General features: G+C 40.3%; 3 protein-coding genes across 5 annotated transcripts in view; 2 read left to right on the forward strand and 1 right to left on the reverse strand.

Annotated features, from left to right (window-relative positions):
• The first annotated feature begins 39596 nt into the window (after positions 1-39596).
• Positions 39597-739288, forward strand: spir (spire type actin nucleation factor). The gene is made up of 14 exons (XM_067151497.2): positions 39597-39885; positions 155838-155872; positions 325675-325792; positions 393111-393235; positions 399589-399783; positions 437889-438131; positions 454652-454775; positions 662692-662789; positions 705185-705335; positions 716528-716757; positions 723983-724120; positions 725677-725778; positions 726196-726497; positions 738504-739288. The coding sequence occupies exons 1-14, from the start codon at positions 39615-39617 to the stop codon at positions 738685-738687; spliced, it is 2316 nt and encodes a 771-aa protein (XP_067007598.2). The 5' UTR covers positions 39597-39614; the 3' UTR covers positions 738688-739288.
• A 110766-nt stretch (positions 739289-850054) lies between these two features.
• Positions 850055-865833, reverse strand: LOC136877450 (cytochrome b-c1 complex subunit Rieske, mitochondrial). The gene is made up of 5 exons (XM_067151501.2): positions 865521-865833; positions 865253-865396; positions 862671-862848; positions 862408-862556; positions 850055-850363 (listed from the first exon to the last, which is right to left on the reverse strand). The coding sequence occupies exons 1-5, from the start codon at positions 865729-865731 to the stop codon at positions 850224-850226; spliced, it is 822 nt and encodes a 273-aa protein (XP_067007602.1). The 5' UTR covers positions 865732-865833; the 3' UTR covers positions 850055-850223.
• A 583-nt stretch (positions 865834-866416) lies between these two features.
• Positions 866417-1141635, forward strand: part of LOC136877449 (zinc finger protein chinmo) — a 314891-nt gene continuing 39672 nt past the window's right edge. The window contains exons 1-7 of one of the 3 annotated variants that reach the window (XM_067151498.2): positions 866417-866478; positions 866607-866764; positions 867013-867156; positions 867404-867621; positions 909018-909753; positions 956921-957100; positions 1020148-1020544. In XM_067151498.2, coding sequence (XP_067007599.1) covers positions 867039-867156; positions 867404-867621; positions 909018-909753; positions 956921-957100; positions 1020148-1020383 — 1488 coding nt within the window. In that variant the 5' untranslated portion in view covers positions 866417-866478; positions 866607-866764; positions 867013-867038 and the 3' untranslated portion in view covers positions 1020384-1020544. Of the gene's footprint in view, positions 866765-867012; positions 867157-867403; positions 867622-909017; positions 909754-915974; positions 916671-956920; positions 957101-1020147; positions 1020545-1141635 lie in introns of those variants that run through there. The other 2 variants (XM_067151500.2, XM_067151499.2) reach the window with 2 other exon arrangements.

Here is a 1141635-nt window from a genome sequence, read left to right on the forward strand (position 1 = left end):
TTTCTCCTCTGCTGAAAAATATGAGAATTGTGAGTTACAACTCTTGACTTCTGAGGTATAGATGTAATTTCATAAGGGACATGCAATTGCAGGAGTTCGGTACGTCTTACAACCTCGGAAGATGATTCATTCTTCAGATCAAAATTCCAGGATCTTGGTAAAAATAAAATTGTTCCTCTAAGTGTCATGCTACTTTGAATAAGTACATACATAAACTAATAAATATATATAAATCATGCAGTAACTGCTGAATTTAATTCTTGCAAGTTTAAAATATTGAAACAATCTAATGATTTCCACTATGATGTGGCAGCACAACACTCTTTTTTTGCTTATTCCTTGAAGGTTCTGTGTGTTTTAGTAATTCTAGGCTTTGAATTACTCCTTCAGGAGTAGGTAATTTGGTGGAATATTTACAATTAATGAATAGTGAACATAGGCTTCATTTTGCGGATGTTGTAATGAACTTGTTAAAATATATTTTATAGGTGTTACAACAAATGAAAGCAGCCATGGTGCTACCAAATTATTCCCAATAGTAATTCAATATTTTAAGAATGTTGGTGTTCAGAGCTTGATAATTGATCTACAGCGTACTGACTATGAAACATCTGAGACTGTTGGAGATTTACTGATCGGTTTGTTAGGCAAAAAACATAATATATGACAGCATTTCAGAGTCCAGTCACTGCATGACCTATCTGTGTCGGTGCAGTGTAAAGTAGATTGTTTAAAAAAAAAATTCAGTCTGAGATGTTCTCAATCCTGGGAGTTTGAACTAGTAACCCTGTCTTAGAGGAAAATAATGAAAATAATGTGAATTATGAGTTTTGCTAATTGACAAGGTTTTAATGATCTCTGCAGCAGCAGGATCATTTATTTACCAGTATCTGCTATGGCTATAAATATGGGGTCCCATTTTATGGTGAACTAAAATTGCCTATAGCAGTATTATTAAGGCCTCAGAGCTATGATTATTTCACATTTGTTAATGTACGTACAAAGCATATTTAAAGCTAAGTGCACTACAGAGACATTAAGTTCACACTTTATGTTAAAGTACTTGAGTTTCTTGACACTTTTAGAATGAAGATTTGTTCAGTGCACTCTCACAGTATTTGAATATGCTGAGAAACCCCTCTCACATAAACATTAGTTGTGGGAAACCACATTGCCTGCCCACACTAACAAACACTTCAATACTTTATCTACTATGTCACCTTGTTCTGCTTTTCCTGCAGTTTCCTTCACTTGCATTTGAAATGTTCAATATCGTGAAAAGAAATCTTGCTTTGAGATTCCTTTCAACTAAGGAATTTGCTCCATGTTACATGTAACGTCTCTATTTATTGAGCAAGTCAGTATAATTGCAAGCTAAGAATTTGGAAATTGCTTTGAACAGTTCTTATGCTTGGTCTTCAAACATTTTTCATTAAGCCTTTTGATTTTCTTCCTTCTCTCTCCTCTCACCTTGGAGTTGCTAAAGTTCACAAGTATTCTAGTTGCCTAGAATTAGCTTTTCAACTCGATGTAATTATCCGACTAGAGCATTGATAATTGGGTCAAGTTTTTGAGCATTTGGATAATAAAGTCCCTCAAAGTAATGAATTAACCAATTTGGATGAGATATTTTATTTACAAATGCAGCTTCAAATATAATTGCCTTCATCTCATTCTTTGATATACTATAAAAATATCTTGCAGCAGTGCTGAAGTCATCCAACTCTGACAAGTAAACCTTCTCTCCTCTGATACTAATTTGCCAGAAACCCATATATTTTGTGAAAGCTTATGACTCAAGTAGGGAAACTATAAAATCTTAGGGGCAGAGGGACAAGCGTTTAAGAGTTATAGGACCCATAAATTATCAGTAAAGTGTTGGAAACATGACACCAAAAGTTGCTAAAATGCTTGTTTCATGTATTTATTTGAACTAATAATATGGTAAGAAGGTGGAAATCTCTATATAAAGGAAGAAACAACTTGTTGAAAAGAAACAATATACATTGGGATGTTGAAATATGACTTTTTAGTGACTTCAAATGAAATCTATTACACGAGACAGTCGATGTGAAATTCATCAAATAAACAGTGTGATGGGCAGAAAGACAGTTCACAATGGGCACATTTTACAAAAAACGATAGTTTCACATTTTGCACACACATCATTTGTCAATGAATCGAAGCAGTAATCCATTGACGCAATCCACATTTTAGGTTCGTCGTCCAAGTATCCGCCCTTATAAAAAACATACTTAAGCAAGTTTTTTAAAGGAGGATCGCTCAACTGATATAGGAAAAAGGACTGCAGAGCCAGAAAACTATCGTGATGCCAAATGTGCTCCTGTGTCTCGATAATGATTGTGTCCATTATGTAACGAACAAAAGACTTGTTTTGTCTAAAAAATTAATATCCAGAGGCTAGATCTGTCCTGTACATCCATTAGGTACCAGTTCATTTTGTAGGAGTTGACCATCAGGTACATCGGAAACAGACAATGCATGATCTTTGTTAGAACACCATGAATCCACTAAAAGCAGAATTTTCTTCCTGTCATCAGGTATACTTGGCAAAAATAAATCACAATAGAACCGTTTAAGGTCTGCTTTTGACACGTTTGCTTTTTTTCCAGCATACGATATTATATTTGGAGGATCTGCTGGCTTTGACTGGGAATTTTCAGATGGCTCGGATACAAGTACATACGTTGGCCACAGTATTTCGCGTTCCAGTGAAATCACAGGCATAATCATTAAACTGTGCTGTGTTGCAGAGACTGATCCAGCAACAGTGTGAACAACTGTTGTTCCTCTGGTTCACAAGGTTCAATGGCCATGTAACTCTTTGTCAAATCTATTCTGCTCAGCATTGAAGACATGTGTCGGTGGAAAGTTTTCTGTAATGATGATGATGCGAATCTTCGGAACAGAATCATCACTCACCTGTAACGAGTTTGCCTCCTTATCCTGCCAATTCCTGCCAACTTTGTGGGTTATTGCTCTCTCAACGATGTTATTCCGCTTCTTGAAGTGATATACCCAGGAATCAGAAACTTTAAAATCTACTGTATTTTACGGATCCATCGCTATCTTAAGTTGCATGGCCCACAGTCGCAACGTCCGGTCGTGAATAATTGCTCCTTCTGTTTCCTTTTCTTTGAATTTCTGCAGGACAGCCTGATTGATTTTTTTGGATCGGCGGAGTATTAATTTTTTTCTTCCTTTTTTGCAGAATGTTCATGTTCTTAATTTTCTTGAACTGGTTCATTACTGACACATGCGACAGACATTTTGTCCGAGGTTCCCCTGTCATAGGATCTGTGGTCCAGTACACTAAAGCGTGTTGCTTGTAAGCAGTCCAGTCCCCTTTTGTCATATTTGCTGGACCATCATGCTTTCGCCTTTTGGATGAAGGCACATACTCGGATGCTGATGAACTCAAAGTAGAGGGGAAAAGACTGCTGCGATGAGCATTTCTTTTCTGTATAGACTCCATCATCTTCAAAGTCCATTTCTTCATCCCATTCCTATCCATCGCCTCCAGCAAATCCTAATGTCCGGATCTCTTCCACAATTTCCATGTCATTTTCCTGGAGACGTGGTTTCCCATTTTCACACCAGGCAAATGCTGGGGCTGTACCTTAATTAAGGCCACAGCCGCTTCCTTCCAACTCCTAGGCCTTTCCTATCCCATCGTCGCCATAAGACCTATCTGTGTCGGTGCGACGTAAAGCCCCTAGCAAAAAAAAAAAAATTTCCAGGAGAGTAGTTGTGTGTTTTATCACCTCCAATTCCTGGATATTCGGAGACCAATTGCTTGTCCGAATCAGGAGACCAAGGCAGCCACAATGACTTTAGGATCCATCTGCACTGTAAGAAGACGACATACAATACGTTAGTATTTGACAGCAACATCACATCACATCACAACATCACCCACAGCTTATTAAAGTGTGTATAGATGGACATATTCCTGTAATGATTGACAAATGATGGGTGTGCAAAGTGAAGTCGATAACAAGTCACATTTTCAAAATCCCAATGTATATTGTTTCTTTTCAACGAGTTGTTTCTTCCTTTATATGTTGGTAAATTTATGACATAAAACAAGACCTGCCCATCATAAAAAAATTAAAGGGCAGCTTAATGTATACATACATATGAAGATCTATACATTTATCAACTTGTAAAGAAAAATGATAACCTTAATGAGGCTATATAATATACAAACCCATTATATGATAAAATTCTGATATATTTTAAAATGCTTGAAAAAGACTACAAGAAAAGAATTGGAATCTCTCCACCTCCAGATAGCCCTATGACGTATTCCTCCTCCTTTGAAGCTGAAGATAACAACAAGGAAGTTCATGACGCACCAATATCCTCTGCTCCTCCACCTCCTCAAGTATGTGAACAAGAGAGAACACATCATCACAACTACACCAGACACAAGCCTGCAAAAAAATGACAGATACTGTTCCAGAGGAAAGCAGGTTTAAAAAGAATTGACTATTAGGAATTAGTAATATTTCAACTGCAATAGTAATCTGCATTTCTTCATTTTGACAATTGCTTATAAATGTATAATTTTTAATTTATAAATTGGCCTTTATTTTCAATGAACTCTTTAAGAAAAGAATAATCATTAGGACATATTCTCTATGGATTATTATACAAGTGTTTCATTGACAACTACTTTCAATTGTAGAAAGAATTTATATAATTTCTCTTCAGTATTTTGTTTTTAATATTGTCAATCCTCTTATGTTAATTTTGAGGACACTTCCTCTAAAGCATTGATACTTTTTCATTATATGAATTTTTCATCTAAACAGTGTTATGTGGCTGAAGATGCTTATATTATACAAAACATGTACCACTTTTAATCAATAAGTTGCCTTAAGCAATTTAGTGTATCGACAAGGTGGAAAATAAAAAATACTTAGTTGTGAATCTGTGTAAGTGCGATATGGACCATGAAGCTGATTTTATGTGTAGAACTTAACGATACATCACCATCTAAGCGTGTTAAGTTTTTAACTACAGATGTTATTGCTGAAACACATACATCAACACACGATGTACCTTCTTTGTCTTAGGTTATGATCACGCCAGAGTGTCGTAATCAGTTTTCGACTTTCATTCGAAATACCTATGGTTCTCTCTTTGCTCCTTATATAGGAAAACTCTTTATAGTTCAAACTCGCATGGTATTCGCTATGAAGACAACTGTTTCTGGTAGGTAATTTAAATGTTAAGATTAATAACAACAGACTGTCGTAAAAGGTGTTGCCTATAAACCTACTAAAGGATTCTTAGAACTTCGTTTCTCACAAATACCTGACAAGGATATAATTTTAAAAGATGATATTAAAAAATATAAAGCAATACTTTTTGCTACTGACGCAACACAACGTAATTACAAGAGGGCAGAAACTGTAAATGCAAATAAGAGTTACAAGTATCTAGTGTTTATTTCTAAGCTGTTTCCGTCACATCAACCAACTGCACGTGGTCTTAATGTTATCTACAAGCCTTTGTTGCCGTACGTAGACGTAAGATACTGGAATGACCCTAACTTACTCACAGGTCACGAATCAGAAATTCTAGCAATAGAAAGAGAATTACGACATGCGGGTATTATTCAGTAATGGCTCGTCAAGATAAGACCTCGCCTGTAAAGACGAGCATCGCACATGAGTTATATAAACCAGCACATCACACCTACTGTCGCAGACGCATTATTACACATGGAAAAGATGATATCTGGCAAGCAGACTTTGTAGAAATGATTCATATGCCTCTAGCAATAAGGGGTATAAGTATCTACTTACTGTCATTGATGTGTACTCTAAATTTGCTTTTGCATAACCTGTGCATTCTAAGACAGCAGCTCAAGCCAAAAATGCATTTAAACATATTGTTGAACAATCAAACCGCTGCCCAAGGCTTCTTCAAACCGATCAAGGTAAAGAGTTTTACATCAAGGATTTTTCTCCTTACCTCAAGCTACTTGGCATTCATTACTACTCTACGTACAGCAATCTCAGGGCAAGTGTTGTAGAACGTTTTAATCATACACTCAAAACAATGATTTGGCAAGAATTTACAGCTCAAGGTTCATATCGTTGGATTGAACTGCTACCTAGACTCGTGTCTACCAACGATACACCTCGCCACACTATCAGGACAAAGCCAGGTCTTTTTACAAAGAATACACCACGCTTAGATGCTATTCATCTTGTAATCGAAACATGTGATCCGTACCGCCATTGCTTTAAAAAATGTGATTTTGTTCGCACCAGCAAACACAAGTCTATCTTTGCAAAAGATACACCCCTAACTGGAGCACAGAAATTTTTCAAAACAGGAATGTTAAGCTTACTTATCTAGTTACATATATACATCGCAATCTCGGAAGACAGCCTATTGAAGGAGGATTCTACATTGAAGAGCTGCAGAAAACAAAATATCCTAATCACTATTTAATTGAATGTTTTTTTCGTCTTTATGGAAATAAACTATATGGTAAATGGCTTAGTTTTAATAACTTCAATTCATGGATTAATAAAGAGGATGTACTTTAAAACTTGAATTTTTTTATTCTCGAACCTCTGCCTCTCCTTTCTTCTATGTCATAAGACAGGATTAAACATGCAAGTCAACATTATTACTACTAGTTAATTTAGGACATGCTGTAGGGTAGGATTAATATTAAAAAATCAAAACAGCACCTGCAAATATGTTTCACAATTCGTATTTATTTTTAGAATATATACATTTTTTCCAAGTATTTATTTTTAGAATATATACATTTTTTTCCAAGTAAATCTGTATTTTCTTACATAGATTATTTTACTGTCTTCGCTATGTAATGCCACTACCTAGTAACAGTTTTCCTTTAATTGCACCAGCAACAACAAGTGCTGCTATCTTCTCAGCAACTGAAGCATTAGGTGACGACACACGCTGCATAGCTTTACGATACAAATTTTTATCAGATACATGTCTTAGTTCAGGTTTGTTTTGACAATAAGCAACGTCCTGCTCTTTGCAGGCAGCATCTATTATTTCAATACCAGGATCACCACGTGTCAAGCGGACGTCAAGTTGAGTTCCAGGGCCGCAGTACTGGTAACTATACCTCTAATATCTAAAGTTGAATTCTGACATTTCTTAGAGGGAGGTCCATTTACTGCCTGTCGGGGTGCGATAAAGGAAGTGGGGGGGGTATGTTTGCCATGGGAACAAAGGTGGGGCAAATGCGGTTGCTATGGAAATAAATCTTCTGGCCAGCTCATCTTGCTGAGAGTTGCCAAACCTCTCACTTCTCAGTTAGATCTTATCGCAAGCAGTTCAGTGCGAGTGGCATTCTGTTTCTGTGGAAAACAAGAATGTGAAGAGAGACCCCTTCGTGTCCCATTTGCGGTCACTGTAAAATTATCAGCAGCCTGTTGGGGTTTTCCAATGTCAATGCAGCAAGGGGACTTCTAATTAGGGCATACTCCACACAACTATGTGATAAGAATTCTCCCTACCTGTTGATGTAGCTTTTGTTGTTATGCTATCTGCGTGCTTACTTATGACATGCAGGTCATTGAGACAAAGAAAGGCAAGCCTTATGCATTATGTAATGGATACTCCTACAGAAATTTATGGAAAAGTCAGGGATGTTTGGTGACAGGTGTTTTTTTACCGTTGGATTTCAAGTTGCAGCGACACAGATAGGTCTTATGGCGACAGTGGAATACGAAAGGGGTTGGAGTGGGAAGGAAACGGCCGTGGCCTTAATTTAGGTACAGCCCTAGCATTTGCTTGTTGTGAAAACAGGAAACCACAGCAAACCATCTTCAGAGCTACCGACAGCGGGATTCTAACCCAATATTTTCCGAATGCGATATCATCTTTTTGCGCTATCATTATAGAATGCCCACCCTCATCGGAGGGTCTACCTTACAAGGGCTGCACTCGGCTGGGAATAGCCACACGAAATTACCATTATAGAATTATTTTTTAACTTATTTTGATCTAAACATTTTCTTAATATTAAGTTCTGGAATCTTATATATCTAATCCGAGCGTACAGACAAAAATTATGGTTTTATTTATATAGGTGAAAGTAGGCTGAGTGGCCGCGCGTTTTAACGCACTACAGCTATGGAGCCAAGCTCTGCATTCGGGAAACGCGTCGGCTGTTCTCAGAACAGTTTTCTGTGGTTTAATACACTGACTAAGCAAATGTCATGGGATAGCGGAGCACTGATGCGCAGGTGTGTTGTCTGCGCATCACACGCCCCCTGTGCCAGCGGCAGTTGTTTAGGAGACCTTGTGAGCAGTGCCTGTGCATGTGACGGGTGTAACATGGAACGTCGTCGTGAGCTGACACCGTTCGAACGGGGTATGGTGGTCGGTGCCTGACGAATGGGAAGTGCGATTTCGGAAGGGGTGCGGGAATTCGGCTTCACGCGATCAACTGTGTCCAGGATGTATCGTGAATGGTTGAATGCGGGTGTCACCGTCCACAACAGACGAACGACCGACCGGCCGTCCAGCCACCCTCGATTACCGTGACCGGTAACATCTGAGACGGATTGTCAATAGTGGCAGACGGGCAACCGTGGAACAAATCACGGCTCAATTCAACACAGGCCGTGCTAGACACGTCTCCCAGTGCACAATCCGTAGGAACATGGGTTCTATGGGGTATGGGAGCCGGCACCGCACACGGGTGCCACTGTTAACCCAACGTCATCGGGCACAACGACGCGCATTTGTCGCCAGTCACCAGGGATGGACACTGGAACAATGGCGTAACGTGATATAGTCGGACGAATCACGATTTCAACTGTACTATGCCGATGGGAGGCACCGTGTATGGCGCAGACCACATGAAGCGATGGATCCCGCCTGCCTCGAAGGTGTGGTCCAGTGCGCTGGTGTGTCTGTTATGGTCTGGGGTGCATTTTCCTGGCATGGAATGGGCCCCCTAGTTGTTCTGGAAGAGACTTTGAATCGTACGCGGTATGTTGAGCTGCTGGGAGACCATCTCTACCCAGTTTTGGCCTTCCAGCGCCCATACGGTTCTGCGGTGTTTCAAGATGATAACGCGGCGCCACATCGCTCCCACGTCGCCCGGGAACGGTTCCAGGAACATGCAGCGGAGGTCCAACGACTACCATGGCCACCCAGGAGCCCCGATATGAACCCTGTCGAGCACATCTGGGATATCCTGGGGTGCAGGCTCCGGTCCATGGATCCTGCACCCACGAACAGACCAGCATTGGCGGCCGCTCTGCAAACGATTTGGTGTCAGCTGGGTCCAGAGGACTACCAAGGACTTGTCGACTCACTTCCACGGTGTCTCACTGCAGTTCGCAGAGCCAGAGGAGGCCCCACACGCTATTAGGTGACTATCCCATGACATTTGCTAAATCAGTGTATTTTCACTTACAGGCAAATGCCGGTACAGTTCCTATTCGTAGGCCAGAGCTGAGTCCTCGTACCCCTTACCCAGTTTCATTCACCATAACACACTTCATGTTCATTAGCTCCTCAACGGAGGTTGGTGCCAGGAAGGGCATCCGAGCGAAGAAATATGCTGTATAAATTAATCTCATCTCGTCCCGACCCGGTATCAAGAAACGAGACTGAGGAGTAAGACATATATACAGACAGAGGAAAGTAGGCTAATTATATTTTGAGCAGCTGTTTACTTCACGTGTCGGTATGAATATTTGAACAGTTTGAGCATTATGTAAGCATTAATTTAATATTGTCCCCTGTTGTATAAGAAAGTGTAAGTTAACTGGTAACTTTGAGATGAACTACAATTGCTTCCAAAAAGCTAGCTCTGTCGAAGAAGCAAAGTGTTACAGCAAAATCCTTTGTTTTGAAATCGGAAAGTGTAAAATTCAACGGTTTTAATAGCCCGTCTTTTGTCCCACTTCTTAAAACCCATTTAACCTCCTTTACGCCCACAACCATCTGGTAATTCTAAATAAAAAGTTTGAGTCCTGTTTATTCTCTTGGTCAGTCCCGATATTAATGCATCTGTCTCAAACGGTAAATATAAGTAATTTAATGAGTTTCAACATACGATTCGTAAGAATCCCAATACGTAGTTTCGCCTGTTACTTGAGGGATGTCTTCCTGTACCAGTCCTTTAGTAAGGAATTCCCTAACAGCAACCTGACTGTCTGTATGTCACTGATAAAAGTGATCGCAAATGGGACGACACCGTCTGGCCAGGTACTCTGCAACAGATCACAGCGGTCAGAATGAACGAGGGAACAAGTGAGCCGGAAGCGAGGGGTATGAGAAAGGAATGCTGGAATGTGGCAACATCGTGAAATGGCACGTGCAGTGCTCCTACCTGTCAGAATTTATCTTTAGTTATTAGAGGTATAGGAAGATGAAGCTCAAAGGGAAGATCAATCGCCTTATTGATGGGTCCATGCCCAGCATGCTTTCTTACCTTTCTTTCAGCACGTTTCTTTTCCTGCGACAACTTGTTTACCCTTTTCGAAGCCACGATAAGTGTTTATAAGCGAAAACAACTCGTTAGTGTTAGGTGCGTTATACAATTTAATGAGTCGACATGCACAACACTGTCTCGCTGAAGGTCTCCTAGCTAAACTCACTTGTTCATGATGTAAACTACACGTTTGAAGCTCTGACAAAACAGGTTCCGAATCCACTCACGACGCACCTTATCCCAGACCTTCTTTACAACGTTTGCAGCTACATTAACCAAAAATGCCTTTGGTAATGCATTTAAATCTTCTTCAGTAAAAGTGTTTAGTTTCTTTTTGCATGCATAAAACTTTACGATTGCCTTTTCAACTGCGTTACAGTACACTTAGGATCAGATAGAAATGAAACGATGCCTTTACAAATGTTTTTCATACTGACGTCATTTCGATACTGCAATTTATATATGTTGTTCACCTCCCGACATGCACTGCAACACAACCAATCAAAAAGCATGCACACATGTAAAGACTTTAATTGTTTCTCCGCTATGCTCCTTGTTAAGAGTTTTAAATGATGGCACCCTAATTCATGCATGTCGATAATTTCACACGTTGATTGTACATACTCACGCAACCATTCCTTCTTTCCACAACCCTTAAAAAAAAACAAGATCTGCTCTTGAAAAATGAGCGTTCATGATCAAACATAGAAAGCGATAAGGTATTCCTTTTTCTTCCCACTGCAGAGCTATTTTTTTTTTTTCAATCCATTGAGTCTGCTTTTTCTTTTCATATGTTTGCAGACAGTAAGGGCAAGGTGGTCTAAATACTAAACTGACAAGTTTTGGCGCCCACAACACAGTGCCATCCAACACAGCCACCTCTTTGAACACAAATTTGTTGCCGTTTACTTTGAAACCTTGTATATCAAGCATTAATGTTCTTCCCATGATGAAATAAAGCCACTACTCTCTATCGCAGTATCTCAGAGACTAAAGAAAAATTCACACTATACCATCTATAAAGGCTTGAGTTTACTAGAGAGTTGCACTGATAACGAACAAGTCTAAACATGCATAACTATGTTGACGTCATCACTGCAGTTTAAAACAGTATGAACTTGGTATGGCACGAGCTCCGTCCCGTCGGAGACAGTCTGTCGGATGGGGAGCGGAAAGCCTTAAATATAAGATCACGTTCGTTACTGACGGATGGAGACATAAAATCATGAGCTGAACTCTTTTAAAATCACTCACGCTGTAACGTCATGTTATTTGTCCGTCGGATGGAGACGTAAGGCCTTAAGTAGAGTAAAACTGGGGCCAGACCCCACCAAAATAGTGTCTGTAATGATAAGCCTCTTCAGAAAGGCGTCTGTGTGGTTAGGCTTGCTCTCGTCCGCAAGGATATGACTGTGACGTCACGTTACTTGTCAGTCGGATGGGACGTAATGCCATAGGCAGACCACTCGATAACACAGGTGCATAACTAAGTAGTCTGTCGGATGGAGAAATAAAGCCTTAAGCTGACCTCTTTTAAAATCACAGATGGCGACTGTGTAGTTAGACCCCTCCAAAATAGCAACAGGAGGGGCATCTGAACGTAAAACAGGGTCTCTAAGCCCTATGTAGTTAGGCCGCTCCAAGATGGCTTCGGGAGGGGCATCTGACCGTAAAACTTAGCCCTGTGTAGTTAGGCCCCTCCAAGATGACGTCGGGAAAGATATCTGGCCGTAGAAGTAAGTAAGAGCATATGTGCCCCATCTGGTGGGAGAATCAAAATGGCGACGGGAAGTTCCACTGATCATAAAACTGAGCCCTGTATAGTTCGGTCCCTCCAAAATGGCTTCGGGAAGGGCATCTGTCCGTAAAGGTAGGCCCTATGTAGTTAGGCCCCTACAAGATGACGTCGCGAAGGGCATCTGGCCATAAAACTAGGTTAGGCCATATGTCCCTCCTCTAGTGGGAGGATCAAAATGGCGATGGGAAGGTAATCTGACTGTGTAGTTACGCGCTCCAAAATGACGTCGGGAAGAGCATCTGACCGTTAAACTGAGCCCTGTGTAGTTGGGCCCTCCGAAATGGCGTCGGGAACGGCACTTGACCGTAAACGTAGCCCTGTGTAGTTAGGCCCCTCCAAAGTGGCGTCGCGAAGGGCATTTGATCGTAAAACTGAAACCTGTGTAATTACGCCCCTCTAAAATGGCATCGGGAAGGGCATATGACCGTAAAACTGAGCCCTGTGTAGTTAGTCCTCTCCAAATGGTGTCGGGAAGGGCATCTGTCCGTAAAACTAGGCCCGGTGTAGTTAGGCCACATCCATGAGGTTAGGCATCCTCTCTTATGCGAATCCCCCATTGCTCTACTATTCAAGATGACATCGGCAAAATCCGCGAATCCTCATAGCCCTACTACACAAGGTGGCGTCGGGAAGGGCATCTGGCCGTAAAAGTGGGCTTAGGCCCCTCCATGAGGTTAGGCTTGCTCTCTTACGTGAATCCACATTGCCCAAATACTTAAGATGGCGTCGCGAGAATCCCCATCGCCCTACTACTCAGGATGGCGTGGGGAAGGGCATCTAGCCATTAAAGTGAGGTTAGGCCCCTTCAAGATGGCGAGTGTGAGGTTAGACATGCTGTCTTATGCAAAATCCGCGTCGGGAAGGGTAACTGGCTGTAAAAGTGAGGTTAGGTCCCTCCAAAATGGCGTCTGTGAGGTGAGGCTTGCTCTCTTATGCAAAATCTGCAAATCAGTATAGCCCTACTACTATACTAGGTGAGTTTATAAACTGAGAAGGAAACATGTTGTATGTTTTTGAAAAAGCTGCTGGTTGGCGACATGAAAACCCTTCATAAACGAGCCGCCACTGTGGTGTTCAGCTAATTATTTGTCAGTAACTTTCAGGGGAAACTGTTCACTATCGTCTTCTCGTTAAAATACACCGCCTGACAAAAAAAAAAAAAAAAAAAAAAAAAAAAAAAGAAATGCAAGCACCCAGCAGAAATGGTCGGATGTCAATGTACACGTACACACTATCGGAGAGTATATAAATGATAAGGGTTGCAATTTTCTGTGATAGGTAGAACGGCAACCAGAGTGCAATAGTGTCATTCGTGTTTAGTGTTGTCACTAGGACGGATAGGATAGGATAGGATAGGATAGGATAGGATAGGATATATATATATATATATAAGGGGCGTGAACAACGTCAGACGTTGGGTGATCACTGTGAAGGACACTGAGATGCCACGTACTCGTGTGAGACTATGTTGTCAACACCTGACAGAGTTTGAAATGGGCTTCATTGCGGGTCTCCATTTGTCCGGCTGGTCGAATCGTGCATTTTCCAGATTTGGGAGGGATTCGGATATGACAGTGGAACGATGTTCGACTACATGGGAACGTGAAGGCAGGCATACTCCTCGTCAAGGTTCCGGTCGACCACGTCTGACCACCATATGGGAGGAGCAACGTATCGTACACCAGACACACCATAACTCCTTCACATCTGCGCTTGTCATCCGGAAACAAGTAATGGACTTCATGCAGCATTTTGTGTCATCCGGCACCATTGGTCGGACACTAGCAGCAGCCGGACTAGGGAATTACCGACCCATGCGTAGTCTGCCGTTAATACTTCGACACAAACGGCTACTTTTGGAGTGTCGCCGCGATCGGGAAGCATGGACTGCTGGTGAATCGCGGTTCTGCACTACCCCGGATGGCCATCATCTTCGAGTATGGCGGCGATCAGGGAAGAGGTCCCATTCTTTCAATGTTTTGGAGAGGCACAATGGACGGGAACACTGGAAACACAACAGTTCTATTCTGTGTTCCACGAACACATGACAATTTTTGAAACCAAAACCAAGAACTTTTAAATGTCAAGTTGTACATTCAATGTATATATGTTTCATCTAGTTTAGTCACATGAAGGCAGGACTCTCAAGCCCAGGAACATTCTTGTAACGCCAATTGTTTCATTTCGTTGTAAGTGTTTCATATCGTATGTGTGTGTTTTCAACCAGTGCATGTGTTTCCAGTGTTCCGTGTCCATGAACGCGCGACAGTTTAGGGCAGATCTATGTCTTTGTACATTTTGTTTCAATATGTGTGTATTTCATCCAGTTTCTTCAGATAGAAACAGGACTGTCAAGTGCAAGAACGCTCTTATCATTATAAGTGACCGTGTCGTGTTTGTATATATTTTCAACCAGTGTATGTGTTTCCAGTGTTCCGTGTTCCATGAACACAAGACAGTTTAAGACAGAACTAAGTACTTTTTAAGTTCCAACTGCTGCTTTCCATGTGTACGTTACATTTCAAGGTAATGTCGTGCAACCCATTGATGTGTTTCCATGCAATCGCCTATAGGTACATAGTTTTTTATTATGATGATTGTTATCAGATTCCCCTTGATTTGATTTTCAACAAGAACTGATGATGACTCCAAGGGAGTCGAAACCTCTTCTTCTTATAATTTAATATATTTTACAATGTGCTGAATGGTAGAACATCCCTCAAACTCTATCTTAAAATTGAGTTGTGCAGTTATCATTATAATGACAGGCCCTTTTTCCTGCTGCCAGCCAGTTTACTGCCAGTCACACACAGTTGGTGAGTTTCCATTAAAATAGCAGGCAACTATGCCTAATGCTAGTCATATTTTAGATGGGTACATTTGTTTATAATGGCGGGCACCCTGGCCTACAGCTAAGCACAATCGGGTAGGGGAGTTTTGAACAAAATTGCATGCGCCCTTGTCTTCTGAAAGTCAAATCGAGAAGTGAATTATTCATTACAATGGTAGGCTCTCCTTACTAATGCCAGTTACACAGGAGTTGGAGAAGGACCCCATTCCTACTGCCAGTCAAAGTCGGTGTGGAGAGTACTGTTTACAATAGCAGACACGCCCTTTCTCGATCGGTGCAAATCGACACGAATGAATATTTATAGATCGACATTCCAAAGTACATGCATGTTTACAATATTGCAGACCTTCATTTACAGATGAACTTCTGCTAAACGGTACGTCATATCAACAAAGGATTGTATCATAAGACGCAGTATTTAGCGGCCTAAATGGCTGGTCCTATGATATTTTCTCGCATCTCATCTATTCATGGGTCAGTTTGAGTTAGAAACGTTGAATAGGGTGAAATATGTGTGAAATTATCTTACATTGCATTACTTTTCGGATAATATGTGACATAGCATTTGGCTCACATATGGGTACTGGGTGGGCCAATGTTCGTGTAGAGTTTGATGATTCTATCTTTCCTGTAAGTGACTGAAAGTATGAATTATGCATGAAAAAGTCCAAATTTACTTAAAATCGAGAAATAGAGACAAACATAACGTATAAGGGATACAGATACGACAAAAAGTCATAAGACCAAGGTTGAAGATCACTCCAAATTGAACGGAGATTGTGTCATCCGTTATGTGATAGGACTTCCTGTTTATCTCACGAAATACTTCGAAACAAAGGTCTGCACCATCATTAAAATTGCCTCCATATTTCGATATTCTTCGGGGATAAAAATTGAAAGATCTTGGAAGTTTTCCGTCCGTTATAGGCTAAAACGTATAATTTTGACATATTTCAATTTTCTTGCTCGTCTGGCAGATTATGCCGCAATCTTGATTTTGGGTGAGGAGGGGTAAAATGAGGACTTTCAGGAAACTACATAAAAAATTATGCAGATGGTTATTATTACTCCTCAAACGGGTAGGTGTACGAAAATTTCACCAAAATAGTCAATGTGCAGATACACACTGTCGTTACGATTTTATTTATATATGTAGATAGATAGGGAATCTGCTCCACGGATGTGCATATTTTGAGGCAGTGGAAAATCATGATTATGGTTTCGGTTTCGGATAAATTCCCAGTAAAGTTTAGGTATTTAGAAATAATATTGGCCTTAAAACCTACTCAAGGACAGGTGGATTCTAAATATCAAGTTTGGTAGAAATAAATATATTGAGTAGTTTTCAAGCTATAAGAATTCATACAATCAAACAGACAAATAGACACCAAAGCTAAGAAATATGCAGATGGTCATTATTACACCTGAAACGGATAACTGTACGGAAATTCCTCCAAAATAGTCAATGTACAGACACACGGTCGTTACGATTATATTTATAAAAATGACAGATAAGCATGGGCACGTTTGTAAGTGCAAACCTTCATTTCGAGATTTACTGCTCCTAAACGGTAGATCATATCGACAAACGGTTTGCACCCTTAGACGTTCCTTTTATCGCTCTACATGTTCGGTCTTAAAACATTTTTTGTATCTTCCATATTTATGGGTTCGATTGAGTTACGATATTTGAATGGGATGAAATTTGGGTACATTTTTCACATTTTACATTTTTTTTTCACATACCTATGTGGAAGGTAGAATCATGAAATTTGGTTCGCATATAGCCATTGGTCGTGTCAATGTGCGTGCCAAATTCGATCACTTTATCTTTCCTATAAGTGTGTCAAACTATGTAACATACCTGTAAAAAGCACAAAATTTACGAACAATCGAAATATAGGTACAGCCAAATCTACCATATAAGGGAGGGAGGGAGACGACAAAATGTCACAGGACCAATGTTGTAGATCACTTCAAATTGAACGGAGACTGTGCCATCCGTTTTGTGATAGGACTTGACGTTTAGCCGCGAAATACCTCGAAACGAAGGTCTGCACCGTCATTAAATTGCCTCCATATTTCGATATTCTTCTGCATAAAAAGAGAAAAATTTAAAGCTCTTGGAAGCTTTCCGTAGGTTACCGGCTAAAACGTATAATTTTGCTTCATTTCAATTTTCCACCTAGTGTGGCAGATTGTGAGGCAATCTTGATTTTGGGCGAGGGGGGTAAATTTAGGACTTTCAGGAAACTATAGCTAAAAATATGCACATGGTCATTATTACCCCTTAAACGGACAGCTGTACGAAAATTTCGCCAAAATAGTCAGTGCACAGATACACGGTCGTTACGATTTGATTTATATAGATAGGTAAGGAACATGCTCCACGTACAATACCTTTTGGACCATGTCCACTGGACTTAGCCTGAGAAACCGACCCTTCATGATATCTCCCTTATTAATCCTCCTGTCGAAAAATGCACATGAAAAAAAAAAAAAAATAGAAATGGATTTCCATCAAGTTTGGACGATTTCCAGTCAGGTTGGCCTTGTACTGTATATATTGTGGGAGAGTAAAATCACCATTTCGGTTCCCTATAAAACCCCAGTCCATTTCGGGAATTTGAAATGGTATTGACCTTAAAACCTACCATTGGACAAGTAGGTGCTGAATATAAAGTTGGGTTCAAATATCTTCAGTAGTTTTCAAGTTGTAAGAAATACGCTTTACACGCACCCGCTGTTGCGTTAAATCCGGTGGGACTTGTCCCGAAAAACGGCCCGTTAATGACATATCCCTTATTAATCCTGGTATCGAAATGATGCATATGAGAAAAAATAATTTCCATTAAGGCAGGTAGATTTCCATTAAGTTTGGTACCGTAGTGTATATTTTGAGGGAGTGCAAAATCACGGTTTCGGTTTCGCATAAACCCCCAGTCAGTTCAGCGATTTAGAAAATATTTGCCCTAAAACCTACCCAAGGACAGGTGGATTCTAAATAAGAAGTTTGGTGCAAATATAACCAGTAGTTTTCAAGTTATAGAAAGACAAACAAACAGACACCAAAGCTAAAAAATATGCAGATAGTCACTGAAACGGATAACTGTACGGAAATTTTGCCAAAATACCCAATGTACAGATACACGGTTGTTACGATTTTATTTACATAGATTTGCTATCGACTATGGAAAATGTTTTAAGCCCGCCTCCTTGGCTACATTGTCAGTGTAGTGGACTTACAGGGCCATGATGGGAACGTATCTTCATACGCCATATTTATTAACATTCAACTGTTTGATTATATGAACCAACACAAATATTCACAAGACTAAGGAAAAATTGTCCAAAGGAAAGAAGAAAAATATTTCATATCAGGGATTAGCACATAACATAGTCATAGTGTTCATAAAGATATAAATCACATCACTATGAAACTCAACACTTTTCAGTACTCTTGCTCATTCTCCGACACAACACACAACTTCTTGATGGGTCGTTTTATAATACCGGAGTTTGCTCTCACAGTGGCGACTCGTACGAGGTTGTCTTTACCAGGAAGAACCGACTCTATTATGCCCATTCGCCATTGCAGAGGCGGTAGGTTGTCATCTTTAATGAACACAAGAACTCCAATGCGGAGATTAGAATGTATCTCAGTCCACTTTTGGCGCTGCTGCGTAGTGTTATTATATTCCCTGTGCCATTTTTTCCAGACGTCCTGGATCATCTTTTGTAGATGTTGCAGGGGCGTATTCTCCTTGAATGCAAGGCATTCATTGCATGTGTTATGATAACACAAAGAACTGTCTGATGTACGATTTTAGGTTGTTTCAAGTCAAATATTAACGATTTCATCTCTCAGAAGTTCAAAAAGTCCGCGCAACTGGACTGGTTCCGTTGCTTGACTACGTGTGGTGCTGGTGTAGTCTCGCCGTCTACACCACTCTAGGAAGAAAGAGACAGCGAATGGAGGGGTTAAGGATGTAAGGCATTCAATCTTAAAATTGCATTCGGTGGCAGACGTAGTTCTGAAACCCTCCGAACGATGTCACTGCAATTGAAACTTGGTCAGAATTTGTCACCCCATACCCGTGCTACCCTCTGCCATCTGTTAGCAACTTGGAGAAAGTCGGCATCTTTACAGCGAACGGGACCTACAGATTACCCCCCAGCGAGAACCCAACGTGACGAAACTGACCAATGCCACTGGGGTGACTTACCTCCAGTGCTTGAGTTGTGGCTAACTAGTGAGTTAATTCAGTGTGTTTTCGGTGTTTTATTATATTTTGCGCACATGTGGTATTAACGATGGATGAGTCTAAAACGGATTTAATTGTAAATCAGTTTGAAAAGCCATTTACTGGCCGTTCGTTTCATGAAAAGATTCAAATATTTAAAGCCGGGTGACCTCTACCTTCCCTCGTAAATGTCTTCTTCTTCTTCTTCTTCTTAATCTGCTTACCCTCCAGGGTTGGGTTTTCCCTCGGACTCAGCGAGGGATCCCTACTCTACCGCCTCAAGGGCAGTGTACTGGAGCTTCAGACTCTGGGTCGGGGGATACAACTGGGGAGAATGACCAGTACCTCGCCCAGGCTGCCTCACCTGCTAAGCTGAACAGAGGCCTTGCGGGGGATGGCAATATTGGAAGGGATAGACAAGGAAGCGGCCGTGGCCTTAAGTTAGGTACCATCCCGGCATTTGCCTGGAGGAGAAGTGGGAAACCACGGAAAACCACTTCGAGGATGGCTGAGGTGGGAATCGAACCCACCTCTACTCAGTTGACCTCCCGAGGCTGAGTGGACCCCGTTCCAGCCCTCGTACCACTTTTCAAATTTCGTGGCAGAGCCGGAAATCGAACCCAGGTCTCCGGGGGTGGCAGCTAATCACACTAACCACTACACCACAGAGGCGGCCCTCGTAAATTTAAAAACAGAAAACAAGAATTGTGTACGCACGTTCAATCCAGAAACTTACATTAAAACTGTTTGGCTCGAGTTCACCTACATGTAATTAGTAGGGCCCGGATTTTTAGGTTTTAAACTATTTTATTCCTTGCTAGCTAACTGCAGTATTTTAACTTACTTATCCATTTCATTACCATTGGAGTAAATTACTCGAATCTTATAAAACCTGAAAATAACTAAATAAGACGTTAAAACCTAAAAAAACTAAATGGGCTATTCAAGACAGTATTACGTTATTTTGAAATAGAAGTACCAAATATTAATGAAATTGAATGATTTTTTTAAATAAACATAATGACGACTTTTTGAAATGACTTCATGGTTTGGAACTGGAAGTGGTTTGTAAGTATAACTAGTGAGAGCGAAACAACGTGATAGGATACTATTCCACTAGGGTACATCACAAAACAAGAGACAACCCCCTGGCGTTCACTGACCTGTATCTAGCAGGTACAAGCCCGCCTAACTTGCCAGCTTCAGTGCATCTCTCATTGTGTATGGTCGACTACCGCCAGCTACGACTGTTTAGCTCTATACACACTATTATGCGACAGACTAAAATTAATTTTCCCTATAAATCAAGTTATTATTGAAGGCAGTTTAAGAAGCTTACGCATCTCATAAGTAGCGATGCCTAAAGGCAAATCATCATTTGCTTTACGTCGCACCGACACAGATATGTCTTATGGCGACGATGGGATAGGAAAGGCCTAGGAATGGGAAGGAAGCGGCCGTGGCCTTAATTAAGGTTAATTTGCCTGGTGTGAAAATGGGAAACCACGGAAAACTATCTTCAGGGCTGCCGACAGTGGGGTTCGTACTCACTATCTCCCGATTACTGGATACTGGCCCCACTTAAGCGACTGCAAAAAAGTTTGAATGGATAGTATAACTTTAGTAATGATTGAAATGATCATTAAAACTATTTCAGGAGGATAAAAACTATTTTGAGATATTAAAAAAACTAAAACGTGGTTTTTAAGAACCTAAAAATCCGGGCCCTAGTAATTAGGGTGAGTAGAATTGAAATTTACTTAATACATTGTGTTAACTGCATGGTTACTAGTTTCATGCCTCAGTGGAGATTCCAGGATACGCCACTGAGATGTTGCCATCTGGAAAGTCTATTTATGGTATAGTGAATAAGGTCATGAGCAGGAAATGCTATAATTTGCTCACCAAATAGGAAGTGGGATGGGTTAAACCAGATAAGTCTGTAGGATCATTGCTGAGTCTTGTTAGAGGATAATAATTCAGACAGGTCTCTGTTTGGAAAGAAGGGTAGTTAATTCTTCAAAGGTAAGCACCGTGCTATCCATAGTTCTTCTCAGATGGTACTTGAGAGATTTTACCATGGACTGGTGGTGGTGTTGATTGTTGTTTTAAGAGGAAAATACAACTAGGCAACCATCCTATATATAACACAAATCAGAGAGGAAAAATGGAAGGGATCCGACACTTCAAAAAATAAAGGTATCGGCCGGAGGAAGACGAGGGCCACGAAGGGCGCGAAAATGAAAGACTTTCTAGGCCTCGAGTGCTGTAATACCGTCAGGGTCGGAAAAGAACAAGAGTTAACCAAGGGAGGTCGAATAGGATAGATAAAAGTTAGGAACCTGGCACAAGTAAGCGGAAGCAGTGCCAGGACTCAGGTAAGGGACCCGTGGTCGCAACCCAAGCTCCCAAGTTGAGAGCCCCTCGGGCCTCTTTAAGTCGCCTCTTGCGACAAGCATGGGATACCGTGGGTGTTATTCTACCGCCCCCACCACAGGCGGTTCACCATGGACTCCCAAACTTCGCAGAAATGTGGTGCTGATGGAGAGATGAAATGCCAGGTGATCCCCTTTGTGGCTGCAGCTTCGATAATATTTCTTTCTTGATCAGAATCTTGCATAAATTCTTGCAGTTCTTTCAGCTCCTTCGCAGCACCGACGAAGTTAGTGCTATTGTCGCTGTAGATGTTTGATGGGCATCCTCTGCGTGACGTGAAACGTCACAGTGCTGCCATGAATGCATCCGTTGTAAGGTCGGAGACAACTTCCAAATGTACAGCTCTTGTTGCAAGGCAAGTGAAGATGGCGACGTAGGCCTTGCCCGTTCGTTTGCTTCGCACGTTCAGGAATGGCCTTGCAGGAGTGATTCTTTCCTTGGGAAGATTTTCCATCTTCTGTTGATTCGTTGTTGATTTTGGGTAACATGACAAGCATGAATGATTGCATCCTTTAACGACTTTCCGAATTCCTGGAATCCAGTGATGATATCAGGAGTTGGGGTCCAGCGTGGAGTAATCTTTGATGTTCACTTACAATAATAAGTTTCGTGAGGTGATGCTGGGGATGTAATATAAATTAATGTTTAGCTTGAAAAGAGATAGATGATGCATTGTACAGTCTTTCTCCAACCCGAAGATGGCCATGTTGGTCCAGAGTCGGGCTTAAATTCCTAATTTTGCTAGCTGAGTGAATGTTCTTGCCTTGTTGCTCGAGGCATCGAATTTCTTCGTGATAGGATATTGCTTGAACAATCTTGATACACACATTGAGGGCATCACTTATTTCCTGAGGGCTTAATGGGGACGTGTTGCGTTCATCGGGTTTTGTCTTACAGTTTAAAGCAAATCTGCGGCAATAGCTAATCGTCCTGAGTAGTCGGTTCAACGAAGAGAATGTGTTCAGAAATGAGTCGTTATGTTGCAAAATAACAAGCGAAGTTAATAATCTGGGATCTTGTTAGGGTTGGAGTTAGTTTCTCGTTTAGGCCAAGCTGAAGGATCTAAGCATAGCCAGACTGGACCGTGCCACCACAACATGTTGTTCTTGATGTCTGTTGGTTCAGTGCCTCGCGAGGCGAGAACTGCTGGTTAATCCTGTGAGTTAACATGAGGCCAGTGATTCGAGGGAGAAATCTCTTGAATTTCTGCAACTCTATTTTGTACAAACTTCTTATATTTAGTGGGGCACGCATTTAACCACGCTAGTGCAATCGTCGAGTCACTCAAAAGCTACATCATAATGAATGGCAGATGTAGAGGTAAGTGCTTACTTCAGGAGATAAGAGAGCAGTAAAGCGCCACACAATTTTAGTCGGGGAATTGAAACTTGCTCTAAAGGTGTGACTATCGATTTCGCACATAACAATATGATAAGAACGTCACCTTCGTTGTTTACAGATTCCACGTAAATTCTGGCGCCATAAGCGTAATGTGAAGCATTTCAGAAGCCATGCATATCTATGGACTTTATTTTCCCTTCAGCGAGAATATGCGTTGGAATCTTGATGCTATTGAGCATGGGGATCTGATTATATAACTTCAACCACATATAAAGTAAGTTTACTGGCAAAGGGTCATCCCATCCTGACCTTTCCTGCCAGAGACGTTGCATGAAAACCTTACAGGACTTACTACAGGACTTATAATTCCAAGTGGATTGAAAAACTTTATCCCACAACTGGTCTGCATTCCTCGGTGGGCCATCTGTATAGACGTAGTGCCTCCTTCGTTTTAATATCACCCATGCGTTCTCCATGACATTCAGGTCTGGTGACTTCGGTGGTCAATCTAAAACCGTGATCTCGGGCCTCCTGCGAAACCTCGCCGGACCAACTTAGAATTGGTGCGCCGGATGGTTATCGTGCTGGAAAACGAATCCTTGGGGATACTGTTCTGGGACCAAAGGATGCAGTGTAGTAATGGGATATGAAAACAGTCGACTTACAGGGAATACCCCTTCCTCGGTCTAAGTGAGCGTGTAAACAATGCTTTACGCCCTTGTGCATGCACAGTGGTCCTATTTGGGACTTCGACAATTCATGCATGCCATTACTTATTTCTCGTGTCCGACTCGTTGGCTGAATGGTCGGCGTACTGGCCTTCGGTTCAGAGGGTCCCGGGTTCGATTTCCGGCCGGGTCGGGAATTTGAATAGCTTCTGATTAATTCTTCTGGCTCGGGGACTGGGTGTTTGTGTCCGTACCAACACTCTCCTCTTCATATTTACACAACACAACACAACACAACACACTACACTACCAACCACCACAGAAACACTCAATATTGATTACATCCCTCCATATATTGTTGGCGTCAGGAAGGGCATCCTGCCGTAAAACAGGTCCAAATCCACATGTGCGACACAGTTCGCACCCGCAACCCCACCGGTGTGGGAGAAAGCGGTAGGAAAAGAAGAAGAAGATTACTTATTTCTAGTGGGCCTACTGTACGGCCTATATTACCGCCACTAGGTCCGACCAATAGTCATGCCAATACACTAGAACGAATCTAAGCTCCTGGTCATATTATACCTCTCCACTTGTTCTACTCTGCTGCTTTAGTGGGAGAAGGAGCCTGGTGATAGAACGAACAGAGACTCATAAAAAGAGATTCTGGACAGACTCGAACCAGATTCACTGGGTGAAATTTGAACAATGAGCAGTGTGTGTTAACGTGAAATCGAAACTACACTCAAACTCAAATGTACAGAGTGGGTGCTCAAACTGCGAGCTGTTGCCTTCTTTCTGCTCCGCGTGTGTGCATTACGAGTGTTACACGCAGTAATGGCGCAAAGAAGAAGGCTGTGTAATAAGAAGTGTCGAGAACTAATGCACGTTGGCGATTGCAGAGTGGACTTCAGCCTACAGGTGGCTCGATGGCTCTGCACTCCGACTGACCAACCGAGCAGCAGAGGGGGTCCCCGCGGCTCTGCGTTCGGGAGACGGAGAGGGACTGGTCCCCACCGTCGGCTGTCCTGAGAATGGCTTTCCATTCTTCTTCACTAAGGCGAATGCTGGGACAGTTCCTAGTTTAAGCCACGACCACCAACCCTCTCACCTTCTCCGCACATCTTCTTCACCGTAACAAATCTCCTGGCCTGAGAGACGGCGTCACCGTTTAAGAGGTCTTCATTTTAGTATTAGTAACTAATGCAGGGCCTCTCAGGGTGCATGCACTGTGCACGGTGCAAAAGACGACTTAGCTTGGTTGACTAGAGTGCAGAACCCCACTCCTCGATTTGGAGTAATAGCGCTGTCTCTCTCTTTCCCCACGCTTGTCTCGCTCGCTTCGCCTGTCTCCCTCTTCCTCACTTGCTCCGTAGCGCTCCAAATCCGAGTTGAGTTGAGCCGAGCTTAGCCGAGTAGCCCAGATACGAAGCGTTGATCCGAGCCGAGCCGAATGGGACCGATGCACTGTGCACAGGAACACTGCGCCTCAGTTTGCACGCGTGAGATTTTGGCCGTTTGAGAGGCCCTGAACTAATGCCTATGGCAACAGTGAACTAACGAAGTTCCGAGTCTCCGCCCAGACTCGTTTATACTTACTGTGATCAGAATGCATGGACAGTTCGGTATACTAATTTGTTCAATGAAGTTGAGCGTCTTTCGAATAACTATTGACCTGAGTGCTCGAACCGGAAGCTTTGAACGAGTTTAGACTTCGAGTTACTGAGAGAAACATACCTGTCATAAATGGGCTTGAACGGATCTTCACGTCATTTTGCACAACTATACGATGCACCATGAGCCTTGGAGCCGTACGTCAAGAATTCAATATACCACCAAATCTGCTGAGAAGAGAGAAATACGAATTAATACCACCAGTGGACAAACTGTGTGTACCAGCGGTGATGGCGTATGCCGTTGCGAACGTGTTAAATCACATAAAAAATGTTTAAAAATCAGATTGGGAAATTTTGCGTTGTAGGAAAGCTTTTTAGCATTCTCAACAAATCAACACGGGAAAGCATGACTTTTTACCAATCAGGCTGTGATACATTTCATGATATCTGTTTAAAGTGGTGATTACACCAATGAGATCTCTTAGACGGGGAGCGAAATCAGAAAAAAGAACGGAAGGGGGGGGGGAGAAGGATCATAGGGCTTAACTACTAGTGTTTATTTCAGGCAGTGCCCGGCGGGGAGGGGGTATTTAATTCCTTGTAAGTAAATTACCCCCTCTCCCAGGAAAATCTACATTTTAATTTTTTTTAACTTGAATTCTGTTGTCATAACAAGAATGATAATTACTGGAAAGTTTTTCCTTGTAGGCAATTACATTTTTTCCGTTAGTCATTACACAGTTCAATAAAAATACTAGTAACAAGTAGGCACTTCGAACTAGGTGTAATTTCACTGAATCCCTACGCGTATTCGATGGAAAAAGTCAATGTGAATTTCGGAAGTCTAAGCACTCATCTCTCTCTCTCTCTCTCTCTCTCTCTCTCTCTCCCCCCTTCAGCGCGCCTGGTGGCAGACCGTATGACTTGCAATATTCTTCTTCTTCTTCTTCTTCTTCTTCTTCTTCTTCTTCTTTTCCTACCGCTTTTCCCACACCTGTGGGGTCGCGGGTGCGAACTGCGTCGCACATGTGGAAATGGCCCTGTTTTACGGCCGGATACTCTTCCTGACGCCAAAGGGCATCCGGCCGTTAAACAGGGCCAAATCCACATGTGCGACACAGATCGCACCCGCGACCCCACAGGTGTGGGAAAAAGCGGTAGGAAAAGAAGAAGAAGAAGAAGACTCTTCCTGACGCCAACCCTGTATGGAGGGATGTAATCACTATTGCGTGTTTCTGTGGTGGTTGGTAGTGTAGTGTGTTGTGTTGTCTGAATATGAAGAGGAGAGTGTTGGTACGGACACAAACATCCAGCCCCCGAGCCAGAAGAATTAATCAGAAGCGATTAAAATCCCCGACCCGACCGGGAATTGAATCTGGGACCCTATGAACCAAAGGCCAGTACGTTGATCACTCGGCCAACAAGTCAGACACCTTATGAGTTGCAATAATGGGCAATAATTTATCTGCAATAGATGCTGGATCGTTGCACACACTGTGACCATGGAATCCTACAACAATCAATCAATCAATCAATACTGATCTGCATTTAGGGCAGCCGCCCAGGTGGCAGATTCCCTATCTGTTGCTTTCCTAGCCTTTTCCGAAATGATTTCAAAGAAATTGGAAATTTATTGAACATCTCCCTTGGTAAGTTATTCCAATCCCTAACTCCCCTTCCTATAAATGAATATTTGCCCAAGTTTGTCCTCTTGAATTCCAACTTTATCTTCATATTGTGATCTTTCCTACTTTTATAAACGCCATTCAAACTTATTCGTCTACTAATGTCATTCCACGCCATCTCTCCGCTGACAGCTCGGAACATACCACTTAGTCGAACAGCTCTTCTTCTTTCTCTCAGTTCTTCCCAACCCAAACATTGCAACATTTTTGTAACGCTACTCTTTTGTCAGAAATCACCCAGAACAAATCGAGCTGCTTTTCTTTGGATTTTTTCCAGTTCTTGAATCAGGTAATCCTGGTGAGGGTCCCATACACTGGAACCATACTCTAGTTGGGGTCTTACCAGAGACTTATATGCACTCTCCTTTACATCCTTACTACAACCCCTAAACACCCTCATAACCATGTGCAGAGATCTGTACCCTTTATTTACAATCTCATTTTTGTGATTACCCCAATGAAGATCTTTCCTTATATTAACACCTAGATACTAACAATGATCCCCAAAAGGAACTTTCACCCCATCAACGCAGTAATTAAAACTGAGAGGACTTTTCCTATTTGTGAAACTCACAACCTGACTTTTAACCCCGTTTATCAACATACCATTGCCTGCTGTCCATCTCGACAAAGGGAGTAGAACTGTAAACAAAATTTAACTTAATAAACTTTGTACCACATCCCCAAGGTACGAAATATGTTCCCAGAATAATTTTTCTGAAAGAAATCCTGCTAACTACCAGTGCACTAATTTGGAAAATCATAAGTGAAAAAAATAAAAAAGTGAATGAATGAATGAACGAAGCGCATAACTGGCACTGAGGAAATAAAATGTGCTTGTGAGGCATATTGCACTCCTCTGGACAATGACTAATGAATGAAAAAATGAAGAGATTTTGGAAAGTGTTGCCGTGATGGAGAGATGGCAGGAGAAACCCGAATTAAGCTGTTCCTGCTCCGCTTTGTCCAGCACTAATCTCGCATGGAGTGATCAGTGTTTCAACCACTGGAACAATAGTGGGAGGCCGACGTTCTACCAACTGTGTCACGGATGTATCTTGGAGAATCCGAAGTAATTTAAAATCTTTAAAATGAAAATGCAGATCTATTATAAAGAAAAGGAAATTGTTCAGGATAAGAAAGCAAGAAAATAAACCAAAGAAGATAAAACAAAACTCACCTCAAGTGAAAATTCTGAAGTTGTATTTCTCCTCACTGTTGTTCTTCAGTGAGTAGCGTTGGTCTGCCGAGTAATGCCCAGAGGTGACCCAATTATTAGCGACGGTAACTGCATCCCACAATCTCAAAGGGGGTCCATTGAGTTTAATAGTCATCAGAGCCTGCAAAGTGTTTACCAATAAGCGATTTCTTTTGGTTGTTTTGATGCTATGAGCAACGCTGAAACCTCGTTCACAAGCGGCGGTTGACATAGATACTGAACGAATTTTTCGTATTAATCCTTTCAAATGAACCAAATCATTTAGGGTTTTAGAGCCTATCTTATACTCCCTCAATTGCGATACCGCAGTATCACCATACAAACCAAACCACTTTAGCTGCGTTATATACATCAGAAGAATTGCCGTTCAGATCACTCATATCACTACTTGTTTCTTTTTCAAACACTGCAAAGCACTTCAGTACTTCACTTGAAGGAAATTTTCTTTCTAATTCATCTACTAAACCCTGAATTATTTGTCCTCTTACTCTGCCTCTCTCTTTTCATCCTCCTCAGAATCGCATTTGCAATATGTTAAATACTTTTCGTTGGAAAGAGTCAAATAAACGTCGTCTTTCACCCGCATTTCTTTAAGGGTCTGCATTGTAGAATTAAGCTTGTTTTCGATTTCACTATAAGAAACCGAAAACACAACAGTATAATATTTTTTCACTGGGACAACTTTCTGTACAGCCCTTTTCTCAATACCTCAAGGTTTTCAGATTCACGGATTAGTTACTCCATGATGCAAGGGAAGTCTAAAAACTGCCAATAAACAGTTCTTCTCACTTTAAATCCAACGAACTTGGAAGAGTTGTTTGACTTTCAAGAACCCTGAAATACCTGTGATTGCCGCAGTTCTTCTCACTTTAAATCCAACGAACTTGGAAGATTACATAAAATCAGCTTCATGGTCCGTATCGCACTTCAATAGATTCACAATTAAATATTTATTTATTTTCCACCTAGTCGATACAATGATTGCTTAAGGCAATTTTTAATGGTCAAAAGTGGTACATGTTTCGTATATTATCAACATCTTCAGCCACATAACACTGTTTAGATGAAAAATATATAAAATTGACAAAGTAATGCTTTAGAGGAAGTGTCCTTAAAATTAACATAAGATTGACAAGATTAAAACAAACAAAAACTCAAGAGAAAATAAATATTTAATTGTGAACTTGGAAGAGTTGTTTGACTTTCAAGAACCCTGAAATACCTGTGATTGCCGCAATATGTCTCAGTTCAGCAGCTGCAGAAGGTCTACTGAAAAGTTTATAAAGTTCGTCTAGTACGCATTCAAAATTATGAACAGCATTCACAACACTAAAGCTGTTTCTGAAAAAAGGTCCATTCTATGAGCCATACAATGCACGCTGATCAAGTGCAGAGATATGTTCCTCCTGATTCTAGCAGCAACACCTTCATTTCGGCCAGTTGTAACGGTTCAAATCCCGTTACACGATATCTGTATTATTATTATTATTATTATTATTATTATTATTATTATTATTATTATTATTATTATTATTATTATTATTATTATTATTATTATTATTATTATTATTATTATTATTATTATTATTATTATTACCGTGGTTTGGTGGATCAGCAGAGGTGAAAGAAGATGCCGCGGTGAATGGATCTAACTACCAAATCAAAGTTAAATTAAAACTTTAACAAAGGTTATATTTTCTGAGTTTTAACAAGCAAGAATAACATTTTTTTTTTTGCTAGGGGCTTTACGTCGCACCGACACAGATAGGTCTTATGGCGACGATAGGATGGGAAAGGCCTAGGAGTTGGAAGGAAGCGACCGTGGCCTTAATTAAGGTACAGCCCCAGCATTTGCCTGGTGTGAAAATGGAAAACCACGGAAAACCATCTTCAGGGCTGCCGATAGTGGAATTCGAACCTACTATCTCCCGGATGCAAGCTCACAGCCGCGCGCCTCTACGCGCACGGCCAACTCGCCCGGTAATAACAAAATTTAACAAGTTGTCACTAGGTGGTATAACCACGATATAGCAATTAAAAAAACAAGGCTTAGAAAAATCCAAGATTTCAAATCCTAGACACCCTTGGGCTACCAGCCCCTAGCTTTACAACTTTTGAGCTCCTAGTTCAACTTTAACCAAGGAACAATTTGTTCAAAAGGGCAGAAAACCCCTGATACATGGAGCGCACTTTTACAACTCAAGAAAATAGCTGACACGCTCTCAGTTTTTCAAGCCTCTTCAAGGCAATAGCAGACTTTATAATTACTTGCCATTAAGGCACCACTTACAAAATGAAACGGGGGTATCTTGTACCCTACCTACTGGGCCTTAGCAGAAAAAGAACAGGTTAAGTAAATGGCCCAAAATACCAAAAGGAATGGAGGCGTGTATTTGCGCTCCTACACATGCATTCTTAAAACCTAAAAAGACACTAGGCCGATGACACAGGGGCTATTCCTAAACTATGGAGGTAACCCGTATAAGAAAGAGATTTAAAACATAAAGGAAGAGAACCAGTTACCAAAACGTAGTCACCTCAAACCAAAATGAAGGGGAGCTCGAGAGGGAAAATCACTCTCTATCCCCGAATTACACTTACATATTTTATGAAGTTTTTACATAAAACGGCAGAAAATTACATGTTGGAAAGATATGTTACATTGTAAAGGTTTCGGACCTTTCCCGCGGGTTAAACTGCTGAGCTAGCAAGAAATAAAGATGTTAAACGGCCATTACCTTACTGAATACCTGCTGCCTAATGAAAGAGGCACCTCCCGCCTCCTGCTACATGTCCACACACTAGGTTAAATGTTGATCAAGTGGTCAGGAGACATGAAAATCAGCAGTTTACATACCCTCGGGGAAAGTTCGAGACCTTTCATGAATAAAACACCACACCCACTTAATTTTATTGGGTCGCTTAAAGTTACACATCAAATCGAAGAAGAAACCTGTGTTTGGTAGGAAATTAATTACAGAAATTCTTGATTGGTTACAATCAAAACAGGTGGAAAGACAGGATAAATATTGCCAACCCCAAAAATGAATGAACGAAAGTTAGTAAAGGAGAAACTTATGAAAACAAAATTTCTTCTAAAAGGTTCTTTCACTTCGCACCAGGGTGCATGATCATAGTTTTTGTAGTGACCTCTATGAGAGAATATCCAAACTTCTTGCTGAATGGAAAACAAAACAAGTAGAATTTCACACAGTTCAGGAAACTTCATAAAAAGAATTACGGTAGTGACATCTTCTGAGAAAATTTATAAGTTGGTCCAGTTTTAAGTTCCGAGTTTCTCCTGTAGAGGAGGTTTTATTGACGCAAGATTTAAAAGTGCGGCGTAGAGGTACCTCCCGGTACAATTATTATTTCATCTGTGATATTATTATTATTATTATTATTATTATTATTATTATTATTATTATTATTATTATGTCCGTACTATTATTATTTTATCTGTGAGATTACTATTATTGTATTATAATTCAGTTCACTTCTGCCATGCTTGTCGCTTGCGTGATTGTAGTTAAATGTATGCATATACAGTATACGTGTGTGTAGATTAACTCTAAAAACATGTACAGTAAGAGTTGGTGTATATCAGATGTGGATATGACATTGCTACATTGTGCAATACTGCTGGCGATACTGCCAAGTCATTGCTACGTCATCGCTACGTCATCGTGCTTATTTAGCGGTGAGCTCACGTTCTTGGAGTCACCTACTGGGTGCTGCGGGCGATTTCGCCATAGGGTGTAAGATTTGTCGCGAGGTGGGAATAGATCATAGTTATTTCTGGAGATTACGTAGGTGTGTCAACCAATGTCTATAAAAGGTGGCGGCATATTGTAGCGTCAGTCATTATTCAATTGGAAGCAGAGGCCACAGTTGGAGTGTGAACGAGATGGAGAGGTCTCAGTCAGTCATTAGTTAAATGGAAGCTGAACAGTGAAGAATTCATAGAGATGCAGAGGCCTCAGTCGGTCAGTCAACGAGAGTCAACGAGAGTGAACGAGATGGAGAAGACTCAGTGAGCCATTAGTCATTGGTCATTGAGAGAGTGAGGCCACAGTTGGTCTGTCACTTAGTTGAAGATACGGACGGAAAGACTTACCATGGACTCATAGAAGGGTACACTTGCAATGAAGTCATACAGTACAGACTTACTAAGAAGTCATATGATATGGAGAAGAAGCAGTCACATGGATACATCACCAAATTAGGCGTGACACATCTACAGTAAACACCAGATCAAAGGATAACGTCGTAGTTACACTCAAAGTGTTGAAGGTACAGTCAAGTTAACAAGTGAGGGATATATTTCGTGTATGTTAAATGTCCGGTCAAGAATGCAAGTTCATGCCCAGTTTCTTTCAATTGTAATGTCATAATTTCATATTCTCATCTATCTTATCGCAGCAAGACACTATTTTTTCAATACAATTTAAAGAATATATTTTGTTCTATCAAACGAATTTATCGTATTATTTCAATGACAGAATTAGATTACCTCAAATTTAATGGGGAAACCGAACGCCAATCTCCTTTTCCCAGAACTTATATGGTATGGTGTCAAAAGTAAGTTTATTTCTCACACCCTAGAGATATTCAAGATTCTCATTCTATTATTGCTGCACTGAGTTGTAGCTGGCGCCCTTCAAATAACGTATGTGTAAGTAAGCAGGTAAGAACCAAGTGTGAGTACGAGGTCCAACGATTGTGTATTTTATTTAATGAATATTAATTTTCATATTTTTCAATATACATGCGGTTTGATATATTTTTTAAGTTAGTAAAGGAGTTAGGAACATCTCACAGTAAACACTGCAGCTCCGTCCGAACCAAACCCCACAAGTTTATATTTGAGCATTTCTACATCTATATCATCTTCTGAAAAGGCTTGGACAATTTTCTCTTCCAGCGACTTAGCATCAGCATTTTGAACAGGTAGGCCCCTACTAGTTGATAAAAACAGCAGCAAGCATCATTCTGTTTGTGAACGTACGTAATGTAGAAAATCAAATGTTTTTCAGAAAACCTATCCGTAGACTCATCCACATAAATTGAAAAAAAGTCATTCACTTTGATAAAATTCACTAATTTTAAACGTAATTGTTCCGCGATAAAATTGATCATTGCCGCCGCAGTCTTGTCTGTATTAAGATGCGTCCCCATGTTTAAGCCATTTGCGATCTGTAGATTTATAAGCTCCGGATGATCACGGAAACTCCACTCTCTTTTCGCTGCTATATAAACTGACCTTTAACAGTTATATCTAACTTTTCCTATCGATTTTTCATGAACAAATCACGAGCAGTCGCTTCTAGAACCTGTTTCTTACACATTTCATCCGGCTGCACACAGTGAGAATGAATTACGCTATTTTCGTGTTTATAAACAGCTTCCAGATTCTTCCTTTTATTTTTCATCATTACACCGTCTTTTGCCCAAGGTAAATCATTAGATGAAGTTCCTACCATTTTACACATGTGTTGCGAATGTTTAACACACAAACTACACAGCATTACTAGACAGTCTTTCTCATTGGTAGTAAACAGCAACCAGGCTCGATTTTTCTGCCAAGACGTCGAAAACTTCTTGGTTGCCACCAGCATTGATGATTCTGGATTATTTTCATTGCTGCATCCGATATTGTGCTTGCTGTGTAAAGGACATTCCCTAGTCACCTTATGTAACACTTCATCACATGGATTTTTCCTGTCACTGATTGAACTTGCGTCGTGACTGGTAGTGACTGTATATTATCATTACCAGTTTTAAAGAAGTTAGTAATTAAACTAAACTTTTTACCGCACGTTTCATTTCTAGATTCTCGACCTCTACTGTTCGTTACCATGTACAAGCTTGCAGATTGCAGACTAATGCCAATGGCGGATTTGGCAGCGGTAACGTCAGACAAGTTCATCTAAAATCCAGACGGGAGGGCTGTTCTACGGAGTAAGAGAGAAGTCGATGCAGCGAAGGAGAAAGAAAGAAAATCGGCTCAGAGGTTTATGAGAGACTGTCCTTTTCCTAAGAAAGGCCAGGCGAGGCGCAGTTTGTCCTAATCTATTGCTTCATTAGTGGAACCTTCCTCCACCAGGGCTAAATACTGATTGGATAAATTTGTCAGTTTGTACACTTCTTAAGTGAATATTGTCCTATTGGCTACCTATCTGAAACACACCCTCTCCAAGAAGTTTAGGAGTGTTGTAAGCTCGAGCTACTTATTTTTGCCCGGGTTTCAGATGGTCCTGCCAGATTGAAACAGGAACAATAGGCTGCAAGGTAGTTAGAGTACCTTGAATAGGCTGCATGTGCGAAGTTACCACCGCTACGTTGCTTTATTGCTCAAGGTCTGGCAGTCATTCTATTATTTCTGTATTCTGTGTATTATTGCCAATGTTTTTATGAAAATATGTACAGCAAGAATATTCATTTCAGTAATATATGTGTTATACATTTCCCTCATTATTTTATAATGAAATATTCCCCCCCCCCAGACAATTTTAGTGGTGGGGGGAGCCCCTCATCCCCCGTGATTTTGCACCCTGCTCTTAGATATCGTAGGTGATACACCGAAAATAGTAAAGAATAGCATATCATCGCATACAGTATGTGGGTACATAACCGCGATTCTTGTAAAGATTTTGGGGTATTTTACTTTATAAATAAACACAAAATACAAATAAAACTGCACTGCGGGTTCAAAGAAAAATAAATTAGTTCGACTTTATTCTTCGCAAAGTTGCTCACCACGATTTCTTCGAAATCCGAGTAATGGTACCTTACATTCTTTACATTTTGTGGAAGAAACTTGTTAAGAGAATTGTGTTCATGGAGTAGCTGTCTCAGCCATAAGTAAAATAAGTATACAAACGTGATCCAAGATAACTGCTGACCATCCTGATGGCCTGAGCTGTATTGCTTGGTTTTCGCGATCAGTCTCATATTAGACAGACTCTGGGTAAGAGGCAGGCCCGTTAGCTCTACAACATGGGCCTAGCCCAGTAAAGTAAGTATAACCCATGGTGGTACAGCCGTGGTCTATTTTAGCCTACCAAGCGACCGCTCTTAACCTTAGGACCTACAGATTACGTCCGTTATTCTTGGCGTTCTAGACCTGCGCTGTTATCTCGCCGTCAGATAGCTTTTCAGTTATTCTCACGTAGGCTGTTTAGTCCTCAAACCAGCCTTCAGACACCGGGAATCGAACTCTGAGCCTTCTGGTAGACACAGGCTCTCTACCCGTAGATTGCGGGGCCGGCAAAGTAAGTATACCGGGCGAGTTGGCCGTGCAGTTAGAGGCACGCGGCTGTGAGCTTGCATCCGGGAGAGAGTGGGTTCGAATCCCACTGTCGGCAGCCCTGAAGATGGTTTTCCGTGGTTTCCCATTTTCATACCAGACAAATGCTGGGGCTGTACCTTAATTAAGGCCACGACGGCTTCTTTCCAACTCCTAGGCCTTTCCTGTCCCATCGTCGCCATAAGACCTATCTGTGTCGGTGCGACGTAAATCCACTAGTAGCTAGCAAAGTAAGTATAACAGATATAATATGTTAACATTCACCATGTAGCCGTGTGATGGTCACAGTCCTGTATACACTTTTCGAAATGCAATTTCTAATTCTAAATCGCAAAATATCACACACGAAAACCAGTACCAGTATGATAAATTTTTAGTGGTGATTGCTTGTTTTTTGTTTTTTTTTTGCTAGTGGCTTAACGTCGCACCGACACAGATAGGTCTTATGGCGACGATGGGATAGGAAAGGCCTAGGAGTTGGAAGGAAGCGGCCGTGGCCTGAATTAAGGTACAGCTCTAGCATTTGCCTGGTGTAAAAGTGGGAAACCACGGAAAACCATCTTCAGGGCTGCCGACAGTGGGATTCGAACCCACTATCTCCCGGAAGCAAAGTTCACAGCTGTGCGCCCCTGATTGCTTGTTTTAAGGGGATATACAGCGTGATTACAGCTTTTACACATTAATTAAGTACACAGCACTGAGGAATAGCCCTTGAATAAAACAAGAAATATTTGAACTCAAACCTTGATTTTCGTGCTTGCTAAGCTTTCGTCCGGACAAATACACCAGCTAGGAAAATAATCGAACGAACCGTCATGTCACTGAAGATGCAGAGAATGAAACGTCAGCTACTGATTAATAAGGAAACATGCTCTGGAACATTACGATATAAACATAAAACTGAATTATTATTCTTCCTGTTCTTATATCAATTACTTTCGATCGGCCCTATAAATGGATTAAGCTCAGTTTTCCGGCCGGATGCCTTTCCTGACGCCAAATCTACGTGGAGAAATGTATTTATCAGGGCCTATTGCGTGTTGTTATTTCACTTGGCTTTTTTGGCAGTGGTTTAACGTCGCACTAACACATCGAAATTTTTCGGCGACGTAAGGATGGGAAAGGGATAGGATTGGGAAGGTAGCGGCCGTTGCCTTAATTAAGGTACAGCCCTTGCATGGTGTGAAAATCGGAAACCACGGAAAACCATCTTCAGAGCTGCCGACAGTGGGGGTCGAACCCACTATCTCCCGAATGCAAGCTGATAGCTACGTGACCCTTAAATAAGACCACGGTCGCTTCCTTCCCACTGCTAGCTCTTTGTTCTCCAATCGTCGCCATAAGACCCATGTGTGTCGGTGCGACGTAAAGCGAATTGTTTGAGTTTAGAAGAATATCGAACGGGGCTGTGTCGAGGTCATGGCCGCTAGCTTTGACGTTCAATACCTGCCACGTGAAAGGTATTGTCCAAATAATGTAAATCACTATGGGTTTGAAATGTTATTATAACACCAAGCGAGTTGGCCATCCAGTTAGAGTCGCGCAACTGTGAGCTTGCATTCGGGAGACTGTGGGTTCGAATCCCACTCTCAGTAACCCTGAAAATGGTTATTCGTGGTTTCCCATTCTCACACCAGGTAAATGCTGGAGCTGTACCTTTATTAAGACCACGGCCGGTACCTTCCCAATCCTAGCTCTTTCCCATCCCTCCGTCGCCGAAAACTTTCGAAGTGTTTGTGCGACGTTAAACAAGTAGCAATAAAGTAAATAAAATAAATAAATATTTCTTAATTCTTAAGCAAGACTGAAAATGAAAACCTACAACCTGTTTTCCAGTCATTGACCGGGTCAGGAATGTAATGAATGAAACATATATAGGCTGTTATTACAATGGGGTCGCCACTCCCAAGGTGATTTATTAATGAGGGATAAATGCTATGAAATGATAATGGAGAGTGTTGCTGGAATGAAATATGACAGGGAACACCGGAGTACCCGGAGAAAACCTGTCCCGCCTCCGCTTTGTCCAGCCCAAATCTCACATGGAGTGACCGGGATTTGAACCACGGTATCCAGCGATGAGAGGCCGACGCACTGCCGTCTGAGCCACGGAGGCTCTTCAAGACTGAGTTTCAAATAATAGTCGACCACTGAGGCAGCAGATATGCTCTGCTGAACTCTAGCAGGGCCGGACTCACCTCACAACGCTCGGTCCTTTGTTACTTTTTGACTCACTCTCTAAGCCTTTTCAGGTCAAATGTTTGGATCCTGAAAGCCCGCTCTACTCTCTCGAATGCATTTTTCGATCATTTTTAAGCAATTTATTTCCCTTATATCGCGACATTTTACGGGAGAAAAATTCGCACCACTATTTTCTCAAATGTCTATTTGATTTTTATTGTATGTATTTATTTATCTCTGTATTCGTGTACGACTCATTGAGAGGGATCACATGACATGCTGCCACGTCCGAGTCCAGAGTTACACCAATTGTTAGCGGCACAGTGAATTTAGTACCTTAAGATGGCAGGGAAGATCTGGTCTGGAGAAATTGCTCAATGGTATGGACGGAGTCTTGGGTAATGAGTACAAGGCAAGAAATAAGTAAGTCCAAAACAGAAGTAATAGAGTGCAGTCGAACGAAGTCAGGTGATGCAGGAAATATTTGACTGGGAAATGAAGTCTTAACGGAAGTAGATGAATATTGTTACGTGAGTACTAAAATAACTAACGATGGCAGAAGTAAGGACATAAAATGCAGGCTAGCACAAGCAATGAAGGCCTTGCTTAAGAAAATAACTTCGAACACTGATAAAGGAATTAGAAAGATTGTTTTGAAGACTTTCGTCTGGAGCGTGGCATTATATGGATATGAAATATGGGTGATAACTACCTCGGAAAGAAAGAGAATAGACGCTTTTGAAATGTGGTGTGAGAGAAGAATTCTGAATAGATAGATCAAATCACGAATGAAGAGACACTGAATCGAATTGGTGAGAGGAGATCGATTTGGTTAAATTTGACGAGAAGAAGAGATAGAATGACAGGACATGTCTTAAGACACCCAGGTCTTGTTCAGTTAGTTTATAATGGAAGTGTAGGTGGTAAGAACAGTAGGGGTAGACCAAGGTATGAATATGACAAGCAGATTTGAGCCGATGTAGGACACAGTAGTTACATAGAAATGAAAATGTTAGCATGGGATAGGGCGGCATGGAGAGCTGCATAAAACCAGTCTGTGGACTGATGATTCAAACAAAATGATGGAAGGACTCTTACGCATCACCCGATGATGTTAAACAGAGATTAGAGTCTTGCTGTTGGATACACTGCTGGCCCTTCTTTATTTCGATTTTAAAGCTTTTTGTAACGCTAATCGGACCAAGTACGGTTTTGAAACTGCAGTTCTCAATTCTCAGTTACTCAGCATCATCAGTGACAATGGTATCAAAGTAACACAGGCGCAAGAACAAAATAATGACAACAGTAACGATGACATGACTGATTACGAATGTTACAAAATAAAATTGATATAATAAAATATGATTCAGTTGGAGGAAACCAGTGCTTTTATTGCTTAATCTGTTCGTTAAGAGATTTTCAGTCCTTGAAAATATTAAAAGGTGTAGAATATAGTAACTGATTCAGTTGTAGACTATGTTTCTTGAATACATGTTTAATGACATTTAAAAGTCCTTGTTTATTTAGTTTGCCCTTAGTTATGGTATGCCGTATTAACGTTAACATAGATGACAGTCCATTTCTGTATTTTACCTAGGGTCCAAACTACATTCTCTCAGCAGCGAGTACATTCATCACTGGCGGCCTACTGCCGAAGCACAGACGAACCGTGCCAAGCGAGGCACAACAAGGTGCGCTATCTGACAGGCGCTCGCTGTAGCTTCTGCGATCTTGTGGCGAGGAGCGAGCTCTATTCAGTTGACGTTCATGTTGCGAGTGGGCCGGTCAAGTCATGGCGGCCGATGTAAAAGTGACACCGAAGTGTAGTTTGGATATAAATGGTTGTGTTACATTACAGGACATCCTGATTTCATTTAACGCGCCTATTAACGAGCAGCATGCATGGGCTTTGTGTTATCAGTGTGCAAAGTGTTTTAAAAATGCTATGCAGAGTGACAGAGAAAGGTGTTGCATTGTATCCGAGTTGGAGCATGTTTTGATTCACAAAGATGGACATGTGCACACCAATACTATCCTCGCCGGCGGGGGGACATCAAGTGCAGGTAACGTGACAACCCCTTTTCTGAAATGCCAACAATTTATGCCAGTGTTATATGTACTGTAATTGCACTTAAAGGGCGAAACACGACTGATATTTTACTGGCACTGAATAGGGCTAGCTCTGTGGGTTTGTAGTGTTCCTCTTGAATAAAATCGATAATCCAGCGTTCCCTAGCAACCTGTTCATGACCTGTTATATCGTACCGTAATCCATTCAGTCTCGAGTCAATACGGACGTTGTCTGTTTCAGAACGGTGCTGCTTCGTTATTACACCCTTTTCAATGTAGGGACGGTAGTGAATCAGGTCCATGTTCTTATTTCGTGTGAGTGTTGCAATTGAACACTAGCCCAATATTATACCATTGCACGAATAGAGAAAGAAGACGAATGTATTTTAGTGGCATTTGACCATAGCCTATTACTGTCTGCGAACTGAAATTATACTTTTAGACTCGCGCGTTTGAGTAGGGCCTGCGTCCCAGTACAGTCTATGTATTCGATTGTTCCCAGCATTTCCTTGTATCTGTCCTATTCAGCATGTCAACCCCCATATCTTTCGACATAAACAGTGTGTGTTAGATAATAGTTTTGAAGGGAGGGGGAAGTTTGCCAGATTTTTTCTAAATTTCAGTGTTATGGAATCATCTAATTGGCACTAAAAATATGCAAATAGCCTACTAGACGTTATTTACGTTTCAACTCTATACGAATGTAAGTACAGCTTACATCCGTTCCCACTACATTCTTAGCCCCAATCAATTTTAAATATAAATAGACCTACATCATTTCAGATAGTATAGGTATCGTTATCCAAGTCATTTTACGTACCGTCACATGGAGTATGACAACATCGAAATCCCTTAGCACGTCACGCAAAGCAACAGCGACGAAAATATTGTAATTACACCCTATAATAAACAGACGTAATGTGAATGTACACGGTATTTATTTCGGGTAGGACTCGAAAACATTCCTTTACGAAAGTCTGAAAACATTCGTATGCAGTGTAGTATGTATAGTTCTCATAGTCCCGTTTCGTGATACGGGATGGGGGCATGCAGTGTATTACAGCATGTCTATATGGTCCTATTTTACTGGAAGATGCCCCTCCTGACGCCAGTCCGATGTAGAGGGAGGTATTCACTTATGCGTGCTTTTAAGGTGGTTCGTAGTTTGGTGTGCTGTATGTATATGAAGAGAAGTGTATTAATCGGAAACAGGGCCCTCTGAACCGAAGATCAGAATGTTCACCGTTCAGCTGACAACGACCATGCTCATTAAGAGTTAACTGATTAAAATTTCGTATGATCTGTTTTCTATCAGATTTTGTTAAAACTTGGAAACACTTGTAACTTAAGTATTTGTAGTAATCACCTCTAACATTACTTTGAGCCAAGAGTTCTTTTTTACTTCTGTTAATCTGCCTAGCCTATGTCCTCCTTACACTTTGTACAGCTCGTCAAGCTTTCCTCAATTGCTGGACGACATACACTCATTAAATAAATGCGCACTATGAACGAATCGCGCGAGTACGACAAGGGTTGTCGCACGGTATCGGCATAGGCTAATAGCTTCATAACGGTAATAATACAAAAAAATTAAATATCCGGAGATTAAATTTGAATAACGAGTTGCCATCCCGTCTGACGAAATTCTGCGTATGGTACTGGACGCCGGTCTCTGATATTTGAACAACATTTTTCTCTGATTAGCTTTATTAGAGGATGGTTGCCTAGCTGTACTTCCTCTTAAAACCTCTGCAGTGTTTCGATCTCGTAATCTACTTGTTCGAACAATTTTAACTTTATTCGCTTGTGTTACATTTATTTTTAACAATGAGTTGTTGGTTAAGAGAAATATATTTGTCTGCCCCTTTCCACAGGCAGTGCTTTGAACTTGACACATTGAATGCAATAGGTTGGTGCACTCATCTGCTATATTGCGAACGAGGATATTATATCTAATTTGGTTAAGATGGGCATCATGCTGTTTAATGTCAGCTTGGTTAAAATAACCTGTACTGTAAGCTTTTTAGTTCATCAAATATAAGATGCAAATTTATAGAACGTTAGTACACGCATGTGTCCCGATATAAACAAAACAAAACATGGCGTCCCCCACTTCCTCACTTAACGCATTGCTACAGGTAGACAGTCCGCTACAAGACTGTTGTGACTGAATTGGGCACAGTGGTGGATGTGTAGCAATACACACACACTGTGCCTTCAGTACTACCCGTTCTCTCCCTTTCTCTCCTTTTCGGTAATGGAGTAGTCTTCAATACTACTCCTTCACTCCCCCCCCCCCTCTTTTTTCGATGCTGGAGTGGGGCAGTGCTGATTACATGCGTATACATACCGGGTACCTAGATTTAAGTAAAGAAATAATAATAATGAAATGACCGGGCGAGTTGGCCGTGCGTGTAGAGGCGCGCGGCTGTGAGCTTGCATCCGGGAGATAGTAGGTTCGAATCCCACTATCGGCAGCCCTGAAAATGGTTTTCCGTGGTTTCCCATTTTCACACCAGGCAAATGCTGGGGCTGTACCTTAATTAAGGCCACGGCCGCTTCCTTCCAACTCCTAGGCCTTCCCTATCCCATCGTCGCCATAAGACCTATCTGTGTCGGTGCGACGTAAAGCCCCTAGCCAATAATAATGAAATGACATGTTTCGCTCTGTAAGAACATCCTCAGATTCTTTCAAATCACTTACGTGCTTATATATATGTGCACAAGATTGGTGACGTTATGCAAACATGTCGATGATTACAAACGGGAGACTTTATGAACAGGGAAAGAGTCATCTGAATGCTGGACGGTTGTTCATAAACAGCTGCGCGACAAAATTCTGGTACCTTGGGCGTCTCCGAAAACCATGCGAGTACTTAGTGGGACGTAAACGCATTATTATTATTATTATTATTATTATTATTATTATTCGTCTGAATTTATGGAAAACAAAATTAGTTCGACAGGGAAGTATGTCAGAAGAAGTAGTGTGATATCACGTGCTGAAAGTGAAATAGGAAATGATTCTGCGAATATATTTTTCGCTATGGTTACACTGTTATCGAGTATCCACGTAATGGTTAGCTTTTAAATGCACTGAACTATCAAAGACTTGTGGAATTTTAGACGTTCGCTTACTACATGCGTTTCATATTCTTTACTTTTTTAAATTTAAGAAACCGTATGCAAGTACAGTGCTTGGTATAATGCGGTCTCGTAATGCCAAAATGTGGTGACAGATTTACAGCGTTGAACATTCGCAGATTTTATTTCGGTATTGATTGATTCTTGAAAATTAAGGCTAGATGTCCTTCACTTACATCGAACCAAGCAGACTAATATACAGGGTTATTCACCTAAGATGTTATACGGAAATAGCGTCTAAAGCATTAAAGATATCGGCATTCTGTTTTCATATTCGTAAATGGTACCCAGGGTCTTGGAAAATAACGCACTACTCATTCTCATAGGCCGATTAATAACCCAGATATTGATACTAACTCCATATTCTTAAATGGAACAGCAGGAATGCATACAGCTGACCTAAAACGTCAACTGCGTACGATTTCAAATATCTAAGTATTTTCAAAATCGGACAGTTCGTTTTTGAGATATCAATAAGAACAGAATGTGCTGTTTTGCATGCCGCATCAGACAGCGTGAAGTCGGACAAAGGCTATAACGAAAAAATTTCCTAATTCAGAATATGATTTACCGAGCGAGTTGCCGTGTGGTTAGGGGCGCGCAGCTGTGAGCTTGCATTCGGGAGATAGTGGGTTCGAATTCCACTGTCGGCAGCCCTGAAGATGGTTTTCCGTAGTTTCCTATTTTCACGCCAGGCAAATGCTGGAGCTGTACGTTAAGGCCACGGTCGCCTCTTTCCTATCCCATCGTCGCCAGAAGATCTATCTGTGTTGGTGCTACATAAAGCTACTTGTAAAAAATATGATGGCTTAATTAATAGCACATAACTTATACATAGGATAAAACGAAACTAACACAGATATTCAACTTAGTGCTCTTAACTATAAGCCTAAACCTTAGCGAAAAACAAGCATTGATCTCGCCCAGGTATTAGGCTCCCAATAATCAGACCAGTGCTCGGCCGAGTTGCTGTTAGTCGAAGAAGAGTGGCTAACTCTCGTGAGAAAAGAAGCCTATGGGCTAAATTCGTGACGCTCGTAATTTAAGAAAAATAATGACATAACAGTGCAATGATTGAGATATATGCACATAAACGTAACTTACAGTATGAATTTTCTAGTGCGAATTTAAATCGTGACTTTTTTCGTAAATTACAAGCTTTAACGTCTGAACGCTGTTCGCAGGTTCATTCAAGTTTAGCCACACAAGATCGGGGAGTTGGCCGTGCGCGTAGAGGCGCGCGGCTGTGAGCTTGCATCTGGGAGATAGTAGGTTCGAATCCCACTATCGGCAGCACTGAAGATGGTTTTCCGTAGTTTCCCATTTTCACACCAGGCGAATGCTGGGGCTGTACCTTAATTAAGGCCACGGTCGCTTCCTTCCAACTCCTAGGCCTTTCCTATCGCATCGTCGCCATAAGACCTATCTGTGTCGGTGCGACGTAAAGCCCATAGCAAGAAAAAAAAAGCCACACAAGAACTTACGCATTGCTGTTTTAAATGTATCTGTGTTCTGTATTGCACTGATATTATCGGGAATGCTATTCTATAGTGAAGGAATTGTTATTCATCTGTGGGTATTTACGACGAGGAGGTTGATATTAAAGGATCGAGTAATTCTGGGATGATATGAATGTTAGGTAATCCGAGAGGTCGTGAAGTACAGGCCGTATATTATTTTTGTGAAGCGTAGGTACGTCGCATATCAAGATGTGGCCATAGCAGTCGAGTAAACCATGGCGACACGTTGTGTAATTCACGCTTTAGAAATTGTGTTATAACGAGTCCAATAGTCTATGGAAAATCAAAGGTAATAACACTTTAAGCATGGGTTGTGGTTAGCGCTGTTGATTCGTGTGCATTTTATTTGCACGTATAATTTTCCATTTTTGTATTTTTAAAATTTGTCGTTGAAAGAGTGTGTATTCAGTGCCTTTTGTTCATGTTAATACGTTTTTTGCACCTGGGATTTCATGAAATAACTAAATCTTTCAAATCGACATATTAAAGTGTAATGAAAATTTTAAATAATATGTTAATTATACAATGAACTGAACTTATTTTATTTATTTTATCTGATGCCAAACTCATGCTTAGAGAGTTTCTATTTGCATGTTATTTGTGCCATAGTATGTGTTTACATCAGCCTGTAGTCGAGACGAGAATATGTTGGCGTACTCTTAGGTACTGGTTTGAACTTAAGTAACGACCGTTTTCATTGATTATTATAAGATGAATTTTATACATTTTGCGACATAAACTACCTTCATCAAAATGTACTCCATATTTTTCATGATTTTTGTTCGTCTTTTCAGAATTTTTAAAATTCCGTTTGCGCAGTATTGATGGCAGCAATAAAATGATCTAATTATTCCCAGTACAAAGAACTATTGTAACCGAAGGAAGTAGGAGTACAGCAGAATGAGTAATGCTCTGCCAATACGGTCGGTTTAGCGAGGCACATCAGGAAATTTTCACGTGACTTTTTTTATATGTCTCAAAGGATATGCAAAGTCTTCTTGGGACTACAATATTGCTGCTTAGGTTAATAAAACAAGAAATCACAGCCGTACGAAGTCCTATTGTTTGACTCTTCCGTTAAGTGTTTCTCCGGTGAGTAGCCTACAGTATGCATTGACGCATCTAATACTCTAGCTGCGTGTGAAGTACCACCAGACACAGAACATTCTTCTGATTCTTCCTGACCTTTTACCCAGTTTTGGCACGTTGTGTGTGTCTGGCCCACTTTTACGGTCGGGTGCCCTTTTCTGACTTCAACCTTCCGTGGAGGGATGTATTGACTGCTGTGGCTAGTAGTATAGATGAAGAGATGTGTATTGATACAATCATTAACACTCATTTCCCGAGCCAGAGGAATGAACCATAGATACGCATTTACAGACCCCGGTCCGACCGGGAATCGAAGCTGAGGCCCCCTGAACCAAAAGTAAGGTCAATACGCTGACCTTTAGGGTCGGACACGCAGAACATTGAGGTATGCGGAAATTTAGTTCCTTTATAGACTATCAATCTTTTGCGAACTACTTTGAGACTGATGATTCACAATACTACATTCACAATTTATTTTGCACAACAGTGTTTCCTCACTACTCACTACCCTCCTCTCTCTCTCTCTCTCTCTCTCTCTCTCTCTCTCTCTCTCTCTCCAAAAGGTATTCGAAACTCGAGGAGAAAGAGCACTTTCTGCTACTTGCGATTAATCTTTACTGTGATATTATAGTCGGCTGTCACCGTTCAGCATTTTGTTCCTCTCTACGGTTCTTAGTCTTTTTCGTAGTATAGATTTTTGTCAACTAAAGAAAACGTAAATAAATCCTTAATATTCAGTTTTCTTTGGCATCAGTATACATTCTATTATTTGCATCCTCTTTCTTTTTGGTCGCTGTTTGTGGCTTCTGGAACCCCTCAAATGTTTGTATCTGGTTTCTGAATGTGGTTTTGTCGTGGATGTCTTTTTCTATTGTATTCATATCTTGCAGGGTCTTTTTTGGTATTAATAAACCATTAACCAATTTTTCATACGAGTTGTTGGATCTGTCAAACTAGGCTACTCTTTTTTTAGTGATCGTATAGTCACTCATTCTCAGAATGTGTCCAGAGAATTTACATTAATGACATATGATATCCTGTCGCATGTTTAGTACAATTCTTTGTTGATTCGTTATCGGCGAGTGTGGGCGCATTTTCTGGGTCCGTGGGTTTTTCGTAGGATCTCTCTGTCGTTCTTGTCGATTTGCTCGATGTCTTTTCTAGTTGTTAATCCTAAGGCATTCTGAAGCGCATAGGCACTCTGGTGGGAATCAGTCTAAAAGTGTCTTAGCTTAATATTAATTGTGACCGCTCTCTTGTTGTATGTGTTCTTCATAAGGTGGAATGCCAGCGAATGAATGAATGAATGAATGAATGAAACACGGATGACCAGCAACAGGGGAAAGCATTACTAACACATGCAGTTAGTTGTTAGTATTTTCCCCATGGCACTACAGCCATTGAAGGGCCTTGGCCTATCAAGCGACCGCTGCTCAGCCCGAAGGCCTGTAGATTACGAGGTGCCGTGTGATCAGCACAACGAATCCTCTCGGCCGTTATTCTTGGCTTTCTAATAATAATAATAATAATAATAATAATAATAATAATAATAATAATAATAATGTTATTTGCTTTATGTCTCACTAACTACTTTTACGGTCTTCGGAGACGCCGAGGTGCCGGAATTTAGTCCCGCAGGAGTTCTTTTACGTGCCAGTAAATCTACTGACACGAGGCTGTCGTATTTGAGCACCTCCAAATACCACCGGACTGAGCCAGGATGGAACATGCCAAGTTGGGGTTAGAAGGTCAGCGCCTTAACCGTCTGAGCCACTCAGCCCGGCCCTTGGCTTTCTAGACCGAATAGTTGTTAGTATAAAACACTCAATATAGTCATTCAACAGATATAATAGAAAAATATAGTAGACGACGCCTAGACTTGTTTTCCAGTGCAGGGTGAAATACCGAACATTTTCCCCAAAGTCAGTGGCACTATACGGACGTACAGTAGTTCGGCTGTGTTTGCATGGTTGCGGAGCTTGAGACGGAGCAAACGCGAGATGAAGTACAAGAGCGCATGAGTCCTGATTAGTTATCCTGTTTATATGAAAATCCACAGCCTGTTTCCGGTCATTTGACCGGGTCAGGAATGGAATGAATGAAGCCGCCTACTAGCGGCGAGGATGGGAATTGTGCCGGCTGCCGAGGCCTGTCGCACTTCTCTGGGACAATGATTAATGAATGATTAATGAAATGAAGTGATATTGGAGAGTGTCGCTGGAATGAAAGATGACAGGGAAAACCGGAGTACCCGGAGAAAAACCTGTCCCACCTCCGCTTTGTCCAGCACAAATCTCACATGGAGTGACCGGGATTTGAACCACGGAACCCAGTGGTGAGAGGCCGGTGCGCTGCCATCTTAGCCACGGAGGCTCCTCCTATTTATATATACTTCCTAATTAAAATCTTAGTAGCACTTCGAAGATCTTTTGAGCCCGGTATTTTTCTAGATAACATCCATGGTATTCGGTATTTTTCTTCAGAATGTAGTGATCGAGAACGCAATAATTAAACATAAGCATCCACCCGTACAGTATCAGATACCGGGCAAGTCAAGAGGAATCGTATGAAGACTGCAACCGCGACACTGGCAGTGCAGCAAACCTCGCAGTTCTTGAACCACACAACATAGTCTCTTGGTGGAGTTTAGATTCATTACACCGAGCTCGATAGCTGCAGTCGCTTAAGTGCGGCCAGTATCCAGTATTCGGGAGATAGTAGGTTCGAACCCCACTGTCGGCAGCCCTGAAAATGGTTTTCCGTGGTTTCCCATTTTCACACCAGGCAAATGCTGGGGCTGTACCTTAAGGCCACGGCCGCTTCCTTCCCAGCCCTTTCCTGTCCCATCGTCGCTGCAAGACCTATCTGTGTCGGTGCGACGTAAAACAACTAGCAAAAGAAAAAGATTCATTGCAATAAATTTAGATCATTTTGACATAAATATGTTACATGGCTGGGTGTTATCTGGAAATTTGGCTTACGGAAGTTAGTGTGACGGAAGTGTAACCCTAGAATACTGTGATGTAAGGTATGGATGGAAGGTCAGACAATGTCGGGTCAAAATACCTACTGTAGAAAAATAAAAAAAGAAATACGTGCCGTCAGACAGCTGAGGGCCAAATCTTTTTAAGCTCCCTAAAATGAACCAAAACAATAAACTCTACACCAAACTGCGTGGTGTGGATCGTGTGGTGGTTTGCTTGCATTCGGGAGGTGGTGGGTTCAAATTCTTCAATTGGCAGCCCTGAAGATAGCTTTCCGTAGTTTTCTGTTTTCACACCAAGTAAAATCTGGGTCTGCGCCTTAAGGCCACGGTCACTTCCTTCCCAGTCCTAGCTCTTTCATATCCTGTTGTCGTCATAAGACCTATCTTTGTCGGTGCGACGTAAAGCAACTTGTAAAAAAATTCTCTTTATTTTTCTTCCTTTCTTTCTAAGAGCTTTCGAACGAATAATGGAAATGCGTAGCACGGCATGCAATATTGTTCGATGTAGCCTATTTCCAGAAAGGCAGTGGCTCTATTAGAAGGGTCACAGTGTGTCTTTTTTGCTCAAGAAAGTCTTTTGCGCCACTTTCGTTCAGTGATGCGTGGAAAACATGTTGGTGCACAGTTCTGAAGACACTGGCACATGTAAACTCGCACAGCAGGTGATGTGAAGGACGTTCCGGCCAGTTTCATTGCACTTAACCAGAGCATGCGGTGCATTATGCTAACAGTATATGACACAGAGGCATCGCTCCAGTTACGTGCCATTCAAGAGGCAATCGACTTGGAGAGTGCAGTAGTGTGACTCTGTTGAATGCACCACCGCGCTCACAGCTGTTGAAGCTGTACGCTAGTGTATAGGGGGCCTGTTACGCACTCACGCCACTACGAGGGGGTTGTAGCAAACATGGCAGTCATGGCAAACGTAGAATCAGTTTGCTGTAAGCATAGACTTCTCTGCTGTATAAACTTACAAATGAACGTTCTTACATTTGTTCATGTTGTAACATCTAAACAAAATGTTCGTTCTCTTTTAAATAGATTTCACATGATTGATTTACGTAGAAAATGTGATAATAAACATCCTTATTGAATAAATGATATCCTTAAAATAATTACGAATGCCAATAGATCATTTTCATAACCTTATGGATATAGAAATAGGGAGAGGGGGAACTTGTGTATAGAGATAGATGTTTAATAACTGAAGTCAGTCCGACTCGTTGGCTGAATGGTCAGTGTACTAGCCTTCAGTTTAGAGGGTCCCGGGTTCGATTTCCGGCCGGGTCGGGGATTTTAACCTTCATTGCTTAATTCTAATGGCCCGAGGGCTGGGTGTTTGTGCTGTCCCCAACATCCCTGCAACTCACACACCACACACAGCACTATCCTCCATCACAATAACACGCAGTTACCTACACATGGCAGATGCCGCCCACCCTCATCGGAGGGTCTGCCTTACAAGGGCTGCACTCGGCTAGAAATAGCCACACGAAATTAATTTAAACTGAAGTCATATTAATATTCAAAGCTACATTCGCAAGAAAATGCTTAATATTTAGTAATTTTTATTTGAATAAGAAGTTAATAATAAATAAATGTTCTCCAGTAATCACAAAGATTTTCTACTTTCGTTTAGAGTCTGGTGATGGAAAATGTAGCAAAGTATAGATTAATAAATAAACATAGTAAAAATGAATAAAACGAGAAAACAATAAACTAACTTTTTCCTCGCATTTTGTTTTCTGTCACTTTGTTTCAAATTTTGTTCCACTCCACATTTCTTTGAAAAACGCAGCCATCTCAACATGCGACTGACTTGTCCCACATTTCAAGGCGTTGTGCGGGTTGCGGGAGAGCTGCTATGAAACCAGCCACTGTAGAGCAATCTTGGCAATGCCAAGTTTGATATGCCTGGTATAGTGGAATGTTTCCTTGAGAAGGAAACTGCAAATGATGTACCTTCACTGTCGATCAAGTACGTGACCGTACAGCTTATCATCCAGCAAATATCATGACCTGGTGAATGTGATAAGTTATCTCATATCTAGGAGTGTTATCTGGTCCTGTCTTATTTTCATAACCATTGTGGACAAGATAGTTTTTATTTTTTAGCTCACGTCTCGCGATAGGACTCGGAAACTGCGCCGTTCGAAGGGCAGAATTCTCAGTCTCGGCTTCGGTAGTGATCATACCCTTACTGTCTGTTTGAGAGCTTGAGATTCAACCTAAACGCAGCATAACAACGTGTGTATAGTTCTACTGACTTTTGTGCAAACACTCGTTACCCCATCCTGCACTGCACAGCACACCTTATAAGACATCTTCGAAAGAATTGACCTAAAATAATGTTTATCTTATTAATTTCACGGAGACATACATTTGCCACCTACTGGTAAGTCAAAAGAGGGAGACACCAAATATTGTTTTTCCCTCTCCTAAAGGCATTTCCTCTGTGGGTGGAGGCAGTAGAATAACACCCACGGTATCCCCTGCCTGTTGTAAGAGGTGATTAAAAGGGACCCCAGGGGCTCTTAACTTGGAAGCGTGGGTTGACGACCACGGGCCCCTTACCTGAGTATTGTCATTGCTTCCACTTACATGTGCCAGGCTCCTCACTTTAATTTATCCTATCCGACCTCCCTTGGTCAAGTTTTGTACGATATTAGACGATATTAGAACATTCGAGGCCTAGGGTGTCTTTTTCACGCCCTTCGTGGCCCTTACCTTTCTTTGGCCGATACCTTCATTTTTCTAAGTGTCGGACTCAACTATTTATGGGTGGTTTAATAATTTAATTACCGAGCGAATTGGCCGTGCGGTTAGGGGCGCGCAGTTGTGAGCTTGCATTCAGGATATGGTAAATTCGAACCCTACTGTCGGCAGTAGTGAATATGGTTTTCTATTTTCACACCAGGGGCTGTACCTCAAGACCACGGCCACTTCCTTCCCACTCCCCTAGCCCTTCCCTATCCCATTGTTGCCACAAGTCCTGTAAAGCCAATTGTAAAAGAAATGATCATATTACCTTTAAAAAAAATAAAAAATCTCTGTAATATAACTTGAAACTCATTTTTACACGACACACTTCATTGGATACTAAGTTAGAAATATCGCTGACGCTCACTAAAAATTTCTTTCGCTCATTTTGTAAATCTCTGGGATAATTTATGTAAATTGACCCATTTTGATGTAATTCGGGACGCTGATTTTTTTTTCTGAAAATTCAGGATGTCCCATCTAAATCAGGATAGGTGGCAACTGTTCAGATACATCATAGATGGACACTGAGTGAGCCCACTCCCTGAGCGTGGGAAGAGCCGAGAGTAGCTGATTTCTAATATACCAGTGTCCAAAACTTAAGCATAAGTTACGAGTAAGCAGGGCAACAGGAAGTAGACCGCAAGTCACACGACATATGCTCCTACCAACCTTACGTGTTCGCTCTGTATAGGAAAGGAGAGTTCCCTGCTTTACTAGCGGCGTAACCGCAAGGTAAACACAGCCAGTGCCTGCGCCCCATATTCCTTCGGTCGTGTTTGTCCTGTTATAGTGTGCGGAGTGTAGCCTCGTCGTGAACGTGACAACATAATGACACAACGACGCCATTTGGGGACCCCGTTTTGCAGGGTAGATTACTCGGCCGCCTGGAAGCAGGCCAGACACAGACCGAAGTCGCCGTATCCTTGAATGTGCCACAAAGTGTCATTTCCAGGCTTTGGGGACGATTTCGAGACACAGGAGATGTTAGTCGTAGGCCAGTACCAGGTCGACAAAGGGTAACCACTCCACAGCAGGACCGATATCTGGCCTTAACCGCCCGACGAAATCGGACTGCACCTGCAAGACAATATTTTCGGCGGAGCTTGCAGCCGTCTCAGGGGTTGCAGTTTCCCGGCAAACTGTGTACCGGAGGCTCAGAACAACAGGGATGTTTGCCCAACGTCCAATGGTGGGCGTCCCGCTCACTCCAGCACAGAGACGGGCCCGTTTACTGTGGAGCCGTCAACATCGAAAGTGGACCACGAATGAATGGAGGCATGTGCTCTTCACAGACGAATCCCGCTTTAGTTTGCGGAACGATTTCTGTCGCACATTCATGTGGCGAGGACCGGGTAGCCGATACAACCACAGAAACATCGTAGAACGGGACCAGTATGGTGGCGGTGGCGTCATGGTGTGGGGCGGCATCATGTTTAATGGCCGTACGGACCTGCACATCTTCATGGGTGGTCCGAGGAACACTGTTAACGGTCGGTGATACAGGGATGAGGTACTGAGACCCACATGTTCGACTCTTCAGAGGTGCAGTTGGCCCAGACTTCGTCTTCATGGACGATAATGCCCGATCGCACCGCGCTGCTCTGGTGAATGAATTTCTGGCTGGGAAAGACATTCATTGCATGGACTGGCCAGCGAGGTCTGCGGATCTGAATCCTATAGAACATGCCTGGAATGCATTTGTGAGGCGAATTTCATCCCGTAAACCTCCACCAAGGACCATCAAAGACCTTCGCATTGCCCTTTCGTAGGAATGGGATCGACTGCCACAAGAACTCTTGGACCATCTGATAGAGAGCATGCCCCGTCGCTGCTAAGCATGTATGGCCGTTAGGGATAAACATACACTCTATTAACAGCATATTTTGTTGTGGAAGACATTGCCAAGTTTTGTTAGTAAGTTGTTGTCAAAAGTGTACCTTAGCTATCAGAATCTTTCTGACACTGCTTTCTTGGACAAGTTGTGTGACATGGTTTGTGAGTCAGCTTCCGTGGGTTCAGCAATCCGTCTGACATTCCTATCAGGCGGTATGGCCCCGTTTAGCGATTATGCTTAACTTTTGGACACTAGAGTAGTTAGTGCTGTAAAGACTAGATGGCGACATGCAGAGTCAAGGTGAGAGCCACAACATTGCACCTGGCCGAGTATATTATGTTTACGCAATATAATCGTACAGTGCGTTTGTCGTTCATTGTTTACGCTGTACTCCTGAACAAACTTTTATGTTGGCCTGCAGTATTCGTATGAGTACAGGTAATAGTCAAAGCACATGCCGGAATCACATATTTTGTTTCTTCACGATAATCTAAAAGCACTGAATAAAACGAGACTTTAGGCACAATAAAACTGTTAAAAATTTAAATTGTACCGTAGTTAAACTGTGAGCCGTGCAAGCAGCTGCTGGGCTGTACCTTCCCTCAGAGCGAATACACTGCTCCTTTACCTGCCTGAGATGGAACGCTGCTCTTTGAGGCGAATTGTGCCCGCCTTTGAGATACACCAATAATGCACATACACACAAATTGATTCGTCACGACTGAGTCAGTCACGAGGATATGTTGTGGGTCTGGGACAATACTTGCACGGAGGCTGTTACAGCTCGTTAGCAGTGCCCTCCCGTCTTCTGCAGTCTACAAGTTACCGGTACTGTAACGAATTTATTGATCAGATAAACTTGTTTTAATACCTAGGTATACCGAGCTCGATAGCTGCAGTCGCCTAAGTGCGGCCAGTATTCGGGAGATAGTAGGTTCGAACCCCACTGCCGGCAGCCCTGAAAAGGGTTTTCCGTGGTTTCTTATTTTCACACCAGGCAAATGCTGGGGCTGTACCTTAAGACCATGGCCGCTTCCTTCCCACTCCTAGCCCTTCCCTGTCCCATCGTCGCCGTTAGACCTGTCTGTGTCGGTGCGATGTAAAGCAACTAGCAAAAAAACATACCTAGGTACATAATTTTATTAATTATTATGAAAATCCGACTCGTTGGCTGCATGATCAGCGTACTGGCCTTCGGTTTCGAGGGTGCCGGGTTCGATTCGTGGCCGGGTCGGGGATTTTAACCTTCATTGGTTAATTCCAATGGCCCGGGGGCTGTCCCAAACTGCAACTCTCACGCCACACACAACACCCAGTTACCTTACCCATGGCAGATGCCGCCCACCCTCATCGGAGGGTCTGCCTTACAAGGCCTGCACTCGGCTAGAAATAGCCACACGAAGTTATTATTACATTATGAAAAGCGAAAAAGTATTCTTGGTGCACATTATTTGCACTTAGTAGAAACTACATTAAGATAAAACTAATTTGCACGTTTTATGACTTGGAGTGCCTAAAAAAAAAAAAAAAAATAATAATTCAATAAGCGTCTTGCTGGACTATCAGGATGCAAACGGACGGATGATACAGTCCTTGACATACTTCTCATCATTGGCATCCATGTGCAAACTCCCATACCTGAGATAAAGAAAGCAGCTGTGAGAACCGCGTGGCTATTTACTGCGTTCCTCCCTCTCAAAGCCAGCTCTGTTCCAACCTAATTGAAGCAGCATGACTGAAAATCCGGAGGCCGGATCCACGTTGGGCTCCTACGCCTTTGAGGTTTACTGTCAGAATGTTAACCGAGTCAGGGTGTACCGTAAAGTATTTTGGCGTGACAGCGTCTTGTAATTCAGCCACTCGTGTTCGAAAGGTGTATCAGCCCTTAACATCGGCCGGTCGTTGGACCACATGCTTCACAGATATTATTGCGCACCGGGCGAGTTGGCTGTACGGTTAGGATCGCGCAGCTGTGATCTTGCATTCGGGAGATAGTGGGTTCGAACCCCATTGTTGGCAGACCTGAATATGGTTTTCCGTGGTTGCAAATTTTCATACCTTAAATAGGGCCTCGGCCACTTACTTCCCACTCCTAGCCCTTCCGTATCCCATCGTCGCTATAAGACCTATCTGTGTCGCTGCAACGTAAAGCAAATAGCAAATATATATATATATATATATATTATTGCTCTGACGTCATCAGGCTGTAGGAGGAGCTGCGGCGCCAACGCCTGATTTCGAATGTTTCAATAGACTTCGAACCATTGCAGTGAGCGAATGGTTCATCTGAACGGAGCAATTCAGAGTCAGTATTTGTGTAGACAAGCGTACTAACTAATATAAACAACCAGCAGACTTACATAAAAAGACAAACATGGTTACTTCGTAGCCAAAATGAACAGTTTGTAGGTTACTAGCTCGATATGAAGGCACCACAGCGGTTGCTCTTAGAGACAAAGTGATATGGGGTAGAAAATGTCTTAATTTGCTTCGTATCGCCTTCTGAATGTTCACACAACCGCACAAAATTGGCCATCAAAGAAATATTTTATACATTCTCGAAATGCGAGGATATTCGTGGATAGTCGGTAGTCGAAGTAACTTGCTTTTTCGTCGCACCGACACAGATAGGTCTTATGGCGACGATGGAATAGGAAATGCCTAGGAGCGGAAATGAATGGGCCGTGGCCTTAATTAAGAAAGTGCCCCAGCATTTGCCTGGTGTGAAAATGGGAAACCACGGAAAAGCATCTTCAGGACTGCCGACAGTGGGGCTCGAACCCAATAGCTCCCGGATGCAAGCTCACAGCTGCGCGCCCCTAACCGCACGGCCAACTCGCCCGGTGGTGGTCCAAGTGATAATACAATACAATGGATTTATTTTGTCTGGCAAGATTAAGGCCTTTAGGCCCTCTCTTCCATCTAACCAGAAAATACAGTATCTACATGTGCAAAATTGAAATAAATACACTTACAATTGAAACATCTTGCAACTACTAAACAACACAATATTATGATAGAAATAAGAAATAAAAATAGGACGATATAAGAGAATGATGATGATGATGATGATGATGATGATGATGATGATGATTTACACAATTATGACATGATTAGCTAATTTCTATTAACCTTGGTAATAACAGTGGGATTATATAAAGTCTATAGTTTGAGGAAGGCTAAATCTACAATATTTCCATAGCATTACTTAGTAGGTAGCGGTGACAAAGTTGCCTAAAACTACCAGGTGAGGCTCCTCTGACAGAGGCGGGTAGTGTATTCCATTGTCGTGCCGAAGAAATAACAAATGAGTTTGCGTATCGTGTGATGCGGTGAGGTGGAATAGATAAGAGTGTAACAGATTTTCACTGTATTCCGAAACTGTGATTGGATGAGAGGTGGTGAAATTGACTGTACAAGTAGGGAGGTGAGCATGAGGAGAGTATTCGACGAAGAAGGCATAAAGCATGAAGATTACGACGCTGTTTGGGTTTTAGCCAGCCGAGTTCATCGTAGGCAGGTGTAACATGGTCGAAGTAACGTAGGTTACATGTATAGCGAACACAGGCGTTTTGCGCGCGTTGTAGTTTGTCGTTAAGAGTAGCAGTCAGATCACTGTACACGGCGTACAGGTAATACCAGACTGCAAATGATGCGTTCTTTTAATACTCGAGAAAATATGTTGCGGAAACTTCTAAGTGAGTTAAGTGTCGCAAATACTTTCCTGGAGAAGCTGGTAATCTGCTGCTTCCAAGAAAGATGTACGTCTATCATAACACTGAAATCTTTGACAGATTCACTGAAATCAATGGGTGAATTTTGTAGGTAGAGTTTTGGTAAAGTGAATTTGCTTATGGTTTTTGGAATCCTTGGAATCCTACTACCTGCACAACATGTTCATCCTTTTTGAAGCAAGATGATTTTCTATCTTCTGCTAAGGCCTTTTTTGTGCGGCTCAGTGTATTCCAACCCATAATATGTATGCCATTGAATAGAGATTCTTTCGACTGACATAACGGCACCAATTCAGTAGACTTAGGACAATCAGGGCAGAAGTTACATCTTCTTCTTCTCCTTGTGCCTTCTCCATTACAGAAGTTTGGCCACAATCACAGCGAAGTCTGCACGATGTTAATCTGGCCTCATCAGCCTACTAGAATCGAGTCCTGTCAAATCCCGTATGTTCCTCAGCCAAGAGTGTATCCTTCGACCACAACCTCTACGTCTATCAGTTTTACCCTGCGTGATCAATTTAAGTAGGTTGTACATTTTGTTCCTCATAATATTCCCAAGGTAGGCTGTATTTCTTTTCTTAACTATACACACCAGTCCGCCTCTGTGGTGTAGTGGTTAGTGTGATTAGCTGCCACCCCCGGAGGCCCGGGTTCGATTCCCGGCTCTGCCATCCTGGAAGTGGTTTTCCGTGGTTTCCCACTTCTCCTCCAGGCAAATGCTGCTTCCTTCCCTCTTCCTTGTCTATCCCTTCCAAACATCCCATCCCCCACCAAGGCCTCTGTTCAGTATAGCAGGTGAGGCCGCTTGGTCGAGGTACTGGTCATCCTCCCCAGTTGTATCCTCCGATCCAGAGTCTGAAGCTCCAGGACACTGCCGTTGAGGCGGTCGAGGTGGAATCCCTCGCTGAGTCCGAGGGAAAAACCGACCCTGGAGGGAAAACAGATTACGGACGAACTATACACACCAGCATTCTTTCCCTCCTCATGCGCCTGAGTACCAGGATTGGAGACGTGGTCAGTCCACGAGATCCGAAACATCCTTTGGAGCTGCCACATCTCGAAGGCATGTATTCCTTTAATGACGTTACATTTCAGTTACATGGTGTACAAAATTTCGTAAATTACTCATATTTTAAAGCTGTATATGCTTAGTTCATGTAACTGGCCTTCCGTGTCAGATAGGGCCAGGTAGTTCGCATCAAGTAATAGCAATAATATAACTGCCGTGATGATAAAATCAGTTCATCGATTTTCATTTACTGACTTAGACAATTGCCCACTGTTATGCCATTCGTCTCTCTCTGCAGGACTACCATCGGCTACTGCTGTAATACACAATAAATTGCCATGAAAACCCTCCCATGACCTCAAACGCATTTTCTTATATTTTTAATCTTAAGTGATAAGGTTTTTTTGGTTTGTTATAACGTGCTTTCCTTTCGAGTATAATGTGATTAACGTCTGGATTACAACCTCTAATTTGGCTATGCTGTTCTTGTCCCTTCGATGCAAGTGTAGCAGTTGACTCTCAGTGTAGGAGCAAGGAACGTCGTGGTCAATAGTCTCCGTGTGTGTGCTGATTGGAAACCCATCTATAATCACAACTGTCGATCTTCGTTCGAACACGCCTAGCTCATGTCAGTACATTTACCAGGACGTAAAAAAAAAAAAAAAAAAAAAAATCTTCTAGGTGCAATGTGTATTAGGATAAATACAAGTCCGGCTCCGCGGTGTAGGGGGCAACGCGTCCGCCCCGGCGGCCCCGGGTTCGATTCCCGGCCGTGCCAGGGGTTTTTAATTGTAAATGATTAATATCCCTGGCCTGGAGATTGGGTGTTTGTGTCGTCCTGAATGTTCTTTTCCTCACATTCATCACTTGACACTTCCGCCATTTCCAAATACACGCAGGTTCAACGTAGGGGCAAAAGATCTTCTTAGGTCGACGCCCCGAATAAATAGCATTAAAAAGGATAAACACACTAATTCCCAGAGCCAGAGTGGAATTAACCAGGTTCGGCTAAAATCCTCGATTCGGTCGGGAGTCGATCCCGGATTTATCTGAAACGAAGGTCAGAACGCTGACCATGTTTCCGAAACTAATAAAACTAGTTTGCGGAACATAAATACTTCTTCCTGGTCTTTTCGCATTGACCTGCGGTCAACAATATATGTGGATTAAGCCCTATTTTACGGCTGGGTATCTTTCCTGACTCCAAACTTATGTGGACAGATGTTCTCACTAGTGCCTGTTGCTGTTGTGATTTCTAGTGTGATGTGTTGTAAGTAAATGAAGATGTATATTAGGATAAACACACAAAAACACTCGGAGCCAGAGTGGAATTAACCAGGTTCGGCTAAAATCTTCGATCCGGCCGGGAGTCGAACCCAAATTTCTCTGAAACGAAGGTCAGTACGCTGACCATTCAGTCTAGGAGCCAGATTTAGTGGGAAATAAAAAGTCCAGTTATTCAGAGAATGAAGATATCGTCAAAGGAAAGAGGAAGGCTATGAAAGGCGTAAAACTGAAAAACTCGCTAGGCCTCACGAACCTAATATCGTGTGATCGTGGGTTACTTCTCTCGACGATGAGACATAGAACTACCAATTAGGGTACCATATCGACCATGAGGGCACAGGCTACAGGTACGGTATATTTTGTACCAAAAATTACGTGCTTTATCATCTTACAACTATTATTTATAATTTCCGTTCGCATAAACGGGGCTGCTTTTGAAGTAGTTTCCTTAAGCGATGTAACCGGTTTCTTGTCCGTCCCCGCGGAGTACGGGGTAACGCGTCCGGCTGTCACCCGGTGGCCCCGGGTTCAATTCCCGGCCGGGTCAGGGTTTTTAAATTGTAAATGATTAATATCCCTGGTATGGGGACTGGGTGTTTGTGTCCTCCTTAACGTTCCTTTCCTCACACTCAACACTTTACACTTCCTCAATTAAAATGACACGCAGGTTCATAACATATGGTGCAAGTAGTGGCAAAAGATCTTTAGAGGTCGATGCCACGAACAAACAGCATTAACAAAAACCGTTTCTTTTGCGAAGATGTAGTGTTCTAAAACCTCTTGGCCAGTGTTGCCAACTTATATTTTCAAGCTCCGCTAAATACTACTAAAATCCGCTAAAATTCCGCCAAGAAATCCGATCTCAAATAATAATAATAATAAAATAATAATAATAATAAAAGAAAATGTCTGCACTCACCTGATCTGAGAGTTTCACTGGGATTAATCCCCTGCCTGCGAGCCGGCGAGCTAAAACTTGTAGACGTTTTACTGCCGGGTACAAACTAGGTGAATCCCCTACCTCAAGGGCCACGCACAGAACAGGCCAGTTCATTAAACGATCTTCCTTCTTAGCATAAATATAAAAGCTACTCTCTCACAGTTTCATTATCTGTCGTCATTCGTCATCTAAGTGATCAGTACCCTTTCCCCACGCATTACAATTTTGATACCATGATCTCATAACATCAAATCAAATAACATGTTTTCCTCATGTGACTGCTAGCTCCTGACAAGAAATACGGAATAGCTCAGAAGCAGACTGGAGTACAAATTTTAAAGCGCTAAATTCCGCTATAATAAATCTAGAATTCCGCCAAAAAATCCGCTGTCCGCTAAATGGTATATTTCTCCGCCGACAGTCTTCTAATTCGGCCAAATTTAGCGGAAAATCCGCCAAGTTGGCAACACTGCTCTTGGCGTAAGCTCTTCTATCCTTTCAAGGAATATGCTATCTTCCTCGCCGAGTTTTGCGATTGATATGACTGCCTGCTACGTTGACTGGGTGAGTGGGAGGTTTATCTCGGGCAGAGAATTACGCCCGAAGGTCTCCCTGATGACCACGGATCGATGATCTCCCGCTGCGGTCCCTCGTTACTCGATGGCCAAGTTCCACGGGAAATATTGCCGGTCGTGTTTATTATCCATGCTCCTGGATGTTAACTGATTATCATTTCTGTTAAATACATTATTATTATTATTATTATTATTATTATTATTATTATTATTATTATTATTATTATTATTATTATTACAGCTTGACCCTGTTATTCTGGAGTATCTTGGGATACCTCTGGTTCATTTTAGGTCTAGGTGGTAGAGGGAGCGAGACCAGATTCTTTTCCCGACGCCACATAATTTTTTAGATGAAAAATCAAACCTCGGATCCAGCGGAATTCGAACCTCTGTCATCTAGACGGAAATACAGACTCTAAACCGCTCTAAGAATCGCATAATACCGGTCGAGTTGGGCGTGCGGTTAGGAGCGCGCGGCTGTGAGCTTGCATCCGGGAGATAGTGGGTTCAAACCCCACTGTCGGCAGCACTGGGGATTGTTTTCCGCGGTTTCCCATTTTCACACCAGGCATAAGGGGGGCTGTACCTGAAGGCCACGGCCGCTTCCTTCTCAATCCTAGGCCTTTCCTAAGACTTATCTTTTTCGGTGCGACGTAAAACCGATTGCAAAAAAAAACAAACAAAAAACCGCATAATAATAATAATAGGCACACAACATTTAAGGTAGGGTTAATAAGACGCTTAAATGCATAACGTTCTTTCACAGTGGGACGGGTATAGAGCAAACTTAAAATGAGATGTATGTAAGAAACTTTTGTTTAAGTCTAAATGCTGTTAATTGCTTTCAATTCCACGAGATGAATAATTTTATATTGAACCTACGTGAAATATGGTTGGCTCACTAATGAATATAATTCAAAGTCTGACTGTTCGCGAATTCATTCCATGTTTGGATTATTTTTACACGTTTTGTCTTTTAAGATCAGTGCACGAATTTTTTTTTTACCTATGTAAATGTATCTGTATCTGTACGCTTATAACGCGAATTTTTACACGTTTTCTCTTTTAATATCAGTGCACGAATTTTTTTTACCTACGTAAATGTACCTGTGTACCTGTGTATCTTTCACGTACGGTAAACAGAGTTTACAGAAAATCAATAGTATAAGAGAATATGTAGGAAAACCATTCTAGTTTTCCTACAAACCCCCCGTCTATTCAAAGATTTTAAAATGATATGCATATTGAAACCTTCCCCGGGATGAGTATACTCTAAATATGAAGTTTGGTTGAGATCTATCCAGCCGTTTCGACGTGATGGTGGAACAGACAAACAGAATTTTAAAAGTTCTTATTTTATCTGTGAATTTTCCCTTGACTTGATACTCGCGAAAACTACTGGAGATATTTCGTATTTAGAATGTACAAACCCAAGGATGTTACAAATCCCTGGATTTACTGGGTGTTGTAGGAAGTATGAAACAAAAAATCACAAATCTCCATTGACATTGTGTTTTCCGAAAGATGGTTTCATTTGTAATTCCAAGAAACTCTTTCAGTGCGAGATTTTGGTAGGATGTTTTCGGAATTTTGGAATTACCCTAGGACAGTCAAGGCGCGTAATTGTTGAGACGTTAGTCAGTAACATAGTAAACAACAGGTCCGTCAACAAAGAGTACATTATGCTAGTTACTCAACAAATTGGCACAAATATAGCGCCTTAGCAAACTTTAGAAGGAAATACGCCTTTATTTATCGCTAAAAGAATTCATTTTATGTTCTGGGGCCTCAGAAAGTTATTTCGTTGATTCCAAAGTGGTTGGACAAATCCCGATGTTTCCGAATGATAAAAGAATCGTTACATATGAATTAATAAAGTCAGCGCGGGGAAAGTACATTTGTTTCTTGCTAATGGACATGTTTTTCTAGTCGCCATATTTCATGGCGTCGGATGTTGCTGTTCCAACTGTGTGTGCTAATCTCGTTAAATTGCCATTGAGCTATGCCGTCATGCCTTTGTTATCGTGAGCCTCATTATCACGTGGAGCTTAAACACCTACAAACAGATGTAGTAATTACTGAGTAAACAGTTGCAAACTTGACTCAGTTCGGTAACACCGCTTTTTATAGCTCTAATTGGAGGCCTTTCAGGGAGGGAGGATTGGTCTATTACACGTCGCGGAAGATAACGATCTCAAGTTCTAACCTTCTAGTTACTTTCTCCTGGAATATATTTCATCATAAAACAATACTAACTACTTGGGGTTATCTTAATTCGTATATTTTTATTTCTGGTTTATTTTACAATTAAAATGTACAATCTTATGTTATCGTTACCTTTCTCAATAGTCTGGAGGGGCACTTGTGACTCTGCGACTCTTTGGTGGGCTCACAATGTTAATAATAAATTAATGAATTCGTGTCCTCGTCCTGAGATGCAGCGCTTTCCAGGCGCACACACACACCCTAATTAAGTTGAGCTGCATGTACCTTCTTGATCACATAGCAGCCCTGGTAGTACCGGGAATCGAACCCGGGGTCCCAAGTACGGCAGCTAGTGCTAACCGTTACGCTACCGAATCGGCCATAATTACATAATGCTAATCATCAAAATCAATAAGTTTAGAGTCCAAGGACTGGTCTGTTGCCACGAAATGGTCCCATGCCATACCATTCGATTGATAGCTGCTCCCTTCTTCGTTACATTGCTTTCCTCTCAGATGTATTCTAAGATACATTTTATGAAGGAATTTCCAGGTCTTCCCCGAAGTCTTCGCCTAGCAATATAGACTTCTAGAGTGGTTGTCATGAATGAGGAATGGTGTTAAGTGTGACTCCACCAGGAAATACCTCGTTTACGTATTCATTTCAGCAGAGATGTCTTTTGTCGAAGTCGATGATCAGCATTTTTCATCTTGAAACATTTTTCGGAAATAGGACATTTCAAAAGCCCCCAGGCTTTGTTTATTTTTTAAGATTCTAAATTTTTAATGTCTTGAACGGTTTCTTGTAGATCTTCATTTATTTCCACTAACCAATTGTTGCTGTTTTTTAGAGATGGTGTTAAGTTTAGAAGTTTCTTTGCTAGTCTGTTGTTATGCATTCTGTGTAGGTATCTGTAGAATTTTAAAAGTTCTTATTTTATCTGTGAATTTTCCCTTGACTTGATACTCGTAAATTTCTTGTGGTTTCTTTTTTGTGCAAATTCCACTTTCGTATTTCGGTCCTACGATTTTTCTGAGAATTTTTCTGGCTTGTTTTTCGATATTTTTTATTTGTGACCTGCCACTATTTTTCAGGATTTCTGGGGCATAAAGTGCCTCTGGTTTGATGCCTGTGTTGTAGTGTCATCATTTTGTATATTTTTATACTAAATTTGTTGTTGTATCTGTTCCAAGTCGTGATGGAAGCTCTTTGCAGTGTAGAGGTTCTTTTGTTAGTTTGCTTCCTGATATTAACTTGCTAATTTGACGTCGTTGTTTTTGTTGTTGTTTGGTTCATTAGTCTATTGACTGGTTTGATGCAGCTGTCGATGCCACCCTATACTGTGTTAACAGATTCATATCTACGTAAGTACTACATCGTACATCTGCTCTAATCTGTTTGTCATATTCATACCTTGGTTTCTTCCTACAGTTCTTACCACTTACACTTCCGTCAAAAACCAATTAAAAAAATACAGTGTGTCTTAAGTGTTCTTTATCATTCTATCCCTTCTTTTGATCAAATTTAGCGAAATCTATTTCCTCTCACCAATTCGATTCAGTATCTCTTCATTCGTGATTCGATCTATCCATCTCACCTTCATCATTCTTCTGTAACACCGTGTTTAAACAGCTTCTATTCTCTTTCTGTGATAGTTATCGCTCATGATTCCTGTATCAATGTTCGAAGTGAGCAAATTTCTTATCTTTAGTTATGCCCTCCGTGGTTGTGCTAGTCTGCATTTCATGTTGTCCGTACTTCTGTCATCGTTAGTTACTTTACTACCCAAGTAACAATATTCATCTACTTCCTTTAAGTCGTCATTTCCTAATCTATTATTTCCTGCCTCCCAAGACATACTTCGACTGCAGTCCATTGCATTTGTTTTGGATTTATTTATTTCCATCTTGAACTCTTCCAAAACTAAGTCTATACCATTCGGCAGACTTTCCAGATCTTCTGTAGACTCAGATAGAATAACAATATCATCGGCAAATCTCAGAGTTTTAATTTTCTCTTCTTGGATTGTGATTTCCTTTCCAAATTCATATTTGGTTTCATTCAAGGCCTCTCGTATAATAATAAGTGTACCGGGTGGTACACCTCTACGCCGCACGTTTAAATTTTGCGCCAATTAGAACTCCTCTACTGGAGAAACACTGAACTTGGAACTAGACCAACTTAAATTTTTCCTCTGAAGATGTCACGTGTGAATTTCGACTTGTTTTTGTTTACTATTTATCAAGAAGTGTGGACATTCTCTCATAGATGTCACTGCCTAAAAACTGTGATCATGCACCCTGGTGCGAAGTGAAGGAACTTTCTTGAAGAAATTTTGTACTCATAAGTTTTTGTCCTTACTAAATTTCGTTCTTTCATTTGTGGGTTGGCAATATTAATCTTTCTTTCCGCCAGTTTTGAACTTAGCCAATCCAGAATTTCTGTAATTAATTTTTGACCAATCGTGTCTTTCTTCTTCGATTTTGATGTGTAACTTTAAGCTACCCAATAAAAGCCTGTGGGTGTGTCTTTAATTATTCATGAAAGGTCTCGAACCTTCCCCGAGGGTATAAAAACTGCTGATTTTCTTGCCTCTCGGCCACTTCATCTACATCTAACCTAGTGTATGGACGTGTAGCAGAAGGCGGGAAGCGCCTCTTCCATCAGGCAGCAGTTCTTCAGTAAGGTAATGGCCGCTTAACATTTATTTCTTGCTAGCTCAGCAGTTTAACCCGTGAGAAAGGTCCGAAACCTTTACCATGCAACCCATCTTTACAAATATGCAAATTTCTACCAGTTTATGTAAAAACTTAAGTAAATTGGTAACTGTAATTCGGGGATAGAGAGTGATTTACCCTCTCGAGCTCCCCTTCATTTTGGTTTGAGGTGACTACGTTTTAGTAACTGATTTTCTTCTTTTCCTTAATGTTTTAATTTTTTTCCCTTATACGAGTCACCTCCATAGTTTGGGAATAGCCCCTGTTTCATCGGCCTAGTGCCTTTTAGGTTTTAAAATGTGCATTTAGGAGTGCAAGTATAGGCTACGCCTCCATTCTTTTTGGTATTCCGGACCATTTACTTAACCTGTTCTTTTCCTGCTAAGGCCCAGTAGATAGGGTACAAGGTACCCCCGTGTCATTTTTGTAAGTCGTGCCTTGATGGCAATCAATGGTAAAGTCTGATATTGCCTTGAATAGGCGTGAAAAACTGAGAGCGTGTTAGCTGTTTTCCAGTGTGTAATAGTGCCTCTGGGAGGCTTGAGGTTCAAAGTTGGGAACAAGTGCTCCAGGTATTAGGGATTTTCTGCCCTTTGGTAAATATGTGTTTGTGAGCTGAGAGCTCAGAAAATGTAAAGGGAGGGCTTGAAGGCCAAGTTCTGTTTATGCCACCAATCTTATCTTTCCTAGAGTTAATTTTTGCTACTTGTACCTATTGCATTGTTTCTTGTTGTTCAAAAAAAAAAAAAAAAAAACCTTGCTACAGTTTTAAATTAACTTTGATTTTGGTAGTTACACATTCACCCCGGCACCTTCTTTCACCGTTGCTGATCCACTAAACCACGGTAACAATAAGCATTGAAAAGAGGGGACAAACTGCAGCCTTGCGTCACTCCTTTTCTAGATTGCTACTTCTTTTTCAAAGCTCTCGATTCTTATCGCTGCAGACAGATTTTTGTACAAATTGTAGATAATATATACTGCTCGTATATTATTATTATTATTATTATTATTATTATTATTATTATTATTTAACCAGTTATCATCGATCTTGAAGTTTCCATATAGCACAGATAAGATGCAACAGTCGCGTATCTCTCCAAGCGAAGTGAGTCCCGATGATGTGCTTGTCTGTGTTGACATCCCTGTACTACGACGAAGACTTGAGTGCATTGAACGCTTGCTCTTTACGACACATTTACTGCGCTCACTTCAAGTGTACGGCAGTTACGTTGCTGGGCGTTTTATGGCACTCTTTTTGTGGTTTATGAAACTAACATTACAAGTGAAGTGTTCAGAATTTCTCGTTGAAAATGCATTTTTCTCTCCAACGATAACTTGAATCTATTATTATTATTATTATTATTATTATTATTATTATTATTATTCCGCAAAGATGGAAAATGCAGTTTTTATTTGTTTTATATTCATTGAAAAGAATTGCACCGATTGGTGTTAAAAGAGTACTTTATTACGTGTAGAACGGGACATCGAAATTTGCGTTTATTGCTAATAGGAACAACTTCAGGAGTTGCCACATTATAGAAATAAACGTGCGATTTGAAAAAGATTATTGCTTTATCAACTTTAAGCCAGCTGAGGGTGATGATAAGAATTTCGGCCATAAAAGATTTGTTCATGTCACTCTTCACTGAATCTAGTCGACTTGGTCGCTTTAAGGTTTATGCTACAAAAACACGTGAAATTTGTGGATTTCAAGAACTGGTGGGTCCCTTTGTACGAAGAGAAGGTTGTTATCCATTCTGAAACAATGGGAAAAGGTACTAGTAGAAGTGCAAACGGGTTGTTTGCTCCCCAGCAGTTTCTGCAGTATGAGTACGATACTGAAAGGGAAGGGCATTTTAGTTGCTGGGCTTTATATCTGGGGACTGTTGACCCGCACTTTGCATTTAACGAAAGCTGGAAGCTGTCCCATCAACTACATTAATCTTCCTACACGAAGTCCGTATGCTAGAAAAGTACCCCTAAACAATAAAAATTAAGAAAATATTGAGAAACTGTTGAAATACAGTAAATCATCATTGCGCCTAGAAAAACCGCTATATAACAATATTTCAGCTTCGAACTCGTGACCAGAAAGGTTCTGCATGAACTAAATCAACGAATCTGCGTTCTGTGATACATGTGCTGCGGGCCAGTATTTCTCCCCTCAACATTGTCTACAATTTATTATTATTGCTACAAGGGCACATGCCTACATTATAAAAAACACGGTAGCAACCAAATATGTATTTGTCAAATTGTCAGACAAGGAACTGAAAAAGTCCTGTGTGTGCGATAAGGGAGACCTTAGACATTTTGTTATTGTTTTAGTGCAAACAGTTTAAGATTGTTCTTTTTTCTCTCCTGAAAAATTTGCGAGCTAGGAGATATCCTCTTTTAGAAATAAGCGATTCAATTATTTTCTCTCGTGAATTGTAATATTTCCTGCAAATAAAGCTACACTTACTCAAGATTTATTTCTTAGCTGATACCCCAAAAAACTGAGCTCGATAGCTGCAGTCGCTTAAGTGCGGCAAGTATCCAGTAATCGGGAGATAGTGGGTTCGAGCCCCACTGTCGGCAGCCCTGAAGAAGGTTTTCCGTGGTTTCCTATTTTCACACCAGGCAAATGCCGGGGCTGTACCTTAAGGCCACGGCCGCTTCCTTCCAATTCCCTGCCGAGAGTCGAACCCGGGACCCGTGTGACCAAACGCCAGAACGCTTTCCTTTTAGCCATGGATCCGGACAGTGGAGTGGTTCAAAAGGTAGAACTTAGCTTTATGAACCTAGGTAAGCGGGTTCGATACTAGCCCAGGCTGGTGCTGTTTGAAGGTGCTCAAATATGTCAGTCTGCTGTGGATAGATTTAATGGCACGTAAAAGAACTCCCTCGGGACAAAATTCCGGAACCTTGGCCTCTCCGAAAACCGTAGTAGTAGTAGTAGTAGTTAAGAAATGAAATTCTTCTTCTTATTTACACTGGCCTTACACCAACATGGTCGTGGTTCGCATGTGGATTTAAGGAAATGTTATGTCCTTGTGGTTACGATTCCACGTAAAACTAGAGGTTATTGGTTATGTAAAACTTCTGGGATGATTATTTAAATCTAGAATTAGAAATATTCCACTGGTGAAAGTCAAAATATTTTAATCTAATTTGATTGTATTATAATTTATCAGGATTTATTTAATGATAAAGAAACAGTGGATTTTTATGTCCGACTCGTTGGCTGAATGGTCAGCGTACTGGCCTTCGGTTCAGAGGGTCGCGGGTTCGATTCCCGGCCGGGTCGGGGATTTTAACCTTCATTGGTTAATTCCAGTGGCCCGGGGGCTGGGTGTCTGTGCTGTCCCCAACATCCCTGCACCTCACACACCACACATAACACTACCCTCCACCACAATGACACGCAGTTACCTACACATGGCAGATGCCGCCCACCCTCATCGGAGGGTCTGCCTTACAAGGGCTGCACTCGGCTAGAAATAGCCACACGAAATTATTATTATAGTGGATTTTTATAACTTGTTGTATGGTGCCTGTAGTTAAATTGGTCATGTAATATTACAATGTTACTTAAAAAGTTAATGTTTCGTAATTTATGCCACTACAATATAACATAGTTTAAGCTATTCGTTGAATTGTGGATTTCAAGGACTACTGACTGGAACAGGAAACTTCAGTAAACAAAATTCACCAAAACAAATGTGTGACTTGCTACTATAGTTTTTGCACGCAGTTTTACGTCACAATATCACATAAAGGTCTTGAGCGGTGGCGGTAATCGTGGGACAGCACTCCGTGCATTTGGCTGTTGTGAAAATGAGAAAAATACGGAAACCACGGTCCAACCTTTCATCGCTGGGATTCAAACTCACGATCGCCCGAATTACTAGCTCACGCCTAGCGGGACCCGTAGCATTCGCCTAACTCGCTTTGTCTCGTTACTATTTTCTACAAAATATTTATCTCATGTTAAAACAGTCTTCCAAGTTAGAAATGCCGCTACCTCATTGAATTGTGCGTATTAGGGAAAATATTGAGCGTTATTCATTTTTGCAATACGGGAATGCCTCGACCTAACTGCTTAAATATTCTTGTCGTCAAACCTGTTTCTATCCATCACATTAAAATTACCTTTATAATAATTGTGCATTCAAGTGCCGAGAGCCATCTTCTTGGATTGACTGCAAACTCAATTACGTGGGTATTATATGAAGGTCTGAACACTCTCCATAACTCGAAACTGGTGCACTTGAGAGTTAATGCTCGGAATTCAGTTTTGAGATTCATTGAGTCAGGTTTCGTCCAGCTTTTTGTTTAAAGGTTAATTATTGTTGAAATAACTCCAATGTCCGAGTGAGCACGCAAACCTCAACAAGAGTTTCCGAAAGATGGGACGCAGGCTGGCAGCCTAGTCTCATAGACAAATACATATCACCCAGCGCGGAAGAATTGTTGCTATGGTAACGGTAATCATGTTGGCAGAAGTTTCTCACGTGGTGAATGGATCGAATCACTTGCTTGTCAGCCGTTGTAAACAGATTGCTCCATTTTACTACTGTTTGTCTTTTTGACGTAGAACAGTACTTTTTTTTTTGCTAGTTGCTTTACGTCGCACCGACACAGATAGGTCTTATGGCGATAGAACAGTACTAAGTCGCACGGTAACAATTCGCTTGTCCTGAAAAGTGTATTCCAGACGTCCTTCTATAATTTCAAAACTATAATAGTTAGCAAAAATGTAATGACTGACTTAGAGGAAGATCTATAGTCTACTCAAATAGGTTTCAAGATCAAATGGCGCAGTAGTGAGGGGCGCGCGCATGTGCCATTATTGTGAAATAGGAGCTCAGCGCGTGTGGTGAAGTGAGTAAAACTCGGGACCGCAACGTGATAGCGCGCACCATGAGGTGTCGTTTATTTTGTCTACGCAAAATCTTTCGATATCGGTAATAATGTTTTAGAGAGGACTTCGCTAGGTGTATGAAAAATCGAGATATATTTTAGTATTTTGTGAAAATCTCAAAAATTTCTCAATATATTAATTTAAAGAAGGCCCAGTCCTATCGTAAATGAAAACACGTGGAAATAATTATTCAGAGAGTAAACCCAAGATGTTCGAGGCTAGAAAGCTGGGACGGCCGAGCACCATGAGCTACGCCTGGGTACGTCAACTGCTCCCGTCTAGCCTGTGGAGATAGATAGGAGAACCCACCGCGTGATGTAATCGAGTCACTGGAGACTGGAAATGGTGTGATTTCACACAATATTCGTGAGAGGAGAGTGAAGCGAAAGAACAAAATCTCTGAACCAAAACTCTGCGCATTCACTAATTTCTTAAATCCACTCAACACTCCTGGTATATATACTACGCACGAAAGACTTAAAGACATAACCCCTCGTTATTATTTATCATACATAGATACATACATACATACATACACATCTTTCAGTATCATGTAAATGGTGAATAACGCAGCATGTCGGCCTGTGTAACATGCAACTTGAGATTGAAATTCACTTTCATTCATTCACTCACTCACTCACTCACTCATCCTTACATTTATTGCATCACAGAATAGTGTGCCTTTCCGCAGTTAGTCTACACGCGTCATTGAAAGAACTCAGCGCCTCCATGAATCCTCTACTTACATAGTTGTCACTGCGACTACATCCGTCATCCGTGCTTTCCTGTCATCATTAAAATACAGAGTCTGCCACCTGCTTCCTTTTATCCTCTAAGACAGAGCCGTCTAATCTTCCAAGCAACCTGTCCTCCTGCATTCAACGTTTATGGTCCCGCAACACCTGGGCCGATTGTTGCACCCAGCTTCATTTGACGGGTTAATTCCGACCGTACAGTTGAAGTCTTCATTGCGAACACTTTCTTGTAACTGAACTTCCTTCATTACTTCAGTCTTCTTTACTCAACTACTTTGAGCAATTCTAAGTCGTGAGATATAAATCAGTTTCAGAGCGTTACCAAAATACGGCTTCAAGAAGTTTTGCACTTGCGTGCCTATCAAGTTCTTTTCATTGCTCTGCACATGTGCTTGTTGCTTGAAATATTGTATTCAAAGAAGTTGTAATTACCTGTCCCTGTACATCCTCAGATATGTAAAATAATAATAATAATAATAATAATAATAATAATAATAATAATAATAATAATAATAATAATGTTGAATTTAACGAAAATATCATCAGGTGAAAAAGCTGAAAATACAGCGTAAGTTCCCTGTAGTTACTGTGCCTAATGCAAACTTTTTCTAGACTGTGAGGCGATCGTCCCAAGCATTCGGGAGGTAGGTGGTGGATTCAAATGGTAGGGGGCGAGTGATTAGCGCAGTGAATTAGCGACTAGCATTTCACCTTGACGACCGAGGCACAGTCCCGATGGAGCGTCTTAACCCCCAGCCACATACGGTATAACTCAGGGTGGTTCCTCTTGGATAATCTGTTAAATAAGTTGTTTATTTTTCAGGTATAATTCTGTTAACATGCGTTTCCTTTTTTCAAGTTCTGTATCCAAATTTAGTTGCAGTAGACTGAAAAGCCGAACGGTTACAAATAATTAAGTCGAAAGTGAAAAAAATGGCTTCAGATATCGCAAAAGGAGGGGGGGGGGGGGGGGAGATACGCTCATGCCAAAAATAAAAGATAAAATTATATCCCCATGTCTACTTTTTAGGGTATGAGTATATGAGTAAATTTTGAGGAGATGTGTAAGGTCTCGACCAGAAAAGACATTGCATACAAGTTACAGACGTCTTTCCGCTTACGAACAGAATATTGGAGATGCATTAACTCAAATAGCTCTAATAGATGAAAAATGCTACGAGATAGCTGTAAATGGATCACATTGCTATAAGTGAAATTAATAAATTTTTAAATAAATATAGAACCTACCACTACTAAACTCTGTTAATCTACTGTAGATTGTGAAGTGCTATAAATGCAGAAGTCTGCCAGAAGATATCAAAGCTGCTGTAAGTAAATATCATTAAAGCCGACATCTCTATCACAAGAATCATTTATGATACACTTTCGAAATGTGTTATCAACTTCTAAAATTTATGGGCCTAGGCTGTTGTAGTTCAACAACTAAACTTCAAAAAACCTGAAGAAATAACCTGTTGAGTTGAAAGGGTACCGTTGCTCATGATAGAAGAATAGACTGGATCAGTTTGTGGTCTAAGATTTTTAAAGACAAACCGAATGATGATATGTTTATTTGTTACTTTTGTTCACAAACTTATTAGGTCACGCAGGAACAAATATATTCACATACTGTATTACGAGACATTGCCTCGTATGACCCTAATAAAACCTTATTTTACTTACATATGTTTACATTTGGATCATGCATTTTTTAATCCATCAAATGTATTTAAGTTGACTATATCTAGACTATTCTGTTCATAAGCGGAGGGTCCTCTTTAACTTGCATGCAAGGTACTTTCTGTTTGAGAATTTATTCATGTCCTCATTCCCTAAAAAGTAGGGATATAATTTCATCTTGTCCAGCTCCTCGGCTGAATGATCGGAGCAGTGGTTTTAGATTCAGAGGGCCCCGGGTTCGATTCTCGGCCGGGTTGGAGATTTTAACCTAAAATGGTTAATTCCCTTGGCTCAGGGACTGGGTATTTGTGCTGTCCCCAACATCCCTGGAACTCGCACACCACACACAAAACTATCCTCCACCACAGTAACACGCAGTTGTCTATATACGGCAGATTCCGCCTACCCTCCTCGAAAGGTCTGCCTTATATATAGTGTACAGTATATATATGCCTTACCTTCTGTTCGAACCTCACTGTCGGCAGTCCTAAAGATGGTTTTCCGTGGTTTCCCACTTTCCCACCAGGCAAATGCTGGGGCTGTACCTTAATTAAGACCACGGCCGCTTACTTCCCATTCCTAAGCCTTTCCTATCCCATCGTCGCCATAACACCTATCTGTGTCGGTGCCACGTAAAGCAAATAGCAAAAAAAAACTTATTCTTTTTTGTTTTGCTATGCGTTCAACGTCGCACTAACGCATGGAAGGTTTTGGACGATGGTAGGATGGAAAAGGGCTAGGATTGGAAAGGTAGCGACCGTAGCATTAATGAAGGTACAGTCCCAGCATTTGCCTGGTGTAAAAATGGGAAAACCATCTTCAGGTTTTCCGACGGTGTGATTCCAACCCACCATCTCCCAAATGCAAGCGCACAGATACGCACCCCTAACCACGCGATCAACTCGCTCGGTCATGATTACATAAATGCGCGGTTAGGCTCACATACCTCCAAAGAGGTGAATAGCGGCTCTTGAACTTAAACTAAAAAAAAAAAAAAAAAAAAATTGCCGCTGATATTTCCCTTATTTTTCACTGTGCAGGGAAAAGTTGGGACAGAAAAGTTTGCAAACTATGTTCTAAATCAATTCGTCATGAGCAGTTTTCCTGTAAATCTAACCGTAAGAGAGAGACATCGGGTTTCATGTTTTTCGGCCCCGTCTTACAGAATGCTTTTAAACGACTTATTGTTAAGATCGCACTCACTTTTATCCTAAACTCAGATACGAAGTTTAATGAAAATCCTCTAACAGTTTTCCCGTGGTGCTGTAATAAAGAAAGAAAGAAACAATGCAAGAAACAAACATCTGAACCCGACATGGGCTGTTATTTGCCTTGTTTGGTATAAAAACCAAGAAGGCCCTGTAAGGTTAATATTCAAATAGAAGAGACAGAAGTACTATTATATTTATAGAAGATATAAAGTACAGTAGTCTGAGACGATTGTACTTGGCCCAGTTTTGTGTGTTTGGTTCATCACATGCTCGCTGCTCGGTTTAAGATGCCAAGTCACGCTTGCCCTGTAGTATGGTGTGGTGTACCAGGACGCCTGCGTCTCCTCGCAAATCAATACAGCTGCAGTGCGTATTTACTGCTCGAACGCCCTGTACCCAGCCATTCATAGCGAACATCCAAGCCCCCTCATTAGTGCATATCAGGAACTAGGACAGTTAACAGTCTGATTACGAGTTTGCTTCTCGGAATTGAAAACCATTCGTTTCATTTGCTAGGTTTATGGGTTTTAGGCTAATATATAATTTATTATATTAATCGTAAGCAATATATATATACTTATGAAATAGAATTGAATTTGCTGGGCTGCGTGGCTCAGACTGGAGAGCGCTGTTTTTTTTAACCCAAATTGGCGGGTTCTATCCCGGTTCAGTTGGGAGGTATTTCAAGATGCCATTTACGCCAGCCTCGTGGTGAAAGATTTACAGTACTTGCATTTAAGAAACTGCAGGACAAAATTTAGGCACCTTGCAATCTGAGAAAGTCGTGAACGTAGTTGGTGGGATGGTAAACCTGTACCATACGACACAGTACTCATCTGGAAGACATAACCAAACTACAGTTGTTACTTGAACATTTATTTTATTTGTATGTGCGCATTATATCTTCTTGTAAACAGTCCTGAAAACATGCCCTCAGCAAAATGCCTGCATTAACGATGTAGACAGGACTAGAAAGCGGTACCTTTGAGAGGACAGCACGATTGACTCGTATTCTATGTCCAGCTCTGCCACGAATTTAAAACTGGCTTGAGCGTTTCGTGCGGTCTGCAGTCAGTGGTCAGAGTACAACTGGGAAGAGAAGAGGGTTAAAATCCTTGTCCTGGACACCTTAGAAAAGTGTTTCGTGCTATACCACTGGATGAATTCCGGAATGATCTCTAATCTGACGCGCTGCGAAAATAAAGGGCGAACTTTTTTTTTTTTTTTTTGCTAGTTGCTTTACGTCGCACCGACACAGATAGGTCTTATGGCGACGATGGGACAGGGAAGGGCTAGGAGTGGGAAGGAAGCGGCCGTGGCCGTAATTAAGGTACATAGGGCGAACTTAACTCGGGGAGAAAGTGTTCTCATTTCATTTTTGGGTTGTTTGGATTTTGAACCACTGAGAACAATAATGTGAGTAAAATTTATTGAATTCATACTTCTTTCCTTTTGATAACAAGCACCGAAGAAATCCGAACATAGATTTAAACATTGTGGCTGCGAGTACGAAAGGCGTACTCAACAGGTATTCATGTTTTAAGTAAGCGTCTGTGCGTTTCCAAGTGCACCCACTCCTTACCTTCGGTTGCTCAAGCTAACTTGTGCCAACGAATAAAATTTGAATTAAAAATACAAGATAAACTTAAAACAAGGACAAAAATTACGGCCCTGAAAAATTTCATTTTGCAAATGAAAATAATATGCAAAATTGTCCACTTGTCTAAAATCAGTAGGCTAATCACTATCCTCGCTGCAAAACTGAAGTACATTCGTGAGTTCTTGCTGTCCGTAAATTTACCGCGGAGCAAGTTTTTGTCGACATGACTTGACACCCAAACTCAAGTAAGGCAGGAACAAGAGAATGTCAACCGTGACAAGTATCATCTTCATCCACGGGGCTAATCACATGGCTGCAAAATTGTGCCCTATCCCAGTCCTGTCGTAGAACGATTGGTTACGAATGTGACTCGATCTCCATTTGCTGTATATACTATGTAATTACAGTAATAAATTATTTTTCCAGTGCTGGACTCAATAACAGCAATTTCATGGGTTCGGCTGTATTTGAAGGTACTCAAATACGTCAGCCTCGTGTTAGTAATTTACTGACGCATACATTAACTCCTGTGGGACAGAATTCCTGCATTTGAGTGTCTCCGAAAACCGTGATGATAGTTAATGGGACCTAAAACATAGACGTTATTATTCGTGAACGAAGACACGGAAGTCGCTTACGTTTTATGATGAGTAAGTTCAGATTACGGTACAATATCTTGATAGTATGGCTTCACTCCCAATTACGCGAGATCTTGCACAGCAGCTGTGTGTAAGTCTCGGCGGATTCATTTCTGATGACCCTGCCAGTTGATGGCAGTGGGAACCTGGCGACTGAGGTCGGGGTTGAGGTCAGAGAGGCGCGTGATGCTCTACATCCTACTTTCTGCGTTCTCACACTTTGCATACTATTGTGGACTCCACCCACTGTCCGAGCGAAATAAGAAACTGTTGCAATATTTTAATTGACCGCTATAAAGTACCCTTTCCCTTCTGTTACTTCCTGGTTTGTCTAATCCGTAATGCCTGTGAGAAACTGATCATCTGGTCATTGGTAGCCGGGCCGGTACGGATCAGGGTCACATGCTCTCCCAGTACACATGAATGTTTTAATATATTTCTTGTCCGGCTCCATGATTTTGTGGTTAGCGTGCTGGCCTTCGGTCCAGGAGGATCCCGGTTTCGATTCCCGCCGGCTCGGGGATTTTAACAGCCATTCGTTAATTCCGATGGCTCGGGGACTGGGTGTATGTGCCGTCTTCATAATTAAAATTCATCATATGTAGGGCCCCATTCTCATAGAAGCGCAGGTCACCTGTACGGTGTCACCTCGAAAGACCTGCACCAGGCCTCTTTGGAGGCCACACACCATTATTATTATTATTATTATTATTATTATTATTATTATTATTATTATTATTATTATTATTATTATTATTATTATTATTATTATTATTACTCAATACATTATACACAGGTTTTAACCTTATAAAGAGGGTGACTAGTACTTCTAAACTGTGAGATCAGACTTCACAGTAGGACTTAACATCGTAGACAGTATAATCAGATCCTGGTCACAACTTTCTTGTGACTGTAGAGCAGATACATTTTAATGTAGGCCTACATAGTTTCCAAATGTTGCCATCGGCTATGTTAGTTGGAGAACAACCTTCCGTAATGAGAGAGCCTAAGTCACAAGTGCCGGACTGAGTGGCTCAGACGGTTGAGGCGCTGGTCTTCTGACCCAACTTGGCAGGTTCGATCCTGGCTCAGTCCGGTGGTATTTGAAGGTGCTCAAATACGTCAACCTCGTGTCGGTAGATTTACTGGCACGTAAAAGAACTGTGGGACTAAATTCTGGTACCTCGGCGTCTCAGAAAACCGTAAATAGTAGTTAGTGGGACGTAAAGCAAATAACATTATGAAGTCACAAGTAAACTGTGGCCGTGGAGGATAGCAGATAACACTCTGGGGAGGGGAGAAGAAAGGCTACACACTTCATCGATGTATATTTGCAACATTGCACAATCTGCGACCTGTGTAATGGTACAGAGCCAATTTGGAACCTGAATTGATCGAAAAGGAGCAGACCATGACAAATGTTAAATCTAGGAGCCAGGTAATTTGTCTAGTATACTCGCATCGTTAACATACTGGCGTCTAGCCTTCTGAAAAGTAAAGCATGGCAGTAATAGCAATGCGTATTATGATTTTATAATTTTATACACTATAACATATTACCACAAAATGTAAAGACAGCAGGACAATGAACTAAGTAATTCATGCCACTATGTATACACATTTATGAAACTAGCTAGTTGTTGCATACTTATATTTTGATACTGTTCTGAGAAACTTTTAAATTGTAAAATGTTAATAGTAAAATGAATATTGTCGTAAACAACATCAAATTATATAATTCCTTTATCAATATTAGTCTGACATATTAAAAGGATTAAAAAGCTTAATCATTATTTATCTTCCTATCTAAAAAAAATATGATACGACGAAGAACCCATTCTTCACAAGACATCCTTATTGTGCCTTTTGTATCCATGCACATGCCTAGGAGCTTCGTATGCTGTCAACATACGGAAATACATTCCGCGAGAGTACGTTCTCTTTTACTTTACAATAACAGCTCTGTTAAAATAATCAATTTAAGGGCAAAGAGATTGTATTTTGATAGTAAAGGAGCATCGCAGGATTTTTTCAAAATCTTCCTCCACTCGGAGGCTGCCTAACACAAAGAATACACGAACTGTTATATTTAACAATTATTTTTAATTATATTTAATTATATTTAAAAAACAAGTAAATTATGTTTCAGTCTGGCGAATATAAGTGGTGTCTAAGTATCAAAAGAGAACCCCCTGAGCGCTTTCAGACCCCCAGTCGAAATCCTTGGTACTGATGTTGAAGGTCTTCATCAGTTCTGTCGTCTTCTTAGGGACTGTCCCTCTCGCACCGATCATGAGACCCCTCACTTCTACGTCGTCGAGTTCGTATTTATTTTTATAATAATAACATTAGTATCAAAGCAGGAATCGCCCATACTTACCGAGATTCCTGCCGTTACCTAACCTCATTCTCTTGTTCAACGGAGTTCGACAAATCATATGGAGTGTCAAAGGGTTGTGTACTATTACGAGTACATGCGCTGTTCCTTAGGTCAGCGACACCAAACCGGAAATTAAATATATAAAGGGGAGATTATACTCAGTTTGAAAAGGAAGGCGCCAAAGAAATAATTTCAGGCGCCCTGGCGCCCGGGATTTGTCGTGGTCTGGAAAAGTAATATTATTTATTACTTCTACCCGTTGATTCGCATGTGTGTTCATTTAATTTTATGACCATTCATAGAACTGACGATCACTGCAAACCGTACTAAAATGTGTTCAGTATCTTTTTTGGTGATATTGGAATATGTTGGTTTATCTTGATTTTTTGATAAGAATGGAATATTTTCAGAAACAAGACAGTAGGAACTATTGACGTATAGAACATGGCTTAAAGTGGGCATATAACACCATGAAGTTAATGTTTCTCCTCGTGAGTTCATGTTGATTCACTGTAAGGGTAAGGAATTTTGTGGCAGCGTGTAACTCTTGGTTTATTGCACTCCTCCATTTACGACGTCAAGTTTTTATTTTTTAAACAGATGTCATAATACAGAGAACTGTTTGAAGTTCCTTGAACTCCACTGATTGGGAATGAGAACTAAACCTGGAAATGGATGTTGGTTTCGTTAGCGGATTTTTTATATAAAGGGTTTAACACAGTAAATAATTGGGTTGATTATCAAGATGATAACCTTCTTAACCTCAATTAGCCTGTTTATCAATTGTTAATTAAGCAAGTAGAATACACAAATTAAACAATCAGAGCTCATGGGTACACGAGATTTCCTTCTAGGGGCCGATGACCTTCGATGTTAGGCCCCTTAAAACACCAAGCATCATCATCATCATCATCATCGAGATTTCCTTCTGTTTTAGGAACGTCTAAAATCACATCTTGTCATGAAATTACCAAGTATCCGGACCGGTAATCTGTCTGCCGCGATAAAAATGTATGAGGCTTGGAAGATAAGAATTTACTGTTCCTTTTCTTGTTTCAAAAACACCGGATCCCGTGAGATCTCCGAAGTTAAGCAACATTAGGCGTGGTCAGGAGTTGGATGGGTTGCCACGCGCTGTTGGTTGGGGGGTAAGGGAATGGAGGAGCGGAAAGGAACTGGCCACCCTACCGCACGTAAACTCCGGCTCAGGAACACCTCTGCGGAGGTTCGGACCTGCCTTCGGGCAAAATAACCCTTACCTTACCTTCTTGTTTCAAAGGATTCTTCGGTAAGCGAGTTGGCTACGCGGTTTGCGTCACGTAGCAGTGAGCTTGTATTCGGCAGATAGTGGGTTCGAATGCCATTGGCAGCAGTCCTGAAGATGGTCTTCCATGCTTTCCCATTTTGCTTGTTAATTGTTGTTTAGTCTAGTTATCGACTTGTTGCCCATTTTCACACCAGGCAAATGTTGGGGATGTACCTCAATTAAGACATCCACTGCTTTCTAGCCCTTCCCTGTCACATAGTCTCCAAAAGGCATAAGTCTGTACGGCCTTAAAATACTTTTAAAAATGTTTAATGAGATTATCATTAATAACAGTTGTAAGTAATTCCCTTAATATTCCTTGTAGGATAATTTCTACGGCGCATATGATCGGAAGTATTTTTTTCTACGACATATGTTATGTTAATAGGACCAGTACTAAAGGAGATATTTGAGAATTAATTCTTAGGTCTACCCTTTTAACTACTATTTCACTCAGCATGAATTAAGTTACAGCCCGGATTGTAGTGTTTTCTTCCTGATCTTAAATACCGATTTTCATTAAATTCGACATCCCTGTTTTCTCGAGATGCACGGACGGAAGGTCGGACGTGACCTAAAAATGTAAAAATTCCATTTCTTTATTCTGGACATGGCCGACACAACAAACCAATTATAAAAAATTCTTACATAAGTTCGGACAAATCTCTTATTTATGTAGATAGTATGTTCTTTTGTCCAGACAAAAATAGAAACATGAGTCTTCTCAACTCTGGGTACAAAATCTATGCCATCATCATAAAAAAAAACTGTTGAACTACTATTCGAACCTAATAGAGGAAGAGCAAAATGAATTACGGAAAAGATGGTTACTTCGCTGTCAGAAGTATGTTAGAGTTAGAGAAGCCCACAGAATTCGATATGGGCAGACGTACAGGACATACAGCATTTTCTGACTACAAAAAAGGCGTTCAGTAGAGTTTCTAGAAATACTACAAAATGATGAAATCTCCTAGAAGATGATCCGGGCAGTATCCAAATCATACACAAACAGTTTAATTCGGTAGTCTGAGATTACAGCATAGCACCACAATGTCAAGCAATCTGTAGAGGTGTACGATGGAGTTGCGGCCTATTCCCCTAGATTTTCATAATATACAATATACTTAAACGCTCTTATTTAAAAAAGGAAAGGTTTAGAGACTTCCTCCACACGGCATTGTCACTACTACTACTACTACTACTACTACTACTACTACTACTACTACTACTACTACTACTACCTCGTGTTTATTATTCCTTCTTGTCCTAGTTTTGAGGGGCACTGGATATAAGCTTCTAACCTACCGGGCGAGTTGGCGGTGCGGCTAGGGTCGCGCAGCTGTGAGCTTGCATTCGGGAGATAGCGGGTTCGAATCTGACTGTCTACATCACTGAAGATGGTTTTCCGTGGTTTCCTGTTTTCACACCAAGCAAATGCTGGGGCTGTACATTAATCATGGTCACGGTCGCTGCCTTCCAAATCCTAGCTCTTTCCCATTCCTCCGTCGTCGAAAACCTTCGATGCGTTAGTTCAACATTAAAACAATAGTTTAAAAAAATGAGAGTCTAACCAATTTTGCTTATTCGCCGACCTCCGCACTGCCGATTCTGTTTGTTAAATGAGAAATACAGTCCTGTAATGAAAGTGACAGTGCACCTATGGTTTCCTAGTTGAGAGAGAGTAATCACTTCTGAGAATAATTAGCTGTGTCGTCACTTTCTATTTCTCCTGATCTTGTTTTGCACTTTCAGGGGGCTCTGGGTATCTTGAGAGAGTAAGTAAACGGGCAGGCGGGCGGAGAGTATGCGCTGCAGCCGTAGGGTGAGAAACGTCCTTTCTCTTACCGAGCATACTTCATGATGTGGAAGTTATGTGCAAAATAACATTTCATCCCATGTAATTAATAAGTGAAGGCTTAAAACTATTGACATTAAACTCTTACCAAGTGTAGAAAGTAGTTAATGCCTCATAGCGCCATGCTCGTCACTGTAATACCATTGTGACACACATTCAACCACTATTATAGAGTCAAGAACCAGAACTGTCGTGTTGCTGGGACCGAATCATAAGATAGTAGACAGGCTAAATGAGAGTGATTTACCCTTGCAAATGACTTCAGTGTATACACGGACTCCTTGCTTGCTCTTAAATGCAAACGGAAATTCAGAGCCATCCACAGTGACTAAACGCTACATAGACATTGAACTCCCCGTGTAATGATGATGATGATGATGATGATGATAATAAATGTACGCTTCTGTGGTGTAGTGGTTAATGTGATTAGCTGCCACCTCTGGAGGCCCGGGTTCGATTCCTGGATCTGCCACGAAATTTGAAAAGTAGTACGAGGCCTGGAACGGGGTCCACTCGACCTCGAGAGGTCAACAGAGTTGGGGGTGGGAGGGGTGTTAGATTCCCTCAGCCATCCTCGAAGTGGTTTTCCGTGGTTTCCCAATTGTCCTCCAGGCAAATGCCGGGATGTTAACTGACTTAAGGCCACGGCTGCTTCCTTCCCTCTTCCTGTCTATCCCTTCCAATCTTCCCATCCCCCTGCAAGGCCCCTGCTCAACATAGTACGTGAGGCTGCCTGGGTGAGGTACTGGCCCTCCTTCCCAGTTGTATCCCCCGATCCAAAGTCTCGCGCTCCGCTCCAGGACACTGCCGTTGAGTCCTTTGCGGAGTCAGAGGGGAAAAACCAACCCTGTGGGGTAAACGGATTAAGAAAGGAAGATATAATAATAATAATAATAATAATAATAATAATAATAATAATAATAATAATACGCGAAGAAGAATAGGAGAAAATATGACATCAAATCCTAGAAACCAGGGATGAAGTCATAAATGCCTGAAAGCAGGTAATATGTAATAACTTCATCCCTATTTTCTAAGATATGTCATATTTTTTCCTATTTTCCTTCGCGTATTATTATAAAAATTAATAATAATATTTTTCTTTCTTTCTTTCTTTCTTTCTTTCTTTCTTTCTTTCTTTCTTACTTTATTTCTTTCTTTCTGTTATTAAGTCTGCTATGTACTATAACATTAGATATACTTGGGGACAAAATATGACGACCTCGCCTCACACCACTACTCTCCAGCGGCAACCCGGTGTCTATTAGCGGCTAATGGGATTTACTACGTCTACTGTAGCCGGAGTTGCCAAATCGTCTACTGAAGAGAGTGTGAAGAACGTAGTTTAGCAATCTCTCCACACCAAACAACGATCACTTACAATGTTAGAACTCGTTAACTCAGCAGGGTGTGATTGACTGCTGGCTTCCAGCTCGCTTCCAGGAATTGAGGCCGTCATGTTTTTTCCCCCCAAGTATACGTATAAATGAATGTTCTTATGTTCAATTCCTTTTGTATGTAAAACAGTATGTTCGTTCATACGTAAATAGATTTCATACGATGGGATTACGGAGAAAGTGTGATAACAAACACATTTATTGCGTAAATGATTTCCTCCTCAAAATAATTACGAATGCATAAAAATAATTTTCGTATTCTTGTGGGGAGAGGAGAAATTGTGTATTAAGTTACATGTTTAAGAACTGAAATTAGAAAATAAAAAAAATCACAGAAAACCATTCTCAGGACAGCAGATGATGGTGTTTGAACCCACGCGTCTCCTGAATGCTTGGCTCCACAGCCATAACGCATACACACACGAGGTCACTCCATTCGGTATTGATGATACATTAATAACATAAATATATTATTTAACGTATATTTACAAAACTTAAACAAATACATACAAATAACCTTCAGTAATCCAAAATAAACAATATTTTACTTCTATTTAGTCAGATAATACGAAACGTCGGTAAATATTATATTGTAAATGCCTAGACTTTGTATATTGACTTTACGACCCACTAACTACTTTTACGGGTTTCCAAGAGACCTTGTAAAAATGACTGAATAAATAAATAAAAACTCAAATAACCTATCCTGTATTATATGATTTAGTTATTTTGTTTCGATTTATTTATTTCTGCTGTTTGTTTTACGTCGCACCGAGACGAACATGTCTTATAGCGACAATGGCATAGGAAAGGGATGTGTGTTGAGAAGGAAGCGACCGTGGCCCCAGAATTTGCATAGTGTGAAAATGGGAAGCCACTGAATGCCATGTTTAGGCCTGTCGACAATAAGGTTCGAACCGACCATCTTCCGAATGCAAGCTCACAGGTACGTGACTCAAACCGCGTGGCCAACTTGTTCGCTCACTCCATAATTATCCTAATATTTGGTTTTACATTGATTTCACTTTCACTGCATAGCGCGAGCTGCCTACCATCCATCCTCGGTAGAACAGTCTGGCCGTGCTCTGGGCTCAATGTGTAATGTCTGCAATAGCCTTCATCGTGCAGCTTCTCAATTGAATGGATGCACGCTAAAATGGGCTTACTATCAGTTTTCTTAAATTGGAGAAAAAGAGACGTTCTCACTGATGGAAAAAATACATTTTGGAGGGATGAAATTTACATATTTTTTTGTTCTCATCTGAAAGAATCAGTATTATATTTTACTTAAGCCGTTTTATTGATAATCTAACCAGCGGTGGGACAAATTATGTTCAGATGCAGCCATTTAATCATAATCCAGACTAGTGAAGGAAGGTTCCTCAAATGATAGCTGGTTGTCGTCATGGGGTAGGTGGCCGGTGGGGGGGAGGGGGGGGTGTCTTGAAGTAAGGTACTAGCCCGGCATTTGTCTGGAGGGAATGCGGAAAAACCCAGAGTAAAACGACACTGTGTCAGGGGCGTTTTCAAGGGGGCGTTGCTGTGGCTTAGACCTCGACCCCATGGAAATTTTACAAAAATAAAATAAGCAGAAACTGGCAATAAAAATAAATTAAATAAATATTCATAGACATAATTATAGAACCAATAGATGTGTTGAATCCATTTTATGAGGAGTCTCACCGAGCTCGATAGCTGCAGTCGCTTAAGTGCGGCCAGTATCCAGTATTCGGGAGATAGTAGGTTCGAACCCCACTGTCGGCAGCCCTGAAAATGGTTTTCCGTGGTTTCCCATTTTCACACCAGGCAAATGCTGGGGCTGTACCTTAATTAAGGCCACGGCCGCTTCCTTCCCACTCCTAGCCCTTTCCTGTCCCATCGTCGCCATAAGACCTATCTGTGTCAGTGCGACGTAAAGCAAAAAAAAAAAAAAAAAAAAAAGTGGAGTCTCGAAAGTTGAAAGTTTTTGTTCTTGTTTTATATTTTAATGTAAGATTTTGTAGTGTACTGCAGTCTAAATACCAACATAATTCACTTGTATCAAGCGTCCTTATAATGACAAGTCAACCATACGCGCTTAACACACGCACAAGCACCTTCATTGTGTTCTATCATCCAACTATAACCCCCCCCCCCCCTCATTGGCAAATCCTGGCTACGATACTGCTCAGGTAGTCGCTGCCAGCACCGGGATTCGAACCTCGGATCTCCGAACTTCGCAGCTCCTCAGTCCTCGCGTGGAGCATGAGTAAACACGCTCAGCCACGGAGGTGAATGGAACACAAAATACTGGGCCAGAACGTGAAAATACAAAATGCTTTTACCATTTTTCAGCGATAGTACTAACTTCCGCGCACATTTACGGTCTCCACCCAAGCTGTTCTTTTCTCTCGATTCACCTCTGTACGTAATGTAAGAATCACCACTATTCCTTTCCCTCTTCTGATTTTCTCTTTTCCAGTTTCCGACATTCTTTTTACGTTTTCTGTAACTTTCACTGGTGGAACTCTGATTATGTTCACATAAATTATCATCACCTTCAAAAGCAGAAGCCATCTTTACTTTGTTTGTAAACAGAAAATATGGCAGTAATAATAACTTCGTTTGGCTATTTCTAGCCGAGTGCAGCCCTTGCAAGGCAGACCTTCCGATGAGGGTGGACGGTATCTGCCATGTGTAGGTAACTGCGTGTTATTGTGGTGGAGGATAGTGTTATGTGTGGTGTGTGAGTTGCAGGGGTGTTGGGGACAGCACAAACACCCAGCCCCCGGGCCATTGAAATTAACCAATGAAGGTTAAAATCCCCGACCCGGCCGGGAATCGAACCCGGGACCCTCTGAACCGAAAGCCAGTACGCTGACCATTCAGCCAACGAGTCGGACAATATGGAAGTAAGAAACAATACATGAAAATGAAAATCCACAGCCTGTTTCCAGTCATTCGACCGGGTCAGGAATGGAATGAGTGAACCTTCATCTAGCGGCGAGGTTGGGAATTGTGCCGGCTGCCGAAGCCTGTCGCACTCCTCTGGGGCAATGATTATTGGATGACAGATGAAATGAAATGATATGGGAGAGTGTTGCTGGAATGAATTATGACAGGGAAAACCGGAGTACCCGGAGAAAAGCCTGTCCCGCCTCCGCTTTGTCCAGCACAAAACTTACATGGAGTGACCGGGATATGAACCACGGAACCCAGCGGTGAGAGGCCGGTGCGCTGCCATCTGAGCCACGAAGGCTCTAAGAAACAATAAATATCCGTATACATTTTTTAAAAAATATGTTAAGTCGCACCGACACAGATAGGTCTATGGTGACGATGGGATAGTAAAGTCCTAGGAGTGAGAATGAAGCGGCCATGGCATTAATTAAGGTACAGCCCAAGCATTTGCCTGGTGTGAAAATGGGAAACCACGGCAAACCATTTTCAGAGCTGCCGGCAGTGGGGTTCGGACCCACTATCTCCTGGATGCAAGCTCTCAGCTGCGCGACCCTAACCACACAGCCAACTCGTCCGGCGTTAACAATAATTTTAATTATTACATTGAATACTATTCTAACGCAAATGCATTATTAAAATTAAAATAATATATGCATTTTTTATTTCATTTTGCTATTAATTAACATCGTACCAAAACGGACATGTATCATGGAGTACCAAATTCTGTAATGTTTGCTACCCTGCCGATATTGTGGCGTCATAATTCGCGAACCTTTAGTAACAGTCGGTTGCCCCTATTTTGCTATTCTGTCGAGATGATTTAGATATCCCAAGAAGTTCGAAGCCTTGTATTTCTTTAAAGGTACTGTAATTCCCTGATGGTAGCCTACTTCAGAAAATGTAGTTCATTTCTTTAACAGAGTAGGTGGCAGCAAATAACTCAATTTTCACAGATTTGTTGGTTAGTCCGTTATCGCGTGCATCCATTCAATATTGTTCTCAGCTGCTTCTGCAAACTTAATTCGGGAATCTTCATCTTGGGCAGAGCCAATATGAGGGCTACTACGCTGACAATTCGACCAAGATCCCGGATGGTCCCCTCAGTATTTCTGTTTGCAAACTTAAGTGAAGTATGTAGGTTTTGTTTGCGGCCACATCGTTAGAGGAACTAACAAGTGTACTGTAGGTGGAGTTCGCGAGGTGGGCGGTGATCGGTGGTGAAGCAAGTGGTACACTTTCTTCCAGTATCTCCCACGCAGCACTGCTGGACCATGAAAGCTGGAACCTGATCATTGTAACTAGATGGTGTAGTTCACTCATATCGAGGCCATGACCAAGGTCGGTGGCTCGAGCCTCGTGCACGCTCATCTTATCCTCATATCAGATCAACAACCTGTTTATGATGAATCTCCTTGGGTTTTCACCAGCTACTAGCGCAGGAGGTTATTGCTGTCCACATTTTCACTCAATTGGAGGAATTATTTATATCTGTAGATGCTGCTGCCTACGCTCCGTTCTCACTATTCTATACATGAAAATTTAGGCTTTTAAATCCCCTTTTTTAAATCGTCAACCGTTCTTACTTTTGCGATCGAAGGTTTAATGGAAATCGATTCTTCTTATTCTTATTCTTCCCCTTCTGGTAAGGTTTCGATACAGAAAGTTGGCGAACATCATGAAGTTTCTTTCCTATTTTGTATTTTTCGTATCGAAGTTGGATGTCGAACCATTGTCGTAAGTTCCACGTCTTCTTCTCCGCTCACATTTAAGTTTTCCTTGAAGAAGCAGAAGAAGAAGAAGGAGAAGAGAAAAAGACAAGGAGGAAGCAGAATGTTAAGACCCTCCGGTAATCAGTTGTACCAGGCTGTATTTGTAATATCGGGACGAAGTTGCTGAAATAGGCTGATTCCCTATATTTCACGAGAGTTAAGACTTCACATAATCTCCAGGCATGTCGGTGTACCTACTCTTTAGTGACGTGATCTACCCGTGGAATCTTTAACATTCTACAATATATCCTCTAGAGCTCTGCAAAGCGATGTGTAGAGTTGCTCTAACTCATTTACAAGCAACGAGTCCCGCTCATTTTAGACTCATTGAGCCCTGCTCGAGCACTCTGTTCAATGCGTGTTTGGAAGGACCAAACTCGAAAAGACCTCGACTTCACTGAACAAAAGTCTACAGAACTGTCCATGAAGTCTGATGACAATAAGGAGAACGAACCTGGACAGATCTGGCAGCTCGGAGGTTCAAGAGACTCGCTCATTGGTACAATGTTTTCGCACGCATTTGTTCTCCGCACATCTTGCTTGTACACACATGCACAGAAATGATGTCCCGATATAACCTCGCTTAACGCATTTCTGCCGGTACATAGCCCGCCAGGAGACTTTGTTGTGATTGAAATGGGCACAGTGGCGGATGTATAAAATACACACACTGTGCCTTCAGCACTACCCGTTCAATCCCTTTCTCTCCTATTCGGTACTGTAGTAGGCTTCAACACTACTCCTTCACTCCCCCTCCCCCTATTCATTACTTGAGTGGGATAGTGTTGAATTTTTATGCCAGGACATAATTTCCATGCATGCATGTACAGACACATTGGCGGCGATAAGCACCCCACAGATCCCGCGGGGGGGGGGGAGGGATGGATGGCTTGTGAGGGGCCCGTCACTATTTTTCTTAATTCAGTAACTGAAGAGTGATTTTACATACTGATAAAACTACAGCACACAATGCAGTATTATTTGTATTACAGAGGGTTATTCCAAACTTAGGCCGTCAAAGTGCAGAGCTTCTTTCATCAATAGGAGTACAGTAGTTATTTCTGAAAGAATGTGGGTTTCCCAATCTGTTCCAGTAATTACCATCCCTTGCTGCTACTCACAACAATCAACAAGGCTTTTGAAAACAGTTCTGAGAACCCAGTAGTCAGCGAAGATATGATAACAAAGACATCCCCGTTATCTAAACTCTAAATAACCGGGCGAGTTGGCCGTGCGCGTAGAGGCGCGCGGCTGTGAGCTTGCATCCGGGAGATAGTAGGTTCGAATCCCACTATCGGCAGCCCTGAAAATGGTTTTCCGTGGTTTCCCATTTTCACACCAGGCAAATGCTGGGGCTGTACCTTAATTAAGGCCACGGCCGCTTCCTTCCAACTCCTAGGCCTTTCCTATCCCATCGTCGCCATAAGACCTATCTGTGTCGGTGCGACGTAAAGCCCCTAGCAAAAAAAAAAACTCTAAATACTGACGTTTCGAGCCTGTTCATAAATCTTGGCAGTCAATGTAGCTAAGGGCCGGTATTATAATAGAGGTTTAAACTGTGGGTTCAGTTTAAACTTCTGTTTATCTGTTAGTCGTGTATTGAAAAACGTAATCTTAAGTTTAACTAGAGATTAATTTTACTATCACTCGTCTACCGTTTAAACTTAAGTTCTTACAACATGGAAGAACGAATGGATCTCGAAGATACTTTTGAGATGTTTGAAGAAATACTAAGCGATGACGAAGAAGTGGTTCAAATTATTGAACGACCACGGGTACTACGAGTTTTCCGAGCAAGGGGTCGTCACTTTCATATATGGAATGAAAAAAAAAATGTAAATAGATTTAGGCTTACAAAACAAATTTTCATAACCCTATTTCAGCAAATTGGTACTAGAATAAAACGTTTTACCTGCAAGAAGTAAACAAAACATTATCGACAGTCATTTTTTCTCGCAAGTAACTGCTACAAAGATCGTATATTTCCTCCTTCACCTCAGTTTAACTTAGTCCGGTCATTATAAGACTCAACATCGGTTTAAACTCGTTACAGTTTAACTTAATCTTCGGTTTAAACCTTCATTATAATACCGGCCCTAAGTAGGCTTACGATGGACGGTTGACTTGTAAATTATTTAGTCCTAGGAACGAGATAATTTCTTTATATTGTGACGGTCAGCGTGTTTTGCTTACTATAGGCTGATTGGAATATACATTTCTTGTGTGTGCGTTCGTACCACGTAAGTGCATTGTTTTAATTCCTTCGGATTTGAAAACTAAATTATGTAATAACAATTTTTATTATTAATAATAATTATTAATGTAATTTTATTATTATCGTTGCTTCGTTGTTGTTCATTGTAATAATGTACAACCCTGTACTACGAAATAAACTTTTAACTTTCCTTATCAGGAAACAAGGGACCTATTTTGAAATATTGAGGGTGGGGGAGTTGCACGCTTCTTAGCGCCGCTACTGTACAGACACTGCTTATAGCAGTTGTAACGCGCACGCGTGAAGCAGAAAGGTCGTAGCAACTCGCAGTTACATCACCCCGAGTGACTGAACAGCTCGGTGATCTGGTATATCGGCCTGTTAACGATTTTCGAGTTCAGGTTGACTCTTACTGCTCACTGTTCAAATATCGTACCTCGTGTGGTTGGGGGACGCCACTGTATCCCCTGCCTGTCGTAAGAGGCGACCAAGGGATGATGGATTTTGAACTATGAGGTTGCCTGTGATTAGTACCATTGTGCGAGGAACACCACGGGTGGACTTTACTTGAGATTAGTACCACTATGTGAGGAACAACATGGGCATCATGGGGTATACCTTACCAATGGCCACGCCCCCCATGGTTAGCAAAACATGGCAATTCTTACGTTGTGGATATATACAAACTAAGACATTTTCTCGGGAGTAGGAAAACTTAGAATTATTAGTAAATACAACCATCAAGTAAACCACCCACTGAAATAAGTGGAAACAATGCAGCACTCAGCTAAGGACCCTTGGATGCCAACCCACACTTCAGAGTCAGAGCTCCTTCGGCCACAATCGTTTTCAAAACAACGCGGCGATTAACTGTAACAAAATTTTCTGGCAAACAGACCTATTTATGCTTTTTTACTGAGCTCTAAAGAAGTGTTTCTCATGACCCGCAGTCTTAAATCTACTCTCTCGCTGGTTGACTATCGGTACCATAAACCGAGTATCTTAAAAACAGGAGACGCAAATCTTCACCAGATATCAGTAAAGATAAGGAGTGGGCTGTTAATAAGGGCATACCGCAATCTGAATGCTTTAAGGGAATGCTCAATAAATCACCAAACTGGGCTTAGCAACATTGCTTACTACATATTTTTGAGTCGTAGTGGCGATTGTTTTATTAGTAAATACAACCATAGAGTATACCATCCTCTGAAATAAGTGGAAACAATGCAGGACTCGGCTAAGGACCCCTTGGATGCCAACCCACACTTCAAAGTCAGAGCTCCTTAGGCCACTTAGAAGCTAAACCACACACCGAAGGTAAGAGCTCCTTAGGCCCCCTTACTCGCCTTTTACGACACGTAGTGGTGATTATTGGTTTAAGAGGGAGTACAACTAGGCAACCATCCTCTGTTTACACTAATCCGAGAGAAATGAATATATTGGCCAAAGAAAGACAAGGGCCATGAAGGGCGAGAAAATGAAAGACTCCCTAGTTCTCGAATACTCCTATAGCCTCGGGGTCGGAAAAGAGCAAGAGTTGACCATCAGAGGCCGGACATGATAGATTAAAATTAGCCTGGCATAAATTAGTGGAAGCAATGCCAGGACTCAGCTAAGGGCTCCGAGGTTACCAACCTATACTCCAAAATTGAGAGCTCCTGGGGCCCCTTTTAGTCGCCTCTTACGAAAATCAGTGAATACTTCGGGCGTTGTTCTACTACCCCCACCTCCACAGGGACTTTTACGACAGGAAGGGGATACCGTGGACCTTATTCTACCGACCTCGCACTTAGGGGGATACATATTTTAGAGGTGGCCGTAGTGATTATTGTTTTAAGAGGAAGTACAACTGGGCAACCATCCTGTATTAACACTAATTAGGAGGAAAAGTTGAAGGGATCCGACACTTCGAAAAATGAATGTATCGGCCAAAGGAAGACAAAGGCCACGAAGGGCGTGGAAATGAAAAACTTCGTAGACCTCGAGTGCTCTGTTCTGTAGGTAAGAAGGGAATGCTTCAAACATTGTGGGTACTGCATTCTCCTTAAAAACTACTTTCTTCATAGACCGATCAAACAATTCCGGTTTGAAATATGCTGAACATATTCTGGTGTAAAGAGAAGATATCCAATTTTCCTTTCTAATGGCCTTAATCCACTCTGCTCTCCTTTCTTCATGAGCAGGAAACCTCAGGAAAAATTGACGATGAACAACAAATCTAACCTAAAATGTCTTACGAAACGTGGACGGAGCTTCTGAGACTCCGAAATATTAGCACAGTGACAATGGATGTAATATAATATACTGTACTACATATTACAATCCATACTTAGAATCTTACCTGTGAAATATTATTCCAGGAATATTTTTGGATTTTAGATTCGTGGGTCTCCGTTACCTGTGAGTAGCAACGTTATGTGCGAAACATCATGGGTCTACATTACCTGTAATTAGTACGACTATGGGAGGAGGAGGTGGTGGTGGTGGTGGTGGTGGTGATTGTTTTAAGAGGAAGTACAAATTGGCAACCATCCTTGAACCACTATGTGAAGAACACCATGAGTCTACGTTACTTGTGATCAGTACCATTGTATGAGGAACACCATGGATCTACTTTAACAGTGATTAGTACCATTATGAGGGGCCGATGACCTGGATTTTGGACCCCCTTAGACAACAAGCATTATCGATATAGGATTTTTCCTTGGAAGCTGTCCGTTGTTCCGTTTATACCATTGTTATACGGGAAGGTGGGGCATTGCGGGTCGGATCCACTAATGTTTTCAAGTTAATGATCGTTTTTCAACATCGTCTTTTTGAATTCTAGTCCGTGGATGGATTTTGGAATTTTGATAATCATACCATTGCGCTTCATCACGTAACATTAAGGGCCGATGACCTGGATGTGTTTTAAGTTGTTTTACGTCGCACCGACACAGATAGGTCTTGTGGCGACGATGGGATAGGAAAGAGCTAGGAGTGGGAAGGAAGTGGCCTTGGCCTTAACTAAGGTACAGCCCCTGCGTTTGCCTGGTGTGAAAATGGGAAACCACGGAAAACCGTCTTCAGGGCTGCCGACAGTGGGGTTCGAACCCACAATCTCCCAAATACTTGATACTGGCCGCACTTAAGCGACTGCAGCTATCGAGCTCGGTGACCTAGATGTTAGGCCCCTTTAAACAACAAGCACCATCATTATTCAAATATCGCCCATTTCAACTGAGCAGCAGTGAGTCTGGTTCCAGTCTGTCCAGACTCGTTCATTTATGAGTTTGTCTCCGTTCGTTCTAGCAGCAGGCTCGTTCTCTGACCAAACGAGCTGGGTAGTAGAAGTGGAGACGGAATGAGTTCATACTCGCTCATTACACGGCTCTAACTTCCACGTTTCATAGTATAAATATACCTAATAATAGAAATAGGTAGTGTGCAGAGGATAACAGCAAGATTTTTAACAGGGGATTTCAGTAGAAAAACTAGTGTATCAGAAATGTTAGAGGAACTTGGGTGGGAAACTTAAAGTAAGAGAAGGGTGAAAACTAGACTTATAGGATTATATAGAGCCTATACAGGAGAAGCAGCATGGGGAGAAATCCGTGAGAGGCTTCAGTTGGAAAATAATTATATCAGCAGAACTTACCACAAGTATAAAATTAGAAGGTATTTTAGCAGAAAGGATTGGGGTAAATTTTCATTCATTGGGAAGGGCGTGAGGTAGTAGAACAGTTTACCAGGGGTAGTGTTTGATCCTTTTCCAAAATCTGTACAGATATTCAAGAAGAGAATAAACAGCAACAGAGAAAATAAATGAAGTATTAGAGGGCATTCGACCAGTGCAGGTTATTGTAAATAAAAATGTGTGTGGATAAATTAATTCTATCCCCTGGTCTATGGAGTTTGGACAGCCGAAGTAGGGGACTGCCTGTAGGGGTGAAGTACAGTGGGGACTTCGAGGGCCCTGGGACCGCTACGGTAGCTGTGAAGGCCCTTCAGGAACTCTGGAAAGTGGTGGCAAAAAGGGCTCTGGTTAAGACGCAGCAGGTCGTTATGCTACTTAGCTTCCAAAATGGGTAAAAAATAAATAAGTAAATAAATGCAAGGCAAATTTTAATCTTGTACCAGTTGTATAGTATTATTTGAAGTAATTCCACATACTGTATATGAGTTGACTATGTTTGTATAATTTTGTAAACGATATAAATTTATTAAGGATGAACTGTGGTTTAATAGAAAAATTGTTAGCGTAAATTGCATAATATTGTATTCTAGGAGAATTTTATTCTTCTCTTGTTAATTTAAAATTTAGTGCTTGACAATAATGTATTTTAGTGTACCATTTGCCACCGAGGTAGACACCTCATTTGCAAATAGAGATTTTGGTTTGATTTGATATTCTTCCAAATATTTCTTTCTATAGTTAGAATAAACCTTAATATTTTACCATCGATGCAAATAGCAATTTCAAGGAATATAACACTGTAGTCGAATTACCTTTTTGATTTTTAATTAACTAATTTAGAATAAGTCACTACACCATACCGTGCTTGAAACTGTATTGAAGATACATACATACATACATACATACATACATACATACATACATATTGTGTATTTGGGTCAGCGTGGGCGCTGCATACTTTATGCTCAGCGGGTTGTATAACTTAGTAAACCTCGTTCCTCGCTGTGACGTCAGCCTCTGTCATTGTCAAGTTGGACAGGTGGTGCAGCTGATCTGTGGCATGCCTTGTGCCGGTTCATCAGATATCCCATCCCACTTCGGAGCCGGTTTTCCTTCTATACTCTTGTGCTGTTTGAAATATGGCACTCATTGTGGCAGTGATTCTCGGAAAGTTTTCAGGTCAGTCTCTCAAGGAATAGTTTTGTATCTTCTATTGAAAACTCATCCTGAACGTATAGCGGCTTTATTTTGAAAAGTATTCGGGTCACATGGGTCGCTTTGAAACGTGCGGTAAATATTATCATTGTATTATGAATTTTTTTTTTTTGTAAAGTGCGCATCAGTTTGTATAGTGGCCGCCTCCGGATCCTGAGATCCGGGTTCAAAACCGGAAGAGGTAGTCGGATTTTTCAAGGGTTACTAACTTTCCATTTAGCATTCCATGCCGTATTTTGTCGGCATACAAAAGTTCTCTGGTGACACATTTGGTGTTTATTTGACAAAATTAGTTATAATCAAGTCAACATCGATCAGGTTCTCTGCTCTCGGATAACAAAATGGAACATCAACGTTGATACACAGCCAACTTAAATCGCATCAGATGAAAAAAATGCCCCACATGGTAACTGAAGACATACATTATTATTATTATTATTATTATTATTATTATTATTATTATTATTATTATTATTATTATTATTATTATTATTCTCTATTCTATCCATCTTTGTAGTTTTCCATCGTCGCTGTATTTGTTGTCGCACATTTTCTGCTCATTTTGGAGGAGAGTCGAAATTATTCCTGTATTTCTTCTACAGTATAGTCTTATGTTGTTTGAAATACGGTACTCAATGTGACAGTGATGCTCGGAAAGTTTTCAGTCTCTCAAGGAAAATGAGTTTTCCACCTCTGTGAAGGGGGCTGCCTAGCTAAGGCGATAAAGACATGCCCGGGTCATTCGAAAGGATGTGAATTCGATTCTGTGCCAGGAAGTCGAATAATTTAGGAAGGGGTTTTCCACTTACGGAGAGACACACAGCCTTCAGGTTCTCACAAGCAAGCTTGTAGTTAACTGGTTTTAGATGACTATTGACATAGTAAACATAGCACGGGGGCCTCAATTTTATGCGGAATCCGAAACACTGGGATGTGACCTTTGCTTCCCTAAAACCCACGTGCATTGGCCGGGATCCGAACCACAGCCGCCTTGGTGGGAACCCTTTGACGATGCCACTATGCTACCACGCCCTTGTCAGACAAGCTGGCAACTTCATGCCCATTGCAAACTGAACGTCGACCTCCCGCACACACCACCGAACGGCAATCACTCTTTCATCGTCGGAACTCCATACAATAACTTGATACAATGTTCATAATTCAAAAAACGGCATACGGTACATTTAACTTAGGGAAGTACAGTGATGATTATGATTATTAACTTTGGTCTAGTGTAAGAGAGCGCTTCATAGCATTAACTACGCTAAGCAAGAGGAGCTAAAAACCGAATAAATAAATAAATAAATAAATAAATAAATAAATAAATAAATAAATAAATAAATAAATAAATAAATAAATTTCCTAAGACCGCGAGATTTAGCCCGGCCGTTACTTACTGATAAGCTGTGAGGGGGAGTAGTAAGGGTTTTCAATTACTTCTGCATTTCTGCGAAATTATTTTACGCGGGAACTGTGAAATACATTCATATAAAGAAACGAATCGGAATGGGACTTACCTCTATCACCATAAGCTAATTTATGTTTGTATAGTTATTGCATTAATGACATATTTCAAGCACTGAAGGACGTTACTAAGACACAGATTTATTATAAATGTAGGATCAATTATTAAATGTCTACGCAATTGCCAATATGATGAACGTGGGTAGTCACCGCGTTGCCGACTAAGTACTGTATTTGCCTAAGTCAGAGTTGACCTGATGAGATGATTACTTACTCACAAACCTGTGGGAGACGGGATGCGTTCCTGGGTCTTGTAGAGAGATCGCCCTACTCTCGGACCAACTGTACGTCTCTTGTATCATACTCGACATCATTTTGCTCCATGTGGTAGTAGATCATGTACTAGGCTAGTACAGGTTGTTGACTTTCCATTACCTTGTAAATATTGACTTCCACTGCCAGTGTCACGATTTCTTTTTGTCCGCTGTAATTGCTTTGGAGCTTCTTGTATACTAAATGTGTTAGACCGCTGGATTCATGAACCTCAGGACAAACAACTGTTGTGGTTTGAAACTTTTCTTGCCCTGTCACGGTTTGCGTTGTTCGGCCTATGTACAGTGGTTTTTGGTGCGTATATTAACATTATGGATGGGTGTTATCGTACAGTTATAAGTGAAAGATTAAAGGGAAAATTCGTGTAGAGAGGTTTTATTAAAATGCTATTTGTTCGGGGCTTTGACCTATAGAGATCTTCTGCCCCTACTTGCACGATATGATATGAACCTGCATGTAATTGGAATTGCGGAAGTGTAGTGTGTTGAATGTGAGGAAAGGAACGGTATGGACGACACAAACACCCAGTCCCCAGGCCAGGGATATTAATCATTTACAATTAAAAATCCCTGACCCGGTCGGGAATCGAACCCGGGGCCGCCGTCTATATTTAGACATGAAACGTCTGGATTTGAAAACTCTTGAGACCGTTAAAAATCACTGAGCGAAAGGTCCTTAAAAACCTAAACTGTTCTCTTCAGTGTACTTTCTCAACCTTCTCGTAAGGTTGTTGTTATTGGTCTTATCGGGGGCTATCCAGTTCGGGCCTTGTTAATGTTAGCTTGCATTTGTGAGATGGTGGGCTCGAGCCCCACCACTGGCAGCCCTCAAGATGATTTTTCGTAGTTTCTCATTTTTCGGCTATTAATTTTCGGAGAATCTTCTTTAGACGCCAAGAGTGGGTTTCGAACCCACCATCTCCATAAAGCAATCTTACAGCTAAGTAACCGAATCGCGCAGCCAACTATTTCGGTATTTCACATTTCACAGCAGGAAAAAATGCTGGGTAGGACCTTAATGAAGGCCATGGCCACTTCCTTTCTAGCCCTTGCCTATTCGATTGTCGCCAAACACCTTAGTTAATACGACAATGAAACACTGGCAAAATAAAATATCTTAGTCGTAGGCTGATAAACATGTCGCAACCAAGCTTAAGTGGTATGAACGATTCCCTGTCTCTCCCTCACATTTCCCCGGTATATCTGTCACCGTGGGTCAGTGAATACAATCACATTTGCTAAACTTGGTGTAATTTAACATACAATTCACGAAGACTATCATTCCTCCTGGTTCCTCGAGTGTACTTTCTTACTTAACTACTCATCTTATACTACATAAACGAAGTATGCTCCTTATTAGTATAATCAAGAAAATCCTAGAACTCGGGAATCAACGTCAATTTCAGCTGGATTCACTCCCATACTGGAATCACTCAGAACCAACATGTCGATGAACTGGCTAATGAGCACAACGAACTAATAATAATAATAATAATAATAATAATAATAATGTTATTTGATTTACGTTCCACTAACTACTTTTACGGTTTTCGGAGACGCCAAGATGCCGGAATTTAGTCTTGAAGGAGTTATTTTACGTGCGAGTAAATCTACCGACACGAGGCTGACGTATTTGAGCACTTCAAAATACCACCGGACTGAGCCAGGATCGTACCTGCCAAGTTGGGGTCAGAAGGCCAGCACCTCAACTGTCTGAGCCACTCAGCGCGACCCACAACGAACTGAGAGAGATAAAATTCACTTAGAAAATCTACCCTGGTACTAGGGAAACCACAAAGTTTAAGCCTACTGTTTAATACATGAGGACAATAAGAAAATACATTTAATTTTCATTGAAATTTTTAAGATGTTGCAATATTTATTAATTTGAAATAACTTTTAGGTTATACAGATGATTTTGTACTATATGGAGTGAATCTCTCAAAATCCCTTTCTGTCCTCGAGATTTTTTATCATTCGCCTATCAGAGAACTCTCAGGAAATGGAACAGAGCATGGGAAGAAACTCGATCTCGCGACCAACAAAGAGATATCAATGCTCTCTTATACAATAATATGCTCCACGACACCAATGGTTGTCCAAGTGGAACTCCCAGCGAAAATATACATCGTCAGTTATTTGTCTCAAGTTCAATCACGCCACCTTCCGAAGCAATCTTTTTCGAATTAATGCTATGGGCACCCCTTACTGTGATTATCAGTGGACATCAATTCACGATGTATTTCTGTTTCAGTTGCTTATATTGTAAGCAGTAGCAGAGTTATTTTCTTTCGGAAATGGCAAAAATAGAACTATTTCCGAGCTCTGTCAGTACTCTCCTAGCATCTCGTAATAAGGAATTGAAAGGAGGCGAGCTACTCCACTAAGCGATATGTTTCGAGCTGTCATTGGAGAGATCGCGTAGAATGATATTAATAGATGGATAAGCTTAAAGTGAGTTTTTAAAAGTAGAAAATATTGGAATTGGAATTCAAGTGGACACATTGGAGCAAATATTCGTCTTCAGGAAGAGGAATTAGGAATTATAATTAGGGATTGGAAGAAGTTATAATCTTCGGTGCGATGTGCATGGAGGATGTCAAGTTATTGCATGAATTTTCATGGAATTAGACTGTTAGTGCACGTAAATTTTCATCTTATTTGAAGTAATTTAAAAGAAAACTAGACTAAACAATTTATAGGGATCTGCCACTCGAGTGACCGCCCTAAAGAGGCCCATAGACGCGCAATATTGTTGCGCAAAATGGATTGTACAATATATTGTTAGCTGCCTATAGACGTACAATATTATTGCACAAAAATCGAGTGTTTGCAATAAATAGAATCGTGTGGAGATAATATTGATAGTTGTGCAATATATTGTGCAAAGCGGTCATAGACGTACAATATGCGTTGCAATATATAGTCCGTCCATGCCGGTATTTTATTTGGTGATTATATTGAGTGACACTGATCTTTGCTACGTTTTGATCGCCGCGGGCGTAACTGCCAAAAAGAAGCAGAAACGGAAAAGAAGCACAAGGGCCAAACAGTGGTTTCTAGACAGAGAAAAGTACACTCATGAAAATGTACTCAATGAACTGAGAAAATGAGAACCAAATGATTTTCGAAACTATCCGCGCATGAATGGTGAATTGTATGAGGAACTCCTCGCTTTGCTCTTAACGTTCCACAGAGCCGGAAGGCCATGGTACACTTCGATAAACTCCAAAATAAACTTTTTCTCCTCCTTTTTGCCTGCCATCACGATACCTTCTCCAACGCTTGTTGATACCAACTGGCGGGAGGACGGGATATTGCACAATATTGCCAACACACAGCACAGTATTTTGCGATTTGCGCAATATATTTCAAACTTTCTGGATTTCGTACAATATATTGCACAACCCTTCAATATTAAATACACACTATCAATTTTATTGCACAAACCCCGATATTGCGCAATAATATTGCACGTCTATGGGCCCCTTAAATGCAAATCGGTAGTGACTGTTTAAAAAAAAAGTCAAGAACATCAATGTTCAAAATTTAACATTTTTTACAGTGTTAGATTATTTGCATTGTTATTTGTATGTTGTTGCTTTGTTTATGGGCACGTGGTCCATTTGTACCAAATTCCAAGAATTTTTTTTTTTAAGACACCGAACATAAAAGTTCAATAAATCCGTGACGAGGATATTTTCATCGGTGCTAGGCTGAGTGATTCAGATAGTGAAGTGAGTTCGATCCCAGCTCCGTACAGACAAAATGAAAACCGTAAAAGTAGTTCGTGGGTCGTCAAACAAGTCATTATTACCTACAACCGTTAACAAATAAAATGTGTGCGGGCACACTCTCTAGAGTTAAACATTGTCTCCTGTAATTTTGCCGCCATCTTCGCAGCTGAACCATTATCTCTGAGGAACTGCATCATCCCTGCATCAACCGGAGATCAGAGGTTCGCCGGGCTGGGCAGTTCGGATGGCAGAGCGCTGGCCTTCAGAGCCTAAGTTGGTAGGTTCCCTCCTGGCTCAGTCCCGTGGTATTTGAAGGTGCTGAAATACGTCAGCTTCGTGTCGGTAGATTTACTGGCACGTAAAATAATTCTTGCGGGACAAAATTCCGGTACCTCGGCGTCTCCGTAACCTCGTAAAAGTACTGTAGTTAGTGAAAAAAACACTGACATTATTATTATTATTATTATTATTATTATTATTACAATTTTGCTTTGTCGCACCGACACGGATAGGTCTTATGGTGACGATGGGATAGGAAAGGCCTAGGAGTGGGAAGGAAGCGGTCATGGCCCAGTATTTACCAGGTGTGAACATAGGAAACCACGGAAAATCTTCAGAGCTGCCGACATTGGGGTTCAAACCCACTATCTTTCGGATGCAAGCTCACAGCTGCGCTTCCCTGACTGCACGGCTAACTAGCCCGGTTCATTATTATTATTATTATTATTTATAGATTCGAGGTTCGAAGTCCGGCGTTGACAGCTGAGGTTCCTCGTTTGGTTTTCTCGATTTTTTTCAACGTTTACTCCAAGGAAATTCACAATGCAATCTAATTTCAATTCCTGGGACAATCAAGTATCGTATCCATTGTTATCTGTGGATATTGGAAATTCCTGATGTTAATCAGTATAATCAGTTTGTTTTATCTCTTTGTGGTAGATAAATGTAAAAAGCTGTTTTAACAACAAGAAAAGTTGGAAGCCATAGACAAAATAGTCCATTGTTAAGTTGACGAAAGATTTTTGAATTTTAAGAAAAAACCTGGAGGATTTTGTGCGGAACAGTGTTAGTGGTGGAGCTTCAAAATGAAAAGGTTTGTAAGAGTCTACTGTACATCTGGAAAATTGGATATCGCAGTCCTACGGTTGTTCTATTAAAAGAAAAAAAAGTTATCACCGGTGGAATATGCACAGAGAAAGTAAATGTAGGCTATTGCATGAATCTTAATTGAATTACATTACGTTTTTTTTCGTGCGTTTCCTCCCCACCCCACCCCCTCTCCCTCATTAGTCTGAATAACGGGAAGTTTATTGTATTTGTGTGCAGCTCCTGCTACAAAACGTATGATAACTCTCCTAACGGTGTATCTGTTAGAAATATGCGTCGCTGTTATCAAGGAAACGTTCGTCAATATACAGTGTTATAGTTTATATAAGGAACTGATTAACTTCCTCGAGCACCTTTTGTTGGGGCGTCAGACAGCCTACAGATGTAACATGAAACCTATTAAATGTCACTGACGGACCATTTGATCAGGTAGACCTTGGGAGATGGGAAGTGGACTAGAAGGGAAACCAGGAAATATTTTCTTCCTATCCGTCCAGGAGCATTTTTCTCTGATGTGACTGGTCAGTCAGTGCCTCCAGATGTTGCCAGGAGCTCCTTGAAAGAAAGTAATACTTAGCTAATGAGATAATTGTCAGCATCAAACGTTTTCTAAGTCAGGACTTTTACAGGAGACATATTCAGTGTCCACGCTGTTAAATTTGATGGGAGGAGGCTGGTGTTTACTGCATGTGCTGTTTAAGATTCATCTCGTTTATTCAGAGTTGTTAAATCATGGACGGTATTCATAGGAACCCAACCTGAGTACGATAGTACTTACAAAATACGAAGACTGACATTCAGTGTTTACCGTGAGCACCGTAGTCTTCAGGTGGCCCAAACTAAATAATAATAATAATAATAATAATAATAATAATAATAATAATAATAATAATAATAATAATAATAATAATCCCTATTCAGAATTGGCGTTCCGATCCATCGGAGTCACTCTAGTTTAATGCTCATATTATAATGTCTTAGCTTCGTGTACCGAGCGGAAATGTTATGGGTGCAATATTAACGCGATGCGGCTATGGAGGCAAGCTCTGCATTCGGGAGGTGAGTGGGTTCCAGCATCACCGTTGGTGTCTTTAGAATGGTTTTATGTGTTTTCCCATTTTCACTTCCAGACAAATGCTGGGAGAACCCCTATTCATGGGCCAGAGCCGATTTCTTCCAACTCATTGCCCAGTTTCCTTCACCATCATTAATTTAATCTTCATTAGGCCTTCCACCGATATTGGCGTCAGGAAAGGCATCCGACCATAAACCATGCCATATAATTTCATCTCGTCTCATCCACGACCTCGTATCAGGAAACTGGACTGAAGAGTAAACATACACACAATGTCTTAGTTTCGTGTGTTTCGAAATACAATTCTGTGGTAGACATTTTGGTTGAGGCAGTATGCTGTTTCCAGTTCTTTGGTATCTAATTCTGTTTTCGGTTAGATTATGTTTTCCTGAGTTTTTTCACCGAGGTATTTAAGTTGTGGGACTCGTTCGATTATATCATGTTTGGTTTCCGTGTAGTTTGGTCCTTAGTGTTGCAGTTAATGCATTTTGTTTTTCTGTCTCCACAGTTTATTATTATTATTATTATTATTATTATTATTATTATTATTATTATTATTATTATTATTATTATTATTATTTAGAGCTATGAACAGTCTTGTGTCGTTTTCCTCCTTAGCTGCTGTAGTTGTTGCTGCCACCCATACGACTACCACTACTTTCTTTCAGCATAATCGTTTTTCTTCTCTTCCACGCCCTGGTGGGATCACAGGAGCAAATGGAGTCACGCATGTTGACTTCGCCCTGTTGTACGGCTGGATGCCCTTTCTAACGCCAACTCTATGCGAGTTCACTACTGAGTTTCTCTGCCGTGGTTGATAATGTAGTGTAATTTGTGTGTGCTTAGCATGGAGTGTGTTGGGACACCGAGCGAGTGGTTGCGTGGTTTGAGTCTCGTACCTGTCAGCTTGCATTTGGGAGGTAGTGGGTTCGAACACTACAGTCGGCAGGCCTTAAGATGGTTTTCCGTGGTTTCACCATTTTCACACCAGGACAATGGAGCAACCACGGACTGTATCGTTATTAAGACCACGGTCGCTTCCTTTCCGCTCCTAGCCCTTTCCTACTCCATCGTAGCTCTAAGACCCATTTGTCTCCGTGCGACGTAAAACAAATTGTAATAAAGAAGAAAAATTGTGTTGGGACGAACACAAAAAGTCATTCCCCGACTCAGAAGCAATTAACCAGACGCGATTAAAATCCCCACCTGGCCGGGAATCGAAACGGAACCCACTGAACCGAAGAGTTCTATGCTGAAACTCCGCCGTGTAGTCGGACAATCAATCCAATCAATCAATCATCTGCATTTAGGGCTGTCACCCAGGTGGCAGATTCCCTATCAGTTTTTGACCTAGCTTTTTCTTAAATATTTTCAACGAACTTGGAAACTTATCGAACACTTGCCTTGAAAATTTATTCCAGTTCCTTACTCCTCGTCCTATAAATTAATATTAGCCCCAATCTGCCCTCTTAATTGCTTTTGCTAGTGGCTTTACGTCGCACCGACACAGATAGGTCTTATGGCGACGATGGGATAGGAAAGGCCTAGGATTTGGAAGGAAGTGACCGTGGCCTTAATTAAGGTACAACCCCATCATTTGCCTGGTGTGAAAATGGGAAACCACGGAAAACCATCTTCAGGGCTGCTGACAGTGGAATTCGAACCCACTATCTCCCAGATGCAAGCTCACAGCTGCGCGCCTCTAACCACACGGCCAACTCGTCCGGTATCCTCTTAAATTCGAACTTTATCTTCACATTATGATCTTTCTTACTTCTGAAAGCTCCACCCAAGCTTATTCTTCTACTCATGTCATTCCACGCCAACTCACCACTGAGAGCTCGAAACATACCACATAGTCGAGCATTTATTATTAAACTTTCTTCAGCTTATGCCACTTATTTCTGAGGTCGCTGGACACACTCAGGCTCATTTAGTCGTGGCCGATGGTTTAAGGCTAGATAGCCTTCCTGAAGCCCCAAGTTTTGAGACGACAATCTTAACTCAAGATCTACCGGGGTTCGAAGTTCAGCAGTCAGCAACTAAGCTACCGAGTTAATCACGCCCCGTTCTTTAAGCATAATATAGATGATATTTTATATCCTGTGTAAACTATACTAATTTTGGGCCCAAGTATCAATAGCACAGGTCTACTTGCAGTGTACATAATGATGACGGATGTGTCCCTAGCTCCCGAACTGAATTAACTTGTTCAGTCCCCCAATACCAACCAAGACTTCAACTGGTAGCTTCCTAAAGTAATGTTCAGCCTTCGATTTGATCAGTCCGGTCTCCGATAATAAATAATTTAGGAGTCTGTCTCTGGCACAGTCATTACGTACGTTTCAGTGTTGGTATCGTGAGTAGTATTTAGGGGGTACATACTGGGATTTCTCTCCGTGAAGGTGAGCAAGTGTATCAGATGACACTGGTGTATGGACACAACGCACAGGGTCTTGCGTTTCGTGTAACCAGGTAATATGACCGGACTCGGGTAAATGCTCTATTCTTTGGGTTGAAGGGTTATTGATATCAAATACTTGAAATCGAATCGCTAAGATTTGCAGTGATTGTCTCCTTGGCTTTTGCCGAACACTCTTCATACTGGAGTTACGACTGCAATCATTTTTATACTTGCCATCCACATCCACCGAGATGGTAAAAGGCCAGGCTTTTGCAGTAAACCATTTATTACCTCTTGACTAATTTTCAAATGAAGATATCTCTACATATTTTTCTTGGGTAGAGAATATTACTTTTTAAATTAATTTCCTATCTAGGTCTGTAATAAACTACAGTTCTCTTTCGTGAGATAACGGACTCGAACCCAACTATCAGCAGCCTTGAAGACCATGATCGCTTCCTTCTTAGCCTAGCCCTTTCCAATCCTGCCGTTTCCTAAAAAAACCTGTCTTGAATTGATTGAACCACGTGCAAAGAAGACTACAGCTGTAATAGGGCACTCCTCCGCGTTTGATTTCGAACTATCAAGATTTTTTCTTGCTTCCTCTTTTTACAGAGAGAGAGAGACGTTGTCCAAATTAAGTCTTCATAACAACCTCTGTTTTTCATTCATAATGTGTAATTTGTTTTCGTCGTTATTGGCGCTAGTGTGTTATTATCCATTACATACGAGGAAATGTTTCCTTGCAGTATCTTTTATGACTCTTCTGGATAGGTCATTACTTTTCATGTCTAGCATTTAGATTAGAGATAAAAAATGAAATAAAAACAGATAGTGGAAGAGTAAATTGCTGTCGACCTGGAAGATAAAATAATTATCTTCCCAAGAAAATACAGGAGTTTAAACCAAGAGAAGGGTAAGATCGAGAAACAGCTCTGTATACAGACCAGTGGTTGACATGTTCCGTGCTCTGAGAAGTCATACTTCTGAACAGCCACAATCTCTGCTCGGCAACTCCTGGTTACTGAGGGCGACATAGAAAGTAAGGGCTGATAAAAGTGAACAGTAGCGCCACGGCGCCTTTGCGCTTATTGAGTGCACTCGATTCTGAAATAGCATGGTAGCAGTGTATGTTGGGTATTCAGCCCGAAGGCTGGTTTGATCCTCCACAGCTTTGCCAAGAGCTGTCATAGATGGCCTAGGCATCACTGAAGAGGCGTACTAGGGAAATGAGGAGTGAGGTAGTTTCCTGTTGCTTTCCTCACCGAGCCAGAAGTTGCTCACATATCAGTCTGCCAAGCCCACTGAAATGCACGCACTAACCGACCCTATGTGTGATATTTTCACACCATTCATAACAGGGACTGGCTGCATAAGGAATGGTATTACTAGCATCGCTCATACCTAAGTCACTTTCATACTGTCAAAGCCAAGGATGAGACTGAAACAGGTCAATGAAAGTAACAAATTTATTCTAGCCCATACCAGAAGACATAGTACACTGTAAACACTACATCTCGCCAGCAAAGGCATATGGTAGCAGTATAAACTGTTATTAACTGACTGACTAGAAATTTCAATCCATTACGGGTACAATGACAATACTTTGTGTGAAATCAGAACTGGGTAACCGTAGTAAATGAAAGTAACAAAATATTTCTTTCTAACTTAATTTAGTGTACTTACTATGGTACGTGCATAATATAGCTAACTGTACAATCGTTCTCAATTGTAAACAAGGCTGCCAAACAGCTGCTAACATACTTACTGTAAGTAGTATTGCCACACGTGGAGACATGAAAACGGGCAATCCTTTTTGCTTTAGCTTGGATTCGTCTACACTGTATTCTCCAAATCTGTATAAAGCATCTTTATATCACCCCCTGACCAAGCTCAAATTTGATCGATATTTTTTCCTCTCTTCTCCCTCATTGTGCATTATTTGGAATCATGACAAGCGAAGAATGTTTTAAACGTTCACATCATTGAATTTATTTCTATGTTGTGGTTTGTTCCCTTATACTGCCGCACCGAACACCACCACGCCCGTGCATGTTTGCAATAATAAGACTCCATTGCTCGCTCTGCCACGTATCTTCCACTTAACTAGCTCTTGCGTTGTAACTGCTGACTCGGCCGGCCGCTGGTTCTGTGCGTCTGCTATCGTTTGCACCTCAAACATGGTGGCCACACAAGTGTGATCCTTTGTGGTCTCGTAGCTTGAAACCTGTGTGACGACAGTGGAATCCTACCTGAACTGACATAACTTCAACCACTAGTTGTCATATTTTTCTCCTTCATCTTTTCTTTCTGGTCTCCTCTGGTCCGTTCTTGTTTTCTTCAGTGTCCACCGTTATAAGGTTTGCGAGGTCGAAGGCTTGTCCTTTATTTCACCTTTAATTACTCTTTTCATTCTTTGGCCGATAGCTTCTTATATACTGTGGTTGGTATTGCACTTATCTCATTTCGAGGTCGGGAAAACAAAATATCATTACAAGCGCTGCACGAGGTGGCGGTCACATGCACAGTGTTGACTGGTTATACAGAGTGTTTCTAAATTCGTAGTCCACACTTTGATAACTTTTATGGCGGGTGGGGGTGCGGTGGGGGAGGGGGGTTGACCAAGTAGATATTTTGAGTAGGAACCCATGTCTGGGAACGTTGAGTTTCCTCGCTACAAGCAAAACATCGCTGCGCGTTTAAATGTTCCACGTCTGCTACGTCGTTATTTGAGCTGAATTTTGTCCTGTGGGGCCACACGCACAGTCTTATTTACGAGATTCCAGTGAAGTCTGAGGAAGATCTGCTTGCATGGGTTATGGCAGCAGTGGATGTTCGAATGCCAGGTGTTTGTCAGCGAGCGTGTCTGTTATTCACGCAGAGATACTGGACATTTAAACGCGTGGTAGTGTTTTGCTTGTATCTGGGAAGCTGTACGTGTCCGGATGTGGGTTCGTAATCAAAATGTCATCTACTCTGCTCCCACTACAAGTCCTCAGCGTGTGCTAATAGGAATTTAGAAACGCCCCGTAGAAAACTTTTGAACGATGAAAATTTTAACTTGAGATGGTACGACAAATGCATATACCTGAAAAGGAAGATGATATTGCCTATGGGAGTGGAGTTACATTTGTCATAGCGGTCGTCCTCAGAGTAGAAAACAACGGCAAACCAGACTTTTAACTTGCATCATGAACAGCGAATGAAGAACGAGTCACGGCACTGATCACTAACTCCTTCGGTGTGGCGAACTATTCTGGACCGCTCTTGAAGGACGCACATTGAATCAGCACGCTATACCTGTCAGCTTGAGCAAATTACTTCACAGCTTCAATATACAGGTTGAGCAAGAAAGATGAGAGACTGCAGCCTTGCCCCACTCCTTTTGAAATATCTGCCTGGGCTTTTGCGTTTTCCAATGATTGTTCTTATACAGTTCAAATATTATTTTTCGGTCTCTGTTTTATAACTTTTATCGTAATATTCCAGTCAGCATTACCAAAAGCTTTCTAAATGTCGATGAAAGGGATCAGAACCGTTTTTATTTCCTTTGAGTGTTTTCTCGGTAATTAAACGGAGGCCCAAGGAATCTTCTCTTAAATATAAAAAATTCACGTTTCGTTTTCCTTTAACGTTTAAGTGTTCAAAACTGCAAAGACGCTAGCTAATCAAATTTCCCACGAGTCTATTTTGCATTTGGTGAAATTTGTCATTCTCAACTTCTTTTTATTCTTGTCTGTGTTATATAGTGGTCTAGTGTGCTGTACATTATACGTGCTATTTCTGTAATTCTCATTACCATTCTCTCGTTTTTGGTGTGTGGTAATTTAGTCGCAGTTGTAACTTTTTCTGTGGGATCAGTAGAAACCTACGCTGTGAATGTTGAATAGCCGTGTAGGACGCCTTGATGAGCGAGTTGATTGTGTTCACTGCAAGGTGGGCTTCTAGTTCCGTCAACAAACGTGATTTAGCGTACTTTATTGTTGATTTAATGCAGATGTTGATGGTTAGAGGCGGGAATGGGGTGTGCCCTTACTCTTTAGTGCTGTGTGCGACTACTGTTTGAACTGTGTAGCCACATGGCAGCGAACACAACTATTAATGGCACTCAAACACAATGTTAGAAAAGCTAAGGATAATTTTCGATAGATCAACTTAGTTTTTTATTAATCATGTGTTTCTCTGTCTCAACCTTCTGAATTTTCAGACTATTTTTATGTATCTTTTACATAGTTTTACTAAAAGAAACATACTTTAGCAACCAAATAACATTTAGAAAAGTATGCTACGGTAGGCCTATATGTAAAATTTGGAGCTTATTCGAAAAGTAGCTACTACTACTACTACTACTACTACTACTACTACTACTACTACTACTACTAATAATAATAATAATAATAATATTTAATTTCGTGTGCTGTTGTAGCCTTCCCCCTCTTGCTATTTCTTGATAGAAGCCTACTTTTGCATCTGTCCCTTGGAAGAGGCCGGAGCAAATAGGTTTTTTTCCTAGTTGCTTTACGTTGCACCGACAAAGATAGGTCTTATGGCGACGATGGGACAGGGAAGGACTAGGAGTGGGAAGGAAGCGGCCGTGGCCTTAATTAAGGTACAGCCCCAGCATTTACGTGGTGTGAAAATCGGAAACCACGGAAAACCATTTTCAGGGCTGCCGACAGTGGGGTTCGAAAATACTATCTCCCGAATACTGGATACTGGCCGCACTTAATCGACTGCAGCTATCGAGCTCGGTGAGCAAATAGTAGCTACCACTATCTCATTCATAGCTGTCGACAGTGCTGTGAGGTGGACAGCAGACACTGGGATGATAGAAACGGGATGAAGTCAGTTGTAAAAAATGAAATGGCGTATGGATTTTAGTGCCGGGAGTGTCCGAGGACAGGTTCGGCTCGCCAGGTGCAGATCTTTCAATTTTACTCCCGTAGGCGACCTGCGCGTCTGATGAGGATGAAATGATGATGAAGACGACACATACACCCAGCCCCGTACCAGAGAAATTAACCAATAATGGTTAAGATTCCCGACCCTGCCGGGAGTCGAACCCGGGACCCCTGTGACCAAAGGCCAGCACGCTAACCATTTAGCCATGGAGCCGGACAGTCAGTTGTAAGTTTAACCAAGAGGAAAAGTTCTCTGTTTTAATCACTGTGCTCATGGGGGTGAATTTACCTCATGGAAAACACTGTAATTTGTTGTTGTTGTTTGAGTCATCAGTCCATAGACTGGTTTGATGCAGCCTTCCATGCCATCCTGTATTGTGCTAACCTTTCCATTTCTACGTAACTGCTGCATCCTACATCTGCTCTAATCTGCTTGTCATATTCATACCTTGGTCAACCCCTACCGTTCTTACCGCCTACACTTCCTTCCAAAACCAACTGCACAAGTCCTGGGAGTCTTAAGATGTGTCCTATCTCTTCTTCTCGTCAAATTTAGCCAAATCGATCTCCTCTCACCAATTCGTTTTAGTATCTTTTCATTCGTGTTTCGATCTGTCCATCTCACCCTCAGCATTCTTCTGTAACACCTCATTTCGAAAGCTTCTATTCTCTTTCTTCCTGAGCTAGTTATCGTCCATGTTTCACTTCCATACAATGCCACGCTCCAGACGAAAATCTTCAAAAAGTCTTTCTAATTGCTATATTAATGTTCCAAGTGAGCAAATTTTTCTTAAGAAAGGCCTTCTTTGCTTGTGCTAGTCTGCTTTTTATGTCATTACTTCTGTCATCATTATTTTCTACCCAAGTAACAATACTCATCTACTTCCTTTAAGACTTCATTTCCTAATTGAATATTTCCTACATCACCTGATTTCGTTCGACTGCACTCCGTTACTTTTGTTTTGGACTTATTTATTTTCATTTTTCACTCCTTATCCAAGACTCCGTCCATAGCATTCAGCAATGTCTCTAGATCTTCTGCAGTCTCAGATAAAATAATAAATAATATATTCAGCACATCTCAGGGTTTTCATTTCCTCTTCTTGGATTGTGATTCTCTTATCAAATTCCTCTTTGATTTCCTTTACTCCCTGTTTTATATAAACAAACTGCAACCTTGCCTCACTTTTTTCTGGATTGCTTCTTTTTCAAAGCCCTCGATTCTTATCACTGCAAAAAATTTTATACAGATTGTAGATAATTCTTCGTTCTAGGTGTCTGATCCCGATCCCCTTCAGAATCTCAAATAGCTTGGTCTAATCAACATTATCGAATGTCTTCAAGATCTACGAACTCCGTGCATGTGGACTTGTCCTTATTAATTCGATCCTCCAAGATCAGATGTAAAGTCAGGATTGCTTCACGTGTTCCTACATTTCTTCTGAAGCCCAATTGATCTTCTCCCAGCTCAGTTTCAACTTGTCTTTTCATTCTTCTGTAATAATAAGTGTTAACATTTTGCAGGCGTAAAATACTTAACTAATGGTGCGGCAGTTTTCACACTTATCAGCACCGGCTTTCTTGGGAATAGGTGTAATAACATTCTGCGAAAATGCGATGGCACTTCTGTCGCATAAATCTTTCACACTAACTGGAATAACCTCGCCATGCTGGTTTCCCCTCAGTAATTCAGAGAGAATGTCATCAATTCCTTGTCGCTATGTAGGTCTCTCAAAACTCTGTCAAATTCCGACCTCAAAATTTGGTCACCCATTTCATCGGAATCAACAGCCTCTTCTTGTTCCAGAACCATATCATCTACGTCTTTACCCCGATACATCTGCTGGATATGTTCCTGCCTTCTTCCTGTATTGTCTTCTTTCCCTAGAAGTTGTTTTCTATCTGAGATATTCATATTCATACACCTAGATTTTCTTTCTCCAAAGGTTTCCTTGATTTTCCTGTATGCAGTATCTACCTTTCCTACAGCCATACAACCTTCAACATCCTTGCACTTCTCCTTGAGCCATTCTCCCTTAGCTGTTCTGCACTTCATATCTACTTCATTCTTTAATCGCCTGTATTCCTTTTTGCCCTCTTCATTTTTTGCATTCTTGTACTTTCGTCGTTCCTCAGTCAGGTCTAGTATCACTTGAGAAATCCAGGTGATCCTGCATTTCTTCAGCAGCCCTAGAGACCTCATTCTTCACGACTTCCATTCTTCCCTCTATTGTGTTTCCTTTAGCCTTTTCATTTGGTCCCCGTGCAACATGTTCCTTGAAACAGTCCCTTACACTCTTTTCCTTCAACTTGTCTAGATCCCACCACCTTGCATTCCTTCCTTTCTTCAAGTTCTTCAACTTCAGGTGGCATTTCATGACCAAGTTGTGGTCAGAGTCCACGTCTGCTCCTGGGAAAGTTTTGCAATTCAGCACCTGGTTTCTGAATCTCTGCCTGATCATAATGAAGTCTATTTGATACCTTCCAATGTCTCCAAGTCTCGTCCACGTATACAGCCGTCTTTTGTAGTGTTTGAACCAAGTATTAGCAAGGACTAAATTATGATCAGTGCAGAATTCAACCAACCGACTTCCTCTTTCATTCCTTTGTCCCACTCCAAAGGCTCCTACTGTATTACCTTCTCTTCCTTGGCCTACCACTGCATTCCAGTCTCCCATCACTATTAGATTATCGTCACCTTTCACATATTGTGCTAAATCTTCTATCTCTTCATATATTCTTTCGATTTCTTCATCTGCTGAACCTGGTAGGCATATAGACCTGCATTGGTTGGCATTGGTTTGGTGTGTCTCTCGACAACAGTAATCCTTTCACTATGCTAGTCGTAGTAGCTTACCCGCTAGCCGGTTTTCTTATTCATTATTGGACCAGCTCCTGCATTTTCCCTGTTTGATTTTATGTTGATAATTCTGTACTAGCTTGACCAAAAATCCTGCTCTTCCTGCTAACATACTTCACTTATACCAACTACATCGAACTTTAGTCTACCCATCTCCCTTTTCAGATTCTCTAACCTACCACAACGATTCAAACTTCTAACATTCCGACTCGCAGAATGTCGGTATTCATCTTCCTGATGATTGCCCCCTCTCGTGTAGTCTCCACCCGGAGATCCGAATGGGGTATTATTTTACCTCCGGTATATTTTACCCGGGAGGAAGCCATCATCAGTACATCATTCACACACACACACACACACACACACACACACACACACACACACACACACACACACACACACACACACACACACACACACACACACACACACACACACACACACACAGAGAGAGAGAGAGAGAGAGAGAGAGAGAGAGAGAGAGAGAGAGAGAGAGAGAGAGAGAGAGAGAGAGAGAGAGAGAGAGAGAGAGAGAGAGAGAGAGAGAGAGAGAGAGAGAGAGAGAGAGAGAGAGAGAGAGAGAGAGAGAGAGAGAGAGAGAGATATATGCATGTCCTCGGGAGTTTGTTACGGCTGTGGTTTCCCGTTAGTTTCAGCCGTGTAGCATTATCAAAACAGCCAAGCCATGTTGAGTATTATTACACGGCCATATAGTCAAGCATCTAGACTGCCGCCCTTGCTACTTCGGAAAGGTTGCTACCCCGCTGTAAGTACCTAGCTGTTAATATAAGGAATAATCTTCACTGGGGTAGTCATATTAACGAGGTTGTAAAGAAAGGTTACAGATCTCTTCACATGGGGTTGTAGTAAGGACGTAAACGAGAGGGCGTATACGTCTCTAGTTGTTGTTTGGCTCATCTGTCCATAGACTGGTTTGATGCAGCCCTCTGTGCCGCCCTATCCTGTGTTAACCTTTACATTTCTACGTAATTACTACGTTCTGCACCTGCTCTAATCTATATATCATATTCATATCTTGGTGTACACCTGCCATTTTTTACCACGTGCACTTCCCTCAAAAACTATCTGAACAAGACCCGGGTGTCTTAAGATGTGCCCTATCATTCTGTCTCTCCTTTTGGTCAAAATTTTGCCAAATCATTCTCCTGTCACCAATTCGATTCAGTATCTCTTGTGTTTCGATCTACCCATCTCGCTTTCAGTGTTCTTCTGTAACACCGCATTTCAAAAGCTTCTATTCTCTTTCTTCCTGAGCTAGTTATTGTCCATATTTCACTTTCATACAATGCCACGCTCATAACACGGCCATCAGTTTTTGTGGTTGCCCTATAACCATTTAACCACTTATTATTCATAAACGTCCTTCTAATTTCTATATCAATGTTCAACGTGAGCAAATGGATTTCCTTAAGAAAGGCCATCCTTGCTTGTGCTAGTCTGCATTTTATGCCCTACTTACTTCTGCTATCATTGGTTATTCTACTTCTTGAGTAACAATTTTCATCTAGAGTACTTCCTTTTTTCATTTCCTCATCTATTATTTCCTGCATCACCAAACGTCATTCGACTGCACTCCATTAGATACCTTCGTTTCGGATTTACTTATTTTCATCATGTACTCCTTCTCCAAAGACTGTCCATAGTCCCGATTATGACACGCACCCGGATTACTTGATACGAGAACTGGACAAAATCCGAAGGGAAGCAGTACGATTTGTTCTTGGTGATTTCCGACTAAACCGAGCTCAATAGCTGCAGTCGCTTAAGTGCGGCCAGTATCCAGTATTCGGGAGATAGTGGGTTCGAACCCCACTGTCGGCAGCCCTGAAGATGGTTTTCCGTGGTTTCCCACTTTCACACCAGCCAAATGCTGGGACTGTACCTTAATTTATTTTGCTATTTTTTTACGTTGCACCGAGACATATAGGTCTTATGAAGACGAAGGGATAGGAAAGGCCCAGTAGTGGGAAGAAGCGGCCGTGGCCTTAATTAAGGTACAACCCCAGCATTTTGCCTGGTGTGAAAATTGCAAACCACGGAAAACCATTTTCAGGGCTGCCGACAGTGAGATTAGAACCGATTATTTACCGGATGCAAGCTCACAGCCGCGCGCTCCTAACCGCACGGCCAACTCGCCCGGTGTGTACCTTAATTAAGACCACGCCCGCTTCCTTCCCACTCCTAGCCCTTTCCTGTCCCATCGTCGCCATAAGACCTATATGTGTCGGTGCGACGTAAAGCACCTTGGAAAAAAAAAACAACAACAACAAACATTGGGCCGGGAAGACTTGAGAGTAGGAAGATGAGATGCTCGACTATGTGGGTTTTTTGTTTGCTAGTGGCTTTAAGTCGCACCGACGATGGGGTAGGAGAGGCCTAGGAGTTGGAAGGAAGCGGCCGTGGCCTTAATTAAGGTACAGTCCCACGGAAAACCATCTTCAGGGCTGCCGACAGTGGGATTCGAACCCACTATTTCCCGGATGCAAGGTCACAGCCGCGCGCCCCTAACCGCACGGCCAACTCGCCCGGTACTCGACTATGTGGTATGTTCCGGGCTGTCAGTGGAGAGTTGGCGTGAAATGACGTTAGTAAACGAATAAGCTTGAGTGGACCTTTTAAAAGTAGGAAATATCATAATATGAAGATAACGTTGGAATTCATGGGGCAAAATTGTCGAAGATATTAATTTATAGGACAAGAAGTAAGAGATTGGAATAATTCATCAGGGAAATGTTCGATACATTCCCAAGTTCTTTTAAAATATTTAAGGCTAGGTAAACAATTTATAGGCGATCTGCCACCTAGGCGAATCGCCCTCAATAATGATTGATTGATTGATTGATTGATTGATTGATTGATTGATTGATTGATTGATTGATTGATTGAAGGTGATGCGGCATGGGCGGTTCTGGGTGATGAAATTTGAAACACGACCTATGCCTTTCAATGTTAAGAAAAGTACTACTTGTAAGATCAGTCGTGCTATAACAGCACTTTCTGGCCCTGTGAGGAAAGCAATGGCAGACTACCTCACTTTTCATCTTGTATTGTACACCTCATTATAGCACAGCCGTCGGTTTTTGTGGTTTCCCTATAACCACTGAACCTTTGGCGGTGCTATTTGAGTATCGAACCAGCCTCCAGGGTGAAGATTTAACGAACACCGCTAGCCTATTGCAGCCATTGTAATGCATAGCCTCGGACTAGGACGGTGGTGGTGATTGTTTTAAGAGGAAGTGCAGCTGGGCAACTATCCTCTATTAACACTAATCAGAAGGGAAATTGGAAGAGGTTCCACACTTCAAAAATTGAAGGTATCGGAAAAATAACGGCAAGGGCCACGAAAAATGAAAACTGGAAATGAAAGACTCCGTAGGCCTCGCAAACCTAATATTGTCGGTGTCTGAAAAGAACAAGGAAGATGAAAGTGAGGAGCCTGACGACGAGGGTGGATGGCGTCTCCTGTGTTAGTGTGGAGGAGGATGGTACTGTGTGTGGTGTACGAATTTTAGGAATGCGGGGAGAACACAGATGCACGGTCCCCGAGCCAAGGGAATTAACTGGTTAAGATTAAAATCCCTCGACAGGAGCGAGAATCGACGTCGGGACACCGAGCACCGAAGGACGCTGGCCACTCAGACATGGGACCGGATTGCAGCTCGTAAACAGATTTAAACATGTTGTTATTATGTTCCCTTGACAAATTAACTACATACATCAGCTACTTGTCCGACTCCTTGGCTCAATGATCAGCATTGAGGCCTTCGGTTCAGAGGGTTCCGGGTTCATTTCCCGGCCGGGTTGGGGATTTTAATCCCTTGTGATTAATTCTTCTGGCTCGGGGACTGCGTGTTTGTGTTTGTCTCAATACTTTCCTCTTCGTATCCAGACAACTCACCACACTACCAATCACGACAGAAACACGCAATAGTGGTTACATCCCTCCATATAGAGTTTGCGTCAGGAAGGGCATCCGGCTATAAAATAGGGCCAAATCCACATGTGCGACATAGTTCGCACCCGCGACCCCACAGTGTGGGGAAAAGCGGAAGAAGATGAAGAAGTAGAAGAATAAATTGAGTCAAAAAGGTGACTGTTGTAATTGTATTGTATTTTTAGCTTTTAGATTGACAAGATATTGATTATAATAAATATAAAAATAAATATTAGTACGTTCGTACTTATTTTCTTGCGCTCCTTGGCTGAGGTGCTTGGGTGGAGTTTCTAGTGCGTCTGGGACAGGGAGTAGGTGTTTTTGTCTCAATATACACCTCTTCTTAAAAAACACACCACTCCATACTACTATCACAGAAACATACAGGCCTAATGGTCAATACGTCTCTCCACATACCGTAGGCGTAAGGAAGGTATCCTGTCATAAAACAAGGCCAAATTCACGTGTGTGACAAAGTTCGTAACCACGATTCCACCAGGGTTTGCGAAAAGTGGAAGCAATAGATAATGATTCGTACGTATTTATGTTGTAAGAAGTGTTGATGACAATTGAAATCCATAAGTGTCGACATAAAGCCATAAATAGAAAACACTAAAAGTCGTCTTAAATCTCTTAAATAAAACTATCGTAATACCTAATGACTTTCATACATTGGAGTAGTTTCTTTATCAGCGTTACTTCTAGCTGTTAAGTATATAAATAAAGTGGTTTTCAAGCAAAATAATCTTCTATTTTTAATTTTTTTTTTTGCATGTGCAAAAAAATGTGTGGAACTTGACTGATTATTGGAATGAAACTCTGAATAAAAACTCCCATATTGAAAGTTAGTTTTCTAGAAAGTCACATGTAGAATGTGTGTGAGTAAATATGTTGGACTGCCTGCTAGTGAGTCCCATTCCCGTACTCGGTCACAACACGTTGTTAGGTTTAGCGTTTCAAACTCGTGTAGACGAGTATTATACTTGAAAACATTTTTATTGGTATTTAACAATTGCTGGTAGTAACACAAATAAATGAATAAATATTTTTTAAGAATCTGTTTCACGTCGCATCGACAGTAAAATAAATAAATAAATAAATAAATAAATAAATAAATAAATAAATCAATAAACGTGAACCGTTCAAAAATACCACCTAAAATTAGTACAGTATTAATAGAATTCTCCAAGAACAATACAAAGATTCAAATACACGAAAGTAATTAGGCATTATATATTTTTGTTCGAAAACTGCTTGTAAATTACAGAAAATTACTAGTAGACAGTTGTATCATAGTTTCACATATTTTAAACAATATTTTCAACAAATTTTCAAACGTAACTTGTTTGCAAAATTTTGTAACAATGTTTCCTTGCTTAAACTTACCTTCGAGCACTTCTTCCTGTTTTTCAGTTTCCACACTATTAATGAAAGTCAGTTTTAAGAGATCCAATATTGGAAATCGTTGTAATGTGGTAGAATGACCTAGCTAGTATAACAGATCGTCTTAGTGCACCCGCCCAGTTGATTGTTCCAGTTGATATTTGATAGTCCAGTAGCTTGGAACATCTGTTAGCATTAATTGCAGACTTCATTATGTCCAGACATGGTCCGTGTTCTCAAGCCGTCATCCTGAGTGGGATGTTTACTCCACATACTATATCCCATTTACGTCTGGATTTATGGTGACAGAACTTAAGTTATTTTTGAGGAAAGAAGTTACCGTTACATACAAGGGTCATGGACCACGTGCTTCATTAGCGCCACTATGTGTTTTCTAATATACACACAATGATGGGCAATAATGTAATAGAGATAGCTGCCGTTTTTCCGAAATGGGGTTGTGGTCTCCCGGGCGAGTGTTGTAATACGGCGTGGTGCATGATTACGACATCATCAGAGCTCGTACTGCCCGTGTGAGTAACAAATGAACACAGGATGGGTAAGACATACGTCCTCAGAACATATCATAGCGACCAAATTGTCTATTCCAACGTACGGACCACTCCCATCGTAGTAGTAGTAGTAGTAGTAGTAGTAGTAGTAGTAGTAATAGTAGTAGTAGTAGTAGCTTTTCACGGGCCACCGTATCAAGGGTGTACCTTGAGTACGTGCATTTGGACAATACGACGCCGTGGCGTATAACGGTTTAATGATAAGGGTCACCGTCTGGTAGCTTGGGTGGTAAGAACAGATAGACGGGCCACAGTGCAACGTATCGCTCACAACAATGAAGTGTGGGCAGCCATGTCATCCAGAACCATCTTTACACAATGGGGTGGAGAAGCAGCTCCTTCCACGTGGATGTGTCTGCTCACCGTAAGTCACACGGTACTGACATAGGCAAAGGAACACTGCTATTGGGACTTTCAAAGCATGGGAAAAGGTCGCTTGGACAGGCGAGTCGAGGTACAAGTTGAAATGAAATGGCGTATGGCTTTTAGTGCCGGGAATGTCCGAGGACATGGTCGGCTCGCCAGGTGCAGGTCTTTCGATTTGATTGTCGGGCTGAGTGGCTTAGACGGTTGAAGCGCTGGCCTTCTGACCCCAACTTGGCAGGTTCGATCCTGGCTCAGTCCGGTGATATTTGAAGGTGCTCAAATATGTCTGCCTCGCGTCGGTAGATTTACTGGCACGTAAAAGAACTCGTGCGGGATTAAATTCCGGCACCTCGGCCTCTCCGAAAACCGTAAAAGTAGTTGTATATGTTTAGTCCTCAGCCCGAAGGCTGGTTGGATCCTCAACAGCTCCGCCATCAGCTGTCATAGATGGCCTAGGCATCACTGAAGAGGCGTGCTAGGGAAATGAGGAGTGAGGTAGTTTTCCGTTGCTTTCCTCGTAAAAGTAGTTACTGGGACGTAAAGCAAGTAGCATTATTATTACTTTCCATTTGACGCTCTTAGGCGACCTGCGCGTCATGATGAGGATGAAATGATGATGAAGACGACACATACACCCAGCCCCTAGTGCCAGAGAAATTAACCAATGGTGGTTAAAATTCCAGACCCTGCCGGGAATCGAATCCGGGACCCCTGTGACCAAAGGCCAGCACGCTAACCATTTAGCCATGGAGCCGAACGAGGTACAAGTCGGTTCATGCCGATAAACTGTGAAATGCGTGACCATTTTATAGCAAAGAGAGAGAACTATATAATATATGACCGTACATTGAGACTCTGGATAGTGAAATTAAAGACGAAAAAAATTGACCTGCACAACTCCCTGATATTCAAAGTTTCCAACACGTGGATACAATGTTTAAACGAAATAATATCGTATGTATGAAAATAACTTACATATTTAGCAAGCGATTGGTTGTGAAGAGGTTGCTGATAATGAACGGAGCTCATAAATTTGTGTGAGAAATCAGGTCTCTCTTAGAGTTGTGATCTGGATGGACCCCCCAGCGAAGGGAAGCAATCCCGTCTTTGGTGCAGTTTGAACCATAGCGACAATTATGCACTCTTATAATATGGTAATGCCAGGGATTGTGATGGATGGTACGCTACACTCTCGTTTGTATGTCATAGTATCGGAGCTCACTGACCATTTTCTCGTAAATAAGACCATCATTTACCTAACATCAAGGCGTTTGCTAATCCCACCGTCGGCAGCCCTGAAGATGGTTTTCCATGGTTTCCCATTTTCACACCAGGCAAATGCTGGGGCTGTACCTTAATTAAGGCCACAGTCGCTTACTTCCAACTCCTAGCACTTTCCTATTCCATCGTCACAATAAGACCTATTTGTGTCGGTGCGACTAGGCCACTAAAAAAAAAAAAAAAAAAATGACGTTTGCATGTAGATTTGCTAAAATGGCCTGGAGTAATTTAAAGCTCTTTATAAACGATGTGGCTAAGTACTAAAGTTCCTTTTTTTTTTTTTTTTTTTTTTTTTTTTTTTTTTTTTTTTTTTTTTTTTTTTTTTGCTGACCCCTGGACAGCCAGTAGAGATGACGAACTACACAGCTCTACAGTTCCTGAAGACATTGAATTAATCAAGAAGCTGATTCCAGCTGATTCTACAGGCATTGTACAGCCTGCCGACGTTTTCTTCTTCCATGCTTACCAAAATGTGAAATTTATCACAGCTACAATTATGGTACCTTCTGTCAGTGACATTAACTTACGGCACAGATAGGCTATGCCTTTGCTGGCAGAACGTAGTGTTTACAGTGCACTATGTCTTCTGGTATGGGCTAGCAATATTGTTACTTTCATTGGCAGACTGATATGTAATAGCAACTTCTGGCTCGGTGAGGAAAGCAACGGGAAACTACCTCACTCCTCATTTCCCTAGTACACCTCTTCAGTGATGCCTAGGCCATTTATGACAGCTGATGGCGAAGCTGTTGAGGATCCAACCAGCCTTTGGGCTGAGGACTAAACATACATATACAGATAGGCTACCACTTTTTACGCCTTCAGTAGTTTGTGTATTTCCAGTTCTCGGCAACAAGACTCTCTAAATCAAATTTGCATCCTTGAAGAAATGCTTCAAAGGAAGATTAACGGAAGAGTGTTTCCGTGCAAAATGTGACCAACCTACTTTCATCAGATGTGTATGCATGGACCACGCTTTTATTGTTGGCTTGCATATTTTTTCCTCTGATCGTCTAGCCAGGTCAGAACACTCTGTTGTCGAGTGTTTGATGTCATGTACATCGCAAATAATCCGTTTGTTCCATAATGTTTGACATGATGTCCCCATAAGCATAGTACGGTATTTTCATCTTCACTGTGATTATGTATGTCTAGTTGTGACAATCCATAGCACCTAAAATGTATGTTGTACTGTGTATGTACAGTATATTCTGTTTCACTAACAGCTGCACTATATTTTAATATAATTATAATTGGTACCAGGCGAGTTGGCCGTGAGGTTAGGGGCGCGCAGCTGTGAGATCGCATCAGTTAGATAGTGGATTCGAATCCCACTGTCAGCAGCCCTGAAGATGGTTTTCCGTGGTTTCCCATTTTCACACCAGGCAAATGCTGGGGCTGTATCTTAAGGCCACGGCCGCTTCCTTCCCATTCCTAAGCCTTTCTTGTCCCATCGTTGCCATAAGACCTGTGTCGATGCGACGTGAAGCAATTAGAAAAAATAATAATACCGCCCAGCGTGATGTTTCTACAAACGGACGAACCGACAGACAGACGGAATTTCATTTTTATGTATAGGCCTATATCGCAGCATATGTATGTTGCCTATACATTCTAAACTAATCCAACGATCAGAAACATTTTGCAGTTTCCTTTTTCTCAAAACATCTGTAGATACATTCTCAGTTATCCATCTATGTCTGGGCCTATAAAGACTTGCAACGGTGACATGTGTTAAGGGTGAAATAATGTCTAACGTGAGTGTAAAATCTCAGAACCGATACGTCTCAGGCTTGTCATACCGAGTAGAGTTGGCTTAAACAGCTTGTGTAACAATTACAGAATTTATCGAAGGAGTTCCAGGGATGGAGATGTAAGAAATAATTAATCTTTTCGCGGAATCGATAATACAGTAGGATGAGGAAGTATTTGTTGAGATAGACAAGGAAACTTGGAGGGAGGTAAGTTAGTGCAACAAACCGTTCTGTTGTTTTAAATATTTAGAACTATGTGCTGTCTTTGTCTTTAGCACGGTGTGGATGTTATAACTGTAATTTGAAATAAATGACGGGAGAGCACCACACAGCAGCTAATCTCGCATAATACCAAGTGAGGGTGAGAGGGTAAATCTGCTGCTTACTAGAGGGATTTCCCTATGTGTGGAGGGAGAGCTTGGTTAAGGGGAGGAAGGAGTCGTGACGTCTTCGTTGTGCTGAATGAGTTCGGGGACAGTTATTCGCGAGTTTTAACACATTCAGAAAATAACCATTACAAAATTCTGGAAATTATGACAAATCAGACGCTTATTGATGTTGTTAAACTTAGGTTTTTAAAAAAAAGAATTGGCTTTACGTCGCACCAACACAGGTCTTATGACGACGATGGGACAGGAACGGCCTAGGAGTGTGAAGGAAGCGGCCGTGGCCTTAATTAAGTTACAGTCCCAGCATTTGTTGTGTGTAAAAATGGGAAACCACGAAAAACCATCTCCAGGGCTGTCGATAGTGTGGCTTGAACCCACCATCTACCGGATGCAAGCTCACAGCTGCGCGCCCCTAATCGCACGGCCAACTCGGCCGGTGAAACTTCAAGTTGTAGGAAAGCGAAAGACCTTCGAAACTGTTACATTACAACCTTACGAAAATGATGCTGAGATCAATAAAAATGTGACTTGATCATGGTAATGAATTCAGTTGCTTCCACGAATGGCCCTGGGAGGAAATCGAGAACTTACTCAAAATACCCCGTACCGAATTCGATTAGTACTGCGATCTCCATAAGAAATTGGAATCCTCAGTTTCCTGCACTAATGTATTAGATGGTAGTTCTAAAATAGCAAGAATATAGATGTGATGATGTAATCAGCGGTATAGTACAATAGAATACATCTCGTTAGTTGAGAAGCATCAGTTAAGATTTGTGTTACATCTGTTAACGTCTGACCTTTTTCATCGTGTTGTTTCCTGCGCTGCGGTTGAGTGTGCTGCAACTACAGTACTTCGTTATTCGCTGCCTTACTCGAGCAGTCTTAATTTTGCTAATTGCAAGGTAGCCGTGAGCACGAGGACGAGAAATCGTCATTAGATGTTGCCGACTAACAAGCCGTCTGCCGTAACACTAGTTAGCAACCACGAGGGAGTTGCGCGTGTTTTGTTTGCCTACTCAATAAGTATGGTTAGAGGTGTGGATTGCTCAACACTCCTGTCGTCTAATTGCAAGTAATTAACATGCTTAAAACTGAAGGTGAAGTGGCTTCCCAGTTGACGTGCTAGTATACGTTACTACCTCAAGCAAACTGGTCGATAATTGTTTTAGGAATATACAGTATGACTAACTCTTACCAAGAATCTATTGGTACAATCTGTTGGTTCCGGGTTGAAGATAAGTGGTGTCAAATACTGAGTTCTTGGGATGTGGTCGGAATGGATGTGAATGAACCGCGTGCTCCTGTATTCCTTAACAAAGCTTAGCGGCTCTTTTTTATTTGGGGGGGGGGAGGGGATATCTCATTCCACGTGCCCTCCCATGCACTCTCAAAGGATCTGTTTGGGTAGGATCAGACAGATTTCAATTAAACTTGGGTGAATGATTAATATTACAGTAGATCTTCGAGACCTGAAACCAGCTTGATAACCCCTTCTTATGAATAGGGCAGATGGTAGCTATTGTCCCATCATATGGATTTTTTTCGGTTCGCCAAACAACTCTCATGTACCCTTCTTACTGTATTTCACCTCCATGCTTGACGAGCAGACAGCCAGATGGCGTCAAATCGAAATGTCTGCACGCGGTAGCTGAGGCCATGCGATTATTATTACCTCCATGCTTTACCATTTCTGCCGTTATATGATCCTTCCCGGGAGCTTTATTATCAATTAAGTTGTTTGATTATTTCTGTTATTTCATCAATTGAAGGCACCATAGTATCAATTTGCCGTAAAATTAACGGTAGGGTTATAATTGCTGCAACTGGATGGCTCAGAGCAGTTAACTGCTGACAATGTAAAATGACTTTACACTGCAGAATATTAGAATGAACCGGGTGTCTCACCTAAGAGCCGCCAGGTGCCTTTTCTCTGGCGTTTTGGAAGATATTCAATTTCGTTTTTGTAATGTGTAGGTAGTGTCAGCCCAAACAAAGACTGCTCATCAGGCACTGAAAAGAGCTGCACCTCCTAGGGATGAGGACACGAATTTACCTACTATCAGGCACGTCATTGCGATATCCAGTGTCAATGGGAAACTTCGTTTTAGTTCTCATTGCAAACAAAATGTTTAAAGTGTAATTTTATATGCCCAATTGATAGACAGCACAACAAGAGGAATAGTTTGTATTTCCAGCAACAGCTGGAGACAGCACGGCACACTACAAGGCAATGCGACCAGCAAAGCTGTACTGGCACTGCCAATAAATATCCTTAGAAGCATGATTTTTTTCGCATTAAATTATGTTCGATTTCGTGAAAAGGAAACCATCTTCGCGTTATTTCACAAAATAGGGCTGAACCCATCGCTTTAATTTCGCTTTAATCATTTCCTAAAAATATTCATAAAAATGTAATTCGTAAAATTTGTGAATTATTTATGTGAAAGATAAATTAGGAGAAACACTATTGATAATAAGTCTTCATTCCTTATGTAATCTTGGTTTGAACTATAATAAAGCCCTAATTAACATTAATAACAAATTGCCCTATCATTCTACGTGGTTGTAGCTTTCACCCTGTATGGCCATACGAGGGGTTCTATAGAATATTAACACGGAGAGATTTTTCTGTCGATTTGAGAAATCCTTATTGTGTCTTCTGTTTCCCTTCACACACGAGATATTAGAACACAATTTCAAGATAGTTATTTTCCATGAATTTCGCTGCATTTTGTCACTTATCGCAAAATAAGTAAATTTTGCTTTGAACTGGCCTCCTCGCTTTAATTCGCTCTAATTCACGAAAACAAAATAACTCATTTGTTAACCAGAATCACATGATTCTTTACATAAAATATTGTAACGTGTGAGGAGAGTAGAGACTCTCCCTGCCTGAAGTTTTAAGGTGGTGCTGTTGGTAATTAATGTTTTAGGTAGGAAGTAGAAATGGACAACCATCCTCTGTTAACACTAACCAGAGGGAAAAATTGGAAGGGGTCCGACAATTCGGGATCAGAAAGAAACAAGAGTTGACCAACAGAGATCGGATAGCATAGACGAAAGTGAGGAACCTGGCACAAGGAACTGGAAGCATTAATACACTGACTGACAGAGCAAATGCAACACCAAGAAGGAGTGGTTCGAAAGGGATGAAAGTTGGGGAAAAAACAGAGACGGCACGGACGAATAACTGATGTTTATTTCAAACCGATATGCAGGTTACACAATGCGCACGGCATCGACTCAGTAGGATGTAGGACCACCGCGAGCGCCGATGCACGCAGAAACACGTCGAGGTACAGAGTCAATAAGAGTGCGGATGGTGTCCTGAGGGATGGTTCTCCATTCTCTGTCAACCATTTGCCACAGTTGGTCGTCCGTACGAGGCTGGGGCAGAGTTTGCAAACGGCGTCCAATGAGATCCCACACGTGTTCGATTGGTGAGAGATCCGGAGAGTACGCTGGCCACGGAAGCATCTGTACACCTCGTAGAGCCTGTTGGGAGATGCGAGCAGTGTGTGGGCGGGCATTATCCTGCTGAAACAGAGCATTGGGCAGCCCCTGAAGGTACGGGAGTGCCACCGGCCGCAGCACATGCTGCACGTAGCGGTGGGCATTTAACGTGCCTTGAATACGCACTAGAGGTGACGTGGAATCATACGCAATAGCGCCCCAAACCATGATGCCGCGTTGTCTAGCGGTAGGGCGCTCCACAGTTACTGCCGGATTTGACCTTTCTCCACGCCGACGCCACACTCGTCTGCGGTGACTATCACTGACAGAACAGAAGCGTGACTCATCGGAGAACACGACGTTCCGCCATTCCCTCATCCAAGTCGCTCTAGCCCGGCACCATGCCAGGCGTGCACGTCTATGCTGTGGAGTCAATGGTAGTCTTCTGAGCGGACGCCGGGAATGCAGGCCTCCTTCAACCAATCGACGGGAAATTGTTCTGGTCGATATTGGAACAGCCAGGGTGTCTTGCACATGCTGAAGAATGGCGGTTGACGTGGCGTGCGGGGCTGCCACCGCTTGGCGGCGTATGCGCCGATCCTCGCGTGCTGACGTCACCCGGGCTGCGCCTGGACCCCTCGCACGTGCCACATGTCCCTGCGCTAACCATCTTCGCCACAGGCGCTGCACCGTGGACACATCCCTATGGGTATCGGCTGCGATTTGACGAAGCGACCAACCTGCCCTTCTCAGCCCGATCACCATACCCCTCGTAAATTCGTCTGTCTGCTGGAAATGCCTCCGTTGACGGCGGCCTGGCATTCTTAGCTATACACGTGTCCTGTGGCACACGACAACACGTTCTACAATGACTGTCGGCTGAGAAATCACGGTACGAAGTGGGCCATTCGCCAACGCCGTGTCCCATTTATCGTTCGCTACGTGCGCAGCACAGCGGCGCATTTCACATCATGAGCATACCTCAGTGACGTCAGTCTACCCTGCAATTGGCATAAAGTTCTGACCACTCCTTCTTGGTGTTGCATTTGCTCTGTCAGTCAGTGTACTACTCGGCGAAGGGCTCCGTGGTCGCCAACCCAACTTCAGAGCCCATGGGGCCCCTTTTAGTCGTCTCTTACGACAGGTAGGGGATACTGTGGGTGAATTTTAATGGTAGAAGTTGAGGATGAATAATCTATAGGACACTATTACAGCTACAGGAATTGTAACAAATGTCTACAAATGTCTATCGTACCTGCCTTGGATTCTGGGCTTTTCTCGCCCCTTTTCTTAAAACAGTGCTGACCATGGCAGGTAACACCAATCGAGCCATGTTAAGGTTTGCCAAATTTTGGAATTATGGGTTTCTGTTCGGTTTTCCTCGCCCGTTACGTGACAACCGTTTGGAAATGAGTGGAAAGACACTTTCCATGTCAAACACATAACAAGATACAATATAAATGAAAGATCCAAAAGCATGGAGGTTGTTTTACCTACATCTCCACCAACAGCTGCCATAGGTAAAGTAGGGGTCACTGAAGAGGTATATTAGAGAAATGAGACAGTTCCCTGTTACTTTCCTCACTTAGTCTGGAGTTTATCTTACATGTCAGTCTACAAAGGATACAGAAACGCATTCACTCGCAGAATGAGCAACACCTTCACATTATTCATCTCTGGTTAGTGGTTGTGACTAGATAACGAATTGTGTAGCTAGGACTGCTCGTACGTCTGGTACGCTCATTCCGTCAAACCAAGTATGGTTCGAACCCTACTGTCCGCGGCCCTGAAGATGGTTTTCAGTCTTCCCAGTTTCACACCAGGCGTCCCGGATATACAGTGTCTGTGTGAACTATGCGGCCGGCCATGTGACAGATATCACGTACTGTGGTGTAATCGGCGCGGCTTCTCTCTAAGAAAGTTCTGTGAAAATTAACTACTCCATGCACATTGTGCGAAATTCTATACTAATTAAATGCTGGGACTGTAGCTTAATTAAGGCCATTCCTAGCCCTTTCCTTTTCCGTCATCGCCATAAGACCTATCTGTGTAGGTGCGACGTAAAACAAATTGTGAAGAAAAAAGTATGAGGCTTAAACAGGTCGAATGACGGTAATCTTGACTAAAAATACGTATAATAGGAAAAAAATCGCTCTGTACTTAAAGTATGAGCTATGTCCTTACATCCTTGTTTAAAATTACAAAATATTATTTACAACAGTGAACATTTGTTTACGATTGAAGGCAACGTTGCGTATAATTTGTGTACTCCTAAGTGACTATTCATGATCGTTGAATTTTGATACTAGATCAGGATGATTGCTCGTGACTTGAGCTAAGTAGTTATCTCAGCATTTAGCGCAAGGAAGGGGTAAGAGGCAATGTTATTCAGGCTACAAACATTTATTGCAAGTGTAACGGCGTGTTGTCCTTCAGTTCACTGCCTGCGTGATGTAACGAGTTTGACCGTTGATCTCGGAATGACTAAGGAAATCGATTCTAGCGCTTCCGTTCTCCTCGACTGCAAGTGTTCTTGTACCTTCACACTTGTCATAGCGGTCCAACACCTGTTGGCAGTCATGTTTAGCTGCGTTTCTGCGTTGAGCCATGAAGGAATCAATCAATCAATCAATCAATCAATCAATCAATCAATCAATCAATCAATCAATCAATACTGATCTGCATTTAGGGCAGTCGCCCAGGTGGCAGATTCCCTATCTGTTGTTTTCCTAGCCTTTTCTTAAATGATTACAAAGAAACTGGAAATTTATTGAACATCTCCCTTGGTAAGTTATTCCAATCCCTAACTCCCCTTCCTGTAAACGAATATTTGCCCCAATTTGTCCTCTTGAATTCCAACTTTATCTTCATATTGTGATCTTTCCTACTTTTAAAGACAGCATCCAAACTTGTTCGTCTACTGATGTCCTCCCACGCCATCTCTCCACTGACAGCTCGGAACATACCACTTAGTCGAGCAGCTCGTCTCCTTTCTACCAAGTCTTCCCAGCCCAAACAGCGTTGTATCTACTACATGCTAGATGGGAACAGTACTAACTTGACAGAAAAGTAACTGTATATACATGCGTTCTGAATTGAATAATTCTTTTAACATTTAATTGCTCACGTGTGTTCTTCGAGGCGCGAGTATGAAAATTGTAGGTAACCACGTGTGACCTTGATGCGTTCAGTTGCTTGATGGTGGGGATGGGAGCTCGGTTCAGTAGCTGGCTTATTGATGTCGAGTTAGGTTGCCTGTGTACAGCTGTGGCGAGGCCTAAATAGACCACATGCGAGTTATTACGTATAAAAATACAAGAACTAATGTTTTACATATTTTTGCTTTTGTTCCTTACAGATATGTAAATACTATTCGTCTTAATTATGACTGTTTTCTTCCTGGCCATTCCCCAGTTGAGGTCTGCGCTTCGTTATGGATTTAGCCCAGCTTTCCTCATGCCATTCCTATGTGGTGAGATGTACTTACTATAACATGACGAATAGAATACCTATAATGATCAGCCTCCGTGGCTCAGGCGGGAGAGCGCCGGCATCTCACCGTTGGGTTGGGTGGTTCAAATCCCGGCCACTCCATGTGAGATTTGTGCTGGACAAAGCGGAATCTGGACAGGTTTTTCTCCGGATACTGCGGTTTTCCCTGTCATATTTAATTCCAGCAACACTCTCCAATATCATTTCATTTCATCTGTCATTCAATTATCATTGCCCCAGAGGAGTGCGACAAGCTTCGGCAGCCGGCACAATTCCTATCCTCACCGCTAGATGGGGGCTTCATTCATTCCATTCCTGACCCGGTCGAATGACTGGAAACAGGCTGTGGATTTTCATTTTTATTTTCAGTGTGATCACTCCGCTCTCTTAACATTGTCGCTGATGGCTCCGCCGGAGTGTGGTTCTGTAGTGCAACGAACCAGCTGCAACAACACGTGCGCCAAATTGTCGACGAAGGTAATAGCGTGCTTGCGTGAAATGGTAACAATAACACCTATAGAAGGAAATTTGTTTGTTTTGATATTTTCCGAAAGTCTATATTAACACATTAATGACGGGCTACGTTAATTAACGTAGTTTCGTATTGGTGCGCGGGCGACCGGCTACGTAAATTAACGTTTTCTCACATTGCTTCATTCTTGTGTGATTTTCTCCTCTCTGCCGTATATTAATCGAAATATTTCGTGTTGTTTACAAACTAGAGTCTTTGTTGATCGGAATTTAGATAGATATATTCTTTCCTTGACAATGCTTTCGGCACAGGAAGTGTGGTTTCATAACACTCAGTACCGCGTGATCGAGTGTATTGTCAGGTGTCAGCATGGCGCGCCGTGGCAAAGACAGGTTGAAAGATGATGAAATATTTGGAGAATTGCATGCTGACAGTTTATATGTCCCTAGTTATTGTGAAAGTGTAAGTATTAGTGATTGTGAAGATGTGTGTTCGTCAACATCAAAATATACGCGCGGAAGTGAAAGTGCGACATTCAGATCAGACGAGTCAGTTGACGGCGACAATAATACGAGTGAAGATGCTAGTGATAGTAGTGACAGTGAGGTTGATGGATGTACAAATAAGGATGAAAACAAAGTCCTAGAACCATTTACAGGTGTTACAGGTATTTACATTATATCCTACTTCTCATGCAAGGTGTGCTTCTGTTGCCGGTCCACAGGAAAGAATGGAGTAGCGCGCGCCCGGACAGCAATGTGTTAATATATGTGCAGTGCTTTGTGAGTGCAGTCAACTAGTTTTCTATTATTTCGAGAAAATGTACTGTTTCGTTACAGGTTCTGAATCGGGTTATGGGAGGAAGCCTAATGGTAGAAGATTTTATTCCGCGAAAAGAAAATATTCTGTTTGTGAAGTGGGAGAGAATTGCTCCGCGGAAAGATAAGCAATTATCAGCCAAAAGCAGAATGTGTGACCCGCATTTTTTGGCAGATTTAATTAATTTATAAAGGCGGACTGTTTCGTTGTGAACGGTGAAAACGTTGAATTTCCTCGTGTGAGGTGGAAATTAAAACCAAGAGCGGTGCCTCATATTTTTATAAATTTAGCGAAATACCTATCCACTGAAGTAAAATCGGGAAAGGCACCCAATAGGAAAAGGAATGAAGACAGTATCAAGAGTAAAGAAGAGGAATCGCTGTGTGAGGGAATCAGTGATGGCAACAGTGAGCGGTAAGGTTCAAGACCGGCCTAGTTGTAGTCACATTCACGGCCAGTCTAGTTCTCTTACCGATGTCCAAAAGCCAATAGCGTCTCTCAAAAGGCGACTAAAGAACGCAACTCTTAATTTAATGAGAGCTAAATGTCTCTTTTCTCAATCAAAGCTAGGATTAATTTCCTGCAAGGGAAGATTAAGGACACGGAATGTTCAATGTGTTATGTGCTCTGTTTAAAAAGTCTTCCTTTTTTAAAGAAGTATATTAAGCACAATATTGCTTTAGCTTTTTGCAGTGTTCCGTTTTTATCTCAAAATCTAAATATATTTCTTCGTGAGGACTGATAATATTATTTACACAACTCTCTGACTATTATTCACAAGTCTAAACAATTGGGTGTTGTATTTGGTTATTTGCGTATCAGTGTACCCTCCGCTAAAACAGTTGACCGTGTAGCGTTGGTGATTGGCTCCGCTAGCGCCGCTCTGCGGGAGCGCGCTTGAACTCTGTGAGTGATTTCACTAGGTTTTCTATTTGTCATGCTATAACTATAACAATTTTTTCTGCAAGTTGTTTTACGTCGCACCGACACAGATAGGTCTTATGGCGACGATGGGCCAGGAAAGGGCTAGGAGTGGGAAGGAAACGGCCGTGGCCTTAAGGTACAGTCCCCGCATTTGCCTGGCATGAAAATGGGAAAGCACGGAAAACCATCTTCAGGCCTACCGACAGTGGAGTTCGAACCCAATATCTACCGAATGCAAGCTTACAGCTGGTTTGTAGTGTGATGTGTTGTATGTAAATGAAGATATGTGTTGAGACGAACACAAAAAGTCAGTCCCAGAACTAGAGGAATTAACCAATTTAAGTTAAAATCTCCGACCCAGCCGGGAATGGAACCTCGGTCCCTCTGAGCCGGAGCTCATTATGCGTGACCATTAAGCCAAGGAGCTGGACTTTCGTATTAAGTAAATTTAATAAATATACTGTATTTTGAAATGTTTCTGAAACATTCTTTGCAGCCTGAACATTTTGCAATTCTACTAGAAATATTGAGCACTATACTTCGAAATTATCACATACATTGTGATAACTAGAAAATTCTGTCACTGATTTTCACTACTATGTCTTCGTTTTTCTTACATTACCCTTTCAGATACTTACCTTAAGTTATTGTGACCCAGTATGCTAATTTCTTGTAAATGTCGTTTAGTATCTACAATAAAATAAGGTTTAATTTGTTAGTAATTGCTGTATTTATTTAATGCATTCTCTCATGAGAGCTTTAGCGGCCCCGTGAGAGCTGTAATGGGGTGATGATGAGCACTACTATCTAATCAAAGGAATCTGTAATCTCACAAAATTTGAAATTAACCTTTGAGTTTATAACATTATTTTTAAGGCAGAATTGTTAAATTGTATAAAGTTGAATAAATGAAATGAAGCTTGATGTTTTTGATAATAATGGTAATTGCTTTACGTCCCTCTAACTACTTTTACGGATTTCGGACACGCCGAGGTGCCGAAATTTAGTCCCGTAGGAGTTCTTTTACGTGCCAGTAAATCTACCGACAGGAGGTTGACTTATTTGAGCACCTTCAAATACCACCGGACTGAGTCAGGATCGAACCTGCCAAGTTGGGGTCAGAAGGCCAGCGCCTCAACCGTCTGAACCACTCAGCCAGGCACTAGAGATTTGTACTGATCATTTAATGTGTTTAAATAAGTAAAGTTAATAGGCCTTACCTCCCTCACACTTAAATGTGAATGGGATAGACTGATCGGACAAACAAACAGACCAACCAACAATAGGACAGTGAGTGGTTTTTTGTAAATTTACTCGTGGCCTGATATATGTGAATCTCCCAATTTTATCCATCTCTATATTTTTTTCATTGAAACTATGTGATGTATTTAAATTTTTGGAGATACGTAGGTGGCGAAATTTTTGTCGTGCATTAATTATCTTACAGGCTGGTAATCTACTGACACCAGACTGGCGTTTTAGAGAACGTTCAAATACCGCCGGCCTGATGTGAGATTAAACCCACTAAGTTGGGTACCGATGGGCATTGCTTAAGGACCTGCCGCCTGAACTACACCAAACTCGGCGAGAGAGAGGTGTATTTTGTACGAGTTTTGTAAGCCTTAAACGGGATCTGGTTAGTAAATAATTGTTATCGTGGTCATTTTATTGGGGGGAGAGAAGTCTGTCGAAATAATTCGACAGTTGGAGGTGTGGTAGTCTTTTTTTTTTAGATACCTGAATGTCATGAGCGGTTTAAGAAATCTCTCCCTTTTCACGCTTCACCTACTGGATAAGAAAAGAGGATGTGAAGTGCTATTCTTCACATCGTCTGGTGCGTATTCGCTTACTTTTATGCCCCGAGGGTAGGATAGACCTCGTTCGCAGTAACGGGTCTTTAAACCGCTGACCCTCCCAGTTCCTGAGCTCACATTTACTCAGCGGGACATGCTTACAAGCCCGTGCCATAGGGAACGTGACATAGAGTCGTGCGGCGCATTGGTCCCTTTGTTTATCTCAAATTGCTCGAGTGTTCCGTATCACAAGTCCATGCTGTCTTTAATTGGCAGAACACTAAGTGTTGTCTGGTTTCCTGTAATTGAACCTGTCCTCATGACTTGTAATCTTTATTTCACTTTCCATTTAGAGACAAAGCAATGTTGCGTAAACGTTTTTAGGTAACGTAGTTTCGTGGGAAGAAAATCGCTCAGCTCTTCCCTTTAGCAAAAATAACAAACTGATATCTGTCAGTTTCAGCGCATCGTCATGTAACTACTCATAATGTGTGCCGTGAACAAGACCGTGCGTGAAGGGGAGGGACTGTGATGTCCTCAAGGTTTGTAGTACTTAACCTGATTCCTGCAGAGCGCAGGTTAGAAGATGAAGCCCAGACTGGCGAACGTAGTGCGTCCCACACTAATTCAGGCTTAAGAAAAGAGGAAGATTTCAAAATCTGACATAATGGTACGAGTAGGAATTGTAAAAGGTTACTTAATACTAGACAGCAGTGGTCGCAAACTGTGGTCTCGCTAGACATGCCTTTGAACATCCACGTCACAACAAATCCTCCCTCGTTAAACCACTTCTCTTAACTGAGAAGAGTTATCATCAGCGGACTCATTCAGTGCTGTTAGATGATTGTGATTTTTGTGTATCTACTCAAATGGCCTGTTTCAAAACCACAACATCGTCCACTATATTAATACATAGTGAAAGTAAAACTAGACTTACAATTTGCAAGTTGATCACCTGAAGAAAGACACCTTTTAAAAATTAATATTGTATTGGTTTAAATATTTTTTTATAAGTATTGACTCCTCTAAATATCCACTTCTCAGATCATATGCTGTCAGATCACAGCTATGTTTTGAACCGTTTTTCTTTAAGAAATGAATTTATTGAAATTACGAAAGACGTCAGTCCTCATGCACAGTATGTGGCTAATTAGGAGCTAACTTTTAATTTTGGAAGTGTAGTGAGGTAAGATGCATGTTCCAGTGTTACAGTGACTAAAATAGACAATACTGAGTGAAGGTTTAATATTAAACAGGCAGAGCGAGTTGGCTACGCTGTTTGGGTCACGTAGCCGTGAATTTGCAGTCGGAAGATGGTGGATTCGAACCACTCACTCTGCAACAATGAAGATGTTTTCCGTGGTTTCCTATTTTCACCTGCACCTTAATTAAAGCCATGGTCCCTTCCTTCCCATTCCTAGCCCTGCGCTGTGCTATCGTCACCATAATCTATGTCGGCGGGACTTAAAACGAAACAATACTAAACAGATTGTCATTGCTGCTTTCTCTTGATATTTCTTTGTTGTGAACGAACGAACCCCACCTCTACTTTTCACTCTGTATTGAGTGGGTAGTATTCACATTACGTCATTAATTTGTGATGTTTCGCAACCATTGCTATACAGTATACGTAAAAATATGATCACTCTGTGTATTTTAAGCAAAACTCACAAAACTGTGATATTTTGCAATTTTACCTCATAGTAGCAACAGCCCCGTATGCTGCGGATAACATGAATATGTTAGATCATGTCGCAAATTAACTTATGCTACACAGAATGAATAAAAGAACTGAGATCATAGAAACAGCGAGAAAAGAAGTTTGGGTTATTTTGGACGCATATTGTGGAACGAGAAGTACCATCTTCATTTATCATTGAAGTAAAAGTCGACAGTAGAAGAGGACTTGGGGAGAAGGCAGACTTCATGGTTCAAAAATGTGCGACGGAGGTCCAAAATGACACCTTGGCAGCTGTTTCGAGCTAGTACCGACAAAATGTTGTGGGACAAGCGTCTATTGATAAGAAGAATAAGAATATTTTATCGAATTCCCAAGAGAACGCAAAAATAAAGAAACCAGAGTTTGGACTCTTTAGAGACTTTTCAGTTGCTTTGGAGCTTTTTAGCGCTTCTAAATTACCCTGGTTGAAATCTGAGGTAAATTAGGAAAGAATTACCAAAAACCAGACCTAACCCCATGGTGCAACAGCCCTGAAGGGCCATGGCCTACCAAGCGACCGCTGCTCAACCGGAAGGCCTGCAGATTACGAGATGCCATGTGGTTGGCACCACGAATCCACTCGGCCGTTATTCTTGGATTTCTAGACCGGGGCCGCTATCTCATCGTCAGATAGCTCCTCGATTGTAACCATGTAGGCTGAATGGACCTCGAACCCGGAACCCCTTCACCGCAGGACCGGCTAGGGAGGAATTACCGTTCTCGAGGGTACCAATATGTCTATTATCGGCTTCATGTCAATATTATATCATCGTTACGCTCACGTAACCACGGTATTCTAGTCTGAGAGAAGTAAAAATGTACGACTTCGGTTATATTTTTAGTTTATAATTTCACAATGCAACAGACATTTGAAATTCGGTAAATTTGGAAAATAATGGTACTACCAAACACACGTGTAGGTAATACAGTAACTCCGATCTAAAGCGTTACAAAAGAGGGTAGATGGATAGGATAAATATGCAGTGATTTAGTTGGAAACAATATTAAAGAGGAACTTGCCCTGTCAATTCAACAGTCGATAAATGTACCGAGTGTAAACAACCGCGTTCTGATGTTTTCAATATGCTGTTTCATGAGCTGAATGTCTCAGCTTTCAAAGCTATGACTTCACATATGACTGAGGGTTAAACATGTGCCTTGAAGGTCCAACGTTGCTTTATCTTGCAAGTAACAGCCTATTTCTCTTTACGGTTTCGATCCCATTCATTCTGTGGTGGTTGGTAGTGCAGTGAGTTGTTTGGATATGGAAAGGAGTGCGTTGGAACAAACACGGTCCTTGAGCCAGAAGAATTAATCAGACACGATTAAAATCCCCGACCCGGCTGGGAATCGAACCCGGGACTCCTCTCAACCGAAAGCCTCAACGCTGATCATTCATCCAAGGAATAATAATAATAATAATAATAATAATAATAATAATAATCTAGGGAAAAGTGTAAACATTTTCCTTTGCAAAAAGCGAATGATTACGAATATGTCTTTCAATAAATGAAACTCAGATGTTGATAATGAATGATTTATTTACATCATTTCACCGAGATGGGAATAGAGTTTTAAAAAATATAAATCTACAGCCCGTGCACCTCTCAAGGCATTTGATAGGGTAGATCATGGAAGACTACTGGCAAAAATGAGTGCTATTGGACTAGAAAAAAGAGTGACTGAATGGGTGGCTATATTTCTAGAAAATAGAACTCAGAGAATTAGAGTAGGCGAAGCTTTTTCTGACCCTGTAATAATGAAGAGGGGAATTCCTCAAGGCAGTATTATTGGACCTTTGTTTTCTTATATATATCAATATGTGTAAAGAGGAGGAATCAAAGATAAGGCTGTTTGCAGATGATGTTATTCTGTACGGAGTAATAAATAAGTTACAAGATTGTGAGCGGCTGCAGGGTGACCTCGATAGTGTTGTGAGATGGACGGTGGGCAATGGTAAGATGATAAACGGGGTTAAGTCAGGTTGTGAGTTTCACAAATGGGAAAAGTCCTCTCAGTTTTAATTACTGTGTTGATGGGGTGAAAGTTCCTTTTGGGGATCATTGTAAGTATCTAGGTGTTAATATAAGAAAAGACCTTCATTGGAGTAATCACATAAATATGATTGCTAATAAAGGGTACAGATCTCTGCACATGGTTATGAGGGTATTTAGGGGTTGTCGTAAGGATGTAAAGGAGAGGGCATATAAGTCTCTGGTAAGACCTCAACTAGAGTATGGTTCCAGTGTATGGGACCCTCACCAGGTTTACTTGATTCAAGAACTGGAAAAAATCCAAAGAAAAGCAGCTCGATTTGTTATGGGTGATTTCCGACAAAAGAGTAGCGTTACAAAAATATTGCAAAGTTTGGGCTGGGAAGACTTGGGAGAAAGGAGACGAGCTGCTCGACTAAATGGTATGTTCCGAGCTGTCAGCGGAGAGATGGCGTGGGAGGACATCAGTAGACGAATAAATTTGAGTGGTGTCTTTAAAAGTACGAATGATCACAATATGAAGATAAAGTTGGAATTCAAGAGGACAAATTGGGGCAAATATTCGTTTATAGGAAGGGGAGTTAGGGATTGGAATAACTTACCAAGGGAAATGTTCAATAATTTTCCAATTTCTTTGCGATCATTCAAGAAAAGGCTAGGAAAACAACAGATAGGGAATCTGCCACCTGGGCGACTGCCCTAAATGCAGATCAGTAGTGATTGATTGAAGGTCACTGTTACTAAGTAAAACATCAACGGCTGCTAATTTCAGATGACCGCCAGCCATAAGACAAACAGGAGGCCGTGGATTTACATATTAGTTCTGCAGTATGTACAGTAAGAGGGAGACCATTGATCTGAATCTTAGTACTACCACGGCCAACTTGAAGCAGCGTAGATCTAGCTGGCTGCGGTACTACACTACGTATCTTAAACTGGTGCCTTCTATTTCAACACGCACTATTTATACAATTATGCAGCCTGTGCACCTCAAGGTCACTGTTGCTGGGTAAAACATTTTGTGACGTCACTTCCGTTACACATTTTGTCACGTCACGCTAATTTTTAATGACCCTCAGTCTTACGACATATTCGTGTCAAAATATTTTCCTAACTGCGTTCCGGTGTGTCCCTGTCCTGCGGAATACACGTGTAATTAGGGTTGCCAGGCGTCCCGTATTATACGCGATTTCCCCTATTTGAAGTTCTGAAGTACTGTCCCGTTTTCAAAGCATACGCGACGCCCTCCCCCCCCCCCCCTTTCCATATTTAAACAATTCACTTTTACCATGGATAAAATTATCTATTTACAGTAGCATTTATTCTTCATCTAGCGAGTCTGCTCTATGATCGAAACGTGTAGTCTTCTTCTTAGCATCCCTGTCCGCCTCGGACGTTGGCGATCAACATGGCTATTCTGGCTTTATCGATTGAAATTCGGAACAGTTCTTCAGATGTTTTGTTGAACCAGGTTTTAAGATTGTCAAGCCAGGAAATTCTTCTTCGCCCAGGATATCTTTTTCCTTCTATTTTCCCTTGCAGGATAAAAGAAGAAAAATTCGGGTTACAAAAGTTTTATGTAGAAAATGAAACAGCAAAATACTGTAGTAACGTTTGTGGCTACAATGCAATTATAGTACAGTAAATTATATATCAGTGTTTATTTCTTGATCAATAGTCATTACGTCGTGTCAACATGATCTGTTCCTTACTGGCATTTCAAAAACCTGGCAACCCTAAGTGTAACGAAGGGCCCAGGTACTATTAGTTATTTCATAACATTTAAGGTATTGTTCAGTTCTGAACGCAGTATCCATTATTCGGGAGATAGTAGATTCGAACCTCACTGTCGGCAGCCCTGAAAATGGTTTTCCGTGGTTTCCCATTTTCACACCAGGCAAATGCTGGGTCTGTACCTTAATTAAGGCCACGGTCGCTTCCTTCCCACTCCTAGCCCTTCCCTGTCCCATCGTCGCCATAAGACCTATCTGTGTCGGTGCGACGTAAAACAACTAGCAAAAAAAAAAAAAGTTCTGAACGATGGAGAATCCGTGTTACTAATCTCATGTCAGTTTCTGGCTTAACCGAGAAATTCACGTTGCTGAGGGAGAGTACAGTACTTAGTGTTGTGATTGTTAGTTGGGAGGAGCCAGTTCCCACGACAAGGTGGCGAGCGAGGAGAAAGCATCGCGTGATTATTTGTATAGTGTTCAAAAATGACAAGTATATAATTTGTCAATTTAGAACATAGAAACTGGTCCTCGTTTCCTAGTGACACTTAACCTCGTTACGAAGTCTTGACATGTCGTTTTATCGAGTGGATACTCGATGTAGCATCATTACATTAGCATACCTTGCGGTGTCACTCCGCCAGGCTACTGACCTCCTTCATAATATTACAATCAGTCACAGCATTCCGTATCCATGTTGTTGTTTCTTTCGTCATGCGTTGATATGTCACTCGCATGGTTCAGTAGATAGGACTGTGTGTATAATCCATGTTATTTTCTTCGTTTGAGAACTGTGTGGTTTACTAGTTCCGTATACTGTAGTTTTATGTGCGGTGGAGTCGTTAGCTCAGTGGCTTAGCTGCTGGCTTCCTACCCGGAAGGCTTGAGGTTCGAATCCTAGTCGAGCCTGGGTTGAGATTTTCATCTGAAAATTCACTTTTGGCATCAGGAATTCACGGCTAAAACCAAAATGAGTCTGGGTTGTTCCAGCGACCCCATAAATAACCGGGATAATCTGAAGAAACTACTGTATTTACTGTGATTGCGAGGAACTAGTCTAATGACCAGCGTTGTTGTATAGCCTATGGTTGATTTCTGTGTGTCTTAATGTTGTTAGATCCTTCGAAACTTCGAAAGTTCTAACAGAGTTTTACTGCGTACTCACTTCATAGACACAAGCGATTAGCTCACTCCTAATTTCTCTAGTAGACTACTGCTTTTCAATGACGCTGAAGGTGGACCCATTGAGGATCAAACCAGCCTTCGGGCTAAATACTCAGTACACATATATCCAGAGTGGTCAAAAACAGCATGAACCGAGTATATGAACGTTAGAGGCTTGGTCATACTGATACATAATTTGTAACAAATAATTCGATATCTCCGTCCCGAAGGTATCACCACCTTGACGAAGGCAGAATACATTTTGCCGGGTGTTAGGAGGCTTGCGTGTTCAAATGATCCTTAGAGCTATGCCGGCGGGAGCATATGCTCCTGGTCCTCCAGGTTAGGGATTGGGAGTGGGGTTAACTCCCCTACCTCGTAAAAAGACAAATGTTGCGGATACCTTTAGACATACCACAAGAAAAGCGGATAACTTTGTGACGACCCGGCGAGGAAAACAGCGTAAGAGAAGGAAAAATATCATAGTAGCAACGTGGAATATAAGGAAATTAGAGTTATGGCGAGTTGAAGGAATTAAGGAATGAACTGGATAAGTATGGAGTGAAGATAGCAGCATTGCAGGAACTAAGATGGAAGGGGCAAGGGATGATAATGTCTGGTCAACATATCCTGATGTACAGTGGAGGATAAAAAGGCAGTAATGGCACAGGATTCCTCATACAAAAGTCTGTAAAGCAAAGCGTGATCAATTTCGGGCAAAATTCTACAATGTTACAATGCGCCTTCAGAGGAGGCAGAAGAGGAAAAAAAAGCATTTTACACCAAATTGGAGGAACAAAGTTCAAAGATATAGCGTGAAAATGATGCTTGGAGATGTAAATACAAAGATTGGAAGAGAAGAGGTGTATAAACACATAGTAGGGAAAGGAAGCTTCCACAAAGTCGGTAATGATTTGAGACTTGGCGAGTGGGAAGCAATGATAATCAAAAGTACTTGGCACCCGCGGAAAGCATGGAGACATGGATATCACCAGATGGAATAACAAGAAATCAAATTGACCATGTTATCATAGACAGGTGGCATGCATCAGACATCCTGGGTGTTAGAAGTTGTAGAGTTGCTGATGCTGATTCAGACAGTTATCTGGTAAGAATATAATACTTAAAAATGAGGAATTTCAAGAGAAATACAAGAAGAGAATATCAGAAGCTTTGGAAATAAGAAAGGAGTTATGATAGAAAGGAGAAGTGGAAAGTAAGTGGGAGATACTGAGAACAACTGTCAGTGAAGCTGTAAAGGGAGAAGAATGGTTTGATGAAGAATGCTTGACGCTAATTCAAGAGAGGAATGAATCTAGGAAAATAATGCCTCAAAGGATGACAGGGTAGACAGTGGAAGAGTACAGAGAAAAGCGGAGAAGAACCGATAAAATATGTAGATCCAAGAAAAAGCTTTCGACAGAAAAGAGAATCGAAGAACTGGATGAAATGAAGGATAGAAATGAGGTACAAAAGTTTTACGAGTGGAGAAAAGATCTTAAGAGAAGATTTCAAACCAAGAGAAGTTTTCTTTAAGGACGAGGATTGAAACCTCATCGGCGACAAAAGGAAAGTGCTTGAAAGATGGCAGGAGTATTTTTACAAGGTACTCAATAGAAATAGTGAGGATGTTAGAGAAGAGGAAAACATCAGTGATGATGGGGAAGAAAGAGAATCGAATGAAGAGTTAATAGAGCAGTCAGATTTAGAAGAGGTCAGGATAGCAATTAAAGCATTAAAGAAGAACAAAGCCCCTGGTGAAGATGGGATGGAGACAGAACTGTTATGATACGTGGGAAGAGAAGTAGAGAAGGCTGTTCATGAGTTGATAAAAGGAGGTTTGGAGGAAGGAGGAAATGCCCAAGGATTGGACAGTGGACATATGCCCAATACATAAGAAAGGAGATAAGACAGTATGTGGAAATTACAGAGGGATTGCTTTCTGGATGGAACATACAAGGTTTTCAGTAAGGTATTAGTCTCAAGACTTGAAACTATGGTTGGAGAGGATACTAGATGATTACCAAGCAGGTTTTAGAAATCGTCGTTCTACAGTGGATCATGTTTTTATATAGCGACAATTACTGGATACGTTTTATGAGTATGACAAGCAGCTGCACCAGCTGTATGTTGATATTAAACAGGCATATGCCAGTCTAGATAGAAGCAAAATTTATAAAATTATGAGAGAGTTAGAAATCGCGAGGAAATTGGTTAGGTTGACAGAAATGACCTTGAAAACAACCGTATGTAAGGTGAGAGTAAAACATGATCTGTCAGAGGCGTATTTAGTTGAAAAGGGGCTGAGACAGGGCGATGTCCTCTCCACACTCCTATTCAATTTAGCACTGGAAACAGTAATACGCCAACTACCCATCAACCCAGGGGGAACCATCCTGAATACATTAATACAAGTGATAGCATATGCTGCTGATGTGGCAATTATTGCACGAAACTAAAGAGCTCTTGAAGAGAACTATGCTTTGTTCGAAGAGAAAGCACGGGACTTAGGGCTAGACGTGAATATAAATAAGACAAAGTATATGAAGAGATGCTTTTACGCCTTGCAAAATATGTTTAAATCCAGGAATATCAGTAGGAATACGAAAATAAGAATATACACAACAGTACTAAGACCTGTAGTGAGGTATGGTTTAGAATGCTGGGTGATGCCTACTAGAGAACAGTGGTGGTTACGGTGGGAAAGGAAGATACTGAGAAAGATATTTGGAGCAGTTAAAGATCAAGATGGATGGAGAATGAGGATAAATGAAAAGCTGCAAGGATTGTTTAGCCAGCCAGATATAGCTGTTAAAATTAAGCAGGGAAGAATTAGGTGGGCTGGTCATGTTCGAGAATGGCAGAAACCAGTACTGTCAAAAATGTCTTTATAGGAAAACCTGAAGGAACAAGGAGGTGAGGAAGGCCCAGGAAGAGATGGATTGATGATGTTGAGGAAGACCTTAGAAAGATGAGAGTTAAATGCTGGAGAAGGAAAGCAGAGGACCGGGACGAATGGAGGCAGGTTATTAAGGAGGCCAAGGACCTAGGACTGTACCGCCGACCAGTAAGTAAGTAATTCTATATATCACACCGTTGTCATTTTATCACCTGCTGAAGTTATCCAATCAGATTATTATTATTATTATTATTATTATTATTATTGCTATTTGTTTTACGTCGCACCGACACAGATAAGTCTTATGGCGACGATGGGATAGGAGAGGCCTAGGAATAGGAAGGAAGCGGCCGTGGCTTTAATTAAGGTACATCCCCGCATTTGCCTGGTGTGAAAATGGGAAACCACGGAAAACCATCTTCAGGGCTGCCGACAGTGGGGTTCGAACCCACTATCTCCCGAATACTGGATACTGGTCGCACTTAAGCGACTGCAGCTATCGAGCTCGGTCCCAGTCAGATTACTTCGAGGGCGAATTGAATGGTCTTTGCGAGATAGTGTTGCTAAATCTGCGCGTGGTTTAATACCGGCATGAGAACACCAGCCGGAGAATGAGACTTCGCCAGGGGAGGGCTTTGGATACAGACCTCCGAACTGACAGGATCGCACCATAGCTGGCCGAAACGAAAGGTGTGTTTCTGTTTGATGCTGATTTCTAGTCATGGCTCTCAGGCCGGTCTTGAGCCACGTGCAGATTTAACTGCCGCGCAAAGCTCATTTGAATTCACCCACGAAGCGATCTGATTGGCTAACTTCAACAGCTGATAAAATTATAACGGCGTGAGAGATCGAATTCATTATTTCAGATTATTTATCAGAGTGACCAACCGTCTAACGCTCATATAGCCGGTTCACCTTGTTTCCAACCAAACCCCATGGCACAACAGACCTGGCAGGGACGTGGCCTACCAAGCGGCCGCTGCTCAACCCAAAGGCCTGCAGACTACGACGTGTCGTGTGGTCAGCTCGACGAATCCTCTCGGCCGTTATTCTTGGCTCTCGAGACCGGGCCCGCTATCTCACACTCAGATAACTCCTCAATTGTAATCACGTAGGCTGAGCGGACCTCGAACCAGCCCTCAAATCCAGGTCGGAAATCGAACCCCGGGCCTCCGGGTAAGAGGCAGGCACGTTACCCCTACACCACGGGGCCGGTCACGTTGTTTCCAACCAAACCCCATGGCACAACAGCCCTGGCAGGGACTTGGCCTACCAAGCGGCCGCTGCTCAACCCGAAGGCCTGCAGGTTACGACGTGTCGTGTGGTCAGCTCGACGAATCCTCTCGGCCGTTATTCTTGGCTCTCGAGACCGGGACCGCTATCTCACACTCAGATAGCTCCTCAACTGAAATCACGAAGGCTGAGTGGACCTCCAACCAGTCCTCAGATCCAGGTCGGAAATCGAACCCGGGGCCTGGGGGTAAGAAGCAGACACCACGGGGCCGGTCACGTTGTTTTCAACCATCTTGCATATGTAGGAAGCGGTTTAACAACGCACTAACTCAGAGAGAGATTTCCGGCGGCGATGGAATAGGCAAGGGCTAGGACTGGGAAGGAATCAGCTATGATCTTAATGGTTGTAGTCTATATAGCCTGGTGTGAAAAGAGAAACCACGGAAATCAATCTTCAGGGCTGCCAACGGTTGGGCTCGAACACATCGTCTTGCTAATGCAAGCTTACAATATTTCTTGCTCGAAGCTAAAGCCGTGCGTACTATGAATCGTAAGATTTCATTTATTTCCTTCTATATTTTGCTTAGACCTATATACAGGCAGATTGGCCTGAAGATTTCATGTGCTTCTGCAAATATACTTGTCTATGATATACGACTTGGTACTTAGCAACGTGAATATATCAGTTTAATACTGTAACAGCTTTGTACTTGCAGCTGTAAACGTGCCTGAGATGTACAATCTTTCAGATAGCGTGAAGGAAATGTCTCTGCTTGACGTGGCTCGGTTGCGTGCAAACAAAATGACGCGGCAATGGTAATTTATGTGACTACCATACATCGTTCACAACACCACACCCGGTGAATGAAATACGGATAGCTTGAGGAGGTAATGTGGTAAATGGAGTCGGGGTCTATCATTTTATGACTGGATGAGTTGTTCAGTTTGTGGGATGTTCGTATTCATTTACATTGCTTGCGGGGTCGAATCTCACTGAATCTCTAAATGTTGAGGTGTACGTCAGGACAAAATTCCGCTACTCTGACATGTATAAATTTCGGTGAATGGTAAAGCTACTTGTTTAACGTCTAATACATGAAAATCGGTGACGGAAGGATAGGAAAGGGCTACGATTGGGAAGGAAGCGGCCGTGATCTTAAGGTACAGCCATCTTCAGGGCTGCCGACGGTTGGATTCGAACGCACTAGGTCTCAAATGCAAGCTCACCGCTGCGTGTCCCTAACCGCACGGCCAACTCGCTCGGTAAAGCTATAAAAGTATAATATCTGTTAAGCGAAGCAAAGGGGGGGAAAGGGGGTTTCGGATAATCAAAATTTCGGATAGTAGTTGAATGTCATTTTTAGAGGTTAAAAATTGTTTCTTGAAGGTTTAGATGAAAGTAAATTGAAGACAATAGGCGTGTTGACAAAGTATTTTACCGTAACCCCGAACTACTTAACTGCATTAAAAAAAAAAAAAAAAAACGATGTTCGATAGCGCATGTACTGTAAACATACTGTACATTAGGCCATACTATTTTTTTCTGAAAATGTTTTCTATTTTCTTTTGATTTTCTGTTTTCTTCTTTGCTAGCCGCTATAGGCCTACCATGCCTCCGTTTCATTAACAGAACGTCAGAATAACATAAAAAATTATGTTTCTTTAATCCGTTTTTGTAATTTAACTAATTTTTTCTTCCCGATCGTTACGGTTAAACTTAATTTCTGTTGAAAGTGTTTCGGATAACGGAGATTCTACTGTATTATTATTATTATTATTATTATTATTATTATTATTATTATTATTATTATTATTATTGATTACGCTGTTCTCAATAACCAAAATTAAGCCGACTGTCGTAGCGCACGTGAAAAGGTGTTGTTGACCTTCCATTGTGTGGTGGTGTTGACCCGTGACACGTTTGGCTGCTGGTTCGAGAGTTTACTTCGGACATGCGTGTATGTGGTGTCATTAGGTGTGTGTGTTTAATATACTCTGCTGAGCAGTTGAGTGAGAGATACTCAGCCAGTAGCCTGTGCCGTCTGTTCTTGCCGTGATGACAGCGACAATGCGGCGTGACATCGTCTCCACAAGACACCAAAGTGTTCGGGAGTCTTGCTGATCCATAACCACTGTACAGCTTCCCATAATGCGTGGGGATTTGGTAGAGCATGGTCCAGAGTAAGCACAGCCTTCTCGACAGCATCTCAGATACGGTATGCTCAATAGGATTTAAGATTGGGCCAGGCAAGCATCCAGAAGTCCATACCAGTAGGTCACAATTCGCAAGCGGGTATATTGTCTTGCTGCAGATGCAGGTTTCTTGCAATGCTGCAGGAAGTGAACACATGTGTGGATATGGTTTGACAGCAGGTTCCTGTTTGACTCCCCGGTGAATTTGCAGTGTCATGTTTTCCTTCACAATTTAGCAGTAACGTTGAGATCGATGATAATGATGATTGTTGTTTAAAGGGGCCTATCCGGGAGATAGAGTTCGAACCCCACTGTCGGCAGCCCTGAAGATGGTTTCCCATTTTCACACCATGCAAATGCTGGGCTATACCTTAATTACGGCCACGGCCGCTTCCTTCCCATTCCTAGGCCTTTCCTGTCCCATCGTCGCCATAAGATAAGACCTATCAGTGTCTGTGCGACGTAAAGCAAATAGCAAAAGAGGCATAACATCTAGGTCATCGACCCCTAGTGGTACGAGGTGAAACGAAATGACATAATTCTTAAAATGTATCCACTGAACCACCTATTGGATTAACATATCAGCAGTTTCTACCAGTTCTTAATATCGCATACTTCGCTGTTGTCCAGAATTAAATTCACGACTGATCTGCTACTGGTCTGTCCACTTTTACCTCTGAGCTAGCTGACGGAGACGCTACACACAACGATAGCTTACTCCGATGGCAGTGCTTTTGCCGAATTCACGTACTCGTGGTCAACACGGTGGCCCGTGGAAAGCCCGTTGCCCGCATGACTTCGGAGATGGAATGGCTCGTGCGTCTAGCACCGCTAATCTGATCACGATGAATGTGCTAAGATTCCTTGTCTTACCCATTATGTGCTTCACTGTTACCCATACGGCCAGTACTAGGTCTGACAATATCGCAGCTGCGTGCCACGCCATACTACAGTATTACATTCTCAGGACTGATCACTGCACCATTTCGCAGAAACAGCAACTGTTTCCAATTCACTAGCTCATCAGTGTATAATATATTGCTATGAGACTTATAAGTAGTCATTTTTAATCCTTGAAAACATTTTACCATATTGTAATATTTTGGTGTCAGCTTTGGTGGCCTAGGCAGTACCCCACCTAGGCCAGTGATCAAGCATCGTACGCTGGAGTGTACTTGCGGTATGGTGACAGTTCCTTTCCACTCCTCCTCTCTCAGGAATTTGTTTCAACAAGGCTATACCGTTGGCCTTTTGGATAAAATAAAGAGTTAAAATTGTACAGAATCTTTGTTCTCTTGTAATCTATATTAAGGGAAAGTGGCTGATAAGTTACCTGCCTTGATCTATGATTTGGGAACCACGGTAGCAACTTGCATAAGCAAAAATGTTATTCCTCACAGGGTAAATAACTGGCTGACTGGGCATCGACCCGACTGTGAAAGTATTTTAAATTTTATTAGATAGAATGGAAAACCATGTGCGGGATAAATGACGCGCTTTCTGAAGATAACCATTTCAGTTTTCAGTGTGACTGAGTGTATCAGACGAATGTTTCCCTATTATAGTAGGGTTGTCTCCTTTTGTCTCTGTTACCCCCGCAACTACCAATTATTCTTTCTTTCAGGATGTTACTACGCAGGAAAGTGCCACCTTTATGTAGCCGAACTGTAAAAGCTCTAATTATAAGATACTTCAGATCCATAATAACAATAAATTGCCCACTGTGGTAGATGCAGCGGATTCAGCTTATCGTGTCAAAAAAAGACGGCACTATGAAACTTCAGTATTAGTGGAATCAAGGTTTCCTTGCTGGGATTGCGAGAACTAATTAGAAGTGTGGACTTTGTGTAATACCGGTAATCTTTAAAAATACCATGAACTGAACTTCCACTCAAACATTTACTAGATTATAAGTGAGCAAGTGTCCGATATGAAGTGGGAAGTTTCAGAGGTACTATGCAGTGCAGTTCGACGAGATATGGTTATGGCCAAATCAATTGAAAGCTTAGCAATATTCGTGACATTGTCGACAGTTGAACAATATTAGCCGTTCCACAAAAGAGAAATATGTTTATATGTCGGAGACTTGGCTTTGTTTTACATGGAATTATGTGATTTGAGGAATCTGGAAAAATAAACTGAATTAAACAAAACTTCTTATTGTGTTAAAGCTTTCTTGTTTCAGTTCACATGACGCAACTGTTCCTTTATAATGTAAATTGTGCTCGATCGACTGGGAATTTTCTTCACATTCTCATCTTTAACCTGTCGACTCTGAAAAGCGTAGCTTCTAACCAATCAGAGAGATTTGGCGCGCCTAAATTACATTTCCTTAAGTTCAGTTCTTCTGTAGCTAGTTTATACTCGATTCGGTTATTCAGTTTTTCGTTCTCAAAGAAACGTCATATTATGCATTGCAAGAGATTGCAGGGGTGCTGGGGCATTTAAACAATTGCTTACAATGGTGTATTGTGATATTAGGGTGTGAAATACAGATATCGGTGAAGTATTCACAACGAACCCTTAATAATATTTATACAAATATAATGTAGACAGTTGAAAGGTATTCCAAGGCCTCTTACTGGGTAGGTATTTCCAGGTCTTCATAGGAACAGCATCCCTACTTCCAGACAGTTATCGTATTACAAACCAGTTACCTAAGAATATGTAGAAAAGGTCAGAGGGCTAAAACAAAGTTCGTACATGAACCGTTTCTCGAAATTCATCTCTGGGGCCTATCCTTGGTCTTTTTCAAATCATATTGTTGGGTCCAGTACGATTGCTTGTTCATGTACCGGTTAACTGCAACAGTATCAGCCCTTCTTAACATACCACTAGAGGATTCAGTGAACTGATTCAGGGTCGCCCACCCTAATGATCTTAAAGCTGAAGCCCATTGGTAGGGTGGGATGTACGAATATTTCGGCGCAAGGCGAAGGATGAAGGGATGGGGCATGGGATAATGTTTCTATACCCCGCCACTTACTGTACCCAAGTCAACTTGGCATAGATTACTACCTACTCATTCAGCATGTGGGAAATGTTATTTACGACAAAGATATACATATTTTGGCAGACCCTGGTTCGTTCAGTTATAATTTCTGCGAAAGAATTTTAATCAGGTATATAGTTTCCGTGAAATGAAATGGCGTATGGCTTTTAGTGCCGGGAGTGTCTGAGGACAAGTTCGGCTCGCTAGGTGCAGGTCTTTTGATTTGACGCCCGTACGTGACCTGCTCTTTGTGATGGTGATGAAATGATGATGAAGACGACACATACACCCAGCCCCCGTGCCAGCGAAATTAACCAATGATGGTTAAAATTCCCGAACCTGCCGGGAATCGAACCCGTGACTTCTGTGACCAAAGGCCAGCACGCTAACCATTTAGCCATGGAGCCGGACTACAGTTTCAATGAAACCATGGAACACATGTTTGTTGACACATTCCAGACTTGCTTAATACCCTCTGGATGTGACAGTTAGCCTTAGGAAATCTTAAAGATCCTAAACCATGAAGATAAGTTGTTCTTTGTGACTTACAGGGTCGCATGTATATTATACGTGTCCAGTGTAAAGTATTAATTTACTTAGTAGTACATACAACAGTAAATAATTGGATTAAATGTTACCGTAGATGTTTTGTCGTTCTGACAATTCCGACCAAATTTTAAAGTGTAAGGAATAAGATTAAAATATTTACTGAAAGGGGACTAGTTATTCACAAATACTGAACATTCATTCCTCTATCTGACCCTGAATGATTACACAAAGCATCTCGTTGAGTTCGCCAGCAGCTCAATGACGAGTGAAATCTTCCGACACATTATTTCCTTTCACTGCCTTTGTGTGGGATAATGTATTAACTGGGGGATTGTGTTAGTAACTAAGGAATGATTTACTCCTCTGAGTGGACTGCGAGTACATCCCACACTGGAATTAATACGGAATTAATTTTACCATATTTTACGTTTACTTTGATTTTATAATATTGGAGACATATCATCAACATTTATAATTTCTGGATTTAGGGCAGGCATTGAAGAAACATATCGCAATTTTCCTTCATTTAAAAAAAATGTAATTGGTACATTTCTTGCTTTAAACGGATAATGACTTCTCCCATTAGAGGTATATTTCTGACCTCTAACAGCTCATGTGAAGGATTGAATGTTTCCTCCCACTACTTTAATCACACCTTCGAAAAATAAAAGTTAGAGTGTGTCCAGAAGGACGCGTTTGTTTGAGCCGTTCACAGCGGCGAATTTACGATGATGTAGGTGGGTCACATCTTCTGAAATGTTGATGAAGTGTGATGGTGCGTCGTGAGAACTGCGTGTGCTGGTGCGTGGCAGAAAACAATAGCGTGGCAGGTGCGGAGTGTAGCATGTCGCGTGAGCGGATGTCACTCCACCCTATGTGGGGCAGAGGCTCTTTCTCACGTTACAACCACGTTCACTCTCTGTATAGTGAAGTCCCTGTGATTTAAATAATTAATGGATAGTCGGTACATATCCCTACGAGGTAATTCAATCGACAAATTTCATTTGGGCACAAACGTAACAATTTACTACCGGTACTCGGATTTTCTTGTCCTTCTTCCTTTGTGTGGAGTGTACTATTTTTATGGTTGTGAGAGCTGGACTGTTGGAAAAAAGGAAAGAGATTAATTGGAAGTTGTAGGAAAATGTCGAGGACACACTGGACTAAAAAGAAGACTAATCGAGATGTTCTAAAGGAAGTCGGTGAGCAACAGAGACTGATAAAGGATATGTAAAGAAAAAAGGTAAAACTTGTACGTCATATCCCGAGACATAATGACTTTCTAGTAAACATATTTAAAGGAAAAATACTAGGAGAGAAAGGAAGAGAGACCAAGGAAGACATATTTCGAGGATGTGAGAAACTTGATCTGGTGTGAAGACAGGGATGTGAAGAGAACAGCACGATTAGGAGGAGAATGGTTGTAGCGACAAGGCTTAGCCATTAGTGTATGATGATGATGATGATACCTGCAGTCGCTTAAGTGCGGCCAGTATCCAGTATTCGGGAGACAGTGGGTTCGAACCCCATTGTCGGCAGCCCTGAAGATGGTTTTCCGTAGTTTCCCATTTTTGAACCAACCAAATGCTGGGGCTGTACCTTATTTAAGGCCACGGGCGCTTCCTTCACGCTCCTAACCCTTCCCTGTCCCATCGTCTGCATAAGACCTATCTGTGTCGGTGTGACGTAAAGCAGTTTTCAAAAAAAAAAAAAAAAAATATCTTCCCCGTGCTAGTTTGTCGTGCATAATGAGGTGGTGGAACTCTCGGATTAATTGAACTAGACAAGGAATGGTCGAGGAAAAAAACGTATATTGTTGTCAGCGTACGTGTAATCCAAAATTCTAAGTATATAAATTAAATAGATCATGCATGGAATCATAATACAAATTCCAGCCTTTTTGTACGTTGGCATTCGACGGAATTGATAATAAATTCGTGATAGCAAATTATCTAGGTCAAAATTCTGTAACATCTATTCATATAACAAGACCCCAAAGTTAGGTTTTACTTATGTTTTGAAACGAAAACAAGAAACACTTTCTTCTTCGTAGTGTACAGTGTTTTATTTTATACTATGTCGGACTTTCGTATTTATAATTAAATTATAATAAGATGAACAAGATAGATAGATAGATAGATAGATAGATAGATAGATAGATAGATAGATAGCACTGGGAAGATCTCATCATCATGATGCACTAAAGGCTAAAACACTTGTCGTTGCTACCATTCTTCTCTCAGTTCAGCTGTTTTCTTCGGGACACTTGACTCTGTCTTACACTTAAAACTGAAAATACACAACTAACATGAAATCTAAATGCAATTCCTACCCTACTTTACCAAACCTGACATGTTATTTGTCCACACCCTTAATCCCATCTCTTGATATGGGGTCGAATTAATTTGACATGTTTTTACGGCCGGATGGCCTTCCAGACACCAAACTCCGTTGAGGAGCTAATGCACATGCATTATGGTGAATTAAATTGGATAAGGAGGTAGAAGGAATCTGTTGGGGTTTATGACTTGGAAATGTCCCGAAATTTTCCTGGAAGTGAAAATGGGAAACCACAGGAAACCATTCTCAGGACAGCCGACGATGGAGTTCGAACCCACGCGTTTCCCGAATGCGGAGCTTGCCTTCATAGCCGCAGCGCGTTAACACTCGTGGCCACTCCACTTACTTAATAGGCTTATACATAAAATATCTGATATACTACATGATATAAGAAATGAGCATATTACTTCCTGAATACAATAATGAAATAACGCCTATGTAGAAATCTACTCTTCAGTATATATGGGGAGTTTGAGGAGGAAAGCTCTAGGCGGATAGGAAGGAAGTGTCACAGTTAATAGCAAAAAAGTCAACAATTTGCGTTTTGCTGTTGATACAGATTTGTTAGCAAACAGTCAAGAATAATTAGTTGAACTCTTTCAGTTAATTGAAACCGGGTGAGTTGGCCGTGCGGTTAGGGGCGCGCAGCTTTGAACTCGTATCCGGGAGATTGTGGGTTCGAACCCCACTGTCGGCAGCCCTGAAGATGGTTTTTCGTGGTTTCCCATTTTCATACCAGGCAAATGCTGGGGCTGTACCTTAATTGAGGCCACGGCCGCTTCCTTCCCATTCTTAGGCCTTTCCTGTCCCATCGTCGTTATAAGACCTATCTGTGTCGGTGCGACGCAAAGCAAATAAAAAGAAAAGTTAATTGAAAAGGGAGAGCCAAGAACTCTGTTTAGAACTCAACACATCGAAAAAGAAAATAATGATAATGGACTGGCACAATAACTACCGTCCAGAAATAAAACGGATTGTGATCGAATTGAAGTTGTCAATGAATACTCTGATTTTTTTTAAAAAAAGTACTGGGTCATGAAGAGAATAGATAGAACGAAAAATGCAAAGAAAAGATTAACAAGGCTGTGGAAGGACGAATAGACTTCCAAAAACCTGAAAATAATACTGGTAAACTGTCTGGTATTCCCCGTACTCATGTATGCATGCGAGTCGTGGAAATTTTAAAAAAAGAGATTATTATTATTATTATTATTTAAGAAGAATAAGAATAAGAAGAGGAAAAATACGACCTATTGTCTTTTTAGGAGTTCATTCCACCGAGATATTTTGAGCACGCTCGTTTAAAGTTTCCGTGATTTGATATCCCTTTGACCTCTTGCGGAAGGAGGTTCCATTCACGGCTAGCCACAACAGTGGAGGAATTGTTTTACCTTGATGATTTATGTTTAGGAATAGCGAGTTCAGCGCTCTGGTATTTTTCTCGCGATGTTATGCTCGGTTTAGGTGCTGTGGTGATTATTGTTTTAAGAGGAGTACAACTGGGCAACGATCCTCTATTAACATTAATCAAGGGGAAGAATTGGAAGGGGCCTGCCACTTAGAGAAAGGAAGATACCGGCCAAACAAAGACAAGGGTCACGAAGGGCGTGGAAGTAAAGACGCCCTAGGCCTCGAATTCTGTAATGCCGTCGGGCTCGGAAAGGGAGCCGGTGACCAAGGAAAGTCTGATTGGATAGAGAAAAGTGAGGAGCCTTGCGCAAGTGGAAGCAGTGTTACGATTCAACTAATTGCCCCGTGGTTGCCAACCACGCTACCAACTTAATAGCCCCTGGGGCCCATTTTAGTCACCTTTTACAAGAGGCAAGGGATACCGCGGGTGTTATTCTATCTCTCCCACCCACACGGGGAGCTCACTTTAGGGCCCACTATTCAAATAGTTGACACCATCCTTGAAAGAATTTAGACCTATCTAATTCAAGAATCAGTCGATAGACGTATTGACTCGTCCACATGACGCAAGTGTGTCCATGTGGTAATTAACTATTTTACATGAACTGAGAAACGTTTCTGAGGTGTATTTATGTGTGGTAAACGTTGAGTGCCATAAGTACTGTTTCACGAAGTTCCACTTCTCACATTATTTTGAAGAATGTAAATATGTTAAATTCTTCGGAGTATGAAAGAAAATAATTTTCTTAGCTAATTATTCTTCTACAGCGTTCTTCAGAATTTCCTTCTTATAATATACTGAAACTAATCCAGTGAAGTCAAACAATGCCAAGTTCATCAAGGTGTGTCGTCCGTTAATACGTTGATCTCAATCGGCTCAACCATGTGGTGTGGTTAAAAATGAACGTTCAGCGTGCGTTGAAGCCAACGAAGCATACTTACGTTGCTATTATTTGTAGTGGAATGTCGTATACACCCTTTCGTGCCTATTTTTAGTAGTGAACTGTTGTTAGATTCTTAAAAAATAGGTTAGATGGTAAACAAGTACCAAGAAACTGTTATTTCTAGATTTTTTTAATCGTTTTGAAGGAAGTTGTCAGAGGAGCTTGTATTATTGATGCATTGATGTTAAATATCCTGCAACAAGTTCTAATGACAAATAAGACTTGTGTAGTGTATAACTAGTACTATTATAAAATAGCAGGAAGCGAGTTAATATAATTTTTATTATGCGTACCTCTCTTCGAGAACAATATATAATCTATATAGACGTGTGTGTCCGTATATTTGACATTTCAGCCACAACTATCCATCGCAGACCGCTAGTGTTTGTGTGTGGTGGTAGCCTCGCGTCTCCCATCGTGCACTGTAGTAGTTGTGTGTAAGTAGCTATGGTTGTGTATAGTCTGGCTATTAATAAGTCTCAGGGTCAAACGTTCCACAATTGCGGAGTTATTTTGAAGGATTCCTGTTTCACACATGGTCAGCTCTACGTTGCTATCCCCCGTGTCCGACAAGCAGAAAAATCTGTTTGTGTATGCACCAGACAACAAGACATCAAATGTTGTGTGTAAGAATATAATTTTATGACATGACTTAGAATGTAATATATTTATGTACCCCGAAAAAAAGAGAATAAAAATAAAAGAAACAGAAAAAGGATGGGCCCTTAATTCACGTCTTCTGTATTATATAGAGAAAACCGCACGAATATACAAAAATCCAGCAAAGCGGGTTGTCTTCAGCTAGTTTTATCTAAATTTCTTAATAAGAACTACTCAACTGCTATGACTACTTTAGCAGGTATTTCAAAATTATTATTTTTTGTTTCAGGTTCAACGCGTGTGCCAATTTCTTCTGAATGGCAGGTAAGTTCCTACTGGTTTTCTTTGATTTTATCATGATCTAATTGCACTGTTAGGAATCACAAACCACAAATATTGTTGAATTGAAAGTTATGTTTTTTGAAGTCTCTTATTGAGGTGAAATAACGTTAATGATTGTTTTTTAGCATAACGCATTATGTTCCAGTCTGACCTGAAGCTATACGACTCTCGTACAACGAATTAGCCTATAGAAGGATCATTAAAAGACTTAGTTGACTTTATTAGTAACTCAAAATCAACCCCGTTACAAATTCTAGAGACCCGTGAAGGGATAGAGTGTAAAAGATTGCCCGTTCGTAACCTCGCTGTTAACCAGGACTTATGCTTTATTGTACAGTATACAGTGCAGTATCATACTGTAGCACGCCCCCTCGCCTTCTGCAAACGTACAAGACCATCAAAATTGAGCTTTCTCTACCGGATGAATTATGTCTCCATACCTACTTAAAATATCGAAAATTTCCCTCAATATTTTCTTGGGGCTTGATGGTAAAAATCAATTTAAACTTCCAGAAAACGGTTAGGTCCACGATAACTATACAGGGCGAATCCCTGCTCTATGGCAGAACGCAGGGAGTTGACTGGGATGATTGTAAGGAGGGTAGCAAACCAAGAAGTATGGTCGAATGCACTACTACTGTTCATTAATTAGTTTTTCAAAGCTCGAGGAGAAGGCGCAGCATGTTGCATTGCCTCTAACAAGCACTGTGAAGCTTGCATGCGTGCAGATGGAAGTCATTTCGAGCTACTGCTGTGACGTTTCTCGCCCAGCCCAGCGTAAACCGTGTTACACGAGGCGCACTTATCAACCGTAGGGATAGGTCCCGTACACTCCCACTATTCACATTTACACTTAAATTGTATGAGTATTACCAAGGGCTGACTACCAGTTGCTCTAGTGTCACCAGATGCAGTCCTGGGTGTGCAATTGCTATCTTAGCAGCATACAGTGGTTGTCCAAACACGATAGTGAATTGAACTGTTTATCTTAGCTTGATCTTCCGTATCTCCTGAATCATCTGCCTTACAGGAGAGACTCGCATTCTAGGTAACCGCTTTGGAAATAAATTCAGACTGAGTGGATATGCTAGCTTGCATAGGCTACTATACCGTTTAACTTCAACGTCCTCATTTGAACCTTGGTCCCTTATAAAGTTTAGACAGTATCCGATTTTACTAAAAATCTTCAGGGTAACAAATTCTCGGTTACAAAGTTTTAAATTTACAGGATGCCTGGAAATGGCATGTCCCATTTTATATTTACTTTCCTTTACACATCGCAACACCTTAATTACCATGTATTAGTATAGAATAAATTGTCATTCATGCAGCTTTAAATATATGGATTTCCCCTCGACGTTGTTTTCCACTTTAATACAGAGGTCTGAGAGGAATAATGTTCTGTATGTTTGCCTAAACTAAATTTAACTTGGTGCGTGTGATATCAGGAGTTCGGAGTTCACAGGCGTAAGCCCAGAGAGAACTGTTATCTTATCTCCCTTGTAAACTGGCACTAATGACAGTTAAGTCAGCTGTTGCAGGATGGAAGTACACGCCATTACAATACTAAATATTATACAGTTTGTTCATTGAGGAGAGGAATGAACAAATGATAGATGACAATTTTATCAGCTATGTTTTTCACATTACGTTATATTTCTACGTGCACTTATATTATCAACCAATGTCTTGTTTTAATGTTGTCTTAATTGTGCAGTTATTTATGTTTAGAATAGGTGTACCACGTTTCTTTAAATTAAAAAATGTCACTATACAGTTTAAGCGTATATTGTAATATTTTAAAGTCTATTTACACATTTTAAAGCATGTTTTAAATGCCTGTTTTCTCTTTTAAAAGCCTTTTTTAGAGCCTAAAACCCCAGGTCTAGTGATAAGTAGGGAGTGGATTTGTATGTAATTCCGTACTTTTTGCTTATGTTTTGACACAATTTACAGAATTTATTATTCCTATTGTGTATACCCAAGCGTAAAAACTTAATCTTATTTCAAAAAATAACATATTTTCAAAAAATTGTTACGTAAATACATATTTTAAGAAAACCCATAATAAGCACATAATTCAGCAATATTTGTTAATAAAGTTTAAAATAATTGTGTGTTATGAAATGCTCATATTCCCATTTTACGGTTACGGTATTGTTTTTAACAGTATATCTAACTTCATAGTTCTGAATATTGTGGTTATTTATAAACTTCCCTCCGAAAGTTCGAAGACTTGCTGGTCACTGGCCACGTCGTTACCTTTAGGCAGCGATTTGATTTGCTGTACAGGTTGCTTCCCTCCATGACAGAGTTGGAGAAATTGATGGAGTTAGTATTGCTGACACTTTAACTATGCACGTCTGACGTCCTGTGATGTGGAGCTGTCTTTTTCGCAGTATAAAGGCGTTCTATAGAGATAATCGGCATGCATTTGAATGAACAATTTGGAGATGGCCTTTATTGTTCACTGCAGTTCTGAGACTACTTCTAACATCTAACATACTCGCGTGTGATTGGTGAGTACGAAATGGTACAATTTTTTAAAAGATAGGTTGTTTATATATTTAAATAAAATATTACCGTTCTTGTAAATACCATAAGTTCTAGCCGGGCACATCAAAAATGAATGTACCTTTCCATAAGGACGTCCATTTGCCGTATTAGAGCACGTTTGGTAGCACCGTATTTTCATACAGTACTTAATACTTATTTACCTCTTGAACGTGAGTGATATTTAGAGCAGAATATTTTTTTTTACCTTTTTATCAATTATTTCTAGTTTTTAACACATAAAAATGTTTCACTTTATTAGCACGTAAAAATCCGTTCCCTAGTGATAAGGGTGAAGCTATTCCATGCACGTATTTCAAGGAATTTATTCACAAAAACGTCCTAATTTTGTTGTACAAACGAATACACACACTCGAAACGTTCTTTTTCTACCGCTTTTTTCCACACCTGTGGGGTCGCGGGTGCGAACTGCGCCGCGAGTATGTGGATTTGGCCTTGTTTTACGGCCGGATGCCCTTCCTGACACCAACGCTATATTGAGGGATGTAAGCACTATTGCGTATTTCTGTGGTGGTTGGTAGACACACACTCCAAATGTTATTTTATGTAATTTGAGGTAATTATAAGAACTTCTGGGATAGAGAGTATTAAAATATTGTGACAAAGAAGGCCGAGAATGCAGGATGCTCGACGAGAAGCAACAATGTTTGCGGAGTGGTGACAGTGTGGGCGGGCCGGCAGCGAGCAAAACAATAACGCCGGCGAATTGTTGAGGCTTGCTATGAGGAAGCTCCTAGAAGAAGCTGGAAGATGATTAGCAAAGAAGAAAACTCCCAGAATGATCTGGAAGTGGAAACAACTAGAACCGTCTGCGGGCCTAGACAAAGTACGAACCCAGGGAGATTGTCTCGTGTGCTTCAATCGCAAGTGAGCGTAAGTAGTTACGAGATGTTCGTGAGTCCGTCATCCATCAAAAATGAGTCCGTCTGACGGTTAAGCGGTGTTCAGCGAGCCTCATTTGTTCTGAAATGAACTGTTCTGCAACGATATTGCACTTCGAAGGCCGGGTAGGAAAACGGGAGTTCGACGCGGCTGAGTGCTGTGTGAGCGCTTGAGTGATTGCCTGCGGGAAGGAAGGAAGAGTATTGGAAAACTCAAATGCGAGTGAACTTGTAAATGAGCGTAAATAGTATTTGAATAAATTCAGTGGGTAGTAAAATCAGCTACCTCTGTGAGTAGTGATTGTTAGTTTTAAGCATTCTGATAACACGCCACAATATATCAAATACGTCTTAGTTTGTGAGTGCGAAGAGAAATGAAAAATATGTTGTAATATCTTTTAGTTTCAAGATCGCGGTCTTCGGTTTAAATGATCGCGGGTTCGATTTCAGGCCGAGTCAGGGATTTTAACTGCGTATGGTTAATTCCTGTAAATATACTACGCTACCAAACAGCACAGAAATTCACAATAGTGAATACATCCCACCACAGAATGTTGGTGTCGTCAAGGTCATTCGGTTGTAAAACTGGACCACCCAACGTCATCTGCCGAGTCCAGTAAATTCGGAAAATATTAAGGAGAAGAAGAAGAATCAAGTTTCTAGGGGACTATGAGGGCATACACGGTGAAGATACCCCAAAGAAGAATTCTAGAAGCGTATACGATTAGAATGATTCTTAGCAGGACTTTCGTCATGTATACTTCAGTTGAAACCGAGCTCGATAGCTGCAGTCGCTTAAGTGCGGCCAGTATCCAGTATTCAGGAGATAGTAGGTTTGAACCCCGCTGTCGGCAGCCCTGAAGATGGTTTTCCGTGGTTTCCCATTTTTATACCAGGCAAATGCTGGGGCTGTACCTTAAGGCCACGGCCGCTTCCTTCCCACTCCTAGCCGTTTCCTGTCCCGTCGTGACCATAAGACCTATCTGTGTCGGTGCGACGTAAAGCAAAAAAAACAAAAAAAAAACAAGCACGCTAGCTTCTCACCACTGAGTTCCGCAGTTCAAATCACGGTCACTCCATGTGAGATTTGTGCTGGACAAAGCGGAGGTGGGACAGGTACTCCGGGTTTCCCTCTCATTTTTCATTCCAGAAACACTCCAATATAATTTCATTTCATCTGTCAATCATTAATCTTTGTATCAGAGAAGTGCAATAGGCTTTAACAGCTGGCACAATTCCTATCCTCGCCGCTAGATTGGGCTTCATTCATTCCAGTCCTGACCTGGTCGAATGACTGGAAACGGGATATAGATTGTCAAAGAAATACTTCAGCTGGAATGTAGAAAGGGAATCAAATACCTCCTGCATTTGTTAAAACTGGCTTCCTCAAAAATTGCAAGAATGGATGTCCATAAGTAGTACTGCACCTGTACAAAGCTTGACGTAAGTTGAATAGACTGCAATGTCATTGTGTAGAGAAAAGATATTCCGCCTATTATTTGTAAGTAGTATCACTAACATGAAAGAGGCAAAGATTCGGATATACAGGAGCTACATATCGCAAAAAGCATTCAAAAGTATTCATACTCTCTTTTTTCATATCTTTCTAGAATAAGATAATACGAAATTGGCTAAACTTAACTCTATAGATTATAAAATAAGGGACATGATACGACAGCATAAGAAAGCGAGTAATTAGAGAGACAAGCGTGTGTGTGTGTGTGTGTGTGTGTGTGTGTGTCATTTCTTTGTTTGAATGGCACAGGAGGTCATAATGCTGCATGATATGAACTGGAGCTCATTTTTTCTTTTCACATAAAAAAGTCGAACTTTTACTTCAACATTGGATCACCCCTAGTCAAGTACTTCTTTACTTAATGATGCCATTCCACTCTTATACTTTAGTTTGAAGGTTATACTAATAAAAAAGTAAATTTTCTATTTCGTTTTAATAATATTCTTTAGAATAGATGGATTTCTTTGTTTTCCAAAGAGCTTGAGACATAGTGAAGTGAAAAAAAGAGTCTGAGGAAGAGGGATAGAGGGTTGATTCTATTGAAATGAATATCCCCTCAAGTCGGAAAATGTACAAATTAGTTTAATTTCAATGCAATTGATTCTTAATGCAAATAAGTGTACGAAGAATATGGTTCACTTTATTAGATTAAGTTATCATAAGTATGATACAAAATCACATTTGATGTTATTCTGAAGAAAAACAGAAGGTAAGATGAGCTACTTACTAATTAGATTATATTTAATCGTAGTGATACATTTAGCATTGATAAAATAAAAGATGTATCATATTTTGGACTGAAAATTCTAAAAAGGGTACATTCGGGATTTACATGTACTGTAAATAGAATAGGTAATAATTTGAGGTCGTAAAAATGAGATCTAATATATAAAAAATGAAAAGGGAACAAAACGTAATAGCCTACAATATCCTAAATCCCTAAACCTTATTAACATTACACTGAGTAGCTATTGTGAAATTTGGTGTGCTCTGTCTGTTCTGCTGTCACTCATATCTACGAAATGACATAAGTGCTGCTATGTTACAAATAGTAACCTGTCAAGGACGGGTACATTACACTACTAGTTAGTGTGGCACCGGGCGAGTTGGCCGTGCGCGTAGAGGCGCGCGGCTGTGAGCTTGCATCCGGGAGATAGTAGGTTCGAATCCCACTATCGGCAGCCCTGAAAATGGTTTTCCGTGGTTTCCCATTTTCACACCAGGCAAATACTGGGGCTGTACCTTAAGGCCACGGCCGCTTCCTTCCAACTCCTAGGCCTTTCCTATCCCATCGTCGCCATAAGACCTATCTGTGTCGGTGCGACGTAAAGCCCATAGCAAAAAAGTTAGTGTGGCTACATCATCCACCAGTTACGAACTGGTAACAAATACTGACCCGCAACACGCCTTGGCGACCTGCAATAGGTGTTTTTCTTTTTCTAGCGAACACGCGTTGTGGGGTAGTATTTGCACCAGCATTGCTGATCCAGGTAAGACTTTCTACGTTAGTGTCAGTACGTTCAGCAACACATTTTTATCCTGTTGTTCCTGACGGTTACAAGAGTTACAGGAATAAAAGCGAGTGTAAGAAAGTCTAGGCTTCTAATTTGTAATTTGTGTGGTTGGTTATTTCTCACGAAGTTGCAAATAATCACTCAATCCATTTGTCTCGTAAAGGAAGAGTGAGTTGAGAACCTAATCGTGAGATCTTGTTGCAAGGTTACTAACCTTGGTGAAAACATTAGATCATGAGTTTATGCACTAGTTCAATGGCTTTTAAAGATCTTTACTTCCATTTCATTCATAGCTGTGTCGCTTAGAACTAACAGAACTAGGTTTTCGGCGACGATGAAATGGGCAACGGCTAAAATTGGAAATATAGCGGCCATGGTCTTAATTAAATTAAATTAATTGGGGTTCATATCTGGCACTTGCCAAGTGTGAAAACGTCCCCGAACTGTTCTTGTTCTTTACTGGTAGTCCAAAAGACGCATTATTATTATTATTATTATTATTATTATTATTATTATTATTATTATTATTATTATTATTATTATAGTTTAACACTTTTATTTCTAAGGTCATGTTTAAACTATAGGGGGGAAGTTGTGTATACTTTTTCTTAGAATCAGTACTTGTTTGTAAGATTCATTATTTAATGGTGTTTTTGTCTTATGTAAACTTTGTATACCTTAATTTTTAAGCTTTCCAGAACATATTCAAGTCATTTTCGATCCATGTTATACAGTATATTTAATGTAACGATGCAAATATCAGTTTCAACTAAATTGTTATATATTTTGACAGTTTATATTCACTTTGGAAAAAGTATTTGATATATTGTGGCGTGTTATCAGAATGCTTAAAACTGACAATCACTACTCACAAAGGTAGCTGGTTTTACTACCCACGGAATTTATTCAAATACTAATTAGGTCATCTACAAATCCACACGCATTTGAGTTTTCCAATACCCTTCCTTCCTTCCTTCCTTCCTTCCTTCCTTCCTTCCTTCCTTCCTTCCTTCCTTCCTTCGTCACGGTCGACTTACTCGTCTAGTTATGCATGATCTTAAGCCTATTGAAGGTTAGAGGTCACATTAGATAATGAGTGAACAGCAGGTCGAATTACGTATTCTTCTTGATTTTATCAGTGCATTTGACACGGTAAATACAGACATATTGCTGGCCAAATGAAAATGTCATCGTCTGAATCAGACTGCTGTACAAATCCTACCTCACTAACAGCACATTAAAGTTAATGTTTTTTGCTTTATGTTCCACTAACTACTTTTACGGTTTTCGGAGACGCCACTAACAGCAGAGAACGAATAGTTATAAAGAATGAGACTTCTCAAGGGGAACTGAAACAAACTGGAGTACTACAAATCTCTGTACCTGGACCATTACTTTTTATTTTATACATAAATGGCATATCATCTCAGTTGAAATATTGAAATTACCATTTATATGCTGATGACATTCAACCCCGACTCGTTGGCTGAATGGTCAGCGTACTGGTCTTCAGTTCAGAGGGTCCTGGGTTCGATTCCCGGCCAGGTCGGGGATTTTAATCGCTTCTGATTAATTCCTCTGGCTCGGGGACTGGGTGTATGTGTCCACCCCAACACTCTCCTCATCATATTCAGACATCATACCACACTACCAACCACCATAGAAACACGAAATAGTGATTCCATCCATCCATCCATCCATCCATCCATATAGGCTTGGCGTCATGAAGGGCAACCGGCCGTAAAACAGGGCCAAATCCCCATGTGCGACGCAATTCGCACCCGCAACCCCACAGGTTTGGGGGGAAAAGCGGTAGCAAAAGAAGAAGAATGCTGATGAATTCAAATATACTGCAACACAAAACTGGAAGATATTAATTAATTACTTAGCAATAGATAAAATTAATGCAGACTTGCAAAATACCGGTATATCATCATGTGCTTGTGAAAACTATACAGTAATAAATCCCTCCAAGTCAAAAGTCAGTATACGAGGACAATCGAAATTAATAAGCATGACAAATACTATGGATATCCCTTTATTCACTTCACCTGTTATCAATGTTTCATATAAAATAAGCTAAATAATCTAGGTGTAGTTATGAATGAGAACATAAATTGGAATGAACATATTATTCGTATCTTTAACAGAGTATATGCGTCATTCCATCCTCTGATATACCATTAGATATGAAAGTAAGCCTTATATAAACATCAGTTCTACCAATATTCTATTACTGTTGCAAATTAGGAAGATACGACGGACCATGAATTCCTGCATCAGGTTTATATATTCCTTACGCTTTGACACCCATGTCACACCGTACTACAAACAATTTCCCTCTTGAAATTTGAAGAACTCGGAAATCTTCATGTAGCCATCTTGGTGTTCAGATCCCTAACTGAGAGATCTCCCCAGTACCTGTCCTCAATTTATTCTCCTTTCCTGTTTTCAACAGCACATGTGTTACCACCCTTGTCTTTCCCTTTAGCAAGTTACCTGCCTATAATTACTCATTTATTGCTACGGAAACTACTTTATGGAACTCTGTTCCAAATAACACCCGGAACATTAATTCTGTAGAATCATTGAAGTCTTCATACAGAAAGTTCCTCTTAGATACATAAGCCAACGGTGTGAGTCGTGGTAGCGAGTGATAGTGTAAATTAGATAATTAATTTTCATTATTCTCAGTGTATTAGTAGTTTTACAAGTAATATGCACGTGATAATTTAACAGATAATATGCACTTGCTAGTTTAAAGCAGTTCCTATGTTGCATACATTTTGTAATACTATTAAAATGAGTTTTTTATATTTCATTATTTCTACCGTAGTGTGGTTAAGTGTAAGAGGGGACCATGAGTCCTAAATTCGCCACTACTAAATATAAGTGAATGATTGAAGTAGGCCTATGAATGAATAGTTAATATTTATTTTACGACCCCATTGTATATGAAATACTTTCAGGTTTTAGGATATGTTTAGTAATCTTAGTATACTTGAAATGGCCCACAGCGAACGACAAGCACTCTCTTTCCAGTTGTATTAACAGCAGTAGGAGTCCTGTAGCTCAGATCCCTTCCAAAAAACTAATATGGCGTAGGCCACCATAACTAAATCTATAGGATATTTGACGGGAAATTGGAAGGCTGTGTGTTCCGATCTCACTGGTGTCCGGTTGACCATTTTCGTTCTAGTTTTTAGCATCTCTTCTGCATGTATACGGCCCCATATGTACTCAACAGACTCCAGTATCGGCAGTCCAGTTTCGCATTTTCTCAGCAGGCAAATGCTGGGCCTGTTCGTTAATTAAGACTACGGCCGCTTCCTTCCCACTCCTAGCCCTTTCCTCTCCCATCGTCGCCATAAGACCTATCTGTGTCGGTACAACGTAAAGCAACTTGTAAAAAAAGTACTCACTACGACCTAATAAGCTGAAATCTATTTCAAATGAATTAATTTGAGTGATATCCGGCATCGTAAATTATAGTAATTTAATAATTCCCTTGTAGTAGTTAACTAATGATTGTTTTCATTAATACACGCTGAGCTGAATAGCTCAAACAGTGAAGCACTGGTCTTCTGAGCTCCGGTTGGTGGTGGTGGTGGTGGTGGTGGTGGTGGTGGAAGGTGCTTCAGTATGTCAGCCTTTTATTGGTAGATTTACTGGCACGTAAAGGAACTCCTGCGGGGAAAAGTTCTGTAGTCTCCGAAAACCATAAAAGTTATTAGTGGGACGAAAAAACAAATAGTATTATTTAATGTATTTATTCACAAACAAATCCATTGTATTTTCCCTTCCAACGAAAGAATTACGTACAGTATAACGTTTATGATGACACGAGTTTTCCTTAGTGAATTCGTCTAAAACATTGTTCGAACATCGGACAATGCATTTGGGATTTTGTAAATAAAAAGTAACGGCTCTGTAGTTCGTTTTCCACGTAAAACTACAAGTCACATAACTATGATCACCATATCAAGAGCCACGAAGAAATAAAAGCATGTTTTAGTAATCCAAAATGAGTTAAGGCGGCTGCAACTGTTCCAGAAGCAACTGAGATATAGGAGCTTTCAATCCATGTGTTTCTGGTTCTAATCTTCTTGACCAGAACTAGATCTTGGTCGACAAGAAGGTATTTCCTAGGCTAATACTGAAACTGAACCTAGGTACCCTGCCGATCGCACATACAATATGAGAACGTGACGTTGAAAAATCTGTGTATGTGTTTAAATTAATTCACTGTTATTATCATTAGGGGCTGCCTGGCCGAGGCGGTAAAGGCGTGCTCGGTTCGCCCGGAAGGACGTGGGTTCGAATCCCCGTCAGGAAGTCGTAAAATTTAAGAAACGAGATTTCCACTTCCGGAGGTGCATATGGCCCTGAGGTTCACTCAGCCTACACCAAAATGAGTACCAGGTTAATTCCTGGGGGCAAAGGCGGCCGGGCGTAGAGCTAACCACTCTACCCCATCATGTGCCGAGGTTAACAATGGTGGAAGCCTTTACCTTCCACTCCTCCAAGGACCTTCATGGCCTGTACGGAGGTGACTTTGCTTTGCTTTGTTATTATCACTGTCCAATTCAGTCATCGTCAATCGAGAGCGAAATGCCTTCGGAGCCAGTTTGCTCCCCGTTCTTGATGAACGAGAGCAGCTTACCGAGCACGTAGGGGAAGTACATGACGTAGTACGCAATGAAGGTTCAAAGGTATAGCACATCTTTCTGGACAGGTTAGATTGTGATACGAACTCACGTGAGGTAACAGTAGTGTGTTCCCGCCTTTATCCTCACACCACACGAAGTTCAAGCCTAGTCGGTAAATGTTGCATTTACTATGAAAGAGAGTTCAGCACAGCGTAGGCCATCGACGCCAACAAGTTTCAAACCTTCCTCGGATGAAGAGTATTTGATACTTCAAGAAAATAACACACAAAATGTTTAATATTATGTAATAAAACATTGATCACATTAAAAAATGTAATCTGAAGCGCCGTTGTTCCTTACGTCATTCCAACAAGAATGATAAATATGAAGGCCGGGAAAAAATAGCGTTACTAGAAAAACTTAAAAATAACACATTTGAGGATGTACGTACATTTCATATTACCCTGTTCAACTCTATTTATATCATAATGTTTGATAATTCCTCGGACATGATTTATTTATGTACCGGTATGTATTTCATTGCTGTTGTTCATATGGTAACATTTCCGAGCGGCAAGTACAGTACCGCTACGGTATGCAACCCGCATGTCCGCTGCTCTCATGTCACGTGACGGACAGCCGTCCCAAGCGGAGCAAATAACACCGGCTCCCTAGAGCAAGTACGTGATGACGTCTGGTCCAATTAATAGTAAAACAAATACAAGTCAAGCTCCAGATTGTCTCAAGACAAATTGTGGAGCTCTCGTTATATGGGTACAGATAAAATCATCATTCGTCTGTCAGGAGCACTTAACCCCCAATCTTTAAAAAAAATATCAGGCCGTAGAATCTCCATGACAGTGCTCCGTATTAATTTAACTCTCTCAGTTCGATTATAGCACGTGACCATAATGCACTTTATGACAATTTTCCACTCAACTTCGGAGCTGTCAGTAGTAAGAACTTTATGGTAAGTGTCTTCCTAAAATGCAGGCTGCGACAGACATCACTTTGCTCTCGTTCATGACAAGTGTTAGTCTGGACAAATTTATCGCCACTACTTGCAGCGTCCAATGAATTTTCATTAGGGCGGTGATGGCAAGTACGACTGGGTACTGTAGGTGATTAGGCGCTAGTCTACTCGAATCGTCGTAGTCGGATCGAATCCGGGCACCATCAATTGACACTAAAGACATTCAAAAGATCTTTGTGAATCTTCTGACTCTGTAAATAATTCACTTCAGTGCAAAATATTAGCCGGACCACTGCAATTGAAAGGACATAAACAATAATTATTTTAATAATAATAATAATAATAATAATAATAATAATAATAATAATAATAATAATAATAATAATTCAGTCTTTTTATTGCCAGTTACACAAAGATACATGTTGCTATATTCATATAGTATATTTGAATTTTGACTGTATTGTTTCAGCCACCAACATTGGCAGTAAATTATATTTACATCCAGCAAGAAGAAAAAAGTGATTTCGTGAAATGATAATATTTAAACGAGGACGTATTCTAAAACTAACACACACAAGCCCTCGCGGCTAGAATCCCCGGACCGACTGGGAATTGAATCCGGGACCCTCTGAACAGAAGGCCACTACACTGGCCATTCAGCCAAAGAGCCGGATACTCTTACGAAACGCACACGATAAATTTCTAAATGTTGTCTTCTCTGTTTTTGTAAGTAGCTTTTACTCATGTGTGTGTCATAAGGGGGTTAAAAAGAGGTTTCTATCCGTTCCAAACACGCACGTGAATTACAACACTTGAAATAACTGGAGATAAAAACTAGTAGCTCGCGTCTTCTATTTTGAACGCTACACACTTTCTCTGATGGTACGCGTTTCCGCCTCCGACTTGACCTCAGAAGAAACCTGTCGTCAAGGTGTGCACTGCAGCCAGTTTCTGTATTTGTTACATGATTCCGTCTGCTTGTATTACAGAAGATGTCTACGATCATTATTGGAGAACTCTTAAGCCAGTTGTAAAAGTAATTCACTGAATTATGGATTTGTATAGTATGTTGTTTACTTTATACATTTGTTTTGCTAATGTTCAACGTTGCACTAACACGTCAAATGTTAATGGGGACGGAAGGATGACAAAGGGCTAGGACTGGAAAAGTAGCGGGCGTGGCCTAAAATAAGGTATAGTTCTGAGTTCGATAGTTGCAGTCACTTACGTTCGCCCAGTATCCAGTATTCGGGAGATAGTGGGTTTGAACCCCACTGTTGGCAGCCCAGAAAATGGTTTTCCATAGTTTCCTCATTTTCATACCAAGCAAATGCTGGCGTTGTACCTTAAGGCCACGGCTGTTCTCTTCTCACTCCTAGCACTTTCCTGTCCCATCGTCGCCATATGAGCTATCTGTGTCGGTGCGACGTAAAGCAACTTGTATGAAAAAGAAATGGTACAGCCCCAGTATTTGCCTGGTGTAAAATGGGAAACCATGGAAAACCATTTTCAGGGCTGCTGACAGTGGGATTCGAACCCACTATCTCCCGAATGCATGCTCACAGCTGTGCGAGCCTAATCGCATGACCAATTTGCTCGATTTCGAAGCTTTTGATTCGGGGTAACTCACTTTGGTCCTTCAACTGTCCAGATGAGCAATGAATCCAAAGTATCGTACGCAGTTATGTTTCCTACATAATGCATAAGGTAGATTATACATCTAGTACACAGTATAGAAGTTAACGTGGAATCTACCGATAAACTTTCAGAGGTTGTTCAGAGATGTTGGCTGAGTATTTTGATATAAGGAATACATAGTCGCTGGTGACACTAATTCCAACACCACCCTTCTTCCAGAGAGCCTCACAATGTCAGGAACAAACGAATATGAGAACTATTTCAGGGTGCTGGAGGGACCAACTCCACAAAAATTTTGTTGAATGGTGGTAAACTTATAAACCGGACAGAAGTATTCAGGATAAATTTGCCACTACAGTTACAGAATTCTCGGTGACAACAATGCGGAACGATTTGTATGGGAAGCATAGTACTTAATTTCCTTAAGCCAACATACCTTTAAGCATCAACACTATTCATACTTAAGTTCATTGGCAATAATTTACGTAATCTATAATTCAATTATTTTAAAACAGTTTATGAGCTATTCTGTGTGTGGCAAACGCATATTGATGACAGAATAAATATATAAATATAAACCGATGGCTGAGAAAGAGAGGGTTACAACTCAAAATGCATTTTTGAGATTTTACCATCAGTGTATATCTTATTTCGACCTCTACTACCTCCGAAAGTATTACAACATTTTTTAAAAATTTTGCGTGCCCTTATTCGGCGTAATATTTGAATAATGGCTACAACACCCACTGTTGTCATGGGAAATTCCTAGCCGCTTGGCGAGATTGTGAACTGGAATGCAAACAATATGCTCAACAGCGAGTACCTTGTCAATTAGTCAAATAATACTGCGCCGAGTAAACGTGCGCAAAAGTAGCACAAACAAAACAAATTATATGTGAACAAATACAAGGAAGTAGAGTTTGAGAAAATAAAGAAATGCAATTACTTGGTAACGAAGTTACTAGCAACTATGGGTTCTTCATAACAAAATACTCGCCCATCATTCCAAAACTACTTCTGAAAATGTATTGGTAGAATTCTTTATATGCGTAGTGTGATGGCCAAGAAAGACGGTAAAGGTATGCGGGGTTCACTCAGATGCGGGATCGATTCTCTGTCAGGAGCTCGAGTAATTTAGACATTTATTTTACATGTTCCAAGAGGCTTATGTCTCTTTGCCTGGCCGGCAACGGAAATGAAAACTAGTTGATTACTAAAGCTGGAACAAGAGTTGGGACTTCGTTATTCAGAATACTAAACTTCTTTGACATTATAATTCAATGAAATAATTTATAGAAATTATAGTTCACTATCGAAATACAACAATACTAAACCTCCTCACATAGACAACTACATACTAATAGGGGAGGGAACAGAATCTAAATGTTCGTAGACATTTATTGGTGGAAGTGAAAGAGTCACAGTGAGGTAGGGTTGAACTTTTCTATTTCATTATATAAATTGGTAGCGCAGTTAATATTCTCTTTTGGGCATTCCCCAGAGTCTAATTAAGTGGAGCGTGAGGGTCTATCCTGCCCCTTTCATTAAACCACAGTTACTTTGGACACGGGTTTTGTAGCATGAAAACGATTACGTAACACAAGGCCATATTAGGGAAGAGGATTCCACTTTCTTGCACCATATCTACTTTCAACACACCTTCCTTTCACATTTGGAAATAAATCGTATCCAAGGCTTCGGACTTCAGCCCACTTCTTCGTCTACAGTTACTCATTCTCAGCGATCAGAAGGCAATTATTTAAATTTTTGAATATTAACGAGGAGGACAGTGAGAGACTTCAAGGTGATATGCTTCAGAATATTTCTTTCTTTATGAAAAAGAGAGAATCTGAAATAAACAGAAGAAATAAACCAAAACTACCTCTGTACAGGCCATGATGGTTCTTCATTGAGTGGAGGGTGAAGGCTACGACTACCCTGTACGTAGGTACTTACAAGGAAACTGTTTAAATTGGGTCACATCAATTCCAGTGAAACATCGTAAACTGAAGGGTCATAGTTATTCCGACGTAAAATACAGTAATATCCACCGATACGGTTTATCAGTTGAGACATCAGAACATCGCTGTAGGAATACCGTTGTTATAAAGGCTGTGCACATTATGAAGAAAGGAATGATTCTGAACATGAATTCGGCAGTTTACTCACTTCTGCTAATAAAATGTTAATAGCTATTTTTTTTTTATTTTTTTTTTGTTTACAAGTTGCTTTACGTCGCACCGACACAGATAGGTCTTATGGCGACGGTTGGGCAGGAGAGGGCTAGGAGTGGGAAGGAAACGGCCGTAGCCTTAAGGTACAGTCCCGGCCTTTGCCAGGTGTGAAAATGGGAAACCATCTTCAGGGCTACAGACAGTGGGGTTCGAACCCACTATCTCCCGAATACTGGATAATGGCCGCTACCGAGCGGTAGCGCAGTAGATGCGATGTTTATGATGTAGGTAGGAGCTTCGTTTGCCCCTCGGCTTATACCACCCGCCATACCATGCTTTAGGTAGTATGCATTCGTAATGAGTAAGAAGCAATTCTAAGTAAGTCACTGCACTTTAGCTGTGCACGACACTTCACTGCTGCTTCAGGACGTGCTCTGTATGCGTAGTGTGTAAGAAACTATTCCGAGTACATCACTTCACTGCAGCTTCAGGTAGTATGCATGCGTAAGTTTCGCGAAAACGTTCCATGTACAAAACACGAACATTTTCACACTAGAAAATGTTTTATGTCAGCAAAGCCGTATGTCGTTCATCATTAAATACTATCTGACCTACAAACATCAAATTTTCAACTTTGTTAAAAATGTTTGAAATAGGACGCTATTTTGACATCGTATGAATTCAGGCCCCTGCCAGTTACCAGCAAAACAAATGTATTTATCTCCCCAACACCCTGAATATACAGATCACGCCCCCACCCCCACCCCCACCCCAATGACATAATATTTTACTGCCATTATAAACGTTACAGGAATGTTAAAAACATTATCGTCAGCCCTGAAGATGGTTTTCCGTGGTTTCCCATTTTCCGACCAGCCAAATGCTGGGGCTGTAACTTAATTAAAGGCACGGTCGCTTCCTTCCCACTCCTAGGCCTTTCCTATCCCATTGCAGCCATAAGACCTACCTGTGTCGGTGCGACGTAAAGTAAATTATATATATATTAAAATAAGTTTGAAAAGCGTGCGGTTTTGTTCATATTACCAGAATCTCATTTTTGGTATAAATTGTTTTATGTAACTTTAAAATAAAACTAACAGTATATTTCTACACTACGTACGCAAGGCCATTCTACATCATCATCATCATCATCATCATTATCAGCTAACAGCTCCGAACCGTCCAGCAATTTTTCAGCAATTAATTATAACACTACTGTAGATTCTACGATAAAATTATATTACAGTTGTTCCTTAGCGTAACTTGTGGCTTTTAGTGCCGGGAGTGTCAGGGGACATATCCGACTCGCCAGTTCCGCAGCTGCTTTTCCCGGTACACCCCATAAGGGTGAGCTGCATGTACCGTTGTTTGAGGGTTTTGTCCGTAAGTGTAATTGTATGGGCTAGCAATGGGAGGGAAGCGGCCGTGACCTTCTTGAGGAAGGTACAATCCCCGTTTTTTCCACGGAAAGCTTATTTCGAGGATGGATGACGGAGGATTCAAACGCGCCTGTACTCGGTACACAGCCACCACTGACGGTGCCGCAGAGCACTGAGCTAACCTGTTCGGTCTTATTATCATTACATTTAGGGTATATTAATTGATCATTCACCCAAGTTTCACTGAAAAATGTTGCTCATTTATTAGTGGGATAGAGAGGTTAGCTCTTTGCCCTGTCGGGTTTGTCCCAGGGGATTAACCTGCTGTAGGTTGAGCGTACCTTTGGACCATGTTCCTCTCCATAACTTGAAGTGTCTATTTAAAATGTTTCGACTTCCTGACGGGGAATTGAACCCCTGTCATTTCGAGTGAACCGAGCGAGCTTTCACCTTCTCGGCAGGGCTGTGGACTCAAGAGCTCTTGCTCGATGGCTACGAGCCTTGCTGTATCCAAAAATTAGAACGGAAAGTGGTCTAACCACTCAACTTCCAACTGGAGTATCTCGGGTTTAAATCTCACCAACTACGAATTTTTAATACAACCTGTGAGGAAAATCATTTGACCTCAACTATCCAATATAAGCCTAGGAGCTCCACACGTGATAAGGTGGCTTTGAATAAATTAAGTTGGCATTATTGCGTTTAGATACGAGACTAAAAGGACAGAGTGACGTGGACATGTGTCTCAAAATGACCTCGATTGAATGAGCAGTGTATCGACAGAATGACGTCAAGTGAGCGGTCGTTCTCTCCACAGTGGTCGACACCGAAACCTCTCAAGAAGTCTTTAATATCCTGATAACAAGCTGCAGCAATGGGGTCAGGGATGATGCTTGCGGCCCCGTTACGGAGGGAGTGGGAACGAATCTTGGCAATTACTATTTTATATTATTTACTGCTTAACTGATGTAGGCGGAACTGTCGTGAGCAAATAAAACGCCGGTATCGCGCAACCTGATGAGCTCGCTATGAGGAATACTCGATGATATCGGAATAGTGTATAGCTACAGCATATGCTTAGAAAGGGAAAAGGAATGATGAAAAGATGCTTCGTAACATCATGAGGAAGCCCCATATTCTTAAGCTTGATCCTTTTCCCTTGCTATCTCGTTACCCTAAAAAAAAAAGCCTATCACCTTTTATTTTATTTTATTTTTATTATTTTTTTTATTATTATTTTTTTTATTTTTATTTTATTTACAAACGAATACCATATATTTTGTACGGCCTAAAAAGACCCAATTCGTAGGTTAGGATCTAAAATACTATTTTAAACCGCAAACAAACCCCATGGCACAAGAGCCTCGAAGGACCATGGCCTACGAAGCGACCGCTGCTCAGCCCGAAGGCCTGCAGATTACGAAGTGTCGTGTGCTCAGCACGACGGATCCTCTCGGCCGTTATTCTTGGCTTTCTAGGCCGGGGAAATATTAATTTGCTAGTTGAAATTTAAGAAAACCCAACTCGTTGTACTTAACGTACTGTATACTTCTGTATTTATTTTGAAGTACCGATAATTGCAGATCTAGTGATACAGTATCACTGTTCATTGAAGCAAAATCAACTTTATGTAGCTGACGTTCTTTGGAGGAAAATCTCTGCAATGTGTCGTAATATACAGTGTGTTTCAAAAATACACGGCGTAAATTCAGGGATGGGTACCTTACATATAGAGAAGGAGAAAAGGGTATATAACTTGGGTCCGGAAATGCGTACTCTCTTGGCCTCCGCGATCACCTGATCTGAATCCGTTGGACATCTTTCTGTGAGGATACGCAAAGACTTCTTTGTACGCAACTGCTGTGGAGGATGAAGCAACGTTTAATGGTAGAATTGTACGTTCCTTTCAGATAATACCTGCAACTCCAGTCATATTCGAGCGTGTTCGTAACTCAGTGTGACGACGAGTAAAAGTCTGTAGTATGGCAGGAGGCGACCATTTTGAATACTCCTAGTAATGAACGGAGTAAATAACCCCTTGTGGGTGGGGAACGCAGACGAAGAATACACCCAAGGTGTCGTCTGCCCGTCGTAATAGGAGACTAAAATGAGGGACCAAAGGAAGATTGAATCAGAACCATGAAACTACTTGTGATTAGTACCACCAAGCGGGGAACACCATGAGTCGCCTTTACTATGTTAGGTACACAATAGATTTATGATTAGTAGTAGCAAAGAGTGGTTCACTGTGGGTTTACAGTACCTGTGATTAGTACCACTCTGAGTGACACAGTGGGTCTGCGTTACCTATGTGGGAAACACCACGGGAATACCGGCGCTCGTGATTAGTACACCTATGTGAGGAACACTATGTGTTTGCGCTGCCTATAAGTGGTGCCATTATGTGAGAAACGCCATAGGTCTGCGCTACCTGTGCTACGTACAATACTTGCGGAACACCGTGAGTCTGCGCTACTTTTGAGGAGTACTACAACATGAGAAATACTATGGTTCTACTTTACTAGCAATAGGTACCATTATGAGGGGCCGCTGACCTGGATTTTGTACCCCTTTAGACAACAAGCATGATCAATTCAGGATTGTGCGTTTGAAGCGGTCCCTTGGTTAGTAATACTATTGTTTTAAGACAGTTTCTGGGAAGGTGGGGCATTGTGGGTCGGATCCACTGATTGTTTTTAAGTTCATAATCATTGTTTATCGTCATCTTTTTGAATTATAGTCAGTGGGTCAACTTTGGAATGATTTTTAAATTTTAGTCTTGTAAGTTGGATCCGCTGATTATTTTAAACTCATTTTCATTCATTCATTCTTCATCATCACATTTTGAATTCTAGTCAGTGGATGAATTTTGGACTTTTAAATTGTCATTACATTTCGTACCATGAGGAGCCGATGACCTAGCTGTTAGGCCCCTTTATACAACAATCATCATCAACATTAGTACATGCAAGCTCGCTCTCACCACCTGAGGTAGCCCATGACAGAGTCTGGTACCTCAGAACCATGTTTATATACACTTGTTTTCGTTTTCTGTATGTAAGAAATCCAATTCTGAAATATTGCTTTGTATTTTTGAAACAGCCTGTATACAGAGATGAGGGGAGGCTGTTTAGGCACACAGTCCACATTTTAAGAAGATAAAACATTTGGATCATGTTCTCTATGGAGAGAAGCTGCAAGAAACTCCGACTTGAAATCTTAAGAAAATCGCCGCTATGAAGTTCGTAACTCTCACCTCTTGAAACGTGAGCGCATTTTTTCTCATTCGATCTGATTTTAAGAGAAGGCAAAAAATAGTTTTCGGCTGCAAATCTGTCAGAATATTCCATTGTTCAGTGTCATATTAGGAGCACTAAGTACGTGAGGGTTTTGCGGGTGTAGTAATTTAATAACCGTACAGTGTTGTAAAGAATACTGTTAATATGTATTAATATAGGTAAATAGTTTCATAAGACATTCCATCGTCACCTCGTGCATCGTTAAGTCACTTTTTAGGCATAATATCATAAGAATATGTATTTTAATTTCAGACTGATAGTTCTTCCAATTACTTATAGTAGGGTGCTTATTTTTTATTTATTCCGTAAGAAACCTGTTCGTTCCAAAATACAGCAGGTTTAAAATACTGAATAATAGTAAACGAAGGGTTAAAAGAACGTACTTTTAAGGATAATACGGACTGTTTGAAATGTACAAGAGAACTGTTAACACGTGCCCCGATGGTAGACAAGATACGCGAGACCAGACGTCGGTGGTATGGCCACGTAATGCATAGAGAAGGTACATCTATTGTACAGACGGCACTTCGCATCACGCCATCTGGATATAAGCGACGTGGTTGACCTAATAAACGTCTTCAAGAATAAATTCGCTATGTTCGATTTTACGTCGCACCGACGCAGAGGTCTTGCGGCGACAATGGTATAGAAAATGGCTAGGAGTGGGAAAGAAACGACCGTGGCCTTAATTAAGGTACACCTCCAGCACTTGCCTGGTGTAAAAATGGGAAACAGCAGAAAACCATCTTCAGGACCGCCGACAGCGGGGTTCGAACCCACTATCTCCCTAATGCAAGTTCAGAGCTGCGCTACCCTAACAGCACAGCCAACTCGCTTGCTATATTAATAATTTGACTGTGAAGTTTCAGGTACGTAAATGCTCAGTTTTCGTCCTATTGTTTCATTTTCTATATGGTATAAGCTCCACAAGTGTTTTTTAACATCAAACGCGAAATGAATAAATTACATATATTTTCATTATAAAGTAGGATGCCCTTCATTGTTCAGTTTGCGAGCGTCTTTGAAAAAGGTGCATGATCTTCTATTTGTCACCAGTACTGGTGCCTTATTTTATTTTTACGCATTTTTCTGAAAAATTAATTAATGAAATTAATTCGATCATCTTAAGATACCCCTTTTTGCCTTACTCTCCTCGGCAGGGCTAATCTTGTAGCAAACCTGGCCTACTCCTTTCTCTTTATATGATTGTAGCACCATAATCGAACCGTACGTACAGCTAAATTCAACGTATTTTTTTTTCCATTATAAATATTATTCTGTTCTTTGTACTGAGGAGTGTCCAGTGTTGTCTTTTCTCTTGCAGGGTATACGTTTCAATATTGCGGTCATGGCTATATATAGCGTCCATTGAATAGAAGGTACTGAGTCATATCGACATATTCATGCAGTGTGGTTATCACAACAGCAGGCGCTGTGAAATCTCTACCAGTTGTCTGGGCGGATGACAGTCGCTTCCTTGTTACCGGGATGTTCCAAGGATAAGCACACAACCAATTATCTTAACAATAATTGTGAATAACTATTTCCTCTAGTCTACTATCACACACGCCTAATCTTGTCGATGCCGAAGTTAGTTGGAACTGTGAGACGGATCTCGCATAGCTGAGTACCGATTTGGAGTCGTTACTGTGTGGACGAAGCCCAGTTTTACGGCCGGATACCTTTTCTGATGCCAACCCTATGTGGAGGTAGATATTCACTATTGCGTTCACTACTGAGTGCTTCTGTGATGGTTGGTGGCGTGATAATAATGGCGAGTGGCCTCCGAAGAGGCCGCGTGCAAAGTCTTTCTATTTGACACCGCATAGGCGACCTGCGCGTCTATGAGAATGGGGCCCTACCTGTGATGAATTCTAATGCTGAAGACGGCCCACACACACCCAGCCACAGAGTCATTGGAATTAACCAATGAAGGTTAAAATACACGACCCGGCAGGGAATCGAACCCGGGACCCTCTGGACCAAAGGCCAGTACGCTAACCATTTAGCCATGGAGCCGGACGGTGGCGTGTCATGTGTAAATGAAGATGTGTGTTGAGACTATCGGTCTCCGAGTTAGGAGAATTAACCAGACGTGGTTGAAGCCCCCGTTCCGGCTGGGAATCGGAATTGAAGGCTAATATTCTGACCATTCAGCCAAGGAATTGGACAGTTGTTGACTTCAATTATGCTGATTCGGCTTCGCGGTGCAAGCCTGTGTCTTCATATTATCTTGTACTTTATGCTTACCGGCCGGGGCGGATTGCTTTCAATCTCTTTCTGTTTGCAATATTAATTGTTGTATGAATTGTTGAAGTTACTTAAGGCGATAATACCAAGCAATTATTGGCGGGGTCATAAGCCTTTCTGACTCCTAACAAGCTATGGCATAGATCTCCCCGTTTATACATTTTTTCATCGGAAAAACGTGGAAAATATCTCGCTTTGCTCATTTTTCGTGTGAAGGGGTTTAATGATCGAATGTGCATCAAAACTGAGATCAACGTACCTCAACATTGTTCCGTGTTAGGCAGAAGCACACTAACAAGGTGAGCAAGTGAGCTCCCTCATTACAGTTCAGCCACTTGGAAAACGACTCTGGCGAGCAGCAACAAATGAGATTCATAACAGGCTCTTAGCAGACTTCTGCAGTGTTATTGTTACTATGGCAACCCCACATTGTCACACGGACTGCTTACATGTTTCGACATTGTGTTTCTCCAATGCAGTGGAGATTGTGGTGATCATTTTAAAGGGAAGTACAGCTAGGCAACAGTCTCCTTTTAACTCTAATCAGAAGAGGAAATGGGAATGGGCTAGATATATTCCACAAAAATGATTCATGTAATGCTAAAATGTAGGAATGGGAAGCTGGTATCGAATAGTCAGATCGCACTCCTACTAGTAAATGTACGTTATGAAGTAATCTGATTATTTGATTAAAGTTAGAAAGGGAGCGATTTCATTCGAGACAAACCTAAGTGGTTTTTACAGCCGTAATTCATTAGCTTGCTTAAATAAAACACCGTACTGCACTTATATAAGTACACGTTAAATACAATGTGGGCAGATGTACTGGATAATGTAATATCGTCCCTCATGTTGCCTAGATGCACCCAAGCATACAGTCCCTTATCTCCTTCGATCCCTTAACTTCCGGGTGGGTGACCTGCAGATAACAACACTGAAGGTTGCTACAGTCCGAGCCCTTCTTGCAGTAGCGAGCAACTACGGTAGGACTAGCGAAGGCTCGGCCGGAGCACAGGTCTTTCATTCAAAACGAATTAAAAACAATTTCTCTCCGTCCGTGATTGAGGTTAACAACAGCAAACCTGATATGTTTTAATTTGTAGTCATTCTTAAGAATGGAGAGGCAGAAGTAATATACTCCTATATAAACACTTAATAACTCGACTTACTGAGCATTAAGTAGAGATAATAATAATAATAATAATAATAATAATAATAATAATAATTAGTAGGAAAAGACAGTTTGAGTTATTTATACTGTATTTAAAAGTCGCATGCAAAATCACAGCATGTGTATGTTTTGAGTTTAGAAAAAAGTATCTTCCAATAACCTTGACACTTTGAAAAAGCAGAAACGTATGTTTTAATATGTTTATTTCTTCTTCTTGGCCTTTTTTCGCAACTTGTTGGGTTCGGTACTTGGTGTGAATTTGGTCCCAGTTTCACGGCTGGATTCCCTTCCCTATGTGGAGGGATGTATTTACTATTTCCTGCTTCTGTAGTAATGCGATGTTCTGTATGTAAAGAGAACTGTATTAATACGAGCATAAACACCTAGTCCCAAACCAGAGGAATCAACTATACGCAGTTAAAATCCTGGGGCCGGCCGTCTAATTCGAAAGCCAGTGCGCAGACCATTCAGCCAAGGAGCAGTACAAGTATTGATATCCATAATTTATTTAAATAAAATTACAATTTTGTAAGTAGGCCTACACTTCAAATTTTTGGCTCAAACTAAGTCTTTATCTCGGAATACTTACATAAAAGGCTAGAGAACAACTCTAGGTTCTGTCTGTCTGTCTGTCTGTCTGTCTGTCTGTCTGTCTGTCTGTTACTACAGAAATACAAAACATTAATTTGGTATTAAAAATATGGTCCTTTAAAGCGAAGTATGATTAGAAAGTTCTTTCATCCTGTGTGTAAAGTATGAAATAAATATTTTACCTATATATTTCAAGTGTGTATACAATCTGTTCTTTTTTAAAAAAAAATGTTTGTATGTTTGGTTTATCACTTGTATATTCTATATTCAAATACTCCCTTCGACAGATTCACTATATCCACAAAAGTAAAAGGCACTGGCAGCTAATAATTTAACGACGCAGAAGAGTACTTTGGCTCTTGCGTGATTGGCTAAGTAGGGATGTAGACTAATATGTGGTACGTTTCGCTTGGTCGAGTACGTCTTGCCTCACATTCGAATTCCACAATCTTATCTTATAATGGTTGGGCATCGTTTCCTTTCAATATTATGGAGCGATCTACATTCGTATCTCTGAAAATGAGCTTGGGATGGCCTTATTCGCGCTGGCGCGTGTGTGAGAAATAGAATGAAGGGGAGAGAGAGAGAGAGAGAGAGAGAGAGAGAGAGAGAGAGAGAGAGAGAGGGTATTGGGGGGGGGGGCTTTAAGAGAGGTTCTCAGCCAGAAGAAATGGTAAACTACTTATGTCACCTCTGTGGATGTTAATAATCCAATTTCTGTAGTTAGCCACTCCTATCATGGACCGTAGACATGTAGGAGGTTAAAGAAGTAGGCAACAGACTCTATTTAGATTATGATGATGAAAATAGTTAAACTTTCCAAAAAACTTAATGTTTAGAGACATGCATATTAACATTAGTTCCCTTTTCATACTAGTACTCTTATATGTATCTGTGAAAATTAAGCATTCCTAACCCTCTGCAGTCCAATATCTATTGGCACTGGAAATATATTTTCTGATTTCAGACCATTGTGTTTTCAGTTGTCATTGTTTTGCCTCCAGAGGTCACACTCATTTTTAGGTGTGTCAGATCCATCTATAAAAGTGAAAAAGTGGTACTGGACACAACGGGCATTTAATCTGGACATTGTGCATGCTTTGTTTTGTATTATCATATTTATTAACTTAATATAGTGGCTGCATGATTTGAATGATTATGTCCATGTCATTATCATTAAAATAGCCCATCTGGTGGCCGTGATCGTAAAGACGTCAAGTCTATATGCTGTGACACCGTGGTTAGCCGGTTCGAGTCCCGTTGGTCGAAAATATTTTCACCATCAGAATGTTGGCCGGCAGGGTAGGAGAGGTGGTGGTAGTACATTTCTAATCACTAGATTGCGTATCAAAAGCCCGCATTAAATTCCAAAACTCTCCGCAGTGTTCATATGGGGTGAGGGCATATGACGCTGCTGGCGGTGATTCGTCCGTCGGATGGGGACGTAAAGCATTGAGCAGATCATTTGGTGTTATTCGACAGGAGTAGGCTACATGCCGACACCGGGTTTCACTCCCTCCCTATCTCATTATCTCACATCCATACTCCAGGTCGCCCATGGGAGTTAAATACAAAAACCTGCACCAGGTGACCAGAACATGTCATTGGACACTCCTGGCACCAAAAGCCGTGCGAAAGACTAAGTATTATTACAATAAAATCTGATGCTGGACTTCAGAACGGTAAGGTATGGCATTTAAAGACAATATATAGGCCTACTGTGTGACTACATCACAAATGATGGTCAGTGAAATGTTCGGCAGTCATTCTAGGCACTATCAGTAGCATTCCTCAGATATTTCTGACAGAGAACTGACAATATTTACAAAGTATTTTCCTGAAATACAGATTTTTTCCTCGCTACTGGGCGTGAACTTGGTGCAATTATATTCGTGGGTTTTATACTAATTCAATGAATGTAGCCTAGTTCTTAAAATTTCATTTGATCTTCCGTAAACTAAAATTTGACTTTTACTCTTCAATTTTTCTATTTTAGATCGCCAGAAACATAAAGGAAAAAATGGGACTAAGGGTTAAGCACTATCGACTTGAGGAATAATTTAAAATAATAATAATAATAATAATAATAATAATAATAATAATAATAATAATAATAATTCTATGACTTCAGGTGCCATGTGCGAACGTATTTATTCCACCCCATTTACGCTACCTGAGTGTCATTTTCGATGTTACTTTTTTCTTCTACCAGATGACAGAAGAACAGATCTCTGTTGGGCGATCTATGGTTGAGTTTTTAATTAATTTTGTCGGGTGATCACTAAATGTGTCACCAGAGATCTTTTTCATGCCGACATCGTACGGCATGGAGTGCCAAGTAGACCTTTTGCCTCCCTTCAAAAATCCGATCACTTCTACCAGGTTTGAACCCACTATCTTAAGGATCCGGAGACCAACAATCTACCACTGATCTATAGAGGGAACAAACCTGAGTGATGATTGAATCCTTGTTCTTCAAAGGGCATCTTATTTTTTTTTTGCTAGTTGCTTTACGTCGCACCGACACAGATAGGTCTTATGGCGACGATGGGACAGGGAATGGCTAGGAGTGGGAAGGAAGCGGCCGTGGCCTTAATTAAGGTACAGCCCCAGCATTTACCTGGTGTGAAAATGGGAAACCACGGAAAACCACTTTCAGGGCTGCCGATAGTGGGGTTCGAACCTACTATCTCCCGAATACTGGATACTGGCCGCACGTAATCGACTGCAGCTATCGAGCTCGGTCATCTTAAAACTAACTGTGCCACACACGTCCTATGTCAGTTACGATGTCATAGTTAAGTGACTTCGCCGCTAGCTCTTCTTCGTCCTTGCCTATTTCCTACTTTATTTCGGTCGGCACTTGATGTGGGTTTAGTCTATTTTTACGACCGGATGTACTTCCTGACGCCAATCCTATGTGGAGGGAGGCATTCATTATTGCGTGTCTCTTTGGTGATTGGTAGTGTGCTGTAGATGAAGATGAAGTATTACGACTGACTGAAGCACCCAGTCCCCGAACCAGAGGAATGAAATATACGAAGTTTGTCCTCAGCCCGGCTAGGAATCGAACCGAAAGCCAGTACGCTGACCATTCAGTCAAGGAGTCAAAGAGCTATTCACTTGTAATTAATAATACTTCGTGTGGATATCACAGCCGGATGTAGCCCTTCTTATTCAGGCCCTCTGTGCAGGGCGACGTCTACCGTGTATTAGCGTAGAAGAGGGAGGTGTTGGGTGTTGCCTAGGAGTTCGTACAGAACTGTCAACACAGTTCAATCGCCCAGTGCCCGGACCATAGGACTTCACTAACCCCATGGCGCAACAGCCCCGAAGGGCTATGGCCTGCCAAGTGACCACTGCTCAGTCCGAAGGCCTGCAGCTTACGAGGTGTCCTGTGGTCAGCACGACGAATCTTCTCGGCCGTTATTCTTGGCTTTCTAGACCAGGGCCGCCATCTCGCTGTCAGAAAGCTCCTCAATTGTAATCACGTAGGCTGAGTTGACCTCGAAACAGCCCTGAGATCCAGGTAAAATCCCTGAACTAGCCGCGAATCAAACCCGGGGCCTTCGGGTAAGAGACAGGCACGCTACCCCTACATCGTGAGGCCGGAATAGGACTTCACTAGCCACAGTTAAAATCCCACAGCCCGGTTAAAAATTCGAGTCCAAGAACTCGAAGACCAAAGAATCATTCCGTCTCTTGATTTAAACTTCGTCAGAAGAACTACTCTCAAGACACATTAGCCGGGCTGAGAAGCTCAGACGGTAGAACGCTGTTTGTCTTAGCTCGAGTTGACGAATTCGATCCCCGCCTTAATCCACTGGCATTTGAATATCTCAAATACTCCTGCCTCATATCGGTAGTTATAAGGATATAAAAGAACTTTTATAGGACAAAATTCCGACACATCAGTGTCTCTGAAAACCATGAAAGTTGTTACTGGAAGGTAAAAATCAATAACATTTAATTCCCAAGGTACATTGGGATTGAAATTACTGTTCTTACAACTTACTCTCATTTCATCAACAGATCGAGACAGAATAAATCCCCGTAGAGTGTATTGGAAATGAACCACGGTATTACTTCACAGTAACTACTTGAATTTTGGAACATTCTTATTTAGTAACAACCAAGATTATGTGCCCTACTCGCCCACGAAATGTCGTAAATATTGTTAACGGGCTCCGGTAGGTCACTGACCATTCAGACAGCCATGTACCGCGGTGTGCGGCACTGACCTTACTCAAGTAAGCATTATGTTATGTAACGTAACATCGAGAAGAGAACAGCCGTGAAAATATCGCGTGGGCACAAGGTTATAGCAAGTATCCGAGTAATTTACCGGCGCGGAAGACAAGCATTTACTTCTGTACACGTACTAGACGAGGAGGAAGAGCTAATCCGTGACTCATTATATTCCCCCCAACTTGAGAAAGACGGAACAGAACGACAGAAATACACTTGGTAACAGATTGTTCTAGAAATGACTGCTTCATAAAAAAGGGGTATCAATCACATTTTTACCAGATTGAGATAACTGTCAATTTCTTATGTATAATAGAATGTTCATCACGTCATGTTATAAAAAGAGGGAATCCAGCCCAACGCTTCCTTCGTTGCGATGTGTGATAGGATTTCGAGCGCTTTGTGTAAAGGACAGGCAACACTGTATACCTAATGAGAGTAATGAGTATCGCGAGTACGCCAAGGAGCTTTCCTCGTGGCCTAGCGTGGCAGGAGGACAAAATGAAGACTATGTAGGGGAAAATTAACTTTTTCCTTTGTCGTTTCAGTTCCTATTCTCTTTCTTCAGACTAGAAAATATCTGGCGTGAAAAATAACATAATATAAGGCGTGTAGAATGAGAGGATTGAGATAATAAATGCCGGGCTGATTGGCTCAGACGGTCGAGGTGCTCAAATACGTCAGCCTCGTGTCGGTAGATTTACTGGCACGTAAAAGAACTCCCGCGGGACAAAATTTCGGCACCTCGGAGTCTCCGAAACCGTAAAAGTAGGTAGTGGAATGGAAAACAAATAACATTAATTAATTTCATTTAGATAATAAAGTTCCTCGCATTTAACCTCATGTTATAAAGACATAACGTCATTAAAGAGGTTTAATAATTCAGTACCAAGCGATTGGCTGCGTGGCTTGGGTCACGTATCTGACAGCTTGCATTCGGGAGATAGTGGGTTCGAACCCGCTGTCGGCAGACCTTGAAAATGGCTTTTCATAGTTTCCCAATTTCACACCAGGCATATGCTGCATCTTCAGGCCACGGTCGCATCCTTCCACCTCCTAGCCCTTTCCTGTTCCATCGTCACGACAAGCCCTATCTATACAGCATACCACACTACTGACACCACAGAAGTACGCTGTAGTGAGTACATTCTCCCACATAAGTTTGGCATCAGGAAGTGCTTCAGCCATACAACTGAACCAAATACAAATCTGGCAGATTAATGAAGCCTCTTAAGAAAAATCCTACACTTTTAAAATATAATGTTAATTGAATAATCTATAAGATTATGTAGTATTGAATAGGTGGAAATTTTATACTTTAATTTAGATATAGTGACCATACCAGATATACGCAAAACTAGCCGTGTTAACGTTTACCACATTCTGGAACTACGGCTTGTTGTTCATTTCCCTCAGCGGTCAAGTGACAGCCTTTTGAAAATAAGAGCAGAAAATGTTTCCCCTCTCGCCAAACACTCTGTAGTACATTTTTAGCCGAATATGCCCCCAGGTAAATGCCGCCTAATTAATATTTCAAACTTCCTTTCATTTATTTGAAAACATTTTACTTCCTAACACTCGACTCTTGTGCATTTCAAATATCTTTGCGTTTCGGAGAAATTGACTGTTTGTGTTTACCGTGTACTCTTATGCAAACTGCAGCTCGGTAAGTTTCCTAAGGGAGTTCAGACAAACATTGCTGGTTATCAGGAACACAGTATGTGCTACGTCAACAATTAGGATGTAAGCGAGTTGAAGATTTTAACTGGAAAGTTTTTGTCCGACTCTATGTAATTAAGTTCAGCTCCTACAAACCAGCTCAATGACGCACTCGTCTTGGCGGGATGAATTTCTCCCACTTGCTCCTTAGCTTCAGTGTTTTCGAAAGTTACGACATGACAACCTAATTACCAAGCTCGGAACTACAGCAGAATGTCACCAACGAATACCCCAAGTGGGTCAGTTAACCCTCGCAGACCAAAATTCTTGTGTGCTGTACAAACAAGTACTTAATTATAGTTGTATTATCATCATGTTCCAAGACCGCTATAAAATAGTTTTGTGGAAAACTGACTTGGAAAATCCAATATATTGACGTTCGTAATGATCATTATCGTTGAAAGACAATGAAGTGTATGATTGTGGTTTATAAATCCACGATAGAATGACAGATGTACGTGTTTCCGTGAAATAAGAGTGAAATTACATTTTCGTAAGACATTCTCCTGTATGAGAAGAAAATAACGGTGATCTGATGGCAGTGTGCGCTGTGTTATACTTTGAATTGACTTTAAATAAGAAGACTGACCCAGGTTCTGACTTCCCTCAAACCAAATCAGACCACATCGTTCAACAGTCCCGAACGGCCATGGAGTACCAAGCGACCGCTGCTCACTCCGAAGGCCTGCAGATTGAGAGGTGCCATGTGGTCAGCACGACGAATCCTCTCGACCGTTATTGTCTTTATTGACCGGAACCGCTATTCAGTCATATAGCTTCTCAGTTGTAATCCCGTAGGCTGAGTGGATCTCGAACTAGTCCTCGGATCCAGCAAAAATCCCTGTCTTGGCCGGGAATCGAACTCGGGGCCTCTGGTTAAAAGGCAGGCACGCTACGCTAACACCACGGGACCGGCTGATTTGGTCAAATGTCGTAACATCACATGCAAACTTGAATGAGGTTTCCACTTGATGCAGGGTGCGTCACCGTAGCTTAACGGTTAGTGTTAGTAGCTGTAGTTGCCGGAGGCTCGGGTTGAATTCCCGGTACTGCCAGAAATTTAAGAATGGCAGGAGGGTTGGTATGTGGTTGAAATGGTACATGCAACTCACCTCCATTGGAGGTGTACCCCGCCTTGAACACAAATTTACTTTACTTATGCATGCTGAAAGGTAAATACAAGTAAAATTGATATAATATGTATTAAACTTTTAATGGGTGTCTAAACGACAAAATGAGTGAAGGTGTGTATTTGGGGGCATGGAGTACATCCACGGTATCCCTTGTCTGCTAAAATAGAAAGAAGAAGAAGAAGAATACCTTCTTAGGGCTCTCAACTTGGGAGCGTGGTTTGGCAACCACGAGCTCCCCAGCTGAGTCTGACATTGCTTTCATTTACTCGTGCCAAGTTCCTCACATCTTTCCTTTAGATCTCCATTGGTCTACTCATACTCTCTTCCACCCCCATCAGTACAAGGTTTTCGAGGCCTAGGGAGTCTTTCGTTTATACGACCTTTCCTTTCTTCAGATTGTGTATTCGCAAAGGCTTAAAAATATTTGTGGCATTCCGCTCGCAGGTCATATATAACAGACAACTCTGACAAACGCCGGAAGCCTGTAAACATGCTATTGAGGGGGCGATGATGAGAAATATTCGACCTGCGCCATATATGTATGCCACCAGTGTGCTATGTTACTCTCCGTGAGAATGTAACGGGTCGGTAGGGTCATAATGTGATGTTTATTGGAGGATCGGTTTGTACCTCTCCAGGTCATGGGAGATGGTGCTATTGTGTTACCCACTCTTCGTTCTTCATTCTAACTGTACATTTTAGTGTCGGCACAAATTGCTTCTCTAGATTTCAGGATACACCTTATCCCTGGACTGGTGATTACAGTTTTAATTAATTCAGCTGTGTTGCACTACACGTTAATGATGCCATCTGATTGAACTAGTCTCCGTCGGCAAGTCTGACTACGTCTCTTTTTATGTAAACAGATACAAATAGTTCAATGAAGATTACTGACAATTTGTTTGTAGACTCGTTCATATGAGGCCCTGCGAATACTAAAGGTGAACTCAATGAATGGATGTTTTGAGCAAAAAAGAAGTTTAAAATTATTGCATTCTGGAGCACCCCCACCCCCGCCGCAAAACATGGACTTGAAAATGGTATGAACTTGTTTCATATACATATGATAAACGTACTACTTGATAATTTTTCTGTTTTTATGTTCTGCATGTTTTAATATTTTGAAGAACTGAATATATCCAATAAACAAATTAGGAAGATACAACACAGGTTTTCTCCAAACAAGTCATGTTACACTACAAAAAATTAGATTACGTCACTTAATTGTAGTCCTCCAGGTGGCCTTAATTGGGTGCACTCGGAAATACACTTGGTCTTTACTTAAATCGCTCAAAATCTTTGCTCTGTATTCTTCACTTTTTATTATTTAAAAAAAGGGTGTGTGAATTTAGTGTTCACTCGCATTATGACTGTTTTATATGGCTTATAATTCGAATTACAAAACAAGAAAAATGTTTTGCCGGGCTGAGTGGCTCAGACGGTTAAGGCGCTGGCCTTCTAACCCCAACTTGGCAGGTTCGATCCTCTCTCAGTCCGGTGGTATTTGAAGGTGCTCAAATACGACAGCCTCGTGTCGGTAGATTTACTGGCACGTAAAAGAACTCCTGTGGGACTAAATTCCGGCTCCTCGGCGTCTCCGAAGACCGAAAAAGTAGTTAGTGGGACGTAAAGCAAATAACATTATTATTAGAAAAATGTTTGTCTAATGTAGAGTTCGCCGTTTATCTTCGCAGTGCCCCGTATGTTTTCACAGTAAATTTTAAGTTAATTTACTATAGTAAGGATATTCCTTGGATGTGCATCCATTCATTGCACCGATACCACATGTACTTGTCAACAGCCAGGTAGTTTTATTTAATTAATTTAGTTGCCGAAATTGGCCAACTTCAGTCGGTTGAAAGTACTCCAGTAATAATAATTTCGTGTGGCTATTTCTAGCCGAGTGCAGCCCTTGTAAGGCAGACCCTCCGATGAGGGTGGGCGGCATCTGCCATTTGTAGGTAACTGCGTGTTATTGTAGTGGAGGATAGTGTTATGTGTGGTGTGTGAGTTGCAGGGATGTTGGGGACAGCACAAACACCCACCCCCGGACCATTGGAATTAACCAATTAAGGTTAAAATCCCCGACCCGGCCGGGAATCGAACCCGGGACCCTCTGAACCGAAGGCCAGTACGCTGACCATTCGGCCAACGAGTCGGACAGTACTCCAGTAAGGTAAATTGTTTACCAGGAGGACTATAGTGAAATTATTACCTTAATTATCATCCTCATTACGTAATAGATGCCATATTTGAAGAGTGTATTTTTTTGCACCCGCATAACAATCATGAGGAATGTTACTTATCAAGAACAGTATAGGTTACTAATAAGTCAAAGTCTCTTAGCTGTCATCTTGCATTTGGGAGATGATGGGTTCGAATCCCACCGTCAGCAGCCCTGAATATAGTTTTCTGTGGTTTCCCAATTTCACACCAGAAAAATACTGGTTAGGGCTGAACGTTAATTAAGGCCACGATCACTACCTTCCCGCTCTTAGCCCTTTCCTATCCCATCATCGCCATAAGACTATATGTATCGGTGTGGCGAAAAGCAAATTGTAGAAGAAAAATAGTGAATACATCACCTAAATAGGGTTGGTGTCAGGAACGGCACCAGGCTGTAAAACATGGCCAAATCCACAATTGCGACAGTTTCCACAGCAGCAGCAGCAGCAGCAGAAGAAGAAGAAAAACCAAAGCTGCTCCTTCGCAGATATTCTCTGATTTACTGGTACGCACGTGCCTATTGTTTCTTCCCTGTTCTGCCAGCTGTGTGTTGGATGGAGACAAAATTTCAGTGCAGTCGATTGGGATTTGAGGACTTGGGTCTGTACATTTTCAGAATAAAATCCTGACACTTCAGTCTCGTTTAAAAACAGCAGCAGTTGAGGGGGGTGTTAACCTTCTCAATATAAAGTTTTATTCAACTTGATACATGGCTCATCGTAGGTTTTTCTTCACATTCTGACAATGGATAGAACTGGCTTACATAATTGTTTATATTTACAAATATTTATCAAGTTACTGGACAGTCATAAGAAAAGAACATTAACATAAATTATGCCTAACCACAGTGTTACAAATTTCCACCAATTCATTCGCTGCAAACTTACCTTCACTGCTCTATAATAAAATATCAGCGTCCGTCATGCTTACTTTACACATACATTTAATCATGTTTGAAGACCGAACATTTAATCATGTTTGAAGACCGAACCAAATAGGCTACCTGTCGATTATTTTCACATCGATATTTACATTTTTATTAATATAGTAGGGTAGAAATTGCGTAGGTTTACTTGTAAGTGGAGGATGATAATCTTGTTCAAAGCGGCACTCATCGTCGTCACCATTTCGACGCGTGCCGTTCTGCTGGGTAGTATCCCGTTTTTCAGCACCTCTAGGACGCGACCATCTCACGACTCTTACTCTAATTGGCTCAACATCGTTAGCATTGTCACCCACTACAGTACATGCTGTATAGCCGGAGAACCCAGTAACCTCATCATATCCGTCGGAGGGGCAAGTGTCTTTGAGTTCCCAGGAACAAGGTACAGACGTCAAGTTTGTCCCCTTGGCTAATTTAACCAAACCAGATATAACTACTTGTAAACGATTAATATTTTCCTTACAGGAGTCCAATAGTTACGAAGTTATATTAGTGAGTGTGGCATTTTCTGTTTCTCTCAAGGGGACGCCAACTTTCTTAAACTTAGAATGAATAAATCCATCAAATATATGTTGGTATGTCTACCCCGTAGTCCCATTTCTTGATACGGGGTCGGGTATGAGGTGGGATGAAATTGTATTGCATGTTTTCACGGACGGATGCCCTTCCTGACGCCAACCTCAGTTGAGGAGCTAATGAAGATGAAATGAATGTTGATGAATTAAATTGGGTAATGAGATGGAATAAATCGGATTTTGCTCATGAATAGGAACTGACCTGGCATTTGCTTGTAAGTAAAAAAAAAAAAATAGAAAACCACAGAAAAGCATTCTCAGGACAGCCGACGGTGGGGTTCGAAAGCACGCGTGTCCCGAATGCAGATCTTGGCTCCATTACCGCAGCGCGTTCACACGCGCGGCCACTCCGCTTGGTAACACATCCGTCTATTATCAACATTAATTTAATTTAATAACGCAATTTGTGTTTATACCTTCAGGGAAGTACACATACGATGTTAACCTGCATTTCTAAGTCCGTTAGGATTATTAGTATTCCGTTTTCTCCTATAGAAACGATCTTAATATTATCATAGAGACGTGGGCAGAGATGATTATCCCGGATGCGGAACTTATGACAGTGGTTTGATATCCACGATACGAAAACTTAGCTGCGGGAAAGAACAAAATAGGAAAAGTTACTCCATGACGGTCGCTGTGAGGAATGACACCAGAGTAGTCTGAAATGTTTTGCTTATTGAGTTTTCAGTTTTCATGAAATGTCAATTTGTTCTTTTAAATGGAATTAAAACCAAACCTAACCAACCCCATGGCACTACAGTCCTGAAATGCCTTGACTACCAAGCGACCGCTGCTCATACCGAAGGCCTGCAGATTACGAGCGGTCGTGTGGTCAGCACGACGAATCCTCTCGGCCGTTATTCTTGGCTTTCTAGACATGAGACGCTATCTCACCGTCAGATAGCTCCTCAATTCTAATCACGTAGGCTGAATGAACCTCGAACCAGCCATCAGATCCAAGTAAAAATCCATGACCTGGTCGGGAATCTAACCCGGGGTCTCCGGGTAAGAGGCAGGCACTACTCCTACACCACGGGGCCGGCTTTTAAATATAACTAGCCAATACTAATTTCTTCCTCCTAGAACGATTAATGAAATTTAATGATGAAACTATGTTCTAAGTATCAGACAAGTACGTTCAGAGAATTTCGTTTTGTTTACTTTGTGTTCAATTCAGTCTGTTGTTTTTCTCACACATTTTTACACTTTATTTCCCCATACCTCACCGTAGAAATGCATTGTTCTGTATTTGTGGGAAACACGAAATTTTACCTTATTTTGAATGCCTGACAACAATTAAAACAATCTTCACAGTTAGGGAGAAAGCTATAGATGTCTTGAATTATCATTATAGGCGCCAACTTATTTAAACACTGCTGACAGTTACACGTTCTCAGTTTTACAGAGATAATTCGGAATTAATAAATCCATTCATTGTCAATGTAAAATATTAAAAATAATGTTCGCTATAAATCTTCAAGAGTACCTGATATATTTAACCCGTTACGCTCTTCCAACATAGGGTTTATTCTGAGACAATCCCGCGTTAACGACAAAGTTCAAGTTTTCAGCAACTCCTGTGTTATATCTGTAAAGTAGTAGTGCATGGGCTCTGGAATAGTCCATTCGGCACTGATGGTCTATATGCGGAAGATATATTACACATCCGGTGTTAATCTCGATTAAATTAACATTTAGTCACAGGTCGCCTAATAGGACTCCGGTTGCTTTACCATCAAGTACAGTAAAACGGAATTTGAATTTCGAATTTGAATGTCAAATTTGAGGCAGCATAAGTGGTGAGATTAAGAAATCTTCACACGATAGTAATCATATTATTATTATTATTATTATTATTATTATTATTATTATTATTATTATTATTATTATTATTATTATTATTTACGTCCTACTAACGGTTTTCAAGCACACCCTGGTGCCTAAATTTTGTCCCGTAGGAGTTCTTTACCTGTCGATAAATATATCAACACGAGGCTAATGTATTTGAGCACCTATTTAATTAAATTATCAACAGACTAAGCTGGGATCGAACCCACCCATTTGGGCTCAGAAAACGAAATCTCTACTCTCTGAGCTACTCAGTTCACGTAGAAAGCTTCAGCTAATGTTACAAAGCTATCTGCCATTTAAAATCTTCTGCAGTGCATAGGCTATCTGTCGTTAAATGTGCTATTTGTTCGACGTTTCTGCAATTGCTGTAGACTTCAAGACACGCCGGATTGCCGGATATCGACCTGAAGAAGGTTTCGTCAACGTGCCAGTGAATACAGTATATACTAGAACTCTCTCATTCAAATACCCTCACATGCCAACCAAATGCGTTGGATTCGATACCGCAGCTTTGAACATTGAAGGAGACTGCCTCAACCAGTTACGCTATACAGCCGGGATGGTGACGTGAAAGAAATGAAAACATACCATTCTTAAAATTCTAGAAATGAAGTGTAGCATTTTGGTAAAATACTAGACTCCGATCTGAACTATTGGTACTGAGCTTTCTTGTGACTTGCATGCTGCATTTTCTCATTTAAAAACTGTATTCCTAAGATTGATATTATGGCCTTTTTATGTATAACAGTGTTCATTATGTTGAGCACCAAGTTTGTCATGAAATCTCAACAAATGTATACATTAAACAAACTAGACAGAAGTGAAAAAAGAAACGACAAATTGTTACTTGTCACGCTGCTCGAGTTGTACAAAGGAACATTCTGTTGGGAAGTCTTAGAAGATACATTAATTAAGTGAGGAGTATTCGAAAAGTTTTCCGTTCAAGCAATGAAAAGTTTTAAAAGTTCGACCTCTCATTAATTTTTCCTAGCTCGCGTTCTACTTAATTTTTCTCGCGTCTACGTCTTCATTTGTTAAGTAAAAGTTCAAATTTATGAGCAGGCCGTACTACTACTAATTTTGACAAGTTGCTTTACGTCGCACAGACACAGACAGGTCTTATGACGACGAAGGGAAAGGAAAGGGCTAAGAGTGGGAAGAAGCGGACGTTGCCTTAATTAAGGTACAGCCCCCGCATTTGCCGAGTGTGAAAATGGGGAAACCGCAGTGGGGTTCGAACCCACTATCTCCCGAATGCAAGCTCACAGCTGCGCGCCCCTAATCGTACGGTCAACTTGCTCACTACTACTACTACTACTACTACTACTACTACTACTGCTCTAGTTCAGTCATGGCAGGGAGCTGTTTGGTACATGTCATTCTGGCGCTGCTTTGAAGCCGGAAACCCTTCCTAATGCCAACCCTATATAATTCTTACGTATTTCTGCTATGATGAACAGAGTGATGAGTTGTGTGTATTTGAGACAAGCACGAACATCAGTCGCCGAGCCCAAATGAATTAATCAGACGTTGTTAAAATCCCTTACACGGTCGAGAATCGAACCCGGGAACCTATGCACCGGAAACTGCGGCCATAGAGATTACGTAATACTACGATAGGGTAGGGAAAATGGTGAAACCCGGTGTCAGCACACAACCTCCTGTCGAATAGCACAAAGGGGTCTGATTAACGCTTAACGTTCCCATCCGACGGACGAATCCCCATCATCAGCGTCGTATGCTCTCGCTCCATATGAACGAACACTGCGGAGAGGTTTGGAATTGAAGCCGGGCTTTTGACAAGCAGTTTAGTGTTTTGCTTGTGTCAAACTCCCGCATTATATTTATTATTACGTCTATTCTGCGTTAAATTATTCTGTTCATATGTTAAATATAGAAACTGGAAAGTTGTCCGTAGAAAATATTGTTTATATATATTCATAGACTACATGGAGAAAGAGTCTAACTACAACCGGGAAAATTCGATGAATCATCAGTGACAGTTCTTGGAAATTGAGATGGGATGTGTATTCATGGGGAGATGAGCGAGTCTGTTGACTGGAGGTCTTAAACAAATCAAGAAATTGTCTACGATTTATCATTTTTGATGTCTCTTGCACAGTGTTCATGGGCTATCTAATGTCCTATATAATTGGCTACTGACTGTTGCCTGTTAGATTGTGAACTGCCATGTTGTGTGGCCTGGTTTCATTGATTTTTACCACAAGTATGAAATATAACAAAGGTGATCTGAATCACGGCACGATGTCAGTGGAACAATCCCTAAACGTTGTGTATATTGAACGAAAAATTGAAGTGTGTTGCCCGTATCGATGTTCGCCGTTGTTTATACGATTGTTACAAATGATAGTAGATCGTAGTGCCTTATTTCTCATGTATTGATATTAGCTTTAGATTTGTGTATATATATATATATATTAATGTGTTAGGGGAAAACTTTCCAGTCTTTCGTTTATTTTGAAGGGTTATATATATTGTACCGGGAAATGATTATGGGGCCAGAGCATGGGAAGGATCTCAGGTAGTGTGCCGTTACTTATTGGAGCAGGTACAGAGAAGGATATTTTCGCAGGGCGAATAATAGATGGTAAAATCTTGTTGACAATATTTATTGAAATTTTCATGTAAATCACCCTGCAGTTGAATTATCAAAATTAAATTTTCAGTCAATCTTTTCAAAATACAAAAATGAAATATCGGCGCTGTTATATTCTGAGACATCCACTTGATGTTAAAAATGTCCGAAAGGAATACCGATTTTCTGAGATTATAAACACCCTACAATTCATCTAGGATCTCTTATATAGCTTTAAATTCCAAAATAACAATTTGAACATAATACTTCATTTAACCAAATTGCGTAAAACCCAAGTCCATCACTTGTGATGCGAATCTACAGTTTTTCTAAGATTTTTAAACACACTTCCATTAATAATCTGATAGTTCAAGTAAAAGTTTTCAATCACTTGCTGTATACTCCTACAGTTCATCTAAATCGATTTTATAAGAAAAGAAAATAGTGCACTTGCTTTGTGGCAAACCCTATAGTTCGTCTAAGTGAAATGACTTCAATTTATAAAAGATTTTAAAGATAAATTTACAGTTGAAAACAAGACATGGAGTCTTCTTGAATTATTAGGAATAGTAAAATTCACACGAAGCACTTTTCTGTTGATGAGTGTAGCGCTATAAATGATTTAGTGCTTTGTTAAAAGTCAGTTAGTGTCTAAGTGGAATTACTCACTCAAAAAAATATGAAAAACACTAATATCACCTGTAATATGCTTGTAAGGATTGATGAGTACTGTCCTGAAGCTTGATGACTGGAACTTTCTGCAGCGTGCAGCCAAGACTCGAACTCATCACCAGCAGCGTGACACGTCCGTTCAATAAAGACACCACGTTATTATCCCTCGCCAAAATCACGATCATTCCCTCGCTGGATACCACGATTGAAGAAACCACGTTTAATCCCACGCTGGAAATGACGTTCTACGCAGTGTAATATCACGACACTTCTTTTTAAAGGGAAATGTTGAAACACGCAAAGTTCAATTGGCACAATATAATGGGTTGTAGAACTCTTAATTATCATTAAGATTGGTGTTTTACACTGACACAAGTTCGTATTCTCACTTTTTGTTTTACGATGTTACATACGTGACTCAGAATATCGCAGTCTGTTATAGTATGATCCATAAGTCAAGTTAATGCAGTAATGACCTACAGTCGTTTTTAAAATGGAAAACTTTGTCTTTCACTCACAGTTTATATAATAAAAACTGAACACTGTCACAGTTCATAAGTCACTGATTATGTCTTAGGTTCAATCGTAGAATGATCATTACAGTCCATAAAACACTCAAGCAAATGGCATTAATATCACTCCTATAACAGACTCTGGAATACTAATGTTCATAGATTAAGAAGTTTTATGACGGAATTTGCATGAAACGAGTTCGTATGACCTAATATTGCTATAAAAAGTCCTTAACATTCAGTTCGTTTTTTCAGGTAATAATCGAAAGTTCGAGAAAATACGTGAAAAAATAGTCACATTTAGTCCCCTTATTTGTTGAATATTTAGTGGAATGGTAATTCACACAGTTCACAATCGTACTATTATACGAGAAATGCGTCTCAGAATCAATTCAATTGTCATACATTGGAAGTTCAGTTTATCACACACAATGTTCTAGTATGCTGTTACTGTCAATGACAAAGTTCAAAATTACGAGAGATTGACAAAGTCCGCAATACCGTCCACTGGTGAACTAAACACTTGAATTCCCAATTATCTTCAATGCACAGTCTCTATCGTAAATTTACTTAGTTATACAATGACGATTTAGTCGGAGAAAATTTTATAACATTTCACACGCCTCGACGCGACTGAAACTTCACTTGCGACGTCCTCTATAGTGTAACTTTCATGTCTCTCGCGAAGCGCGACGGAGCATACTGACGTCTTGTCATGATCGTAGAGTTAAGATACACTGACTATACCCTCGGTTCGTCGACCTATTTGTATCCGGCTAGGAGCCACACTCTGAGTCAGGTGACAGAGGGGTGATAATACTTCCCAAACTTCAAGTCGTCATATCTTTGAAAGCACTGGACAGATTAGTCTCAAATTTGCAGGGTTGTACTTTTAAAATATGAGCTACAATTTGGTGTTAGTCTTATATTTATTGGTCCAATCGTTGAGAAGCTTAAACAATAATTTCGAGGCGTTCCTGCGGGGAGGTAAGCTGCAAGCAGTGCTGACGTCACTCGACCTTGCCCCTCTCATGCTGTCTTCCTCACGCAGTGCAGTAGGGACGAGAACATTCTCTCGCACAGCTGTTCGTACGTCGTAACTTAGCCGTTCGCTCATGAATAAAGATTTTATAACTCATATGTGGCAGGGCCTATGCCTTCCTGGTACAATATATATGAATTTTACTCTAACACATCTCTGTGGATTATGTCATGTCAGAATATATCTAGTTTATTCCAAGTCATCGAGGAGGTTTTATTTGACATAGATAACCTTGCTACAATTCCCGCCCGTGTAATCGTTTTCAATTGGTTAGGTACGGCCCGCAGCGGATGTACCGGTACACAGTCTCATGTACACGTCCTGGGTGAGATGACAAAGTGATCATGCTCTTTCTAAATTCGTGTGGTGCATTCTGGCACCCTAATTAATGACTAGTTTACTTAGTTCAGGGAAAGCACTCCAGGTATATTACAGTACTTTTCCAACATCCTCTCTCCTTCCATCATTCTGTCCGGCTCCATGGCTTAATGGTTAGCGTGCTGGCCTTTGGTCACAGAGGTCCCGGGTTCGATTCCCGGCAGGGTTGGGAATTTTAATGATAATTGGTTAATTCCCCTGGCACGGGGACTGGGTCTGTGTGCCGTCTTCATCATGTATCCTCATCACGACGCGCAGGTCGCCTACGGGAGTCAGATCAAAAGACCTGCATCAGGCCTCCCCGGAGGCCACACGCCGTTTCATTTCGTTCTTCTGTAAATCTGTTCCATTTCAGGTTCCGTCTTCTTATGCTGGTGTTGATCAAGTCTAACAGTCTTGCTCCGGGTCTTCCTCTTGTTCTCTTTCTCTCACTTTAGCCTCTATCATCTATTTCGGTATCCTTCCATCTCCTACATTGTTTTTTTTCATGTCCAGACCATGTCCTTCTATTCTTTTCTAATATGTCGCTCAACTTTTCTACTCCAGTTTCTTTCCTGACGTTACTTTTCACTACATCCTTTCTCAACGTCCTTACTAGGAATTTCTCTGACTTCAATTTTACTCTCCTCTTCCCTTTTCAGTGCACAGGGAGTCTGTTGCGTAATCAGTTTGGGGGTATAATACGTCTTGTACAGTCGCTCAAAGAAGGAATACCGAGCTCGATAGCTGTAGTCGTTTAAGTGCGGCCAGTATCCAGTATTCGGGAGATACTAGGTTCGAACCCCACTATCGGCAGCCCTGAAGATGGTTTTCCGTGGTTTCCCATTTTCACAACAGGCGAATGCTGGGGCTGTACCTTAATCAAGGCCACGACCGCTTCCTTCCCACTCCTGGCCCTTTCCTGTCCGATCGTCGCCATAAGACCTATCTGTGTCGGTGCGACGTAAAGCAGCTAGCAAAGAAGGAATGAGTCTACGATATTGTAAAAGTTCCTCGCAGGTAGAAATTGCTCAGAAACATTTGAACCTGTAGATTAAATGTATTGTTTTGGGTATCTGGAGAGTATGTATCTAGATGAGAGTTCAATTATATTGTTATAATAATTAAAATTGCGATAAGATATCAAATGCCACTGTACATGACTTCCTTACATAATCCTCCTTTCAAACTAGGTTCCTTACATTCTGGCAGAATGCATTCGCTCTTTGCACTCCTTTTATAATCTCTTTATTCAACTGTATTCAACCGTTTATTCATTAATTCGCTCCGTAGTTATTTGAAGCTGTCCACAGTTTCATGGTTTCGACTCTAAATATTTATGATTACTTTATCAACTATGTCACATCTTATCACCCCCGTACTGCTCTTCATCAAGCGGAATTTCCCCTATTTCAGATGTTTCTCATTCAGTATGTCCAGCTTTTCTTGTACATTTTTCCCCACGCTACATATCATCAGTTAATAATATAACCTTAATCTCTCTTTAACGAAATGCTCCCTTTGACTCCTCACAAATTCATCCATTACTATTCGTCCATCTGCGGTAATGTTGCGCCCTAGAATGTTCGTTTCATATTCCAATTCTGCTGCGCGTGGTGATCACGTTTGCATTGAAGAAATGACTTGCAACTGTTTATTTGCTCGACTCAGATTTACGCAGCCATCTGAAGAACGTTATTTCTTATTACTGCACTCTATGCGTTGTTAGGATGCTCGATGGTGCTTGTTAATACTGCATTTTACGAGGTACTTAAGTTTACAGCGGGTGGTAAATGCGACAGTCGTGCGTTCACCGGCAGGTCGTCACTGTATATTTTACCGGCGTAATTAATGGGCTAGAGATACACCTCACTTAACGGAACAGACTTCTTCCGCGTTAAACAGTAAGTGGATCGTACAAACATTGAGTCCTAATTGTTTTGATCAGAAAGTATTTTCCCCTCTCTAAGTCCCACTTCCTGGCAATCTCAAACAGATTCTGGATTGGAGTAATGCACCCGTCCCCTGGTGGGTGAGCATACTTAGCCCAGTGACCCGGTTAACAGATTTCTCCCGCTGCCTGTGTCAACAAGACCAACATCCACTTATCTAGCACCGCACAACCTGCTGCTATAAATACTCTTACAATCAAGGTTGGAGGAAGAAAAGAGAACGTAAAAAGTACATCACTTGTAAAGAATTATACCTACAATTACTGAGCAAACAGCTCGGTCCATCCCTCCTGCACTTAAAACATGCTATAACTGTATCATGAAGGAGGTTTCTCTTAAGACAGTCCATAAATCGTCGTTGTTCCTATGTAAAGTGAAATATTTCGTTTTAGAAATCGGCACGTAAGTTTCCGTCATCCTAGGCTTAATATTGTGCAAGTTATATCACAGAATTCTGTGCTGCGGGTGAGTATTTCTCGGACAACATCGTCACATAGCGGTGTTTTCAGGCGCAGCGACGAAATAATAATTACTTACGTGCTGCGGGTCAGTATCTCTCCCACAACATCGTCACAAACTACCCTTACGGTTTTCAGAGATGGTGCGGTGCGGAAATGTCATGTGGGAGTCTTTAATACATACGTAATAAATTGCCGGAAGTTTCTAGAAAAGTTGGTAGTCCAAAGCTGAGGTGAGCGGAATGTGTGCGTCAGGATACCAGGATCTTCCGAATTCAGAACTGGAGGTGCCTGGCACTGAAGAAGGACTGACGCAAGCTTCTGAGCATAGCCAAGACCCATAAAGGACTGTCGTACCGATGGCATACTAATAGTAATGTTTGGCGTGTGTTCTCCGAAGAGGCCTGGAATTAATCAATGAAGGTTAAAATCCCGAACCCGGCCGGGAATCGAACCCGAGTCCCTCTGAACCAAAGACCAGCACGATAACCATTTAGCCATAGATGATGATTTTGATGATGATGATGATGATGATAATGATGATGATGATGATAAAGAAGGAAGTTATTTTATGTGCCTGTAAATCTGAGTTAGCTTATAGTTTTACGTGAATATTGCTGTCGGGATCATAGCCACTGTACTTCCAGTTTTATGTGTAATGCGAATCACACGAATGTGCTTTTTATATAAAAATCCCATACGCACTGACATCGAATCGAACTACGGTCACCTTGGTTACAATCTAGTGAGCTACTCTTCTATCACGCCCCTCTTGTGTATTTTAGCAGCTTCAAATAATACCGAACTGACCTGGGATCGAAACCATATACTTGGTGTCAGAAAGTCAGCCAGTGCTCTCTCGTCTGAATCTCTTTGTCCGGGAAATTTACAGGGACATTAAGCACTCATAATCATCATCCGTTCATTTTACCGTCACATGTTAAGCCCAGATTTGTCTGTGTAGAAACACTCTGCTCTTACTATCTAAATGATGCTGTTAATATTACTAAGGTAAAGAAGTGGATGTCAAGATCAATATTTCCAGGTACTTGCTGAGGAAATTCTGTCACGTGAGTACCATGAATGCGTGTATAATTTATCGGGTGTAGAAATTGTACAAACATCCCCCTACAGTTTAAATGAGAAACCGCACTTCTAGCATGGCTGATTGCGACTCTATCCCACTTTTTTTTTTATCGATTTTGTTAACAGAAGTCGTTAAGACCCTTTAATGGGTTTTTATACCACAAGGGAAGGGAATTGAACTCATGTTCACCTTTTATGTTAACTCTAAAAGAACTACGGCTACTTATTCGCCAGTTACTCTTGTGTGTCAAGAATTACACTCATGTCGTACAGTATATGAACTCCTTGACTAATTGGAAAACATTAAATTTCCGTGATCAGAGCAAGCTTCGAAATTTTGAATTAAACTAATCAAGCGTAAGTTATAAAACCATCTGTATTTGTCTTCATTTAATTAAAATAGGAAGGTACATTAAGGGAATACCATCGGCATTATCAATTAATGAGAATGTCGTAATAGAATGATCAAATAATTTGTAATACTGAGCATTAATATAATATGATTTTATAATATTAAAAACCACCGTGAACGTGATTTTGTATGTTCGATGACATAATTTGAAAACCATCTCCATATTCCCCACTATTTATTCTACTGCTTCCATTTCATTCACATAGGGAGTGAGAATTGTTTCCAGGTTTTTAAATTTCTAAACACTGTGAATTTGTCCGAAGTAAATTTCATTTTGGTTCCTGGGATTTGTGCCGTCCTGGTGATCGTATCTAAGCACTGCGAAAGGAGGCAGATGGGTTGTTTCCCAGCAATTAAACGAGAGAATTAAGTTCTGCTTGAATATTTACCTTTTATAAGTTGCATTTTGAGTAACCATCGCCCCCTTCTCAAGAAAATCAACAAATGTGAGCAAATTATATCTAGAGCGCTTAGCTCCTTTAGAAACGTGCAGTAAGTCTTCCAAGTTCTGTCAACTAAGAACCTGGACATTAAGTAGTTAGATATGTATTACATTGGGAATCTTTTCTAGCGAAGTGTTTAATTGAGCCACCTGTGTTTCATATCTACTTACGAGTTAATTGATCGAACTTAACGGCTGGCTTGTTAGTTGTAAATAAAACCGTCCGTAATAAAATAGAATTACATTTCATCTCTGCTGCTAGTAACAATAATCATGTTTTATCTCTTGACACCATTCATTTCCGGGAATACTGTCCTTAACGTATCCGGAAATAGTTGGCTCTGAATTTCCCGGAACACTCTTAGTAAAGGTCATTCTAAAATAATTTCCTCTATTCCTGGAAAGAATCCTTCAACACAACTAGAACTGACCGAGAAGTATTCAGTTGCTCTGCTCTAGGTAGTTCGGCAGAATGTGTTCTACTTTGGTCAAGGATTTATAAACTGTCTGAACTATACTTCAGCAATTCAAGTTCAGAAACTTTCAAAACTACTTCAACACTAGATAGAACACTTACACGTTCATGGATTTATAGAACCCATTTGAACCACGATCATCTTCTACTAAATGAAAAACGAATTAATCAATCATTGTAATGGGAGTTATTCTCAAATAGTGATACTACATACATTCTTCTCCTGTGCAGGGATAAGTGAAGCACGGAGCAGAAATTACAAAAATTCCGGCTGAGCAGCTCAGACGCTGGCCTTTTAAGCTCAAGTTGGAGGGTTCCATCCCGGCTCAGTCGGATAGTATTTGGAGGTGCTTAAATACACCAGCCTCTTGTCAGTAGATTTACTAGCACGTAAACTCCTGCGGGACAAAATTCCGTCACCTCGGCGAACCTGAAAACTGTAAAAGTAGTTGACAGGACGTACAACCATTGTTGTTGTTGTTGTTGTTGTTGTTATTATTATTAGTATTATTAATTATTAATTAATTAAATAATACAAAAATATTTGCTGTCTGAAAGAAGAAAATAGCTGTTTTCGCCATATTAACTGTATGCCAACCGACACTGTCTTCATTAAGGTAGACATTCCCACCACAGGTTAGGTTTTCTTTATCAAATTTGAAAATATCATAATGCCAACAAGATGTAAGGTAGGCCGGACTAGAACACCCTTAATCTATTTTAGAGTCCTCATAGTGTGTATGTGAATCAACAAGACCTCTAATTTATTCGTCGATCTGAAATACTCAAGTGAGATCTGTAAATATCAAATCGTATTTATAGAACTCGGCGTATTGTGAGATTCAGCTACTCTACTCCCATTTCAAATATCCGGAGTTCAAACCAGGTGATTTTATGGTGAATTTTAAATTGGATGAGCACGTGACATCGGATAAGGCATTTGATCAAACACTTCCAAGTGCTCCGCCGACTCGATGTGAGAAGGTAGAATTGAAAAAAAGAAATGTATTATTCTGTGAATTGCTTCCCTTGCCAACAATATCCTCTCACCATAAACATTTTATTGTATTGTATTGTATTTACTTATTTTGTTATCTGAGAATTGCATGTAGTGCGTAGAACTTAACCACAGGTAGTCTGGTCTGAACAGCTCAGATTACTCCTGTACTTCTATGTAGCGGGAGCTTAATCGTTTGCGGTTCTGTAATTCACACTCCTCTTCTTGTTCTGTCAGATTCGTGACTTGAATGAACAACCCGGCGGTAAATAATAATAATAATAATAATAATCGTATGGCCTCAGCTACCGTTTGCAGACATTTCTATTTGACGCCATCTGGCTGTCTGCTCGTCAATTTCGACGTTCCGGTTTACTCTGTCTGCCATCTAGCGGACCTAGAGTAAACCGGATCTCTCTTGGGCGTCTATGGCTGAGATTTAATTAATTTTGTCGGGTAAATACCAAATGTATCACCAGAGATCTTTTACATGCCGACATCGTACGACATGGAGTGTCGAATGGACTTTTTTCCGCCCTTCAAAAATCCGACTACCTCTGCCGGGTTTGAACCCGCTATCTTGGGATCCGGAGGCCGACACTCTACCACGGACCCACAGAGGCAGCTAACCCGGCGGTGTAACTTGCTGTAGAGGTCTGAATATATTAACCTTACTTCTGCTGATCGACGGAGTTCGATATATCTAGCGAGACTGACTGATAAATTCAGTAGTTCAGAAGAAGCTATATTTTCCAAGAGTTGAAAAAAAGACCCTGTGGGTGGGGGACGCAGGCGAAGAATACACCCACGGTATCCCCTGCCTGTCGTAAGAGGCGACTAAAAGGGGCAACCAAGGGATGATGGAATTAGAACCATGGGACTACTTGTAATTAGTACCACCACGCGGGGAACACCATGGGTCGTTTTTACTTGCGCGTAGTACCACTATGTTAGGTACACAATATGTTTGCGATTAGTAGTGACAGTGTGTGAATCAGGGTGAGTTTTTCAGTACCTGTGATTAGTACCACACTATGAGCGACACCATGGGTCTGCCTTGCGTATGATTAGTACCCGCTATGTGAGGAACACCACGGGTTAGTGATTATTACACCTATGTGAGGAACACCATAGGCTTGCGTTTGCCTGTGCGCATTGCATTAACTGTGAGTAGCATCATAATGTGTGGAATACCGCGAGTCTACGTTACTTTTGATTAGTACCGCAACATGACAAATACCATGGTTCTATTGTCCTAGTGATAAGTACCATTATGAAGGGCCGATGACCTGGATTTTGGACCCCTTTAGACTACAAGCATCATCGATTCAGCATTGTGCTTCAGAAGCAGTCCCTTGGTCAGTAATACTATTGTTTAACGCTAGTTTCTAGGAATGTGGGGCATTGAGGGTCGGATCCACTGATTGTTTTAAATTCATATCCACCCATTCATTCTTCGTCATCACGTTTTGAATTCTGGTCAATGGATGATTTTCGACTTTTAAATTGCCATTACATTTCATCTCATTTCGTATCATTAGGGGCCGATAACTTAGATGTTAGGCCCCTTTAAACAACAATCATCATCATCATCATCATCATCGGAGTTGAAAAACGTGCTGTTATTAACGCGCACTATTCTTAAAATATGTTGTGACCCATGACTGAGTTAATTTTTTTTTCGGGTAAACACAAAGTGTGTCTCCAGAGATCATTTACATGACGACATCGTACGACACGGAGTGTCGAATTTATTTCCTTCCGCCCTTCAAACATGTGACTACCTGTGGTGGGTTTGAACCCACAGTCTTGGGATCCGAAGGCCGACACTATACCATAGATCCGCACTGATCCTTAAGATGTTATTAGTGAAGATGTAACGAAGAAATGTCTGAAAATTTTCTGGAATAATCAATGCGCCGGTTGGTCTCTGTTCTGCGGTGTGTTGTGTCTAGTCACTCCAACAAGAATTATCGTACGATTTAATTAATCGTAATCGGAGGCTAGTTAACATAATGAAGCCGTTATGGGTTACCTACATCTCTCTCTCTCTCTCTCTCTCTCTCTCTCTCTCTCTCTCTCTCTCTCTCGTTATTGCTGCAGAGCGCTGGATGAGCCCTCAAACGAGGTCATTATAAACCCCTGTGGAGCATGTAATGAGCCAGTCCGCGTGATTTTTGTTCTCTGGTGTGGTGTTCCAGGTTTAGTAATCTGGTAAAATCTCTTATTCTAGTGGTTAAAGGTTAAAATACTATGACAACACGATCACCTCATCTCGGGTTGCCCTGAATTTTACCTTCGAAAAAGATGCTACGCCTGAATTTATTTCCGGCAATTGTCATGAAGTTTTACTATTACCGCGAAAAAAATAGAGCTCTTTTCTGGGTACATAATTTCGTAGTTCTTTTTTAAGTATGTTGAATTTAATCGTAATTTTTTATACTAACTCTGTTAGGCACCAGCCGCGCGTTCTGGGGTCAGTGAAGCTTGCTATTTTTCGGACGCCGGATTCGATTCCAGCCTAGGTCGGGGAATTTTTCTTGGATGTGAGGGATAGTTCGAGGTTCACTCAGCCTATGTGAGAACAGAACATATAATAGATATCTGACATTGAGAAAGCCAAGAACAATGGCCGACAAGATTCGTTGCGCTGACTATGTGTCGCCTCGTAATCTGCAGGTCTTCGGGCTAAGTAGTGGTCGTTTGGTAGGCCAAAACCCATCAGAGGATTGTTTCCGGTAAATAGCAAGAATGATCTCGTGACGAAGAGCACGGAGTTTGTGATTTGCTTTCAAATACGCAGGAAGCCCTATTGCTCCTTTCTGTATGCTGGATTCTGAATCTGTACGCTAGATAGTAATAGACGCTGTCAGTTTGCTTACGCTTTGTCAGTAGTTTTTTAAAAAATAATTTGCTTAACGTCGCACCGATATAGATAGGTCTTATGGCGACGATTTTGTCAGTAGTTGCTTTGTGCCTTTGAAGGCTGTATTTTCTCTTCTTTATGTTTATCTGTTCAATAAATAAATGTGGATTTTTGATGTTTCAGATGGGCATAGGCCTAAATTTTAAACGTTTATACAGGGTGTATGAAAATCAAATTCAACTCATGGGGGGGGGGTAAATAAGCCTGTGTTCAAGCGAATTATTGACTGATAACATCCGAAATTGTATTGTGAGGGTAATTAACTGTGACTCTAATTCTTCAAAATGACATTTTGCTAAACATACAGTGACGTCTGTGCTTTGACAACACCCAGTGCGTTTTCGCTCGTTTAGAGCAGAGCGAGGGAGTGTACGAGACGCCAATTGAATCTAGGAAGGAAGCCCTCGTCGCTCGGGTGCTTGACACTGCGTAGGCCTACTCTTAGACGTATTTGAACGTGTACGACGGGCAATGGTATGTCCTTACCGAGCGTCTATTGAAGCAAGAGGATGCAATTTTAACAATTTTTGTAAAATATTACTGTTAAACTGATATGTAATATACTCTTTATTGTCAACCACCTCAATCTGTACATAAAATATTGATTTCCGACCTAAAGGTTACGTAATAAAATATATCTATATTTGACGCTTGTATCATCCCTAGAAGTTCTAATATGTGTATAATTTACTTTGTCGCACTGACGCAGATGTTTTATGGGGACGATGGGACAGCAAAGGCCTAGGAGTGGGGAGGAAGCGGATATGGCCTTAATTGAGGTACAGCCCCAGCATTTGTCTGGTGTGAAAATGGGAAACCACGGAAAACCATATTCAGGGCAGCTGACAGGGGGCTCGAATCCGCTATCTCCCGAACACAAGCTCACAGCTGCGCGCCACTAACCGCACGGCCAACTCGCCCGGTGATATAAAATGTTCACACACTCTGTATTAAGTAATAAGACGGCGCAAAAACAAAAGGCGTTCGAAGCTTAATGCTAATTAAACGAATGAATTTCCATCTGGTACTAACAAACGAGTCATGTAAATCTAAACATTGTTTAAATGAACAAAATCCACCGGGCGAGTTGGCCCTGCGGTTAGGGGCGCACAGCTGTGAGTTTGTATCCGGGAGATAGTGGGTTCGAGCCCCACTGTTGGCAGCCCTGAAGAGGGTTTTCCGTGGTTTCCCATATTCACACCAGGCAAATGCTGAGCTGTACCTTAATTCAGGCAACGGCCACTTCCTTCCCACTCCTAGGCCTCTCCAATCTCATCGTCGCCATAAGACCCATCTGTGTCGGTGCGACGTAAAACAAATTGAAAAAAAATACAGTCTAATGTCATTTTGTTGTAATATTAATGCGATATCCTCAAATATTGTCGTAAAATGTTTTTGTAATGGCAGGTATGAAAAGACTTGCGCAGACTTGTATCAGCATTTCCTGAATTCTTATGTTGTTTTTTACAATTTGTTTTAAGTCGTGCCGAAACAGGTAGGTGTTATGGCGACGATGAGATAGAAAAGGGATAGGAGTGGGAATGAAACGGCTGTGGCCTTAATTAAGGTACAGCCCCAGCATTTGTTTGGTATGGAAATGAGAAACCAGGGAAATCATCTTCATTATGGAAAGTAAGGCGACACACACACACACACAGCCCCCGGACCAGAAGAATTAACCAATGAAAATTAAAATCCCCGATCCGAACGGGAGTCTATCCGGGAACTCCTTGGATCAGAGGCATGCTAGTCATTTAGCCATGGAAACGGACGACGTGCGATGATTTCCACGCTACTGAAGTCCCAGTCGAGCACATCTACAACATCAGCGATGAAAAATGATTTGGAACTCACGGATGTGGAGACTGGTAACCTGGGAGTTAACAAAGAGGTTTCGGTGCACACATCGAAGCGCCCACGATATTGCGCAATACAGAGATAGATTTTAACTTTCTCGCTTAACACTGACATCGATATCTATCCATATGTATGTTACTTTCCATATCACAGATCCATTCTACATCGGGTTTGTACTGATAAATTTGTTTAGAATTAGAAAATGTAAAATTTTCAACCCATGTTGACTAGATATTTTATTCCGACAACGTCTATCACGCAGTACATTGTAATAAACTTAACAGGTTTACAGTCCGTTTCACTAAGAAAATCTCTTCATTCATTTCAAAGGAATGTGCAGATAAAATGATGTTACGAAGAGTTCATGAATCGAGTTCCACATGACAGTAAGTTAATACCGTTAGAACGGCATAATGTTGTTTAGGGCGGTATAAAATGCAGTGTAAAGTGCATAAATACAAAGCTGTAGTTTGAATAGTTCGCTTCTGCCGCTTTGGATCGGTGGGCAGCGTAATGGTCTTCGGTTCAGAGGGCCCTGGGTTTGATTTTTGGCTGGACCGACACGTTTAATAATAATAATAATAATAATAATAATAATAATAATAATAATAATAATAATAATAATAATAATAATAAAAATAATAATAATCTCGTTGTTGGTTTTACGTCCTACTAACTACTTTTGTGGGTTTAGGACTCGCCGAGGTGGCGCAACTTAGTCTCTCGGCAGTTCTTTTACATGCCAGTAAATCTACCAACACGAGGCATATTCAAATACCACCAAACTGAGCCAGAATCGGACCTGCCAAGTTGGGGTCAGAAGGCCCAGCTCCTCAACCGTCTGAGCCACTCAGCCCGACCGGCACATTTAAATAAGTGTGGTGTTATGTCCATTGGCTCAGGGAATTCCTACGAATTCTGCTATAATATGACTTAATTCCTCTTAATGTCTGCGCATTGTCCCTTACTGCAGAGTGGCTAGGCATCAGTCCCATGTGTCTCCGGGTGTACTGTACGAGCCCTTTACACCTGCGCATTGTGCGCCGGGGTCACATTCTTTAAGATCACACCTATTAAGAAAACTTGTCTGCCCATCTCTCACCGAAAGTGGAACGGCTATTTATAGAGAAGACTGTTTAGTATGTAGACACGCTATTATCTGTTGTTATAGCCCTCGGCATTTTAGCGTTACCCACAGAGACGACGTACTTCCTAACGGTCAAATTAATTATCGAACAGCTTCTTTCGAATAAAGACTTGTGTAGATTGATAGCCTCCTTGCCAGGGATGATAAGAGGTCGTCTCTTCTCATTTAGAACAATACAGCATGTTCTTTGGCATTTTAAGAAGCGAAGAAAACCCAATCTATACTTCCAAATCTCGGCACTGAGAGTAGTTTTTATAGTACTCTCTTGAAGTTCTCGTACTAGGGCTAAGATGAGCTGTAAGCAAGTAGATTACAAAGATAATAGCGGAAACTCCCTCGAAAATGCACAGATTTCCTATGAGACAGTGCCACTAACAGTATCCAGCGGCTCGCGGTTATAACTACAGGGACATTATTTTATCTATTCGGGGGATTCTCACTCGCCCTGTCGCCTGCGCTGCGAGCCTGTCTCCCGCCAAGCACTTTGCCGCAATGCGGCCACCGCGTGTTTTCGCACAAGATTTCCTGTACTTTATGAATGTTACTGTGTACAGACACACACACGCTAACTTAATGAAAATACATTGGAACAACGCACTGAGCACTAAACGCGTGTACACTTGATTAAATTGAACCTTACGCTGATAAAGCTCCCAGCAGACTGCATAGAAGGGGACCTCGTAGCGCCGGCAGAGTTCTTGGCGGGAGACAGGCTCGCAGTGCAGGTAACCGGGCGAATGAGAACCCCCTGAATAGATAAAATAATGTCCTTGTACTTACAGCTTACATCTGCCCCTGATGACTGCTATGACACAATACCTGAACCAGAGATCTCGAAATTTCACGTATGTACAAAAATGTATTGCTTTTTAAAGGAATCATGGAACAGCTGTCCTAGTACAAAATGTTTCATCTGAGGGTATAATATTGCATTAGTCACGTGATAAGCGAGGGAAAATTGACATCCATTTTAGGTCTGCAGCTAGACCAAAACTACATACACTTAAACATGTGATACTGTCTGTAATTTTCAGACAAGGCATGGCATGGAAAGTCACAACTGTATACATTCAAAAACAGCTTACTGTACATACGTTATTTTCTTCAAATTAAAGTTTAGACACGAACAATTATTGTAACAATTTACATACAACTCTAGACCATGAAACCATATTTCCATTAAATTCACTTGGGTATACATACATACATACATACATACATACATACATACATACATACTATTACGTTTCTTTTCTATGTACAGTGACAACTATCCACATACTGCAATTATTTACATACTATACTATGTAGATCCACATGCACATTAACATGACATCACATATGTGTTACTTTCTGCAATTTGACATTTATATTTTTCTGTTGAGGTGTTTAGGAATCAAATGTTTTATTTGCAAAGGCTTTATTGATGACTGCAAGATATTTGAGCCAACAAGAAATAACAATAATCGCACATCCTGTCTACACTAACATTTCAACTCATACTCGCATAGCTCTATTTTTTCGGAAATTTGTGGAAAGGCTTTGACGCACTTTGTTTTTTAAATTATTACAACCATATATAGCGCAAAGACTGCCTCTTCCAGCCCCTTTTCTTAAAATAATAACACTTGGCATTGTGTTCATTCACAGCTGTTGATGCCCGTTGTTAGAGTGCACTTCGAGCCACCAGAGCGAGTCACAGTCACAGTCGCTGTCGCAAGTTTTCACGCCTGCTTTCCTCTTTTATCTTTGTAACCTACTTGCTTTAAGCAACGAGCTAGATCGCTTCAAGTAACCGTTCACCTTTCATAGACGTCCCCCAACGCTTGCGTGTCCTTAAGGCTCACCTAAAGACTTCCTTAACCAGGGAAGAATGGAACCACATTTAGCGCGCCTTAAGGCTGAAGTTTACAAATGGCAGTGTGTTTCTGACAAGTACTATGCTCATCCGGCTTTTAAAATCATACTCGTATAATTGAAGTAACTTAACAAAATAATGCCGAAATGGTTGAGGAATGCTGTGGAGAGTGTTAACTCCTCATTATCAGGATTAAACATTAACTCGAATTTTAAGCTTTACGTGGGATCAACTGACTGAGAAATTTTATAGCAGTAGTAATAGTGTAAAAGAGTGGCAAACTCTATGCCCTGCCGTCTTCGCCCCTAGGAATTAATCTGGTAGTCATTTCTGGTGTAGGGTGAGTGAACTCTTCTCCAGAAGTATAATTCTGGCTTTTTTCTGATACGAAATCGAACCCACGTTCTTCTGGATAAACAGTGCACGCCTTCATATACTCCGGTAGCTAGCCATTCTTCTTGGGCATTATTGTTCTATATCACACAGAAGGTTTCTCGATATTGTAAGCCTACAGGTACTGCGGGTGAGTTTCTTTTCCGGTAAGTTAATCACATAGCCGTTTTTTCGCGACGCAAAGATGATGCGTATTTTAACATAGCATAAAAGTATGTAGATTCTTTTCTCCAAAGTCCCTAAAAATTACCGTAGTCCAGTTACGGATCAGTAGCGGTGTGTCGGCCTCGGATTCCAGACAGCGACTTTAAATATGGCAGAGTCCATGGTAGAAGTCCATTCGACACTCAAAGTTGTGCGTTGTCGACATGTAGGCCTAAAAGACCTTTGACCGGGCGAGTTGGCCGTGCGCGTAGAGGCGCGCGGCTGTGAGCTTGCATCCGGGAGATAGTAGGTTCGAATCCCACTATCGGCAGCCTTGAAAATGGTTTTCCGTGGTTTCCCATTTTCACACCAGGCAAATGCTGGGGCTGTACCTTAATTAAGGCCACGGCCGCTTCCTTCCAACTCCTAGGCTTTTCCTATCCCACCGTCGCCATAAGACCTATCTGTGTCGGCGCGACGTAAAGCCCCTAGCAAAAAAAAAAAAAAAAAGACCTTTGCTGACATATTCGCTGTTTACCCCTCCCCATCCAAATTAACTCAGCCAAAGATTCCCCGATATAGGTGCATTCCTCTTCCATTTGGCAGAGTAAAATGGAATCTCCAAATGGATGTGCGGGCAGCCTAAATTGCGTCCAGTGCAAATGTCTGCACACGGTAATCGAGGTCGCAATAATAATAATAATAATAATAATAATAATAATAATAATAATAATAATAATAATGATATTGATAATAATGATAATGATGTTATTCGAAAACGTTCAACTGTGAAGGCAGGTAGATACGAATGTTCTGTACAAAATTGATTTGGCTACTCTGTGTATATGGTTGTAAGTTAGCGTTCGTGAGAATATAAGTACGAATTCCGATGCCGGCATCCCAGAAGGACGTTTTCCATAGTTCTCCACGTTCACACCAGGCAAATCCCGGGGTTGTACCATAGGGTCATTGTGCTACCTTCCAAGTCTCAGCTCTTTCGTATCCTCCGATCGTCGAAAACCTGTATAGCTTATGTCAACGACGAAACCTCTAATAAAAAGAAGAAAATGGAAAAATGAATGTTACTCCTGATAATTTTGATGTTCCTGAAGAAAAAAGATACATGGCACCATTTGTATTACTTTAGGATCTGTGATTTATTACCTTTCATTTTATGCTATTAAAGGAAAAATCAAGCTTGTAGGTCTACATAACTGTTCACATACAGCAAGTAGATTTCTATAATTAAGGGTAATTCGAACCTTTTATTTGCGGTTCGAACTTATCATCTCTCGTATGTGAACTTACAGCTACACGACCCGTACCGACATGTGACATTTACTTAAAAACTCCTACGTGCATTGATGGAGATTCAAACTATCTGCACCGAGCTCGATAGCTGCAGTCGGTTAAGTGCGGCAGCATCCAGTAATCGGGAGATAGTGGGTTCCAACCCCACTGTCGGCAGCCCTGAAGATGGTTTTCCGTGGTTTCCCATTTTCACACCAGACAAATGTTGTGGCTGTACCTTAAGGCCACGCCCACTTCCTTCCCACTCTTAGCCCTTTCTATCCCATCGTCGCCGTAAGGCCTATCTGTGTAGGTGCGACATAAAGCAACTTGTAAAAAAAATATTTTAAAAAAACCTTTCTGCGCGTTCCGTTATTTTCTAATAACATAGAAGTGATCACAAGAATGATCTGGTTTTAAACGAAACTATTTTCTGGCGTGTGCTTTAGCGAGTATTCTCTCTTCTGTGTATGTGAGATGATGCCGTGCCAGAACAGTGCGCGCATGCGGAAGAAGTACGCTACAGGATGCTGTTGGAGTGGGAACCATTGAGAACCCCGTTACAGGAGATTTGCATCTTCCGCCTGAGGCGTCGGCATCACTGACAAGTAATTATCTGCGATATGGGGCACAATACGAGAGGCGGGCCGAACTCGACCAGTAATGTAGTTCGTACTTTAATGAATATGTATCCACGCTTCCTTGTCCGTGATATATTGCCATGCGCTGGTCTCTGAGGCTATACACCAACTACATGTTTGTTGCTCATCTGTCTGTTGATTCAGTGGTATGCACTGCCTCAGGACAGAGGAGGTTTCAGCACTCTTAAGGTGATTATTTAATGTAAAGAATTCGATACGATCGTAGTCCACTTCCCTGTGCACTTAACCTTTCAGAGTGGATAGATTTAAATAGTTGCAGGAGGATCTTGTAACATATTTGAATGTTGTATTTGAACGATTATTGTGTCTTTGGAAATTGTAGATATTTAGATTATTTATCTAGATATGTACTAAATTTGTTTGCATACCTCGCGAATACATCTGATACCTCTCAATAATCGCATTCTAGTACTCTTAGATATAATTCAACTATTTCTGGATTCGATTCTGCAACCTTCAGTTCAGATGCAAGCGCTGAGTCTACCTCTGGTGTGTATGTAATTACGTACGGCAGGAAGTGACAATTAGTGTGTTGTCTGTACTGATACTAATACCGAGCGACTGGGACGTGCGGATAGGGGCGCGCAGCTGTGGGTATGTACTCGGGAGATAGTGGATTCGAACTTCAACGTCAGCAGCTCTGAAGATGGTTTTCCGACGTTTCCTATTTTCACAACAGGCAAATGCTGGGGATGTACCTTAATTAAGGCCACGGCCGCTTCCTTCCCACTCCTAGCCCTTTCCTATCCCACCATCACCATAACTCATAAGATCTGTATCGGTGCGACGTAGAATAAAATTGTAAAAATAAATAAAATATTCCATTGCTACGTAACATGAGCTAGGTGTTTACGCGCTATTGGTGATAAATTTACATTAACTCTTAACCTCACAAATTATCAATATCGCACCATTTGTAGACGAAGCGCTGGTCTTTTGAGCCCAGGTTGGAGGGTTCCATCCCGGCTCATTCTGGTGGTATTTGAAGGTGCTCAAATACGCTAGCCTCATGTCGGTAGATTTCATGACACGTAAAAGAACTCGTACGGGACAAAATTCCTCCATCTCGATATCTCCGAAAACCTTAAAAGTAGTCCCTGGTTTGTGGGGCGTGAAACCAATAAAATGTTGTCTTTCATAAATACAGCGTAGTGAACCATCTGCTCGTTAGTCCATTTTAAATAAAGGTTAACAGAGGTATATTTCATGACCTGAGCACAATGATTTAACTTTCTAACCATTCGCCCACTAATGGTCTCGCTCTCCGAATAAGTGCATTAGCCATTAACTTCAGAATACTCGATACACGAAACGGTCACATAGAACTTTAATTGGCGAAGTTTCAGAGGATGTGCTCCAGCTCTTTGTTATATTCCAGTATTAGAGGAAGAAGTAGGTGATTGAAGCCAAATAGTTACGAGTGTCTTGGGCTGAAGTAATATTTTTTCTCTCGAGCCTCGTTGTGTGATTGTTCTCTAGGCGCCATCCATGGCACTCGGTGCGCTATCATCCGAATGTAATAACTCATCTTAATACCTGGTTGCTAAGCAACAGGTGTTCGTCCGGTGGGTCCCGTTGCTCGCAGGCTGGAGAGGAATGCGGCCTGCTTCCCGCGGCGGCGCGGCGTGGAGATATCAGACCTAATACGTCTTTCATATATGGGTCATCTGTGAGAATAAGCTTGTCGAGAAATATATCGATCAGGATGGTATCCACACTTCTTTACAAATCTCCGGGCAGTATTTAAGGGCTAGCCTTTAGATGACGATTTGATTGATTGATTGATTGATTGATTGATTGATTGATTGTGGCCTCCGAAGAGACGTGATGTGATTCTTTCCGCCTGACATCCATGAGCGACCTGCGCGTTTGGGTGATGGTTGTGATGAGGTATGGAGGCGATGAAACCCAGTATCGGCACATTGTTCTTGCTTATCCCAACATTTCTGCGTCTCACATACTAGACACAACTAGGGTTGCCACTTTTATATTTTAAAAAATGGCATTGGTATATCTTTTAATAACTCATGCCTTCATCATTTTTATTATATGCCATTTTCGATCAAAACGCACACATATTTATGTCTTCAACCCTATTGCTTCGTAACACGTTGGTATTTTGAAACTGATTTAACTTCACATAGCAATCTTCCGTTATTCTTTAATATTTATAGGTTAAAAATCACTTTGCAGGGCATGCCGAAATTTATTACAATTTGAAGCTCCGATTTTATGAGTTAAGATGAACACCTGTTCCTAACATCAATCCTCTTGATTCTTTCAGGGGATTTCAGGATATTAACTAAATCACTTGTACTTTTCGGCGCTAATATGTTTTTCACTAAAAATTCTACTTTAATCTTGCCACAGGTAAGTTTTACAGCTGTTTATGAATCTGGGAATGTACAAGACATCAATTTATTACCACAATCCATACTTCCATAACTGAGGCAATAATAATAACAAAGATAATTAAACCAATGTGTGTTTTTGTTATATTAAGAAGAATTGTTATGGGTTCTACTATAAGACAGCGCCACATATTATAAAAGGAGAAAAGTGCTGTACGGGGAACTAAAAAAAACGTAAGACTAAATTAACAGTAAAAAACGTAAGAATACGGGAGAAACTTACAACCTGGCAACCCTACACGCAACACTATCCTTCACTACAATTGCACGCAGTTTTTTTATACACAGCAGACGCCGACCATCGTTACTGGAAGGTCAGCCTTACAAGAGCTGTACAAGGCTAGCAGAAGTCACGAAATAATAATAATAATAATAATAATAATAATAATAATAATCGATTTGAATTGACGCCGGAGTACCACATTTATCTTAGGAGTGGTATAATATGCTAGTTCCCTCATATACATATTCAACCTACTGCTACGAGCCGGCTGAGTGGTTGAAATAGTTGATGCGCTGGTCTTCTAACCCCAATTTGGCAGGTTCGATCCTGGCTCAGTCCGGTGGTATTTAAAGGTGCTCAAATACGTCAGCTTCGTGTCGGTAGATTTACTGGCAGCTAAAGGAACTCCAGAGGGATGAAATTCCAGCCTCTCAGCGTCTCCGAAAACTGTAAACGTAGTTAGTAGCATTATCCTACTGCTACGGGATTTGATCTTGCAATATCGTTGCCAGGAGTACACATCATCTTAGCTATACAGTCAGTCTCTTTAAAGTTTTTCCGTGGTTTCCCATTGTCACACCAGGCAAATGCTGGGACTGTACCTTAATGAAGACCACGACCGCTACCTTCCCAATCTCCCACCCTTCCGTCGCCGAAAACCTTCGGTGTGTTAGTGCAACTAAAGTTAAGCCCTTTAGTTGCTCTTTCCGTCCCATCGTCGCCATAAGACCTATCTGTGTCTATGCGACGTAAAGCCAATAGCAAAAAAAAAAAAAAAAAAAACTTTAGTATCTATCAACATTTCAGGATGCGTGTGCTGGTATAAAAGATATTGAGAATGTGTGAAGAGACGAGTATGCGGGCAGATATTGTTCATGATGTCATTTGTTTTACCTCCCACCAACTACCTTTACAGTTTTCATAAACCCTTTGATGTAAGAATTTTTTCCTGCTTGTGTTCTTTTACACGACGATAAATCTAACGATAAGAAGTGGATTTGAGCATCTTCAAATTCAACCAGACTGAGTTGGGATCGAACCCACCTGCTTAGGATCAGAAAACTAGCGCTGTATTACCCGAGTTAGTCCCTCCCATTCTGTGTGTTCTATTGACATTATTATTATTATTATTATTATTATTATTATTATTATTATTATTATTATTATTATTATTATTATTTACCTTTTTATTTAAATGATTATTCCCCTTAAGGAGAGCGATTGAACTTGAATACATTGTCATCTTCAGGCGTTTTCCCTCTTTTCTTCCCAAGATCTCGTCATCCTCTCTGAATGCTTCCTCTTTCGCTCTTCTGTCCACTTTTTCCCAGGTCGTCGTGATATTCTTAAATCAAAGTTTACATTTGTGATTTTATTTCGGCACGCGGTGCGTTCCTCGAGATTCGCTATGTTGATCTGTTGTAGGTTTCTCTGAACCTCTTTTAGCCATTCCGTACCGCATTTACTCTTTGTTACGATGTTGAGTAGTTTCTTCTTACCGTTCTGGAGTTGTCCAATCTGTAAATGTGTGTGTAAAACTTTGCTCCGCGTTTTCTGATTTCATCCGTAATGGTGTGTATCTTTTCATAGAGGTCGTTCTGCGGTCTCTTCATTCAGATGCCATTTGTCTTTACTGACCCATTATTATTATTATTATTATTATTATTATTATTATTATTATTATTATTATTATTATTATTATTATTATTATTATTATTATTATTATTATTATTTAGGCTACCACTTACACTAAAGTCGGACGGGTTGTATAATGCGAAAGAAGTAGGCCCAGTAGCATAACGCAATATTACATACCGTTGTAATATATTAGAATAAACCGCAAAAGCCATGAAGGAATTATTACTTTCGATTGTTAATATACGGAGCAGAGCTGAAGAGACTTGATCAATAGCACCGTGTGTTAGAAATCAGTGTGGAATTCTGTGGCTGGGGTATCTATTCTTGTGTACATTGAAAGGGAAAGAAGCCGGGCATTTTTAAGAATTGACAGTTTGTTTGGACATATTTCGAGCAATAACTTGTCGGGACGAATGGTATGCTGCGGGACAAGAAGAGATCGCTGCTGGTGGATGTGAGATAATGCGGACAAACCGGTAGTGCTTTGAGCGCGAGGTGCTAGCAAGCTCCACTCCCACACCTGTTGTACTGTAGGGCACTGGGCTATGTCGACAACCTGCTTCCTGGTGATGCTGCTGCTAAAGCAGAGATCACACTTGTCGTGCTGTAGTGACAAGATGTTGGCAAACTGCATTTCTACTGTAGTATTAGTTGTTTATGTTTTTACAGGAATTTTCTTCATACGAGGTTCGAAACCAGCAGAAGTGTGAATTCCAGCGTGTTTTTCTTTCCTTCACTACACACTTGCTCCAATTAAAGCTGAAATTATACATAGTTTCAAGTAGGCCTACAGTAGATTCCCGACTATCCGGCCTAATGTGGTGGAAACCACGAACGTTAAACGTCCACCGAGCTCGATAGCTGCAGCCGCTTAAGTGCGGCCAGTATCCAGTATTCGGGAGATAGTGTGTTCGAACCGCACTGTCGACAGCTCTGAAGATGGGTTTCCGTGATTTGCCATTTTCACCGGGCAAATGCTGGGGCTGTACCTTAATTAAGACCACGGCCACTTCCTTTCCATTCCTAGCCCTTTCCTGTCCCATCGTCGCCAAAAGACCTATCTCTGTCGGTGCGACGTAAAGTAACTTGCAAACAAACAAAAAAAGTAAAACGTAGGTCCAATTCTTTAAAAAGGATTTAAACTTATTTTACTGTTCATTATAAATGATTACGCAAATGTGGAAAGATAAGCATAAGATAAGAGTCAACACTTAGTTTATAATTTCTGAAAAAAAATCTTGATAGGTGACTGTTTCTCCCTTTTAGCCATTTTCTGCGACGCAGTGTCGGTTCACTTGCTCTAGCAGATGACATCAGCTGGCGTCGCTTCCTCTAGCTGACTAATGTACTTGCTGCGCTACCTCATTTGTCTTGAACTTATCCGAATGTGGGATGTGATTTTTCTTGTCTTTTCTCGTCCTTCTCCTCCTTCTCCTCCTCGATTACTTCTCCCTGTGTCACATTTACAGAATATCGTTGTCAGTTAATTCATCAACTTCTTCGTTCCCCATCCATTCTGCAAAACCCTCTTCGCTTACGGTACTTTTCCCAGCAACGAACTAAATTTATAGTTTTCATCTTCCACTTCGATTCCACACACGGATGAAATGTCCACCTTTATGATCCGAAATAATTTTCTAAACCTGACAGGTGATAGTCTATGTTTGGAATCCCTTTCCATACTTTGGCCACCCACTTTGTGGCATCAATCATGTCAATCTTTTTCAGTAGGTGCCGATGACCTTCGATGTTAGGCCCCTTAAAACAACAAGCATCATCATCAATCTTTTTCAGAGTGGTAAAGTAGTCTTCATTATTACTAATCGCTGATATCAACGAGTTGAAAAGACGCCGACAATACTTACTTAATATTTCAAGGACCCCCTGGTTCATCGGCTCAGTAACAGCCTCACATTGGCTGGTAAAAAGCTTTTCGATGTCGCCATCTGTTAGTTCGTGAGTGGCCGGATGGGAAGCTGCGTTGTCAAGAATTAGAACAGCTTTTCTGGGCAAATAGTGTTGTTTTACAAATGTTTTTCTGCGGTTGGTACGAACTCATTTTGGAATCAATTTTTAAAGATTTCTGAATTCATCCGGGCTTTCCTTTGATATATGTAATTAGGCCGATGACCTTAGATGTTAGGGCCCTTTAAACAACAAGCATCATCATCAGCATAGAGGGTAGAACTTCGTGGGAACGATAAAGCATACCAAGAAAAAAAAGGGCGCCTTTTACGAACGTCACCAGAAACAGTGACAAACGTTCATTGTTATCATCCGAAATACAACTGACGAAACAAAGGGCAAAGCAGGTAAAAATCCGCTCTTTTCATGTTCAACTTGTCCGGCTATGGCTGAATAGTTGGCGTGCTGGCCTTTTCTCCAGAAGGTTCTGAATTCGATTCCCGCCGAATCGGGATTGTAGCTATAATTGGTTAATTCCTAAGGCTCGTGGCTATGTGTCCGTCTTCATCTAGTGTGTTTCTTCACAGACATGGAGGTAGCCTAAATGTGTCAGTTCGAAAGAGCTGCACCAGGCCTCCCTGGAGACCATACTGCAATATTATTATTATTATTATTATTATTATTATTATTATTATTATTATTTCGCAACTTATGTTTTTTTACACAATATGTAGGGGTATTGTAGCAGACGCCCGCTTGCAACCTCTTGGCAAAGTAAATTATTCCTCGTTTTGTTACGGAGATGTTTTTAAAATTAGGTTGAGCAGTTGGAAGTCTTTAGTATTAGATTTATTTCACAATGCAAGTCCCAAATTGACAGTTACCATTGAACTGGGGCCTCCTCCTTTACACATAATAAACAACACTACCAACGAACAGAGGGGTACGTAATAGTAGAATACATCCCAACAGGAAAGGGATCAGGCAGTTATGTTCATATGTACAGTACGACACTTCTCGTACGCCTCGACCCCACTAGGATGTGGGAAAAGTGGCGGAGGAAGAAACATCCATGCAAATAGGGATTGCCTAGCTGAGACAGCAGATGTCACTAGTTTCACCTGAAATCAAGTGCGTTCCATTCCTCGTCAAAGAAGTTCAGAAGTTTTCATTCTCCAGCTGCTAGTACGACTGTTATCCAGCCAAATGGCCTGCAGATGTTGGAGTGATAGGTGCTCTTCTCGAGGGCTCCTCAGCCGTAATATTATTTACCTTCCATTAAATACTTTAATACCTCACATATCAACAACTCCTCAGCTTGTCTTTGGAGGCTGTTAAATCTGGTGCGCCATGCTGAATATTGACATTTCTTAAAATGTTAACATATTGGAAAGATGACATTTTTTCTGAATTCTTTCATATGTTGTAGGGGATCAAAGTGAGTAAAATCGTTACAATACACATACATTTAGCGGAACCTTAGTTTGCAGCGCTTCAAAAAGTACGCTATTCAGAGTATGATGATGATGATGATGTTATTGGCTTTACGTCCCATTAACTACTTTTACGGTTTTCGGAGACGCCGAGGTGCCGGAATGTAGCCCCGTGGGAGTTCTTTTACGTGACAGTAAATCTACCGACACGAGACTGAAGTATTTGAGCACCTTCAAATACCACCGGGCTGAGCCAGAATCGAACCCGCCAACTTGGGGTCAGAAGGCCAGCGCTTCAACCATCTAAGCCACTCATCCCGGCAAGACTATGGTGTTAGAAGAGGAAAGTAATACTGAACGAATTCTTGTAATTAATATTATTTTTGTTTCAATTTCAGCCCGATAGAGCGCTCACAATTTCCAGACAACCCAATAAATTCGTTCTGAGGTAATGTCCTCTTGAATTCTCTATTCACTCACCAAACCCCACAAGCAGTTTCACAGACTTCTAGTCATCATCAGTCTAATGTGAAAGTGTATTGTATCGAACGTCATTAAACAGCGTTGCGTGAGAAGTACGCTCCGTAAACTGCCGGTGATGAGTGCACTTAACGAGATGCAAATGTTGTGTTGATGGGAAATTACAACATGCATTCGGATATGCACGAGGAGCCAATTAGATACATGTGTAAATCGTGGTGAGGGGGTTATGTCTACAGTATTCGCCTCTTTTTAATAAATTACAGTCTCTAGTGTTTGGATTTAAGTCACATTAATTACCTTCGGCCCACCAGTGTATTTCATATGGCATTTGTTCCTTGCATTGGCAGCCCTACAGAAGAATAAATGGTGAACGGTACCCCTCAACTTACCAGGACCAGAATGACTTTTTCCCCCCTCTATTTCTTTCGAGTTTCACTTTCATTATACAGATTATGTAGTTGTTACCAGCACCGTATAAAAACAAGCTTGTATAGGATACTTATGAATAGTTTTTACAGTGTGTAAAATTCTGCTTTTGAATGTAAAGCTAGGTAGACTCAGGATAACTTCTTAAGTTAGAAACAACAGGCATGGAAATAGCAGAATTATCACGGGCACAAACAGGAGGGAACAATGGCAGTAGGGTCCTCGGAATGAGGAGACAAAGGCTGAGTTAGTAATGAAGTTGTTGGATGAATTTGTATGCATAAATCAGCTTTGGTGTTGGGGTCTTATTACGCGAATGGAGGAGGACAGGTTACCTAAGAGAATAATGGACATGGTTATAGGGGATAAGAGAAGTGGAGGGAGACCAAGGCAACAGTGGTTAGACTCGGTTTCTGATTATATGAAGATCAGAGATATGGAGTTAAACGAGGCAACAGAGCTAGTTACAAATAGAGGATTGTGATGATGTTTGGTAAATTCAGAGGCGTCCAGACTGAACGCTGAAAAGCGTAATCGTTTATAATGAAGGCTTATGTATGTTTTGCCTAGGTATTATACAGAATTTCAAAAGCTGTTACGGTAAAGTATTAAAATGAAACAAATTAACGTATTTTAAAGAGAATGAAATATTATTCTGAGCAGTTAATAAAAATTGGCGCACTTACTAAACAAATTTAAAACAGTTTAATTATTTCTCAATTTTATATAAAATCGACTTAATCCTAAAAAATCATTTTCTTTAGCGGTTTTAAAAATTGTAAGAACTAAAGATGCAGAAATCCTCAAGAGCTCTTTTAAACGTCATAGTGAATTTAAAGCAACAATGGAAAAAGTTAGTGGTAATTCACTTTGTTGTTATTCTCAACAAACACGACATACTTCTTACGCGACCAGTAGCACTGAGATTTCTTCTTCGTAGACGTTTAAGTCTGTAATACATCCTCCAGTGGATTTTGATAATTTTCATCCGTAATAAAACACACGCTTTTTAGCAGCATCACTTCTAATTTTTTGAGAATCCTTCATAAGACCGATATTTCATTGAATCAATCCGGTTTTTGAGATTCTTACTCAGGTTTAAACTATCTTTTCCGACATCTTGAACAACACTGAGGAAAATATTGGACTGGTAAGCTTTGTACCGAACCGAGCCGATATGGTATAGAAGACATCAATTTAGACAGGAAAGGTCATGAATGTTATAACTAAAGCCCAGATTTCAATGCACTAACAAATTTCAAAATATGCATGCGCTCATGCACTATCATATGGCAAAACATACACAGGAAACTGGACAATATGCACTGTCAACATTCAGTTCAACATGGCTACATTTTCATTTCCTTTAGAAACATTGTACAACAATTAATTTCTCTAAATTGTCTTGATTTAAGTTCATCCGTTTATCTGTCAGCAGATTCTTAAACACAGAAAATGATCTTTCTACCTCACAAGAAGTGACTGGTACATACATAAATGAAGATAATTGTGACAAAGTGAGGTCAAATTGTACGTCTTTTGCGCTTTCACCACACACTAAGTCTTTTATAAGCTTAACGAATTCAAAATCATGATTTGAATAGATCACTTTGTTCAGCTTATCTCTAGCTACCGCGGCTACTTCTCCGTGCAATGATTGCAGACACATTTGAATGTCTTCAATAACTGTCAAAGATTCGACAAGGGGTACCTGTACCTTCCAACTTTGTTATCGTAACAAATCTTCTGCGTAGATTTGGTCAGTCTATAAAATGCCTAGGAAATGTTCGAATGAATCTATTTTATATATTTCCTTTTGAGTTCTGGCATTCTACCGTATACATTTCCTAGCCACTCCATAAAATACAGGATTTTAAACTTAACGGTAACATAGTTATTTTTTAAGAAGTTAATTTGACATCTTTTGTTCCTCTAAGGTGCAAAACTATCAGTTTACATTCAACATTAACGCAGTATTCTTCCCAGCTCGTTCTTGAGTTGTACAGAGCTTTGCTGTATTCTATGGGAACATCGTGGAAGCGACTGTCCTACGATGCGAGTGTAGCTAAATGCATCAGCTGTTTCCGGTGATGTTTTTGTTGGTGGTTTGCTTAATTACTACGACAAGCATTAGCGTGAACTGCTCTTCACCTTTTAGTGGTGCTACGAAAAGCTACTAAAACGTCATCGTTCGTGGCGTGTTTAATAGCGGAGTGACGATCCTTGGTGTCAAGGTGGGGCCCGGTGAATAGCCTTGCATGTGAGGCAGTGTGATGAACTCGTGAACATTAGTAGGGAAAGGAATGAGTCCGAATACCTAGCTGTCCTTCTATTCCCGCGGATAGAACGCTTATAAGGATGTTGGCAGTTTTGTATTTGCATGTATAACATCGTCAGGAATACACACGAGGGTTAAATTTTATTAACTGAATTAACGGAACAGACCTATCTCAACTTTGTTAGCTGTATTTGTAACAGTTTATGCAGCAACACTGCACAGTTCGCTAATCCAGCACAACCAGCACTCCGCGTTCCTGTCGTGTAAAATGTTTCAGCGGTCCAGGTGTAAAAAAAAGCTCATCCTTGTGACTTGTAAAACCTGTTTTTTAAATTCAGTTCCGTTGGTAAGGGATATCCAATATATTGCTGTTAATTTTATTACAAACCTGTCGTTAGAAATCTGAGGAAAGTTACGCTAATTCATATATTATCAGGTTTGTTTGCCACGTACGTTAGAGATTTTAGTCAGAATTGGTCATGGAAGGCAAGATAGAATGGAAACATGGAAGCGAGCGGAGAAGATTATCGTAGGCAAGAAACCTCCGCAAGAGGTTCAGATTCCACGATACGGCAAACCTGATAGACCAAAATAGGAATAATTACTCCATAATGCTCGCCAAACTTCTCTGATGACAAGGCACATGATGATGATCATGATGAAGATGAATAAGAAAAATAATAATAAGAAGAAGAAAATCTCATCATAGATTTACCAACCTGTGAATATCGTTGAGATATGGAATACTGGCGCTATCACTTGGCATTTAAGAGTACTTAAATGTGAGAGACCCGTGTTAGTAGATGCACTGGCAAACTAAGGCAAAATTCCGGTTACCAACCTGTGAATATCGTTGAGATATGGAATACTGGCGCTATCACTTGGCATTTAAGAGTACTTAAATGTGAGAGACCCGTGTTAGTAGATGCACTGGCAAACTAAGGCAAAATTCCGGCACTCTTTTGCCTCTGAAAGCCCTAAGTTATAAAGTTATAAAGCCCTAAGTTATTTAACGTCACGCACGTCAAAATCACAGATTTGTCGCATATCAACACCCTCAGGTGCCACTGATGTCAGCTGTGAAAAGGACGCAGACGTACCGGCTGCACCACTGAGATTATTATTATTATTATTATTATTATTATTATTATTATTATTATTATTATTATTATTATTATTATTATTATTTAAGTTACTTTCAATCGCAAAATATTTTAAATGATGCTAGAATGGACGATGTTATCACGCACGATTTATAGGTCGTTCTGCAAGCAAACTACACGGAATAGTCGCATTTAAACAGTCTCCAAGTGCCACCGCCCTAAGCCGAAATCGAACCCATTGTCTTGAGAACAGGACAACTACCAGCATACGAAACTGTTTTTCTTCTGCTACCGAGCGAGTTGAATGTGCGGTTACGAACGTGAAGCTGTGAGCTTGCATTCGGGAGACAGTAGGTTCGAATCCCTCTGCCGGCACCCTTAAGATAGTTTTCCACGGCCGCTTTCTTCCTACTCCTAGACTTTTCCTATCCCACCGTCGCCATAAGACCTATCTGTTGTCGGTGCGACATAAAGCAACTTTGAAAAGAAACTTATTCTTCTTCTCCATCTTAGTTTCTACACATGTACGTTCCGTTTTCCATCGAATCGAAAAATATGCTTAAAATGAGCACTTTTAATAAGTATCCAACTGGTCCCATTTTGCTCCTCAACTGGCATAACATTGAGAAGTACTGTAGTTGCATCTAAAACCAGTAAATGTGTGTATAATGAATGAATGCAACTTAAAAGCAGTAGACTAAATGCTGGAGTAGAGACAAAGGACATCATTAAGATAAGTTCCAGATTTCAAATTCCTGAGTATTAAACATAAATAAATATAAAGATTCTAGATATTTGAGTTTGACTTGATAGAATCTGATGTTTCTTCAAGAACGAAACAAGTCATTCTTTGTTTAATATCGTGTATTTGTATTCCGTGTGTAATAATGTGCTTTTTACAGGTATATTATAGTGTAATATTTGTATTTAATTTGTGTTCGACAGACCGAAAGTCTTTTAGTTACATTTAACTAAGTCGACGCTGAAAAGTATGGCTTCCTTCTTAACAAATAAATGAATGAACTAGTTAAATTAATTATTTAATTGCAAGCTCCCATAGCTATACTGTAGGCCTGCGCGGATATACAAAATAATATCCGCATCCACAATTCACCCACACCCGCATCCGCGAATATTGTAAATATTTAACTACAGTAGGCCTATATTGCACCCATGATATTGAGACTGATAGATCTGTTAACAAAATACAATTGGCCTGACACCTGACACCAGAACCCCTACAGTCATAGGATTATTAGGAAGTGCATTGCCAGTTACCCGGTTTTTCACAATCGTTACAGAATTTCGGGCAGAAGCCAGTTAGGCTTAGATCAGATTCACGGCTGTATGGTCTTAAGGCTCTTTGTATATCACCATTCTCCCGTACCAATGTCAAGGGTCGCCTAACCACAAACAAAAACAAGAGTATACCCGGGGAAAATCAATAAACGTCATGATTTAGAAATTACCAGCAAAATTACCCGGACTGCCATATAATTTGTATCCGCCAAAACACTAACTTCGCGGATATCCGCATCCGTGCAGGGCTCTGTCCATAGCTCTGGTATTCAATTTGCCAGTCATTCTTACTCGTAGTTGATCCAGCTGGCTTGTGGCGCTATTTCAGCCGAGAGCGCGGTAAACAGGTGAGCCCTGGAGGCTGGGAAGCATTTAACGGTCCATGTGATCGCGTAACGTGATTCTAGAACCCCGCTCCTTGCAATTATCTCATATTTTGGTTCGACAACGGTAGTTCGGCCTCACAAGAAGTTAGTAGATAAGCCGTCATGATAAATACGGGGTGCGGACGGTTTACTGTCTGTGTAATGAAATGGATGCCTTTCGTGTTAGGTTCTTGCACATGTGAATAAGAAACCAGTTCTTATCTCGTATATGCTTGGTCCTCTGGTGTTTTCTCATCACCGATGAGAAGTGGATGACAGTTCCACGAAACCGATCTGAGTTTGATACTACGTCGTGCTGGGCTGAGTGGCTCGGACAGTGGAGCACTAGCCTTCCCAGCCAAACTTGGCAGGTTTGATCCTGGCCCAGTCCGGTGGTATTTGAAGGTGCTCAGATATGTCAGCCGCGTGTTGGTGGATTTGTTGGCATGTGAAAGTATTCCTGCGGGAAAACTTTTCGGCACTTCGAAGTCTCGGAAAACTGTAATAGTAGTTAGTGGAACGTAAAAACCATTATTATTATTATTATTATTATTATTATTATTATTATTATTATTATTATTATTATGTGAGGGCACTTCGGGTGTCTACTAGCCAGTTTAATTTGGATTGTCGGATCCGCTGATATGTAAGATTTTCTTGGTCAAGCGAGAGTGGTCCATTCGTGCTACGAGGGTCGAGTCATAAGTCATAAGTCTCGTGAACAGGAGACAACACGGAAAATCTAAGATATGCATTTGAAAATATAGGGCATGTACTTATGCATAGTGCCTGAAGACAAATTCTGACTTAAGGAGATTCTCGTAGGAACGTGACAGAACACAGGCCATTGGTAAACATTGTTTTATTATGGTATAGACAGCAAATACATAAGACTACGTACAAAGGACAGGTTTCCACTGGTTACAGACCTTCAGAATAATCACCCAAGGTTTCCACTGTGCGTTGCCGCGGTTGGGCAGGCGCTGCATGTGTATCGCTAACGTGTGACACCTCTCTCCGAAATGCTGTTACGATGTACTCGTTGTTAGCAAACCGTTGTCCACGTAATGGCTTCTTGACTTTGGGGATTAGACCACAGTCACATGGGCTCAGATCAGGCGAATAAGGTGGGTGTGGAAGAACCTACGATCGTTGCTCCTGCTTGTTGACTTCCATTTTGTGACGCTCTCACTCACACACGAACTTGAGGGCATGCTTAGACCCACACTGTTGTTTACATACACCATCTAGTAGCATCATACGCAAGTACATACCGTACGTTTCCAAGTGCATATCTTAGATTTTCCGTGTTGTCCCCTGACTTTTTGATTTTTATTTTTTGCTAGGGGCTTTACGTCGCACCGACACAGATAGGTCTTATGGCGACGATGGGATAGGAAAGGCCTAGGAGTTGGAAGGAAGCGGCCGTGGCCTTAATTAAGGTACAGCCCCAGCATTTGCCTGGTGTGAAAATGGGAAACCACGGAAAACCATCTTCAGGGCTGCCGATAGTGGGATTCAAACCTACTATCTCCCGGATGCAAGCTCACAGCCGCGCGCCTCTACGCGCACGGCCAACTCGCCCGGTTTTAATATTATCAAGATATAATTCAACTCCCTTTGGATACCCACAACATATAGATTCAGTGTGATTGTTTCTGAGAAAAGTGTACCTGCAAGGAGCTCGCATAATACAATGTTCTTCTTTGAGCGACTGAACATTACACGATACCGTTAAATCCGAACGAAGAGCGTAGTAAAAGTAATTCAGTAGACCGTGGAAGCTTCAGCTCTGAGTTTGATTTTGCTTGTGCAGGCTTTTATCTTCTACTTACCGCATCCAGTGCTCTTTAATATAACTGCCGTTCTCCGTGGCTTGGAATTATTAGCTTGCCTCGCAGTTATCAGGTGCGATTACGAATTGTAATATGAAGTTTGCGGTGGGTTTCAGCCTGTCTTGTGAGAAAAATGAAAACCATGAATCAATTTGTGCATCACTCTGGGCCATCCTTGAAGAGAGTTCATTAGCTCTTTTACCATATTCTCACAACACAGCTACTTTACTACAACAGCAGAATGGTCAGGAGCACAGCCACTTTCTTTGCAGATTTAGTCTACAGAAGATAAATAGTTATTACAAGTTTCACTCGCTGCAGCAGCACGTACCTGTCGCTTCTTCTTTCAGTCGTACTTCTCTACTCTCCTTCCACGGTCTATAATTCGGTTATATAGATCGCAAATCCTATGGTACAACAGCCCAGAAGGGCCACGGTCTACCAAGCGACCACTGCTCAGCGCGAAGGCCTGCAGTTACGAGGTGTCGTGGTTATACACTGACTGACAGAGCAAATGCAACACCAAGAAGGAGTGGTCAGAACTTTATGCTAATTGCAGGGTAGACTGACGTCACTGAGGTATGCTCATGATGTGCAATGCGCCGCTGTGCTGCGCACGTAGCGAACGATAAATGGGACACGGCGTTGGCGAATGGCCCACTTCGTACCGTGATTTCTCAGCCGACAGTCATTGTAGAACGTGTTGTCGTGTGCCACAGGACACGTGTATAGCTAAGAATGCCAGGCCGCCGTCAACGGAGGCATTTCCAGCAGACAGACGACTTTACGAGGGGTATGGTGATCGGGCTGAGAAGGGCAGGTTGGTCGCTTCGTCAAATCGCAGCCGATACCCATAGGGATGTGTCCACGGTGCAGCGCCTGTGGCGAAGATGGTTGGCGCAGGGACATGTGGCACGTGCGAGGGGTGCAGGCGCAGCCCGAGTGACGTCAGCACGCGAGGATCGGCGCATCCGCCGCCAAGCGGTGGCAGCCCCGCACGCCACGTCAACCGCCATTCTTCAGCATGTGCAAGACACCCTGGCTGTTCCAATATCGACCAGAACAATTTCCCGTCGATTGGTTGAAGGAGGCCTGCACTCCCGGCGCCCGCTCAGAAGACTACCATTGACTCCACAGCATAGACGTGCACGCCTGGCATGGTGCCGGGCTAGAGCGACTTGGATGAGGGAATGGCGGAACGTCGTGTTCTCCGATGAGTCACGCTTCTGTTCTGTCAGTGATAGTCACCGCAGACGAGTGTGGCGTCGGCGTGGAGAAAGGTCAAATCCGGCAGTAACTGTGGAGCGCCCTACCGCTAGACAACGCGGCATCATGGTTTGGGGCGCTATTGCGTATGATTCCACGTCACCTCTAGTGCGTATTCAAGGCACGTTAAATGCCCACCGCTACGTGCAGCATGTGCTGCGGCCGGTGGCACTTCCGTACCTTCAGGGGCTGCCCAATGCTCTGTTTCAGCAGGATAATGCCCGCCCACACACTGCTCGCATCTCCCAACAGGCTCTACTAGGTGTACAGATGCTTCCGTGGCCAGCGTACTCTCCGGATCTCTCACCAATCGAACACGTGTGGGATCTCATTGGACGCCGTTTGCAAACTCTGCCCCAGCCTCGTACGGACGACCAACTGTGGCAAATGGTTGACAGAGAATGGAGAACCATCCCTCAGGACACCATCCGCACTCTTATTGACTCTGTACCTCGACGTGTTTCTGCGTGCATCGCCGCTCGCGGTGGTCCTACATCCTACTGAGTCGATGCCGTGCGCATTGTGTAACCTGCATATCGGTTTGAAATAAACATCAATTATTCGTCCGTGCCGTCTCTGTTTTTTCCCCAACTTTCATCCCTTTCGAACCACTCCTTCTTGGTGTTGCATTTGCTCTGTCAGTCAGTGTATAAATGCGTACAAGACAGCTTCAAAAAATAAGATAACAAAGATCGCACGGGGAAATTTTATTTTGCAGGCTGATACAAGGATACACAGTATTAGGATACTGATACGCATTGCTTTTCAATATTGTCACGACTTTTGTTCAAACACTTGTTCCAGCGGTATACCAAGGCATTAATCCCAACATAGAAGAGACCTGCGTCCAGTCCCTGAAACCACGTCATGACGGCATACCGAATCGTTTACCAGGTGCTTCTTCAACGGTCTGAAGAGGTGGAAATCACTGGGCTCCAGGTTGTATCTGTAGGGGGATGGTTAATAGGACGAAACTGTTACATAGACGAAGCCGACAATCAACATGTTGGTAGCCTGCGGCCTAAAGGGGTTAAATGTATAAATAAAACAGTATATTTTTCTCTGTATAAATACCTGCGCATTTGACTTGTTTTTTGCGTATTCACTGTTACTATATTCACTAATGTAATTTTTTGGTTATTCACTAAATAATCAAAATGAATACAACTAAAGCTCGAGATTTTCTCTAGATAAATTCTGGAGATCTCGTTTTATTACTATGGAAAATAAGCTCATCTATTTCGGTTGTGTGTGTACTCTTAGTGTAAAGATGGCAGGTGTCGGAAGTTAGTGACACGAGTGTAGTTTTCCTGCGAGGGACTGATAGCTCCTCCGAGAATTCAATTTTCACGAACAATACTGACGCGAGGGATGTGCGCCACGTGCCACAATATTGATCATATTCTAATACTCATATTTACTGGATACACGTGCGTATTCAAGGTAAACTGACAATATTGACTTAAGCATGAGCATTGTACCAAAAGCTATGAAGGCTCTTTAGTTAAAAAAATGCGCTACTGTGGCCGCTATCCATAAAAAACTTACTTTTTATTATCGACGAACATATTAAACAACAAAATTATTCAGACATTAAATAAATCCGAAACACTTCTTGGAAAGTTCAGAAACACCACAACAGCACATTAAACACAGAACTCGATAGCTGCAGTCGCTTACGTGTGGCCAGTATTCTGGAGATAGTGGGTTCGAACCACACTATCGGCAGTCTTGAAGATGGTTTTCCGTAGTTTCCCTTTTTCAAACCAGAAAAATGCTGGGGCTGTATCTTAATTAAGTCATGCCCGCTCCTAGCTCCTTTGTCCCATCGTCGCGTTAAGACCTATCTGTGTTGGTGCGACGTAATGTAACTTGTAAAAGTACAATATTATAGGGTGGATTGATTTTGTTTTCTCAATTTTTCAAGGCAGTTATATCATAACACTGCTAAATAATATGATCATCGGTAATATACTGTTATATTTGTAAACGTTATCTTCGCCCAAAGCAAGTGACTAAGGGTCTAATGCTTTTAAGCGTTTTGTCCTTTACGTTTATTAAGTTTGTTTTGTAGATATATCCCTTTCCATTCCTACAGTTGACGAGACAACGCGAGAAACAAAACAAAAACTCTAGCTTTCTTAATATTTGAAAAAGTGTACTCTCCTTAAAAAAAAACCTGTTATCTCAGTTCAAGAAAGCAAAGATGTCACATGATTTTATTTTCAGAAAGTACTCGGGAAATTACTGTACTAGAAGAAAAATTAGGTTACAATTTGGAAACAGAAATTCGCTTCGTTGTCTATATTTATGAATTTTTCATCGCTCTTTCTTCCCCATAGTCTGTTTCCTTATGCGTAGTAGAATTATTCATTAATTCACAACACTGTTCCTGGCCATATAACCAGGAAGTCATTCCTCGTCATAGGGTCTGCCTTACGAGGCCTGCACTAGACTAGCAATAAGCACACGATATTATTATTACCGAGAAATAAAACATTTTTAGTCTCGGGTAATATTAATTCATATTGGAACATTAGTTATAGTTAAGTTGGTGGCAGATTAAGGAACAGGAGTACAAACTGTATAAAATTTAAAAAAGAAAACTGGAGGATTTTATGATAGTGGTGGTGGACTTACGAAATGTAACTCTTTAAATGTATATTGAAGAATTAGAAGTCTCACTTCTTCAATGGCTCGACCAAAGAAAGAAAGAAAGAAAGAAAGAAAGAAAGAAAGAAAGGAGGGGTGGAAAAGTTATCCTCACGAATACAGTACGTACAGAGGAATCCCATGAATTTTCATTGCATTGGTTCATCAGCATTATTTGTGTTTTCGTTCATGTTTTCAACCTTCATTAGCCCAAATAACCGGGAGTTTGCTGTGCAATCGTGCAGGTATAGTTCCAAGAAGGGTAATAATACAGAATCTGGTGCGCTCTTTCTTTGTTCGCCCGCTGTGATTGCTCTGCACTGTCTCAAAGTGAAATGCGAGCATTGCTTTCAACAATATCGCTGGCTCGTTAGTTTATGCCCTTTTTTGATCAATTCGATATTGTGATTGTATTTCCCCTTCTCTGCAGTGTGTCGACTGAATGTCTGTCCTTTCACCGCAGACCCCTTGTACTTGTTGGTCGGTATTTCATTCTTGCCGTTCTCCTTTCTGGAGCACCGTCAGAGACAAACTAAAGACGGTCATTACCAATAATAAAATTCGTGCCTCGGCATTAATTGACTTTCTGTTCCTTTTACTCTTTACAATCTCATTCTGAGAAGTAAAGTCTTTCGTTGTTGTAATAATAATAATAATAATAATAATAATAATAATAATAATAATAATAATATTAATATTAATATCTGACGGTGAGATGGCGGACCCAGTCTCGAAAGCCAAGAATGACGCCCAAGAGGATTAGCCGTGCTGACCACATGACACCTCGTAATCTGCAGGACCTTCAGGCTGAGCAGTGGTCGTTAGGTAGGCCATGGCCCTTCGGGATTGTTGCGCCATGGAGTTTGGTTCTATATCACTCCTATACAGGCGACTAATAAAAGAACTAAAATTCTCCACAACACTAGTCCAAGGAAAATCATAATAATAAAAAATACAGTATAGAATTAATAACACCCTGGAATGAAATTAACACGTAGATTCAGTTTATCAGATATTACAGACGTCAACGCAAATACACCTAAAACATACATCACAGTTCATTGGTAGATAGGAATGGAAGACTTAACATCGTTGCACGGGTGAAAGAATTCCTCGAAGAACACGAATATCAGTTACTTAACACTTTTTGAAAGCACCTCGAACATATAAACATCATATCCATAGAAAATCAACCTATTCCTAACAATCAACCTCATTTTATTTATCCAAATTTGAGGACACTGTCATATTCCATACAGCCTTTATCTATTAATCCATTAACACACTTGCTACTAACTACCATACCGAACACTTTCTCCTAAGACATTCCAAAGCTGATTAAGATGCGTATTAGATATCAAGTCCGTCATTAGAATTCACTATAATGTATTAGATATCCCGACATAGCCCAGTAACTACTACTACTACTACTACTACTACTACTACTACTACTACTCTACCGAGCTCGATAGCTGCAGTCGCTTAAGTGCGGCCAGTATCCAGTAATCGGGAGATAGTAGGTTCGAGTCCCACTGTCGGCAGCCTTGAAGATGGTTTTCCGTGGTTTCCCATTTTCACACCAGGCAAATGCCGGGGCTGTACCTTAATTAAGGCCACGGCCGCTTCCTTCCAACTCCTAGTCCTTTCCTATCCCATCGTCGCCATAAGACCTATCTGTGTCAGTGCGACGTAAAGCAAGTATAAAAAAAAAATAAAAAAATAAAACTACTACTACTACTACTACTTCATGCCACGTCACCCATCATCAATCATACTGCGTCCACAAACCGAGGGACCACCGTATAAGTGGTCCTCCATGTGCCAACGGCCTCTTTGGAGGACGGATGAGCGGGTAGAGGTTTAGGGCACTCTCTTGCCTTTGGGGTGGGAAACTGCCCCTAAAGGCGGAAGAGCCACCAGATGGCCATTGGCATAGGATAATAATAAATCCAGTAGCGTCTGTTCATCTATTTGGTGCGGCAACTGGTCAGCCTCTGTACTCGGAGTTGGAGCGGCTGCCTCAGAAAACTTTCAAGAACTCACCCGCCTGATTGTACTCCGATCCCTCGGGATCAACCCAGTTGCTTGAGAACAAGCACACCATGAATCGTGCAAGTAAGGACAACATTACCCCATGTGGTAACCAATCTATCCGCCAAGTGAAAATGAAAGCCGCAATCGGCCACTCGAATTCTGGAGGAGCCGGGCTTACACAGAGAGTCGGAGCTCTCTGGCAAACGTTCCACCAAAACGCCCTTCTACATCGGCACGCTAAACATCAACACACTCCTGCAAGTAGGCAAACTTCTCAGATTAACATCGGAATTAAATCAGCAAAAACTCCAGCTACTCGCCGTTCAAGAGACCAGACTCGCTGAGTCGAAGACGTCAGAATATGGTAACCACCGCATTTTCAAAAGCAAACTACACGAACAGTAGGAAAAACCACACCAGTGTTAGGCATGGCCTTTTTCGTGCACAAAAAGATCGTGAACTCCGTATAAGAGATCACACCCATAAACAACAGATTAACGACCTTGCGACTTCGCTGTGCAAATCGCCACTACACCTTCGTAAATGCCCACGCACCCACCAACGACTGCAAAGATCAGAAACAAACAGAAAACTTCTGGAACAAACTTGGAACCACACTAATTAATATCCCTGAAAAAGACCGGTAAAATTGGTAAAGAAAAGTGCTATAGAAAAACCGCAGGAAGATTCTCAGCACACGAAAAGACTAACAAAAGCGGCAAACGCTTCATCGAGCCCTGTCAGCAACACGGCCTTAAAATCTTGTCAACATCCCTACGGAAAAACCCAAATAAGTTCTTCACGTGGGAATGACCCAACACTTGCTGCGGCAAACACCAGATCGATCATGTCGCCATTTCCTTCCCAGCACAAAAAGTACACAACTTCCAAGTCCGCAGAGGAGCCAATATTGACCCGAACCATCTAACAAGAATCAAAGTGAAATTTACCCCAAAACGCTTCTACCAGAAATCCAAGGCAAACACAAAATTAGATATAACACAAGTAAGAACATCAAATCTCAGGGAAACGTGGGAAAAATTCCAGAAAAAGCTTGGAACTAATTCCAGGACAAAATCATGAAGAGTTCATCAGAACAAATCCCACTACAGAGAAAGAGTAGGTAATATTTTTGGAGCTCCGAATGTGACCAAGCCATATTGAACAGAAGAAACGCATACCAGAAGTTCATCAGCAACCGTACACCTGAAAACGAGGAAAAATTCCGCGAAATCCGCAGACAGACCTCTAAACTCATTAGACAAACCAAAAGGAAATGGATGGAAAACCAAATGAAGTCGGCCGAATAGGGCTTACGCAAAAACACCAGAGATTTTTACAGCGTCTTCCGCAACATTAAATGGGTACACGCCCAAGAATCTCTGCTTCAGGAAACAAAACGAAAAATTGGCACTCGCAGATGACGAAAACACCAAGGAACTCGCGAGATAAGTCTAGTCACTACTCAACTGTCCAGAACTAACAGAAAGGTTTCCACATAAACCCCACCCGAACCCAAACGCAGACTCATCCCCACCTAAACAAGAGGAAATACACCGACACATACAATGACTGAGAAACAACAAGGCATCCGGAGATGACGGTATCGTAGCAGAGCTTCTTAAACATCTAGGAAAGAATTCAGTCCAAAAACTCACACAGATCATATAAGAAGTTTGGACAACGGAAAAACTACCAGAAAATTGGACAAACGCCCTCCTCGTTCCACTTCACAATAAAGGTAACCGCACAGATGTGAACAATTACAGGGGAATGTCCCTGGTGCAAGTCGCATACAAAATCCTCTCCACATCCCTCCTCCAAGGAACGCAGGAACAACTAGAACCACTCATAGGCGAAAACCAAACAGGCTTCAGACTCCACAGAACCTGTGCAGAACAGATACTCAATCCGAAAACCATCTTGAAGCTACTACACACCAGAAAACAACCCACAATCTGCACCTTCATGGACTTCCGAAAAGCATACGACTCCATTCACCGGCAATTCCTCTTCCAAACACTGAACACGTACTGGACAACAAGACTCAAAAAATCGTCAGACGAACTCTCACCAACACAACCTCCGAAGTAAAATTCATGGGAAATACATCTGAAGAATTTCAGATAAAAACCGGTGTCCGACAAGGAGATGAACTTTCCCCACTACTCTTTAACATAGCCCTGGACAAAATCGTGAGAGAATAGTAACAAGATCTGAAAGCGCAAGGAAATTGGCAACCATTAAGTATGACGAGAAAACATGAAAATATCTGTCTCTCTTTCGCAAATGATCTCGCGATTCTTGCAACAAACGAACAGCAGGCAATCAGCCAAATCGAAACCCTCAAGAAATTCTCAGAAAAATTCGGCCTACAAATCTCCTAAGAAACCAAGGTCATGTGCAACCACTGCAGCCTCCAGAATTTGAACACGAAATTTGGCACAATCGAAAAAGTAACTGAGTTCCGATATCTCTGCGAAATTGTAGTACCAACAGGAAAAGAACGGAAGGTCCTCGAGGTCCGCATCCAGAAAGTGAAGAGAGCCGTCGGCCGAAAGCAAAACATTTACAACAAAAAATGCATCTATCTTCACCAAAATCAGACATTACAACACAGTAATCAAACCTGAAATACTATATGTGAGTGAAACACTGGATCTCCTCAGAAAAACAGTAATCGAAGACATCCTGAAAGAGGAGCGTAAAATCATCAGAAAAATTCTCCGCCAAAAACTGACTGACGAAAGATACCGACTGCAATCTCGTACAAAAACCTAGGAGCTCTCAAACCTTGCGACCGACATCAGAAAAAGACGCCTGAAATTTTACGGACACATCAAACTTCTTCCAGAAAACAGACTGATAAGAATCTTACTAGAGGCAACAGAAAACATCAAAACAAATAGGTGGACATCGCAAAAGCGCCAAGACCTGGAAAAATCAGAAATCAAAGCGACCGACATCGCAGACCGAACCTACGACAGAACGAAAATCCGAGTGTCGGTAGTAGTCAGAGAGAAACCACAAGAAGAATTCAGGAGCCAAGTGGAAAGGAGAACGAAGAACCACGATGAGAGAAAAATTGAAGGCTGCCTGGCAAAGAAGGAAATGGACAACTTCAAAGTGGGCTTTGCTGATCAGTTTTCTGGTCTTTTTCGTATCTAATAATAATATAAATAATATAATATTGGTTTTATGTCTAACCACTTTTACAGTTTTTGGAGTAGGGCCTACCCTATAAGCCGTCATTTTGTCCCACATAAATTCTTTTTCGTTCCGATAAATCTAACCAACACGAGACTGGTGTATTTGAGCACCTTCGAATAACACCAGACTTAGCCGGAATCGAACCCGCTAGCTTAAGCTCAAAGGCCAGAGATTCTATCATGTAAGCCTTTCTACCTGGCAATAATAATTTCGTGTGGCTGTTACAGCCACCTTGTAAGACAGACCCTCCGATAACAGTGGGTGGAAGATAGTGTGTTATGTGGTGAGTGACTTACAAACATACTGGAGGAAACGCAGATACATAGTTCCCCAGCCAAGAGAATCAATCATTTATTATCCAATCTCATGACCCAGCTGAGAATCGAAGTAGGGTTCCCAGGCCTCCGAGGCTCGATGGGCAAGACGCTGGTGATCACGGTGTGTAGAATGAAACGTCCTTGGTTAATACCCCCTCCACTCAATTATTTACGACTTGGCTGCACACATTGATCTGACTAAAGTGTAACGAGAAAATAGTTCTTATCACTGTTAAATGCTAAGTTATAATTTTAATCGACCAGCATCACAGCTTACTCTCGTAAATTGATTTTCAGCGTGGTTATTAAGAAAATTATTTTGAGTTTGATATATGACGTTATGTTGGAAATATTTTAACGATTAGCAATGAGAAGCAAATTAAACGCATGTCAGTATTGATTTAGCGCGGGATATATTGAATTTGACATTCGACACGACGTGTGAAATATTTTTCCATACGTTTTCATTGAATCTAAATCGTATTATCTACAGAGCGAGATATGTAAAATAACATTTGTTACTGACACAGCGACTCGCTTGTTGGATACTGAATGTTATCTCATTTGCATTCTGAACAAATCCATTGCCCTTCAATTTCCACCGTTTTCATGAGAAACGATGCATGTCTTCCGAGATATGGACCTAGTCGCAATCAGTAGCATATCCTAGGTTTAAGGTGCTAACGTAGCACAGAAGATGGAGTGGATGGAAAGTGAAGAGAGAGAAAATCCATTTAGAATAGCTGCCCTAATTCTAGAAAACCGCAAAGGTTCAGCCTACTGATTACTGATTAGTACAGGATATAAGGACAGTAAGAAAATACATTTCATTAATTTTAATTTTTTGAATGTTGCATTTGTTGAATTTTCGGCCAGCTAACCCCACCCCGGTCGATTCTTAAGGCTCGCTCCCACCTAGTGGAATCGAATCGAATCGAATCGAACAGCCGAAATTTCCACTCGACCGCTCACATCTAGCGGAACAGAATCGAATGAGATTCTACGGAAAACTTCAGGCTTGCAATGGACAGTCTGATAGAAGGTGTCAGGAGGCAGAAAATTACGAGAGATCAGAGAAGTTTCTGGGTACATGAAATTAACAAGAGAGCCGAAAGAAGAGTATTCAAACTTATTTGAATGTTTATTGCGCGATGAAGCTAAGTCTCGACGGTAGGCCTACTTCAGAGTTACTGTACTGCAATTTCAACAACTATTTCAGATAGTAGAATTTAACAGAAAAGTTCAATTTTACAGGAGGAAATGCTACCTCAGATGCAATGGGAGTCCGTGATCATTTTTAAAACAACTTTAATGTAGCAGATTGTGTCCTGTGGCAGGATGAAATTATTAACCGAGGTAGCATCAACATTATTTTTTTACAATTTTCTTTTACGTCGCACCGACACAGATAGCTCTTATGGCGACGATGGGATAGGAAAGGGTTAGGACCATGGCGTTAATGAAGGTACAGGTCAAGCATTTGCCTGGTGTGGAAAATGGGGAAACCACGGAAAACCATCTTCAAGGCTGCCGACAGTGGGTTTCGAACCCACTATCTCCCGAATGAAAACTCTCACCTATGCGACCCTAACCGCACGGCCAACTCTTTGTAACATTAAAGACCGTGAAGTGTATTCGTTGTCCACAACAGAGCAATTTAGTATACAGTAGCCTACTATTTGTTAGGAACACATATACGACAGTTTGAAACCTAGGGAGTGCCACTTAGAAATCGTTCACTGTAAATATAATGAACACTTAAATATACATCCCTTATTAGATGTGGTGTCAATTATCGTACTGATATTCCGTATGTGGACTCCAAAATAACATGATTTTGTGATTAAGTCAACAAAAATTATGAAATAGGCCTAAATTGTATATAGACTACGGTAACCTACCACAAAGTTGAATATTGTAGGAAGTTTGGTTTTTCATAGCCTTGCTTATTTCCTCCCAGGCATTATGTTTTACGTTGTTGTAGTAATGCTCGTGGGTCTTGTAGTAGAGAAAATTATATTTTTGAATTAAACGGGTAAGTTTTTCCGTGTCTTATTTTAATAAATTAAATAAACTAACACAAAACAGAACGTTCCCGACCGTATCCAAGAAACAGCTGACTTTCCAGCTGAAGCTGATACACATTTGCCGCCAAATGGTCGTCAGAAAATCTCGACCCGGCCGTCTACGAAGTTGCACGAATCTTGATAATTCTGTTCGGTTCCACTCCGCTAATCGAAAAATATTCTTGGCCGAGAATCTTGTTCCGTTCGGTTCGACTCGTGGCGATCGCCATCTCTATCTCCCATTTAAACACATGTTAAAAACAAATTCTGTTCGGTTCGGTTCGATTCGATTCCATTCCACTAGGTGGGAGCGGGCCTTTATAAAGCCAGACCGTCCAGCGGCGTTTCTACTCTCCGAGACCTAAGCATTTGTACGGGAGGCGCTCACATAGTTCTTGAACTTGCAAGGAGCTTGCACGTGTCCGACCTAGCATCAGTAGCCATTCTGAATCTCAGCTGAGACAGTTATCTATGCAACACCGTTTTCTAGGAAACGTCAAGGTGTCAGAATTTTCTTCCGAAGGATTTTTTCATCGTGCTGGAAACTAAGGACACGGAATTTCGCATTTAAACACCCTCAAATGCCACAGACTACAGCCAGGACCGAACCCGCTCTCACCGATGAAGTGGCTGTGAGCTTGCATTCGGGAGATAGTGGGTTCAAATCCTACTGGCGGCGGCCCTGAAGATTGTTTTCCGTGGTCTCCCATCTTCACACCAGGCAAATGGATCGGAATATACCTTAAGGGGGGAGACCTAGCTCAACACGGGAAAAAACAGGCCAATATTCATTTGATTGTTAAATATGCTACAAACGTTGTTGAAAAATTCTGCACATATCCCAGTATTGGCATGCTTCCTAGCAGTCAGAAGCAACTGCAATAATGTCAAAATTCTAATTATAACATTTTAAATTAAATTTCCCGCCTTTTTAACAATATATCACTGTTTCCCTTGTAAGTTCCAAGTTTATAAGATTTTCATACTTTTTTAAAGTGTATATCAAACCCCCACCTACAAAATGAACTTCAATCACTAACATGGATTGTCATTTAGATATTTTTGTCGAGTTTTTATTCCGAGCACCTGCAAATACTAAAAATAAATATTTTATATAAAATCTAATATAAATCCCATTGACCTGAATGAGGTATAGATTGTAGTACAACACTATGGGAGGAAACCCTGAAAAAATCGTTATTATCCGTGAACCAGTAAGACAGTTATGAAGGAAACATTATTGCAGTTGCTTCTGATTGCTAGGAAGCATGCCAATACTGGGATATGTGCAGAATTTTTCAACGTTTGTAGCATATTTAACAATCGAATGAATATTGGCCTGTTTTTTCCCGTGTTGAGCTAGGTCTCCCCCCTTAGGACACGATCGTTTCCTTTTCACTCCTAGTCCTTTCCTAGCTCATCGTCACCATAAGACCTATCTGTGTCGGTGCGACGTAAAGCAGATTTAAAAAAAACGCTGTTCAGGAAACAGTATGATAACTAACTTATTGTAACTGTTCAGTAAATGGGTTTCTCATCCTCGGAACAGGTTAAATATCGAAGAATTCATATTCAAATTGAAATGTTCTCTAAATAATATCGAATGTCATTCCTTATTTCGGGGCCGGGCTCAGTGGCTCAGGCGGTTAAGGCGCTAGCCTTCTAACCCCAACTTGGCAGGTTCGATCATGGCTCAGTCCGGTGGTATTTGAAGGTTCTCAAATACGACAGCCCCGTGTCGGTAGATTTACTGGCACGTAAAAAGAACTCCTGCGGGACTAAATTCCGGCACCTCGGCTTCTCCGAAGACCTTAAAAAGTAGTTAGTGGGACGTAAAGCAAATATCATTATTATTATTTATTTCCTTATTTCGGACATGCAGGACCTCTTACTATGTAGTTGTTTACTAAGCTTATCAAAGTTTGTCCAAGGACAGGTATGAGTTATGAGTTATGACCGAAGTGATCAACACGAGTTCTAAGTAACACGTTGTACAGCAATTAACTTTCCCTACACACCGTAGGGAACGTCCAGTAACTCGCGTAACTAGGACGGCGCCGAGACAAGTCGGAAGCTTTATGGCTCATTTAAGTCTTCCGTGAGCATGATGTACGCATTCCAGTGCTACAGCACCTGTAATTAATGGCCTAGTCATACAACATATTTGAGCAACACTTAATATTATAAATAACACTTCAGAACACGCCAACGTAACTAGCCTAATGAAGTGACATAGCTCCCGAAGAGTTAGGAACGTACGAGGCAATAAAACATTAGGGTATAATTAGTAATTGCTCTACTCTTAAACATTAGAGTTCATTAAAATTAGCGAAGACAGATATGATAGTGTTTTTCTATGCTTTGTAGCATCCATATGTCAGAAAGCAAGAGTTTTTCCTTTAATATATATTATAGAAACTCACCAGCTGTTTCACACAAAGATATCATCATCATCATCCTTATGGCAGGTCTTGTCATGGGATGAACCTCTTCCACTTTCGTCTCTCCTGCACCAAGATTTTGATGTCCGAATATTTATTTCCTTTGATATTGTCCAACATTTTATGTCTTTTCTTTCCTCTTTCTAGTTTGCCTTTCACCATTCCTTTCATTCGTTCTTTCAGTAAACAGTCCCTCCTTAAACAATGTCCGATCCAGTTCATTTTTCTCCTTCTAATAATTTGCAACATACTTCATTCTTCTCCGACTCTTTGTAATACCTCCTAATTCCTTACCCGGTTTTCCCATTTCACTTGTTCTATTCTCCTCCATACCCACATCTCCAGTGCCTCCCATCTTTGCTCGCCTTCCTTTCGCAATGTCCAAGTCTCTGCGCCATACAGCGCTGTGCTTCAAGTATAACACTTAGCAAGTCTTTACCTCAAATTTTTGTTTAGTGGCCCACAAAGAAATTTCGATTTTATCTTAAAGCCTTCTTTTGCCACGGCAATTCTTTTCTTAATTTGTGTCGTGGACTGCATACCATCTCTGATCATACTCCCCAAATAGTTACTGACTTGCTCTATTTCTTCTCCCTCTCTACTAATATGATAACTTCTACCGTTGGTCTTCTTATTAATTCTCATTCCATGTTCTTCTAGTTTCATGTTGAGTTTATCTAACATTTGTATCATTTTACGTTCGCTTTCTCCCATCACAACCAGATCTGCAAATATCATACACTCGAATCTCGTACCTCCAACACAAACTCCACTTTTCCATTAAAACTTTCATTGATTGAGATAGATGTTGAACAGTGTCGGCGATAAACAGCAGCCCTGTCTTACACCTCTTCCTAACTCATTTTCTTCACTCATCTCATCATCTCATCTCCTATTCTCACTCTTGCTCTCTGGCTTAAATGCAAATTCTTTATTAGCCTTCTATCCCTTCAATCAACTCCATGTTTCTTTAGGATTGTCATCACTTTGTTCCATTTGACACAGTCAAAAGCCTTCTTATGATCAATAAATGCAGCATAAACCTTCCTGTTTTTCTCCATGTACCTCTTTCCTATCACCCTCAGTAGCCCAATGGTATATCTTGTTCCAACTCCTCGCCTGAAACCAAATTGCTCTTTACCCATAAAGTTATCCAGTTTTCCATATATCCTTCTGTTGAGCGTCCGCAGTAGGACTTCGGCTGCATGTGAAATTAGACTCAATGTCCTATGTTCTTCACTTTGTTTGCTGTTCTTTTTCTTTTCCATAGGGATTAAGATGATTTCGCTGAAGTCCTTTGGCCATTTTCCTATCATGTATATCTGATTACATATTCCAGTGAACTCCTTTCTTCCTTCGTTATTTAACGCTTTTAACAGTTCAACTGGAATCTCATCTATTCCCATTGCCTTTCGATTTTTCATTTCGTTCAGTGATGCTTCGATCTCTCCTCTCAGTATGGTTTCCCCTTTATCATCCCCCTTTAACCATATCTTCCTCCTGTAATTCAAGTAGTTCTTCATTTGGTCGGTTGTCCCGGTCATATAGCCATTCTATGTATTCTTGCCATCTTTTCATTATTTCTTATCGAGCTCGATAGCTGCAGTCGCTTAAGTGTGGCCAGTATCCAGTAATCAGTAATCGGGAGATAGTGGGTTCGAGCCCCACTGACGGCAGCCCTGAAGACGGTTTTCCGTGGTTTCCCATTTTCACACCAGGCAAATGCCGGGGCTGTACCTTAAGACCACGGCCGCTTCCTTCCATTTCCTAGGCATTTCCTACCCCATCGTCACCATAAGACATACCTGTGTCGGTGCGACGTAAAGCAAAAAGAAGAAAAGAATTATTTCTTGGGGTTCACATATCATTGTGCCATCTGTAGCCTCTATATCCTTATTTTTGTCGTTACTTCTGTTTTCTTTGAATACTATATGTGTTGCTTCTTTGTACATCGTCATATTTCCCTTCTTTCTCCAGTTGCTTGGTCTCATCACACTTTTCTGACAACCACTTCTTTGCTTTTTCTGTTTCTCTTCTTAATTCATTATTTAACTTCCCGTAGTTACGCTTTCCTTCTTTATTTACTGTTTTCCATTTCCTGCGTTCCTTCATTTTGCTTATCTGTTCTGATGTTATCCATTCCTTTTTTTGTCCTTTTTCTCTCCTTGTCTCCAAGTGTTTTCTTAGCTGCTTCTTGTATCCCATTTTAAAAAGTTCCCCATCTCGTTTCTGCATATTCTGTTTCATTTCCTAGCGTATTATTGTCACAATACTCATCCTCTGGCTCTCTGCACTTGTCTTCTTCTTTCAGTTTCTCAACATTAATTCTTCTCTTCTTTCCTTTCCATGTTATTTTCAATTTAATTAGTACCTCTGCTACAACTAATATATGGTCAGAATAAATGTCTGCTCCTGCGTAACATTTAGCATTCTTTAGGCAGTTCCTGTACCGTTGTTGTATCATTATATAATCAGTTTGATATTTCTTGTTATCTAATCGATATATCCAAGTGTACCTTCTTTTGTGGTTGCCAAACAAAGTGTTTCCAACCACCATGCAATTTTCATTACAGAATTCAATCAAACTTTCTTCCCTTTCATTTCTGTCTCCCAATCCAAATTTAACAATGGTCTTTCTATATGATCCTTCATCAACAACCGCATTCCAATCACCCATTACAACAATACATGCATTCTTTTCCGCTTTCTCGATGAGTTGATCTATCTTCTCATAACACTCTTCTAGCTTTTCATCAGAATGATTGCAGATCGGCATATAAATCTGTACGATTTCTAAGCCTTTTCTTTTCCCTTTCAGTCTTATCATAATCCTTACATTCATATATTCAACCTTCATAATTTTGTTCTTCAGTCGTTTTCCAATCAATATTCCAACTCCATACTGTTCATTTTTGTCTTCACCCGAATAGTAATTCGAAAGTCACAGCTTTCTAGTTATTCACATCTATCCCATCTCACTTCACACATTCCAAGTACAACCAAATTATTTCTCTTCGTCTCATATTTAGCGTTTTCTAATTTTCCTTCCTGCAAAAGGGTTAGAAAATTCCACGCCCCTATCCGCAATAATTCTTCTTTCTTCTTCTCCTTCCTTCCATGCTTTAAAAACCTCGTTGTATATCCCTCTCGGAAATCCGAATGAGGGGAATATTTACCTCCGGAATCTTTTACGAAAATGTTCCTACCATGAACTTCTTGGAAGATAATGCCAGTGGTGGTTTCCCGTTGCCTTCCACTGTCCTCCACATCCTGTCGGCTCGCTGGACCAGATTCCCGCTGGGGTTAATACCCAACCTTCCACTGGGTTGCTCAGCTTAACAGGGGCACCACGTGTAGGTAGAATTGTGGAGAATTAGGGTGAGGGAGGCTAAGAGAACTCTCTTGTTGAGTTCTTATATTCGCATCTCACCCCCATTTGTTGGCCAGTCACAAGGTTGAATTAGTGACTCCCCCAGGTCATCTCCTGGGCCCACACAAAGATAAGAGATATGAAAATCGACCATTCTCTTTAAAGTTTGAATATGAATGTATCGATATTTTACCTCTTCCACGGCCGAGAAACAGTTACAATAGATCATTAATTTGTCATATTCTGTTTCAAGGGCAGCGGGTTCAATTCTGGCTGTAGTCTGTAGCATTTGAGGGTGTTGAAATGCGAACTTCCGTTATAGTTGTCTTCCAGCATATTAAAGAACTCCTTCGGCAGACGTTTCTTACGAAACTATGCAAACTGAAGAGACGCAAAAGAAAATAGGATTGGTAAGTAATCCAGAGAAGTGAAGTGCAATTGTGATTAGGAGAGGAAAATTAGAACAAGGCGAAATAAGTAGACGCTTGCTACCATAACCACAGATGAAGAAACATAGAATCTATCAAGGTGACGTACCTGCTACAGCCCAATCAAAAACTGAGTCATCAGCCAGTTCGTTGGACCAGCGCTCATTACGTCCATTTCAAACTGCTCGCTTTCACAAAATTCCCAAACCATTTTTAGTTAAGGCAGATAACATGATTAGGAGTTCAATTAAATCATTTCTTCAACTGCCAGGTGACACTTCTAACAGCATGCGCTACACAAATGCTTATCAATCCTCGTATCCTCCTGGGAAGTGTTTGTACAACAACTTATAGTGAATAACACGCTTAAAAACATTGACCAGCCCCACGCAAACTGTGAGGGACTATAAATTGAGGGTCGTTGTCTCACAGAACTGCATATCGATCCATGAGAAGCAGACAGAAGAGCTAAGGAAGCACCTTAGAGAACAGTGTCGCTTGGCGTTTTTACCGACACAAGGGCAATAGAGTGGAACTGTTCAGCAAGGTTAAAGCTGCAAACTTATGAATGATACGGAGTGAGGACCTCTCACGTTCCGAATGTGGGGACATGGCGGTGATGGTAGCACCAGTTCGTTCACTTGCACATGTCTGCGGTGAGTATGAAACCCCGGCCCTTGTGGGGAAAGTATCATGTGAGTGAACTATCGAGGATTAAAGGACATAACACCATTCGGTTGCCAACGGTCTTCGAACGAAGGGACTTGGAGATACATGAAGAGCTATACTGCTGTGCAGAAAATGCCATTAATCGTTGACATCATCTCAATTAACGGGAAGAAATCCGAAGCAGAAATTATTGATCCTACTGACGGTTTTAAATTTCAAATAAGTAACCTGGGGAAGTGGATATGAAAAAAATTAAAACCAGCTACTTGGCCATCTACGTACCCACGATACCATGTTTTTAGACACACATAATCTAAAGAAAATCACTCCATGGTCTCTTCTTTACGTCTAGAGGTACAACCCCACTTTCTTTTGTTCATTGTAGAAAAAGACACACATTGGAAAACAGCCCACAGGATAAAATCATGATACGGTCATAAAGCACTCGCTTGCTATTCTTAGACATCACCTTCATGAAACAACTTTGTTATGTTTGAAACACTATTTTATGATCTGAATCCAAAATGTGTTATTCTGTGTCTTAATGGTTAGCTCAGTTTCAACCGTCAGTATATTAAATAAATAAATAAATGTTTAGTAGTAGGGTAAATATATTCCCTTAGCTTCAGGACAATTGTTCTGAAACTTCTAGTATGCCTATGTATCCTACTTCCTCGACTTGGGCAAAAATATGAGGAAAGAACACATGCTGGTACGAACTTCCAATCACTGTTGAATCTATCATTCTAGAGCTACCGAAGAGGACGAGCTAATGTGTCATTTTATCAGTTTGCTTCATATTTAACTCTATCCAGACAAGTAGACATATTTGATTTCCTTTTTAAGAAAACGAAACCTCTGAAAATCGTTAAAAGAACGCAATTCGGAACCGATGGCAAAACTCTTGATACCAACGTTGGAAAATAATTGCATTATAATCTTCAAGAGGCAAATTGTGAAACCAACACAGCCTAGTTTTATTTTTGGGACTGAAGTCACAGGGCACTTACCATGAGACTTACTTATTGAGACTGAATTCCGTACACATCTCGTTTATATCTAAAAATACTGCAGCAAATTCATGGAATTGAGTTCGTCAAAATTCTCTCGTTCTTTAGAACTATTTCCCGTTAGTGGGTTAGTAAAATGAAATGGGCAGGTCGGTGACCTGAGCATGAAGTCAATTTTGTTTCATTACAAGAGGCGAGGTCACGCAGAATGCCGAGGCATGCGGTGTGCAGTGCGCAAACCGCGATACGGCTAGTACAGAAGTCAGTAGAGCACGCTATGATCGTCTGCTACATTCATAACGAGACTATAGGAAAGGTAATTCACCTAAGTTGTCTTTGACTTACTTACGTCAACCTCCACTGAAACACACGACGTCTCACTCTATTGTCTCTATTGGTTGTGATCCTCTTCACCTCTTTCATATCTTCCCTTGCTGTACACTCGCATCCGCTATTCTGTAGTCTCCACGAGTGTTCAGTGTTATCAGAGGCGGCGTCTGCTTTCGTGAGTGTGACTTAGGCTCTTACAGTTTTCTTTCAATTCCATTTTTATCTGGTACTTATGACTACAATTATTTATTGCTAGTGGACCTTAGGCATCAACGTTTAATAGACGATAACACAAAATTGGCTGTACTGTCACTGAAAGTAATGCTGTCAGTACTTTGTCCAACAACCTAAAATTTTCGGATATTTTAAGCATGTATCCAAATACCACCAAGCCCAGTCTTTTCTTGGCTGGGGAACTTGAGAACATAGTTCAGTTAAAATTCAAATAAATAAATAAATAAATAAATAAATAAATAAATAAATAAATAAATAAATAAATAAATAAATAAATAAATAAATAAATAAATAAATAAATAAATAAATAAATAAAGAGGTTCAACCTATTCAATACAAAAGAATAAGAAATGCAGTGATTACATTCTTATTTAATAATAAGTGGAAGTGGTACCGGTTTCGACCCTAGTCCAGGTCATCATCAGCCGATTAAAACATAAAAACAATGCTTAGGAAAAAGAAAATGAAAGATCAAGTTCACTCCGGATCAGTAGAAGAGGCGATATAAAAATGACGGGGGTAGACACTGTAAAATTCAGAAGTAAAATGTAAGTCACTTCAAAGAAACAGTGCGTAATTTTCTGAACGGCAGTATGGCACACGCAGTGTTAGGCAAAGACTTATAATGTTTATGAAAAGCGGAGAACGGTTAAATGAGCTAGCTTGTATACACTGTAAGGCACAAAGTCATAATACAATCGAACACATATGAAGATCCATAATCGTGTTGAAGCTGAAGGTGAATAGATCAATTGAAGTAACTTGCCAGCTCCCGGTGATCAGCGCGATATATTCAACATCAGGCACTGTGGTTTCAAACGCCAACGTAAAATGAAGAATAGCATAATGATCCAGTATTTGCTTCGGTTGCGGGAATGTAAGTATATATAGATACATATAATATAATTCAATGTAATTGAATAAGTAATTGTGATCCAGTAGAATTTTTGGAACAGTTGACGTGATACTTTCCAATACGGAACAATAAAATTTTATCTTTAAACATAGTTCAGTACAAATTCGGAAACACTTTTTCATGTCGCCAATAGATCAAGTACCGTATGTGTTGCCATGCTGATCGCCAACATCCGAAACGGATAGACACTCCAATAACATAGCAGTAATTACCTCTGGCCAGTATATACTGTATTTAATATTCTTCTGAGATACCAGTGTGTAGAAAACTGTAATTGCATCTCGGAATATGCTTTTTTTTTTGTCTATTTGCTTTACGGCGCACCGATACAGATATGTCTTACGGCGACGATGGGGTAGGGAAGGCCTAGGAATTGGAAGGAAGCGGCCGTGGCCTTAATTAAGGTACAGCCCCGACATTTGCCTGGTGTGAAAATGGGAACCCACGGAAAACCATCTTCAGGGCTGCCGAGAGTGGGGCTCGAACCCACTATCTCCCGATTGCTGGATACTGGCCGCACTTAAGCGACTGCAGCTATCGAGCTCGGTCTCGGAATATGGTGAGTTCTAACCTCGTAGTTGGCAGCCCTGAGGTAGTTTCCTGTTGTTTCGCATTTAAACACCACGCAAATGCTAGGCCTGTAACTTAACTATGGCGGCGGTCATTTCCTTCTCATTGCTAGCATTGTCCTAAACCATCGTCACCATAAAACCTGTCTGACCAGGCGAGTTGGCCGTGCAGTTAGTGACGCGCGGCTGTGAGCTCGCATCTGGGAGATAGTGGGTTCGAATCCCACTGTCGGCAGCCCTGAAGATGGTTTTCCGTGGTTTCCCATTTTCACACCAGGCAAATGCTGGGGCTGTACCTTAATTAAGGCCACGGCCGCTTCCCTCCCATTCCTAGGCCTTTCCTGCCCCACCGTGGCCATAAGACCCATCTGTGTCGGTGCAACGTAAAGCAAATAGCAAAAAAACCCTGTCTTTGTGCGAGTAAAACAGATACCTAGCAAAAAAAAGTTATTTGTTTTGTTAAAACCCCATGGCACTACAGCCCTTGAAGGGTCTTGGCCTACCAAGCGAACGATGCTCAGTCCGAAGTCCTGCAGATTACGAGGTGTCGTGTGGTCAGCACGACGAATCCTCTCGGCCGTTATTCTTGGCTTTCGAGACCGGGCCCGCTATCTCACCGTCAGATAGCTTCTCAATTCTAATCACGTAGGCTGAGTGGACCTCGAACCAGCCCTCAGGTCCAGGTAAAAATCCCTGACCTGGCCGGGAATCGAACCCTGGGCCTCCGGGTAAGAGGCAAGCACGCTACCCCTACACCACGGGGCCGGGTCGATTTGTTTTCTTACTGTCCATGATTTTGATGATCTGATCCATATAATAAAACAGACTTCACATAGCTTCTGGAAATCTTCAGTTTTCTTTTTCAGGTCATAATTTTGCTCATAATTTCGGATGCAGCTGAACAAAGGGCCCGTTTTGTTTCTGGATAAGTTGTTTTACATCCTCTTCTGCCCCTCCATTTTTTTTACAATCGTTCCTAAATAGGTAACATTCTCTGCATCCTACAGGGTTTCATTTTCCAATATAAGGGGGTGTTATATCCTCGCTTTCAATCTCGTTGTGTTAGTAAACTGAGCATAACACAAAATTTACGTTGTAAACAACATAACTGCTTGAAGATATTCATCGATCATTTCCTGGCAGACAGTGCTGAGTTTTGGTCGAAACACCTTCTCTTGCAGCATGGTATTCAGTTACGGGCTCTAATGAAACCGCAGCGATCCAATCCGAGTATGTACGGCGGAGATGATTCATGTTAATACAGTGTGCAGTTATGGTTTATGTACAGTTTTTACAGGCTGGCCCGATCGTAAGCCTACAACACTGAACTGATCAGATCAAGGTATTTATTTATTTATTTATTTATTTATTTATTTATTTATTTATTTATTTATTTATTTATTTATTTATTTATTTATTTATTTATCCTACTGTGGACCACGAGAAACAATTGAATCGGTCATTTGGAATATAATGTATGTCCACATAGCCGGGTTTATTTTCAGCTGGCACGAAAAATTGTGTAGCACATAATAGCACGGATAACAGGGCATAACTGTTTCAACACATTAACTTAGTGTTGAGCTGCTATGAGATAAATCAGTCTACTGTACGTCGTCCGGACTTTTTAAATTTTTAATAATAATGCTATTGGCCTTTATGTACCTTTAACTACATTAGACGCCGAGGTGCCGGAATTTTATCCCACACGAGTTCTTTCACGTACCAGTAAATCTACCGACGTGAGTTTGACGTACTTGAGCACCTTCAAATACCACCGGACTGAGCGAAGATCGAACCTGCCAAGTTGACCTCAGAAGGCCAGCGCTCTACTGTCCGAGCTACGCAACACGGCTTTTGAAATTCTTATCTCAGTTGTGTGAACATGCAGGGTTTTCAAAATAAATGAATAATGGATCATTTGTAGACATACTGTACATTTAAAATAGACGGTGAGAGGCAAATCCTTCCGCTATCCGTAATCTCGGCACTTGGTGGGGTAATGCGGTTACCTCTACGTCCAGTCACCTTTGCCTCCACGAATTAACCTGGTTATCATGTTTTTGGAATAGGCTGAGTGAACCTCATGGCCATGTGCATCTCCGGAAGTTTCTTAAATGTTTCGACTTCTTGACGGGGAATCGAACCCACGTTCTTCCGGGTAACCGAACACGCCTTTACCACACGAACCATAGTTAAAGTAACATCTCTCACAATATTAACAACTCCGTAATCTATGTTGAAAACCTATTGGATACATATTCGGTACATTCTGGGTCGTCCTTTACTTGGTTCATTATCAAGCCCATTCGATTGAATCCATTCCCCCAGGATTTTTAAATTAATTTTAATGTATTTGTCCAGTTCCTTGGCTGATTAGTCAGCATAACGGTCTTCTGTTCAGAGTATCCCGAGTTCTATTCCCGGTCAGGCTGGTGATTTTAACCGCCTCTGGTTGATTCTTCTAGCTCGGGGACTGAGTGTTTGTGATTGTCTTAATACAAATCTTCATTTACACGCAATAGATATCAGTACAAAACACCACAAAAACACTCAATGGTGAGTGCACATAGAGTTGGCGTCACGTAAAGTATCCGGCGCTAAAAATGGGCTTAATCCACATGCAGAGGTAGCCCCAAGTAGTTTTAAAAAGTCCAAGAAGAAGAAGAAGAAGAAGAAGAAGAAGAAGTCGAGTGAGTGGCTGCGCAGTTTGGGTTTCTAGCTGTCCAGAAACACCACTGTCGGCAGTCCTGAAGATATTTTTCCACGGTTTCCCATTTTCAAACCAGACTAATCCTGGGACTATACGTGAAGGCCACGATCGATTCTTTCCCAGTCGTAGTCCTTTCCTACCAATCACCATAATACCTGTCTGTGACAGCGTGACGTAAAGGGACTGAAAACAAAGAAGAATGTTCATTTATTTATTCAGCTCTGTCGGTTGGTCTGAGTTTGAGTGATGTGGTACTTAACGTACCGACGTAAACCACTACCTGTGTCATTGGACTTGAACTTAATTGCAAGCACTAAGTTGAGCCCTGACCTTATGAATGAGGAGACAGACGTGTTGGTGACCTACTTTGCCGTACCCTCTTGGTGTTCCCCTCACTACCACCTGCTATGCTCAGCCAACAGCCGGAATGTTGCCTCGTCACGTGCCTGGTCCAGGCAAGTCCGAACGGGCCCGGTCACTGGGTTACCGCCGCGCTCAGCTCGGCTGAATTTACATACTTAACGCTCCAGCGTGCGGAATGGACATCCAGCCGCGTACCATCATCACGGAAAGCGAACTGTTACGTTAGGCGACGATGGAAAAAAAACCCCACACAACTTGAACAGATATACTGTATGTGTGTGTAGCCCCCTTTTTAAAAAAAAATATTTTTGTTCGTAGCGTCGACCTCTGTAGATCTTTTGCCACTACTGCGTGTAAGTGTAATTATGGAAGTGTCAAGTGTTGAGTGTGAGGAAAGGAAGGTTGGGGACGACACAAACACCCAGTCCCCAGGCGAGGGATATTAATAATTTACAATTGAAAACCCCTGACCCAGCCGGGAATCGAACCCGAGGCCGCCGGGTGACAGGCGAACGCGTTGCCCCCTACACCGCGCGGCCGGACGTGTGTACCCCTTAGTCCCGTTTCCTAATTCGGGGTCAGGGATGAGGTGGGATGAAATGATATGGCATATTTTTACGGCCGGATGCCCTTGCTGATGCCAGCCTTAGTTGAGGAGCTGATGAAGATGAAATGATGGTTAATTAAATTAGGTAAGGATTTGGAAGGCATCAGCTGTGGCCTCTCCCGGCAAATGCCTGGTAGTAAAAGTGGGCAACCACAGAAAACCATCTCAGGACAGCCGATGGTGGGGTTCGAGCCCACACGTCTCCCGAAGGCAAAGCTTGGCTCCATAGAGCGTGTCCACTTCGCCTGGTTTGAAGAGATGTGTTTTATTTTGTGCCAACAATGAATCCTCTGTGAAGGTTCAGACTTAAAAGTTAATTCACGAGCTCAGTTCGTCTAATCCTTAGGCAATATTTATGTTTTTGTACCAAATCTTTTGGCATTATTTTGTTGCTTCTATAAAATGAATTCGAATTCCCTTCGCCTTTTTGCTTTCAGGCAACCGCACCCTGGTACTTGAAGAGCTAACGCGCACCAAATGGATTTCATATCATCCTATGATGTGTTCATACCAAAAGGAATTGTTTTTCCTGTACTTTAATTTCCTATGTACAGATCTGACTAGAAACGCTTCTTATGTATAATGTATTTGTGGTCTATCAGAGTAACCACAGCCGACCATCACAGCACAGTTACGTATCTCCGCCACTAATTGATCTTAGTGTTTCCTTTTAATCAGCATTCAAAGGCTGGTCTAATGACGGTATTGTACACATTGTCCTGCGGCTTTCCACTTACCGAACATGACACCTGTCAGATATATTATCCAGCTGGTATTTATGCGATAAGTGACGTCAGTATCATATGTTGCATCACTGACGACGATAGAACTGAGATATTTCAACTTGCCATCCATCACTAATGGTTCTCCATCAGGAAGACACAACTGTGGGCTACCATATACGCAAAACTGAAGATAATTTATGTTCAGAGTTGGGAAGATATTGAGTAAAAGTAATTACTTGTAGCCTCCGTGACTCAGGCAGCAGTTTCTGTGGTTTCCCATTTTCACACTAGGCAAATGCTGGGGCTGTACCTTAATTAAGGCCACGGTCGCTTCCTTCCCATTCCTAGGCCTTTCCTATCCCATCGTCGCCATAAGACCTATCTGTGTCTGTGCGACGTAAAGCCCCTAGCAAAAAAAAAAAGTTCAAATCCCGGTCACTTCATGTGAGATTTGTGCTGGACAAAGCGGACGCGGGACAGGTTTTTCTCCGGGTACTCCGGTTTGCCCTGTCACAATTCATTCCAGCAACACTCTCCAATATCAATTCATTCCATCTGTCATTCATTAATCATTGCCCCAGGGGAATGTGACAGGCTTCGGCAGCCGGCACGTTTCCTATCCTCGACGCTAGATAGGGGCTTCATTCATTCCATTCCTGACCTGGTCGAATGACTGGAAACAGGCTGTGGATTTTCAATTAATTACTAGTAAAAAAACAGTATTTATTAACTTTTACTTTTAATCCTTACTTTTTACAGAATGCAGTTTTTACTCGTAACTTATTTACTTCATGAAATAAAAATGTAATCGTTGCATTCTAGAAATTGATAGACATCGCATGGAAGCGATAACTTATTCAGTTATACTACAGCAGAACCAGTAGCTTAATCAGTACTGAATGAGACTCACTCTTTCCTATCTCTCCAGTACTTCCAGCGACATCAATATCCATCACTGCTGCAAATGTTCTTAAAATTAAACACAGGTATTCCTTCAAACTCTCTCCCGAGTTGGGGGTTATCCGTGACTGGGGAAGAGGACTATATTTTAATACTTACACCGGTATACAGTTCATTCATTCAGCTCATTCAAAATATATGTTGTAATTGTAGGGTAACCGTCTTACTAATAAACGGTGTATAACTTTTATACAAGGTTTATATACCGTACATGTGAAGTTCGTTACCAATAAACCGTATATAAGCCTACTGGGTATACATCTGTTATAGTTGTTCATCGAATTGCTTATACAGACCAGGACCCTTGTATAAGCGTTGTATAACAGTGAGTAGCGGAAAGAGAAACGAGTGAGCAGTTTATTTTCGTGGTATTTATTGTCTACAGTAATATAATCGTGAAATATTCGACTTATCCATTTAACATTGAACACACATAGAAAGAATGGACGATAACGTTGATGATCTTCACGATTTTAAACATAGAAGACATACACCATTCCGAGGTTATGGAGGTTAGACATCTTCGTAAAGTAAAACACTTTAAAGAGTGGAATGACAATGAATAACTATAAAAGAAATGCTGGTTGGGCGTATTTTTTGTGTAATAATGTGTTACTGCTTAATAGACTTTTGATATTGCGAGTTTATTATACATTATCTGCCCCTACAAAGATCTTTCTCAAATTTGAGTACCGGTACCTATAAAATGGGACATATTCCTCGAGATAAAAAATGGTATAACTTGAAAACCGTACGTAAAATGATTCCCATACTTTGTAGTTGAATACGCAGAAATATGATGTATAAATGCCTAATAGAAACTTTTTTCATCAAACTTTTCTTTTAAGCTACAAAACAGTTTTTCCTTTCTCTTGAAAAGTAAGGATTTTGGAATGTGTGCCCTTTTCAACTCGCCGATTCAATTACAATTTCTTATGTTTTCCGTACTACCCCAGTTAGGAGCTTTTGATCTTTTCTTAGCTCTTCCATTTCCCACTTAGTGTTGCCACTGCCTTTTCGATATGCTGTGCTACTATGCGACTTTCCGGAAAGTTTTGCTTGTAGATAACCAGCAGAAGCGATCATAAAGGCGGTGAACGTGCGAAATACGTCAGTGAACTGCAGGAAGAGATTCCTACGCCTTGGAACGAGTGTATACGTGCTGTATAGTAATACAATGCGTATACCTCGTTTATTAGTAAGAAAAAATGTAAAACGCTTATACAGGGTTTATTCACTGTATAACTAAACAAGAGTTAAACAACTGTATAAGGACTTTTTATTAGTAAGACGGTAACTCTATAAAGACTGGTGACACAAAAGTGAGCACTAATACGACTTAGGGAGGGTAAGATACAAGCTTGTTCTAGAATATATACATCTGTTAAAGTCTAGGACAAAATAAACTTTAAAGAAAAAGCTACGATTTATAAATTGGATAGAAATAGTTAATAATCGTAATGTTCAATGTAGTAATAGATAAATTGTAATAAGAGCTGCCTCGTTGGCCGAGTGGTAGAGTGTCGGTCTCCAGATCCCAAGATAGTGGGTTCAAACCTGGCAGAGGTAGTCGGATTTTTGAAGGGCGGAAAAAAGTCCATTCGATACTCCATGTCGTACAATGTCGGCATGTAAAAGATCTCTGGTGACACATTTGGTGTTTACCCGACAAAATTCATTAAATCTCAGCCATAGACGCCCAAGAGAGTTTCGGTTTACTCGGCCTGCCATCTAGTGGGCCTAGAGTAAAACGGGACGTCGAAATTGACGAGCAGACAGCCAGATGGCGACAAATAGAACTATCTGCACCCGGTAGCTGAGAAAATACGATTATTATTATTATTATTATTATTATTATTATTATTATTATTATTATTATTAATAGCAATAAAGAGAAGAATGCCTGTATCAAAACGCATTTTGGGTCACGTAGCTATCAGGTTGCATTCAGGAGATAGTGGGTTCGAAGCCAACTGTCGGCAGCCCTGCAAGTAGTTTTCCGTGGTTTCCCATTCTCACACCAGGCAAATGCTTGGTCTGTACCTCAAGGCTACGGTAGCTTCCCTCCTACTCCTAAACATTTCCTATCCCATCGTCGCCAAAGACCTATCTGTGTCGGTGCGACGTAAAGCCAATTGTAAAATAATAATAAATTTAAATGAATGTCGTCAGGTAAATACAGAGAATAGGTTATATTTCCATTCTTCGAAAATTCGACTCCCTCTGCCGGGTTAAACCCACGATCTTCGGGAGGGGGGAGGGGTTATCTGGAAACCGACACTGATCCACAGAGGGAGATTTTTAAAACTGTTTAGCTGGAAAAACAACAATAATATTCCCTTCAGCGCTCCATTCACTTACGCTGTCCCCCAAACCGTTGGCCTTTGCTGATTCTTTCTCATCGCACGGACTGATTTGAGGTTCCACGGCTATTGTTCACTACCATGCTCTTCCTGTTACCTGGTGGTACTTCGTGATTTATACCCTTGTTTGTGCGGTTGTGCATATAGGCTGATGTTTGTTTAATATTCAAGATCCGTTGTGAGTTCCCGTCTGGTTCTTGAGCGGCACGGCCTGTATGCATGAATGAGCTGGACCAATTCACCGCCTCATTACTCTGCCGTCTAGCGGGAGCTTGACATGTCTCGTGGAGCGTAGTCAATAACAGTCTTAACAAGGTACACAATTGCTCATCAGTAAGAAAATGAACACTTCGTGATGTAACATTTCTATCAAGTAGTAGATTGACAATTTTCTTTTTCCGGCAATTACACTTCTGTTATTCGTAACTGGTGCTGGCTTACCAGCGTTTGTCGCACTGAACTGTTGTAGCTCTCTAGGCTATGAGCATGCCGGACAGTGCAACATAATAATAATAATAATAATAATAATAATAATAATAATAATAGAAATGAAAGTAGCAAGAATGATTGCAGGTAGAAACAGATAGGAACAAAGGCACTAGGGTTCTAAAAGTGAGTTAAAGCCTAAGTTTGGAATCAGCTCTGTGTATGAAGCTGTATGTATAAACTGGCTTTGGTGGTGGTGTCATGTGATTCGAATGGAAGGGAATAGGCTACCTGGGAGAATAATGGACTTGATCAAGGGAGACAAGAGAAGTAAAGGGGGACCAAGGCGACGATAGGAGGACTCGGTTCTTAATGATTCAGTGATAAGAGGTGTCGAAATAAAGAAGGGTACAGAGCAAGCAAGGGTATTTTGGAGGTGCTTAGTTAATTCACAGAGGTTTGCAGACTGAACACTGCAGCGTAATAGTCCATAAATAACGGGCTGTGTAATTCAGATGGTGGAGCGCTGGCCTTCAGGACCCAAGATGGCAAGTTCGATCCCGGCTCTGTCCGACGGTATTTGAAGCTGCTCATATACTCCAACCTTGTGTCGCTAGATTTACTGGTACGTAAAGAATTTCTCAGCGTCTTTGAAAACCGTAAAGATACAAGGTACAGTAGTTGGTGGATGTAAAGTAACTTATTATTATTTTCTGGACGTTTACGACCATTAGAGACCACAATAAGCAATACTTACACATTTTTAGAAGTTTTCTTTGCAGCCCATTATCGTTGCATCCCCTCTCCGGCATGTTGTCTCCTTTCTGCTGTCCACCCGCTGTTCTGCTTCCCTCCTTCATGAAATCCCTTGAAGTTATTGATCTGCTGTCAATACTTGGTTCTGTTATCAATGTCTTCACGATTTAGTCCAATTTTTTAGAACCTTCCTGACCTTCCTGAACCTCTTATCACATGTGTTCGGTCTATTGTCGAGTATGGTCAACATTTTCTTAGTCAACCGCTTGTCTTCCACTCTAAATAGGTGGCCATAGAACTTGAGTAATCGCTTTTTGATGGATTCCATCAGTAGTTCGGTTTTCTGATAAAGTTCCCCTCGTCCTCGCATCCTGTATTGTCCAGCCACGATCTTTTGAAGGATCTTCCTCTCAAACTCCTCAGCTTCTCTCAGACCAACCTTTCCAGTAATTCGGAGGCATTCACTTCCATAGAGACATTCGGGTTTAATCACCGTGTTGTAATGTCTGAGTTTAGCTTGCATTGAAATTGACTTTATCTTGTACAGGTCGTGTGTTCTGCAGAACGCTGAGGCCATCCTATCTCGCCTACTGGTAGCTTCTATTTCGTTAGATCGCATCTGCACGATCTCACAGAGATATTTGAAGCTATTAACTCTTTCAATCTTACCATACATTGTCTTTAGTTGCTGGGGGATGTGGGGATATTAGTGAAGTATTTTGTTTTTTTCAAAAGAGATCCTAAGTCTAGCCTTTTAAGTTCGTTTGTTTCAAAATATTTATCTGTTTACAGCTGCATCGTGTTTCTAGAAAGGGTTGCTAAATAATCAGCAAAAGCTAGACAGTTAATCTTGACACCGTTCTTTGAACCTTCCATGTATACTTGGTTCAGTAAACCTTTCTTGTTATTTTTCCCATTCGCGGATAACCTTCTCCAACACACAGTTAAAGAGAGTCGGCAACAGTCCATCCCCTGCCTTACTCCTGTTTTGATTTCAAACTTCTTGGAAAATTCACCCATGAATTTTACTTTAGAGCGGGCGAGAGTTCGGGTCTGTTTGCTGATTTCTGTCGTTTTATCATCCACTCCAAATTCTCTCAAGATGTCAATTAACACTTCGCGGTCGACTGAATCATGCACTTTCTGGAAATCTACAAACACGACTACCATATCTTTTCAGGTGTAATTTTCCATGACTCTTTCCAGACTCCATATCTGCTCAATGCATGATCTTTCTTTTCTGAAACCACCTTGTTATTCACCAAGCTGGTGATCTGTTTGCTCCACTAGTCTGGCCTGAAAGGCTTTTGAGAGTACCTTACATGCTGAATGTAAAATAGAGATCCCGCGATAATTGTTGACATCTGCTTTTTCACCTTTTTTGTGTAATGGGTGAATCGGTGCTATTTTCCACTCATCGGGGATGTTTTCAGTCTCTCAAATCTTTACCAATTCATGGACTAATGGCTGGATGGTTATTTCTCCACCACTTTTCAATATCTCCGCTGTGATTGAATCATCCCCTGCAGTTTTGTTGTTCTTCATTTCCATGACTATCTTCCGAATTTCATCTTTGTTTGGTGGGACTGAATCTTCGTTTCTTCGTTCTGGAAGAAAGTTTGGCCATTTATCCCCGGGTTCATCACAGTTCAACAGTTCATCAAAATTATTATTCTTTTTATTAACATTATTAAAGTATACTATCTTCCGTGTTCGTCTCGAGTGTGCGTTGAGTCATCTGAAAACAGAGTACTCCTAAGAGGCCCATTTATAGATGATGATGATGATGATGATGATGATGATGATGATGATAATTGCATTGCCTCAGCTACCGTGTGCAAGCATTTTAATTTGACGCTATCTGGTTGCTTGTTCGTCATCTTAGACTCCAATTTACTCCAGGCCATCTCTCTCTTGGAAGGCGTCTATGGCTGATTGTTTAAACGAATTTTGTCGGGTAAACACCAAATGTATTAGCGGAGATCTATTACATGTCCACATCGAATGGCATGGAGTGTCGAATGTACTTTTTTCCACCCTTCAGAAATTAACAAAGAATATTGCAATATATTTGAAACTTCGGCAACTTATAGATGCAGTTCTGTACATATTAAGAAAACAAACACCATCACCACCTTGAAAAATAACTTTGAATGTCCTTTCTGTATCTTGAATGGGAATATTTTGTATCCATGTTATCAGTCTCGACATGATGGTGTAGATTAGTGATACGAGGGCAACAAGGAAATAAGAACACCTGCGCAACACCCTTTTGCCAACCAAAAGACGTGGAAACGAGCTCCGATAAAGATAAGGAGGGACGAGTTGCGTGCGCGTGCCTTATGCTGGGCCAACAGCCACGCCTTGTAATTGAGAGAGGTATTCCCTCCTCGTTATTGCCGGTTTTCACGGTACAGAGGCCCGTTACCCACGAAGATCAAACTTGCAGATCTCTCCTCTGCCAGATAAGACTCCTTGTTTACAACTGGGCGTTTGTGGGTTACCTTCAGTCGTGATGGTCGCTGCCCCCTCGCAGGTCTCTTTCTAACAACATCCACGACAAATAATGCTCCAACTTAGCCTAGCTTCAAAATCTTCTCTTTAATTCTTTCCTAGTTACTGAGTTCACCGACGTGATGGTCAGAGTCTTTACAATTTGTTTGAATTGCACTGATCACCCTATTGTGCGTGTGGGCTACGGAGGGGCCCGGTGCTAGTTTTGAGTTGACACCGTGTAGGTGACCTGCGCGTTTGTGATAATTGTAATCCACAAACCACGAACCTACTACGCTGGCGTAGCAGGGAGAGAGGTGATACTCCCACGTGGCGCGTCCCAGGTGGCGGATAGGGGGGTCCTAACCGGCTTGCCGGCGGACTTAGTTCAGGCCTCTAAAAGGCACAACACGCGTTTCACCAAAACTAAACAGTAATCAGTACCTTATCTGCTCAGCAGTCTGATTTACCTTGAAAGAAAATTAATAATAGAATTTGTCTTTACCAGGGGTAACAAGTACCCATTCTACGTGGCCTTATTTAAAAACAAAAGGTTAAAGTTACTGGCCGAATATCAAAATGTTAGGGGACGAACAGAGGCACTCCTTGAAATACACTTGAAAATTTACCTAAAACCCTATTTGGGCTGATGGGCCACAGTTACAGAGGCTAACCCTACACTACGGAGGTGACTAAATAGAGAGAACGTTACAAGGAAAAGATAAATTTAAAGCTTATGAAATCATAGTCTCCTCAAGACCAAGTTGACGGGGAACACAAGAGGGTTCTTACTCTTTATTCCCCAAGTTCCGTTAAGTTCTTTAGACTAGTTTGAGAATTTACATTGAGAAATATAAGTTACATTATGAAAAAATTTGAAATCTTCCCCTCAAACTATCATTCAGAGACTATTACATGATTACACGGAGTCTGCCATTACCTTGAGCTGGTGGACCTGCCGGCGATGGACGAGGCCCTTCCCCTGCCTCCGCTACGAACTCACTCTAAACCTCTTGACTGGAGCGATCGAAAAGACAACATGGCCCGAACGGTCCCAGCTTTTATAGCTGAGATATAGGTTCCAGATTTCTCTGGGCCGAAGCCCTGACACACCCCAATTTTATTGTCATTGTACAATCAAATGTCAAAATTTTCTCATTGGTAAATTAAATAACTGTACAAAATTCCCTATTGGTTACAATATTGAGTTGGCGGGAAGAGATGGAAGTGTAGGTAACTTTAGAACCCATGAAACAAACTATAAACAATTCAGTTTAGGAAACCTTAACACACAAAATTACTTTGCGAATTAATTGTTCATCCTCGCCCCAGAGGACGCGCATAAGTTGATAATAGCGACATCTGTCGATAAATGTTCAAACTTCTTCTACCACATAGTTTGAAGTACAAGTCACAAGTGGCCTTCTAAAAGACGCTTAATTTAAATACACGGAGCGGGTGTACCTCCGGTACAATTATTATTATTATTATTATTATTATTATTATTATTATTATTGTTGGGCGTCTCCGTGGCTCAGACGGCAGCGCGCCGGCCTCTCACCGCTGTATACCGTGGTTCAAATCCCGGTGGCTCATGTGAGATTTGTGCTGGACAAAGCGGAGGCGGGACAGGTTTTTTCTCCGGGTACTCCGGTTTTCCCCTGTCATCTTTCATTCCAGCAACACTCTCCATTATCATTTCATAGCATTTATCACTCATTAATAAATCACCTTGGGAGTGGCGACCCCATTGTAATAACAGCCTATATATGTTTCATTCATTCCATCCCTGACCCGGTCACTGACTGGAAAACAGGTTGTAGGTTTTCATTTTTATTATTATTATTATTATTATTATTATTATTATTATTATTTATTACGATGTTTTGTGGACCGGCAGAGGTGAAAGAAGGTGCTGGGATGAATAGGTCTCAACTTACGAAATTAAAGTTAATTTAAAATTTAACAAAGGTTATATTTTCTTTTCAAGATCAAGAAATAACAAGTATAACAGGTACTCAGTAGCATATCAACAAATTAAGAATGTACAATTGCAATTTGTTAATGGATTTGGGCTTCGAGCCCCCAGACACGCAATCCTTGAGCAATGAGCCCAGCTTTACCTATGTACAAAGTTCAATAAAGGGGCAGAAAACCCCAATCATGCCAAGGAGCACTAGCTCCCAATTACCCAGTTAAGCCTGCTCGAAGCACACAGAAACCAAATTTAAGAAAGAGCAACCCGCTCTCAAAGTTCAAGCCTATTCAAAGGCCACACCAAACTCCACCTTCAAGCTGCCCTCCAGGCACACAAGAACAGGGGTAAAAATACCCAACCTACTGAGGCCTATTCAGTAAAGAAACAGGACAATTACATGGCCCCAAATTACCAACTTGAGTGGAGGCGTAACTTGCACTCCTAATACACTTTCTTAAAACTTATTTGGCACTAGGCCGCTTATGCAAGGGCTAATCCCATACTACGGAGGTGACACGATAGGAAAACTTTATTACATTACGAAGAGAAGGGAAACTGTTATGAAAACGTAGTCACCTCAAAACAATATGAGTGGGAGCTCGAGAGGGTTAGGCACTCTCTGTCCCAATTTGTAGTTAAAGAGACAGAATTTATACCAAGTATCTTTTACATTTTAAAGGAAAGTTACATGATAAAAGTTTCGAACCTGCCCCGAGGGTTAAACTGCTGAGCTAGCGAGAAAAGAAGTTATTAAAAGGCCATTACCTTATGGATGAACTGCTGCCCGAAGAAAGGGGCGCTTCCCGCCCCCTGCTACATAATCACACTAGGATAGATGTTACTGAAGTGGCCCGGAGACCAGAAAATCAGCAGTTTAAATACCTTCGTGGAACATTCGAGACCTTTCAAGAATGAGAACCCACATCCTCCACAATTTTATTGGGTAGCATAAAGCAACATCTCCATATCGGAGAAGACATACGTTATTGGTCAAAAATTAATTAGGGAAATTCGGGATTGGCTAAATTCAAAACAAGCGGAAAGGGAAGGGTTATACTGCCAACCCAAAAAATAACTGAAATAAATTTAACAAAGAACAAACTTATGACTACAAAATTTCTTCAAAAAAACTTCCTTCACTTTGCACTAGGGTGCACAATTGTAGTTTTTAAGTAGTGCCATCTAGAAGAGAATGTTCACACTTCCTACTACAGAGAAAACAAAAACGAATCGAAACTGACATAGTTCAGAACACTTCAAAATTTACAGTAGGGACATCTTCTGAGAAATCTTAGAATTAATGTTGTTGTTAAAGTTCAGGCTTCCCTCCAGTAGAGGAGTTTCAACTGGCGCAATGTTTGAATTAGCGGCGTGGAGGTGTACCGCCCGGTACAATTATTATTATTATTATTATTATTATTATTATTATTATTATTATTATTATTATTATTATTATTATTATTATTATTATTATTATCTTCCCAGTCTAACGGTTTCCCATCCTTGCGTCGCCGAAAACCTATGTTAGTGCGACGCTAAACCACTAGCAAACCATGATTGTGAAAGAAGTGAGTGTTGTTGCAACTCTTGTGGATAGTGATGTATCGCGACCTCACACTTTTGAATGTGTGATCATTCTTGGTTCGGAACAGTAGCCAGTAGCCCTGCTTCCTATTAACTGCGGTAAATTTCTTACTTATCTACATACAGTCCACGTCACATTCGTTATGTGCGAGCGAGAGAGAGAGAGAGAGAGAGAGAGAGAGAGAGAGATTAAGTAGGTCCGCTATGCTAGCACTCAGATGTTTCATATCTCTTCAGCAATTTTATTTGCGAGACGTGCTAAGTAGAATCTCTCCGAAGCACATGTCGATATCAGGCCCCTGCAGTGGAAAGTAGTTGTAACAGATCGTTATCTGGCGAGTATTGTTTAAAGTTTGATGTGGAGGAGGCCATGACCTATGACCGTCGTGATAACTGCGGCTTGTGTTTCAATGCTCCTAAAATAGAATTAAGTATGGGTACATCTATCAAAATAACACCAATTGAGAGCAATTTGTGTGCTTCAGGACGTGCTGAAGCATGCCCATTTCCCTCTACGCAGTGGTGCTAATCTGTCAGCTTCTCATTATGGTACAAACACTTTAACGGTATTTCATAGCATGATAAAAATGAAACTGAATAGTAGCATCGTTAAAAAGAGCTTCACTGCTGCTTTCTAATTCTCTAGAGTCCTCTCCAAAACTTCAAGCCTTGAAGGCCTACTAGTCTCGGCATTCGGTGTATTTTACGTTTTAAAAAAATGAAATTGCCTGACTGAGTAGCTCAGACGGTCGAGTGTTGGTCGTCTGAGCCCAACTTGGCGGGCTCAACCCTGGCTCAGTTCGTTGGTATTTGAAGGTTCGCAAATACGTCACCCTCGCGTCGGTAGGTTTACGGGCATGTAAAAGAACTCCTGCGAGACAAAATTCCAGCACTTGGGCGTCTCAGAAAACCATAAGTAGCAGTAGGACGTAAAACTATTATCTTTAAAAGTATGAATAAAAGGTGCATAAAATGACCAATCGAAGAGTAATTTTTATTCCTGAACTTTCTGAAATCATGTTGCATACCAATGAATTATGTTGTTTTATCATATTTGCACCATCAAAACCAAAGCCCATAATATTTTTCTTGGGCGTATTTTAGGCTGCGAAGTTATAAGAATCCCATACAAGCGAGAAACAGAAGCAATTTTTTCACCAGCTGCAGTATCCCTGGTCTAAAAAATACTGGCCAAATCCCAGAAGCGGCTAGCAGTGCGGCCCTGCACGTCGTAATGACGTTCCACAACACAAACTGTCTTACACGCAGCGATGTCAATAGATTCACCTGTAAAGATTGATAGCCCTGCAGTTAATGTTAGTTCTCTTCAAAATAAGCTCGTATGCGATCTTAGAAACGGAAATTTCATTATTTTTGTCACCGAAAACGGAATACTGTGAGAAGCCACGAATCACGATATTATAATTTCTATAGTATCAGTATCAGTTTCCGTTTAGGTATTGCGGACCTTATATCTTTTTCTTCACTTTATTCCATAGCAGCGATTCAATTAACTATTCAGTGAGCAACTGCATGTGTATGCACAATACATGTAATTTGCTGCGGTTGATATATTCTAATGCTTTACGAGGGTCAAAGTTGTATTGGAAGCAGGTGTTCGTTACAGTAAACTGAAAACTCATTGTTGAGCTGTGAGATCTCGGCTTCGTTTCAGGCAACTTTACAATAAGATAAATTGAACAGCGATAACATTAACGAAAGTGTTGTGAATCCTATTGCAATGACTTCATACTAATTACATTAAACTGAACAGAGAAATATAATAAACATGTTTTCACTGAATTAGTTATGAGTTGACGGAACAAGTATGATGATATTTTTGCATTAGTAGGCACATTCTATTTTTACGTGCCATTATGGGAGTATTATGGCGCATGGTACAATCAGATAATTTATGGTGTTCGTACCATGATTATGGTTCTTAGGTGTTAATATAAGGAAAGATTTTCATTGGGGAAAGTGAGGCAAATATTAGTTTGTAGGAAGAGGAGTTAGAGATTGGAAAAATTTACCAAGGTAGATGTTCGATAAATTTCCAGTTTCTTTGGAATTATGTTAGAAAAGAGTAGATAAACTACTGATAGCGAATCTGCCACCTGGGTGACTGCCCTGAATTCAGATCAGTGTTGATTTATTTATACAAATCCTGTGCATATCCTCTACAAACACTTTATCTATAGGTTCAGTTGTTTCTGAGAAAAGTGTAGCTGCGAGGAAGCTACCTACACAGTACCATGCATTTACAGGGTCTCTCATTCAAATCCAGATCGAACGCACGGTGTTTGTACTCTGCGCTACAGCAGCCGCAGTATGGGACCTTGCAAGCAGCCTGCACGTGTTCGACCTGGCAAGCATCAGTCGCAATCTGAATATCAGCTGTTCAAAGTAAACTCGTGTCTTCATCTTGAGGTGGTGCAGCTCTCTTCAGGGACACCCCCAATGGAGGTGAGCTGCATGTACTATTTCAATCACAAACCAGCCCTCCTGCCATTCTTAAATTTCTGACAGTACCGAGAATCGAGCCCGTACCCCCGAGGACGGCAGCTAATAACACTAACCGTTACGCTACGGGGGTGGACATCTCAGCCGTTAACATGGTGAGACAGTTATCATTACAACACCGTATTTTCGTATGTGAAAGTTCTGGTTTCATCTTGATGGTGGTGTGAACAGTCGTAACTCTCACTGTTGGTGTGCAGAAAATCCTAATGGTGTTCATGAAATTCCTCATTGTGATAGGAAGATCGGTGTTCGGTGTTCTGTCGGTGCAAGACGAATAATTGAGCCTATTTTTTTTCGAGACGACAGTAAATGCAGAGAGACACCAAGATGACACTTTGACGTCTTCCATCAGTTAAGGGAAGAAGAAAATCGCGTGCGTGGTTTCATCAAGATTCAGCCCCTGCTCATACAGCAGAAGATTCCCCTCGTACAATCTCGGAAGTGTTAGCAGATAGAGTGATCAATGCTGGTCTATTTTCCCCCTCGTTTTCCAGAACTAACAGTGTGTGATCTTTACTTGTGGGGTCAGGAAAAAGTGTATCGAACAAATCCACACACGCATTGGAGGAACTAAAAGAGAACATTACGAATGAAATCAGAAACATCACAGTGGCAGAACTCACTCGCGTCAGTCAGAATGTGGTCACCAGATAGAATACAGGAAGGACGACACTTCCGGTATCTTTTATAAGGTAAGATTTCATATAAGATTGCATACACGCTTAAAGCAGGGCGACCGCGCGCGACGTAAGTTCGGCTGAGGCAGCTGCCGTAGCGCAGAGTGCAAACACCCTGCGTTCGGTCTAAGTTTATATGAGAGACCCTGTATTCTCTTTTTGAGCGTATGCACATCATCGTGGTTATGAATTTGGTCAGTTGTCATTTACATGTATCTGCTCTTGTTGCTCGTTTGTTAGTTTTTTTGCTAGGGGCTTTACGTCGCACCGACACAGATAGGTCTTATGGCGACGTTGGGATAGGAAAGGCCTAGGAGTACGAAGGAAGCGGCCGTGGCCTTAATTAAGGTACAGCCCCAGCATTTGCCTGGTGTGAAAATGGGAAACCACGGAAAACCATCTTCAGGGCTGCCGATAGTGGGATTCGAACCTACTATCTCCCGGATGCAAGCTCACAGCCGCGCGCCTCTACGCGCACGGCCAACTCGCCCGGTTTTGTTAGTTTTATTACCAACGTTGTTAACACGTCTTTTGTAGCTGTAGGCCTATACAGTATTACGCTTTTTGAATAAATAAAGGCCATTTTATACTTCAGGTCTTTCTATGTAGCGTGGATTTTGCATTGAAGTAATTCGCGAACATGAATTAGTAGCGATATTATTATTATTATTATTATTATTATTATTATAAGGGAAAATATGAGATAATCATCCTATTACAATTCCAGTAATAGGAGAAATATATAAGGCCGAACCTTCGAGAAATTAAGGTATCTCAAAAAGAAAGTGAAGAGCCAATAAAGGTGTTAAAACTAGTGACTCTCTAGGCCAGACATGTCAAGGGCACGAGAAACAACTGCTACGAGCGCTAGTCCAGGACGTTATCAGATAGCGCAATCCTGGAGCGGTTCACGTTCATAACTACAGATACATGTAGGCCTATATATTTTTCACATAAGGACTTAAATGTGCTCACCACGGGGTTTGCATAAAATGCACGAAACACCATACTTTGTAACACTATGTACCAGGAAAATAAATAACTTCAAAGGTTGCCATAAAGTATGATGTACTAAATAAAAGGCATTCTTTAGGGGCTTAACATGCTCAACTCTCCTATGAACAATTATGAAGCAGAATATTACCGAATACTATAAGCTGCCTCTGTGGATTAGCGGTAGAGTGTCGGCCTCCGAATCCCAAGATAGCGGGTTCAAACCCGGCAGAGGTAGTCGGATTTTTGAAGGGCGGAAAAAAGTCCATTCGACACTCCATGTCGTACGATGTCGGCATGTAAAAGATCTCTGGTGATACATTTGGTATTTACCCGACAAAATTAATTAAATCTCAGCCATAGACGCCCAAGAGAGATCCGGTTTACTCTGTCTGCCATCTAGCGGACCTAGAGTAAAAAGGAACGTCGAAATTGACGAGCAGACAGCCAGATGGCGTCAAATCGAAATGTCTGCACACGGTAGCTGAGGCCATACGATTATTATTTACCGAATACTATGCCGCTTCTATATCGCTTCTGTAGCAAAACGTCATGTTCTTATATTTTATATACTTAAATAAAGAAAAATAGGCTTCGATAAAAGAAACATCTCCTCAAGTAACCGTGTTGATACAAAAGTAAACAAATACAAATACACCCTAACAAAATTACTGTGTCAATCCTTATGCCACAGCTGTATGTTTCAACAATTGCGTGTATGTAGCTGGAGCCTGTCATCGATAGCCGACGGGCAAGGTTTGACACCCGTGTTCTAGGCCGTCGAGATAGGAAGAGAACGAGAGTTGGTGGGAAGCATGAAGCTGAGGAGATTGACACAACACTCTTCGTTAGCCCATGCTCTCGAGTTCAGTCTCACTTTGGTGTTGCACAAAAATTAAGATTAAACTGGCCTATTGCATTGCAGAAGAACAGATACTGAATGGATTTGACAAAGTGCGAAACTGCTGAAGACACATTTTGAAACATTGAGACTTCCACAATCTCTTCATTTCTTACATTTACAAGGGGGGGGGGGGGGGGAGAGAGAGAGAGAGAGAGAGAGAGAGAGAGAGAGAGAGCGCGCGCGATGAATAACTTTACTGGCACGTTAGGGACCGCCTTTTTCAGAAAAAAATTCTGCCCTTATACGAATATCAATACAAATGTTAATTGAAGGGAAGTTAAACATTCAACTAACGAGTCTGTCCCAGTGAGGTAGAGTAAATTGTTGTGGAAATATCCTGAGTAAAACAAGGGTTAACACTTAAAAACCCACTTTCCGCATTTTGTTAATGTATGTCCGAAGTGCTGAAAACGAAATATATAATATAATAATAATAATAATAATAATAATAATAATAATAATAATAATAATAATAATGGTCTCACGTCGTACTAACTAGCCTACTAGTACGGTTTTCTGAGACGCCGATGTACTGGAATTTTGTCTCACAGGATTTCTTTTACTTGCCAGTAGATCTACCGACACGAAAGTGGTGTATTTGAGCACCTTTTAAATACCATCGAATTGATCTGGGATCGAATCCACTAAATTGAGCTCAGAAAACTAGCGCTCTAGAGTCTAAGCCACTCATTCCGTCACGAAAAGTGACTGAGGTCATACTATAGGAAGGAGTTCTGTGTGTTGTCAGATATGTTCCATTCCTCATTAGTGTGCTGGATAGTCTACAGAATAGCTGGCCTCTTTAGACAGTAGACATTCTGAAGGACCTCTGAGGCCCGAAGTATTCAAACAAAATTGACAATAGGTTTGAATGTTTGTTAAGCTCACCAGTACCGACAAATTAGTCGTGCTAGTTACACCACGGATTCACGTTTGTCAAGTACGTGATGGGGTTGTCGGTACGACCTCACTAAACCCCTTCTAAAATATAGGAGACTAGGGAAAACATTTTAATGAAACACACCATTCATTTCTCCACCTCCCTGCTTCGACTAAGTGTAGAAGTTGGCAACTTATTCTGCATCAGTTTGGTGCCGGAACTAACAAGAATATTGCAGTGCTCTTAATCAGACTATCTCTGCGACTTAAAACAGAGTATATGCCATCACTACGAATGAATCTCACGGTTCGTTTGATAATCTATACTCGACGAGTTTATAATTATTTGTTGTTTGTACTTATTAACTTCCTTTTTTATTAACTTCGCTTTGACTCATCTAAGGTTTTCTCCGCACAAGGATAAGATAGGCCGGCCCCGTGATGTAGGGGTAGCGTGCCTGCCTCTTACCCGGAGGCCCCGGGTTCAATTCCCGGCCAGGTCAGGGATTTTTACCTTGACCTAAGGGCTGGTTCGAGGTCCACTCAGCCTACGTGATTAGAATTGAGGAGCTATCTGACGGTGAGACAGCGGCTCCGATCTAGAAAGCCAAGAATAACGGCCGAGAGGATTCGTCGTGCTGACCACACGACACCTCGCAATCTTCAGGCCTTCGGGCTGAGCAGCGGTCGCTTGGTAAGCCAAGGCCCTTCAAGGGCTGTAGTGTCATGGGATTTTAAGGATAAGACAGGACTAGGTTTATGAAAGTAGCAGTCATGGCCTTACTTAAGATACAGCCACCAGCATTTGCCTGCTGTGAAAATGAGGAAACCATCTCCAGGGCTGCTGACAGTGGGGTTCGAACCCATTATCTCCCGGATGTTAGCTCACAGCTGCGCGCCCCTAACCACACGGCCAGCTCGCCCGGTCACTCACACCTGCTAGTACCTGTAAGAAATGTGAAGTAGACTTTTTTGCTATTTGCTTTACGTCGCACCGACACAATGTCTTACGGCGACGATAGGAAAGGAAAGGAAAGGAAAGGAAAGGAAAGGAAAGGAAGCGGCCGTGGCCTTAATTAAGGTACAGCCCCGGCATTTGCCTGGTGTGAAAATGGGAAACCACAGAAAACCATTATCTCCCGATTGCTGGATACTGGCCGCACTTAAGCGACTGCAGCTATCGAGCTCAGTAGTAGACCTTTTAATTCAAACCCCTTCGGTTTGGTAAATCGTTCAGATTGGCCGGTAATTTAAGCGGCCTTCAAATCTTTTATTCTTAAGTTCATCTGGTAGATTTCGTCTTTCTTCACTTCTGTATGAATGTAAAACGTACTTGTATCTAAAAAAAAAAAAAAAAAAAAGGATATTTCCAGTCGTAAAAGTTGATGTGACAACATTTCTCTGTACTTCACTTAACTTTTATTGTCCGATTTGCACGATTTACTCTTGATCACCGAATAAATAATCAAGCTATTCTTTGACCTCATATTTCGAAACTATTGGATGATTCACTTCAGTTTTTCAGTATCCTTCAAGTGGAGATATTCTTGAGAGTGAATCAAAATGGTCATACTTAATGTAAAGCTGAAGGAGTAAAGGGCGGAAAAGAAGTTCCACAAACGTTCTTTATTTAAAGTTCTCATTTATCTTTTTCTTGAATCTTCATCATTGGAGACTAGCTGTTGCAGTTTGCTTTTGTGGGAAGTGAAAATATTTTCTATTTGCGTTACTTTTGGAGATGTGATTTTTGAAAGAAACAGACATATGGGTACACAATTTTGAAATTCCATTAATAAACAATTGAATCACGCAAAATTCATTTCTACACCATACGGAACGCCCTTTAATGATGTACAAGTGGGAATACTTTAAATAAAATCCCTAGAATAGGTGTAGACACAACAATATTTTCTGAAATGAACATTCGTTGACGTATGAAGCCCCTTAATGTTGGATGATCTTCCTGATACCAAGTGATTTTTCGGGATTTTTAGGTGGAAATTCCAACCTACGATCGACCGAGATTCCAACCTCGATCGTATGGGAGGAAAGCCAGCAGCTAAGTCACAATGCTAGTTATGTCCACCTCCCACCCCTTCTTGGCAGTCTGATTTATACTTGGATGAAATTAGTCTGAAATTCTATAATGGTATTTCTGCGCTCCTGTAAAACGAATTACGTTTGTAAGAACTTGGCATAAGGAAACACAAACCCTGTATGTATCCTTATGCGAAAGGGGGGAGGTCGTGAAACGCTAGAATGAAGTAGGGAAGTTCGCTCAGCCTCATGCATAAGAAATACCGCTCATGCTGTGCTGGCACTGTGTGTTTAACATTTTATTGCGTTAAATCTTGTCCCCGGAGTGCAGTGGTCTGTGGAGAAGTAATACGAATGAGAACCGCGCATTGAACTATGAGCTAGACGACAACCTCAAACTGAGTCTCTTCTTGGTACACTCGATATTGATTAGTTTGATATTTCCTCTGAACTTCAAAGTCTCTATAAGAAAGATGCTTGACGCGAAGATTGAGTATTGGATTTCACCTCAGGCAGGATGAATGTCGCTCCGTTCCCTTAGGGGACACCTTCGTCTGGAACAAATGTAATTAAATTCGATGTCTTGTATGTCATTGTGATGAAATTCTGTTGATTCCTATTTTGGTGGTGTCTAGTTCCCACTTTAAATTACCACTTTTTGCAAAGAGCGTCTTTAGTTAGGAGATTATATTGATTTAAATTGTTTGGTAAATTATGTCCTAAGTTTCCTTTTCCTTAATACAGTAGCTTACAAGAAAACCACACGAAGTATCGGACCAACTTCAACATACACTACAGGGTGATTCAGAAGTTTGCACAGAAACTGGAGTAGCACATAGAGGGGTCTAAATACAAAACGTGTACTGTGAAAGTCCATATATGCCCAGTAACTTTATCTTTCTACCAAGATTTTTATTTATTTATTTATTTATTTATTTATTTATTTATTTATTTATTTATTTATTTATTTATTTATTTATACTGGGAACAAAACTGCAAAAATTACAAACACGACCATCCATTGGAGTACAAATTTTGTTTTAAATTATCACTATCAAGATAACCGTGCTTCGCTATGGTTTTAAACTGCAGTTTATTTGATCTATAACATCTGTATCATCACATGGAAGTTATTATTTAAAGTTTTACATTTTAGAGAGTCCACTGTCAGCTGAGCCTGTACAGTACGCCTCATTTCGTACGTCAAACGGTTTTGGGGAATGATGATTTATTTTCTGATTTAACACACATTTGAAAGCCGTACGGAAGAATTTTAATGTTTTAAACCCTATCTTATTTAACATATAGGCCGTAAAAGCGACCAACCTGTGAAATTTTGAATTTGTACGTCGAGCAGTATCGATGAAACGAATGCTTTTTTAAGAGGTAAATGTTTTTAAATATTTATTAACATCTAGGATATAGAATACCACCTTCATAAAAACAAATTCGTACCTGAAAAAGTTTCGGAAGAATGGTTATTGTGTTTTTGAGAGTCAACCACCATCTAAACCCCTTAGGGGAGAAATATTTTGAAGTACCGGTACTGTATACGATATGTTACATCTAGGACATAAAAGAAGACTCTTCTCATAAAATTACAACTTTGTACGTAAAACTGTTTTGGAGGGACGAATACTTTCGTTTACGGAACTAACCTCGTTTATCACCTTAGGGGCGGAACGTTTAAAAATATTCCCTATTTCACACCAAGGATTTCAAATATGTACCTCTATTTGGAACTTTTTCTTCGTACGTTAAACCATTTCGGAGAAAGCAATGAATGTTAGTTTTTGGATCTTAACACTCTGAGGGGTTAAATTTGTTTCAAGCCTTCTGCTACTTAACACCTAGGATATCATATGAAATTTTAAATTCGTAATTCAAACGGTTTTATATAGAAATGCATATATTTGTCACTATTCCTCACCTCCTATCATAATCCCTTAGGGATTAGTGATGGAACATTCGATTCATTTTACTGAATCGATTCATTTGATTCCGTTCACGTTACTGAATCGATGCAGTGATCCAATTCTCGGCACATTACAGTCACCGCTCCTACTGCATCTGTGTAGTATGTAAAGGTAAGACGGCAGCAACAGCATTCATTGTTCGCTGCTGCCATCTGGTCTTCATACTATGAACTCCTTTCTTAGAAAAAAACTGCTAGTCACTCTAATACATCGAAGGTTTCCGACGACGCAGGATGGGAAAGGTCTTGGATTAGGAAGGTAGCAGCCATGGCCTTAATTAAGGTACAGTCCCAGGATTTCCTGGTAGGCCTAAAAATGGGGAAACTACGGAAAACCATATTAATGGCTGCCGACGGTGGGATTAGAACCCACCATCTCCCGAATGCAAGCGCATAGCTACGCGATACTAACCGCACATCCAACTCGCTCAGTCATTTTTGAAAATATGTACTGTATTTTTTCTATCAGCAGAGGATATTTTTAAATCGTCATATTTTGTATAGTCTACCCAAGATGTACATTAGCCCGCTGGTTTTCTGATTCAACATACTGTTATTGCGTCTGTCCACATATGATTGAAGTCTTGTGCAACGATGTGACATATGAACTGAGACAATACTTAGCTGTTCTTCCCAATATAAAACAGGTATTTTTGAGTGGTCATGAGCATGACTCATAGTCATAGGGCAGGCTAGAGTCGAGTTTAATTGTCAAATGTCAACTAAGTTATAATACTAAGATTCATTAAACTAATAAATAGTATAACCTAATAGCCTACCTACTTACTAGCTACTTTAGAATTATGTTTTGACTACCTTTTTAACACTGAAAATAAATCCATCTATTATTTAAACCTCCCAGTAAGAAGAGGACAGTGAACGCAAGTGGGTATTATTTTCAAATGAGCTGAGCTCGGGAGTCCATTTAGCGTACGATTCATTCAGTGTACCGTGGCTCTGTATGTATTGCTTCAGAGGAAGCCCGGCTCTCCGCCAGTGTCCACTGTCCAGTGTGCCGATAAGGAGCCGTGTGTATCTTGTGTCTCACTGAGCCGCGCTCGTTCACGATTCTTTCGATGTGCCATGATTCACTGTCTCTCTGCAGCGGAAGCTCGGCTCCCCATCAACGTCCAGTGAGTGCGTCACTCAGCACTGTCCGCTGGTAGTAAGCTGAATCGTGTGCCGTGAGCTCGCCGTTCCTGTGAATCTATTCACTCGGGCACTTGAATGAATCGATACACTGCTTCGAATCATGCATTCAGTAGCCAACACTATTAGGGATGTATTGTTTTAAGTTAACTTATAAAAAATTCAATTCCTTTTACACCCTCTTAAGTTGATCCACCCCTCTCCCCCGAAAATACGCGTTTCTTTATTTTTAAAAGAGATTCAAAGTACCAGTTTTCACGTCTGTAAAATCTTTATTGTTTGATATATAAGTATCCTCATAAAAATAATTCAACACTTTCTTCACTTCTTTTCAGCCAACCCACCACTTAAAGTGGATTTTCCGAAAACAAAGCATAGGCCTACATATTTCTTTAAGAAGATTACAAATACAAATTTTTATCTCTGTAAACCCTTTATTTTTAAGATATAAGTATCCTCACAAAATTAACCCCTTTTTCATTCCTTTTTACAACCCCGCCCCAAAGTTGATTTTCCGAAAACAAAAAATGTGTATTTTTGAGGGAGATTCCAAATACCAATGTTGATGTCTGTAATATCTTCAGTTTTTGAGATACAAGTATCCTAATAAAAATAATCAAATCCCTTTTACAGTCCTTTTTACCCCCGCCCCCACCCAAGGATTTTTCCGAAAGCAAAAATTGTTACTTTATTTTTAAAAGAGATTAAAAATACCTATTTTCACGTCTGTAACATGTTAAGTTTTTGAGATATACTGTAAATAAACACATTTTAAAAATTCACCCCCTTTGTCACTCCTGTTCACCTCCCCTTAAGTAGATTTTCCAAAAACGAAAAATGTTCCTTTTTTAAGGAGATTCCAAATACCCATTTTCATGACGGTAACACCTTCAGTCTTTTTATATATAAGTATCCTTAAGAGGATTTTCCAAAAACAAAAAAATACGTGTGTCTTTATTTTTAAAGGAGATTCCAAATATCAAATTTCACTTCTTTAAACGGTTAAGTTTTTGAGGTATAGATACATTCATTTTAAAAATCAGCCCCTACTTTTTTTTTATCCCTTTAGCGATGGAGTATCCAAAAATACTCTCTTAGTGAGCACCTGCAATGTAATATAAATCTATCCCCAAAATTTAATTCCTTTATGTCTAGTAGTTTTGGCTCGGCGATGATGAATGTCAGTCAGTCAGGACATGTTATTTTATGTATAATAGATTACTGTTATTATTTTTACTACCCACTAATTAGAATGAATGAGTGAATACACTTCTCTCCAAGTCACGGTTGACCACCAACCCACTAACTACATTTGACGATTTTCGGAGACGACACCGAGGTGTCGGAATGTTGTCCCGCAGGGGTTCTTTTATGTGCCTGTAAATCTACCGACACGACGGTGAAATGTTTGAGCACCTTCAGAGTGGGGGTCGGTAGGCCAGCGCCTCAATGTCTGAGCCACTCAGCCAGTCGATTATAAATTTCACCAAGAGAAAAATTTATATCAGTTTTTATTACTGTGTTGGTAGAGTGAACGTCTCCGATGAGGATCACTGTAAGTTAATATAAGGAAAGATCTTCATTGAGGTAATCACATAACAAGATTGTAAATACAATAAAGCAGGTCTCTTCGTATGGTATGAGGGTGTTTAGGGATTGTAAGAAGGATGGAAATGGGTGGGCGTACAAGTTTCCGGTAAGATCGCAAATCACGATTAGAATACGGTTCCAGTGTATAGGACCCACACCTGGACTACTTCATAGAGAAGTGGATAAGATCCAAAGGAAAGCAGCAAGACTTGTTCTGGGTGATTTCCGACAAAGGAGTAGTGTTACGAAAATCTTGAAAACTTTGGGCTATAAAGACTTCGGAGTAAGGAGACAAGCTGCTCGACTAAGCGGTATGTTCCGAGTTGTCAGTGGAGGAATGGCGTAGAATGACATTAGTAGACGAATAAGCTTGAGTGGGGCTTTGATAGATAGTAAAGATCATGAAAATAAAGTTGGAATTCAAGACGAGAAAGTGGGGCAGATATTCATTTATAAGAGGAAAAGTTAGAGATTGGAATAATTTGTCAAAGGAAATGTTGGACAAAAGTGCAGATCGATAGTTTGATTGATTGATTGATTGATTGATTGATTGATTGTGTACAAAGTAACGTTAGACACTGGACAGTGAATTTTGTTTACAAAAATTGTTAGAATTGTCGCTCACCGCATTCAGTACAGACATCACATTAGCGTAGTGTAATACATAGTATATTCCCATTTGTAAGTTATTATACTTCGACCCCTGTGTGGGTAACTTAATTTCCTGTGCAACATTTTGAATCACTTGGTATACTGCCGGTGACAAGTATCCGACGTTAGGTTGACGTGGAAGATATGAGATGCAATATGCGTGCAGTGTTCGAGAAATGTGATCATAATGTTTAAGAGGTACATTTCAGTAGAGGTGGACAAGATACGTCGTGAGGTGTGAACGCAAAATATTTACTGACCCTTATCAATGACAGTTTTCTCCATAACAGTTGTCATTTCTGAGTATTAAGGTCTATTCACAATGAGAATTAGACGTAAACGTTCAATATAAAAATTGCGCACAAAATTTGCTTGTATTTGAACATTCACATTGGAAAAGGGAAACTTAGATAATGACTAACCATAAATGAGGACAGATGAACAGATGATTTAAAATGACTGCCAGTGACGGGATAGCTGTTGAAGCATTGCTTTCTCATTGGTCGATTTCTACGTCTGACATAGAAGTAAAGACGAAAATGTGGAGTTAGATCTTCGGTGTTGTGAGGACGTGACCCCATGGAATGACCTGACCGCAAGCTTCTGACTGTGTTTGCACATAATTTCCATTGTGAACGAGCCTTTAGGTAGGTTAATTATGGTAAATGTACGGATGTACCACGTGTCTTTCGAGGTAGCCTCTTAATTGCAACGAAATAAGATATTTCACGTGTATTCGAAGATTAGATCCCTCCTTTCGCCCAAGCGTCTTGGTATACCATACCCGCTTATTCATGGATGTTCCGTTAAAATTGGAAGCCGTGCAGGTGTCTGACTAGAAGCATACGATTACCATGCGACAAACACTACTATCATGTATTTTCTAGACAAATTTTTTCCTGTTGGATATAATTCTGATACAATAAATGAAATAGCTGGTAGTTGAATTTTGATGAGACGGGTAGATTGTAAATAACTGATATTGATTTTTACTGGTCATAAATCAAGAGTAGCAGATTTCTCCTGTGAAAAACGAGCACTTAACATCAATTTACAGCACAGCTAATGCATATTTCAGTCTGTATTTTCATGACACCGTTTATAGGTGATGTTTGTGCTCGTGTAACAGTGTTTATTCATATTTCTGAATGTCACATTAACAAGTTTATCGAATAAATAGAAGCGGACTGGAAATAGCTATATGATACAACTGTAGGGATGGTACTGCGATCGGATCACCGTGTACAGCTACATCGATGTGTAGTTATCTTGAGTATATGCAAGCAAAGCAAAATCATCTCCGTACAGGCCGTGGAGACCCTTGAAGGGGTGTAACTTAAGTTAAAGGCTTCCACTATCCGGAACCTCGGCACTTGTGGGGTAAAGTGGTTAGCTGTACTCCCGACCGCCTTTGCCCCCAGGAATTATCCTGGTACTCTTTTTTGGTGTAGAGTAAGTGAACCTCAGGGCCAAGTCCCTCCGCGTGATCCGAGCACGCCTTTACCGCCTCGGCCAGGCAGTCCTTATGAGTATATAAAGGCTTGTATAGAAGTCATAAATGTCAGTCTCCCCGCCCCGCCACCCCCCCCCCAGCCCTAGTTAGAGTTGATGTAACATGGACTGGTGTCTACAAACTTAAATTATACTGTATAAATACGGGGCAGACAAATGAAAACAGGTGACATGTAAAATGTACAATAGAACATTTCATACCTAAAACATAATTACCAGAACTGTTAAAGATATTTATTCTAGTGGGTGACGAGACGTTAGTCCCATTCTTAAAAATAAATAAATAAATAAATAAATAAATAAATAAATAAATAAATAAATAAATAAATAAATAAATAAATAAATAAATAAATAAATAAATAAATAAACTGGCCGTCTGTTGATGGAACCATATCTGTACCCAGTCGCCATGTCGTCCGATGCAAGCAGATGTCCATGAATGTCTTTGTTTCTTCCTCAACCCCCCCAAAAATGTGAAAAACTCACGGGGCGAGATCAGGTGTATAGGGAGGGCTGTAAATAACGTAGTCGAAATCGGGCATGTGCAAATGGGATGAGTGAGCAGTCAGTGGCGCTCTTGTCGATGTGTAGTGTGCATTTGACGGACATCCAGTTAAGAGTGTTCTTGCTGTGTGGCGTTGAAATGGAATGTCGAGGATTAAGTGAAGCCTGTGGGGAGAATGCATTACCGTATAGGACGGTTGCTCGATGGGTCAAGGCGATTCGTGCGGGTCGGAATGTGACTGCAGATGTGCACCAGACAGGTCTTGGAATAGCCTTCGTACTCACCAGACATGAGTCCTTGTGAACCCCTAGTGGGTGGGTGATGCAGACGAAGAATACACCCGCGGTATACCTTGCTTGTCATATGAGGCGACTAAAAGAGGGGACCAAGGGATGATTGCATTAGAACCATGAAACTACTTGCGAATAGTACCACTGCCAAGTACTAAATAGTTTTGTGATTAGTAGCAACAGAATGGGAATCTGTATGCGTTTTCCAGTACGCGTGATTAGTACCATTGTGAGAAACACCACGGGTCTGCGCGTTACTTGTGATTAGTACCACTATATCAGCGACACCGCGGGTCTGCGTTGTCTGTGATTAGTACCCACTCTATAAGGAACGCCACGGGAATATCGGCGCCGGTGATTAGTACACCTAGGTGAGGAACACCATGGGTTTGCGTTGCCTATGAGTGGTGGCACTATGTGAGAAACAAGATAGGTCTGCGTTACCTGTGTGAAGTGCAATACTAGTGAGTAGTAACATAATGTATGGAACACCGTGAGTCTATGCTACTTTTGATTAGTACCGCAACATGGCAAATACCATGGTTCTGCTTTGCTAGCGATAAGTACCATTATGAGGTGCCGTTGACAGGCAAGCATCCTCGATTCGGGATTGAGGTTTAGAAGCTGTCCCTTGGTCAGGAATACTATTGTTTATGATAGTTTCTTGGTCGGATCCACTGATTGTTTTAAATTCATTTCCATCCATTCATTCTAAATCATCGTGTTTTTTATTCTGGTCAGTGTGGATGATTTTGAAATTTTGAATTGCCATTACATTTAGTCTCATTTCGTTCCATTAGGGGCCGATGACATAGATGTTAGGCCCCTCTTGAACAACAAGCATCATCACCGTCAGTCCTTGTGTCTTCGACCTGTTTCCGAAGTTGAAGGAACCCCTCCGAGGCCGCCGATTTCCTGACATGGCTCCGTCGCTGTCATCAACGGCTTCCCCACATTTAGCAAAAGGTGATAAACTTTGCGGATGACTGTACTGAAGGAATTTAATGCAACTGTACTTGTTAGTTCATTGAATATTGCGTTCTATCAATATTGCAATTACTTTACTTACAGCCCTCGTATTTGAAGCGTGTTCCTCAGAGTTGGCAGTGTGGGGGTGAGCCTTGTCATGATGAAGGATAATGCAGTTCGGTAACACAACACGCCTCTGTTTCTGCAATGGTCGAGCTGACATCCTGAAACGTGATCCTCCTAGAAAGACGCCATGGTGTTAAGAAAAAGCCCAAAATCGAAACGGGCAGGCAGTCGACTCAAGAGAGAATGGAAGCTCACCGAAATCGAAAGCGGGAATACTGAGCAAAGATTAATGATCATGGAAGAAAATAGTTGAGATGACTTGTTCCATAGCTGGTTGAGTAGAAAGACTAATAATATATTATCATATCAATAATAGAATAAAAGAACGCAACATTGTAAGGGAAATCTAGGCCCAGAACTCACAGGCTCGGAAAATAGGAAATCAAATAACACAGAGATATGTATAAGGCATTCAGAAAACGCAGATTAAAATTTTACGGACACTTCAAAGGAATGAACTCCTAAAGACACTCAGAACAAGTAGTCGAATTCTATGAAAACAATAGTAAAGCCAGAAAAATAGACTACGAAATTGATTGTCAAAATAAAATGCGACCTAAAATTGTCATAATTCGCACAAGACGTCAACACAAGATCTTTAGATCCAATATTCAGAAATGGTAGGCTTAAGTTGATCGAAAGGTTAAGTCGAAATTTCTGACCGGAACAACTTGGACCAAAGGAAGGAAAGATGCCCACAGAAAATAATGAAAGAAATATGGGCACAAAGGAAGACAAACAAATGCCTCTAAGTACAGTACTTAACGTAGTCTCGAAAGAGCAACCAATAAATAATAATTGTTACGGAGTTATCCGTGGAAGCCAGAGGTGAAAGAAGGTGCGGGCTGGAATGGGTCTAACTAAAAGTCCGAAAGATAAATTTAAATTTTAAATAAAGGTTATATTTTCAATAGACAACAAGTGTTAACAAAAGTTTACATAGAATTTGAAATCTTAACAAGTCAATCAGGTACAAGAGCAGAAAAGCAAGGATTTAGAAACAAATTAGTGATCTGGGCTTCAAGCCCCACCTTTTACAATCTCTGAGCTCTCAGCTCACAACCACAAAATACCCAAGGGCAGAAAACCCCAAAAATTGCATGGAGCTCTTGCTCCCGCTTAGTAATACCAGAAAGAGCTGACCTGCTCTCAATTTTACAAGCCTATCAAAGGCCACAACAAACTTTACTTCTAACTGCCCTCAAGGCACACTTACAGTGAAACAGGGGTATCTTGTACCCAACCTACAGGGCCTTCGCATGAAGGAAAAAAACAGGTTAAGTTACTGGCCCAAAGTACGGAGGGGACTGGAGGCGTGAACTTGCACTCCTAAATACACATTTTAAAACCCAAGTGGCGCTAGTCCGATCACACAGGGGCTAATCCCAATCTATAGAGGTGACTAGTATACAAGATAAATTTAACACATTAAGAAGGAAGAGAAAAACGGTTATGAAAATATAGTCACCTCAAAATCAAAATGAAGAGGAGCTCGAGAGGGTAAAGCACTCTCTATCCCCGCTTTACAGTTAAAGAGATTGTAGTTTTTACCTAGAGTGAAAAAGGATTTACATTTTAGAGAGACTGGTTACACATTAAAGGTTTCGAACCCTCCCCGAGAGTTAAACTGCTGAGCTAACAAGAAATACAGATGTTAAAAGGCCATTACCTTGTTGAAGAACTGCTGCCTGAAGACGAGGCGCTTCCCGCCCCCTGCTACATATCCACACACTAAGCTAGATGTTACTGAAGTGGCCCGGTGACAAGAAAATCAGCAGTTTTTATACCCTCGTGGAAAATTCGATACCTTTCAGGAATAAGTAGACACACCCCCTCAATTTTTATTGGTTGACAAAAGTTACACATGGAAATTCGAAGAAAAAAGCAATGATTGGAGGAAAATTAATTACAGAAATTACTGATTGGCTTAATTCAAAACAGGCGGAAAGAAAGGATTAATGTTGCCAACCCACCAACCGCAGAACAAATTTTTTTTTTTTTTTTTTAGTAAAGACAAAACTTATGAATACAACATTTCTTCAAGAGAGTTCATTCCATTGCACCAGAGTGTATTACCATAGTTTTTGGTGGAGACATCTGTTAGAGAATGTCCACACTTCTTGATCAATGAAAAACAAAAGCAAATCAAAAACACACAGTGACATCTTCTGATAAACGGTAGAGTTAGTTCAGTTTTTAAAGTTCCGGGTTTCTCCAGTAGAGAAGTTTCAATTGGCGCAAGATTTGAACTTGCGTCGTAGAGGTGTACCGCCCGGTACAATAATAATAATAATAATAATAATAATAATAATAATAATAATAATAATAATAATAATAGATTCAAATCACTAGTATTGGCATAACGGCATGTGAAGTAACGCTAGCATATTATGTCCATTTGTCCTTCAAGTCCCACGCCCTCTTTCTCGATTCGATCACGTCCTACACACGCCGGCGCTGACGATTCGCATTGGCGAGTTCGTGTACGGGCATGACCCCGCGCCCGCTGTGTAAAAATATATATAAAAAACTAAGTTGTGTTGGCGGACGAGGATGTGGTCATTTCAGTGGAACACACAGATACGGACTGTGCGTGGGTGCGGAAACGATTGCGCACGCATATAGCTCCCACTCTAAATCAATAGCCTTGTGAAATTGAGTGTCGCTAACCTAGCAACAAGAAAAATGTATGTTTCAACCGTGTTTTCAACATCGCAGGTTGGGGTTATGGGATTTTGAAGAGCTAGAAAATCCACCGCTCTCCATCCCTTATACATGTCTTCATGTAAAAGAACATGACGGGATATTTTGTTGATCACCGTTAAGGAAAAATAATGAATAAAGTATAGATAGTCATTTATTTTATTTATTTAGCAAAAACATACATTACAAAAAATGTGTCGCTGACACGGTCCCACAGTGTCCGACTTCTTGGCTGAATGGTCAGCGTACTGGCCTTCGGTTTAGAGGGTCCCGGGTTCGATTCCCGGCCGGGTCGGGGATTTTAACCTTCATTGGTTAATTCCAATGGCCCGGGGGCTGGGTGTTTGTGCTGTCCCCAACATCCGTGCAACTCACACACCACACATAACACTATCCTCCACCACAGTAACACGCAGTTACCTACACATGGCAGATGCTGCCCACCCTCATCGGAGGGTCTGCCTTACAAGGGCTGCACTCGGCTATAAATAGCCACACGAAATTATTATTATTACGGTCCCGCAGTTTTTGGCGTGATTGTCAGACATAAGCTAGCTTTTCAAAATACTTTTATTTTATTTATCGTGTGGCTTTTAGTGCTGAGTGTGTCCGAAGACATGTTCGGCTTGCCCCATGCAGGGCTTTCTATATGACGCCAATGGACGACCTGCGCGTCTGAATGTGGGGGAAGATATTAATGAGGTAGGTGAAGGGTAAAAGCCGGTGTCGGCACATAACCTACTCCTGTCGAATGACACCAAGGGGTCTGCTGAAGGTTTAATGTCCCCATCCGAAGGACGAATCGCCATCATCCTATGACTTTCCTATCTCATCGTTGCCATAAGACCTATCTGTGTCGGTGCGACGTAAAACAAATTGTAAACAAATATTTTTTTAAATATTAAAAAATTAACTCGCTGCAGTTTTGTTTTTACTTTCTCGGCCATGCTTCGATTGTACTCCAAATGAATACTGCGGAGGGGTTTTCAATTGAATCCAGGCTTTTGGCACACAGTCTAGTGATTAGAAACTGTATACCACCACCTCTTCCACCCTGCCGACCAACATTCTGATAGTGATTTTTCTATCCACCAACGGGACTCGTAGCGAACCACGGTGTCAGATCATATAGACTTAACGACTTGACGATTATGACCACCGGGCAGGCACAAAAATGTGCGTTGATTACAGTAAAACCTCTGATATCCGGATTAATGTGGCGCCGGATGGTCTGGATAACACAAAATCCAGATATTAAGGGAGTATCATTAAAATACAGGCGAATTCATACAAAGACCCTATAAAGCTTTATTTTATAACTAGGCCTATAATAACTTAACACAATATGTATTAAAATCATAGTACTCTATTTGTGTAAATCACACCAAAATAGAAACTGAAGTTCATGTTTCTTTTACTCAGTTTTCTTTTTTAAGAAGGTTGTTATCGAAGACTGTTTAACTCGCTGCTCCGGGCGAGTTGGCCGTGCGGATAGGGGCATGTAGCTGTGAGCTTGCATCCGGGAGATAGTGGGTTAGAGTCCCTCTGTCGGCAACCCTGAAGATGGCCACTTCCTTTCCACTCCTATGACTTTCCTATCTCATCGTTGCCATAAGACCTATCTGTGTCGGTGCGACGTAAAACAAATTGTAAACAAATATTTTTTAAATATTAAAAAATTAACTCGCTGCAGTCTTGTTTTTACTTTCTCGGCCATGCTTCGATTGTAACACAAACGGTGTACTTTAACTTTAGCCAGAAAATCACTACCACAATAAATGTAAAAATTTACTGTAACGCTCGCGACTGTAACACAAACTAAAACAATACAGTAGGTGCATGATATTGTTTTGTGCGTCAGTCAGCAACCTCACCATCTCTTGCAGTCCCATCCTTGCATTCCTTCTTATACTACATTGCAAATCACTAACGTAGTTCACTACATTTCGGCCCCAAATTATTTTTAACTTGTCATATGCTTTAAAAAATAATAATCTCCTGAAATGAGGCCGATTATCGGAGAGGTAGGATACCAGAGGGCCGAGTATAATATATTGTACTGTATATGGTTCACGACAAACTCTAGGATAAATGAGATTTATTTTAAACTAATTAAAAAATATGCTATGTCCACATAGTCCATTCGGGTGATGAGGGGCTGATGACCTGGATTTTGGACCCGTTTCGACTATAAGCATAATCGATTCAGCATCGTGCTATAGAAGCAGTCCCTTGGTCAGTGCCAGCTTCTGTGCATGTGAGGCACTGTGGGTGGGATCCACTGATCGTTTTAAATTCATATCCGTCCATCCACTCATTCTTCGTCCTCATGCTTTGAATTCTGGTCTTTGGAGGATTTTGGACTTTTAAGTTGTGATTACATTTCGTCTCATTTCGTACCATTAGGAGCCGATAACATCGATGTTAGGCCCCTTTAAACAACAAGCATCAATCAATCGACAATCAATCATCGATTCGGGTGGATCGACCGTAACAGAGGTAGTCGGTTGCACGACGGCTGCGCGCGCTTCTCCGCGTATTGCTTGTTGAAGTTCTTTGCATCTCCTTCGCCTCTCAGCAGTAGTGCATGGTACCTTTTTGGATTCGGCGTACGAGACTACCTCTGATCACCGCGCCATTTGGATATGAGAACGGTAGAAGGGCCGGCAGTGGCTGAATAGCCTCTGCATGCTAGGATTTCTGGCGTTCTTCTCCGTTCAGCCCCACTCACAGGTTTCTTCATCCGCTCAATTGGTTTGAGAATGTTTCTTCAGTTTCAAACGAGTAGCACCAGTCAGCTCATGCCAAGCAAGCCGCCCTGTTATATCATTACCAGGTGTATGAAACATACTCCTGTCAACAAAATATACTGCTTGGCTGGAATAATTTCCGATATGGATTATGGCACCACACTACGGAACGCATTAACAAGTATTTGTGTTCGAACGCTCCATATTGCATGAAAATTGGCAGGAACGCTCAAACATGGTCCCTGAAAACAGTTGTAGGTTTTTTTCCGTGAAAATTTACGCATTTGGGTGAACGAACAACTTCAAGTAGTTGTTGTTAGTAACATTATGCACGGTTGATCGCAACGTTGAAAACTGAATGTGCAGTGCGTCTGTTAGAATATCCGAAGATGATCTGCATAGATGGAAATCTTGGACAAACCTTAGTATTTTAGGTGTGGAGAAACTCCAAGTACGATCCATTTGCACGTCTGTAAACTCTGGCGATCCTTTCGCACAACAGAAGACAGCATGCTTTCTCTCAGCAGCGGAAATGAAGTTGCGCGTTTCTTTGGCGGGATCCATATGGTATCGCATGCACTGTGGCTCTGGTACAGGATGGTTATTTATGCCGTAAGGGAGGTAAGGATCACTTCTACGGGAAGAGTTTGCGCCCCAGCGACACCGAGGGCTGGCAGTCGAGTTCAGGATTGCTCAGTTCTCTAAACGTCACGAATTGCATATGGTATAATACTGTATTTTTCCACGTCCAGATTCGAGGTAATAAAAATTGGATTTAAAAAATTGCCTTGAGTTTATATTATTATTATTATTATTATTATTATTATTATTATTATTATTATTATTATTATTTATTTGCTTGTGGATTAACATTGCACTAACACAATGAAGGTTTTCGGTGACACAAGGATGGGAAAGGACTAGAATTGGGAAAGTAGCGGCCGCTGTTTAAGGTACAGCCCCAATATTTACCTGGTGTGAAGATGGGAAACCACGGAAAAACCATCTTCAGGGCTGCCGACGGTGGAATTTGAAGCTTCCATCTGCTAAATGCAAGATTACAGCTACGTGACTCTAACCGCACGGCCAACTTGCTCGGTGCATTTATACATATTTGTAAATACTTCCTTAAGTTTAGTTTATTTACTGTAAACAGTGTAAGTTAAGATTTGCAGTTCCTTGTTTAATTTATGCGTTATTTTGTGCAGAAGTGTAAACTTACTATACTGTAAATTCCTGTAGCTAAAGCTGATTTTTTAATTTTTGCATAGTAATGTACAGTAGCTCAAAAAACGGAATGCGCAGTAGGTATTGCATATGTTCTTTGCAGGTACACTCTTCTTAGAAACAAATGAACCTATGGATATGTTGTTGTGGGTATCTACATGAATGGAGAATTATCTTTTGATAATTATTAAAATTAAATGTGATGACGTATTAAACGCGAGGAACAAACAATATAATGCGCAGATTCTCTTCTTTAGGAGCGGCTATACATACATATCCTTCGTAGCTGTAGTGGCTTCCGATCGAATAAAGAAAGGAGGGACTCGGTTCAGTGAAGTTCAGAACAGGATAACCGATTTTGCTTTACGCTGTCGTACAGTAAATCTTTTATGTATTGTATGTAAGTTTCGCGTTATTTACAGGGCATCCTACACTTTACTGCAGGATGTGACTGCGCGCGCACACCTCTGGAGGTACGATAACATCGCCTTTGTCACTTCCGACCCACGGGCGCTCACTTTCCTTTATGTATTGCCCTTTCGTTACAGGATAAGTTGCGTAATTGTTTATGAACCACGAAGTGAAGGTCATAACTGTTTATCCTGTGTTAACGGGACGTATGATTATTTAATAGACCTACTCTGTAGGTGCTGGCAGGAATATTTCATGCACATCTGAACTTCACGAAAGAGTTATTTATTATTATTATTATTATTATTATTATTATTATTATTATTATTATTATTATTATTTAGGTTTTCGACGGCGCAAGGAAGGGAATGGGCGACGTTCAGGAAGGCAGCGTTCGTGGCCTTAAGGTGCAGCCTTTACCTTGTGTGAAAATGGGAAACCACGGAAGCCATCTTCATGGCTGCCCCAATGGAATTCGAGCCCATTATATCCCGAATGCAAGCTCAGAGATTATTGTTAGTACGGGAATTTTCGTAGGTTGCAGAGGTGTAAGAAGGCGAGGGCTTGAATGGGTGGTCAGAGTAAAGATGAGAGCATAATTTAAAACACTAACATTTGAAATTTTATTTCTTTCCTTTTTTTTATGACTAAACTTGATAAATCACAAATAACAGTTAAATGAGATTACGATGAGCTCGTCATCTTGTATAACAATAATGATTTAAAGTCCTTAAACAATAAGGTACCATAGAGAAAACTGTTGGTGGCGGTGGTGGTGATTGTTGTTTTAAGATGAACTATAATTAGGCAACCATCCTCTATATAACACTAATCAGGAAGGGGTCCGACACTTCGAAAAATGAAGGTATCGGCCAAAGGAAGACAAGCCACAAAGGACGTGAAAATGAAAGACTCCCTAGCCCTCACAACCTTAATAGCGTCGGGGTCGGAAAAGAACAAGAGTTGACAAAGGGAGGTCGGATAGAATAGATGAAAGTGAAGAGCCTGGCACAAGTAAGTGGAAGCAATCCCAGGACTCAGCTGAGGGCCCCATGGTCGACAACCCACGCTCCAAAGTTCAGAGCCCCTGGGCCCCCTTTTAGTCGCCTCTTATGGCAGGCAGGGGGATACCCTGGGTGTTATTCTACAGCCCCCACCCACAGGGGGTGAGAAAACTGTTGACACAATGAATTCAAAGAGATGAGTTTTGTAGCTCAAAAGTTACACTATTTCAAAGAGCGCTTTTACTTCACTCAATTACACTGTAAGAGACTGAGCTCCAAAACTTACAATTTTTCAGCCTCTCAAAAGATAAGTTTCTAATCCAAATTTTACATTAGATTACTTTGAAAACAGTTCTTACTGTCTTTTCTGCTCGACCGAAACGAAGCTGAATGTGATTGGTAGCAGGGTGCTCAAAGTAAAATATATTCCTAAGCGGGAAGTAACAGATAAGAATGATGGTTGGCAACATTGGCAGTGGGATAGTCGCGATAAATAGTGAGTGGCTGTTAGACATGAGACTGATGGATAAAGCTGAATGGGTGTGTACACGGCGTTTTTAATTTCAGAATCCGTGGAGTGAACCATCTTCAGTGGTGTGGGGCATGGAAAACAAATGGAGGGGGATAGGTTATTTAAAATAACAGATTCGATCATGGAGAGTGAGAGAAGCAGAGGAAACCTAAGAGAGATGTTTAGACCTTGATTGCAAGGTAAAGGTTGAAGAGTTGCTGATAGTTGTGGAGGCTCTTGTTTCAAACACAGGTTTTCGGACAGATTATTGAAAGATAATTTAAAGAAACTGTATTTACGCCTATACACGTTCGTTTCCGCCTGGAGCACGTCACATAGTCCTACTCCTTGATATTAAGCAAAAAGCAAGCTTGTAATTTTATGTAACTGTGCATATATAGATCATAGCCACGGAGCCTCAAATCTACGTGAAATCTGAACCATAGGTACGTGAAATTTCTTTTCAAAAATATAAGTTTCATTTGCCGCCATTCGATCCGCGACCACCTTTTGTGAGAATTGACCAACTGTCACTGGACTATTACACCCTTTTAAACTCTTTGGTGTGAAAAGTTTGATAAAGGCCTGGACTTATCCCCCAAAAATGGGAGTGAATTAAGAGTAGTTTTGCGGCTGGATGTCTTTCCTGTCGCCAGGCGTATGTGGAGGAGTAATTTGCTATGTGTGTGTCTACGGTGATTATTGAATGCAGGTAAAGATAAGTTACTACGACAAGCGCAAACACCCAGTTCCCGAACCAAAGGAATTAACCATATGCAATAATAATAATAATAATAATAATAATAATAATAATAATAATAATAATAATAATAATAATAATCGCTTCCAGAGGAGTCTGATGCAGGTCTTTCGAGTTGACGCCCATGGGCGAACTGCGCGTCTGTGAGGATGGAACCGTACATAGGATGGATTTTAATGCTGAACATGGCACACCACTCCCAGCCCACTAGCAAAGGAATTAACCAATGAAGGTTAAAATCACCGACCCGGCCGGGAATCGAACCCGGGTCCTCTGAACCGATGGCCATCACTCTGATCAATCAGCCAAGGAGCCGGATGGAAGTTCGATAAAAGCTATGTGTAAACAAGGTCAAGATACAGATTGAGAGGGCGTCCCATGTTAAAACTAACAGTGCTAAATCTGTTAACGTTGGCTGAGGTTCCGTACTGTAATCGCCTGATAATGAATATCAATGTACAGGATGATTCAAAACCATGGGAATGATCTTCCGAGTGGTGAGTCCAAAAGAGGTCCTATACATTGACAGAGGACCTTGATGTTTGGTTCCTTTACAGCAACAAACCTTCTCTACGTAAATGTAGAGTGAACCTCTGATAACTATTATTAAAAATCAAGGATCACTGAAGAAATGTTTTCTTCAGACTCCTTGCGTGAATGTTCAATGTATTGGACTTGAAATGGCCTGGAATTTTAATTGTATGTGGTTAATTCCTCTGGCTCGGGGGGTGTTTGTGCTCTTCGCAGTAACTTTTCTTCGCCAACATACAATAACTACACCGCCAACCACCGCAGAAACACACAAAGTTGGCGTGAAGAAGGGTGTTGTAGTTGTTGTTTGAGTCATCAGTTCATAGACTGGTTTGATGCAGCCCTCCATGCCACCTATCCTGTGCTAACATTTTCATTTCTACATAACTGCTGCATCCTACATCTGCTCTAATCTGGTTGTCTGGTTGGTATACCCCTACCGTTCTTACCGCCTATATTTCCTTCAACTGCACAAGTCCTGGGTGTCATAAGATGTGTCCTATCATTCTATCTCTTCTCCTTGACAAATTTAGCCAAATCGATCTCCTCTCACCGATTCAATTCAGTATCTCTTTACTCGTGATTCGATCTGTCCATCTCACCTTAAGCATTCTTCTGTAACACCACATTTCGAAAGCTTCTATTCTCTTCCTTTCTGAGCTAGTTATCGTCCATGTTTGACTTCCACACAAAGCCACGCTTCAGACCAAAGTCTTCAAAAAGTCTTTCTAATTCCTATATCAATGTTCGAAGTGAGAAAATTTATTTTCTTAAGGAAGACCTTCTTTGCTTGTGCTAGGCTGCATTTTATGATGCAAGGGTATCCGGCAGTAAAACTGGGACAAATTCACAAAGTGGTGACTCAAATAAGTGTGCAAGAACCACTGAAAAGAAAATTAAAGATAGTTTTCCATTGTAACTTACGACAAAACAACGTTGTTTTTACCCATAACAATGATATAAATTACCTTGATGTTTTGATATACTGCTGCTTAATGGCGATGGCAAAGGCATGATCGGTTTCCCCGTCAGGCTGTGGAGTTCCCCCAGCCTACAACAGTAATGTGTATCAGGGAGAGATGTACCGAAGTACAGAGCTAACCCTTTTATACCACTTCACTTACTGGCACTGTCACAAATAGAGGAAGCCTTTACATTCCAGTCTTTCGTGGGTCTTCACGCCTCATTCGTAGATGACTTCACTTCTTGACTTTTGTTACAGTTAGTAGCCTATCTCATTTCTGACGTAATGATCTGACTTTATATGTTGTGTTATTTATATTTTAAAATACAGTAAATAGTTCTTTCTTAATTTCCTTCCTAAGGAATTCTGAACTCATCTAATTAGTGGGACATCAGGTAGTAGTCAACTAGCACAGAGAATGAAATGCGTGATACCAGGCAGATCTGGACACGACCTTGGTTCCGCTCTGAAACTGTCGCTAGCATGAAGAATGACTCTGCTCTCTGTTCCTTCAGCCAGTGACTTCAAGGAAAAGCTTACTGGACGTAGTGCCATGAGAGGATGAAAGGCTTTCTCGAAAGGCAACTCGTCCATATAAAATTGGAAACAAATTTGACGTGGTAAAAGTATTCAGACTTTTCCAATTGCGAAATTACGTGTGTTTCACCTTAGTGGCATTCCAACTTATGAGCCTGGTGCCTCATTGGGGGCGAAATGTTCATAATTTCACGACTGAAGAAACTTAAAGAGCTTTGCAAAATTCTTAATAGTGATATTAATTTAGGGATCCATTCTGGGAGCTTAATTTTTCATATAAATTTGTCATGGTTTACTTTCGTCAAACGGAAAGTGCATTGCGTCTGATTGCTCAGATCATGAACTAACCTTAGAAGAGCCGTCGATAAGATAATGATATGACTCTTTAGCAGTGATGACATTTCTTCAGATGTTCATTCACCCAAGACGTTATATTGTTATTAGTTAAGACTAAAAGAAAGCGCTAATTTTATGTACAGAATTGATTGCGCATTGTCGTAATGTAGGCAACTCTGAGCATCAGTGTTCGAACATTCGTCCCTGTGGGTGAGCGGTGTAGAATATATCGTCGTTGCGCCTAGAAAAACCGCTATGTAATGATAATGGTTCAACTTCGAACTCTGACCAAAAAGGTTCTGTCGTCTAAGGTACAGTATTGCATGAACTATATCAACGAATTTTAGTTGCCTCCGTAGCGTAACGGTTAGTGTTATTAGCTGCCGTCCTCGGGGGCCCGGGTTCGATTCCTGGTACTGCCAGAAATTTAAGAATGGCAGGAGGGCTGGTATGTGGTTGAAATGGTACATGCAGCTCACCTCCAATGGGGGTGTGCCTGAAAAGAGCTGCACCACCTCGGGATGAGGACACGAGTTTACTAGTTGTAAGTGATACATGTGCTGCGGGTCAGTATTTCTCTCCTAATCATTGTCACATAGCGGTATTTCGAGACACATCGGCGATATCTACCATATCAAATGCTAACTTGAGAGCGTGGGTTGGTGGTCACGGGTTTACTAGCCGAGTCCGGTATTGCCCCCACTTGCTTGTGCCAGGCGCCTGGCGTTTAACCCTCCTGTCGAACTCCACTTGGTTCGACCCCCACTGTCGGCAGCCCTGAAGATGGTTTTCCGTGGTTTCCCATTTTCACACCAGGCAAATGCTGGGGCTGTACCTTAAGGCCACGGCCGCTTCCTTCCCGTTCCTAGGCCTTCCCTATCCAATTGTCGCCATAAGACCTATCTGTGTCGGTGCGACGTAAAGCAAGTCCTTGAACTCCACTTGGTCAATTTTTGTTTTCTTCCGAAAATGACAGTAAGTTACTAAATTTGCGAGGCCTCCTCTGATTAGTGTTACGAGAGGATGGGTGTTGAGCTGTATCTCTTAAAATCACCACCAATAAATTCAGAGGTATCCAGTTTTATTTTGACATTTAAGTATACAACTCATGCCATTCCCTGTTGCGAATCACTTCACTTTATTTATTTATTTATTTATTTATTTATTTACAAGTGACGAATTAGGACTCTCGGTGCTATCATAGACGTATCATAGACAGGTTGGATTAAATAAATAAGGTGATGATTATGATTGTGATGACGATATTGGAGAAGAGCATTTAACATTCAATCTACAGTTAGAAAACGGGAAATATGATAAATTATAGACAAAAAATAGTTCTGTTTGTGACTAGATTAATAATGATAATACTAGAGATAATAAAAAAGTAACTTACAACAAGTACCAATCGTAACAAACTGGTGGTCTACGTGGCTTCGTGTGTCGTATTACAATTACATAATTAATGAAAATACTTACGTACTACAACATTCATTCTCACATTCACTCATGCATGCATACAAGCTGGCTACGCACATTAGAAGAAATCCTGGCAAGATCGTTTAAAAGTGGCTAATATAGTGCAGTTCCTGATTTTCGATGGAAGAGAATTTCGATAACCTAGCACCAGACATAAAAAATGAACGATTGAACGCTGATGTACGATTTGTCGGTATAGTAAGCGAGGAGTTGGATCAGGTGTAATGTTGATGAGTAGAGGCGATGTAGCTAAGATGTGAGGAAAGATACTGCGGTATTACTTCATTCGAAAGTTTGAAAATGTGTGTAGCAGTGTGCAAATACTGTATCTCATTTGCTTAAACGTCAACCAGCAGTGTGTTTCACAGTAGGGAATGGCATGAGTTGTATACTTAAATGAAAAAATGAAACTGATGTAAAAATTAATTGCTTCTCCAGTTTCCTTATTTGATCCTGAATAGCATCAGTTAACATTACCTCACAGTAAGTGAGTATGGATAACACACGTCATTGATTCAAAAAACAAGTGAGTAAAGTATTAAAAGGAGTAAATGACAGCATCATTTCAGGCTTATCTATGAATATTCGTTTCAAATGTAATATACCTCAGCGATGAGTTCGGGCTTCCTTGTATGCGAAAAAAGAGAAAAAGTGGCTGCAAGCAGAGGGTTGTAGTTAATCTGGCCATGTTACTGCACATATTGTGGTGCAAGTGCTTGTGTTCAGCGTATTATTAGTACGTACGATACAGTCCGGCTCCTTACTGAATGGTCAGCGTCACGGTCTTCGGTTCAGAGGGTCCTAGGTTCGATTCCCGAGCACATCTGGTATTTTAACTGCATCTGTTTATTCCTCTGGCTCGGGAACTGGGTGTTTGTCTTCGTCTCAATACAAACTCTTTATATTCATACGAGACACAATTATACCAAGCCCCACACAAACCGGTAATATTGAATACCTGCCTCCACATACCTATATGTCCTCAAACAGGGCCAAATCCATATAGGCCGGGCTGAGTGGCTCAGACGGTTGAGGCGCTGACCTTTCTGACCCCAACTTGGCAGGTCCGATCCTGGCTCAGTCCGGTAGTATTTGAAGGTACTCAAATATGTCGGCCTTGTGTCGATAGAGTTACTGGCACTTAAAAGAACTCATGCGGGACTAAATTCCGGCACGCCAGCGTCTCCGAAAACAGTAGTTAGTGGGACGTAAATTATTATTATTATTATTGTTACGGAGATATCCGTGGTAGGTAGAGGTGAAAGAAGGTGCGGGTGTGAATGGGTTTCAATCTACGAAATTAACGTGCAATGTAAAATTAATTTAAAATTTAACTAGGTTATATTTTCTTTTCAAAAACAAGAGATAACAATCATAACAGGTACAGAGTAGCAAAAAAGTAGGTACAATATTACTGGATTCGGGCTCAGTGCCCTTACTTCATAACTCTTGGGCAATCAGCCCCGCCTTACTCCAAAAAAAAATTAGCCAAGGGGCAGAAAACCCCATTCATGCCCAGGAGCACTGGCTCCAAACATTACACATAAAGCCTGCACGAGGCATACAGAAACAAATTTCAAAGAGCGATCCGCTCTCAAAATTGTAAGCCTATCACAAGGCCACACCAAACTCTACCTTCAAGCTGTCCTCTAAGGACGTATTCACAGGGGTAAAATACCCAACCTACGGAGGTCTATTACATGAAAAGAAGGTTGATTATATGACCTCTAAAATAACAATTTGAGAGGAGGCGATCTTGCACTCCTAATACACTTTGTTTTTAAAACCTAATCTGGCTCTGGGCCGCTAACGCAAGGGCTAATCCCATACTACAGAGGTGACTTAGAGAAGAACACTTTACATTACATAAACGAAGAATAGTTTGAGAAAATAAGTTCACCTCAAAACAAATGTGAGTGGGAGCTCGAGAGGGTTAGCACTCTCTATCCCAATATGTAGCTTTACAAGAAAAAGATGAAAAGAGTAATTACATTTTAGGAAAAGGTTATATGATGGAAATGCTTCGAACCCGCCGCGAGTGTTAAACTGCCGACCTAGCAAGAAAAGAAGTTATTAATAGGCCATTACCTGGTGTTGAACGGCTGAAGAAGAAAGAGGCGCTTCCCGCCTCCTGCTATGTACTTAATACACTGAAAGATGGAACAGAAGTGGCCCGGAGACCCCAAAATCAGCAGTTTATATACTCTCGCGGAAGTTTCTAGGCGTTAGGGGAATGAAAACACCCGCCCACAATGTTTTTATTGGATAGGACCCCGCAACAGATACAAGTTGGGGGAAGATACACCAGATTGGTCAGAAATTACTAAAAGAAATTCGGGATTGGATAAATCTAAAACAAGGGGAAAAAGAGGGGTATACAGCCAACTTAAACAATAACAGAAAGAAATTTAACAAGAAACAAACTTTTGAAATAAAAATTTCTCCAACAAAATAGTTCTTTGACTCCGCACTAGGGTGCGCTATTGTTGATCTTCAGTAGTGTCCTCTAGAAGAGAAAGTTCACACTTCTTACTTCAAGCGAAACAAAAACACATCAAAAGTGACACAGTTCAAAAACTCAAAATTTTCCACGTGGTGACATCTTCTGAGAAAGTAGAGAATTAATAGAATAGATAAAGTTCAACCTTCCTCCAGAAGAGGAGTTTCAACTGGCGCAACTTTTAAATAAACGGTGTAGAGGTGTACCGCCCGGTACAGACCTCCCCCCCCAAAAGTTCCTCCAGGGGTGACACATGAAATCAGTTTGAAACAAAGTCCAAGTAATGATGTTGATACGAAGATAGATAGCAGAAGCATTTACAAGATTTCTTAATTCAGTTTCAAAATGTTGTTGTTGCAGGTGAATGAAAGTCTTTATGTTTGTAGAATTTGAATTTCTGAAGATAAACTTTTAATACTTAAAGGTGAAGAAAAATTTTGCAATGTCCACCAAATATTGTTGTTGAATTCCCAAGTGTAGTTATTGCTTATGGTGACTGTCCATGTAGTTGATGTAGATTGAGTCGGATGGCCAGACCGGCCGTTGCAGCTTGCGTCCAACGGAGGCCGCTCGGACCCCTCAAGTACCCTGAGATACCGCTCGCCCGCACTATGAGGGGAGCAGAGGTGTTGAAGTACGCCGCGCCCGCGGTGAACAGATACAGGCTGCGGGCATGTAGCAGGTCGTGCGCCGCACATCAGCCTTGGCCGGGAGGAGAGCTCCGGCTCGCCGTGCACATGTCGTCCTCGCTGGAGAGGAGGGGGCCCATCCCCCTCCCCAGTCGCTGCACGGCGCTGCGCGGCTGCGGGGGCGCTGAAACATTAAAGCTAGGCGGCAGAATTGTGTTGGACTATCATCTTCTTTGAGGGTACAGGCTTGTGGAGAGGTTGAGGGGCCAGCGGCGTGTAGATATCCATGGCATTTACTATTATGAAGCCACAGTGTAAGGTGGAGCAGGAGACGGGAGCGTGGTAATGGCCGTGGCAAGAACAGGATGGCAGTTTAACGGGTCGGGGCAGGTTTTACACAAGGCTTACATCTAAAACCAAAATATTACAGAAGGGGCAGAATGCCTTAAAAGTGAAACTCAAAAAAAAATATAACCTTCATATCCTTTCAAAATAATATGAAGCAAGTTAACACAGAAATTACACCGGTTTCACCTGGGACAGGTGAACTCTAAATATCCTCTCGGTGGCTGGATTACTTAGCAATAAGGTAACCGGCGTAAGAAAATCGAGAATGATACAAGGCCCATGAAATCTGGGGGCAAGCTTGCCCGCGGGAACAAAATTTTTGACCATAACCTGGTCACCTACCTTCAAAGTGGTGGGTCTCCGTCCACGATCATACCTTTCCCTAACCTTTTCATGAGATACTTTAAGATTAGCTTTAGCCTTCTTCCAAAGATCTTTAATGTTGTCCGGATCTATTGTCTCGGGCAGAATGTCATTCAGAGACCAGAGGTTAGAGAGCGGCGTGTTGGGAACGAACTTAAACATCAAAGAAGCTGGAGTAAATTTGTGTGATTCATGAACCGCCGAATTCAAAGCAAAAGCTAACCAATGCAGGGACGTGTCCCACCTAGAATGATCTTCATGATGATAGGCAATAAGTGCGGACCTGAGATTACGGTTAACCCGTTCAGCCAGAGATGGTTGAGGGTAATAAGCAGATGTAGTTACATGAGAGATGGACAAGTCAAAACAGAATTTACGAAACAGATTTGATGTAAAAGCTTTAGCATTATCAGATACAATGTATTGGCACGGACCAAAAGAAGCAAAAATAGAATTTAGGCAAGTAATGGTGGACTGAGCGGTAGCCAGCTTAGTCGGAAATAACCAAGAAAATCTAGTAAAGCCATCTACGCACACAAAGATGAACTTGTTAGCATTACCCTTTGACTGGGGGAAGGGTCCTACATAATCGATATACAGGCGTTCCATGGGGCGCGACGCTTGATGCGAAGACAAAAGGCCTACCTTGGTGGACATGGTGGGTTTACTAAGCAAACAAGATTTACAAGCTTTTACAAGTTCACGGATTTCACCGTCCATACCTTTCCAAATGAACATTTCACGAATTTTTTCACGGGTTTTAAAGATTCCAAGATGCCCTCCTAATGGGGTCTCATGATAATACTTGAAGATCATAGGCACAAGAACCGCTGGCACGACAACCTTCATCATCTTATCATGCCTCGATGGGCAACATAAAACACCATTCCTCAGAACATAAGGGACGACATGTTCCCCAGAAGAAAGGGTTTCCATTATCGGACCCAGCGTCGGATCTTCACGTTGGTATTTCTCGATATCCCTAAAGAGCATGGGAGCATCTGTTAGGATGGCATTAACCTCAGATAGTATGGACTCGGAAGGTGATGAACTGTCGACAGGTTCATGGGTCTCGACGTCGTTAGAAAACATACGGCTGAGTCCATCAGCAACAACATTTTCAGTACCTCTGATATGTCGTACATCGAATTGGAAGGCAGAAATACGGATGGCCCAACGGGCTATACGACCAGTACGACGCGGCCTACCTAAGACCCAGCTTATGGCTTTATTATCTGTCTCCAAGTCGAATTTGACATGTTCCAGATAGAGACGGAACTTTTCTAAGGCAAATAAAACTGCCAAACCTTCAAGCTCATATATGGAGTACTTTGCTTCTTGAGCCGAGAGAGTCCTAGATGCATAGGCGATGGGGCGCCTCCCTAGTTCAGTCTCTTGAAGAAGGACTGCAGCTACCGCCGACGACGACGCGTCGGTTTGGACGATGAATTTCTTCGAGAAATCAGGCATAGCAAGTACAGGGGCATTACAGAGAGCTAATTTAAGGTCTTCAAAAGCGGCTTGTTGAGACTGTCCCCACTCGAATTTGATGCCTTTCCTACGGAGAAGGTTTAAGGGCGCCGCTCTATTAGCAAAATTAGGAATGAACTTCCTGAAGAAATTCACCATGCCAATGAACCTGGCGATACCTTTAATGTCCTTGGGAGGTTTAAAATCACGGATGGTCTGTGTTCTAGAATGATCGACTGCTACACCATCAGGTGACACAATATGCCCTAGGAATGACATAGAGGGCTTAGCAAAGGCAACCTTGGACAACTTAACAGTTAACCCAGCCTTACGAAGGCGATTGAGAACTTCTCGCAGATGATCTAGATGTTCTTCAAAGGTTTCGGAAAATACGACGACATCATCCAAGTAGTGATATAAGTACTCAAATTTGATGTCGGAAAAGACCCTATCTAGTAGCCTAGTGAGCACAGCTGCCCCCGTGGGGAGCCCGAAAGGCACGCGGTTGTATTCATATAAATTCCAGTCCGTGGCAAACGCTGTAAGATGTTTAGACTCTTCGGCAAGGGGAATTTGGTTGTAGGCCTGATTCAAATCCAAGATCGTGAAGAACTTGGCCTTACGAAACCATGAAAAACAAGAATGAAGGTCGGGAAGGGGCACAGATTGCAACACCACCTTCCGATTGAGAGCCCTGTAATCAATGACAGGCCTGAAGCCTCCTTGGGGTTTCGGGACTAGAAAAATAGGCGAAGAATACGCTGACTTAGAGGGCCTAATAATACCATCCTTCAACATCTGATCGATGATTTCTTTCAGAGCCTTCATTTTAGGTGGAGATAGCCTATACGGTGGAAAACGGACAGGAATCGAATCCGTGACCTCAATTTTGTATTCAATAAGGTCAGTAACACCAAGAGTATCAGAGAACACCTCGGGAAACGACTGACACAGTTTCCGAATACTATCAGCCTGCTCCTCAGGTAGATGTCTAAGGTCTAACAACATCTCATCCTGGGTAGGCGAAATAGATGAACATGATACAGAATTACACTTTAACAAGGGAATTCTACAATTGGACGCAAATTTGAATGTGCACGACCTACTCTGGAGATCGAGCACAAGACCAGTGTGAGAAATGAAGTCCGCTCCCAATATGATGGGGCAAGACAAACGCTTGGCCACAAACAATTTGATCTTCCATGTAAATTTAAAAACCCGAAATTTGACATGTAAGGAACCTAGAATTTCTAATGGAGATGAATTAGCCGAAACATATTTAACAGGAGATGAGTCATAGTCAGGGAGTTTACAAACAGATTTCAATTTAGAATACCAATCAGCCGAAATAATGGAACAAACACTGCCTGAATCTAAGAGAGCTGTTATAGGCTCGTTATTTAACTCAATCTTAAGAAAAGGAACAGGTGCGGGGGTATCCGCCGCAATCCTAAGACACTCTTTAGGGCATTCAAAAGATGAATTTGAAGGCTGGTCGTTCTCTGCATTTACAACCTGTTTACTAGGGGCTAAGTCTCGGGAAGATGGATTAGTCGGCTCAGCCGACGCCACTAGTCACTTTTTATTATTGGCATAGCTGGAATTTGCACCAGAAGTTGAGCAGGAGGGGGTGCTATTTGAGTTTGGGCAATTCTTGGCGATATGTGAGAAGGCCCCACACTTAAAACAGCCTTGTGATGACCCTGCTCCATTCCTTGTCCCACTTGACTTGATCAGAGGACACTTATTCCGCAGATGGTCAGGCGACCCGCAAGCATAACATTTACGGGGATTGACTGGTCGGCGAGGTGGAGGCCGAGTGTTACTAAAGGAAGGCGGGGGTTCTTTCGCGACACGCAAAGAATCGGCGTATCTAACTCCTTCCGCTGAGACGGCCAATGCTTCAAGTTCAGAGAAGGTTTGCGGACACGCCGCGAAACACAAATATGACCTGTAGGATGGCGAAATACCTTCTACAATAGCCTGCACAATCTGATCTTCAGGAAAGTGCAGAGCAAACACCCTAGTGTAGAATTTGATATCTTGAATGAAATCAGCCAAGTTTTCATCCAAGCGCTGTACACGGTAATAGTACTTCTGAATCAGGGAGGACCTGGCCCTAGCCGGGATGAAGTTAGCTAGCAAATGGGCATGGAAATCCTCAATAGATGATTGCTCGGCAATGGCTCTTACGATTTTATCAGAGAGAATACCAATAGCATACGGATAGATAATTTGCAAAATTTGACATGGCGAAAGAGAAAAAACAAGAGCATGATCCTGAAATTCCACTAGAAATCTTAAAAATGAAATTACATCACTGGTGGTGTTGACGGAAAACTTAGAGATACCTCTAAGCAACATTGCCAATGGATGAGGCAAGCTACTGAACCCAGGTGACATAGTCGTTAAAGGTTTCAATGGCAAAGAAGTTAATTCAGAGCGGATGTTACCCAATGACGCACGGCGTTCAGATTCGTTGTTCGATGGGGCAGAGATAGTTTGAGCAGCAACGGTTATCCTATTGACTTCTCCCTGAGGAGGCTCTTCCTCGTTACCTACATTCACCGTGGCGGGTTGATCAGTTTTGGGAGGAACTTCGCCGGTTAGCAATTGAGTGACCTTATTAGACAATTCAGAAATAGTTTCAAGGAGCGTATTAGCGTCCTTCCTCTGAACGTCATTCACCTTTAGAGACAACAGATCATTAACTCTATTTGCAAAGTGATACAGCCTGCCTTGCACACGCTTAATTTGATTAGGAGACGGATCGTTTTCATCAAAAAAGCTGACTACAGATGCTAGCCCAGTAATATTCTCGACGATCGTGGAAAGAGAGTCATCAATTTCTTTCTCTCCCAAATTGGGGATGGAAATGGGCAAATCAAGGGACTCTCTAAGCTTGTTGGTGTCGATTGCAACCGTGCCTCCAGATTGCACATTTTTGATAGTTAACTCGTATATCAACTCCTCTTTGCGCAAGTAGTTAAGGAGGAGAACATCGCGAGGGCCGGGCATGATGACAGAACAATTTTGAAAAACTCAAAAAATTCCAGCAACTGAGAAAATTGTTAGAGTTCGAATCAAAGCAATGTTTAGCCGTCAAAAGGGGCTAAATTGAGACCCATTCAACCACGCTCTGCTACCACTTGTTACGGAGATATCCGTGGTAGGTAGAGGTGAAAGAAGGTGCGGGTGTGAATGGGTTTCAATCTACGAAATTAACGTGCAATGTAAAATTAATTTAAAATTTAACTAGGTTATATTTTCTTTTCAAAAACAAGAGATAACAATCATAACAGGTACAGAGTAGCAAAAAAGTAGGTACAATATTACTGGATTCGGGCTCAGTGCCCTTACTTCATAACTCTTGGGCAATCAGCCCCGCCTTACTCCAAAAAAAAAATTAGCCAAGGGGCAGAAAACCCCATTCATGCCCAGGAGCACTGGCTCCAAACATTACACATAAAGCCTGCACGAGGCATACAGAAACAAATTTCAAAGAGCGATCCGCTCTCAAAATTGTAAGCCTATCACAAGGCCACACCAAACTCTACCTTCAAGCTGTCCTCCAAGGACGTATTCACAGGGGTAAAATACCCAACCTACGGAGGTCTATTACATGAAAAGGTTGATTACATGACCTCTAAAATAACAATTTGAGAGGAGGCGATCTTGCACTCCTAATACACTTTGTTTTTAAAACCTAATCTGGCTCTGGGCCGCTAACGCAAGGGCTAATCCCATACTACAGAGGTGACTTAGAGAAGAACACTTTACATTACATAAACGAAGAATAGTTTGAGAAAATAAGTTCACCTCAAAACAAATGTGAGTGGGAGCTCGAGAGGGTTAGCACTCTCTATCCCAATATGTAGCTTTACAAGAAAAAGATGAAAAGAGTAATTACATTTTAGGAAAAGGTTACATGATGGAAATGCTTCGAACCCGCCGCGAGTGTTAAACTGCCGACCTAGCAAGAAAAGAAGTTATTAATAGGCCATTACCTGGTGTTGAACGGCTGAAGAAGAAAGAGGCGCTTCCCGCCTCCTGCTATGTACTTAATACACTGAAAGATGGAACAGAAGTGGCCCGGAGACCCCAAAATCAGCAGTTTATATACTCTCGCGGAAGTTTCTAGGCGTTAGGGGAATGAAAACACCCGCCCACAATGTTTTTATTGGATAGGACCCCGCAACAGATACAAGTTGGGGGAAGATACACCAGATTGGTCAGAAATTACTAAAAGAAATTCGGGATTGGATAAATCTAAAACAAGGGGAAAAAGAGGGGTATACAGCCAACTTAAACAATAACAGAAAGAAATTTAACAAGAAACAAACTTTTGAAATAAAAATTTCTCCAACAAAATAGTTCTTTGACTCCGCACTAGGGTGCGCTATTGTTGATCTTCAGTAGTGTCCTCTAGAAGAGAAAGTTCACACTTCTTACTTCAAGCGAAACAAAAACACATCAAAAGTGACACAGTTCAAAAACTCAAAATTTTCCACGTGGTGACATCTTCTGAGAAAGTAGAGAATTAATAGAATAGATAAAGTTCAACCTTCCTCCAGAAGAGGAGTTTCAACTGGCGCAACTTTTAAATAAACGGTGTAGAGGTGTACCGCCCGGTACAATTATTATTATTATTATTATTATTATTATTATTATTATTATTATTATTATTATTATAAATCCATGTATGCGACACGGTTCGTACCTGTGACTCCACCAGAGACTGGGAAAATAATAATGATCATGGTATCACCGTCATCCTTCTTATAGAGTATTACTATATTATAATTTCATCCTCATCACGACGCGCAGGTCACCTACGGGTGTCAAATCGAAAGACCTCTGCACCTGGTGAGCCGAACTTGACCTCGGACACCCCCGGCACTAAAAGCCATACGCTATTTCATTTTACTTCATTATTATTATTATTATTATTATTATTATTATTATTATTATTATTATTATTATTATTATTATTATTATTATTATTATTATTATTATTCATTCATTCATTCATTCATTCAACTCGGCATCTCAAAAAACCTTAAAAGTAGTTAGTGGTAGCCTATATAAAATTATTAGACCTATTATTATTGTGTATTTAAGGTTCCTTCAGTGTCAGAGCATCAGAATTTTGCCCTAAAAAGTGATGTAATATTCCCATTATTCTATTGCCATTCATTTAACTTCTCTTAAATTTCATCAGACTGTACCGGAATTAAATTCCCTAACCTTGACCACCAAAGACAAGCACCACAACGAACTACACTACTAACGTATGGCCTCGACTGCTCTGTTCAAAATGGTCTTCAGAATAGAGGCGCAAGTACAGTAGGAAATCAGTTATCAGGAGCTTAGTTATCCGGATCCTCAATTACCCCGATGTAAAGAGCTGTTGTTTTTTAAATTTTATTTCTTTATTTAGCCCTGACGAAAAAGATCGACTATCCAGCAAACGAAAATTAGAAGTTTCTTCAAACCGTGCTTGATTCCATACTTTGAGGCTATCTAATTGTTCATATATGTTTTATATATTGTACTGTATATTTTCACGTACATCTTTCTTAAATGTTTGAAATGTTGAATTCGTAATTGTTCATAACATTTTTGTCAGATTTTTGCTTAGACTATAGGTTACGACAACCCGTACCAATTAGTCCTTATAATCGAATTTCTACTGTAGAGGTCTATCCCTAAGAGCTGCGAATTGCGAATAACACACGAGTAATGATGGACGAATGACACTAAAATGAAAGCGAACACACAATAATAATAGGTCTAATAATTTTATATAGGCTACCACTAACTACTTTTAAGGTTTTTTGAGATGCCGAGTTGAATGAATTCTGACCCGCAGAAGTTCCTTTAAGTGCCAGTAAATCTACCAACAAGAGGCTGACGTGTTTAAGCACCTTCAGATATCACCGGGGTGAGCCTGGGTCTAACCCGCCGACTTAAGCTCAGTAAACCAGCGATCTGCCTTTTGAGTACTCGTCCGGCTCTAGACAACAACTTAGACTTTCACCGCCGGCGTCACGATGATTATAGAAGAAATTTTCCGGACTTGTAGGCTATGATCCAGTAGGGGTCCTAGCTCCTTGCCAACTGAAAATTAAGACAAATATCTCGTGAGGACATGCATACGAGCAGATATCTCCCTCTCTGAAGAGCTTAGGAGATTTTGACGATGGAATATTAACGTTTCACAGCAGTTCACCAGCAGAAACACTTGGAGGCGGTATAGCAAACTAAAAGGTTCAAGTAAAACTGATGATGAAAAGGACATTAGCTATTTTCATTCCGAATTAAATTTCTAAACTAATTAACCCAAATGCAGTTAGAGAAGCCATTTAGGACAAAGTTCAGATAGACGCAATAAGCTGAGAATTTCGGACGCATTCCGCTACTCCCCACTTTAGTCTATTGTCCTGTTCTAAAGTGTGTGTACTTCCAGAATTCGCTGAAGTTCCCGATGGAGTAGATATGTAGTTATCTAGTTGTACTTTTCTTGTAACCAAAAAGTAACCACCATCACCACAAAGTGTGTGGTACCAAAATATGCCATAGCCCTGGAATTGTGACAAGCCAAAGCTTTGCACGTGTATAGGCAAACCCCGAACCACATAATAAGCAACCCGCAAAACCACTCAATACCACGTAGTTTGGAACGAGCCAATAGATGGAGGCACAAACGGACAGTGATTGTAGTGGCAGCTGCTGATTCTTAGGCAAATACTGATTACAGTTCATATGTACTTTTGACTACAGTAAACAAATCATATATTACGAGAAGTTGAAATATTTAAGAACACATTCAAATATTCTGTTTAAGGATCCGCCTGCTCAATACATGTTGTTACCATGAAATAGTACATGTTTCGTTCCCTAGGGGACATCATCACTTAAGGAAACCCTCTCACCTTCTCCGCACATTTCCTTCATCGTAGCACATCTCCTGGCCTGAGAGACGGCGTCACCGTCTAGGAGGCCCACCTCCCCTTCAAGGGAGTAATGTAGTAGTAGTAGTAGTAGTAGTAGTAGTAGTAAAGCAAGGCGAATTTTCATTCGCCCTGGCTCTAGTAATATATAGAATATATAATATTCAAAAATCAAAATTTATAAAAATGGTGAGAAACAAGTTAAAAATCATAAGATACTACATGTTTAGAACTGGATGATGAATTGTGAATGTTAAAATAGTTCTGAGTCCTCTTGTTGAACTATGATAGTTTCCATTAAAAATAATTAATATTGGTGGATCCGTAAAATTCTTGATTCCGGACTTGAAATCCGTTGATTACATTAAGGTATTAAGTAAGTGTGATGTGATGTTAACATTAGTGATAAGAAATAACAATAATGTTAATTAAATTTCTCCTGTGTTTAACATGTTGAACGCACATATAGCTGCTTAAAATTATTGTTGGGAAACACTTCGTAGGAATTTTAATTTCAGTTGCAAGGCGAATCCTTAAATATAATATTTGAGTGTATTCTTCAATATTTCAGCTCGATTTCAAGTCAATATGGATATTATAATGGAGCTAGTAAAGCGCGTTACTTGAAATATATTACGAGATGTTACCTTAATTTGCATTTCTCTTACATTTACAATTATTTCACTAAAATGTCAGTTTATTTTCAGCTACGCCAGGAGACGTTCGTCAATGAAACTGGATCTGTATTTTGATCGAGAATAGCTTATTTGTAAAAACATTACTCGTGCAAATACGTAGGAGCACACATGGCCAAAATTTTAGCTGTAGGTAATTTAATGTAGTTAGCAACTGGAAAAATTGTGAATAGATTTACACCAACTTAGCCGTAACACAGACGTTTACGATACGAAAGAGTGACCGACAAACTAATGCTGACATTCCGGTTGCCGTCTCTTACGGTATAGGTGACGGTCAAGAAGCAGTGTATGACTTACCAGGTGGTCTCTGACATCACCTACTTCTTACACAACTTCGGAATGTTATTTTTCTGGCTCTGGTGTAGGATATTGATACCTGGACTAACGATGAACTGAACCTTATCGAATAGTCAAGAATAACATTTTAACGAATAAAGTTCAATGACCAAAATGTTATCTCTCGTACATGATTATCCTACTAAAGTTCCTAAACTGGAGCCCAGTACAACCAAATACAGTGTGATGGTGGACGACCCTTTTGTTTAGTGCAATATTCATTGTTCTCCTGAGGAATTATGCTAATCCATTAAGTACGGAAAGAGTGTGACCAAGCCATGTACAGTACATGATCTTGTCTTTTCTCCACTTCATAGCTTCCCTTTTGTAAATCCACGGGAGAACTGCACGTTTTAATCCTTACAGTAATGTATGAAATGGACGCATGTACTCTGAGGATTAGAGACAGAATAATATCCGTGGCATTATTTTAGTGCAGGCTTAAATAACTGGCGGTTACGACCCCTATATTTCGCCAGTTGTACAATTGTGCTGGCTGGGAATTGTCGTGCGTACATTCCACCTCCTGATATTAAATACTGTTATGTGTCTTATTTCCTTCAGGTCACGCGGTGGGTAGAAATAAGTATGAATATACCGTGGAATTACTCTGTCACTTCAGTACTAATTCAGGTATACAGAAGATAATTTCTATAAAAATCAGAATGAAATAGGTATACTAGAAATACAAGCTGTCCAAAAATAACTGTTCTTCGATGTGTCGGACCTCTTCCATTTTCCTTCTGATTAGTGTTAATAGAGGATGATTGCCCATTTGCACTTCCTATTAAAACAGTAACCACTACATCTACAACTACAAGCTGGGCTAGATGGCTCAGACGGTTGAGGCGCTGGCCTTCTGACCCCAACTTGGCAGGTTCGATCCCGGCTCAGTCTGGTGGTATTTGAAGGTGCTCAAATATGCCAGCCTCGTGTCGTTAGATTTACTGGCTCGTAAAATAACTCCCGAGGGACAAAATTTGGGCACTTCGGCGTCTCTCAGGCCAGGAGATGTGTTACGATGAAGGAAATGTGCGGAGAAGGTGAGAGGGTTTCCTTAACTGATGATGTCCCCTAGGGAACGAAACATGTACTAGTTTATGGTAACAACATGTATTGAGCAGCGGTAGAGTGTCGGCCTCCGGATCCCAAGATAGCGGGTTCAAACCCGGCAGAGGTAGTCGGATTTTTGAAGGGCAGAAAAAAGTCCATTCGACACTCCATGTCGTACGATGTCGGCATGTAAAAGATCTCTGGTGACACATTTGGTGTTTACCCGACAAAATTAATTAAATCTCAGCCATAGACGCCCAAGAGTTTCGGTTTACTCGGTATGCCATCTAGTGGGGGCCTAGAGTAAAACGGAACGTCGAAATTGACGAGCAGACAGCCAGATGGCGTCAAATTGAAATGTCTGCACACGGTAGCTGAGGCCATACGATTATTATTATTATTATTATTATTATTATTATAGTGGGAGGTAAAACAATATTATTAATAATAATAATAACTACAACCACCATCTCCACTCTATAATTAGGTATTTAGCATTTGAAATTTGAAGTGGTTCTTACGGCAGTGCAGTTTTCTGTGTAAGATATGCTGGGAATGTCTTCCTGCGAACTACAGACATGTCCGCACACGACGCTGCATATTGTTAAACACTTTCTGGAGAATGCAATGCTATTGGAATCTCTTGTATCTCATGCTGATTGAGGTTGCAGAATTTCAGTACGGTAACGTTCTGCGTTGATGGTTATTGGCCCAATAACTCGCTGCACTATATCCGTATCATTTGATTGTGTAGAGGCATTTCCTTACATTCGTAATGGTTGTCTTTGCTCCAAGCACGAGTGTTCTGACTGTTGACGTATCCATACAAATGAAACCACCTTGTGATTCCTAAATGTTCTCTATACTGCAGTGCACATTACTTATTGGACAGCCTGTATATTAGTTGTTGCTATGACGTAAATTTCTTATTGAATAAAATTGTGAACTGATGATGTGGCATGTTTGAAGTTCGTGATAAGACTTCAGTTGTGAGAAAGTAAAGTTAGTTACACAGAATTTGCGTTGTTGTTGTTGATTCTTTCCTGGGACTAGGAGAAAGAGTAGGGTGGATGAAAAGTGGGTGAAAAAGCAAAGCAAAAACAGTCACCTCCGCACAGGCCATGAAGGCCCTTGGAGAAGTGGAAGGTAAAGGCTTCCACCAAGGTTAACCTCGGCACGTGATGGGGTAGATTGGTTAGTTCTACGCCCGGCCGCCTTTGCCCCCAGGAATTAGCCTGGTACTCATTTTTGGTGTAGGCTGAGTGAACCTCCGGAAGTGGAAATCCCGTTTCTTAAATTTTACGATTTCCTGACGGGGTTCGAACCCACGTCCTTCCGGGCGAACCGAGAACGCCTTTACCACCTCGGCCAGGCAGCCCCTATAAAGTGGGTGAAAACGTAGGATATATAAAGTGTGTTCCGGCCTGAATGACTACGGTGTCTGTACTGCGGATGGTGTGAATCTCATTATGAAAAAAGGAACGGGACACTTCCTTACACAAAACAAAGCACGAGTGGGGACAGGTGAGGGACAATCCCGCAGGATTTTCGCGACAACGTCGCTGTGTGTAAGCTTGACGTCCGGTGAAATGAGAGGCACGTTAGACGGGCAATTGAATACAGTGTTAATTTCAGTACAAGTGGCCGAGGGAACTACAGAAAATAGTGAGTAAATGTCACATTAACAAACTTAAAAATAAAATAAAAATACAACCTATTACTTTTATCTTCATGGCTGTTAGTTATTGATATTATTTATTGCGAACTAACGTATCTTTGATCGCCTAGTGAAGCAGACAGCTAATTATGTGGTTTTGGTGGTTACTGTTTTAAAACGAAGTATAACTGGCAGCTACAGTATCTTCTTTAATCAGAAGGAAAATGGAAGACGTCCGACAAATCGAAAAATGATCGTTTCGACAAAAGAAAGGGAAAGGCTATAAAGGGCATGTCAAAGGAAGACTCCGCAGGCCTCGTAAACCTAATACCGTCGTGGTCGCTAAAGAATAAAAGTTGGCCAAGGGAGATAGGATAGATGCAAGTGAGAAGCATGGCACAAGTGGAAAGTAGTCCCAGGACTAAACCGAGTGCCCAGTGGCCACCAACCCACACCTGGAACATAAGAGCCCCTGAGCCCCTTTTAGTCACCTGTTATGTCAGACAAGGGGTACAGTGAGTGTTATTCTACTGCTCCCATCTACAGGGGATGGCTAATTATATAGCCCGAGCATATGTTTCAATATATGCTTAGTTTGGCCATTTTCAAAGCTTAGTACATAATGCTACTTCTGCCCTAACTATCCTATACCTACCTCTATTGTAGGATAATCCACTCAATGTTACAAACATCATGGCTCGGAACTTACATTCAAAAGTCGATATAAAGCAGGTAGAAGGATTTGCATATTTTCGACCTTACATAACTTTGTCTCTAAGGGTCGTAGGGCAACCACTGTGATACCATCATGTCGGGCTATGAGACAAATTTTTACTGGACGCCGCCTATGGTATTCATATTTCGACAGTGACACTGTCGATTTCACTTGTAACTTACAAAGACAATATTTATTGGTTATTGGATTCCTAGTCAGTTTTTCACAAACAAATTAAAATCAGAGTACCTCCGATCAGATGAGTCGTTCGCTCACTGCAGTTGTTCGAAGCGTACCGAATCATTCGAAATCAGACGTTCGCGGCTCAGCTTCCCCCGCGCCCTGACAACGTCAGTGCGATAAGATTATCAGTGAAGCATGTTGTCCAAGGTCAGTGGTGTATTCATGTTAAACACTGCTTATTCGTGAAGAATAATTGCCATGGACCGTACAAAATGTCGTGACGCTCACTTCCCGAACGCTGTCGCGTCAAAAGTTGGACTAAAAATTTCTTAAATGCCAGAGTAAATGTACGACCGAAAGGAGGGATTAATACACAGACACTTATTTTAAGCGTACAAGCTACGATGTACAATTCCTTCGATGTAAATAACAGTATTTCCATTTAAAAGGTATAATTCCTGTTATTTATTCAGCAAAACGTAATGTGTTTACATAATCCAACAAGTTTGCTTGATTTTGACAGTATTGTGTGACTTTCCCTGTTTACGAAAATAGTATCTGGATCTTATCAGGCGTTCGATGATAATAGCCAGCCTCTGAATGACGAGGTAGTTTCATCACGGGTGAGTGTATAGATATTTACCATCCAAGATGAAAGTACAACAGCATTGTAAATGTATCCACCAAATAAATGCAGAGTGTGCCTTCATATAAATAATCTGATAACTGATGTTATTTCCGGTAAGCATGACTGGATTGTTGGTGAGTTTACGAATATCAGATAATGTACATCGAAGCAACCAGAAGCCACAGCTTATCCACCTTAACTCTGGATTATATTAGAGATGTTTCTAAAAGCACCTTTTAAAATATAATAAAGATTTTTTTTGGGCTAGTTGCTTTACGACCGGGCGAGCCGCTAGCAAAAAAAAAGTTGCTTTACGTCGCACCGACACAAATAGGTCTTATGGCGACGATGGGACAGGAAAGGGCTAGGAGTGCGAAGGAAGTGGCCGTGGCCTTAATTAAGGTACAGCCCCACCATTTGCCTGGTGTGAAAATGGGAAACCACGGAAAACCATATTCAGGGCTGCCGATAGTGGGATTCGAACCTACAATCTCCGCAATAGTGAAAATTGTAATTCATTATGTAGGTCATCATCATCATCATCATCATCATCATCTGTTTACCCTCCAGGTTCGGTTTTTCCCTTGGACTTAGCGAGGGATCCCACCCCTACCGCCGCAGGGGCAGTGTCCTGGAGCTTCAGACTCTTGGTCGGGGGATACAACTGGGCAGTATGACCAGTACCTCGCCCAGGCGGCCTCACCTGCTATGCTGAACAGGGGCCCTGTGGAGGGATGGGAAAATTGGAAGGGATAGGCAAGGAAGAGGGAAGGAAGCGGCCGTGGCCTTAAGTTACGTACCATCCCGGCATTCGCCTGGAGGAGAAGTGGGAAACCACGGAAAACCACTTCCAGGATGGCTGAGGTGGGAATCGAACCCACCTCTACTCAGTTGACCTCCCGAGGCTGAGTGGACCCCGTTCCAGCCCTCGTACCACTTTTCAAATTTCATGGCAGAGCTGGGAATCGAACCCGGGCCTCCGGGGGTGGCAGCTAATCACGCTAACCACTACACCACAGGGGCGGACCATTATGTAGGTACAGTACAAAAGTACTTGATGTTGTCGGCCTAACTCTTTAATGTATCCGCCCAAAATACATCAAATGCAATGAACATAAAAACACTTACTCCTTCTGTCCTCTTTCTTTCACTACTGTTGTGCCTCCATTTCAAACTCGGGTATCCTCACAGTGATCGAGACTGATTGGGAGAACTCCCCCCAACCTTCGTGGTCTGTGACGTAGCCACAACGTCACTGGCTGAGTTAGGGCTCTCTAAAGAACCAGAAAAACAAGGAAATGCAATTTGGTCCTTGTTTCAGTGACGGAGAAATCCTGACATTCACCTCCCCGCGGTAGAGAGGGGGCAACGCGACTGCATATAAAAATATTTTATATGCAGGCGGTTAACAAATGAAGGGACCGATTATCTCCCGGTATAAGGAGATCCCCTATATCAAGTGCCAACAGTCTCTCTGAGAGTGGATGAGTGGGTATGGGTAAGGACACTCTATTGTCCTGGGGACAAGAAATTGTTCCCAAAGGCGGAGGAACCAGTTTGTTCAACAGCATTAGGATGCAGAAGGCAACGGGAAACCACTGCATTAAAGATCCTGAGAGATATTCCAGTAAATCCACATGGCATGGCTGCAACGTCAAGATCGGAGCTGGCCGTGTGGATCGTCTACCTCCGTTTGGAGACGTCTTTAGAAGAAAGACTTACAGAGCCGTAGTCTGAGTAGTATACGCTCATCGGCTACCAGCCCGCCCAGCATGAACACCTCTGGTCTACACGATAATAGTTCCTTGCTTTAGTTATAACCACCCTCGTGAATTAAAAGCACGACAGGAAAGATTTTATCACAGAATATCATAGCATAAAACGAGGTATACGAAACTAACTTTTATTTTGTTATTTTGTTCCCGTGGAAGATTGCATCCTGTTTCATCCCTTCAGACCTGTCTTTAGTTAGTGACAGAGTCAGGAATTTAATACCAGCCAGACGAGTCGAGAAATTCCTATGCAAAAGACTCGACTACGGCGGCGCCACCTAACTTGGTAAATAAACGACGTTTATCCTTCACCTTCTTGGACTACTTCCTCGACATTACATTATTTTACGCCGGGCTGAGTGGCTCAGACGGTTAAGGCGCTGTCCTTCTGACCCCAACTTGGCAGGTTCGATCCTGGCTTAGTCCGTTGGTATTTAAAGGTGCTCAAATACGTCAGCTTCGTGTCGGTAGATTTACTGGCACGTAAAAGAACTCCTGCGGGACTAAATTCCGCCCTCCGAAAACCGTAAAAGAGTAGTTAGTTGGACGTAAAACAAATATTATTATTATTATTATTATTATTATTATTATTATTATTATTTTACACTGTGAACTGAATTGTCGTGTGTTACAGTTCATTTATTTATTGTTTACGTACGTGTTTTGCAATAATTGTAATTGATTATTATGGTATTTAAATGAATGCAGGAAAAAAATCTATAAAATTGTGTGTGGTTAAGTGTAAGAGTGCCAAGGGCACTAACTTCGCCACTTTATGAAGATATAAAGTAAATAAATAAATAAATAAATGAATGTACGCTCAACACTTCCTTATTCGGGATCGGGGGTGAGGTGAGATGAAAAAATATAGCACGTTTCTCCGTTTTCCCTTCCTGACGCCAACCTTACTGGAGGAGCTAATGAAGATGAACGATGGTGAATGAAATTGGCTGAGGAAATGGAAGTAATTGGATGCGGGTTATGAATAGGAACTGTCTCAGCATTTGCCTGGATGTGAAAATGGGAAACTACAGAAAAACATTCTTACGACAGCCGTCGGCGGGGTTCGAACCCCCGCATCTCCCGAATGCAGAGCTTGGTTCCCTAGCGCTTTAACACTCCGCTCTGTAAATAAATAAATAAATAAATAAATAAATAAAAAATAAATAAATATGTTTTACTATACCGGTACTATACGGCAGGGTCTGTGAGCCCAAGTTGGAGGATTCTCGTTCCCACTTTAGTCCAGCGGTATTTGAAGCTGATTAACACGCCAGCCCCGTATCGGCACGTAAAAGAACTTTGGCGGAACAAAATGCCGTCACCTCGACATCTCCGAAATACGTAAAAGAATACTTAGGGGGACGACCGAGCAAGTGACTGTTTGGCTTGGGTCACATAGCTATCAGCTTGCATTCGGGAACTAGTGGGTTTAAACCCCACTGTCGGCAGCCCTGAATATGGTGATTTCTCATTTTTACACCAGGAAAATGCTGGAACTGTACCTTAATTAAGGCCACGGTCGCTTCCTTCCAACTCCTAGCCCTTCCTTATCCCATCGTCGCCATAAGACCTGTCTGTATCGTTGCGATGTAAAAAAGACTTACGGAAATGGAAAACCATTTTCATCTCTGCCACGTCCAGTTTTAGTCCATTTTCTTGTCATCAGCCAGGCGCCTGCTCCGTACGTCATACCTGTTCAGACTGCTGTGTTGTGCATCTTCCCTTTCAATTTGTTTGGCACCTTTCTGTCGCACAACGTACTGGACACCTTCCTCCAGCCCCACCATATGGTTTGTATCCAGCCCTTTATTTCATTCTGTTAGACAAGTAAACCAAAGTACCTCAATTTGCTTGTTGTTAGGGTCTCTATTCCATTCATCTTCTCATCTCATTCATTCTCGATTAGGTTAATAAGAATAAGACAGTCTGCTTATCCTTATCACTTCATTTTTCAGTATTTATCTTTCCTTTCCAAGCCGTTTTTCAGTTTCCTTCTTTGTATCACCCGTGGTGCCTTTTTCTGCACACCATCGATGTACATATCCATAATAATACTGACGTAGAATATAACTGACTTAGAAAGGAATCTTGACTACTTTAACAGGACAAGTTTGTCGTTCCAGCTACACATCTAATCGGATGTTTCTGTGCACGATTACCTTTTTATTGCTCTTCATAATTGTTCAACTTAGCATTAACATTCCCGAAGGAGAAGTGTAATCATTAGCGTACGACCGACCAGTAACTAAGTGTGAAACGACTTCTAGTTTAGAATTTAATTCTCCAAGTAGCAGTAATTTGATTAAACCGAAAGATAGCATATGAATTAATGCTGTGAAGGAGCTCCTTGCTATTAACGAAGTGGGTCATGATAGCGCCCACGCTTGGGTAATGCGATCCCCTCGTTTTCATTTTAATAGAACGACCCTTGGTGAGTTGGGGATCCGTGAATCCGTTTATTAGGGATCTACGTTGCGTATTTCCTTGTACTGTTCCATACGTAACGTGAACTCGCTACTCTGAACCCGCTATCTTGGGATCCGGAGGCCTACACTCTGCCACTGATCCACAGAGGCAGCTACTCTGAAATTGATAATTTATTTTACCTAGCAAAGTTAGGGACGTTTATTCTTGCCTTAAACAGTGCATACATATGTGATATAAAATCTGAAACTAACTCCTACCGTATTGTACTTTCTAATACTGTCAGCATCTGACGAGAAGTCGCGGCAGCTTATAGATACGGCACGAGTAACAGGTGCTATAATCTTAGCTACAAACATTAGTTGTGACAGACACTGCGAGCTCCCTGAATGAGTGCATATTCCTTATTGAACTACTTACTAATTAAAGTAAATGTCTGATTAAAGCACAATATTGTACTATCGCTTAGAAACTTGACGACAGTACTTCAGTTCGCAAGAGTCAGCGCGGACGGAGGCGGTGTTTATTGTCAGGCCTTGAGACTTGATTTAGGCGTATGCGCGGTAGCTCTGCTTACCCCTCGTTCACCTTACCCCGTATCCATGCGACTTCCCGCCAGACGACTGTAGTACAGGTTGCAGAAACACTTTGTTTCGTAAATTAAAGGAGTGTTGGATGCTACAAGTATTTTGAACATCGGGACCGCAGTTCTGCTGTCATTACTTTCGGCGCTACGCGTGCTTAAAGATTTCAGATCGCCTGCCAACCTTCCAGGCCCTCGAGCGTAAAAGTGACGCCCTGTTTGCTTTCGGTTTACATTTTAGCTGCAGATATTGAAAATCGACGAACGTACAGTGCCTCAGACCAGATGTTCGAAATGTCTTCCTCCAACTTGGCGGCACAAAGACACAACAATGATTCGTGTATTCCTTACAAAATTCCCAGTATTTCTCGGGCACAATGTGCAGGAGTTGTGACGGACAGATGGAAGGACACAAGGAAGACTGAAGGAAGGTTACGCCGATAGCGCCGCAGCAAAAACAGTGTGGCTCGTTATTGTTCGAACGTCTGGGAGGTAAGCAGCGTTCCTCAAGTTCCTTGCAAGGAGAGTTCCTGAAAACTGTTTCTTTCTGTTCTGCATCTGCTGCTTTGCGCACACGGTGGTGTGGTCGTGGTAGAGATGGGCGAAGTGACACTGCTCGCTGTTTCGAAACATTCCATACGGCACAGTAAATTGCTTCGAAGCAGTGTGTCGACACACGGTGCATTTCCGTCTCGGACTGCGAGAGAAGCAGTGAAACATGAACCACGCTTCATATGTGTCTTTTCACGAGAGTTTAATCCTGATGTAAACATGGTATGTCCACGCCACCGCCAAAGAAAGAGTTGTGATTCGCTGAGCGTGTAGTACCGACCTCCACCCCGTCAACGTCTCGAGTTCGGACGTACAGGGCTGCGCATCGCATGCGACAACAGTGCGAAGATCTAAACTTCTGAATAAACGACTAAACCTGGATTCTGCTCACTTAGTGTATTGAACACATTCATGAGGGGGGTTTTCCTCTTTTGTGCTTCACTACACGCGATGGTCCTACCTCTTGCTCCATTTCTCTCACTATAGACACTGACTGCCCTGCTGCTGCACCTTATCACCACGCTGTACAGCTTGGGACTTTCCCCCACTACGAGAAGACTTCCTGTATTACACCACGCCTTGTCCCTTCATTTCTCGTTATTTAATCACTATTTTATTAAAACAAATCCACATATATATAAATGGATATACCAATATATATGACAACCATATTTTAATTTGATTACGTACTTCAAAACTCTCTAAATGTAATAAACTGAAATAAAATAAAATAAAATTAATGCAACTTATACTTTCCTTCGAGCTCACATACAGTCGAGTAAGTGCGACGATTGCTTCTCCAATCAATTACGTCCATGTCCACGTGCATAGGCAAGGTGCTCCGCCTATGTGTTTACATCAGGATTAAACTCTCGTGAAAAGCGGTTTAGTTACGTTCAGTTCTCCGAATAAATTGTTCGACGTACCGATAACGATAAAATATGACGTTCAAGAAATATTTAATTAGCAAATGTACAAAATTCAGTAGTCCATGGTAAATATGTACAATGTCCGACTCGTTGGCTGCACGGTCAGCGTACTGGCCTTCGGTTCAGGAGGTCCCGGGTTCGATTCGCGGCCGGTTCGGGGATTTTAACCTTAATTGGTTGATTCCTACGGCACGGGGGCTGGGTGTATGCGTTTTCTTCATCCTCATTTCATCCCCATCACGACGCGCAGGTCGCCTACGGGAGTCAAATAGAAAGACCTGCACCTGGCGAGCCGAACCAGTCCTGGGATATCCCGGCACTAAAAGCCATACGACATTTCATTTCATTTCAGTATTTACAAAAAATACGTACCATTATCTAGTAATAAAGTGCGATTGCTTCTTTACTACGCGCTTAAAGTTATACTAAAAGCGATCAGTTTTAAAGTTAAAAGCACACTAAAACAGTAACTAACTTGATTAATTATAAAATTATTAATTAAATATAAGAAAGAGTTCAAAAGGTATTCTATGTATAATAACGCACTTCGCGTAATCCAGTTACAAAAGCATATTAAATAGTAGTCTAAATAAATGAGCTAACTTGAATAATTATAAAAAGTAATGAAATCTAAGAAGAGTCCGAAATCGGAATTGTACGTACATTAACAAACAACCTAAACTTGTTACGAAGGCAGAGTAAGATAATTAACTAAATGAACTAATTTGAATGATTATAAAATGAGTAATTAAATCTAAGAAGAGTCCAAGATCGATATTACGTATACAGTAACAGACTTGACCTAATCCAGTTTAAACCGGGCGAGTTGGTCGTGCGGTTAGGGGCGCGCAGCTGTGAGCTTGCATCCGGGAGATAGTCGGTTCGAACCCCACTTTCGGCAGCCCTGAAGATGATTTCCCGTGGTTTCCCATTTTCACACCAGGCAAATGCTGGGGCTGTACCTTAAGGCCACGGCCGCTTCCTTCCCATTCCTAGGCCTTTCATATCCCAACGTCGCCATAAGGCAAAAAATCCATTTTAAAAATAGACTTCAAATAGAAGTTTAAAACATAATTTTCGAAACTTTTGCATTTGACAAACCGGAGCATCTTTCTGTTATAGTATGACCGTGCTTTGAGAACTATACTGTCTTTTATCTGTGTAAAACAAAGACGTTACATTGCGGAGTACATTCTTCTTTTAGTAACTTGATTCAAGGTTCGCAGTATGAAGCGTACATTAAGTGTGTCGGCTCATCTTCAGGGCAATGTAACGCGGAATGTTTCTGTTGAGGCAAGAAGACAAAGCAGCGTCAGTGTTTCGGAGCATCGATGTAGCCGACATGTACGGAGCGACAGGAGTTTCTGTTCACGCGACATGACACACTAAGCAATCTCACTGCTTCGAAACAATGAAGCGTTGTTTTGTCGGGCATGGAGACAGCTGATTGCGCCGGTTCAAGTGTTTCGAAGCATAGCCTACACACTCTAGCCAACTCCAGGTCGGGGATGCGACCTTTGTCACATATTTGGACTAGGTCTTGTCTTACGGCCGGATGACCTTCCTGATGTCGCAGACCTATGGTTCCTATGTTCACAATACGTGTACCCCCTAACACTCCTTTAATTTACGAAACATAGGTTTTGTATTCCCTATATACTGCAAAGTACTTCAACGGACATTTCGCTTCTTAAATACAGTAGTGAAGTAATGTTTGTTACGTCTTCAGCCCGGAGGCTGGCTGGATCCTCAAATAGCTCCATCAAAAGTTATATGGTTACAGGGAAACAGATAGTGGGGCCGTAATGAGGTGTGCAAGGCTTGACGAGTGGGGTAGTTTTCCATTGCTTTCCTCACTAAAGTGATATATATATGTGTCGACATTAATTGAAATAATAACCGTACAGCCGAGCTGAGTGGCTCAGACTTTCTGAGCCACTTGGCTCACTCACGATATTTGAAGGTAGTCTTGGTACGAACTGAGGCTCTAGTCGTGGAGATGCTGGAGCCGAATTCCGAACCACCAGGAGATATAAAACCTGACGTAAGAGCCGAAAAGGATCTAACCAGCTTCGTGACTAAATCACTTAAAATATGTTTTTAATAATTACTACGCGCCGCAACAGTTTGAAGACTCAAGAATTATGGATTTTTCTTTTCATGGTCAGTGTCATTGCAACCGAAGACAGTAAGCTTCATACTAAAATACGAATCGCATTTTATAATAATAATAATAACTTAACATCACTTCAACTGCCGTTTGATTTCTAAAGCGCTTGGCTTTCAGAATTTGGTTTTGAAAATGTATTCTTAAACGGGCCTGTCAGTTTGCTGACATGAGTCTTCCGCATTCAAGCACTATGACAGTGTCAGGATTCAGTCAATCCTGCAACTTCGCCGCTGGAGGCGAGTGCCTTACCAGCTGGCTGAATCTCTGTACACTAGTGTCAGAAATACTGTATGCTGTAAAAGATGTTCCATAGTCACAGTAATGACACGGCTCGTTCATTGTAGTGTTCAGTGCAATGCTGAACTGCAGATAAGAAAATCAAGGAGTTCAGAGGGTGCTAGAAGACGACGGAGGAGCCAGTAGAGAAGATAAATATCCTTCACAGAAAAACAGGAGGAAGAAGTAGGAAAGACAACGAAAAGATACTAGCAAAGGCAGAGAAACCTAATGTAAAGACCGCTAAGCGTGCTCCATAGATGGCCTAACCAACAACAAATAAAAGGAGAAGAAGAAGAAGAATTTGTCGGTTTGCGTACAAATTGCTTCAGGCAGGGGCTACTGCTACTACCCCTACCCCTTCCCCTTCACGACTCATCCCGTCCAAAGAGGTTTGGTACAGTCGGTGTTCGTACAAGGAGGAAGGTGTTTTTGGACAGTAGTTGTAGTCAATGAGTGTCCTATTCTTTATCACTGTGTTTCGTTTTTTGGAGTTACGGTTGATGTTGAGCAACTGCTCGTCGCGCACTTGGAGCAGGGTAGACGTGCGTAGAGACGAACACTTTCGCCACTTTTCCTCATTAATATTTCAACTGTACGCATTGTAAACACAAGAAGTTTTCTCTTCTCTTGAGATACTTCTCTCTTATGGTAGGTGTCCTGTAGCTATACGCTTGGATTAGGGACCTGGTGGGTTACAGTGCTTATTTTTCAATCGTAACCCCAATTAATTACATATGCATACCCCAGCACACACTACAGTCACAAGGTATATCAGACAACCATCACATCTATTGAGTACATGAGGCTGCTTACCAAGATTTTTAAAACCCCTTACATGGATCACCAACAAAATAAAATAAAAATAAAAACCCTCATCTCTGCACTGCATTAGATGAAACCGCGCTCATTTCTTCCGATACAACCCAAACATTTAATTTTCCCAGTCTAATATTTCCTGGGTCGATGACCTAGATGTTAGGCCTCCTTCAAACAAATCATAATCATCATCACCACCACCATCATCTAATATTTCCTGTTTTTCGAAATTCATCCCGGTCTATGAAGCCAAGAATAACGGCCGAGAGGATTCGTCGTGCTGACCCACGACACCTCACAATATGCAGGCCTTTGGGCTGAGCAGCGATCGCCCCTTCGGGGCTGTTGCGCCATGGCGTTTGATTTAGTTTGATAAGAATCTTCAGCGTATCACGAACTCGGTGAATTCCAACAGCCAAGAATTCAAAAAGGTGTGTAAGATGTTTATTCAGTGTTCGAGAGATATCTATGTCAGTTCTTTCTCTACCTTACAGGTCATTGCAAAAAAAAAAAGAAAAAAAAAAAGACATAATTAATAATGGAAACCCCATCACTTTTGTGCACCGTTGGGGTTTTCACAACAGTGAACTACTTCCTCATTGAACAATAGCCATAACTTTTCCATTCTTCACATTCTACGGATACCACACCACAGCTCGTGACAACGAATATTGCCTCTATCTTATGAAGCACTAAGAATCCAAGTCGGTACATCGTAGCTATAAGTACCGCTGGTGATAATTAGTTTCTCTCTCTCGGTGTGTAGTCTTTTTTTCGTTTTATCCTTTTATCGTTCGGTCAAGGTATGTGCAATATGAAAAGACGGATGTTCTTTGTATGTATGTTCAGGCCTCATCTCTAAGGCTGGTTGGATCCTCAACAGATCCGCCATCAGGTGTCATAGATGGCCTAGGCATCACTGAAGAGGCGTACTAGGGAAATAAGGAGTGGGGTAGTTTCCCGTTGTTTTGCGATTACATATCAGTCTGCCGATCCCACTGAAATGCATGCACCAACTGTGACCCTATGAGCAACATTTTCACACCATTCATAACAGGGACTGGCTACATAATGAATGGCATTACTAACATTGCTCATACCTCAGTCACTTTCATATTGTCAAAGCCAAGGATAAGACTGAGACAGATTAATGAAAGGAACGAAATTACTCTAGCCTATACCAGAATACATAATGCACTGTAAACACTAGCTCCTGCGAGCAAAGGCATGGATGTTCTTTATGTATATTACTCCCTTCAATGAGCACTTGCTAGTGGGAGTCTTACCTCTTGAATGGATAAAAATAAATAATGTATAATAATTATTTGAAATGTAATAATTACCGTGTGTAAAACGCATTCTTATTTAGTCTTCTCTATATCATAACAGTATTGGTTTATACACAATGTAAAATAGATTGACTAGCTCAGATTGTAAAAGTATGCTTGATTCATCTGGAAGAACGTAGGTTCGATTCAACGTAAGGAAGTCGTGAAATTTAGTAACGAGGGTATCACTTCTGGAGACTCACATGGTCCTTGAACTATAACAGAGACGAGTGTGGAGAGGGGTGGAGGAAAGACCAGACATAGCTATGGCTGGGCATTCTGTGTTTCCCTTAGGAGGTTACGAATAGTGGAAGACTTCATTACACTCCTCCAGTGATTCTCATGGCTTCTATTATTATTATTATTATTATTATTATTATTATTATTATTATTATTATTATTATTAACCGATTTTCCCAGTTGGCTCGAGTTAAGTTTCTGTCCTTGCTGTTAGGCTTGGGAACATGATTCACTCAGCCTTGGAAATAGAACTCAGTAGAGAGGTGAATAGAAATCTCATTTTCGGACATTGCTTGCCCACCTGGAATTGAAGACATAGATGCCGCGAATGTTTACCTCTCAATCCTGGCTCCAGTTATTTCCAGTTACACACCAATTACACATAGGTTTCAAACAAAATTCACGTGTACACGGGTCTGTTGAACATGGAGTCCCCAATTCAAACAAGAAACGGCAATGACAATATTCCTGACTTCCTGCTATCATTATGAATACTGTCAGTGTCGACTAAAAATTCGAATGCCCATTCTTTCGTGACTCGACTCTGCCGCATGTGTGTAAAAGTATTTGCTGTTCGAAATGGAAAAAATCATCTTTGAAATATGTAAAAGTATGTAGTGTTCTAACACCATTTTTCTTGAAGTGAAGAGCATATAATATTATATTTGCCTTAGTAAGCTATTTTCCCTTAATTTCAGGTTATGTTCAACCTGGGCTGGGTCGTCTTCAAAGCGCTAGACTACGGACTAAGCGACCAAGAGGAGAGACATCTCAGTCCTGACTTGGAGAGGTTAATAGAGATGATGACGTCACCTGGTAAGTACCTACAACATACTAACGGAAAAATACCTATTCTAAAAGAAAGATAATAGTAACTTCGCAAATTGTTCAGAATCTCAAATTCCGAAAGTCCCTCGAGAAATCTTCAAGATTTGATATAACTTTACCCCATGTGGGTGGGGGACGCAGGTGAAGAATACACCCACGGTATCCTCCGCCTGTCGTAAGAGGAGACTAAAAGGGGCGAACAAGGGATGATTGCATCAGAACTATGAAACTACTTGTGATTAGTACCATCATGCGGGGAACACCATGGGTCGCCTTTACTTGCGAGTAGTACCAGTCTGTTAGGTACTCAATAGTTTTGTGATTCGTAGCAGTAGAGCGGGGTTCACTGTAGGCTTCCAGTACCTGCGATTAGTACCACTAAATGCGGAACACCATGGGTCTGGGCGTTGCCTGTGGTTAGTAACACACTATGAGCGACACCGTGGGTCTTCGTTGCCTATGGTTAGTACCCATTATATGCGGAACACCACGGGAATACCGGCGCCCGTGATTAGTACACCTAAGTGAGGAACACTACGGGTTTGCGTTGCCTATGAGATTCGCCATTATGTGAGAAAGACCAGAGGTCTGCGTTGCCTGTACGACGTACAATACTTGTGAGTAGGCCCATCAACCTGAGAAATAACATGGTTCTCCTTTACTAGCGATAAGTGCCATTATAAGGGACCGTTGACTTGGATATTGAACTCCTTTAGACAACAAGCATCACCGATCCAGGATTGTGCTTTGGAAACAGTCCCTTGGTTAGTAATATTGTTTCTGGTCAGGTGAGGCATTGCGGGTCGGATCCACTGATTAAATTCATATTAATTAATTAATTAATTCATTCATTCATTCATTCTTCATCATTACGTCTTTAATTCTGATCAGTGGATGAAATCTTTACTTTTAAATTGTCATTGCATTTCGTACCATTAGGGGCCGATGACCTAGATGTTGGCCCCTCTAAACAAGCATCATCATCATCATAATGATATAACTTTAATTCGTAAATTGTGTCATAAACCTGGATTACCTTGTACCCTCAAAATATTGAAGTATCACACGACGACATACTCATCACTCTCATCAGTATTGTTTGGGTTTATTGACCAGGTCCACTGCCTCTCGCATGAACCTCATGAGGCTGAGTGAACCGTGTTCCTGCATTTGGTCCAGATCTAACATCCTAGGACAAGCTTTTTTTTTCTTTCTTTTTTTCTTTTTTTCTTTACGTCGCACTGACACAGATAGGTCTTATGGCGACGATAGGATAGGAAAGGCCTAGGAGTTGGAAGGAAGCGGCCGTGGCCTTAATTATGGTACAGCCCCGGCATTTGCCTGGTGTGAAAATGGGAAACCACGGAAAACCATCTTCAAGGGTGTCGACAGTGGGACTCGAACCCACTATCTCCCGATTACTGGATACTGGCCGCACTTAAGCGACTGCAGCTATCGAGCTCGGTCCTAGGACAAGCAGGGGACACGCTACCCTTACATCATGAGACTGGAATCTCTCGAAGACTCTTTAAAATAAATCTCTGTCTTCTCTTTATCAATGTATGGCCTTTAGAATAATTGATTTATTGTAGTTTCTGAAGTGTTTCTGCTGAAGCCGAAAGTGTAATTCGGAAGTCGTGTAACTTTTGGAACGTTTGTCTTCGTAACTTCTTTTCTCAAACTTTTGGATTCTTTTGGGTGCGCTAGTTTCTTAATCACGTGTAGGTAGTTACACAGCATTAATCATCTAACGTCAGGCATTACAGGATACACCCGTAGTGGAAGATGAAGCTGCATTTTACTAGAGTCCATTTAGCTCAACCTCTTCGTGGGTTGTTTCACGCTTTAAGACGTCGCACCGACATAGATAGGTCTTATAGCGACGATATTGTAGGGAAGAGCTAGGAGTGGGAAGGAAGCGGCCGTGGCCTTAAGGTACAATCTCAGCAAGTGCTTGATGTGAAAATGGGAAACCACGAAAAACCATATTCAGGATTGACGACAGTGTGATTCGAATCCACTATCTCCCGAATGCAAGCTCGCAGTGACGCCATATTTACAGTGCTCACATCCAAATGCGTAACGTATAGTTCACGTCCTTTACATTTCCATCTGTCTGTGCAAACTGATTGAGGTTGTATGGTGGAGTTTAAAGTGTAGCACAACAGTTTTGAATGCTGTAGTGTGAATTTAGACGAATTTGAAATAATTGGTGCACCATGCAGCGTTGTTAAACAGATGGGAGTGTGTATGTTCGTGTTTGCCAGGCCAGATGTTGCGTAAACAATCCCAGGTCGAAATGGAACTCTCATACAGCTAACGCAGTGACATCGACAAGTTCCAATAGAGATTTCCGGAGAGATTTCGTTCTCTTCCAGAGTTGTGACGAGCGAAAACTGGCACCTGTAAGACTGTAATTTAAAGAACGGTGGTTACGGTGCGCTGGTAGAGAAACTGAAAGAAACCCACAAGGATGAAATGGCGTACGGTTTTTAGTGCCGGGAGTGTCCGAGGACAAGTTCGGTTCGCCAGATGCAGGTCTTTTGATTCGACTCCCGTAGGCGACCTGCCGGGAATCGAACGGTACGCCTGTGACCAAAGGCCAGCACGCTAACCATTTAGCTATGGAGCCGGACACCCACAAGGATGCTATTTGCTGAATGGTTAGAAAGAAAATTATTATTATTGCTAGTTGCTTTACGTCGCACCGACACAGATAGGTCTTATGGCGACGAGAAAGAAAATTAATGGGTTTAGAACAGCGTACGGCCTTTTCGAAGTGTGCGAGTTGCAGTTTTAGTTTAGAACTTCCAAGACTTCAAAGGCGAGCCCAGCTGAAAGAAAACGCAATTGACTGCAAACGGCCTTTGTTTGGGTGACATGAGGTCTGTAATCACTACAGTTTCTTTTTCGATAAAAAAGTGATCATATCTAATTCACCGAAGAATGCTCGACACTTACGTAAATATTGTTCTTATAGTCAAAACAGCGTAGGTACTTGTAGTTCATTCATGAGATTTTTGTAGCAAAAATCAGTTCTCCTTCCCAACCAGTCCTTCATCCGAATCCTGCGCCTCGTCCTCGATTTATTTATTCTGTTATTTCCGTCCGCAACACAAGCAGCCAGTCTGTAAATCTACACAAACTGCTTCGGACATCTTGACAACACAGTGGGAATCGGAAAACTAACCCAAATCTATGTAGCGTGAGTAGTTGTACGTGTTTCAGCCTAAAACAAGTCTCTACAAATTGTTCGATCGTGTATGGTCCGCTTCAGACGCTGCAGTAGCGGGATTTTACCCTAAAAGGGGGTTTCTTTAATTGCTTTCAGATATAGTATTAACATAGGGCCCTAGCATACAAAAACCTTGAAATTCAAATCGAATCAAATTCGGCGCTTTAAGCGAGTGCCTATTCAACTGCGCAATTCGGTCGGCCCCCGATGAAGTGAAGTTATTTACCCCTCCCCACTTTCTGACTGTTAGCTTTTAACAATGACATTCTTCCTTAGGGCCGTAGAAGCAGGTGTTCGTGAAGATGGGTTGTTCATCAAGGTCAATGCCACGCTCATTAAAGCAGCCAGTCCTTGAAAAGTGAAGGTGCATGCATCTCGAACACGTCATGCCGGGGGCTGTCCGGAAGTCCAATGCCAGCCACTTCCGGCCTGCAAGCTTCACATGAGCGATTGTGCGTAGCACACTGTCTGCTCTGCTTCAGTTCAGTCACTGGAATGACGCTCTGGGCTGATAGGCGAGGACAAAACTAAATGAACATTTGTACACAGTTTAACTTCTCTGTGAGCTACTTATTTTGTAAGAACTGCCATATTGTCACAGGGTTACCGTGGGGGACAGAGGTGAAAAGAGGTTCGGGCATGAATGGGTCAGTCAAATGATTAATTAAAATTTTTAAATTAGTGTCATGTTTCTTTTCTCGTTTATTTTTATTTTTTAAGAAAAACTTTGTAATTCAGATACAAAATTTCATAAGATAGGGTAACAATTTTAGAATATCGAGAATATCGAATAACCACCACCTTGAGCTTGAAGCTCCCTCATAATACAGTCTCAGTGAGCGCTGAGGCTCCTTTCAGAACCAGTCAAGGAGACGAACCACTCAATTTCTTTTACAGAGTATTCAAAATATACCTACAATGTTTCAGGAGCACCTTTTGCTCCACAAAATTATCTAGGAGACTACTCTCCAAACATTATACCACACCGGCCTTTCAAAGGCACCATTTAAACATTACAAGGAAGGAACGCCTTTGCTCTATTAAAATTTTACACTTGGAAACCAAGTTCCAGAAAGGTCCAGGCCTGTCAAAGGCGCAATCTACAGCTTACAGTACAAACAGTATGCATAGTCTTCAATGCTCAACAGTCTAACATATTTACACAAAATGAAATATAATATCACAGGGGTATCGGATACCTTTGTGAAAAAGAAACCAGGTTAAAGTTACTGGCCCAAAAATCAAAATGATGTGGAGGCGGACACTTGCACTCCTTGAAATTCGCAATTAAAAGATAAAAACCCTATTTGGGCTATTGGTCCGAAGTTACAGAGGCTAAGCCTGTACTACTGAAGTGACTATATGGAGAACATTTAAGTTTAAAAAAAGTTACAGACAGGAAACTGTTACAAAGTCATAGTCGCCTCAAATTCAAGTTGATAGGGAACTCGAGAGGGTACCACACTCTCTATTCCCGAATTTTGGCTAAGTTCCTTTGACTAGTTTGAAAGTTACAGTTACATTAGTAAAGTTGGGAAACCTTCCCCTCGAGCTAGCTTTCAAAGTTTATCATTGTTATAGGACTGCCATTACCTTGAGCTGCTGGTCTGCTCAATGACGGACGAGGCCCCGCGTCCTTAATAACCACACGTACTAAACTGGAGCGATGAATGAAACCCACTGGTCGAAAATGTGCCAGTTTTTATACCCTAGAGGAAGGTTCTAGAGAGCTCTGGGCGAAGGCCCGACACACCCCCAATTTGCATTGGATAATTAAATAGTTACAAGAAAAATGTAATTGGCTGAAAAATAAACACACACGATTTTCTATTGGCCAACATCTTAAGCTGGCGGGAAGAGATCGAAGTATTGACAACTTCAACATACTCAAAACAAAGAATAATCAACTCAGTATAGTAAACCTTAAAATAAAAAATGCTTTAGGATTTTATTAGTTCCTCTTCACACTAGAGGGCATAACATGAGTTTTTTTTTCTTTTCTTTTGGTAGAGACATATGTAGAGAAAAGTCCAAACTTCTTGATCTAGCTGTTGCGAGTTTGATTTAAGATGACATTTCCCATGCCCCTTCATTTAAATGAACGGAGCGGGTGTACCTCCCGGTACATTTATGACGAAGACAATTTGGTCCTGGTACGGGCTCATTGTTCTTTCAGGGAATTATTATTATTATTATTATTATTATTATTATTATTATTATTATTATTATTATTATTATTATTATTATTATTATTATTTGCAGTAGTCTTTCAAACATATGTAATAACGTAGTACACTTCAGCTAACACAAAAAAACTTAAAAAAATGAATCCGGTACCTTGAGACCACGACAAAAGATGCATGAAGATCAAAAAGAATGTACAAATAATTACGGGAAAATAAAAGAAAATTAGTCGAAATCAAAGAGAACGGATATTACGTGATTTTTTATTTAAAAACATTTTAAAGTAAAAATCAAGAAAGTAGTTACAGTAAACGAAAAAAAATTCAAAATAAACAAGAAACCGGTGGCCACGACTGAGCCATGATCGAACCTGCCAAGTTAGGGTCAGAAGGCCAGCGCCTCGACCGTCTGGGCCACTCAGCCCGTCAGTTCATAACATTCTGTACTTGCAATTAAATTTAACTGTAGGGAAATATTTCATTATTGACACACTTCCTTATGTTCTCCAGCAGTTCTTCATTACGAAAGCGCTCTTTCCACATTTAGTAGAGCACCTAGCAAACATAAGGTGTACTCCGCTACTTTTTATCGCATTCTTTCAGGTAACTGAAGAGAATGATCTAGTTCTGTAGAGAATGCACCTATCTCTTTCATGATTATGCCACTTGTGATATTTCTCTATAATTTGTTGTACATGACATTGACAAGGGCAAGGCATGAACAGATCTTACAGTATAACACTAATAAATTTTTATGAATAATTTGAAAGGAATAATTGGATATCTCGCACCGTTGTCAATTTACTCGTATCAGCTGCTGGAGTTGGCCAATCAGATCACTTCGTGGGCGAATTCAAATGGGCTTTGCGAGGTGGTGTTGCTAAATTTGTTTACTCCGATCATCGTCGGCCTGATCTCCCTCTACTCCTCTTACACTCCATGGCCAAGACCATTAGTTTTCTAGGTAACGCATCCTCGTCCATTCGTCTCGACATTTAGGCTGGCTTAATGTATACATAAGACAAAAGTAATGTTATTTACCAGTCCTTCTTGTTTATTTAGTTAAGAATTGATGATGTTTGTTGTTTAAAGGGGCCTAACATCGAAGGTCATCGGCCCTAGTTAAGAATTTAAAAGAACAGTAGTCTCCTTCAAAATTGATAATTCACAATAGATCGGAATAATGAAAGCTTTGACACGGTACATGGATTAGGTATTATCTTCTTTTTTCATAGAACTCTCTTCAGACACTGATACAGAACAGCTAACAAAATGTTCATGAAAGATCCCGTCGTATGAAAGCAACCTACGTCGGTATTTTAGAAGCCAGGAAAACTACCAACCATAACAGGGAACGAGGTAGGTGAGTAACCAAAAGGAAACAATTAGGAAGCGGCAGGTGGAAGCTCCACAGGCTGTTAAGGTATGTTACACACAGAGGGCGATTACCTTTTACAAACAATTTGATAACATCTGAAACAATGTTTTTATCCTTCCTTATACGGGAGGAGCATGATCATGGTAAGCAACTTTTCCTTCATTGTTCAATAGAAGATTAAACTGAATGTATGAATCAGTAATATCGAAGTCCTCTGTAAGTACACACTGTAATGTAAAAACGAAATGAAAGAATAGATAAGAAAGAAAAATCGTATTATATTATTAGTTAATCTACTAGCTGATGTACCCGTGCTTCGCTATGGGATTCTCAGAAAGACTGACTTGGTGGTTTTCCTAACTGAATTCAACATAGGTCATTACAAAAACGTCAGTAGGTATGTAGCGATTGAAGGCAATGTTATCATATAAAATACTCGATCAAATGAAAAACCGCATATTTCCTCACTTTTAACGAACAGTACTACGGTGCCGATCTAACAGTCCAAAGTTCCAGGGCTGGAATAACCAGGTCGCAGACTGCCATGAACACTCCTCTGTCATTATTCCGTTAAATATGCACATTACTCATTCCAATCAGTGCCTCAGAGTAGGGATTGAATAGCTCGAATGCTATGATGCTATTTTTTTTTGCTTTACCTCGCACCGACACAGATATGCCTTATAGCAACGATGGGTTAGGAAAGGCCTAGGAAGTGGAAGGAAGCGGCCGTGGCCGTAATTAAGGTACAGTCCCGGCATTTGCCTGGTGTGAAAATGGGGAAACCACGGAAAACCATTTTCAGGGCTGCCGACAGTGGGGCTCGAACCCACAATCTCCCGATTACTGGATACTGGTGAATGCTATGATGAACCAGTGTGTTACGTACCTTCAGTATCAGAAAATGTATGAACCAGAGGAAGGGCATGCTAAAGAAGAAAGTTTCCCATCTCCCCAGCTATTTCCCGCCAATGTTCAGTCAGGCTGTTATACTCGGTACGCAGTAGTAATCCAATCTATCGGAGTTGAGCGGGACCATAAGAAACGAAGAACATCACAACAAACAATGGTTAATGTAAAGTAATTGTTGATCAGTGTTAAGCGCTTTGGATATTGTAGGCCTTCTGAAATACCACCCTTATCATAGTCGGTACAGTAAAACTGAATGAAACATAAATGATCGGGAATTGTATTGTCCATAACTTTTGTAATGTAGTATTTTTCGATAACACCAACAACATAGGTACCGGTATTTAAAATTAAATTTTAGGAGCCCCCCCCTAAACTACCATTTCATCTCGGGGAAAATAAAATTATTTACAGCCTAGACTGTAGTTTCTTAACCCCGACTCTATATAGCGGTTATCATTAAATTCTGTTAACCTATTTTCTCGTGGCTCGGCGTTGATATGGACTTAGCAACAAAATACAAATTAATTAATATCTGTGTTATCAGAGCCGGTACGGTAAAAATGTATAAGACATAAATGACTGGAAATTGAATTCTATATAACTATATAACCGCTAATAATATAAATATTTCATAATTAAATTTAAGGCCTTCCCCTAAACTACCATTTCATTCAGCGTGAATAAAATAATTTATAGCCTAGATTGTAGCGGCTCATCCCGCGACTTTACATACCGATTTTCATTAAATTCTCTTCAGCCGTTTTCTCGTGATGCGTGTACAGACAGACAGACAGACAGACAGACAAGAACATTTTCTTGTTACTATGGACATGACCGATACAGAAATACCATTCTTTTCAAATTCTGAGCAATGTACAGACAAAACTCTTATTTTATATATATAGATATAAATAAAATTAAAATCTTGCCTGTGCACTCGCTTTTTTTTCCTCATACTTAGTTTGTCTCTTGCTTACGAATACACAAGTCAGTAATACTGTAAGTTCAATTCAGGTTTTGTTTGTCGGTTTGTTTGTTACGAGATCACAGGAAAGTGGGTGAACATAATTTTTTCGAAACTCGAAGTCTTGGATCGCCATCCTACTCATATTTTGTTAGTAGTCTACACAGAGGCATAGCGATATTAAGGGACCAGAACAGGAAATGTCAAATTTCTCCCTGTTGAACTTGATGAAATTATGCCAAATATAATTTCCGATCCTTTGTTTCATGATATTTTGCCAAACGAGAAATAGGCTCATGATGGAGATAATCGCGATTATTAAATTTTATCACAAACTTCCAAATATCTCCGAAATATTACTTACATCTAAGAAATGTAAATGACATTTCCCTATCTCTTATATCTTACATACTTCACCGTAAAGGAAGTTATACACAAATTAATTTTTTTACTTCCAAGTCTATTAACGGTGAGAATCGCTGACGTAGAATATTGTATAGATGTCGTGGTAATGAACTGTCGATGGTGGTGATTATGTCGTGATTGTTTTATAAAGAGTAAAATTGCGTCGTCATCATTCCCTATTGATTAGGGTCCACTTGAGTGGTAACTAATAAGCTTTTCCTGTTAACACCTAATGGTTTATAAGTTGTTCAATAACTTGTCATCGACGAGTAGGACAGCTACTTAATTAGTAAGTTTAACTTAATCCTGAACTTTTTTTGCAGTAAATATTTACATCTCTTTTTCTCATGCAGCAGATACGACTGTTTAATTATTGAAACAATCAGACTTTTAAAATATAAAATGCTGCCAACAATCAGGAAATATATCGCAATTTAACTGATACATTTTCTTTTTAAAGTTCTTTCAAGAACAACGTTATCCCCTGTGGCTGGGCGACGCAGATGAAGAATACACCTACGGTATTCCATGTCTGTCGTAAGAGGCGACTAAAAGGGCCCCCTGGGAGCGTGGGTTGTGACCACGGGGCCCTTAGCTGAGTCCTGGCATTGCTTCCACTTACTTGTGCCAGGTTCCTCACTTTCGTCTATCCTGTCTGACCTCCCTTGGTTAACTCCTTTTCTTTTCCGACCCCGATGGTCTTAGAGCATTCGAGGCCAAGGGAGTCATTCATTTCCATGCCCTTCGTGGCCCTTGTCTTTCTTCGTCCGTTACTTAATTTTTCGAAGTGACGGATCCCTCTTTTCTTCTTTTTTTCTCTCTCTCTAATCCCTGTGGGTGGGGGACACAGACGAAAGGCCAAGGGAGTCATTCATTTCCATGCCCTTCGTGGCCCTTGTCTTTCTTCGTCCGTTACTTAATTTTTCGAAGTGACGGATCCCTCTTTTCTTTTTTTCTCTCTCTCTAATCCCTGTGGGTGGGGGACACAGACGAATAATGTACCCACGGTATCCCCTGCCTGTCGCAAGAGGCGACTAAAAGGAGCGGCCGAGAGATGATTGTATTAGAATCATTCAACTACTTGTGATTAGTACCATCACGCGGGGAACACCATGGGTTGCCTTTACTTGCTAGTAGAACCACAATGTTAGGTACACAGTAGGTTTGTGATTAGTAGCAACAGAGGGTGAATCCGTATAGGGTTTACAGTACCTGTCATTAGTACCACGGGCATGGGCGTTGCTTCTGATTAGTACCTCTATATGAGCAACACCGTGGGTCCGCGTTGCCTGTGTTTAGGAACACCACGGGTTTGCGTTGCCTATGAGTGGTGCATTAAGTGAGAAACACAATAGGCCTGTGCGACGTACAATACTTGTGAGTGGTACCATAATGTATGGAACACCGTGAGTGTACGCTACTTTCGAGTAGTACCGCAACATGACAAATACCATGGTTCTACTTGATTAGCGATAAGTACCATTCTGAGGGGCCGTTGACCTGGATTTTGGACCCCTTTAGACAACAAACATCCTCGATTTAGTATTGTGCTTTAGAAGCAGTTTGATAGTTTCTGGGAAAGTGGGGCATTGAGGGTCGGATCCACTGATTGTTTTAAATTCGTATCCATTCATTCATTCTTCATCACGTTTTTATTCTGGTCAGTGGATGATTTTTGAACTTTTAAATTGTCATTACATTCAGTCTCGTTTCGTACCATTAGAGGCCCCTTTAAACAACTATCATCATCATAATCATCATCATCATCATCAAGAACAACGTTAGGATAATCTGGATTAACAGTCATTTGCTCTTCTCTGGTATGTTTTCGGCCATTCGTTCGTAACGTGTTCAGTGAAATGTAATACAAACGTCTGTTCAAAATATTATTACTTTACGAGTTAGCCTGCTTCTCAAACATCGAATTTTTGTAATTACCGCCAGGATTGTGAATATAGGTGGATAAAAGATTGGAAATGGGCAATGTGGCGGCACAGTCGTCCCACTCGTTAAATTTACATATTCTAAAGTTGTGGTTGAGTTCAGGAGAGTGAAGATATTCTGAAAAGAATGAAATAAAATATGAACAAATTAGGAGATTATGACTTATGACCATTAAAGGTAAAAAGAATCCACACGAAGTATTTAAGAAAGACAGCGAAGCCTTAAGTAGGAAAAGTATGTCAATAAAAATATATAGGCCTATATTCCCTAATTTGCCGAAACATGCTCATTTCTAAGTAATTCGTTGTTAACATGTCAGTCTAGTAAAAGACATACACATTTTATCTAAACATCTGTAGCTGTTCTGAAACGTTCATTTACTAATAATATAATATCGGCTTCTCGGCTGAAAGGTCAGCGTAGTTGCCTTCGGTTCAGAGGACCCCGGTTTCGATTTCCTGCCGGGTCAGAGATTTTAAACTTAAATGTTTATTTTCCATGGCTCGGGACTGGGTGTTTGTACTGTCCCCAACATTCCTGCAACTACCGAGCGAGTTGGCCGTGCGATTAGGGGCGCGCAGCTGTGAGTTTGCATTCGGGAGACAGTGGGTTCGAACCCCACTGTCGGCAGCTCTGAAGATGTTTTTCCTTGGTTTCTCATTTTCACACCAGGTAAGTGCTGGGGCTGTACCATTTTTAAGCCCACGGCCGCTTACTGCCTACTCCTAGCCCTACTCCATTACAAAAATCCCATACTCGGCAGGTGCCACCCAAACTCGTGGGAGGGTCTGCCTTACAAGGGCTGCACCGGGCGAGCCGAACGAGTCCTCGGACACTCCCGGCACTAAAATAAATAAATAAATAAATAAATAAATTTCAAAAACCTGTCTGTTAAATCGGGGTACTTTTACGCCATTTGTGTTTGGCTAGGAGAAGCGGGGTGGAGAACAGCGCTTCACTGGTGTTAGGCTATATCAAGTTGGGTATTCAACAAGCAGTCAGTACTGTTAAGCGTTTCATAAGGTGAAAATGTGAATTCTTCCTCGTAAAATTGTCATGGAGACCTTTCTTTGCTTGAAGAAAACTACGTCTAGCTTTATAGAAATTAGTGTATCTTCGCATGACACACACACACACACACACACACACCGAGAGAGAGAGAGAGAGAGAGAGAGAGAGAGAGAGAGAGAGAATCATGTCTAGTATTCTGAACTTTGAAATCAGAAATGGAAATAGTACTTTACTCTCAGTAGAATCTGTTATTGTAATACTGTCCGCGTTCCGGGTAGAATGTCAAGGATGTCCGTCGTTCGAGTGCCCCCCCCCCCCCACCGTTTAAAAATACAAAATGAGTAACTTTTAAATTGTTGTAACTTCGTTATATTCAAAATTCACTAGCGCGCTTTTATTCAGTGGCGGCTGGCGCATAAGGTCAAAGGGCCACGTGCCCTCCCAATAAACATTAATATTTTAATAGTTACTTCTCAGTACATTATACACAGGAGGATACATGTTTTAAGCTCATAAGGAATCTTTAATTTAACATTAAAACACATTTTATTGAACAGGTGTAAATTTTAATATTGTTATATTGTGTCAACAGGAAGGCGAGTTTTACTTCTAAACTGTGAAACCTGGCTTCAGGATAAAGCATACAATCGTATATTTCAGTTCCCGGTCACAACCCTCATGTGACCGTAGAGCATACGTTTAAAGTAGTTTAAAGTACATGGTCTGCAAATGTTGCCGCTGGCTATGTTTCTTGGGGAAGAGGCCTGCCGTAATGAGAGAGCCTCGGTCACAAACAAACTGTAACCGAGAAGAGTAGCAGGTAGTTCTTTGGAAAAAAAAAAAAAAAAAAAAAGACTATACAGTTCGGGCTTGTATTTTCGAATGTGCTATTGCTGAAAATAATGTTTCTACCATACCAATGACTACTGTGGTAAAAGAAATGTGTTTCTCTACATTAGATAGAATAAAAACATTCCTAAGATGTACGAACACAACTGAGAGGTATAAATGCACAGGTTTTGACCGAGACATTCGCTGCAGATATAGAAAGAAGGGTGGATTTGACAGAAGAATTAATGATAAAGTAAACCTAGGTGTGTTTTTATATAATGTCTTTAAATTTTTATACTTGCATGTGCAAAATATGTGTGATTACCTGATTAATTTAGACTTACATTATCCATGTCTGTATTTAAACCACAACGTGACCCTCCTATACGAAGCTTCAGGAGCCGCCAATGATTTTATATAATACTATCCGCTAAAGTTGATTTTCAAAAAAAAAAAATCTTTATTTTTAAAGAAAATTCCATATACCAATTTTCACGTCTGTAACATCTTCAGATTTTGAGATATAAAATCACCTCTCTTTTCGTCCCTTTAGTGACGGAATACCACGAATCCTTCCTTAGCGAGCACCTACAGTCTGATATAAATGTATCCCCAAAGTTTCATTTCTTTATGTCCAGTATTTTGGGCTCTGCTATGATGAATCAGTCAGTCAGGACTGTAAATTGTATTTTCTACCATTCTTTTACGTATACATTTTAAATAGGCCTATAGCCGGGCTGAGTGGCTCAGACGGTTGAGGCGCTAGCCTTCTGATCCCAACTAGGCAGGTTCGATCGTGGCTCAGTCCGGTGCTATTATTTTGATGGTGCTCACATACGTCAGCCTCGTGTCGGTAGATTTACTGGCAGTCCTGCGGGACTAAATTCCGATTCCTTGGCGTCTCCAAAAACCGTAAAATTAATTAGTGGGGCGTGAAACCAGTAACATTATTCCAGATATAACTGATATTTCCTAAGATATAATTTCTTGAAAAATGTAATAATCGCGGGGTTATTATTCCTCGCATGGTAAAACGTATGAAACATAAAATAGAATTATTCGAGAGTTGATTCAGAAGTCATGGCAAGGAATTTTTATTTTCCTAAAATGTGCCAACGCCAACCCCCTGTGGGTGGGGCGGTAGAATAACATCCACAGTATCCCGTGCCTGTCGTAAAAGGTGACTAAAAGGGGCTCCAGGGACTCTCCACTTGAGAGCGTGGGTTGGTGACCACGATGCCCATAGTTGAGTGCTAGCATTTCTTCCACTTGCGCTCTTCACGTTCATCTATCTTATCCGACCTCTCTTGGTCTACTCATGTTCTTTTCCGACCTCGATGGTATTAGCTTTGCGAATCCTAGGGAGTCCTTAATTTTCACGCCCTTCGTGGCCCTGGTTTTTCTTTCGCCGATATCCTCATTTCTCGAAGTGTCGAACCCTTAAATTTTCTCTCTCATTAGTGTCAATAGAGGATGATTCCTCTTAATAATCACCACCACCACCTGTGTCAACGTCTACATGTAATATGAAAGTACGTTCCCCGAATTTCGTAATATAGCCGGCAGATTGGGTATGGGTGCATCATTTTAGCCGTGATCACGCTTCCTATGTCAGTTAACTGAACACAGCGGTGCGTAATGGAAGTAACCAAAGTCGAGTAGGGTTCGTACATCTTAGTCCGTGCGGTTTCGATCTTATTCCCAAAGTAGTCATTGTATGGGAAACGGTTCGCCAACAAACAAGACATTGTACAAACATTTCGATGTGAGGTAGCGCACATTGACGAATCTCGTGGAGCCGATGGCATTTTCCGTCTTCCTCATCGTTGTAGCTGCCAAGTGTGCACTATTTGGTGGTGGATGAAAATTTTGATGATCAAATATATTATTATTATTATTATTATTATTATTATTATTATTATTATTATTATTATTATTATTATTAACATTTTCTTAGTACATTTAAAAGGTTATATTTGTTGTTTTTTGGAAATGAAATGCATCCCATTGTTCAAAAATCCCTCGGAAAAATACATAACTGTAAAAATGTTTCAACAAATTTTTACATTAATACCGTACATGTGGTTGATTGTTGTAATATTGAACATCGAGGCAAACACATCCTCTGAAAATATTCTTTTTTCGTTAGGAATAGCAACAGGATAAAAGCAAACGAAGTCAGGGTTTAGAAACAAGGGCAAATACTATCTTCCGGTTTCAGTTCTTTAAAAAAAAAAAAAAAAAAGAAGACAACTAACAGATATCACACTAGGCAATACATTTCTGTCCAACTATACTTCGACTTTTTTCCGATACTTACTCTAGAAAATAGCCGAACGTAAAGACCCCTTGCACCTTGGTACTTAGTAAATATTTCAGCAAAATTAATCATAGCTTCACTCTGAGATTTGCGATCCTTCACGCAAATTGAAGAAGTTATCTTCAATATTGGTAACGACTTCACAATATTAGCTGTCACGACTCGACACTTCTCCATCGAAGTGCTTTCGGTCACGCAAGCACGTTGCAGTAGATATACAGAGAACGGAACCTTGACCGAGTCCTGTTCTCATAGACCTTGAGTCTTAAACTAGAATCGATGCGGAAACCCTTATGTCATATAACCGCTCTTTCACAGTAAAGGAATCTCTTATACTTGCGAAGGATTATGAGATCAAAACAGGTACTCATTTCCAATTTATTATACGTGTACGGTTCGTTACCTGTTCTATCGACTGAGGAAGAATGTGGGCATTCTGAAAACAAAGGTGAGTTGGTCGAATATGGAGTAAGACTATGTTTTGTCACTATACTTACAGACCTTCCTCATTTATTGAGGACGGGTTAGGTGTATGAAAAATTAATGTGCAACAAATAGGAGCCGAGAATTGGCGCTTTTAGTGAAAGGAGTCAAATAAAACATAGTTATCCGAGCCCTTTCTTGAGTTACGCCAGGCCATTACAACACAGAGTTTAAGGGCTGGGGCGCCTTGACACTGCCCCCTGTCTGCCCAGGGTTGACCCCTCCCCCTCCCACTATTTTCCGTGGAACTGGCAGTTCGAGCAAGCGGCCGCGCGGTTTAGGTCATGTGTCTATCAGCTTGCATTCGGGAGCTAGTTGATTCGAAACCCCACTGTCGGCAGGCCTGAAAATGGTTTTCTGTGGTTTCCCATTTTCACGCCAGATAGATGCTGGGGCTGTACCTTAACTAATGCTACGGCCGCTTCCTTTCCACTCCTAGCTCCTTTTTATCCCATCATTGCCACAAGACCTAGCTGGTAGTTCATTTCCAACATCCATCGCTACTGCTCCCTCTGGAAGGTATGAGGCGTATGAAAAAATCCGCACGCAGCCTGTTTCCAGTCCTTTGACCGGGTCAGGGATGGAATGACTGAAGTCCCCATCTAGCGGCGAGGTTAGGAATTGTGTCGGCTGCCGAAGCCTGTCGCACTCCTCTGGGGCAATGGTTAATGAATGAGAGATGAAATGATATTGGATAGTGTTGCTGGAATGAAATATGACCGGGAAAACCAGAGTGCCCGGAGAAAAACCTGTCCCGCCTCCGCTTTGTCCAGCACAAATCTCAAATGGAGTGACCGGGATTTGAACCACGGAACCCAGCGGTAAGAAGCCGCCGCCTGAGCCGCGGAGTTTCTAATATCCTGCCGAATGTGTTATGTGTACGGAGTACATCAGCAGAGTATGCGCACATCGTCTTGCAGCATGATTGTAGTTGAGCTGATGCTGACTATTCTACTGAGGGAATTTACTACGCTGTATGGGACCTATTGCTTTTGAGAAAAGGTGGTTTCGAACAGCCCTAAAGAGAGTTCTCCTTAGTTCATTACTATACAGATGGCGGGAGTGCGCCTTGTCACGGCTGCTCCTTTACCATTCCTGTCTACCTGTCTGTCTGTTAGTTCATCAGTCCAGAGACTGGTTGGATCTTCAAATAGCACCACCAAAGGTTATGCAGTTCCGGAGAAACCGCAACAACCCATAGCAGCGTGAAAATGAGGCGTACTTAGCAAGATGAAGAGTGAGGTAGTTTGCCATTGCTTTCCTCACTATACCAGAAAGTGCTATTGCAGCACCCTGTGAGCAAACCTTTCATAACAATCTGCTTGTGCTCTGAATGTCTTTACTAAGCATGCCCATACCCCAGCAGCTTCCACATTGTCACAGCCATGGATGAGACTGCGAGTACGGTGGAAGCTACACTTTGCTCTGGTCTTTACCAAGAGAAAGATGCAAAAGGACTGCTTACATCAAGAAATGTCAGTAGAGCCCTTCCCTGTCGTCAACCACACACTCTTTGATCTGCGTTTAGGGCTGTCGCCCAAGTCCCAGATTCTCTATGAATTGTTTACAGATTTTTTTCTTGAATGATTTCAAAGAACGTGGAAATGTATCGATAAATAATATTTCATTCCCTAATTCCTCTTCCTATAAATGAAAATATGCCCCAATTTGTCCTCTTGAATTCCAATTTGATCATATTATATTTCCTACTGTCAAAGTTCCGCTCGAGCCTATTCATCTACCAGTGTCATTCTGCCCCATCTCTGAACTGCCAACTCGGTACATACCGCTTAGCCGTGCAGTCCTCTCCTTACTCCCAAGTCTTCCCAGCCCGAAGTTTGAACATTTTCGTAACACTACTCCTTTGTCGGAAATCCAAAACCAAACCCCATGGCGTAACAGCCCCGAAGGGCCTTGGCCTACTAAGCAACCGCTGCTCAACCCGAAGGCCTGCAGATTACTAGGTGTCGTGTGGTCGGCACGACGAGTCCTCACGGCCGTTATTTTTGGTTCTCTATACTGGGGCCGCCATCTCACCGTCAGATACCTCCTCAACTGTAATCACGTAGGCTGAGTGGACCTCGAACCAGCCCTCAGGTCCAGGTAAATATTTCTGACCTGGCCGGGAATCGAACCAGGGGCCTCCGGGTAAGAGGCAGGCATGCTACCCCTACACCGCGGGGCCGGCTATTTTGTCGGAAATCACCCTTAACAGATCGTGTTGCTTTCCTCTGAATCTTTTCCAGTAGCCAGTGGCTTTCGCCGCGGCTTCACACGTTTGCCGATGAACTGTTTATTTTTTGTTTCATTTATTTATTTTTGTCCATTGACGATTACTACACGAATGGTTTTGTTCAGTGAATTTTAAAATATCTCCGTCCTTATTCGTCTATGTTCTGTCGGGCAAGTGCATTTTAAAATATCTTCGTCCTTATTCGTTTATGTTCTGTCGGACAATTGCATTCTAAACATCAATACATGAATGAAACTTGAAACGTTTTTTTTAATGATCCGTTATGCTTGTTTTGTCACAATCCTATTGCGAACACTTGAAATCTTCAGTAATATTAATGACGTTTCTTTCCCGAGTGACATTCCCACCCAGAAATATAACTGTGGCAAACCTGCCTCCGTGCGATTCTCGTGGTGTGCGAAATTCATAATTATGTTTGGAGTGTTCCTGCGATCGAATGCACCGTATATCGCCGAAGCGTTATTATAAGAATGAACTCGCAAAAAATTGTAATCCCCGAAAGATAACACACATTATATAAATTAGGGCCTATGTAGGCTACACATCTTCTTTTTCTACCGCTTTTCCCACACCTGTGGGGTCGCGGGTGCAAACTGTGCAGCACATGTGGATTTGGCCCTGTTTTACCGCCGGATGCCCTTCCTGACGCCAACCCTGCATGGAGGGATGTGATCACTATTGCGTGTTTCTGTGGTGGTTGGTAGTGTAGTGTGTTGTGTGAATATGAAGAGGCAAGTATTGGGACAAACACAAACACCCAGTCCCCGGGCCAGAAGAATTCGTCAGAGGAGATTAAAATCCCCGACCCGGACGGGAATCGAACCCGGGACCCTCCGAACCTAAGGCCTCAACGCTGACCATTCAGCCAATGAGTCGGACCCTATAGCCTATAGTAAGGGTGGCCACTAACCTTAATTTTGGGAGCCGAAAATTTAGGAGACAAAATTGGGAGCATGTTTTGAAAATGGTTCATAAAATTAAGACACAATTTTCATTTCATAACAAATGAAGGAACATTTATTTTATACACTACACAGAACAACGTTGTTCAGGTACACATCAAGGAATGAAATTTTACTTTCGAGAAGTGCTTCTCTACCGGGCGAGTTGACCGTGCGGTTAGGAGCGCGCAGCTGTGAGCTCACATCCGGGAGATGGTGGGTTTGAACCCCACCGTCGGCAGCCCTGAAGATGGTTTTCCGTGGTTTCTCATTTTCACACCAGGGAAATGCTGGGGCTGTACCTAAACGCCACGGCCGCTTCCTTCCCATTCCTAGGCCTTTCCTGTCCCATCGTCGCCATAAGACCTATCCGTATCGGTGCAACGTAAAGCAATTAGCAAAAAAAAAGTGCTTCTTCGAGTGTTCATTTTTGCTGTTACTCTTTTTTTTTTTTTTTTTTTTTTATCCGGCTGATAATTGGAAAGCGCAGTTCGCACAAGTTCAAGTAAATGTCCATCAGTTAGTTCAAATCGATATTTAGATTTAATGAATTTAAGCGTTGAGTACAGTAATTAACACATAAATAGTCCCAAAGATTGAGATGTCTCTTAGCACACTCTTTTGTTAGTGGGTATTTTTTTCTTCTGGAAAATTCTTACAAAATTCTATGGTAGAAACGGCACTTCGTTTGAGTCCTTTTATTCTTTCGTCCTCTTGCAGTTCTAGTGGCTCCAACTGTACAGCGCGAGATGTTGTTAGTTTCCATTAATTATATGAATTAATTTTTCTCTAAGCTTGATGTCAAGAGCCGCAGCAGACTGACTCAAGAGCCGCATGTGGCTTGCGAGCCTCATTGTGGCCAGCCCGGCATAGGCTGCACATGATAAATGAATAACACTTTTTGTGAAACCCAATCGTAATTTTACAATCAAGATAACGCCCTTGTATCCACTAACTTGATAAGAAACATTCGTGTAGTATTCGTCAATGCACATAAGTAGATTAATGAAGGGGAAAACAAAAAGAACAGTTAATTGGGATGTTAAGACGGAGCGCAAAAGTCGCTGCGCCACCGTGTCAGTTGAGCTTGTTACGCGCTAAATGGCACGTAAAACACGTCGCAAACTTCGACCGTCATTTTCTTGGAAACGCTCGAGTGTCTTCGCTTATTTCGACTCCTGTTTCACTGAGCGAAGTTACTTGGAAATCGGATTGTTACACTTGGGAGGGTTCCCCTCGTTAGAGCTAATGGCGGAGACTTTCGAGTGTGTTATATCTCCGGTGTTTGAAGTATCGTCTTAAATCACATCTGCGTACATTAAAATCAGTTCCTTCAACTGCATATGGTTAATTCCTCTGGTTCAGGGACTTGGTGTTTGTGCTTGTATTAATACACATCTTCGTCTACACATCACAGTGCAAACCACCACGGAAACACACAGTAGTTGAATGCCTCCCTACATGTAGAGTTGGCCTCGGTAAAACTGGGCTAAGTACATAAAAATTGTCGACCTCACGTAACTGGGAAAAGACCATGAGGAGGAGGAGGAGAAGAAGAATAAGAAGAAGACGAAGAATCCACTTCAGAGGGTTCCAGTGTAGAGGGCTACTGGACAACCAAGAATCTGACCACCAGGCGAGTTGGCCGTGCGGTTAGGGGCACACAGCTATGAGCTTTTATGCGAGAGATAGTTAGTTCGAGCCCCACTGTCGGCAGTCCTGAAGATGGATTTCCGTGGTTTCCCATTTTCACACCAGGCAGATGCTCGGGCTGTATCTTAATTGAGGTCACGGCCGATTCCTCCCCACTCCTAGGCCTTTCCTATCCCATCGTTGCCATAAGACCTATCTTTGTCGGTGCGAAGTAAAGCGAGTTGTAGAAAAAAATCTGACCACGGTTTGTTAACGACACGGGCACGCCATTCTTTGTAGTGTCGCTCAGGTTATATTTATTGTATTGGGCTGTGGTGGAATGCAGATATAGAAAACACAGATGTTGCGATATATATGTAGAAAGCTGTTGTAGGAGGTGTTAGACAGGTTGTTCGTGTAGGATGGGTCCGGAAGAACGAAAGTAAGAGCTGGGCCACTCCTTTAATCACCTCATCGGTAGCCGGAGGAATATGAGAGTTGAATCACGCCATCCATCGGTTCCGCAGTATTAGAAAGACATAAACATTCTGCACGGACATGATACAATCTTTGTTTACCGGCACGGTATTATCTGTGGTAGTACAGTGCTGGAAAGTCGACAACGGTTTACTGATTGATGAACTACGAAGTAATGCTGTCCTTGGGGCTTTGTTGATGTTCTGAAACTAGGGATTGCTATCCCCTAGTGCGGGAGAGGAGAGGTGTCCGTGAAGTACTGGAAAGTGGGACATACTCTATGGATAAGAATTCAAAGCGGTATAATTTTCGATCAGAAACACACAAGAGGTAAATAAATGTATATTCAACAGTAGAACTTTAGATGAATAAAATCATTATTTATCATGAATTTCAAAATAATACATGCATAATTATATTCACCGGCACTTAATAAAATCTGTATTTCAGAAACAGTGTCAATCTTTCGACAGCGACCACTCTCTCTTCCGGGTAGCACTGCACACAGATTTTGTTATTGTAGTCATAACATTTTGCTACTTAAATCTTGAGTAAATAACTGCTTAGTATAAACAAAGGCACGAAGTGAGATTAATGCAAATTTAGGTAAAGAAATTAATTACAACAAATGTGAAGTTAAAAGCACCACTGTTTTCGATTGCAATATTTTTAAAGAGTAAATTTTAAATTGCACCATTTAATATCCACGATATTACCTACGATATTATCTACGATATTACGGTTTTTAATTCCTTATATCCCAATACGTCGCCGTAAGACCTATCTGTGTCGGTGCGACGTAAAACAACTAGCAAACTTTTGACTGCAGTAAACTAATAAAGTGCAATTTGATAATCGCCTGTCTCGTTGGGAGACTTGATTTCCGGCAATTAGATTTAATTATTACATACTTTCACATTGCAATAATGATTTCTCTATGAAATGAGGGTTTATTTTAGTTAGTTCATTTTTCTTTCTTAATCTGCTTACCCTCCATGGTTGGTTTTTCCCTCGGACTCGGCGAGGGATCCCACCTCTACCACCTCAAGGGCAGTGTCCTGGAGCGTGAGACTTTGGGTCGGGGGATACAACTGGGGAGAATGACCAGTACCTCGCCCAGGTGGCCTCACCTGCTATGCTGAACAGGGGCCTTGATGAGGGATGGGAAGATTGGAAGGGATAGACAAGGAAGCGGCCGTGGCGTTAAGTTAGGTACCATCCCGGCATTTGCCTGGAGGAGAAGTGGGAAACCACGGAAAACCACTTCCAGAATGGCTGAGGTGGGAATCGAACCCCCCTCTACTCATTTAATCTCCCGAGACTGAGTGGACCCCGTTCCAGCCCGCGTACCACTGTTCAAATTTCGTGGCAGAGCCGGGAATCGAACCCGGGCCTCCGGGGGCGACAGCTAATGACACTAACCACAACACCACAGAGGCGGGCTAGTTTATTTTACGGGATCTTTATTTTGGCAGGGCATAGTTCATTTTTGAAAGAAGAAGAAGAAGAAGAAGAAGAAGAAGAAGAAGAAGAAGAAGAAGAAGAAGAAGAAGAAGAAGAAGAAGCGAACATAGCCACAATTTTAGCCACAAATAACCTTATTTCGTGTTCTTAGGAACTGAAAGTTTGAATACGCCAACAATGAATGACGTAGGAATGAATACTGACCTCCCGCAGTGGCATCCCTTGTCGATTGCGTGAACTCAAGAACCGCTAAGGTTCGCGAACCTGACATCAACGCGGGCGTGTCGGTTGTTTTTATTCCTTTTATCTGTTTTTTCCTTTTCTTCGTCGCCGTAGACTAGAAAATGCGCGCATTTAAAATATGCTGTATGCTGGTTTACCATGGTTTCGTCTTCCTTGCTTTACCATTACAGCTCGAAAAGTGTACGGGAAGTAGGGAAAAATGGCAAATTAACCCGAAAACTAGGAAATTAGTAAACTTGTTTGTTGTGATACAGTTTGTACTTAATATACGCATATCCTGATCTGCGTGGACAAAAAAAAAAAAAAAAACCCGGACAAAAGAAAAAGGGAGAAGAAAGTACAAAATGAGGCATGGGTGTGCCTCGAACCCGAGATGGCGACGCTGAAGTCAGGGACGCAGACCATTAGATCAGCAGTGCTACATACTCGCCCAAATTGCCAACATGTATGCAGGCAGTTAAATGTAAAGGATCATGTTCTCCTTAAAGGCGCCAATGGGACAACTGTTTGGCCACGTATGACACGTATGTTTACTTTTGACGTAGATCAACCTCCAAAAGATTGAATGAAATCGGTGATCCTATAACTGCGGCTGTGCCTTGTCTGTGCCCAGCGTGGAAGGCTGTAGTTACTCCTTGCACGGTCCTGCACTTCAGGCGGTGTTCGTGCAGCAGGAAAAGCAGGAAAAGCATCTGATGATTACAGTAACGTCCTGCCAGGTTGTCAGTCACGCACGGAATCGGTATCGTAATTTTAAGAGCTACGATGTCCGGATCCATGGCCTAATGGTTAGCGAGCTGGCCTTTCGTCACAGGGGCCGCGGGTTCGATTTCCGGCAGGGTCGGGAATTTTAACCATCATTGGTTAATTTCGCTGGCACGGGGGCTGGGTGTATGTGTTGTCTTCATCAACATTGCATCCTCATCACGACGCGCAGGTCGCCTACGGGAGTCAAATCAAAATACCTGCACCTGGCGAGCCGAACCTCTCCTCGGACGCTCCCGGCACTCAAAGCCATACGCCATTTCATTTTTCAACAGATACGATTAAAGCAGACATATTTTGTTTTAAAAGAAAGGATATAGGAAATCATTTCTGCAGTTTGGGACAGCAATTCTAAAACTTTTTCCTACTAAAGTAGTTCATAACGAATGACTGCTTGTATTTTAAAGTAACTGTGAACATGAAAACACTGATCTTTTTGTGTGGTATAATTTTTTTTAAATTCGCCAGGGGCCGATGACCTAGATCTTAAGCCTCCTTAAGCAACAGTCATCATAATCATTTTTAAAATCGAACCTATATGAATGTTTAGTTCATATTATCATTGTGTTTAATGAAATTATTAATGATATATATTATACCTCTAACTGTAAAAGCAAAAACGCAAAGTCATGTCGTTACAGGCGATGGAGGCCCAGGAAAGGGTGGAAGGTACAGGCTTCCACTATCTATAACCTCGACACTGTCCGACTCGTTGGCTGAATGGTCAGCGTACTGGCCTTCGGTTCAGAGGGTCCCGGGTTCGATTCCCGGCCGGGTCCGGGATTTTAACCTTCATTGGTTAATTCCAATGGCCCGGGGGTTGGGTGTTTGTCCTGTCCCCAACATCCCTGCAACTCACACACCACACATAAAACTACCCTCCACCACAATAACACGCAGTTACCAACACATGGCAGGTGCCGCCCACCCTCATCGGAGGGTCTGCCTTACAAGGGCTGCACTCGGCTAGAAATAGCCACACGAAATTAACTCTACGGTCGGCCGCCTTTGCCCCCGGAATTAACTGGTATTCATTTTTGGTGCGTAAATCTCGTTTCTTATATTTTTCGACTTCCTGGCGGGGAATCGAGCGCGGGTCCTTTCCTTATACAAAAATGATGCCTGTAGTCGTCTTTCAACAATAGCAAACTAATTTATAGTATTAAAATGCAGACAAAAATTGTACAAAACAAATATATTGCTATTAGTCATTACTCACAATTACTGGATAGTTGTTGCCCCAGTAACAAAACCTAATTCTTTCCTTGACTTACTGTACTGTAACCTCCGTCAACAAACCCAGCATTGTGTAATGCAGTGCTCTCCGCTTCCATGCACGACGTGGTGTACAAAACTGCAGACGCCTGTCTTAGAATATTCGAGTTATTTTAACCAATATTAGGACAAATTAGGAATGGATAATATACAAGCAGTAAATTAAAATTGGACCTTAGAGTATTTCTTGATCGTGAGGTTATTTTATTACAGATATATCAAGCTAATTAGTGAAGGTCACCGAAATCGCCTGCGAAGTGCCGGTAAAATTCGTATTTTCTCCCAGACTGACGGGAGAAAGCATAAAATGCTGCATGTATAAATCCTCTCTAATTTACACCAAGTACACACTAACCTGATTGATGTTGAATTATTTGTAAACCACTTGTAGGCCTAACGACTATTACTTGCTGTGAGGGACGAGTCAAGGGGTGTTGGAGAGCAATCGAATTACAATGGTTATTGCGGCCGTTTATAACAAGAAAGGGCTGGGCGGGGAAAAGGCTGGCCAGTGGCCAATAGCGTACGCGTGTCTTTTTAAGCCAGGGATTGCTGATGGACGTAGTGTGTTTGGTTCAGTGAGGCGAGAGAGATCCATTAACCAAATGAAAAGCTTCACTGGTCACCGTGGTGAGCTTCACGTTTAATCAGAGCAAGAATTATAGGGTTACAGTAAGTGAAGCCTGGTTTGTAAACAGTTACTCCACCTGGTTAAGACCTTTCTTCTTTTCCTTTTGTTATTGGTTTTGCGCGCACCGACTCAGTCAGGTATTATGGTAACGATGGGATAGGACGAGGTGGGAACGAAGCCACCGTGATATTATTAAAGCTACTGTCCCAGTATTCACATGATGTGAAAATAGGGAAACCACGGAATACCATCTCCAGGGCTGCCGACAGTGGGGTTCGAACGTACCACCTAGCGATGCAAGCTAACAGCTACACGGCCCGAACCGCCCAGTTTTTAAGTAAATGAAATGGCGTATGGCTTTTAGTGCCAGGAGTGCCCGAGGTGCACGTCTTTTGATTTGACTCCCGTAGGCGACGTGCACGTCGTGATGAGGATGAAATTATGAAGAAAACGCATAGGCCTACGGCCTACACCCAGACGCAAAATTCACCAATAATGGTTAAAATTCCCGACCCTGCCGGGAATCGAACCCGGGACCACTGTGACCGAAGCACAGCACGCTAATCCTTCAACCATGGAGCCGGACAGTATTTAGGTACTCTTGTGGGATATGTTTTCACCCTTTTCCCTTTCTCGTCTCGGCTCTTGATTGTTCCTCTACGCTAAGTCAATATTTTCATTTACTATAAAAACATATTTTGTTGAATGTTTGGCTCTTTGTTGGCTGAAGGACCAGCGATGAGTCCTTCGGTTTCAGGGCGTCCCGGTTAGATTCTCGGTCCGGTCGTAGATTTTGTTGGAACACACTTCTCTTCATGTTCACACAATAGTACTACCAAGTACACGTAATAGTGATTACATCATCCACATGTGAAACAGTTTACAACCGCGACCCCGCTGGGGTGTGGGATAAACAGTAGAATAAGAATAAAGCTCGTTAGAAAATGAAGTTGGCCGTGCGATTAGAGACACCCAGCTGTGAGCTTGCATCCGAGAGATAGTGGGTTCGAACCCCGCTGTCGGCAGCCTTGAAGACGGTTTTCCATGCTTACCCATTTTCATACCAGGCAAATGATGGGGCTGTTCCTTAATTAAGGTCCGGTCGCTTTCTTCCCACTCCTGAGCTTTTCCTATTCCATCGTCGCCATAAGACCTGACTGTGTCGCTGCGACGTAAAAGCAAATTCTAAAAGAAAAAAATGAAGTTGTTTGCCAGATCATCATGCTTAGCTCACTGTACTGAATTTCAGGTGTTCTGCGTCAGACCTTTGAAGCCTTCCTTTGAGGAAAGGACATGAACATGCCGAGTGTCTCAGAAGTAACACTTTGGTAACGCAGTTGTCTAATGCAAATGCTTCCAGGAGCACTTAAGTAAGAATGAGACCCGCTAGAACACAAAATTATGTGGCCTGGTTCTAAAAGGACCAATGTCAAAAAACCTGTTTTTGAGCTATGAGCATTTGAAGTTTTGCTTATAGTTTTCCAATTTTTTTTTTCAACAACTAACTTTAAACAACTTTATACTTTCTTTGTGGAAGTCACCTTATTAAACGCTAATTGTTTCTATCGTATTCTTTAAAAATTGCCAGGTCTCTAATCTTTATTGGTAGGTCTATTCTAACGTTATTGGCAAGGGCTTATTTAATTAAACGTTAACTGTTCGTTTAGTACTTAACAGAGACATTGGCCCTTTTAACATGTTGCAAGCCAGGATAAAACGCGTTTGTATCAGTTAATATCTCAATTTCGATAAAAAATGACATTGGCCCTTTTAGAATCAAGCCACAGAATTAACAACCAGTGGTCTGCTGTAGAGAACTGTATACGGAGTACTGGAAAATCTGAGAAACTTTCAAAGGTAATGAAAACTCTAGTCCACGATCTCATTGATTTTCTTACCATTTCAGTTACAGAATACTCCAGGCAGAAAGGCAATCTGCAGTGCCATTTTCATTTCTCATAAGGCTCAATTAGAGAAACGCATAAAATCCATAGCAGACAAAGCAGCAAATTCTGAAGTGACTGCCACATTTGTCGATCGTGCTTAAATCTGTTAAATAAACAGATTCGCGTGACTGGGAAGCAAAATCCTTCGACTTTCATCACTCTTCGTTCAGAAGAATGAAAAGGATCAGTAGTGCAGGTGACCTTTTGAAATGATACGTTCTGGAGGATAACCTGCGCCTTAAAAGACATCCTTTTAGGAGTAGATAGTTAGGACGAATGACAAGACAAGTTGCACGGTGATGAAGACGAGGTCGAAGTAAACTGAAAACAGTACACGATGGTTCTGGTCTCTTGATCCCCGCTACAAGTGTCTCATCTAGACGAGGTTTCAGTACTGCAGGAGACATTTTAATTGACAGACGACAAATCCTTCATCCTGATTCGGTAGTTGGTCTTGTGTACGTGAGCAATCATCTACGTATTAAGCATGAGAGAGAGCACTACCACAGTAAGTAGTAGTTTAAAGTACCGAATAGTTTCAACGTAATGTATTCTGGCAATGTTTTCAATACACTCGTAATTGCCCACGTGTTAAAAGCATATTTTTGTGGCAATTGTAGATTGTGAAAGTAACCTTACAAAGGGCGGGAGGAAAGCTTTTCAGCCAGCGCTACCATTTTATACATCGTGACGTACCGAGGGCGCTGTAGGCGCGAGGGTTGAGTACAAAGCAAGTCTCCCTGCGGGTAGTGCCCGACTCCGATCAACTCCCGACTCGAGACTGTAGTGTTGTGTTAGTACGCAGCCGCATTGGAACTGCTGCCCTCACACTCTTTCATCGGCAATGTGGGGTAAGCCACAGGGCCGTGAAACTTGCGGCTCGTCGACCGATACTGGTCTTGAATGCCCTTTCTTAATGGTTGAATCCCCTGACTGAATGGTTTTAGTGGGTGCGGGTTAGAATTCGGAATTACAGTAGTCATGGCTGGCCATCGTATGACTTTGCGCTAGGCTCTGTTCACTTCAGGATGACCCTTGGACTTTTGTGTTTGAGGCATTGAGTTTCATATTGACCTGGTATGCTGCTGGGGGGGAGGGGGGTTACCTGCTAAGGTTGACTTCCTATATAATTTAGCAGTCATGTTTCACCTTCTAACCCTTACAGTTGCTGTATGGCACTCTTCGTGGATGTCGGAATTACATACATCCAATTGCTACCTATAACAAGACGAAGGGCCCGGTTTTGAACGGACTGCACCTTATTCTGGTGTCAATCAGCGCAGGCATACTCCAGAAGCGCATATTAGTGAATTTTACAGTAGGAGCTTGTTTTATGTGGAGAGGCTATTTTCATCATTCAGTAATGGTAATAATTTGGAGACCCAGTTGTGGGCCATGCCCGAAATTTGAATTATATACTGCCGAAAAGCAAATTAACCGGCCCCGTGGTGTAGGGGTAGCGTGCCTGCCTCTTACCCGGAGGCCCCGGGTTCGATTCCCGGCCAGGCCAGGGATTTTTACCTGGATCTGAGGGGTGGTTCGAGGTCTACGCAGTGTGCGTGATTACAATTAAGGAGTTATCTGACTGTGAGATAGCGGTCCCGGTCTCCAGAGCCGAGATTAACGGCCGAGAGGATTCGTCGTGCTAACCACACGCCACCTCGTAATCTGCAGGCCTTCGGACTGTGCAGCGGTCGCTTGGTAGGCCAACGCCGTTCAAGTGCTGTTGCACCATGGGGTTTGGTTTGGAAAAGCAAATTATCGATCCAGGGTGACACCCAGGTATTTGGCAATCGAAGACCATCTGATTACTTACCCAAAGAATTTTAGACCGCCCTCGAGTCTACCTTTACATCTGGTGAAGAGCGTTTTATGACACTAATTAACATTAATATTTTTGAAACCAGATTATTCATCTGGTTCCAGATTGAGTTCGCCAACAATAGCTTGAAGTCAAGATAGGAGAATCGTTTCGAATATCTTTCAAATGATTGAAAAGAGAGAGATAGGCTTGTACTTTCGTGAGAACGTCAGGTCAGATTGGGGTTTGGTTATCATGATAACCTTTGCAGTTTTCCAGCATTCCGAAAAATGTGCGAAGCGAAAATTAGAATTAAACTTAATCAGGAACGTAATGGCCTTCTTGGGAAGGTTCTTTAAGAACCCTGCTGAAATCTCGTCCAGGTCGGGGTTTTTCTTGTTCTTAAGCCTCTTGACATAGGACGCCGAGCGTTGACACTGCAGCCGTTTTCCGGAAACACGGCTTGGTCAGACCCAGTACAGGACCTGACGCAATACGCGTCTTCCAAAGAAAGGACATATTTAGTGACAGTAAATACAATAGCCACTCACTTGATTTATGTTGTTTATTCAGTGACGGAATTATTGCCAGTGTGTGTGTGTGTGTGTGTGTGTGTGTGTGTGTGTGTGTGTGCCAGCCCTGAAGATGGTTTTCCGTTGTTTCCCATTTTCACACCAGGCAAATGCCGGGCTGTACCTTAAAGCCACGGCCGCTTCCTAGGCCTTTCCTATCCCATCGTCGCCATAAGACATATGTGTCGGTGCGCCGTAAAGCAAATAGCAAAAAAAAAAAGGATTTTCCCGGGAGTTTCCCAAATGTGTTATCTTTTTTGTAGTTTTGTCCAGATGTCCGGAGGAATTATACCAGTGACGATAGAAGTCCAGGCATTCGAATATATCGAAATAATTTGTTCAAAAAAACAGAATTTATTCTTATCATGCCTTGTATGTGAGCACGCACGGCGAGGTAGACTAGACTAGACTATACTGTAGCTGAGGAATTTTTTCTATGCATAGATAATTCTTTTTTTTTAAGATTTTGTGTGTACTAATGGTAGTAAAACTATAGAATCGTGAGCCTTACAATTGCAGTTTTACCGATAGTGCAGGAGATGAAAAGGCGAGTATGAAATCTGTCAGTGTTAAGCTTAAAAATGGAATATACGTTTTATACAAATTAAATGTTAGCTTGCCGCCTTCTAAGATCTCGGTTTTCAGAAAGTTGTATTCTTATTATATAGCCACTTTATGTTACCATTTATTAAGGTAAAACAATACAGATGTATTGTCTTCGTAGAAGGAAATCTCGTTTGTTCAGTCGTAAGCCTTTACGCGTGTGCTATTATTTCGTTCGTCTTGTTTTGAATCCGTTGTTGGTCTAGTAGGTTTTTTCCCACTTGTTGTAAAATAATTATTACAGTTTTGTAATTCATTAATTTTAATTGTTGTTAAAACAAGTTTCTTGTTGCTATGCTAGCCTGATGCAGCACTTGTAACGTAGACCCTTCGGTGAGGGTAAGCGGCGTTTGCTGCGTCAACCTATAGGGAACTACGTCTTAGTGTAGGTAAGGTAAGGGTTATTCTGCCCGAAGGCAGGTCCGAACCTCCGCAGAGGTGTTCCTGAGCCGGAGTTTACGTGCGTTAGGGTGGCCAGTTCCTTTCCGCTCCTCCATTCCCTTACCCCCCACCAACAGCGCGTGGCAACCCATCCAACTCCTGACCACGCCCAATGTTGCTTAACTTCGGTGATCTCACGGGATCCGGTGTTGCAACACGGCTACGGCCGTTGGCTCTTAGTGTAGAGGTTAGCGTTATTTCTCTTATACGCCTAAGTTTCAGAGATCAAAAAAATGAACCGTTTACGATAAAAATCCCACGAGCTGAGGGAATCGAACTCCGCCTCAGAGTATCGAAAACTGAGACACTGATCATTCAGACATGGAGCAGGACTATTTCCCCGAGATGGTGCATCTCTTTTCAGACACATCCCCAATGAAGGTGAGCTGCCTGTATATATTTTAACTAGGCCTTCTTTATCAGATCTACTGCCAATCTTAGATTTCTAGCAGTACCAACAATCGAACTGGGGCCTCCGGGACGGCAGCTAATAGCTGGAGAAGCACGTTGTTGTTGTTGTTGCTGAGTAACGATAGTTGCTCGTAAAGGGAGATGTAGAATTCCCCGTATGCGAGAGGTCTTTCTTTGCTTGTGGTGCCGACATAAACCATAGACCGCCGCGCTGAGTGGCTCAGACGCTTAAGACGCTGGCTTTTTTTGAGTCCAAGTTGGCAGGTTCGATACTGGCTCAGTGTGGTGAAATTTGAAGGTGCTCAAATACGTCAGCCCCGTGTCGGTAGATTCACCGGCATGTAAAATTACTCCCGCGGGACAAAATCCCGGCACTTCCAAAAACCGTAAAACCGCAAAAATAGTTAGTGGGACGTAAAACCAATTACATTATTATTATTATTATTATTATTATTATTATTATTATTATTATTATTATTATTATTAAAAACCTCATTTACTGCTCATTGATCCAGTGTTTAGGCATCCCTGCTTTTCGAATAGTGTGAGACTGTTTCAACTTCTGCATTTACAGTGAGAAATACAACTTCTTTATTAAATGGTTATACATAGATCAATACAGGTAGGGGTCTGGCTCCTTGACTGAATAGCAAAAGTAATGGCCTTCGTTTCAGGAAGCCGCGGGTTCGATACCTGGCCGGGCCGGAAATGTTAACAGCGTCTCGTTAATTCCTCTAGCTGAAGGACTGGATGCTTGTAGTCATCGTCATACACATGCTCATTTACATACAAAACATCCACTAACGATCACCATAGAAACACGCAATAAAGAATACATCCCTCTATATAGGGTTGGCGTCACCGAGCTCGATAGCTGCAGTCGCTTAAGTACGGCCAGTATCCAGTATTCGGGAGATAGTAGGTTCGAACCCCACTGTCGGCAGCCCTGAAAATGGTTTTCCGTGGTTTCCCATTTTCACACCAGGCAAATGCTGGGGCTGTACCTTAATTAACGCCACGGCCGCTTCCTTCGCACTCCAAACCCTTTCCTGTCCCATCGTCGCCATAAGATCTATCTGTGTCGGTGCGACGTAAAACAACTAGCAAAAAAAAGGGTTGGCGTCATGAAGGGCATCCTGCCGCAAAGCTGAGCTTAATCCACATGTGCAGATCCCAAGTAGCTGAGAAATGTCCATAAAAAAGTTGATGTAGTAGTAATAGTAGTAATTCAATCTGCATATTTACCCCTTTACAGAGGACTACATAAACCCAAATGATTTGCGTGATACCAGGTGATAGATTGTGTGTGTTAATTGTGTTCGAGTTACGCACATTCTGTAAACATCGAATGTTGGTAAACGTGATCGGATAGCTTGTTAACCTACCTGCCGAGACATGGAGAGCGCTGCTTTCCTCTAAATTATTGATTCGTATAACTTATGTATGTACGGTAGACTATACTGTTCATTTACGACGCTTGCGAAATTACATTCTAGTGTCTGTGTAGTTGTGTATTATTGCACAATTTGTCGGATTTAAATAATTATTCTGTAATACTCCAAACAATTCACAGATACAAATATGTTCGAGCTGTGGACCAGCGCATGACAACAATTTGCCTTCACATCAGCTGATTTTACTTGGCAACGCAACTCAGATATTTTATTCTCGAACCATATCTGTCACATTTGTTATGAAATTCATACAAATCTTGGAAGGTGGACTATGTCTAATTTGTCCTACGAATGTTCCCAAACATGTGGGAAGTAATCAAGGGGTGGATAATACACACCAAAACTACACAAAATGTTCCTATGAAAATATACCCTACGGTCGACCATTCACCAGTTATCCAACTTTGTACGGGAAGTATTGATAATAATCGTACCTGGCACTTCACATGCAAAGTGCTGTAGCTGTCGCCTTGTTGGTGTACCAGTAGGGATACTGCATTCTAACACAGGAAGTGCGCAAAATGTCCAACACGCCACCTCATCGATTGTCGGATACGTTCGAACACTTTCGGTATTGAGCGTTTTGGATGGCAACCTTGTTCCACACTCTGGGGAAAGTAGTGCATTGTCCGTAACGGTATTCCTGACTCCGAACTTCATCCTAAATAAGAACTTCCAGCACTCCATTCCAGCAAACAATTAAAACAGGCGTAGCTCTAAGCGATTGACCGTAGATTACGTGTCCATGGGGAAATGTTGTGTTGTTTTGGAGTGTGCTACAACCACTCTCTCCACCACCATCATTAGTTCCCACATGTTTGGAAACAACCTGTATTAGGGTTGCCAACATTTTGAAATGCCAATAAGGGACAGGTCATGTCGATAAGACCCAAAAACATTTGCTCAAGGAAACGCTGACATATAATTACATTGTTGGCACAAACTTTATTACAGTATTTTGCTGTTTCAGTTTCTGGATAAAAAGTTTATTAAAACCCGTATTTTCCTTCATTGTTAGCCTTTTTCAATAATGCTCTATCTCCCTTAATCAGTCATGAAATTTCTAACATCTCTGATCAAACTTAAAGGAGACATGAATTTCTGACTTTGATCAGAGCTGCTGAACATCTATCTATTCCTTTCATCATTCTATTTGCTTTCAAAATGGTACAAAAAAAACCTGAACGTATGCATTTGAACCAGGTATAGCCTACTTGCAACATAAGATACCATCATTCGTATATTTGGAACAGCATCTAAATATTAACCTTAGAGAAAAAAAATCACCTATTTTGAGTTCACATTAGTCTACAACTCTGATCACTATCAGTATCAGTAGGGAGGTATATCTAGCTCCAGCATTCCATGTTAAGGGAAGAACATTCTTCATAAAAGCTATTCAAATTAAAATCTGGACAATTTTCAGTAAATTTGGAAGAATTAATAATTTCTTCAAAACCAGAAAATGTAACATCTTTCAAATGTAAGTTAAGACCTCTAGTTTCTTAAAATTATTAATATCACTGAAGCCATACACTTTATCCAGATCATTAACTGCAGCATTGTAACGGCTATTTAAGTTACATTTCACTTAATTCATTCTTAATTTGGAAGGAGTTAATGACTTAATTCCCCGCCGAAAAAAAATCACCTTTCCTACAAATTTACTTGGACCTCAATTTTGACATTGTCGTAAGTTTCAACAATTGTAAGTTTATTTTTTCAAGCTCAAGCATTTCTTTATTAAAAGCTACTGTAAATAGATCATTTTAACCAGGCAGAAGTGAGTTGTTTAAATATGGGGAAAATAGGGCGTCCCGTACGCTATTAAAATGGCGTAGTACTTCAGACCTTCAAATAAGGGAAATCCCGTATGATACGGAACACCTGGCAACTCTACCCTCCCTGTTGGCACCCGTACAAATAAATACAGCGTAACATTCCACAAGCTCCCATGTGCGAGAGCTACGTAACACATCATTTAGAATAAGTGAAGTATGTTTCAAGTAAACGCTCGAGGGAGAAATACAGACTGCGATAACGGTACCTAAGGAGCTAGGGGCAGCGCTAATTGGCATCTCTGAACGTCTGGGAGCCCGCCTCAGAGGCGGCGCGTTATTTGTGAGAGGGCGGTGCGTTGCCATGGTTACCGCCAGACATACGCACGCGCCAATTACAATGGCGGGCAGATCGGTTACCAGGGTGATGACATCCAAGCCACTTTCACTGTATATTAACGTAGGACTAACTCCGTCAATATCCTGAAAAATAGCAGCAACTCCGTCTTCCCTGAACGTGCCATTGATTGCTCATAAATTTGAACGGGAGTCCAATCCTCTCCGTATTCCACCTCGCCGTCTTCTGGGAATACACAAAATTTATGTCACTTGAATATGGAATGAAGATATTCTGAGGATAATACATAATACATTTGTTTTACCGTAGATCCTCGCTCGGGAAAACCAATACATTAGTGGTCGAATTTACGATAAGAGTAAATATGTGTGAAGTGTTCCGCATCCGAAACGAAGTGGTTTATCTTACTGCAGATTGAAAAGAATATTTGGAGTTCATATAAAGCAGTTATTCGTTTTCTCTCTAACCCCAATATAACCCCTGTGGGTGTGGGACGCAGATGAACATACACACGGTAACCCCTGCCTGTCGTAAGAAGCGACTAAAAGGGGCGACCATGGGATGATACTTTTGGAATCATGAGACAATCCGCGATTAGTATCATTACGCAAACCATGGGTCTACTTCACTTGAGATTCGTACTACTGTACTTCATGTCCCTGGCTGTGCTCCCTCTTACAGCAATAATCACCACTCCCAGAAAATAAGACATTGTGAATCGGATCCACTGATTATTTTGGGTTCAGGGTTATTCTTACATCATCATTCGTTTTAGGTTATAGTCAGTGGGTACATTTTGAAGTTTTAATTATCGTTTTACTTCGTTGCACCTCTTATCATTCGGGGCTGGTGACCTAGTTGTTAGGCCTCTTTAAACAACCATCATCATAATCTAATACCAATATAGTGGATTCGATACCGGCAGAGGTCAGTGGCATTTGAGGGTGTTTAAATGCAACACCAATCCTTGGTTTTTGGCAAGGTAAAGAATTCCCATGAGAAGATACTCATGTATCCCAATACCTTTTTCGATCTGTAGAAAAGGGGTCATCGAACGAAAAACCTTATTTTTCTTGTACTCTTCCACCGCTTTTCGTATACCCTGATGTGGTCGGTGCGCTGGGTGTTCTCCCTGACGCCAACTCTCGGTGGAAGAAATGTATTCACTAATCCATGTTTCTGGGGTGGTTGGTAGAATGCGGTGTTGTGTACATATGAAGAGGGGAGTGTGAGACAAATCGAGCATTGAGCCCCCGAGTCAGAGAAATTAATCAGGAGCGGTAAAATCCCGACCCGGCTGCAGATCGAACCCAGGACCCTCTGAACGGAAGTTTTCGACGCTGATCATTTAGCCAAGGAACCAAACAACGAAATAACATTATCATTCATGAACATCTTAATAAAATTCACATTAAACTGTAAGAAACTTGCTGTATTCCATACACTAGGAACAGAATTATCATATGAAAATACTACAATACTGCTTTGAATCTCGAATGCTGATAAGTGATGCACTTAGAATACCAATGAAAAATAACTCATCTGAACCTGAAGCCAATAGAAGAGAATCGAAGAGGACGAGACAACCTTTGACTCTCGAGACTGATCTCTGTCCAAACAGTTTTGGCAACCCACACTGAAGTAAAAATATAGGCCTACTATCATAGTCACACAGTTTTGTTATTGCCGAAACTATTCTTATACTCCCTATGGCCGACTTAAAACATGGTAAATAATAATCTACGTGAAAAGTAACAAATTTAACTCTTACGGGCATTTGCTTGCTGCAAGGAGTAGGATAATCACATGTATCACATGTATTCAAGATTTGAAGTCGTTCTTCCGTTTACGACGCTTTTTGTCTACTCTTTCAGTATAAGGATCAGGAAGTGTTTGAAGTAAAGTAAAAGAAATATAAAAAATTGCAATAAGAAATTAGAAGTAAACACTCTACACACAGACACTCAAATGGCCTAAAACGCGTGATACGTGCACTCACGAGCGGAACCGCTCGAGATCAGAAGACAGACTGCAGAAAACATTCTGCTTTTAAGTCTAGGATTGGAAAGAATTGAACGTTTTTACTAGCCGCCGATCTGGCCTGTAACTTAGTAGTCAGTACTTGGAGTTCTCTCCTTCCTTGACCGCTGTAATCGCACCCGTGAGCAATAAGGAACAATCGATGAGTGCTGTTCTATTGCAGACGATTAAAATGGACCTATTCTTTGCTTTAAAAGTGAATTGTTCAGGAAAGATGTCTCAAACTAGAAGGAACGTTTACCATCGAGAATTTAAAGGGAATAAAGGAAGCTAAATAGACGTTTTTCAACGATTTTGTCTTGAAACTAAATTCCCACAAGTTTTCACATTCTTCTACATACAATCTGATTTCTGCCCCCAAAACCTCAATTCTGCTAAGGTTAGCTATCTTGGTTCCAACTAGCTTCTCGAAGCCTACATCCGGTCCGGTTACACATTTTGACAGGCCTCGGAATAGTTCTAGACATCTACAGCTATAGCTCTGAACTGATAGAGAGATCCATGTCTTTGCAATACGCCGGTGACTGGTTTAAAAGTATGGGTTTTAAAGTACAGTTTAGTGAGAAGTATGAAACTTGCTTTCAAATCCAGAACAGTGTCAAACAGTGGCTCTAATTTAGTTTGTTGAAAAAATAAAATAGGTCTACCTTTCAAATGTTGGTCACTAGATTTTGCGAACTTCATGAAAGAAAAGGTTTGCTCGCACCTCCAGATAGTCCCAAACAGATACGAAACTCCGTGATTGAAGGAACAGCATCGAGTCTAGAGGTACCTGGTAGAGTAAAGCAAGTCGTAAATATTGCATTCTACACAAAAACAAGCTTATTACATTGTTTTCCCCATAAAACGTACTTCTCTCTTTATTACGTGATAAATTTGAGCAAGCCTTTTGCCTGATTAAATACTTTCGCGGGCCGTATTTGGGAGACCCCTTTTTCTAGAGGAATAGAAGAGGAGTTACGAAGATCTTTTATTCAGTGAGTGGTATTGCTGGTGCGGTACAGAGGATCCCTCCTTCGTTTTTAAGCCCTAATGGAAGTTGTGTTCATCGTATAATAAACTGTATCATGCATGATTCAGCCTCGTGACGGTAATTGAGAAGCTGTGACGACCTGGTCACGAGAACTGACATTAAGGGCAGTGGGATTCCTCTTGTAACCGCGTGAGTACTGTCCTAGCTTGGCAAAATCGTGCCGGCAGACATTTGACACACTGAGGCTTATTGCGGCAGGGTTTAATGCTTTTGATATCTAGATAGCTTAATCGCAAAAGCCTAAATTATTGATTTCTTACGAAAACATATTGCTATACAAAAATAAAATACAAATACTTCTGTAATGTAATACACCAAGTCTGGGTGAAACGAGCTGTCGTGAAATAGGGCATTACCGTAAGAGGAGCAATGCGTATACGAGATGTTCGTATTTTTGCTATCTCTACACACAGCTATGAATAGGCATTCCTTTGCTGTTTCTACAACAGCGCCGCTATATATATGTATGCCAACCATTCTCTTTCTATATCCTGAACATGTTGACAATAAGTAGCTGTCTCACTGAAAAATGGAATGGGGTATGGCTTTTAGTGGCGAGAGTGTCCGAGGATATGTTCGGCTCGCCAGGCGTAGGTCTTTTGATTTGACGCCCGTATGCGAACTGCGCGCCGTGATGAGGATGAAATGATGATCAAGACGACACATACAGCCAGCCCCCGTGCCAGGGAAATTAACCAATGATGGTTAAAATTCCCGACCCTGTCGGGAATCGAACCCGGGACCACTGTGACCAAAGGCCAGCAAGCTAACCATTTAGCCATGGAGCCGGACGCTATCTCACTTAGGGCCTCTTTTAAATAGTTTCTCCTTTAAACGCCCTTCCGACGCGACGCACTGAAATTGCACATTCTTAACGACAGGGTTAAGCTAAAAAAGAAAGAAAGACCTACTTACTCGACTCCTTGTGTATTCCACGACTCACTCCCTATACTGTATATACATTCTGCCTGATTTAGCACAGTCTACTTCCGAGGGAATTGATTTATCTGAATTGTAAGGTATGACGTGAGCAAGAAGGAGCCAACGGTAATTATGTCTCCTCTGCACGCTAACTTCAGGGGTAAAGCTCCATTTCTCCGCTCATGGAATAATTACGATTTCCTTTCAAATAGAAAATACTTGAGAATTACTACCTTGTGAAAAATTCCGCACATGTTAGTTGTAGGAACTCGACCTTCTTTGATGTTCACTCTCTTCTATGTCGCTTCCCTATCGTTAGCCTACGGAAGACAATCGGATGGCATAAGGTTGCCATAAGTTATTTAAGCGAAGAGAAAGAGGAACACATGTATCGACATTGAACTTTCGCCACTACAATGGATCAGCAGATCAAAATTTGTATCAACTTTCGTTACTCCCATACTGAGACATAGGAACAAGTACATATTATTATGTTACTTACCAACACAATGATCAGGCTTCCAATCTTCGATTCATATGTAATATACAGGATACATACATACATACATACATACATACAATATCATTATAGACTGTTATGTCTTTCAGCGTTCAATCTGCAAGCCTCTGTGAATTTACTAAACGTCGCCACAATCCTCTATTTGCAACTAGTGCTGTGGCCACATTTAGTTCTATACCTCTTATCTTTAAATAGAAACTGAGTCTAACCATCGTCGTCTTGGTCTACCTCTACTTCTCTTACCCTCCATAACACAGTCCATTATTCTCCTAGGTAACCTCTCCTCCTCCATTCGCCTCACATGACACACCACCGAAGCCGGTTTATGCGTACAGCTTCATCCATTGAGTTCATTCCTAAATTAGCCTTTATCTCCTCATTCCGAGTACCCTCCTGCCATTGTTCCCACCATACAGGATAATTATTATAGTTTTCACGTTTGCATATTACAATACAAGTTTACAGTGCTCACTGTAGGCCAGTGTCTGAGAGACAGAGACACACCGAGCAAATTAGTCGCGCGGTTCTGATCACGTAGCTGTGAACTTATGGGTTCAGATCCTACAGTCGACAGCTCTGAATATGGTATTCCCATTTCATACCAGGCAAATACTGCAGCTGTGCCGTAATTAAGGCCACGGCTGTTACTTTCCTAATCCTAGCCCTTTCCCATCCTTGCGTCGCCTAAAACCTTCGGCGTGTTAGTGTGACGGTAAACCACGAGCAGCAAACAAACAAACAAACAAACAAACAAACAAACAGAGACGCATAACGACGCTTAAATCAGACCAGGTTCGATACTTTTCCGAATAATAATATCATTGGTTTTGTGTCCCTATAACTACTTTTACGGTATTCCGGAGACGCCGAGGTGCCGGGATTTTGACCAACAGGAGTTTGTTGGTGTTCCGGTAAATCTACCGATACTGGGCTGACGTATTTGAGCACCGTCATATACCACTGTATCGAGTCAGAATCGAACCTGCGAACTTGTGCTCAGAAAAACATTGCCTTAACGATATTTGTCCGACAGGTCAGTTTGACTGGTGAGGTCGGTGGTGTTTAACCAGCACATGCGGGACTAGGGTAGATATGACAAGAGTACCCCTTTTTGCTACTGACCACATTCGAATTGTGACATTTGCTGCAGGAAGGATGGCGAGAGGAGGGTGTCGCTGCACATGTTGCAGTGATTCAGAGTGATGTTTTCAGGGTTAGGAACAAGTTCAAGTTTGCTGATCGACAACACATGGGTCGCCCACGCAAAATACCTCAAAGGGAGGATCGGTATTTGTTGCTTTCAGCACGACGTTGGCCCATTGCTACAGCTCCTCGTCTCTCCAGGATTTTCGTAGGGCCACCTGAGTGAATGTGTCAGATCAGACAGTTAGTGCGAAATTGGTTCCACGGCAGAGGACTGTTATCAACTAAGCCTGTGCCAAAAGCTCCTCTTAGGCCCTCTCATAGGGCAGCTCGTGTGAGGTGGGCAACGACTGAAAGCCCATGACATAAGAAACAGTAGCAGCGCACACTCTTTTCTGATGAGGTCACTATAAGCTCGCATTCATTCGTATAACACGAACATTAGACACTGAAGACGATTCGGTGAGAGACGGAACGACCCGTTCATCCTGAAGCGCCATCACTGGCAAGGGGGTTCAGTCATGTTTTGGGGTGAGATCATGTTTGGTTGACGTATGATCCTAATTCCTATCCAGGGTAACATGCCTGGTCTGGTATGCAGAGAAAACATCCTCCAATATGTAGTTACAGGATTTGCTCCTACTAAGTTGAGGACTTTACACTGGCGGATGATAATGCTCGTGCCCATCCAGTCAGTGAAATCAGTCAGTTCTTTGAGACGCATAGGATATAGCGAATGGTGTGACCGACATTATTCGGAGAACATGAATTGTGTTCAACATGCTCGGCGTGAACTGAAGAGTACAGTTGCCTACCGTCCTAATCTTGTTGCTGACTCAAGTTGCCATCCAAGAGTGGGAAAATCTGCCCCAAAACAGATGGATTCCTTGTTACTGAGTATCTATGCCTCGTTGTGTTCAAGCATGCCCCAAGGCCCGAGGTGGCTATACACGGCACGGTATTGATATGCCACACAATGAACGATAATTTTGTGTTCAAACTCCCACATTACTAACCTCGTGTTCTGTTGCATTTCCGTTGTTTTTCTTTGTATTTATCCTTCGTTAATTTATAATACGAGGGCAGTAAAAATGTCGTGGAATACTGATAGAACGCAATATTTAATGAACTAACAAGTATAATTGAAGGGTCGGGGGGAAAAAGCAGGAGAATCAATATTTGTACAACTTGAGAAAAAGCAGCTTTTGTGCTTGGCTTCCCTAGTTCTTCCCCCTAACAGCGAAACTTTAAATGCTAATTTCTCCTGGCTCGCCTGCTTTTTTTTTTTTTTTTCATTTTGGACCTCTCAATAGATGCGCATGATCACTCTGAAGCGGACTGTAACAATATCTCAATTTCGATGAAAAAGTGACTTACCTGGTTTTTCCCCCCGACCCTTCAATTGCATTGCATTCCTTTATTGGAGTCACCCGCAAAGTCTGTTACCTTTTGCTAGATGCCGGGAAGTCATCGGGGACAGTTGGCAAGGCGTTCTCTGTTGATACCAGCGACGGAGCGCCCTACTGCGCGGAAATCGGCGGTCTCAGAGGGGTTCCTTCAACGTTACAAACAGGTCGAAGTCGCAAGGGCTCATGTCTGGTTAGTACGGAGGGTGTTCCAAGAACTCGCAATGAACGTGGACGCTTGCGCTGCATAGCCGGACACAGATGTCGCTCCAGAAATCGGCAATAGTAGCCACTGTTGATGGTTTGTCCCTCGGCCACGGCATGCGTAAGAATAACACCCTCAGAGTCGCTCGGCACAATCAGCATAAGCTTCACCCGACTGGGTTCCTGTCGAAATTTCTGTGGACGTGTTGAACCTGGATGACGCCATTCATTCAATTGACGCTTTAATTCAGGCTCGTAGGCTTATGCCCATGTCTCATAAATGGCGACAATACGCTGCAGAAATACGTCTCCTTCGTGGCGGTATCTGTCCAGGCGGATGCCAACCAGTACAAACGATTTCTTTACGACTGTGAGTTGATGTGAAACCAAACAGGACGCAATTTTCCTTATGTTAAGATTGGTGGTGATGGTGGTGATTATTGTTTTAAGAGGAAGTACAACTGAGCAACCATCCTCTATATAATACTAATCAGAGAGAAAGAAAAAGAAGGGATCCGACACTTCGAAAAATGAAGATATCGGCCAAAGGAAGACAAGAGCCATGAAGGGCGTGAAAATGAGACTCCCTAGCCCTCGAAAACCTAATAGCGTCGGGGTCGGGAAAGAACAAGAGTTGACCAAGCGAGGTCGGTTAGGATAGATGAAAATGAGGAGCCTGGCACAAGTAAGTGGAAGCAATGCCAGGACTCAGCTGAGAGCCGCGTGGTCGCCAACCCACGCTCCAAAGTTCAGAGTCCCTGGGGCCTCTTTTAGTCGCCTCTTACGACAGGCAGGGAATACCGTGTGTGTTATTCTACCGCCCCCAGCCACAAGGGTGTCATGTTAAGATATTTCGTCAGTATGTGCCACTCCGTTTGATGACTGAGGCCAACCTCTATGGATATATCCCGGACACTCCATCGATGGTCCAGGGAAATGAGACCATTCACGATGTCAATCTGATCTTGAGGACCGGGCAAGTTGACCGTGCTGTTGAGCTTGCATCCGGGTAATAGTGGGTTCGAAGCCTACTGTCAGCACCCTTAAGATGGTTTTCCGTGATTTCCCATGTTCACACCAGGCAAATGCTGGGGCTGTACCTTAAAAAGGCCATGGCCGCTTCTTTCCCACTCCTATCCCTTTCCTATGCTATCGTCACCATAAGACCTATCTGTGACGTAAAATAAATTCTAAAAAAAAAAAGGATCTTGAGGAATGGACGACCGACCTGTGCTGCGAAAATCTTGTCTCATTCCGACCCTCACGAAACGCCTTGACCAATCGTGCAACCATTCTATTCGGTTCGTCAAAGGGTTCACGTAATCCTCGATAACATTCTGATGCTTTTTCGATACGGACAATCTCTATTTTAATCCACGAACGCTGATCTTCTTTTGAAAACATGCCTTAGAGCGGTGAAATCGACACTCTTCACTTCAACGCCACACAGCAACATCACTCTCAACTGGATGACTGTCAAATGCACGCTACACGTCGACAACAGCGCCACGTCACCGTTTCCACGTCCTATTTGCGCATGCCCGATCTCTTGCGAGTGTCTGGACTACGTTGCAACTACTTTATATACAGCCCTCGTATATGTACACTAGAGCACACAAAAATTAACCGGCCAAGAAATATTTGATTTCATACATTCTCGAAATGCGAAGGTATTCGTAAACTGGACGGCCGATGGCCGAATATACGATACTTGGAGTCCTACCACCTGCTCAATATGTTCATCCTATTTCCAACAAGAAGAATTTGAAAGACAGTTATCTTCAGCGACGTCCAATGTTTGGGCTCTCTGGTACAACTGAGCTGCATTTTACAAGGTAATCACACATTCTTGTCATTATAAACCTCGCAGAATGGGAGTAAAGAATGATTGAAATTAGAATATCCTATTTTCCTGTCAGTATTCCGAAGTTTTGTTGGGGAGCGTAAATCTAGGTGAATGATTGTCTGCGAAAATTCGAAGCGAAAAGTGAAGATAAACTATAAACCTGCGCAAAATAACTGCTAAAGGAAGTTGTTGAGATAATAAAAGTAAACATTGCCTAGGCATATCGGTTTGACCTCACCGAACACTTGATGTAATTTTCAATAAGCTCTTCCTGTTGTGGCCTGTCACGTTCGATTTGCCCCGTCCTTCTCGCATGGGCAATCACCTCGATCAACAAAAAGGTGTTCAGATAAATGAATTGGCGCATTGTGGCTAACTTTGTTTGTAAGGCAAGGTCAGTTCGTACCCGCGATCTCTTTCAAGTTCATTAGCTACCGCCCCACGTTAATTACCGGTATGTCGTCATATCCGGAATCGAACCAAGAGCTTCAAGCTATAAATAGGTAAAAATATTTTGTTTCATTCCCAGATTTCCTGAATGTTACATCAATGCCATGTGCTGTGGTACCGAAGTTGCAATAGGGATTAATCTATTGTGGAATAAGATCCCAGTGTGATACTAGGCGTTGGTCGTTTTAGTGGCCGGTGTGGCCGAATGATTGGTTTTTACCTGAAGATGTACAAATTGTAGAAGAGTTTTTTCTCTTGGCGTCACACACATCGACGTAAGAAGTGGATGACTTCATAATGTACCGAGTGTCATGTAGGCTTACTCTACACAAACATTTGTCAACGGAAACTTCATCATCTGATAAATTACGAAGTGTATACGAAAAGTAAGTACGATATGTATTTTATAATTATTTCAAACTTTTTTTAAGGAGTATACAATGTTTGTTCCGTATTTAGCCGTCCGGCTCCATGGCTAAATGGTTAGCGTGCTGGCCTTTGGTCACAAGGGTCCCGGGTTCGACTCCTGGCAGGGTCGGGAATTTTAACCATCATTGGTTAATTTCGCTGGCACGGGGGCCTGGGTGTGTGTGTGTTGTCTTCATCATAATTTCATCTTATCACGACGCGCAGGTCGCCTACGGGAGTCAAATCGAAAGACCTGCACCTGGCGAGCCGAACTTGTTCTCGGACACTCCCGGCACTAAAAGCCATACGCCATTTTTTTTTTCCGTAGAGTTCTTAATGAAGAGAAGCATTTCAGTCCTCGGAACGCTAAAACAGCCAACTGAATAGTCTTGAACGGATTACGTAACCGAAATATGCAATACAACCGTACATTCTCACAAAACTGGCTGCTTTTTTGGCTCAGCTGTGTAGGTGGTCTTCAGCGTCCATGGTTGTGGTACTGAACTGCGGTACAATTCAAGGCAGCAGTGTGAAGAGATTACAGAACTTGACACATTTGAAAACGTTCGAATGTTTCATTTATGATTTGAGGAAATCGTAGGAGACTAATTTATTAATTACTAGAGGACCCGCACTGCTCCCCAACATTCGTTATAAATAGGCCAGAGAACTCGTCTCGATCTGCCTGTCGGAGTCATATTGTTTTGCCTGCCTTTTCAGTAGGTTTATGGACATTTAATACCGGTACATATTGATTCATTCGTAATGTAGTTTATAACTCTTCATTCTATACAATATTCACTGTGCTTCGACCATTCGGGCGTATCTAGGTCTTAATATTTTCAAACGAACATGCAATTAGCCGTGGCTGAATTCTGGTTCGGTAAGCAGACACAGACTTTTCCAATAGTTTGTTCCTGAGCTTTATTAATGGTCATACAGAAGGTTAGTCGACTTGATACCTTACCGTCTGTGCGTGCGTCAACTGTTTTTTCTTAGCAGCATGTAAGTTATTAGGAACTTCCAGCCATCTTTTTTTTAGTAAGAGTATCTAGCAGGGAATAGTATTCTTCTGTGATCAGAGAAAGCTTTTTCTCTCTGGCTTGACAGATAGTCTAGTAATCAAACATGGCTGCATGCAATGTCATTACTAAGGATGAAAATCACTTGTATCAGGTCAGACACTTTGGCTGAATGGTCAGCGTACTGGCCTTCGGTTCAGAGGGTCCCGGGTTCGATTCTCGGCCGGGTCGGGGATTTTAACCGTAATTGATTAATTCCAGTGGCTTGGGGGCTGGGTGTGTGTGGCGTATGCAACATTAGAAATCATCCTAAGTAGGGCTCTCATCTTCACAGACATGCAGGTCGCCTAATAGGCGGTCTACTAGAAAAAGACCTGCACCAGGCCTCTCCGGAGGCCATACGCCATTATTATTATTATTATTATTATTATTGTTGTTGTACCGGGTGGTACACCTCCATGCCGCTAATTCAAACTTTGCGCCAGTTGAAACTCCTCTACTGGAGGAAGTCTGAACTTTATCTACTGCGTAAATTTTCAAGTTCCTCAGAAGATGTCACTACTTGTAAATTTTGAAGTTTCTGAACTGGGTCGTTTTCGATGTATTTTTGTTTTGCCTGTAGTAAGAAGTGTGGACATTCTCTTCCAGATGGCACTACTGAAGAAATACAATTATGCACCCTAGTGCGAAGTGAAAGAACTATGTTTTTGAAGAAATTTTGGGTTTATAAGTTTGTTCTTTGTTAAATTTCTTTCAGTTATTGTTTATGTTGGCAATATTAACCCCTTCCTTCCGCCAGGTTTGAATTTAGCCAATCCCGAATTTCTTTAATTAATTTATGACCAATCAGGTGTATCTTCTTCAACTTGGATATGTTGCTTAACCCTAACCAATAAAATTCTTGTGGGAGGGTGTTCTCATTCCTGAAACGCCTCGAACTTTCCGCGAGGGTTTATAAACTGCTGATTTTCGAGTCTCCGCGCCACTTCAGTAACATCTATCAGTGCATAAAGTACGTAGCAGGGGGCGGGAAGCGCCTCTTTCTTCGGGCAGCAGTTCAACCACAAGGTAAAGGCCGTTTAATAACTTCTTTTCTTGCTAGCTCAGCAGTTTAACTCTCGGGGCCGGTCCGAAGCTTTTCCACCATGTAACCTTCCCCTAAAATGTAAAGACACTTAGTATCTATTCTATCTTTTAAACTACATATTGGGATAGAGAGTGCTTATCCCTCTCGAGCTCCCACTCATATTGCATTGAGGTGAACTTATTTTTCACAACCGTTTCTTCCTTAACGTAATGTAAATTGTTTCCTTCTAAAAGTCACCTCTTTAGTATGGGATTAGCCCTTGCAGTAACGGCCTAGTGCCAAGTAGGTTTTATATAAAGTGTATTAGGAGTGCAGCTTCGCCTCCTTTCAAATTGGTATTGTCGAGGCCATGTAATATTTCTGTTTCTTTACTTAATAGGCCTCAGTAGGTTGGGTATTTTTACCCCTGTTTTCATGTCTTTGGAGAACAACTTGAAAGTGGAGTTTGGTGTGGCCTTGGATAGGCTCGTACTTAAGAGCAGGTTGCTCTTTCTAAAAAATTTTGTTTTCTGCGCGCCTCGAGGAGGCTTTACTGTGTAATTGGGAGCAAGTGCTCCTGGGCATGATAAGGGTCTTCTGCCCCTTTGTTGAATTGTGTATATCGTAAAGTTGGGCTTATTGCTCAAGAATTGTGTGTCGGGCTCTCGGAGCCCAAATCCTGTAATCACTGTAATTGTACATTTTCGAATTGTGTTTCGGCTACTGAGTACCTGTTCTCTTTGTTATTTCTTAATCTTGAAAAGAAAATATAACCTTGTTAAATTTTATCTTAACTTTAATTTCGTATTTTGAGACCTGTTCACCCCCGCACCTTCTTTCACCTCTGCTGTTCCACAGATATCTCGGAACAATTATTATGATTATTATTATTATTATTATTATTATTATTATTATTATTATTATTATTATTATTATAATAATAACTTGTATCAGAATATCAACGAAAGTGTTAATCGCTTAGCAACCTGTATTGACTGAACTTAGAGACTTATCAATGTTTCATCATTCACCGGCAGGCAATTCCGAAGATAACTAGACAAAAATGAAGCAGATCGGTCCAGTAGAAGGAAGGAGGGGAGGGATAGATGGACTGGCCAAAGCTGTTTATTAAAAGAGTTTATAATATATATAGACATGCAGTATTATATTATACTGTATAATTGTTTAATTTTCTTTATTTTATTTGTAAGTTGTTCCCTTTTTCCTTACGCAGTAGATTGATGTAGCATGCTTTGTGTTCATAAGTGTGTTTTGATCCTTTATGTAATCCCTTTATGCTCTCAAGACATAGATGCTATCCACGTGAACGTATTGCCGAAAAACAAATAATGAACTGAATTAGAGCAACAACAATCTGCTTTACGTCGCACCGACACAGATATGTCTTAGGGCGACGATGGGATAGGAGAGGGCTGGTAATGGGAAGGATGTGACTGTGGCATTTATTAAGGTACAGGGCTGTCGGCAGTAGGGTTCGAACCCACTATCTCCCGAATGCAAGCTAACAACTACGTGACCCAAACCGCGCAACCACTCGCTGAACTATAACACTTGATCACTTTGCCAGTTAATACAGTTTTCCAAACAAAGCCAGCGTTCGCTTGGTAGGCCATGGCCCTTCCACCATGGGGTTTGGTCTGTGGGTTATTCTTTCGTTATTCTTGGCTACCTAGACCGGTGCCGCCATCTCACCGTAAGACACCTCCTCAATTGTAATCACGTAGGCTGAGTGAACCTCGAACCAGCCCTCAGATGCAGGTAAAAATCCAGGGGCCCCCGGGTAAGAGGCAGGCACGCTATCCCTACACCACAGTGCCGGCAATACAGTTTCCCGGATGATCTAATGTCAGATAAAGCAGCTTCGAATAATAATAATAATAATAATAATAATAATAATAATAATAATAATAATAATAATAATGTTGGATTTACGTACCGGTAATTCTGCTGAGTCATGGCTGCCGCATTTGAGCACCTTCAAGTATCACTGGACTGAAGCGGGATCGACGCTAGTTCAGAAAGCCAGCGTTCTACCATGTGACCCCCCCCCCAGCCTAGCTACATATGTCAAAGAATAAGAATGCCCACTATGCTCGTACAACTTTCTTCTTTACGGTGTATCAGTAGCTTTTACTTCACCAGTAGTCTATTCTTTTTTATACCGGACAATTTGATAGCCGTCCATTCACTTAGTTTTGACGTAAGTATAAATATGTAATATTGACGGTGTTTGTACACTTCACACGAAAAGTATTCTCAAAAGTGTGAATAGGATATCACGAGTTCTTACCCAGTTCTACGAATTAGCCAAATTCTATTGTATTTAACGTGATATCTTTATGACTGGATTGAGATTATCTTAACCTTCTTAGTTCTGGTACAGCATATAGTCTGATGGGTCAGTGATAGAATACTAAATGTTATTAGAAAGGAAAGCTAACTAAGAAGCATACAGTTTCATACTTTGTTCTTATTTTAATTAATACGAATCCGTGCTAGCTTTTACTACTATTAACTCTCATTGTGGATACTTGCGTGTCTTGATCAAGTTCAGCATAAATCTACTATCTTAATGAGTTTGTCAAGATCTAGAAATAAAATATGAAGTGACAATAAATTAAGACTATTTTTTTAAAAATTATGATAGAAAAAATTGATTTCGTACTTCTTTGAGAATACTATCCATTGTATAGGGATGACACCACACGCTCGAAATACTCGAAGCCTCATACGTCTTGAAAAGAATGCAATGGTCTAATCCATGCCATATGATACGTTCAAGTAGTAGCCTACTTTTTATCTTCCTGATGAATACACATCTTGAGGAAGCAGAAGAATTTAGTTCCGTTATAATTCCCATCTGTTTTTAGATGGTGCGGTTAAGTGAAGCCCAGTTAAGTGAACACATGAATCAGCAATGCACGTTCGAGTTTCTTCTAGCATGCACATTGCTACTTAGGTCAGACTTTTAATGGCTCTACATTAAGAAAATGCACGGTACCCTAAATGGGTTCGCGGATACAAAGTGCTCTCCTGCGAACAGAATATGTTTCATGTCATTTTCGCTTAAAACCCCAGTTGTTATATTTTGGCGGGGGGGTTATCGCAGAACTAGCTAAAGGTTGCATAAGTTAAAGGATATGAACGATATAATTGTTCTATCCTGCTGGCTTTCACATCACTGGAACACTTTAATTACGGTACATTCCTGGTATTCGTCTGTTATAAAAATGCGGAATTCATGGAAAATAATCCTCAAAACTACTGAAGATGGAGTTCGAACCCGATACCTCCCGAGTTCAAGTTTACAGCTACACTTTTTATCAGCTGGTATTCTTAGCAAATTCACCTAACGGCCATTGTTGGTCTTTGCAGTTCGGATTAGATTCCCGATTCTCACACAGATTTTAAATTGGACGATGAATCGAAGTGGGAGAGGGTAATAGTAGTTTAATAATACATCTAGGCCAGAGGTTTTCCATTCGGAGCAGGCTGTTAAAGAGATCAGGGGAAGAACAGTGATTTCCTGGAAGAAATAGTGGCCACTTAGTTTCATTCTCAAGAATGATTATCTGCTTAAGATCAAGAAGGAAATAATGGACACTCGTTCTCACGTACGGTGCTGAGACGTGGTCCGCCTGAGGGATCGTCTCCGTAAGACTGCCGTAAGGCTTTAAACTGGACTAAAGGATGTACAAAAGAAGGTTTTGTCCAAGAAGGCGTGCAAGATGAGTGGACAAAGGCAGTAAGGGAATGGTATCCGAGAGATCGTCCATAGCAGGACTCGCGACTACATAATGACTAGTATTTACATCCCTGTAATCACCTGTAATCGTTAGTGTGTATCCCTATCGGCCCTCTCCTACGTACAATGACAGAGGAACGCACCTGTCTTTGCTGCCCGTGTCAGGCATAAATAACTACAAGTAATGTATTGCAACGAATTACGACATTGTCCAGGCTTTCAACTTCTAAGAAGGGGAGATTCTAAAGTAAATGAGAACTGTTTTTCTGTTATGTGTATATATATTGCTATCTGCTTTTTTAAGTCGCACCGACACAGATAGGTCTTATGGCGACGATGGAAGAGGAAAGGTCTAGGAATTGGAAGGAAGCGGCCGTGCCATTAATTAAGGTACAGCCCCGGCATTTGCTTGGTGTGAAAATGGGAAACCTCGGAAAACCATCTTCAGGGCTGCCGACAGTGGGGCTCGAACCCACTATCTCCCGATTACTGGATACTGGCCGCACTTAAGCGACTGCAGCTATCGAGCTCGGTTGAATAAAAAAAAATGAAATACCTTATATGTTCCAAGATTATTCATGGCATATTACGAAGTTAACGTACAGTGGCACTATTTTACATACTATGTAAACAATATGTGACAAAGACGAATGTTAAAAAACACATTTTCAGTCATATGCTACACTAGTTGAGAAATATAAAATCGTACTTACCAGTTAATATACAGTATCGATAGCTAGGTATAATTTACATGATATTATTCACAAATCATATTTTTCAATTATTTTATAATCAGTGTAAATAATTTAGAAACAATATTTCAGCTTTGAGAATTATAAATTAGTTTTAAACAGTCAGACGCGATCACACTGAACTCTTACACTACTTGCTGCCGGGATGAGTGGCTCAGACGGTTAAGGCGCTGGCATTCTGATCCCAACTTGCCAGGTTCGATCCTAGCTCAGTCCGATGGGAGTTGAAGGGGCTCAAATATGTTACCCTCGTGTTCGTAGATTTACCGGCACATCAGAGAAGTCCTGCGGTGCTAAATTTCGTCACCTTGGCGTCCCCGAAGATCGTAAACATGTAGTTAGTGGGACGTAAAGCCAATAACATGATTACACTTCTTGCTTGCTGTCCGTGTACTGGAGCTGTGACGGTTGATGTGCGGGATGCATATCCAGTATGACTGGGGGTTCAACGCACGTTTGGCCACCCTCCGTCTTCCTCTTTACTGATTCACCTTCTTTGCTGTCCAACTCGTTGGGTGAATGGTCAGCGTACTGGACCTTCGGTTCAGAGTGTGCCGGGTTAGATTCCCGGCCGGGTCGGGTATTTTAACCTTCATTGGTTAATTCCAATGGCCCGGGGGGTTGAGTGTTTGTGCTGTCCATAGCATCACTGCAACTCACACACCATACACAGCACTATCCTCCACCACATTAACACGCAGTTACCTACACATGGCACATGCCGCCCACCCTCATCGGAGGGTCTGCCTTACACGGGCTGCACTCGGTTAGAAATAGCCACACGAAATTATAATTATTATTGTTACGGGGTTACCCGTGGAAGGCAGAGGTGAAAGAAGGTGCGGTCTGGAATGGGTCTAAGTACAAAGCTGAGATATTAATTAAAATTGAATTAAAGGTTATATTTTCAAAATTAGCAAAACTTAACAATTTTGACATAGAATTTGAACATTCAACAAATAACAAAAAGTTAACAAATCAGGTACAAGACCAGGAAAGCCAAGATTTAGAGATACGTTAACGATCTTGGCTTCAAGCCCCACTTTTTACAATTCCTGAGCTCTCAGCTCACAACCACATATTATCAAAGGGCAGAAAACCCCTTATTGCATGGAGCAATATTGCTCCTACCTGGCAATGTCAAGCCTCCTAGAGGCACATATCCAAATACAAGAAAGAGCTGACCCACTCTCAATTTTTCAAGCCTATTAAAGGCAATACCAGACTTGTACACAAAATGGCCATCAAGGCACAGCTTACATCAAATGAAACGGGGGTATCTTGTACCCAACCTACTGGGCCTTCGTTGAAAAAGAATAGGTTAAGTCAATGGCCCAAAATGCAAAATAGAATGGAGGCGTGTACTTGCACTCCTAAATGAAACCTTTTTAAAACCTAAGAGTCACTAGGCCGAAGAACCAGGGGCTAATCCCAAACTATGGAGGTGACTCGTATGAGAAAACTTTAAGACATTACAGAAGGGAAGAAACAGTTACAAAACGTAGTCACCTCAAACCAAAAATGAAGGGGAGCTCAAGAGGGTTAAGCACTCTCTATCCCCGTTTTACAGTTAAAGATATGTGAAGTTTTACAAAAGCGACGGCAAATTACATGTTTCAAGATAGGTTACATAGTAAAGGTTTCGGACCTTCCCCGCGGATTAAACTGCTGAGCTAGCAAAAAATAAAGATGTTAAGTGGCCATTACCTTGTTGAAGAGCTGTTGCCGGATTAAAGAGGCGCTTCCCGCCTCCTGCTACACTTCCATACACTAGGCTAGATGTTGTTCGAGTGGCCGAGAGACAGGAAAATCAGCAGTTTTTATACTCTCGGGGAAGATTCGAGACCTTTCATGAATAACTAAGACACACCCACAGTCGTTTATTGGCTGGCTAAAAGTTACACATCAAAATTGAAGAAGAAAGACACGATTGGTCAAAAATTAATTACAGAAAAATTTGATTGGCTAACTTCAAAACTGGCGGAAAGAAAAGATGTATATTGCCAACCCACAAATGAAAGAACGAAATTTAGTAAAGAACAGACTTATGAATACAAAATTTCTTCAAGTAAAGTTCTTCCACTTCGCACCAGGGTGCATGGTCATAGTTTTTTGTAGAGACATCTATCAGAGAATGTCCACACCTCTGATCAATAGAAAACAAAACAAGTTGAACTCCACACAGTACTGACAACTTCGTAAACACAAAATTTACGGTAGTGACATCTTCTGAGAAACTTATGAGTTGATCCAGTTTTAAAGTTCAGAGTTTCTCCTGTAGAGGAGTACGTTACGGCGAAAAATTCAAATGTGCGGCGTATAGGTGTACCAGCCGGTACAATTATTATTACCTTCTTTGCTTCCTGGCATGTTCTCCTATTTATTGGTATCGGCACGTTTTAATTATTTACTTGGCCTGGTTTTACGACCAGTTGCCCTTCCTGTCGTTAAACCTATGTGGAGGAATTTGTTCTATATAACGTATTTTGATAGTTGGATGTATTGTTTGTACTGTAGATGAACAGAAGTGTACTAAGGCGAACACACACACCCAGTAACCGAACTAGAGGAATTAACCATACCGTACGGAGTTCAAATTTAAACCCACACTAATTATACATCAGATCTGTTATCTTAGGTGCTCAAACCAGATTCTTGCCAGAGCCAGGAATCGAACCGAAGCTAACTTGCTGGTCTTGGAAGTCACGATGGTGGACAGTAAGTAATTTCACTTGTATAGACGGGAGTGAAGCACATAGATATTTGTGTTATCTGCTTTACGCAGCACCGTCACAGATAGGTCTTATGGTGACGATGGGATATGAAAGGGCTAGGGTTGGGAGGGAAGCCACCGTGGCCTTAACGAAGGTACATCTCCAACATCTGCCTGGTGTAAAAATCGGAAACCACAGAAAACCATCTTCAGGGATGCCGACGGTGGGATTCGAACCTACTGTCTCCTAAATGCAAGCTTACGGCTCCGCGAACCTAACCGCACGGCCACAAGCTCGGTGGACCACGTTGCACGTGTGCTTACCCCCTTAGTTGCGTTTTCCGATACGGGGTCAGGAATGAATCGAGATGAGATTTTATGGTATATTTTACGGCGCGATGCCCTTCCTGACGCCAACGTCGATTGAGCGAATGAAGATGAAATGAATTATGGCGAGTGAAATTCGGGTGATGTAGGACATTTCTCTCGAGGATTCCTCCAAAGAGAGTATGCTGGATAATTCGAAAAGAGTTGTATCATTAATGAAGTATTAGGTCGCTGAATATGAAGTTGGTTTGTTTTGACTTACTCCGCGTGGTGTAATGGTGACACTGTTCCAGAGCTGAGGTTGCCACTCTCCAGGGTTCTGTTCAATCGATCAGAACCATAAAGCTGCCCTGCTGCTTCCCACAGCCCTATGAAATCGTGTAGTTCGTGCTTTAATATCACTTCATGCAAAGTTTGCAGTGAATCGTATTGCTGCGGTTTCTTAGTTTCGCTACTCTCGCAAAGTGGCATAGGTTTCCTAAATTACTAAACGCTAACTTTACGTGAAAGATTAACACTCAGATTATGACAGTTGGTACAGAAGGTGCAGAAATATCTCGCTTTGACATCTCTGATATGAGGGATGGCACCAGGGTCCGATGGCCTAGAGCAGCCTGTTCTAACTTTGCTCGACTGAGTACTCAGGAACAGTGCTGGGAGCTGCAGCTGGAGGGAGAGCGTCATAGCCAATACTTCACTGGGCGAAGGCATCTCTCTTCTTGCCAGTGTTGAGGTTGTATTTTTTCATATCATAACTAGGGGGCGGATGTTGTTAAAACTTCATCCACCGGGCGAGTTGGCCGTGCGCGTAGAGGCGCGCGGCTGTGAGCTTGCATCCGGGAGATAGGGGGTTCGAATCCCACTGTCGGCAGCCCTGAAGATGGTTTTCCGTGGTTTCCCATTTTCACACCAGGCAAATGCTGGGGCTGTACCTTAATTAAGGCCACGGCCGCTTCCTTCCAACTCCTAGGCCATTCCTATCCCATCGTCGCCATAAGACCTATCTGTGTCGGTGCGACGTAAAGCCCCTAAAAAAAAAAAACTTCATCTTTTTCCCCTTTTCATTACGACGTTTCTCAGCACTATAGAAATACATTCTGTGCTATAAAAACGATAAAAGCACGTTATTATTTTACATATTTTTGTGTAATTTGTACCGATTTGGAATTATCAGTCATTATTTTAACTTTCAAGATGATTTTAGGTCAAATTTTAAAACGTATTTTTAATGTATGCATTTATATTTTGTCAGGCTATTAATAAGTTCACAAGTGACAATATACAACCGTTTCAACTGTTTCTTACTTATGGTTAAATTTGTTAAATATCTTTCATGACCAAGCAAACTGATTAGCTGTTGTTGGTGTGAGTATTGCATTCTGCATCATGAACTTGTCTGCTGAATGTCTCCTATACTCCCAGATTCTCAGCCATAGTAACCGCCTTGAATGGTATTGCCTGTCACCGGTCTCCGCCAGTATCCACCGGTCGTGATGACAGCTTGCGCCAGTGTCGAGTTGTATTGCATGCTGCAGGCAGACTCCTGCAAGTTGTGAGTTTTGCGCTGCTCGCTGGTAAAGACTCAGGCTGCAACAGCCTGATCTAAATGTTAGGTCCATTAAATAATCATAATAATCCGACACGAAGGGAGGAATCCAAACCAGAATCGGCACTGTAAAAAGTGTGTTTCTGAAATTAAGACATTTTGTGTGCAACCGTCACCTTCGATGTGAAATTCGTTGACATGCCATGAAGTGATGTTACCGGAGCTGCTTTACGGTGTTGACTTCGTCAGTGAACAGAGTGCAAGCCTTTGGAATGATCGCAGAATATTAAAGACCCCATGGGTATATTACGCCACCAAAAAGGATGTTGTCCGTCGTGCCGGGAAATAGTGAAGTCTTAACCCTCACAAAACACAGGAAAGCAGCCTTTTTCGATCACGTCTTTCGAAATGACAAATACAGTACAATGGGATAAAACTGATCATAAAAGGGAAGATAAGAGGAAATGAAGTGGACGGAGCAAGTTATCTTGGACGTGGATCATCCGACGCTGGTTCGACATCCACGATACGGTAACTGGGATATGGGAAACACACAATAGGAAAACGTACTCCATGATGATCACCAACCTTCTGTGAGGAGGAGGAGGAGTAGTCCAGAAGTTTTGTCCTTTCTTGAATGCGTAGGTATGTTCACTAATGGTTTCAAGTTTCTTACTCTCTGTGAGCACCGCACTTCTTGGTCCATAAGAGCCTTGTTCTTTGCTCTGTCTTCATATGAAGAACTACAGTATACACGTCATCTGAGGTTTTGTGAGAATTCGCTTATAAATGTGTGAATGAATATTTTTGTAACAGCTTTCACTATTGTTAAATAATAAGTGTAACTGTAATTTTAAGGGAGAGATTTAAACAGGCGTTTCAAGGCTTCAATGCTAGAATAATGCTTGAGAGTTTGGGAACCTTATTTTCGGTAGATTTTGTAAGTTACTGTAGTTTCAGAAGAAAATCTCTTCTAGGGCCTGGTAATATTGGTATTTTGATCTTAAAAATAGCAATCGCTCCTAATTGAAGCACTGTACTTGGGCTACGTAAACTTCACAAATCTAGTGTTATATTATCTAGCTGGGTAGCACCCGCATTTTAAGATTGTTGTTTTATCCTCTCTTGGATATGAAGAAAACTGGAAAATATCCCAGATTTCACATTTACACTTATAGTAGAGAACACTTGAAACTGGGCAGTCAGTAGTGATTGGCAGCGGTAATCGATTTTAGCTTTTGTTTTGAGTGTATTCAATTGGTTAACTTTTTAAAAAATAACTTGAATTGGAAACTACAGAAAATTGCATATTGTATTTGAGAAAGAGGGGTTTTAGATTACGCTACACAGTTTGTTGATGATTAAAAGAAGTTTCATGTGAACACCTAGGATCGGAAAAGAACATTTCAGATAGATGGTGTCATTTCACGAACAGACATTTTGGAGAGAAATGTACCAGATTGTTAAAAATTGTACCGTTTTTCTTTGCAAAACCAGCCCATAACGCATCCGTAGGAAGGACATTTTTCTTATTAAATGTCCATTGGGCAGATGATGAATATAGGTTGTGTACAGAATGTGTGGAGTACTTCTCAATTTATTAAAACATCAAATATTAGAAATCCATTTCTTCGAAAAAGTTCTACGGCGAGAGAAATATTTTCTCAAAAAGTAAATGATATTCCGACAAGGAATGTTTATACGAGTAATTAGTGTTAGTATTAATTTTGGACTATAGTAATCTACTACTTACTCTCACTTGTCCTAGAGAAGTAGGTTCTTCTCTGGATGTTCTTCATTTCTGACTTTTACTTGCTTCCTGTGTTTCTGAGATTCGAGCTAAGTTGTATGCTGGGGATGAGCTAACAAAAGTCGCTGTACATTATTGATGGCTGTGTGCCGTGGGGGTGTAGAATGGAAGGCCTCCTCTTCCCAGTCACGTACAGCGACGGGTCCTGTGGGTGTGTGTATTGTGAGATATTCTGTACCTTGACTTGTGATGGGGATCCATGAATGGGGGCAAGGTGGAGTGAAAATACCAGCAAATAAGAATGACTGGGTTTGTGGGAACTTGACCCAGCTACCTGTGTCGGGAGCTGCTTCAATAGCAGGTAGTATTGCAAACGGAGCCTTTGTAGCTATTCACTCGGCATTTGGCATGCTTTTCAGTAAGCTGTAAGAAGGATACACCTGTCAGGCCTTTTGTAGTGTTCTAGGTAGGAAACATTGTTGGCTGTTCGAAGACCCCGCATCGTGAGCGAGGACTGTCGCTGGCATACACACACTGAACTCTAGCCTGTTCTTGATGATGACCTGTCAATTAGCGCACAATTTTAAAAGGATATGCATTAAATTATGGTGAGAGCATGAGGCAATCGAGCATAGTTTAGCGTCGTCCTTTTCCAAGGGAATCGTTTCGTTTCAACATCGTTTGGTAACCACTGCCCCTGTTCAGAAAAACACGTGGTTGTTATAGCAAATTAGAAAACATCAAATATGTTAAAGAGAAAAGATTATTGCTATGTGAAGGGCACTTGATAATTTGCAACGAATGAAATAAATAAATGAATAAATAAATAAATAAATAAAGAATGAAAGAATGAAAGAGTTCTTGGCTTCTTCATGTACCAGGTGGTTTGGGACTTAGCAACATAAAATAATTTAAAGACACAAATACGTGCATTCGCTTGTAAAATGCCCTCGTACGACCAAATTTAGAATATGCAAGCGTTGTATGTAGTCCTAGATTTAAAATTAACTTTACACAAACTTTGTATAGAAGCGACTTTTCAGAGTATTACGGTTGAAAGAACAGGAATTTACCGATCTATGACATCATACAATGAATTTCTTCAACATTTCCAATAGTGCAGCCTAGAATTCCGAAGGGGAAAAAATGCTGTGGCATTTTTGTACTGAATCATAAATGCTAGAATTGATCATTCTGAATTCCTGGCAGTTTTAAAATTTCATGTTCCTAGAGTCAATAGTAGAACAAATGTAACGTTTCAAATTGAGAACATCGAACGCGTGATCTTGCAAATTCTCCTCTTCACAAACTATGCACTGTTCATCAAAACGACTCATTGGACTTCGGCTCGCCAATTGAAACCTTCGTAACAAACTTCACAGCATCTAAAATATAGGAAAACATTTCATCTACTTACGATTTCCGAACTACAAAATTGTAAATCACTGTATATTTCCCGAATATTGTATATAAAATTAAATTAGGATGTTTCATAATTTGCTATTCCTTTAGTTCTTCACTGACTTTTAAAGTAAAGTGAAATTTAAATTGTAATTTATGTTTATTCAATCATAAAACTTATTCATAATCATTGTTTATTTAATTATTAGTAAATCTATAATCATTACTTGCTTAAATATTTCTTATTTAACTGAATATATTTTTCTTTGCATACTTTTGCCGTTGTTCTAATTCAATACATATTCTGGCATACTTATTCATACGTACATACTCCGTATATTCGGTGGTATGTTCTACTTCCTGTTGTTAGATGTCTCCTGTCCAGATTTTCGATCCTTCTCAATTATGGCAACTGGCTTCTCTATTTCGTCAATATACCCTTGTCTCTGTTTTCTGTTTCAAGACAAGAAATCCCTAATCATTAAGGGTAGCGGGGGCTGGAGCCATCAGTCTCGTTAAGCCTAATTTGCCCCTCCACTAGTCCGTATCTTAACTGGAAATTTTTCCTGAAATTACAGTGGACTGACAGTGTGGATTTCAAGGAACAAGATGCGTCCCGGGGGTGTGAAGATTATTACTTTGAACAGTTTTGTGCAGGAGTCGGGTGCATATTTAAAATTGATGAAACCGTATTATTTTGAAACCTTCGTGAAAAGTCCGTAGGTGCAGAAATGTGCTTGCAAGTTTCTCAAAATATTATGACAGCAAAACGCGTGAAACAAGTATCTTTAAAGAAGGCGACACAAAATTTGCTTCCCAAAATGCAAGATGTGAGACCCGGTCCAGCAAACTACCAGTTGTCGCAAGATATTTAAGTATTTATTGCGACTGATATACTACTTAACAAACTGCAGCATCCACTGCTACGTGAGACGTTAGAGAAGTTCGTCACTCCCAGACGAGTCAACATTGCGGAAGTACCAGCCGAACCAAATTGTATCAGTACGATTAATTGTTTTCCAGTATTGATTTCGCTTTTGCGATCCTCACCTGGACTGTTCAGAAAATAAGTATACGAATAATAAGTACAGGTTCATTGCTAATAATAATAATAATAATAATAATAATAATAATAATAATAATAATAATAATAATAATATAATAATAATAATAATAATAATAATAATAATAATGTTTCGTGGTTTTATCGTGGATCGCAGAGGTGAAAGTAGGTGCCGGCATGAATGGGTCTAACCACAATGTCAAGAATTCAATGTAAAACTTAAACTGAAGGTTATATTTTTAACAATTTCCAACTTTACAATTTTTACAGGTACAAGTAGCAAACATTAAACAAGATTGGGAAAAATCCAAGATTATTGGTTTTAACAGATCATGGGCTTTCAAGCCCTCGCTTCACTTATCCTGAGCTTCTACCTCAAATTTACAAAGAGCACAAATTTACTCAAGGGCAGAAATCCCACAATACATGGAGCACTTGCTTCCTAAATTACAATGTCAGGCCTCCCAGAGGCACTTTTACAACACTGGAAAAGAGCTAACGTGCTCTGTTTTCCAAGCCTACTCAAGGCAACATTGCATGAAACTCTAATAATCTCTGGCCTTACAAGGCACTATTTCAAAAATAGAAATCTTATTACACAGAGGTATCTAGTACACAATCTACAGGGCCTTAGTGAAAAAGAACAGGTTAAATAAACGGCCCGAGTATAATTTGAATGGAGTCGAAGACTGAGCTCCAAAAAAAAATTAAAACCAATAGGGCGCTTGGCCGACAAAACAGGGACTATTTCCAAACTACTGAGGTAACACGCATGGAAATCAATTTAATACATTGCAGAAACAAAACGTGGCACCTCAAACCAAGATGAAGGGGAGCTCGAGAGGGCGCATCACTCTCTATCCCCGATTTACAGTTGAAGATTTTATGTGAAGTTATTACATTAGCCGGCAGAAAGTTACATTTTTAGAAAATAAGGTTACATAATTGATTATTCGGACCTTTCCCTCAGGTTAAACTGCGGAGCTAGCAAGAAAACAATATGTTATGTGGCCATTACCTTGTCGAAGTTCTAGCAGCTGACGAAGAGGCTGCCCGCCTCCTGCTTTGACACACACACTCAGTAAGATGATCAATTGGCCAAGAGACGTGAAAATCCGCAGTTTATAAACCCTCGTGGAAAGTTCGAGACCATTCAAGATTAAACTAGCCACACCCTCTCATTTTTATTGGTCAGTTTAAAAGTTACACTCAAACTCGAAGAAGACTGTGATTGGTAGAAAATTAATTCCAGAAATTATTGATTGGTTGGATTCAAAACTGGCGGAAAGAAAAGATAAATATTGCCAAACCAAAAATCTTATGAATACAAAACTTCTTTAAATCAAAAGTTCTTTCACTTAGCACCAGGGTGCATGATCATAGTTTTTAGTAGTGACATCTATGGAAGAACGTCCAAACTTCTTGATGAATGGCAAACAAAACAAGTAGATATACAGTCAGTTCAGGAAACTTCACAATAACAAAATTACATCATATTTTAGTGGTGACGTCTTTTGAGTAAATTTATAAGTTGGTGCAGGTTCAGTTTCACTGTTTCACCAGTAGAGGAGTTCTTTTAGGCGCTAGATTTAAATGCGCGGCGTTGGGGTGTACCTCCCGGTACAAATAATAATAATAATAATAATAATAATAATGTTAATTGAATGTATTCACTGTCATAGGAAGAAACAATATACTGTCTTAGGAAAAGAATTTGCAGTCGAGCTTCCCTGAGCTTCGCAGTGTATGAGCATGGCTGTTGTGTTCGTTTTTAATGGATTGCGTATATTTCAGTGACAGGTGGGAGACCTGAATGGTCACCCATCCGGGTTGCTTAACTGTATTAGCATCAGCATCAGAGGGCCTTGTCGCCATGTTTTAACAAGAATGTAATAAATTCTCGTGTCAGTTGTTATTGACACTATACATTTTGAAAATGTCAGCATGTGGAATTGCAACATGTATGTGCGTCCATTACGCAGATACTAATCACTAAACTTTTACTCCGAGACAGTACGCAGAATTCGTGGTGAAACTGACAACACAGTTTGGATAACAATGGACGAAACGACTGCCACAACTGGCCATTACGTAGCCAACGTCATAGTCGGTGCGTTTCAATGCGATCCATCATCGCCACTTTTACTGACAACTGTTCATCTTGAGAAAACCAACAGCCATATAGTAGCTAAATCTTTTACGATGCTGTGATACTTCTGTGGCCTGATGGCACCCGATATGATAATTTCGTGTGACTATGTCTAGCCGAGTGCAGCCCTTGTAAGGCAGACCCTCCGATGACGGTGGGCGGCATCTGCCATGTGTAGATAACTGCGTGTTATTGTGATGGAGGGTAGTGTTATGTGTGGTGTGTGAGTTGCAGGGAAGTTGGGGACGGCACAAACCCCCAGTCTCCAAGCCAAGGGAATTAACCATTTAAGGTTAAAATCTCCGACCCGGCCGGGAATCGAACCCGGGACCCTCTGGACCAAAGGCCAGCGCGCTAACCAATTAGCCATGGAGCCGGACACCCGATATGATAAAGTGCATCCAGTAATGACAGACCCTGCATTTTACATAGTTAAAGCATGCCAAGGTTTGAAAATTCTGTATAGCAAGATGATTCAGTTAATATGTTTAGCGCGTTATTTGCTCCGTGTTGCTGAACGAGTAAGGAGTGTTCCCCTTACCGAATGTGAACAGAGTAATAGCATCCGTGAAAACGTGTTCATTAACCCTTTATAAGGCAGTACTCAATAAAACTTTCTTTTCTAACTAACATTATTTGAAGGCTCTATAAGTGCTAAATAATACAATTTGACAGAAAAAAAAGAATCCAGTGCTCAGAAGGTGAGTAAGAAGATGGGAATATACAACCCACGGCCTGCTATCTGCTGCCATTCAGAAGTGGGAACGTATTTCCCATGGACCACCTACGGACACAATTTCAGTTCAGTTAGCTCACTTTTTATTCAGCAGAAATATTTCGAACACCTGTGTGGGCTACGGAAAGCATATTCCCATACACAATGTAAAAGAAATTTAGATCTCAGAAATCTTCAATTGGTAAAAGGAAGTAAATAATCTCAGAACAAATTAGAAAAATGCAAAATAAACAAAGAAAATTCATTTAAATATTATACAGACTTATAAAATGTTGATTTTTTACCCTATTTTCACTTCATAAAAATTGTTCACAACAGGCGTTGCACTGGCACACTATCGCCCATCAGATGTTTTCCAAAGAAGCTAAAGATTCCAAGGGGATCAGAATAGTTCTACAGATATTCCCAAGAGTGCAGCACACATCAATACATGGGAAATAAACACCCAGCGCCCAGAAATGACAAAAAATAATACCCACCGCCTTATAAAGGGTTAAAGTACCTGTGAGTTTATTCAAACCGTGTGCCGTTGATTTGCCGCTACCTCCGCAGCCAGTGTGCACCAAGTGGGTTATTTGACTGGATGCGGTGAACTATTATGTGAACAATGTTGAGGTTATAAAAATCAGTCCTGGAAACGCTAAACAAAGATGATGCTGTCACCACTAAAATATGATGTAAATTTGTTATTGTGAAGTTTTCTGAACTGACTGTATTTCTACTTGTTTTGTTTGCCATTCATTAAGAAGTTTGGACATTCTTCTATAGATGTCACTACTAAACACTGATCATGCACCCTGGTGCGAAGTGAAAGAACTTTTGATTTAAAGAAGTTTTGTATTCATAAGATTTTTTTTTTTTTTTTTTTACTAATTGATGTTCATTTATTTTTGGTTTGGCAATATTTATCTTTTCTTTTCGCCAGTTTTGAATCCAACTAATCAATAATTTCTGCAATTCATTTTCTACTAATCACAGTCTTCTTCGATTTTGAGTGTAACTTTTAAACTGGCCAATAAAAATTAGAGGGTGTGGCTAGTTTAATACAAAGATGACGCAATGCAGAGAGCACGAACATCGCTTAATTGTGTGAATTAACGAGCCAGCCCCGAAGTGTAGGGATTAGCGTGCATCATGAGACCAATAGAGGAGCTGTTTGATACGAGAGGCAGCGGACCCGGTCGAGAAAGTCAAGCAAGACCGCTAAGGATTTCGCGCTGACCTCGTGACGCCTATGTATCTGCAGGTCATCGGGCCGTTAGTTTGAGGACCTTACTGTTATTGCACTACGGATTTTGAATAAATAAATTAAATAAATAAATAAATAAATAAATTTCGGGGATTTTATAGGATGCTCTGTGCAGTAGAATGTTAGAAATGACTTAATTCAACAGAATATTAATGCTGTTTATTCTACGTCCCACTAATTTTTTTTTGTATTTGCTTTACGTCACACAGACACAGATAGGTCTTATGGCGACGATGGGATAGGAAAGGCCTAGGAATTGGAAGGAAGCGGCCATGGCCTTAATTAAGGTACAGCCCCGGCATTTGCCTGGTGTGAAAATGGGAAACCATGGAAAACCATCTTCAGGGCTGCCGAGAGTGGGGCTCGAACCCACTATCTCCCGATTACTGGATACTGGCCGCACTTCAGCGACTGCAGCTATCGAGCTCGGTGTAACTAATTTTTGCGGTTTTCGGAGATACCGAAGTGCTGGAACATTGTCCCGCAGGAACTGCTTAACGTAACAGTAAATCTACAGACATCAGGCTGGCGTATTCGAGCATAACGAGCGAGTTGGCTACGCGGTTCTTTCATGCAACTGTGAGCTTGCATTTGTGAGGTAGTGGGTTCTAACCCCTCCGTCGGAAAACCTGAAGATGTTCAATGGTTTCCTATTTTCGCATCAGCCAAATGCTGAGTTTGAACCTCAGTTTACCGGGCGAGTTGGCCGTGCGGTTAGGGGCGCGCAGCTGTGAGCTTGCATCCGGGAGATAGTGGATTCAAACCCCACTGTCGGCAGCCCTGAAGATCGTTTTCCGTGGTTTCCCATTTTCACACCAGGCAAATGCTGAGGCTGTACCTTAATGAAGGCCACGGCCGCTTCCTTCCCACTCCTAGACCTTCCCTATGCCGTCGTCGCCATAAGATCTATATGTGTCAGTGCGATGTAAAGCAAATTGTAAAATTGAATCTCAGTTAACTCAATGACCGCTTCCGTCACAGTCCTAGACCTTTCCTATCCCATCGTCCCCAAGAGACCTAACTGAATCGGCGTGACGTTAAAAAAAGCATACACTCATTTACTTGTTTTCGAGCACCTTCAAATACCACCAGACTGAATCGGGAGCGAACTCTATTCATAAAATGAAGATTTGGAGTTGGTATTTCAAACCTGTTGAAAGAGCAATTTTCCCCCGATTTAAGAAAACCGTGTCCTACTTTTTAAAATGGTGTGTGGCCTTAAGAGAGGTCTGGTGTTAGTTTTTCGAGTTGACGCCGTATAGGCGACCTGCGCGTCTGTGAGGATGGGGCCCTACTTACAACTAATTCTACTGGTGAAGGCAATATAAATATCCAAACCCCCGAATCAGAGCAATTAACCATTAAAAGCAAAAATGTCCGACTCTGCCTGGAATTGAATTCGGGACATATTGGACCAAAGGCCAGCAAGCTAACGATTTAGCCATGGAGCTCGAAAGAATTTCGTGTCTTCGTCCTAAGGTGGTGCAGCTCTCTTCAGGCCCACCTCCAGTGGAGGTGAGCTGAGTATACCAATTTAACCATATACCAACCCTCCTGCCATTCTTAAATTTCTGTCAGCACCGGGAATCGAACCCTGGCCATCGAGGACACGGAAGCTTCTAGTGATAACCGTTACAGTACGGAACAAACAACTTATCATTAATCGATTAGATTTCCTCCTAATATAGAAGTCAAGACAATAAATAAAAACAAGTATAAAATAACACATGAAGGACGATATAATCGATTACCAGTATCACATTATCTGCAGGTTTGTTTGCAAGTAATAAATATAACTTGTGTGGTATTTATTCTTTGTGTAAATGACAATCCTCGCCACTGCTAGTGGATTAAAGCCTCATGATTTCATTATACTTTTTTCGTTGCTCAGCTGGCAAACTTCTCTTAAGTTTTGCTGGAAAGGAATATCATGGTTTAAAAATAACAAAGATGGAATGACAGAACTTTTAGAAATTAATAAGCTTTGAAGTAAGGAAACTTCGATGTAGACTACGACATCATCACCCATATTCGGGAAGACTTTAAACCCTTATGAATATCGAAGAACGGACGGAAAATATATTCAGGAATTCTCAACAGCAGCTTCCAATTAAAACTTCAGTACTTCGTGACCTTCAGTCCTCAAGACGGAGGAGGATGGATGGCATTTACTGCTTAATTAATGCTATTATTTGGCACATTTAAAGCAAACTTGACGGTCTTCATAAAATGATGCAAAATATTACTCTTGACTACTTACTCACGTGAATACAGCAACGTTTTATTGAAGTCGGCATTCATTTATGACTATTTGTACAGAAACTTTATTTTTCGTTGTTAATATTTACTGTGCACTAGTTCAGTCGGTTCTTTGATACGGTATCCTTGCCTGGTGTGGTGCATATAGCAACACGCTAAAACGATTCGGAATCTGAACCTCTTTTGAGGATAATCCAAATATTGCATCATACCGAAACAAACGTTCTGAATATTAAACAACTCTATATAAGTATTTATTGAAGCAATAGCTAAGAGTAACAGTACAGTATTAACTAAATGTTTTCTTTTCCAGGTAACTGATGGTATTTATTAATTCTACATTAGTTTATTACATCAATCTTTCGGTATTTTGTTCCTCAGAACGCTATGAATTTCTCCTTTTCGAACAAAATATTTCAGTGCTAAGGAGCACTGGGGATTAATAAATTCTAGTTCTGCACGAGCACCCATATTATTTCATATTTCAAATATTTCAAAACACGAAGTAGTTAGACTATTGGTAGCATAAACAACTTCACAAATTTGAAGTCTCTAAATGCTAAAATGTTAGAATGGTTGGATAGCAATGCTGCTATTCCGGTCCATACAACAAAATTTCAATTTGGATGAAGATAGCACCAAATGTAATTAAAGAGCAGCACCAGGTTGAGAACACCTGGACTACAGATATCTTCGCTACGTGTACAATAGGCCAGTGTTTAAAGTGGCAATGGTCGCTGTACTTTTGATGCCATCTTACTAATACTGATGTGTTGTCCCTTAAAGCCACCACCACTACAATTTGTGTGATGTGATTGTTGTAGACGATGTCCCGGAGCGGCACCAGGAGACGGATGACGAAGGCATCGAGCGCGACTCTGGGGACAGCGACGAGGACCCGTCGAGCTCGTCATCGTCCGCCAACGTCAGTCTCACCAAGGTCATCGAGGTAAGCAATTAGCCGACCTTATTCCCAGCACTCCTGCACAATGGCTCCTTTAAAAAGTGTAGTCCTCTTGCTCTACTTTTGGGGCTCATTTTCAGTCAAGTTAACGCACCCGAGAGAGCGAAGACTGTGACGTATTTAGAAATTATCTTCACGCGGAGATTTCGGAAACAATCTCGTGGATAATTTCATTCAAAGCAGACAGTTGAAGAACTTCAGTAATGTAATAACAACAGTCACATCATTATCCCGTAACTGTTTAACATATGCATAGCTTTACGTGCTAACTCTTCCGGGATCCTGGTCAATGTGGGAACACATCTGACTAAATTAATCAAATTCCTCTATAACCTTATATTCGAAGCTCCTGTGCTTTGAAGTATTGCAGATCTCCATATGCTTCTTTTTAACCCTATCGCCGAATTCAGTAGTTTCTTAAATAACGGAACCTTCTCGATTCCTCTGACGTGACTGTATGACCCAAGCCATTGCATACATACGGACGGCTTCATCCACCGACGTAATTTCCAACTAGGACTTATCTCTTTATTCCAAGTATGCCTACCGTGTGGCTCCATGCCCAAATAGTTAGTGTGCTGGTCTTTAATTCAAGGCGTCCAGGGTTCGGTTTCCGACCGGGTCGGGGATTCATCTGACGTAGGGATTGTAGGTCACTTACTGGATCAATCTTTACTCTGAAAATAACCAGTGTATAAAACATTACAACATAAGAACACAGGGACACGCGAATTATTTGTGGCACAAATGAGTACCCATTTAAAGCACAATAGCTTTACGAAACAAATGTTATTCGGAAGACGGTAGGTTCGAATCCAACCGTCGGCAGCCCCGAAGATGGTTTTCCGTGGTTTCCAATTTTCACACCAGGCAAATGCTGGGGCTGTACCTCAATTAAGGCCACGGCCGTTTCATTCCCACTACTAGCTCTTTCCTATCCCATCGTCGCCATAAGACCTATATGTGTCGGTGAGACGTAAAGCCAATTGTAAAAATATACGAACATTTTTGTAACTTTAGTGCATTAGTAACATTACATATTTTATGCATGTTACATATTTAATTACATATTTTGTGAATATTAGGTATGTATTTAATAAAAATTCGGGCCTTAGTAACGAGGTTAGAAACCTGGAATTGTGAACAAAATTCTCTGTTCTTCCCCCCTGCGGGTGGGTTTGTAGAATAAAACCACGGTATCTCCTCCCTATTGTAAGAGGCGACTAAAAGGGGTCCCAGGGTCTCTTAACTTGGGAGCATGGTTTCGCGATCACGGGGCTCTTAGCTAAAGCCTAGCATTGCGAATTGCTATTATTAATATCGTAATCTTAGGTACATTTCTGTGGTAATTTATGTTTATAATTACAATATTATGTATGTTGTATTAATTCAAGGTAGTGCAAGTAGTCAAAAGTGAAAATAGATGGTAATGAGTTAACATGACAATACGTAAACTAAGTAGTGTAATATAGTTCTGTGTACCTTTACTTGTAGGGGACATCAAGTCTTCGCCCAGGAGTGTAAGAATACCTTAATACGGGCGTATGTCCATTGTGATCAGAAACATCGCGAACCGGGTATAGGTCTGTGAGGGTTATAGGTTTGATCATACCTATAAATAATTTGAACAATGTAATTAGATATCTCGCGCCATTGCCATTTTATCAGCTGCTGAAGTTTGCCAATCAGATCGCTTCGCGGGCGAATTCAAATGGGCTTTGCGAGGCGGTGTTGCAAAATCTGCGTGGTTTACGACCGGCTTGGGAACCATGAAACACAAAAACACCGTGGGCTATAGCCACTGTCACTGTAGCAAACTTTCAATGGCGCGATCCTGTCATCTGGGAGGTCCGTAATCAAATCTTTCCCCTGGCGAAAGTTTCTCCTTCCATTGATCTCAAGCCCATCTTAAGGAGCCACAGATTTAGCAACAGCGCCTCATAGTGCCCATTTGAGTTCGACCGCGAAGCTGTCTGATTGGCTAACTTCAGCAGATGATAAAATGACAACAGCGTTAGATCTCGAATTGAAGACCTCGGTGCAAGAAGGGGATAACTCACATTTTACTAATTCTCCAGGAGGCACAAAAACAAATTTCAAAAAGCTGCACACGGTACTTCATTATGTTGTTTATACAGGTTGATTAAGGGACTAAAGTTCATTTTGTAGACATAAAATCAACAAAATAAATACATTGCTTTTTAAGTAATCGGCAAAATTAAAACTGTACGTATCCCTTTTTGCACCGAAGTAGGAAAAATTAAATTTATTAACAGTTTTTTTTCTTGAAATATTTTCATTCATTTGTAAACATAAGTAATAATATAAGAAGCAATATTAAGACATATTCTCTGGCACTTTCAAGTTGAATGAGTTAAGAAGAAGAATCATCACTTTTGGAACACAAACCCGATTCCGATATCAGAAATTCATAGTACCACATGGCACTCTTACAAACATACTGCGATGCAAGTTTCAATGTATCCTTGAGTTTGGCATCCTTAATGGGAAGCAGGCTCAGCAGTGAGTGTTACTTGTTGTCCAGGCTTCGTCAAAGAAAACTCGTCATCATACATTCCGCTCTGATGGTCACAGCATTGCAAGGCATCTGATGTGTTAAATTAGCGGAAAAAACGATATCTATATACACTGAATTTTACATTCGTCTTACTCTTAAAGCTGCGTACACACTTGCAAGCATGTTGCGAGCCGAGCGGCTCGCGAGCACTTCTTGAGCCATTTGCTCGTCATTTGCTCGCATGATCAGTCTGTGAATTCCATGCAAAGATGTTTGCCATTACCAGAAGAATTTCTGGGTCGTCAAATGAAGTTGCCGTACCTTTTTCGTAGGTGATAGTGCATTTGCAATCAGCGAAAATGTTATGAAGCCATACCCGGGAGATCATGCGTCAGGAACTCACAAGATAATCTTCAACTATCGATTGAGTAGAGCTTGGCGAGTAGTGGAAAATAGCTTTGGTATATCAAGTTCAATGTTTCGAGTTTTAAGAAAATTAATGCTTTTGGAGCCCCTAAATCCGAAATCATTGTTATATCTGTAGTAGTTTTGCATAATTACCTGAGGATTAATTCCCCTAACTTATACACAACACCCGGTTCACTAGACCATAAAGCGAACGGAGAGATTATTGACGGAACATGGAGACGCAATGAAGAGATGACTTCTCTGAGACAGCTAGGAAATGTTCCTAGGAGATCTTCTGCTTATGTAAAAAAATGAGAGATGAAATAGCTGACTCTTGCACGAAAAGAGCCCTCCCATGGCAAAATACGTACGCTTGAAAAAGATAAAGAAAAGGAAAAATAATTCCTGTGTTTTGCGTCTGTCTTGGTTTATATCTTTCATTGAGGAACCAAAGCTTCATACGCAAACCATCGGCTTTTGTAAATTTCCGTAACTCCTTAAAAAAATCGTTCAAACTATGTATGATTGAATACGGTATTGTATAACTACTACCTATTGAATTGCAACATGTGTTCACTTTTGATATTTATTGGTTATTATATCATTACTTGTTTACAACAATTGTTGCTTTAAAAAGATAATAAAGCTACATCAAGTACAAAAAGAAAGTTGAAGCTTGATTTTATTTAAACACGAGAACTTATCTTTTCCAGTAGTGCGACTGCTTTTCTCTTTCCTCCTTTCCCTCCGGTGTGATCCCAACAAAGAAAAAAATTTCTTCTTACATTCATCCGCGGGTCGTCCAATTGTTGTACCAATATCCCGCCATGCATCCTCTTTCACACTGTTTGTCAAGTTAATCGCCATTTTTCGGGTCCCATAAAACAGAATGTGTCCGATAAGTGTCAATTAGCGTCTTCATCCGACCAGGCCACCATGCTCGCGGGATGCTCACTGTAGCCGTACACACTTGGGAGCATGGTAGTGTGAGCGGTTCACAACATGCTCGCTTTACGCTCAGTACCCCGTACACACTTGGGAGCATGGTAGTGTGAGCGGCTCACAACATGCTCGTTTTACGCTCAGTACCCCGTACACACTTGGGAGCATGGTAGTGTGAGCGGCTCACAACATGCTCGTTTTACGCTCAGTACCCCGTACACACTCGGGAGCATGGTAGTGTGAGTGGCTCACAACATGCTCGCTTTACGCTCAGTACCCCGTACACACTTGGGAGCATGGTAGTGTGAGCGGCTCACAACATGCTCGTTTTACGCTCAGTACCCCGTACACACTTGGGAGCATGGTAGTGTGAGCGGCTCACAACATGCTCGTTTTACGCTCAGTACCCCGTACACACTTGGGAGCATGGTAGTGTGAGCGGCTCACAACATGCTCGTTTTACGCTCAGTACCCCGTACACACTTGGGAGCATGGTAGTGTGAGCGGCTCACAACATGCTCGTTTTACGCTCAGTACCCCGTACACACTTGGGAGCATGGTAGTGTGAGCGGCTCACAACATGCTCGTTTTACGCTCAGTACCCCGTACACACTTGGGAGCATGGTAGTGTGAGCGGCTCACAACATGCTCGTTTTACGCTCAGTACCCCGTACACACTTGGGAGCATGGTAGTGTGAGCGGCTCACAACATGCTCGTTTTACGCTCAGTACCCCGTACACACTTGGGAGCATGGTAGTGTGAGCGGCTCACAACATGCTCGTTTTACGCTCAGTACCCCGTACACACTTGGGAGCATGGTAGTGTGAGCGGCTCACAACATGCTCGTTTTACGTTCAGTACCCCGTACACACTTGGGAGCATGGTAGTGTGAGCGGCTCACAACATGCTCGTTTTACGCTCAGTACCCCGTACACACTTGGGAGCATGGTAGTGTGAGCGGCTCACAACATGCTCGTTTTACGCTCAGTACCCCGTACACACTTGGGAGCATGGTAGTGTGAGCGGCTCACAACATGCTCGTTTTACGCTCAGTACCCCGTACACACTTGGGAGCATGGTAGTGTGAGTGGCTCACAACATGCTCGTTTTACGCTCAGTACCCCGTACACACTTGGGAGCATGGTAGTGTGAGCGGCTCACAACATGCTCGTTTTACGTTCAGTACCCCGTACACACTTGGGAGCATGGTAGTGTGAGCGGCTCACAACATGCTCGTTTTACGCTCAGTACCCCGTACACACTTGGGAGCATGGTAGTGTGAGCGGCTCACAACATGCTCGTTTTACGCTCAGTACCCCGTACACACTTGGGAGCATGGTAGTGTGAGCGGCTCACAACATGCTCGCTTTACGCTCAGTACCCCGTACACACTTGGGAGCATGGTAGTGTGAGTGGCTCACAACATGCTTGCTTTACGCTCAGTACCCCGTACACACTTGGGAGCATGGTATTGTGAGCGGCTCACAACATGCTCGTTTTACGCTCAGTACCCCGTACACACTTGGGAGCCTTGTAAGTTCCAGAGGCATGATCTCCCGGGTATGGCTTCATAACATTTTCGCTGAGTGCAAATGCACTGTCGCCTACGAAAAAGTATGGGAACTTCATTTGACGACCCGGAAGTTCTTCTGGTAATGGCAGACATCTTTGCATGGAATTCACAGACTGATCCTGCGAGGGAATGGCGAGCAAATGGCTCAAGAAGTGCTCGCGAGCCGCTCGGTCATTTAATGTTTTCCATGAGCGGCTCATGAGCCGCTCGGCTAGCAAGTGTGTACGCACCTTATAACATTCTTTAGGAACAGTGGCCTTAGATGACTGACGTAGTTCCGAACATGATCCTGTTCAACATCAATGACCCTGAATTTCATTGGTGATGTGTTCTTAACGAGTTTTAATATTCTTCAAGTAAATAAATTCGTTCTGTTTTTCTAATGTTCTTCTCAATGCGACCAAAACATCGGTCGCAAGGACGAAAACTATGGGATAAGGGATAAGATCTACAGCTCATAGAGGGCGGTATATGAGTATGAGAAATCCCATTCTTCCACCGAAAGAAGCGCATTTTTTTCCTTTATGCATCACTAAAAATTGTTTTACGGGAAAAAAAGTAGAGTTATGCCCTTCTTGCACCGAGGTCTTCAATTATTCCTTTCAAATTATTCATCAGTATGACCACCTCTTACAGTCATATAGCCGGTTCACGTTGTTTCCGACCACCATGTATGTATGTATGTATGTATGTATGTATATGGTAATGATGATGATGATAATAATAATAATAATAATAATAATAATAGTAATAATAATAATAATAATAATAAATATTAAACTGGACACATTGAGAAATGCTCATTGTTTACAAACCAATGCTCTGAATGATCTTTTAAGAGGATGTTTTATCTTTGTTTCTCCAGATTTAAAAGTAACACTGTATTCTATGTACAGCACTGCATCACGCACTTGGGTGCACCGACCACGCAGCAAGCAGACACACATTACCGCGCTGTATGTAGGGCGCTGGTCGCCGAGGCGCTTGAACTGGCATCCTTCCTGGAGCGTGTGTCGCAAGGGACACAGGAACTTCGTCAGCAAGCTGAGGCTAAGTCCTCTGATCTGGACAGACTGCAGAACTCCGACTGGGTGAGTAATTCTACTGCATGCTTACATTAATATACAGTACTGTCTAGCTACCTTGTAAATCTCTCTGGACATATGATGATGATTTGCTGATGAATTATCCTTAACAGCTGACGAATGGGAAGTTATTAAGATGAGTGATAACACTCAAGTAATAGTTCTATTGAGATGATGATAATAATAATAGCAATAATAAATAATGGTTGTGCCTGCTTACTGTCGCAGTGGGAGCAATCCTTCCTGCCCTGCTGTGTTGCTGTAGCAGAGATAGCCCACTCACTGTCCCGGTTTGTCTATTCTCTCCACCGAGAGGGAACAATCGAGTGCGCACGCTTCTCTGTGCCCCCCCCCCCCCCTATTATTAGTTTTGACATTGCTTGGCTCTTTTGATATTCTGTACTCATTTAAATTACTTAATCTAATAGACCTGAGTCATTAATAATTTGATCGTTTCGCCATTTAAACAGGAAAAGTTACAAAACCCACTTATCTATAACTGATGTGTACGCCTAAACTAACCTAAAAATCACCCTTGTACCAAATCATTATAATTATTTTCTATCAAGCAGTCAGCCTAAGAATAGGAAGGAAAAATAATCTGATACCTGCTTATTAATAACTGTTTTCATGTGTGTTTTTGAAAATATCCAAACTGTATTTGCACATGCCAAAATGAAAACCGTCTGTACAAACTATGTCCAAAATCAACAGAGTTATGTTGGAGAACATTGTTTTCTATAGAACGATCTGCCCACGAATAGTAACAAAAATGATTTGATTCCTACTTTCAGCAATTGTAAGTGTTACGGGAATATCGTGGATCACAGAGGTGTAAGAAGGTACCGGGGTGAAGGGGTGGGCAAGGAAATGATCAGAGCTTAAGTTAAAGCACTAAATTGTCAAATTTTATTTATTTCCCTTTTCTTTAGTTTAAAATTTGATGGATAGAAAATCGGAATGAACAACAAATTTGCTCGTCAGCTCTGTAAGTCCAAAAATCAGGTACAAGAACAAGAGCAAATTATCCACACGATAATCAACAAGGGATGAGCAATATAGCTCTACACCGGTACACTTTCATAAGAGCATGTTTGCTCCACTAATTTACATCGTAGGTGACTGAGCTCCAACAGTTAATGTAGTCCAGCCTCTCAGAGGCGCAAGCTTCTTACAAATTTCAAATAATGGACTTACAGTCACTTCTGCTCAACAGTTTGTTACACACTGGTCTATAAACCATTAAAAATAAACAGGGAAATGAGTGACCGTTCTAAATGGCCTTAATGTATCAAAGAAAATGTTTAATATGAATGGCTAGGAGCCCAAACACTTGCACTCCTTTTTGAAAAACCCCTAAAACCCTAAGTGGGCTTATGCCCGAAATTGCAGAGGCTAAGCTTATTCTACAGAGGGGTGACTAAACGAGAAATATTAAATCCCAAAGGAATGTTAAGAATTTATAGGTTTAGAAAAATTTAGCCGACCCATGCCAAGTTGAATGGGAATAAACAGAGGGTGATCATTCTGTGTTCCCTTAGTTTATATGTTTCCCTGCAGGGATTAAGACAGAGTTCTCAGACTTGCAGAAAATCTAGATTTAAACCGTAAATTAGGACCTTACATACAATAAAAGAAGTTTTAAACCTTCCTCTCAAGCTATCTGGCGGAGCTATCACATATTAGGAAAATTCTGCCATTACCTTGCTTGCTGGGTCTTCCGAACGCCGATCTACGGCCCCTGTCCCCTTAATTCATCTCCGAGAAGAAGTTTCCAGAACTCTTTACAGATAGGCTGGATGCCTGTGCATACCCCGAATCTTAATTGGCTAGAAAAAATATACACGGAATTTCTGATTGTTTGCTAGATTCAGAAGATAGACAACCTTAACACAAGAACAAAACAATCTTCACAAACTTAATGTTTGCCACCCGTAAAAATTAACTTTCCCTTAAGAATTAATTATTCTGAAGCCCGCCAGAGGGGGCACTTAGATCGTTGGTAGAGACATCTAATGGTTGCAAATCCAAGTATCTTGCATTGCATTAGTTCAAGTTAACAGATGGTCTTATAGAAGGCGCGCAGTTTAATAGGGCGGAGAAGGTACATCCCCGGTACAGTAAGTAAACGCATTTTATATGCTAACGTTCTTCATAATAATGTGGAAAGTAGAATTTCACGATAGTGTACCGCACTCAACTTCTATCAACATAAAAACATACCATCAGAAACTTTTTACAGAGCCTGTAAAACCGTTACTTACATATCAAATAGCCGCACTGGGTCATGCGATAGATTCAGTATATCTGTCGACTGATTCTTGAATGATATCGATTCTTTCGCGGATGGCGTCGACTGTTTAAATGGTGGGCCCTAAACTGAGCGTAATGTATTTATGTTAATATTATTTGTAAACAAATAGTTATTCAACATGGCATGAAAATAAAACATTGTACGTTACACGGCCGGAAGTGTTTCACGCACAGTGGTCCGATTTATTGCGAATTCAGATTGAACGCGTTACCGAGCATGTCTCCGAAAAATAAAAAGAACATTAATAAATCTACAGTCGAAATCGGTTATAAGGACTCCGAAGGGACCGCCAGTTAACGGTCGTTACAGCAGATAGTTGCACAAACAGTTTTTTTTATGTTTGTTAAAAAATTATATCTGTACGTTTAAGTTGCACACTTACATTGTTAATTAACAGAATTAAGTTAAAACTTCAAAAACATAAGTAGGCGTACTGTATTTACAGTACAGTTTTTGTGAAGTGGGACTGCCAGGAATTTCATTGGCTTTCGCTTGAAGAATAGATCGGGAATATTTGTTGGTAGATCATCTGTCTTGAAAACTGATCTTTTCAACATGCCCCATATGTATACATCTGGGGCCGTGGGATCCAGGGAGCAGGAAAGGTGTGTGAATGGAGTTCCACGAGAAATTAGTCTATCTATAAGGTGGTGTTACGGTGTGGGCTGCGTTCATTGTTGTTGGAGGGGTAAATTTCTGGCGCGATAAGAGGCGTTAATCCCGCACGTATGAGGATAATAATGAGGTCTCTGTAAACTAAATTTAAAACTACCTAGCAATAAAGACAGCTCTTTCGTTAACCAGCTGGTAAACCTGAAAAGGGCCGGTTTGAAAAAAATGCCTGGGAAGCCAAGGTTAGAACCGAGCTAAAGAAATTAAGCCACCTTCCCGGTCTTCTTGCATAGGAGCACTGCCTAAATGTTTGGGCAGCACACCTCCCAGGGCAATGGTTACACCGGACAGCATATTAAACTCCTCATGCTTACGGATGGCCAACTGCAAGTTTGCGGGAGATGGTCCTGGCCTTCTTGTTGTCCCGGGCTGTATTGCCTGCCAACTCAAGAACTTCAGCAGCCAGGTACACGGGAGCACTTGCACCCACTCGTTCCGCATAGTTTGCAGGCCGTCGAGCAGACCTATCACTAGAACTCGGATTTTTAGCTACGGAAATATTTATTTTACGTGACTAAAATAGGCTCTGAAATTTAAAAAATGGTTATAAAATATATTTTAGGCATCTTCATATGTACGCAATTTAATAGGCATTTATCAATTAAAATATCATTATGTTGCTAAATTGATAACTCTTCAGGGGGAAATATAAAACAAATATCACTCGCCTCTTTGCTACAAGCGTCACAAAATATAACTGTATCATTTAATGTGAAGTGGGGTAACGCCTCTACCCTTTAATTAAAGACGACTTGGAAGCTGACACTTTCTTGTTTTCACTTGTGACACAGATTGCGGGAGGTTCTTAAGGACTTCCGGGGAGTATGGTTTACCGATTCACGATTTTAAGATTTTGTTTGAGAAGTATTTCAAAAATATACTGCTCAAGACACGAGTTGGCAAATATTTTACTTTCTCGGAATAATTAAAAGCTTTTTAATGGATTTAATTACAAAAATTAGGAATGTAGGCAAATATAGGTTCTAACGTCAATTTAGGCACTGTAGGACCACCATTTTTAACCTTTAAATACATGAAACGTGTAAATACAACTTAATTTTTTAAATTTATCTCTTCAGGAGAAAATGGGTAGACCTCAGATTTTAGGCAAAAACCTATCACTCAAAGCGAGCTTCCTCGATGATCGTCTTAGACTACGCTTTGGGGACAGAAACACCTGTTGGAGTAGCTGTCTATGATTCTCGTTTGTGATGGCTGTTTCTTGGCACTCTGTTATCTCCTTTCGGACTCTATGTGGGTATTCAGCCGAAGGCTGGTTTGATCGTCCACAGCGCTCCACCAACAGCTGTCATAGATAGACTAGGTGTCACCGAAGAGGCATACTAGGGAAATGAGGAGTGAGGTAGTTTCCCGTTGCTTTCCTCACTGGGCCAGAAGTTGGTATTACATATCAGTCTGCCAAGCCCGTTGAAATGCACGCATCAACCGACCCTACAAGCAAAATTTTCACACCATTCATAACGGGGACTGGCTGCATAAAGAATGGTATTACTAGCGTTGCTGATACCTCGGTCACTTTCATGTTGTCAAAGCGAAGGCTGAGACTGAGATAGTTCAATGAAAGTAACAAATTTATTCTAACCCACACCAGAAGATATAGTGCACTGTTTTGCCAGCAAAGGCATGACACAAGACTAATACCATATAATGGAATTTTTCATCGACAGCTAATATTGCCCTGATATTTGGTGCCACCTCATTAAGTTTCTCCTTGTAATTGTTCTTCAACGAGAGGCAAACTAGGCCCATTTTGACGTCCCACTGCGTACGACGAAAATAATGTTCCACGTTCACCATATTCTGTTTGTTTTGAAAACCATAGTTGCAGATATCAGCACTCGATTCCCAATATGTCAAACTATTATGCGTAAAAATTAAATACTTAGTTGCTAGGGAAATGCAGGTAGCAGATAAGCAGTAGTTTCAATGTCGTGTGTTGTTCGCATAATGTACTACTACGTACCTTTTTTTATATCATTCTGTACGTCGCACCGACACAGTCAAGTCTTATGCCGACAATGGGATACGAAAGGCATAGGAGTGGGAAGGAAGCGGCCGTGGCCCCAGCATTTGCCTGGTGTGAAAATGAGAAACCACGGAAAACCATCTTAATTGTTGCCGACAGTGGGGTTCAAACCCACTAACCTCACGGCCAACTCGCCCGGTACTACTACTACTACTACTACTACTACTACTACTACTACTACTGATAATATATTTGCTTTATGTCCAACTAACTACTTTAACGGTTTTCGGGGACGCCAAGATGTCGGAATGTTGTCCTGCGGGAGTTTTTTTACGTGCCAATAAATCGACCGACATGAGGCTGACGTTTTTGAGCACCTTCAAATACCACCGGGCTGAGCCACGACCGAACCTGTGAAGGTGGGGTCAGAAGGCCAACGCCTCAACCGTCTGAGCCACTCAGCCCGGTACTACTACTACTACTACTACTACTACTACTACTACTCTGATGTACCTTTAACTTCGTTCCCTGTATCATATATCAGAGACTTTCAGCTTCTCCGCACAACACTCCTTGACTTATAAGGTTACTCAACTTCTTCAATTTGCTGGATGCTAGCTGCAAATCACCGTAATCGTCCTCAGCGTAGCAGAACACAGATGCTAAGTACGAGAATGCAATACCTCCGGGAGTTCAGACCTCGTTCTGGTGTCCTTGGCCTGGTGGCTATTGTCAGTGTTCAGTCGGTCCGAGACGCCTTCTCCGTCTTTCCATCTTCTTACAAGGGAGGAAGTGACATCACAGAGGATGCTGAGGAAACCTACCAACTGGGTCAGCACGACTTAAGTACCTCTGATGACGTTGCAGCTGGGCCATGCGGCTTATTGTCACGATCTGCGTACGCTACAATAGCATCGTCATTCACAACTTTCTTTAGCGTCTCCCGTATAAACAACATCCGGTTTCATAGAGAAGATGAATTCTGCTTCAAGCTTCACAAATGAAGGTCCGAAAAATGAAAATTTAAGAAATTATTATTATGTGGATGATTAAAGGAGATGGTATTATTATTGCTATTATTAACGAAGGACTATCAATTGAATCAAGAGTTACATTGTTTTAAATCACCCTACCTTTCTCGAATAATACGTAGATCCTTAATGATAATCAAACTTTTTTTCAGTCACGGAAAATCGCTCGATACAAAATATATCTTATATTAATAACATATGCAGAGTTTTGTTGTAAAATCCATTCTTATCTCTACTCTAAGAGAAGTTCTCATTAATTAAGTTTTCCTTCCTGTATCATGCTTTCTAACAACATCAATGATTTTTATACATTAAAAGCATTCTTATATATATTACTTTCCTTGTAAGTATATTAAACGGAGCGGAGTGGCCGCGGGCGTTAACGCGCTACGTCTATAGAGCCAAGCTCTGCATTCGGGAGACGCGTGGGTTCGAACCCACCGTCGGCTGTCTTGAGAATGGTTTTCACTTCCAGACAAATATCGGGGCAGGTCCAATTCATGGACCACAGCCGATTCCTCCCACCTTCTTACCAGTTTCTTTCACCAAAATTGTTATTTCATCTTCATTAGCACCTCAACTGAGGTTGGCGTCAGGAAGGGCATCCAGCCGTAAAACATGACACATCACACCTCATTCCCGACTCCGTATCATTCAACGGGACTAAGGGGTAGACAAACAGCATACATATATTGAATAACCTGTATTCTGCTTTCCCCATACTTGGGGGTGCGTAACTTGACAAAGTGTATAATAAATTAAAATTAACGATATTAAATTAATTTTTAAAATCAAAACAATAATAGAGCATTTACAACTAGAAATCCTTAAAATAACATTAATGTAGGTGATACCCAAATAATGTTAAACTTAGCTCTATAAGAAATTCCTTTAAATTTCGTTTGTAGGCCTGTACTATGATGGCTTTATAAATAACCTCTAGGAATATGAAAGAATGTTTATAAAATTGTTAAAGTTTTTTAGGTTATTCCTTTCTAAAATATTAAAAGCATTTATGTACAAATCTGAATGATGATGATGATGATGATGATGATGATAAAGGAATCGGGTGAGTTGGCATTGTAGTTAGGGGCGCGTGAGCTTGCATCTGGGAGATAGTGGGTTCGAATCCCGCTGTTGGCAGCCCTGAAGATGGTCTTCCGTGGTTTCCCCATTTTCACACTAGGCGAATGCTGGGACTGTACCTTAATTAAGGCCACGGCCGCTTCCTTCCAACTCCTAGGCCTTTCCTATCCCATCGTCACCATAAGACCTATCTGTTTCGGTGCGACGTAAAGCCACTAGCTAATAATAATAATAATAATAATAATAATAATAATAATAATAAAAGAGTTGAATAAATAAGAGGTTGAATATCTGGCAGAAATCCTCAAGTTTTGTCTGCAGACATGTGAGCAGTATTTAATGCCCACCTACACTAAATATGGTGATTTCTAAGAAACCACTAGCATCACTTATGATACGGTACAGTGTGTAATTCATCAACATATGTGTAGAAAACAGATTACAGCTGTGTAGCATCAAAATTGGCATGTTGGTGTAAAGGGAAGAGAAATGAAACATCGACCAACCAACTAACCAACCTACCCGACTCAAAATCTGTCAAATACTATATTCGAATATAGGAGCCAATCACTTTATCGACATAGGGCATCAGTTATGACTAGAGCCCGGAATTTTATGCACTAATAAGTTAGAATGCAAACTTATTGAAGCGAGAAGCAAGTATAGTCTACCTTCACAACGATTATGCTATGGGGTTTGCATATACATTAGGGGCACGGCGCTTCAGGACCCCTATAACTTATGTTTCTTTTTCTACACTATGGGAGAGTGGGTGGCTGGCATTTCCTACTAACCAAATTAGTTTGCAATCTAACCTATTACCGCATGAAAATCCGGGCTTTAGATGACATAAGAGCCAAGCCAGGCTGAAGGAGTGTGACAGAGCGAAGAGTGGAGTCGTATCACTGCAAACACGCACGGCTGCAGTACCGTATACAGTACTTGTCAGTGCAGCAGTATAAGGAGACTGATTAAGTTGAACCGCGACAGTACATTGAAGAGTAAAGATGCAAACGTGTAGCGGTGAAAGACTATCAACTCTCAAGACTTTTAAATCTATGTGGGGAAAAATGGTTCTTTATGAAGGGAATGGCAAAGTGTTTGATTTGTGACATCAGTATATAAATAGTTTAATAATGAACGTCATATTTCTGCGTGCCATGCTAATGAATATGGCATATATGGGGAATTAGAGAAGATCAGCTAGTGCCAGTACAACAACTGAAATATGAATTAATTGAATCTTAGGAACACTCTAGCAGTGAATTAGTGGTAAGCTAAAACCGCAGGATTTCCCTAGCGAATGCAAAGAACATGCATCCCTTAAATGACGGAAAATTTGGCCAGTATATTGTCATCGTGACGGCCCTTACTCTTAACGCCGCGTTCAGTACACGCAGATTGTCGAGCACGGAGTGAAACTGACGTCTTAGATCATAAAAAATGACTACCCCTGACGTAGGAGGTTGGTATATCGACAAACTTCCATAAAAATGTACAATAATTCCCCTGGATTTGATGGTAAGATCTTTTATTGCTTTATAAATATTGTTTTTAAGTGCAGGTGCATATTTCCGTGTCTCTGAGCTTCATAGCGTCTTGGTCTGGTGTTAGCTCAGTAGCGTAAATTGATAAGTTTGCTATAGCCCCTCTCGAGCCTTCCAGTATGCGTGAGTTAGACAGCATTGAAATTGATCTTCTGGGTATAGGTTAACCACTTGATATATCGTAGGAGATTTCACTACTTTCCAGAAATTGTGTTCAACATACCCTTTATATTATCATCGCAAACCTTCTCCCTGTTGTTCGGTTGATTGTAGTGTTAGAGTAATTCCCTCTAGTGTTTAGAGAGCGTTCATTAGTGGTATGTTACAGAATTTCCCGAATACTCCTATGTATTCAGATGAGTATTGCATCTTAGAAAGGCCCTTTAACATTGCGAATGGAATGCTTGATACCGGTAGCGTAACGATTTGATTAGAATGCCTGGTTCGTTACCTGATTAATACAGAAGAATCTTAGTACAGAAATTGTAAATGTAATTATAATTGTGCCTGAATAGCTTTTTAATGAAACGTGTAGTACAGTGAAGAAATTCCCTGTTGATATTTTGAGTAGTTTATCTTGATTACGTAACAGGCTACCGATCTTCAAGGGATATAGATTCAGCAACATCACCTCACAAAGCCCATTTGAATTCTCCCGCGAAGTGATCAGCAGCTGATAACATGAAAACGGCGAGATATATCGAATCATTTTAATTATGTATCGGTATGACCAACCCTCTAATGCTCACATGCCCACTTCACATTGTTTCCGACCACCCTGTATCTCTCTTGGGATTGTGGTATCTGTACTGTCAACATAATAATAAATAATAATAATACAACTTCCCCCATTAGTAGGCTGGCCATAAGAGACAAAATATACTTAATACAAAAGAAATGTATGTCTTTGAAAGTCATTGGTAAAATAGTCTTTCAGGGTAGGCCTACATAGAAAAGAACAGAAGGTTCAGAAATAAATTAGTATAGTATGATGTAAAGTTCGTCAAATGCTATGCAAATGATAAAGGATTGATTGACAAACCTCGTATTGCGGCGATAGCAATGTGACGTCGTGAAACGATCGAATATGTTTGGCTGGTTGCATAACTCTACTTGTCTTCAACAGCGTAATACACCCTCTAATTCAGAATAATTTAGTGTCTGTCACTGTTCCCGTTTAGTTATTTTGATAGAACCCTTTGTAACATATCTTACTAGTTTCTCAATTCTCATTTCAATGGAAATAGCAATTTCTGGAAATGACCTGCTTACTTGCAAGTAGAGAGGATTATGGAGACGCATAGCTAATTCACCGAGGCTTGGAGACTGAACGCTGTAAACTATAAAAGTCTACAATGAAGATGTAAGATGATGCTACATACATGTTTATCAGAGATACACAGTTCGAAGAAAATAGGGGAACATGTTGTGTAACGTCTGGTATGTGAAAGTTAATTTGGTAGATAGGGTTCCAATGGCCGTACAGCATACCTTGAGACCTTAGCTACTCAGGGTATGGCATCTCGAAGTTAAACTCCATCTGTCAGGTGACCCCTCAAAACAAAGTGAGTAGCGGTACGCTCGTGTGTCGTTGTGAGGTACACAGACTACTGCCGTCATTTGAGCACATTGTACGACAACCAGCACATCCCATGAGACATCTTAACGAGGTTCCAGTCGCAAGGGCCGTCACTTTGATCCAGGAAGGATGGACTTTTCGTCGTCTTGCTGTGTATCTGAATGTCTCGCCGTCAGTTATTCAACGCTTGTAGAATCGCCACAGTGAGACAGATCATTCACAAGGAGGGTCGGTCAAGGTCGTGGACACATGGTAACCCCACAGGATGACCGATATCTGACCATTTGTGCGGTGCGGCGTCGTTCAACAACTGCCCGAGAACTGCAAAAAGACCTCAGGAAGGTCACTGGAGACATGGTTTCTGACCAAACAGTAGGGAAGAGGTTAAGAGAAGTATCCTTACGACCCAGAAGTCCTGTTCAAGTGCAAAGTTTAACGCAGCAACATCGCGCAGCTCGCCTTCTGTTTGCCCGTACCCACGTCAACTGGCAACTTCGCCAGTGGAGACCTGTGTTGTTCACAGACGAGTCCAGATTTCCCCTGACACAGCGTAACGGACGTCAACATGTATGGAGACGCCGTGGTGAGCAGTACATGCCAAATGTTGTCCAGGAAGGCAACCGATTCGGACAAGGTTCTGTGATGTGTGGGGTGGCATCAGTATTGATTGCCATACGGATCTTGTCGTCATCCGTGGTAATCTTACCACTGCGGGGTACATCGAGCAGATACTGCTACAGCATTTGCTGGTTGATGCGTACGGTGTTGGCCCTGAATTCGTACTCATGCACGATAATGCCAGGGCTCATGTAGCACGCAACACCAGAGCTGTCTTGCCAGAACTGGACATTAAAGAGATGGAATAGCCAGCAGTGATTCCCGACCTTAATCCCATCGAGAATGTATGGGATAGGCTTGCTAGAAGTGTTCGTGGGCGTCCTGTTCCACCACAGACACTCCAAGACATCGAACAGGCTCTCATTAAAGAATGGCACCTGATACCGCAACGTGACCTCCGTCGACTCATACGGAGCATGCCACATGGGTGCTAACGTGTGATAAATGATCGTGGAGGACATACATCATACTGAAGCTCTCCAACTGTGATAAAAATCCACTCTGGAGGGCTGTTATCACTTTTTCACCCCTGCAAAGTATTTGGACGTTTCCGTTTGTGTTCTGAAAATGAACGCCAATCCATCGATCTTCTTTTGTATACTTCAATGGTAAAGAATGAAGGTTTAGATGGTAATATACCTGGGCATGAGCTATTGTTTTGTGGAGCATGGCATAGGTTCAAAAACATGTTCCCCAAATTTTTTTGAACTGTGTATTTCATAACTAATATTTCAGCTCTAATAATAGATAAGTTACGAATTTTTCACTCTATCTCGACGTATGGTTTAAATATAGTACGTTATATTCCCACTGCCAGTTGTATCATGGAATAGCACTTTTGTGATGCTGCTTTGCTAATTGAAATAAGCAATGAAGAACTAGAAGAGTATTATTTTTCTTGTATCGAACTAGTGTGTTTGCTGCGCAGCACCAAGTTGGTGGCCCAGAAATGTCGGGGATGATAGACTGTTAACGCATGAAACACTGCAGTAATGAGGTCTCTGATGATCCCATTGGGACAGTCTATACGATCCAGTCTCACTCGGTGGCACGTTGACATTGTAATATGCATCCGGTGTGTGGTGTCATTCACTGATGGACTTCGCTCCACCCAAAATATTTAGAATGCCTTATTGTTAAATTCTAATGCCTATCATCATTAATACTACAACTGAAATCAAAAGTAAATTCAAGCGGTGCAGCATTGTTTAGGGGGCCAAAACAGGAAATTACATTTTTTCCCGTTCGCACATTCGCTCCGCCATCCGACATATGCCGGACAAAAACGTCATATTTTGAATATTGTATCCGAGTTAAGGTGTACACGATCGCGCGGTGAATAACTCCCTTCACATATAGCGCTAAATACTTCTGGCAACGGAGTTATGGTTTAAAACCTTAGACGGCAAATAAATGAGGATCTTTCTTCATCCTCATATACGCAGACCACTGCAGCCGACAGAGCATAAATTCCAGTGATTCCCCGGTTTGAATCCACTCTGATTTGTTTTACTACCTGTATGTGCAGAGCAAGTGTTATTATTGCGGTGCCACACTGGGTGCTAGAATAACACCCACGGTAACCCCTGCCTGTCGTGAGAGGCTACTATAAGGGGCCCAAGGGTCTCTCAACTTGGGAACGCGGTTTAGCGACCACGGGCCCTTAACGGAGTCCTGGCATTGCTTCCACTTACTTGTGCCAGGCCCCTACTGTAACCTCTCATATCCTAAATCCCTTGGTCAACTCTTTTTCTTTTCTTACCCCGATGCTATTATGTATGGAGGCCTAGGAAGTCTTTTAATTGCCACGCCCTTCATGGCCCTTGTCCTTATTTGACCGATAACTTCATTTTTCGAAGTGTCGGATCCCTTACATTTTTTTCCTCTCCAATTAGTGTTATGTAGTGTATGGTGGCTTAGTTATTACTTCCTCTTAAAAAATAACCGTTACTTTCACTAAATAATAATAATAGTAATAATATTGATTTTACGTCCTTTTAACTAAGTTTGCGGTTTTGTGGAGGCACTGAGGTGCCGGAAATTCGCCGCATAGGAGTTCTTTTACGTGCCAATAAATCTTTCGATACTATAAGTGCGTATTTGAGCACCTTCAAATACCACCCTTCCCTTCCCACCCCCCTTCGAAACTGAGCCAGAATCAAACCCACCAAATAAAAAAAATCACTAGGTGAGGGAGGGATTTTACGAAGCTGTTTCAATAAACTGTATGGGGCCGGTAATGAAGTTTTAACCATACAAGGACCAATAAGGAATAAACAATAACGGGGATATTTGTGATTATTCAATTTTTCGCAAACTTCGAAATATCTTCTAAAATATTGGATATATCGAAAACAGTTTGTAAGAAAAGTTATAGAACATATCATACATACTTACGATACTGGTTTTGGTGAGAGGGAATGGCGAATTTAGATTTTCATTTCTAAGTCCATCAATGCCAAATATAGCTGACATGGAACTGTTATCATCGTAACTTGATGACTGACGATGGCGGTGGTGGTTGTGATTGTTTTTATAAAGAAAAACTGCATAATGAACACACATTGATGATGATGATAACGGAGATGACATTCGAAATGAGGACAAAAATATGAGGGAATGATCAATCGAGGAATGAGTGAAGGAATAGTGAAAAGAGGGGGAAAGTAAAGAATCGCGGAATCTGAAGAAAAATTAAATGTGATGGCATGTAATGCCCTGAACCAATAACACTGACCAGGAAGAACATTGAACTGACTTTTCTTACTTCAAGTGTGTTTCGTCTCTTCGTTGACTTTCGATTCCCTCCCGTAATCAACTTCTATTCCAGACTAGCTTATGAGGAACGCTTGTGCCAAATTTCAGCCCTCTATCTTTGTGAAAAGTGTGACAATTAATGATATTTTAGTTACCCCAATTTTATCCCTCTTTACCACAAAACTTCGGAATAAAACATCTTTACTTTTCTTAATTAGCTTTTAAGGAATCCTTGTACCAAATTTTAGCCCCATAGCTTCTTAAGAAGTGTGAGAATTATAAATTTTAATTAGGATGGTTACGCCAATATCACCCCCTTTAATTACAAAACTTAGGATTAAAACTCCTTTACCCCACTGTCGGCAGCCCAGAAAATGGTTTTCCGTGGTTTCCCATTTTTACACCAGGCAAATGCTGGGGCTGTACCTTAATTAAGGCCACGGCCGTTTCCTTCCCACTCCTAGCCCTTTCCTGTCCCATCGTCGCCATAAGACCTATCTGTGTAGGTGCGACGTAAAACAACTAGCAAAAAAAAACTCCTTTACTTTCTCTGACCACCTTATAAGGAACATCTGTACCAAATTTCAGCCCTCTAGCTTCGTCAGAAGCATGCCGATTATATTGTAATTAAGTTATTTACCCCAATTTCACCCCCTTTAAGTACAAAACATAGAATTAAAACATCTCTACTCTTCCTAATTACCTTACACGGAATACAAGTGCCAAATTTCAGCCCCATGGCTTCGTGGGAAGTGAGTAATCGAGTGAGTTCGTTCTTCCAGAACAAAAATTGTACATATTCCAATTACCTCTCACGAGAAAGAAGCACCAAGTTTCCCTCCCATAAAACGTTTCTATTGGAATTCTACAATATGCTCTTGGCTGAAAATATAAATCGAAAGTAAAGATACAAATCGATTCCGTTGCATAATATTTGACATTATTTTCTAATGGTTGCACTGAATGTGCTAAAAAGAGGTGCGATTTGTTTCGTTCCTTACAGTGCAGTACACGGGGAAGTAGACTTCCAGTTTTAATTAATAGGCAGGACTGGCAGGGAAACAATAATTCTAGCCAGTAAACAGATAACTTTTAAACACGCCAACGATTTGACAGTCTGAATTCTCTGTAAATACGGCGGAAAATTGTGTGCTTGGTTATGTAATAATTGATACGGAGGGAATCAGATGGCACTAAAAGATAAATAACGTTAAACTGGGAGGGAAAATGGTTGTCCACTTTCTGGGGAGGGAACCAGAACCTGATTTTTGGGAGGAAATTGGCATTACCTGGTCTCATCTGCTACCAATCATTTCTGCCACATTTCATTACTGCTGCAGTTATACATGTACAAAAAGAAATAAACTGATCAACTAGGGATACCATAGCCGGTAAATAAATAAATAAATAAATAAATTAACATTACATACATACATTATCATTATAGACTGTTATGCCTTTCAGCGTTCAGTCTGCAAGCCTCTGAGAATTTACTAAACGTCGCCACAATCCTCGATTTGCAATTAGTGTTGTGGCCTCATTTAGTTCTATACCTCTTATCTTTAAATCGTTAGAAACCGAGTCTAACCATCGTCGTCTTGGTCTCCCTCTACTTCTCTTACCCTCCATAACAGAGCCCATTATTCTCCTAGGTAACCTATCCTCCTCCATTCGTCTCACATGACCCCACCACCGAAGCCGGTTTATGCGTACAGCTTCATCCATCGAGTTCATTCCTAAATTAGCCGTTATCTCCTCATTTCGAGTACCCTCCTGCCATTGTTCCCACCTGTTTGTACCAGCAATCATTCTTGCTACTTTCATGTCTGTTACTTCTAACTTATAAGATATCCTGAGTCCACCCAGCTTTCGCTCCCGTAAAGCAAAGTTGGTCTGAAAACAGACCGATGTAAAGATAGTTCCGTCTGGGAACTGACTTCCTTTATAAATAAATAAAATTTAGTTCATTATCTTTGGTGGTAATTAAATCAGAAAAGCTTATTACCTCACGCGGTATAATTACAGGAAACCGTGTTGGCAAACAATGGTGTTTATTTGGCAAGGAGCGACCACGTTAAGATCTGTTGAAAGCACGCTGAGCGCGAGTTGCATCAGATGAACGAATAATTAACATCTACCTAACATCAGATTAATGACCCATATAATGGCTAATTGCGTCACACTTGTGGGTCTACTTACAGACTGTAGTTCGCACATCTTCGTGTGGTCTGTTGTCTGGGTACGGTAAAACACCGACAGAACTCCCTTTTACCGCGATCGTGTATTACGCCAGAAGTAGATAATAAAAAATTATAAATGTCTACATTGTTCAAAGTAAAATATTCTCTTATTATACAATCCTGACATTAAATTATAATACAACGCAACATTCAGGACCTTAGAATTTTACCTGGAGTTCACCTGATAGACCCAGAGTGCAGCCTCTCATTTTCGTTATGTGGCCACTCTACAGGAGAGGGAAACGTTTCGCAGGGTCTATTTTAGTAACATTATTGCTTCTGCGTCCCACTACTACCTTTTTTGCCGGACCGAGTGGCTCAGACGGTTGAGGTGCTGGCCTTCTGACCCAGACTTGGCAAGTTCGATCCTGGCTCAGGCCGGTGGTGTTTGAAGGTGCTCAAATACCTCGTATCGGTAGATTTACTGGTACGTAAAATAACTTCTGCGGGACAAAATTCCGGCCCTTGAACCCCCGGCCAAATCTCAAACTTCGCCCGTAGTATTGAGGAAAATCAAATCATGGAATATAAACAAATATTGTGATTGAAACCGCCTAGGTCTATTTGTAGCTGGTCCACCGGATGTGAACTCGACCAGCTAATCTAGTTTTCTGAGACGGAGAGAGTGGAAGATAACCAGTAGAACATGTTATAATGTAGTCTTGACTGTAGTGACATGTGTCTGGACGGTATTTGAATGTGCAGGAAGTTCAATTTATTTACTTATTTTGAAGTGACGTGCTCTCTTGTCACAGGCTATTCGATATATCTCGTGACCTCTCGTCTGGGGCTGTCAAACTCAAGCCTTCCATTGATTTCTTTTGTATCGTGTCGATGTGTACAATCCATTTTTCAAAGCGAAGTGCCCTTTACACGCTCATATAATTACACAGATCTGTCTGTACAGACTATGGTTGTGCGGAGAGTAGTCGTTGGGTGTTACGTGAATGCCTTCGGTGAAATGAATCTGTGTTTGGCCTGTGCAAAGTTTGGTCGGTCTTGAATTAACGTAGAATAAGCGCAGAGAATTCTTAGGATGTAAAGGTTACTCACACCACGCTGCAGATAGTTGTCTTTGGCTAGTGACAGTGTACAGTAGTTTTGTGCTGCGGTGATTTTTTTCTATAGAAGTACAGCTATGGAGGATTTCTTTTGCAGGATTCACGTAATTATGCACATGAATTTATGATTTAACTCTTAGAACTGTAAAAATCATTGCTAAGTGTTTGTAAAGTTCGGAAAGAGTATAATGTAAAGACTATAGTGACTGGAATAGTGAACGCGCGGCCAGTGGGAAATTCATTCCAAAATTTTTCTAACTTTAGATCCTTCACGGGATTCACTTGTCAAAGGATTAAAAGATTTGGAAGGCAATATTTTGTTCATCTACTTAGTTTCTCTTTATGATTTAAAATTCTTACAAGATTAGTCTTACAAGCAAATTTGCTTAATTTGGTAACGACCATGAAAAACAAGTCTACTCTGCTCTCGGACTGTGAATTCAGGACTGCGCGAAACCTGTACATGTGGTCAGAACCTACGAATGGAGTGGGAACAGTGCAGACCAGTTGTGCACACAGTTGTTGTGAACTTGGGTCTTTGCAGACAGTTAGTCCAAGCAAACGATTCAGATATAATCCTTGAATGATAATCATGTTTTGCCTGATTCGTAACAGGCACATAACTCACGTCGTTTCGATATATTGTGGCCATGCACACTGTCTGTCTCTAGCGGACTAAGATTCAAAGGCCTCTGGGTTCTATTCCTGGCAGGGTCAGAGATTTTAGCTTAGGTAAGGGGCGTTCGTGTTTGTCTTAATAACCACGTCTTCATTTACACCAAGGATGATCAGGTTGGATTCACGACCTTGAAACTATGATGAAAAATGACCGTCGCGTACCGTGCGGGCTAACTGTATTTCGTTGTGTGTTCTAACATCAACAACGCGCTCTCCCTCCACGTCGGAACGTCGTCGTCATCATCATCATCATCATCATCATCATCATCATCATCATCTGTTTACCCTCCAGGTTCGGTTTTTCCCTCGGACTCAGCGAGGGATCCCACCTCTACCGCCTCAAGGGCAGTGTCCTGGAGCTTCAGACTCTTGGTCGGGGGATACAACTGGGGAGAATGACCAGTACCTCGCCCAGGCGGCCTCACCTGCTATGCTGAACAGGGGCCTTGCGGAGGGATAGACAAGGAAGAGGGAAGGAAGCGGCCGTGGTCTTAAGTTAGGTACCATCCCGGCATTCACCTGGAGGAGAAGTGGGAAACCACGGAAAACCACTTCCAGGATGGCTGAGATGGGAATCGAACCCACCTCTACTCAGTTGACCTCCAGAGGCTGAGTGGACCCCGTTCCAGCCCTCGCACCACTTTTGAAATTTCGTGGCCGAGCCGGGAATCGAACCCGGGCCTCCGGGGGTGGCAGCTAATCACGCTAACCACTACACCACAGAGGCGGACACGTCGGAACGTACCAGTAAAATTGCAACACGGCACAGTTAGGCTCTAGCACTTTAGTGAAAAGGGTCCGGGCGATATGTAGCCGGGAGGGGAGGGAGGGGAGGAGAGAAAGAGAGAGAGAGAGAGAGTAGATATTAAAGTGGTCGGGTCACTTGGCTGAACGTCAGCGTAATCCCTTCGATTTAGAGGGCCCTGGGTTCGAGTCCCGGTCGGTTCGGAGATTTTAACACTAAATGGTTAACTCCCCTGGCACGGGGACTGGGTGTCTGTAATGTCTCCAAAATTCCTACAACTCGTACATAACCCTATCCTCTACTACAAAAAACACGCAGTTTCTCGTACATGGCAGACGCAGCGCACCCTCGTCAGAAGGTCTGCCTTACAAGTACTGCACCAGGCTAGCAATAGCCACAGGGAATTATTATTATTATTATTATTATTATTATTATTATTATTATTATTATTATTATTATTATTATTATTATTATTATAGCACTCGTAGGTACAGGGAGGTAAATAACGGTCGCTTCAGTCATAGTTTTAAGGTGATGGATCCAATGTATCTTCCCTGATTGACATCCACAGAAACAGCAACATATGATCGGCGTTAGGAAGGACATAAGGTCGTAAAACTGGGCTTAATGCACATTTTTAAACTCCAATTAAGTGGGGAAATGCAAGAAAAGAGTGAAGTGGTCAGATACTGTGACTGAAATAGATTATTTCTGAAATGAAATTTTTAGTATAGAATTGAAAACTAATAATTAGAAAGAAGTTAATTACGAGGGCGAATCAAAGGAAAACCTCGTATTTTTTCAAATTTATTGATCGAAAGTGGTACACAACTGTGTTCATTTTCTACGTAGTCGCCGTTACTTTCTTTACAAGTCCTCCAGCTCTTACAACGTACATGGATTCGTCTAGCAAAATATGAATACTTTGGTTGTCTTCGCAGGTACTGGTACAATGTCTTCATCCTTAATCTTAATCCGAACGGAACATCCCCACTTCTTCATCTCCACTGCTCAAAAACCGAATAATAGACAGTTGTTCTTTCGTGCATGTCCAAAGTGCAGCGACCATTGTTACATAGGCACTTCGACGATGTTTGCTTGTCTGCACAGTGTTGTTGCGTATAGGATATTCGTAACAGCCTGTGTAACACCACTGCCAGTGGACAGAACCGTGGCGGGACAATTCGAAATTGTATTACACTTTTAAGTCTTTATTTGACGTTGACTTGTAAAGATTGCTACACAATTGTGACACGTAGGTTGAATAAAATGTAATGGCAGTGTCGCTATGATTGTTGCTGACTTCATTTATATTTCTTCAGTGTACTCTCCTCGTTTTCTATCACATCCTGGCACACTTGAAGAGAGAATTATATTCGGTCAGTGCATTTTTTCTAGGGAGTTCTCGCAGATACCGGTGACTTTTTTTGTGTTTTTGTGCATCCTGTAGAGTTCTTTCATGTTTGCAAAGATACCATAATCACACTGCAATCTCAGTGGATCATCTCGGACAACGAAAGTGTGCTCTGCACTTCTGGTGTATGCTCTCCATGAGATCATTCTGCACCACGCTGTACCTGAGAGGCAGGCAGTTGCATTCGGTAGATGGTGGGTTCGATTCCTACCGACGGCAACCCTGAAGATAATTTTCCGCCGTTTCCCATTTTCACACCAGGCAAATACTGGGGCTGTACTTTAAGGCCATGACATACTTTTCCAATCCTAGTCCTCTCCTATCCTTGCGTCGCCGTAAACCTTCGGGGTGTTTGGGCGACGTTAAACCGCTAAGAAAAACTGCCATTGTTTGGAACACTGCCTTCGACGTACACTTTGGAGAAAGTGTTGTCACTGGCTGTCAAGTACTTCCATCAACGTGCATAACAATGCACAGCGCAATGCTGCTAACATTGTGGGTAAGCTCCGATGTGGCTTGCGATGGGAGGTACTGGTATATCTAGTATATATATATATATATCCAATTTTGGATTTTAAAATGTAAGAACACAAAACAAGCAGGCACAATTCTTACTCAGTGAGAACATACGGCATTGTCGTAAGGTACAGTTGTCGTCTGTATTGTGTTATATCTCATGTCGTCATGCATCACGCTACACGCAGGGCCTCTCAAACGCCCAAAATCTCACGCGTGCAAATCGAGGCGCACAGACTCCGTGCACAGTGCATCGGTCCGACTCGGCTCAACTCGGCTTGACTCGGATGGTATAGTGTGCTGAGAGCGACGAAGCGTTCGGTGATAGACGGCTTGTTTATCAGTGAAATAGATAAGCGCAAGACAGCAACATAATAACCGAGAAACCTGTTTCGAAGAAAGTAAAGACTTCCGAAAGTCCATTTCAATCGAACTGGGAACTTTCGTATGGTTTTGTCAGTCGTGACGATAAAGTCAAATGCTTAATCCGTGGGACAATAATTATGTGATAAGTTAATCGAAAAGATCTATTTTCCAGTACAAAGGCTTTGCTCAAATTCTTCGAGAATTTCTCGAAGGAAGATTTTTGCTAAGCTGCATCAAGAAGCAGCTAAGATTATTTCTATGTTTGGCTCCACATGCATATGTGAAAGGTATTTTTTTCCTGTTTTGACTTGTACGAAAACTAGATTGCGTGCGAGTAGGCCTGATTGTAATGTAAAAAAGGCTCTCAGAATTGCTGTCAGCCGGTCCCTTGTTCCAGACATAAGTGGTATCATTGCAACGATAAAGGGAAAGAAGAGCTAGAGAAAATAAATTGTCTGCTTAAACCAAATTGAAAGAGTGTTTTAACACAGGTAACATTGTCCCATACAACAGTGTCACCGCTCATCACACATAAACATTTCGCAGTGAGGGGAGGATCAGCGGGCAAGGTGGAGAAGGCGAAGACAGGCCGAACTGGTGAGGCAGGTGTAGGGGAAGTGGAGTGGGGGTTTGCACTCTGGTCAACCTAGTGCAGTCGTCTCCTGCACCTTGCGCGTGCAGTGCACGGGCGCATGCACTCTGAGAGGCCCTGCACTACAGAGTAACATTTAAATTTGACAAGCAGAAAGGAAAGATAACGGTGTGAGATTGGGGGGATGGCATGTGTTTTTTCTGGTCCATACTACGTTTGTGCGTGACTAAGAAAATGAAAACGATGAGTGCTATTTTTAGTTATGGTACCTTCATGCGCCTTAACACTCCTCATAATTAATTACATGGAATATATGGGAATAGAGCCATTGCGAATCCTCAAATATGTCATTCCGTGTTAAATACTGTAGATCCAAAAGAAAATCCTGGTATTTCTCTTTTTGTGTTGCTGATGCATTATGCTTGAGAGTATACCGCCGGCCCTGTTCTGAAGTGATAGCGGGCCAGTCTCTTACCCGGAGGCTCCGGGTTCGATTCCCGGCCAGGTTGGGAATGTTTACCTGGATCTGAGGGCTGGTTCGAAGTCCACTCAGCCTACGTGATTACAGTTGTGGTGTTATGTGATGGTGAGGTGGCGACTCCGGTCTAGAAAGCCAAGATTAACGGTCGAGAGGTTTCGTCATGCCCACCACACGACACGACACGACACGACACGACACCTCGTAATCTGCAGGTCTTCGGACTGAGCAGCGCTTGTTTGGAAGGCCAAGGCCCTTCGGGGTTGTTGCGTCGTGGAGTTTGGTTTGGTATGAAAGCATACTGAATTGAACTTAATATTAAAGCCATTAAACATTACAGCAATAGCAGTTCTGATGAAGTAGTCTACTTCGCGTCTTAAAATGGAATACTTTCAATGAAATATCCAGTCATTCGACCGGGTCACGAATGGAATGAATGAAAACTCCAGTCTAGCGGCGAGGATAGGAATCGTGACGGCTACCAAAGCCTGTCGCACTACTCTGGAGCAATGCTTAATGATTGACAGATAAAATGAAGTGAAATGAAATTGGAGAGTGTCGCTGGAATGAAAGATGACAGGGAAAACCGGAGTGGTTCGAACCCCACAGTCGGCAGCGCTGAAGATGGTTTTCCGTGGTTTCCCATTTTCACACCATGCAAATGCTGGAGCTCTACCTTAAGGCCACGGCCGCTTCCTCCACATTCCTAGCCCTTTCCTGTCTCATCGTCACCATAAGACCTATCTGTGTCAGTGCGACGTAAGGCAACTTGCAAAAAAAAAAAAAAAATTGAAAACCGGAGTACCAAGAGAAAACCCTGGAGTGACTGGGATTTGAACCACGGAACCCAGCGGTGAGAGACTGGAGCGCTGCTGCCTGAGCCACTGAGGCTGCGGAATACAGTAACGAATGTGTTTAAATTTAATTAATAGCACAATGTTCCCGCCTTTCACTAGCCTATTAACATTTGTTTACAAGCAATTGTCGACACATTTATCAGGGTGTTCATATGATATACGCTGAAGGTTAATACTTTAGCCACAGTGCATGATACAGATTTGTTAAATATATGCATTTAAAACGTCTAAAATTATTTTCCCGGTATAGAAACAAAATACTACCATATTAACTTAGTTAAACATTAATCTTAAATCTCTTCACAAAGAAATAAACTCACTGAACACTGGTCCACAAGAGACATCATTTGGAAAATTCTCCGACAGAACTCTATGGAATGTGGGGCTTTCTGACCTTAGTTTCATGCTTGTACTCATGGGTCGTCTATACGAATTCCTTATGCTGATAAGAGGAATCTCGCTCATATCAGATCGCCATGTTAATGCCTGAGTAATTGCTATGGAAGTATTATTGCTGCAAAAAAAATGTTAACAATCCTAAATAAGATCACTTTGATCTCATTTAGGTTTGGACAATGAGGTTGTCAGCTCATTGGGGCTCTTAAAAGTTTGGCTATTAATGGCTTTATTTCTAACTTGCACGGAGTTTGTGTAAGGATGAGGAGGGCCATTTGGGCTGACAAGCTATGGAGGCTGGATGTTGCCTTCCCACCTGTTGATGTGGCCTTGTTTTCTGTTCTAGACCAGCCTTAGGATATGGCGGGTCCTACAAGTACGTACATCTATGTGCTTGAGCATGTTCGCACGCACGCTTGGCTCGTTGGCACTGCAGTATTGTGTTTTTGGATGTGAGTGTGTGTCTTGTGAGCACGTGAACTCTAGCATGGAGCTTCGGCTGGTTGTTTGCACGCTCGTCCACTAGACAGGGATACTTGGCTTGTATGTCTACAGTGCATTTCGTGCTTCATCGACAGTACAATTATGACAGCTTTTTAAAGCATATGAAGCATTCAGTACATATTGAAGCATTTCAGTTACGTATACGCCTATACAGCCGACATGTGATTTATTGTATTGTTTTGCTACGTTTCCCGATGATAAGAAAATCTCAACATTTGTTCCCTTAAGAACTGCGAACTCAGTGAAGTTTTCGTTAAATACGGGCGTCGTTACATAAATTATGGCAGCTTATGTATAAATAAAACAGGAATGTCCTTCTGTCCTTTTTTTTACACGTTTCAGATCTTTTGAATTTCGAAAAAAGTTTCACGTATGTATCAAGATCACGCGAACCGCTAAATATATTTTGTTGAAACGTATATTAAGACTAAGGCCTGGATTAATGTTTAGAGCAGGGCCTCTCAAACGCCCAAAATCTCACGCGTGCAAATCGAGGCGCACAGACTCCGTGCACAGAGCATCGGTCCGACTCGGCTCAACTCGGCTTGACTCGGGTGGTGCAGTGTGCTGAGAGCGACGAAGCGTTCGGTGATAGACGGCTTGTTTATCAGTGAAATAGATAAGCGCAAAACAACAACATAATAATCGAGCAACCTGTTTCGAAGAAAGTAAAGACTTCCGAAAGTCCATTTCAATCGAACTGGGAACTTTATTTTTTTGTCAGTTGTTACGATAAAGCCAAATGCTTCATCCGTGGGACAATAATTATGTGATAACGTAATCAAAAATATATATTTTCCAATACAAACGCTTTGCTCAAATTCTACGATAATTTGTCGAAAGATTTTCCTAAGCTGCATCGAGAAGCAGCCAAGATTATTTCTATGTTTGGTTCCACATGTGTATGTGAAAGGTATTTTTTCCTGTTTTGACTTGTACGAAAACTAGATTGCGTGCGAGTAGGCCTATTTCTGATTGTAATTTAAAGAAGGCTCTCAGAATTGCTGTCAGCCGGTCCCTTGTTCCAGGCATAACTTGTATCATTGCAAAGATAAAGGAAAAGAAGAGCTAGAGAAAATAAATTGTCTGCTTAAACCAAATTGAAAGAAGAGTGTTTTAACACCGGTAACATTGTCCCATACAACAGTGTCCCCGCTCACTGCACATAAACATTTCGCACCGAGGGGAGAATCAGCGGGTAAGTTGGAGAAGGCGAAGACAGGCCGAACGGGTGAGACAGGGGGGGAAGTGGAGTGGGGTTTGCACTCTGGTTAACCTAGTGAAGTCGTCTCCGGCACCTTGCGCCGTGCAGTGCACGGGCGCATGCACCCTGAGAGGTCCTGGTTTATAGTATCTGCTGTTCAGAAATTCGTATTTGAATACTACATTACAAGGAAGTGCGAAATATCAACTTCGAAATATCTCCCTTGATATTAAATGAATTTGCAGTAACTTATCACATGACGAATTTCTCGTGGATTGTCCAGGAGTAATAAAACAGATGCATTCACCCGCCAGTGACGAACAAGGTGATCAGTTCTTGCTGTTATTTCTCGACTGAGCACATCTACATTATGGCTTACGAAGTTGCCGAAATTACCGGATCCGTGTGTGGTGCAAGAGCTCCAACTTCGTTGTGTGTTCTGAAGGTAGTCGAAAACGTGCGGGACTGTAGTGGAGAGAAGGCGCTCGACAGTTCTCACCAGTGTGTTCGCTTCCCTGACTGTCGGCCAGTGATCGGCGTAGCTGCATTCACCCTTTTCGTTTGAAACGCATGCAGTGTCCAGTTCGCGTCTGCTTCGCGATGGCTATCGACAAATCCCAAGAGCAGACGCTTCAGGTTGCAGGTGTTGATGTCGCCTGCCTGCAGCTTTTATTTGCGCACCACAGGATATCACGAAGAAACGTTCGCCGGGAAGTTTTGGAGTCATTTTAGTAAGTTGTTTGAGAGTGTTACCTAGAAGTACGACGTCAAATAGTCGCACCTTGATCCTTTCGAACCCGTCAATGGCGGGTATGTGAGGCTAATACTCCAGTAAAACTGCAGCAACGTAAATTCGCTATACGTGTATGAAAGCCGGTGGAATGTATTTCTCAATGCAAGCGCCAAATTGGATCTTGGTACAGAATAATGACAGGGGGCAATCGAAGGATATGTAAATAGGGATGGTCACATTGTGCATAATGTGAACTCCAAAATGCCATACAAACAGGTGTCTTTAATTGCAATAATTCGATTTATCATGTCATTTCCTTAGCGATGAAATTGCTCCAGATGGATACACATGTCTCCTATCGAGTCTACTACTCTGTCTCCATTTATTGGCATGGCAGCCACATTGTACAATTCTTAACCATCCGCAAGCCCTGTCGTAACATTTGGAACACTGACGAACCGCACATGTGAATAATTCCTGCATAGTTTCACACCTGTCTTCCATTAAGATCTGTACAGTAACGGCCTCGGCGACAGTCGACGGTTGCTACGTGTCCACATTTGAAGGCGTCAGCCCAACGTACAACATTTCGATATGATAGAGCGCTTCTCTTGGCTCCCCAAGACACTGACGTGAAATTTTCATGCACGACCACTGTTAAACTGTACTGACATCCATACTGAACCACGGCTGGTAGAACACGAACGTTTTCTTGCGCTGTTAACTAGCCACCGATACAGACGACACCGTCTGTCGGTGGCACTCAATAGTGTGTGATGCAGGGTTTTCATACCTACATATTGGACTTACCGTGTGACCGTATAACATGATTGCCATGACTTAAGAAACGGCCTCCGCGTATAACTTCAGAGGTCGCAGAACGCCATCCACCTAGGACTGTTTATCCGGATAGCCTTGACACGGGCGCGGGCAACCGGAACGCAATCGCCTTCTCTGCATCAGAGGGAATCGAGGTACTGGAATACTTTTTTTTTTTTTTTTGCTAGTTGTTTTACGTCGCACCGACACAGATAGGTCTTACGGCGACGATGGGACAGGAAAGGGCTAGGAGTGGGAAGGAAGAGGCCGTGGCCTTAATTAAGGTACAGCCCCAGCATTTGCCTGGTGTGAAAATGGGAAACCACGGAAAACCATCTTCAGGGCTGCCGACAGTGGGGTTCGAACCCACTATCTCCGGAATACTGGATACTGGCCGCACTTAAGCGACTGCAGCTATCGACCTCGGTGGTACTGGAATAGCTGTCTTCTTCGGATCTTCTCTACCATTGCTGATGGTTCCATTGATAGCCTGAATATCATGGAGGAAGGGAAGTATTTATCATCCTGCCTTGCAGACTGGCATTCGAGAAGCAGCTAGCATCAGAATGGCGAAATAACGAACTTAGAGATCAACACCAAGTTGATGTTCCAGATGAACACTAAATTCAGTAAAATCAACGTTGTTCAACAGTTGATTTCACGATATGATATGCACCAGCCTATACTACACTAATATCTAGCATGTCCACGAGTCGCACGATCTCACGTATGAGCCATAGCAGTCGCCGCCCACTACGTCAACCATCTTCTGGCACCAAGATTCATCCGTATACGGCTGACCTGGAGCAACTAACATACCAGTTAGACTTCGAAGTATAAGAAGGTATCCTGGTGTAATGAGTACGTTGTCCTTGTCCTCTTAACGTGCGTAAGGGAATACACACATGTCGTCAAATAAACATAAGCCACTTGAGTAAATCATGGTGAAAGAAAATGTGCATGTCTTCAAATGTAAAGCATTTCTGTTATAAAATCGAGCATAACTTAAAGAAACGAAACAAAACCTTTACGATTAAGATAATCACCTTTACACTTAAAATGTTAAGCCCGCTTATTGGTCATGATTGTTAAGGCGTCGGGTCCATATGGTCTTAAAACCGTGGGTAGTCTCTCGTTGGTTGAAAAAGAAATTACCATTAGAATGTTGGCCGAAGGATAGAAGAAGTGGTATTATACACTTTTTAATCGCTAAATTCTATGCCAAATGCATGGGTTCTATTCCAAACCACCGAGTTCGATAACTGCAGTCGCTTAAGTGCGGCCAGTATTCAGTATTCCGGAGATAGTGGGTTCGAACCCCACTGTCGGCAGACCTGAAGATGGTTTTCCGTGGTTTCCCATTTTCACACCAGGCAAATGCTGGGGATGTACCTTAATTAAGGCCATGGACTCTTCCTTCCCATTCCTAGCCCTTTCCTGTCCCATCGTCGCCATAAGACCTATCTGAGTCGGTGCGACGTAAAGCAAATAGCAATTCCAAACCTCTCCACGTTGTTCATATGGGGTGAGAACATAGGACGCTGTTGGTGATTTGTCCGTCGGATGGGGGCGTTAAGCCTCGAGCAGACTCCTAGTAGGAGTAGGCTATGTGGTGACACCAGGTTTCACCCTCTCCCTACCTCATTACCACCACGCGCGCGCAAACACACACACATGCGGGCGTCAGCTACAAAGACCTGCACCAGGCCTCTCCGTAGACCGTACATCACATCACTTGGAATGTTTCTCAGGTATCATATTTTCGGTGTGACCGCACTACAGCTGTAATAATTTGCAGCCACGTAAACGAATTCATGCCTGACAAAAATCCTACACCTTGGCATCTCCGAAAATCGTAAGGTAGTTAGTGGGACATAAAGCTATTATTATTATTATTATTATTATTATTATTATTATTATTATTATTATTATTATTACGAAGGTAATTCCAAAAATAAGGTCTCCTATTTTTTTATAAATCCAGAGACCTGTTTATTTCTACATTGGTTTACATCATTTTACAGCTTGAATATTTAGCTATTTTTTTACATAATCGCCATTTCGGTCAACGCATTTTTGTACACGCTGTGACAGTTTATGTATGCCCATGTCATACCAGCACGCCGCCATGCTGTTCACGAAGTGTGGTCTTCAGTCAACATGCGTGGCACCCATCTTGCGCACACCTTCCGGTATTTCAACCTTTCCGTTAAAATTCTGTGAGCGGCGCTTGGGAAACCTCAGGAACTGAAGTGCAGAGATTATCCAGGGTGATCCACCGATCTTCACGCGTGATTTGCTCAACCTTCACGTCTGCCTCGACGGAAATTGACGGTGTCCCGCTCCTTTGTTTGTCAATTCGCGATGGATTTCATTCGGTTCAGTACCTTTTGCGTTCAAAAACCGAATTAATGCGCGCACTTCGCACTTGGCGGTAACATCCAATGGGAGCTCCAGTCTCAACGGGTGCCAAGCCAAGACTGAGTGCCTCAGTGCGGCGTGCGCATGTTTGTATGCGAGCGCGAGAAACTCTCTTCACAATATTGTGACCAACAGCCACACGAACAGAGTTCTGTATTTATAAAATAAAATAGGAGACCTTATTTTTGGGATTACCCTCGTATTACTATTATTATTATTATTATTATTATTTTTATTATTATAGCTGCCTCTGTGGATCAGCGGTAGTGTGTCGGCCTCCGGATCACAAGATAGCGGGTTCAAACCCGGCAGAGGTAGTCGGATTTTTGAAGGGCGGAGAAAAGTCCATTCGACACTCCATGTCGTACGATGTCGGAATGTAAAAGACCTCTGGTGACACATTTAGTGTTTACCCGACAAAATTCACTAAAACTCAGCCATAGACGTCCAAGAGAGTTTCGGTTTATTCGGTCTGCCATCCAGTGGGGGCCTAGAGTAAAACGGAACGTCTAAATTGACGAGCAGACAGCCAGATGGTGACAAATTGAAATGTCTGCACACGGTAGCTGAGGCAATACGATTATTATTATTATTATTATTATTATTATTATTATTATTATTATTATTATTATTATTATTACGTATTGTCCTATGTACACTTTCTGACACAAAAACTGATGGACAAAATGTTTCCGAGAACCAGAAGGAAGGAACACGTGATCACAGGGACTTCCTAAACACAGTACAGGTTGATCCAAATTTGTTAGCCCAAAAACAATACACAGCGTAAACGAAGAAATCTCGCCTATTCTTATGTTATACATAACGTTACTTCGTTTTAATGTTTATCCATATAATATTTATTATATGAGGCGCTGGCGCTGGCCTTCTGACCCTAACGTGGCATGTTCGATCCTGGCTCAGTCCGGTGGTATTTGAAGGTGCTCAAATACGTCAGCCTCGTGTCGGTAGATTTACTGGCACTTCAAAGATCTCCTGCGGGACTAAATTCCGGCACCTCGGCGTTAGTGGGACAAGTAGTTAGTGGGACATAAAGCAAATAAATTATTATTATTATTATTATTATTATTATTATTATTATTATTATTATTATTATTATTATTATATCTTCATTCCAACCATCCTACTGCCGTTATTCGCATCTATCATTATCACTACTTTCAATTATGTTGCTTCCAATTTATGCCTTTGCTGGCAATATCTAGTCTTCTCAGTGCACTAAGTCCTCTGGTGCAGGGTAGAACAAATTTGTTACTTTCATTAGCCTTTCTCATCCTTGGCTTTGACAACATGAAAGTGACCGAGATATGAGTGATCCTAGTAGTGCCATTCCTTATGCAGACTGTCCCTGTTATGGATGGTGTGAAAATATCGCTAATAGTCAGTTGGTGCGTTCATTTTAGTAGGCTTTGCAGACTGATCCGTAATAGCAACTTCTGACTCAGTGAGGAAAGCAACGGGAAACTACCTCACTCCTCGTTTCCCTAGTACGCCTCGTCAGTGACACACAGGCCATCTTTGACTGTTTATGGTGGAACTGTTGCGGATCAAACCAGCCTTCGGGCTGCGCACTTTACATACTTCCAATCTACGAATAAGGTATATTTTAAGTCCACTTCGCGTTCATAGACTGATGTAAGGATAATTTCGTCCGGGAGTTCACCTCTTTCTTATAGAATGCCGATTTCGAATAGTGTTATTTATACATACATACATACATACATACATACATACATACATACATACATACATTAGCGTGGTAGCCGACACAAATCACTTGTTTCTCACAAAGACGACCGTGGTTCGAATCCTGGAATGTGGAATTTTTAAATGAAAAGTGGGGACCTTGTGGTTTGGATTCCACTTAAAACTAGAGATCCCTTAGCTGAGATCATGATATGAGTCGCATAACATTGCAGTTAAGTAGGTACGTTGGACATACGACCAGAATATTTCAAGACCCTGGTATGAAACAATAATAATAATAATAATAATAATAATAGTAATAATAATAATAATAATCATGGTAGGAGTTTTCTACGAGTTGAATCTTCTCATATGGTTGTCCGCTGCGAGTGGTTCGTGACGTCACTGTTGCAACAACGAAGTATCCACAAATGAACCTGTTTCAATGTCCGCTAGGTCACTGTGTGTAGGCTGCATGCTGGACGGGTTTGTGGCTTAAAATGGATGTGAATGGGTACCTCGTGTAGTCACTATTGCAACCCAAGACAGGCAACATAAATAGTGGTGAGCCTATGAGGATCTAATCTAAAATATTTAAAATATTAACTCATCTGAATGGCGAAGGGTGGGGGGGTGTAAAGAATGTTTTCTTTGCGTTGAATAATTTATTAGGACAAAAAGCGACACAGATATGTGGAGTAAATGAAAAACTGTATATATAATACTTTACTATTAGACCTTTTAGAGAAACTCTCACTTATGAATATCATTTAACGCAGGGGTTCTCAAAATATTATTATTGTACTCTCACTCATGGCTAAAAGTTCAGTGTACCCCCGCGAAGAAATCCCTAAAGAATAGGTTTAGGAATACGAGTACCTGGCTAATTATTACGGCATTTTAATTTATTGTTAACCATTATTTTTGACCCTTCTTTTAAATGGGCACTCTAAATAAGAAGAGATTGTGAAATTGAATATATTTTTAACACATCACGAAAAATGTAAAAGTTTGCGTCTGTATCAAGTGTAATACAATGATAATAAAGTAATACAGGATGCCCTGTTTGTTCGAAAGTTTCACCAAACGCTAGATTTTAGCCTCAATATCAAATTAATAAATAAGATGAAACATTTTCGATGTTAATTCTGGAATTCAGACATTGCTAACCGTGCAAACTGCAATGGGATGGGTGTCTCTTCATGGCGTGACACAATTTTCTAATGTGTCGCAGTCCAGGCGAAACTCCCAAGTGAAGGGTGGCTCCATATACACACATATAACTTCCTTCTTATTTATTTCCATATTTCAATTCCTCTTCATTTTTTTTTCCCTGAAGGCAGCTCGCGTACCCCACTAAAAGTCTCAGGCGTACCCCTAGTGGTACACGTACCACAGTTTGCGAACGACTAATCTGATTAAGCTCTGACGTTATTGTTTTGTTAAAATTACTGCACATAACTGTTTTAAATGAGTTTATACTTATTTCGTCTTCTTCTAACACTTTTCTCAAACCCTGGTGGGGATGCACGTGTGGATTTTGATCCTGTTTTACGGCCGAATGCCCTTCCTGACACCAGCCTTTTGTGGAGGGATATGTTCACTATAGTGTGGTGGTGGATATTGTATTGTGTTGGGACACACTCAAACATCCGAGTCGGAAGAATTAAACAGAGGCGATTAAAATCACTGACCCAGCCGGGAATCGAACCCGGGACCCTCTGAACCGTATGTCTCAGTGCTAACCATCCAGCGTGGGAGTCAGGCTTACCATTATTTCTACTATTAATTATTCTAATTTATTTACGCTGATATAGCCTATACGGTACAGGTTGTTCCATAAGTCTGCATACATAAGACGTTTTTCTTCAGTTTTAGAATATTTTCATTTTCATATGAAATGGTATTGCTAAATAATTAGACTGTACGGAACGTTCTCAGCACGTTGGCCATTAGGTTGCATAAAAAGCTCAAGAAATGTGCGCTAGTTTCGCCGAACATCGCGCAAGATGTCTGGCATCACATGGCTCATCCGAGAACAGAATATTGCCCCCAAAGTCAGCCTCCTCCTCTTGTTCTTGTAGGTATTCACAGAACTTATATCTTCCTGACTCAAATTTTGTAGTATCTGGAGTAAAATTTGTTGCTAGTGACTATGCTAGTGGTTGCTGCTTTTACAGACGCCGGCCTCCATAGTCAAGCACCCTATATATTTCTTCGGATCCTTTTCAAATGATGCAAGTACCGCTGTCGAGATCCCCTCGTCTGAGGCACTCCGTGCGCGTCCTGATCTAGGGAGGTCGTCAATATCACCGCTGAATTTGTTTAATTAGCTTAGCAACAGTATCGTGCGTTATCCTCTTCTCAAGGCCAATCTCCTATTGAACTCGGCTGCCAATGGCCTGCTGCTATCTGATCCACTCAGGTGGATTATCTCGATGCTGCCTTTACGTGACAATGGCATCTTACTAGCAACAGAAGAAAATACTTACAGAATTACGAATAATAACGGAGTATTCACGATTATTGAACAGAAAATCACTTTCCTTATGCATGGAAACTTTTGGGATACCATATACAGTACAGGGTGAACCCGAACTCCACTAACAAACTTCCGGAGGTTGTTCAGGGATACTTTATGAGTATATTGGTATAAGGGACTCGTGCTCTCCGGTGCCTCGATGCAGATGAATAATGTAGCCTAATTATGATTTGTTCGGTTTATTGCCCCAATCATCTTTGTTTGTGTGAAAATACATTCGCAACAGTGAAAAAGCCTATAATATGCCTTTGCAGGGTGTTTTAAAGGTAACAACTCCGTGTCGTTCGCTTCCCGCCACGTTAAAGAACTCCTGTGGGGCAAAATTCCGACATCGCGGTGTCTATACCAATAACTAGCATTTAGGACGGACGTAAAACAAGTAACATTGTCACTGCAATACAGATACAAAGCTAATCGGGGCAACAAATCAAACGAAATACAATTGCTCTTCTACGATCTACCGGAGATCACGGGGTCCTTATACAAATATACTCAGGAAGTGTCCCTGAACAACGTCCGAAAGTTTGTCGATGGAACTTGGGTTCACCTTGTTTATGTATAGACACTTACTACTTTGCCAAATTACGAAGCAGCTCAAATTATTTAATTCGGTTCTTTGCCATATTACGGCGCAGATGGACGTCCTTGACTCACTGGGGAGCTGTATATTACTTGTATGTAGACCTAGCTCGCCGCTCCAATACTGGCTTGCCTATGGGTACCAGGGGACGCAGGTATAGAAGGAAATGAAAAGACACATAAAGTGGCCAGGAAAGGGGCAGAAACACATTGTGTAGGCCCAGAACCTGTACGCGGGATTTCCTATGGACAAGCCCGACACTGCATAGGAAAATGGGTACAAAAGAAACAAATGGAGAACTGGAAAAATACTCCAGGATGCAGGCTTGCAAAAGAACTGATAAAAGGACCAAACAAGAAGCATATTAAAGAACTGTTCAAACTCAGCAGAGAAAACATAAGATGGGTAGTAGGACTATTGACAGGACACTGCCATCTGAAAAATCACCTACATAGAATTGAAGTAATAAGAGACAATATATGTAGGAAATGCAATAAAGCAGAGGAATCAGCTGAACACATATTTTTCGAATGTGAAGCGCTGGGCAGAATCAGACTCTCCACGCTAGGACTACCAGGTGAAGAGAGAGAAAAAATCCAAGAAGACCCAATAAGAACAACCTGCAGCTTTGTGAAGGGAACAGGTATATCTAGGTGGGAATGAAGGAAAAACATGGTAGCAAAAGATCTTAGAGGTCGACGCTAATTAGAAACTAATATTTAGAGGCCCCATGAAGAAAAGAAGAAGAATAAGACTAACTTGCCTACAGTGAAGGCTGTCGTCGCAAGTGGAATCTTACAATTATCAATTTCCTATTGCATATATTCATAAATTTAGGGATTTATTTCGGGGCCTTGCAGAGGAAACAAGAAGTTAATTTTTTGCATGTGGTCTCCTTGTGCCAAATTGGTTATGTCGCAAAAGGTTCAAGAAATGGCTTGGCGGTTCTGTTGTAAGCCTTACGGTTATGTTAACATTGGGGACTAAATTAGTATTTCGAGCAAAGAAAAAAAAAGAACATGATTATTTATTCCTCAAAAATTGACGTGGGTGTGTCTTTTAACTCCTTTCATCAAAGCGCATGCAGGCGGAGGTGCATAGGATAGAGCTATTATAGGTAGCACTGAACTTCGGTGGGCGACTTGCGTTGGTTCCCATCCTTCTGCCGGACAAATGATACCACCTTTTCGCAGATGCTACTGCTTTCAAGGCAAGGTAAACGCTTTATGTAGGACTCTGCTGATGCTAAGTGAACATTCTGGTATTACTAAAAACTGTTTTTGTATCTTTATTTCTGCTACCATATAGGCTAAAAGCAGTCTCTAAAGAAAGAGGGAATTCCAATTTTCATAACTTTACTCCGTGTAAGTTCATTGACAGATGTTTTCTCCTATTTTAGTCTCCGTATTTTACTCTTCTTTTTGCCTAGATGTTTGTTATATGCAATGGTATCAGGTACTTAACGTGGTGGTGGGTCCGATGTGAAACATGATAGTCAGAGACACTGTTGAGAATTTTTAACGAAAGTATTCTCTCGTACCTGTTAGGGACATTAATAAGAAGAATTAAGGTGTTTCTGTTTTGGCGAGAAGGAATTAATACTGTATTTAATAAGGTATTCTCCTTCTATATTGAAGTTTGTGGTATTATATTCCGACCTAGTCGGACGTTCTTTTAAAATGCATCGATGAGAGGAACCTGTGTTTAGAGATTTTCTTGAAACGTTTTTGTGACAAAGGTTTGCTAACTCAAAAAAAAAATCGTAGTGTACGTGTCTTCAAATACATTATATTAATCACCAGGTTTCTTAATAATAATATTAATAATAACAATAACGTTGTCCTCCGAAGAGGTCTGGTGCAGGTCTTTCTAGTTGACGCCGTATAAGCGACTTGCACGTCTGTGAGAATGAGATTCTACCTATGATTAATTTTAATAATGGTGATGAGGCACACACCCAGCCCCGAGCCATTGGAATCAACCAATGAAGGTTAAACGTCCCCGACATAGCCTGGAGTCGAACGCGGGACCCCCTGGGCCAAAGGCCAGCACGCTAACCATTTAGCCATGGAGCCGGACTCTTTTTATTGTGAAGTACTGAATCAGATCCACAGAGGAGCTAATGGTACAGAGAATCCCCATAATTGCTTGCACTGGACTCCTTACAATCCATCTAATTAAGGTATTCAGTTCAGCAATAAGTAGCTCGATTTTCAAACAGAGGTTCTACACCATACTGCCACCGAGACATGAAAACTTAACCTACCATGTTAACAGGTATCACGCTGATTGTGACACGTGTATGCAAAACAAACAAAACAAATAACAAATAAAGCAACGTATATTGTACTCTAACAATTTCGTAAATCCTAGATGACTTGTTTCAGTAAAGATGGGAAAAGGAATGACATACCATGTGTACCCGTTGCAGCCGACTCCTGCTAAGCTTGTGTAAGTGTTCGAAGGCCAGTAATGAGCACTTGTAGTAATAATAGTAGTATCTGAACACAATTTATATCCATCACTTAATCCATGTATGTATTAGGTGAATAAGACAGATCAAACAGGTGTTTTGTGCGTATAAATGTGGATGCTTGCTTATCTTTCCCGTAAATTCGTTTCAAAATGACTTGATTGCTTTATGTGAACATGGGGATTGGCTGCTCATTAGGCCAAAGGCATATTGAGCCGTGGTTACCTTGGTGAGTTCCTTCCTGCACCTTCCGTTGCCAACAGTACGTGGCAACACTTCCAGTGTTGCTGAAGTCCGGATAACACAGGAGACTCGGTGTTCAAACAAGGACCGATCGAGTTGGCTGCGCTGTTTGGGCCGTGTAGCTATTAATTTTAATTCGGGAGATGGTGGGTTCGAACCCCACCATCGGCATAATTGAAAATGGTTTTCTGCCTTTTTACACTTCAACACTAGGGTGCATCTTAAGGCCTCGGCTGCTTCTTTCCTAGCTCCAGGCATTCCCTATGCTATCGTTGCCGAATAGTTACTCCGGTTAGTGCGAAGCTTATCAAGAAATGTGTGGGAGTGATGAAGACGGGATTAATTGTTTTTGCACTGTGTACACAGATATTTCCTGTCAGGCACGACGCCCTTTCAGTCTCAATAAAAAAACCACAACTGTTTTCTCTAGTCAGTGGTTGTCAATATAATGAATTCTATGAATAGTAGTTTTCTTATCATTGATAAACAATAAAATAGTTATATACGTAACTAGTATTTCAGTATCTGCGAACTTCCGGACACTGGACTACACTGTTAGATATTTGCAACATACGTAACATCATGTTTTGTAATAAAGTAATGAAGGTCAAGGCATAGTAACTTGTTTTTACGTGGATGTCGGTTTTCTTTAGCAGTGAATATGAGGCGTTGCGAATACGAAGGGCGAACTCAACCATTGCATTTTTTCATGAAAGAAACAGTGGAATAATTTCATTCGAGTGAAATCAACAAAAACGGACTTTAAAAATAGTAGGGATCTTTTCAGATCAAATATTTATTCAGAAAACTTACTTTATTTTTAAAAATATTTTCAAGAACAGAATATAAAAAATTACAACACAGGTTTTCTCCAATCAAATCATCTTCCAGTACCAAAAATATTAAAAATATGTCACTTATTCGCATTCAGTCATATGTCTAGTTCTAGTTCCTACGCTACCTGAGTTGATGCGACGGTAATACTGTAGAAAAACTTACTCGACGGTAAATGCACTTATAACAATAACTGACGTTTGCAAGAATTATGGTGATTGAACAGTAGTTACAATTTTTGCAGATTGTTTTAATTTAGAAGACAGAATTTTTCAGGGTCATAATTTTTGACCTTTCAACATAACCAGTGTTTCACCCCAGTGTGCATTAAGTTCATCAGTTGGAATACCACATCCTTCCTAACACAGGCCAGCAAGTACATCTTAGTGCCACCACTGCAAGTCAGCCTATGACAAGCCCAATGCAGTGACGATGTGCTAGGAGAGATATGTCTCTCCACTTGCTACATATGTCCCTTTGGCCTTCATGATCCAAAATTAACTTCCCATATTGAAACTTTTAATTCCGGGCTGAGTAGCTCAGGCGATAGTGCCCTGGTATTCTGAACCCAAGTTGGCGGGTTCTATCCCGGCTCATTCAGGTGGTATTTGAAGGTGCCCAAATACTTCAGCCTCGTGTCGGTAGATTTACTGGTACGTAAAATAACTCCTGTGACACACAATTCCGGCACTTCGGCGTCTTCGAAAACCGTAAAAGTATTTTGCGAAACATGAAACTGATATTATTAATAATAAATGTAAAAATTCAGATTAATCCATCGTGAAAATAAAAATAACCACCTAGTGGGAACTTAATTTTGATCAAAGAGGAAATCTGTGAGGTCGCCTTTCGTACTCGCGGCAACATAGCTCAGAATTCTTGCTCGGTTTTCTTCCGTGTTTGTTATAAAAAGAAAATAAGGGTGAATTCAGCAGACTCACATTACTTTTCTCCATCGCTCATTATAACTCAAGAAAATGAAATACGAAACGTTTCGTCCCACGTTGAGTTCGCCCTTCATTTTCGCAGCGCCTCATATTTACTTCATGTGTATTGGTGATGTAGTCTAATAATAAATGATCTCTTCACAGCTAACAGGTGGTTGTCTTTGTTTCAGGCGCGACTGTGGGTGCAGGTCATCCATGAGCTGCGCCATGGAGTCAAACTGAAGAAGGTGGCGTACAGCAGAACTCCCATCGAGTACGAGCTGACCCCTTACGAGATCCTGATGGACGATATCCGGTCGAGACGATACAAGTTGAACAAGGTGATGGTAGACGGCGACATTCCTCACCGCGTCAAGAAGGACGCGCACGCGATCATACTGGAATTCATCCGCTCCCGACCACCTCTTCGTAAGGTGTGTATTGTATCGTCAATTAATGGTACTATACATGAAAATTAGTTCAGTTCATATTTACAAGCCTTGGTCAACTTATGATAGGCCTACATCCAAATTAGAAAGGTGGTTTGTTGTATTTGAAGTCGTCGTTGAACTGTTAGTGGCATCTGAGTTGATTAAATGTTACATCTCCTTGTCAGTGGCTTGTGGCACGAGGAGCTCCTGTAGGACAAAATTCCCACAACGTGGCACTTGTTAGGTCGTCAGCAATTGAAACGGACATTTGAAGAATTGCATTATAATTATTATTAGCCCATCATCCGGCACTTCACCTGATTTGTCACCGTCGAGGTTTTCGGTTCAAATGATCCCGGGTTTGGTTCCCGCCTAGGTTGGGTATTTCGAGCGCAACTGGTTAATTTCTCGGGGGGTGGTTTTATTTGTCCCAGTACACTTCTCTTCACATAAATCAGTCAGACTACCAACCACCGCAGAAACGTGCAATAGTGATGATCTCCCTCGACAAAGGGTTGCTGTTAAGAAGGGCATCCAGGTATAAAACAGGGCCTAGTCCCCATGTGTGACGTCGTTTGCGCCCACGACCCTACCAGTTTGTGGACGAGCGGTGGAATGATGATTATGATTGATGATTTATGATCTACATTTGAGCCTGCAACCTTGAGGATTGCAGTCAAACACCTGGACATATGCGGTACGCGACCAAACCATAACGTCATAAGGAACCTTACTCTAACCAGCGTATCAAGACTTCGTGGTTCTTATGAAAGCCTGATATCGCTTCAGTTTTAAAATAATTTGCTAATTAAAATATTTTAGTCAAAAGGATTGTTGGTGCAGTTGTCGATGCAGTATCAGTTATCTTTTACAAGAATGCTGATTAGGATTTTAAAACTTACGGCACTTACTGGTGGTTTACGGTCTACCCTCACTTCTTAAACTCAATTCTGATGAAGTGGATCTCCAGTCAGTGCGAAAACCGCGTAAATGATGTCACTGGTCCAATGTTCTATTCACATAGTTGCAGTTTTGAATTACAGTAATACCAAACCAAACCCCATGGCAATACAGCCCTTGAAGGGCCTTCGCCTACCAAGCGACCGCTGCTCAGCCCGAAGGCCTGCAGATTACGAGGTGTCGTGTGGTCAGCACGACGAACCCTCTCGGCCGTTATTCTTGGCTTTCTAGACCGGGGCCGCTATATCACCGTCAGATAGCTCCTCAATTCTAATCACGTAGGCTGAGTGGACATGGAATCAGCCCTCAGGTCCAGGTAAAAATCCCTGACCTGGCCGGGAATCGGATCCGGGGCCTGCGGGTAAACTTACAGTAATACAGATGTGAATGTTTGATCACTTACACAAGGAATATGGGCTGCACACTTTCCCTTGTTCCTGGGTATAGATATCTTTAACTAGAGGCTACTTTCTCATTATCATGCATTGATCTCACGCGGGAAAAAGCAGTGCTATACGTTATGCAAATCTCTCCGCGCCGAAAGTATGTAGCATATTGAAAGGTCTGTGGATAGTTCAGTGGTTCTGATAATTTCAAGGTTAGATGACCTTCCTTCTTGGCCATCGAATACCGCAAGCACAACAAACACGTTCTAGCAAGCTTTCCATGACTGTCGCTTACTATGAAATGTTTTGATCGCTTCTCATTCTTCCTGCTTTCCTATGTAATATTTGCCTCAAGATACTGTCAAAGTGTTCATTCAAGCTTTATGACACTTGTGAGTTATTTTGATTGTCATTTTATCACCATCACTATCCCTTGATCGGCATACGTGTGAATATCCTTGCCGGCAGTATAGAAGCGTGCCAGTTTTATTTGTAATCTCTGGTATTTCCTATGTATCATCCCATCATTCCGCGACCACCATTCATTCCTGCATTTGATTCTAGAATAAGTTGTTTGGAATTCAGAAGCAATTTTTTTCTTGACGGTGTTTGTAGAAAAAATTGCGGAAGGAAGTTCCACTCTCCAATTTTTTGGTCTCATGATTAGAAATATCTAGGAGAGATAGTAAATAACACCAACACTCGATGGTGTGCCATTTGTAGTATTTTCTAAATTACAAATACTACTACTAATAATAATAATAATAATAATAATAATAATAATAATAATAATAATAAACAGAGTGAGTTGGCCGTGCTTTTAGGGTCGCGCAGCTGTGAGCTTGTATACGAGTGGCCTTATTTAAGGTACAGCTTCAGGATTTGCCTTGTGTGAAAATAGGAAACCACGGGAAAATAATCTTCAGGACTGCAGACAGTGGGATTCGAACCCACTATCTCCCGGATGCAAGCTCACAGCCTCGCGCCCCTGACCGCACGGCCAACTCACCCGGTTATACTGGAATAATATTAATTATCATATTTATTATTATTATTATTATTATTATTATTATTATTATTATTATTATTATCATCCCTCTTTTCAAAGAACCTTTGGCCTTTTTTCCCCTAGTGCTTTAACTTCACACCAATTCAAACGGGTTTCTTTGACGATGACGGGATAGGAGAAGGCTAGGACTGAAAAGGAAGTGAGCGTGACCTTATCAGTGCAAGTTACAGCACCAGTATTTGGCTGGTGTAAAACTGGGAAACCACGGAAAACCAGGCTGCCGGTAGTTTGATTCAAACTCACAATCTCCTTAACGCAAGCTAATAGCTACACGACCCGACCCGGGCTACCATCTAGCTTCGTTAAGAAGGAACTAGATAACTGATTAAACCAATAATAATTGCCACTATCACACTCTGATTTCTGACTAGAATGCATTAGCCTCAATTTAGATCGATGAGGAGAAACACGTGGTGAGACACAGCTCTCGAAGCCGTTTATGGGTACAGAGACTACTGGTGCAGTTAGTCACTGTGCACGTGCAGCTCGTCATGTCTGGAAGTAATCAATCAGACGCCTTGCGTGACTGCACAGCAGACCTTCATGTCTAGGAAACTTGTGCCCGGTAAATATTGCCTTTCCAGTTGTTCTTCCTGACAGTGGCTCGATTTTGACCTTCCGGTCCTATTTTGATTCAATATCGCTTTAACAAGGGGCGCGGTGGTCTTCCCAATGAGTTTCCAAACCCAGTGTCCCCAGTTCTAATCCCGGTGACATCGAGTGGGATTTTCTCTAGAAGCAGGAAGTGGTGGCGCGAAAATTGGCCTAAATCCCTTGGAAAAAGTTCCTGAATAAATCCACCGACCCTACAAATACTGGAAATGTGACGTAGAAGAGAAATCGTATGATCTCATAACCATTGATTACATAAGGCAGAAAAATTCCAGTGAAACTGTAATTACACTAAAAGGAAAACTAACTCCGTACACATGAGGGCCCTTGGAGGAATCGAAGGTACTGACTCACGTGTCCATTAAGCTCCCACAATATGAATGTATGGCTGACGTAATAGTGGCGGGATGGTTCCTTACGTGCTCTTCATCAGCAGTAATTCTTCTTAATTCCTAGTAAAGAGTGTAAGTAAATTTCATGTGTCGTGTGATTGTTGTTGCCCCTTGGCAGATTTTGTCGTCTAAAGTTCCCAATTTTAGTTTTGTCCAACTCGTATAAAGTATCACAATTTGTACTAAGGTACGTTGGATTAATGTGGAATTAAACAACGAATATATTCTCAAAATAATGCACGTGAAGATCCGACCGCACTGTATGTTCCTAGTCTGTTTATATACCCAACGAATTCTTGACGGGTATAAATTTCTCTATTTCTGTTCACATGTGTTTTTGAATTCCATTGCCGACTTTCCAACTAAGTTTTCTATGGTTTCTCATTCTAACTTCAGAAAATTCCTCGGTTGATACTTTCATCTTAATGTAAATAGGCCTAAGGTTTATTTCTTCGCAGAGGGGAAAAAGAGCCATTTGAGATCGTCAATGATTTCTTATGAAGGCAACCGTGGTTTGAATAGCGGAAAATACATTAGTTATTAGATATTAAAAGTCGTGTAGCATTGGTTCGGATTCCATTTACAATTGATGGGACTGTGGACATCATCGCGAAATCAGCAGCCAGTTAAATTTTCTCTTTCTTTCTTTCTCTCTTTCTTTAGTTACTAGCGAGTCACCACAGCTTTTCACGGGAGCATTCTTTAATTTATGATGATAGGCTTAATAATATTTCGCTGTAGACGACATTAGTTGTTTTATTCCTAATGTATGTATGTAGGCCTATGTAAGCTCACTGAACCAATAATTGGTCACCCCTGCTGAAATAATTACAAGCATGATTTAGTACTGTGTAACTCCACCTCTAGACTTGATAACCGAGCTCGATAGCTGTGCGGCCAGTATCCAGTAATCGGGAGATAGTGGGTTCGAGCCCCACTGTCGGCAGCCCTGAAGATGGTTTTCCGTGGTTTCCCATTTTCACACCAGGCAAATGCCGGGGCTGTTACCTTAATTAAGGCCACGGCCGCTTCCTTCCAATTCCTAGGCCTTCCCTACCCCATCGTCGCCATAAGACATATATGTGTCGGTGCGACGTAAAGCAAAAAAGAAAGACTTGATAACCGCCTGGGTTCGGTTAGGAAGTGAGTCCACAAGGTTGTGAAGGTACGTCGAATCCAGGTTAAACTATTCGCTGATGATTTGATGGCGCAATTCCACAAATTTTACGCCCTGTTCTAACATGTCCGACAGATTTTCAGTGGGGTTCAAGTCAGGTGATTTTTCAGGCCAGTCGCATATGCGTCCAGCTCGATAAACTTTGCTGTTGTCATCTTGACAAATAGCATCCTCATCATGCAGGTGTTGACTGAAAGGCAACACCTTATCATTCAGAATGTTTAAATATACTAGGTGGTTAATGTTAGTGACCTCCTCAGTGAGCGGGCCTAATCCATGATACGAAAAACACCCCCAAAACATCAGACCCACCTCCGGCTTGAACCTGAATCTACAGGAAACATCCAGGGTGAAATGTTTCATTTAGCCTGCGCTGCACTCGTCGACGTCAGTCATTGGAATACAGGCAAAAACGTGATTCGTCAGGCCACATTACGTTTCCGCCAGTCAGCTACTGTCAGAATGTGATTTCTAGTCCCTTGAATACGTGCAGCTTTATGTGCCTGTGTGAGCAATGGCCTCTTGCTAACAGGTTGTGATGGACCTTCATTCACTGACTGCAGCAATTCCTGTCGGGTTTGGAAGGGATTTTGATTCACAAGCCGTAAAACTCGTCTCCAGTCCCTCTTGGTAAGGATCTTTTTCTGACCACAATTCTGACGTCGTGTTTCGTGACCACGTGTAGTGCACCATTCTTTGTAGACACGTAGAACAGTCCGCTGCGAAGCACCAACAAATCCAGCAACTTCACGCACCGTATGGCAAACACGATTGCCTCTTTCTGGCACTCTGTCACGTCCTTATATCTACCCATGATGATGTGCGCTGTCCTCTTGAAACATCAATGGCTCACTGATCGCTACTGCCTTATGCTCACATACATGCAGTTGAGCACAGCACTCGTTCGTTGCGCCATCTGTACAGGCTTAACGATCCATCTGTCCGTGCGCACTAGAGGGACTCATGCAGCTCAGTACGAATTTTCTCCAATGTCCTCCGGCCGTCCGCTTGTTAGCTCGCTCCTTTCTCCCCATGCAAATTTCAAACCTTTGCTGTACTTTCCTTAAAACGACGATAACTCATACAGCAACTATGACTACTAGTGTATTTTAATAATATTACGGAGGTAAATAAACAATTCATTTTGATAACAATTTATGTTTTCACATTTTTCATTATTTTACTGCACACAGTACGTAAACACTCTTACTGAGGGATACCTTTTACAGATGTGAATATATCATCGCAGACTTTTTATGCTGAACAGTTCTCTCCCACACAGACACTTTGAGATCTGTCGTTGACGGGTGGCCGTATTAATTTTGACTTCCTTCACTTTAATCGCCACTCCTCGGCTCCCTTTTTTTGCAGGTAAATTTTAATACCCCAAAACCATCGATAAATGTTCTATGCAATGGTTTAAACCGCATCGAAATACGTTGGATAGTTCTTGAGATTAGCCCCGCACAGACACACCTACCGGGGACTTCATTACAGGTATGAATGATGAATCCTTGTTCAAAGTGTTGATAAGCTCGCTAGTTCATATACCACAACATTAAGTGCTCATTGGTTTCGCATACACTGTAAATGCACGAGGTTGATCAATACATGTCCATACTCCCTAAATGAAATATCACTACCAATGATCCAATACAAGAGATACTCTAAATCTCAGCTAGTGGGGCATGCAGTTAAATAATTATTCTTACTGTCGCTTTTGCCAATTTACCATATCGACCTACAAAAGTGTGATGTGATGTTTGGTATTACTTTGCTTGGATAAGTTTTTGGAATTTTTGTCGGGCTTAAGAACCGGTAGAAATGTTCCTTTCTACGAGGTCAGTCAGTTGACTTCAAATTCCTTTTACGCCATACTAATGACACTAACGAAAGCGTAGCTTTATTTTTCTTTCCATAACTCAGTTCGCTCATGAGTAGTGTATGCAGCCTGTTCTCATAGGGCAGAGAAAGTGTCATGAGAAGTGAAGTGTATTGTGCCGTAAGGCAAACTAGAGTATTACAGTGCTTAATGGGCCAGTACTGATAGTTCACATGGATACGAGTGTGGTGACAGTACGTATGGGTATCTGAACACTGGAACGCAGGCATATAGTTTATGTAATAAATTCGGCAAGAATTTCACTCATGTTACATGCTTAATATCTGGAGCAGTGATTTATCTTTCTTTCGTAAAGACTTTTGTTTTCCTGCGAAGATTGCATTCGTTGGTAGTTGTAGAAACTTGCGAACAAAGTTACGACTAATTGTCTTAAAATAATCTCAGTTGCGGTGTTAGTTAATTAATAGTCGTAGTTGAAGACCCATGAGAAGATATCCTAAGTGGGCGTTTGTTAAGCATCCGGTCCGAAAATGAGAGAGAGAGAGAGAGAGAGAGAGAGAGTGTGTGTGTGTTATTACTGAACTGATTGGTGCAGACATCCCGGACCCGTGGTCTAGATATACGGAGCTTACCTCTTACACTGAGACCCCGCATTCGATCCCTGACCAAATCAGGTATATTTACGTAGATCTGAGGCTTTTTCGAGGTCCAATCAGCCTGCGTGATAAGAATTGAGGGGATATTGTTGATGGCATAGCGGATGCAGTTTACAAAGCCCAATATGACGGTGGAGAGAATTCTCCAGACGCTGACCATGCAATACCTCGTAATCTGCAGGCCTTTGAGCTGAGCAGCGATTGCTTTGAAGACCAACACCCATCAGGGATGTAGCGCCATTAGGTTGGTTGGCTTGTTTAAGTGGTTCAGACGCTAGAGTGCTTGTCTTCTGAGCTGGTGAGCTCGATTCCGGCTCAGTTAAGTATTTGAAGGCGCTGAAATACGCCAGCCTTGTCTTGGTCCTACCTCATTTCCACGCATGTTAAACCACTAGCAAAAACAAAACTGTGTGGGGACTGTGGCAAAGACACGGCCGTAGGCCTCTTGGGCGTAGAATACGTCATCCATGGATAGATGGACGGACGGACGGACGGATCTTTCTTTCTTTCTTTCTTTCTTTCTTTCTTTCTTTCTTTCTTTCTTTCTTTCGTACCCAATCTCCTGGAAGTTGGCGATCACTAGAACTTGGTCCTCTGCAATACGGTAGGTCTATATCGGTGGCCTATACTGTTTGTTATTGCTAAGACAAGATGCTCGTATTCTGCCTCTTCCTCATTGTCCTTCGATTTTACCCTTCAAAATAAGCTGCTGAATCTTGTTTTCTTCGACAGTAAGTACATGTCCCTGGAAAGTCTATCTTTCTGCTTTTGGTAACAACCAGTAGTTCTCTTTTACTGTGGGCGAATTGTTCTACCTTTTCTTTGCTTATATGTCGAACCTAGAAGACTTTTAACATTCTGTCTAGTTAAACTTCGATAGCTTCAAACTTCGTGGCTACGTGCTGTTTCGGAGACCAATATCACAGTGCAGGGTGGACCACACATATCATTTTATCATTCGCTGTCGGAGTTTTTAATCGATAGCATGATAGGAAAATGTAAATGTGGTTCTAACTATTTCTATAAGGCTCTTGATTTCCATAAGAAAGTTCTGTCCGATTTGTACGTCTTTCTCTCAGTAATAAAAGCCCTTATAATGAAAGAAATGGAGAATTCTCATATTCGCTTTCATAATTACGGCATGTAATCATGATATCAACTTCATGTGAAATGATTAGTGGCTTATCTGCTGGAAATACCTGAAAACAGTCCGCGTCGGTAGCTACGCAGTATGTCCAACTTCTGACGCCTTGAACTTGAGGTCTGCAACCCGCTTTACGCCGGTGTTCTGATAGTAGACTACACGGACATTGTCTTCTGACCTCACTCCAAACTATACAGCGGGAATTATTTTACCATAGCGTGCATTTTTAAAGTAAACGAATGTATTATCTAGATGACATCCAGTAACTAGTCTTCATCATCTTCGCATGTTAGGAGATCTCATCTGCTTTAATCGACCAGAGATAAACAGTTAGTGCTCTCAGTAGTTATTGAAACACTGTTATTTTACGTCAACACCGGGCGAGTTGGCCGTGCGGTTAGGGGCGCGCGGCTGTGAGCTTGCATCCGGGAGATAGTGGGTTCGAATCCCACTGTCAGCAGCACTGAAGATGGTTTTCCGTGGTTTCCCATTTTCACACCAGGTCTTAAGGCCACGACCGCTTCCTTCCAACTCCTAGGCCTTTCCTATCCCATCGTCGCCATAATACCTATCTGTGTCGGTGCAACGTAAAGCCACCAACAAAAAAATTACGTCAGCATGTGTCTTGAGGTAACTCGATTCCGTATGTTTACCCTATTTAATCTGTTAAATGATAAATAAAAAATGATATATTGTCTCAACTCAGTTACGTTGCTTATTATTAATATCGATACAGCTAACATTAACGAAGGAATTGCATATATCCTGATTTGGTCGCCTTAAATTTTCCAGTCATTTTATATCAATATATAGCCTAGTGCACACCCCGGATTTCTGTGAATTTAAATACAAAGTAGTAATAGTGTTAAGCCATTTTCCTTGATGTCTAAAGAAAGAAAGAAAGAAAGAAAGAAAGACGACCTCGTTTCAATCTTCGTACAGCTAATCTAAGATGGAAACTAAAGCAAAACATTGTAAGTGCATAGAGAAAGTTATAATCTTACCTACACGGATCTGGCGTATACCTATAACGGGCAGGCGTTTTATAATCCATAAAGATGATTCCCATTTCCAAGATAACGGTGGCGTTTAGGCCCTGAATGTTTTGTCGGGAATTCACAGGTGCGCAACGTGACATATCAGTGCCAATCCATTTCAGATCAAGGATGTACTAGATGATTGTCCTCTCCATTGCATTATATGGCACAGAGTGTTGAGCGGTAACAAAAGTCACTAGGACGAACGCTATGATGATCTGTCCCACACCTCGCGTCGTGAACTTACTTTGTTAAAGTGCGTTTGGCGAGTGGAGATACTATTTGCCACTAAAGTTTAAGGCAGTTTAGTTGTTTGTGGTATGGGGTCTGTGTATTGTGTTGAGGATGAATGACCATCAAGACACTTCTGCAGCTACAGGAAGTGTAAAAAATGTCTACCCTACCTGCCTTGGTCCCCGGGCTTTTTCTTATTCCTTCTTGCAGCTGCATTCGAGTCGTATAGATGTTTACCATAATTTGGAACTGCGGATCACGTGTCAATCATTTGAAAAGGAGAGCAAAAAGAGTCTCTCTTCTCACTGAGCGCACTCCATATACATTTCAGATCTGAATCTGAACGCTCGAAAGCGCTGTATAACAGGAGGAGTCTGAAATCGCGATGAAACTCAACAGGTGTGTAAAAGTGGCTGATGTAAGTCATTCTTGAGTGTCAAGTGCACCAGATGTACTTACTTTCTCTGTGCGGGGGCGGCCCACTTCTGATCGGACCGCTCATACTGGACTGTCGAACTGCTTTCTCTAGGGCATGCGCTTTCTAGAATTTCGCGATTAGAATACAATGGCATGCCGAGGAAAGTACCTTGTCTTCCGCAGTGCAGATCTCCAGATACTCCGCCTGCATTCTCAGCTGTATCAAGGCCCCATTATGATGATCTTGACCTCCCGTTACTGCATTTCATTATAACTCTTTCAGTTATAAATCCGTCAATTACTTTTTGCATGTTATTTTTAACACAGAAACAAAATATTTCAATTGCCAAGACTTGTTCTCAAAGATCTCTACCTAACGGTCAGCGTCTAACTACCGATTATGATTTTATCGTAATGCCTGGATGTAGTTGTCGTGACAATTATTCTTCGAATTACGTTTTAGTTCAGTATGAGCTTTCTTATCGTCGCCTCATCATGTCATAATCTGCAGGCCTTCGGACTGAGCAGCGGTCACTTGATACACCAGCACCCATGTGGGCTGTGACGCGATGGGGTTTGGTTCCTTTCTTTAAGGTTTTTTTCTATACTGCCGTCCTAAGCCAAACGGGCGTATCTCAAGAACTTCAAATATTTTGCAAATGACTAATTTTGTAAATTACTAATTGCATCTCCTTTTAAATGATAACTTACTGTTTTCATGGTATGTATTGAAACTAATTGTATTTCCTTAACTATACCTCAGAGTTGAGTAAACTTTTAAAGAAAACCTAACACTGCTAATTCTTCTAGGATTTCAGTAAACGTTTGAGATATGGCATAATTTACTAATGTTTTTCATCACTTTCTAAATAAGATGCGGCTAATATGCTTATGAAATAGGTAGAGTGACCTTTAAACATTACTCTGGTGAAAATAAATGGGACAATTTAAATAAACTGAGATACGTCCTTTAGGCTTAAGACGGCAGTATACTTCTTTTCAGATAATGTGTATTCTCACGACATTCACCTGAGCATGTTTGGCAAAGCCCTTTAGCTTATTTCAGTAAAATTCATATTTCCTCATATCTTATCAGGATACAATAATCGAATTAAAACTTTTCCATTATATAATCCAAAATTAGAAACTAATAAATGGCAAGTTGGAAAGTCTTCGTTCTATACGACGAGAGCTGTAAGGATCTACGTCATAGCTCGTGACAATAATTTTCAGTAAGGCGGCAGTGTATCAAGTCCTACAGTGAAACACGGGAACAGTGAATATGAATACGTCAGTGAAAGAATAAGGTGGAAAAAGGAGAGGAAACAGAGACAAACATGAAAACTCAAAAGGGCAAGGAAAATGTCACACCTTCTTACACTGTCTTCTTCATTTAGAAGGATTCTTCTACATCCACTAGAAACGTACCCAGTTTCGTCAGGATGACGAGCACAAACACAATGTGCACCACCACTGACGTGGAATGTGTGCGGCAAGAAGAAATCCGGATATCAATTGTACGTAATTGGACCTGCCTGCAGATCCAGGGATGGTCCAGGTTCAGTAATTGCCTTATTCACCAGCTGGCCAACTCAACAGATAAAGCAGGGAGGTCTGCAGTCCGGGTTCGCTCATTGTTTCTCATCCCTTACTCTCCCTCCCTCAGCTGAGATGGTCAGCTGTCATATTGAATATCCTTCACATTATAAAATGGTGTTCTCAGTTCGGTAAAACCCCTCATTAGCACTGAAGACTTTCATAGAGTAGTTCATTCTCTCATATTCAACCGAAAAGTAACAATTCTTCTTCTTCTTCTTCTTCTTCTTCTTCTTCTTTTCTTCTTCTTGTTCTTGTACAGTTTCCTCATGGGAGATATGGAGTATTTTGTGTTTCCCCTATCAGAGTTACAATACCAAGGATGTCGAACCATTGTCAGAGGTTTCGCGTCCAGAGTAATCTCCGCCTACGTACACATCTTGCCTTCTATAATAATAATAAGAAGAAGAAGTAGAAGAAGAATAAGAAGATGATGAAGATGAAGAATTTCGTGTGGCTATTGCTAGTCTGGTGCAGCCCTTATCGACAGACCCTCCAACGAGGGTGGGCGTCATCCGACGTGTATATAAAACTGCATGTTATTGTGGTCGATAATAGTGTTGTGTTGTGTGTGTAGAGTGAAAGTTGTAGCGATGTTGGGGACAGCACAAATTCACAGTCCCCAGGCCGAAGGATTTAACTTGACATCTGCAGCCCGGCTGGAAATGGAGCCTGGGGTCCTGTAAACACTAACCGTTCAGCCAAGGAGCCAAACTAATTCATGTCCTCGTCACGAGGTGATAAGAACTCTTTTCAGGCAGACTCCCAATGGAGGTGAGCTGCCTGTGCTTTTAACTGCACATTAGCACTTCTGCCAATCTTACATTTTTACAATACCTGGAATCAAACCTGAACCACAAGGATGGCAGGTAATAGTGCTACTTGTGTTATACGATCAGTCAGGCTATATTTGCCATTTCGGAAGATGTAACTGAAATTGATTGCTTTCCAGCGTATTGCGAGGGCCAAGATTCCCCGACATGACAGAGTACCTCTTCGTTGGTGGCGACTCTGAAGCCTAGCCAAGGGGGGAGGGGGGTTCTGGGGGTTAGAACCCCCACCCCATGGAATTTTTACAAAAGCAAATAACAGAAACTGACAATAAATAAGTAGTCCAACCTGAAATAACTTATGGAAGTGAAACATTATTTAAACTAAAGCAAAAGAATAACATAGAAAAAAAAATTAAAAATAGAAAGAAGAATAAGTAAGAACATGCATTAATAAGGAGTACCAAAAATAAGGAGAATGGCCTATCATCCCAAATGCAGCAGTATATCAGGAGATAGAACCCATAACGGATTTCACGAGAAAGAAGAGGATATCATTCTTTGGTCATCTGCTGAAAACACCTCAAAAATACGCAGAATTTTGGAAAAGCTTTGGAAACAAAAACAACAGCCTGTCTAGGTAAAGGAAATAAAAGAAGACATGAAATAATTATACATATAACTGGAGGATTTAAAGAATAAATCAAACAAAATAAATAAATTGAAGAAGAATAAAATTAGATTCCAACCAAAATGTGATACAAGAGAAACAACTAAAAGGGTATTTTCAGAAGAAGAACGACAGCGAAGATCAGATAGAATGAAGAAATACTGGAAGAACAGGAAAGAAAAAACATAAAACTTCATAGAAGACCGGACAGAAATTGACTACTGTGGTCCAATGCGGCCGTAAAAGCACAATAATAATAATAATAATAATAATAATAATAATAATAATAATAAGTGAAAGTCGACTCGGTGAGTTAGCTCTTTTGAACGTTCACATAGACATAATTGTAAAACCAACAGATATCTTGAATCTATTTTCGAAGAAGCCTCGAAAGTTGTATGTTAGATTGTAATCTGAACATACCATTCGCCTTAAAGCTATTCACCTTGATCAGATTGTTCTTCTTCTGTATTTTAATGTAAGATTCTGTAGTGTCCTGTAAACTGAATATCAACATAATTTACTTGTATCGGTATCCTTATGAAAACACTCACGCATGCGCGCACCACACATGCACAAGCACCTTCATTATGTTCTACCATCATTTTGTAACTATAACACCGCCCCCCCTCGCCTATTTGTGTTCTACCCATGGGATCTTGAGCATTCTGCGATACATCCACGTTCCAAAGGCCTGTAGTCGGTTCATTGACGAACACACAACAGTTCACGATAGGCCAGTGAGTTTCAAATATTTTTTTTACATTTTTCATTTTTTAAAATTTTAAATGCTATTTATTCGGGGCGTCGACCTAAGAAGATTTTTTGCCACTACTTTGCACCATATGTTGTGAACCTGCGTGTATTTGGTAATGGCGGAAGTGTAACGTGTTGAATGTGAGGAAAGGAACATTAAGGACGACACAAACACCCAGTCCCCAGGCCAGGGATATTAATCATTTAAATTAAAAGCCCCTGACCCGGCCGGTAATCGAATCCGGGGCCACCGGGTGACAGGCGGACGCGTTGCCCCCTACACCGCGGGGCCACACGAGTTTCAAATATCCACGCAGCAGATTTTAATTTCAGAAATATATTCTTGTCATGCCGATTCTGCTTTTTTTCAGACAGATCTAATCAGCACACTAGCTATTTGAAGTACACGGCCTTTGCAATTTTTTGCTCGCTGATTACCATGTACTTGTTTATAAATAGCTGCCTCTGTAGATCAGAAGTCAAGTGTCGATCTCCGGATCCCAACATCGCAGTTTCAAAGCTGGCAGAGGTAGTCTGATTTTCAAAGTGTGGGGAAGAATCAGTTTGACTCTTCGTGTTGCGCGAAATCGGTTTGTAAAAGATCTCCAGGGGCACATTTGCCGTTTACCCGATAAAATGAATTAAAACTCAGTTGTAGAGCATCCAGCATAATCCGATTTTCTCTGCCATGTGGTAGAGAAAATGGAACTTCAAAACTGACACACATGTAGCATAAATGGCGTCAGATAAAAATTCGTGCAAATATTGCTGAGGCCATACGATTATTATTATAAAGATTTATCGTGGATCGCAGAGGTAAGGAAGCGCGTGGAATGAATGGCTGGACTGGGGACCATTTAGAGTTAAAAATACTCTAACAAAAGTTCGAAATTTTATTTCTTTCCTCTTTTAAAATCCTAATAGAGTAGTTTAATGATTTAACAAGAAACAAACTTAGAAGTTGAAGAATTACTTGAGAATAGTAACATATAACAAAGAGCTCGCCAGCTCCAACAATACAGCAGACTTAGAAGTCCTTTTCAGGTACAAGTTTAATGGGAAACAACTTCCAGTTATTAATTTACATATGGAAGAGCATAATTGCTCCGAACAGGTACAACATTGTTGAGTCTGAACTCCAATTATATAGTCTAGCCTAAATACAGCGATATGTCGATTGTTACCTCTTCAGTTACACTGGTAACAAATTGGGTGACACCACTTCATAGTGCTTATACACAGTTTACCCCATGCAGGCTTATCATTTACAAAATTTCACAAAAAGTTTGAGAATCCAGAGCGCAGATAGGCTAAATTTCCTTTCACTAACCTGAGTTCTGATTGGTTAGAAAACTTCATTACAAGCATGTGATATGAAGATTACATTAGAGGAGGAAGCAGGTGAAGAGTTTACAACTTCGGCAAATAGGAAAAAAAAATAACAAGTGAGAAAGTTTACCAACGATAAGAAACTAAATTTCTTAGTAGATTAAGTGAGACTTAGCCCACCAGAGATAGCTAGAAACCAGATGTCAGAGCCATCTAACCATCGAAGTAGGTTTTATAAAGTTTTTAGAGTTCTTGATCACTGTCAGAATTGGCCATAGTGGATACAGGGCACAGTTTAAATAGCCGGGGTAGGTGTACCCTTGGTACAATTATTATTATTATTATTATTATTATTATTATTATTATTATTATTATTATTATTATTATTATTATTATTATTGACATGATACTGTATAGGCCTTTGGGCTTATGCCGTGTCAAGAAAATATGGTGAAATTCTCTACGTTTCGCAGAGAATTGTGCTGTGCGTCATCAGAAAAAAATCTCGACTGTCCACGAGAAAGGCTTCACAATTAATATTTAAATTTAGACGTTATAATAGAAGTGGAGATGGGACGTTCATTCGCCACCAGATGGCTAGCGTTCGAAGCGGAAGCTGAAATCTCGACTGTCCACGAGAAAGGCTTCACAATGAATCTTTAAATTTAGACGTTGTAATAGAAGTGAAAATTGTACGTTCATTCGCCACCAGATGGCTAGCGTTCGAAGCGGAAGCTGACCGAACCATCAGACTCAGTCTAAGAGGCTGTAACATATGACATTGACAGCTGTATGACATTGACACAAGCCTGGAATGAAACATCTGGCGATGAGGAACGTACGAATTTGGAAAACGAGACGAGATAACAATATTGAAGGGATAGGGAAGGGAACTACCTACGTAAATCCTTAATGGCTGGCAACCAGGTATTACTTAATTGATAGACAGTGTCCCTGTTGAAATTGTTAGGATTTCTACGTATTTCTACAGCTACCCGTATAATCCTGGACCTGTAGTGTAGTGTGGGTAAGAGCTCGAGCATCTTGGAACATGACATCATGTCCCGACGATAGAGCGTGCTCAGCTATTGCCGATTTGTCTGCTTGGTTGAGATGAATACGGGTACCAATGGACCGGTATGTTTGGTTGATGTATTCCTTACCGCAAGTACAGGGAATTTCGTATACCCCAGGATGTAAGAGTGGGGACGATTTGTCCTTAGTTTTACTCAGACTTTGAGTAATTTTAGTGGCCATCGGCCAAACATGCTTCATTGATGCTGTTCAAGCGGAATTGAAGGTTTCCTAGCTTTTAAGGAAGTTTTGTTTTGTATCATTGATTAAAATATTAGCTTAATTAGAATGATTGCACTTGACTAAAGCATTTTATTTCCTCTTCTGTTTCTTTATTTCAGATTTTTTGGCCATAATGTATGTGGCTAATCTCATGATCACATCCTCTTAACTTGTTGCAGGCATCCGAGCGTAAGCTGCCTCCTGTTCGTAATCGTCCCTCGACACCCCGCGAGCTGCTTCTGGAGTCAATAAAGAAAGGTCGCCGCCTGAGGCCGTCGCCACAACCAACAACCTGGAAACGAAGTAAGTACATTTTTAATATTCCTTGGGATTCGATTGCTCTGCTGGGAACTTTCAAGATAACAGTTCGGAAAATCTTTACATTAAGGTGGTTGACTGCTACATTCATATCTGATTTGATCCCTTTACTCCTATTTACTGATCAACATGACGTTCCAACAGTGACGACAATGTTACAAACAATTTTAATAATATCTTAGATACCGGGCGAGTTGTCCGTGCGGTTAGAGACGCGCAGTTGTGAGCTTGCATCCGGGAGATAGTGGGTTCGAACCCCACTGTCGGCAGGCACATGCTGTGGCTGTACCTTAATTAAGGCCACAGCCGCTTCCTTCCAACTCCTAGCCCTTTCCTATCCCATCGTCGCTATAAGACCTATCTGTGTCGGCGCGACGTAAAGCCAATAGCAATATACAGGGTGAAGCGAAATTCGCGCACTCGAGCGTCGCAGCGCGACTCCTGACATGCCAGCAATAAAAAAGATGTCTTTCACAAAAGTTCGTCCTGCGAGTATATCCGGGAGAAAAAGAACGTTGAAGAGTGGCAATCTGGCAACACTGTAACAACATGTAGGGTAACTACCTCTGCCAGCACATATTAGTTGTGCTGTGCAGTTGGTGCAGTGGATGGAGTTTTGGGTTAGCATTCAGGAGGTTCGATCCTGGGTTAAGGCGCACTTTTTTATTTGCTAATTTTCATCGGACATTACATACTGCAGTACAGTAAAACACAGTTTCTTAGGTCACATGTATCCTACGTTTACAAAACTTGGTAACACTGAACACGTTGTAACGCATCTAGTAGATGAAGTGGTGCGAATAAATTCACGCCCACGACGTGGAAAGGGCGTCTTTCAAAGCTGACCAATGAAAACGAATGTTCGTGCATTTCTAGGATCGTAGTATGCAAGTGCCGATGGTTTCTATAGGACCCGCTCCAATCGCTGTTGACGATTAAGATGCCACATACCATACCACCTGGACTACATTTACGAAATAAAAAAATATACGCCTCAAACCAGGTAATTTCTAACTAAACATTTGCCTGGGAGATATTGCAAGTGATTTTACAGCCTTTAACTTCATTACAGCCTCGAGAAGTAATCAGTCAGCTGGGTGTACAAATTTAGCACATTTTTCTTTACTGCACTATTCTCGAAAAAGGAATAACGACCCGGCGTGACATACATATTCTTTATTCAATTAACCAACTTTAAGGCTATTGAGATTTCTTGCGCTTTTTCTTGTGAATTTGTCCACTCACTCAGTTCCTTTCTTCCAACACATTTGAACCAATCATATATTACTTCCGCGAAAACCTACTTCCTTTCATTTCATTTCTCGATTTCTGTTTTCCTCCCACTCACTTAAAATGTCACTTCTGTTCTTCACAATTGTGTTGTCCCGCAGTTTCATTTTTCAGAGAGCTTTTCTAATTGTAAGTCCTTTCAAACCACATTTTTCTTGTCTCGATATCTAAACACGCTGATCCTTCCTACTCATGTTTACTGGGCTATTGAAATGCTAAGGTATTTCTGCCTCAACAATCAACACATGAAAGTCTCTTCCTTGTCAATTTTAACTGAACTACCCGACCTCGACCTTATCAGCGAAAATCTGAGTTATGAATGAAATGTTGCAAGATATGCTGGAAAATCCCTTGGTAACTTATGACATGAGTAAGCAGTCACTGGTAGCATTCCCTGGTAACTAGAATTCTTAGAATGTACCTAATTAGAACACAAGACGACCCTAAGGAAAGGTTTGGAAAGGGCCCTGTACACAACAATTAATTTCATGGCTACGTTGCATTCCTGTGTATGTTTAATCTTTCTTTTCCTTGTACTCGAAATAGTACATACATTGAAAAGGTATTCGTGTATGTCTGCAAAATGATATTAAATAATGACGTAGCCTTGCATAAAGATAATGTCGCGGAACACATAGTGTCCGCTTAAGGGGAGAGACCTAGCTTAACACAGGGAAAATAGGCCAATATTCATTCGATTGTTATATGTGCTACAAACGTAGTTGACAAATGCTGCACATAACCCAGTATAGGCATGCTTCAGAGCAATCAGAATCAACTTCAATAATGTCAAAATTCTAATTACAACATTTCAAAATAAAATGTTCAAAATTTCCCGCTTTTTTTAACGGTTTCCTTCGTAACTCCCTTACTGTTTCACGGATAATTATGAATTTTTCAGAGTTTCCTCCCATAGTGTTGTACTACAATCTGTACCTCATTCAGATCAATGGGATTGAAATTCGATTTTATATAACACATTTATTTACAAAAATATTAATATTTTCTGGTGCTCGGAATAAAAACCCAACAAAAAATCCGAATTACAGTGTATGTTAATGATTGAGGTTCATTTTGTAGCTGGAGGTTTTATACACACTTTAAAAATGGAAAACTACGAAAATTCTTATAAACTAGTAATTTATAAGGGAAACAGTGATATATTGTTAAAAAGGCGGGAAATTTTGAACATTTTATTTTAAAATATTAAAATTATTAAAATTCTGAGGGTTGAATATTAGATACGTTGATAGGTCAAATCGATATGGGATGATGTGGTGGCTTTTAGGTCTGCCAAGGAATAAGGGCTGGTTACAGGGCAGGGATAAGACAAGGTGTGTACTTTGTGGAGATGTGAATGATGAGTTTCACTTGCTAAGAGACTGTGAGGGAACGAGGGGGTTAAGACATAGATTATTGAGTGCCGAGAATCGGGAAGTACTGGGGAGAGGGGATGAGAACGCAATACTGAGATGGATTCTTAAACAATGGGAAAAAGGGGGTGAATTGAACAGGTATTTTTGTGCGACAAAAAAGGCCTGCGAGAGTAAAATGAAGGAGAGTGAGTTAGAGGGGGGGCAGGGGAATAGGGGGGTAGAATAGTTATCTGTATAAGGGAAGGAGATAGTAGGTTAAAATTTTAATGGTTTAGTTTATATAGGGACTGAGTATTTAGTTAGGGGAGTTGGGTAAGAGGACAGGATGGCATGGTCTGTTTGTTTTATGATATGTCAGTAATTGTTATTCATTGTAATTTTATTAGGCTAGGATGGTAACTATTTGTGAAGACTGAAATATGGTAAATAATTTGTGAAGGCTGAGACGTGGTAAGGGTGAAGTGATATATTTATTGAGATATTTGGAGTTGACGCTGATTGGTAAGTCTTACGATATGTCAGTAATTGTTATTCACTGTAAATTCATTAGGTTATGATGGTAATTGTTTGTGAAGGCCGAAATGTGGCAATGGTGAAGTGGTATATTTATTGTTGATGTATATAAGAGAGAGGATAGCATGATAGTGTGGTATGAGATTGAGAGGTGGTATATGAAGCGATGTGTTGGTATTGAAGGGTAGCTGTATTAGCTTTTGGTTGGGTAGGAGGTTTATTTAATGCTAACTAAGTGAGTGTGAAGAGGGACAAGAGTTTTGGATGGTAGAGATTGGAATGTGGTGTTGGTGAAGAGATGGTATATGAGTGTTTGGTATTTTAAGGTGAAGATGGCCTGGTATCTAGATAAGATTAAGGTAAGATGTGTCATATTGCTGAAATGAGGTGTTGGAGAAGTGGTGGTATAAAATGGTCGCAGTTATTGAGGACTATGGTTGAAATATGGTGAGAAGCGGTGTTAAGTGGTGTTATTTTGTAAATCTGAGATGTTGTAAATTTAGATTTAGTGGTGTATTGTGGAAGGTATATGAGGTGGATCTGGAATGGAAATTGTGGATAAGAGGTGGTATCTGAATCCGGGAGTTGGTATGTAGATGGTTTATTTATTGCTGAATTAGTTTAGATTTATCAAAAAAAAAAAAAAATGTGGTGTGGGAGAAGTGTTGGTATAGGCGAAGATGGTTTGGTAATGAGATGGTTTAATTTATTGCTGAAACTTTTGGAGTTGGAGAGATGATTGTATTAAGTGCGGGTTGGTAAATGTAGTGTATGATGGATTGAAGGGCAATTGCGGAATGTTGGTTGTTATGGTTTGGACAGAGAGTAAGTTAGAGGACAATGAAGATGACGTATGTGCTGAATCCACAAGGACACGGAATGAGTGGTGGTTGCGATAGCAAATGTAATGCTGAGCATGGCTTGGGTTTTAAAATGAGATCAAGCATGGCTAAATAATGGTCAAGTTGCAACATGAGAGGTAGTAATGCATTGAAATAAAAGTGGTATTTAAGGTAAGTGTGGAGGGAGACCAGTGTTGAAATTTGATTGTAAGTTATTGTGATTTTCTGCTGGGTTAGGATTGTGTTATTTATTGTTGTGAACGTGGAGGACTTTTGTTTGTGTTATGGCTGGTTAGAATGTAAGTGCTGACTGTCGATGTTTTGGTATTGATCGGGAGTAGGTCAGGGAAAAGGAATGTGACGAAAGTTGCTGTAGGCATAAGGACAAGTGATGAGTTTGCTGGATCCTCGAGCCGAGGACTGCTACAGAATTGTTATCATTTTTGTTATTATTTATTCCTATTATCTCTATTATCATTATTTTATTTTTATGTATTATATTATTATTATCATTATTTTATTATTATTTTTATTATTATTTTTTTTTAATTATAATTATTAATATTGTGTCTTATTGCTTTGTGAACATGTAATGGGGCGGAAAGCCTGTTTGTTCATAAATAAATACTAATACTATTAAAATTCTGACATTGTTGAAGTTGCTTCCGGTTGCCAGGAAGCATGCCAACACTGGGATACGTGCAGAGATTGTCAACAACAATTGTTGCATATTTAACAATCTTTTTCTTCTTTTCAATCTTCTTTTTTCCTTTGTTAAGCTGGGTCTCCCCGCTAGACAATTGGACGAGTCTAATGGTGATATCCGCTGTCCGGAATTTGAAGTGTCCACTTAAATGAGGCTTATTTAACACATGTTCTCTTAGGTTTGACTGTACATACATGAATGGTGATATCCGCTGTCCGGAATTTGAGGTGTCCACTTAAATGAGGCTTATTTAATACATGTTCTCTTAGGTTTGACTGTACATACATGAATGGTGATATCCGCTGTCCGGAATTTGAGGTGTCCACTTAAATGAGGCTTATTTAATACATGTTCTCTTAGGTTTGACTGTACATACATGAATGTGAAACACAAGAAGGCGATACCCGGGATGTCTTTTTTTCTCTTTGTAACTGTTAAGGTAAGGATGTATTCTGTCCGAAGGCAGGTCCGAACCTCCGCAGAGGTGTGCCTGAGCCGGAGTTTACGTACGGTAGGGTGGGCAGTTCCTTTCTGCTCCTCCATTCCCTTACCCCCTCACCAACAGCGCATGGCAACCCATCCAAATCTTGACCACGCCCAATGTTGCTTAACTTCGCAGATCTCACGGGATTCGGTGTTACAACACGGCTACGGCCGTTGGCTTGTAACTAGTGGCTAACGATATATTCGACACAAATGAACCCAAATGTCACATCCCGGGATAGCTTTTCCGATTCAGATCGTGACTTTGCTCTGAGAGAGAAGTAATGTTAAACAATGTATACTACACAGTTCAGCGCAGGAATATGTTAAAAATGTAGTGTCATGAGGACTTAGAAATACCAGCGGTCTGAGCCGGGATAGAATGCTCTGACTTGAGCTCAGGAGGCCAGCGCTCTACCGTCTGAGCCATTCAGGGCGTGGCAACAGTTGTAGTAATCGTAAGCCTGAAACTTAGAGGGCATTAGAAGAAGCACTTACCGAATAGACGTCAGTGCGGTGCGCAGAACATGGGTAAGAGGTATTATAATTTACCCGAGGGTATGCTTCGAGAAGAATCTGCATCAGCCGGCAGCTGTTAACCGGAAGAAAGAGGAAATATATGAGGCAACACTCTGCTACTTTCGGCAAGGATATAAAAATTGCGTGTGGTTAGGCTGATAGCTGGAAGCCGTGGGTCAGTCCCAAGATGTGTTGTGAAAAATGTTCAAATCCCTTGAGATCCAGCGGCAGATTTGCCGGAATGCCGCACTCCACGATCTGAAGAGGTCGGTCCAAATACTGAGAAATTAATAAATGACATTTAAGTTTAATGTAAATCTCTCATTCCCGTTTTAACCTATTACTAACAATTTTTTCATCTTACATATTTTAACTGCAATTTCAGTGCCTAAACGATAATTTATATTGGTGTTGTCCTAGTCAGCAACAGAAACTGTTGGAAAGTGAAGGTAAATAAAAAGAAAAGGTATGATACCAGGAATCAGTAATCATGTAAATTTCCAAAGCTAGCGCACGCGCTCTCTCTCTCTCTCTCTCTCTCTCTCTCTCTCTCTCACACACACACACAGATCCGAGCACTGTTAAAACGCTAGTTTTCTCGGTATGGAGGTGGTGGTCAAGAGCCGCGAGCACAGAGCTCTAAATATGTGCACACCAGTCGACAACTCTTGTGTTAAAGACTGTGTGAAGGCCGCATTTCATTAATACGGTCGTCTCAGGTTAGTCAGATTGAAGAGAACTCGCGTTGTTTCCAGGGATGGTCATGTCCAGATCAGCAGGATGTGAAGTCTAGAACACGTCTAGACACTCGTACATTACAACCCTACCTTAACTTCAAGCGAGATAGTTCTAAGATCCATACTAAGTAATGGTAAAGGTTGCGCAGTAACTTTAGTAACTCATCGAGTAGTCGAAACACAACTTTTGAACTGGAGCATACAGTATAATCTAAGATGAAACTCTGCTAATGTCAGAGACGTCATAATGTACACAACATTCAGTGTCTAACATCACTCTCTGCACAAACGACTATTACTTCTGCATTAAGTAGCAATGTAGAGCATTTTGGAAAAATAAATAAAATACACGGTCCATTAGGTCGTTCCTAATATTACCAGGCTTTCCCTGACACAGGGTTTTGCTAGACTGCAAGTTTCTAGTCAAAAGGGCGGTAGAATACACCCATGGTATACCATGGCTGTGTTAAAAGGAGACTAGCAGAGGAATCAGGTGTTTAGTGGGTTGGTGAACACGGGTCCCCTAGCTGAGTCTCGCATTTCTTCCACTTCTTGTGTCAGGTTCATCACCTTCATTTTCCCAGTCCGACCTCCCTCGATCAGCTCTTGTTCTTTTCCGACCCCGACGATATTAGGTTTGCGAGGCCTCGAGAGTCGTTACTGTACACACCTTTCATGGTTCTTCTTTCTTTTACCAATTCCTTTCAAGTGCCGGACCTCTTCCAAGTTCCTTCTGATTAGTGTTAATAGAGGATGGTTGCCCATTTGTACTTCCTACGACTCCTCTTTGACCTCTCTATGGACAGTTACTGCACAATCTTTTGAATCAACTGGTATGAATGAAGTTATAATTTGGTCTGCACTCTCTCTTCACATTTTTTTTCTCACACTTGGTTTATATCCCAGATTAGATATGTAACAGTAGAAAATAGATTCATACGAATGTGTGGCTTTCGGGTGTTTGTTTGTTTGTTTGTTTGTTTGTTTGTTTGTTTGTTAAAACATCACGGGAAAACAGCGCAACAGATTTACTCAAAATCACGGTATTTAAGTTGAGCGGTAGCTGGGTTGTGTACTTAGTTACTGAACAGTGGCGTAGCGGTGTCAAGGGGGGTCAAAACGGATAACTCCAAATGATTCCGTTGATAACTAGCTCTGTGGCAAAAACTGTATATAATAAAACGTGTATCAAATGTAATTTCCGCTCTTCTATGTTCCATGCGTTTTAGCCTTCGAGGAATAATAATGTAGATATTCTTGATACATTTTCATATGTATGTTGGATATTCAGCCCTCACTTGCTCCAACATGTTGCCATACAGTAGATGGCCTAGGCGTCGCTGTAGAGGTAGGTGTAGGAGGAAAATGAGTGAGGTTATTTCCCATTGCTTTCCTCGCCGAGCTAGATATTGCTATTACATACCATTCTGCCATGCCCACTGAAATGTACGCACCAACTGATTCTGTGAGCGACATTTTCACACCATTCATAATAGGGATTGGCTGCATAAAATTGTACCTCAGCCACATTCATATTGTCAACGCTAAGGATGAGACTGCAACAGATCGATGGAAGCAACAGATTTGTTCTAGCCCAGACCAGAATACAAAGTGCACTGTAAACACTAGATCCAGCCAGCAAATGTGCCATTTTTTAAAAACTTCCAATATATCCGGACATATTTAAAGAGAACGCACGTACTGTAAACGAAGAAATCCGTAGACAGCACACGTCAGAGCTGTACGAATGCATAGATAGGCTCTCTGATTGCGCTAGGAAAAGAAGAGTAGCCTTCTATGGCCATATAGTAATACTGCCTCCCAAAAGATCGTCTTTTGTCAGAACAAGAAGAATCGTACCACTTGGCTGACAGAAACAGAGAAGGACATTAAGGAACTGGGAATGATGGACGGTCTGTACGACATACCCTCAAAGAAGTCCATGGATTTCAGGAAAAACTCAGGAAGAAAGGTATCCCCTGGACAGATGAAAGAAAGGAGTTACACCGCAGAAAATGCGCCAATACTAGGCAAATATCAAAGCCCAACAGTTGAACAAGAGTGGTCCAAATTAGGACCATTCGAACCAAGAAGTAGAAAATGTTGCTGCCACATAACTGGACGGTGACAGAGAAACAGCTTACCAAATCCACCATAAATAATGACAATAATCATTAATTTTGTGTATAGATACGGTGTTGAACAATATTGTTATCGGGTCAGTGACAATACTTTGCACTAGGAGGCAAAGGTTGTTCTTGTTTATTCTTAGACTAAACAGTACGTTTGCCACAGTCGGTAAATCGTTTCCCTCTCACCGAACAGAAGGCCATGAACGATGAAGTCATTGTTGCCGTAACTTTCAGAATATTTGTCGTACAAGGAAAGGAATACAGCTTTCGTAAATGCTCTTTTTTTTTTCTTCTCATCGACATTTCCATTTGATCGATTGCATTCGTTCCCTAGCGTATTGCCGGGTCAAGAATCTAGACAGTGTTAGATTGTTTCTTGGTCACTACAATATCCACTCCGCTCCCGTACCATCTAAGGCATGAACTTCTTCGTGAATGTCTTATCGGTTATCTTTCAGCAACTTTATGGAGTCACCGGCCGATAAATAATGAACTGAAGGGACATGACCTGAGTACTTGGCTCGGAGTTTTTCTCCTTTGCACACATTCCGCAAAGCAACGACCCATTCATTCTAACGCCGCTACAAGGAACTCAACGAAGCTTAGCATAGCTTATGTTCAGAGTCAACAGGGCTGTCCCCTCTGATAAAGTAGGCTGATATTACCTGTCGTAAACTTGTTAATTTACACGACATCTTTTTAAAATCGTACATAACGGAAATTATTGAACATCCAGTTTCCAAATTTTTATATTCAATACAGTTTTACTGTACGACCTATAATAATGGGGATAGTTAAGATTTTTTTTCTACTAAGTCCATCAGTGGTGACAGCAGGTATGGTGTTAAACGGGGTGAAAGTTAAGGTTGTAAATTTCTTCAAGAGGAAACGTTCCCTCAGTTTTAATGAAGTACCTTATGGCCATCGATCACTGTAGGCACCTCTGTGTTAATATAGCCTAAGGAAATATCTTCATTGGAGTAGTCACATTAACGGGATTGTAAATAAAGGTTACAGATCAATTCATATGGTTGTAAGGGTTGTAGTGAGAATGTGAAAGAGAAGGCGTTAAGTCATTGGTAAGATCCCAACAAGAGAATAGTTCTAGCGTATGGGATCGTCACCTGGATTACGTGACTCGAGAACTGGAAATGTTCCAAATGACAGCAACACAATTTGTTCCGAGTGATTTATGACAAAAAAGTCGTGTTGCCGGAAAATGGTGTAAAGTTTGGGCTGGGAAGACTTGGGAGTAAGGAGATGAGTTGCTCGACTAAGCGGTATGTTTCAAGCTGTCAGTGGAGAGATGGCATGGAATGGCATTAGTAGACGAATAAGTTCTAGTGGAGTTAAAAAAAAGTTGAAGTGATTATCAATAAAGTTGGAATTCAAGAAGGCACATTGGGGCAAATATTCCCTTATAAGAAGAGGAATTAGGGGTTAAAATAATTTACCAACGGAGATGTTCGATAAATTTCCAGCCCTAAATGCAGATCAGGGGTGGCTGAGCACAGCTGACGTGTGAATATTGTTCTATCGTCATGGTAACGAACAAACTACGATGAAAAAAACGTGAAGGAGCGATGAATGGATAAAGGCATTTGTATAAAAGAGGATGTTGAAAGCTAAGGCCTCGTATACTCCAATATCGCCGAGGCGGAAGAACGTAAAATGTGATGATTAGAGCTCGGAATTTGTCGTTAATGGATTACGAGTGTAGTCTAGCCCGCACAACGATTTTGCTATATGATTTGCGTAAACTTCAGGGGTAAGGCATATTAGAACCCCCATAATTTGTTACTTTCATTATATTACGGAAGAGCAGGCTAGATGACTCTTCCTACCAATCTATTTGTTTGCATTCTAAACTGTTATTGACTAAAAATCCCGCCTATAGTGATAATCCATCGTGTGCTCAACCCCTGAAACCTACAACAGTAACATTACACTGACTACTTATTGTTATTACTTGACATGTGCTCTGTTTTTTTCTGTTCCCACTCATCTCCGATAGATGGCATTACTGCTGCTGTTGCGAAAACAAACTCGTCAAGATCAGGTAGGCAATAACTAATTTAAAATGAAGGTAACCAAAACCTACGTAAAATTATAGTGTTGTATTCACATCTACACAGTAATCATTTTTAATTACTTTAGTACAATAATGGCGTGTGTCTTTTAGTGCCGGGAGGTGTCCGAGGACTTCGGCTCGCTAGGTGCAGGACTTTTGATTTGACGCCCATAGGCGCGATCTGTGTGCCAGGGGAATTAACCAATTATGGTTAAAATTCCCGACCCTGCAGGGAACCGAACCCAAGACCCCTGTGACCAAAGGCCAGCACGCTAACTATTTAACCATGGAGACATTACTTGAGTGATATTGCCACATGATTATGAAATCATAATTTCACGTACAGTCTTGGTAAATTCGTATACTATAAACCTTTTAAAGGTTCTTGTAATCCAATTTCTTCCCACTACGTGCAACAAACAGATCATTAAAAGGCCTATCCTGCCAATATGACTGCAGATATTGGGGAGTCACGTGGTCAGCATCATGACGTCCTCTCTCCAGACCGGAAAAAGGATTGTTTTAGTCCATTAACTGGCATGATACCCATTTAAGGATTACTTCGCTGCATAAATTATGAAGCAATGCTTAGGTTAACAATGACGATTTGTTCTTTCTCTTGTAGTCCAGAACTTGTTCAAGTTTGCGCATGAAGTGATTATTGAATTAAAAACGACATATTATTTGTGGAGCGTTATTTCTAGCAATAACTGTAGACTTTCAAGGTTTTTCACCTCAATGTTGAAAAAGCCGTAAATCATATTGTTATATAGGCCAGTCTATAATTCAAGGCTAGTTTTTTACGGTTTATAGATTAACTTTAATAGCACTTTGTTTTCACGGCTGATTTCCTGTTGCTATGATGTTTATGGTTGATACCTATTTGGGTTCCATGATAGATGAGAGTTTTCAAGGTGTGTATTTGGAGTTACTCTTCTCGGCTACTAGATGCTTTAATAAACTTAGGAAACAGTTTAAATTACAGAAAGAAAATTTGGCATTTAGTTCTTCCTCTTTACATACATTTTCAGTAAATCCATCTTGAGTACATATCTCGCTGAATTTCAAAAGAAGCTTAACGTGTACGCTATTGTAGAAAATGGAAACATAACATGCTGTTTTTATAACTAATCAGTGACAGAGTTTCCTTGTGCAGAAAACAAACGTCTCGCTAAGTCGCTATTGAGTATTCTCCAGCCATGGGATTGAGGAATTTCCCCAGATTTTCCTTATTGCTGAATCTTTCTAATATTCTTATTAACTTGATTCATTTGTGACATATTAACCGACTATCTAGGTTAGTAATATAATAATATTCGAACATTTTGCTCATTGAAGCAAGTTCATTACTTCAGTCTTAATAGCCAGTGTCTCCCTAAATTAGTTGTAGAAAAAGACACTTGAATTGAGAAGAAAGTATAAATTGGCTTTTAATTGAATAATAGAGTTTTGTGTACAAGCATTTCATAATGTGTCCAATATGGCTACCTTTTATAACACAGCATATATCTAATCTGTAAGTGATTTCGTCCCAAATCCTACGAATCATACCATATCACGGTCAATGTTTGCTACTGCTTCTCTTATCCAAAGTCGCGGTTCACTTAGACTTGCAATAAGAGGAGGAAGAAACGCTTCGTTTTTAATGTAGTCCCACACACTGACATTCAAGGGCGTCAGATAGGGTGATGCCTCCTAATGAGATGGCCAAACCACATTAACCTTGCTTCCTGAATCTTTGCTCTGGTATTAGTCGTTTTCAGTGTGTCCCGCACTTTGTCATTTTGGAGGCAGTTCTACGTGGTGACACCGCCCATCAAAGAATCCTCACCTCCGTACCTTCAACTTGCCGATATCGTTCTTCCTTAGAGGCACCATTTCAGTGGCGCACGGCATAACTGGCCTCATGGCTGTCGCGTTTTTCCCTTTCCTCTTTTCTCCTTTCCCTTCTTATCGCAGAGCAGTCCTGACATCTCTCTTCAGTTTTTATGCCCTACTTGGATTCTGGAAGACCCTTCCATGCCAATATCTCCATCTTGTTCTATAATACAGCCGAAGTAACAGAACTCTGTAACCGTCTTGATGGCACGATCTTGCAAATCCAGAGCTTGCACTTGTCCTCCTTCCTAACAGCATAGGTTTTTTCTTTCTTCCAGAACCTATCACCACCGTTCCACCTTGTATACTATCCTTTCTCTTGATTTATCACACAGAAGCAATCATCGGTGTATAACATTGTCCAAGATAGTTCTTTTCTTACCTGTTCGGTCAACATCTCCATGGCGACATTAAAGTGGAACAGGCAGTCAGTGATGCAGTCAGTTCTTTACCTCAAGGCTGCATGTCTCACTGAAAATAGATGGTAAATATTTTATTGAAAAGCTAACACATCACTTTAGTGAAGAAACCGCTCCGTTAAGGTTACCTGAATAGCTCCCCCTCCCCTCTCTCTTCCTTTCAGCCTCTGTCAACACGCGTACGACTTCGTGATTATAGCTTCCGTATACTCGGCTTTATTATTCACGCAGGATATTTGAAAAGTTGATGCTTATTTTCCTGCGCCCTAAATTTACACTTTGGTGACATTCAGTTATCAGATTTTACAAATGAGTATTTTAATATGTAACGAATAAAATATTCAAGTTTACGTTATAGATATTTCAATTTATTTCCTGCTACAATATTCCCTGTTTTTGTAAGTTTTCATTTGTTTATCGTTTAACTGACCTTTGTAACACACTATAGTACTTCGTTTAAAGTGCTCATGACCTTTGCTGAAAGTATATTAAGAAAAATAGGTACCACTACACTACTTTGTGGGCTGCTGTCAGTCATCAATACAAGAGGAAGTTTTTCTTAATGGAACCGAACGGACTGTTGAGGTCTTGAGAGTCCAGTAATGTCGCTATGCCCATATTTGATAGCATCGCTTTTAGAGTGGATTTGCGGGGGAATTTCTTGTGAAGTAACTGTCACATTGGTTTTATGTCCGCTCCTCAGTAACGACAGTACTTTCCAGAGGTCAAGCAGACAAAAATTAAAGAATTTTTTATCTTGACACTTTTACGGACAGTCTGAATCTTTCGATCTAAAAGGTTCTAAAATGAATTACACAACAATAAAAAATATTCCGAAGTGTTTATCTTAAAAAACACATTCCCCATTATTGATAATGGTTTACTTGGATCCTTTAGTCAAAGGATGGTTAGAGGAGAGGGATACATTTGGACTGGATCCGGTGGCTCGTTTCAAGAATTGAAAATGTGTATTCTCCCAGGATGGTACCGTAGTAAGTGAATCTGAATCAAGGTGTCGCAAAGCTAATGCAGTGAGCCCACAGAAAGAAGTAATTTCTCGGACGAAACTATCTTTAAATCGGTCTGTTTCCGGAACTACTTTGCTGTCCAGGAGTGTAACCTGGGTGTACTCAGTATATCTTATTCATACATTGGAAGAAACAGACATGACTGGTATAAACAGGTGGGAACAACGGCAGGAGGGTGGGAATGAGGAGATATAGGCTAAGAATGAACTTGATAGACGAAGCTATGAATATAAATGAGCTTCGGTAGTGAAATGAGTGGAGAAAGGTACCTCACCTAGGAGAACAATGGGATTGACCGTGGAGTCCGAGAACCAAAGGGAGACCCAGTTTTTAATTAATTAAATATATGAGATGTGGAATTAAACGAGGCCACTGAGCTAGTTGCAAACATAGGATTGTGGAGGCAATTAGTTAATTCACAGGCTCGAAGACTGAACGCTGAAAGGTAAAACAGTCTGTAATATATGTATTATTATATTGTATATTATACTAGCAAAACCCGACAGACGTTGTCCCGATTAATTTAGTTTCTAAGATCAAAGGGTTTATGCAGTCGGCCCTAGTATCAACAAATCTCACACCCTCTTTCCCACATACTCATTCCATAGCCTCGTTTTAATTCCCAATTACCTTCCAGTCAGTATACAGATTTTTATTGCAACTATTTGCAGACAGAAAAAGCAAGCAAGATATTGCCTAATAAGAATAGTTATGCTACAATTATAAACTGCAGTTAAACTTATCAAACACTTGATTCTACTTACGGTGCTAATACTACATTCAATTGCTCACACACATCGACCCGTACACGACAAAACGTTCTTCAAGGAGTAAAAGATGTGCACTCGTCATGGCCTCTAGGGACATAGGCCCTACCTAGGTAATTACTCTTAGAATGGAGTTTCATAACTGATTTGGGAGCCATTTTTGCGCTCAGGTTGTTCTTCTCAGCGACCCCGAAAACTATGGATTCTACATTAATATTTCACCCCCTTTCCAACCCCACCCCTACGGGTGCTATTCGGGATGAACGTGACTTAAACAGCATTTTGAGTGCCATAGTTCATGTCAGTGATCCCATAAACTATGGATACGTCACTAATATCGGTCGTTTTCGATTACTTTTACATTTCATCCTCTCCCTGTGGGCTGGGAGGGGTGTCCTGCCCCCACACTATTTGATAAAAGCAGAAATAAATTTTAAGGAACATATCATAATATTCACATACTGTTGGGTAGGCAACCCGCTGATCGGACTTGTCTTGCGGTTTGCTTATCTTCCCCTATTTTATTTTTTACCCCTTAGTGCCGAACTACCAATCAGATTTCGTTCAAACCACTTCATAATCCCTCTCAGATGTAATAAGAACAAACTGTGAAAATTTCAGCGAAATCGGTACAGTAGTTTTTGAGTCTATTAGCTTCAAACATACCAACATCCAGTTTTATATACGAGTATATAGATTGTGTATATTATGTTATGTATATCGTCAAAATATACTTTGTCTTCAATGTACTAGTGCCCAAGGAAATTGTAAGTAAGTAAACTTGTGTCCTCATCCTGAGGTGGTGCAGCCCTTCTCAGGCACACGTCCAATGGAAGTGAGCAGCATGTACCATTTTAAGCACATACTAGCCCTCCTGCCATTACTGAACTTCTGGGAGTACAGGGAATCGAACCCGGGCCCCTGAGGACGGCAGTTCATAGTGTTAACTGTTACGCTACGGAAGCGGACATATGAAATTGTGATGTTTTAATTATTGCTGTTATTTTTCTAAACCGTAACATAATTCTAATTTCCAAAGCAATCTAGGAGTAGACTGTAAGTCCACATTTTTCTTCGTCAGATATGCTCTCTGATATAATTATATATTTATGGTAAGTTTTGATGTAGTTCTTCCCACATATTACTAAATTTCCTTTTTCACTGCCTTGTGTTGACGTCAAACCTTCACACTGCAGAAGGTATGTCCACTTGTTTTTTATCTTATGTTTTTGATATTTTAATGTCCCTTAGTTTGTAAGACTGTATAGACTCCCTGGTTATGGAACAAAAATATCTTTTTTACTGGTGGTTAAACTTCTTACTAGCATGTCGAAGATTTTCGGTGACGCAAAGATGGGGAGGGGCTAGGATTGGGAAGGTAGCGGCCGTGGCCTAGCATTTGCCTCGTGTGAAAATGGGAAACCACGGAAAACAATCTTCAGGGCTGCCGACAGTGGGGTTCGAACCCACTATCCCTCGGATACAAGCTGACAGCTGCGCGCACCTAACCGCACCTAACCGCACCTAACTCGCCCGGTAAAAAAAATCCTACCATAATGAGTATACACACAATATATCTGCTACAACCATTAAATTATAAATTTGTGCCACTTTAATTCCTGTCCTATATCTTCAGACCGATAAAATATTGAGATGTGTAAGAAACAAGCAGATTTGTCAACACCCGTTGCGTTACATAGGAGGCCCTTCACAGTCATCTTGTATATGTACTGCTTAGTTTTCTTCAATTTTCGTCCGTATCCTGCCGTTTCCTGGTGTAGGAACTGCTTGTGCTGCCGTGCTCTCCGCCGCAGTATCGATTGTCAGAAGGTTGTGTGGCCACAACTTGAGTTTTGACGGAATTTCACAGAGCGTGACACCTTTGTAGACGATGCTGTTTATAAACGTGTCTAATAGCTGAGAGAGAGGGTAACGACGTCACCACGTCTTTCGGTAGACGCTGTGTACTGTACTAGGTGATTCAGATGGAAAACACACAGGTGGAGATAGCGGTGCCGAGGTCTTTCTGGGACGGAATTACTGTAGGTACGGCATATTTATGTCGGGTAACTAGATAATAAGTTAGAAAGGAATAATAATAATAATAATAATAATAATAATAATAATAATAATAATAGTAATAATAATAATAATAATGTTGCCATTGATGCTTTCACGGCCCGTACTTATAGACATGTGATAGGCTTTTGGGCTTATGACGTGTCAAGAAAATAATAATCATGTTTGATTTTTTGTACCACTAACTACTTCAACGGTTTTTTCGAGATGCAAAGGTGCCGAAATTTTGTCCTGCAGGAGATCTTGTACGTACTGGTAAATCTACCGGCACGAGGCTGATATATTTGAGCACGTTCAAATACCATTGGACTGAACCAGGATCGAACCCTCCAACCTGCGGTCAGAAGGCCAGCGCTTTGCCGTCTGAGCCACCCAACCTTCCAAAGAGAGAGAGAGAGAGAGAGAGAGAGAGAGAGAGAGAGAGAGAGAGAGAACGAACTTGTGGCTTTCACGTGACAGTTAATATCATGATTATAGCAGTTTGTATGTAATCCCAACCACAGGAATTTTCATTTCAATTACATTGGTCGAGGTTACACAACCGCCTAAGGCAGTCGTAGTGAAAATCCTGTAATAATTCCACGAATAAATTTCAAACAAGCACTTTTATATCCGTTATTGTAAGGAAAAATGACCAAAAACACACAATGACAATTACAAGGGTTGCCCGAATGAAACACAGTCTTTAGCACGAGTGTTTATTCGACAAAATTGCGCATGCGTCGGTAGATGGCTACGTATGTTAGGTAGAAATTTGGTTTCGTGGTAAGGTGGTAGTCTGTTGTTTGTAAGCGCGAAAGCAAAGTTTTGTCATAAATTCGTCCAGAATTGCCCAGCGTTGATTATTCAGTTTTTTGGTGGCAGACGTGTTAGCGGAGCCGATAATTTCCGCCATATGAAGGTTGTGTATAGGAATGAATCTGTATCGCGCTGTACAGTGTTCAGATGGTGTTGGGAATTTCATCATGGGCGAGTAAGGATGTGCCAAAACCGGATCAGTCATTGTGGGCAGCCTGATGAGCAAATTTTTACAAAAATCAAGGGATGCCTGTTCGCAAATAATGGTTATTCCGAGAAGAATGGTTCTACCGCCAACCACGAACGTTGTTCGCTCGGGATACCCGTCATCAAGTGGACCGCTGGGACACTTGCTTGAACCAACAGAGAGACTATATTTAGGGAGATGTCACTCTTTACTTCCTGTATGTTCACGTATTCCAAACAATAAACCGATAAACGTCTCTTTCATCTGAGCAAACCACACTCACTCATGTATATTGTAAATAAATTACAATATGATGTATTACTATTAACTACACGTGTTATCCGGTTCGACCCCCATTGGTAGAAAAAAGTCACCATCAGAATGTTGCCTAGCAAGGTAGGAGAAATGGTGCTATACCACTTCCAATCACTAGATTACGTTCTAAAAGCCTTCATTCGCTCCCAAACCTCTTCGCGGTATTCATATGGAGTGAAGGCAAATGATTGCTCTTGATGGTGATTCGTCCGTCGGATGGCGACGTTAAGCCTTGATCAGATCTCTTCGTGCTATTCGACCGGAGTACGCTACGTGCCGGCACCGGCTCGCACCCTATCACTTCCTGCTATCACATCTCATTAACTCCTCTGATGAGGCTGACGTCAGGAAGGGCATCTGGTCGTAAAATGTCGCTACAAATATTCATCTCGCTTCATTCCCGACCCCGTAGATAACGAGACAAGAGTTGGACCCCAAATTATTATCATTTATTTTTGAAACTTGCAATAATGTTCCTTCTATTTGACTTGGCAATTGACGTCTCATTATCAGGAATTTACTCACTAGTGAGTATGATGACGTTTTCTGAACGCCCCAGGTCCCCGATTACGGATTTTTAGATGGTAAGGAGACCAATTCTCAAACAACCACCTCTGTCCCATTGTTGACAATCAAAACTGCCCAAGCTCATTGTTGCTTTAGAACCTAGTAGTAATTTGGTGATTTTTTCGTTCTTTTCTGCTATGTCTTTTAGCACACTCGTGCTTAAAATGTTGTGGGCTCTCATGGCCAAGACTTCGCTACATCGGCCGATCAGTCACCATACCCTTCCATTGCCCGATGCCAATTTTACGTCTGCAGGATTGGAGAGACTAAAATCAGTGTTGTTTCTGTACTATAATAATGCATATAAAGTATGTACCTATAAAACAGGCTGATTAATAATAATTTCCGTTAATTATTTCGCTACTACAATTTGACATATACGTTGTCTACCTCCCCATTTCGAAGTTTCAGTTAATACTTCGTTTCCAAATCGGACGAGGTTTTTAATGACCAGTTCAACCTTCAGTTTCATTTTTATCTGTTGGTGGCAGTATCACACTTGACCCACTGGAGCGATTAGCATGAAAGTCGATATTTGAGTAAAATGCATACTGTAAAGAAAAGTAGGCTTCACATTATTACAGCATGCCTTGGTCGAGTTGGGGCGGAAGCTCTTAAGTTAGTGTTACATATAGGCTATTTCCACAACGAGATGTAGGCCTATATTAATCTGTGACGTATTACCGTCATTGTCATTCACCACAGATCTTCGTTTAGTGTTGTCGCTTAGGTGGGAAATTCCCTATAAATTGTTAACCTAGTCGTTTCTTAAATGACTTCAAGGAAGTTGGACATTTATGGAACATCTCCTTCGGCAGACCTGAATTATTACAAAATCTACTTCGAGTAAACGAATATTGGGCCCAAATTGTCCTCTTGAATTCCATAACATTTTTGAAACTCTACTCATTAGTCGGAAATCACCCGGAACAAATCGTGCTACTTTCCTTTCGATCTTTTCCATACTCCATCTGGGGTCTTACCAATGACTTGTACGCTCTCTCCATTACATCCTTACTACAACCCCTAAATACGCTCTTAACCTTATTATTCATAGTGTATGTGGATCATTTTAATGAAATGGGCCTGTGATATGAGAAGTAACGTAAATATGAGACAGTAGATGTGCTCCGCTAGGGCTACAACAGTGTGAAACTTACCTCATGACGCCCGGCCATATTGACGTCAAGATATTCTCGATAAGCCTTTGACGTTCGACGTTGGCGATTTTAGACGACACTAATTGTCAACCGCGTGCCACGGTGCTTTAGTACCTGAAGATGGCAGCCCTGTTGCACCACCCGATGACGTCATACTGCTAGGTACATTGGCCCTTCCTCTTAAAAATAAGATCTAGGACACCGCTATCGCACTTGATTTTCTAGAAATAATTTCGATTTGGCAACATTCATGTTTTCTTAACGCCCAAGTGCGGTTCTGATCAGAAACTATAAATCCATTTTACGTCAAATAATTAATACGTTATTATCGTTCATTTTCATAAGTGTATAAGTTACAGTTTGTCGGAAGAGAAGGAACGAACACAGCTTAATAAGTGACAAAAATTATTTATTTTCAGCAGTCTTAATTGCTCTTGGAACAGGTGTCTCTGGGAACATGATGGAGGATTGTTAGTATGCAACTCGCGGAGCTTAGACGTGTCACAATAAACACTACTAGTGTTAACAAGTCAGAGATATGAGTGCGCGTGCTAGGTGTTCCCTCGCTCTCTCATTATATTAAATTTATGTCGGTGTATGCACGATGTAAATAACAAAGTTTCTCAGGTAACTAATGTACGAATGAATGATGTAAATAGGCTACGTGTACTCTTACGGTAGGGCGCTGCTTTTCTGAGTTCAAGTTCGAGAGTTCCATCCCTGGACAGCCCGCGATGGTATTTTAAAGGTGCCCAAATACGTCAGTCCTAGAACGATACATTAACCGGCCCGGATACGTGCTTCTGCAGGACAAAATTTTGGCACCTCGGTATATGTGAAAAACTATAAAATAATACTTAGTAGGACCTAACCAAACATTATTATTATTATTATTATTATTATTATTATTATTATTATTATTATTATTATTATTATAAAGAAAAGAATAAACTGGCACATGATAAATGTTCTGCTGTATTTTTTCAATATGTTATGTAATTTGCTTTATATCTCACATACACAAATAGGTCTTACGGCGGCGATGGGGCAGGAAAGGGCTAGGAATTGGAAAGAAGCGGCCATTGCCTTGATTGAGGTACATTCCCAGTATTTGCCCGGTGTAAAAATAGGAAACCTACCGGGCGAGTTGGCCATGCGGTTAGGAGCGCGCAGCTGTGAGCTTGCATCCGGGAGATAGTGGGTTCGAACCCCACTGTCGGCAGCCCTGAAGATGGTTTTCCGTGGTTTCCCATTTTCGCACCAGGCAAATGCTGGGGCTGTTCCTTAATTAAGGTCACGGTCGCTTCCTTCCAACTCCTAGGCCTTTCCTATCCCATAAGACCTATCTGTGTTGGTACGACGTAAAACAAATAGCAAAAAAAAAAAAAAGAAACCATGGAAAACCATCTTCAGGGTTGCAACAGCGGGAATTGAACCTACTATCTCGCGAATGCAAGCTGATAGCTACGTGACTTAAACCGCGCAGCCACTAGCTCGGTTTTCTGCTGTAGTACCACATGCTACTTGTAACTGTTCATAATTTCACAAGCGAATAAAACTCTCTTTAAACGCGTTGTAATTCCACTCGAATTATTGTATAGTTAATTAATATCGGCCATAAATGTTTATTAATGGCATAGATAACGACTTCATACAGCAATAAATCATGAAACCATTTTAATACAATTCAGATTCATAAGGCAGCATTCTACGTTATTCTAGCCGAGGAGAGGGCTCATTTTTATTTTGTTTTAGCAAAAGCTGTTGTTATTGCCTCAATGAACCACCATTAGCCTAATAGGATTTTAGTGATCTACCGTGTCTTACTTAATGAAACTCTTCAGCTACTGTGTTTGACCATAAATTGTACTGTAGGTCCCATCACAGCAAAACACTGTGGTAAAAGACGGATTACATACCTAAAGGACACTGTGCGAATAACCTTGTGATTGTAGAACGTATGTATAAAGGCTAATTCAATTCAGTAACGTCTTCAATTTCTCCTGGCCCCCGCTTCTCCATTTATTTTATTACTACCTTATTGTCTTTGGCCCAATTTCCAAACTTTGCAAAAGTAGTTCAGAAAACACCTAAAATATAATCGACAAGATAAGAATATCAAAAACTACTGCATTGAATTCAGTCAATAATAATAATAATAATAATAATAATAATAATAATAATAATAATAATAATAATAATAATAATAATAATAAATATTTTGCTAGTGGCTTAACGCCGCACCGACACAGATAAGTCTTATGGCGACGATGGGATAGGAAAGGCCTAGGAATTGGAAGGAAGCGGACGTGACTGTAATTAAGGTACAGCCCCAGCATTTTCCTGGTGTGAAAATGGGAAAACCATGGAAAACCATCTTCAGGGTTGCCGACAGTGGGATTCGAACCCACTATCTCCCGGATGCAAGCTCACACCCGCACGTCCCTAACCGCACGGCCAGCTCGCCCAATAATAATAATAATAATAATAATAATAATAATAATAATAATAATAATACACACTTTGTACAAAACGTAACCACATTAAGTTTAAATAATTCCACAAATGGAAAAGTAAATACTTTTGCTGGTGCCTCAGCAGGAACATTTAATACCTGAATCTCTCTCCATCACATTCGGCACAATAAATTATTCTCTGTACCTAGAGAGTGTGTGCTATTAATTCCCAGGATACTCTGTTCAAATTCGGTTCGTCATGCATAGTCACTGCCTGCTATTCGGCATCCTGTGAACTATCTGCATAGCTGTATTTTCACTTTAGAATTTCATTAAGGTATTGGCTGAAGAATTATCTCACTTAATCACAATTCAGATTAACTTTCTCGTGAAGCAAATGAATAATTTTGTTCGGTAAATCTGTAGGAGTTTACCTCCTACGTTTGAAATTGGGTTATTTATTACACGAAGAAACTAGTTCCCTAGCCGACCGCATAGCGCTGCAGTATTAAGCCCTTTGCTGTCGCCCTCTTGCGGCTAGCAGAAGAATTACTTGCGTTAGGTGCAGTAGTGTGGTGCCGCCATGCGGTCTTCTGCGACTTAGGATGCAAAGCGAACTCTACGAGCAATCTTTGCCTTGTAATGGAGCTGTTTGTATGGTTTAAGGTGGAGCACTACTTGTATTGTGTATGTAAATTAATGTATAGTATCCTTTCTCCAAAACTTGCTCTCATTATGTTTGTTATATTTTATCATGAAAATTTACATTTGTTGACAGTACAAGTGAAATTTGCTCAGTGTAGCTGTATTTTGGGCTTCGTGAATAAAATAAATAAATAAATAAATAAATAAATAAATAAATAAATAAATATCCTTTCAACGTCTTCAAACAGAAGAGAAGGCTAGGAAAACAACGGATAGGAAATCTGCCACCTGCGTGACCGTCCTAAATGCAGATCAGTATTAATTGATAACCGTAAAACTAGTTATTATGGAATATACTGTAAATGAAATGGGCATATTTGGTTACCGGTACGTATTTTGTGCTTGAAGTTCCGCCGTGATTAACACAGTACCTGCGTTCTTCCTCGAAATTCTTTCATAGTTAAAACGGACTGTAGGCTACCGGCATCGCCGAATTCTACTCGGTGCGTGGCGGCATCCATGCTCCCTCTCATTCTAGTACTGATGCATAATAAATCGAATACAATATTTGGGCACACACAGAAGCTTCGTCAACTGACTGGAAACGGTTTGCATTTTAAATTTATTATTATTATTATTATTATTATTATTATTATTATTATTATATGTAAATAAGTATCTTAGGGGCTGCCTGGCCGAAGCGGTAAAGGCGTGCTCGGTTTGCCCGGAAGGACGTGGGTTCGAATCCCCGTCAGGAAGTCGTAAAATTTAAGAAACGAGATTTTCACTTCCGGAGGTGCATATGGCCTTGGGGTTCACTCAGCCTACACCAAAAATGAGTACCAGGTTAATTCCTGGGGGCAAAGGCGGCCGGTCGTAGAGCTAACCACTCTACCCCATCACGTGCCGAGGTTAACAATGGTGGAAGCCTTTACCTTCCACTCCTCCAAGGGCCTTCATAGCCTGTACGGAGGTGACAAAAAAATATTTTGACTTGTGCATTAACATACGGTCCTCGGTTTTATTTCTACAACTCCTCTTGGCCTTTCCCCCAGAAACTGGGACAAGCACTCTGTATGAATACAGCCCAGTTTTATGGTCGGGCACCTGTCCTGACACCAGCCTTGTGTAGAACAATGAATTTTCTAACTATTGAGTGCCGGGTTGAGGGCTGAGTAGTTCAGACGATTGCGCGCTGGCCTTTCTGAGCTCAGTTTGGCGCGTTCGATCCCAGTTCAGTCCGGTTCACAGTAGTGCCGGCTTTGCGAGGGGGAGGGGGGATCAAGGCATTTTCGGCCTCCCAAAATAATTTAGGGGCAAAGTGCTATTCCCCCCAAACAAACAAACAATTCTCCTCACAGGTGTTAAGTCCCCTTTTTTGCTATTTTGCTTTACGTCACACCGACACAGATAGGTCTTATGGTGACGATGGGATAGGAAAGGCCTAGGAATGGGAAGGAAGCGGCCGTGGCCTTAATTAAGGTACAGCCCCGGCATTTGCCTGGTGTGAAAATGGGAAACCACGGAAAACCATCTTCAGGGCTGCCGACAGTGGAATTCGAACCCACTATCTCCCGGATGCAAGCTCACAGCGTTAAGTTCCCTTACAGCGTGGAGTTTGATAGTCTTTGGAGGCTGCTAAGGCGTTAAATCTGGAGAAGGTGGTAGATGGTTTTATATCAAGAAATGAGATTGGAAAGCGGACATTCCTTTCTGAGAACTACATTTCCCAATGGAGACTCAGGCGGCACATCTGGTGGTAGAGCTTCCACATTTCCTACCAGGAAATGCATATTATACGGTACGGCAATATAACTTATTTAAAAAATGCAATTATGAATCAAGTTCTATTTTTTTACTTGTGATTATTTTTTATAGCTTCGTACATAAAATATTTCTTCAAAATATTTCGCTGTGTTTATGAATCAAGATTTATTTTTGGATAGATACTTGTGAATATTATTCAAAACTCCGTATATTAAGACTCGCTCAAAACTGTGTTTGAGAAACAAGTTCTGCTATTGCTTTTTCTGTTTGTGAATAATGTTGTTATATATGAATGTTTGGATTAAATATTGTTCCTCATTTCACATGCCTGTGTTCATGTTAATCATATGCACCCCCCTTCCCTAATAATTACCCGAAGTCGGTGCGCATGTCCGGTTGTGTTTTTGAAGGTGCTGAAATACGCGTGCCTAGTGTCGGTAGATTTACCGGCACGTAAAAGAACTCCTGCGAGAGACAATTCCGGCACCTTGACGTCTCCGAGAACCGTATAAGTAGTTCGACGTAAAACCAACAACAATATTACTTATTCTTAACTATTTCGTGTTTCTGTGATATTTGGAATCGGAAGTGTGATGTTTTATATTCAAATGAAGATGTGTATTAAGATTATTAAGATCATCTCGAATACCCAGTCCCCGTGCAAGAGAAATTAACCAGACGCAGTTAAATGCCCGGTCCAGCCGGGAATCTAACCTGGGGCCCTCTGACCCGAAGACCATAGCACTGACCATTCAGCCAAGGAGTCTGCCTGTTCTATTTTCACAATATTAATTCAATATTCTCTATTGTCAGGCTGAGTGACTCAGACGGTAGAAGCATTGGACTTCCGAGCCCAACTTGGCGGATTCGATACCTCCTTAGTCCGGTGGTATGTTGAAAGCATACGACAGCTTCATGTCGTGAATGAACTGCCAGAGCACAAAATTCTAGTACCTCGGTTTAGTTAGTGGGACGCAAAACTACTACTACTACTACTACTATTATTATTATTATTATTATTATTATTATTATTATTATTATTATTATTATTATCCATTCAGGGGATAAGTGCTGATCTTAGAAGTGTCTAAATCAGAAATGAATGGGGGCAGTACTTAATCATGAAAGTTCGGCCTTGGTTAGGGTTTTATATTAACTCGTTGCCTATTGGACAGGAGTAAGGTTTAAGAATATTATCTGAGACAAAAGTAAAGTAATTTAATCCACTGCACTTGTACAAACTGCCAAAGCATTAAGGTTTCTTTCCGTATAAGGACTTCGTGTCTTCAAACAGGTGGCGACAGTGTGATAAATTAGAACATAATTTAACGGGCAAGTAAACAACTGAATGGATGAGAAACAACGCCAGTCTGAAGAGAACTAAATGCAATTACCCATTGTTGAACCGGAATATTGGTTGGCCATATAAGGATGGCTAACGTGTTAAGTGGCTACCATTGTGTCAGTCATTCCACTACGTATGTGTGCTGCGGAACACGATAGCTGTCTCCTTTGAACAGTAAGGATTGCTGTGCATAGGATTGTCTCTGATGACAGTCTTGATCAAGAGAACACCTGTTAGCCTTAGTGACGCAGTTAACCTGTTTCCGTGATATTGGGTTCAGTTCGTCATTATGGCGTTTATTAAAATGCGATTACTCTTGTATCGTTGACTTCTGGCGTGTTAAAGAACTCCTGAGGAGAAAAATGTCTGTCAGGATTGTTAAGTCAGAACAGTTATTATTGTATACCTTCGTAGTTTAAGGGTTAACAATTTTAGCTGTCGTCCTCGGAGTCCTAGATTCGATTTCCGATACTGTTACAATTTTAAGACTGACAGGAGAGTTACGTAGACAAAAAAGGCACATGCAGCTCACTCCAACTCGGAGTGTTCTTGAGAAGAGCTGCATCACCTCGAGGAATACGAGGACATTAGATTTTATTATTATTATTATTATTATTATTATTATTATTATTATTATTATTATTATTATTAATTTCCGTTAGGGTCTACTATGGACCAATATAAGCAACATTCATTTTTGGTTCTGCTTCCTTACGTTCTTGCGACTTGTGTTGCCGGTCCGTTCCCTGTTCTTATGATCTTGATTGATCGTTTAATATCGGAATCTCGTAATTTTGTTGATGGTCTTCCTATAATAATGCCTTTTACATACTGAATCCTGTGGTACGTTCTTCATGTCCTCCTTTACTCCTTTAAGCCAATAGGGAACATGCATGATCCGGGGTTTTAATTAAAAATATGCTAATCTGATTCAAAATTTCATGCAGAATTCAAAAATGTGATCAGAATGTACAAATAATAACTGCAAACATGATAAAAATCTACGAAAATGTCACGTCACGCAAGTACGCGATCTCATTGGCCTGACGTCATCGTACAGGTTGACTGCATTAGCAGACGAAATAACACATAGTGTGCTGTGAGAAGCAGGATACACTTCGCGTATTTCTACTTTACGTTAGTGTCTAGTATGGTTAAATTCGAGGTCTATACATTGGATAATAATCTGAGTGGTATATTTTAGACTTAAAATGAATCCTGCGCAGACAGTGAGGCAGAAAACTTGTAAATGGTGTAGAGTTCCGATGTGCAATAGCACATCGCATACCATACCAAACAAATTGTTTATGCATGTTCCAAAGACGCTAAAACTAGGGAGAAATGGATTTTGGCGAGCCGGAGAAATGCTGGTGATATATCGGAAAAGTCTACAGTTTATTTTTTTGAAGATTTTAACTTAAGATGAATTTGTTTGAATTTTCAAATCACTTTTCCATGTCAGCTGTTCTAGTGGTAAAACTTTAAATTTTAATGTATGATGCTTTATTTAAATGCTTCAATTACATCTTGGAATATGAAAGTAATAAACAGTGCATTAAATAATGCTGATTATTAAAGTATTCTCCAAACCTAATCTATGTTTTGGGTGATCCATGTCAAGATAATAAATCAAAGGGGTTATGAACCATTTTGACAGCTCTAATTCTACCAATATATCTTGGCATGGGACAGTTATGTATGTCTTTATTGAAGAGCTTAATTGGTAAAGAAATTTAGGCTATATCTAAATACTCTATAATGTAACAAAGAATAGGCGTGTACATCATGAAAGGAAACAACGTGAATTTAACAAATGTATAACTCTGCACAAAACCAATGCGTGTCTATTGGGGTCTTATAAGTTAACAATGCTCAATTATAATAATTATCATAATATTAATGAAATAAATAACATAATTACACACAGGTGAAAATAGTGATGTAGGTGTTTAAAATATTATCCAACTTAGCCTAAGTTTTAGGTTATACAAGCCAAGTCAATAAACCGAAGGGTAAAAATACCGCGCGAGTTGGTCGTGCGGTTAGGAGCGCGCAGCTGTGAGCTCGCATCCGGGAGATAGAAGGTTTTGAACCCCACTGCCGGCAGCCCTGAAGATGGTTTTCCGTGGTTTCCCATTTTCACACCACGCAAATGCTGAGGCTGTACCTAAGGCCACGGCCGCTTTGTTCCCATTCCTAGGCCTTTCCTGTCCCATCGTCGCCATAAGACCTATATGTGACGGTGTGACGTAAAGCAAACAGCAAAAAAAAAAAAAATAAATAAAAAAAAAATGTAAAAGTCACAGCACCCAAAGACATTCCTGTATTGAGCGACTAAAATGTCACCAGGACACTTTTCTTTCCTGATATGCTCAGCTTGTTAAAAGCCAAATGTAATTAATGTTATTGGCTTCACGCCCCGCTAACTACTTCTACGATTTTCGGAGACGCCGATGTGCAGGAATTTAGTCCTGCAGGAGTTCTTTTACGTGCCAGTAAATCTACCGACACGAGGCTGACGTATTTGAGCACCTTCAACTACCACCGGACTGAACCAGGATCGAACCTGCCAAGTTGGGGTCAGAAGGCCAACACCTCAACCGTCTGAACCACTCAGCCCAACTTGTGAAAACTAGATGGAAGTCATATTTATCTTTATCATGTTTAACTTTTTCCCTCCACAAAGATATTCTCTTTCATGGGCCCCGGAAGTGGGTAGGCCAATTGCCCCAACCATAAATATATACTTTTTTCAGAAATGATAGGTTATAGACCTACAGTACTATGATCTTTCTTTCTTTCTTAATCAGTTTATCCTTCAGGGTTGGTTTTCTCTCGGACTCAGCGAGGGATTTCACCTGTACCACTTCAAGGGCAGTGTCCTGGAACGTGAGACTTTGAGTATGGTGATGAAACTGATGAGGAGGGCCATTACCTCGCCCAGGCGGCCTCACCTCTTATGCTCAACAGGGGCCTTGTTGGAGGATGGGAGGATCGGAAGGGATAGACAAGGAAGAGGGAAGGAAACGGCCGTGGTCTTAGGTGCCTGGAGGAGAAGTAGGAAAATACGAAAAACCACTTCGAGGATGGCTGAGGTGGGATTCGAAACCCTTCTACTCAGTTGACCTCCCGAGGCTGAGTAGACCCCGTTCCAGCCCTCGTACTATTTGTTTTCAACTTTCATGGCAGAGCCGGGAATCGAAACCGGGCCTCGGGGAGTGGCACACATTAACCACTACACCACAGAAGCGGACTAGTACTATAATGCTACCTATATCTTTATGTTAGTGCTGAAATCCGATTTCTTACTTTACTAAAGCTGAAAGCCCGAAAATGGAATGTTATTCTTTAATAGGGGAATCAGTCTAGAAGGAAATGTTGAAAGTGATGTGATATCTATCCAGGTTCGTTGTTATCCTAATACTATGGTTTACAGTACATTGCACGTATATAAAGGACGCCACTTACAAACTTGCTTGTTATCCGCGAATTTCTGCGGCCACAAAAGTCACATTTTTCAAGAATGATGACTACACATGGTAGATTGTCTGACTGTGCTGTTTTGAACCTTTCTTCTGTCATTTCGAAGTTATTCGCGATCATGAATAATAAACAATCGGCTTTTAGCAACGGCTGATGCACAACGGCTGGCAGAGCTCCATGCGGTACTGGATCGTGACGTCACAGCGCGCCGCTTACGTCAGAGGCCGTTTCACTCGCCTTGCGGAAAGGCACTATTAAATATTTTTTAATGGTAGAAAACAAGGCAACATACCACAATGTAATACGTTTACGTACTATTTCATTGGGGTACTTTTCAAAAAAAATATTTTTGAAAATGATGCATGTTCCCAATTACCAAGTGTATGCATAAGTTTCTGGCTGGGTTTTTTTTTGTAAAGAAAACTCTTAATTTTCAAGGAAATGCATTTTTTGTTCATTCAAAATATTGGCCATCGGTTTCTACACACTTCGCCCATTTTTCAGGTGAGTTATGAACCATGCCAGAAAAACTGCTTGTCTTTTGCGGTAAACCATTCGTCGAGCCATTTTCCAACTTCTCGAAATTGCTGATGTGTTGCTCTGTGAGCGCGTGTCCCATTGATGCGAAGAGGTGATAGTCAGATGGCGCCAGGTGGGGGCAGCATGGCGGGTGCGGAAGTACTACTACTACTACTACTACTACTACTACTACTACTACTACTAAAATGTTTTATGGCCTCTTAGACGGTGACGCCGTCTCTCAGGCCGGGAGATTTGTTACGGTGAAGGAGATGCTCGGTGAAAGTGAGGGGGTTGGCGGCCGTGGCCTATACTAGGAACTGTCCCGGCATTCGCCTTAGTTCAGGAGAATGGAGAACTACGGGAAACCATTCTCAGGACAGCCGACTGTTGAGGTCAGCCGTGAGGTCCAGCCCTGACCCGTCTCCCGAATGCAGAGGCGTAGAGCCACGGTAGAGCCGTGGCCGCTCCTCCTCTGCTCGGTTGGCCTGTCAGAGTGCAGAGCTGTTGGACCACGGAACAGCCGTGGCCACTTATGGGCCGAGACCCACTCTGCATCTACCGATGTGTGGGAGGATGTCCCATACAAGCGATTTCAAGGTATCTTTCACTGGTTTTGCTGTGTGAGGCGGCGCATTGTCGTGTAACAAAATCACTTTGCCATGTCTTCTGGCCCATTCCGGTCGCCTTTCGATCAATAAGGCCCAGTTTCATCAACACATGTTAGTACTTAACAAGGTGTTAAATCATTTTAACATACGATTTAAGAAAATTTGCGTTTCATCAACAAATGTTAATATTAACAAATGTTAAACTGCGTATTAAAGTTAACATCAGCCATTTCCAATGTTAAATGGCTAACATTAGCATTTAGCAACCTGTTCCAAAATGGCTGCTGTGAATCTCGCTTTCGAGGCGGAATTGCTCTATTTAGATCTTTTACAAAACAATCCTGATCGAAGAAGAGTTCAGTGACGTAATGACTTTGAAAATTTGACGGATCCGAAATTTCTTCATAGATACAGGTTATCGAAAACAGTCGTTGCTAAGGTTGTTGACGAAATTCAAGTGAGGTTAGAATATCCTACGAAGAGAAACCTCTTTCTCCAATGTTGCAGGTACTGATAATATTACGAGTTTTTGCTACTGGTTATTTTCACATAATGGCCGGAGACAATGCTAGAATTTCTAAAGCCACTGTTAATAGAGTTGTTTGTCGAGTGTCTGCAGCAATAGCATCCATGAGAAGGAGGTATATAACATTCCCTTCAGTAGAAGAGCGTCAGCAAATTATCCGCGACTTCTATGAAATAAGCCGTTTTCCTGGTGTTTGTTCTACGTGCAATAGATTGCACACATGTAAGAATCCAATCACCTGGAGGCAATTGGGCCGAAATATATCGTAATCGAAAGGGATATTTCTCTGTTAATGTTAATGTTCAGGTGATTAGTGAGCCTAACCTCCAAATCAGGGATATACTTGCTAGGTGTTCTGGTTCTGCACACGACAATACAATATTTAATAACTCCCATATCGAAGCACAGTTTGAAGCGGGACAATTAACGAAGTGATTTTGTTAGGTGGCAGCGGATACCCGCTAAAAAAAGTATCTGTTTACTCCATTGAAACCCTCGCGGACTCTTCCCGCGCCTCGTCCTTTTCTTTTATCGTCAAGCCATCTGTGCGCTTACACTCAATAACTTACATATATTTACTTACTAATTCAATTAACAACTCTTTTTCGAAGGAGGAAAAATTAGAACTACGATTCCGTTTCACTTCACGCGCCATATTTTACAGCTGTACTCAAACAAAAGCGCATCGGAGCGCGCTGTAAAACAGCATGTTCGTACCACTGCCTCCTTGATTCGCACCAGTTCGCAATATTGGGAGAGTTAACAGTCGATTAGTTAACATTTCACAAGAAAAGTTTGATGAAACGCAAGAAACCTAACAAGATGTTAAATTTCTAACACCGTATTAACTAACTACTTGTTAGTATATATTTAACATGTGTTGATGAAACCGGGCCTAAGTGATGTAAATTAATCGTTTGTTGGCGATAGTGTTGTGCATTAACGATTTCGCCGGGCTTCAAGAGTTCATAATACCACTTTTATGGTCTACCGGAGCGCGTACTGTCTTTCACGTTGAAATCACCGCGTTCAAATTGTGGAAACCATGCCTCACATGTTCTAATCGTTGGAGTGTGTTCACCATATGTTTCTACCAGCAAACAATGACTTTCCACAGCCTTTTTATTTTGATTAAATAAGAAAAGCAATGCGTGCTGAAAATGTTCTCTTTCAGGCACAACCATCGACATGATCACAGAACGATACGACACAGACACTAGTGTTTGGCAGACTCGACTTGTGCGTGTTGGTAGGTTAATGTCAGCCGAACAAACTGACGTCTGCGTCAAATTCATACGCTGCGAACTGTTCGCTGGCGCCATCTCTTAGTGAAACCAGAAAAGACTTATGCATACACCTGGCAAATGAATATGTGTGTTAAGATGGACACAAACACGCAGCCCCTAAGATAGAGGAATTAACCTAATGTAATTAAAATCCCCGAGCCGGCCGGGAATCGAACTCGAGGCCCTCTGAACCGAAAGCCACTAAGCTGTCCGTTCAACTAAGGAGTCGTATTTTATGCCGTTTCCCAATAACCGCATACCTTTCGGTGGTACTTTTTGAGGATCCAACCAGCCTCAGCGCTGATGACTTACGACATTTACTGTTGATTGTCGCCCTGTGATCAAATGTATTATTGAGGACAACTGATGTTTAGGACAAAGAAGCTATAACGATGTTTTATTGCGCTGTTCTGATGAATTAACATAAAAACGTATGTGCAATAAAATAAATGTGATTAAACGAAAACGATAAAATTGTGCCGATAAACAGCTGTAATTTTGTTTATTTTCCTTATATTCTTATACTGGATTATTCACTGATTCATAAGTTAAACATTATAATTTTACCCATCGTAAGGGAATATCTTCTAATTTGTGGTACTTTCTTCTGCTGACAAGCGCATGGGTGCCTAGCAGACGTAAATTGTATACAGACGTGGTATTATTATAACTTATTTTAAAAGCTGACAGACGAACAGAAGTTTACGAACTACATTCCACAGCCAATATCCCATATTTATCGGATTACAGGACGGACAGCGTATTGAAATTTGTAGAAAACTCGAGAAACTCATAAGGCAACTTCTACAAAAACCACCCTGAACCAGGACCCAACTGCACTCAACTTACAAGCTCTATGACAAGTAAGTTCAAGGTTTTACATCTTCTGTTTCTACCATTACGGCTAGTCTGATGCTACGACACCAAAATAACACAAGTATAAACCTCTCTCTCTCTCTCCTCCCCCCCCCCCCCCCACACACACACGATATCTGTCTAGAACAGAAGTAAGACTCTCTCAAGAAGCATATTGCTCAGACCCTGCAGCGCAGATATTATTTCTTGAAGTGTCGCCATCAATCAACCATTTCTGAATCGAGAGTGCAGGACAAAACTATTAGTGCATCAAGAAGCTTCGCTTCTCTGATGTAAAGGTTGCCTATCTAGCAGACGCTGCCTTCATTTGACAGGTGTATCTGGGAATAAATCCTTATTTACGTCAAGACACACGGTGTTGGGGAGCTTCCTCACCTTTCTCGAGATCAAAGGCTATGTATTCGCGATTTTGAATCGCGGCTCGATCCTTGCCATAGCGTAAATGGACTTCCTTCCTGGGTAGAATAGTGATGGATTTATCAATAAAGTTACGTTATTTGAGTCAGTAATTTCTAGAAAACACGTGTGACGACAGTGTTCAGCATCTCATTGCAAATATGAAGGGCCAGTGTGCCTAGCAACAAGTATGGACTATGACATCGATACGACTTCAGTAGCGCCGCCATCTTGAGGTACTAAAATTGCCTACCGCGTGACTAACAGTTAGTGTGTAGTTCTGGACTCCAGTGTGGTAGCGGTAGCACCTTGTGTCACGTGTCGTTTTATTCGCCTCAGTGAGTTCAAGTATAGGGGAAAGAAACAAAAACGAACATTTGAGAAAGTTATGGTGCGAGGAAGTGCGAAACATGTTTCCTGTTTTTCAAACTCTCACTCACCCAAGTCCGGCTCCGAAACCATAGACGTATTCTACATCAACAGCTCTACAAGTTTTATGTTCGGTTGAAGAAAGGTCCATCAAAACAGTAATATTTGGCAGATCAGTTTGTTCCCCATCAACTTTGATTTCTGATTGCATTGCAGAAAATGTTAGGTCCCTTTAAACATCAAGCATGATCACCATCAACATTGCAGAAAACCTATCCCCCCCCCCCAAATCAACTTGCTCCGACTTACTGTTTGAATTGCACGTTATAAATTTCATATTAGAGCCCGTATTGTCAAAGTATCAACTTGTGAAAGTTTAGACTTTATAATTCCACCTTTACAATACTGTAATTGTCTTTATTACAAAGACTACATTAAATTACACTCGTGAAACATGTTTCGTCCTCTTATAGGACATCTTCAGTCACAAATACAAATACATAACATTAAAAATAAGGCAAGGACACATTAAAATAAGTAAATGCAAAGTCTTTGTATACTGTGACGCGGCGTGATAGCGTCTTGTCCATCTTCAATATTAAAATGGTGCGGTGTGAACATGATATGAAGCATGAAGTCCAATTAAAATCATATGTAAAAACTGTTGTTCAAAACAACTTGTCAATTATAAAACTCCGTAAGTGGCTATGCAAATAAAATTATGTGCATATTGTACATTGACAAGACGCTATCACGCCGCGTCACAGTATACAAAGACTTTGCATTTACTTATTTTAATGTGTCCATGCCTTATTTTTAATGTTACGTATTTGTATTTGTGACTGAAGATGTCCTATAAGAGGACGAAACATGTTTCACGAGTGTAATTTAATGTAGTCTTTGTAATAAAGACAATTACAGTATTGTAAAGGTGGAATTATAAAATCTAAACTTTCACAAGTTGTTACTGTTTGAATATCTGAAAAGTAAATTAATCTGACAACAGCGCAATTAGTGACCACTGCCATATTTATTCGTTAAGGATGGTGTCGAGCAAAGACATCAAAGCGGCAGTGAATCAGGAAACAGACGATCGCTTTCTTTGGCAGCTGAACAATAGCGGTTTTGAGGCTGGGTTTTTATTTGGTTTTCGACAAAGAAAGTGAGAGATGAATTTTTCATAGGATGATAGAGCCCTCTTAATATAGTAGAGGGGATACATTCATATTATTGAAAAAAAACTGATGCTGTATGGGCAAAACAAAACGAGGTAACATGGAAGGAAATTGCTTGCGACTTCAATTAAGGCAATTTGCATATAATTGACTAAAATTACATACGAGTCGTTATTTAACCTACTGTAAACCATTTGAGAAACTCACTTTTATTGCACACAAATAACAGTTCATATCTATCATGAAAACATCTTAAGATAATTTTTTCATATTGTTAGAAGAGATCTTCATCGGAAGAATCCATATTAAGGAATGACTAGATATAACTGTAATTATCAATCACAATGCGAACAGACCACAATACACTGCATGTAATGATCGGAGTACGGTACGAATATTGCAAAAATACAAACAAGCATGTTGCAGAGAGGTTACAGTTGTCACGTTGGCTTATTAATTCTAAAGTTTTATTTTGCATGAATATTAATATGCCAGAGTTTAGTGTTTATTTTAAAATTTGGAGTAATTTTGTTAATACAAACTTGTTCTTTGTTCAAATCCGGTATAAGATTGAAGTTATATGCGAGACTAACGAAAAACAAAATATTACGTCATTCAAATTGCACCTTCTACATGAACTTCAATTTATCATCATTCGAACTTTTGATCAGATGTATTTAATGAAAGAATAACACCCAGAGTTTAAGGACTGCAGGAACTAATTGGAGAATCAGTGCTTGATAAGCATGAACTTGCTGTTCATATCTGATAGAAGATCGATCGTCTATCAAACACTGATTGCTGTTTCTGCAACTTCGAATTTTGATTGCTTTTTCAGTATCCGGGCATTAAAGTTCTAGCTGGAGAAGTCGGAATGTAAATGTTACTAAACATGTCAGTGATAATAACTAATTGGTAAAGTGGATATAATGTGTAAGTGTATCCTGAGAACCTGAGGAATGTTTAAATTACTAATTGTAATTCGTATATGTTTATAACCAAAACACCTGTTTACGTCCATGCGCGTGGCCCTTATTATTTTGTCATTAAGATACAGAAGGCGAGGAACGGTAATGAGCCATCGTTAACACATCGCTAATGAACTGATTCAGGAGAGGGTAGGTATTTCTTTGTCAGCTTGAACGGTTACGTAAAGAATAACCCACACCCCCTCCCCTCTCCCTTGAACGTAGGATTTGAACGACTAAATATAGAAGGGTATTCCTCGGTTAGCTGTTCATGACACTCGGTCCTTATAACACCACGGTTCGTCGTTTTAAATGGCGGTTCAGAAATAACAAGATATCGAGTGAACTGGCTACTCGATACAGATCGTATAGTTGGAAGCTTGCATGTGGGAGATGTGGGGATTGGACCTTACTTTCAACAGTCTTTAAGATATTTCATTATTCCTCTCCGCTCTCCAAACTTTACACAAAGCAAATGCTGGGGCTGTAGCCCTTTCCCATCCCAACGTCAAAACCTGTACATATTAGGACGACGTTGGGCCAGTTGCAAAATAAATAAATAAATAAATAAATAAATAAATAAATAAATAAATAAATAAATAAATAAATAAATAAATAAATAAATAACAGGAGTTGTTGAGACATGTTTGACGAATTGCACACAGAGGGGTTACAATATTTTAGGATTAGGGGTTCTGTTTGCTTAGCGAGTGCCAAATTTGTCTGATATTGACTCTGTATGTGATACGTGTACTTACATGTTAATATATTTATATAATAATAATAATAATAATAATAATAATGAAGAGACCGAGCGAGTTGGCCGTGCAGTTAGGGTCGCGTAGCTGTGAGCTTACGTTCTGGAGATGGTGGGTTCGAATCCCACCGCCGGCAGCCCTTTCCCATCCTTACGTCGCCGAAAACCTTCAGTGTGTTAGTGAGTTAGGTACTCAGACGGTTGAAGCTCTGGCCTTGTGCCCCGAACTTGGCAGGTTCGATCCTGGTTCAGTACGGTGGTATTTGAAGGTGCTAAAATACGTCAACCTCGTGTTGGTAGGTTTACTGGCACGTAAAAGAATTCAGCGGGACAACATTCCGGAACTTCGGCATCTCCAAAAACTGTCAGAAGTAGTTATTGGGACGTTAAAACAATAACATTAATTAATTATTAACAAATTGAAAACTAAGAAAAAGTACGTATGGTTTGCTGTACCAATTTTTGACCTTCTTCTCCCCCCCCCCCTCATATGGATATATATATCGTGTGTGTAGGGGGGGGGGGGGTGTTGGGGTTTCGGGATCAGTATACAAGCTAGTTTGAAACGGTTGTAACGCTTTCCTTACGGGCCTTTTCCTTTATCAATGAGGCCAGTCAGACTAGGGATTTGGGCTGAAAGGTGTGCAGTGGAGCACATCACAAAAGTCAGTCGACAGCTGTTGCCGACAGTTTCGTTCTCCAGGAGAGTGCGATCGATATGTGGTGGAATATAAACTGGCTCTCAAATAGACTGCCAAACATGAAACCGCAAAGTTAGCTCTGTGACATCCGCTACATTTATGTCGTCCCGATCTCGTACTGATATCTGGAGAGTGCGCTGCGAGACTGTCTCCTCAGAAGTCTTCAAAGTGGAAATTCACAAATAATGATCATATTCGAGATTAAATTTAAAATGATCTGAAGAGTTTGTTAAAACGATTAACTACAGGGTGTAACAGAGACGCACTCTTCATAGAGAGAAAAGAACTGTCATTGCAGTACGGCTCTGAAAATTCATTATTACCGAGTTGTCAGACTTCATTCGTAGTACACTAAAACACATTCGATCCGTACATGTGTCATTCATGTTGTTGCATTGCACGTGTCTTGAACACCCACTGAAACACTCTGTTGGCATGTCATATGAAATGTTCAAACTCCCCACCTTCCGCCTGAATACAGACCTTTGCGCATTTTCACATTCAGTTCGAAACATTCCCAAAAATAAATATTTTTCTGGTAGAAGGAATTGCTAAACTACTTATTTTCCTTCCGGTTTTCCCACACTCATGGAGTCGCGGGTGGAAACTGCGTCGCACATGTGGATTTGTCCCTGTTTTAAGGCCGGATTCCCATCCTGACACCAACCTTATATAAGGTATGTAATCACTATTGGTGTTTCTGTGATAGTGTGGTGTGCTCTTTGAATATGAAGAGGAGAGTGTTAGGACAAGCACAAACATCTAGTCCCCGAACCAAAATAATTAAACAGACGACCTGGCCTGGAATCGAACCGAGGACCCTCTGAACCGAAGGCCTCAGTGTCGGCCATTCAGCCAAGCAATCGAACCGAAGGAATGGCTGGACTATTGTTCCTAAAATATTAGGATAAACTGTGTCGGGTGCTTTTGAAAGTGACATCCGCCCGCGCCGAAAGGGGTGGAACTCGATGCGATGAAGACAAAACGGATTGATTTATCGGCGCGTCACTAGTAACTTCATCATCAAGCGAGTTGACCGTGTGGTTAGGGTCACGTAGCTGTGAGCTTGCGTTCGGGAAATAGTGGGTTTGAACTCCACTGTCGGCAGCCCTGGAGATGGTTTTCAGTGGTTTCCCATTTTCACACCAGGCCGCTTCCTTTTCACTCCTAGCCCTTTCCTATCCCATCGTTATCATCAGACTTATCTGTGTCGGTGCGACGTTAAAGCCAGTTGTACCGGGCGAGTTGGCCGTGCGCGTAGAGGCGCGCGGCTGTGAGCTTTCAACCGGGAGATAGTAGGTTCGAATCCCACTATCGGCAGCCCTGAAGATGGTTTTCCGTGGTTTCCCATTTTCACACCAGGCAAATGCTGGGGCTGTACCTTAAGGCCACGGCCGCTTCCTTCCAATTCCTAGGCTTCTCCTATCCCATCGTCGCCATAAGACCTATCTGTGTCGGTGCGACGTAAAGCCCCTAGCAAAAAAAAAAAGAAGCCAGTTCTAAAAGAAAAATTACGTTAACACTCGCCAGAGTATTTTTCAGCAATTATATTAGTTTTGCAGTAAAGTAAATGATAGTGTTATTTTCTTTACATTTAGGATATTAATTGATCATTCGTCCATGTTTCATTGAAATCTGTCTGGCACAACTCTCACAGTTCCCTTGTGAGTCTGCATAATGGAGCGCTGGAAGCACGAGACACCTGCGAGAAGAATGCGCTAAATTGATCATTTTAACATTTACCTAGGGCCTGGAATTATCTAGCGATAACATAATATCGAATGTATCACTCATTGTCGTAGTTTTTCTCGTATTTTGTCCCGTGTTGGCTCAACACAACTAAGAATATGTTAAAAGGAGATTTCCACCTTCCAATACTTGTCAGTTTCTTATAGCTAGTTTATTATTTGCATAACATAATCCAGCTTAATCTCTGAATGTAATACTAAATAGAACATATTTCGTTCCAATTATGGAAAATCTATAGCTAAAAGATTTAACAATGACAAGACAAATAAAACACATGTGATGATCATGATAATAAAATGTTCGTTCCTCACACACGTACAAGTTCAGTCAACTGACGACATGGCGTAAGGGAGGGCGCAAAAAAATAAGATGACCGACTATGAAGTAAATCGTTTCACGTCTGAAGATGTCTGAAGATGTTCCATAATTGGAACGAAACATGTTCTATTTAAATATTCAGAGATTAAGCTGGATTATGTTATGTGAATAATAAACTATCTATAAGAAAATGACAGGTATTGGAAGGTGGGAATCTCCTTTTAACATAATCTTAGTTGAGGTAGTTTCACAGAAACCTTTGATAAACTGGGCGTATTTCGTTACGCCTTATTTCCATGCGCTTTGCGAAGCTGTTACGTCAAAAAGCCTGGATTTATGCGAATTGTCTGAGAGGCAGTCACAATTAGCCCACGGGGAGTAGCTACATCATCCATAGTGATGCACTACACCGAAGACTTTTATATCTCCACAGAAAATAAAACAGGCCTAGAAAATTTTTACAATAGTACTGACGCGGGATTGACCATCGTTAACGAACATAACAGAAGATGCTGGAAATCGCCACCGTTGACGTCGATGCAGCGCTGTGCTCGATTTATCAAACTGGGAGACACGCGTAGCAAGTCTTCCTCAGGGATAGCAGCAATAGCGTTTTCAGTGTTTCGATGTAGCTCTTCTAGTGTGAGGATTATTGGAGTTCCCCTGACCCTTCAATTTGCCTCACAGTTAAAAATCACACACACACACACACACACACACACACACACACACACACACACACACACACACAGAGAGAGAGAGAGAGAGAGAGAGAGAGATATCAGGCGATTCAGGTGGCCAGTTGATTGCACTGACTCCTTTCCTCGCCGAACACCCCATGCACTCGTGACAAGTTTGTTTAGGCGGTGTGTGTTGTTCCTCCATTTCGCTGAAATTTTCGATACAGTCGTTCATCTTATGTGAGTTGATCCACATACGGACTAAACAATGCCTGGACATACCGGTTAGCATCAACAGTTTGGTGAAAAAATCGTGTTACGATACGGACACCCGACATTTCGCACCGCATCTTGAGATTATGCAACGTCTTTTCGACGTACTAATGGGAATTTTCTGATGCATAATTGCGACGTACTCTGGATAGAGCATGCAAGAGATGTACACGCACAGACATGTGACAGCAACCTATTGGTGCATCGAAATCACGGTTACCAGCATTTCCTGTGATGGGCAGTTCTCCTGTTCATTAAAGGATCAATTCGATGTCTTATAAATATTTTCCAGCCTTGCTCACCCGGTAGAAACTGTTAACTCAGCAAAGTATGCATTTCCGGAACTCGATTGTTAAAAACATTTCTTTCTTCTGTCTACATGAGGAATTTATTCCTGAAATTATGTCCAGCAATCTTGTTACATTCTGTATAACTACCATTAATCTTACGAAACAGGTCAGATTATTGTCCTGAAAATAGTTCTTGAACGTGCCAGTTCGTAATCGCATTGAACGCTCTCGAATAATAATATAATCAATAACTTGATGTAAACTAGGTATAACAGAGCGATGCTATTACCACTGGAGTTTCACTAAGGCGGCCTTTGTTTAAATCTGTTATTGGAAGTGACATTACAAAATAAGTTTTCATAAACCTATATTCTTCGAAATCTCCGTAAAAATCAAGATCTCGTGACTTTAAACTTCGGTACCCTTAAATTGACTAAACGATGCAAGTTCATTCACTTTGCTCTGGACTCGTATAATTGATAGTTTCTTTTGAATTCCGAATTTTCTGTAGAGATCAAGGCATCCTGTATGCCGGCCCTGTGGTGTAGGGGTAGCGTGCCTGCTTCTTATCCGGAGGCCTCGGGTGCGATTTCCGGCCATGTCAAGGATAGATACCTGCATTTGAGGGCTGGTTCGAGGTCCACTTAGCCTACATGATTACAATTGGGGAGCTATCTGAGGGTGAGATGGCGGCCCCGGTCTAGAAAGCCAGGAATAATGGCCGAGGGGATCCGTCGTCCTGACGACCCGACACCTCGTTATCTGACGGCCTTCGAGCTGAGCAGCGCTCGCTTGTTAGGCTATGGCCCTTCGGGGTTGTTGCGCCATGGGGTTTGGATTGTTTGGTTCAAGGCATCCTGTCACAATCACAACAGTCTGTCACCTGTAAGATGCATCACACTAAACACCATGCTCTTGTTGGTTGCATACACTGCAGGAGTAACAATTTCACTTTTTGATATTAAAAAAAAAGAGAGAATACATGCTAAGCCAAGGCAGACGGTGTGGTAGGAAATCTGGGAAAATAATAACAAAGTTATTAATTTTATTTCTCGCTAACTACTACAAATTTCAAAAACTTCGAAACGTATTTGGGCACCTTCATATCTAATCGAACTCGCCATCTTGGGCTCTGCCACCTGACCTGGTGAGCCGCTCACCTCATCGGGGGTGGAGTAATACAGTGATAAATGAGAACGAAGTGAGCTATAAACATAGCAGTTGTGTCTGTTGATTGGTTATAAGATCAATTACGATGAATTTGTCTGACCAAAAACCTAGTCATTATTGATGATCAGGACCCTCTGCGTCTAGCTATGTATTGATTCCAAGCAAACTACTCTAAAATTGCTAACTAAATTTGTTTTAATGAATTAAACACAAGAGTATCAGAGACATACGACGTGGATATAACAAAATAAGTGTTTGGCTCTTGCTATTGGTTCTAATTCTGTCATACTCCTCGCACTATTTTGTACGGCCTCTCTTGTTCATCTTTTGTTTTCCCCCTCATCGACAGTAAAAGGTTTGCGAGGCCAATACGTCTTGAATTTTCACATCCTTGATGATCGTACCTTCCCTCACCAACTACCACCATTCTTCAAGAAATTCATACATATTTGTCTTTAATACACTTGTTATTAGGACTAAGTTAACTCCTTATCCTTCAAATCAAAACAAATTGCACCGCTGATTTTAACTTGAACGAAAGGAAAGAACGACTCCCAAGACTTTAGGAATAATAGAAAGATCTTGCATCCAAACGTCCCTATCCGTAGTATAACGGTGAACGCTATTAGCTACACTCCTCAGAGGCCCGGGATCCATTCCCATTACTTTCAGAGATTTGAGATCGTCGGGAGGATTGGTAGAAAGATGTATATTTAGCTCCCCTCTATTGGAGAGTATACCCGAAAAGAGCTCTACCACTTCGAGGAATATGAGGACACGAATTTCCTTCGCACAGACACAGAATGAAGAATTTAACTCTTCATCCCTGGGTTTTAAATAATCTATGACACTATTTTAATTTATATATTGCACACTCTCAGGTAGATTTCCCTCATGTGTTTGTAATTCATGGTTTGCCTAGCCGATGCGGTAGAGATCTGCTGTGTTTACCGGGAGGGTTCGATTCAACGTCCCAGGAAGTAAAAAAATTCAGAAAAGAAGCTTGGCTTCTGGAGAGGCAAGTTTACCTGGCCCTTGGGCTCACCCACCTTCGCAACACTGGATATCGGTTTAATTCCTGACGCGCGGGGAGGTCGGATATAGGGCTAACCACACTGTCTAGCTTAGGGAGGAATTTATGGATAATGGAGTCTAGTTATAGTGTGTCTCCATAGCCTATACGGAAATGGCTGGCTGGTATGTGATCTAATGACTACTTTCCGAGTCACGATCGTTTGGCTGCGAATATATTTCTTAACTGATAATTGTTTCTATTATTATTTGTAAAATTTACACTTCATAAATTTGTAGACATGCCATCTTTTTATTTATGAATCAATATAATTAAGATAATTTACTGCCGAATGATTCTTATTCTTGTTCGTACTACTTTCTATTCTTCAATCACATTGCCACACAATTTTTTGTGAACCTCTCGCGAATATTAATCAGTTTCTGCCTCGTTGATCTGTGCTATTTTTGGTATGCGCCACTAATCACATGGAAATACCTTCTTGGTATAATACAGGTTGACGAAGTGCTGTAGGTAACGTTCAATAACTGTGCCGACGTACTCTATGCATCAGTTAGCACCTCGCGTGTTTCAGAATTAATGAATACTGGCGTACAGTAGAACAATGCTGTTGACCTTCCAACAGTTAGTCAAATCCTGTTTTTGACAGAGATCATTCTGAACATATGATTTCCCATGATTTACAGTTTTCCAACTCCAGATGATGTTGGGGCAGTATGTTTTTTGCTAGAGGTTTAACGTAGTACTAACGCAATTAAAGATTTTCGGTGACGGAAAGATGGGAAAGGGGTAGAGTTGAGAAGGAAGCGACAGTGGCCTTAATTAAGGTAAGGTACCTGGTGTAAAAATGGGAAACCACGGAAAATAATCTTCAGGCCTGTCGAAGGTGGAATTCGAACCCGTCATCTACCGAATGTAAGTTCACAACTGCGCGTCCCTAACCGCACAGCCAAGTCGCTCGATAGGCGGTATGTTGTTGCCATATTAATCATAACTGCACAAAGAAAACTGAACGTAGCCCATAACAGTATTGTTGTTGGGCATATTTTATTCAAGTTGACAATTCCGTTTATTTCTCAATAAACAAAACATTTTAACACTACATGTACAATGTAATGGACCTGAGATAAGATACCACCACATTGGGATGTACCGATGAAACTTTACTTAGTCATTCCAATCAAATGGAGACAAGCTGCTTTGAATCACAGTTTCTCGGCAATCCCACTGTGAAATTTATTTAAACGCGAAAGAACATTTCTTTCTTTATTTTACATTTAGTTTGAACTGAACACACACTGTCGTGGCTCAGGCGGTTGAGGTGCTGGCCTTCTGACCCCAGCTTGGCATGTTCGATCCTGGCTCAGTCCGTTGATATTTGAAGGTGCTCAAATACGTCAGCTTCGTGTCTATAGATTTACTGGCACGTAAAAGAACTCCTGCGGGACTAAATTCCGGCACCTCGGCGTTTCCGAAAACCATAAAAGTAGTTAGTGGGACGTAAAGCAAATAATATTATTTTATTATGTGCTTGATAACTATAGTAATAGTGTTCTGTTTATACAGTAGAAACGTCTGCGTGTACAGAACACGTCACTAGCAGTCGTTTGCGACGACTGCCATGTTTGCTGCAATCCCCTAATACTGACCAAGCATCCGTTGGCAGGCGGTCTCTACAGAAAAGTAAGCGTCATTTCTAAATTTCTCGACTTCGTAAGGGTAATCGAGCCCTCACCCTTCTGAGTAAACCAAGTGCGCCTCTACCGCATCGGATAGACATCCCCACATTCGATACCGAGAGGATACCATTTTATTTTCATGTCGGATCTGACAACTTGCCTGTAATCTATATCGCACCGTGTAGTTCATAGCGTAATGGATGGACATGCAATACATTGATTGAAGGTACGCCCTGTTTTCATTACTGTCCCATTACCGGCCCTAATGAGCTGGGAAAACTGATTAATAGGTCGGGAGTGCTTGCTCCACATCATTCACTTAGATGTCGACACCACTTGGTTTCCATACACTGCATTTTATAACGCAAAGGCACTGCGTCCTCTTTAAACCTACGAGGGATTTGTCGTTATATTAACTATGTCTCATCTAATTTTCCCACATTCTTCGTTTTAATTTATTGAAATGTTCTGATCATCTGCTTCGTAGTTCTGTGGATAAATATTAATTCGGTGAAAGTATTAGAAGTATCTAGCTCCTTCGCTGAATGATCACCGTTGCATTCGGTTCAGTTCGGCCCACATTCGATTTCCGAGTTTTGGTTAATACCTCTGGCTCGGGAACTGCGCATTTTTATTCGTCTTAATACATATGAAAGATTTTTTCAAATTGCCAGCTTATCTGGCTTCGTACTCTCTGCACAACTTCTGAGTTCATCCCTGCTTGAACATAAACAAAAAACAAACAAATCCACTGAACATTCGCCCATTAAGGCGTTGGCGTGGTAGACGACTGCTGCCCAACCAGACGACCTACAGATACTGGAATTCGACGTGGTGAGTGTGATAGCATCCTGAGCCGCATTGCGTGACTTTCCTGACCGGTCCTGCAGCTTCTCGCATCAGACAACTCCTCAATTAATCCCACGAGGCAGAGTGAAGCCCGTTCCAATCCTCACTCTAGAATTAAAATCTCTGGATTGGTTAGGAATCGAACGTGAGGCCTCCGGATAAGAGGCAGGCACGATACCTCTACGGGGGCTGCCTGGCCGAGGCGGTAAAGGCGTGTTCGGTTCACTCGGAAAGACTTGGGTTCTATTCCCAGTCCGGAAATCGAAACATTTAAGAAACGAGATATCCATTTACGGAGGTGCATATGGCCCCGAGGTTCATTCAGCCTACACCAAAAATGAGTACCAGGTTAATTTCTGGGGGCAGAGGCGGCCGGGCATACAGCTAACCACTATACCCAACCAAGTGCTGAGGTTACGGATAGTGGAAGCCCCTCCCAGGGCCTTCATGGCTTGTACGGAGATGACGATACCTCTACACCACGTGCTTCAACATGCATGGATTTTATTGTAATGGGAGAGAGGCTTTCTACATCGGAAATATTTATGGCTCATTTATATCATTTAACTTTCAAACTTTAGGTACCGTTACTACTGCCTCGTGCATGCATATAAAGCCCAAGGCATTGAATATTCTTTCTTTGGACTGTGATTCAATCACATTACAGAGCTTATGCTATTAACATTTAATTGCTTTCTTGCTTTAATAGCTGTATAGTCTTCATCTACCTTCAAGCTTCAAGGAAACGCTTTAATAATAGTAATAACAATAGGCTATATTTAGTCAACTGTACGCGTAAGTAGCAGCGCTGCTACTGGTCTCTGTTCAGACACGATATCGTCTCTTGGACCATTGTAGAAACATCTACGTGGAAGAAGATTAGGACCCAACAGTGATCTTCAAAGCGCCGTCGTATCCTGATCGCAGACATTTGACCCTGATTTCTTGCATTCGCAGATAGACATCTCGTTATAGAGTAAAGGCAAGTACTTAAACGTAAAATAATGTGCTCCGTACTCTATTTTGCACGTGTGTGGAAAGGATACGTGTAATTGCACAGTCCTATTGAACCGTCCCCGTAAACCTGCGTATCACACGTATAAAATAGCGTATTTACTTCAGTTGCGTTACCTACACTGTGTATGACACGTGTGATACAGGTATTAGGCACGAATCCAGGGCACGGTGGTGGCGTGTTGACATTTAGGTGTCCTATTTTCGAGATAAGGGCCTGGGCCTGGGAGAGCAAGACATTCTGAAAGTTCATTGTCCTGGAATATCCTCTCGAGTCTAAGAGAACTTCACATAGTTCACAAAGGGAAACAAAGCCACGCTGTTCACCTAAGACTTATATCCTTGGTCTCTCCTTTAATAAAGAGTCTGTAGAGGAGTTCTTCATTCGTAATTCGTGATTTATAATGGTTTACATAGCATATTTCATCAATAATTGAAATGTGGAGATGAAATATTAGCCAGGCTGAATAGTTCAGAAGGTAGAACTCTGCCTTTCTAAACTTAAGTTAGTGAAATAGATCCTGGTTTACAAAGACAGGCAAAATCTATGGGATCGCCGAATTCGTTCAAAGTTTTGAAGTTTGATCTTCGCCAAAAATAGGCAGACGCGTGTCCGACGGTTCGTGCCATTGGTCCTTATTCAACGAGAAAATGGTCCTTAAAAGAAAGCTTGCATAATTGTTGGTACTTTGCGATGTAGCAGCACTTGTCTAGCAATCAGCGTCCCTGGCTTTATCGCGGACGTCTTTGTGGAAAAAAAAATGCCTTGATTACCTTCGCTTTTTCTCTTAATGTTATAACCACTTTTCCGTGCATCTCGAGAATCCGCCCACTTCACACTACCGTGTCACAGCTCATACGCCACGAACCTACTACGCTGGCGTAGCAGGGGAAGAGGTGATACTCCCACGTGGTGCGTCCCAGGTGGCGGATAGGGGGTCCTAACCGGTTTGCCGGCGGACTGGAGGGAAATAAAATACCTCTTGCGGACCAAACACACTACCCACTGCGGGTGGAGGACACACATGTAGAATACACCCGCGGTATCCCCTGCCTGTCGTAAGAGGCGTCTAAAAGGGGCGACAAAGGAATGATCAAATTAGAACCATGAGACTACTTGTAATTAGTACTATCATGCAGGGAACACCATGGGTCTCATTTACTTCCGCGTAGTACCACCAGGTTAGGTACCAGATAGGTTTGTGATTAGTAGCAAATGAGAGCGCGACGGCTTTTACAGTACCTGTGATTAGTAGCACTATATGAGCGACACCATGTGATGACGGAACCCATGGTTCTGGCTTGCCTATAATTAGTATCCACTACATGAGGAATACCACGGGATAGTACGAGTCCCTGTGGTTAGTACACTTAGGTGATGAACACCATAGGTTTGTGTTGCCTCTCAATGGCGCCACAATGTGCGAATCACCCTAGGTCTGTAATACATGTGCGAATTTCATTACCTGTGAGTAGTACCATAATGTGTGGAATACCGCGAGTTTACGCTACTCTTGATTAGTACCGTAACATGACAAATACCATGGTTCTACTTTTCTAGCGATAAGTACCATTATGAGGGGCCGAATACTTGGATTTTGGACTCCTTTCGACTACAAGAATCAATCAATCAATCAATCAATCAATCAATCAATCAATCAATCAATCAAGCATCGTGCTATAGAAGCAGTCACTTGGCCAGTAATACTATTGTTTTACGCTAGCTTCTGTGCATGTGAGGCACTGTGGGTCGGTTTCACTGATCCTTTTAAATTCATATCCATCCATCCATCCATCCATCCATCCATCCATCCATCCATCCATCCATCCATCCATCCATCCATCCATCCATCCATCCATCCATCCATCCATCCATCCATCCATCCATCCATCCATCCATCCATCCATCCATCCATCCATCCATCCATCCATCCATCCATCCATCCATCCATCCATCCATCCATCCATCCATCCATCCATCCATCCATCCATCCATCCATCCATCCATCCATCCATCCATCCATCCATCCATCCATCCATCCATCCATCCATCCATCCATCCATCCATCCATCCATCCATCCATCCATCCATCCATCCATCCATCCATCCATCCATCCATCCATCCATCCATCCATCCATCCATCCATCCATCCATCCATCCATCCATCCATCCATCCATCCATCCATCCATCCATCCATCCATCCATCCATCCATCCATCCATCCATCCATCCATCCATCCATCCATCCATCCATCCATCCATCCATCCATCCATCCATCCATCCATCCATCCATCCATCCATCCATCCATCCATCCATCCATCCATCCATCCATCCATCCATCCATCCATCCATCCATCCATCCATCCATCCATCCATCCATCCATCCATCCATCCATCCATCCATCCATCCATCCATCCATCCATCCATCCATCCATCCATCCATCCATCCATCCATCCATCCATCCATCCATCCATCCATCCATCCATCCATCCATCCATCCATCCATCCATCCATCCATCCATCCATCCATCCATCCATCCATCCATCCATCCATCCATCCATCCATCCATCCATCCATCCATCCATCCATCCATCCATCCATCCATCCATCCATCCATCCATCCATCCATCCATCCATCCATCCATCCATCCATCCATCCATCCATCCATCCATCCATCCATCCATCCATCCATCCATCCATCCATCCATCCATCCATCCATCCATCCATCCATCCATCCATCCATCCATCCATCCATCCATCCATCCATCCATCCATCCATCCATCCATCCATCCATCCATCCATCCATCCATCCATCCATCCATCCATCCATCCATCCATCCATCCATCCATCCATCCATCCATCCATCCATCCATCCATCCATCCATCCATCCATCCATCCATCCATCCATCCATCCATCCATCCATCCCACGTTTTGAATTTTGGTCAGTGGAGGAATTTGGGTTTTTAATTTGTCATTTCATTTCGTCTCATTTCGTACCATTAGGGGCCGATGACCTAGATGTTAGGCCCCTTTAAACAACAAGCATCAATCAATCAATCAATCAGCTCATAGGGCCGAGTGACGGACTCTCTTTTATACATGGCCATTAGCTTCTAGAATGTTTCAGGCTAAGTTTTTCTGCTAAAGTCAAGTTTCCAGTAAACTAGAACGTTCTAGAAGACACATATCTGGACGAAGGATTAATTTCATTAGGCATATTTGAACCACGGATCACTGAGTGCGAAAACACCCGACACTGTGTTGACTGCACGTAAATCAGCGACTCGCAGACTGCAGGGGGAGGGAACATCCGATGTGGAGTGCAGAATATTCGACGATAATGTTTCTCATTTTTCCGTTATTGCCCAAAAATCATAGGGAAAGTGAGAAGAAGGGGGGTGACAAATTGATGTACAGTCTGACAATAGAGCGCTGACTTTCTAAACTCGAGTTAGCGAAATCGATCCCGCTTCACAAAGATGGAACACATCTATGGGATCACCGATTTAGTTCCAAGTTTTAAAAGTATTTTTATAATTTGCATATTTCTCAACAATAATTCCGCGTAGACAAAGACAAAAACAGATTTTTTTTGCTAGTGGCTTTACGTCGCACCGACACAGATAGGTCTTATGGCGACACACAAACAGATAAAAAATAACAGGAAAAGAAAAAGGGAGGAGAGAAATTAAGTAACACGAACCGCCGGCGCGCTTGAAACCTCGCGTGGAAGTAAGAAACGCTGACCACTAGACGAGTGGTGGTACGCGGACTGCCAACAGGTATGCAGGTGTTAAATTTAAAGGACAATTTTCTCTTTAAATAAGGGCAGATGGCACAAATCCTCGGACATGTATCCATTTATTCTTGACGTATGCCGGGCTGAGTGGCTCAGACGGTTAAGGCGCTGGCCTTCTGACCCCAACTTGGCAGGTTCGATCCTGGCTCAGTCCGGTGGTATTTGAAGGTGCTCAAATACGTCAGCCTCGTGTCGGTAGATTTACTGGCACGTAAAAAGAACTCCTGCGGGACTAAATTCCGGCAGCTCGGCGTCTCCGAAAACCGTAAAAGACTAGTTAGTGGGACGTCAAACAAATAACATTATTATTATTATTATTATTGACGTAGATCAAACTCCCGAAGTTCGAAGGAAATCGGTGACCTCACATCTGCGGTATTTGAAGGTGCTCAAATTCGTCAGCACTGTGCCTCTAGATTATAACGGAAAGTAAGTGAATTCCTGTGGGATAAAATTCCGCTACCTGGCGTCTCCAAAAAACAGTGAGATGTAAAATTATTATTATTATTATTATTATTATTATTATTATTATTATTATTATTATTATTATTATTAACATGCTATCTGAGTGTCATAGTCCCTGGATTACCACCAGTGTGAATCCATGCCAATGCATCAAGAGGATTTGTAAATGAAAAATTACGTCTCTGTGATTTGGATTTCACGTAAAAATAACTGGAATACCCGCGACTTCGATCACAGTACCAACAGTTCACACATAAATGTAATCTAGCTGTACTTTTTGGAGGTGAATCATTTTTTAATTGGCGTATTTTCTAGTTTTATCATATTCATAAATTTATACGGGATGGAAATCACTCGACAACTTTTCATTGTGGGTAAACAGTAAATTCCCATTTCAAAGGTCAATAAATTTCATGCGTATTTAGCTACAAGTTAATGCTCCGTTTCCATTGTTTAGGATCGCTTTTTTGGTCGTCGTCGTCGTCGTCGTCTTTGTCGTACCAAGTACCAGGGTCCACTGCAGTTACTGTCAGTGCACTAGACTTGTGCCAGTAATTTCTCGGATTAAGTAGCTCCTCACTAGCCCTCGCGAGACTGAGCGAATACACACTCACAGTCGCTGGTAAGGACAATATGATCTTGAAAGGTACTCGTGTCAGCGTCTATGACAGTTATTCACCGATATGCCTAGAATCTCTGAAGACCTTGTGGTGTTATTTCTTCTTTTCAAATATTTTTGGGTATTGTGGCCGTTCTTATTATTATGAAGTCTGTCTGATAAGTGTTAACCTATGTTGGTATGGTGAGTATAATGGACTTCATAATATTTTTAATCAGCAAGCTTGCATTCGAAAGATCGCGAGTTCAGTCCCCACCTTCGGCAGTTTGGTAGATGGCTTTCCGTAGTTTCCCCCTATTTCATACCATCAGCTTCATTATTATGAGTTCGTACGACGTTAAATCACTAGCAAAAAAGAAAGGAAAAGTTACTTTTCACCCCCATTTGTTCTAAGAGTTACCTGACGTATGGAGGTTAGTGCTTCACAAACTCAACAACATTACCCAATCCAGGAATCGAACCTGTGAGGACTGAGTGGGAATCTAATGTAGGTCTATACCCACTGGACTACTATTCCTGGTGAAAGTCGTACGGAGATTTTGTATGCTATTCTCGATTTTTGTTTTTCTGCTTTTTTGTTCATACTAGTACAGACACTACAGCTATGCAGCAGGGATACCGTAATCAGTCAGGTGTCTCTTTTTTCTTTTGATAGTTAGTTGTAGGGAGTAGAATTTTTAGTTTTAGTGAAGGGTGGTGCAGCTTATGGTCCGGCTATCCGCCTCTGCAGCACCACCAAATTAGTTTAAGTTTGGAATAAGTTGATTTATAGAGTTAAGTAGTTTTAAGAGAAATATAGTAGAATTTGTTAGTTTAGGGTAGGGTGGCGCAATCCATGGTATGGGGATCCGCCTGGGCTACGCCACCCAATTAGTTAGGGTATGTAGTTAGTAGTTTTAAGAGACATAGATTAGATATTGTTTGCTTAAAGTTTTGTTTTGTTTCTGTGTGTTTTCCTGTCTTTATTGCCTGTAAGCCGATGGTGGATACTAGGGTGGGCAATAAAGAGATGTTCATACAGCTAAGAAGCACTGTTGGTCAGCGTATCCCAGATCCCTTTCGTGGGACGACAGAGTGAAAAACACCGCTCTAGCGTTTATTAGCTAGCAGCGTAATGAGATACATTCCACTGGAGAAGTATTGTGTCGTTACTTTGCACAACGTTTCCGCGAGTCGCTAAAAGTCAGCCATAGCAAACATCGTGTCACTTTCTGATTCAATGTTGAAATTAACATTTACTCAATATAATAATGTAAGTACGGATTGTGGAAGGCTTATTTCATCACTTCAATCATAGCCAGAGGACTCTATTGAGGTTGTGAGCGAGTGTGGTCTCGGCAAAGAGAAATGACTCCTGATAAGCTGTCGACAGCCCGTTGAAATGCTGATAGTACTAACCCGCCAAAACCAGTGACGGAAATAAATTGCAGCTTACAAGGGGAGGCCACAGCTATGGGGTCACCGACTTCGTTCACACACTGGGAAGCTGATTTGATAAACAGATAGGTGTCCGAAAGTTTGTCATTGCCCTTCACTTAAAGAGAAAATGGTCCTTCAAATTTAACGGCTTGTATACATGTTGGCAATTCGCATGCACATACCTGTAGCACCGCGGTTCTAGATGTCAGCGTCCCTGACGTCCTGTCGGGTGACTCGGGTTCGTGGCATGTCAGCGCCTAGTTTAATCTTAGATTTTATTTCTTCCTTTCTTCTCCCTTTATTCTTTGATCGGTTATCTGTTTCAATAGATCAGTCAGTCAGTCAGTCAGTCAGTCAGTCAGTCAAACCATCCATCCATCAATCAATCAATCAATCAATCAATCAATCAATCAATCAATCAATCAATCAATCAATCAATCAATCCATCCATCCATCATTGATCTGCGTTTAGGGATGTCACCCAGGTGGGAAGGTCCGTATCAGTTAATTACCTAATCTTTTCATAAATGATTTCAAAGCACTTGGGAATTTTGTCGAACATTTCCATTGATGAATTTTAATCCCCTTTTGCTCTTCCTATAAACGAATATTGGGCCCAATTTGACCTCATGAATTCCAAATTAATATCATGATTTTTCTACCTTTTAAAGCTGCACCCAAGCTGACTATTCAGCCAAGGTATCGAATTTTTCCCTCTGAAATCTCGAAACGTGCCGCTTAGTCGAGCAGCTCTTCTGCTTACTCCCAAAGTCTTGCCAGCTTAAAGTTTGCAACATTTTTCTTAATACTACTCTTTTGTCGAAAATCACCCAGAACAAATCGTGCTGCTATCCTTTGGATCTTTTCCAGTTTTCGAATCAAGTTGAACCGGTATCCTGAAGCAAAACGATTCAACGGGCGACCTATGGAGGCATTGTAATAGTCATAAAGAAAATTATAAAGTAAGCAGCTTGGAGTTTTATTTCAATACGCACCTCTTTTTATACAAAAATATACCAAATTACCAACCACCATAGAAACACTCCAATACAGAATGCAACCCTGAGATAAGGTTGGGGCCAGGAAGGGGATCTGGCCGTTGATAATGCGCGATTCCCTCCAGGACTTGGAAGAATCGACGAAAGAAGAAGACGGTTATAAAGGTCACTCCGTTTAAGACATCAGACCAAGGTCTACACTTTCACATAGTTACGTTGTAAGTGTGAGAGAGTAAGTTAGACTACCGCTAATCCATCAATCAGTACGAAATGATGATGATGATGATGATGATGATACCGGGCGAGTTGGCCGTGCGGTTAGGAGCGCGCAGCTGTGAGCTCGCATCCGGGAGATAGTGGGTTCGAACCCCCCTGTCAGCAGCCCTGAAGATGGTTTTCCGTGGTTTCCGATTTTCACACCAGGCAAATACTGGGGCTGTACCTTAAGGCCACGGCCGCGTCCTTCCCATTCCTAGGCCTTTCCTGTCCCATCGTCGCAATAAGACCTATCTGTGTCGGTGCGACGTAAAGCAAAGAGCAAAACAATGATGATAATAATAATAATAATAATAATATAATAATAATAATTTGTTAAACATCTCTTGAATTGTTAGATATTTTATGAGACGTCGTAGTGTCAGATCATGTCCTGCTAACTTCTTGCCAGATGCCCCGACACAAAATTATAACATTGATGCTCTCACAAATGCTTCCGACCTCAACCAGGTTCGAACCTGCTATTTTGGGAACAGAAGGACAATGATTTTAATTTTAATTTTAGAATTTGCTGTACGTCACACCTACACAGACAGATCTTATAGCGACGATGGGATAGGAAAGGGCTAGGAGTGGGAAGCAAGCGACCGTGGCTTTAATTAAGGTACAGCCCCAACATTTGCCTGGAAAACCATCTTCTGGGCTGCCGACAGTGGGGTTCGAGCCCACTACCTCCCGAATGCAGGCTGATAGCTACGTGACCCACGTCACGTGGCCAGTTACTCGGTAGGATGATGCTTAACCGACTAAGCCACTGGGATCGGCAAATAGCGCGATGCTTCACAGAAGTGTAGGACTTGGTGTTCAGACAAAAGTTAGCAAAATTGAACGTTTACAACTTCGTATTTGCCGGACTGTGTAGCTTAGGCAGTAGACCGCTAGCCTTCTGAGTTCAAGTTGATGGATTCGATCCCGGTTCAGTCCGATGGTACTTGGAGTTTCCTGAATACGTCAGGCTCTTGTGGGTAGATTTACCGGCACACAAAATAACCTCTGCGAGACAAAATTCCGGCACCCGGGCGTCTCCGAAAACCGTAAAAGTAGGTAATGGATAGAGCCCTACGCGGATATACAAAATAATATCCGCATCCGCAAAATGTTCATCCGCGGATACTGTAAATATTTAACTACAGTATATTACACCCAAGATATTGAAACGGATAGATCTGTTACCATAACACAGTGGGCCTGACACCTGGCACCAGGACCCCTACAGTCACAGGTTCATGAGGGACTTCCTCTTGTGAGAACTACCGACGTATTGACCTTTGTTCCTTACTTCCATTAATTGAGGACAGGAGCCAGTTAGGATTAGGTCAGATTTTGGCTTTATGGTCTCAAGGTTCTTTATATATCACTATTCTGCCATACCAGTGTCAAGGGTTGCCTAACCATAAGCAAAAACAAGAGTATGCCTTAGTGAAAATCAATAAATGTCATTATTTAGAAATTATCAGCAAAATTATCCGCACTGCCATACAGTTTGTATCCGCCAAGACATTTACTTTGCCGGGCTGAGTGGCTCAGATGGTTGAAGCGCTGGCCTTCTGACTCCAACTTGGCAGGTTCGATCCTGGCTCAGTCCGGTGGTACTTGAAGGTGCTCAAATACGTCAGCCTAGTGTCGGTAGATTTACTGGCACGTAAAAGAACTCCTGCGGGATTAAATTCCGGCACCGCGGCGTCTCCGAAAACCGTAAAAGTGTATTTAGTGGGACGTAAAGTAAATAACATTATTATTAGACATTAACTTCGCGGATATCCGCATTTGTGCTGGGCTCTAGATATGGAACGTAAAACGAATAACATAATAATATAACTTCGTATTCTGGGAAGTGCAACGCTCTGAGAATTACAAAACTTCAAACAAAAGCAAAGAATGAAGAGAGCAAAAGTTACTGACTTCCTTTCTGTTTGCAGCGTAACGTCGCGCTCATACGGGTAGGTTTTCGGTTTGATGTCTGAATTCTCTTCCTACTTTGCTTTCGTTGGAGGTTTCTTAATACTGGAGGTTTTCGTAAGTACAACATGGCAACCTATTTTCTTGTTGCAGAACAGTGATAATATTGTACGTTCAAAGCCTCTCACTTCTTGACAGCGTCGCCATTTCCGGTGAAAGGCAAACACTATTGCCTGGAGCTCACATTGTCCATTTCCTGCGCCCCGATCTTTACATACGTACATCGGAGTGGTATTGAGTTCTGTTACCTCGTAGAAAAACACAGAAAAGCATCTTTTTCGGAATACTGTTAGAATAACGAAGGAAATGCTTACACATTTTTTTCTAGAAAAGATTTTAACTACACTCGTTGACTCCGCTATTTAATAGGGCGAACCGTTTAGGAGTACTGTATATTTTCCTATGACTTGCTTCACATTTCCATGCACGACCCCCTTAAGATACACTGTAATAGTCAGTAGCCTAGTCTATATGTTAACTAATGTCTATTAGCTTTCATTGGGGAGATAGTGGGTTCGAACACCACTGTTGGCAGCCCTAAAGATGATTTCTTTGGTTTCCCATTTTCACACCAGGCAAATGCTGGAACTGTACCTTAATTCAGGCCTGGTCGCTTCCTTCCCACTCCTATCCCTTTCCTATTCCATCATCGGTGTAAGACCTATCTGTGTCGATGCGGCGTAAATAAAATAGTTGATTGTTAACCAAAAGTTCCAGTTGTATGCCTTCCAAATTGGAAGTAGATTTTACGTGAAAGAAACCAACGATAAAGCATGCGCCAACTGCGGAAACTGTTACAGATACGAAGAAAATTCATATATATCTTTGTCTGGTAAATAGAATTCCAAATAAACTTGGTGTGCTCCGTTGTTCAGTACGACTAACCGTTTAGGCAACGTATTCAATTGTAAGGGTACCACACGCACGTTTGGCTTCTTTCACATTTTCTTTCACTACACCGCCCACTTAAAAGATAACGTGATAGTAAGTAGTCTATGTGTTAACCGAAGGTAACGAATATAAACCTGCCAAATTTGAGCTCCATTGGTTGAGTAGATTTAACGTGAAAAAACCCACAGATAGGCAAACCTACAAACTTTCAGATTTTATTATTGATTCCATTTTTTCCTTCAATCACGGTTCTCACTGGAACCGCTTGATATTCCATGATGATATATAGCTTATGATATCCGAAATATTATATTTCAAGTGGTGAAAGGAATTTCAAAAACGGTCCAGTAGTTTGTAGTACTACCCCCTGTGGCTGGGAGACGCAGACGAATACACCCACCGTATCCCCTGCCTGTCGTAAGAGGCGACCAAAAGGGGATACCGAGGAATTATTTTATTAGAACCATGAAACTACTTGTGATTAATACCACCCCGCGGGGAACACCATGAGTCGCTTTTACTTGCGCGTAGTACCACTATGTTAAGTACAAAATAGGTTTGTGATTAGTAGCGACAGTGTATGGCTGAGGATGCATTTTACAGTACCTGTGATTCGTATGCCTATATGAGCAACACCATGGGATGAGCGGCACCATGGTTCTGCCTTGCCTATGCTTAGTACCCACTATATGAGGAACACCACGGAATAGTGCGGGTCCCTGTGGTTAGTCCACTTATGTGAGGAACGCCATAGGTTTGCGTTTCCTGTAAATAGCGCCGCGTTGTGCCAGACACCATACGTCTGTTGTTACATGTGCGCATTACATTACCTGTGAGTAGTACACTAATGTATGGAATAACGCGAGTCTACGCTGCTTTTGATTAGTTCCGCAACATGACGAATAGCATGGTTCTATTTTCCTAGCGATAAGTACCATTATGAGGGGCCGATGACCTGGATTTTGGACCCGTTTCGACTAAGAGCATCATCGATTCAGTATTGTGCTTTAGAAGCAGTAATACTATTGTTTAACGCTAGTTCCTGGGAATGTGGGGCATTGCGGGTCGGGTCCACTGATTGTTTTAACTTCATATCCATCTCCATTCATTCTTCGTCCTCACGTTTTCGAATTCTGGTCAGTAGAGGATTATGGATTTTTAAAATGTCATAACATTTTGTCTCATTTCTTAACATTAGGGGCCGATGACCTAGATGTTAGTCCCTTTAAACAACAGGCATCATCATCATCATCAGTTTCTGAGATTACCCGTTACATACAAACTAACTCGGTCTCTCTTTAGGTATTAGTACAGGTATGGATTATAACTCTAGAACTGAGATGAAGTTCGCACGTGTTAACCGCCAAGAAGATATAGTTTGTAACTGCTCTCCAGGATCCTTCCTATTTTAAGAAAACCGATGTCGCATGAGATATTGCGAGGAGAATTAAGTTTGCTATCCTGCGTTGGGAAGGCTAATGAATCTTGTCTTCAACATCTCCAAGGTGTAAGTCTGGTTTGCATACCGTCCGCCGCCAGAAATAAATATCACGTAAATTGCTTTTTAACATCATAAATGAACATTCTAACAACTTGTAGGAGTCACCCTTCTGTCATGGAGGAAATAAGTAACTCAGAGATATCATCACGGACATAATTTAGGCAGCTGACGGAACATAATTTTCCAGGAAACACCTTCAAACAGTTCTACTTCAAAAACTATGCCCTCCTTATTCCAATTCACTTCAGTAGTGCGGGTCCCAATTTAGATATGTTCTTGTTTAATGCAGCCTTCTTGTCACCCTGTTCTCTGCCAATTTTGTTTTTCATTTCTATGCAACTATCCTACTCTAATCTGTTTGCCATTGTCCTACCTTGGTCTACCGCTACCGTTCTTCCTATCTACACTTAACCTCAAAAACTAAGTGAACAAGTTCTGGGTGTCTCAAGATATTTCCTAACAATCTACCACTTCTTCTGGTCAAATTTCCCCAAATCGTTATGCTCTGACCAACTCGATCCATTATCTCTTCATTTGTGATCCACCGAGCCAGTTGGCCGCGTAGTTAAGGTCACGTAGCTGTGAGCTTGCATTCGGGAGATGGCGGGCTTTAATCCCACCGTCGGCAGCCGTGGTTTCCCATTGTATCATAACTAAAGCCACGGCCGCTTCCTTCTCAATCATAGCCCTTTTCCATCCTTTCGTAGTCGAAAACCTTCGATGTGTTAGTGCGACGTTCAACCACTAGCAGAAAAAAAGCATTTGTGACCCATCTACCCATCTGACCTTTAGCACTCTACTGTATCACCGCTTTTCCAAAGCGTCTATGTTCTCTTTCTTTCTGCACTGTTTACTGTCCTTGTTTTACTTCCTTTCAATGCCACGCTCCTCACAAAGTCTTCAATTTTTCTAATTTGCATATAAATACTCGATGAGAAGAGCCTCCGTGGCTCAGCGATGGCCTCTCACCGCTGGGTTCCGTGGGTCAAATCCGTCACTCCATGTGAGATTAGTGCTGGACAAAGCGCTGGCGGGACAGGTTTTTCTCCGGGTACTCCAGTTTTCCCTTTCATCTTTCATTCCAGAGACACACTCTAATATTTCATTTCATTTCATCTGTCAGTCATTAATCATTACCCCAGCACATTTCGTATCTTCACTGCTAGATGGGGGCTTCATTCATTCCATTCCTGACCCGGTCGAATGACTGGAAACTTGCTGAGGATTTGTCATATTCAATTAGAGCAAATGTATTTTCTTAGGACGGCCTTCCTTGTTAGTGCTAGCCTGCATTTCATGCACTCGTACTTTGCCATCGTTATTCTACTACCCAAGTAGCAATGTTCACTACCTCCTTTAAGATTCACTTTGTTAATCCAATATTTCTTGCATCGACTGACATTATTCGAATGCATTTCCTTATTTTTGTTTGTAATTATTTTTCACGATGTAGGCCTACTCATCCGGGACTGTGTCTATACCATTATTATTTTCCATTTATTCTACAGACTCCGATAAAATAACACATCATCAGCATATCTTAAGATGTTCATTACCTCTTCTCGATCTGCGAGTCATTTCCCATATTCTTCTTTGATTTCCTGTACCGCTTGATCTACATAAACACCGAAATAGAGAGGCGAGCAGGCTGCAGCCCTGCACTACTACTGTTTTATGGGTATCTGTTTCTACAAACAGAAAATTAGTAAAACGAATTTGAGGAAATGAATGAGAAAGGCCACATTTGTACGAGCCGCTACTAGAGGCCAGTACATGTCACGGTCAGTAGCGCAGTGCTATAAGAGAATTAGGGATCCAGTATTGTGCGACAACAATGTGTGGCATATCAGATTTTGAGCCCCTGAAGCCAGAACAGTTCGTAGTTCACAGTGCCACATCGTGATCGGAAGGGTATGCCAGGATGGTGTAGACGCACAGCGTTTGGTACAAGATTCAGAGTTGGAACGGAATTGCATAGTGGCGTGGGTCTCCGTAAAGCCGGTGTCGGCAGGTACAGAGTAGGCCTGTGCCTACTAGTGGCTCGACAGTTCTGCACGCCGACCGACCAGCCAAGTTGTAACCGTACAACAGGGTTACAGATTCCATTTATTATTATTATTATTATTATTATTATTATTATTATTATTATTATTATTAACCCGATTCATTAGATTTTATATTCTGTTTCTCATCACTTAATATGTAATAATTTGTTGGTTTCATATAGTCAGGCTGTGGCTTGTAACTCTGGCTAGATGAGCTGGCATAGTATTTTGCAATCGAGGCTATGTTTAACTGAGAATGTTATGTGCAAGTAGATTTCCCGGTGACGCATGAAACTTAGTCATCTGCAATCCGCTTGGGCACGCTTAGACAACACTTGACTGATGACATCAGTGCGTGGGCACGTGATTGCGACCAAGTGTCAGTATTCGCCAGCTACTGTATGTTGAAGTGGAAGGGATGAACAGAGAGTAGGGAGATGAGTCGTCATCGCGAGGTTATAAAAGTCGATGCAACGGTGGTGAGAGGGATTCAGATCATATCGTTCAGATCATATGTAACAGTCAGATGTATCAAATGGAAGAAGTGGTCTTAGAGTGATGGTCAGAGCTAAGAGTTGTGTTTTCAAGAGGTCTTGTAATAATAGAGGAGGTCTACAAGTGGTGGTTGTATCCGAGCAGAGACGGGTACTATGCTGATAAAGAAACATCATCTTCTTGTGAGGATGGACTTCACAAGATGTTTCAATAATATTTTCCAATTACTTATAATATATTGAGTGGACGTAATTACATTGGAACTCTCTACCCGCGTACATGGTATGTAGGCCAACTCCTTGTTATATAAGAAGATAACAGCACACGGCTCCCGACTTCAGCTCATAGGTTTTCCCAAGAATTTCAAGTTCAACAGCGGTGTATGCAGACATCAGGTAATTAAAGCATCAGACATGTTATGCATTCATAACATGAAGAAGAATGTAATCAGCGGCGATATCACATCTCACTTCAAGTTCATGCCAATAGCTTTTTTTGTTTAGATTAAATTTTCCTTTTATTAATACCGCAAATCTCACTATATATATTTTTTGTTAAATTAAAAGACGTCAATGATTGCTCATTGTGACGTAAATTATAGTCATAAACTGTTTTATTTTAATTATAATAAGTGATTCCAGCTCCATGTACAATCCTCAATTGTGGAAATGCAACAGTAATTTAATATTCTCCTGATCCATATCCCTGTATATTGCCAGATATGAGTTTATCATCTCACACCTTGAGATAATTGATATAAGAGGTATGCTCTACCGAATGTTGTTGTTTTTCTTAAAAAAGCAACTGGCGCTCAAAGAAAAAGTTATTTATATTGTGTGGAAGATATGAAGGCATAAGAGTAGTGGTTGGAGTAGCCACAAAGTAGAAGACTGGTCCCCACCATCGGCTGTCCTGAGAATGGTTTTCCATTTTCCTGCACTAAGATGAATGCCAGACGTTACTAGTATTTCCTTCACCAGTCCAAATCTCCTTGGCCTGAAGAGTCACCTTCTAAGAGGCCCACCACACACACCCCTGCACGGTACGGGAGTGCCGGGTTGAGTGGCTCAGACGGTTGAGGCGCTGGCCTTCTGACCCCAACTTGGCAGGTTCGATCCTGGCTCCGTCCGGTGGTATTTGAAGGGGCTCAAATACGTCAGGCCCGTGTCAGTATATTTACTGGAAAGTGAAAGAACTCCTGCGGGACTAAATTCCGGCACCTCGGCGTCTCAGAAAACCCTAAAAGTAGTTAGTGGGTCGTAAAGCAAATAACATTATTATTATTATTATTATTATTATTATTATTATTATTATTATTATTATTATTATTATTATTATTGTTATTATTACGGTACGGGAGGAGAGTGATTGTAGTAGTAGTTTTCTTTGCAAGTTGTTTCACGTCGCACCGACACAGACAGGTGTTATGGCGACGATGGGACAGGAAAGGGATATGAGTGGGAAGGAAGCAGCCGTGGCCTTTTAATCAAGGTACAGTCCCAGCATTTGTCTGGTGTGAAAATGGGAAATTACGGAAAACCATCTTCAGGGTTGCCGACAGTGGGGGTTCGAACCCACTATCTCCCGAATTCTGGATACTGGCCGCACTTAAACGACTGCAGCTATCGAGCTCGGTAGTAGTAGTAGTAGTAGTAGTAGTAGTAGTAGTAGTAGTCAAGCCGGTTGCATGTACTGGAGAGCAGTGTTCATGAATGACACCCCCTGTATGCAGCAGTGGCATACAGTACTATCGCTTAAAACTATGTTATGGGGAGCAATAGCTTTTTGTGGATTCGGGGCACTGTATGCGAGGTATAAGTACGGATACTTCGACTCCAGAGCAAACAATGAAGTGTTAGGATTACACTCCTTGGTTTTACTCATTCGAGTGTTATTTTATGTCGCTATCGATACATTTCTCAGGCTATGTCTTTTCCAAGAAACACTTTAACAACGAATTAGTTATAATGTCGATTGAGAAACAAGACCGATTTCTGTTCACCGCACCAATAAACTGTTTTAAATTGTCTCATTCTCAAATAAGTTACGCATCAGCATACTGGCGTCTGCATGTTTCCTGCACGGGGAGTAAGCGTTACAGTATTTCAGAGTCTCTCAGGAGCTTATAGCAGTGTTCGCGACAACCGCTGCTTGTAATCCGTCTTGTCCATTGACATTTCTCTGCATGATCACACGAGCGTGTAAGGCAAGGTGGTAACAAAGTATTCTTTGGAACTCCGCTTTGATGTAGACCTGGATCGCCTGGTGTGCGCGAATAATAGTGTCTCCCAGCTCCGTACATATTTTTTTAGCTTTTCTTGTAAATTGGTATATTTGAAACATATTTACATTTTTGTAACCATTCATTTTATTCTGTTTCGAAGTGAAACCGTCAGTATGGTAAAAAGGGAACCGGCTTATTTACACTGGAAATTCTGATGTATGCCAGATGTTCCATAAATTGCCATTTTAAGTTTTCACAAGGCTTCATTCATTCTCTCATACAGTCGTCGCGCCTGTAAAAACCGCTATGTGATATATTTCAGCCTAGAACTCTGACCAGAAATGTTCTGTCATCTAAAGGCTAGTACACACCTAGCAACAAAGTTGCGGGACATTGTACGGGGACTGTTGCGAAACAGTGATCCGCGTCCACATCTATAGAGCCAGTTGCACCACAGGAAACGGCGCGAAATGGTGCGAGAAATTGCTTTATGTGCTTTTAATGTTGTGAATCTTTTTCTCCATCTCGTGAATGGACATAGTGAATTTTTAGCCAGACTCTCCATTGCTTCACTCCTTTCGTCCCTGTTTTTATACTCGGTAGACATAACATCCCAAAGACAAGGGAGGGTGTGTAAATCCTCAATGATTTCTGGAACAGTTTCCACCGCAAAACAACAGAACACGAAACACAACACCAACACGTGGCGGCTATCAGCACACTAGCATCGGCGTGTCCCGGGTATTTGTCTCGCGACACGTCCAAACTAAATCATGTTGCGCAACATTTGTATCATGTATGCCATTTCGAATGGGAGACCTGCGACATGCAACTTCTGTATCGCGACAGACACAAACACGAAAAATATGTCGCAGCACATCCCTGGGACTTGTCGCGATACACGTGTTCCGCAACTTTGTCGCTTGATGTGTACTAAGTAATACATGTGTTGCGGGTCAGTATTTCTCCGACAGCATTGTCACATAACCTTATTTCTAGGCGCACCGACGATATATCCTTTATGAATTAAATTTCATTTCTCTTCCTCCAAAGTGAAATAATGTTCTGTCATATACCAATTAAGGCATGTACATTGGGGCTGTAATGTTAAGCCTCCTATTTCCTCCTTCAAAAATGTTGTTCGTCTTACGGCAGCTTCCGTTGTAGTTCCACAATGGGATATCTATTACTCTGTTGTCTAGCTGTTGTTTGACAACATACTCAAAGAACTCTCAAAGTTTCGTACTACTGTCGCTAGCAGTTTCTTGAATACACAACTCATCCACTCTTGTCGACAGAAAGGTAAAGTAATACTGCGTGCATGCACACATACATACATACATACAGTCCCTGGCCAAATTAATATGACCACCTCATATTTTCTCTCTTTATGGATTCATTTAACCATTTTCGACACTGGAAAGTGTTTGTAGGAAGACTGTAAGTGCATTTATATATCAAGGAAACATTTAAGTGGGAGAATAGTGAAAAATATTGTATGTTGTTCACACCGTTTACATGTTGGCGCCAATTTATACTTATGGAGGGAAATGCGTGTTGCTCTTGTATTCATTTTCTCTGCACACAAGTTGCTTTTTAAAGGTAAAATTCTAATGGTAAGTTAAACCTAATCAATTATTTTCATTTCTGCTTGCAAGTACATAAATTTCACGCCCGTTCACAATAAGAGTATGCTCCTTTAGGAGAAAATTAACAACATTTTCCAATTCTAACCTCAAATCGTTGTTTTCAGAAATGGGCTTAGAAAAGGACCTGTCACCAACCAAAAGGGGAATGATTCAAGGTCTTTTGACTGAAACTAATCTTTCACAGCGAGAAATAGCAAAAAAAGTTGGAGTTTCAAAAACTTCAGTGGCTAATACCAGTTGTAGGTTACATGAAAAGAACACTCTGGCATCGAATCGTAAGGGCAAATGTGGCAGAAAAAAGGTGCTGTCACCTCGCGGTGAAGGAATGTTGAGAAAAATAATAATAGAAGATAGAGCAGCAACGAACAGCAGCATGCAGGAATTCCAGTGTCTACCAGAACAGTTTGGCGGAGACTGGCAGACTTGGGCTACAAGAGCTGCAGACCTGCTCGCAAGCCCAGACTTAATCCAAGGATGATGAAGCAACGGTTGGAATGGGCTAAGGCGCACAAACACTTCACTGTAAAAGACTGGAGATCAGTATGTTTCCCAACTCTTCATTTTGATTTGAAAATTATCCATAGTTTTAAAAATTTTACAAAGTGCTTTTGTGTTTCAGGTACGCTTTAGTGACAAAAGCACCTTCCAGATTTTAATGAACAAGGCTCAGTTTATTAAGAGAAGGCCATCGGAAAAATTCAATGAAGATTGTGTGATAAAGACCTTCGGTGATGATATGGTCAGTGATTAGTAGCAGAGGTTTGGGTAGGTTGTACATCGTTGAAGGTACGATGAAACAACAACAGTACATCAATGTTCTGCAAACTCAACTTCTTCCACAACTCTGGGATTGGTTCAAAGGAGATGAAAAGAAAATATTTATGCGAGATGGTGCGCCCTGCTATACGGCAAAGACCGTCAAAAGATTCTTGAAGGAAAATGAAGTTCCTCTGTTGGACTGGCCAGGTAATTCTCCCGACCTCAACCCAATTGAGAATGTATGGGAGCTGTTAAAGAGGGAAGTGGCCAAAGACAATGTCACTACGAGGATACATTTACTTGAATGGATCATATTCCACTGGAACCACAACCAGCAATTGAAGGATATGAGCTTACGATGCATAGATAGAATGCCTCGCAGAGTGCAGGCTGTTATTGCAGCAAAAGGAGGGCTGACAAAATACTAGTATTGACAATTAATTGAGGATTCAAATCTGAGTTTTGTGATTAGTTGTGTTATTCTGTGTGTATATGTATAAGTCTAGTCACATTTACACAATTAAGATAAATAAAACATGAATGAAATACATAAAGACAATTTAAAGTTTGTATTCCTAGGTTTCCTTAGGTGGTCATTTTAATTTGGCCAGGGACTGTACATACATACATACATACATACATACATACATACAGTCTTATTTCCTCGCTCGAAGTGTAGCATTTCACCCGCCAAAGTTCTTACACTTTCATCCTGATGCTTATTATTATTATTATTATTATTATTATTATTATTATTATTATTATTATTATTATTATTATTTTGATTCGTTGTGCCCAACTGTGGATCGCGTTTGAACTTACTTTGCACAATGTTTCTTCTTCTTTTCTTCCCAATATCTCTTCACTTTCTCACTGTGTTCCTTTCTGCGTGTTTCTGTCCAGCCTGTATTTTTTTTTCTTGTTGGTTTATCTGCAAATTTATGTTTACTAAGCTTCTAAATTTTATTCTATCTTGAATGGTTTCGTCCTCAATACCCATTTCTTGTAGATCTTCATGAATTTCTGCTAACCAATCGTTGTGGATTTTCAGGGTTAGAGCTAGATTTAGAATTTTCTTTGTCAGCATGTTGTTATCCATTCTGTGTAGGTGTCCGTAGAATTTTAGTCGTCTCATTCTGATGGTATCTGTGATTTTTTTCAGTGAATTGAAAAATTTCGTGCGGTTTCTTTTTCATCCAAATTCCATTTTCGAACTTTGGTCCTAGGATTTTTCTGAGAATTTTCCTCTCTTGTATTATTATTATTATTATTATTATTATTATTATTCGATCCTGGCTCAGTCCGGTGGTATTTGAAAGTACTCAAATACTCCAGCCTCGTGTCAGTAGATTTATTGGCACGTAAAAGAACTCCTGCGGGACTAAATTCCAGCACCTCAACGTCCCCGAAAACCTTAAAAGTAGTTAGTGGGACGTAAAGAAAATAACTATTATTATTATTATTATTATTATTATTATTATTATTATTAAAATATTTTAACGTCGCACCGAATCAGATATGTCGTTTGGTGACGATGAGATAGGAAAGGGCTGGGACTGGGAAGGAAGCGACCATGGTCTTAATTACGGTGTGTGAAAATGGGAAACCTTCAGGACTGCCGAAAATAAGGTACGAACCCAGCATCTTCCGAGTGAAAACTCCCGCTACGAGACCCAAACGGTGTAGTCAACTCGCTCCGTAATGTTTCGAAACTGAGAGTTGAGTGATTATCTTCGAATGATATCTAATTATGTGTCGATCAGATCTGTGAGTAACTACATGTAGAGGGAGGAAATTATCTATTGCATATTTACTGGTTTAATACACATTATTATGTTTTCGTTTGTAAAATGAAGTTCAAAATTACTGGCTGTCAGTTGGCCGAAACACAACAACAATCCTCCTTCCAATTGTTCACCGTCCATTTAATACCTGTAGTGCGTGAAACCTGCTCTGCGGCTTGTAGTTCAATGATTCTGTGTACAGTATCACAGGAACAGTAATTCGCTCCAGGCCGTTCAGCATCCGGTGGGAACAACCGTTAGGAGGACGTCCGGGGTAGTGTGTGTAATTTACAACGAGAGTGATCTTCGTCTGGAGCGAAACTCGTGGGGAAAGCAACAGATGTTCGAGTTCTCCAACTAGAGTATATTATCTCACCTTTGTAGCATACAGCTATAGCCGACAGTACACTACCAATAAATTAGTTTCGAACAAGCCCACTTAGGGCTCTAAAAAAATGCTCAGAGGCGTTTGTTCGCATTCTTTTGTACCTATATTTATTTTATTATTTTGCTATGGGCTTCTTTTCTCCCTTTGGTCCAAGTCGTTCCAGTTGTTTTCCTTGATTTGTTCTCTTGGTCAACTAATTTGTCAATTTTGGATCTAAAAATTTTCCCGTTTTCGGATACGTTGTTGCGTGATTCCCGCCAATTCAAGTTCAGTTTTTTTGCTTGTTTTCTTCCGTCGCAACGACTCGCAAAAGTCTAAAGGCGACGATGGCAGGGGACAGGGCTAACTAGACCTGGGAAGGAAGCGACCGTCGCCTTAATATTAAGTTACAACCTCAGTATTTACCTGATGTTAAATGGGGAAACCATCGAAAACCGTGTTCAGAGTTGCCAACTATGAGGTTCGAACCCACTACCTGCCAAATGCAGCTAACAACTTCGGCTTCACTCCTGTTTTCATAAAATGTATTGTTCTTCTTCTTTGCCTTCTTTCCAATTTATTTTGTTTGGAATTATGCGTGTAATTACAGAATTTTTTATTATTATTATTAAGATATGAAGATAAGGAAGCCTTAGTATCTGAACTTGGTAATGTAAAAGGTTTCTTGTTATATCTACTCAAAAATGTCAGCTGACTGCGCCAAAATTCCATCCATATCTGAGTATGAATACAGGAAGCTAAGCAGTTGTCGTCTAGAAAAGAATAATTGCAAGTGTTGTCGTTATTAATTCCCCTGTATCCGGGCCGAGTGATTTAGATGGTAGAGCGCTGGCTTGCTGAGCTCAATTCGGGCGGATGACTTCGATGTTTGGCCTCCTAAAACAAAAACAAAAACGTTAATTGGCTCGATTCCTCCTCAGTCTAGTGGTATTTGTTGCTGCTCAAATACGCCATTCTCGTGATGGTAGACTTACCAGCACGCAAAAGAACTCCTGCGGTGCGAAATTTTGGTACCTCGCTGTCTCCGAAAACTGTACATGTAGTTACATAGGCCTACGTACATCTTCATAATAGACTGTCATGCCTTCTAGCGTTCTGTCTGCAAGTCTCTTAAGAACCTTCACAACTGTCTGTCTGCAACTATCTCTGCGGCCTGATTTATTTCCACATCTCTTATCATTAAAGCATTAAAACTGAGTCTAACCATAGTCACCTTGGTCTCCCTCTGTTTTTCTTACCCTCCATGGCGGAGTCCTATATTCTCTTACAAAGCCTATCTTCCTCCATTCATCTCACAGCACCTTTCCACCGAACCCTGTTTATGCGTATCGAGATTTTTTTATTGTTTTGCAAGAAATTTAACGCCAGACCATCAAACAGGTTTGTGAAGGGAAGGGCTAGGACTAGACAGGATGTGTCTGTGGTCTTTAATAAGGTACAGCTCCATCATTTATATGAAGTGGAAATGAGGAGCTACGCAAGAGATAGTGAGGTTCCAAATCTATCACCCGAATGAAGACTGACAACTACACGATACTAACCACGCAGCCATCTCGCTGGGTAACTTAGCCAATGTCTCTCATTCCGAATATTCTTCTGCCATTGTTCTCACCTACTTGTATCAGCTATCATTCTCTTGAGTGTACTGGCAGGTATTCGATTGTTTGGTTTCTACCTGCGATTCTTCTGTCTACCAAACTTAGTCGCGATTTTACTGAATACCCAAACGAGAACTGGAATGTTTTAACATTGACAATGTACGACGATTTCCCGTTCAATAGCACTGGGGAGGTGGTAGACGGGTTAAAATTCTTTCCTCACGTTAACGAAATTACGAAGTCCGAGGAGTGCTGGTTATGTAAGCGGTGATGCGTGGCGGGTGGTAGTCGCTCCCCTGCAGTCCGCTCTCTGTCCCGAGAAAGTAGGTTACTTCAGTCTGTGTTAATTGCTCGTACAGAGTGGTGCGGTGCAGTGCGGTGTGTAAGTGTGTGCTGCGTGATGAGGGTTAAATCTGATCTCTCAGGTATGTACTTACAATACTACTGACTCCCTTAAAAATTACATTTCTAACACAACATATGTTAACCATTCTTTATATCTTAAAAAAACTGTCCTCATCTGGGACGTTTATCATGCAATATTACTGCTTTCATGTGCTCCTGAATTTGGATTTAATGTGCTTCGAGCATTTCGCAGAATGTTTCTTCAGGTTGGAATAACATATCTAGAACACAAAACTCTTGAGATGATTATTATTATTATTATTATTATTATTATTATTATTATTATTATTATTATTATTGCGTCAAGTATTATTGAAAACATATGTTGAATTGCCATAATTTAGCTTTTAAAAATTTCTTCACCCTAGTGGTAAATTTGCGTACATCGGATCGCTGAAATTGAAGCACCCGTAAATGCCTACAGATTGTAGCAGTATCGATCCCGCAATCGTAGAAGCAGGAGTTGAGCAACTAATCAGTTACGCAGTGCAGCCAGCTAATGGATCATGGTCGATGAAATATCTCGTAGCCCAATTATTTGTCTCTGATGATTTACATTCATTACTTACTGTTCTGTTCTTGAGGTGTCTCCACGGCTTACAGTAGAGCTTGTCTCCCTCTTCATTGATCTTACAATATGCTGAAATGTTCCGAGCAAATCCTTGTAGCAGCCAGTTGCTCTGAAGTAAGTACAGTCGGTTACAGCACTGCTTGGCAGTTGTATCCTTGTTATGACAACATTTCGGTTTAGTTGCCGTGATGTGTTCATGTCACCGTCATCCTAGCTGGAATCGTTTAATTCTTTACAGTTTGAAAAACCTACAACTTGTGTTCCAGTCATTGACCGGGTCAGGGATGTAGTGAATGAAGCAGATATAGGCTGTTAGTACGATGGGGTCGCCACTCCCAAAGTGATTCATTAATGAATGATAGATGCTATGAAATGAGAATGGAGAGTGTTGCTGGAATGAAAGATGACAGGGAAAACCGGAGTACCCGGAGAAAAACCAGACCCGCCCCCGCTTTGTCCAGCACAAATCTCACATGGAGTGACCGGGATTTGAACCACGGTATCCAGCGGTGAGAGGCCGATGCGCTGCCGTCTGAGCCACGGAGGCTCTTCTTTACAGTTTATATACTGTAATTTTAATTGTAAACATGGCGTGGTAGCTGCTTTGACGTCGTTAACTACCTTTCCAGAGAGGCGTCCACAGTTCAAATGCTGGTCATTGCGTTTGGGATTTTAAAAATGAATAACCGTATCTCTTTGGTTCACCTTTCATGGAAAACTGGAGGTCCCTGCTCGATCTCAATGTCAACAGCCATAAAACTGGAAACTTGCGTGCTAATTGTGTACGTGAGTGGTTCTTATGATTTTGCTCTGAGGTTGATGTTCCTACCTTGAAACACTTTCCGACGTGTAGCACTCCAGTCCCTTGGCTGAATTTTTAGAGTGGCAGCCTTCAATTTTGAGGGTCGTAGTTTCGATTTAGTCATTTCAAGTTAATTCTTCCATTTCGGAGACTAGATGTTTGTGCTTTCCTCCATACACATTTTTTTTCATTTACACTTAACATTACTATGCTTCCATACACCATAGAAATGCGTAATAATTGAATACATCTCTCCACATGCGCTTGTCGTCAAGAAAGACATGCGGCAGTAAATGGAACCAAATTCACGTGTGTGACAACTTACACTCGTGACCCCTGTAGGATGCATAATAATAATAATAATAATAATAATAATAATAATAATAATAATAATAATAATGTGCCAAGTCGCATCTATTGCCGGATTATAAGATTACGTTGTTATGGTAGGTAACCAGCCAGGTTATCTCGGTGCATTGAGGCACTAGCCATGGAGATATGTATTCTACCGTGGGCTATGCTCCCAGCTCTGAACTCGTTAGTGTTAGAACGCCAACGTAGTGCTGTTCGTTAAAAGTGAGAAACTGTGCCGTTTTTCTTTTGGTTGATCATTTCGTATGACAGTATTGTTTTTAACCGCGACATTCCAGTCTGTTAATATTGTACTCTGACAAGAATACTAACGTCGAGTTTTGTTTAATATTTGTCTGTGTCTGTTACAGTATCACGGAAAAGAGGATTGGTTGATTTTAATGAAAATTGGCATTTCAGTTTTAAAAAAGGTCGAGTAGGATCTTAGCTATAAGTTTTCCAAAAATGTCACCAGGAGATGGTGTTTTACAAGGAGCCTAAAGAATAAAACTCAATGTATCTCTTTACGGTTGGTTTTAAGCGAAAGCAGCTCATCGCAAATTTTGTTCTATACCTTCTTCCGATACAATGAAAAGGTAAGTATCAGTGGAAGTAATGTGAAAGTCCAAGAACTAGCTGTATAGACTGTAAAGAGAGTCGCTTTGTATACCTGTCAGTATTTTTTTTAAATATTATCCTTATATTTGGCTTTCTCTTATATCGGAAGGAAGAGATCAAGTCATGATTAGCAATAATGCAAACAATATGAAACTGCAAAGTACCCCAGAGAGAAAGGAAACGAGTACGTCACGACAAGCCGCTAACAGGGAGAGGCATGCCCACTTCCGTACCTCAGAATCTGGGGAAAAGTGTGAGGGGTGGGCAAAAATGTAATCATGCTCATGCTAAGTGATCGTCCCGTCGACGACGGGTACTACAACTACTGTAGTTAGCCTATATAAAACTCAGCGTACTATTTTGTCAGTACTTCTACCCAATATTACTAAAAGAAAAACCTCAAATTAGCACTTTCTTGCACTACTAAGAAGAAAGAAAGAAAGAAAGACAAATAAATAAATAAATAAAGAATCACATTATTTAAAACCAAACCCCATGGCCCAACAGCCCTGGGAGGGCCTTGGCTTACCAAGCGACCGCTGCTCAGCCAGAAGGCCTGCAGATTACGAGGTGTCATGTGCTCAGCACGACTAATCCTCTCGGCCGTTATTCTTAGCTTTCGAGACCGGGGCCGCTATCCCACCGTCAGATTGCTCCTCAATTGTAATCACGTAGGCTGAATGGACCTTGAACCAGCCCTCAGATCCAGGTAAAAATCCCTGGCCTGGTCGGGAATAGAACCCGGGGCCTCCGGTTAAGAGGCAGGCACGCTACCCCTACACCACGGGGCCGGCTCTTAGTATTTAAAACATTGTCAAATTCGGACGTGTAGTGTTAGTTACATACGATCTGATTGAATTTGAAGCTGGCGAAATTCGTGGAAGTTGTAACTACAATTTAATTTGTCTGGTGAGCTGCGTCATTTGAATTTTTGCTGTGTTTGGTTTGATAGGGTAAAAGCTTTCATTCCATACCTAAGCACGGTAGGACGGCCTCTTAGGTGTAGTTCTCTCGATTTCCTCGTCAACGACCGGCGACGCAAACGTTAAGCAGTACCACCCCACGACAGTATGTCTGACTACGGTCGCCTCTGCTGTGACCAGTAGTAGATGACTCTTGACCAATAGCACGCCTGCTTTGTCAGTGACAGTCCACGTGGAATACTTCAAAAGCGTGCCGGTCTTGAAGTCGGCTTGCTTGTCAGTTTTCCAGTGTTGCACAGGTGCACGCAGTTCTGTTCAGTCTCGCTGCTCGCTCTCAGTGGATATATAGTTAAAAGTTGATTGTTGACAAGGCTGTGTCTCAAGTTCGATAGATCCTGGCACAACGCGGACAAGGACTGTAAACCTAGCCGGCCACCTAGGCTTGAAAAGCGTGCCGGTCGTGAACGAGGAAATGGCAAAAACTATAACACAGTCTCTCAAACCAGGAAGCTTTGTCTCAGTGACGTGATTTGCGGAGAAAGTGAGGTAGGTGTGGCCATGGCCTTTAATAGGAACTGTTTTGGCATTCGCCTTACGGCAGGAGAATGGAAACCCACGGAAAACCATTCTCAGGACATCGGACAGTGGCCGCTGTTAAATCGAGACCTGCTAATGATTCTCTCCCTTAGTTCTAATCCGACGCACTGTTGACCTAAATAAACGTCTTTTCAGATAAAAATAAGTTGTACAAATTTTTAAAACGTCAGAATTATTTTGTAAAACCAATGTTTCATTTTATCGCTACAGGGCTGAGTAACTCACACTGTAGAACGCTGGCCTTCCGATCCCAATTCAGTGGGTTTGATCCTGGCTCAGTCTACTAGTACCTAGCTCGATAGCTGCAGTCGCTTAAGTGCGGCCAGTATCCAGTAATCGGGAGATAGTGGGTTCGAGCCCCACTGTCGGCAGCCCTGAAGATAGTTTTCCGTGGTTTCCCATTTTCTCACCAGGCAAATGCCGGGGCTGTACCTTAATTAAGGCCACGGCCGCTTCCTTCCAATTCCTAGGCCTTTCCTAGCCCAGCTTCGCCGTAAGACATATCTGTGTCGGTGCGACGTAAAGCAAATAGCAAAACAAAAAGTCTACTGGTATATACTGGCACGTAAAAGAACACCTGCGGGACAAACTTATGGCACCTCGGCGTCAAAAAACGTAAAAAGTAGAAAATTAGATGCAAAATTATTATTATTATTATTATTATTATTATTATTATTATTATTTTATCGCTAATGTTAAAACGTTAAACAAGACACGCAGAGGCCGTAAAACATGAACACGAGTAATCTAAAGTGTTTTCAGTGTATTTTGCATTTTACAAATTTTAAAAACCGATCCATTTCATTTACCCCTAAAACGTCATATTTGTACCTTCCTCCAGCTCAATCCAACTGTCAACCTTATATAATCATGGCAGCTATCATTGTCGACAGCATGGGATACCCAAGTAGTCTCAGTGTCGAAGACGCCGACTATTTACCGTCGTAGGCTGTAGCAGAATCACTGTCAAGGTTTTCTGTTGCATCACAGTTGACCTTCTCGCCTGCTGCTTAGTAGATGACACTTTCTCCACAAGCAGTTAGACCCACGCGTGTACGCGCTCTTGAACCAGACTGTGCCGTCCTGGAGGCACTCTCGCGTGAAACGCGTCGCCTACTTAACCCTCCATTAAATTAAACGACGTACGAGAGTCATCGAATTTGCATATCGTTTCGCGCTCCGCTGTTCAGGAAACTTGAAACTCCACTCCTTGGGACTTTCCAAAATAAATTGTTCTAAATATTTCAGTATCTACTCATGTTTCCTCTTTTTCACAAGTGACAACTTTCTTCGACATTACATCAAAATATTTCCATGTACCTATATGCGGTAAAGGACCACGACAAATTCTGATGTACTTTTAGCAAGTACTTCCAGCGCTACCCAAGAGAGGGCCAAGAGCCCTAACTTCGCCACCTACAAAGGCATGATAAATAAATAAATAAATAAATAAATAAATGTTCACATGGTACTTGAACGTACGTATGCGCATTTGCAAACATTTATATTTCATTCGCTCTCTTTCATTCCACGTGGGAGATGAACTTTATTGATTCTCCTATAGTTTCGTACTTTCTTTCTTTCTTTCTTAATCAGTTTACCCTCAAAGGTAGTTTTTTTTTTCCTCGGACTCAGCGATGGATTCCACCTCTACCGCCTCGAGGGCAGTGTCCCGGAGCGTGAGACTTTTGGATCACTATGATACAACCGGAGAGAAGGACCAGTACCTCGCCCAGGCAGCCTCACCTGCTATACTGAACAGGGTCCTTGTGGGAGGATGGGAAGATTGGAAGGGATAGACAAGGAAGAGGGAAGGAAGCGGCCATGGCCTTAAGTTAGGTACAACCCCGGCGTTTGCCTGGAGGAGAAGTGGGAAACCACGGAAAACCACTTCGAGGATGGCTGAGGAGGAAATCGAACCCCACTCTACTCACTTGACCTCACGATGCTAAGTGCATCCTGTTCCAGCCCTTGTACCACTTTTAAAATTTCGTGGCAGAGCCGGGAATAGATCGAACCCGGGCCTCAGGGGGTGCCAGTACCGGGCTAGTTGGCCGTGCGGTTAGGGGTGCGCGGCTGTGAGCTTGCATCCGGGAGATAGTGGGTTCGAATCCCACTGTCGGCAACCTTGAAGATGGTACCTTACGGCTTCCTTCCAACTCCTAGAACTCCCCTATTCCACCGTCGCCATAAGACCTATCTGTGTCGGTGCGACGTAAAGCCACTAGCAAAAAAAGTGGGAGGGGGGTGTCAGCTAATCACACGAACCACTACACCACAGAGACGGGCTCTCCTATAGTTATAGAGTAAAATAAATTCATAAATGAAAATAAAACTACTCTATCCATTTCCAGAGGTGTCGCAATCAAGATATGTGATCTGAAATGTGCAATCGTGAACTTCATATTCAACGCATAACAGAAAACGTGCTTGGGTGAGTGGCTCTGTCCAGTGAATTTGAACGTGGTCAAATTAACCAGCCTGAAATAAAATGTTATGTGTGTTAAACATTATGCAGAGATGTGTCCGTTTATGGTCCCTGCCTGGCTCACAGGAATATTAATTTTTAAAATGTTTCAGAAAACTGCTGTAATACCGGTTAGTCCATTCGAACTAGCAATGCTGTACAACTGAATAGTAGGAATAGATAATGTACTTTACAGTAGATGAACTAACTCTACACATTTCAAGGTTTTAATTGTTTATGTGGCGAAGTACACGAGTTACTTCATCACGAAGGTGGCCATGGTTCAAAACCTGGCCAGTTCATGTGGGATTTTTGATATGATAAATCATATCCGTGTTTAAATGCCGCGTAAGACGGGAGGTCTCTTGCCTATGATCTTGGTATCAACAGTCGTGTAAAACTATAAGCTCGGTTGCTTCTGCTTTGTCTTAACTGTTTTTCCTATTATGTTTACTATGTGTCTATAGATTTACCGGTACATAAAAAAATCCTTGTGGTATAAAGTTTCGGCTTCTCAGCATTTCCGTTCACATCACTTTTATACTGTACTTATGGTTTCATGGTGTCTCCAGAAAACTGAATTGATATTACTTTCTTAAACCAGGCGTCTACTTATCTTATTTTACTCTGAGGGAGAAGTAATAAGGAACCTTTCTCGGTGAAAGGTCTCTGTGCACTGATCGAAGTAAAAGGATAAGAGAGAAAGTAAACAGTTCTGTAACTAGCTCGTGATGCAACTGAGTTACTATCACTCCTTACATGCTCAGTTCAGCATCACTGAATCAGCAGAGGTACAAACTCCCGCCATGGCCTAAGATTTAGCATATATTTTCTTCACACTAGAGTAATCCAGGTTCGATTCCTGCATCTATCATGACCCATGAAATCTATATAAATAAAATTGTAGGGGGTCCGCTGTCTGTAATTTAGTTTGTTTTGCCAATTTTTCAGATATTTATCAGTTTTATGTTAATTCAAGTCCGTATCAGTGGTTTTTACTTTTCGTGTCTATCTGTCATCAAACGGCTAAATAGATCTCGACCAAACTTCATATTTAGAGAATACGCATCCCGGGGAAGGTTTTAAAATGCACATGTCTTAAAAACCTCTGAATAAACGGGGGGTTTGTAGGTAAACCAGAACAGTTTTCTTTCATTTCCTCTTCTACTATCGATTTTCTGTAAAATCCGTGGAGTACGTGTTAAACGTCCCTTCATTACAGACTACTTTTGTTATGTACATAATTCCGCTTACTCTTCAAATGACGGAGAAAATTATTATTTTCTGCGGGTCTCATGCTCTGCTTTGAGTGCCCGACCTACAACCAACCAACTTGCAGGTTACCATGGCAACGTATCTGACTGCTTGCCAGCATGGAAGTGACATATTGCCATTTTCGTCACCATTCCTGCAAACTCTTGGTTGTTGTTTGGGTAGAAAGCAAAAGAGACGTCAATCGGCCTTTCTGCGGGGTATTGGCGGAGTACCGTTGGAGGTTACAATCGTCCTCGAATGGCACTTAGGGGCGTTTTCGGGCATTTGCTATAATTTTTACTGTATTTCTATTCTAGTTCTGTTTTCCGCTTTAATTTCTTGCTCTGCTTTGTATCTTCAGTGTTAAGTAATAACACCTCAAGTCATCTTCTTATCTGCTTTCCTAAAAATTCCTGTTCCTAAATTTCTCCTCTGTTACCGCCTTCTTATATCCGTAACTCATACCATCACAATTTATTGATGGACATTTTATTTTCCAATACATCCAGTTTGTATTTACATATATGTCCTATCTGGCTGTCCTTAATTATAATGCTATTTTCTGTTAATTTCAAATTTCTGAATTGTGTTACTTTCTTCCTTTAATACTCCGTATTATGAGAGTGCCAATCCCGAAACCTGGACACACTCTTCTTTGAGGAAAAATTCCAAACTGTTTACATGTATAATATTTGGCCCCGGAAAATATCGAAATATGGATGCAATTTTAATGGCGGTGCTGACCTTCGTTTTGGGGTAATTGGTGGCTAAACGGTAAGTCGAATTACAAAACAGATAGCACAATCATCGTTCAATTGGGAGAGATCTACTACTTTGGTCCTATGACTTATTGTCCTGTCTCGTTTGTTGATGCGTTAGATAGCGCTGGTTTTCTCGATTATAATCAAATATCTCCAACTCGATTTTGACTGGCATTAGGGAAAGGGGCCTGTCTTTATAATGAAAACTCTACTGCGAATGGCGGTTGCCAAGTGAGGCTGCCGTTAAAGTAGAAACTCCCGAAGTAGATTGTGATTGGCAGTAGGAAATGTGGCCTGCCGTTATCAACAAAACTTCCCCAATGCCTACCTTACATCGGTAACAACGTATGGTGTCCTCCCTGTTTTGTTTTTCGGATAGCGCTAAGAGACATGCAATTTAATATAATCTTACTCACTGCATTTACAGGAATTTACGGAGAAATCCGTATAGAGTGTAGAATACAGTAGCGAAGCACGGGTACATTTGCTAGTATTTTAATATTAGAGTGCTTGGAAGCGGGAAGAATTCACCCTCGTGATGCCAACATAGAAGAGACGTGTAATTCGAAATCCCCCCTTACACCGTTTGAAGGTGCTCAGATATGCCAGTCTCGTGTCGGTAGATTTACTGGCAAGTAAAATAACGTATTTGGGACATATTCAGGGATTCCCTCATCTCCCAAAACCTTATAGTTAATAAGACGTAAAACATTATTATTATTATTATTATTATTATTATTATTATTATTATTATTATTCCATATTTTGTTAAGAAGGAAGCCATATTTTCCAGTGTCGACTTAGTCAAGTGTAACTTAAAAGCTTTCCAGTCTAAAAAATACACACACTAATAGTGTTATAGAGTTATAATTTATGTTGAAAGTGTGTTTGACAGACTGGGAAGCCTTTAAGTTACATTTAATCCATATTTTTCAACCTCCCACAGTGCCTCCTGCAATACTGCTTTTATCTCTTTTGATGATCCAAAAATGACTTTCCCTTACGGCGTTTCTTCACCTTTGTAAAGAATTAAGTCTCAGGGGACTAAGTCGGGTGAAGAGTAGGCATACCAAAGCATAGAATTCCCATGTTTGACTAAAATCTCTGAGACCAATAAGGAACGCTGTGCTGACGAGCAGTCATGGAAAAGATGGCATTATTCACTTTTCCACTTAGCTGCTTGAAACAAATAGATTCTCACAAACGACGTCAAATATCCATACACAACCATTTGTTTACTAATCTCGGGAATGATTTCCGAACGGGCAGTTTCCTGCAATATGAAGAAGTCCAGCATGACGTTCCCTTCGTTGCCACAACGCGTTTGAGCTCGCCATCGTAATCTCACCATACTCGTAGTTGGCACTGTGAAAGTCTCTGAAGGTGTTTTACCTAAACATTGACAAGAGATAATGTTTCACGCTGCTCTTGAAAGTCCACCTCTCTTACGACCAACAACAGAATAATAGAACGTGTTAGCAAGTGTAGCCGTTTCACTCTTCACGAGGTAGGTGAATGGTAGGATGCATTTCAGACATCGTTACTTCGTGTATAAGACCTTGTCACAGGAAAAATCAGGATACTCGAGCAATATACACGAAATAGCAATAATGACCAGCTTTCGTAAAAAGAAAATAGATCTCTTAAAGTAGCATAGGGAGGGGCTTCTATCAGTAGCGAAGCCAGGATCAGCCGATGGGGGGGGGGTTATTGTTATAAAATGATGAAACACAGTGAAGGTGCTTATGCTTGCATGGTGCGCGCATGTATGACTTGTCGTTATGAGGACATGATACAAGTGAAGTATGTTTATATTCAGATTTCAGTACACTACAAAACTTTACATTAAAATACAGAACAAGAACTATAAAATAAAGGTTAACAGTTTTACAGCGAATGATATTTTCAGTTTACGATCTAAAATCCGACTTTCGAGGCTTCTTAGAAAAATACACAGTTCAAAAAAATTAGGGGAACATGTTTTGTAATATGTTATGTGAACGTTATTTTGATAGTTGGGGTTCCAATGGTCGTACAGCATACCTTAAGACCTTAGCTACTCAGGGTATGTCAAATCGAAGGTATACTCCATCTGTAGGCGTAACCATGCATTAAACTGTCAGGTGACCCCTCAAAACAAAGTGAATAGCGGTTTGTCTGTGTGTTATTGTGAGGTACACAGGCTACTGCGGTCATATGAGCACGTTGTACGTCAACCATCACATCCCATGAGACATCTTAACAAGGTTCAAGTCACAAGAGCCGTCACTTTGATCCAGGAAGGATGGACTTTTCGTCGTGTTGCTCTGGATCTCGGTGTCTCTCCGTCAGTTATTCAACGCTTGTGGAATCACTACAGTGAGGCAGGCTAGTTCACAAGGAGGAATGGACAAGGTCGTGGACGCATGACAACCCCGCAGGATGACCGATATCTGACCATCTGTGCGTTGGGGCGTCGTTCAGCAACTGCCAGAGAACTGCAACAAGACCTCAGGAGGGTCACTGGAGTCACGGTGTCTGACCAGACAGTAAGAAACAGGTTAAGAGAAGTGTCCTTACGACCCAGACGTCCTGTTCGAGTGCCCCGTTTAACGCAGCAACATCGCTCAGCTCACCTTGTTTGCCCGTACCCACGTCAACTGGCAACTTCGCCAATGGAGACCTGTGTTGTTCAAAGACGAGTCCAGATTTCCCCTGACACAGCGTGATGGACGTCAACGTGTATGGAGACCCCGTGGTAAGCAGTACATGCCAAATGTTGTCCAGGAAAGCGATCGATTCGGACAAGGTTCTGTGATGTGTGGGGTGGCACCAGTATTGATAACCGTACGGATCTTGTCGTCTGTGGCAATCTTATCGCTGCGGGCTATATCGAGCAGATACTGCTACAGCATGTGCTGGTTGCTGCATACGGTATTGGCTCTGGGTACTCAATGCACGACAATGCCAGGACTCATGTAGCGCGCATCACCAGAGCTGTCTTTTGAGAACTGGACATTCAAGAGATGGAATGGCCAGCAGTGAGTCCCGATCTTAATCCCATCGAGAATGTGTGGGATAGGCTTGACAGAAGTGTTCGTGGACGTCGTGTTCCACCACAGACTCTCCAAGACCTCGAACAGGCTCTGATTGAAGAATGGGACCTGATACCGCAACGTGACCTCCGTCGACTTATACGGAGGATGCCACGTAGGTGCCAAGCTGTGATAAATGCTCGTAGAGGGCATACACCATACTGAAGCTCTCCAACTGTGATGAAAATCCACCCTGGCGGACTGTTATTACTTTATTTTCGCCCCTAGTTGGACTTTTCCCTTTGTGTTCTCAAAATGAACGCGAATCCATCGATTTTCTTTTGTATACTTCAACGTAAAGAATAAAGGTTTAGTTGGTAATATACCTGGTTGTGAGCTATTGTTTTGTGGAGCATGGCATACGTTCAAAAACACGTTCCCATAATTTTTTGAACTGTATAGATTCAACAGATCTTTTGGTTCTAAAATTTTGTGTCTGAATATTTATTTAGTTTGTTTATTGCCAGTTTCTGTTCATTTTATTTCCATAAAATTCCATGGGGAGGGGCTTCTAACCCCAGTACCCCACACCCCCTGGTTACACCCCTTTTGTCTATGAATGCCATCTTCTGAACCCTACGGTTGACATCCCATAGATTCTGATCATGCACCTAACCGTATCGTCCAGAAGCTTGAGATTAGCTGCAATGATCGATCTGCTGTGTGTCTACCAAACTCTTGTTACTTGAAGTAATGCTACAACCCACTTTCTACCTGCAGGCTATTGAGCAAAGCACCGATCAAGCCTCTGATAGTCGCCAATTGCCGTAAGATTTTGTGCGCTCACAATCTTGAGAATAGTCATTTAGATTTCACAGGATAAAATAGTCTGACTTCTTTCAACAGTTGTTTACACATGTTGGCATTCATCTGGAGTTGAAGTGCGGAAAAATGAAAAGCTACTTCTGGGATGGCCGCGAGGGCGGTTTCTAACTCACGTCTCTTCTCATTTGAATTACCTGACCCCGTTCCTGTCTCAAATTTTTCGATGAGTGGAAATCGAACCTGGAAACCTGGGCGGGAAACTACTATGCCAACCCGTAGACCAAAGTAGTGGACTGCACATAGTTGGGATACTTGGATAAGGGCTCCTATAGACTCTAGTTCACTTCCGGCTACTCCGCTGTTGGTGTAACCTGTACACGTAAGCAGTAAGGGTAAGCCGGAAGTGCCCACAAAGCAACACAAGCTTCGATTTCTTTTACACTTATGTTTTTCTCTGCTTAAACGTACTGAAGACTGGCTTTAATGTACGTACGTCCTCGTTAGTATTTTAGAACAAATCACAGCTCATGTTTCGTGCAGTCCTTCAAGGGAAAGTGAACCACTGAACGAGAATGGGGTTCTTTGTTTTTTTCATTATTATATTAATAAAATACTACTACTGCTAATAATAATAATAATAATAATAATAATAATAATAATAATAATAATAATAATAGTAATAAAAATACGTAACAAGTACAGGCAACGATACTTAAGTAAAGGCATTTGAATAAACTTGGCTGAGTGGCTCACTCGGTAGAGTACAAGGTAGCGGGTTCAATTCCGCCTCAGTGCGGTGGTATTTGAAGGTTCTTAAACACGCCAATCCCGTGTCAGAAATTTACGATCACGTAGAATGACAAAACTCTGGCATGTCAGCATCTCAGAAAGCCGTACATTGAAAACAGACAATTTCAAATTCAGATCATTCACTTCAGAAACTACATTTTAAACAATTTCAAATCGAGAAGTGAAATTAACAGTATCTAATCGGTAACTGTTTCAAATTTCGATGTTGATATGCTGTAATCCTAGCTTAATAGTGAAAGAAAAATTTGTTTTAACGTGCCTTTTATAAAGAAAATGGAAACATAACATTTTAAAAACAATAGTTATGCCTCTTTAACAATAATGGTGACTGAAGAGGACTGAGCAGTGCACTCAGTTCCAGGAAAGCAACCGCGTGCCACTGGTTGAAACATTTATTTTACAAGTTTGCTCTACGTCTTAGACACAAATAGTTTTTATAGCGACGATGGGATAGGAAAGGCCGGGGAGTGGGAAGGAAGCGGCCGAGGCTTTAATCAAGGTACAGCCCCAACATTTGCCTGGTGTGAAAATGGGAAACGACGGAAAACCATGTCAGGGCTGCTGACAGTAGGTTTCGAACCCACTATCTCCCGGGTGCAAGCTCACAGCCGCGCGCCTCCAACCGCACGGCCACCAACTCGCCCGGTGGGTGAAAAATCTAAACTAAGTTGAACGTCAACGTGATGGAAGGACGACGGTGAAAGTTAGGTAGTAACATCAGGTCTTTATAGTTCGATATAAAGAGAAAAACCCAAATTAGAACTATTTTCTATCTCATTGTCTCCGGAAACTTGTAGCCTACGTGTTAATGTGACGTTAAAAACAGTTCACCTAATAAATTGGTTGCTTGCGTGTCAATTTCTATGTTCTTCTTACTTTACTAAATGACAAGACACTGGAACACATCTGGGCGATCTATGGCTGAGTTGTAATTACAAGTAATGTTGTCGGGTAAACACCAAATTTGTCTTGAAGATACCGTCTGGGTCACTGGAGAGGACTACCATAGAAATGAAAATAATAATATTTTAAGATCAAGAATTAAGTTTTAAAATATAAGGGTTGAGTCAGGCAGTACAAGTAGGTTGCTCGTCGTCTTACTTTAGTCGAAAAGATGGAAGTCAGAAACAGCGACGCTCAATATTTAAAACAAATTCGTGCTATTGGTTGAACTTCACACTAAAACACTTGACGACGTAGCCCTAAGGGAAAGCGTTAGGATTAGGAAGGGAGTGGCTGTAACCTTAATTACGATACTGCCCCAGAATTTTCCTGGCGGAAAAGTGAGAAATCAGGGCTGCCAACAGTGGAGTTCGAACCCACCATCTCTCGCATCTAGGCTTACAGCTGCGTGACTCAAATCGCCAACTAGCTCGATAATATACAATGTCGCCACTTTATTTATTTATTTATTTATTTATTTATTTATTTATTTATTTATTTATTTATTTATTTATTTATTTATTTCACACTACAGGACTTAGTGTCCTAATTACAGTTGCAACTACGTCAGATAAGCTACAATTAACATGTTGATACTTATATCTAAACTATATTCTACTATTTTATCTAATCTCCTATAATATTGATATAAAATTTCATTGGTCAGGTTATGATATACTTTCGTGTTCGTACAGTTTGAAACAAGATAACTATCAAAATTGTGCGAACCTTCTCTTCACGAAACGCCAAGGATTTGGGTAGGATGTCTCGTCTCGTTCCGCATCGCATACACTGAAAACAGTATCATAACTACCTGGCAACAAGTGAACGAAGAGTGCCTTGTAATGAGAGAACATCTTGACGGTTCCTTTATAGCATTATAAATGCTAAGTTCGAAGGTAAATAGCGGGCGGAGCTAGCTCCTGCTGAGTTTCCTGTTGGGTGACCCACATATTTCGTCCTTGGCTTGGCGTGTTACAATGCAGGAAATAATTTGATCTACGACAACGCCTTATTTATAGTACTGATTCAAGGACAGACGCATGGAAGTAATTACATCACCTTGATCGCTCACATATCTTAGGCATACAGAAGGGCTTGCTTACTCGAGAATTACCCGATGGCATCGGGAAACACGCGAGTAATGTTATTAATAATGTTATTGATTTTTGTGTCCCACTAACTATTTTTACGGCTTTCGGAGACGCCGAGGTGCCGAAATTTTGTCCGGCAGGAGTTCTTGTACATGCCAAATCTACCGACATGAAGCTGACGTATTTGAGCACCTTTCAAATACCACCGGAATGAGCCAGAATCGAACCAGCCAAGTTGTGCTCAGTAGGGCAGCGCTGTACCGTCAGAGCTACTCATCCAGCCCGGTAATGTTTATACTAACTCAAAAAGGGAAAGAAGTCGGTGTTCTAAAATAAATTGTATCCTATGTAATTACTGCGATATAAATGGCATGTCAATAACTATGTAAAAGATTTCAATTACACTTTTCTCACACATATCCACCCAATTCATAGATTATTATTATTATTATTATTATTATTATTATTATTATTATTATTATTATTATTATTATTATATTAATCTTCGATATAATGTATTTTGTTCAAAAAATATTATATAATACTAAACTTCAAGCTGCCTGCAGCATTCCATTAGACCTTTTTAACTAACAGAAACATGTCAAAATGATCGAAAATTATACATTCCATCCAGTGGACGAATTTGTTGAACAAGTTGAGTCGATTATTTCTAAACAAATTGAAAAAAATCTATACTTCTTACAAAAAATATGCATATATTTTAAATAATAAACATTTAAGAAAAATAGGCCCTAAATATAGGCTTTCGGTTTCTACGTAAAAAGAGAGAATAAAAAAATTGAACATTCTCTCAGAATGGAGAGCTACGTTTGGCAATAGAAAGATGGGGTGGAGCTTTGAAACAATCTCGCGGGGCGAGGTGTTGAGAGAATGAAGTGCATTGCCGGGAATACACTCAAGTACTGATACTGCTGTTAGTTGCTGGTATCTTTAGCCGCACAGAAAGGTAAACAGCTGGTGACAAGTAAGCTGCGCACTGTATCATGTTGTGATGACGGCGTGGTCCTGCCCTAGCAAAACATTAAACCACTAATAAAAAATAACATAACAAATTCATTCTCTACATTTCAATTACACCTTCAGCAGAACCGTACGACTAAGTTGCGTTTAAAATGCAGTATATCAGTGTTCACTCGGTGATGTCAATGTAGATGAAAATCTTAACATCCATACGCATTTAAGCAATTAAAAAAGGCAACACCAGCTGTAGTTTAAAGTAATATTTCCATGGTTCAGTTCTCAATCCTACCATTAGAAATTACCCGAGTGACAAAGCTGCATTCCGCTGTTAGAGAAAGGCCGTCAGAGGTTGCGGTCTCTGACCTAGAATCGTACACAAAGGCAAGACTTGGCTACTAGATTTGATAGCTCCGGGCGATTTGTGATTCAAAGAAAACCGAGAGAAGGTGAAAACCATTCTTTTCACCTTAATGCAGCTCGGAGCGTGCTGTTTTATATACTGGATAACCTTTATCAGTTTAGTTATCAAGACTTACTGTGAGCGATGAAGTGCGCTCCGCCATTGGAATGAATCAAAGGTTCAAAACCTCTTGGTGGTAGAGTTTATCTTGAGTAAGATTTTCCCACGTGGATTACTATACTCCCTTCAGAAAGATGCTAACTGTAAGCTATTTCCTCGTTTAAAGTCCAGATTCCACCATCTGGTCCCGGGTTCGATTCCTGGCCAGTCCGGGGATTTTAACTGCGTATGATTAATTCGTTTGGCTCGAGGACAGAGTGTTTGTAATATTCTTGATACACACACTCAGTTACGTACAACGCATCATACTAGGGTTCTAACCATCCCAGAAACACTCGGTAGTGAATACATCCCTCCTCGTACGGATGGTGTCAGGAAATGCTTCCTGTCGTGAAACTGGCTTTAATCTACATCAGGGCCGACCGCGGGTAATTCAGAAAAGGTGCATCACCAGCCGAACAAAAGTTCTAAATCCGGAATTACACCTACCGATTACTGGGCCAAGACAGTGTATTCGGCCGAATAAGTACCCCCACCACAGCGCTTCATCGCTCTTCACTCGGTAGTGTAATCCGTTAAGTCAATTGTTTAGGAGTGTTCTTGTGTTGTTTGGCGCTCTTTGATTCGATTTCTTCAGTAACCTGTAATTTCCCTTCTGCTGGAATAGCAGCTCGCAATACAGTGTCTGCTTGTTGAATTTTACGAGTTAGAGTTTCAAGAAAAAATCAAACTCATACAAAACCCAAAAATGGATCTCGTATTCTATATTATTTGAGATCTTCAATTTCAAATTCCTTTAACAGGGTTGCTGTTCCTCCTGTATTATCTCTTCTTAATAGGCAGGGTCTTGTCCGTAATCGTTTGTTGAAGTGGTACTTCAGAAGTAACGGATCTTGCAGTTTATTGACAACCAAAATCAATCAGATCACTTTACCGGGCGAGTTGGCCGTGCGGTTAGAGGCGCGCAGCTGTGAGCTTGCATCCGGGGGATATTGGGTTCGAGCCCCACTGTCGGCAGCCCTGAAAAGTAGTTTTCCGTGGTATCCCACTTTCACACCAGGAAAATGCTGGGGCTGTATCGTAATTAAGGCCACGGCCGCTTCCTTCCCATTCCTAGGCATTTCCTATCCCGTCGTCGCCATAAGACCTATCTGTGCTACGTGCTCGCAATGGGGTCTTTCCAGATTTACCTGCGCGGTGAGTCGTTCTAGACAATACTCGCCCTAGGTGTGACACGCACCTTGTTTGGCAGAGCACACATGTAATGAATGACAAACATACGACATGAATTACATCACAACACCAAACAACACAGAACGGAGCCGTGGGACTTGCCATGACTGTCAACAAACAGTTGATATAACGTCCACTACTCTTCAAACATGCTCTGTCATAAGACTAGGAAATGCAAAATCATACTAAGACCTGGCTAAGTCTGCATTCTGGAGAAAGCGAGTTCGAATCCCACCCTGAGCATTCTTAAAGATCATTCCCAGCCTGAGCATTCTTAAAGATCATTTCCCATGGTTTTGTATTTCCACACCAGACTAATGCCGAGACTGTACATTAATCTGGACCACAGCCGCAATCTTTCCTACCCCGCACCGCCTTCTCTCTCTCATCCCAGCGTCATGAAAGAAAGTGTCTCAATTGGTGCGACGTTACAGTTAGCAGATTTTTCTACTTCGTCTTCTACTTTTCTTCTTATTCTTCTTCCTCTTCTTGGCATTTATTGGAGTCGGCACATAATGTGGATTTGACCTAGTTTTGCGCCCGGATCCCCTTCTGACGGTAACCCTGCTCGGAGGGATGTATTAATTATTGCGTGTTTACGTGGTGGTTGGTAGTGCGGTGTGGTGTGTTGTGTTTTAAGGAAGAGAAGTGCAAATTAAAATAAACACAAAAACTCGGTCTCCGAGCCAAACGAATTAACCGTACATGGTTCATATACGCGTACCGGCTGTGAATCGATCCTAGGGCCCTCTGAACCGAAAGCCAGTATGCTGACAATTCCGCCAAGAAGCCGGGCAAACAGCTAACAAATTTTATTATTATTATTATTATTATTATTATTATTATTATTATTATTATTATTATCATCATCATCTTGCCTGATTCCTTGTTGTTGTAGCGCACACTTTTCTAGTGACACATTAATCACTGTAGTAATGATTATGCACTAAAATTACAGTATATTGTAGAAATCTTATTTCCGGAGGGTGTTCTGCAGTTTGAATCTCGGCGTTGATTTCGGGTATTGGCCACAGTTTTTATACTTGGTTATGGAAGATGCTTGAATTGAATTGTGTACATTCTGATGGAAACCTGCTTCAACCCTAGACTCAGATGGAAGCAAAGATCTTAGAATAAGATTCTTTATGGGACTTAACCTCGTGTATTATAATACGTAGGTAGCTTCTTCATTTCTATCCCTAGAATAATTTTATAAGTTGACCTTAGTGGTGCAGTCGATAAATCGTCGTTCCTTTGTTCCCAAGGTAGTGGGTTCGATGGTTCGAGCTTAGCTCAGGTAGGTGGCATCTGTGGAAGTTGACATAGAACTACTCAATGTCCTTGACTTCCAGCACGTTCAAGGACGCCCTTGGGACGATACTTCAGACACCCTGGCCTTTCTGTAAATCTACGGCAGTTGTATGACTTTTAAACTTTATTTATTTATTTATTTATTCGCAAGGCACAATATACAGCTACGCTGAGAGCATTACTACTGTGCCGTAAACAGACTAATTGACAAATGTGAAGTTTCATAATAAGATATAACAAACATAACAGCTGAGTAACAAGCTCAGGTACACAGCCTACTAATAACAACTGTCCAAATTGAAAACCATGAGAATGTCCATGTTCCATGGCTAAGTCGTCGTAGGTCAAGATGGTGGTAGAACCACTTCATATCAACTTATTCTTAAGTGATTATTTACATGCCTCGGGGATATGCTTTATCTTGATGCCATATCAAGCTCCTGTCTCTTATGAATAGTATTAAAACCGAGCTCGATAGCTGCAGTCGCTTAGGCGCGGCCAGTATCCAGTATTGAGATAGTGGGTTCTAACCCCACTGTCGGCAGCCCTGAAGATGGTTTTCCGTGGTTTCCCATTTTCACACCAGGCAAATGCTGGGGCGGTACCTTAATGAAGGTCACGGCCGCTTCCTTCCCACTCCTACCTCCTTCCTTTCCCATCGTCGCCATAAGTGCTGCCTGTGTCGGTGCGACGTGAAGCAACTTTTAAAAATATACTATTAAAGAGAGTTGGGTGGGAGACGGATTAGAAAGGAAAGTTGAAGTATCCTGTGCTGAGTGTGGTGGAGCGGGAAGGAGTGCGGAGAGACCAGATATTCCGAGCGGTAATGCCCATTTAAGATTCCGTGCTTATAGCTAGTTTTCAGAAGGTGATGGTTTCTAATCTCATCGTCTGCAGCTTTGAAGATCGCTTCCCATTTTCACATCAGGCAAATGGCGATCAAGGCCGCTTCTGCCCCTGACAAAGCCCTTTCCTCAATGTGTTAATGCGACATTAAACGGATAGCAAGAAGAAAACTGTCCACTTGGATTCTTATTGTAAATGATTTTTCTTGGTTTCTTCACTTCAGATCTTGGGTAAAATGACAAATTTGTACCTAATTATTTCGTTTAATGGAGATGATTGAGCTCAGATTTTAAAATACTGTATATGCCTCAGTTCAGCTGCCTATCGCCTCGTGTGCAGCGGTTACACACATATTGCCCTTAATACCTGCTGCGTTGACTGATTTCTGAGCTTGGGGTTTCTGTTCCTTATAATTGCAGCAAAGGAGGACACTGCTCTGTCTAACTGGTTAATGTTGGAGGAGGACGCTGTTGTAAAAATTGGAGAACAGTAGTTCAAGAGAGGTTGAATGATCGTGAGGAAGAAGTGGCGAAAAGCAGAGGAAACGAATTTTCTGTTAAACGGTAGAGAATGCCTAGTAATTCCATAGCCTTGATTGTATGTTTGTATGTAATTCTTGAATTGTAATGTGGTATCGAATGTTAAACTTAAGTCTAACTGTTGCGTAACTACGGTGATTGGCTTGTCCAATAGGTAACATGAAGTTAGTAGAGGAGGGTTATAGTTAATGTGCTGCATTTTTCTGGTTTGGGGATGTTTCCAAGTACGGCACCAATTCGAGAGGACATTAAGGGAGAACTGTAGAATAGCTGCATCTGCTGGATTCCTCATCTCCCTAAATGTCTTGCAGTCGTCAGCAAAGAGTATTGAATTTGCTGTTACGTTTGAGTCTGGACGGCAGATCGTCCATAAAAACAGCAAAGGGCGAGAATACTGCCTTGTGGGACACCAGAGGTGACTCGTAACCATGAGGATAATGTGCCTAATATTACCACTTTCTGCCAAGCTTATCATAAGATTGCTTTGTGAAATTTAAACCAACCTTTCGGTTATTGATACGGTTGTTACACATTTATGTAATGTTCTTCCTGTTATTCGGTATTTCAACGATTGTGGTTCAGAGAGACGTAACTACATTTTAGCTTTTCATATACAGGGTTGTTCACCTAACATGTTACACAGAAATAACTTCTAAACCATAAAAGATATCGGCATCCTGTTTTCATGTTCGTAAATGGTACGCAGGGTCTTGTAAAATAACGTGCTGCTTAGTCTACTTGTACGCAGTTGATCTTTTAGGCCAGCTGTATAAATATGTACCGTTCCATTTAAAAATATGGAGTTAGTATCAATATCTCAGTTGTTAACCACCCCATGAGACTAAGTAGCACGCTTTTTTACAAGACCCTGCGTACCATTTACGAATATGAAAACAGAATGCTGATGTCTTTAATGGTTTAGAAGTTATTTCCGTGTAACATGTTAGGTGAATAACTCTGTATACTGGCATAATTTTGATCAGAAAATGCAAATCTGTCTTTGAATCGTACCAGGATTGAGTATTGCTGGTAGATATGAGTTTGTCTGATTCAAAGAAAAATATGCATTTCTTGATCAAAACTTTGATAGTATCCACAAAAAAAGCTAAAAATGTATTTACGTCTATCTGATCCTAAACAGTCGTAGTACAACCCTTCTAACGGAAGGCTACTGTACTGATGTAGGAGTTAACGTAAGAGTTTTCACCTGACCTAGCCGTGTTCGATTTTCATCTCCGCCACGAATTGCGGCTTGTGCGATGGTCTGGAGTGGGATGTCATCTGCTAAGAAAGCACAGTAGAGAATAGAAATGGGTAAACGTTTCACCACCAAGTGAGTTGGCTACGCAGTGCTTGTAGCTAGTTTTCAGAAGGTGGTGGTTTTTAATCTCGTCGTCGGCAGCTTTGAAGATCGCTTCCCATTTTCACATCTGGCAAATGGTGATCAAGGTTGCTTCTGTCGCTGTCAAATCCCTTTCCTGCATGTGTTATTGCGACATTAAACGGGCAGAAAGAATAAAACTGTCCACTCGGACTCTTCCTGTAAATTATTTTCCATGGTTTCTTCACTTCAAATCTTCGTGGTAAAGACAAATTTGTACCTGATTTTTCGTTTAATGGACTATGATTGAGCTCAGATTTCAAAATCTCTGGCTCTATTCAAGAGCGAACTATAAGAACGCATTTCCGAATCCTCAGCTAGATCCAGAATATGGAGTCAAGATTTACATCGACTGTCGTTGTGTGTTCTTCATAAAGCCAACGTATAGATTTATTACGTAGGCCTTACTGTCTTATAACTTTCCAGGACTTCCAATGTGAATCAGCAGCCGTGGATGTAGCTCGAAATTTACGTATGTATAGAAGTGTCACACTAAAACCTATATATTTAATAATAATAATAATAATAATAATAATAATAATAATAATAATGTTGGTTTTAGTTCCCACTAACTACTTTTACGGTTTTCGGAGACACTGATGTGCCAGAATTTAGTCCCGCAGAAGTTTCCGCCAGTAAATCTACCAACACGCCAACACGAGGCTGACGTATTTGAGCACCTTCAAATACCATCGGACTGAGCCAGGATCGAACCTGCCAAGTTGGGGTCAGAAGGCCAGCGCTTCAACCTCTGAGCCACTCAGCCCGGTTGTAAAATGTATCACTCTTTGTATATTATTATTATTATTATTATTATTATTATTATTATTATTATTATTATTATTATTATTATTATTATTATTGCTTTGTGGCAGTATTTTATTTGATACTCTGTTCAGATTTAAGAGAGGGCCTGATGTTCCTAATCTTGCCAGATAAAAAAAAAAGACAATAATAACTGCCTGAATCGGGAAGTATCATAAGTTCACGAGCAGCGAACTCCCTCCGTCCACCGTTTTGACCCTGGCAAGTGACACGTGACACTCTCCCGTGCCAGTGGGACCCATCGTCCACGCGTGTCAGCGAATGAACGTGCAGGTGGCACGTAAGAGGCAAATCTGTGGTGTACAAGGGGCTGGATGAAGTGAAAGTCCTACTTCTTGCTCGAGAGTGAAAGCACACCACAACCGAACCAGTTTTCGTTCAGCCCAGCCTGCTGCACCTCGCCATTCTTTTGCTTGCTTTCTTGTTGCTCTATTTCTACGTACGGAAATTGGAGGAGGATCTGGATCAAGTCCAAGTTGAACTTCATTACCTGGGTGATTTAGCTGGAGATTTGGAACCAGAAACAAAAAGAAGTCTGCTGAAAGAGAAGATTAGAAGGAGCCTAGTCACTTCATTTCTATATAAATAAACATTTTATTCTGTAGCAGCCACACGCTGCCGCTCGCAAGAATCTTTAGCTATCCAGAGAATTAATTATCTTAATACACAATGAAATATTTTCGCGAAATTTGCACTTAAGAAATGCCTTCGTTATTTAAATACCGTAACTAATTACAGCCAAATAAATGAACTTCCTCTTAAAGTTTTCCACTCCGGGAGATAGTAGGTTCGAATCCCACTATCGGCAGCCCTGAAAATGGTTTTCCGTGGTTTCCCATTTTCACACCAGGCAAATGCTGGGGCTGTACCTTAATTAAGGCCACGGCCGCTTCCTTCCAACTCCTAGGCCTTTCCTATCCCATCGTCGCCATAAGACCTATCTGTGTCGGTGCGACGTAAAGCCCCTAGCAAAAAAAAAAAAAAAAGTTTTCCACATTTTTCATGTGTTACTTTTGCTTCGTCTGTTTCTAGCAACAGTGGTAATGAGGGCTGTCATGGAGTTTGAAGTACCGTTGGCAATTATATACCTTTGGACCTAGGTTTGCGATTCAGGTGTCCTGAAACTTAATAGGCTACAATTTGCTTTACGTCGCATCGATACAGATAGGTCTTATGGCAACGATGGGATGGGAAAGGCTTAGGAGTGGAAAGGAAGCAGCCATGGCCTTCATTAAGGAACAGCCCCAGCATTTGCCTGGTGTGAAAATGGGAAACCATGAAAATCCATCTTCAGGGCTGCACTATCCCCTGGATGCAAGCTTACAGCTGCGCGCCCCTAACCGCACCGCAAAACCGCCCGGTTCCTGCTGCAGCACTCTTCTTGAAGGAGAAACTCCAAGTGAGGGAGTACATTCTAGATAACCGCTGCCATTTCCTTTTCATAAACTCTGATAATATGTATTTCAGTCGCTTAAGTGCGGCCAGTATCCAGTATTCGGGAGATAGTATGTTCGAACCCCACTGTCGGCAGCCCTGAAGATGGTTTTCCGTGGTTTCCCATTTTCACACCAGGCAAATGCTGGGGCTGTACCTTAATTAAGGCCACGGCCGCTTCCTTCCCACTCCTAGCCCTTTCCTTTGCCATCGTCGCCATATGACCTATCTGTGTCGGTGCGACGTAAAGCAACTAGCAAAAAAAAAAAGATAATACGTAGGCCTATCGTAGAGCTTCAGGAAGTGCTTGCAACTGAAGTTCTTAAAAATTAATTTGTAATAAAGTAGGCCAACTACGTCAGAACCCTTCCTAAGTGACGAAGATCCTAAGAAGAAACGGCATGTTGTAGATCACCAGTTAAAGGCGTTGTTTCACTATGAACAATGACCAAACGCGCATCGGTGGAAGCAACAATCGCCCATTTGGGGTGGGGAGGGACGGGGGACTTCAGCGGTTTTGTTAGGAAGGAAGCCATATTTTTTCACTGTAGACTTAGCTCATGCTTCTTAAAAGCTGTTCAGACTATTGAAATACTAATTATAACACTATAATATACTTGTAAAAATTCAACACACTAATTCTTGGTTCGACAAACCGAAAAGCTTTTAAGTTGTATTTAGTTAAGCTGGTCACAGTATTAGTTACAGCCATTCGTCACGAATACAAGGATATAGGGGGCAAATACAAAAATGACCACCAATACAAACAGGGTTTCATTTAAATTTTCAGTACCAGCTTAATACGTAAACGAAGGGTACAAATCAGGCTGAGAGTCAAGAAATAAAGTTTACATTATTTACAGTCAAAGCTATCCTGTATTGTGCCAGTTGGTAGCATAGTGATGCAGTTGTAAGCTTGCATTCGTGAGAGGGGTGCTGTATCAAATCGCACAGACGCCGGCTATGTAGATGGATTAACGTGGTTTCCCCAGTTTCAAACGAGGCATATGCCTGGCGTCTCTTCATATCAGTAGTAATTAAAGGGGGAAAAAACAACCGGGATGGCATACACAGGTGCACAATGACTTGGAAGAAATAGGTATCAAGGAGGGGGATATAAAAGAAAGGACATCATTTAGGAAGAAGGTTGCGGGATTGAGGGATGCGTCTGAAGAGCAACATGCGAAGCCACGGAACATCTCGGTGGAAGAACGAGCAAGAAGAAGTCAGACTCAAGAATCTTTGGCGAGAGTGTAAAGAGAAGGGTATCAGTCTGCGTGGCAGGAGGAAGATTGTGTAATCGTGGCCCACAGGTGGCCGTATCGATAAATAATAATAATAATAATAATAATAATAATAATAATAATAATAATAATAATAATAATAATAATAATAATAAATATATTTATATTATATATATTATATTTATATTATATATATTATTATTATTATTATTATTATTATAATCCCAACTAAAGAGCACGATGAAATTTATTTAACTGGTGGTTTTTCTTTCTCCTTTTACCAAACTCTCATTTTCTCGCTGAAAGTATTCATGGGTTTTTCCGTTCATATTGTTGGACCTAGTTTTGGCTTTGGAAATGGGTGATTGTTGACTGGCTGTCTCTTTCAATTTCAATTAGCCAGTTGTTCTTAATTTTCAATAAGACGGCGAGGTTGAAAATTATTTTGGTCAGCTTAAAACTGTTCATTCTGAGGACGCGACCTTGAAATTTCAATAGCCTTTTCCTGAAAGTGCTAGAGATTTTTTTCAAAATGCCGAAATAGTTCATGATATTTCCTTTTCGCTCATATTCCCTCTGCGCAGACTGAGCCGAAAATGTTCTTTATGATTTCAAATTAAGTTCAAATGAACTTGGAGATGGAATCAAGGCCTCCGGATAAGAAGTACCTTACGACTACACCGTAGGGCTAGTCAGGGGAAAGATTACTTCCCATAATTGGGGCTCCCCCCCTCTGAAGCGAAGATTTAGTTTTCTTTCTCAGAACTGTACACATTACAGTGGGGAAGACATTTTGCTGTGGCCAGGTACATTGAAACTAAGTTTAGTTCCGTGCATGATATCTGCGCCAGAGGAGCTAACTGCGAAGTTTGGCTCGTAGTACCAGAGCGCTGTTGTGGTAACTTCGAGGGGAACTTCAGCTCTTGTTCATTACTTCGTACAGCACGTAACCTTCCTATGCGTGGACTGCATTCTTTGTGAACTCACAGGTCTCGACTTTATACCGTTTGCATTTCTTCTTTTCTTCTTCTCCTTCATTAGGAAGATTGGCGAACGACTTGGAGTAATTATTCTGGCTGTGATATGATCAATCGTTGTTGAAGGATGGACACGAAAGTTTTCAGCAATGAACCGGGATGTACAGTATTTCCGTCGTGCATGTGATAGCTCGGAAAACGCATGAAAGTAGCCTATTTTGGTCACATCTTCCGAAATGACAAGTACAAATACAACTGATCAAAAAAAGATAAGACAGAAGGGAAAAGTGGTCGTGGGTGAAGGGGATTATTCTGGACGCTAGTCCTCAGCCCGAAAGCTGCTTGAATTCCCATCAGCTCCACCATCAGGTATCATAGAAAGTCTAGGCGTAATTGAAGAGGCATGGTAGGGAAGTTAGGAGTGAATTAGTTTCCCGTTGCTTTCCTCACCGAGCCGGTCTATCCGCCAAGCCCACTCAAATGTCCACACCAAATGATCCTACAAGTATAACTTTCACACCATCCATCGCTGGGACTGGCTGTAAGGGTATTCCTGTTCACCTTCTAAGTCTTTTTTCCTCGTAATCATATGCTTTTAGTGTTTTTATTCGGTATAATTGCTGTAATCATTGTCGTCTGTGGGAGTATTGAGCTTTTTCTTTAATAGGTACGATACTTACAGTATACAATATCTATATTAATATATATATTTTTTGGGCTATAGGTCTATCTGGAATTAGCGTAATCAACTTAGCGAAGACAGAAATCAGACGTCGTTGTAATCAGACAACCAGTGTTCGCCTATCTATATTAACACGGAAACCCTTCCAACTGTAAGTCTCCGATCTGATTGAGATTTGGTACAATGACTTCAGTAGCAAAGCGCCTGTTTTGGGGTGTCAAAGTTCGCTCATTTTCGCACCGCATAGACAGGAGTGGGCAGCGGGAAGCAGGTAGTGGTGGGGAGGCCGGCCAGTTCATGTTCACCCTTTCTCTCTCGCACACACATTACTTCCCCACCTCTAGCTGCTTCCTGTCGCTCACACCTTTCTACGCGCTGCTTAACAAATGAACGAACTTTGATGCCCCAAAACAGGTACTAAGTATACGACTGGGCATATAGTTCTGATATGGCTGAATCAAGCATTCCTAATGAAGTCGTTGCACCAAATCTCTATCAGATCGGAGACTTACAGTTGCAAGGTTTTCTTTGTAAGTCTTCTTCCTCACGTTATTACCGTGTGCGAGAACTCTACCTTCTGTCCAGAGTAGGTGCAAATGGCACCGTGTTTTGAACGAGTTTCCACTGTCTTTCAATGAAGTTTCGTCTAAGTCACAGCAAAGCCCCTTACACACAGTAACGCCAGCGAAAGCAGCAGAAGTTTTGTCATGATACGTGCAGTATTTTGCGAATATATATGGATATAAACTTGTGTGCTAAATCAGTGACCATTTTGTTGGATGGAGATCTTAATAAGTGAGGCTATCTTGTAACATGGCATGGGATGTTTTGTGCTGGATCAGCTGCCATATTGTTGGACATAGACCATGATGCTACATATTTCTTTCGATTTATCGGAACTTTTAATCTTCCCTGTGGATGGGGTGAAAGGATGTTTTATCTGTGCCCCTTGCACGTCGTAAGAGACTACTAACATGAAAACAACCGAAGAATCTGTAGTTTCTCGTCTTATAACTAGAGGCATGATTTTTTCGCATTAATTTATGTTCGATTTCGCGAAAAGGAAACAGTTTTTCGCGTACTTTCGCGAAATAGGCCTGACTCTATCGCTTTAATTTCGCTTTAACCCTTTCCTAAATTATTCATAAAAAGTTTAATTCGTGAGATTTGTGAATTATTTATGTAAAAGATAATTGAAGAGAAGCAATATTGATAATCATTCATTGTTCCTTCCGCCGGGCTGAGCGGCTCAGACGGTTAAGGCGCTGGCCTTCTAACCCCAACTTGGCAGGTTCGATCCTGGCTCAGTCTGGTGGTATTTGAAGGTGCTCAAATACGACAGCCTCGTGTCGGTAGATTTACTGGCACGTAAAAGAACTCCTGCGGGACTAAATTCCGGCACCTCGGCGTCTCCGAAGACCGTAAAAGTAGTTAGTGGGACGTAAAACAAATAACATTATTATTATTATTATTATTATTATTATTATTATTATTATTCCTTAATCTTGATTAGAACTTTAATATAGTCCTAATTACTCTCTCACCCTACATGCCCATAGCTTCCACCCTATATGGCCATACCATTAAGGGATTTTATCGAATATTAATACGAAGAGAGATTCTGTAGAAATGAGAAATAATTATTCTGTCTTCTGTTTCCCTTCACACACGTGATATTGGAATACAGTTTCAAGATCGTCATTTCCATCAATTTCGCAGCATTTTTGCACTTATCGCAAAATAAGTAAATTTCGCTTTACATTGACCTTTTCGCTTTAATTGGCTGTAATTCGCGAAAACAAAATCATAATTTCTTAAACAGAATCATGTGATTCGTTACGATATTTCAAACTCGCTTCAAAATATTTTTGTCGCGTTTATCGTTAATGCGAAAAAATCATGACTCTACCTGTAACATTTACATGGTCATTTGCTTTTCCGTGCAGCCGAGAAATTTACATACCGGGTGGTACAGCTGCCCCTATTCACGCAGTTTTATGCAACCCGCAGATTAGTCGAACCTAAAAATATTCACCTTGACTACTCACTACAATGTTTGCTCTTACAACGCTTTCCATAATTCGTTTATTCGTGTCAAGCAAATCAGCATTAATGATAAAATACCGATTGATGGTAAAGAATCGTGAAAATTATGTGTCGCAGAAACGTCCTGTACAGAGAATATTATTGGTGAATGACTAGAAGTAGCAGCAACACAACAGCGCTAAACAGCAATCCGTGATAGCCGAGCTTGCTAAAAGTTAGAGGAGAGTACCGGTGTTCGTTAGTAGGCGGTTCGAGTCCTGTGTACGACGAATATTTTTATTGCGTTGTTGATGTTCGTGAGAGTCGTGTTGTTGACGACAAATCTAAATCATGATCAGTTCTCATATTGCAGGTACTCAGCTATGTTTGTTTTTTAAGGAGCTCTTAAAACAGCTATTTGCAATAAAGTGAGATTGTACCGACAGCGGTGCGATGGGCTTATGCATGGCCATTCGATTAATGAAGCAAATGTTCAAAATGACCACATGCTTCGTTAATGCACATCTGAGCACGGTGGAGGAGAGACATTCTTGCTTGCTGCAACATATGTGGTGGAATCTGCCTGCAGGCTTCCGTGATGAGCTGCCGTAAATGATTCAGGCTCTCAGGCTCCTGCTCATAGACTCTTTCCTTTAAATAACCCCAGAGGAAAAAGTCGAGTGGAGTAAGGTCAGGTGATCTAGCCGGCCATGTGACCGGACCCCCTCGTCCAATCCATCGTCCAGGATATGTCCTATGCAAGTGGTTCCGTACTGCCAACGACCAGTGTGGGGAAGCTCCATCCTTCTGGAACCACATCCGTAACCGTGTCATAAGGGGCACATCCTCCAATAAGAGTGGGAGGTACTCACGAAGAAACTCTAGATAGCGTCGTCCCGTGAGGTTTCCTTCGAAGAAATATGGTCCAATTATCTTGTCACCTAGTATCCTGCACCACACGTTGACGCCCCATTGTACCTGAAATCGAGCTCCCCTGATCCAGTGAGGATTTTCAACGCTCCCGTAATGGAAGTTGTGACGATTAACAGTTCCGTTGTGGTGAAATCTGGATTCATCACTAAAGAGAATGTCCATTAAGAAATTCGCATCAGCTTCAACTCTTTGTAATATCCATTGCGAAAATTCTATCCGTTTTGGAAAGTCATCTCCGTGAAGTTCCTGGTGCAGCTGTTGATGGAAAGGGTGGAATTTATGGCGGTGCAATATTCGCAGTACAGATACATGACTGATGTTCAGTTCATTTCCTATGGCCCGTGAGCTTGTGTGCGGGTTGTATGCAATTGCATTTTGAACAGCTTCGTCGTTATTTCCAGACGTCACTGGAGCATCCCGAACGGGGGGTAATGTATGAAATGACCCCGTTGCACGCAACCGTCTTTCAACACGTCGAAATGTATCTGCAGTTGGCAGCCAGCCTTCGTCCAGGTAATCGTTCTTGATACAAGCGTCTGGCTTCCCGTGCATTTTGCCTTGCTTCTCCATAAAGTAGTACCATATTCACATAATCATCCCGTGAATACATAATGTTTGCTTTCGTGCTAACCGTACAGTACGTGCTCACACGTTGCTGCTAGGATTACGATATGCTGTTTCATGTGCCCTACGTATGAAGTGTAGACCGCTGTTAGTTGGTCTTCGAGTCGAACGTGCGCAGTTGCTTGGTTGAATGGGTGGGTCAGAATGTTGACAACACGTGCACTGCGCTTCATTCCCTGTAGTCGTTTGCCATATGGAAGTCGCATGTTACTATTCCTTTCGTATGTATGCTTTCTTTGTAAAGGTGGCAAATTACTTTTGAGACTTCAGAACGTTAAATATTTATTACGAATGGCCTTACAAGTATAATATAAAAATAAAATTGAAAAGCTCGTAACTAGTTTCGAACTCTAAATGCCTGCTAACATATCGTATGCTCGCTGCGATTGGTGGCATGTAGCCACTGCAGGCGACAATGAATTGGTCTCGTAGCTCTGTACTAATGGAATTACCTAGGCTATCGCTTCGATACTGATCGTTGATGTTAAAAGTTCTGAACTCGAATGTGCAAACATCACAGTGAACTAAAGAATCGCGTCTCTCTTACGCCCAGATAGTTGCAAACATTTTCTACGCGTTACTTGGTTGAATGAGTCCAGCGTTATGTTTCAGGTGGTATTCACAATCGGTGCGTATGTGGCGATATTTATGATACCTGTTTATTATAACTTCCGTAGAAGAATATCGGAGACTTCAGAAAGGTCTTCGTAAACGATGCCTAGGCGAATACGAAATGACATTAAAAAATGCATGACTCAAGAATGGTTGGAACCCTTCCTGCTTCAAGTAACCTATCGAGGTACGTCTTCCATACATAATTCCGCGCAGCTATTTGCAACGTACAAGCGCCACCCTTGTAACTCTGTGTTCACGAGGAGAGCGGAAGTTCCCGCTTCGACAAGTTACTGATGAGTTACAGCCTTATGGTCCCGTTTTATGCCTTTTTTGATCGCTCTAACCGTAGTAATTACATGGCGTAAGCTATCACATCTGCTGTACAGCATTTGCGTGCCACAGATTATAAACTACAGTGCAAAACACGTTTCTATCAATTTCGATGTGATGAGACTGTACAAAATGGTGGTGCATTGACATGTCTGTAATTGGTCTTACCCTATCACGTTTTCTATGATACCACGACCGCCCTTTCTATCAAAAGAAAATGGCCTCTTGGACCAATCAGGTGCGCAATTCTCTACCGACAGCTATAGGCGTGTTTATGGTTTGTACAGTATAGTAACATTTCGTAAAAATTAGTAGAGTATTGGACACCGCTCTACATACAGTGGTACAGTGTTTTTGAGATGGACCTCACTTACTGCCTCTTGTACCATTATTCCATTGTGCGAAGAAGTCTACATCGGGTTAACTGCACATAACATTGCTGTAAGGTGTTGCGCAAGATGGGACTAAGAGGCATTTACGTCCTAGCTGGTTGCATATATTCGGGAAAAAATAGGGGCAGCTGTACCACCGGGTATATCTTTCTCAACATTCATAAGGTTCGAACCTCACTATCGGCAGCCCTGAAAATGGTTTTCCGTGGTTTCCCATTTTCACACCAGGCAAATGCTGGGGCTGTAACTTAATTAAGGCCACGGCCGCTTCCTTCCCACTCCTAGCTATTTCCTGTCCCATCGTCGCCATAAGACCTATCTGTGTCGGTGCGACGTAAAGCAACTAGCAAACAAAATACATTTTTAATAACTCGTAGTTAAGTATGGTAGTAAACTCAAATTCAGGTAGTAGTTCGTAAATGACTACGGTAGTAGGTAAGGAAAGAGTAGATTTTTTTTGTTTATTTACAGTTTGCTTTCCGTCTCACAGACAAAGATAGGTCCTATGGCGACGATGGGATAGGAAACGCCTACGAGTGAGAATAGGAAGAAGTCGGCCATGGCCTTAATTAAGGTACAGCCCCAGCATTTGCTTCGTGTAAAATGGGAAACCATGGAAAACCATCTTCAGAGCTGCCGACAGGGGGGGTTCGAACCCACTGTCTCCCAGATGCAAGCTCACAGCTGCGCGCCCCTAACGAAGAGTAGATGTAAGATAACTGTTAATATATATTTTTCGTTCCGTGCATGAACTTTGTGGAGTTGGTGAATAAACAGATAAAGGAGAAATTCACTTGGAAGAAACTAAATTAACACAAACACTTTCGCATTCATGTGGTAGGTCTAGAAAGCAAAAAAATCCCGACTTGTAATGTCTCCAGATAGCAAATCTGAGTGTTTTCTTACACTTCTTCTGGTAATAAATGGTACTCTAGATATCAATTTCCGAAACACCTATGCTTACAGTAGGCTCTCCACCCAAAAAATTGAAACTACCCGCTATATTAGACAGTACAGTGAAGTACGCTTCAGATGAAATTACAGATTAGGTGTATTATTCCTACGATGAAATATGTCCTTAGCCTTTCGGTTGATTCAACGACAAAGTCTATTAAAGCAAAAATAATATTAACGAAGCTGATAATCGTGGCGTAGTTTAGCTGGTTTCAACAAAATATTACTTCTAACATTAGTAAAATAATTGCTTGAAAGTTTGAAATGGATACATTTAATCAACGATGTAATCAATAAGAGTCAATTTACGTCTGTTTTTCCAAATGTCTTTCTCTTCCATAAAATTCATTATCTTCATTGAAAAGTAAAGTAATATGACACAACCCATTTCATTTTGTTCGTATGTGACAAGACTGCGTATCGCACTCCCGCAGTGAAGTAAATGAAGGCATTTCGAAGACAAATCCCGTCTTTAAATCCATGGAGTAGACGTCACTGCCGGCTTTCATCTCCTTTCTCACCCCTCTACTGCAGGTGGTGGTGTAATAATATCGCTGCTCGGGCACAGTGTTTCAGAAGCAATTACGTAGCTCACGTCACACAAGTGTCAAATGTAATCATTGACGCTCGGAGATTTAAATCTAGGAACCCACATCACTGGAAATACGCAATAATTATTCGTAATACCTTTCAGGTTACTAGGTCTGTTGAGTACATACAGTACATGCCGAAGAGATGTTTAATACAGAACAAAAACGGCCAATCGGACACCGGTGGGAACGGAACCCGCAACCTTCACTTTCGCGTTGGATATTCTACGTATTGAACTATGGTGATTTAGGTCATATTTGTTCTCTTGGCGATAAATGCGCACTCTACAGCAGTGCTGGTAGTAGCTCAGATCCTTCCCAACAAAACAAATATGACCTAGGCTACCGTAGCTCAATAGGTAGAGCAACCGACACGAAACTGGAAGGTTGTGGGTATGGACCCCACCAGTGTCTAAACCAAACCCAACCCCATGGCACTACAACCCTTGAAGGGCCTTGGCCTACCAAACGACCGCTGCTCATCCCGAAGGTCTGCAGATTACGAGGTGTCGTGTGGTCAGCACGACGAATCCTCTCGGCCGTTATTCTTGGCTTTCTTCACCGGGGCCGCTATCTCGCCGTCAGATAGCTCCTCAATGCTAATCAAGTAGGCTGATTGGACCTCGAACCAGCCCTCAGGTTCAGGTAAAAATCCCTGACCTGGCCGGAATCGAACCCGGGGCTTCCGGGTAAGAGGCAGGCACGCTACCCCTATACCACGGGGCCCGGTGACTGCTTGGCCATTTTGCTTCTGTAGATCTACTGAGCATCTCTTCGACATGCATTATATACTGAACACGATCTAATAAACTGAACGTTTAAATAATAATAATGTTATTTTACGTCCCGCTGACTTATTTCCACATTCTCCGTAAACGCAGAGTTGCCGGAATTTTGTACCGCACGAATTCTTTAACATACCAGTAAATTTACCGACACGAAGCTGACGTATTCGAGTACCTTCAAATACCACCGGACTAAGCCGGGATCGAACCCACTAACATGAGCTCAGTAGGCCAGCGCTCTACCGCCTGAGTTACTCAGCCCGGCCTGGCTGAAAGTTTATTTCGTGTACAGTGTGATAGAGAAAATGAAATATTCACGCGAAAAAATATTGTTATTATTATTATTATTATTATTATTATTATTATTATTATTATTATTATTATTATTATTATTATTATTATTATTATTATTGAGCCATATGGATGAGTAGAATAGGGAATCGAACCTGGAACGTCTTCCGTGCTCTGTACTAAACAAATGGCTTGTTATGCGTAACGTACCTATACGTACTAATTGCTCAAAACGCCTGTATCAAGTCGAAAAGGTCGTGAATATTAATGTTCATTGCCTTTATTGCCAATTTAATATTAGATATATCGCCACTGTGGCCTTGGCTTGCCAATCTCGGCTGTAAACGGCGCGTGCTGCTGAGGTGTCAACCTTTCCTCAACTAGTTTTTTGGGCGAATGGTGTACGTTGTTGTTTCCTGTCACAATCAGACTTTCACACTCTGAAATAAAATATTTACGGTTTGAAGGAGCTTTCACAGTTACTAAAAAACTATAAGAGATTAGGGAGTTACGTCAAATACTATATCGTTCGCATTTAGGAATGCCATTATGCACGTTACTTTAGTTTTCACTAGTGTCATCATATCAACAATATGTTGTCGTTGTTGTTTTCACGAAAGATTGAACTACAGTTTTATATTATCAGTCGAACTGCTTGGCGCAGTGGGTTTATCGTTTTCTTATTTTTCTAAGATAGCAAGGCCAAACCCACAACCTTCAGTTTCGCGTCGGATGTTCTATCGATTGAACCATGATGATTTGGGTCTGCTTGGTTTTGCAGCTTATCAAAGCAATTATTTAATTAAGGAATACTGGTACTTATTTATAATATTGATTTAACTACTTTTACGGCTTTTGGAGACGCCCATTTGCCGGAATTTTGTCCCGCAGGATTTCTTTCGCGTGCCGGTATATCTATTTCAGCACCTTCAAATACCACTCTACTGAGGTACCAGGATCGAACCCTCGAACGTGGTATTAGAAGTCATCTTAACTACTCAGGCTATTTATTTATTTATTTATTTATTTATTTATTTATTTTTTGGTTCTCAACACCATAAAGTAAGACAGAGAAAGCATAATACCGATGTGAACGGAGACAGAGATTAATATTGAAGTCCCTGTTACAGAGGATTTAATTCATTCTCTTGAATTCAGTTATTTCCTGTTCAGTCCGTGATCTAATTTCAACATTATTCCTGCTGTGATCAAGTGCGCAACCGAGATACTTAAAGCGTTGGGCTTGCTCCAAAGATGTGCCAGATACTGTCAAGTTAACGGTTCAATGACATATTCGCTTACGAACATTAATTTCGTCTTTTGTCGTGTTTATTTCTTGTGATCCCGTTAACAATGATACCCTCCCGTTTTGCTTTAGAAAATACTCTTACTGAGTAAATATTGAAGAGGAGTGGAGATGGAATACAATCTTGCCTCACTCTTCGCTTAATTTCAATAACGCTTATTAACCGTAAATGATGAGGTCAGGTTCCAGTACAGGTTGGCAATAATTCGATCGGTTTTTGGTTTGTTTGTTTGTTTGTTTGTTTGTTTGTTTGTTTGTTTGTTATGTATACTTGAACATAAAATTAAAATTTGCGGATTTGGAAGTTACTGAAAAATGTAATGATCGCGAGTATTTCTGTTATTGTTCTTACAGTAAAAGCGGATGAAAAATGAAAGATCGGAAATTTTAATATGTGCGACTTTAGAAATTTGACATTTTCTATTTTGGTCGCCTTAATATTGCTATGTTACTGCATACCATTCATGTAATATATAGCATAGTGCACACCTATCTCGAACTTAGATGCATAGTTTCGAAAAGAAGTCTAAAGCCATTTTCCTGTGATATAACAGACACACAGAGAGATAAAATGAACCTACTTTAGATTTTTGTGTTCATCCGACATACTAACGTAGTATGGGGCAAAAATTGGAAGTGTATAAAGAATATTATTCTTCTTCTTGCGTTCCGGCCTTCTAAGGACCACGTTACAATTTCAATTGTTCCTCCTTAGTTCTTTCCTTTTCTTCGAGTATTCTTTCATTGTTTCACTGTGTTTCTTTTTCCTGTCTTCAGTCCACTTTGTGCCTGTTTTCTTTTCCTTCCTCCCTTGGAATCCTTCCATTTGTAAGACTTTCTTCCTAAAAAATTTTCTTTCCAATAATTCTTCTTCTCGTATGTTGTTCCTTTCCAGGTCTTTCTTGACTTCTTGAATCCAGGTGGTAGTTGATTTCTTTTCCCAAAGGTACTTGAAGATTCGTTTAGTTAGTCTATTGTCTATTATTTTTATTTATATAGATTTTACATACGTATATTTTTCTCATTTATATAATATTTTATCTTTTTATTTCTGTATTATTACCTGTCTTTGGTAGCTCGATTACAGCTGTAGTACACAGTCGAAAATACTACAATTCTTAAGGACTTGAACTCGAATATAACTGATTGTTGACAACCGCACTGCCTTAAGCGCCAGGGTGGCAATCACAAGGGACGAGGAGGGTAATTCGTGTGCGGTGTCTGTAGGTGAGGACTGACAGAGTGCTGCTCCAGTGGGCCAGCGTAAAAGCAGGCCGCATTTCGTATTGATTTCTTCTTGAACATGTCAGCGAATTTCGGTGCAGTGCCTGTCGACCAGTTTCCGTCATGTCGGGAATAACGGTTATCATTTCGAGGCTACTTCAGATAACACGAAATTAGCATCAGATTATGACAGTATGTGTGCGTACAAAGAGCAATAGGTGATAATATGCGTGAGTACTGCACTTGTGAGACCGGAGACAACATAACGCATGCGCGGGGTCGCTGCCCAAGCACTGACAGACAGAGAAAAGCAGTCGGCGCGCGATGCTGTTGGCGGTCGGAGGTGCCCCGCGTACTGTGGTGGGTACCATGCCCCCAGCTGACTATCCGGGCACCAAACACGACTCCGAGGAGGGAGAGGAAGGCGAGGAGGCATTACAAGATCAGTTCTGGGATAGCCCTAGTAAGACCAAGTGATGTGCTCTAAGTAGTGTAGTGCTGAATTTATTTCCTTGTGTACAGTGGTTTATTATCTTGTGATCTCTTATTGTCAATTGAAAGAGAAGGTGGTTACATAGCATTGTTTATATTACTCTAAACAAGTTTGTGCTCATTTTAGTGCTATACACTAGAATTCTTGGTTTAATAACGGGCACGAGAAATCTGCCTAAAGAAATTAATTTCATTCCAGAGATATCGTTTGCATTCCTGTGCATTCAGCTTAGTGAAGGATGCCGATATCTCTAGATACGTGGATTTAGCGATGACTCGTTTCTAACTCGGGAGTGACGTAGAACTGTGTGTTTACCAAGACCTATGCTAATATAAGTCCCGTTACGTCGTGGTACTGAACTGATGATCGACGCACGGGCCGCTCATTCGAATCGGCCTGCTGTCATGATAGTTCATTGTCAATTTCCGAAATTCGTGGGTGAAAAAGCCCTAGTTTCATTAATTAGCCGTGATGGAAACATCGTTTTCCCTCATACCTTGCTATTTAAAATATATATATTTTTTGCTTCTCGGTGCCAGTATTTACTGTATTTTGCCAAGCTGCTCGGGAAATTTGTTGATTACTTCCAGCCAGGCAAGTGGTTCTGACTTGCCGGGTTATGTGGTGGTCTTGTTACTTGTGTTACTTTAAATTACAACAATGTATACCGGCCTCGCGCCGTAGGGATAGCAAGCATGCCCTTCACTGAGAGGGTCCGGGTTCTATTCCTCGCCAGGTCAGGGTTTTATTCATACCTCGATTTGATTACACGCTCGTGTCCACTCAGCCTACGTTAGAAACATCGGAGAGCTAGCTGATAATGAGATTGTGGCCGCTGATAACAGCTGATAAGAGTCGTTAAGCTGACCACGCGACACCGTAATCTGCAGGTCGTCGGGATGAGCATCGGTCGCTTGGAAGGCCAAGACTCATCAGACCTGCAGCGCCAAGGCTTTCTCTAATTACAGTAATATAGGAGAATTATACTTATTCTTGCCTATATTAACCGAATGATACTTCAAATATTGTCAGAATAGGTGAATTCTTTTTTTTTTTTTTTTTTTTTTTTTGATAACATTTTTAAATATATAGACTGTTTCTTGGGAATAATTAGGCAAGGCAAGGAAATATACCCGTTCTGTACTGATGCCAAGTGAGGCTTGCAGGAGAGTAAAGTCCCATGCATTCTGAACCTGTACAAGATAATGCAGTTCAGTCAGTACTACACCTACACCTCGATCAGACTTTATTACTAATGTAGATCCTTTCATAGAGGAAACGCATCTGGTACGCATTTATATAGGTGACCAAGTATTCCTTAGCAAATAGAGGTGGCTTGTAAATCTCTTCCTCTACTAGGATAGAATCGCAGTCTATAAAATCGGGAAGGAAGTTCTTACTACATCTCAGTGGTAAATATTAGATGCGATAATTATATCTTTAAAAAAATAATTATGAAAATATTACTGGCTGTAACTTCCCCTGTTACGGTTTTACGAATAGTGAGGAACCGTGTGTGTTTAAATTCTCGTGGATGTCTACGGTTTTACGAATAGTGAGGAACCGTGTGTGTTTAAATTCTCGTGGATGTCTTTCATGCTCTTTTTAGGGACAATATACATATTTGGTCATTATTTCCTCCTACTTGTATGTGTGCGTGTTTGAATTTTTACTGTGACGTCTGTAGCAGTGAATTTAGCTGTAATTATTTGGGTTTTGAAATGAGATGGATATCTTCAATACTTATTCACAAATAATTCTTCTGAATAGCTATTGAAATTAGAGTTAATCGCTTATTGAACTACTAAATTTCACCTCCCTGGGTCTTCTATTGTGTCTTAGTTCGAATAATAATGTTACCGGTTTTACTTCCCAGCCTTAGTTTACTGTACATTGTTAAGGAAGGAAGTCTGGTCATGACGAAAAGAGAAAAGAGAAAGAAAAAGGTAAATGTTAATCATGAAATCGGTTCACTTTCTTCCGCTACGGCAATGAAGGATCATTGTTAGAGCCATGACCTAGGCCGACAGGTCAGCTGTAGCATCCACGCGATTGGTTACTCAACTGCGCTCATCTTTGTTCCCGATATGTCACGTTATCACTGAGGAATATTGAAGAATTCTTCTTCTTTGCCTTCCGGGAATTCTCCAAATTATTTTGGGGTCTTAATTACAAATGAATTGGCCCAGTTTCACGGCCGGATACCCTTGCTGACGTCAACAACCCTTCTATGAGGGATTTATTCACTATTGTGTGTGTTTATGGTGGTTGATAGTGTAATGTGTTGTGTGTATTAAGACGAGCGGAAGCACCCAGTCCCCGGGCCAGAGGAATTGACGAAATACGGCTAAAATTCCTGGCCCAACCGGGAATCGAGCGAAAACGCGCAAAATTCCGACACTCCAAAATTCTTCACAAATCCGTAACAATTAAAAGAATCTTAGACAACATTTTGGTCATTTTTTAAATTAAAAAGTTGAGGGAACATCTGTGTAGCCAGCGGAGTGGCCGTGAATATTAATGCCTTACGGCTGTGGAACCAAGCTCTGCATTCGGTAGGCGAGTGGGTTCGAACCCCAGTGTCGGCCGTCCTGAGAATGGTTTTTCTATGGTTTACCATTTTTATTTCTGGGCAAATGCCGGGGCAGTTCCTATTCGTGGGCTACAGCCTATTACTTCCACCTCCTTATCTCACTTCATTCAGTCATTCACTTCATCTTCAGCTGAGGTTGACGCCAGGAAGGGCATCCAGCCGTAAAACATATCATATAATTTAATCTCTCCTCATCTCCGATCCTGTAATAGGAAGAAGGGACTAAGGGGTATACATCCAGGGAACATCCGTGTAGTTTGCACAGAAATGTTGTGTAATTTAATCATTATGTTGCACATTTTTTAACTTGCTGCAATGTTGCGCTAAACGATGTTTTCGACGACGATGGGATACTAAAAGGAATTGAAAAGTAGTGAACATGGACTTAATGAAGGTACAGCCCTGTCATTTTCCTGGCGTGGAAATTGGAAACCACGGACACGATTTTCAAGGCTTCCGATGACGGGGTTCGAACACACCATTTTCCGAATGATCATTTACAGCTATACGACCCGTACCACATAATCATCTCACTCCGTCTATGTTGTATAGTCGCCACGGTCTTTAGATTTTCGGTGGGCGGCTTTTGAGATGTAATGGAATACTCGCCTTTGTCGTTTAAGAACCATTGGCGTGTGCCTGGGCAGCTAGTGGCAAATTATTGACAGACTGGCTATTGAATGCTCTCTTTCGTGTATTTGTTTTTAGAACACTCCATAATGGACTCGCATATAGTCATGAAATAGTCCTAAAATAAACTAAAGAAAATCAAAACACACGCGTACAGCTTTAGATACTAAGGCAGTCAGAAGTAATTGTGGAGGAGTGAAGATTGGCAACAGCGCTTGTTTTGAAGAAGCCCACCTGTGTCAAGTAGAGGGTAAGCCTTTAAGGTTGTAGGGTGGGTATGATCTGGTTTCAAAGATCTTCCGCTCGTTTTGATTTCGGCCGGGCATATAGTGGACGTGAACAATATGTCGTTATATTGCATTATTTTTACTTAAATTTCTGCCTGAAAACACTATCGCGACACAGAATGCAGTATTATGTTATATGATTTCTTACATAATAAAAATACAAATAATTTTCGTTCTGAAATGCTTCATTTGATTAGGCCCTACGTACTTTTCAATCTTTAATTCAGATGAACTAAGTTTCCGGATTATTGAGGGGGAGATGGGTGCTTCGTGGTGGCTGACATTGTCATTGGCTTCAAACTGAGGCGGATGAAGCCCGAATCCCGGCCGATGTGTGTGTTACTGTAATTATGAAATTAAAAAGCTGCATCCCTTATGGTTCGAATTCTCGAATTCCATTTTTAATTTGAGGTCCGTTGGCCACGTTCATGACAACAAACACGTAAACATTTTTATTGATCTAGAAATGAATACTCTTTTGTTACATGTATTTGGTCTGTGATGAAAAATATCAGGTTCATAATTCCGCCTAGCAATTTTCAGTTTCCTATTTCCTAGAAGGACCTATTATATAATCTAACTGCATTACAACAGCCTTCTAACAACTGAACTTTTTGTCCATATTGACCTGATATTCAGCTACCATGCTACTCATAGTAGACCCTGAAAATATATATTATTCACACAAATAATTTCAAAAATGAACCTGGGCGATTGCTAGTCTATACCAGTATTCTGGTGGATGGAGACAGGCGCAAGGTACATTTATAACGGGTACGGATCACGTCAAGTTGTTGAGGTCAATTATTATGGGCACTAGATATTAAAATATTTTCCGAATGGTTAACGTTTTTGTTGTTGAATAAATATCTCTGTAACACAAAGTCCCTATCCCGGTCTTAGGGAAATAATATTTGCCTTGGTTCGGGACCCGACTATTCCTGCTGTGAGGGTTATAATGAGGTGCGCTAAGTATAACGAAAACAACCGAAAGAAGTGGGCTGAGATCCCGCTGTCGACTAATATACAATTGTTTATCCGTGGTTTCCTATCTTCTCTTTCAGACGAATGCTGCAATGGTAGCTAACATACAGGTCACAGCTGCCGTCTTCACAACCTGTCTACTTAATTACAAATACACCACAGCCATACAAATGGTAGGATACACACTAAGTACACGGACCAGTTGGCCATGGATTCCCAAGCTCCTAAAATGGAACAATCAAAGCAATATTTATTTCATAATGATTAAAAGATGAACAAATCAGTCATATGGTAAGTGAAGGAGGGAATCGACTTACGAAATATTGTGATGTAGTGTGAGAGTGCATGACTTACTTCTCACAAGCTAAGTACAGTTCGAATGACTGATCAGTAGAATATTCAAAATTAAAAACAAAACAAAAAATAAATCATACGCTTTGAATTACACATCTGTGGGTCTTCGAGTCGTGATCAGGTACTTTCAATTACATTGCCATAATGCTTTTTCTCCGGCATTTCTAATTCTACCTAAATTCCTGTGGCTGAATAGTGTGGTGACAGAGAATGCAAAACTACTCGAATCCTGTGCGGCGTATTTTTATTAACTTCCAAATTCGTTCGGGATTCATTTGGAGAGGACATAGAATTCCCTGTACCGGGCTGAGTGGCTCAGACGGTTGAGGCGCTGGCCTTCTGATCCCAACGTGGCAGTCGATCCTGGCTTAGTTCGGTGGTATTTGAAGGTGCTCAAATACGTCAGCCTCGTGTCGGTAGATTTACTAGCACGTAAGAGAACTTCTGCGGGACTAAATTCCGGCACCTCAGCGTCTCCGAAAACCGTAAAAGTAGTTAGTGGGACGTAAACCAAATAACATACTTATTTAAGAATTCCCTGCTATGAAATATTACTAACATAATTTTCAGTCCCTCTTAACGATGGCCAGCAACTAGATCAGGCGTATCATAAGTAAGAAAATAACAAGTGTGTTAAGACTGCTGCCACCGGACGAGTAATTCGTGCTGTTAGGGGCGCGCAGCTGTGAGCTTGCATCCGGGAGATAGTGGATTCGAGCTCCTCTGTCGGCAGCACTGAAGATAGTTTTCCGTGGTTTCCCATTTTCACACCAGACAAATGCTGGGGCTGTATCTTAACGCCACGGTCGCTTTCTTCCCAGTCCTAAGCTTTTCCTGTCACATTGTCGCCATAAGACCTATCTGTGTCGGTGCGACGTTAAACAAATTGTAAATTGTAAAAATAAAAGATTGCTGCTACTTATTTTTATGCATATTCTATGTCGTGGTTTCCGTGCAAATAGTCACTGGTACAATTATGATACTGAAAAATAGTACGTACGAGACGTTACAGTGTCAATAGCTGGTCCTTTTTTAAACATTGTTCCTTTACCCTCTGTGTTTGAGATGCGTGTGCAGCATGTGATGGATGGATAGATAGATAGAAAACACAGAAAAGGTCGTCACTTTTACTACAACCTATTTACTTGTACATAGGCCACTTGCCTTAAAAACACTTCACGGAAGCGACGAAGAATTTGTTTGCTCTTCGAACTTTGCATGAAATAAAAGATGATACACTTGGATGACCTGGAACGAACTCTGGTCATACCTGTACCTACTTAACATCAGTTAAAATAAAGTCATCCGTGTGACGATTACTCAGATCTTGCGAGTCCTCGCACAAAGCTGCGAGTTATTTGAGATTTTTCCGAAGCTTATCCTCGGTACAATTTCAGGTGAATGGTGGTATGGCACCTACCCTAAGGTTGATGGTATCTAATTTCACAACTTGTCTTTTAGGATTTGCTTTATAGCGTATGATATTCATTTCTGCCAAGAAGCTCTGAATAATGTCAAACATAGTATAAACACCCATTTCGAGTGCAAGTCCAAATTACACGGGAATATAGGTCTGTAATTTCCATTAATTTCTGAACTTTCAGGATCAGGTGATGATATATCGTCAATCCCAACAAAGACAGACTGGCGACATATCGTCAATTCCAACAAAGAAGGATTGCCAATATATCGTCAATCCAATCGCGACACTAGTTAAAATAAAAAGATCTGGAGATTTTTTTTCAGTGGCATAAATCTAAAACGCGTCTGTCTTCCGGTTTACAATATATCTTCTTTTTATTTTCTAAGAAGTGATGGTTTCTTCAACAGTTTGGAACCTACGTTATAGATTGACGAAAATGTCTCCCTCCCACTCGACCGTCTTAGGACTTCCGCTCAGCCATTTAGCTCTTTATATTAGTCTAAACAAACCAATCCTTGAGTTACTTAAAAATAATTTTGAACTTACATTGAAACTCATTCTCATTTCAGAAATCTACCGCGGCAATCCCTAGAGTGGTTATCACACAGTTTGCATGTATTTATGTATTTATTTAATGAAACATGATATTTTTAGGAATAATTCTTACCGAGGTCCCGGAATTACAAGCTGAAGTATGAACCATCTCCTAAGGTCGCATGACGTACCGAATCCTTAGAATTTTGCGTTCCTTGCGGAATTATATATAAAGGTGATTATGATTAGGGTTCGGTTTCTGCGACGTCATATTTTTAGCGTCGCCTTATTTTACACAATTACGTCGAATTAAACATATTTCTAGAATTTTTGAACACGATGGCATGATTTTTACTAGTCATATACATGCATATTTTACTATATTTTATCATTAAGTCATACTTGACCAAAATGTGTTAACAAACGCATACTTTGGTCATAATAGTTTTAACCGTTCACCAGGTATTATTCACATGGCTTTTTTTTTCTTTTTTTTTTTTTTCGATAGTGTCAAGTGATTTTGTCTCTGTTTGCTTATTTTGGATTTCATTTCCTTAGGTATATGTTATGATTACCTGAATTTTGAAGGTGACGGGTTTCGCGAATAATAGTCTAAAGTTGCCGAATAGAAAGGATAAAGGAATGTTATGCATGTGGTCAGTTTCTTTTTTGTAAAATTTCGAAGTTTGTAACATATTTAAGTATTTTTTAGGGCATACGTATATGCACATTTCCAGAGTTTTAAGGTCATAGAAATCCGAGATCACCGACATTATTATTATTATTATTATTATTATTATTATTATTATTATTATTATTATTATTATTCCAAGTATATTGGCAATAAAGAGAGAGCATTATTATGGGGTAAAATATTTTCAGAAGTGTCCAATGTACATAACACAAGTATTTCTGGTTGTTTTCCGGGAACTTTGATTAAAAGGTATTCTGAGCCGGCAGTCAAGATGAGTGCTGCGAAAGTGATAGTTCCTACGTACCAAATGCTCTCTCTCATATGTTGCTAGGTTGCGACAAGCAAGTAAATCAATGAACCGCTGGGGTGTGAGGGGATGTTTTGTTCCTTCTGTGACGTAGGCGGTTGGCCCTACACGTTCGTGTCTCTGGAGATTCAAAATGCGCATGTGCGTGTGTATCTGTGCGTACCGCTGCGCGTGTGACCCTTTTGCAGCACCGCATGACCTTACCCTAGTTAGATTCGTGGATCCCAGCAGCTCAGCTATGGCGTCCTGTTGTTACAGCTGATACGGCTGCAGCCAGGCCATTAAAGCTGCCTGGGCTCTGTGCTGCTTTACGCACTCGACATCTGACCTTTACTCTCGCTTCGATTGGAGAAGAGCTGTAAAAGAGGAGGCCAGCTAATTGAAGGCTTAATGTTGACAAGAGCCGTATTGAATCCTTGAATCGCTCTCTGAGATCAATGACAACTCTCATGATATAGATTATTTGTTATAGAACGTCATCTATTGTTCACTTTAGATAATATTGGAAACGTCTAGGATAATGGAGTTTAAAGGATAGGCAGTGTTGCCAACTTATATTTTCAAAATCCGCTAAATACTACTAAAAATCCGCTAAAATTCCGCCAAGAAATCCGATCTCAAATCATGGGCAATAATAATAATCTGAGGAAAATTCTCAGCCCCCGAAAAACAGAAGATGGATATAGACTGAGGTCACGCAAAGTGACAGAAGAGGTTTCCAACATTGCAGCAGACATCCGCAAACGACGTCTGAAATTTTATGGGCACATTCGCAGACTGAGATTGACACAAGATTGATTCTCACCTACATAGAACATCTAAAAAATATTCCATGGGTACTGGAAGTGAAGAAAGATCTGGAAAAAGCCCAGATGAACTCAAATGACACCGCGGACAGAAACCTCTATAGGAAAAAAGTTAATGGATGGAAAGTGCAACCAGAGAACGAAGTGGAAAAGAAGACTGGAGCAAAGTGGACAGAAGAACGAAAAAGGATCCATGGAGAAAGGATGAGAGCTGTTTGGCAACTCAGGAAACAGAATCGTTAGAGCTTTGTGTGATCCATTGGGTCCATACGCACATAATAATAATAATAATAATAATAATAATAATAATAATAATAATAATAATAATTACGGAGTCTCGTGGATTTGCAGAGGTGAAAGAAGGTGCGGGGGTGAACAGGTCTCAAAATACGAAATTAAAGTTAAGATAAAATTTAGCAAGGTTATATTTTCTTTCCAAGATTAAGAAATAACAAGAATGGCAGGTACAGAGTAGCGAAGCAACCAATCGAGAATGTACAATTACAGAGTTACAGGATTTGGGCTCAGAGAGCCAGACACACAATTCTTGAGCAATAAGCCCAACCTTACGCTATACAAGATTCAACAAAGGGGCAGAAGACCCCAATCATGCCCAGGAGCTCTTGCTCCCAATTACACAGTAAAGCCTCCTCGAGGCACGCATAAACAAATTTTAAGAAAGAGCGACCCGCTCTTAAGTTCAAGCCTATCAAAGGCCACACCAAATTCCACCTTCAAGCTGTCCCCCAAGGACACATACGCAGGGGTAAAAATACCCAACCTACTGAGGCCTATTCAGAGAAGAAACAGAAATATTACATGGCCTCTAAAATACCAACTTGAGCGGAGGCGATCTTGCACTCCTAATATACTTTATTTAAAACCTACTTGGCACTAGGCCTCAAATGCAAAGGCTAATCCCATACTAAAGAGGTGACTTATAGAAGGAGACAATTTACATTACGTTAAGGAAGAAACGGTTGAGAAAATAAGTTCACCTCAATGCAATATGAGTGGGAGCTCGAGAGGGTTAAGCGCTCTCTATCCCAATATGTAGTTTAACAAGATAGAATTGATACCAGGTGTCTTACATTATAGGGAAAAGTTACATGGTAAAACGCTTCGGACCTGCCCCGAGAGTTAAACTGCTGAGCTAGCAAGAAAAGAAGTTATTAAACGGCCATTACCTGGTGGTTGAACTGCTGCCCGACGAAAGAGGCGCTTCCCGCCCCCTGCTACGTACTTTACACACTGAAAGATGTTACTGAATTGGCGCGGAGACCCTAAAATCAGCAGTTTATATACTCTCGCGGAAAGTTCGAGGCGTTTCAAGAATGAGAACACCCTCCTACAAGAATTTTATTGGCTAACCAAGAAAACCCCTACACAAGATGAAGAAATACATTATTGGTTGAAAATTAATTCGAGAAATTCGGGATTGGTAAATTCAAAACAAGGGAAAAGAAAGGGTTAATATTGCCAACTTAAACAATGACTGAAAGAAATTTAACAAAGAACAAACTTTTGAACACCAAATTTCTCCAAAAAACAGTTCTTTCACTTCGCACTAGGGTGCACAATTGTAGTTCTTCAGTAGTGCCATCTGGAAGAGAATGTCCACACTTCTTACTACAGGCCAAACAAAAATACATCGAAAACGACCCAGTTCAGAAACTTCAAAATTTCCAAGTAGTGACATCTTCTGAGAAACTTGAAAATTAACACAGTAGATAAAGTTCAGGCTTCCTACAGTAGGGGAGTTTCAACCGGCGCAAAGTTTGAATTAGCGACGTGGAGGTGTACCACCCGGTACAATAATAATAATAATAATAATAATAATAATAATAATAATAATAATAATAATAATAATAATAAATGTCTGTACTCTCCTGATCTGTGAGTTTCACTGGGATTAACCCCCTGCCTGCGAGCCGGCGAGCTAAAACTTGTAGGCGGTTTACTGCCGGGTGCAAACTATGTGAATCTTCTACCTCAAGGGCCACACACAGAACAGGCCAGTTCATTAAACGGCCTTTCTTCATAGCATAAATAAAATTCTACTCTCTCACAGTTTCATTATGTGTCGTCATTCGTCAACTAAGAGATAAGTACCCTTTCCCCACGCATTACAAATTTATGATACCACGATCTCATAACATCAAATCCAAATGACATGTTTTTATCATGTGACTGCTAGCTCCTGGCAAGAAATACGGAATAGCTCAGAGACAGACCGGAGTACAATTTTTATTAAATAAAATGGATAAACCGCTAAATTCCGCTATAATAAATCTAGAATTCCGCCAAAAAATCCGCTGTCCGCTAAATGGTACATTTCTCTGCCGACAGTCTTCTAATTCCGCTAAATTTAGCAGAAAATCCGCTAAGTTGGCAACACTGAGGATAGCGGATATTAATAGGCCGGACTTTTGGGGTAGAGGAAGTTGCATTGAAAATAACTACTTGAGCTGTTGAGTGTGTCAACAAATGATAGTATCAAAGCGGCCGTAGGAGCATCGAAGTACGATCTTACCCACCCTCCAACCTTGCAGGCCCATCCGTTAGCGCTCATTCACACGGGAATAGTTCAGAGGGGCCAGAACTTGTACCCTCTAAACTAGAAGCAAGTAATCCGCGTAGTGAAGCCAACCCGTTGGACTGACCTTGTAGAAACTCTGCTCACCATCAACCTGGAGGCTGGAGCAAGCGACTCGGCTGGCTGAACACAGTAGTCGATGCCGAGGAGCAGTACTCCATACACTACGTGCCAGGTGAAGTTCCTGACACAAAAAGCCATCAGCTGACAATGTCTAAATTCCAGAGTACAAGGAGTGCATTATGTGTAGTAATCTAGCCAGAACACTGGAATTTATCTAGAGAGAATCTGGAGCTAGATTTGAATTATTTTTTACTGTTTAGTGAATAACTACAAAATTAAATAAATTCAGTGAAAAATAAAAATGCTTAAATATAAAACAAATTAAAATCAACAGGTAATCCTAACCTGTACAGAGAATGGAACTTTGAGCAGCGAAATATATGGTTTTATTTTTGCATTTCAGTTATTTAGGCCGCAGTGACTCAATATGTCTGCTGTCGTTCTTTATCAACAAAACGCATTTATGTCCTGCTCATTGTGCTATATGTGGTCAAGTGTATGGTTGTGCGCTGTTCTGATGACAAGTGCACGTAAGTGCGATAATGTCAAGGTCAACAGACGAAAACTATAATAGACTGTTGTTGATTGGTTGAAGTTCTCGATATTCTTGTACTGGATTGATCACTGGAGCCATGAACTAAATAGTCAAAGGGATTTCTTGGATACTAAATATGTGGAGGTTTAGTCCCACTTAGCAAATAAAACGGTACACTTCTATCCTTTCAGAATGAATTAAAATGATAATCGGTCCAAGTTTCACTAAACGCTGCTTGTCACTTTCCTAACATAATAGAACTGCGCAAGATTATTAGCAAGTGTGTATTGGACAAATGCATATTCAGGAGTAAGACAAGACATGCTGTATTCTTATTGCAAAAGACCATAACACAAGACGATGTATACAAAATCTAGTGTCCATTCTTTCGTACAAGAGTCCACTTAATTGTTGTGCCAGGAGGTGCGCAGTATATGAAGGCCAGGTCCTACTCTAGTGTGGTTAGTGTAAACAGTGCACAGTATTCTTGAGTGTGGACTAGAAAAAGTTGGTTGCTTCATCAGTCTGTCGCGGTCTAATTTTTAGTAGCTTCCCGCTCACTTCGCCTATATTGAATTTCCGGCTCCGTCTCGCACTTAACAGAGAAGGTGCACTTAGTCCAAGGCTTGCACTCAGCTTCTCAGCTTGAGAAAAGATACTGTATAACAGCCTTTCCTAGATCATTCTTGTTCTACTACCAGCTCCAGATTCATGCTTGTATATTGAGTAACTTACACGTGTGCTCCTTGCTCTGGCCTATTACAAACACATACACTAGTACAAACGCACAACCTGCACAGGTTATATTACAGACTTCGCATAATCTAAATGTACATATCCGTTCATCATGTCAGGAAACAAAATGCGTGGTTATCACCCCGGGACCGAGCTCGATAGCTGCAGTCGCTTAAATGTGGCCAGTATCCAGTAATCGGGAGATAGTGGGTTCGAGCCCCACTGTCGGCAGCCCTGAAGATGGTTTTCCGTGGTTTCCCATTTTCACACCAGGCAAATGCCGGGGCTGTACCTTAATTAAGGCCACGGCCGCTTCCTTCCAATTCCTAGGCCTTTCCTCTCCCATCGTCGCCATAAAACCCATCTGTGTCATTGCGACGTAAAGCAACTTGTATCACCCCGGATGGAATCACCATTGGAAGGGCGTCACGTTTCAAGTAGGCTACCTAGGATACTGGCTAAAGAAATCAAAGGAGTGTGTTTGTGAAATTAAAACATCTTGTGTGCAACCATGACCTCCGATTCGAAACTTACTGGCGTGTCGTCAAGTGTTGTGCGTTACCGGTACTGCTTTAGGGTGTCCAAGGATGGACAGGCAGGGGTGGTGGTGATCATTGTTTTAAGAGGAAGTACAACGAGGCAACCACCCACTATATAACACTAATCAGAGAGGAAAAAAAAGGGAAGGGATCCGATACTTGAAAAAATGAAGGCATCGGCCGAAGAAAGACAAGGGCCACGAAGGGCGTGGAAATGAGACTCCTAGGCCTCGGGAACCTAATACAGTCGGAGTAGGAAAAGAACAAGAGTTGACCAAGAAAGGTCAGATAGGATAAATGACAGTGAGAAGCCTGGCACAAGTAAGTGGAAGTAATGCAAGGACTCAGCTGAGGGCCCCGTTGTTGCCAACCCATGCTCCCAAGTTTAAGAGCCTCTGGAGCGAAGAAGGATGGACACTAAAGGTTTCGCCAATGAGTGACAGCAGTCCTTTTGAGTTTTGCTAACACACTGAAGGATCTCGGCGACGCAAGGATGGGAAAGGGCTCGGATTGATAATAATAATAATAATAATAATAATAATAATAATAATAATAATAATAATAATAATAATTTGTTTTACGTCCCTTTATCTACATATTAGAGCCCTGCGCGGATATACAAAATAACATCCGCATCCGCGAATGGTTATCCCCATCCGCAAATGTTTATCCGCGGATGATACTGAAACGGCTAGATGTGTTAACAGAATACAATAGGCCTGATACGTGGCACCAGAACCCCTACAGTCAGAGGTTTGTGAGGGATTTTCCCTTGCGACAACTACTGACGTATTGACCTTTGTTACTTTCTTCCACAAATTGCGGGCAGAAGCCAGTTAGGCTTAGGTCAGATTTACGGCTTTATGGTCTGAAAGCTTTATATATAACCATTGTCCCATACCAGTGTCAAGGGCCGCCCAACTACAGGCAAAAGTAAGAGTATCCCTGAGTGAAAATCGATAAACATCATTATTTCGAAATTATCAGCAAAATTATCCGCACTGCCATACAGTTTGTATCCGCCAAGACACTAACTTCGCGGATATCCGCATTCGTGCAGGGCTCTAACTACATTTACGGTTTTCGGAGACGCCGACGTGCCGGAATGTAGTCCCGAAGGAGTTCTTTTACGTGCCGGTATATCTTCCGACACGAGGCTGACGTATTTGAGCACCTTCACATACCACCGGACTGGATCGAACCTGCCAAGTTGGGGTCAGAAGGCCAGGACCTCAACCGTCTGAGCTCTCAGCCCGGGCTGGATTAGAAAGGAAGCTGACTGACCTTTGTCAATGGTTTTCTCTTTCTCTCCCGTACCTGCCTTTCCGTTTGTTACTAGCATACCCGAGTATCTTGTGACGTACAACCACTGAGCGATTGTCGAATATGAGAGCCAATCAATGACAGCGGCGTAATGCAGGCGTGATAGCGCAGTGACGTTTCCATAGTTCGGATTGCGTAGAGGCGCGCGGCTGTGAGCTTGCATCCGGGAGATAGTAGGTTCGAATCCCACTATCGGCAGCCCTGAAGATGGTTTTCCGTGGTTTCCCATTTTCACACCAGGCAAATGCTGGGGCTGTACCTTAATTAAGGCCACGGCCGCTTCCTTCCAACTCGTAGGCCTTTCCTATCCCATCGTCGCCATAAGACCTATCTGTGTCGGTGCGACGTAAAGCAAATAGCAAAAAAAAAAAAAAAAAAAAAAAAAAGTTCGGATTCTGTGTAAAGCTTCAGGTTTCGATTTTTACTATTACAAGAAGTAATGAAATGTGAAATGTCGTATGGCTTTAGTGCCGGGATATCCCAGACCGGGTTCGGCTCGCCAGATGCAGGTCTTTCTATTTGACACCCGTAGGCGACCTGCGCGTCGTGACGAGGATGAAATGAGGATGAAGACAACACATACACCCAGCCCCGTGCCATAGGAATTAACCAATTAAGGTTAAAATCCCCGACCCGGCCGGGAGTCGAACCCGGGACCTTATGAACCGAAGGCCAGTACGCTGACCGTTCAGCCAACGAGTCGGACATTACAAGAAGTGATATTGTTCTTTTTAAATATACTAAGTCATCGCATTAGAAAGGTATTTAATTTATTTATTTATTTATTTATTTATTTATTTATTTATTTATTTATTTATTTATTTATTTATTTATTTATTTATTTATTTATTGTTCAACAGGCATTTCTGCCCACTTACAGAACATTTCCGCTTCTTATTTATAATTTTATAAATAATTTACAATAGTAACAAACGGAAAAGCAGGTAAGGGAGAGAAAGAGAACACCATGGGCATCAGATACTCGGTTTATTTTGATTGCATTTTTTATCGTGGTCCTCGTACAGCCAGCAACATGATCACAGCTCTAAATAGTCATGTAGAAAACTCCCGTGGAGAAAGCGCTGCGCGGTCCATTATGCCACGCCACTGTAATTGCTACATCTGATTTCGTCACGATCAGGGGCACAGTACCAGATACAGAGAGAGGAATTTTATGACGCTGGTGATCAGTTTCACGTTATCAGATACCATATGACAGATGAGCGTTCCTGCATTGTCACATTGTCTTGCATCACTACATCATTTTTATTATTATTATTTCAGATGTAAGATGTGCAATGTGCTCTGTAATGTGAAGTCAAGAGTGATTTCGACCAAATGTATGTGAAGGTGATCACAATGGCTCTTGTCAGTACCATCATGTGAACTGTAAATCTCTGAGAGGGGGAACGTTCCAGTCACGACTACGATGTGAAAAATCTGCACTCTGTAATGTGAAGATATAGACGGCACAAGGAAGATACTTGAAAGAACGGAAAATTAATTCCGTAAATTAATTCGAACGTTTTAAATAGTTTCTACCCTCGCACAAAGACTACTTTATAGTCGCGAATACAGCTCAGAACATGTAAATCCTGAATAGAAAGGACTACCTTACTATCATAGTAAGATAACGTGGCAACACTGAATTGTGAACATGGAGTAGCCTACTTCATGATTACACCACATATCCACAGTGCCACTAAATGTCATAGCACAATGATATTTTTAACGTAAAAATCAACCTATATCCTACCCTTGTCCTATTCATTGGGCTACTTTGCCGGATTGATACATTTTATCCTACATATTTTGTTAACTTATCTCTTACTCCCTAATTACGAAGGTTATTCAGCATGTAATTTTCTAATAATATATAAAAAAAGTTCAAAAAATTTGGAGTTGTAAAATTAAGTTATTTATTCCCTACAAGCACTATTTTTTCCACAGACATGAGCGCCTAGGTGGAGTGATAAGCAAGGGAGGTGGGTTTAGAAGAACTGACCACATATTGCATCGTGGCAGATGCGCATTTTTCGAAGCGTGGTATAAGGTAGAAATACGTCTCATGTTCGATATGAGAGAGGAAAATGGCTGTATACACAGTAAAATAGGCCTGAATGCGTTGCTGTCCATGGTGCGAAAGTAATGGAACATGTTTGGAGTAGGTAAAGTGGACGGAATTCGATCCGGTTGCACTCAAACTGCGATAGTTATCCCAAAAGCGAATGGACTGCTGCTAGACTCGAAGCCACTGTCTAGACAGTATTAAACGGCCTCAGCTTGGATTTTATTTGGAAAATGGTTCAGTTGTTGCAATACGGAGAGAAATTTCACAAAGTTATTTAAAATTATATTGATACGTGCTGCAGAAATGTAGTTGTTCATACATGAATAATTAGTGTCATACGTGTATACACAGGGGCGCAGACACCGGGGGTGCTACGGTACTAGAGCATCCGCCTCCCCCCCAATGTTTGAGGGGTTGGTGAGCACCCCCAGAAACATGGAGAAGAAAGATGCAAAAAGAGAAAACGGTGCAAGAAAGTTTCGTCACAGTTTTTAACCGTAGCAATACCAAGCTATTTTTGTCCCTACATTATCAACGGGGGTCTGGAGGGCGCACTAAGAAACTTTTGTTCAGGCTACTTCATTCCCAATCACATGTGAGTTACATGAATATTGTATTTTATTAATTCGATCTGATTCATCGAAAACTTCAGAGAGGGTAATTATTCTATAGGTAGTTAATTTTGCTAAAGATCACTTTAAATATACCCGTTTTTACATGTACATCTCAACGTTCTTCTCCCCCTTGAGAAAATGTAATTTTACCTGCGCAATACTACGACGTAAGGATAATTGAACGGCAATGCAATCAATCATGTCCATAATCAAGAAACAAAAATAAATTGAACCTCGAAACTGTGGCGAACATTTTCATCAAACGATGGACTGCTTGTAGAAACTCACTCTTTGAGTGGGAATTAGAAATTCGGATCCGTTAAGATTTTAAATTTAGTACAAAAAACTTAATTTCAGTTTCTCTTTTATCGTTATACAAATAATAAACGCCAAATTTGAGACAATTTGCTTCTTTTTTAAAAATCAGTTTGGTATCATTCTACGAGAAAATTAGACTAATGTTCTTTTTTTTACCTTAAGAGTTTAGATACGCTATGTATTTCTTTACCTTCTATCCTTTTAATTCACATATAATTAAAATATAAAATCTCTTAATTTCTCAGGATTAAAACAAACCTTCACCTTTTATGTGGATTTTATGTCGATTATAAGTGTAATATGTGGACTTCTGTTTGTATTCATTATTGTTGAAAAAGCGCCTCATAAAACACTAGTTGGTTTTCCACCAAGTATTACTCATTCAAGAACACCTAAAACTGCATTTTAATAAGGGTTAAATTTCGACATTTTCCGGGGCCTTCCCCCTTTTTGGACTTCGAGTTTTTACAATTTGGTCACATGGTGACTATGGGATAGAAAAGGGCTAGGAGAGGGAAGGAAGCGATCGTGCCCTTAATTCAGGTACAGTTCCAACATTTACCTGGTGTGGAAATGGGGAACCACGAAAGACCATCGTCAGGGCTGCCTACAGTGGAGTTTCAACCCACTATCTTCCGAATGCAAGCTGATAGCTACGTGACCCAAGCCGCGCAGCCACTTGCCCCACTAATTTTCCAAACCTGGCACCCCGGTACATACATATTCATATTAGACACTTTTGCCTTTCAGCGTCTGTCTGAGAGCCTCTACAATCCTATATTTACAGTTAGCTCAGTGGCATCGTGTAGTTCCACACGTGTTATCTTTAAAAACTGAGTGTAACCCTCTGCTTCTCTCGTATCATCTGTGGCCGAATCCATTATTCTCCTATGTAACCTATCCTGTCCTCTATTCGCTTAACATGACCCCTTAATTTGTGTCATGTGCTTCTATTTTGAATGCATTTTATTCCACTTCCTCCATAATTGAAGTTTCCCTGTACTAGAGCCCACGAAAGTGAAGTCTGACGTTTAGCGCTGGCAGAGAGGAAACGCTGTTCGAAAATGGTCTGTTGGCATGGCTGCGATCCCAGCGATGCCACATATAAAAGGGATGTTATCGCCATTTGGCTTGACATGTAGTGTTGGCTACTGAATGCATGATTCGAAGCAGTGTATCGATTCATTCAAGTGTCGGAGTGAATCGATTCACAGGAACGGCAAGCTCACGGCACACGATTCAGCTTACTCCCAGTGGACAGTGCTGAGTGGCGCACTCACTGGACGTTGACAGGGAGCCGAGCTTCCGCTGCAGCGAGACATACAGTGAGCCATGACACACCGAAAGAATCGTGAACGAGCCGGCTCAGTGAGACACAAGATACACACGGCTCTTTATCGGCTCACTGCAGCGAGACATACAGTGAGCCATGCTACACTGAAAGAATCGTATGCTATAATGGACTCTCGAGCTCAGCTCATTTGAAAATAATACACATTTGCATTCACTGTCCTCTTCTTACAGGGAGGTTTAAATAAGAGATGGATTTATTTGCAGTGTTAAAAAGTTAGTCACAACATAATTCTGAAGTAGCTAGTAAGTAGGTAGTCTATTAGGTTATACTATTTATTAGTTTAATGAATCTTAATATTATAACTTAGTTGACATTTGACAATTAAACTCGACTCTAGCCTGCCCTATGACTATGAGTCATGCTCATGACCACTCAAAAGTACCTGTTTTATATTGGGAAGAACGGCTCAGTATTCTCTCAGTTCATATGTCACATCGTTGCACAAGACTTCAATCGTATGTGGACAGACGCAATAACAGTATGTTGAATCAGAAAACCAGCGGGCTACTGTACATCTCGGGTAGCCTATACAAAATATGACGATTAAAAAAAATTCTCAGCTGATAGAAAAAAACATATTTTCAAAAATGACTGAGCGAGTTGTCGTGCCGTTAATATCGCGTGGCTATGCGCTTGCATTCGGGGGGTGGTGGGTTCGAATCCCACGGTCGGCAGCCGTTAAGATAGTTTTCCGTAGTTTCCCCATTTTCACACCAGGAAATGTTGGGACTGTACCTTAATTCAGGCCATGCCTGCTACCTTCATAATCCTAACCTTTCCCACCCTGCGTCGCCGGAAAGGAGTTCATAGTATGAAGACCAGATGGCAGCTGCGAGCACTGAATGCTGTTGCTGCTGTCTCACCAGCACATACTACACAGATGCAGTAGGAGCGGTGACTAATGAGCCGTGAATCGGATCACTGTATCGATTCAGTAACGTGAACGGAATCAAATGAATCGATTCAGTAAAATGAATCGAATGTCCCATCACTATTGACATGGTCGCAGCGCTTTTTTTTATATGATTCGGAGGGGTACTGTGTTAGTTTTAATGCTTTGAGTATTTGTTTTCCGAATATTATTTTTGTTGTTAGTTTATCGGTGGCTTGTAAAATTTTCCTAATTTTATTCTTGAAGTGCACCGTTAACAATCAGCGTTAAATAATACAAATGCCAATTTGAGTAGGTTGTACTATGTATTATAACATAACTTACTTTTAATCGACTGATAGATATAAGATATGCTTTGACTGCAATATTCTGTATGTTGTACATTTACTGATATTGTCAGCAGTTGAATATTTTGTTACTGAATATGAGATCTCTCCTTTATCACCAACGACGTGTTCTGTCTGAAATGTTAATATCATTAGTACGAGCTTAGGAACGGGTCAAAGTTTATTGAATTCCATAAAATCTATGTTTTATTAAACACTCAGCCAGTATTAAAGGATAATATATCACAGGCAGGAGTAATTTCTGCAACGTAGCGCACCTCTTAATTATTGCTTTCACCGCTAATAATAAACTCCAAATTTGAGGCAATTGCTTTTTAAAAAAAACTGTTTGGAATCATTCTACGAGAAAATTACCATATTATGTTGTTTTTTTTACCTTAAGAGTTTAGAGACACAGTTTGTATTTCTTTACCTTCCATCCTGTTAATACACATATATTTAAAATATAGCCTATTCCAACTTTCATGGACCCTAATATACTGTAGGATCTAGAATGACAATGCTTAAAAAACATTAGGTTAAAATGTTAAATGATTTTAAAACTACAAAAAATCCAAAAAATCATCAGATGAGAGTGAAGTAATATTAAAACAACAATAAATGTCTTTAAATTTCATTTCTAGACTACTATGTTCATACATTCTACATATAAATGATCACTGAGGATACTTACAAAACCTTCTATAACGTACAGTATAGAAGCACTGCATTAATCAAAGTGTGTCTCAGGCCGAACTTTGTACAGAAATTGACAAACCTTATTTCATAATTTTACTATGGGGAAACTTAAATACTGAAGGATGATCGCTTGCTGATATGTCAGATCAAATTTTTATGGTTACCATTAAGTACATTTAAGAAAAAGATCGGTGGACTGCCCTCTCGCGAATGTTATGAAATGACACAGTTTCTAATCTTCAGCGACTCGACTACGTCTTGTTCCCTGTTTTCCTGGTTTTCTCTCTCCATAGGCTAGACGGGAGCATTAAGTTGGACCTCCTGGGTTGCGGCTTGTGGCGCTCGGCCACCTCTGTTTTCTGAGTTATACATAGGATCTCTTACGTCCAGCGCCGGGCAGGTTGTGCTGCTTTAGTTTTCATTTATTCATTCTTTTTTTTTTTTTTTTTTTTGCTATTTGTTTTACGTCGCGCCGACATAGATAGGTCTTATGGCGACGATGGGACAGGAAAGTTCTAGGAATGGTAAGGAAACGGCCGTGGCCTTAATTAAGGTACATCCCCATCATTTGCCTGGTGTGAAAATGGGAATCGACGGAAAAAACATTCTGAAGGCTGCCGGCGGTAGTATTCGAACCCACCATCTCTCGAATGAAAGCTCACAGGTACGCGACCCTAACCATACGGTCAACTCGCTCGATCATTTCGTTCCAGTAAGGCGGCCTCTACTTTCCCATCTTTGCGTCGTCGAAAACCTTCGACGTATTGGTGCGACGTTAAACCTCTAGGGAAAAAAACTAAAGGAATGAAATGATAGATGCATTCTGCGTCAATATTTCTATCATGTCTGATACTTTTACCTCGAGCATTCTTGCCGTCTAAATCAGTTATTAAATACATTACGTTGATTGAAATTACAAATTTAATTATGGAAGCTTCCGGTGTAATTTCAATGGGTAATTAAATGGAAGTTGGAGATAATTCACTCGTATTTTAATTATTTATGACAACAGTTAAATCATATGAATAATTAGCAAGTGTGGAAACGGTGTGGTTATGAAACGAGAGATAACATGTATTGTACCTAACATTGCACCATGTGGAAATGACAGCAACTGGCATTTGAGATTGTTCGCACTTGTATAACTGACAGAGAGAGGTATGAAAATGAGAATCTACAGCCTGTTTCCAGTCATTTCAACCGGGTCAGGAATGGAATGAATGAAGCCCCCATCTAGCGACGAGGATAGGAATTGTGCCGGCTGCCGAAGCCTGTCGCACTCCTCTGGGGCAATGATTGATGAATGACAGATGAAATGTAATATTGGAGAATGTTGCTGGAATAAAATGACGGAGAAAACCGGAATACCCGGAGAAAAACCTGCCCCGCCTCCGCTTTGTCCAGCACAAATCTCACATGGAGTGACCAGGATTGAACCACGGAACCCAGCGGTGAGAGGCCGGCGCGCTGCCGCCTGAGCCACGGAGGCTACAGAGAGACGTATAATACTATTAAATTAGTTCCTTTGTAGGTCATGGTAATAGCAATGTCATACTGTGTAGTTAAATATTCGGTCACATGTGACCTAACGATTGACATACACCACAATTTTTATTTCATCTCTTCACGCAGTTAACTTCGTAATGCCGTGACTTATTTCACTGTTTATAAAATTCATTTTTATTCGAACAACTTACCATAACCTCAGCCTATTCCATGTTCAGTTTTTACTTCTAGTTGTTTCGGCGAAAGAAAAACCCTAATCAGGGCTACGGGTTTTTCGCAGCGAACTACTAAGTTACATTGTTGTTGTTGCTTCGTGTGAGAGGCATGGCCTACCATAGTTAAAACTCGACCTTATTAGTATGTGTTAAATGTGCCTAAAACCTGTGTCAATCAATATCGTGTCTGTACATCAGTGCAGATAAATCGAAATTCACTTAACTTAGCCAAGTGCTCTGTCACATTAACAACAAGCTATAGAAACCTGGCAGCTGACACCTCTGAAGCAGTGAGAAAATATCATGCAGTGTTACAGGAATGAAATTCAGATCGTAAAGGAAATAAATATCTCATCTTTTTTTGCACATATATTACCTGAAGTCACGGAGATTTCAGCCCGGAACGCAGCAGTGAAATATACCGACGTCTAACCGACCGAGATACTGGGCCACTATATTTTTCGCCCACTTCTTAACACAAAAAGTGATTGACTGAAAATTTTCTGAGAATAAGCACAATTGAAAGGAAGATGCGCATTATATTAAAGATTTCTTGTTAAGTAAATATACGGAGGATTATGGACATTTTGTTAATAATTGGGTATACATTTTTGTTCTTTGAACGAGTTTAATTTATGACATTCGCTACAAATTGCCCTAAGCACTGTTTCTCACTTTCGTATAATTGGTTTCGGTTAAAGTGCGTACTGGACAAATGTAAGACAAGTAAGACAAGAAATATTGTACGTAACGAGATGTAGGCCTATATAGTTTGATTCTTTCGTACAAGAGTCTGGCTTTCACCAATGGCGACATGTTAACAGAGGCTGGCTTCTTACAAAGGCCGCGTAAATCTCGGCCAATGATCGTGGGTCTTTTCAAATTAGAAGGCTCGTGCCTGTCGTTCGAATACCAGCTAAAATAAATGCAGTTAGAATCCTCTAGCATAGGAGTCAGGCGCTTGATTAATACGAAGCTACCGTAGTCTTGTCTTAAAGCATCAACGCTGCCAGTAGTTATCCTCTCTTAGAACCGCTTACCTATAAATTCAATTTTCTAAGTCGTCCAGAAATACGCAGTAGGTTAAGATGTGTGATCGAGGATTTTAGTTTCTATTTGCTCAAGACGGGGTGGGCGGCATCAGCTTTCCGAGAACGTGAATACATCGGGACCAGATTTGTAATCACGGAGCAGTGATCATTGGGCAGGGAGAGTGAACGGGATTTCACCCAGAGCGAAAGACGTGCTCCAAATACGAATCGTGAGTTCATGGATGGAATATTCATTGGCCTTTTGTCTGCCTGGCTATCCTATTGCTGTGTGACCGTACAGTGTTCGAAAATGTATAACCCGAGATGATGCTATTAGGAGGGGGATATTTGCCGTAGGGATAGATTATTATTGTTGTTTTAGTAATTAATTTCGTGTGGCTATATCTAGCCGAGTGCAGCCCTTGTAAGGCAGACCCTCCGATGAGGGTGGGCGGCATCTGCCATGTGTAGGTAACTGCGTGTTATTGTGGTGGAGGATAGTGTTATGTGTGGTGTGTGAGTTGCAGGGATGTTGGGGACAGCACAAACACCCAGCCCCCGGGCTGCTGGAATTAACCAATGAAGGTTAAAATCCCCGACCCGGCCGGGAATCGAACCCTGGACACTCTGAACCGAAGGCCAGTACGCTGACCATTCAGCCAACGAGTCGGACGTTGTTTTAGTCATCAGTACGTATATCAAATTGATGTAATACTCCATGTCACCGTATCATCTCTACGTATCAGTTCTTTTTTTTTCTATTTGCTTTACGTCGCACCGACACAGTTAGGTCTTATGGCGACGATGGGATAGGAAAGGCCTAGGAAGTGGAAGGAAGCGGCCGTGGCCTTAATTAAGGTACAGCCCCGGCATTTGCCTGGTGTGAAAATGGGAAACCACGGAAAACAATCTTCAGTGCTGCCGACAGTGGGGCTCGAACCCACTATCTCCCGATTACTGGATACTGGCCGCACTTAAGCGATTGCAGCTATCGAGCTCGGTACGTATCAGTTCATCCCTCATCTATGCTACTTCGAGTTTCGGAATATAGGTCCCAAGATCACAGGTTCAAAACCGATAGAGAATGTCAATTTATGAAGGGCAGAAGGAAGTCCATTCGATACTCTATTTCGTACGATGTGGGCATGTAAAAGATCTGTAACACCTTTGATTTTCATCCACGAAACTAATTTTAAAATATCTGCCATCCAGTAGAGAAAAACGGAACGTTTAAATTGCCACGGAAGCAGCCCAAATTGTGACAAATCAAAATTCTTAATCACTATAGTGTAGGCAGATCATAATTTTTAAAATAATAATAATAATAATAATAATAATAATAATAATAATAATAATAATAATAATAATTGTACCGGGCGGTACACCTCCACTCCGCTAATTTAAAATGTGCGCCTGTTGAAACTCCTCTGCTGGAGGAAGTCTGAACTTTATCTATGCTATTAATTCTCTACCTTCTCAGAAGATGTCACCACGTGGAAAATTTTGAGTTTTTGAACTGTGTCATTTTCGATGTGGTTTTGTTTCGCTTGAAGTAAGAAGTGTGAACTTTCTCTTCTAGAGGACACTACTGAAGATCAACAATAGTGCAACCTAGTGCGGAGTCAAAGAACTATTTTGTTGGAGAAATTTTTATTTCAAATGTTTGTTCTTTGCTAAATTTCTTTCTGTCTTTGGTTAAGTTGGCAATATTTTCCCCTTCTTTCCCCTTGTTTTAAGTCTAGCCTATCCCGAATTTCTTTGAGTTATTTTCCGACCAATCCGATGTATCTTCCCCCAACTTGGATATGTTTCTGTACCCTAGCCAATAAAAAGTTTGTGGGAGGGTGTTTTCTTTCCCCTAACACCTAGAACCTTCCGCGAGAGGATATAAACTGCTGATTTTTGGGTCTCCGGGCCACTTCTGTTCCATCTTTCAGTGTATTTAGTACATAGCAGGAGGCGGGAAGCGCCTCTTTCCTCGGCAGCGGTCAGCAATAAGGTAATGGCCGATTAATAAATTCTTTCTTTGCTAGCTCAGCAGTTTAACTCTCGGGGCGGGTGCGAAGCGTTCCACCATGTAACCTTTTCCTAAATGTAACGATCTTTTCTTCTATTCTCTTTTAAGCTGCATATTGGGATAGAGAGTGCTAACCCTCTCGAGCTCCCACTCACATTGTTTTGAGGTGAACTTATTTTCTCAACCCATTCTTCGTTAATGTAAAACAAATTGTTCTTTTCTTAAGTCACCTCTGTAGTATGGGATTAGCCCTTGCATCAGCGGCCTAAGAGCCAAAGTAGGTTTTAAAAACAAAGTGTATTAGGAGTGCAAGTTCGCCTCCTCTCAAATTGTTATTTTAGAGGTCATTTAATTAACATTCTTTTCGTTTAATAGACCTCAGTAGATTGGGTATTTTACCCCTGTGTTTATGTCCGTTGAGGACAGCTTGAAGGTGGAGTTTGGTGTGGCCGGGGAGAGGCTTAAATTGGAGAGCGAGTGGCTCTTTTAAAAATTGTATGTTGTATAACTCGAGGAGGCTTTTCAGTGTAATTTGGAGCAAGGGCTCCTAGGTATGAATGGGGTTTTCTGCCCCTCTGTTAAAACTTGTGTTTGGGGTAAAACTGAGCTGATTGCCCAAGCATTGTGAATTCGGGGCGCGAAGCCCAAATTCTGTAAATATTGTAACTACCTTATTTGACTTGCTATTCTGTACCTGCCATGCTTGTTACTTATTTATTTTGAAAAGAAAATATAACCGTATTAAATTTTAAATTTAGTTTACATGCACTATAATTTCGTAGCTTGAGATCCATTCACACCCGCACCTTCTTTCACCTCTACCTACCGCTAAAACACGGTAACAATAATAATAATAATAATAATAATAATAATAATAATAATAATAATAATAATAATAATAATAATAATAATAATAATAATAAGCATTGAGTTTTATCACTCCTTAAACCTTAAACTGCTCAGAAGTATATCTGTTCATAGATTTCTGGTTGGCATACAGTTGACTTCTATCGGTATTTGAGCGAGTCACTTTTACGGCGTTATCCCGCAGTGCACTCGGTTAAACATCAAAGAGCTGATCTGCTACGGGGAATCCGTCCATGTTTGTTCCCGTCAGCTTCGTTAGATTCTTTCAAATGACTAACGTTTCTCCTTCAGGTAACGCAGATTATGTTAACAATTACATAATTCTACAATTTGCTTTACTCTCCACCGACACAGTTAGGTCTTATGGCGACGTTGGGATAGGAAAGGCCTAGGAGTGGGAAGGATACGACCGTGGTCTTAATTAAGCCACAGCCCCAACATTTGCCTGGTATGAAAATGGAAAACCACGGAAAACAATCTTCAGCGCTGCCGACAGTGAGATTCGAACCCACTATCTCCCGAATGCGAGCTCACAGCTGCGCGCCCCTAGCCGCACGGCCAACTCGCCCGGTAGACCTACTTTTAACGCGTCCATACCCATTTGAACAAGATAAACGGCTTCCCTAAAACTGGCTTTTCACCCCCTTCAACAATGACACATTATTATTATTTCAGAAGCTATATGAATCGTGTGATAATTTTATTTCGTACATTTTGAACTTAACGTAGGACCTTGATCTCAAACTGAGAGTTGAAGAGGGCGTTCACCTTTCCTTCCTTTTCTCTTTCGCACAAAAAAGTCAAGAGAATTACATTAGGTTCTTGATAACACAAGGCTTTTGTTAGATCAGAAGAAAAGGCGTATTGCAGAGTTTAGTTTGGGTTAAGAGAGTGGTTAAAAAACTTCCGGAAATAAATGTTGAAACTTCTTTTAAGTACTTAACGGACACGAACAACCAACACTTAATTTTAGTTCTGCATGAACTTTCTCATGCTCTGCATGTAGCAGATTGCAGCGAACGTTCTGACATTTTAAAAGCTCACAGCGACCAAAGTAGAGTTCTTTTCAGCCTCTCTGACCAAGAATTCGTTACGGTCATCTATAGGTCTCTGCTTTACTCGAATTTCTCCAGTTCAATTCGATAAAAATACTTGTATCAGCACAAGAGTAGGAAATAGTACAACAGGATCGCTTGTTTCTCAACTTCTGGTTTGAATATAAAATACCAGTCTAATTATGATTTTATATTGGCCCCGTAAGGATGTAAAGGAGAGTGCATATAAGTCTCTGGTAGGACCCCAACTAGAGTATGGTTCCAGTGTATGGGACCCTCACCAGGATTACCTGATTCAAGAACTGGAAAAAATTCAAAGAAAAGCAGCTCGATTTGTTCTGGGTGATTCCCGACAAAAGAGTAGCGTTACAAAAATGTTGCAATGTTTGGGTTGGGAAGAATTGAGAGAAAGAAGAAGAGCTGCTCGAATAAGTGGTATGTTCCGAGCTGTCAGCGGAGAGATGGCGTGGAATGACATTAGTAGACGAATAGGTTTGAATGGCGTCTATAAAAGTAGGAAAGATCACAATATGAAGATAAAGTTGGAATTCAAGAGGACAAACTGGGGAAAATATTCATTTATAGGAAGGGGAGTTAGGGATTGGAATAACTTACCAAGGGAGATGTATAATAAATTTCCAATTTCTTTGAAATCATTTCGGAAAAGGCTAGGAAAGCAACAGATAGGGAATCTGCCACCTGGGCGACTGCCCTAAATGCAGATCAGTATTGATTTGATTTGATTTTTTTTTAAAATATTACTGAGGAAGTGGCCGCGCGGTTTGGGTCGCGTAGTTATCAGTTTGCATTCGAGAGACAAACTCCACTGTCGGCAGCCCTGAAAATTGTTTTCCATAATTTCCAATTTTCATACCAGGCAAATGGTAGGGCTGTACCTAAACTAAGACCACAGTCGCTTCCTTCCAATCCCTAGCCTTTTCGTATCCCGTCGTCGCCATAAAACCTATCTGTGTCGGTGCGACGAAATGCAAATTGTAAATAATAATAGTACTAATAATAGGAGGGAGAAGAATGTAGTTAATAACAGTGCGAAGACTGAGGGATGTTAGGCTAATGGCATCGTCATAGGTATCTCAACAAGGCGGTCCCGGTTTGAATCCTGTGCATTTCCGATGGGATTCGTGAGATGAAATATAAAACTGGAGGTCTCGTGACTGTGTTCGACATAAACACTCAGGAAAACTACAAGCTTATTTTTAATCTAACTACTAAATTTAATATAATACTACCGGGCTTAGTTGTTCGGAGTCTAGAGAGAGCGCTTGCTTTTTAAGCCAAAGTTGGTGGGTTCGATCCCAAGTCAGTTCGATGGAATTCGAAAGTATGGTATGCAGTTTACAAAAATACTTCCACGCTTATGAGGAGTAAGTGTGAACATATAATCCATACCAAGCACATATTGGGTATTGACAACACGTATATGTAGATACAGCATACATTTACACCATGAGTGGTCGTTTACCATAGTTGTTTACTGTTGTTTTCTTAGCCATGAGAGAACTTCAACCAGGAGACCGATTGTTATCTCTGTCTTGGAGTTTAGAGATAAAATAACATATCTAGATTAGTCTTCTTCTTCTTCTTCTTCTTCATATTATTATTATTATTATTATTATTATTATTATTATTATTATTATTTTTATTATTATTATTATTCTCCGGCAAGATTAGTCCGCTGACATTTGTATTGAACAATAGGTCATCCCCCAACTCCAGTTCTTTGAGATCCGAGATGACAAGAATCCTTCCGTCTCTTACGAGGCCTACTTCTCTTGTTCCCGGGAGGAGCCAATCACTTCCTCTGCACATGATCTGGCCAAACCATCTTGGCCTTGACTCCTGCATCTTTTCTTTAACGTTGGTCACCTTCACCGAGTCTCGTCATTTCTGATTCTCTCCTTCCATGATACGTCGCATGCCCATCGCAGCATTGCTATTTCTGTCACCTCCAGCTTTCTTTCAGAGGCTTTTGCCATTGGCCCCATTTCTTTTTCTTTTTCTTTTTCTTTTTCTTTTTTGCTTTACGTCGCTCCGACACAGATAGGTCTTATGGCGACGATGGGACAGGGAAGGGCTAGGAGTGGGAAGGAAGCGGCCGTGGCCTTAATTAAGGTACAGCCCCAGCATTTGCCTGGTGTGAAAATGGGAAACCACGGAAAACAATTTTCAGGGCTGCCGACAGTGGGGTTCGAACCTACTATCTCCCGAATACTGGATACTGGCCGTCCCCATTTCTAAACCATACGTTAAGGCAGGGCAAATCATAGTTATAAATGCAACCTTTGAAGTTTTGTGAAATCGTTTTTTATTACACAGGACTCCCGTAGCTGCTCTGCATTTATACCACCAAGACTGGACTCTCTTGCTTATCTCAACTCCTATTTCACCATAATTATGCAATATTTTGCCCGCGCTAACGTGTTTATTATATAAATGCTATTAGTGTACATTTGCTTAAAATTTCACCTCACTCCTGTCAACTGGTATTGGACTGAATTTTCCATTCCCACTCACCTTTCGAAGTCTCTCATATCCATGGATTAACCTTCGCAACAAGAAAGTGTTTCCCTGGCAGTGTTTCTAATTTGGGCATTTGTTAGAGGTCTCCGTAAGATGCTGTTTATGAAGACGCTGAGGCGTCAGAATTTTTTCCCGCTGGGGTTCTTTTACGTGCCAGTAAATTCACCAATACGAGATTAACATATTTGAGCACTTTCATTTACCACAAGAAATAATGGCAGTAGTTCATCCAAACTGCTGTTACTTTGAATACCGTAACGCTCGCAGGTGAGACACACTATTGTTAACCAAATGTGTTTCGTCACGGAATTATATTTTACTGCTAAAGCTCTCGGTCAGCGTAGGGGTACCTCAATCAACGTAACTCCATGGACTCATGATCGGAGCTCGAGGCACAATCCCTAAATTTCTTGTTCAGCTATGGGATTCTCTCGGCCTCAGCCGGACACGACTTCACGACATCACTATCGCCGCAATACGAGGTTCAGTGACCATACTCCGCAATCATCTATATAACATTTGAACAACAATATTGCAAATTTATTCCTGAGCCTTGTGATTTTTCTCTGGCACACTAGCAAAGTCAACAGTAACTTAGAAAACAAAATTCCGTGTAGTCGACATACTTTGTCCTTGTGGCAGCCTCCGCATGGGGGAAGTTTGTAATAATAATAAATTGAAGACGCTTACACTGGTTTGTCCGAGCCTTGAAAGATGATTTTGACGTAGATTTCTTTTTATGAAGAAAGAAAATTGAGGTGTACTGTTTTATCATAGGTCTGTCTACTAATGGCTGGTAAATTTGCTTCGGAGAATGCAATTAACTTCTTGCTTTGATCCTTAGAAATGAAGAAGTTTTATTAGCATGGAGTTCTTAATTGCGGAATGTGAAACTTGCAATGATATAAAAAGGTTTTTCCCTTATCTCGAACATAATGAGTAATAAGAGTGAAGCGTGTAATTACATGCAGGAATAGGCTAAGTTGAACTTCTGCGTTACTCTTCAGGGACTGTTCGGGAGAGCCGATCGCAGTGGCACTGTCCTAATCCTTGTGTTCTCAAGATAACAGGTTCAATCCCAGGCGAAATCGAGCGGTGACACCTAAAAGTGTTTAAATGTGACAGTTCTGTGTTGGTTTATTGACACGTAAAGGAACTGCTGATGGACAGACTCTTGTCACCGTGTTATCTGTTAAGACCGTTTGCAGTTAAAATAGATATTAAAGATATTATTGATTAATTATGCCCAACTAAGGAGCACTTTTGAACATAATTAGAACAATGTTTCTTCTTAATATCCCTTCATTCGTTCACCGACTTCCTTTCTGCGTTCTTCTGTCCATACCGTATAACCTTATGTTTTCTTAAAGGTTTAAAATTTATCTGTGCTTACTAAGCTTCTAAATTCTGTTCTGTCTTCAGTGGTTTCTTCGGTAATACCAGTTTCTTGTAGATCTTCGTTTTTTTTCACTAACCATTTGTTTGGGTTTTTCACGGATAGCTCTATGTTTAGGTTTCTTTCTCAGCCTGTGTAAGCCATTCTGTGTAGGTGTCCGTAGAATTTTAATCGTCATCTTAGAAATGTATGTGTGATTTTGTTACTGTAATTTGAGCAATTGTCTATGGTATCTTTTTCACTCAAACTCCGTTTTCGTATTATGGTCCTAGGAATATTCTGAGGAGTTTCCTTTCTTTTTTTCGATGTTTTTTATTTGTGACCTGCCGCCAGTTATCAGGGTTTTGGATGTATAAAATCCCTCTGGTTTGATGATTGTGTTTTAGTGTCGTAATATTTCATTTTTTGATGTAGATTGTTTGTTGTATCTGCTCCAGGTGATTTTGCAAGTTCTTCGCAGTTACTTCGTGATTTATCCGTGCTGGTTGAATAATTTCACCTAAATACTTGCATTTATCTTCTTGGAAGATTTTTCCGTATTTGGTGATTAATAGTTGATTGTCGAATCTTGATTTAGTCCATTTCATACTCTTTTCAAATGAAATTTGGGAGTCCGGTTTTTGTCGCTATTTCGTGAAGTTTTTGTAGGGGACTGGATTGCTTCTTATCTGTTGCTGGAAAGGATTGCAAGATCATCTGGAAAATCTAAGCACTCAAGGTCAATTTTGTTTAAGTAATCTGCCAATATTTATCCCTCTCGTTTATTTTCCCATTCACGAATCATTTTTTCCAAAACTAGATGAGTAGTAGCGGGGATAATCCATCTCCTTGTCGGATACCGGTTCTAATTTTGAACGGTTCAAAAGTAATATTATTATTATTATTATTATTTAAGACTTTCGCAAACTATTTGAAGACGTTTATTTGCCTTTCTTTAGGCCCATATTTCTTCCTCTTTTTTGCTCTAGGCATGCTTTTACTTGGGCCCAATTTGTCAAGGCAGTTCTCTCCGATTTGTTCCCTTAGTCAACTTGCTATTTGTGAATTTTGGATCTAATATCTCCCCGTGTGTATGTCCTATTGTGTGATTTCTACAAATTTAAGGCCGGTTTTATTTCGTCGATCCCTTTCGTAGTGTCCCAGCGATGCTAGTACCACACTGCAGCCAGTAGTTGTGATGGCTGGTGTAGAGATGTTGCTTGTACAGTCTGTTGCTGTGTACACTTCGTAGAACTTAGCAGACTGATAGATAAGAGCACGTTCTGACTCCGTGAGGAAAGGAACGGGAAACTATCTCACCGTTCATTTTCATAGTACAACTCTTCAATGAGGCAAGGTTTTTCTATGACAGCTGGTAGTGGGGCTGTCGATAATCCAATTAACCTTACGACTGAGGACTTAATTTCATTTTAATAGTCTTCAGGCGAATAAGAAGTTTTGACATATTCTTTGATAACCTACATATTTTAAGTCGTCTTTCTGCACCGAACAGTTAGACTAGAAGTTAATAAACTACATAGATATTACTTGTCTTTCAAGAACTGGAATGGAAATCTCATTTCCAAAACTCAGACATCTCCGGATTATCAATTCCTCGTTAACATTTCCTTTTATCGTACTTTAACTGAACGGAAGATACTCTTACTGTGACTCTCTATTCTCTATATTATATCTTTTCCTCTCGTAGCTCCAAGATTATTCAAATCCCGTGCTCCTCAGTTTCTCGGAGATCAAGAACAGTCCTTTATATTCATAAATGGTAGCCAGGCAACTTTCCCAGTGGTCCTTTCCACATGCTTTCCTCTCAGAGCCGATAACGGTTAATGGGACTTTAAGCGCCTGGCTAAACGTCCGTCACTGTTGAGCTCGCGCGCACTAGGCGTGAAAAATCCCTCTTTCTGTTATTCATCACGGAAAGGAAATGTTTATAAGAGCTACTACTCTATATAGAACTTTTCATATTTTATCTCTCAGATCCTCCAAAATGTTTAATCATTTCTCTCGCGCGCGTCGTCAATACCTCGCTCAAAGAACCTTTTCTTTCCCTATCATTCAAATCCTTAATCCGAACAGAACAATATATTTACTAAGCGTAAAAAGCTTCTGGACAGGACCATTTTCGTTATCCTTACAGACAGAACAGTTTAGCTGAACGTACGTGCACGTTACAGTACGTTTTAGAACCCACCCAAAATGAGTAGACTCACGTCAATCTGTCGCCACTGATCTGCATTTAGGGCTGTCGCCCCGGTGGAAAATTCTTTTCTTTTATTAAATGATTTCCAATTCATTGGAAATTTATCGAACATCTCCCTTGATAAATTATTCCAATCTCTCATTCCTCTATCAATAAACGAGTATTTGCCCCAGTTTGTCCTCTTCGGAATAATCAGCGTCAAGGATTGTGCTATCGTCTTTCGTAATAAAATATTTACTGTCTTACTCTACATAATTACAACATAGTAGGTAAATGTCGTCTAACAGGGCGAGTTGGTCGTGTGGATAGGGGCGCGCAGCTGTGATCTTGCATCCGGGAGATTGTGGGTTCGAGCCCCACTGTCGGCACCCCTGAAGATGGTTTTCCGTGGTTTCCCATTTTCACACCAGGTGTACCTTAATTAAGGGCATGGCCGCTTCCTTCCCACTCCTCGCTCTTTCCTATCCCATCGTCGCTATAAGACCTGTGTCGGTGCGACGTAAAACAAATTCAAAAAAAGGAGAAATGTCGGCTAAGCTCATTGACTTCATGGAAGTAGGTCTTAATAAACAAACTCGAATTATAAATAGTGTACATAATTCATAATATTTAATCTTTTGCCATCTGTGATGTAATTGGCCAACGCTAACAGTCTCCCTATATAAAAATGAGGTGACCTCTATCTTCCGAAGCGGCATCGCATCTAAACCTCTTTTTGCTATTTGTTTTACGTCGCTCCGACACAGATAGGTCTTATGACGACAATGGGAGAGGAAAGGCCTCTTTTTTTTTTTTTTTTTTTGCTAGTTGCTTTACGTCGCACAGACAGATAGGTCTTATGGCGACGATGGGACAGGAAAGGGCTAGAAGTGGGAAGGAAGCGGCCGTGGCCTTAATTAAGGTGCAGCCCCAGCATTTGCCTGATGTGAAAATGGGAAACCACGGAAAACCATTTTCAGGGCTGCCGACAGTGGGATTCGAACCTACTATCTCCCGAATACTAGATACTGGCCGCACTTAAGCGACTGCAGCTATCGAGCTCGGTGAGGAAAGGCCTAGGAGTTGGAAAGAAGGCCGTGGCCTTAAGGTACAGCCCCAGCATTTGCCTGGTGTGAAAATGGGAAACCATGGAAAACCATATTCAGGGCTGCCGACAGTGGGAGTCGAACCCACTACCTCCCGGATGCGAGCTCACAGCCACGCGCCTCTAACCGCACGGCCAACTCGTACGGTCATCTAAACCTCTGGACGGAATTTAACGAAATCTTGCACAAACATCCTCATACGGATATGTTATATGACTCAGACCTAGGCCTATACATAATTTGCTTCCGAAATTATTTGGAAAAAGTCGCGTAATAGCTTAATTCCAAACCAGGTACCATGGTTACGTGATAATAGACTTAGCATCAGTTTATTAATATGAAGGCGATAGCCGATATATTGATAGCGTCTGGTTTGCTAGCTTACTCCCAGATCAGGTACCAATGTTACGTGAACATGGCAATGGTTTAATTGTGCTATTTGTTTCACGTTATACCGCCATAGACAGGTGTTACGGCGGCAGTGGGATGGGACATGTAGTATTAGGAAAGAAGCCACCGTGGCCTTAAGGTGTGTTTATTGAAAACCACGGATAACCGTCTTCAAGGCTGCCGATAGAGAGCCTCGAACCCACTGTCTCTTTGTGCAGTAGTTCATAAGGATGTGTGCATGGTGGTGTTTAAGTTCCTTGCAGGTACACTTTTCACAGAAACTATTATATTTAATGTTGGTTGTGGGTGTCCACTGGGTTTTTTACCTACATGGGAAGTGAATTATATTTTAATAATAATAATAATAAAACAAAGTGCAAAGATCATTCAATAACATGCACTCCTTTTTTCTTCATGTTTTAGAGCAACCGTACATTGCAACATAAACACTGTAACGTGTCAATTTTCTTTGAATGTGTAAATAAAGGAAAATAAAACAATGTTTGTTAATATCGAGCGCGCTAGAAATCTAATGTGAATATTTTTAAAAGAGTTATTCTTGATTAGAGCATAAAGATAAAAGTTTCAGATCATATATCAATAATATTTACCGTACAGTCATAATTAAATGTTTGATTTGAAATGTTTCTCTTCAAAAATAAATGAAACTGCCTTCAGTGATAGCAAATAAACACGGTTTTACTGTTATTCAGTATTTTGATAATAGAAAACGTAAGTAAATATAGATAAGCAGGTCTTGTAAAATTTAATAAGTACAAAACCCGAAACTAACTTTCTCCTTGAGTGTAAAAAGATTTAACTCATTTTGATTGAGTTTTTACTCCACAATTCCTCGAGTATTTGGTTTTATGTTGAAGGAAATAGACATTCTTAAGACTTCCTTAAATTGTTCACTGAGGTTTGCTGACTGACTTTTTTAGCTTCTAAAACATCTTTGTTGACTCTGTTGTGCTAGTTGACGAGCGAGCTGCCTACCTGTCAAACCTGCCACGGTAGAACTGAGAACTGACTGGACCGTTTGTGTTCAGTGCCACCTAAGGGTCAATTTGTCACGTCTGGTGCAGTAACTAGCCAACAAATATGACTATTTAGCTCTTGCCTCCAATGACCAATCGGATATAAGAAAATCAAGAACTTCAACCAATCAAGAGCTGTTTAATCGTTTTTGTGTTATCGTTATTATTGTTGCTTGTTTATACATTCATTGGAACACTGCACTGGAACATCTTCAATAATACATTTAATCAGATGCCACACAATCAATTCTGTTGAAGCCGTCAGCCGACATACTGGGAGTCTGAGGTCCAAAGAGTTTAAATACAAAAATAAAACAGTTTTCTTGTCTGTATAGGTTTTGAATACCTGTGTATTTGATTTGGTTTATATTTGTGCACGTTCATTGTCATTCGCTAAATAGTCACAATAACTACAACTCTAGCTCCAGATTCTCTCTACATACATTTTGCAGTTCTCTTTATATTATTACAGATGATATGCGGTTCCTTTATGTCGTGCTTGTATTGGGAGTGTCAGAATTTTTCGGCCGATCACTTACAGCGCCAGCATGTGCAGCTCGACATTTACTCTGGCTGTGGTTACTTCATTTAGGAGATACGTAATGAAAACTTCCTGTGATATAATGATCGGACACGATAACGTGATTTCGCGGCACTCACGATATCTCGACACGGATACCGTACGGCCTTGAGTGGCTGTGTGGGGAAGTGGAGTGCTGTTTTCTCTTCATAATTACGGCTTTTACACTTCCTTCATGATTAATAGGAGACTTATTACTTCAAGGGCAGAATATTTCCTTCTTCGAATGTTTAACTGCTCACTGGCGTTTTTATTTAATGAAAAGACCCTTAACCTTAAACTACCGAGCTAGTATGCGAGTGAATAGGTGTAGCTGGCAGTGACTAAAATTAGATTATGAATACGCATAACCAGCAACTGGAGAGAGTATTATTAATTCCTTGCAATCATTACTCGTACAGGTGGTAGTTATTTGTGATACAAAATACTAAAAATATTGCAACTAATAAAATGTTACGTTAACCGTTAAAATATAACTTACTTACATATTAAAAAATTCTCGGACGTAGATTTAAAAATTAGACGATTTTAGACTTTTAGAGATTTTTACTAGGATTTGTAATAATAATGTTATTGATTTTACGTCCCACTAACTACTTTTACGGTTTTCGGAGACGCCGTGGTGCCGGCATTTCGTCTAGCAGGAGTTCTCTTACATGCCAGTAAATCTACTGACATGAAGCTGACGCATTTGAGCTCTTTCAAATACCAAGCCAGGAGCGAACCTTCCAAGCTGGGCTCAGATAGTCAGCGCTCTACAGTCTGAGCTACTCAGCCCGGCAGACTTCAAATCAGTCATAAGAGTCTAGGACACCACCTCATGCATATCCTTACTACTAGCTACATGCATCTTTTCTGTTGTCACATTTGTTAGTTTCCTCTGATAATTTGCATAGTTTTGTTGTTCTCCCTGGTGTTGCATTCCCTATTTGATAACTTAATAAGATTGTAAAGTTCAGTTCGTTTTCAATTTTACATATCCCTTTCACATCTATATAAATTTTCTGTGATTGTTCTTGTTTCTTTGCAGTTTTTTAGTATGTGTGTCACTTCCGTGTTTTTATCACATAAAATGGATTGATTTTCCGTATTTTCTTGACGAATGGATCTGTTCTTGTATGCTCTCACCAACCGTCAAACAATCTCTCGCCTTTCACTTTTAGTTAATATTTCGGTCCTTATTGTCGCATTTTCCCCAGAATTCTACTAGTGTTCTCTTGCTGTTAAATTCTGGTCATCATTTGCCTTTCATAATCTACTTAGCGTTTGTTCCGCAATGGAGCAGAGTCCGCTATTTTGCAAATCATTCTCCGCTTTATTCTATTGACTGCATCGTTTGGAACAAGATGAACAAAGGGCATGTCTTCTTGAAGGCAATCTTGGGGCCAGCCACGTGACCGATTTCGAGGTGGTGTGATGCGAAGTGCCCTCTTTACAATAGATGTACTTTCTCTACTCATTACGACCGAATTCGCGTTTTATGCATCTTATCTAAAATCGGGTGTACTCCCATGATTTTCCGGATGTCTTTGTTGGTGACATGATCTAGTGACCAGCGAAGCATGCACATCCCCATGACATGAAGTACTAGTTCGTGCTTGATTATTGCTGGGCAGCATTCAGAGCCGTACAGAGCGACTGGGCGAACAGTAGTCCCGTAAACTTAGGAGTTCATGTGGATTGGTATCCGACGATCGCGGAGAACACCAGTAGTTTGCCGCTACTGCATACAGGCCGCATTTAATCGTGCACGGGCGTCAGGAATAGTGTAACAGTCGGCGTTGACCAAAGAACCAAGATCAATCAATCAATCAATCAATCAATACTGATCTGCATTTAGGGCAGTCGCCCAGGTGGCAGATTCCCTATCTGTTGCTTTCCTAGCCCTTTCCGAAATGATTTCAAAGAAATTGTAAATTTATTGAACATCTCCCTTGGTAAGTTATTCCAATCCCTAACTCCCCTTCCTATAAATGAATATTTGCCCCAGTTTGTGCTCTTGAATTCCAACTTTATCTTCATATTGTGATCTTTCCTACTTTTATAAACGCCATTCAAACCTATTCGTCTACTAATGTCATTCCACGCCATCTCTCCGCTGACAGCTCGGAACATACCACTTAGTCGAGCAGCTCTTCTTCTTTCTCTCAATTCTTCCCAACCCAAACATTGCAACATTTTTGTAACGCTACTCTTTTGTCGGAAATCACCCAGAACAAATCGAGCTGCTTTTCTTTGGATTTTTTCCAGTTCTTGAATCAGGTAATCCTGGTGAGGGTCCCATACACTGGAACCATACTCTAGTTGGGGTCTTACCAGAGACTTATATGCACTCTCCTTTACATCCTTACTACAACCCCTGAACACCCTCATAACCATGTGCAGAGATCGGTACCCTTTATTTACAATCCCATTTATGTGATTACCCCAGTGAAGATCTTTCCTTATATTAACACCTAGATACTTACAATGATCCCCAAAAGGAACTTTCACCCCATCAATGCAGTAATTAAAACTGAGAGGACTTTTCCTATTTGTGAAACTCACAACCTGACTTTTAGCCCCGTTTATCAACATACCATTGTCTGCTGTCCATCTCACAACATTTTCGAGGTCACGTTGCAGTTGCTCACAATCTTGTAACTTATTTATCACTCTATAGAGAATAACATCATCCGCAAAAAGCCTTACCTCTGATTCCACTCCTTTACTCATATCATTTATATATATAAGAAAACATAAAGGTCCGATAACACTGCCCTGAGGAACTCCCTTCTCAACTATTACAGGGTCAGACAAAGCTTCACCTACTCTAACTCTCTGAGATCTATTTTCTAGAAATATAGTAACCCATTCAGTCACTCTTTTGTCTAGTCCAATTGCACTCATTTTTGCCAGTAGTCTCCCATGATCCACCCTATCAAATGCTTTAGACATGTCAATCGCGATACAGTCCATTTGACCTCCAGAATCCAAGATATCTGCTATATCTTGCTGGAATCCTACAAGTTGAGCTTCAATGGAATAACCTTTCCTAAAACCGAATTGCCTTCTATCGAACCAGCTATTAATTTCACAAACATGTCTAATATAATCAGAAAGAATGCCTTCCCAAAGCTTACATACAATGCATGTCAAACTTACTGGCCTGTAATTTTCAGCTTTATGTCTATCACCCTTTCCTTTATACACAGGGGCTACTATAGCAACTCTCCATTCATCTGGTATAGCTCCTTCGACCAAACAATAATCAAATAAGTACTTCAGATATGGTACTATATTCCAACTCATTGTCTTTAGTATATCCCCAGAAATCTGATCAATTCCAGCCGCTTTTCTAGTTTTCAACTTTTGTATCTTATTGTAAATGTCATTGTTATCATATGTAAATTTTATTACTTCTGTGGCCTTAGTCTCTTCCTCTATCTCGACATTATCCTTGTAACCAACAATCTTTAGATACTGCTGACTGAATACTTCCGCCTTTTGAAGATCCTCACATACACACTCCCCTTGTTCATTAATTATTCCTGGAATGTCCTTCTTGGAACCTGTTTCTGCCTTAAAATACCTATACATACCCTTCCATTTTTCACTAAAATTTGTATGACTCCCAATTATGCTTGCCATCATGTTATCCTTAGCTGCCTTCTTTGCTAGATTCAATTTTCTAGTAAGTTCCTTCAATTTCTCCTTACTTCCACAGCCATTTCTAACTCTGAAACTGATTCTGAAACTGTTCTTCTTTATTGAGATCTTGGCCATCCATCTGCATGGTTCCATCCGTCCGCGGACCGCACTCCATCTACTCTGTTATCTTGATATTTAGTCGAAGTCCATCTGCTATTAGTCTTTCATTCCACTTCTGAATCTGCTTTTGAATGTATTGACGCTCCTCAGCAGCCAGTAGAACATCGTCAGCGTACAGGAATTGCCATGGGGATGAGGACTGGATATCGGAAGTGACTGTTTCCATACACAATATGAAATTGTGGTGACAGGGCCGATCCCCGGAGGACCCCAACCCGAATGGGGGAATGACGTTGAAATTCCAGCAGGACATTCGACGGCGCTGGTAGAGCTGTGATGGAGTAAATTTATCCAGCGGACATACTCCTCAGGAGAGCCGTGTGTCTTAAGTGCATCCCAAATAAGTTCATGAGTAACGCTATCAAATGCCTTTTCCAGGTCCATGAAGACTTTTCTATAGCGTTTAATCTTTGAACTAGCTTCCTACACAATCTCCTGTAATTCCTTGATAAATGTATTTTCCACTAGTATCCCCCTCCTCTGTCGTTTGCTAGTTTCTTCACCCCATCCATCCAATAGCCCAAATCATAAATTACGCAATCTTAGTTCTTATTCTTCTGTTCGCTTCTACCTCTCGGGGTCGGGCCTACTGTAGTCCTTCTACTTACTGTTATCAAATCTGGGTTCTATCCGAACCATGAAGCTCGGCTGCCTCAGTTACATGCCCTGTGAAGTTATCAATTTCAACAATAAAGCCTGTACATCTTGCAGAGGTGTAATTCAGAGAAAAGTACTAGCAATTATGGGATATTCGAACGATTCTCCATCATAATGTTTTTTTTTTTAATTTCATGAACATGTAACTAAACCCTATTCCCTTGTTCATAACATTATTTTTCTTCCTGGCCTTGACTCGATTACTTGAGCTCGGCTGTGGGGGTGGGGGGTGAGGCAGTTTTTATGGCCGTATTCCTTCCCTGGCACCAACCCTATGTGGAGGGATGCATTCACTATTGCGAGTTTGTGTGGTGGTTGATAGTGTGATGTGTTACCCGGCCTCCGAGCCAGAGGAATTAACCATGCGCAGCTGTGAATCGACCTTCTAAACCCTGGCCTGTGACCATTCAGCCAAGGAGCCGGACTGCCCTCTGTTAGTGGAACTGTAAAACATATTTGACTATTTTCTTAAGATCGAATTGTATTTTATATTATTGTTACTTCGTTTGTTGCCATATGGTACAATTAATTCTTCAAGATTTCCTAACTGTTCACTGTAATGTACTGTCAGAGATTGATTTGTTAGTTTTTATTTATTTATTTATTTATATATTTATTTATTTATTTATTTAATGTTCTTCGTACCCGTTCGTAAATAGAACACAAGGCCATTCAGCCAAAGAGCCAGAGCCATATCAAAAATAATATTATCCTTACTATTAATGTACATCGTCCGCTAAATATACCCCGCCTTCATACAGTTACACAAGTACATATCGTGTTTCAGCTTCGAATGATGCTGAAGTAAAGAACTAGTCGAAATGTGCTGTTTTAGGCGCCTAACACTGAAAGGATGGCTGTATTTCTTTCACGTCCAGATCTTCCACTTGTGAGAAGCTTTTTTTTTAAAAAAATCATGAGAGTCTACCTGAGTTTAGTATAGAGTAAAATACTCCCTCTAATTTCACATCACCAGAAACGCATATTGTTTCGATACACGCATTCATTATCATCCGTATCGTAGCTATTTATGACTATTAAGTTAATACATTAAACGTTATAATTAGATACCGAGCAAGGGGATGCGCGGTTTGGGTCGTGTAGCTATCAGCTTGCATTTGGGAGATACTGGGTTCGAACCCCACTGTCGACAGCTCTGAATCTAGTTTTCTGTGGTTTCCCATTTTCACAACTGGTAAATGCTGGGTCTGTACCTTAATTACGGCTACGGCCGCTTCTTTCCCACTTCTATCTCTTTTCTATTCCATCGTCGCCATTAGACCTATCTGTGAAGGTGCGACGTAAACCAAATCGCACAGAAAAAAAGATACATAGTGAATTATATCCATTGTTACTTTGACAGTTGTGGGAAATTATCCAGTATTTCTATTTTAATTTTAGATACACAAGTAAGATACTTGATTCTAAGTGATTCTGTCTCCCTACATTGTTTCTCCAATCAACGAACAACGATTCTCATCATGTTTCACTCTTTGACCTTTATTTTTGTGTTTTATTGACCCATTAACCACCACATCTTACATCTTATTTCCCTATTTGTAATTCTTTATTTCCTTATTGGTATCCTTTTGCTCATTTCAAAGAATTCAAGTAATGTGCTTTTGGTCTTGCATTTTGACGTTTTTTCTCAATATCGCTCGGCCGGGCAGAGTGGCTCAGAGTTTAAGACGCTGGCTTTCTGAGCCCAACTTGGCAGGTTCGATCATGGCTCAATCCGGTGGCATTTGAAGATGCTAAAATACGTCAGTCCCGTCTCGGTAGATTTACCGTTGTTGTTGTTGTTGTTGTTGTTGTTGTTGTTATTATTATTATTATTATTCAGTTAATTCACCTCTTGCAGTTGCCTTCTTACTGAGCATATTTCTTCATTCTCAGTCTCTTTGTCTCAGCATTCTCCCATTCCTATTCTGTCTAGCATACATTTCCCATGGTTTGCCCATGAAGCATCAGTGCAGATGTTTTATCTGACGTTTACCACGGATTCTAGTATAACTTTCAGCAACTCACGCAATATCATCTCTCATTGGTTCCCTGCTGACCTCTCTCGGTCAACCCTCGTTTTCTCCCGGTTTCATTACTATTATCTGTGAGAAGCCTGGGGGAATTTTCTCTTCACGTCTTTTTGTAGTCTTTGCATTTTCTATGGCCGTTATACTCACTTTTCGAAGAATATGACTTTTTCCCTTTCTTTTTTCTAATGTTACGAGGAACTGACTATCTTGTTGTTCTACATTGTCCTACCCCAGAAAACATTTTTAATATCACCAGAACTCTTCAGCGTCTTCATTTAATATGATCCTATGAGAGCACTACACCTTCAGCAGTCTGTGAGCAGCTGTGATTTCACGTTTCTGTGCCCACCCATTTGCATTATTACAGTATACTCGCTGTTATATTGGTGTCGGTGGATTACTGAGGACGGTATTTCATTTCATCCGGTTAATGCTATAATTGATGGCGCTCCCAAATGTAATAACATCAGCTTATTTCGTTAATTTAGGGCATCAGATGTGTGGTTGCATAAAATGAGCTATGTGCAGTTAACCATTGCACGATGTTTTAATAACTTTAGCTGCTTTCTGTAATTACATCATCATTTAGGGCAGATATCATCCGACCACGCCTTTCTTTGCTGGTAGTTTCATGTTTCTTTTACAGGGCGATAAAGGCTTTCTTTGGTTCATCTAGAAGGATGTTCGTTCGATTCCTCGTCAGGTACTCGAATAAAAACAAGACAAACGCTTTTGGACAGGTACATAACGCTAAGGTTCACTCAGCCTACAACAGAAACGAGTAATAGTTAACTACCGTGTACTACTACTACTATAATAATAATAATAATAATAATAATAATAATAATAATAATAATAATAATAATAATAATAATCGAATGGCCTCAGCTACCGCGTGCATACATTTTCATTTGATACCATTTATGCTGCTTGCGTGTCAATTTCGATGGCAAAGAAACGTATCTCTGTTAGGCGATCTAAGATATTCACCGTAACCCCTTAGTTACGCTTTTCTGGTAACTACTGTCTTCCGTGATAGCCACCACAGAGTGGTATTCATTTCACACATTTCATAGGCATATTTAAATAATTGATTATTGATTCTGAGACATTAAACGTGGAAATTCCTTCACCTTCATCTAACAGAGCAAAAAAAAAGCAGCAGAGTTGATAACTGGTCCATCTGAAAATATTGCCCGCCTACCACGACACAGAAAACGCAACTATTAGAGATATGCATCCTATGTAGCGTCATGAAAAATAGTCATCATAGCAGCTATAGCTATGACATATTCCATTTTTCGAGTTTTTGCACCTTAGGAGTTGAATGAGCTCCGTTGTAGATCAGTGGTAGTGTGTTGGCCTCCAGAGATTGCGGGTTCAGACCCGGCAGAGGAAGTCGGATATTTTAAGAACGGAAAAGTTCATTCGACACTCCATGTCGTACGATGTCAGCATGTAAAAGAACTCGGGTGATATATTTGGTGTTTAACCTACAAAATTAATTAGAACCCAGCCATAGGTCGCCAAGAGAGATGACTGGGTTCTCTGTCATCTAGTAGCGAAAAACGGTACGTCGAAATTGAAATAGAGGCAACCTTAATAGCATAAAATGGAAATACCTGCATACGGTAGTGGAAACCATGCGATTTCCTTTTAGGGATTAGATTTTTCCAAAAAGGTTTCTTGGTTACTAAGAACCCATTAATAATCGTTATGGTTCGGGAGATACCGTGATTCATTGATCACGACTTGTCACCGAGGTTAATGAATCTTCATGTGCAGTCTGCATTGGATTCAGAATAGTTAATCAGAACAAACAAAAACAAACACTTAAATACATCAACCAACTTAATACAAGAACAGTAGATTAGAAATATGAATACAGACTTAAACGAGTATAATTAGTTCAGCAAAGCTACATAAACTGGATATAAATAATTTTCGGGTCGGTAATGAGTGAACGAATGATCGAATGGTATTTCGCATTTATGAAATTACGTGTGATTGGATCTGCCTATGCATCGAGGAAAGTGACACCGCACTGCCGATGGCCTTGACACCGAGCTGCCATCGCCAGGTGTACAATAGAGCCCATAGCGAATTTAACGGACCCGAGAGAGCAAATGGTTGTCGCTGAACAAATAGGATCATTAACTCTTGAAATGACGTATAAAGAGTAATGATTAATTATAGACTCCCAGCCTTCATTTTAAAACCGTGCAATTAGCTTCATAGATTAATATTTACTGTCATGAATACGGCCGGCTGGATGACGCAGTTGATTAGTCATCAGATTCCCTGCTTGAAGTTGCGGAATTGAATTCAGGTACATTCGATAGTGTGCTAAAATGCGAGAGACTTGTGTCAATATTACCTGGCACTTTAAATAATCCCTTTCCTAGGCTTCCAATTTTTTTTTTTCGCTATTGGTTTTACGCCGCACCGACACAGAGAGGTCTTAAGGCGGCGGTGAGAGAGGGCAGGGCTAGGACTGGAAGGAAGCGACCGTGACCTCAATTAAGGTGCGAAAACGGTAAACCATCTTCAGTGCTGCCGACAGAGGGGTTCGAACCCACCATTTCCCGAATTCAACCTGACGCCTATTCGTCTCGAACCGCGCAGCCGACTCGGTCGGTCCTCCAACTTATTTTAAATGGATATTGTTTGAAGGAACGATAAATACAGTGTATACCAAAGATTTATTATAATTAATATCCACGAAATCTAACCCATTACAGGACATCGATATACGGTTACGAAATGCACCATATCCATAGTCTAGCTTTAACGTATTATCGGTATTATAATATTAGTTCAGCCTTAACCTCGTGTTAGCTAAAGCAGAGCGCTTGCTTTTCGTAACATCTTGAAAAGAAATGAAATGAAATGGCGTATGGCTTTTAGTGCCGGAAGTGTCCGAGGACAAGTTCAGCTCGTCTTGAACAGTAGCTACTGAATACATTGTGCCCGTCCCTACACCTAATGGCTCCGGCATGATGTCTACAGGGCGTTAACGGGTTGGAATAAAACAAATGGGCGCTTAACTCGACTAAGCTTAAGGGCATACAGGGTAGGAGACGGGTCATACCTAATTACAATGAGAACACATTCGGGTTAAAGATTAGATTAATACACGTGGTTTATTAGGCCTTAATGATGATAATGGTAATGACGCATTTATATACAAATGAATTACATGGATTATTATCAATTGTTGTTGTTTGTTATCGACTTTCAGTCGTTTGTGATGGATCCGAGTATTATCTATCGCAGAGCGATCCATTATGACGAGATTCGAACGGGAAAACACTTATCATAGACACTGAGGCTATGTGATATCATTGACCAATAGGATTAACATGCATGCAACGAATCTGAGCAATCCCTATACTAAACACACAGCTATTCCCCAACGAAGTACCACGAAGGAACTCATAAAAATGTGGAACAAACGCCCGGGTTTGAACCGACCCTCACTTGTAAAAAATTCACCACCCCGATGGTCAACACCATCGGTAACTCAATTATAATCACAACAAGATACATAAACCCTTAAAGAACACAAATTATATACAGTAAACACGTGAGACATCCAGCCTTCGGTTGAGCATTGGGGTACCAATGCCGCTGTCGGGAACTGAACTGACACCCGTTGGGATGGAAGTGGGACTCTGAAAACCCTAAACTACGTTATACTCAAGTGTGTAATGGCAGTAAACTAACAAGTACTGGTAACAATCGCCGTGTCATTTATTAGCGACTACATCAGTCTGGCGTGTTGAATATTTCATTATTAAGCGATTCTTTCGCCCTCATTCACTTCAACTCAAGGCTCCCTCTTACACGAGCGGACGAGAATACACAAAAAACCGACACTTCTCCTCAGTAGGTCAACTGCCCACAGCCCCCACACGGTGGGTGGTCATTGGCCTCGGCCTTCACAGGCATAACGCCCTTTCTTAACAAAACACCCCATCTCGGGGATCGTTCACTAATCAACTGAGCCTCATCGTTCCTTAAACAAAATTACATCGGCTCTCGATACTTCACTTCAATCCAACACACACATTCATTTACAATATCATGATCCCGCGACGCGACATCGGTTCCTATGATACCAATACCTGTTTGATTACCATAACTACAATTTATTATTACTATTATTATTATTATTATTATTATTATTATTATTGGGTTCATCATTACACCATCTCCCTACACGACTTACCTGGAAATTAGACCATACTGCGTGATCATAATTAACTTCCTCGTAATGACGGTGTAATTAATCCATATCTAAATTGTGATTTCTGATAAAATCGTCACACGGTAATACAATTATGAATTAAATATTCCTCAATTTGCACTTAAATGGTGATAAGCCTGCCAATTAAAATTGTACATTTCCTATCTAAATATATATCAGTGGAGGCCTGGGATGTCAGTTCCGAAGTCATATCTCGTAGCTCTGGGTGCTCACGGAATAAAATTACACTATTTACCAGCCATGCAATATCATCGCTGGACTAACTACAACCTAACTTGAATTACTCTGAATTACTAAAAATTAGTCTCCTGACGCATCAATAATTACAAGTTTTCCCAAATAAAATGATTAAGTCAATCTACTACTGCATGCAAACTTATCGTGTTACCCCTTTATTTACAATTGATTGCTCAGACGTGTTACTAATTAAATAAAGTAAATAGAAGCTACGTGTATCATGGTAGCACATCTACATTACTGAAGTTACAATCTTTAACATTATAGCGTCAGGTAATGATAACTGTTCCCCGCCCAATCTGATTACGTCATATTAATTATGATTTATACTCATCTCCATCTCGATGACCCGTTGTCAGCTCAGGGAGTCCATTGTTGATTTAGTGCTGACCCATACGCACCACAGCAATTACTGGAGGCACCATTCTTCTTTCCAACTGGGAGTCCATTGTTCTAGGTTGACGAAACCGCTGGCAATATTCCTGAGGCACACAACACGTCACTATTTATTCCAAGATTTATTTAGTTACATTCGGTGTGAACGTCCAGCCACGATATCGGACCTCACTCCGCAATCCGCGATTCAGTATCGGATTCCGCGTACCTTTGTCACTACTCGACACAGTGGCGCCGTAGTAATAATAATAATAATATTATTACAAATTATATTTAATGTTCTCGACACGTCTCTGATCTTTAAAGTTTAGACCCTAGCATCACGTCTATCCAATCTCTGCAATATTTACGCACAGTACGCGATTTCACTTGTAAATTAAATTGAAATTCACTCAAACAAAAGATCACTGGAAGCTCGACAACACGTAGCTTCGCCGCCCGTAAGCCACAAATCCCGACTGACGCTTCTTCCTTTCTGCAGTAGTTTTTACTAGGGAGCGATACCCCTTCCACTAATTTGTGTAGCGCCTATTCCCGGCGTACTCGAGGTAAAATAGTGCGATTGGTCGGTGACCAGTATCTAGTTGGTGCGATTGAGACATAACCACTCAATTATCCTTCGGTGAATCTCTTTAAATTAATTAAAATATGTTCTGCTTCCCCCACCACACGGGGTGAAGTCCCGGTCTCGAGGAGCTGTCATGACACTAACCAGATGGCCCCAGTACCTTTCCACGCAGAAACAACACAGTATTCTTTCTCCTGCTGAAAGTTATCACGGAAGAGGACATTAAACACTCTAAATAAATGTCCCAGTAGCATTCATCCCTTTTAAATCGGGAGATGAGCCCCTAATTCGAGTTTTATTAATTTTCTACCTCGTCGGTAATTAAGTTGGCCAGTCCGATTCCAAGATGGCTCCTATATTCCGTTTCGAAAAAGTTAGTTTCCCCTCATTCTGTGAGCCTTGAGGAGGGATGTCTTCTCTCGAGTGATGTCACAGGGAATCCCCATTCATATCCCCTCCCGGGTCTAAGTTGGCTTGGTTTCATCTGCGGGGCCCCCGCTACACAAAGGATAATACTGCGCAATAAGTCGCAGACAAAGAAATCTCATAAAATAATTTTAAAATACACAATTTATCTATCTCAATGGTATGAATATTAATTAGTTTCGGTATGACCTCCATTAATGATATGAATATTAATCATTTTCAGCGTTCTTTCCCTTTAATAGCATTGCGTGCGTAATTACTGAGATCGATATCAACCCAAGGTCCTTGGATCATGCCCCTGTCGGGTTCAACATATCGTTTGTACATTTTCTAACCCAGAGAAGTAATGATTGTTAAATGTCAGCAACATGCGTTGGGTTTATTCTGTGCCTCCAGTAGCTCGCCTGGTGGCCGTGATCGTTAAAGGCGTGAAGTCTAAATGGTCTGACACCGTGTCTAGACAGTTCGAGTCCCGATGGTTGAAAAATGGTGGCCAAGAGGGTAGGAGAGATGGTGGTGTACAATTTTTAGCCTAATTACTAGATTGCGTGCTTAAAGCCTGGATTCAATTACAAACCTCTCCGCAGTATTCATATCAAGTGAGGGTATATGACGCTGTTTATGGTGATTCGTCTGTCGGATGGGGACGTAAAGCTTTGAACAGACACCTTGGTGTTGTTCGATGGGAGTAGGCTACGTGCCGACACTGGGTTTCACCTTCTCCCACATCCAGACGCGCACGTTTGCCTGTGGGAATTAAATAGAAAGACCTGCACCAGGCGAGCCGAACATACCGTCGGACACTCCAGCACGAAAAGCCATACAGTAAAATGTGCTTGCCATTAGACACACAATAATTCACAAGTGATTTAAATGTAATTTTAATAAATTTCGAGCCATATGTTTTAGGGAAATTTTAAGTGCTCTGACGTCCGTACACATGGTTTCTGGCGATTGCTACTGAAAATTTTAATAATTACATATGCCTCCAAGTTTTCTAAATTTATTATTATTATTATTATTATTATTATTATTATTATTATTATTATTGTAATTTCCGTTAATTTCTTCATAATTACAGCTTTATTGTATTTAGGAAGCAAACTGCCCATTTATTTTGCATATTGTGTAGTATATTAGATATTTTGTCTACAGAAAGACAGCACAGTAATACAGTAGTTTATTTCAATTTCACATATTACGTACGTATTCACTGGTTAAGTGTAAGACAGGGAAGTGTGTCTAACTTTGTCAGTTAAAATAAATTTATCCATCTGTCTAAGCAGTGGTGTATGCAAGGGGAGAATTTACTAGGTTTTAACCACATTTGAACATCTGATCTTTTTAAAACTGAAACGTAAAACAATATACAGTATAATAAATATGAATTGAATGTGTTAGTTTCTCATACACAGTGTTCGAATATCTGCAGTAACTCAACGCTAAGTAGCAAGAGTAAGCAAATTCCAGCGTAACACTTTTAAAGCATTGTTACATACCCAGAGCTAGGAAATTGCAAGTAGTGTGATTGCATCCGGGTACAGTGCTTCATTCTATTCGGCTCTAGTCTCGCCTCCCGACAAGGTCGCCTCTCTACGGTGAACGTAAGGTCAGTGCTAACTGCATGTCATTTCTGGGCAGCAGCTTTGATTCAGAGAGTCAATACATCAGTAACATTACCAGCAAATGGCGAAGCACTCAAAAGAAAAACATAAGACATGATGATGATGATGATTGTTGTTATTTAGAGATGCCTAACTTATATGAGAGGATTATTCATACAAACTGTAAGATAACGAAGCCAGTTTGGTTTTACACCAGTGAGTACTGACGTACTTGTTATGCATTTAATTTCTTTCATAATCTTTCTGAAATTGTCGGTCTAGTTAACCGTGAATATTGGTCCACTTTCAACCTCGTCTCTTTTGTTGCTTCTGGAGCCCTTTGTGGAACTCTTCACTAATTGCAGCTGTGGCGTGCGCAGAATTTCGTTAGGGAAGGGGGTGGTGGATGTGGGTTATTTTTTATGTTTTCAGCATTCGAAGACAGGTGTCTTTAGAGTGCTGAAGACTAATCATAATAAGTTATTATTAACTTGTCTCTATAAGAATACTTTCCAATCATAGTATTAATCATGTGATGGAATTTACATGTAGACTGACTTTTTAAAAGTTATCTGAATCCGAAGTTAATGTCTGTTTTATTGCAACTGTAGTTATTTGAAGCTAGGATTGTAAAAGATGGTCAATCCCCCAATATACTTCAAAGTTTGAAAGGTAACACCTTCTTTCGCACGCACGTCCAAATAAACTGAGATTAGATATTCCGAAAGAATCCCTGTGTAAATCGTGTGATTCGCTAAAATAATCTGTGTCCAGTGCAAAGCGGCAGCAGCTTTCACAATAAATGCGGAAGAAGGTACGCGATGGGTCATGGGCAACTCGTAACGGCGAGCTGTGAACTGGTCCTTATTTGTTTAGTGTTGTCTTGGAACTTCGTCCGCTGTGGCAATAACGTGCTCATTGTCTGAACTGACTTTGTAAGTGGGCGATGCTACGCCGATGTGGAAATGTTGAGAAGCTTCGTGCTCATTGGCTGCAGTGTTACTGTCATTTCATATTTGATACGGCCGTGGTAGATTTCAAGAGGTTATTTCTAACTTTGGCCGGCACCGCGGTGTAGAAATAGCGTGCCTGCCTCTTACCCGGAGGCCCCGGATTAGATTCCCGGCCAGGTCAGGGAATTTTACCTGAATCTGAGGGCTGGTTCGATGTCCGTTCAGCCTGCGTGATTACAGTTGAGGAGCTAGCGGATGGTGAAATGGCGGCCCCGGTCTAGAAAGCCAAGAATAATGACCGAGAGAATTCGTCGTGCTGACCGCAGTGTACCTCATAATCTGCAGGCCTTCGGGCTGAGCAGCGGTCGCTTGATACGCCAAGGCCCTTCGGGGCTGTTGTGCCATCGGGTTTAGTTTTTGTCTTTGATTACTAACTTTACTTTCAACTTTAGTAAGTGACTGATTTATATCCTTGGAGAAAACGAAACAGAACATTCAGTAAACCTCGTTTAAATATCAGTATATGGTATGATTCTAGAGGGCAAGCAATGCAATTATGAGCGCCCCTTAAACAGAGGACCAACCGTTGGCAGTTAGTGTTTGCAGCTAGCAAGGGGAGTCTATAGTATGGCAGTTACCGATTTTATTGAGCTTTCGTTCAAATTTGGAAATTCTCTTAAACAGGCTTAATTTTCCAGATTTTAGCGTTTCACTTATCAAATGTTATTTAAAACCTTTCTTCAGCTTATTTCAGTTATTTCTGGGATTGCTGGAATCACCCTGCCTCATTTTGGTTTTGGCTGAGGGTTTAAGGCCGGATGCCCTTTCTAGCACTACGTGATTTTTGAGATTACTAGTATTCGAACCTCGATCTTATGGGTGGGAATCCTGCAGCTAAGCCACTGAACTAATCAACTCCCATCCCCACCCATCTTCAAACGCCAGTTATATACCGTCATATAATCCAGAGATTCAGAGAAGCGCTCTCGTAAGCATAAGTAGGCAATAAAATAAGTTGTTTAAAACATGCTAATAAATAATAATAATAATAATAATAATAATAATAATAATAATAATAATATAATAATAATAATAATCGTATGGCCTCAGCTACCGTGTGCAGACATTTCAGTTTGACGCCATCTGGCTGTTCGCTCGTCAATTTCGACGTTCCGTTTTACTCTAGGCCTACTAGATGGCAGACCGAGTAAACCAAAACTCTCTTGGACGTCTATGGCTGAGATTTAATTAATTTTGTCGGGTAAACACCAAATGTGTCACCAGAGATCTTTTCCATGCCGACATCGTACGACATGGAGTGTCGAATGGACCTTTTTCCCGCCCTTCAAAAATCCGACTTCGCGTTTGAACCCGCTATCTTGGGATCCGGAGGCCGACACTCTACCACTGATCCGCAGAGGTAGCTTTAAAACATGCTGTAATGAGCTATAGAGTTCTGTTTTCGTTGCTTCCAATACATGTGTTCAGAATGAAGTCCAGTTCCATTGTTATAGTAAACAGACTGTCTCTGAAGATACAAACTTGATGAAAGTGACGCCGAGAGAAGGAAAGATTTGATGGTCATATATAATCGCTGGAACGTCTCACGCAAATGCTTTTCATTAGCATCTCTGTAGGGATGGGTACGTGTTGTTCGGCAATGTCAAGCAATTTACCAGCGAGAATTAGTGAATAGAAACCGCAATACTGGGTCAAGAAAATGCGCTTGGCTCATGGAAAACGTGCGTTTTCATTATCGGAGAAGGATGGTAGTTTCTGTCTATGAATATTACTTAAAATCATTTTTCAGCTTATCCCAGATATTTCTGGAGTCACTTAAGCCACCAGACTCATTTTTTGTTTTGGTCAGTGGTTTAAGGCCGGATGCCCTTTCTGACACGACGTGATCATTTTGTGTGTAAATTTTCACTCTGGATCCACTGGAAATCGAACCATGACCGTCCGGATGGAAAGCCAGCAGGAAAGCCACTATACATCTACATCGCATAGGAAGGAGTTTTGGATTAACCACGCTGTCGGTGTCAGTATGCGTAGTATGGCGATCTCAACCACATTTTATTTAAGTGTGGCTTTTATGATGCTTCTCGAAGCCGCTTTGTGTCTGAACTATGTCATCTACAAATGCCGTTCCCGAGCAGCGCTGCATTGGTGTTGCAAGCTGAAAACAGTTTAGTAGTTCTCAATGCTATAATGGACTTTTTGAGAACCGCGGATATAAGAATTAGATTTTGTGCTAATCGCATTGTTTCCAGGGTTTTGTTTGCTCTCTCCCTTTTCTCTCGGAAAAGACATTCAGTGTGGTTTTATGTACTTTATGAATGTGGACGATTTTATTTGTATTTCTTACAAGTACTTTGCGCTGACAATCCATATTTTTGTATGCGTGCTGTGAGTGTTCATTGTACAATACATGACCAAATACTGTTACAACAAAGGTCAGTAAAATAAAAAATACACTTCACTAATAACAACACTCCCCCCCCCCCTCCTTCTCCATCTTACACATCTAACTTGTGGGCCAGAATAATGTAGGCAATTACAAAATTCACTGTTACTTAAGAACACTGCATTTTATTTTGTCATAACTCTTGAATTACCAGACTAATTACATTATTATTATTATTATTATTATTATTATTATTATTATTATTATTATTATTATTATTATTCCTGGCCATTATCCCATGGTATTAGGATTGGCACTTCGTGTGGATTTGTCCCACGTTTTACGGCCGGGTGCACTTCCTGAGACCAACCATATGTGGAGGAATGTATTCACCATTGCATATTTTTGTGGTAGTTAGTAATTTGGAGTGTTGACATAGGAATTAACCATATGCAGTTAAAATCAAAAATCCACTTCAGGGCCCTCTGAATCAAAGGCATATTTGCTGACGCCTCGGCACCACGCAGGCTAATTACAGTGTGTTGTGAAAATTTGATATCAGTTAAAACTGCTTCTATTAACCTTTACTTCCTTTTTATGTTCAACCTGCTGTACTCACACCTCACACGCATTGAAATTAATTTTTGGTCGCTTATAGTGAAAAATATATGTTAGGCTTTTCAGGCATTTGTTCTATAAAACAAACGTTTCGTTTTAGGTCAGACACTAGACTCGCAGATGGGATGTGTCAGGTCATACTCACTAACGATGGAATGTATGCAGGTGAATTTATCAGAAACTAATTCGTAGAAAACCGCAATCTGATAATTGCATACGAGAGATAAATCTCCACCATGGAATTTTGTCCGCCGAACAATTCCTCATGGAAATTCTAAGCTCCCGATGAGGGAACTAATGAGCACCAGAGACTGTATCAAAATGGATTAAATATCCTTTTACTAATATTGGAATACGTTCGTTTCTGCAGATTTGTTGAAGTCCAGTATTTTCAGAGGGAAGACAGTTGATCTCTAGAGAATCCAATTAACCCATGAAAAATTGCCGGGATGAAACTGGTGTACTAGCTCCTCCGAAACAACATATGTGGTGCTAAATAAGGTACTTTGAATGGCTTTGGATCCACGCAGAGAGTAGAAGGCAAGAATACCAAACACAACCACTATTACTGGTATGAAAACAGTACACCTGTGCGTGGTATCGATGGCCCGCCAGAGAAGTCGCTGATTCATTGTTCGCTTCTCTCTGTCTGAGAGGGGGTAATCTAGAGGTTGAACACGTTATTTCTCAGCTCCTTACTTAACGGATTGAGGAAAAAACACGTGCAGGCAAATTATATACGATATGCAAGATTCATGAACACTAGGCGAGCAATTTTTATACTTATTCCATTCAAACCGAATGACAGGCAGGCAAAACTTCCATGGTAGTGGGTGTGGCGATTGTTGTTTCAAGAGGAAGTACAACTGGACAACAACCCCTCCTCCCTCTTAACACTAGCCAGAGAGAAAATGGAAGAGGTTTGTCTCTTCGCAAAAATGAAGGTATCAGCAAAAGAGAGGGAAAGACCACGGAAGGCGCGAAAATGAGACTGCCGAAGCCTAGTAAACCTAATGCTGTTGGGGTCGAAAGAAAACTAGAGTTTACCAAGGGAGGTCGGATAAGAAAGATGAAACTGAGGAACTTAGGACAAGAAGGTGGAAGATATGCCAGACTCAGCTATAAAGGTCACGTAGTTGCCAACCCACGCTCTCAACTAGCGGGCATCTAGGGGTCCCTTTCAGTTGGCTTTTGCGACAGGTAGGGAATACAGTGGAAAATGGATATAGTCTCCGCATCGCGTGTACTATCAAACGTTTCAAAATTGCAACGAAGTGAAAAAACGCTACATTCTTATCAAATAGTTACATGTGACATACTTGTACAAATAGGTATAAAAGTTAATGAAAGGTTATTGGACGGGGACGCCCGGGTGATGATCTGATACGTATTTATTAATAGTATTTGATGGGAAATCGTTTAATTTGACGTTTAGATCGTTCCTGCCAATTTCCAGGTATCAGCTGACATTTTCTACTAGCAGTGTGAGTTATTTCAATGCTGAAATCAAATCAGTGCTTATTGTGTGAATACACAAGTTGATATGATGAATTTTGTAGATTATAAGGCCTATAGTCACTCAAAAACGAATGAGTGCATGGTATTGTAAAAGTTCGCCGCAAGTTCGCTTTTCTCAAACAATTGAACCTACAGTTATAATGTTTGTTCTGGATGTCCAGAGGGTTCGAATCTAAATGTGAAGTGAATTATACTTCGATAATAGTTAAAATTAAATCTGACAAAACATTAAATACGGGAACATACAATATCATGAGCTCATTCTTTTTTTAACGACTACAGTACATGTTACTGATTAGTAGAAAGTCTTGGATTTCTGTCCCGTTCGTGTGTGTGGCAAATATGACACGCAGGACATTACAAGGTTATGAAGGCCTTTGTATACAGATATTAGACGAAATTTCCACCACAGTTAGGGAGATGAATGCGGCGACCACGAGGCCACAACTAAGTCTAGCATTCCTTCCAATAATATGCCACAATCTCTTTCCTATCATATATTCCCAATCGCATTATCGTGGTGAACATTTGCTTGCTTGTTTTCATCAGAATCTGAATTTGTCAGGATAGAATTATTCGATCAGTAATGAAGGTCACACTGCATCTGTGCTCTTCTGAAGCTGCCTTCGTCTCGAATTTAAATCGGGATGTTTTATAATACTAAAACATACAAAACTAGAAATTTATGTACAGGGGAGTGAGGACAGGGAGCGTAATTATCTGTGACTTAGCAGCTCGTTTTCTACCGAGACAGCAGAAGTTCGAATCCCGGTGGAGTGGCGTTTTCATATGAAAGGTCACGTGGCGTCTGGAAGGATAGTGGTATTCAATCAGTACTGAACGTCGGTACCCTTTTGAAAGTGCCTTCATTTCGAATTCAAATCGTAGATTTCATTTTTTTGTTTTGCGTGTGGCCTCCTGGGAGGCCTAGTGCAGGTCCTTCAATTTGACGCCGTGTAGGCGACCTGCGCGTCTGTGAGAATGGGGCCCTACCTAGGATGATTTCTAATGCTTAAGACAACACATACACCCAGCCCCCCGATCCATCGGAATTAAACAATTAAGGTTAAAATCCCTGAACCTGCCAGGAATCGAACCCGAGGCCCATTGGACCAAAGGCCAGCATGCTAACCATTTAGTCATGGAGCCGGACATAGATTTTTCATAATAAAACCCTGACCAAAATCCAACATAAGCCTGAGTCGCTCCAGCAACCTCGGAAATAACTAGACTGATACACCTTACAGCGCAAAGTATCTTCCTTTACTAGTGTTCGTATCTGAACGGCCTTAGGATTGCCTCGTATGGAAGATACTGGCATCTACGTGTAGTTTGCATTCCTACATAGAATATTATTTCTAGATCGAGGGCCTTTCTAATTACTCTACAGGATAGTCAGAAACTGTTCGAATTATACATAATGTAATGCTATTGGTTATACATCTCACTACCTACTTTTACGGTTTTCGAAGACTCCGAAGTGTCCGGCAAGAGTTATGTTATTTGCCGATAAATTTACCGACACGAAGTTGACGTATCTGAGCATCTTCATACAACACCGGACCTAGGTGAGATCGAACCCGTCAGCTTGGACTCAGAAGGCCAGCTCTCTGTCGTCTCGACTATTCAGCTTGGCCTTGAAATCAACACTTCAATGAAGTTAAGTGATAAAACATTGACATAGATTATAATGAAACGAAATCATGTTATTCATGAGGTATATTTTTGGGCTTATGCCGTGTAATTAAATATAAAAACACACTCAACGCGTTTCGAAAGGAACCTTGCCTTTCTTCATCAGAAGACGCAGGGAAATGAAACTATGAATGACAGGTTGCTAGGAGAAAGCAACAAGGAACTTAAAATGGTGCCCTAAGATGTAAACGGGACGCCAATTTTAGCCCCAGATAGAGACAACGAATGGCAACAGTAAAGCATTACTCTCTAATGGTTCTGATAATAGGTAGCCATGATTCACTGAGGTTGTAGCCTGTATCGCGGTTGAAATTATCTGGGTGTTCACGTATTTCAACCGCCTCCCTGATAATTCTTGGGCGATGTTGCTTTATATGGGCAAGAACATCCACTTCTTGGAACAAAACATCATGACCAGGTGTTAAGGCATGATCAGCAACAGCTGATTTATCAGGTTGGTTGAGTCTGATACATCTGGTATGTTCTTTTGATGCGAGTACATACCGTTCTTGAAGTCTGCCCAATATAAACCTTGCCACAAGTACAGGGAACTCGTAGATACCAGGTTGTTGCAATTTGGGCAAACTATCCTTACTTGGTCGCAGGAGTTGCCTAATCTTAATTGATGTTAATTGATGGTGCCTACGTAAGATTTTAGCAATACGATCCTTTTACATCTTTTTCCTTAACAGACGTCCGGTTATCTGTCGATTTAAGAACCGTTGAGATCAAAGCTCTGCTGTAACCGTTGCTCTCAAAGGTGGTTCTCAAGGTGTTAATTTCCTCTTGTAGAGCTGACACTTCACAAATCTTCCTGGCCTTGGTAGTCAGAGTTTTAAGGATACCATGTTTCTGGGCAGGGTGATGGTGAGAATCTATTGGTGTGTGTAGGCTTACAATAAACGCTGTGTCCTAAGGATCCATCCTCTTTCTTGGTGACGAGAACATCTAAAAATGGTATTTTGCCGTCAGATTCCATTTCCATGGTGAAACAAATGGAAGGGTGCTGGCGATTAAGGTGATCCAGAAAGTGACTAAGATTGTCTTCGCCTTCCGTCCATACAACGAACGTATCATCCATATAACGCCACCAGATCTTAGGTTTGCAAGGTGCCGACGACAAAGCTTTCTCTTCGAAGTTTTCCATGAAGATATTAGCCACAACAGGAGAGAGAGGGCTTCCCATGGCCACGCCATCTGTATGTTCATAATATTTTCCATTTCATAGAAAGTAGGAGGAGGTCGTGTAGTGGTAGAAAAGCCTTGCGATCTCTTCAGTGAAAATATCATTAATGAGAGATGATACCTTGGCCGTGACATCTTCCTCAATACCTAAACGAGACGGTGACAATTATGAGATATGAGTCATTACTTCTGATAGGTCATGATTTCTAGAGGTCGTATCTGAACGGACTTGATCTTGCACAGGATTTTTTCGTATGAAAGATACTGGCATCTAGAGAATAGAAACACGCCAGGTCAGACTTGTCACTTCTCTTCAATTAGAATTGACACTTTCTTTTCAGTTTCCCTATTCTGGGAACAGGTCTCGTTTGCCGACATCTTTCTCATTCTGTAAACTTGACCCTGGTTCCCTGTTAAGTATTCCACAGGTCACTTTCACCGCACAAAGTGCGTGTGGGCTGAGATGAAGCCCCACGACATCTCGGCGAGCAGGCGGGTTTATTCATCGGCTCCGTGCCAGTTTTGCAGCCAATTAACTGCCTGTTACTCCAGAAATCTGATTCCGTAGAATGGAATAAACGTGAACAAAGGCAGAGGTCACCTTCAGCTTGCAGTAGCACGCACATTCGTAGGGTTACTGGACCCACCTTATATTTTGAGCGGGTGCTTTTGACTGCATGCCCTGCATGTGAGGAAGGGGCCCTACCTAGGATGTTTTCCAACGCTTAACACATACACATACACCCAGCCGCAGCCGTGGCCTTAATTTTTCAGATTACATTTTTGTGATTCAGTTGCCAGGATTCGAACTTTCTGATCACTCAATAGCTCCAATCAAATCCACATTTAAATGAAAACTATGAGAATTTTATAGCCGATAAACGATCATTTCACATTGTCAGTCAGTCAGTCAGTCGTCCAGTCTAAAGCCAGCAGGAAATAGTGACTTACGCCAGTAGGGCAAGCTCGTCCTGGGTGATCTTCTTTCAACTCAGTCTGTTTTAGGCTGCTTCCCTCAGTCGTTTGACCTCTGCTTCTCGGCTTATCGAAGTTTTCTTTGGAGCACTGTATGCAATTTTCCAACCTAGAGACAACAGCGATATTTTGGAAGTAGAGCTCCTTCTATCCTGCAAATATGTCCAAACCAGCAGAGTTGTCCAGGTTTCGGAAACAGACAAAAAATGTGGGATAATAACACAACTATATACACTCATTTAAGTCTTCAGGTGATGGTTTTTCTTTTCCACAAGCGCCAGTTTGGTTTTTTTTTTTACAGTTTACTTTACGTCGCACCGACACAGATAGATCTTATGGTGACGATGGTACAGGGCTGCCGACAGCGGGGTTCGAACCCACTATCTCTCGGATGCAAGCTCACAGCTGCGCACCCCTAACCGCACGGCCATCTCGCCCGAAAGCACCAGTTCTAAGCTGGTAAATGTGTGTGAAGCTTCTCAGCAACGTCCAGTATACTTGGCACGATTAAGATGCCAGATACCATACCACCTGGACTACATTTACAAAATAAAAAACACGCGCCTCAACCCAGAATCGAACCCTCGACTTCCTGTATGCTAACCCAAAACTCTATCCACTGCACCAACTGAACAGCACGGCTAATACGTGCTGACAGAGGTAGTTACCCTACATATGGTTACAGTGTTGCCAGATTGCCACTCTTCAACGTTCTTTTTCTCCCGGATATACTCGCAGGACGAACTTTTGTGAGATACATTTTTTTATTGCTGGCATGTGAGGAGTTGCGCTGCGACGTCCGAGTGCGCGAATTTCGCTTCACCCTGTATAATATGGAAGCTGCTGAGGTATAGGTGATACTCAGTAATGATATTCAGAGTACGACTAGTGGATTTCTGTCACACTGATGTGTTACTCCGAAGGTTGGTTTTGCTGCAGTAGCTCTTGCTGAATTAGTGAGGAAAGCAATGGTAAACTATCTCACGTCTATTTTTTTTTCTACTATGCCTCTTCATAGCACCGCCATCTGTATCTTTCTGCTACTACATAATCTTTTGATGGTACTATTTGGGGATCCAATCATCCACCAAGCAGTTGACTTACAGATAGATCCACTCTAGGATCAAAAATGACCTTCAATAGTAGATAACCAATATTTTAAAATTATGTGTATATTTTACGAAATATGTTATCTACCAAATTGAACACTTGTCTCTGTCCATGAAATAGAATATATAGTAGGCATGGTTTTCGTCCCTTTTCTCTTTTATGCATAGGCATCTTAACGCTAACAATCCCTCCCCCGAGTCTCGTTACCATGCGAACTTTTCACACGGACAGAACATCTCACAGCACTCGTAAACCCTCTCTCTAATGAATCCTGAGCTCCACTCTTCGCTAGTGTTGACACTTAGAATACAGAACTAGACAACGGAATGCAAATTAGGCGTAATTCTAGGCCAGCCTAAGTTTACAGCTCGGTAATGTACATCTTGTACTGTACAAGCTGGGATACCCGGCGTTTTCAGAGATAAGTTGTATTTAATTGTCTGTACGTCGATGAGCTGAAATGTATGAAAAATGACGACAAAGCTAATATATTACTATTGGACGATGGTTTAATCCACGAAGGGACTGGCAGCCGTCCTTCGCTGGCTGAAAATGGCTGGAGAGATGGGGAAACTTCGAGAAAACTTACTCCGCCTCAGGTTTGTCCAGCACAAATTGCACGTGTACCGTCCGAGATTTGAACCTGGAGCCTAGCGATGAGGCCGGTGCTTAGCCGACTTTGGCCAAGCATGGGCTGGTAGTCGTGGTACACTATAATCTTCAAATCCTGGTTGATGTAAATCGGTGAGAAGCCACTTCAGTAAAACAGTAGCCTACGGCTGGCAAACTCCATGATCCGATAGAAAGCATAATAAATTCCAAACGTAATTGTAAAAGCGTTTAGCGGCGCAAATGCGAACAATGAGCTGGTGCAAACAGAATTAACGCGTAAGAAATGGTGAACAAACAGGTAGAGAAGCGTGGACGATGAAATTTCCCCATCACTTGACCGTTGTACGCTCCACAAAAGAGTATTTATTTGCTATGAATTGAGCCTAATGCGATATACAGTAAATGCCTTAAAAATGGTGCGTCCTAGAAAACATAAAACATGGTTTTCGCTTTTTCAAAACACTTGAAATGAGATCTGCTCAGTCCTTCTACATCACCGAATTTATGTTTCGACTTTCATCTAACATCCTTTTTCCTGCCTATCTTTCCTCTATTGACTAATAAAGTAAACTCGTGTCCTCATCCCGAGGTGGTGCAGCTCTTGTCAGGCATGACCTGCATGTGCCATTTCAACCACATACCAGTCCTCCTGCGATTCTTAAATTTCTGACAGTACCGGGAATCAAACCCTGACCCCCGAGGACGGCAGCTAATAACACTAACCGTTACGCTATGGAGGCGGACTATTGACTACTAAAACAAAATAAAGGCCAAATTTTAAGTTATGCTAACAGAAGCTCGGATAAGAAAATGCACGTAAATAACATCAGCCGTGCTTTCGTGCCAAAGTAAAACAGATAGATGGACGGACAAGTAGACAGATAATAATTTAAATACCTATTGACCACAATTTACAATAATCATAAAATTACCCCAAATAGGTAAATAACTTTGTCCGTCAAAAGAACCAATAGGCAAACACTTCAAGTTAATATACTGTGTGTAGGCGAGATGTAGTGTTTACAGTGCACTATGTCTTCTAGTATGGGCTAGAATAAACTTACTCTCATTGACCTGTCTCGGCCTCAACCTTGGCCTTGACAATATGAAAGTGACTGAGGTATGAGCGATGCTAGTAATACCATTCCTTATGCAGGCAGTCCCTGTTATGAGTGGTATGAAAATATTGCTCATAGTGTCAGTTGGTGCATGCATTTCAGTGGACTTGGCAGACTGATATGTAATAGCAACTTCTGGCTCAGTGAGGAAAGCAACTGGAAACTACCTCACTCCTCATTTCCTTAGTACGCCTCTTCAGTGATACCTAGGCTATCTATGACAGCTGATGGCAGAGCTGTAGAGGATCAAACCAGCCTTAGGGCTGAATACCCAACATACACAGGTCTAACGAATAACTTCTTAAGTGAACATAGTACCATGCCAGTTTCTATGTTTTATTACGCGTTTTAAATACGATTGCATTCGGTAAAGTTGCACGCTAAATCTCTGACTGCTCAGTTAGACGGTCAGTCCCTGATGGTGAAACAGTTGTTTCTTTCATTCTACCTAATGCACGGTACCTTGGCATCATATTATTGTTTTGTTCGTCTGATGACATTCATGTACGTACTTTAGATTAGCGTAGCATAATTTATAGTATAGTCTAATGACAGTAATCAGTTCTTCACTAAAATATATGAAATACTGAATAATGTCGATGCAGTCTCAAAGTTGCGGGATCTAGTGTCTACAGTAACTCTGCCGACACTGCCACTTAAAGGCGATAAATTTGGCAATTACCGGGCGAGTTGGCCGTGCGCGTAGAGGCGCGCGGCTGTGAGCTTGCATCCGGAGATAGTAGGTTAGAATCCCACTATCGGCAGCCCTGAAGATGGTTTTCCGTGGTTTCCCATTTTCACACCAGGTAAATGCTGGGGCTGTACCTTAATTAAGGCCACGGCCGCTTTCTTCCAACTACTAGGCATTTTCTATCCCATCGTCGCCATAAGACCTATCTGTGTCGGTGCGACGTAAAGCCCCTAGCAAAAAAAAATAAAAAAATAAAAAAAATGGCAATTGACTTCCCAGCACGCGAAAGAACCAAACTTCACGTTACAGTTTCAAAGCTCTGACGAATTTTAACAATAAGAATAAGAATAATCAGAATAAGTTTGTTTATTTTGAGTTACACCAACTTCTATTACATTTTTTGGAAAAGCCGAAATGCCGGAATTTTTCCCGCGGGAGTTCTTCACGTGTTGGTAAATCTACCGATAAATTTTACTTTTTTTAGCATTTTCAAATACCACCAGGCTGACCCGGGATCGAACCAGCCAATTTAAGCTCAGAAGGCTAGTGCTCTCCCGTCTGAGCTACTCATTCAGGCACGTCCTTAGAGTAGTCAAAGGAACGTCATAGTCATTGCATTATTTACTTTATTTTTTTAATACAGGATGTAACCAAAATACGGGGCAACATTTCAATAATGGATTCTTAGAAAAGGAAAAGGAAGTTTCCATATATGAGCATGGCTCCGGGAACCCTTATTTTCTGAGTTATCTGACTTAAACGTATTCAAATGTGGTCATTTTGTGAAATGATAATGTAATTTTTTCTATTCTTTAAATCCAATGGTCAGTATGTCCACTCTCTATCGGAATATAAGCCTCTGTTCGTTTCCTTATCGAGTTCTGAACACGCTCAGACATTCCTCACGTATTTCCTATTGTTTGACAGGCTCGCAGTTCACTTCCCGTGGGCTTATATAGCGCCGTAAAGATACACATTGTGAGCTTGCATCCGGGAGATAGTAGGTTCGAATCCCACTATCGGCAGCCCTGAAAATGGTTTTCCGTGGTTTCCCATTTTCACACCAAGCAAATGCTGGGGCTGTACCTTAATTAAGGCCACGGCCGCTTCCTTCCAGCTCCTAGGCCTTTCCTATCCCATCGTCGCCATAAGACCTATCTGTGTCGACGCGACGTAAAGCCCCTAGCAAAAAAAAAAAAAAAAAGATACACATGATACGACATACTTTTCTTTCTTACAGTTGAGGAAACTGTTCCTGAAATGTTTCCCCGTATTTATGTTACACACAGTATACCTACATTTTCATTATGGACTGTTAAGCCTTTCACCGTTAAATCTGCAAGCCTCCTTGAATTAAGTATCCTCTATTTGTAACGAGGCTTATCTCCGTGGCCTCTTTTTGTTCCTCACCTCTCATCTTAAAATTATGAAAGACTAACTACAATCGATTTGATCTCTGTTCATTTCTCTTACTCTGCATGCCCGAGTCCATTATTCTCCCTGGCATCCTATCCTCCTCCATTCGCCTTATACGAACCCACCAGCTTACGCGAAAACACAGAACACCGGTGATCGCAACTGCGAACTGTTAGCTTTGCTGCACCTTAATTCATCTTCGCTTGCTATACAGCCGTTCTGGAAGAATACACATCTTAACAGTAAGTACTAGAAGTGATCCACCTGTCGAGTTTATTCCTAACTTAACCTTTCTCATTCCGAGTACTATCCTGCCATTGTCCCCCTCCCACACCCTGTTTGTACCAGCAATCATTTTTAGGTATGTACCTTCACTCAACCGCGGAAAAAATGGACGGCAAAGATTTAATTTTATCCATTCTCGAGACGCGAGGATATTCGTAAACTGTGGAAAGCCGGTGGCCGAAGGGGTGATACTCGGAATCTACCACTCGCACAATATAATCATCCCTCTTTTTTTGAAAGAAAGTGACCTGCGACGGCCAACTTTGGTACAGTTTAGTGTACATCTTGATTCTACCCAGCTTTCACTCAGTCTGTCTGAAAATAGATCGATGTAAATAAAATTTCGTCCAAGAACTCTCTTCTTTCTTACAGAACACCGGTGATCGCAACTGCGAACTCTTAGCTTTGCTGCACCGTAATTCATTTTCACCGGGCGAGTTGGCCGTGCGCGTAGAGGCGCGCGGCTGTGAGCTTGCATCCGGGAGATAGTAGGTTCGAATCCCACTATCGGCAGCCCTGAAGATGGTTTTCCGTGGTTTCCCATTTTCACACCAGGCAAATGCTGGGGCTGTACCTTAATTAAGGCCACGGCCGCTTCCTTCCAACTCCTAGGCCTTTCCTATCCCATCGTCGCCATAAGACCTATCTGTGTCGGTGCGACGTAAAGCCCCTAACAAAAAAAAAATTCATTTTCACTTACTATACAACCATTCTGGAAGAATACACAACGTAACAGTACTGTAAGTGCTAGAGGTTATCCACCTGTTCCATGTTTGCATTCCTTACTTAACTTTATCCACTTAGGTTCCTTCACTACCGACATAATTTTAGCCTTGGGAATGGTAATTTTCGTATCATACTCGCTGGACCGTCGGCCTCTCACTGCTGGATACCGTGGTTCAAATCCCGGTGACTCCATGTGAGATTTGTGCTGGACAAAGCGGAGGCGGGACAGGTTTTTCTCCGGGTACTCCGGTTTTCCCTGTCATCTTTCATTCCAGCAACACTCTCCATTATCATTTCATAGCATTTATCACTCATTAATAAATCACCTTGGGAGTGGCGACCCCATTGTAATAACAGCCTATATCTGTTTCATTCATTACATCCCTGACCCGGTCAATGACTGGAAAACAGGTTGTAGGTTTTCATTTTCATTTTCACTCGCTGGACATTGTTACAAATATATTACTGGAAGGAAATCCTTGATCAGTGTAATGTAGAGTGTCTGAGCGAGAATATAGCCACGAGCGTCGTAAGGTGTAGGTCGTACGCAATAACGTCATGCGGTATACGTGGGAGGTCGTGTCACTGCAAGGACGCGCAGTGTATCACCTTGTGTGTAGTTGGTATTCATTGCGTCTGGAGGAGTGTTTGTTTGCGGTGTACCGTTCTATCCGGCTGAACCCCGCAGGCTTGCAATTACACAGCAGGCGGTGAACCATTTAATGAAACCGAGAGCTTATGCCACTCAGGGTATCGTCCTTCCAGGTCACAGCAGCAGGGTTGTCTTTGCTTGTCTCTACCTCGGAACTGTTTATTATGTATTGAGTACATCCACACCGACGTGATGTTAATTTTGTTGATGGCGCCGCAAAGTCCTGTTTAACGCATTTCTGTTGAGCCTTCTATGCTGTTTAGGATGACTGCCTGATAAGTGAGGATGAGCGTGTTATCAGTACCCTTGTCTAGTGTTGTTCCTCTTATTTCATCTCTAAGTTTGAACCCCACTGTCGGCAGTCTACCTTAATTAAGGCCACGGTCACTTACTTCCAACTGTTAATTCTTTCCTATCCCATCGTCACCATAATACCTACCTGTGTCGGTGCAACGTTTAAGCATATTGTGATAAAAATCTATATATTCAAAGAGTTTACTATAAACAGCTTTGGCAAATCCGTCCGTCCGTTCTACTGGACCGATTTTCATCATTTCCGTTTTATTCTCTCCAGAATTACCTGCCGGTGAATCGTGAGGCATTGATAGTTGTCCACGTGCAGCCAACTTAGAGTAATTATAAAATAAAATCATCAGATTATCACTCCAATAACTACAGGCGGAGGCTTACCACCAACCCGCAATACATCCTTTATTTAACAGGTTGTTAAGCGACTAACACATCCGTTAATATTCTGATACATGTGATTTTCATCCTTAGTAATGTCATTGCATGCAGCCATGTTTGATTACTACCTGTCAAGCCAGAGAGTATACACTTCCTCTGATCACGGAAGCATGCTATTCCCTTCTGGATATTCTTTGATTCTCTAACCTTTCCCAGCTTCCAAATATAATCAAAAGATGGCAGAGCGTTCCTGATAACTTACATTCTGCTAAGAGAAAAAGTCTACGTACAAACAGACCCCATCATGACGTTATCTGGGAACACCTATCGAGAAAAAGTCTACGTACAAACAGACCCCATCATGACGTTATCTGGGAACACCTATCGAAGAATAACCTAGCTACACGAGAAAGAGTGAAGGCCATGTATAAAAAATAGTTCTCTGTCTGGCAATAAAAACCGCTCCTTCGAGACTAACCTTTGAGCTCACAAGACATCCGTTACGATTATCTTCTACGACACAATACCAAGTTTTACATCAAGAACTGCAGAATAAGAAAGCGAATATATGGATATGTTGTTACCAAACAGACTGTATGATGCCAGAATGGATGAATTCTGACCACGAACTGCGGCATACCATAACGCGCTTCTTATTAATTGTTCATAAAACCACTGAAAAGTGCAGTCAAAACAATATGACTGGCAGGCATATCAACACGAGTTATCTGACTAATTTATATAGACTGCTACGAAGCAATTAGTTGTATATGAAGAAACGGTCTAACTAGCCCTTATTATTATTATTATTATTATTATTATTATTATTATTATTATTATTATTATTATTATTATTATTATTATTATTATTATTATTATTGTTGGATTTCCGGGGTTCACAGAGGGATAAGAAGCGTGTGGGTTGGATCGCTGGACAAGAAATTAACTAGAGCAGAACTTAACAACACAAATTTTGATATGTTATTTATTTCATTTTTTCTAGTTTAAAAATTGAGAAATAGAAAATCTGAATGAATAACAACAATATTAATGAGCTCGTCATCTCTAACAATATAGGAGACTTAGAAGTCCAGACATCAGTTACAACACTTGAAAGAATTACAAATTGTTAATTTACATAGAAAAGAGCCAAATTTGCTCTTGCCAGGTACAATATTTTATAAGAGCAAGAAATGCTCCAGGAAGGTACACTTCGTATGAGTCGGCGCTCTAACTATGCCACAGTTTAGCCTCGCAGAGGAAATTAGTTTCCTTTGCCCATTAAAATTACACCTCACATTAAGGTGTTCATGCACAGCTGTCCCAATATGGACTTATCCATTGCACAATATTTACTGTTCCCACAAGGAAAATTGTACACTCAGATATTAATATACAGGGGCATACTAGCCCATACTACGTGGTCTTAATGGTAAAAGAAAGGTTGCACATGACCGGCCATCGACAAAAGGCAAGGTTGCGAAACTCTTGCACTCTTTCAAGAAATAGTTAAAATCCTAAGTGGGCTTATGGCCCAACGATACAGAGGCTAATACCACATTGGGGTGACTAAATGAGAAACATTAATGCCAAACATATTTACGAAATTTAAAGGTTTTGAAAACTTCAGTCACCCCATGCAAGGTTGAATGGGATACGGTAGAGGGTCAAACACTCTTCGTTCCCTTACGTTACATATTTCCAAGCAGGGAATAGAACAGAGTCCAGAGACTTGCCGAAATTCTACATTTAAACCACCAGTTTTTACAAAATTACATTGAAATGAAATGTCATATGGCTTTGAGTGCCGGGATATCCCAGAACGGGTTCGGCTCGCCAGGTGCAGGACTTCCTATTTGACTCCTGTAGGCGACCTGCGCGTCGTGATGAGGATGAAATGATGAAGACAACACATACACCCAGCCCCCGGGCCATTGGAATTAACCAATTACGGTTAAAATCCCCGACCCGGCCGGGAATCGAACCCGGGACCCTCTGAACCGAAGGCCAGTACGCTGACCGTTCAGCCAACGAGTCGGACACAAAATTACATTAAAAGAAAGATATTGAAATCTTCCTCTCAAACTGTCCGCAGGGGCTATCACATATTTAAGTAAATTCTGCCATTACCTTACCGCTGGATATGCCTCACGCCGAGCTCTCCCCTGCCTCCCTTCAGATACGACGCCCTCCCAAGTACTGGGGCAATTCAGACAATACGGTCCTAAAGTGCCCTGCCTTTATAGTACCATAAGGGAAATATTCCAGAACTCATTACTGCTAGACTGGATTCCAGTGCACACCTCCGGTTTTAATTGGCTGGAGAAAATATTTCTAAGTTTCCGATAGGTTGATTACAATCAAGGAGGAACCAGCTAAAGTGTTGACATCTTCGGTGCATAAACAAAACAATCCACAGAAACAAAGGTTTGCCAACTGCAAAAATAAACACTACTTAATAAAATAGTTTATCCCGCGAGAGGAAGCAAATAAATCGATGGTAGGGACATCTAACAGTAGATGACAAAAGTTTCTTGTAGTTTACAGTTTACAAGTTTAAGTTTGTTTACATAGATGGTCTTAGATAAGGCGTGCAGTTACGAGCCGGGGAAGGTGTACCCCTGGTACAATTATTATTATTATTATTATTATTATTATTATTATTATTATTATTATTATTATTATTATTATGTGCTCTTAGGAGAGCCACAGTCAGCAAAGGACATGAAATTTCCGCCCTCCGAGAGCTAAGCCTCTGTCCTGTGGTAGAGTGTCACTGAATGGACTCTGTTAGAGAAAGGGAAAAAGGTCTTCTTTTTAAAATCTTGTTTATAACTCCAGTTCACTTTTTATTACTGATAAAATACGTCGATATTTTACAGTGTACAATAATATTTTAAATGAGTATTTGTAAAGAAGAATAGTTCGACATGTGATTTTTAATAATACTGCTCAAATGTTTAAAAATTCGTTTCGTGCAGACCCCAGAGTGATAGAATTAGAAACAAAATAAATTTCTCAGGTGTGTTCATTGAAGTCGATAACGGATATTGGCCAAGAATCGACAAGGTGGGAGGGGAGTAAGTTCTTTGACCTTTCTTGGTGTCACCAGTTTCTCTCACTGCAAGGTTATCGACCTTTGTCTTCTACTCCTACATTGGTATCATCCTTGAATGTTTCAGACAAATCTTTAGGCGGATCTCGTGGTTCGCACGCACGCAACCATAATTACTCTTTCCTCGCACTTTCACCCTCTGTTACAGTGTGTACTTCTGCCAGTATGACAAAGTGAAATTGTGCTTTTGAAGATTGTATGTCCTTTACTTCTTAATAATAATAATAATAATAATAATAATAATAATAATAATAATACCAGACGCACGCATAAGTTTTTGCCGGTTTTGTGGTAAAAAATACAGGTAATTTTCTAGGGAAATTCATTTTTTGTTTATTCAAAGCATTGTTCATCGGCTTCTACACACTTCGGCCATCTTTTAGGTCATTTATGAATACCATGCCAGAAAAACTGCTTGTCTTTTGCGGCAAACCATTCGTCGAGCCATTTTCCAACTTCCTCGAAATTGCTGAAGTGATGCTCTGCGAGCGCTTGTCCCATTGATGCGAAGAGGTTATAGATAGTAACAGTTCGGGGCTGTACGGTGGGTGTGAAAGGATGTCCCATCCAAACGATTTCAAAGTGTCTTTCACTGGTTTTGTTCTGTGAGACAGCGCATTGTCGTGTAACAAAGCCATTTTACCATGTCTTCTGGCCCATTCCGGTCGTCTTTCGATCAATGCGTGATTTAAATTAATCGTTTGTTGGCGACAGCGTTGTGCATTAACGGTTTCGCCGGGCTTCAACAGTTCATAATACATAATAGCGCTATCAGAGCGCGCACTGTCTTTCACATTGAAATCACCACGTTTAAATTGTCTCATGTTCTAATCGATGGAGCGTGTTCATCATATATTTCTACCAGCAAACGATTACTTTCCACATCCTTTTTCTTTTGATTCAATAAGAAAAGAAAATGTGTGCCGCAAGTGTTCCTTTTCAGGCACAAACGTCGACATGATCACTGGCGATACAGCACAGACGTTAGTGTTTGGCAGACTCAACGTGTGTGTGTGTTGGTAGGTTAGTATCAGACGAACAAACTGACGTAATGTGTCAAATTCATACGCTGCGTACTGTTCGCTGGCACCATCTCTTAGTTAAACCGGAAAATACTTATGCATACACCTGGTAATAATAATAATAATAATAATAATAATAATAATAATAATAATAATAATAATAATAATGTTCAAGTTGTCTCATTATCTACGGTTTCGATTTTCGGAGAGCCAGTATTTTGTCCCATGGAAGTTCTTATAGGTGCCTGTAAACCTACAGACACTAGAATGGTGTATTTGAGCACATTGAAATACCACCCTACTGAGCCGGGATCAGAAAGCGCTGTATTGAGGCAGTCGGCCCGGCCCCTTAACTCAGTGACCAGTATTTGTCAACAATCACTTCAGAGGAAACTTCATACGAAGCGAGTTTGCTGCGTGTAGGGGTGTAAGTTTGTATTCGGGAGATTGTGGGTTCAAACCCACTGTCGCATCGGCAGCCTTGAAGATAAGTTCTCCAGGGTTTTCAATTTTTACACCAGGAAAATTGCTTTGGTTCTACTTCAATTAACGTCATCGTCGCTTTCTTTCCAGTGCAAGCTCTTTCCTATCCCATCATCGGTGAAAATCCGAAAGTGTTCGTGCGATATATATATATATATATTTTTTTTTTTGCTATGGGCTTTACGTCGCACCGACACAGATAGGTCTTATGGCGACGATGGGATAGGAAAGGCCTAGGAGTTGGAAGGAAGCGGCCGTGGCCTTAATTAAGGTACAGCCCCAGCATTTGCCTGGTGTAAAAATGGGAAACCACGGAAAACCATTTTCAGGGCTGCCGATAGTGGGATTCGAACCTACTATCTCCCGGATGCAAGCTCACAGCCGCACTCGTGCGATATTAAACCACTAACAGGAAATATTCAAATAGTCAACAGTTATATTCTTTCTAAAATAACAGAAATATCTTATATGAACTACAAAATCTGAATAGTAATATATATACTTATTAATAAGATACCTGTCCTATGCTACGGTTTTCAATTTGTATGTTAAAAAGTTTTAAACTTTGGAGACCCACTATCGGTGGAGTCTGTAGAATACACCATCAGTTCGTATGTCAAACGGTTTTGGAGGAAGGAATACTTTTGTTTTAGGATCTAACTCTTGTTTGAACCCAGTAAAACTGGAATATATAAAAACCCTTTCTTCGTATTTACCTTCTAGGGCACAGAACCATAATGTGGAATTTTGACGTCGTACGTCGAATAGTTTTTGAGGAATGAGTATTTCTGTTTTCGGAGTTAACTTCCATTTAAACCCCCTCAGGAGTGTATTCTTTCAAAAATATTTCTTATTTGACGTCTGCGATATAAAAGGTTTCAACCATACGGTTTCGGAAGAACGAATATTTTTTCAGAGCTCCCTTATGCAAACCTTAAGTTATAGGGGTGGAATGTTTTAAAACATAATATTTTATATTTCACATCTAGAATGTAAAAAAAAAAAAAAAAAAACAATGAACACACACAATTTCGATTTTATACGTCGAGTGGTTTTGGAGGAATGCATATTTTTGTTTCTGAGTTATAAACCCCCTCCTCTAATTTAACATCTAGCACATACATAGCAATCTTTATGTGAAAAATTCGGAAAAATTCATATTTTGGTTTTCGGGGTTTAACCTACATTTCATCCTCTTAAGTGTGAAACTTTCTTAGTGAGCACCTAACACATACAATAAACTGTCATGCAAAATTCGAACTTCCTTCATCAGAAATTTTTGAAGATGCAGGGAGCAGTCAGTACGTTTTCACGTTTATATAGAGAAATTATAGAAACTCAACCTTATCACATAAATAATGATCATAAGTAGAGTGTCTGAGTTAGGATACCTAATTTGCGGGTGTAATCTCAGCCAAGGTTACAGTTTTTTAATTGGGCGGACAAAAGTATTGCTGCTCAGTGTCAGTAATTGCTAGAGGGAAACAAATGACAACGTCGAAAATCGTACGCGTGAAACCTAGATGCACTGCTTCAGAAGGGCTGCAAACGTGGAGCTGAAGATTATTGTTGTTATTATTGAACATTTTGTTGATTTCATCTTGGATGAAGTGCGAATCAGTATACACTGTCAGCTGTTGAGTAATGAAAATAAATACTGAAGTGCATCACATCGCACCCTTTATCAGAGGTGTTCGCGTCGTCCTTTATTCTGTTAAATCTTGGTGCACGTGTGAGCTAACGTGTCTCAATTCTAGGAGACATGACATCAGTGGTGAAACGTGACTTTAAAATACTCATTAATTTTATAAGGTCTCCAGTCTGTTTTATAATAGAAGTAAATTAACGGTGAGAGCGTCACGAGGCGTCGGCTTGTTATGCCAAGAAAATCGATTTAACCCACGTGATATTATCGTTGGTTTTACATCCCAGTTTAACAAAGGGTCGTCAAAAATCTCTGTACTCCATTGTCGTTGGCATGCTAAATCAGTTCGATGGGGTATTCAGCGTCACCCAATAAAGTTGCATTAACTCAGCCGTCTCCAGAATAATTCCAAGAATTCCGGATTCCGAACATTCACTTCTTGATAATAAATGTCAAGTGGAGAGAAAATATTTCAAATACCAGAGTTCTAGATACTGTGAACCAACGGAGATAAATCCTTCGAACAATCCGTAACCGTAGTTTCATATGGTGACTTCACACAATGCGTCACTCCAATTTAATTCGAACTGTCGCAGAAGGCTTCGTTGAAGGGAGACTTCTACGAGGAAGACCTAGAAATAATTTCCTTCAACAAATCCTGATTTTCATCCAGACACAAAATTGTTTCAGTGAATGAAGTGGCAAATGACAGGATGATATAGAAATTGATGTATCCACAAAGACGCACACACGAGACACTGACAACTGTGTACACTGTTTTGTTCACAGATTATTTACACATTACACACACATCAATAAACCACCACTTTGAACACTTAAGAAGAAGAAGAAGAAACTGCAACACTTGCATGTCAACCAACTACCAACGCAACAAATTCACATACGCGGTTAACGACTTGCACTCATATAACTCTCACTAAAACAACTCCACTCAACCCTTAATACTGCCTCTTTATATACATTGCACGCCCAGGCTTCCAGACGAATATGGCACAACGTGTTTTCTCGTAATTTCGAGAGTTTCCGATAACTTATTTGCAATTAATGGAATTTTCTGTAAGTTAACTCTCTACTTCTAAAGATACGTTGTTCTGCACTATTACCGTGTGTCGCACAACATTGCAGTGGAGTTATACATCATATATACAGATAATAAATTATATAATATTAATTATGTGTTCTTATATTAAATGAACTCATATTAATATACATACAGCAGATGTTTCATGACATAACCTCACAAATAACACACAAGGAATAAGACCACGATTTATAAAAAATAAAGTCCGGACAAAACTAATACTAATAGATGCAAACAAATTCATAGCCATACCTCACAAGTAATAATAATAATAATAATAATAATAATAATAATAATAATAATAATAATCGATATTTCCATTATTTACCCATGGGTTAGAGACTTGTTTCCAAGTTATACTAGTCCATTACACTTGCATCGAAATGTTTTGTGGGAACTGATTAGTCTTAAGACTGCAAACCAATGATGATGACTTAATAGATAATGTTATTTTCTGTACGTCCCACTAACTATTTCTACGGTTTTCGGAGACGCTGAGGGGCCAAAATTCAGTTCCGCAGTAGTTCTTTCATGTGCCAATAAATCTACCGACACGAGGCTGATGTACTTGAGCACCTTTAAATACAACCGAACTGAGCCAGGATCGAACCTGCCAAGTTGGGGTCAGAAGGCCGGGGTGCGTCAACTGCCTGAGTCACTCAGCCCGGCCGTTGTTGACTTCTTAAACAGTTGGGAGTAATGCAGAATTCGGCATATACCAACTAAGGACGTTTTATAGTTGAAAAAATAAAAGTACGTTTGTAGGTCTACGTGACATGGTATTTTTTAGGTGGAATCCGATACTCAAAGACATGGTTTTTAATCATAAAAATCCTACATACATTGGTCGGGATTCGAACCGCGGGCATGTTGGTCAGAAGTTAGTAACGATGTCTCTCAGTTTAGAAAATCTATTTTAACCTCATACATCATGACGGACAGTATGCTGATTAGATAGCTCCTCGACGAATTGTAGGTATAGGGTGATATTCAGTTACCCATCTTTTTCCTGACGTTTTTACCAAATTATTTGGGTCACCCTTTCATATGGATTTCGCTCATTTCTTCGACGGCATAGCCTTCCTGACGCAAACCCTGTGTAAAGGGATGTATTCAGTATTGCGGTTGTCTTTGGTGGTTGGTAGTGTGTTGTGTTGTATGTAGACGAAGAGACGTGTTAAGACGAACACAAGTACCCTGTCCTAGAGTCAGAGCAATTAACCGTACGTAGTCAAAATCCCCGGACTAGCCGGGATTCGGAACTCAGGGCCTTCTGAACCGATGACCACTACGCTGAGCATTCAGCCACGGAGCCGGACGGTAATATTCAGTTACTGATTATGTCTACACCTTCGCTTCAGAATTAATTTCAAACTATAATATTTCTTAGTAGAGAATTCCCCGTTAAAAAATAACTTCTTTCGTTCTTTTTCCACCGAAGAAATCTATCTGGGCGGTTGTTGCTGGTTTATTGATCCCGCGGACCAGTAGCATGGGGACACAAACAAGATTATCATACTCTCCGTAATTGGATCGTACCGCTGGGACAACGGCTTACTCGTCGCTCTTACGTCACTTCGTCGGCTACGTAACGATATAGTGTTGAGTAGCAGAGACGTTAACTTTCCAGGCTGCTGAGTGGCTTGCCCTTAACAGTTACGATGATTAACGACCATTTCTCGGTGAGTGAATCCCTAACGGGCAGTGAAGAATGCAGTGTTAAATTGAGACACGTTTTTTCTTCATGTCCCCCTCCGTTTGTCAGCTAGTAAGACATTAGCCCATCACCACCGCATCCCGGGACAAATCTCGGTTTTGGACAAAGCAGAAGAGAGATTTTTTTCCCCCCTCTGGGATCCTCACTTTGCCCTGTTACCGAGCTATATCATTTATTCGCTATTACCCATCAGGTATGAGACATGTTTAAACCATATCGGCCCTCAGGTTCAAGGTCCACATCGATATCTCAGCGCACCACCACCAATTGGTAAAATATGCCTGCGGCTCTCGTCGCTATAAACCGAAGGCAACGGATCAGTGTGACTTGAGCAGACCTGCAGGATGCCTCGCAGACGTATGCGAGAACTGTTCCGTCAAATGAGTCAGTTTGAAAGAGGGCGCATGAATGGCATGAGAGAACGTGATGCATCCATCCGGGAAATTGCTGCTCGTGTGGGATGAAGTGTGTCGGCAGTGCAACGGGTGTGTACAGAATGGTTCATAGAAGGACGTAGAATACGACGAGATGGGTCTGGTCGCACCACCCAGACCACCCCCGAGAAGATCGACATCTCATCCGAATGGCATTGCAGGGCAGATCTGCGTCCTCCTCGGCTCTGGCGCAACTGTGGAACCGTGTAAGACATCATACACTATCAGGAGTGACAGTCCGTCGCCGTTTATTACAGTCTGGGTTACCGGCGCGTCGTCCACTTCTCCGCCTACCTTTGACTAATGTGCATAAACATGCTAGACTGCAATGGTGTATGGAACGACGTCACTGGGGACAGGAATGGCAGGAGATGTTTTCGGACGAAACCAGGTTCTGCTTGTTTGAAAATGATGGCCGCATATGGTTCGCCGCTGACAGGGGGAGAGGCATCACGTTGCCTACATTCGCACAAGACATACAGCGCCAACTCAAGGCCTTGTGGTGTGGGCTGCTATTGGGTACAACCACAAATCACAGTTGGTGCATGTCCAGGGCACTGTGACCAGTTTGACCTATGTGAATTGCATCCTGCGACGTGTAGCCATACCCTTTCTGCACGACACTCCAGACGCCATATTTCAGCAGGACAATGCGCGACCGCATGCTGCTGTACGAACACGTGCCTTCTTGTTGTCACAGGATGTCAGACTGTTGCCCTGGCCCGCCCGATCACCGGACTTGTCGCCAATCGAAAATGTGTGTGATATGGTGAAACGACGGGTGCGGCGCTGTGACCCAATGCCAACCACCAAAGATGTACTGTTGAACCAGGTGAATGCAACATGGAAGGTTATATCCTAGGACGTCACGCCTTACACGTGTCGATGTCATCACGCATGGGACAAGTTATCAGTGTCCATGGAGGACCCAGTGCCTACTAAGCAACAGGACACATGCTGAACCTGGGTGACTGAAATGTTAATCGTTTCTGCAGAACATACTAATGAACATATCCTGTGAATATGAACTGCCTATCTCTAGTCTTTCAAGGTGTTCTGTTTTCTTATGAACATGAGTATATTATTCCAGGGTGACAGTATAGTGAGTGAAATTGAATAAAAGTGCAGCAGAGCTAATGCAGTGATTTGTTGCTAGTTGCTGTACGTCGCACCGACACAGATAGGTCTTTTGGCGACGATGGGACAAGGAAGGGCTGGGAGTGGGAAGGAAGCGGCCGTGGCCTTAAGTTAAAGCCCCAGCATTTGCCTGGTGTGAAAATGGGAAACCACGGAAAACCATTTTTAGGGCTGCCGACAGTGGGGTTTGAACCTACTATCTCCCGAATACTGGATACTGGCCGCACTTACGCGACTGCAGCTATCGAGCTCGGTCTAATGCAGTGAGCTCGCAGTTGCGATCAGCGGTATTCTGTAAGAACGACGTCAGTTCTCGGACGAAACTGTATTCACACTGGTCTGTATTTAAACTAGCTTGGCTGTACGGGAGTGTCCGGCTCCATGGCTAAGTGGTTAGCGTGCTGGCCTTTGGTCACAGGGGTCCTGGGTTCGATTCCCGGCAGGGTCGGGATTTTTAACCATAATTGGTTAATTCCGCTGACACTGGGGCTGGGTGTATATGTCGTTCTCATCATCATTTCATCCTCATCACGACGCGCAGGTCACCTATGGGTGTCAAATTAAAAGACCTGCACCTGGCGAGCCGAACTTGTCCTCGGACACTCCCGGCACTGAAAGCCATACGCCATTTCATTTCATTTGTACGGGAGTGAAATCTGTTAGAAGTAACAGAAATGAAGTAGCCGGGAGCAAACAGATGGGAACAATGCCAGGAGGGAACCCGGAGTAAGAAAATGGAAACTAGGTTAGGAATGGACTTGATAGATGAAGCTGTATGTACAAACAGACTTCGGTGATGGGTTACTTGAGGCAAATACAGGGGCATAGGTTGCCCAAGAGAATATTGGACTCGGCCATAGAGGATAAGAAAAGTAGAGGGAGATCAAGGGGACTGTGGTTAGATTCATTTCTTAATGATTTAAAAATAAGAGCTGTGTAACTAAACGATGCCTCAGGGCTAATTACAAATAGAGGATTGTGGAGGTGTTTAGTTAATTTACATATGCTTGCAGACTAAACTCTGAAAGGCGTTTCTATAATGAAGTTGTTGTTTGTTACGTTTTGTTGGCGAACATCATTTTTGACACGCTATGGTGGTGATGATGATGATGATAATATAAAAATGTGTGTGGCTATTACTAGCCTAATGCAGCCCTTGCAAGGCAGACCCTCCGACGGGGGTAGGAGACGTCTGCTGTGCAGGAAACTGCGTGTTAGTGTTTGCGGTGTGTAAGTTGCAAGAATGCTGAGGAGAGCACAAACATCCAATCACCGTACGAAGGGAACGAACCGTCCGGGACTAAACTCTTAAGAATCAGCGGGGCATTGAACCCGGGACCCCAAGGCCGTAGAACTCTCCCCTCCTGATGTACATATATTTTACTTTCTCAGTGCTATTGATCGTGTGAAATAATTTGCCAGCTGAGCAATACCCGCTTCCAGTACTAGAAATAACAGTTTGACTGATGAGCTGGAAATAATGATGTCAAGTACATACGGGCGCTGCTGAGTGTATCCACTGCTAAATGAATTACAGTTCGACTGATGACTAATTACTCTGTAACGGCTTGGGACATTACAGTATTTGAAATTAATTCCGGTGGATATCAAGTCGACAGTATGATGAACCTACACCACGTTACATATACATTACAGTAAATAAAAATAAATACATTACCTAAATGTAATAAACACCAAAATGTATGGAATTAAAATACGGGGCAAATTCGAACGAGTCCCACAATTTACGTACGTGGGTGAAACAAGTAAAGAAAATTAAAATTAGGTGCCAAAACCGGAAACATTATATGGACTCACGCAAAATATCGGCAACAACGACGTTGATGACGACGACATAATATGCTGTTCCTAACAAATTTTGAGCAGGACGCAAAATCATGATGACTATTATAGGCTCAGAAACAAAAACAGGAAATCAAATAATACGCAGTGACGTTAGAAAAAGCAGAAAGTTTTACTGCCAGATCAGAAGAATGCCTCGCAGATTCACACACACACATACACAAGAAAGTTCGAATCCTATGACACCTGAAGTAAAGCCACACTATGAAATGGATCAGCGAAATCAAAACGATCTTACATTGTCAAGAATCACACAGGAAGATATCCCAAACGGGGAGATATATAGATCCAAAATTCACAAATGGCTAATTGGTTTAGATGACAAACCAAGGAAAAAGCTTGGAACAACTGAGACCAACCAGAGGAAAGCAGCCCACAGCAGGAGAATGAAGTATGGGTACAGAGGAAGACAGATAAACGTCCCTTAAGTACTTTGCATAATCGTAAATGGAATTATTTGCAAATAATAATAATAATAATAATAATAATAATAATAATAATAATAATAATAATAATAATCTCGGTTTAACGTCCCTTGGGTTGATAGAGAATTGTAAGCACTGGAAAGGAGATTCCTTAATTTTCTGACACAAATCTCTCACGTACCTACGTAATGTATGTATGTATGTATGTATGTATGTATGTATAAGGCTGGTTGAACATAAAAAATCCCTCTGCAATCGTCAAAGTCCTGGCGTTACTGAAGAAACGTTCTAGAGAAGAAAGGTGCTTTTTTCCACAGAGTTAGAAGGTACGAACACAAATCTGCTGCTAATTCCACTGAAATGCATTCCGAAACCGACCCTCTGGAGTACATCTTCACACTATGTATTGCAGAGACTGTCTGCGTATTGTAAATTCTAGATAACAAAGGTAGCAGCCTATGAGGAATGAAGACGATAGCGTAGAGCGAACTGACAATAATAATTGAAGTTTCGTAGGTAAACATCTACCCTTTGACTGAAGAAGCTGCCGAGCTGAGGCAGTAAAAGGATTCTTCGTTAACTCGGAAGGACGTGGGTTCGATTCCCTGTCAGCAAGTCGAGAAATTTAGAAATGAGGTTTTCACTTCTTGAGAGGCGGATGACTCTGAGGTTCACCAGGATAATTTCTTGAGGCAAAGGTGGCTGGACATAGAGCTAACCACTCTATCCCATTTAGTGTCAAGGTTGTGAGTAGTGAAACCCTTTACCTTCCACTCCTGCAAGGACTTTCATGGCCTGTTCGAAAAAGGTTTTGCTTTTGTTTTAATTGCCTGACTCGCGCATTTCTTTAGTAAATAAACCAAAGTGAATCAAGGTACCTGATAAACCGACGGATACACTGGTGCATCTAATAGAATGAAAGAGATGCAGACACCATGAAAAGAACAAGGCACCTTCTCCAAAGTACGGTTTGGTTGATCAGCAGGATGTTATCGGAACAGCATCCAAGAATCTGCTGCAAGGACACTAGGGAAGAATTCAATTGACCTTAACCTAATGGCTCCTATTACGGTACGTTAGAGCAAGAAATTTGATATTAAAGTGTGAATTTTTCTCATAATCGGCGTTACAGTTCCGTAGTGAAGTCATCTTAACCACATAGTTACTAACTTTTACTAAGAATAACTTTCTCTGATATTTGTTTTAAGATACTATAAGGGCACTAAAACATTTCCGAAACTTGAGAGGAGTAATATGATTGTTTTCTTTTTTTCATACATTTGACGTAAGGGTGTGGAAAATAAGTATTGTTGATTCATAGTGATGAATGAGTTAAAAATTCCATTTTCATAAACCTCGTGTATAATTTCACAATTATGTCTTTGTTCGCATAATTCCATGATCTTTATAAATCAGCTAAATTTTCTGTTGATGCAATCACTACAGTGTGTAGTCTTTACGAAATATGTGTTTTTTATGTGATGTTGCTTGTATAACTCTAGGAATTTTCCTGGTAGTGTTTAAATTTTGTGTTTATACCAATGGTATCTGAAGGTATACGCAGGACTCGAATCACAGGCCTGTAGCTTTCCATTTTGAAAACGTAATATACCATACCAGACGAGTTACGGATTCTGTCGGTGGTCTCTCATTCAAAAACTTGTATAAGAAATAATTAGTTGGGACTATTACTGTAAGAACTATCACGATTATTATTATAATAATAATAATAATAATTATTATTATTATAAAATCCCTATTACAATAAATATTTGCAAGTTATTTTTTAAAAGGATTTCACAGTAACTGTAAATTGTACTAGTTTCATGTAGTCGTTAACCTTGGTTTAGTGACAGTCAATTGTTAAGCTTTTCAGTGTCTCGAACACGAATATAACATTCAGAACACTACAAAATACCTGTAAAGTATGACAGTTATAAAAGTGAAATGACATATTTCGTTCTACATGAACATCCTCCGATTCTAAGAAATCGCTTTAAACCATTTTATGAACAAAAGTTTACGTTGCGTAAACTTACCGTTGGAGTGTGCGTTGGTGATTTTATAGAACAAATGAGATATTACGAATATAAATTTTTGGCACTTACGTAATAAATAATAATAATAATAATAATAATAATAATAATAATAATAATAATAATAATGATATTGGTTTTTACGTCCCACTAACTACCGTTATGGTTTTCGGAGACGCCGAGGTGCCGGAATTTAGTCTCGCAGGAGTTCTTTTACGTGCCAGTAAGTCTACCAACAAGAGGCTGGCGTATTTGAGCACTTTCGAATACCATCGGACTGAGCCAGGATCGAACCTGCCAAGTTGGGGTCAGAAGGCCAACGCCTCAACCGCCTGAGCTACTCAGCTCGGCAGCACTAAAGTACTGTGGCTTTATACAGTTCGTGTACCTATCCGTGACAAGCTTTCTTTGGTATCAACAGTTCTACTTGCTTTAGTGTAAGAGAAGGCTTCATAGCCTTAACTGCGACAAAAAACAAACATAAAAGCCGTCACGGATTGGAATTGAGATCGCATTCAGTTTGATTAGTTGGCCGTGCGGTTAGGAGCGCGCGGCTGTGAGCTTGCATCCGGGAGATAGTGAGTTCGAATCCCACTGTCGGCAGCCCTGAAGATGGTTATCCGTGGTTTCCCATTTTCACACCAGGCAAACGCTGGGGTTGTACCTTAATTAAGGTCACTGCCGCTTCCTTCCAACTCCTAGGCCTTTCCGGTCCCATCGTCGCCATAAGACCTATCTGTGCCGTTGCGACGTAAAGCCACTAGCAAAAATAATAATAATAATAATAATAATAATAATAATAATAATAATAATAATAATAATAATAATTTAGAAGTGTGCGTTAACACGCCCGGCTATGTAGGTAATATCCGTATAGATTCCAGAAACTGGGATAGAAAGTAAAATATATATCGTATGTAATACTATAATGTATACGAAATTATACGATTATATATGGCATTTTAAGGCTCCTTCAAATCACCAATTTCGAGACTAGAACTGTGCCATTGAACTGCTGGCAGTCTGAAGGCTATCTCACTTGTTGCCTTCAGCCGTGCTCAAGTAGTAGCTAATCTGCCGGAGAGCGTTCTGACGACTTCCGGAGGCTACAGGTAGCTGTCGTTCTCTCTCTTATTAACAGCTCTTTTTTAACTTAGCGACTGCCTGTGTTCAGCATCAATCACTAACTCCAACTTTCTCGAGCCAATGAGGTCGCGTCACCTAGTAATCTTCAGCTACATCTGCGAGATGCTGCAAGTTTAAATTGTACATTTGAAGTTTCCAGTACTTCTTTCGGCGTTACTTCTTCAGCTTATTTCCTTACTTGCATTTATTTGCAAATGGCCGAGACATCGGCACGTTGAAGTCTAGCGTCCGAGGTAATATATTCTACCTTGACCAACGTCGGTGGATTTTTGAAGATAGGAGAATAAATTCTTTCTCCAATGATCTTGTGTAAGAACTCTTATATACTGTTATCCACCCTTAAAATTCTAGAACTTCTATCCGTCAACATTATTTTCTCGGTTTCGCACCAAAGATTATCGTGCTCGTAGAATGAGTCGCTAGATTCTCACCAAGATGATTGTTCTAAACCCGACCAAGACAAGCGTGATTTTCTGAAATAGAAAGCCAACTCCAGGTGTTTCTGTTTCGACTCAACACTGCTTTTGCTTAAAATTAAGATTGGCTCGCAAGTTTCACTTCTACGAACACTGATCGTAGTATTGTCGACGGTGCAACCTGGTAAGTGAATTTGCATGTGCCGATCGATTACCGAAACCATTTTTATTATAATTATTGTTATTATTATTATTATTATTATTATTATTATTATTATTATTATTATTATTATTATTATAACAACGCCCCCTATTACTGCATTAAAGACCCTGCAGCCCCAGATATTTTTCCTGAAAGGAGTTCTTTAATGTGTCATTCAGTTTGTTGAAATGGGTGTTAAATATTGGCATACTATAACCGAATTCGATCTTACAACACTTGCCATAACAAAGAACCTAACACTGAGAGAGTTGACCGTGCGGTTAAGGGCACGCAGCTGTGAGCTTGCATTTGAGAGATGGTGGGTTCGAACTCCATTGTCGGTAGCCCTGAAAATGGTTTTCCGTGGTTTCCCATTTTCACGCAGGAAAATTCTGGGGCTGTACCTTAATTAAGGCCACGGCCGCTTCTTTCCCACTCCTAGCCCATGGTCGCCATAAGACCTACTTGTGTCGGTGCGGCGTTAAGCAACTTCTAGAGTAAGAACCTAACCAGCTGTATCGTACAGCCAGCTGTGAAAATGCACTTGCAGACTTAGGCAATTGAGGTCATACGCTGTTTCTGATTATACGCACTCTTCCACCTATCGTGTGACCTAATTTTCACTTCATTTCTCCACACCATTGACGACAGCAGATGACGATGAAGGCAAAGTATTCTCTCACTGAAGAATGAATAACTTGTGCTTCCTATCAAATAAAGTAGGAAGAATAATAGTTACCCACATATGATTTTAGCTAGAAGTTAACTACTGTACTAGTACCGCTGCTACATGATGGAGATCAAACCCTTCAGCAAATTTGTTCCAGCCGGGCAGTATGTCTCAGACGTTAGAGCGCTGACATTCTGAGCCCAGGTTCGTGGGGACGATCCTGTCTCAGTCCGGTAACCTCGTGTCTGTAGATTTACTGATACGTAAAGAACTCGGGCATCTCGACGTCTCTGAAACTCGCTGAACTCTCACAGTCAAAGGTAAATTATTATTATTATTATTATTATTATTATTATTATTATTATTATTATTATTATTATTATTATTATTATTTCCGGCTTATTGGCAGAATGATCCTCGTAATGGTATTCTGTTCATGGGGGCCCAGGTTCGATTACCGTCTAAGCCTGGATTTTAATCTTAAATGGTTCGTCCACTTTCCTCCGGGTCTAGGTGTTCGTGCTGTTCCAGCACCCCTGCGACTCATACGACACACACAGCACTATCCTCTACCATTTTAACCCGCTGTTTCACATACAGTACACGGCAGATGCCGCCCAGCATCGTGTGAAGATCTGTCTTACAAGGGTTGCACCAGGCTAGCAATAACCATATGAAATGATAAAATTATTCAGTTAAACGAGGTCATCAGGAAATCCAGCTGGGAAACCATCCTCTTAGCACTGATCAGAGGTAGAGATTTGACCCTTTGAAGGATGAAAATAAACAGAACAAAAGAGCCCATGACTCTGTAGCCCTGAAGGGCCTTGGTCTACCAGGCGACTGCTGCTCAACTTCGGCCGTTATTCTTGACTTTCCAGACTGAGGCCACTATCCCTTCGTCAGATAGCTCCTCATTTCTCACATAGGCTGAGTGGACCTTGAATCAGCCCTCAGATACAGGTAAAAATCCTTGACGTGGCCAGAAATCAAACCTAGAGCCTCCAGCTTGCTATCTCTAGACCACGGGGCCGGCTGGGAAGATTGAGGGTATCAGCAAAAGTCAGGGGAAGGCGACGAAGGGCCTAACATTGAAATACGCCCTAGACCTTGGAATCCTCATAGCGACAGTGTGGGAGGAGCACTAGCATTGACCAAAGGAGAGGTCAGATTGGAAAGATGAAGAAAGTGGTGATCCCGGCACAAGTGTGGAGACAATTGCCACTCACTTACTGTGTTAGCGTTTATGAAAATCCTCGGGGAGCATCTCGAATGTTACTCAACTGAGGAACTCCCGCAGAGACTCTGAACTCGGAAGCATGAATGGGATAACCTGAGTCTGATTGCCTCCAGGCTCCTGAATTTTGTTCTTCCTATCCACACTCAACTCTCTTTTCTCTTCTAACCGGGACGGTATTAGGTTTGTGGAACCCAATCGGTCATCTTCACACCTTTCTAGTCTTGTCCCTTTATCTTACCGATACCTTAATTCTTCGAATGGTCAGACTTCTTCCTTTTTTTCTTCCGAGAAGTTTGTTGTTTCCCCGTAATACAGTAATCGCCGAACGGGTTTTCTGCGCTATACAGGTACTTTTTTTTTTTTTGCTAGTTGTTTCACGTCGCACCGACACAGATAGGTCTTATGGCGACGATGGGACAGGAAAGGGCTAGGAGTGGGAAGGAAGCGGCCGTGGCCTTAATTAAGACACAGCCCCAGCATTTGCCTGGTGTGAAAATGGGAAACTACGGAAAACCATTTTCAGGGCTGCCGACAGTGGGGTTCGAACCTACTATCTCCCGAATACTGGATACTGGCCGCACTTAAGCGACTGCAGCTATCGAGCTCGGTATATATATATACAGGTACTGTAGTTTGAAGCTTGCATTTGGGAGATGGTCGGCAGAGCATCGACAGAACTTCATACGGTTTTCTGTGGTTTCTCATTTTCATGCCAAGTAAATAGCGGGGCTGTATGGTAAGTCCTGAAGAGAAACGTGGACGTGGGCAGCAGTGGTTCGATATCGTTGGCAGGGAAAACACAAAATAGGAGATCTTACTCCATGATGGTCACTAGCTTTCTGTTAGGAGACGGCGTAGTCCTCCCACTTTGTCTTGACAGTGGGTTCACTTCCGGCTGAGGTCGTGGAGGATGGAAGAATAAGAATAAGAATCGTGAGTCCGGCTACATTCCCTACCATCCCATTTCCGTGCTATCTTCACCGTTACCGTTAATACAGGAGCCAGTAACCAATATGTCAGTCCCCTTAAAACCACCACTACCATTATCGTCGTACAGTAGTTAGTGAGAGGTAAATTATTATTATTATTATTATTATTATTATTATTATTATTATTATTATTATTATTATTTCATGTTAAACAGCTAGCGAAAGTATTCTCCCTGTTCTTCAGTGATAACCACGGCTGGAATTTCTATATAAATACATACTTGTTTTTTTTCATTAGGTACAGTTAAATTGCTATATTTGGAGTGATTTAAAGCATATTTTATTCTCTATATTTGTCCATATTTTCACCGTCAGTACATATTTTCACATATTTGGCATAAAGCTAATAACATTAGTTTTACATATTTGCGGAAAACTTCCATATTTTTACACAAATTTATTTTAAATGTCTTCCATATTTTATGGTTTCATATTCTTCCCAGCAAGAACTTCTAAGTAACAAACGAACTAACTTCTTTTGATGGTTTTTGGAGGTGCTGAGGTACCGGGATTTTGTCCCGCAGGAGTTCTTTTTCGTGCCACTAAATCTGCCGACACGAAGCTAACGTATTTGAGTAACTTCAAAAACCATCAGACTGAGATAGAATCGAACCTGCCAGGTTGGGGTCAGAAAGCCAGCGCCTCAACCGTCTGATCCACTCAGCCCAGCAAAAGTAAAATAAAATGTATGTCTGTCTGTCTGTTAGGTCATCAGCCCAGAGGCTGGTTGGATCCTCAGATAGCACCACCAAAGGTTATGCGGTTATAAGGAAACCCAAAAACCAATGGCAGCACCAAAATGAGGCGTTCTAGGCAAGATGAGGAGTGAGGTAGTTTGCCATTGCTCTCCTCACTGGGTCAGAAAGTACTATTGCAGCATGACTGAACCTATGAGCAGCACCTTTCATAACACTCAGATGCACTAGTCATGCTCTGGATGTCATTACTCAGCACTACCCATACCCCAGCAACTTCCATATTGTCACAGCCATGGATGTTGACTGGGACTTCGGTGGAAGCTACACTTTACTCTGGCCTGTGTTAAGAGATGGATGCAAAAGTACTGTAACCATCAAGAAATGACAGCAGAAAATAAAATGTACTAGCATCAATAATTCGAAGCAAGATTCTGGTATTTCTATGAGATATGGAAAGAAAAGTTCTGCTTTATGCATGTGTTTTTCTTCCTGGCTGGCTTTGACCTTGTCACTCAGCCCAAGAGAGGTTAAACTCTTTTTCTGTGACTTTAATTAAAATTCTTTATTTGTGTGACTTCCATGTTTAAGCAATACATCTAACTGTACAAGTATTAACATTTGATACAATGTATATATTCTTTGCGTTCTCTTTCAAGATTTTTACAAAAAGTGAATCCATATTTCACTCCATATCTTGATATTATTTTAGCCCATGTATATGATATATTTAGCCATTCCTTATTACATATAAATCTAGCCCTGGTGAATGCTATTTAATTACTTCCCACTATCCTTGCGTGCGTTATCAATATATCAATATATCGTATCTTATATATATCTTATCAATATATCATCTTCATGCGTGACAGTCATTTGCATTTCCAGGTCCCGTAGCCGTTTGGTTTTATCAGTTATCACTCACCCACCAAGTGCTATTGACGCAAAACATCACAGCCGCTGGATAAGCACACCAAACCTTATCAATGATATTTGGAGAAGCATGAGTGACATTACTTCGTACTAATATGTGTTATTAACAGTGCCAGTGAATCTACATAGATAAATACATCACAAAATAAGCACCCTGGGTTTCTATACCTCAGCATTCGCGTAGAAAACCTGAGCCCATCGAAGAGCTTCAGACAACCGGCCCTCGTTTTGTCAAAACAGAATCGTAGCGTTTGGATGTCCTGAGAGAAGGTAAGTTTTGCTGACGCAAAGCCTACTACAAAAGAGTTAAAACTTCAGCCACTTGATCTGAGTAATCATTACAACTTCTGAGTCGTCATTGCGGCGGGTCAGAATTTATGTTGACTTGCGACCGGTACCTTTCTTGCAGGAAACAAATAATTTTAATGGCAGGGTTGGGAGAGAACTGTGCTGTACAGCTTGTATCATGGTGATGTTACAAACTTGCAGGGATGATGAAGGACGGCAGATGGATCAATTTGAGATGAGGAACCGTAGTCCGGAAATGTTCGAGTCAGAAGTTATTAATAATCCAAGTTGTTTAACGTCCGTCCGTTCTTTTTTTTTTTCTTTTTTTTTTTTTTGCTAGGGGCTTTACGTTGCGCCGACACAGATAGGTCTTATGGCGACGATGGGATAGGAAAGGCCTAGGAGTTGGAAGGAAGCGGCCGTGGCCTTAAGGTACAGCCCCAGCATTTGCCTGGTGTGAAAATGGGAAACCACGGAAAACCATTTTCAGGGCTGCCGATAGTGGGATTCGAACCTACTATCTCCCGGATGCAAGCTCACAGCTGCGCGCCTCTACGCGCATGGCCAACTCGCCCGGTCCGTCCGTTCTTAACAGACGCCGGGGTGCTTGTATTCACCTGATCTCACCGCACTTGGTTTCTTCTTGTCGAGCCGTGTGTATGAGACACCTGTCGAGACTAAAAAGGATCTCTTATCGCTGGCTGTTCAAACGACACCGGGAATATTCGAACGGGTACGACAGAACTTTGTGCGACGATGCCACGCCTGCATTGACGCAGAGCGACGCCATTTCGAACATTTGTTCTAAATGGGGCAGCTTGTGAAATTCGTGCAGGTGAACGGACTTAAATGACTAGAATTTTTCTTTACTTTTGACTCTACCGTTTCCGGAATATGGTTCTTCATCTCAAACTGATCCATTTGCCGTTCTCCATCATCCCTGAAAGTTTGTAAAATCATCTTGAATACATCCGGTATATTAACTTGGCGGCCATTACTCATCTTACAACATTTTGCAGCAATTTCCCTCACATTTCATTCCGTTTTGGGACTAACAAGAATATACATACGACGTTATTATATTCCAGGCATATTTAAAAATCGCTGTACCGAGCTCAGTAGCTGCAGTCGCTTAAGTGCGGCCAGTATTCAGTATTCGGGAGATAGTGGGGTCGAACCCCACTGACAGCAGCCCTGAAGATGGTTTTCCGTGTTTTCCCATTTTCACACCAGGTGAGGCTGTACCTTAAGACCACGGCCGCTTCCTCCCCACTCCTAGCCTTTGCCTGTCCCATCATCGCCATAAGACCTATCTGTGTCGTTGCGACGTAAAGCAACTTGCAACAAAAAATCGCTGTAAAATATTGTCAATAGTATAATTTGCTAATTAGGCCTAGTTTTGTCATCAATTTACTATTATTTCCTCTTATTATTCTACCGCTGTTCCCACATCTGTTGGTTCGCGGGTGCAAACTGCGTCGCACGTGTGGATTTGGCCCTGTTTTACGGCCGGATGCACTTCCTGACGCCAACCCTGTGTGGAGGGATGTAATCACTGTTGCGTATTTCTGTGGTTGTTGGTAGTGTGGTGTGTTGTATGGATATGGAGAGGGAAGTGTTGGGACAAACAAAACACTCAGTCCCCAAGCCAGAAGAATTTAGACGCGATCAAAATCCCCGACCCGGCCAGGAATCGAACCGGGACTCTCTCATTCGAAAGCCTCAACGTTGACCATTCAGCCAAGGAGTCGGACTTCGTTGTCAGTTTAGGCCTACTATTTACATTAAATTACAGTTTCCGTCTTATTGTACTTTTTATATGAAATCAAAGTTTCCCCGAACACAACCACACCTTTCATCTAGTTTCCTTTGAGTTAGCCAAAGGGTGTGCATCGTTGAACAGCCAAAGTTAACCTTAGCTGCAAAGTACCGTAAACATCAGCAGATACAACAAAGCAGGGAGAGTAGGGTCAGTCTTCGAGCTTGTGTCCTGGAATTGTGAAAAGCAAGGCGAGAAAGCAATCATCGACGCATTTTCTTTCGACTGAGTCAGATGACATTTACTATTGACGGCAACTACCTGCATGGAACAACAATGCGCTGGCACGAGCACCGCCAACTGGTTGACAATTAGTTGCACATGACAAGCTATTTTTTTACTATTTGGTTTATGCCACACAGACAAGTCTAATGGAAACGATGGGATAGGATAGAGCTGAGAGTGGAAAGGAAGATAATGTCGCCTCAGTTAAGGTAGGTACGGTTCCGCATTTGTCTAGTGTGAAAATGGGAAACCACGGAAAACTACCTCCGGGGATGCCGACAGTGGGGTTAAAACCCACCCTCTCCTAAATGCAGGCTGACAGCCATTCAACACAAATCGCGTGGGAAACTAGCCGATGCAACAAGTTTTCCAGTGTAATAGGGCCCTACCAGAGCATGTGGTCAAGAAAGCATCGTATAGACCTGCATACCTAATTTGGCAGCATAAATATGCCCCTTTCTTAAACCAAACCAAACTTCGTGGCGCTTCAGCCCTGATAAGCCTGGGTCTACCAAGCGACCGTGCTCAGCACGACGAATCCTCTCGGCCGTAATTCTTGGCTTTCTAGACCGCGGCTGCTATCTCTCCGTCAGATAACTCCTCAGTTGTTCTTGCGTAGGCTCAGTGGACCTAGAACCAGCCCTCAGATCCAGGTAAAATAAAAATGACCTGGCCGGGAATCGGACCCGGGGCCTCCAGGTACACCCGAGCACAGAAATGGTGTCCCGGTATAAACAAAGCATTGTATACTCCCCACCTCCTCGCTTAACGCATTGCTACAGGGAGACAGCCCGCTACAAGGCTGTTGTGATTGAAATGGGCACTGTGGAGGATGTACAGCAACACACACACTATGCCTTTAGCACTACCCGTTCATTCCCTTCCCCTTCTTTTCGGTACTGAAGTGGCCTTCAACACTACCCCTTCACTCACTCTCCTCCTTTCCAGCACTGGAGTGGGGCAGTGTTGATTGTTGACGTCGGGACACCATTTCTGTGCTTGCATGTACGAGGCAGGCTTCCAATCCTAATTTCTCAGCACCCAAAACTACGAAACAGCATTGGAATTTAAATAAGAAGCATTTAAAAACGGAATATGGACTTAAAAAGCGGAATTAAAACCACTTAATTAGGTCAGTGAAAAACAGTTACGAACTCGGTAATCAATTATTTCGTGTTTCGTACTGAAATGTTAAAAAAAAGCCTTTAAAATCCGGAAACTTTCTCACGATCTGTGTGCGGGACAATGAACAACCTCGTTCATACTGACTGCAAGTTTAACAAGTGAATTTTCGGGTGCCAAAGAGCATAGTCATGCTTTATTACTGAAAGAGGAAGTATATTGTAGAAATGAAAGTAGCTCTCATGCCTCAAAGGGACAGTTTCAATATTGATCTGGTCCAACATGAGCTCCACCCACGCCCCCCACTAGGCGCGCTAATGGCTAATACGTAACCTGTTAATGATAACGACCTTTGACCTTAATAAATTCTCGCGATTAGAATTGTAACAGAGCTTAAAACTACTTTGTCCTTTAGTTATGACAAAGTAGATGCACCTAAAATGTCAGAGGCGCTGGATTCTAATGAGCTCTGCCCTTTACAACAATGAACTCCGGTGTAACAAGGCGACTAGTCCGAGCTCTGGCTTAACCAAGTACAGTAAAACAGTGAAGATGAATAATAATAATAATAATAATAATAATAATAATAATAATAATAATAATAATAATAATCAGTACTTGTTTTGTATAAATAAATGGTACTCTTTGTGAGGCATGTGGCTCGTGTTAAGAAATGCTAATCTTAAATAGGGCCTAATAAAATCAACGGCAGTCGAAGTGTCCCGTACTTTCTTGCTTGTAATCTGGTCACCGTACTCTACAGTACAATGGGTTCTGAGTACAATTACTAAATATCAATGTGAAAAAATATTAACTAATTAAATCGACTACCATTTTTAATGCTATTTGCTCGGGGCTTCGACCCACGTGGATCTTTTGCCCCTACTGGCACCATATTGTATGAACCTGCGCGTAATTGGAATGGCTGTGATTAAGGAAGTCACAAACACCCAATCCCCAGGCCAGGGATATTAATCATTACAATTAAAAAACCGTGACCCGGCCGGGAATCGAGCCCGAGGCCGCCAGGTGACAGGCGGACGCGTTGCCCCTTACACCGCAGGGCCGGACAATCTACTACCATACATCTGAGTTATTGAATAATACATATGCACATATAGAATGGAGGTACGTTTCATAAAACACAAGAAAACAAATCTGGAAACAATATTATTAAGTTAGCATGACACAAGAATGTCGTACATAGAGGTCGCTTTGGTGTGTTCCATGTAACGTTTCTTTTCAATACTCTACGACGATTGAACCCCAAGTGTCCCAGTGCGTCCTGTGCCGTGCTACATTGATTACAGCTTCTCAACCAGTTGCACATAATTTCCACTTTTCCCCTTTCCCTGAAAGATTGCTGCTGCATTTTTGAATAGTTCTCAAATTCTCAACTTCAGGGTGCGGAATCAGAAAGAAATGGCGGTGGGGAGAAAGATCATACGGCCAATGTTGCCATCTTAGCGGATTTTCCGCTAAATTTGGCGGAATTAGAAGACTGTCGGCGGAGAAATATACCATTTAGCGGACAGCGGATTTTTTGGCGGAATTCTAGATTTATTATTGCGGAAATTAGCGTTTTATCCATTTTACTTTTTAAAAAAAAATTTGTACTCCAGTCTGTCTCTGAGCTATTCCGTATTTCTTGTCAGAAGCTAGCAGTCACATGAGGAAAACATGTTATTTGATTTGATTTGATCATGGTATCATAAATTTGTAATGCGTGGGGAAAGGGTGCTTATCTCTTAGTTGACGAATGACGACAGATAATGAAACTGTGAGAGAGTAGCATTTATATTTACCCTATGAAGGAAGACTGTTTAACGAACTGGCCTGTTTTGTGTGTGGGCCTTGAGGTAGGGGATTCACCTAGTTTGTACCCGGCAGTAAAACGCCTACAAGTTTTAGCTCGCCGGCTCGCAGACAGGGATTAATCCCAGTGAAACTCACAGATCAGGTGAGTACAGACATTTACTTTTTATTATTATTATTATTATTATTATTATTGTTACGGAGATATCCGTGGTAGGTAGAGGTGAAAGAAGGTGCGGGTGCGAATGGGTTTCAAGCTACGAAATTATAGTGCATGTAAAATTAATTTAAAATTTAACAAGGTTATATTTCCTTTTCAAAAACAAAGCAATAACAGACATGGCAGGTACAATGTAGCAAAACAAGGGGAGTTACAATATTTACAGGTTTTGGGCTTCACGCCCTGGCTTCAGCGATCAGCTCAGTTTTACCACAAACACAAGTTTTAACAGAGGGGCAGAAAACCCCATTCATCCCTAGGAGCCCCTGGCTCCGAATTACACAGAAAAGCCTCCACGAGGCATATGACACTCCATTCCAAAAGAGCGATCCGCTCTCAAAATTTAAGCCTCTCAAAGGCCACACCAAACTCTACCTTCAAGCTGTCCTCTAAGGACGTATTCACAGGGGTAAAATACCCAACCTACTGAGGTCTATTACATGAAAAGGAGGTTGATTACATGACCTCTAAAATAACAATTTGAGAGGAGGCTAACCGCACTCCTGATACACTTTGATTTTTTAAAACCTACTTTGGCACTAGGCCGTTATTACAAGGGCTAATCCCATACTACAGAGGTGACTTAATAGCAATTTACATTACATTACGGAAGAATTGGTTGAGAAAATAAGTTCACCTTAAGACGATGTGAGTGGGAGCTCGAGAGGGTTAAGCACTCTCTATCCCGATATGTCGTTTTAAAATAGAATAGCTACCGGTTGTTTTTACATTTTAGGAAAAGGTTACATGGTTGAACGCTTAGAACCCGCCCCGAAAGTTAAACTGCTGAGCAAGAAAAGAAAGAATTTATTAATCGGCCATTACCTTATTGTTGACCGCCGCCGAGGAAAGAGGCGCTCCCCGCCTCCTGCTATGTACTTAATACACTGAAAGATGGAACAGAAGTGGCCTGGTGACCCTAAAATCAGCAATTTATATCCTCTCGCGGAAGATTCTAGGCGTTAGGGGAAATAAAACACCCTCCCTCAAAGTTTTTATTGGCTAGGGAAAAGAAACCCCTACATAGAGGAAGAAGAAACACATTATTGGTGGACAATTAATTAAAGAAATTCGGGATTGGCTAGATCCAAAATAAGGGGAAAAAGAGGGGTATACAGCCAACTTAAACCATGACAGAAAGAAATTTAACAAAGAACAAACTCTTGAAATAAAAATTTCTCCAACACAATAGTTCTTTGATTTCGCACTAGGTTGCACTATTGTAATTCTTCAGTAGTGTCCTCTAGAAGAGAAAGTTCACACTTCTTACTTCAAGCGAAACAAAGACACATCAAAAATGACACAGTTCACAAACTCAAAAATTTCCAAGTGGTGACATCTTCTGAGAAAGTAGTGAATTAATAGAATAGATAAAGTTCAACCTTCCTCCAGAAGAGGAGTTTCAACTGGCGCAACTTTCAAATAAACGGTGTAGAGGTGTACCGCCCGGTACAATTATTATTATTATTATTATTATTATTATTATTATTATTATTATTATTATTATTGTACCGGGCGGTACACCTCCACGTCGCTAATTCAAACTTTGCGCCAGTTGAAACTCCCCTACTGGAAGAAGTCTGAACTTTATCTAAGGTGTTAATTTTCAAGTTTCTCAGAAGATGTCACTACTTGGAAATTTTGAAGTTTCTGAACTGGGTCGTTTTCGATGTATTTTTGTTTTGCCTGTAGTAAGAAGTGTGAACTTTCTCTCCTAGAGGACACTACTGAAGAACTACAATGGTGCACCCTAGTGCGAAGTGAAAGAACTGTTTTGGAGAAAATTTGATTTCATAAGTTTGTTCTTTGTTAAATTTCTTGCAGTCATGGTTTAAGTTAGCAATATTAACCCTTTCTTTCCCCTTGTTTTGAATTTAGCCAATCCCGAATTTCTTTAATTAATTTATAACCAATCAGGTGTATCTTCCCCAAAGGGGATATGTTGCTTAACCCTAGCCAATAAAATGATTGTGGGCGGGTGTACTCATTCCTGAAACGCCTCGAACTTTCCGCGAGAGTATATAAACTGCTGATTTTCGGGTCTCGCGCCACTCCAGTAACATCTTTTGGTGTGTAAAGTGCATAGCAGGGGGCGGGAAGCGCCTCCTTCTTCGGGCAGCAGTTCAACAACAAGGTAATGGCCGTTTAATAACTTCTTTTCTTGCTAGCTCAGCAGTTTAACTCTCGGGGCAGGTCCGATGCTTTTCCACCATGTAACCTTTCCCTAAAATGTAAAGACTCTTAGTATCTATTCTCTCTTAAGCTGCATATTGGGATAGAGAGTGCTTAACCCTCTCAAGTTCCCACACATATTGCATTGAGGTGAACTTATTTTTTTTCTCAACCGTTTCTTCCTTAACGTAATGTAAATTGTTTCATTCTAAAGTCACCTCTTTAGTATGGGATTAGCCCTTGCATTAGCGGCCTAGAGCCAGATTAGGTTTTAAACAAAATGTATTAGGAGTGCATATCGCCTCCTCTCAAATTGGTATTTTAGAGGCCATGTAATTAACCTTTTCTCACTTAATAGGCCTCAGTAGGTTGGGTATTTTACCCCTGTGTTTGTCCTTAGAGGACAACGTGAAGGTGGAGTTTTGTGTGGCCTTTTATAGGCTTGAACGTTGAGAGCGGTTTGCTCTTTTTGAAATTTGGTTCTGCGTGCCTCGAGGAGGCTTTACTGTGTAATTTGGAGCAAGTGCTCCTGGGCATGAATGTTGTTTTCTGCCCCTCTGTTGAAACTTGTTTTGGGGTAAAGCTGGGCTAATTGAGCAAGTATCGTGAGTTCGGGGTTCGAAGCCCAAATCCTGTAAATACTGTAATTGTACTTTTGTTGCCTTGCTACTCTGTACCTGCCATGCTTGTTATTTCTTGATTTTGCAAAGAAAATATAACCTTGTTAAATTTTAAATTAGCTTTAATTTCGTAGCCTGAGACCTGTTCACCCCCGCACCTTCTTTCACCTCTGCTGTTCCACAGATACCTCGGAACAATTATTATTATTATTATTATTATTATTATTATTATTATTATTATTATTATTATTATTATTATTATTTATTGCTTATTATTTGAGATCTGATTTCTTCGCAGAATTTTAGAGGATTTTTAGTAGTATTTAGCGGATCTTGAAAATATAAGTTGGCAACACTGCATACGGTTTCACTACTAGTTTTTATTTCAGGCATTATCCGGCGAGGGGAGGGGGTATATAGTTCTCCAGTAAGTAAATTGCCAACTCTCTCAGTAAAATGTAAATTTTAAATCTTTTTGTTTGAATTCTATTGTTATAACAAGAATGATAAACATTGGAAAACATCGGAAACACACTCTCTCCAAGTAGTACAGAAGGGGTGAGAGCTCTAGCTACTCAGAGGGATGAGGAGGGCATGAAATAATTTATATTTTTGCCAGGGTTTCAGATGGACTTGTCAGAGTGCTGCAGGTGCGGAGTTGCCACCGCTATGCTGTTTTATTGCTCAAGGTCTGACAATCATTCTATTATTTCTATATTATGTGTGTTATTCCTGATGTTTTCATGAAAATATGCACAGTGAAAAACATTAATTTCAGATATGTGTTCTCAATTTTCCTCGTTATTTTATGAAAGAATCCCCAGTGGGCAATTTTGGATGGGAGGAACCTTTGAGATAAAATCGCCAGTGGAGGTGTGTTGAAAAGAAATTTCCATTTTCTGAATTCTTGAAGCTACTGATTTATTTTCATTGCCATTTGCAGTGAGTCACTCACCTAAGTAATTAAATCCCTTTACTCTTGCAATTTTATTCATGTCAGTGGTATGTTCAGGTGGAACAGTTTGATATTTGTCATAAATTTAGTTTTTTCATATGAGATTTGATAATGTATTATTATTGTTACCGTGTTTTAGCGGTAGGTAGAGGCGTAAGAAGGTGCGGGCGTGAATGGGTTTCAAACTACGGAATCAAAGTTAATGTAAAATTAATTTAAAATTTAACTAGGTTATATTTTCTTTTCAAAAACAAAGCAATAACAGACATGGCAGGTACAATGTAGCAAAACAAGGGGAGATACAATATTTACAGGTTTTGGGCTTCACGCCCTGACTTCAGCGATCAGCTCAGTTTTACCACAAACACAAGTTTTAACAGAGGGGCAGAAAACCCCATTCATCCCTAGGAGCCCCTGGCTCCGAATTACACAGAAAAGCCTCCACGAGGCATATGACACTCCATTTTCAAAAGAGCGATCCGCTCTTAAAATTTAAGCCTCTCAAAGGCCACACCAAACTCTACCTTCAAGCTGTCCTCTAAGGACGTATTCACAGGGGTAAAATACCCAACCTACAGAGGTCTATTACATGAAAAGAAGGTTGATTACATGACCTCTAAACTAACAATTTGAGAGGAGGCGATCTTGCACTCCTAATACACTTTGTTTTTTTTAAAACCTAATCTGGCTCTGGGCCGCTAACGCAAGGGCTAATCCCATACTACAGAGGTGACTTAGAGAAGAACACTTTACATTACATAAACGAAGAATAGTTTGAGAAAATAAGTTCACCTCAAAACAAATGTGAGTGGGAGCTCGAGAGGGTTAGCACTCTCTATCCCAATATGTAGCTTTACAAGAAAAAGATGAAAAGAGTAATTACATTTTAGGAAAAGGTTACATGATGGAAATGCTTCGAACCCGCCGCGAGTGTTAAACTGCCGACCTAGCAAGAAAAGAAGTTATTAATAGGCCATTACCTGGTGTTGAACGGCTGAAGAAGAAAGAGGCGCTTCCCGCCTCCTGCTATGTACTTAATACACTGAAAGATGGAACAGAAGTGGCCCGGAGACCCCAAAATCAGCAGTTTATATCCTCTCGCGGAAGATTCTAGGCGTTAGGGGAAAGAAAACACCCTCCCACAAAATCTTTATTGGTTCGGGAAAAGAAACCCCTACATAGAGGAAAAAGAAACACATTATTGGTGGAAAATTAATTAAAGAAACTCGGGATTGGCTAGATCCAAAATAAGGGGAAAAAGAGGGGTATACAGCCAACTTAAACCATGACAGAAAGAAATTTAACAAAGAACAAACTCTTGAAATAAAAATTTCTCCAACAAAATAGTTCTTTGATTTCGCACTAGGTTGCACTATTGTAATTCTTCAGTAGTGTCCTCTAGAAGAGAAAGTTCACACTTCTTACTTCAAGCGAAACCAAAAACACATCAAAAGTGACACAGTTCAAAAACTCAAAATTTTCCACGTGGTGACATCTTCTGAGAAAGTAGAGAATTAATAGAATAGATAAAGTTCAACCTTCCTCCAGAAGAGGAGTTTCAACTGGCGCAACTTTTAAATAAACGGTGTAGAGGTGTACCGCCCGGTACAATTATTATTATTATTATTATTATTATTATTATTATTATTATTATTATTTATTAGGATAACGAATTCAAAATATTTATTCAAAAAGGAGAACGGAAATTCCTTAACCCCTTCGCAGCCACATGTTTATTCCGACTCCATTCTCGAGCCTGTAGTACAAGATTATCTAAATTTCGACCAGTAACCACAAGGAGATGCGAGTAAGTGAAAGAGTGCGCGTCGTATCCTTTGCATTGTACCCTTGGTTTTACGCCTTGTGAGTACTGAAGTCCAGAGTTGCCAAACTCTCGATGCGCTGTATATTGGTTGTCAGAATGTAACTGTTACTAAAATGTAACGATTATAATTTTATTTCAAGAAGTAAATTACGAGTAACACGTTTTGTGAAAAGTAACGGTTGCAACTAAAAATTACTAGAAAAGTATTCGTTACAAGTAATTCAATTACTTTTACTCAATTACTTACCAACTCTGCAAATAACAGTAGGCCTACTTCGTGCAAATTCTTTATCTAAAATTTTTCCATGAGACAGATATAAAAAATTCCATTTTAGAATTTAACTGGAGAAATGCATTCAAGGAGGGCAGCTATTAGTTTCCAGATAAGTAAAACCGTGTAACGCAGTGTTACCTGATGGTTCCTTCAGCATCAGAGGATGTACCTTAAAAACATAACTGTCAGTTATAACTTGCTCCATATCTTTGTCATTCAAAGTCAACTTGTTTCCCACTTTTAAGGAGTGATGATTACCCATTGTTTATCACATCTTCATAATTCGTCGCAGTGCTAATTGCGAACAAAATATGTATTATAGACGTGGTTTCTTTGTAGTTATGATGCGGAGTTAGCGGCCGACTTTACTTACATTATGTATTTTGTTTGTTTGTTACAGTAACGCCGGTCGACAACTCGTCGGCGCCACAGGAGGAGACGCCGAACAACACTAGATCCACAAGGCGTCTCATTAAAGTTGATTTCTCTAAGCTTAAGGTAAGCCACTGTGTGACCTACTGCTGTCGTGACTAATTACAGAAACAGTTGAGATGGACGGCTTATATTCGGCTGCCCTTATAGAAGTTCAGTCCAGCGTTCTTTGTGCATTAAATCTTTTCACTTACTTCAATTATTTGCGAGAAGGAACATCATAGTTCTGTGTGTGTTTCTTCGTCCATTGACATGTGTCGGAGATATGTTGGCCATTACAGTTTAATTGGGCTTACAGTTGTCTTAGGTATCCTGAAAGTTAATGAAAAGCCTGTCATTTACTGTTGCAATGCAAATTTAGGTAATCATTTAACATGGGATACTCGTTGAAATTTTATATGGCGTAAGATCTAACCACTCAGTTTGTTAGCAGATTCTGTTATAGAAAATGTTTCTAAGCCTTATTATCTTGCAAGATCCGTAGTTTACTTATATTTGTTTCGCTTTCCACGACCGATGTCACTATGAATACAGAACTACCTTTCCGGGCTTTTAGGCCTAGTGGGTCGTTGAAAATGCTGAATGCAGTCACCGCTGAAACACGGAGCTAGAAACCCAATTGGACCTAGACGTTCAAGCCTAGAAGTTACCTTCTATGTTCATTAGATCTGATAAACCTGGTGATTCAAAAGATTGTGCAGAAACTGAACCTGACAATGAATTATGTTTACAAGAGCTTTTTCGAACTGTCGCCTACCACATTCAGTGCAGACATCACATCGGTGCAAACATTTAGCGTCCGGTGTCTTCTCCAATGTGTGCACAAACGATGATCACTTCATTGATTGTCAGGTGTGAATAGTTTAAGATTGTACAGCATTTTGGAAAAATAAATAACATTGTTCTTCCTTCCTTACATTTCCAGGCTTGTGCTGATGCAGGGTTTCATCTTAGACTATACGAAAGTTGTTGTATTCAACCCTTCTGTGAGCTACTTCGTTTCCTACCAGTAACGGCTGGTGGTATCTTAACCCGGGAACGCCGGAGTTTTCAAGTTTCGATTTTTTAAATTTTTATTTATTATTCCCAGTATTCACATACTAGAGAACATTTGAAAGTCATTTTTTCTAAATCTAGGATGATTGGTTTCTCAATGAGGGCCTGGTACCGTACGGTACCGCACGGTGCTTGACATACCTTTTGGGTGAAACATAAAAATTGTTACCTCATTAGAATACCATGACATTTAGTACTTAATATTGTTATAGAATATCGCTTACAAATTACTTAGGAACTAGAGGCGCGCGGCTGTGAGCTTGCATCCGGGAGATAGTAGGTTCGAATCCCACTATCGGCAGCCCTGAAAATGGTTTTCCGTGGTTTCCCATTTTCACACCAGGAAAATGCTGGGGCTGTACCTTAATTAAGGCCACGGCCGCTTCCTTCCAACTCCTAGGCCTTTCCTATCCCATCGTCGCCATAAGACCTATCTGTGTCGGCGCGACGTAAAGCCCCTAGCAAAAAAACAAAAACAAAAAAATCAAAGGAACAAACGGTATTTATAGGTTTATTTGTGACATCCCTTTGGGAATCCCAAAAAATAACATTAGCTTAGACGTGACATATCCTTAGGAAATTGGAATGATACTACTATAGACTTCAGTTTTTCATTTTCACGCATACAGATCTTCTCCTCATTCTGTTTCTTGCCTCTTCAATTAATCCGCCATCTCCGGCTGCCTAGCGTAGTTTAGCTTAGCATTTTATTCGTGATATAACACAGCTTGGCATAGCGTAGCTTATCTTAGCTTTCTGTGTGTGGTGGCCTTGAGGCTTATCGGCACGGAGTTGCTGTAGGAAAGGAAACCGCTGAGTTTGATTCGAAGCCGGCAGCGTTTATTGGTCCATTACGAAGGATTAGTATATCGAACAACCAAAGATAGTTGATTTAAAGATACTTATTTTAGAATATATGCTACGCTTTGTTAAACCAAAAAAATTAGAGAAAAGGACAAATGAAGTGTAAAATTACTGGGAGTTGTCCGACACTGTGACAATACCTCTTACCGCCCCTGGTTTTGGAATCACTTTGTATACTAATTACACCTGACAAGTTACTGTATTGCACTTAATCAAGTTAACCATTGGAGGAATTCCATTAGCGGTGATAGAGTATAAAAGAAATGTAATTGGGCTGAATTACAGTTACCTGAGACACATTTTACTTAATTACTTCACAAAACACCAGTTTTACGGAAAACAATTATTTATTTTCCTCATGGGACTAGAATAATACAAAAGTTTGCAAGGAAAAAAACATCATTGTATGTGGTTTTGTTTTAGCATACAGACTTTCACAAATAAAATAATTGGTTCTTAAAATTCTCATAGCTAAGCCTCGATATTTCGGGGGGGGGGGGGAAAGCACATCTTTGCATTTGCCGAAAAGACGTCCTATAGAGACACTTGTGTTTAATTTCAAGAACATCGTTAGGATAAATATGTCTTTGGAAGTATTGGAGAGGTAAGAAAAAACCTCATTCAGAACTGATAGAGCAACTGGTTCTTCTGTAGAACTGAAAACGTAATCTTACATCATCATTTCTGCTTCCATGCGATGTATATCACTTACTAGAAAATAACGATAAAATAATAAATAATAATCGTATGGCCTCAGCTACCGTGTGCAGACAATTCAATTTGACGCCATCTGGCTGTCTGCTCGTCAATTTCGATGTTCCGTTTTACTCTAGGCCCACTAGATGGCAGACCGAGTAAACCGAAACTCTCTTGGGCGTCTATGGCTGAGATTTAATGAATTCTGTCGGGTAAACACCAAATGTGTCACCAGAGATCTTTTACATGCCGACATCGTACGACATGGAGTGTCGAATGGACTTTTTTCCGCCCTTCAAAAATCCGACTACCTCTGCCGGGTTTGAACCCGCTATCTTGGGATCCGGAGGCCGACACTTTACCACTGATCCACAGAGGCAGCTTGAAAATAACGATTACAACTTTAATTCAAGAGGTAGATTACAAGTAAAATTAAATTTTGTCAAAATCAATTATTACAAGTTAAACATCTACTAAGAATATAATCGTTACAAGTAATTCGATTAGGGACGTTAACTCGGTTACTTTCCAACTCTGTCCATTAGACAGCACCGCATTGGACACGATTCTCTTATAATAGTTTTGCTAAGACATCATATCGAACAAAACATATTCATATGTAGGTCCATCCATTGATATCAGATTCTGGTATTCAAACATGATTCTTCTCTAGCGAGAACAGTTAGTAACAGGTTGTTTCACTATAGCTTAAGCAACTTGTTAGCTATATGAGGTAGAACTTGAAACGTGTCTGATTGCAGGTATCGGAGCCAGTACAAGGTCTCTCTGACTAGTAAAAAAACTCCAGCTGTTCTGTTCTCCTGAGAGTGATCGTTCCGAATGGACTTCCTCTTACGTTCATTACCGAGGAATGGGGCCAGCTTCGGGGATATCTCTAAAGTGGCAATCATTTCTACTGGATTTTGGAATTGATTATGATTAATGTACTCAACCTTCGGGAATAATTTCCACTAGGCTTGCTTTTTATCGTTACTTCGTAGACTGGTTTGATGCAGCAGTCTATGGTACTCTACCTTCGTTTCTACAGGACTACTACTGTACATTATACAACTATTCTAATTTGTCTTATTCACGTCTTGATCAATCCCTATTGTTTTTACCACTTACAAGTCCCGCCAAAAATTAACTAAACAAATCCTGAGTTTCCCAAGATGTGCCCTATCAATCTAACATTTTCTTCTGGTCATTTTTCACCAAATTGTTCTTTGCTCACGAACTGGAATCGGCATTATTCTGTAACACCACATTTCAAAACCTTCAAAACCTTTTTTTGCACTAGTCATTGTTTATGTTTATGTTTCACTTCTATAAATGCCACACAAAGTTGTTCAAGAACAAATTTCTAATTTGAATATCCGTGTTTAATTAAGCAAGACCTTCCTTGCTTGCTCTAGTCTGCATTGTATATCCTCCTTACTTCTATAATGGTTATTTTCTTTTGCAATTTTCGATGGGATAGGAAAGGGCTAGGACTGGAAAGGAAGTGGGCGTGGCCTTTACTAAGGCGCGTGGTTTGAAAATGGGAAACCACGGAAAACAATCATGAGGGCTGCCGACAGTGGGGCTCGAGCCCATTATTTCCCGAATGCAAGCTCACAGCTGCACGACCCTAACCGCACGGCCAACTAGATCGATCGTTACATATTCTGCACCCAGGTAACAATATTAATTTTTCTACTATAAAGCTTAGTTTCCTCATCTTAATATTTTCTGCATCACCTGACTTTATTCGACTGCATTCCATCAGTTTGTTTCTGTATATCAGCGCAAAGATGCAAAGAACAATGACTCTTGACTTACAGCTTTCGTGATATCCGAATCTCAAGGACGTTGACTTCTCAAAAAATCGACTTGCATTGAGATTCGAACCACAGATGAACTATTATGTTCCTCGTATTATTGTGAAGTTCTATCAGATAGGTTTATTGTGTCGTCGATGTCTATCTTTTAGAACTAGATTGTATGTCGATTATTATTCCTCGTTTCAATTTTATATTAAGAATTGTTCGGCTTCTCTTCAGCCAAAACTGCTGCGTCTCGGGTTCATGTGTAAGATATTTTCTTTGGGATGTACATTTACTCTTGTATCTTCCATCTTTATAATGCACTGCAATAATTTGTTTCACATCCTCCGGAAGTGCTTCATTAACTGGCACCCTCTCGTATCTCTGTGTTAAGCGGAGCTTCGACCCAGCGAAAATCAGAGTTGAGTTGCCCAAGAGGTCCTCAGCGTGTTTGACAGAGATATGTTTGGGCGTTCCCAATAGATATTATCATAGTACGCGTTTAGGCATGTAGGCGAGGCAAGGCAATTTATTACATAATCGATAGAATATCCCTGAGATTTAATAAACAGCATTAATTTCATTTCCATTATACTTCTTTGGAATGAGTTTCCTTCAGAAGCATATGTTTCATTCAGTTCTATGCTGATTTTGTGCGATCGTAATGTTATATTTAATTCCGTGTCGTAAACATTCGTAGGAGTGAAAATAGGAGGATAAACAAACACCAGGTAATAGAATCTCCACCTTTCAGATTTGTTTATTAAATTATTGATATTTAATACAAGAGGTAAAAAAATAATGGCGTGTGGCCTCCGAAGAGGCCTGGTGTAGATCTTACGAGTTGATGCCGTACAGGCGACCTGCACATCTGTAAGGACGGGGCCTTACTATGATTAATTCTAATGCTGGAGGCGGCACACACACCTAGCCCTCAAGCCATTGGAATTAACCAGTGAAGGTTAAAATCCCCGACCTGCCCGGGAATCGAACCCGGGACCATCTGAAACAAAGACCAGCACGCTAACTATTTAGCCATGGAGCCGTATTATAGAAGAGGTAATCGTCAGGCATTTTCGGTTCACCTTGAAGTAATTGGGTTCGATTCAATGTCAGGAAGTATTGTAGGGCTGGCGCTTCTCAAACCCAAGACGTCCGAGTGGAAGTAAAGGATTCTGACCACTAGAAAAGCGATGCTACAGATACACAAATGGCCAACATGTATATAGGCTGTTAAATTTAAAGGGCCATTTTCCCGTTAAGCAAGGGCCAATGGCACAAACCTCTTCGGACATGTATCTTCAATTTTTGATATATTATTTATTCTTCAAGGACGGTAGCCCTATTTTACCGAAAAGTTTGAACGAAATCGGTGACCCCATAGCCGTGACCTCCTCTTGTCAGCCTACACCAAGCTTCTTCTCACATAGCGCTAAGTTACGGAGAGTGAAAACCTTTACCTTCCAGTCCTCCAAGGGCATTTATGGCCTGTACGGAGATGGCTCGTTTTTTTTATAAAAACCATTCATACCTGGGAAATTGTTGAACTGTTATGGAAATGAAGAAAGCGGACTTACTTATTTTGTTCATTAATTTTTTCCCATATATATTGGGTATGGTGCTTTAAATGAAGCACGAGCCTAGAGCACTTTTAAATCTTCCCGGCTATTTGCGGTGCTGCTTGACGGGAGCTACCACAAGCCTATATTCAGTGGGATGCGATCTACAAGACCGTAAGTGGATTGCATTTCCCACCGAATGCCTTGCATTTCCTTGGTAATTTCCACGCTTACTCCGGTAGTTATTTGGATAATTTGGTTCACATACCATTTTCTAACGGCATAATTAAGTAATTCTGAATCTGCATTCACACAGACGGAGCTACGTAAAATAAACTACCAGCCATGTTTTACGCTAATATATATAAATAAATGATGACCGCAATAACATAAATCTATGTATGAAGTAAAGACAGCACTATGTTTTCATGTCTCCTTCCTTTTCATTTTCCTTAACTTTGATCTATGATTTCTTTGTTCGAACCTCTCTTCCTTCGAATGTTCACATTTGTTTCAGTTCTCAGAAAATGTTAAAACAGAATTATAAACGCCAAAGTACATTTCTAGACTTAAAAATCGATCGATAAATAATTATCACAGTCTCACGCACAAGATGACAGTGACAACTGAAAATACACTCGGCAAATTTGAACACACACAGATAAGAATTACATTACTAACGAATATCTAGTAATGAGAAAAGTACCGAAAAAATGCAGGTGGAGACAGGTGAGGACTCTCCCGCTGGGGTTTCGTGACAACATAGTGCGTCAATTAACTAATTTCAACTAGATGGCTATTATTGATTTATGTTACTTTTCGCAAACCAACTTATCTGATTGGTCACCTATTGACATCGAAGGCTACTTAAAATAGCCCGTGTATGCACAAACCTTGCTACTCCGTTCCATTCCGTACCAGTTTATGCGTGAGCTTATGTAAGTTGTACGACTCCGTTCGGTTGTAAGTTATGAAGTAGAAGGGCTAAGAATAGTTATGATGACACAGTAAATCTTATTCGAATTATTTTGTCCAAAGCGGAATATCTTACGCCATGTAACTAGTTCCCTAATTGCCGTCTACCACAGTAGTTCCGTATTGTCTACTGTAAGACTCTCTAAACAACGGATACACACATCCTGAGTAAGACTTTTTATTCAGAAGTCGATATGAAGCAAATTAAGACAATCTCACATTTAAGCCCGTACCCTCCCCCCCCCCCCCCTCAACATTACTATATCCATAGGGGTCGAAGGGCAACCGTTGTAGTACCATCGTCTCAGACTTAGAAAGTGTTTTCTTAGGGTACCTCACTTTGAGGGACGGGCATTGATATTTAGACTGTCTAATTGCCGATTTTAAAAGAAAACCCCTATTTCAAATTTCGGGCCTCTCCCTTACCATGTTGTTCTATTGCAGTTGGGACTGCTTTGTTAGGTAAATGTAAGGCTTCAAATGTTCTACACCGACGAGCCATTACATTGTGACCACCTACCTAATACGATGTAGGACCAACTTTTGCGCGCAAAACCGCGGCCACTTGGTGAAGCATCGATTGAGAGAGGTGGTGGAAGGTATCCTGGGGTACCTGGTACCATAAACGCAACAGCAGGTCCTCCAGTTGACGTACAATACTGGGCGGTGGTGATGTAGCACCAACCCGCTTCTCCAATTCGGACCTCAAATGTTCAGTGGGGTTCATATCGGGGATATTTGGGGGGCATGGCATTAAAGCAAGTACACTATCATATTCCTCGAACCAGTCCTTTACAATCCTAGAACTGTGGCACAGCGCATTGTCATGCTGGAAGTGGCCGTCACTATCAGAGAACACTGTTGACATGAACGGATGGACTTGGCTCCTAATAACTGCCACAGTCGGCAGCCCTGAATATGGTATGTCGTGGTTTCCTTTTTCCACACCAGCAAATCCTGGAGTTTTACCGTAAGACCACGGTCGCTTCCTTCCCGGTGCTAGCCCTTCCGTATTCCCATTCTCGCTATAAGACCTGTCTGCATTGGTGTGACGTACAACAATTTTTTAAAATAGTTGGTATGTTCCAATGCATTAGGAAACAAATACAGACTGTATTAATATTATATTGTGAAATCGTCAGCACTGTTTTAAATATGGCTTTGTCATTTTATGACTACTATGGACATGTTCCAGAGTGAACAAACAAGTACGAAATTCTTTTAGGACGATGAAGGTTATATACTCTGCTCTAGGAACTGCTCCGGCTCCAATGAGCAGTCTGGCTAGTGGACGGAATGCCAAGGTGATTAGAAAGGGGTTTGGACTCTGCTTAAGGCAGACCACTCTAATTTGCGCGAGTGATTGATGGTTCATTGCAGTACCGTAAAAGAAACGTACTTCATTTTACGAGTGGGGAAACCTCTCGAATGTACTAAGTGCTATTCAGCGTAAATTACCAATGTTTTCTGCAGTGAATTAACCCAAAATAAGTGGTCCTTCCTCTTTTAGGAGAAGGGGAATTCCCTACACGATTATGCAGAAGGAGAAGACGACTAAGACAAAGATGAAAATGATGGTGATGATAATAACAGTATAATAATAATAATAATAATAATAATAATAATAATAATAATAATAATAATAATAATAATAAGACAAACGAAAAACAGCACCTTCTTCTGCCTCTTCTGATGGATTTCTTTCTTTATTTATTTATTTATTTATTTATTTATTTCTTCCTTTTTTCTTGTATTCTAGGCCTACTTGAACGATGATGTTGATTCCAGAAAAATAGACACGGTTCTTCTTCTTATCCATTCCTGAAGGAGCACGGAAAGGAGAAAGAATGAGAGATAATTATCGCTGTCCATTCCTTTACGTTTTCCTTTTCTTCCACAGATGAGTTTGTCAAAATTAAGAGTTCATGAAGAGAGAGGTTCACCTGTTGGTTTAGCTGGAGTAGCTTCAAGTAGTAAAATTAAAGAGCCTAGTTCCGGACTTGATAGCTTATCACCCACTAGCCACGTGTCTGTTCAATAGAATGTTCTTATCAAGGTGTTGAATAGAATATTGAATTTTCATGGCTACACTTTAATTGCACGCTAGGTCATAAACTGACCATTTAGTGCCGTAGATAACATACAGATGTTATGCACAGAGTTGAATTAGTACTGCATACAATCACTGCAGACGTGATTATAGTGGATGATGATAATCCGGATCCAACACCTTGGCTGAATGGTTAGTCTTGGTCGCCGGTTCAGAGTCCTGGTCTCGATTCCAGGACAATTTGGAGAATTTAACCACATCTGGTTAGAAGTGGACGAAAGAGAGGAAGGAAGCTCACTGAAAAAAGAATGCGGGAAATACTGGGCACACGTTAAAGATCATGGAAGAAAACAGTTGAAATGACGTGGTCCAAAGCTGGTCGAATCGAAATTTAAAAAAAATGTAATCAATTAATTGCTCGCTGGCGTATGTGGCGCAAGAGATTAGTAGAGAGATAAAATATTTCTGTTCCCAGAATGCAGGTTCGATCCTGAGTGAGGCCAGTAGCGTTTAAGATTGTCCGAATTAGACTACTCAGTGTTGTTGAGGTCAGCACGAAAGGGTCTTCTAAAAAACAAATCCTGTCGCTTGTACCGCTCATTAAGAGCCGTCCAAGGTAGCTACTACCCAGACAGAGGGCCAGAAACTTTTTTTTATATTTTTAACAATTTGCTTTGCATCGCACCGACACAGGTAGTTATTACGGCAACGATGGGATAGGAGCAGGCTAAGAGTGGGAAGAAAGCGGCCGTGGTTTGAATTAAGGTGCAGCCCCTGCATTTGTCTGGTATGAAAATGGGAAATCATGGGAAATCATCTTCAGGGCTGTCGGCAGTGGGGTTCAAACCCACTATTTTCCGTATGCAAGCTCACAACTGGCTGACCCTAACCGCACGGCCAATTTCAGAAGAGGAAAGTTCGTTTCCAAATCTTTTGGCTTTCTGACAGGGAATCAAGCCCACGTCCTAACGAGTGAACTGAGAACGCCTATATTGCCTCTGCTGGACAGCCCCTAAACAAATGGACTAAAGCATAAAATAAAGCAGATAACGACTTCTGCCCCGCGTACACTAGTTGCGGACGAACATAGAAAATGTATCCCAGTTTCCTACTTGCAGTGATGATAGGACATACGAGTTGCGTCCTCTCCTGCATATCGCCCTTTTAATTCGCACATTTCCCCCTCCTCTTAATCACACTATCAGTGTCCAGCAACTGTAGCAGCTCTGAGGTTTATTAGGAGTGGTTAAAAATATGACACACAGTAGAACATGTACGGCAGAAATCTGTATGAAATGACTTTATCATCATTTGGTGAGGCTATTGCTAGCCTCGTGCAGTCCTTGTGAGGCACACCCTCCGACAAGGGTGGGCCGTTTATGGGAACAGCGTGTTATTGTATTGGAGGATAGTGTTACGTGGTGTGTGAGTTGCAAGGATGTTGGGGACAGTACAAACGTCCAGTCCCTGAGACAGGTGAATTAACCATTTAAGCAGTTATAGAAATACGAGACCAAAATGAAAGCAATAAACATTAACATGTATTACAATGTTCACAGTTTCGTCACTAATCTTCATACCTGGCTTTTAACGGAGTCACAGAATTGTAAGGGCATCATGTTTCTCGTTATCTCCTCTAGATCTTGCTTTGGAACATTTAGCCTCCGTATAACCAATCGGAATCGAACCCGGGGCCCTCTGAACCGAAATCGACTACGCTGAACATTTAGCCAAGGAGTCGGACTTTAATATATTGTAACCAGTTGACTTGGGTCATTTTGTGTGGTGTAAATTCCTCCTTGTCGACTGTTTTCTTGCTTCGCCTGATGTTTCTCACTTTCACACATGGTTTGCACCTAAATGGTGGCTTCTATTAATTGAAATATGCTGAAGTGTCAATTAGAGAACATAGCGCTCAGTTTGGAATGGGAACTTTCGTAAGCATTCATCGTTCGTGTCAGGGAACAGGGGAATTCCGGCCATAGTGGAAATGAAAAGCCACAGCCTGTTTCCAGTCATTTGATCGGGTCATGAATGGAATGAATGAAGCCCCCATCTAGCGGCGAGAATAGAAATTGTGCCGGCTGCTGAAGCCTGTCGCACCTCGCTGGTCTGGCCATAGTGGGGGCGGAAATTTGCAGTCAGGTCCGATGTAATTTTCCAACACATAACTGCCGTGCACCTTCGTCGCCTGGTTGAAAGTCCATGATATAATTTACGAGACAATCGCCTACCTCGTCAGTTAGGAGGAAAGGAAGCCTAAAGAATACCTTCGATCGTGTACGCAACTAGTATGTTTACGTTTAGCCATTATCCGCAACTCGGATGTTTATTACAGCGCGTAGAGAACGTCCATCTATAACTAGTATGCAGCCCTTCTATCAAACCATCCGTTATAGAATAGATATAATGAATTGAAATGTTTCGGTCTCTGGGCGAATGTATTCACTGTTTCAATTAGGGCATTCGAGACGCCAGATTATCACCAAGTGGATTCATAGTAATTCATTCCATGCCCTGGAGATGTCTGTACACACACCAGCAAAGAATTGCGTTGGTTTGATCATATTTCGACTGTGCTGATGGCAACAATGAATTCATGCGTCAGAAAAATGGGAGTTTCACGTTCGAATCCCACATACAGTATATCTGGAACTCTTGCACCGCAGGTAAGAAAAATAGCTTGTACAGTATTTAATAAGAACCTTAATTATGGTTAATAATAATAGGTTAAAAATAATGAAAATCCTCAGCCTGTTTCCAGTCATTTGACCGGGTCAGGAATGGAATGAATTAAGCCCCCGTCTAGCGGCAAGGATAGGAATTGTGCCGGCTGCCGAAGCTTGTCGCACTCCTTTGGGGCAATGATTAATGACTGACAGATGGAATGTACTGGAATTAAAGATGACAGGGAAAACCAGAGAACCCGGAGAAAAACCTGTCCCGCCTCCGCTTTGTCCAGCACAAATCTCACATGGAGTGACCAGGATTTGAACCACAGAGGTGAGAGGCCGGCGCGCTGCCGCCTGAGGCACGGAGGCAGACTAAATAATAATAATAATAATAATAATAATAATAATAATAATAATAATAATAATAATGGTTCATGGTGTGGGTTACTGTAGTCACGTCCTAGTTCATGAACCATGGGCAACGGGCGAGTGGCCTAGTAAGTGGTCCTGAGAGTCGGGATACCAGTTGCTATGGAATGGGAGTGGGCATCTCGGACATATTTTGAGTCATGGCCCTCCTTGTGCTCAGGCGGCTAGGACTATACAATTCACCGGTGGTCCATAACCCGTTAGAGGAGAGATCCTTACTTAGACTATTTGCGAGTAGGGTAGCATCCTGCCTCATGAATTTCACGAGCTCAGAACATTTTGAGCAAGCCTCGGACCCATGGGAGTAACGGAGTCCCACTCCCATTTGACAGGCGAGGGACTCCTTGGAAACAACTTGGCGAACGAAATGGAATTCGATAGGGAGCTATCAATATTAATGGGGCTTACGGAAAAAAAGAAAGTAGAACTGGCTGAGTCAGCAAAGATGCATCTGGATGTGCTAGGAGTAACTGATATTCGGGTAAGGGGAGATAACGAGGAAGAGATAGGAGATCATAAAGTATACTTGACGGGTGTTAGAAAGGGAAGGGCAGAGTCTGGGGTAGGGCTCTTTATCAGGAATACCTTTGCACGCAACATAGTTTCTGTTAGGCACGTAAATGAGCGAATGATGTGGATAGATGTGTCAGTTGGAGGAATTAGGACTAGAATTGTCTCCGTGTATTCACCATGTGAGGGTGGAGATGAGGATGAAGTTGACAAGTTTTATGAAGCATTGAGTGACATCGTGGTAAGGGTCAACAGCAAGGATAGAATAGTGCTAATGGGCGATTTCAATGCGAGAGTTGAGAATATAACTGAAGGATACGAAAGGGTGTTTGGTAAATGTGGGGAAGATATGGAAGCTAATTGGAATGGGAAGCGTTTGCTGGACTTCTGTGCTAGTATGGGTTTAGCAGTTACGAATACATTCTTCAAGCATAAGGCTATTCACCGCTACACATGGGAGGCTAGAGGTACCAGATCCATAATAGACTATATCTTGACTGACTTAGAATTCAGGAAATCTGTTAGGAATGTACGAGTTTTCCTGGTATTTTTCGATGATGCAGACCACTATCTGATCTGTAGTGAACTAAGTATCTCTAGGCCTAGGGTAGAGAAATTGAAATCTGTCTGCAAACGAATAAGGGTAGAAAATCTCCAGGACGAGGAAATTAGAAGTACATGGATATGATTAGTGAGAAATTTCGAACAGTGGAGGATATAGTTGAGGATATAGAAAGTGAATGGGTGGCATACAGGGATGCTTTAGTAGAAACAGCAAGGGAATGCCTAGAAACAACTGTGTCTAAAGATGGGAAAAGGCGAACATCTTGGTGGAATGATGAAGTGAGAGCAGCTTGTAAACGTAAAAAGAAGGCTTGTCAGAAATGGCTCCAAACGAGGGCCGAGACAGACAGGGATTTGTACGTAGATGAAAGAAACAGAGCGAAACAAATAGCTGTCGAATCCAAAAAGAAGTCGTGGGAAGATTTTGGTAATAACCTGGAAAGACTAGGTCAAGCATCAGGGAAACATTTCTGGACAGTAATAAAGAATCTTAGGAAGGGAGGGAAAAAGGAAATGAACAGTGTTTTGAGTAATTCCGGTGAACTCATAATAGATCCCAGGGAATCGCTGGAGAGGTGGAGGGAATATTTTGAACATCTTCTCAATATAAAAGGAAATCATCCTGGTGGTGGTGCGAACAGCCAAGCTCATGGGGAGGAGGAAAATTATGTTGGTGAAACTACGCTTGAGGAAGTGGAAAGGTTGGAAAATAAACTACATTGTCATAAAGCAGCAGGAATAGATGAAATAAGACCTGAAATGGTAAAGTATCTTGGGAAGACAGGGATTAAATAGCTTCGTAGAGTAGTAAAATTAGCATGGAGTGTTGGTAGGGTACCTTCAGATTGGACAAAAGCAGTAATTGCAACTATCTATAAGCAAGGGAACAGGAAGGATTGCAACAACTATCGAGGTATCTCATTAGTATACCTGGCAAAGTATTCACTGGCATCTTGGAAGGGAGGGTGCGATCAGTCGTTGAAAGGAAGTTGGATGAAAACCAGTGTGGTTTCAGACCACAGAGGGGCTGTCAGGATCAGATTTTCAGTATGCTCCAGGTAACTGAAAAATGCTACGAGAGGAATAGGCAGTTGTGTTTATGTTTCGTAGATCTAGAGAAAGCATGTGACAGGGTACCGAGGGAAAAGGTGTTCGCTATACTGGGGGACTATGGAATTAAAGGTAGATTATTAAAATCAATCAAATGCATTTATGTTGACAATTGGGCTGCAGTGAGAATTGATGGTAGAATGAGTTCTTGGTTCAGGGTACTTACAGGGGTTAGACAAGGCTGTAATGTTTCACCTTTGCTGTTCGTAGTTTACATGGACCAACTGCTGAAAGATATAAAATGGCAGGGAGGGATTCAGTTAGGTGGAAATGTAGTAAGCAGTCTGGCCTATGCTGACGACTTGGTCTTAATGGCAGATTGTGCCGAAAGCCTGCAGTATAATATCTTGGAACTTGAAAAGAGGTGCAATGAGTATGGTGTGAAAATTAGCCTCTCGAAAACTAAATCGATGTCAGTAAGTAAGAAATTCAGCAGAATTGAATGTCAGATTGGTGATACAAATAGAACAGGTCGATAATTTCAAGTATTTAGGTTGTGTGTTCTCCCAGGATGGTAATATAGTGAGATTGAATCAAGGTATCGTACAGCTAATGCAGTGAACTCGCAGTTGCGATCAACAGTATTCTGTAAGAAGGAAGTCAGATCCCAGACGAAACTATCTTTACATCGGTATGTTTTCAGACAAACTTTGCTTTATGGGAGCGAAAGCTGGGTGGACTCAGGATATCTTGTTCATAAGTTAGAAGTAACAGACATGAAAGTAGCAAGAATGATTGCTGGTACAAACAGGTGGGATTAATGGCAGGAGGGTACTCGGAATGAGGAGATAAAGGCTAATTTAGGAATGAACTCGATGGATGAAGCTGTACGCATAAACCGGCTTGGGTGGTGGGGTCATGTGAGGCGAATCGAGGAGGATAGGTTACCTAGGAGAATAATGGACTCTGTTATGGAGGGTAAGAGAAGTAGAGGTAGACCAAGACGACGGTGGTTAGACTCGGTTTCTAACGATTTAAAGATAAGAGGTATAGAACTAAATGAGGCCACAAAACTAGGTGCAAATCGAGGATTTTGCCGACGTTTAGTAAATTCACAGAGCCTTGCAGACTGAACGCTGAAAGGCATAACAGTCTATAATGATAATGTATGTATGTATGTATGTATGTATGTATGTATGTATGTATGTATGTATGTATGTATGTATGTATGTATGTATGTATGTAATGTATGTATGTATGTATGGCTTTGTGCCGGGATGCAGATCTTTTGATTTGATACCCGTAGGTGACCTGCGCGTCGTGATGAGGATGAAATGATGATGAAGACGACACACATACCGAAGCCCCGTGCCAGCGAAATTTACCAATTATGGTTAAAATTCCCGACCCTGTCGGGAGTCGAACCCGGGACCCCTGTGACTAAAGGCCAGCATGCTAACCATTTAGCCATGGAGCCGGACATAATAATAATAATAATAATAATAATAATAATAATAATAATAATAATAATAATAATAATAATAATAATAATAATCTCATGGCCATAGCTAACGTGTGCATGCATTTTGTATTTGATGCCATCTAGGTTGCCTGCGTGTCAATTTCGACATTCTTTTTACTCTGCTAGATGGCAGGGAGAGTTAATATATTATCTCTGTTATGCAGTCCGTGGCTGTTTCAATTAATGTTGTCTGGTAAATACCAAATGTGTCACCAGATATGTTTTACTTGCCGACATCATACGATATGGAGTGGCACCTTTCAAAAATTCGAATGCCTCTGTTGGGTTTTAATCTACGATCTTCGAGTCCGAAGGCCAATACTTTACCACTGATCTTGTGGTAGTTCAATGAGAAAAGTGTTTTGATACTTCTGCGAAAACAGTCGTTAAATTTCTTTCCTGGAAGTATTCTCCTTAATCTGAGTTCTTGATAAAGAACTTTTCGTCCTTCCAGAATGATGATGATGATAAATGTATAACACCTTTGCAGTTACTATCGGACTTGAGAGACTCTGGTGTGTCGGAATTTTCCTTTAAGAAGTGTTTTTTGACGTGATAGTAAATTAGCCAATAAGACATTCTCATTTAAGCACTCTTAAATGCCAATCAGTTGTGCAAGGTTTCGATCCCACAACCTTGTGCGTACGATGTAAGTGCCTAACCAAGTACGCAAGTAATCCAGTCTCCAGAATTAAGGACGGTATTTGTGTGGAGCCCATAAGTATGAGTTACTCTGTGTTCTGCTTAAGCTCAGTTTATGTCGGCGTGGTCGAGAGCCAAGTTAAGATATCCCCCGCGGTGCACTATGGAGCAGCAGGATGAGGAAGATCTATGTAACAAACTTCTAGCCGTGTTAATAATTCTACACAGAGTTGGCCACAAGTAGTAACTATAAAGTACTTCTATCTGTAGTAATGAAGATTTTAAAGAAAAGGTTGGCTAAGTCAGCTGCTGTGTAGACTAGAAGTAATTTGTGATTACTACGCGTTCTGCATTGTATTGCAACTGAGGGATTTTCCTGTACATTAGCGGTTTAATGAAACACAGAAATTTCACATACGATGAAGTAACACTCATGAAAATTTTCCTAATTCTTAGCGTCTAGTTCTGAGCTTCAGTATCATGATTGTAGAAACATTTTTCACAAATGAACTGTAAATTTAGAATTTTTCTAGGGATTCCTCATTGTTGGTGTACAGTACCTCTAACCAACAAACCTAATTTCAAACATTAGTATCTGTCTTACCGTAAGTTTAGGGGCTGCCTGGCCGAGGCGGAAAAGGCGTGCTCGGTTCGCCCGGAAGGACGTGGGTTCGAATCCCCGTCAGGAAGGCGTAAAATTTAAGAAACGAGATTTCCACTTCCGGAGGTACATATGGCCCTGAGGTTCACTCAACCTACACCAAAAATTAGTACAGGTTAATTCCTCGGGGCAAAGGCGGCCGGGCGTAGAGCTAACCACTCTACCCCATAACGTGCCGAGGTTAACAATGGTGGAAGACTTTACCTTCCACTCCTCCAAGGGCCTTCATGGCCTGTACGGAGGTTACTTTGCTTTTTTTTACCATAAGCTTATAAAGGACGTAAATGCTATATTTTGCACGACAGGCGGCCAATACACGCGCTACGTATGTATCCTGAGTTTGTTGACATACATATGTTCTTCGCCCTCTTCTGACAGCCAGGTATTCGGTATAATGTGCACAAGTAATATTTTATAATATAACTTAAAGTATAATGTTTAACCAATGTCGCCGAATATGTGAAATTAAGCCAAAGTTGTATTTATTTTGTAATAACATACTATGAGTAAACAAATAAAGACTAAGATACATAATAAGGGGGGAAAATGCCTAATATTACATGTCAGGATAATAATGCTGTCCCTTGAAAACCATCGCATATCCGCCTTTCCTTAGCCTGTTATGAACGACAAAATTAAGGGTATTAAATCATACAGTGTTATCATAGCATAGGCCTTGTGTTTGTCTATGGCGTGCAAGTTCGCTACGCGGTTTGGGTTACGTCACTACGAACCCACGGTCGGCAGCCTTAAAGATGCTTTTCCGTTCCGTAGTTGCCTATTTTCACACCAGGTAGATGTTGGGGTTGTAGTTTAATCAAGGCCAAAGTCGTTCCCTTTCCAGTCCTAGGCCTTTCACATTGTCACCGCAAAATCTGTGTCGGCGCGGTCTAAAACAAAGAAGGAGAAGAAGAAAGAGGTTCGCTGTATGTCAACGTCAGTAGGCTCAGAATACATACGTAGCCGCATAACCCGGTCGCTGGAAAGTGATTCATTCCAACAGGCTGGTCCACGGCTCGCAAATGAAGCATGGTTTTAAGACATTTAATTTCCTCGAGAACTACTTGTCAGATTATAGAATTAAATCTCTTGAGTTTACTATATCCATGACTGATGCTAGACGTTTAAAATAGTGTAATTCCATTTTAAAAGGCAATACCACAACCGTTATCTCGGCAGATTTTGACTTTGGAAAAGTACTGCATGATCCCGAGCCTCTTCGTTAAATACTAAAACTGAAAAAAGGTTTTCGATATCTTTAGCACTGTATGAGTTACTTGAGGTGAACATTTTAAGTGGCACAGCCTATATTGTCGTGGATAATAGAACACATACAAATCAGGAATGAGGGATCAGAGATAAGTGTGGTCTTCCTCTTCATTCTTACTCAAATCATGTTGTAGGATGTCTCTAACAGGTGTTTGATATTGTATTCACACATATTTAAGTGAATTACTAATTCATATCTACTTCTTCCCAAAACGGGACAGTGAAGTAAAAGATTATAAACAGTTTGTGGCATTTCACAGGTACAAGGCTTCTGGATATTGATTCTAAACCTCCCAAAATATGATCCAAATTTTTCATGCTCTGACATACACTGTGTTAAAATATGGCCATGTGTTAACCCACGTTTCAGTCTATCCTGAATCTTCAGAAAGAATAAATTCCTTGTAAGATGACCTCTTGAGCCAGTTATCCGTAGATTATCACATGTATCTCCGTATACGTTTTCACTTTATTTTGACAAATTACATAGGGCACTTCTCATGTATTAACAGAGTCGGGGGTGGTGGTTGCAGCTTCTTTGGCGAGTTAATCAGCTCTCTCGCTTCCTTCTGTGCCGTTGTGACCTCGTACCCCATTTCAATGCAGAAATGCTTGTTATAGTCTAATACATGTGATCTTATATTCACTTATTATATCACGTTCTTATAGGCCTACACCATATCATAGACTGGATCACTGTAATCGAAATAAAAAATCAAACGCACTGTGATATGTTACAAGTAACATAACTCCTCTCAGTTCTGCGAGCCACTTCGCTTATTGTGCTGTGAGGCATGTAACAGGGTATTTCACTTCAGCTTGGAGGGAGTGAACGAGGGTCTTGTATAAACAGTAGACGAGTCCCAAGGCAAATTACTTCAGCATGAAGCCTCACGGAGACATGTGCTAGTTATTGGATGAGGTTTTGGTCGATACATCGGTAAATTAACATCAGCTTGTTCGCTTCTTCGTGATGAGGTCGCTGTTTACAGTGATAATTACTACGGTATTAGTAAACCTAGCTTTTAACTATGTCTGTAAGAGATAATGGATGTTCTCCGTCTGTAAATTAAGCTTGTAGCATGGGGTGAAGTAGGGATGGGGCTTTTGAGATCAGTTTGTGTTTGAAGACTAATGCAATATTCGTTCAGCGAATTATCTACAATTAACATTAGTGGAGTTCTTGTATTCACAGTTCATTAAGAGCGTTACACTCTAGAGCTCATACGATTGCTAGCAAACAAGGTTTGAAACAGTTCTTTCAGAGAGAGAGAGAGAGAGAGAGAGAGAGAGAGAGAAAGTTAAATGCTAGGACTTTCTTTTTCTAAAACGTTCAGGGAGAGATTTTTCAATTATCTCCTCTTTCTTTTCATTCGAAATTGGTTCAAGCTTCAGCTGAAATTTACTCCTACCGTGATCGCTGATGTTTTCATTGCTCGCATTGAAACCTTTGATAATGGTTTTCCGTGGTTTCCCATTTTCACACCAGGCAAATGCTGGGGCTGTACCTCAATTAAGGCCACGGCCGCTTCCTTCCAACTCCTAGGCCTTTCCTATCCCATCGTCGCCATAAGACCTATCTGTGTCGGTGCGACGTAAAGCCCCTAGCAAAAAAAAAGAAAAGAAAAAAGAAACCTTTGATAAAAGTTAGCTCAACATAGGCCTAAGTTTTACTTTCTTAAAGAGCACTTAAATTTTTAATTTCTGAATAGTACAAGCATATAATCCCATTGATGTTGTTTGAAGAAAGCCAAGGGCTATTTGCTTTCCATTTTTGAAATATCCCTTCGTTTTTTACATCCTCGATTAGGCGAATTTCCGTTAATTCGCACCCTACTAGCAGATTACTGACCTATGAAATGTGATCACCGTTTTTCCAGCCTGATACTGGTTTTATAAGTTAGCAAACAAATGTATTGCTATTATTGTCGGTAAGCAGTAAGATTTTGGCAACAATAACGTGGCGGAATTTAAAGAAAAACTGTTCATCTTCTCTAAGTTCAATACTTATTCCCATTTCGCTTACACCACTCAGCACTCACACACACACGTCCGCTTCGCTTGCAAGGCTCCAATCCACTGTACTCTTCTCTATAGTATTACCCCACCCTTGCATTATTTTCAGCACTCAGCAATAGACTTCGCTGAAATTTTATGAACGGGCAGAAGAACGTAATGGCACATACCTACACATACCTACGAACTCTGAAAGTGAAGCATGCTAAGGGTACAGGTAAATGGGAACATAATAGGTAGTTAGTTACAAATATATGTTAATTCTCAACATTATTGATGCAATGTAAGGGGGCAATACGTAGTAATGAAGTCATTAGCGCAACCATTGGAAATGTAAGGTGAAGACAAAAAGCGAGTAGGCCGCGCGGTTTGGGTCATGTAGCTGTGTGCTTAGATCTGGGAGATCCCACTGTGGACAGTCCTGAAGATAGTTTTCCGTGGTTTCCCATGATCACACCAAGCAGTAATTTACAATAATTAAGGCGACGGTCTATAAATATTGCATAGTTATAGCAAAATAAAATAAAATAAATTACCGCAAGGCCTCTATAGTCTACAATTTTCCTATCTTTTTTTGTCTCTTCCTTTCATTACTGCATTCTTCATCTTACATAATCACGTATTTCAACGTCACGTTGACTCAATTAGGTCTTCCGACGACGATAGGATGGGAAAAATCTAGGACTGGGAAGGAAAGAAACAGTTGCAAAAGTTGAAACGAGATTTTTTTTTTTTTTTTTTTTTTTTTTTAGGTTATGACATGATACAATGTACGCGTTATACTACGCTTTTCTCGTTGAAAGTATTTTGCTTGCTTCCTCTTACCCGCCCATGTGGTCAGACATGAACTACGCGTTACGGAAGTAGAGGAGATCCTCTCCTGGCAGGAGGACTTGGCAACTCTCCCAACATGAGTGTATAGCAGGTTGCATATGCAGCCGTTGCTGAGCGTTACATGGCTGTGTCATCGCGCAACAAGCAAGAGGAATATTGATCTCATTCTTATACTGGTGTTACATTCGCTATCTCATATTTCCTCGTCCATTTTTGTCGTAAATGAACTTGCAACGTATTTTACAGCTTGTTATTACTGAACTTCCAATATTACATACAAACGAAGGAAAATCTTTTCGACTCTTTGTGTAGCTTAGTGATGATCTATGTAACATGTTAGCGAGGTATGCACAACCCGTGGTTCACTCACACACGTTCTCAGAGGCTGTCATGTATCACCAGTGGTACACACTGCTCGTTTTCAGAGGCCGTCATGTGACATATGTACCATAGACGCTTACATATTCGTACCTCTCTGCCTTCTCGATAGATTTAGCGGGGGATTTAATTCTTGTCATACGGCTCCAGGAGGAGTCATAGTGTTCACCTGTGATACATGCCCGGTTTTCTTGTGGGCCGTCGTGTTCTACCGGTAGTACACAAAAAGCATCGGAAGTACACAAAATGTGACTGGCGCAAGTGATGCTTCCTCCACTGCATAATTTCAGTGTCTTTATTTAACATTGTGTGGAAATTCAAAGTCTGAATTACATTATGCTTACTGGTTTAAATAGTTCAGTGCTATACTTATACAGGATTTTCGAATTAAAACTCTACCAGCCGTAGAGACCTCTTAGTGAACGACCTCCTCCCGAGTGGCTTCGGGGTACAGACTGTTCCGGAAGTCTTTAGTCAGTACTCAAACCACTTATCGAGAGGTGGTCGCTGTGCTGATCGACAGCTCACCACGAGATTTCCAAGGCCGACAGCGTTTTAATTTGAAAACCCTTTACGTCAGTTGAAACAAATTTGTCTTGGCAGTAAAGATTTGCATATCATCCAGAACTGTATTATTCTAATTCTTCTTTCCTAGCGTCTAGTCCCGCATTGGTGCAGGGTCCGCTTTTAAACACGCCATTCTCCACTTCCTGCGGTCTAGGGCGTCAGATTCAGTGATATCTACAACACGCATGTCTTCGTTGATGCAGTCGAACCATCGCTTCTTGGGACGACCTCGGCATCGAGGACCTCCATGATAAAATTGTAGAGCTGTATGTTTCATTGAGTACCGAGCTCGATAGCTGCAGTCGCTTAAGTGCGACCAGTATCCAGTATTCGGGAGATAGTAGGTTCGAACCCCACTGTCGGCAGCCCTGAAAATGGTTTTCCGTTGTTTCCCATTTTCACACCAGGCAAATGCTGGGGCTGTGCCTTAAGGCCACGGCCGCTTCCTTCCCACTCCTAGCCCTTTCCTGTCCCATCGTAACCGTAAGATCTATCTGTGTCGGTGCGACGTAAAACAACTAGCAAGAAAAAATGTTTCATTGAGTCTGCAGGGCTTTGGACGACATCGCCATATCATCTAAGTCCTGCTTTTCGCACCTTCTCTGAGATAGGTGCCACTCCTAATCGCCTTCTGACATGGTCCAAGACCCAGTGACCAACGTAACTTTTTCCAGAAGCTGTATTGGAACCAAAATCCACTTAACGGCTGAGAAGAGGAAAAATAATATTGAACTCCGTCGCAGACACATTATTTAGCAGTAGTTGTATTTGGGCGTGGAAGAAAAATCATTTAAGGTCCGAATACATGGACCATGTGTGTAAGATGAATGGGATAGGCACTAAAAGGGATGAAGTAGATGGGTGCTAACGATGGAGGAATCATCGAAGGGAATACTTGTTTGACAGCCACGTCATAAATCTTTAGTTAGTTATAGCTGAAGGAAACATTTTTTTTTAAATTAGGACAAACCTCACGTAGTGACCAGGCCATATAATCCACGTCTGCCAGATCCGGAGAAAGGTAATTGAGAAAATTTCCTTGAATATTAAGAATTATTTCTCTTAACGCCTTCTGACTAGAATTTTTTGCAAGCTGCACAAAAATTGTATTTCAGTGTTGTTTTATTATCGTGTTCTTTTTTTTGCTATTGGCTTTACATCGCACCGACACGGATAGGTCTTATGGCGACGATGGGACAGGAAAGGGCTAGGACTGGGAAGGAACCGGATGTGGCCTTAATTAAGGTACAGCCCCAGCATTTGTTATCATGTTCTACAGTATGCTATACAATAATTGTTTTCCAAGGTAGTGACATAAATAAAAATCGATAGGCATAGTTACCAGTTTAATAGGTTTAGATTTGGTACCATAGGCTTCTTGGTTGAATGATCACCGTAATGGCATCCGGTTCATAGGGTCTGGGTTCAATTCCATGCAGAACCAGGGATTTTAGTCACGTTTAGTCAATTCCTCTAGCTCGGGGACTGGATAATAGTGATCGTCTTGGTACACATCGTCATTTACATATAACATATCACACTACCAACCACCAGAGAAACATGCAATTATTAATATATCACTCCACATAGGGTGTCGTCAGGAAGGGCATCCGGTCCAAAACTTGGCTTAATCCACATTATTGGCGACCCGAAGTCATTTGGAAAGATCCAACAAAGAAAGACAGAAATAAATTAGTTAGTTAAAAGTTTTGTGTACATAACATTTGATATTACAATTATATACAGCAGATACAGTCTTACTACACAGTTAGTATTGTCTGACAAGATGAAGGCAAACACCGATGATTGGGTAACGTTAGCGCTTGTTATCCGAAGGAGTGAGGCTGCACTGTCAACAGACCAACTGCTAGTTGTCGTCCCTTTAAGAAGGGCCACCCACATAAGGCGCAGTATATGTCCACTGTACTGGTTTGTCAGCTTTCCTCTACCGGGACTACGAGCTGACTGAAGAAAACTGTCCGTTTGTACATCTCCTGAATATATGAGGAAAAGTGTTTTTTTTTTCTGCTAGTGGCTTTAGGTCGCACCGACACAGATAGGTCCTATGGCGACGATGGGTAAAGAAAGGCTTAGGAGTTGGAAGGAAGCGGCCGTGGCCCAGCATTTGCCTGATGTGAAAATGGGAAACCACGGAAAACCGTCTTCAGGGCTGCCGACAGTGGGATTCGAACCCACTATCTCCCGCATCCAAACTCACAGCCCCGCGCCCTAACCGCACGGCCGACTCGCCCGGTATGAGAAAAAGTGCAAGTGAATGTTGTCCCATTGGCTACTCTCGTAAACATACTCTCTCCTAGAAGTACAGGATTGCCACCACCACAACCGACGTGCATGTAGCAAATATTTTGCACTCAAGGGTGATAGAAAAGGTTCGAGCAACTTTCATATCTGTCGGGCTTACTTGTCGGGGTATGGCATGGTACCGAGTGAGTGGGCTACGCAGTTTGCGTCACGTAACCGTAAGCTTGCATTCAGGAGATGGTGGGTTCGAATCCCACTGTCGGCAGCTCTGAAGATGATTCCCCATTTTCACTCTATGCAAATGCTGGGGCTATGCCTCAATTAAGGCCATGTTCCAGTCTTAGCTATGTCCTATTCAATCGTCGTCGTAAGACCTGTCTGTGTCGGTGTGATGCAAAACGAGTAGCAAAAGGATGAACCATTTCGGGGAAATATGTGAAGAATGACTTTTACTGAAAAGTGGCTCATTCAGTTATTGTTTAAATATCTGTCTGTTGGTGTTTTTTAATTTAGTTTTGAAGGAGCGTTCTTTTATTGTGCTGTCATAATAATTTCCTGTATATATAGATGAGAACGTAAATCGAGATTATTCTTCTTGCTTTAACTAGTTTAGGGTTACTTTTAGGATAAATTTGAGTAAGATCTGGAAAAGCATTGCAACAAAATTGCAACAAAATTGCGAATACTCGATGCCGTAGTCTTTCCCATCACAACCTACGCTTGTGAAACCTGGACGTTAAAAAAAAACCGGCGGAAGATGGATGCCTTTGAATTGTGGTGCGGGAGGAAGTTCTTTCACATTGCATGGGCCGGAAGAATCACCGGCTGTACTCGAGCTGGTTCCCGACTTAAAATAAAATAAAACATACGTGCTGCAAGAAGGAATATCTGCGTATGCAGCCTTCTTGTAACCTTCCAATCAATTTCTGTACATAACCTTCTTTGCCAATTTTGTTTTAGGTCTGGTTTTATCTTTTTTCCTTATATGTGTCGCACTGAATTTACTTAGAAACATATTCCAGTTGCAACAGATGGGATGAGGAGCGTAGAACTGCCCCTTCTATTTACTGTGAAAATATTCACAACAATTGGTAGTATATTCTGACGAACTTCAACATTCCATCCAGAATTACTCGTGGATATTGGTTGTCTGCAACAACGTAGGTGTCAGGGAAATAACAATTTTCTTATTTTACCTCCGTGTGTTTGATAACTCTTAGGTATTCGACAGGACATTGCTCAGTTTCTTCTAGTGTCAAGAGAGAAGTGTAAATAAGGATTTTAATAGTTGTGCGATTTCAGATCCCTTATTTAAGAATATTCAGTAGTTAACTCAAGAGACTGAAGTTTTCTCCAGCACGTCTGTCTCGGATGGATCTGCAGTATTTGATTTTAACTTGAGAGAACACTTCAGATATTGTTTGATGATTCGCTTTTTCCGTACCCCCATAGACAACATTTAGACTATTGTGTTAATATATTACCAGCTCTCAATAGCACTATAATTCAAGGCCCAAAACTTACGGGAACCAAATAGAGCAATGTTAAATTCAAGATCCGAAGTTAATGGGAACCAACTTCAGCTCCCGAAGTTCCAGAACTTAGAAATTACCAAACAGCGTCTCTCATATTTTGGTATATAATGCGTGCTAGTTCTTTAAAAAAAATGGATCACGGTTGGAACAGTACGTGGTGAACAAAGACCAAATGACCATGCCACCTAAGAATCATTTGGTCCGACGCCATCGGAACAGATACCAAGGCGTCAATGTATCATCTCAAAGAAGCTGTAAGTAATAGAAAAACCTAGATTGCCATTATCCATAAGGTGTACAGTGTCGGCCTCGACTGAATGGATAAAATCATCAATCATATTCACTTTCAGCGTATAAATATCAGTGTACATCAGTGTATAAAGATCGTTCTTAAATATCGTGCACAAAGCTAAAACAACTTGTCGAAGTTCTTTAGGAAACACCATCATGCAGTCTTAGGAAATATCTTTTCCCCGGCTGGAACAATATCCAGGGCGTGCTGGGAGGTCAATAAGGCAGTGTGTACCCGGGCCAGGACTACGACCGAGGTTGGACAAGTTTTGGCTGACTGGGCCACGCCGGGACTGGGTCAAGGCCGTAAGCCACGGTGCGCATGTGTGCAGCTATTGACTGAGACGAGCCCCCGGGAACTTAACCCAGTGGAGGGGGTTTCAAATCTGGTATTAACATTAGTTTATTTTAGGAAATAAAATAAGAGAATTATTGACGGGGATCCGAATATAGGTTGCGGTGCTTACCGTAGATGTATTCTGTATCACCCACCCACAAGGGTATAAGTTCAATTAGGAATAATAATAATAATAATAATAATAATAATAATAATAATAATAATAATAATAATTATTATTATTAGTTGATAACCGGCGTGCGCTGCTACGCCTCAATAAATAAAAGGTGTTTTAATTAATTCTACTTTATGCAATTTTTTATTAAAATTTTTCTCATTATTTTCGGTTGTTTTGCTATATTTTTCTTATTACATTTACTCGTATGTTTACTGTAAATATGTTCTATTTTTTAGATTCCTATGTCTATTAAGTTGGTCGAACTATTTATATATGCTTACATAAAATGGCGATTCATTTGTATGATGTATGATGATGGAGCCTCCGTGGCTCAGGCGGCAGCGCGTCGGCCTTTCACCGCTGGGTTCCGTGGTTCTAATCCCGGTCACTCCATGTAAGATTTGTGCTGGACCAAGCGGAGACGGGACAGGTTTTTTCCAGATACTCCGGTTTTCCCTGTCATCATTTCATTCCAGAAACACTCTCCAACATCATTTCATTTTATCTGTCGGACATTAATCATTGCCGCAGAGGAGTACGGGAGGCTTCGGCAGCCGGCACAATTCCTACCCTCGCCGCTAGATGGGGGCTTCATTCATTCCATCTTGACCCGGTCGAATGACTGGAAACGGGCTGTGGATTTTTCATGCATGATAATAATTGCAACGCGAGTGGATACATGGCATTGTTTGCTGTTCTGTCTGGTGCGAAACTGAACAGATTCCTCGGCAGTGAGTTGCATAGTTACATGAACCTTCGAGCAAGAGAGGTACTTCATAAAACACGGCAGCGTGTTCCCATCCTCCTATATACAGTACTAGCTGATGTGTCCGTGCTTCGCTACGGAATTCTACAACGTATACAGAATTCTAGGTTAGGTAGTGTACACGTTGTGAGCAAGATTGTATTAAATTGCACAGCTCTTAATGTTACCCTAGAAACGCGACGGGGAAGTCACCGAACGTCTTTTCTCATATGAAGACTGGGTTAGGATATTTTCATTGTAATGGTAGGCCCTCTTGCCTACCGTAAGTCACAATCAGGTTGGGAGTTTTAATTATAATGGCAGGCACTCACTCTCCACCTGCCTTTTACGTCCTCAGAAAGACTGTTTTGGTGGTTTTTCCAACTGAAATGAACATAGGTCATTACAATGACGCCAGTAGGAATGGCGCGTTTAAAAGCAATGCTTTCATATGAAATATTCGATCAAATGAAAAACCACACATTTTTTCACTTTTAACGAACAGTATCGGCACTACGCTGCCGATCCAATAGTCCAAAGTTCCAGAGCTGGAATGACCAAGCCACAGACAGGAGAGTCCCTTTCACTAATCTGTGTCCTAGGAGTAACCGATGAGTCGAAAAATCTCAATTCACTACACTGGCGACGGAAAAATCTGACTTGAAGGCATATTTTTCCTCCAAGCCAGAGGAGAAATCCCTCTCCACTGCTAATTTGGAATAGAATGGATATAGAATTTAATAAAAGTGAAGAGGAAGAAGCTTTTCTTAAGAAACAGCTCTTTTCAGGGCTACGTTTTGAATTATTTTGTGAATTGTGGTGCTATAATTTGGCATAGGCCTAAGTTGTAATTTTAGACCAGGTCATACTACGAACTACTACTAAGTGAACCTCTGCCTTAAGTGTGCAAACTGCTCATTTAAAACAGCGCTTCATAGTAGGGATCGAATAGCTGGAATACTATGATGGACCAATGTGTTAAGTACTTGAAGTATCCGAAAATATATAAACCAGAGGAATGGCATGCTAAAGAAGAAAGTTTTCTAACTCCCCAGCTATTTCCCGCCAATATTCAGTCAGGCTGTTATACTCGATACGCAGCAGTAATCCCATCTATCGGAGTTGAGTGCTAGCATAAAAAACAAAGAACATCACAACAAACAATGGTCAATGTAATGTTATTGTTAATCAGGGTTTATGCGCTTTCGATATTGAAGGCCTTCATATTTAGTTTTCTTCCGACTCGGAAATACCACTTTCACCATAGTCGGTACGGTAAGACTGAATACAACTTAAATGATCGGAAATGTTGTTCTCTCTAATTTTTATTAGGTAATACTTGTCGATATGACCAATAACATAGATATTTAAAAAATAAATTTTATGCGCCTTCCTCTAAACTACAATTTCATCCAAGCTGAATAAAATTATTTATAGCTTAGACTGTAGTTTCGTATTCCCCGACTCTATATACCGATTTTCATGAAATTCTGATAACCCATTTTCTTGCGGCTCGGCGTTGATATGGACTTGGCAACAAAAATACAAATGCAGAATATCTGTGTTATCATAGCCGGTACGGTAAAAATGTATGACATAAATGAACGGAAATTTAATTCTTTATGACTTTAGTTATGTAGTAATTATCGATAGGACCACTAATAATATAAATATTTGAGAATTAAATTTTAGGTCTTCCCCTAAACTACAATTTCACTTTGCGTGAATACAGTTATTTATAGCCTAGATTGTAGTGGCTCATCCCCCGAATTTGCAAACCGATTTTCATTAAATTCTCTTCAGCCGTTTTCTCGTGATGCGTGTACATATGGTACATACATACAGACATTAATTACGGAAAAGTGAAAAGTGCATTTCCTTGTTACTGTGGACATGACCGATACAGAAATGCCATTGTTTTCAAATTCTGAGCAATGACAGACAAAACTATTATTTTATATATAGATTTCTTATCGGACTATAATAATACAGAGTAACTCGCTGTCGCCTAGACCGAGCTCGATAGCTGCAGTCGCGTAAGTGCGGCCAGTCTCCAGTATTCGAGAGATAGTGGGTTCGAACCCCACTGTCGGCAGCCCTGAAGATGGTTTTCCGTGGTTTCCCATTTTCACACCAGGCAAATGCTGGGGCTGTAAGGCCACGGACGCTTCCCTCCCACTCCTAGTGCTTTCCTGTCCCATCGTCACCATAAGACCTATCTGTGTCGGTGCGACGTAAAGCAACTTGCTGTCGCCTAGCGTCAATCTATCCATCAAGGTCGATCCAAATCTTGGTGCGGTTTTGTAATTAAATGAATTACACGAAATACATATATATTTCCGTTGACGTCTCAAGAATTGCAATATTTTTTCCTGTACTATTGAGACGATTTGGAAGATTTTGGTAAAAACCGCACCTTTTTACTCCCTCTGGTTTAAGAGCTTTAGTTTTGTGAAAGATACACGTTAGCGTTTTATATATATAGAATTGATGATGATAATAATAATAATAATAATAATAATAATAATAATAATAATAATAATAATAATAATAATAATAATAATAATAATCTAAGACATATTTGGGAAAACCGCGAACGACTTGATATGCAACGCACAAAATCTGCAACAGCACCTAGTTCGGAACGAACCTGTAGATTGAGGCACAGCGAACAATGAGTACAGTGGCGGTTGCTGAATCTTAGGCAAATGCCGATTAGGTTCTACGGTTTATTTGTACTTCAGACTGCAATACACAGATAATAAATTAGGTTTTATTTTTATATTTCTTTTACATTTGCAATTATTTCACTAAAATCTAGGTTTACTTCGGTTACAGTCATTTTCAGCTACGCCAGTAGAAATCAAACGGGATTACTTGGCCTAGTTCATTTGTCGAAACAGTTGCTCACACAGATACGTAGAAGCGAACACAGCCCAAATTTTAGCTGCAAGTAATGTTAATTTCATCTGGTTGACAAATAAAAATGCTTGCATCCACTTCACCGCGATACAAATGTTTAACAACCGTATTATTTTGCACTACGTCGCTGCCTGCCATTGATTGTGATTTAGGCTCACCATACGAAACAATGATTTACGAATTAGCACTGGCCTCCTGCAGTGTCCTCTCTTGTAATTTGCCCGAAAGTCAAGAACCACCTGTGGTTCGTGAACCAGTTAATGTCCAGTAAATAATTATTGAGTATGTGCCTCCCCTGCCCACGGAACTCAACCCCAACATGGCGCAAGAAGTGGTCTCACGTATGGGCTTTCTCTTGCCGGGCTGAGTGGCTCTGACGGTTAGAGACCTGGCTTTCTAAATTGGCAGGTTCGATCCTGGTTTAGTCTTGAGGTTCTCGAATAGTACACAGATACGTCAGCCTCATGTCGCAGATTTACTGGCACGTAAAATAACTCTTGTGGGACAAAATTCTGGCACCTCGGCGTCTCCGAAAACCTTAAAAGTAGTTAGAAGGATCTGAAACTATTATTATTATTATTATTATTATTATTATTATTATTATTATTATTATTATTATTATTATTATTATGATTACACGATTGCCATACAAGTCTCCTAAACTGCGATCCAATGAGACGGAAAAGTATTTCCTTACTTCATGTGCCTATGATCGAGAAATAGGTGGATCCGAAAAGTCATTTCTAGAGTATGGTTCCAGTGTATGGGACCCTCACCAGGATTACCTGATTCAAGAACTGGAAAAAATCGAAAGAAAAGCAGCTCGATTTGTTCTGGGTGATTTCCGACAAAAGAGTAGCGTTACAAAAGTGTTGCAAAGTTTGGGCTGGGAAGAATTGAGAGAAAGAAGGAGAGCTGCTCGACTAAGTGGTATGTTCCGAGCTGTCAGCGGAGAGATGGCGTGGAATGACGTTAGTAGACTAAGTTTGAGTGGCGTTTATAAAAGTAGGAAAGATCACAATATGAAGATAAAGTTGGAATTCAAGAGGACAAACTGGGGAAAATATTCATTTATAGGAAGGGGACTTAGGGATTGGAATAATGTACCAAGGGAGGTGTTCAGTACATTTCCAATTTCTTTGAAATCATTTAGGAAAAGGCTAGGAAAACAACAGAAAGGGAATCTGCCATGTGGGTGACTGCCCTAAATGCAGATCAGTATTGATTGATTGATTGATTGATTGATTGATTGATTGATTGATTGATTGATTGATTGATTGATTGATTGATTGATTGATTGATTGATTGATTGAACTAGACACTTATTTGGGTGGTATTTTTCATGGAAGCATTGGGAACGAAGCATTTCGCGACGAGCACATTTAATAAATGCAGGTGCAGAGCAAGAATAACACTTTGAACCCATTACTTCGCGCGAAAAACAATGTTCACAAATACTTTTTTAAAAAAAAGATAAAAGGTCGGATTCGAATTAGGAAACTTCAATTACCAATGACAATGCGCTAGCGACTACGCCACAGAGACAAATCGGAAATATCTGCGAAAATAAGACTACAAAAGGTTAAGGATAAATTTTTAAACGTTAAATTTTGAACAAAATAAGGCCCATTGGCAACAACGCTCGAACAGGGCTAAAATATTTATTTTAATGAAAGGCGAATCCTCAAAATTTGAACTCTTTTCTAGGAAACCATATGGCGACCTCCCCTTGTGACTGTTGATAGCCACTTAACGTCTTTGTGCTTAAAACAAAAAGACATAAAATGAAGTAATATTTTTTCCTTGCAAATTTTGGTATAATTCCAGTCCCGTGCGAAAAGAAAAAAGGAGTTAGTGATTTCCTCAAGGAGTGCGTTCTGTGAAGTAATTGGGACTGTAATTTTACTCAATACTAGTTGAAAATGCAATTTGTACTTGTGAGTAAAATATTTCTCTGTTGATTGTAATTCAGCCCAAATACGTTAGTCTTGTACTTTTTCCATCGCAGGTCTCAATACAAATCTTCAGATACATACAACACACAATAGTAAAATACATCCCTCCACATAGGGTTGGCACACACATACACCTTAACAATCCACTTTTTCTACACCTCGCTTACACACAAACAGTTTCCATTACAATTCCATTAGTCAAACTTCTCAATCTACAGCCCTGAAGATGGTTTTCCATGGTTTCCCATTTTTACACCAAGCAAATGCTGGGGCTGTACTTTAAGGATTTGTGACTGATAGTAGAAATGCACGGTAGTATATGACGAAGTATTATTATTATTATTATTATTATTATTATTATTATTATTATTATTATTATTATTATTATTATTATTATTATTCAGCCTTCCATGACTTGTCTCACGTATCATTGTGTAATTTCCGTTGTTTGTTTAGGTCCTTTATTCATTTTAATTTGTCCAAAATATTTTAATCTATTTTTCTATGTTTATCAGCTTTTTCATCCTCTCATTGTGAACTTCTTCACTTCTGTTTTTCTGTTGTATCTTCTTTTCACCCTTACTTGACTGCGCAAGCCTTTAGAATGCAGATGCAACGCAAAACGTTGAAGATCCCATGGGTCGATCATGTTACCAACGAGGAGGTAGTCCGTCTTGCCGGGAAATCATTTGAAATCTTAACATTCATAAAAGGCAGGAAAGCAGACAATTTCGGCAACATATTCCTGCTCGACAAATACAGCCTGATACAACTGATCACAGAACACCATGGACGTGGGTGGGGTAAACTGTCTTGGCGCAGAACCTCAGACGGCAGTTCGACATCCACGATATACCGGTAACTGATACGGAAAACAAAGAATAGGGAATAAAAACACTCTAATGCTCGCCAACAACCTTCTGTGAGGAGACGGCTCTATAATAAGTGGCCGGGTTACAGTTATTGTTCACTTTGTACTATAGTATGTTTTGATCATTTTTGTGGCTTTCACTGGTGCATCTCAGTTTCATAATACATTCTATACTCTGGGATAGGAAACACTCCATACTCGTATCGTCCTGCTGCATATTTTTAGCTTCATTGTTCTCAATTCTCACAACGAACACCTAGCTAGGACCTACCTGACATCTTGGGTGTAGTCAAGAGAGCGCGCCACAAGTTGAGACAGTAGCCTCGTCATGTATCGATTGCTTGTCTGGCTCCTCTATACACCATGACTTCCATGTTCCATTCATGCTATTCATCCATTCATTCATTCGAGATCTAGTTATATTTAATGTTGTACAGGACGATAAAGGAGGTGGGTTAGATATGAGCATTAACCCCCTCCCCGTAACATGAAGCCTCGTGAGCATGGCAAGCTAGGGTTTCCAGACGCACTCTTGTAACCTATTTAAGTCCATCTTCATATTTACCGAGCGAGTTGACTATCCAGTTTGGGTCACGTAGCTGTGAACTTGCATTCGAGAGATGACGGATTCGAATCCCACCATCGGCAACCCTGAACGTGATGTCTGTGGTTTTCCATTTTTACAACAGGCAGATGCTTGGGGGGATGTATTTTAATTAAAACCACGGTCGCCATCTTCTCAATCCTAGCCCCTTTCCAACCTTGTCGCCAAAAACCTTCTACGCGTTAGTGCGAAGTTGAACCCCTATTAAAAGAAAATATAGGCGGATAACGTAGACCGTTCACAACTACGGTAGACTAGCAAAATGCTACAGATTTCTTTTTTTACTAGTGGCTTTGTAACACAGATAGGTCATATGGCGACGATAGGATAGGAAAGGGCTAGGAGTTGGAAGGAAGCGGCCGTAGCCTTAATTAAGGTATAGTCCCAGCATTTGCCTGGCGTGAAAACGGGAAACCACGGAAAACCATCTTCAGGGCTGCCGACAGTGGGATTCGAACCCACTATCTTCCGGATGCAAGCTCACAGCTGCGCGCCCCTAACCGCACGGCTAACTCGCCCGGTACAGGAAACAATGGCCTTCAATGGGCTAGAAATCATCGTGTGGACAGTAGCTGAATGGCGGAACGTAATGTGGTCTGACGAATGACGTTTTTGCCTGTATTCCAATGACGCTCGTCGTCGAGTGCACCGGAGTCAAATGAAACATTTCATCCTGGATGTGTGCAAGGTCAGGTTCAAGGTGGGTCTGTGATGTTTTGGGGGCGTTTTTCGTATCACGGATTGGGCCCGCTCAATGAGCATGTTTATTTAAACATTCTGAATGATCAGATATTGCATTTCACTCAACATCTGCATGATGAGTATGCTATTTATACCTCTATTTTTCAAGATGACAACAGCACACTGATCTCTATACATGGATGGCTGGTAGCTTGGGTAGCAGTAAGCCGAATAGAAGATGACTGGCGTAGTAAGATGGCAGCGAGCGCACGGTGCAGTAGATCAAGATGAGCGCGCTTGCTTTGTTTAAGCTTAGTTCAGTGACGCCAGGCCTCCTGATTGTAATTCCACGGGTGTTCTGTGCTGTTTTATTGCAATACCCCACACATTTACAAAGGAATTACGATTAAATACATGCATCAAAAATCACTAGTTTAGATATTTCACTCGCTGAATTGAAACCACGTGTTACTTTTGCATGTTAGTAAAATATAAACATACAAGGGAGCCATGCTTGTACTACTAAGATTAAGACAAATACGAATTCCAAAATGTAAATAATACAAATACATAATATATTTAAACTATCAAAGTATGCATGTGTGGTAGATATAAATTGAGTACTATTTGGAAGAGGTGCAACATTCTCTCCGTCAGTTCAAATTACAATATGCCCTAACATAACGTAATTGTATTGATTACGTAGTAAACAGCATGCCGAGGTGTACTTCTACGGAAAATACGCCGCGAAATACTTGAATATCCAGCGAAAAACACACAGTAAACTATCATTATGCCGTTACAGGAGAAGTGGGTGTGGTTCTGGGTTTTTTAATTTCCTGCGGGCTCATATTAAATGGGTTCTACAAGCTTTAAACAAGCCGGAATTACTAAAATAAAAACATTTTCTGGAAGAGGAAGAATAGGGCTATTTTTGTACGAATAAAAAGAAAAACAGAGTTTTTTGCTCAAAATACGAAATATTCAGTCATACCTCCCCTTAAGAATGCATAATTTCGTGGCATACATGTATAAAATTTACAGCAATGTTTCCAGAAACTGTTTTTCACTCGTATTGTATTGCAGATCGCTAATTGCATGTATTCACCACCTAAGTTAATATTTGTCGGCCGTCATTATACACTCATTTTTATTGCTGTTCCGAAGATTTACAGACCTCGGAATGATGTGTCGGTGTTCCCATTGTCCTTATGATTTCAGTGAACATATTCCTTTATTTTAAATTATTCCAATGCGCCTATAATTGCGATTTGAATTTGATTATATTATCATTACTTCCCCATAAGGAGAGCTCTAGGATGGGTACACCAACATGACGGACTGCGCGCTCAACTTGGCGTACTTTCACCTGCAGCGGAGAGCTGCCATCAGCGATCCATGTATAGAGATCAGTGCAACAGCAACGTTCATCGGGCTGGGGGAGATATGTGTGTGGTTTTATGAACACTCCCCCGTTCTATTACATCACGATTGGCCTGCAAAATCACCTGACTTGAACTCCATTGAAAATCTGTGGGACATGTTGGAACAGCGAGTAAAACGCCGACATCAGCAACCCTGCAATTTGGTGGAATTGCGCGATCAAATCCTCAGCGAGTGACTTAACCTGGATGCGACGTACCTGCACAACCTTGTAGACTCGCTTTCTAACCGAATCCGGGTGATTTTTTTAATTAACATATTCATTACCTGCATGCTTCATTACAATTTAAGTAATACTACATGCATAAGTATTCTTTTGTAGTCGTGATTACATTTTCTATTAATTATGTTACCTATACCTACATGTTTGATTTTAATGTGTCTAGCCTAGGTTCTTTTTTTCAATGAAAGTGTTCTTTCTTGACATAACTATGCCCTACGTCAGGTCATCAAAATTGATACACTTCACGAACAGTTTAAAGAACTTTAAGTATTTACCTATAAGTTCATACTTGCTTGTAGGCCAAGGCCTCCTGAGTTGATTACATTTGTCTTTAGTTTTATCCTTTCGTGTTTTAATAATTCACACTCATATAGGATGTGGTCCACGCTTTGCGTTTCTTCGCCACATCGACACGTCGCATGCTCTTAGATTTTAAATCTATGCAGATTGGTCCCTATTTTTCCATGCCCCGTCATCATAACCGTCATATTGTGGCTTAAGATAATTTTTGAGTCGAGTCTCGCTTTAACACTTGGGAAATATGCTTTCGTTATTGATCCATTGGACGTTTCTCTCCACTCTTCTTCCCACAATTGTAAACTTCTCTCACGCAATACCTTTTTTACTGCGCCATCAGGAATTTGATTGAAAGTCACTTCTAGGTCTGTCCTGCTGGCTGCTTGTTTCGCCAATTGATCAGCAGTTTCGTTGCCTTCTGTGCCGACATGAGCCTTAACCCATGAGAAGTGTATTTCCCAGTTTTGTAGTTGTAGGTCTCTCATCTGCCTTCTGATTTCTTCTACGAGATTGTTGCTTTTTCCATTGTTTTTGAGTAGGTAGAGAGTTTCTTTACTATCAGTGTAAATAATTGCTGCTCTATTTTCGTGGTTGATGTCTTGTAATTTCTCCAGTGCCTTCAATATTGAGTATTGTTCTGCTTGATTATTTTAACAGATATTGTGTAATTTGAATTGGTATTCTTGAGGAGGTTCATAGTGACTGTACAGAATTATTCCAGATCCAACTCCAGCCTCACTTTTGCTTCCATCTGTATAGATTTGGAATGGGTAGTGTTAGTCAACCATTTTGTCCTGTATTTTAACCGTTTGAGCCGGGTGAGACCATTGTTTATAACACATCCTGGAATCAAGTTTCAGAGTCTCTTTTCCCACTACCATTTCTCCAGTCCGTTTCGTTATGTCATAGTGTCTGGCAATTTCTCCAAGTTCTATCACGATGGGAGTTAATCCGGTTATGATTCATAGTGCCTCATGTGATGTTATACGGTAGGCCTTAGCCATTTTAATGTTTATTAGTCGTTGCACTCTTCTTAATTTCATTGCATTATACGACTTGGTTGTGGATTGTATCCATAATGGTATTCCGTAAGACAGGATAGGTAGAATAGCTCCTTTATATATAATCTTCATAACATCAGGGCGAAGTCCCCAATTTATTTTGGCAGACTTTGAGAGAGCATGAATAAGTTTCGAGCATTTATCAGCTACGTATTCTATGTGCTGGTCGAACTTAAATCTGTTGTCTATAATGACTCCAAGATATTTTATGCAGTTTAATTCTTTCAGTGTCTCGTTGTTTAAATATATTTGCAACTTCTCTCTTGCGTGTTGTTGTCATTGTTTGAGATTTCTGCTCATTAAACAAAACTTTGTTTTGTCTGGCCCAAGTCGATGTTTTACTTAGTTCTAAGTTTGCATTATTTTCTATCTCCAGTTTGTTCTTTCCTTCGACGAGGATGAGCACATCATCTGCAAATGCAATCACCTTCGTGCAGTCCTTGTAGTTCAGATTTAAAAGTGAGTCGTACTGGATGTTCCAATATCCCGGTCTGCAGCACGTACCCTGTGGACATCCTTTACTTATGCTTCTTTCTATGACGCTCGAGTCTGCTTTCAGAGTGCATCTCCTCTCACTGAGATAGCTTTGCGTGAGTTTGTAGAGGTTTTTAGGGCAGTTGAACCCTTTCGGTGCGTTCAAGATCCCAGGCCACCAGGCCGCATCAAAGGCCCCTTTCACGTCCAAACTTATCATTGCGACGTTCTTTTCGTTTATGAGTCCACCTTCAAGAAACTGCTTGACTGCCATCAATGCATCGACTGTTGCAGTTTGTGGCGTGAAACCATACTGGTTTCTATTTAGTACGTCTCTAGAGTTAATGTGGTGCATTATGCGATTTATGAGGAGCTTTTCTAGCACTTTGGCGACTACGTTCAATAGACTTATTGGTCGATATTTAGAAACATCATCACTGTTTTCTTTTCCATACTCTTCGAAAACATCCAGTTTTAAGATATCCATTGAAGAGCGCTGTTATGTATGATGGTAATTTCTGGAAGGAAATTTTAGTATGTCACATGTTATTCCGTCTTCTCCGGGTGCTTTATTGTGATTTAGGTCCCGTATGGCCGCGGCTACTTCTTGTGTGAATGGGATATCGTCATCAGTATTTGGAGGCTGTTCCGACTTCCTTAAGAAAGCCAGACGGTACATACACGATTAATTTAGTCGACACAATGAACTACATGATGGCTCATTTTACCCCGTGCGATAATGTAGCTGAAGACAGCATTCATCACAAAGAATCCGGGCGGTTATCACGTCCAGGGGTGGAGTTACACGCTATTAAATGGTTTTTGTAATGCTTTCTCCAGAGGCGACTAGATTGTTGTTCGGTGGGCTTATTTTATACAACTTAGCAATAAACGTAGTAATCGAGGCCTTGGTAGTATTATTTTTAATAGGGTTAAGACGCTGTCTTCGAAATAGAAGCTATTGAGCTGTTTTCATGAATTGAGAATGCATGTGCTCTTTCTCTGGGTACTCTCTCTCCCTCTCCATAAGTTTCGTGTATTCTTTTTCATATATTATTTGACTTCCAAATTCCTGTTGTATAAAATGAGAATATTTTAATACTTGACGTTGTTATTGGCGAATCTCTTCCGATCGAATAATTGTCAGTTTTGAAGATTGTTAAGAACTTATTCTTTTTTAATTTTTTTTTATTGTATTTACCTGCTGCCCCTTATTATTGTGAGGATTTTTCAATTTAATGAAACCACGTAGAACACCAAGAAGAAATAGGTCACATAGTGAACACTACACATTTTTATCCAGTTTTGCATGAAGGACAAGAAGTTATTTCACAAGTCATTCGACCGGGACAGAAATGGAAGGAATGAATGAAGCCCCTATCTAGCGGCAAGGATAGGAATTGTACCGGCTGCCGAAGGCTGTCGCACTCCTCGGGGACAATGATTAATGAATGATATATGAAATGAAATTATATTTTAGAGTGTTGATGGAATGAAATATGACAGGGAAAACCGGAGTACCCGGAGAAAAACCTGTCCAGCCTCCGCTTTGTCCAGCACAAATCTCACGTAGTGACAGGGATTTGAACCAGGGAACCCCGTGGTGAGAGGCCGGTGCTCTGTCTGAGCCACGGAGTCTACAAGAAAGCTAATATTGAACATTAATTACTCGTACATCTTGGAGGACATTGGTCTTCGTATGTAATAGCACGCTCCAGTCTGAAGAAAGCTGATCACAGACCGAGATCGACAGGAAATAACGAAGGGAAGTTCTCTGGAGAAACTGAACGTTTCTCGAAGTATATCTGCGCTCATTGAGGCAAATTGTGTGCTTTCCCCATTGGGCCATCCAGTAGTGCCGATGTAGTGGTTTTCCCACCAAATCTGGTGGTTCTGGATGCCTGTTTGACAGGAATTTTTTTTTTTTGTCTATCTAGTAGCTAATGGAAATTCTGGTGGATTTCAGAAGTATTTTCGTATTAACCTGGCGGTTTTTTCTTAAAATTCTTTTAAAATCACTTAGTAAATTTAATGGAATGTTTCATTTGTCAATTTGTCCATCAGTAAGGCACTTGCTGTAAGGGCTTCCGGCCAAATCAAAGTTTTGTGTCACTGCGAGTATCAAAAGCACTTAATGTTGTCATAGAGTCGTTGATTCCTCTTCTTGAATCATGTAAATTCGACTCCAGCACAAAGATTAATTTGTCAATTGGAAAAATATGTCCCATGAAAAATGGTCTCGAGCATGAACACCGTTAATTTCTGGTGTAATTCGCTGAAATACTGTGATGCTAGTAACACAAATCCATTTCATGAGCTAGCAAATTTGCATCGTTGCGCTTAGTATTGCCATGGTCAAATGTGAAATTGGAGAAAATGTTTCTCAGTTATTATTAAAACTAAAGTCGAAAATAGAATGAGACCCAAATGATAAATTTGCTTTTGTCGATTCGGGCAGGACTGATAAGAAATAAATAATGCTGGCATGCGAGCTACCAAACGAAGTATTACGAGAAGTAGGGACCGTGAAAACACCAGAGATCTGTTTCTATTCCTGCTTCTTTCTCTGTGCCTTCTAGAAAAGACTAGTAGGTAAGTTCACCGTGAAATATTTTTCTAGTACTTTTAACCTTTGAACCACAAGGACATGCTTACTTTTCGTGTGAAATTAGTGTTTGTTTCTGGTGGTTTTTAACCAGACACCTCAAGACCCACAGATGAAGTTGGAAGATCAACCTACTTGTGTTCGAGTGTTTGCTATTTTTATGATATAAAATAAGTATGGCCAAGAACATAATTATTAGTAGAATATACCTCTGTCAAGAGACAGTTGGCTTATAAGCTGTTCATCATCATCATCATCATCATCATCTGTTTACCCTCCAGGGTCGGCTTTTCCCTCGGACTCAGCGAGGGATCCCACCTCTACCGCCTCAAGGGCAGTGTCCTGGAGCTTCAGACACTTGGTCGGGGGATACAACTGGGGAGAATGACCAATACCTCGCCCAGGCGGCCTCACCTGCTATGCTGAACAGGGGCCTTGTGGAGGGATGGGAAGATTGGAAGGGATAGGCAAGGAAGAGGGAAGGAAGCGGCCGTGGCCTTAAGTTAGGTACCATCCCGGCATTCGCCTGGAGGAGAAGTGGGAAACCACGGAAAACCACTTCCAGGATGGCTGAGATGGGAATCGAACCCACCTCTACTCAGTTGACCTCCAGAGGCTGAGTGGACCCCGTTCCAGCCCTCGCACCACTTTTGAAATTTCGTGGCCGAGCCGGGAATCGAACCCGGGCCTCCGGGGGTGGCAGCTAATCACGCTAACCACTACACCACAGAGATAAGCTGTTCAACTACAGTTTATCCCGCATGCAAAAAAAAAAACACCTCGTAGCGTATAGGCTACGTAGGCACAAAACCTTCAGTAATTTAGTTACATAGGCTAGGTACAGTTTTATAAATATCACCTTTGTGTTAGCCTGGGACTGCCTGTCCGAAGCGGTAAAGGCGTGCTTGGTTTGCCCAGAAGGACGTGGGTTCGATTCTTCAGGAAATCGAAAAATTTAAGAAATGTGATTTCCACTTCCGGAGGTGCACATGGCCCTGTGGTTCACTCAGCCTACACCAAAAATGAGTACCAGGTTCATTCGTGCAGGCAAAGGTAGCCAGGCGTAGAACTAACCACTCTACCCATCAAGTGCAGGAGTTACGGATAGTGGAAGCCTTTACCTTCCACCCCTCTAAGGGCCTGGGTGGCCTGTGTAGAGATGACTGTACTTTGTTCTTTTTTTTTTTTTTTTGTAGTGTCCGATCTGTCATATACTCATGTCTTAAAATTATTATTCTTCCTCCTCTTCTGCTTCTTTTTCTTCCATCTAGTAGACTTGGTCCTATCTTACGGACGGATGCCCTTGCTGATGCAGATTGTATGTGGAGGAATGTTTTCACTGTTGCATGCTTCTGTTGTGATTAGTAGTGTTATATGTATATGAAGAGAAGTGTGTTGGGCCAAACCAAATACAGTAAAGACTCTACTGTATTTGGCCAAACACAAACACCCAGTCCTCAAGTCAGAGGAATTAACCAGGCACGATTAAAATATCTGACTCTGCTGGGAATCTAACCCCAGACCCTCAGAGTTGAAGCCTCAATACAAGGTGCCCGGGTTAAAGGTATAATAATATAAAATTTAATAACTTGAGAAGTAGTAGAGATATTTACTTGCGGTTTGTTTCTACAAGTAGGTAACTCAAAATGTTCGTTTACATACCTCACAAACTTCGATATCTGCACCATTAGTGGCGCGACAGACATCTAATCGGTATTCCACTTCTCTCCATGTTCTGCAGCATTGTAGGCATAACATTTGCGATAAACTGATGAGATTAAATGTCTTATGCAGTATTTTATCAGTAAACTTTGTCATTTTGAGTATGTTTAATGACATTCAGTATGCATTGTTTCAGATTGGTGATGATGATGATGACGACGAGGATGACCTGGACACTGCCCCTCTGGAGACTGGGTCGAAGGGTACACGTCACCATGCCCCATGGCACCGGACAGGTACCCTCACAGAACAAGAGTACCACAGCTACGTGGACACCGCTCTCGAGTGTAGGCGTCTCTTTCCAGGTTTGGTTGTGTGCATGCTTGCACTGCCGCACACAGCTTCGTGGCCTGGATGTAGCCTAGCTCGCAGAAGCATCTCCAAAGCAATTTGTACTTTAATTTGAATTATGTTCTAAAATGAGTTCCCATAGATCTTTCACATATTAATGTAATTTGGTTTGTGTGCCAATGGACTGTGATGTACGTGGGGAATAACTATCTATGGTGATCTAAGTGAAACACTGGGTAGGAGAACCTACCATAGTACATTTTACTTTCATTGGAGTGCTCTATTGGAACTACCTAGTGTTCAGTATAGAATAAGAGACGGACATCAGTGATGAAGAGCAAACTTGTGACTATTGATTGATAATTGCTACCGACCTGCAATATGTCATGGAATTGAAAACACAAGGTTATTAATTTTCATTTTAAGAATCCCACTTACTAGGCTGGGATGAAATCACTTCACCATAGTGAGAATCTAGGGGCAATGTGACATAGTTATCTCATCCTATGATTTAGATGATGATTGCTGGAAAAAGTAATCAGAATTTCAGCAGAACTTAATTATAGATTTTGAGCGCACATTTCATTTTTGGTTCCCACGTTGGTTTAAATATTTCCATGCCAACGAAACCTGGAAAAAATATAATAGGCTTAATTTATTTTTTTAAATGTGGCATTACTGTCCTGATCGATGTTGGCCTACCAAGTTATCACTGCTCATTCTGAAGGGCTGCAGATTGAGCTGATACATGTTGAGCGTGATGAATCCACTCGGTCATTACTCTTGACTTTGTAGATTAGGGCCGCTATCTCACCATCGGATAGCTCCTTGGTTGTAATATTGTAGGCTAGTGAACCCCAAACCAGCCCTTAGATCCAGGTAAAAATCCCCAAGTTGGCCAGGAATTGAACCTGGGGCCCCCAGGTAAGAGGCTGACTGGCTACCCTATCACTGTGGCGCTAGCAGGAAAAATATAATGGAATGATAAAATATGAAAGCATGAGGTGAACATACTACTCTAACATATATTTATGAAGTATAATGTTGCTGGAGATGTTTCTGATAATGAATGCATTAGTATAGAATATATAAACTTACTGGCTGTAAATACTAAATTTAAAATAAAGGAATGATATGCTATTTCACTAAAATGTTTTATAAAATGGACAGTATGTAATGTGATGCTATCAGATGAACGTTCGTGTAGTGAATATTTCCAAATTAGAACATGGGGATGGGATACTTTTGAGGTGTCACATATGCAGCTTAAATACTGAAATTATTATTATTATTATTATTATTATTATTATTATTATTATTATTATTATTATTATTATTATTATTATTATTATTATTATTATCTCATAGTATTTCCTTCTTATTTTAGTGACAAAGATTTTCTTTTATCTATGAATTAACACCCTCACAATAAAGAGACTACTCATCAAAGAATGTACATGTTTACACATCATATTATATTTTAGTTTAAATTGCAAACACTCTGGAGACAAAGAGTACTGTTACAAGAGTTATTTATCTCTAAGAGTCACAGGTTAACATCTTAATACATGCAGTGTATGCAGTATGGTCAAATGTTGATACTTTGGCCAGTGAGTGATAATACTACACCACAAGGATGTGGTGTCTCAGTATTCTGAAGGAGTCCTCACGGAAGTTGGTGAGATGTCTGTGATGAAGCCTTCAGAAATCCAAACTGCTTGTAGTTATCAAAGAAACATGAAATGGCCTCCACCCCCCACTCCTGACATCTATTAGAAACCTAATAGCATAATGTTTTTCAAGCATCTTTTCATAACTCGGACCTTAATTTCTTCGAGTGTTAGGTGGTCTTTTACTGTAAGAGTATCCCATATTATGTTCGGTCCGTAGGTAGCTATTGGCATTATTGTAGTTTGAAAGAGGTTCATTCCTGTTTGGGTTGCGAGCTGTTGGAGATTTTTGATGTTATGTTGGTTTTATTGCTGCAGCTGCCCTTTCTTGTACATGTATTCTGAAAGATGTCAGCGTTGTTTGGAGGGTAATACCTAAGTATTTAAATTTTGAATCGTGGAAAATCGAAGTGTCTTTTGGAGTTTTCCTCCCTCCTTTCCTGAAGGTCATTTGTTTGGTTTTTTCTGTCCATCTTTCGAGTTTTAATAGCACTTCTTGTACCGGTAATTCTTTTATATCAGCTGATCCTAGGACCATGTCATCTGTGTACATTATTAGAGTAGTTGAGGTGTTTTCGACGATTGAGGTGATATCTGTTGTCATAATATTGAATAGTGTAGGACTCATTGAATCACCTTGAAGAACACCATTTGTCTGTTTGTTTGATAATGTGACTCCATCATCTATTTGAATGTAGTTGTGGCTCAACATTTTTGTTATTTTTGTAAGTGGGTTAGTCTTCCTGACCATCTGTTTAAGTTTGTGGACGAGTGTCTATGTTGTCGAAAGCTTTCTTGTAGTCTATGAAGACTGTAGATTTTTTTTTTTTTTTCCCCCAGGGTTTCGTAGGGTATCTTGTATCTGCTCTATCAGGTAAGTGATAGCGTGTTGGGTGATTCTCCCCTTCTGAAAGCTGAACTGATTTTCTGGGAGAGCTGAGTCTATATTTTCGTAAGTCTGTTCGTTAAGATATTTGAGAACATTTTATATGGCATATTTTCCAGTGCAATTCCACGGTATGAGTCTGGATCATTAATATCACCTTTCCCTTTGAAAATAACTTTTATAGTTGAGTTTCTCCACGCTTCTGGGATTTTTCCAGTCATGATGCATTTGTTAAATAAGCTTATCCAGTACTCTTCCGTTATGTGAAAAGAATCCTTGAGGTGTTCAGCACATATGCCATCTGGTCCTGGAGCCTTTTTATTTTTTGCTTTCATTATTACTTGTTTTATCTCTATTGTAGTGATTCGGGAAGGTGTGTCTACTCTTTCATATGCAGAAAATTCTATGCAGTCTCCTTATGCTGCTGGTTGAGTATGTTTTCAAAATGATGTTCCCATGTTTCTATTGGAACCTCTTTCGTGGGCATTATTCTTCTCTTTCTGAGTGCTGTGAAGGGATCCTTTTTGGCATTTTCAGCTTGTCTTGTTGCGTAGAAGAGGAAGCAAGATGTACTTTTCATTTTTATTAGTTCTTTAAATGATTTTCTTTCTCTTGTGTATTGGGATAGATCCATCTCTTGCACTGAGGTTCTTGCCTGATGTAATGTTGCCAATGTCTTTTTTCTTTTAATATGGGATTCCTTGTCAGACCATGGTTGCGCTCCTTCTCTTGTAGGGGATTGTGCATGACAAGAGTGTTGTAGTACAGACTTCTAAAGATTTTTCCAATTCATTCTGGTTGATTTGTGACATTGCTTATGTTATTTTGTCTACAATCTTTGCGAGTTCATATATGTCTACCTTCCTGGATGTGGTGTAGGGTTCTGGATTGTTTTGTCAGGGTAACTGGTGGATGCTGATTGTTGTGACTATTGGAATGTGTTTCCTAATAAGAGTCATTGCTGATGTCCAGAGTCCTTCTTGCTTTATAAGGTTCATATCTTCTCCTCTGAAGAAAATGAGGTCAATTGTACTAGTGCCGTTTGGTGGTATATGTGCCTTTTGGTCTGGTTTGTTAAGTGTGTAACCTTCCTCAAATAGTATCTCCAGCAACAGATCCGCTTTTGTGTTTGGCTTGTCGATCCTTGCATTTGAATCTCCAGCTAGGATAACTCTTGGGCCATTATTTGTTTCTACAATTACCTTCATCACTTTCTCCACTTCAGTTTCTGTGTCTGCTTTTGGATTAATAAATATGCCCACGGCAGTTATCTCTGTAGTTTTTATTATGACCATGTTATCTTCTTTTATTATTTTCTGTATTGCACCAAGGCACGGTTTGCAGAAGATGGAGACTCCTCCTGCTGGTTGACCTTCAGTCGGTTGGGCAAACAAATGGAATCCGTAGAAACCTTGAATGTTATAGTGTTTAGTGAGGAAAGTTTCCATGGTGATAATATCGTATTTTGTTATAGTTTCTGTAGGTATGTTTAAGAAGGCATTTTGTAACCCTCCTATATTCCATAAAAGTAAAACATAAAGACATTTAGTTGAGTTCCACATTTTTGACTTCTCGGTATATCCAAAAGCGAAACCTTCTAACCACAATTCCCTTTGGCCAAAAGCCTTCTCTTCCCGTTACTTCGAGATGATTAAAGGGAAAGCCTATATGAAAGCTTTTCTTTTACCCGTCAATTGTAGATCTTCACAATGTACATTTTCCATGATTCCATTTTTCCTTAGGTAGTTTCGGATATTTTCAATAGTCATGGTTTTCCTCAGTCGGCCAACATATAACGAAGCCATTTTGTCTGCAGCCTGGAGTTCACTTTCGATTTCTTCCCTTTTGTTTCCAATAATATCCTTATTGTAGTCAAATGAAATTGTTCGTGGAGAAACTGTTTTCCATTCATTGGTTTTTGGTACCGGTACTTGGTTCTTCTCTGGAGATGTGGCACCATCTCGTTCACCCTGTCTAACAAACTCTTCTATGAAACTTGGCCTACTTCCACTGTCCTCTGCGCTGGACTTTTCCCTCTCTTTTTGTGCTTCAGATGATTTAGGTGGTTGTTCTGTCACCTGTGCTTGGAGAAGGAATATCAGCACCATCAAGGCTGACCTACATTATAATTAAGGAAAGCTTCTTCATAGAAGATATGAGGTTGCAATTGCATCTACCAAATACCAAGACTTTTGAAAAAACCTATCAAATATTGCTTGAGAAAAGGTACGCCATCTGGAGCGAATTTTATACAACGGATCCCTTACTGACAGAAGACTGGAGACAGGCCAACTACAAACTGAGACACGCCATCACACGATTTGCAATGAATGGTTTTCACCACAAGCTCTGCACCAACAAAAAATTTCACTTTCCAGGTGGGGATTGTATATGTCAACTTTGCAACAATCAATGTACCTGGTATCATGCTAATATGTGCAATAAGACAAATATTAACAAAATTGTGCAGTGATTAACTACAAGTAGATATCTTTTATTGTACTGTATGTTCATTGTATATCTATTCTGGCTTTTTGCTGCAATAAACCTTTGATTCATAATGTTTTTCAGGTATTTTAAAGGCTGGCCAGTCCATTTCTATAACGTATCATTCACAAACACTTACCAACAGACCCCACTTTATGGTAGGGAGCATTAATCATCTTTGAACTGGTCTTCTACTGCTGGCAACACAGCTGGTCAAAATGTCTTTATTTCTCTAACACTGTCACTCTACTTCTGCCAAATTTTACTGTAGGCACTGTACAGGCTGACATATATTGTTCACCTGTCATTCACCTCACCCAAACTTGACATATTCATATTTCATTGAGAATCTTCATTTACTAAGAAGTCCTTGACACTAGTTCATTTCTATTTAAATTTGAACCTCATTCCAGTTAATCTCTAACTTTGAGGAATTGAATTTTATTTTTAATATATAACATAGTTTTGCTTGCTGATTTTTTTCTTTTATAAGAGAGATTCATACTTCTTGCTATACTTCTGCTTGCAACAAACCATCATATAAATTTGTGGTATAAATAAAGCTTTTTAAATAAATAACTGTTGCTTAGATAAACTGTAATATTTTTATTTTTTGATATTTGCATGTGGGTTTAATACAAATGGCCTCTATATTGCTGATGCTTTTGCTATGTATTGGTACTTCAATACTGTGTGTTGAAGAGCGACTTCATTTTTATTCAAATTTTAGTCTTTTACTATGTTAAAAGTATACAGTCCAACTATGTTTACAGAACTGACCTGCAAATACTTGAAAAGTGTGAATTTTAAACCAAATACAAAATAAGTTTAAGCATTTTTAGTCTTCAATTGATAAACACCTTTTTACTGACCATGAACACCTCCTCTTTATCTAATTATCTTGTGTGAAATTTACAAAAATATTAAGTGTCCTAATAATTAATATACCTATCATACTCTGTAGCAGCAGTCCTCAGACTTTTGTGGTTCACAGCACACTGCTTTGCCTTGGGGAATATTTTGGCACAACTGGCCTACATTGGAAGGATTTCAGATGCTAGGAAGTATTTCCAATAGATCATGAACCTTAACAGAAAGTATATAGGCTGTATCAATACTCAATGGCAAAACTTAAGGAAGGGATTCCTCATATAGAGAGAAGAAAAGGAGGGTATTAGAACGTGGGTCCGGAAATACTTAAATGCAGAGTTATCTGACCTTTGCTTGGCTACCATGCTCTCCTGACTTGAACCCTCTGAACTTTGGGGGCATGTAAAGTCTGACATGCATTAAACTGCTGTAGATGAAAAACCAACTCTGTACACTCACTGTGGCAGCCTGTCAGACAGTATACACTACACCAGGCATTTTTAATCATCTTCAGCACTCAAAGTGAAGATGAGCGAATGTCTATTCAGGAAGAGGTCACTTTGAACATTTGATCTGATACGTGAACAGAGTGTCCCTGCTGAATTTACAGACAGTTTACAGTGCTGAGAGTGCAAGATTACACTATTGTTACTAAATGTTCAATAACTGTGTAATTATGCATTTCTGTGTCCATGTTATCATATCCCTTTTTCTCTTCTTTCTATTAAAGGAAACCATTCTTGAAGTTCTGCTGGACACACTTGAGTCATGTCAATCACTCATGGCCTATGACACAACTAGTACAGTTTTCAGCAACGTACTTTTCCAGCACTGATCAACATTAAAATTAAAAAAACTGAAGATTAAACTGTAGTTTAAGAATAGCACGTGTGTTTACCTGTGATTCTTCCTTGTTTTGAACAATTGTGCAAAAGTAAAGAACCACACATTTCTCATTGGGTTGCAACAGTAGTGTACCATAATTACTGAACATTCTTAATTTACCAGTTTCTGTTACATCTTTTAGTTCTCTAAGGTTAATAAATAAAATTACTAAAATATTTCATACACATGCCTGTTTTTATGTATTAATATTTTTCCCATGTATTATTTTTTCATGGTAAAATCAGGTAGTTTTGGGAGATACTAGTGTGTCATGGCATACCTTTTATGGGAACTGCTGCTCTACAGAAAATTCACAATGTTGTCAAAAGTGTTTAAAAGATACTGCTTGCAATTGAAAATATCCATCTCTATCTGTAATGGTAGGCTTATACATCAGTAGTTTTATAACAATAAAAAAAGAATATACTGTACTGACAATTAACAATGGCTAGACTTTAAATACATTTCAATTGCAGCATGATTTTGTTCTGGATAATTTCCGACAAAGGAGTAGTGTTACAAAAAAGTTACAAACTTTGGACTGAGAAGACTTGAGTAAGGAGAGGAGATGCTTCTGAGCTGTGAGTGGAGAGATGGTGTGGAATGATATTAGTAGACGAATAAGTTTGAGCGAAGCTTTCAAAAGTAGGAATGATCATAATATGAAGATAAAGTTGGAATTCAAGAGGAAAAATTGGGGAAAATATTAATTTATAGGATGAGGATTCATTCCCTGAAAGAAACCTGAGTGGTTGAATGAAGAATGCGACCAGATGATAGAGAGAAGACTCCAAGTTACGATAAACTATCCAGCCAAAAAGTCCGACGAATCAAATTTAGAACTAATAAAACAAAGTAAGTCAACCCATAAAATCATCTGACAAACAAAATATAAACATCTTTAAAACATCCTAGAAAAGATAGAAGAGAATTTCAAGGAAAAACAGTCACAAGATTATTAAAAAACTTTTGGCATATACCATCTTTAAAAATATGAACCCAGAACATTACTGCTGAGAGATAAATCAGGAAAGTTAGCTCATAGTAACCAAGAAAATACAGAGATCCTAGCATACTTCTAAATTGCAATGACCCACAAGAAAAGTTTCAAGTAAACACTGGCACACCTATTTTAACTACCGTTGATCTAATAGATTCTCAAACCATCAATGTAGTAGAACTTGCAACTGAAGAACTAAAAAGGTACAGGGCTTGCAGCAAAGATCAAGCCTCTGCAGAAATCTGAAAAGAAAGAAACATCAAAATCTAGTAAAAATGTGGATTGTTGAGAAAATTCTCCTTGGTATTCTCCAAGTTGTGGTTCTAGAGTGTTTTTTGATCCTGTTGTAAATTATGCAGAAAAAAATTGTACTTGCTGTCCAGAAGTGTTATTCCTGTGTAATTATCTGGATTTGTTTTATCTCCTTTTTTAAATAATGGATGGGTTATTCCTGTGATCCACTGCTCCAGAATTAGCTAACTCTTCTGCTAACAGTTTTAATTTGTTGGTCATTTCTTCTAGTGACTTGTTGTTGGTAGATCGTTCCCATTTTCTTTTAGTACCCCATCATCTTTATTTATGTAGCTGGGCCAAATTTTCTCCTATTTTTATTTGGAGTTTTCCTTCTTTACCATTGAGATAAGTCTTGTAGATTACAACGATGATAATGTTCATTAACAGTTTATTCCAGGCACGATCAATGGAATTCAGGTGTAGTGAACAGGCAGGTAAACCCAAATGAAGGAAGGTGTTAACAAAAATGCAAATTATTTTCCAGTAAGACAAAAACATCTGAGGGGCCGATGACCTTCGATGTTAGGCCCCTTAAAACAACAAGCGTCATCAAGCAAGCAAGCAAAAACATCTGAAATGCTGGGGATACAGTTCCATTACTGGATGAAGAGTCTCATCCCTGTAATTTTGAGAACTGATTAGCAAGAAGAGGTATACAGCGACCCCATGTAACTCCACCCCAGAACACCCATAAGTCACCATCTTGCTTCATACATCGGCCACATTGTCAGAGACATATGAATTTATCTGGTTCCCTCCAAATGGATAATATGCAGTTTTCTGTGTTCAGACATATGCAACATTTTTTTCTATAAATGGCACTGTACATCGTAGAGAAGATGATCAAAAATGCCTGGTGTCGTGCGTACTGTCTTGACAGGCTGCCACAATGTGCGCACAACTTCAACAGCAGTCGAATACATGGCAGGATTTGTATTCTCAAAGGTTAAACCCCAGGGGTTTAAGTCAAGAGATTGTGATGGCCAAGGAAAGGCTGGATTACTTTGCAATTACAAGGCATATTTCCAGACCCATATTGGCATACCCTTTCTTTGTTTCCTCTATAAGAGGAATCTATTTCTGAAGTTATGCCAGTGAGTTTTGATGCACCATGTATATACCTTTAGACTTTCTGAAGAGCTTCTTATGCTCAACAATTCTTCCATAAAAATTTAGGGTCTACCATTTATGGTTTGGGCAGCTTAAGTCAAGAAGAGCTCGGATGGCCATTTTTTGACTTCCTTCACTAAAATGACCATTGCTCGGCTCCCTTCTGTTGTAGATTAATGTTTCATACACCAAAAACACCTTCCTTGATAAATGTTGTATACAACAGTGAGAGTGGTGGTGGTGATTATTGTTTTAAGAGGAAGTGCAACTGGAGAATCATCCTCTATTAACACTAATCAAGGAAAATGGAAGAGGTTCCACACTTTGAAGAAAGAAGGTATTGGCAAAAGAAAGGGAAGGGCCATACAGAGTCCAGCCTCGCAAACCTGTTACTGTAAGGATCGGAAAGGAACGAGAATTTACCAAGGGAGGTCAGATGGGAAAGTTGGAAGTGAGAAACCTGGTACAATTATGTGGAAGCAATGCCAAGACTTGGCTAGTGGACCCATGGTCACCAACCCATACTCCCAAGATGAAAGTTCTTTTAGTTGCTGTTCACAACAAGCAGAGGGGTACAACAGTGAGAATTGTAATGATGCTGATTATTTGTTTCTGTAAAGAAGAGGAAAGAAGTTCTGATAAAGCAAAAATGTTTATAATGATAAATATTGTACTTAATATGCAGTTAATTAATAGTTGATCAAGATTATTTGCTAAATATATGTGGGGGCTACTTTACATAGAATGCTATAAATATTGTGTCTGCAATTAATGCATGGTTTTTGCATGATGATGTGATGCAGTAATTGTCAATGTCATGTATTTTTCTTAATCTAGTATAGCTACTAAATGTTACTTCTGTTAGTAAATATGCATGGAAGTAAACAGGCATGAGAACAGGACTTTTGATCTCACTGTTGTGTGTAGTACTTCAGTATATCGTTGCTGCCGAGACAACACCTCCTATGTGAAATATTTTAGCTTAGAACTTTGGCTGGTAAGGTTCTGTCATCTAAGATGCAATATTGGTGAATATTGTCAAGGCATTCTCGCTCTTCATAATGTATGTGCTGTGGATCAGTATATCTCCAAAAATATTATCACATACGAGGTTTTGTCCCAGCAATGATGATATATTGTTATTGATTATATCTATTGATGTATTTGAACATCCAAATTTAGTTTTAAGAAAGTGAATAGAAGAAAGAAAGAAAGAAATCTTGCCAAAATTGTCCACTAATTGCAGGTTGCTCTATCATTTCAGTTCTTGGAAATTATATAATTTCACAAAATTGTTAGCCTAATTTGCTTAAAAAAATGCCATTTACAGTGAACAGAATCGTAGACATGTAGTTTAGATTGCAGTATAATTGAGATAATCTGACTAATATAAATATGTATGTTGTAAAACTTTCACATCTTTCATATCATAACAAGAACAAATGAAGGTTTCCAGTTAGTCCCAGATTTAAAGTACAATAAATTTACAGTAATGTGTGTGGAGGAGAGAAGCAATTGAGGTGTCCTGTCCTTTTGAAATGGTGAACTTAGTAAAACAAAGAATAGTGGACTAGCTTATACAGAACTGGAAGTTCCTTGTACTACAGATCATAGAAGCAGTTAGCAATAGGTGATACTGCCCCATTGACAGCTTGAAAGATATATCTGTAATTATCTATTTAAGAGAGTGGGAAGTAATGCCAAACTTTAAGAGTTATCAACTTTAAAAAAAAAAGGGAAATATGAAGGCAGTTCACTCATACTTTTTTTTATTTTGTGTAGTAGTCTGTAATGGTTCAGCTACGGACAGATAATATTTCTGGATTGAATATTAGGTAGAACTAAACACAAATCTAAGGAAGACAAAATTACATTGACCTATCATTACGAAGATATAATCTAATCTATTGCTACCAAATAATTTGCTCTCTATTTCTTGTATATTTTGTTTTCCTGTTGATTTAATGCAAGATATTTTTAATACAGCTTACGACCTAGCAACCCAGTGCCCGACTCGGCGTGCTTCAATGCGGAGGCACACTATTGTGTCATGCAGCATAGAGAGTGGCAGTCAGTCTCTTCCTCATTCTCGCCCCCAGTCACGTGGACCTACGCTATCTTCTGCTAGTTCCGAGACAGACTCTGGTAATTTGGGATGCACACTGCCAGAAATGTCGTGGTCACGCAGTTCCTTGCAGGACGAGCTATTGCACTCGGTAAGTTTACATTGGTTATCCTTATTACCCAACCACCTCCTTTGCATTAATACCTCTTTCTAAAGTTCTTTGCCTAATTTTTGTCTATTGTTATATTCATAGACATGCACATAGAAATACTTCAGCTGGGCTAAGTGGCTCAGATGGTTCCAAGTTGGCAGGTTCAATGCTGGCTCAGTCCAGTGGTATTTGAAGATACTCAGATAAAACAGTCTCGTGTCATTAGATTTACCAGCACATAAAGAAGTCCCGCAGGACAAAATTTTGCCACCCTAGTGTCCTAGAAAAACATACAAGTAGTTAGTGGGATGTAAAATTATTATTATTATTATTATTATTATTATTATTATTATTATTATTATTATTCCTTTACTTCATTATTTAAGTCATGTCAGTTAATAAAATATTATACCACATGTAGCAAAACAAACGACACTGAGATATTATTTAATCGCATTGGTCCAGTAAGTTTTTCAAAATGTGTACCATCACGTGCCACACACTGTTCATAATGTTTCTGAAGATTTCTGAACATGTTGGTGAACAAAGGTTGCTGTGAGGACACAAAAAATTATGTTACCTCACATAATTCGGGAATATTTGTTGGTGGGTTATCTATCAACATGCCCCATATGTAAGCACCTGGAGCCATGAGATCCAGGAAGCAGGAAGGGTATGGGAGTGAGACGATCTTCAGAGTGTCATTGCGGAAGGGTAAGGGACTGCCCCCACAGTGTGAGCTGTAACTCAATCTCACTGCCTCCATTGTTGACAGAGGAGTATACTTTTGGAGCAACAGAAAGGGCACAAAGTCTGCACAAATGGGATAATATGATCTCTGTAGACTACCTTGTCTGCTGTTTTTGGATTCTATGCAACATCCTGGATGAAATAAGGACTCATTATTCTTCATTTGACACAGAGCACCACATCATAACCCACGCACTGTGTAGTAGTTTCTGTATAATGACATCAGGTCGTTCAAACTCTAAAAACTGAGTTGTTTGCTGGTTGATGTAGCGATCAAGGTAAATATGGGTTTCATCTGAAAACCATACATTGCAGAAGAAATCTGGATCCTGTTACTGATGGACAATGCTCAGCTGCAATACTGTAATCAGGCTCACTCATCCATTTCTGTTAGATGCTGAGAAAAATATAATAATAATAATAATAATAATAATAATAATAATAATAATAATAATAATAATAATAATAATAATAATAATAATAATTGTAAAAACATGTGCTAAATTCTGTGTACACATTCCTAATAATTGTTGAAATGTTTGAAATATTCATGATGTATCCCTCCTGTGCTTCATCTCTCCTCACTAGTCCAGAGTTGGTCGGAAATTTTAAGCATAATTGGTTCATTCCCCTCGCACGGGGGCTTGGTGTATGTGCCGTCTTAATCTTCATCATGATGCGTGGGTCGCCTACGGGCGTCAAATCAAAAGACCTGCACCAGGCCTCTCCGGAGGCCACACAACATTTCATCTCAGTCCGGAGTTATTCATCCATTCATAAACAAATAAAAATATAATCAACAATTAAAAGTGTCATTTGATAGAATCTGATGATGTTCTTTCAAGAATGAAACATGTCATTATGTTTTCAGTTAAAAGATACCTTTTTCAGGTATTTTCTAATTTTATTTACCCAGAAGTAGTTTCAGTGGACTGAAAAATCTCACAATTATAGTTTGTTGTAGACTACGCTTTGGGGACTGTTAATAGCTATAGGAGAACTCGTCCGTGATTTTTGTTTGTGGTGACGGTTCTTGGATGCTCTGTTGTCCCCTTTCTTTGACATACGACTGATTCCCACAGGACAGAACTTGTTAATGACAACTAACTTTGTTCTGTTATTTGGTGCCTCCTTATTAAATCTCTCCTCATACTGTTCTTTAATGTGAAGTGAAATCAGCCCATTCTGACACCCCCACTCTATATGGCAGCAAATAATATTCCACGAGAACCACCTTTTGTGAAAATCATAATTGTAGAAATTAATAAAACACTGAATTCACAATATGCCAAACTATTACATACAATAAATAAGTAAATACTGCATTGCTATGGAATCATACAGCAGATTAGGAATCTCATTCCTTGTCATGTCAAATTGGGATAAAATCATTAGTTTTATTGTTAGTTCTCTAACTGCCTTCTTTCCTGAAAACGATGTTCAGTTTCAGTGTCGTTTGTTTTGCCACATACCATTCAACCATTGTAAACTAAATACAGTAATACCTTACCCAAGTTAAAGGCAAACTGGGGTATTTTACAGGGTGGTGCACAAACAGTTGGGTGAAAGTCCTCAATCTTGAACTACCACCGTCTAGCATATTAAAACTAAAACAGATTATATTTGAAACAATGTAATTTTAAAGCTCTTCAGTCTGTTGAACACTAATTATAACACCTCTAACGCTATAATATACCAGTAAAAAAAACATTTAATAGTGTTTTTTAAAGGTGCATTATGGTAACATAGGTGTTACAATTAGTTTTTGACAGACTGAGAGCTTTTAAGTTACATTAACTGAGTTGACACTGAAAAATGCGGCTCCCTTCTTAACAAAATATGGTATATTTGAAACACTCGTGGAATCTTCCAAAATCAACACCACTAAGTTCAATTTCACCTCCTTTGAGCAATGCAAATATTTTGCACAGTTTTAAGGCCAGGTGTGAGCTCGGAGACAATCTTTGGGAGGAGAGACAGTGTAAATAGTAAGGGGAGGAGGGAATAAGGTTGGAAAGATTTCATAAACCAATTTAATTATTACTTTTAATAACATATTTTTTAATGAAGAGAAATAAATACTTTTGATATAACATATAACCATCTCTATTTAATCAACATACTAGTTCAGGATGAAATTTTAGGATCTTACTTGGACTTTACAAGAGAAAAATGTGTCATCAATTCTTGCCCTTTGAAAACTCTTATCTTATTTTACTAGCAATAATTGAAATTATATGAAAATGAATGCTTAGTCCAGTCGTCTGCTCTTTGTTTAATCCAAATCTAAACAAAGATTTGAGATGTCAGAGGGAGGGGAAACATGTAGCAGAGTGTAACCAGGTGTGGAAGGTGGTGCATACACACAATATGGGTGTCATCACATTTTTATGTTGGAGATGAAAGGTCAGAACCCATTAAAGTTAAGAGAAGTGGACCTTTGATTTTTAGTATCTCCATAAATTTTATCAGGAAAAGTGTAACCTTAATTTCAACAATAAATTTCTCTATAGATTAAAAATGACCTGGATGCTGTGTGTATAACTGGATTTGCAAATGACCAAGCAATTACAAGCTGAGATTTACCTTCTGCTGTGAGAGCCATAGAACTTCGCCATGATTTACTTTTTAAAATTGGACTTGCCATTTATGTGAACTAATGCAGTGCTATAAGAATTTCCAATGGACACTCCATCAAGAAGATATTGTCTTTAATGGCAACACAATTAATGTTATTGGAGTTGGAGGGAGAATTAAATATCTGGGCTGCCGCATATCTCATGAAATAATATCTGACAGACGCACACTAACTTATTTTAATGGTAGTCTTGAAAACTAACAGTCTCTCCTTTATCGAAGCCTAACCAGAAGCTATTGATAATCAACCAGTACTTCTTCCCAATGCCAATCTTCCCTTTACAAATAGCACCTCTTTCTAAAATTCCATTTGTGGTATCTAATGGTATAGATTCCATGCTTAAAAGTACCGTTTAAAACATAAATGGGCTTCCAGTGAATGAATCTACTCAAATGTTATATTCACTTTGACGTCTAAGATGTCTAGACAATTTAAATTGTACATGGGAAAAATATCTTCAACATTTCCCCATAAATTTATGACTTTCATATTCTTCAGTCTGTCAAAGCTAATTTATGAATGAATAAATAAATTGTAGAAACTACATAAAAAAAGATAACACACGATAACAGAATTATACCTGAAAAAGAAACAACTTCAAAACTTATTTGTAGTTACAAACTGCAACAATTGTAAAGTTTAGTTTTTCTTTATTGTTATATTTTTTAACTGATCAGTAAGCTGTATGACATTGCATTTCCTGAATGGACAGCCTTACTTTATTTCTGAATAAAGTTGTTTCTCTCTAATTATTATTATTATTATTATTATTATTATTATTATTATTATTATTATTATTATTATTATTAAGCACTATGTAACTTGATTCTGTATGATGCAGTTGGTTCTTAATGGATTTTAAAATAATATTTCCTATATTCCTAAAAAAAAAAAAAGCACAATATCCCCAAAGGAGCAAAACAGTCATCTTCATACAGGCCATGAAGACCATTGGAGTCGTGGAAAGTAAGGCTTCCACTATTTGAAACCTCGGCACTTGGTTGGGTAGACTGGTTAGCTCTAAACCTGAATGCCTTTGCCTCCAGGAATTAACCTAATACTCATTTTTGGAGTAGGCTGAGCGAACGTCAAGGCCATGTGTACCTCCAGAATTGGAAATCGTGTTTCTCAAATTTTTAGACTTCCTTATGAGCAGTTGAACCCAAGGTGAACCAAGCACACTTTTACCGCTTTAGCCAGGCAGCCCCCCCTAAACTAATTATTTATTACATTGCATTATAAAATATAACATAAAAATTACTAAAATAACCATTACCTAATTGATAATACCACAGAAGGCAATGCCTTCTGGGTGTTGCCTTCTGGGTGGTATATTATATACATTTAAACAATCTACAGTCTGTATGTACTTTTCATTTTAAAAAGTTACTGCAGTGATACAATATTACATTCATTTCAACAGTCTATATTTACCCATCATTAAAAAATGTGTACAGTGAAACAACTTATTCTAGATTATATATTACGGTATTTCAAAATTTATGCAAAGTTATCTAACCTAAAGTTTTCATATTTACATAATATTTAAAATCATTAAAATTTGCATAGAATATAATCAAAAATATTGTGACATGAGATTCATATGGGGTAAGGAAAACTATTGATGGGGCGTGAGGGTGCTATACCTACATAAATCAGTGATTCAAAGTATTTTGAAGGGAAAATCCTAAAGCTAAAGAAGAAAAGGATATTTTTTCAGTCTTCTTGATTCATTATTAATTAGTTAAGTTATTGACAAAGACAGTAAATAATAAAACTCAAATAATTAACGTCATGTTAGGTACAGAGCAGTGTTGTGCTAACATGCCATGCTCGCATTTCTGACAGAAGCTTTCAACTCTAAATGCAAATTTCTAAATTAAACTACTCAAAATGTTCATGAAAATCGGCACAGAGATTAAGGAACATGTGATCTTTTAGATGAAAAGAGAAAATTTGAAGTGTATAAGGCCCTTAACATTTATAATAGATCATTATTTCATCTTAAAACAAGTATTGTATGAGTGAGCATCAAGGCCATGTGTACCGTACATACAGAAGTGGAAATCTTGTTTCTTAAATTTTTAGACTTCCTTATGGTCAGTTGAACCCAAGGGGAACAAAGCACACCTTCACTGCCTTAGCCAGGCAGCCCCCCTGAACTAATTATTTATTACATTGCATTATAAAATATAGCATAAAAATTACTAAAATAAAACTCATGTATTACATTTAAACATCATTTCAACTAAAGTAGGCCTACTATAAATTCATTTCTATATAGGGCTCAATTCACTACATCTGCCTGGGCAATGTGTTGTAATGATTAGGACATCCCTGCCACAGCACTGGTTCATGGGTATTCCCAGTATTCAAAGGTATTCTCTCCCTCCTCTTCCTTCTCTCATGAGAACTGCGTTGAAAGCTGAGCTGTCTTACAGTTCTGTTGTGATTCATTGGTGTTACCTAATTCTTGATCTGAATAAGATGGAAGTCTTAGTAGTTATTTGGGAGATGCTTTTATGGTTTATTGTATAACTCACCTCTGTTACCTACTGTTCAATACAGAATGGTTACAAAATTATGGAAGTATGTTTCTGCTAATCAAGATCTTAGGATACTTTCTATACTTCAGTAAACTGGTATGTATTTTAACACACATGTGAACTGATACTTTGACTTTTACAAATTTTTAGAAAACTATCATTTAGTATAATTTTAAGGTATACATTAACAATGAAATTGGCATTTTTGGACAAAAATGTAACATTATATTTATCTGTATAAAAGTTTAGCTTAATCTTTCAAGTTATTAAAATGTTTGGTTTATGAGAATTAGAACTGCGTTTAAAATGCTTATACATGGACTTCTGAAAATTAGTTGCTGCTGAAATAAGCATTATGAGTGGCAGATTTCAACTATATTCCATTCTTTTTCTGTTTTTTTAAAACTCAATTTTCTACATACCTGAGTAGTCAAACAAGCAAAATTTACTTCAAATATTGAACCATCAACCTCAATTATATCTTGCTTTAATGGTTATGAAATTGTGGATGCTTGGTACTCGAACTGTTGAAATTTTTTGGTACATAATGAAGTTCTTTTTATTAATTTGAATGAGCCAAAGGCTCATATACAAGAATTGTACAATACAATTTGGCAAGCATCTACAGTTTTGTTTTCAAATTTATTAATGAAAGCTACAGTAAATTTCATGCCAAACATCAAATATGTATGGCAGAACTAGTTTCACGAAAGTGTTTTGCGAATAGAGGCACTCTTCCTGATGTTATGACTGTAAAAAATGTATTATAACTTTCCAAAATAATTATATTTTCCAGAATGTAAAGTAAACATTTTAAAACACACAGATCCATTCGTCTAGCAGTATTTTATTCACAACTTAAAAGCAACCAGATTAATTGAAAAATGTGACTTGCTTTTTCAGCAGTGTGAAAGCATACTATAAGTGACATGAAGAAATTTTAATTCCCTAATTTGAAGAATATGTAAATAAAATAAATTGTTCAAAACATTTTCACCCATCATTGTTCAGTTAAACTTTAAAAGAATAGACTAAGGCTGACTAAATTTGGTTTTACTGAGCTAGTTGGCTGTGTAGTTAGTTTGCAATTGTGAAATGATGGATTTGAATTCCATTGTCAGCACCTTGAAGATGGTTGTCCATGGTTTCCCTTTTCCACATCAGGCAAATTCTAATCATTAATATGTTCCATATTTTACATTTATATTTTCACTACTATTTCTCTACTACCAGTATTACAATAATTTGACCCAAATTAATAAAGATTTCTTTTTGAATTGAATTGTTTTAGAAAAAGTGGCAGCAGGCAATGGAGTGCCTATCTTTGACGTTAGAGGAGATAGTTCATATCCGTAGTGTACTGACCAAAGCAGAGTTGGAGAGTTTGCCTGTTGAGGGCCACGTCAAGGAGGATGTAGAGAAAAGAAAGGTAAGAAACATTTGATGCTAACAAGCAGTTTCTCAATTATAACAATATCTTCATGAATGTTTGGTAACACGTAAAAGTTAATATTCCTACTTTTTAATTTTTAAAATCTTAGTTATTAATAATTATGTTAACTGTGTTTTATATTTTCAAGTGTCCACTTTTGTTACGGTAATATGCTGTTACTCCTGAAGCTTAAAATATGAAAGTCTTGCAACAGCATTTTACAGGTGGATTGTATTATGTAGAAGCAAGTCAAGATTGAGCTGTTGCATAGCTGTAACATGCCCAGTTTATGGCTACCATTACCCTTTCAGTTACAGGAGTGAGTCCCATTATTACTCTTCTACACAAAATTTACTTTAATACCTCTCCAGATCAATAACAAATTTTAGTATATTAAAAACATTATTATAAAATATGTCTTGACCTAGATTCATCTTCTTGTTTCCTGACCACATCTGCACCTTTTATTTAGGCATACCCAAATTTACTTGGGGTTGACATGTCTAGTTTCATCCAACTGATGTTAATGCAGCGTTTTAACGTTGGCATCTAATGTTACATTGCCAGTTAAAAATTTCATCCTTTTTCCATATTGACTCAAATTTAAAATTATAATGGTTGGGGAGATCCACCAAATCAATACAACCTTACAATCACTCTTCGTGATCAGTTATATTTTCAAGAAACACAGTACATATAATTGATCACTAGGAGTTATAGTAAAGCTGTATTGATTTGGTGGATCTCCCCAACCATTATAATTTTAAATCTAAAGTTACGTCAGTAGTGTTATTGGACTAGCATCTCTATGAACATTTCTGTTGTTCATCTGTCTGTAAGGTCTTCAGTTTTGTTTCATTATGGCGGAAAAAGTGTTAAAATACTAGCAATAAAGCAAACAGTGTTGTAGGAAGAAGGAAGAGTCAACTGATAAGTTGATGGCAAATTATGGAATAGGGGTACTGTACTGCCCACAATTTTAAGAAAGCTGGAGGATTTTGTACAGAATCTCTGGATGTTCTTGTAGAATGAATGTGTCATTGTATCACTAACATGTTTCTTACAAGTACACTATACTTTTCAAAGTTTTATATTTTGTGTTTTGATGGAGTGGAAAAACTTAAGTTATATTAAATGAGTCAGCACTGAAAACAAATGGCTTCCTTCTGAACAAAAAATAAATATAAAAATAGTAGTTGTAAGCTTTCATTCAGGAGGTTGTAGATTCAACATCTAACAGTCCTCAAAATCAAATGGTTTCACATTTTCATATCTGGGAAATGCTTTAAGGCCATGACTGCTTTCTTCCTAATCCTTTTCCGTCCCAGTGCCCCCAAAAACCTCTCAAAGTTATTGCAATGTTCACCTTCAGCCAAAAATAAAAAGCAGTACATTTAATTGTTTTTAAGTTTTGTTGTTATATGTCAGCTAAAGTGTTTTGTTTATATCAGGTATTACAAATGAGGTGAATGTTCACAATTCCTTCTAAGTAATTACCAATTTTTAATACATTTAGAAGTCCCATAATGATAGGTTATCTTTTATTTTTTCAGGTTTGCTTCCTATGTTTGAAAACAAGATTTGGAATCTTTGGTCCATGGGGACAGCTTTGCAAGTTGTGCAAGAGAACTGTTTGTGCTAAGTGTCATTCAAAGGTTAGTATGGCTCTTTACTAGAAAATGAATTATTGTATTATTCAACACAAATTGAATAACTAATATTTCATGCATAGTTTCTTTTGTTATGTAAGAAGAAACTATTTTTTAAGAAAGTTTATAACTATGGTATATATATTATGTTCCTGTATAGAAGGTGTCCAGAAACTGATTTGTAAGAAAATAGTATGTGAATTTGTAAGTCCATTTATCTCTGTTAAAATTTTGCCCAATGTTTTGATTTCATCTGAATTTACTGTTAAATATGAGCATCCGGCAATATCATATTGGCAGTTTCAGAATGCCTGTATGTTCAAACAAGAGAAAACTATGTTTTGCATGTTTCAATTTCATTTTGATGATTTCTGTATTTCTGAAAACAGTTAAAATTTTCTTTTTAAACATTTCATTCTGTAGATGAGGATCCCAACAGAACATTTCTCCCGGGTACCGGTATTTGCTTTAAGTCCTGGACTGTCCTCTCCAGAAGAAGAAGTAAAGGAGTCATTTCCCAGGTCACTTATGAATCGACTCATGGTTCCTGAAATGGTGCGTAATAGCGTGGGCAGTGCTCCTTCCAGTCCAAACCTGACACGAGGAGAATCTATTTCAGCCCCACCCTCGGGCATGTGCTCGAGCATGACTGATAGCATTGAAGGGCCTCAGTCCTTGCCTGCAATGAGCCCAGCATCTACTTCAACCAGCGCTAGTGAGAGGAGGTAAGTGTTGATAGATCTGTTCAAAACCATTCTATAACTTACAAAATGTTCTCTCCTGAATATTCTCTATTCTGTTCTTGATCCCTGAAGCACTGTAACTTTGAATAGAATGCAATGGTTTGCTGTTTTCAGGTATCCTTTTATTTCTAGTTTAAATTTTTTCTGTCGTTTCCTATCTTCACACCAGACTGATGATGAGGCTGTACCTTAATTAAGGCCATGGTCACTTTTCTTTCCAGTTCTACTGTAGTTCTGTTCCATTCCATTGTTGCCATAAGACCTGCCCAAGTTGTTGTGACATATAGACAATAGCAAATGGTATTTATGATCTGAGCTACCTCTCTACCTACAGCAATGAAAAGAGCCTTCATTGCATGGTATATATATAGTCCTCCTGGCAGGCTGACATGGAGAGAGAGTAACATGGCATGATATTATTATTGCACACTAAAGAGAAAGAATTAAAGTGGCCTGCAAGTATATGTGTGTCTTACAATATGCTCTTTTAGACAGTAATTACAACCTCCTCATCAGGTACACAAATATATAGGTTATGCCCACGTGGTGAATTAATGAATTAATTAATCAATCAGTCAATACTGATCTGCATTTAGGACACTCGCCCAGGTGGCAGATTCCATATCTGTTGCTTTCCTAACCTTTTATTAAATGATTGTAAAGAAATTGGAAATTTATTGAACATCTCCCATGGTAAGTTATTCCAATCCCTAACTCCCCCTCCTATAAATGAATATTTGCCCCGGTTTGTCCTCTTGAATTCCAGCTTTATCTTCATATTGTGATCTTTCCTACTTTTGAAGACACCACTCAAACTTATCCGTCTACTGATGTCATTCCACACCATCTCTCCACTGACAGCTCGGAACATGCCACTTATAATACCAATATAAATGTCTGTTGTTGGACATTATAAATTTTCCAGCTAACTCATTCCTGGTTGCCAGCGTTTTGCCCCAGTGTGCTAAGTTGGGCTCATCAGTTGGTAAATAGCACACCCACCAAGACGCATGGCTACTGCATACCGTGGAGGCCATCATCATCATCATGAAAAGTTTTCATTCCCCTCCCTGAGGGAGAAAGGCGGACCACCTAGAAGGTAACGCCTTACTGCGTAAGCTACATGAATCCACCGGCAGTGCCAGTGCACTGAGAGACTTTGTCTCATTACCAAAAATTGATGCCTGCCTGGCCATCAGATGATATAGATGTTGATTCCCATAGGGAACCTGAAATATGTGTCTCGAATGAGTAAATTTATAATACCAATATAAATGGTCCATTATTGGACATTATAAAGTAGCCTACGCAGTGACCTCCACGGTATGCACTAGCCATGCGTCTTGGTGGGTGTGCTATTTACCAACTGATGAGCCCAACTTAGGACACTGAGGCGAAACGCTGGCAACCAGGAATGAGTTAGCTGGTAAATCTCAATCTGAAGATGCCCTTAAATAAAGGGGGAAACATGTCCCTATAATTTAAAATCACTTTTCATATAATGAATAGGTGGAATAAACAAACATTTATATTTCATTGACTTTATTGTACAATTCAATACGGACCAAAATACGAGAATTATAACATGTAACATACCACTTAGTTGAGCAGCTTGTCTCCTTTCTCCCAAGTCTTCCCAGACCAAACTCTGCAACATTTTTGTAACGCTACTCTTTTTTTCGGAAATCACCCAGAACAAATCAAGCTGCTTTTCTCTGGATTTTTTCCAGTTCTTGAATCAAGTAATCCTGGTGAGGTTCCCATAACTGGAACCATGCTCTAGTTGGGGTCTTTCCAGAGACTTATATGCCCTCTCTTTTACATCCTTCCTACAACCCCTAAACAACCTCATAACCATGTGCAGAGATCTGTACATTTTATTTACAATCATACTTATGTGATTTCTCCAATGAAGATCTTTCCTTATATTAACACCTACGTACTTACAATGATCCAGAAAAAGAACTTTCACTCCATCAACACAGTAATTAAAACTGAGAGGACTCTTCCTATTTGTGAAACTCACAACCTGACCTTTAACCCAGTTTATCATCATACCATTGCCTACTGTCCATCTCACAACATTATCGAGGTCATTTTGCAATTGCTCACAATCTTGTAACTTATTTATTACTCTGTACAGAATAACATCATCTGCAAAAAGCCTCATTTCTAATTCCACTTCTTTACTCATATCATTGATATATATAAGAAAACATAAAGGTCCAATAATACTGCCTTGAGGAATTCCCCTCTTAATTATTACAGGGTCCGATAAAGCTTCACCTACTAATTCTCTGAGATCTATTTTCTAGAAATATAGCAACCCATTCAGTCACTCTTTTGTCTCTAGTTCAATTGCTCTCATTCTTGCCAGTAGTCTCCCATGATCTACCCTATCAAATGCTTTAGATAGGTCAATTGCGATACAGTCCATTTGACCTCCTGAATCCACGATATCTGCTATATCTTGCTGGAATCCAAGTTCAGCTTCAGTTGAATAACCCTTCCTAAACCCGAACTGCCTTCTATCGAACTAGTTATTAATTTCACAAATGTTTAATATAATCAAAAAGAATGCTTTCCCAAAGCTTACATGCAATCAGTGTCAAACTAACTGGCCTGTAATTTTCAGCTTTATATCTATCACACTTTCCTTTATACACAGGGGCTACTATTGCAACTCTACTTTCATTTGGTATAGCTCCTTCATGCAAACAGTAATCAAATAAGTACTTCAGATGTGGTACTGTATCACAACCTATTATCTTTAGTATATCCCCCAAAACCTTGTTAATTCCAGCTGCTTTTCTAGTTTTCAACTTTTGTATCTTACTGTAAACGTCATTGTTATCAGAGGTACATTTTAATACTTCTTTAGTATTACTCACATCCCATATCTGGACATTATCCTTGTAATCAACAATCTTTACATACTGCTGACTGAATACTTCTGCCTTTTGAAAATCCTTGCATGCACACCCCCCCTTGTTCATTAATGATTTCTGGAATGTCCTTCTTGGAACCAGTTTCTGCCTTAAAGTACCTATACATACCCTTCCATTTTTCACAAAAATTCGGATGACTGCCAATTATGCTTGCCATCATGTTATCCTTAGCTGACTTATTTGCTGGACTTAATTTCCTTGTAAGTTCCTTCAATTTCTCCTTACTTCCACAGCCATTTCTAAATCTACTTCTTCCCAACCTTCAACTCCTTCTCTGTCTCCTTACGTCTCTGTTATAATATAATGGATCTTTACCATTCCTTACCACCTTTAAAGGTACAAATCTGTTTTCACATTCCTCAACAATAGCTTCAAACCCATCCCAGAGTCTGTTTACATTTTTATTTACAGTTTTCCACCGATCATAGTTAAGTTTAAAAACTCCCTCATGCCTGTTTTATCATCCATATGGTACTTCCTAATAGTCCTAATTTTAAGACCTTCCGTTCTATCACATTAATATTTAACTATGACAAAAACAGCTTGTGATCACTAATACCATCTATTAATTCAGTTTCTCTATAGAGATCATCTGGTTTTACCAGCACCACGTCCAGAATATTCTTCCATCTATTTGACTCCATCATTTTCTGAATCAGCTGTCCTTTCCATATTCCCTTATTTGCCATTTGTTGGTCATGGTTCCTGTCATTTGCATTACCTTCCCAGCTGACATATGGTAAATTGAGATCACTTACTACAATCACATTCCTTTTCATATCATTTCCCACATAGCTGATTATCTCAGCAAATAATTCTGAAACAGCATCAGTGCTACCTTTTCCTTGTTTGTACACTCCAAAGACATCAAGTTGCCTATTATCTTTAGAGATGAGCCTTACACCTAGAATTTCATGTTTGTCATCTTTAAGTCTTTTGCAGCTTACAAATTCTTCTTTCACCAGAATGAATACTCCCCCTCCTACCATTCCTATCTTATCTCTACAATGCTTCCACTTACTTGTGCCTAGCTCCTCACTTTCATCTATCCTATCTGACCTCCCTTGGTCAACTCTTGTTCTTTTCCGACCCCGACGCTATTAGGTTTGCGAGGGCTAGGGAGTCATCTTCACGCCTTTCATGGCCCTTGTCTTCCTTTGGCTGATACCTTCATTTTTCGAAGTGTCGGATCCCTACCATTTTTTCCTCTGATTAGTGTTATGTAGAGGATGGTTCCCTAGTTGTACTTCCTCTTAAAACAATAATCGCCACCACCACCTTATCTCTACGATACACACTCCTCAGTTCCGAGAGAATATTTCTGCATCCGTTATATAATTTCTCAGCCATGATTCAACTCCTGTTACAATATCTGGTAAGTATATATCTATTAAATTACTTAATTCTATTCCTTTCTTTACAGTACTTCCACAGTTCAACAGTAAAATTTTTATGTCATCTCTACTTGATTTCCAGATCCCTGTACCCTTATCACCGCTCCGTAGACCACCCATTTCCCTGAATGAGTACTTTTGCCTTTTGAAGATCCTGGAATGTCCTCCTTGGAATCCTAACCCTTCTAAACAAATTTCCTAACATTTATGTACCACTGCAGTTGAAGTGAAGGCCATGTGAACGCAGATCCCTATCTCCTACCCACCCATTAGGATCTAGAAATCTCGCTCCCAGTTTCCCATATACCCATTCCATGGTCTCATTTAAATCCTCAATCATCTTCCAGTCAGTATCTCTCCTACACAGTATTCCACTGATAAGAATCTCAGCATCCTTGAACTTCACATCCCCAGCTATGTTGGTTCTTGCAGCTGCTTGCCTTACGTTGTTGATACCAACGTGAAACACTACCACCTTCTCCTTTCCCTCCTCCTTCTCTTCTACTTTTCTCAACATCTTGTGGTGTACTATCGATATACAGGAGATCGATGTGTGTGTTGTAAGATCACAGAGAAGATGATTGTTTTTTATGCTTTGGATGTAATGGCGACTGTCAATAAAGAGGTTGTTTATTTCGTATAAATCGCTAATTATACAGTACATTGGCGCAGTCGGTAAAATCCATTGGTTAAATCCGTCAACTAAACCTTCAGAAAATATTAAAATGGAAAGAAGCAGCACTAGCCCTATACCAATTTTCGATGTAAATGGAGATGTCACCAGCCTTGCTTCTAGATGGAAAAAATGGAAACGTTCGGTCGAACTGTATATTGCCGCAAAAGGAATAACAGATTCTGCTAGAAAACAGGCAGTTTACCTGCATTTGGGTGGAGAAGGCTTGCAAGACATATTTTATTCCATCCCTGAACACAACACTATTCCTACAGGTAAAGCTGTGCATGAATATACTTTAGAATTGTTAGATAAACATTTTTTACCGAAAAGCAATCCGCTATTTGAGCGGCATATTATGAAGTCTATGAAACAGGATGTTAGTGAAACATCTGACGCCTTTATATCTAGGTTGCGTCAACAAGTTGTCAAATGTGATTTTAAAGATACCACAACAAAAAAAGAATTAGAGGACATGTTTATATGTGACCAGTTCGTAGAGGGTTGTAAATCAGCTGAAGTCAGAAAGAGAATATTGGAAAAATCCTCTGTCACAGTAGACGATTTGGTTGACATTGGACGGGCTCACGAAATGATAAACATACAGACATCACATTTTAGTAAGGACGACGGTTCTGAGCAAGAGGTGTATAGTATGTCGAATAGGAAGAATTATGGGATTTCACAAAGAACTATTTCCAATAGTGATAAAAACACTGGTGCTCCGCCGAAAACTAGTTATAATAGTTATCAAAATAGAGGAGAAAGGAAATGTTATCGCTGCGGGGAAACAAATCACTTAGCAAGAGACCCCCAGTGCCCTGCAAGAAACATCGTTTGCCAGGCTTGTCATTTAACAGGGCACTATCGGAAGTGTTGTAGAACAAAAAGGACATATACGTTAGAATCGGGGGAGTCAAATGTTGATGACGAAATTTCGTACGTGGGCAACGTCAAATATGAAGTCGGCCCTGGATGTAGTAGTGATTTAGACTACACCCTTCTTACAAATGACGAAAAAAAACGGGAGACAACGGGGAAGACCACTTGCCTATTGTCAGGGGTACCCTTCGTTTTTATTATTGACTCAGGATCTACTTGCGATGTTATTGACCAAGGAACTTGGAAGGAATTTGAAAGGAAGCAGGTAACCGATAAAGTAAAATTACTAAATAGTTCGAAAAGACTTTTCACTTATGGTAGAACCGATCCGTTGGATATTTTAGGAGAGTTCGAGGCGGACATAACGCATTCCAATAGAAAAATTAGTACCACTGTTGTAGTTATTAAAGGTAGGGGACCACCTATTTTGGGACGTTCCTCGGCTACAAAACTAGGAATATTACAAATTTCTGAGCACGTTAACCAGACGGTGGTTTGTGACACATCGAGGGTGGGCAAAATAAAGAATTTTCAGCTTAAATTACCAATCGATCCGAAAGTCCCACCAGTTATTCAACCTCTGCGGAGGGTGCCATTGGCATTAAAACAAAAAATAGCAGAACGTATCCTTGAGCTGGAGCAAAATGACATAATTGAAAAGGTTGAAGGACCGTCAAGATGGGTTTCCCCTCTTGTACCAATTCCAAAAGGTGACAGCGTTAGATTGTGTGTCGATATGCGAATGGCAAATAAAGCTGTACTAAAGGCTAGTCATCCATTACCAACCATGGAAGACCTACATCCTGAAATTAGTGAAAGCAAATACTTTTCAAAGTTAGATGTTAGGTCAGCTTTTCACCATGTGGAGCTGCATCCAGACTCACGGGAGATTACCACATTTAGCACACATTTAGGCTTATATAGGTTCAAGCGGCTAATGTTCGGTTTGAATCGGGCAGCTCCTGAGTTCCAAAAGATAATGGAGCATCTGATAAGGAACAAGATTCCTAAAGGAGTTTACGTATTTATTGATGACATTCTGGTGTATGGGGAAACTAAAGAAATACATGATTCAAGATTAAAAAAGGTTCTTGAAGTTTTTCGCGAGCACGGTATTGAACTGAATGAGGAAAAGTGTGAATATGGTAAAACTTCAATTAAGTTCTTGGGTCACATAATATCAGCTAATGGCATTAGGCCTACCAAAGACAGAGTGGCGGCTCTGAAAAATTGCAGAAGACCACAAAATGTGTCTGAGCTGAGAGGTTTTCTAGGCCTACTGAACTATGTAAGTAGATTTATTCCGAACATATCAAACATGACAGAACCACTGCGACAGCTTACACATAAGTCTGCACAGTTTGTATGGAAACAAGTACACCAAGAAGCTTTTAATAAAATAAAAAAAGTACTTACATCTAGTTCAGTTTTAGGATATTTCAACCCCAAGGACGAAACGATAGTGATGGCAGACGCTGGCCCAAAAGGACTTGGTGCAGTGCTGATACAACGGAACAATGAAGGGATCCCACGCATAATTTGCTATGTTAGTCGCAGCCTGTCGGATGTCGAACAACGGTACTCTCAGACGGAGAAAGAAGCACTTGGGATTGTCTGGGCGTGTGAGCGTCTAAGGATTTTCCTGACGGGTAAGCAGTTTTGCCTGTATACGGACCATAAACCACTAGAGGTAATTTTTGGGCCTAGATCAAAACCCTGCGCGAGAATTGAACGTTGGCTTCTGAGACTCCAATCTTTTGACTTCCAGGTTAAGTATGTAAAGGGGAAAAATAACATAGCAGATCCTTTATCACGGTTAAGTGAGAATTCAATCGGTGAAGCCGAGAAGGACAATTATCTGATGCACTTGGCTACGTATTTGGCACCAGTTGCATTATCTTTGGAAGAAATAGAGCAAGCTTCAAAAATTGATCCCACTCTAAAAAAGGTCCGGTCACATTTACTAACAGGGTGTTGGGATCGTAATGACGTTGACCTCCTTCCATTTCGGGCGATGATGTCACAATTATGCGTCATGGACAATATATTACTGAAAGAAACTAAGTTGGTAATTCCGAAAAGTTTACAAACTAGGGTCCTTAGTTTGGCACACGAGGGTCATCCGGGAATTTTGGAAATGAAAAACAGACTCAGATCTAAAGTATGGTGGCCTGGAATGGACAAAGCAGCGGAACGGACAGTGAGAACATGTCTGGGTTGTCAGATTACCAGTAAACCCGAGAAACCCGAAAAAATATCTCCGACAGTAATTCCTAAAAAGCCTTGGGAACGAATAGCTGCTGATATTTTGGGTCCTTTCCCTAATGGGGTACAACTATTGATCGTGATAGATTATTTTAGCCGTTTCATGGAAGTAACAAGACTAAGTAGTACTGACTCTAAAAGCATAATAAAGGCCCTAGATGGTATTTTTGCAAGATACGGGTATCCTGAGGTTCTCTCAACAGATAACGGCACGAACTTCGTCAGCGCAGAGACGGAAAATAACCTGCAACAGTGTGGAATTCATCACCACAGAGTTACCCCGTTACACCCACAAGCAAATGGCACAGTGGAAAGACTGAACCCAGGGATAACTCAACGACTACAGATTGCCAATGCCATGAAATTAGATTGGGAGTTAGAGCTAAACAAGTACCTACTGATGTACCGGAACCATGAGCACCAGACTACAGGAGTTAGTCCGGCGGAGTTATTTTTTAACAGAAAATTGAGGGACAAAATTCCCGGTCTGGCCCCATACAAGACAGAAAAAATATTAGAGGAGGTGGTGGAACGAGACCTTATTCAAAAGTTTAAAAAGGGAGAATACGCGGACATTAGACGTGGGGCCAGAGAAAATAAATTATCAGAGGGCGACAAGGTTTTGATGCGTAACCCCAAAGTAAACAAATTTTCAACTACATTTGGACCCACACCCTTGAAAGTCATCAAGAAGAATGGCAACGCTGTGACAGTAGAGACTTCGGATGGTAGACAAATAACTCGCAACTCTACCTTCTTCCGGCCTTTTCACGAGCTGTTGTCTGTGGACGAGTCAGAGAGTGTGAAAGAGCAACCAGAGGAACCAGAAGAAGAAGAAGAATATCAACCAGAGAAGAAAGAAGAAGAAGGAAGTCAAGAATCGGGACCGAGACGAAGTCAACGGGAGAGGAAACCCCCAGGATTTTTGTCAGACTATGATTTAAAGTAAAAAAAAAAAGGGAGTGATGTAGTGTACTATCGATACACAGGAGATCGATGTGTGTGTTGTAAGATCACAGAGAAGATGATTGTTTTTTATGCTTTGGATGTAATGGCGACTGTCAATAAAGAGGTTGTTTATTTCGTATAAATCGCTAATTATACAGTACACATCTGCCTTAACCTAATTCCTGGGTAACTCTACCCTGGCTCCCTTTCCTCCACACACTTTCCACACATGTCCCATTTGTAATTCTTGGCTTTCTAGATCAGGGCTGCTATCTAACCTCAGATACCTCATCACGTGGATTTTGCTCTAGCGCCTGACACTCAGGAGCCGTTATCAGCTAAGTTCGTACCGGTACACGATCATTGTGGCAGGATATTTTGCCACACTCCCTCTGCTTGAGCTTTTCAAAACTAAGGATTTTCACTTTCCTCGAGCTCAGTGTATTGTGAACAGAATTATAGGCTCAGTGATATTGAATGCTCATAATGCTACTGTGTGCCCAGTTTATAATCGGTTCTAATGCTATTTTGAACACATGTAATATTTCTAACATCCTAAAGATAAAATAAGTGACTAATATTATTATAAAAGACGTACATCTACTTACCAATATTCTAATTATCATATCATTATGATGGAAGCCCATATCCTATTGTATATGCAGGAGTCACATGCACATATCACCACTTCACTTGAAAGTTTCATCTTAAGATGATTCAATTTTCTATAATTAAATCACGTAGAACATATTGAGTACGCCAAGTTATTCACGACTACTTTAGAATTAAATGATACACTAGCTTAATTAATAATTTTTATACAAAATTCTCAAAGAAACAACTCAAGTCCTGTTTTTAACAAACTTCATCTGACTATCGCAAGCTACAGATTACAGATTGGGCAAAAGCATCTTTTTTACGCGGGACTCCTGGAAAGAAAGTCTTGTCTATCATTAAAGAATATACTGGTAGAACATACTGGGCACACAAAGTTATACATGACTCTTTTAGAATTCAGTAATACACTAGCTTAATATTAAACATTTCATTCCAAGATCAATGAATCAAAGGTGAGCGGGACTTGCGACGACATGAAGCGTTCAGCTCTACGAGCCGAGTGACAGAGAATTTAGCCGATGACGGCTCCTGAGTGTCAGTCGCTAGACGGAAGTGTCAGTTGTTCCCACTACCCTTAAGACTGTGGGGCATCTCTGTTTCTCTACACACCAACAGTTAAGTCTGAAGGCCATTTAGAGTATCAGGATATATCTTGTTAGTCCCACTCTTCTCTTCATCAGGTAATATTTTGCCAAATTCTTCTGTTCTCACCAACTTGATTACATATCCTTTCATTTATGGTCATCGAACAAGTTGACTGCATGTTTCAAGCCAAATAGCTGTTTGCTTGCATTTGGGAGATGGTGGGTTTGAACTTCACTGTCAGCAGTGCTGAAGATGTTTTTCCGTAGTTTCCCATCTTCACACCAGGGTGATGATGAGGCAGTACCTTAATTAAGGCCTGGGTCACTTGCTTCCCAGTTCTAGTTCTGTCCTATCCCATTGTAGCCATAAGACCTGCCCAAGTTGGTGTGACATAAAGCCAATAGCAAATAGTATTTATGATCTGAGCTACCTCTCTACTCACAACAATGAAAAAGTCTTCATTTCATGGTCTGTATAGTCCTGAATATTCTCTATTCTGTTCTTGGTCCCTGTACTGAAGCACTGTAAATTTGAAAAGAAAGCAATGGTTTGCTGTTTTCAGGTATAATTTTATTTCTTCTGTAGGCTATTCGGTTGTCCAACTACTGTGATGATATTTACCTACCTCCATTACGAAAAATGAAATGGCGTATGGCTTTATTGCCGGGAGTGCCAGAGGACAAGTTTGCGTCGTTCAGATGCAGGTCTTTTGATTTGACGCCTGTAGGCGATCTGTGCGTTGTGATGAGGATGAAAATGATGATGAAGATGACACATACACCCAACCCCAGTGCCAGCAAAATTAACCAATTAAGGTTGAAATTCCCGACCCTGCCGGGAATCGAACCCGGGACCCCTGTGACCAAAGGCCAGCTCGCTAACCATTTAGCCATGGAGCCGGACCCTCCATTAAGATAATTTTCTAATCAGATATTTATGTAGGGCCATCACCTGACTTCATGAAATGCCTGTCTGGAACGGGGTGTATGGATATTAACATCAAAAGCAATAAGGATGTGAATTTTCATTCCAACATATCCCAAATCCGTTAGTGATTACAGTTGGCTAACACACCCCTTCTTGAATAACATTGATATAGTTTGTGAAATTTTCTTTTCTATATTCCTGAACATTCTGTTTAAAAAGGGTAATTTAGCTGGAAGAGGTGAAGAGGTTGAACAGGAAAGAAGTGAAAGTTAATCATTCACCAGTTGATCATTATTAGAGAATATAACATAGTAGGATTAGATCATAGCTAAGTTATTAGGTTAAAACATTTAATTGATACCTTAAGATATTAAGTTGTAGATAATTTAGTGTATATTCACCTCTTCATGTAGGTGTATGTATTGTCGGACAGAATAGCAGGCTTCATAGCCTGAGTCCTGCCATATAAAACAAGACAATAAATAATAATAATAATAATAATAATATCGTCCATGTTGTTTTATCATTTATGCTTTCGTTTGTTCTCTTCCATAGAGAACTTGATGATTTTCTCTTGTGTACAACACTGTATATATGTACTAAAATATCTTGGTAAGCTTCAGTGCACAACCACAAATAAGGTATGAGATTATGAGTTAAATTCTATCTGGGTAATGAATAAAATATGATGAGCAAAAAAAGAGTATAGTCCTTGCAGTAATGGATTCCTTTCTTTGTTCTGTTGCAGGAGTAGGCTTAGTCGTTCTAAAACGGTTGGCCGACCGGAGGTGAAGAAAGAGAAATTGAAGGGTCTGCAGATGAATGTGTGTCACGACTGCAAAACAATGGTGATCCAGATTATCAAATCTTCACGCACAAATCGCACAAATGCTATCCGCAATCTCACCCTCAATCTCTCCCCTGTGTATTAGCAACAGATTCCTTTCAAATGTCTATATTTGTAAATACTCTCCAATGACATGTATCCTTGAGATAGGCAGTATTGTTCAACATCATCTTATGTACTCAGCAAAATGTTACTGGCTGTCATTGACCAGGAACTAATGACTTCAAAACATACCTCAGTCCCAATAGAGAGACGGTAAGCTGTACCATAATATAAAAACCATGTGGTAAAATACTAATAACAATGAATCTGCATTTAACATGTAGCAATCTACCAGAGCAAGAACATCGAGAAATTTAGAAGTTGCTTCTAAATATCATCCTTCGTGTATTTGGTCCCATTGAATGATAAAATTTGGCGTAATTAGTTGGCCTTTCCTCTCAAATGCATTTTCTTTTTTGTTATAGGTAGTTGAAAATTAGGTATTTCATAAGTTATATTTACTTTTATAACCTCTCTGTAGCCTCTTTAACTTTCAGAGATATATTTACCAACTCCATCTTGGAGTACATATCTAATGTCTTTGTCGTGATGCATTCTGTAGTAAGTTTCTTTTCAAAATTTATAAGACAGGGCAGGTTCCTTGTCATCGTCATCATCATCATCATCATCATCATCATCGTCATCATCATCACCACCACCATTATCATCATCATTGATTCTCCACTCTAGCAAGCATAAGTAATGTCTTTGTCATAATATATTCATACAAACTTTGTTTTCAAGATTTTAAAGATAGCAGGGCAGGTTCCTTGTCATCCTCATCATCATCATCATCATCACCACCACCACCATAGATTCTCCACTCCAGCAGGCCAGGTGTGGATATGAACGAGTCTCCTCCATAAACTTCTTTCTTGGCACCACTTCTCTTCCAGTAACTTCTTCCTGGCCAGATCTTTTTCTGTGTGCATCCAGCTGTTTTTAGGTCTGTCTTGCAGTCTTTTTCTGGTAATTTTTCTTCCAAAGTATGTCTTGGGCTTTCATATTCATTCCATTCTCACAATGTGGTCAAACTGTTTCATTGGTTCTAGAATATCAAGCATACTATGTTGTAGCCCTAGTTGGAGGTGGACTGATTTATTTCTAATTTTATTCCTTCTGGTCATCTATATGTTCGACCCAAGGAACTTAATTCTTGTTGTTCGTTGTATACTGTTGACCCTACTAGTCAGCGTTGCAGCTTCCAGTCCATAGGTCAGGTTCCTTGTGCTGAAAATAAAATAATGTTGATGATATTTCTCCTGTGGGACATACGATAACGTGATAACTACCATATGTTTTTTTTTCTTTTTCTGTTTTTGTAATATGTTAGACATTCTCTTTTAATGGAATGTATAAAAGTATGAGGAATTATTTATGCTGAATATTGCATTTAGAAATGTAATGAACAAATCAAATTTATTTTTCCAATAGGAATTTATATTAGTTACGTAAAATTTAGGTAACATAATTAAAGCAAGCATATATGTGTGTGTGTGTGTGTGTGCGCGTGCGCGTGCGCGCGCGCGCGCGCGCGCGCGTGTTTATACTAGCCAATATTCATTTATTGTGAATGTGGAAAACATCTTCTAAATTTCAATAATGTTTTATAGCTTAACTGTAAGAAGCAAGATAAATGGCATTATAATGTTTGCTCACATTTAATTTTGTTGGGAGGAAGGGACTTAAGTCACCAGTATCATACAATTATATAGGAAATAGTAACAGAGTTACCATTCAGATTTTCTTTGCTTTAAAAGAGTCTTAAAATCGATGTCAAATGATTCTGCTTCATATTAAGACCAGTTTGTACTTGAGGGATGTATTCATAATGGATTGCCATAGAAACTTCTCCATTTATGATTGTTGTTTGAAGTTAGTCAAATAATTTCATTAGCTGCCAAGAGCAAGTGTGTGCTCACTTATCGGTCAAAGCTTTAGTTTTATTGCCATATTTGTAACTCTCAAGGATATCCCTACTTTTGTATGTCTTCCTAAATGGAATGCCTTTGTTTGAGTTTAGATGGGAAATTGCAGTAAGGTACCGTATGTTACACATTTGTTATTGATGTGAATAAATTCCTTACTTAGAAGAAGTAAAAAAAAAATGGCAACCTATCTTCAGAGTTCCTTTAATTCATGCTTTTTCAAGGTTCTTTACTTTTTCTCTTCACAGTTCTTTATTTATTTATTTATTTATTTATTTATTCGCAGTTCTCTATTTATTGACCTTTGTTGTTGTATTGTCCGTATTTTGTTTTCTAATTATTATAAAAATAAATACCTCTTCTTTTTTTATATACCCCTGCTATAGTATTTGATTAGGTGTTTCAGTAATGAAAACTATCAGTCACATTTCAAGGCAGTTAGATTTCTGTAACTTTTCAGTGGTAATGGCATTAGATTTAGGTACTGAACAAGTGGCATGGAATAAACTCGGAGGAATGTTATTCCACGAATAAAGAACTTCATACATTATTAATCTTGGTTGTGTTTATAATGCCTTCAAAAATAGTATATTATATTTACCATTATTACTAAATAATAAGGTAAAATTCTTTTAGATGATTATTGTATAAGCATTACACGAAAATTGAAATATATATATAAAAATAGAACGTTAGAACTCCAAACTTTATTATTCAGGCGAGCAGAAATTGTCCATACTAGCAGGCACATATATAGAGGCCTTGACCTGGAAGTAACCTGTATCATGTCACAGATCAGCAGAAGTCATCAACTTAAGCATTGCCTTTTTTTTGCTTCAAAGCTCATTTTTGAAAACTCAAATTTTTTGCAAGATATTTTTTAATATTTCCTTTATTTTGATGATGTTAGCTTATTAGCCATATTTTTGGCAGTTTTGCTAAACTGATAAGGTTCTATGCTGGTGCAATTATATTTTTTTTTAAAGATAATTTCTGTAGGTGGGACAGCAGGAAAATATGATAAATCATATCACACAGGGTTAAGAGTATAAATTTGGTTACATTCTCAAATTTTCAGAACAAAATTCTTTCTCTGGAGGAATTATTTTGTGTGATGTACGCAAAAGATTAAACATAAATTGTTGGTTCAGAAATTGATATATTCTTTATCTGTTAGATTTGGTCTTGTTGAAATGTCATCTTTTTTTTATCCTTACTTTGCAACAGAAGGAAAGAAATATCTCCTTCAAAAATCTAAATAATAATTCTTAGACAGTGTTTTTTTTACTAAAGCTTTCCAACCATTTCTTTTCTTGCTCTGAGTTAAGAAGTCTTTATTACAATTATGGTTTCCATATTAGTCACTTTCAGGATATAAAGTGCTTACTCTAGTTAGTATTCAAGCAGTCTGCAGTGGAAACATTTTAGAAAAAATGAGCGGAAACATTTGGTAACTGTAAAAGTACTCGGTCACAGTTTCCTTCTGTATCTTTATTTTTCTATATCTTTGTTACTCAAATGGTAATATAGACAAAGGTTCATGTTAATTTTGTTGGATTTCATCATATTAGCATTTGTACAGAATTTTAAAGAAAATTTGTTCATCAAACATATGAGGTTATGATGAAGTTAGTTCTTGGTCAAATTTTGCTTGGATTATTAGCAAAAAATAAAAAAAAGAATGAAGCAAAATGGCAGATCATAAACTTCAGATTGTATTTATTATGTCTTATCAGTGTGAAGTAATGTTTTCTTCCCTGAATGTCTTGTGTATGATTCTGTGTACATATTTAATACTGTAATGATATATAACAGAAGAAAAAATATTTTAAATTTACAAGGCTGGATGTTAGCTCTACACTGACATGATAGAAATGACATATTGTAACACTTTTATCCCTTTATGATTGGTTATTGGAGACAAACTAGTCATGAGCTATATGCTGCAATTTAAACCTACTTCTGCAGAAATTTTAATTGTTATGATAATAATATTTAATATATAAGTGCATTTATCAATGTTTGCCTAAATATTAGAGATATTTTTTTAATTTTAATGAATGGAATGAATAAATAAATAAATAAATAAATAAATAAATGAGAGATACGGGGGGGGGGGGTTCTGTATTTTGCATTATGTTACATCTTGTTGGATCATATGGTATGGATGGTGGTGCACTAAATAAGTCTCTTTTTTTCCCTCCAAATTGAGGTTGATGCAGATGTTACCTCCCTATTTTATGATGGTTTAGTGCAGTATCAAGGCAGATATGCAGCAAGATTTCAATGTTAAATTAGCTTGTTTTGAAGAAATAGTTTTAGAATCTGATTAATATTCAAGCTTCAATATGTAGAATAATGTACAATATTTTTTATTTGATAGATTTCCTTGTAATTATTTCTGTGAATTTGTCTGTAAAAATTCATTGAAAGTTACAATAATAACTCCTGAAAGGTTATTTGAAAATTCAGTTGCCACCTTTCAGCAGTTGAATGTTCTAGTGGATATTTTCATTCTGCAAGTTTGAGTATTTTATTGTTAAATAATTAATTTTATCAGAGAGGCACTGAAAGTAGACTTTACATAGTTAGAGGAAATAGTATTTGTTTGAATTTAGCATGAAAGGGAAGCTGATTTAAGGAATGCTAATTACAACCTGAATTAAAATTCAGATGTTAAGAGAAGAAATATGAGATTTTACTACCGGTATTTTAGTTTTACCATCAAACTTCAAGTACTAAAACTTACTTTCCTCTGCATTATTAAGCAGAACTTTAAAAAAAAAAAAATTGAAATACATAATTAATATTGGCGTTGTTACCTCATGTACTATCATCATCATCAATGTCCCACTCCAGTTGCTCGGGTGTGGTTCTCGTGTACTATACAAAAGTATATTTCTAAAAAGAAAAAAATATTTTTCCTTGACGCTTTCATAATTTCATTCACTGAATGGAAATTTCTTTCTCTACTTGTCAGAAAATTCTAATATCACTACCTTATCATAATATAGTTAATGATATTTTCTTTCCTTTTGACATGGCTAGAAAATTATACACTGTATCCAATGAACGCTACATGGTATGTTGCTGTGTAACCTAACTGAATTATCCTATGTAGGTATACAGTACTCCATATGGATAATGTAAATAACAGATTTGGCCAAATGGTACTCGCTATGAAATATATACTAATAATTTATTTTAATGGAAACTTGTTCTTGAAGATTTATCTTTTGTACTTCTTCTGTTGGCGACATTGTGTGTTTAGTAACTGAAGGCAAATTAGTACGGTACTCAGGTCTTAAAAAAAAACTGAAACGTACTTTAACATCAGTCATATTTTTAACACTTATCTTATTTATATACTTATTTAAATTGCCCAGTACACACTAGTGTTCACAACTTCACATTCTTCTACAACAGAACAATTACTTTCAACAACTTAAAATTGTCCTGTATTTTCAGTGCAATGTATTTTGGGTAGGTTATATTAAGTAACCCTCGTTAATCTAAGGAGCATTATTGGTCATCAGCACCATATTTCTTTATGTGAAGAAACTCTCTGATAACTATTTATGGAGTCTAGGTGGTGTAGGTAACTGTTGTTATGTGGGCTTCGAATTGGAATAAGTGTTCCACACTTTCATTCTCATTCTGGGAGAATAAGTACCTGTTAACAATGATCACACTGGGGACTAATGTAGGAAATAATAATAATGGTGTAGGGCTTCCGGAGAGGCCTGATGCAGGTCTTTTTCTAGTAGACGGCCTATTAGGCGACCTGCATATCTGTGAAGATGAGGGCCCTACCTAGGATGATTTCTAATGTTGAATACGCCACACACACCCAGCCCCCGAGCCATTGGAATTAACCAATTAAGTTTAAAATCTCTGACCCAGCCGGGAATCAAACCCGGGACCCTCTGAACCAAAGGCCAGTATGCTGACCATTCAGCCAACGAGTCGGACAATATAGGAAATGACAAAAAAGATATAAATACATAGCAGGAGCTGTTAACTGCTAGGAGAGATTTATTTATTTATTTATTTAAAGAAAGGAAGCAAGATTCTATTTTCCAAGACTGTTATATAATGATCATAGCCACACAATCTCAAGGTTTATGTGGAACTTAAACCATTACACGTAATGAACTTAATGATTAGTTCTGTATTGACATATGACTTGAGAATACACTTTTTAAGAGATGTATTTTCTTTTTTTTGCAAGTTGCTTTATATCGCACCAACACAGATAGGTCTTATGGCGATGATGAGACAGGAAAGGGCTAGGAATGGGAAGGAAGCGGCCGTGGCCTTAATTAAGGTACAGCCCCAGCATTTGCCTGGTGTGAAAATGGGAAACCACGGAAAACCATCTTCAGGGCTGCCGACAGTGGGGTTCAAACCCACTCTCTCCCGAATACTGGATACTGGCCGCATTTAAGCGACTGCAGCTATCGAGCTCGGTAAGAGATGTATTGGTCCATCTGAATACCTGAATACTAGTTCAACTAGTACTGAAAGTTGAACACTAGTACACTTCTCAATATGGATGTGATGGTTATTTCAACAATCCCTCATGCTTTGGCCAGGATTTGAACTACAAGAACCTCATCCATATAACTGCAATAGAAAACAATAGGTGAATTTCAACAACTAGTGGCTTCCGCAACAAATGCTACAAACAAAAAAAACTTAGTTGTAAGGTACCTATACAAAACTGGATTCAGTCTTTGTGATCTAATTGTTGCTATTGAAATGTTCTGGGCTCAATCAGTTTCTCTCAGATGAGTCCCTGTAGGATTGTCCTTATCTGAAGTGATGTCCTGCAACATACGTGGCAGTATACTGCTTTCTACAGTAAATTTTATAAGTAACTCGGTAAGTTTGTAACTACAAAGCTTCAAGCTATAGCTTGCAGTAACTTAACACTAGCCTACTGCTTGAAATTGGTCATTCTACTGTTATAGATGCTAGTAGTAATGATACCAGAAACAAGGTACCTAGCAGAAGACCTTGGAACTACTTGAAAAAAATAAAATAATATAGGAAAATTGGCAGTCCTACAAAAAATATTTTCTGATGCCTTTCAGATAGCATGCTTTAAAATAAGGGTCACTTGTTGCAAGTTGTTCAACAGTTTTCTCATAATCCCCATTCTTCAAAACAGCTTATCAAATAATACATAAATCAGTTAATAAATATGTTAACAGGATTAATTTAAAGTCTATGTGGTGTGTCTAAAAAGTTCAGCGAATGCTATCAGAAAACAAAAACAGAAGATACAAACAAATTTCCTTAATTTCCCTTCAAAATAAATTGCCATCCACCAAAAAGCACAATTTGACAATATTCATACAGCTTCTGGAAACTGTCGGCAAATGTCTGTTTAGGAACTGATCACAGAACAACTGTCACATGATGTTGGATGACTGTCATATTGGCGATCAACAGTGTTTTGACCTTAGACTTTTGCAGGCGGCTCTTTTTTGGTTGCAGGAAAGTCAGTGAATGCCATTCCATCAATTGCTGCTTAGATTCTGGATTGAACTGGTAATGCCAGGTCCCATACGCAAAGACGATGGCTCAGAGAAAGGATGGATCGTGGTAACATTCTCCAGAAGTTTCCATCCATTTTGCTTTATGTTAGTCTGTTAACTTGTGTGGCACAAATCAGGAAGAGATCTTTCGCTTACCCAAATCATCACGGACGATGGTGCGCGCTGCTTTCTTGCTAATACCCAATTCACCCACCATCAATCTTGGAGTGAGTTGCCAACGTTTTTCCAGCATTTGTCTCACTTCCTTGATCACATCTGGGTTTCTGCTTGTTGACAGCCAACTCTAGCATGGTTCACCCTCTGTCATTTCCTTCCAGTCGTGAAAGCACACAAGCCTCTCATGAATATATTTTCTGTTCACAGCTTCCCTCCTGTAAACTTGCACAGACATTTCATGCGTCTCCATCATAGTTTTCCCCAGTGTATAGCAGAAGTTAATGTCCACACGTCGTTCCATTCCACTGTGACACTACATCTCACAATGATCACCGTTCTACTTGCTGCCAGTCACGTGTACTCCACGATAGGTGGCACTTGTTATCATGTCTCTTAAGAGCCACATGCAAGTGCATGTACCTGCACCATGTTGCCATCCAGATATGGGACTAGTCACCAAACTTTTCAGACACCGCATATAATATAAAATGTTAAGACAGAAGCAATTAAAAATAGCTGTAGGAAGATCTTAAGAAATTTGATTACAAACATTGAAATAGTATAAACAAAGTGAAGAAATTGTAGAAAATATTTGAGGATGTACAGGATTTTCTTTCGTTTTTATAGTTTGCTTTACAGTGTACCGACATGGGATGGTGCCAATGGAATGGGAATGGGCAGGAAGCAACTGTGGCCTTAATGTGGGTACAGCCCCATAATTTGCCTGGTGTGAACATGAGAAACCATGGAAAACCATCTTCAGGGATACTGACAGTGGGGTTGAACCTATTATCTCCCAAATGCAAGCTGGTAAACTGGTAGCTATGTAACCCAAGCCATGCAATTACTTGCTCGGCTAGAGAATTATCCTTGGATTCACAAAATTTATTGACAGCTACAAGAAAACTAACAGAAGTGAAATATATATGCGTAGGAAACAATTGGAGAGCAGTGATTTACCACGTAAGCACGTGTGTATACATTACACATAAAAGAAACACAAGGAGCCAGGCATCTTGAAGCATTAAAAGAAATGAACAAAAAACATTTCCAAGATAAAATTATGTTGATTGGAAAGAAGTAAAGGGGACTAAATGCCAGGTTGGAAAAAAAGCTGAAACAGGTGGATCATTTGAAATATTTAGGATATTTATTACCTCAGGATGGTAGAACTCCACTACATTTTGTTAGATTATAGCACATTGAAATTGAACACAATATTGCTACTACATCCTGTATTAATATAGTATTCATACTCCTACAAAATTTGTGGAGTATTGCATTGCCTGAAATATTTTATTCATCAACCTCTTTAACTCAATCTAGTAACCTTCTAACATGGCTGAATGTGCTTAGACTCAAATCATGGCAATATGAGAAAACTAATATCAGGTGGATTTCATCTGGGCTCCTCTAGAAGGTTTTCCTGAATCCTTCTTGCATTGACTCCAGCCAAACATTGGGATGATACCATACAGTAAGTCCTGTAGCACCTATATCAGTCTCAAATATAGATGCAGCAATAATTAAAGTTATCAAGAGAGTAGTATTCACATACAGTAGATAGCATGTGAAGTTTATGGTCATAGCATCTAATACATGATACACTGTAGATAATGAACAACTTGCTAACATCAGTAATGCATTTAGATTTCTGTACTGTATTAAACCACATACATTTTACAAAATTCATCTTGCATTCATTGAAGTACCTTAAAAATGTTTCAAAAGAAATTCAAAATACTCCAAAAGACAAAAATTCTTACTTCTGTCCATTAGAAATCGTTATAACGTCAAAAAATCTCTTCTATACATACTGTCCATATGGCACTTTGAAAGTCATTTGTGTAGCCTTTTCAGACCAGTATGGTTTTTACTAACCTCACTGGTCATGCAATCATATCAGTGTATGAAAACAGTAAGAATATCTAAACCTGTTTCAGTAATCATGGCAAGCTGTCATTTTCACTTTATATGCAGATGATTTTCTCAGCTTACTGCATGAACTGCAGACTTACCGTATTTGCCTTCCTGTACTAAATAATTGCCTTTTCCCTGATGAGCCCTTATACACAGGCGTTATAATCCAATCTTAATTTTTATCATCCGTACTTAAGTATTTAAGTTCTCTAATAAATATCATTGGGCATCTCATTATTATAGTAATATAACAAGAAATGATTGGTTGTGAAGTAAGTAGATTTGAGGAAAAATCAACTATAAAATAAAGGCAATGTAATTAATGGTGGTAATGTCATTCAATTAGGTTAAATCAATATGCCAATAATAATAATAATAATAATAATAATAATAATAATAATAGATTAGACATGGACATAGAGGATAAATGGGCAGCTCACGATTGACCACAATTGAACCCGTGAAACTAGAGTATACTGGCTAGAAGACATTATAAAGGATCTCACAGTAGTTAGTACTAACCCACTGGCAAGTACACAGACTGCATACTGTTATAGATAGAATATCAACTCGCACTCACACCCAAGGAGCTGATGGCAAGAAATTCGCAACTCAAGAATGCGTGGACACAAAAAAGATGACAGACACATAGCAGAGAGATGAGAAAGTTTAGGGAAGATAAAAATAATAAGAATAAGAAGACCAATGCTAGCTCATGGTTCTACATACTCCTTGGAGACCTAAATGCATGTATGTGCAATATATAATAGAATAATGGACATGGTGGGTCATTATAAGGGAATCCCAAAGGATGTCAGTTTCTTAGCCGAGTCCTTTAAAGGATATCAAGCAATTCCTAGTTCCATGAAACGATATAACTCAGCTTCCAAATATGACCCTCTTTTATCCTTTCTCTACGTGTAAGTAGTTCGTCATACATTTTCTACGAGATGGTGGTGGTGATTATTATTATTATTATTATTATTATTATTATTATTATTATTATTATTATTATTATTATTATTATTATTATTATTATTATTATTTAAAAATAAATTACCACGTGGAAAAGGAAAATGCTTTACAGTGGCAGAAATGTAGTAAGAGTATAGGAGAAAATATGATAAATTTTAAAAGAAGGCAATGTGTGTCTTAAAAGTTGAATGAGGAGAAGACTGAAGAAACAATGAAATACTAATTTCTCGAAGTATTCTGTTCTCTATTTACATGTCTGTCACTAAAATTTAGGCTTACTATCTATTTACTTCCTTCTTTATATAAACACTGCCATCGAGCCAACACTCGATGAACTGGATTAATAAATACTGTACATTTATAGACACACTTGTCCACCAAACCTACCATGCTTGATATAATTTAGTGGTTTATTTCATGCTGCATTCCAGCAGTCTTTGTAACTTATATAGGCGTCAGTTTTTGTTCTCAGTAGCAACATACTTGAACATTTCTTTCAAGTTAATTCACAGGTTGCAGTTTTACAAATAAAACAGGGCATTTCAATTTTTTTAAAAAAGTTTCCTGTAATATTGAGGCCTGACTTCCAAGGGATCCGTTTGGCCTGGACCACACTGATTACAATGAAACTTGGAAGGGTGATCAATTATGGCAACATAAACTTAATGTTAAGTCATTCTGCTGTAAAATAATATTTACACACAAAATAAGTTTTTGTGCAGTTTTAAATGGAACGTGGTGTATCGAAGGCATAGATTGCAATGCAACTTGGTACCATAATCAATTAATACATCAGAGCACTGCTGCACTCCTGCTATTGTTGCATAGACTGTCCACAGCATAACAAAATGAGTGATTCTGAACAGGAATCTGGCAGTTTCCTTATTTGTGCTTATACAGTTATCTTAATAGCATGAACATTTGTATATAGATGACAAAGATTTCATACTACATAATATTCCAGATTCCACTGTGAGCAGTACATAAGTATTAAAACCCTATATTTTGATATATTCATATACTATACATTTTAGTAAAATAGGTGTGTGGAATTCTTATTGTACTTTCAAAATCCCATTTTCAGTTTAGTATGCCGGGCTGAGTGGCTTAGACGGTTAAGGTGCTGGCTTTCTGAGCCCAAGTTTGCAGGTTCAGTCCTGGCTCAGTCTGGTGATAATTGAAGGTGTCCAAATATGTCAGCCTCATGTTGGCAGATTCAATGGCATGTAAAAGATCTCCCGCAGGACAAAAATCCAGCACCTCAGCATCTCCAAAAACTGTAAAAGTAGTTAGCAAGACGTAAAACCAGTAACATTTATTATTATTATTATTATTATTATTATTATTATTATTATTATTATTATTATTATTATTATTATTATTATCATCAGTACAGTACTTTATGTAACTTCAAAACAGAGAACTATCCATATATTTCTACAATGCATATGCATATCAAGCCACTCAGCTTATGCTTCAGCAATTAATTATAACAAAACCACTGATTTTTATGACAAAGTGATATAATTAAATTTAGGATATATAAATTGATCATTCACCCACCCAAGTTTCACTGAAATCTGTCTAGTCCAACCAGAACCAGTTCTCTTCTCAGACACTTAAGAAGTATTGTCGTTTTAATATACAGTAACAAGGTGCTTCTTTTAACATTAAATTTTCTTAGTAAATTTTATTTCTTAATTGATGTAATGTATTAAGTGATGTACTGTAGATATTGAGGGAATGTGCCTTACTGCTAGCTGCACATCAGTTTGGGAGTGTCTAGATAAGTCCCTATTCCTACCATAGTATCAGTCCCAACGTATCTACCAAGAGAATATGATGGAACTATTCCTGTCTGTTTCAAGAATGCTGACTTTCCAATGTAACAAACAATGCATTTTAATCTTGATACCTAAATTTATGTACCTGATAACTTGTTTCATGTTGTGTGTGTGTACATAATACATAACGTACACTTCCGAATCTCTTTTCACTGTAAATTTCATTTGACATTGCCTCTGTACAATGATAGTTAATTGTCAATATTATAGAAAGTAGCACAAAATCTTCAATTTGTTTGAGAATGTATTTCATTATTTTCTGTAAAACTTCAGCCTCCAATGTATGATTACAATATTCTGTTGTATATTCATTATATTTACATAACAAACTGTATATTGTTGCTGTAGATATGATTGCTAATGAGCTGTGTAATTGGTATCCAATTGGTTAAATAGCTGAACAGTTCATTGCTGTTGTTCATTTATTGTTTCCCATTGCCATCATATTTTAAACTGGTTTTTCATGAGTTCCTCAAGACTAAATATTTTGCCACATGGAGCCTTTCCAGTGAAGTCCATCTGGTGACCATGATCAGACTGACCAGATATCCTGGTTTTATCGAGACAGTTCCAGTGTTCCAAGAAAGTTTTTTGAATTGTAAAAATTTTAAGAATGGCCCTTTTAGCTAGAAAAGATATTCTTATGAACATTTAAGTTTTCCTTGTCATAGAGTGAGACTTAATTGTGTGTAACAGAGATACTATATCGTAGCGTATGAGAGTCTCAGATTTCATGCTCAAAGTTGATAATGCAAAGGAACGTCAGTCGTGTTCACATTTTGGCAGTTTGCCCCTTGGTTCTTTGCCATTGGATGTCAATTACCATTTCTGATTCTCAGTGCTTCATGGCAATGTTCCAGCTATACATAAAATCTCACATTAATGTTGACAATAGGCTACTTACAAAATGTTAGTATTTGTGTTATGTGTTTCTGGGACAATTGCATCTCTTGAGCACATCTTAAGTCTTATGAATATCTTCTGGTCCAAATGGAAAAAAGTAATCTTAAATTAGTAACTGTTAAGGCTTTCTTAAATGTAAAAACAGTTATGTTCAGACTATCTCATGAAAAGCCAGCACCTCTTAAAGCAAATCCATAGTTCTGAAAATTATATTTGAGGTGCTGTAATTACTGTGTCTGCCTTCACTGACAAAACATAGTACACTGTTTCTGGTATGGGCTAGAAACAACCTTCTAATATCACTGACCTCTCCTTGACAACATGAAAATGACTTTTAAGTATCAGCAATACTAGAAATGCCAATCCTTATTCAGCCAGTTCCTGTAATGAATGGTGTGAAAGTGTTGCACAGAATCAGTTGGTGTGTGCAGTTCAGTGGGTTTGGCAGACTGATAGTAATAGCAATGGCTGGCTAGTAAAGAAAGCAACGGGGAAACTGCCTCACTCCCCATTTTCCTTGTACAACTTTTCAGTAATGCTTTAGCCATCTATGACAGTTGGAGGTGCAACTTCTGCGGATCTAACTAGCTGACGGGCTGATGACTCAACATGCATACAATTATTGTATTAAGTAAGTATAATAACTGGAACATCATCCATTTCTTTCTTTCTTTTTGAGGGTTAGGAATAATGCACTGAAAAAATGACGGATCATAAAAGGTGCTCTAGTTGTCAGTTTTAAAATCTGATCAGTCTGACCAAGAATGGTAATGTAACCTTCAAGTTTTCCAGTCTGATGAACATGAAACATAAGTTCAAGAAACACTGTAACATACCTGGAAAAGAAAACATTTTATTAATAACAGAATGACATGGTTTGTTCTATAAGAACATTCTCAAATTCTCAGTTAAATTGAAATAAGATATAAAATGCTCCAAACTATTCAATACAAGTATATAACAAGTATACAACCTATTCAATACAAGTATTGAATAGGTTGAACCATTTTATATCTTATTTCAATTTAATTGTGAACTCAGTTCAATATGGAACATTATGAAATTCTTATCTTAAAATTCTCAAATTCTATCAAAGCACTTTTGGCCAAACTGCATAGCTTAAGCGGTAGAGCGCCAGCCTTCTGAGCTCAACTTGGTGGGTTCGATCCCCGCCCAGTCTGGTAGTATTTTGAAAGTGCTCAAATAGATCAGCCTCATGTTTGCAGATTTATGGGCACGTTAAATAACTCTTGTGGAGAAAAAATTTCACACCTTGGTGTGCCTGAAAAACTAAAAAAAAAAAAAAAAAACTAAAAAAAGAAAGTTGTTGGACATAAAGCCACTACTTAAATTATTAAAGCACTCTTATATCAGTATATATGTACAAAATTGTTTATGTTGTACAAACTTGTCACCGATTATGAATAGGTGATATGAACAAAATTTAAAAACCATTTGAATGTAAAAATTCTGTGCTTAACACTTTAATAAATGTGAAAATATTTTCTGAACTTACCATAGAGCAGTCTGAGCTAGTGGTGGGCAGTCTGAAACGGGCTCTAGAGATTTCTCGCCAGACGGGTGCTTGCGCTAGTCTCGAGAGATCTCGAGAGCACTGTTCCTGCATTGTGCAGCAAGTAGCATGCCGTAGGTCTACAGGTAGATGGAGCTGAATGTTGTTTGTACAGAGTATGCGAAATGCCTACACCGGGCCTTCTCCATTCCATAAATACGTATCAACAAGTGATTTGGCTGTTCATTTCCTCCATTTCTACTGAGGTCTGTTTTCATACAGTATGTTGTTGTTGTTTGAGTCATCAGTCCATAGACTGGTTTGATGCAGCTCTCCATGCCACCCTATCCTGTGCTAACCTTTTCATTTCTACGTAACTATTGCATCCTACATCTGCTCTAATCTGTTTGTCATATTCATACCTTGGTCTACCCCTACCGTTCTTGCCACCTACACTTCCTTCAAAAACCAACCGAACAAGTCCTGGGTGTCTTAAGATGTGTCCTATCATTCTATCTCTTCTTCTCGTCAAATTTAGCCAAATCGCTCTCCTCTCACCAATTCGATTCAGTATCTCTTCATTCGTGATTCAATCTATCCATCTCACCTTCAGCATTCTTCTATAACACCACATTTCAAAAGCTTCTATTCTCTTTCTTTCTGAGCTAGTTATCGTCCATGTTTCACTTCCATACAATGCCACGCTCCACACAAAAGTCTTCAAAAACATCTTTCTAATTCCGATATCAATGTTTGAAGTGAGCAAATTTCTTTTCTTAAGAAAGCTCTTCCTTGCTTGTGCTAGTCTGCATTTTATGTCCTCCTTACTTCTGCCATCGTTGGTTATTTTACTACCCAAGTAACAATATTCATCTACTTCCTTTAAGACTTCGTTTCCTAATCTAATATTTCCTACATCACCTGCCTTCGTTCGACTGCACTCCATTACTTTTGTTTTGGACTTATTTATTTTCATCTTGTACTCCTTACCTAAGACTTCATCCATACCATTCAGCAACTTCTCGAGATCTTCTGCAGTCTCAGATAAAATAACAATATCATCGGCAAATCTCAAGGTTTTGATTTCCTCTCCTTGGACTGTGATTCCCTTTCCAAATTTCTCTTTGATTTCCTTTACTGCCTGTTCTATGTAAACATTGAAAAGGAGAGGGGACAAACTGCAGCCTTGCCTCACTCCTTTCTGGATTGCTGCTTCTTTTTCAAAGCCCTCGATTCTTATCACTGCAGACTGATTTTTATACAGGTTGTAGATAATTCTTCGTTCTCGGTATTTGATCCCTATCATCTTCAGAATCATAAACAGCCTGGTCCAATCAACATTATCGAATGCCTTTTCTAGATCTACGAATGCCATGTACGTGGGCTTGTCCTTCTTGATTCGATCCTCTAAGATCAGACGTAAAGTCAGGATTGCTTCACGTGTTCCTACATTTCTTCTGAAGCCAAATTGATCTTCCCCCAACTCAGCTTCAACTTGTTTTTCCATTCTTCTGTAAATAATACGTGTTAAAATTTTGCAGGCATGAGATACTAAACTAATAGTGCGGTAGTTTTCACACCTGTCAGCACCGGCTTTCTTGGGAATAGGTATAACAACATTCTGCCGAAAATCGGATGGGACTTCTCCTGTCTCATACATCTTGCACACTAAATGAAATAACCTTACCATGCTGGTTTCTCCTAAGGCAGTCAGTAATTCAGAGGGAATATCATCAATTCCAGGTGCCTTGTTCCTATTTAGGTCACTCACAGCTCTGTCAAACTCTGACCTCAAAATTGGGTCTCCCATTTCATCAGCATCAACAGCCCCTTCATGTTCCAGAACCAAATTATCTACATCGTTACCTTGATACAACTGTTGGATATGCTCCTGCCATCTTTCTGCTTTGTCTTCTTTCCCTAGAAGTGGCTTTCCATCTGAGCTCTTAATATTCATGCACCTAGATTTCCTTTCTCCAAAGGTTTCCTTGATTTTCCTGTATGCAGCATCTACCTTTCCCAGGACCATACAGCCTTCGACATCCTTGCACTTCTCCTTCAGCCATTCTTCCTTAGCTACCTTGCACTTTCTATCCACTTGATTCTTTAATCGCCTGTATTCTTTTCTGCCCTCTTCATTTCTAGCATTCTTGTATTTTCGTCGTTCATCAATCAGGTCTAGTATCTCCTGAGTTATCCACTGATTCTTAGTTGATCTTTTCTTCCTTCCTAACATTTCTTCAGCCACCCTACTGACTTCATTTTTCATGACTCTCCACTCTTCCTCTACTGTGTTTCTTTCGGCCTTTTCATTTAGTCCTTGTGCAACATGTTCCTTGAAACGATCCATCACACTCTTTTCTTTCAACTTGTCTAGATCCCATCTTTTTGCATTCTTTCCTTTCTTCAATTTCTTCAACTTCAGATGGCATTTCATGACCAACAAGTTGTGGTCAGAGTCCACGTCTGCTCCTGGGAAAGTTTTGCAATCCAACACCTGGTTTCTGAATCTCTGCCTAATCATAATGAAGTCTATTTGATACCTTCCAGTGTCTCCAGGTCTCGTCCACGTATACAGCCGTCGTTTGTGGTGTTTGAACCAAGTATTGGCGAGGACTAAATTATGGTCAGTGCAGAATTCAACCAGCCGACTTCCTCTTTCGTTCCTTTGTCCCAATCCAAATTCTCCTACTGTGCTACCTTCTCTTCCTTGGCCTACCACTGCGTTCCAGTCTCCCATCACAATTAGATTCTCGTCACCCTTGACATATTGTATTAAATCTTCTATCTCCTCATATATTCTTTCAATTTCTTCATCATCCGCTGAACTAGTAGGCATATAGACCTGCACTATTGTGGTGGGCATTGGTTTGGTGTCTATCTTGGCGACAATAATTCTTTCACTATGCTGGTCGTAGTAGCTTATCCGCTGCCCTATTTTTTATTCATTATTAAACCAACTCCTGCATTACCCCTGTTTGATTTCGTGTTGATAATTCGGTAGTCGCCTGACCAAAAATCCTGTTCTTCCTGCCAACGTACTTCACTTATACCAACTACATCTAACTTTAGCCTATCCATCTCCCTTTTCAGATTCTCTAACCTACCACAACGATTCAAACTCCTAACATTCCACGCTCCGACTCGCAGAATGTCAGTATCCATCTTCCTGATGATCGCCCCCTCTCGTGTAGTCCCCACCCGGAGATCCGAATGGGGGACTAGTTTACCTCCGGAATATTTTACCCGGGAGGAAGCCATCATCAGTACATCTTTCATACAGAGAGAGCTGCATGTCCTCGGGAGGTGGTTACGGCTGTAGTCTCCCGTTGCTTTCAGCCGTGTAGCAGTATCAACACAGCTAAGCCATGTTGGGTATTATTACAAGGCCGTATCAGTCAATCATCTAGACTGCCACCCTTGCAACTACCGAAAGGCTGCTACCCCCCTTTCGATGAACCATTCGTTAGTCTGGTCTCTCAACAGATACCCATCCGATATGGTTGCACCTGCGGCTCGGCTATCTGCATCATTGGGACACGCAAGCCTCCCCACCGCGGCAAGGTCCCATGGTTCGCAGAGGAGGTCACACAGTATAACATAATTATAAAGGATAAGCATTCTGGCATTGTATGCAGTTGTACGTACACAAATGTGTAGGCTACTTTAGGGGTAAACTGTCATAATTCATAATTTATCGGACCCCACATTCAATATCCATTTGACCAGTGCTTTGTTTACCAACATTATGGTGATAAAGGAAATAATTCCTTTCAATGTTGCAGAGTATTCACATCATACTTAGGTACATGTACAAATGCAAATGTAAAAGATCCACCAATTCAATACACTGTATTTTCAGATAAAATTATTACCTCACAGCAAGTACTAGTACATGTTTCGTCCACTTAGTGGACATCTTCAGGTATTACCATCAGTACTAAACCATTAACAGTAGAATATTAAAAAGAACAATGAAATTAAAATCTATTGGAAACTAGTGCATGACTCTTTAAAATCTAAAATGAAACATCAAATTAAAATATGAATAGAAAGTGCATCTATCAAAGCGTAAAATCACATATATTCTAGCAAGCTAATCACTGAAGTCTTGTAATTGTTCTTTGATGTGTTGATACACAAGTGCTTGATGTGGTGAGATCCAAATTGTGTGTCACATATAACAAAGTTTGAAATGTTTGAAATTAGGATATAAATCCCCATTTGGCATGGATTAGTCTTATTTATTTAATGTTGTGGTGAGACCATTTGGAATGAAATCGCTGATCTCATACACTGGGCAGCAACCAGGGAAACGGTTCATTGATAACAAGACTTGGTGGTAGAATGAGGGCGTTCAGCTAGCTATCAAAGCAAAGAGAGAAGCTTTTAAGACCTGGCGACAAACAAGACTTGGCAAGGATCTCCAGCAGTATAAAACACTCAGATCAGCTGCTAAACATGCAGTCGCTACTGCAAAGAACTACTATTACCAAGACATTTATAATCAGTTGGATACATCAGCTGGAGCAAACAAGATTTATCGCCTCGCCGAATCCAAGACGTTGGTCATGTCATGCTAATCAAAGACAACAATCGTCAAACCCTACATGACCAGACCAACACCCTTCACAGGTGGAGGGATTATTTCAAATGTTTAAGTAATGAGGAATTTCCCCACCCACCAATAGTATGTGAACACCCAGTTTATGGACCTATCCCAGCCATTACAATTCAGGAAGTCTTAGAGGCTATGCAAAACATGAAAAAAACTAAGCACCAGGACCGTCTGAGGTCTGGAAGATCCTTGGACAGCGTGGAGCTGAGATTTTCATGAAGCTGTTTAACAGAATTCTCCACGATGGTAGCATACCTGCAATTTAGTTGACGAGCACTACAGTCCCTATCTGGAAAGGCAAAGGTGATGTTGGTGAATGATCCATTACCGACCAATATGTTTATTGTGTCAGAAGACGAAGATCTTTTAACGTACTCTTGATCGTCGCCTATGAAACATCGTACAAATTTCTGTAAACCAATGCGGCTTTGTCAAAGGGGTTAGTACTACTGACATTATTCATACAGCCTGCCTCCTGGTGGGGAAACATAGAGAGAAAAACAAACCTCTACACCCAGCCTTTTTGGACTTAGAAAAGGCTTTTGACTGGATACCACATAAGCTTATTTGGAAAACTGTGCGATCCCATAATGTTCCAGAAGCCTATTTCTGGCTGACCCAACTTTTCTATGACAAAGTCACCAGTGTGGTTTGCTTTCTGGTAGGGATCTCACCCCCATTTCCTATCAATGTTGGGGTTCATCAAGGTTCAGCACTGTCACCTCTCTTATTTATCCTGTGTATGGATACAGCAACAGCTGACATCCAGACGCCATACCCGTGGACCATCTTATATGCTGATGATGAATTCCTTGGGGATCAGTCCCAAAGGAATCTGGAAAATCTCTTGCAAATTTGGAAAGACCATTTAGGAGAATATGGCTGACGCTTTAACATCACTAAAACAGAGTATGTGCAATGTGACTTGCAGACTGCTGGTAGTGTTCGCATCAACAGGCAAGACCTAGTTAAAGCCAACCAATTTAAATACCTTGGATCACTCATCACCTCAGATGGAAAGACATTACCAGACACCCGAGCATGAGTAAATGCTACATGCCTGAAGTGGTGTCAGGTCATTGGTATGCTATGCGACAAGAAAATTCCCACCCGCCTGAAAGGAAAAGTCTACAAATCCATGGTCTGACCAGTTGCACTCTATGGGTTGGAATGTTGGGCTACAACTAAGAAGCATGAGCAGGTTCTACAAGGTATGGAGATGAAAATGTTACGGTAGTCACTGGGACTTACAAGACTGGGCCATATCAGAAATGAAGATGTTCGAAGGCGATTGGGAGTGGCACCTATCCCAGAGAAGATGCGAGAAGTATGACTTAGATGGTATGGTCATGTTGTCAGAAGTCCTGCAGACTCAATGATACATACAGCCCTCCAATTTGATCCTGGCTGTTCCTGATCCCGAGGTCATCCCAAGAAGTGATGGCTCAACTGCATCAAGGAAGACAGGCGTCTTCTGGGCATCACTGAAGCAAACGCCCTTGATCGCAGGAAGTGGAGGATGGCATGTTTAAAAGTGGACCTCGCACTAATTCGGGATTAAATGCTATGAAAGAAGAAGAAGTTGCAGTGAACTTCAACAGGGAACCATTGAACCTTTTGAATACCGAGGTCTTGCTATTGACAGTTGCATATAGCACGTAAAACGTGCAAGGTCTAAAAACAAACAAATATTCAAATTAAATTAAAGACTGAAGAGAAAAAACCTGAACAAGAATTCAGAAGTTTGGTGACAACTTTCTCTCTGCCTCAGGCTGGTCTGCAGCCTTGTTAGAATGCAACTGGTTCTCTGTATATTAACACATAATTTGGATCTCACCACATCAAGACCTTGTGTATCAACACATCAAAGAACAATTTGTAAGACTTTAGTGATTAGTTTGCGAGAATATGTGTGATTTTACAACTTGATAAATGCACTTTCTATTCATATTTTAATTTAATGTTTCGTTTTAGATTTTAATGAGTCGTGCACTAGTATACAATAGAGGGAAATTTAATTGATCCACCTTTTTTTCAATACATAATGTGTTGTTAATATAATCACAACATTTTTTTATTTTATTCAGTACCGGTTTCGGTGTCTATGGACACCATCATCAGCTGAAACAGGTTGTGTGAACAAAGTTACAAAAGTATGTAGTACATATAATAAACCCTCAGTAATAAGTGACATTAATAAGATGAGGTAAAAATACAATGCTTAAAAGAATATAGACAAGTTATTTACTTGTTGGTCAAAGTATAAAATGAAAGTGACAATATTAACAAATGTGTAAAGACTTGATCACTTAGGAATGATTAAAAAATCTCAAGTGTAGCACTGCTAAACACTAGGTTAAATAAAACATGGACATCCAAAAACTGACATGGGATGCAGTCCTTCCACAGAGTATTGATAATAAAGTAACATAAGTAGGTTTGCTGGTGGCTTGTAATATCAACTCATAAAAGGAAGCCGCCATTTATGAGGTACTCAAAGAAGTGGATCATATTGCAGGCAAAGAGAAAGTGGATATATGGCCAGAAAGTTCTCGATCCAATTCGGAACCTGAAGTATGAAAAGAAAGTTAAGAGTTAAAATGAGATATTGGAAATAAGGCAAAACATCATAAAGTTAAGTAGGAGACTCACCTCAAACGGCCTGATGTATGTGTGGAGAGTGGCAAGGAGCAAGTGCTAGAGTTTGCTAGAAGCATTGACCACTATTAAGGGAGGAAAGGGGTTGGTCAGGAAAGGGGAGAGGAGGGGTGATGGAGGGGACGGAGTCAGATGGGCGTGGTAGGGAAGGATAACGTGATAACGTGTGACGTATAATCTGTAAAAACAAGCTATGTTTAGGGAGTTTAACACTGTTGAGAACTGAAATAAGAGAATCAAATAAAATTCTGGGCTTTTCGGAAATGTTCAAGTTGAGATTAGGATTGAAGTATTGGTCTAGATGAATGTAACAGGCTTCCGTGATACCTAGTAGGGGGGCCTTTGCTCAATGTGTCTAATATTGTTAAATCTTGATCTAATCCATTGAATTTATGTTTATAATCTTGTATGTGCTGACCAACTGCAGAAAACCTATTGTATTTAATTGCATTGAGATGTTCGGCATATCTAATTTTGAAGCTCCTACCAGTTTGTCCTATATATATATATATATATATGAACTGTTACAGTCGCTGCACTGAAACCTGTAAACTCCTGACTTAGTAAAAGGGTCCAATTTGTTGACCCAGGTTAGAATTGTGGAGGATATCCATATTTCTGTTGTTGGTGCGGAAAGCAATATTGACGTTATGTTTCTTGAATAGGTTGGTAACGCTGTAGATATTTTGACTGAATGTAAAAGTTGAGAATAACCTGGACCTGGGAATATCTTTTATTAAGTTACATTTAGAGCGATGTCTGAATTTGTTGATAATACGTTCGATGAAACTTTTATTATTATAACCATTATATCTGGCTATCGCACGTATAGTATTAAGTTCTTCATTTAGGTCTGCTTTCGACATTGGAATTTTGAATGCACGATCAACAAAGCTATTGTAAGTAGCACATTTGTGGGAATGGGGATGTATGGAATCTTGTTTTATTGTTGAGGCTGTATGGGTAGGTTTTCTGTATATTTTATAAGAGAATGAAGAAGGGAGTCTGGTGATCGTTATATCTAGAAAGTTGATGGAAGCATTAGTTTCTGAATCCAGTGTGAATTTGATATCAGGTTCTATGTTGTTGAGGTTTGAGAGGGTATTCAGTGCATCGACAGAACGCTCATCGATGATGACAAACGTGTTGTCATGTTTACACTATGAGTGTTTGGCTGTTGTTATGGTGATCTTTGAAAAAAGAAAAAAAAGAAAGAAGTATGGCGGACACTGTAATGTGTGAAATTGTGTTTTCGTAATATAGTGTTTATTTTATAGCTGTTGTGAGTGTTTATTATGTGATCAACTGGTTATACCTATACCGGGTAGGCATAGGTCCCTAACAAATTGTGGCGACCCTGCCAGGATACGTATTAATTTACACAACTTGTAGATTGTGTTGAAATGGAGAAGTTAACGAAAGCTCGGAGGCCGGTTAGAGCGACTTTTACGAAAACGTACAATTTGCTCTTGCAAAATTTAAGTCAAGAAATACAAGACGGCATTCATGAAGACACGTTGCAATCCTTGATAAATAAATTGGAAAGGTTAGGAAAGGAACTGGCACCGTTGGACGAAAAAGTGTTAGATTTGTTGCTAGAAAGAGGAGGAGACGACGAGTATGACCGTGAGTACGAATCTATAGACAGTTTTAGAGACAAATTAGAGGATGCAAGACAAAAGTATGCCCTGTGGTTACAAGCTAATAATGCCAATGTGTTGGAAGTAGTGTCAGGTAGATCAACTGTATCAGCTGAGAGTAAACACAAAAGGCAATTGAAATTACCAAAGATAGAACTCGTGAAATTCGATGGGGAGGTTAGGAATTGGTTGGAATTTTGGGGACAATTTCGGCGCATCCATGAGGACTCTGAAATTGAGGATGAAGATAAATTTCAATACCTAATCCAGTCCACGAAGGTTGATAGCCGAGCTAGAGATATAGTTACCAGTCCCCCCCCACTGCTGAAAATTACTCTAAGGCTGTAGAATCCCTTAAGGGTAGGTTTGGAAGAGAAGATTTATTGACAGAATTCTATGTCAGGGAGCTCATAAGTCTTGTAGTAAAAAATGTTTCTCAGACAAGGGAGAAGCCTATGCTTGCTAGCTTATACGACAAGTTAGAAGCACAGCTGAGAGCTTTAGAATCAATAGGCGTTACTCGAGATAAGTACGGCTCGATGCTCTTTCCGTTAGTAGAATCTTGCTTGCCTGAGGAAGTATTACGTGTCTGGATGAGGAGTTCATCAACGACTAAAACGGATCAGGATAATGGACATGCTGATAAACTGACCACGTTACTTGGTTTTCTGAAGGGTGAAGTAGAGAGTGAAGAGAGAATTACATTCGCTCAAGCTGGTTTTGGACTATCTAATAAATCGAGGAGTGCTAAGATTAAAGAACGGGAGCGGGAGGAGCAAGGTTTAGCTACTGCTAGTGTACTTTTCGCTGGAAAAGGAAACAGTCTGGAGTGTGTCTTCTGTAATAAATCACATGACAGCAAAGGGTGTCATCTGGCTCAAGAATTGAACTTAAGGGATAAACATAAAAGGTTGTCAGAGAATAAAGCTTGTTTTTCATGTCTGAAGGTGGGACATAGGGCTGCTAATTGCATTACGAAACTAAAATGTCTCGTGTGCAGTGATAAACATGAGGCTATTATGTGTCCCAAATTAGATGAAAATAAAGGGGGTTATAAGGGTGATGAGAAGAACCAAGAATGGGGTTCAAAGTTGTCAGGTGGCCCAACTGTAACCCTTAACACCCAAACCAGTGATGTTTCGGAAGTACTGTTACAAACTCTTGCAGTTAGGTTAAATCATCAAGGGAAAGAAAGAACTGTACGGGCATTGCTGGATACAGGCTCGCAGAGATCCTATCTATTGGAGAAAACTGCCGTGGAAATGGGGTATATTCCATCAAAGACTGAAAAAATTGAACACAAGCTTTTTGGGGGTGCTTCAATCGGTGCAAATGATCATAACCTGTATGAGATAGCTATTGTCAACCTACGTCATTCAATTTCTCAAAACATTAAGGTGCTGGGACAAAAGGTAATTTGTGGTACAATCCCACGTTTAAAAGGGGGTCCTTGGATGGATGAGATCAGAGAAAAGAAAATTTGGCTCTCTGATTATGGTCCAGAGCCATCGGAGATTGAGTTACTCATTGGTGCAGACATCGTGGGAAGTTTATTGACCGGGGAAACAATCAAGTTGAGGTCTGGTTTGGTTGCTGTTAGGACCACATTTGGTTGGACAGTGATGGGACAGCTCTGGAAGACAACTGAGAACTCTAACACAGTGTCTATGGTGAACTCTCTGTTTGTGAGAACGGCTTCTTTGGGTGAACTATGGAACTTGGAAAGCATAGGAATTTGTGATCCGACCGAGACGTTGTCGAAGAAGGAGATTGAAATGGCAACATTGAAACATTTCGAAGAAAATGTTAAGATAGATGAGGAAGGACGATATGAAGTCGCGCTTCCATGGAAAGAAGATAAGCAGCTATTGTCAGACAACAAGGATGTTGCATTAAAAAGACTGGTTTCTGCAACACACCGCTTAATCAAGGAAGAAAATTTTGAGAAGTACCAGCAGGTGCTCCATGACTGGCAAGAGGAAGGGATAATTGAAGAAGTTGGCCAAGAAAGCTCTCAGGATGCTGGGTACTTTTTACCGCACCGAGGAGTTTTTAAGGAAGGATCGACTACAGCAGTGAGGCCGGTGTTTGATGCTTCATGTAAATCGAAAGGAGGACTTTCACGCAACGACTGTCTGGAGAAGGGACCTAATCTATTAGAAGTTAATTCCATCTATTTTGAACCGGTTCCGTTTAAACAGGATTGGCGTGATCTCAGACATAAAGAAGGCCTTTCTTCAAATCGCAGTCGCTGAAAGGGATCGAAACTTTTTGAAATTCCTGTGGTGGGAGAATTTTTCTGAGGGAACTCTTAAAATATACCGCCACAAACGGGTTGTTTTTGGAGTTAACTGCAGTCCGTTTCTACTTGGAGCGGTATTGGATCTTCATTTAAAGAACAATTCGTGCTTCCGTGAAACCGCAGATAAACTGAGAACATCTCTGTATGTGGACAACTGCGTCACTTCCGTGAACACAGAAGAAGAACTTAAACAATTTGTGGATGAGTCGAGGGAGCTACTGTTGCAAGGAAAATTTGACCTAAGAGGGTGGGAGTACACCAGGTTGACTCTGGAGGATGAAGTACCTAAAGTGACACCTGTTTTGGGTTTGTTGTGGGACCCCGTAGCTGATGTTTTGTCATGTAAAATGGTGAAGTTGAATGACTCTGATGTTCTCACAAGGAGGACAGTTTTGTCAATGATTCAAAGTATTTTTGACCCAATTGGTTTTACGTGTCCGGTTTCCATTGTACCTAAGGTTTTACTACAGGAAAGTTGGAGAGAGAAAGTAAGTTGGGATAGTCCATTAAGTGAAGACACCCAAATCAAATTCAATAAGTGGTTGAAGGAGTTGTCCTCTGTTGCTGAAATTAAAGCGCCTAGAAGATTTTCTAGTTGTGAGGACAAATCGTCATGGAGTATGCATGTATTTTGTGATGCCAGTCAAGTGGCTTATGCAGCCGTTATTTTTTAAGATCTTTTAATGGAAAAGAGTTTGAAGTGTGACTGGTCGTAGCAAAATCAAGGGTAGCCCCCTTAAAGAAAATAACGATACCGAGACTGGAGTTATTAGCCTGCACTATAGGCTCACGTCTCGCTTTTTCTGTGAAAGAAAGTCTGAATCTGACGGACATCCCAGAGTACTATTGGAGTGACTCTTCTTCTGTGCTATGTTGGATAAGAAGAGAGGAAGCTTGGGGAGTGTTCGTCACTAACAGAGTGAAAGAAATTAGATTATTATCTAATCCTAAGTGTTGGTTTCATCTACCAGGCACAGACAACCCAGCAGACCTACCTTCGAGAGGTTGCTCTACTTCGCAGCTGATTTCTTCTCGTTGGTGGGAGGGACCCACTTGGTTAAAGTTGGAAGAGAACAGTTGGCCACCGCGCGTTGTAGAAATTAATGAAGAGGAGGTCAATGCAGAAAGAAAAAAGGCCTTGTTACGACTACTATGCTTGTCTCCCAAGGAAAGCAGTGGTATTTAAGATTCTTTTCTCAGTATTCAAGAATCGTCAGAATGGTGGCCTGGATGCTGCGGTTCATCAACAATGCGAGAAAGGGCGTACAGCAGAATGTTGCTTCTGAATTGGATTATTTGGAAATTTCAATGGCGGAGAGACGACTGTTGAAAATTGTTCAAGAAGAGAACTTGACTGAAAGGGACAACCAACAAACATTGTGCCTTTTCAAAGACCAGCTGGGCCTCATCAGGGTTAAGACAAGAATCACCAACAGGAAGGATGAATACGATTTCCGTACACCTGTTTTATTGCCATCAAATCACCCTCTGACTGAGGTGATAATCAGAGAACACCATTTGAGAGCTTCTCATGCTGGTGTTCAGATTCTACTCGCCATACTGCGGGAGCACTACTGGATACCAAAGGGAAGAAGAACAATTCGCAAAGTCATCAGGAAATGTATACAATGTAGAAGATTCGAAATGAAAAAATCAGTTCCTGAAACGCCAGCCCTTCCAGAAGATCGTGTGAGATATGCAGGTGTGTTTGAAGTGGTAGGAGTCGATCTTGCTGGACCACTATTTCTAAAATCCAAAGACAAGGCTTGGATTGTGATATTTACATGTGCAGTTGTTAGAGCAGTCCATTTTGAACTAGTAATGACTTTGTCGACTGCAGGGTTTTTACTAGCCCTTAAGCGCTTCATAGCCCGACGAGGCAGGCCTCGTGTGATTTATAGTGACAATGGGACAAACTTTGCTGGGGCTAACAAATTGTTCGGCAACATTGATTGAAAAAAAATAGGTGCGGAAACATCGGTTACTAGAATAGAGTGGAAGTTTAGTCCTCCTTCAGCTCCATGGTGGGGTGGATTCTGGGAGCGCATTGTGCAAATGGTCAAGAAACTATTAAGGTGTGTTTAGGCAAGGCTATCTTGACATATGAGGAACTGTTGACTGTTATTGCTGATTGTGAATCCGTAATTAACTCCAGACCCCTCACCTACATTTCAGAAAGTCGTGATGAATTGGTACCTCTAACTCCGTCAATGTTTCTTCAGGACATTCCCATGGTTGGTACTCCAGATTTAGACAAACTAGATCAGGTCAGTCTCTCAAGAAGATTTCAGTACCTTCAACAGCTGAGGAATGAACTGAGGAGAAGATTCCGACTGGAATATCTGGGTAGCCTTCTGTGCTGTCCATCGGGCAAGTAGCCTGATCGGCATTGGAAGGTAGGAGATGTGGTCATCATTGGTAGTGATGACAAGAGAAGAATCGACTGGCCCCTGGGGAGAGTGACAGCTATATTTCCAGGTAAAGACAAAGTGATCAGGGTAGTTCGGGTGAAGACATCCACGGGAGAACTCATCCGTCCTACGAGGCACCTTTATCCATTGGAGGTTGAAGGTGGGAGTGAGGAGATGGCCTTACCCAGTGATACGGTTCCTGAGACATTAAATCTCGGCAGCCGCAACTTCACCAGGAGTGGAAGAAGAGTTAAAATACCTTCTCGCCTCTGTCTGTAAACATTTTGTTTTGATTGGTATCAAAAGGTGGGAGTATGTCATGTTTACACTATGAGTGTTTGGCTGTTGTTATGGTGATCTTTGGAAAAAAAAAGAAAGAAGTATGGCGGACACTGTAATGTGTGAAATTGTGTTTTCGTAATATAGTGTTTATTTTATAGCTGTTGTGAGTGTTTATTATGTGATCAACTGGTTATACCTATACCGGGTAGGCATAGGTCCCTAACACGTGTCATCTACAAATCTGGCCCAGAACTTAATATTGCTAAACTTATCGTTCCTTTCAATGGCACTGTGTTCCAGAAAGTCTATTTCTGCTAAGATTCCAGAGGCCAGTGATCCCATAGCCAAGCCATTTTGCTAATAAATAACCTTGTCAAATGTAAAATAATTATTATCCAGTAATAATTTTAAAACAGACATAAAATCAGAGATTTCAAGTTTACTCAATTGAGGATTAAAATTCAGATTATTCTCAATGATAGAAAAAAGTTTGCTCGTTTTTATGCTTGGATACATGTTAATGATATTGGAGAATGTAGTGTGTGGTGCGGTTGCAAGTTAAATTTATCTAGTTTCTTAATAAGCTCTGCAGTATTTTTAATGGAATTTTGATCAGCAAAAGTGAAATGTTTTTTAAGAAACTGTTGAATAAACCGAGAAGGTTTGTATAAAGGGGTTGACCTATAGTTTATTATAGGGCGTATGGTAACACTGTCCTTGTGGATCTTCGGTAGTGCTTTCGCAGTTGGTAAGCTAGAGTTCATGTTGATGAGCTTCGACTTTTCTTTTTCAGTTAAAAGAAATGATGCATTCTTGAGTGTTTGTTTAAGTTTCCTTTGAATTATCAGCGTGGGATCTTTGTTGACAACCAAAAAAACAGCTATCTTTAAAAAAGTTTTTTGTTTTTTCAATATACTCTGATCTTCCCATAATAATGGTGGCATTTCCTTTATCCGCCTTAGTGACAATTAGTTGATTCTCTTTAATTTTCTTCTTAAGTTCAACGATGCTGGTCCTTTCCGGAAAATCTGCGTAAGTTCTATTGTATTCGAGAGTCTTTTAGCATATAGTCTTAATTCTTCTTGTAAATCTTTTGGCATTTTGTTGATGGCGACTTTGGTTTCAATGACTAGTTTTGAAGCGATGTTAGGCGTACTTACGTTTGACCAATTATGTTTTGAACCTTTAGAAAGTATTATACTTTCTTTCTTATTAATCACCGCATTCGATAAATTGACGAGTGGAGGGTGAAACTGAGAAATACGATTCTTGTAAGTACTATCATTGGTAGTCTTTTTCGGGAAGTTATTATTAACAACATATTATGTAGGTATTGAAAAAAGGTGAATCAATTAAATTTCCCTCCATTGTTTGTTATCTCCTTTCAATACGGACCAGATATGAAGTTTTTAATGTTGAATCGTGCACTAGTTTTGCATAGATTTTAATATCATTGTTCTTTATAATATTTTAGTGTTAATGGTTTAGTACTGATGGTATTAGCTGAATATGTCCACTAAGAGGACAAAACATGTACTAGTACTTGCTGTAAGGTAATAATTTCATCACCGAGTGAGTTGGCCGTGCGGTTAGGGGTGTGCAGGTGTGAGCTCGCATCCAGGGGATAGTGGTTTCGAATCCCACTGTCGGCAGCCCTGAAGATGGTTTTCCGTGGTTTCCCATTTTCATACCAGGCAAATGCTGAGGCTGTACCTTAATTAAGGCCATGGCCACTTCCTTCCCATTACTAGGCCTTTCCTGTCCCATCGTCGCCATAAGACCTATCTGTGTCAGTGCGACGTAAAGCAAATAGCAAAAAAACAAAAAACATCCGAATATATAGTGTATTGAATTGGCAGATCTTTTATATTTGCATCTGTACATGTTTAGCGACATCAACACGGAACCAAAATGGAATTTTTAATATGTAATACTTTGGTATATGATGGTGCAATGTGTAATTGTGCGTAATTGTACACTACAACATTAAGATGATGTCCAAAGCGCAACGTAAGTCGTGGACATGAGATTACTTTGAGGAGATGTCACGTAGCATAGGCCACTGTGTTGTTTATCAAAAGAAGTAAAATACATCAGCATAAATACACAGTTCAAAAAAAATGAGGAGAACATGTTTTTGAACATATGCCATGCTCCATAAAACAATACCTCACACCCAGGTATATTACCAACCAAACCTTTATTCTTTACCGTTGAAGTATACAAAAGAACATCGATGGATTCGCTTTCATTTTCAGAACACAAAGGGAAATGTCCAAATAAGGGCAAAAACAAAGTGATAACAGTCCTCCAGGGTGATTTTTATCACAGTTGGAGAGCTTCAGTATGGTGTATATCCTCCCTGAGCATTTATCACAGCTTGCACCTACGTGGCATGCTCCATGTAAGTCGACGGAGGTCATGTTGCGGTATCAGGTCCTGTTCTTCAATGACAGCCTGATCGAGGTCTTGGAGAGTCTGTGGTGGAACAGGACGCCCACGAATATGTCTGTCAAGCCTATCCCACACATGCTCAATGGGATTAAGGTCGGAACTCACTGCTGGCCATTCCATCTCTTGAATGTCCAATTCTCGCAAGACAGCTCTGGTGATGCACACTACACGAGTCCTGGCAATGGCGTGCATGAGTACAAATTTAGGGCCAACACCATATGCAGCAACCAACACATGCTTTAGCAGTATCTGCTCGATGTACTCTGCAGTGATAGGATTACCACAGACGACGACAAGATCCGTATGGCCATCAATACTCATGCCACCCCACACTATAACACAACCTTGTCCGAATCGGTCGCCTTCCTGGACAACATTTGGCCTGTACTGCTCACCACAGCGTCTCGATACACGTTTACATCCATCACGCTGTGTCAGGGGATATCTGGACTCATCTGTGAACAACAAAGGTCTCCATTGGCGACGTTTCCAGTTGATGTGGGTACGGGCGGAAACAGAAGGCGAGCTGCGCGATGTTGCTGCTTTAAGATGCGTTTTCCAAGGTGCAACTGTAGCCGCCACGGTGGCCAGAGCTGCAACGACTGGGGTCGCCATATACGTTGGCGACAGCAGCCGCAAGCGACGAGCACGAGGGGTGTTTTCTTAAACACAGCTGCAGCCGCCAGTCACGCAGTCCAGTCCGTCAGAAATGGATGAGAGCACAGGTGATTTCGTTAGTGGCAGGGCTTTCCTAGACATTTTAATGGAAGAAGAAGAAGAAATATTGTTGATGTGGTATCTCGGCCCGAAAAGAAGGAAAGTCAACAGTATATTTGCATCGCACTATGGGGAAAGATGCTGTAACATTTTAATTAACAGGCATCTGTTAAGTGATGAGACAAAGTTCAGGAAGTATTTCAGACTGAGTGTTATAAAAAGTGAAATTTTGAAAACCCTGTGCAATCGGTACAAGAAGCCCATCAGCCCAGCTGAGAAACATGTACTCACTCTCAGGCACAGACATTTTAATCTTATTTTAACAGTGTTTAGCTCATCTGAATAAATGTTTTTACAGTAAGACATAACGATCAGTAAATCTATGGTCGTACTAGACGTCAAGATTTTTCACTAGTGGCTTTATGTCGCACCGACACAGATAGGTCTTATGGCGATGATGGCATAGGGAAGGCCTAGGAGTTAGAAGGAAGTGGCCATTGCCTCATTAAGGTACAGCCCCAGCATTTGCCTGGTGTAAAAATGGAAAACCACGAAAAACCATCTTCAGGACTGCCAATAGTGGCATTCGATCCCACTATCTCCCGGATGCAAGCTCACAGCTGCATGCCCCTAAAGCACGGACAACTCGCCCGGCAAACTTCAAGTTTAACAAACCCGCAACTTAAATGAGTGACACAACATTAATTGTACCAATATGTTAATTTAATTCTGAGAAGCAAGCTTTCCAGAATAAATTCATCACTGTATTGCGTATCTGTTGGACTTCTTTGGCAGTTCTTAAGCATAGAATCTATAACTAACTTTTCCTTCTCACTCAGGAAATTCGATGTTAATTATTTACATACTTAGACATGCCATTCCATAGGTGTAATTTCGTGAAAGCGGATTTAATTTAATTTATGCAGTTGCAAAACTGTCTAGCATATTACTACTCAATCTAGAGAATGAAGGAATCAATAAAAACGCATAAAAATGGTAATGCAGAGTGGGATTTACATTTTACTGTATTTAAAAGTACATATTACACTGCATATTCATTTCTATAAATTATGACCCAGTAATCTCGACAAGATATCATGACTGTTTATATCTGTGCATGGCTCAGCTTTTATTGGCCCTTGATTGACAGAAGAGGCGGAGGAGATGGTGAGCAATAATCACTTGCTTCTGTCACAGCGACTAAGGCCGCCAGCACTGCTCACTGCACCAGTGTGGCGGCTCAAGCCGCAATCGCCACGAGTCGCAGACCAAATTCAAATTGCGCATGCGCGGAGATGGAGACTGCTGTCGACCGTGCGGCTACAATCGCACCTTTAAACAGGGCACTCCCTCTACCTTCTGAAAACAATTTAAGAAACTTCTGAAAGGGCTTTAAATGCTTGTATAGTGCAAACAAAAATGCTATGAATGCCATTGCAGAAGCATTTAAAAATGAACAGGATGAAAATCAACATTTAGGTGTAGTGATTTTCGATGAAGTTAAATTGAAGGAAGAAATTTAATTCTTCCTCCCTAAAATTAGACGGTTTTGTGAACTTAACTTCAGAGGACAAAAAGAATACCTTGGCCAACAATGCTTTGGTATTCATGTTTGTTCATGGATCTAGCCAGTTGCAGTTTGTCAGAAAAAAATGTAATGGGGTGGCGGAAAATTCCACGTGCTCTTGTTTGGAAACAAATCCACGTGCTTTTAGTCATCCGCCATCTTTAATCAAGAGAGCACAGTGCTGCACTCTTTAGCTAGATACCTTTTAGCGGGCAATTTCGTCAGCTGTCATCCGCCATCTTTAATGAAGGGAGCACCGTGCTGCACTCTTTAGTCTAAATGTGGTGGCGGCAAATTCTACTCGCTCTTGTTTGGAAACAAAGCCACGTGCTTTTTTCGACAGCTGTCATCCGTCATCTTTAATTAACAGAGCACCGTACTGCTATCTTTATCGTAGTAGTGGGCAATTTCTACGTCACAGCTGTCATACGCCATCTTGCCTCGCTAACCTTAGTGCTGCCCTCTTTAGCTACTTACCTTTGAGGCGGACTATTTGAAAAATTCTATTTGACAAGCTGTTATCCGCCATCTTGCATCGCAAACCTCAGTGCTGCCCTCTTTAGTTGAAATGTAGTGGCGGATAATTTGAAAAATTCTATTTGACAAGCTGCCATCTTTAATCAACACAGCTACCGCTATCTTACATCGCTTACCTCGGTGCTGCACTCTTTAGATGAAATGTGGTTGCGGACAATTCTATTTGACAGCAGCCATCTTTATTCAACAGAGTACCGTGCTGCTATCTTTACGGCTACTACATCGCTAATTAGCACTTAGAGCCTACTACACAAGATGGCGGTGGCTGTTATAGCCTCTTCCTCTGTCAAGGCATAGCTTTATCGAACGAGTTTAAACATGCATCGAGATAGCTAGAATAAGCACGTGCTGCAGTGATGACGTCATTATGCATGTTTAGACCTGATCGTTTTCTTGAGAGTAAGTAGGTGTAAGAAATGCAATAAGTATGCATCATAAACGCAAGAGTGTGCATGTGCAGCAGCGATGACGTTATTGTAGGTGTGCATGTTTAAACCTGTTCGTTGACTAAATGCTTTAGTCTTCGAGAAACACTGATAGAGAGTAGAGCGCACACATGACGAAAACATTAATAGTTGATGTGCAAGGCTTTAAAGTAAACGGCAACAAATGTGTGTTTAAAGAGGTGACTGTGTTAGATTGCAGTGTGTTGTGGGCACCAAAACTTGTTAGTTTAGTATTTAGCCCACCGTGCCCTTACTGTTTTGCAAACAGATGAAGATAAAAAGCAGACTGAATGGATCGAAAACAATTTAGGTTTGAAGTGGGAAGAAAAAGGAATACCTTATCGTTTTCTACCTTTAATGATGAATGCACATTTGTCAAGAGCAGATCGTGTTCTTTTTAAAGGGTTGTGAAAAGAAAGAATGGTTGCGTGATTATCTACCATCATCGTGTGAAATTATCGACATGCATGAATTGGGGTGTCCATCATTTAAAACTCTTCCGAAAGAGCATAGTAGAGAAACAAGTACAGTAATATGTCTTTACAACATGTATGCATGCTCTTTGATTGGTTGTGTTGCAGTGCATGCCGGGAAGTGAACAACATATGTAAACTGCAGTGTCGAAATAACCTTAGTGTAAAAGAAACATTTGTAAAGACATCATGTCATTTCTAACAGATACTAAGTGTAACGCAGTTGAAAAGGCAATCGTAAAGTTTTATGCATGCAAAAATAAACTAAATTAAAAGAAGAGTTAAATGCATTACCAAAGGCATTTTTGGTTATTGTAGCTACGAATGCTGTAAAGAAGATTTGGGATAAGGTGCCTCGTGAGTGGACTCAAGATCCTGTTTTGTCAGAGCTTCAAACGTGTAGTGTTTACATCATGAACACGTGAATTTAGGTAGAAGACCTTCTGTGAGACAGTGCCGTACATGTCAACTAATTAAACTGTATCACGGACCTAAAGCTAGCGAGTTGTCTTCGCTTATAAACACTTATCATGGCTGCGAAGAGAGTAAACAAGGAAAAGGTGAAGAAACGTGCCGGGAAAAAGATGAGGAAGCATGTTGGGCATGGGCTCATCAATAAAGTGATTGATCTTCTTTCCTTCGAGCTTCATCTTCCCTGCGGCTGTAGAACATGTTCGCCTGACGCGTAGTTACATGCTGCGTGCAAAGAGTATGTCGTTTAGCTGATAGAATCTGCTTCGTAAAGTTATGCTGTGTGTGTTATTACCTAGTGCTTCAGCTGCTCAGAAGATAGCAGTACAAAACCTGAGTGACAAAGACAGTAAAATAAACAAAGGATAAAAATGTATATATATATATATTCTAAAATAAATATGAATTGTGAAAACATATTACAGGTGTTGTTTAATCCTACAGCATGTCCTACTGACTTAGAAGAAAGGAGAGGTACAGGATTAAAACACACATAAGATTTGAAGTACATCCTCTTTATTAATCCATGAATTAAAGCTGTTATTAAAACCAAGCCATTTAACATACAGTTCATTCCCACGACGTCGAATAACACGTTCAACTAAAAAGTGATAAGGATATTTTGTTTTCTGCAGTTCTTCGATGTAGAATCCTCCTTCAATAGGCTGTAAATAGAAGTAAATACATAACTGGATTAGTAAGCTTAACACTTCTGATTTGAAAAATTTCATTGCTCCAGTTAGGTGCGTATCCTTTTGCAATAATAGACTTGTGTTTGCTGATGCGAACAAAATCACCTTCTTTAAAGCGATGACGACGTGGATCAGCTGTTTTAATTACAAGATGAATAGCATTTATACGAGGTGTATTCTTTGTAACAAGACGTGGCTTTGTTCCGATAGTGCGATGAGGTGTATCGTTGTAGGTAGATAAAAGTCTAGGTAGCAGATCAATCCAACGATATGAACCTTGTGCTATAAATTCTCGCCACATCATTGTTTTGAGTGTACGACTAAAGCGTTCTGCAACACTTGCCTTGAGATTGCTGAACGTAGAGTAGTGTTGAATGCCAAGTAACTTGAGGTAAGAAGAAAAATCCTTGTTGTAAAATTCTTTACCTTAATCAGTTTGAAGAAGCCTTGGGCAGCGTTTCGATTCTTCAACAATATGTTTAAATGTTTCTTTAACTTGAGCTGCTGTTTTAGAACGCACGGGTTGTGCAAATGCAAACTTCGAGTACACATCGATAACAGTAAGTAGATACTTATACCCTTTATTAATAGAGGCATATGGAATCATTTCTACTAAGTATGCTTGCCAGAGATCATCTTTTCCTCGTGTAATAACGCGTCTGCGACAGTAGGTGTGACGTGCTGGTTTATGTAACTCATGTGCGATGTTTACCTTTACAGGTGAGATCTTCTCTTGACGAGCCATCACAAAATAATATCGGCATAACGTAATTCTCTTTCTATTTCTAGAATTTCTGATTCGTGACCTGTGTGACCGGCCTCTTGCGATGCTCTTAAAAGTTGTAATCGTTTAACGAGTAAGTTTGGGTTATTCCAGTATCTTACATACACATACGGCAACAAAGGCTTGTAGATAACATCAAGACTACGTGCAGTCGGAAACAGCTTAGAAATAAACTCACGGTACTTGTAACTCATATTTGCATTTACAGCTTCTGTTCTCTTGTAATTACGTCGTGTTGCGTCAGTAGCAACAAATATTGCTTTATATTTTTTAAGATCACCTTGTAAAATTATATCCTTGTCAGGTATTCGTGAGAAAAGAAGTTCTAAGAGTCCATTCGTAGGTTTATAGGTAACACCTTTTACAATGAGTTTCTTGTTATTAATCTTAACATTTGAATTTCCTATCCAGAAACAGTCATCTTCGTAGCGAATACCGTAGGTAGTGTCAGTTTGTCCTGTAAAATGTTTTTCTATATAAGGTGCAAAGAGAGATCCATAGGTATCTTGAATAAAAGTTCTAAACTGATTGCGATACTCTGGTGTTATCATAACCTCAGACAAAGATGGTAGATTTTGCGTCGATGTAGTAGGTGTTTCAGCAATAACATCTGTAGTTAAAAACTCAACACGCTTAGATGGTGATGTATCATTAAGTTCTTCTTCTTCCTTATCTTCCTCTTCCTCTTCTTGATCTACATCCTGCTTCTTCTCTTCCTTTTCTTCTTCATGCTTTTCTTCTTCTTCACGCTTCACTTTATGATATGCTGTTTGCATAGAAGCAAAACTTGAAGTAGACTGCGGTAATGAAGTAGAATTAAAAATTTCTTTGAGTGGTGTACTTAGTTGTGTTTTTAAAAATAAATCCGTGTCTGCTTGAATACGTTTAAGCTCTTTAAATTTCCGTCGAATATTGTTTCGAGCTTGGATGATGTGTTTTGTAATCTCCTTGCTAGATGTTAATATTATGATGGGTTTTAATCAAGTAAACTTAGTTACTGTAATTCTGTGTTAATGCATGTAAAATGATCGAAACCCATGCGATATCGTCCATGCTGAACACCACTTTCTTTATCAATAACTAAAAAGCCGTAACGGTGTAATGACCAACATTTAGCACACATACGTTTGAAGTCATCGAATGTCATATCAGTGTTAACATGATCGTTATACACATGTCGCATGTTGCGCTCACCTTGCCGAAAAAGCACAATAACATTTGCGTTGTCGCGTCTCAACTGCTTAGGCACACGGTAATAGGTTTGACACAAATAGATGCAATCAACATATTTATGCCGACTAAAGAAGGCACGAATAACGTTTTGCTGTTCTGTTGCGACATCATCAAAGATCACAGGAGAATTAGGAAGAACATCGTCTGGTGATGGTACTAGCTCATGCGAATTAAATTTAAAATATCTTATTCCATTTTTAACTAGATCGTGCATTACAGTTTGTAGAATAGTATATAGCGGTTGATAGAGTGACTTTGCAAAAACGTAAATATTCTCGAAGCGTATACTATTTACAGAAGTAATAAGTGTAAGTAAGAGATTTGTTTTCCCGCATCCCGATGGGCCTGATATAATACATCGAACAGTAAAAGGAAGTTTCTAAAAAGTAACTATGATCGGTGGAAAACGGTAAATAAAAACAGACTCTGGGATGGGTTTAAAGAAATTGTTGAGGAATGCGAAAACAGGTTTGTACCTTTAAGGGTGGTAAGGAATGGTAAAGACCCACCTTATTATAATAGAGAAATAAAGAGACTAAGAAGGAGGTGCAGACTGGAAAGAAATAGAGTTAGAAATGGCTGTGGAAGTAAGGAGAAATTGAAGGAACTTACTAGAAAATTGAATCTAGCAAAGAAGGCAGCTAAGGATAACATGATGGCAAGCATAATTGCAGTCATACAAATTTTAGTGAAAATGGAAGGGTATGTATAGGTATTTTAAGGCAGAAACAGGTTCCAAGAAGGACATTCCAGGAATAATTAATGAACAAGGGGAGTGTGTATGTGAGGATCTTCAAAAGGCAGAAGTATTCAGTCAGCAGTATGTAAAGATTGTTGGTTACAAGGATAATGTCGAGATAGAGGAAGAGACTAAGGCCAAAGAAGTAATAAAATTTACGTATGATAACAATGACATTTACAATAAGATACAAAAGTTGAAAATTAGAAAAGCGGCTGAAATTGATCAAATTTCTGGGGATATACTAAAGACAATGGGTTGGGATATAGTACCATATCTGAAGTACTTATTTGATTATTGTTTGGCCGAAGGAGCTATACCAGATGAATGGCGAGTTGCTATAGTAGCCCCTGTGTATAAAGGAAAGGGTGATAGGCATAAAGCTGAAAATTACAGGCCAGTAAGTTTGACATGCATTGTATGTAAGCTTTGGGAAGGCATTCTTTCTGATTATATTAGACATGTTTGTGAAATTAATAACTGGTTCGATAAAAGGCAATTCGGTTTTAGGAAAGGTTATTCCACTGAAGCTCAACTTGTAGGATTCCAGCAAGATATAGCAGATATCTTGGATTCTGGAGGTCAAATGGACTGTATCGCGATTGACATGTCTAAAGCATTTGATAGGGTGGATCATGGGAGACTACTGGCGAAAATGAGTGCAATTGGACTAGACAAAAGAGTGACTGAATGTGTTGCTATATTTCTTGAAAATTGATCTCAGAGAGTTAGAGTAGGTGAAGCTTTGTCTGACCCTGTAATAGTTGAGAGGGGAGTTCCTCAGGGCAGTGTTATCGGACCTTTATGTTTTCCTATATATATAAATGATATGAGTAAAGGAGTGGAATCGGAGGTAAGGCTTTTTGCGGATGATGTTATTCTCTATAGAGTGATAAATAAGTTACAAGATTGTGAGCAACTGCAACGTGACCTCGAAAATATTGTGAGATGGACAGCAGGCAATGGTATGTTAATAATTGGGGCTAAAAGTCAGGTTGTGAGTTTCACGAATAGGAAAACTCATCTCAGTTTTAATTACCGCGTTGATGGGGTGAAAGGTCCTTTTGGGGATCATTGTAAGTATCTAGGTGTTAATATAAGGAAAGATCTTCACTGGAGTAATCACATAAATAGGATTGTAAATAAAGGATACCGATCTCTGCACATGGTTATGAGGGTGTTTAGGGGTTGTAGTAAGGATGTAAAGGAGAGTGCATATAAGTCTCTGGTAAGACCCCAACTAGAGTATGGTTCCAGTGTATGGGACCCTCACCAGGATTACCTGATTCAAGAACTGGAAAAAATCCAAAGAAAAGCAGCTCGATTTGTTCTGGGTGATTTCCGACAAAAGAGTAGCGTTACAAAAATTTTGCAATGTTTGGATTGGGAAGAATTGAGAGAAAGAAGAAGAGCTGCTCGACTAACTGGTATGTTCCGAGCTGTCAGCGGAGAGATGGCGTGGAATGACATTAGTAGACGAATAGGTTTGAATGGCGTCTATAAAAGTAGGAAAGATCACAATATGAAGATAAAGTTGGAATTCAAGAGGACAAACTGGGGCAAATATTCATTTATAGGAAGGGGAGTTAGGGATTGGAATAACTTACCAAGGGAGATGTTCAATAAATTTCCAATTTCTTTGAAATCATTTCGGAAAAGGCTAGGAAGGCAACAGATAGGGAATCTGCCACTTGGGCGACTGCCCTAAATGCAGATCAGTATTGATTGATTGATTTATTGATTGATTGATTGATTGATTGATTGATTGAAGCAACATTCCATGACGTTTTCTTGTCGTTGTACTAGAACTAGGTAAGAGATGTGGTACAATATCGGTAACAGGTAGTGTGTCTTGCTGCTTTATAATCTTCATGATAACTGAATCATAAAGTACGTAATAGTAATATATATATTAAACGAAACAAGAGGTAACGGTTAGTTTATGATTTTCTCTTGACTAGTAAAGTCGTGTACAGCATGGTGAAACGATATCCAAACGATATGAAGAAGAAGAAAGTAAAAACTGTTGGATGGAAATATGTTATAAAATCTGCGCAAAAAGCTATTCGAGAGGAATACAATCCTCTTGTAGCTATTACTAAGGCATTACGCGCAGCAAGAGCGAGAATTTCTCCAAAGTGCAGAGCAATATTTAGTAAACGTGCACGAATTATTCCTGTACCAAAACGAGGAGGATTTCTTCCTGCACTGTTTGCTGGCCTAGCAGCTTTAGGGTCATTGCTAGGTGGTGCTAGTGCTGTAGCGAGAACTGTCAAAGCTGTAGAAGAAGCGAAACAACAGTTGAAAGAGAGTGAACGTCATAATAAGACGATGGAGGCAATTGCATTACGAGGCAAATGTGTGAACATGAAGCTAGCGCCGTACAAGAAAGGGATTGGTATCTACATTTCTCCAAAAAAAACGTCTACTGAATGCACTGCCACATCGAGCTCTAACGCATGATGAAGTTTTTACGTTTGCTAAACAACTAGGAATTCATTATTTTCGAGGAGTTTATAAGCGCGATCAACTACCAGCACGAACACGTGAACGTGAAAGTGCTGTAATTAACTTGGATAACAGTCGTGGGCCTGGAACTCATTACGTTGCTTATGTAAAACGTAAATCTAAAGTATGGTATTTTGATAGCTATGGAGACTTACCTCATCCATTTGAGCACATACGTTATTTCGGAAGCAGTGCAGACATTGTTTACAATACAAATCGTGTGCAAAACTTTAATACACGCATGTGCGGACGATTATGGCTTATGTTCTTATATCAAACCCAGACAGCACAGAAAGAGCATTAGTGTCTACGTGATGACGAACAGTGAAAGAACGTTTGCTGTACGTGGAGAAGGACCTGAAACAACCGTCTATCGAACTTGGCTATCAGTCGCATAGTCTCAGACTAGTATCGTTTGAAAGCTACAATAAAATCTATAATGTGCGTGATGGCGTAAACAAGTTCTATTACGATGAGTATGTGCTAACACTACCCTCATGTAGTTATTCAGTAGACGATATTCCTGACTATATTGAAAGTACGTTAATTGATCAGTTTGGAGAAGATAGTTTTAGTAATCATAATTACAAGTTCTCAATCACTATAAGCAACATTACACATAAATGTGTCATTGAATCATTATTTAAGATTGACTTCAAATCACAACCTGATTCGATTGGACCGTTGCTTGGATTTTCATCGTGGGAGCTCCTACCGAACGTACGTTACGAGTCTGAACAACCTATAACCCTCTTCGATGATTATCATGTGAACATTACTTGTAATATTATTACAGACTTGAATAGTAATATACAACCTTCGCACGTCCTGCACGACTTTATTGTTACAGATGAACGTGGATATACTATTTGTGAGAAACCAGCAGTAGTTCTATATCATCCTGTGTCTGTAAAACACATTAGCAACATTACTCTTAGACTTGTAAGTAAACATAATCAGCTTATTCATTTAGATCGGCACGCGTACGTAGCTTACAAACTACAACTCAAACCAGTATGAAAAACATCTATAAAACACGGTGTACATTCCGAAGACATACTACATGTGTGCAGAGACTCATCGAGTTAACAGATACCCATAAGCAGATACTCCAAGATTTAGGATATACACTACTGCAACAGAATGGAAAAATGCTAGACATTACGAATACAGTAGAAACTCGTGAAGGTGTAGTACGAAGTGTGCTTCATTCATATCAACCTCTTACGTTTGGATTAAATAACAATGATGAAATTCATTTTATTATTAATCAGCAAGATGTATACACCTTACCACACGAAAGCTACCTCTATATTAAAGGACGACTAGAAAAGTCGGATGGAAGTGGACCAAGCACTTCACAACTAAACAACCATGCTCTAGCTTTTCTCTTTTCTGAAGCGCGATATGAAGTAAATAATGTTGAAATAGATCGAACGAAGAATGTTGGTATTACAAGTGCAATGAAACTCTACCCTTCATTCTGTGATGAAGAAAGTAATCGTTTGCGGATGGTAGGATGGTGTCCGAAAGCTACTAACAACTAGATGATTAATGAGGATGGAACTTTTACGGGTATGTTATCATTAAAACATATTTTTGGCTTCGCAGAAGACTTTACACGTATTATAATCAACGCAAAACAAGAGCTTATCTAATCCGTGATCGAAGTGATTACAATTCTCTTAAGGCAGTAGAAACACCAGTAGAATCGAAAATTACACTTCATCGTATACTGTGGAGGATTCCACATGTAACCTTGTCTGACCGTGAAAAACTTCGATTGCTCAAGAAAATGATACACCATTACCTATACGTTTTCGAAGTTGGGAACTGCATGAATATCCTGTGTTACCACCTACAAACAAGCATAGCTGGGCTGTTAAAACACCACGTTTTACTGAGAAGCCCTTGTATATTATTTTTGGATTTCAAACTAATCGTAAATTCAATCACGAAAAAGATAGCTCACTGTTTGATCACTGTAAATTAAGACACGTTAGACTATATCTCAACGGAATTACGTATCCCTACGAAAACATAGACATTAACTTTGAGAAAAATAAGTTTGGGATGCTCTGACATGTTTTGTACATTTCAATCGTCGCATTATCAGAAAGAAGATCGTCCGCTATTTACACCTCAAGAATTTAAAAATAAAGCACCGATTGTAGTTATAGACTGCTCTTATGATGAAGAATCTATAAAAGAATCTCCAGTTGATATTCGTTTAGAATTAGATACATCTGAAAACATTCCTGCTAACACAGCAGCCTATTGTCTTATTATTCATATAAGTGATGTTACTTACCACCCGCTAACGAATATTGTTACGAGACTATAAATAAGGATATCTCTTTATCATTAACATTAGTGTGTGCTTCGACATCGTACGCTATGGAACAAAACTGTAAATGTGCGTGCTGTTTGCATCCGAGGATTGAACACTGTACACAGTGTATGAATGAACATTCTCTAGTACCTCATGATGATGATGATTCAGAAAAGGAATAACAACAAGGTAAGAAGTGTTTAATCTTCTCTGTAAAGTGTGACATACTTAGTATAATATATTTCTAAATGTTTTGTTTAATTTGATTGTTGCAGGAGGCATACTGCAAAATGTTGTTAAGAAGCATACTATCCTAGTCAGCAGCAAAACGAACACTGTTGTAGTGCATTGTAAATAAATATTTGATCGCATTCAAAATGTTGTACTTACTGCATTCCTTTCACCTACTTACTCTTAAGAAAACGATCAGGTATTAACATGCATAATGACGTCATCACTGCAGCACGTGCTTACTCTAGCTATCTCGATGCATGTTTAAACTTGTTCGGTAAAGATATGCCTTAACAGAGGAAGAGGCTATAACAGCCACCGCCATCTTGTGTAGCAGGCTCTAAAGCCATGAACAGACGAGGACATTTATTGTACAATAGATGGCGCCACGTCGAGATGTCTCCGTGTGTACGTTCACCTTGCATGCCATCTACTGGCATACCAGGGAATTGCTTGTAAATGGCCTGCCATTGGAGCATGCTATATTCCTTACCATCTGGTAGCCATTTCGAGCAAGAGCTGACGTGAGAAGTGTGTGTTACATTACCGTGTAACTCTGCTGTATTTTTATTGTTAACTATTAAATTAACTATAAATTGTAGTTGTTTCTATTTTTATTCCTTTTTAATTGTTATGGAGTGGTCTAAAGTCGCGATAGATATCCTGATCGAGGCCTACAGCAGAGAATCATGCCTCTACAACAACAAGTCGACCTCGTACCACAATAAACATGCGAGACACGTGGCTATGGAAAATTTGCGCGAGGCTTTAAAAGAAATTAGACCACCGACAAGAAATGGTGACATAATTAATAAAATGAAAAGTTTACGTACCACGTTCGTGGCAGAACTAAATAAAGTTAATAATTCGAAGAAAAGTGGTGCTGGGGTGGACAAAGTATACAAACCTTATATTTGGTACTTCGAAAAACATGTTTTGAAGGACTATGTCCAGCCCAGAAAAGGGACCAGCAGTGCAGCTCTCTCCAGAACACACGATGCTTCCCAAGGAACAGCCAATAGAGTAAGTACGGAAATTTGTAAGAATTGGTTATTTTATTATTATTATTATTATTATTATTATTATTATTATTATTTGATATATAGAGTATACCAGTATCTGTGCTAACATTTTACAATACAGTAGGCCTAGTAACATTTGAATTGAACTAGAAACCATTATAATGTTCATAAAATTAATACTAGCATTCTATTGTCTATGTCCTAGTATTATATTATGATAAATTATGGAAACTGAAACATGAATCCAACATTTAACAGTTATTCTTCATTTCAGGTTGAATTTACATGCGAAGCTGTTCCAATCCTTGATGAAGTTCCTGTAGTTGGAGACTGGGAAGTGATGACGCCAGTTCCAGCAACATCTACTGATCTACCACCACAGTTAATTGCTTCACTGTCACTATCATCACCAAATCATCACGACATGAAAGGAGCATATCAAGAGGCCAGGAAAGGAAACTAATCGTGCAAGAGGAAGACAAACTCCTTCAACAAGCCACTTCAGTTCTGGACTCTCTGACAAAGGAAAAACAGCAGTTGTCTGATCTGGATGCATTTGGTGTGTTTGTTCCTAGTGCTTTAAAACAACTAAAGAAAAAAGCCCTTGTCTTTCAAGAGAAGAGAGAAATATTTGATGTTATATTGAATCTGCAAGAAGAAGAACACAGGCTGAGTGAGTAATGAAGGAAGACTGGTTTACATGTTCTTAATTTAATACTGCATATTTATTTTCTTTCTTACTTTACTTTCTTGTAATTTCACACTGATATGATTTTTCAGATATAACACAGTCAAATTAAAATACTATCACATACATGTGGAATGACAGAAGCAGAGATTGAATTATAGTACATATTTGCCTTGCTTTCTCTCCTATTTATTATGTTAATTTTTGTAATTCACACTGGCATTTTTTTCACATACAGCATAACATAGTAAAAGCTAACTTAAAAAATAAAATACTAGCACTTATATATGGAATGACAGAAGCATAACTTAGATTAAAATATGAATTATGATACATTTTACATTTACAGCTTAATTAATGCAATAGCACTTACATATGGAATGACAGAAGCATAACTTAGATTAAAATATGAATTATGATACATTTTACATTTACAGCTTAATTAATGCAATAAATTAAACATTATGAACTTTAGTCAAATTTCTAGGAACACCACATTCCACATAGTTTAAATTTAATTTATTTTATTCACATTTATTGTAAGTTAGTTATATTTCAAAATATAGTTCTGAAATGTCAATAATTACAATTCTTTATCGACTCCCACTGCCATGGCACAAAACCAGTAGTATTAAAATATTCTTGGTAAGTATCTCTTATTTTCCTAGCATCCTCTGCAGACCTCTGCCTCCCTACCCTCTGTAATCCTACAGGATTCTCCTTCCTCTATCCACCAGGAACAACCACACACTGTTCTGTATCTTCCCTCTCTTCTAGATGCCCTACATATCTTTTATTACCTGTAGTTAATAAAAAATTATGCAGTGCACAGGCATATCATGTTATTATTTCCACTGTCTCCACAGGAAGCTCAATTATTTCAACAAAATCCTAAATCTGTTGCACAGTATGCCAAATGCATTTTCTGATGTGCGCCTAGCCCTGCTCAAGCGATAATTAAATATGTTCTGCTGCTGAGTGAGATTCCCTTTATAAGGCTTCATGATGTTTTCTTGTAGAGGGAAAGCATCATCTGCAACTATAACATAGGGAACTTTGACAGTGCTCCCTGGTAATTGTTTTGACAAAGGGAAGTTGGCTAAATTTTTGTCCATTATTGTATGTAATGTACTATTTCTCAACACACCCCCATCACTTATTCGTCCATTGCATCCTACATCTACATACAGAAATGTATATCCTGCATCAACTAGAGCAAGAAACACTATGCTATTTCCTCCTTTGTAATTAAAATAGTATGAAACTATGCACCTTGGTGGCCTAAATTCAACATGTTTTCCATCAAGAGCACCAAGGCAATTGGGAAAGTTCCATATTTCTTCATACTGCTTGGATATTTCAAGCCACTCATTTTCTGTTGATGGCATCTGAAAAAGAAAATGTGCCATGTGAAAAGTTCCAATGCAGAGTATAAATATAATAATGGAGCCTACAAACTCAACAAATAAAGCTATCAAACTGTAGCATGAAATATTTAATTATATCATAGTTTAAATAAAACAGAATTTGGTTTGAAAAATATTGGTTTAGATGTTGCAGAAATTAGGCCTACTGTACAGTAGGCTATAGTTGCCATAAGCTGATGAAAATTATTGTTGAGATAGCACTCGCACAAATCCTAAAAGAATACATCAAACTTTTGTAGCTTTCTCCAGTTGCCAGGAATCACAAGGTCAGCACTAATCTGTTGAAAGGGAAAATAGTGTTAATATTTCGGTTTTAGGTTACGGTACTGTACCCTATAGGGCATAAACAACACTGCATAATCGATCTTACCTTCTTACCTATTGTCTGATGAATGCGCCAGCTCAACTGCAGTCGGCAGGAAAGGTCGTTTACTGGGTTCTTGTGAACGAGAGTGGGGAGATAATAAAGAAAATTGTTCTATACGTATGCTTACGAAATGAGGAACACAAACGCATTTACTAACATTTTGAGCCTAAGTTGTGTATTCTTAAACCAATATTTTCTTTTTTTATTTTACAATTGATTGCACTACTAGTGCTAAAATGGATGCCCCAAAGGCTCACATCATAAATCCAAAGATAAACATCAAAAAAATATACAATAGCTGGTTGATGTGGTGCGGGAGACAATAAGTGAACCAAAGAAACAAATGTGTCCTTACACGGAACAGCATCGCTGTACCTACAAATAAAGTATATGATGCCAGGGTGAGAAATTGTCCTGCAGAAATAAAGCCACCAAAAGGTCCCCATACATTATTTGGGAAATACACACAACAAAATAGTAAGTTTGAATCTACAACTACAGGCATATCTATTCAATCTCGCATGAAATATATATTTTATGGATGTGAAGCAAGGTCCATTAAACAAACGTTATATTTACAAAATGTACTGATTAAGCTAGTTTCCTTAGTGCCCAGTTCCTACCTAAGACATCTCAGTTAACAAAAAAAGAAAAATAAAGAAAGACAGACAGAAAGAAAGAAAGAAAGAAAGAAAGAAAGAAAGAAAGAAAGAAAGAAAGAAAGAAAGCAAGAAGGAATGAATTAATGAATGAAACTGCCGTGGAAGCTTGTCTCGCCCGCAAGAAAGAAATTCTCACATTACTGTCTATTTAAAAATGGCATCGAGCCTCCCTGCCGTGCAGGCTGGGGGAATGACCTCCAAGACTCGACCGTGAAACACCCTCACAACAAAAAGGAGACAAAAACATAGCCTAGTTTCCAAGCATGCAGAGACCTTTGCCACTGCTCCTACCCTCTTCTACACATGACGAAAATAGCCATATAAATGAGTGAGGAATCACCTACATTTTTCTAACTGTCCAACACCCGTGACAGACCGCCCTGGGTCTCGATTATAACATATGAAGTCTTACGCTCCATTATACATATCAACCTCGCCGTCAACCCATGCGACGTGTTCCTGCTAACCCTCGAGTCTAGGGTTCAGACCCTTACTTGGCAGAGTGTGAGGGGTCGCAGATATACATGACATAGCCTACGGTGTAGTTTCATTACACTCACAGTTAATCAAACTCAATACAAACACGAAGTAAACAATTAAATCCAGGCCGCATGCGTGCTCTACATTATGCAGACAGATTCCCTTCCCAATATAATGGTACACTATCATTAATAACCCATAATTACAAGCAGATATCGTCTGATGCCAGGCACTAAGAAACATTGACCTAAGCTCGTAATTAAGCTCCCCTACGACTATGTACACAGCAACACTATCACATAAGCTACCTTGATCCTTGCTTTCTATGAAATAGAATAAAATGTATATGCCTTACTCTAAAATATATACAGAAAATACCTCAATAAATGGCCTAATGGGCCGTAATCATATTCTTACTATATTTACAAATTAATCACCGTATTTCTGCATAACAACCCCCCGACCCTACACATATATATTAATTATAGTTCACTTATCTATCATCTTGGAGACCTCTTCCTCACCGTCCGGGTTGACTGCGAATGCTTAAGCAGTCATGGCAGCAGCGTTGTCCCGGATCGATCCCTTAGGTCCAGTCTTCCAGTGTATCACGTTCATGATGCCTTCTTCCGTCTGAGTGGCCCGTTGATCGTCTTCTCGGGGTCGTGGACGGCAGTTCGTAACACCCGTCTCCTGCACACCTCACCGCTCTTCACTAAAATTAAATACTCAGTTTATTCACAGCACACCACCTCCCGATCTATTTATTCCCTTTGACATGGGAATCAGTACCGGATATCTGGAATCTCGAAACTGACTTAACTATTCCTGCTCCACTAATCTAGTCTTCTACGTCTGACCGGAATAATACCAACTATCCTAGCTTATTGTTATTGGTACTCCTTTCGCCCGTCACCACTCCGCTCTCATCGCCTCATAATGAAAGTCTACACAGGTAGCACTCTTTGCGTCAAATACTTAAACACTCGCGGCCTCACTGCAAACGTCTACATATTGTCATTCACTTAAATTGCTACCGGGAATTTTACAAATCTCGAAGCTACTGAATCAAGTTATCGCCACAACACTTATTAGTCACAATCTTTGTCTTAGACAAAGGTTTCTGGCGCGAATATCAGCAGAGACGCGACGCGCACGGACAGCGATCTTCTCATGGACTGAATACCTCCTCCCACCATTCTCAGCTCTTATAGAATGCACGAACCCACGCGACGCTCTGGGAAGTCCCGGGAAACAACTTGAGATTGGCATGTGGCCTCGAAATATTTTCTCACGGTAGTCGGCCTCCCACGTAGTTATTTATTCGATTATATATTAATAGACTTTGATGTACCTCTGGCTTCGTAAAATTCTGGCAATGATTTCCATCCTTTTACTTTCCTGGGAAACCTTCCAATATAGGAATTACGACTCAATTTCCGTAATGTGGTGAGCCTGTCTGTTCCCGCTGAAAATCTCTGGTAAGATGGCAGGTCTCTCCCCCAGACAAAATCCCATCTCTCTTTCTTTCTTCCTCACATATTCTTTCTTCGTCACACATGACCACGCCTTGCCTCGGGAATCCTCTTCAGTTCCCGCGCTTAGTATAGCATCACGCCTTTGCAGTTAGCGTCCTGCTGCGCATTATTTTAACAGCGTTAAATATCCATTCTCATAATTAACAGAATGGTACATTTGCTTCCCCACACACCAAAGAAAAATATGAAAAAATCTATTATTTTTTTGTATTTTCCTTTGCGGCTGATATTTAAAGCTCATGTGGCCCTTTCTTTCATTCCGAGCCATCCTTTGGCGTTTTCGGAACTTGCTCCAATAGTTCCTCACGTTCCTTTCTAACTCCATAGTATATATCTAACAGAGCTAAGAATTTTCTTTGATGTCCCATACACTCACTACATATCCTCTCAACGATCTCCTTTGTTTCCCCAATCTGTAGCGAAATTTCTTCTGTCCTTAGCACATTGATATCTCCTTCGTGCAGGTTGTAGTCAAGGGTTTCATTTTCACCGTCTTGCGTCTCCGGTATTTCGTCCGCATCTCCTACATCTTCCTCTTCTTCACCTTCATCGTCTTCTTCTTCATCCACCTCTTCATTCCCTACACCGTCCGCGATTGGCATTAGTCCTCTAGGCATATAAATTTTGAGGTTGGCTGCATTGAATACCTTCTCAGTCCTACCGTCCAAGCTCCTCACCCGGTAGGCGTTATTATCGTAACACTGAATTATACGATAAGGTCCCACGTATATTTCAGCAAACTTGTGATAAAATCTAGCTGACGGCTGACTGGGAGTGGGGCGACGAATGAGCACTAATTCATTCACTCGTAATGGGCGGTGAAAACGCCTCCCACTGGTTCTCCTCATTCTGCGTTCCGCCTGCGCCCTCAGCTGTTCGGCCGCCTTCCTCACACACATCTCTTGTGACATTCTTGTGTCGGTGGGGCACGGAATAACACCTTGCCACGGTCGACAGGGGTAGACATTGTGGTGTAAAACTGAAGGAATTTGTGACGTAGATTCGTGTCGTGTTGAATTGATGGACTCTGTGATAATAGGTATCACCCTCAACCACTTATAATGTTCTCGCGGACAGTAGATACGACAGTACTTAGCGATCTCTCGCATTATTCTTTCACTCGGGTTAGCTTCAGGATGCCGTATGCTGGATAGCACGTGTTTGATTCCCAAGCGTTTCAGTTCCCCTTTAAAGGCCTCGGAAGTGAACTGCGCACCGTGGTCCGATAATAAACTCTCGGGTTTCCCCATGGAAGGAATTATCTTGTTTTTCAACTGATTTAGCGCCGTCCGGTTATTTGCCTTCCGTACTGGACACAGTGTTACATATTTACTGAAAACATCCATGCTTACTAATATGTATTTCAAGCCTCTACTCGCTGCGGGAATTGGCCCATACCAATCTATTGCGAAAAGTTTTCTTGGCTCCGTAGGGAGTAACGGTTTCGGTTTTTGCTTTAATAGGTAGGTGTTTGGTTTCACCCGCTGGCATATATCGCAGGTCTAAGTAACTGCTGAACTGTAGTTCTCAACTTAGGCCAAACGAAAGTTTCTTGTAGTTTCGCAGTAACCTTATCTATACCGGCATGTCCTGTAGCATGATGCGTAAGCCAAATTAAACCTGTCTGTAAATTAGAAGGTACCACTATCCGTAACCGGGTGTGTTCTTCGTCCACACATTTGTGTAACATGCCATTAAGGAAATGGTAGGATGCAGCCTTCTTCTCTGCCTCAATGTATTCTGGTGTTCCTTGTTGTAATTCTCTCTTAAAATACTTCACCATGAGACTAGTGACAGGGTCTTCTAATTGCTCTTGACCTATGTTTCGCAGCTGGTCTAAGACTTCCTGATCTTCCTGTTCCAATGTTGTCAAGTTTATCGAAACTTCTTCCGGATTCGGATTACGGCTCAACGCATCTGCAAGTACATTAATTTTCCCCGGGCAGTTGTTCAAAAGTTAAATCAAACTGCTGGACATAAAGCGCCCATCTAGTAACTCGGCCGCTTGCCAGATTTGTCTTTAATACAAAATTGAGAGCCTTATGGTCTGTTCGGATTATGACAGGAAAACCATAAACATATTTCCTCCAATAATTCAGAGCAGTAACTATCGACATCTCTAGTTCAGTCGTAGTATATTTACATTCATGAGATCGTAATTTTCGACTCATGAAGGAGAGATACGTCATTGGGTTTTCTTGCATTCAATTCTATACTATTTACAAGCAGTTATGTCTAGGGTGAAATTTATTTACATATGATACAACTTAGCCTCGACCCCAGTACTCTTGGTCTAATCTGTTATCGATTCTCCTTGTGGCCATTGTAGTCTATAATGAGGGATACACTTTACTATTCCTAGCTCCGTTTTCTTGAGCTTAGAGTTCAAAGTTTCCTTTTTCTTCTTCCGCTTTCTACCGGCCTTCCCATAATAATACCGGTCCCTCTCGTACCATAATTTGTTCTTACGCCTCGCGCGCGGTACCAGTAGCCATCTCATCCATCTTCCATACAGCCGCTTTCCTCTTCTTTGTCGTCTCCTCTTTTTAATTGATCCTCGGTATCATTTAAAGTAGCATCCTTTCAACGTAAATTGCAGACTTTTCTTCTTCTTCTTCTTCTTCCGTCGGCTAGCATTTTTGTGTAGTGTGGGTTGTTTTGGATTCGCTTTAAAGCCTGCCGTCATCCGTTGGGTACGCTGTTCCGCTGGACTTCTTTCACGCCTTAAATCAACTCTGTCGGCCTTCAACTTCCCTTCCAATTCTGCTCCGTGGAGGCTGTTACCTTCATCTGTCATCGTTGCAGCATTAGTCGCCTCAGACATACTGGCGCTGTTCTCCCCCTCGTTGTTTATCTGAGAAGCTAGGGTCGCTCCGCCTTTCCTTTCCATCTCAACTATGTTCTCTACGTTCTTCAAACTAGCCATGTAGCTGGGGTGTGTATTTTCAACTTTCTGACCTGCTTGTAGTTCTAATCCTGACGTCCTGGCAGTTGTCTTCATCTCATTTTGTTCTGCCCGAGCTTTCAAACTAGCCACCTCTGCCTTAGTCCCTTCAATTACAATCTCATTATTCATCGTCCTTTCTTCTAACACTTCAACTGCCTTCTTTAGTGTAACGACTTGCCCTCCTGTTTCCTTCTTCATGTCGGACATTTGCCTTCTTGATTCCTCCGTGTTCCTGCAACCAACGTGCACTTCTTCTAATTTTTTGCTGCACTGCACGATCCGCGCCTGCGTCTGCTGATTGTCCGCCATTAACCGATCTAATTTACCGTTAGTACGTTCTTCTAACCCTACTAATTGTTCCTCAGTTTTAATCATCTGTTTCTCACTTACATCAATAACCTGTGATTTTATCGCAGCTATCTGCATTTCTAATTCTACTTTCTGCTCCTCTTTAACCTCGGCCATCTGAGCCCTGACTTGTCCTAATTCCTCCTTCAATAGGCTCTTGATATCTTCTAACGTCAACGACATTTTATTATAATGAGAATACGCCAAACCTTCAGGAGAGAAGTCTGAGGTCTTCCACCGCACGACATCATAACTCCAAGTTTCATTAAATTTCTATCCATCAACTTATGCTCTGTCACTTCACATATGAAACATAAAAATGACAAATTTTAAACAAATGCAAATAACAGGTTGTTTAATTCAACCTAAATAACGGTGTGATCTTGTAAAAATGGTTTATCTGAAAGAAATCATCCTCACAATGATCAATAGAACCTATCACTATTTTTGACCACAATTTCCTGTACCTATATTCGCCATTGCTAAATATGCACTAACATTCGGACAGATTCAATGCCAAACTCTAGCTTCTCTGTCCTAGTTCCTCATTTATCGAAGAAAACTCGTAATTAATAATCCACTCTCATTCAGCCACGTTTTGTATCCTAACTTGGATATTCGTAGCGTCCGCATCTTATACTCTCGTCATACACAATTAAAAGCAATTTACTATGTTACAGTCGATATTATTATCCTCCCTCACGATACTCTCGCCACACGCTATTGGGAGCCATTTTAATGTACCCTAAAGGGCATAAACAACACTGCATAATCGATCTTACCTTCTTACCTGTTATCTGATGAATGCACCAGCTCAACTGCAGTCGGTAGGAAAGGTCGTTTACTGGGTTCTTGTGAACGAGAGTGGGGAGATAATAAAGAAAATTGTTCTATACATATGCTTACGAAATGAGGAACACAAACGCATTTACTAACATTTTGAGTCTAAGTTGTGTATTCTTAAACCAATATTTTCTTTTTTTATTTTACAGTTGATTGCACTACTAGTGCTAAAATGGATGCCCCAAAGGCTCACATCATAAATCCAAAGATAAACATCAAAAAAATATACAATAGCTGGTTGATGTCGTGCGGGAGACGATAAGAGAACCAAAGAAACAAATGTGTCCTTACACGGAACAGCATCGCTGTACCTACAAATAAAGTATATGATGCCAGGGTGAGAAATTGTCCTGCAGAAATAAAGCCACCAAAAGGTCCCCATACATTATTTGGGAAATACACACAACAAAATAGTAAGTTTGAATCTACAACTACAGGCATATCTATTCAATCTCGCATGAAATATATATTTTATGGATGTGAACCAAGGTCCATTAAACAAACGTTATATTTACAAAATGTACTGATTAAGCTAGTTTCCTTAGTGCCCAGTTCCTACCTAAGACATCTCAGTTAACAAAAAAAGAAAAATAAAGAAAGACAGACAGAACGAAAGAAAGAAAGAAAGAAAGAAAGAAAGAAAGAAAGAAAGAAAGAAAGCAAGAAGGAATGAATTAATGAATGAAACTGCCGTGGAAGCTTGTCTCGCCCGCAAGAAAGAAATTCTCACATTACTGTCTATTTAAAAATGGCGTCGAGCCTCCCTGCCGTGCAGGCTGGGGGAATGACCTCCAAGACTCGACCGTGAAACACCCTCACAACAAAAAGGAGACAAAAACATAGCCTAGTTTCCAAGCATGCAGAGACCTTTGCCACTGCTCCTACCCTCTTCTACACATGACGAAAATAGCCATATAAATGAGTGAGGAATCACCTACATATTTCTAACTGTCCAACACCCGTGACAGACCGCCCTGGGTCTCGATTATAACATATGAAGTCTTACGCTCCGTTATACATATCAACCTCGCCGTCAACCCATGCGACGTGTTCCTGCTAACCCTCGAGTCTAGGGTTCAGACCCTTACTTGGCAGAGTGTGAGGGGTCGCAGATATACATGACATAGCCTACGGTGTAGTTTCATTACACTCACAGTTAATCAAACTCAATACAAACACGAAGTAAACAATTAAATCCAGGCCGCATGCGTGCTCTACATTATGCAGACAGATTCCCTTCCCAATATAATGGTACACTATCATTAATAACCCATAATTACAAGCAGATATCGTCTGATGCCAGGCACTAAGAAACATTGACCTAAGCTCGTAATTAAGCTCCCCTACGACTATGTACACAGCAACACTATCACATAAGCTACCTTGATCCTTGCTTTCTATGAAATAGAATAAAATGTATATGCCTTACTCTAAAATATATACAGAAAATACCTCAATAAATGGCCTAATGGGCCGTAATCATATTCTTACTATATTTACAAATTAATCACCGTATTTCTGCATAACAACCCCCCGACCCTACACATATATATTAATTATAGTTCACTTATCTATCATCTTGGAGACCTCTTCCTCACCGTCCGGGTTGACTGCGAATGCTTAAGCAGTCATGGCAGCAGCGTTGTCCCGGATCGATCCCTTAGGTCCAGTCTTCCAGTGTATCACGTTCATGATGCCTTCTTCCGTCTGAGTGGCCCGTTGATCGTCTTCTCGGGGTCGTGGACGGCAGTTCGTAACACCCGTCTCCTGCACACCTCACCGCTCTTCACTAAAATTAAATACTCAGTTTATTCACAGCACACCACCTCCCGATCTATTTATTCCCTTTGACATGGGAATCAGTACCGGATATCTGGAATCTCGAAACTGACTTAACTATTCCTGCTCCACTAATCTAGTCTTCTACGTCTGACCGGAATAATACCAACTATCCTAGCTTATTGTTATTGGTACTCCTTTCGCCCGTCGCCACTCCTCTCTCATCGCCTCATAATGAAAGTCTACACTAAAGTCTACTTAAACACTCGCGGCCTCACTGCAAACGTCTACATATTGTCATTCACTTAAATTGCTACCGGGAATTTTACAAATCTCGAAGCTACTGAATCAAGTTATCGCCACAACACTTATTAGTCACAATCTTTGTCTTAGACAAAGGTTTCTGGCGCGAATATCAGCAGAGACGCGACGCGCACGGACAGCGATCTTCTCATGGACTGAATACCTCCTCCCACCATTCTCAACTCTTATAGAATGCAGGAACCCACGCGACGCTCTGGGAAGTCCCGGGAAACAACTTGAGATTGGCATGTGGCCTCGAAATATTTTCTCACGGTAGTCGGCCTCCCACGTAGTTATTTATTCGATTATATATTAATAGACTTTGATGTACCTCTGGCTTCGTAAAATTCTGGCAATGATTTCCATCCTTTTACTTTCCTGGGAAACCTTCCAATATAGGAATTACGACTCAATTTCCGTAATGTGGTGAGCCTGTCTGTTCCCGCTGAAAATCTCTGGTAAGATGGCAGGTCTCTCTCCCAGACAAAATCCCATCTCTCTTTCTTTCTTCCTCACATATTCTTTCTTCGTCACACATGACCACGCCTTGCCTCGGGAATCCCCTTCAGTTCCCGCGCTTAGTATAGCATCACGCCTTTGCAGTTAGCGTCCTGCTGCGCATTATTTTAACAGCATTAAATATCCATTCTCATAATTAACAGAATGGTACAGTGCATAGGCCTATAAGATGTACCAGTAGTGTGTTTTAAGGAACCATGTAACATTCATATACGTATCTCCTTGATGCTGAAATGCTTTCTCGCATGTTGGTGTTCATCTTTATGATTCTGGGTTCTACCAGATTTAACAGCTTTGTAAACTGTACTTCATCCATTCTCAAGAAATTTTTGTAGGATTCTGAGTCTTCAAGTCGTAGCTCGTTATTTAATAAGCTGTGCAATTCTCTACCTTCATCACGCCTCTGAATCCATGGTCGAGTCCACCACCTTCTATTGTACCATCGTAACTTTCTTCTCCTTCGTCGTCGAGAAATCACGGCAATAATAACTGCAGCTGCAGCGGCTATCGTCCTCGTATCTTCGGCGTCAGCCATTTTCTAGCAATAACTTGCCACGGATATGGTAAGCTTGTGTACAAGCTCCCGTGCAAGATTGCATACAAGGCAGTGGAGCAAAAAGTTGCACCATCGCGTGGCGCCATCTGTTGTACAATAAATGTCCTCGTCTGTTCATGGCTTAAGTGCTAATTAGCGATGTAGTAGCCGTAAAGATAGCGGCACGGTACTCTGTTGAATAACGATGGCTGCTGACAAATAGAATTGTCCACCACCACATTTCAACTAAAGAGTGCAGCACCGAGGTAAGCGATGTAAGATAGCGATAGCTGTGTTGATTTTAGATGACATCTTGTCAAATAGAATTTTTCGAATTATCCGCCACTACGTTTCAACTAAAAAGGGCAGCACTGAGGTTTGCGATGCAAGAAGGAGGATTACAGCTGTTAAAAATCACTTGGATTTTAAATTACCAGCAGTGTCGTAAAGAGGGCAACACTAAGGTTAGCGATGCAAGATGGCGGATGACAGCTGTCACGTGGAATTGCCCGCCACCACATTTCAAAGGCATGTAGCTAAAGAGTGCAGCACGATGCTCTATTGATTAAAGATGGCTGCTGTCAAATAGAATTTTTCTAATTGCCCGCCACCACATTTCAACCAAAGAGTGCAGCACTGAGGTTTGCGATGCAAGATGGCGGATAACAGCTTGTCAAATAGAATTTATCAAATAGTCCGCCTCAAAGGTAAGTAGCTAAAGAGGGCAGCACTAAGGTTAGCGATGCAAGATGGCGTATGGCAGCTGTGACGTAAAAATTGCCCACTACTACGATAAAGATAGCAGCACGGTGCTCTGTTGATTAAAGATGGCTGCTTTTCGAATTGTCCACCACCACATTTTAGCTAAAGAGGGCAGCTCGGTGCTCTGTTGATTAAAAATGGCGGATGACAGCTGTCAAAAAAGTACGTGGCTTTTTTCCAAACAAGAGGGAGTAGAATTTGCCGCCACCACATTTCAACTAAAGAGTGCAGCACGGTGTTCCATTGATTAAAGATGGCGGATGACAGCTGACGAAATTTCCCGCTAAATGGTATCTAGCTAAAGAGTGCAGCACTGTGCTCTCTTGATTAAAGATGGCGGATGACAAAAAGCATGTGGATTTGTTTCCAAACAAGAGCACGTGGAATTTTCCGCCACGACATTTCAAAGGTATATAGCTAAAGAGTGCAGCACTGTGCTCTCTTGATTAAAATGGCGGATGACAAAAAAGCACGTGGCTTTGTTTCCAAACAAGAGCGAGTAGAATTGCCGCCACCACATTTCAAGTAAAGAGTGCAGCACAGTGCTCTCTTGATTAAAGATGGTGGATGACAAAAAAGCATTTTTCAAATTATCCGCCACCACATTTCAAAGGCATGTAGCTAAAGAGTGCAGCACGGTGCTCTGTTGATTAAAGATGGCGGATGACAGCTGTCAAAAGCATGTGGGTTTGTTTCCAAACAAGAGCACGTGGAATTTGCCACCACCACATTTCAAAGGTAAGTAGCTAAAGAGTGCAGCACTGCGTTCTCTTGATTAAAGATGGCTGATGTCAGCTAACGGAACTTTTCAAATTGCCCGCTACTACGTGCTTAAGGTAGTAGCCATAAAGAGGGCAGCACGGTGTTCTGTTGATTAAAGATGGCGGATAACAGCTGACGAAATTGCCTGCAAGAGGGCAGCACGGTGCTCTCTTGATTAAAGATGGTGGATGACAGCTGTCAAAAAAGCACGTGGCTTTGTTTACCGATTCAAATCTCGCGCTAGTAAGGTTTAGCTGGCAGCACTAATGTTTAGACCCGTCAAGATGGCAGCAGTGAGGTTAGCGATACGTTGTTGTCTGTCAAAAAGCACGTGGCTGTCCAAAAAGCACGTGGATTTGTTTACCGATTCAAATCTAAAACTAGTTAGGTTAAGTTGGCAGCACTGAGGTTTAGGCCCGTCAAGATGGCAGCAGTGGAGTTAGCGATGCGTTGTTGTCGATGACAGCTGTCAAAAAGCACGTGGCTTTGTTTACCAATTCTAATTTCCCGCGTGAGGGGCAGCGGGCCCCTGCGAAGGCCTCCCGGGAGGAGGTGGAGCAGGCCCCTGGGAGCCGGAGGTGGAGGTGGCCGCCGAATCCCTGACTTATACTACTCATTTGTTGTTGGTTTGATGCTCAAATCCATTTGCTTTGCTTTTTTTCATTCTTTCCATCGCTTCCGAGCGCGATTTTGTCACTCTGGTCACACTTGTGATAGTACAAGATTGAGCAGTTTTTCGACTTGATTGTGCATTGTCACGAATAGTTCTTGCGGTGGATTCACTAGGTCCCAAAGCACACTGAATATTAACCATACGCTCACCTCTCTCATAGCGATTCATAAGTTCTAACTTTGTTTGTAATGAATACGACTTTCGTACAGGCTTCTTCCCTTTTACCCGGCATTTAAAATACGAAACCTGTCAAGTGCAGTTTCACAGCTATACTGACCGGAACTGTCGATTCACGTCTCTACAATCACGACAGAAAATGCGCGTAGAGATGCGCTTTCCCCGTTTAACCTTGTCGCGCAATGTAGGGTACGGAACGCATGTCTGTATCAACATCGCCCTCTACCATAACTGCACTAATACGCTTTCTCATTCGCCCGGTCACACATGTAAATGAGCGAACACGGCATAGTTGCAAGTACAGGCGCTTGGAGCGCTGAGAAGCTGGCATTAGTCTGCTTGACGATACTAGCTCAGTGATCATTGCTAAGAGTACTGGTGTAATTTGAGGCAGTGTTTACATTATTTGGTTTGTTTCTTTGGTCGTGAACCGTTGTTTCTGGTGGCTTTACGTCGCGCCGACACAGATAGGTCTTACGGCGACGATGGGATAGTAAAGGCCTAGGAGTTGGAAGGAAGAGGCCGTGGCCTTAACTAAGGTCATCAGCATTTGCCTGGTGTGAAAATGAGAAACCACGGAAAACCATCTTCGTGAATTTTCTTTGAACCAACAACGTCAAGATTATTTCAAGAAAGGATTTTTCGCCGAATTTCAATTCGAGGTCATCGAAGTTATATATTCACCACACAGAGTAAATCCACACTTTCGCACCACGTAGGAAATATATGAACTGTGAGACTGGAATAACACCCTTAGTAAAGGAGCGCTTCAGAAAGTCAGTGCCTTAATGAAGCAGAAAGACTGTGTTTATTGGTAGTCCACGTTTGACATATAACATCTGCAGATGTTATATGTCAAACTTGATACCTTCTTTGGATAGAAAGACACTTCGTTCCACGTTGAGAGAATAAAAACTACTCACTGCAAAAATGCAAACGAAAATAGAAATCCAGTTACCTTAATCAATAACTTTCTCTGTATTTCAATTTTTGGTTTAACAACAAAATACCAGCATCATTATTCTTATCTAGGAGGCTTTCAGGTAAAAATCTACATTCCTTAACACACTCAACAATAAAGGAAGTCGAAGACCATTCATACCACGATTTTGTTAATGCAGGTGCGGTTATCAAAATAATACATGTTATCAATAAAGATGGATCGGCATGCATTTCTTCAGCAAGGACAACGAGAGATTGCATTGGCGGAAAAACGATTTTCTCCAGTACCATACCTGAAGGAAGTTAAGATCGCCAGTGAGAAAGCCGGAAACTACTACTAGTAACCACGGTATCAACATTGGATTGTGTCAAGTACCTTCTTCAGACAGGGTTTCATTACGTTTTGATCCAAGCATTCACTAGTGACTCTATAGAGATAGTTTTTATCCCTCTGCGCAAATGCTAGGCATCTTCAGTCTCCACCGATTTTTGGCGTCGGGAATCTTGGCTAATCCTACAAACAGTAACGAGGACGTGGAGTTAGGCACTTCTGTGATCAGAAATGTTGAGGAGATTCTCCAAAACATGCCCCAATGTCAATGAAATTCAACACATTTACCAGATGATGTCATGTGTACACTTGACGATCTGCACACGTCGCCTGGTAAGTTACTTCTATGACAACGGTAGCTAATATTGTACAATAACTATTTTTTCATTCTGAATTTTTTTATTATTATTAAGAAATACATTGCAAGTTGGGAATATCCCAGTGGCAATGGTCACATACAGTAATGTAATGTTAACATAATTACCCAACAACAACAAGCAAACAAGAACAGCAAACAAGAGTGCAACAAGCAAATCCATGGAAATAAAATATTACAAGGATTACTACTAGTTTAACATTCTAAATCCAGCATCATCCTATACAAATTCACACACAACTTAAGTATTTCTAGTGCTTAACACTACAGCTTACAATGCTATGGGTTGACCTTACTTCTAGCTTAATATTTTAAGTGATAATAAAGTGAAGTTAAACCGTAATTACCCTACAACAACAAGACTACATCACGCAAGAAATACTACTAGTTTAACTTTCTAAATCCATAACTTGGGAGGTTCGATCCTGGTTGAGTCCGATGGTATTGAAATGTGCTCAAATACGTTATCCGCGTGTCGGTAGATTTACTGGCACATTAAAGAACTCCTGCGTAACTAAATTCCAGCACCCCGATGTCTCCGAAAACTGTAAAAGTAGTTAGTGGGACGTAAAGTCAATAACATTATTATTATTATTATTATTATTATTATTATTAGTATTATTATTATTATTATTATTATTATTATTCTGAGGCACGATTTAAAATCCCACCGTTCTCTCTTTTTTGCTCTGTTCTACCTCAGTATGAAGTTGACATATCTGTCGTATATGGGAGGTTTTGTTGTTCGAAAAACATTCCTGGAAACCAATTGTGTCAGCTGCTTGATTCTTTTGACAAGACGAAGGTGTTAATCAGTGCTAATTGACTTGATTAATGAATGAGATGAAAATGGAAGGCTGCACTATCCATATGATTCACTGCTGTGGGTTTTGAAACTTATTCATGATTTTGTATTGAAAGCATAACCATGTGTGCATAACAATTTTGATCCGTCTGTGTGTGACTATTTAGTGCCTCTTTTGCGGTATTCTCCTTATTTCAGTTGTCCTGAAATCGGACAGTCACAGCACTGAGTGAAGTTATTTGCGAGTGTGCTATTTCTGTATTATTAAAAAGCCATACCAACAGCAGAGGACTTTGAAAGGCTGAAATATTTGACCTCGAGAACGCAAACCCCTAACAGAAAGGTGTTGCGAATGTAGCTCCAAAATAGAGAGGTGAGTGAAATTATTTTTTTCTATGGTGTTACTGCCGTCAACTTTATTTTGTACTGATTTTTCCGCTACGGAAAGACGCGTTCTCCACTGAATTTCTTTATTAATGTACAAGGTGTGATTTAAATATGTTTATCGAGTGACTGGCTATATGTTTCAACAGAAATACAGTGAAACTTGGTTAGGAAGTTCCCGCATAAGAAGTTTTCCCGCCTAAGAAGTGTGATACTCTTGGTCCGTTGATCAGTTGCATTAAGACATATGTATATTTTTCCCATTTAAAGTGTTCTGTTGTAAATATATTTCCCGGTTAACAGTTCAGATCCTAGAGCCCCTTGAGATAGAAAACGTCCGCTCAAAGCAGCCCATGGTTAGAACCCTCCAGTCTTCGCGCAAGTTGCACCCTGTGTTAGAGCGTTCGCGCGCGTGCGGTGTCTCTGGTGGTGGTGATTATTGTGTTAAGAGGAAGTACAACTAGGCAACCATCCTCTATATAACACTAATCAGAGGGAAAAATGGAGGGGATCCGACACTTCGATAAATGAAGATATCGGCCAAAGGAAGACAAGGGCCACGAAGGGCGTGAAAATGAAAGACTCACTAGCCCTCGCAAACCTAATAGCGACGGGTTCGGAAAAGACCAAGAGTTGAGCAAGGAAGGTCGGATAGGATAGATGAAAGTGAGGAGCCTGGCAGAAGTAAGTGGAAGCAATGACAGGACTCAGCTGAGGGCCCCGTAGTAGCCAACCCACGCTCCAAAGTTCAGAGCCCCTGGGGCTGCGGTGTCTCTCTGGTGTCACGGAACCTGTCCGGGCTTGCTAAGGCCATACGACGCACAGAGGAGTATATCATGCAAAAAGCTGGCCAAAAGTCGAAAACATGAACTTGGTCAGATACCGTAACAAATTATATCCACTTGAAAGTCAATAAATATTACGTCACAGTTCAATAGTTGTAGTAACCCCACACCTAAGATCTTGCCACACAAGCAGTCGGAAGTGAGCCATCGTCTGATATGCTCTTGTCCACTCTTGCTAATGTGACGAACAGTATAAAGTTCTTTCTTGTTCTGCGATTCTGATTAGAAGTATTTTATAACGAGGGCTATGGATGAGGATATAGAAGGTATGTACTTCATTTTAACATGTCAATAATATGTATTTTAATGACTCCTATCGATTACGGGCACATATAGAAACAAGGTGTACAAACCGACTCAAAGTTTGATAAATTCAAATTACTGCAGTACTCTTGAGTGAGAGTTCAGACGAGTTCATCTATAATTCTTGTGGTATTATAAACTTTAGCGTTTACTGGAAATTTTCAAAAAGAAAAATATGCACGATTTTTCTATTAATGTGATTTTGAAGTAAAGTGGGGCGAAGAAAGCCGAGGTGAATAGGCCACTAAAATAAACGTATAGGTTTAATTTATTGAACAAATACATAGATTACCATACATATTCCGCTTTATTATTTCCAGGGTCGGCTCTGGAGATGTCCAGAAAATCACTTTACGACATTTTGAAGCAGACGGCAGGCAGACGAAATGTTTTCATTTTTGGAATATACGCTTATAGAAATGACTAACTGTCCAGAAAAAGCGAAGGTTTCCCTTAGACAGGCTTTAAAATTATTCAAGTTTCACTTTAAGCAAAAGTGGACAGCTGACTGTAATAAGGAAGGCCTGTTTTTGAAGAAAAATAAACAATGGCTTAAATCGAGCATTAAACTACCTACATGGAAGTCACAAAAACCAGGTCGACCATCGAAGGAAGTTGAAGCGTCTTGTAAGCGCAGCAAACGCCAAAAAACAAAGGACTTAAGGGAGCAGATACCTCATGATCAGTTGACACATGCAGCACAGAAGAGTCGGCGTGATGCAGGAAATATTGATGCTTCCAAAATTATGAGAAGTATGGCCTTATCACCAACAAGAGCTACAAGGTACAGAATAATCCTTACGTCTACTTCCAGAAATGCCATCCAAAAACACACTCAAGCAACAGCATTAGCAATTTTTGTGGAAGCTGACATGACGAAAAACTAATATGAGACTATTCACGCTTCTAGTAAAGATATGTCTCCATGTTATTCACTTGTGAAAGAAGCAAAGATGGCTTGTTACCCGCGAGTGACCGAAACCTGTGCCGAAATCAATCTTCAGAGGCTCCTGGAACACACGTCTTTACGTTTATGCGAATACCTGAAGGATGTTCTGGAAAGTATAAATCTAAATGAGGTAAGAAAAGGTCATCTTGAACTCTTATCCAAATAGGGTTGCGATGGATCAAGACAGCAACAATTCAAACAAGTGTTCCAGAATTGTGCGTATAGAGACGCAAATATCTTTCATCGTTCATTTGTCCCCTTGCGACTGGTATGTAACCATGGGCGCCCGCAGGATCTTTTCCAGGGGGGGGGGGGCACATTAACAATTTTCTTGAATATAAAAGCCAATATAACGTCAGCAACATTAAATTGTTTACAGAAACTTCCAGTTATAACATATGCTGGATGACTGTCAGTAATTTCAGTTTATGAAATAATCTGGTATGATATTAAACAATTGAACATCAACATCTTTAGAATTCCAGGGGGGGCAAATGCCCCCCTTGCCCCCCCTTGCGGGCGCCCATGTAATGTAACACAGGACACCAGAGAAAGACTATATGGCAAAACCCAGTGCCGTCATCAACGAGAAACTGCATGCCAATACGTATTCGTTCTGTTCACGAAACAAGTGATATTACAAATGAGAAAACCAAGTTAGAAATCTGAGGAAGATCAAAATACCTTCAGCAGGTGGTGTTTTAATTCACATAAAACATACACTAGTGCCCACCATGGTAGCCGCAAAAGTATGCAATGGTGTGATAAGTACATCTTCCACTATGTGGTGCTATATATATGGAGACACCTCCAAAGGTTTTTATAATTTAACGAAGGAACAACGCAGTGAAAACCCCGAAACTCCCAAATTTGGACTATCAATTCTTCACGCAAGGGTACGATTTTTTAGTCACTCCTGCATTTGTCTTTTAAAAATCCCGTTTCTAAAGTGGCAGGCAAGAACGAATGCAGACAAAGCAATTATAACACACAAAGAAACGTATTCAAGCAGGCCTCTTAGTTGATGTTCCTAAAGTAGGATTTGGCATCAGTAATGATGGAAACATCTCACCGATCCTGATATCGCTGCCATAATTACAGGCATGGATATAAATCTCATAAGTATTTATTTTTATTTTGGAGATCTTGTCGAGTGGATACAGAATTGATGCAAAGAAATTCGCGAATTACTGAGAAGAAACCGCAAAACTGTATGTAAAATTATATGGGTGGCACCCAATGACACCCGTAGTACATAAAATTCTGAGACACGCTACCACAGTAATATAACATGCAATATTGCCCTTTGGCCAACATTCAGAAAAGGCAGCCGAAGCAAGAAATAGCCATTTTCGCCTATATAGGCTACAATTTTCCAGGAAGTTCTCCCGAGTTCAGTGTAACAAAGATATACTGAACAGACATTTGTTAACATCAGATACATTGCTGAGCAGTAATAGAAAAAAGCGACAAAAGAAAAGCTAACCATTTTCATCGGAAGCCTTAGAGCTCTTACTTCCAGAAACAGCTAACGTACTTCTAAAAGAGGTAAACAATGAAGAGAGAGAAGAAGCCGATAGTGATGAGTTTGATTAGGCACATTTCTACAGTCATATTTTATACACAATGGCACTAGACCGATTCGAAGAAGAAACTGTATATACGTATGGATGCTTATTTTCGTAAATTATGAAAACTCCAGTAGTTTATTATTTATGATTAATTTGTAATAATTTGTTATATGAAAAGATACAAAAATAATTCGGAGAGGTTTCCAGATACACTTTGTATATAATTGTTTCATCTCTCTAAACTCGTCATGTATTATATATTAATATTTATCAATATTACAAGTGTATACAAGTACTAAATATGTATGTGATGGTGTGATTTCTTGAGTTATATATGGACAATGTACTAACTAATTACACTAGAACACTTTTATTGCTTATTATGCTAAATGAAACCCCTAAATAATTTTGGCCAGGTTTTGAGGTGAAATACTCCTCTGTGCGACGGCACGCTATGACAACACGGACACCAGATGCTCACTCTCACCTTGTGGAATCGAATCGAACCCATCAGTCGAAATTTCGACTCCACCGTTCCATCAAATACAGTAGCAAGACCGACTCCAATCCTCAGACCGTAATATAAGAAAAACATGGCGGCCGAAGTAGCCGAATTGCTGGTATTGGCTAACACGAAAATATCACGTGCATTTTATATAAACGGCCGTAATTTAATATGATAAAATTAACATCGTAAGGAAAATCACTTTTACACGTATGAAATCGCTTCGCCAACAAGTACGCACCACATATAATCAACTAGAATCACATATATTCTACTAGAAAAGAGACCAACAAGCTGATTATTTAGACATTTCAATTCGTCAAATAACGTTTTCTCTTAGATTTCACTTCGCTGGATAGATGAAAATATGTGATAAAACTGTTAAAATGATATTTCTATCATCATTTTGAATATTTCAAAATAAATTAAGGTGCAAAATTCCTCGATTTATTCGCTCTCATGAGAACTGTGAAACACAAACATAACTTGTTGCCTTAGTTTTGAAGTGGTAGATAATTTCTTAAATTCACCACCCAATGAATGGGAAGTACACCCGAAATCATAATGTTATTCGTTTTACGTCCTACTAACTACATTTTTTACGGGTTTCGGAAACGTCGAAATGCCGAAATTTAGTCCTGCAATAGTTCCTTTACGTGCCAGTAAATCTACCGACACGAGGCTGACGTATTTGAGCACCATCAAATACCACCGGACTGAGTCAGGATCGAATCCAGCAACTTGGGATCAGAAGGCCAGTGCCTTAACCGTCTGAGTCACTCAGATCATTGCTAGTTTTTTGATAATTGCTTTACGTCGCACCGACACAGATAGGTCTTATGGCGACGATGGGACAGGAAAGGTCTAGGAGTGGGAAGGAAGCGGCCGTGGCCTTAATTAAGGTACAGCCCCAGCATTTGCCTGGTGTGAAAATGGGAAACCAAGGAAAGCCATGTTAAGGGCTGCTGACAGTGGCGTTCGAACCTACTATCTCCCGAATACTGGACACTGGCGCACTTAAGCGATTGCAGCTTTCGAGCTCGGTGTCACTCAGATCAAGTACATCCGAAATGATTATGTTAACATGATGTTAATATAATGTTGACATATGGCATAACAGCACTTCACGCAAGGATAGTAACCTTAGTAATGAAACGTTCAGACACTAAATATATAGCCTAATAGGTTTTTACCCATTAAATAACATGAGTGGAAAAACTCTATTGACTAAACATTGATATTTAACCACATGCACGAGCTTCAGTTCGGCACAGTCAGCTTAATAACTGATAGCCACAGCATGAATCGGAAGGTGTTGGTAGTGTAAAACCCTACGTTACAAACCCAGTTAATCCCTCTAAGTCACTATTTCTTTTGTGTAACAGTATGCAGATTGCTCCATCCGTCATACTTATAAGTTTTGTTATACTCCAAGTACCAGCCAAACATTTCCGCAGGCAAAGCACAGATTATTGTAAAATACACTTGCATCTAGACACTTTGAAACACATAGACACTGACGGAATAACACAATATCAAGTATATTCTATCTAAGTTAATATTTTTCGAGGAACACGAATAGTTTGGAAGTAGAGAACTAGATTTCCTAACCTCAGAATTATTCTCAAAATTATGTATGCACGCTACGGTTTTGCCATGGACTTCAAAATAATCACGATGTATATTCCTAATCGATTTCTCTTCTAATGTTCTATTTCGTAGGAAACTTAAGAATTATTGTATGAGAGGCATTGCCATAGGCTAAAAACTGGTCCACCTAGTGCACTCATGTTCTTTAATGAGTAAAAATACGATCAAAACAAGCACATTCTCACATTACTGCGTATAATTACAGATCCTATGTACCCACCGACTCATATAAATACACTCGCACACTTATATTCTACAAAGAAACTAACATTTATCGTCAAATTTAATAAAATTACACCGACTACATACGATAACAACAAACCAAAACAAACCCACATTTCCAACAATTTCGGCTAGTCGATTCGCCATCTTTGAACGATCGAGAGTAGCATTAAGGTCTGAGGATTGGAGTCGGTCTTGACAGTAGAGACAATACGCGACACTCAGCGATATATCGAGAGACAGCTATTAGAGCTCTCTCTAACGGGTAGACTTGATAAATACTGATTTTGTCATAAGAGCACGTGTATTTGTATATGAAGTTTTTACTGTTATTTATGCGTTTTCAGTGAGTTCACATAATTAAATAGTAGCGTGTGTCGTTCCTTGATATCTCCTTTCAACATGAGGGGGAAAGGTGTGTGTTGTGTTTGGCTGCAGTAACTATGAAGTAGAGAAGAATGCTCGGTCTTTCTTTCGCTACCCTTGTGACAAGAAAATATAAGTAATATTGTGTTTGCATATATATTCTTCCAGTGATAAAGGGATTTTTATAGTACTTCATAATCTTCTGACCTGCTCGACCCATATTTTAACTGGATTAAAATATAATACGCATATTTTATTGTATAGTGCAGCAGTTAACCTTCAATACCTATGTGTTGTAGGTATGATCTGTGGGTTTTGAAATGTCACAGAAGTGATTTTGATAAGGTGTATAAGAAAGTAGGGACGTTACGCTTATATAGGAATTATAAGACCTGTTCAGATCATTTCCAGGCCAGCGACTTTAAAAATCCTCGATTATACAGCCAAGGGTATGTTACATTTCTACTCTAATTCCACAAAAATATTCCTCAAAGCATCACTATCGACAACATTCTCATACTTTTCTTTCCCTTATCCCTCTTCTCAGATTAAAGCCGGGATTTTATAGATTTTCTTTCTGTTAGTAGGCTTCATGTTAAGAGGGAAATTGTCCAGCTTTTAAATGTTAATTCATTGCATCATGTGTGTATGGAATGTACCGATATTTTTATTGACATGTGGTGTCTTAATGTGATGATACGATGTTTTTAAATGAAAAAAAAGACAAATCTAACCGTTAAAGATCAGGCAGGAATGCTAAAGCAAAAAAATGCATAAATGAAAGATCAACTAATTTCACAGCAGTCCATTTCACATCTTGTTTATATGTCTAATTTCAGTCTTTAAATAATAAACTTTTAAATAATTCTTCATTCATTTATCCAGAATTGCTTTAGCAACTTCGAAGTTAATATCTCTAAAATACTTTCTTTCTAGACGTAATTTATTATTCCATTTTCGTATATACATTTCCATTGATATTTGAATTTAGCGCGACTTTTCAGGTCAAGTCACTAGGAGCGCCGCCGTCGGATTGTCTCCCATGTTAACAAGGCTAAATCAGTAAGTGTCGCGTATTGCCTCTACAGTATTTGTTTCCATCTATCCGAGACGAATAGAAATGCATAGTGCGACGACTTCTGCTGGTCGATATGTTCCTACACTACGCGGCGCTGATGTAGATAAAAAGTGATCAGCTGTCTCCGAACATGTGATTCTAAATGAGATCTAATGTGACATAATTAGGAATAATAAATTATTTGTCGTATATAAAAATGATTTAAAACCGTGTGTTCATTATTGTGATGATTCAGGACTGTGCGATCTGTGTTTCGTTCAAATTAAGATATGGTGTTCCTTGTTTTGAAAATAATATGTAAAAAATATGTAGGAAATATTTTACATTTAGTAATGATTTAATGACATTACTTCTGAAATTGCTATTTGCTTTACGTCGCACCGACACAGATAGGTTTTATGGCGACGATGGGACAGGAAAGGTCTAGGAGTGGGAAGGAAGCGGCCGTGGCCTTAATTAAGGGACAGCCCCAGCATTTTCCTGGTGTGAAAGTGGAAAACCACGGAAACCATCTTTAGGGCTGCCGATAGTGGGGTTCGAACCCACTATCTCCGGGATGCAAGTTCACAGCTGCGCGACCCTAACGGCAAGGCCAACTCGCCCGGTCTTTTGAAATTGGTTCGTTAGCATCTTAACGAATATCTCAAACGTGTATATGTCTGTAGAACTAAGTGATATTTTATTAATTCACCACGAAATCAAACTCGGTTTCAATTATTAATTATAATCTTAGAATACACATGTTCAACTGTTAGTGTACATGCTACGTTATATAAACACATTAAAACTCTGCAGGCACCCACATGATTGTTACGTACCGGTATGTCACACACATTTCATTCCTACATAACTAATTATATTTATATGTTAACATGCTCAGATTAACGAATCTTACTAGCACTTCACCCCATCAGTCAGTTAACTGGACACCTCGGACATTTTCCGGGCGCATTTTGCGGTCGTACGAGCTTGCATTTCTTTCCTTACTTCTTTTTTCGGAAATAAAATCTGCATCGGTATGGTATGTAATGGAAAATTATTTTTTGTACCAAGTCGTGAGCATGCTCAGTACACTACCCAAGTCCATAAAATAAATGGCGTGTGGCCTCCGAAGAGGCTTGGTGCAGGTCTTTGATTTGACTCCCGTAGGCGACCTGTGCGTCGTGATGAGGATGAAATGATGATGGGGACGTCACATACACCTAGTCCCCGTGTCAGGGGAATTAACCAATTATGGTTACAATTATCAACCCTGCCGGGAAAGGAACCCGGGACCCCCGTTACCAAAGGCCTGCACGCTAACCATTTAGCCGTGGAGCCGGACTCCCATACCCATAAGAAACAGTAATTGGAGGTAAACTATCCAGGGATTCTTGAAACATTTCTCCCCATAATGCTTCTTGTACACTAAGATTTCTCACAACAACTTCCTCTACATGAGAACACATAAAAAATAATTCATTCGATGGGTAAATGAGGTACTCGGATGAGTTACGTTGTTCTTGTAGATTATTAGAGCTGAAAACGGATTGCCTTTTGCCTCCTCTGTATTGTTTTTCAGAGAACCAATACATGCTGTACAGCCTGTCACTTTGCTTGCATGTTTAACAATATATCCACAGAAGTGTTGAATAACATTAATTTTTGAACTGGTGAAAGGAGCTATTAGTTCATCTTTCCAACTTGATATTGGTGGCTGATCAAAGTTAAGCTTGCTGTAATTTCTTTCCTGAGCTGTACTTATGATTTTGGCATTCTCTTTTACAACAGCTTTTGCCATGGCTCTAATCTGACTGAAAAATTAGGTTAAGGGTACTATCACTTAAAGGCAGATCCTGACGTGGAATAGCGTTCTACTACTTTGAGAACAGATTGAGATCTTTTGGGGGTGAAAATAAATGCCGTGTTTCATTCGAATGCTTATCGTAACCAAACTTACAACCCGGGACATAGCAAGGTGTAGGCATATTCACATGCGGTAGTAAATTGAAGACCGAGCTCGATAGCTGCAGTCGCTTAAGTGCGGCCAGTGTCCAGTATTCGGGAGATAGTAGGTTCGAACCCCACTGTCGGCAGCCCTGAAAATGGTTTTCCGTGGTTTCCCATTTTCACACCAGGCAAATGCTGGGGCTGTACCTTAATTAAGGCCACGGCCGCTTCCTTCCCACTCCTAGCCCTTCCCTGTCCCATCGTCGCCATAAGACTTATCTGTGTCGGTGCGACGTAAAACAACTAGCAAAAAAAAAAAAAGTAAATTGAAGCATATGCCAAAGTATTCGTCCTGCTTCTCAAATGCTTAATCTTTTTCACTTTTCAGTTCACGAAAAGTTAACAGCAGATATTTTGCTCTATAAAACTGGATAATGTATAAAACTACCGAAAAAGACCGCAAACTTATTACACACTTCCACATTAAGCCGACAAGAGCGCGCGTACTTGGACTTTTTATCGACAGCAGCGCTGCAGGTAGCGGAGAATATGTACACCGTTTCTGTTAACCACCACTGTCTCGATCCTCTTATACTGCCTGCTCTATGCCAGTAGTAAAATACAGTAGAGACATTAAGGGACACTTCCGGATTTAGCCTTGTTAAAATGGGAGGCAATTCGCAAGTGGCGCGACCTGAAAATTCGCGCTAATTTAAAATATCAATGGAAATGTATATACGGAAATGGATAAATAAATTACGTCTAGAAAGTAAGTGTTGCTAAAATATTAACTTCAAAGTTGCTAAAGTAATTCTGGATACATGAATGAATAAACATGTTAAACTTGACTTTCTTTGTTTATATATAGGTAGTTCATCAAATCAATTTGTGGTAATACATTTAGGTGGTGTCTGGTATTTTCAGACAAGGACAATGGACTCATATGAAGAGGATTTGGCCTTTGTTATTGCCATTGTTGCTTCTTGTTATGATTTAGAAATGCAGTTCTATTAGACACATTTCCTCCCGTCAGCCTGCTATTGCTTCAAAAGCAAACCATTTTGAAGTATAAATTTTGTCCGCTCCCGCCCCAACATTTCTGATTTTTTTGCAATACTCGACTGCACTGGTAGCGGAGCGATGCTAGGTTTTTTTTGATGCAATCGCAGGAACAATTATACATAATTTAGAATTCCTGGAAAATGTCGGCTTTCTTCGCTTTATCGCTGGATTCCTTTGATGAGACATCCCACAAACATATCATTAAGTCTAAAGTAATCTTGCTCCACTCCATTTCTGACTATAAATTTTAGTATAGTGCAGAGAGAACGACACACATGCGCGTATCGGTACCAATACTGTATTTGTAGCTTATAACAAAGAGAATGAGTGTTGCGGAGTGTTGTAACTATAATCCCACTTTACGAGAAGCAAGTCGTTTGCATCGTTTGGCTATCTGTTGACCTGGAAACGGAAAGGAAGTTGCAGAAGCTGTGTCAACATCTCCCGAACAACGAATTGACTTGACATGTTTTCCACTTGGAGCGGGAAACACGCCAACATGTTAAAAGTGTTAACCTCAACATTCTGAGTTAACATGCAAAGTCAACTGGAAGACACAGTCACAATATACGTGTCAAATGTAACGTGTTAAATTTAACATGTTGATGTTAAATGTTAATCAGTGGAGACCGGCCTTTACACACATGATTCAGTGAATTTACATTTGATAGCTGGACAATTTTCCTTTCAACTTGAAGCCTACTAATAGACAGAAAATCTATAAATTTATCCGCAGAAACATTAAAAAATTCCCTATAAGCAATAATTGCCATTACATTAGGGTAAAGCAAATTTGCATCATGATAACATTTCTTAAATCACCCATATTTTCTTCAGTGCTTGACAACGCATTAGGGCATTCCAAATTGGGTAACTTGGAATACAACCAGCCACACACATATGCATATCCATTTTCCTTAATTAAATCAAAACCCACAGATCACGCCTACAACAACACATCCGTATAGGTTAACTGGTGCACTAAAATAATAAAATAAGCTTATTATATTTAAAGCAAATTAAAATATGGCTCGCGCAAATCAGAAAATTAGGAAATAGGCCTTCTGTAAATATATTTTTGTAACTGAAGAATATATATGCAAACACAGTATTTACTTACATTTTCTTGTCAGGAGGGAAACGGAAGAAAGACCGCGAATCCTTCTGCACTTCATAGTTATTGAAGCCAAACGCAGCACATATCCTTCTACTCATATTGACAGGAGATATAAAGGAATGGCACACGCTACTATTTACTTATGTCAACTTAATGCAAACGCATACATAACCCCAAAAACTTCACAAACAAATACACGTGCTCTTATGACAGAATCAGTAACACTCTGGTCACTCCGCTAGACAGAGCTCTAATCGCTGTCCCTCGATATCTAGCAGAGTGTCGCGTATTGTCTCTGCTATATTTGCAGTAGTTTCACACAGGAAGGCGCGAATACCAATATTTCTTCAAGTCACCATAAGAGTGCAGTAGTAGATGGACAATCTTCGCGGTTAGTGTGGGTGTTGTATTGTGTTATTCATGCATGTCTGTGTACGATAAGCTGAGTTATTTCGGACAATGAGTAAACGTGCTTCTTCGCTTACGTTTGTACAAGTTATATGTTGTATAGAACTCTGAAATGAATTAATCAGGTTATGCTTACAGATATTTTAAAAGTTCTTTTAAAGTGTACTTTTCCTTCTTTTGTGCATCTTATTTTAGAACTGAAACTTCAGATTTTTTCCTCGAAGTATTCAACTTTTGTGTACCATTTTGCAAATCTGGACAAAGCGGTTCGCAGTCAGAATAGATACGATTCCATAAAATACCGTCTAGAAGGGAAGTGACTTGATGTCTTTGGAGTGTACAGACCGGGAAAGGGTAGCTCTGACACGGATTCAGAATTATTTGATTAGATAATCAGCTATGTGGGAAACGACATGGAAAGGAATGTGATTGTAACGGGAGATCTGAATTTAAAGTTAAAAACTTCATCACTGATCCGTATTGAAATAATAATTACAATGCTAAAAAGAGAAAGATGTTCCACCTATTCAATACAATAATATTGTTGCACGAATTAATGTAGCAACATATTTAATATGTTATGGGACCGGTTTCGACATATGTCCATGTCATCATCAGCCGACACAAAAATGGCAAGAAGTCAACACAATTGTAACACTTATAACACTTTTCTTGAATTGAAAATACAAGTTCATGTAGAGGTTCTTGAGCACTCTTGCTGTAGATCTTGAGGTTAAAAAAATGATGCAGAGGTTGTAACCTATTGTAGGTCCCTATGGTTTTAAGGATTTCTGTCATAAATATTTATGTCCACGGTTTTTATTGTAATTTAGCTTAACCACAGCAGCCAAGCAGGGTAACGCTTTTTTTTTCGATTTCGAGGCCTATTCATATGTCACTGTGCGTCGATTTCGAACTAACCTACAATCAGCTGATCGTGATGTTGGTCTCGTGCTGCAACGTGATGAAGTGGCGGTATTCGCAGTCTATGATTTTTAATGCTTTAAATTTTCGGCTAACCGTCTTTAATTCAGCCCCAGTGATTCTAAAATGCGTATTTTCTACACTTTTCGTCATTCAAGAGCCACGCACCCTTGCCAGTGTGACCACAGGAAACATGGCGGGCGTTCGTTCTATTAGCTGCTCTCAGACAGCGCTTCTGTTTCTTTATGTTATTCTAGCTCGTTGATCCCGGTCATCTACGAAATTGGTGGGACGCACACAGAGGCGTTGCAATACCACGTGTTGGCATAACATTGAAAGTTATCTTTATTTTTACCTTTATACGAGCTAAACATTGTATTATCGTGTCACTCGTAATTATTACATCGCATTATTAGAACGTAGCACAAGGATGAGGAGATATGAAATAAAATTTTCGCGGGGAAAGAAACTGTTTACGTTTAGATGTGCTAGCGCGTTGCTACTGCGCCTTTATCACACCCACGTAATACCCCAGATATTTTCCATGCACTCATTTCTGCAACTTCGAACCTGTGTTTTCTTCATTACCTATATCATGAAGAGGATTGAAGCGGGAAAATAAACTCAATACAGGCTTGGCCATGGGGTACTTGTTAAACAGCTAGAAACTACGTCCGTTACTGTGACAACCAGTAGGAAATCGGGAGCGATTTATGCCTAAGTTCTAAGAATCTCTAAGAATAAGTTGCCAGATTTCCCATTTGCTGCCGTTAACATTGAAGCAGGTGTCGGGGCGTGTGAGGAAGATAGAAAGCACACGCTAACGAACTGTACACGTCTTGTCTTTGCCTCTTGTAAGCCTGAGCTACGGATTGCCAAGCATAGTGTAGCGTCGTAATTAGTGTGAATAGGAGCCAGTGAAGTTAATTGTACTTGTAATATCAACATACGAAGGTTTTAAGTGAAAGTGAGCGGAACTAAGAGGAAAGAGATAAAGCGAAAGGCACTAACAATAAAAGACAAAGTGGAGATAAGGAAAGTGGAGTCATCTACACTTTCCCGTGTTGCTTTGGCAAAGGAACTGGGGATGCCGCCGTCTACTTTGAACGGCATTATAGCGAAGAAAGAAGAGATCTTTCCTTCTGCAGTGAGTACTTCAACAAATTGCAAGAAAGTTAAATCTGGAAAGTACGATGAAGTAGACCAAGCTCTGCTAATATGGTTTAAACAGCAGCGAAATTTAAACATACCTTTCAACGGGACTGTTGTGAAGGAGTAAGCCGAAGAAATTGCGTTAAAATTAAAGGTAGCGGTACCTTTTACCGCGTCGAACGGGTGGCTGGACCGCTTTAAAAATCGAGCCGGCATCGTTTACAAAACAATTTGTGGCGAAGCGGAGAGTGTAAGTGCGGAGGAAAGGGAAGCGTGGAAGGAAATGGTTCTGCTTGCTAAAATAAGCAAACCTTGCAACGTTTTAAATCTCGATGAATTCGCACTTTTTTACCAGCTTATCTCGGATAAGTCTCTAGTTTTGAAGGGAGAACCCTGGCACGGGGTAAAAATAAGTAAAGTGCGAGTTACGATATTGTTTGGTGCTAATATGGAAGGAACTGGAAAACTACCTCAACTGATGACAGGGAAGTCTAGGAAGCCACGTTGTTTCAAAAATGTCAGGACTTTACCGTGGAAGTACACCAGCAACAAGTCAGCATGGATGACAATTTCCCTGTTTGAAGAGTACAGGGCAATTCAAAATGATGGACCCGATTTCATAAATTTATTCTGTGAAATCTAATAAACACATCGTAGTGTGAGACATGGGATAAGAATGGTAAACTCTCAAAGTGTTTTCCGTCATATCACAAGTGTTCTATGTGAGCACCTCACGTAACACGGCATACATCAAGCCGATAGTCTATCTCCTGCCAAACCTTGTGTAGTGTGTCGCGGCGAATCTCTGCGATGGCTGCTGTGATGCGGGCACGAAGGTCATCCAATGTTAGTGGAAGAGGTGGTTCGTAAAGATGATCCTTTACAAAACCCCACAAGAAGAAATCACGTGGGGTTAAGTCGGGGGAACGCCGTGGCCAACGAATGAGAGTACGATCCTCCTGAGATGCACGACCTATCCACCGTTGTGGCAATGTATCTTTGAGATGGCTCCGAACGTTTCCATGGTAATGCGGAGGGGCACCATCCCGTTGAAGGTTGAAATCTGCACTATCCTCTTCAAGCTGTGGCAGGAGCCATTGTTGCAGCATATCAAGAAAAACATTTCCTGTCACAGTAGGTTCAATGAAGAAAAAGGGTCCATAAACTTTCTCATGGGAAATGGCACAAAACAAATTCACCTTGGGAGAACTGCGTTGGTGTTCCACAACTTGATGGCGATTATAAGTTCCCCAGATCCTTACGCTGTGTCTATTCACAGTCCTGAAAAGGTGAAAAGTCGCTCATCATTGAAAATTACCCTTTCGGAGAACCCATCCTCTTCCATTAACGCGAGAAAATCACCACAGGACGCTAGAGCAGCAAAATCAGTGTCTTTTAAGGCTTGCACCACTTGCAAGCGGTAGGGTTTCATTTGGAAACGTTTCCACAGAATGCACCAAACAGTTGCCTGTGGAAGTTCAAGTTGCCTCGATGACTGGTAGGTGGACTTCTGCGGACTCCGCACGAAACTGGCGCGAACACGTTCCACTGTCTCTTCCCCAGTCGAAGGACGGCCAGAAGACATTCGCTCACAGATGCAGCCCGTGTCTCTGAATTTTGCATACCACGCATGAATGGCTTTTCCAGTAGGTGGGTCTCTTCCATACCTGGTACGGAAATGCCATTGAATACTAATCACAGACTTGTTTACATGGTAATCAAGCACACAGAATGAATTCTGCTCTCCAGCTGCAGCCATTTTCTTTACTCGCTTCCTGCGCGCTCGTAACGTCTGAAAATGAAACCACGTGGGATGAAATCTAAACTCAACTAAACTTTGAGAGTGTGCCTTTCTTTGCACATATCTCACAGTATGATATGTTCATTAGATTTCATAGAATAAATAGAAATAGAGTCCATCATTTTGAATTGTCCTGTATATGCAAGCATTAGAAGCAAAAATAGGGAGCCAGAACAGGAAGATTGTGGTGTTTATGGACCACTGCCCTGCTAATCCCAAAGAGAGGCCCCATTTAAGGAACATCAACGTAGAATTCTTTCCACCGAATACTACATCGGTACTACAGCCCATGGACCAAGGAATCATTAATGTATTGAAGCAGAGGTACTGAAAATCAGTTGTGCGCTATATGCTGCTACGCATGGAAGCAGGCAAACCCTTCTACAAACCATCTCTTTTGGACACAATGCATTTCATTGCCTCATCATGGGATTCAGTGAAGCCTGTAACAATAACGAATTTCTTCAAGAAAGCAGACTTCGGTGGTGGTACCAACAGCATTGTTATGGCGGTTGGTTATGAAGAGCCTGGGTGCTGGAAAACTATACAGGAGAAGATGGAGATTACCAGTAGTTTCAACGACTTCACTGCCATTGATGATAATGGCACTTGCGAGAAGCAGACCATCGATCAGATCTGCAGGGAAATTCAGGCAGGAGAGGAAGAGATTGAAGAAGAAGAACAAGAAGTGGAGGAGGTTGAGTAAGAGATTCCTCCAAGACCATCTTGCAGTGAGGCAAGCTTCTACTTTGAAAAACTGAGGCGATTTATGGAACGTTCATCCAGTGTGCCTCAGAACACATGAAAGGCAATGTGGGAAATGGAGAGGTTTATACTTCAAGAAAGCAGTAAAAACCTGAAACAGTCAACCCTGGACAATTTCTTTTCCAAGTAGGAGCCCAGACTTTTGTGTTTGAAAATGTATTTAATGCCTAATGCAGTACAGAATTTACACAATGTAGAGTTACCATTTTAATGTTCTTAGTATTTCTTCTTATCTCTTGTGCAACGATTTATATAATATGTCCCCTTCTCTTATCAAATATATTTATAATATGGTATGTTCACATATTTTACTTTATATCTAAAAATACATGCCATGATAATAATTTTTTATATTGTGGCTTTCTTTCAGCAGCTCTTATATATCGGCCTATTACGGTATTATTCACAAACAAGGAAATCTGTTGGCTGTGTGTTTCACATGTATTTCAAAGTACAGAATAAGTTTTTGGGCATTACCCCTTTTAAGAAGTTTCTGGCTTAAGAAGTTTTTTTTGCAGTCCCTTGACAAACTTCTTAACAGAGTTTCACTGTATACAAAATATTTTGCGTGTGCTGTAATAAATTATCGTGTCTCAATGCGAGGGATGAAGCGCTCGGCGGTGAAAATCTGAACTAGGCCCATATCGCCACAGCTGATACATGAGTAAACGTAGAAGTGCACTAGACGATTATAGACTTTCATTTCAGTATGGAATCCATAGTACTATCTAGGATAACTGGCAATATCCCTGCATCAAACATCGACCTCAAGGAATGGAATATCCCAAAGGATGTCATCCTCGTAGATCCAGATTTCCACCTTCTTCAGTGTACTCACTTACTAATCGGAGCTCAGTTCTTTTTGCATCTCATGAAGGAGAGGAAGAAAACCTGTGCAGGATACTTACAATCTTCAGAACACTCAGCTAGGATGGATCCTAAGTGGGGAGTAACCACAGCAAATGGGCAAAGATCTAACTAATTCTTCACTAGGTCTGACTCAGTCTCGAGAATCAAATACAACGATTCTGGTCCATAGAGGAAATAAGTAATGAAATTTGTTCACCAGAGCATGTGGAATGTGAGAACATTTTCATCGATACCACCATAAGGGATGAGAGTGGAAGATATGTAGTAGAACTGCCCATGAGAAAGAAATTAACCTAGGAAACTCAAAGAAGATTGCAATACAATGTTTTCACTTCCTGAAGAAAATTGCAAATGCAGAGCAACCTTTGTCAAGATTATGTAAAGTTTATGAGGGAATATGAAGCACTTGGACACATGGTCGAACTTCAACAAAATTCCACACAATGAAAACCAGAATATTACATTCCTCATCACGCGGTTAACAAGAATTCGAGCAGTACTACCAAGACAAGGGTGTTTTAGATGCCTCTACAAGAATCGACAATAGTGTGACACTGAATGACATTTTAATGGTAGGATCAACAGTACAAGATGACTTATGCTCATTGGTCATGCGGTTTCATATGCATAGAGCCTTTACAGCTGAAATAGGGAAAACATACCGACAAGTAAGAGTGTTTACTAAGGGTTATAAATTTCATGTTGTTGGTCCGTATTGAACTGAGAATAGCATATGAGTAACAACACAGTAAAGGTTTCCACCTATTCAATACAAAATATATTCACAATATTTTAAAATTACATGGTACTAGTTTCGATCCATCTAGGGATCATCATCAGCCATATCAAAGCAAAGATCACTCTTGACGAAATCCTAAGAACATATTAATCTTAAAAGTAAGATTATTATGGAATAACAAGTGAATGTGGTCAATGAACTGAGATGTTAGTACGGGACAGGTGAGTAATAGCTAATAAATATACACGGAATATACATAAAAGGTTTGGAACAAAGTATAAAAGGGGGCTTAGTAAAAATTATATAATCATGGAAAATAGTAAGTCCTTATAATGAAGAATGCAATGTAAAATGACACATATAAAATTATATATGGCTTAGGAAGAGTGGAGGTGGTTTGGGGGTGAAGAGGGCTTAAGGTGGGGCTGAAGGGTGCGGGAGAAAGGATAATTGCCTCGGAAATGTACCTTTGATTAAATTTAGGATTGAGTTTTGGTTGGCTGCAATATTGTTTCTGAGGAAAGTGATAAATAGATCGAAGAGTATGTTGGGTTTCTCTGAGATTTCATTGAGATTGTGACTGGCGTTAAAGTATTGGTCTAGGTGTATGTAGTAATTTTCCATTATGTCGAGTAAAGGGCCCTTGTTTGCTAATGCGAGGATGTCCATGTCTTGTTCGATATTGGTGAAATTATGGTTATAATCTTGCATGTATTGGCCGATGGCTGAAAACCTGTTGTATTTTATTGCGTTAGTGTGCTCGTGGTATCTGATATTGAAGTTTCTACCGGTTTGCCCAATGTAGGTTTTTCCACAGGTGTTACATTTGATCCTATAAACTTCTGATTTAAAAAAACTGCTGGTCCTGTTGATGTGTGAAGTATTGTGTAAAACGTTCATGTTCTTATAGTTGGTTTTGAAGGCTATTTTAACGCCTTGTTTTTTAAAGATATTGGTTAACTTGTAAATATCATTGTTGAACGTGAAGGTGGAAAATGTTAGAGGTTTAGTTGTTTCTTTTTTGAGGGTAGTTTTTGGGCGATATTTGTGTTTATTGATTATCCTTTCTATAAAATGGTTGCTGAAGCCGTTGAATTTTGCGATTCGCGGATTGTGTTGAGTTCGTTCTTTAGATCTTTCTTGGACATAGGTATGCTGAAGGCTCGGTGAACTAGGCTGTTGTATGTGGCTTGTTTGTGGGACTGGGGGTGCACTGAATCTTGGCGAATGGTGGAGGCTGTTTGAGTGGGTTTTCTGAATATTTTATAACTGAAAGAATCTAAGTTTCTAGTGATGGTTAAATCTAGAAAGTTGATTTTTAGATTTGATTCGGATTCTAGTGTTAATTTGATATGAGGATCAATACTGTTGAGTCTTAAGAGGGTGGTGGATGCGTTAATTGATTTCTCATTCATGATTACAAAGACATCGTCAACATATCTGGCCCAAAAGAGAATGTTTTCAAATGCATTGTCAATTCTGGTGTATTCGAGGAAATCCAGGTATATTTCTGCTAAGATACCTGAGGCCGGTGACCCCATTGCCAAACCATCTTGTTGATATATGACATTGTCGAAAGTGAAGAAGTTATTATTGAGGATTAGTTTTAATACTGTGATAAAGTCTTGTATCTCTAATTTGCTTAAGTGGCTGTTTTTGTTTAAATTGTTTATAATTATCGGAATTAATTTTGATACTTGTATGCTTGGGTACATGTTTACAATATCGAAAGAGTGGATAGAGTGATCAGGTTGCAAATTGAACTTGTTAAGTTTTTCTACTAGCTCTGATGTGTTTTAATAGACTTTTTGGATAAAAATTGATAATTTTTTCTTACGACGATGTCTTTGTAATCTTAAGACTCAACAATATTGATCCTCATATCAAATTCACACTAGAATCCGAATCAAATCTAAAAATCAACTTTCTAGATTTAACCATCACTAGAAACTCAGATTCTTTCAGTTATACAATATTCAGAAAACCCACTCAAACAGCCTCCACCATTCGCCAAGATTCAGTGCACCCCCAGTCCCACAAACAAGCCACATACAACAGCCTAGTTCACCGAGCCTTCAGCATACCTATGTCCAAGAAAGATCTAAAGAACGAACTCAACACAATCCGCGAATCGCAAAATTCAACGGCTTCAGCAACCATTTTATAGAAAGGATAATCAATAAACACAAATATCGCCCAAAAACTACCCTCAAAAAAGAAACAACTAAACCTCTAACATTTTCCACCTTCACGTTTAACAATGATATTTACAAGTTAACCAATATCTTTAAAAAACAAGGCGTTAAAATAGCCTTCAAAACCAACTATAAGAACATGAACGTTTTACACAATACTTCACACATCAACAAGACCAGCAGTTTTTTTTAAATCAGGAGTTTATAGGATCAAATGTAACACCTGTGGAAAAACCTACATTGGGCAAACCGGTAGAAACTTCAATATCAGATACCACGAGCACACTAACGCAATAAAATACAACAGGTTTTCAGCCATCGGCCAATACATGCAAGATTATAACCATAATTTCACCAATATTGAACAAGACATGGACATCCTCGCATTAGCAAACAAGGGCCCTTTACTCGACATAATGGAAAATTACTACATACACCTAGACCAATACTTTAACGCCAGTCACAATCTCAATGAAATCTCAGAGAAACCCAACATACTCTTCGATCTATTTATCACTTTCCTCAGAAACAATATTGCAGCCAACCAAAACTCAATCCTAAATTTAATCAAAGGTACATTTCCGAGGCAATTATCCTTTCTCCCGCACCCTTCACCCCCAAACCACCTCCACTCTTCCTAAGCCATATATAATTTTATATGTGTCATTTTACATTGCATTCTTCATTATAAGGACTTACTATTTTCCATGATTATATAATTTTTACTAAGCCCCCTTTTATACTTTGTTCCAAACCTTTTATGTATATACCGTGTATATTTATTAGCTATTACTCACCTGTCCCGTACTAACATCTCAGTTCATTGACCACATTCACTTGTTATTCCATAATAATCTTACTGTTAAGAATAACATGTTCTTAGGATTTCGTCAAGAGTGATCTTTGCTTTGATATGGTTGATGATGATCCCTAGATGGATCAAAACTAGTACCATGTAATTTTAAAATATTGTGAATATATTTTGTATTGAATAGGTGGAAACCTTTACTGTGTTGTTACTCATATGTTAAGTAAGAGTGCACCGAAAACTTCAACCCCTGCAATGCATATTATGGCGAGAAAGCCCTCAGGACGAACTAAAATCCGATGCCCTCACTACTGTCACATATGGCACATCAGCAACAGCTTACTTAGCTACAAGATGCCTGTTCCAGCTGACTACAGATGAAACAACCAGATTCCCTCAAGCGGCTTCAGTCCTCTGCCATGATTTTTATGGGGAAGATTGCTACTCAGGAACAGAGACTTTCGATGGAAGCTGCAAAGCAAATCAAGACTTTCTTCAGCTTGGAGGATTTCTATTGACAAAGTGGTGCACAAATAGCCCAGAACTCCTTGAATCAATCTCAGAGACCTTAAGAGAATATAAGCGTTCATTGACTGACAGTGAGAGCAGCAACGTAAAAACACTAGGTTTGACTTGGCACCCTTCAGCGGACCAATTTCAAATCACCTGTAGTTTGAACCCACTTCAACCGAGCTCAAGGGAATCCAAGTGCTCAAAACGTATGGTACTGTCCATAATATCATCAATATTCGACCCACTAGGGCTGATAACTCCCGTTGTTCTCTTCAAAGTCTTCATGCAACGCCTGTGGCAAGAAGGTTCAGGATGGGATGATAAACCACTCGGGAATTTGCTCGATACCTGGATTGACCTATATCAACAAATAACACTACTTAATAATTTAAAAATTCCAAGACTGGTCCGTTACAGGGCCTCTTCGAGACGAGTACGCATGTTTCTGACGACTTTTGGACACAGGTCTTCATGAATTTCACTGCAGAGCTGCACAATCTGAGTACGCATTCCCAATTAAGTATTTATTATTTTCCACCTAGTCGATACAATGATTGCTTAAGGCAATTTAATGGTCAAAAGTGGTACATATTTCGTATATTATCAACATCTTCAGCCACATAACAATGTTTAGATGAAAAATATATAAATTGACAAAGTAATGCTTAAGAGGAAGTGTCCTTAAAATTAACATAAGATTGACAACATTACTTTGTCAGTTTATATATTTTTCATCTAAACAGTGTTATGTGGCTGAAGATGTTGATAATATACAAAACATGTACCACTTTTAACCATTAAATTGCCTTAAGCAATCACTGTATCGACTAGGTGGAAAATAATAAATACTTAATTGTGAATCTATTGAAGTGCGATACGGATCATGAAGCTGATTTTATGTAATACGCATTTCCATGCAGCTTTGAGGTCTTGTCTGGTTTTTCTATAGCCCAAAATCGCACATTTTGTTTATTAACTGCCCCGTTGAGACGAAAATAGGCTTCATCAGGGAGCCAAGTGTTAAACAGTATTTCATCTTTATCTTGAGTCCATAATGCGTACTGCAATCTTTTCTACCTCTGAAGATCTTTTAGCTTGTGTAGTACAGTCATTTTGTATGGGTGCAATTGAAGGTCACCATGTAACATTCTTTGAACTGAACGGCGCGATATTCCACTTTCTCTTGAAGCTTTCCGTGTTGACTTGTGGGGGCTGCGCTGCATGGCGACCCTCAGCGCAGCGTAGTTTTCAGGAAACCGAACTGCTGGTACACGTCACTTTTTTTCCTTCACACTGCCTAGTTCTTCAAAGTTTCTGTATAAGCAAAGGATGGTGTTCCTTGCTGGTGCCCACCTAGTCTGAAATACAGCTTGAAATTTTATTTGTGTCACCGTAATTCTTTTCGATTCGCAGTAGAAGACAACTGTTTTGACGCGCTGCTGAATGTAGAGCATGGTTGGCCATGGCAGAAAGCTCACTGGAATTCAGGCATTCGGAGACAAAGCAGCAGTGTCACCTCTACAGTTATTTCCATGAAACAGGGAACGTGTGCGCAAAATTTCAACAACATAGTACATAAATTGCATTTTATATTTGCCTTTCAAATGTGTCAACTATTCGTGCGCCACCCATAAGATCTGTCACACAAAGCCGAGGTTCTCACGAGGCTTATTTGTGCAAAATCAAGAGTTGCATCTCTAAAACAAATTTCAATCCCCCGTCTTGAAGTATGTGGTGCTCTAATTTTGGCTTGCCTCATCAAGAAAACATTTGGAACTCTACGTACTACCCCTGATGGTGGACTACTTTAGACTGATTCAGCAATTGTATTGGCTTGATTATGCGTATGTCCTACAAAATGGGAAATATTCGTGACAAACAGGGTGGCAGAAATTCAAGACGCTGTACCAGCCTCCCACTGGTGTCACGTAGGATCACAGGACAATCCTGCAGATCTTGCATCACGAGGAGTACAGCCATTGCTTTTTCAAGACAGTATACTATGGTGGGAAGGCCGCAGCTGGCTGCGTCTAGATGCTGCGTCATGGCCATCACAATCAGGATGCGACACTTCAAAGATGCCTGACCACTTATTGTCATACAACATGATGATACATTCCTGAATTGCTTCTCATCCTTAAACAGATTACTCAGAGCAGTTGGTCAGTGTCTCAGATTCTCTTCCAATTGCAAGGAGACTCGCAGTGAGCGCAATACATCACCACTGAAAGGACAAGAGATAAATAATGCCTTCAATGTCTGTATCAAATTCGTACAATCAGTCTCTTATCAAAGAGAAATACACTGCCTCATACAAGGTAAGGCTGTTGATGCAAATAGTACACTGAAGAGTCTGAACCCAATTCTGGACCTAAATGGTTTTCTTTGAGTTGGAAGAAAACTATAAAACATATCAATTCCATAGGAAGCCAAGCATCAACTTATATTTCCTCCTGAACATCACTTCACCAAACTTGTCTGCCTGAGTGAACATGTAAGATTACTACACGCAGGACCTCAACTACTCCTTTCATCGCTGTGACAGAGATATTGGATACCCAGGATTTGCCAAGTCATTAAGCAATGCATTCATTCCTGCTGCACATTCTTTAGACTGAGAAAATCCGCAGCTCAACAGAAAATGGCAAATCTCCCAAGATATACGGTTACACCTACTAGAGCCTTTATGAACACTGGAGTAGACTATACTGGCCCATTCCTAATACGGATAGGCACACAACGAAGCAAGGCAACAGTAAAGGCTTATGCTGGAATCTTCACGTCTTTCTATCAGAACTGTGCACGTCAAAATCATCTCTGATCTTACAACATGTGCATTCATGGCAGCACTACGTCTTTTCAGCTCACATCGAGGTTGTCCTGCCAATATCTACAGTGACAATGGCACCAATTTCATTGGTACATTGAGGGAATTGAAAGAACTTCAGAAGTTCCTACAAGATTGGAAGCGCGGGAAAGAAATTGTGAAGTTGGAGAAGGAATAGGCATTACCTGGCACTTGATCCTTCCATCTGCACCTCATTTTGGAGATGCCTGGGAAACCATGGTAAAAGCATTTAAATGTCATCTTTGAAGAACAAAATCATTTATCAAAACGTTCATTTGGAGTGTGCTGCTAGACGGCTGTGAAGGAGGACGTGAAACGACTAGAGGCAGTGGAAATGTGGCTATGGAGGAAGATGACAAGAACTAGCTGGATTGAGAAGAAAACTAATGAAGCAGTGCTTGAGAAATAAACACCCAGAGACATTTAATAACAACGATAAAAAGGAGAAAAAGCATCAGTTTTCGGTCACATTCTCCGGCATAATAACTTCATAAAGAACTTGTTCGAAGGCAAGGTGATGGGAAAGAAAGGCAGAGGGAAACCACGGAAGAAGATCATTGAAGAGGTAGTTAAGATGATGGGATGCCAAGGTTATGGAGAGATGAAAAGGATCGCAGAGAGAAGAGATCAATGGTTGCAGCGACAAGGCGAAGCCTTCAGATGATGATGATGAACAATGGGAACAACAGTATTCACCTTTGAAGAATTAACTACCCTATCTTCACAGATCAAAGCTTGCATGAACAGTCACCCTCTATCCAGACTTAGATTCATCTTATCTTGCTCCATCACACTTCTGCATTGGTGAGCAACTCACGGCAATTCACGACTGCAATCTCAAACCTTGCCCCCTCAGTAGTCTCTCAAAATGGAGACACATACAAAAAATGACTCAACCTTTCCCGAGCGGATCATGGATATATCCGGAGCTGACCTATTGTCCACGAGCGGAGAACGGATATATCCAGGTATTGTTCTTATTCAAAACAGGCGCCGATTTTCACTGTAGTAGTTAATGCTAGGCTCAGAAGATGGCAGCACCATGCAGACACAAGTTTGATGGTTAACTTATCACTGCTAGACACCACTGACTTCACAAGTATTTGCAGCCAGCTGTTGATTCAGATGCGTGCACGTGATACTTCGTAGGCGTTAGAGTGTGTTAGTTTTTCTGTTATTTGTTTGATGGTTTTCACATAATGTCGCGGAAAAAACTACGGACTGTTGAGGAAATAGTATCTGCTTTGGATGTGAGTGATGATCGTATTTCAGATATTAGTTTTTCTGACAGTGATAGTGAAATAAGTGAAACTGACGAGTGTGAGAGTAAGAACAGCACAAGTGATAGTGTGGCGTCTGACAGGGACAGTGACTCAGAGTGGAAAGGTTTGTTGGATAGGGATTGGCCTAGCCCAGAGATGGCGAACCTTTTCCAACTAGTGTGTCATTTTAAGTCTGGTTTATTATTCTCAACTGTCTACTGTGCCACATGTGCCCTCACCATCGCCACCAACGACTTCCATCCCTAATTCCAAATTATGTTTCATAATATGTTTTTACATATATACATTGTAAAATAAGATATTTGATTGCATGTTTCTTAGTCGTATTTTGCCAATATCATAGAAATTCTCACTAGCCATGTCATTAATATTAGGTTCGTGACGTGTTGTCTTCAATGACACACGAGAAGCACTTAGATCTGAACCAATACGGGTTTTTAACTGTTGAGATAACAATGCTCATTGTAGAAAATAGCTGCTCGCAGGCGTACGATGACCCAAACAAAGTCACTAGCGCTATAGAAAGTTTCTTCATGGCCGAAAATATTTGTGGCAGGCTGTCCCACTGTTCAAGTATTCATTTCTCCGGCTTCTAGAGAGAGTATTCACCATAACCAGCACACTCGATTTTCATCAATGCTTCGCCAAGTTGAACGAATTTGTTCACCCATGTACTGCTTCCTTGAAATTCAGTCAACTCCATTTCTAAACTGTCAGTCTCTAACCACTCAAAAAAATTTATCTTAATATCACTCATTTGTGTATTTTGAGGTTTTGAAATAAAGTGCGATAGTTTCTCCAAATCTCGAAATAGGGTTAATCTCTCAGCAACTATTTGTCTAACAATTCAAAACAATAAATAGTTACTCACTAAGCATAATTACATGTTGCTGGCAACCACACACAAGCCAAACTTCACTAATTCACAGATGTGGGTGAGCGAATGGCTCTTCGGCTGCATCTGACATTTATCTCACTTGACTTACGAACCTATCAGTGTTGCAATGTTGCCATAATGCACGTCCCAATGTACCTAGAATTTAGATTTTCGGTATTTATTTCTTAAACCTGAAACACTATGACTATACGGTGCACGAGATATGTATAGTACAAGATGTACATAAAAACGTGAATATGTGCATGTAGTGTGTCACCAAAATCGTGTTCGCGTGTCATCCAGTGACACGCGTGGCATAGGTTCGCCATGCCTCGCCTAGCCATAAGGTTCCCTTGTTAGGTATAAACTCTAGTCCAGTTCTTCCGTCTAGTTTTGATAGTAATACAGAGCCTGTAGAGTATTTTGAGCTATATTTCAAAGATGACTTGATAAATATAATTTGTGAAGAAACCTGTCTCTACGGTGACATAAAGAAACAAAAGAACACCCCCGTCACACAGAAGTTTAGGCTAAATGAATGGAAACATCCTCTAAACTCAGACATAAACGCACTCTTAGGAGTTGTGATAAACATGGGGCTTCACCCCCTCATGGATATTACTGAGTATTTCTGTAAGGCATGGGTTAATAAGGTACCATTCATTAAGGACATATTTCCCCGTGATGAATTTTTACTCCTGTTTTGGAATATACATTTTGCATACCCTCCCCAAAATCAAGATTGTCTCAGAAAAATTCAGTCTGTAGAGCCTGTCATTAATAAAATCAGATAAAAGTGTAAGCTTCATTATACACCCGGTGAAAAGATTTCTATTGATGAGAGTACGATATCCTTCAAGGGGAGAGTTTCATTTAAAGTTTACAACCCAATGAAGCCCACAAAATTTGGACTCGAAATGTCTGTTCTGTCTGATAGTAGTAACGGGTGTGCGTACCATTTCAAACCTTACACTGGTAAAGAGGAAACTAGTTCAGACCTTCTAAAAACCAGTCAGATTGTTACTACTCTCGCTGCTTCTCTCACCAAAGACCCCAAGACCCCCCCTTCTGGCTATCACGTATATACTGACAGGTATTATACGCTGACCAACTCCTATCCATGAATATATTAACAACAGGTACAGGCATGCCATCCCGTAAGGACATGCCACACCAGCTCCAAAAGAAAAATCTGAGCAAGATGAAACAAGGGGACACAATTTCTTTTTGTAAAGAATCTAAACTTGCTCTGGCACGGAAAGATAAAAGGACATTTTTCATGCTGAGCACTAGCCACAAAGGGTCAAAGACAGATGTCACATCAGTCCCCTCCAAATACCCAAACAAGCCCCCAATATGACAGTAGACTACACGAAACACATGGGTGGTGTGGATCATAGTGATCAATATTATAGCCTTACTACTTCATGTGTAGGACAAAAAAAAGTGGTATAGAAAAATGTTCTTCTGGCTCTTTAAGATAAGCATTGTCAACTCATATCTGCTCTATGTCAAGGTCCAGAAAAACTGTAACTCCGAACCAATTACACATAGAAAGTTCAGGCAACGACTTGTTGAGTCATTAATCCTCGAACAAGTGACCTCCAAGCAAAAAGAGGGGTGTTCCAAAAGGAGAAGGCCCTCTCTTGGTCCCCCAGAAGAATGCCTGAATGGACTACCTCACTTTATGGCTAGGAGGGAGAAAGGTTCCATAGCTTGCATCGTGTGTTAAAAAAAAAAAAAAAAAAGAGGGTTTCGTAAGGAAACAATTTATTACTGTAAAACCTGCAGCCAGAAGCCTTTTCTGCATCCCATTAGATGCTATGAAATGAACCACACTTCCCGACATTTCTAAGAAGCCGCAAAGTGTTGTATGTTTTGTAGAAAAATTGTATAGTGTATATAACGAAAAAATTGCAGTAACTTGTGCCGTTACTGCACTAAATGTAAGGACATAAAATAAGAAAATTCAACTTTACAACCAAAAGATGCGGTTCAACCTTCCAGTACCAACAGGTAAGCGTAATACAGCTGTGGTATAATTAAATTTAGTGCTTAAAAAATATATTCTACATATTTTAAAATTTGGAAAAAAAATTCTGCTCAGAGTCAAAAAAAGCATCTGCTTGGGAAGGGTCAAGACTTCTGGAAAATATGGTATAAGGACTACCTCAACATACTTCAGCAACGTTACAAATGGACACAAGAGCATCCTAACCTACGTCCTGGCTACTTTGTGTTGATCAAGGATGACAACCTCCCTCCTCTTCAGTGGAGAAGAGGATTGGTGGAAATGGTCCATCTCATAGATGATGGTCTCGCCAGGGTAGCTACAGTTAACACCACTTCTAGTGCTATCATTTGTCCTATCAACAAGTTGTGTGTATTATCAGAAATGAACTGGGAATGATGATCGAACTACAATTTGCTTGAACATTATCAACATATTATTATATATATATCATGTATGTGTATGTTTAGTGCTCAGCCCGAAGGCTGGTTGGATCCTCAACAGCTCCGCCATCAGCTGTCATAAATGGCCTAGGCATCACTGAAGAGGCGTACTAGGGAAATGAGGAGTGAGTTTCCCGTTGCTTTCCTCACCGAGCCAGAAGTTGCTATTACATATCAGTCTGCCAAGCCCACTGAAATGCATGCACCAACTGACCCTATGAGCAACATTTTCACACCATTCATAGCAGGGACTGGCTGCATAAGGAATGGCATTACTAGCATCACTCATACCTCAGTCACTTTCACCTTGTCAAAGCCAACGATAAAGCTGAGACAGATCAATGAAAGTAACAATATTGCTCTAGCCCATACCAGAAGACATAGTGCACTGTAAACCCTATGTCCTGCCAGCAAAGGCAGATATATATATATCATATTTGTCTTATTTTTGTGTGCATCTGTTTTAATTATTTTTCTGCAAAAGGCCAATGCCTTTTGGTGGAGCAGTATGTTGCGAAAAATTTAATCCCCATAGTAAACTTTATTTTGTAGGTTGGTGACTGTATAAAATAAGTGTATTATTGTAATACAAGATGTTGGAAAGTTTAGTTCACATTTATTTCAACTACTTTTCATCCATGAATTAAAAAATGAATCTGCAACTCATTTCAAGGATTTGGTCTTGGTCCTTTTTCAATGTTCTCTTAATGAATTACAGTACGATTTCCAATATATATGAAAGGTAAAAAGCAACAGTCCTTCATAACAACATGAACTGTTGCACTTTTGGGCACTCTTTACTAGTAGTGCATTTCTTGGCATTGTTAAATAGCATTAAAAAATATTAACTTCCTGAACACTTCCTCAGTGTAAGATTTTAATTAATACTTTTGTTTTTAATCAGGTACTGTACATATAGGATTGCAAGCTTCTCCCACTGCATGAAAGAAGTAGGCCTACTGGAACAGATTGTACGTTTTAATATAAAGGTAGGCCTGCATTTAATATGAAGTAATATTACTTCAACAGCAGACCAGGTGCGTGAGCAACTAATGTAGCTCCAATGGCTGGGAAGGCGATGTAGGCTGCAGTAGTTCGGGACCTCCAGTCATCCTAGTTGCCATGCCACTGGGCAAAGGCTTTGCAACTGTCAAAGATCATGTGACTGTTGGTGTGCAACTACATTCCCACAATGAAAGATGTCACGCACAGGCGTCTTCCGAAGAATTGTACCATATCTTCATACACGACTGCAAGCCCAGCAGCGATCGAGGAGTTGTGATGGGAGCAGGAATGTGTTATCTGGGAGCTTCCAGCAACAAGCCAGCACGTAGGCGGCGAACGTGTGAACACTTTGCTCAAGGATGGGCTGTAGAGCAATTCGTATGCTGCATTCGTGACTAAGCAGGCCTATTTAGCATCCTCTCTGCTTACCCTGAATGGGTAGGGGGCTAAAAAAGGCGCCCTAAACTTAGTCAGCCTATTTCTATCTGATTGGATAGCCACGTTCAGAGGGTACACCACTTGCAGTCAAACCAAAATAAGAACGAATTTTGTTACTTGGAACATACATACTCAGATGGACAGCAACACAGATAATCAACCACAAAGACGAACAGCAATAGGGAACATGCATGATCCGGGGTTTTAATTAAAAATATGCTAATCTGATTCAAAATTTCATGCAGAATTCAAAAATGTGATCAGAATGTACAAATAATAACTCCAAACATGATAAAAATCTACGAAAATGTCACGTCACGCAAGTACGCGATCTCATTGGTCTGACGTCATCGTACAGGTTGACTGAATTAGCAGACGAAATAACACATAGTGTGCTGTGAAAAGCAGGATACACTTCGCGTATTTCTACTTTATGTTAGTGTCTGGTATGGTTAAATTCGAGGTCTATACATTGGATATTAATCTGAGTGGTATATTTTAGACTTAAAATGAATCCTGCGCAGAAAGTGAGGCAGAAAACTTATAAATGGTGTAGAGTTCCGATGTGCAATAGCACATCGCATACCATACCAAACAAATTGTTTATAAATGTTCCAAAGACGCTAAAACTAGGGAGAAATGGATTTTGGCGAGCCGGAGAAATGCTCGTGATATATCGGAAAAGTCTACAGTTTATTTTTTTGAAGATTTTAACGTAAGATGAATTTGTTTGAATTTCAAATCACTTTTCCATGTCAGCTTGTTCTAGTGGTAAAACTTTAAATTTTAATGTATGATGCTTTATTTAAACGCTTCAATTACATCTTGGAATATGAAAGTAATAAACAGTGCATTAAATAATGCTGATTATTAAAGTATTCTCCAAACCTAACCTATGTTTTGGGTGATCCATGTCAAGATAATAAATCAAAGGGGTTATGAACCATTTTGACAGCTCTAATTCTACCAATATATCTTGGCATGGGACAGTTATGTATGTCTTTATTGAAGAGCTTAATTGGTAAAGAAATTTAGGCTATATCTAAATACTCTAATGTAACAAAGAATAGGCGTGTACATCATGAAAGGAAACAACGTGAATTTAACAAATGTATAACTCTAAACAAAACCAATGCTTGTCTGTTGGGGTCTTATAAGTTAACAATGCTCAATTATAATAATTATCATAATATTAATGAAATAAATAACATAATTGCACACAGGTGAAAATAGTGATGTAGGTGTTTAAAATATTATCCTACTTAGCCTAAGTTTTAGGTTATACAAGCCAAGTCAATAAACCGAAGGGTAAAAATACCGCGCGAGTTGGCCGTGCGGTTAGGAGCGCGCAGCTGTGAGCTCGCATCCGGGAGATAGTGGGTTTTGAACCCCACTGCCGGCAGCCCTGAAGATGGTTTTCCGTGGTTTCCCATTTTCACACCAGGCAAATGCTGAGGCTGTACCTAAGGCCACGGCCGCTTTGTTCCCATTCCTAGGCCTTTCCTGTCCCATCGTCGCCATAAGACCTATATGTGACGGTGTGACGTAAAGCAAAAAAAAAAAGAAAAAAGAAAAAAAAGAAAAGTAAAAGTCACAGCACCCAAAGACATTCCTGTATTGAGCGACTAAAATGTCACCAGGACACTTTTCTTTCCTGATATGCTCAGCTTGTTAAAAGCCAAATGTAATTAATGTTATTGGCTTCACGCCCCGCTAACTACTACTACGATTTTTGGGAGACGCCGATGTGCAGGAATTTAGTCCTGCAGGAGTTCTTTTACGTGCCAGTAAATCTACCGACACGAGGCTGACGTATTTGAGCACCTTTAACTTCCACCGGACTGAACCAGGATCGAACCTGCCAAGTTGGGGTCAGAAGGCCAGCACCTCAACCGTCTGAACCACTCAGCCCGACTTGTGAAAACTAGATGAAGTCATATTTATCTTTATCATGTTTAATTTTTTCCCTCCACAAAGATATTTAATTCTCTTTCAAGGGCCCCGGAAGTGGGTAGGCCAGTTGTCCCAACCATAAATATTTTTTTTGGGGGGGAATGATAGATTATAGCCCTATAGTACTATGATCTTTCTTTCTTTCCTTCTTTCTTTCTTTCTTTCTTTCTTTCTTTCTTTCTTAATCAGTTTATCCTTCAGGGTTGGTTTTATCTCGGACTCTGCGAGGGATTTCACCTCTACCACTTCAAGGGCAGTGTCCAGGAACGTGAGACTTTGAGTATGGTGATGAAACTGATGAGGAGGGCCATTACCTCGCCCAGGCGGCCTCACCTGTTATGCTCAACAGGGGCTTTGTTGGAGGATGGGAGGATCGGAAGGGATAGACAAGGAAGAGGGAAGGAAACGGCCGTGGCCTTAGGTGCCTGGAGGAGAAGTAGGAAAATACGAAAAACCACTTCGCGGATGGCTGAGGTGGGATTCGAAACCGTTCTACTCAGTTGACCTCCCGAGGCTGAGTAGAGCCCGTTCCAGCCCTCGTACTATTTGTTTTCAACTTTCATGGCAGAGCCGGGAATCGAAACCGGGCCTCTGGGAGTGGCACACATTAACCACTTCACCACAGAAGCGGACTAGTACTATAATGCTACCTATATGTTTATGTTGGTGCTGAAATCCGATTTCTTACTTTACTAATGCTGAAAGCCCGAAAATGTAATGTTATTCTTTAATAGGGGAATCAGTCTAGAAGGAAATGTTGAAAGTGATGTGATATCTATCCAGGTTAGTTGTTATCCTAATACTATGGGTTACAGTACATTGCACGTATATAAAAGACGCCACTTTCAAACTTGCTTGTTATCCGCGAATTTCTGCGACCACAAAAGTCACATTTTTCAAGAATGATGACATCTACACATGGTAGATTGTCTGACTGTGCTGTTTTGAACGTTTCTTCTGTCATTTCGAAGTTATTCGCGATCATGAATAATAAACAATCGGCTTTTAGCAACGGCTGATGCACAACGGCTGGTAGAGCTCCATGCGGTACTGGATCGTGACGTCACAGTGCGCCGCTTACGTCAGAGGCCGTTTCACTCGCCTTGCGGAAAGGCACTATTAAATATTTTTTTAATGGTAGAAAACAAGGCAACATACCACAATGTAATACGTTTACGTACTATTTCATTGGTGTACTTTTCAAAAAATATATTTTTGAAAATAATGCATGTTCCCAATTGTTGCTTGTGAACTGAAAAGGTTCAACATTGATATTGCTGCACTCAGTGAAACGAGGCTTGCAAATGGACAACCGAAGGAACATGGTGGAGGTTATACCTTCTTTTGGAGAGGGAATTCAAATGAGCCCTGTATCCATGGAGTTGGTTTTACTATCATCATCATTTTACAGTTCCAGTTTCCCGGGTACTGTTGGCGAGCCTCTTCCATTCTGTTGCTAATGACGTCCTCCAGTGTCCTTCCCCGATCTGCAATGTTCATCTTTATGATGTCCATCCAGTGGGTTCTTGGTCTTCCCACCATCCATTTCCCTGCCACAAGTCTCTCCAATTTAACATATCGATGGCCTAGAATGAATACCTCGTATCTCACAAAGTTCTTCCTATCCATCATTTCATTTAAGACGGGTCACGGCTTCCAGCCACATCTGGGTATGCAGTCCATCAGAACAATGTTTGTTGGGTTTATTTTCCTATGCTTATGAGTAAAGGAAAATGAACCTTATAAAAATTATACTCTAGTTAGTAAATACGTCACACAAACATACTTTCCTATAGTACAGTACGGTAAGGTACATTTTCCTTCACACATCGGCATAGGAAAAAAGAACACAACGTACATTGTTCTGATGGACTGTATATTCATATCCATGTGTGGCTGGGAGGCGCGGCCATTCTTAAGGGAAAAACTGGATAGGAAGAACTTTGTGAGATACGAGGTATTCATTCTAGGCAGTCGATACGCTGTCCTTGTTGGCTCCATCCTCATTACATGCCCAAACCACCTCAGTCTGAACATGCTAACCCGATCTAACAATGGTGTAACAATCCCAGCTTCCTTCCTAACCACATCATTCCTTAACTTGTCCATTTGGTTTTTTGAATTGTGGACCTAAGGAACTTCATCTCGGATGCCTGCAACCTTGACGAGTCTTTCTTAGTGAGGGTGCAGGTTTCAATACCATAGAAGATTGAACATCACCAGCTTTGATTTTGTTGGTACTTTGAGATCCTAGAGGAGAGTTCGTACTTGCTGGCAAAACTGAGAGCTCTTCTACACTCTATTTGCCACCTCCTTTGTGGCTAGTATATCTTGAGATATTACACTGCCGAGGTATGTAAAGCTTTCCACAGTTTCTAGTGGATGGTTTCCTAGCATGATGTTCGCTGGTCATCCCTCTCTGTTTGTTGCCATCACTACTGTTTTGAGGTCACTTATCTTCAGATTGAACTCCTGGAACTTAAACCTTCCATTCATTGAGTCTCGACTGTACTTGTTCCTCAGTTTCTCCCCAGATCATGACATCAGTGAAGGCCATTGCATTTAGTTTACTAGAGGTTTTCTTGATGTTCATTATGTCAACCATGATGGTGATAAACAATAACGGGGATAGTGCACTGCCTTGCTGGACTCCACTTTCGGTCTTGAACCAGTATGAATGTCCGTCACCCAATCGCACACAGCTGGTACAGTTCTCATACAGCATCTAAACTTTCCTCACCAGTCCCTCTGGCACATTTCTTTTTCTCAGACATTCCCATTTCTTGTCTCTTGCAGTGCTGCCATATGCCTTCTCAATGTCAAGGAAAACCATAAACAGATCTTTGCCTTTTTCCCAATATTTTTCCATTAATATATGAACACTGAAGATTTTACTATCAAGAATAAAATTGTTGATTATCTTGATGGGCTCAACATGTGGTATGAACAAAAGGCTCATGACCCTTTTCCTTAAGCTCACTAATAACTAGCGAGTTGCAATAATTAATGCATACGCTCCGACTCTCACCTCCGATGACGACCAGAAGGAAGAATTCTAAACTCAATGTGCTCCTAAAAAAATATACCACAGCCAGATAAAATTATCTTTCTAGGAGACTTCAATGCCCGAGTTGGCAGGGATTCAACATTATGGTCTGGTGTAATTGGTAAAGGTGTCGGTAAAAGCAACCCTTAATGGAACTCTTTTGCTAACCAAATGTTCTGAACAGAGCCTTGTAATCACGAACACACTCTCCCGACAAAAAAACAAATTTAAAACTTCATGGCAACACCCCAGATCAAAACACTGGCATCTAATCGATTACGTGATTGTGCATGTCCGAGAAATGTGGCATATTCATCACAAAGGCTTTGATAAATGCTGATGACGGCTGGACTGATCACCGATTGATGCCATCTGTTATAGCTCTGCAAGTAAATCAGAAGCACAGGAAGCAGGGAAAGCATATCATATGTAGGGTGAACACAGAGCATCTCAAAAGATGATAGTGTTAAATATAAATTACATTAACTCCTTGATGAAAAGCTGCCTGAGAATTATCCAGAGAATGTCGAAGACCATTGGCAAAAGTTCCAAGTCAGCAAAGCTCTCAGCCTGTGAAGAATCGGCTGGTTTCGCCAAAAAGAAACATGCAGATTGGTTTGATGAGAATGACCTAGAAATTAAGTTTCTCATAGAAACGAAAAGGAAAGCATTTAATGTCTGGCAAAATGACCCTAAATCTACCTCCAAACGGCAAATGTATCAAAATCAAAAGCTGAAGTCCAGGGGAAAACTTGGGCCATGAAAAACCAATGGTGGATATCTAAATCCCATGAAATAGCAGCACCTAGTTGACATGAACAACACCCATAATTTCTTCAATGCAACTAAAACTGTATAAGCTCTTCAAGAAAGGGAACACATCACTAGTTTACCACATACACAAGCTCACTGACAAGATATGGCAAACTGGAACCATACCTGGTGATCTAAGGAATGCCCTGATAGCAGAAGTGCCAACCTTAGAAGTGGGTTATCAGTAATCCCATTTTTAACTCGCGCACATCCGCCCCCACCTCAAAACGTTGAGTCACATCCAAAGCACCCCGTTTGCCCTTTCCTACAGCAATTTATTCTAAAGTATATCATATTACACAATAATTTTTTGCTCATTACCTGTTAGTTCTGCGATAAAAAATTCTTTGTAGCTTGTTTCGCACCCAGCAGCTGCTTTTCAGTGAAGGTTTTCTTGAAACATACTTCCCCTTGAGATAACATTTTCGTCTTCAGAACCATAAGCGATTCCAGTGTAGATGTACCTAATGTAGGCCTGAATTCTGCCTGATTTTTCCTAACACTGAAAACTCTTTCTGTGGGAGAGTTACTATGAGGTACACTTAGTACTGCAAATACAGCATTACTTAAGGTTTTATACTTAATTTGCCACTTTCATTTTTAAGCTCTGCAATGCTGCCCCAATTCACATCAATGTTAGGTCCATGTACAATATATTCAGGGAAAGTATTACACTGGTAAACTGCAAATTCCTCTTTTAGTTTGTCATGTTCACTTTCCTTGACCAAAGTTGGGAATCTTCGAAGAAAATATTCAAGAGATGAATAGGAAACCTTCATTCTGAGAGAGATGTCTACAACTTCGGCATGATGAAGAAATTCATTACCAAGGGGAAATTTCCTGATAATGTAACTGCAAGCTGCCATATAAAACTCTTCTTAGAGAATTATAAAACATTTCTTCATCACAGCAGTCATTATCTTTCAAGTATGCACTAGCTTTTGCTCCAATTACCAAGTCCTCATTGGCTTTCTGGTATTTCCTCCTCTTGAATTCAACACTCAGAAAGGAGGTAGATTCTGACTGAATAGAACATGGCTGAACAAATCTGACTAATAAGTCAGTTAAAAGATCAGTAAGTTTCCTCGTAAGAAGATGTATGGTTGGAGCATCTTGTTGCAGAAATATATTCACTGAGTTAAAAACAGGAAGTGTACTCTGAAGAAAGTAGCAAAACAGTTTTGTGTGTGGGTCTTGTATGAAAGATTTCACAGTTTCAAACTGCTTGGAGCTCTCATTTTTATGCTGGGTCTCACTACAAAACATGAGTGTCAAGGCTATCCACTGCCCAAGAGCTCTATCAATAGACTGAAGTGAGAGCCAACGGGTACTGACATTTCAAAATTTTGTGACCCACTGTGCTACAAACAGCCTGATAAACTTTCAATGTGTTTTGCCTTTTAGAGCTCTTATCAAGATAGTAATATTACTGAACCAAAAAGTTCTCTACATTGACTGGTAATTGGGCTGCTGCTTTTTGTGCACAGATGTGTACGAGATGACATGAACAACCTGGGACATAAACAGAAGAATGCCTGTCCTTCACAAATTTGGCGACACCTTTATTTGCCCCTATCATCGTGTATGAATTGTCAGATGAAAAAGAAATGCAAATATCCCATGGAATGGCTAAAGAAGAAAATTCACTATTAATAACAGAGAAAATTCCCTCACCTGTATTGTCGGTACTCTCTAACAATGACAATAGAAGAGTTGATATTTGGCCTCTCTGAGCATTAAAGAAAGAGACAACTATAGGATAAAGTTTAACTGCATTTGAATCCGTACTACCATCAGTAGCCAAAGTAAAAGGCATTACTGTATTTGCAAAAGTTAATATATTTCCTTTTTGCCCCAGATGCCGTTATTGAACTAAAGCAGAGATTTTAGTTCTCGCACAACCATATTTCTGAGATATTTTAGAGTCAGGGAACATTGATCTAAACAAATTTCCAGCATGGTCTGAAACTGATAACAAAATATTATGCTCCAAATAAATGATGTGAACACCAATTCGACATTTGTTACCACAGTTTCATTACTTTTTACGAAGAACGATGAAACAGACTGGTTTCATAATTTTGATTCACTGTATGTGTGATGTTTCTTGGATTCTATGTGTCTTCTGCAATCATCTCGTCCACCGTGAGCCACAGAGAAATCACACGAACACACACTGCAGAACATGTGGTTTTCACTAACATGTGAAGCAAGGTAGGCATGGCCATTCCTTTGCGTAACCACCTCGATATTTCTGCAACTGCTGTCTTCTTAGAAGAAGATGCAATTTGACAATTGCTCCGTTTCATTTTACAAAACCAATCACTTCTTTTCGAATCAACGACTAGGATAATTAGAACTGAAACGCGCTAAACATACCACTTGTTCTACGCGCACTGGAGAACAGCAGAGCAAGGAGTAGAGCCTACCTCACAGCCGACTTGATGCGTCATTTCCATATCATTCTAGCTAAGAGAGCAGCGTGTATCTATGTAGCTGGCCGCGATTTCCCAACGCTCGCGGGAAACAAGAAGAAGTAACGACCAAATAACTGCAAAATATGTTTAGTTGCCAACTTACAAATATTGAATCGAGGAGGGTTGACCAGTAAGGCTCTAAGGGATTGAGCATTTTTTACTTCTTTCCTTTTTTTCGTAGAAATTAATTTTTATCGTGACAATGTTGCTTTTCCGTAATAATTTCCCCTTCGACCGCAATGCCGTAAGCGCAGAGTGAAATTCGTAATCATTACGGACAATCCATAATAGTTGGCACCTCTGTGATAGTAACCATTTGAAAAGGGTGATAATAATAACAAATAATGATGGACTCTCCTGAGACTACTCTAATAATGTACGCTGATGTCATGGCACTGGGATCGAGCTCAAAGGCAGAACTACAGACAACAATGATGAAGTTAGAAGCTTGGGCTTCAGATAACAAATTTGAAATTAACCAGGAAAAGACAGTACAGATGGTGTTCAGAAAAGGTGGCAAGACAGCCAAGGACAATGCTATATCACTAAAAAATAAAACACTAGAAATAGCCAAGAAATTTGAATATGTGGGCATCACGTTCCAAACGAGCATGACATCCTTCAATTACTACGTCATAGACAGAACGACAGCAGCAATCAGAGCCATTCACAATTTCAAGAATATATTTATGCTATCCCTTAGTGTCCAACAACGGACCATTTTTATCCTTTAACACAGCGATGACTTTATTCAAGACCGCAATAACCCCAATTGTCACATATGGAATCAAAATAATATGGGGCAACCTGACAATCAGTGACTTGGAGAGGATAGAAAGAGTCAAAGTAAGATTCCTCAAGAAGGCCCCAGGAGTAGGTAAACTGGCACCCTCCAGACTTGTTTATGTATTGACACGAAAAACTTACTTCATTGAAGATCTACGACTCAATCTACCACTGCCATCTACCGGCCCATTCCAAGAGCTTCAGAAACAACTTCTTAAGAAACGCGCTGAAATAGACCCCGAATTCTACAGCAATGACGCCATGATCAATCGTAACTGGATCAAACAACTTCAAGAACAAAGACATGTCATAACAAGATATACGATATGTGGCTTCCACAACAAAATATGCACAAAGACAAAATTCTACAACTCAACAGATGACTGTGTTTGTACACTGTGTAAGGAAAAGTGCTACTGCTACCATCTGCTAAAGTGCAAAAACAGACTCAAAACTTTTAACAGAATACAGAAAAATGTAAATTAACACACCAAAATTTAATACTCATTTGAGTGCTCCTGATAAATATATATAAAAGTGTGATAGGGCACAATGTGGCAACTATCAAGAGATATCGTCGTTTTCTGCTGCTGGCAAAATTCTCGTCAGAATACCGACCAGCCGAAACAATGTTGCCTGAAACTCAATGTGGCTTTAGACCAAATCAAGGCATGAGGCACAACTGATATGATCTTCTGTGCCAGGCAATTGCAGGAAAAACTCAAGAGAACAAGGTCAGTCTCTATATATGGCATTCTTTGATATTGTTAAGGCCTTTGATTCAGTCAATCCAAAATTCATACAGATTGATTACTGCATGATGACATGAATGGTGCAGTCCTTTACAACAGTGGACCTGGAGAACCATTTAAGATCACAATGGGTGTAAAACAGGGCTGTGCAATTGCCCCCACACTGGGGTTTTCCATATATATATTGGTGGGTAGAATTTGTACCATATTTTCTTGCGTAATTAACACACTTTTTTGACAAAAAAATACAGGCGAAAAATTCAGAAGCATAAATTATTCAAGGAATTCAGATATTTAAAAAAATATTTACAATTCATTTACATTTAAAAGATACATCTGAAAAGTCAAAAAGGGTACATCACGTAAGTTGGACACGTGGGTTTGAAGTACCGACACTGGAAAATATTCTTCCAGTAACGAGCTGCCAATATGACCTGAAGTGAAATAAACATGAACTAATGTAAGTACATAATAATGATACACCAGCAAAAAAGAAAACTGTCCAACACGAGAAGGGCCGGGCATTGGAGGGACCCTGCTAGATTTCCCCAAATCGTTCATATCCAACCATTTACGAGTGACATGTCCATCTACCCTTTTTTCTTGGATATGAAAGTGGATCACTCAAGGAAATTTTACTTTAGGCATTGTTTTTCGTTTTAGAACAACGTAAGGTGCAAGTTTCTGCCATCACCTGTTGCAGCAAGCATTGCAGTACATAGTTTTTCGCTTCCAGTATTGCGTACGTTCAGTTTGATAACACTCGATGTCCCTTGTTTGACTTTGTGGCATATGGTAACCGATTGGCGTCTGACCTGCGGTTCCTATTGGAGAGAACAAATATACCTTCAGTTTACGCTCTCAATGATAAAATGATGAAAATCGATTACTTTTTGGTTGAAATCATTCGGCATTTTTTGGCATAATGTTGTTCTTTGTCGAAGAGAAAGTCCATTTCTCTTCATAAAATGAATCATCCAATCTGTTACGAAATAATATGTTTAAACAGATCTGCCTTTACTTTTGGAAACTTGCCTCTTTTTGGTCCGCGAAATGCTTTGCGAGACTTGTTGGTCACTTGAAGTGAACTTCTCTGTTACCGTGGTAGTGCATGTTGCATTCGGACACTGAATACTTGCAGCCTCCTGCCCTGTGCCCCTATGTTTCGGCGTAACTGATCACCATGAGTTTATATGATGCAGTATTACCCAAATTCTTGCTTATTCTGGACTAACAAACAATTTTGAGATCACAGCTAACGCATGTCCTGTACCCGAAACTAGTGCAGTGGTATTTTCTACCAGCTGAAAAACAGCACGTTGCCCAGTATTTGAAATAAATTTGGAATGCCCGGTTTCGCAATAGGAAGGCTGCTACCCGAATATAGAGCGTTCCAACCTTAAATTGCAGCACAGCAGTAATGGGATAATTCCGTCTCTTTCCTTCTCCCATGTTTTGCGGGTAGCGCTGTCCTACTCTAATGCAGCGGGTTTGCAAATATCCGTAAATCAGAATGTTATCAGTTACAATGGGTGAATATCGTATTATGTACAGAATTTCAAGGCGCATTTGATGCTGTTAACAAAAAAAATTGAGTGTGAAAATGGTAATATAATGGAAAGTTTCGCCAAATGCAAAATCTTCATTGCATAGAACTTATCATGTCATAACTCCTATTTTATATTCTTAATTTTCCTAATTTTTTCACTGCTGGTAAAGAAACATTTCAGCTCGATGTAGATAAGTTTATTTTAAAATTTAAATGATAACAAAATGCAGTATATGCATTTATTTTCAGTCATGTTCAGGTAATTTTATGTGCAGGCACGAAAAAGTCATTCGCTGGCCAGCATCTTTCCTATTGAATTTGCATGGGGGGTCAAAGCGAGGCAAATGGTCTTCAGATATGGAAGTTATTTTTAAAATAATCCTGAAGTTATCTTGCTTAGTTCTTAATTTGTGACAGGAAGAATATCTCCTTGAATTTTGGTTTTGTGCGACTTGGCTGGCTGGCTGTCTGGCTGAAGTACCGGTAATGATCTCCCAAACATGCGCTTTTAACATTTCCAGACAGTCGCATGCAGTTCAGTGCTCATTTCGTCAGTAGTATGTATAATAGTGATTAAATATATATCAGTGACATATGTACAATTCTTGAGGGAAAGTGTATTTCGTTTGTGTGGTTCATGAGTTCGTGCTCGTGCGTAGGGATCTAATTTCGAAGAAAAAGTGCAGAAGAATCATGGCGTGGTTAAAGCAAAGCAAATGTTCTTTGGATATGGAGTTATTTTAAAATCATACCTCAAGTCCTTATCTCGTTATCTCTTCATTTATGACAGGGAGAACGTCTCGTTTGTTTACGTTTCACGAGTGACTTGGCTGGCTGAGCTTTTAAATATACTGACAGCCGTGTGTAGTGGTGTTCATTTAATCAGTATTATAAGATTGATTAAATAAAGATCAGCGAGATAAATATATATATAAAATATTTAATCGCGTGTGGCCTCCGAAGAGGCCGAGTGCAGGTCATTCCAGTTGACGCCGCATAGGTGACCTGCGCGTCTATAAGAATGTGGCCCTACCTGTGACGAATTCTAATGCTGAAGACGGTACACACACCCAGCCCCCGAGCCATTGGAATTAACCAATGAAGGTTAAAATCCCCGACCCGGCCGGGAATCGAACCCGGGGCCCTCTGGACCAGAGGCCGGCACGCTAATCATTTAAGCCATGGAGCCGGACAAGATCAGTGTTAAATGTATAGTTCTTGAGGACAAGTCGATTGTGTTTGTTTAGTCCATGTAGTTGTCAGTACGTGCTCTTGCGGGGGCTTCTTAGTTCGAAGAAAAAGTGCCGAAGGATGTACAATGGATCGTCAAATTAAAAAGAAACGTTCCGTAGGTAAACTCGGGAAAAGAACGCAATATTATGAGTGTCCTGGATTATTTTTTAAAGACTATGAATATGAGCAGCGCAGTCAGTGAAACAGCTAAAGCTACAGGTTGTTCCGAAAGAACAATCTATGCTCTAAGATGTGCAGGTCATGTACATGTGTGTACACATGGTCCTTTGCAAACTCCCGGAAAAAAAAAAAAGAGAAGCAAAAAAGAGAAGAATGGATGAAAAATGCAAGGAAAATGAAATGATGAAATTGTGCGAAGTGGAGTGCATCGGGTGGTTCACTCTCTTTTATTTGCTAACATACCACCGACATGAACGTGATTTTGAGTCGGCTAAATGGAGAAGATTCTTTGCCACGATTTTCCAAAACTACGTTGTATCGCTTCTTACATGATATAGGCTTCCGTTATTTAAAATGGGGGTAATAAAGCAGCTTTCAATGAAACCGATGAAATTATTAATTGGAGGCACAGATATCTCAGGGAGATAAAACGTTTGAGGACACAAAATAAAGCTATAAATTACACAGATGAATCGTGGGCAAATATTGGACAGACATTAACAAAAGAATGGAAGGATATGACAGTGAAAAGTGCACGGCAGGCCGCCATTGAAGGGGCGAGTTCAGGACTTAGGCCACCGAAAAGCCAAGGACCGTGATTTTACTTAGTCCATGCGGGTAACGAACAAGGTTTTGTTCCAAATGCTGAACTAACATTTTTATGCCATAAAAACATAAAGACAATTGGGCAAATTTCGTGAACGAAGTAAAGAAAAATGAAAGAGATTTCTCGAAAGCAGACGAATTACAGGACGATGTCGACGAGGAAAAGTTTTTAATACGACTTTCTTCATCGTCCGGATCATCCTCAAGTTCATCTCCTGAACCCGGTTCATCCAAAGCGGGAACATCAGGCCTTGCAGAAAGGACAGAAGGTGTACATCCAATGTCTGAGAGCAACGCCAGTGATTAAGGTAAGTTGTATTTATTTTACCATCCTACAAATATTAGTTTATGAATGAATGAACGTAAAATTACAAAAGAAAAATGTGAAACTGTGACGCCTTGTTTGAGTCACACTCGAGCATGATCTTCACAAGTCGATTTCGCAACAGTGCGCTCCATCTACGCTGTACTGCAATTTAAGGTTGGAACGCTCTATAGTTGACATCTTTATTTCGAAATGCATCTGGAGCTGCGTAAGGGATATTCGAAGAAGTGGGTGCATCAAATGCATGAACATTTCTTTTTCTCCACTTTGGGCCTAAAAATATTTGGATGCGAAAAATTATGCAAGGACGTTAATATGCAAGAAAATATGGTATATAGGACTATTCAATCTTAGCAGACTGTGAGCAAACACTAAAGGTATCTACTACTACTATTCTTGAACTCCAGTATGCAGACAATATTGTTATATTGGCAAACTCTGAAGATGATCTTCAGGATAATATGGATGAATTTAACAAGGCATATAAGAGCACTGGCCTAGGCATAAAACCAGTAAAACGCAAATTTTATATCAACCTGCACCAACCTGTAATGCTGCTGCCCCTGCTATCACGATTAATGAGACTAGCTTAAAAAATATTGGACACTTTCCCTATTTGGGCAGTAACCTTTAAACAAATGCAAACATTTATGCTAAAGTAAACTCGTGTACTCATCCTGAGGTGGTGCAGCTCTTTTCAGGCACACCCCCCAATGGAGGCGAGTTGCATGTACCATTTCAACCACATACCAGCCCTCCTGCCATTCTTAAATTTCTGGCAGTACCGAGAATCGAACCCAGGCCCCCGAGGACGGCAGCTAATAACACTAACCGTTACGCTACATTAATGCTGAAATTCAATATTGTTTCAAATGTGCCAGTGCAGCCTATGGCTGTATGCGAATTAGGGTGTTTGACAACCGTAACATCAGTACTCAAACTAATCTGTATGTATACCGAGCCGTTGTTGTTTCTGTGACAAGAATTTACGCTACCCTCATTTGTTGGACATATGTATTTGTGTGTGGGGACTTTATCTACCATTCTTGGCCATTGTTTGAATTGCCGTTAATTTATGTGCCTGAACTATGCCTATTTAAAATGCATATTTTGCTATTGTTACGTCTGTAGCTTCGAAATTTCTGATTCGCCCAATAAATTAGTTGAAGTGCGCGCGCACCTAGTCTACTGCTTTGAACTGAGCGATGCGCTTCTCGTTGACTGGAAGCCAGTCTGTTGCCGGCTGACTGCCATGACTGACGCATTGGGTAAAGCTGTCGTGTACAAGATGTGGTTGAAAGTTGTTGGAGTGGAGTCTGATAATCCAGGCTAATAGCCACGTGAATTAAGGCATTTGCCTCAGTTGTAGCGTAATTATGTTTTAGTATGTTTCATATTTACAGTTCTTTAGTATTTGCGTGACCGGAATATCTGAAGGAGGGCAATTCATTGCAAAATGGCCTAGAACCTAAGCTATTGGATTACCATATATTACATTGGACACCCAAGGATGTAAATACAAGTATCATCTTAATTGTTTCGAAACTGTTCTACTGGCAGATTATTTGGAGAAGTGACATCTATAGTATTAAAAAAAATTTTTTTGGCAACGCTGCTAATATTATTTCGTGTCTACTCCGCAACTGTAATTGAAATTAGGCCTCTAGTTTATGGACATGTCAGCCACCGTTTATTCATTAAATTAAACTAGAATTTCTTCTGCATCGTTCATTTTAATGATATAAATTGTATCTTCTAAACATTAAAATGTAACCTAACTAGATTTTTGTAAAATTCTATATCCAAATCATTAATTATGGAGTAATTCTGGAACTTGGTACATGCGCTGATGTCGGGCAAATTATTCCATTCCTTTAATTTAAATTGAGATTATCGCTGTGATACCTTTTTCTGTTTCATAAGTTATTATTATTAAATTAGTTGGTGGATTTCCTTCTACTTTTTTTGGTTCATATTTGTGGTATCCATTGGACTGTTATCAATGTTTTGAAAGACGTTGTGTGCTAGTATTGTTTTTGTGATCATTGTTTAATTACTTATGGGATGGTTTATTTCCAGTCTTATTTGGCCATTACTGTTTTCCAGAGCCTCCTAAAATTAAAATTTAATAACCGGCATTTAAGTTCTCTATTAATATTTGGTTGGAGGAAATGTTAAATTCAAAATATTATATTATTGTAATATCGAGGTTGTAGGAAGCTGAAATTTGTTCCTGCCATTTCTTGATGATACGCTTACCCTCCTCAGACAATTCGCGCCTGTGTTTTCTTTCTTTCATTCACTGCTGTGTGTCATATTTTTATCTTATCTCCGGCACGCTAATTTTGTGTGGGCCTTGCCTGTTGTTTTAAGTTGGATGTTGGCTTGGTTTTAGGAAGCTGCATGCTTCGTGTGGACCATTGTTCTGTTTTTCTGTGGATTTTTAATTGTGTTTCCCTTCGTAATGTGTAAATAATTTGGGAAATATTTTTAAAATTTTGGGGTTTGTACTATTCTCTCTTGTGTTCTTTTATTATTTACGGGTGGAATATTTGATTGGCTTTCATTGCCTTCAATGTTATGTGTGATTCCGTGTTTCTGGAATGATTGAAATGCTTGTGTACAGGGCCTGGAAACAAATTTCAGTTTAGTGAGATTTATTGTAGTACACCTGCTTACAAAAACTCTGGTCAGTGGTGTAATGAATTTTCTAAAGCACAGATCCATTTTAACATTTGTCATTTATTGATTCTAATGCAAGATATAGTTTGTAATCTGAGTGTGTTTTCAAGATTTTAATTATTTTAAAAATAGACATTTTTCTCTTATTTTAATGAATTAAATAAGATTTTTTAATGGGGTATATGTTCTTCTATTTACTTATTTATTACTATATAAAAGTTATTTTACATTGTTATCCGAGTGCTCACTCATAGTTTTATTGCTTTAAAATTGATTTTAATCCATAATTCAAAGAGTTTATTTAAAATTCAATTGTTTGTTCTTCAGTTTTCATTCATTAATTTTTTAAAAAATTTTCCTAATTTTTAAGTAAAGTTTAAGTTACTGAAATTTAATTTTGCTTTCATTTAGTAGTTAGCGATATTGGCCTGGCAACACCTCAAGTAGTTAGTTATGATCCTGCCCATTCCCTTTTGTGTTTTGTGCCCTCCACGCTGGTATATTTAATGCTGCTGCTGCTCGATGGTGAGTATTTTGCTTCTTGTGCTCATTTGGTGCTATTTATGGGTTTTGATTATCATTCCTGTTTTTATCTTCATCGCGTTGCAGTTTCAACTCAACTCTATGGTTGTGAAACTTCAGTTACATACAAAAGGCAGTTACTATGCCTGGAAAAAACCAACACTGCATTAGGATAATCCTAGGAATAAAATGGCAAGGCAAACACACTAATGTAAGTGTTTTGCAGCATGTTAATACAACCAGTGTTGAGGCTCCCATAATAAACCACCAGTTTCGATGGACAGGTCATGTAATTCACATGGCCGAGTCACATCTCCCAAAACAAATCATGTACCGTCAGTTGAAGGTCGGACAGAGAAAACAGGGTGGACAACAAAAACACTATAAAGACGTTCTGAAGGCAAATCTAAAGAAATGTCAAATTGACCCTGAAAATTGGGACAGAATGGTGTCACCTTGTCCACCCAGGGCATCTATCCTTATCTATCCTTTGAATTACAGCAGAGGAAACTTCTGGCCTACAAACGCCATACTAGGAAAGAGCGTATGAAAAGCAGAAGTATCAACCCTCAAGAACCAGTGGCTATGCAAGACACTGTGTGACATTGTGAAAGAGTCTGTGGTTCTAGAATTGGATTATACAGCCATCAAAGAACTTGTGTGATTTGAACTTTACCTTTGGTAGACAATCATACTTGTTAACGAGTAATAGCCTAATAATATTACCATGTACATAATAACCAGCAGCATTCTGCACGCAGATAAAATGTAAACAACCATTCAGTACTTTCATCCGGATATTGACATAAAACTATCCAACATGCATTGAGATGCCTTTTACAAATGCTTTGAGTCAAATACTGAATGTATATCAAAATACAAGCTATTTAGTTCATTTCTTACACAATTCTTGGACAATAACAAATAAAAATGTGGACAAGGCGACACCATTCTGGACGAGTTGATACCACAATGATTAAAGTGCTCAAATGTGGGCGTAAAATAATTAATAATAATACATGCTTTACAGCAACTCTTTTTGTATTATCATAACCATTTCCCTGGTACAACTGAGTCAGTGCAATGTATGATAAATTACTTATTTTATATTCATTAATTTTACAATGTAAACACAAACACTGGAGTTATATTACTACTAATACCACTTATGAAGTTAAACAAATTACCTGCTTTGATCAATTCACTGAATGTCTGGGAATATAAAAATAAACATTTTCAACTTTAATCCAACTTCACAATACTGTATATATATTTCACAGAAATAACTTATTACAGATAAAGAACACTTCAAATATACATCTGTATGATATACTGTACAGTATTAATTACAAACACACTAATCAGTGTATCCAATATGAACTAACAACTTTCACTGGAAGCTAGCTTAGTCTATCCTACTATAAGTGTGCTGTCATCTGGAAATTCGTAGAAGGGAACTTCAAGATTCAAGGGAGCTGGACCTTTGCGAATGCGACCAGATGCATCATAATGCGAGCCATGGCATGGGCAATAGTAGCCGCCAAAATCACCTGTAAGGAAAAAAAAAAGAGGAATATTTTGCTCATTTGTTAACCACTTCCATGTTATTCTCATTCATTCACTAAATTTTTAAGATGAATATTTCTCAATGAATTTTACATCAATTAAATTTTTATCTGCATATCAATTTTTCCTCTTCTCCCACCAAAGTCCTCAAGTTACTCACTGGTACGTCTTTCTTTTCATGTGAAGTAATTAGCACAGGTTCAAGGTAATGTAAAATAAAAATCAAGATATTTTCCCATATACAGTTGGCAAGCCTTCCATACAAAGCATACTATATCATGAAAGTCAGACAAAGTACAGTACACCCAGCTAGCCTACTTAACCTAGAAAACGTAATCTACTGAACAGCAAATGATTTACTGGTTATAAAATTCAAATAAATAACACTACTCCCAATTTCTACCAACAAGCACTAAACACCAATAAACAAATAGCACTAAATGGAACGCACACACACAAAATTTAAATAATTTCAATAGGTTTTAACTACCTTTTCACTACAATAATGCAAGAGCTCTCTCAACAGCCAACCGTTCACAAGCGCATCCAACAATGCCTTTTCTAGAATCGGAGGATTCATACATTTTTTGGAAATTATTAGGTTGCAGACCACACAAGTTTGAGTAAAATGTGTTCGCATTTTAGTGTTCTATCACCTCCATGTAGTCCGAAGCGGATCCTGCCTCATGGTATTTGTCATCACTGTTGGAAACTCTAACCTATTTTCAATATCGTCTCGTATCTTGTTCATTATGGCGTTGGTAATTAGAAATATATCTTCTGGCAACTCTAGAAAGTAGTTATTTCTTAGTATGGGTGGTCCTTTGCCTTCTTCAGTTTATAAATAGTCTTCAGACAGCAGTAAAGCTTCAAACTTATGTCTTCTACATGCCTCCATTTTGAAATTTTAGGAGTTGTTAAGAGGTTAACACAGGGCTGCTGCCAGGTTAATTTAACACAAATATTAACAATTTGTTAGAGTTAACAATTCATGGTGAGACGACCATTTTGTTAAATGATGTGTTAAGTCTCCTTAACAGCAGAGTTAACACTTAACATTCGTTGAAGAAACCGGGCCTAGGTGTATGAATATTAAGAGCTCTGATGGAAAGCCACTCCTAGGGAAAGAAGACAAAGCAGAAAGGTGGCAGGAGCATATCCAACAGTTGTATCAAGGTAAAGATGTAGATAATTTGGTTCTGGAACATGAAGAGGCTGTTGATGCTGATGAAATGGGAGACCCAATTTTGAGGTCAGAGTTTGACAGAGCTGTGAGTGACCTAAATAGGAACAAGGCACCTGGAATTGATGACATTCCCTCTGAATTACTGACTGCCTTAGGAGAAACCAGCATGGCAAAGTTATTTCATTTAGTGTGCAAGATGTATGAGACAGGAGAAGTCCCATCCAATTTTCGGCAGAATGTTGTTATACCTATTCCCAAGAAAGCCGGTGCTGACAGATGTGAAAACTACCGCACCATTAGTTTAGTATCTCATGCCTGCAAATTTTTAACACGTATTATTTACAGAAGAATGGAAAAACAAGTTGAAGCTGAGTTGGGAGAAGATCAATTTGGCTTCAGAAGAAATGTAGGAACACATGAAGCAATCCTGACTTTACGTCTGATCTTAAGAGGATCGAATCAAGAAGGACAAGCCCACGTACATGGCATTTATAGATCTAGAAAAGGCATTCGATAATGTGGATTGGACCAAGCTATTTATGATTTTGAAGATGATAGGGATCAGATACCGAGAATGAAGAATTACCTACAATCCGTATAAAAATCGGTCTGCAAAGAATTGAGGGCTTTGAAAAAGAAGCAGCAATCCAGAAAGGAGTGAGGCAAGGCTGCAGTTTGTCCCCTCTCCTTTTCAATATTTACATAGAACAGGCAGTAAAGGAAATCAAAGAGAAATTTGGAAAGGGAATCACAGTCCAAGGAGAGGAAATCAAAACCTTGAGATTTGCCGATGATATTGTTATTTTATCTGAGACTGCAGAAGATCTCAAGAAGTTGCTGAATGGTATGAATGAAGTCTTGGGTAAGGAGTACCTGATGAAAATAAATAAGTCCAAAACAAAAGTAATGGAGTGCAGTCGAACGAAGCAGGTGATGCAGGAAACATTAGGAAATGAAGTCTTAAAGGAAGTAGATGAATACTGTTACTTGGGTAGTAAAATAACTAACGATGGCAGAAGTATGGAGGACATAAAATGCAGACTAGCACAAGCAAGGAAGAGCTTTCTTAAGAAAAGAAATTTGCTCACTTCAAACATTGATATCGGAATCAGAAAGATGTTTTTGAAGACTTTCGTGTGGAGCGTGGCATTGTATGGAAGTGAAACATGGACGCGATAACTAGCTCAGAAAGAAAGAGAATAGAAGCTTTTGAAATGTGGTGTTACAGAAGAACGTTGAAGGTGAGATGGATAGATCGAATCACGAATGAAGAGATACCGAATCGAATTGGTGAGAGGAGATCGATTTGGCTAAATTTGACGAGAAGAAGAGATAGAATGATAGGACACATCTTAAGACACCCAGGACTTGTTCAGTTGGTTTTTGAAGGAAGTGTAGGTGGTGAGAACAGTAGGGGTAGACCAAGGTATGAATATGACAAGCAGATTAGAGCAGATGTAGGATGAAATAGTTATGTAGAAATGAAAAGGTTAGCACAGGATAGGGTGGCATGGAGGGCTGCATCAAACAAGTCTATGGACTGATGACTCAAACACAACAACAACAACACATCCAAGGTTCCACTGTATGTTATTTATGGGTATGTTTAGTGGGTTGTCTGCTCCAATCATATTCACTAGTTTTCTAAGGAGCATTTCTCTGTTTACGAGGTCAAAAGCCTTCTTAAAATCCTTGGAGATTACATAAAATTTCCCCTTCGACCACCTCATTGAATCACATATACTGTCCAAGAGATTCTTGACTGCATGTAATGTCCCTCTTCTTTTCATGAAAAACCAAATTGCAGTTCGGGTATCATGGTTCCTGTTTCTGCCATTTTTCTGTTCTCTAGGATCTTGCGCTGCCTTGGACTACCTCAATTACGACCTGAATTCTTATCTTCAAGAAGTAGCACGCTGTTCATATGCGTTTTTCATTTGTTTCCGGTATTGCGCCTTTTACCATTTTTCTCTTCACAACTGTTTTTTACGTCAACTGTTCTAAAGAATCTACAAGATCCTAGTTAGATACTTCAATTATATTAAATTGTATTACAGTAGAAGTCCGATATAGCGAGTACGTTATATAACGAGAACTCCGATATAGCGACGACTTTTTCTGTCCCTTCAAAATTCCTATATTAAACTGTGTATCGTCCTTCGGTTACAGCGAGAGCGCTATCACTGACGTATCTGTTATTACGAGCGATTAAGCGCGTGCGATTTTTTCCGTAAGCGATATTTATGCACCCCAGCGATGATATTGCATACGATCGATTATCTTCGGCATCGTTTCCTCGCTATGTGTACTAGAGAGTTCTCTCGCCGACATTCGAAGGCGATGTCGTAGTCGAATAGTAATACCCGTCGACTGCTGTTCCGTAAAGAAAATTCGAAATGAAAGAGAACATATTTTCGTAATAAATGCGTACCGGTAAATAAATGGTTGTTAACTCGTTAAAAATTAAGGCGGACTAAACGACCGCTTAATTTTGAAGCTAAATAATCAATTAAGTAAGAAAGAGATACACCTCGAGATATGGCAGAGTGTTTAATTTTGATTTCGGAGGTTAGTTTATATTTTCTCGCGTCTGGTTAAATTACGGAACGGCTATTATGAAAATGTATATCGAGAAGGTTATCATTTCTCCACTGACGCTTGAAGTGTGTTTTCATCATACGTGTAGTACGGTTAAGTTAGGACAGGTGACGCCGTTGAATAAGAAAACTGAAACGTTTGCGAAAAAATGCGATCGATCTTCTTCGGTACCGTACGGTATAGTTTTCTCACTTCGTGCATTTGCGAGTTCTCTCGTCGACATTCAAAGGCGATGTTGGAGTTGATTAGTACATAATACCCGTCGACTGCAGTTCTCTAAAGAAAATTCGAAATGAAAGAGGATAACGCGTTTCGTAATAAATGCGTAAATAACGTGGCCGATAGCAGTTGTTAACTCGTTAAAAATAAAGACTGAATTAAACGATATCTTAATTTTAATGTTATATAAGTTACGGAAATTAAGTAAGAATGTGATACACCTCAAGATATGGCAGAGTACATCACTGATTTCATAGGATATTTCATATCTTCTCGCGTCTAGTTAAATTTCGGAAAGGCTATTTAAATGTAAATTTTTCGCGAGGAGGTCATCATTTCTCTACTTGCGTTTGAAATATGTTTTCATGATACATATACGGTTAGGTTAGGTGACGCCGTTTGAAGAAGAGAACTGAAGTGTTTGCCACAGAAACCTCTGGAGTGATACCGTATTTCTCCGAATCCAAGACTTTTTTCTCAGAATCTCATGCGAAAACTCAAGGGTTGTCTTGCATTCGCAGTCTAACAGTAAGTTAATGGATACCACTGGCAACTACCGCGGTAACCACGCTACTTCTTTTCACACACGCACAAAACTCGTTGACAATAAACGACCGCCTCCTTACTACAGCCTACATCGCCAGTGAAGTTACACACAGGATCGCAGGAAATAGTGAAGAGAGTATGACGCTCTATTAGCTTCTACAGAAACGTTTCTCAAATCTGCAGAATGGCATTAAAACATGCGAGCCTTCGAATTCTTAGAAAGGCCATGGCTACTCAGTGGCAGAGTTATAACGCGTCTATTGTACTTGACGCTTAGCAAAATTAAGTTTTATAGACAGCAGGAATATTTTCGGCATAGGCCTAACTAAAGCCAATATTTGGCGTTAGCGTGAAGACAAAGAGCGGAATGGCCATACCGTGGCGCAATAAACTCGTTCGTTGACTTTCGACGTCCGCGATTAGGCCTATACATCGTTAGCCGCTGAAGTTGACCGAACCCGGCAAGCGAGACGTGCGTGTAGCGGTAGCCGGTTACATCTGACGCTGAGTAAAAGTAACAGTTTCATAGACAGCAAGAATAATTTCCTGATGGATCGTCGTAATGTACAGGCGCATGGAATAGGTACTGCCGGCAAATTTTCAACGGGTTCTCTTCGGTATTATGACGCCAATTTTAAGTTAATAGCCCTTAAACCCACGAAAATAAAGAATAATTGCGCAGCCGCAAAAAAATAGGCATGACGAAAGTCAATGCTCGGCGTCTAAAAATGCGTAGGCCTATTGTATAACAAAGGCATTCATATGATTTTACAAAGTACTTTTTGAGACTGATTTAAATTTTTTTAAGGGAAAAGTGGGGTTCATCTTGGATTCGGAGAAATACGGTACTCTATTTTTTTCAGAATGAAATTAAACATACGCTTTCACGTAGTATCGGATTTCGAAAAATAACAAACAAGTAAGCCATAGTGTGGATTACATCTGCGGAAACGCAAGTTTTGAACAAACTGATTGCCGCTTCATATCAATGTTAATATGTATGGGTGGTTTTCCGACTTTTATTAAAACAATCGGATATAACGACAATCCGATATAGCGAGTAAATTTTCCGACGTTATGAATTCTCGCTATAACGGACTTCGCATTTTGCTTCAATCAAGCGACTCGTCTTTGACTTCTACACAATTTTGGGACTTCATATTTATTAAATGTGTTGTGTCTTCGCGCCTGATAGTATATGCAGGCTGGCTCACTTAACTGTTCACCTCCTTTCATAAACATTTCGAGACAGTGCCGAACTTTGCGTGTGTTGTGCTACTCTTCAGAAGATTGCGCCTTACTTCATATAAGTGACTGACCTTCTACTTCTTCTAGATTTTAAGATTTAAAATTGCGCAGTGCTAATCCCCATTATCTTATACTGCTTCAACTGATTTTGTGAAAGACTCACCCTTTAATTTCTTGTTTTCCTATGCATTGTTTTTGTATTTTTATTCGGCTGAAGATGACCCAGATTGGGGTCGAAACCGGTACCGCTTCCGCTTATAATTAAATAAGAATGTAACACTACATTTCTTACTTACTTGTATTGAATAGGTTAAACTACGTTACTTGTTATTTCAATTTAATTCTTGGCATAGGTCTCAAATATGGTTTTTGAGGGCAATACCTCTATACGAATCAGGGTTGTCCCTGACTCCTTTGCCTTTGAAGAGCATTTTGATATGCGACTGTCTTCAACCTTCAGGTATTTTACCTGTCATAAAACATGCGTTGAATAGAGTGATCCATATATGAAGCAGTATGTCACAGGTGTCTTTCAGATTTTCACTGAAAACTCCATCCGGACCAAATGCCTTCTTATTTTCATGGACTGGATAGCAGTTTTGACTTCCTCCTGATCTATAGGTCTTGTTGTACAATGTAGATTTTCTCGAAGTGGAAGAGCTATATCAAGGTTATGCCGATTAAGGATATCCGAGAAATGTTTCTCCCATGTGGCTATTGGGAATTCGGAAGAAAGGCATGTAGCTCGTTGTTTGAGAGCAATGTAAGGGTCTCTTGTGGCATCTTAAGCTTGCAATTTAGCCGTTTTTCTAGGTAGTGCACTTTCTTTTGTTCAAGTAGATCTTTATGTTTTCCTTTTCACTGCATACTCAGCATATGTGGATTTCACACCCCCTGCTAAAAAGCAGAGTGACAAACTTTAACTACTTAAGAAAGTGCTTAAAATGGGAAAGTAATTTAATTTGACTCGTTCCAACTCCAACCTCGGAACTGGAATGCCAAGATGACTTAACAAAACCTTAGACTTCGTCATTGGTCCCATTTAACTTTAAGCAAGAAGATTTACAAGGCCTAGATATGCAGACTGATCAGCCGTATGTTAGTATTAAACTGAACGATGAGCCTGAAGTTGTCCAGCAGCCGTTTGGAACTATTTCACAATCATACAATAACGGAAAGCCTCACTGAATCACCACCGAACTTCAGAGTGCATTCATGGCGTTCCAGATCCAGCCACCTTGCAGGATGGATGACGCCTTCCGAAAGACTTCCTCCAGGCCACGAGGAAAGCTGGTCAACATGGAAGACGCTCAACAGGTTGCGTTCAGGAGTTGGAAGAACAAAGACCAACATGAGAAAGTGGGGTTTTGTCTGTGACTCCACTCTATGTGAATGTGGTGAAGAACAGACAATGAGCCATCTCCTTGTTTGTAACTTGTGTCCAACTACTTGCTCTCTCCAGAATGTGATGGACGCTACCAAGGAAGCATGTAAATTAGCCGCTTACTGGTCACACCACATTTAATTAATTTTGTACTTATGGAGAGCTTAAATCACATCGTTACCTGCCATAATTAGATATGAGAAAGATTATAGTACCAGATTTGTTATTGTCCTGTTATTATTATTGTAAGTATAATGTATGTTTCTGACACGATTAAATAAATAAACAATCACAACCTGAGGTAATCTTACCTAATTCATTTCCTATAGGTGAACCTGCTACTTGGAATGACAAGTTAAATTCTGTAGTTCAGAATATTATTAAACATTGTCCAAAACAAAACGTAACGGTGGATTTTTCGAAATCTCTGCAAACTTACAATGATGATAAAAGAACATTGTCTCAAAACATGTTTAAGAGTACTCTTCCTAATGGAGACGTTGTTTTAAGAGATTGGTTATTGTAATCACAGTCAAGTGGGAAAGTATTCTGTATTTAATGCTGTTTATTTCAACTAGACAATGCAAAAAACACATTTTTCTACCGGTTTTAATGACTAGAAGCACAGCTACGAACTACTGAAACATCATGAACATTCTCATAACCACAAGCGTAATGTTCTTACGTACATCAGACAAAAACAGTTAATGCAGGTTGATAAAATTCTGTTTACACATTATGAAGAAGAGGTAAACTACTGGCGAAGTATAATCTCACGAATAGTTTCTGTTGTACGATTTTGGCAGTTAGGGATTTGCCTTTCCAAGGAGACAATGAGGATTTTGGATCAACTTCAAATGATTCATATCTTTAATGCCTCGAGTTAATCAGTGAATATGACTCTTCCCTTGCCCAGCACATCGGGAAATATGGTAACAAAGGTCCAAGGCACACCTCATACCTGTCTTCTCAAATATGTAATGAATTTATTGAAGTTATGGGGAAGTGTGTGCTTAAAACTGTAGTTTATGAAGTAAAAGCAGCTAGATACTACTCTCTCATTGTAGATTCGACGCCTGATTGCTTTCATACTGACCAGTTGGCTAATGTTTTACGATATGTACCTCAAACAAAGCCAAAGCCTGTAGAACGACTCATTAAGCTTCTGCTTGGAATATCACATACATCTGCTGGACTGGAAAAAGCTGTAGTTGACTGTCTAGATAGTTTTGAAATCAACATCAAGAATTGTAGGGACCAAAGTTAGGAAAATGCTTCCAATATGTCAGGAGCTTACTCAGGTCTTCAGCAAAGTCCCCTTGCTGAATACATACCGTGTGCAGCACATTCATTAAATCTTGTTGGTTTGGGTGGTGCAGAAGGCTACAATGCTACAGTAGTTTTCTTTGGCTTCGTCCAGCAGTTGTATAATTACTTTTCTGTGTCAACGTACAGGTGGAATATTTTGAAGCAATTCTTGGCAAAAAAAAAAAAAAAACCCCTTTATCAGAAACCAGATGGTCTGCACGAGCAGACGCTGTCAGAGCTTTGGTAAAAGTTTATGAAGAAATACAACAGTTGTTGAGGCAGCTATCTGAAGACTCCAGTGTAAAACCTGCTTGTAGACTTGAGGCACAAAACCTTGAAACTAAATTTTAGAATTTCGAATCCACTTTTCTGTTAGTTGTGTGGAATTACATTTTGGAAAGAGTTGACAAGTGTTCTAAAAACTTGAGAGGAGTAAAACAATTGAAAACCCTGGAAGGATTCATCAAAGCGAAAAGGAATGAGTTTGACATATATAAGCAATCTGCTTTGAAAATAGGTGGATGTGATATTGCAAGCTACTCAAGAGTAAGAGAATGGAAAATATTTGCGGATGAAATACGTGGGATTGAAGGAGACCTAGAAGCAAGAACAAATTTAAAAAATAATGTGTTCCTTAAAATAAAGGACACACTTATAGAGCAAGAAGGAAAGAAGCATATGAAGTCGTAGCTTCCAGATTTCAAGTGTTGCCTCTACTACTGACTTGCTCATCCAAATCATCAGAAGTGAAGAACACTGCTTTGAAACTTAGTTCGGTGTACCCTGAAGATATTAGTCAAGATTTTGTAAATGAGTGTGTACACTTTCAAATGTATGTTGAACTTGAGGGATTCCAAAACTTGCTTAAAGTGTTATTCTTACATTAAGCAAAACAATTTGTCAAGTACCTTTCCCAACCTTGAAATTGCAATTAGGATGTTTTTGATCTTACAAATAACTAACTCTAGTGCAGAAAGGAATTTTTCAGTTTGAAGCAGAGTAAAAAATGCTAAGAGGGCAACTCTTCTTAATGAAAAGTTAATCTCTTTAGTCCTTATGTGCACTGAAAGAGATTTAACTTTGAAAACCAACTCTGATGAAATTGTTCAAGAGTTTGCCAGGAAAAAATATTTCATGTAAAGTAGTATTATATACAAAACTTGTATTTTTAAATGTGATCAAAATAAATTACAGTAAATTAATGATAATTTATGTGTCTTATTTCTAAAATTATTTACTTACACACAAACTATCAAACGGAACCAACGGCTTTTTAATAAAAACCAGCCTGATTCTTATTTGGCTGTTACCTTTATTTAGCTTGATAAATTTAATTATGAGAATAAACTTTATTTTCATAATGTGCTGTTTTAAAACTCACAATCTTAAAAACTATAATCTTTAATTTGTAAACAATTATTTTTATTAGAGGAACAGAAAAATGAGTGAAAAGGGGGAGGGGGTGTGTGTGTGTGCAAATATTGTTTGCCCATAGTGCTAACTACTTGAAATTGGGGCCTGTGTATAGCCATAATTGGGACAATGAAGACAACGCCAACAGAAGCGTTAATACCCTACTGGATCTCCCTCCATTAACTTTATAGAGGGACAGGCTAGAATGAGCTCATATCGATTGAAGCAAAATGGATGCTGGAAGGCTCAAAGGCCAAATCTTGGACACTAAAATTAACAGAGTAATAACAGGGGAAGTTTTCGACATGCCAGCTGATCGTATGATTCCAAAGTATATCTTTGAGAAACCATTTGAGACCCAGAAAACAAAAAAGGAAGACCAGGACATTAACAGATAGAAAACTGGTAGGGAAGATATTGTGTAGTGGACAGATAGCTCAAGGACTGAGAAAGGAACAGGAGGAGGGATCAACGGGGAAAGACCTGAGAGATCAATCCAAATGAGCCTAGGCAGACACACTACAGTTTTCCAAGCTGAAGTGATAGTCATCAATACATGCCTTGAGGAAAACCTGAAAATGAACTACAGAGATAAGAACATTTTCATATTTACAGATAGCCAAGCAGCCATTAAGGCACTTGAAGTTGTCCGGGTTACATCCAAAATTGTTTGGTATTGTCATACACTTCTCCTGAAGCTCTCAAGAGTACATAAATGTTGTTAAAATAATGGGTACCTGGGCATGCAGGCATAAGAGGTAATGAAAAAACAAAGAAGATAAACGGGCAAGAAGAGGGTCAGAAACACCTTTTGTGGGCGCAGAACCAGTAAGCGGGATCTCTTATAGACAAGCCCGACTTTACATAGGTAAATGGGTACAAAAGAAACAAATGGAAACCTGAAAAAATGCTTCAGGATGCAGGCTTGCGAAAGAACTAATAAAGAGCCCAAACATTAAGCATACTAAGGAACTGCTGGAACTCAGCAGAGAAAATATAAGATCGGTAGTAGGACTGCTGACTGGACACTGCCATCTTAAAAAGCACCAACATAGAATTGGAGCAATAAGAGACAATGTATGTAGGAAATGTAACGATGCGGAAGAATCTGCTGAACACATACTCTTTGAATGTGAGGCGCTGGGAAGAATCAGAATCTCCACACTGGGATTACCTGGTGAAGAGAGAAGACCCAATAATTTGTGAAGGGAGCAGGTATAACTAGGTGGGGATGAAAGAAAACAGATGGTAGCAAAAGATTTTCGAGGTAGAGGCTAAAAGGAACTATTTAAAAGAGATCCCATGAATAAAGAAATAAGATGATGATAGAAAAGACAGATTGAGAAATGAAGACATGAGAAAGGGGGTCAGAGAACAGATAGGAGTATGGTTTGAACACACAGAGGATTGAGGAGAAAAGAACACCAAAACAGATGATGGAGATGAAGTTTGAGGGAAAGAGAGTGAGACCTAGAACAAGGTGGATTGATTCTGTAACAAGGAGTGCAAGAAGAAGAAACTTGGACTGGGACAAAAGATGGAAGAGGAATGGTGGAAGGAGAGAGGAAGGCGGAGAAGTGCCATAAATGCCTCGACCTGGCAGAGCTGGATAAGGAAAAAAGGAGGAGGATACTGTTGATATCTGAGAAGTCAACAGAGACAAAGGAGAATGCAATGCTAGTATAATTTCTTTAATAGTGTATAGTAAATCTGTCTTGTGAAACACGTGTGCCAGGTTGAGTGGCACAAGCGGCTGAGGCGCTAGCCTTCTGACCCCAACTTGCTAGGTTCAATTCTGGCTCAGTCTGGTGGTATTTTAAGGGGCTCAAATACGTCAGCCTCGTGTAGGTAGATTTACTGGCATGTAAAAGAACTCCTCACCTCGGCAGAGTGGGATGTAAAGACAATAACATTATTATTATTAAACACCTGTGCTTATTACAGCACCTACATCATTGGCTGCTACTCATTTTGGAGTATATAAATTTTCCTGCAACATACATGGATATTTACAACTAGCAAAGTATTATGAAGAGACACAGGATCGTAGAACACAAACTGTGAGTAACATTTTGTAAGCCAAGTCTTGAGAAGGTTAAGTTAATGGAGTGTTTTAGTCTCCATACCTGCATTAGCAATAGGTACACATCCCAGGTGGGTACAGACACCAATAAGGATCAGCCACTCAGGTTTCTGCACTCTGTCATTGTCGTGCTGAGGATCGCGTAAGGAGGCAAGATCCACAGATCGTTCAGTTTCAATTTCGCTAGAAGTCCTGCAAATTTGATACATTTGCTTTACAATAATGGCAGCAGTTCCCTTATGAATTGGAATTAATTATCCTGATTTCAAAAGAATGGCTAGGAAGTTGAAATAAGATATTACTTACCTATGTCTGATGAACAGAGGTTTCCCACGCCACTTAAATGTTACACTCTTTCCTTCAGGTATATCTGACAATTTAACTTCAATCTTTGCCAAGGCCAAGACATCAGCAGAGGCACTCATACTGCTGACAAATTCCCCAACAACTGTTTTAGCTGCATATGCACTGGCAACTGCTCCACCTGTATTTACAAAGAAAATATTCGCTAAAGTTTCACAGAAACAATAAAATACATAAAGTGAATCTGTGAAAGGAAACTTGAGTTATCATATAATACACACAAGCCAAATATGAGTTCATCAATATACTAATCACTCTCAGATGTTCAGATTTGGAAATATTACTCTTGCTTGGGACTCAAATAGAGGCCTATCTCTATGCCAATAATAGTTAGCTCTGTAAATATAGCCTCAACTTGAGAGAATAACAACTTGCAAGCTAATTTAATATAGTGTACACCATAATGGAATTAGGCTGGCAACTTGAGTTTTCCGCACTAGCCCTGCTTCCTGGTCTACTTGCAGAATCAGGAGTTCCACCCTGACAAAGAAGGCAGCAGATACTCAACACGTACGCTGCCACAATGTGTAAAATGCCGTAGCATTGAAATAGTCAACGCATGTTTATAACCCAATCCAGCAGAGGTACAAAAATCGACATGTCACACGACCTGTTGGAATTCAAATGAATAGATGGATGTAGCTAACAGTGGTTGTCTTGAGTGGACCCCTGGCGAGGTACCTCTGTGACTATTTCCACGACCAATACTCCGTGGATGTAACGTGAACACGGATGCCTTTGTTTATCAGAGGTATTTTCATGACTTCGTTCACTACTATGGACACATGGCATGTCTTCACGGACTGTTCTAAGACAGGAGAAAAATGTTGGATGCTCTTTTGTGCTCGATAATGTTAGCATGAAGATCTTACTTGCTAGTGTCTGCAGTGTGCATACTGTGGAGATCTTTGCCAAGCTCTACAGTTTGTGCTGAATGATGAAAGAGGCTACTTCCTTGTATCAACTTGCTAAGTTTCCTGCAGTCTATTGATACCAGTTTCACCGTAACATCCAAGAGTGTAGCCAGATCATGACCATTTTAAAGGTATGAAAGATCATAATATGAAGATAAAGTTGGAATTGCAAGAGACTAATTGAGGCAAATATTCATTTATAAGGAGAGGAATAATTATGATTTTAATTTTCAATAAATTGTAAGTTCTTTGAAATCATTTAAGAAAAGACTAGGGCCTACATAGCCATTTTTTTGCTACAGGTTTAACACTGCACTAAAGGGCTCCATACACGCACAGACTTCTGGAATACTTACCTGCACAGTCTTATCTCCGGAAGGTAAGTTGGAAGTATGCGGTTGCCCACACACTCAACCTACACGATTTACCGAGGTAGTTGAATATGCTCTCAGCTGTTCCCTCTTAAAGATTATTCACTTTGGATGGTCGTAAAAGTTACATGGATTGGAATTAATTAGGTAACTTAGTCGGTATAGAAGATGAGTTGTTACTTGGACATAATATTGCGCTCTGCACAAAAAAGACACACAAACACTGCAGTTTCATATTTGTCAGTTTCCACGTTTACATTTACTGCCGCACCTCTGAGAAAACACTTTCGTCGCAAGTCTCTGGCTGAATTCATTTTTTTTCGCTAGTTGCTTTATGTCGCACAGACACAGATAGGTCTTGTGGCGATGATGGGATAGGAAATGCCTAGGAGTTGGAAGGAAGCAGCTGTGGCCTTAATTAATTTACAGCCCCAGCATTTGCCTGGTGTGAAAATGGGAAACCACGGAAAACCATCTCCAGGTCTGCCAACAGTGGGATTCGAACTCACTATCTCCCGGATGCAGGCTCACAGTCGCGTGCCCTTAACGGCAAACTCGCCCGGTCCGGCTGAATTCAGGTAGCGCCAGAATGCCAGAGACTAGCCTGATATTTTTGTCAGCAGACTTAACGGCCATACATACAGGGACAAATCTAAAGAGACTGGTGTGTGCATACTTACCTCAGATTATGTCTGGACATGTATGGGACCCTTAACAGGCAAACAACTGATGGGAAATCTGCCACCTGGGAGACAGCCCTAAATGCAGATTAATGATTGATTTAAAAACTTTTCTTCAGCTCATCCCAACTATTTCTAGGGTCACTGGAGCCACCCAGGCTCATTCTGGTTTTTGCTGGGGAAGGTGTGGGGGGAGGGGGTTGAAGGCTGGATGACCTTCCTGACGCCACATCATTTTTATCCCAACCCAGGATCCACCGGGATTCGAACCTCAGTCAGATTTCCAGGTGGGAAGCCAGCAGCTAAGTTACTGAGCTCATCGCACTCCTAGATGAGCGATTGAATGACAGTGTCGAAGGATAACAAAGAGCAGAAACAATCTTAATAGGAATCACACGCATCTCCTGCACAGGGATGACAGAGATTACACAAGCTCAAGTGCTCAATGTAAAATATAATCAAGCATAGTAAGTCACATTATAGGCGGATTAAATATACATTATATCGTAGGAAATCACATAAGCACGAATAGTCAAACCGAAAAGATAAGCATACAGTACCTCCAACAAGCATGTACGTAAATGCTTTACGTGTGTCTGCACTCTCCCTGCTACGGACATTGGAGTCCTTCACGTCCTTTCTTCTATAAGCAGAAAAGTCAGGAATCTGGATATCTGTGTGTGCATATCTAATCTGAGTTGTAACTATGGTAAAAAAAAAAGAAAAAAAAAAAGAAAGAAAGACGAATAAGATAAGTTTCCCATTCATACCTAACCTAGTACTGTACCTATGAGCAACATTAAACAAATCAAGTGCATATTTCCTTACCTGCTGGACCTGAAGTAATGCTTACATTTCCAGTAGGCAGGCTTTTACTTAGTGAATAACTGGTTAAAGTGGCAGGCAGAGGTTGGTGTACTCTTTTTTCTGCGGGCAAGGGTACAGGAGCAGCCAATGGTTTTAATTGCGATGCAACAGCCTGACTGGTCGATTTCAAGTACGGTGCTACACTACCCGATCTAGACACGATATTAATCATTTCTGTTTTTACGGTGAACGGTCTGCAAAGGTCTCAATTCTTCCAAGAATCAGCAGTCCCAGATTATCACCGTCTACAGAAGGACAAGAGAGTAAAACAAGGAATAAAGAAATCGTCGGGTTTTGATTTCAGGATGCCTATTTTCTCTTTGCTCATCTTTAATTTACAGCAAGGAATATCAACACTGGAACTCGAACATGGGTTGACGAATGACGAGTATAACTTAACGTTTTGACCACTAGAGTACCTATGAGAATTTCATAATACAGACACTCGTCACCACCCAAATAAATTAAATTACCTCTTCAGAAACTTTTGCCTGGATGCTAGAGATGGTGATGGGAAAAATATATCTTTCTGAGCCTCTGTGTAACTAGGATTTTAAGGCATGGAAAATTTCCCTTTATTAGATGAATACAACGAACGCTCGAAATTTCATAGCTTATACACAACCGTTTCCGGCATAGCCTACACCAACATTTCTTTTTATGCTCGGGTTAGAGAGAATAAAGTTATTTATAAATAGAGAACGGACCTATCGCAGGTATTATTTCTTTGATTTGCTGGACAAGTATACTCTTTCAAACATTGTTTTTTCGTTTGGGTTGATCTTACGGACGTACACATTTTATCACGATATATTATCGTGATTTTTGCGGGAGTCTCCATGCAGTGGATACGTATTGCAACATTGGTGTTGCATGAATCGTGTCAAGATGGTTGCATGTTTATGATTTGGCGCAGGGTGTACGTTTGTGATGGGTTTGGCTTAAACTATTCTAGATTTGTGTCTGTTGAATGATATTGTAAATTCTGGCGTTAATTTACAGTGTACACTTACTGAAGTCGCTAATTAGATGGTATATTGTTTGTAGTTTCAGTTCGTAGTCAACGATTACAATCTCGAAATTTATTTAGGCCTAAGTGCATTTACTGCACTGGACTAAATTTAGATCTAGGCCTCCCCATGTGATTTGCAGACACACGGGAGGTGGGTATTACCCTTAACTAAATGCAAGAAAACATGCCTTGAGTTAGTATGAAATATTTAATGTATGACCTTATTTATGCTTGTGCAGGTGTAGGTACAAATGTCAGCTTCAACTTGGTTAATGTTTTAATGTATGGGGATTGTTTATGTTTATCGCTTAGAATCAGTATATGAAAGACGTTTTACTAAAGTTATTTTAGGGAACCAATGTATAGTGTGTGTATTACCATATGAAGGTTGTTGGTTTTTGACAAGTGTGTTGAAGCATCTTTTCTGATTTCTCTTTTTAGCTAGTACATTCCAACCAACCCTTGGAATGGATTCACAGCAGCAGTTTTGTCTTAAGTGGAACAGTTTTGGCAGCAATCTAGCAACAACATTTGGGAATTTATTTAAATCGGAAAGCTTAACAGATGTCACATTATTTTGTCAAGGTATGTGTATCACGCTGAGTTTGTGTATTCTTGTAACTTTAGAGGTACGTACTTTTATGAACTTCATCGATAGATTTACAGCGTTGTTTAAGAAGTAATACATGGCAGTTTCAACTATGTATCACGAGAAGGTACTCTGATAGATAGCATTCGTACTGTGTACTTTAAGTGTGGAAATACATTTATGGTACATTATTTTATTTTAGTGTTGCATTTTGCACTGTTAATGTACCATTCATATTTGCAGGAGTGACATTCAAAGCCCATCGGCTAATCCTTGCAGCATGCAGCAAACACTTTCAGGATTTATTTGAAACAGCACCATTAAGTCCCAGTGTGCTGGTCATTTTAGATGGAACATCATCCTCAAACATGTCTGCGCTTCTGGAGTTCATGTATAAAGGAGAAGTTCATGTTTCGCAAGAGTGTTTGTCTAGCTTTCTTAAAGCTGCAGAATGCTTACAGGTTTGTTGGATTACATTTAATTTACGTAGCCTTTTAAACATAATTTCAGTTTATATTATTTTATGTCTGGAAATTGAATAGGTAGTAAATTAATTGTTACCGGGCGAGTTGGCCGTGCGCGTAGAGGCGCGCGGCTGTGAGCTTGCATCCGGGAGATAGTAGGTTCGAATCCCACTATCGGCAGCCCTGAAGATGGTTTTCCGTGGTTTCCCATTTTCGCACCAGGCAAATGCTGGGGCTGTACCTTAATTAAGGCCACGGCCGCTTCCTTCCAACTCCTAGGCCTTTCCTATCCCGTCGTCGCCATAAGACCTATCTGTGTCGGTGCGACGTAAAGCCCCTAGCAAAAAAAAATAATTAATTGTTAATATTCACTTATGCATTTCTGTTCTTCATTATGACTTGGGTACTCAAGTCATTTACAAACTGATCCCCCCTTCTCTCTCTCTCTCTCTCTCTTTCTCTCTCTCTCTCTCTCTCTGGGTTCGTCCATCAGAATTTGGAAATTGGAATTAGTAATTGAATTTAAGGGGATATTGATGTTACATACTGCCCTCCATGGTCTCATTTGGCGCACCGTAAGAGAAGCAAGCGCTAGTATTACTTTCCTGCTTAAGCCATAAGTTATTGTAAATTGAAAAATGAGAGGAATAAGGCCAGAATTCGCCGTCACAGCTATGACGACATACTTACGGGACCTCCTGGGTAGGAGGGGTTTCGGGTGGGGAGAACTTAAAAGATACTGAAGAACTTCTCACTTTGTATTTCCTATCCCTTCACTTTCTTTCAGCTCCCGCCTGTAATTCACCGGCATCCATTTAACCTATTTTATACGTAGTTATTCCACTTATATATTCGCACACTAATCTAATTTTACTTACCTGTTATAAATTCCTGGCGACAGGCCGTCTTGAACCAGCGATCTTCCGCTCCGTAGTCCATCAGCTTATCCACTCAACTAACATCATCTTACTTGATACTGTGAGGTGCAAACGATGTATGTATAGATACATATAGTACATTACCAGTAATAGAGATGGCATTGCAAAGTAATTAATATTTACCCCAAAAGATGACTCTGTCTCTCAACTGTTGCCAACTTAACTTCTACAATGAACAAAAATACTTCAAACTCAAATCATGAGTTTCATTACCAGCAGTGTGATTATTGTTTGAAGAGGGAGTACAACTAGACGAAAACAAACTAGTCATGTGTCCAGCTCTGTGATAGTCGTCATTATTGTTTTAAGAGGAAGTACAACTAGACAAAAACAAACCAGTCGTGTGTCCAGCTATGTTATAGTCGTGATTACTGTCTTAAGAGGAAGTAGGCCTACAACTAGACGAAAACAATCGAGTTGTGTGTCCAGCTATGTAATTGTCGTGATTACTGTCTTAAGAGGAAGTAGGCCTACAACTAGACGAAAACAATCGAGTTGTGTGTCCAGCTATGTTGTGATTATGTCTTAAGAGGAAGTAGGCCTACAACTAGACGAAAACAATCAAGTTGTGTGTCCAACTCTGTCATAGATTATTGTTTTAAGAGGAAGTATAACTAGAGAGAAACAGTCGAGTCATGTCTACAGCTCTGTGATAGTCGTGATGATTGTTTTAAGACGAAGTACAACTAGCCAAAACAATTAAAACTCTTGTTCAGTGCTGCATCCATACTAGTAATTATTATTTTAAGAGGGAGTACATCTATGCAAACACAAGAAGTCCATCTTCTGTCCACTCCTGTGCCAACTTATGGTGAGTACCCATAAATTCATATCCTGTCTCAGTGATTGCAATATACTCGTATGTATAGTGTTGCTTTCCCATTCGTGATGTGTACTTCCAACAACAGTCGCTCAACTAGCAGTGCTGTCGCACCGAACCTAACCTAACCGAACCTGTCACTACCAGTGGTTTTTGGTGGATAACAACATAACCTGCCACTATCAGCGGTTTTTGGTGGATAACAACCTAACCTGTCACTATTAGTGGTTTTCGGTGGATCACAACCTAACCTGTCACTATCAGTGGTTTTTGATGGATCACCCCGCTCAATTAGCAGTGCTGTCGCACCTAACCTAACATGTCGCTACCAGTGGTTTTTGGTGGTTCAAAACCTAACCTGTCACTATCAGTAGTTTTCGGTGGATCACAACCTAACCTGTCACTATCAGTGGTTTTCGGACTGGGCGAGTTGGCCGTGCGGTTAGGAGCGCACAGCTGTGAGGTTGCATCCGGGAGATAGTGGGTTCGAAATCCACTGTCGGCAGCCCTGAGGATGGTTTTCCGTGGTTTTCCCATTTTCACACTAGGCATATGCTGGGGCTGTACCTTAATTAAGGCCACGGCCACTTCCTTCCCATTCCTAGGCCTTTCCTGTCCCACCTATCTGTGTTGGTGCGACGTAAAGCAACTAGCAAAAAAAGTGGTTTTCGGTGAATCACAATTGCTTTAGTAAGGGATGCTAGAGGCTGTTGGCCGCTTCGCGGCCCTAACCTGGGTGCTTACGCCTCCAGACCAATGGTTTTGCCACTAGCTGGACCTAACCAAACCAGACCAATGCTTTTCCTACTTGCCGGACGTACTTAATATTCGTAAAGTTTTCGCGAAATCAAGTCAGCCTGATCATATCGTGCCGTTAATATCTATTTCATGAGCCAACTAGTCAAGTTGTAACCCAATCTAGTGCCTGTGAATTGTGTTACGCAGTCTCAAATAGCTAAATATACCAGACCATTTATTCATACATTTAGCGGCTGCTACACTTTCCTTCGAATTATCCGCCATGTTTGCAAACATCAACTCGCTAAACACGTCATACATGACATCATATAGACGCACTAGCTTCAGCCACGGAGCCCGTGCTCGCCCGTGCCGGCGGATCCTGGACTTATACCAAGTGGGAGTCGCAGAAGCAATATACCACAAGAACCTGTTACAACTACTGAAAAGTAACCACCTTAAAAACAGCACAAACCACAGCAAAAAGGAATCCCACGGTAACTACACTACTAGACCGAAGCTCCCATTGGCTGGAGCGCTGTGACGTCACGCGATATGAACGATAGCAGGTAAGGTACACAGTCGCAGTACAGCAAGCCTGTCAGTTCTCGTGCCTGTGAAACATCTTCCCAATCTTTCATCAAATAATACATGACGTGTAACACCATAAGAAATGAAATATTGCCATGCGACTCAAAATAATTAATTTCCTGATGAAGTAAATATTTAGATCAAATGCATAGGGAAATATGCATCGTATCGACATCTTTATGGAATTATATTAATGTATTAAACCGTGAAGGTACTCAAGTCATTTACAAACTGATCCCTCCTTCTCTCTCTCTCTCTCTGCGTTCGTGCATCAGGATTTGGAAATTGGAATTAGTAATTGAATTTAAGGGGATATTGATGTTACATACTGCCCTCCATGGTCTCATTTGGCGCACCGTAAGAGAAGCAAGCGCTAGTATTACTTTCCTGCTTAAGCCATAAGTTGTTGTTAATTAGTTGATGAACCAGCCCAAAACTTAGCCTTCTTATTGGCATATTTTCTCAGTGCTAGCTTCTTACTCTTTGCACTTAAATGCAATATCCTAATAAATGTCCTGGTCCTTACGCAGAGACAAATTATTTTGTGATGAAATATTGGAAATTTTGACTTAATTATAGAAATAAGAGTTTTCATTGCGTTTTTGCATCTGGATGCAGTGTTACCGTGAAACACACAAAGTGAAATTTCGAACTGGGCAATATTTTTTAATCACTCATGACTGGGATGTGTGAGGCCCCCTTTTGAAATAACTTAGATCCAGTAACAGGTCTCTTCTCGCATGACATTTTTGTCTCTTTCTTCGTATTTACTGTATATCGAATCACGGATACTGTATTATTTCATGAGCTTCGAAATATATTCAGAAATATAAGTTAGCACATATTACGGTAATGTTAATGTTATTGGATTTTACGTCCCACGAACCATGTATTTGAGCACCTTCACCACTGGACTGAGACAGGATCGAACATGCCAAGTTGGGCTAAGAAGGCCAGCGCTCTACCATTAGAATTGCTTCTCAGCCCGGCTATTAGCACAAAACAATAATTATAGAAAATATGATTTTCATTCAGTCAAATATCTGACACCCTTTTACTGTACGAGCTGTAATAATGGAAATATTCAAGAGTTTATTAGAAAGTGTATCAACAACAAAGCATTGCTGACAAGGAAGTATTGTTTTGCCATCACAGTAGCAAACTAACTTGCTATGATGGTTGTTGTTGTTATTGTCTTTATAATATGCAAAATAATAATAATGTTAATGAACGTAAGTTTTCGTGGCTCATTGTATTAACATTAAGAAATAAATGAACTGGATTAAAGCCACTATATATATATATTTATTAATAATAAAGTCAAGCTTTCTGCCAAATTGCATTGGCCTTCATCAGGGCATGTGAAGTTTTGCCTCCGACAGTGAGCAAAGAAAGTATCTGAAGGAACATGGAAGTCATGCCTGTACCATCCACGGCCTACCCTACTAACTGGACTCAAGGATCGTGGCGCTGTGCTGTGGTGGTTGGGAGGGAAGTTACTGGTGCACCGCCCTCTGTCGACAGTTTGAGTGCGTCCCGCTGTGCCATGGTGGTGTTATGCATGTATTTCTGCAGTACAGTCTCCATGTATTTGATAACTTGAAGCCGTCTTCCTTGTTGATGTTATTTGGGCGCAGCTCTATCTCTATGGCTTCCCTCACAAGACGAGCATAGAAGTCTTTTACAGGCGCGATGACCTTCGCCTGGTCAAAGAGGATTTCATGGTCTGTACTGTAGAAATGTTCTGCTATGGCAGACTGGCTTATAGCGTTCTCCCAACTTGGCAGGTTCGATCCTGTCTCAGTCCGGTAGTGAAGGTGCTCAAATTCATAGTTAGTGGGATGTAAAACCAATAACATTAACATTATTATGTGCTAATAACTTACATTTGTGAATATATTTCGAGGCTCGTGAAATAATACAGTATCCGTGTTCCAATATACAGTAAATACGGAGAAAGAGACAAAAATGTCGGTCGGTCACTTGCTTTCTTGGCTTACGCTGCGTGAACCATCAACGATAGACCCCCAAGTGTAAGCGTATGAATTGTAGAGCATAGAAACCTCAACAAAAAAGTCCGGGATGGTAGATACCTATTTCCAACTTGTTGCCCTCTAGAAGCGATTTTATGCTATAGTCTGCGGTAAAAAAATATAACTCAAAATTAAATAAATATTTCGAAATTATCCTCAAATTCCTCATCAAAATATATTATTTGACCTCCTCCAGTATTTTATAAGGATTACAATAACCTTGTCAGGTCGTTATTTGCATGAATGGTTCAGAAGTTATGACCATTTTAGACTGTAGTGGTAATACGTGTCAGCAGGACGGACGAGTGCTGTCTCATATCATATGATGTCATGCGGAAGGCGGCCAGGGAGAGAAACAAGTGCGCGCGATGCGGGAAGACACCCCCCTGAAGGAATCCATTGTGTGACTCTCAATGGCATATTAGATTTAATCAGTGACGTTAACTAAATGTAGCCTGTGAAAAGACAAATTTTTAAGCAAATATATTAGCACCCTCCTCACCGATGCACACCACTGCTTATTTATTCATAACTACCCTTTACCTGTCAGCATGGAGATGACAGTGCTACGAATGCTTTGGCGGGGGCGAAACAAGGGTGATATTAACACTTGTCAGTGAATGTATAGGCTTTCTAGTGTACTGGATGCTAATCGGTCATGATCCGTAATTTTGTTACCAACAAGAATGCCACTGACAGTCCCTGTAGAACCTAAACTTGTCTTTAATGAACCTTGGTCAGTTATGTGTTTACCAGTGGATTAGAACCTTTCCTGTCACTATCAATGATTATCGAGATAGGTGGCTGTATTATTAACAGTGATTTTTGTCCAGCGTGCTATAAATGGAATGATCATTACTTTAGCCCTGGAGACAAGACTTTCACACGAGCAGAACGACTGTCATTTGTTTACATGCTTGCGGCCTTCTCGGGAAGGATGTTGTCAAGCGGTGCTCAGTGCTGCCAACTTCTGTACTTAGAACTAGTGAGTGAGTTGTGCTTCGATAGCTGGTAGTTGTGATTATTGTTACACGATTGGTGAGGACTTGTTCTTGCCGTGCGGACGGTTAGGATAGGACCTGGACAAGACCTGTGATGTAGGGACGAGCAAAGCGGGGTTAGAGTTAGGTTAGAGTTGCGAAGGAGCCTTGGCTGAAGGCGATAGCATACATTGTTTCCTTAACATGTTACAGTTCCTTGCGTTTTTATTATGCTGGGGTTGGTAACAGGTTATGATTAACATTATTAACGGAAATGAGATCACGTGCCACTTTACGTTGGCCAATAGGGATGCAAGTAACTACTTCAGAAATGAAAATGGCGTGTAATACTCTTCATTAGGTTATACAAGTAAATGTAGTTCTTCGGGCGGGATGTTGGGTTCCTAGACATTGCAATGAATCTCTCCTCTGAGATGCATTCGAAGTAAGATTTCATTAATTTCCACTTATAACATTAAAAAAAAAGCCTTGTCTCAAGGGGTGGAATTTTACCATTGCATATATCAATAGTCCTGAGGGAACAGCTTCTAACAGTGCACTTTCCAGAGAACAAGACTGACGCCGAGATGAGTTAAGATTGTTTTCTTTTTATGACATTAATCTTGGTGTAATTGATATAACAATGTTGGTTACACTTTCAAATGTAAAAATATTTTTTCTTGTAATCTAGATAAGCACAATTTTTTTTAATTTATGGTCAAAGATAGTTCCCCATTAAAATGTCATTTAAATATTTAAAATATTTATTTCATCTTGTATAAAAATTTTCATCGACACATTGAGCAAGTAACAGGGAAATCCAACTGGCAGACATGTGGTGATATAAGGACTGCATGGGTAGTGCCAGTTTGAGTGCTCAAGGTTGTGGGGTCATATCTTTGATAATTAATTTTTTTTTGGTGGGCAGGGGGGGGTGCTTAAATGTGGGAGACTTGTCAGTAGATTTACTGTTGCACCCAAGACTTGGGACAGCATTCCAAATGTAATTTCTCTCAAGATCCCATGTAACTGATGGTGGTGGTGATTATTGTTTTAAGAGGAAATACAACTGGGCTACCATCCTCTATTAACACTAATCAGAGGGGAAAAAGTTAGAAGGGATCCGACACTTCATACATATATATACATTTTCGCAACCGAAACAATTACAGACTGGATCATTAAGCAATTCACTGAGTTCCGTCGGCATTTGAAAGCACAGTGCCGGATATTGAGTATGTTGCGCTGATCTTCAGGAGCTAGCAATTTGCTTCAATGAAGCGACTTATCTTCGACTTCTACACAGTTTTGGGACTTCATATTTATTAAATTGTGTTGTGATTTCGCGCCTGATAGTATATACAAGCTGGCTCACTTAACTTATCACCTCTTCTCGTAAACATTTTGAGACACAGTGCCGAACTTTGCATGTGTTGTGTTACTATTCAGAAGATTGTGCCTTACTCCATATAAGTGACTGACCTCCTACTTCTTCTAGATTTTACTATTTAAAATCACGCAGTGCCAATCCCCATTATCTTATAATGCTTCTTCAACTCTTTTTGTGAAAGACTCATCCTTTAATTTCTTATTTTCATATGCATTGTTTTTGCATTTTATTCGGCTGATGATGACCCAGATTGGGGTCAAAACCGTTACCGCTTCCGTTTATAATTAAATAGGACTGTAACACTACATTTCTTATTTACTTGTGTTGAATAGGTTGAACTACTTTATTTGTTATTTCAATTTAATTGTGATACAGTTCAATATGGAACATCATGAAATTTTTAACTTTGAAAGTATCTAGTATTCGAAAGATAGTGGGCTCGAACCCCACTGTCGGCAGTCCTGAAGCCGATTTTCCGTCAAATGTACCTTAATTAAGGCCACGGCCACTTCCTTTCCACTCCTAGCCCCTTCCTGTCCCGTTGTCGCCATAAGACCTGTCTGTGTCGGTGCGATGTAAAGCAACGTATGTATATTTTGTACCAGGAAAAATTAAGGATAAGGGCATGAGAATCTTGCAAAGAGATGTACAGTCCTTATGGTGCAGGTACAGAGATAGATGCAGAGCGAAGTAATGGATAGATTTTAAAACTTAATTTACCGAGCTCGATAGCTGCAGTCGCTTAAGTGCGGTCAGTATCCAGTATTCGGGAGATAGTAGGTTCGAACCCCACTGTCGGCAGCCCTGAGAAAGGTTTTCCGTGGTTTCCCATTTTCACACCAGGCAAATGCTGGGGCTGTACCTTAATTAAGGCCACGGCCGCTTCCTTCCCACTCCTAGCCCTTTCTTGTCCTATCGTCGCCATAAGAGCTATCTGTGGCGGTGTGACGTAAAGCAACTAGCAAAAAAAAAAAAAATTAATTTATTCATCTTGAGAATTTGATGAATAAGTTCTGTATTATTTCTGGCTCGTAGCATTAAATCAAATTAAAATATCTTTTGAACAAGTTAACGTTGCCTGGCTAATTGAAATAAAATCAATTTTTATGATTGTCTATCTTTTAACATGAAACGATTATCTTTCGTTGAAAATCAATAAGTTTTTTCCTGATAAAGTTCATAAAGTTCTTCAAGTATTTGTTTAAATGACAAAATGAAATTCACAATAACATCTTTTCACTTAAAAAATGAATTTTCCTAGAGTCTTTTTAATATTTTAATACTTCACAATATCGTAAATTTTATCTTCTTCTAAAGTTCTGTGCCATAGTCTATTTTAGAATTGTCATTCAACACTTATAAAATGTGATGTGAATTCCAATGAGCACAATAGTTCGTTGAATTATGAATGAAATCACTTATTCCAAAGTTCAACTTGTAATAATGTTAGTCTCTAAGTTTGTTTAGAGAGGCACTCATATCACGTGAATTATCTGAATATCAGGACTGGAAATGTAGAGAAATCCGGTTCAACGAACAGCATATGAAGTCGTTGGCAGCTGGTGTTGTGATGCCATCCCTGTGGTACAAAGTTTGATTACCGTGTAGTAAACACGTTCCATCTCCTGCGTAGTAACCACGTTTAAACCCATGTTGTAGAAATGATAGCAGGTTGATATGACAAAATAGGCACTCGGTCAGGGTTTCAATTATTTAAATTATTTCACTTGAAAATCGTCTTAATATTCACATGCTTATTTCTGATGAAAGTTTAAAGTCAGTTTCATTCAAATATGAATACAAGTTTAAACCAATTAAATTTGTTCGATTTGCAGTTGAAAATACTAAGTCTGTAAAATGATTAAATGTATTAAGTCTTTGACAACACTTTGAAATTATTAAGTTAGTATCATATCACTCAAAAAGTTTCTAAGTTCCAATATGAGTTATTGTTTTATAAGTCTTGTCGAAAACTTTACCGTAGAGTTCGCACGATGTGATGTCTTGAGTTCGAAACTCGCGGACCCTTTCACGTGAGACAGCATGACTATATGATGGCAGTGAGTGGAGAATTGAACTGACTTGACCTAGCAGAACCCCGTTCTTTTATATCAATCTGTCGAGGTGCAGCTTCCTCCCCTCGTGGAAAATTCAAGTTTCTTTACACGTGAATTACTCGTAAGTCAGTAGGCCGATATAATGAAATGGCAGTATGTTTGCCTTTAAATGATGGGCTATATGATGGTGAATCTCATTAATTGACAATGGGTTCCAAAGTTAATAAAATTTCTTGTAGTATGTTCGCCAATATCAGGTGGTGTTCACGTGATAGTTGCATCACCCTTGTGTGCGACGTAGCTTGCTTGCTGTATGCATGCCCGAGCCATTCCGTTGCATGCTAGGTTCGTCCCATTGCGCTGATTTCCATGAAATAAAATTTTGTTCCACTCCATATGTGGTTCCTGTTGCAATATATACAGGGTGTTTCTATATTTTCCTTACAGACTTTGAGGGCTTGGAGTGGTGACCAAGACGATTAAGTTTAGTATAGGAACTTGTCTGGGAACGTACGTCATTGAACGTCATTAAACCCCTACAGGTTTGTTGACATTCCATAAGATTCAGTTGAGTGTGTGATCTGCACAGAGATGTTGTACCTGGTGTTGTACTTGTGATTTTCGTTCATGCTATAGTACAGTAGTAATTCTTTACTACGTACACAGCAGTAAGCTGTACGTACAGTAGTTCATCTGCACCAAAGATTTCGGCAGTAGTGGATAGGTCGTAGTGGTCCGATTTCCTGGACTGCACATTCACCCAGTTGACACCGCTAGGCTACTGACTGGTGGGTCATATGAAAACTTGATTTACGAGATCCCTGTGGAATCTGAGGAATATCGTGTGTTCGAGAATATGATACGTAGGTACCGTCCGTGTCTGTGTTGACGTCAATGGTCATCACATCGAGCCCTGCCTGTAGTTGGACCCAGACGACAAGCAGCAGAAGTTGGACAGAGCACCGAAAATGCTGGAGCTGTGAAATTATGCTGTGGTGGTTTTTTGCTGGTAGCGGAAAGATGGTATGTTTCCGGATACAAGTTCCTATGATAAAATTAACCGTTTTGGTCCCCATTGCAAGCCCTCAAAGTCTGTAATGGGAATTTAGGAACACCCTGTTTATATCGTATGGCTTTACAAGTACACAAAATATCTAATATCAAATGGAAATGTCCAAATTTGACAACCAGTCCAGAGCAACTTATAAAAAGACTTAGTTACATTGGTGTTGCACTTATTTTTCAGAGACAATGAGTAAAATTCAGAAGATTGCACGTTACTCCATATAAGTAAAATAAGAGGAAAGACTTCTTTCAAAGATGGCTGGTTGGACAGAATAATAAATTAAGATTGAAATTGGCTTCAGAGAGAGGAAAGTGATAACTGTAAAACAGGGCCATCCAAACAGCGCTCCCCGAGTGCTAGCGCTCTGGGAGTGCTTTGGGGGAAGGTAGTTTTGGTAGTAGTGTAAGGAGCTTGGCTAGCTGAGCGAGCGGTCTGCCAGCCGGGCCGAAGAGAGCAGCCGATTTTTTAGTGTGCCACTGAGGTTTTATGTGTTTTAAAAAACACACTTTGTAACGGCATGACAGTGTCAACCACAGGGATGATTACTGTGATTTGACAGACGTCAGTCGCCAATCAAATTTGGAAGAATTGAAAGAAAATTTCAAGCAGCACTGTTCTGTAGATATTATTGTTTTAATTTTTAAATGCTTGTTCACAAACGGGAATGAATAAATGATTGAATTATCTGAAGAACACTAAAGTTTTGACTTGCCGTATTTTTGTCTGAAAGGAGATTGAGGAGAGTGAGGTTGGTGGACCCACTTTTCGAACAAGCTACAAATGTTCGTCGCAAATTGCCAAAGCTGGGAAACCCTTCGCGGAAGGGAATGTAATCAAGGAGGGCCTAATGGACGCGACGGCATGTATTTGTCCTATGGAGCTAGTTGAGAAATTTCACAAAATCTCTCTTTCTCCTCACACTGTGGCGTGCAGAATAGACAACATGGCCGTTGATATGGAACAGCAATTAAAGGAGAAGGCAGCAAATTTTGTATCCTTTTCCATCGCCCGCGATGAATCAACTGACATTGCGGACACAGCTCAACTCGTTATTTTCATTCGAGGGGTGGATGACGATATTCGGGTCACCAAGGATTTCCTAGACTTGGTAGCTCTCAAAGACACCACTACCGGTTTCGATATTTTCAAAGCAGTGGGGAGGTGTTTTTGAGTCAATGGGATTAAAATAGGAGCGGTTGACGAGTGTAACGACGGATGGAGCTCCTGCATTACGTAGTCTACGCACGGGGTTCGTCAGCTATGTAAAATTAAAAATGACCGAGAGCGGTACTACCCTAATGGCAGCGATCCAGTGCTTGACACACCAGGAGGCAATCTGTGCAAAAGTCGCCGAGCTTAAAGACGTAATCGGAACAGATGTGCGAGTGGTAAATTTTCTTCGATCCCGTGGACTCATGCACCGTCAGTTCTAAGAGTACCGGGCGAGTTGGCCGTGCAGTTAGGGAGATAGTGGGGTCAAACCCCACTGTTAGCAGCCCTGAAGATGGTTTTCCGTGGTTTCCCATTTTCACACCAGGCAAATGCTGGGGCTGTACCTTAATTAAGGCCACGGCCGCTTCTTTCACAGTCCTAGCCCTTTCCCGTCCCATTGTCACCAATAGCAAAACAAAAACTTCGCTTCAGGGCGAAAAGCACAATATCTGCGATTTGCTGGGAGAAATTCAAGCGTTCAAAAGAAAATTGATTTTGTGCGAAAACCAGTTTGCGTGCAAGGAACACAGGACATTTTCCATTGCTTGAAACGGTGAAATAAGGTGTCGACTTTGATGAGTACTTGCAGGTAATTCGCCGATTACAAGAAGAGTTTGAAAAGAGATTTTTCAGGATTATCAGAACCCCATGCGGTGTTAGATGTAATTGTTCGAACATTTTCTCTTAGTGCAGACAGTGTTACAGAGCTATTTCAATTACAGTTGGTTGAACTGCAGTCCACTGTTCGTCTTAAAGACCGCTTTCTAATGTCACGAAGTTTGGAAGAATTTTACAGCGGCTTTTCGCAATAAAAATACCCCCTTGTGTATATATATATATATATATATATATATATATATATATATTTTGCTAGTTGCTTTACGTTGCACCGACACAGATAGGTCTTATGGCGACGATGGGACAGGGAAGGGCTGGGAGTGGGAAGGAAGCGGCCGTGGCCTTAATTAAGGTACAGCCCCAGCATTTGCCTGGTGTGAAAATGGATTTTAAATTTAAGAATTCTTGTCTTCAATCTTCTTAATAGTATGATTTTTATACAAGCTAATCACCCTCTTGCTATGACCCTCATTATTATTGTACAAACATGTATTATCTCTATAACTGTTGGATTAATATCTTCCTCCTTTTGGTTCTCCTACATCTTGTTCTTAATCTTCCTAGGGGGTAAACCACGGAAAACCATCTTCAGGGCTGTCGATAGTGGGGTTCGAACCTACTATCTCCCGAATACAGGATACTGGCCGCACTTAAGCGACTGCAGCTATCGCCTTTTATATAAACATGCATGTAAAGTTCTATCAGTGTTTGGCTCAATGTACATAAATTTGTGAGCGTTTCTTTTCGGTTCTTAAGCTTACCAAAAATAAGAGACGATGACGATGAGTGATAGAAACTCGCGTAATTGTTTAAGAATATTGGTAAAACATTGGTAAAATGTTGTTGAATTTTCCTCTCAGATATGTTCAAATTTCAGTTTTGAATAAATCACATTACTGTATTCTTTACTTAACACTTGATTTCGTTTCCTGCATATTCCATACATCGGAATACCTATCGATTTGTATATGCAGTATATTTGTTACAGCAAAACAGCCCTATCAGTATGATATCGACAAACCCACAAATGCCGTCGGACGCATGACTGTATGTATGTATCTAGTTAGCGCGGTTCGAACATCGTCCGTCTCAGGTCTCCTCGCTGCCACAGTTTAGTGGTGGTAGGGGAAGGAGCGCTAGTCTGGCTGTCCAGTGCTCCCCGAGTGCGGGCGCGCTCTCGGAGCGCAATAGCTGGATGGCCCTGCTGTAAAGGGTATTGCTCTTTGTGTAGGACTGATTTTGATATTAGCAACATGGGGGTGTCTTCAGTTTGATCTCATGCCAGAGACAAAAGGCACATCGAAAGAGTAAACGCTTCAAGTTGTAGCAGAAAACTGTTTCACATGATACCTGCCAAGGAAGCAACTGTAGACTCTGTTCCTGTGAATGCTGCTCCATCAACTACGAACTCTGTTCCAGTGAAAGCTGAATTTTGTGAAGTGCTAACTTCAGTTGTTAATGATAAGCATACTTGTGTTGTGCGTAGAAGCACTCTTAACAATTTTATCATCAAGGATGAAGCTACCGGGCGAGTTGGCCGTGCGGTTAGGGGCGCGCGGCTGTGAGCTTGTATCCGGGAGATAGTGGGTTCGAATCCCATTTTCAGCAGCCCTGAAGGTGATTTTCCATGGTTTCCCATTTTCACACCAGGCAAATGCTGGGGTTGTGCCTTAACTAAGGCCACGGCCGCTTCCTTCCAACTCCTAGGCCTTTCCCATCGTCGCCATAAGACCTATCTGTGTCGGTCACACGTAAAGCCACTAGCAAAAAAAAAAAAAAAAAAAAAAAAAAAAGATGATGAAGGTATTTCTGCAGAAATATTGTGGGCTATTACTCAAGTTGTGACTCAATCTTCTGCTAGAAGTTTTGGCTTTTGTAGTGATCTTTTTAAAATCATGTTCCCTGACAGCGAAGTTGTGAAAAATTTCAAGTTGCACAAGGTTAAACTTGGATACCTAGCTACATATGGACTGGGTCCATACTTCCAAAAAGAATTGAAAAACTTGGTTAAAGAGTCTCCTTGCTTTTGTATTTCTTTTGATGAAAATCCGTCATCTGACTGGGTCAGGAATGGAACGAATGAAGCTCCCATCTAGCGGCGAGGATAGGAATTGTACCGGCTGCCAAAGCCTGTCGCACTTCCTGGTACTATTATTAATGAATGACAACTGAAATGTTAGTGGAGAGTGTTGCTGGAATGAAAGGTGATCGAGAAAACCGGAGTAGCCAGAGAAAAACCTGTCCCGCCTCCGCTTTGCCCAACACAAATCTCACATGGAGTGATGGGATTTGAACCATGGAACGCAGCAGTGAGAACATGGTGCGCTGCCACCTGAGCCATGGAGGCTACCTGTATTTCTTTTGATGAAAGTTTAAATTCTGTTGCTCTGAAGGGTCAAATGGATATGGCTGCTAGATTTTCGGATGGAAACTTAGTTCTTACATCCACTTTTTTACATCATGCTACTGCTGAGGACCTTCTGATGACATTTTTGCAAAACTTGGAAGACACTGGTTTGGATGCGAAAAAGATGCTGCAGGTATCAAAACATTAAGTTTTTGAAAGATCTAAGAAAGTACTTACGTGATTCACCTTCAGATCCGGAGCTGTTGGATTTTGGTACCTGCTCCATGCATACTATTCATAGTGCATATAAAATGGCACACTACTACTCTGAATGGAACATTCACAGATTTTTGTGCTCTCTATATTGCTTCTTCAAGGACTTTCCAAGTAGACGTGCAGATTACAAATGCATAACACGATCACATCTCTTTCCTCTGAAGTTCTGCTCTATCAGATGGGTCAAAAACTCAAAAGTTATTGAAAGAGCTGTGGAAATGCTGCCACATATTAAGAAGTATGTTGATGCTTTTGAGGAAAACCTCCTGCATCAGAAAACTTTGGAAATATAAAAAAAGTTTTGTAGGAAATGATCTGCTCCCAGCACAGTTGGGATTCATGCATTCTATTTCCCTTGAGCTGGAACAGTATCTCTCTAAGCATCAGAGTAATGATCTTCTGCCTTTTATGTTCTCTGATACGAGTACTATGCTTGAGCACCTGTTGGAAGAAGTGTAAATGACCAGATTTAGAGTCAGCAAATACTAGTAAGAAACTTCTCTTGATTGCTTTGAAGAAAACAGAAAACCTCAAGCCCTTCCATGCTTTTGACATTGGATTTGCAGCCTCAGCAGCTTTAAAAGGTAAGGGAATAAAATATGTGAAAGTTCTTCAGTTCTGCGGAGACTGCATAAAATTTCTTGTTGATATTTGTATGAAGATTTTTGTCAAAAGCCCTCTTGCTTTCAAGTTTGTTGGAGGTGCTAGCTGCTTCAATCTTGCAATTATGACCAATTTGTCTATTAGGACCTGCAGGGTAACTGCTGCATCAGTTCTTGTTGAGACAAAACAATTATCTCCTATGGAAGCTGATATTGCAAAGCGAGACTACTTGGATTTCTCGTCAAAGGAAGAAGTAGTTAAGTATCTCAAGAAGTTTGATCCCAAAACTGATCGATTGGAGATTTTCTTACCACCGCCTATTTTCAACACAATGTTTCAAAAGAACATCCACTTCACACAAAAAGTGCTTGTTTTGTTTCACAGCATCGCTACTGTAGAAAGAGGTTCTTCAATAAACAAAGAATGCCTAGTAGAGAATCTTCATGAAAATAGGTTGATTGTGCAGTGTCTGGTGTATGATGCAGTATCTGCAGCTGGTGGAGTATTAGCTGTCAGTGTTTCGAAAAAGATCATCCCTGCAGCCAAAAATGCATCAACATTGAGAAATGAAGCTTTAGAAAAGTATAAAAAGAGTACAGATAACATCGCAACCAAAAGAAAGTTAGCAGCAGAAGAATTGAAGAAACTATTTATTATGCAGAGTGCTAAGGAAGGGACAGAAGAACTGGAGAAAGAGGTGGAAAGACTGAAAAAACTAGTCGTGTGTGTTTTTTGTAGTATAAGCTATAGTCATTGTGAATTGATAATTAAATACATATGATAATAATTCACAAATTTATTATAAAATGTATAAACTATATAGCATAGCACACAACTTTTTGTACATTACATATATGATAAAGCATAAAAACTACTGTATAGGCCCTATAGAGTAACATATTTTATGTTTTTTCTGTGATGCATATAAAAGTGATTGATTTAATATACAGGTCTTTCTTGCGACTTATTATCTAGAACAAGTTTTTCTTTAGAATAAGCCTGGTACAGGATCTATTCATGAACGGTTTACTTCCACACTGTATGTTATGTGATACGCTTTATTTGGCTGTGTTTATTGGATGTTAGTGTTAACGAAGTGATCCAAACAGCCAAAAGTGCATTGTCACTTCTAAGCAGTGATGTTGTTTAAGACTTTTCAAGTATGTTTTGTTTGTGTGTGTGATCAGATATCAATTCTTTCCGCAGGTAGTTTTTGTACCCGAGCTGTTTCTCATTTGTTTCCACAAAGATGTTCTTTACCTCACACCATACAGTCTCCATATCCTTCTCTATCTCAGAATCCAACACCTGGAATCTGTAGCTAAGTTCCAGTTGAAATTGTTCTAATGTCTGCTGATTCTGTACCTTACCAACATGAAACTTCTTGTGCCGAGTGTTGAACTTTTGGTGGACTGCCACGATCTTTATACGGAAGTTGGCGACAACAAGATGATGGTCACTGCCAGTGTCCGCTCCTTTCTTGTTCCTAACACCTTCCAAACTTCTTCTGAACCTCCTGCTCACCGCATTGTGATCAATTTAGTTTTCCGTGACTTGATGAGGAGATGCCCAAATGACCTTGGGACACCGCCTATGTGAAAACACCGTACCACCTATCACCAAGTTTTGGCTGGTGCAATATTCCGTAAACTTTTCTCCATTTTCATTCATCTCGCCAAGACCGTGTATACCCATGATGTGCTCAAATCGTTCATTTTTTGAGCCAACCTTTACGTTGAAGTCTCCCATAACTATGAGAATATACTTCAATTTTTTTTTGTATTAGGCATCTCACAACATTTGGTGGAATTCTTCCTTTCTTTCCAGCTCCGATTGTTCTGTAGGTGCATAGCATTGGATAATGGTCACATTCCTGTTCTTGGTCTTGAACCTAGCAGTCAGTAGCCTATTAGAAATCGGCTTCCACTCCATAAGACTTCTCATTGCATTTCTACTGAGCAGCAACCCCACTCCATCCCTGTGCTCTTTGTCCTCTCCACCAGAATATAGAAATGTAATTCCATCTGTTGTCTGTGTCTCGCCAAGTCCTGGCCACCTCACCTCACCCAATCAGAGTTCAGCAAAGCGGCCGAACCCATGAGCTGCTTCGGCAATAGACTGCAATGATCTTTGAAAAGCTTGAATCTACGAAGCCCTTGACGTCATCGCACGGGCCGGTCTGGGCTGCGCTGTGTGTCATTCGTACGCGGTGAGCCACGGATAGCGCTGTGGTAGTTCTATGGGCAGACTGCTTCAATGTGTACAGTGTACTGCGTGTCAGCGGAATGCGTTACATTACGGTCGTTGGAGACGATCACGTTTCCTGTGGTTTTCAGTTTGACTTACCCGTCTATCAGAAACGAATGTGGACTTTAGTTCCAAAAGAAAAAAAACCAAGGCAGAAGAACGTAAAAAAAAAAGAAGAAACAAACAAACTAGAAACTGCTCAAGACGACTTCTGAACCGGATCCTAAACTTAAAAGTCGTATTTGGTTGGTATTCAAGCCTGTAGATGACGGTGATGTGAAAGGTGTTAATTTTGTGTGCTGTACGATCTGCAGTGAACTTAATGTACACATTAAAAGAGTCAGACTGATTTTGTCTTTTTCTGATTATGATGAACAAGGTGTGTATGCATGGCGAGCATTCTAATGTTTCTGAGTCATAAGACTCCATGACTATGCCCCAACCTGCCAAAGTAATGACGTTTGCTTCATGGATTGATGCTGATGATGATGGTCGTATTCCAAAAGATGAGCTGGAAAGATATTTAAATCAAAATTATGGAATGGAAGAAAAAATAGCGTCCTATTGGAGAACAAATGTACAAAACTATCCAAAACTTCACCAGATCGCTAAGAAAGTATTATTTAAATCTAAGAATTTCATTTTTTGTCCATATTGAACTGAGAACGTAAGATAGGTAACTTAAAGGGTCCACCTTTTCAATACAAATACATGTTATAATGTTTATTTACAACATATTTTTACTTGGAACTAGTCTCAACGCTATTTAGCGTCATCTTCAGCCAAAATGTGAGAAATAGGCATAGGCGTATACATGCAGACATGTACACTACACAAAATGTTACATCATTATGATTAAATAAGAGTACAAGAGACATGAATAGTGAGTGAATTACAAGGTCAGAAATTGTCAGTCATCAAAATGGTCCATGAAGGGTGAATCAGAAACTTTACAAACATGAGTTAGGAATCAAAAACACAATCCCCCCAAAACATACAACACAACAAAACCATAAAATCAGCTTCATGGTCCGTATCGCACTTCAATAGATTCACAATTAAGTATTTATTTATTTTCCACCTAGTCGATACAATGATTGCTTAAGGCAATTTTTAATGGTCAAAAGTGGTACATGTTTTGTATATTATCAACATCTTCAGCCACATAACACTGTTTAGATGAAAAATATATAAAATTGACAAAGTAATGCTTTAGAGGAACATCTACATCTAGTAACCGAAAACCATTTGTAGGTATTTCGTTGTAAGGAAGTATGTATGAGTCAAATTCATAGGGAGGTAAAATCTGTATATTCATAGCTTCAATATCATTGATGACCCACAGTTTTCACTGTAATAAGAGGGTCTATTGATTCATCAAGTAGATAGAGAAGTCGAAGAGATGGAAGGGCAATGAAAATAAGTGTAATTGCAGGGAGAATTGTTCAAATTACGTGTTCCTCTAAAGCATTACTTTGTCAATTTTATATATTTTTCATCTAAACAGTGTTATGTGGCTGAAGATGTTGATAATGCCTTAAGCAATCATTGTATTGACTAGGTGGAAAATAAATAAATACTTAATTGTGAAACAACAAAACCACGCGGAATTTCGAGATGAACTTGACATTGAAGATTCAAATATTTCAGACACTCTTCCATTGAATGTCGCCTGCCACGAGTGTAGTATTAAACATAAGTTAGGGTTCAATAAACACAATTTTCTCAAAAATGCACATAGCATTTAAAAAAAATTTAGGATTGAGATGAACTTGACAGTTAAGGATTCAAATTTGTAGTCACTTTTCTACTAAGCGTCAATTCAAAACCAGCTGCGAAGGGTGAAATGAAATTGTGCAAGCACGAGTTTGAATTCGATAAGCGCAATCTTTTGAAATACATGTAACACATTTGAACTTTGTGTAAGCTCGAGATGAACTTGGCACTTAAAAGATTTGTGTTCACTTATTCATTGAATGTCACTGGTGCGAGTGTAGTTCAAATATGAGTTAGGACCTAACAGAATCAATCTTCTCAAAATTGCACATGACATTTGAACCTTTGGTTTGAGATGAACTTGGCAGTTAAAGATTCAAAATTTGTAGACACTTAAACTTTTAAAAATCCATATAACATTTCAAAACCCAAGTACGAGATGAACTTGCCAGTTAAAGATTCACATTTGTAGTGATTTTGCATTAAATGTCACCTGTTGAGGGTGTAGTAAACATTTTCATTTGACAAGAATACAAACTTCGAATTATGTAAAACGTTCTTCTAAGAGCTTAGAAGTTGACTGTGCTATTATCTGTGGTCTATTGTTACAACGTAACGTGTAAGGTGGAGACAGTTTCTATGATGTTCGCAGTTCAATGCGGGATATGAGGCGGTAAAGCTATGGCGCGAGATGAAGAGGAACTGAGCGCGGTGGACAGCTTAGGTCAGGGGAACAGCTATTGTTGGGGAAGGAGGAATGGAAGAGGGGTGGAAGGGGGTTGCTGTGAAAGTGCGTGGCGTGAGAAAGTATTATGCATAATCTGAAAGACAGATCTGTTGTTTGGAATGTTAATATTTTTGAAAAATGCAATGAGAAAGTAGAACAGGATCTTTGGTTTCTCGGAGATATCATTTAAGTTTAGGTTTGGATTGAAATATTGATCTAAATGAATATAGCAGTTTTCAGTGACGTCTAGTAAAGAACCTTTGTTTAGAACTTCTAATATCTCAAGATCTTGATCTATTTCTGTAAAGTTGTGCTTAAATTCTTTCATGTGTAGGCCGACCGCAGAAAAGCGGTTTTGCTTTATAGCATTGACACGTTCTGCATATCTGATTTTAAAACTGCGTCCTGTTTGACCTAGGTAAGAGCTGTTGCAGTCTTGGCATGAAAACCTATATACACCTGATTTTGAAAAAGGACTAACTTTTATTTACTGATGTACGAGTTATGCAGGATCTCTGTGCTTCTATTGTTAGTACGAAAGGCTATTTTACGTTGCGTTTTTTAGAAACGTTCGTGACGTAAATTTCTTTATTAAAGGTAAATGTTGAAAACGTGGCAGTGCTAGTATTGTCTTTTATTAAGGTGGTTTTTGGGTGGTATTTGAATTTATTTATTGTTCTTTCAATAAAGGCTTCATTATATCCATTAAATTTTGCTATAAAACGAATGGTGTTCAGTTCTTTATTTTTTTCTGGACATCGGAATCCTGAATGCTCGATCTACCAAGCTATTATATGTAGCCGCTTTATGTGTTTGAGGATGTAGTGAGTCTTTTCTTATAGTAGTGGCCGTTTGAGTGGGCTTTCTATAAATACTATATGTAAATGATGAGGGGTGCCTATTGATTGTTAGGTCTAGAAATTTGATGGAATTATTTATCTCTGATTCTAAGGTAAATTTAATGTCGTGATCGATGTTATTAAGATTTTTGAGGGTGGATGGCGCGTCTATAGAGCGTTCATCTAGGACTATCTTAAGATTACTGATTAACAATAATTATTTCATATTTGATACGGTTATTTACAAACAGGACGGTTTGGCAATGGGTTCACCGGCCTCAGGAATTTTTGATTTCTTAGAACATACCGCCATCGACAATAACATTAAATTTGCCAATATCCAATTCTGGGCTAGGTATTTGGACGACACATTTATAATCGTAGATTAACGCTCTATAGACCCACCCTCAAAAATCTTAATAACATCGATCACGACATTAAATTTACCTTAGAATCAGAGATAAATATTCCATCAATTTTCTAGACCTAACAATCAATAGGCACCCCTCTTCATTTACATATAGTATTTATAGAAAGCCCACTCAAACGGCCACTACTACAAGAAAAGACTCACTACATCCTCAAACATATAAAGTGGCTACATATAATAGCTTGGTAGATCGAGCATTCAGGATTCCGATGTCTAGAAAAAACTTACATAAAGAACTGAACACCATTCGTTTTATAGCAAAATTTAATGGATATAATGAAGCCTTTATTGAAAGAACAATAAATAAATTCAAATACCACCCAAAAACCACCTTAGTAAAAGACAATACTAGCAGTGCACGTTTTCAACATTTACCCTTAATAAAGAAATTTACAATGTCACTAACGTTTCTAAAAAACGCAACATTAAAATAGCCTTTTGTACTAACGATAGAAGCACAGAGATCCTGCATAACTCTACATCAGTAAATAAAAGTAGTCCTTTTTCAAAATCAGGTGTATATAGGTTTTCTTGCCAAGACTGCAATAGCTCTTACCTAGGTCAAATAGGACGCAGTTTTAAAATCAGATATACGGAACATGTCAGTGCTATAAAGCACAACCGTTTTTCCGTGGTCGGCCTACATATGAAAGAATTTAAGCACAACTTTACTGAAATAGATCAAGATCTTGAGATATTAGAGGTTCTAAACAAAGGTTCTTTACTAGACGTCACTGAAAACTGCTATATTCATTTAGATCAATATTTCAATCCAAACCTCAACTTAAATGATATCTCCGAGAAACCAAAGATCCTGTTTGACTTTCTCATTGCATTTTTCAAAAATATTAACATTCCGAATAACAGATCTGTCTTTCACATTATGCACAATACTTTCTCACGCCACGCACTTTCACCGCATCACCCTCCCTAATTCCCCGTTCTTCCATTCCTCACACCTCCCCTACCACTCCTCCTCCTTCCCTCTCCCCTCCTTCCCCAACAATAGCTGTTCCCCTGACCTAAGCTGTCCACCGCGCTCAGTTCCTCTTCATCTCGCGCCATAGCTTTACCGCCTCATATCCCGCATTGAACTGCGAACATCATAGAAACTGTCTCTACCTTACACGTTACGTTGCAACAATAGACCACAGATAATAGCACAGCCAAGTTCTAAGCTCTCAGAAGAACGTTTTACATAATTCGAAGTTTGTATTCTTGTCAAATGAAAATGTTTACTACACCCTCAACAGGTGACGTTCAATGCAAAATCACTACAAATTTTGAATCTTTAACTGCCAAGTTCATCTCGAACCAAATGTTCAAATGTCATGTGCAATTTTGAGAAGATTGATTCTGTTAAGTCCTAACTTGTATTTGAACTACGCTCGCACCAGTGACATTCAATGAATAAGTGAACACAAATCTTTTAACCCTGGAACCGGCAAGGGGTTTACCTTCAAGCGACAAGCATTTAGGCGAGTTTTGCACACAACTTTTAAAAAATTCATAAAAATGTTGTTTTTTAAATTTATTTTCATGTATAACATGTCATTTTATTCAGAAAAGGACGAAGATTACTATAGTAGGAAATTAAACTTACTAATTTAGTATCCTGAAGCAGTATGGACGAAGTATTCAACACACGCTAAGTATTCCAAAATAATCCAAAAGTTCTTGGCAACGTGTACGTAAAAATTAACATTATATGAAGATTTTACTATATACAAAATTTGCACAATATTATGCTAATTAAAAGTATGTAGAAAGGTTTCACTACATTGAAGTATTGTAAAGTAAAATAGAACTGAAATAACACAAGCACATCGCACCAAAACGTGTGTCTACTTAGTCAGATTCATCCTCGCTACCTTCGGGGTGGCTCCTCCTTTTTCCTGCTTTCATAGGCCTCCAAAAATGTAATTTATTGTAGTACTGTTTATGGACACCACAAGTACATCCTGAGCACCAGAAGTGGATACGACGTGACTTTTCTCTGCAGTCGAACAGACAGGGTACAACCGCAGTTTTTTCCCTGGGAGGCATACCAGCTGATGTCCCATTTCTTCTGAAAGTCCAGGTGGAATGTTGTGAAGAGTTTCTTGATCTACAAGACCTTCGGCAGTACTAACCATACATTCCTCATGTTCAAGGGGTTTGTCGGTGTTCAAACTATAGAGTATGTAGGCATCAAAAATTGCCATTACCAACAGGTTATAGAATATTTCTTTCCAGTCGAAACGTTTTAGTGACATGACTTTAGAAAAATATGGAAATATTTGCAATTTTGAAGTGCACCACTATTTTTCAATATTGTTATTAGGGTTCAGACCCATATTTATAACTAGAGAAATGTTTGTTTGATTTTTGATACTGTAACGTCAAACCATCTTTGCAGACGAGAATACGGACCCATATTTCTGGAATTCGTTTTATTTCGAATAATTCCCTGTGTGTATTTATTAGTTTCAGCCACTAAATTATTCCAGATAGCATTGGAGAAAAACAAATAGAAATATGTTAGAGGAGGACTGTTTACCGGAGAGCAATTTCGTACACCCGCGTTTCGAACCTTGAATTTCTCTTCCACTTTTACTTTTGGCTCTGGAGGATAAGCTCTTGTCCACTTCTGTTCTGTTTGGTCAACTGCATTACCGTCATTATCATCATCAGTGGCTGGTTCATGGTGTTCCACATCATCGTCAATATCAGTGTCAAAATCACTTAGCCTAGGCTCATATAACTCGCTACTACCTGACGAATTATTGTCAAAATCATCGTCAATTCCTTCTAAAAATACGTCACTATCACCTTCGCCGTCCAGATCAAACAAACATTTACGAATTTAACTACTTCCTGACAATTCAATAATTTTGCGCGATGAAAGGAAATGCACATCGGACAACCACAGCAAGCACAACAGAATGACAGTCTGCAAAGCGTTCTCGTTTTTCCACGTGTATACCGCACACACTGTCACACTAAACTACTTCAGAATTGTGCTGTATTAAAGAGTAGAGTTTCCTCTTGAACATGATGCAAGATATGTCATAAAGATGTTGAATGTCAAGGCGCTATCTCGAAATTAGTCAGCGCTGGCGTAATGCATCTCGATAGCGACTCTGCCGGTTGAGTAACAGGGAAATGAGTCTCGATCGGTTCCAGGGTTAAGTGCCAAGTTCATCTCGAGATTACACAAAGTTCAAACGTGTTACATGTGTTTCAAAAGATTGCATTTATCGAGTTCAAACTCGTGCTTGTACAATTTTATTTCACCCTTCGCAGCTGGTTTTGAATTGACGCTTAGTGGAAAAGTGACTACAAATTTGAATCCTTAACTGCCAAGTTTATCTCAATCCTAAATTTTAAAAATGTTATGTGCATTTTTGAGAAGATTGTGTTTATTGAACCTTAACTTATGTTTAATACTACACTCGTGGCAGGTGACATTCAATGGAAGAGTGTCTGAGAATTTTGAATCTTCAATGCCAAGTTCATCTCGAAATTCCGCGTGGTTTTGTTGTGTTGTATGTTTTTGGGGGATTGTGTTTTTGATTCCTAACTCATGTCTGTAAAGTTTTTTATTCACCCTTCATGGACCATTTTGATGACTGACAATTTCTGACCTTGTAATTCACTCACTATTCATGTCTCTTGTACTCTTATTTAATCATAATGATGTAACTTTTTGTGTAGTGTACATGTCTGCATGTATAAGTCTATGCCTATTTCTCACATTTTGGCTGAAGATGACGCTAAATAGCGTTGAAACTAGTTCCAAGTATAAATATGTTGTAAATAAACAATATAACATGTATTTGTATTGAAAAGGTGGACCCTTTAAGTTACCATCTTAAGAAAGTATTATGTATGCAAGCATCAAGTTCAGCTTCAGAGAGAAATTGCAGTTCTGTGGGCTTCATTCTCAACGCACGACGGTCTCTTCTACACCCAGACAATGTTGATGCTCTTCTTTTCATTCACAGTAATTCCATTCCACCACCATTATCAATGACCAATAAACTACGCACACTGAGTAATTGCTGTATTCAGGTTTGTTTTTGTTGTTGGCATATTGCACATCATTTCAGTTTGTATTTTATTTTGAGTTAAATGCAAATGAAGTCCTTTGAATATGCTTCGTGTTATTTAGATTCATTTTCAAGTAACTTGATGTCAATTACAGATGAATATTAGTTCATAATAAAGTTCCTGTGTGTGTTTTATTATTATTATTATTATTATTATTATTATTATTATTGTTATTACAGTGCAGGAGAGATCTCTATCGTTTTATTTCAAAATGTGATTAGCCTACTTTTGGAATACATTATTAACATATAGGAATTCGTATAGTGAGTGATCCGAATAGAAGCGTGAAGTGAACATTTTGTTGTAAACGGCACACGCGTTATTGTTCGGAAGTATTCAAAGTTATCCTACTGAGCCCATCCAGTGCGGTGGGCCGTATGAGACCAGTGCTATGGGCCAGTAAGCGGCCGTGTCAGAAGCTAACACCGTACGAGCTGGGCTGCCGGAGCCCGTGGGTTTGAAGTGCTGCGCGGTGGGCCTCTTTGCAGGACTCTGCACCCAACCCCAGAATGTCCAGCCCATAGTTCTTCATTTCCCATGTCACTTATTTGTCTGCTTTTCTCCTTCAAGGTCCTCACATTCCAGAAACCAATTTTCGTTATCCCCTTTATGCCAAAGGTTTTGTAATTTTGCTTCAGTTTCTATAATCAGATTATTTAAGACTAGCGAGTGATTAACCCACTGCTTCTGAGCGCCTTGACAGGGCTGCCATCTTAAGCCTGAGGCACCAAGGTGATTTTCTGTCGGGGTTTCTTCCTTTAGCCTTTGAAGTTCCCACTTCTACTGCAAGGCAGTAGTTCCTATTCTATTTACCCAGAATAGGAGGGTTACCCCTTCCGCCAGTTCCACCATTCCGAAGTCCCTCTTCTCCGCCTTGACTGCAGTTCAGGTCTTCACCTTAACCCTGGCAAGGGACCCTTACATGGGACTACCAGCCGGGTCAGCTGGACCAAGGGTTTTTTAAAGAGGTGTTACTCCTCTGTCACTCGCCGTTTGTCCTGACTTATGACAGGCAGAGCCTGGCTTCCCAAACATTAGGCCCATGTTGGTGGAGTTATTAGGAGCTAACGACTGATTAATATATGTAGGATTAGGCACGAAAAGACAAAGATGAGTTGTGCACAAATTCCTTTTGATCTTACGTTTTTCTAATATCTGTTCCCCACGAACCTGCTATGCTGGCTTAGCAGGGGAGAGGTGATACTCCCACGTGGCGCATCCCAGGTGGTGGATATGGGGGTCCTAACCGGCTTGCCGGCGGACTTGAGGGAAATAAATTACCTCTCGCGGACCAAACACACAACCCCCTATGGGTGGGGGACATAGACGAAGAATTCACCCACGGTATCCCCAGCCTGTCGTAAGAGGCGACTAAAAGGGGCGACCAAGGGATGATCCAATTATAACCATGAGACTACTTGTAATTAGTACCATCACGCAGGGAACACCATGGGTCGCATTTACTTGCGCGTAGTACCACTATGTTAGGTACGCAATAGGTTTGTGATTAGTAGCGACAGCGTGTGAATCAGGATGTGGGTCCTACAGTACCTGTGATTCGTACCCCTATATGAGCAACACCATGGGATTAGCGACACCATGGTTCTGCCTTACCTATGCTCAGTTCCCACTATGTGAGGAATACCACGGGATAGTACGGGTCCCTGTGGTTAGTCCACTTATGTGAGGAATGCCATAGGTTTGTGTTGCCTATAAATAGCGCTGCAATGTACGAAACACCATGGGTCTGTATTACATGTGCGCATTACGCTACCTATGAATAGTACCATAATGTGTGGAATACCGTGAGTCTCCACTACTTTTGATTAGTACCGCAACATTACACATAGCATGGTTCTACTTTCCTAGTGATATATACCATTATGAGGGGCCGATGACCTGGATTTTGGACCTGTTTTGACTGTAAGCATAATCGATTCGGCATCGTGCTATGGAAGCAATCCCTTGGTCAGTAATACAATTGTTTTGTGCCAGCTTCTCTGCATGTGAGGCACTGTGGGTTGGATCCACTGATCGTTTTAAATTCATATCCGTCCATCCATTCATTCTTCGTCCTCACGCTTTGAATTCTGGTCAGTGGAGGATTTTGGTCTTTTAAATTGTCATTCCATTTTGTCTCATTTCGTACCATTAGGGGCCGATGACCTCGATGTTAGGCCTCCTTTAAACATCAATCATCAATCAATATCTGTTCCTTATAACATCTAACAAATTTTACAATAATGCCTTGAGTTGGACGATTTATAACTTTTTCCAGCTATGACACGCATCAAGCATATTGTTTTTTATTTATACATCTAGCACCTTGGCAACACTGATGACAGTCGGACAGACATTTTCATTGGTACTTCCGGAACACCGTATATCTCAAGTGTGTTAATTTTAGAATGTTGCTTGTTGTCATCGCACCTGATTTCAAGTTCATTGAATGCTTTTGCAAGCCGATTGTTGTCAGATAATAAGTTACCAATAATATTTGACTGTCCATTAATTATTACCTGCTGATTATCTAGAATTCGTTTGTGGTCGTCCATCCTTTCATGACACACATCAATTGATTTACCTAACTGTTTTTCTATTTCACTAGTTTTCTTCAGTGTAGCCATGTCTTTAATTAAAGTTTGCAGCAGTTTATAAATGTCCCCAACTGATGGTGCCGATGCAAGTGACTGCGTTTCTTCTTGCATGCTCCTATGCCGCTATGAATTGCACTGGTCACACCTCCATGTCTGACCCTGGAACTTCAGAATCTCTACATCTTGATCATTAAGATTCACACACTTACTGTGAAACCAACTGCTACACATATTAAACTCAATTTTAGATGCTATGTCCTGCCTAGGTACCGCTTTCCCACACTTGACACAGGTACTGATATCTGTTCTTTAATGTAAAGTTAACCGATTGGCAAATGATGTGATGATGTGTAGTGTCCCCGGTACCACATGTTCAAGTTACTTTGAAGGATTGTGTCCAATATTCATAGTTCCATAGCATTCATAATACTTACAGAATCTGTGGGTCCAGGTTCCAAGCACTAAACTTACATTGTTTTATAAAATAACTCACATTTATTTATTTGTTTGTTTGTTTGTTTGTTTGTTTGTTTGTTTGTTTATTATCCATGGAAAAGCCCTACTTTGTCTAGCATATTAGGGCTGTAGGTTATAACTAGTTACCTTAAATAGTACAAACATATACTACAAAATTTTTGAAGTGAGTGATTACACACAGAAATTAATTAAACTGGAAGAAGAGGAAAACTATTCTTAAATTTTTTCTAAAATAAACTGCATAAACTTAAAAAATTCATTCAAACAACAGATCTTGTGAAATATCCTAAAAATAGGTTTGACTAACATTACTGTACAGCAATTTAAGTGTTGTTCCAAAATAGATCTAGCTTTGCTGAAGAATGGACAATCAAAAAGTGAGTTGCAGTTTCTTCATCTCCACAAACACAACTGTTATTACTACTAATTTTGAATTTATGTAAATAAAATTTAAATTTTCTGTGACCCGAAAGAAACTGAGTGCTGGTGAGTTTGGTTTCAAAAAACTGCAGTCCAAACGGTCCTGTACCGTGAAGAAAAAAGATTATTCTTGTAACTTCACCCTTATTACTTGAGTTCCACAGCTTTGACTATTCGATTATGAATTTATATAATTCACGTTTCACATTTGATATAGGGGCTCTTTTGTATGTAGTTTCATTGTCACTAAATGCTGCAAGTTTAGCAAGCTCATTTGCTCTTTCATTACCGAATAGACCTTCATGCCCTTTAACCCACTTAAAACATATGTTTTTCATACTGTGAGATGGTGGTGGTGGTGGTGGTGGTGGTGATCATAGTTTTAAGAGGAAGTACAACTAGGCAACCATCCTCTTTATAACAATAATCAGAGGGAAAGATAGAAGGGATCCGACACTTCTAAAAATGAAGATATTGGTCAAAGAAAGACAAGGGCCACGAAGGGCGTGAAATGAAACACTCCCTAGCCCTCGCAAACCTAATAGCGTCGGGGTCGGAAAAGAACAAGAGTTGACCAAGGGAGGTCGGATAGGATAGATGAAAGTGAGGAGCCTGGCACAAGTAAGTGGAAGCAATGTCAGGACTCAGCTGAGAGCCCCGTGGTCGCCAACCCACGCTCCAAAGTTCAGAGCCCCGGGGGCCCCTTTTAGTCGCCTCTTGCGACAGGCAGGGGATACCGTGGGTGCTATTCTACCGCCCCCACCCACAGGGGGACATACTGTTAGAGATCTGTTCTAATGCTACATGCCAAAGAATTTAAATTATATTTGTTACTTATAGATTTCAGAGCTGCTTGCGAGTCACTATGTATACATGCACTAAACTTACTTTCGTTTATCCACTGAACTGCATATTTCATAGCAAGAAGTTCTGCTTGAAAAATGGAACATTGGGAGGAAAGTTTCATAGTCTTAAAATACATTTCTGTTTCATCTTTATACACAACAAAGGCACTTCCTACAAGATTAGTACAATCCTCTTTGGGTGTTCTTGAACCATCGGTGTAAACTTGTACCTCACGTGAGAGAAAGCATTCAGTGATAACATAATCATAATGATATGCTGGATGACCACATTCAAGGATATTTACTTTTTGCTCAATATCTTATACTTGTATTACCTTATTGCATTGTCTTCCTTTCTTAATGTTAGTCAATTCAGCTTTGGCTATGGCTTTCAGATGCAAAGGTTCTATACCAGCTATAATAAGAGCAGCATCTGTGGATATTGCTCTATAACCTCGTATTATTCTGAGTATAAATCATCTCTGAATTTGTGCAAATTTACATTGAGCCCATTTCTTCTCCAGGACACTTTGATATGCTGAAGCACAATATGATATCATTGGCTCAAACGATCCATGATATGTTATGCGTAAGATATCTGAATTCAGACCCCAAGATGATTTACAAACAATAGATAATCCTTGCAAGAATTTACCAGCCTTTTCAGCTAAGCACTGAAAATGAGCTTGAAATGTTAATTTACTGTCTATTATGACTCTCAATTAAGATATTTTGTCTGCAAATGTTAATTGTTTGAGTTCAATCTGATCTTTGGTTCCTTCACTTTTCTTTTTCTTGTTATTAACATTGCAGTAGTTTTGGTAGGATTAAATTGTAATTTGTTATCACATCCCCATTTAATGATTTCTAAAGCAGAATTCGTTGAAATATTCAATTCCTTCACAGTATTAGCCTTAACCAAGAGAAGAGCATCATCAGCATAAGCTATATTATTACAATTTTGTGGAAGAGTTTGTTCCAGAAAATCATCATATAGTATAGTCCAGAAACCTGGACTGCATACTGAACCTTGAGGACATCCCTTAACAAGAGTCCTAGTTATTGTTCTGGTAATGCCTTTGCTGGCAGGACGTAGTATTTACAGTGTACTATGTCTTCTGGTGTGGGCTAGAGCAATATTGTTACTTTCATTGATCTGTCTCAGCATTATCCTTGGCTTTGACAAAATGAAAGTGACTGAGGTATGAGTGATGCTAGTAATGCCATTCCTTATGCAGCCAGTCCCTGCTATGAATGGTGTGAAAATGTTGCTCATAGGGTCAGTTGGTGCATGCATTTCAGTGGGCTTGGCAAACTGATATGTAATGGCAACTTATGGCTCGGTGAGGAAAGCAACGGGAAACTACCTCACTCCTCATTTCCCTAATACGCCTCTCCAGTGATGGCTAGGCCATCTATGACAGCTGATGGCTGAGCTGTTGAGGATCCAACCAGCCTTCAAGCTGAGGACTAAACATACATACACCTATTGTTAACTCACATTTACCGGAGCTCTATTCACACACAACCTTAGCCAACCATTGCCAACTTACCTAATGGACGAGAAGTTTGCACACAAGGACTTGCTAACTGTCCCATTAACTGCTCAGATGTTTCCTTTTTCAGCTTAAAATGTGTTAAACATTTATAAAGTACTGAATCGTCTGACAAATTCTTGGAATCCAATATCGCTCACATAACGTTGTGGTCAAGAGGTGGGATCCTCCGTGGAGTGAACGTAGATGTTCATTCTGGAATAAGCTTTGTGAGATGATAATTTGGTGGTAGAATTATCTGATGCTTCACTTCAGATAGTAATGACGATTAGCTAAGTCTTCCACCTATTCTTAATAGGCCTTGATTATCCAAAAATGGCTAGAGATTGAGTAAAGTATTTCTTTTTGATACATAGCTCTTAATTCTTAATGCTTCAACATCTTGTCCATAGGAGCACTGTGCCATCATTGTGCACAAGTGAAGATTTGACTTAACTCCTCTGAAGAAAGAACACTAGTGAAATTGTTGTTGTGCCAAACATTGTGAGCAAATCTGTGACAGTATGCCAGTACTCTGATCAGTCGCTTCATTGTAGAAAATTTATGTAATATTTCATCAGAAATGTTAGTACACAGAGATACTGTTGACGCCTTTCTTTCCAGAATGTCATCTTCCTTCATCTTCACATTTCCTTCAGGCCACATACCCGATGTTTTTTTTTTTTTTTTTTTTTTTAGGTAGGATGCTCCTTGTCACCACAAGAGCGAATCCTTTGTGTCTGCAGTCATTCCTCATGATATATCAGCTGGATTTTGTGCAGAGGAAAAATTTCTCCATTTCTGTACATCAGTCAGTTCTTGAATCTCGTGACACATAATGGGATATGAATGTCTTCCACCGAGATGACAGTGAACTAAGCCATGTGGTTGAATCAGTCTAATAGTATACGTTGGAAATTCTTAAATTCAAGGCAGGTAGTATTTTTCTAACTAATCTTGCCATCAGTACTGCACCACACAATTCCAATCTAGGCAGCGTGACATCTTTTTTTAGGCGTTACCCTTGACTTGGCACCTAACAATTTGACTGAGACTTCACCTTGACTGCTTACTGATCGCACATAAATAGCACAACTGTAAGCGACTTCACTAGCATCTGAGAAGGCATGCAGTGGAACATCCTTTCGCATGGAAAAATCAACACATATCTATAAATCTTAATATCATTTAAGGATGCCGCGGTATAGACATGTTAAGAGAATGGGAGAAGAGAGGATACCAGAAAAGATGTTAGAAATGGAGTTGAAGGGAAGGAGACTTATAGGAAGACCGAATGACAGATCGCTGAAAGGTGTAAAGAAGAGCATCTTGGCAAGAGGAGGGAACTGAACGACAGTGAGAGAAGAGATGGATGGACAGAAAGTAATGGAGAAGCTTACGTTCCAGGCAGACCCAGCCTGTGGTTGGAAACTGCTCCAGATGATGATGATATGAAACAATAATTTGTTCATGCCGTGCCACTGACTTGGTAAAGTTTGAGGTAAGAGTTCATCCCACTCCAGATGATGACACCAAAGCAACTGAAGAAATATCGTAAAGGAGATGACAGGACCTATGATACCAAGAGTATCAAAGATAGATGCTACAATTGATATCACTTGCCGTTTAGTGATAGTATCTGGCAAGGACTGTTGAGGAGAATTAGAGCCTTCTGATACCTTCTATGATATATAATTATCCGACATATGGATGCCACAAAATGCCTAAAGCTCTAACCCCTTCTTCCTTTCCGAAAGAGATTGGAAGCTATGTCTCTCTGCTTTCTGGCAGCAGTGCTACCAGAGATGCTGGATGATTATAGCTGAAGTTTCTTAATGGGAATCCACCACTAGCTAGTAGCTCAGTCAGTTCAGATTGCAACTGTAATGCTTCTTGTATGTTTCTTCCTCCACTTAGAACATCATCCATGTAGAAATCTTAAGACTCTTGATGCTAACAGATAATCTTTGGCTCCTTCATCAGCTAATTGAATAAGACATCTCGTTGCCAGGTTTGGAACCATTCTGTATGTTATGGTTTGTAACTCATACACCCGAAGTGGCAGATTTGGATTTGATCTTCAAAATATACGCTGCAGCTTCAAATCATCTGGATGTAAGAGAACCTGGCAGTACATCATCTTTATATCTGCTGCAAAAGTTACGGGGTGAGTTCTGAAACCGAGTACTATCAAATACGAATCTTCCTGACTGAAAGAAACAACCATTAGCAAATCATTTAAAGAGGTTCCTGTAGTAGATTTATTGGAACAGTCAAACACAACTCTTAAGTTTAGTTGTTATACTCCTTGAAAATAGCATGGTGTGGAATGTATATTTCACAAAGGTTGTGATCAAGGACTTCATCTACTGGCGTCGTATGTCTTAGATCTTAATACGCTTAAAAAAAAAAAAAAAAAAAAAATTTCTGCCTTTGCCACAATATTGATTGATTGATTTATTTATTGTCGTATATTTCTTTGGATGCTGATTCAGTACATAAACCTTTACTCCAAAATCTAAAAATCGCCAGCTTGTGATTTTATCTTTGCATATTTCTGATTATTTTTGGGGTTTAAGGAGCCACCTTTGCTCATTTTTGGTTTTAACTGGATTTAAGTTTGGATGTTCTCCCTGATGCTATCTTGCGAGGGAAGTGTAGAAAATTTTGTTGAAACTCGCCTCTCATTTTGATGGTTGATTCCGCATGTTATAGGGCGACCACATGCAAAAGTGAGCTCCTCTTTTCCACTGTAACATCCAGAAATATTAATTGAAATCCTTGATATCCCACAATTAATTTAGCGTAGCATGACATCTCTGTGAGAGAGTCGTGGAGTGAAGGGTACACTGCAATCAGCTGAGCTGACGATGCAGAGTTTTTCACTGCACGAGTTTTAAAAACTATTGCTGTAGAGGGATGAAAGTAAAGCAAAAGTGACTGGTGGTGATGGAATGATTGAAACAAGAGTCTTTTTGATACCATCTACAATGAATAAACACTTCATTACCATACTGTTCCTTGCATATTTTATTTTTGGTTTCCATGCAGTATTTACTGGGCATTACAAACTCAGCAGGTCTCTGTTTGCATTTCCCAGCAAACCAGGAATATTTTGTAATGTTCCAGAATCTTTTAGATTGAGAACTTAAAATGAATGCAAGAATGTAATTTAAGACTAGTGTCCCTATGGTAAAGTTCAGCATTACTGTCGTAATAAATTTTGATGTTCTTTGACGAGGTGTCATAAGCTTTGACTCCATTGTTGGAGGAACATCGTGTCTAGGGGTCGGATTTTTCCAGTGGTGCGGGGAGGAATTAGAAGTAACTCAATGGCTTTTCATGGTGATATGTTCTGAAGACAAGCTGTATTAGTATATATGGTCCAAGAATCATGAATCACAGCACAATTATCCCCTGAATACAGGAAGAAGGCTTCCCTAAACTACTGTCTTAGCTCTCCTTTTCCTATTTTCCTGTATTTTATAGCTGTGACTAATAGTATCAGTCTACAAACTTTTTTTTTCCTAAATTATTTGGCAGCTGCTTCCCGTGGGCTCCTGTAACACAATAACTTAGGCAACAGGTAACCGTCCATTGTTATCGTAGGTATGCTAGTAAATGGGTGAGTTATAGATTGTGCCGCAGTGTGCGTGTGTCTTTCACCAACAAAAGATAGGGTCCGTTTAGACATTTCTGGCTAAAGTCCACTCTGGTCCATGTTTAAATTGAGGTGAAGTTATCTATATATATAAAATAAGAGTTTTGTCTGTACATTGCTCAGAATTTGAAAAGAATTGTATTTCTGCATCGGTCATGTCCACAGTAACCAGGAAATGCACTTTTTACATTTCCGTACTTTCTGTCTGTCTGTCTGTACACGCATCACTAGAAAACGGCCAAAGAGAATTTAATGAAAATCGGTATGCAAAGTCGGGGAATAAGTCGCTACAATCTAGGCCATAAATAATCTCATTCACGCTGATAGAAGTGGTAGTTTAGGGGGAGGCCTAAAATTTAATTTTCAAATATTTATGTTTTTAGTAGTCCTATCTTCATAAAAATTGGTATGCAAAGTCTAGGAATACGTCGCTACAATCTAGCCTATGAATAATTTTATTCACGCTGAGTGAAATGGTAGTTTAGGGGAAGGACTAAAATTTAATTTTTAAATATTTACGTTATTAGTGGTCCTGTTTCATTGACTTTGGTATGCAAAGTCGGAGAATGAGCCACTATAATTTAAGCTATAAGTAATTTTATTTACGCTGAGTGAAATGGTAGTTTAGGGGAAGGCCTAAATATAATTCTAAAAATATTAATTTTATTAGTTGTCGTATCGATAAATACTACATAACCAAAGTTATAGAGAATTAAATTTCCGACCATTTATGTCTTATACATTTTTACCGTACCGGCTATGATAACACAGATATTCATGAATTTGTATTTTTGTTGCCAAGTCCATATCAATGCCGAGCCACGAGAAAATGGGTTAACAGAATTTAATGAAAATCGGTATATAGAGTAGGGGAATAAGAAACTACAGTCCAAGCTATAAACAATTTTATTCATCCTGGATGAAATTGTAGTTTAGGGGAAGGCGCCTAAAATGTCATTTTTAAATACCAATGTTATTGGTCCTATCGAAAAGTACTATATAATAAAGTTATAGAGAATACAATTTCCGATCATTTACCTTTTATTCAGTTTTACCGTACCGACTATGATAAGAGTGGTATTTCAGTGTGGGAATAAAACGAAATGTGAAGGCCTGTAATATCGAAAGCGCATAACATTGATCAACAATAACATTACATTGACCATTGTTTATTGTGATGTTCTTTGTCTCTTATGCTGCCTCTCAACTCCGATAGATGGGATTACTGCTGCGTACCGAGTATAACAGCCTGACTGAATATTGGCGGGAAATAGCCAGGGAGTTAGAAAACTTTCTTCTTTAGCGTGCCATTCCTCTGATTCATACATTTTCTGATACAGCTGGTACGTAACACACTTGATCATCATAGTATTTCAGCTATTCGATCCCTACTCTGACGCGCTGTTTTGAATGAGGAGTGTGCATACTTAAGGCAGAGCCTCACTTGGTGGTGGTGGTGGTGGTGGTGGTGGTAGTAGTAGTAGTAGTAGTAGTAGTAGTAGTAGTATGGCCTGGTCTAGAATAACAATTTAGGCCTTTTCCAAATTATAGCACCACAATATTCACTAAATAACTCAAAATTCAACTCTGAAAAGAGCCGTTTCTTAAGAAAAGCTTCTTTCTCTTCACTTTTATTAAATTCTACATTCAATTTATTCCAAACTAGCAGTGAAGAGGGGGTTTCTCTTCTGGCTTGGAGGAAAAATTTGCCTTCAAGTCAGATTTTTTTCGCCGCCAGTGTAGTGAATTGATATTTTCCGACTCATCGGGTACGCCCAGGAAACAGAATAGTAATTGGGCATAGTTTTTACCCTGGGAGTCTCCACTATTCGACCCTCTCCCTGCCGAAGAAAGCCGAAGAGTGTTCACGGATCACGGCTGTCTGCGGTTTGGTCATTCCAAGTCTGGAACTTTGGACTGTTAGATAGGCAGCGTAGTCCTGTTCGTTAAAAGTAAGAAAATGTGTGATGTTTAATTTGAACGAGTATTTCATAATATGAAAGCATTGCTTTTAATCACGCCATTCCTATTGACGTCATTGTATGTTCATTTCAGTTGGGGAAACCAATAAGACAGTCTTTCTGAGGATGTAAAAAGGCATTATAATGAAAACATTCCAACCTGATTGTGACTGATGGTATGAAATTGGGTCTACCATTACAGTGAAAATTCCCTCAGTCTTCATATGAGAAAAGATGTTTGGTGACCTCCCGTCGCGTTTCTAGGGTAACGTTAAGAGCTATACAATTTAAGACAATATTGCTCACAACGTGTACACTACCTAACCTAGAATTCTGTGTACAATGTAGAATTCCGTAGCGAAGCACGGGTACATCAGCTAGTAATAAATAAATAATCCTTTGGCTATATTCACAAATTCTTGTGCTGCTTTGTTAGTTTCTGCTTCATATACATTGGGTCGTGAAACAAATTTAGTGATCTTTCTGCTCTTAATTCTGTGTTTTTTCTTGAATCGATCAATCCATGCATGCATGTCTTTGCAAAATTTCCAGAGCTACAGTCGCAAGTTTCATCACTTTAAGTTTCTGCCTGCTTCTTCCACATATAAAGTACATGTTTTGATGTAACCAAGCAGAAGTGCTTTTGAACATTTGTAAATAACTGCCACTTCTTGCCGCCTTCATTAATCCAGAACCTCGTTGGGTTTTCCTTAGAAGCAATGCTGATAGTGGGCCCTTTAGGTTTTGTTTATGGACAAGGAATATAGCTGGAACTCAGTGACTTACATGGAGACAGACTTGTTGCATCTCTAGATTCTAAGGTTCATGTTGGGGTCTCAAACTCGTTTTTTTGTCATCGTTTGTGGTCAGAAAAAGTTTCACTGCAACTATCACTATCATTGCTCTTCTCATATATATCAGGAGGTGTTATAAAATGATGAATGTCTGTTTGCTGTTAATTAAATCAATTACAAACTGACCTATTCTTTGAATTTATTTCTCAGGTTGATGAAAAACCTTTATATTGCAGAAATAACTTAAAACGAACTGTAACACATGAATATGATTAGACTTCCCCCTGTAAGGAACACACCTTCTAAATAGCTATACACTATTACTTCCTGTAAAACTGATATAATAGAACTAACTCTCTGGCTTATCTGTCCCCACTCCTCCAAGCATGCTGAAATTTCAACAAGTAGGCTGGCAGGCAGGCAGCAGCTACGGTCTTTCAATCCAACCAGTTGCAGTCAGGTATATTCATATGTATATGGTTGGCCCTAGATTTGTCACTTTTCCTGTCCAAAGTGGCAGCTTATTTTCTGAATAGGATCTCCTCCCTACAACACATGGAATGGACTATCAAAATTAGATGTTTGCCTTAGTGCGAATTTTTTTTATAGTTTCCTTGTAAGTTCTCGGATAAAAATTCCAGCCCAAAATTGACCATCCATGTGGAAAGCCAACTGCTAAACCATTACACTAATCACACACCCATCCACACTAAATTATACAGTATATGATCATGTATTTGAAAATATTTAAAAAAATACCAATAACAAATACAAATTTTTAGGTGTCTTGCTAATGAATATTTATATGAATATCTTTTCCAACTAATGTAATACCTTTCCTAGAGCTCCTGGGGAAAGGGGTATCCCTGATACTCCTTTGCTCAGTACGGGCATTAGCATGATGACCTAGAAGACATAGCCAGTTGGCTAATTTTTTTCTCCATTCTGGCTCATGTTCTTTTGGAAACATGCAGAAGTCTAACGTAATGACTTGAGATATCAGTTTTTTCTGGCCCTTCACTGTAGCAGAAAGAAACCTTATTACTAACAAGAGTGGCCTGTAGTATGTGTCGTTCTTGATGTGAAGGATGAAGTATTCACGAAGTTCAGTTCTTATTAGAGAAATTTAATTCGTAGGACTATGGAAGCTGCTATATGATTGGGAAAAATTAAACTGAAAGTTGTGTTGTTTATGGGACATGTGTAACCTGTTCATAATAGTTTGAAGCATACAAGACATTCCAAGTAGCAACATGGCAGTGGTGATGGTGATTCCTGTTTTGAGGGACATACAGTGATGTCCAGATTATCAGCCTCCAAACAGTGGTCCATGATCTTTTTCATACTTAGGATGGGTCTTAACATTGAAATTAAATGGTGTATGGCTTTTAGTGCCAGAAGTGTCCAAGGACATGTTTGGCTCGCCAGGTGCAGGTCTTTTGATTTGACTCTCGTAGGCGACCTGCGTGTCATGATGAGGATGAAATGATGATGAAGACGACACATACAGCCAGCCCCTGTGCCAGAGAAATTAACCAATGATGGATAAAATTCCCGGGACCCATGTGACCAAAGGCCAGCACGCTGACCATTTAGCCATGGACCCGGACTTAGCATTGAAAATAGGTTCTTCATAGTTTACTCGATCAAGATTAAGATGTCTTTCTTAATTTATTGTTTTAAATAATAATAATAATAATTATTATTATAATGTTATTGGCTTTACATATAACTACTTTTACGGTTTTTGGAGATGCTGAGGTACCGGAATTTAGTCCTGCAGGAGTTCTTTTGTATGCCAGTAAATCTACTGACATGTGGCTGACTTATTTGAACACCTTCAGATACCACTGGACTGAGGCAGGATCGAACGTGCCAAGTTGGGGATTTATTGTTTTGCTATGTAAATGGGACTAATAATGTGAAGATAAGTTGCACCTTTATACCCTAATCCAATATTTATACCAGTGGTAGTTGCAGGGACCCACTGTTAACTTCACAAATTTTCCTGAGTGATGAATCGTATTGCCCCACTGTGAATAGCAGGATGAATGCCAAACTATCAGTACAATCTTTCTTTGTTGATCAGACTACATGATAAACTCACAACAAAGCAACCATCTCTGATGAAAAATAATAATTGTGCTCTGATTCATAAGACAGAATTTTTCAGGATATGACAAATTCCATAAGACAGACAAGATATTAGTGAGGTCTTGAAAAATGCACCGTTAATACAGTTCTAATAAAAAGACTTACTACAACTAATATTATTAATAATGATCTGTGATAGGAGAATAAAGTCTGTTTAGGAAAAGATGTGTGGATTTAAGATTATTGAATGTAGAGTTTTAATATTTAATTCTGTCATTTATTTAGTTATTTAGATGAGCTATATGAGCTGGATTTGGTATGGCAATGTAAAGGACGTTCTTTTTCTGTTAACTAATTGAAAAGAATCATAGATGTTTAATATTCGTCTGGCCGTTAACCTCAGAAGCAACCACTCATTAACCATTTGCTGGTAAGTGTGCTGATTGACATGCAGACCAGCTCTGTCAGCCCTGCCCAAACCATAATGTGCAGTGGATTGCTCTTGATTTTTCATAAAATTGTAGATTGTCTTTTTCCCAGGAAAAACCTTATGACTGCGTGATCTGTGATAAATCGCTCTCATCAGAGAACAAAACATTCTATTGGTCATCTGCATGCGGGCAGTGTGCGAATTTCTTTTGACATGTATGCATGTCACGATTGCTCAACTCACTCACTGAGGATGGGCAAACACATGAAAGGCATAAGTTTTTCCGCATGTGGTCTAGCATAGTGGTTGCCTTTATTGACAATTGTTCAATTAATTCTGCTGCAGCAGCACAACTCTCGGTGCGATTGCCTGGTCTCCCACTATGTGGTGCAACACTATCACTTTCTGTCGCAAAGACTTTTTTTTCCCAAACCATTAATTTTTGCAGTGATAACGATTTCCCAAAACACACAGGAATGTCCCTCACAATGTCATCCATTGTCTTTATGTCCTTGGACGTTCTGAACCCATCCACGAGAAGCTAAAGTCTCCTCAACACTGAAATCAGTTTATCCACCATCGTAACTAAACCAAGTGTCAGTAATGAAATAATGGATAGTAATGAAAGCTGCTTTTGGCTCAAGAACTGTGTTGTCAGTTACTGTGTTGCAGGACTGTATATAAAATAAATATTTAGATGTCTATTCATTTTTTTTTTATTATGGGCTAGTGTGTAAGGACTTTTTACCCATTCTGTAGAAAAGCTGTTCTCATTAAGATTGGATCTTAAGTAAATTTACTTTTGGATGTGTTTTGTTTTACAGTTGATAGTTGTTAAGCATAGTGTTTCTCGTTTCAGGTCAAAGGTCTCTCCATTGAACATGAAAAACTTGCTGTTGTTCATGGTAAACATGTTTCACCAGAGAGTCATGAAAGCCAGTTAGATTCTCCCACTGGCCGTAAGCTGACCAAACTAAACAGCAGTGGCAATAGTGGTGGTAATGGTGGCACAAAGGAAATGCTGGATGGGAATCCAGCGGCAGATCAACTCCATCCTCAGCATCATGCATCTACCTCAGCTTCGGCATCTTACTCTCCTGTTATGTCACCATATATGCATCCACCTCACTACCGTCCAGCGTATGAGCAGAGAGTTCCTGCATCAGCCCCAGCCTCATCTCATTATGATGCATCTCCACGAAAACGGCATCATCGCAGCTCGTCAGAGGCGATGCAGGATGCAGCTGCTGTGCGTGCCTCGGTACTCCGCGATGGCAGTAAGGCACGCCCAACAGAAGCAGAGAAACTATCGCCTATGTCTCTAGCATACCGTCCTTCCTTATCTCAACCTCAACCTCAAGTGGAGTCAGAGTCAAAATCAGATGATAAAGTTTATCAGTCTGGTTCATCTCAGCTGCACATGAGATATGAGGGTGGGCCTGATGCTAGAGATAGTGCTGCTTCAAATGCTGCTGCTAGTGCTACTGCTGCTGTGACTTTCGACAGAACTGCTGCTGTGGATATTGAAAACAACATTAAAATCAAATCAGAGAGTCGGCGACAATCCTTGGATCCTGGAAACAGTTGCCCAGAAGGTATGTAATACAGTATTACAGTTACCATGACCCAAGATACTGCAAGGGCTGTGACAGTAAAATGATTTTCAAGAAATAATTGGAGGATTTTAGGAATCTCCATGGCTCAGGCAGCACCGCGCTTCGGCGTCTCACCGCTGGAAACCGTGGTTCAAATCTTGGTCACTCCATGTGAGATTTGTGCTGGCCAAAGCGGAGGCGGGACAGGTATTTCTCCGGGTACTCTGGTTTTTCCTGTCATCTTTCATTCCAGTAACACTCTCCGCTATCATTTTATTTCATCTGTCAGTCATTAATCTTTGCCCCAGAGGAGTGTGACAGGCCTAAGCAACCGACACAATTCTTATCCTCGCCACAAGTTGGGGGCTTCATTCATCCCGTCCCTGACCTGGTCATTGACTGGAAAATACGTTGTAGGTTTTAATTTTCAGTTGCAGGATTTTATTGATGTATAGCAGGGCATGACAAATCCTGGGCGCCAGGTTGCCATGGCGCGTAAATTTCTTTCTTTGGCGCTTTCTTTTTCGAGCTGAGTATAATTTCCCCATTTAAATATTTAACTCTCAGTTTACTGTTGCTGAACTATTGCAAAGCGCATGTAATAATACGCAACCCCTTCACATTCCATACGATTTATTGAGACTTTCCTAAATCGCTGACTATATTTACAAACATATAAATCTGCATTTAACTTGAAAAATCTGAAATATATGCATTTAAAATGGAAATTATGAAAATTAATATTCATTAAATAAAATACGCACTCGTCGGACCTTGTACTTACACTTACTTGTTACCTGCTTACTTACACATACGTTATTTGAAGAGCGCCAGCTGCCACTCAGTGCAGCAATAATAGAATGAGACTCTTGACTATCTCTAGGGTGTGGGGTAATAAGCTTACTTTTGACAACATACCATATAAGTTCTGGGAAAAGGAGATTGGCGTTCGGTTTCCCCATTAATTTTGAGGTTAAGATATTTTACTGTCAATGAAATAAAACTATGAATTCGTTTGATAGAACAATATATATTCTTTAAATAATATCTCAAAAAATAGTGAGTCTTGTTGCGATAAAACAGATGAGAATATGAAATTATGACATTGCAACTGAAAGAAACTCGGCATGAATTTGAATTCTTCTTGACCGAACATTTAACAATTTATACGAAATATTTCCCTCACTGATTCACTTGACTGTACCTTCAACACTTTTAGTGTAATTACGACGTATTCCTTTGATCTGGTGTTTACTGTAGATGTGTCACGCCTAACTTGGTGATACATCCTTTTGACTGCTTCTTCTCCATATCATCTGACTTCTTTGTAAGTCAGTATGGTATTACCTCCTGGCAGGTCCAGGGTTGCCCTCTCTGACTCCATGGTAAGCCCTTGCGTCCGTGTCTTCCACTAAGTGACGGACCAACTTTGGCCTCACTCTCTCAATGACCAATAATTAATGGCTCACTGAGTCTTCTCCATCTCTCGTTCACACTCGTTGACTGACCGACTGAGGCCTCTTCATCTAGCAGACTTGTTCACTGTACTGCTTCCGTTTAAATAATGACTGACGCTACAATATGCACCCACCTTTTATAGACGTTGGTTGACACAGCTACGTAATCTCCAGAAATAACAATGACATACTCCCACAACGCCACAAACCGTTGCATGTAATGGTGAAATCCCCCGGGGCGGCTGAGTCTCTGAGCGAATATTCTAAAAGCTCACGATGACGTAGCCATGACTTGGCAATGACTTGGCAGAAATGCCAGCAATATTGCACAATGTAAGGATGTCACACTCAACATCTGATATATCGAAACTCTCACTGTACAGGTATTCAATGTTAATCTACATATACGTATATATGCATACACTCAATTACAAATACGCATGCGACAAGCTTTGCGTACTGGAATTGAATAATAATTATAACAAAATAATAGTAATCTCACAGATAAAATAATAATAATACGGACATAATATTAATAATAATAATAATAATAATAATAATACAGATAAAATAATAAAAATACAGATATCATCTTGTAACGGGATTTGAACCGTTACATTATCAAACTTGGTTGAACAAGACAATGAGATTATGTAACGATGGGGATCTTGGTGAGTACCGGAGATGTCTGGTTTGGTATTTGTTATTTTATATAATAATAAAGGCCGCACTATGTAAGCAATATAAGAAAATATAATTTTAATTACGAATGTTTGAGTGTCAAAAAGAGTCTCGTAATGAAGGTATTTCCCAAGATAGAGATAACTGAAATATACTTCTCACGTAAATAGATAAAGCCTTTATTTTCTGTGGCGAAGTTAGAGCTCTTGGCCCTTTCTTACACTTAACCACACACATATTGTGACACGGATAATATCCTGCGATGTTCCTTTAGTGTTAAAACAGAATCTCTCTTGCTATGAAAACTATTATTTTAACAGTGTTATTGTAAAGTGCAACAGAACGTTCTCTTATTTCCGCGTTTGTGGTGTAGTGGTTAGTGTGATTAGCTGCCATCCCCACAGGTCTGGGTTTGATTCCCGGCTCTGCCACAAAATCTGAAAAGTGGTATGAGGGCTGGAACTGGGTCCACTCAGCCTCGGGAGGTCAACTGAGTAGAAGGGCGGGGGTTCGATTCCCCACCTCAGCCATTCTTGAAGTGGTTTTCTGTGGTTTCGCACTTCTTCACGCAAATGCCGGGATGGTACCTTACTTAAGGCCACGGCCTCTTCCTTGCCTATCCCTTCCAGTCTTCCCATCCCCCACAAGGCCCCTGTTCAGCATAGCAGGTGAGGCCGCCTGGGCAAGGTACTGGTCCTCCTCCCCACTTCATCCCCTTGACCCAAAGTCTCGCGCTCCAGGACACTGCCCTTGAGGTGGTAGAGGTGAGATCCCTCGCTGAGTCTGAAGGAAAACCAACCCTGGAAGGTAAACAAATTAAGAAAGAAATAATGTTGACAGTATACGAAGCTGCTAGGCACAATAAGGGTTGTTCCTTATATGTATTCAGATAGGTGGTAGATATATTTAAGCTTAAGTTATTAATCTCTTAACATGTCGGAGTAATTCATACAAAAGAATTGTACAGTTTGGTGTTGTGTACTATAATATTCACTTTGCTATTAACATTTTACAATTACTAGTTTCTTAGAGCAGTATCAAAATATAAGTATGTAAGAACTGGCTCGTTTCATAAATTTGTATACATAGTAGCATGCCTTATTTACTTCATCTGTGAGCTTGCATCTGGGGGATAGTGGGTTCGAACCCCACTGTCGGCAGTCCTGAAGTCAGTTTTCTGTGGTTTTCCCATTTTAACACCAGGCAAATGCTAGAGCTGTACCTTAATGAAGGCCACAGCCGCTTTCTTCCCACTTCCACGCCTTTCCTATCCTATCGTCGCCATAAGACCTATCTGTGTCGGTGCAACATGAAGCAAATTGTTTGAAAAAAAATTACTTCATTGTCCTCCTGTCTTTACATTTTTGACAATCTGTTGTAGTGTATGTGAAACTATAAAATCACAATACCTAGGACCTATTACTATTACTACCATGTTTTATTTTTCAGAAGGTTAGACGCCAGTATGTTAACTATCCGAGTAGTAGAAAAATTACCTGGCTCCTAGGTTTGAGTGCTGGCTCTTAGATTAAAAAGAAAATTTGTCATGACCTGATGTATAGTATTGAAATGCATCATGATAAGTGGTATTTTTTTTAGATGTGGATTGATTAATTGTTGTTTTTTCATGGTGACTAAACCTTTCTTTTCTGGTGTTGTTCGGGTATGTTGAGGTCTTTTTCATTGGAAGTTATTATCAGAAGTTATACTGTTGCTTTAAATTTAATTTATAAACGTGATAAATGTGGAGTATATTTTAAACTTAATTTATGTGCGGTATAGTATAATATCCATTAATGACACCCTCGCTCCAGTTACTGAATTACAAAACTTAATTACTATATTGCTGTACAAAATAATGAAAATACACTGCTCTATACATAAATTATGTATTCTCCTGCAGTAAATGCAATGTCAGAACTTCAAAACATTGCAAATAAAATTGGCCTCAAAATATAATTTGAAAAAAAAAACAGAAATTATGCTCCAAAAACCAACACAACTAAAAGAAGTTACCAGAAATGGTAATAAAATCAAAATAGTAACTCAATTTAAATATCTTGGAGAAGTAATAACACATAACCTAAATGAAAAAATCTCAATCCAAGTAAGAACAAATAGATTAGCTAAAGCACAAAAATTAACATGGGATATCTACAAAAAGAAATGTCTATCAATAAATACAAAAATAAAACACTACAACACAGTTATAAAACCTGAAGCTACATATGCAGCAGAAACACTTTTTTACCTGAATAAACACTGACAGACTTCAAAAAATTGAAAGGAGGATTGGAAGAACCTGCATCAACAAAAAATACCAGAAAGATGGACAGTGGCGGTTAATACCTAACAAAGTGGTGAACAAAAAGCTATAACCCATTACAGATACTATGCGTAAGAGGAGACTAGGATTCTTTGGACATATCGTGAGGATGCAGGATTCGAGACTTCTGAAACAACTAGTACAACACAATCTCGTCTCAAAAAAATACCACAATAGGATGTAAATGGATCAGAGAAGTAAGAGAGGATCTGAAGGAAATAGGCCTTACAACAGAAGACACCACAAATAAGATAAAATTGAATACAAAACTCAAGAATACAAACCTCCACTTTACCCTTACACAAAACAAACCAACAACATGCATATTTTCAACTGAGGAAAGGGCACGAAGAGCGGAGCATCTGAAGAAGTACTGCGAGCACCACAAAGCCCGAACAATCCCTTCAAAGAGACCTGAACGATGGACTGACTAAAGTGATCCTATGTGGTCATAAAAAAAGAAGAAGAAATGCAATACTGTAAATTATGAAGGTCTTCATTCTCTCTTGTTTCTGTTTTTCAAATTTGTACAAATATTGTTGTAACCTATGGCTTTATTGGGAAGTAACTCCAATACAAAATTGATATCTCTAGACAACAGTGATATACAATAATAACATGAATAAAGTGCAGATGTATGAGGGAACAGAGTCTTGTTTCATTTTGTTTCTGGGTGTCCAGTATAGCATTGGTAAATTGCCTTGTTTTCGTTGGGTTGGGTCGAGTCCTGTGGACTGAAGTAGGTGTTTAGAGTCCATCACTGATCCAGTAATTTTGCGAATGGTACAGTTTTCCGTCGGGTATATTTTGATTCTAGCTAGATGTGCAGCTAAGCAGTCCTGTTTCCAATCTGAAGATCGCCAGTGCTTCTTTCCTCGGTTTGCTTTTATTTTTGTCCGAAAGGTTATTTTTTCTCTCCATTTTTTTCATTTCAGTAGGTTGGGTAGTTTCTTTCTTGCCTTTCTCGAAGGTTTTATTTGTGATTATCTTCTTGATTGAGTTAACTGCCAGAGGAGGATCCTTTTTCATTTGATAGGTTGATTTTGCCTTGAAAAAGACAGTGGGGTTTTCGTCGTTGAGATACCATTGCTACGCTGTTACTCATTTTGCACCACCCGGGGTACAAATGTGATGTACTGTATCTTACACATTAGAAACATCCGACACACATAACCACAAAACACAAAAGCTGATTAAAGTTGTTGCACTTCACTTACAGCTTTGTTATACGACATGTCGTGACCTACCTATCCTGTGAGACGTTCTAGTGTTTGGTCACTGGCCGTTGAAGTTAGCGTACTACCTTTCCTGCCAAGCAGTCCTATAGGGAGGTAATTAGTAGGTGCGTACTTGGTCCCCGATCTCCCAAAATGAGAAGACTAAGTAAAAGCTACTGTCCCTTATTATTCAGGACGACGACAACTACTATATACAAGATATATACAAATTCTCACTATGTTCGTCTTACGGGAGCTTGCTCACTAGCTCACTACTCTGCACTAAGATTGAAGCCTGCCTTGCGACACTTTACGTGCAACTGTGTTCACTGTCAAGAGAGCTCGAGTGACTGTTCGAGAGAGCCTTTCTGCCATCTTGTTTTCGGGTTTAATCTACTCTCACTCGAGTAAAGGTTAGTCCCTTCCCACTATCTTAGGGACTGGACAGTGGGCGTTACTTAGCCATTCGCCCTGCTAAGTGGCGCCCCCTGGATACTAATATCTCCATCTCTTGCTCTGTAATTTCGTTTCTCTCTCTAGATCAGAAAAGAACTGCACTGAGGATGCTAGCTTTGATCCCTTTGTTGGTCAAGACCGAGTGCACTTGTACTGTCTGCTTAGACCAGAATATTCCAACTGAAGTGCTCCCATGGCCCCGGCCCCCGGCGCTGTCCTCTAGCCCCGGCGACGTGGTTGGTGAAGGAGGGGAAGTGGCAGAGGCCGAACCAAAGGTCTTCAAGTTAGCGTGCAGCTTACGAAAACAATATTATTTATGTAAATTCTGTGAACACGTAAACAATTTATTCTGTACATACATTGTGTTTGCTTTAATGTACATTTAGTGTTTAAGACGATTGTTGACATTGTTTTGCGGTACAATCGATTTGGCAGTAGAAACTCTAAGCACAGCCTCTAAGACAATGCCAAACAGAGAAGTCCTAGTTCTACATTTATTTAAATTCAGAATTAAAAACATCTGTTCGCTTGCATAAGTTGTACTGAACATTGACGTAAATTTTAAGGCAAGTGCATGAAGTCTGGGAAATTCTTGTGGATGAACACCTTTGTAAAAGGAAATTAAATCACCGTTGTAGTGGTAGTACCTGTCCTTTGCACTGTAGTTTTATCAGCTCTGTTTGGAAATATAATGGCGATTTTTCAGGACACTCTGAAAATGGGGTCATAAATATTTCAAATTGAGGTGCCATATCATTCAATTCTTTGAACTGGACATTGAATTCATGGTGCAAAATCTGTAATGACGTCTGATAGTTTCTAAGATTTTCGTAAGTAGACAAATGTAATTATTTTAATGAAGTAAAATTGTCAAAATTTCCAGCTTCAAGCTGACTTTTCAATAACAAACACTGCATTTGGAAAGCCTTAATTCTATCACACATGGTCTATCACACATGGTCTATCACACATGGTGCTAATCGGTGTGTTTCTCCCTTCCAATTAAGTATTTAAATAATTCAAATAAGACGTTATGCCCGCCAAGAAGGCGAGGTCAGCTACCCATTGTTTATTCTGCAAAGCGCAAAGTTGGTTGTGGAGAACCTTTCATCTTCATGAATAGAGTAATTTCTTCAATTATGCTTAGAAGGTTGCTAACACTTTCATGCAACTTAATCAGCGCAGAATACATTAAAAGGAAATGTCGCTACGTTCTGCCTTGAGATCTTTTAAAAATTCTTTGAACTGCCGATGGTTCAAACTTTGCTTTCTGCAGAAATTTACACATTTTGACACAGTATCTGTAACGAATTTAAAGTTGCGAAAGTTTTTGCACATAATTGTTCTTGATGTAAAATACAGTGTTCTGCGTGGAGTAGGTGGGGAAGGAGGGGAACGGTGCTGCTGAGTGCAGCACTGGTGCGCCCCAGCACTAAGTGCTCAAGTTGCAAAGGCCTGGCTTAGACACTGGCCTGTCAGTAATAAACATCTGCTCTCCTAAACATGTAGTTATTGTAGGTGCGTGAGGCAAGCTCTCCGCCTGAGTAAGACTCTTCCTTATTCTGATTTATTAAAACGTTTCTCCTTCATTTCAGCTATTAAATTATAATAATAATAATAATAATAATAATAATAATAATAATAATAATAATAATTACAATTATAATGCCATTATAAGATGTCCCTTATTACTAATATTCTTATTCTTATACTGGCTTATTTCTCTTTGATATCCTGGGGTTGAGTCCCTGCTGCCGCTTATATGACAGTCCACGGTTCGATCCTTGGGGAGGTCGATACACGACAGACATCACAACAAATTGTTTATTCTCGCCAATCATGTGTTGGCTTTGGATTTCAACTACAATTTCTTCATTCACTGAGGCGTACATGGCAAGATTGTCTACCTCAGCCAAGTCCTCTACAGAGGGGTCCAGAATAATGTAATTTGATAGTTAATATCTTCAGAACAAAATTACATACTTTACAATGCTTGCACGGTAGCATAATCCATTGTTTTCTCAACAGATGATGGTCACGTGAATGGCGCGACAATCTTGGCACACGTTTTTCAGCAGATGACAGTGCAGCAATGAATAAAGTAAGATTGTCGTTTGAGCAACGCAAGGCTGTATTGAAGTGGTATGGGAAGTATGAAAATATAATGGAGGTAAACCGGCAATGGCAATGGTGTAATGTGTACCAAACTTGGCCACCAACACGTACAACAATTTGGGATACATTTTTACACTTGCAGTAAACATTCCGCCTGCCACATACCATAACCAAGAATTATCAACAACACATCACGCGAACAAGAAGAGCACGGTCTCCAGTCATTACACATCTTGACCTCTCCCTATAGGGGATGATGAAAAAGAAAAATGTTTATCGACAGAATGTGCATAACAAAAGGTCTTGCCAACCAAAAACATTAAGTCCAGCTTCCAGCGCTGCTGTATTGCAACATTTTACTAAGTCGCCTAAAAAATCAGTGAATCAGGGTGCACGTGAAAGCGGGTTAAGCCAATCATCCGTACGACGAATTCTGAAGGCTGCAATGTGGAATGTGTACATTCCAAGATTGCTGCACGCTATGGATGAGGATGACCCGGATTGAAGAATGGAGTACTGTGAGTGGTTTGAAGGCATGCTTCGCGAGGATGAACAGTTTCCAGGGATGGTTATCTGGTCTGACGAGGTGCAATTTAAACTGAATGGTATTGTAAACCGCCACGCTGCATGTACTGGGCTCCGGAAAATCCTCATGTTCACGTGGACAAACATGTTAATCTATTCGGTGTTAATGCGTGGTGGGATCAGTCATTGCGCAGTTTGATTGGCCCATTCTTCTTTGAAGGTACCGTAACTGGTGAGGTGTATCTTTATATGATGCAAACATCAATTTTACCTGCCACCTGAGAGGTTTTTGAAAATGAAAGATTTTATCTATAACAAGATGGTGCTCTGCCTCACTACCACAGAGATATCAGGGCCTACTTGGATGAAAATCTACCTGGGCGGTGGATAGGTCAAAGAGGAACTGTTGAGTACCCACCACGGTCTCTAGCTACAGTGAACAAGCTACCTTCAGTTAGCCGCCAGCAGTAACACACGTATCAAGCCTAACCTCTCTTGGGCAGACAAGGACGAATTTTCAACCACAACACAATTTTTCTCCAATTTTTAGACATGCAGTCAAACATTCCTCCTGCCACATAACCTAACCAAGAATTATCAACAACACATCATCACGCCAACAAGAAGAGCTCGATCATTGTATTTTATTGGAATTTTTATGTGTGTTAAATAATTTAATCTTAACAGAACTAAACATCAATTGTGCTCCAGCATATTAAGAACATTCTCCAAATTTTATCATGCTTTTTAACTTGACATATTCGGTAACCTGAATCTTATTTTAATGTGTATTTGTCTTTGTCTATTTTACTTATTTTACAAGTATTTCTACTGATGATGTCCACCAGGAAGGACGAAACAAGTCCCGACATTTGTTAATTGCTTATTAAACAAAAAATTTAGTATTGTAAAGGTGGAACCTTTGAATCGACCTTTAAAAATGTATGCTAACGACATATGGGCTTTGCAATTAAATTCATTTTATGCAACATCAAGGCGTTCTGTGCGGCTATCACATCGGCAACACCGACAGCCGTAGTTCTGTGAGCAGTTTAGCGGCATCAACATTGTTTTGCTGCTATTGGGGGTCACTTCGAACGTACAAAATTACCTTCTGCCCGTGCAAGAATTGTAATGGTTTGTCATTTCGTTCCATTAATATTGACTATCAAAGAGTGTCTACATTTTTCTGGACCTCTATGTATTTCACAATTTGACAAAGATGGACCAAGTTTTTGTACTAATGGCACCAAAGGAATGTCATCCTCCTCGTCTTCATCACCACCATCAGCTGTTGCCGAAAAGGTGTCTCCCTCACCATCGAATGGTGTAGAAAGATCCCTGAAACCTGCATTTTTAAGACCTTTGGCAATGATCCTTTGAATTACATCTTCCCATGCTTCCGATATCATTAAAATTTTGTCAAGAATGTTAAAAACTGTTTCTTCTCCTTGAATATTTTTGTAACGTTCATCACTTGAAGCTTCCTGTACTCCAGTTCAAGAGATTTTAAAACCTCTTGGTCCATAGGCTGTAAAACTGAAGTGACATTTGGAGGTAAAAACACAAGCGTTTTTTACAGCAGATTGTAGACTACTGGATCAGGAGAATTTTTTGCGTCTTTGATTTCAGCTGAGAATTTCTGATGTTATCCAAGACTTTTCATCGTTTTCATAAACTATAAGTAGGGATTGTATGTATTTAAAACATCTTGGTTTCCTCGATTCGCCAATGACCAAAAGCTTTTCTTCACACGATCCCATCATATTTGCAGCAACCACCTTTAAATTTCATTGTCTTATCTCATGCCATATTGTGATGCGAGTTTTATTCTCAGTGATTACATCATCTGGCTTGTAACTTTCACACGAAGCAGGCCATTTCTTAGATATCCACTTGTCTGTTATACAATCAGGTACACTGGCAGCTTCACCACAAATTTTCTTGGTAAAAATATCAAGCAGAGCTTGGAAATGTTGAATCAAAGAGGAAGAACAATTGAAGTTTAGATTGCCTAACCAGCAAGCAAATTCATTGGCTTTCTGCTTGAAGAATAGGTCCATTGATCAGCGCACTATTTGTTCTTTGCTGCTTAAACAATCTAAGTAAAGCTTCTTCAGTAACTTTGTGCTCATGTGATCTGGCTAGCTTGATTTAAAAAAAAAAAAATATTTTTGAAGAGAGACTGTATTTTTTCTCTGTTCTTCCAAATTATAGAAATTGTTGAATGTATTAAATCCAATTCCTTTGTGGTGCTGCCATTTATTTCCCATCCTCTAATTGCCATGTTGTGTGTGATTTTCCTTCAATATTAAAATAATTTCCTTTTCTTTTGCAACATCTTCACAGCGATGCTTGCCTGAACTTTTCAACAGATAGACTGATTGAAGTGTACAATCTACTGAAAACAAGAGTTTCAAAATTACCATTACATTGTTGTCAGCAATCCCCAAATACGTAAGAAACAAAAATCAACATTGTACGTTATAGGTGATACATTTCTCCAAAAATGAGATAAAGAATACGTAGTTTCATGGGGTGTATCATAAGTGATGTCATAGTTAGCGATTTTTTTAAAATACAGTGTTTATATACGATTTAGGCGGGACTGTTAGATTTCGCAGTTGTATCCAGTACGTCTTTAAAAGCGATTACACTGTTAAAATTTGATTGAAGGTTCCACGTATTCAGTGCTAAATATATGTCATAGAAGATATTAGTTTACAGCATGTTATTTATTTATTTATTTATTTATTTATTTATTCATTCATTCATTCATTCATTCCTAGTACCGGTGTTGACACGTAAGAGTGTCATCTTCAGCTTAAAATTGCAAACTGAGCGAGTAACATGTTATATTACAATTAACCATATATGTACAGTATGATATGAAATACATACATTGACAATTTCACATTTAAAAATGAAAAGTAGGTCAAATGTATGGTGGTATGTTGAAACGCATTACAGGCGTTATAGTCTATGGTTGTGAAACTGTTGATGTTACAAATTCAATGTTGGATTGATGATATCTGAGTTTAAAATATTGATGTCCCCTTAACTGGGTTTGACACTTACAGGCGTCATCAGCTGTCGCATGAGTATTGGGTTTGATGCCTTTTGGTGTTCTTGTAATTCTAAGCGTGTTCTTACGTAGGGTTAGCTGCCTATAGGCACCTGGCTATTCTTAATCACTTCTGCCATCTACTATCGTAATTTAAAACTTATTCCATTCGTATTAGATGTGATTATTGCTGTCCTATTAATTTTTATCTGGTCTCACGCCAGTTGGGTAGTTACATGTAATTAATCTCATAATAGAACCGTATTGAGGACAATATATTAAAATTATAAAATCCTTTTAATAACAACCACCTACTCAATACATTATTAAAAAAAAAAAAAAAGAATATAATGTATTGAGTAGGTGGTTGTTATTAAAAGGATTTTATAATTTTAATAGTTGGGTAGTTTGCGCCTTGGTGGCAGTCAGGCAGCTGTATCGTGTAGCCTCGTACGGTCTGCACCAAATTCTTCATAATGAATTTATTTGTGTATATGTACATTGAAATTACTAAATTTGCGAGTTGTTGTTGTTGTTACCATACAGTTGTTTTGCAACCTCCATTCTCCCATGTTCTGATAACTTTTCGTAAATTGGTCTGTGTATTGTGGTAAACTGTTCCGTGTGACGTGAACATGGCTTGGTTAGGAAGGACGTTGAATTATCTGAAAACCCGCCAACCGGAAGTAGGAATTGCTCAAGAAAACATTGTGTTGTGTGCCTGTCAAAAGAGAGGCGACGGGAAACTGTCTACTGCTGTGAGGAATGTGACGTGGCGCTTTGTGCTTGCCCGTGCTTCTGTATTTACTACACTGTGCGCAATTTCTGAATGAGCTATGAACCAGAAAGTATATAGAACCTATTGATGCATACCTGAAAACTTGAAAAATGTCATCATAATAACGAAAGGAACACTTTTTATATTCACTTTTGTATGAACACACTGTGTATATATGTTTGCGGGTTTACAAGAAAAACGGTAATAACATTATGCTGTTGAATTTTTACTATATCACTAATAATTTAAATAAATCAAGTAAAATATATTTTTCTGTTGAGTATTTACATCTGCCACACGCTACTGTACCCATATCAAAAGTGAATGTTGCGTTGAATAATTATCCACTGGCTGGTTGACGTTATGAAACTATTCCCCAGTTACGGGCTTAAAATATCAAAGTAAAATTGAAGTCTACTCCTCTGTTGATATCGGTGGAGATATAGGTCAAAGTCCAGTATTCTATGCGATTGACAGGGTCTTCTGATAATTATGTCAAGTGGCACTTAATAAGTGGCAGGTTGAATATGGTTTTAGTTAGACTAAAATTGTCTCAGTTCGATGTGGATAGTGAAGCCTAAAAAGAAAAAACAAATTAGATGAATAGAGTACTTGAAATGGTGAAAGACAAATTTGTGGTCATGTGTGACAAAATATGAGACTCGCCTTGTGCAGCGTGCTTGATGTTTATGTGAAGAAGAGATGTGGACTGAGCGTGTGTACACATGGATAAGTCAGGTATGTGGGAAGGAGAGGGAGAAGGGGAAGGATAAGGGGTGGGAGGGCAGTGTTTTAGGCGGGTTGGGGGAGGGGGAGTGGTGGTAGTGTGCGCGCGAGAGAGTATTGTGTAAAGTGTAAAAGATCGCTTATTCATGAATTTAATGCCTTTAAATACTTCGATTAAAAAGTCAAACAAGATGTTAGGTTCTTCTGAAATTTCATTGAGGTGTGTTTCTCATTGAGGTTTAGATTGGGGTTGAACCTTGAGTAAGGGGCCTTTGTTTATGTTCTTAAGAATTTCTAAGACTTGATCTATAGTATTGAAACTACGTTTTGAGTCATGAATGTGTTGGCCTATTGCTGAGAACCTATTGTACTTGATGGCATTTACGTGCTCCAAATATCTAATTTTAAAACCTCTTCCGGTTTGCCCAATGTTGAAGAAAAACAGTTATTGCATTTAAAGCGATAGGCGCCTGACTTTGCTAAATGTCGGTTTTGTTTATTGACTTGGAATTATGCACTATTTCCATGTTTCTAATGTTAGTTCTGTATGAAATTTTGGTACTGTGTTTCTTGAAGACATTGACTATACTTTATATGTTATCATTAAAGGTGAATATCGCTATTTTGCAGAGAAATCGCATTTCTGATGCCTGAATTCTACTCCGATGTTTGCTGGTCAATGTCCAGGTTTCACAGCCATAGAGCAAAGTAGGGAGATATATAATTTTGTATACACAAAGTTTTGTGGATTTAGTCACAGATATTAAGGAAATTTCTCTTCAGTGCATTGAAGAGTCGCCCTGAGACTTTGGGAATGAGCTGTAATTTCACCATCCATTCTACCATCTTGCTGCACTTTAGCCCCCACACTTACTTGTGCCAGGCTCCTCATATTCATCTGTCCTGTCCGACCTCCCTTGGTCAACTCTTGTTCTTTTCTGACCCCGACAGTATTAGAGCATTCGAGGCCTAGGGACTCTTTCATTTTCACGCCCTTCGTGGCCCTTGCCCTTTTTCGTCCGTTACTTCTTTTTTCGAAGTGACAGATCCCTTCTTTTTTTCTTTTCTTTTTTCTCTCTGTCTACCCCGTGTGGGTGGGGGATGCAGACGAAGAATACACCCACGGTATCCCCTGCCTGAGAGGCGACGAAAAGGGCCAACCAAGGGATGATTGTATAAGAACCATGAAACTACTTTTGATTAGTACCATCACGCGGGGAATACCATGAGTCGCCTTTACTTGCGAGTAGTACCACTATATTAGGTACACAGTAGGTTTGTGGTTAGTAGCAGTAGAGAGTGGTTCACTGTGGGTTTCTAGTCCCCGTGATTAGTACCATTGTGAGAAACACCATGGGTCTGGGCGTTGCCTGTGATTAGTACCACTATATGAACGACACCGTGGGTTTGCGTTGCCTGTGATTAGTACCCACTATATGAGGAACACCACGGGAAAACCGGCGCCTATGATTAGTACACCTAGGTGCGGAACACCATCAATTTGCGTTGCCTATGAGTGGCGCCATTATTTAAGAAACACCATAGGTCTGCGTTACCTGTACGACGTACAATACTTGTAAGTAGTACCATCATGTGTGGAACACCGTGAGTCTATGCTACTTTTGATTAGTACCCCAACATGATAAATACCATGGTTCTGCTTTACTAGAGACAAGTACCATTATGAGGGGCTGTTGACCTGGATTTTGGACCCCTTTAGACAACTAGCATCCTCGATTCAGGATTGTGCTTTAGAAGTGGTCCCTTGGTCAGTAATCCTATTTTTATGATAGTTTTTGGGTGGGATCCACTGATTGTTTTAAATTTATATCCATCCATTCATTCTTCATGACATTTTTTATTTTGGTGAGTGGATGATTTTGTTAATTTGTCATTTCATTTTGTACCATTGGGGGCCGATGACCCATATGTTAGGCCCCTTTAAACAACAAGCATCATCATCATCATCAGCAGCACTTTGGCTCTGGGATATTTAAAATCTGTGGTGTGCTCCAATACCGTACCGACAATCAGTGCGATCTGGTGTTGTTTAGGCTGCCGTGACATCATTATGGTCTGATTTTCATGCCCCTCTTTTAGAGCTCTCCTTCACAGACTAAGAAGTTCTTTTGAAGTTTCTTTCCGAGTCTCCAACTAGTAGTATGTCATCAGCGAAGGCACAATGGGTGATATACACTGGCCTTAGAAACTTATAGCCAAGCTTGAATTTCTGCACCTTCCCATTGCATTATTTGATGAAGTCATCCATTAGGATAATGAAGAGAAGTGGGCTAAGGATGCACCTTTGTTTAAGTCCCATTGAAGTCTCAAACTCCGAAGACTCTACATTGCAGGTGCGAACATAATTCAGTTTCCTGTACAGGCTTTGAATTGCTGTAATTAGTTGTTCATTGACACTTCTTTGCTTCAGTGTCTTCCAAATTTCTTCTCTTGGAATGGTGTCAGAGGCTTTCTCTAGGTCAATGAAGGTCAGTTGTGCCTCTTTTCCGTACCTCATCAGTTTTTCACTGATCTGTCTGATGGTAAATATGAGGTCTTGGGTGCTTCTTCCTGTTCGGAACCCATAGTGCGCCTTGTCCAACTGTGGTTCTATAACTTGCCTTAGCCTGTCTGCCAAAACCCTTGCATATATTTTCCCTGGCACACTCAGGAGCAATAACCCACGATAGTTTTTGCAACCTCTTGTTATCTCTTTTCTTGAATATTGGCACAATGACACTGTACTCCCAGTCTGTTGGTATCTTCTTTGTTTTCCAGGCAAGATTGAAAATCTGGTGGAACAAGTCTTTGCCACTTTTGCCCAAAAACTTGAGCATCTCAGGTGCTGTCTGATCATGACCTCCAGCTTTGCCTAGTTTCACTTTCACCAATGTTCGCTTTAGTTCCTCATTGGATAATTCTTCACAGGTCTAACCTTCCTTTTGGTGCTGCTGTTCTTCTCCAACCTGATCATTATCCTTGGTTTCCTTTATTCCCTCCTAGCAGTTCTTGAAAGTGTTCTTTCCACCGTTCCATGATATCATTTTCACTTCGGAAGAGGTTATCGCTTTTGTCCTTTATGAACTTAAGGGGACACTGCTTCACTGTTCGCAAAAATATCAGCACACTATAAAAAAAGCTTTTGGTTGTTTTGGAGGTTTCCTTCCATTGCTTCTCCGAACTTTTCCCACAATTGTAGTTTTGCAACTTTCACTGCATTATTCACTGCAAGCCTTTGGTTTTTGTAGGCCTCATAATCACTTGGGTGTTTTGTGACTAAGTATTTTTTCCACAGTTCCTTTTTTTTTCTAACCAGCTCCTTTAACCCTTCCGTCCACACCCCCTGCGGGTGGGGACGCACATTTAGAATACACCCACAGTATCCCCTGCCTTCCATAAGAGGCGACTGAAAGGGGCGACCTAGGCGCGGACACGGATTGCCGTTTGGTACAAAGTGTTGGACCTCCTGTGGATGGGTGAGGCTGAATACATTCACAGATAATCCCTGCCTGTCGTAGAAGGCGACTAAAATGATCATGTGGCCATGGTCCCCTCTTTATTTTTTATTTTTAAAAAATTTTTTTTAAGGGTTAGTTGTAGACCATTTCTAAATTTTTGATGTGCATGCTGCTCAGAGATGGGCCTCTTACATGTGCGGTTACGCCCGAAAGCCCGCGTCAGTAACCACCTAGGAAGCGGCGGGTGGGAGCGCCATGTACCCTTGCAGTAGTATCCGCCTGACAACACAGGTCCCCGCACAGCCGAATACCAGAAGGGCATATTATTAATTTTATTTTGCTCTATATTTAGTGCTCTGTACATGCTATGGGGTACATGCTATTGCGGGTGACTGGATGAAGGGAATCCTCGTGCTCGTTGCCTTAGTCATCCCGTATTAGGCATTGTCCAACATCGCACCCCTGGCAGTACCTGTTGTGACAGCTTGGTTCGGTTACAGAGACCCCTGATCGGAGTGGATGGAATTCGTGGAGGATGATTTTGGATATGGCTTTGAAACGAAGTGGCCCATCCCAAGGTGGTCCCCCATTGAAGTCTTTTACTTTAGCTTCCCTGAGAGGTTCAACTCCCTGGGAACATGCGTAGCGTGAAGGAATGGGATCCAGCTTCCCTAGGTTGCTGGTTGCTACCAGAACCGATGGTCATGATTTTAAGCTGAGAAAATCGATCCTTTTTAGTTAGACACATTGAAGGTGTCTTTGGCGAACTTGAGGATCTCGACAAAATGCTCAACAATAATTTGCTTTTGAAGACTCGTACAGCATTGCAAGCTAATCAGTTGCTTAAGTGCGACTACTTTGGCGAAATCCGCGTCAAAGTGGAGGAGCACAAATCCTTGAATCTGGTTTGCAGAGTCATCTTTCACTGCGACCTTATTTTGAACACTGACGAAGAGTTGATGGAAGACATGAAGAACGCGCAAGGTCAACGGTGAAGACGTTGCCACTGGTGCCTTCATTGTCTCTTTCAAGTTGTCACTGTTACCAGAGAAAGTCAAGGTAACAACTTACCGTTGCGATGTGAGGCCGTACATACCGTCTCCTATGCGATGCTATCAATGCCCGAGATTCAGACATTGGTATCTCGTTCGAATCAGTCTGTGTGTGGTACATGTGGAAGAGAAGCTCATGGCGCGTAGGAGTGCACAACTCCATACAAGTGCACTAACTGCACTGGTCTTCAATCTCCTCGGGATCGGAACTGTTTGACATATGTGAGTGAGAAGAAGGAGTTCAAGACCCTGGATGGTCTTTCCTACCAGGAAGCGCGCCGTAAGTTTAATTCCACGAATACACCTGCCCATACACTCGACTACAGCGTGATAGCTCAGAGTCTCTCAGGTTCATCTTTCACAACATTGTTACCTATGATGATCACTGCGCCCAAGGCGACTTTTGCCCCTCAGAGCAACGTTGCAAAGAGTAAATGCTTGAAGGGGTGACCACGCCACCTTCGACCAACCAGAAGTCTGTGCCGGCTGGCAGTTCCAAGCCGGCACAGCAAGGGAGGAAGGCTAAGTTTGCCCCCCCCCCCCCTAAGAGGTCGGCAAAAGCCGCGCCCCAGCCGGCAGAGGTGGCATCGTCGACCAAGGCTGGGAAATCATCTTCCAGCCCGTCCAAACTAGAAAAGAAGGCATCAAAGAAGAACGCCCTTACCGGGCGCTCCCGCATTTACCCTACGAAAGGGAAATCATGCCCTCAATCTGGAGGGTATGAGTCTGCGCCAGCAGGTACACTTGCTCCAAAACCTGCGCACTCGTAGGGGAACTTCCCGCCCCCCCGAGAAGTGTCGAAGTTCTGGGCGTCAACTCCGCCGTCTGTAGATGACTGGATGTACGTCGCGCTGTCATCTACATCTACGGATGTAGATGTTGATAGTGTTTAGGTTCACGAGCATCTTGTCGTCCATAACCTAGCACTCCTTTTATAGTCCACACTATGGCACTGTTACAGTGGAACTGTAATGGTTATGACAGGCATCTTGCGGAGCTGCGTCAGCTCATTAGTGGGTATGCGACAAGTATAGTCTGTATTCAGGAGACAATCTTCAAATTAGGTCATCATACAGTCTTAGAGGAATTTCAGACTATACTTGACAGAACGATATTATGCTCACCGGGCGACTGATGGCATGGGTATTTTTGTTCGTTCTGATACCTATAGCAAAGAGGTTCCTCTAAGGACCCCACTGGAAGCAGTTGCGGTGCGGGTACCGCTGCCTGTCATAGCAACAGTGTGTAACGTTTATTTTCCACCAGGCCAGCCTCTTATCATAAATGATGTCGCTGATCTTATACATCAGGTTCCACCTCCCTTCCTCTTGTTGGGTGATTTTAACGCCCATCACCCTATATAGGGCTCTGAGACATCTTGGTCCGGGGAAGAGAGCTGGAAACATTAGTAACAGAGCTGGATTTATGCATTTTGAACACAGGGGAACCAACTCACTTTAGTGTACGTTACGGCACATATTCTCACATAGACGTAAGTTTATGCAGCTGAACGTTTGGTTCCGCTGTTTCGGTGGAATACACACGATCTCTGTGACAGTGACCATTTTCCCATCATCCTTACTTTGTTGTAACAAAAATCCATCGAGGAGGAGCCTCTTAAACATCCTGATTGGCCAAAGTACACATCACTAGCTATCTTTAATGATGATACCAGGTGGATCGTTGGCAAGGAAATAACTTGCGTCACCCAAGTTATTCTTGCTGCTGCTGCTGAGGAGTCCATTCCCGCCTTCTCAGAGACTCCTCGCCGAAAACTCGTTCCTTGGTGGGACGCCGAAATTACAGCAGCTATCAAAGAACGCCGTCGCGCTCATAAACGTTATCATAGTGTGGACTAAATTTCGACGTGTTTCGGGTATCCAAAGTTCATCTTCTCTACCGGGAATTTCTATTGCAGGCAGTATCGTCACTGAACCATTCTCGATTGCTAACCATCTAGCTAGCCATCTCGTGCATATGTCTGGCTCCGGGTTTTACGATCGTGATTTCCTCGCTCTGAAGCGAGAGGCAGAACGTCATCACTTCATTTTTGCCACTCATGCTTCAGAGGACTATAATGTGCCCTGTACGGAGTGGGAACTCTGCAGCGCCTTAGCGCTTAGCAAGGACACGTCTCCTGGACCAGACAATATCCATATCCAGATGTTGAAACACAGGACAATCTACTATATCTCCGTCGTGTGTTCAGCCGAATCTGGATAGAGGGGGTTTCCGTCTCAGTGGCGAGAGGGCATAGTCATTCTGTCGTCAAGCCTGACAAAGATCCTAAGTATGCGTGAAGTTATAGACCGATTTGTCTTACAAACTACCCGTGTAAGCCATTTATGACGATGGTAAATTGCCGACTTGTGTGGTGTCTGAAGAAACAAGAACCCTTGTCCGAGTACCAGTGTGGTTTTCGAGCCCCTTGCTCGAACACTGACCACTGGGTACGCCTGGAGAACTCTATCCAGGATGCATTTCTCCGCAAACAGCATTTGTTAGCTGTTTCCTTTGACTTAGAAAAGGCCTATGGCACCACATGGCGATATGATATCTTGTCAGTCCTGCATCAGTGGAGATTCCTATGTCACTTGCCGGAATTTATTGCGAATTTTTTGTCCCCCCCATCTATTCCATGTCCGAGTAGGGAGGACATATTCTCAATACCACGTACAAGAAAATGGAGTCCCGCAGGGATCGATTCTTAGTGTCACACTGTTTGCCGCTGCTGCTGGTTCAGCAGTAATACCGTTGCTATATGTGGACGATTTTGCTCTGCACTGTAGCTCGCGTAATAGGGCCGTCGCAGAGCGACAATTACAGCAAGCTATTAGGAGAGTGGAGCAGTGGACCTTAGAACATGGCTTTCGGTTTTCCACTGCAAAGACCTCTGTTGTCCACTTTTGTCATCAACGAACTCTTTATCCTCATCCTGAACTTTGTATGGGAAATGTTTTTATGCCCGTAGTTCCCACTTACCGATTTCTTGGGCTTCTTTTTGATAGCAAATTATCGTGGGAGCCACAGTTGCGGCAGCTAAACGTACAATGCACCAAGGGGCGTAATCTCTTGAAGTTTCTTAGCAGCACTAATTGGGGAGCGGATCGCACGGTGCTCCTACGATTCTATCGGGCACATATTTTGTCCAGGTTAGACTATGGCAGTGCTGCATATGGCTCAGCAGGACCAAGTGTCCTTGCAAAACTGAACAGCATCCACCACATCGGTGTTAGGTTGGCGACGGGAGCTTTCCGAACAAGCCCCATAGCTAGCCTGCTCCTGAATTTGATGTGCCACCTTTACACCTGAGGTGCCAGCAGCTCCTTCTGGCATTTGCTGCAAATTTGCGACAGATGCCACTTCACCCAAGGTATCCTTGCATATTCAACAATGGAAACCGTTTTCTGTTCGCTGATTGTCCTCGACCAATGCGGCCGGTTGGAATGCGCTTGGATAGCAATCACAGATTGTTTCTCGTACCTTCGGTTCCTTGCCTTGTCAGACCATGTGGGGTACCTCCGTGGGTAGTACGACGACCTGAAATAATCCTGAATCTGCACACTGGCCTGAAGGAAAACACGGAACCTTCGATTTATCGGAGGCTCTTCCTGTCCGTTGTTTGTCGGTATCCAGGTACAGTTGTTTACACGGATGATTCAAGGGCAGAATCGAAGGTGGGCTGTGCGTTCGTTGTCGACAATGATAGGTTTCTTTTTGCTCTCCCAGAAACCTGTAGTGTGTACACAGCAGAACTCTATGTCCGATTAGCACCGACACTTCTTTCTGTGTACTGACTCCTTGAGCTCGCTCCAGTCTATTGATACCTGTTTCCCTCGGCACCCTCTGGTGCAGCGGGTCCAGGACCTGCTGGCCGGGTGTTCGGATGCTGGCACCAGCAGAGATGCCAACTATTACGATTTAATCGTAATAATTACGAATTACCCATCATAATTATGCCTTTACGAATCACACACCACAAATTACGATTTTTTGTTGATTTTTAAATCTAAGTGTATGAAGTGATCAAAAGGATACACAAGGCGGCTTGAATTCTCAGAATATTATTTTCGGATTTCTCAGTAATAATTTATACCCCTTTCCTGTCCCTCGTTTAAGAATATTTCGAGTTTTCACGCGCCGAAAGCAGTGTGTGCATCCAGTTCCGGAAATATAGGCACCTGTGAAGTGGTATATCTTGCGGAGTTGTTGTCTTTGTTCGTCACATAATCAGACTTCCATGCAAGTATGCGAGTTCTTTTGTCTTTGTTTTGGCGGTAAAGTGGTGACAAACTCCGTTTAATTGTGAATACTGTGTGCGTGACTGTTGAAGATGTATTTATTACGATTTTGGTTGCCAGATTTGCATATATTGCTCTTCTAGGATATATGCTAATCGTGTGTTATGAAATGCGAAAGGTTTGAAATAATGAAGCGATTTCTTATGCAGGAAAATACATGTGATTACGTTACCGTGATTAGTGACGCTAGTAATAAATATAGTTGAAAAATTTAGGGAGGTATACTCGGAAGAATGGCCTTGTTTAATGCATTCCTCAAAATCTCATTCACACGTATTTTGTAGTGTGTGTAGCCGCGATGTTTCGGATGCGCATGATGAAGAAGAAGAAGAAGACTGAATTTCGTGCTAATATGAACTCCGAACTGTTAAGTGCTCTGTTAGCGCAGAGGATGCACATGATATGAAAAGAAAAAGCATGTCACCAGTGTACGTTTACCAAACAGGAACTACAAGCTTAAAAAAAAATGATATGTAAGTTAGAACGATTACGGAAAAAAAAAATCTACGACCCCTCCCCCCCCACCTTGCCCTAACAGCTGCATTACGAATTACCTTTCTTGAAAGTTGGCATCTCTGCACCAGAATCACGTTTATGTGGCTCCCAAGCCACATGGGTGTAGAGGGAAATAAATTAGCAGATACGGCTGCCAAGGAGGCAATTACACTGCCCCTGTTGCCTTATAAGGTTCCAGCAAGTGATATTCGCACTCAGCTGAGACATCTGGTTATGTCCCATTGGGTGATGGAGTGGCAGGCCATTCCACTTCCAAATAAGCTGAGATTGAATAAAGGAACAATTAAGGTATGGAGGACTTACCTTCGGGCTTCTTGGAGGGAAGCAGTGGTATTATGTTGTCTTCGGATTGGCCACGGTATACTAACGCAATCCCATCTATTGAAAGGAGAACCCCTCCGGTGTGTAGTTGCGGCGGAGTGTGTGGACCTGGTCGATCTGCGCTGTAGGCTTAACCTCCTGAGTACAATCTCTCTCATCCTGAGAGATGACGAGCAGTCAGCAGACCTCATCATCCGTTTTATGAGGGACAGTGGTCTTTTTTATCGTGTGTAATGATGTCCTTTGTCCTAGTGTATTTGTGTTTACTTCGCTTTTATCCCATTGACTTTATTTTAGTTCATGTTGCGTATTTTAATGTGTTTTCTAACTTTTAACTTGAAATATATATATATCTGTACTTCCAGGCAATGCCTTATTCCTTTATCACCTGTATTTTTTATTATTTTATTAGAAATAAGGCATTGCAAATTAGGTCCACTGATTGTTTTAATCTCATAATCATTTTTCATCACTTTGTTTTTTAACTCCAGTCATTGGATACATTTTAAATTTTTAACTATCATACCATATCATCCATCTCATTTCATTAGGGGACGATGACCTTCGATGTTAGGCCCCTTTAAGCAACAAGCATCATCATCAACCTTCCGTCCACCATGGTGTCCTCTTCTGCTGGACTTTCCACAGACTTCGGCTGCGGCTTCAAGGATTATCCCCAGTCTTTTTAGTAGGTTAATCCTTTGTTTCACCGCCATTTGATAGGCTTGTTGGGTGGCCTCTTCTTTCAATTTATGGACCTTTATTCTTTCTTTATGTTTCCTCCTGCTAACAGGGTCTTGGGTCTTCTAGTTAACATGCAGTTGCATAACTACTAGATAGTGGTCACTTCCAATCTCATAACCTCTATACACTCTTGCATCCAGGATTAATCTCCACTGGCTCCTCTGTGCTAGGATATAGTCCATGATAGATTTCTTATTGCGGCTGGGGACTTCTCTTGTATAGCGGTGCGCTTCTTTGGGTGGGAACATAGTATTTGTGATTATAAAATAGTTTTCTACATGTATATCCGGGAATCTTCTCCCATTATCGTTCTGGTGCATCTCTTCATATTTCCCCAGCAGGCCCTCCAATTCCCCTGTGTTGTTTCTAACCCTGCCATGGAAGTCACGAAGAACGAAAACAGTTCCCATGGTGTCGTCTACTGTCCTCTGCAATTCGTTGTAGAACCTGTCTTTCTCTTCTGAAATATAATCTTCATTGGGTGCATATGGCAATGAAAGCGGTGTCTTCATGGGTGCTGCTGTTGAAGGTTAAAGTCACAGAAATCATTCTTTCTTTGATGAATTTCCAGTAATTGACATAATGTCTGTAGCCTTCAGGGATAACTATGGAGACTACTCCCTTTGCTCTCTGTTCCTTGCCCACACCTGAATGAAAGATTAAAAATCTTTCACCTCTGCCAGGTGCATTAGCTGTTCACATCCATTGCCTTTTTTCTTGGTCTCTGCCACTACCAAAATGTTTAGCCTCGCTCTCAGCATTTCCGACATCAGTTCAAACTCCTTACTAGCCAGTCCTCGTACATTCCGTGTTGCCATATTCAAGATCCTTTTTCCTCACTTGGTCGTCAACAGTTTAATCAGTCTGGTTTCCCCTCTGTAGTTTCTTTTAATAATTGTATGTTGGACAGTTAGGTTATCAGCCCTAGCTCCAAAGCCTTGTGGGAGGGGCTGCCTCCCTCATAGGCCTCGACCTGCTGGATTTTCTGTCAGGGTTTCTTCCCTTAGCCTTTGAGGTTTCTCCCTCTCTCTGCAAGGCAGCAGTTTGCCTTGGTCCGGGACTGCTTATTCAGGTTTTCCCTTATTCGCAGCTAACCCCCATTTTTGAGGGCTGTTCGCTATCCGCCACCTGCAACCCGCCTGGTAGCTGAGGCTCACCCTGGGTTTGACTGTAATCAACAAAATAAATTTTAAAAAAATATTTATCTGTGTATTAATAATTGACCAAAAATGGTCTAGGTTTTTCTCTTTGACAGAGGTAAAGAAGAAATGGAAGGGGCTCTTTGATATTTCGGTAAGAGTGAAAGGCTTATAAGTCTGAAGATGAAGCACCGGAAGAACATACCTCTTCGTGGCCTTTCTTTAACCAAGTGATGTTTCTTTCCAGTATGTGAAAGGCTTATAAGTCTGAAGATGAAGCACCGGAAGAACATACCTCTTCGTGGCCTTTCTTTAACCAAGTGATGTTTCTTTCCAGTATACTGGAACTTGGAGATCTCAACAGAAACTTGTATCTTCACAGAAAGGAAAAAAATATTCCTTCAAAGATGATTTAGCTCATGGAGCCTCTTTGAGGCATTTCAAGGATCAACTAAAGCATACTATGAAAAGAGTTGGAATTAACACTCAATCCTGGGATACGCATGTTGAGAATTGTACACTTTGGCGCCACACTGTTTCTACATCAGTTTTGGTGTTCGAAGAGGAACGACGGCTACGTGACAAGGATAAACAACAAGCATGGAAGCTCCGTCAAGCTCAGTTCCGCCCTCCCCCAACCATTTCATGTGATCTCTGTGGACGTATGTTTCATGCTAAGATTGGCCTACTAAGTCATGTGAAACATATTCAGTGTGAAAATGTAAGTTGCTGAAGAATATGTTTACTCGGATAAGAGTTGCAGCCAACGACGACAGCCTTAAATCCAGGTTTCAGTAGATAGCACACCTTTTTCAGAAATCTTTGCCTGTATTAACATAATTTGAACCGCCATACCTTATTTACATTGTGGCAGCAATCAAACAAGGAAATTTCTATACTCTTCACACTATACCGTAGTTACAACTTTGTATGGTTTGTGCTGAAGAGATTACTCTTGCGTTAAACTGCCCCTTCTATCTAAGCAAGAGACCTGTATTGCACCATAACTAGCTTTGGCTTAGACTATTCTTTGAAAATAAATACATGTAATCAAATAAAAGCTTGGAACATCCTAAGAAATTTGTTCCTTTGCACTGTCATCAGATTAACATACCTATGCTATTTGTTGAACCCAACTGAATAATTGCTGAAGGCACGTACATAAGGAAATGTGGTTGCTAGATGATGGATCATTATGTCATAGTGCATCTTCATTGTACTCTGTTATGCATTATTAGCATTCAGTCTGAAAGCCTTTGCAAATTAACCAAGTGCTTCCATAATCCTCTGTTTGTAACCAGCTTTGTAGCTACTTTTACACTGACCAGCAAAAATAATGAATCACTTCAATTTAGAACAATAAAGCATGTTAAATTCTGAAACATTTGTTTTATTATTTACAATGATTATTTTCATGAAAACATTGTCAAAGTAACTAAGGGTTGCAGTAACAAGCAGATAACAATGTAAATAATAAAACAAATGTTTCACAATTTAACTTGTTTTCTCCTTAAAAAATTCTTCCTCTGTGTGTCTTAGTTGGTTAAAAAATTGTTTTCGATGTTATTTAGGAATATGTTTGCTATTATTCCTGATAATGGTGAGCCCATGGTTAACCCTTCCTTTTGACAGTAGATTTTTGTCAGTGAATGCAAAACTGCTTTTGGTTTAAGGTTGTTCTTATAAGGTTATACATAATTTACCATAAAAGTCAGGAAAGATACGAAACTCGCACAAAAACATATTAAAATCGGTATGGAACAGCAGTCGGTATGTTTAAACATTTTCGCAGATGTTTTTGAAACAGTGGCTTACTCATTGGCACGCATTTTCTAATTCCAATAGTCTGAACACGCATATTCAATTTCTTTTAATTTTAAGAATTTCATTTTTAAGTCTGTATTGAACCGAGAATAATACATAAGTAAAATTATTAATCCACCTTTTCAGTACTAATATTAAACTAAATAAGTTTTAACATTTACTTGGAACTAGTTTCGACACTGGTGAGGGTCATTTTCAGCCAAATGTGAGAACAGGCAATATACATATTATCATTACATCAATGCACATATAAACAATCTTAATATGGGACTAATGATGCTGTAAAAGTATCTGGAGAATAAAACTTCAAATAATCACAATTTCAAAATCTTGAGGTCACGATTAGTATGACACTTAATGTGATATAATCTTTTTCACTCACGTTAGAACTTTGAAAGTATTGAGTTGGACTTAGAACTGTAATATTCTCAAAGAAATCAAAAGTCTTGTCATAAATGAAATGTTATACAAAGGTCAAACCACAAATAGAGTTTCTCTGTAAATATGACAGTCGCAATTAGAACGACAATTATTTAACTCAAGATGGAATCTTGAAAGTCCTGAGTTCTACTTAGAGTAGGAATATTCTCAATTTAAATAAAAGGTCTTGTCACAATTGATCAGAAGCAGAAATGATGAAACATGTATAGTTTCTTTATAAACATTAAAATTATTCTTGAAAAACAAACTGTGAATAGTCGTCTGTTTTAAATGTTGTAAATTGTTTCTATGGAAACTGTATTATGGCTGTGGATAGTTTCCTTTAACTTGAATATTGAAATCTATTTAAAAAGGTGTAAGTTGTAACATTAATAATAACTTAAAGGGAATTTTTCTCAGTTCAATGCGGGGTCAAAGGAGTATAAAGAAAAGTATATTATGCAAAAATAAACAAGGGGAAGTAAAAGTTGAAAATAAAATTAAGTAAATTGTCAGGTTGAAAAGGAAAGGGAAGAAGGTAGGGGGACAAGAAAGAGGAGGGTGAGACAAGTAAGAGAGAGAAGGAAATTAGGAAGGGCATAGCGAAGGATATGCGTAACGTAAGCAAACATAGACTCTGATCGCTATCTGACAAGAGTTAAAGTAAAATTTACCACAAACTACCACCCCAGGAAAATCCAACAACAGAAATTTGACATAAAAAGGATTCCTGTTACTGATCTAAAAGTAGCATAGGAAAATCAACCAGCGAAAACATGGGAAGAATTCCACACCAAAATCATACAGAAGGCACGAGAAATGGTACCCTTAAAAAATAATACAAAACACTTCTGGTGGAACTCGACATGCGGCCAAGTCCTAGAGATAAGAAAATCTGTATATCAGAAATACAACAGTAGAAAATCCCAGAAAACTCAACAAGAATTTTATGAGACCAGAAAACAAGTATCCAAAACCACCAGGCAAGAAAAAAGAAAGCACCTGAATGAACAGTTGGACTCAATTAAAGAGTGAAATTCATGGGAGAAATCTCAGATGAATTTCTGGTAAAAACTGGTTTCTGGCAAGGAGATGGATTGTCACACCTCCCCTTCAACCTCATCCTAGATAAGGTGATGAGGGAATGGGAAAAGGAACTGAAAGCGCAAAATAGCTGGAACGCAATAAACATTGGGACGCAAAAAGAAAACAAGCTTGATATTCCATGCTTAGCCTTCACGGATGATCTGGCTCTTATCCAGCAATAAAGCAAGTTGAAATTCTCCAAGAATGTGCCAAAAAGGTCGGACTTCTATCTTCTTCCAGAAAACTGAATTTTTCTGTTCAAAATTAGACCTCCGTAATCTCAATACAAAGCACGGACAAATCAACAGAGTTCTTCACTTCAAATACCTGAGCGAAATCCGCGAACCAACTGGACAAGAAAAAATAGCCCAAAACAACTGTGTCCAAAAACTCGGAAAGAGCATATCGAACAAGAGGAATCTACAACAAAAAATGTATGCCTCTCCATGTTAAAGTTAAACATTACAGTACTGTAATCATGCTTTATATGCATGGGAAATTCTAACGCTTCATAAAAGAGTGTGAACTCGAATATATCCTAAAAGAAGAGCAAAAAATCATTAGGATAATTTTAGGACCAAGATATACAGAAGAAGGGTACCGCCTCCAATATTGGCAATCTACAGAAAAATGATCTAATATTGCGGCAGACATCCGGAAAAGAAGGCTATAATTTTATGGACTTGTTAAGAGGCTTCCAGAAACCAGACTAACCCACCAAATTCTTGAAAGAGTTGATAAACTGAAGAATTTCCCTTGGATGCAACAAACAAAAGTGGACCTGAAGAACGCACAAATTCAACGTGAAGAACTTTTGAATCGAAATATATATAGAAAGAAAATTGACAAGTGAGAAGTTACTCCAGAGAATACCAAAAAGAGCAGGTACCAAGTGGATGGAAGAAAGGAAGAGGATCGTTAGTGAACAGATGAAAGCATCCTGAATCCTCCGCAAACGAAATCATAAATAAAGCTTCGTGTGTTCCGTAAGGGACCATTCATGCATCATCATAATAATAATAATATTAATAAAAATTTGACCAAGCTCGATAGCTGCAGTCGCTTAAGTGCGGCCAGTATCCAGTATTCGGGAGATAGTGGGTTCGAGCCCCACTGTCGGCAGCCCTGAAGATGGTTTTCCGTGGTTTCCCATTTTCACCCAGGCAAATGCCTGGCTGTACCTTAATTCCTAGGCCTTTACTGTCCCATCGTCGCCGTAAGACATATCTGTGTCCGTGCGACGTAAAGCAAATAGCAAAAAAAAAAAAATAATTGTATGACGCTTTTTAAGGAATCGATTCTCTTATTCATAGTTTTTCATTTAGCTCAGTATTTAAGAATTTAGAAAGAAAACACCTGTGGCTCTCGTGAAAGTACCGTTCCTGGTTCCAATACTCCCCTGGTGATAAAAATGAGAAAGCCATTTTCAGGACAGCCAATGTGGGATTTATACCCGCTGTCTCCCGAATGCATTGATAGACCCAGACAGCACACGAACGCTCTGATATAAGTGGGTTAATGCTGATAATGTTCTTTTACCACGTAGTCCGGTTTCAGATATAATCTCAGAAGTTGAGTGTTGAGATGAGATTCATATACAGTAGTAGGCTACAATTTATAGGCATGCCTTTCCTTAGGGAGCAGTGGTGAAGTGGGTGAAAAAATTAGTTAGTAGTGGAGTGTATGGGCAGAATGAAACGGAAAACATCCATTGCCTACGCTTCAAAAAAGTTGATATAGCACTGGAGCTTTTAGGTTTATTGTGCTGTCATACGTATTTACTATTGTGTGTATCTGTGATGTTATAAATGCAGATGAAGAGGGATGAATTACGACAGATAGCCTATTAATATCCATTCCCCAAGCAAGAGGAATTTGCCATTCGTGGCTATGATCTTTTGAAAATCGAACTCGTGACCCATGTTCTGGTCACTCGACTACAAAGCTTCTGCTTTTACCAGCAAAAACTGCTTATGAACCAACCAGGAATCAAAACCAGATTTCAACGGTAAAATGACAGTGACTAACCGCTTCACTAACAGAGATCACTCGAAGTAGCTAAAACAATAACACTAATAATAAAAAATGAAAATAGGATATTTAACTGAATACTAATGAAATCCGTAAATGAGCCTCCAGTCCAGTACAGTAACTGATGATGGTTATAAGCCGCTAGACTGTTATGATCATTAGCCTACATTAACAAAAATTGAAGTAAAATTACTATTATGTCCAGTGCTAAAACAAGAAAGCACTGGACAGTACAGTCATAACATGCAGAGAGTGACTACCACTGTGTATACATCATCAGTCATTTTTACCTTGAAGTTTTGATGCCTAAGGAAAGGTGGGAAGTACTTATCAAATATTGTAGTAGATTGTGCAGTCTGAAGTTCACTGGCACTATTAACTCGCGCTCGGAGCATGAGGTACACTAATTGAAACACTCGCTACAAGAACAAACACAATAGTTCTGAATCTTCGTAGGGAGTGGTACACAGTTCACTGACACTTAAAATACTAGATACAAGGATAGAGCCAAGTACATTACAACTAAGATTAATTAATGTACATCAAAAGTTACTAAATTGTGTCTGAAATATAAACCTTTGTTTATTCTAGCGTTGTGCCTAGCCTACGCTTTTTTAGGACCAGGAATTTCATAATTTCACCAATGTTTATATATCTAGTTCTTTCTTGCTCAGTACTTAACACTGACAGATCACGGAGACGCGTCTGATACATTGAGGTATGTAAATGAGATTCTTATCAATTTTAGCTTTGAGAAACTTCTCTCTGCAGCAGCTGTTGTCACAAGAAGAGTGAGAAACAGCTCTAATGAAGTGTTTAGATCAGGCAAGCTACTTTGGAGGTAACTCTCTTCAATTAATAATTCAGCCATATCTCTTACTGTTTTCTTATTTATGTTCTCATAAAACAAAGTCTTGATTGATATTACTCGGGTAAGAAGTTTCTCTGAAAGTATTTCTCAATGAGAACCTGTATTTGATTTTCTGGTTGCTCCCGAGTTAGATTAAGTTTTGAGATGAGAGAAATGAAAAATTATTTAGAACGGATCCCATGTTAGTGAAACGGATGTTCAGCTGTGTATTGATTACATCAAGAGAACCTTTAAATACACACACATCGAAGTTGTTAACGGGATCACATATCCTTGAATCAGAAGAAAGTTCGTCATGAAATTTTTTACCAGCTTCATACATTTCTGCTGCATTTCACATTTGGTATTCCAAGAATTGGCGAGAATTTGTACTTAAAAAAAAAAAAAAAAAACGTTTCCCCTCAAATGTAACAAGTTATTGTAGGCATTACTTAACAACGTACAGGCAGAATCAATTCAGCTGACCCACTCTGCAATATTTTTGAGATTATATTGATACGGTATTTTCCAGTACTTTGCAGTGTAGGTAACAATACGAAATCGAATTTATCAAGTTTCTTAATTAGTGAAAGTACATCTTCTCTCTCCGAGGACTTAGAGTGGTGTAGTACTATTGCATTGAAGCATTTCATTACAGTTGGAAAGTTATTTTTAATAGCCACTAGACAGTCAAAATGCGATGTCCATCTTGTTACACATAACTTCTTTTAAGTACACATTTTTCTTCTGCTAGTCTTTCGTTCAGGTGTTGCCAATGTGGTAAGCTTTCGCTGAAAAATCACACACCTATTGAATAACATCATAAATCTGGCTCGATTCAGGAATAAAATAAACTGAATCATTTACCACCAGATTAAGATTGAGCGGCGCAGTGAATGAAATCTGCGTTTGGAACTAGTTGTTTTATTCTAGCCTGTAGTCCTAATATATTTTCCAGTCATATTTTCTGCCCTGTCATAACCCTGCCCTCTACATCTGTGAATGTCAATCTCCATTTTAATCCAGAATTTCCAAAAATGTATGGTCGAAACTTTCACTGGATGATTAGTCATTTCTGTAAATTCTACGAATGATTCATTCACCTTCAATTCTCTTTTACCATTGTTTGTCGTAGGTCCGATATCCTGATTGTGGTAAAACCTTCAATAATCATATTTAATGAAATATATAAAATAGGAGTTATGATGATCTATAAATTGTGTTAATACATTGTTTTGTGTCCCTGGACGTATAACGTCCATATACTTATCCTTCTTATATATTAACATGCTCAGTTTACGATGAATAAGGTACAAGTGGACTGGATTTTTAAAGACTTGTGACATAGCATGGACGTATTAACACACAAAGACATATGGTACCGAGAAACATCACCAATAGGTCATTGGTGTGAAACATATTATATGTATTCTTTGTATATTGTTTTAAAAGAAAAGAGTGATTGTTTTTTAGGGAATAAAAAAGATAATGTGAGTGCGAGAATAAAAATAATGGACGACTATAGAGAACAGCACATGTATCGGAGTGACAATAAAGATGGTACACAAAGAAGTAAACGTGTTCTCGTGTGATATTTGTCTTTCGCAAAAAAAAAAATCGCATATTGAGAATGATAACTTGGAGACCGCGACAAGACTTTCGAAACTCAGCGATGAAGATTGATCAAATGAGCGTGGTGATTTTATGGAAGGTGCTGGCATCCCGAGATTTACCGACGGCTGGAAGCGAGGCGGAGTAACAAGATAGCCTGCGCCAGGATATGATAGAAAACGAGGAGGACCCAGGCAATTTTGACTTCGAAGTCACCTCGAGGAACGAAACCAACGACCGGCTAAGCATTATGCTTGCTCAACTAACTACTTTGATCGAGGCCCAGTCTAAAAACATCGAGACCCAATCTGAAAAACTTGAAGGGAAAATCGAGGCCCAGTCTCAAGAAATAAATGGTCAGATCAATTCCTGGGTCAAAGATCTGAAAGAAGATATTTCAAAAATTAATGACAAGATCAGCAGCGCAGAATTAGATGTAGATATAGTAGTAAGTGACATGCACACCTTGGAAAACAAAGTCGAGGAGAAGATTGGAGAAATCAAGCAGGAATCCAACAGTTCTAAAACCGAAGTAGGCCAGAAATTTACGTAGTTTGAATCCAAGGTTAATAGAAGAATTTTAACCCTGGAGACAAACATTTCTGTAGGCAATGGTCAAGCTAGCAGAGGTATGGACCTCCCCCTTGGGATACCGGTCGATCCCAGAGTAATCAAAGACAGCCTACTGGAATTCTGTGGGAGACTCGAAGAGTGTCCTAAATCATTTCTAATGACATCTGAGTCTCTACTGGGTAGGACAAATATACCTAAGGAAATATACTTGCAAATTGTCAGCCAGCAGTTAAAAGCATCAGCAGGGGCTTGGTGGCAGAACATTAAGGGGTTCAGCCTTGACTGGGAGAATTTTAAGAAAGAATTTGTCCAGAGATTTGACTAGGAGTCTGTCCAAACTTTGGTACAAGAAATGTTCCTAACTGAAGCTCAGCCCAGTGGAATGAGATCAGGAGCTTCTGTAATTAAAAAACTCCAGCTATTTAAGCGAGTCCACGAAAGGGAAAATATTGATACGAGCGTCCCTTATATAATTGAACTGCTACATGATAAGGTTCGATTGCTTGTTAAGATATTATTGTTTATAAATTTCATTTTCCGTATTGATAGATTCAGTGTATAGACAAGAAATGTGTTTTTCCACCAATCAATACACGTGTATTGAGGTGGAAAAAAATATTTCTCGTCTATACGCTTGTTAAGGTGGCAGAACCAAAAAGCTTTGAAGAGCTCAGTCACATCGTAGCAAAATTAGATGGAAGAAACAAGTTACCATACCTCAAAAACAAAAACCTCAACAGCGGAGGAATCCTTGAAATGCTACCGATGCGGGCAGACCAGGTATTTTAAAGGCCAGTGCCCGGAAAACTAGCTTGGGACCGTTCGAGTTGGAGTTAGGACAGGTCTGGAAGAATGAAGCAGCCCCAGATAAATGACACCTGGCTATAAGGTAAACGTATTGGTCAAATCTGTAGTGATGATAAACCTAATCAAAACACCCAGCTGTTAATTGACGATTGATGAGAAGCTTTCAATCGCTATCTTCGACACTCAAGCTTCACACTCGTTTGTGAGCATGAATGTGTCAAAATTATTAAAACCTGTTCATCCTGCCAAGGTGGCAACAGTCAGGGGGGCAACTCATCACATGCGTTACCAGATTGAGGGTTGTACCTTTCTTCAAGCCAAGTGCTCTACTGAAGTCATAGATATATCTGTGAGGGTTGTCAAGGATTTGATACCTCACATAATATTAGGACACAACTTCTTAGCTAAATATGTGGTAGTAATTGATTATACAGCCAATGAAATATTCTTTGGTAATAGAAACAGAATTAGGTTGGCATGGGTTGAAAATAAAGCCTTCTGAGTCGGAAACTTTAGAAACCAATGTATTGGCCGAACTAAAAACGGGACTGTTGAAGGTGGAGGAGAAGGAAGACCTTGAGAAGTTGCTGAATAAGTTCCCTGAGGTCATTATTGAAAGAATCGGATTTACCACAACGGTAAAATATAAAATAATTTGTAAGGATAATGCCCCAGTTAAACAATGGCCCTACCCACTCAACCCAGATAAACAAAAATTTATAGTTAAAAAATGTCAAGGAAATGGAGAACCAAGGATTGGTTGAACCTTCAGTATCAGGATGGGCTTCTCCAATATTACTACCTAAGAAGAAAAATGTGATTACCGACTTTGTGTGGACCTATGTCAGGTAAATAACAAGACTATATAAGATGCCTACCCCATGCCGGATCTCCGCCATCTGATAAAGCAAGTGAGTGGGGCAAAAGTCTTCATTATCCGCTATTTGAACTCTGGTTACTGGCAAGTAAAAGTTGAAGAGTCTCGACCAATGACTGTTTTTTCCACTCCAAGAGGACTGTCAATTCAGAGTCAAGCCATTTGGTCTTAAGAATGCTCCCGCCTTTATGCGTCTGATGGACAAAGTCTTGTCCGGATACACAGGAGAATTCTGCCAGGTCTATCTGGACGACATCTTTGAGTACAGCAAGACGTTTTTAGGACCATTTGGAACACCTAGCTAGAATATTAGAGAGGTTAAGGATTCATGGACTTACCTGTCAAGTCAAGAAGTGTCAGTTCGCATCAAACTTAATTGAGTATCTAGGTCATGTATTGACGGACAAGGGCTTGAAGAGAGAAACTGAGAAGAATAGGGCCGTTCAGGAACAGGAAAGGCCTCGTACAAAACGCCAGGCACGTCAATTTTCAGGCCTCTGTGGGTGGTACAGTAGCTTTGTACCACACTGAAACGAAAGCTGCTCCACTAAGCGACCTCCTTAATAAAAACATGCTTTAAATGGACCCAAAGGGATTAAACAGCCTTCCAGGAGATAAAAAGACTCTCTAAGCCTAGCTAATCTGCATACGAGCCCTGAGGTCTGCTTACTGTACTGTACTGTACTGTTCCACGGGAGAGGAGGAGGCAAGGATATAATTGAGTGTGCCAGTAGGAAACTTTCTGCTCCCGAGAGAAACTATTGTATAGCCGAGGAGGAGGCATTAGCAATTGCTTGATCTGTCTGGAAGTTCAGAGGTTTTCTAGAAGAAAGGAAGTTCAGACTCTTTACAGACAACTCTTCACTGAAGTGGTTGTACCAAGTTTCTGGAACTAAGTCCAAACTGATGCGATGGGCCTTGATCCTTGCCGATTTTGACTTCCGAATTTGTCATGTTCCTGGCCTAGCCAATCAAGCTGCGCACAGTCTCAAGAAATCCTGAGGACGGACAGAAATCAACCACAAATTTATTAGAGAGAGAGATTCCTGGGCCAACTAAGAGGTCTCAAACCAACCCTGTGCTCCTTGTTATCTGGCGAGGAAATAATATCGATTTAGATTTAATAAGGAAGTGGCAGACTGAGGACATGCCCTGTAACAGAATGGCATCCTGGATCAGCAAACACAGCACTAATTGTTGATGTGTCCCAGTTAAGTTTAGGATGTGCTACAAGAACTTCCGACTCGAAGACGGCATACTTAAGTATACTTCCCACCTGCTTGGATCTTCTCCGGTCATCGTCATTTTGAAGTTGCAAACCGCGAGGATTTTGAACAAATACCATGCAGAAGCCGGTCATCCTGGTCAAGAGGAAACCTATTCTTCGATTTGGCGACATTTCTGGGTACACATGCGTCAGGAAAGCAAGAACTACGTTCAAGCCTGTGCAATCTGTGCTCGCACCAAGGCGAGTACCAGCATGAGAGGACGCCGACCACATCAACATTGGGAGGTCCTCACCCTCGACCTTATGGGACCCTACCCTAGGACATCTCGGGGGGGGGGGGGGGGGGGGAAATGGGGATCCTCGTGGTGACTGATCTATTCGCCAGATGGGTGGAAGCCTTCGCCATCCCTGAAGCAACATCGTTACATATCGTATAACTCTTAAGGATGGAATTCTTCAGTCAGTATGGTATCCTCGGTGTATACTGACGGACAATGACAGTCAGTTCACTTCAGGACAGTGGTTGCAGACTTGGTCAGAGTGGTGAATTGAACACTGGACGACACCAATCTACCATCCACAGGCGAATCCCACCGAACGAAGACACCAGGAGCTAAAGAAGATGTTTCGGATTCACTTGGTCGGCAGAGAACATACCAAGTGGGACCAAAACCTACATGAGTCCCTTCTGGTCATCAGACTGCAGGTTAATCGCGTCATGGGTTTCTCACCTGCCGAACTTTTATTTGGACGTCCAATCAAGAGAACTGGTGACTGAAACTTCAATGATGCACAGGGAGAGGAACTGGAGGATCCTGATACATGGCATGTGCTGAACCAGCGGCAGATTAAACAGGCTCACCGCCAAGCCGAAGAGCATTCAAGGAGAGAAGCCGAAAACAACGATGCACCGGACTAAAGGGAGTTCAGACCTGGAACACTAGTTCTTCATCGAAATCATCCCCTCAGCAACAAGCTTCAAAAGTAACACATTGGGATGGCTCCAAAGTACCTCGGACCTTTCGAGATGGATAACAAGATGGGAAGTGGTGTGTATCTCCTGAAGACTACACCACCGACGAAGGTTCATACATAGGAATTGAAGGCGTTACCTCAACTCCTACAAGAAAGTGGAGAGACCGTAGAGTAGATACACTCTAAGGGGCCTCAGAAGAATGTGGACTCCAGGTAGGATCAACATACACGATACCTACCTTGGAGGCTAAGAGAGATTAAGACATAGATATCAGGGCACCTAGATATAATTTAAGACCTAGAGAAAGGAAGGTCCAGGATAGTTATTGAAGGTTTTAGGGCTGATAATTGTCGTCCATATACTTTTCCTGCTTATGTATTAACATGCTTAGTTTATGATGAATGAGGTACCAGCGGACAGGATTTTTAAAGACTTGTGGCATAGCAATGGACGTATTAGCACACAGACTTCAATATGGTGCCAAGAAACATCACCAATAGGTCATTGATGTTAAACATGTATACAGGGTGGCCCACTTAAACGTTTCACCACAGATATATCTGGAACAACAAGAGATATTGAAAAATGACTTTCACGGACATGAAGGCAGGGAAGGGGCTAATTAAAGTAAATACTATGAGCCAGTCTAAAATGTAGGAAAATAGTATTTTCAACATCAACTTACGTTTTTTTAAATGGACACCCTGTATTATTTCGTAAGCAATCGTTAACATGAAAAATCACGTAAGTAATGGCGTTTGTTTCATCGCAATAGGTCAATTACATCCCGAGATATTGCAACGTGAAATTGACGCTTAAGATAAACGAAACGCGCAGCAGTTGCACATCCCGAGATTCCAGCACGAATCTCGGTCCTCTTACTCGCGATATGATTGCCGTACTACAATACGACAGGCGCTATACTTAATGCTATTTGCACTGCTATCAAGAGCATGAAAATAAGAGAATTTCGTTACAGTAACTTTGCTGTACGAATTATGTACTGTACAATCTGTAGTAGTACAGTACAGAGTACTGCAATGTACTGTGTAGATAAATAAAACACGCAAGAGAGATACCGTTATTTACGTATCCTTTTGCTGTGGCAGGAAGCCCTTCTCTTGTTTTCATCCCTCTTGATAACAGTGCAAATAGCATAAGTACAGCGCTTGTCGCATCGTAGTACGGCAATCATATCACGAGTAAGAGGACCGTGAGTTTCGCGCTTGGCTCTCGGGATGTGCAACTGCTGCGCATTTCGTTTATCTTAAGCGTCAACTTCACGTTGCAATATCTCGGGATGAAATTGATCTATTGCGATGAAACAAACGCCATTACTTATGTGATTTTTCGTGTTAACGATTGCGCACAAAATTATACAGGGTATCCATTTAAAAAAACGTAAGTTGATGTTGAAAATACTATTTTCCTACGTTATTGACTGGCTCATAGTATTTACTTTAATTAGCCCCTTCCCTGCCGTCATGCCTGTGAAAGTCATTTTTCAATATATCTTGTTGTTCCAGATATATCTGCGGTGAAACGTTTAAGTGGGCCACCCTGTATATACTTTGTAGACTGGTTTCTAGAGAATAAAAAAGATAACGCAAGTGCGAGAATTAAAAAAAAGACGATTGAAGAGAACAGTATATGTATCGGAGTGACAAAGTTGTTACACAAAGAAGTAAATGTGTTCGTGTGATATTTTTCTTTCGTAAAAAAAAAAAATCACATATTGAGAACGATATGTTAACTGTCCTGATATACCTGATGATTAAACTTAACTGATCTCTTTTAGAAATATCTTGTGTAGTATCCAGTATTATAGCATAAAATGGTGCTGCTTGTATTTCAGCTATTATACATTTCAATACGGATTTTGCAAGGAGACCATTTTCTTCATTTTGAACGTCATGATGCAAATATTTTGTATGCGCCTGAGAGTTAAAGTGCGCTTTTAATAATGAATATGGATCTTTCAGTAGCCTATGGCACAGTCTGAAGAAGAGGATTCTCCTCAAACTTATAAAGGCAGTTCCTTGCCTGAAAATAGTCACACTGATTGGCAATATGCTGACTAACAGGCTATTCCAAGTTCTAACTGAAAATGTTACGAGCAGGTTCCATACAGTCAATAACGGTCTACTGCAGGGATCCGTTTTATCCCCTCTGCTATTCAACTTGAATACTCATGATCTACCCAAAACTCTATCTCGCAAATTCATCTATGCAGACGATATAAATCTTACAGTTCAAGCTACCACCTTTGAAGAAGCTGACGATATATAAAATGCAGATCTTGGGAAGATGGACGTGTACTTCAGAAAATGGCAGTTCCAGCCAAGTGCCTCAAAATCTGAGGTTGCCACATTTCACCTTAGTCACCTACAAGCAAACTATCACCCTAGAGTGAAGTTTAGGAATCAATACCGAAAGCACAATAGCTGTCCTAAGTACTTAGGTGTGACATTGGACAGGACACTGACCTACCGAAATCATATGGGAAAAATGGCTGCAAAACTGAAAAGTCGTAACAACAGACTTAGTAGGTTAGCTGAAACATCATGGGGTGCCGACGCCAGTACACTCAGGACTACTGCTTTGGCTGTTGTATACTCCCCAGCTGAATATTGTGCAGGCATTGGGTTAAATAGATCTCACTGCCAACTAGTGGATATTCAACTTCGCCAGACAATGCGTATCATCTCTGGTACTTTGCATTGCACTCCCTCCCATTGGTTGCCTGTACTATGTAATATCGCTTCACCCCATCTTAGGAGACAGCAATCTCTTGTTCGCCTTTGGTGTAGGATAATGGAAAATGATGCTGTTCCAATTCATCATGATGTCAAACGTCTTTCTAAACCAAGATTGAAATCAAGAAAACCAGCTTCCAAGATGGCTGTAGATCATACGTCAGCCAGGTTCAACCTCCAAAATGCTCAGAGAGATGAATGGTTAAACTCGACACCTCATGGCCTACTTTCTGTCAGTGATCCCACTACAAGGCTTGCTGGCTTTAATCTACCTTGGACAGTCAGGTCAAGGTTAAACAGGATTCGATGTGGTACTGGTCGAACTGGTGCAGCCCTGTATCAATGGGGTTGGATAAATTCTCCCCAATGTGATTGTGGTTTTGAATTGCAATCCATCAAGCATATTGTGCAGGAGTGCCCTCTACGTGCATATCCTGGCTCCTTGGATAATTCCACTCAGCATCTCCAGAAGGAGATTGTAGACCTTTCTATCCAAATTTGAAAAGTGGTCCTAATGCTGTAAATTGTATATATGTAACATTATAATTTAATGTAATTCTTACCGGGCGAGTTGGGTGCGCGGCTGTGAATTTGCATCGTGGAGATAGTGAGTTCGAATCCCATTGTCGGCAGCCCTGAAGATGGTTTTCCGTGGTTTCCCATTTTCACACTAGGCAAATGCTGGGGCTGTACCTTAATTAAGGCCACAGCCGCTTCCTTCAAACTCCTAGGCCTTTCCTATCCCATTGTCGCCATAAGACCTATCTGTGTCGGTGTGGCGTAAAGTCACTAGCAAAAAAAAAAAAAGTAATTCTTGTTGCCTTGTAAGCATCATACGCTAAATAAAATAAAAGTAATAATGAATCATACCTCGAAAGAAGATTGTGTTAAAAAAAAAAAATCTGCTTTCTGTTAAAAAGAAATGCTGCTTTCTGGTCCAATGGTACCCATGGGGCAGTAAAGAACAGACAGCTAATGTTCGAATTACATCAATTATGCGGATAAATATATCTTTTCACTTCCACTTTTCTTCTGAAATTTGGTTCTCGGTTCTGTTTTTCTTCAAAGTAGAATATGCTAGACAGGCTCTCAGTAATGACAATGACTGGCCTCATTGATTTTAAACTTTTTGCTCGGTCCTTGCCAGTCACGAATAGTGTTGTTGCGCCAGTTTTTTCCCGTCACTGTTGTTTCCGAAAAGCCAATCAGGGCTCACAATACACCGCATCTAGCTTTGGAGAATAACACAACCAAAATCTATCTGGCTTCTGACCAGTTTTTGAGTATGAACAATAATAATAATAAATAATAATAATAATAATAATAGTAATAATAGTAATCAGTACTAAATGACCTTTCTGTGGTTGGATCCCCAGGGAATGGTCCACTTGGTTTACATGGTTCTGACATTAGAATGCGTGCTTTTGTTTCTACACTAATACCTTCCGTGAAGAGGCTTCTATCGGTGGGGAAAGAATATGTCCGATTCTCTTTTACCCGCTGTTTTATTTTGATTTATTTCAATTTCACTTTTGTGAGCATTTAATGGAATTGTTAGGGTCACTGGCGACTCTTTGGATTTAATAGGCTGAGCATGTGTTTCATCCAGATCGTTTTGTATCGTTTTTTTTATTTTTGCACCACTCAAATACCTGAGCTTATTTGACATACTTGATCACTGTGGAGACTGGTAGCTCTGACTTCGGCTCTCCACCTTTATGGCCTGGATTCGATGTTCGGTCAATGTGTGTGGGATTTACATGTTCCTGTGGTTCGGAATGCTCATAAAGTATGCCATGTGCCATGACTTCTGATAGTAACGTTTATATTTAAAGCTATGTTAAACTATAACTTGCCTCTTATTGAATACACTTGTACTATACGATTTAGTTTTCAAATACAAAGGAATTAAAATAATACACTTATGTGGTACGAACATGCTTGCACACGCACGCACGGATGCTCACACACACACACTCTCTCTCTCTCTCTCTCCAGTTATAGTAACCAAAACTTGCTGACCATCACAATATTAAGAAATATAATTTTGTTCCTTGTACTAAACAGTTTATGACCTATTTACAACTCAACCATCCATCATAGGCTTACTTATCTACACTGACTGCCCAGTGTTATAAACTGTCTTGAAACTTCAGTATTTAGAGTTTAGATAAGGAGGATGTCTTTATCACATCTATGGTGACTACTGGGTTCTCAGAACTGGCTAATTAGTTCAAAAGCCTTGTTGTGAGTGGCAGCAAGGGATGGTTATTATTGGAACAGGTTGGGAAATCCACATTCTTTCAGAAACGACTACCATACTCCTATTATTAACGAAAGAAGCTCTGCACTACGGCGACCTAAGTTGGAATAACCCTCTTTAATACAAATAATACTGTGTTGTGTGCTGTAACTTTATCAATATGTAAAATCACCTTTCAGCTACTGAATTAAGAAAGTCATGCGCCATTCACAGGCCATGTCCTCCATCCCCACCCTGCGGGGTCCTTGTCACTGCCACTGCTTATATGGTTTACAAAAGAAGCATAATATGGGAAAATAATAATAATGATAATAAGGAAAATACTAAGTGGTACACTAAAAATGAAACACCTAAAAGTAAAATACTGTGTGTCATTGACCTAGCTGGGTTGAGGGGCATGACATGGCAGAAGATTAATGGATTCGCTGCCAGTTGGATTCAGTGACAGAGTAACAATTTTTCAAATACATTGCGTTATATGCTTGAGTGGAGACAAAGCAGGATTTCATTAACCCTTTCCACTCGAATGTCAAGGTCTGCTCGACACTCTTTCTCTACTTCAAAAATAGGATGTTGAGCATAGGTCGACGCGGGATATCTGACCACTTGAAAACTTGAATGTCGAGCCATTTTGACAAATGCCTATGCAGAAAGGTAGCTGCATGTGTTCTTAACTCTCTCGTCAAACTTCGGAACATCTACGAGTAATCTTTCTCCCAGTACAGCTAGATATTCCATGGAGTGTATGTAGCCCAACTCTCGTGCGTCAGTCCAGCTGGCATGGCATCAACAAGTAGATTGTGTCAGTTACGGAAGGATAAAATTACGCATATTCCCGATAGCAACATCGAGGATACAGTACTAAATAGTGACAGTGATTCTGAGTTTACTGCTGGTGAATCAAGCATTGAATAATCTTCAGATGATGAAAGTGATACGGATACAAACGTTGATGCAAGTGCTATGCTATGGCAGAACATTTCGAATGAAGATGGCGGGCCAATTGAATATCCTTTCTCCAAACAAACAGCGTTAAGGGACGTCACTCTACCAGTTGGTGCAAGACCACTGGAATAATTTAGCTTGTTTTTTAACAAAAGTGTTATTGAGGGTATAGCCAATGAAACTAATAAATACGCTGAGGAAAAAAATCGTAAACTGACACCTCCAATGAAGCCTCGGTCTACGTGGAGGAAACGGACAAAGATGACATTTACTGAAATTTTAGTGTTTATTGGTGTTATTCTCAACATGGGGCTTATCAGTTACCTAACTTACATGACAACTTCTCCCAGCAATTTTTTTTTTTGCAATGTTTTTCCGCGAGATAGATTTATGCGGATTTTCTGTATGTTGCATGTGGGTCCTAATCCTGGAGATATTGAAAATGATTATACCATTACTAGGACACAGAACATCAGATATCTTTTGAAATACGTACAATCGCGGTTCCATGAATTTTTCGTACCTGGCAAAAATATATCAGATAAGTCTACTGTTAGTTTCAAAGGGAAATTAAGTTTCAAGACCTATAACTGTAAGAAACCGAACAAGTGGGGAATAAGAATTTTTGTTATGGCTGATAGTGCTACTGGGTACATTAATTCTTTGATTCCTTATTATGGAAAAGTTACTGCAGTTGTAAAATAACCTAGATTATGCTGACAAACTGTTCACTACAGTGATTGTCTGCAATTTGATAGACGGGTTGGCTGTTGCAGTAGGGGGATCAGTGGAAGGTTACAAGGTTTTCACAGACAGATCATCGTCGTCAGCTTTAACTCATTTCTGAGCATAATCTTCTTCCATGTCACTTCACTCCGAACTTACGGTGACTAAACAGTCCAATCTTAGCATGGAAGAAACAACCACACAGAATTGTTTTTGAGGGTGTGGTTGAGCTGCCCTGATTTTTCGTGCTCGTCGCTTGGCCTCTTCGTAACGGCTCCATTTCCCTTCAGACATCTTAACAGCGCCCGGGATGATTTGTTGCCAGGTTGAACGAGCTTCAGCAAGCGATTCCCAGGTTTGTGGATTCAGACCTGTGAACTTAAACTGGTCCTTATAGTGCCTGTTAGGACCTCCATGAGGTCTGGTGCCAGAAAAAAGTTCACCAAACGGAGTCTGACTTGGAAGTCTCGTATCATCCATCCGGCGGGTATGTCCCATCCACCTAAGCTGATGATCAGTGATGGTTGACTGTACAGTATACTATCAGCATGCACTTTCTCAAGAACAGCTACTGTAGGTTGGCAATGTGGTCTTCTCACTTGATCCTAAGGATGGATTGAAGCTTTTGTTGCTGGAAGCACCCAAGCTTTTTAAGGTCACATCGGTATAGGATCTAGGTTTCACAACCATACAGTAATGTTAAGATGACAACAGCCTGGTACACCATAAGCCTCGTGTTCACGGTCAGATCTTTGTTCATGAAGACCCAGTTCGATAGTCGCCCAAATGCTGCATGGGCAGCACCAGTTCTCTTCTCCACATCCTCTTCACGGTAACAGCGCACAGATAGGGTACTACCAAGGTATGAGGAGTGGTCTACCTGCTCCAATGATGCGTCTGAGATGGAGATCTTGAATTGTGGGAGGGTTGTGGCCGGTGAAGGTTGTGCTAGGACCTTAGTCTTTTGAACGTTAATTGTGAGACCAAATCGATCACATGCACCCTTGTAGGAGTAAACCAACTGTTGTAACTCCTCTGGTGTAAGTGCAGGTGATGCAGCATCATCTGCATACATCATTTTGGTAATCTTTGTAACCTGAGTTAGGCCCTGGGTAAGAAATAAATTGACAATAGATCAAGTAAATGGTATTACATCAGTCTTGGGACTAGTTTCAGCCACCTAGTGGCCATGTTCAGCCAAATAAAAATGAAACAGATTGTGTATACCAGACAAAGACAATGTTGCAGGAATAATTATAACATTAAAATACATATAATAACGAAAATTATGGTTATGATCTTCTTGTCATAATATGATGTCTTTGACTTAGGACCTCAGGCAAAGAAGTAAATCTCTGATATCTGATGTAGAACAAGGAGGAAGCAGGCAGGTCATGTAACAAAGGAGTGGATAGGGAACAAGGACTGAAGTCAATTTCATTTCTTATAATTGCACTTCACTATGGAACTAAAATGACCTCCATCAAAACGGTATCTGATCTCCATGCCTGGATTGTTTGTAGGTGATTCATAGAGCATTGCAGCCACATACAGTGCAAATAGCATTGGAGCAAGTACACAACCGTGTTTTAGTCCATCAGTGATAGGAAATTCACAGACTTATATTACACTAGTGTCAAGCTTGGCTGAGGAACTTACGAAACAGAAATGTCACCTTATTGGTACATTTATTCTTGGCAGGATAGGAAATCCACCAGATATAAGAAAGGGCCTGAAAGTGAAAGTGGCTGAGATAAAGGCTTAGAGATGTTATGGTCTTAGGGTGGAAGGACAAGGGTGTCGTTTTGATGCTGTCTACTTGTCATAACATTGCAACACAAATTGTGAGCTCATATGGAAAAGGAGGCCAACAAAAGGACACACTGAAGCCAATTGTTGTGTGTGATTACACAAAGGAAATGGGCAGGGTTGACCGGGCCGATCATTTTTCTGCTACTTATTCATAAGAAAAACTCTAAAATGGCGGAGAAAAATGTTTTTCTGGGGATTAGAAATAGCCATTGTAAATTCATACATAATTTACTGCTCGAATATGAAGTTTGGAGCTAAGCCCATGGACCATCTCAGATTCCGGAGGCAGCTGATAGAACAGCTGATTGGTGATCATCGTGTTCCGAAGAAACTGTTTCACTCGTCAGCCACAGATAAGGAAAAAGCAGAAAGACTGGATGGAAGACAACACTTCCTTGACTAGTGGGCTAAGAACAAGCATAAGGACTGTGCTGTGTGTAGCAACAGGAAAGTGAAAGGAATGTGCCGTGAAACTACTTAGTTTTCTGAAACGTGTTCAAATAATCCAGCTTTGCACCCTGGTGTTTGTTTCAAAAGGTTCCACACACTGAAAAACTACAAAATACAGTAAGACTTGAGCATAAGTGTATCAATAAATTATTTATACTGTTTTGTGTGTTCATAAGCAATAAATAAGTTTCACATGTTTTTGACACAAATGAACGCTAGTGGGCTGAAAATAAAATTTCTCAACCAGCGGGTGGAAAGGGTTAAAATAAGTTCCAGATTTCATGTTCCTAAGTATTTAAATATTTTAACAGAAATATTTATACATTTCTAAATTGAATGTGATGTTCTTTTAAGAATGCAACATGGCGTTTTTTTTGTTTGTTTTGGCCTACTAGGGACCGTAGCTATGGTTTTCTGCTTTTTCTTGGCCCAGTATGCTTTCATTTTCTGGCTATGTGCCTGCTTCCTTCCATCCGTCCACTTAGGTCTGGTGGTCCCTGTACTCTTTTTGCTTGTGAGGGACAGTTGGAAGACTCCCTGTGGGATGGCCTGTTGGTACTGAGATCGGTTCTCTGTGGTCCCTAATGGGATCTGTAGTTCCTCGAGGTCTGATTTTACTTAGGTTTCTTTTTCAGGTAAAATACTGTTACCATATGTTTTCTTTTTCACATAGTTTATAAATTGATTTAATCAGAATTAGTTTTGGCAGACTGAAGAACGTAACAGTTATAAATTCTTGTCTTATGTGCAGAATTTGTGTAAAAAATTATTTTATCGCAAATGGGAATTGTGCAGGTCCCAACATATAAGTTATTTTATTATCTCATAAAAGTTGTAAAGTGGAATACTGCATGTAATGATCGTGGATTAATGGAAAATGAAACTAAGGCTTACAGTAATACTTAAATTATACACTCTCTACAGTATGTCTTTGTACCCATAATTTTAGTTTGTTTCTAAACTAAAACTTTAAATTGTAGTTACCGGTAGTGAAATTTGTCATACTGGAATTGAGGGGAGTATACAACTTAAATGTTTTTTTCCTTTTCTTTCTAGATTTAAGGATAAAAATGGAGCTGTGTGGTCATGGAGAAGAACAACAACATGGGAACACTGCTCCTTATGCAGAGACAAGTGCCGACCAAGCTCCTGAAATGATTACTGCCAATGTGTGGAATTCAGGAAGTAATACAAAATTGATATCCATCAAAGGGAGTGCCTCCACTACTAGTGATAGTGAGTTTCTAGAAATATTGTTTTGCAGATAATGCTAGTAATGGTATTGTTTCACAATATTGATGTTTTCTTGTTTCTACTTTCTTTTAAATATTTATAAAGGTCTTCATTTTCCAAAATAAGGGATAACAAACTTTTCAAGTAGTTTACATCCCTGTAGGACTTACTACAAATCTAGCTTCAGAAAGTAACAGAACACTGACAAAAATTTTAAAAAATGTTCAGTGTTAATGTGTATTACATAGCGAGGGTAACAATTACGAGGATTTATACAAGTTTTATTAGTTGTTTAGTGAAAAATATCTTGTTGATACTGTTAACTGTTTCGGAATTATCAGTATATAAATCTTGTAGCACAATTGAAATTAATACAATGTATACAGAACAAAACATGGAATTGATAGACTGACTTTATTCTTATACAATAGAAGAATTAAGTGTGGTGTTGAGGAGGTCAGCCACCTCTAAAGTATTGCAAAGGCTCGAAGGAGGTAATTTATTTACTGTTAAAAGACAGCATTAGGACAGTAATCGGCAGTTAAAGCTCTGTTTAGTTCATTAAATTATGTAATGCTTAATTCTCATTTTGACATTGTTTACTTACTGCTACCTAGAACGAAGTAGTGGCAAAAGAACTGAATGTGGAATACTGTAGTTGGCTGGTGTGTATCTACTTCTTGAATAACAAGAAACTTACTTTGCAGAGAGAGTGACCACCTTTTGCTAGCCACAGCCATTGCCAGAATCATTGATCCGAACCTCCATCTCAGATGAGCTGGGAGACAAAGTAAACAATTAAAACATGGAAAATAAGTGGGAACAGCCTACCTTTTGGTAATGCATTACAAATATTTTAACACTAGATCTGCCGGAATATGTTATATACCTGGAACCGCCGATGTGGTCATTTTGACCGCTATTGCAATTATATTTTTGTTCTCGATAAGCATGGTTACTCATTATTATCGTTTTGCCTCTGTTTCTGTACATTACTTTATAAGTTTCAATATTTATTTATCAATAAAAAGACGCCACACACTTGTTAGATTGTCGTCAGAAACATGCTGCTTTGAATATGGAGTATGTCCTGGATTTTCTTTCAAGGGGGTATGGTGAGTAATCCAATCAGGTGTCATCTTCCCAGTCTGCTACAGTTCAATCCCTGATGCCATCAGTACCTAATTGTGCATTATCTGGCTATGGAGGCTTTTACCTTGGCTGTCGCGTCCCCTATGATACCATGTTTTCCGGGTTACTGTTTCTACAGCTGTGATAGAATAATTGAAAACTCGTCAGTACTCAGCCTATGCGAGACATCATTATAATTTTATTTGAATACGGTATAAATCAAGGAATTTCAACCACCTTGTTATGCTGATAGTTATAATAATACTAATATAAACTTACCTTCAACCTGAACAATCTGTTTTTCAGCGTGATCTGAATCATTTCTTTCCGAGTTATCACTTGACTGGTAGTAATCTTCGTAAGCATTTTCTGTTTGTAGGTCCTTTTTATCTGGACTACATTCTACATTAGACATATCTTCAGGAATGTCATGCATTAGACTCAGCAACTGATGGTTTACAATACATTTTTACTGTAGGCCTACTGTGGCAAGCTGACGAATTTTAACACTACTGGAGACACAGCGAACATTATTCTCGTACAATTCATATTATATCCAAGTTCCATTGATGTGTTTTTGAACATTACCGTTGTTGATAGGATAATTATAAGTAGAGGATTATATCTCAACGAGAGATGTGTGTTATAATAAATATTATTACGATAATTAATACAGCGGTCAAAATTATCGGTCCGGCGGTAGTAGGTGTACCAGTTACTAACGCACCATCCATTGATGCAAAATGAATTATATTTAATATGGATTTTCCTGACCACTAATCAGGAAAAGTCACTGCAGCTCAAAATCCTAGAATAAAAACTGTAGTCAAGATTGAGTTTGGAAAATGCGTAGCGGTCCCCTCGGTTCTAGTGTTAAATGTGTAAAAGTAATGTTCATTCGACGTAAACATTACATGTATGTCATCTGAATTCGTTTAGCTTTGCTTTACACTTCGAAAAGCTTAATTGATACTAGTGCTTTAAAGTAGCTTTGAAAGGGGTGAATTTTCGACTGATGGATTAGCTATTATTACAAGTTTCTTTCTTGTTAATAGTCGGTAATATAGCATTATTAATGAAATTAGTAGTCTTTGTCTTGGTGTTCAGAATATAGTTAACTATTGTAACGCTTCATAAGCTTTGACTTCAAATGTTAAGTTTATATCACATAGTCGTCAACTACTGCAGAACATATTATTGACTACACTCGTCTATTGGTGGGTTTAACTACAAAATCTTACCTCTGATTCATGGTTCACTCATACAAAACATTTCTGTGTGAGTTACATGACTACATATAAATAATTAGGATTGCAGCTGTTGTTGTTGCTTTATATCCTGTGCTGTGATCAGTGTTTTTACTACATAATCTCAATTTTCATTCTGAATTATCACATACAATATTTTTACCTGAGTTGGACAAAGCATGCTAATTAGGTCTATAAAAGTGGTGTTTTCACTTCCGACTTAAGCACCGCTTGCACTTAACACAATCTCAATTTACATCCACGTTTGTTCAATCTTATTGATCACACAAAATATTTAAGAATATAAAGAATCTTTCTGGGTAGGGGGAACGTTTGGTAATTACTTATATTGGCAACGAGAAAGGTTTCATGGAAGGAGAGTAACTACATTTTGAATCTGACTCCACAAAATACTTTTCATAAGCAAGTGAATGGAGATGTATTCTAAGAATGCTTTGTTAGTACATTAGAAGTCCGCAATAGCGAGTACAGCATATAATGAGAATTCCGTTATAACGACAATATCTTTCTGTCCCTTCAAAATTCCTATATTAAACTGTGTGTCGTCCTTCGGTTACAGCAAGAGACCTATCACTGACGCATCCGTTATTACGAGCGATTAAGAGCCCGCGATTTTTTCCGTTCCCGATATTTATGCACCCCAGCTATTACATTGCATGCGATCGATTACCTTCAGTATTGTTTCCTCCCTATGTCCACTAGCGTTCTCGTCGACTTGACTATTTTCACCATTTTGGTCCGTATCGACTTATATACAAATTTCCATAAAATAATTTTCCGCCTTGTCAACACTTTATACACTTTATTCTATTTAATTACCGTACATGTTTTGAGAGCCTCTGCTCTCTTCCTCAGCGGTGCCAAATACTAATTATCTTAGGACTATGGTTCATTGGTATCATATTTCAATTATATATTAAAATATATTAATTTTTAGAGTAATATTGTAACTAATTTAAAATTCATATATTTTAATATATAATTGAAATATGATACCAATGAACCATAGTCCTAAGATAATTAGTATTTGGCACCGCTGAGGAAGAGAGCAGAGGATCTTGAAACATGTACATGTAATTAAATAGAATAAAGTGTATAAAGTGTTGAGAAGGCGGAAAATTATTTTATGGAAATTTTCTCGTCGACATTCGAAGGCGATGTCGGAGTCGATTTGTACTACCCGTCGAATGCTGTTCTGTAAAGAAAATTCAAAATGAAGGACGACAGTTTTGTAATAAATGCATAAATAACGTGGCCGATAGCAATTGTTAACTCTTTAAAAATAAAGACTGAGGTAAATGATCTCTTACCGAGCTCAATAGCTGCAGTCGCTTAAGTGCGGCCAGTATTCAGTATTCGGGAGATAGTAGGTTCGAACCCCACTGTTGGCAGGCCTGAAAATGGTTTTCCGTGGTTTCCCATTTTCACACCAGGCAAATGCTGGGGCTGTACCTTAATTAAGGCCACGGCCACTTCCTTCCCACTCCTAGCCCTTTCTTGTCCCATCGTCGCCGTAAGACGTCTCTGTGTCGGTGCAACGTAAAACAACTAGTAAAAAAAAACCGATCTCTTAATTTGAATGTTACATACGGAAATTAAATAAGAATGTGATACACCTCAAGATATGGCAGAGTATATCACTGATTTCAGAGGATAGTTCATATATTCTTGCTTCTATTTAAATTTCGGAAAGGCTATTTACATGTAAATTTTTAGCGAGGAGGTTATCATTTCTGTACATGTTTTTCAAATATGTTTTCGTGATACATATACGGTCAAGTTAGGTGATGCCGTTTGAAGAAGAAAACTGAAGTGTTTGCCACAGAAACCTCTGGAGTGATACCGCATTTCTCCGAATCCAAGACAACGTTTTTCTCTCAGAATCTTGTGCGAAAACTCAAGGGTTGTCTTGCATTCGCGGCCTAACAGTAAGTTAATGGATACCACTGGCAACTACCGCAGTAACTACGCTGCTTCTCTTCACCCCCGCATGCGCACGCACACACAAAATTCGTTGACAATAAACGACCGCCTCTTTATTATACATCGCTAGCCGCGACAACCGGTTGTACAGCGCCTGTGTGTAACGTCACTGGATCTCAGTGAAATTAGTAGTAATATTAGTACTAATGTGAGCAACGCTCCTGCAGAACAAATAGATGGGGAAATCGAAGAGGAAGTGCAAAGAGAAGACTGTGTTACAGCTCAGCAGGCGGACTGAACACGGTCCCGTGATGCTAATAAAATAAAATGTTTTACAGTATTCCTTGTTCCGCAGTTTGTGGTATGAAAGCCTTTTGTTTTCATGTATATTTAAATCTTTAATGGTCTTGTAAGTAAGAAATTTCTCATGATATGAAGCGACACTATATTTCCTCCAAAATAATCCCAGCGCCAATGCAGTTTCAATCCAACAAATATGCAAGGCTCAGTGGGTTAATAGGTAGACCCTACTTTCTCAAAAACATTTCAGTTTCAGGCACGACAACAAACACGTGTGTGATCTGAGTAGAGGTAAGGCACTGTACGATGACATGGCAGGAATAAGCAGGGAATGAAGTGCTGTAGGAAAATCATTATAAATTTGTGAAAAGAAAAATTCAAGTAACGCTTGGATTTATCGGAATCCCGGATTTCAGAGACTCGATTGTACACATGAACAGCTCCGACAGTGATTACAACTCCATGAACAGCATTGAGAATCTCACCTATCTTTCTTCAAGTGACTAAATTAGCGAGTACATTCATCTTCAGAATTGTGTATATTGAATATCTTCTTCATTCAATCTGGTGATTGTTTAAATGTTGCATTCTTTTTATAATCAGTATGTTTACATGCAGGATTGAAATTGATTTGAATACACTTCCTGTACTGAAAATGCCATGTAAACGGGGAATCAGTCCGGATTGAGCCTGGAGGTTGATACGGTAAAATTTGCGGTAGTATTGTACTCAGTTCGAATAGAGTTCCGTGTAAATGTAATGCTACAGAGATCGTATTGAAAACAACTGAAAGACTGTGTTTACACCACATGTTTCTTTTGTCGAAAACAATTGTCACAATGTAATTTGCACTATTTTTCTTCATTAATGAATGGCCGATTAAATGTTTTCAGGGAACAGAATCGCAAGAAAATGACAATTAGTTGTTGCTAAAAGTGCTTTTGATACATCCATACAAGGTTACTGCACTTCGCTAGTCTATTTAAAAAAGCATCTCTGAAACAAACATTCTCTTCGCATGGGACTGGAATAATACAAACGTTTGCAAGAAAAAGATATTACTTCATTTTATGTTTGTTTTTAGCATAGAAAAATTAAGTGGGAATCATCATAGGGTGAAACTAAACATGGTACCTTGGAGCTTTCAAAATTATCACATTGCAATAGATTATATTGAACAAAGAATATGGACAATATTGATATCAGTGTGATTCTGCATAGTTTATTTATGTCTATCTTGCTTGCTGGATTCAATATGAAAATCAGTACTACATGTGAACGGGGATCGTATTCAGTGTGATAATTGTGCTCAAATCGGTTTCAATCCCCACGTAAACGTACTAAATGTTAGTTAGGGGTTATTCAGACTGTCTAAGATCTTTCTCTACTTGCTTGTGGCATTTTGATCTCGTACGTTTGATTTGCAGAAATTTGTGTATTCGATAAGCAAGTCTGGTGTTATTAAATCTTTCCAAGTGGCTTAAAAATTGAATTTGTCACAGTCTCATTGTTTCAGCAAGTTTAGATATTTTTTTTATATATTTCAGAGTTGGGTTTTGGAGTGAAGTATTTAATTTTTAATTCTGGGCCGTAAGATTTTTCTCATGATTTTCTTTTCTTTAATCTCTAATTGTTCCTTTAAATTTTTATGATGTAAATTGAGCATATCTGAAGCATAAAGAGCTTCAGGTTTGATCACTGTTAAGTAATGACAAATTTTACTGCTCCAGAACAAGCATTTTTTTGTTATAAACATTCTTTGTGTATTGAAAAGCAATTTCCATTTTCTGAATTCTTGAAGCTACTGATTTATTTTCATTGCCATTTTCAGTGATCCATTTACCTAGGTACTTAAATTCCTTTGCTCTTGCAATTTTATTCATATCAGTACTAAGTTCAGATGGAGCATTTTTGATGTTTGTCTTAAATTAAGTTTTTTCATACAAAATTTTAAATCCTATTTTTGCTGCTTGCTCTTCCAGTATCGCAATCTGTTTCTGTGCTTCACAGATGTCTTTGGCAATTAATGACATAACATCAGCAAATGCTAAGACAGTCTGTTTCAAAACCCTTAATTTTTGGGCCTAGTTGGTGACATGGTGCATCTGCTTTCTCCACTCTCTGACATCTTTTTCGAGAGCACAGTTAAACATGAAGGGGAGGGTCCATCATCTTGATGCAGTGACAGCTCTTGATCAATGCCACTAGTGCGGCCCGATATAAAGCTTTTGACCATGAATATGTGATTGAGGCAGGCATTTTTGATAAATGGGTTGCTATACGGTACTGTACTACACTGTACTGCACCACAAAAACTCCAAAAGGCAGTACATATAGCAAAATATATCAGTCTAAATATATACACTAAATAGTTAATAATAAAGAAATAGAATTGAACTCGCCAAATGGCACATTACTTACACAGCAGTTGAGCATGCCTATTTTCAATCAGTCACTACAGATCTGCATTTAGGGCAGTTGCCCAGTTGGCAGATTCCCTATCTCTTCTTTTCCTAGCTTTTTCTTAAATGATTTCAAAGAAATTGGAAATTTTCTTCTGACTGGCAAACTTTTCAATGACTCTGTTGTTGAAATTGGAAATTTCACCAATTTCCTCCTTATGAATTGAACAAACAGCAAGTGAATTCAGTCTGTTATGACCCATACTATTCGTACAGTAATTCTTGATTCTTTTTAATGTGCTTAAACTTTGCTCTGCTTCCGCTGTTGAAACTGGAGTAGTTAGTGCAATTTGTAGAGTTTTGTGTACCTCAGAGAATGATTCTTCGAAGGAATGTTTCATAAAGAATGTGAACAAATCACAGAAGGAATATCTTCAAAAGTATCATTACGATAAATCACTGAAAGTTCATTTATCAATTTCTCTTGGGAAATAAATGTACTGTAACTCGATGAAAAAGTGTTGAATAAATTCGTTGGGAAAATTTCTCTGAACCTAGCAAACTTTTGCGGATTAATAATTTTGAAATTACTATATATATGAGCCTGCTGGAATCGGTCTTTCTGTTGGTTGATCAGTATATCACACATTTCCTTGGCATCTACAGTCAGATTTACACTAGAGACACTAGAGCTGTATTTAGATCTTTAGAACATTCATCTTCATCCACCTGGTACCTTTCAGTGTTCTCTCTTCTTCCAGAAACAGCTGATTCAAAACGTTCTAATGCATTGGATATGGTAACTGCACTGGCACTCTGCATCTGAATCATGTTGTACAAAATATCAACAGGTTTCATAATCTCATAGAAGTATTTCAGAAAAAATAAAAATTCTGAATTGTTAAGTTTTTTTGAAAACCAAAACACTCCTTTATTGTTATATCTCAACTATCTTCGTTCTCAATCTTCTCAAAACATTCCAATAAATGTGATTTGTTTTCATGAACACTACTTTAACCCGAGACAAAGTTCCATCTTGTTGAAGAAACTGTTGGAATCCGCTTATTGCAAACTGATCGCAAGACATCACTTTTCTTAGGCGATGAAGAGAAAAACATAGTGAATCCTGTAATGTCTGCGAAGAACTACCTAACAGATTTTATGTTCTTGCTACAAGCATTTCGTATTGCCAAATGTAGTTGATGAATGTAACAGTGAACGTAATTGGCATACGGAAAAGAATTGTGCATCAGAGCCTGAACACCTTCCTTACTCACTTGTATCACTTTGGCTCCATCAGAGGCCTGACGTATGAGCTTTTCCTCAACATTGAAAGTTCAGACCGTTTTTTCAGAACCTCACTGAGACCATAGGCTGTCCTATCAGTAACATTCTCAAAGGAAAGGAACCTTTCAACAGGCTTGTTCTTAATGTACCACAATATAACAACAAATTGACTTTGGCAAGTAATGTCTGTTGCTTTACCTGCCTGCACAGACAAAAGTTGCAGCGTTGATATCTTTGACCAAGTCTTCAATGTACACTGGATACATACAATCTAATAGTTTGTTTTGTATAATGTGATTTATACTGTATTTAGAAACTGATGTGCGAGTGCTGTTTAGTTGCTCATCTAACACACTGCGAGATTACCAAGAAGATACAACAAATCTAAGAAATTACCACCGTTTGCTTAGTCCTGTATTTCATTATGGCCCTTCAGTGCTAACTCGTGAGTTCCACAAAATTTTAATCACTCGACTAGTCTATTTAGTATGTGTGTATTTTTTGTGACTACTTCGTTTTGTTTCAGGATTGAAATTTTATATGCAGAGTCAATTTGTGCACCAATGTTAACAGTCCCAAATATTTTGTATTTACAGGCATTTTCTAAGTGTAGTGCGCTTTCCTTGTGAGTTTTAATTCGTTCACTTAAATGTTTTAGATCCTTACACTCAGTCGTTGACCACAATCCTTCATAAAATAACACACAGTAAAAACTAAACAGACTTTTTCTCTTCACTCACTGTTTTAACCATGACTTTTTACCGAACCATGCATTACAGAAAGTTATTTTTTTTCTTGCCATCAAGTTGAGACAACGTGAAATCATTTGGTTGGTAAGCACGTAAACGTTTAATATGTATATTTTTTTCTAGACCTGATGAATTGAAGGGAGTTTTTAATAAACAATCCACTCTTCATCTTAAATTAGACACTTGCTTGTCCACCAAACAATTGAGAATTGCTGTACCTCAATAATCACAATTCCCCGCGCGGCCAATGAAACATGATATAAAGCCAGCGCAACGGACCGGGTTCGTCTGGCCCCAAACGGCGTACTAACTCGCCAGCAACACCCATCGACACTGCCACTCTACCAGGCAGCCGATCAGGGGATATAAGCCAGTCGACTGATGCGCCGCTGAGAACACGTGGGGAGGCGAGGTGGTTGGGGCCAGCAGATGCTAGCCCTCTCACACGGAACCAAGGCCATTGAAGGACTATTAGTGTTGAATATCATACTCACTTCACAGTGTTTGCAATAACAACTACAAATAATAAATTACAAAGGTGGGGCCCGGCCTATCTGGCCCTTATAGTAGATTCACCCCTGCCTTGACGTCTACCTATATTTATTTCAAAACTCGTCACTACATTCAGCCATAAACTTTCCTTTAGTTTTCGTTTCATTTCAGTCAGTGTATCCTTCATAATATTTCTTGTTTTTTGGTCAAGTCCTAATTCTGTTAAAACATTAAGTAGTGAGACTCAGTCTTTGCTATCATAAGCTTTTTTTGGAAATTGATAACTATTGACATATTTTTTGTTAGATTTGTTTCAAAAATAATGTATTTTAGAGTCAAAATTTCCTCTGCACATGACCTCCCCTTTCTCAATCCACCTTGGTATTCATCGATTTGGTGGTCCAGTTGATGCTCTGCATGGTTTAGTAGAATTTGGAGATTTCTTTTTTGTGTAAGCCAGCGGGATACAGGAGAGAGTACTGACACGATGTAATGGAAGAAGACTACTGCAGCAGTAGTCAAAACGTCTGGCAAGAATGAGAGGAGTGGACCAAGGCAGAATAGCCTGGAAGATATTATATTAACAGACTATTCCAGAAACTGAATAATAGCTTACGACAAGTTTCGGTTCTCTCGCCTGCTCTTTTTAATTTGTACACCCATGATCTTCCTAAAACAGTGTACCGCAAATTCATATATGCAGATGATATCGACCTCGCTGTTCAGTTTTGCTGAAGTGGAGGATGTTCTCACCCAAGACCTTGCAGTTCTGGATGACTACTTCAGAACATGGCGCTTACAATCCAACCCTTAGAAAAGCGAAGTAACTGCTTTTCACCTGTTAACCACTTCCCCAGAGTAATTTTTAGAGGTAAGGCATTACAGTACAATGGCACCCCTAAATATGTGGGGATGACTCTGGATAGATCTCTAACATATAGAGCACATCTACATAAATCTTCTGAAAAACTGAAGAGCCGTAATAACCTCCTTCAGCCCCTGCAGTCGTTATTTGCCTGCTTTTTTGACTGTAGTTTCCCTAGGTATTTCAAAAAATACAGGTGTTTCGTCAGCATTTCCTGTTGCTCCCATGCTGTAATCGTGCCTTCTTTAAATTCAAGACACGCTGGTGAAATGTGAGCAGTTTCTCCTGGTACGTTTCAGGTAGCCACTGTCCATTTACGTTCTTCTGCGAATCACCAACTCATGCCGTGCCATAAAACGCTTTGCCCAATCGCAACTTACTTTAAATTGGCTTTTAGGAATTTCCATTCTTTCAGCAATTTTCCATCCTTCAAACTGAAATAGAAAATCCGCCTGCTCATGTTTTACATACGTACTCCATAAGATAATTTTCCAGTTCTGGATATTGCGCTTTTTCCCCTGTCCATTCAGTGACTCTTCTAAAGTGCATCTTTAGTTAAAATACGCCACACATTCTTTTCATCAACGGGGGGGGAAAGGAGGTGGAGCAGAGGGGAGGGCTTGAGGAGGGGCTCCGCTGCCACTAAAGCCAGCCTATGTCATACAAGAACCAGTATACAGCACGCTCCCGACAAACACATAAGTGATTTAACAGAAAAGTAAGTAAAACACACTTACAGTATATTTTACAATACATATCATAGATATTCTCCAACAGAAAACCTTCTCTTTCTTTCTTTCATTTAGATGTTCCGACACAACTATCACAATTTCCATCAGATCACAAATTATGAAGGAAGGAACACACTCACCATATTACTCCAAAACATGGGGCATCAAATTAAAACAACCTGACCTCGAGCAGTGCTCAAACCATATGAAGATTGCAACTCACTTTATTCGTTCCACCAAAATTGGCACTTTCCACGAACCTACTACGCTGGCGTAGCAGGGGGAGAGGTGATACTCCCACGTGGCGCGTCCCAGGTGGCGGATAGTGGGGTCCTAACCGGCTTGCCGGCGGACTTGAGGGAAATAAAATACCTCTCGCGGACCATACACACCCCCCATGTGGGGGAGGCAGACGAATAATACACCCACAATATCCCGTGCTTGTCGTGAGAGGTGACTAAAAGGGGCGACCAAGGAATTATTGAATTAGAACCATGAAACTATTTTTGGTTCGTACCATCATGCGGGGAACACCATGGGTCGCCTTTACTTGCGAGTAGTACCACTCTGTTAGGTACTGAATAGTTTTGTGATTTGTAGCACTCAAGCGGGGTTCAGTGTGGGTTTCCAGTACCCGTGAGTCGTACCCATGTGAGCATCACCACGGGTCTGGGCATTGCCTGTGAGTTATCACTATATGAGCGACACCGTGGGTTTGCATTGCCAGTGATTAGTACGCACTATGTGAGGAACACCACGGGAATGCCGGCGCCCGTGATTAGTACACCTAGGTGAGGAACCTCATGGGTTTGCTTTGGCTATGAGTGGCGCCATTTTGTGAGACACACCATAGGTCTGCGTTACCTTTACGACGTACAATACTTGTGAGTAGTACCTTAATGTTTGGAACACCGTGAGTTTACGCTACCTTTGATTAGTACCGCAGCTTGAGAAATACCATGGTTCTACTTTACTCGCGACATGTACCATTCTGAGGGGCTTTAGATCTGGATTTTGGACCCCTTTAGACATCAAGCATCCTCGATGCAGGATTGTGCTCCATGAGTGGGCCCTTGGTCAGTAATGAATTATCTATAATATTTTTTTAGTTGGATCCACTCCTATTTTGTTTGCTCGTTTTTTGTTGGTTTTTTGTTTTTTGGTTCATGTCCATCCATTCCTTCTTCATGACGATTTTTTTAATTTTGGTCAGTGGATGATTTTGAATTTTTTGTTATTCATTTTGTACCATTAGGGGCGGATGACCTCAATGGTAGGCCCTTTAAACAACAAGCATCATCATCATCATCATCATCATCATCAAAATTGGCACTTTAAACATAGACCTACAATAAATACCTGCTTTTATATAGAAATACAAAAGTGTGTTAATATAACATACATCACAAACAAAACTTTTAGATAATTTTAGACTTCCTACTGACGTAAGTTTTATCACAAAATTGTATTATTTAAATTTAGAAATAAGCTGTCTTAGAATAAGTAGTGTCTAACATTGTAATATAGAAATCGAAAGAGTATTAAAAGAACATCAATCAATCAATCAATACTGATCTGCATTTAGGGCAGTCGCCCAGGTGGCAGATTCCCTATCTGTTGCCTTCCTAGCCTTTTCCGAAATGATTTCAAAGAAATTGGAAATTTATTGAACATCTCCCTTGGTAAGTTATTCCAATCCCTAACTCCCCTTCCTATAAATGAATATTTGCCCCAGTTTGTCCTCTTGAATTCCAACTTTATCTTCATATTGTGATCTTTCCTACTTTTATAGACGCCATTCAAACCTATTCGTCTACTAATGTCATTCCACGCCATCTCTCCGCTGACAGCTCGGAACATACCACTTAGTCGAGCAGCTCTTCTTCTTTCTCTCAGTTCTTCCCAACCCAAACATTGCAACATTTTTGTAACGCTACTCTTTTGTCGGAAATCACCCAGAACAAATCGAGCTGCTTTTCTTTGGATTTTTTCCAGTTCTTGAATCAGATAATCCTGGTGAGGGTCCCATACACTGGAACCATACTCTAGTTGGGGTCTTACCAGAGACTTATATGCACTCTCCCTTACATCCCCACTACAACCCCTAAACACCCTCATAACCATGTGCAGAGATCGGTACCCTTTATTTACAATCCCATTTATGTGATTACCCCAGTGAAGATCTTTCCTTATATTAACACCTAGATACTTACAATGATCCCCAAAAGGAACTTTCACCCCATCAACGCAGTAATTAAAACTGAGAGGACTTTTCCTATTTGTAAAACTCACAACCTGACTTTTAGCCCCATTTATCAGCATACCATTGCCTGCTGTCCATCTCACAATATTTTCGAGGTCACGTTGCAGTTGCTCACAATCTTGTAACTTATTTATGACTCTATAGAGAATAACATCATCCGCAAAAAGCCTTAGCTCCGATTCAGCGGTAGAGTGTCGGCCTCCGGATCCCAAGATTGCGGGTTCAAACCCGGCAGAGGTAGTCGGATTTTTGAAGGGCGGAAAAAAGTCCATTCGACACTCCATGTCGTACGATGTCGGCTTGTAAAAGATCTCTGGTGACACATTTGGTGTTTACCCGACAAAATTCATTAAATCTCAGCCATAGACGCCCAAGAGAGTTTCGGTTTACTCGGTCTGCCATCTAGTGGGGGCCTAGAGTAAAAACGGAACGTCGAAATTGACGAGCAGACAGCCAGATGGCGTCAAATTGAAATGTCTGCACACGGTAGCTGAGGCCATACGATGATTATTATTATTATTATTATTATTATTATTATTATTATTATATATAAGACCGGGCGAGTTGGCCGTGCGCGTAGAGGCGCGCGGCTGTGAGCTCGCATCCGGGAGCTAGTAGGTTCGAATCCCACTATCGGCAGCCCTGAAAATGGTTTTCCGTGGTTTCCCATTTTCACACCAGGCAAATGCTGGGGCTGTACCTTAATTAAGGCCACGGCCGCTTCCTTCCAACTCCTAGGCCTTTCCCATCCCATCGTCGCCATAAGACCTATCTGTGTCGGTGCGACGTAAAGCCCCTAGCAAAAAAAAAAAAAAATATATATATATAAGAAAACATAAAGGTCCGATAACACTGCCCTGAGGAACTCCCCTCTCAACTATTACAGGGTCAGACAAAGCTTCACCTACTCTAACTCTCTGAGATCTATTTTCTAGAAATATAGCAACCCATTCAGTCACTCTTTTGTCTAGTCCAATTGCACTCATTTTTGCCAGTAGTCTCCCATGATCCACCCTATCAAATGCTTTAGACATGTCAATCGCGATACAGTCCATTTGACCTCCAGAATCCAAGATATCTGCTATATCTTGCTGGAATCCTACAAGTTGAGCTTCAGTGGAATAACCTTTCCTAAAACCGAATTGCCTTCTATCGAACCAGTTATTAATTTCACAAACATGTCTAATATAATCAGAAAGAATGCCTTCCCAAAGCTTACATACAATGCATGTCAAACTTACTGGCCTGTAATTTTCAGCTTTATGTCTATCACCCTTTCCTTTATACACAGGGGCTACTATAGCAACTCTCCATTCATCTGGTATAGCTCCTCCGACCAAACAATAATCAAATAAGTACTTCAGATATGGTACTATATCCCAACCCATTGTCTTTAGTATATCCCCAGAAATCTGATCAATTCCAGCCTCTTTTCTAGTTTTCAACTTTTGTATCTTATTGTAAATGACATTGTTATCATACGTAAATTTTATTACTTCTTTGGCCTTAGTCTCTTCCTCTATCTCGACATTATCCTTGTAACCAACAATCTTTACATACTGCTGACTGAATACTTCTGCCTTTTGAAGATCCTCACATACACATTCCCCTTGTTCATTAATTATTCCTGGAATGTCCTTCTTGGAACCTGTTTCTGCCTTAAAATACCTATACATACCCTTCCATTTTTCACTAAAATTTGTATGACTGCCAATTATGCTTGCCATCATGTTATCCTTAGCTGCCTTCTTTGCTAGATTCAATTTTCTAGTAAGTTCCTTCAATTTCTCCTTACTTCCACAGCCATTTCTAACTCTATTTCTTTCCAGTCTGCACCTCCTTCTTAGTCTCTTTATTTCTCTATTATAATAAGGTGGGTCTTTACCATTCCTTACCACCCTTAAAGGTACAAACCTGTTTTCGCATTCCTCAACAATTTCTTTAAACTCATCCCAGAGTCTGTTTACATTTTTATTTACCGTTTTCCACCTATCATAGTTACTTTTTAGAAACTGCCTCATACCTGCTTTATCAGCCATATGGTACTGCCTAACAGTCCTACTTTTAAGACCTTCCTTTCTATCACATTTATTTTTAACTACCACAAAAACAGCTTCATGATCACTAATACCATCTATTACTTCAGTTTCCCTATAGAGCTCATCTGGTTTTATCAGCACCACATCCAAAATATTTTTCCCTCTGGTTGGTTCCATCACTTTCTGAATCAGCTGTCCTTCCCATATTAACTTATTTGCCATTTGTTGGTCATGCTTCCTGTCGTTCGCATTTCCTTCCCAATTGACATCTGGCAAATTCAGATCTCCTGCTACAATCACATTTCTTTCCATGTCGTTTCCCACATAGCTGACTATCCTATCAAATAATTCCGAATCCGCATCAGTGCTACCCTTTCCCGATCTGTACACTCCAAATATATCAAGTTGCCTATTATCTTTAGAAATGAGCCTTACACCTAGAATTTCATGTGTCTCATCTTTAACTTTTCCGTAGCTTACAAATTCTTCTTTCACCAGAATGAAAACTCCCCCTCCCACCTTTCCTATCCTATCTCTACGATACACACTCCAGTGCCGTGAGAAAATTTCTGCATCCATTATATCATTTCTCAGCCATGATTCAACTCCTATTACAATATCTGGTAAATATATATCTATTAAATTACTTAATTCTATTCCTTTCTTTACAATACTTCTACAGTTCAACACTAACAATTTTATGTCATCCCTACTTGATTTCCAGTTCCCTGTTCCCTTATCACCGCTCCCTAGGCCATCCCGTTTCCCTGAATGTACCTCCCTATTACCCTTCCAAACAAATTTCCTAACTTATACGTACCACTGCGGTTTAAATGAAGGCCATCCGAGCGCAGATCCCTATCTCCTACCCACCCATTAGGATCTAGAAATTTCACTCCCAGTTTCCCACATACCCACTCCATAGTCTCATTTAAATCCCCAATCACCCTCCAGTCAGTATCCCTCCTACACAGTATTCCACTAATAACAATCTCCGCTTTCTTAAACTTCACCCGTGCTGCATTTACCAGATCCCACACATCTCCAACTATGTTGGTACTTATATCAGCTTGCCTTACGTTGTTGGTACCAACGTGAAACACTACCACCTTCTCCTTCCCCTCCTCCCTCTCTTCTACTTTCCTCAACATCTGCCTCAACCTAATTCCTGGATAACATTCTACCCTGGTTCCCTTTCCTCCACACACTTTCCCCACGTGTCTAACGATGGAATCCCCCATGACCAGAGCCTCAACCCTACCCACCTCATTTGATCCCCTCCCCTCCTGGTCAGCCCTATCTTTCCTGATAGCTGCAGAAGCTACTTCCTCCTCCCTTTTCTCTTTCCCATGACCCTGTTCCACCTGTCTTTTCCTATCCTCTACTCTACCTTTCACTTTCCTACAGTTTCCCTTCCTCCTACATCCATGCATCTCAGCAACAGTTCCCTGTCCCTCATCTTCCCTCTGTTGTTCTAACTGGAGTGACTCGTACGGATTTTGCACAGACACCTGTCCTGAATTCTGATCCTGAATAGAGCCCTTGGCCTGCAATCTCCTTCCCCTTAGAACATTAGACCACCTGTCTTCTACAACTCCTCCCTTTCCTTCCCCTCCCTCTTGTACACCTACTGTAACCTGTACATTGTTTGAGGGAGTCCTATCTTCCTTCCTGTCTTCTGTGAGAATCCTAATTATCTCCCTCAAACTTTCCAACTCCTCCCTCATACACCTCAATGCCTCACCACACCCACAATAAGTACACTCGCGCTCCTTAGCCATTCTTTACGGGGGAAAATTTTTAAATTAAAAAATAAAATAACTTATTTGCAAAAAAATAAATGAACGGAGGGAAATATTGTCTGGGATAGTACACAACAATAAGGTAATTAATATACGACTACACTACAATACTACTTAGTCGTGCTCTATTTTTTTTTTATCCTACAACCCCTAACAGGATAAAAGCTGCTGTTAATTACTGAATATTGAAAGTAATACACAAGAACTACACAATTCCAAACTGCAATTAAGCCTATCCTAATTTCAACAATATTTTAGTAAGAGTTTCTACGGATACCTCTACCACACCAGTACTACACAAATATTTTACAATAATAAAATAAGCACACTAAATTCTAATAGGATATTACTCGTATACTACTGTACAGTACACTACAGTAATTTTTAAACTACTTTCAGACGTATCGTAATTACGATACCGGTACCGTACCGTATGTCACTACTAAGCACAACAGAAATGAAATTTGCAAGAACTACTCTACTCAAAGATTACCAACGAAGCTAAATGGTTAGACAAATTATTATTAGTATTACGGTCTAATAGATATACACGAAAGATAACACACGAATATAGCACGCAAGATACGGCACTATCTAAATGTACTGTATCTATACTACAATGTATCTACACTACACTACACTGCGTTTGGTTAAAAGCTTAAGTATCAAAAGGATTGCTGTACACGAAGAAAAAACACGAATATAACTGGCAAGATACTATCTAATATATTATACCTTATCTTCACTACAATTCTACTGAAATGTGGTTATGTGATTATTACAGCTGGTGGATTACTATTATTTTTCCCTACTCCACGGGACGGAGAAAAAAAATGTCCTTAATTAGGCCTACTGAAAAATACGAGGTTGTCTACAATAATTTCTCAAATATCTCTATCAAAACTACTACTACTACTACTACTACTACTACTACTACTACTACTACTACTACTACTACTACTACTACTAGTCCAGGGACTTGAACTGCAATTACTGGGATATATGAACTTTATTATTATTAGCTAACCGCTCATAAATACTGAAAGATCGAGGGAGCGAAATATAAATTACGGATACTAACTACCTACTCAGAAGTACAAATGAATGGAATACAAGGTCAGCTGATTTTTATTTATATTTACTTGACTACACTACACCCTTTGTTTACGACTGTAGCCAACAATGCAATATTTGAATATGAGGAGCGACAATAATCAATAACAATACGACTGTTAACTATTACCGTGTAATCTCTTTAACTTCTTTTTAAATGGAAGTTTACAGGCGTATCGTGTCTTTTAATGTAGTAAATTATTACCTTCGCGATAGTTTGAACGTATATCTATACGAAATACTGGAAAAGTTGCTGCAGAAGTTACGGTACTATTCCTTATGATAATCTGCCTTTGTAAGTACAACCAACGAATCTACAGATATTTACAAATATTTTTAAAGTTAATATTGTTACCTAAAGTATTACCTAAACCTAAATTCGAAACAAGGTGCACCTAGCTAGCCTACTTAACCTAGAAAACGTATTTTACTGAATACCAACTGAATTACTTGTTACAAAATTTAAATAATTATTACTACTCCCAATTTCTACCAACAAGCACTAAACACCACTATATAAACAGCACTAAATGAATCAGATATACACAAAATTAAGCTATTTCACTAGGTTTTCACTACTTTATCACTACAATAATGCAAGAGCTCTCTCAACAGCCAACCGTTCTCAAGCGCATCCAACAATCATCAAGACCAAGACCAGTGACACTTCAGAATGAAGTATTAGATAATTTTAGACTATTCTCATTGACGCATGTTTTATCACAGCAATGTATCATTTAAACTTAGACATAAGTCGTCCTAAACTTAGAATAAGTAGTTTTTAACATTGTATATTATTTTTAACAAAAAATCAAGGTTCTTCAGCACCTGAAGATAGTCTATTATAAAGGCCGAAACGGGCACTGAAAAATGTTTTAAGTACTTTAATTGCATCTCCATATTTGTAACAAAAATTGTTGGGGTTATTAACATATCTGCGGGGCATTATAACAGCAGGTTTGATTCCACACAGTAACTTAGAAACTCACGTCACAATACACAGTGGAGGACTCTGGAAGGAAGGCAAGGAATCTCATACTGTGTTAGCTAGAAACAAAACACCGACTTAATATCACGTGGAGCACGTGTTCACCGGCCGATACATCTGAGGATGTGGTCAAAGTCGTCGCCTCACATTACAATGTACATATCGTATAACTGTGTGAAACACAGCATTCATTGGCATTTCTGAAACAACAAGAGAGCTAAAAAGCAGAAATAAGGATGTAACAAACTTCATATACTGTTGCATGAAAACGTACGAAAATCTATAAAAAATTGGGTATTTTCCTTTATGTAAACAACAGGAGCTAAAAAACAAAAATTGTCATTTTAAAATTCAGCATACCAAAATCTATGAAGATTGGGTATTTTCCTTTATGCAAACACTTCATTGTTGAAATTTTGTTCGAAATTTTTTATTATGATGTCCATTAAGTATTGTCTACAGTATCCTAGAAAACATTTCAGTGTAATCTTTTTTTTTTGGTTTTTTTCAGTTTTAGAGAAAATAATGGTGAATTTTTGAAAAACATATTTTTTTGTAATAATTTCTCAATAATAAATTTAAAATTGTATTATAGAGATTAAAATAAAAATATGGGCATTTTCATGTTAGAAAAACAGTTAATTGATAAACTAGGAGACATTTCGTATAAGATGATGTATAAAACAAATCAATAATTTGTGAGTCATAATGACCCACTGTGACCACATTACGATGCACCAATGGCGCGACCGTTGCCGCCGGGTTAAGCAGGGTGTCTCAGTTTGACCCAAAAGGTTTGAAACAGGGGTAGTGGGTGTACTACTGATTATATTGAGATAAGGAACCAATGGTTGGAAATGCGTATTTATTGTGTTATTGACATACACAGCGTACACCGCAAAACAACAATGTAGCTCACAGTAATTGTTCCAAGTGACGACCGCCAGTCTCAATGAATGTGTGCATGGCAACGGCGCGAGAAGTTCTGCTGCACTTGCAGCTTGGACCCTAGCAAGCAGGTCTTCATCCGTTTCTACGGGGGTTTCATACACCGACTTGACATAACCCCAGAGGTGTGAGATCCAGCGACCACGCTGGCCATAGGGCTGACCTCCCCTTCCAATTCAACGATGAGTGTACGTGTTGTTCAGGTACTCGTGGACATTAATATCATTGTGGGCTGGTGCACCGTCGTGTTCAAAACCACATCCTCTTGTGGACAACAAGGGTTACAGTCTCCAGGAACAGTGGCAGCACATCTTGCAGGAAGACCCGGTAACGTGGACCAGTCAAATGGGGAGGCAGCAAGTAAGGTCCTATTAGGTGGTCTTGGACTAAGCTCCCCCCCCCATACGTTGACAGAGAATTGTTGCTGGTGGCCACTGATGTGGGTAGCATGGGAATTGTTCTCACTCCAGGCATGGCTTTTGAAAACATCATCACGGGTGAATGAAGCCTCATCCTTCAACAATACAAGCTGTACAAAGTTCGGCATTGCGGTGGATAATCCGTTGACAGAAGTGAACGCGGGGTTCAAACTCTGTTGGTCCAAGTGCTTGCACAGGTTTTTTATGATAGGGATGTAATAATACCTGTTCCGCCAGTACTCTTCACACTGTATCCTTTGAAGTGTGCATTTCACGGGCAAGTTGACGGGTGCTTATTGCTGGGTGATCAGCCACAGGATCCAACACCATCTCCGCAAAGTCTAGTGTTCGGACATGTCTTGGGCGGGAACCTTGGCCAGCTCTCTGTGGTGTGAACGATCCTGTCTCTGGTAAGTTGGAATCCACGAAGATAAACTTCTTCCATTTAGGATGACACCTGTTGGGAAAGCGTTCTCTGTACATTGGTGCTCCTTTACAGCCTCTACATCCTGCTGTACTATATATTAAATGCATGTCTGCCAACTCTTGTGATGAGTAACATTCCATCTTTGACTACGCTTCATGCACTCTACACAGTAACACACTTCATCATGGACACATCACAAGCTGTCTAATGCAGTGGACAACTGACACTAGTGATAATGGTGCATACCAGCCAACTTTTATGGTTTATCTGTAAAATTTACAGAAATTGTAGCATTTTACGGTTTTACAGATGGACGGTGTAATTTTACGACTTCGCTGATAAAATTTGAAACTTTAACATTCGATAATCACCCCACTTCCGTACAATCGTTTGTTTGCATGGGTCGAAGGCTAGTCCACGATAGTCGATAACTCATTCTTTCATACGATTGGTATTTTTAACCGTTTGATGTTTGTGTCTTTATTGGAATTTGTGTCTTTATTGGAATTGAATTTAAAGATGGGATGACAGTTCCTCTGTGTGAATCTTGGATGTCGACAGGCTCTGCGCCGCAAATTCTTTGTTTCGCTTCGCTCACTCTTTGACCAGGTGAGTGTTGTTCTTTGTTCACGAAGTTGGCATTCCTTGAATGCTTTGGCCTTTTAAGGTTATGACATATTTTAATGAAGTGTTCGAGTTTTTGTGTTATAACTTTGTGCCTTGCAGTTTCCTGTATTCGTTGGACTATTTATATTTGTTCCAGTGACTGGGTATACCACTATTAGCGAATCCCATTAAGTTATACAGAAGAAGAATTACATTCGTTCGATGTGTTTTTTTAGTATGTGCATATTCTTTGTTCACGAGGTTGGCGTCGTGTTCATTTAATAGTTTAAGACTTTGTGTGCTTTGACATGTTTTAATGAAGTGTTTTGATTGCCTTGAGTGTCTATGTCATAATTTTATGTGACGTTCAGTGATCCAGGTTCCTTTTGATGTTTCAGTAGATATCAGGACATTTGTTCTCGGACATTTTCGTACGCTATATTCCTATTGTAGATTATTATGAATACATCCAACAAGAAACAGTACTTCCAGACATTTAAAGAATCGTATTCTGTTGATTTTCTGTGCATACTAAAATCAAGAAAGGGAGAAACATTTGCCTTTTGCACGGTATGTGGATGTGATATTAATATTGCACATGGTGGAAGAAGCAATTCAAGTAATCATGTGAAGTGCGGTAAACATGTTAGTTGCGTTAAATCGTAGGATGATAACAAGAAAATAAACACCTTTTTTGCCAAGTCAGGAAACATTGACAGTGGTGTAATTAGGGCAGAGTGCCTGTTTGCTTCCTTTTTGGTGGAACACAATGTGTGCCCTTAAGCGCGGCTGATCATATTGGTGCTTTATTTATGAAGATGATTCCCACATTAGAAGTTGCAAAGAAATACAGTTGTGGTCGCACGAAAACGACATGCATTGTAAATAAAATGGCACAAAAGGCATCAACTGAAGTAGTTCAGTGCCTTCGGAACGGTCCATTTTCTTTGGCAATGGATGGAAGCAGTAATACGAATGCCAAGTTGTATCCTATTGTTTACAAGTTTGTTAAGCCCAAAATTGTTAAAAGCTCCGCATTGCCTGAAGTTGAGTACAACTTGATTCAAAATCAAAGAAGTGATGATGAGTTGGGTATTGGCATTCAGACTTCGAACATAGTGAATGATCTCCAGGATACAGATAAATCTATTTGCTTTTCATCAGTGAGGAACTACTTTAGTACTGCCTGTGACTACATCATCAACAAGTTTTCACTCAGGGATGATGTGTTAAAGCATGCTCAAGTTGCTAGGTTAGACAAAGTTGAAGATGCACAGTTTTCTGTGTTTCATGTTTTTTAAATTTTTTTTAAAAAATTAGTGTCCCATCATATTATGAAAGGAAGAGAATGAAACTGCAAATGAGGTGGTGAATGAGCTTCAGAGGCAGTTCACAGCTCTTAATATAGATGACACTTTGGCTGCAAATCAAGATGCTGCAGGTGATTCCAGTTGGGCACAAATATAAAGAATTCGTGGAGCCGATGGACTTCTTAAGTATAACCGAATTTCTAGAGAATGCTCTCTATTCTCACCATACCCCATAGCAATGCAGAATGCCAACATGTTTTCAGCCTTGTGAAGAAAAATAGAACAGAGTTCTGGAGTCTATTTCTATTTTGAAGATCATGAGTTCTGGTCCCTGTTATGACAAAATATTTTCTCAAGACTTTTTGCAGGAAGCTAAAAAGGCCACAATTATGACTTTAAAGTCAAACTAGTGTGTGATTTGCAGTGTGTATTATATTATTTCTTGCCTGTGTTACATTAAACAACTTTTATTGTGTAAAGCCTTTCTCAGTTATCGTATATCTGCTTAATTTATCAAGGAAGTCCTGTTATGTATGCTCCAAACTAATATTCACTATGCTTGTTGCTGTTTAACATGGATTTCTTCTTGATTGTTATGTTCATCTACAAATCATTGGCCTATTATATAAGTAGATATGGTTTCATTGAAGTATCCTGTTTAAAGCATGAATTATTGTATTTTGTAGTCCAGAAGTATTATTTTCCTCAAGCCGGATTATGTCAAAAATTGTTAGATTTTTTGTCACGTGTGAGTTTTACTGATAGCCCTTTTCAAAAGTTGGCAAGTATGGTGGTGAGCTTGCGGCAGAGGTTAATTTGACCGAGTATTTTATATGATGGCATTGCTTTTAATCGCTACATTCATACTTTACGTTTTTGTAATGACCTCTGGAATTTCAGTTAGGAAAACCACAAAGTCAGTCCTTCTGAGAATCCCGAAGCGAAGCACGGGTACAACAGCTAGTAGCACATATGCAGAGGAAGCAGCAGGAAAGCGAGTGCCAATTAACACCTCAAAATTACACATTCACACTTTTCGTTTAACACAATATTAATTCTTCTCTTTTTCATTCCTTTCTAGACTCTCTATACACTGAAATTAATCGTTGATACAGCGTTTTCAACTTGCTTGTGGAGATCATAATTATCATTTGAGAAGAGTTTTCCCACCATTATACAGGGTGTCTGAAACTTTTTAAGTCAAATTGAAACAGGTGATAGTGGGTCCACAATCGACTACATTGAGATACAGAACCAACAGTCGGAAATGCACATTTATTGTGTTAATGGACACACACAGCGTAAACCACATAACAACGTAGCTCATAGTAATTGTTCGTAGCTCATAGTAATTGTTCAAAGTGTCAATAATAATGTTATTTGCTTTACGTCCCACTAACTACTTTTACGGTCTTCGGAGACGCCGAGGTGCCGGAATTTAGTCCCGCGGGAGTTCTTTTACGTGCCAGTAAATCTACCGACACAAGGCTGTCGTATTTGAGCCCCTTCAAATACCACCGGACTGAGGTTCAAAGTGTCGACCGCAAGTCTCAGTGCGTGTGTTGCGGTTCTGCCACACTCTTGCAAAGATCCCCGATGTCTGTAGTACACTGGAACAAGCTGCGGGTGATAAATAGCGTACACCCCTGACCACCAAAGATACGTACCGTACACAACTTAGCTCATAGCACGTGTGTCATGCGACGACCGCAAGCACCTCACCGATGCATTAACCTGTTACATGTAACTGAAGCGCTGAAGATTGTATTCCGTGGTTTCCCACTTTCACACCAGTCGAATGCTGGGCCTGTACATTAATTAAGGCCTAAGGCACTCCTAGCCCTTTCCTATCCCATCGTCGCCATAAAACCTATCTATATCGGTGCGACGTAAATCAAATAAAAAATACTCTGTACGCAGCAGTAATCCTATCTACCGGAGATGAGGGGCAACAGAAGATACAAAGCACATCACGACAAACAATGGTCAATGTAATGTTGTTGTTGATCAATGTTATGAGCTTTCTATATTGTAGGCCTTCACAATTAGTTTTCTTTCGACTCTGTGATTTGTAAAATATTTTATGCCGTAAACTGTAGTTTCTTATTCTCCGACTTTACATACCGATTTTCATTAAATACTGTTAACCCATTTTCTCGTAACTCGGCGCTGATATGGACTTAGTAACAAAAATCCAAATTCATGAATATCTTTGTGATCATAGCCAGTTCAGTAACAATGTATAAGACATGAATAATAGGAAATTTAATACTATATAACCTTAGTTATGTACTGTAGCATTCATCGATTACACCTCTAATAAGAAATATTTGAGAATTACATTTTAGGCCTTCCCCTAAACTACCATTTCACTCAGCGTAAATAAAAGAATTTACAGCCTGGACTATAGCGACTTATTTCCTGACTTTGCGTACCGATTTTCATCAAGATAGGACTACTAATAAAAACAATATTTGAGAATTAAATTTTAGGCCTTCCCTAAACTACAATTTTTCTCAGCGTGAATACAATTATTGATAGCCTACATTGTAGCAACTTATTCCCCGACTTTGCATACCCATTTTCTTTAAAATACGACCACTAATAACATAAATAGTTGAGAATTCAATTTTAGGCCTTCCACTAAACTACCATTTTACTCAGCGTGACTAAAATGATTTATAGCCTAGATTGTAGAGGCTCATCCCCCGACTTCACATACCGATTTTCATTAAATTCTCTTCAACCGTTTTCTCGTGATGCGTGTACATACAGACAGACAGACAGACAGATAGACAGACAGACAGAAATTACGGAAAAGTAAAAAGTGCATTTTCTTGTTACTATGGACATGACCGATACAGAAATACCATTATTTTCAGATTCTGAGCAATGTACAGACAAAACTCTTATTATATATATATAGATGTGTGCACTGTTGTATGGTGTTCATTATACTGATGGCTGTCTCATCGAGTTGGACAGATGTTGAGGAAATGACGTATAAGCGCAAGGAGTTTGGTTATGATTGGGAGGAGTGTGAAGGCAGTTGACGTCATGATGTCATTTATAAATTTCTGTTAATAATATCTATATTTCTTCAAATAATATATTAGTCATCATTTTTTCACTCCAGCAATCTGGGTGTGGTTGTGTATGAGCCTCCTCCAATTTGTCCTGTCAATCCACAGATGTTGTTCATATAATATGCAATGCCAGTTTATATCTCTAATTTCAAGGTCCTTGAAAATCTGCTTCTCCCAAACGTTATAAGGTCTTCCTCTCGGAATATATATTAGTTTTCTTTATAATTTTGTTTATATTGTGATTGGGGAGGTCTCTGTATCTAGTTGTATATAAAGGTCTTTTAGGCTATTCGTGAAGGTACCTTTATTCACCGTTTGTGTGAAATAATTCAGTCCTAGTTTGTATCTGTAAATGAGGGATGGAATTTTTTCTTATCAGTATTCATGGCTGAAAATTTATTACGTCTAGCTGTGTTAATGTTCTTCGTAACTAGTGAGGAAATTTCTTCCTGTTTGACCAACATTACATTTCAAAAATTTAAATTTGTATATATCAGAGTTCAGAAATCTTTATTATTTTTAGAGATAAGATTGTGATAATACAAATTTTGGCTATTGGTATTATGTGTATGGTAGGTTATATGGAAATTACGTTTTTAAAAATATTGGTAACTTAATATATGTTGCTATTCAAGGTAAAGTTAGCAATATTTTTATTATTCTCATTCTTCGATTCTATTTGCAGATTATTTTTTGGTTTATTTTTAATTTTATTAATTATTGTATCTAAAGAAGTTTCTATAGTAGCCATTATTAATTGCTGTGGTAGAGACAGTGTCTATTTCTCTTTTAGATAATTTTTTGATAGAGTGATATTTAATGCAGGATTGATTAGGCTGTAAAAAGAAGCTATTTAATTGGCACCTGGATGAAGAGAATTCTGTTTAATTACATTAAAGTTAGTTTGGGTTTTCTGTAGATTTTATGAGAGATGATTATTTCTAGTTACTGTAAGATCAAGAAAGTTTAAAGTACAGTTCACTTCTGTTTCTATTGTAAATTTAATATGCTGTTCGAATACTGCAATGTTAGTTATTTGTTGATCTAAAATAGCAAGAATGTCATCGACATATCTGGTCCGTACTATGATTCCTTCTGTTTTGTTTATTATTTTATTCTTTTCTTCTATATACTGTATATTTCTGCTAATATACCTGATGCTGGGGCTCCCATAGGAAGTCCTTCCTGTTGATACACACTGAGTGGCCAAAAGTCATGGGAAGACACTGAATTAATAATGAGTTGCTCCTTTGCAAGCCCTGAAAAAGGCAGCAATACTCACGAGGCATTGACTCTACAAGGTGTTGTAATTGTTCTGGAGAGATCTGGATTCGCGCATCTTGCACTGCTACCTACAATTGGTCTTGTGTAGGTGGTGCAGGGTTCATGAAGCGTACACCAGCATCGACAGCATCCGTTAAATGCTCGATTGGATTAAGATCGGGGGGGTAACTTTTCTGGGATGCTCCTCCAATCACCTGTGTGCCACTGCAGAGCGGTGACATGGCGCATTGTCCTGTTCAAACATGGCATCTCCATCAGGGTACTGTAGGGCCAGAAAGGAATGCAGATGGTCAGAAAGAATGTCCACGTAATCTGCAGCCGGACAATGGGGCCTAATTGTGGCCATGAGAATGCTGCCCAGACCAGAACTGCGCCACCTTCTGAATGGACTCAACCTTGTTGACACGCAGGATTCATAGCTTCATGGGGCATACGCCACACTCTCAGGAGCCCGTCAGCTCAATAAAACTGGAACTAGGATTCACACGCTGCCACTGTTACATGGTCCATTGCCGATGTTCGCGGGCCCATGTATGTTGCTGAGCTGTATATCGAGATGCCAGCAAATGGGCACGAGTTGGTCATCGGCAGGTGAAGCCTGTGCGGTCATGGTAGAAATAGGTCCCTGACTCTCAACATTCAACTGGGCGGTGAACTGACTCACAGGAGCCCGTCAAGCGCCCAGTATGGTTCTTCGGAGGCGACGTGATGTTTATTCGTTAAACACCTGTGGTCTTCCCTTGCGGCGGTTTACGTGGGTGGTAACATTCTCTCTGTGATATTGAAGATCCACTTTGACACTCTTGATCTTGGAAACCTGAATTCGCGTGTAATCTCCGCAATGTTATGACCCATGCGCCGTGCGCTGATGATCATCCCACGTTCAAAGCCAGTAAACTCTCAACGTGTTGCCATCTTCACTACACTGGTGTCTGTGAAAGACAGACTGCTCAGCTAAACCGCAGCTAGCCATAACGCTCAGGGATCATACACACCGCATTTTCTAACGGGACACCGCTTCCCATGACTTTTGGCCACGCCGTGTATATTATTGTTAAATTGGAAATAGTTATAAGCAAGAACAAAGTTTATTGTTAAAAAATAATCTATTTCATGACTACTCAGCTTGTTGTGTTGCAGTAAGTTGTCTAATGATTTTAATTATATCCTGAATTAGTATAATAGCATACATATTAGTTACATCTAATTAATTGTATGGGAGATCCTAGTTCTATATTTTTAGTGGCATTACAGAAATCTATGGATTTTTAATTGAACTATTTTTGTTAAAAGTACAATATTTTTTTCAGGAAGCTATTAATAAACTGAGATATTTTGTAGTAGGGCTATTTCTGTAATTGACTGTTGGCCTAATTAGTATATCTTTGTTGTGAATTATTGGTAGTGCTCTAGCAATGGGCAGTTTAGGATTCATAATGATAAGTCTAGATACATTGTCATCATTGAGTATGAATGATGTATTTTTCAGAATCTGTTTCAGTTTTTTCTGTACTGTATTATGTTGGTTACATACATACATACATACATACATACATACATACATACATACATACATACATCATTATAGACCGTTATGCCTTTCAGTGTTCAGTCTGCAAGCCTTTGTGAATTTACTAAACGTCGCTACAATCCTCTATTTGCACCTAGTACTGTGGCCTCATTTAGTTCTATACCTCTTATCTTTAAATCGTTAGAAACCGAGTCTAACCATCGTCGTCTTGGTCTCCCTCTACTTCTCTTACCCTCCATAATAGAGTCTATTATTCTCCTAGGTAACCTATCCTCCTCCATTTGCCTCACATGACCCCACCACCGAAGCTGGTTTATGTGAACAGCTTCATCATGGAGTTCATTTCTAACTTAGCCTTTATCTACTCATTCCAAGTACCTTCCTGCCATTGTTTCCACCTGTTTGTACGAGCAATCATTCTCACTACTTTCATGTCTGTTACTTCTAACTTATGAATAAGATATCCTGAGTCCACCCAGCTTTCGCTCCCATAAAGCAAAGTTGGTCTGGAAACAAACCGATGTAAAGATGGTTTCGTCCAGGAGCTGACTTCCTTCTTCGGGAATACTGTTGATCGCAACTGCGAGCTCACTGCATTAGCTTTACTACATCTTGATTCAATCTCACTTACTATATTACCATCCTTAACATGCTGGCCTTTGGTACAGGGACCCCGGTTTAGATTCCCGGCAGGGTCGGGAATTTTAACCACCATTGGTTAATTTTGCCGGCATGGGGGCTGAGTATATGTGTTGTCTTCATCATCATTTCATCCTCATCATGACACGCAGCTTGTCTATGGGCGTCAGATCAAAAGACCTGCATCTGGCGAGCCGAACATGTCCTTGGACACTCCCAGCACCAAAAGTCATACGCCATTTCATTTCATATTACCATCCTGGAAGAACACACATCCAAAATACTTGAAATTATCTACCTGTTCCAGCTTTGTATTACCAATCTGACATTAATTTCTGTTGAATTTCTTACCTACTGACGTCAATTTAGTCTTCGAAAGGTTAATTTTCAAACCATACTCAATGCACCTATTCTCAAGTTCCAAGATATTCAACTCCAGGCTTTTGGTACAATCTGCCATTAAGACCAAGTCGTCAGCATAGGCTAGCCTGCTTACTAAATTTCCACCTAACTGAATACCTCCCTGCCACTCTATACCTTTCAACAGATGGTCCATGTAAACTATGAACAACAAAGGTGAAAGATTACAGCCTTGTGTAACCCCTGTAACTACCCTGAACCAAGAACTCATTCTGCCATCAATTCTCACTGCAGCCCAATTGTCAACATAAACACCTTTGATTGATTTTTATAATCTACCCTTCATCCCATAGTCCCCCAGTATGGTGAACATCTTTTCCCTCGGTACCCTGTCGTATGCTTTCTCTCTAGATCTATGAAACATAAACACAACTGTCTATTCCTCTCGTAGCATTTTTCAGTTATCCAGCGCATACTGAAAATCTGATCCTGACAGCCTCTCTGTGGTCTGAAACCACACTGGTTTTCATCCAACTTCCTCTCAACCACTGATCGCACCTTTCCTTCCAAGATGCTAGTGAATACTCTGCCTGGTATACTAATCAATGAGATACCTCGATAGTTGTCGCAGTCCTTCCCGTTCCCTTGCTTATAGGTAGTAATTACTGCTTTTGTCCCATCTGAAGGTACCTTACCAACACTCCATGCTAATGTTATTATTCTATGAAGCCATTTCATCCCTGCCTTCCCACTATACTTCACCATTTCAGGTCTAATTTCATCTATTCCTCCTGCTTTATGACAATGGAGATTTTTTACATCCTTTCCACTTCCTCAAGCGTAATTTCACCATTTTCCTCCTGCCCATGAGCTATGTTGTTCACGACACCACCAGGAAGATTTCCTTTTACGTTGAGAAGATTTTCAAAATATTCCCTCTACCTGTCCAGTGATTCCCTCTGACTATTATGAGTTCACCTGAATCACCCAAAACACTGTTCATTTCCTTTTTCCCTCCCTTCCTAAGATTCTTTATTACTGCCCAGAAGGTTTTCCCTGCTTCTTGGACCTAGCCTTTCCAGGTTATTGCCACTATCTTCCCACCACTTCTTTTTGAATTCAGCAACTATTTGTTTTGCTCTGTTTCTTTCATCTATGTACAATTCCTGTCTGCATCAGCCCTTGTTTGGAACCATTTCTTATAAGCCTTCTTTTTACATTTACAAGCTGCTCACACTTCATCATTCCACCAATATGTTTACTTTTTCCCATCTTTACACACAGTTGTTGTTAGACATTCCTTTGCTGTTGCTACTACAGCATCCATGTATGCAACCCATTCTTATTCTATATCCTGAACCTGCTTACTGTCCACTGTTCAGAACTTGTCATTAATCATATCCATGTACTTCTAATTTCCTCGTCCTGGAGATTTTCTACCCTTATTCGTTTGTAGATAGATTTAACTTTATCATAGGCCTAGAGATACTTAATTCACTACAGATCAGATAGGGGTTTGTTTCATCGAAAAATCCCCAAAAACCCGTACATTCCTAACAATTTTCTGAATTCGAAGTTCGTTATGATATATTCCATTATGGATCTGGTACCCCAAGCCTCCTATGTATAGCGGTGAATAGCCTTATGCTTGAAGAATGTATTCGTAACTGCTAAACCCATACTAGCACAAAAGTCCAGTAAATGCTTCCCATTCCCATTAGCTTCCATACCTTCCCCACCTTGGTTAACTTTTTTTAATGTATCGTCTGAAAAAAATCTTTTTTCTATATCGCACCCTCAGAACTAGACTGTCGTAACTACCAAATCACTGTTTTGAGTAAATTACGATAAAAGATTTCGAATGCACTTCAAAGTTCACGGTTTTAAGATAGACACTAGAATTTTTTTTTACTCACACTTGTATAGCAATCTGGCACTTTACCTTCAATGTATAAAAATAGGCATAAAATAAACAACAAACTATAGTTACGACAGTTTATGTGTTGGTATGTGGTTGAAATGAAAAAGTTACATCGGTCATACAGTGCAGTAGGAAATGCACCAAAGTGAGTTGATACATCTTGAGGATTTAAATAAAGTGTTATTAAAGTGAATAATATTACAATTTATATGTACTAATGTTAAATGGGCTATAAATGCTTAAAATAAAAAGAACAAATAGTATTATAAAATTTAGTTTGTGAAACTGGCAATGATTGGTAAAGAGCATGATACACTCTTGGTATTGTATTTCCATCACACAATAACATTAGGTCTTTCTTCTTTTCAGCCGAAATACACGGTTGTAGTGTATAGGCAGGAGTAATTGGAGGTGTTTGAATTGCCCTTCTTCCCCTTTGACGGCCCCTAATATTAATGTAATTGAACTCTTCACACTCAAATTCTGTCTTGTAGATAGAGTATACTTCTGGCCCTTTTCAACTTTCAGCACTTTCACTCCATTTGACGGATTCTCCTTTATCATTCACTGTGTAGTTGCTACCCATTTTATCAGTTAATTTCTTGAAGTCATGGACTTCATTGTAATTCATATCTCTGACCTGATATTCTGTCCCTCTTTTCGTGGCACATTGTATGATTCCAGTCCACTGCACAGGCACATACAATGGACCACTCTTTAAAGCTCTTTTCTTTTGCTTCTCTATGCAGGAATGCATAGAACCACCAGCATTCTGTGTAACTCCTACAATTAAATATTTGTGGGTTATGGATTGTAGGTTTGGAATGGTATCCACTGCATACAGATACATTGTTGCCAGGAACTTATTCTGGTTCTTTGCAGGGCAATTATCTTTGTAAAATATAAAGTCTTTACACTCAATGGATTTGAGATATTCATAGACACAGGATGCAATTTCTGTGGCTCCTTTCTTACCAGATGCTTCATTCCAAAAGTAGCAATAACCTTGTTTGGTTGCATTATCAAAAATTGTGAAATTGTACACATTGAGCCGTTATTTATAATAAAACACTGATAGGTCACCACACGGTGCCTGAAGGACAGACTGCAGATCAGAATCGCATACTTTAATCTCATTACCTCCAAGTGCTTTTTTCTAAATCAGCATTTCTCTTGGCCTTTAGTGGACATGGCAGTAGATCTACGTATGTTCTTTGAGATGGCAAATTATCGGTGTCAACAAATGCAAGTTTGAAGCATTCACTTCCTCTGCTCTTACAATTACACTAATACAGCATTCGCCAGAAAAAATATAACATAGCAACGATCGTCTACTTGGGAATACACGTTTGCAATCTCAACAGGACATCATTGCATCTATATCACTTTGTGGAATTTTACTCGCTACACACTTGCAGCTTGCCAGTGCCTTGGTACAATACTGCCTTTCTATAGAAAGCATAACACTGTCAACACTATACAGACAATAATAATGTGCCCCACACACGACGACTTACGACAGTTTGTCAGTATATACCTCTGCAAAATGTTCTACAGGAAGACTGTCGTAGTAGAGTTACGACAGTTTATCAGTATGTACCTCTATAAATTCACAAAACCTAAAAACTGTTGTTTGCGTGTTTTGAATGGTATGGTATGACTTACAGTTACAACAGTTTTACTGTTCGATAGAGGACAAAATATCAGTTTTTAATGTGTTCGTAACTCAAAATTCAACTTTTGGGAGTTACGACAGTCTTGTTCTGAGGGTGCGATATAGTTTTTTTAGGCGTTTTTATAGTAACATTACCTTTATCGGCATTAGTAACTGTTTACTTTTTGTGTGAAATTTTGAGAGATTTTATTAAGAGATGAAAATGTATTCGGTGAACTGTCTTCAAAAGGTTCAGGGAGTGTTTTTTTGGCGTTGTTGTTGTTGTTGTTGTTGTTGTTGTGTGAATCATCAGTCCATGTGACTCATTTGATGATGCCCTCCACCCCACCCTATCCTATGCTAACCTTTTCCTTTCTACTTAGCTGCTATACAGATTTCACCCAGAGAACCAGTCATGGTGTAAGCATGAGCACGTGCTTGGGTTAACGTTTATTGGTTAGTGCTGCCACGGGACACCTACGCGGAGACAGCATTCTTCTGTAACACCACATTTCAAAACCTATTCTCTTTTTTTTCTGAACTAGTTATTGTCCCTATTTCACTTCCATGCAATGCCACGCTTCAGATAATGTCTTCAAAAACATCTTTAAATTTCTTATACCAATATTTGACGTGAACAGATTTCTTTTCTTAAGAAAGGCCTTCCTTGCGTGTGCTAGTCTGCATTTTATATCGTCCTTATTTCTGCCATCGTTACTATATTGCCCAAGTAACAATATTAATCCACTTCCTTTAAGACATCATTTCCTAAACTAATATTTCCTACATCACCTGATATTGACTGAACTCCATTACTTTTGTTTTGGACTTACTTATTTTCATTTTGTACTCCTTCCCCAAGACTCAGTCCATACTATTCAGCATTTTCTCCAGATCTTCTGCAGACTTGGATAAAACAACAATATCATCAGGGTTTTGATTTCCTCTTCTTGCAAATTCTTCTTTGATTTCCTTTACTGATTGTTCTGTATAAACATTGAAAATGATTGGGAACAAACTGCAGCCTTGCCTCATTCCTTTGTGTATTGCTGCTTCTTTAACAGAGCCCTTGATTCTTATCACTGCAAGTATTGTAAAGAAAGGAATAGAATTAAGTAATTTAATAGATATATATTTACCAGATATTGTAATAGGAGTTGAATCATGACTGAGAAATGATATAATGGATGCAGAAATTTTCTCACAGAACTGGAGAGTTCTTATAATTCTTACAAGAATTTGTATCACAAGTAGATCTTCAATACGGACAAAGAAGATGAAATTTATAAACTGGAGAGTGTGTCGTAGAGATAGGATAGGAATGGTGGGAGGGGAGTACTCATTCTGGTGAAAGAAGAATTTGTAAGCTACAAAAAAGTTAAAGATGAGAAACATGAAATTCAAGGTGTAAGGCTCATTTCTAAAGATAATAGGCAAGTTGATGTCTTTGGAGAGTACAGACTGGGAAGGGGTAGTGCTGACACGGATTCAGAATTATTTGATAAGATAATCAGCTATGTAGGAAATGTCATCGAAAGAAATGTGATTGCAGCGGGAGATCTGAATTTACGAAATGTCAATTGGGAAGGAAATGCGAATGACAGGAAGCTTGACCAACAAATGGCAAATAAGCTAATATGGGAAGGAAAGCTGATTCAGAAAGTGATGGAACCAACTGGAGGAAAAAATATCCTGAATGTGGTGCTGGTAAAACCAAATGAGCTCTATAGAGAAACCGAAGTAATAGATGGCATTAGTGATCATGAAGCTGTTTTTGTGGTAGTTAAAAATAAATGTGATTGAAAGGAAGGTCTTAAAAGTAGGACTATTACGCAGTGCCATATGACTGAAAAAGCGGGTATTTGGCAGTTTCTAAAAATAACTATGATCGGTGGAAAACGGTAAATAAAGATGTAAACAGACTCTGGGATGGGTTTAAAGAAATTGTTAAGGAATGTGAAAACAGGTTTGTACTTTTAAAGGTGGTAAGTAATGGTAAAGACCCACCTTATTATAATACAGAAATAAAGAGACTAAGAAGGGGATGCAGATTGGAAAAAAAAAGATTTAGAAATGGCTGTGGAAGTACGGAGAAATTACTAGGAAATTGAATCTAGCAAAGAAGGCAGCTAAGGATAACATGATGGCAAGCATAATTGGCAGTCATCCAAATATTAGTGAAAACTGGAAGGGTATGTACAGGTATTTTAAGGCAGAAACAGGTTCCGAGGAGGACATTCCAGGAATAATTAATGAACAAGGGGAGTGTGTATGTGAGGATCTTCAAAAGGCAGAAGTATTCTGTCAGCAGTACATAAAGATTGTTGGTTACAAGGATAATGTCCAGATAGAAGAGGAGACTAAGGCTAAAGAAGTATTAAAATTTACATATGATAACAATGATATTTCCAATAAGATACAAAATTTTAAAACAAGAAAAGCGGCTGGAATTGATAAGATTTCTGGGGATATACTAAAGCCAATGTTTTGGGATATAGTACCATATCTGAAGTACTTATTTGATTATTGTTTGGTTGAAGGAGCTATACCAGATGAATGGAGAGTTGCTATAGTAGCCCCTGTGAATAATGGAAAGGGTGATAGACATAAAGCTGAAAATTACAGGCCACTAAGTTTGACAGGCATTGTATGTAAGCTTTGGGAAGGCATTCTTTCTGATTATATTAGACATGTTTGTGAAATTAATAACTGGTTCGATAGAAGGCAGTTCGTTTTTAGGAAAGGTTATTCCACTGAAGCTCAACTTGTAGGATTCCATGAAGATACAGCAGATATCTTGGATTCAGGAGGTCAAGTGGACTGTATCACGATTGACCTGTCTAAAGCATTTGATACGGTGGATCATGGGAGACTACTGGAAAAAATGAGTGCAATTTAACCAGACAAAAGATGGACTGAATGGGTTGCTATATTTCTATAAAATAGATCTCAGAGAATCAGAGTAGGTGAAGCTTTATCTGACCCTGTAATAATTAAGAGGAGAATTCCTCAAGGCAGTATTATTGGACCTTTATGTTTTCTTGTATATATAAATGATATGAGTAAACAAGTGGAATCAGAGGTAAGGCTTTTTGAGGATGATGTTATTCTGTATAGAGTAATAAGTTACAAGATTGTTAGCAACTGCAACGTGACCTCGATAATGTTGTGAGATGTACAGCAGGCAATGGTATGTTGATAAACGGGGTTAAAAGTCAGGTTGTGATTTTCACAAATAGATAAAAGTCCTCTCAGTTTTAATTACTGCATTGATGGGGTGAAAGTTCCTTTTGGGGATCATTGTAAGTATTTAGGTGTTAATGTAAGGAATGATCTTCATTGGGGTAATTACATGAATGGGATTGTAAATAAAAGGTAGAGATCTCTGCACATGGTTATGAGGATGTTTAGGTGTAAGGAAAGATCTTCATTGGGGTAATCACATAAATGGGATTGTAAATAAAGGGTACAGATCTCTGCACATGGTTATGACGGTGTTTAGGGGTTTTAGTAAGGATGTAAAGGAGAGGGCATATAATTCTCTGGTAAGACCCCAACTAGAGAATGGTTCCAGTGTATGGGACCCTCACCAGGATTACCTGATTCAAGAACAGGAAAAAATCCAAAGAAAAGCAGCTCGATTTGTTCTGGGTGATTTCCGACAAAAGAGTAGCGTTACAAAAATGTTGCAAAGTTTGGGCTGGGTAGAATTGGGAGAAAGAAAGAGAGCTGCTTGAATAAGCGGTATGTTCCGAGCTGTCACGGAGAGATGGCGTGGAATGACATTAGTAGACGAATAAGTTTGAGTGGCGTTTATAAAAGTAGGAAAGATCACAATATGAAGATAAAGTTGGAATTCAAGAGGACAAACTGGGGCAAATATTCATTTATAGGAAGGGGAGTTAGGGATTGGAATAACTTACCAAGGGAGATGTTCAATAAATTTCCAGTTTCTTTGAAATCATTTAAGAAAAGGTCGTAGTAGTCAAAGTCAGCGCACTGTGCATGTACGTTTTTCATTTGTTTCCGGTATTACAATTTTTACCATTTTTCTCTTCACAATTGTTTTTTACGTCAACTGTTCTTAAAAAATCTACAAGATTCTACTTACATATTTCAATTACACTGACTGACAGAGCAAATGCAACACCAAGAAGGAGTGGTTCGAAAGGGATGAAAGTTGGGGAAAAAACAGAGACGGCACGGACGAATAATTGATGTTTATTTCAAACCGATATGCAGGTTACACAATGCGCACGGCATCGACTCGGTAGGATGTAGGACCACCGCGAACGGTGATGCACGCAGAAACACGTCGAGGTACAGAGTCAATAAGAGTGCGGATGGTGTCCTGAGGGATGGTTCTCCATTCTCTGTCAACCATTTGCCACAGTTGGTCGTCCGTACGAGGCTGGGGCAGAGTTTGCAAACGGCGTCCAATGAGATCCCACACGTGTTCGATTGGTGAGAGAAACGGAGAGTACGCTGGCCACGGAAGCATCTGTACACCTCGTAGAGCCTGCTGAAACAGAGCATTGGGCAGCCCCTGAAGGTACGGGAGTGCCACCGGCCGCAGCACATGTTGCACGTAGCGGTGGGCATTTAACGTGCGTTGAATACGCACTAGAGGTGACGTGGAATCATACGCAATAGCGCCCCAAACCATGATGCCGCGTTGTCTAGCGGTAGGGCGCTCCACAGTTACTGCCGGATTTGACCTTTCTCCACGCCGACGCCACACTCGTCTGCGGTGACTATCACTGACAGAACAGAAGCGTGACTCATCGGAGAACACGACGTTCCGCCATTCCCTCATCCAAGTCGCTCTAGCCCGGCACCATGCCAGGCGTGCACGTCTATGCTGTGGAGTCAATGGTAGTCTTCTGAGCGGACGCCGGGAGTGCAGGCCTCCTTCAACCAATCGACGGGAAATTGTTCTGGTCGATATTGGAACAGCCAGGGTGTCTTGCACATGCTGAAGAATGGCGGTTGACGTGGCGTGCGGGGCTGCCACCGCTTGGCGGCGGATGCGCCGATCCTCGCGTGCTGACGTCACTCGGGCTGCGCCTGGACCCCTCGCACGTGCCACATGTCCCTGCGCCAACCATCTTCGCCACAGGCGCTGCACCGTGGACACATCCCTATGGGTATCGGCTGCGATTTGACGAAGCGACCAACCTGCCCTTCTCAGCCCGATCACCATACCCCTCGTAAAGTCGTCTGTCTGCTGGAAATGCCTCCGTTGACGGCGGCCTGGCATTCTTAGCTATACACGTGTCCTGTGGCACACGACAACACGTTCTACAATGACTGTCGGCTGAGAAATCACAGTACGAAGTGGGCCATTCGCCAACGCCGTGTCCCATTTATCGTTCGCTACGTGCGCAGCACAGCGGCGCATTTCACATCATGAGCATACCTCAGTGACGTCAGTCTACCCTGCAATTGGCATAAAGTTCTGACCACTCCTTCTTGGTGTTGCATTTGCTCTGTCAGTCAGTGTATATTGAATTGTATTATATGTATATATATGTACATTTTCGCGACCGAAGCAAATCCTTGATCATCAAGCTATTAATCAAGTTCAGTCGGCGTTTGAAAGCACAGTGCCTGACGTTGAACATGTCGCGCTGATCTTCGGGAGCTGGCAATTTACTTCAATTGAGGTACTCGTCTTCGACTTCTGCACGATTTTGGATCTTCATATTTTTTGGATTGTGTTGTGACTTCGCGCCTGATAGTATATGCAAGCTGGCTCATTTAACTGTTCTCCGCTTCTCGTAAACATTATGAGACAATGCCGAACTTTGCGTGTGCTATGCTGCTGTTCAGAAGATTGCGGCTTGCTTCTTTTAAGTGACTTACCTTCTACTTCTGAATTTTACAGTGCCTGTCCCCGTTGTTAATTTTCCTCTTCAACTGTTTTAGTGGGGACTTGATCTTTAATTTCTTTCTTACCTCTGCATTGTTTTTTGCGTTTTATTTGGCTGATGATGACCCGGATTGGGGTCGAAACCGGTACCGCTTCCACTTATAATTAAATAGGTATGTAACACTACATTTCGTATTTATTTGTATTTAATAGGTTGAACTACCTTATTTATTATTTCAATTTCAACTGTGTCTAGGCAGGAAATAGAGAGGATTTTATGTGACAAAGACTGTGAATTTGCTGATTATGATGCTGACCCAGATTTTGTGATGAACACTGCACATGATTCTAATAGTGAATTAAGTGACGGCGTTGGGGAAGAAACAGGTAATATCGACATTCCAAACATCAGCGAAGCCACTATTTCCAACAACATTGCTTTTAATGCTCCAGGCACAAGCTGCAGGTACGTTCCAGATGAGGGTAATACCTGTTGTTATTTTGTTGGTAATGCCAATAAGACTAAATGGAAGAAAGGCAAATTCCCACAAATTGTCCGCACATGAAGCCACGATTTAGTTTAGACTCATTTACCAGGACCTGTAAGGGATGCTATGAATGTGCACACTCCTTTAGAATTGTGGTCATTATTTTTCAATGAATCTCTTAGAGACTTGGTAGTTGGTGCGACTAATACTTTTATATGATCTGTTAAATCTAAACTACAAGAGTGACCCAGCAGTCTGCAGAGAAACTACAAAGAAATCATGGCTTAATTTGGTCTCTTATATCTTGCTGGCACATTACATGGAAGTAAAATGAATATGAGGACTTTTGGGATACAGAGGGAACAGGAATTGAAATATTTAGAGCTGGTATGTCTCTGAAAAGGTTCAGGTTTCTTACACGTGTTATTCGCTTTGATGATATCCATTCACGGAATGAAAGGAAGTGTAAAAATAGTTTAGCAGCACTTAGGGAGCTCTTGAACTGCTTTGTACTGAATTGTAAGAAGTATTACTCACTTTCAGAATTTGTTACTATCGATGAAATGCTAGTACCATTTCGAGGGAGGTGCCGATTTAGGATGTATATCCCCTCTAATCCATCAAAATATGGAATAAAAGTCTTCTTGATGGCTTGTGCTAAGAGCTATTACGTTAAAAACTTAGAAGTTTATGCCGGAACTCAACCAGAAGGCCCATTTCGTGTTAGTAATAAGCCTCACAAAGACGTCTTACGACTAGTGGAACCAATAAAAGGCAGTGTTCGAAATTTAACAGTAACTTAACGAACTTACGCTTGTTGGTACTTTGAGGAAAAACAAGTGTGAAATACCAGGGGAATTCCTTCCAAGGAAATCAAAAGAACAATATTCAAGTATGTTTGGATTTCAGGAGCAGGTTACTATGGTGTCGAACGTGCCAAAATGTAACAAATGTGTAATTCTACTTTCGTCTATGCATCACATGGCAGAAATTGATGAAGAAAGCGGTGTCAAAAGGAAGCCAAAAGTCATCACTTGCTTCAATGACACCGAGGGTGGCATTGATGTAGTGGACGCTATGAGTGCAGAATATACAGTTGCTAGGGGAACAAGGCGCTGGCCATTAAGTTTATTCTTTGCTGTACTGAATATTGTGGCCCTAAATGCATATATTACGCTAAAATTCAACCTTGTGGTTATGAAAAGGCGTGTGTTCTTCAAGGAACTTGCAAAATCACTTGTGCAACCGTACATGACAGAGCGAGCATACCAAAGTTGTCTGCCTTGAGAAATTCGACTTCTGGTTGCAAGACTTTAGGGGGGCCGCTATTGAAAATAGAGAATTTCTGGAGACTGGGAAAAGAGGTAGATGTCGTAGGTGTAAGGACAAGACGACAAAATACTTCTGCAAGATCTGCAAAGTTTGGATTTGCCTGACATATGCGGAAATGTTGTGTGTAAACTGCGTTAACAATTGAGGAGTTTCACCAGAGTGTAATTAGTTAAAATATTGAACCTAGGCCACTTTTTCTTAGGCATTTGGACAACAAATAAGTTCATTTGCATAAAATAGTATTATCAAACTGACATATCAACATATAAACATATAAAAATTACTTTTTCCAGCTAAAATTTTAAGCTTATTTTCCTTATAAGTTCTTTTTATTAATAATTCAATCAATCAATCAATCAATCAATCAATATTGATCTGCATTTGGGACAGTTGTCCAGGTGGCAGATTCCCTATCTGTTGTTTTCCTAGCCTTTTCCTAAATGATTTCAAAGAAATTGGAAATTTATTGAACATCTCCCTTGGTAAGTTATTCCAATCTCTAACTCCCCTTCCTATAAATGAATATTTGCCCCAGTTTGTCCTCTTGAATTCCAACTTTATCTTCATCGTGATCTTTCCTACTTTCATAAACGCCACTCAAACTTATTCGTCTACTAATGTCATTCCACGCCATCTCTCCATGACAGCTCGGAACATACCGCTTATTCGAGCAGCTCTCTTTCTTTCTCTCAATTCCACCCAGCCCAAACTTTGCAACATTTTTGTAACGCTACTCTTTTGTCGGAAATCAGCCAGAACAAATCGAGCTGCTTTTCTTTGCATTTTTTCCAGTTCTTGAATTGGGTAATCCTGGTGAGGGTCCCATACACTGGAACCATACTCTAGTTGGGGTCTTACCAGAGAATTATATGCCCTCTCCTTTACATCCTTACTACAACCCCTAAACACCGTCATAACCATGTGCAGAGATCTGTACCCTTTATTTACAATCCCATTTATGTGATTACCCCAATGAAGATCTTTCCTTATATTAACACCTAGATACTTACAATGATCCCCAAAAGGAACTTTCACCCCATCAACGCAGTAATTAAAACTGAGAGGACTTTTCCTATTTGTGAAACTCACAACCTGACTTTTAACCCCGTTTATCAGCATACCTGGTGCATGCATTTCAGTGGGCTTGGCAGACTGATACGTAATAGCAACGGCTGGCTCGGTGAGGAAAGCAATGGGAAACCACCTCATTCCTCATTTCCCTAGTATGCCTCTTCAGTGACTCCTAGACTATTTATGACAGCTGTTGGCGGAGCTGCAGAGGATCAAACCAGCCTTCGGGCTGAATACCCAACATATAGTCCTCTCCGTGTAAGGACGTACCCTAAGGGTGCAACCTTACCCTTTCTCCCCTGTAATATTAAGATATTGATTTATGGTTACTTTTCTTGCTGTTGGGTCTTTTTCAGTGTCGGTAACCATACAGTTTAGGGACCCTACTTGCCGATACGACGTCTTACATTTACCGTTAATCTGGCACGTTGGCAACGTTCAATCACTGCTCTAGCGTGAAGTGCGTGTTGCCACCGCATCGACGTTAAAGTCACTAGTGATACATTTGCGAGAATATTTAAAGCATATTTTCTTTTTCTGTGGGATTGTAAATCTATTTGGCTAATACCAGGTAAATAGGATTGTGGCATGTTCGGATAATGCATTTAATAACATAGTTTGTGTGAAATGATGAAAGTGCTCAAATACGTCAGTCTCATGTCTAGATCTACCGGTACATGAAATAACTCTTGCGGGACGAAATTTTGGCAGTAGAACTTATAACATTAATATTTTCAAATCCGCAGTGAACTTGAAAGCTGACCTAAATTCCGTTCACGGAGCTTGGCACATTAGTATTCCTATATGTTTCCTGATAAGCTTGAAGATATAACCAGCCTGCAGGCTGAAAATATGCCCAATAATCTCTCTCCTTACTGGTTACCGGTATTGAAGAGAGAAGGAAATATTCGCGCAAAAGAAAGGGAAGTCATTGGATGTCTGGAACTTTCGAAAATCACACTGCAAAGACTTATTAAATAAATTGCATCGTTTAACACGCCCCTCTTTTCAAGAATATGGTTATAGTACGCCTACTGTATATCAAAATAAAGACAGATAATTTAAGTGAGAAAGTGTGTTTATTTCCTTAATTCCTCATTGAGGAGATATTCATAATTATCTTGATTTATTTCATCTTATCTTTTATCATTTACTAGGGTAGGGAAACATTCATTATCGGTGTTTACATTGAGGTTAGTTTGTTATGGTTATGTCTGATGATTTTAATATGTAACCAGGCAGGTTGGCAGCAGTGATCAGCCATTACAAAAAAGAGAAAAGAAGAGCATCGGGCGGCGATATTTACTTTCTGGGGTATTTCCTTACGTGGCAATTACTATACAACAACATCAACATACCATTGCCTGCTGTCCATCTCACAACATTTTCGAGGTCACGTTGCAGTTGCTCACAATCTTGTTTCTTATTCATTACTCTATAGAGAATAACATCATCCGCAAAAAGCCTTACCTCTGATGCCACTCCTTTATATATATAAGAAAGGACCGATAATACTGCCTTGAGGAATTCCCCTCTTAATTATTACAGGGTCAGATAAAGGTTCACCTACTCTAATTCTCTGAGATCTATTTTCTAGAAATATAGCAACCCCTTCAGTCACTCTTTTGTCTAGTCGAGTTGCACTCATTTTTGCCAGTAGTCTCCCATGATCCACCCTATCAAATGCAATCAGGTCAATCGTGATACAGTCCACTTGACCTCCTGAATCCAAGATATCTACTGTATCTTGCTGGAATCCTACAAGTTGAGCTTCAGTGGAATAACCTTTCCTAAAAACGAACTGCCTTCTATCGAACCAGTTATTAATTTCACAAACATGTCTAATATAATCAGAAAGAATGCCTTCCCAAAGCTTACATACAATGCATGTCAAACTTCCTGGCCTGTAATTTTCAGCTTTATGTCTATCACCCTTTCCTTTATTCACAGGGGCTACTATAGCAACTCTACATTCATCTGGTATAGCTCCTCCGACAAAACAATAATCAGATAAGTACATCAGATATGGTGCTATATCCCAACCCATTGGCTTTAGTATATCCCCAGAAATCTTATCAATACCAGCTGCTTTTCTAGTTTTCAACTTTTGTATCTTATTGTAAATGTCATTGTTATCATATGTAAATTTTAATACTTCTTTAGCCTTAGTCTCCTCCTCTATCTGGACATTATCCTTGTAACCAACAATCTTTACATACTGCTGACTGAATACTTCTGCCTTTTGAAGATCCTCACATACACACTCCCCTTGTTCATTAATTATTCCTGGAATGTCCTTCTTGGAACCTGTTTCTGCCTTAAAATACCTATACATACCCTTCCATTTTTCACTAAAATTTGTATGACTGCCAATTATGCTTGCCATCATGTTATCCTTAGCTGCCTTCTTTGCTAGATTCAATTTTCTGGTAAGTTCCTTCAATTTTTCCTTTCTTCCACAGCCTTTTCTAACTCTATTTCTTTCCAGTTTGCACCTCCTTCTTGGTCTCTTTATTTCTCTATTATAATAAGGTGGGTCTTTACCATTCCTTACCTCCCTTAAAGGTACAAACCTGTTTATGCATTCCTCAACAATTTCTTTAAACCCATCCCAGAGTCTGTTTACGTTTTAAATTCACCATTTTCCACAGATCATAGTTACTTTTTAGAAACTGCCTCATGCCTGCTTTATCAGCCATATGGTTGTGCCTAATAGTCCTACTTTTAAGACCTTCCTTTCTATTACATTTATTTTTAACTACGAAAAAACAGCTTCATGATCACTAATACCATTTATTACTTCAGTTTCTCTATAGAGCTCATCTGGTTTTATCAGCACCACATCCAGGGTATTTTTCTCTCTGGTTGGTTCCATCACTTTCTGAATTAGCTGTCCTTCCCATATTAAATTTGCCATTTGTTGGTCATGCTTCCTGTCGTTCGCATTTCCTTCCCAATTGACATCTGGTAAATTCAGATCTCCCGCTGCAATCACATTTTCTTTCCTTGTCGTTTCCTACATAGCTGATTATCTTATCATACAATTCTGAATCCGTGTCAGTGCTACCCTTTCCCGGTTTGTACACTCCAAATATATCAAGTAATATATCGAGAAATGAGGCTTACACCTAGAATTTCATGTGTCTCATCTTTAACTTTTTCGTAGCTTACAAATTCTTCTTTCACCAGAATGAATACTCCCCCTCCTACCATTCCTATCCTATCTCTACGATACACACTCCAGTTCCGTGACAAAATTTCTGCATCTGTTATATCATTTCTCAGCCATGATTCAACTCATATTATGAAATCTGGTAAATATATATCTATTAAATTACTCAATTCTATTCCTTTCTTTACAATACTACCGTTCAATACTAACAATTCTGTGTCATCCCTACTTTATTTCCAGTTCCCTGTTCCCTTTTCACTGCTCCCTAGGCCATCCCGTTTCCCTGAATGTATCTCCCTATTGCCCTTCCAAACACATTTCCTAACTTATACGTACCACTGCAGTTTAAGTGAAGGCCATCTGAGTGCAGATCCCTATCTCCTACCCACCCATTAGGATCTAGAAATTTCACTCCCAGTTTCCCACATAACCACTCCATAGTCTCATTTAAAGCCCCTATCATCCCCAGTATCCCTCCTACAGAGTATTCCACTAATAACAATCTCCGCTTTCTTAAAATCACCCGTGCTGCATTTTCCAGATCCCACACATCTCCAACTATGTTGGTACTTATATTAGCTTGCCTTACGTTGTTGGTATAGTTGGGGACAAATCATAACGACCTCGCCTCACACCACTACTTTCCAGCGGCAGCTCGGTGTCTATTAGTGACTAATAGGATTTACTACCTCTGCTGCAGCCGTAGATGCCAAATCGGCTACTGCACTCTACACGAAGAAAGGGTAAATGCTACAGAGAGTGAGGAAGAAATTGGTTTGGCAGCCTCTCCAAAACAAACAAGGATCACTTAGAGCTCATTAACTCAGCAGGGTGCAGGGTGGGATTTACAGCTGGCTTCCATCTCGCTTCTAGGAACTGAGGTCGTCATGTTTTTTCCTCAACTATACCAACGTGAAACACTACCACCTTTTCCTTCACCTCCTCCTCCTCTTCTACTTTCCTCAACATCTGCCTCAACCTAATTACTGGATAACATTCTACCCTGGTTCCCTTTCCTCCACACACTCTCCCCACGTGTCTAACGATGGAATCCCCCATGACCAGACCCTCAACCCTACCTACCTCATTTGATCCCCTCCCCTCCTGGTCAGCCCTATCTTTCCTGATAGCTGCAGAAGCTACTTCCTCCTCCCTTTTCTCCTCCCCATGACCCTGTTCCACCTGTCTTTTCCTATTTTCTACTCTACATTTCCCTTCCTCCTACTTCCACACATCTCAGCGACAGTTCCCTGTCCCTCATCTTCCCTCTGTTGTTCTACCTGGAATGACTTGTACCGATTTTGCACAGACACCTGTCCTGAATTCTGATCCTGAATAGAGCCCTTAGCCTGCAATCTCCTTCCCCTTAGAACATTAGACCACCTGTCTTCTACAACTCCCACCTTTCCTTCCCCTCCCTCTTATACACCTAATGTAACCTGTACTTAGTTTGAGGGAGTCCTATCTTCCTTCCTGTCTTCTGTGGGAATCCTAATTATCTCCCTCAAACTCTCCAACTCCTCCCTCATACCCCTCAATGCCTCACCACACCCACAGTTCGTACACTCGCGCTCCTTAGCCATTCTTTACGGAAAAAATGAAAATAAAAATAAAATAACTTATTTGCAAAAAAAATAAATGAACGGAGGGATATATTGTCTGGGATAGTACTCAAAGATCACGCAACAATAAGGTAATTAATATACGACTACAATACAATACTACTCTATTTTTTATCCTACAACCCCTAACAGGATAAAAACTGCTGTTAATTACTGAATATCTAAAGGAATACACAAGAACTACACAATTCCAAACTGCAATTAAGCCTATCCTAATTACTACAGAATTTTAGTAAGAGTTTCTACGGATACCTCTACTACACCAATACTACACAAATATTTTACAATAATAAAATAAGCACACTAAATTCTGATCGGGTATTAGGCTACTTGTATACTACTGTACAGTACACTACAGTAATTTTTAAACTACTTTCAGACGTATCCTAGTTACAATACCGGTACCGTATGTCACTACTAAGCACAAACAGAAATGAAATTTGCAAGAAGTACTGTACTCAAAGATTACCAACAAAGCTAAATGCTTAGACAAATTATTATTAGAACTACGCTCTAATAGATACACACGAAAGATATCACACAAATATAGCAGGCAAGATACGGCACTATCTAAATATACTGTATCTACACTACAATTTTCAGCTGAAGTGTGGTTATATGAACTTTTACCGCTGATGGATTAGTATTATTTTCCCTACTACGCGGGACGGAGAATAAAAGTGTCCTTAAATGCTGAGAATAAGAGGTTGTCTACTATAATTTCTGTCAAAACCACGCCGGGGGCTTGAAATGCAATATTATTGGGATATAGGAATTTGATTATTAGCTTTTACTCGATGAATAAACGAAGGTGGAAAGTACAAAGTATGCAGGGAACTAAGACTACAAATTATGGGAATAATGAATCAGCTGACTTCGTATTTATTTACACAACTATCATGTGCATGTAGCAACAATCGTCAACAATCCGAAAAACAATGTAGAAATATAAAATTGAGTTAAAGTTATTGAGAACATTCCATAATATTATTCGATGTATTATATTGTAAAAATAAATCATTTAAAATTTTTTTATGGGCATTTAGGTTTTGGGTCTACCAGACCCAGCCTGACCTTTCTTGTTTTCCACCCGTCCATTCTAGGGTTAGTTTTAAGTGTTTTGTACCTGTAGGCTTCCTTTTGTCTACTATCATGAATTTTGTTTTCTTTATATTTATTGTTAGTTTAATTTTTTCTAAGGATCTGTTGAATGTTCTTAGCATCCTACTCAATTCCTTTTCAGCATTAGGTAAAAGAGCTGCAAAGCAGATACTGTGGACCTGAATACCATTCAAATTCACCGCTTTAGTATGCTCTTTCAATTCTCTAACTGCATTTTCTATTTACAGGTTAAAGAGATACGGTGACAGTGGGCAGCCTTGTTGCACTCCTTTTCTAATTTTTGCTTCTCTTGTAGTAATATTAACTTTTGTGGTTTGAGCTTTACATAGATTCTGAATAAGATGCCTGTCTTTCCAGTCAAATCCCATATTCCTCATTACTTGAAAAAGCAATTCCACTCAACATTATCAAAGGCTTTTTCCAAGTCAATAAATGCTACAGAAGTTTTCCTGTTGACTTCTTTCCAGAATTTGACACAATGCTAATATAGCTTCCCCAGTTCCTTTCTGTGTTCTAAAGCCATATTGATCGTTATCCAACTGTTGTTCTATTTTCTAATTCTGTCTTTAATGATAAGTAAAATCTTAGAAACATGAGAAAGGATCGCTAATGTTCTATAATTTGAACAATCGCATGCATTTTCTTTTTTGGGGAGTGCAATTGTTTTACTTTTAATAAAATCATTTGGTAACGTTCCTTGTTCATAGCATTTCACTTGAAACGGACCATTTTTCATAGTATCATCACAATTTTTAAAGAGTTCTGCTGGAATGGCATCCATACCAGTGGCTTTGTTCTGTTTTAGTTTAGAGAGTGCTGTATCAAACTCAGCTGTAGTGATGGGTGGTCCTCTGTCGACTTATTGAACTGATTCCTCGTCCCCCAAATATTCTTGAATATTGACAATATCTTCTCCATCATATAAGTCTTCAAGGTATTCTTTACATCGGTCACTTATATTTTTGATTTGAAAGAGCAGTTTTCCATCTTTTCTTAAAACTACATTGCTTTTAGTTCTTTAAGATTTTATCTTAAAGTAAGCTTTATATCAGAATACACCTTCTTCAAATCATTTTCAATTTCTTTACTTCTTTCATCCAGTTGTCTTTGGCTAGTTGCCATTTCATTATCAAGTTTTTTAATTCTTTGTATTGTTAAAATTGTATTTTCCTTAATCTGTTCCTTTCTTCAATGAGCTCTAGAATTTCTGAGGTCATCCATGGTTTCCTTGGTTCTGATTTTGCTCTGCCGAGGACTTCAGTGGCAGCTATCTCTGAGCCACTTTTTATATCATCCCATCCCAAGTTACCTTTCTTCACTTTGGTAGCATTCTTGAATGTTTGTAACACACCAGAATCTTGGAAGTTCATTTAGACACCACTTCTTTTGTCTAAGTTTTTGGAACTTCTTGAATCTGACATCACATTTAGCTGCAACAAGAATGTAATCACTGTTGATTTCAGTACATGGATAACTATGACTGGATTTCACTTGATTTCTGTACCTCTGTTTAACCACTGTATATTCAATCTGGTATCTTCTTGTATCTCCAGGGGCCTCTCATGTATAATGTCTTCTTTTGGTAACCTCAAAACATGTGTTAACAGTCTTCTGCCTCTTGAATTTGTTTCTCCCAGACCAAATTTACCACTATATTGAACATGGTTCATTTGAACCTACAGAAGCATTAAAATCATTCATCAAAATCACATTGGCATTCTTGTCCACAATTTCAAATAGTTCTTAGATGTTTTCATACATCTATTCTTTATCGTCATCTTTACTGTTGGTAGTGGGGAAATACACTCGTCATAGTTATTGCTTATTCAGTTTTGAACCATATTTAATAGTCTAATTTGTTTAGGCATAAATTAATCACAAACTCTGATATATGCGAATATAATACCTATCTCTTGGTTGATCTCCTTTAGTTGCTTTATTAGTGCTAGACGATTTTCATCTTTATATTGATCATAATGATAAACAATATAATGATATTTTAGATTTAATTTCTTCAAGGTTTTAAAGATTTTATGAGAAATTAAACATTTTGCCAACCCTTTCCATTCATGTTGAAACAGCAACTAAGTGGAGAGGTTCCTCTTTGAACCTTCCGCAGTAAATTGAGACTAACTACGAATGCAGCCTACAGTCATACAGTGCGCGAAAGTACAGCGAACTGTGATGCTATACCCCTGTGCAAATGCAGTGTGCCCACTGCCTATGTGGGAGCTCACTGCCAGTTCCCCAGCATTTGCACATCGCTGGTATAGAGTATTGAATGGGTGGATAAACCAAGTTTTTTTCTCAATTGTGAATTCTGTAGTCACCCAACCAAAAATCCTGCTCTTCCTGATAATGTACTTCACTTACACCCACTGCATCCAACTTCAGTGTAGCCCTCTTTTCAAATTCTCTAACATACCACAATGATTCAGATATCTTACATTCCATGTCAGCATCCATCTTCCTGATGATTGTCCCAGACTAGGGTCGAAACCGGTACTGTTCCCGCTTATAATTAAATAGGAATGTAACACCACATTTCTTATTTACTTGTATTGAATAGGTTGAACTATGTTATTTGTTATTTCAGTTTAATTGATTGTCTCCTGTCGTGTAGCCCCCACACGGAGATCCAAATGGATTACTATTCTATCTCCGTGTAGCAGTATCAAGCCATGTTAAATATTATTGCAAGACCACATCAGTCAATCATCCAGACTGCCACCCTTGCAGCTTCCGAAAGGCTGCTACCACCCTTACGGTGAACCATTAGTTAGTCTGGTCTCTCGACAGATACCCATCCGATATGGTTGCGCCCACGGCTCGGTTACCTGTTTTAGTGGGACATGAAAGCCTTCCCACTACGGCAAGGTCACATGGTTCACAAAGGAGGTTTTTCTCTATATCATATTTTATTTCATTTTGTTGATTCGTTGGCATTTATTTATGTCTTGCTCTATTTTTACTATTGTTGTAATAGATTCTTTTAATTTATTGGAAGAATGCCAATTATGTTTTGGTCCTTGACTGAGAATTGCTAGTTCTTTTGGATTAAAATGTATATTTGTAAGGTTTTTGATAGGAATGAAAGGTGTTATCAATGGTGGTATAGTTATCTGAATTGTCTGATGCGGGATTTGTAGATTGCTCTTCTTTTAGGTTTTTGAGTTATTTTATATTTTCTTGTTTTTTGATAGAATCTTTTGACATTTGAGATTGATTTGTTTTTGGAAAGAATCTCACCCCAGAGAGAACAGCAGAGAAGATGTAGCTCAAAGAGCATTATGAAGTTTAGAATTTAGAGTTGAAATTTTTCCTATATAAAAACATTCATATTTAATCCTATATTTGTTATTTTTTTGCCCAAGTTTTTTATGCCACTGTGATGGGCAAAATTTCTTTTGAACTGAATTTAAGAATTTTGGTGAAAAGTTATTATCTAGGCACTGTTTTAAAAGTCTTTGCTGAACTTTCTAATTTTGGTCTAAGTTCATATATGTGTTAAGTGTTTGTTTGCCTGATTGGCTTGGTTACCACAGTGAATGAATTTCTTCTTTAAAAATAAAAAAAAATAAAAAAAATAAAAAATAAATTTAAAAAAATTGTTTTGACTATATCAAAAGTCTGCCAAATTCAACACAATTTGTATTACATTTTTCAATTATGCATTATTTTACAATAGGAATACATGTTTTGTCCCATTGTGGGGACATCTTCAGTTCCTTATTACAAGACCTTCTTGTTTGATATTTGAGTAAAGCAAATTGTAAACAAATGATGATCCGGCTTGTAATGTGTTCAGCGTAAACTACTCAACATTTAAATCCACTTTTGGTCTCTCTTATACAGGCACAGCTAACTTTTGTTTGTATGGAACTCGTTCCCCACAGCATTTTTATTCTCAGCAGGTTTTGATTCATTCCCCTTTCTCTCAGGTCAAAACTTGTGGCAGAAAAAATATAATGCTTTGCGCAGTTTCACGATTTAGCCTCATGAAAAGTGGAGATGTGTCACTGGCGATCTGATGAAACAGGTTTGATTACTACTGCATCCAATTTTAAGAAATATACAGTAAAACCTGTCTTTATGAACCTTTATGAACCAGAAAACTGTCCATATTGGAAAATTTTCCCAGTCCCATGAATTGGGGTTTAATATTCATGCAAATTCACCTGCATTTAGTGGAACCTGTCTGACTTGGAAACGGAAGGTAATTTTGCAACTGTAACAGAAAAAAATATGGAAATTTCCTTCGTAACCGTTTTCAGTACATGTGTATTCCAAATGAATCTAAGATAGCCGAGATAGCATTCGGCCAGGAAGTGAACTCTGACCATCCGGTTGTAATGCGGCAACTCTTGTCTGTAGACCATGAGAGGTAATTTCCATGTGGTCTGGACTTCCTTTACTTTAGGAATGCAGAAAGACTGTAACTTGAGGCAGGAAACTTCGGGACCTCCTTCATCCATTATTTAATTTTCTCACTGCGTGTGTAACCTTAATGAGTTGTTGACTAGTGGAATGCAGGAATTTGGGAGGGTGGGGACACTATCTGCTTAACAATTTTGTGTAGTTTTCCTAGAAAGGGCACATATTAAGTGTGCTTACTGTACCTGTTGGTACACCTGTACACCGCACATTTGAATTTTCTGCCTTAAATTACTTTCTACTGGAGAAACTCTGAACTTTAACAACTGAATTAATCCAACAGTTCCTCAGAAGATGCCACTGTGTGTATTTTGATTTTTTTTTTTTTTTTTTGGGTTGATCAAGAAGTGTGGACCTTCTCTGACAGATGTCTCTACTAAAAAACTATGATCATGCACCCTGGTGCGAAAGGAAGGAACTTTTTGAAGAAATTTTATATTCAGAAGTTTTGGTCTTTACTAAATTTTGTTCTTTCATCTGTGGGTTGGCAATATTAATCTTTCTTTCCGCCAGTTTTGAACTCAGCCAATCCCGAATTTCTTTAATTAATTTTTGACCAATAGTGTCTTTCTTCTTCTTCGATGTTGATGTATAACTTTTAGCTACCCAATAAAGTTGAGTGGGTGTGTCTTCATTATTCATGAAAGGTCTCAAAGCTTCCATGAGGGTTTAAAAACGGCTGATTTTCACGGCTCTTGGCCACTTCAACTACATCTTGCTTAGTGTATAGAAGCATAGCAGGGGGCGGGTAGCGCCTCTTCAACAGGGTAATGGCCGATTAACATCTTTCTTTCCTCTTTGCTAGCTCAGCAGTTTAACCTGCGGGGCAGGTCCGAAACCTTTAATATGTAACCTTTAAACATGTAAATCTTTTCCTACTTTGTAAAACTTCATATATCTTTTAATGTAATTTGGGGATAGAGAGTGCTTTACCCTCTCGAGCTCCCCTTCATTTTGAATTTGAGGTGACTGTTTTCTTAACCGTTTTTCTCTTCCTTCTTAATGTGTTAAATTTATTTTGTATACAAGTCACCTCCATAGATTGGGATTTGCCCCTGTGCAATAGGCCTAGTGCCTCTTAGGTTTTAAAAGGTGTATTTAGGAGTCAAGTACTCGCTTCCATTCAATCTTGTATTTTGGGCCATTAATTTAACCCGTTTTTGTTTTCCTTCCTGAGAAGGCCCAGTAGATTGGGTACGAGGTACCCCTGTGCCATTATAAGTTGTGCCTTGATGGCAGTTAGTGTAATAAGCTGTTATTGCCTTTAATGGGCTTGGACGATTGAGAGTGGGTCAGCTCTTTCTGGTATTTTGAAATGTGCCTCTAGGAGGCTTGACTTTACGAGGTGGGAGCAAATGCTCCATGTAATTAGGGGTTTTCTGCCCTTTGGTAATTTGTGGTTGTGAGCTGAGAGCTCAGAAATTGTTAAATTTTGGGGCTCATAGCCCAGAATTGTAAAAACCCCTTGACTTGTGCTTTCGTTTGTAAAGTTGCATTGTACCTGATTTCTCTTTGTTATTTCACCTAGTGAAAATTGTTAAATTTTATCAGTTGAAAATATAACCTTTATTTAAATTTTAAATTCATCTTTCGGACTTGTAGTTAGACCCATTCCAGCCCGCACCTTCTTTCACCTCTGCTGATCCACCAAAAACACGGTAACACAATTAGAAATTGCAGAAATTTATGCTGTAGTTACGTGAAATTTTAAAAGTTATGGAGGGAATTGGTTTTAGATTTGAACACACAAATTAAGGTTTAAGAAGCTAGTGTTAAGTACATAGTAGCAAAGTTTGATTGGAAAAAAGTGGTTATGGGGAAAAGGAGCAGTGAAACAAAAGCTCAGAGTAACTGGGAATGAGGAATTTAACAAAGTTGGTTGGGAATGGTTTTTTAGTGCAAGAGCAAAAAATTTGCCCATATCGGGGGAGTCCGATGTCTTAGTGTCTTTCCGAGAGCCTAGCTTTAAGTACCACTCTGACATGCCACAGAGAGCATGAGCACACAGACAAATTTGCCCATATCAGGGACAATGGTACAACACCATGCAAGAGAAGTTGCAGAACTTGGAAGATTTTACACCTGGCAATGAGTGGTTGTAAAGTTTTAAAAATTGACATTAGATAGTGTTGAAGAAAGTCTGTGGAGAGACTGGAGACGTTGCTGAGGAATCATCGGCAGATTGGACTTCAAAAATTGACACTCTGATTCAAGACTATTAACCTCAGAACATAGCTTATGGTAGTGAAACCTCACTATTTTTCCAAGCACTACCTAGCAAAACATTATCTGTGAAAGGGGAAAGATGTACAGGAGGGACAGTTTCTTAATGTGGGTTTTCTTTCTGGAGAACTTGAAAGGTTACAGGAAAAGCAGCAATACCCAGATGCTTGAAAGAATATTGATTTTAAAAGTCTGTCGATTGGAGATCCAGTAAGAGGGCATGGATGATGTCACACCTAATGGAAGAATGGTTGGTGTCATTCAACTTATGAATGAAACGACAAAACTGGAAAATCATTCTATTTCTCGGCAATGCTACATGCCATCCAGCAATATAGCTTTCATTTCATTTTTTGCAATACATCTTTCTAATGTTACGCTTGCATGGGTCCTTCCGAATACTTTTAGTGTAACTTAGCGAATGGATTAGGGTGTCATTGTTTTAAGATTAATTACAGAAAACTGATAACAGCATCATTGCTTGCAAACATGGAATCAGTGGCCTCTGCCACCAAACTGACTAAGTCTATATCTCTGCTCCATGCTGTGATCTGGATTGAAGACGCATTGAAAGAGGTGTTGTCAGATATGGTATATCGGTGCTTTCACAAAACCAAGTTTGTCTCACACTCTGACGAAGGAATTATAATCAACAAAAATACTGATGTGCTGCAACAAACTCTTAAGGATTGTAATGATGGTAATGTCAGTGCAGAACATTACATGCCCATTGATCGACAAGTTTAGATAGAGATGGTCTTAGAAAACATTATAAAGAGTTCGTCCCCCATCACCTATGCTTAAAGTAAATACAAAATTTTAATATTCTACCTTCTCAATACTAAAAAATCATTTGATGTTTTTACAAAAACATTACAATGATATTAAAAGGTACTAGTTTCGGTCCACTGTGGACCATCATCAGCCTAGCCAAATTACAACAGTAAAAGACATAGTGATAAAAATAGTGTGAAGAAATGAGAGAGGATCTAGAAGGATGGGATAGTGGTGGAATGACAGACAAAAGTGAAAAACCGTATTTGCGAATAATGATAAAAGTAACAGAAGTGTTCACATCCTCCACAGATCCTCTCTCATTTCTCCACACTATTTTTATCACTATGTCTTTTACTGTTGTAATTTGGCTAGGCTGATGATGGTCCACAGTGGACCGAAACTAGTACCTTTTAATATCATTGTAATGTTTTTGTAAAAACATCAAATGATTTTTTAGTATTGAGAAGGTGGAATATTAAAATTTTGTATTTACTTTAAGCATAGTCTCAACTCAATATGGAACCTAGCAATGAAGTTTATCCCCCATCACCTCCAAGAAAAGAAAACAGAAATTGATGGCGATGACAAGAACATAGATGATAAAGAAGATGGTTTATGTAACATGAAGTCCTACTGACGTGCCCTATCATAATTTATAACTTTCATTTCTGTGTTGACATTTAACTTGTATAATAGGAATCAATTGAAGGATGTTCCACCATTCAACACTTTTATAATACATAACATTTATTAAGTGAAAACCGGTTTTGATTCCCTTGGAATCATCATCAGTTCCAGTAAATAAATAAATCAAAAGGATCTTAATAACAACATAAAATCTGCTTTTACACACACTTAAAATGGTTAACATGGGTTATATGACATAAAAACACATTAAAATTTAAAGAACGACCTAGGATCCGGGTCACAGATAACTTTAGTGCATTCGTGCAATGTTGAACAGAGTTTTAAGATAGAAACTTGAAGTTGAGGAATACTGTGAAGTTCTTATTTGTTGCTGTGGATATAAAAACATACGAGGATTGGGGCAAAAGTCATGGCAACTATTTTTTTCTTATATATATGTGAACGCATCACAAATGTATATGTATATGTTCGTCGCCATAAGACCTATCTGTGTCGGTGCGACGTAAAGCCCCTAGCAAAAAAAAAAAAAAATGTATATGTGTCATGTGCAAGTTCTGCAGGCATAGTGTGTATGCAGAACAACAGATGGCTCTGTGATGGTAGTAGCGCAGCGAGGGTTGTGAAGTCAGTCAGTTGGTGAGTGTCGTGCGAGATGGAAGTAACCCGTGTTGAGCAGCGCGCTTATATCAAAATAGCCGTTCTCCGAGGAAGAAATGCGATGGAATGTCACAGTGAATTAGTAGAAGCCCTTGGGAATACTGCCCTACCATCCTGTACAGTAGCATGGTGGGTAGGAAAGTTTCAGCAAGGACGTGTGTCAACCAGTGATGAGCAGCATTCGTGACGACCTGTCAGTGTGCAGACCGACGTGGCACGTGCTTTCATCGAGCAGCTTCTGGATGAAGACAGACGATGGACGCTACTGGAGTTAAAGAGGGCAAGTAGCATCGAGAAATGCATCGTCCACAGGATATTGCATAATGAGCTTCAACTGCGCAAAATCGCATCGCAGTGGGTACCGCATGCACTGACGGAAGTTCTAAGGTGGGTGCACTATGCAGTATGCTCTGACCACCTTGCACGCTGGCAACAGGATGGCAATCAATTCTTGTCACGAATAATTGCCATCGATTAATTTTGGACCAGGGCATACGAACCAGAACAGCAACATCAGTCCGTAGAGTGGCAACATGCTGGATCACCAAGGAGGCAGAAGGTCCGTCAGAATCCTTCCCCAGTCAAATTGATAGTGATCGTCGTGTATGACGTCAGGCGTGTCATTGTTTGCCACTTTGTTCCACAAGGCAGAACAGTGACCGCACAGTACTACAGGGACTTCCTGGTGCGACAGATACGACGTGGCGTTCGGGAGAAACGTCTGGATCTTGTGGACAGTGCAATAATCCTTCACAGCAATGCAAAACCACTTAAAGCAGAGTGTGTAAGGCAGTTACTGCGGCGTTGGGGATAGGAAGAATTGGAGCACTCACCGTACTCTCCCGACATTTCACCCTGTGACTTTGATCTCATTCGAAAGATTAAGGAACCACTACGTGGTAGGCGGTTTGCAACACGAGAGGACATTGCTAATGCTGTGCGCCAACAGGTGACCCGATTCACACATGGTGTGGCAAATGCTGAGGCAGATGGTATTCAGCGCCTCCCACATCGTTGGCAGCGTGTGGCGTCAGTAGCAAGGGACTACCTGGAGGGTCTTTAGGCCCAGGTTTGTCTTGTCAACTTTATGTGTACTGTGTTGTCATTCTTTTGCACCGGGAAAGCCATATTGCCCTGTATACTACCGTAATAAATTGGTGTGTTACGATGTACACATGTAGTTAACACCTTGTCCTTTCGTCTCCATATGTCACATTTTCCAACCGGACTGGTATCTTCAAGAAAAAGAAGTTGCCAGACTTTTGCCCCAACCCTCGTATTTTAGAAAACGTTCAAATATTTGTAATCGAATCGTCGATGAAGGATAAAAAATATGCATCAAAATTGATGATGTTGTAAAGTGCCAATGTTAAGTTAATTTGCAGTTGATCCATTGGCTGAGTTACACTAAAAGTATTCGGAAGGAATCGTGTAATGCCCTATCAATCGTAAAGGACATTCAGTTCACTAGCAAGCAATAACGCAGAATTTTTCAACATTGTTTACCATGCTACCAGGGATAGTTGTGTCCAGCATACAATTCTGGATTACTGGAAGAGGTAAATGACTACTGTACAGTATTACTATTGGTGTTATTTGTATGTAACATGTAATGTATATTAAATAAGTATATGTACTGTACTACTGTGCACTGAAGCAAGAACAGATTTGTGTTAGTGCTGATGAACTAGTGTACATAAGTGTGTGATTAGTGTCATTATTGTATCTACTGTCCAGCTTCATGGCTAAATGGTTAGCGTGCTGGCCTTTGGTAAAAAGGGTCCCGGGTTCGACTCCCAGTAGGGTCGGGAATTTTAGCCATCATTGGTTAATTTTGCTGGCATGAAGGCTGGGTGTATGTGTTGTCTTCATCATCATTTCATCCTCATCACGACATGCAGATCGCCTGCGGGCGTCAGATGACCTGCACCTGGCGAGCCGAACATGTCATTGGACACTCCCGGCACTAAAAGCCATATGCCATTTCATTTCATTGTATCTACTACCACACAAAATCATATAAATCTACTGCTGGATTATCTAACGGAGGTATGTACTTATGATTTTTATTTTATTATTTAACCACCTTTATGAACTGGAAATCAACATACAGTGAGAAAATATTCTGGTCCCTTGGGTTTCTGCTGAGTACAGGTTTTACTGTATATATAATCATAAAATTATAGAAAATAAAATTTTCTGTGCATTTGATATGTTCATAACAATGGAGATATTTTTTTGTGATATCTGGAGCCATTTCTTTTCAGTTTCGACTTTGTTATAAATTAATGGATATACTGTGCTCACGAATGTAGAGTGCATGAACTGTTTGCATCAGTGATATGGAAATATTGCTCTATTTTAGTGGGTTTTTTTTTTTTTTTTGTTTAAAGACTAACAAGTATGAAGGATTTGAGAAAATATCTGATTATTTTCCTACACAATTGCTTGAGTGGAAATAAACAATTTGGGCATATGATAAGGGGTTTCTTGTCAGCAGAGTGCTATTTTATTAGCTGTTTCTGGTAATGCTTTGGTTGCGAGTTGTTCTTTAACCATAAACTTACAGTACAGCTAGACATACATAAAATTGAGGTTAATAAAGAACTTTTGTAAAAGGGTTAGACTACAAGGAAAATGGTTGTGACTAAAGAGAAGTTCTCATATAGTCTCTGTGAAATAGGAAAGGCTGTGGTTTCATGAAGATATTCAGAATTGTCCAACCAAGGGGCTGCTATGTTAAGTTATCCCTCCTGCTCAGGATATTGCACTTCGCAGAAAACTTCACTGTGTTCACGTACATCTGGCAAAAAGTTCTTTACTTCATAAAATCAATCATAGTAGAAACAGCTTCCCATTTGAAATGGACTACAGTTCGTTGTATGTTAAAAGTCCCAACTTTTTTTTTGTTGGAATACTGGTTATGAAACTCTTAAAAGATGGTTTTAAAAAAATTGAGGAATTTGTGGCCTGACAAACTTTTAAGTTACTAAGATTACTTTCTAGGTAACCAAAAGAGTGACCATTACGAATCTCTCTTATGATACAGAGAAACAGGATGTAGCATGTTCCTAAGTGTTCATTTTCTCCATTCACATATTTGGACTTATTTTCTGCAAATTTGGGTGCTGTGAATAATGGAGAATGAGAACACTTTCACCAGGATGTAGCCACAATGGTAAAATGTTGTCAAGGTTGGTGACAAGTTGGAATGATGGAGGACTTCAAAAAATGTGGTATAGCATTTTGAACTAAAAGACAAGACATATCATCACTAAGAGAGTTGGCTGTGCAGTAGATATGGATTTCCATAGGAGACCTGAAATATTTGTCCTGAATGAGTATATTCATAATTCTGATATAAATGTTCTGTTATTGGAAATTATAAATTTTCCAGCTAACTCATTCTTGGTTGCGTTTAGCCCCATTGTGCTAATTTGAGGTCATAATTTGGGAACTAAATCAAAAAACGCAAAAAGTAACAATGTGTGAACGATTTACTGCATCTCATTTTGGAAACCAAACAGTCAAACTCTTTTGTAGTGACTCTTCTGCTAGAAGAGGACTTCTTTAATTTGAAGTCAGCTGCTGTCAGATATACTAACATATCCAGCATTCATATTTCAAAAGCACCATGCATCGGGCTGACAGCTGAATGTCCAGGAGTGCTGCAAGTTTGATCGACGCTAAATGAAATGGAAGAGTTCAAAGAAATGTACAAGGGGCATACTATGTTGTTTTACACTTTATTTTTTGTACGTCTGGATATGGTTCACATTTCACTTTCGAAAGTGGTGACATGTAACTAGTGTCTTGTTCTACCGTTTGGAAGCAGCACACGCACAGGGGCCAACGAATGCACTCGTCATAGCCATTTCATAACAACAAAACTAAACAAGCAAGTGGCCGTGCAGCTTGGGTCACGTAGCTATCAACTTGCATTTGGAAGATAGTGGGTTTGAACCCCATTGTCGGCAGCCCTAAAGATGATTTTACGTAGTTTCCCATTTTTCACCCTAGGCAAATGCCGGGGCTGTCCCTTCATTTCCACTCCTAACCCTTTCCTGTCCCATCTTCACCATAAGACCTATCTGTGTCAGTGCAACGTAAAGCCAATTGTAAAAAAAAAGAAAAGGTCAAATAGAATAAAGTAGCATTTACTGTTTAAAAGCTTTAAATGCATATTTTGCATGTATCATGTTTCGTCTCTCCAAACAGTTTTGTTCACGTATTATGCACTTTCTGTTGATTATCTCAAAACTATTATTTTGGTGCTTGACCCGTTATTTACACACATTTATGAATTTACTCATTCAGGACAAATATTTCAGATTTCCTATGGGAATCAATATCTGTATCATCTGAGGGCTGAACCAGCATCAATTTTTTTTAAAGAGACCAAGTCTCTTGTAGTGCATTGGCACTGCTTGTGGCTCCAAGTAGCCTCTGCATTGGCCTCTACTATATGCACTAGTCATGCGTCTTGGTAGGTGTTAGTTACCAACCGATGAGCCCAAATTGGAACACTGAATCAAAACTCTGGCAACCAAGAATGAGTTAGTTGGAAAACTTACAGATTCCAATGAAGTTGGAAAATTTATAATTTCCAATAACAGACCATTTATATTGGAATTGGCTGTGCTATACAGATCATGTTTCTGTAAGCTTGTATTTGGAAGAGAGTGGGATTTGAGCCTTATAATAGTGTGAAACAGAAGTTGAAGTACATTATTTTAAAATTTTCCGTAGTATTTTCAATTAAATTTAACATTTGTTTTTACACTGTTTGAACTCCACGGTCAGAAGCCCTGACGATTGGTTTTGCGTGGTTTCCCATTTTCACACCAGGCAAATGCTGGGGCTATACCTTAATCAAGGCCACGGTCAATTCCTTCCCACTCCTAGCCCTTTCCTGTCCCATCGTCCCCGCAAGACCTGTCCGGGTTGACGCAACATAAAGCAAATTGTAAATTTGTTTATACACTTTAGAAGTGTTAAATTAGCATTAAATGATTTATTCTCTCTGAAAATTTTATGAACTAGATCGATTAGGAAAAATTAGTGTGATATTTTTTATAACTCAGCATATTAATTTCCATAGAAATTGGCTATTTTCTCACTTGCTTTGATTTTGCTGTCCTCTGCTTTGGTTGTTACCCAGGTTTTACCTCCATATGTCAATCTCGTTGAAAAGTAGTTCTTGTACATCATTTTCATGCATGATATTAGCACTTCCGTACTCCATAACCTCCATAACTGTCTTCTCATACTTACTCTTCATAATCTGGAATTTAGCTTTCAGGTATACTCTAATTGCACAAGCTAATAATAATATCCACCCTACAGAAGCATAATATTAGTTTGATGTATATAAATTGGTGAGTTAATTCATAATTACTCCTACTGATTGAGTGGCTAGTGGCTTCATGGTTTGGGTCATGCAGCTGTCAGCTGGCATTCGGGTTTGATCTTACATCCCACTGTCGACACCCGTGAAGATGGTTTCCCATTTTCACTCCTGGCAAATGCTGGGGCTATATTTTGATTAATACCACAGTCACTTCTTTCCCATTCCTAGTCCTTTTCTATCCCATCGTCACCAGAAGACCTTTCTGTGTTGGAGTGACATGAAGCAAATTGGAAAAAAAAAAAAAAATGTAATTACTCCTGTTTATATTTTCAAATTTGAAAATATTTTAATCTGATTCTGAAGGTATTTGTTTGCCCAAATTAAACAAGGCATCCTCCTCCTCCTTTTGATTTGTATCTCTTCTTTGTCTCTAAGAAATATGGGTACATCTTTTCTTTTTTTTTTTTTTTAAGGTACTTTTTATGTCATGATTTTGTTTCTTAAGAATGTCATGATTATTCTGTGAAACTTTTTTTTTGTAGGGTTTAAAACAGTGAAGTTTTTAGATTAATATGCTGATTAATCGAAGAGCTCTTTTAAACTTTAGACTTTGAGGAAGGTTGATAAAAAGTTAATACAAACAAGTTGCTAAAGAAAGGAGAATGATGGTTATTTCTGTGCAGTATGTGTATGCGCGATTTGTGAAGTATAGGTCTAATTCACCTTATTTTGTTTTCCAAATAGGTAAAAAGCTGAAATGTCCGTTCTGCGAGCGACTGTATGGGTATGAAACGAACCTGCGTGCTCACATCAGGCAACGCCATCAGGGCATCAGAGTTCCGTGTCCATTTTGCAGTCGCACCTTCACTCGCAATAATACAGTGCGGCGACATATAGCTCGAGAGCACAAGTCGGAATATACCATGAAGGCTTTTCCCCATACTCAGCCTCATGAAGTTCACAACCATAACAACCAGTAAAACTCAAATCAGGATAGTAACAGAAATACCTCAAAGGATCTTATAGAAATAGAGAATTATATATGATATATATCAGATATATATATATATAAATATATAAAACATATATTTGACATTGTTAAGGGACATACCAGATTCTAGTGTCCTATTAACAGGTTATTGACTTGTGTGTATCTTTTTTTGTTTCTCATTCTTTCTTCAAGCACTTTTTCCCCTGGATGTTTGTGTGCGATGAAACATATGTAGCTCTTTGAGGACCATACCAGATCTGTGTTGTGCATAGTAGTTGCATAAAAGACAGTACAGTTAGGCTACAGGCTATTTGTACTTCACCCTTGTACCCACTTTAGAGTGGTGCCTGTCAAAGGGTTGTGCTGTATTTTATCTTGCAATGGTACCTCGTTGACAAAAGCTACAAAGTACACTAATATTCATAAAACTCATTGGGTGATTAACACACCATGATGCTTTATATTGGTAAGACGATAAAGAGGTGTTCTATATTTTATAAACAGTGGTTTACTAATGCAACATTGTTTGAAGATATTGCAAAAATTCTTTAGAGATAGGTTTAATGCCTTCAAAATTTATCCATGCCTCGGTACTTAGTGTCTCATGGCATGTTTATCACCCAGTGTTTTCCTCTTTGTGTGTGTGTTTGGCAGAGATGAGAAAATAAGAAAGGTTATTTATTCATACTTTAAATGTCCCATTCTAGGTGTGTATATTAGTTTTGAGAAAATGGGTACAGTATGTTCAGGTGTAAGTACTTCTGTGTTTTGTGCGATGTTGCTGAAAGCACCATAAAATCTCACCTTTTTGAGGCATTTACAGTATGCAGGATAACACAAAGAACTGTACACACTATTTTGTTATAATATGCTCTTATTTTGAAGTGAATATTTATCACCACCAAACCCGTTACTCTCCTGTTAGAAAACTAGTCATTAAAAGTGCAACAGATTACATCTTTTCATCTCAGGAATCGGTAGCAAATGATCATATTTTTGTTTATCTGGCCCCAGAAGCCACAGGGGAAATCAGGGACAGTTGTTACAAAGAACTAATTAAGAAGCATCCTAGTGCCAAATCACAGCTATACACAGTGTACATTTTATTTTCTGATGAAACTTTAGGAGTGTAACTTTTAAGGGTGCTTTAGTACAGTGCTGTCGCTGCTGCAGCTTGAGTTCTGCAGTAGCATTTGTTTAAACGTTATCTTGTTTTAACTTTCCTTTCCACTCTGCATTCTGTTGTGCTATAGTAGTTTTCTAAATACGTAAGAAATATTTATATTCATAACTGCTATCTGCTCCTAGTCAATGTATTTCCCGTAGTGTATAGATATTTGTCATAATTCAGTCGTAGTTGCATTATTTGTACACATTTTTTAGATTCCAGTATTTATCACTTGTTGTCTGTTATTTGTGCAGTGTTTTCCAGATCTGAGGCAATACATTAATCACATGACACATTTTTTTATTCTTAACTCAGAACAGAGCATCACAAGTATGCAGAATGAGATATAACTTGTTTTGTACAGCCAATTTTAAAATATCGCATTTTCTAGGAGATATATATATATATATATTTTTTTTTTACATATAAGTCCACTAAATTTTTCCTTATGGAGAAACAATGCCATTGCTTAGTTTACAGTCACGTTCGCATTCACAATAGGATTTCCCCCTATGCAATCTCAGGTAGTCGGACGGTGTACAGTGTGAGGATTTTTAGGATTATTGCAAATTATTTGTTTTTTGTTTTATAGCATAAATGTAATGTCATTGACTTCTTTAAAATTTTAATGTTGTTTTATTTCACAGAAATGATTTGTTGGTTGCAGCAAAAGCCTTTTGTTATTCTGTAATTTTAAGGTGCAGTAAGATTATTGGAGGTGCAGTGGTTGGTGATGTGCAGACACTTGCTGTGTACAAAATGCAATGGCAAGGGGCATCGTATACACCTCATAAAGTAAGCATGTTTATTGGCTGACGGGTGAATGATTTTCGTAACGTGTGTTTTATGTTGTTGTATTATAAGATTTTTTATATTGTCAAGTTGTTTGGGGTGTGAGCCATCAGTGCAAGGGCCACCTGAACAGGCTATTTGTCTCACTCAAGTGTCTTTGATACATGCCATGCCAATTAGCACCGGTGCATATGGTATGTTGTAGGGAAGTTGTTATTGTTTGTGTTCCACACTCTGTTGATCAGAGTTCTCATTCATTGATGTATTGTTTTAATTGCATGTGGGGGATGGAAGTTGGTATATGGGTTCTCTTCACACTTCGTTTTAGTGATTTAACAGTGTTCTTTGTTTGAAATATTTGACAGCAACTTTGTTTTAATCAATGCTTTTCTTTTTAATTTTTTGGGCGATTGGTAATCGGTTCAATAACAAAAGTAGCTCTTAAGGTCAGTGTTAATATTGAAGCACCTCATTGGTCTATTAAGTGATTTACTAACCTTTTATCCATAAAGTTTGTTTTATTGCCTCTTGAATGTAGTAAAAAAATTAAGGTTGTATGTTTCTTATTCAGTGCACTCTGTGCTTACATACTAAACGGGTACATTTTGATTCTTCTTACCTCACAAGTCAAAAATGCAACATGAACAAATTCAACTTGATTGTTCATATTATATTATTGTCTCCATCCGCAAGGTGACATAGCTTTTGGTTGAATTGTGGTGAAACCTATTATGTATGATCTGATTGGACTAGAAGAGGAAAAATGAGTTTGTTGTATCAACTTTCTTAACATTGCTCATCATTGTGCAATCATCTTTATTTATTTGGTGTGTTTTACTCACTGTTTTCCTGTGTCATTCACTTGATCAGTATTAAATGACAATCGTTTCAGACTTACTGTTAGACTACCATTCCACTTTCTTTTGTCATCTCTCTGGTGATTTGCAAATCCACTGTAATGTTGTGAGCATAGTGAAGTTAGTGGAGTCTTCTTGCATTTGTCTATCATGACAAGTTGGCAATGTTCAATTGCATCCTCAGGGTAAAGGGAGACATTTATGATCTTTTAAACTTATTTATGTTAGTGTGTAAGTGTTGCCTTTTAAACACTTCTCATCTTGTAATCTCTTCTCCCTAACTTAAGTTTGAAAACAATCTCAGGAATTATTTTCAGGGATAACAATTTTTAATATTCAATTGTACCTCAGGTTTAACTTTTAATATGTACTCCTACTGCCATGGAAGTCCGCTGGATACTAGGAATAAAATAAACGGGAAGTCCATCAGAAATGGTTTGATTCTTGAAAGTATAGTACAACAATGACCTCTAAGCTGATTTTATTGCAAGAGTGGCCATACTATTTTTCTTTTCCAGTTTCTCATAGTTTTGGCTGTGTTGATTGATGCAGTATACATATATAGTGAATTTACAGATTCTTGTTTTAAATATTACTGAATAGATGGAAATGTTATTCTAGGTCCCATTATTGTCGCTGATTCATGAACGTAGTGAGGATTTCACAAATATTTGCCCCATAGTTAACCTCATTTTATTTCTACCAGACTACTCAGGGAAGCCAGATGCAATAGTACAAAGATACCTACCTCACATATGCACACTTTTGGCTATTGCTTCTGAGTATTCTCTTGTTTGTTGGTGGGTTGATTACGAGTTGATGACAGGGAATATTGTCATGTCATAGTAGGAATATAATATGTACAGAATGTTATATATAAAATTTCAATATATAATATGTACATATGGTTGCTATTGAATTTCTGCCTATATCTTGCTGTTTGCATATTATCGGCTTACATTTTTTATTAAATAATTTTGTTGTGTAATACCGGTCTTGCTTATTATGTTTATGAAGCATATTTCATCATTTACTATCACATGCTTGCTTTCTTTGACTGTCATACAACTACAACTCAGGAACCTAATAGATGACATACATTTTACATGTATGTACCGTGCTACCTCAATTCAGGATTTATACACATAAATATATATATATACACACATATAAATACATATAGTATTACATATTACCTCATTGCGTGTCTCACTACGAGTCCGCATTCCTCATAGAGCCTCGCGCTTCAAACTCTGATCCAGAGTCATATGCCGGCCAGCCTGGTTTAAAGGGCAGACATTTGTGCAATATCCTCACCTGTATTTAGTCCTCTTCTATGCAATCACACTGTTGCACCTAGGTCCTGGCTTTGAAAGCTTTTTTAAAGGATTAGGTGGTGTTCCTAAAGTACAAATTTCGCTCAGAAACTCCTTCCAGCGAGTATGTCCTCTAGAAATGAAGAAGCAGTTAGCTAATAAGGATGGATCGGATGCGTTTTCACCACAATTCGACATTTTGTATTGGTGCTACTGCCGTCATGTCAGACGCATGTTTGCATCCGATGCACTCAGGTCTCAGGTGGTTCTCAGCATTTTCATGCGTTGCTTTCTTTCCATTTCACCCCCATTGTCTTAAGCAGCGTGAAGGAAAGTTGTTGGTTAATTTATGCAAAGTAAAAGATGAAGTAGCTAGAAGATGCAAAAAATAAAAAGTGAAAAAATAAATACAGATATCCACATGTCTGTGAACAAGTACAAGATATTGCTGTACAAATTAAGCAAAAGTTAATAGTAGTTACGAATTAAGTGTGTGTGTGTGTGTGTGTGTGAGTATATGTGTGTATGTGTATAATTAGTCTGCTGATAGCCCTTGCTTCCCTTTTTATCAAAACTGCCAGTTTTTTGTAACATGGTTTGGTTTCAAGATTGAGCTGTGGATGTGGAAATATTTTTAATGTCTTTTTTGAACACAATTTTCTTTGCATTTTTCATGTAAAAATAATCATTTATGAAGGATTTTGTATCTTGGTGATAATAGTTGCCAGTTCCTGATCCTGCCATTGATTACAAATATACTGTGTAGTTTAGTCTGTTTGGAACCCAGTTTTCGTGTTTCGATAGCCAGTGTTCAGCTGTGGCTAGCCACTAGGAGTTGGTATCCACACCACAGATATTACATAAGCGGTCTTAGTATCGCGTGTACATTAATAGCTCCATTAAGAGCATCTTAGCCGTGTACATAAGTAATTTTTTTAAGTCGCTCAAAGTTGTTGGTGGCGTGGCACTTGGATCCTGTGATGGTAGCATTCTTGCTGCCGTGATTATCAGTGTTGTTTATGCCTGTGTGAGTGAATGTGTATGAATGTAGTTTACAATTTGATCAGTTTTTACAAATCAAGCAAATTTTTTAAATATAACGAGATAAAATGAAAATATTACTATGTGTGGGGAGTGGAGCCCAGTCATAATTTCTTTGTATCTTCAGTGATTTTTATACCGGTATATTTAGTTTCAGATGTAATATATATATATATATGTACTTGTTTTTTATCTTATAAAGAATGTGAATTTTATGTTTATGGGTCATATTTGTTGTACAGTCATATTGCTGATTATTGATGCCGTGCATAATTGTGAAAAAAAAAAAAAAAAAATGTATATTTACACAAAATTAATTGTTCTATTGACAGTGGAATGTGAATTGCATTTAATGAAGATTAATAGTATTGTCAGTTTAGTGATATTCTGACTGATAGCAAGAAAAATATGTTTAAAAAGGGAATCGACAGTTGTTGTCGCAAAATTTTCATGTTTTTGTAATACAGTTTCAATTAAATGAGCTAGAGACGTAAAAATATTTTCAGCATATTAGGAAAGTGACTAGATTTCTTCGGCAGTGTGATACACAATCCATTGACACAGTGTCATTCAGGGCACTTATAAGTCTGGCCTGTATTCAGAAACAAAGGAATGAAATATGGTTACAGATTTTTAATATTTGAATGGAATAATGTGGCATTTCTGTATACCAGTGTTATTAGCCCGTTGTTCTTTTCTTGATAATTAAGGAAGAAGCAGAAGCTTTAGTTGTTGTTTAAACTTTTTGTGGGTCTCTGCTTGGGCTGTTCTTGAGTGTTTTGGATAGTCTCCAGAGCAGTATCCTTGTTGTTGTTTGACATTTTCATTGTTTAATATGTCCCATTGTTTATGTGAGCAAAGGTTTGACTGCAGCAGTTCCGGCAATGTATTTTCCCTGGGGGAATTTTATTGTTATACCCGGTAGCATTTGCTCAGCTTACTCTTCTCTTAGGTTATATAAAACTTATCTTGTCGTCACTGGTAGTCTGATTGTGATGTTTCATCTGTTGCTGGGAATGTGTAGTAAATCCTGTATACATATAATGTTTAAAAATTTGCTATTTTACACATTTGGTGGTGTATTGAAATTTCCAAATGTATTGTGGAAGAGTTGCAAGTTATAAGCTTTGAAGAATTGATTCAGTGTATGTTTCTGCTGTAATTCAGAATTCTCATGTGTTCTCAAAATTTGTAAATGCCACAATTTATAGTGGAATGTTCGATGGTTAACTTACTCTCAGCTGTTGGAAGGTCTGTGTGTAAGACTTTCAGGGTAAAATACTTTAGCTCTTATGATGCTTGTAGTTCACCTTTGCTCTCAAATACAGAAAAGATTCCAGTGTTTTTGTGTTGTAATTCCAAAATAAGGAAAAATGAAAAATTCTCCCGAGAGTGTAATGCAAGTTTATATTGGGCTGTGTTGCTTTCTTTTTAATATGCACTTTTTTTTTTTTTAAATCACAGTTTATTTTGATAACATAGTGTTGTATTTGAAACACACTTTTTGTTGATAGTATTGATTCTGCTTATTTTGCTTTTCATGGAGAACACATGCTGCTACTTTAAACTTCATGCATTCATGGCTTATTAGTTATTTCTTTCTGCTCTTAACATCATCATTGGGCAAATTTTGCTAGCTAGTTCTATGTGTTTCAGTTGTTATATTTGTATAAACTTGCATTATATTATAATGCACATAGAATTGTTTAATTGGTTGTTAATTTAATGTGTATGTTTGAATGATGTTCAAAATGACTTTAAAGAGATTAAACTCGGTGTTCTGTAATACATATATATATATCCACATAATTTTAGAAAGGAAAAATTTATTATAACATTAATTTTTTAAAGGAGGATTTAAAATAAGGGAAATTGTTAAACAAACACTTGGAGCATGTCCAGCCATGGGTCAAAGGAGCAAATTCAGCTAAAATGATAGGTGTGTATTTTACTCATCTTAACCTAGGTTGATCACCAAACCACTAATGCTAGCATAATTCAAGAGTTCTCCACTTTTCTCAGGATCAGAAAGTGTTACAATAAAGCTGGACAATTTTCATTGTCAGAATTGTGGGACATATTTGGATTGGAAGATTCACCAAGAGCTGATAGTAGTAACGTAATTCTTGCACCATGCAAAACACTCTGCAGTCCACATCCCTTCACGGTTTTTGGCATTTAGGCTAAGGGAACGTTTAATGCTTCAGCCAGTTTATATGATAGCTGAACATTGAACAAAAACAAATTTGCAAGAATAGGTTCTGTTGTTCTGTTAATTTTATTATTTGTAAGAAATTGGATATTATTATCTTACAGGTTTTATATTTTTCATTGTTTGTTGGCCTTCCAATTTGATTTTGCCGGGCGGAGTGGCTCAGACTGTTGAGGCGCTGGCTTTCTGACCCCAACTTGGCAGGTTTGATCCTGGCTCAGTTCGGTGGTATTCGAAGGTGCTCAAATACGTCAGCCTCATGTCGGTAGATTTACTGGCATGTAAAAGAACTGTGGGACTAAATTCCAGCACCTCGGTGTCTCCGAAAACCGTAAAAGTAGTTAGTGGGACTTAAAGCCAATAACGCTGTTTGGTCCAGTTTGATTTTCTCTTTTTTGTAATATTCAAATTTTCCATGAAAAGGTGCAACAACTAAGTCATTTATTATTGTGACCAAGATGACCCAAAATTATATTTTACCCCTTATAGGCGTTACATAATGCACTTCTTGGCGTTTCAACCTACTGAAGTGGAACAAACTGGCCTTTTCCATTTAGATCAGTTTCTCAGTGAAGCTCTGAAGCATGATCAATCCACATTACATTCATAAGGCAGAGTCATAGTATGAATGATTATTATTTATGGAAGCTTGCTGCTGGGAAATTGGGGACTTGGAATGAAACACTACATAGACCAATTCCCTGGTGGCAAATCTAATTTGTATTCTTATTTTTAAAGCACAAGACAATTGCTGGCAATTTTGACTGTTTGTTATAATCAGAAATTGCTGGCAATTTTTGAACTGACATATAAAAATCTACCTCATACCTTCACATTTTGTGTTTTCAAGCATTAAGAAGTAATTACTGTAATGACAGACTTTATTAAAAATGTTTGTTTTTGTTATTTAAGTTATATTTTTTGTTTCTCTTGATCCCTTTGCTTACAGTGAACTTAATTATAGGTATAAAAAGAATGCCTGTACCACAGTTTTATATCCTCCAAAATTGTTATTTAATTTGCCTATGTATGAAATACATTCATATTTTAAGATTCATAAGTTTTGGGATGATCCACATCTAAGAGCATGCTGATATCATCCTCATGTACCTCCTGGGGTGGTTTATTTACATGCAGTAATGAGCATAATGATATCCAGTTCTAAACTGTTGGTATTATAGCATTTCAGGGAAGTGTAATATTTTAGTGAGATGTGCAAGAAGAGATTTTAACTAAATTGAGTTTTGTCAAACTTGTGATACCGTGCTTGACATGTTTTCCATTTATGTGTAATAACCTTAAATTCTGGTGGGTTCTTTATGCTGTATTGATTAAAATTCAATGAATTAATGAAAAACCTCATCAGCTATGGTTAAGTGGTGGTAAGGAACCCATTTCTTCCAATGGATTGTAATGTGGCTTTGGTGCAAGGGTTTTCTGGTAGAACCATTTGAGCGGGAAAAAGAAATCAGATGTGTTACATTGTCATAAGTTCATAGATTATATTGTTGTGATTTTATCAACCAATATCTACTTGAAATTAGTGCAAGAGCTTTAAACGCGTATATTCTGCTGTTCTCAGGCAAGAGAATGAATATATTTTAAAATTATGCAGGGATCGTTTTACGCCTGCTGTTACAGAAGTCACAGAAGTCTGCTATTGTATTGAACCTAGTTTTGGAAGATCTTTATATTAGAATGGTGCAAAGCTCCACTTGCCTTTTTACTTTAATATATACAACAGTTTATTATGTGAATAGGATTGGCATCATTTCTTCATTGGATATGTGGGAATATGTAATAATTTCAGAGTACTCCATGAATCTCCTCAGTAATACAGACTGCTTGACAACTTTTGGGGATTGAGGAAATTGGCCATGCGGTTAGGGGCGTGCAGCTGTAAGCTTGAATTCAGGAAATATTGGGTTCAAATCCCACTGTTGGCAGCCCTGAAGATGGTTTTCCTCAGTTTCCCATTTTCACACCAGGCAGGGGCTCTACTTTATTTAAGGTCGCAGCTGCGTCCTTCCCAATCCCAACACTTTCCTGTCCCATTGTCACTATAAGACCTATCTATCTCAGAGCAGCGTAATGCCAGTTGTAAAAAAGCAAAAAGATTTTGTCTATTTGAGCATTTATGGGCAGTTGACATGGAAGTCTTAATGTTATATTTGGTAATAATTGATGTTAAGAATTTCTTCTACTAACTACTGTTCTCTTACTGTGCATTTCTTTGCAATACTCTTATATTACTCTAAATATTCACTTCTAAACACAAATACAGTAATTCAAGCTAATTGGTGCTGGCACTGTCTTAAATTATGCAAAGCTCTACACAGAAATAGAACAAATACAGTATGAATTTTCAATGCGAACAGTATCCCACCTGTGTGAGATATATGCTAACATTATCAAGTTTTTATATACATACACACCATATATCATCATTATAGACTGTTATGGCTTTTAGTGTTCAGTCTGCAAGCCTATGTGAATTTACTAAACATTGCCACAATCCTCTGTTTGCAACTAGTGCTGTGGCCTCGTTTAGTTCTATACCTCTTTCTTTAAATCGTTTGAAACCGAGTCTAACCACCCTCGTCTTGGTCTCCCTCTAGTTCTCTTACCTTCCATAACAGAGTCCATTATCCTCCTCCATTCGCCTCACATGACCCCACCACCAAAGCTGGTTTATGCGTACATCTTCATCCATCAAGTTTATTCCTAACTTAGCCTTTATCTCATCATTCCGAGTTCCCTCCTGCCATTGTTCCCACCTGTTTGTACCAGCAATCATTCTCGCTACTTTCATGTCTGTTACTTCTAACTTATGAATAAGATATCCTGAGTTCATCCAGCTTTCGCTCCCATAAAGCAAAGTTGGTCTGAAAACAGACCGATGTAAAGATAGTTTTGTCTGGGAGCTGACTTCCTTCTTAAAGAATACTGTTGATCACAACTGCGAACTCACTGCATTAGCTTTACTACACCTTGTTTCAATCTCACTTACTGTATTACCACACACAACCTAAATACTTGAAATTATCTACCTGTTCTAGCTTTGTATTACCAATCTGACTTTCGGTTCTGTTGAATTTCGTACTTACTGACAACAATTTAGTCTTCGAAAGGCTAATTTTCGTACCGTAGTCATTGCACCTGTTTTCAAGTTCCAAGATATTGGACTGCAGGCTTTTGGCACAATCTGCCATTAAGACCAAGTCATCAGCATAGGCCAGCCTGCTTACTAAATTTCCACCTAACTGAATCCCTCCTTGCCACTTTATACCCTCCAGCATATGATCCATGTAAACTACGAACAACAAAGGTGAAAGATTACAGCCTTGTCTAACCCCTGTAAGTACCCTGAACCAAGAACTCATTCTGCCATCAATTCTCACTGAAGCCCAATTGTCAACATAAATGCCTTTGATTGATTTTTATAATCTACCTTTAATTCCATAGTCCCCCAGTATGGTGAACACCTTTTCGCTTGGTACCCTGTCATATGCTTTCTCTAGATCTACGAAACATAAACACAGCTGTCTATTCCTCTCGTAACATTTTTCAATAACCTGGTGCATACTGATCCTGACTGATCTGATCCTGACAGCCCCTCTGTGGTCTGAAACCACACTGGTTTTCATCCAACTTCCTCCCAACCACTGATCGCAGCCTCCCTTCCTATGATGCCAGTGAATATTTTGCCTGATATACTAATCAATAAGATACCTTGATAGGTGTTGCAATCCTTCCTGTTCCCTTGCTTATAGATAAGTGCAATTACTGCTTTTGTCCAATCTGAAAGTACCTTACCAACACTCCATGCTAATCTTACTACTCTGTAAAGCCATTTCATCGCTGCCTTTCCACTATACTCCATCAATTCAGGTCTAATTTCATCTATTCCTGCTGCTTTATGACAATGGAGTTTATTTACCATCCTTTCCACTTCCTCAAGCTTAATTTCACCGACGTCATTTTCCTCCTCCCAATTAACTCAGCTGTTCGCAACACCACCAGGAAGATTTTCTTTTATGTTGAGAAGATGTTCAAAATATATTATTACTGTCCAGAAAGGTTTTCCTGCTGCTTGACCTAGCCTTTCCAAGTTATTACCAAAATCTTCCCATGACTTATTTTTTGGATTCAACAACTACTTGTTTCACTCTGTTCCTTTCATATATGTACAATTCCCTGTCTGCATCAGCCCTTGTTTGGAGCCATTTTTGATAAGCCTTCTTTTTACTTTTACAAGCTGTTCTCACTTCATCATTCCACCAAGATGTTCAGCTCCATGGCTAAATGGTTAGCGTGCTGGCCTTTGGTCACAGGGGTCCTGGGTTCGATTCCCAGCAGGGTTGGGAATTCAACCATCATTGGTTGATTTCGCTAGCACTGGGGCTGGGTGTATGTGTTGTCTTCATCGTAATTTCATCTTCATCATGACACGCAGGTCGCCCACGGGACTTAAATCAAATGACCTGCACCTGGTGAGCCAAACATGTCCTTGGACACTTCCGGTACTGAAAGCCATACACCATTTCATTTCATTCCACCAAGATCTTAGCTTTTACCCATCTTTACACACAGTTCTTCCTAGACATTCCCTTGCTGTTTCTACTACAGCATCCCTGTATGTCACCCATTCTCTTTCTATATCCTGAACCTGCTTACTGTCTACTGTTTGAAACTTTTCACTAATCATATCCATGTACTTCTGTGTAATTTCCTCATCTTGGAGATTTTCTACCCTTATTTATTTGCAGACAGATTTCACTTTCTCTATCCTAGGCCTAGAGATACTTAGTTCACCAGAGATCATATAGTGGTCTGCATCATTAAAAAAATCCCAGGAAAACTTGTACATTACCGGGCGAGTTGGCCGTGCGCGTAGAGGCAGCGCGGCTGTGAGCTTGCATCCGGGAGATAGTAGGTTCGAATCCCACTATCGGCAGCCCTGAAGATGGTTTTCCGTGGTTTCCCATTTTCACACCAGGCAAATGCTGGGGCTGTACCTTAATTAAGGCCACGGCCGCTTCCTTCCAACTCCTAGGCCTTTCCTATCCCATCGTCGCCATAAGACCTATCTGTGTCAGTGCGACGTAAAGCCCCTAGCAAAAAAAAAAAAAACTTGTACATTCCTAACAGACTTCCTGAATTCGAAGTCATTTAAGATACAGCCTATTATGGGTCTGGTACCCCTAGCCTACCATGTGTAGTTGTGCATAGCCTTATGCTTGAAGAATGTATTCGTAACTGCTAAACCCATACTAGCATAGAAGTCCAGCAGAAGCTTCCCATTCCCATTAGCCTCCACATCTTCCTCACTTTTACTAATCACCCTTTTGTATCCTTCAGTTCTATTTCCAACTCTTGGATTGAAATTGCCCATTAGCACTATCCTATCCTTGCTGTTGACCTTGACTACGATGTCGCTCAATGCTTCATAAAACTTGTCAAATTCATCCTCATCTGCACCCTCACCCTCTCGTCCTAATTCCTCCAATCGCCAAAGCTACCCGCATCATTCGCTCATTTACGTGCCTAATAGAAACTATGTTGCGTGCAATTGTATTCCTGATAAACAGCCCTACCCCATACTCTGCCCTTCCCTTTCCAACACCTGTCAAGTACACTTTATAATCTCCTTTCTCTTCCTCATTATCTCCCCGTACCCAAATATCACTTACTCCTAGCCAGTGTTGCCAACTTACCAGATTTTCCGCTAAATTTGGCGGAATTAGAAGACTGTCGGCGGAGAAATATACCATTTAGCGGACAGCGGATTTTTTGGCGGAATTCTAGATTTATTATAGCGGAATTTAGCGTTTTATCCATTTTACTTTTTAAAAAAATTTGTACTCCAGTCTGTCTCCGAGTTGTTCTGTATTTCTTGTCAGGAGTTAGCAGTCACATGAGGAAAACATGTTATTTGATTTGATGTTATGAGATCATGGTATCATAAATTTGTAATGCGTGTGGAAAGGGTGCTTATAACTTAGTTGACGTATGACTACAGATAATGAAACTATGAGAGAGTAGCATTTATATTTATGCTATGAAGGAAGACCGTTTAATGAACTGGACTGTTCTGTGTGTGGCCCTTGAGGTAGGGGATTTACGTAGTTTGTACCCGCCAGTAAAACACCTGTAAGTTTTAGCTCGCCGGCTCGCAGGTAGGGGGTTAATCCCAGTGAAGCTCACAGTTCAGGTGAGTGCAGACATTTACTTTTATTATTATTATTATTATTATTATTATTATTATTATTAGACTATATAATTCCCTGGGGCCATCAAGGACTATGTTAAGTCTTCTTGCATATGACACTGAACTTGGCCTTCTTTAGAGCCCAAATTTCAGTCATTCTTTGTGAGTGGGTCTGCTTACGCTCCTCTGTCCAAGGGGCACCGTGTCTTCTCTTCGGTTGCTCGTCTCGGTTTAGTCCGTTCGTCAATATTTTCTTGCGGAAGCGATCTCTTCGTTAAGGGCACCTTCTGCTGAGATATGTAACATTTGCAGGTCTTCTTTGGTATTTCTAAACCAGGGAATTGTGGTTTCGGGATTTGAATCAAAAAGGTTAAAGATCTCTTTAGTTATTATGTTTCCAAGGAGTTCCTCGCCTGTAAAATTGGAGTGGGACTCTGTTACTCCCATAGGTTCGAGGCTTGCTTAAAAATGTTATCAGCTCGGTATAGTCATGATTAGGATGCTACCCTACTTCGACATAGGGCAAGTGAGGATCTCTCCTCTAATGGGTTAGGGACCACGGTGGATTGTATAGTCCTAGCCGCCTGAGCACAAAGAAGGCCATGACTCAGAATATGTCCGAGGTGCCAACTCCCATTCCACAGCAACTGGTATCCCGACCCTCAGGATCACTTACTAGGCCACTCATCTATTGCCCATTGTTCACGAACTGGGATGTGACTACAGAAACCCACACCTTGAACCATTATCAAGTTTAAAAGAAACACAAATTTAAATTTCAAAGTAATTGTCTGGAGTCTTTTGTTTTAAAATAGAGCTTTGTTTTTGAGTTATGATTTTTTACCATCATCTGAGAAGCACGATGTCAGTCAGCATAGCTTCCACATGCTGGTCAGCATAACTCAATAATGCGTATAGCACTGCCAAACTCCCGGTGCGGCTCATTGCTGGTACAGTCTCTATCCATTTCTTCATCACCGCTGTCTTCAGTGGATTCGCTCATCATTTCAGTGATTGAAACTTTGGTCAAAGTCGGGAGTAATGTACGGGTACACACACTGTCAGCAATAACAGTCAGACTGCCGCAGTCTATTTTTTAGTGACAGCTGTCACTTGGGTGGGGAGGAGTTATTTTTCAGACAGGAAGGCTGATGCGCGACCTGAATTAGTCTGTAATATGGTGTGGAGGCAGAGTTCTCATTGTAGTGGTAAAGTAAAAACATACTTGTAAGAAATTTGTAAATAGCTTTTTTTACTGTATTTTGTAAAAATTTAATTTTTTGTAAGACTGGCTCGAAATACACAACCTCAAACTACCAGGGCTTGAATTGTCAGGCCTCGGCTGTATTGGTAATAATATATAGTAGGTATCGGTGAAGATTGCCTATTACGTATTCTTATAGCAGATTAACATTTTTACAAAGATAATTTTGGTTGAATTTCTAATTAATGTGCACATGCATCTTCTAAATCAAGTGGCATGTGTGTTTACAATTTCTCTTAAAAGTCTCTAGGTCGTGTGGTTAACAGTACTATAATTTGAAAAGCTATGTGCTTGCGTCTATTACTGTTGAGATAAATGGCTAGTGGTTAATGTAGTCTTGGATTATATTTTTAGCTCTGCCTTAAGATCTTTCATGGTGTAAGGGTCTGCAGCAGTTGATTGAGCCTTGTGGAGACCATTGAGGAACCATATAATATATAACGTAATGATACTGTTCATTAAAACTTGACGCTTACCAGCTTTACTATTCACCGTATTTGTGACACCTAGTACTGTTCCAAGGAAGATAATACAATTGGTAGACCTTGATCTTGCAAAGAGCTTTTGTTTCATAGCTCTTTTATTACAAGACAGCGACAGCTGAGCCAACAATAGACTCGATCGTACGGACAGGACTGTTAACTTTGAGAAGGCTAGTCCGGTTTGAGACCACCTTTTAACTATCATTGGAACTTCATTGACGATTTCCACTGTTGTCACTTACAGTTTACCGTGCACCTGTTACTTCTCTAACACAGCTTCTATATTTTGTCACTGCCCTCTTGACCATTTAAAATAAGGCAAACACACCTAGCCAATTGAAAATAATCTTCGAGTACGGGACCGCTAAATTGAGAAGAAATTGAGAATGCTGCTATTCTAAAATTTTTAATTCATCGACGCTTTTCCATCACTTATCACATATATTTCACCTGGCATGTTGTCTCCTCTCAAACTTGGTTTCTCAAGCTTTTTCGCTTCCCTCCTAGCCATTGATGGGAAGGTGTATCTACAAAAACAGACTGTCAGCCTGAATTTTCAACACAGTGATTTCGTCCTGTTTTTGAATTATCAAACTAAAAAATTTTTAGTCTAAGAGGTCCGCAACCTCACTATTAGCACTTACTGTTTCGTTTCTGTCTGTATCATTTATTTTATTTTCTTCTTAGGTTTAGCACATTTTTTTGGATTCAGTTATGTTTTATATTAACCTTTTTTCACTGAATTTATCTCAGGGAGTTATCTATTGCTCCATCTAGTGATATATTGTTATTGTTTTCATTTCTGTCTGTCTCTTTTGTTTTTTGTTTGGTCCTTCATTATATTTTTAACACATTTTTAGCTTGTATTATGTAGATTACTTTAACCCCCCCTTATTTCATTGAAGATGGTTCAAACAAGTCGAAACAAGTCTGAATTTTAGTGCTCCATCTAATGATGGAATTATGTTTTGTATTGAATTAGGATACATTTAATTTTTTCCTTTGTGAAGTTTCATAGCTTTATTTAAAAAAGTGAAGATTAGACAGTTATTCTAGATAGGAAATAATAATGCCCATTATTATAATTAATTTTAGTTACTAAAAGTTGTAATTTATTGGTTCTTCAAGTATTTTTTGTTTTAGAGGATGTCAAAGTTCAAGAATTTTTTCCCCACTAAGAGGTGATCTTTAATATGCTATCAGATATGACATGCACCTCTGGAGTTTAAGCACTCTTAAATCCAAATTAATTCTTTTATAATCGATCCCAAAACCTGAATTCACGAAGGGAGTGTGTTTCTAGCTCTGCTACCCTTCTGGCCTCTAGATAGAAAGCAACCCTGTAAGTCCTAAATATGTAAATCTTGATTAAAATTATTACATTAAAACATGCAGTAATTAATGTTTCAGCTCGTTCTGTTTAGAAATGACCACTTAGTGAGGTTTTGGAGGGGAAGCATCTTCTAAACAGTCTATCTATCTAATATTTAATTTTAGAACTGAACTCAAGAATGCAAGGATAAGAACTGAAGGTAAATCTTCGTGTTCTATACTGTATTAACCGTTAACATAATTCTTATTCCAAGCTAGGTGAAACTTTTTTATTTAGATGGTTTCCTTGTGCTTTCAAAGACATAACTGAATGGAATATTTACTTCCATATGCAATTGTACAAATATATAGCAATTTTTGTTAAAATAATTTATCTCAAAGGCTCCTCTATAGTTCAGACTGCCTTCCACTGTTGTGTCCTGGTTTGACATCTTTGTGACTACGTGAAATTAATGCTGGGCAAAACACGTGAAATCAGTTTTATGTGGTTTCCTTTGTCGGCTTCATTTTGGTTATTCTCCATAGGCGTTCATTGTTTTGGAGGTGTGTTACAGGCCTTGCCACTTAGCACATTCTTATATTACTATATATACAAATACTCCTTGCCATCAAATAATCCATGCACCTAATGTTAGGAGAGAAAAAGAGAATTGGCTGTAATTTGTGTATGATTTACAAGAAATTAATCCTACATAATGATGTACTCCCAAAACTGAATCGTCATAATTTCTTCACTCCAGCAAGCCAGGTGCGGTTGTGTACGAGCCTCGTGGTTTGTCCTGTCCATCCACAGATCTGTTCATACATACGATGCCAGTTTACATCTCTAATTTCAAGGTTATAGAAAGTCTGATTCTCCCAAACATCACAAAGTCTTCCTCTTGGTCTCTTCTCAGGAATACTGTGATCAAAGTACGCTTTAGGAATCCTGTGGGAAGCCATTCTTTTCATTTGACCATACCATTGCAGTCGCTTCAGGTCTAGGGTTTCCAACAGGCTTTTTCCCAATCCAAGCTGTTGTCAGATATCCACATTCCGTATTTTATCCATTTTTTTTCTTGTAGACAAGAACGGAAGAACATTTATGTTGCCTGAAGACTACTCTTTATTGATCCAGTAAGTAAGTATTGCTGCTTCCAGACCATACATCAATATAGGTACCAGATATGTTTTGTACGAGCTGATCTTGGAAACTACTGGAAATTTTTTATACCAAAGTATTTGACGTACAGCATGATAGAATAATATCTTGATGTATGGTATGTCCGAGAACATAACTTTACCTAAATACTGGAAGTTGTCTACAGTATCTATTTCCTCATCTCCAATTCTTTGATGGACAGTTGGAGAGTTGGTACTCATTTGCAATCTGGAGATGATGGGTTTTTCTCTGGTTTCTATGTTCACACCAGGCAAATGCTGAGGCTGTACCTTAATTCAGACCATGGCAACTACCTTCCTCACCCTTGCATCGCTGAAAACCTTACATGTGTTAGTGTGACGTTATACCACTAGCAAAAAAAAAAAAAAAAAAAAAAAAACACCTTTCATCAAAACCAGCTGTCTTGGTTTTACTGGTTTGAAGACCTATGGTTCTAAAAGCTTCATGCCAAAGATCTAGTCTAGCTTGTACTTCCGCTTTTGTCTCACCCCATCAGCAAGATCTGGGACATTAGTTGTTGGATCCTTTCTTTTAACTTTTAATTATCCATTATGATTATGAAGAGGAGTGGTGAAAGACTACTTCCTTGCTGGACTACGTTCTTCATTTCAAACCAACCTGACCTATACTGGACCTGTACTAAACTCTTGGTTTCATCATAGATTGTTGTACTTGTGCTGTGATGTCATCAGGCACTTTCTTCCCAAACATTCCCATATATGCCTGTGTCGATGTCCTTCTCAATGTCCAGAAAAAACGTAAGTTTTTTTACCTTTCTCCCAATACTTCTCATAGAGCATTCTTGTGGCAAAAATGAGGTCTATAGTTGATCTATGATGTCTAAATCCATATTGTTCCTTCTCAAGTTTAGGTTCAGCATATTTTCTAATCCTTCTGTCAAGGATGGATGCATGGATTTTGAGCCCATGTGACAGTAGTTACACCTCTATAGTTGATACATTTCTTCCTATCACCTTTTTTCAACAATAGGGTGATGATTCCCTTCTTCCAGTCGTGGGGTATTACGTTCTTTCCAAATTCTGTTCACTACCTGTACATCCATTGTTATCCAATATCTCCTAGTGCCTTGATCATTTCAACACTAAATTCATCTGATCCAGTTGACTAGTTATTTTTCAGTTTAGATACCGCTGTCTCCACTTCCAGCCATGTCAAACTCTTGTGTTGCCAAAATCATAAGGTTCTTTGTCGAAGGGAGTGACATTTCCCTCACAGTTCAGTTAAGTTTCAAAGCGTCATATCTGTAGTCACCTCACCATTAGGAAGTTCTACAGATAAGATAGATTCATTTTCAGTTCTTCTATCCTTAAAGATTCTGTATAGCAGTTTCTTATTCCCATCCTTTGTTATTTTGGTAGCCAGATCTTCCTTGGATTTCTGCTTTTCAGCTACAACCAACTCCCTGCGTTCATACACTGTTTCTGTCGTTGATTGCCTCTTTTAATATCATCCCACCAGGCACTTTCTTTAAGTTTTTGTATTTGGCTCGATTGTCCACCTTCTTTAGATTGTCCCAATATACTTCTTCTCTCACCAACAATCTGCAGACACCTTCCCTGAATTCTTCCTTTACAGTTGGCTCAGTAAGTCACCAGGTTTTTATTTTTGTGACTCTTTTGTTACAGTCTCTGGGAAATCTTTTCAATACACAGGTGGACCTTTTGCAATTTATATTGCTTTTTGTTGTTCTCAGTTCAATACGGACCCAGGATGAAGTTTTTAACTTTAAAAGATCTTTTCTATGCAAAAACTGCAACCAGCAGTACATGGTTTGTGCCAAAGTTTTCACAATGACCTCCACATCATTCACATTCTTCCCTTTTGTTCCATCAGAATATAGATCAGATGTGAGGCTTTTCAGGCGTTTGCTCTATTAACCAGCATTTAGTCTTAGGCCTGACACTAGACTCATCAGAGTGGGATGTGTCAGACCCTACCCACTGAAATCAATCTATTCTACCATTTTTATTATCTCAGCTATATCTTGTGATTTTATTAGAGTCCTTTTTCTTGAACCAAGTGTTACTATCAGGTTGTTTCTCATGCATGGATCTATCATACGTTCTCGCTCTTCATTTCTGTTTCCTATTCAATAAGGGCTCACTGTGGATTCCATTCAGTTGAGAGTCAACTTGTAAATTAAAATCACCCATTATAATTAATTTTCATACTCGATACGTTCTTCCAAGTTATTAAAGAAGTTGGCCTTTTCCTTTTTTGAGCATCCTAGTTGTGGGGCATAGACTTGGATCATATTGTATTTTATTTCTCCTAAGTTCACAGATAATTTAATTATCCTTTTATTATTAAACTCAACTTGACTACAAGTATCTATATGTATTAACACATTAAACACTAGCATATTAACATGTTAACTGCTGTATACTGAGCATTGTAGCCATGTTTTGAGGCTTTATAACTTCCCACACTTTTTGAGCTAAATGAATTAATCTTTTTGCACTCTTAACTATAATTATCTATCTCAGCACCGAACTAATTTAGTTCTTTTATTTTCAACATTGAAATATGAAAGGGGACCAACTTTTTTCAATTTCAAATCATGCATGAAATTCACCTTTTTTCTTCATATTCACATCTTAAATTGTTACATTATTATTAATCTGCTAAAGGACAAAATGTAACTGGTTAATGTAATCCGATTTTTACGTTACAATTAAGAAAATGTTGACTTTATTTGATAAAGATAGAAATATTTGGGTAAACGGAGAAGCATATTGTTATAATCATAATCGGGTATGTATCTTTACTTGAATTAGAGTGAAGTAGAGATCATTATTCATCATCATCATGATTGCTGTCATCTAATTCGGATAATGAATTCCAGTTTATCAGGGTTTCTGTCAAAGAATCAACGACACCGTGATGCCATTGTAGGGACGAGCCGGAGAACAAAGGCGCATGGAACGCATTAGGTACTCTTCAAAACAAACGTTTCTATTCTGTCCGGTAAGGATAGTGGCCTGGTCTAACTGCAGTATAAGGAACCTTAACAGTTCTCATTCATATTTACCAGAAGAGGGACGGAGGTATTTCCAGCATATGATGATTTATTTGTTAAGAAAACCCACCCTGAATGCTACTCGGGTAGCATAAATGGCAGTAAAGCTTGGGCACAGTGTTCATTGTGTTAAAAATCCCGCTCTGTTCTTAGAGTACTTCATTTCCAGACCACTAGAGACTATAGTCCAATCTGATAATTATTTTTCCAGTTTTTTTCCACTTTGCTTCATTCAGCTCTATGGTAAGAAGTTTCCTCCTTTCCCATTAAGTTGACCAGCTCTTCAGTTTTGTTTGCCAATGTCAGGATTTTTAATGTTTCCACTCTGTTACTTTCTCTTCATTTGGTTCGGGTAGCTGGTGTGAAATCAGGCTGTAAGCAGTCATTCACACCAAACTGATGTTGCTGTCTTGAATTCCTACATCCGAGGCTCGTATCATTCTCGAAAGCAACTTCCTGAATTATCCCTCTGACCTGCTGAGCCTATTACAGTGGAGGTTTTCTTTCAGGGTATTCTCCCCTAGCCTTTAATGTCCAGTCACCTGAACCTACAAGGCAGCAGGTTGTTCTCCGCTGTAGATGTCGTTGAGATTTTCACTCGTAACTCTGAGCTGAGATGCATACCAGATGCTACACATCGAGTCAGTGTGCTATGGGACTCGCATAGGCTGGGGCGCCACCCCCTGGATAGGACTGCCTCTGAAAAGGGTCACTACCTGATACTTCTACTGAATAAAATATAAATTGTTTTAAGAAATTCGTCATAATCTTCACATGCTGTTGCAGAAGCACCTGGGACTGCCTACAATAGAAAAAAAAAAGTTAATTAAAATGTTTATGAATTTTATGTTAATATGAGCAGTAAAATATTAAAGTCAATAATTCAGGCTTGCTTTCATCATCATTACGTTCAGAAGAATCATATTTGTTGTTGCCATCTTCCCATATATTCAACCTTAGTTCTGTGGAATGAATTCGCGATACTGCATTTTTTGAAGGATTTTTCCACCCAATGGTTGTGGAATGAAGTCCCATGCATATCTTGCCCACTCACAAATCTGAGTCACATCCAGCCACTTCATGTTTCCACTCTACATCAACCATCTATTGTGAATAATGCTGTTTCAGTGCTGCTTCAAATTGTTGGTTTACACTCACATCTAGTGGCTGGAGGATGGATGTTAGGCCCCCAAAGACAACCACCAAATCAGTTTACCATTGTTACAACTTCTATTGCAGTTCTCGAGTTGTGTGTCTGCAGCTGCGGCTGTCCAGGACCAATGTGTAACGTAAATTTAGCATCGCGCTTGGGTGACGTTGCTAAACATGCGTTGCCCGGTCAACCACAAGGGTACTGTTGGATTTGCTCTCGCCAGTACGCCTTTCACTGATACTTTAAGAATAGTTTTAAAAAGATATCGTTCATTGCCAGTTATACACAACACAACCGTGGCCATACATCTTCGTTTTGCATTGCTGCAGGTTGTTTTCATTATGCTGGTTTTTTGTAGACAGTGTTGTTAGGTGGTATTTCAAAATAGACAGGCATTTTATTTGCATTGAGGAGACCTCTTGGTGTTAGTCGACTGGAGTAGGCGATCTGCCGAGACCACGCTTCACCCTCTCTCTATCTCATAATCATCATCATCTCGCTTTCAGATTCTCAGGTCGCCCATAGGTGTCAAACAGAAAGACCTGCACCGGATGTAAAGAACATGTCCTCGGACATTGCTGGCACTAAAAGCTGTACGTAAAATGAAAATAAAAACCATTTGTGATAGCATGTGTGTTCTTGGTGCAAATTTATTATATTGCAATGAAAATTCACTACCTCTTCTTCTGAATCAACTAGAAGCCGTTCAGCGATGCTAGTTTTTCTCCAGAAGCCTAATCCATCGGGGATAAAACTAGCTTTGAAACCTGTGATGCATAGTTCCTTGGCTATACTAAAGATTTCACTCAGCACATTTTGCTGTAACTACATATCCATATTGTCACTTATTGTCTGTGTACACAGTCTTTTTGTTGAGATCCAGCTGCTTTGCTTGTTTGGCCACAGAATGCCCAGCGATTACTACTATAGTTTCTTGGAAGTCTCATTTTGTTTTTCACCAATGGCATATACAACTTGCTTTGACATCCTACTTTCTTCCTGCTGTGCAGTTTATGTTCTCTGCATCTTCAATAATACTAAGCTTTTCCTTTAGTCATGAACGAACGATAACGAAACCTTATAGCCTTACTTAACATGTAGTTCATACTTCATTTATAACATATTACTGATGCTGTAATATAATGGGATCCATTGTTTAGGTGAAGCAGTACCAACCCTATTTGACGTATGAGGGGGGGATCACATATAAACCGGATTTTATTTTTTTATTTAAATTTATTTATTGAAAAACACAGGGCAATTACAATTTATTTTTCCACATATTTTCCTGCTTTAGAAATGCAGGTGTCCCAGCGTATGGGCAGCTTTTTGATGCCTTCATCATAAAAAAAAGCAGGTTCTTGTCACCAGCCAGTTGCACACAAAGTATTCCACACTCTCGTCACCTTCAAATTGTTGCCCTCCTAGAGCTTCTTTAACCCTAGACCAGGCGCGCCAATTTCTGTCACTACCGGGCGCGTGGTTGACTTTGTTAACCAGTTACATTTTCAGTCATTTACGGGCTTCCAATCGCATAAAAATTTCATTTAATGGCGTTTTATCTTTTGTTTTAATGTTATTCTCCAAATAAAATTAAAAACTTTTATTAGTGATTAATATGAATGTACTTAAAATGGATAATCATGAACACGTGAACTAATTCTGATAGGGACATGAATACTGCACCTTTTTTAAAATGAGTTAAGCAGTAGATACATAATCAAATTGAAATAATGGTCATATTTTAATATTTGCACAATTATACAATGAAATGGTCAGATATAATAACAAAAAAAAAATGACTGGATGAAAAATGAACTTTGTTGCCATGTCCAAGAAATCTTTCACACCTTATCTCCTAAGCAGTGCCATAATTTCACTGCGGTTCGCAAATTTAGCATCGTGCTCACGGCTGTAATTCACTTCACTTCCTAGAAATGTACAAATTACTCCAGTATAATAGTTCATCTACCATCTCAGCGTTTATCAACTGCATGAAATAGTCTATTTCTGTTGAAACCTTCCTCGCCTTCCCTTCTGGCCCTGGCAGTATTTTTACAATATTTCGTGCCTTTACCCTCGAAAGTAAGTTTTGAAAATTGTTCCTTCATGTCTCCCGAAGATAAATTCCCTTTCGTAATCGTCTTCATAGATCTCACTGTCCAAATTGGCCTCCTGCTCCATATCATTTATGATCCTGATCCGATACGTTTATAATTTCCTCCTCCCCATCCGAAAAATCCAAGACAGAGTCCTCTATTTCATCGGACAACTGGCTCAAAATGTCAGGTATGTCTTCATCATTGACAAAACGAGACCTAAAATAGAACATGTAATTATGCCTGACTTTGTATAATTACCAGAAAAGTACAGAGGAAAGGAAATTTTAAAGAAATAAATTTTACTTACATGACCAGGCGCTGGATTGACTTTGTCAACCAGCTTCGGGTTCCAAGAGTTTGCTTGAAATAATTACACACATATCACTTCCACCATTGTCGAAACTCGACTGAACTGAAGGTCAAAAGTGAGAGCAAAGGTATTAGTTGCGAGGTGGTGAAAGACTGATAGTTCTAGGAATTACGGCATAAAATAATGCGCTGGTTCACAAAAACAACCAGTGCGCCCGGTCTAGGGTTAAGCGGTCCGAACAAATGGAAATCGCAGGGCAATAAGTCCGGGCTGTGAGGAGGATGATCAAGTGTAGTCCAGAGCATTTCCTGTAGCTTGGAGGCAGTTGGAGCTGCAATATGGGGCCGCGCATTGTGGAGGAGGATGACCCGTTGAATCGGTTGGTTTCTCCTTTTGCGGCGATATGCAACCCTCGCCTTGTTCAACAGCTTGTAGTAGTAAGCAGCATTGATTGTGCGTTGCTCATACACGTCGATCGTCGTCAATAATGTCTTTTACCGCACGAATGTTTTCGTCTGTAACGCTGGTCCGAGGGCAGTGATCATGTTGCTGATTTTCCACGCGTTCTCATCCTTCCTTGAACTTTTTATGCCAGGAAAACACATGCATCCTTGACAATGTTTTATCACCGAACTGTGCAGTCAATCTCTGGCAAATTTCCGCCGCTGTAACTCCTTTACGAGCAAGAAATTTTATAATTATGCATTGCGCAGTGGAGGGGTGCACCTGTTGCTCCGACATTGTGACCGTTACTGAGAAAACGACGGGAAATTTCTAACAGCATGCTCTCCCCACTCCTAACGGTGCTGCCTAAGCATAGCAGGGCCAGTCCTACCAACTGTTGATGTTCAGGAGCAAAAATCCTGTTTATATTTGATAGACTTTTGTAATGTACGCACCCCAGTTTTTCTTTGCTAAGTTCCCAAATCAAATTGAGAAAGAGTCCACCTATTCAATGCTTTAATATTTTATCATCTTTTAGAAGAAATACTTTTTTCTATTTTAAATTAAGAGAACATGTTTCATCCCTCATTGGGGAAATCTTCAGCTTAAAGAAAATACAAGGATATACCAGAATACATCAGAGTTAGCAGTAAACATTCCAAAAATATAGTTTTATATGTATTTTTGGAACAGTGTGTAGGTTTAGTCTTCTTTGAATGTACAGTTCTTGTATAGTGTCCTTGTATTGGTGATATTCCACGTCATACAAGATGATTTGTTGAACAATATAACATTGGATAAATTGAAATTAAAATCTCTTCTTATAAGCTATTTAATTTGTACTTGATGTTAGGGTGATAATAGGTTTAATTTAGTAAGGGAGACTTCTCTCAGTGTTATTGTATTGATTTGCTAGTAAAGCTTGAGATATTCCTGTTGAACCCTCAAGGATGTTAATCTCGTTGTTACATTTGTGTTGCAATCAACTAGTTTTATCTTTCTTCTAAAAGATGATGCAGTATTATAGTAGTCCCCACTAAAACGAATGTAAGAACAAGATTAATGTTCTAAAGGGACCAGCAGAGAAACTCAACAAATATCTTGGAAAATCTTCAAGCTTTACTGGCGAATACATCCGTATTGCAACATAATATTTTTAGACTAAACCTGTAATCATCACCTTAACATCAAATACAAATTAAACAGCTTATAAGAAGAGATTTCAATTTTAATTTCTTCAATTTTAAAATGTCAACATATCATCTTTGATGTGGAATATCACCACTACAAGGATGCAATATAAAAGAACTATATTCAAGGAAGACTAAAGTGTTGTCTGTACATATTGTTCCAAAAAAACTTTCAAAATTATATTTTTAGAGAATTTACTTGCTAACCTTGCCATGTATTTTGGTACCGGTATATACTTGTATCTCCTTTAAACTGAAGATGTCGCCAATGAGGGCTGAAACATGTTCTTTTAATTTAGAATAGAAAAACGTGTATTTCTTCTAAAAGATGCTTCTCAATTTATTTATTTATTTATTTATTTATTTATTTATTTATTTATTTTTGCTAGTGGCTTTACGTTGCACCGACACAGATAGGTCTTATGCCGGTGATGGGATAGGAAAGGCCCTAGGAGTTGGAAGCGGCTGTGGCCTTAATTAAGGTACAGCCCCGACATTTGCCTGGTGTGAAAATGGGAAACCACGGAAAACCATCTTCAGGGCTGCCGACAGTGGGATTTGAATCCACTATCTCTCGGATGCAAGCTCACAGCCGCGCACCCCTAACCACACGGCCAACTTGCCTGGTACTTCTCAGTTTGATTGGAGTGTTACCTCAATACAGAGGTTTAATAATGGAGTTCTTTACATGCAATTGCTAAGTTCCAGAAAAAAATTAGCATGGAGTATTGTGCTGATCCGGCATTCAACTAGACAAGTAAAAGGTAAAGGCTTTCACTATTTGTAACATTGATGTCAAGTGGTCTAGAATGATGGGCTCTGTGTACAGCTGCCTTTGCTCACAGGAATTAACTCAGTACCCACTTTTAGAGTAATTTGAGTGAACCCTTTGCCTCTCCAGATGTGAAAGTCCTGTTTCTGAACTTCTCAATTCTTGAAGAGGAATATAACCTGTGTTCTTTCGAGTAAACTAAGCATACTTCAGCAAATTAGCTCCTGGAATCAAGTGAAGTACAATAGTTTATTATTTATTTATTTATTTATTTATTTATTTATTTATTTATTTATTTATTTAGTATAGGATGGAAATACTACTCTTCACACTTGCCTCTGATGTTACTGTCAGGATATTGTCCGGCCCCTTCTTTGTAAATATGAGCAGCTGAATATTAGCTGAAATTGCCAAATGCTGATGGTACTGTGAACATATTTGATGAACCTGTTGTTGTTAATGAATCTTCAATTTCAAAAGGAAGATGAAACAGTTGAGAGTATAGCATGAAAAATTCTCACTCCCCATTTGAAATTTTATTTCTATAGGAGAACTTCCTTTGTATTTCTCACTATTCAGGAGGTTATGTAGTATAGCTTGTAATAAGAGAATTATGTAATATAGCTTGTAATAAGAGAACTATCCGTTAGTGTTGAAAACAAAATTAAATATTTTAACTCTGTAACACTAGGAAAGCTATCTTCTATCAGCATGTGGCTGTTTAACATAAGATGAACCAAAAGAGAGATTCTTTGTGAAACAAAATATTCTTGGCTAGAGTAGAATGTTCATCAATACTTCCTTGATTGTATGTATATCCTTGGGTTTCTTAAATCTTATGAAATCAAATAAGTTAACATCCTCAATCAGCAGAATGATGTAGTTTGATGGCCTATTTTGCATATCAGATATAAACTAATGGCCATAGCCGTGTTGAAACACCGGATCCCGTGAGATCTCCGAAGTTAAGCAACATTGGGCGTGGTCAGGAGTTGGGTGGGTTGCCACGCGCTGTTGTGGGGGCTAGGGGAATGGAGGAGCAGAAAGGAACTGGCCACCCTACCGCACTTAAACTCCGGCTCAGGAACACCTCTGCGGAGGTTCGGACCTGCCTTCGGGCAGAATAACCCTTACCTACCTTCGTGCAAAATAGAGTTGAATTTATCAGAGTTGTTGAAAGGCAACTTTGTCAGTTGAATACTCAGTATATGCTTAATATATTGAAACTTTGAACTCAGGACAACAAAAATGAACTTTCCTTCAACATGGAGTTACCAGTATTAAGGAGATCATTTTCAAATACCTTCAAACTGAAATTTCAAAACTAATATTACTCATTTGGAAATAGATACCATACTTCTACAATATCATGAGGAAAATCAGATATATTATTAAATCACACATTTACATGACTGTTAATATCTCATTTCTCATAGAATTAACTTTGTATTATTAAATAAGTTGATTTTCTCATATTTACATAAGGAACTCTGTACCATGGTCATTAGCCTTAAACTTTCCTTTGGAAATAGATACCATACTTCTACAATATCATGAGGAAAATCAGATATGTTATTAAATCACACATTTACATGACTGTTAATATCTCATTTCTCATAGAATTAACTTTGTACTATTAAATAAGTTGATTTTCTCATATTTACATAAGGAACTCTGTACCATGGTCATTGGCCTTAAACTTTGTATAGGTGTTATCTGATGCATCTCTTTTGTGATTTCTTCAATTCTGATACACTAGAACATGGTTAATTCGAATTTTGAAGGGTCCAGGAAAGAAAAAAAAAGTGAATTAAACAATATCATGCACTGTAGTGCGAATCTCGAATTAAGCACGATCCCTACTTTTACAGTGGGTCCTTGAGTTGCAATGGCAGTAGAATGTAGCAAAACAATAACAGACCATGAAACTATATGTGACATTTTATTATAAAATTGCTTAGCCATTGTCATTTTATCCATCTGCTCTTAATGATGGATATATTACAAAGTGTCCCTGTGTCTACCTTCCAAGCCTTCAGCAGCCAGTGGAATGTCTCATTTCATCTGCTGACAGCTGTCGCTCAGCTTCACATGGAGTTCTGGGTTTAGATCTAATGAGCAAATTTTCTTGCTTATCGTAATTCAGAAGTTCCCTATCTTGAAGACTTTTTATTTTATTTTATGGCTTTATGACAACTACAGTTCTCTTTCCAGCACTAGTATGATCCTACACTAATTTTCTCTTCCACCCAGGCATCATTCCATCATCCTAATCCTTTACAAGGCATCAATATTTTTAAAAATACCTTCTGTTTGCTACTGAAAAGAAAAAACTTACAACCTGTTTTCCAGTCTTTGACCGGGTCAGGGATGTAATGAATGAACCATATATAGGCTATTATTACAATGGGGTCGCCACTCCCAAGGTGATTATTAATGACTGATAAATGCTATGAAATGATAATGGAGAGTATTGTTGGAATGAAAGAAGACGGGGAAAACCGGAGTACCCGGAGAAAAACCTGTCCCGCCTCCGCTTTGTCCAGCACAAACCTCACATGGAGTGACCGGGATTTGAACCACGGTATCCAGCGGTGAGAGGCCGACGCGCTGCCTCCTGAGCCACGCAGGGAACTTTTCTGAATTACTAGTAGAATGAAGGCACTGTGGGGAAAGAGGAAGGAAGAAGGGATGATAAGAAGGAAGTGAAGTGGTATTCTCATGGTCCTAAGTTTGGCCGGTTCGCAAGAAAGAAAGAAGAATGGAAATAATATACCCAATTATTACTGATATTAATGAACAGATTTTCTGAATTTTTCCAAACATCACCTTCAAAATAAGAAACAAAATACTGAAAAAGACTTTTATGGAATATATTCCACTTAAACATTCATTGAATTGTGTGTCACAAATGGAGAATCATTCTTACTGTACACTATGTCAGCATTACTGAATTCCTTGACATTCTGATATACACCTGTCTTTCATTGAAATTTAAAAGATAATAGAGTTTGTAAATGATACAGACAAATAGTGTACAAGGGTGGGAAATTTTTCTACCAGTGACCTATAAAGAGTTAAACATAATTTTTTTTGAAAATATGAGACTATTAATGTGGTAACTTCAAATTCAACACATTTTTTTAACTTTGTGTTGTGCATGAAGTCAAGGGACTGTGAGAAGAGTTTGAATTATTCAAGAATTTGAATTATAAATGTTCAAATTAATCAGATTCTGCTGTGTAATTAACTAGAACCGTTATCATCAGTTTTGAATTGTGGGCGTAATCCAATAGTGTTGAATATTAGCATGTCGCCTGTCCGTTCCAGTTTTTACTTGTCAGAAAAGCTCTCATAGTGGGACTTCTGGAAGATTTTTTATTTTTTATTTAGATAGTGATGATAACTATGAATTTAAAAATGACCTAACCTTACGATGATAATCGTGATAAGCATAAATGATTTTGGGGAACTATGCTGTCAGGTCATGAATCACAGATTGCCAGACTGATAAAACAATAGATTTCTGTGGCAACTGACCTACTGTCCTTGTGAAGTAGATGACCATAATATTTGGAAAATATTTGGTTGTATGTAATATCAGAACGGGGTTCTATTGGCAGTTACTGTACTTGTATAAATCTACCTAATAATTTTTGGAAGTCATTAAACCACCCAAATTTCTCTGTAACAGTTGATAAAATTGTGGTTATATTTACCATGCTAGCTAATGTTTGTATTCCACATACCATTGATGTATCAGGCACATTACTGGGTTTACTTCAATGTTTCTGTTACCAGGTAGCATCTTTACAGTTACTTACTCTGTTTCAAGGTATTATTCCTTTGCTTCTAGTCCATGTTCTTTGAGGAAGTTTTGCTTGCTTGCTTCAGTAAAACATACCAGATTGCAGAACAAAACCGTGTGCTGTGAGAAAGGTATGAAAATATTACAGTGGTGAAATCTAGTTTCATTTCAAACTCAGGGTATAGTGTTTCTTGTTGGGGATAGCTGTACAATAGGGGAATTTCAGAATTAAAATTATATAAGCTCATTTTATTCTATAAATACTGTATGAAATTTTGAATGGCATTACAGTAAATCACCATCACTTCGATGCTGTTACCATATGGTACCCCTTCTTGCAGGCCAGCTATCCCTTGTGAATTTTCTCTCTAAAAGTAAATATATGCCCACTGTGATTCCCTTAAATCTTTCAAAAATTAATAGTGTGAAAACAAGGTTAATAAAATGAGATTTTCTGCTCCAGGTTAGGATATTACAGAAACTAGGTTTGAATTTGTTGTTTTGTGTGAAAGTTGTTGGGAGTCCATGTAAAAGGAAGAGTAAATTATAAAATGAACATAATGAACATCAGGTATTATCAGGTATTTTGAACCAACAGATCTGACATAAATCAAAGTATTTCCATTTTAAATTTGAACTCTTCATGATATTTCAGAAATGCTGCAGAGTTGTTTCTGATAATGGTAGTCTCGTTCATAAATGAAACCAAAGACTAGGTCAAACATTACATGACTATACCAAGGACAATATTTGACAGCTTGATCATTATTTATGCATTTCTAGGACTAATTTGGTGGACATTTTATATCCTCGAGTTTACTCCATCAGTAAAACCTAACTGCCAAAAGGTATGATTGTTCAATTTCTCTAGGGAAAAATCAGTGCCCATGAAGATTCCAGCTTTATTACTTATTTAGAAGAATTAGATTAGTGTTCTATATTACAGTTACAAGCTCAAAAGACTTGGTTTTAGTTGAAAGTAAATTTTATGGATAATTTTTATTTTATGTTACTTAATTCCTCATTTTTATTTCAAGTAGTCATAATATGAATAACAAACTCAGGGTAAACCAAAACTTGCTGACGTGTAATATTGAATTTCTTCTTTGAAAGCTCAAGGTTTCAAGTGATAAATCACTTACCTTGACTAGAATCATTAGTATTTTAGATTAGCGAATTTCAAAGTATATTGGGTACAAAAAACAATGCGGGTAAATTTTTTACTATAAGCTCTTAAAGCTTTGAAAATGATTTAAAAAATATATTTTTATTTATTAGCCGTACATTTTAAATATAATTGATGACGGTAGCCTATATTGTATTGTCATACATTATGTGCATACAAAAACTTTTTTTCTTTTTTTTTTTCGTGTGTGCTGCATAGTAATAGTGTGCATTGAATGGTAGTCTGGTTTTAAAAGAAAATACTTAAATACTCTTATGTTTACCATGCTTTTATTTGAGGAATTTCTTGATTCTGAACTTTTCTGGGAACAGCATCTATTTGGTTCCTTGCTCCAAGTTTGAGTGGATGTTGTGTGTTTATTCCCTTTTAAATGTGTAAATGCATAATGTGTTGTTTCATCCTTTTCCAATATTTAAAATTATATCACAAGTGAGTGGTGTTTGTTCTATGCATTCAGTCTTGGTTCTTACTAAAAATTGCGCTTTGTATATGTAAGAATGAATAATGCAAACATATTTCACATTAATAATTTGACGTTAATTGCCTGCCAGTTGGTATGTGAGTCATAAAGGTGTAGTATTTTATGATTCTAATAGAGCTGTCAGCTTCTTACTACATGGCAAGTAATCTGAGGCTGTGTTAAGTTTTGTATAGAAAGGTAAGCTGTGCAATAAATTACCAGCACAATTCTTTTCCCGCACTTCCTGGCTCTACAAGAGTGGAATGCATTTTGCGGGTACATTACATGCTGCAGGAAGTGTAACTTCATGTGACGTATGAGCTTAATTATAACTGGTTAGTTGGTTGAATATGAATGGCACTGTCTTGGTCCACGTTCCGTGTGATTGCTTTATGAGGTGGTAGAAGCAGACAGAAAGATCCCAATTCATTGAGATGCAGAACTCGCTTGAATCTAAGGTGTTAGTTGAACATTAGAAATTGATATGGTTATATCGGGGGAAAAAGGTTGAAAAAATTTCTGCTTACTAGTTTTGTTATGGGAAATATATCCTGAATATCTTTTGTACAGTTGAAATACTGTTTAAAAAGGAGGATTGTGTAAGGAAGCATTGAATTTGATCTTTCAGTTTTGCTTTTGAAGTTCATAGTGAAACAGTAAAATGTCCCATGAAATGCAATGAAACAAAAGCAAATTCACCACATCACCCATTTATGATCTCAAACCAAACAGAAGAGAACTGAGAATCAAGATATTGTCTGTGAGGATTAGTGTGTCCACAAATCTTTCTTGAAATGCTTGCAGTAGATGCATCTTCAGTCAACTGATGTCTCAGCCATTCTCAGTAAATATTAATATGCTTAACTGAGAAAAATGTATAGGCTTAAGTCCAGGTAACAGCAACATATACATTGCTGATGAATTAATGTGTGTTTGTAATTCTTTTCATTATTTTATTTAAAATATTCTTTAAATTGTAAATAAGGGCTTAATATATTGTAACAATCCTTTGTTCTTTGGTGAGGAAGGATGAATCCCTTTGAAGAGCAATGCATTTTATTTTTTTAAAGATCAGAATTTGACTTTCTGTCGGCTAAATGTAGTTAACACACGGTTCTTGGACCATGCGTAAGTGTATGGTCAGATTGATCTGGCATACGTTATCCTTTTTAGTGTTGTGATTGAGTTGATTGTTAAGAGAAGGATGAAGACATACTGCAAACCTCTTGTTTTGGTGTCTTATTCATCTATAGTGTGTGATAGCTGACTCTTGTTTTGTTCTCAAGAACATTAAATAGAATTATCCCCTGGGTGCGTTGTTTTTTGAAGCCGACTTATATTGGTTGTATTCACTACCATTTTTATCTTGTGTATCGAAGTAAATAATTTTTGGAGAGACATCCTGGCAAGGGAATATACCAGACTATCAGTCTCGGAAGATAAATGGCAGGAATTACGCATGCAGTTAATTTATTATTGATACGTTGATTAGCAGCTTCATGTGTTGCTGGCATGTGATGGGTGTAATGTATATGTGATGCTATTGTAAAAAAAGTAATGTAATAGAATCACATGAAAATTTTGAGTGGTCTGTCAGCTTAGCTGTTTTTCTTATAACTTGCCTTGAAGCAGTTGGATCATCCATGGTGAAGATCCTCCTCCTTATATTGTTAATTATTCGTAACAGCATTATTTCATTCCATCAATATGTTAAAGTAGGTAACTAAAATTGACTAGAACAGGTCTAATATGAATGTTCGTTTGGGAACTTCACAGACAACTGGCTGGTATTGTCATATTAAAATGAAAGGTTTGACCTTGTGATTGTGTTGTCTGTATGTTGTTATTACCAGTGTTAATAACTGTAGTCATATCTCACCACTTCAGGCTTGTGGGATTTTTTAGTCCTGTTACAAAACCATTGTGAAAATGCTTGAATAACAGAAATCTTGCATGAGAAATAGATGCATGTTCTTACTAAAAAAAAAAAGGTATTTTATTATTTCAGTTTAAAAAAATTAAAAACTTGATATTTAAGTTCATACTGTATGAATAGCTCAAAAACAACATTTTTAGAATGTTTTGGAAACAAACCTTTTCTTAGCATGTTCTGCAGAAACCACTGTGGTTTTTGCTAAAGATTTCCAGCCAGCTCCTTCTGTATAATCTCCACAACTATTCCAATGATGGCATAAACCTCAAAGACTGGAGCAACCAGTTGCATTCTGGTGTTGATTATCTTCACCTAGATGTAGGCTACTATTTATCATTTTTGTCCTTGCCTATATTTGGATAAAGTTGTATCAGTAAATTGGCCCTGGGGTATATAATTTGGTCCACGTATTATTTTATCTTCTTATTATAATCAGGGACTGTTTTAATTCAGGAACAAACATGCATTTACCAGCATAATCTGAGCTTTTAGCTTTCCAAGTAATTCCAGTTTTTTAGAGAAAATTACATTTCCTCCTTTTTTCTTCTTGAATTTTAGATTCATCTGTCATAGAAACTCCCAAGAAGGATGAATTTTTATACTTTTTGCCAGTGTTTATGACCGTCAGTATTTTTGTGAACGTACTTCATTCCCATCCTTCTTACATTTATGTACAGTAATTTACAGATTGTTATACAACTTTTATTACCCTACTATATACCTAGGGTGGGATAAACTGTAATCGATTGATTTGAATATTTGGCCATGTTTGTTGGACCTCAGAATTTGGGTTTTCCCATCTTTAGGATTCAATCATTCTAAGTGCTTTAGGTGGTTGAGATATGGTTACAGTTAGCACAATGCAGGACATACTGAGTCGTTGCTTGTGTTTTGCTAGTCCATTGTCTTTGCAGGCCAAGCATAATTGGTTTGGATTCAAAGCGTATTTGATTATTACAATTTCAAAATATATTAACATTAATTACTTGTTTGTTTTTGTGATAATCTATTATCTCTTCTTGTCATCAGTGGTCAGTGTATGCTTTTATCTTATGACTGTGTGAAGTATTTGATTCTGATACAGGTTTTAAATAAAAAGTGATTGATATTAATAAATCATGATTACATGATTTAAAAAAAAAATTATGTAAGGGGAGTGAGCATAAACTGTTCTAGAATATTTTCTTGTTATGATGTGATTTTCATATTCAGTACCAGATAGTTGTGTTGAGTTAATAGTACGTTATGCTCACGGTGATCATGCCTTAACTTACATTTGATGGTACGTAATTTGCACACATATGTAATTTACTGTAATACAAAAAAATGCGTGTTTGGAAAATTCTAATTGAAAGAATTCACAGATTACTAATAAACTAAATTTGTTGCTAATTGAACCTACCTACTTCTTGATGCATGGAATGTTTTGTCACTGCCAGTACTTAAGATACTACCTCAAACCACTGAAAATGGGCATAACTTCTTTGCTGTCACTTTTCAGATGGTTATATGACACAAATAAAAAGAAGTTAATTCATACATAACTTTTGTGGATTTTATTCCTGTTCAAAATTAATTTTTGTCTACTAATAATTTCCTTTTCCCAGCATGTGGAAGGAATGCTGGCCATTTGTGTGTATTTGAGACTTACATGCTGATATCTGCTTGCCTCTTATTTTTCCCTTGGCTTCTAGATATAAAAAATATAATTAGATATGGAAGTACCATATTTTAACGTGGCTTGGGTTTATGAAAGACTTGCCGAATGTCTTCTCATTTTGGGCTTGAAGAAAAACTATGATTTAAGTATCTACTAAGAATGTTATGATTTATGATTAGGATACACTCATTGGTTCATCCTTTATCTCCAGAACATCTTTCAAGCAAAACCCAGCCATAAATATTTTGTCCTGCAGTGAAGTTTGATGAAGCATACAAACAATCAAGGCATCAGCTTCATTGTTTTGGTTTGATTCCGCTCATTGTATTAGGCATGTACAGTCTGCTTTCAATATAGTTATACAGTTCCATTAGAAAATTCAATTATCGGCGTTTAATGAGGATTTTGTTCTGTTCCGAGAGCTGTAAGGCAGCTACTCCTTCGCTCGTTACTTCCATATTATTTGAAGAGTATGGTAAGCACAACACATTTGGATTTTCAAACAGTAACACAATTTCAGGTCCTGGGGGATTACCCATCCAGTATATTTGGTAATTTTAAATCTTGGTCATTGCTGGGATCATGTGAGTGACAGTCAGCAAAACTAACCATTGGGTGACAGAGTTCTGCCACTTATCACAGTTTTATGAAGAGTTTCTCAATGTTAACTGTTACGTTCTTCAAAGTAAGGTGAAAGTAGGAACCAAACTACCATTTTGCTCGCACTTTTTTGACCAAAAATAAGTGTGAACATTTTTGATGCATGATATATTTCCGTATTTCCGAAGAAATGTAAAATTTGCATTAGGCTATTGAAATAAGACAACTGACATACTTATCCTATTCATTGTCACTGCCTTCAATCTCCGAACTATTATCGCGTGCTTCATTCTGGTCACCATCCAATACTGCATCATCCTGACTTCCGTCCAACGCATTTGCGATGCTCGTCTTCAAGAAACTATTCACAATAACGTCTGTCGACACCATAACCCATGCCGGCATAACTCAGTCACACACAAGTTCAACTGACGGCGTCCTTATTTTGCCTGCTGGCGTTTCTTCGTGTCTTCCACCAAGTGTCTGCGGAAACTGTCCCACACTAGCATTGCTGGGTGTCGAAGCTGTGCCCCTGGCTGTGCTCCCCACACTGTACAGACCCAGTCGTGGATAAGAGCTGTGTCCATCCTTTCTCTTGAACCCGTACATGAATGCTTTTGGGAAACTTCGCTTTAGGCACTGTTTTTCTATTGAAAATATCGTACGGTGGCAATTTTCATCCGTCTGCAGTTATTGCAAGCATGATAGTGCAATGCTGTTTTTCACATCCAGTTGTTCGTACAAGCACGCTAGATTCTCTCTTCTTGTTGATGCTGTTGTTGCATGGCAAGTCGAAGTTTATCGGGCTTTGATCTGTATTGCCAATTAGAGATAAGAGGAAATTGTTTTTCTTCCGCAATGTTCTAACGATTTAAAGATAAGAGGTATAGGACTAAATGAGGCCACAACACTAGTTGCAAATCGAGGATTGTGGCGACGTTTAGTAAATTCACAGAGGCTTGCAGACTGAACGCGTAACAGTCTAATGATAATGTATGTATGTATGTATGTATGTATGTATGTATGTATGTATGTATGTTGCTATCAGATGGCGATGAAAATCAGCGAGGGATTCCACCTCTACCGTCTCAAGGACAGTGTCCTGGAGCTTCAGACTCTGGGTCGGGGTATACAACTGGGGAGGATGACCAGTACCTCGCCCAGGCGGCCTCACCTGCCATGCTGAATAGGGAACTTGGTGGGGGATGGGAAGATTGGAAGGGATAGACAAGGAAGAGGGAAGGAAGCGCCCGTGGCCTTAAGTTAGGTAGCATCCCGGCATTTGCCTGGAGAAGTGGGAAACCACGGAAAACCACTTCCAGGATGGCTGAGGTGGGAATCGAGCCCACCTCTACTCAGTTGTTCAGCCCTCGTACCACTTTTCAGATTTCGTGGCAGAGCCGGGAATCGAACCCGGGCCTCCGGGATGGCAGCTAATCACACTAACCACTACACCACAGAGGACAAGATTTGGGAACTAGGTGTTGTTTTTGGTTGTTTTGTACTCGTACCTGTGACTGGCCGAGGGTCCAGCACGTGACCACGATTTATTGAGTTTAATGTTTCGTCATGACCACGAAAAACTAGTTCTTGATTACTTAAATAGAGCACTGCACCAATTACCAACTGAAGGAAAAGCCTATTTAAATGTACATTTTCACTAAACTGTATAATTACAATATATAGTCCGGCATTTTCCTTCAGGACGTCAGAGATCGTATTTTGGTTTGTTTCCAATGTCTTGAATCAGAGCTGCCGTATTTTATGTTCTGCAGAGTCTGAGTGCTTATGTAAAGAACGTGTTATATTCAAAAGGGCTGAAAATCCTTCTTTATTCCAAACGTTATTTATAAAAGGCAACCATGGAAGTTCCTTAAACCACGATCGTTTGGAACTAAGATAGTAAGATTTACCGGAATGTTTCACTTCTTTTATAGCACAAATTTGCAGTGATTCAGTAGGGCGATCAAAACGTAGAACTTCATTCTGATCTTCGTTTCTCCAACGTGAAAATGGTGTTTATAATAGCTTTGTTCGTAGTACAGTGAGAAACTGCTGCCAACTATCAGACGCATGCGCACATTCAAATTCGTGTTCGTAGTAGCGATCATCACAGTTGCTGGCTACTGGTGTGTTGTTCGTACAAGCTTTTCAAACTGTTGGAGAGCACCAAGCAAACCGTTGGAACAGTTTCTGATCCTGGACGAAAACTCTTTGAGTCAGCGAGTCAGAATATGCGCGCGCATACCCCAGTGCCATCTGTTAGTTTCGTAACTGACCTGACTTACTTTACGGCCGTGATTAGATCAGGTGTGAGTGTCGAATCCTGTGTGTCTTGAAGTAGTTTAAGAGCACTATGTCTGATATCGAGTCCAATGATTCAGATGAGGTTTTAGTCAGTCAAGCTCAAGTGATGATGATTTAGAGCTGCTTTTGGAAGTAAGACGACAGCCCAAAAACGAAGGATATTTTGAGTATACGATTCCGCAGTATAATAATGAGTTCGTTGAACATTTTCGAGTCAGCAGAGAAGTAGCAGAAAACATAGCAGAATGTTTCTCACTGTCACCGTATTATCATCACCAAGTAGGTGAATTTGGAAAAATTTCCGCACTCAAGTTCGTTTTGGTGTTCCTATGGTTTGCTGGTCATGAGGGCCCCAAACACTAGAATCGTATTCACTAAGGACGTGTATTCCCTCTCCTTTACATCCCTACTACAAATCCTAAATACCCTCTCAACCATAATTTTGAAGCGGTCTCTGACCTTTATTTACAATCCCACTTATGTGATTACCCCAATGAAGATCTTTCCTAATATTAACACCTAGGTACTTACAGTGATCCCTATGAAGTACTTTCACCCCATCAACACAGTACTTAATACTGAGAGGATTTTTACACTTGGTGACACTCACAACCTGACTTTTCACCCTCTTTACCGTCTGACCATTGTCTGCTGTCTATGTGGATACGAGAAATAAAGACCAATTGATAATAATACCAGTCAGAACAAAATACAAATTGAGGGAGCCGAGATGTCTTCCAATTCGTAAGTGTACAATCGCTCCCCAAAAAAGGAATGAGCGCATGGTACTATACAAGTTCCTCGCAGTCACAACTTTCTCAGAAACAAGTGAACCTATAGATATTAATTTTGTTGCAATTATCCAAACAATTTGTATGTATATGGAAGATGAGCTATATTTTGAAAATAATTGAAATGAAATTTGGTAGAATATTAAAAGGGAGGAACAAGCAATACCATACATTTATTTTTTGAGTGGATTTACATCTTGGTAATGACATGAATTTTCTTGATGTTTCCATTAAATGTTGATATCTTTTTCAGTATTTTTTTCAAAGCACAGCCTTCGTTTCCCCTCTGTTTCATTATTGTAGCCTGAAATACTTACCAAAATTCTAAAAATTGTTGAAAATTTCTGTAGAATTTCTGAGAAGATGTTTGAAAAATTTTTGAATGAGATTTTTATACTGTATGAAGTTTAGCCTGGTAAGCCTACTTAAGTAGAGTAGCAGATTTCATTAGAAATAATAATAATAACCTCCATCAAAATGCACCCACATTTATGAATACATACAATATATGACTGTAAAAAGTAGTAAAATAAAAACATATAACAAAATAAACACACGTGTACACCATTTTATTAAGATAATGAATGTTTTTGGGTCCTTTTGCACTTGCAAATTCTGTCTTAACACAACACTCATTTAGGCCTAAGCAAAATCTTGTCTGTACTGTCTTTACATCTTCAGTATTTCATTTCTTTCTTGAATAAGTCTGTTCCTAGCCTTTCTTTCTTCCAAAATCCCTTTCTGCACTTCTAGTTTCTCTTCTTCTATTTTCAGTCTCTTGGCGTAATATTCTTTTCTATCATTTTTCATTTCTTGCAAAATGTCTCCTTTCAGCTTCCTTTTGGGGAGTTTCTTCAACACTGGGGCCATATCTCGTGCTGAAGAGGTGCCAGGTTCAATCAACTGGCTTTCCTCAGCTCTGCAATGCACATTTCCAGCTTCAGGTAGATGTGAAATGGTTTCAGCAGACAGAGTTATTTCGGGGTAAATGTTCCTCTTCCCTCCTAAAATATCGGACATTTCTTCCGCAAACTCGAAATTCTTGCGTCCTCGTCCCGTCTTTTTCGTGTTGTCGATGAACTTCTTAAAATTCCTTTCGAGTACCCTCCACCTATTTTCGCAATTGGCAGCATTTACATTCATTTTGTATTTTACATTTAACTCTTCGGAAATAACTTCCCACATCTTCTTTAAATTTCTCATCTTAAGGCTTCCCACTTCTCTCTTATGTTTTTTGTACGAATCAAGCAACAGCTTGGTGGTGTTATTGCTCCACTTCACACACTGTGAAACGTTTTCATCCTGATTTACCGGTATCTCATGTGCTTCTACAGACGGATTAACTGCAGGGGTCTTTGCTCCATGGAATACCAGGAATTTGCTCAAGTAACCTACAAAATATGTAAAATTACATAAATATAAGTCCACTTCTGTATTTATGTCTAAGCATATATTTCAGACATTCAAACTAATACTATTTAGTCACTCACGTTATCTTACCGTGTTCATCCATTTCAAGGCTTGAAGTTGAGAATAAAATCCGGTTCAGAGTACGTAACACAACACCTAGGCAATACAACACGTGGACCAAAACAGTTGATGTCTCCAACCACCACTTCCGTTCGTAGAGGAAATCAGCTCGTCACGTTTCAAACGAGTTGCCAACCGCGCATGCGCATATGTTCGATAAATCGAACTATCACGGATTCGCCCTGCGAACAAACCTAATAAAATGCACACTATGTCATAAATAGGATACATATTTAAATAAAACAGCACAACACTACGAATGAACCACGATGCGTAAGTACTCGTACTTCACACAGGATGACGCAGGGAAGACCAAGGTTCTTAAACACTACTAAAGGTTGGGCCCAACGCGAGCCGAGCTGCTATTGGTTAACGAAATGACGTCACAGTAGGAGCAAAGCAGCCGAGCCCAGAGTGCGCAAATCAGTAGGAATCTCATATCAGCAAACATTACAGTTTCTCAGAACTAACTGCAGACCAGACATAAAGATTACTGCTGTTATAAGATTGAAAAAGAGTACAACATAGTAAATTTTCATTATTTCCATTGCGAATAAGGCGTAAATGTAACGTGACGGCACACTGACCAACGCTTGAAATTTATTAACATTTCCAAGTTCCTCTATTTAGTTTGAGGAAGGTTACGCGCTTTCAAATCTGTAAACATAAATATTTAGAGATATGAAATATTTGTCATATTAAATCTTTACAACAGAAATTACGTGATGGAGCTACCGTATGTTAACATACGATATACTGACTCACTTCCGCAGGTATCGAGTTTAAAACTTAACACATATTATAACAGCAGCAGAAGTAAGTTCATATTCGAAACCATGCATAGATAGTCCTGGAAAACTTACAACCTGTTTTCCAGTCTTTGACCGGGTCAGAGATCTAATGAATGAACCATGTATAGGCTATTATTACAATGGGGTCGCCACTCCCAAAGTGTTTATTAATGAATGATATATGCTATGAAATGATAATGGAGAGTGTTGCTGGAATGAAAGATGACAGGAAAAACCAGAGTACCCGGAGAAAAACCTGTCCCGCCTTCGCTTTGACCAGCACAAATCTCACATGGAGTAACCGGGATTTGAACCATGGTATCCAGTGGTGAGAAGTCGACGCGCTGCCGTCTGAGCCACGGAGGCTCCGCATAGGTAGTCTACTTTAAAAAAATTAAACAATAAGAAAGAACAGGAAAAATACTTCATTAGAACACAGTTCTACCTGCGAGATTGGATGTCATGACGTGGTTGCTTTTGAAGATGAAATCCACTGTCGTGCCTTTCGCCGATGAGCTGCTATGGATTTTTCAGTTCTTGTCCGAATGTTCATTTGTCGTATGCGTATAAATATTCTCGTTCTAACATACATTTTTAATATTTCTGGTTGTACAGCGGGGAATTTACTGCTAATTATTTGACACACTTTGCGTATAATGTTAGGTATGCGTCACAGTTCAGCACGTCCGTGAGTGTCCCTGAAAATTTACTCAAATTCCTTTATTTGGTTTACCATTCTAACGATGGAACGAGTAGACCTCCCCGAGATAACATTTCTATCCATCCCACAGGGGCTGTACCAGAAGAAATGAAAAGCATTTCCCCAATGGGACTTCGCATTGACCTGTCATATTTTCTTTCACGGTCGGCGAGGTACCGAAATCCCTCTGCTGAACAATCAGGTATCGCTGCAGATTGCAGTGAATCTTTTTGCTATTTGTTTTACGTCGCACCGACACAGATAGGTCTTATGGCGACGATGGGACAGGAAAGGCCTAGGAATGGGAAGGAAGCGCCCGTGGCCTTAATTAAGGTACAGCCCCAGCATTTGCCTGGTGTGAAAATGGGAAACCACGGAAAACCATCTTCAGGGCTGCCGACAGTGGGGTTCGAACCCACTATCTCCCGAATACTGGCCGCACTTAAGCGACTGCAGCTATCGAGCTCGGTCGGTGAATCATTAACGACACAGTTTTCTATCGCAATGATACTGTACAATGAACACAAAAATTTCACTCCAGCTACTATTACACTGTTCACGCAACTAACGAAAAGAAAATAAGTGCACCTCACTACACGAAACACAGCAACTTAACAGAGATCTCACAGAAACGAACTACGACACACACTACGCAAAATACAGTAGGCTACTATATAAACCAACAACAATATACGGAAAGAAATTACGTATAGTTATTACGTGGAAATCCTTCCTTTATAAGACAGACATATATAAACAACGAAATGAGATACACGTGCGGTTGTATGCTACACAGTCACGTTGCTCCTGTGATGACGTCACGAACAGGACGAGGGAAAACTAACATCTACTGCGCAACCAATCTGGGCCACCCGTGAGGGAAGACGAAACACTCCGCTCTTCCGACAACTTCACTAGCACATTCCGCTATGTGGAAAGTACGCGGGTTACGTCACGGTTGTCATGGCAACCGCCAAGGCCAAGCGCTAGGAGGGAGCACTTGGGAGGAAGAGGCAGCTGCGGAATCTCTCGTCTTCACTCGGTCTCACGCGCCGTACTGTGGGCGACAGCCGGCGCTTTCGTGAGTTCCCCTGGTTCTCATCAGGCGATGAGGTGCTCCAAACGCCGTACAATAAAACATTTTCTTTCCGTAAAACCAACAAATGTCATAAGAAAAATAAATTTAAGTAATTCATTATGGTAAAAATAAGTGGTGAAGTGCCACTTCATCTACTTCAATTGAAAAGCCGCCCCTGCTGATATTCCTTTATTTTGCACTGTATCAGAAAAAGGTATAGAACAAACATCTACATAAATATTGCATGAACTATTTTCTTGTGAAACCAAGTGTTTTATGCTTTGCGCCCCTTTTGAAACAACCCCTTCTGCTAAAAATGTTTGAACAACCTACAGTTAGGATCCTATTCGACCTCATTCTAAACTGAAATACCGTACCATGTTTTCTTAAAATACACCCATCCACTTCCCCGTGATGCTGTAACAGACACAGACAACATAGATCATTACAATGACATCAGTATTCTTGTCAGAACACAATATTAACCGACTGGAATGTTGTGGTTAAAGGCAATGCTATCATATGTAATGCTTGATCAAATGAGAAATATTACATTTCCTCTCTTTTCACCAACAGTATTACGCTGGCATTCTAACAATTCAGAGTTTCAGAGATGGAATGACCTGGCCACAGACAGCAGGGAACACTACTCTTCCATTTTCCGTGAAGTGTGTGCACACTCCTCATTCCTGTCGGTGTCTCATAGCAGGGATCTAAGAGGTGGAATACTTTGATGAACCAGAGGGTCATGTACCACTAGTTTTCAGAACAATGAAGTTATATAACTCCCCAACTATTTCCCACAACATTCAGGCAGGCTGTTCTACTCGGGTTGGTGACTCTCTTAGCACACGCAGCAATAAAATAATTTATAGAAACTGAATATTTAAGTAACTGATGGCCACTGATGTATTATAATAAATGTTTTATATATTTACTATGTACAGAGCTGAATGGCCATGTATGTCAATATGCTACCGCTACTGAGTAAAATATTACTTTCGGAAGGGTTTGAACCCCACCATTAGCTGTCCTGAAAATGGCTTTCTGTACTTTCCCATTTTTACTTCCAGGCAAACAGTTTTTCATAGGCCACGCCCGATTCCTTCCGTCTCCTTACGCCTCCTTACACAATTTCATTCATCATCATCGTCATTCATTTCACCTTCATTAACTCCTCAACTGAGGTTGGTATCAGGAAGGGCATCCGGCCTTAAGAACATGACATAAAATATCATTTCACCTCATTCCTAATCCATGTCACCTGAGGGGCGTCAGCCGTAAGGAATAATAGGAGGTTGAGGTGTTCTCCATCTCTCCCTGGCCTGCTAACACTTTAAACCCCAATTATGTTTTACTGATTTCTTTTGCCAAATTGTCTTGGTATTCCTCAATCATTTATTTGCTGACAGCAGCACTTATTCTTTTACTGTTTGAAGAAAAGTGAGTTGTTAGAATGGGATGACTTTAAAAAAAAAATTTTACCCAATCGGGCCCTGGCATATTATTTTTAAATCTGGAGACAATTCTGCCCGTCTTGACTAAGTAATTTTTGATGGAGAACTGTAGGTAAGTCTCTTTCAGTAACAGGAAATCCAAATTCTGCAAGTTTCAGCAGATGGTTCTTGAAATCCTCCTCTTCCTGTGAAGTGAACACTGTTGGCCCTGCAATAACCCCATACTGTTCTGCAGCCTCACGTTGAGAGAGGCACTTACATCTGATACCTTCTAGGCATATGCTTAATGTTTCAACTGAAGGAAAAAGTGCATTCTATTTTGGAAACTTGGGTTGATAAAATCAATTAACATCATTTGATTCAATTCATGTACTGGAACGTATCAAAGTCATTTCCTTCAACTAGTTAACTTAAAATGGGGTGACATTGTTCCAGGACCAAAGTCACCCTTTTTTAACCTGAAAATTGTGTTCTTAACTAATTTTTTAATTATTGCAGAATATATACATTTATTCTTCAAAATATTGGCTGTTTCTTGCTCAGCATAATATTCAGCACTAAATGTGTACTTACCAAACTTTTGCCACTTTTCTTGCCAATCGTACATGTGAAAGTTATCAGATGTTGTTCCTGCCAGAAAATATAAAGCCAAAACAAACCAGTACTGCCCCAATGGGAATTCTCCTGAAACTTTTCTTGCCAATCTTACATGTGAAAGTTATCGGATGTTGTTCCTGCCAAAAAAATATAAAGCCAAAATAAACCAGTACTGCGCCAATGGGAATTCTCCTGAAACTCAAACAGTTGTCTAGGTGTGGCCAACATTGTCCTGAAAAACATGAGAAGCCATACAATCCAAATTACCCCCACTGACTGTAAAGGAAAAAGAAATCCTTCCCCAAGTGGAAAAATCTCACGCTGTAAGACCAATCTCATCCCGGTTGATGGTAGGTAGCATCAATCTTATCAATCATCATTGATATTATTCATTTAGGGCTGTTTTCTATGGTTTTAACTATATTACACCTCAGCAGACACCAGATTGTTTAACAATGTTCAAATCAATAATCTGTAAAAAGTAAATTGTTATAGCTGCATGCAGCATTCTTAACAAAATGACGTAGTTTCTCAAGGGTAGTGTAGATTGATACAGGGACGAGCTTATTTTCATTCCTATTATTAATTTAGTACGCTCGCTCACTCAGTCACCACTGATCTGCATTTTGAGCTATCACAGAGGTTGCAGATTCCCTATAATAATAATCTATATACCGGTATTAAAAAAAAAATGTGACAAATTAAGTCAGTTAGTCCGGCCATTCTATCCGGTCGATTTCCTTCATTTTTTTAAAATAGGTATTCATGCACAGATTTGTCATCCGGTACTATAAATCACTTCCACATTCCTCAAATTATTTGATTTTTTCCATTTTTTGTCTCTTTGAAGCAATCATATCTTTGGTTCTAATTGAGGTACGGAGTTCGTTTTGGCCTAAGAACACTCAGTGGATCAAGCTCTTTCATTTCAGCTCTTAACTATTCAAATTGGTTGATTATGAGGAAAGTTATGAGTGCACGTTCAATTTGACGTCTCATTTTTTCTCATTGAAGCAATCATATCTTTCGTTCTAATTGAGGTATACAGTCTGTTTTGGTCTAAAACACTCAGTGGATCGAGCGCTTTCTTTTGAGGTAATAACTACTTAAATTGGTCGATTATGAGAAAAGTTATGAGTACATTTGTCTCCGTGAAGAAGGCCTTTGAAGGACTTTTTAACAGTGCGGCGCGTAGTGTTGTTTCAAGGAACGTTTAATTCAATTTCTTTGTGTGATGTATTTTCAAGTGTTTTGCTGACATTCTATTACCACAGCAGATCATGTGCTTTATTTCATTAACTCGTAACTTTGCAAATACATCCGTTAGGATAGTAACGAACAACACCATACTTCGTACATCGCGGGTGGAGCCAGCGGGAAACTGCTAGTCTTATAAATAAAGTTGTAGGGGGTCCGCTGTCTGTACTTTCGCTTGTTTTGCCAATTTTTCAGATATTTATCCGTTTTAGGTCAACTCAAGACCGAATCGGTGGTTTTGACTTTTCGTGTCTGTCTGTTTGTTTGTTTGTTTGTTTGTTTGTTTGTTTGTTTGTTCCACCATCACGGCAAAACGGCTGGATAGATTTCAACCAAACGTCACATTTGGAGTATACTCACCCCGAGAAAGGTTTCTATATGCATCTCATTTTAAAATCTTTGATTAGACGGGGGGTTTATAGGAAAACCAGAACGGTTTTCTTCCATTTTCTCTTACACTATTGATTTCCTGTAAACTCCGTGGACCGTATGTGAAACGTCTCTTCATTATAAACAACTTTCGTTATGTTCATAATTTACCTTACTATTCAAATGACGGAGAAATTTACTATTTTCTGCGGGTGTCATGGTCTGCGTGTGTGACCGACAGACCGACAACGAACCTACAGGTTACCATGGCAACATCTCGGACTGCTTGCCAGCAGGGAAGTAACGTATTGCCATTTTCCTCATCATACCTTTAAATTCATGGTTGTTCCTTGGGTAGAAGGCAAGAGAGGGCGTCAATCGGCCATTCTGCGGGATATTGGCGGAATATCGTTGGAGTTTATAACCGTCCTCGAATAGCTTAAGTAATAACACAAATATTCATCTTCTTACCTGATTACCTAAGAATCCCTGCGCCTAAATTTCTCCTCTGTTACTTCTTTCTTATATCCATAACTCACACTAGCATAATTTATTGAGGGGCATTTGATTTTCCAATACATTCACTTGGTATTTACATATTTGTCGTCATCCGGCTGTCTTCAGTTTTAATCCATTTTCTATCAATTTCAACTTTCTTTACTGAATTATTTTCTTCCTTAATTACACCGTATGTATGCGAGTGCTAATCCCGAAAGCTTGACACTCTTTCCTTTGAGGAAATATTCTAAGCTATGCAAATGTATAACTTTCGGTCCCGGAAAATATCGAAATATGGATGCAATTTCAACGACGGTGCACACCTTCGTTTCGGGATAATTGGTGGCTAATCTGTAAGTCTTATCACAAATCAGCAAGCACAATCGCCTTTCATTTTGGAGAGATCTACAACTTTGGTCCTATTACTTTTTATCGTATTTCTATTCCTTATACGTTAAATAGAGCTGTATTTCTCGATTTCAAGTTAATTTTGTACTTTCACACGTATATGTTAACATTAATTTGGCACACTTATAGGAAATATAGAATCATGACATTCGGCACGCACGTTGGCATGACCAGTGGCAATGGGATAGCCAAATTTTATGATTCTATCTGTCACATGAGGATCAGAAATATAAATTAGTATGCGAAAACTGTACAAAATTTCACACCCAATGATTCTAACTCAATCTAACCCATAAATATAGGAGATACGAGAAGATGTCATGGGACCAACCATGTAGAACACTGAAAGAGGCGTCTGATAGTGAGGTCCGTTTGCAGATATGTCGCAGAGTTTCAAAGCAGTAACTCTCGAAATAAAGGTCTGCACTTCTAGAGTGTGTCTGTACATTGACTATTTTGGCGACATTTCTGTACAGTTATCCGTTTCAGGTGTAATAATGACCATCTGCATATTTTTAGCTTTGGTGTCTGTTTTTCTGTTTGTCTGTTTGTCTATAACTTGGAAATTACTGGATATATTTCCACCAAAATTCATATGTAGAATCCACCTGTCCTTGGGTAGGTTTCTGGGCAAATATTGTTTCTAAATCCATGAAATGACTGGGGGGTTTATACGAAACCGAAACCGTGATTTTGCACTCCCACAAAATATACACAACCAAACTTAATAGAAATCTACCTGCCTTAATGGAAATTAAGTTTTAAAACTTTTTTCTCATGTGCATCATTTCGGTAAGAGGATTTATAAGGGAGATATCATTAACCGGACTTAACTTAAGAACGGGCGCGTGTTGAACGTATTTCTTACAACTTGAAAACTATTGAAGATATTTGAACCAAACTTTATATTTAGCATTGCAACCGCTCCGGGTTAAACATTCTTTGCCCGATACCTCCATTTTCTAACTCGTCGTTGGGCAGCCTAGTTTGACGAATGGAGTCGCTCAGCGGATACCTCAGGGTTTACTTATGGCAAGTAGGACATGTAATCCTACTGTAGAATTCGCTTTACGTGAGTCCAAGAGAATTCCAACTCACGGGTGATACCTATCGTTACTCACGACATAATGATAATCATCGCCGGCAACCTTATCAGAGTTTGACCTCGAGAGAAACTAGCCATGGTTAAATAAACACTTAATTATACGCTACCTTACTTAGCTAGTAGTTAACTTACAATCTAGACAGTAATTAAAGAACTCATGACACCGGCAATTAGAAAAACAACAAAATATTTATTAATAAAATATTAAATTACTAATTTCCAAATTATGCAACGCATTATTCAAATTAATTGAAAATACGTAATGAAAATGAGTCAGCGCTGGCTCGTATAATAAAATGAAATAATATTCAATATTTAAATTATTTAAAATGATCAGTTCCTTTGTGAAGTTGAAGTTCAATATTTGCTCATTTACAACAGATCACTGGACACATCTGAGGTCCACCTCGTACTTGAAATGTAAGTATAACATCGACACAATTAACTCATTCCGAAAGTTCACTTTCTTTAGTCGTATTTAAACAATCTCACTTGGATACAATATCCAGCCGCAATGCATCACAAATAGATTAATAAATTAAGTGTGAATTAATTGGAATGCGTTTAAGTAGTTCTGAGTGAATTATAGGAAATCGAAAATAGAACTGAATATATTAAGTTAGGTTTTAATAAAATCCGAAAACATGATTTTGTTGCAACGATCTCGTTATGCATTGAAACTCCTTACGAACTAAAGCATTCTTTCCTAGTGCCAGTTAAATACGGCTCCTACTCTAGCCTTTCCCTAGCTGAAGTTCGTTAAAGAAATGTATGTTCAAAACGGAGAATATTAACCAATCTAGCTATCTATCTAACTTTAGCTTAATCTTTGGCTTTCTCACACATGCCCTAATAGGTTCAATGTCCCTTTTATTAGTTATCTTTCAATAACATTCAACCACAATGCAAACTACTTTACTTTCTTGCAATTAACATGGAAGCACTAAGTTGCGAGGTTTGGAAAACATAATCTCATATATATTGGTATCGTAATGCTTCTGGTTAACTACAGCTATTCAAAGTCGTATAATTCTAATGTTCATAACAAGTCATCTACTCTGAAATAGAATTACGTCACGAGCATACATTTATATTAATAAATCCAGTTCGTACCTTGGCTCCCGCGGTGTGGGCACTCTTACGCAAATAAATCATATAATTCACTTGTAGTGTGGTATAACTTAACTTGCAGGTACACGAAGGTCCTGCATCGCGTAAAAACCTTCTCAAATCACAATACATAACTCGAAACTTTCATCTAATTACCATATTCATATTCTCATAACAACATCAATCTTATATAAACACCGTAGCCTCCATAAAAATATATCGCGTTTCCCAACTTGACGACTACGATAAAATACCACACAGATTCTTAATAATATTAACAAGTCGCAGATTCTCATAACTTACATACGAAGTTCAATGCCCTTTCTATGAACCAAACAAATGCGTAATTCCATGTTTCTTTCTACACCGCGCACAACCATACGTGACGTCAACTTCATGCATTATTTCAATGAAATCTCTATAATCTCCCAGTATGTCATTTCAATCAGCTGTTTCATATTTCTCTACAAACCTCACGCTTCTTTCAAATGTTCAGGTCGATATAGCATAAACTATTGCTATATTATTAAATCGTAACTTCGAACTTAATTATCTTACACTTTGTTGGTAATCATCACTTGCATTGCTATATTATCGGTCTACAATTGCCATCAGCACATACCTAAGGTACATGTGTAAGCAAACCAAAAATTATGCAATGAAATGTTATGAATGACTTAGCTCGCTCATGGTTGTCCCTGGTCCAGCTGTTCTGTTCCATTCCCATTGGATGTAGATGGGTCTTCGGTTCGGTCACGGGTTAGACATCTGGAACGTCATCCGCTCCTTCGTTCTGGTAGTACAATCTGGTTACCCGTCGCCTTCCTACGTCATGGTTCGGTCGGATGGTTACCCGTCGCCTTCCTCGTCATTTCCAGGTCGTATGGTAAGATGAATTGTTCTCAGGTCGGTCCATCATTTGAATTTAGCACATCATCTTGATCATCTTCTTGACAGTCTCAATGTTGAAGATAATAATGCAATATACTGCCATTTTAATATTCTTTTCTGACGTCGTTTATCCTTAATTTAATTTATTTTTATTTTTCTTCACAACTCTTCGCCGTATCCGCAATTTCTTACGTAACGACTTCGGTACATTTATTTTCGTCACAACTGATTTTGAATTCAGGCGAAGACTTATATTTTATTCTTATTCAATCGTTGTATTCTTTCTTTTCTCTAATGCAATCCTTTGCTTCTCCAAAAGAAATATCCGATGACGGTAATTGCGTCCGCTTTCGATGTCGTGAAAATTCAAGATGAAGATTATTTAATAATAATGTTTTTTCTATTTTTTTGAAAACAATGCTGTAGACCGTCCACTGTCCGTTTTACTCGAATACATGACCATTCCGAGAAGTATATGGCCCTCTGAGACATCATAGCAGGTGACTATTCCTGGCTTGTTTTAGATTACAAGGCCCATACCTTCGGTCGGCGCCATTTTGTAATCTGTCGTGGACGTGCGAACGGGCACATTTATTGTCCCTCGTCACGGACAAAATATATTGGTCACAATATATTTTCCTTTCTTAAACTCGAATCATAAATGTGCCTTCGCTACTTATACATATTCATTGTCCTATTGCGACAGGCTAATCGATTTTAATATATCGACCGTTCTTTATCGCTCCTGATTTAGAGATGTTCTTTGCTACGCTCGACTGTGCTTATGTATTCAGCTTATTCTTTCCTTCAATAAACATAATAAATAGAAATTTCAAATGACTTGCGGATGATAATTTGATATTGGTATGTGTCTTATACATTCTTGGCCCTTTAATCTTCTAGTTCTGTGGTTTCATTAGTCTGATTTTCTTGGTAATAAGGCTTGTTGTTACAAGCATTGTGTACATTTCTGTACTTTCCATTCATGCTTGTTAATTCGTATGCATTATTTCCTAGCACACGCTCAACTTTATATGGGCCGTTGTATAATGGTAGGAACTTCGCACATACTCTGTTCGGTGCATTAGACATTGGTACTGTTTTAATTAATACAAGATCACCTCGTTTGTAAGGTGCGTGGAATTTCTTATTTTGCATCCTCTTTAATCGTTTTCGTGACTGTTCCAGTAGTTTTTCTTTTATCATAGTCTCTATTTGCTGTGGATCTGGCTTCCTTTCCATAGGCATTGTAAATATTCTGTCCCAACTCCTTTCCGGATGTATATTCTTGTGAGCTACACTGGGAATCTGTCCGATGGATTGATTAATGGTATTATTCAAGCTCCTTTCAATAATACTTAATATCTCCACCCATTTCCAATGCTGTTGGTTGCAGTATATTCTGCCAAACTTGGCGATTTCCCTCATGTATCTTTCTACAGGGTTCGCTTCTGGGTGTCGTACTGAACACATCGTATGTCTGATACCTTCATTTTTCATTCGTTGACGGAATATTTCAGACGTAAACTGTGTTCCCCTATCTGTGAGTATTTTTTTTGGCTTACCCATCTCAGGAAAAACCTTTTCCACTAGGGCCCGTATGACTTGCTTAGCATTGGCTCTCTGTATAGCTTGAAGTGAAATGTACTTGGAAAATATGTCAACAACCACTAGTATGTACCTTTTTCCTCTTTTTGCGGTCGGTAGCTTGCCAAAAATATCTACCGCATATATCTCGTGCGATCTTAATGGAATGATTGGCACTGGTTTATGTCCGCATACATAGTTGTTGTGTTTAACACGCTGGCATATGTCACAAGTTTTAACTAAGTTCCTGACAGATTTTCGTAGTCCCTTCCAAGTGAATTTTTCTTTTAACGTACTGATCACTTTATCTATGCCTGCATGTCCCGTGATATTATGGGTATGCCAAATCAGTTCTTTTTGCAATACTCGTGGTATTATTATCCTTCTTTTCCGATCAACTCTACTCATAATTTTGATCAGTATTCCATCTACAATCTCATAACTGTTCTGCCATTCAGAATCCGGTTCCTTCTCTGTTAACCTGTCGATGATATGTTTTAATTCTTTGTCAGACTCCTGGAATTCCTTTAGGTTTTCGAGCTTTCTCAGTAGTTCTTGCTCTCGAATGTCTAACTCGATTTCTAAGATGTGTTCTTCTTGTTCTGGGGGGTTCCTACTCAAAGCGTCAGCTAAAATGTTTTGTTTACCACTGCAATGCTCTATCTTCAAGTCAAATTGCTGTGTGTATAACATCCAGCGCGTTATTCTCTCGCTTACCATGACTGCCTTTAACCCAAAAGTTAATGCTTTATGGTCAGTTCTTATGGTCACTGGGTACCCATAAATGATTCTTCTCCACTGTTGTAACGCGTGGATTATCGCTAGAAGTTCAAGTTCGGTGGTAGTGTAGTGCATTCCATGTTTCCTTAATTTCCGGCTGGTGAATGCCAGATATGTTCTTTTCTGTTCTTTTTCGTTTTCCTGATACAAGCATGCGCCTACACCGATACTCGATGCATCTGCCTGAATTATAAATCTTTTCTCATAGTCTGGATATCCCAGTTTTATGCTCTGTTTCATCATTTCTTTCATCTTACTGAAAGCGTGCTCAACCTCTTCATTCCACTTCCACTTGTTATTAGCTCTTAATAAATTGTGTAGTGGTGCGGCTGTCTCAGTATATCCCTCACAGTGGTCTGAGAAAAATCCCGTCATTCCTAGGAATTGTCTGACGTGCTTGACCTTTGTCGGCCGAGGAAACTCGCAAATAGCTTTAATCTTGACAGGGTTAGGTCTTATTCCCTCGCCATCGATTAAGTGTCCAACAAAAAGTACTTGACTTTTTCAAAATCTTGACTTCGAGATATTTATTTTGAAACCAGTTTTCTGCAGATTTTTGAGCAACTTTTCTAGGTTAATGCAATGCTCTTCAAAAGTGGAACTTCCGAAAACTATGTCGTCGATATAACAGTTAATAAATTCCTTCACTTCGCTAGTAAGGCTTCTGTCCAATGCTCTCACCAGAACGGCAGAACTATTCTTCAATCCGAATGGAAGACGACAGTAGGCATATGTTTGGTTGTTGAACATAAATCCGGTTAACAACCGTGACCTTTCCTCGAGGACAATGTGTTGGAAAGAGGCCGTGCAGTCCATGGTCGTAAAGTACCTCTGACCACGAAATTTCTTTACTACCTCCTTGATCTTAGGAGCCCTATTGTATTCAGGAATTAGCTTTCCATTGATACTACGCGCGTCTAGGCACACTCTCAGTTTCCCGTTGTTTTTCCTTACAATTACAATCGGGTTCACATAGGGTGTGGTGGTCTTCATGATAATTCCATCGTCTAACATTTGCTGGATAATCGTCTTCACTTCGCTGAAGTACTTCTCTGGTACGTCATATATTTTGCCCATATATGGAGTCCAGTCATTCACTATTATCTTGTACTTGAAGTTCGGTATTTGCCCTGGTTTATCATCGAAAACGTCAATGTATTTATTGATAATTTCGTACAATACTCTTTTTCCTTCAGATGGTACGTCAGCTTGAGCTAATGCCTCCCAGATCTCTGTTTTTTCATTATTTTCTTCCTCCATGGTTATGATTTTTTCGATCCTTTTTGTCATTTCGATGTCTTCTTGCTGCTCATCGTCTTCCTCTACCAAGGCTGAATCCTCTTTACTTAATAAGTCGACTTCCTTTCCCTCAATCTTCAAGTATTCTTCAGGTTGTAACATGTCTTTAAGTTGGATTGTTTCTATAGTTTTATTCCCACCATTCTCTCTGATAGGGAATCTAATTTCATAACGTTCCATATCTATCGTCATTTGGGAAGCCATCATGAAGTCTATTCCGAAAATTATACAGTATTTTATCTTCTTCATTACCAGAAATGGGTGTTCGAACTCGTGTCTTCCTATTCTTATTGTTAGATATGCTTGAGTCTTGCATTCTACCGATTTATCTGGAATGACACCCCTGATCTTAACTCCAGATACGGGTATTATTGGTATTTCCATCCTCTTTGATAATTCTTGAAATAACGTATTTGACATGACACTGATGCTGGCCCCGGAATCAACCAAACAGTGTATTTTGACATCTGCTACCCTAACTAATATTACGGGCAATTTAAATACAGGTTCCTTGGTGTCGCATGTCTCATCTCGGACCAAGTCTTCTGGTCGGATGTCCCAGTGATCAAATTGTGTTATTATCCAACTGCGAATTTTGATAAGGTTTCTGTTCTCATGTTTATTTACATCTTCCTGCTGAATTACTGTTCCATCGGCGTTTTTTTTCTTACCGATGGCTCGGAATCAGTCGTACCCCTCTGCGTATTGTTTTCTCTATAACTCTTCTCTTCTCTTTTCCTCTTGTAATCTTGGAGCTCGAGACTCTCTGCTCCTTCGAGGTCTCCATTGATATCTTTGTCTCTAATAGCATCCTCCCATCGGGTCTTATTTTGCCTTTGCTCTCGAAGCTCTTGTATATATCTTCTATTTTCTTCATTTCTATTATACTCATTAGGCCGTCGTTTTTCATTATACCATCTTCTGTTTCTTGGATAGGGTTAGCTCCTATTTCTATTATAACGCATGTTGTTCCTATATTGTGGGTTACTTCTGTTATCTCTTGGTTCCCATCTCGCAGGTTGCTCACCGCTGCATCGACAACAATGTCTTTTTCGTGTTTTATCTTGTGCGTTGAAATGATTCTCCGTCCTGTCTTGATCAGACCTGCTCACTCTACCATTCGTGCTTTCAGAGCTCATGGTGTTGATCGTCTCTACTTGCCTAATATTTCTGGGATTTCTTTCTACTAGGCATGTTGATGTCATATCTATCTGCCTCAGCCGTTTTTCCATGTCTATAGCGGTCTGTATATCCGTGGCGGCTAACAATCTCTGCACCTCTAACGGTAGTTGTCTCTGTATAGTCTTGATCGCCTCTAACTCACTCGGTGCGCAATCTAAGTCTTGGAAACGGTGAAACTGGTAAGAAAAGAAATCGGAATAGCGTGTTTGCCCTGCATTAGAAAATTTCCTAGAGTAGAGCTCCAATCTCAACTGCTGTTGTATTTCTGAGTCCCAGAATTTTCTCAGGAAAGCAGCTTTAAATTCATCGTATGTGTGAAAGTTGTATTTAAATGCCCGAAACCATATATTCGGGTTCCCATCTAAGTGCTTCTCGATTACGCGTAATTTCTTATCCTCCTGTATTCTCCCTTCCCTAAAGTATTCCTCGATATCTCTAAGGAATTGTTTGGGAGAAATCTTCGCTGAACCGTCGAAGTGTTTGGGTCGATCATCATAATTCTTAATGATATTAATAATGGGAGTGCTATCACTCTGGTTGCTTCCGTTCGTCATTTCCATGTCTCGCCTACTCGAGTCAATTATTACTGAAGGTGTGTTTTCTCTTTCCTGTACTTGTGTTTCCATAACTCTTTGCCGTTCACTTGAGTTCGAAAACACGGATTTCGCCGATTGATTTTCTACCCTCATCTCCTGAAGTTCTTTCCTTATTTGCTTTACTTCTTCATCGGTCTTCTCTATCTTCCGCTCAGAATCAGCCTTATCACTTTCTATTTTCTCCTTCAGTTCGTTTATTTTGTCAGCTACCTGGTCTGAAGCACGATTAAATTTTCCTACTAAGTCTTGTTGTTTAAGGCTTAGTCCTTCCATGCCCTTCGCTATTTCATTTATCTTCTCATCTTCTAACCTCTTCATAGTTTCCTGACCTTCTGTTATCTTTTTCTTTATTTCATTCACTTCTTCCCATTTCTTCTCATTACTGCCTTTGATTTCCTCTAGCTTGTTTGTCAGTTTGGCAATTTCTTCATCCACCAGTGCTGTAATGATATTCGGATTCTGTGCCACTTCTGCTCTCATTCTATTCATCTCCTCTCGCATCTCTTGATTTTTTATTTTCCATGGTTTCGGTCAACTCGCCACGCAAACCTTGTATTTCATTTCTGACTCCAAAAAATTCTTCAGTCATCTTTTCCTGTTTCCCTTTTAATTCTTGGATCATCCCTTTATGTTCGCTTTCTATTCTGCTAACGATTTCCTCCAGAGTCTCCTTTTGCTTAAGTTGCCACTCTTCTTGTTTCTTGTCCAACTCCTGTATTAGTTCGTGGCGTTCTTTTCTCCTTTCTTCAACTTGCTTCTGATATAATTCCTGTATTTCTTTTTCTCTATCCTCAACTTGTTTTTGTTGCCATTCTTCCAATCTTCGTTCCTTTTCTGCTCGTCTCCTTTCCTTCTCTTCTTCCTGCCTTTTCCTTTCATTCTCACGTTCATGTTTCTCTCTCTGTCTTTCTTCTTCGCGTTCCTTTTTCTCCCTCTGTTTCTCTTCTTCCTGCTTTTTCAAATACTCTAAGAACCATATCGGGGTTCCCTCATGTCTTTCCTGTATTTCTCTCATTTCTTCTTCCTGACCCCTTCTGGTCTGTACTCTTCCTTGCATCGCCATATTTCCGTCAAGTAAAATTCTATTTAGTATGCTTTCACTAAATTCCTAACACTATCTCTATTTTCCTAAGATATTCTAAGTTTCCTAGCAATACTCTAAGTTCACAGGGTATAAATACACATACATATATATAACACAATTCACAACTCCTTAAACTACTTATATTAAAATAGTCTCTTATGTCACTATTGTGCACTAGTTAAAAGTTTCTTGTTTCCAATCAATTATGATATGGATGGACCTTGCTGGAGAACAGCATCATCTTACCAGGTAGACCATGAACAACTAGACCACGAGTTCGGATTTTATCATTTTGAATTCACTCCGGAACTGATCTCAAATAAGAAAATAAATTATTACTATGTGGCATCTAACCTACACTCAGTATTCACAAGCCTACATAGTGTTTAACATGTGGAGTATTCATTAAATATTACTTAAAAATAACTTATTATTAACTTGACCAGAAAAAAATAAACATTTGAGAATCCTCATTTACTCCTCAACATTGTTCATTTCATCTGATATAACCATATACGCATACATATTACACCTATTCCACCTTCACAAACTCTCATCATATGTCTTGCAAATGTTACAATCCTAATAAATCCTTTCCATAATACCTCTATGCAATACTATCTATATTAATCAAGATTATCTGTACTTATTATATCCCATTATAATACGTTCCCACGGTGTCTTCTCTTCTCGCCACATTGGAAATCAATTAAATGTAAACACATATTGGGGGTCCTTATTTTCCTTCCTCGGGTATTCCTCTTTAATCATCCCCGCTGGAACGATAATTAATGTATCACATTCCCACAGTGTCTTTCTCTTCTGGTCAGCGTTGATACGGCAATTAAATATATTACACTCCCGCGGTGTCTTTCTCTTCTGCCCCACGTTGGTGCGACAATTTAATGCAACCGCTCCGGGTTAAACATTCTTTGCCCGATACCTCCATTTTCTAACTCGTCGTTGGGCAGCCTAGTTTGACGAATGGAGTCGCTCAGCGGATACCTCAGGGTTTACTTATGGCAAGTAGGACATGTAATCATACTGTAGAGTTCGCTTTACGTGAGTCCAAGAGAATTCCAACTCACGGGTGATACCTATCGTTACTCACGACATAATGATAATCATCGCCGGCAACCTTATCAGAGTTTGACCTCGAGAGAAACTAGCCATGGTTAAATAAACACTTAATTATACGCTACCTTACTTAGCTAGTAGTTAACTTACAATCTAGACAGTAATTAAAGAACTCATGACACCGGCAATTAGAAAAACAACAAAATATTTATTAATAAAATATTAAATTATTAATTTCCAAATTATGCAACGCATTATTCAAATTAATTGAAAATACGTAATGAAAATGAGTCAGCGCTGGCTCGTATAATAAAATGAAATAAAATTCAATATTTAAATTATTTAAAATGATCAGTTCCTTTGTGAAGTTGAAGTTCAATATTTGCTCATTTACAACAGATCACTGGACACATCTGAGGTCCACCTCGTACTTGAAATGTAAGTATAACATCGACACAATTAACTCATTCTGACCGGGCGAGTTGGCCGTGCGTGTAGAGGCGCGCGGCTGTGAGCTTGCATCCGGGAGATAGTAGGTTCGAATCCCACTATCGGCAGCCCTGAAAATGGTTTTCCGTGGTTTCCCATTTTCACACCAGGCAAATGCTGGGGCTGTACCTTAATTAAGGCCACGGCCGCTTCCTTCCAACTCCTAGGCCTTTCCTATCCCATCGTCGCCATAAGACCTATCTGTGTCGGTGCGACGTAAGGCCCATAGCAAAAAAAAGAAACTCATTCCGAAAGTTCACTTTCTTTAGTCGTATTTAAACAATCTCACTTGGATACAATATCCAGCCGCAATGCATCACAAATAGATTAATAAATTAAGTGTGAATTAATTGGAATGCGTTTAAGTAGTTCTGAGTGAATTATAGGAAATCGAAAATAGAACTGAATATATTAAGTTAGGTTTTAATAAAATCCGAAAACATGATTTTGTTGCAACGATCTCGTTATGCATTGAAACTCCTTACGAACTAAGGCATTCTTTCCTAGTGCCAGTTAAATACGGCTCCTACTCTAGCCTTTCCCTAGCTGAAGTTCGTTAAAGAAATGTATGTTCAAAACGGAGAATATTAACCAATCTAGCTATCTATCTAACTTTAGCTTAATCTTTGGCTTTCTCACACATGCCCTAATAGGTTCAATGTCCCTTTTATTAGTTATCTTTCAATAACATTCAACCACAATGCAAGCTACTTTACTTTCTTGCAATTAACATGGAAGCACTAAGTTGCGAGGTTTGGAAAACATAATCTCATATATATTGGTATTGTAATGCTTCTGGTTAACTACAGCTATTCAAAGTCGTATAATTCTAATGTTCATAACAAGTCATCTACTCTGAAACAGAATTACGTCACGAGCATACATTTATATTAATAAATCCAGTTCGTACCTTGGCTCCCGCGGTGTGGGCACTCTTACGCAAATAAATCATATAATTCACTTGTAGTGTGGTATAACTTAACTTGCAGGTACACGAAGGTCCTGCATCGCGTAAAAACCTTCTCAAATCACAATACATAACTCGAAACTTTCATCTAATTACCATATTCATATTCTCATAACAACATCAATCTTATATAAACACCGTAGCCTCCATAAAAATATATCGCGTTTCCCAACTTGACGACTACGATAAAATACCACACAGATTCTTAATAATATTAACAAGTCGCAGATTCTCATAACTTACATACGAAGTTCAATGCCCTTTCTATGAACCAAACAAATGCGTAATTCCATGTTTCTTTCTACACCGCGCACAACCATACGTGACGTCAACTTCATGCATTACTTCAATGAAATCTCTATAATCTCCCAGTATGTCATTTCAATCAGCTGTTTCATATTTCTCTACAAACCTCACGCTTCTTTCAAATGTTCAGGTCGATATAGCATAAACTATTGCTATATTATTAAATCGTAACTTCGAACTTAATTATCTTACACTTTGTTGGTAATCATCACTTGCATTGCTATATTATCGGTCTACAATTGCCATCAGCACATACCTAAGGTACATGTGTAAGCAAACCAAAAATTATGCAATGAAATGTTATGAATGACTTAGCTCGCTCATGGTTGTCCCTGGTCCAGCTGTTTTGTTCCATTCCCATTGGATGTAGATGGGTCTTCGGTTCGGTCACGGGTTAGACATCTGGAACGTCATCCGCTCCTTCGTTCTGGTAGTACAATCTGGTTACCCGTCGCCTTCTGTGGTGTACTATCGATATACAGGAGATCGATGTGTGTGTTGTAAGATCAGAGAGAAGATGATTGTTTTTTATGCTTTGGATGTAATGGCGACTGTCAATAAAGAGGTTGTTTATTTCGTATAAATCGCTAATTATACGGTACATTGGCGCAGTCGGTAAAATCCATTGGTTAAATCCGTCAACTAAACCTTCAGAAAATATTAAAATGGAAAGAAGCAGCACTAGCTCTATACCAATTTTCGATGTAAATGGAGATGTCACCAGCCTTGCTTCTAGATGGAAAAAATGGAAACGTTCGGTCGAACTGTATATTGCCGCAAAAGGAATAACAGATTCTGCTAGAAAACAGGCAATTTACCTGCATTCGGGTGGAGAAGGCTTGCAAGACATATTTTATTCCATCCCTGAACACAACACTATTCCTACAGGTAAAGCTGTGCATGAATATACTTTAGAATTGTTAGATAAACATTTTTTACCGAAAAACAATCCGCTATTTGAGCGGCATATTATGAAGTCTATGAAACAGGATGTTAGTGAAACACCTGATGCCTTTATATCTAGGTTGCGTCAACAAGTTGTCAAATGTGATTTTAAAGATACCACAACAAAAAAAGAATTAGAGGACATGTTTATATGTGACCAGTTCGTAGAGGGTTGTAAATCAGCTGAAGTCAGAAAGAGAATATTGGAAAAATCCTCTGTCACAGTAGACGATTTGGTTGACATTGGACGGGCTCACGAAATGATAAACATACAGACATCACATTTTAGTAAGGACGACGGTTCTGAGCAAGAGGTGTATAGTATGTCGAATAGGAAGAATTATGGGATTTCACAAAGAACTATTTCCAATAGTGGCAAAAACACTGGTGCTCCGCCGAAAACTAGTTATAATAGTTATCAAAATAGAGGAGAAAGGAAATGTTATCGCTGCGGGGAAACAAATCACTTAGCAAGAGACCCCCAGTGCCCTGCAAGAAACAACGTTTGCCAGGCTTGTCATTTAACAGGGCACTATCGGAAGTGTTGTAGAACAAAAAGGACATATACGTTAGAATCGGGGGAGTCAAATGTTGATGACGAAATTTCGTACGTGGGCAACGTCAAATATGAAGTCGGCCCTGGATGTAGTAGTGATTTAGACTACACCTTTCTTACAAATGACGAAAAAAAACGGGAGACAACGGGGAAGACCACTTGCCTATTGTCAGGGGTACCCTTCGTTTTTATTATTGACTCAGGATCTACTTGCGATGTTATTGACCAAGGAACTTGGAAGGAATTTGAAAGGAAGCAGGTAACCGATAAAGTAAAATTACTAAATAGTTCGAAAAGACTTCACTTATGGTAGAACCGATCCGTTGGATATTTTAGGAGAGTTCGAGGCGGACATAACGCATTCCAATAGAAAAATTAGTACCACTGTTGTAGTTATTAAAGGTAGGGGACCACCTATTTTGGGACGTTCCTCGGCTACAAAACTAGGAATATTACAAATTTCTGAGCACGTTAACCAGACGGTGGTTTGTGACACATCGAGGGTGGGCAAAATAAAGAATTTTCAGCTTAAATTACCAATCGATCCGAAATTCCCACCAGTTATTCAACCTCTGCGGAGGGTGCCATTGGCATTAAAACAAAAAATAGCAGAACGTATCCTTGAGCTGGAGCAAAATGACATAATTGAAAAGGTTGAAGGACCGTCAAGATGGGTTTCCCCTCTTGTACCAATTCCAAAAGGTGACAGCGTTAGATTGTGTGTCGATATGCGAATGGCAAGTAAAGCTGTACTAAAGGCTAGTCATCCATTACCAACCATGGAAGACCTACATCCTGAAATTAGTGAAAGCAAATATTTTTCAAAGTTGGATGTTAGGTCAGCTTTTCACCATGTGGAGCTGCATCCAGACTCACGGGAGATTACCACATTTAGCACACATTTAGGCTTATATAGGTTCAAGCGGCTAATGTTCGGTTTGAATCGGGCAGCTCCTGAGTTCCAAAAGATAATGGAGCATCTGATAAAGAACAAGATTCCTAAAGGAGTTTACGTATTTATTGATGACATTCTGGTGTGTGGGGAAACTAAAGAAATACATGATTCAAGATTAAAAAAGGTTCTTGAAGTTTTTCGCGAGCACGGTATTGAACTGAATGAGGAAAAGTGTGAATATGGTAAAACTTCAATTAAGTTCTTGGGTCACATAATATCAGCTAATGGCATTAGGCCTACCGAAGACAGAGTGGCGGCTCTGAAAAATTGCAGAAGACCACAAAATGTGTCTGAGCTGAGAGGTTTTCTAGGCCTACTGAACTATGTAAGTAGATTTATTCCGAACATATCAAACATGACAGAACCACTGCGACAGCTTACACACAAGTCTGCACAGTTTGTATGGAAACAAGTACACCAAGAAGCTTTTAATAAAATAAAAAAAGTACTTACATCTAGTTCAGTTTTAGGATATTTCAACCCCAAGGACGAAACGATAGTGATGGCAGACGCTGGCCCAAAAGGACTTGGTGCAGTGCTGATACAACGGAACAATGAAGGGATCCCACGCATAATTTGCTACGTTAGTCGCAGCCTGTCGGATGTCGAACAACGGTACTCTCAGACGGAGAAAGAAGCACTTGGGATTGTCTGGGCGTGTGAGCGTCTAAGGATTTTCCTGACGGGTAAGCAGTTTTGCCTGTATACGGACCATAAACCACTAGAGGTAATTTTTGGGCCTAGATCGAAACCCTGCGCGAGAATTGAACGTTGGCTTCTGAGACTCCAATCTTTTGACTTCCAGGTTAAGTATGTAAAGGGGAAAAATAACATAGCAGATCCTTTATCACGGTTAAGTGAGAATTCAATCGGTGAAGCCGAGAAGGACAATTATCTGATGCACTTGGCTACGTATTTGGCACCAGTTGCATTATCTTTGGAAGAAATAGAGCAAGCTTCAAAAATTGATCCCACTCTAAAAAAGGTCCGGTCACATTTACTAACAGGGTGTTGGGATCGTAATGACGTTGACCTCCTTCCATTTCGGGCGATGATGTCACAATTATGCGTCATGGACAATATATTACTGAAAGAAACTAAGTTGGTAATTCCAAAAAGTTTACAAACTAGGGTCCTTAGTTTGGTACACGAGGGTCATCCGGGAATTTTGGAAATGAAAAACAGACTCAGATCTAAAGTATGGTGGCCTGGAATGGACAAAGCAGCGGAACGGACAGTGAGAACATGTCTGGGTTGTCAGATTACCAGTAAACCCGAGAAACCCGAAAAAATATCTCCGACAGTAATTCCTAAAAAGCCTTGGGAACGAATAGCTGCTGATATTTTGGGTCCTTTCCCTAATGGGGTACAACTATTGATCGTGATAGATTATTTTAGCCGTTTCATGGAAGTAACAAGACTAAGTAGTACTGACTCTAAAAGCATAATAAAGGCCCTAGATGGTATTTTTGAAAGATACGGGTATCCTGAGGTTCTCTCAACAGATAACGGCACGAACTTCGTCAGCGCAGAGACGGAAAATAACCTGCAACAGTGTGGAATTCATCACCACAGAGTTACCCCGTTACACCCACAAGAAAATGGCACAGTGGAAAGACTGAACCCAGGGATAACTCAACGACTATAGATTGCCAATGCCATGAAATTAGATTGGGAGTTAGAGTTAAACAAGTACCTACTGATGTACCGGAACCATGAGCACCAGACTACAGGAGTTAGTCCGGCGGAGTTATTTTTTAACAGAAAATTGAGGGACAAAATTCCCGGTCTGGCCCCATACAAGACAGAAAAAATATTAGAGGAGGTGGTGGAACGAGACCTTATTCAAAAGTTCAAAAAGGGAGAATACGCGGACATTAGACGTGGGGCCAGAGAAAATAAATTATCAGAGGGCGACAAGGTTTTGATGCGTAACCCCAAAGTAAACAAATTTTCAACTACATTTGGACCCACACCCTTGAAAGTCGTCAAGAAGAATGGCAACGCTGTGACAGTAGAGACTTCGGATGGTAGACAAATAACTCGCAACTCTACCTTCTTCCGGCCTTTTCATGAGCTGTTGTCTGAGGACGAGTCAGTGAGTGTGAAAGAGCAACCAGAGGAACCAGAAGAAGAAGAAGAAGAATATCAACCAGAGAAGAAAGAAGAAGAAGGAAGTCAAGAATCGGGACCGACACGAAGTCAACGGGAGAGGAAACCCCCAGGATTTTTGTCAGACTACGATTTAAAGTAAAAAGAAAAGAAAAAGAAAAAAGGGAGTGATGTAGTGTACTATCGATATACAGGAGATAGATGTGTGTGTTGTAAGATCAGAGAGAAGATGATTGTTTTTTATGCTTTGGATGTAATGGCGACTGTCAATAAAGAGGTTGTTTATTTCGTATAAATCGCTAATTATACGGTACACCTTCCTACGTCATGGTTCGGTCGGATGGTTACCCGTCGCCTTCCTCGTCATTTCCAGGTCGTATGGTAAGATGAATTGTTCCCAGGTCGGTCCATCATTTGAATTTAGCACATCATCTTGATCATCTTCTTGACAGTCTCAATGTTGAAGATAATAATGCAATATACTGCCATTTTAATATTCTTTTCTGACGTCGTTTATCCTTAATTTAATTTATTTTTATTTTTCTTCACAACTCTTCGCCGTATCCGCAATTTCTTACGTAACGACTTCAGTACATTTATTTTCGTCACAACTGATTTTGAATTCAGGCGAAGACTTATATTTTATTCTTATTCAATCGTTGTATTCTTTTTTTTCTCTAATGCAATCCTTTGCTTCTCCAAAAGAAATATCCGATGACGGTAATTGCGTCCGCTTTCGATGTCGTGAAAATTCAAGATGAAGATTATTTAATAATAATGTTTTTTCTATTTTTTTGAAAACAATACTGTAGACCGTCCACTGTCCGTTTTACTCGAATACATGACCATTCCGAGAAGTATATGGCCCTCTGAGACATCATAGCAGGTGACTATTCCTTGCTTGTTTTAGATTACAAGGCCCATACCTTCGGTCGGCGCCATTTTGTAATCTGTCGTGGACGTGCGAACGGGCACAGCATCCATCTTTTCAAATGTAGATTTTAAAGGTCAATAACATTTCCTGTTCCTGGAATGGACTGGCGGTTTTTAGGGAACCGAAATGGTGAATTTACTCTTCCACAATATATACAGTACGTGACCAGCCTGACTGGAAATCGACGAAATTTATTGGAAATCCATTTCTAAAACTTTTTTACATGTGTATTTTTTCGACAGAAAGATTAATAAGGGAGATATCACGAATGGTTGTTTTTGCAGGGTAATTCCAACAAACATAGACCAAAAGGTGTTGTACGTGGAGCAGATTCCTTATCTATCTATATAAGTAAAATTCTAACGACTGTGTACCTGTACATTGACTATTTTGGCGAAATGTTCGCACAGCTACGCGTTTAAGGGGTAATAATAACAACCATCTGCATAATTTTTTGGTTTACTTTCCTGAAAGTCCTAATTTTAACCCTCCTCGCCCAAAATCCACATTGCGGCATAATCTGCCAGACGAACAAGAAAACAGAAATTTGGCAAAATTATACGTTTTAGCCTGTAACGGACAGGCCGTTTCCAAGAGCTTTACATTTTTCACTTTTTTCCCCGAAGAATATCGAAATATGGAGGCAATTTTATTGATGGTGCAGATCTTCGCGAAGTCCTGTCACATAACGGAAGGCACAATCTCCGTTCAATTTGGAGTGATCTACACCTTGGTCTTATGACTTTTTGTTGTATCTGTATCCTTTTTACGTTTGAGTTTTGTCTGTTTCTCGATGTTAAGTAAATTTGGACTTTTCACATGCATAATTCATACTTTCAATCACTTATAAGAAAGATAGAACCATCAAACCCTACACGAAAACTGGCCCACCCAGTAGCCATGTGTGAGCAAATGCTATGTATGTAGCTGTCACATAATTATCTGAAAAGTAATGCAATGTGAGATAATCTTACAAAAGTTTTACCCATTTCAACGTTTCTAACTCAATCTGACCCATGAATAGATCACATATCATACGACCAGCCATTAAGGCCGCTAAATCTGACGTCTTATGGTACAATCCTTTGTCGATATGACGTACCGTTTTGCAGCAGTCAATCTGTAAATGAAGGTCTGCAATATTTTAAGCATACATATACTTTTGTATGTCGATCTATATATATTCACTGATGTCGTCTTGTAGCGATCGAGAAAGGGTGTGTCTGCTATTGTAATCAGTACTCCCCACACCGACTTTGACTGGTAGTAGGAATGGGGTCCTTCTCCAACACCTGTGTAACTGGCATTAGTAAGGAAGGCCTACCATTGTAGTGAATAATTCACTTCTCGATTTGACTTGCAGAAGGCAAGGGAGCATGCATTGTTGTTTAAAAGTCCCCTACCCGATTGTGTTTGGCTGTAGGCAAGGGTGCCCGCCCTCATAAACAAATGTATCCATCTAAAATGTGACTGGTATTAGGCATAGTGGCCTGCTATTTTGATGGAAACTCACCAACTTGGTGTGACTGGTAGTAAGCTGGCTGGCTGTAGGAAAAGGGACCTGTCATTATAATTATAACTGCACAACTCAATTTCAACTGGTAGTAGGGAAGTTGCCAAACATTCTAATGAAAACTGTAATCCGTCTGGAAGTAGGAAAGGGGGCCTGCCATTGTAACGAAAACTCCCAAATCGATTGTGACCGCGCAGTAGGCTATGGGGCCTGCAATTATAATGAAAACTTTCCAACTCGATTGTGAATGGCAGTAGGCAAGTCAGCCTGCCGTTATCATCACACATCCGTAACAAGCACTTTACATTGGAAACACCGTATTGGGAACCTCCCTATGCTGTTTCTCGGTTAACGCTAAGAGACATGCCATTTTAAAACAATTATATTTACTGTATGTACAGTATTTACTTCGATATTCGAATACAGTGTAGAATACCGTAGCGAAGCACGGGTACATTTGCTAGTAATAATAATAATAATAATAATAATAATAATAATAATAATAATAATAATAATAATAATAATAATAATACTGGGGGTACAAGCATTTTAATCTGACACCATCTGGCTGCTTGCTCGTCAATTTCGACGTTCCATTTTACTCTAGGCGTACTAGATGGCAGAGTAAACTGAATGTCTTTTGGGAATCATTGGCTGAGTTTTAATGGATTTTGTCAGGTAAACACCAGATGTGTCACAGGAGATCTTGTTTACACGCTGACGTTGTACAACATGGAGTGTCGAATAGACTTCTTCCGCCCTTCAAAAATCTGACTACCTCTGCTGGGTTTTAACCCGCTATCTTAAGATCCAGAAGCCGACACTCTATCACTGGTGCACATAGGGAGCTGTTCCTTGTAAGTTGTTTACCTGTTCTTTTCCTAAAGATATCCTCATCATATTAAATAGAATATGGAATGAGGGAGAGTTTCCATCTCATTGGCATGAGGGTGTTGTGATACCAACACAAAATCCAGACAAAGATCCAAAACTTTTGGATAGCTATAGACCAATCTGTGAATGGCCTCTGTAGGTTACTCGAAATAATGGTGAACGGATGACCTACATAGGCTTGGAGGTGATAGATCTCCGGACTAACTACTAGTGCGGTTTTTGCTCCCATTGGTCTGCCACCATCTAGTCAGATTGGAGAGGAAGCTTTCCCTTGGTGGGAGCACTTAATCGTCGTGTTCTTCGACCTTGAAACGGCTTACGATACTACTTGGCGACACGGGATTATCTCCACCCTTCACTAATGGGGACTCGGAGGAAAATTGCCACATTTATTCAGGTGGTGGTGGTGGTGGTGGTGATTATTGTTTTTTTTTTGCTAGTTGTTTTACGTCGCACCGACAGATAGATCTTACGGCGACGATGGGACAGGAAAGGGCTAGGAGTGGGAAGGAAGCGGCCGTGGTCTTAATTAAGGTACAGCCCCAGCATTTGCCTGGTGTGAAAATGGGAAACCACGGAAAACCATCTTCAGGGCTACCGACAGTGGGGTTCGAACCCACTATCTCCCGAATACTGGATACTGGCCGCACTTAAGCGACTGCAGCTATCGAGCTCGGTATTATTATTATTATTATTATTATTATTATTATTCGAATAAATGTCTTCACTGCTGAGGTGTTGAGGGGTGCCCTTCATTATAACAGTGGGATGATGCGTTGCGGTATCCTCTTGTGGGTGGGGGTCGTTGAAAACCAGACGGTATCCCCTACCTGTCGTAAGAGGCGACTAAAAGGGGCTCTTGGAATCGTTGGTTTACGAACACGAGGACGTTACCTGAGTCCTGGTGTTGCTTCTTCTTTTGTCAGGTTCATGTCTTTCATTTATTATATCCGACCTCCCTTAGTCAACTCTTGTTCTTTTCCGACCCCGACGGTATTAGGTTTCCGAGGCCTAGAGAGCCATTCATGGCCCTTATCTTTCTTTGGCCGATGCCTTCATTCTTCGAAGTGGCGGATCCCTTCCATTTTTTCTCTGATTAGTGTTAGACAGAGTTGTACTTCCTCTTAAAACAATAATCGCCAACACCATATTTGGACTTTTTGCAGCTGTATAAACTTGTTTCTGTTAAATAATTTTCATAGTCCCTAGCTATTTAAACCATACATATTCCTTCAGAAGCAGTAGAGATTTTGAATTCGTTGCTGATTGAGACAGGGAGAAAAAACAATTTCAATTTCACTGTCATGATTAAATATGAATTTTAATCATTATATGTACAATTTATACCATGGTGAATTATAGAGGTATAGTGCAATTGATAGGTACTCTGGTGTGGTTTCATACCAGTGGATTTAGCTTTATTTGTTTTTGTAATATGCATGAAAGGGTAATTGAATAGTTGATAAGCCATGACATCTCTATTAGCTGCGTTTTAGCTGTGGCAGCTCAGTAATATTCTCTCGCATGGTCGTTCTAATTACCAGCCGAAGGTATTTTCTAGGAAGTATAATCTACTGTTTGCAAGGGAAATTGCATTGTCATTCACGCCTTGGACGGATTATAGTTTTGGGGGAATAAGGAAGATTATTATTATTATTATTATTATTATTATTATTATTATTATTAGCTGAAGACAACCCGCTTCGCTGGGTATTTTTATACATCTGTGCGATTTTCTCTATGTAATAGAGAAGATATTCATTAAAAGACCACTTTTTCTCTGTTTCTTCTTTTACCTTTATTATCTTTTCTGGGTACATAAATATCTTGCATTATAGGCGGCAAATTATCGACAGTAATCGCCATCGATATTTTCCGATAGTTTGAGCTCTACTATCGATAGTAATCGATAGTTTTCAAAAAGTGGAACGAATCTTATCATTATGCCTGAAAATAGAGTAGAACAGTTATTGAACATCATCCACAAAAAATCAGTAGAAAGCACAACTATTTCATGCTGCGTAATATCTGAAATTCATATCGGAATCGCACGTCCGAGACAATCTCGGGCTGCACGCACTTGCCCATAACGTGACCGTCCGAGAAATTCTCGTTCAGCTTCGGTATTCATTTTGGGATCGCCCGACATATTCTCGGGTATTGTAACATTTTTGGAAAAATATTTTACAGCATTCTTAACAGATGGCAGGGGAGTTTTCAATTGCTTCCATGTAGTCTTTGACCTATAATATGCCTTATCTTCTGTCGCTTACATACAATCTTTGACAACATATAAATCTAATTTTTTGTCCCGTATTGGCATCAACTCAAGTAAGGTTAGGCACTGAAGTCGTAGGTACACAGAGATTCTTAAATGCACACCTATGAATTGAAACAAATTCCTCGCCAGTTAACTGCAAACAGCTGTACAATTTCTGTTAGCGCGAAAAATAAGCCAGTATGTGGGGGGGAACTATCGGTGACTATCGATAATAGGCAACTGACTATCGATGTCAGGCGATAGTGGTCGCTATCGATAACTATCGATAGTTTTCCGCCTCTATCTTACATTCTAAGTCACTCCATAAAAATGCATTCTTATACACTACAATTGATGTCTTGTTGTCTGGCGCATGCACAAACAAATTTAGTCCGACACGGAAGGAAGCAAGGTATAGCTGACCATGTGTGAAACAGGAATTCTTGAAATAAACTCCGCAATTGTGAAACGTTTGACTCTAAGCGTTATTGATAGTAATACTATAAGCTAATATCAATGGAAATTGTAATCGTTTGAAACAAAATGACAAATCATTTGAGATCAATGAAATTCTTGGTATGAAAACCGATTTTATTTTTTTCCTTGCCGGTTAGCATTACTGCCTCAATGATATTGTTAAGGAGCTATTTCAGTAAGTACCTGCTTTATATTAATGAATCACTGAAAATACTCACATATGGACTCCAGCAGAAAAATATTGTGGTTCGGAGATCACCATACTCCTGTGATATAAATCAAAGAAGATATATAAAACCAAGTACTACACATCACAGCCTTCTAGAGTATATCTGATTCCGATTCTTCCAGTACATTCTCACTTATTTTAATGCATTCAATGACGAAATCAGCCAATTTCAAGCCCCACATCTCCCACACCATCACAGCTACAGACACGCACCACTGTAGTATACGATGTGAGAAAATCGAGGCTAATACCACACAAACACCAGTGGTCTGTAGCGGGTAGTTGTGGCTGCAAGGCGAAATGCACACACACATACACACACACACACACACACTCTATATGTATAGAACCACTACAGTGCACGACGGGAGTCTCGAGGTTACCACCACACAAAATCACCAGTGGTCTACGGTGTATATTTGTGGATGTGAGGTGAAATATATGAACACACACGTCTATTTTTATATATAGTTGGTTATTTTCAATCCCCACATCTCCCACACCACCACAGACACCGGCATACAACCATTATAGTGCACGATGGGGGACTTGAGGCTACTACCAAACACAAAAACCAGTGGTCTGGAATGGATAGTTGTGGCTGCAAGGTGAAATATACGAATACATAGTCTATTTTGATATATAGTCGACCAATTTCAACCCCCATATCTCCCACACCACCACAGCTACCGATACAGAACCACTACAGTGCATGATGGGAGACTCCAGGCTACTACCTACAGAAACACCAGTGGTCTGCAAGGGGGTAGTTGTGGCTGCAAGGTGAAGTATACGAATACATACTGTAACCTGTACTGGCATCGTAGCCCTAATTCTTATCAAGTTCCACGTTGGACCGACAACAATATATGTATAACCATCGCGCTGTACTTCCTCTCAATTTGCTTCATGTTGCAATACTAATTTAATATGTTGTTGCCCGTGCTATCTTTCCTCTTAAATGCTACTAATTAACTATACGAAATCGGGGACGAATATACAGATCAAGCGCGGTGGTTGCATGTCAATGTTTAGTCAGCATCTCAGGGTAAAACATCCATATATATCCGATAATACTATCTACCTTCGTAAGTTCCGTTGAAGAGGGTGAATTTGTTCTATACGTTACTCATTTTCCCCCGAAATCCTATCGTAAAATCAATATGAGCCTCTAAATATATCATAACTCCGAAATACCAGTCTATATATTATCTTATAACTAATCTTCCTATCTCTACCTTGGAACATAAACGCTTAAATAATCTTAAAACTAATTTATTAGCATGCTAATACTACAAATAATAAAATAATATCAATCTCTGGTAATAGAGGAAAATAAACTCAAATGTAACACATTATCATTCTTGACAAAATAAAATAATATCAATCTCTGGTAATAGAGGAAAATAAACTCAAATGTAACACATTATCATTCTTGACAAATCAAATTCTTGAATTAATACAATTAAAATTGGGTAGGTCTCATTAATTCATTTGGGCATTAATTATTATTTTGTTGTGTGACAACATTTCATGATTTTATTTCATCATGGGGATAAATAAGGCTTATTCTTTATTAAAGGAGGGAGTGGTCTTTCTTTCCTTTAGGTCTATTTGCAGTCTTCTTTAGGATTGGTTTGGAAATACGTATTGACCTGTCTGTGGCATGAGATAAGTAACTCCTTTCCAACTATGGCTTCAAAATGCCATCTTAAGTAATTAAAAGAAATTAATCCTAACCATATTAAGGGTATAGTGCGCATTGGTATCACCCAAATATCACTATAAAATTTGTCACAAATGGAACATAATAATTGCTTTTACACATATCAAGTGAAAAATCCCTGGCAAATTAAGAAATATTTGATTTTTGGAGAATATTATGTATATATGTACTTTACCACTTTACAAGTACATTTGGTGTTGCGCTCACAGTGACACACGTATGTCTTTTGTCTTACACTTTCAACGATTTCGTGTGTGGATTTCGTGTGTGGATTTCGTGTGTGATATCTGTGTTCGCTGAAGTTCTTAGCTTTTTCTTTGCTTTCGTTTCATTGCTTCACTTGTCAAACATCATCATTTCATGAATTGTATCGCGATATGCAATATTTAATAGGCGACAAAATGGTATGGCCAATGTACATAAGAAAAATTCAGTGGACTAGTGATTTATTGGTCCAGGGATCGAGCTACTTTCGTTCGAACAAAAATAAAAATATTTATTGGTCCAGGGATCATGCTATTTTTCTGTTGACCTCCATTTTGCTGTTTGAACTGGCCGCTCTAGTCATATGGACAGACATAGCACTCCCATTCCACGGTGCTAGCCCTGGACCTGAAGAAAGTAACAAAAGACGGCACCAGCAGCGCAGTACGTCATAAACCAGTCCTGTCTACAAGCCTTAAGTATGTTTTCATATTTCTCAAATAACGACGGTATTTCTTAATTTGCCAGGGATTTTTCACTTGATATGTGTAAAAGCAATTATTATGTTCCATTTGTGACAAATTTTACAGTGATATTTGGGTGATACCAATGCGCATCGTACCCCATATTAATATCAATTCCAACATCCTTATTTTTTAAAAATATGTGCCAAAATAAAATCAAGAAGTTTTTATTTACGAGTGCCATATCCATGTTCATCAATCGTCATAACCTGCTAGAGTCGTACAGATCAATTAAATGCTATGTGCATTTTCAATTAAAATGAATCCTTTTACTGCCTACCGATGTGCCATGTTTAGGTTAAAACGTGCTCCAATATTATATATTCACTATGTGAGACAAATATATTGCTAGGCGACTATATCTCTTTCCCATATGTGCTTCAAAACACATGTAAATTACGATCAACCTATGTCAATATTTAATTTAAGTTCAACCAATCGACCATCTAACCTCTATGTTATACTTAATATTCATGTATCTAGGCCTTAATTCTATTGCTTGCCTCATTTTCAATCATAACATAACCGTAGCTAGGCCATAAATTCGCGCCTATGTCATTCAATCATTCTTTACACAATAACTATTCAACATTTCAAAACACCAACAACATATTATTATACACGCATCTAATTACTGCGATTCCTCCGCATACAATCAATATCTTTACTCAACTTCCCCATAATTAATACTACGTCGCAGTAAAACACTTCTTTTACCTCAGTATCTATTCATAATACTGCAAGCTGCTACTTTATTCCAATTCTTCGTAAATATGAACGATATTGGCCTTGTTAGTCGATCTGGTCGTTGGGTAACCTAGGCTTCTTACTATACACTTCACTTTCTTATCTTAGCCTCGCCTAGTTTGATATACGACGTTCTCTGAAGCATATAGGTTCAAAAACATCATCATTCACTTCCCGATACTGCTCACATTAACCTAAGATCAACTTATGAGCACGGCAGTCAGTATATTACTATACATACATAACACATATCTGTGGTTATTTTCTCCGGCATATGCCTTAGAATTCACATATTGGCACAACAAGTTATATTTTGGCACTTCAGCACTTCTACAATTATACTACACTAAATGAAGTAATTTGATAGTTAAATTTCTTGAAAATGTTACTTATCTCAAGCCATTTTTATGTCCGATGTTGGTTTCTTCTTCCTCCTCATGGCATCTCAGAACATCTAGCCTCGTGCTGGATTACGCCATACTGGATCTCTCTAAGTCGCCGGGCCTTAGCTTACGATGATCTGGTCAGCCTTCCTCCATCGATTTACGCCAGCTCCATTTCGAGTCCAAATTCCATGTAACGAAAAGACATTGTTAATTTCACAGAATACATCTTAGTTTTTCGTATACAAAGCTCTTCCAAGTACATTGACTAATTGTATTCATGCTTCTTATTGTTTAAGGATAATGCTCAGAGTTAATTATATCTTTATAAATTGGTTCTTTCTTGGTGAAATATATTGCCTAAACAATGTTATTTGAATCTTGTAGATGGATTATTCGTATTATTTGAGAAAATCTGGCCGCTTATTAAGTTACTATTGGCCTTATTTATGAATGCCGTAATCCGACACCTCTTCTTCAGCACAGTACTTGGAGTGTATTATACGTGCTTCCCTGCCGTTTTTAAAGTAGTTTTCAATAGTTTGTTATTGGATTCTTCCCGCGTACGGATTCTATTACGGTTCTCTCGATTATAATAGCTGTTCTTCTGGTTAGGTAATCAGAATTTTATAGCTCGTTTCTGGTGTAATCATTTTTGCCAAAGTAGATCAGAATAGGACGTTTTCAATTTTTTTACGTGCAATTGTTCATTTTTCATAGAGTTTCCTTTCCTTCTCGCCGGGCAATGCCTCTTAATTGCGATCAACTTGTCATAAAAGGTTACTCTGTGCATTCTTGACGCTTGAAGCTGACCTGCGCCATTTTTCATCCGATCTATCTTCATGTCAGTTGACGTCAATTGTAACGTAATGGTACAATACGTCTATTTTGATACATAGTCGGCCACTTTCAACCCCCATATCTCCCACACCACCATAACTACCGACACAGAACCACTACAGTGCATGATGGGAGACTCCAGGCTACTATCGCACACAAGCACCAGCAGTCTGCAAGGGGTAGTTGTGGCTGCAAGGTGAAGTATACGAATACATACGTCTATTTTGATACATAGTCGGCCACTTTCAACCCCCATATCTCCCACACCACCACAGCTACCGACACAGAACCACTACAGTGCATGATGGTAGACTCCAGGCTACTATCGCACACAAGCACCAGCAGTCTGCAAGGGGTAGTTGTGGCTGCAAGGTAAGGTATACGGACAGAGACGTCTAATTTTGTAACCCCCATATCTGCTACACCATCGCAGCTACATACACACAACCACTATAGTGCACAATGGGAGATTCGGTACTACTACCACACACAAACAAGAGTGATCTGCGATGGGTATTTGTGGCTCCAAGACGAAATATTCGAACACACGCGTGCATTTTTATATATAGTCGGCCACTTGCAACCCCCACATCTACCACACCATTTCAGCTAACGACACGCAATAGCTATAGTGCACGATGGGAGATTCGAGGCTACTACCGCACACGAACACCAGTGGTCTGCGATTGATAGTTGCGGCTGCAACGTGAAATATACGGACATGCACGTCTATTTTGATGTGGAGTTGGCCACTTATTCCACAGGGAAGCCACACACAAATAACGGATTGAAAGGTCCAGATAAATCCAGGAGTCGAAACTTATACTATATGACAACGAAATGGAAAAGAAAGGTTAAATAGAAAGACCGAGAATAAAGTGAAAAGGATGCTGAACACCTCAAGCGATCCCGTGACATGACTTGTCAATAAAACCTAATGGGGCAGAAGGCTCAGTGACGCAGAGGATAAACCATACTGCGTGGTGACTAAGATAGAGAAGTTTAAGTCCGAAAACACAAGATAGAAAATTTAGAGTTAGAAAACTTGGTCACCAGAAAGCAAAGCGAATAAGGGAAACGAGGGTACACACTCGTACGTCCTTACTTCTACCAAGTCTCCATAAGGGGTTTACACCGTGTCCGTAGGCAGTCTAGAATACCTACATAAATCTAATTTAGAACCCTTATGAGCTTGTAGTATACGGCCAAGAAATGGAAAAGAAAGGTTAAATAGAAAGGCCGAGAATAAAGTGAAAGGGATACTGAATACCTCAAGCGATCCCGTAACATAATTTGGAATTCGTTGTTAATTGAGAAAGGGAGAACAACCAATTTCAATTTCACTGTCACGATTAAATATGAATCATTATATGTACACTTTATACCATGGTGAATTATAGAGGTACGCTGCAACTGATAGGTACCCTGCTGTGGTATACCAGTGGATTTAGCTTTGTGTGTTTTTGTAATACCCATGAAAGGGGAAATGAATTGAATCGCAGCACGCCTTAACTGCACTTCAGGGGAACGCTGGTATCTTCCCTTCGCCTCAGGTAGAAAGTTACATTTTAGGGAAAGTTCTGCCTACGTTATGCTTTGCTACCTCAGCCTCATCCAACGCCTCCCAGAAGGAGACCTCACTTTATCTTGCACTCTCGAAGTTCAGATTAATACAGTCATATTAAGCTCAAACTTGCTCTATATAAAGGGACGGATTGGGTGAAAATTTAGAAAACGATGTAATTAGGCAGTCTGATTGATTGATAATGACATCATAAGGTTGAAAGCTGATTGGTTGAAAACGACAGTAATAGCAACTTAGAAACAAAAGACAATCGCCCAGGCTGGGCCATCTAATATAGAAACAATACTCAACTTAGAAAACGCAACAATAGTGGCATGTTGTGGTACATCAGTAAATTAAGTGGTCATAGTCCTGTTGAAGTTCTACACAGGGGTATCTGGTACCCAACCTACTGGGCCTTCATGGAAAAAGAACAGGCTAGATTACTGGTCCGAACACAAAATGAATGGAGGCGAATACTTGCACTCCTAGATGAAAAATAAAATCCTAACGGGGCTCTCGGCCTAGAGATACAGGGGCTAATCCCAAGCTACTGAGGTGACTCGAATGAAAGTTACTTTAAGGCGTTACAGAAAAGAAGAAAAACAGTTACAAAATCGTAGTCTCCTCGAACCAAGTTGAAGGGGAACTCGCGAGGGTAACGCACTCTCCATCCCCAAATTACAGTTAAAGATTTTAGGAAATTTTTACATTAGCTGAACGAAAATTTACATTTTAGAAAAGGCTAGTTACATAGTTAGAAATTCGGACCTTCCCCTCGGATACATTTGCGGAGACAGCAAGAAAGATAGAATTTATGTGGCCATTACCTGGCTGTTGTTCTGCCTGCCGAAGAATGAGGCGCCCCGCCTCCTGCCTTAACACACACACTCAGAAAGACGACGATCAATGAGACAAGGTAGCCAGAAAAGCCGCAGTTTATATACGCGAAGGGAAGGTTCGAGAGGATTCTGGACTAATCCGGATACATCCTCTCAATTTTACATTAAAATTAAAAAGTTACACCCCCAAAAAACCAAGAAGAAGCCTGTGATAGGCTGAAAATTAAGTACAGAAAATTAGTGATTGGTCATATTCAAAAACTGCGGAATGAGAGAGAAGTGTTGCAAACCTTGAAATATATAAAAAAATAAATAAATGAAAGATAGATAGATAGATAGATAGATAGATAGATAGATAAATGTCTTTATTCGCGTAGTTAAAGCCATTAGGCCTTCTCTTACACTAAACCAATTTCTACATAGAATCAAAGTTAACACTACCGTAATTAATACTAAGTATAGCACAGTTAAAGACAATCTAAATATTTTATAACAGAAATAAAATTCCACCCCAGTGAGATAAACATACTTACAACAATAATAATAGGCCTAATAATAATAATAATAATAATAATAATAATAATAATAATAATAATAATAATAATAAAATAATAATAATAACTAGTAGTAATGATGTACTAACACCATTAGTAAAGGACTAGAAATGCACAGTTCATTCGTATCCTGCTGTACCTCTTAACGCTCTTTTAAATGACCTGGTGGTTGGTATTCCTCTGACGTCATCCGGTAAGCGATTCCATTCTCGGGCGGCAAACACAGAAAATGAGTTATTATATGTTGCAGTTCGATGGTGAGGAATGACGAGCAGGTTTGATGTTTGAGCCCGTGTACCTCTGTTATGCACATTTGAGAAATAATGGAAACGCGAAGAAAGGTATGTTGGGGAAGATGTAGTAAGGACTCGGTGGAGGAGAGACAGAGTATGATGATTACGACGAACGTGGAGTCGCGACCACTCTAGTTCTAGGAAAGATGATGACACGTGGTCATATTTTCTTAGATTGCATATATACCTCACACATGCGTTTTGAGGGCGTTGTAGCCTTAGGGACAGCAGTGGCCTCACATCATTGAAAACAACATCGCAATAGTCGAAATGTGGCATTACAAGAGCCTCGACTAATTTCTGCTTAAGTTTTATCGGAAATATGTATTTATATTTATATAAAGAATGAAGAACAGAGAAAACCTTCTGGCAGATATGTGAGATATGTCCAGACCAAGTCATGCGTTCGTCCATGATAACCCCGAGGTTCTTCACTTGTGGTACAAAAGGAATTGCAACATTCTGAAGGATTACTCTCGGCAATGGACGTTTATTGATACTTGCCATTTGATTTTGGTGGCCAAGAAGGATTACTTGTGACTTTGTAGGGTTCAATTGCAGACCGTGGGTAGCAGACCATTCACTAAGAGTCTGTAAGTCAATGTTTAGTATGTCTATATATTCCTGAAGGTCTTGTGCTGTAGAGTCTGTGTAGAGTTGAAGGTCGTCAGCGTACATGTGGTATTTGCAATGTCTTAAATCCGATGATATGTCATTCACAAAGAGTGCGAAAAGAAGTGGTCCAAGTACCGAGCCTTGAGGGACTCCTCTATTCACGTGACGCCACGATGAAACAATTCCATTATTACCTTTCACACATTGTTGACGTCCGTAAAGATAGGAATGCATCCAAGCAATCGTACTTTGAGAAAAATGTAGAGCCTTCAGTTTTACAAGTAATATGTCAATGTCTACGCTGTCAAAAGCTTTACTGTAATCTAGTAGTACTAGAACTGTGACTCGTCCTCTGTCTATTTCCTGTCGAACGTCCTCAGTCACTTTGAGTAAGGCTGTAGTTGTACTATGTCCTTGTCGGAAACCGGACTGGAAAGGATTAAGGAGATTGTGCGTTTGAAGGTACTCTGACATTTGTTTATGGACTATATATTCTAAGATTTTAGATAAAGCCGATAAAATACATATTGGATGATAGTCTCCCTCGTTCGAAGGCATTTGACTTTTCGGAAGAGGTAGCACAATGGCCTTCTTCCAGAGAGTTGGATATGTGGAGTATAGAAGAGAGAAATTGATTATATGGGTTAAAGTTGGTAATATAAAATCAAGAATTAGTTTCACCATGTCAGTCCCAATGTCATCAATTCCTTTCACTTTTGTGCTTATCCTAAGAACTGCTTTCCTGACTTGGAGGGGTGTCACGTGACTGAAATAGAATTTATCTCTGTCAGGGGTGGGGTGTGTATCGTAATGGTTCATAAGTTTCTGTTTGACGACAGGTCGTACTGCGGAGGAACTAGCAATAAAGTACTCGTTAAGAGCCTCGAGAGGTACTGTAATTTCGTCTTTGTTTTTGTTCTTCGTAAGTCCAAGGTTATTAATAGATTTCCACAATGTCGTCGCTGTTCTACCGTTAGGCGTAATTAAACTGTAAGCGTGCCGCAGTTTAGCATTCCGTATTTGTTGTGTTGTCTTGTTCCGTAACTTCCTATATTCGTCAAAATTTTGTACAGTAGGGTCATTTCTGTATTGTCTGTGGGCGCAGTCTCTTTGTTTCATTAGTTGTCTAATGTCGTCATTTAACCACGGAGAGGGCTCTTTAGATATTTTCGCTCGCCGCTTTGGGGCATGCTTGTCAAATAATTCCGTTACTTTGCTGTTAAAGAAAGTGACTTTGTCGTCTAGTTTGTTATATGTCGTTATGTTATGCCAGGGAATGTTGCTTGCGTCCTGGAAGAGTCTATCTTTATTTATATTTTTCGATGGTCGATAGGTAATAAATTTCTGGGAGCGTTTCGGTGGCCGGAGGTCATACGAGATGTATATTGCGTCATGTGCAGAAATACCAGGTACAGAGGTTTGACCAACATTGAGAACTCTGTCTGAATTGCTGGTAACTATAAGATCTAACAGAGTGTGCGAATGAGATGTGTGGTGAGTTGGAGAGAGAGGCAAGATGTCCATATTATAGGATTGAAACAATGTTTTAAGTCGCGTGGTTTCGAGAGAAGTTACGTCAATTATGTCCGTATTAAAATCTCCCATAATTATTGTGTGGGGGTAGTCTGGCAGCAGTTCAGTTAAGTCAGCTTCAAAGTCTTCTAAGTGGCCTATATTCGGAGGTTTGTAAACTACTCCTACAAGGGCTTTAATCCCGTTCGCTGTTATTTCTACGAACATGTATTCTGGTTTTCTCTCATACCTGCCTGGTGAATGACCTAACATTTTGGGTTTGAGGCTGGTTAAGAAATAGCCACATACTCCTCCACCTCGCTTGTGTGTGCGGTCATTTCTCAGAAGCGAGTAGCCTTCAAGTTGACACAAAGAAGGCGGGCTCTTATCTGTCAACCATGACTCAGACACTAGTAGGACATGGAAAACAACTGGGGTGAATATTTCTGTAAGCTCATCCATTCGATTGGCAGCTAATAAGCTTTGGCCGTTTATATGACAGACGTAAAGGGCTCTAGGATGTTGCGAGACGAAGTTCTTAAGAATGTTAGCGGTACTTTGGTCAGGGTTGGAACTAGAGGGTGGGGGGAGCGGGGACAGCGGAAGGAAAGGAGAGGGTACATGGCCTGGTGGCTGCTGAGATAAACAGGTGACTCGTGACAGTAACTAACTTGGTAGAATGTAAATTACCAAAATAGACAAATAAACACTAGGGGCTAGGAGAAAATTATCGTTAACTGAAGTACACTGACTGACAGAGCAAATGCAACACCAAGAAGGAGTGGTTCGAAAGGGATGAAAGTTGGGGAAAAAGCAGAGACGGCACGGACGAATAATTGATGTTTATTTCAAACCGATATGCAGGTTACACAATGCGCACGGCATCGACTCAGTAGGATGTAGGACCACCGCGAGCGGCGATGCACGCAGAAACACGTCGAGGTACAGAGTCAATAAGAGTGCGGATGGTGTCCTGAGGGATGGTTCTCCATTCTCTGTCAACCATTTGCCACAGTTGGTCGTCCGTACGAGGCTGGGGCAGAGTTTGCAAACGGCGTCCAATGAGATCCCACACGTGTTCGATTGGTGAGAGATCCGGAGAGTACGCTGGCCACGGAAGCATCTGTACACCTCGTAGAGCCTGTTGGGAGATGCGAGCAGTGTGTGGGCGGGCATTATCCTGCTGAAACAGAGCATTGGGCAGCCCCTGAAGGTACGGGAGTGCCACCGGCCGCAGCACATGCTGCACGTAGCGGTGGGCATTTAACGTGCCTTGAATACGCACTAGAGGTGACGTGGAATCATACGCAATAGCGCCCCAAACCATGATGCCGCGTTGTCTAGCGGTAGGGCGCTCCACAGTTACTGCCGGATTTGAGCTTTCTCCACGCCGACGCCACACTCGTCTGCGGTGACTATCACTGACAGAACAGAAGCGTGACTCATCGGAGAACACGACGTTCCGCCATTCCCTCATCCAAGTCGCTCTAGCCCGGCACCGTGCCAGGCGTGCACGTCTATGCTGTGGAGTCAATGGTAGTCTTCTGAGCGGACGCCGGGAGTGCAGGCCTCCTTCAACCAATCGACGGGAAATTGTTCTGGTCGATATTGGAACAGCCAGGGTGTCTTGCACATGCTGAAGAATGGCGGTTGACGTGGCGTGCGGGGCTGCCACCGCTTGGCGGCGGATGCGCCGATCCTCGCGTGCTGACGTCACTCGGGCTGCGCCTGGATCCCTCGCACGTGCCACATGTCCCTGCGCCAACCATCTTCGCCACAGGCGCTGCACCGTGGACACATCCCTATGGGTATCGGCTGCGATTTGACGAAGCGACCAACCTGCCCTTCTCAGCCCGATCACCATACCCCTCGTAAAGTCGTCTGTCTGCTGGAAATGCCTCCGTTGACGGCGGCCTGGCATTCTTAGCTATACACGTGTCCTGTGGCACACGACAACACGTTCTACAATGACTGTCGGCTGAGAAATCACGGTACGAAGTGGGCCATTCGCCAACACCGTGTCCCATTTATCGTTCGCTACGTGCGCAGCACAGCGGCGCATTTCACATCATGAGCATACCTCAGTGACGTCAGTCTACCCTGCAATTGGCATAAAGTTCTGACCACTCCTTCTTGGTGTTGCATTTGCTCTGTCAGTCAGTGTATAAGGGTGCAGGTAATGAATTAACTGTGCATAAAATTACCTAATATTTTTAAAGGACAACTAAACTAGGGGTGTGTTGTCTTAAATTAATGAAGTATATATTACTGGTAAAGTATTGAAACTATTTAACAAATATTACATTAATACTAATCATAAAAAATAAGAACGCAAATACACGTATTTGGTTAAATTCAAAAGTTAATTAAAATTAAAAATGAAGTGTTACGAATAGGAAATGTATATACAAATATAGTAATACTGAAATTTCAAAGTTACAGTTCAGAATATTGGGCAACGGAGTTTCATAACTATGGAAAATAATGTTATCTTAATATTTACAATGTGATGTGTTCCATCCGTGTTGCTCGGATTTTGCTGCCGTCTGGTTTCCGAATGATGACCGTGCAGTCTTTGGTCCACACGTTACGCAGTCCGTGGAGCTCCACTGCTGCACGAAGGATGCTCAGCCGGCAGGTCGTCAGATCTTCCCGGATGGTGACCCCACTCCCTTTAAGCTTCCTCTTATTATGAAACAGTCTGCTGCGATCTCTGTATGACACAAATTTAACTATTATCGGGCGAGGTTTCTGCCCCGCCTTCGGACCAACACGGTGGCTGCGCGAAATATCGGCTGACTGAATGTCAGCTCCTATTTTTCGTGCAACATCCAGTACAAGATGGTCAGTGTCTTCCCCTTCAGTCTCAGGCACACCAAACACTCGCAGATTGTCTCTCCTCTGGTACTGCTCGAGGTCATCAGTCCGAGAGATTGTTGATTAACTTGAGAAAACCTGTAAACACAAAATTTCTTTCCATACAAACTTCTGTTACCTTGCACCAGAGTGCATGAACATAGTTTTTGGTACTGACATCTATGGAGAAATGTCCAAACTTCTTGAATGAAAAGAACACAAAGCAAATAAATCCAGTCAGTTTAGGCAACTTCACAATAACACAATTACTCTATACATCAGTAGTGACATCTTCTGATTAAAGTCCCCACTTCTTGTAATAGCAGTTTCACATTTTGTTGGATAGATAAGAGTTCATTACTGCGCTTCTTTTGAATGTGCAGAGTTGAGGTGTACCTCCCGGTACAATTATTATTATTGTCAACGTTATGCACAAGAAAGAAGCGCGATTGAACTTATTTAGCAAATGCATTTTCTTTTTTTCCTTTTCCCAGAATCTATTCATCTCGCTATGATTTTTCTTCTGTTCTTCCGTCCATGCAGTGTTCGTTCTCATCTTCGGCTTTTCAGCAATTTGGTGTTTGTTCACCTACGTTCTAAAGCTAGGTCTGTCCAATATAATTTCACCTGTTATGTTGATTTCTTGAGGGTCTTTTCCAATTTTGATTATCCAGATATTCTGACTTTTAGTGAGGAGGCATGATTAAATATCTTTTTAGTAAATCCTGAATTGCCCGTTCTTTGAATATGGCTAAAAATTTAAATTATCTAGTAGTGTCTGATATTTTCTCAGATTGTTGGTATAATTTAGGACACCTCCTTCTCATCCATGCTTCTCCTATTCTTACTGGATCAAATATTTTTCTAAGGATTTTCCTTTATTGTTTTTCTAACTTTTTAGTTAGCGACCTGCTTCCAACGATTAGGATTTCTAATGCGAATAGTAGTATATATTTCACGGGTTCTCAAGCATCCGGTATGCGGTGGCGAGGCATGATGTGGTGAAGTCATAGCGCGGTGCGTGCTGCTAGCTAAGATTGCGCCCTTAACCTTACATGACCTTACGCTGGCTGGCTACGTGCCCGGGCTGAACCTTACAGACCTCGGGTTCGACTCCGTACTGACCCTAGTTCGAAGCCTGAGTGCAAGCTCAACCTAAGAGACTCAAAGTTCATCACCCGGGCTAACTGCATAAGAGTGGAAGCTTAACCTAACAGACTTCGAGTTCGATACCCGACCTCACGCGACCCGTTGCCCTTCCTTACACTAGCTCGGGCATAAATTTACACGCTAGCCAAGAGTGCTGGCTTAGCCTGACGCTGACCAGGTGCTAACCTAACCGGTTGCTCTTCTCTACACCCTGGCTAAAAAGTGCAGACTTAACTTTCCGCTGACCACGCGTTAACCTAATGTAACCTCACCGGACTTGGAGCTGAAGTGGCGGCCACACATGGGACTAGGAAGTTGGTGTAAGGCTTAATACATGTGTTTTATTCATAGGGGTCATAACGCTGGAAGCTGAACTCGGAACAATATGGCGGCTACACATTGGACTGGGGATATGGTGTAAAGCGTAATACATGTGCTTTATTCATAGGGGCTGTAACGTTGGAAGCTGAACTCAGAAAAAGTTGGCGGTACGGGACTAGGGAGATAGTGGAAGCGTTACTACATATGCTTTATTCGTAGGTTGAACAAAAGTAACATTAGTCCAAATACCTAACCTACACAGAGATCGACTCTAGGACTCCCTTGAACAAAAGAAGAACGGACATCGAACTTTGAACTCTCTTAGACTGAAGCTCAACATTACCAGGAAATCGAATACTAGATTGTTCTTGGGCCGAAGACTAGTGTTACCTAACAGTTCAATCCGATGCAAAAACAGAAATGCTGAAAATGTATTACCAAGCGACAATGTCACGTCTCAGCAGAATTGTTTCTGCAAGCAGCAAGGGTTACTAACATAACAAAAATTTGCGAATGCAGCTTTTTGTACATTTAGTCAGGTGCTCGTATATGTTATTATCCGGCCTGCGTGTGAAAAAATATGCATACGTTTGAACTTTGGCTGATTGTCCTTCCCTACACCAGTTCGGGCATAACTTTACACCCTAGGCTTAACCGCACGCTGACCATACGTTAACATAACCGGTTGTCCTTCCCTACACGAGCTTAGCGCCTACATATGGGACTAGGGAGACGGTGTAAAATCTCATACATGTGCTTTATTCATAGGGGAGTAACGTTGGAAGGCACCCTCAGGGAGCTTGGAGTCAAGTTCATTGTTTTTGTATTCAGACTAGTATGCACATCTCAGCTAAAAATTAATTGGTGATACGAGCAAGATGACTAGACATAGTGCTCTTAACCTCACATGACCTTACGCTGGCTCTTTGTCCAGGCTTAACCTTACAGACCTCGGTTTCGACCGTAGGCCTAAGGGCGTTAATCGTACAGATCCTAGTTCGAAGCCTAAGAGTACAAGCTTAACCTAAGAGACTCACGCTAACTTCCGTGACTTACGCTAACGCTCTTTCTAACCTTGCACTGCGTGGCAAAATCAACGTTTCAAAGCTTGATCCTTCATCAGCATGTCGCACATAAGCTATTTGCAACTCGGAGTCGGAGTCAGCACGCTTTTCTATTTTTATAGAGAGCAAGTTAACTACATTCATTTAAAATTCTCTTAGCCACGAACTTGTACACAAGAGACAGCAAATGCGAACCCCCACTCTGAGGATAGTTTTACGTGATTTCTCATTTTCACACCAAGTCGACATATCTATGCCACTCTAGCGTGAAACTTCATTATGTTCAAAATGCCGAGTTCGATTCCCATTCGAGTTGGGGATTTTTTAATTTCTCGAAACCCAAACATTAGGTGCTAAGTGATGTAAACATTACAGCAGACGTTGGCAGTTAGGTTAAGCTAGCATTCTTGAGCGTCAAACTTGAGTCTGAAAAACTAACGCCCTTGTAACGTTAAGCCTACGGGACAATCCAGGGCCTGTAAGGCTAAGCTAGGAGTCGAATCCGTGCCTGTTAGCTTAAGTTTGCTCTTAGGAGGAGGAGATAGTCATACGCTATCATACGCATACGAAGCGTCTATGCGGAGGAGGAGGAGGAGGAGGAATCACTCTGCAGTCGCTCAGCTTTAAGCCCCAAAGATGCTTCCCAATGTTACAGCGTTTATCTTGGAGTGGAATCCGTGCCTGTTAGGTTATGATTGTACTTTGGAGGAGGAGGAGGAGGAGGAGGAGGAGGAGGAGGAAGTAGTCAGTCATACGCTACTAAGTCTATGAGGTTGAGAAGTAGGAGGAGGAGGAGGAGGAGGAGGAGGAGGAGGAGGAGGAGGAGGCACAAGCTTTTAATGTACAGTCAGGCTCGTTTACTACAAAAGTAGTAGAGCCACGGTTTCGATTCCTAATCGGGTTGGCGAATTTTTAAATTTCTTGTAGCTCGAAGGTTGGGTGTTTTGAATGTAACGCACGCTTTCAAGTTATTTATTTAACATGATTTACTTAACATGATACTCAGCTGTCCAAAGGGAAGAGCCCTGGGTTCCATTCCCTGTCATGTGTAGCGCGAATATTTTTTCGGTTCTGAACACAAAGTTTAATTCTCTAAGTTTTGTCAACAATATTGTAAGCTACTATAAATCTCTAGAGTTCCAGTCTATCAGCTCGAAATGTTAAAATAAAAAATGTACTGTTCCAAACACTGAAAACCAATAGCGCGTTACGCATCAGTTCTCACGCTAGCGAATTGAACTCCGCAGTCGCTTAGCTTCGAACCTCAAAGATGCTTCCCAATATTACGCCACTATGAATAAAGCATATGTATTACGCATTACACCAGCTCCCTAGTCCCATGTGTAGCCGCCATCTTGTTTTCAAGTTTAGCTTCCACCAATCTCAGCATCAAAGCCCCCTCTACTCCTTTATCTGTAGCGGATTGAGCTGTTAGGTTACACTAGTCTTCGGTCCAAGAAAAATCGAGTATAGAATTTCTATTTCCTGGTCACGTTGAACTTCAATCTAATGGAGTTCCAAGTTCGATGTCCGTTCTTCTTTTGTTCAAGGGAGTCCTAGACTCGATCTCTATGTATGTTAGATATTTTGACTAATGTTGCTTTTGTTCTACCTATGAAAAATGAAATGGCGTATGGCTTTAAGTGCCGGGAGTGTCCGAGGACAAGTTCGGCTCGCCAGATGCAGGTCTTTTGATTTGACTCCCGTAGGCGACCTGCGCGTCGTGATGAGGATGAAATGATGATGAAGACAACACATACACCCAGCCCCTATACCAGCGAAATTAACCAAATAAGGTTAAAATTCTCGACCCTCCCAGGAATAGAACCCAGGACCCCTGTGACCAAAGGCCAGCACGTTAACCATTTAGCCATGGAGCCGGACTGTACTACCTATGAATAAGGCATATGCATTAAGGCTTACACTATCTCCCTAGCCCCCTGCCGCCATATTTTTTTGAGTTAAACTTCCAACATCACGCTCTCTATGAAAAAAGCACATCTATTAAACCTTCCACCACCGAGTTCGATAGCTGTAGTCGCTTAAGTGCGGCCAGTGTCCAGTAATCGGGAGATAGTGGGTTCGAGCCCCACTGTCGGTAGCCCTGAAGATGGTTTTCCGTGGTTTCCCATTTTCACACCAGGCAAATGCTGGGGCTGTACCTTAATTAAGGCCACGGCCGCTTCCTTCCTATTTCTAGGCCTTTCGTATCCCGTCGTCGCCGTAAGACCTATCTATGTCGGTGCGACGTAAAGCAAGTAGCAAAAAAAAAATAAAAAACCAACACATTACACCATAACCTTAGTCCTATGTGTAGTCACCATATTGTACCGAATTCATTTTCTAGCGTTACGACCTCTATGAATAAAGCACATGTATTAAGCCTTACACCATCTTCCTAGTCCCATATGAAGCCGCCATCTTGTTCCAAGTTAAGCTCCAGGTGCCAAGAGGTTAATTTAGGTTAACGCGTGGTCAGCGGAAGATTAAGCCTGCACTTTTAGCTAGGCTGTAGAGATGGGCAACCAGTTAGGTTTACGCCTGGCCAGCGTAAGGTTAAGCCTGCACTTTTATGCGGTTAGTCCGGGTACCGAACAAATTCTGTTAAGTTAACCTTACACTCTTTTGCGGTTAGCGTTAGGTTCAGCTTCGAGCCTCAAAGGTGCTTCCCAAATGTTACGCCCCCTATGAATAAAGTACATGTATTAAGCGTTACACCATCTCCCTAGTCCCAAGTGCAACCACCATCTTATTCCTAGTTACGCTCTGAGTCCCCGAAATCACCTTCCGATATTACGCCTCTATGAATAAAGCATACGTATTTAGCTTTATAGCCGCCACCTTGTTCCAAGGTCAGCCCCAAGTTCCCTTAAGTCGCTTTCCCATGTTGCGCCTCTATGAATAAAGCATACGTATTCAGCCTTATAGCCACCATATTTTCTTAAGTTCAGCTCTAAGTCCGGGAGGTCAAGTTAGGTTAACTCGTGGTCAGCGGAAGATAAAGCGTGCACTTTTAACAAGGGTGTAGGGAAGGGCAACCGGTCAGGTTAACGACTGGTCAGCGTGAGGCTAAGCCAGCATTCTTAGCCTGCGTGTAAAGTTATATTCGAGCTGGTGTAAGGGAGGGCAACCGGTTATGTTAACGCCTGGTCAGCGTGAGGATAAGCAAGCACTCTTAGCTAGCGTGTAAAGTTATGTCCGATCTGGTGTAAGGAAGGTCAACCGGTTAGGTTGACGCGTGGTCAGCGTGAGTATAAGGCAGCAATCTTAGCTAGCGTGAAAAAGTTATGCCCGAGCTAGTGTAAGGGAGGGCAACAGGTTAGGTTAACCCCTGGTCAGCGTCAGGATAAGCCAGCACTCTTCGGTAGGGTGGAAAGTTATGCCCGAGCTAGTGTAAGGAAGGGCAACCGGTTAGGTTGACGCGTGGTCAGCGTGAGAATAGGGCAGCAATCTTAGCTAGCGTGTAAAGTTATGCCCGAGCTAGTGTAAGGAAGGGCAACCGGTTAGGTTAACGTCTGGTCAGTGTGAGGATAAGGCAGCAATCTTAGCTAACGTGTAAAAGTTATGCCCGCGCTAGTGTAAGGAAGGGCAACCGATTAGGTTAACTTCTGGTCAGCGTGAGTTCGGGTACGGAAAACCACCTTCAGGGCTGCCGACAGTGGGATTCGAATCCACTATCTCCTGGATACAAGCTCACAGCTGCGCGCTCCTAACCACACGGCCAATTCGCCCGGTCAGGAAAGTGTGTAAACCTTTCCAACAGATATTCATCATATATATAAAACCCAATTCAAATGTTACCTTTCACACACAATAAGATGAAAATGGTGGTAGTTAGATAATAATCATCAAAGCCAATCACGGAAAGGTAATTTGTGGGCCAAGTATTATATTAAAATAAAAGGGAACAAGAATTAAGATAAACATGCTCGCCATCTTTTACTCCAAATACAAAAAAATGGAGGTTAGGGAAAAGAAGGGCGAATCATGCCAAGAATAGGAAGGAAATAATCTAGGGAAATACCATAGTTGATATACGCCCCGTAAAACTATTCGTTTACACACACTCACGCACTTGATCATATTATGCCAAAGCCACAATCGAAGGAAAACTAGCGGTCACGCACATTCACCTACGGCCTCAAACAAGAGCAATTCACAAGTCAAATACTCAAATGAATAGGTTCAAAAGGCGTTCGATATATGTACACTAGTGTCCAAAAGTTAAGCATAATCATGAAACGAGACCATACCGCCAAATAGGAATGTCAGAAGGATTGCTGAACAAACGGAAGCTGAATCACACACCATATGTCACACAACTTGTCCAAAAAAACAGTGTCAGAAAGGTTCTGATAGTTAAGGTACACCTTTGCCAACAACTAACAAAACTTGGTAATGTCTTCCAAAAAAAATGATGTTAATAGGATGTATGGTTACCCCTATCGGCCACACATGCTTCGCAGAGACGTGGCATGCTCTCTATCAGATGGTCCAAAAGCTATTGTGGCAGTCGATCCCGAAAGGGCAATGCGAAGTTCTTGGAGGGTCCTTGGTGGCGGCTGACGGGATGAAATTCGCCTCCCCAATGCATCCGAGGTATGTTCTACAGGATTCAGATCCGCAGACCTCGCTGGCCAGTCCATGCGATGAATGGCTTCCTCAGCCAGAAATTCATCCACCAGAGCAGCGCGGTGCGGTCGGGCATTATCGTCCATTAAGAGTGAAGTCGGGACCAACCGCACCTCTGAAGAGTTGAACATGTGGTCTCAGTACCTCATCTCTGTATCTCCGAGCGTTAACAGTGTTACTCGGACCACCCATGAAGATGTGCAGATCCGTACGGCCATTCAACATGATGCCGCCCCACACCATAACGCCACCACCACCATACTGGTCCCGTTCCACGATGTTCCTGTGGTTGTATCGGCTATCCAGTTCTCTTCAGATTAATGTGCGACGGGAATCGTTCTGCAAACTGAAGAGGGATTCATCTGTGAAGAGCACATGCCTCCATTCATTCATGGTTGACGGCTCCACAGTAAACGGGCCCGTCTCTGTGCTAGAGTGAGCGGGACGCATACCGCTGGACGTCGGGCAAACAGCCCTGCTGGTCTGAGCCTCCGGTACAGAGTTTGCCGGGAAACGGCAACCCCTGAGACGGCTGCAAGCTCCGGCGGCAAGTGTCTTGCAGGTGCACTCCGATTTCGTCGGGCGGTTAAGGCGAGATATCGGTCCTGATGTGGGGTGGTTACCCTTAGTCGACCTGGTACTGACCTACGACTAAGATCTTCTGTGTCTCGAAATCGTCTCCAAAGCCTGGAAATGACACTTTGTGGCACATTCAAGGATACGGCGACTTTGGTCTGTGTCTGGCCTTTTTCCAGGCGGCCGAGTATTCTACCCTGCAAAATAGGGTCCAAATGGTGTCGTTGTGCCATTATGTTGTCACGTTCGCCACGAGGCTACTCTCCGCACACTATAAGAGGGCAAACACGACTGAGGGAATATGGGGCGCAGGCACTGGCACAGCAAATAGACCGCAAATTGCACGACATATGCACCTACCAACCTTATGTGTTCGCTCTGTATAGGAGAGGAGAACGGTTACGCCGCTAGTAAAGCAGGGAACACTCCTCTCCTATACAGAGCGAACACGTAAGTTTGGTAGGTGCACATGTCGTGCGATTTGCGGTCTATTTCCTGTTGCCCTGCTTACTCGTAAATTATGCTTAACTTTTGGACACTAGTGTAAATAGCGGAATCCCTTCCGAAATAGGAGTAGCAATCACATAAGTAGGCCTACCTTCAAACTTCAACAGTGTCTATACCATACAATGCTAGTAAAGCACAGCACTGACATGGATTATGAATGGCAGAGAGAAGGAAAATCCACACAAGGAACAAAAATGCACGATAAATGTACGGACCACTCATTTGTAGCCTAAAACATCGATTACATATAACCGAGAGGAAACGTACCAATACGTACGTAGAATAACAAGGCGCACATCAGACACACTCCAATAACTCAAAAACATTACTCGGAAGAAAAAATGTGGCGAGCGCAAATAATAAAAGTAACAGAAACATACAAGGGAACCGGCAGTGGGAAGAAAATCAAATACCTAAATTAGAGGTTGCAAGGATACCGTTACCTTGAGTGTCCCAAAGATAAGAACAATAATCAATCTCTCGAAAGTGCGAGAGGTAATGACAGCATCTTTTAAAGCGTTTAAAAACTCATTTATAAGTTAAAACCCCCGTGCCAAAACGTATCGGTTCCATTTTCCAATAAGTTGTCCGGCTCCGTGGCTAAAAGGTTAGCTTGTTGGCCTTTGGTCATAGGGTCCCGGGTTCGATTTCCGGCATGGTCGGGAATTTTAACCATCATTGGTTAATTAAGCTGGCTCGGGGGCTGGGCTCATGTTTCGCCTTCATCATCATCATTTCATCCTCATCGCTACGCGCAGGTAGTCTACGGGCGTCAAATCAAAAGACCTGCACCTGGCGAGCCGAATATGTCATCGGAAACTCCAAGCACTGAAATTCACACGCCATTTCATTTCATTTTTCCAAAAAGTTATCAATAAATAGCTTTTTTACAAGTCATAAGTTTTAACAGGTTCATTTCACGTAATACTAATCCCGTATTGACTATAATCAATCAATGAATATTCAAGATAAACTTAAATATTATAACTAAGCGGTCCGCCTATTCAATACAATATATAATTTATTATATATAGTACATCTTTCGTCCCCTAAGGGACATCATCAGCTAATAATACATTAACATTAATATATCAGAAATAAATATTATTAAAATTGGAAAGTCACATAAACATTTTTGACATTTAAAATAAGATCTTCGAAATTTTGTTAAAATTGTAAGTCATAAGACAGATAAAACAGTTAAATTTAATTGAGTACCGTGCTGCTATCTTTAGCTACATACCTTTAAATTGTGGTGGCGGATAACTTGAAAAAAATTCCGTTAGCTATCATCATTAAACATTAGTGCATTCGCGAACATAACCTTTCATCTACTATCTTGAAGGAGACTATACGACAAGATGACCTTTCGAACGCTAATTACTACTTAGAGGTTACTACACAAGATGGCGACGGCTGTTATGGCTACCTCCTCTACCCCCACCTCCTCCTCCTCTACCTCCTCCGCCTCCTCTACCTCCTCCTCATCCTCTATCAAGGCATAGCATTATCGAACGTGCATCGCGAGGGCAAGAGTGTCCAGCGATAACATCATTGTGCATGTTTAGACTTGTGGATTACAAAAGAAACATAACAAGACTAGAATCGAACACTGCACTCGATGTTGTTAACTTCAACATGTGATTAGAACATTGATTGATGTGTTCAAAACACTAAATAAGTGAGCAAGACTAGAATCGAACTCGATACAACATGTGTTTAGAACATGTCGGGGGATACCTTTGTTCTAAGAAAATCAGATTGAAACATAACAAGACTAGAATCGAACACTGCACTCGATGTTGTTAACTTCAACATGTGATCAGAACATTGATTGATGTGTTAAAAACAATAAATAAGTGATCAAGACTAGAATCGAACACTGTACAACATGTGTTTAGAACATGTCAGGGGATACCTTTGTTCTAAGAAGATTATGTTAAAACATAACAAGACTAGAATCGATGCCGTTAACTTTAACATGTGATCAGAACATTGATCGATGTGTTCAGATCACTAAATAAGTGATAAAGACTAGAATTGAACACTGTACTCGATACAACATGTGTTTAGAACATGTTAGGGGATACCTTTGTTCTGAGAAAATCTGATGGAAACATAACAAGACTAGAATCGATGACGTTAACTTCAACATGTGATTAGAACATTGATTGATGTGTTCAAAACACTAAATAAGTGATCAAGACTAGAATCGAACACGGCACTCGATACAACATGTGTTTAGAACATGTCAGGGAATACCTTTGTTCTAAGAAAAACATATTGAAACATAGCAAGACTAGAATCGAACACTGCACTCGATGTTGTTAACTTCAACATGTGATTAGAACATTAAATTAGATTGAAATATAACAAGACTAGAATCGAACACTGCACTCGATGTTGCTAAACTCAATATGTGATCAGAACATTAATTGATGTGTTCAAAACACTAAATAAGCGATCAAGACTAGAATCGAATACTGTACTCGATACAACATGTGTTTAGAACATGTCAGGGGATACCTTTGTTCTAAGAAGATCACATTACAAAAGAAGTGTTTAAGAATAGAATTGAACACTGTACTCGATACAACATATGATCAGAACATCGATTGATGCGTTTAGAACATGATACAAGATGTCTGGGGTATACCTTTGTTCTAAGAGAAAAAATAAGACTAGAATTCTGAACTGCTTGCGTAAAATAGCGATTGTTATAACATCCTTTTCCTCTTTCTGCTCTGTCAAGGCGTAGCTTTATCGAACATACAACGCGATCTTATGCATATCACGTACATAAGTCGCTCAGTAAACGATATATAACTTCAATGATTTGCCTAGTGCGAAAATAAAAAACACACTGTGCACATACTGCGTAGCTAACTCGCTCAGTAAACGATATAGCAACACTTCAATGATTTCCCTAGTACGAAAATCTAAAACACACTATGCACATATCGCGTAGCTAACTCGCTCAGTAAACGATATAGCAACACTTCAAATGATTTGCCTTGTCTTGTGCGAAAACCAAAAAAACCATACTGCGTAGCTAACTCGCTCAGTAAACGATATAGCAACACTTCAAATGATTTGCCTTGTCTTCTGCGAAAATAAAAAAAACATACTGCCTAGCTAACTCGCTCAGTAAACGATATAGCAACACTTTAAATGATTTGCCTTGTCTTGTGCGAAAATCAAAAAACATACTGCATAAGGAAAAACAAACAAACAAACCAACAAACAAATAAAAAAACAGAAACAAACAAACAAACAAAAACAAATTAAAAAGTTATGAGATGGATACAAATGGGAACATTTCACAAGAAAAATCAATTTTCACAATAATGGTATTTCCTTTACGATAGAAATAATAATCCAGTTCCTTTTATATTTATTATCAGGTTAGTACTAGTTATGGGCATCTATTTATGAGACTATTCTTGTTATTGACACCAGCCACAAGTAGTATATAAACTTCAATTTTCACTGTTCAGTATGGCTGTTGTAATTTCAACGAAATTTTGTCCGAATTAGGAATTATTAACTAATTAATCATATTTTATACTTTTATATTTTGCCACTGCTAACAGTTAGGTACTATTGTGTAGGTGATCAATGTTAGTCAACACACTGCACATTTTCTTTAAGACAGCTCTAATTTAATTCCAACTTTGTATCCTAATTTATTATGTTAAACAGTTTTGTCTTGAAAAGTTCGTCTATGTACACTGGAGGAAAATGAAATCCCAGCACCATTAAGGAATTGTGCTAGATAAACGAAATTTTGGAGGCGTGTTTCAACCGAGGCCACGGTTTGAACATCTGAAAAATGACGCCTATTCAAATCTGCGCGCTAGTCGACGAAGAGTGGTGCTAACAGCACCACTATTATCTCGTAAAGCAAGTTCTCTTTAAATACGCGCTGAACACTTCCTGACTGCTAGTCATCATCCGGTGTTGATGTTGTGAGGTAAATGTGAGTCAAACATGCCTTTAAGGAAGCTAAGAAGGTAGTAGCAGCAGTTTATTGAGTTTGAACAAGGCCGTGTAATAGGGCTACGATGATTTTCTTTCCACGATTTTGCAGAAAGACGGTGCATCGAACTTGGCAATAATGGTCCTGGGATGGCACTCTCTCAAGAAGGCCGGCTTCCTGCCGCACACGGGCTACTACGGAGAGGGAGGACCGCCGCACTCTCCACATGGCTGTGGTGGGTCTTATACTGCATCTGCAGCAGCCATTAGAGCTTAAGTTGGCACCAGAGTGACCCAGCGAACTGTAATAAATCGGTGAATTGAATAACAAATCCGAGTCAGCCGTACTGTAGTGTTCATGCCACTAACTCCGAATCACTGCCATCTGCGACTTGACTGGTGTCAAGTTAGAGCTTATTGAAGGGAGGAGTGGAGATCTCTTATGTTCACAGATGAGATTCGTTTCCGTTTTGGTGCCTGTGATGGCCGTATGTTGGTAAGCCAGGTGAGCGATTGCAACTAAGCTATCTGCGGCGTCCATACACTGGACCTATACCTGGAGTAATGGTCCGGGGAGTGATTTCCTTTGATAGCAAGAGCACTTTCGTCGTTATCCCAAGAACGTTGACAGGGGATTTGACGTGAGACTTGTGACTGAACCAGTTGTGCTGGCATTCATTCGCAGTATTCAAGGGAATGTTTTCCAAACAGGATAACGCTGTTCTCATACTGCTGCTGTTATCTAACGTGCTCTACAGAGTGTCGACGAGTTGCCTTGGACTGCGAGATCACCAGCCCTTTCGCCCATTGAGCACATATGGAACATTATGGGACTACTATCCGCGAACGTTTTAGTGACACTTCGTTTTACGGGGGTGAATGGCATGGAGAGAACTCAACTCTTCCAGTAGAACTGACAACTGAATGGAATTGAAATTTGAATTGAATCGATAGTGTGATCGATATGAATTTTCCAAACCTTCATTATTCTAAAGCCCACAATTGCGTCACACACGCACACACGTATATAGTCTTGTTGTGACATTTTCCTTTATTATCCATAATATCAATCATAATGTAATAGAGTGGGTTACCGAGCTCGATAGCTGCAGTCGCTTAAGTGCGGCCAGTATCCAGTAATCGGGAGATAGTGGGTTCGAATCCCACTGTAGGCAGCCCTGAAGATGGTTTTCCTTGATTTCCCATTTTCACACCAGGCAAATGCTGGGGCTGTGTCTTAATTAAGGCCACGGCCGCTTCCTTCCCATTCCTATCCCATCGTCGCCATAAGACATATCTGTGTCGGTGTGACGTAAAGCAAAATAGCAAAAAAGAAACAACAACAACGAAATAGAGTAGCCTGCCTCTTTTTACCAGGGGTGTGTAGAGAGGTAGTAAATGTTTTAATTCTCGTAATTGTGGAAACAGATTTTTCCCGTATATGTGGAAGATCGTTCAATCGACTTACTGAGGGGAAAACAACTGTTTATTTTCTCTATCACAGCAGTCTTCTACGTCTGCTATTATTTTTATGCTCTCACTGTGTGTAGACCGTGATGTTATTTTCCAAGCAGGAGTTCTAAGGGGTTCATGTGATGTACTTGGATTTTCCTCAGCCTTTGCAATAGGTCTCAACAGTTTATTTCTCTCCTATATTTTGCATTATTCTAAAAATAACAATAGTATTCATGTTTTGCGATTACACCGCCAGACATCTTACGGCGATGCATAATCGAATCACTTTTGGTGTCACAGGTTGCCAATCTGTATCTCGAAGACAACAGCACAAGGGAACCAAAGTGTCACTAAAAGTACCAGCATTAACTGTTGCTGATTTGACTAGTGCAGCAGGCGTGGAACTCCATCCCACAAAAAATAACATACGGCACCCTTACGACACAATGCATGCACATTTGCATGCTTGCATTCAAAATCGTGGCTACTCCAGTGGTTATTAATGTACCACCATGTCACATGCCATCTCGCGCATACTTGAACCTGTAACCTGGAAATAAACATGTTACCTAGACAATTGCTTAGCCTAAATTTAATTCCTCTAAACTAATGTCTTCTTGGTGTTGGAACTTCATTTTCCGCCAGTGTAGATTGCTGATGCCTGCAGCAGAGCGGTATAGTTTGCACATTTCGTGCACCAGATACTTTTCAGTGTTCAATCAGATTAGAAGACAGAATAAAATCATTTTTTACATCTTCAAGGTATTTCTCATAGACAAATAAGTATTTGTGTTCTATATCATTTTCTGAGCCGGCCCCGTGGTGTAGGGGTAGCGTGCCTGCCCCAGAGGCTCCGGGTTCGATTCCCGGCCAGGTCAGGAATTTTTACATGGACCTGGGCTTGGTTCGAGTTCCACTCAGCCTACGTGATTAGAATTGAGAAGCTATCTGACGGTGAGATAGCGGCCCCGGTCTAGAGAGCCAAGAATAGCGGCCGAGAGGATACGTCGTGCTGACCACACGACATCTCGTCATCTGCAGGCCTTCGGGCTGAGCAGTGGTCGCTTAGTAGGCCAAGGCCCTTCAAGGGTTGAAGTGCCATGTGGCTTAGGTTAGGATTATCATTTTCTGAGCTGTCAACTGCTATAAAGAAGGATTCCATTATTTTGTCCCATTCTCGATAAACATACAGCTTCTAATTGGATCAAATTTCGTCTCGTTCAGTTTTAAAACCTACCGACACTTAAAATTATTGTATGATGATCTGAAGTGTTTATTTCAATCTTAATCCGTGTATTTATAAAATAGGTATTTTACATTCAGTTATGGACGAATCTATTACTGGTACTCATATGTTACAAGTTTCATCTTGTATTTCAGTGTCGGTTAGTTGATAGGGTGGCCGATTGTTTCACGGAGTTGTAGGGCTCGCAATGACTGTTTGTCTTATTCCATTTTGAATACCATTATTGAGTAAAAGAGGGTACATCAGTACCGGACCGTAAGGTGTTGAACAATCGTGGACAGAGAAAAACTTAGCCTACCTCTCTGCAACATAGGGATTTTTGGTCGTTTCACATAGGCTTTCCGTCCCTACTGTCCTTGCCCGGCGAGCGTACGTCCGGGATGAGGAACGTACCATTAGCTTGGAGTGAGGCCATATTTCTATATTTTTTTTTCTTAAAGTTGTATCTCTTTAACTTTCTTGGTTGCGAGGTAACCTGTAGTTTTGACAATAACGTGCATAAAAGATTAATGTAATGAACTAAAACACTGGGATCATGGGCACCCATATGACAGTTTGTAGAGGGGGGGGGGGCGGAGGGCTAGACCTGGGGGTACGTATTATTTTTAACATTTGGAAGATAAATAGCGACTTGTATTCTGAGGTAGAGTAACCCACGGTATACCCTGCCTGTTGGTGGGAGATGGCACTACCTCTTCTACGTAACACTGACTTTTAAATCATTTTCTTGAAAGGAAAACACCTGACTACATTAGATTTTTACCTTTCCCTGAGAGCTAGAGGAGGAGGGGGAGGTGGCGGCCCCATCTTGCTTCCGTGTATGGGCGCCCTTGATTGGGACTAACAACATAAATCTAAAAACGTTCAGTTAGAAAAAAATAATAATGTATAACAATTTACGCTCCCCATGTGTGTGTATGCCCGTCTCCACGGCTGTAACCCAGCTGTAGTAGGGGACAGCAGAATACATCCTTGATATTCCCTGCCTGTCTTCAGAGACGGCTTTCATCTAGGAAGCGCGGGTTGGCTCCGACGGTCCTCTAGCTAAGTATAGCGTTGCTTCCAGCTACTTGTGTCTAGCTCCTCGCCTTCGTCTTTCCTATTCGACACCCCACGAAAACTCCCCACATTCATTGTACCGTGCAGTAGGTAATGGGGCCTACCATTATAATGAGAACTTCCTTACTCGATTGGGAATGTGACGTATCGTTTAGCAGCCGTTAATTTGTAAATGAAGGTTTGCAATACTGTAAACATGCATATACTTCGAAACTCGATCTATATATATTCATTGAAGTAGATTTGTAGCGATATAGAAAGTGTGTGTCTGCCATCAGAATTAATACTTTACAAATCGATAGTGACTCTCAGCAGGAGGGCGTCTGATATTGTAATCGTTACTCTCCACATCGACTTTGACTGGCAGTAGGAATGGGATCCTTCTCCAACTCCTGTGTACTTGGCATTAGTAAGGAGGGACTACCATTGTAATGAATTATTCCCTTCTCGGTTTCAAACTCCCGTTCTCTGGGAGGAGAGTATACGAGAGAGCCTTAGATGGGAAGACCACCAGACTGGTTAAAGCTACCTTGATGAACACCACCTCCAAAGTCAAGTTCAGGGGTGAGCTATATGTGAGCTTTCCCATCCAGACAGGAGTCAGACAGGGAGATGGCCTCTCTTGCATCCTCTTCAACTGTTTACTAGAGAAGATCATCAGGGAATGGACTGCCACATTATCATCATAAGCAGGACTGAAGCTTGGTTACAAGAAAGACAACCTCAGTGTATCCTGTCTAGCTTTTGGTTATGATCTCACCCTACTGGCCAACAGCATGAAGGAGGCTACTCACCAACTTCAGAGCCTCTACAGTATTGCAGTAAAAACAGGCTTGAGGGTTAACCTACAGCAGACGGAGTTTATCACTAATATAGAGCAAGCTCCTTCTACAATCTCACAAGAAAACAACACCATAAGTAAGGTTCCAGCAGTCAAATACTTAGGAGAATGGATCTCAGCAAGCGAGAGCGAAACTTTGGCCATAGACACCAGGCGCACCAAGTTAGAGAGGGCCTATAATTCATGTAAAGCATCTACACCTCCAAGTACCTCTCCAAGAACCTAAAGCTGAAGCACTATAATTGAGTAGTAAGATCCTCTATACTCTACGCATCTGAGTGTCTCTTGAAGAATCGAAAGGACCCACTCAAGAAACTAGAACTTAGGAAGATCTTGAGAAGGATACTAGGACCCATAAAAGAGGAGAATGGCATCTACAGGATCAGGCACAACAAGGAGCTCTACGAACATCAGGAAGACATAGTCACATGTATGAGAAAAGGCGACTGGTTTTCTACGGGCACATGAGCCGCCTGAAACCTTGCAGACTTACCAACAGAATCCTCACAGTGACAAGTAGGGGAAAGGCTTCCAAGACCTAGAGGAACTGCAGATCCCGTTAGAGGCCACAGATAACCAATCTCAGTACCGACAGGCCATCCTACAGGGAGTCTTCTCTTTGTCCCTCATAAGCAAAAATAGTACAGGGACCAGCAGACTCAAGTGGACGGATGGAAGGAAGCATGTAAACAGCCAGAAAATGAAAGAGGACGGGGCCAAGATAAAGCAGAAAACCATAACTAAGAGTTAAGACAAGCCGCGTGGTCCCTAGTAGGCCGAAACGAATCAATAATAATTATATTAATATTGGCGTGTGGCTTTGGGAGAGTCCTGGTCTTTCGATTTGTCGCCTTACAGGCAACCTGCACGTCTGTGAGTATGGGACCCTATCTATGATGAATTATAATGTTGAAGACGGCACACGTATCCAGCCCCCGAGCATCGGAGTTAACATATGAAGGTTAAAACCCCGACCCGGCCCGGAATCGAATCTGCAACCCCTTGGAGTAAAGGCCAGCAAGCTAACCATTCAGCCATGGAACCGAGCACCTAGACTAACACCTCACATATTGAGGAAATGAGATCCTTCAACCGTTTGCCTGTGAAAGTTACAGGACTGAACGGTACTTTACAAAAGAATCAGGAAGAACTGACAAAGATACAAATAAAACTTAATGACAACGAAAACGATACCTTCTACAGGGAATTAGAGACTTTGAAGAAAGAACAGCTTACCGAGTTTGTACTCAAAATACTTTCCTCTCGGTGAATTTTGATGAAAAATTCTAGTACAAAATATGATGAAATATAAATTCCAGATATACCTTAAAATTCATGTAGCCTTGAGGCCACATATTTATGTTATCCGCACCTTTTTTTTCAGGAAGCTCTAATGAATATTTCAGTAGAAACAATAATAATTTAATTTTTGAACCACTCCTAATCCCTGGCGTCAGCACTTGAATAATTTTAAAACTAATTGAACACTAACGCTTATCTCAAGATCATACATAACTTTCCTAACATCGGAAGATTGCGCAATGTCCTTGTGGTAAATTCTGCTATGCATGTAAATACGACGTATAAAAAAGTGATTGCTATTATTTCTCACAGGTAATGAATGTCAGCTGGGCTGCTCCATCATTTAGAAATGTCATGCGTTATTTTGGCAAATATCAAGGAAAGTAGCCTTTAGGATGAATTTTAACAATGCTAACATATACAACACTCTCCATACCTGTAAATTAAGATAAATCGTCAGTCAAAGTCAATACCTTTCCCACAGAGGAGTATTCATTTCTACCTCTCAATCTTAGGTATCCAGTAGAGAATGGTTGCCCAGTTGTACTTCCTCTTAAAACAAGAATCACCACCTTAGGCATCCAGCATCACGTGTCGAGCTATGGAACTACTCTGATTACCGTGCGTAGACTCATTTGTCAAGGCCGCTGTAAGGAGCGTAGCGTAGCGAAGATCTAATTGGCCCTGCTCCTGTTTTGGCTCTGGTGGAATATTTTAGCACGTGGGTAGAGGCATGATTTTTTCGCATTAATTTATGTTCGATTTTGCGAAAAGGAAACACTTTTTCGCGTTATTTCGCGAAATACGGCTGATTTCATCGCTTTAATTTCGCGTTAATCAATTCCTAAAATTATTCATAAACAGTTTAATTTGTGAGATTTAATCATTCATTATTCCTTATGGAATCTTGTTTAGAGCTATTCTATAGCCCTAATCAAGATTACATAACATATTACCCTTTCAACCTACATGGATTCGGACTCGTTGGCTGAATGGTCAGAGTACTGGCCTTCGGTTCAGAGGGTCCCGAGTTCGATTCCTGGCAGGGTCGGGGATTTAACCTTAATTGGTTAATTCCAATGACTCGGGGGGTGGGTATATGTGGCGTATTCAGCATTAGAAATCATCCTATGTAGGGCCCTCATCTTCACAGACATGCAGGTCGCCTAATAGGCCGTCTACGAAAAAAAGACCCGTACCAGGCCTCTCCAGAGGCCATGCGCCATTATTATAACCTACATGGACGTAGCTTTCACCCTATATGGTTATATTATTAAGGGATTTTGTAGTATATTAACATCAAGGGATACTTCTGTCGAAGTGAGTATTCCTCATTCTATCTTCTTTTTCCCTTCACACACGTGATACTGAAATATAATTTCAAAATTATTTTCCATGAATTTCGCTGCATTTTCACACTTATCACAAAATAACTGCATTTCGATTTAAATTGGCATTGTCGCTTTAATTCGCTGTAATTCACGAAAACAAAATCACTAATTATTTCTTAACCAGAATAATATGATTCGTAAAGATATCTCCAAATCGCTTCAAAATACTTATTGTCGCGATTATCGTTAATGCGAAAAAATCATGCCTCTACACGTGGGTCACCCGTGAGAGGTCTTGTTACGTGATGTTTTGAAGCACCTTTGCTAGTTTGTCCTATACCTTACAGGATTTGTCAATAAATTTGCTAGATCTCTTATGTTTGGAAGGTGACAAGCAGCGTTTAGGGCAATTTGTAGCGAATGCTATAATTTAAACTCGTTCTAGAATTATAAATGTGCACTTTCTTAATTATTATTATTATTATTATTATTATTTCGTATGGCAGAAGGATACACGTTTACAAACAATGGTAATTGTTTTATTATTTACAAGTATATACATATTTGAGTGGTCTTAGAACGTACAGAATGAGACTTCACATGATGTAGTAGTGTCAGAATTGAATGTCCAACATACTTAACATCTTACAGCTTCTTCAGTGGCTTCATGGATGTCCTGCATTGTTCCGTTGAACTTCAGGCCAATCATTTCTTATGTCTGGCAGATACAATAAATACAGTACCAAGTTGGAATCAGAAAACGTGGACACTTGTATATTCAATAGAGCTGATCGATTGTCATCTTCATAGTAAGTGTACCATTTTCAACATCGGAAATGGTTCAAATATGTATCTTCTTAAAAGAGTGAAGGAGGTTTGTAGGGGAAGAGGAGATTGACGTTAAGGGGAGGTCTTCTACACTCTTGGCTATAGACCTGTCTAGTCAGACATCAGTTTCTCCTCTGTAATCCTCAGTACTTCAGAAAGGAAATATTGTATCGAGTGATTCTCTTAGGGAAATATTTCACTACGCTATTATCACTACGGATATTTAATATGGGCTATCTAGGTATTTTCGTATTGAAGTGAGACCATCATTAAAGAGTAGGCAAACTTAAATTTGTCCTCTTAATACTTTCTAAACTAATATTTCGACCAGTAGTTGCGTAATAGAATTATGCCTGATCATCTGACGTTCTATACTTCAAATAAAAACAGCGTTACGGAGTTGTTGTCGACATAAAGAATACTGTTCTCGCTTATAATCTTTTGAACGTCAGACAGAGAGTGGGCGTTTCCATTTAGGTGGCCCGCACTAATCCGTCAGGGTGGGGAATGGAAACTTCGATGGGATAAGATGCCTCAACAATTGAATATATATTTAGCCTTTTCACCAGTTCCAAGTAATACTGCACATGACGTAATTTATACAGCTTACACTCTCACTTGGAATCTGACTAAATTCCGTCCAGAGAGGCATACAACTCTAGTTTATAAAATCCAACTCTTTCACTTTTGACAGTGTAACAGTTTCATATTACAGCGACCTAAATACCTTCCGACAGCTGTAATTTCTATAAAGCATTATAGGATGGCGACAAATTAAGGGGGTAACTGGAAGAGAAAACGAGGAATGACACAGAAATGACAGTAGAAAGGAAACGTAGCGAGAGCGCGTGAGGTGAAGGAAAGAGGAAACGAAGAGGAGAAAATGTATGTGTTTGTGTGCGTATGTGTGAGAGAGAGAGAGCGTGTGTGTGTGGGGGGGGGATAACAGAGTAAACGGAAGGGAAATTAATGCACGGAAATGAAGACTACAACAGAGATAGTAAGAGAGAAGAATGGAGGAATCGAACGTACGAATGGTCCAGGAAATATAAAAGGGAAGAATACAAAATAGAGAGGGGAAAATAAATATAGCGAAAGGTACATAACAAAGAAGGGAAGAGGAATGGATGAGGTGAGTAGAGAAGGCAGAGAATACGATAAAATTAGAGTGGAAGAGAGTAGGGTAAACAATGATGCGTTATATGAATACTCGAAACTAATACTCAGATCTGTGAGATAGATTCTTCAAATGTAACTGTAACTCCCTTCTGATTCAAATATCCTGTCAACACGGAAAATAAACAGTAGCGAACAGTAAGGAGGCCCCGTATGCATACACAAATTTACCGGAACATCGAATAGAGCAAATGTTCCAATTATGTGTTGCTATAGACACAGTTTTGATGAGGAAAACGTGCGAATGAACGTACATAGGTTACACATTACGGTATATAAAGTATCTGTTTTAGATGAAATAAATTTCTACCTCCATTCCGTACTAAAGCATATTTTCTGTGCTGATATCGATTCATGTAGTAACCGTACACGAGAAAAAAATGGAAAGCTTAGAGATCACGCCAGTCCCTTGATATTTTCTCGTACCTCTGGGACTTAATACATGACATCTCATCCCATGATATCCAGAAGTGTCTGTATTTCTGAAGGGAAGCATAAGAAATAAGAACATTATTAAAAAACTATATAGTCTTCTGCTATCCTTTTTCTCACACTTTGCTGGGGTCGAGGATGTGAACTCGGTCGAACATGTGGGCTTGGCCTATTTTACGACTGAATGCCATTCCTAACGCTAACCATATGTGGAGGGAGGTATTTACTATTACATGTTTCTGCGGTGGTCGTTAGTGAGGTTTATTGTATGTGCGCATGAAGAGGAGGATGTTGGAAAAGCCAAAACCTCCAGTCTCAGAGTAACAGGAATTAACCAGACACAATTAAAAAACCCAGCTCGACCGGAAATCGAACCAGAGACGCTCTGAACCGAAAGACTCGACGCTGAGTATTCAGCGAAAGAGTCGCATAAAGGTACTATTCTAAGACATTTTTGCAATTACCCATTTACATTCCTACAACCAACACTTCAAAACCTTCATTTATAAAACGTTCAGTGACAACCAGGTAGCTTCTAGATGTCTGTAGTTAAACCGATTCTGGAACCCGACATTATAAAATACTGTTACGTGCTCAAGCGACCGTCAGCCTTGTCGCAGCCCCTTCGGTATTACCTGAAAGGGGATGACTAAACCAGCTCGGGGAACTTCCCAGCCCGCCGAGGACATGCCGAGGCCCTTCATCTAGTTTCTCCGTGCAATTTCTGGAAGATATGACGGGAACACAAACTCTGGCCGTGGTAGCGTGTTTCACATGGAAACCGGCAGATAATCCTTGTATCACTTCCCACTCTTCCCTGCTATCTCTTTCTTCTTAGAAATAATAGCAGGCAATGTAGATTGAGTCGATTGCCACGTGGGGGGGGGCAGGCTTCGCCCCCCCCCCGATAAAAGCGTGTTGTTGAGGAGCAGCTCGACAGTGGAAATGGAAGGACGTACTTGCCTCTCGCTCCGCTCTCTCTCTCCGAGAACTTCTGGAAGCTATACTACCTGTCCCAACCGGTTACCGTTTCTCGGTAACTAAGGTTAGATAGGGCATTCAACGGTGAATAACGAGACATTGATAGGTCCCTAAGTGCAGCCAACTTCCAGTAATCATAAAATCAAATCATTAAATGATGACTCCAATAATTGCAGGTGAAGGCTTACCCTAACCCGTAATAGATTCTGTACTTAACAGGTTGCTAAGCGACTAACACTTCCATTAATATTCTGATATATGATTTTCGTCCTTAATAATGTCACTGCATGCAGCCATGTTTGATTACTACCTGTCAAGCAGAAAGTATACACTTCCTCTCATCACGGAAGAATGCGATTCCCTGCTAGATGCTCTTTGATTCTCAAACCTTTCCAAGCTTCCCCATCATGACATAGGCCTACGCCTTAGACATTATCTGGGAACACTTACAGAAGGATAAGGTAGCTGCATTAGAAAGAATGAAGGCCATGTATCTTAAAAAAAGTTCTCCGCCTGGTAAAAAATGCTCCTTCGAGACTAACCTATGAGCTTACAAGACAACCGTTCCGTATAGAAGAAATGCTATTAAAATATCATTGCCTTTTACGAGACACAATGCCAAGCTTCACATCTTTGGCGAATATATGGACAGCTTTTTACAAAACAAACGGCACGATGGCATCAGAATGGATGAATTCTGAATACCAACTGTGGCATAATAACGCACTTCTTATCAAATGTTCATAAAACCATTGGAAAGGGCAGACAAAACAATATGACTACGAGAGGCATATCAAGACGAGTTATCTGACCTCATTTATAACGAATGCTGATGAGCAGTGCGGGTCCTCAAGTCTAACTACATAAATAAAGTTGTAGGGGGTCCGCTGTCAGTAATTTCCTTTGTTTTGCCAATTTTCTAGATATTTATCCGTTTTAGGTCAACTGAAGACCGTATCGGTGGTTTTTATTATTCGTGTCTGTTTAAGTTCCACCATCACGGCGAAACGGCGGGATAGATCTCGACAAAACGTCATATTTAGAGTACACTCATCCCGGGGAAGGTTTTGATATGAATATCATGTGAGAATCTTTGAATCAACGGGAGCTTTATAGGAAAATCTGAAGAGTTTTCCTCCATTTTCTCTTATACTATTAATTTTCTGTAAAAATCGTGGACTGTATGTGAAACGTTTCTTCATTATATACAACTTTTCTTATGTTCATAATTTAGCTTACTCTTCAAATGACGGAGAAAATTACTATTTTCTGCTGGTATTATGCTCTGTATTGAGTGACTGACAGAACGACAACGAACCTACAGGTTACCATGGCAACGTTTCTGACTGATTGCCAGCAGGGAAATAACGTTTTGCCATTTTCGTCATCATTCCTGTAAACTCGTGGCTGTTCCTTAGGTAGAATGCAGGATAGGCATCAATCGGCCATTCTGGGGATATTGGTGGAATATCGTTGGAGGTTAAAAGCGTCCTCGCATAGCTTGTAACTACTCCTACCACTACTCTTACACCTTAATCTCCTTCATACAATATACATTACATTTGTTGAGCGCCAGTTGCTCTGATAAGCTACAAAATTCGGAGAGCATGCCTCTTATCTCACTTATTCTCAAGGCGTGAGGTGATAAACTTACACATCTGGCAATACACAGGGATATGGATCAGGACAATAGTAGATTACGGTTGCATTTCCACAACTGAGAATTGTACTTGGAAACAGAATAACTTATTATTATTAAAAGAAAACGGAATTTATGACTATACTTTACGTCACAATGAACTAGCCGTACTTAATTTAACACAAAAATATACCCAGTGAGATTTGTTGTTACAGAAACAGAAAATTTAATCTAAATAAAAAACTATTGGCATGAACTTGAAGTGAAATATGATATCGCCGCTGATTACATTCTTCTTCATGTTATTAATGCATAACATGTCGGATGCTGTAATTACCTGATGTCTGCACACACCACTGTTGAACTTGAAATTCCTGGAAAAACCACTGAGTTGAAGTCAGAAGCCGTCTGCTGTTATCTTATCTTCTTATCTAACCTGGAGTTGACCTACATTTCCTTTGCATTTTCGTCATCATTCCTCCAGTGCGGTTACATATTTATAAGTAGAAATTGGAAAACTTTATTGAAACACCTGTAATATCCAGGCATAATGTCTAGTTTCACACGTCCTGATTTCTAATATAGAGACTGTTGAAATAAGTACAACAGTTCTATGCGGTATTAGAGGCATCTACGTTAAATTTCATTCTCGAACAAAGTTCGCGAATTGTATAATAGAATTCAATAAAAAATTCGAAGTACCATAACGACAATTAACTGCATATATCGGTAAAATTCGATATATATATCTCCTATACTTCTGCAAACTACGGCACTAAATCTCTGATGAATTTACTTCAATAAACTTACATTGCGAAGTCCATCCTCACAAGTAGATGATGTTTCACTATCGCCCAGTACCAGTTTCTACTCATATCAAACCACCACTCGTAGACATCTTCGACGATTCTAAGACCTCTTCAAACACCTCTTAGAATACTTAGACCACTTCTTAGCTCTGACTACCACTCTTAGACGGGCCAACAATTCTTACCTCTACTTTTATAAACTCGTAATGACCACTCATCTCCCTATTATCTGGTCATCCCTTCCACATAAAAACACGGTAGCTTGCGAACACAGACAATCGGTCGAAACCATGTGACCACGCACTTTACAAAATCAGTCACGTGTCTTAAAGCTTGCCAGAGCGTACAAACGATGACGATATAGCATGTGTCAGCGGAAAATTTACTTGCCTAATACAACCTCGGTTAAACATAGCCTCGATCGCAAAATAATCTGCCGGCTCATCCGGCCATAGGTATAAGTTACAGTATGACTATTTCAAACCAACAAATCTCACTTATTAATGTACAGAATAATTATAAACAAAATTCCCTTATCCTATGATTAAATGACATAATATGCATGGTACTTAATTATATTACAGTATAAATGATGAAAATCGGAATATAAAATCTAATGAGTCGGCTCAATTAATAATAATAATAATAATAATAATAATAATAATAATAAATGCAGAATGAAATATGTAATCCAGTTGTATGGTTACAAGCTTAAGTAATAACACCTTCTTATCTGTTTACCTAAGAATCCCTGCGCTTAAATTTCTTCCCTTTTTTACTGCTTTCTTATATCCGTAACTCATACATAATAATTTATTGAGGGACATTTGACTTTCCATCACATCCAGTTGATATTTACATATTTGTTATATCCGGCTGTCCTCAGTTATAATCCTATTTTCTATTAATTTCAACTTTCTTAACTGTATTACTTTCTTCCTTAATTACTCCGTATGCATGCGAGTGCTAATCCCGAAACATGGACACTCTTTTCTTTGAGGAAAATTTCCAACCTATTCAAATGCATAATTTTTGACCCCGGAAAATATCGAAATACGGATGCAGTTTTAATGACGGCGCAGACCTTTGTTTCAGGATAATTGGAGGTTAAACGGTAAGTTGTGTCACAAAACAGAAAGTACATTTGGAGAGTTCTACCATTTTGTTCCTATTTCTTATACGTTAAATAGAGCTGTATTTATCGATCTCAAGCTAATTTTGTGTTTTTGGGACGTATATGCTATCGTTTGATACACTTATAGGAAAGATAGAATCATGACATTCGGCACGCATTTTGACACGACCAGTGGCCGTATGTTAGCCAAATTTTATGATTCTGGCTCTCACATGAGTATCAAAATATAAAGTAGCATGTGAAAACTGTACCAAAATTCACCCTATTCAATGATTCTCAATCCAACCCATAAATATAGGGGATAAGATAAAATGTCATAGAAGCTATCATGAAGAACACTAGGAGGGGCGTCTGATGGTGAAGTCCATTTGTAGATATGTCGTACAGTTTTAAAGCAGTAACTCTCGAAATAAAGTCTGCACTTCTTGACGTGTCCATGCTTATATAAATAAAGTTATAGGGGGCCCGCTGTCTGTAATTTCGTTTATTTTGCCAATATTTAAGATGTTTATCCGTTTTAGTTCAACTCAAGACCGTATCGGTGGTTTTTATTTTTCGTGTCTCTTTGTTTGTTCCACCATCACGGCGAAACGGCTGGATATATCTCGACCAAAAGTCATGTTTAGAGTTTACTCATCCCGAGGAAGGTTTTGATATGAATATCATTTATGAATCTTTGTAGAATGGGGGCTTTATAGGAAAATCAGAACAGTTTTCCTCCATTTTCTCTTATACTACTGATTTTATGTAAGATCCGTGGAATGTATGTGAAACGCCTTTTCATTATAAATAATTGTTATATTCATAATTTAGCTTACTCTTCAAATGACGGAGAAAATTACTATTTTCTGCGGGTATCATGTTCTCCATTGAGTGGCCGCAGACCGATAACGAACCTACAGGGTACCATGGCAGTGTCTCTGATTGCCAGCAGGGAAGTAACGTATTACCATTTTTGTCATCATTCCTTTAAACTCGTGGTTGTTCCTTGGGTAGAAAGCTAGAGATACGTCAATCCGCCATTCTGCAGGATATTGGCGGAATATCGTTGGAGGCTATAACCGTCCTCGAATAGCTTAAGTAATAACACCATAAGTCATTTTCTTATCTGTTTACCTAAGAATCCCAGCGCCTAAATTTCTCCTCTGTTTCTGCTTTCTTACATACTCATACATCATAATTTATTGAGGGACATTCGATTTTCCATCACAACCAATTGGTATTTATGTATTTGACCTATCCGGCTGTCCTCAGTTATAATACTATTTCCTATTAATTTCAACTTTCTTAATTGTATTACTTTCTTCCTTAACTAATCCGTATGTATGCGAGTGCTAATCCCGAAACCTGGTCACTCCTTTCTTTGAGGAAAAATTCCAAGCCCTTCAAACGTATAACTTTTGGTCCAGGAAAATATCGAAATATGGATGCAATTTTAATGACGGTGCAGACCTTCGTTCCGGGATAACTGGTAAGTCGCATTTTAAAACGGATAGCACAATCACCGTTCTATTTGGAGAGATCTACAACCTTGGTCCTATGACTTATTGTCGTGCCTCGATTGTTGATACGTTAGACAGTGCTGCATTTCTCGATCATAATCAAGTCTTTCGAACTCTATTGTGACTTGCATTAGAAAAAAGGGTCTGTCTTTATAATGAAAACTCTCCATTTCTATTGTGAATGGCAGTTGCTAAGTGAGCCTGCCGTTATAGTAGAAACTCTTGAAATCGATTCTGATTGACAGTATGAAATGTTGCCTGCTATTATCCTCAAAACTTCCCCAAATGCCTATGTTACATCGAAAACAACGTATGGCGTTCTTCCCATTTTGTTTGTAGGATAGCGCTAAGAGGTGTTCTGTTTAATATGATCTTACTCACTGTTCCTAAGTAATTTAAGGAGAAATCCGAATACAATGTAGAATACCGTAGCGAAGCACGGGTACTTTTGCTAGTATTAATATATAAAAAGAGACTGTGAGTTTGTATGGAACAAGTACTCAGAAACTACTGGACCGATTTTGACATTTCTTTCACCATTTGAAAATAATATCATCCAGGAATATCAAAGGGTTTCAGCAAGAACCGTGATTGAAGGGGAATATGTCAATAATAATAATAATAATAATAATAATAATAATAATAATAATAATAATAATAATAATAATAATAATAATAATTCTGAAAGTTTGTATGTTTGCTTGTATTTGTCTTTTCACTTAAAAGATACTTAACTGAGTGAGGTCAAATTTGGTAAGCTTGTACCTTTGGTTAACACATAAGCTACTTACTGCCGCGCTAGTAGCGAAAGGAAATGCGAAGCAAGTCAGAGGAAAACGTACGCTAGGGACCCTTTGAACTGAATTCGCTGCTTGAACGGTTCGTCCTATCGAACAATGGATCGCATCAGGAACACTTAAATTTAATTTCTCCAAAATTTCTCCAAAGAGTTTCCTTCGCATCTCTAACTGTTTTCTAGAAAAATGTTTTGCTGTGTTTTGGCCCGTGTTTCTGGAGTAACGTTAAGAGCTGTATGTATGTTGGGTATTCAGCCCGAAGGCTAGTTTGATCTTCCACAGTTCCACCAAAAGCTATCATAGATAGCCCAGGTGTGAGGAGTGAGATAGTTTCCCGTTGCTTTCCTCACCGAGACAGATATTTCTGTTGCACATCAGTCTGCCAAGCCCACTGAAATGCATGCACCAACCGACCCTATGAGCGACATTTTCACACCATTCATAACAGGGACTGGTTGTAGAAGGAATGGTATTGTTAGCATCGCTCATACCTCGGTCACTTTCAAAGCCAAGGATGAGACTGAGACTGAGACAGGTCAATGAAAGTAAGAAATTGCTCTAGCCCATACCAGAAGGCATAGTGCACCGTAAACACTACATCTCGCCTGCAAGGGCAAACGTTAAGAGCTATGCAATTTAATAAAATTTTACTCACAACGTGTACACCACTTCACCTTGAATTCTGTGTACAATGTAGAATTCCGTAGTGAAACGCGTGTAGTCTACATCTGCTAGTAACTTTATGTCTAAAACGCAGACAAGATTTACCAGTATTAATATATAAATAATATATATATATATATATTTACAAACTCTGCGTCTTTATTAAATTACTACACCCACAAACCACTCATTTAATTAGAGTTGATTCTTTATTTTAGTTTGTGACAAGAAAGACAATGAACAATGAATATTTTTTCGGATTTTTCGGAGTAAAACCTCCTCATGAATGCAGTAAGAGGGAGCTCCACGTTACCAAAGGTAAGAAGAGTAAACTTCTTAGCGGCGATCTCCTTAGGACCCCAAGCCAGTGTTTCTTGCCACTTCTCTCCACAGAGAATACGACTCACTGAAGAAATTATCTTGTTTCCCGCGGAGCACTGCTCCCGAATTTCCACAGTTACCCGGTGGTCCTCTCACTACTTTGTGGGTCTTTTTCTTTTCCAAAGAACGCCCGTTATGATAGGTTATGATTATTTTTGCTGCATTGAACAATAATAATATTTCGGAGAGATCGCCGAGCTCGGTAGCTGTAGTCGCTAAAGTGCGGCCAATATCAAGTATTCGGGAGATAGTGGGTTCGAACCCCACTGTCGGCAGTCCTGAAGATGGTTTTCCGTGATTTACCATTCTCCAGGCAAATACTGGGGCTTTACCTTTATTAAGGCCACGGGGCTTCCTTCCCACTCCTAGCCCTTTCCTATCCCATCGTCGCCATAAGACCTATCTGTTTCGGTGGGACAAAAACAATTTGTAAAAAAAAAAAACGAAATCAAAGAGTATTGTCGTTACTTTAAAATAAAATACAGATGACTAGGTGAAATACGAGTTGGGTCTTTTTTTTTTAAGTTTCTGACAAGAAATATAATTTTTGGTCCTATTCTACGAATTAGGTTCTTCTAGGTGCTATGCAATTTTGGTATGTTTTGCATTGGTACATGAATCGAAAAAGAAAAGTGATATTTCGAGAGTAACGAGGACCAAAGAATAGGTTCGCAAGTTATTATACGACGCACCGACACAGATAGGTCTTACGGCGACGATGGGACAGGAAGGAGCTAGGAATGGGAAGGAAGCGGCCGTGGCCTTAATTAAAGTACAGCCCCAGCATTTTCCTGGTGTGAAAATGGGAAACCACGGAAAACCATCTTCAGGGCTGCCGACATTGGGGTTCAAACCCACCATCTCCCGTATACTGGACACTGGCCGCACTTAGGCGACTGCAGCTATCGAGCTCGGTAAGAAGGACAGGTTCGAACCGAAGAATCCGGGTCTTAATAATAATAATAATAATAATAATAATAATAATAATAATAATAATAATAATAATAATCATAATAATAACACTCTTCTACCACTTTTCCAACATCTGTTGAGTAGCGGGTGCGATCTATGTAGCACATGGCGATTTGTCCCTGTTTTACGGCCGGATACCCTTCCTTACGCCAACCCTATAGGACCTATGGAGGGATGTAATCACTATTACGTGTTTCTGTTTTGGTTGGTAGTGTAGTGCGTTGTCTGAATATGAAGAGGAAAGTGTTGAGACAAACATAGATATTCAGTCCCCGAGCCAGAAGAATTAATCAGACGCGATTCAAATCCCAGACCTGGGCACCCGGGACCCGGTACCGTCTGAACCGAAGGCCTCAACGCTGACCATTCAGCTAATGAGTCGGAGAATAATAATAATAATAATAATAATAATAATAATAATAATAATAATAATAATAATAATAATAATAATAATATTACCGAGCTCGATAGCTGCAGTCGCTTAAGTGCGGCCAGTATCCAGTATTCGGGAGATAGTAGGTTCGAACCCCATTGTCGGCAGCCCTGAAGATAGTTTTCCGTGGTTTCCCATTTTCACACCAGGCAAATGCTGGGGCTGTACCTTAATTAAGGCCGCGGCCGCTTCCTTCCCAGTCCTAGCCCTTTCCTGTCCCATCGTCGCCATAAGACATATCTGTGTCGGTGCGACGTAAAGCCAATAGCAAAAAAAAAAAAAAAAGTAATATCCTACCCTTTCTCCAACTTCTGAACCACGAGAAGAATTAAAGACTCCATTAAGCTCGAGCGTTCTTTTGCAGTCGTACTTGCACGTAACTGACTGAGAGTGGGGAGAACACCCCCCTCCCACCCACATGCCAGGCTGACCATGGCGGGTCATGCGTTCAGACGTCATATCTTTGTCTGCTTTAGGTCTGACAGGAAATGGTTATTGCCTTTGTGTCGTCGTGTCTTTTAATTGCAATCGTTAACTGGTGCTGTACTGCGACTGACTGTGTGCGAGCGAACATATCAGTTTTGATTTGGCGGGAGGAGTTCGATCGTACAGGTAGTCTAGGCGACGCTAGCACACGCTCTACAGGCGGCGCTGTGAAGTACCGAGAGAGAGATCCCGGACGCAGACGAGGCGCTGGGCCCGGTCGCCAGCCAGGCTTGAGGTAAGCCCCAAGCCCCCACTACCAAGGCCCCCATCACACGTGATGGTGATATAGACATTCCTGCACGTGTCATACCCCTGTAGTACCCTATGTAACCCAACTCGTTAACTCTCAATGACTGTGAGTGCATGTGTTCGTGTGTATATGTGAGGCAGCAGGTGTGCGGAATACACTGACAATTCTTCGCTGGTTCGATTTTCTGTCACCTTCAAGGAGTATCTTATTACTGTTCTATATTTGGCTGAATTCACTCTGCTACAGATGCGATTTCTTGATGTAAAATACTTTTCCCATTGTTGCGCAACAGGCTGACGGCGAGTGCTTATTGTTGTCATCACCACGCTTTGAGAGTGAACATGGTATTTTGTGAATGAAATACATACTCATCATGCACGCGGCATAATCAAACAACAACAGGGCTCACTAGTTCTGTATATCTGTATATACATTAGATTAGACTTCCTGCGTCATTATCATTACGGACTACGTAATCTGTAGAAGAATAATGTTTCGAAAATCACTGAAAAGAAAGACGAGTTATTCTTTAAGTTTCGAAACTATCTATACAAAATACAATTCTTCGCCGATTCAATTTTCTGTCAGCTTTAATGCGTATTTTATTACTGTTCTATATTTGCCTGAACACACTCTGCAACAGATGCATTTCTTGATTTAAACTGGTTTTTTTTTCATAACAGCTACAACAGCTGAGAGCAATGTTTTAACTTTGTAGTGTCAAATTTCCGCCATTTATTAAATCGTATTCAATATTTAGCTGTTTTACACATTATTTCAACTAGTCAATTTGAATGTGTGACACTTTCATTCTTATCGCACGTATGCAGTAGCAATTATCATATTACAGTCAGTATAGCTAGCAAAGTTCATGCAAATGTAAAGTTCCTGGATTTTCTAAAGTACTGGTATGCATTATTTTCAGTGATGGGAAGAGTGCAGGGAAAAAGTAATCGGGCTTGATTACTGTTATCTGAGTATTACTTTACTCAGTTACGATCACAAATTACTTTCTTAAAAAGTAATCTGTTAAAATACAATTACTTTACAAAATGTTAGTCTTAAGGAAATCAGATTATTTTTTCGCTTTGGACTGAAATCACTCGATCAGTCACTACTGACCTGCATTTAGGGCAGTCGTTCATGTGGCAGATTCCATGTCTGTTGTTTTCCTAGCCTGTTCTTAAATGATTGCAAAGAAATTGGAAAATTATTGAACATCTCCCTTGGTAAGTTGTTCCAATCCCTAACTCCCCTTCCTATAAACGAAAATTCGACCCAATTTGTCCTCTTGAATTCCAACTTCATATTGTGATATTTTCTATTCTTATTTTTGCTATTTGCTTTACGTCGCACCGACACAGATAGGTCTTGTGGTGACGATGGGATAGGAAAGGCCTAGGAGTGGGAAGGAAGCGGCCGGGGCCTTAATTAATGTACAGCCTCAGCATTTGCCTGGTGTGAAAATGGGAAACCACAGAAAACCATCTTTTTTACGGTTTTCTGTAAATCCGAGGTGCCGGAATTTAGTCCCACAGGAGTTATTTAACGTGCCAGTAAATCTACCGACACGAGGCTGACGTATTTGATCACCTTCAAATAACACCGGACTGAGCCAGGATCGAACCTGCCAAGCTGGACTCAGAAAGCCAGCGCTATAGTCTGATTCGAACCCACTATCTCCAGGATGCAAGCTCACAGCTGCGCACCGCTAGCCGCACGGCCAACTAGCCCGGTTTTCCTTCTTTTAAAGACACCACTCAAACTTATTCGTTTAATAATGTCATTCTACGCCATGTCTCCACTGACAGGTCTGAACATACCACTTAGTCGAGCAGCTCGTCTCCTGTCTCCCAAGTCTTCCCAGCCCGAACTTTACAACAATTTTTTAACGCTACTCTTTTGTCGGAAATCACCCAGAACAGATCGAGCTGCATTTCTTTGGATTTTTCCCAGTTCTTGAATCAAAGAATCCCATAATACAAACGTTCGCATGGCAAAGGGATATATTACTTCATTTTGTGTGGTTCTTTTAGCACAGAGACATTTTGTGGCTATCATCACTAGGTGAGGCTAAACATGGTACAAAATAATGTTATTGTTTTTACGTCCCATTAACTACTTTTACGTTTTTCGAGACGCCGTGGTGCCGAATTTAGTCCCGCAGGTGTTCTTTAACGTGCCAGTAAATCTACCGACACGAGGGTGACGTATTTGAACTCCTTCAAATAGCACCGGACTGAGCCAGGATCGAACCTGCCAAGTTGGAGTCAGAAGGCCAGCGTCTCAAACCGTCTGAGCCACTCAGCCCGGCCTAAACATGATACCTTGGAATTTTCGAAATTATATTTTCCCATCATTTTTTATTATTTTTACTATTTGCTTTACGTCGTACCGACACAGATAGGTCTTATGGCGACGATGGGAGAGGAAAGGCTTAGGAATGGGGAAGGAAGCGGCCGTGGCCTTAATTAAGGTACAGCCCAGCATTTGCCTGTTGTGAAAATGGGAAACCACGGAAAACCATCTTCATGGCTGTCGACAGTGGGGTTCGAACCCACTATCACCCGGATGCAAGCTCACAGCTGCGCGTCCCTAACCGCACGGCCAACTCGTCCGGTAGTTTTTATTAATTTTTTATTTTAGGTAATTACTTTTAGCGTTTGAAATGACTTTCCATTTAATAATGTTATTGATTTTACGTCTTTCTAACTACTTTTTTTTACGGTTTTCTGTAAATCCGAGGTGCCGGAATTTAGTCCCACAGGAGTTATTTAACGTGCCAGTAAATCTACTGACACGAGGCTGACGTATTTGATCACCTTCAAATAACACCGGACTGAGCCACGATCGCTATAGCGCCCGAGCTATTCAGCCTGCAGATTTTCCATTTACTTTGCAAACAAATTAATTGATTTTAAAAATTCTCATCGATAATCCTCGATGGTCTAACGGGGGGGGGGGGGGGGTGGATGAGGAAGTACGTACATCTTTCCATTTATTGAAAAGACGCTTTACAGTGACACTCGAAGGAATGACTGTGTTTCATTTTAAGGAAGTCTTTGGAAGTACTGGAGAGGTAATAAAGTACATCGTCCAGAACTGGTAATGCTACTGGTTCTGCTGTAATAGAATTGAAAAGTTTTGCCGGGCTGAGTGGCTCAGACGGTTAAGGCGCTGGCCTTCTAACCCCAACTTGGCAGGTTCGATCCTGGCTCAGTCCGGTGGTATTTGAAGGTGCTCAGATACGACAGCCTCGTGTCGGTAGATTTACTGGCACGTAAAAGAACTCCTGCGGGACTAAATTCCGGCACCTCGGCGTCTCCGAAAACCGTAAAAGTAGGTATTGGGACACAAAGCAAATAACACTGAAAATTGAAAAGTTATCTTAATTATAATTTATTTTTTAACATTTCTGCTTCCGTGCGATGTATATCAGTTATTAAAATGTAACGATTACAATTTTATTTCAAGAAGTAAAGTACAAGTAAAATTACATTTTATAAAATGTAACGATTACAAGTAAACCACTAAGAATGTAATCGTTACAAGAAATTCGATTACTTTTATTTAATGAAAAATGAAATGGAGTATGGCTTTTAGCGCCGGGAGTGTCCGAGGACATGTTCGGCTCGCCAGGTGCAGATCTTTCGATTTGACGCCTGTAGGCGACCTACGCGTCATGATGAGGATGAAATGATGATGAAGACACATACACTCAGCCCCCGTGCCAGAGAAATTAACCAATGGTGGTTAAAATTCCCGACCCTGCCGGGAATCGAACCCGGGACCCCTGTGACCAAAGGCCCTCACGCTAACCATTTAGCCATGGAGCCGGACTTTTATTTAATTACTTCCCAACTCTGATTATTTTTGAGAATTTTCTAAATGATTAATCGTTATTCTGAAAATATTTAAACTTATTCTTCAATTCAATAAATACATTCATAATATTCTGAATAAGAATATTTATTGCTATGTTTAGTACGCTTTATTTTCTTCGTTTTATATCTGCTACATTCAATGAGGTGAACATTTTGAAATTTTGAATTTATTTTGTGCAAAGTGGTTATTTTAATTTTACTTGACTATTTGTTCAGGTTACACTAATTCCCTCACTTCTTTTGCTGACAACACGCTGGAAAAATATCATGTGTTATAATTATGTAGTAATCATGTTATGAAGCTCTGATGTTGAGTACTTGTTTAGCAATTGAATCACAGTCCAGTTGATTCAGCTTCACGATTGATTAAATTTTCCCTTTCTGTCGTTTTGTTGAAGAGAAATAAAGGTTTTCGATTTGTTCACTGATAAGCGAGGATATCTGCTTGTTAGTATTCATAACAGAATCACACTTTTTTATGTATCGGCGGATAAATATTCCACTTCCGTCTCTGTGGTGTAGTGGTTCGAGTGATTAGCTACTACCCCCGGAGGTCCGGGTTCGATTCTCGTTTCTGTCACGAAATTTGAAAAGTGGTACGAGGGCTGGTTTCCCACTTCTCCTCCAGGCAAATGCCGGGATGGCATCTAACTTAAGGCCACGGCCGTTTCTTCCCTCTTCCTAGTCTATCCCTTCCAATCCCCACCCCATCCACAAGACAGCTGTTCAACATAGCAGATGAGGCCGCCTGGCGAAGTACTGGTCCTCCTCCCTAGTTGTATGTTCGATTAAATGTCTCACACTCCAGGACACTGTCCTTGAGGTGGTAGAGGTTTGATCCTTTGGTGAGTCCGGGAAGAAAATAACCCTGAAGGGTAAACGGATTAAGTAAATAAATAAATAAATAAATAAATAAATAAATAAATAAATAAATAAATAAATAAATGTTATTGCCAGTTTGTTTTATTTTTGTTTTATGTTTGCCTATATACGGTATAAAAATGGCGTGTGACTGCCTTCCGAAACAGTATCACATCTATACCGCCGGGTGGAATTTCATGAAATCTCACGCGAACGTTCTCAGAGAGATCTTTCACATGACTGATTTTATTCTATTCCATAATAT

The sequence above is a fragment of the Anabrus simplex genome, chromosome 7 (genome assembly GCF_040414725.1).
Source record: "Anabrus simplex isolate iqAnaSimp1 chromosome 7, ASM4041472v1, whole genome shotgun sequence".
NCBI lineage: Eukaryota > Metazoa > Arthropoda > Insecta > Orthoptera > Tettigoniidae > Anabrus > Anabrus simplex.

Excerpts from the sequence above, each read along its gene's own strand:
- spir (XM_067151497.2), top strand. The coding sequence starts at position 39,615 with ATGGCGGCCGATGTAAAAGTGACACCGAAGTGTAGTTTGGATATAAAT. Across the intron at positions 438,132-454,651 it reads CCCGACCACCTCTTCGTAAG|GCATCCGAGCGTAAGCTGCC; the intron begins GTGTGTATTGTA and ends AACTTGTTGCAG. Across the intron at positions 454,776-662,691 it reads ACCAACAACCTGGAAACGAA|TAACGCCGGTCGACAACTCG; the intron begins GTAAGTACATTT and ends TGTTTGTTACAG.
- LOC136877450 (XM_067151501.2), bottom strand. The coding sequence starts at position 865,731 with ATGATTAATATCGTGTCTAGATCGGGTAGTGTAGCACCGTACTTGAAA. Across the intron at positions 865,397-865,520 it reads CATTACTTCAGGTCCAGCAG|TTACAACTCAGATTAGATAT; the intron begins GTAAGGAAATAT and ends TTTTTACCATAG. Across the intron at positions 862,849-865,252 it reads TACGTACATGCTTGTTGGAG|GTGGAGCAGTTGCCAGTGCA; the intron begins GTACTGTATGCT and ends TTGTAAATACAG.